Below are 1,153,433 nucleotides of genomic sequence, written 5' to 3' on the forward strand. Positions count from 1 at the left end.
CCCAATAAAATATAGAGACAAGACCTTAAACATGCACACATGGTATAAACACGGAATCACGACGACTATCGACCTACTCAAACAGGGCACAAATGCAACTTTCGACATACTCAAAGCCGAACACTATCTAGGCAACATAGAGCTATACAATTTCCTGAATATTAAGGTAGCGATAAGAAAGGCAAACCTGAACGGACTAACACCCTCCCTCATACAATACGCCATCAACCTCAACAAATTAGGACACCAAGTGGCACATCTCTACAAAGCACTAGGACCAAAAGCCACAAAACTGAATGACAAGGTGAACACCTACTGGGGTACACTAGCGGGCAGAGCACTGAGCGAGAAGGAAAAGGCAGAGCTGTGGAGGTCCACATCGAGGGGGAAGGTTAGCTCAACTTTAAACCAGACAAAATTCTGGCTCATACACAAGGCGTATTGGACCCCTGCCCGCTTGTCAGCCATGGGAATTCGCGATAGTGTTAGGTGCTGGAACTGCAACAAAGATAAGGGGGACCTGGCACACCTACTCTTCAAATGCTCCAAAGTCAGAACCTTCTGGGACACAATAGAAACACTGATAAACGAGATCACGGGGGCCACCCTACAACTAGACTTTCACAGCCTGGCTCTAGGGTTCACATCCCCCTCAATAGCAACCAAAGAAGACAGAGACCTTACAGATCTTCTGCTGACAGCGGCAGTCAAAACGGTCCTGTATAATTGGAAAGACACAGGGAAAGCCACACCTAAGACATGGCTCAACTGGGTCACCTTCCTAAGGGGGGCGGACACCATCACTGCGAGACACTCACCCAAAACACACAGACAGTCAAGCATGTGGGAGTCCCTAGACAGGTACCTCTCATCATACAAACCGCCATAGGGAGCAAGGCCAACCACCCACCACCAGTAGCCAGGCAACAGACCTCCGAATAGACACACACCAGGGAAACGCAATACTGCCACTCCTCCTCGCCTATCTCCTCTAACTATCTCTGTTGCTTGGGACCAGGGGGGGGGAAAGAGAAGGACAACCAACGCAACCCCGAGATGGGGAACGGAGGGACAAACGCGCTCGCACGACGAGAAATGGACTAACGTCATAGAACTGAAGCAGGAAACGAACAATTGGACAAACTCCCCCCCCGGGCGTTTTCTCTCCTCCTTTCTTTCCTCCTCTTTTCTCTCTCTTTTTCTCTTCCACCCATGTATATGTTATGCTCCATGTAAATATATATTTTTTCTACAATAAACAATTACAGAAATAATAAAAAAAAGAGATATTGAGGCATTGTGTTGCTGCACCCCTGGCTAGTTCTGGGCGCACACTAGGGTGCCGTGGTGCATAGAGTGGAACCACTGCTCTAGTCCACTCCACACCACTCAACTATGACACTCTATGCCCTTCCACTCTATGGCAATCTACTCCCTCCACGACACTCTACAACACTTCATGCCACTCCACTCTTCACCGCTCCATGACACTCCACTTCACTTCACTCCACTCTACTCAACCCCACATTACAACACTCCACGTCACTCCATGACACTCCATGACACTCTATGCCACTACATAACACTCCACACTACTTCATGACACTCTACGTTATGATGCTCCACTGCAAACTTCTCTCCTTTGCACCACTAACTTTTAGCCATGCTGAACACCAGCTAAGCTGGTGTACAACATGGCTAATGCATACTGGCAAAGCCAATAGCTCTTGCATAGGTGATACCAATTGGCTTTGCCAATGCTTGTTATTTTCAGCTTGGCAACTGTATTCTCCGAAATCAGAGAAAAGTGACATTGACTTTGGCCTCAAGTAGCATCACCTGAAGAATATTTAGTGTATCCAGTACGTTTGTGAAAAGTGACAGTTCACAAAGTAACCACAGCATTTTGCTCTAACGCATTAAGCAATACTTAAAATTACCTATCATTGTAGTCCTTCTTCTATTTTAGTCAACTTATATTCCAATTTGTCTTCTGTTTCTTGACCTCCATTTGTAGTCTTACATTTCAGCAGCCCTTGAAAATTTAAGTTGTCATTTGTATTCCATTTGTAGCCCAGGTTTCCCACACATGTAATACAACCCTCTCCGGAGGGGCATTGGCCAACTAGCCATTAAGGCGGATTATTGTGGATAGGTGCGAGCAGACTGAGCGAGTAATATGGCGCTAACGCTGTCCGGTCTACTTGGCGGCCACCATTACACTTGCCTGGTAAAAGAGTGCTGGTTTCCTGGAGGTTGGTGGAGCCTGGAGCTGTGGGATTCTGCCGCTTAGTTCACAGAGGACTGGATTGGGCCCGAGTGGCCACCAGCGAGGCGAACCCGCTGAGTGTGAGACATAGTGGATTGGAGATGCAGGGCTGCTGAGGTGCGCAGTGCGCTCTGCCTGTACTGACCTGCCTGCTCCTGTGGCTTCCAGAGAAGTCATGGAGGACTGGGCCCCTCAAATGACATGTTAGCTCAAGGTAGATGGCCGGCTCTCAACTCTCAAGTCGACCTATGAACACCAGTGCTGAATGAGAAGGCCAGGCTGGGACCCGAAGTGCCGCTGATCCACCTGCCCCTCTCTAGGTGACCCTAGGAGAGTGGGGCACAGAGCGGTAACACTTGTCTGCGGTGCTTGACTGGCCCTGATCTGGGTCTGTGCTGGGTGGAAGGTCCAAGACAGGCCTTAAGGAGTAGTGTCTGCGGCACCTGGAGTGGCTCATGTGATTGCAGCCACAGACCAAGGACGGATCCTGAGATCGGATTGTTTCGCACCCCTGCCTTGCTTACCAGACAGTTGCCGGCCTCTGGATGGCAAGGATAGACCTGGGGCTGCTGCCTTGGAATCTGTCCCAGCCTGTGCCTGACTGCTGGTTCTGCCACTGGCTTGCAGGGGAAGATTTGAATGAGCCCTGTGGCTGCCTCGCATTGAAAACCTGGTTGGGTGTGTTCAGGGCTGGCACCAGATAGCTGGTCTCTATGGTGTGGACAGAGGTAAGGTGACAAATCCCCCTCCTTGTGGGTTGCAGTCGTGCTGCTGGAGGTGCGGTTTACATGCCGTGGGAGGGCGTACTGCTGTGGGGCTAACCTGGAGAGTACTGGTGCTTCCTACTATAGGTGCACAGGGCTGGATTGACTCTCTCTTTGTGGTGCTACATGCTCCTTGGGGCCTGTGGTGAGGCTTTGGCGGGACTGCTTTTGTCAGTGTGGTTTAAGAGTCCACTGAAGGATGTGATCCAACATCACTCAATTAAAGAAGTGCGGGGACAGGTGGCAAGAGCTCTACAACCTGGCCTGAAAATATACTGGATCGGCCTGGCTGCGAGTGGGTAGTCAAGAATTGTGACTGTTCTTCTGCAAAGGACATCTACGGCTCCAGGGAACAAGTTGGGGCGATACCCTATGACAGGTCCAAATGATGAGCAGGTGTGCCCCTCCTCATCACAAGTGAACGGCCCACTTGTGAGGATCTAGTGAACTTGCCTGGTCTACAGCGTAGTGGCTGTCTCTGTTCGAACTACGTAGGTACTGTCAATGGTAAATGACACCGGGCATCCCTTCCTGAACTAGCACACCTGCAAGCGGCCAATAGCCGTACTCCCTGGTTGGTGTCCTGCTAGACAGATATAGGGAACCTAAATCTAGACAGACAGGCACCATAGCAGGGGCATCAGAGCCCAATCTGACCACATGTGGAGATGCTGAGGATTCTGAAAGTGCAACTCCTCCCCTGAAACTGCAATTCTAAAGGATACTGGCCAACATCACCTACACAAAGGCCACACTCCAGGACATTGGCGCTGTCTCTTTGGGGTTAGGCCTCCTGAGAGCAGAATATCACCAACTTGCCGACAGAATGAAGAAGGTAGAGGTGGGCCTTAAGTAAGTGCGCCCAGCGCACGTTGACTTAACACGTCAGGTACGGCGCTGACCGACAGGGTGCAGACTTTGGGATATAGGTGGATGATGGGAAATCTGCTGAAGATCAATCCAGATAAGACTGAGGTATTGGTAATTCCATCGACCACCTCACCGTGGAGCGATCTTTACTGGCCACAGGAGTTAGGTCCAACTCCGAAGCCGAGTGCAATTGTAAAGAGTTTGGGGATTAAGCTGGACTGTGATTTGTCAATGGGCAGCCAAATCTCCTCTGTTGTTTGGAGTTGCACGAATATCATCAGGCAGCTACGTAAGCTAGCCCCCGTTCTTTCTCAGGCCATGTTGCGAACAATCGTAGCGGCAACCATTATCTCAAGACTAGATTATGGGAATGCCCTTTATTTAGGCCTCCCAAAAACTCTGACAAATAGACTGCAGGTCGTGATGAGCGACGCGGCGCGACTGATTTTTAGACTCCCTAGAAGGAATAAAGCCTCTCCCCTATTGCAGAGCCTACATTGGCTTCCCATAAAAGAGAGGGTAGAGTTCAAGAGTCTATGCACGGCCCATAAGGCAATTTATGGCCATGCACCTGCCTATATCAAAGACCGTTTGGATGTGTACAGCCCAAAAAGAACACTTAGATCCTCTGATTCTCAGCTGCGGATCTGTCCTCGGTACAGATTGGTGACTAAGGGAGGGAGAGCCTTCTCTGTGTTGGTCCCTCAGCTATGGAATAAGCTGCCAGAGGGACTACGCAGAGAGGTAAATCTCCTGCGGTTCAGAAAGTCTTTAAAGACATGGCTGTTTGGGAGGGTTCTGGGTGCATTGTAGGCTGTTGCACTACCCCTCTGTGTTGTATGTAGTTATTGTATGAATTCCATCGATTTCCGAGCGCCTAGAGACCTGTAGGTGATTGGCACGATATAAATCCAACATACAAATACAAATACAAATATAGGGCTGAGGATGCTGAAGGGTGAAATCGGGTAAATAATGTCCGCATAGTGGTCCTACCTGAGGGCACTGAAGGCAAAGACATGGTGGCCTATCTTGAATACTGGCTTCAGACAGAAGCTGCCCCAAATAACAGTTTTTGCCTTTGAACTGGCACATAGGGTGCCTTCTCGGCCACCAGCCCATGGCCGGCCAGCACGTCCGGTGGTGGCAAAATGCCTTTATTTCAGAGCTGGAGATACCCTTCTGCAGAGGGCACGAGAGGAAGGCCTGTATACAATTGGGGGCCGAAAAGTATCATTATTCTCAGACTACACTGCCGCTGTTCAGGATAAAAGGGCCTTTGACATGGCAGTGAAAAGGGCACCCAGAGAGGAAGGGATCTAATACTCTCTGATTTTCACGGCTAAATTGAATATAATTCTCGATGGTAAAATCCACTTCTGTGAGGGCCCTAGGGGCAGCATGGGATTGGTTAGATACTTATAAAACTTGGTCAGCTACGGAGGATTCCTGCAGTAAAACTAGGGAGAACATATGTAGACCAAGGAAGAGATTTCGGAAAGGCAGGAGTAAGAGTGCCACTGAGAAACAAGGAGGTAGAGAGAGAGCTGGTGGCTGCCATGCATGCAGCGGCAGAAAGTATGACTCAAACGTGGTCAAAGTTAGAACCAGACTCCCAAATTGATAAAAGGTCAGCCGATTCTGAATTGGAGGGATCAAATCTGGCTAGCTGAGATTTGCCGGTAGTGAACCCGCAATCAGTGGATGACTTTATTTGACATTGGGGACCGTCGACTCAAGGACTGTAGTGTTGGAGTTCTAATACACAAAGTACGGAGAGGCAAACCAAAAGGAAAGATTAGTAAACAACAATTGCGATTCCACAGAATAAGATCAGGAGTCTTCAGTATCTCTGTTGCTTCTTTTTATTTTCAAATTGTTGAGGTAAAACACCAACTCGTGGAGCCAAGTTATATGACTGCACACCTGGATGGCGGTGGGTCACATCTCTACAGGGATGTGTTGCATGTCTGCAGCAGTGTTGGATGAGAGACAACCTCACAGATCAACTATACTACTGTGTTCCAACCTGTTAAGATGGGGCCAAGATTGGCCTCTAGAGGGCCCAACATATTTTGGCCGAGTGGATCATGGATCTTTGGGTCACCCTCTCCAGCACCCCACCACTTAACCCCTTATAGGAGTTTTATGGAGACTAGCCTATGACTCGTCGCTAGTTACTGTAGGTTTGGGCGGCCAGCCGTTGTCGTGCAGCCCTGGAAATGGGGCGTTTGTTGTTGAGACATGTATTATTTTTTATCTCTGGAAAAATGTTACTGAGGGGGGATGAGAAGGACCCGGATGGGGAGTAGGTGGGGGCTACAGATGACACACATACTCATATGGCCAACAACATTAAGGCACTGATGTGCATGTCTTGAAACGTGAGGGGAATGGGGTCTGCCACCAAGCGACACAACATTAATAGATATTTGAGCATGGGGGTACACATCACCATGCTGCAGACTCACCTTATGAGGACTGAAGTAGAGCTACTGCGCCGTAGGTGGCGCGGACAACTATATGCTACCTCTTATCTTGCATATGCCCGCGGTGTATTGATATGGGTGAGAGATGGGACCCCCTTCGAGTCCCTACATACAATGGTGGACGTGGAGGGATAATATGTATTTGTGAAGGGTAGGCTACTGAGGAGGGAAGTAACACTGGGAAGCATATATGCGCCTAACTATGACCAGCAGTTTTCTTTCATACATTGTCGGCCCCACTAGGACAATTGGTAAATGGAGATTTGCTAGTGCGGGGGATTACAACTGGGTTACCAAAGTGCTGAAGGACTGCTCTACGCCCCCACTACCGGGGACACCTACCCACAAGATAGCGACAGGCTATCCGGAGTGGCTCCAACATTGGGAGTTGACAGGCATCTGGCGATCACAGCATGGTAGAGAGTGGACTACTCCTTCTATTCTCACATCTAAGTCTTACATACACAATTAGACCGGTACCTCTGCTCTGAGAGATTGTGCCACTACGCCACTTTCCACGTAGTTCCTGGGGCGCGCTCTTTCAGATCTTAACCCCTTACTCCTGGAGCTTACACTGTCAGATGAAAGGACGGCGATCCCAACATGGCACCTACAACTGAAAGCATTAGAAGACCTGTGCTATAGGGAAACGTTACAGACAGCCAGAATAGAATACTATGACAAAATCAGGATACCACATCATATACTCTCTTGGAGTGGGAGGCCTTTAAGGTTGTTATCCGGGGTCATTGTATGGGGCAATCAGTGGGAGTTAGCAAGGAATTTAGGGATCTATTAGGATGGCGGTCGGAAAATCACTCAGACCGCCATGGTAGCGGGAAAACATCCCCCGCTAGGACCGCGGCATAACCGCCGCTCCAATTAGTATGCTCCGCAGTCGAAATCCGACATCGGCGGTCGGATGGCAGCATTCAACATTGCGGCGGTTGCTGCTCCCAGCAGCACCGCCGTGATGTCCAAAAACGCATGTCCTGCATGTCCCTGTACTGCGTGGCAGGCACTGCACAGTGCCTGCCACCTGGTACAGGGACATGCCCCCCTAGTGCACCCACACCCCCTCAAACACATTGAGGGCCACAATGGGCCCCCGGAGACATTCTCTGCATGCCTTTCCATGGCGGTACCCCCGCCGCGGAAAGGCTGGCTCCGCCAGCATCATAATCATGCCGGCGGAGCCTGGCCCTGCACCGGCCCCATTTTAGCTGTCCAGCTCCACCCGCCAGGCAAGCGTGCGGACTGCTACTGGCGGGAAAGTGGTGGGTGGAAAATCTCACCGCCGCGGTCATCACTGCCATGCTAATGGGACCAGCGATTTTCTGGGTTGAGATCGTGGGTGGCTGACCGCCATCCTAATAGACCCCTTAATGTGGAATTGCGTACACTAGATGCCACACTTCACACAATTGATAACTCCTTGGGGAGAGCCCTAGCCACCCATCAGCTCTTACTCAACACTAAGGAGTGGTACCACACTATCCTAGAGAGATTGTGCCGTCATTACTACAAAACTTAAGTGGAGAAAATGTACAACGAGGAAGGCAAATCTGGGAGGCTCTTAGCATGGCTGATTTGTCATGAATTGAGAGGTGCACCGATCACACATCTGCCATTGGCCACAGGAACAAATGTTTATTCCCCGCGGGGTATAAATGATGAGTTTAGACAATATTGTGAGACCTGTATAGCAGCCCAACAGCCCTCCCAGACAATTTTCTAAATTTTCTAAATTTATCCCTCACTACATTCACTTATGAATTGCTGGAAAGCATAGGAGGCCCAGTGGCTGCTCAGGAGATTCCACTGGCTATTAAAGACATGGCCACTGGCAAGACCCTGGGTCCCAGTGGACTGTCAGTGGAAGTCTATAAGACCTATGCAGGTCTGTTGGCCCCTGGCTTGGAGCTGGTATATGATGCATCCATGAGGGAGGCCTGTCTACCAGATACTACACAAAGTGCGATCGTCATCCCTCTCCCTAAAACTAAAATCCTTGGAGCTGCAGTTACCGCTTTCTGCCCGCTGTCTATGCTTAATATGGATTTCAAAATCCTGAGTAGGGTCCTGGCTACTAGACTGCTCCCCCATTTGCCGGGCCTGGTGCATGAAGCCCAGAATGGCTTCATCCCGCTCCATAATAGGTCCCTAAATCTTAGAAGGCTCTACCATTTCCTTTACCCCCCTGAGGTTCAGGCCTTAACGAGGCACAGTTTATGCTAGTAAACTTTGAAAAGGCCTTTGAATCGGTGAGATGGGACTATATGGAGGATGTTATGTGCAGGTTGGGTATGGACGAGCCCTGAATCAGATGGATATCCCTACTCTATATGAGACCGATCGCGCGTGTTAAAACTGGCATATCCATTTTTGCTTCCTATGCTATCACCTGGGGTACCAGACAGGGCTGACCTCTGTCACCCCTGCTCTTCGCACTAGCTATTGAGCCACTTGCGGAATTCTTTCAGGAAAAGGGGAGCAGTAGTGCAATCTTCTAGATGGCCATGAACATATTATCTCTCTTTATCCAGATGGCCTCTTCCTTTATCTGTGGGGAGGTTCTGTGGGGGCCAGAGAGGCAATCAGGTACTTAAATGATTTTGGGGTGCTATCGGGCCTGAAAGTGAATAGATCGAAGACATGCTTGTTCCCCTGTAATCGAGATACTCCTGTACCAATGTATCTTCCAGCAGGGCTTACTTTGTCTCCGGTGACCTTCAAATATCTGGGTATCCAGGTGCATCATCAGCTTGATGATATGAGAAGAAGAACCAAGGCTTGAGATCTCTGAGTTTATCGCTTATGGTCTGGGTGTCAATCTCCAAGATGGTAATGCTCCTGCGGTTGTTATATTTCTTCGCCAATCTCCCAGTTAATATCTCTGGGGCATGGTTCTGATGGCTGGACGTCCTGCTCTGGGAGCTGGTGTGAGATTGAGACTGTCACAGGGTGTTCCTTGCTGTGCTGAGGTGCCCGCTGGAGCGGACTGGCCTTGAGGTCCCAGACTTCGAATTGTGCTATATAGCATCAAAGCTGCAGTGGGTGACCACGTGGCCGATGGTGCCTCCCAGGGGCACTTTAGATACTTTGGGACTGGTGCCTCATCACAATTATACAGCCTTCTTTTTATCACATTTAAAAAACTTGTTTAAATGTAACGATTGTACTGGTTTTAATTAACTATACATAATAAAAATGTATCTTATTCTGGTGCCTCATCAGGTACTCTTACTTGCTAAGTTATTATGCCCTGTTGTGCGAATAACCCGGCTAAGGATTCTGTTACAGGTTGCTCGCATAGCTAGCATTGCGGCATGGTGCGGACCGCTGGGCGCAGTTATATGAACCAGCTATTCCATTGGTGGGTCTGTCCCATGGGACCCTGGTCCTATGCTGTACAGTGACTCAGCTATGGGCATGGATGTCAGCCGGGGTGATGACGGTGGAGGATTGCTTTGAAATGGATGCCCTTACCCTGATGGAGGAACTATGTGCACCTAAAAAAACAAGAGAGGGTCCTCCAACGACAAAGGGACAGAACACCAATTTGAACAATCAAAAGGAGCAAATTCCCCCTTTGTATATAGGCACATAATTGATAACTAACACACCAATCATACCACACACCAGAATTATCAGTTAGTTCACCAAAAACATTATAAGTGTATTTATTATTTCATAAAAGTGATTACAATTACATAAAAAACATAAATATCACATAGGTGATTCACATTAGTAGTGTCACAAAGATAAACATACTAAAATAATATATACATAATCAAAACAGTATTCTCAATACAAATAAAAATAAAGATAACATTTGCTAGAAAGAACAGACACTAGAATGTTGTCATTTTTGTGCACTAATCAGAAACAAAATTATTGGTCACAGCATTCATATGTAAGATTTCATTTGTGGCCAGGGTCTAGTTGATTTAGTGCTCTTATAACAACAGCGCGACGCGTTTTGGTGGATTTTGTAGATCCATCCACCTTCTTCAGGAAGAAATAATCGTTCACTCCCAACACTTCAAATCTATTAAAAATATCACGAGACTAAGTATCAGAATTAATTCACACTTATACAAAGATTGTTTCTACATATAACAAAATATTTATACATACACAATAGAACTATCTGAACACCATGTACTGCCCAGTGGCCAGTTTCTCATTTGTGAGGCATTGATGAGGTTGTAAGCAGGCTTAAAGAACCTGGGAAGGGAGGAGCCCCCACAACATCCAGTCCTACAATTACCACTCTCCCTTTGCTCAGGGCAGCGTCAGGTGACGTGGTTGTACAGGGACTCAACAGATGGGACAGAAACCCTTGGTGCCCCTCAGAAACCGATGGGTAGACATCCTGGGTCATGGCATTCCTGAAAGGGACTGGGACAAAAAGTTGGCCTACCCCAAATGCTTTTTTAACAACACGAGGTTGAAATATATACAATTCAAACCACTACACATGACTCACCTTATCCCCACAAAGGCTACGAGTTATCTACGGTGGGGGTGCCCGGGATTGCCCAACGGTGTCAATTCCCTGACGCAGATTTTCATCATATGACATGGGGATGCCCCTTACTTCAGGTTTATTGGAATGCGGATCTGCTTCTCCTTCATAGAGTTGTCGGGTGCACACTACCATAAACGTTGGAAACTTGTCTGCTAGGACATTTTTCCCCGACCTAATGCGTGCAAGGCAGGCACCCGGGGGCCTATTTACAAGCCTCTTGCGCCGCCGGTGCACCACTTTTAAAATGGGAAAAAATGGCGAAGTGGTGGCGTAAGGGGCTTGTAAATAAGCCCCCCCGTTGTTTTTATTTAGCCCTTGTATTGACCAGGCGCAGGATTGCAAAGACCTGGAAATCGCAGGTGGGACCGGTGGTTGAGGTTTGGGAAAAAGATGTTACAACCTGGGCTTGGGCTGAGGAAAGCATACTCACAGCGAGGATGCCCGAGGCCTCCGGAGACGTCCCATAACAGGACTGTTGGTGGAGATACTGGGGGGCTGGGAACATCCTGGGGGGGGGGGACTCAGGTCCTGAACAAACTGCCTTGAAGGGCAGAGATGAGGACGGTGACTGACAGACACAGAGTCGCGTGGAGATGGGAACAGCACCACATTGGTTCAGGACTGAGCACGGGCAGTGAAGATTACGTCCACTTTACATGCCAAGCTGTTAGCTGGCACCAGGCTCCAGCTGGGACATGAAGAATGATGTGGACTATGCCATCACTCCCCTACACAACTTTGACATATAAGAACAAGAGCTGCATGGCAGTATTTTCTTTTGTGGCCCGGTGTGTCTAGGGGGCATATTATCAACAAGTAGCGATATTTATCGCTAAATAAGCTTAGCGCCATTTTTTCTATCGCTGTGCATCGCCGGATTTTATCGCAGAGATAAAGTGCTATTAGCAACATTTATCAAATGCCATAAAATTTCCGGCGATAGCGGCGAAATGCGTGAATATCGCTGGTAATCCAGAGATATTCAGGCATTATCGCCAATGGGGACTTAGCCAGAATATCCACCTCCCATTGGATATAATGGCTAATAACTGGTCTGAGCAGGCGTTAGTTTTCAGCGATATTCGCGCTTAGCGCATATTTTTTAAGCGCTACGCCTGCGTTGATAATAGGCGATAGCGATGTTAGCAACTGCTTTCAGTCGCTAACAGGTTGGGTACGCCCACTTTGCATGTCATTAGCGATAAATATCGCTGACATACAAAGCGGGCCCCAAACCGCTCGCTATCGCCTCAAAGCTGTCGCTAACTGATGTTAGCGACAGCTTGCTAATAGGGCGATTAAATTATTGCCGCCTTGCGGCCGAAAAAGGCTGCAAAAGCGGCTATAATTTCATATCGCCTGCCTTGATAATATGCCCTAGATTCCTCCCCCTTCCAGCGTTCTGCACTGAAACACCCAGGGTGCAAACCCAGAGACTTTGAGGTTGTTACAGTTAGTTTACACCTGTTTATTAATGCTTACCTATTATTTCCCAGATCCCCTGCTGTACTTGGCGCGAGACCAGCCTCCCTTAACTTTAGAACATATGCCCATAGACTAGATAGCACATTCTGTGTAATATAGACCTGAAACGTAGGTGGCAAGTCCCCTGTGACCATGCAACTTCTGACCCTCGAGCATATAGTTATGGGAAGGGTGGGCTGGCACAGACACAATGAAATATACATGGTCCCTGTGTGATGGCAATATTTGCACACAGTATATGCGCTCAGTTCTTGAAATTTGGATGTAATGTGACCGTACTGTAGTGTTTTAAATGCCAATACAGATATGTTTGAACATTTTTTACTACAATTCACTCCACCTTTAGTGACATATCCACATCTGTGAGTCTGTTTAGCACTAATCAGCACAGCAGCTCATGTTCTTCCTAATATGCCCATGGGCGATAGGCTCATAAAGCATCACAATACAAGTTTACCGTACTAATGGCTCCAGGAATCCCTTCATGTGATTCTTACACTGGTGAAGACGTCTCTCTGGGTGCCATACTGTAGTATTCTTAATACACTGTATCTTTAACTTCTTAGTTCTTTTCTTTGTACATTCCGTTTAGAGTGCTTAAGTATTCTATTCCCTGTTAATTCTGTACCTCCATGTCAGATTGCTGTTGGTGTTTCTTACATTAGCTACCTCTGTCGTGGGCTTTGTTGTACATAAATTAAGTAAGCAGCAGGACACGTCTTCCAGTAGTTAAGTTGGATTTATTAAGTTACAAGGAATAAGATAAGGCAGCAGAGCACAAAGCCTCACAGCTGACCAGACCAACTGCCAGGGCTAGAATCCAACACACCAGATAGAACACAGCTAGGTAAGAAGATAGAAACACAAAGAAAGGACTAAAGACACCAAGAAGCCATATAGAGCTAAGTATGGATTTACAACACATCTTCCCCCCTTACAAACAACACATATGAAAACCTCAAACACATAAGAAGATAAAGCATGGAAAACACGAAGAAGAAAACGTATAACACTTAGGAGGTTGAAGACCTCATAAGCTTCCAGAACAGGGAGAAAAGAATCAGGATCAAGAAGTGAAATAAGATGAAGATCACTATGACCACCTTCTCCCCTTCAATTGACAAAAATGAAGAGCCAGACAACTCTCTACGCTCCATCATTGTGGCCACCAAAAACAGAAATAGAGAGTTCACTTTCTCCAATAATAATTGTCCATCGCAGATATTCGCTATTTTGAAGATAGAACAGTTCTGGAAGAATACCTCCGAAGAAAATTTGGATCTAGACTTCTTTCAGACCAAAAGTTAGTTCTGAACAGTATCAATTCCAGCAAGGGGGGGAAAGCACAGGGTCCAGATGGGGTACCCATCGACGTATATAAGACAGTTCCACTGTGATGGGGACCCATACTTACACTGGCACTCAACGCAGCCGTAACAACCCAGATTCCACCTACATGGGGTGATTCCATCATTGTCCCTATATGTAAGAAAGGGGATAAGGCGGCAGCTAGTAATTATCGACCAACTAGTTTGCTTGACTCCTCAGTAAAAATTATGAGCAGGGTCCTGTTGATTAGGCTGGAAGAGTGGGCGGAAGAAAATGAGATCTTGGCAAACTCCCAATATGGTTTCAGGAAGGGGCGAGGAACACTTGATCAATGCTTGAACCTAGATCTAATTATCGGTAAGTATACCAGGGCCAAGCCTGGCACTTTATATCTTTGCTTTGCCGATCTAAGCAGCGCATTTGATCTTGTGGATCATTCCATCTTATGGCCAGTCCTGTTGGAACTCGGCGCACCTGAGGCTATCATTTTCTTCCTAGCAAGATTATATGATAGAATGCAAATTTGTGTGCGTTTTGGGGTTTTGGGGTAGGAGGGGAGTGTACCCCAAACTTTGAAGTAAAACGCAGGATAAGACAGGGCTGTGTCCTAGCCCCTTTTTTGTTTACTCTATTTATTAATGCGGTCGATATGGTCCTGAAAACAGTCAAAGCAGACGCTCCCCAGATTGGCGGTACAGGTGTCCCAGTTCTGCTTTATGCAGATGATGCTGTGCTCCTGTCCCGGACCCCGATAGGTCTGCAGCGACTGATGGATCAATTTTCAGATTTTATCAGTAAACGGAGGCTAGTCATTAATAAGAGTGAAACTCACACTATGGTTTGTCGTGCCAGAGCCAAGAAAAACAATGCCTTTTTCATTGATGGGGTGAAAGTTCAGGACGTGGACACATTTTGTTATCTGGGCGTCCTTTTTTCTCATGATGGCAGTTGGTCTTATGATTTGATGAATGTTAGGTCTAAAATGAAGAAAAGTGCCTATGGTATTTTTAAATTTGCCACTAAGATCGGCGACAGAAGAATCAGTGATATGATTCAAATATATAATGCGAGGAGTGTTTCCATCGCACTATATGGGGCAGGGTTGTGGGGCTATACTAACACTGACTCCTTGCAAAGGGAGGAAAATTGTTTTGTTAAAAAATTGCTTTGTGTTCCCACATCCGCCTCCACTGATTTGACCCATAGGGAAGTTGGCGTTGCCCACTTAAATGATCTGATTTCGTTTAGGCCACTAATGGTATGGCGTGCAATCTGGATTATGGAAGAGAGAGCCTTTAACCAGTCTGTTATCGGGGATTGCCTCAAACTGGATACTTTTTTGAAGATACCATGGCTCAAATATATTGTGGACAGTTTTCAAACTATATATGGACTCAATATAGTGGCTGATCCAGGTTCTGCTGGAAACTATTCTAAGTTGGACATTAAACGAATTTTCATGATGTATAGAGCCCAAAAACGTGCAGCAACAAGTGGACGCCTCACTTCAGTTATTCTGTATAATAAATATATGCAAAGTGAGGGCTTCCAATTGTACTTGAGCCTGGTAACCATACCAACTCATAGGTTTGTTTTGACTAGACTTAGACTTGGGTTGGCTCATGGGTTGGTGGCTTTCCCTGAATCAAAAAAGCATCCCGTTGGACCTTGCCCCTGTGATGGTCACCCGAAACAAAGCACCCTGCACGTTATGCTATTTTGTACTCTTTTCATGAACTTGAGGATTGTTTATTTAAAACCAATTTTTAAAAAATATGCCATTTTTACTGTGGAGGATGCCATGAAATTGATTTATGAACTGAATTCTCCGGACAAATGTTTTTATATTGCCACGTTTTTATGTAAGTCATTGCAGCTTAGAAACAGCATGATTTTTTAAATGTGTTATCTGTATAATTGTGTGATCATTTTCCTTATGTGCTTTTATGGCCATTGTTCTTTTAATGCTTTTTGCTTATGTACTTTTATGGTCATTGTTCCTTTAATGCACCGAATAAAGCTTCATGACATGATATGGCTCCAGGAATCACTTCATGTGATTCTTACACTGGCGAAGACGTCTCTCTGGGTGCCATACTGTAGTATTCTTAATACACTGCATCTTTAACTTCTTAGTTCTTTTCTTTGTACATTCCATTTAGAGTGCTTAAGTATTCTATTCCCTGTTAATTCTGTACCTCCACGTCAGATTGCTGTTGGTGTTTCTTACATTAGCAACCTCTGTCGTGGGCTCTGTTGTACATAAATTAAGTAAGCAGCAGGACACGTCTTCCAGTAGTTATGTTGGATTTATTAAGTTACAAGGAATAAGATAAGACAGCAGAGCACAAAGCCTCACAGCTGACCAGACCAACTGCCAGGGCTAGAATCCAACACACCAGATAGAACACAGCTAGGTAAGAAGATAGAAACACAAAGAAAGGACTAAAGACACCAAGAAGCCATATAGAGCTAAGTATGAATTTACAACACATCTTCCCCCCTTACAAACAACACATATGAAAACCTCAAACACATAAGAAGATAAAGCATGGAAAACATGAAGAAGAAAACGTATAACACTTAGGAGGTCGAAGACCTCATGAGCTTCCAGAACAGGGAGAAAAGAATCAGGATCAAGAAGTGAAATAAGATGAAGATCACTATGACCACCTTCTCCCCTTCAATTGACAAAAATGAAGAGCCAGACAACTCTCTACGCTCCATCATTGTGGCCACCAAAAACAGAAATAGAGAGTTCACTTTCTCCAATAATAATTGTCCATCGCAGATATTCGCTATTTTGAAGATAGAACAGTTCTGGAAGAATACTTCCAAAGAAAATTTGGATCTAGACTTCTTTCAGACCAAAAGTTAGTTCTGAACGAGGTGTACAGGTTCTGGGTCTTTCCTTCGGGTTAAGAGCCTCAGATTGTTTTTAGGCTTCCGAAATCTCTTAAATTTTATTTCTCAAGCTCTAGTCCTTCACAAACCACGGTCGTGAATCCTGCCGGACTTGGGACTCTCTTCATCCTCTTCCGGTACAGGTTGTGGGAGTTTTGTCCTCCACCGGTCTTGGGACGTCATCTGTCCACTCCCGGTACTCTTCCTCCGGTCCTGGGACATCCTTTGTCCTCTCCCGGTCCTAAATCTGGAACTTTTGTCCCCTTCCAGACTAGAGACATTCTTCTGTCCCCACCCATCTCTTGGTTTAGCGGGTCCTGGAATTTACTTTGTTCCCTTCCAGTCCAGGGGCATTTTCCTGTCTCCACCCATCTCTTGATTCAGCGGGTCCTGGAATTTCTTTTGTTCACTACCAGTCCATTGGCATTTCTCCGTCCCCACCCATCTCTTGGTTCAGTGGGTCCTGAAATTTACTTTGTACCCTTCCAGTCCAGGGGCATTTTTCTGTCCCCACCCATCTCTTGGTTCAGCGGGTCCTGGAATTTCTTTTGTTCACTACCAGTCATGGGGCATTTTTCTGTCCCCACCCATCTCTTGGTTCAGCGTGTCCTGGAATTTACTTTGTACCCTTCAAGTCCTGGGGCATTTTTCTGTCCCCACCCATTTCTTGGTTCAGCGGGTCCTGGAATTTACTTTGTTCCCTACCAGTCCTGGGACATTCTTATTTTGTCATCACATCACCATTAAAACAATTTACTGTTCCAGATCTGGACTATCATGGTCCTAGACTCTGTCCTTGTTTGGTATCATACTCCACAGTAATGTACTCCAGTCAATATTTCATTACTAATTGCCAGTTTTGCACTCCACTAGTTCTGAGATTGCAGTCACTGTCCATGAGAGTAATGCAGTCGGTTAATTCAATTAAAAACTATGGCTGTACTCAGTTTAATGCCTCATTGCCATGTACACTACACCATCATAAAGAAAATACTCGTAAAAATCAAGTTGTGAGCAACATGACTATTGTCAATGGACAATTCCTCCACAAATCAATCCAAAAACTTGGCACTACATATTTTAGATAAAACAAGCTCACAGACGTATTATCTATTCGTGTAATAATTCCCAGCTCCACAAGATGGCAGTACAGACTGTTAATACAATGGTGGTCGAAGTGTAGCTTAAATTCAATTGAATCGGTTGTGATATTAATGTACTTGTTTTGCGATCTACCAACCAACTCCACCTTGACAGAAAGTAAACTATTAAAGTCTCTCTTTCCATACAACACGAACAAAATGAATTCCTTTGAAGGACAGAAATAATCCAAAAGTTAAAGACACGAAAAGAAATAATCCAAAAGTTAAAGACACGAAACTTTGACAGCATTTACTCACAGAAACGAGTCTCACAATTAACTGCTTGTGGCAGCCGTGTATTTATCCTCCTGTCATCCTTCAGTTTCCCTCCATGGCGTTGTGTTCTGTTAGCCCTGAGAACCAAAAGACAAGGTGGCAGATTTATGAAGGCCTTGCGCCGCCGGTGCGTCACTTTATTTGACGCAACGGCGGCGCAAACAATGCGCCCTATTTACAACATGACGCATCTAGGAGATGCGTCAAGTTGTGAAGCCCTGCGCCATAAGGAGGCGTTCCTGCGCAGGGGGGGCGTTCCTGCGCAGGAAGGCCTCCTAAAAGTGGCTGAGTGAAATCTATAAGATTTCACTCAGTCACTTTCAGGACAATGCTGCGTCAAAACCCTGCGCCTGCTTGAAGCAGGCGTAGATCTTGACGCAGCATTGTGGAGATGGGGCACCCGCGAGCCTTGCTGGAGCTGCATCGCGCTTGCGACGCAGCTCCAGCAATGTGCCACCTTTACGGCACAGATGCGTCACGCATTTGTGCCGTTTTTGCCCCATGGTGCGCCGCATTGTAAATGCGGCACACCATGGGTGGCGGAGCAGCGGCGCAGGATGACTGGCGCATCCCTGGGGATGCGCCAGTCATCATAAATCTGCCCCCAAGGGCCTTATTTATGAAGGCGTTGCGCCGCCGGTGCGCCACTTTTAAAATGGGAAAAAGTGACGCACCGGCGGTGCAAGGCCTTCATAAAATGTCCGCACAACGTTGCGTGCCAATGCGCAGGGACGCCTCGGGTCAGAGGTTGGAAACCTCTGACGCTGTCTGCTGCTGCCTCCGCGCTGTGAGCGCACTTAATTTCCACCGAGGCAGCTGGAGATTCTATAACGTCATCAGTGAAGAGATGACTGCGAGGGTGAAGGAGCTCTCACCTTGAAAACGGTAAGCGAACACGAGCCCATAAGAACAGGGAAAACAGCATCTTACTCACAGTTGAAGGGAATAATATGAAGAATGCTGTGTACTAATTAATTCTTGTAGCCGATTTTCCTCAAAACAGCTGGGCTAATTGTTTTCAACTTACATTTCTTTGAGTCTGATTCTTTCGTGGCAAGAGTTTCTACAGTTTCAGCTTGAGACATTTGGCAGTTGTTCACTCATTCATGACAGAGGCTTGCTTAGAAACTAGCATCTCTTTGGAAGATTCCTCTTCTCACAGGTTTCACAATTGGATTACTTGCGGCTAGTCATTTCGTTTTTTCTGATTTAAAAGCGTTAACAGTTTCTTTCCTAAAAGAGATTTTCTCTAAGGTGACGGTTTCTTTACCTCAAGCTTGTTACTGCAATGGTACAATGTCTTGTTTAAATTTCTATGTTACTCACAGTTGCTTATACTTATTTTCACGCGTTTCTGAGGATTAACTTGCGGCTTGTTATGTTGATTTTCCTTGTAGTTTGCCTCAAATTTCAACAAGCTTTCTTGTGTTACTCCGGTTTTTAGTTTTTTTTTTCCTGCTTGTTACAGGCCGCAGTTAGGTGGGTTCTTTTTGGTGAGGTCTTGCTCGTGCCGCGCTGGTCTTCCTGGTCTTCTCCTCTGGTCTGCTCCTCTGGTCTGGTCAGCTTAAGAGGTCGCCAAAATGTTGTACATGAATTAAGTAGGCAGCTGGACACGTCTTCCAGTAGTTAAGTTGGATTTATTAAGTTACAAGGAATAAGATAAGACAGCAGAGCACAAAGCCTCACAGCTGACCGACCAACTGCCAGGGCTAGAATTCAACACACCAGATAGAACACAGCTAGGTAAGAAGATAGAAACACAAAGAAAGGACTAAAGACACCAAGAAGCCATATAGAGCTAAGTATGAATTTACAACAGGCTCCCTTTATGGATACTTTTAAATTGGAATTAAATACAAATATACAAATCAACTTCTACGGATTCCTTGGATCTTCATTTACTATTTGATTCCCCACTACACATACTCTGGAAGGGTGTTTAAAAGTCTTGTCATGGAAGTCTAAATGTAACGATGCACAACTAGAGGGGGATGAGCTAACAAACTAACAGGGAAAGTCAAGAGCCGCTCAGGAGCCGACCCCTGAAAATATTTGGCATGTAAATCACGCAACAAACATTATGTTACAATATAGTAAGTTGTCTTCAAAATTAAAAAAAAATGAATTTCTTTAACAAGTGAAAGCTTTTCACCGTAGTACATCAGATTGTGTCTCTCTATTGAGAAGTATTTATTAAAAGTGATAGCTTTTATGTAGAAACTGATAAACATTCCTGCATCTGCTATGATGACAACATTAGTGAACTAAGAGGCAAGTCAGACGTCTTGTGTACGCTAAATGTATCCTGGATTCTTATTAATCAGGGAGCAACATTATGGTCTATTAAATAAAATACAAGAGAGGTTTTTCTACACTGAACATTCTGAGAACATTTATTTGAAGGTGCTCTGGTATGTGATAACAGAAACAAGGCTCAGTGTGAAAGTACTTACCTAGGATCACACGATTCGTTCAAGCAAGATTTGCCTGATTTACAGAATGCGGACCTGAAGCGTGAATCGAACCTAGGGGCCGATTAGGATGGCGGAGACGGTCCTTCCGCCATCTCGCAGCAGTTTTCCCCCTGCCAGATTATGATGGCGGGGGGAAACTGCAGGGAAGCGTGGCGGACGCAAAGACCGTCCACCACGGTTCTGCAAGGTGGTCTGTTTCTGCCTGCCTTGCGGAACCAAAAGATAGGGCAGCAGCACCGCCTTAGGGATTAGGATATCCCTTTCCGCCTTTTTTTGCGGTGCTCATCCCACTGCGAAAAGACTGGCGGAAAGGGATTCAGTGGCCCGTAGAGGGCCCCCCTTGTTGCGGGGGGAGGTGGTGCTGCACTGGATTGGTACCCATGGCACTCCTCTGCATTTCCCTGAACTGCGTGGCAGGCACCACATGGTGCCTGCTATGTAGTGCAGGGAAATTCCGTGCATGCCATTTTAACATTGCGTACAGTGCTCCAGCATTCCCAGTATTGTAGGCGCATCCTAATTGCAGTGGTGGGACTACCACATGTCTGGCGGGGGGGTTCCAAACACCACAACGATGGCGGGTGGACTCAGGTCCGTCTGCCATCGTAATGAGCCCCCTAGTTCCCCACGGGGCATAGTCAGCATTTGTTGGCACAGGATGACCTCCCGTGATAGCTGGTCTCGTTTTGGGCTTGAGGTTCCAAGAGGACCTTGAGCCGAACCAGAGCCAATCACCTGGCTCGAGCTTTCAGGGCTCCCCCACCTCAACGCAAACCCATAGCCCTTGGAGAACTCAATAAATCCTCTCTCCCTCTGGCACTTACAGTGCATGTTGCACCTCACGTACTCAAGCACCTTGTGACACACACCCATCTGAAGTAACATTCCAACTCCCCTCCCAGGCAAGAAGTGCCATCTCCTCCCTTCATAGTAGGGTATACTGAAGGGCAGCAGTGGCTCCTCTGCTATGGCAGAGGAGTTTTGCCCCCCGTGCTTGAGTGCCAGGCAGCAGACAGAAACAGGAAAAATAAAATTATAATAAAACCATATTATTATTATTATATATTTCTTTCTTCTGCTGGCAGTCAAGTCTTGGTGGGGAAGGGGGTCGGGCGGAGCCATGCGGAGTTCATGTGAAGTACTGCACATTGTAAAGTATGCATGAGGGTATGTTCGGCTGTTTAATGCCATCCAAACCGTCATGCGCCCTTTGCTATCTCTCCAGCGAGCTGTGTTATATAGCATGGTGGAGTAGAGGCACAGGCTCCTAGGCCCTGAGCGAGCGTTAAATAAGCCCGCTCAGGCCAATCACGGTGCTGCTCTCAAGAGAGCAGTGTCTTGATTAGCGTCTAGGAGCCTGCGCAGTGTGCAAGGACCCCGAGGAGAAGAATCCCAAGACGGGGGCCAGCAGCGCAGCAGCATGTAAGGATTTTTAAATATATTTATTATATTCCCCTATTCCCATACCTGCACCCGCCTCACCACTTGTTAAGAAAGCAAACCGCTACAGTCCAAGGGCCCGATGTAGGTAAATTAGATTTACCGATTCATAAATACCGAATTTTACTGATTCGGTATTCATGAATTGGTAAATCTAATGTAGGAAATTATTCTGAAAAAAATACCGAATCGGTAGGATTCGGTATTTACCGATTCTGTAATTACCGAATCGGTATTTGTCATTGATTCCTATGGGCCCTGAAGCCCATAGGAATCAATGGCAAATACCGATTCGGTAATTACAGAATCGGTAAAATTACCGATTTGCCAAGGGGGACAGGGTGTCACTTTGACACCCTGTTGCACCCCTGTTTCTGGCTTGTGTGTCATGTGACACACATACATGCCCTTAGGGCAGGTTGTACGGCTTTACAACCGTGTTTTTACACCGTGTGCCGTTACAACGCGGTTTTTTCAACGCAAGTCGTTACCACGACTTGCGTTGGAGGGGTGCGGACTTAGGAATTTTTTTATTTACTATTCTAACACCAGCCTACGTACAGTAGGGAAGGTGTTTGATAGTAAATGAAATAAATTCCTTGTCCTGCAGCGCCCTCCAGCGCAAGTCGTGGTAACGACTTGCGTTGAAAAAACCACGTTGTAACAGCCCGTCATAAAGGTTCCCCCTTAGGGCATGTATGTGTGCCACATGGCACGGGTGTACATGCACAGATGTGCATGTACACTAGAATTCGTTATTTACCATGCAATAGTATTACATGGTAAATAACGAATCGGTAATGGCCTGTGGCACTGTTTTCAGTGCCACCTACATCTGTATTTACCGATTCGGTAAATTTACCGATTCGGTATTTTACAGAATCGGTAAATTTACCGAATCGGTAAATATACCGATTCTGTATATTTTAAGGCCCCTACATCTCCATTAGCAATACCGGTCGGTAACGGCCGAAATCGGCCGTTACCGACCGGTATTTGCCGACCTACATCTGGCCCCAAGAGTCCTATACCTAGTCCGCAAGGAAGATCAATAGATGACGAGGCAGCAGCAAGCACCCGGCAGGCAGGCGTGAGGATGTGTCCTTCTAAGTACCACCTGCGCCCATCAAACTTTGGTGCTATGCCTAGAATTCCTTGTTAGGAAGGCAGTATGTGACAGCAATGGCTGTGGGCCACAGTCTATGGGCAGTTCTTGCTCGCCCTCCAGTGGAGTGAACTGAGTTTCCCCCTGATGTCCTGAACCCACTCCTGAGATTGGTAGCCCTTAGTGGTGGCTCACTCACTGCATCTCTCTGTACTTCATGGGCTCAGAAGTCAGGATCTGGCAGCTCCTTTGCTTCCAAGTACCTTGCAAGGATGGGCTGCTGCTGTATAGAGCCTCGGGTTCTCTCCCTAGCAGTGGCTCAGTGAGGGCTAGTGCCTGGATGTCCAGCCCTTGGGTCCCCGTCAGGTCTGAAACTTCCTTCAGATACATGCCCTGTTCCTGTCAGTGTCTCCACTGCATTGGATGAGAGCTGTCCCGTGCCACTCGAGTCTCCAATGAACTTCTGTTTGCATCTGACTAGGTGGATAATAGCACAGCAACAACACTCAGATACTGCAAAGTACACGGCAGGAGAATGTCATCAACCCTGGAATCCCGTACCTTAACCACAGATTCACTCGTTTTCCCTTTCTGAGGGAGATGTATTGTCAGATTCCGATTTTGGAAAAGGGGGGTGGTGGTGATGGACAGAGTTTCTGAATGATGCAGAACACTCTTACCAAGTCAATAGATCATGGTTTTAATCCATCACCGTTTTTTAGCTCACTGCACCATCCCAGCTCAGAACCCGGCTATATGCAAATTAGTCTGTTCCTGTCCCAGTGCATGATGGGAACAGGGCAAACCAAACTACCAAGCCAATTCTTATACTGGGAAAGATTGTCAGATTCCTCCAGGGCTTTCACACCTGTGTTTATCTTGTTCTCTGCTGAACACAGTACCTCTGCAGTCACACACTGCTCTATGGTTACTCACTCACATACAGACCAGAGCGAAGTGTACCTACCCTGGACTCCGCAATGGGGTTTGAGTCATGAAGATATGTGATTGGTGCCACTTACAATGTCTATGTGTTGCAATTAAGAGCACCCATACTATCCCTGTTCCCTGGGCTCCAAAAATCCTTAAAGATGACACTGATTTGCTCTCTCTCAGCCCCAACATGAATTCTGGGATTTTTTTAATCATAATTCAGAGTTGAGCCAATGCTACTTGAAAAACAATGATTTGGAAAAGGCACGCTTCCATTGTAATCTACTCTTCTTCGTCACAATCCTTCCCTTTGATGGTGTTGAGAAAGATTCATGTAGAATGTTGCATAGAATCACCCTCCCTCCTATATGATTGAGAGTCACTTCTATCCACAAAAAGCAGTTTTGAACAGTGCCTTCCTTAAAGGAATGCAGGAGATCTGCTGAAAAGGACTATTATACCTGTCACAGACAAGGAGAAGTGATGGGGCTAGCGAAGTGCCCTACCGCTTCCAAAAAGCAAAAATAAAACAACCCGTTCCTCCGTAAGCCCAAAATAAATCAACCCCTCCCTCCATAAGCCCAAACTAAAACAACAAAGCATTGTGCAACATCAATACAAATTAAATCACTACACTGACATGCATTACACTAAAATTTGAAATATATAAAATAAAATTACATGGTATGTACCCACGTACTGCTCGTCCTCCTCTGTGTTCGTCTGCAGTCTGTCACAAGTCGAAGAGCTCCCCTAATTTGAACTCACATTAACTCAGATTTTCGACAATAACTTCCATGCTTTCAAACAACAAATTAAGGGGCATATGTACAAAGAAGTGGCGAATGAGGCAGGGGAAGATTGTTTATGTGCAGGAAGGTGTTCCTTCCTGCACATAAACAATCTTTAAATGCCGTTTGTCTCTTCTTTGTGTGCTGCTTAATGCAGCATTTATGGACGTTACAAAAGGTCTTTTTTTTTTTAAAAGATTGTTTATGTGCAGGTAGGGACACCTTCCTGAACATAAACAATCCAATGCATTTTGCTTTTTCCATGTGTGTTGCACAAGGCAGCACACAAGGAAAAAGCAAAAAAAAGAGGAGAAATAAAGCATTTCTCCTCATTTCGCATGTTTAAGACCAGGTTTTCCCTGGTCTTAGTTTTGGTACTGCCTCCTATTTACGCCTCACTTGTAAATAGGGGGCATTGTCAAAGTCAATGGGTGTGGCGCTGGAGCGCCCACTGCAACACCCACTGCCCACCCCTTTCACGCTAAGCATAGCGTGAAAGGCGGCCATATTTACAAGGGAGCTTTAGGCCACGTTAAGTGGCTTAATGTCTGCCTTGTAAATAAGGCAATGCCTCAATCGCCACTGGAAGGTTGGAAAAAGTGATGCTCCTCTGGCGATAGAGGTTTGAACATTTGACTAAATTGATGAGTAAAGATCCGATGTAGCAAAGATATTCGTTACCCTAACGTACACAAATATGCTCATTTAGGAGTGAATACTCACCTTAGAGATTGACAAAAAATACGAATTTACAGTCAAAAGAGATGCACTTAGTAAAATCTATGCCACTGTGGCATACTTTTAAGAGTGGGAATATCTGGTAGTTCTTATAGACTAACCTGCAAAAGTGGTCAACAGGCACAAACATGCAAGTTTATGATCAACCGTTTGCTACCATCCCGAAAACAGCTGCAAATTTACTTCTGACAAGGACAGCAATAAATCCGTTTAAAGGTTGGGAAAAGGAACAACCGCCACCACACTCTTTGCACTTCTAAAAATTAAAGGAGGGAAGGTGTTGGACGAATGTTTTACCTGTCGTGAAAAGGTAAAAGAGGGCCATATTATCAAGAAAGGGCAATACATTATCGCCGCTTTCATCGGTAGGAAACTGCCGCTAAAGCGGCGATAATGGGCTTGATAATATGCCCTTGTGGAAATTCACAAGGGCATATTATCAAGCCCATTATCGCCACTTTAGCGGCAGTTTCCTGCTGATAAAAGCGGCGATAGTGTATCGCCCTTTCTTGATATGGGTCCTTTCTTGATACGGCCCAGAGATTTTAGTGAATCTATTCATATTTATGCATGCCAAAATCTAAACATGCCACATTTAAGAGTGCATGCACATTGACACACAACACTCGCAGCCTCCCAGTGGTGCTTCTGGAGTTCTTTACGAATTTCAGAAAATCAGCAATTCACTTCATACTGAAGAGTAAGTTCATAGCAGTAATTTTGCAAACTTCTCAGTGAATATGGCCCAATGTTTTTTTTAAGGCGTTTTAGGAATTCTGGTTACTGTTTTTGACACAGCGCTTTTGCAACTAGGGGGTTGATTCCGATCCGGTAAAAAGCGCTCCGATTAGCTGTACGGAGCGTTTTTCCCGTACGAATCGTACACAAACAACGTCCCCGTATGAACTAGCAAGTACGATCCTAACCCAAAGCGCCGCCCCGTACGACTGGTACCAAACACCGTACAACTACAAACTACTTACGGATTCACTCTGTCCGACGCTGTACGCCGTACGTAAATCGGCAGCCATTTCCGAACCAGGAAGTACGATCCGTGTTGACGACACTCCGTACGGCCCTTTTCCTACGAGAGCTGTAAACTGCCGTAAATCCAGAGTCCGCCACGAACTGCACCCCGGTACGCGACATACACGACATGAACCCCATCGACCGTGTCATCCAAGCCCTGTACGTCTATGACCTCGTACATAGAAACCGACGACGGCGCAGACGGTGAGTACAACCCACCGCAACAACGGAAGTATACCTGTACAGTGCGCCACACGCCAGCGCATATCACCATCCCAATAGGGATACGCGCCGCACACACGTCAATAATCTCGGGGTACGATGCGTCACACGCCAGTGCATATCACCATTGCAATAGTGATACGCGGCGCACACACGTCATTAATCTCGGGTATGGTGCGTCACAAGCCAGCGCATATCACCATTGCAATAGTGATACGAGGCGCACACACGTCATTAATCTCGGGGTACGGTGCAACACACGCCAGCGCATATCACCATTGCAATAGTGATACGCGCCGCACACACGTCATTAATCTCGGGGTACGATGCGTCACACGCCAGCGCATATCACCATTGCAATAGTGATAAGTGCCGCACACACATCAGAAAGCTCGGGGTACGGTGCGTCACACGCTAGCGCATATCACCATTGCAATAAGGATACGCGCCGCACACACCTCAGAAAGCTCGGGGTACGGTGCGTCACACGCTAGCGCATATCACCATTGCAATAGTGATACGCGCCGCACACACCTCAGAAAGTTCGGGGTACGGTGCGTCACATCTGAGTGGTGGTTGGAAAAGACCCCCAGCAGTGCCCAGCAGTGCCCAACAGTAGAGGGGGTGGGTGCAGAGGACCCCCAGCAGTGCCCAACAGTGCCCAACAGAAGAGGGGCTGGGTGCAGAGGACCCCAAGCAGTGCCCAACAGTATAGGGGGTGGGTGCAGAGGACACACAGCAGTGCCCAACAGTAGAGGGGGTGGGTGCAGAGGACCCCCAGCAGTGTCCAACAGTATAGGGGGTGGGTGCAGAGGACTCACAGCAGTGCCCAACAGTAGAGGGGGTGGGTGCAGAGGACCCCCAGCAGTGCCCAACAGTAGAGGGGGAGGGAGCAGAGGACTCTCAGCAGTGCCCAACAGTAGAGGGGGTGGGTGCAGAGGCCCCCCAGCAGTGCCCAACAGTGCCCAACAGTAGAGGGGGTGGGTGCAGAGGACCCCCAGCAGTGCCCAACAGTAGAGGGGGTGGGTGCAGAAGACTCACAGCAGTGCCCAACAGTGCCCAACAGTATAGGGGGTGGGTGCAGAGGACCCCCAGCAGTGCCCAACAGTGCCCAACAGTTGAGGGGGTGGGTGCAGAGGACCCCCAGCAGTGCCCAACGGTATAGAGAGTGGGTGCAGAGGACCCCCAGTAGTGCCCAACAGTGCCCAACAGTAGAGGGGGTGGGTGCAGAGGACCCCCAGCAGTGCCCAACAGTAGAGGGGGAGGGAGCAGAGGACTCCCAGCAGTGCCCAACAGTAGAGGGGGTGGGTGCAGAGGACCCCCAGCAATGCCCAACAGTGCCCAACAGTAGAGGGGGTGGGTGCAGAGGACCCCCATCAGTGCCCAACAGTGCCCAACAGTAGAGGGGGTGGGTGCAGAGGACCCCCAGCAGTGCCCAACAGTATAGGGGGGTGGGTGCAGAGGACTCACAGCAGTGCCCAACAGTACCCAACTGTAGAGGGGGTGGATGCAGAGGACCCCCAGCAGTGCCCAACAGTAGAGGGGGTGGGTGCAGAGGACTCGCAGCAGTGCCCAACAGTGCCCAACAGTATAGGGGGTGGGTGCAGAGGACCCCCAGCAGTGCCCAACAGTGCCCAACAGTAGAGGGGCTGGGTGCAGAAGACCCCCAGCAGTGCCCAACAGTGCCCAACAGTAGAGGGGGTGGGTGCAGAGGACCCCCAGCAGTGCCCAACAGTATAGGGGGTGGGTGCAGAACTCACAGCAGTGCCCAACAGTGCCCATCAGTAGAGGGGATGGGTGCACAGGACCACCAGCAGTGCCCAACAGTAGAGGGGTGGGTGCAGAGGACCCCCAGCAGTGCCCAACAGTGCCCAACAGTAGAGGGAGTGGGTGCAGAGGACCCCCAACAGTACCCAACAGTAGAGGGGGTGGGTGCAGAGGACCCCCAGCAGTGCACAACAGTAGAGGGGGTGGGTCAGAGGACTCCCAGCAGTGCCCAACAGTGCCCAACAGTAGAGGGGGTGTGTTGGACAGGCCACATGAAGGGCCGCTCTCCCCCGGCCCAACCAGGCCCGAACCAGCCACGCAAGTACCACACACCACCATTGCACGTCCACCGTCCCCGCAGGGACCCCTACACTCGAACCTGTTGACCGCGTAGGCCGACCCACTACCGGCCTGCGCGCCCATCCTGGGCGCCATCTTGGACACTCCACCACGAGGCCGCCTGGCCCCCGATCGACCTCAACCCTGGGCCTGGCCAGGCCTCAGACATTCCGGCACCAACATCCACCCAGGAGGTGAGCGGGCTACTTGGTCAGTCAATGGGAGCAAGAGGTGTCGATGGCTCTCCCCCGCCAAGTGCCACTCGCCCATCGCCTCCCCGGGCGCTGGCTCCACCCCCCTGCTGGGTGTCTGAACCCCCTCATCCCGGACCTCCCGACCTCCAAGTGCGAGGGTCCGGACATCAAAGCACACCAGCCCTATAACTGGGGCAGCTCCAGAGCAGGACGGGAGTTGTATCTTGGAGTCGAGAGACGCAAAGAAGAACTCATCCTTGACGGACTACTGGCGCTGCCGTAGCTCTGTCTTGTGCACCCTCGTCTTGCCTGCTGGCGCTGCCGCGGCTTTGGGAACCACCCTATCCTTCATCATCGTCGGGACCTGCTGGCGTGGCCGCGGACCGTTTGGAACCACCACCTTCATCGGGACCTGCTGGCTCTGCCGCGGACCGTCGTCTTCCTTCATCCATCTCGGGACCTGCTGGCTCCGCCGCGGCCCGTTCATCTACACCCCCGAGCTCGAGGACTGAGAGCTATTTTCCATCTTTTTGGTAACAAGACTGTCCCGCTACCCTTTTCCCAAACAGAGACCAGAATAGAGGGGACCCCTGAGTCCAGACCTCCTTGTACCATTCTACCGTACTTGAAGAATTGTCCATAAAGTATCGTTGAACTTCATCATTGTGTGGTGTCCGTCTGTGGGGGGGAAGTTACTTGTCTGTACGATTCACTGGAGACGGCTCTCCCCGGAGACCTCTCCCCTTATCCTCGGCCGACCCTCCCGGTCCGTCTAACATTGGTGGCCAGCGACGGGATCCGAATCACCGCATAAACCGTACAGAGAGTAGCTCACCCCACGGCGAATCACGATGTCAACTAAAGACAGCGGATCAACGGAGAAATTCCAGATGGAGAAATTGGACGAGTACAGCCATCGTGAACTTAAACAGTTCTGTATCGAATTAGGTATCGCTACCACCGGACTAAATACCAAAGATGACTTTAAGCAGGCCCTGGAATCTTGGGCAGAAACCGGGGCTGCCAGAACCCCCGATCAAGACATCGCAGCACAAACCCCCATGGCCCCTGAAGAACGAAGAACGGGTCTCTCGCCAGACGAGATCCAGGAGCGAGAAAGAACCCGACTACACGAGCTGGAAATGGCCCGGCTCAAAATGGACGTTGAACTAAAGTTGGCCGAACAGAAAATCAACTTAGAGCACCTGCGCCTCCGAGAAGAAAGAGAGGAGAAACAGAGACAAAGGGAGCTCGAGGAAAAGAAACTGGCATATGAACATGAGCGGAAATTAGCTGAAATCGACCTACGCAAACAGAATAAAGAAACAGGGGTGCCCGAGCAACCCCACACTCCAGGGGCAACAGAGAAGAAGGTACACATCCCCAAGGATGTCGTTCGAGAATACTTCCGAGAGGACGACATCCAGCAATGGTTTAAGGCCTATGAAATCGCTATGACTGCACACCGGATCGATAGAAGCGATTGGGGGGCCGGTCTGTGGGGGAGATTCCTCAATGAGGGCCGCGACGCCCTGCTGCAACTCCCGGACCAGCAGATGACCTCCTATGACCATATGAAAGCTGCACTCCTCACCCGCTATGGCCTCACACCCGAGATGTACCGTCAGAGGTTCCGAGACTGCACCCGCATCCCAGGTACAACTTGGGTGGACTATGTCAATTACTTTAGCCGAGCCTTCGAGGGCTGGATCAAAGGAAGCAAGGTCACAACCTACGAACAACTGTTCAATCTTATGGTATGGGAGCATCTGTCGAACAATTGCTTCATTGAACTTCGCCAGCACCTCCTCGACAGCAAGTTAACGGATCCCCGGCAGCTCGCAGCCGAAGCAGACCGGTGGGAGATCACCAGAGTGAGTCGAAATGGGTCCTGCGAACAGAACCGGAACAACAATGGTCAGCACCGTCCCCGAGGAGGTGGAGGCCAAGGACGCGGAAGAAGCAACGCTCCGTTCACCCCCACTACCAGCACCACCCCCCCGGCCAACCGGGGCAGCACCCCAGCGCGACCGGGACATCGAGCCAATGTTACCTGCCATCGATGTCAACGAGTCGGACACTATGCAAACGACCCAAACTGCCCCCAGTACCAGAGCCCAAGACCCCGCCAAGTAGCCGCTGCTGCTCTGGGGGAGGAACAGATCTCAGAGGAACAAGAAGAATATGAACAGGAACACCAAGAATGGGAGCCAGCCGCCATGGCTCTCGCCTGCCTAGGGGGGAGAGACATGGTCCCGCGGGTCCCCCTACCCGCTAATACCCAGAAGTACAGCCAATGGGTGGGCATCAATGGACGCCGGGCTGAAGCCCTTCGTGACACTGGGGCCAGTGTAACAGCCGTCCGCTGTCACCTGGTGACCCCCGAACAATACTTACCAAACATTCTCTGCCCTGTACGTTCAGCCGATAACTCAGAAAGTCTGTGTCGGATGGCCTGCGTCCCCTTCGAATGGGGAGGGGTCTCCGGCATGTTGAAGGTGACGGTCCGAGATGATGCCCCCGTAGACTGCCTCCTGGGTAATGACCTGGAAAGCTCTCCATGGGCAGCAGTCGAACGAAAAGAGCACCTGGGGATGCTGGGCGTCCCGGACTGGGCGTGCGTCACCACCCGGTCCATGACCGCCCGTGCCAACACCCGCCCAGAGGAACTCGAATGGCCGGCGCCACCGCCTCCGGTCGCCCCCGCCGAAACCACCGACCGTGACGTCCCCCCCGAACCAGCTCAACCTCCAGACCTCGCTAACCTCGACCAGTGGCCTCAAGAGGGGGGGCCCACGCAAGAACAATTTCGCCAAGAACAAAAGACCTGTCCCTCCCTTGAGGGACTCCGCCAGCAAGCGCTAGCCCAAAGCGCAGGGGATACCTCCGGAACTCACTGGGTCTACTGGGACAATGATCTGCTGTACAGTGAGCAAAGAATCGCGGAGCTGGGGGCAAGCCGAGTCCTAGTGGTACCCCTCCGTTTTAGAGACTTTCTGCTAAACCTGGCCCACGATGTCCCCCTGGCAGGACACTTGGGTCAAGACAAAACCTATAGCCGCCTGGTGACCCACTTCTTCTGGCCCAAAATGAGGGACAATGTACACCAGCATTGCCGATCTTGCCCCACGTGCCAAGCCAGTGGGAAGAGCGGCCGCAAACTGAAAGCCCCCCTGCAACCTTTGCCCGTGGTCACCACCCCGTTCGAGAGGGTCGGAATCGATATCGTAGGGCCCCTGGACCCGCGCACAAAACAAGGCCATCGATTCATCCTGGTGCTAGTGGACCACGCCACCCGCTACCCGGAGGCTGTTCCCCTGCGGACTGTGACAGCCCCGGTAGTCGGCCGGGCTCTGATGGGGATCTTCTCCCGGGTGGGCTTCCCCCGGGAGGTCGTCAGTGACAGAGGCACGAACTTTATTTCGAAATATATGAAATCTCTCTGGCAACAGTGCGGGGTTACCTACCGGTTCACGACCCCCTATCACCCTCAAGGAAACGGACTCGTTGAGCGGTTCAACCGCACGCTCAAAGGGATGATCGGGGGGTTGGAAGAGCCCCTCCGTCGCCAGTGGGATGTGCTGCTGCCGTGCCTCCTCTTCGCATATCGAGAGGTTCCCCAGAAGTCCCTGGGCTTCAGCCCATTTGAACTACTATATGGACACCCCGTGCGCGGGCCGCTCAGCCTAGTTAAGGAAGGCTGGGAGATGCCCCCTCTAAAGAACCCACCAGATGTTTTCCGCTACCTCCTAACACTCCGCAACCAGACCCGGCGATTCCGAGAACTAGCAAAAGCCAACCTAGAGGCCAGTCAGGAGGACATGAAAAGGTGGTATGACCGGAATGCCTCCTCCATCGAATTTGAACCTGGGCAACAGGTATGGGTGATGTCCCCCACCGAACCCTGCGCCCTACAAGACAAGTGGACAGGACCCTTCAAAGTGGTCGAGCGCAAGGGTCCGGCTACCTATCTCATCGACCTGGAATCTTCCCGGAACCCCCTCCGGGTCCTCCACGCTAACAGACTGAAACCGCACTTTGTACGGACAGAACTCAGCCTCCTGATGGCCACAGACAATGGGGCTGAAGAGGACTCCGAGCCCCTCCCGGACCTCCTACGAACGCGGGAGAAAGACGGTTCCGTAGATGGGGTCCGACTCTCGGAGGCCCTCACCCGAGAGCAACACCAGGAGTGCCAAGTTCTCCTGTCACAATTCGCCAGCCTGTTCTCCCTCACCCCAGGTGTCACTTCCTGGTGTACGCACGATGTGGACACGGGGGACAGCCCCCCTATCCGCCACCGGGCCTACCGCGTGCCAGATCGGGTACGGGCCTGCATCCAGGAGGAAGTAGCCAAAATGCTCACGCTCGGGGTCATCGAGCCCTCAGACAGCCCCTGGGCCAGCCCTGTAGTACTGGTCCCCAAAGCAGCTGCCCCCGGCACCACACCAGAACTTCGGTTCTGCGTCGACTACCGGGGCTTGAATGCGGTCACCAGGACAGACGCACATCCCATCCCCCGGGCAGATGAACTAATCGACCGCATGGGAGCTGCCCGCTACCTCAGTATCTTCGACCTGACGGCGGGCTACTGGCAAATCGGCCTCACACCCCGGGCACAAGAACGTTCTGCCTTTTCCACTCCCGATGGCCATTACCATTTCACAGTCATGCCCTTCGGCATGAAGAATGCCCCAGCAACGTTCCAACGGCTCGTCAATCAGGTCCTGGCGGGGCTCGAAGGATTCAGCGCCGCCTACTTAGACGACATCGCTGTATACAGCAACCAGTGGTCCGAGCACCTCCACCACCTCCGAGCAGTGCTGCACGCCCTTCAGCAAGCTGGCCTCACGATCAAGGCCAGCAAATGTCAAATTGGGCAAGGGTCTGTAACCTACCTCGGGCACCAGGTGGGAAGCGGCCTGGTGGCCCCTCTGCAGCTAAAAATTGCCGCCATCCAGTCCTGGCAGCCCCCCACTACCCAGACCGAGGTACGAGCCTTCCTGGGCCTCACGGGCTATTACCGAAGGTTCGTGAAAGACTATGGTACTATCGTGAGGCCCCTCACAGAGCTCACGTCAAAAAATCAGCCCCAGAAAGTCAACTGGACCCCAGAGTGTCAAGCTGCATTTGAACAATTGAAAGCCGCCATGTGCTCCGCCCCTGTGCTCCAGGCCCCCGACTACAGCCGGGAGTTCATCGTCCAGACGGATGCCTCCGACCATGGCATTGGGGCAGTCCTGTCTCAAGTGAACACCGAAGGCCATGACCAGCCGGTGGCCTTCATCAGCCGGCGACTCCTACCACGGGAACAACGCTGGAGCACCATAGAGAGGGAGGCCTTCGCGGTGGTATGGGCCCTCAAGAAGCTCCGGCCCTACCTTTTTGGCACACCCTTTCGGGTACAGACCGACCACCGACCCCTGCAGTGGCTGATGCAGATGCGGGGGGAAAACCCGAAGTTACTACGCTGGTCCATCTCCCTACAAGGGATGGGCTTCACAGTTGAACATCGGCCTGGGCCCGATCACGCCAACGCAGATGGCCTGTCCCGGTTCTTCCGCCTCGACGAGAAGAGTCCCCAAGAGAATGGGTAACTCTCCCCGCCTTCAGCTGGGGGGGACGCATGTTGGACAGGCCACATGAAGGGCCGCTCTCCCCCGGCCCAACCAGGCCCGAACCAGCCACGCAAGTACCACACACCACCATTGCACGTCCACCGTCCCCGCAGGGACCCCTACACTCGAACCTGTTGACCGCGTAGGCCGACCCTCTACCGGCCTGCGCGCCCATCCTGGGCGCCATCTTGGACACTCCACCACGAGGCCGCCTGGCCCCCGATCGACCTCAACCCTGGGCCTGGCCAGGCCTCAGACATTCCGGCACCAACATCCACCCAGGAGGTGAGCGGGCTACTTGGTCAGTCAATGGGAGCAAGAGGTGTCGATGGCTCTCCCCCGCCAAGTGCCACTCGCCCATCGCCTCCCCGGGCGCTGGCTCCACCCCCCTGCTGGGTGTCTGAACCCCCTCATCCCGGACCTCCCGACCTCCAAGTGCGAGGGTCCGGACATCAAAGCACACCAGCCCTATAACTGGGGCAGCTCCAGAGCAGGACGGGAGTTGTATCTTGGAGTCGAGAGACGCAAAGAAGAACTCATCCTTGACGGACTACTGGCGCTGCCGTAGCTCTGTCTTGTGCACCCTCGTCTTGCCTGCTGGCGCTGCCGCGGCTTTGGGAACCACCCTATCCTTCATCATCGTCGGGACCTGCTGGCGTGGCCGCGGACCGTTTGGAACCACCACCTTCATCGGGACCTGCTGGCTCTGCCGCGGACCGTCGTCTTCCTTCATCCATCTCGGGACCTGCTGGCTCCGCCGCGGCCCGTTCATCTACACCCCCGAGCTCGAGGATTGAGAGCTATTTTCCATCTTTTTGGTAACAAGACTGTCCCGCTACCCTTTTCCCAAACAGAGACCAGAATAGAGGGGACCCCTGAGTCCAGACCTCCTTGTACCATTCTACCGTACTTGAAGAATTGTCCATAAAGTATCGTTGAACTTCATCATTGTGTGGTGTCCGTCTGTGGGGGGGAAGTTACTTGTCTGTACGATTCACTGGAGACGGCTCTCCCCGGAGACCTCTCCCCTTATCCTCGGCCGACCCTCCCGGTCCGTCTAACAGGGTGGGTGCAGAGGACCCCCAGCAGTGCCCAACAGTAGAGGGGGTGGGTGCAGAGGACCCACAGCAGTGCCCAACAGTGCCCAACAGTAGAAGGGGTGGGTGCAGAGGACCCCCAGCAGTGCCCAACAGTAGAGGGTGTAGGTGCGAGGACCCCCAGCAGTGCTCAACAGTGCCCAACTGTAGAGGGGGTGGGTGCAGAGGACCCCCAGCAGTGCCCAACAGTAGAGGGGTGGGTGGAGAGGACCCCCAGCAGTGCCCAACAGTGCCCAACAGTAGAGGGGTTGGGTGCAGAGGACCCCCAGCAGTGCCCAACAATATAGGGGGTGGGTGCATAGGACTCACAGCAGTGCCCAACAGGGCCCAACAGCAGAGGGGGCGGGTGCAGAGGACCCCCAACAGTGCCCCACAGTGGAGGGGTGGGTGCAGAGGACCCCCAGCAGTGCCCGACAGTGCCCAACAGTAGAGGGGGTGGGTGCAGAGGACCCCAAACAGTGGCCAACAGTAGAGGGGGTGGGTGCAGAGGACCCCCAGCAGTGCCCACAGTGCCCAACAGTAGAGGGGGTGGTTGCAGAGGACCCCCAGCAGTGCCCAACAGTAGAGGGGGTGGGTGCAGAGGACTCCCAGCAGTGCCCAAGAGTGCCCAACAGTAGAGGGGGTGGGTGCAGAGGACCCCCAGCAGTGCCCAACAGTGCCCAACAGTAGAGGGGGTGGGTGCAGAGGACTCCCAGCAGTGCCCAACAGTGCCCAACAGTAGAGGGGATGGGTGCAGAGGACCCCCAGCAGTGCCCAACAGTAGAGGGGTGGGTGCAGAGGACCCCCAGCAGTGCCCAACAGTGCCCAACGGTTGAGGGGGTGGGTGCAGAGGGCCCCCAGCAGTGCCCAACAGTGCCCAACAGTAGAGGGGGTGGGTGCAGAGGACCCCCAGCAGTGCCCAACGGTATAGCGGGTGGGTGCAGAGGACTCACAGCAGTGCCCAACAGTGCCCAACAGTAGAGGGGATGGGTGCAGAGGACCCCCAGCAGTGCCCAACAGTGGAGGGGTGGGTGCAGAGGACCCCCAGCAGTGCCCAACAGTGCCCAACAGTAGAGGGGTGGGTGCAGAGGACCCCCAACAGTGCCCAACAGTAGAGGGGGTGGGTCCAGAGGACCCCCAGCAGTACCCAACAGTGCCCAACAGTAGAGGGGGTGGGTGCAGAGGACCCCCAGCAGTGCCCAACAGTGCCCAACAGTAGAGGGGGTGGGTGCACAGGACCCCCAACAGTGCCCAACAGTAGAGGGGGTGGGTCCAGAGGACCCCCAGCAGTACCCAACAGTGCCCAACAGTAGAGGGGGTGGGTGCAGAGGACTCCCAGCAGTGCCCAAGAGTGCCCAACAGTAGAGGGGGTGGGTGCAGAGGACCCCCAGCAGTGCCCAACAGTGCCCAACAGTAGAGGGGGTGGGTGCAGAGGACCCCCAGCAGTGCCCAACAGTGCCCAACAGTAGAGGGGGTGGGTGCAGAGGACCCCCAGCAGTGCCCAACAGTATAGAGGGTGGGTGCAGAACTCACAGCAGTGCCCAACGGTAGAGGGGATGGGTGCAGATGACCCCCAGCAGTGCCCAACAGTAGAGGGGTGGGTGCAGAGGACCCCCAGCAGTGCCCAACAGTGCACAACAGTTGAGGGGGAGGGTGCAGAGGGCCCCCAGCAGTGCCCAACAGTGCCCAACAGTAGAGGGGGTGGATGCAGAGGACCCCCAGCAGTGCCCAACGGTATAGCGGGTGGGTGCAGAGGACTCACAGCAGTGCCCAACAGTGCCCAACAGTAGAGGGGATGGGTGCAGAGGACCCCCAGCAGTGCCCAACAGTGGAGGGGTGGGTGCAGAGGACCCCCAGCAGTGCCCAACAGTGCCCAACAGTAGAGGGGGTGGGTGCAGAGGACCCCCAACAGTGCCCAACAGTAGAGAGGGTGGGTCCAGAGGACCCCCAGCAGTACCCAACAGTGCCCAACAGTACAGGGGGTCGGTGCAGAGGACCCCCAGCAGTGCCCAACAGTAGAGGGGGTGGGTGCAGAGGACCCCCAGCAGTGCCCAACGGTATAGCGGGTGGGTGCAGAGGACTCACAGCAGTGCCCAACAGTGCCCAACAGTAGAGGGGATGGGTGCAGAGGACCCCCAGCAGTGCCCAACAGTGGAGGGGTGGGTGCAGAGGACCCCCAGCAGTGCCCAACAGTGCCCAACAGTAGAGGGGGTGGGTGCAGAGGACCCCCAACAGTGCCCAACAGTAGAGAGGGTGGGTCCAGAGGACCCCCAGCAGTACCCAACAGTGCCCAACAGTACAGGGGGTCGGTGCAGAGGACCCCCAGCAGTGCCCAACAGTAGAGGGGGTGGGTGCAGAGGACCCCCAGCAGTGCCCAACAGAGCCCAACAGTGCCCAACAGTAGAGGGGGTGGGTGCAGAGGACCCCCAGTAGTGCCCAACAATATAGGGGGTGGGTGCAGAGGACTCACAGCAGTGCCCAACAGTGCCCAACAGTAGAGGGGGCGGGTGCAGAGGACCCCCAGCAGTGCCCAACAGTAGAGGGCGTGGTAGCAGAGGACCCCCAGCAGTGCCCAACAGTGCCCAACAGTAGAGGGGGTGGGTGCAGAGGACCCCAAACAGTGCCCAACAGTAGAGGGGTGGGTGCAGAAGACCCCCAGCAGTGCCCAACAGTAGAGGGGGTGGGTGCAGAGGACCCCCAGCAGTGCCCAACAGTAGAGGGGGTGGGTGCAGAGGACTCCCAGCAGTGCCCAACAGTGCCCAACATAAGAGGGGGTGGGTGCAGAGGACCCCCAGCAGTGCCCAACAGTAGAGGGGGAGGGAGCAGAGGACTCCCAGCAGTGCCTAACAGTAGAGGGGGTGGGTGCAGAGGACCCCCAGCAGTGCCCAACAGTGCCCAACAGTAGAGGGGGTGGGTGCAGAGGACCCCCAGCAGTGCCCAACAGTAGAGGGGGTGGGTGCAGAAGACTCACAGCAGTGCCCAACAGTGCCCAACAGTATAGGGGGTGGGTGCAGAGGACCCCCAGCAGTGCCCAACAGTGCCCAACAGTTGAGGGGGTGGGTGCAGAGGACCCCCAGCAGTGCCCAACGGTATAGAGAGTGGGTGCAGAGGACCCCCAGTAGTGCCCAACAGTGCCCAACAGTAGAGGGGGTGGGTGCAGAGGACCCCCAGCAGTGCCCAACAGTAGAGGGGGAGGGAGCAGAGGACTCCCAGCAGTGCCCAACAGTAGAGGGGGTGGGTGCAGAGGACCCCCAGCAATGCCCAACAGTGCCCAACAGTAGAGGGGGTGGGTGCAGAGGACCCCCATCAGTGCCCAAGAGTGCCCAACAGTAGAGGGGGTGGGTGCAGAGGACCCCCAGCAGTGCCCAACAGTATAGGGGGGTGGGTGCAGAGGACTCACAGCAGTGCCCAACAGTACCCAACAGTAGAGGGGGTGGATGCAGAGGACCCCCAGCAGTGCCCAACAGTAGAGGGGGTGGGTGCAGAGGACTCGCAGCAGTGCCCAACAGTGCCCAACAGTATAGGGGGTGGGTGCAGAGGACCCCCAGCAGTGCCCAACAGTGCCCAACAGTAGAGGGGCTGGGTGCAGAAGACCCCCAGCAGTGCCCAACAGTGCCCAACAGTAGAGGGGGTGGGTGCAGAGGACCCCCAGCAGTGCCCAACAGTATAGGGGGTGGGTGCAGAACTCACAGCAGTGCCCAACAGTGCCCATCAGTAGAGGGGATGGGTGCAGAGGACCCCCAGCAGTGCCCAACAGTAGAGGGGTGGGTGCAGAGGACCCCCAGCAGTGCCCAACAGTGCCCAACAGTAGAGGGAGTGGGTGCAGAGGACCCCCAACAGTACCCAACAGTAGAGGGGGTGGGTGCAGAGGACCCCCAGCAGTGCACAACAGTAGAGGGGGTGGGTCAGAGGACTCCCAGCAGTGCCCAACAGTGCCCAACAGTAGAGGGGGTGGGTGCAGAGGACCCCCAGCAGTGCCCAACAGTAGAGGGGGTGGGTGCAGAGGACCCACAGCAGTGCCCAACAGTGCCCAACAGTAGAAGGGGTGGGTGCAGAGGACCCCCAGCAGTGCCCAACAGTAGAGGGTGTAGGTGCGAGGACCCCAGCAGTGCTCAACAGTGCCCAACTGTAGAGGGGGTGGGTGCAGAGGACCCCCAGCAGTGCCCAACAGTAGAGGGGTGGGTGGAGAGGACCCCCAGCAGTGCCCAACAGTGCCCAACAGTAGAGGGGTTGGGTGCAGAGGACCCCCAGCAGTGCCCAACAATATAGGGGGTCGGTGCATAGGACTCACAGCAGTGCCCAACAGGGCCCAACAGCAGAGGGGGCGGGTGCAGAGGACCCCCAACAGTGCCCCACAGTGGAGGGGTGGGTGCAGAGGACCCCCAGCAGTGCCCGACAGTGCCCAACAGTAGAGGGGGTGGGTGCAGAGGACCCCAAACAGTGGCCAACAGTAGAGGGGGTGGGTGCAGAGGACCCCCAGCAGTGCCCACAGTGCCCAACAGTAGAGGGGGTGGTTGCAGAGGACCCCCAGCAGTGCCCAACAGTAGAGGGGGTGGGTGCAGAGGACTCCCAGCAGTGCCCAAGAGTGCCCAACAGTAGAGGGGGTGGGTGCAGAGGACCCCCAGCAGTGCCCAACAGTGCCCAACAGTAGAGGGGGTGGGTGCAGAGGACCCCCAGCAGTGCCCAACAGTGCCCAACAGTAGAGGGGATGGGTGCAGAGGACCCCCAGCAGTGCCCAACAGTAGAGGGGTGGGTGCAGAGGACCCCCAGCAGTGCCCAACAGTGCCCAACGGTTGAGGGGGTGGGTGCAGAGGGCCCCCAGCAGTGCCCAACAGTGCCCAACAGTAGAGGGGGTGGGTGCAGAGGACCCCCAGCAGTGCCCAACGGTATAGCGGGTGGGTGCAGAGGACTCACAGCAGTGCCCAACAGTGCCCAACAGTAGAGGGGATGGGTGCAGAGGACCCCCAGCAGTGCCCAACAGTGGAGGGGTGGGTGCAGAGGACCCCCAGCAGTGCCCAACAGTGCCCAACAGTAGAGGGGGTGGGTGCAGAGGACCCCCAACAGTGCCCAACAGTAGAGGGGGTGGGTCCAGAGGACCCCCAGCAGTACCCAACAGTGCCCAACAGTAGAGGGGGTGGGTGCAGAGGACCCCCAGCAGTGCCCAACAGTGCCCAACAGTAGAGGGGGTGGGTGCAGAGGACCCCCAACAGTGCCCAACAGTAGAGGGGGTGGGTCCAGAGGACCCCCAGCAGTACCCAACAGTGCCCAACAGTAGAGGGGGTGGGTGCAGAGGACTCCCAGCAGTGCCCAAGAGTGCCCAACAGTAGAGGGGGTGGGTGCAGAGGACCCCCAGCAGTGCCCAACAGTGCCCAACAGTAGAGGGGGTGGGTGCAGAGGACCCCCAGCAGTGCCCAACAGTGCCCAACAGTAGAGGGGGTGGGTGCAGAGGACCCCCAGCAGTGCCCAACAGTATAGAGGGTGGGTGCAGAACTCACAGCAGTGCCCAACAGTAGAGGGGATGGGTGCAGAGGACCCCCAGCAGTGCCCAACAGTAGAGGGGTGGGTGCAGAGGACCCCCAGCAGTGCCCAACAGTGCACAACAGTTGAGGGGGAGGGTGCAGAGGGCCCCCAGCAGTGCCCAACAGTGCCCAACAGTAGAGGGGGTGGGTGCAGAGGACCCCCAGCAGTGCCCAACGGTATAGCGGGTGGGTGCAGAGGACTCACAGCAGTGCCCAACAGTGCCCAACAGTAGAGGGGATGGGTGCAGAGGACCCCCAGCAGTGCCCAACAGTGGAGGGGTGGGTGCAGAGGACCCCCAGCAGTGCCCAACAGTGCCCAACAGTAGAGGGGGTGGGTGCAGAGGACCCCCAACAGTGCCCAACAGTAGAGAGGGTGGGTCCAGAGGACCCCCAGCAGTACCCAACAGTGCCCAACAGTACAGGGGGTCGGTGCAGAGGACCCCCAGCAGTGCCCAACAGTAGAGGGGGTGGGTGCAGAGGACCCCCAGCAGTGCCCAACAGAGCCCAACAGTGCCCAACAGTAGAGGGGGTGGGTGCAGAGGACCCCCAGTAGTGCCCAACAATATAGGGGGTGGGTGCAGAGGACTCACAGCAGTGCCCAACAGTGCCCAACAGTAGAGGGGGGCGGGTGCAGAGGACCCCCAGCAGTGCCCAACAGTAGAGGGCGTGGTAGCAGAGGACCCCCAGCAGTGCCCAACAGTGCCCAACAGTAGAGGGGGTGGGTGCAGAGGACCCCAAACAGTGCCCAACAGTAGAGGGGTGGGTGCAGAAGACCCCCAGCAGTGCCCAACAGTGCCCAACAGTAGAGGGGGTGGGTGCAGAGGACCCCCAGCAGTGCCCAACAGTAGAGGGGGTGGGTGCAGAGGACTCCCAGCAGTGCCCAACAGTGCCCAACAGAAGAGGGGGTGGGTGCAGAGGACCCCCAGCAGTGCCCAACAGTAGAGGGGGAGGGAGCAGAGGACTCCCAGCAGTGCCTAACAGTAGAGGGGGTGGGTGCAGAGGACCCCCAGCAGTGCCCAACAGTGCCCAACAGTAGAGGGGGTGGGTGCAGAGGACCCCCAGCAGTGCCCAACAGTAGAGGGGGTGGGTGCAGAAGACTCACAGCAGTGCCCAACAGTGCCCAACAGTATAGGGGGTGGGTGCAGAGGACCCCCAGCAGTGCCCAACAGTGCCCAACAGTTGAGGGGGTGGGTGCAGAGGACCCCCAGCAGTGCCCAACAGTATAGAGAGTGGGTGCAGAGGACCCCCAGTAGTGCCCAACAGTGCCCAACAGTAGAGGGGGTGGGTGCAGAGGACTCCCAGCAGTGCCCAACAGTAGAGGGGGAGGGAGCAGAGGACTCCCAGCAGTGCCCAACAGTAGAGGGGGTGGGTGCAGAGGACCCCCAGCAATGCCCAACAGTGCCCAACAGTAGAGGGGGTGGGTGCAGAGGACCCCCATCAGTGCCCAACAGTGCCCAACAGTAGAGGGGGTGGGTGCAGAGGACCCCCAGCAGTGCCCAACAGTATAGGGGGTGGGTGCAGAGGACTCACAGCAGTGCCCAACAGTACCCAACAGTAGAGGGGGTGGATGCAGAGGACCCCCAGCAGTGCCCAACAGTAGAGGGGGTGGGTGCAGAGAACTCGCAGCAGTGCCCAACAGTGCCCAACAGTATAGGGGGTGGGTGCAGAGGACCCCCAGCAGTGCCCAACAGTGCCCAACAGTAGAGGGGCTGGGTGCAGAAGACCCCCAGCAGTGCCCAACAGTGCCCAACAGTAGAGGGGGTGGGTGCAGAGGACCCCCAGCAGTGCCCAACAGTATAGGGGGTGGGTGCAGAACTCACAGCAGTGCCCAACAGTGCCCAACAGTAGAGGGGTGGGTGCAGAGGACCCCCAGCAGTGCCCAACAGTGCCCAACAGTAGAGGGAGTGGGTGCAGAGGACCCCCAACAGTACCCAACAGTAGAGGGGGTGGGTGCAGAGGACCCCCAGCAGTGCCCAACAGTAGAGGTGGTGGGTCAGAGGACTCCCAGCAGTGCCCAACAGTGCCCAACAGTAGAGGGGGTAGGTGCAGAGGACCCCCAGCAGTGCCCAACAGTAGAGGGGGTGGGTGCAGAGGACCCCCAGCAGTGCCCAACAGTGCCCAACAGTAGAAGGGGTGGGTGCAGAGGACCCCCAGCAGTGCCCAACAGTAGAGGGTGTGGGTGCGAGGACCCCCAGCAGTGCTCAACAGTGCCCAACTGTAGAGGGGGTGGGTGCAGAGGACCCCCAGCAGTGCCCAACAGTAGAGGGGTGGGTGCAGAGGACCCCCAGCAGTGCCCAACAGTGCCCAACAGTAGAGGGGTTGGGTGCAGAGGACCCCCAGCAGTGCCCAACAATATAGGGGATGGGTGCATAGGACTCACAGCAGTGCCCAACAGGGCCCAACAGCAGAGGGGGCGGGTGCAGAGGACCCCCAGCAGTGCCCAACAGTAGAGGGGTGGGTGCAGAGGACCCCCAGCAGTGCCCAACAGTGCCCAACAGTAGAGGGGGTGGGTGCAGAGGACCCCAAACAGTGCCCAACAGTAGAGGGGGTGGGTGCAGAGGACCCCCAGCAGTGCCCACAGTGCCCAACAGTAGAGGGGGTGGTTGCAGAGGACCCCCAGCAGTGCCCAACAGTAGAGGGGGTGGGTGCAGAGGACTCCCAGCAGTGCCCAAGAGTGCCCAACAGTAGAGGGGGTGGGTGCAGAGGACCCCCAGCAGTGCCCAACAGTGCCCAACAGTAGAGGGGGTGGGTGCAGAGGACCCCCAGCAGTGCCCAACAGTGCCCAACAGTAGAGGGGATGGGTGCAGAGGACCCCCAGCAGTGCCCAACAGTAGAGGGGTGGGTGCAGAGGACCCCCAGCAGTGCCCAACAGTGCCCAACAGTTGAGGGGGTGGGTGCAGAGGGCCCCCAGCAGTGCCCAACAGTGCCCAACAGTAGAGGGGGTGGGTGCAGAGGACCCCCAGCAGTGCCCAACGGTATAGCGGGTGGGTGCACAGGACTCACAGCAATGCCCAACAGTGCCCAACAGTAGAGGGAATGGGTGCAGAGGACCCCCAGCAGTGCCCAACAGTGGAGGGGTGGGTGCAGAGGACCCCCAGCAGTGCCCAACAGTGCCCAACAGTAGAGGGGGTGGGTGCAGAGGACCCCCAACAGTGCCCAACAGTAGAGGGGGTGGGTCCAGAGGACCCCCAGCAGTATCCAACAGTGCCCAACAGTAGAGGGGGTGGGTGCAGAGGACCCCCAGCAGTGCCAAACAGTTGAGGGGTGGGTGCAGAGGACTCCCAGCAGTGCCCAAGAGTGCCCAACAGTAGAGGGGGTGGGTGCAGAGGACCCCCAGCAGTGCCCAACAGTGCCCAACAGTAGAGGGGGTGGGTGCAGAGGACCCCCAGCAGTGCCTAACAGTGCCCAACAGTAGAGGGGGTGGGTGCAGAGGACCCCCAGCAGTGCCCAACAGTATAGAGGGTGGGTGCAGAACTCATAGCAGTGCCCAACAGTGCCCAACAGTAGAGGGGATGGGTGCAGAGGACCCCCAGCAGTGCCCAACAGTAGAGGGGTGGGTGCAGAGGACCCCCAGCAGTGCCCAACAGTGCCCAACAGTTGAGGGGGTGGGTGCAGAGGGCCCCCAGCAGTGCCCAACAGTGCCCAACAGTAGAGGGGGTGGGTGCAGAGGACCCCCAGCAGTGCCCAACGGTATAGTGGGTGGGTGCAGAGGACTCACAGCAGTGCCCAACAGTGCCCAACAGTAGAGGGGATGGGTGCAGAGGACCCCCAGCAGTGCCCAACAGTGGAGGGGTGGGTGCAGAGGACCCCCAGCAGTGCCCAACAGTGCCCAACAGTAGAGGGGGTGGGTGCAGAGGACCCCCAACAGTGCCCAACAGTAGAGAGGGTGGGTCCAGAGGACCCCCAGCAGTACCCAACAGTGCCCAACAGTAGAGGGGGTCGGTGCAGAGGACCCCCAGCAGTGCCCAACAGTAGAGGGGGTGGGTGCAGAGGACCCCCAGCAGTGCCCAACAGTGCCCAACAGTGCCCAACAGTAGAGGGGGTGGGTGCAGAGGACCCCCAGTAGTGCCCAACAATATAGGGGGTGGGTGCAGAGGACTCACAGCAGTGCCCAACAGTGCCCAACAGTAGAGGGGGCGGGTGCAGAGGACCCCCAGCAGTGCCCAACAGTAGAGTGCGTGGGTGCAGAGGACCCCCAGCAGTGCCCAACAGTGCCCAACAGTAGAGGGGGTGGGTGCAGAGGACCCCCAACAGTGCCCAACAGTAGAGGGGTGGGTGCAGAAGACCCCCAGCAGTGCCCAACAGTGCCCAACAGTAGAGGGGGTGGGTGCAGAGGACCCCCAGCAGTGCCCAACAGTAGAGGGGGTGGGTGCAGAGGACTCCCAGCAGTGCCCAACAGTGCCCAACAGAAGAGGGGGTGGGTGCAGAGGACCCCCAGCAGTGCCCAACAGTGCCCAACAGTAGAAGGGGTGGGTGCAGAGGACCCCCAGCAGTGCCCAACAGTGCCCAACAGTAGAGGGGGTGGGTGCAGAGGACCCCCAGCAGTGCCCAACAGTATAGGGGGTGGGTGCAGAGGACTCACAGCAGTGCCCAACAGTAGAGGGGGTGGATGCAGAGGACCCCCAGCAGTGCCCAACAGTAGAGGGGGTGGGTGCAGAGGACCACCAGCAGTGCCCAACAGTGCCCAACAGTAGAGGGGGTGGGTGCAGAGGACCCCCAGCAGTGCCCAACAGTAGAGGGGGTGGGTGCATAGGACCCCCAGCAGTGCCCTCTCACAGCCACATGCAGCCTTAAATCTGTGCACACACACAAATATAGATAATTATCTGAAACATTGGGATACCACAGAGATACCATGGTCCACCTCATTCCCATCAGAAAAATAGACATCTATCACAATACCAAAACCTTAACATCACACAAACTTGTAGGCACACAGCACCTGAAGAAATTCCCTGAAATGCTATAGTTGTGACAGAAAAATAAAATGCTTTATTCAGCGCCAATCTGTAGAAAAAAAAATTAAATGAGTCCAGGAACACTGAAGGCCAATGGCCAGTCCAAAACCAAGTCCATTACAGTGGTGACTTTGTGGAGGCTGTCACCCCAAAACATGCCTGCACATGTTGGACTTAGAGGTCCGTGGACCCATGCGGGGCATCATCTGAGTCTGGGTCTGGCCCCGCGGGGACAGTAGAGGGAAGGGTATGTGTAGTGGGCGCAGGTGGGGAGGATTCCTCCACAGTGGCAGGGTCAGCGCAAAAGGTAGCAACATATTCAGCGCTGCACACTGCTGCCAGTTGAGACAGGCTACCACCTGAACCCGGGGACACAATGGGAGTGGAGGTAGAGGGCTGTGAGTCAGGTGTATGGTAGCTGTGGGTGGGTGGGTGATGTGTGTCCCCTGTCCCTGTGAGTGTGCTTACATCCCCCTGAGATTGGGTGAATGGAGGTCTGCGCTTGGACTTACGTGTGGGTGTGCTGGGTGTCTCTGTTGGGGTGTGTGATCTTGTGCGTCTGCGTGTATGGTGGACAGGGATGGAAGAGGGGGATGTGGATGGGTCAGAAGGAGTGGGGGGATTGACGCTGCAGGATGGCAAGTGCTGCCGTCAGTGTTGAGTCCATGGACGCCAAACTCCGGCGTTGATCAGACATGTCAGCATTGACGCCTGACCAACTTGAATCAGCCACAGTAGGTCAACAAACTCAGCACTGAGGGCAGCAGGGGAAACAGGGGCAGGGGCCGCGGTGCCGGGGACAAAGGAGACACGGGGGGTAGAACGGACTCTATGGCCCCTAACAACTGGGAGGGTGGAGATGGGTCTGAAGGAGGAGGGGACAGACATAGTTGCAGTCGATGCCATTGCTGCATATTCCCCCTCCTCCTGGGAGTCAGATTCCGAGCCGTCTGCATGGTAGGAGGTGTCGTGCTCATGAGGTCTGGCCGGCTGACTCCCCTCACCCTCTGTGCCACTGCCTCCCTCCGACGCCTCGAAGCTGGTGGCAATGTTGCTGGGTCCCTCGGTCCGTTCTGTGTCTCCTCCAGGTTGTGGTGATGATGCTGTTGGCAACGAGAAAAAGAACAATATATCAGTCACCTCTCCCAATCATACATATCAGCATGAAAAAATGTTGCGCCATTTCTAATCATGGCATGCATCATGAGTCACATGCCACATAACTCTGCACATACCTAAGTCTCCTAATGCGCAATTGTAAGAGACACAAAGATCATTGTATCCATAGAGCAAAGTCACAAACCAGGCCACAACTTGGAATACAGTCACAATGATGAGCCACTGCCTGTCAACAGGAGAGGTGTTAAGCAATCATCTCTGGGAGCCAATAACATTTCCTGTAAATCCTACAATGACTATCTTCTCCAGCAGCACAGCCTAAGTGCATAGTGACAAGTCCACATCAGATATTACATCCTCAGCACACCACTGACAAGGCTAAACAGTTGGTCCCATCACACCTCACTTGCACAACATCCCAAGCACTCCGTCAATGTGAGTAATACAGCCCAAGTGGTAGAAAATATGAATCTGGCTCTCAATAACTGGAAACCTATATAAAGAAATTCAAGGTCACATTGTTTTGCTGCACAATCAATATGTGTCCCAAAGAACCTGCTACATTTCTTCTGAATATGCACACACGCACTGCCCAGTGTGAGTATGCACAAAGCAAAATTAGGATACATGGACAGTGTGCACATGTACCTAACACATGAGAAATACAAAGCATACCAAGGACAAAGGCCCCTGAAGCAGACCCGTGTAGTACTTCTTGTTGAGACTCATGATCAGTGCCAAGCTATCATGAAGGGCAAGCACAGTGCACAGGTTGTTGAACAGTTAAGGTACCAACAAGTGTCACAGACCCCCCTCCAACATGATGATGTGCTAAGCAATATGCATACTAATACCTTTCTTCCCTAGGAGGACATGCACAAATATGAAATATAGAAAGCAGGGGCCAAAAGTGGAGGAGGGTAAGGGATGTAACAGAGCATTAGCTTAAAAAGGGGCATTGAAATTACAATGCATTAAGTGCCTGTCTGACCACACCACCCCCACTGTGGGAATGTTACCAGGCTCACAAACACTGCAGGTAGCATGTGACATACATGACAGCAAACAGACATGTACCTACCCCCTCCTTGCTGCTGTCCCTCCTGCATCTGCCTATGGAGGTCAGGGAAAACGACGGCCAGGACCCGGAGCAGGTTGGCGGTGAGGTGACGCGTGCCTCCATGCCGGCGTGGAGCCTCCAGCTTAAGCTGCACCCGGGCGATACGGCGGGTCCAGCACCGGATGTCCTGCCACCTCTTGCGTATGTTCCGGACCCTGCGGTAGGGTCCCCCCTCAGACCTCACATCCCTGACGGCCCGGCAATGTCCAGCCAGATGTCCCCCTTCTCATGGGCAGATACCTGCCAGGACTAAAAAGTGAAAGTACATCAGTACACCTGCTCCATGTCCCAAAGACCCACACTTGCCCCATATTGATGATAACAACAGGGCAGAGGATACAGACAGGACTAGTATCATTGTTCATGTGAATGTGGCCTGTGAGCAAACACAATTGCACTACATGCCTGTGAAAGGCAACTGATGCCCTAGGGCTTTCAAACCACTCACTGAGCATGGCTAACACTGAACAAGCTATGTTTTTTCATGGTGGTGTCCAGCACGTGATATGCTGCCACTTATCCCACGACACCTAAGAACTCTAAGCAGACCACACACTCTCAAGTGAATGTACTTAGCACAATGGCGGTAACCAGTACACAAGATTTAGATACATAATTCACTGCATGGTAGATATTTTAATGTACACACCAGGCACTCACTCTGAAGTACATTGCATCTCTCTCTGTCCCATAAATACACAATGGCTGTAGTCACACTCACACATTAAGCCCTCACCTGATCCCTGGATTCCCATACAGCTTGCTGTAGTTGGGTAGGAGGGCATCCAGCAGTGCCTGGTTCTCCTCCTCATTGAATGCAGGTGCCCTCTCCATGTCCAGCAAAATCAGGGTCCAGGGAATGCAGAGACAGCAGCAGTGTTGTCCACTCAAATATTGTGCAGGCAAGTGCCCTCTCACAGCCACATGCAACCTTAAATCTGTGCTGCTGAGGGGCTGTCATTCTCAGGAAGACATTGTGATAGGGCACATCACTTTGCATCCTATGTTTCATCCAATCCCCTTACACATAAGTCCCTGACAGACATTTGCATGGTTTGAAATTGTAGCTCTAGCTACACAACAAACATAGCAGCATTGTATACTTGGCCAACTGAATTTTGCAGGACACCTTTAGCACACTGAAATATCAGTTTCCTTGACAACCAGCCTGCATTCAGTGCATCCAACTTGTCCCCTAGGTGTTCCCTATGTATTTTCAGGCATCCACACACAAGTACGGTGCATGAATCGTTGCAAACGCCATGTTTCGATAGTGAGACGACCCGTACACCCGCACGCACCAGTGGGGTACGCTCCTGATTTGTATCGCGTATAGGCACATTGCATTGGTGAGACTACCCGTACACCCGCACGCACCAGTGGGGTACGCTCCTGACTTGTATCGCGTATATGCACAATGCATTGGTGAGATGACCTGTACAACCGCACGCACCAGTGGGGTACGCTCCTGAGTTGTATCGCGTATATGCACAATGCATTGGTGAGACGACCCGTACACCCGCACGCACCAGTGGGGTACGCTACACACGCGTATGGACACAATGCATTGGTGAGACGACCCGTACACCCGCACGCACCAGTGGGGTACGCTCCTGACTTGTATCGCGTATAGGCACATTGCATTGGTGAGACGACCCATACACCCGCACGCACCAGTGGGGTACGCTCCTGACTTGTATCGCGTATATGCACAATGCATTGGTGAGACGACCCGTACACCCGCACACACCAGTGGGGTACGCTACACACGCATATGGACACAATGCATTGGTGAGACGACCTGTACACCCCCACGCACCAGTGGGGTATGCTCCTGACTTGTATCGCGTATATGCACAATGCATTGGTGAGACGACCCGTACACCTGCACGCACCAGTGGGATACGCTACACACGCGTATGGACACAATGCATTGGTGAGACGACCCGTACACCCGCACGCACCAGTGGGGTACGCTCCTGACTTGTATCGCGTATAGGCACATTGCATTGGTGAGACAATCCGTACACCCGCACACACCAGTGGGGTACGCTACACACGCGTATGGACACAATGCATTGGTGAGATGACCTGTACACCCGCACGCACCAGTGGGGTACGCTCCTGACTTGTATCGCGTATATGCACAATGCATTGGTGAGACGACCCGTACAACCGCACGCACCAGTGGGGTACACTACACACGCGTATAGACACAATGCATTGGTGAGACGACCCATACACCTGCACGCACCAGTGGGGTACGCTCCTGACTTGTATCGCGTATAGGCACATTGCATTGGTGAGACGACCCGTACACCCGCATGCACCAGTGGGGTACGCTACACACGCGTATGGATACAATGCATTGGTGAGACGACCCGTACACCCGCACGCACCAGTGGGGTACGCTACACACGCGTATGGACACAATGCATTGGTGAGACGAACCGTACACCCGCACGCACCAGTGGGGTAGTGTGCGTATCACATGCTCCAGTCAATGTATGTGTACAGTACGTTCCACAGGTTCACGCATGGCACCATTACTATAGTGACAACAGGAAAACACATGGCAGGGATGTGGGTGTGAGTTCATCATGAGGATGTCCATGTATGTATTCGCATAGCTGACCTACAGTAGCAGGCCCCCGGTGTGGCACACAGTCAAATAGCAGAGGGCATGTGAACTAGTGGCACTGTTGATGTGTGATGGGCTGTGGAGACATTACATTTGTGACGGGCCACTATGTGGTTTACATTACCTTCACACTTGTCATATGAGTAACATAATGGACATGTAGTCATTCACATGAACACTGTGATGGCACACTCTTCATTACGGACATCTGTCACATGATGCCAGGGACAGGGGCACTGTCTCACTGTACCAATTTAGGCTATGCATGACCCTGTGTGACAATGTAATGTGTGTGCCATGTAATCCATTGGACATGCTGTTTGTATTGGGTAAACGTCATCCTCTATCGGTGCATCTATGATGGCTCTGTGTCGTGATAGCAAGTGTCACACATGTACGCACACCATGCCACAGGGGCATTTCTACAGCTCATGTGTGTGATGGCATCATAGAGCATTTGGCCACAGACATACAGATCTGCATTCAGAGGATGTCTGTGGTGTAGTATTGTAAAATGCTAAACTCATGCACAATATCACTGAAATGCAAAATATAGAGCACATGTGACGTGGGTGTGTTCCATGCAGTCAGCTGTCTGGATGTGTTGAACACCTTCTCATGCAGGTCACGTGACGTGTGTCACTGACGCTATACATTGGTCTGCCAACTCTGACATGCCCAGATTATCTTTTGTGTGCATGTCATGTACATTTCACAGACAACAGTCGAATCAGTTATGTGTTAAGAGAGCCAATTAGCTTGCAAAACTGTCCATGATGTATAGCCCATGGCAGGTTCATAAGTTATTTCATGTGTGTAATCAGTGCTGATTGTGCTATGTACATTGTAAAATGTTTTGGCTGATAGTTGTACACTTTTCCCCCACACATGTCGTACAGGGCACCCCCTCTGCCAAGGCCGTTGCCTGACTTGGATGCCATGAGGGAACGGGATTGCATCCGCCGCTACAGATTTCCACAGAAATTGATTCAGGATTTGACTGACAGGCTGAAACCACACCTACAACCGGGACACAGGTATCCAACTACACTGACACCCAAGGTAAAGGTGATGGCAGCCCTACATTTCTTTGCCACAGGTACGTTCCAATTCACCATAGGTGATGTGGGGGGGATGTCCCAGACCATGTTTAGTCGTGTCCTCCGTGATGTCTTAGATGCTATGTTGCAGCACATTGATGATTTCATTAAGTTCCCCACTCCTCAAGTGTGGAAAAGTAAATTTTGCCATGTTCTGTGTCCCTACGTGTTCCCCATCCTATGTTATGTGTGCATGATTAATATGCATATGTATTCCCCATGATCGATTAAAGACGCAATTACAGTTGTGTCCATCTCTAGTATGCCAGTTCCCAGTTCTCGTGAAAGCTACGAGTATTAGGCCTTTGTAAAGCTACGTTGCCACGTTTCACAGTGTGCACGTTATTTCATTGTAAAGTCCCCGTTTCTAGGCCTCAAAAGGGCCCGGACTCAGATTCAGCTCCTGTCTTCTGAACCCTCGCTGAGGAGCGATACAGCCCCCACCTGCATCCCTGACCCTTCACTTACTTCCTGCCTCACAGTGCCCGGCTCGGCCTGGCTCTGCCTGCCAGTCTGCCAAGAGTATGTTATGATTCTAGTTATCAGTCCAGCCCTCCTTCTCTGCATTCCTAAGCTACTGAATCGCATCAATAGTTTCAGTCATCGTCTAGCCTTTACGTCTCCATGTAAGAGAAATACTGTATTAATGGTCATTTAATATTCCTCAACACACACTACATGTAGAATAATTCATGCACCAGTCTTAGAATCTGTTAGCCTTTACCCTGATAACTTTTGGATTCTATCAACATGTTCTCTAAACATCAGATACTAGATAGTGTTTAGGTACATGTCGCTCTGACTCTCCAGACTTCAGTCTCTGCTCCTAGCGCAGAAGTCATAGCCCCAGCTTCTCCCTAGTCACACGTCATTGTCAGTTTGCGCGCACCACTAGGTTAGAGGTCCCGGCTCCTTAGGTAGCCCCCTCCATGTTTCCGCCCCATTTATGACATATTGTGTTACGTTTACATCACATGTCTATGTATACGCCTCTTGTTACACCTACTTTCACCCTTATCTTTCGCGGACTGCTACGAACCCCACCCACTGCCACGCCTACTGTATGCACTGTAATGCAATTGTTTTAGTATATATGCTTGTGCACTGTTATTAAAAGTTGCTAGCCATCCCAGATCTTGACCGTGCAGGTTGTCCTGTTCCTGTTCTTATGCTGTATTAAACCTGCAAACTCCTACTACCTCGAATCTTGACTCTTATTTATTGAGCTATCTGTTATTGTTATATCCAGTCAAAAAGAGAGGTATTATTTATTTATTTACCACATAATGGCGCCCGAATAGGGACTTGCCCTTTCCCCACGCGCCGGAGAAGCCACGCAAGCCCCCTGATCCTCTGCAGTCGTGACGGAACCATCCTGCGCAGTGGCAGATATTTCTGCTTCAAGTATCCCTCAGGCCCACGGAGGAGACGGAGGTTGCGGTCCAGCATCCAGACGAGGCGGTGGAGGAACGCGGCGAGTCCCGACCAGAGCCCAAGCCGAGAGTCCAAGGTCCGAGGTATCCGGAGGCCCACCCGTAACTGAAGTCCGAAGTTCGTCCGTCCGGCGTCGTAGCAGTCCAGTCCAGTCCGAGGCCTTCCGTTCTTGCTGCCCGGTGAGTACCGTTGCTGGGGTAGTATCTAGACAGGGTCAATTGCATTGTCTCTGGTCCGTGGGTTTGGGGTACACAGATCCAACACGAAGTGTCCACTTAGGTGGATGCGGGTCCTGACGTGTCTCTTTATGAGACCGGTAAGTTTCGTACTGTTTTAGCAGTGCATCTAGTTTCTGTTCTAGTCTGTTCTGTTCTCGAGAAATTCATGTATTCTGTTTTCAGTATTCCAGGTAGTATTTTGTCAAAACTGTTATTTTAAATGTCATTCATGTATTTTAATGTCGTGGTATGAAAGTGGTGTAATTATCGTGTTCATTGTGTATTGTATTGTGTCTAGACTCCAGCCCAGTCATGCCTTTGTTTTCCAAATTACGTCAGTTAAGAACTAGAAAAGGTCTGTTAGAAGAAGCAGTTCCTGTCCCGCCTAGGGACAGTCCAGGTCATTTTATGTATCAGAAGCATGGCATAAGCGCCATATTATATCTAGATTTATGGGTGGAGTACACCAAGAACTTAGAGGAAAAGTATAGATGGCCCGTATCAGGTACGTGGGATGCCGAGTGCATCATGCGAGTAGAAGAAGTATTATGGAAAAAGAAAGCCAGACAGTCACAGAAAGATGCCATCAAGTTATGGCGCAAAGAATCTCATAAAAGAACCGAAAAAGAAATCAGAAAGTCAGAATTAAGTAGAGAATCCTCAGAAAGAGCCCAAGAAAGGGAACTAATCGAGATAGGTGAACGAGTTAAAACCGAACAGTCAGACAGACAGAGAAATGCCCTTATTAAGGGTATGTACCCTCTTCTTGCCGAGGGCTTGCCAAAAGCAACCCCGGAAGCATCCAGTAATTTTCCGCCACCGTTAGTTCCGACCAAGCTACGTCACAAACCGACCGCAGCTGATATTTTTATCTCGTCCTATTTGGACGACACAGTCCCAGAATATGCAAATCCTGTTCTACCAGCTCCTGTAAATAATGTAATTCATGGTCTTCCAGCCACCGGGGCACCTGGTGCGGTACCTGTTACGGTACCCCCGGACCAGCCCGTAGTACAAATTCCCGCCACATCAGCCACTCTGCCAGCACGAAGAGTATCAGTCGATGATTCCAGTATAGGGGCCGCGGGAGGAGGTCCTCCTGGTACCCCGCCGCCAAGTAGACGTTTAGGAGCAGTCGAGTTACATGAACGTGCGTTACAGCGTACGCCCAAATATAAGTCTATTGCAGAGATCAGACAAGCTCTTACTGAATGCGGTTATGATCCAGTTCCAGGCGAGGATAGTATGGTTCTATATTCCATACGTATAAGGCAGGTGTCCGAGTATTTGGTCACCCTACCGAATATGAAAGAAGATCTAGACAGAATGTATCGTTTCATTCGTACAGGACAAGATCCAGAAAGTATTGGTGAAGTCATGTCTCTCAGAAAAGCTGAGATCCAGTTGATGTTATTAAAGTTTCTGATCAATTGTTTAATACGGGAACAAGATTCCCCGACTAAAGATCCGGTCGAAATGAAAGTTCTGACAAGGTGGAGTGATAATATAGCCGAGGGTAAGCACAAGACCCTCAATAGTATAGAGAGTATGTACAAGAAAATACGTAAAGAAATAATAAGGTTACACGAACAACGCAGAGAAGCACAAGTAAGCGAGAAAGAAAATGACTCTTCTACTGAAGAGGTAGACGACGAGAATACCGCCAGAATAGCGTATATAGGTAAATCTAGATTTCCAGACCGACGGTCACGCCTAGAACACAAGAAAGTCTTCCATCTTCCAGCACCGGAACAAGGCTCTCTAGAACAAGTATTTCAAGCTAATGATCAAATTCTGAAATCACGAATCGGTTATAGTGAGTTAAGTACTATGCATGAACAAGAACTAGCCCGATCAGCAGTCCGATGGATTACTGATTCTACCACTTTTCCAGACGAAATAGTGGCACAAATGTTTCTGAAATTGCCCCCAGCCGAGCAGCGACTGGTGGGTATGTATATGATCCAGCACCTCATTACACTGTATGAGGGTCAACATTCTGATCCAGGTCCGTTACATGATATTCTGAACGAGTTACTCCAGTATAGATGGAAAGGGTTAGGTACCGATTTAATTAGTGTCATTCTAGAACAACGCCACAAATATAGAACGTTTCTGAACCCACATTTTGTTCATGTCTCACCTCCAGAAAGTAAACCGTTTTATATAGACAGACAGAATCCATTACGAGAAGTACACCCAGTTAGGACAGCAGATGGCGAAATGCAACGAGTATTTGTTTACACCCCAGTTACCAAGATGGAACTCTTAGAGATGAAGAAATTAATTCCCTGTCACGACAAAGATCCAGCAGGGTTCCACCGAGAATTAAAAGACATGCTCCGTATGGGAGAATACACGTATCCAGATATTATTAAAATGCTAAAAGTCCTGTTGCCTGCGGGCATATATGAGAAACTCAAGGAAAAAGATTGGGAGGTGGGAGAGAAGAAGATCGATTGGACAGCTCTGGAAGCTGAAGATAAGATACGAGTACCAGGTACCGGTCTTGGAGAGAAATGTAAAGAATTACCAGAATTATTGATACAAGTTTTACCCAGATTATTAGCCACTAAAAAGGAAGACTGGGATGCAATCTCAGCCTGTAAACAGAAACAAGACGAAGACACTAGTGATTTTTATTCTAGATTCGAGAAATGCTTTGGCATTAACAGTGGTCTCAAGACGAGTAGTGAGTCATACCCTCATCTTTTTGTTACTAAACTAGTCGAGAATTCAAGTCCACAAGTTAAAAATCGAGTTTTGAAAGTCGAAAGTACATGGCAAGCTAATACTCCGTCCCAAATGCTTCAGATGCTCCAGTATCACCAGAATAGAATCAGAGAAGAGCAAGAACACGAGAGAAGACGTATGAAGGACACGAAAATGAAAGTACTAGTTGCACAATCTGTTCCTCAAGACAGTCAGAAGAGGGGTCCGAATCAAGCCAGTCATCCTGCAGCTCCCGTTAAAGGGACCTGCAATTATTGTAAACAGCCAGGTCATTTCATAAACGAGTGTGCAGTTCTGAAACACAATATAGCCACTGGTAAAACTAAAGAAAGACCACGTCCGCCTAGACAAGAACAAGTTTCACAGACTTCTCAGCCACAGAATGCACGACAGACAGTTCCAGCACCGCAGCCTATCGCTGCAACACAGCATGTTACACAGCAGATGTACCAGTATGCACAGTCCGAGTATCCAGAGTACCAGCAGTATTCATGAAACAGCCTAGAGAGGGAGGTAGGCTTGCCTCTCATCGAGATTCCTGTAGATCAAGAGGGTCCCTATGTTCATAGTCAAGTATTAGGGAAAGACAGAAAGTTTCTGATTGATACAGGGGCAAGTAGGACGACTATTAGTCACGACGAGGTTCCAGGGGCTCCGCTCTCAGGCTCTAGAAATGTTTCCCTTGGATTTTCAGGAAAGCCTATTGTAAACGAGATATCAAAACCAGTTACTCTAGAAGTAGGTCCATTGTCCCGAACTACTGACCTGTTACTTACGAAATCATGTCCAGAAAATTTGTTAGGCATTAAGACACTGAAAGAATTAGGTGCCGTTATTTGCTGCTCCCCAGAAGGAATACGTTTGTTTTTACGTGACTTCAAGGGTCACTATGTTTTACGAGATTTTGATCCAAGATTATTGAATGTCCCCCAGCATCTATGGGCGCAAGGTCCAACTGATGTTGATTTTATGCAAATCACACCCCATCGTGTGACTCTCAAGCAAGGTGTAGTGTTACCACGAATCAGACAGTACAGACTGCCACCTGAGGCTGTAGCAGCCTTATCCAAAATTATTGACGAGCTCATGGCTCAAGGAGTAGTTGTAGAAACTGACTCCAATGTATGTAATTCTCCGATCATTCCAGTCATGAAACGTACTGATCCAAATGCACCCCCAGTATATCGATTAGTGATTGACCTTCGAGAACTCAATAAATGTATCATTCCCCAGTACCCAGTAGTCCCAGATATTTCTTCTTTATTGACAGCCATTGACTCCGAAGCTACGTTTTTCACAGTTATAGACCTCAAGAACGCATTTTTCAGTGTCCCCATTCATCCAGACAGCCAGTACCTTTTCGGTTTTTGTTTAAATGGAAGGAGCTATAAATTTACACGAGCTCCTCAAGGTTTCACAGAAAGTCCTAGTATTTACAGTCAAGCACTTAAGAGACAACTAGACAACATTCACATGCCAACTGACACTGCCCTGCTCCAATATGTCGATGATCTACTGATCACAGCCCGTTCTGAACGTGCTTGCGAGCGAGCATCACTTACAGTCCTGTATTTCCTAGCCGAGATGGGGCACAAGGTGTCCCCTTCAAAGCTTCAATTCTGTGTCCAGCAAGTGATCTACTTAGGCCACTTACTGTCCAAGTGGGGTAGGCAGTTGACACCCGATCGTATCCAGTTAATAGCGAGTCTCCCTCAGCCCAAGACACAGAAGGAGGTACGTGCTTTTATTGGCCTCACTTCTTATTGCAGACAATGGATTCCTCAGTATGCATTTCTAGCCAAGCCACTGATACAGTTAACGACACAGGAGGCAGCCGTATCGACTGTCCTCCCTTGGACATCTGAACATACACTTAGTTTCAATGAGTTAAAGAAAGCTTTATGTCAAGCTCCCGTTCTAGCTACACCGAACTACAGTAAGCCTTTTACACTTTTTGTCACAGAACGTGATGGTACAGCATTATCTGTTCTTACACAAGATCAAGCAGGACAATACAAGCCCTGTGCTTATTTTTCGAGCACATTAGATCCTGTAGCCCAGGCTCTGCCTGCGTGCCTCAAGTCAGTTGCAGCCACAGCACTAGCTATCAGACAAAGTGATTCCATAGTATTAGGACATTCCTTGACAGTACAAGTTCCACACTCCGTGGAAGTTCTTTTAAATCGAACACAGACTCAGCACTTGACAATTGCACGTTTAACAGGTTATGAATTGACACTGTTCCAGCCTCACATAGAAATCAGACGCTGCAATGTTCTGAATCCTGCTACACTGTTACCGTCAGTTACTTCCAGTCCTGCCACACATGACTGTGTGGAAGTAGTTAACACCATGACCAAGCCAAGACAAGACCTGACAGATATTCCATTACCAGATCCTGACCTGACACTTTATGTGGATGGTTCATGTATGAGAACAAGTACAGGAGAACTAGTAGCCGCGTATGCAGTGACCACTGACACTAAAGTTATTGAAACACACCGTATTGACACCCTGTCTGCCCAAGCAGCAGAGCTAATTGCTCTGACTCAAGCCTGCATACACGCCAAGAACCTGAAAGTTAATATTTACACAGATTCACGTTACGCATTCGGAGTCGTACACGACTTTGGAGTGCTCTGGCAGGAGAGAGGTTTTATGACTTCTCATGGAACCAAGATTCAGCATGGTCTCCTTATTCAAGCTCTGTTAGATGCAATACATTTACCGACATCTATCGCTATCATGAAATGCAAAGCACATACTAAAGTTACAGACATTATTTCCCAAGGTAATGATCTAGCGGATCGAACAGCCAAGCTTACCGCACAGACACCAGACATACCAGTTAACAAGACACCGACATCCACTCTAGAACAGACTACTTGTATGACAGTTAAGGACCCCACTCAAGATGTCATAGATATCCAGTTACATGCTACTCCCGATGAAATCAAGAAATGGTCCGAACAAGGAGGGGTCCAGACAGATCAAGGATGGTTGACGAAGGGAAGAGCCACATGGTTTCTCCCCGACTCAATGGTTCAAGTCATTATCAATACCGCACATAGTCCTGCACATTTAGGAGAAAAAGCCATGTTAGACAGTATCCAGAACATTTGGTTTAACAAGCATTTACGAGCTGCAGCCAAGCAGAAAGTCCGTACCTGTATGATATGTTGCCAGTTCAATCCAGGTAAAAGTGTCCCGGTGGAACAAGGTGGATTCCAGCCCCCTGACCACCCTTTTGAAGTCCTCCAGATGGATTATATTCAGATGGAGCTATGTCGAGGTTTCAAGTATGTCCTTGTAGTTGTATGCGCTTTGTCCAGGTGGACAGAAGCATATCCAGTCCCAGATTACACAGCCGCGACCACTGCCAGGCAGCTGGTTCGTGAATATTTCCCCCGCTACGGACTCCCTAGGGTCGTGTATTCTGATAACGGCCAGCCATTCTCATCCGAACTTATGAAGCACGTGTCCCTTTTGTTAGGGTACCAGTGGAAGTTTCATTGTGTACGCCATCCTGAAGCAGCCGGTCTCGTAGAGAGACATAATCAAACCTTGAAAATACGTATTGCTAAAATCTGTCAAGAGAAAGGTGTGGACTGGCTAGTAGCTCTGCCAGTCGCCCTATTTTATATGCGCATGGTCGCACATTCCAGATCAGGTCTGTCCCCGTATGAGGTCGTATTCGGCCGCCCCCCAAACATGTGGGGTACACCCAGACCCCGAAGTATTACAGATGTTTCCAGTAATATGCTGACAGATTACCTAGCTTCCTTGATGTCTGCCCTCCACTCTTGTCGTTCACAGGTTGCCACCGCATTTCCAGACAATACCGAGGTGAAACCGCATGAAATCGTTCCAGGAAGCTTGGTCCTCGTCCGCAATTTTGATCGTTCAAATCCGCTGGAGCCTCGCTGGAAGGAACCGAAGCAAGTCCTTCTGACCACCCGTACGGCCGTGAAGTTGGAGGGCCGTAAGGGGTGGGTCCATCTGTCTCACGTCAAGAAATTTCACGGACTAAAACCTAAATCTTTTGCCAAGGACTGCATTTTACCTAAAGACTGCCAAGATACTATTCTCAAGGACTGTCCCGCAAATGACATTGATACCAAGCCTCCCCTGTTAGAGGAAACTCCGCAGCAGGAGTATAAAAAGAAGTTACGGTCTAGTAAAATAAGTCAGCCAGTTTAATTGTCTAAGTCCTCCCCTAGGTGAAACGGTTAGACAGGTTTCTGACATGTATGAAATAGACCCCCATAGTGAGAGAGTTAGTCAAAACTCAATCCGATGTATCGTTTTTCTAAGTTTTATATTATTTTTAAGCCTGATGATTACCTGCACGAGTTATGCATTTCATTTATGTTTTCCAATTTCTCATGTAAATAAGTTTTCTAATGCTACAGTAGAGCACACGTTTAGTGATCTACCTCCTCACGAACTATCCTATCGTCTTGCTATGCTCAACAATTCATTTATCCGTATGTTACATTATTCACACCAGACCAGCAATGCCACTAATTGTTGGGTGTGTGGTCGACTCCCCCCTTTCCAGACACCGAAGGGAGTTCTGCCACTGTTTCCTTATCCATTTTCACATAATGGTTCATGTGGAGCCTGGTCCACGTTAACGTCATCTTCAACAGATATGTCCTTTCTGAACAGTACATGTTTTCCAGACAAGCAAGGTCTTCCCCACAGAACAGGGTTAGATCTAGAAAATGAAGTTTATAATTTGGGTAATTATTCTTCGAATTTCATGGTCCTGAATGTTCAGTCTGATCCTACTCCAGACTTACCTGCAATTTCAGTACTACCAGTCAAAGGCGAATTATGTGTCAGAAATAATGGTTCCGTACATGTAGGACATAGTGATTGTACTACTATTATCAAGTATAGTGACAGTGGGAAATCTATTTTCAAAGCTTCACGTCATTCTTATTTTGTTTGTGGCCAGACCGCATATGTTCGTCTGCCCCTCGATTGGGAGGGAACCTGTTACATTGCCTTCCTACTGCCACCAGTTTTTCTAGCCCCATCTGATTATCATAGAAACACACATCTAGTACACATTAGACATAGAAGGGAGATCGAGTCCCCAATTGTCGATCAAACTGAAACTGCTCTAGAACAGTATACAGACTTCAATAAAGGATTCTTCTTCTTTATAGGACCTGTCCAGAATAGTAAGTTAATTCGTAGATTAACCAGAACCCTTGAAGCAGTAGTTAATGAGACTGCCTCTGCTCTAGGTAACTTAACCGAAGAGCAATCTGCTATGAGATTTGTCGTGCTCCAAAATCGTCTCGTTCTTGACGTCATACTGGCCGATAGAGGAGGAGCATGTAGAGTCATCGGATCTAGTTGCTGCATTTTTATTCCTAATAACGCGCCGTCTGTTTATTCAGCTATAACCAGACTTCATAAAATTGCCCATCAGTTACACCAGAATCCAGGCACCTGGACATGGTCCGGTTGGTTCTGGAGTATAATTTCTGCCTGGGGATGGAAAGTATTGTCCTTTCTAGGTATTGCAGTAGCGATCATATTCAGTTGCTGCCTCTGTATACAATGTGGCCCTGCGATTTGCGGCATTTGTGCTACCTCTTGTATTCCTAGTCCCAAGTCCCGTCCTAAATCCCGTTCCAAGAAATTTCGAGACGAGCAAATGATACTGTATGAAATAATAGATGATATCATGAATATAGATGTTTCCTGATGGAAACGTAGTGACAAGGAGGGAATGTGGAAAAGTAAATTTTGCCATGTTCTGTGTCCCTACGTGTTCCCCATCCTATGTTATGTGTGCATGATTAATATGCATATGTATTCCCCATGATCGATTAAAGACGCAATTACAGTTGTGTCCATCTCTAGTATGCCAGTTCCCAGTTCTCGTGAAAGCTACGAGTATTAGGCCTATGTAAAGCTACGTTGCCACGTTTCACAGTGTGCACGTTATTTCATTGTAAAGTCCCCATTTCTAGGCCTCAAAAGGGCCCGGACTCAGATTCAGCTCCTGTCTTCTGAACCCTCGCTGAGGAGCGATACAGCCCCCACCTGTATCCCTGACCCTTCACTTACTTCCTGCCTCACAGTGCCCGGCTCGGCCTGGCTCTGCCTGCCAGTCTGCCAAGAGTATGTTATGATTCTAGTTATCAGTCCAGCCCTCCTTCTCTGCATTCCTAAGCTACTGAATCGCATCAATAGTTTCAGTCATCGTCTAGCCTTTACGTCTCCATGTAAGAGAAATACTGTATTAATGGTCATTTAATATTCCTCAACACACACTACATGTAGAATAATTCATGCACCAGTCTTAGAATCTGTTAGCCTTTACCCTGATAACTTTTGGATTCTATCAACATGTTCTCTAAACATCAGATACTAGATAGTGTTTAGGTACATGTCGCTCTGACTCTCCAGACTTCAGTCTCTGCTCCTAGCGCAGAAGTCATAGCCCCAGCTTCTCCCTAGTCACACGTCATTGTCAGTTTGCGCGCACCACTAGGTTAGAGGTCCCGGCTCCTTAGGTAGCCCCCTCCATGTTTCCGCCCCATTTATGACATATTGTGTTACGTTTACATCACATGTCTATGTATACGCCTCTTGTTACACCTACTTTCACCCTTATCTTTCGCGGACTGCTACGAACCCCACCCACTGCCACGCCTACTGTATGCACTGTAATGCAATTGTTTTAGTATATATGCTTGTGCACTGTTATTAAAAGTTGCTAGCCATCCCAGATCTTGCCCGTGCAGGTTGTCCTGTTCCTGTCCTTATGCTGTATTAAACCTGCAAACTCCTACTACCTCGAATCTTGACTCTTATTTATTGAGCTATCTGTTATTGTTATATCCAGTCAAAAAGAGAGGTATTATTTATTTATTTACCACACAAGAGTTGAACAATGTCAAGAGTGCATTCTATGCCCTGGGACGCATGCCACATGTAATTGGGTCCATTGATGGGACACATGTTGGACTGGTGCCACCACGGGCTCAGGAGCAGGCCTTCAGCAACCGGAAACATTACCACTCCATAAATGCCCTGGTGGTGTGTCTTCCTAACATGATGATTTACCATGTTTGTGCACGTTTTCCAGGTTCATGCCACGATGCATTCATCATGAGGCGGAGCAGGGTACCACAGATGATGCTGCAGCTGCGCAACCATCGGGCATGTCTAGTTGGTGGGTATACACTTTTACTCATGTATGTCTCAATGTCAATCATCTCTCTCATGGCTACTCATTGCACACTCATTGACATGATGTATTGTTGTAGGAGATGCCGGATATCCGAACATGCCGTGGCTCATGACTCCACTACGCAACCCCCGAACTGCCGCAGACAAGCGTTACAATAATGCACATGGCCAGACACGGCGTGTGATAGAGCGTACGTTTGGACTCCTGAAGAGCCGGTTCAGGTGTCTCGACAAGACAGGCGGATCACTACCATACTCTCCGCTCAAGGTGTGTGACATCTTCACCGTGTGCTGCATGTTGCACAACATGGCAGTGGAGGGGGAGGTGCCACTCATCCTGGATCCTGATGAAGAGGACCATCCGCCCGTTGAGGACGAAGGCCTTGGCCAGGATGCTAGCGATGAGGAGGAGGACGGTGATATCCGAAGTCAACTCATACGCAACTTCTTCTCATAACAGTGAGTACCTGTATGATAGTGTGCAATCTTCCAGCATAGAGTGACATGTGTAGCATAATGTGTGTCCAGCAGACTGTACACAATATCACTTTGATGTTGGTGGTGCTGTGTCACACAAGTAAAGATGTCATGCAACACACACATGAGCACAATGATTGCAGTTCAAATGTACAAGTGTACTACGTTGTCAGTGTATTGTACGTGACCATGTCTAAATGTATCTATACAGTACGTGACCCCCTGTGTGCCTGTCCTTTCCAGGTTGCCCGGGCTGTTGTCGTTTGTGTCATCTTGGTCCTCTTGCAATTCCTCTTGATGATAGCAACGTCGGGTGAATCAGCGTACCCTGCACAGACATGTCGAAATGTCATTGTGGGTAAGGATTCCTAACCGGCAGTTCATTGTTGTAATGGTTTTTTTGGGGGTAGAAACTGTTCCTGCGCATGTTGTAGGCCCATAAATAGATGTCACCTTGCCATGTATCAAATTGCATGTAGCGCCACTCCCATGACAAGACAGTCACCTTACCTGACAGTCATCTGTAGTTGAGTTTATAATTTGGTGAATGCATCAATGTGTGTTTACATTGACCCTGACACATTGCGGATGCCACAGGTTGCCATTGTGTGTGACATCACAAACACAGGCACTGTGGAGAATTACTGCCTCACTGTGTGCAGCAGGATGTGTCCAAATCATCCACTCAACCTTGTGGGCCAGTACAGTTTGATCTCCTGTGAACCATGTTGTGCCGGCGTGGGTCAGTGTATGTCCCACATGTTCTGTCAATTGTCCTGTGAGTCTGTTTGCATGGATGCATTGCCCCTTGTGGCAGTATGTCATGTCGCTGTCACATCGTTACCTCAGTGCCGGTGGACAACACTGCTTCGCTAGCCTTCTCAGTAAGTTGATGTTAACTTTTCTTTCTCATGATGCCAGGTATGTTGCGCTGATTACATCACCAAGTTGGCCTGGAGCTAATGTTCACACTTACGTGGCAACAGTCCGTTGAGGTAAATGTCTGAAATCTCTTCTGCCATGCAGCATATCCTGGTCACGGTAGGGTTGTATCTTTTAGCATTGTGCCTATGTACTCACAGTTGAGTTTGTTTACACATGCTTTTATTGTCTAGCATAGTAAGGCACAGTTGCAAGAGGTGATGAGTGGGCCCTATGGGGCTTAATGTTGTTTAGGTTATTTCCTTTCTCATTTGAGGAGCTGCTTACGGTTCTTGCGGGTGATGTCAACTTTCCCGTCATGACCCTCACTTATTCACAGGGCTGAGTACGTATAGTTGGCTTTGTGTCATTTGCACTGCTATACGTTACAATTACTGAGATCGTGAGCATCAATCATACACTGTGACGTAGTTCATGACTGCATGAATCTAATTCCATTGTAGCAGCCTAGTGAGCGTCATACATGCTCCATTTTGGTGAGTACCCCTACCAACTCTCATGTGTCCCTTTTGAAGGATCTGATCTTGGCTCATTGCAAGATCTGTGATCACTAATAAGACACAGTGGCAGTGGTTGCACTACACAGGTGTGAGTGGTACAGTGTAGATCCCAAGATAATCTGAGATTCTGTAACTGAAAGTATGGAATCCTCATGCATGTTTTGCTCTTTTTCAGATCTTCCTCCCTGCAGTTCCCATCCTCACCTTCCCTCGCCTGATCGCCTAATGTGTCTGTCATTAGTAGTCAGACCAAGGGGATATTGGGAGATGGAAACCTTCCAGCATCACACTACTCTGATGGTCACAGGTACGGACAGTCCCTGCCAGTTGTGTGGAGAGTGTATCACCAGCATTACAGGTAACATCATTGCATGAGTGTTATAGTTGTCTGAGCAATGCCACTGGACATGTAAATTGGCTGATGCAGCATGGCCTTGTAAGTAAGTTCATACTATTGTGTAGGAACTGTGTTTCACACTGTACATTGGGCCTCATTGCTGTCACCGCCAGTATCTTTCCAGACTGCATGCATTCAATATGTCATTCTTTACAGTGAGTGATCATATGTGGTTATGTGTACACTCACAACAAGCATGCTGTTCTTAATGGCTAATGGACCATATTGTGCATGATGAACATGGTTGCGTATGTGTTCTGTTGCTTGATACACACAACGTGGAGGCTACTGCTGCTGACGCAGTGTGTCGTGTGCCCTGATTGGCATTATGGTGACTGGTCCTGTGGCCGTGATGTTTATTCAATGTTCACACATTTGCTGGGACTGACCCATGGGTAACCAGCCACTCCAGGCTCATATACACATGTCAATTTTTGCCTAGCAAGAATCCTTGGGTTGTGTGGCTGTTTGGCATGTTCAATCACCCCTTCTGCCCTCATGTGTTCACTCCTCCTGGCTGCAGCATCCACAGCCACAACGCTGCACCGCATGTCGCAATCAAGCCACACACACCTATGAGATACTCATCCATACATCCATCAATCCATCATTGGAGCATGCCGCATCCTGTCTGTGCCACTGTTGCACAACTGCCATGACAAAGGCCGGTCCGTCAGAACCTGCAACATGCACACTGCTAGACACTCAGCTCATTTCATGACACATGTGACCGCATCATTAGGAAGTTGGTTAGCTAGCAAGTCCCTCCCCTTTTCAATAGTGGTGGTCGATTGTCCTTGGCTCTCATAGGGGTACCAGGTACAGACACACATGAATTTCACCATAATTAACATGAGGGGACATAGCGGTTGATTATTTTATCACCATATTATTATTAGTTAGTGAATCACTGTTTGTATTTGCCTCTTTGTTCCTTACTCAGACGAAGACAGAGTGGCCGATGATGAGAAGTGGGTAAACTGGCAATTGTCTGTCAGGAACCCCCTCAGGTGTTGCTACCGTGAGGTACTCTCTCTTAGCTCTCTTCATTTTTACTTTAGTGAGTGGGATCAAACCTTGGTGTCAATGTTGTGTAAACGTAAAACACGACATGACCCTATGGATTAGTGTAAAGGTACACCTCTGAGGCAGTATTTTAGATTGGCCATGTAACTCTGACATTGGTTGTTAGGAATTTCTTGAGAGTTGGGTTTGGCCTTTTTGTTGTTGAACAGTGTCTGAATGGGGTGCGGCATTTGCCAATGGTATCCACTTAGACTCCTTTGTATTTAATTGCAGATGTGATACAACAGACTCATGCCCCAGACAACCTCCACACAGTGAACAGCTGACAATAATCCACCTGGTAACACGCTACCACGAACACACACATGAAAGGCTCTCAGGCTGTGTGCTCAACTCATACTGACAACTCGACGCAGACACACTACTTCCAGCAGCACCACATTGTGCTGTATTACCTCGTTGGCACAACACCACCACACATCGCCTCAAATGCTGTAACGTGGTAGTACGCAACCTGAGAACGCCACTCATGCCGGGAGATCACAGATGGATTTTCAAAAACCCACAGGGATCACACACCCAATCCAGGATTATGATTGGTCAGACTTAACGGCCTACACCCTCTGAGTCACATCTAACACCATGGACACACTCTGCATTGTCAAACATCTGCACAGCCTGTTTCACACCAGCATCCTGACCAGCATAATTGTAATTATCATCTACAGCTCTCCTACACTACACACAGATTTTGCCTAAGCCATGTACAATCAGTTGATTCGTTAGTTTGACGCACTACCTACCCGTGACGGTCTCAATGCGCTGGGGGGTGCTGGTACTGATCTAAACACACTGGCCTTGAGAATTATTGTGAAGGGCAGCAGGTCCTGGTTCTGTAGTTGACTTTTAGGGAGGGTGTACCAGGTCTTGGAGTCGAGGTAGGAGATTGATCTGTCACTGTCCGTGTTATTCGGGATGTGAGGGACAGTGGCGAGAGCATGGTTGTTAGAGCAGAGGCTGCGGGTGGGTGTGTAGAAGTTGAGTCTGTGGTTGTGGTATGCTGGTCCTACGTGGTGTAGAGATTTGTGTGCGTGGATGTGGATTTAGAAGCTTATTCTGTTGTTGACAGGGAGTCAGTGCAGGCCTCTGGGGTGTTGTGTGATATGGCCGGGTTGTGGTAAATGAGGATCAGACGTGCCGATGTGTTACAGATGCGTTGCAGCAGTCTCAGGAGTGTGGTTGTTGTAGCTGCGTAGATGGCGTTCACTTACTCAAGTCAGCTGTTGGAGAGGGGCAGGGTGACAGTATTTTGTATATTAGAGCTGATCCATTATAATATCCTGCGGCCCATTCAGAGGGTGTTGGAGCTGAAAGCAGAGATGGCGTAGTCCTGCTTGGTCATGGGGAGTGAGTAGTCCAGGAAGGCCCACAGGTAGTGTGCGTGTTTGGTGGCTTATGGTGCTGTTCCTAGCGATGTTGCCCACCAGGAGTCATCACAGGCTGAGCTGGTTGGGCCGAGGATGTGTTCCTCAGAATTTTCAGGATTCTGAATCAACCTGCTGTCCTTACTACATTTCGCTACAGCCGTGATTCCTCTGTGGAGGTAGATGTTGCCAGTGTGTGGGTCCTTGGTGAGGGATATGATCAAATGGGTGTAATTGGCATAGTAGAAGATATTGAGGCTTGGTTGTTGTGTCACATGAGTGAGTTGTGCCATGTGGATAATTAAGTCAGTTGGGCTGTGGGATGATCCCTGTGTGATGCTGTGGATGGTGTCAGTGGTATTGTAACAGTTCTGTGGGAGGCAGATGCCCGAGGTTGTGCCGGTGGGAAAGGATGTGGGCCAGCCAGGGCACTCGCTTTGCTTCCTAAGTCATGGATGTGTACTGTTAGGGTGCCATGGGCGACCGTGTGGTAGGCTGCTGATAGGTCCTGATGGATGTGGGCGTCTGTTTCTCCTTTGTCCATGAGTATGCAGATGTTGTTGGTGTTGGCTATGAAGGCGGGGTCCGTGCTCTGGTTTATGTAGGATCCAGACTGTGTTGGTTCTATGATGTTTATGTCTTTGAGGTTGTGGGTCAGCTGTCTGTTGATTATATTCAACATGACTTGTTCTGGGAAGGGTAGCAGGGAGATGTGCAGGATTTTCGAGATGTATTTGTGGTCCACCTTAGGTTTATTCAGTAAGGCAGTGAACACACCATTGTCAATACTCCCTGTGAAGGTTGTTGTCTTGAAGGAGAAGTAGGATATTTTAACGGAGAAGTGGTGAGATTGCTTATCTAGCTTGTTAGGAAGAGTGGATATGCCATGGGTCAGATGGGGATCCAGAGTGAATGTTGTCCTTGCTCATGATGGTGTCTTCAGTGCGGACGTTGTAGCAGCCAATAAGGTCAATTTTGTGGCTGTTTGTCGCAGAAGGGGTGGTCTCGGTTGTGGATGTGGGGCTGGTGGAGTAGAAGGTTTTGTGGATGTGGTTGATCTTACAGTGAGCAAAGTTGGCCAGTGAGTCACACAGGTCTTATGAAGGTGGAATGTTGTATGCGCTATATTTGGCTTTGGAGAATTGATTGCCAATGTTGATGTGCTATTTGCTGGTGTGTGCGTTGGTGTCTAGCCGGTCCTTGATGGGTGTCCTGTTGTCGGTCATGAAGTGTTAGTGGTGTATGCGGGGGGCACTCAGGTGTACGTTGAAGCTTTTTGGTGACTGTTTGCAGTGCGTGCTCCTCTACAGCTTACAAGAGGTGGACTTGGAGGTCCGGGGATCTTTGGTGAACCATGTGGCAATGTGGTTGTTGTGTTAGGTGGCGGAGGACTTGATTGGGATGAAGGTGTATGCGCAGTCGGTGATCCACTGTTTCAGGAAGATGGCAGCGGTGTGGGGGTTGGTGGTGTTGGCTTGTGGGCCCAGGGTAAGGGTGGCTGTCAGTTAGTCCTTCTTGACCTTGCACCAGCAGCTGCGTGGCATGGTCTGTGTGCAGGGGGATTGTGTTTGCTTTCCTGAAGGTGAAGTGTAGGCTTCTTTGTTCTTTCCAGTGTTGTGAGGTGTTGTTGTTGGATTAGATGTGTGGAGTTTCTGCAAAGATGGGGTCCTGTGTGTGTCTAGCGTTGTGGGTGTGGGTTGTCACTTGTTGTTGTAATCCAAGGTTGGCAAGGTTGTCCATCAGGGCGGTGGAGTTTACGTCATAGTTGTCATTACGGTGACAGTAAATTTCCCCAAGGAGGATGTAGTCCGTGTAGGCGAGGGCATGCGTGCTGATGAGGTGAGCGATGGAGTTGGTGAATAGTGTTGGAACTCCAGGTGGTCTGTAGATGAGTGTTCCTCAGAGGGTCTTGTTTGTGTGGATCAGTAAATGCATGTTTTAGGCGATGTGGAGGGTGTCGTTGTTGTTGGTAGTGACTCTGGGATTATTAATGTGGATGATGGGAATTCCTCCTACCACTCTGTCGGTGTGGTGTTAGCGGGATTTGTCATTTCCTTCAGGTATGTCTATGGTGATGTCTGTTGGCAAGGTGGTGTTCAGCCTGGTTACCGTCCACAACACCAGCCAGCCCTACTACAGCAACAACCTCTACACAGGAACAAGAACGTGACTTACGGAGTACTTGTGGAAATGCAGGGTGCATGCAGACACCTAATCCTCAACATCCCCTGCTGCTGCCACATGACCATCCGTCTGAGATACCTACAATGGTCCCACAGTCAAATGCAGTTTCACCTTCATATTCATCAGCCACACTCAGTCGGCACTCCACAGACCCAGGCTAAATAAATGATATGGACGTCTAACATCTAACACCCTATTGCCCACAGTCCCTGTTGGCACCCTCGGCCAGGCCATCAATCTTCACATCCACAGTACAACAGCATGTGGCTGCTAGTTCTCATTCCTCATTACACAGATCCTGGTGCTCCCTCCGTGGACACCTAGCATATTTGCCATGCTCTTGACACCTCACACACTCTTGTATGACTGTCTGTCACTGCAGTATTTCAAGCAAACCCCATCTTCTGCAGTTAGTAACCATCACGGGTGATTATTGATATCCATGTATGTAATTTAGGCTATCTTGTGACCTATGTATTTCCACTGCCGAACTAAAATCCATGTGTGTAGATGGCAATAGTTTGCAGGAGACGGTGGCATTTGAAGACATTTCACCTCACAAATGTATTAGAATCTGAGGTCATACAAATACATAAATGCTTTTAGTGCAAGTGAGATTTATTTTTGACTCTTGTGCGTGTAATGTGAGTAGGTGCTGTACAAGAAGGGGGAATCCAAAGTTCACAGTGGGAGATGTGATGCCTTACAGTATGGGTCAACAGAGTCCAGGCCACAGTGCTTGGCATCATTGGGCACACTGTGACCAGCAAGTCCCTGTGGGAGAGTGTTAAAGTCAATAGGGTGATGCTGTTGCACACAAAGGCAAGATGCCAGACCAGGTGACCTGGGAGTTGTTCATGGCCCTATGCCTCTCAACGTCTTGACCGTGGACGACCAACCTTCCTTGGGGGACCCTCACGTGCAGGCTTTGGCGATGCATGGGAATCTCCGTCTGACAATTCCGCCTCCTCCTCCCTCCCTGTGCCTGTTGTTGGTCTTTGCCTAGATGTTTCTGGCCTCGTGACACAGGGAGGGTGCTGCATGCTGACAGCGATCAGACGGAGCGATTGGTTAATTTCCCGATGCACCGTCACAAGCTCATCCAGTCTTGCCTCCATCCGTCCCTGGGGTCGTTCTTGACTGGCATGTAGCTGGGCCTGCTGATCTGTCATTTTGTTGAGGGCCTCCACTACTAGGCCGAACTCCCTGGTGTCCCGCGGTTTTCATCCATGATGTCTCGGAGTTCGGACATACCGGGCCCTGCAGCTGGCTGGTCAGGTTTTCGCCTCCTCCTAGCGCTACTCCCACCACCCCTGCCCACAAGAGCCGGTCCAACGCTTGTGGGCACATCATGTCGATGGGACACATGAGTGCTGGCAGTGGAGGTGTCGTCTGCCACCTCATGGGTGCCCGGCGATCGATGTCCCTCATTGTCAGACAGGCTCTGTTGTGTATTATGGGCAGGTCTCCGAGCTGTCTGCTGGGATGTGGCGGGAATGGGCGTGGTGGTTGGCACAGATGTATCTGTTCCAGCTGCTGCAGGGGTTTGGGATCCAGAGGAGCCTGGTTGGTTGGGGTCATCCACAGTGTGTTGAGAGGCTTCAGTTACGGTGGGGTCACTGCCGTGCTGAGCCTGGGACTGGGATCCTTCACCCCCCTGGTTGGGGGTAGTTTCCACACGTTCCCCTGTGGGTGTGAGAGAGAAACACTGTTAATGCACTATCATGCAACATCCAAATGTAATACACATAGTTGTTATCAATGTTACCCCTGCTTTGTATTTTAGAAAGTGTTCACTTGTGTATGTGTATGTTGTGGGCTGAGATTGACATGCGATCAGGGGTGCTTGACATGTTGGGTACTGTCTTTTGATGAATGTCACAGCCATTGCTGTGGCTTGTGTGGCCAGCACTACACAGTTCAAGATGTGCTCTGTGTGGCCCAATCTGCACAATGCACTCTGAATAATTATTTCTGGTGCAAGCATGCACAGGGTTTTTATGCTGCATGTTTATGATGGCAACTGATTGGAATTTAGCTGATTTCATCAAGCTACTTTAGGGAGGGTTTGCAGGGCCAAGACAGCCACCCACTGCCAACCCCCCAGGAGCAGTACACCCTCTTCAGGCACAGGGCTTTAGGACGTGCCACTTCTCTATGATGCATTACCTTGTCAATACCCATGTCCACGGTGCTACTTGAGTGCATCCACAGCATCACCAAGCTGTGGCAACAGCACTGTGTGAGAGGCACAATGGACTTGTGATTCTGCACTGTGCTTTTTTTGTTTGCATACGTCATCAGATCAGTATTTTTTAGGTTTTGTTACATGACAAATTTGACAGTGGTGCACTCCATTTTCTGTCCCCAGGGGCTCAGTTTCTGTAAGGGGTGTGTGTGACAGGCCATGGTAGTAGTTTGAGTGTGATTGGCAAGTGGGCGTCCCTCGTGGTGTGTCTGTCCCCCCATGAAGCATGCTGCCATGATAGTGGTTGTGAGTTCCTGTGCAAAGTATCTTCACTTCTTCTGGTGTTAGTGTTTGCACTGGTCACAGGAGGCCCATGTGCTGCCTACACCAGGGCCCAGTGTCATCTATCTTGTCAGTACTTTCACACTCCCTGTGCATTGAGCATGGTGCATGGGTGTGTACCTGGCCCATATGGGTTGAGTGCTGCCTCCTACCATACATCTTGCACTCTCTCACCTCCCCCTTGCAGCCTTCTGCAACTCCCCTTGCACCCCCCCATACTGTTGTGCACTGCGGGGAGTCATGGACACCCCCCCATACTGTTGGTCACTGCTGGGAGTCATGGCCACACCCCCATACTGTTGGTCACTGCTGGGAGTCATGGCCACACACCCCATACTGTTGGGCACTGCAGGGACTCATGGCCACAGCCCCCCACCCCCCCTACACCCCTCCCAACCAACCCCATACGGTTGCGCACTGCAGGGACTCATGGCCACAGCCCCCACCCCCCACCTACTGTTGGGCACTGCAGGGACTCATGGCCACAGCCCCCCACACCCCCCCACCCATACTGTTGGGTACTGCTGGGAGTCATGGCCACACCCCCCCCCCCTTTGCTGGAAGTCCACCCATGTTACATGAGTTGTTTGTATACTCACCAGGCTCAACAGCTCCTTCAATTCCGTGAACTCCCACCGGTGGTAGCATGGCCATGACTTTCTCCTCCCAGGGCTGGTATTGTGCAGGTCTGCAGGGAGGTCCACCTCCAGTGTGATGAGCGTTGGCATAGTCCTCATCCATCTTGCGCTTGACCATCCTCCGCAGATCGTACCACCTGTTCTGGCAAACCTCCCTGGTGCGCCTCATGGGTGCAACAGCATTCACCTTCTCAACTATCCTCTCCCACAAGCATGTCTTCTGACCAATGCACCAAACAGCTGTGGATAGACTCTGATGACTTCATCTGTGAGGATCTCCATCTCCGAGTAAGTGAACTTTGGACCCTTTGGTGTGGTCATGGTGTGGGGTGTATGTGATTGGGGGGGTGATGGTGTGTATGGATGAGGGTTTGTGGGTCTGATTGTGAAGGGGTGGTGTGTGTGAATGAGATAGGGTGTATGTGTGAAGGTGTGTGGCTGCAGTTGTTGGTGTGATGTCTGTGTCTTAGCAAGAATAGGTATGTTGCAAAGGATGATGTGTTGTATGTGTGGGCCCTTTTATTGGTCCATTTGTGGGTGTGGCTTTTTTTGAATTTTGTGTGGGTGTGTCATAAGGGGTGGTTGTGACTCGGGCCCTCTGTTTGTTTGTTTGTATGTGCCAAGGACATTGTTTTCCTATGCTGTGTAGACTGTAGCCTTCTTTATTGGGCAGTGCGCCTCGTCTTTGTTATTGCTTCTGGCAGTTAGGCTCGTTTATCGTCGCCGGAAGTACATCTATGCTTGATTGGGGTGTGTGCGCCTCATATTTGTTAGTGCGTCTGGCAGTTAGGCTCGTTTATCATCGCCGGGGGTACATGTACGCTTGATTGTGGGGTGTGCGCCTCATATTTGTTAGTGCGTCTGGCAGTTAGGCTCGTTTATCGTCGCCGGGGGTACATGTACGCTTGATTGGGGTGTGTGCGCCTCGTATTTGTTAGTGCGTCTGGCAGTTAGGCTCGTTTATCGTCGCCGGGGGTACATGTACGATTGATTGTGGGGTGTGCGCCTCGTATTTGTTAGTACGTCTGGCAGTTAGGTTCGTTTATTGTGTCTGTGGTACGTGTACGCTTGATTGTGGGGTGTGCGCCTCGTATTTGTTAGTGCATCTGGCAGTTAGGCTCATTTATCCTCGCCGGGGGTACATGTATGCTTGATTGTGGGGTGTGCGCCTCGTATTTGTTAGTGCGTCTGGCAGTTAGGCTCGTTTATCGTGTCTGTGGTACGTGTACGCTTGATTGTGGGGTGTGCGCCTCGTATTTGTTAGTGCGTCTGGCAGTTAGGCTCGTTTATCGTCGCCGGGGGTACATGTACGCGTGATTGTGGGGTGTGCGCCTCGTATTTGTTAGTGCGTCTGGCAGTTAGGCTCGTTTATTGTCGTGGGGGTACATGTACGCTTGATTGTGGGGTGTGTGCGCCTCGTATTTGTTAGTGCGTCTGGCAGTTAGGCTCGTTTATCGTCGCGGGGGTACATGTATGCTTGATTTTGGGGTGTGCGCCTCGTATTTGTTAGTGCGTCTGGCAGTTAGGCTCGTTTATCGTCGCGGGGGTACATGTACGCTTGATTGTGGGGTGTGCGCCTCGTATTTGTTAGTGCCTCTGGCAGTTAGGCTCGTTTATCGTCGCCGGGGGTACATGTACGCTTGATTGTGGGGTGTGCGCCTCGTATTTGTTAGTGCGTCTGGCAGTTAGGCTCGTTTATCGTGTCTGTGGTACGTGTACGCTTGATTGTGGGGTGTGCGCCTCGTATTTGTTAGTGTGTCTGGCAGTTAGGCTCATTTATAGTCGCGGGGGTACATGTACGCTTGATTGTGGGGTGTGCGCCTCGTATTTGTTAGTGCGTCTGGCAGTTAGGCTCGTTTATCGTCGCCGGGGGTACATGTACGCTTGATTGTGGGGTGTGCGCCTCGTCTTTGTTATTGCATCTGGCAGTTAGTCTCGTTTATCGTCGCCGGGGGTACATGTACGCTTGATTGTGGGGTGTGCGCCTCGTATTTGTTAGTGCGTCTGGCAGTTAGGCTTGTTTATCATCGCGGGGGTACATGTACGCTTGATTGGGGTGTGTGCGCCTCGTATTTGTTAGTGCGTCTGGCAGTTAGGCTCGTTTATCGTCGCGGGGGTACATGTACGCTTGATTGTGGGGTGTGTGCCTCATATTTGTTAGTGCGTCTGGCAGTTAGGCTTGTTTATCGTCGCGGGGGTACATGTACGCTTGATTGTGGGGTGTGCGCCTCGTATTTGTTAGTGCGTCTGGCAGTTAGGCTCGTTTATCGTCGCCGGGGATACATGTACGCTTGATTGGGGTGTGCGCACCTCGTATTTGTTAGTGCGTCTGGCAGTTAGGCTCGTTTATCGTAGCCGGGGGTACATGTATGCTTGATTGTGGGGTGTGCGCCTCGTATTTGTTAGTGCGTCTGGCAGTTAGGCTCGTTTATCGTTGCCGGGGGTACATGTACGCTTGATTGGGGTGTGTGCGCCTCGTATTTGTTAGTGCGTCTGGCAGTTAGGCTTGTTTATCGTCGCCGGGGGTACATGTACGCTTGATTGTGGGGTGTGCGCCTCGTATTTGTTAGTGCGTCTGGCAGTTAGGCTCGTTTATCGTGTCTATGGTACGTGTACGCTTGATTGTGGGGTGTGCGCCTCGTCTTTGTTATTGCGTCTGGCAGTTAGGCTCGTTTATCGTCGCCGGGGGTACATGTACGCTTGATTGTGGGGTGTGCGCCTCGTATTTGTTAGTGCTTCTGGCAGTTAGGCTCGTTTATCATCGCGGGGGTACATGTACGCTTGATTGGGGTGTGTGCACCTCGTATTTGTTAGTGCGTCTGGCAGTTAGGCTCGTTTATCGTTGCGGGGGTACATGTACGCTTGATTGTGGGGTGTGCGCCTCGTATTTGTTAGTGCGTCTGGCAGTTAGGCTTGTTTATTGTCGCCGGGGATAGATGTACACTTGATTGTGGGGTGTGCGCCTCGTATTTGTTAGTGCGTCTGGCAGTTAGGCTCGTTTATCGACGCCGGGGATACATGTACGCTTGATTGGGGTGTGTGCACCTCGTATTTGTTAGTGCGTCTGGCAGTTAGGCTCGTTTATCGTCGCCGGGGATACATGTACCCTTGATTGGGGTGTGTGCGCCTCGTATTTGTTAGTGCGTCTGGCAGTTAGGCTCGTTTATCGTCGCCGGGGGTACATGTACGCTTGATTGTGGGGTATGAGCCTCGTATTTGTTAGTGCGGCTCGCTCATACGCGATGTTTACCGTACGAATCGTGCTTCATGCGGGACTACGTTTGCCCGTACAAATCGCGTACTTGGTCCCTGGTCAGGATCGTACTTGTTAGTTCATACGGCATGTTTACAAATAGTAAGGTTGAAGTTCCGACGACATTTCGTACGGGTTTTCGAATGTGGTTCGTACGGATCGCTGATATTCGTACGTATTTGCGGACTTCGAATCGTACTACGCAATTCGGATGGGTTTTTTCAATTCGTACGTAAACGGGTACGAATACGAATCGTAACACGGATTTTCATCCCGAATCGGAATCGACCCCCTAATGTTTTGAACTTATTATATAACCTAACAGCACTAGGAAACAGAACGAAGGCGTAAATACATTGAGATAAGAAACATCAGCTCACGATGCTGATTGATAAACACAGACGATGGGATCATGGGAATTATATCAATATAGAAACTATGCCTAGAAACACAAAGGCACAGCAGCCCAGAAATTATGGGGCATATTATCAACAAATAGCGATATTTATCGCTAAGTAGGCTTAGGGGCAATTTTTTTTTATCACCCCGCATCACCGGATTTTATTGCTGAGATAACGTGCTATTAGAAACGTTTATCTCAAAAGTGATAAAATTCCCCAGTGATAGCGACAAAATCCGGAATATCGCTGAGAATACAGCGATATTAACGCATTATCGCTAACAGGGTCTTAGCCATTATATCCACCTCCCATTGGATATAATGGCTAAGAACTGGTCTGAGCAGGCGTTAGTTTTTGAAGATATTCGCGCTTAGCACGAATATTTCCATCGCTACGCCTGTGTTGGTAATAGGCGATAGCGATTTTAGCGACTGCTTTGGGTACGCCCACTTTGCATGTCATTAGCGATAAATATCGCTGACATGCAAAGCGGGCCCCAACCCACTCGCTATCGCCTACAAGCTGTCGCTAACTGCTGTTAGTGACAGCTTGCTAATAGGGCGATAGAATGGATAATTTCCTATCGCCCCCCCCTTGATAATATGCCCCTATATTATTTCTATGTATTTTCTGAACGCCTATTATATTAACTCCCTCCCTGCATATGATGATGCAATGGCTTCATCTTGTGGCTGAAAGGTACCAAACAATGTCATGTAGAAGGGGGTGCTAATGTATTATTGCACTTTTCTGGGACAGACCTGCGCCAGTGGTGAAATTAGAGATGATGGAATAAAATACAGCGGCGGCCGCTCCATTAGAGCAGAGGAGGAGCGCCACCACCAGCAAATAAAATGTTTCATTATCGTTTTATTTTAATCCCTGGACCCACCCCCAGGACTCTGACGAGTTTTGGGAGTTGGATCTAGGGGATGACACGTATGGTGGGGGGGGGGGCTAGTCATCTCAGACCGGCCCAACACCTCATGCGCAGTGAAGCGCTCAACAGCCCCAGCTGTGTTGCTGCATCTGAGGCTCCCTGTCTGCCCAGGTTGCCAGCGCTCAAGCCAATACCAACGCTGTTTTCATGCAGCATCAGGATTGGCCGCAGTGCAGTCTGGGAGCCAGTGCCATGAAGCAGGAAGAGAGAAGGTACTTTTTTCTTTATGTCATCTGAACCCTCCTCTTCTCCCCACCTCCCTCCTCCGGCCGCCTCAACACTTTGGCAGAGGACTGGCCTCTACTGAAACAGTATGTGATAGGAGGCAGGGTAGCGGTGGGCACTATTTGAAGGGTAGGTCATCCACTCGTCTATCTGTCAGTGATGGGGCAGCAGGTGTCTGTTTAGCTCCCTGCCTCCACTGGTCCTTCACAACAGTGCAATCGAGGTGATCTTACCTTTGTCTGAGCTTTTACTCAGCGGCTTATATTCAAGAAAACCCGGGTACTGCGTGTCGCTTTGCACCCAGGAGTGCCTCTTTTCAAGTGGTCCACTTGCATGCTCATGTGTGGTAGCTAGCTGTCACCAGCTGCGCTTCACTAACGCATACCTGCCAACTCACATGGTGCAACAGTGTGACACACAATATCAACTCTTATCACATGGTCTCCCGGTGAGGAGCCAATATCACATGGTGGCAGGGAAAAAGAGCTGAAAACCACTGTAAATAGTGGTTTTTCAGCTCGTTTTCCAAGGCTTTGAACTGGCTACGTCCATTAAGGGGTGTAAAACACCCCAGGAGGAGGGGCATGGTGGCAGGGTTCAAAATTGCAGCGCGGTACTTCTTGACACGAGGCCCTGCCCCTTCAAGGCCCCACCCCGTCCACACATGGTGAGATTGTTCTTAAGTTAGCAAGTATGCTAACAAGCAATGTGGTGCTCTGGTGACAGACCTGCAGTCAGTGGTGCGTTGTTGTGTAACCTAGGGACCCAGCAATGCTCTTTGCCAAATCTGCACCTGGCAGTGATGCCCCTCCCACTGACAACCCTTACTCACCATAAAGTGACACGTGACAAACTCATGTGTACTCAGTGAGCCTCTAAATAACAAAGCCCACGCATGCACTGCTTTCCATGCTGTGAGACATCTCAAATATATATCTAGCAATGTTTGCAAAAGGTGACCCAGACAATACACAGTCGATATTGGAGTATAGAAGGGAAGGGTGTACTTCCTTCATCCATACAAAAAGAGGTATAAGACATGGCTACAAGAAGAAAAAATGATGTAAAAAAAAATGCGACAAACTGCAGTTTATGCTCACCATTCCTTGCAGTAGACCATAGGGCGTTCCACGGCAAACTAATCCATTTGCATGCACAATGTGCATGGCACACCAGTCCCACTTAGGGCAATACAGTAAAGTATACAAAAAAGTGATGAATGAAATGCTTATTCTCAGCCACTGGTAATTTCCCGGCTGCAAACTAGTTCTTCATTACTTTGCACACCATGTCACCTCCGTTTTTGACCCAGCTGTAGGTATATCAATCTTGACCGTGCTCCAATGGGAACAGTCCAGCCCAAACTGCCAAGCAAGGTCTTCCCTGAATCAGAAAACAAGGAACCCAGGACCCATTTCACCCTAGTTAGGGCTCATCAGTCAAGTATAGTTTAGTTCTAGAGACACAGCGTGCACAGGACCCACTTCTGGGCATAAACGAATAAGTCAGATACAACACTTTACAAAACAATGAGGGTATATACCTGGGGCCTCATTTATGAGGCCCCTTGCGCCATCGGAACGTCACTTTTTGTGACGTTCCATTGCGCAGAAGCCTGTGTGATATTTATAAGGCAGCACTAAGCCACTTTTTTTGGCTTAATGCTGCCTGATAAATATCAGTCCCTTTAACGCAGTGTTCTGCGTTAAAGGGGCGTGCAATGGGTGTTGCTGGAGGCGTTCCCAGCAACATCCATGGCCTTTTGACACTGCCCCAGATTTACAAGAAATCGTAAATCTGAGGCAGTGCCAAAAGCATACGCCTCCCCAGGGGAGGCGTAAGGGAGGCGCAACAGGGAGAAATATCTTTATTTCTCCTCGTTTTTCCTTTTTCCATGTGTGCTGTATTCTGCAGCACACATAGAAAAAGGAAAAGCCCCTTGTGATTATTTTTGTACAGAAAGGTTGCCCTTCATGTACAAAAATAATCATCCCCGCAACGCAGGCACCCTTGCACCATTGGTGCAAAGGGGCCTGCGTTGGTGCACGGCAACCCATTGTGCGCCACCGCAGGGGAAAGGGACAGGAATGCGCTGTATCTTATAGATAAGGCGCATTCCTGCACTTTTCTTTTGCCATAGGGAAGCGCAGCAGGAATGCCTGCTGCGCTTCCCTACGGCAAAACCTCATAAATGACGCCCCCAGACCCTGCACCAGTTTTGGAAAGATAATTTTGCTTTCACACTCTCCTTCCTGACACAGCCCTCCAGTGCCATTAAGATGTGTGAATATATAAAGAGTTGGTCTGTTTTTGTGGGGAAATGACTGCATGGCTTTAGGTCAGACCTGCACAACATCTGGTGTCATCCTGGCTGTGATGGTTGGAACTGAAAGCACTTTAGTGTCACCCATTGCAGTCTCTAGATATAGCCCCGAAGCACATATTATTCAATGTACTTGAAATTCAACAAACAACATTCCCGGCACCTAGAAACATGAGATAAATTACAGTAAAAAGTCAGACAATCCAACAGCATTAACCAGCACATTTTATTGTGTCCATCTCATCTCCTTTACTACAAACATCCTTCATCTTTATATAGTGCAGGGCTTTTGACCGGGTATCCTCTCTGGTATTCCTCATTCACAACATTCATTCATCTAGGGGACACGCCATCTGATTCAGCAGGGTGCCTCATTTTCATATCCCTGAGTACACCAATTTCTTAAGAGTCTTCAAATTCACAAGCTCTCCATTTTATTAATTCTTTTTGTCAGTTCTAAGGTAGAATAATGCCTGCTTTCTACCCAATTTTATAATATAGTCATGCATCCCCCTTCTCTTTTTAATAAGTACCAAACTCAATAAGTAGATTTGCAGAAATGCCTTGTGTAACCAATTGGAAGACTCACTCCCAGGATTTTCTAATAACACTTCACCGAGATACCATGTGAAATATTTAAGCATTCAGCCTCCTATGCCCTGGTTACTCCTCTGGCATTGTGTTCTCTGTTTTGGTTAAAACAGATGCAGACCTGCCAAATCACACAGTGCCACCATGTGTCACTCGCTTTCAGCTCCCTTCACTCGGTGAGGAGCCAAAATCACACAGTGGCAGGAAAGACAGCTGTAAAGCAGTGTCCAGAGTGACTTTTCAGCTCTTTTTTGGAGGTTGTAAGCGGCCGATGCCCATTAAGGGGGGTGAACACACTACAGGACATCAGCAACAGCCTCAGCAACCCTGTTGTAAATGAATCTAGGACCCTAGTGTAAATTTTCCCGATTCATGCCCTTATATAGATACGGATTATCCTATTCTTATATAGGCATAGAAATCACTACCATATTTAGACTGAGCCTATGCAGCCCAAATACGGCATGTCTACTTCCACTATGTTACAAGAATCAGCAACGATTTCTTAGAGAAACCCGCCTTCAGCAGCTAGGGACATCCCCTTGCCTGAATACTAATTTATCTAGGAAATCATGGAGTTTTCGAAGAACTAAGTCTTCTATGACATTATTAAGTCCAATCACACGTCAAACTCGGCACCTTCATAGTATAAATATGCCTAGATTTGCCCAAGCAGACACACGGTGGTTTGGAGCAGATCGACTTACTACTTGCCCGACGCCCTGCAGCAGCAAGTGCCGAAGGAAGCCGACCCTCCAGCTGACGCACTGAGAGACTCTGTCTTTTCTCCTGCCGAGAAATCCAGCTCCAGTGTTTCCAGGCTACCCTAGAGGGTTGCTGGGAAATCGAGTCCTGAGAGAGAGATACAAGACCTCCTTCATTCCAAACCAAGGTACGGAGCTGATTAGACCCTTAGAGAATTCTTGATTCGTTTCTTGGCAGAAAAAACTAAGCTTAAACTACTCCTCACTTACTTCTTCCCTTGTGCTAGGCTTAGGTAAGCTACACCGGGGTAGGCATATTTTAGAAGCACCAGTTGAGTACTTTTAGCCATCATTTTAACACTGTATGTATTTTATCCGTTTTAAGGAAATTTATGGCTTAGAAACCATATCATGCTTTTACAGTACTACTTTATAAAACTGATCGTATTATATACTCTGTACTTAATTACCAGTATCACGATTGTAGCAGTACATTTCTTTTGCTTGAGAAAGAAGACTGTTCAATAAATACTTTTTTATTGAAAACGCCCGTCTCTCTATTTTCTCAGCACTTCTGGTGGAACGAAGCATGCACGAATGACTGAGTAAAATAGCTATCTATTGTTTCCGCGACTCTAGAGATTGATTTCTTATTCTTGGGAAACAAAGTTGTCATGTTTATGCGGTTGTCAGAAACTAATCCCTTCTTGTGAATTAGTGAAAGTTTCTAGTGACCTCTGAGCTAGCTGACACTCACAATTAAGTCTAATAGATTCGGTAGAGACCTAGTCGACCACAGTCCTACGTCTAAGCTACAGGATTTATTATTCCAATGCGCGGAGTCTATTGGGAATATAGGAACTACACTAGAGTAGGGCGGTGGGAGGATTTGTAGGAGACACAGTGCTTCTCCGGTAGCTCTAGACACAAGGCCCCACCCCACCAAATGCCCACCGCCCTCCTCACACCATGAATTATTTTGTAGGTTGGTAAGTCTGCTGATGAAGTGAGGTTGGCTCTTCACCGTTACCTTTAAGTTCAGGGGAAACAAAATTGCATGTGAGTAGATTGTCTGTCCATAAAAGGCGAACCATGGATAGTTATGAACTTGATCAGTCAAAACGTGGGGCCACGATAGGATCAGGTAACACTTAAAACACCTAAATAGGAGTTTTTCTGGCACTAATAGGTCTTTTTGATGGTAGTGACCAAGGCTCAGTCATTTAGTGAGTTTGCCACTCTCTTGCGCAGATAAGCAATATCCAAGATAAGCTGCCCTGATAATCATGCCCAAGGTTAAGGGAGTCATCACTGATTTCCTCCTTTTACTCTAACCATCAATCTGATGAAGATAAATGCCTTCAATCTTTAGATGTGAGAAAGGCGGTGTTGGAAGGTGGATTATTAGTAGGATTAAGTATGAACCTACCACTAGCAATAAGGCCATCAACGCAATATAATGTCCTAACAAGGTCTCAATAAATGATTCCTTTGCTCAACCCTTGGTAACTGGCAATGAGCAGGCAGGCTTAGCTTAGGAGACAGGCATGTAAAGCAATTAAGAAACATAAATACATTAAATAAGTAAGACACAACACACAATAAAAATGGAACACCAATTTATATAAATAGGACATATTTTTATCTTTAAAATGACACCAACATTACACAAATCCAATGTAGGGAACAGGAGATATGAATTTCTAAAGAATAAATACTCTCTAGTGCTTGAAAACCAATAGTTTTTCTTCGTTTCCTGCTTGTGTTTAGAGAAGCTTCCCTTTTCATTTGCAGAGCATGCTTGCTCAAAGCTGTATTCCATTTTTGTAAACAGGTCTGTAAATCTTGTTCTTATCTTGTCACATTTGCGTACCATTCATAGACCGAGTACAAATGTCAGATGCTGTTTTCAGAGGGCACCTGTTCCATGCCCTGGCCACCTACCTCATCCCTGCTTGGTTATTTCGTTAAATAATAATCCACATTTGTAAAGCGCGAACACTCACCCGTAAGGGTCTCTAGGCGCTGAGAGAGAGCACCTAGAGAGCACTTCATATGAGTGGGCATCTTTGCTACGCCGCTGACCAGGTTAACATTTTAAGGAATGAAGCAACACGTCACGGCGTAGAGGCACAACAATGGGGGTCGCTGGAGGTCAACACAAACTCAAAGCTGTGCTCATATTTGCCCTCATCTTTGTCCATCATACATGTGGTAAGCGAGTTAGGTCACATATATTTTAGCCATTGTTTAAATTGCAAAGCACTACTAGGCGCTTTTATTTTAAAAATGATGCCTATATTGATGGCTCGCATAATGGCTATATATTAACCAGTACTTGATGACTATACTGACCAGTTCTTGTAATGGTATCAGTCAACAGTGCACTTGCTTAACATGGGCAGATACTGAGCACTGGAATCTTTTATTTGCTACTGTCGGCACAAGCACATCAGGAGGGAAGCTGTACTTCCAATGGACTGGAAAGTACCAGCAGCAGATACTCTGGAATAGTGAGTACCAGCACATCTATGCATCTTTGTAAAGCACCAAGAAGTGCAAAACTTTGTGACACAGTACCAATTCTTATTCGTGAACGGGGTCAGCACTTCTCATCAAAGCTGCAGTATTTTTAATGTGCAGAGGCCAGCATGTCTTGGCTATGTCTTGCAACAGTGCTGTGTCTGGGACCTGGTGCTGACAGTTTCATGCTTCACTGTTGCACCTCTAACTGACTCTATGCACGGCCTGTAAGACAATAATGCAGCAGCGGTTTCTTTATGTGGGTCGGGGGCATCGCCCCCCCCAGTTTTTTTGCCACAATAAAAATGCAAAAAATGAATACTGCTGATTCTGTTTTATGTTTTGTCACAGTGCGCTGAGTGACCGGGGCAAAGAAAAAGAAGTTACATGGGGGAGGGCCTCCACTTCGAGACTGCTCAATGATTGGCAGGTGCAGGACCTCCTTGAGTTGAAGTCTGACATGCGCACTTAAACCCAGGCTCTGCAAAGTAGGAGCGTGAGGAATTGTTGCCACAACCTCCAAGGTTCCAAATGTGGCTTCCCGCGGTCCATGCAGGGGACCCCCATAGGAGGGCGGCCTCCTTAGTGCCACATGATGGCACACGGCAACAGTCTAGTGCTGTAGGGGCCTGCTCTGGGTCAGGCAAGCCCCGAGGCATTTCTGGCACGCAGGTGGGAGGGGAGCCAGGTGTAAGTACCTCTCGCGCCCCCCTGGTGCTCTCTTTTCCTACAGGCGGTTGTAAACCTGAGCAATGGGGGCTGCCTGGATACGCTTCGCCCGTCTCAAGGGACATGAGTAAATGGGTGGACTGGCGGTCCACAGGTGGGAAGGGGTTAACCCTCCCCCCAAATTTGGCAAGCACCTATTGGTTAGTGCCAAGGTGCAATTTGGCTTTTCAGGTAGGCTGGCAGCAGAGGAGCTGCCTGCCCGTGGATCGCCGGTAGCCCCACCATGTTGGCATGTTTCGGTATGCAATAAACCTGCAGCAATTTTCTCCACGAAAAAGGGTGTCTTGTGTGTTTATTTCATCAGGAGATTGCTGTATGTGTGATGGTGAGTGTGTTGCTGATATTGGCACTATGAACATTGGCAGCCCCTGACCCAACCACTTATTGCGCTGCTGGAGTCACGGTGTGGTCCTGGGCTTGAGGGAGGTGAGGTCATTACTTACTTTCAGCACACAAGAGTTGATTGGAGAGTAAGCGCCTGAGGCACACATCAACTCATTGTGCTCGGGGTGAGAGTGTTTAAACTTTTATTTTAGTTAAATTAGCCTATAAATATTAACTAAGGGCTCCATTACGATGGCAGTCAGACAATGTCCGCACGCCACGTAACAGAATGCGGGACCGCCGGCAAGGGGTGCGGCGGTCCAGCACCTGACCTGACATTAGGATGCCACCGCCACTGAGGCGGTGGCAAACCCCATTCCCAGCATTGTGGCAGGCGATGCTCACAGCACCGCCTGCCACAATGCTGGGAATGCACGTCATGCATTTGCATGCACAACGTGACAGGCACCCCGTGGTGCCTGCCACCTTGTGCATACAAATGCAGGGGGGTGCCATAGGTACCCCCCATGTGCACTCCCCACACCCCCAACATCCTGGGGGCCCTCTTTGGGCAAAGACAACATGCCTTTCCATGGCGGCAATGCTGCCATGGAAAGGCACATCTCCCCAAGCATCGTAATATGGATGATGGTGTCTTGCAGACTCCGCCAACCATATTAACCTTGTTTTCCGCTGGTTGACGAGTCGACCGGCGGAAAAGCGACAGACAGTCTTTCTGTCCGTGGCGGACCCCTCTGCCATCCTGATATGGCGGGGGGTCTTTGCAGTGTGGATGGGGGGCGGTGACTACCGCCGGCCTGGCAGGAGCAATCCGCCCGCCATCCTAATGGGCCCCTAAATCCAGCCAGGGCGTTTACCTTAGCCCCGACCACTCCTCAGCATGAAACATTTCTAACCCAAGCGAATGGCCCAGAACAATCACCTTGCACGAAATCTGCACCCAGGCATTTCCCCTGAGTGAGTCCATTATTATCGTATATCAGGGATTGAAGGATAGCGAGTCTTTCCATTAAAAAAAAAATCCCTTTGGTCTTCAGTAGTTAATCAAGTGTAACTAAGGCCCTTAAACAAGATAATGCAGGTTATTTTTTTCTAATCAAATGAAGAACACTGCAAACATTGTAAAGGGCATCTCTGCTTTGTTCGGCCGGATTCGCATATTTCAGGGAACACTCATAGAAGGGAGGAGGAGGTGCTTGTTTCCTTCAGTTTGTGTTATTCGGCACACAGCCATGATAAACAAGCATTTACAATGCAATGGTCTCGGCATTATTAAAGGTAGCGCTATTGGCATTGCTCATGACCTTTTTTTTAAATCATAAATAAATGGCATTGTCATTTACATTGCCAATATCTTAATCGTTAAATAAATGGTATTGTCATTTACAATGCCAATAGCTTAATCGCTTGCATATGCATGACCTATTGCATTTACACCCACACAGAGCCACACACACACACATACAGAGCCACCTACACAGAGTCATGCACATAGAGCCACCCACACACACAGAGCCACCTACACAGAGCCACCCTCACACAGACAGAGCCACCCACACACAGAGCCACCTACAAAAAAAGCTATCTACACAGGAAGAAAAAGTAAGAAGGGCAGCCCCTTATGCAGACCCCTGCCTATCAGCGGCTGTTCTGCTGGAACATCCGAATGCATAATTTACACACATAAGTTATTTTTGAGCACATCTCTCACGCCTTCCTGCCCCCTGTTTCCACAGCATGGCTTCCTTTCCAAATACAGTGTATTCCTACCCTTTGTTTGGGAATATTTACCGGCGCCCTCCAACGCTTTCCACGACTCACAGGCAGTAAATACGAAGCACCTCGAGGCGCCGCGAGCACAAAGATGTTGGAGTGTCACTGCATCCAAGACTAATGTAGAGACTCATTCCCTGACCTGGGTTGTGGCTTTGTCAAAAAGTTGGTTGCATATGGTAAGGTAGTGAGACAAAATATCGAAATTAAAATATCGATATACAATAATATCGATGTTTTAATTTCGATAGTATAGAATATCGATGTCCAAAATATCGACAGACAGAATATCGTTTTTTTAAGGTATGTATGTTACTAATATCGAATTTTACTAATATCGAAATTTTGTTTAGTGTTATGTATTTTAATGTGTTGTTTATATGTTTGTTAAACATGTTTTGTAATGTATGTTTGAAAATTTGTAAATTTGTTTACATTTTGCGTTTTAGTATCAGAGCGGGTTGTGGGTTTATAGGGGAATAGGGTGGGAAGTAATTTAATAATAATTAATTAATTAATATATGTTTGTAAATATTTTTTATTAATACTTAATTGGTAATTAATTAATATTAATTAGTTAATTAATTAATATAATTTTGTACATATTTTTAATTAATAATTAATTGGTAATTAATTAATATTAATTAGTTAATTACATTAATTAGAGTAATTTTTTTATATATATAATTTTTTGTTATTGTTAATTAATTAATTGGGAAACAATAATATTAATTAGTAAATTAAATTATTTACAGCTAATGTGCTAATATATTTACTTTATTGTTATTGTTAATTAATAATTAATTGATAATTAAATAATATTAATTATGTAATTAAATTATTTAGAGTTAATGTGCTAATATATTTAATGTGTTGTTATTGTTAATTAATAATTAATTGGTAATTAAATAATATTAATTATGTAATTACATTATTTAGAGTTAATGTGCTAATATATTTAATTTTTTGTTATTGTTAAATAATAATTAATTGGTAATTAGGAATTATTAAGTGAATAAATGATATGATTTATTTCTGTGTAGTGGGTTGTGTGTTTATAGGGGGATAGGGTGTGATATAATTAAATGTAATTAATTAAAGAGATTGTAATTTTCTTAGGTATTTATTATTAATTAATTAGTAATTAATATGTGTTATTTAGTTCATTTATAATTACATCAATTTAGTAATATTAATTGTTATTAATTGATTAATTGAAATTTATATTAATTGTCTTTTTTATATGTGTAGTGTGTTGTGTGTTAAAGTGGGAGTAGTGTGGGAATTAATTTTTACCCCCATGCTATCCAACGCTTTCCCTACTGTTGCACCCTCTGGAGTGTGAATAGTAATTTTTACCCCTACGCTATCCACCGGGGAAACAACCTTTACAACGCAACTTTTACAACGCACTACCATTACAATGAAATTTTTACAATGCAAAAACCATTACAACGCATGTGTTTACAACGCATGTTTTTACAACGCAGGTACCTTTACAACGCATACCATTACAACGTAAGTATAGGTAAGTTATGTTATGTTATAAAGCCTTTTATTACGCGCTCTATTGCTCAAGAGTATCCTGGCGCGGTGAGTAAGTGAGAAAAAAACGGAGCAGCCAACATAACAAATAGAGAAATTACAAAGTGATGTTAAACAAATGTGTTTTGAGTCCCTTCTTAAACTGAGAAAGTGAGGGAGCAATGCGAAGGGCCAAGGGAAGAGCATTCCATGCTCTGGCTGCCTTAACAGAGATGGATTTGCCTCCTGTTCTTGAGAGCTTAAACTTAGGCTGGACCATCTGGCACAAGTTGGCGGAGCGGAGAGCCCGTTTAGGAGCATAAAGAGCAAATCTATTCCACAGATATACTGGACCCAACTGGTGGATAGCACGATAGGCCAAAACCAGAATTTTAAACAGAATTCGATTGGCAATAGGTAACCAATGGAGACTACGCAGATGTCCACGAACACTGGATCTCCTGGGTAATTGAAACATCAGTCTGACTGCCGAGTTTTGTATCACCTGGAGTCGATGGACCATATAGTCTGGTAGGCCGCTAAAGAGTGCATTTGCATAGTCCAAGCGTGACAAGATCAGCGCTCTTAGCACAGTCTCTCTAGCCTCACCAGGAATGAGGGGAAAAAACCTTCTGAGGGCCTTTAGAGTGGCATAGCAGGTACCGGTTAGTTTCTTAATATGCTCCCCGAACTTTAAATCCTGCCCGAACCAGACACCAAGGTTCTTTACAGGGTCTCCTGTTGAGTTCGGACAGGGTAGATCGGAGGGCCAGATTTGTTCCCTGAAATTATCCGGGAAAGATCCATAGAGGAGGATCTCTGTCTTCTCCTCGTTACATTTAAGTTGGGCCAATGCCAGCCAACGGAAAACTCGCGACAAGCAACTCTGGACGGTCAAGGGGTCTAAGTGGTTTTTTGGCCAAGTGAAGAGCAGCTGGGTATCGTCAGCATAAGCCATTATTTTGGCACCCAGCTGCTCAGCTAGATAGACCAGGGGGGTCACATAAACATTAAAAAGTAAAGGGCTTAAGGTAGACCCCTGCGGAACTCCTGTGGTTAGTTCCTTAACCTTGGATGCATAGGGGGGCATCCACACTTGCTGTGATCTATCATTCAAAAATGAGGTCACCCAGTCCAGAGCACAGCCTGAAATACCGATGGCACCCAATCTGGCCAAAAGCATCGAATGGGGCACCGTATCGAAGGCGGCAGAGAGGTCTAGTAAAATCAGAACCGCCCTGCCACCTCCATCCAGGCACTCCCGAATAGCCTCTGAAACCTCAATTAATGCTGTTTCGGTGCTATAGGCCGCTCTAAACCCCGATTGGGCAGGATGGAGCGCGTGAGAAGACTCAATGAACCCTTCAAGTTGTCTAAAAACAATCTTTTCACATGTTTTAGCCAAAGCTGGCAGAAGAGATATGGGCCGATAGCTGGAGGGCACAGCCGGATCCAGGCCGGACTTTTTCAATAACGGGAGGAGCTTGGCTTGCTTCCAACTCAAAGGCACGGAAGCCGAACAAAGAGATAAATTAACAATCCTAGTTACCTCCTGGCAAACTATAGACGACACCCCTCCCAAAACTCTAGCAGGGCAGGGGTCGGAGGGCGATCCAGATTTAAGGGCAGACAGGATTGACAGAACATCCAATTCAGAAGCTGGGGAGAAGGAAGTAAACAAACCCTCCGTCGGAGCAGCTGTCAATATAGGCAGTGAAATGGATGTCTGGGACTTGTTCAAAGCATTTTGGAGATCCTGCTGGATCTTCAGAATCTTTTCGGAGAAGAAATTTGAAAGCTCTTCGCACCATTGATTGGAAGAAGGTAGAGTAGGTAGCGCGGCTCTAGGAAAAAGTAAACTCTGGACTATGGCGAAAATTTCTTTACTATTATTACTGGCTTTTTCAATACGTCCAGCATAATAGCTACTTTTGGCCGCCTTAATTTCATTGTAGTATTCCTTTTGGGAGCAGCGCAGCAGCTTCTTCGCCTCAGGCGAATAGTCAAGCCTCCATGCCCTCTCCAGTTTCTTACACTTCAACTTCTGCTCCCGTAGCCCATGGGTAAACCAGGGCTGGGAAGGCAAGAAGCGAGGTCGGCAGATACGATTATTCTGCAAGGAAACTGCCGAGCCGTTCGCCATCCAGGTGTTAAAAGCGTCAACCGCTGCATTGATTTCCATAGTCGGCGACGGCTGGCAGTCAGAGAGAAATTCGAAAAGGGATGCAACATTAATACGTTGCTGATGGGCCTGAGGATGAGTTGACATTAATCCAGAGTCAGTAGCCAATGTCCAGGAAAATCTAATCAGTTCATGGTCGGTCCAGGTCATAGGTTCTGGCCGCTCCATAATGATGTCAAAATTGGAACAGACTAGATCAAGGACATGGCCACCCACATGCGTTGAGGTCTCCACCCATTGTTTAAGATGGGCCATTGATAAGGTTTCACCAAATCTAATTGCCTCACTGCGATCCGAAATATCCATATGGATATTAAAATCCCCCAAGAGGAGATATTTTGCAAACTGAAGTGTGCGGGGTATGATGGCTTCTTCAAGATCCCCTATGAAGTTGCCAACGTAACCTGGAGGGCGATAAACTAGCGAGCCACCTAATGTCCAGTGTGAGTTAAAAGCAAGGCTGAAGTGCAGGATTTCCGCTTCACTAAAGCCTTCCAGGGGTTCACATACGAGGGTCCAATGCTCTCTGTAGATCACTGCGATCCCTCCCCCTCTACCACTGGGGCGGTCTACTCTAGTGATCTTAAACCCTCGTGGAATTGCAAGTTCTACCACCGGGGCGCATGAGTCATTCATCCAGGTCTCCGTAAGGAAGAATAGATCAAGCCTATTCTCCCCTAGGATGTCAAAGATAGCCGCTGCGTGTCTCACTAGAGATCTAGCATTAATAAGGGCCGCTCGGATCCTGATGGTATCCAGGCTAGTTTGGGCAGGATGGACCCCAGGCTTGGGGAGGCGGTAGCTACAGGCCGAGCACACTCTGGCCTGGCTGTCGCTTACCACCCAAGTATTACTCTCCACGCAGCCACGGGATCTAAGAGCCATCAAGTCTGCATGAGTATAACTCAGTGCAGCGCGGGGCTGGCGCGAAATGAGACACCCTGGGGGCCCTGCCCTGGGCCCGTCCGGGACACGGACGGACACAGACGGGCCCTCCTTTGGCGCTCCTTCGGCGCGCAGACGGCGCGGCCGCTGCGCGCGTCCGCTGCGCGGTCGCTGGCACATGACGTTATAAGCAGCCGGGTGATCTGCCGACTAGAGCGTCAACCCCGGTGCAATGCGGTCCCGCCTCACTTCCGGGTACCGCTGGGGTCGAACGCTGAGGCCGGCGCTAGGAGAGGGGCGTGTGCAAAAGATGCAATACCAGTGCAAAATCAGCAGAAAAAGCACCCCACTGGCTGTCAAAGTGCAGCGATGTGAAGCGGAGCCAGTACTCAGTAAGGGAAAGGGTCGGGAGGTAAAAAACATTAAAATGCAATTAATAAAAACAGCTAAAACGTATATAATAATATTTTAAATTTTATATGTTTTAGTTTTTTTAAGGGGTATTTTTAGGGTTCAGGGTCAGTTTTCAGTTTTTGGGTAAAAGTGTATTTTTAGTGTTCAGGGTCAGTTTTCAGTTTTTGGGTAAAGGGATATTTTTAGGTTTCAGGGTCAGTTTTCAGTTTTTGGGTAAAGGAGTATTTTTTGGGTTCAGGGTCAGTTTTCAGTTCTTGGGTAAAAGGGTATTTTTAGTGTTCAGGGTCAGTTTTCAGTTTTTGGGTAAAGGGGTATTTTTAGGGTTCAGGGTCAGTTTTCAGTTTTTGGGTAAAGGGGTATTTTTTGGGTTCAGGGTCAGTTTTCAGTTTTTGGGTAAAGGGGTATTTTTAGGGTTCAGGGTCAGTTTTCAGTTTTTGGGTAAAGGGGTATTTTTTGGGTTCAGGGTCAGTTTTTAGTTCTTGGGTAAAGGGGCATTTTTTGGGTTCAGGGTCAGTTTTCAGTTTTTGGGTAAAGGGGTATTTTTAGGGTTCAGGGTCAGTTTTGGGTTTTTGGGTAAAAGGGTATTTTTAGGGTTCAGGGTCAGTTTTGGGTTTTTGGGTAAAGGGGTATTTTTAGGGTTCAGGGTCAGTTTTGGGTTTTTGGGTAAAAGGGTATTTTTAGGGTTCAGGGTCAGTTTTGGGTTTTTGGGTAAAGGGGTATTTTTAGGGTTCAGGGTCAGTTTTGGGTTTTTGGGGTACAGGCGTACAGGGTAAAAATAAAATAAATTTATATTTAAATTAAATCAATTAAATGAAATTTAAAAATATAAAAATATATTACATTATTACGTTTTTAATTTATTTTAAATGTATATGTATTAGTTTTAATTTTTTAATTATGTTTTAATGTTTTTATTTAATATTTGTAAAATTATATGTATTTTAAAATTATTTTAACATTATTATTTATTCATTTAAAAAACGATATTTTTAATTTCGATATTTTTGTACTACGATATTAATTTTTCGATATTTTTGTACTTACCTTTATGAAGATATGACTCCGATATTTTTGATTTCGATATTTTTGTGTCGATATTTTTGTATGTCGATATTCTGTCTGTCGATATTATGTCAGACATTCCTTACAGTCAAGCCGTCCGCCGTTTAAAACCACATTCCATTTCAAATATCAAGGAGGCTCGCCTGATGCTGTTACAACCAATATTGACAGGCTGGTGGCCTGCAGCCTGCCTGCCAGCTGCCTTAACAGGATAGGCTGCTCCGTGTCAATATGAGTTTACTATTTGTGTTGACAGGGCTCTATGTTCCTTGGCGACCTCACATACACTGGCCCATAAGTATAGCAGCAGCAGGGGGGGAAAAGCCGAACTCACGGAGTTGTACCTCAACCTGAGCGCATGCCGAAATATCAATCAACCGTCGCCAGACCCCTCTAACTATTACCAGAACTGTGAAACAACCCGCTACCAGCTGGCCTCTGATCCTATTAAGACGCACGCTGTCTCTGCTAGGTAGCAAAAGACGCCTGTTTACTACCCAAAAGAAGAGTAAATGTTTGATAACTCCAGGACCTTGTACTGAGTGACCTTCCGACGTGATCCCATGCTCACTCTGGGGCATTAAATTGAGTTAATTAAACTTCTGGCAAACAAACATGTCCCAGCTAACTTCTTGGCCGGTCCTGAAATGTTGCTGGGCCAGTATTCCCAAACACCCCAGCCTAGGGCGAAAGCGCCCGGCCTCCAGCGTGATGTGGAAGGACGCGCTCCTGGCCCCGAGGCTGGTATGGTAACACCTTTAAAATGCACACCGAACGCCTTTTTTAGCATTGTGCTCCTCTGTCTCTCGACACTTTGCATAACCGGCCCCAACGCGCACTTTGCACTGCAAGGTCGGGGCCTAGCCTGTGCATGCTTTGCTGTCCCGGTGTACGTGGCCTCCATTTACCCATAGCCCTCTCCCCTGGCTGCTGAATGCTGTCCCCGACCAGAGTGGACAAACGGCGTGACGGGAAGGAGCAAAGGGGGGGTTGCGAAACTGCAGGCGACATTTGCAGCAGTCCACACGTGACAACTGTGGGGGGAGAGGGGGAGGTGAGGCCCGGGTGCCTCCTGTAAATTTTTATTTTTTATTTTTTTATTCCAAGACCTTTATTGATATAGTACCTCAATGGTACACGGCTTGGTGCCTACAACCCCACGAGGGCCGGCAGCGTGTCAATTTGTGAGAAAAAAGTCACAGTACGAAATTACAATGCAATTATATATAATACACAGCAAGTCGCCTACAACCCTCGTGGGCCGGCCGCGTTATCAGTTACATATTGGTCTCAGATTTTGCTTTATCCAATGTAGAACAGTCTCAAACCATAACTGGATCATTCCACTACTGCACTCCGCACCCTGCCGAGATTAAAATGTTAAGAAGCATGTGGTGCCTTTGCATTACAACAATAACAGGAGGTCAATTGAAATTACAGACTATCAAAATCACTCAATCATCGATATGTGCATTCAAGTAGGTGATAAGGTATACCCAATAGTCTCTAGGTCTGGATCAGTGATTCTTCGTACGTCCGGAGTGTGTCCTGGCAGTGCGCCATGTCCTTCAGCCACTGCTTGACCAATGGTACCCTAGTGCTCTCCCAGCATTCAGAGACCCTGCGTTTAGCCAATAGCAAGGCCACTGCGCAAAATCAACGTTTTGCGGCTTTCACACCTCCCAGTAACCCCAACAGGCAACAGCGAATTGTACATTCAATAGTAACTCCCACCATTGTGGACAATTTAGCCACGACCTCTAGCCAGAATGTTTGTATCTCCGCACAGTGCCATGCTAAATGAATAAAGTCTGCTTGGCTGTAATCACATCGTTTGCAACGGGCCTCGTCACGTAGACCATACCTATGCAATTGGAGTGGCGTATAATATGCTTGGTGCAGGTATTTGAAATGTATTATACGCAATTTGCCATTAGGCGTAAGCATTTTGGTTAGTGTGCAGGCTATCTCCCAATCTTTTTCTGTGAGGGGAGCCTCCAGTACTGCATTCACCTGTCCTGAGCCCTGGTTGCTCTACAGCCTATTTCCGCCTGTGCGGTTTTGTAGAGTCGTGAAACCAAGTGTGTGTTGTTGGGGTTCGTGAGAAGGAATTGTAACGTATCCAAAGTTAACGGTTCATTAGTAAAAGTGGGGTAATGCTGTTTGATCGCCCCCTTTAGTCTGTGGAATGTGAAGTGAAACAAAATAGCGTTGGGTTTTGTACATAGGCTAGGTCGTGTTCCGTGACGAAAACCCCGTCTATATATAAGTCACCCATGGATACTATCCCCACCTTCTTTAGGAGGCCCATGCCGACAGCCTCAGCCGTGACCGATAGGTTCGGATGATGGTGCAGTGGCAACGCAGGAGCGTATAGGGGTAGTTTATGCATCGGTTGACCCAATCGCTTCCATGCAGCGTTTGTGGTGTCAATCGTATTTATGTCATTGCTATGAAGTGGGGGTCTGTTGTGTGTGATGATGGCGTCCAGCGGGACCGGTTGAGCGTCACCATCCTCAACAGCTACATGTCTCAAATATGGGGTTTTATGGTACCAGTGTGTGGCGTATTGGGCCTGGGCACACAAATAATATAGCAAGAAGTCAGGTACCCCCCATCCACCCTTATCATAAGGTAGGGTCAACATAGCCAAGGTAATACGTGCTTGCTTACCCGCCCATAACAGCTTCAATACCAATGTTGTCAACCGCTTGAACACTTCCCTTGGTGGTTGGATGGGGATATTATTGAAGAGGTAAAGGAGTTTAGGAAGTACGTCCATCTTTACGATCGCTATTCTGTCAGCCAGTGATAGTGGGAGCTGAATCCATCTCTTGACTTGACTCAGTTGCTGCTCCGTTTTTGATGATCAAGGTTTTCTGGCTACCATGCCGTCTTTCTGTCTCTTCAGGATACATATCTGAATGGACAGATCTTCTACATTGTGCTCGAATCAGGAAAATTCTCCTGTCTTAAATAGGTTCTTAAAGACAACTTTCTAGAGCCCTGAAGAAGTCTCATTTTTGAGACGAAACGCGTTGGCTAAAAAAAGAAAAATCCACTTTGATACTGCATTGTTTTGTCTACTGATTGGATACCACAATAAAGAATTGAAAAGCAACTATTCGCAAGTCCGGACCTGTTCATTTGGAGTGAATTTTGTCACATTTACTAAAGATTTCTAAAAGACTATTGAAGAGACTTTTTGATGGGTGCTGATTCCATATTTCTTGTTTTGTAGTTAAGGGTTTCCCTTAAAGGAATAGACAGGGTTGTATTCCTTGGTTTCCTGGGCACCATCGTCATATTGCAAAGTCACGGACTGCAACAGGTGCAGGTCTCATTGCCTCAACCCTTGTGTATATGGTTATATTTTGTCTTCTAATGTGTCTATTGCCCTGCCATAGTTTGTACGTATTACTAATTCGGGGTCTCTATGAAACCATATACCCAGGTAGCGTATTGGGTCCGTCTGCCACTCTAATGGATATTCCATCGGATGTGGCTGGGTAGTGTCTGTCAGTGGGAAAACAGAGGATTTGTCCCAGTTTATCTGTAGTCCCAAATATCCCCCAAATTTGATGTAGGCTCGCAATAGAGAATCTAGATTTTGCGCTGGGTCGAGAACATAGAGCAGCATATCATCCGCATATAGGGAGATATGTAGGGGTTGACTTGGGAACTGGAGTGCCAGGTGATGGTGTTGCTGTCGCACTATACAGGCCAGGGGTTCCAGAGCCAGGGTGAACAGGAGCGGGGACAGGGGGCAGCCCTGCCGTGTCCCTCTTTCTACATCAAAGGCCTCCGATACATAGCCATTGACCTTAACCCTAGCCGTGGGTTGGGTGTATAACAAGCGAATCCATTGAATGAAAATCAGGGGGACTCCCATCCTATGAAGTACTGTGATTAGATAGGACCATTCAATGGAATCGAACGCCTTTGCGGCGTCTAGCATAACTGCTACAGCTTTCGTGGTGGGACTTAGGTAGTGAGAGACCGCAAATAGTGTCCTGGTATTGTGTGCGGTATTTCTAGAGGGTATAAACCCAGATTGATCCGGGAGGACCAGATTTACCATTAGTGGTTGTAATCTCATAGCGAAGGTTTTAGCGAGTATTTTCGTGTCCACATTTAGCAGAGACAAGGGGCGATAGGAATGGCATCTGTCAGGGTCTTTGTCGGGTTTAAGAAGTGCAATGATCATTGCTTTGCGCAGTGTAGCTGGGAGTATCTGATTGTCATGGGCCGCACCAAACATTGCAACTAATCGAGGCGCCAATATGTCTTGATACGTTTTGTAAAATTCACAAGTGAATCCATCAGGGCCCGGGGCTTTTCCGTTTGGCAGTGACTGGATCACTTCCGTCACCTCCTCTACAGTTATCGGCAGGGACAAATATTGTCTTTGGGAGTCGGATAGCCAAGCTATGGCAATGTCTTCTAGATAACGCAGTGTGTCCCGTTGTGTGGCTACCGGTCGTGGTGTATACAATTCTCTGTAGTTTTGGACAAAACTCTGCAGTATTCCCACCTGATCCGTATGTGTAATATCGTCGTCCCCAGTAATCTGTGTTATAGTGTGCGTGTTTCGGCCAGCACAAATTTTAGACGCCAGTACCCGCCCAGGATGCCCTCCATCCCCGTATGCCCAGGCTATGTGTCTCTTACTTAAGTATTTAATCTCATCGGCTGCAAAAGCCTGATGTTCCGTTAGTGTGTCTCTGATTTCACTTAGTATCGATGGTTGCGGTGTTCGCTCATACTGCCGTTCTAGCGTTCTTAGCTTGGATTCGCAGCGTGTCAGCTGCGCTCTAATGTCCCGCAATATCCCAGCGTTCGTGCTAATGCAGACACCCCGTATCGTTGCTTTAAACGCTTCTCATAAGAGGCCAGAGTCGTCCGTCGAATCTTCCTTCAGTTGAAAGTACTCCCAAATTGCCTTTTCTATGATATCAGCATATAATGAGTCAGTTAGCGCTGCGGCATTGAACCTCCAACTGTACGGTGGTGGCATATAATTGGGAATTTGTAAGGACAATTTAATTGGGTTGTGATCTGACATGTGTGTAATTGCCTGGGTCCACAGTAATATGTCAGCGGAGCCTAACCAGTAGTTTATACGCGACCAGCTGCTATGTGCTGCTGATGTGTGTGTCGCTTCTGTAACACCCGGATGACGCGCCCGCCATATGTCTTGTATATCTAGGTCTAGCATGACGTCTTGCAATTTGGTTCTGGCTTGTGTGTGGTGCTCCGTCGTGTTTCCTGATCTGTCCACACTATCATCTAATGCGATATCACCCCCCCCAAAGCAAAACTCGGTCAGTCTCAGAAATTAGCCGCAGCCCAAGCTCATGAAAAAAGTCAGGGGCATCTGTGTTGGGCCCGTATGTGTTAACCAGTGTCAGCGGTCTACCTCGTAGTCTACTTCTCAGTATAATGTAGCGGCCATTTTTGTCTAGAATCGACGAGTCGATTTTGAAATTCGTGCCTTTCTTCACCAGTATGGAGACCCCTCTAGAGTAAGATGAGTATTTTGAGCAGTGTATCGATTCCGCCCATCTCCGTCCCACCAGTGTATGCAAGTGTGGAGCTTTGTGTGTTTCCTGGAACATAACAATATCAATGTGCCATCTGTCCAAACATGCGAAGACCTGACGTATCTTTCTCGGATTTGTATAGCCCCTGATATTCCAGGTGAGTAAGTTTAACGATGATGGAGTCAATGTAGAAGCAGCCATTTAGTCAGTCTGTGTAATCTGTGAACATTCCCTGTCTGAGCTAGACAATAACCCCATATGGGGGATTACAGATAATGCAGTAAGGCACAATAAAGCAAACAGTAGGTATATCCTGGCCGGGTGTAGGCAGTGCTTCCTAAGCAGTCTGATCCATGAACTAAAACAACAACCCACAAATCCCACCCTCCACCCCCCACCCACAACAGCAGCCCAATCCTGCTGATGCCATACCCTATGTAAACACCCCAATTGCATAACACTTTGTGGGGATCACCCATTGGGGGGACCGCCCGGGCTGCACATCTCCATCCGAACTAGCGGATGTGGACGGACAAAGCTGTCTATTAGCAACCAAGGTAGAACATCATATATTTCAGTATGAGGAATTATCTGTGCAATGTATGTAGGCCACCGGTTTCGCCATAGCCGTCAATCAAGGTAGCCCTTCCTTTACCCCACAGCAAGGTGAGCCCAGTAGCGCATCGTCAGTTTCAGACCTGAGAGGAGGTGCAATTAGCACCAAAGTAAGCAGATGTATTGGGGGTCGGTTGATATTTAGCACCGTCACTTGATACCATATACATAACAGGTAGGTGTATGTGGAGACTACCATAGAACTGCACAATAATAGTAACATCTAGTAAGCATGTGTAATTCATCTCTCCGTCACCCTCAACAATATAAGGGCAAGTAATGCCAAACAGGGCGTGAAGCCGCTAATTATCATTAAAAGAGTATCCATCGTGTTGACACTATGCTCCTAAGGGGACTGATATCATCACATTACAATTAAATGTATTTTCTGCAACTTAACAGTGTCCGCTAACTTCAATGAAAACACATCTTTCACATAGATACATGTAATGCAAATGTAGACGTTGTTCCCTGTGGCGTCCACACACAAAACAGAGTCCTGTACCCAGCAGTGCTATCATGCTGTTCTCCCAGGCCTCCTCCTCGTGGCATGCAGAAGACGTGTAACTCCCAGCTCCCAACTGTGGTCGAAACCGCCGCCAGTGACCCATGCGAGGTGTGCGCAGACCCGGGGCACAAAGGCGGCGCCACATATGTCATTCTATCAAAATGGTCCAGAGGTCACAGAGGCAGGGCTGTGGTAAATAAATAATTAATTACCGATACTATTTTTCTATACATTAACTATAACAGATAGCTCAATAAATAAGAGGCAGGATCCGTGATATCTGAGTCAGAATGGCTTTAATCGGATGGCTCGAGCCTAAAGACCATGATGTGGCATGCAATGGAATGGAATGGCAGCTGCAACGTCTCATTAACATTACATAGTATATATAGTAAAACAGTACAATTGTATTGCATACAGTAGGCGTAACAAGTGACAAACGTAAGATAAGAACATATGGGCGTACAAAGAAGGCGTGCACAGAGTGTGCACAAAGACATGTGATGTAAACGTCACAGAAGTGTCATAAATGGGTGGGTACATGGAGGGGGCTACCTGGGCAGCTGGAACCTTTAACCTACTGGTGCGCGCAAATGGGCCATGACGTGTAACTGAGGAGAGCTGGGGCTCTGACTTCTGGCACTAGAAGAGGAGACTAAAGTCTGGGATGTCAGGACGACATGTACCTATAGCATATCTGATATCTTGTGTTTAGAGAACATGTTGATAGAATCTAAAAGTCATCAGGGCAAAGGCTACTTGACACTAAGGCTGGTGCATGCATATATTGCTTAGTGTATTGCGTGTGCTATGAATCTTCTATGGAAACTAATTCAGTAATTCTCTTGCATGGAGACAGAAAGACTAGACTATAGATGAAGATGTTTATGCGGTTCGTTAGCTTAGGAATGTGAAGCCGGGGAGCTGAACTGATAACTAGAGGCATAACATATTCTTGGCAGACCGGCAGGCAGGCCAGGCTGGGCACCGCGCTGCTTGGCAGAAAGTAAGTGAAGGGTCAGGGATGCGGGAGGGGCTGCATCGCTCCTCGGAGTGACTCAGAAGACTTGAAGCTTGAATCTGGTGTCCGGGCCCTATGAGGCCTAGAAACGGGGACAACTCGATGAATTAACGTGCACAATGTAAAACGTTGGCAACATAGGCCTAATACTTGTTGCTTTCAGGGAGACTGGATAACTGGCATATTAACGTTGGACACAACTATAATTGCGTCTTTAATCTGGAGAGGGGGGGAACATATGCATTTCGATCATGCACATATAACATGTAATGGGGAACACGCAGGGACACATGACAGGGCAAAATTCAATTTTCCTCATTCCCTCCTTGTTCCCTACGTTTCCTTCAGGAAACATCAATATTCATGATACCATCTATCTGTTCATATAGCATCATTTGCTCGTCTCGAATCTTCTTGGAATGGGACTTAGGACTTGGAATACAAGAGGTAGCGCACAAGCCACAAATCGCAGGGCCACATTGTAAACATAGGCAACAACTGAATATGATCATTACTACTATTCCTAGGAATGACAGTACTTTCCATCCCCAGGTAGATATTATACTCCAGAGCCAACCGGACCATGTCCAGGTGCCTGGATTCTGGTGCAACTGATGGGCTATCTTGTGAAGTCTGGTTATAGCTGAATAAACAGACGGTGCGTTATTAGGAATGAAAATGCAACAACTAGATCCGATGACTCTACAAGCTCCGCCCCTATCGGCCAGTATGACGTCAAGAACAAGGCGGTTCTGAAGGACAACAAATCTCATAGCAGATTGTTCCTCAGTTAAGTTACCTAGAGCGGAAGTAGTCTCATTCACTACTGCTTCAAGGGTTCTGGTTAACCTACGTATTAGCTTACTATTCTGGATAGGTCCTATGAAGAAAAAGAAACCTTTATTGAAGTCTGTATACTGTTCTAAGGCAGTTTCAGTTTGATCGACAATTGGGGACTCGATCTCCCTTCTATGTCTGACGTGTACTAGATGTGTATTTCTGTGATAATCGGATGGGGCTAGAAAAACTGGTGGCAGTAGGAAGGCAATGTAACATGTTCCATCCCAATCTAGGGGCAGACGTACATATGCGGTCTGACCACATACAAAATATGAATGACGTGAGGCTTTGAAATTAGATTTCCCACTGTCACTGTACTTGACCACAGTAGTACAATCACTATGTCCTAGATGTACTGAACCATTCTTTCGGACACATAATTCGCCTTTCACTGGTAAAACTGTAATAGCAGGCAAGTCTGGAGTAGTCTCGGACTGGACATTCAAAACCATGAAATCCGAGGAATAATTACCTAGATCATATACTTCATTTTCTAGATCTAACCCTGTTCTATGGGAAAGACCTTCCTTGTCTGGGAAACATGTTCTATTCAGAAGGGACTTATCGTCTAGGGATGATGTTATCGTAAACCATGCTCCACACGAACCATTGTGTGAAAACGGATAGGGAAAAAGTGGCAGAACTCCCTTCGGTGTCTGGTAAGGGGGGAGTCGACCACACACCCAACAATTAGTGGCATTGCTAGTCTGGTGTGAATAGTGTAACATTCGAATAAAAGTATTGTTGCGCATAGCAAGTCGGTAGGATAACTCGTGAGGGGGTAGTTCACTAAAAGTGTGCTCTACTGTATCATTAGAGGAAAGATGTACATGTGAATCAAGAGGAGGAAAAAATACATGTAAAACATAACTTATGCATGTAACCGTAAGACTCAGAAATAACATAAACAATAAAGTGATTACGCATCTGCTGCGCAAATTTTTACAATAACGTATTTTCTTGGAGTTTCGTCTAACTCTCTCACTATGGGGGTCTATCTCATACATGTCAGAAACCTTTCTAACCGCTTCACCCGAGAGGCACTTAAACAATTAAACTGTCTGACTTGCTAGACTGGAGCTTTAATTTATACTCCTGCTGCGGAGTTTTCTCTAACAGGGGAAGTTTAGAGTCAGTATCTGGGCAGTCCTTGAAAAAAGTCTTTGGACGGAGTCCACGAAAACGTTTAACGTGACTGGAGTGGAGCCATCCCTTGCGGCCCTCCACTTTGACGGCGGTCCTTGTGGTCATCAGTACGAGTTTCGGCTCTTTCCAGCGGGGCTCCAGCGGACTTGAACGATCAAAGTTTCGGATCAAAACCAGATCACCTGGAACGAACTCGTGCGGTTTCACCTGGGTGTTGTCTGGAAAGGCAGCCGCAACCTGTGAACGACAAGAGAGTAGTGCAGACATCAAGGAAGCAAGGTAATCTGTCAGCATATTACTGTCAACATCAGTAATTTTACGTGGCATAGGTGTACCCCACATGTTCGGGGGACGACCGAATACAACCTCGAAAGGTGACAGACCTGAACGGGAGTGAGTGACCATTCTCATATAAAAAAGGGCGACTGGCAGAGCTACCATCCAATCTACGCCTTTTTCGGCACAGACCTTCGCAATGCGTATTTTCAGAGTTTGATTATGTCTCTCGACGAGGCCGGCTGCCTCGGGGTGTCGTACACAATGGAACTTCCACTGGTACCCTAACAGAAGAGATACTTGTTTCATGAGTTCGGATGAGAATGACTGGCCGTTGTCTGAATACACGACCCTGGGCAAACCATAGCGGGGGAAATACTCACGAACCAACTGCCTGGCAGTGGTCGCGGCAGTGTAATCTGGGACTGGATATGCTTCTGTCCATCGGGACAAAGCGCATACAACTACGAGGACATACTTGAAACCTCGACATCGATCCATCTGAATATAATCCATCTGGAGGACTTCAAAAGGGTGGTCAGGAGGATGGAATCCACCTTGTTCCACCGGAACACCTTTACCTGGATTGAACTGACAACAGATCATGCAGGTACGCACTTTCTGCTTGGCTGCTGCTCGTAAATGTTTGTTAAACCAAATATTCTGGATGCTGTCTAACATGGCTTTTTCTCCTAAATGTGCTGGACTATGTGCTGTATTAATAATAACTTGAACCATAGAGTCGGGGAGAAACCATGTGGCTTTTCCCTTCGTCAACCATCCCTGATCTGTCTGGACCCCTCCTTGTTCAGACCATCTCTTGATTTCGTCTGGGGTAGCATGTGACTGTATATCTAGTACGTCTTGTGTAGGGTCCTTTACTGTCATACAAGTAGTCTGATCTGGAACACCTGTCTTTGTCTTGTCAGCTGGAATGTCTGGAGTCTGAGCTGTAAGCTTGGCGGTTCGATCTGCTAGATCGTTACCTTGGGAAATGGTGTCAGTGGCTTTCGTATGTGCTTTGCACTTCATGATGGCAATGGCTTTCGGTAAATGTATTGCTTCTAACAGAGCTTGAATGAGGGGGCCATGCTGAATCTTGGCTCCATGTGAGGTCATGAAACCTCTTTCTTGCCAGAGTACTCCAAAGTCGTGAACGACTCCGAATGCATAACGTGAATCTGTATATATGTTTACTTTCAGGTTCTTGGCTCGTATGCAGGCTTGGGTCAGAGCGATAAGCTCTGCTGCTTGAGCAGACAGGGTGTCAATACGATGTGTTTCTATAACTTCAGTCTCAGTAGTCACTGCATATGCGGCTACTAGTTCTCCTGTACTTGTTCTCATACATGAACCATCCACGTAAAGTGTCAGGTCTGGATCAGGTAATGCAATGTCAGTCAGGTCTTGTCTTGGCTTGGTCATGATGTTAATACTATCCACGCAGTCATGTGTGGCAGGATTCGATGTAATCGAGGGTAACAGTGTAGCAGGATTTAATACGTTGCAGCGTCTGATTTCTATGTGTGGCTGAAACAGTGTCAGTTCATAACCTGTTAAACGTGCGATTGTCAAGTGCTGAGTCTGTGTTCGGTTTAAAAGAACTTCCACAGAGTGCGGAACTTGTACTGTCAGGGAATGTCCTAACACTATGGAATCACTTTGTCTGATAGCTAGAGCTGTGGCTGCAACTGACTTGAGGCACGCAGGCAGAGCCTGGGCTACTGGATCTAATGTGCTAGAGAAATAAGCACAAGGCTTGTGTTGTCCTGCTTGATCTTGCGTGAGAACAGATAATGCTGTACCATCACGTTCGGTAACAAAAAGTGTAAAAGGCTTACTGTAGTTTGGTGTCGCTAACACAGGTGCATTACATAAAGCTTTCTTTAACTCGTTAAAAACAAGTGTATGTTCCTGGGTCCAAGGGAGGACAGTCGAAATGGCTGCCTCCTGTGTTGTTAACTGTATCAGTAGTTTGGCTAGATATGCGTACTGAGGAATCCATTGTCTGCAGTAAGAAGTGAGGCCGATAAAAGCTCGTACCTCCTTCTGTGTCTTGGGCTGTGGAAGATGTGCTATTAACTGGATACGGTCAGGTGTCAACTGTCTACCCCTCTTGGACAGTAAGTGTCCAAGGTATACCACTTGCTGGACACAGAATTGCAGTTTGGAAGGGGACACCTTGTGCCCCATGTCTGCCAGGAAATACAAGACTGTCAGTGACGCACGTTCGCAGTCACGTTCTGTACGGGCTGTGATCAATAGATCATCGACATACTGGAGCAGGGCAGTGTCAGTTGGCATGTGAATACTGTCTAGTTGTCTTTTAAGTGCTTGACTGTAAATACTAGGACTTTCTGTGAAACCTTGAGGTGCTCGTGTGAATTTATAGCTTCTTCCATTTAAACAGAATCCGAAAAGAAACTGGCTGTCTGGATGAATGGGGACACTAAAGAATGCGTTCTTGAGATCAATAACAGTAAAGAACGTAGCTTCAGAATCAATGGCAGTCAATAGGGAGGAGATATCTGGAACCACTGGGTACTGGGGTATGATACACTTATTAAGTTCTCGAAGGTCAATCACTAATCGATAAACTGGAGGTGCATTTGGATCAGTACGTTTAAGAATCGGAATGATAGGAGAATTACATACATTGGAGTCAGTTTCTACAACTACTCCTTGAGCAATAAGCTCGTCAATAATTTTCGATAAGGCTGCTACAGCCTCAGGTGGTAATTTGTACTGGCGGATTCGTGGCAATACAACACCTTGTTTCAGAGTGACACGATATGGCGTAATGTGCATACAACCTACATCAGTTGGACCTTGCGCCCATAAATGCTGTGGTACATTCAGTAATCTTGGATCAAAATCACGTAACACATAATGACCTTTAAAATCACGTAAAAACAATCTCACTCCTTCTGGGGAACAGCATATAACTGCTCCTAATTCTTTCAATGTTTTAATACCAAGTAAATTTTCGGGACAGGATTTCGTAAGTAACAAGTCTGTAGTTCGGGACAATGGACCAACTTCTAGGGAAACTGGTTTCGATATTTCATTAACAATAGGCTTTCCTGAAAATCCCAGGGAAACGTTTCTTGAGCCTGAGAGTGGAGCCCCCGGAACCTCGTCATGACTGATGGTAGTCCTACTTGCCCCTGTATCAATCAGAAACTTTCTGTCTTTCCCTAATACTTGACTGTGTACATAGGGACCCTCTTGATCTACAGGAACCTCGATGAGAGGCAAGCCAACCTCCCTCTCTAGGCTGTTTCATGAATACTGCTGATATTCTGGATAATCTGACTGTGCGTACTGGTACATCTGCTGTGTAACGTGTTGTGTGGCAGCTATAGGCTGCGGTACTGTAACTGTCTGTTGTGCGTTCTGCGGTGGTTGTGTATTTTGCGGAACATGTTCTTGTCTAGGAGGACGTGGTCTCTCTTTCGTCTTACCTGTAGCTATGTTATGTTTCAGAACTGCACATTCGTTTATATAATGACCTGGCTGTTTACAGTAATTGCATGTCCCTTTAACAGGAGCTGCAGAATGACTAGTTTGATTCGTACCCCTCTTCTGACTATCTGATGGAACAGACTGTGCAACTAGAACTTTCATTTTCGTATCTTTCATACGTCTCCTTTCGTGTTCTTGCTCTTCCCTGATTCTATTCTGGTGATACTGTAACATCTGGAGCATTTGAGACGGGGTATTAGCTTGCCATGCACTCTCGACTTTCAATACTCTATTTTTAACTTGCGGTAAAGAATTCTCAACTAGTTTAGTAACAAAAAGATATGGATACGACTCACTACTTGTTTTCAGACCGCTATTAATAATGAAACATTTCTCAAATCTGGAATAAAAATCACTAGTGTCTTCGTCCTGTTTCTGTTTACAGGCTGAGATGGCGTCCCAGTCTTCCTTTTTCGTGGCTAGTAATCTTGGCAAGACTTGTATTAACAGTTCGGGCAATTCTTTGGCTTTATCCCCAAGACCAGTACCTGGAACTCGTGTGTTATCTTCGTTCTCTAACGCGGTCCAGTCAATCTTTTTCTCTCCCACCTCCCATTCTTTTTCTTTAAGTTTTTCATATATGCCCGCAGGCAGCAGGACCTTTAACATTTTGATGATATTAGGATACGTGTATTCTCCCATACGGAGCATGTCTTTTAATTCACGGTGGAACCCTGCTGGATCTTTATCGTGACAGGGCACTAACTTTTTCATTTCTAGTAATTCTATTTTCGTTATAGGGGTGTAAACAAATACTCGTTCGAGCTCACCCCCCGTTCCCTTAACAGGATGCACTTCTCGCAACGGATTCTGTCTATCTATGTAGAAAGGGGGTGAAACAGAAACAAAATGCGGAGTCAGGAACGTTCTGTATTTGTGGCGCTGTTCTAGAATGACGTTAATTAAATCGGTACCTAGACCTCTCCATCTGTTTAGGAGTAACTCGTTCAATACATTATATAAGGGACCTGGATCAGAATGCTGACTCTCATACAGTATGATGAGGTGCTGGATCATGTACATACCCACCAGTCGCTGCTCGGCTGGCGGAAACTTCAGAAACATTTGAGCCACTACTTCGTCTGGAAACGTGGTAGAATCACTAGTCCATCGAACTGCTGATCGGGCGAGTTCTTGTTCATGCATGGTACTAAGTTTACTGTAACCTATTCGTAATTTCAGAACTTTATCAGTAGCCTGGAATAATTCTTCAAGAGAACACTGTTCTGGTACGGGAGGAGGAAAAACTTTCTTGTAGTCTAGGCGTGTGGGTCTATCGGAAGGTCTCGTCCTACCTACATACGCTATTCTAGTGGGATTCTCGTTGTCTACCTCTTCGTCTGAAGAGTCATTCTCTTTTTCGGCTACTCTCATTGCTTCCTCCTTTTGGTGTATACTTATAATTTCTTTACGAATCTTTCTGTACATGGTTTCTATACTATTCTGTGTCTTGTGTTTTCCTTCTGCTATATTGTCACTCCATCTGGTCAGGACTCTCATCTCTTCTGGATTTTTATCAGGATGATCCTGTTCTCTTATTAAACAATTTATTAAAAATTGCAAAATCATGCCTTGAATCTCGACTTTTCTGTGTACCATAGCTTCGTGAATACTTTCTGGTTTCTCCCCTGTTCGGATGAAATGATATATTCTGTCTAGATGTTCTTTCATATTTGATATGGTAACCAAGAAGCTTGCAACTCGTCGTAAACGTATGGAATATATTATCATACTATCTTCGCCTGGTACTGGATCATATCTACAATCAGATCCGCACTCATTGAAATACTTTTTGAGGGCTTCGTACGTAGTCACTTTCGGGGTACGTTGTAACGCTGCATCTCTCAGCGTCAGGCGTTTTGTTTGAGGCGGGGTGATAGGAATACCTCCCCCTGCCCCTCCTGAACTGGAATCGTCAATTAATACTGAATGTGCGGCTACTGGTAACGTGACTGGTAAAGCAGGCGTACGTAAAGTGGGTTGGTCCTGGGGTACTGGCACATTAACAGGACCAACGACTGGAGGCACAGTAATTACATTAACAGGAGGTGGAAGTTGAACTGGCGGAGGATTCGTATTAGCATATTCTGGGACAGTGTCATCTAAATAGGAAGAAAGGAAAATTTCAGCTGCAGTCGGTTTATGACGTAGCTTAGTCGGGACCAATGGTGGCGGTAAATTACAGGGTGCTTCCGGGGTCGCCTTAGGCAAACCCTCGGCGAGAAGAGGATACATACCTTTAATCAGACCCTCCAGGATATCGCGATTTCGCGATTTCGCGATTTGCCGCGAAATCGGCACTTTCGTAAAAATGCCGCGATTTTTACAAAAGTGCCCGCGAAATTGGCACTTTTGTTGAAATCGCGGCGTTTTTACAAAAGCCGCCATATCCTGGGGGCCCACTTACATTGTTTATTGGGGCGGGCGGGAAGGACACAAAAGAATAACTTTCCGGGCTTAATGGGGCAGCTTAATGGGGCATTAGCAGCTCACTGTGAAGGGCTTTGAAGTGCCCCTCCCGCGCCTGGCTCCCCGCTGGAGACCCTCCCGGTGACTGGGGCGAGCCCCCGCCCTCTCCCCTGGAGCCGAGGGTCAATATGGGAATGAAAGGCCCTGATGGGCGATCAGGGCGAATGCTAACTGTGCCCCCCCAGGCGCAGTACAGCCATGTCACCGGCGCGCACACAGTCACGCTAGACCATGTGCTGGAAGGGGGTCAAGGACTCTTCTATGTGGGGCGTGTGGAATTTTCATCAGGCGCAGTCATTTCCAGAGGGCTTATGCCAGGCAAACAGAAAAGGTTCACCTTCAGCTATTATCTCTCCGTGTCTTCCATGCGTGGAACACACCATGCCTGCTGACGTTTCTGCCCCTGCGGTAGCTGTTCTGCTCATCCTTGATAAATCCGTGAAGGCAGCAGAATTGGGGGTACAAGCAGCAGGACTGTAGCAAACAAAGCTTTATTCAGGAAGGTGAGGTGCTAATGCTGTGGTCACTCAAACAGGGGCCTCGAGTGGTTGAGGAGCTATTCCCAGCTTAGTGACCCTGTGAAACATACAGATGTGCAAGGCCGACCCGGCCTCTCCGAAGGTTGAAAACAGTGAAATGCCTGGTGCAAAGGACACAATAAGGGATAAGAAGCATTGTTAAATGCTTTCAGTTTCGCCTTTGTGATTAATATTATTTTGGTTGTTGTTGTGAGATTTAGCTTGGTGAGTGTTAGTGTGTCACGTCGTCACTGTGACCACCTCAACTTTTCTATCTTGCAATAACTTCACACTTGAAGTTATTCTATTTATGTTGTCCTTCATAAAAACTCTCACGCAGACTAATTGCCGGCTCGCACCTCTGAAGATAAGGCCTGGAAAACTGACTGAGGCCTGCGAGACGAGTGCCAGGGCCCCTTCTGGAAACGGGAAGAAAGGGAGGGAAGAGAGGGAGAGGAGAGCTGAGGAGGGGAGGGGACAGGATGGGAGGGAGGGAGGAGAAGGAGAGAAGAGAGAGAAGAGTAGAGAGAGGAGAATTGAGGGGAGGGGAGGAGAGGAGGGTAGTGGGAAGGGTAGAGAAGGGGAGGAGAGTACATGAAGCAAGTGGAGCTAAGGAGAGGAGGGGCGGGCTGGGCTGGGGAGGGTGACCGGCAGAGGAGGAGAGGAGAAGAGGGGTAGGGGATGGGAGAGGAGAGGAAAGGAGGAAGGAAGAGAGAAGGTAGGATGGAAAGGCCAAGTACAGAAAGAAGGGCAGGTTGAGCAGAGAATGAAGGGAGAGATGGAGGTTCAGGAGGTTTTAACAAAAAGTAACCCCTAAACCAGAGCTTTACCACTACATTGTGGACATTCATTTCGTGTAACTGTCAAGCTGTAGGAAAAGGGAATTACTTAAACCCACAATCAAGAGTGTTTCTAGGGAGAAATGCTTACATTAGTATACCTACATAGCTTCATGTTGTTAAATAACGAAAAAAAACTAAGATATCTGTGTTTGTTGTAGGAAATATGGCCAAATAAAATGCCGCAAAATTGCCGCTAAATTTCCATATTTGTGCCGCTAAATTTCCATTTTTGTGCCGCTAAATTTGCTAGTCCATGCCGCTATATCCTGGGGGGTCTGTTTAATAAGGGCATTTCTCTGTCTGTCTGATTGTTCTGCTCTAACTCGTTCACCTTCTTCTAGTAATTCCCTTTCTTGGGCTTTTTCGGAAGATTCCCTACTTAATTCTGCTTTTCTGAATTCTTTCTCGGTTCTTTTATGGGATTCTTTACGCCATAATTCTATGGCATCTTTCTGGGATTGTCTGGCTTTCTTTTTCCATAATGCTTCTTCTACTCTCATGATGCACTCGGCATCCCATGTTCCTGAAACAGGCCATCTATATTTTTCTTCAAGATGTTTGGTGTAGTCCACCCATAAATCTAGATACAGTATGGCATCTAAGCCATGCTTATGATACATGAAATGTCCAGGACTGTCCCTGGGAGGGACAGGAACTGATTCTTCGAGTAACCCTTTTCTGGTTTTTATCTGACGTAACTTCGAAAACAAAGGCATATTTGAACCGTACTTGGACTTGAACACAATACACAATGAACACAGTAATGAATAGCAAAACGATCACTCATACCACAACATCAAAAAACACATTAATAACAGTTACAACAGATACTACCTAATACATTGAAAACATAATACTTGAATTTCTCGAGAACAGACTCACTAGAATTACTGGATGCACTGCTAAAACAGTACAGAACATACCGGTCTCCTAAAGAGACACGTCATACCGTATCCACCTAGGTGAACACGTCGGACCGGATCTGTGTACCCAAACCCGTCGTACCGGGCACAAATTAATGAACCCGTCTAGATACCCCCAGCAACGGTACTCACCGGGAAGCAAACTGAAGGCCTCGGACTGGACTGGACTGCTACGATGTCTGGTTACTGCTACGCACTACGCATGCGCCTCGGGCTTCGGAAACAGGTGGGCCTCCGGATACCTCGGACCTTGCTCTCTCGGCTTGGGCTCTGGTCGGGATGACCCGCCTTCCTCACCGCCTCGTCTGGATGCCGGACCGCAGTCTCCGTCTCCTCCGTGGGCCTGAGGGAGACTTGAAGCAGAAATATCTGCACGTGCACAGTAGGGTTCCGTCACGGCTGTAGAAGGGTCAGGGGGCCTGCGTTACATCGCCGGCGCGTGGGGAAGGGGCTCGTTCCTGTTCGGGCGCCATTTTATGTGGTAAATAAATAATTAATTACCGATACTATTTTTCTATACATTAACTATAACAGATAGCTCAATAAATAAGAGGCAGGATCCGTGATATCTGAGTCAGAATGGCTTTAATCGGATGGCTCGAGCCTAAAGACCATGATGTGGCATGCAATGGAATGGAATGGCAGCTGCAACGTCTCATTAACATTACATAGTATATATAGTAAAACAGTACAATTGTATTGCATACAGTAGGCGTAACAAGTGACAAACGTAAGATAAGAACATATGGGCGTACAAAGAAGGCGTGCACAGAGTGTGCACAAAGACATGTGATGTAAACGTCACAGAAGTGTCATAAATGGGTGGGTACATGGAGGGGGCTACCTGGGCAGCTGGAACCTTTAACCTACTGGTGCGCGCAAACGGGCCATGACGTGTAACTGAGGAGAGCTGGGGCTCTGACTTCTGGCACTAGAAGAGGAGACTAAAGTCTGGGATGTCAGGACGACATGTACCTATAGCATATCTGATATCTTGTGTTTAGAGAACATGTTGATAGAATCTAAAAGTCATCAGGGCAAAGGCTACTTGACACTAAGGCTGGTGCATGCATATATTGCTTAGTGTATTGCGTGTGCTATAAATCTTCTATGGAAACTAATTCAGTAATTCTCTTGCATGGAGACAGAAAGACTAGACTATAGATGAAGATGTTTATGCGGTTCGTTAGCTTAGGAATGTGAAGCCGGGGAGCTGAACTGATAACTAGAGGCATAACATATTCTTGGCAGACAGGCAGGCAGGCCAGGCTGGGCACCGCGCTGCTTGGCAGAAAGTAAGTGAAGGGTCAGGGATGCGGGAGGGGCTGCATCGCTCCTCGGAGTGACTCAGAAGACTTGAAGCTTGAATCTGGTGTCCGGGCCCTATGAGGCCTAGAAACGGGGACAACTCGATGAATTAACGTGCACAATGTAAAACGTTGGCAACATAGGCCTAATACTTGTTGCTTTCAGGGAGACTGGATAACTGGCATATTAACGTTGGACACAACTATAATTGCGTCTTTAATCTGGAGAGGGGGGGAACATATGCATTTCGATCATGCACATATAACATATAATGGGGAACACGTAGGGACACATGACAGGGCAAAATTCAATTTTCCTCAGGGCAGTCATGTCCGTTGCCAACTAATAACGATGTACACGTTAGACGTACCAACTTCAGCGTCGCCCCTGTACCACAGCTCCCAGCACTGAGTTAGGGAAGGAGTGCAGCACCCACCGGTTCGTCGCTCCAGTTTACCAAGTGTCATGAGAGCGTAGTAGTACCGCCATGATTGTTCAGTCTTCATCCTGAACTTGGGGCTGTCACTTACTTTCTTTGCGATGGTTAATAATCTTCTTTATGAAGTCATTTGCTGCCTTAGGTGAGAGAAGCAGTGTCGACTTTCCATCCCAGGTAACCTTCAAGCGCGCTGGGTAGAGCATGGTGTATTCAACTTGTAGGTCGCGTAGATTCGCCTTTGCGCCATTAAATTATTTGCGGGCCTGCTGCACAGCCTGTGTGTAGTCAGGGTAGAACTCAAGTCGATTATTCTGGTAGTGAACCTCCTTCTGTTCCCTCGCCATTCTCAAAATGACATTGCGGTCTCGATAATTCAAGATGCGAGCTATTCGGACGTTGTTACGGCGTGATCTTGCCTCCAAATCCTCCGCGTTGGACTTGATCACCTCCAATATCTTTTCAAAACCAGAGCATTTGGAAGTACTCGCATGTGCCTCGTCTTCCACCGCAGGGATCCGGTTTTCGGCGTCGTCCAGCCTCTCTCCATGTCGATCCACCTTGGCTGCCATGGTGTCCATGTGGGTGGTGAGATGGTCTAACTTGCCATGGATATCTTGGAGGCTTGTCTGGATGGCTTTCAGCATAGATTGCATGCCTTTGGGCAAGGCCTGCTCCGCATCAGTTTCCGTGTCCGAATGTGAAGTTGGGCCTCTAGTCGGTCTGCGCTGTTCGAAGGTGAGTTTAGGTTGCTGCCTATCCGGTTTCCCCATCGTTAGTCTGTATGTCTGCACCAGATATTCAAGGCAGTAGGGAAGATGTTAGATCTGGCGCTTCCAAATCAGCTCAGCAGTGGCACCGAGGGGTAGAGCAAGGTCGTGTAGAAATGGCGCCTATGACAGCTTGGTGGCGAGATGGATCTTCTCCTCGATTTGAGATGGCGTCGACAAATGGCAGCCGTGTGTCTCCTGTCAGAGAGGTCTCGAATGGTGTCACTGCCCCACACGTCCGATTAAAGGTGTGATGAGGACGTGAAGTAGTTCCCAAATGAGTTAGCAACGGTGCTGGTCTCGGTGCCAAGGTCGTACAGTTATAGCCGCAATCTTTTTACAGCAGTTATGGTGCCTGTAAGTTGGTTCCCGCCTCAGGCAACTTGTTGCCAGTGGCGGTCGTTGCTCAGTGGTACAATGCACGATGAGGCCAGTGCGCTCACGCAGGTCACCACGAGCAGCCACCCCTCCTGCAAGTTTTACCCCAGAGGGTGGGAATCTTATTGGCAGTAGATATGTCCGAAGGTTGATGGAGGTGGGCTTATGGTGTACCAGGGCTCACGTTACCCTCTCTGGCAGCCCTCCACGACTCCTCCGTGTCTGTGAAGAGCGCGGATCTGCAGCAGGCGTCTCAGTGCGTCTGAAGGTACTCGGGCGCCGCCATCTTAGTTAACAGTAAGGACGCGCCACACAGTGCTCAGGGAGAAAATCGATTTAAGTCAATTGTATTTCCCAGCCATCCGCGTGCAGACCTTTTCGGGATTCAGGGAGTCATAAGGTACATAGAGCTTAGACCGAGCAAACATGCAATAGCAGTGGAGTTGTCATCGCAGTGGCGTGCTGTATTACAATGCGTTTTTGCGCCCTCTCATACTGCCAAGTAGTTGTTAGTGCGCCCCTGTCCTGCCGACAGCAGGCATTTCTCTCTCGAGATTAACAGTCTCGCAAGAGCAATCCCGCATCTGCGCTAATGCTCGCAAGTAGACCTACATGGGCGCCGCCATTTTGAATTCAGTTTTCGCGCCGTTTTCATTTCTTTGGACCAGTAGGGCTACAGCGCCTAATCCATTTTATAAAGCAATACGGCCTCTGGGGGTATATAGGCACTCACTGATCATCGCGCTGGCATCGGAAGCGATTTCCTGTGCCATAGCATTCATTAGCGTTGCAAGGTTACGCACCGTTAGATCTTCCTGGGGTCGCCATCTTTACGTCCGAGTCCGGTGAAAGCTTAGATCTCCACGTATATGTCCAGGGATTCCGGGGAAGCGCTGCTCAATGGTTCTGCTGAATAGCGGCAGGCGCAGGTTGTCCCCAAGAGAAGGCGTGCATGAGAGCTCCGGCTCGGCACCGCGCGGTGTTCGGTTGATCAGCGAGGTGTGGGCGCCATCTTACCCGGATCACACAGGCACACACTCAGTCCTCCCGGCATGATTTACTCCACCTCTGCCACTATTCCATGGCGTGAAATTGCATCCAACAGGTGCCTCGCCTATTCCCCTTTCAGACCGTGACAAAGAGTGTCATAGTCGGTTGCTGCAAGCGGGATAAAACGGGTGAATTAGTGTCCGTCCGGCGGAGGTGTCATTTCAGCCAGCCATCCCGCAGTGCGCCCTCTAGCGCCCCCGCCTCCTGCACATTTTGAAGGTCCTGCTCCTCCGTGGGCTGCCTGCGGTCTATCTAAATCGTGTGTCCTGCGACATATCTGGTCGATATGTCGCAGCCCTGTGGAGGCAAAGTGAAAACCGCATCTACCCTTTATGCATGCTGCCCCACTTCTAATGTTGTGCAGTCAGTATGCCTCTTGGGAGTTTGATCGTCCCCGAGCCTGCCTCTGAATTTCTGCATGACCGGAGGGGCATGTATTACATCCTCATTCTGTATTCTGGCACGTGCACGGATTCCAGTACCATTGCACTCGGGATCCCAGTTCCTGTACATTGCGTCATAGCGCTTGTTCTACCACCGGAACACAATTGTAGAGTGTGGGGGAGGCAGAGGTGGGACATGCGACGCAAACTCCCTCTCCGAAGGGAGGCAGCACTGTTCTTATCGGTGCTAACCTCTAGACACTTCAACCCAGCACGGCAGAGTATGCCACAGGCGAGCGCCTAAGAAAAGAAAGGCAGGGGCTTACAGGAGTTAAAAGAGCTCTCCAGAGACGCACTTTTACAAAGACATGCCGCCTATATATTACCCCTGCTCCGGAAACTGCACTGAGCCTGCGTGACCGCAAGGATCCGCGAAAAACAGCCCGGGCTGAAATAACAAGTGACTGGAGGGAGGGAAGGGGAGCATGATGACCATGCTTCTCCGAGGCGAGGCAAAAATGCCTCGGAGAAACACACGGCCATTTTCGCATTCGGGGGTGTGTTTTTGGCTTCTGAGTGACGGATGACGTCACAGGTAGAAAGAACGCCAAAAACACGCCCCAGAATCCGAAAGAGACAGGGCTCGATTGGAGTGATGCCCCTCTCCTCCAATGGCTGGCCTCCGTTTAGGAAGGCAGCCAATGGAGGAGAGATGGTGGAGAGAGGCAGGTTCATGCCCCGTCTAAAAAACATTAATTCTCTGACCGGAGACTGCGCAAGCGCAGCCTTTAGGTCCTCGACCTAAAAAGTGGAATCTGATCTCCGGTATGCATGCACTGTTTTAGGACAAGGTTTTGTACTCGCCTGGTGAGACAAAAATCCTTTTGAGTTATATAGGAGTTGTTTACTGGCAGTTTACAAGAAAACCTTACATTACAGAGTTAAATTTGCAATTAATGACTGTGTTTGAACCTTTGTCGTATGTTATTAAAGCACAGCCAGGAAGGTGGTTTACTGTTGTGCTTTGTGTTTTTTCCTCATTAAAGCAAACAATGTTATTGTTTACAGATTGACACTTCTAGACAGCTTCTACCTCTTTAGAGAGCCCCAGTACCAGCTATCTTTCTCAGATTTCCACTGCCTTTGAAGGGAACATATACATGATGAAGCTTAAAGCGCAACTCTGGCTCATAGAAGACAGCGGGTCATTGCCAGGCATGGCTGATGTTTACAGATTGGACTGCACAGATCCCAGAGTCCATTCATGGTTTCTTTATGTGTTAATTGGGATGAACAAACCATGACAAGCAGGCTCTTCTTATAGCACGCTCACTGCCACGTCACGCTCCCAGCTCATAAATGCAGCAGGGTTATAGAGGGCCCCAGATGCCTATGGTGAATTACTGCTCTGCCTTTCAAAGGGAGCGGCAGAGAAAGATACATGCACAGTGCCAATGTGTTGATAAAAGTCACATAAACATTCAATAAATATAGAAGGGAGCTGGGAGTACACTGCCTCAGCTCCCAGCACAGTTCATCCCTTAGCATGATGGTAAATGCGGTTCACAGTCAATGAGGACTTGAATAATAGCTGTATTACAGAGCAATGGCCACTTATCCCAGTTGCAATTGTGATTCTGTGCAACTGTGTGGAAGGAGGTACACAGTTGCCAAAATATTGATGAGAAGGCAAAAGTAAATGAAAATACAGTGCTTACAGGTGAGTGGGTGCGTTGTGTGTTTGTGGTTTGTGAAGTGGAAGAGATGCAAGGAAGCGCATTCAGGAGACAAAGAAAGGCGGCTGCTGAGAATGATACTATATGGAGATGGACGAGATGTGGAGAGAAAAGGGTGCACATGTGTAATGTAGAATGAGCATAATGGGCATGATTGAGACACTACCTCTTCCAAAGGCCTTAGTAATGTTTAATTCACAGTCTCTCGAGGTCACCATTGAAACGTTTTATTTATTTTATTAACCATCTTGCTTTCTCGAATTTGCTTCAAAATGCACCATTTGCCCACTCTTTTTTCAAACTTTTCCTAGGGCGGGTATTCAGACAAAATATCGAGTCAGTAATATCAACTGACACAATTATTGAGTTGGAAATATCGTGACACACAAATTCCGGAAGCAGGAATATCGTGGACAAGAATATAGATTTTAAGGTAAGTAAGATCGATTTTTAAAATATAGCAGTCAATAATATCGGTTGCAAAATTATAGTTGTTAAAAATATCGATTTTGTAATTAGTGTTATATATTTTAGTATATATTTTAAATGCATGTGATGTAATTTTTTTTATATAAGTATTGTTTATGTTTTCTAATATATCTGTTACATTTTTAGTAGTTATTACATTTAATTTAATTACGTTTTGCCTCTTTCAGTTCCGTAGCGGGTTGTGGGTTTATAGGGGAATAGGGTGGGAAGTAGTTCAATATAATAAATTAATGACAATTTTTTATTTAATTATATTTATTTAATTGCTATTTAAGAGTGTTAATTTTAATGGGGTAAATTTTGTGTGTGTTGTGGGGTTTATAGGGGTAAAAAGTGGGAAGTAATTTATTTTTAATTAATAATTAGTTGTTCAATAATATTAATCAATTCATTGATAATTAATTATGGTAATTGTGTACATTTTTGGGTTGTGGGATTTATGGGGTAAAGGGTGGGAAGTAATGTATTCATTATTAAAATGATAATTATTACTAATTCATGATTTGATAATTCAATTCAATTCAATTCAATTCAAAAATTCTTTATTTCGGCTTTGACGCCATAAAAGAACAATGCATACAATACAATTAATAAACAAAGCAAAAAAACATTCCACTTTAGTTATTAAAATCATTAACTAAAACAGTACATTTCGTGTTGGAAGACAATCGGAGTACAAAAAACAATCTTAAAATCCTAGGATGGACCACTCACTAGTTCCAGAAAAAAAGTCAATTCTATTCCTGGAGAGAGCTCAATGACAGTTGATGCCCCAATTTTTTCCTTTGTAAGAAAATAGAATGTAAAAATCTGCTAACACTAAATGTTATTGGTTGCATTGTGTTTGTTGTCAAAATTCTCAGTGCCTGTGTACATGACCTCAGACCTAACAATAGGCATATTGGTTTAATCCATCTTTTCCTGGCCTGGACATACGCAGGGCAAAAAAAGAGGATATGTTGCTCGTTTTCTATCTGGTTTTGCTCACACATGGAGCAAATTTCATCAATAGCTAAGGATGATGGATCTAAATTTCTAGCCCAACGTGCCAAGGTTGTCTTTGTTAAAAGATTCCCATATCTAAATTTTAAAAACAAAGTTTTGGCAATTGGGGGCTCTATTTCATCCATAAAGGTCTCAAAGAGTGGGATGTCCTTAAAACTTAAGAAGTTTGAGACTAGAGTCCCACCAGTTGTAGCACTTATAATCCTATTTGCTATGAAGGACCAGAAAGCCCTTTTTAGGATTAGTTTCGGGTTAGGGGGTAGGTGCTCAGGGTTCTCCCAGAATTGTTTCAAACCTATGTTACTAAACCAAGCTTTGACGTGCCTAAGCCATGGGATAACTTTTAGACTATCAAGCGCCATAATTTCTTTTAACCCGTCTCTATAATCTTGAAGTTCGGGAACATGCCATAGCCTAACCCAAAGCATTAAGGGTCGGATCAATACTTGGTGGTCAGTTCTTTTAAAGTTTAGGTCAAGTTGCAATGGTACTAGTGGAGTACCTCTCGGGACCCTTACCATGCTTCGCAAGAAGTTATTATCCAGGACACTGAAAGTGTCCTTTGACCCAGGCCCCCAAATTTCTGCGCCATATAGAACTGATGGTTGAACTTTAAATTTAAAAAGTTCAATCACTGGAGACACAGCTTTACTGGTACTCAGGCTATGTTCCCTGAGAATTGGTTTTACATTCTGGGCAAATGTCAGCTTAATTTTTTCCATTTGTGCTCTCCAGGTAAAACTTGAATCAAGTGTCACCCCTAGATATGAAAAGTGGGGCACCGATTCCAGTTTTACTCCTTCCAGAGTTAAGCAGCCCTTATCTGGTTTAGTTGGATTTAGGGCCATACATTTAGTCTTTTTCCCATTAATCTCCAACCCCTTGTTACTGCAATATTCACTAAAGGTGTTCAATAGGGTCTGGAGGCCTTTTTTAGTTTGGGAAATAAGAATAGTGTCATCAGCGAATAGTAGTGATGTTACCCTTTCACCGTTCAGTTTTGGGGAATCGTTATTACATCCCTCTAAATATAAAGGTATGTCGTTTACGAAAAGGGAAAAGAGCGTAGGGGCCAGAACGCAGCCCTGGCGAACACCACGCTCGATGGGGATTTTTTGAGTTAATTCGCCATTTGGACCCCATCTAATTCGCGCAAAATTCCCTACATGTAACTCTTTGATCTGAACTATTAAATTGTTTGGCAGACCTGCTGCACTCAGGGTTTTCCATAAAAGATTGCGAGGCACTAAATCAAATGCTGCCCTTACATCGACAAACGCAACATATAAGTGACCCCTTTTAATCTTTACATATTTCCAGTAGAGGCAGCAAAATCTAAAAATCTGGTCTATTGTGCTGATTTTTGATCTGAACCCGGCTTGAAACTTAGTTAAAATTGTATTTTCCTCCAACCAATCACTCACACGTAATAGAATATGTCGTGAGTAAATTTTCTGGAGGATATCCATTAAACTAATTGGCCGGTAGTTGCAGGGGTCCATCCTATCTCCTTTTTTAAAAATTAAAACAATTTCAGCTCCCTTCCAACTTTCAGGGAATTCTAAGGTACGGGATAGCGTGTTGCACAAATGATTAATGTAAGGTGCCCATACTTTTAAGTCATGCTTGTATAAATCCCCCGGTATCTTATCGAGACCTGGGGCTTTGCCCGATTTTATTTGGCTTATTGCCAGCTCAGTTTCCCCTAGTGTAAAAACAAGATAGTCTATTGGTGTTTCATAGCTTGGAGCATTCGTGTCCATATGGGAATCCTCATATTTTTTGTATAGGTTGGTAAAGTGATTAATCCAAGTTTGCTCGTCCAAAAAGACATCCTTAACCACTCTGCCTACATTGTTCCCATTTGCTACTAACAGTGGCGGCTGGTGACATTTGAAAGTGGTCAGGCGTAAATACTAGTCTGCACTGAGGCGAGCCTGAACCACCGACAGGGGTTCGGAGGGTTCCCCCTTCGAGAAAAGTTTGGGAAAAAAAGTGGGCAAATGGTGCATTTTCAAGCAAATTTGAGAAAGAGGTGGCTTGGCGAACACAACTCTGGGAGTAGCCAGACAAGTCGCTTTGCACTTGCACAGATTCATCACTCATCCCGCATTCACATAGCCACACTACTCACCCAGCACTCATAGACCCATTACTCACCCTTCCCTGACACATCACTAAGCCTACATTCACCCATCTACATCACTCACCCTAAACTTACACAGGCACACTGCTCAACCTGCACTCACACAGACATCACTCACCCCTCACTGCACTCAAAGATGCACACTGTTTCGCACTCACAAAAGTAGGCTGCTCACCCTGCACTCAGAAGTGTACACCACTCATCCGGTGTATTCACACCACTCAACCCTCACTCACGAGGGCATACATCTTATCCAGTGTACTCATACAGCCACACAACTCTCTCTGCGCTCACAAAGACTCACCATTCACTGTTGGATGCGACTGATACACACCCAATAACAGAGACCGGTCTCCCTGTTCTTGTGGCAGTCTCTCAAATAAGGCAATCTGCCTAGCTAGTACCCGAAAGCATACTAGGTTTCCCCATTTCTGGGGCAGTCTGGTGGTTGCAGCCCTTACACGACCTGTAGCATACAGACAGCCAGGTCTCACGGATCTCGGGACAGTATCCCAGAACATTATGTCTGCTTACTTAGGTCCTAAGCAAGCCTATAAAAACACACCCAATCGCCCCAATATTAAAGTGTGTTCAGCCTCTACACATCCCACAACACAGCACTGACTGATCTCCTGGATCATAGGCTAGCCTCGCAAGATAGCTTGTATTCCCCGACCAGCCCAAATTGAACCCATAGCATGCATCCAGCAAGCTGCGATATGTGCACCCACAGCAGAGTCCTCTGCCAAGGCTGGCCTAGGACAAACTGGATCTCACCCTCAGCCGGGTCTCACCATAAATCAGCTGGGTGATTCGGAGCCTCCTGCCTCCTCCCTTGACCCCTCATAACCTCTGTTATCCCGTCAGAGAGTCCTAAAGTCAAGACGAGAGAAAGGGCTTCCCTTGAATGCTGACTTAGTGGCAGACTTAAAAGAGGGCAGTGGTGACAATTACCTGTGCCCTGGTGTGGTGCTCTTTTTTCTGCTGTGGTCTCCTGTGGTAATGGTATTAAAAAAGCATAAGTAGTTGTACAAGTGTGAGAGCGGACACAGTCGAGCAGGCAATCTTATTATCAGAATGTTGGTCGTAGGCAACATATACTATGTCTCCCTGCACTCATAAAGTAACATCAACGTGTATTTGAAAAGCGCAAGTTCAGCCAATGGTATCTTGGAGATGAATAACAGATGTTTATTGTTAATAACATGGCTGCTGTACACTATACTTCGTATATTAAAACAGGTAATCGGAAACATAAATCATTAATAGTATGTAGCAGATGCCAGAGAATGCATCAGCCGTATCTGAGCGCTCGCATATAGCATCTCTGTGTAAATTTACATCAACATTCGGCGCGCACATAATGCAGACCTCAGTTCACATATGTAGCTAATTGTGAGCAATTATACATAATTTTGAGTGCCCAGGCATAAGTTAGCGTCACGTATACCCATCCTTTAGCTTTGATCCTACAAAGGGACTGCTACTCCGATTAATGTGACTAAAGAAGAGAGACTGCTCACCAGTGTCCGGCACCCTCCTCTCTGCGTCAACTGTCCCCTGCCCTCTCTCAGCTGTCACCAGTGTCAGCACTCTTCTCTCTACTTAACCTGCTTCCTGTCGTCTCGGCTGTCACCAGTGTCAGTACCCTTCTACCCTCTTGAACCGGTCCATATCCTCACGGAGCTGTCACCTGTCCCTTCACCCTCCTCTCCACTTAGACAGGTCTACACCCTCCCAGCTGTCAGCATTCCCAACTCCCTTCTCTGTACTTAAACCAGTCCACATGCTTTCTCAGTTGTCACCAGTTCCAGCACCCTTCTTTCCACATGAACTGGCCCCATACTTTCAGTCATCAACAACAGCACCCTCTTCTGTGCGAATCAGTGCCGGCCCTCCACTTCAAAGCAGTGTACTACCTGACTCTCTACATCTCCCCATCTACCCGACTGTAACCTAACCCGCCTCCACCCCTCCTGTGGAGAGGCCGGTATCCTCCCTCCACTCCTGTCTACTGCTCCCCGTCCACCTGATGCATGTTGCGGGCGGGGCACCTGTTCTGCTGCAGTAACTTCTGGACTTGTGATTTATTTCACCTAGCTGTGCGCCTCCATGTAAGGCACTTCAGGATTTGGAAGGCCTAGTTAGTGCTTGCTTCGCATCAACTTGCCATCTAGTAAGTAGTCATCATGACATGCCACCCACACACCACCACGCACACGCACACCCCGACCACACGCACTCTACTGAACTCACTGTACACAAAAAAACTTACGTTTTAGGAAGACAGAGAATTCAATTGTTGTGTCACTCTCATCATTCCGGCGTCACGACTCACGGGGGATAGATCATGACAAAGGACCGTGACTGCAGCAGTCACGAGGTCTGAGTCACGAGGTCTCTATGCTCACTCTCCTCGTGACTCTGACTCCTGAAGTCTGCGCGCCCTGGTAACTCAGCCAATCCTGGCGCAGCATTAACAGCGCCACTGCGCCAGGATAGGCTAAAGAGCAGGGCCAATACTGCCCATAATGAGACCCGGCTCCCCCGGGTCTCTGCCTGTCTGACTGCTGGGGAGGAGGACGAGGGAAGGTACTCCTGGGTGTGTGCGCATGCGTGGGCAAGTCATAAAAATGACTTGTCCAAAATGCGCACACTGCTGCCGCCCTGCCTGCCGCGCTATTTCCTTCTGCTCTGCTCAGCTGGCTTGTGCTGTCACAGCGCACGCACTGGCTGTCACTCACTGCCGCCACAGGCCCGCCCCCACACCCTTCCGCAATGATGTCCCATCCGATCATGATTCTGTCGGGCTCTAGTACACACTGTGTGAGTGTGCTCATAATTTTATTCTTAAATTGATAATCGCACGAAAACCAATGCGTGACAGTGACGGTCGTCCACATGGCTAGTGGGGCAACGTCCCAACGCCCCCAATGGACGCACCGCCACTGGCTACTAACCTCCAAAAGGCCACATTATCACGCGATTTGGCGGCCAGCAGCAACTCGGCCCATTTATCTTCCTCCCAAGCTATTTTAGAAGCCCTCTGGATGGACTTGTAATTATTCCTTGCATTTTGAATGTCCAAGAGGGACTTAGACTTGACTGCCAATAAAACTTCCCTTTTTGACTCTCTGCAGGATCTATCATACCAGGGCTTACTGTGGGTCAGATTCTGAATCTTTTGCTGATTCTTTTTGGGCATTTTTGTAACTAATAATTTAAGATCAATAAAGAATTTTTGATGTATTAAGAAAAAAGAGGTTTTAGTTTCCTCATCAGGCGTTAAACCTAAATAGGGTCCGAAGGTCCCAGCAAAAAGTGTATAAATTTCACCAAGGATATCACTATGGTCCAATATAAAGGGCCATTTGAGTGATCTCCTATTGTTACTGATATGAATCTCGATGTTGTCACCGCTACTTTCCTCTGATGGAGGGAATTGAACTATATCATTAAACAGTGAAACATCTACTGTAAGGTTTAAAGGAAAATGGTCACTTTCCAGCCTCTCCATTACATCGAGGTCCAAAAGATACGACCAGGTGGGTATAGAGGCGATCACAAAATCTAAGTTACTTTTGCAGTTGGTCCTGCTAAAGGTTGGTTTCTTCGAACTATCGGACGGTAACCGTCCGTTACAAGCCCTCAGACAGTGCTCCGTGCATAGTTTATTCAATTGGAGAGCCAAAGTTGAACATTTTACTGATTTGGCATTCTCCAAAGTAGGGATTTTATTCGCCTGATCTTCCTCAACAAAAATATCACTAAGACCCAAGACTGGCTCAAAATTACAATTTAAATCGCCAGCCAAGATGATGAGATCCTCCCTGGGATCCAGTCCGCTTAGGAAGCGATCTAATTTAAGTAGGGTTTGTGATTCACTTGATGAGGGTGCGGGCCTATTATAGATTTTTATTAAAAATAGTTTTTTCCCTTTGCACGTTGTAATTTTTAATGCTAATATATCTAAGGAATTTGTGTCCTCCACCTCGATATGTACCCTTAGTTTTACTTTCACCCAAATCAAAATTCCCCCCGAAGGCCTTCCACTTCTAGATGGGATCGCACCAATTCCATAAGTCTTGTACCCCACTCTGTGTGGTGTATCGATTGCCCAAGTTTCCTGTAACATACAGAAATCAAAGGATTCAATAAAGCTCGCCCATACCGGATCCCTCAGATTTTTTGCGATTCCAGCTATGTTCCAGCAGACTAGTTTTACCGGATCCCCAAATCTAAATGGCGTCTCTGGGAGCACCCTTGGTGTTTCACCGGAACATACAGGATCCACAGTTTGTAAATTCATTATGGTAATTGTGTAATTCTTTTATGTGCCGGTTGTGGCGGTTATAGAGAGAAAGGGTAGGAAGTCATTTATTTCTAATTATTAATTAGTTGATAATTAGTAATTGATAATTAATTATGTTAATTGTTTAAATGCTTTTTTGGGTGTGGGTTTTGGGTTTATCGGGGTAAAGTGTGGGGAGTAAAATAATTGTGCTTAATTTATAATTAGTTTTTAAATACTATTAGTTATTTATTTGAAAATTAATTTTCATTGTGCCATTAATGTTTTTGAAGTTCAATTTTAGGTGAGGATAGTAGGGATTATAGGGGTAAAGGGTGGGAAGATAATTCATTTTGATAAATTATAATTTGTTTTTGAATTAATAATATGTGTTTAATTGATAAATTCTTATGTTAATTGTGCAGATATTTGTTTTTACATTTTAAATGTGGGTTGTGGGTATTGTTGGGGTATGGGGCGGGAAGTAATTAATTTTAAGCAATTATTTTTTTTTCAAAATAATATTAATAAATAATTGAATAATTAATATGGTGTGTATTTTTGGGGGGATATTGTGGGATATTGTGTCCCCCCCAAAAATACACACCTAATATACACCAAAAAACAAAATATACACCACACCAAAAATACACACCAAACAGTCGTGATAATTCATTATTAACGAATATTTAATTAATGAAAACGAATTAGTTGATGAATATTTATATTATTAATGTAAATAATTTTTTAGGTGCAGGTTGTGAGTTTCGTGGTGTTATAGCGTGGTAAGTAACTATACAACATTTATGTAATAATGTTTTTGTTAATAAATTATTTTTAAATAAAAAATATTTATTTGTATGAAAATCATTTTTGTACTTTATTAATAATAATATTTGTAGATATTTGTGATATGTATTTAACATTATAATGTTTTTTAAATATTAAATATATATATATTTCCATCATATTTATATATTTTTTATTTACTTTGCTTTTAAAATATTTGTATTTTGTTGAAGATATTTTGTTTGTTTTTAATGTTGAACTGACTGGAGTGGGAATAGTAAATTTTTCCCCTCCACTGTCCAACACTTCCCCTACTGTTGCACTTTTTGGAGTGGAAATAGGCAATTTTACCCCTCCGCTATCCAACACGTTCTTTATGTTGCACCTATTGGAGTGGGAATAGTACATTTTATTCCTCCACAATCCAACACTTTCCCTACTGTTGAACTGGCTGGAGTTAGAATAGTAAATCATGGGCAGGGAAATAATTCATCGAGACATGATCCCAGGGTAGTCCCAGGGTAGTAAATCTCCCTCCTGCTGCAGCACCACTGGTTGTAATCCTGAGGAATGTACCTATTTTACAGGGAGGCCAGGCAGAATCTACCAAACAGTTAATGGCAAAAACAATGCGCTGGCTGAATGTACAATTGAAGTAAGTTTGAACTGTGTACTGCATTTACCAGGATGCAAAGGGGCGAACTGTGCTGCGACGGTGAGGCTAGTGTGCCCCCCCAACCCCCTTTCTACAATTGAAAGAAGCAGGGGTATGGGGCTGGGACATTTGCAACCACCTTATAATGGCTAGACGCTCTTTTTGGGTTGGTTATTTTACGAAGAATGGAGGGGGTGATTGTGTGGTGGCTAAATTTAATAATGCTCGTGTAGTCAGGCTCATACTTGAATGTTTGGGAAACAGGAATGAAGGGCTTTTTCCTGCTAAAATATCTGTGCTTCCCCTAGGGTTCTTCTATAGCCCTTACCATAACTCCCTATCAGGACTGAGGGCCAATAGTGACTACCGCAGTAATAACCATGGGGTTATGGTGCACGCATTTGAATTGAATTTAGCAAATAGATATGCCCCATTGTTTGGGCTAGATGGCTGTGACTGACTGTCACCGGCTGACACATCCAAGATGGTAGAGACCCCCAATATTTCTGACACCCTCCAACCGTTGGATCTAATTCCTCATTCAATAAATCCCAATGGGACTCAGGGTACTGAGAACTTGGCTATGCTTGAACAAAATATCGGCTTAGCTGAGAGGTCATTAATATATTATCCATCGATCTTTGAAATGACTATGGGAGAGAGAGTGAAAGCTAGCTTCCTTAAGGTTGTTGAGCCCAGCTATTATAAAAAAACAAAGTATAAGACGCTGAAGGCAGCTTTCATAGTCTGGCAAAAAGTTCGGAAGCTTTTGGGTTTGTCTAAACTTAATGTCTATACTCCCTTAGCTTCTCCTGGTCTTTTGCCATCTGTGATTTTCTGTGATTTAACTACTCACAAGTGGGAGCAGAAAGGATTACGATATTTGGGCGACTTATTTATGAATGGTGAAATGGCTTCATTCAGGAATTAGAGAATAACTTCTCCTTGGCAAGAAGTGATTTTTTCAAATTTCTTCAGATTCGTAGTTTCTTACAGAGCTCTTCGGCTATTAAGTCAGCTAGAATGATTAGAATTCATTTGTTTGAACTGTTACAGAAAAAGGCTCCTATTGGCTCATTGTACTTAAGTCTGGTTCAAGAATGTGGGGATGATATGGATCAGTGCCAACTGAAATGGGCAAACAAACTGGGGGTGCCGGGGGTTGATGTTCTGTGTTCTGTTAAATTAGCTTCAGATTGTTTAATCACAGGGATGATGAAATCACAGCATTTTATGTGCTTACATGACCTCTATTACACTCCCAGCAAGGTCGTTAAGTGGAGCACGACCACTGGAACGAATTGTAGTCGGTGTGGGCTACATGCAGCTAACGATGTCCATATGTTTTTTCAATGCCCTAAACTCCGGGATTTCTTTCAACAAATTGAAAACTTTTTGTCGGTTGTTCTAAGCTGTGATATTATAATAACTGCCGAATTGGTGCTATTGGGCTTAGAGTCCGACATCTCAAGAATTAAATCAATAAGCTGCTTTTTATTTATCTGTATGGCAGTAGCCAGAGCATGCATTACTAGGGAATGGATCAATTCAGATCCCCCTTCTTTCTTTACATGGCGTGAGAAGTTACTTTTTATGTATAATTTAGAGTCTGCTATTTATAAGCTAAGAGGGGTCAAAAGAAGAGCTCTGGGGGAGAAGATCTGGGCACCCATTGCTGAATGGATTTAATTACTTTGCTTAAATTTGCAAATGTCTTTGTTCTTATTATGTGTACAGCCGGAATTATGTTACTATCTACTGCTGTATTTCCTTGCAAGAAAACAATAAAATTATTAAAAAAAAAAAAAAAAGTATTATCCTGGAACATTGCTGGGTTGCTCACGAAGACCAGACCCAAAGACTGGTCAAATTTCATCGAGTTGTGTGACATGGTTGCATTCCAAGAAACCTGGGCTTTGAATACGATCTTTCAGCCAGGTTATCTGGCATTTGCCAAGCCTGCAACTTCTAGTAGTAAACTGCGCCCATCTGGTGGTCTATTGATATGGGTGAGACAACCGGCTGGTTTCCAGGTAAAAGCGATAGCGATTGATAACCCAGATATTCAGGTTATTAGAATAACCTCCGCGCATGAATCTGAGTGTTTTTTCATAAATGTCCATGCCAGAGGGCAGGCAGGCGGAAAGGCTTCCCCGACCATCTCTAGATTGGATTCTTTTCTGAAAACCCTAAATGGGCCCTGTAATAAGATTATTGCAGGGGATTTTAATTGCACGTTCGAGCCTCTTGGTTTAGAGGACGGGAATCTTACCAGTGATGAAGATGCGGTTTGTGGCGTTCCGTCATTATTGCTCACCCCAATTAAGAAATGGACTGAAGCTGTGCTTCAGCTTAAAAGCTTAACAATGGAGTGTGGGCTCCGTGCAGTTAATGGAAGATCTAAATCAGATATTCAAGGCAACTTCACTTTCAGTAGTGGGTCAAGGAAAAGTAGGATTGACTATTTTTTATCAATTTAAAACTCTGGCAAAGGATGAGGGATATGGAGGCCTTGAATGGACCAGAGAGCGACCATGAACCTATTTTTTTGACATTAGATGTGTTTTGCACCTAGAAACTGAGTGGTAGCCTGGACACCATACCATCAGATGTGATTGTGTCCAACGATTCTCGCAGGTTAAAACGGGAAGAGGTAGCCGCGGACGAGGTCACTGTAACTCAGATCAAGTTGACACTTGCTGTCTCTCTTGTAGCCCTTTCGCAATTTGATCCTAATGAGGATACTTTATTAGCCCTCACAGCACACCATGAGGCCCTGTTTACTAAGCTTAGATCTTATTTTGTAAAACCTGGATTGCGAAGCAACAGGGGCCTAGGCAGCAAAATGGTACGACGGGGCATGTAGGAATGCTTACAGGGCTCTGTCCAGTGCAATGAGGGCAGGCTACGTCCAGGTGGTAAGGAGTAGGAGATCTGAATATAAGGTTATCCAACAACGAGAAAAAAAGCCCTATGATGAAAACAGATGGAAGGCTCTGCTAGCCGCATGTAACGGAAAAAACTGGTGTAGATTTTGGCACTTAATCAAGTGTGGAGGTGACCATGCTGGTCCGGCACCTGCTAACAACGTTCCCCCAGAATGTTGTGTTACATATTTTCAGATCCAATTCTCCTCTAACACACACGACTCAGGACAGTTTCAGTGTCCAGGTAATATTAACATTTACCCCATTAGAAATAGAATGTGCACTTGACGGGGTTGCTGCAGGCAGAGCCCGGGGGCCAGATGGCATCCCGGCAGATATATTTAAATCCGACCGGGAGAACTGGCTGAAATATATTTGTATTCTTGACAATGGTTTAGCTAGAGGCGTCCCATCCCAGAATCATGGCACGGGGCCGAGATCATCCCCATATATAAAAAAGGGGATCGAGCCTCCCCATCCAACTACTGGCCCATCAGTCTTATTGACACTATGCAGAAGTTGGTGGCTAGATTGGTGCTAAGTAAGGTAAATAAGTGGATTGATGATAACAAGATAATACCCACCTATCAATCAGGATTTCGCTCCCATGTTAGCACTACTGATCAAGTCTTTAGATTTATGATGTTATATTGGAACACTGTGGTCTTAGCTGGGGGCACCCTCTATGCAGCATTCATAGATCTTAAGTCTGCATTTGATCTAGTGCCCCGCAATAAACTTTGGGACACTCTTAACAAAGCTGGAATGCCCGCAGAGATCCTTTCATTCATCATCAAACTATATGACTCTACCTATGCCCAAGTTAGATGGGGACAACAGGGGGAGACAACAGAACGTTTTTTGGTAAACAAGGGAGTGCGGCAGGGGTGTCTTCTAGAACCTACCCCTTTCTCCCTGTTTATCAACAAAGTGGTCTCATATTACTCTGATTATCCCACGGATTCTCCGACTCTTGCCGGTTTGAGGGTTCCTATATTAATGTTTGCAGACAATACTTTAATTTTGTCTAAAACAGAAGCTGGTCTGCAAAGAGCCCTCAACTGATTTGCTCTTTTTTTAATGACCATGAACTTGTAGTCAATGTTGATAAGACCAAGTTCATGGTCTTGCACAGAAGTAAATCGGTGAAAGCCAGAGTAGAAATGAATAATGTGCCCCTTGAACAAACTGATTCTTTTACCTACTTAGGGGTCACATTGGGCAAAAGACTGAATTGGAAGCCACAGTTGGATCTACTGGTGGTAAAGCATAATCAACTAGCGGGGGCCCTCCTAAAAGAACATCGTCTATCTTTAACCAAACCAGTGGCTCCGGTTATGGCTATTTATCAAGGAAAGGTTAAAGCCTCAATAATATATGGAGCTGAACTGTGGGGATTCAAATATGTATCACCTTTAGTCCAAGCACAAAATAAGTTTTTAAGGGCACTGACTGGTCTCCCGCTGTCTACACCTTTAAGGCCGTTATTGATGGATCTGGGGTGTATTTCTTTTGAAGAGGCAGCGGGTTTTAGACCTCTTGCCTACTGGCGACGGCTTTGGACCACCCCGGAGTTGCCTCCTTATGCGCAGGCACTTAAACACATTAGAGAAGCTGCTAAATCCAATATAATTTCATGGTTACACAAGATTAAGGTTACCTTATCAGACATGGGCCTCAACCATTTATGGCTGGACCCAGAAGGGAATTCTTTCCCCTCAAAAATGGAATTCGAAGCCCTATACAGGGACATGGTTTGGCAGAAGTCCTTCTCTCAGATGAATGGAGATTCCTTAACAGGCATCTTTCTGGGTCACAAAATCGAATACAGAATGGAGGCCTATTGGGACACCATTACCAGCTTTGGCAATAGGAAGCCCTACCACCAATTTAGAGTGGGAAGCCTCCCTATAAAATCGTTCACCAAAAACTGGGGGGCTGATTTAGATTTATATTGCCTCTCTTGCCCATGTGTGGAATAGACCTTGCCGCACATCCTCTTTGTTTGCCCTGCTTATAAGGCACTTGCCAACAATGGCTTAAGCCAGTTTGTGCCTAAATGGGAACGAGATCCTTACAATCGGCTTTGCGTATTTTAAAGTCTGACACCAGCGAAGTCATAGTTGTAGCCATGGCAACATTTTGGAGCTGGACTTGGACCATAAGAAGGATCAGAAGGCAGGGCAGCATGTAATTATGTAATTATCTTAATACCTTATTTGCCATCTTGTAATAGGTGTTTTTGAGCTTTGGTGCTTTAGTATTCTTTAACTTAAACACGTTAATATGTGCTTATATGTTTGCGAATTTCTTGTTACATCTAAAATATGGTTTTACTCGTTCGACATGACTTTTTTTTTCGTTGATGGTAAACCTCCTCCTATAGGCATTTGAAATTAGATATGTAAATTGATTTTATTGAGTTTTTATTTACTGATATTTTATGTTTCATTTAGACAAATCTGGTTTTTAATGTTGTTTTTATATGTGTTTTTTATGATTGTATATAATCGAATAAAGACTAATTGAATAGTAAATTTTATCCCTTTGCTATCTAACACTTTCCCTACTGTTACACTCACTGGAGTGGGAACAGTCATTGTTACCCTTCCTCAATCCAACACTTAGTCTACTGTTGTACTGACTGGAGTTGGAATAGTAAATGTTATCACTGCGCTATCCAACACTTTCCCTCCTGTTGCATTTACTGGAGTGGAAATAGTCATTTTTACCCCTCCGCAATCCAACACTTTCCCTGCTGTTGCACTGACTGGAGCGGGAATAGTAAATTTTACCCCTCCGCAGTCAAGCGCTTTCCCTACTGTTTAACTGACTGGAGCGGGAATAGTCAATTTTACCCCTCCGCAATCCAACGCTTTCCCTACAATTCCACTGAATGGAGTGGGCATAGTAGATTTTACCCCTCTGTAATACTTCGCTCTGTAATTTATGTTTATTTTAATATTTTAAATTATATATATTTTAACATCAATATTTAATACAACTATATTATTGTAAACTATATATTTGTTCTCAATATTTTTGTACTTACCATTTTAAGTATAGGGAGTCAATATTTTCGTATTCTATTTTTTTCCTCAATATTTTTTACAGGAACTTTTCAGAGGGGCTGCAGCACTGTAATGAATCAAGAGTCCTCTGAAGAGCTGCAGTACTTTAACGGGGGCTGTGCCCACACCTCTCTGCTGCTAGATCCCCTGTACTTTATGGAGTATTACTGAAGCTTTCACATTGGTCAAGCGTTGTGCTGGTACTAGCTTTAAATATCTGCTCCTATTTGTTCTTCATAACGTTTGCTACTACAGACTGGCGGCTTTGTAGTGCTTGCAGAAACAAGGGGTGCTCGCTTGTAATCCCTCCGAAGCAGCTTAGCGGCCAAGCTGTCACATCGGCCAGCCCAGCCAACATTTTAGCTAACATTCAGCTTGCTGGGATTTTAGGGGGGTACCTAGGATGAGCAATTCAATACTACAAGTTCTGGAATCTAGATGTTCTTTTGTCCAAACATCGGTGACAGTTTGGGAACGGTGGCACTCCTTTTTCCCCAAAAAATGTGTTCATTTAAAATCGTGTCCTAGTGTTTGGGTGTTGTAGAGTGCCACGTCCTGATCATGAGGTGTTTTGACGTGAATATGATAAGGGAAGTCCTTCAACACGGGAAGGACAAACTCATATAAGCACTCCTGAGCGATAATATCGCTTTTTACAAAGTCAACATTCAATTTATCGTTTTCAACGTTGTTTTATTCATTAAAATATTCTAATGGTAGAATTTCAATTGATTTCCATCATCATGTTCTTCGTTTCATATGGTCATCTTAAAACATGATTATCAACTGTTTGCTTCACAGGAATTTTCAAAGCCCCAATGCATTTTGGGCCTAGCCATTCGTCAGGGGGTAGTCGCTACAAAGAAAATAGTACACGTTTAATGATCCAAGAACTGAATGAATGCGTGACATAACTAAGGGGTCTATTAGGTTGACGGGCGGATTGCCACCGCCCTACCAGCGGTTGCGATTCGCCCGCCAAATCACCGCGCCGGACGGCCTTTTTTACCCCCGCCACATTAGCATGGCGGGGGTAAGAAAATAGTACGCACTTAATGATCCAAGAACTGAATGAATGCGTGACATAACTAAGCATTCATCTGTAATGTGTGAGTGACTTCGAGGTGTGATAAAAAAAGTTAATGGGGAATCAGTTACCAGTTATGTTGTGCACAATGTGGTCATCGTCGAGAATGTAAAGGGTGTTATCAATGCTCAAGAAGAAAAATTGCGGTGCCAAACAAAAATCGTGCTGTCGCTAGTACCTATGCGAAACAGTGTGCCTGATAAAAGATGTGGTTAAAGAATGTGATTAAAACCCATTTCACCATCGTGGTATAGCCAAGAACATAAGCTAACGTCAACCATCGTAAACACCAAAGTTCAGCGATACTACGCGAAGTTAAGCGTGGATAAGTAAACACGGGTGCACGTGTTCGAATCTAACGTGGTCACTCTGAGGGTGTTCAAACGAATGATTCCCTATTGGTTTGTCGTGCACGTCGTACCCAAAATACAAAAATTACATTCCCTCTAGACCTAAATTTCTTTCATTTACAGCTTCACTAAGCTCAAGAATGGGGCATAAACAACATTATTCTCCACACAGAATAATTAGTTATTCTTACATATTTTTCCCTTTTCTTATATTACACATTATAAAAAATATATCTTTTCAATTAGTTTCACAATGTTTTCTCCCCCGCAGTGATGGTGTCTCTGGTGATTTCTCGTGGTCGGAGCGGATGCTGACAACCAGAGCTTTTGCTCATTTGCTGCTCTCAGTGAAGTTTATGGGAGCTGACAACGCTGCGGCTTTAGCTGCGGCTTGGCGAGTTCTTAAAGTGGAAGGAGAAGTGGAAGGAAAACGATCTATAATGCTGCCTTTCTTTCTCACAGCAGAGTACGAGAGCAGACGGCTTGAGATGACTGGCGGAGCCGCTGATTTTTAGCTGGATTCTAATTTGCTGCTCGCTTGACCCTTACAGCCCGCTGAGGCTCCGGCTGGATTTTGTCAATTTCCCTCTTTTCCGATAGCTTGGTTTCAGAGGCTCTGAGGCAGTGGGCTTGGAGGATTTGGAGAGCTTGAGCAGTGCAGGTTCCTCGAGTTGCTGGCAGTTTAAAGTATATTTAAAAGCGCAAAAGCACAAAGGTGCAGCAAAAGAACGTTGGAAGCGAAGTAAGAGGTTCTACTGGAAGAGGCAGACTGAGACTGGTGGAGGGGTGAAACAGGAGCGGAAGGGCAATGGCAGGATGAAGGCAGGTGGCGTAAATGGTGAGTGCTGGTCTAATCCCCTGATTGGAAAAAAAACTGGGTAAAGTAACTTGGCTTGGCTTGGCTTGGGCAGCACTCCTGATTTAATTACTGCAGGCCTTATCTTTGACTCTGATAATGAAGAAACAGCTGAAACTTGCCACTGCTGCAGCGAAAGCTGTGATTGCAGCAAAAACTGAAACAAGGCTAGCAAAAGCTAAATTGAACCAGAATTTAACTAAAGGTGGAGGTAAAATTAATCTCGGGGAGTCGTCTTTTAGTTCTCAAAGTTCAGAGACGAAAGACTTTTTACTAAAGGAGATTAACCTCAGGACTTAAGTTAATTGATAACGATGGTTCTATCTTGCCATGCGATGCTACAGCATGAAAAAATTATCAGCAAGAGAATGCCAGGGACTTTTCTCTTTTTGCTAAGAAAGACTTTACCCTCTGCTATGTCGTCTGGAGCAAAGAAACCCTCCCAAGTTTTGCTAGCATTGAACACTTCAGATACAACACAAGATACATTATCGCAAGTAGAAACTTTAGCCTCAGATCCAGTATTCTCTCCTGGGCCTGTGTTCTCCTCCTCTCCAGGGCTTCTCGCCCCAAGTGCGCAGGGAGTTTAGCTATAATCGCAAGATCAGACGATGACCATACCAGGGCGGACCTGTTTAGTAATTTAGCCTCAAATTTGGCATTGGCAGTTGTGACTCCGCTCCCGCAGTCTCCCCCCTCCTTCCTCTTTACTGTTAATAAGGATATTCTAACTCAAGCTGAGGATCCCGTGTCAACTCAGGAAGGTCAGCAAGATCAGTTAGGGGTGCAAGATCTGCAAGGCCATTTATTAGCTTCAGTCTTAAGCAAGACTAAATCGTCAGATCATTTAATGATCATCGAAGAAAGTAATGATTCTCAGCAAGGATCTAAAGAATGCAATCCTGCTCATCGTCAGGACAAGGCCATTTCATATCAGATGGATATTAAAACTATGCTAAATAGGATTCTTGATGAAATTCATGATATGAGGAAATCACAACAATCCGAAATTGAAGCAATTCATCAGCGATAGAGGAAGCAGTGGTCAGTTTCCAAATCCGAATTCAGGAGGCCGAAGCAAGAATCTCCCTGGTTGAGGATCAAATGACTGGTATCTTCCAGCAAGTAGAGCAAGCCGCTCGTGAGAAAATAACTATGGAAAATATGACTGAGGAACTCAAAACAATTTCACGCCGTTCTAATCTACGCATAGTTGGTGTGCCGGAGCGGCTTGAAGGAGCAGACACTCTCAATTGGGTCGAATCTTTTATAAAGAAGACTGTGATCCCTGAGTTCTCTGGCGACTTCACTGTAACTGAGGCCCATCGGGTCCCAGCTCATCTTCCCCCTAATCTGAAGTTCCCCTGCACTATATTGGTTAAGTTTGCACACTATCGTATCAAGGAAAAAATTCTGTCCAAGGCAATTCAGTCGAGACAATTTAAAATTTAGAATGGAGCTAAATGTAGAATTTTTTCTGATATGACAGACACGGCTGCAAGGAGGTGTAAAGAGTTTGTTAAATTGCTACATCTCTTTAAAGCCCAAGGGGCACAAGCTTCTATTGGGTAACAATCGAAACTAAAAGTTCTTGTGCAGGGGAAGTTTCACTTATTTACACGTACGGAAGTGGGGCACAGGCTCCTAAAGTTAATTTCAGCGGGGAAATGATTTGTATTAAGCTTTCTACTGTTTCACTCTTTCAACAAGGCTTTTTTTGTTTGGGTCATTAAGGACAAAAGTATTTAGATCTTGCTTTCTCTTTGAAAAAATCTTATTAGGATTCCGGTCCGAGGGCTGATTTTTTCTGGATCTCGAAGTATAGCTTCTACTTTTGTTTTTGTGGGGTGGGGGGGAGGTCACTCATGGTGCAATACCAGGGCAACAGAACTAGGCTGGGGGGGGTGGGGGGGCGAGAGTGTAGATAGCGTGGAAAGCCGCATTTCCAAAGGGTGGGTTGGGAGGGCACGGCATGTGGAGTGGTGGGTATGGTGAAATTATTAAAAAACTGAGCAGTAGCAATAAGTGGCGGGTGAGAATGCACAGATCAGAAAAAGAGAATGGTATGAGGCACTGTCAATTCTTGAAAAAGTAGTATATTTAACAAATGTCGTATAATATCGATTAACGTCAACGGGAATGCTGAATAAGCACAAATACGGGGGCCTAATACGTTGGTTTGTTACCTTAAAACCCCAAATTCTTTTAATTCAAGAAACCCATCTTAAAACTAATTCACCAAAACTTTATATCCCGGTTTTTTTTTCAGAGCTTTTTTCGCTTCAGCAGGTTTTGCAATGAGAGGGGTTGCAATCTATTTCTTGAGGGAAGTAGATTGGGAATTCAGGCAAGAAAAGCGTGATCCCCGGGGTAGGTGGATATAGGTTACAGTTAAAGTTAATGGGAGTATCCTAAATCTTATACATTATCATGGCCCTATAACTGACAACCCAGCTGCATTATCCGCAATACATAGGCTCCTGGTTGGGGCTCCTGGCCAAATAATTTTAGGTGGCGATTTTAACTTTATACAACATTTTAAATTGGATACCTCTAATAAAAACAAAAAACAGTTGAAGCCTAATACTAAAAAAGTGCTAGATGCTTTAATTCAGGACTTTCAATTAATTGATGCTTGGCGCAGGCTGAATCAGGCAGCGAGGAAGTATACTTGTTATTCTCGTCAATATCATACCGCTTCACGAATTGATTTTGTTTTGACATCACGATCTCTGGCTCTTATAGCTGCCGAAATAATGCCTTTTCGGACCATTCATTTGTCCAAGTCGAACTGGAAATTGGTGAAGTGAGGAGGAAGAGGTCCAGGTGGCAGATGGATCGCCTCTTTTTCCAAGACCCAGTTTGGGTGGGAGCTTTTAAGGAATGGATATATGAGATTTTTTGGGGATCAATGAAGGCATAGTCAACATTTTTTCAGTTTGAGGTGGGTTTAAAGCCGCTGCCCGGTCCAAATGATCGCTTCATCTGCACGAAACGCCCGAAAACGATCAGATCAAATCGCAGAACTCCAGGCTGCTCTTCTAACTGCCTCTGGTCCTTGTAATTCCTCATCGCGGGGCCTGTGGGAAACAGCTAAAAAGAACTTAAGGGGTTTTTTTTTTCTAGAAGAAATAAACAATTCTCAAACCTATCTACAGCGGGTGTACAAAAAAAACCAAATGGTGGGTAAAATGTTAGCTTGGTCGACAAAAACTCATCAGGAGTCAGCCTGTATCCCAGAGCTGTTAGACCCCAAATCCAATATAGCAGTAAGGGATAGATCAGAAATTGCGCGGATCTTTACTGAACATTATACACAATTATATACTACGGGATACGTGGTTAGCCGTGATGAAATTCAGGACTATTTTAGTCAGGTAGAATTCCCTAGGATTTCGACAAATCTGATTGCCCCGCTACAAAATGAAATCTCTGTGTCAGAAATTTCTTTAGCTATAAAGTCTATGGCGGGGGCTAAAGCTTGTGGCGAAGACGGAATACCTATAGGATTTTATAAAATCTTTGCTAAAGAGTTGATTCCGTTCCTTAGAAAGCTTTTTAACTATATTACAACGGGGGGAGTAGCGCCATTGGAATTAAGCAAGCAATTGTGGTCAGCTTTCCTAAAAAGGGCAAGGGCCCTATTAATGGGAATGCATACAGACCGATAAGTCTATTAAACGCTGATTACAAGATCCTGATGAAGGTTTGGGTACAGCATGTTACTCCAGCGGCACAGCGAGTCATTCATGGCGATCAAACAGGCTTTATTGCTGGACGCTCAATGGCTTCTAATACAGGCTTTCTTATTCAGGCATTTGATTATTTTAACGTGAATGAGACTCCTGCATGCATCATGATGGTCGATGCGGAAAAAGCTTTTGATTTAGTTAATTGGGATACTTTATTTTTGGGGCTTGAAAGGTTTGGCTTTCCCCATCAAGTTATGTCTATGTTACAAAATATTTATCAGGGAGCCCAGGCGCACCTTGTTATTAAAGATATTCAAATTGGGTCAGTTGCTTTCAATCGGTGAACGTGACAAGGATGCCCTTTGTCCCCCCTATTGTTTACTTTTTTTATAGAATCATTAGCGTTAAAAATACGTGCTACCCTGAATATTTGTCCCTCGATGTCAGGTATGTCTAAACTCAAACTTTTTGCAGATGATGCCATTGTATTTCTTCGTCCCACTTAGCCCAATATAGATAGGATTCTAGTTGAGTTTAAGAAATGTTAATTAATCAGTGGCTATAAAATAAATCCATCAAAAACAGAGATTATAATTCTTAACACTGGAGCTGAGTTCTTGCCAGAAAGTCTCAAGCAGCAGGCCCTTAACAACGATTCAATACGCTACCTTGGAATATTTGTCACAGGGCAATATGGCCAGCTCGTCAAATTAAATTATGAAGCAACCAGCTTCAAAATTCAGAAGCTGCTGGAAAAATGGGCTACTTTACCGTTAACTTTGATCGGTCGTGTTGCCCTCATTAAAATGTCCATATTACATCTGTTAATTTTCCTTTTTTCTACTATTACTATCAAGATTAATACTAGTTATTGTAATGCATTAGACTCAATGATTAGATCTTGTATTCGGAATAAGAAGGCAGCCAGAGTTAAACTTGCCGTTCTACAAATGGAGACTAAGCTCAGAGTTTTAGCACTACTTCTTTTTCACTCATATTACGAGTCTGCCTTTTTTGATTCAGCTACTTCTCTACTTTCTAATACAGGACACATAGATCTTTTTTTTGTAAAAAAGATGATCCATGAAGCAGGAACCCAGATCTCTACTTTTCTTAAAACTCCAAACTCCCCAAAAAAACTAGGTACAAAATGCTTTTGGATTTTTCAAGTAGATTGCAGTCTCTTTTTAAACAGAGTGGGTTTTCCAGTTTCCATACTTTAACATTGAGCGAGTGTAAAGACCTGGGCCATCATATTCATTTGACTCATCTCAGAACTTGGTATGATTCTGGGCTGGTGTTGGTGAGTCCGTTTTTTATTCAGGATAGAATGATTAGTTGGCAAGAAGTCCAGGCGAGATGCCCTGAGCGGAACAGGTTATTGTTTTTCGAGTACTTGCAGATAGTTCATTTTCTAATTAAATTTAAGTTAATATTACATCGTCCCCCTTCTAAGGTTGCTGCTGCTCTATTTTCAGCAAAAATTAGGGGAATAGGCAACTGATATCGCCTGTTATGATCCCAAAACGAATTTCCTCAAATAGACTTAATGCTCCTTCTCTAGCCATGAATGGCAAATGATAGTGTTTACAGGGAATAGAGCATTGAGAGCGGCTAACTATAAAAAATGGCCTTCCTTTCACAATGGGTGGCTTATTACACCCCAAAGGCCTTAAATAGAATGTACCCTGGTGTGGAAAACAGGTGTTTCCGGTGTCTTTTCCCTAGAGAAGGGGGATGGCGGCATATATTTTTCACCTGCTCTAAATTAGTGGCGTTTGGGGAAAGTATTTTTGGCTATTTTAGTCAGGCAATTCAGAAACCATTTGCACCAATAGCAAAAGCTGCTCTTTTTGGCTTCCCAAACCAAGGGCTTATTTTGTCTAGATGGGAGGGGTACTTTCTAGACATGTTACTGTGTTAGTGCTCGCTCTTTAATATTACAAAACTGGAAATCGCCGGAGGCACCGCTCTATGTGAAATGGTTAAATAAAATGTGTTGCACCAAAAAGTATAAAGAAACATATGCAAAACCCGTGGGGGCTACTAAAAAAATTTCTGCGATATGGGGTTTCTTTTCGGAGGACGGGATGTAAACTAATTGTTTGATCTTTTTTACGTTGTAATTTAGTTAAAGAATATCATGTGTGTCATGTATCTATCAACTGCATTCTCGTGTCTATTTATTTTTTCCCCTATTACTTTGTATATACGTTGTTACTTAACTATGAAGAGGATTCACTTTTGCTCTGCTCAATAAAAAAAAATAGTTTCACAATGTTTTACATAAATTAGACTGCACCATTATTTAGATAATACTGTACATGTGATACAATTGATCTCAGCTGACTGAATACAATAAAATAAATTCAACACACCCCCACACACACTCACAGCTCTCTCAACTCTGCATCCATACCCCTTGCGCACAGTACACTCACACTTTGCACCCGGGAACACTGCATGAACAGATGGCAAATCTGGGTGATAAAATCAGCCCTCTATTACTCTGCTGGTAGCTGGGGTGTCACACTCTCTCTCTGGTGGACGTACGTTTCAATGGAATGATTATTTATGAACCATCTTCTTCAGGACCTGTTATTTTATCATTTATAACGGGTGGAAGAAGGGGGAAAGATCTGTGACAACTATATGTGTCGTGTTTTATGAAATTTAGGTCTGGCGGGAATGTCATTTTTGTAGTTTTGGTTGTTTTCCCCCTGTTCCCTGACCTTTCAAGTAATCTTTTTTAGGGGGTCACTTTGTTAATCCATGCGTGTCGCAACTGCAAAAGCTCGCGGTGAGCGCCAGCTGTTAGCCACTTCCTGAATATAGTGTGGAATCGATAGTGAACCACTGTGAATGAGTTTCAGTGAAAAAAGACTACCATGTATCTAGATGGCAGAGTCCGCGTGTGGATTAACAGGTTATAAAATAGTGAAAATAGTAAAAGAACTATTGTGCTAGACTCAGCGAGTCAGCCCACTAATGATGGTGTACTACCTGATGTAATTCTAAAGTGCAAGTAGTAACTGTCACTTTCCAACAACGAATAAATAAATCTCATCATTTTCGTTTTATAAAAATAAGCATGTCCCTGAAAATGAAAAAATCAAGAAGTGAAGTGAAACATGCCAACAATACTAACATAAATGCTACTCAATGATATATCTCAGTACAATGCAGGTCGTTTACAAATGGCAGCTAAATTCTAATTGTTCATTTAATCCCTTTGGGTGCAGCGAATTCAGTCTGTGCATCCAATACAGTTCACGTTGTAGGAGACATTTCTTATTGTCTATTCCTCCCTTTATTTTTATTTGTTCCAAAATCATGTACCTTAATTGACTGATGTTGTGGTTCATGTCAGTAAAGTGAGTGGTGACTGTCGATTTCAGATTCTTCAAACGTATATTGCTTTTATGTTCAATAAGGCCAGTTTTAATAGTACGTTTAGTCTTCCCCACGAAGGGTAGTCCACACGGACATTTGAGCAGATATACAATGTTACTAGTGTCACAGGTTGCTGTCACCTTCAATTTGATAGGGGTGACTTGTGTGGGGTGCGTTAAGATAGTGCCTTCTATAATGTTGGTACAGCTCCCACAATTATGACATGGAAAAGTTTCTGTGTGAATTTGATCCAGTATGTTAGTGTTCCTTTGCAAAAGTTGCTTCAGGTTTTTTGTTCGCTGATTAGCAAAAATGAGGATTTGTTGGAATGTGTCCTTGAAATCTGTTTCCGCCTAAAGTAATAGTCAATATTTACATCCTCTATGAAGACCACATTGTGCACAGCACAACTGGTAACTGATTCCCCATTCACTTTTTTTATCGCATCGCATTTTATCGTTGACTGCTTAGGGGTCTATTAAAATGGCGGGCAGTGCCGGGACCAGCTGCCAGTGGTGCGGCAGTCCCGCACCACCAATTAGGATGCCACCGCCACGGTGGCAGTGGCATCCCGTCTATATTACATTGTGGCGGGCGGTGCAGCACTCACCACAATGCAGTATATGCATGTTGTGCATTGGCATGCACAACGTGACAGGCACCACGCGGTGTCTGACACCTTGTGGATGCCAATGTTCCCCCAAGTGCTGCCCTCCCCCAACCCCCTGGGGACCAGCAACGGGCCTCTAAAGAAAACTCTGCATGCCTTTCCTTGGCAGAGTCTCTGCAATGGAAAGGCATTGAAAATGCCACATCATAATATGGATGGCGGTACCTGCAAGGCTCCGCCACCATGTTATGTGCCTTTTCCGCCCAGGGACAGTAACCAAGTGCTGCCCCCAAGAACGCAACTGGCGGGAGGGAGCATAAGAAGTGATAAGATTCGCCAATAGGCTAGGCGTGGACAGCTTCAAAATCTTTAAGGAGAGACACAACGTTTTAAATTGAATACGTGCAGCCATGGGGAGCAATTGAGTTTCCTGATAGCACCAGCTGTTGGGCAAGTCCGTGGGAGCCCCAACAAAGCCCTAGCAGCAGCGTTTTGAATGCGTTGCATCAGAATTATTTCAGCCTGGTTAGCCCCTAGAAGAATAGAGCTGGCATAGTCCAGTCGGGAGAAAAAAGCTGACTGGACAATCAGCTGGCGAGTCGAGGAATAAAAAAACTTCAAAAGGGGCTTAAGGCCACGCAAAAGGCCAAAGCAGGTGCCAGCAACTCTTTTTGTGTGGTCTTGGAAGCTGAGGGAGGAGTCCATCCATACCCCCAGGTTCCTAATCACTGCTTTCGGTTTAGGGGCAGAGCCCAGAACACTTGGCCACCAGTGCTCAGTCTAGGCACTCGAGTTCTTCCCTACTAACAGGACCTCAGTTTTGCTGGCATTCAACTGCAAGCAGTTGGTGGTCATCCATTACTCAACGGCAGCCAGCCCATCTTTGAATCTAGAGATATTCAGAGGAGAGCCTTCCGTCAGGACCACCAACAGCTGCGTGTCGTCCGCATAGGAGACCATGGTATGGTCCCATTGCCTGGCAACTGCAGTCAGAGGCTGAACGTAGAGATTGAATAGTGAAGGGCTCCACGCAGAGCCCTGGGGCACTCCCTGGTCAATAGAATAAGCCTGGGAGAGAAATGAAGGGGCTGACACATGAAAAGATCTGTCGGTCATGAACAATCTAAACCATTCCAGGGCCTGACCAGCCACACCAACTTCCTGCATATGTTGTAACAGGATACCATGCGAGACCGTGTCAAAGGCGGCACTGAGATCAAGCAAAATCAGTGCCGCCGTTTGACCGGAATCAAGGATGGTCCGCAGATGTTCCGTCACAGCCAGAAGAGCAGTCTCAGTGCTGTGGACCGGGCAGAAACCATTTTGTGAAGGATCCAAGATGTTATTAGGGCTCCGAAAATTCGTGAGTGTAGTATTCACATGTGCCTCCGTAATCTTAGCCACCCACGGGAGGAGAGATATAGGCCGGAAATTTGCGAGCTTAGTTGGATCAAGCGAAGGTTTCTTATGCATTAAGACTTTCAAAATTCCTGTGAAGCAAACAGTTGATAATCATGTTTTAAGATGCACATATGAAACGAAGAACATGATGATGGAAATCAATTGAAATTCTATCATTAGAATATTTTGATGAATAAATATAGGTTGAAAACGATAAATTGAATTTTGACTTTGTAAAAAGCGATTTTATCGCTCAGGAGTGCTTATATGAGTTTGTCCTTCCCATGTTGAAGGACTTCCCTTATCATATTCATGTCAAACCACCTCATAATAAGGAGGTGACACTCTACAGCACCCAAACACTAGGACAGGCTTTCAAATTAATGATTTTTGGGGGGAAAAAGGAGTGCGACCGTTTCCAAACTCTCATCGATAAATTCCCTGCTGATCCAATCGTTCTGCACCCATCAGAAATATGTCAAATGAAGATATAGCAAATATAACTGGAAACAAAGCTGACACGTTTGGCTTTTCATTGGAAGATACAAATCGCATCTACTCACTAATCCAAGAACCAGAATGCATTTCTTCAAGCACAGGATCAGTACGGTCGAATATTAAGCTATTGTTCGCAGCCAAAAGAGAAATGAATCAGCGACTCCACGCTAGCACACCAATACGATACCACAAAGTCCAAAGGATACCAAGGGGCTTACGAATACCACTAAAATCCACCTTGTGTAAAAACAACACATGATTCACTGAATGTTGGTTAAAAATTTGCCTACGAAAGGCGGGATCAAAGGAAAGATGTGCCGATTCTGTTCTTAAATGTAACTAGCTCTTACAAGTTGCGCATATTCCATCGCCTAGTCTTTTTTGCAACACTTTTTTTTCAATTTTCAATTTACAAGTTAACACACAATCTTCGAACACTGCCTTCATTTCTTGAGCACTACTGTCTTCTGGTTTCTAGTGTTAGACTCTGTTGCTGATAACATTGTCAGGGACTGTGCCGAGTTAGGTTCCTTTGCAGCCTTTTCATCATTGAGAGGACAAGTTGCCAAGACTTCACACAGCGATACTTTTATTTGGAAAAAATGGTCTGCTTGGCTCAAAACATTTGCATATCTATGGTGCACTCCACGGTGGCTGAGGGCTCAGTGCATACGGTTTGGATGGTGAGAACGTTTTCACCCCTCACCACATTTTGCATAGACTTCGTGGGATAGGCGAGGGTTACGCCCCCGCTGCCGTGTTCTTTTATATTCAGCAGCAGAGTCTCTTGCTTGTTTACATACATCGAACTAACATATACTTGCTTTAAGAGATACATACTGTACCAGGATTCTGACAACCTTGGGCCTCATTTATGAAAAATGACGCATCGCTGCGTGAAAGCAGCGATGCATCACTTCTCAGTGCGCACTCCTTGCGACATGATTGATGCGTCATATTTACAGTATGACACATCATGTCGCAAGGAGTTACAGATACGTCAGTATTTCTGACGTATCTGTAAGCGCAAAAGTCACGCATTGCTGGAATGTGTCACAAAAGTGACGCAACTTCAGCAATGCGTCCTTTCACATGGGGAAAGCCCCATGTGAAAGGGCTTGCGCCAGTCTTACGCCTGCTGTGAGGCAGGCGCAAGATTTTGACCCAACAGCGTCCTAAAAGTGACGCAGTGAAATCTCATAGATTTCACTGCGTCACTATTACGAGGCTTTTTGCGGGGGAACACCCCCTCTGCATACATTATACCTGACGCAGGTATAATGTAGCGCAGGGGTTTACAAAGTGACGCATCTGCTTAGATGCGTCACTTTGTAAATAGTGCGCAACAGGAGGCATGTTTTACGCCGCCGATGCGTCACAAAAAGAGACGCATCGGAAGCGCAAAACTGAGGCAAGGCCTCATAAATGAGGCCCCTTGTTTCTAAATAAAGGACCTTGCCACGTATAGGAATAAGTAACTGAGTTAGGATTTGTCAGGGCAGACTTGTTTTATTCACGACAATGTTAGGAAAAGTAAGTTAATCGCATCACTTACTCCCCCATTTGTGTTTTTCATGACCTTTTTATGCCGTTCACTTATAAATTGAACTTCCTCAGATGACTCACTTTTAACAAGAGTATGTGCCCTTTGCCTTTAAAGGGTCAAATAATGTGGCAATAAAAATTTCACAACGGAAATTGAGAACTTTACAAATTGCTGCGACATTCATGGGGTATAGTTATTATTCCGCCTCTAATCTGTCTGCTGTGCATATAGTTTAATATTTTTAGACTTTCAATATATCTCATTCGATCTAGAACTCTGCTTCCCTAGTTGCGAACGAAATGCTGTGCTGCCCAGTTCGTGGTGGTACAGCAGTCAAGTCGAAGTTCTGGCTTCAGGGCGTTGTTGGTGCGCTTGCCATTAGATGCTCCGATGTTGGTGAACGCTATGCTTGCTGTAAATGGGAGTAAATAGTGGCAGGTGCTTTAAAGGAAAGGTTGTTCGGCTGCATATTGCATAAAAGAGATGGGATGTAAAAAAATACTCTGAGCCCCAAACACATTATTGACGGGTGAATTTGTTTTGTTCGGTAATTTTCACGGCCCTCTTGACTGTACTAAACCACATACATAGTGGCATATCCAGCTGGCATGCAATCATCTTCCAGGCTGGTACTTGTTGGTTGTTAATCAATCAATCAGGGCAAATGTAAGCTCGCTACTCACCCTTGAGTGTCTCAAGGCGCTGTGGGTGGGGGCAGGGGGGAGGTAGGGGATGGGGGGGGTTCTGCCCATCTGTTAGCCGAAGAGCCAGGTCTTGCGGGTCTTCCTGATGGTGTTCAGGAAGGGGGCGTGTCTGATGTCTGCCAGTAGCTTGTTCCAGGTCTTGCCACAATGTGAGAGAAGGATCTTCCCCCTGATCTGGCTTTGTGGATGCGCAGGGTTTCTGCAAGTGCAAGGTTGATAGATCAGAGGTTTCTTTTGGGTATGTGGAAGTTGATTCTGTCTTTGAGGTATTTGGGTCCGTTGTTGTGAAGGCATTTGTAGGCGTGAGTGAGGATTTTGAAGGTGACTCTTTTGTCCACAGGGAGCCAATGGAGTTTTCGGAGGTGTTGACGGATGTGTTCATGCAGGGGGATGCCGAGGATGAGTCTGGGGGTGGTGTTCTGTATAGTCTGGAGTTTGCGGAGTAGGGACTTGTTGATGCAGGTTAAGAATAGTGATTACACCAGGCTCTGCTGCTTTAATTTAATTTAGACCAATGTCTGTCTTTCTTTCTTGAATTTCATCTATTCTTATCATTCTTGAGAATTCCTCCACTTCCCTACCAACTTGCACAATGGGATTCTTGATCTCCTCCTTTTGATCCTTTCCCCTGTCACCTATTTGTTTGTCATTCCCATTTGCTATCCTTGACTGCTTTTTTGCTTCTCCCTGGCATCTGTTCTGTGCCTTCTGCCATTTTACATTTTGCTACTTCTCCTAATCTAAAATCTTCGATTCTGTCTCTAATCTCTCCTGAATCCTGTCAACCTGTCACCAGTCCATTTCTTTCTCCTACATTTCCTGCTCCATTTGTCTCCATCCTGTCTGACCTTCTGCTGTAGGTGGCTCTCCAGGTACTTTACTTGCATAATTCAGTATCGTTACTTAGCCTCATATTCTTCTCATCCTGCTTTCCATGAGACTCATTTCTCTCCACATACTTCCTTCTCTCCATAGTTTTCCCCTTTTCCTTCGAAATTTCATAATGTATATGTGTATGTATTACACAGTGGTGGTAGCCATTGTGTAGGCTTATTCAGGCGGTGTTTCCATTGAAAGGCATTTTTTGATTTGCCTTTAACCTTTGACGCTAGTGGACAGATTTCCATGTAATCATGGAAATCTACTTACTCAGCTATGTTTCGGCATGTCAAGTTTTCGTGCAGATTCGTCTATGAAAAAAAAAAGTTAAAGGCAAGGGGTTGGAAAAAGAGGGGTTTCTCATTTTAGCTCCCATATGAAATTATGCTCCCATCTCCAGCCCAAACGGCTGAACCGATTTACACCAAACTTGGCATTCTAGTACAACTTTAAGTCAAATTGCATTCCCTTTTAGGTCGAACTGAGCTGCGCACGCACTGCTCTGCGTGGCCTGCAGTAATTTGGACTGTGGCTTGAAGCACCTCCCATCTTTTCTATTTGTTCCTGTTCGTACCCTTCATAAATGCAGGCTTTTGGTTGGTCAGTATGCTTAATGTGCGCGCCTTTTTTAGGTCTCGCCTACGCATGCGCTGCTTAGGCAAAAATACCTTTTCCGATAGCTTTGGCTTTTCAGCGCCGCCATATTGGAGAAAATATCGCTCCCGCAAGTGAGTTGCGCAGGCCACCCTCCCACTCCTCCCCCCCTGCTGCTGCACGAGCACTTGTTTGTTTGTTTTAATGGACTTCGACGGCTGGTCTTGCGCGCCATGAAGATAACGGTGCCAGTCTTGACCTTTGACAGAGGCCGTCAAGATTCTAAAGTGACTCCGTGTTGGAAAGCCCTGCCTGTGTCCATGCTGCTAAAGTAAACAGTGACCAGTTCTCTTGTCAGTTTTCCTCTTTAATCATTCTTTTAGGCATTCCTGTGTTCTGCGTTTTTCACTCAGTTCCTCACTGCCATCTAGAAGTGAATGCTTGGCAGTTCTAGGGCCACCTTCATGTACGAGCAGTTTCCAGAGCTGATGAACATGCTTTGGACGCGGATGTAGAAGGACAATCGGAAAAACTGGCGGAGAGTTTACAGGGTGAGTGCCATGGGAGGAACATAGGTGGGCAGATTACATAGTGATGATCGGAGGCAGAGAGTTTACAGGCGATTGTCACTTTCAGATGGGAGACCGAGTACTAGGTGTGCGCAAGCGGAGTGCCGAGGTGGAGCGTTTACAAGTTGAGTATTATGCCAGGAACAGAGGGGAGAGCTTACAAATTCGATACCACTGAGGAGTTTATATGGTCAATAACATGTTGTTCAGAGTTTACATGTGGACGGCAATGTGAGGAAAAGAGGGTGAGACATTACCTAGTGCCACGTGGGAGAGACTGGTGGAGAGATTACGTAGAAAGTTTGCTAGATATCTGCCACTCGAGAAACGGAAAGGAAAGGAAAGTTTGAGATGAGCACCACTGGATGTAGCGATGGAGAGATTCCAAAGGGAGTGTCTCGGAGGGTCAGTGTGGAGGTGGGCAAGCCACTAATTAACAGGGAGAGCCTAGAGTGTGGATGGGGTCCAAGCGCCCATGCACCACCCGTGCCCTTAAAATGTTTGGCATGCAAACTATGCAACAAACACCATAAAAAATATTATAAGGACTCTTCAAAATTAACAAAAGCTCATTTATGTAACTTGCAGAAGCATTTCACCTTAGTGCATCGGATTATATCACTGTATTGCGACATGTTTTTTTAAGGTAACAGTTCTCAAACATGAACTTAAAAATATTCATACCCACTATCCCCCGCCATGACAACAATGGCATTAGTGAATTAAGAGGCAAGTCATTTGTCATGTGCACCCTACATGGGGCCTGGATTCTTACATGGAGCAGCATTATAGACTATTTACATTGGACATGAGCAGTGCATGTATAGCAAACACTTTGAACTCAAGTATTCCAAATTCCGTTCTACTGGCATAAAGAAAAAAGAGGCACCGTGAAACATATTATCTGCCTAAGATCACACAATTTGTTTAAGTAGGGAAGCCAGGAAAAACTTTAGACTATCTAATTTACATTGTACCATTCAGCCCCTGGACCGGGACCCCTTACTCTTTCTCATGTTTCACATCAAGGGATAATGTTTATTCTAAATGTTTTGGTGCATTAGGTTGGTTTGTGGGCTGCAGGCAGACGCCACGTGAAAGCTATGTTAGTTTTGGCCTTGAGGGTCCAAGAGGACCCTGTTCTGAGCCAGAGGCAGGTATGTGGTTCCAGCATGGCTCGAGCTTTCATTGGCTCACCCACCTCTAGTTTACAGGCCTCGTAAAGTAATTGGCATTCCCAAAAATTGGTGGAGCAGTTTATGCTGTGCATACCACATAAAAAGGAGAGTGTGAGTACCATGATAGGACCAGATGTTTACACATTGAGCACAAGATGTGAAGTGCTTCCAAGGGTCTATGTGTGGTAAAGAACTTTAAAATAGATAGTACTAGTTGCCTATAGCAGTGGTTCCCAAACTTTTGACTCCTGAGGATCCCCATTGAGTGACCACTGGAAGCCGGGGACCCCAAGCAATTTGTATGAGTTAAATTTCAAATATTAAAACAGTAATTTAAAAAAAAATACACGTGTTCACACAAAACAAATACTCAAAGTAATAAGTATTTTGGGGCCAGATGTACGACCATTTCATTTAGTGCCTCGAAATTGGCGACATTATGCAAGTTGCAAATTGTGAGTCGCTAAATGAAATGTACAACAGTGTGTTTAACACTGTTTGTGATTCCCAATGGGGTCGCAAATTACGGGGCTCATTAATATTAATGAGCCTCTCTCAATTTGCGCGCCCACTGGGATCTGCAGGCCACCATGTCTCGGACTGCTTTTAAATAAAGCAGTTTTTTAAAAAATGCAGCCAGTTTACCATGCATTAAAAAAAAAAAAAAGGAAACGTTTTAGTTTCATTTTTTAAGGGCAGGCAGAGGTCCCTGGGACCTCTGCCTGCCCTTAAAAAATAATTTTGCATGCATTTGCAAAGGCAGGGGACCCCTTACTATTTGCGTATGCATTACCATTTTGCAACTGAAAAACATTTGTACATGGTTTTGAAACTCGCTATTTGGAAGGGAATGCCCCTTCCAAATAGAAAGTTGCAAAACCTATTTAGCGAGTCGCAAACAAATTGCGACTCGCGAAATAGGCTATGTACATGGCCCAATAGGCTTGTGCATGCGCAAATGGGTTCACGAACCCATTGCGCATATAAAAACGGATCGTACATCTGGCCCTTAGTATTTTATATTGAAGGAACAGCCCCTCTGTCATATGTATGTCATTTGTTTGATAGCATCTCTCATACCATTGTAGGATGTCAGAGCACTTTACATCACACACATATAGAGACATTGAATCATACATGTAAATCAGTGTGTATATAAAATGTTACATAAGGTAAAGGGGACTACAAGGTTCACATGTCATTCATACTGGTAGGCATTTTTAAAGAGTGCTTGGTCTTTTTAGCAGCATCAGGATAATGAATAACTGGGAAAAAACATATACTAACTGGTACCATGCAGTTTGCAAGCAGCTCTTTGACAGTTTATAGTTCCCTCTGCTAAATTTCGATTGCCACTTATGAAGTGCACAGTAACAAAATAATCTTTGACAAAAGCTGTAACCACAAACCTATGCACATAAAATACTGCTTTTCTAAAATGCCTGTTACAAGTTCTTTGCAGTAGGCAGTAGGCACATTAACCCTCTGTGCTACATTAGTTAAGCCAAAGCTGCCACTGAACACAACTCGCCTCACTCTCCAGCAGGTACATTAATCACTGCCATTATCTTGACACTTTTATTGTTGCTGGAAAGCTGCTAATTACACTATAAACGTTTCTGTTCTTTTAAAACTGCTGCCGACGGACCCCCTGGGAATGTGTCACGGACCCCTATAGTATTGTCTAAAATATCTCCAGTAACAGTGATGCATCTGTGGGTTGCTTGCCCACTTGAATCCGACCCCTTCTTGCTTTCTCCCTCTAGTGAACAGGATTTCTCTGTGCAGTCCTTCTTTACATATGTGCATGCTTTGTTAGCTGATGAGGTGACATAGCTACACTCGTGAAAGAGTTTTGTCTATGTGTGATAAAAGCTGAAACTGTGGTTATTTTTACATTGCGGGGAGACGTGGCTGCCCATCGCAGGCTTGCAATTCTTTGTTTGTACTTTATCAAACTTGATGCCTGAACATAGCTGCAATGTTTTAATTGTTAAATATGATTTGAGCTTCCACGTTTATAGAATAATTGTAAAACATATTTGCCACTCTGGGACACACGTTGACATTTATTTACATGAAGAGTTTGGTGGACCGGAGGGTTGGTAAGGGCATTCAATTAACACGTTTGAAGACTAAGGCCCTAATGCCCCTTTCTTAGATTGGTTCTTGTAATGTTTTGGCACAAGTCTCACAACTGCTCCTTTTATGCCTGTTAGTTATTATAACTGATATTGTTGAGTTTTTGTTAGGTCTCGCCTGAGCAAGCACACATGCACTGCTCTGCGAGACATTTAGTAAGGGCTTTAAACTTTGGAACACACGCTCGTGCATGTGCTTTCGTTTCACCCGCTATTGGCCTTTGCATACGTCTTTCTAAGAAAGACAGCACGCAATTGACCAAAGGCGGGTGTATGTTCCTCCTTCTCGCTGCCCTGGCCTAGGGTCCACAATAGCGAGCGTGGCTTTCCTCCCTCATCATGGCTCATTGAGCACAGCGTGAACATTCAGCTCCAAAAGCGGTCGCTTTCACTTTCGCATACCTCGTTTGTGTTTTTTATTGATTCTTTCCTTTGTGAGCCACTCTCACTGCAGGCAGGACATGCTTCTTTTTGTTAATGGAGCATTGCGCTTTAATGTGCTTAAATTGTATTTTCTAAATTGTATTTTCTGTTAACAGAGTATTGCGCTTTAATGCGCTTTAAATTTTAAATGCAGTCCTGGGCTGTACAGAGCCCTGATTGCTGTGCGTGCCCTACATGAACGGATATTTGTTTGTTGTGTAGTGTACAGTACTGGGCTGTACAGAGCCCTCATTGCTGTGCGTGCGCTACATGAACGGATATAATAGGATCTTGCTCTACAAGGTCTGCTGGTTGTGTGTTTTGCAAATTCATCCAGCGTAAACTGAATTCAAGAGTAGTAGAGACCTTTACAAGACACCCAGTTACATTACATGAGCCACTCTCCCTGCAGACAAGACTTATTTTTTTTATTAAGGTAGCATTGCGCTTTAATGCACTTTACATTTTAAATGTAGGACTGGGCTGGACAGAGCGATCATCATGCGTGATTAATCAATTAATCTCCCCATGGTCCCCCTGTTTACTCTAAACGGGTTGCTGAGGGACATTCACATGCACTATAAGAAGGGACCACCCCGTTAAATCTGTTTCGTGTCCTATCTACTTGCGTTTTTTTTGTTACTAATATTCAACCTCTTTCTGCTCTCCCATGTGCCCCCTTCGATATCCTCCTCTCCTTCTGCATTCTGCCACCATCCTCCTACCCAAGAGTCGTCCACCACCACCACCAAGTCCACCACCACGTCCACCACCACCACGTAGACCACGTCCACCACCACGTCCACCACCACCACCACGTCCACCACCATCACCATGTCCACCACCACGTCCACCACCACCACCACATCTACAACCACGTCCACCACCACCACGTCCACCACCACTACATCCACCACCACATCCACCACCACCACGTCCACCACCACCACGTCCACCACCACCACCACATCCAACACCACCACGTCCACCACCACAACTACGTCCACCACCACTACCACTACATCCACCACCATCACCGTGTCCACCACCACCGCTTCCACCACCACCATGTCCACCACGTCCACCACCACCACGTCCACCACCATGTCCATCACCACCACGTCCACCACCACCACGTCCACAACCACCACGTCCACCACCACCGGGTCCACCACCACCGCGTCCACCACCACCATGTCCACCACCACCACGTCCACCACCACCACATCAACCACCACGTCCACCACCACCAAGTCCACCACCATGTTAACCACCACCCCATCCACCACGTCTACCTCCACCACGTCCCCCTCCACCAGGTCCACCACCACCATGCCCTCCACCACTACCATGCCCTCCACCACTTCCACCACATCCACCACCACCACATCCTCCACCACATCCTCCATCACCACGTCCTCCATCACCACGTCATCCACCACCACGTCCTCCACCACCACTTCAACACCACATCATCCACCACATCCTCCATCACCACCACGTCCACCACCATCACGTCCACCACCAACACGTCCACCACCACCATGCCCACCACCACCACGTCCACCACCAACACGTCCACCACCACGTCCACCACCAAGTCCACCACCACGTCCACCACCATGTCCACCACGTCCACCACGTCCACCACCACGTCTACCACCATGTCCACCACCCATGACAAATAAAGTGTCACTGGAGGGAAGGGGTAATTGGAGTGTCAACCCCGGCTGTACATGGGACATTTAAGGATGCATTGGATGCAGAAGACGGGAATAGGGGCTAGAAGTATTACACAGACCCAAAATACATTTTGAAGAGGTGCAATGTCACAGGGGCTCCTGTAAAAGCATTCTCAGTATCTCTCCCTCACAGTGGCCTACCTGCACGAGCCACTCACTCAAAACAGGCATTGGCATCGCCAATAGGTCTTGCCTTTGGGACCTTATAAGTGTTTAGCCATGCAACACTTGATGTTGTTGCACCAAGGATATTGTGCTGGATAACTAAACACTTATAAGGTCCCAAAGGCGAGACCTATTGTCTATGCCAATGCTTGTTTTATATATGCACGTGCCCCCTTGTGACTTTCTGTTTAAGATAAGCTCACTACCTGCCTCACAGCTGCTGCACTTCCTCTTAAATCATGGCACCACTTCTGGAGCCCGCAGGACTTAATTTTTATTTTGCCCGGTGCCACACTACCTTCTTCCAGGCTTAGTGCGGCTACAGAGCCTGGGCAGAGTCCGGCCTGGTACAAGGGGTGAATTTCGGTCTGCTGAGCAGGAGATGTTTACACCCTTCAGAAAGTCGTACCCATGCCTGTGGCTGCTGACTACAGAGTGAGAGTTCAGGCTGAAGAGATATTTACTGGGGTGCTCCAGCTTCGGTAAGTCAAGCAGGCCGAGCAGTGCAGCTGGCCAACTTTTCGCAGCTCCTGCGTTAAGAGTTAGGCTCAGGGTAATGTGTAAACTGAGATGCTGTCATGTGCTCTCTTGCCATAGTAACTGTCATCATGAACTCAAGCTAGCCTGGAGAGTTGGGAGGAGTTTACACTCAGTGTGACAGCCTGCTAATGACCCCTCTGCAAAGCTCACCTCATATCTCTCCTTCCACTTTACACACACCCAAACAATGTACTTCTAAATGCACACTTTAACATTTATTTAAGGCAGATTGGTTGCCAGTGTGAGCTTGGAAAGTTGGTTTCTGATTTCTTTTTTTTTTGTAGCAAAAAAAGAAAAAACATGACAAATTTACTTATAAACATCATAAGCACCTAGGAAAGGCGATGTTGCCTAATGGCAGGACATGCGAATATGGAACTGTAGAGTCTGGTTCGCTTCCCAGTGTTTACTTAACGGCTTGCAATATAGGATAAACCACTTACTCTCCCTATCAAAATAATTTTAAAAAGCTGCTTGTGTTTATTGGACTCTGATGTGCATGTAAAACGCTCTAAATTACCATTTGACCACATTGAAATTACAAAAAAACAACTAATTATATATAGCTTTCTTTTTCAGTGGGAAGCTCCAGAGTTCATTAGAAATTACAATATGCACTTTATTGACTGTTTCTATTCTTCCCAGGAGTGATTAGTAAAACTATGCTGCCCATTTTGTGTGGCATCACTCAGCCCCCGCCCCATCCCCCAGCTTCCCACTCTACCTCTTCTGCCCCCAAACACCCACAGGTTTACTATCTTCTCTGCTAAGGGGCTTGAGCCTTTTGCCACATATTCAATTAAGCCACAGAGTGATTTTAAGACAGCAAGTCAAGTATTATTTTGTCATAACTTTTTCCTATTTTTAGTCAGGTTGTTTTTTGCTTAAAGCAACACTGCAGGTCCACAGTAATAATTTAAAAACAGTCATTGTTATGAGGGTCGGACTGACTGTAGCAGGTACCAGCCATTCTCCAGGTGGGCCAGAAGGATATTGGCCTGTTTTGGACCCGTGGGGGCCGTTTTTTCATCAGTGCTGCAATATTCGCCACCTGTAACAAAAGAAGGAGCGGTGCTTTTCACTAGCACACCGCTCAACCCCATCATTACCAGGTCCGGTCGAGCAGATTGCCAGGGCTGGTTGCTGTTCCCAGTCCATCCATGATTGTTATGCAGTCTTTCACCGTTCCGTACATCCACCCATATCTGTTTATCTATCCATCCTTCCTTTCACTCATCTCTCCATCTCTCCATCCACCCTTTCACGCATTCATCTCTCCATCCACCCTTTCTATCCATCCATCCTTGCACCCCATCCATCCGTCCTCCCTTTCACTCATCAATTCATCCTTTCACTTAGCCGTCCATCCATTCTTTCACTCATCCATCCATCCACCCAACCACTCATGTATCCACTCACTCATTCATCCATGCTTTCACTCAACTGTCAATCCATCCATCCCCCTTTCACTCATCCATATAGTATAGCGTGCACCACATAATTCCACAGCAAAAAACATACATACACTCCACTATACACAAAAATACATAAATAAACACGTCATTTACAACGCTAATTTCTTTAACTCTCACAAATGCTAGACGGATTGCATTGCAAATGCTTGTTTAGGTACACTTAGTGCTACATCCTCAGCTCTGATCCTGGGGGAAGCTGCTCACTCGCTCATACTGAGCTCAACCAGTGTCTAATACGTATGTTTCTGCAAAAGGAACCAATGAGAATTAAGTGAGTTAGCTTAACATCGACAAACAGTGACCAACATTAACCTTTACACCCTTAGAAATAAGGGTTGTTTGCTCTTTTATGACTTTCAGACTTACATTTGAGATATTTTTTTTAGTTGCAAAGATTCTTGTCTCTACAGTGTACTGAACATAGTGCCAATATCGGCAACACTCCCCATCCCTCCCACAGCAATACTTCAGAGAAATAATCAGACACAACACATTTTTAGCGGAGAAAATTGCTGCAGGGTTATTTGCATAACAAATATGTCAACATGGTTGGTAATCTCTCGGCGATCCCAGGGCAGGCAGCCCCTCGCTGACTGCCCACCTGATGAGCCAACCTACCCGGTGGCCCTCGCCAACCAGTGATTGTCGATTTGGGGGAGGGGATAGCCCCTCCCACCGGCAGACCGCCAGTCTACCCCCTTACTCACACCCCTCCCCGCACAGGGGGGCGGAGAGTTGCAGGCAACTCCCGGTTGCTGAGGTCCACAACCGCCCAAAGGACTAACGGGGCACCCTCGCTCCTCAAGGGTCCAACGTGAGAACCTCCCGGGGGATTTTTGGCTTTCGCACCCTTACTGCGCTCCTGCAGAGGGTACCCTTACTGTACCTTACATCCTCTGGATCGCCCTGTAACTCCGCCACAGCCCTGGGTGTGGCCACCGTCACCCCAGGGCCCCAGCACCACGATAGACCTCGTTACCTACCCCCTGCTGATTCCAAGGCCTCCCCCAGATCAAGCAAGAATAAGTCCATTCCCCTTTTGGACAGGTGTATCCCTTCTGCATCTTAACACCCTGTGAACTTGGCGTGCAGTAACCCATACAAGCTAAAACCACACCCCTGTTCTCTGTGAATATATACGCATGGCGCTGTTCACCCTCCTGCGCGAGGTCTCCATGGCTTTCCCAGCACGCGCCCCCTGACACTCCTGCCGGGGGGTTATTTCAGACCACCATATTTCACCGGTCCACAGTTTGATGCTCAACTCACTCCTCTGGGTATAGCGCTTGTTGGAGCATGCCCATTGTAACAAGTCAGTCACCACCCTAGGTGACACCTTGCACTCCCCAACTTTTGCTACTATTCTTAAGAAATGTTTTTTAATACTTTGTAGCGCATTTGTGCTTTAACCAAGCGTTTCCCCAATCTTTGGACCGTAGCACACTTGTTGGATGACAACTTCCACAACCTGCATGGCTGCTAGCTAAGGCTATAGGGCAGGAGAATTCACATATGGTTATTGTTACACAACTCCATGATACTTGATTTATCAACCTCACATGGATGAAATGCTGATTGGACCTACTAGGATCTCAACCTGTGACCAGGAGGTCGAATACAAGTCCTATCAGTTCTGCCGCTCAACAGGCCTGTGAACTTGAATACCGGGGCCGACTTCTGACCTCTTAACCCTTACTTGGAGATGCCTGAGCTACCAACCCACATCTAACAGGCCTGCCAACTGCCTGACCATAAAAATTGCAGTCCCAATGGTAACTGACATCTCCCAAGGAAAATGTGCCTAACTGAAGCAAATAGAAGCATGCAAACCCTATGCTCAGGGGACATGGAGAAAACATATGAGTAATGTACCTGCACCCTCTTAACTATGACTTCAAAATGTAGTCTGGTAGTTGTCCGTATAGTGCTCCATCCCCTTCCATTCAGCACTATAGGGCAACTGCACCCTCTTGGGAAAAGCAACTCCCGCCCCAGCTGACAGAAAGCTCCTATTTGTGTGTAGACCAACCTTCCGTTTCCACTGACGGTATCCCGGATTCTGCTGAAACTTAGCTTGCTTTACTGCTGAGTGTGCGTTGTGCAAACACAGATATGTCTGTGCCTATTCCGTTTCTGGCGGCAAAGTACGATGACATTGCCAGCGCCAATCCCGGGTGAAATAAACGAAAGCTTTTCTGCTACCAATGTGACAGTTGCTAGTGTTAATGATGGTCCAATACAGCACCGATGCTGTACGATAGCCTTTGTTAGACCCAGCAGGAGGTGATCCTGAGAAAGGATGTAGGTACCACCACCGCCACTCCCCGCATGTGACTCAGCCCCGGTTTACTTTGCCATGACCCCTCCTAAGTCCTTAGAGATCCCCATAAACACCATGCAGTGGCCAGGTGGCAGGCACCCCTACGGGACCTGCCAGACCTATTTACTCACCAACTCTTTGCTGCCTGGCAGCACTCCCTGCTCCAGGTGTCTTGTTGCACTCTCTACTTGCCCCTCTTGCCCGTAAAGATTGACATCGCTGCAGATGCGTGGTTACCTCTCATCGGGGTCGGTAGAACGTATAACATGTGTCCTGAATGTAGAATATATGGGATGTTGTGCAAGAGTAGAGGATTCCGAACCTAATAGTAACTGTGCATAAGACATGTGCTAGTATTAAAAAACTGTGACCTGTAGATTATGCACGGTGCTTAGCAGCACAACTTGGCCCAGCTCATCAACTTTACAAACCTAGGAAGCAAACCTTAGCTGGTTACCCCAAGATCCTTGCTGTGCACGCCTTAACCCAAGTGGCTCTCTTCCTACCAGACCATATGTCCAAACACAACTGACACCTCTGCATTCCTCTTCCAGATGACGATCTATGTGTTTCATGTTTGCTGGCTTACTGCTAAGTGTCCCAGATCATGCACTGCTATATCCAAACAACTTATCTACTTTCTCTGACCGCAAGGATAATGTAATCACCAAACCCAATGCAACCCAAATTGCAAGCCGAACTTGTCAGGAGACATTCAACCTCTATCCTTGAAGTGCAGCAAACTTGGCAAGCAAAATTACAGAACTCCCCCCTCGGGTGCCCCCACCCGCTCCCCGCTTCCCACCGCAGCCCCATCGCGGACCGCCCCCTTTCTTGTTTCTGTTCCCGGTTGGCCCCCCCGCTCCCGCCTCCCAACTGCTCCGCCCTCCCACTTGGCCTCATATCGAGCCCGCGCGGCGCAGGTGAGTGTGACCTGACCTCAGGACACCCCCCACGCCGCACGGCTCGCCAGCAGTGCCTCTCGCTGCTGCTCGCTCTCCCTGCCTCGGTGGTTGGCCCATTTTGTGCTCACTGTAATTTCACTGTAATTTCCTCCTGTAATTGTGTGTTGTGTGTTAAACTTAACAATTGTATTTTTCTCCTGTTCCTGTGTTTAAACTGCTGCCTTTCTTGACTGTGCGATATTAGCGTGCCTCGCTATCCCCTCGGGTGCCCCCACCCGCTCCCCGCTTCCCGCCGCAGCTCCATCGCGGCCCCACCCCCTTTCTTGTTTCTGTTCCCGATTGGCCCCCCCGCTCCCGCCTCCCAGCTGCTCCGCCCTCCCACTTCGCTTCATATGGAGCCCGCGCGTACGCGCAGCGGGCGTGCCGATTGTGCGCCGAAGGCCCGCCAAAGGCAAGCCCGTCTGCGCCCGTCCGCGCCTGGACCGCGCACAGCGCCAGGACCCCTGTCCCCCGAGGATGCCAGCCCACACGACGGACTTACGACACCACCACCCTCCACGCACTCAATGCCGGCCTGAACCCCACCTGCTACTGAGCCACTCCGAGACGCACCCACGGACCCTTCACCTGCCAAGCCTGCAAGTTCACCTGCCTCCGGACCTGCACCGCACCCAAAAGGCCAGGCACCAGCAACAACCACCTCAAGTGCATCCTGCTCAACACCCGCTCCATCCACAGGCACGCTGTTCAATCAATCAATCAGTGACACTTATAAAGCGCGCTACCTACCCGTAGGGTCTCAAGGCGCTGGGGGGGGGGGGGTGCCGCTACTGCTCGAACAGCCAGGTCTTCAGCTTCTTCCTGAAGGAGAGGTGGTCTTGGGTCAGGCGCAGGTCGGTTGGGAGGGAGTTCCAGGTCTTGGCGGCCAGGTAGGAGAAGGACCTTCCTCCTGTAGTCGCTCTTCGGATGCGGGGGACGGCGGCGAGGGCGTGGTTGGCTGATCGGAGGTGGCGTTTGGGAGCGTAGAAGTTGACTCGGCTGTTGAGGTAGCTCGGGCCTTGGTCGTGTAGGGCTTTGTGTGCGTGGGTGAGGAGGCGGAAGGTGATTCTTTTGTTGACGGGGAGCCAGTGAAGGTCTCTCAGATGTCCGGAGATGTGGCTGGTTCGTGGGATGTCGAGGATGAGTCTGGCTGAGGCGTTCTGGATCCGCTGGAGTCTCTTCTGGAGCTTGGCGGTGGTACCGGCGTAGAGGGCGTTGCCGTAGTCCAGTCGGCTGGTGACGAGGGCCTGGGTGACGGTCTTCCTGGTCTCGGTGGGGATCCACCAGAAGATCTTCCGTAGCATGCGTAGGATGTTGAAGCACGCCGAGGAGACGTTGTTGACTTGCCTGGTCATGGAGAGGGAGGAGTCCAGGATGAAGCCCAGGTTGCGTGCATGGTCTGTCGGTTTGGGTGCGGTGCCCAGGGCGGGAGGCCACCAGGAGTCGTCCCAGGCGGAGGGTGAGGAGCCCAGGATGAGGACCTCCGTCTTGTCCGAGTTCAGTTTCAGGCGGCTGGTCGTCATCCACTCGGCTACCTCTTTCATCCCTTCGTGCAGGTTGGCTCTGGCGGCGGCGGGGTCGTTGGTCAGGGAGAGGATCAGCTGGGTGTCGTCGGCGTAGGAGATTATGCTGAGGTTGTGTTTGCGTACGATGGCCGCGAGGGGGCTCATGTAGACGTTGAAGAGGGTGGGGCTCAGAGATGATCCTTGGGGGACGCCGCAGATGACTTCGGAGGCCTCTGACTTGTACGGTGGTAGGCGGACTCTCTGTGTTCTTCCGTCGAGGAAGGAGATGATCCATTCCAGCGCCTTGTCCTGGATTCCGATGTTGCTGAGGCGCCGTACTAGGGTGCGGTGGCAGACCGTGTCGAATGCCGCGGAGAGGTCTAGGAGGATGAGGGCCGCTGTTTCTCCCTTGTCCATCAGGGCTCGGATGTCATCGGTGGCGGCGATGAGGGCGGTCTCGGTGCTGTGGTTGGCTCGGAATCCGGACTGTGAGGGGTCGAGGGATCCGTTCGTCTCGAGGAAGGCGGCCATCTGCTTGTTGACGGTCTTCTCGATGACTTTGGCTGGAAACGGGAGGAGCGAGATGGGGCGGTAATTCTTGAGGTCGGTGGGGTCCGCTGTTGGTTTCTTGAGTAGAGCGCTGAGTTCGGCGTGTTTCCAGCTCTCAGGGAAGATGGTGGTGTCGAATGATGTGTTGATGATGTCGCGCAGGTGGGGTGCGATGACAGCGTCGGCCTTGTTGTAGACGTGGTGAGGGCAGGGGTCGGTCGGTGATCCGGAGTGGATGGAGTTCATCGTGCGGATGGTGTCTTCGGTGCTGATCGGGGTCCAGGCGTGAACTCTGGAACCTGCTCAACACAACATCACCAGACGTCGCCTTCCTCACGGAAACCTGGATGAACGCCTCCTCAGCGCCTGACATCGCCATAGCCATCCCGGACGGATACAAGATCACCCGGAGGGACCGCGTCAACCAGACGGGAGGAGGCAACGCCATCGTACACAAGAACACCATCCACATCTCGACCAACTCTGACGACACCTTCACCGCCGCCGAACACCTCCACTTCCAGATACACACCGACCCCAAGACGACCCTCAGAGGCACCCTCATCTACAGACCCCCGGGACCACGCACACAATTCAGCGAAGACATCGCAGACTTCATCAGCCCGCACACCCTCCCCTCCGCTGACTACATCCTCCTAGGAGACCTCAACTTCCACCTGGAGAACAACAAGGACAGCAACACCACCACCCTGCTGGACAACCTCGCCAACCTCGGACTCAGGCACCTGGTGAACACCCCCACCCACTACGCCGGCCACATGCTTGACCCCGTCTTCTCATCCAGCAAGCACATCTCCTTCAGCCACTCCACCGGACTTCATTGGACTGACCACAGCTGCGTCCACTTCAGCTTCAGAAGAACCACGACCCACCACCACCCGCAACAGGTTCCACGCCGGAGCTGGAGCAAGATCACCGCCGAGCAGCTCACCGCCTCCCTCAGCCAGAACCCTTTCACCAGCACAACGGATCCCAACGAAGCTGCCAGCAACCTCACACAGTTGCTGACCGCCTGCGCCGATGACTCGCACCACTAAAGAACCCTCCCAGCAGACCCGGCAGCAAGAACAACCCCTGGTTCACTGACGAACTCAAGGACTCCAAAAAGAACTGCCGCACCCTCGAGAAAGCCTGGCGCCATGACCAGACCACAGACAACAGGACCGCCCTCAAGCACGCCACCCGCAAGCACCACCAGCTGATCCGCGCCACCAAGTAGACAGCACTCAAAGAATGACTGGACAACAACGCCCACGACAGCAAGGAACTCTTCAGCATCGTCAAGGAGTTCTCCAACCCCATCGCCGGAAACAACGACATCACTCCCTCGCAAGACCTCTGTGACTCACTCGCCTCGTTCTTCCACCGCAAGATCGCCGACATACACAACAGCTTCGGCGCACAGACCACGCACCCAACCACCAAACCAACGCCCGCCACCACCACCCTCTGCAACTGGACCCCGGTCAGCACCGAAGACACCACCCGCACGATGAACACCATCTACTCCGGATCTCCCACCGACCCCTGCCCCCACCATGTCTTCAACAAGGCCAACGCCATCATCGCACCCCATCTCCGGGACATCATCAACACCTCCTTCCACACCGCCACCTTCCCGGAGAGCTGGAAGCACACCGAGCTCAGCGCCCTCCTGAAAAAACCAACAGCGGCCCCCACCGACCTCAAGAACTTCCGCCCCATCTCGCTCCTCCCTTTTCCTGCCAAAGTTATCGAGAAGACCGTCAACAGACAGCTCGCCGCCTTCCTCGAGACGAACGGATCCCTCAACCCCTCGCAGTCCGGATTTCGAGCCAACCACAGCACCAAGACCGCCCTGATCGCAGCCACAGATGACATCAGATCCCTGCTCGACAACGGGGAAACAGCGGCCCTCATCCTCCTGGACCTCTCTGCAGCGTTCGACACTGTCTGCCACCGCACCCTAGTCCAGCGCCTCAGCAACTTTGGAATCCAAGAGAAGGCACTGGAGTGGATCATCTCGTTCCTTGCCGGAAGAACCCAGAGAGTCCACCTCCCCCCGTTCAGATCTGAGGCCACCGAAGTCGTCTGCGGCGTACCACAAGGATCATCACTCAGCCCAACCCTCTTCAACGTCTACATTAACCCCCTTGCAGCCATCGCACGCCAGCACAACCTCAACATCATCTCCTACGCCGACGATACTCAGCTGATCCTCTCCCTCACCAACGACCCCGCCACCGCCAGAGCCAGCCTACACAAAGGGATGAAAGACGTCGCCGAGTGGATGAAGAACAGCCGCCTGAAACTGAACTCAGACAAGACGGAAGTCCTCATCCTGGGATCATCGCCCTCTGCCTGGGACGACTCCTGGTGGCCCCCTGCCCTGGGCACCACCCCCAAGCCAACGGACCACGCACGAAACCTGGGCGTCATCCTGGACTCCTCCCTCACGATGACCAGACAAGTCAACACCGTCTCCTCATCGTGCTTCATCACCCTGCGCATGCTCCGCAAGATCTTCCGATGGATCCCCACCGAAACCAGGAAGACCGTCACCCAGGCACTAGTCACCAGTCGACTGGACTACGGAAACACCCTCTACGCTGGAACCACAGCCAAACTTCAAAAAAGACTCCAACGCATCCAGAACGCATCCACACGACTCATCCTGGACATCCCCGACACAGCCACATCTCACGCCACCTGAGAGACCTGCACTGGCTCCCCGTCAGCAAGAGAATCACGTTCAGGCTCCTCACCCACGCACACAAGGCTCTCCACGACCTGGGCCCCAGGTACCTCAACGACCGCCTGACCTTCTACACGCCCACCCGCCAGCTACTATCGACCAGCCACGCCCTCGCCGCAGTACCACGCATCGGCAAAGCCACCGCCGGAGGAAGATCCTTCTCCTACCTGGCAGCCAAGACGTGGAACTCCCTCCCCATCCACCTCCGGCTGACCCAAGACCATCTCTCCTTCAGGAAGCAGCTCAAGACCTGGCTGTTCGAGCAGTAACGTACCCCTCTCCCCCAGCGCCTTGAGACCCTTCCAGGTGAGTAGCGCGCTGTACAAATGCATTGATTGATTGATTGATTGAGAACTCACAAGCCTCTATATACCTCAAACTCGAAGTGTGACAAATGAGGCAATCCAGGCCCCCAAGGCTAACAGGATGTCTTGGGCAGAACGCAATAGTCAACATTGACTTGACTTACTCAGTGCCTGTTGTAGTGGTCCTCGCTCCAAGCCAGACAGTGCCACCTAGGGACAGGCTGTCAGAGGCGCTGGCGGTGACAATTAACTGACGGTGCCTATTGCCCCAGAAAACCACAAATTCCGATTTCAGCTGAACTTGCTGCAGATGATCACAGTGGTGCGCCAATGCCGCACTTACGGAAGTCCAGACTTGACTTTCTCACCTTGTGGGTTAAAACAAGGTACAAAATTGACAAGTGCGTACCCCGTGACTAACTAGACGGAGCGCAAAGGGTAACCCCTATTAACTGGTTGCCCCTGAGTAAAACCCCCTATGCCCCATGCTTATTGGTCATGAGAGCAAGAAAAGCTTCCTTGCGTGCGGGGCTTGCTAAATACCTTCCTGCAAGCAAAATATTCTTGATGCCTTACCAAAACTTGTATAAAAGTATCTCCCAGGACTGACACCAGGTGGCACCTTAAATTGTGCCATACCTACTCCTGCCGTGTTGCTAAACCTGTTGTAATCCTAACTACTGACCCTGACACTTGTGCAACAAGCCAATACAGCACCGTAGGAAGTCCAGAGTTGACTTTCTCACATTGCGGAATGAAACACGCCGAGGCTGGGGCATGGATGCCCATGTAACTGGAAGGTGTGTATCACTATGCTTCTATTGGCAGAGGTGAAATTTATTGAGTCCCTCCCCCTGCAGTATACAAAACCAATAGAAATTGCTTGTAATGACTGTGGAGAACTGAATGAGAAGTCATCATTGTACCGTCCCATGTAGTTCCATACCATGTGCAGGGGACCATGACATCTACCTAAGTGCGAAGCTCCTGATTTTTACCGACCCACAAGTTGCCCAACAAACTATCATTAACTGAACTATGTAGCGTGAATGATGAAAGGATCTTACACCCTTTCGCAGTCCCACTTCCCCCAAACTCAGGCCCTTACCGCGAAAGGGAGAGCCCACCGCATAGGGAATAAAGAAATTAGAACTCAGTGAAAGGGGGTGGTGGGACAGCGCGGCGGTGCCATCTGGTGGCACAGCCCCCGATGGCCCCCTTTCAGAGAATAATTGGATAGGAATAAGTGCCTGAGCCCTTGTGATGAGGCTACCGCAATTTGCACCCCACATTGCCACTGTAAGCGCTGCCCATGTCAGATGGTACCCCTCTACTAACCGTCACACTGCTACCAGTGTGCCTATTCAGACTGGTCGACCCCCCCCCCCAAGCTTTAAGAACTGCCTGTGCGGCAGGTATTAGTTGTTTTGCACATATGTTCAAATACCCAACAACTAATTTTCCACTCATTAACACTGAGCAGCTGTCCTAAGTGCGGTGCCCGCTTGTAAGTGTTGGTGTCAAACCCCAGAAGCCCCCAGCTCAAATTAAGGACTGCCCCATCTAGGCTTAAAATTACTGAACTCCGTGCATACCTGGAGCGTACAATGCGCCATCGCCCACAAATTATTTCCCCCCACGCCACTGGGCAGGCGCCACCTGGCAATGTATTACCCTGTTTAAAAGTTAGTGAAACTAGCGTCACCATCGCTGACAATCCCCGGGTGTGGGGGGGGGGGTAGCACAATGAAAGCCATGCTTAAAATACAGGCGAAGTCAGGGCCGAATTGCCCAGTGAGCATGGCACCGATGCCTTGTGTTTATATTTACTTATTTATTTTTTGCATGTTTATATAGCGCAAACTTGCCCGAAAGTATGGAGCGCTTTATGAGCATCGATTGTACATTACACCTTCAGGCACAGGAGGGTAAGTGATTTGCCCAGAATCACCGGATGTGAACGTGACCCCAAGGCACAAACCCTGGTTCCCGCACCAAAGTCGGCAGCGCGAACTCGAACCGAAAGTATTGAGCGCATTCATGAGCACCGTTTTTACCTACACATTCAAGCACAGGAGCGTGATTTGCCCAGAATAATCGGATGTGAACGCGACCCATAGGCAAGTCAAGTCAAGTCAAAAAGGCTTTATTTCGATAAAAAGTTATCATAAAAGCTGCACATAAATCAAATACATCAAGTTTAAAAGCAAAAAGCAAACATGAACATACAGAAAGAGTTTGACCCAAAAAAAAGTTAGTTAAAAGTTTGCAAATTTTCAAAAAAGTTCATTTAGCAGTTGGTTTAAAAAAAGAATTAAACAGTTAGTTTTAGCCTTTTAGTTCGAATTGACCAGGCCCATGATAAAAATTTAGCTAGGGCGCAAGCATAGGTGGCACGACTGTCAGACATTAATATCCGAATTGCGGCCATGTGGCTCCTAGTGCCCAACTGCCGGCATAGATTTTTGAGCCAATCCCTCCTGGGAAGGGCATACTCTCCGCACTCAAAAATAAAATGTGCCACTGTCTCTGGTTTACATAGGCATACTGGGCAAAGTTCTGTAGTCTGTGCAGGGGATTTCCAACGTGAAGTAAAATGGTACAAAGGAAGAGTTCCTGCTCTAAATTTGAAGTACAGAGCCCTATCAAAGGGTTTTTCTATGATATCAAGGTACACTTCCCGTTTGGGTTGGTCCTTAAACTTCAAGAAGTCCTCCGTAAGTCTGCCCATAGTAGTGCTAGTGTTCCTTTGTAGGAAAATCCATTCCCAATAAAGTTTCTTAAGGGTTGACTTCGGGGGTGAGGATCTGTTGGCCCACGCTTCATTTAAGCCCAGATTTAATAGCAATGTCTTAATATCTCTCAGCCATATAATTTTATGCCACCCTGGTAATGACATGATTTCTGCTAGACCTTGCGCGTATTTGCCAAGTTCCTCCACACGCCACAGTCGTGCCCATAGCAAAAGTGGACGGAGTCTTGCAAGATCATCAATTGGGCGACATCCTAGGTCCAACATTAGCGGGACAGTGGGGGTACCCTGAGGGAGTGACATAATCGCTCTACAAAATTTCTTCTCTGATCTTGGTAAATCGTCAGTGATGGATGAGCCCCAAAGTTCAGCCCCATAAAGAGCAGAACTAACCCCTTTAGCCGAATAGATCTCAAGGACTACAGCTATTGGTCTTATTGTGCAGGAGCGTTGTTCTTTTAAAAGAGCTCCTGTTGTCCTCTTGTGGGTTAACAACATTTTGTCCAAATGTGGGGACCATTCCATTTTGTGTGAAAGGCGAATACCAAGATAGTCGAAGACTTCTACCCTCTCCAGGGGTTCAGCGTTCAGGGTAGGGGAGCGGACTGGTTTTTTAGGAGGATTCAACACAAGGTATTTTGTCTTGCTTGTGTTGATTACCAGGCCTCGTTTGGAGCAGAAGGATTGAAAGTTATTTAAGAGCCTTTGGAGGCCTATTGGGGTTTTTGATATTAAAAGCGTATCATCCGCGAAGAGGAGGGTAGGTATGCGTTCGCTAGCCAGGGATGGTTCATCTGAAGGATGTTCCCGGAGATGCTCAACCACCCCATTGATGTAAACAGAAAAAAGGGTGGGAGCTAACACACATCCCTGGCGGACACCTCTCTCAACCGGGATGCTGCTTGTTTTTTCCCCCCCTGGGCCCCACCTAATCTGGGCAAAGCTATTTTCATGTAGCCTAATGAGTAGTGATAGCAAGTAGTGGGGCAACCCCATGTCAGCCAATACACTCCATAGGGTCTCCCTAGGTACAAGGTCAAAGGCAGTCTTTAAATCGATAAACGCGAGATAAAGACTGCCCTTGCCTATAACCACGACTTTCCAATACACCATCATTAATCTAAAAGCTTGTTCGATTGTCCCGGTGCCCACTCTAAAACCCGCCTGGTAGTCAGAGAGGATTTTATTTTCATCTACCCAGTCTAGTATTCTGACCAGTAGGACCTTTCCAACTACTTTTTGGCTAATGTCTAGCAGGCTAATGGGCCTATAATTTGATGGATCATCTCTGGGGCCTCTTTTATAAATAGGGACCACCTCCGCCCCTTTCCACGAAGAGGGGATAGGAGCACCTCTACAGATGGAGACAAGTAGGGAGTGAATCAGTTTTCCCCACTTCGGGATGTCAAATCTCAAAAGGTCACCAGGGATGCCGTCCGGGCCTGCAGCTTTTTGGGGGATGATAGTGCCTATTGCATATTCCACTTCTTTAATTGTGAAGTCAAAATCTTTAGGATGGGTATCCCAAATTGGAGGGAACGATACTGGAACCATAACCCCCCCTTCAGGATCACTAGAAGCGATGGGAGTAGAGTGAACATCTTGGCGGGTATAGAGCTTTGAGAAATGGTTAACCCACGCCTGACTTGGGATATTACAAGTGATCAAGTCACTATCTGGCCTATTTCTAGCTCTTATGGTGTCCCAAAAACATTTTTAATCTTTCTTGGAGCTAGCTTCTTTGAGGGTAGACCAATAGGCCTCTTCCCACTCCTTTTTCACCTGTACCAGTGTTCTCTTGTGCTCCTTCCTGGCTATCTGTATCAGGGTTTGAGATTTGCCTTTAACAGCCTCAATTAGGCGAGACTTAGCTTTCCTACATGCTCTGGTATACCAGTCATACATCCCCTTGATTTTATGTTGGGACATATTCCTCCCTGCAGAGCCCTTTACCCAGAAAGCTTCGCCTATATCCTTGACAGCTGCTTCAAAGATGGGTGTTGCCTTATCTGCTAGCGAGGCTGAGTTAATGTTATCAAGCTCTGTTTGTGAGGCCATAAGAACCTCGTCTATGCTGGAAAGTTTGTCAGCATTACTGGCAACTTTATTCCACTTTATGCGTCTTCCACAGGAGGAGACAGTAATCTTGTGTATGGATGGTGCTAACAATGCGCCATTGGGCCAGAGGTTCGTGATAGATAGGGAAAGCGAGTTATGATCGCTTTCCACAGTTGGTGTAACTACCATATCTTCGACCAAACTCCAAAGTTTTAAGTCCAATAGAATATAGTCAATCCTCGAGGTGTGACCAACTCTGTTGAACGTAGGAGCACCCATTCGGTCAGAAGACGTACGGCCATTGGTGGCTCTTAGCCCAAACTCTAAAGTCAGTGCATTTAACTGCACTGCACTACGAGACCAACGCTTAATCGGAGGGATGGAGAGTATGGGGATACCCCATCTACTATCTTCTTCACCCAGGTCAGGGATACCATCTAGAGGAAGTGGCTCGTAGGTGCAATTAAAATCGCCTGCTACTAGTGTATGATTAGCTTCCTTTTGGTCCCTAAGCTGCACTTCAAGATCAGATATTACAGATGAGGTGCACCCATTTTTTGTGCCTCTAGCATAGACGTTATAAAGAGCTAGAGACAAACCTCTACAAGGGTTGGACAATAGAATCACAAAAGATGGTGGGGTATTGCTTTAACCCCACCACAGCGGCAACAGCCTCATTTTTAATTATGCCAATGCTTCCATTATTTTCTGTTAATCCTTTTTCTTAGGTCCTGCTTCAATCCTTTATACGCTGCGCAATCGTTTTTCTTTGGTCATCTTTCTTAAACTCGTTATCATGCAAGGTAACTGCCAATTTTCAAAATTTTCTCATGTAATGGCGGGCCATCCGAACCTCTCAACCATAAAACACGACTGATGCCTGGTTCCATTTAAGCAGTTTATTTATCCAATGCATTTCGGACCCTTTCTGGGTCCTTCGTCAGGGAACATACTGTAAATAACAATAACACTCATATTAGCCACCCATACTTTACGCCACGGACTCTCATGTTTTTAAAAAAAGAAACATTCTTATTATGTGCTACACGTTAAACATTTGTGTAAAAACATCCTTCACGTTACACTTTCTCAGGTACCCTGTTTCTATCGAATCCATCTGTTTAACATCGTTCCCTTACATTGTTTACCCCAAAAAATTCTGACAAAGGTTTCTACACACTCCCTGCAGGTCTGCACAATATCCACATCGTTCTCCCTCCGCGCTAACTCTCCTCATCCTCTTTCACGCACTTTTGTTCCTATGTTCTATTAACAGAAACTTTGCAGTACCCCACCATCTGTCGTCTATTCAAATGTCATCTTACTCCTTAACCGCCCCCATCTTGATCACACCCGTCTTTCCTTTCAACATACCTGCTTAGCTGACAACATCTACCTCTCCGCGTTGGAAACGGACGCTCTCCTTGGTATGTTGAAAGGAAAGACGGGTGTGATCAAGATGGGGGCGGTTAAGGAGTAAGATGACATTTGAATAGACGACAGATGGTGGGGTACTGCAAAGTTTCTGTTAATAGAACATAGGAACAAAAGTGCGTGAAAGAGGATGAGGAGAGTTAGCGCGGAGGGAGAACGATGTGGATATTGTGCAGACCTGCAGGGAGTGTGTAGAAACCTTTGTCAGAATTTTTTTTTGGTAAACAATGTAAGGGAACGATGTTAAACAGATGGATTCGATAGAAACAGGGTACCTGAGAAAGTGTAACGTGAAGGATGTTTTTACACAAATGTTTAACGTGTAGCACATAATAAGAATGTTTCTTTTTTTAAAAACATGAGAGTCCGTGGCGTAAAGTATGGGTGGCTAATATGAGTGTTATTGTTATTTACAGTATGTTCCCTGACGAAGGACCCAGAAAGGGTCCGAAATGCATTGGATAAATAAACTGCTTAAATGGAACCAGGCATCAGTCGTGTTTTATGGTTGAGAGGTTCGGATGGCCCGCCATTACATGAGAAAATTTTGAAAATTGGCAGTTACCTTGCATGATAACGAGTTTAAGAAAGATGACCAAAGAAAAACGATTGCGCAGCGTATAAAGGATTGAAGCAGGACCTAAGAAAAAGGATTAACAGAAAATAATGGAAGCATTGGCATAATTAAAAATGAGGCTGTTGCCGCTGTGGTGGGGTTAAAGCAATACCCCACCATCTTTTGTGTTTATGTAGTACACGTGCAGTGGGCTAGGCACGAATCAGCGAGCACGCCATTTATTTAAATAATGGTTGAAAAAGTTACAACAAACATGGGCTTGAAAAAACGGCGTGCGACCCGTTCTCTTACATGTTGTCGAAATTTAGCCCCAAAGGGTCAGCACCCAGTGAGGAGATGAACTGTATTGACAGGCATGGGGAAGAAAAGCACCGAGCTCTTCATGCAAGGTAGAACATCGTGGTTCACCCAGCAAGTTTGTTCGAAACGAGTCAGTGGAAAATATGTAACCCATGGACATTCGATTAATTCACTGTGGACAGATCTGTTTATGAATTAATTTTGTTGTTTATTATCAGTCTTTTTTATTGTGCACACGATATAATTTTTAGCTGCAGTGGCGTTACACCAATGCGATTGTTAAACTCACGTTGCTAGAAGGATTATGGGGAAGGTAGTTGCTGTAAGATTGTTTACTCAGGTGTGGATGGTGGGTTTAAGGGAAGGGGCGGGTCTCAGTCACGAGCGCGGGAGTTCACAGCTTAAAAGGATGGAGAATAATTTAGCAAGGAGAGCGTCCGTTTCCAACGCGGAGAGGTAGATGTTGTCAGCTAAGCAGGTATGTTGAAAGGAAAGACGGGTGTGATCAAGATGGGGGCGGTTAAGGAGTAAGATGACATTTGAATAGACGACAGATGGTGGGGTACTGCAAAGTTTCTGTTAATAGAACATAGGAACAAAAGTGCGTGAAAGAGGATGAGGAGAGTTAGCGCGGAGGGAGAACGATGTGGATATTGTGCAGACCTGCAGGGAGTGTGTAGAAACCTTTGTCAGAATTTTTTTTGGTAAACAATGTAAGGGAACGATGTTAAACAGATGGATTCGATAGAAACAGGGTACCTGAGAAAGTGTAACGTGAAGGATGTTTTTACACAAATGTTTAACGTGTAGCACATAATAAGAATGTTTCTTTTTTTAAAAACATGAGAGTCCGTGGCGTAAAGTATGGGTGGCTAATATGAGTGTTATTGTTATTTACAGTATGTTCCCTGACGAAGGACCCAGAAAGGGTCCGAAATGCATTGGATAAAGAAACTGCTTAAATGGAACCAGGCATCAGTCGTGTTTTATGGTTGAGAGGTTCGGATGGCCCGCCATTACATGAGAAAATTTTGAAAATTGGCAGTTACCTTGCATGATAACGAGTTTAAGAAAGATGACCAAAGAAAAACAATTGCGCAGCGTATAAAGGATTGAAGCAGGACCTAAGAAAAAGGATTAACAGAAAATAATGGAAGCATTGGCATAATTAAAAATGAGGCTGTTGCCGCTGTGGTGGGGTTAAAGCAATACCCCACCATCTTTTGTGTTTATGTAGTACACGTGCAGTGGGCTAGGCACGAATCAGCGAGCACGCCATTTATTTAAATAATGGTTGAAAAAGTTACAACAAACATGGGCTTGAAAAAACGGCGTGCGACCCGTTCTCTTACATGTTGGACAATAGAATACCTAAGATATCTGGGCTGTTTATCTGCTTAGATGTTATTCGGCAGTTAAGAGAAATGCTTACCCAGATAATGAGGCCCCCCGAGGGACGCCCCTTCCCATGTCTGGGTTTCTCAGCTGGGACAAAATAGGTTACGAACCCAACCCGGTGGAGTGGTTCAGTGCTCCATGTCTCCTGGAATATGCAGATATTATGTGCTTCAACCAAATCACTCCACTCGGGCAGACCCAATTTCCTATGGATGCCCGCGAGATTCCAGCTAAGGATTTTTATTTCCTCCTTGGTGGTTTCTCCTCTAAGGCCAATAATGTCGATGTCAGTTGGAGGATCTAAACGTTCCCTCTCTAGGACAGAAGATGTTAACTGAATCTGGCTAGTGGCCATCGTAGTTGGAGGATCAGGGCATATCGAATATGATGTAATTTGAAAGCCCTCCTCCTCACCCCTATTGAGGTCCAGATTTAAGAAGGAAGTTTCATCAAGGGTGAGTCAGTCTACCTCATCAAGAGTACAGAATCTATTCCAATGGGTAAACTGGGATACAAAGGGGTCAAATAGAGGAGGTGGTCCTTGCCATGGTTGCTGCCACTGATGAGCGGTGTGTTGTGGAGCGTGTGAATACCCTCTATTAATTGGATAATTAAATCTAGGGGGATGTTGCCTTGGTGGCATGGGCAGAAAATAGGACAGAGGAAGTGGATGAATTTGGGTAGCTGGTCCACTACTAGGTGCATTACATATATAGTTCACTACCCCTGTATCCCTGAAATTGACAGTTACAACATCTCCTGCTATAGTCTTGGTATTTCTGCCCACCCACTCTCCCCTTCTGACTACAAGTATATCACCACGCATATGAATGGGTAATGGTTTGTGCAGCTGAAGCCACTGTGCACACTTATTTTTCAATTCAACAAAGGTTTCTCTTCTACCCTCCTTCAGTGGCGGTACGCCCGTCAGTACAACCACAAAGGGTGAAACTTCCGGTGGCAAATTAATTGTCTTAAAGCGAGCCGGCCTCGTTTTTGAATCTTGAGTCTTGTTTGAGGAGATAGCTGATGTCAAATTAGTGTCCAAACTTTTAGAGCCCTTTTCTGGTTGGTTAGGCACTTTTTTAGGACCAGAGGTTGTTGATAACTCCGGGCTAGGGCCAGTAACGCTAGGAGTTGGGGGAGATCCAGCAGCTTTATCCTCCTTTTGAGACAGATGTTGCATTGCTGCTCCTGAATTATCGGGTAAAGTTTTGGCCTTTGTGGTGGGATCTTTTGAAAATTTGCTACTAGTAGTATTTCCCGGGGGTACATCTTCTTTTGTTTTCCCGTGCGTCTGCATGGGCACATTTCCATTTGCCATGTTGGACCATTTTGTGTTGAATAATGATGTTAATCTGTCAATTTTAGACATTAAGGGCTTAATATGGGCCATTAACGTTACTTTAAGGTCCGATTTTAGATCTGCTACCATATTTTCAACCCAACAAGGTATGCCTGATGCAGAATTTGGGGCGGGTGACACTAAGTTATGGTTCCTAGTGTTTTTTATAGACTTTTTCTTTATTTTAGGATCGTGCTTAGTAGAACCTATATTTCCTAGTTCTGGTGATACACTGACTAACGTTCCATCTACTCTTAGGGGAACTGAGTCAGATAACAAGTTTAGGAATTTTCCCTGAGGTTCGATTAGAGGCTGACCGCATGGAAGATCAACAAAAGAGGCGGTGACTCCAAGGCTTATATCTAGGTCGCCAGTAGCATCTTGTCAGGGTCCTACAAAATCAACTGCCGCCTCTTGGGTATCGGCCAGAAATATTGTTGGCGGCAAAGATAACCTCCTTTCAGTGCTGGCAATAGCAGAAGATACTGCCCCAATGGTTTGTTGTAGCATGATGTCAATTGCTGTAAGGGCAGGGACAGGTTGCGGGACAGAATCGTTTTGTCTCGTTTTGGAACGTAGAACAGGCACTCTGCCAGGTTTCGAACCCTTCCTCATGTTTGTAGCAGGGCAATAGGGTAGTATCCAGATGTGAGTAAATTAGAAAGTCTTAGGATCCTCACCTTTATCTCTCGTTGCTCCACAGGAAAGAGATGTGGCCCGGCTCGGCCTCCTCTGGCCGCTGAGGGCCGTAGAGGGCCCGCCCTTTGCCCGGGCTTCGCTCCGCACTTTGCTCCGCGCGCGTCCCGCTAGCGCGTCAGTAGCTGATTCTATATAGCGGGAGGGGGCGGGAAGAGGACCAGCTGCGGCGAGTTAGGAAACGCTGCGCCCGCTGGTCCTCGCAGTCCCTGGAGCTGTCGGTCTCCCTCGACGGTCACCTCCCAATCAGGCAATCCGGCAAAGTGTATGCCTCGAGCGGCTCCCGCGAAGCGGGGGCCGCGAGGCGTGGGGCGTGAAGCAGGCACAGAAACAAATTCACCCACAGGCAGCAAGCACCCTTAGGCTCGAACCCTGGTTCCAGCACCAAAGTCGGCAGCACCAACTCGGCCCAGAAGTATGGAGCACTTAAATGAGCAGTTATTTCATTACCCATTCAAGGCACATGCGAGTTAAGTGATCTGTCCAAAATCACTGATGTGAAAGTGACCCTGAGTTCGAACCCCCTAGGTCGGTAGCGCGAACTCAACCCAAAAGTATGGAGCACTTACATGAGTAGGTTTATCATTACCCATTTAAGGCACGTGGGAGTTAAGTGTAGGTGACCATACCTGGGACACAGTGCGGAGAGCGGCGGTACAGATGCACCCGTCTGTCTTCTAAATACTCCATCATCTTTCTACCTACACATTTGGAGTGTCCTCCTTCATCGATTAACCTTGCTATATCACGTACTTGGACCATATCTTTGATAGAAATCTCCTACTACAGTTTTATCATCATAAAGTCCTGGGCCCTGTCGGGTCGGAAGTATTACCGACGGAGCGACTCTCCCTACGACACTTCATTTTTCTTTAGCCCTGAGGAGTCGCGGGAAGACTGTCCCACATGCGACGAAACACATGTCGGCTGGTTCTCATGAACATTAAAGACACATTTTCTAACGACTGATTCCAAGAAATCCTTTGATTTGTTTACAAATGAAACGCTTTGTCTCCATTGTCTCTAGTGTCTACCATGACATCATTGCTTATTTATTAGAGTGTGCGTAGGTTGCTGTTTTTCACTGTATGTGAACGCGACCCTGAGGCTTGAACCCCCAAAGTCGGCAGTGCGAACTCTGCTTCCTCCTCATCTACTCATACTTGTTAATTCAAACCAGTGCGGTGCTGTGATGCACTGGTGGCAGAGTGACCAGGCAGCATGGTGCAGGAGCCGGGACTGGATATACTATGAGAAACTGGCGCTCATTCAGGGGCCCACTGATATACTATGAGAAACTGGCGCTCGTTCAGGGGCCCACAGATATACTATGAGAAACTGGCGCTCGTTCAGGGGCCCACAGATATACTATGAGAAACTGGCGCTAGTTCATGGGCCCACAGCACCGTAATGATACACGTTCAGGCACAACATCCCTCAGACACTGAGTAACTGAGCCTCAAAGCGTTGAACGGGCCTCAAAGCACTGCGGTGAGGAGGCCGTAAGACAGACATATTCAGACAAGCGCTACCTTTACCAATGTAAATGCGCTGCCCTTCTGGGCCTCAAATCGCTGCAAAACAGGTCTAGCCCTCCCCAGAGACGGGCACCTCAGAGATGCCTGGGCGGGGACAAGGCCACCCAATAGACATTAAAGTCACGCGCTACACTTAAGAATAAATTTGCTACCCTTACGGGCCTCACAGTGCTGCGAGAAAGAGGCCTAGCCCCCCCAGCGAAGGTCGTGATCTATTCGCCTGGGTTCCCGCTGTGGTGATGAGGCCGTACATAGTCATCTAAAACAAGCGCTACCCTTAAGCAATTGAAAAGCGCTCCCTTAACGGGCCTCTAAGCGCTGTAGCAAGAGGCCTAACCCATTAGAGAGAGCCGCGACATGGCGCCTTGGTGGAATGACCTCATTTGAACCGTGCTATCTTAATATATTGTAAAGCGCTAGCCTGACTGCCTCAAAGTGCTGTAGACAGACCTAACCCCTCAGCGAGTTCCGCGACATGTCGCGTGGGGAGGTGCTGCGGCCGAAAGTCGCGTGATGGATGCCCCCAGGCAGCCTAGGCCGGGAGAGCGCATCCGCCCCAGATGCTTGGGAGTTGGTCCAGAGGCCTGTTACTGGCCGTTGAGCTTTGCTCAAATATACCGCATCCGGTCCTGTGCTAATGCCCCCGTAGGCCTACGACTGTCTCACCCGCTATGGAGGTGAGTGTTTGTCTCTGTTTACGTGCCCCCTCAAGACCCGATTGCACCCCCAAGGGTGTAAGGGCCTGCCGTACGCCGAGATGCGTGGGGAGGATGCCTAGCCCCCAGAAAGCGCTGTGGCAAGGCGCCTATATTGAAGTAGGCGCTTTAACATCGGGCCCTACCAGAAGGCGAGACCGCGACTTTGCCCAGAGAATCATGTTGTCATGTTCAATCTGGACGAGAGACAGCTGCTGCCCACGGGACCCAACCCTTCCAACCCCGACCTAAGTCACGCTCCCCTACTCCAGAACACCCACGGCCTTTAATACTTGCTAAAATGCGCAAGGCCGGGGCCGGAGCTGGGTGGGGCCCCCCACGGGCAATGCCTGCGTGAAGAGAGTCCCCTACGTAGGTCGGGGAGGAGGGGGGGGGGCAAACAAGGCCCGCATTGACTAACCTTGTGGTCAAGTGACATCAATACAGCAGCAGCAAACGGCGTCAGGGCAGCAAGAGAAAAGAGGGTGCTCAGTGGGAGGGAGAGGTAGAAGTACCTCTTCCCCCGCCCTCTGCTGACCAGAAGTGACGCAGGCCTGGGGGACCCTCGAGGGTCCCCGCAACACTGGGAGGCTAACAGTGTGCCATCCTGTGGCACTAAGTCGGGCCGCCCTCTTAGTAGGTCCCCCTTAAAAAGCCAAAAAAGCGGAGATAAAAATATCGCCCTATTTACAAGAGGCTGCTAACATGCATAATCGCATGTTAGCACCCTTTTGCACTACGCCTACTTTTGCATCTCTAATGAGATGCAAAGTGGGCGTTCCTGACATTCACTACATGTCAGGACATCAATAGCGCGGCTTCGCGCTATCAGTAAGGATGTCCTAGCATTTTAGCAGACATTAGTGTTTGGAGGAAACTGCTATTTTCTCCAAAAACTAACATCTGCTAAATTCTTGACTTAGCCAACCCTAACATAGGGGGAGGATTGTGCTGATACAACCCTATGGGTCGTATCAGCAAGGTTATCGGCCTTTTGCAGGGAGCATCGCTGGAAAACCAGCGATGTTCCCTGAAAAAGGGACATAACCTCCCTATCTCTGGATTTTTTATCGCCCTGGAGTAAGGCGTTGTTAATTACGCGCTACCAGGGCGATAAAAACCAGATATAGCCTGCGATAATCTAATTATCACTAAGCACGGCCAGCGATAATTATCGCTGGGCGTTGCTAATATGCCCCCTAGAAACCTTAGAGGGAAAGTTCGAAACAACTTTTTACTTCACTAACAGGCTGTGTTATCAGAGATATTTTAAGTTTCTTTCGAACAAACAGAGACACTTCCATGAGAAACGGGCCCATTTCCTCGCCTCTAAAAATATGGGGGCAGATTTACAAGCCCATTGCGCCACTTTTGCGCCACTTTTCCCTTGTTAAAAGTGATGCAAAAGTGGCGCAAGGGGCTTGTAAATCTGCCCCCATGGTTTCTTGGTTTTGTTTATGGCCAGGTTGCCTCTCTCCTCCCAGATTCATCTTTGGTAGCCCACCAGGTGAAAACCTTTGAAAAGAACAGAGCAGCGGTGAAGTGAAAAAGGAATCACTTACCGCAGAATATTCCTCTTGTTAGGAAAGGTTCTGAAGCTTGGTGGGAGAGGGGTGCAGGGAAGCTTTATTTCTCCATGTTTTCAATTTCTTTTTAGTTGCTGCACGTTTGTGTTCAGGCATGTTATATTGCGAACTAATTCTACTAACTTGTTCTGTACATCCCGTGTCATCACCAGATATTTTTTCTCCGTGGTGGCATACGGACACAGCTAAAACTGGTGAGGCCACATACAAACCAACATTGTGAATAGTTTGTACACAAACAAACACGGGCGAGTGCACACATACTACCCTCTTCCCGATTTTTGCCTTGTGGGACATGCAACTTCATTGTTCACGTAACATTACGGAAGCTACGAGTCTCAGCATGCAGATGGTCCTGGCCTTTGCCATTGGGGAAGGCCTTGTGACATTGGGGAAGGCTTATCAGCAGCCAGGTAGTTATCATTTCCTAGATCTGAGCAAAATGTTCAGGCCAAAAAGTTAGGTTTTTACTAACCCTGGGCGTAGTGGGCGTAGTGGGGCTACGCGAAGCACCACGAAGTGGGGGCAAATCTACGCCCACCCACACACTTCGTGTAGCCCCACTACAAGCCACCCGCCTCCCTCCCGCCCTCTTGTAAATGCCCTGGCAAGTATTTAAAACATTGTTAAATAAATTAAAACGACTTACCTCACATGCGGCGTCCCGGGGCTCCCTCTTCCTAGTTTCTCGCCACGTCTTCCTCACAAATGCGCATGCGCGGGCACCCTTGCATGCGCATTAGTCAGGAAGACATGGAAGAGGGAGCCCCGGGACACCGCATGTGAGGTAAGTCGTTTTAATTTATTTAACAATGTTTTAAATACTTGCCAGGGCATTTACAAGAGGGCGGGAGGAAGGCGGGTGGTAGGCTACTGCGCTCCGCCATGGCGTGTCCGTAGTGTTGCCTACTTCTCTTACTTTGCGAATCGCAATGTAGGCAACACTACGCACACTCCATGGACGGAGCGAAGCCCTACGCCCACCCCTAGTTTTTACTAAGCTAACAGGTAAATCCTTTTAATTGACCGAACAGCACGAGCACGCTGCATTAATGTGACCAAATGACTGCACACCACGGAAGACTCAATGCTCCAGCCCTAGGCTTTTATTTTAAAAACATGAGACACAGAGGTAGTTTTAGTCATGAATGATTACAACACCAGATTACAACGGTTTGTAAAAGGAAAGCTCAGCACTGGAATCAGGTCCACTGGTAATCCTATAACAGAAGCAATGAAGTTTGTGGTTGTGGAAGGAGTGAGATTGTAACTAGAACAATGTTTGTGCTTGTGAAAGAAGTGAGATTGTTGCTAGAATTTAAGTTCTTGAAGGCAAACATAAAAACATCACTGTGTCAAATCGTCATGCAAACCTCCAAAGCAACTTTGATGTGTGGAGCAGTCATTATTTTTATGTCTCGGCTAGACAACACATGCGCTGACTCTTCAAGACATGTTGGTTTCAAACAGTGGGCTTACAGCCCACTCATGAGCCTACCATTAGTAAGCTTCAGCCTCACTCTCATTTGTTTGTTTGCATTAGTCATGGCATATGTGTGTTCACAAAGTAGCGCTAGGAAAGAGTAGCGCTAGTAAGTTCCGCGCGATCCATTAGCAAAGCAATAGCTCTCACATTACTGATAGTTTGAGCTAATGATGGAGCAAGGACTCGTAGAAAAGAGACTTGATTGGACGCAATCCTCTCACATAACTTTTAATCCCGTATTAACCTTGTATTGTGTGAAATAATATGCACAACAGACTACACTAAAGAAAGAAGAAGCGTGCCTATGTGCTTTACTAACAAGTAACTCATGTGAGATTCTAAAATGGCTGCTAACTGAAAATCTTTAGTACGCATGTGTCTACTGCATCTACGTAGTATGACGTAATTTCTTGGGCTTGTGCAGTTGCCAACAAGATGGCTGCTTTGAAACTCACATGCCTGGCATCTGCTTTGCTGGAAACAAAACAAGATATTTTACTAATGCTAACGCGGGGAAAGTAATAATAAGTTAATGGGGTTAGAATAGAGATAGGTGGTATACAGTGACACTATTTATTCTTGAAAATAACATCTGTTTTTCTGACTTCATGACTAGTGAGCTTTTGTGCCTCTGGAGTATGACAGAAGTAAGCAGAATCATGTGACTGAAATGTTCATCAGCACATGCCTATGGAGAGAGAATCCGGAATGATGACTACAAACTTGAATACAAGCCAAGGCCACCGAGTGCCCTGGCCTGGGGACCAAGTGGTGAAGAGTTCACCAGGATGGCAGAATCTATAGAAGCTATTGTAAATGTTGCAAAAATAATGTGAATGTGGGTGGGAAATAAACTTTGAATAAAGAATTAAGGGGATGGGTTTATTAACAAAGGGCTAACTGAAAAGAGTGATATGTAAGTATAGTGTGATGATCAACCTCCCCATGCCTGTCCATTCAGAGTTAGGCGTTTCGTGATATTGAAACATTTTTGGGCGGTACATGAATATTGTAGGGTATAATTGAGGTAGTTCTTAGTTAGTTAGAGGAGAGTTTGCTGAATGCTGCAGAGCTTGGGATGCGGTCGGAGTGAAAAGAGAAGCTGACGAAGAATCGAATGCAAAGCTACTTTATTTTAAATTAAATTAATTTAGAAGAAGATCGCAGAAGAATCTTGAGGAGGAAGAGAGTGACAAGAGAGGTGTGCTACACTAGCGTCGGAGGTAGAGAGGTCATCTGTCCTGTCCTGATTCCTGTCCTGAAGCCTTTGGTCGCCAGATCTTTCCTTGGGGACCCTTCCCAGCCCCATGGCCAGGGGGTTGGTTTTCACACCATACTTGGTAAATATAACTATATGTCTGTTTATGTGCCTGTGTCCTTTTCTCTCTATCCTCTCCTTTCCATGCATAGTCATGCCGTAGTATAAATGAATGCATTTGATGATTGATTTATTGATGTGCAACAGCAGGAAGGGTAGTATAATTCTTTGGTTGTCACTATGAGACACCAGATTTTATGAAGGGTCTTCTTGAACTGATGTAATAGTGGTATTGTCAACAATGGGATGGGGGCTAGGAGAGAAGGGGTGGTCCTTGGCAGGGGGGCTGTGTAAAGGTAATATTTTAATTCCATCAAACATAATTGATGGCAGTGGCATAGCAGACTAGAATGTGGCAAGCGAAAGGTTAGGAATAGACGCAGTGGCAGCAAAGATATTCTCTACACATGCGGATCAAAACAGCGGTGACACAGCTAATAAGAGATGACCTGTCGCACTGTCAGATCCGCACCCATTATTCTGAGCCAGGAGCAGAATGATAACATGGATAACCTTTCTCAGGAGACAATGAGTTCAATGCCCAGAAAAGTCCCATTCATTGGGAGAAATTAATTGAGAAAATATGTGGTGGAACTCAACATGGATGTGCACAAGACCTCTGCAACCCAGGTGGCGTTGCTTTGAAGAGGATAAACCAACTAGGTCCTGGAAAAGAAAACACCAGTTAAATAAACAAACAGAGAATATCCCGATTCAATATAAGCAAGTTAGAAGTGGAAAAAATCATCAGAATGAGAGATACGAGAAAGTAGAAAATGGCACCCATCGGAGGCAGCTGAGCAGTGAAAAAAAAGAATGCTGTCCAGTGGCGGCTCCGCAAGGGAGTGCTGCGGGGCAGTGGGGAGGGGCGGGGGAGTGGCAGGGTGGGGGGGTAGTAAACTGTAAACTCCGGCATATGGCCAAACGGAGTTAAGTAAATAAATAAATAAAACAAATTACATTGCACTCGCTGCAATGGCAAATTGCGATGCAACTCATGCGATGTAATTCGTTTTATTTATTTATTTACGTAACTCCGTTCTGCCGTATGCCGGAGTTTACTACGCCCCCCACCCTGCCCCTAGCCCACCCTGCCCCGCCTCACCTCCCCATAGCACTCCCTCGAGGAGCCGCTACTGGTGCTGTGGTAAAATGACTTCACAATTTAGGGAAAATGTTCAATTATTGGATCTCTTCTTATCATGTGAATAGTAGATTTCTCCCTAGGTTCCATGGGGTTTGAAGCTACTTGTGCTTTACTTGTGGTTATGTTTTATAGCTGCCTTTACAAAAAGTACAAAAGTAAATACACACATTCTATGCTAGTGTCATATTGTGTGTGAGGATATTATTTTGGCTTGGCTGATCTTTTCAAGCATAATATTAATTTATCCAACCGTTACAGACAGACAGACAGAAAAGAGTACCTTCACATGTCTAAAACTCCCTGAGCTAATGCTAGAATGGTTTGCGCTCATCTTTCCCTCATGTTCAGTGTGGACAGATGAAGGAAAGGAACATGTCCACCTCATTTTGGATGATGACCTTCCCAGGATGGATGTTATCCATCAGATAGTGACAGGAGGTCATGTCCCATGCATCCACTATGGCCACTGGTAACTCGGAGAACATCTTCCTCAGGATGATGTCTAGCTGGAGGGACAGCCAGTCACTCCCATATATTGACTTATAGCCTGTGTTGGCAGTTTTGATGATCACTGTAGTCTTGGGGCTCCTCTGCAAGAGTTCTGTGATGGATCTTCGGATGTTTCTCACCCGGCGGATGTACACCTCCACTGGGTAAGTAGTGAAATGAGCCCAGATGGTGAACACAATGACCACATCGGGCCCACCACCAATGTTACTGATGTCATTTGCCATGTAGTGAAGATCTGCCATCATGGTCATAGTTGTCCTCAATGGGCTCCCATGGCCTCTCCATTGAATCACCAAGCCGTTGCCTGGGTCGACGGCCAAGAGGGGGCCTGACTTGTATCCCACGTGCAAGTCGATTTGCCTGATAGCTGTGGAATGAAAAATAAAGGAAATGTGAGAGGTCACAGATGGAAAACCTGGGAGAGGGAGATTGTGAGAAGTGGTGGAGATCAGAAAGCTGGGAAGTCAGCCGGCAGAGTTCAAAGTTGACGATGTCAGAGTGGGATTGGGTAGAGGGCAAAATCTGTGAGGGAGAGGTGATAATAAATGGAGGATAAAGTGTGAGACTGTCAGTCAATGGGGGAAGAGAGAGTACGGTTAAGTGTAGGTGTGCTTCAGGGTGGTCAATGAGGAAAAAATTAAAGAGATCGGTGAGAAGGCATTGAGGGCACTACCAAGGAACACAGATGGAGAGAGTAAGTCAGCAGAAGAGGTAGTCGGAGGTAGCAGACAGAGTAAGGAAGTACGACAAGGTGAATATCAATGAGAGAGGAAGCTTGTCAAAGATAGTAAAGGTAAATTAGGGATGAAGTCAAAAAAGGGAGAGAAGATCAAGGGAAGGAGGTCATCGAGAGATATTCCGGGGCTTGGGAGGGAGGGTGTCTGTGAGACAATAAGGCATTCAGAGAATGGATAGAGGTTTTATTAGTGGTGACAGACTGAGGAAGAAATCAGAAGAATTTCGAGGGAATGGAGAGCCAGAGGGAGGGGGACTTGGAAGAATGAGATCAAAGTAGGAAGGGCTCACAGAAGGTGAGGTGGCATGGAGCTCAAAAGAAAAGGATGTGGCGAAGTGTATGGGGACTCACTGGGGACTACTTGCAGATAGGAAAAACAGATCCAGTGCAAGTGGTGTCAAAGGTGTGACCATATATTTATCAACATGAATTCCTTAGGTGACTACAGTAACTTGGTCATATTAAAATTCCACATTGCAGGTAAAAGCTCATTTTGAAGACATAAATGAACATCAGAATTTGCGTGTCAGGCACCTAAACGATGCTATCAAGCTGCTTGGGTGCTAGAGACAGGCTTTGTGGAAGTCTAAACACAGAGAGAAGGGAGCACACATTTAGCACAAGACAAGACCAGTTGCACAGCAGCAAGAAGCTCAACGGGAACCTGAAAAAGCAACAGTTGTGTACCAGAGACAATAGGCCAGCCAAACAGAGAAAAGGGAGTAGTAATCAGGGCCTGAACACACCAGGGGCAGAAGAAAGTGGAAAGTCAGAAACATTCAGGTAGTAAAGGAAAGGGTGAAGTGACAACAAAGCTCCCAAATTATAGTCTTAATAAGCATCTAGGTGGAGGGAGTAGCATATATCTCACGGGATGACATGACCACTAGAATAAAGAGTCCAGTATAGAACCTCTATACGAGAGGAGAGACTGTGGAAAAAAGGAGACCAATCTAGTTAATTGCGTGTGAATTGAAGCCTGAAATAGGTTGATATCCTCGAGTATATTTATTAGGTTACAGGTTTCTGATCCAGTTAAGTACATATGAGGAGAGTCTCACCAGTAGCTACATAATGAGCGTGTTCCCCAGGTATAATCTGAGCCTCAAGTGACGGACATACGAAGTACAGACAAAAGAAAGATGACTTTGTAGACAAAACCTGACACATTTAGTTTACATGCGTTTTGGCACAATGTGCCTTTTACATATTTAAAAAGATAGACGCACAGAGGGTATTACAAGGAACAGGTGAAATTAGAAACCAAGGAGCACATTAATAACAATTCAAAAATAAATATCATATTGCAGCTTCGTGTCTCATTCTGCAATCTGGTGCAAGTTGACAAATGCCCGATTTATATTTCACCCAATGATGACTTAAGTGGCACTACGCAAATTAATTCAATGCTAAACGGTTTGGTAATTTGAAAATATATGTCCTCACCCTTAGTGGTGTGTGAATAACACCTAATCTGATATGGTTTTAATCAAAAATGAAAAAAAGGGGAATTAAAAACGCTAGGTATGTTTCCCTTGACATGAAAATAAAGTGCAACTGTGTCATTTGTTGCTTGGTTGAACTTTATAAAGCTATTCGATCATGTCATAGCCCCTTATAGTACGAAGGTGCAGCCATTTCTACATCTTAAGGCAGAGCTTGACATTTCTCTTCAAAACATACTGTATTGAGGATATGGGCATAAAGCTCTACCCACTTTCTGCCTATCTTTTTAATTGGCTCCTGTCATTGTCCTTTGTAAATGGTAGCTTCCATTGGTCATTAGGCTTAGAAGTACCTCCTTAGTACCACCTATTCTCTTCTTATAACTTCCCATTTGGAACCCCCGTTACATGTGTTGTTACTCGGTAGGTTTTAATTACAGTCTCCGAGCACTATTTTCTTCAATGGTTTTCTCCTGCTTGCTGCTGCAGTCAGAACACGCTCTCTGCAACGCTTTTTTAAAAAATGTACGCAGCATGGCAGGAAAAATAGCGGCTGTGCCTTTCATTTATTATTTGCAGTGCAAAACACAGCCGCATGCCATTGTTAGGTTTCGCCTGGCGAACAGCTGCGCAGCAGCGTTTCGCGCAGTTGAAATCTTATGTTAACAGTATGTGTGTGTTGTCCCACCTCTCTGTTCCATTGGCTAGCTCTGGAAGAGAGAGGCGTCCGTCATTCTGCGAGGCTATTCGTGGGCGTTTCTGTTGAATTGTTCCCATCCCGCCCCTTTGTGACGTCATTCCGGCGGTGGGCTGTTTTTTTTTTTTTTGTATCGGCATGTTGGTTTCATTTCCAACGTGTGCCTTGCAGGGGTGGGCTGCGTGATTAGAGTTGCTAGCAGGTATCCCGTTCCCACCCCCCCTCCCGCTGTCCGTGTGCCCGTCCCCGCCCCCCCTCCCGCTGTCTGTGTGCCCGTTAAACCGCCCCCTCCCGCTGTCCATGTGCCCGTCCCCCCTCCCGCTGTCCGTGTGCCCGGATAAGACCCAGCGGCGGGGCGGCCGGCCTGCCCTCAAGTGTTCGTGCATTTTTCTTGACTGGTTTGTGTAGCGGCGCGGCCTGGAGCCCCTGCCAAGTCCTGATACACACAGGAAGCAGGAAGTGAGACTCGAGTCAGAAGCGGCGGACGGGGACATGGAGGCGACTTCACGTGTGCTGCCTGCTGCAGTGTGTCTCTCGGCGATCACCATGTCGTCCCCGACCGGCCCGTCCACCGCGCCAACGATGGCCATCTACCAGCCTGAACCAAGCCTTGGGGCTACTCCAACATCATGCCGAGGAGGTGAGGGGACTAGGTATGCGCCTCACCAACTTGAACCTCGGAAGGAGCTTGATCACGGAAAGCCGCTGTGTGACTGGCGGGCTGTAGCCTCAACGCGTGCACTGCAGCTGTGAGGGCGCCCCACGTTGCGGACTCAGAGCTTCATTGTCTGCCGCCACCGTCCGATTGCTTCATCCTTTCGTCCGTAATCGCCCACATGGCCCTGGCTTTCTGGAAGCGGCTGTGGCAGCTTAATGTCCGTCATCATTTTCCTACTGCCACTGCTCCTGCTCCCTTTGCCGTCACTCCCAGAGCAAGGTGAGACTTTTCATTAAAAATTGGTTAAAAGGCCGGGGGGATCTCTGAAAGCTGCCTACAATATAGCACTGCAGTAGTCTAACCTTAAAATAAACGTGCACAACTGAATTCCATGTAGTGAATTTATGTATCTCATGCAGTGTTGCAAGTTCTCAGTGCTAAGCGTTTCGGCTGTCAATATCTGAAATGTCCTTATTTTTAGCTTCCTGTAATTTTCATGAGGTTACAGGAGGGAGCACTAGCTTCTTGGCGTTTCTTGTTGCTCAAATGGCTGTAATTTCTGATGTTTTGAAGTTTCCCTCGTCCTCATTGCATGATTTTTGTTCGTGAGAAAGTGTCACTCATAGTCGCTGAAATGTCACTCATAAATTCGCTGAAATTATGAAAATGTCACACATGGCAATCTGAAGCCTTGGCAGCTATGCGTCCCCCCTCCCGCTGTCCTTGTCATTATTTTTAGCTTCCTGTAATTTTGCCATTTAATATGAGGTTACAGGAGGGAGCACTAGCTTCTTGGAGTTTCTTGTTGCTCAAATGGCTGTAATTTCTGATATTTTGAAGTTTCCCTCGTCTTCATTGCATGATTTTTGTTTGTGAGTAATTGCTGTCTGCTGTGCTCGTCCGTAGGGTACAATAGGTCTCACATTTGCGAGAGATTAAGCTAATGGCAATGTAAATGACAATGCCATTTATTTATCTGTTTTCAAAACCAACACATAAATACAAATTTTGTCATTTAAAATGCCAATAGCTCTAACTTTTCCAAAGGCGAAACCATTGCATTGTAAATGCTTGTTCTGTTTATTTTACTAGTTTTTTTTACAATAGCGGCACCTGCGCTTCAGCTTTATACATCTTAAGCTTAAAAAGTTAAGAAATAGGGAAAGAATTTGCATTTTCTTTGTTCTATTTCTTTACTTTTGAAGCAATTGCGACACCCGTGCTTTAGCTTAAGATGTTTCTGCTCACATGAATTATGTTTTCCCTCTCACCCTTTAGCTGGTGCCCCCTTGGAAGGACAAGAAATGAAAGAAGTCTTCCCTCAACTAATTTGTTCTCTGATCTAGGCATTTTCTTCTAAATAAAAACTTTGGGGAAGTTAAGATATAGTTAAACAGGGCTCAGATTAAATGACTTTTTTTATTTAAAAAAAAAAAATCTAACCCCATAACAGGCTACAGTTAAAATAGCCGTATGGATGTAAAGCAAAATTCCAAACCACTGAAATTCCCCAGTCAGAGTTATCTACACAAACTAGAACTCATGCCCCACCTTGGACCATTCACAACTATATACAGATACCATCATTGTCATCACACATAGCATCACTGATGTGATCACCTATTGTCAGCAATGAAAACAATTTGGGGTGAACCTGATCCGAAAGATGCACCCTATGCCCATTGCCTACTTTGCACAGCTAAAGAGTCAGGTATGTGGTCTCAGAATTAGGGGGTTAATGACAAAATAGGGAGACGGCTACACACACTCAAGTCACTTGACAAGTGTGCAGCAATATGCGCAGCTAGATGGGCAGAAATGCGCAGGGCATTGCTGAAGGTCACATCTTGCAACCATTCCCCTCTGTGTATGTTGTAAACTGTGTGCTGCCGGCTTCTAGTGATTTTTTGGGTCAGTGAGATCTACATCAACACCCTCCCCACCAAACCCTCTGTTTATTTGAATAAAGCATACCATGACCTTCAGCATTTGTAAACCCCTTGCACACTCCCAAAGTGGCACCGAAATAACAAAATGTTTGTTGCGTTTCAACTCAGTTGCACTCATGTTTTTTGACGATGGAAGGATTGCCAGGCTGAGTGAATCCATACAAACTTATGACCTTAATATTACACACAGATCTCTGCTATGTGTGCTCTAGTGCACTGGTCGGTTTTAGCGGCTTGCCCACCCTAGGTTCGTTCCATAAATGTACTATCCTCAAGAATGACGTCACTCCCCAAGATGGAGGACCTACCCGTGGTTGTCAGCAGCAAAACCCACTATGAGCATGGGCTCATGCACAGTAGGGCACAGAGGGGGCTGGATGTAGAGATGTCTTGCCCTCAGGGATTAGCTGCCACGTGGATAAGCCTGACTCTGCCAGAAAGTCAAACGCTTTCAAGTCTGCTGTTCTGCTGGCCTCTGACAGTGCGGAGAGTACAAACATTACACTAACTCCGCTCCCCAATAAACAGCTAAGCAAGCATTGGCAACGCTCACAGGTGTGGCCTTGGATGTCAGCCTTTTGGCTTTGTTAGTGCTCGTTTTGCATTTTCATGATGTTTGTAAAACGTTATTGTTGGGGAGTTAGCTGGGCCCTCGCTAATAGGAAAATCAACATTGGCTAAAATGAAAAGGTGTTTCTTCCTTCAAAAGCACGCACTGCTGTAGTAGTCAGTAGTATTGAATGAACCTACTGTGGAGGTGCTCCTTGGGAAAGAGCAGAATGGCTTCACCCACAGTGAAGTTAGCCATTGGCTGAAGTTACCCGACCCATTAACTCATGTTGTATGCAGCAATGGGTGGAACAAATATGTGAATGATACACCAACAAGCCACTGGAAGGAGAGGGCTGGCTGAAAGCACCCTGCAACAATATTATATATGTACAGTTTGAGTAAATTCAAAAGATCTTGGCTAATGCTAGACCTAACAGGCATTTGCAAAGAAATAGGTCTCGCATTTAACCCCTTCCACGCTCATGACGAGCTGGGCTCGTCATGGTGTAGCCTCCTCGCACGCTCATGACGAGCCCAGCTCGTCATGAATAATGGAAAATGGGCAATCCCAGCACCGGGGGGGAAAACGCATAGCAGCCAAGTGGTTAAGCGAGCTTAAGCTATTGGCATTGTAAATGACAATGCCTTTTATTTATGTTTTAAAAACAAAAACAAAAATAAAAGGCATTTTCATTTACAATGTCAATACCTCAAAGTTGTGTAACGCAAGACCTATTGCATTGCAAATGCTTCTTTTAGTTTGAAAGCTTTATTTGAAAGAATAAATTACTTTAACAGCTTCTGGTGCCATAAACTAGGGACTTATAAGGGGGGAAAGTCTTTGCCAATTTGGGATTGCCAAGCTGAATATAATAGTTTTGGGAGAGAGCCCAGGCCCTGGGGTCTGGGCAGCAGAATCCAGTGGACTATCAGTCATAACCATCAGCATTTGGAGAAAAAAGTGGGAGAGAGTGAACAAAAAAGACTCTTTCCTACACCATCCTTTTAAAACGTGCTGTTATCAGACTCGCAGTCCCCTCCAGTTATGGTCTGAATACATCAATACAGAAACCCCATATTTAATTTTCTAATTCCTGATGAAGTAGTGTTGGCGAATCCCAGTTCGTTCAGCGTCTCCCGGCTTCATTTTTAGGGTGAAAGGAGGCAGTGATATATGCCTTGGGAAGTGCTTGTGTCCACTGGGCACAAAAAGTGTAAAAAGTCGAGACATCCTTAGAGTATACTGGAGTGTAGATGGGACAGAAAATCCTTTGGATGGTTTTCCTGCATCTGCCAAATCTGTATATAAACCTTATATAGTTATACTTATAGATGTTGTTTGATCTCTAAATCCATGCCATACTGAAAAGTATAAGGTCCAACTCTCCCTGCAATGATGAGAGATACATTTCCTCCGTATCAACCTAAAAAGGTCAATGGTCCCAACTAGCTTGGATCACAGCAATATCACCTACCATCTACCTATGACATGGATGCAAGAACTGCAGAGGATCAACCATCCTTCAGCAAGGAAATGCCTGGCCATCATAAAGGGAGACTTACAAGCCTAAAACCAATCAGAAGACAGCATTTAGGAACAACAAAGGCACAAGCCAATGAAAAGATGGGCCCAGAGAGGGAATAGCTTCCACAAAGCTTCGACTCCATAGTGAATTCTGCATGCCTCGCAAAGTGAGCAGCGCAGCGCGCTGGCGCTAAAGGTTCAACCTAAAATGGAATGGGTTCTGCGGGCTTTAGAAGATCACGTAGGCATACACAGTAAAAAAGTTAGCTGTAGTTAAAAAACAAGAAGGTTTTTGTTTTTTAGCAGACCCATGACATTGAATAAATAGGAGGGAGTATAAACAACATACAGAGTCTACAAATGGGTCAACCAAATGAATAGTTAGCCATGCTTACTGTTAAGGAGAAGTTGGGTTTGTGACACATTGTTTGAGGCCACAACAGAGAATTAGGCTGGCACAGCCACTGTACCAGGAACCAACCATCTTTCGATGAGCATTGCTTTTTAGAGCTCCAAAGTTTGATTTTATTCTGTAAGGGTTACTAAACTTTAGATGTGATCCACATCTCTTTTCCAGCATGAAGCAACACCGTACCATATTACTGCACTCCATGCCACATAGTACCACTACAAACCATCCCACCTAATTCTACACAACACAATGACACAAAGGTCTGCACCACATAACATTATTACACTCCACATAATACCACTCTGCTCCACATAATTATAATACAAGTAATTACACTCTACTCAATACAACATAAATACACCTCGCATAAATGCACTATACGCTAAATCCCAGCAATCCACATAAATGCACTCCACACAATAATACATAATTCCAAAAAGCTTACTTTCGCTCAACGCCACACAATTCAACTACATACCTTTAAAAAACACACAACATAATCCCACACAAAACTATATATTTCAAATACACAACACATTTCCACAACACTACATACCTCCAAAAGGCACAACAAATTTACACATCATACCACAACTAATAATGCCAATACAACCTACATAACTCCACGCTAAACTACAAACATTCTCTACACTCCAAACCAAACCACATTGGTAAAAGACATTGTCATTTACAATGCAAATAGCCCTACCTCTCGCAAATGAGAGACCTATTGCATTGCAATGCTTGTTGTTTAATGTAATCGGTAAATAATAAGGAGCAGATTAAAGGTTTATCCCTTGTCCAGGCTTTTTTTAAGATATTGGGCAGTAACATTAAAGTTGCAGGAGAGTAAGTAGAATGGAGGTCCTTTTTAGTTTTTAAACACATTGTGGCCCTCTCTCTTGATGTGGATTCATTCCCTTGCCGACACCGGGTCTCTCCGGTGCACTCCGTTGACTACCTCTACGCGACTTAAAGTAACTGGCCGTGCATGCTAGCCAAGAGTGTCTTTGCCCGATCCACTACGGGTTATCCAAACATCCTCAATAGCCCCCTGCGGCTCCCACAACCGCAGGTGCATGATAGGCACTCTGCCTAGACCACACGTCCTATTCATTGCCTGAATCACTACGGGTCCCTCCTCTTCCCTTACGGCTTGTGCGGTTCTTTCAACCTTTCTGCACGATAGGCCCGCCTGCCCTTGCCTACGGGCTCAAGTTATACCCATCTCCTGGATCTCCGGAGCGTGCCTTCGCTCTGCCTACCAAATCCTATCTGCTCACACTCTCTCATCCTGATGAAGATCTCAAACTTATGAGATTGAAACGCCGTCGACCTCTCCAACCAAAACTCCATTATTGCGTTCAATTTATTTAGGAGTTTTGATGACTACTGTTATTGTTTTTCAATGCGATGCACATTTTTAAATGTCACCAGCACTTGTCCACTTCACGCACTTTCATTTTATGTGTGAGCACTAGAACTATTACCTAAGTATATGATACTCCATTTATGCAGATAATAAATGTGTTTTCATTCCAAAAAACCTTGTGTCCCAACATATATTGAGTATGCAAGTCCCACCTGGACTTTTTTGTATGATTTATCTGACTAAATACTTTTCTTAAATCATTGGTAGCCCAGGCTTCCTGAGGACATTTTGGCCTCCACTACACCTTTGTTCTATACACCGCCTTCTCTCTTACTAGAGCATACTCAGGTGGAAATATTATGGGTCTTCTTTCAAACAGGTGTCTCTTGGGAAGAAGTTTCTCTTTTTCATCAACAACCTTATCGACAGATCTATAACACTAAAAGCTGTGTACTCAATCTTGCCTGGGCAAAGAACCACCTTGCTCAAGGATTAGTTATCCTCATCGAGTATGGTTGGACAAACTGTGCACATCAAATGAGCCCATTTGATCCTGCTGGTTCTGTCCACTGATGGCTTGCAGTCTACTTTCTTGACATGAGTGGGAAATGGTTTTCTTTATCATTGAGTACACAGCTTTTAGTGTTATAGATCATAGAGTGTAGTTCAAGGATCCAATCTTGAATCCTTATTAGCGTAGGTCCAATTTATAGCCCTGCATGTATCTTGACTGGGTGCTCACATCTGAGTGCACCTTCACATCTTCTGAATCAAACAACTGTCAGACAACATCAAATGATTGAAGGCATATTTTGTGGTTAAAAGCTTACATCTTAGCTGGGTAGGGCTGTTGCTGATGTCAGTCTCCAGAGTAATAGCAGGAAACTTTCTCTGTATTGGAAGCAAAGTCTTCCAGAACAGTCTCTCATGGGGGTTTATTTCGCACACACATTTGTCCAGCCACCATACGTTTTCTGGCTTCCAACTTTGACCTGAGCTACCTTACCCATCTGCTGTGAAAATTGGTTTCCCTTGGTATAGGCAAAACAAAGGATGGCTTTGAAGGATTGTTCTAGTTTGTCAGATGTCTTGTTTACATATTCCTTTAACTTAAAAAAAAACCTGATGCACAAATGTAGAAATATGAAGAAGTAAAGACTTTGTCCAGTGTTTCACCCAAGTACCAATTTCTTTGCCTGTCACTGATTTTTTCTAAGGATCATTGCCTTTGATTATATCACAGCAATGTTCCATTGCCTGTAATTGGGCCTGTAGCCATTTTGGAGACTTGCACACAAGATCTAGTCATCATGATCAAGAAAGAACAACAGTTACTTACCTGTAAACTGTGGTTCTCCAGTATTGGTGTCTTTCATAGATTCACATGCTTGAATATTCCCCGTCGTCGAAGTGGGAGTCCCAGGGTACATACAAATAGCAATATAGTAATAACATAACCATAGTATAGCTAAGAAATACCCATAGAATAATGCAGAGACATAGAAATTAATAGACAGAGACTTGCCACTTTAATAACATATCCAAGTCATTATAAATAGTCCAAACTCCAGCCATTCAGGCACTAGCACCCTCTAGAATCTTCTCCTCAGAGGCTCAGGCCCTCAGATTTTCGTAGCACAAGAGTGACATAAGAGTCAAGTAGAAGAGGGGAGCCTCTGAGGGGAGGAAGATGGGTCACATGTGAATCTATGAAAGACACCAATACTGGAGAACCACAGTTTACAGGAAAGTAACTTTTGTTCTTCTTCAGTATTGGGGTGTCTTTCATAGATTCACATGCTTGAATAAGAGTAGTTAGCCGTGATACCAAGATAATGCAAGGTAAACCATAAATCAATCATAAAACACAGAACGATAGAGATACTCAAGCATAGAAAAAAATGGTACCTTGTATACAGGAGGAGGGAAGCAACAGAGGCTCACCTTATTTAAAGAGATTACGTAGGGCCACCTGCCCCATGGCTGTGTCAGCGTTGTCAGAGCCTCCCAGACAGTAGTGATTGGTAAAGGTGTGTCTGCTGGACCATGTTGCAGCTCTGCAGATCTGCTGAAGAGGCACACCGGCAAACAGCACAGTAGAAGAAGAAACTGTTCTGGTAGAATACGCTTGAACAGTTGCAGGAAGTGTTTTTCTGGCTTGTTGATGCAATTGCACTAGATATCCAGCGTGCAATCGTTTGTTTGGTGACTGGATGCCTTTTACGCATCTGTCCGTAGGTTACAAAAAGTTGTTCAGTCTTACGGATACTCGCCGTCCTTTGAAGATAAAATTTAAGACATCTCTTGACATCTAAAGAATGCAGAGTCCTTTCTGCTGATGTTTGAGGATTAGGGAAAAAAGTTTTTAAAATGACCGGCTCATTAAGATGGAAATCAGATGGCACTTTAGGGATAAAAGCCGGATTGGTGGGGAGCATAACAGAGTCTTTGGTGAATTGAAGAAAAGGCAGTTGTGTAGTAAAAGCCTGTATGCCACTTACTCGACGAGAAGAAGTGAGAGCTAGGAGCAGTGATGTCTTCCAGGAAATGAATTTGAGATCGACCCTATGGATTGGCTCAAATGGGGCTTTTATGAGTTGTGCCAACACAATGTTTAAGCTCCAAGGAGGAGGCAGGCGACAAATTGGAGGAAACATCCTAAATAGGCCCTTGAAAAATTGTTGGATTACTCCGGAGGAGTAAAGAGAGGTGGAACCATCTTGTCGAAATATAGAAATTGCTGCCAGGAAAACTTTAAGGGTAGAATGTGAGAGGGCAGATTTTGCTAGATGTAAAAAGAAAGGCAAAAGTTGGTCTGGTATAGAATGAATGGGGTGAACGTTAGAAGCTTCACACCAAAGACAGAACCGTTTCCATTTCAGTTTGTAGGTTTTTACAGTGGAGGGTGCTCTAGCGTTAGCAAGAACCTCCCTGCAGTCTGAAGGAATACTTAAGTTGGAAAATGTATAGCATTCAGGTTCCAGGCCGCTAAACGAAGAGATGCAAACCTGTCCTTGATCCATTGTCAGAAGATCTTGAATGGGGCGGAGCAGAATCAGGTTTTACTGCAACAGAAGCAGAAGTTCCGTAAGCCAGATTTGCCGAGGCCACCCGGGAGCTAATAGAAGAATGAGGCAGGGTTCCTTCATTTTGAAAGCACTCTGGGGACCAGAGGAATCAGCGGAAAAGCGTAGGCATAAATCTTTGACCAGTTCATCAAAACTGCATACCCTCACGACTCTGGTTGGGGAAGCCAACTTGCATAGAATGGTTCACAATGGTTGCGAATAGATCTAGATTCGGGGGGCCCCAAAACCGAAAATGCGATCCAGTGTGGGTTGATGTAATTCCCACTCGTGGTTGGATGAGGTTGACCCGCTCAGAGAATGCGCTAGAATGTTTGACGCTCCCGGAACATGTACTGCCGTTAGAGTGATTTGATGTTGGATAGCCCAATCCCAGATTTGCTGAGCTTGAAGGGATAGCAAAATGGACCTTGTGCCCCCTTGTTTGTTAATATAGTACATGCTTGTTGTGTTGTCCGTCCATGCCCAACACCGAAGCTCTCTTAAAGATGGTGCAAAAAGACTTTAGCGCCAGGAATATGGCTAGTAATTCCTGAAGGTTGATGTGACAGGTCCTTTGGTGGGTATCCCACCGTCCCTTGACTGTGAGGCCCTGAAGGTGTGCTCCCCACCCTTCAAGAGATGCGTCTGTTGTGAGTGTGAAACTTGGGGTGTCCACCAGAAATGAATGGCCTGCTGAAACGTTTGTTTCGAGAGTCCACCATAACAGAGCTGTTTGCATCTGAGACGTGACCTTGACCATATCGGTGAAGGATCCGGAAACTTGAGTTCATTGTTTGTCAAGTTCCTCCTGGATGGGTCTCATTTTCAGGCGGCAGTGAGGGACCAGGGGAATGCAAGAAGACAACATCCCTAGCAATGACTTTAACTTCCGAACAGAAACGGACCTTCTTGACAGGAGGGAGGTCGCTAGGTTGCAAATTAGTTGTCGCATTTCGTGCTAAACGAAGGCTTTTGCCAGTTTGGTGTCGATGATGGCCCCCAAGAATGTCCTGAATTGAGATTTTTCCAGGTTGAAACTGAGGCCCAGAGACTGGAAGAGGAACCTGCAAAGTAGAATGTGTAGAGATGCCAGTTGGAACAACTGCGCCTTTAGAAGGCAATCGTCGAGATAGGGAAATATCTGTGTACCTTCTAGACGAAGATAAGCTGCCAACAGTGGCAAGACCTTGGTAAAAACTTAGGGCGCAGAATGGAGACAAAAAGGAAGGACCTTGAATTGGGAATCTCTGCCAGCCGCTCTGAATCGGAGGAATCTTCTGTGCCTTGGTAGATAGGGACATGAAAGTAGGCATCTTGAAGGTCCAGTGTGGTCATGTACTCCTCCTGGGTCAACAATTGAAGCACTTCCCGAAGAGACAACATTCGGAAGGTTTGCTTTTTGTGGTATTTGTTTAGAGAGCGAAGGTCCAGAATGTGGAGCCACTCCGCCGACTTTTTCTGTATGAAGAAGAACCTCGAATAAAAACCTGTACCTCTTTGTAATCTCGGAACCACTTCAAACGCTCCTTCCCTTAACAACACCGCGAGTTGACCTAAAAGTTCCTTCGAATGGGCAGGAGGAGGACCTCTGGGCGGAGAATAGGGAGGGATTTTTACAAACTCTAAAGCGTGTCCTCGGTGCACAATATCCAGAACCCATCGATCGGTAGTAATCGCTGATCATTTGGAGTAGAAACGGGAAATTCGACCTCCAACCTATGTGTTAGTAGGAGGCAGAGAAGGTGGCAGATGGAAAACAATCATTGTTTTTTGGAGGAATCCTTGCCTGACTTTCCTCTGTACTGCTTATAAGAGGCCGCTGGTGGTTGTCTGTATGACTGCTGATTTTGGGAGCGGTAAAGCTGCTGGCTTTGAAAAGATTTGTACTGCCAATACTGATTGGAACCTCCCCGAAAGAAAGAGGAGGAGCCACGACCCCTTGCACCACTAAAAGGCTGTTTCTTAAATTGGAGAGTGCCAAGAGCACGAGCAGTGTTGGTGTCTTTCTTGATTGTTTGAAGTGCTTCATCAATGTGCTGGCCAAATAGTGATTCACCGTCATAAGGCATGTCCAGGATCTTTGTCTGTACTTCTTGACGGAAAGTAGTGGCTTTTAACCAACCCTGCCACCGGAGGACTGCCGCCCCTGCTAATTGGCGAAAACCACTGTAAGAGACATCGATAGCACAATCAATAATCTCAGAGGAAATCCTTTCCCCTTCTTGAAGAATTTTCAGTGCTTCTGCCTTAGAAGGTTCTGGCATCAGGTTCACGAGGAAAAAATGTCCGACCACATCTGTCAGTCGTAAAGGGCGCGGAAAGCTAAAGAATTAGCTGCCCGGACCGTAGTTGCCGCCAGAGTGGAGAACTTTTTACCAATGGCATCAAGGTGTCTTCCCTCCTGGTCCGGAGGAGCTGATAACAGAGACAAAGGATTCCTGGCACAACGTTGTGCCGCCTGAGTAATAATCGAATCAGGCTTCGGTTGTGCAATAAGACAAGCAGGTGAATTTTCAGGGGCCTTGTACTTTTATCCAGACGTGGCAGGACAGCAGGAATGGAAGTGGGGTTCTGCATGAGCCTGAGATCCTCTTGCCAAATAAAATCAAGTATTGGGATAGCACGTACCTGTTTCTGTGGCTGGTCTTTAAAGTCATACAGGAAACAGTCCTCGGCCCTAGTGACAATGGGGATGTGAAACATCTTCGCCGCCCTTCCCATGAGGACATGGAATCCACCGATGACCACCGGTGGAGAGTCAAGAGGAGTTGGAGCGATTGGGGATGGCGTTTGAATCTGATAGTTGTCCCATTCAGCGGGGAGGGATCTATCGTCCAGCTCCCCCTCTTCCCTGTCATCATCATCATCATTGTCATCATCACTGACATGTGGATTGTCCTGTTGCTGCAATCTTGACGCCACCGAAGAAGGTGGAGGAAGCGGCCCTGCAATGGGAGGAGATGGAAGAGGGGTCTGTGGTTCCGGAGAGGCCTGGACTGAGTGTGGAAAACTATGGTAATAGTCACCCAGCATAAATTGAAGATTTGAAATAAGGGACATGGGCATTTGTGCCATGGAAAGTTCTGGCGCTGGTTGGTTTGTATGCCCTGAAAAATCTTCATACTCTTAATCTTCATCAAAATCTTGGCACTTAATTAGAAGTTCAGGGGGACTGCGAGCAGCCCAGAATCTGTCATCATCCTCCGAATCACCTTCACCAGCCTCGGAATAAAACAGCTCTGCTGGAAGATGAGGAGTGGCAACAGAGTATCTAAAGAAGACTGTTGGCACTGAAGCAGAGAACTTGTAGAAGACTTCAAAGGAACCAGATCCAAGGATGCAGCCGTCAACGATGCTGTCGCTGAGCTGCAGAAGAAGCCACCGTGGATGAAGCCACCGTCGACGAAGTAGAAGGGTTGTCGTGGTCGACGCCGACCCACTCGATGAAGATGAGCATGTCGACTAATGTTTTCTCTGTTTAGAGGACGTTGTTGACGAAGCCAAAGGTACAGTGGATGACATAGGTCTCACCTTCACTGACACTAACATCAGTGATGTTGCCGACAACAGGATCATAGCCGGCTTCGTAGAAGAGGAAGTTGGAGTCGTTGTTGTAGAAGCGACAACGGAAGTCCTCGTCGACGGAGGGATCGACGATGAGCTCGTCGACGAGATGGACAGTTATTTAGGCACAAAACTGTTCAGAAAGATTCTTAGACGCCTGAGAGTCAGATCTCGGGAGCGTAGAGGGCAAAGACAGACTCTGAGTGGGTGAAAGCACCCCTTTTGAAGAAGGCAGGTCGGTGGATTTTGCAGCATGATGTTTCTTCAAAACTTTCAGTTTAGGAGAAGCCCTCTCAGACTCATTGGCTCTCTTCGAAGATGAAGCAGTCCGGACAGAGGAAACACTATACACATCTGACAGGGGATTATCCAAAGTCCTCAACTTCTGTAGCCACAGAAGAAGACGCCCCTCTCTGTCCTTCAAAGTCTTTTGGGAGAAGGTCCTGTAAATTTTACAATCCTTCACCTGATGGTCAGGGTAGAAGCAATACATGCATTTTTTGTGAGGATTCTCAGAATAGTAGCTGTTTTCCACATGCTCCACAGGGTCTGAAGAGAGACTTCTTGGTCGTTGACATGGCAAAGATATCTCCTTTCTGAAGAAAAAAAGGAAAAAACTGAGCAGAGCTCGGGGAGACTCCCTTCACACGACGTGCAGTAGAGAATCTGAGGGCCTGAGCCTCTGAGGAGAAGATTCTAGAGGATGCTAGCACTTGAGTTTGGACTATTTATAATGACTTGATATGATATTAAAGTGGCAAGTTTCTGTCTAATAATTTCTATGTCTCTACATTATTCTATGGTTATTTCTTAGCTATACTACTGGTTATTGTAGTAAATTCCTTACACAAATTTTTCTGAAATCTTCTTTTATTTAAGCTTGTAATAGGAAGATACATAAAAGGGTGCTGCTGCCTTGAATCACAGCCCAGACTGCCTAGTTCAACATTCTATACTCTACAACCAAAACCATTCTAAATGACGTCATACATTCTTACTTCTATGAATGCATTCTAAAAGAAACTAACAGGTCACCACACATCTCCTTTCTTAATAAAATTTTAAAGAAACAAACAATTATAAAATAAACAAATAAAACACCTATCGAAGGTTCATGTTTTAGTCACACACAAAATCTTGTAAAAACGTAGGTGTCACAATTTTCATTCGACTCTTGGTATATACATGGTGATAATCCATTACGCCCACGGAATGATTTGTGGAGCATGTAAGTACAGACTCTTGTGAAAAAGGATGATTAACAGCTTCTGATTCCAATTCAATATTACATGATTCATCTACAACATTATCATTAGAAACCACATTTTCTTGAACAGGAATAGAATCAGATTAAACAGAAACAGACCACCAGTAATCACAACCCACATCTCCCTCCTTCAAAATGTTTTCAGGATGCCATCATCCAACATCACAGTATTGCGCATCACCTTGGTGACTGTCCTAGGATCAGAAAAACATGGTTGAAGTTTTCCCACTCTCTTTGCGTTTTTGACTCTAATTGACCAACTTTAACACTTGTCTCTTTTGTTCCATATTTCTTGTCATAATACACCTTGTTTTTATCTTGAGATTTACATTTATTTTCCCTGACTTTCGAACAATCTCAAGTGTATTTCCTGCTTCTGCCCATCCACACTGGACTCATTTTACTGTAAGGAAATTTGCCTCTCATTAATCCAAAAGGACTTTCACCACACGTATCATGCACCGTTACTCTCTATGACCAAACCATTTTATCTAATTCAGGACTCCAATCTTTCCTCTCTGTATTTGCCAATTGTAATGTTCCTTTTATTACCCTGTTAAGTCTTTCTACAACAGAATTTCCTTTAGGATGGTATAAGGCTGTAAACTTCTGTCTGATACGGGTAGATTCTGTGAACTTTTTCATAGAATCCGATTTGAACTGTACACCATTGTCCGTTAGGAGAGAAGCAGGTAATCCTTCTCTAATGAAACATTCATCAGGAAATTTGATTACAATGTTAGTGTTAACACTCTCCACAACCTTTAGTTCAATCCACCTTGAGAACAGATCCACTAACACCAGAATATGCATACAAGAACCATCTTGCCATACTATGGGTCCCATTATGTCTAATGCTAATTCCTCCCACTGTAACTTGGGACATCCCAAAGAAGACATTGAAGGATTACGTGTTTTTTTACTCTTATCTGCACATTCACAGTTGATACACTGTCGTACAGACCTTTCAATTTCTAGATCAATTCCAGGCCACCAGTACAAAGCCTTAATTTTTCTCTTGGTCCTGGGAATCCCTGGATGACCCTCATTTCCCATAGCAATTATCTTGGTACGCACACTTTTAGATGGGACAAGTTTATCTCCACAGCAAACAAAACTGCCATCTAAGCTTAGTTCATCCCTTACTTCCCAAAATGACCTAAACTGAGAATCTGACTTGGAATGTGTGTACCAGCTATTAGTAATTTTTTCTTTAACTCCTCCAAGAACTACATCTTTTGTACACTTGCGTTCCCATTCTTCCTTAGATAAACCCTGGGAGTCAGAAAACACTCCCGCAACACAACAATCATTCCAGGAGCTTTGATCACTTTATCTCACGGGTAAGGAAAGTCTGCTTACAAAATCTGCAATGACGTTTTTGACTCTAGGTATATATTCAATTTCATACACATAATCCTCAAGTCTCAAGGACAATCTTGCAATCCTAGCTGATGCCCTAAACAATCCTTCTGTTGTCAACAACGTGGTTAAAGGTTTATGATCAGAACGAAGTGTGAACTTTTTGCCCCAAATGAATCTGAGAAAGTGATCCATCGCCCACACGCAAGCCAAAGTCTCCCGTTCGATGACGGAATATTTCTCTTCACAAGGTGACAATGAGCGTGATGCAAAAGCTATAACCACCTCAATTCCTTGATTTGTGACAACTGTGACAGAACTCCTCCCAAACCAGTACCACTGGCGTCAGTAGTGAGAAAAGTTTGAGCTGTAGGATCAAATCCTTGTAACATGGGGGCATTAGCTATAGCTGACTTAATTTCATGGAATGCTTTCTTGCAATCATCACTCCAAATAAAAGGTGATTTGCGTTTCATTAAAATCTGCATTTCATATGTCTTTTGAGAGAATTGGTTGACGAACTATGAATAAAATTCCGCCAGACACAAAAATGATCTGAGTTCGTCCTTTGACTTCGGTTCTGGGGAATTAATGATAGCTTCAACCAATTTCTTTTTTTGGTTTTATACCTCCTTCACCGATCTCGTGCCCTAGGTATGTGACCGACTTTTCAGCAAACTTGCATTTGCTTAATTCAGCAATCAATCCATTACATGGAAGAATTTTGAGTACTTCTCTGAGGATAGTGTTGTGATGAGACTTGCTCTTCCCCATTATCAATATGTCATCTTGAAAAAAGATGACTTACCGTATGTGGCCAAACAACCTTGACATTAATCTTTGGAATACCGCAGCCGCTGAGGCTAAGCCAAACGGCATAAGCTTGAACCTGAAGCAGCCAAAAGGGGTACAAAATGTTGTCAAATGTCTGCTTTCCGGATCAAGGTCGACTTGATGATATGCTGCAGATAAGTCTAAAGTGGAAAACCCCTTTGCATCCCTAGTCAAAGACAACATTTCATCTATCCTGGGCAAAGGGTATCGTTCTGTAAGTATTTGGCTATTCAGATATCTCAAGTCCACACATAAGCGGGCCTTCCCGTTGGTCTTGAGTGCTACCAACGGAAAAACCCACTCAGCTGCTTCTACTCTCTCAATTACATTTGAGTTCAACAACTTTTCCAATTCTGATTTAACTTCTTCTCTAATGATCATTGGTATATTCCTTGCCTTATATATTTTTGGTACGGCACCATCTTTCAGTCGAATATGGTGGGTGAATCCCTCTAACTTACCCATTCCTTTTGAAAAAACAGAAGAGAAATCATCATGGACCCATTTTTTAGTGTCTTCACCTTCACATGAGGCCAACACCTGCTCCTTGCTATTGTGGTCCAGAATAATATTCAGGTTTTTTTGATCTTTCCATCCTAATACAGATGGTCCATCTTTGGAAATGTATAACTTACCAGTGGCATGTCTGCCTTTAAATCTAAAAACTAGTACTCTAAAACTTGAATATCAATCCTTTCCCCCGTATAGCTTTCCCGAGAAATATCAGGAGGTTCCAATCAACCCCCAATCTGGGAAACAAAATGTTTCTCCCATACGTGTTGAGCAACAGTTGTGTACGGGGAACCTGAATCCGCAGCTAATTGAATAAGAACATCACCTAAAGAAACTTGACATAAAGGTTTAGTTGAAGAAACATCTGAAATGTTCAAGACAACCTTCTTTTTCGTGGTGGTTTGTACTTGAACACCATCTTCACTAGAAGATGAACTATAATCTAGTTTTGTTTCTTAAATACATGACACCTTACCCTTATGATTCTTATGCATTTTCTTTCTGCACACCTTAGCAAAATGCCCCATGACGCCACACACTAAATATTTAGTCGACCTCGCAGGGCATTTTGAGTAATTAGCTGAGTGGTTGCGACTGCCACACTTAAAATATACTAATTCTGAATATTTTTTGATCTCCGCATTGTCTTTCTTATAACCTCCTGTTTTAAAATCTTTGTTGTTCTTATGGGTAACCTCACTATCAGAGATTTTATTACCAACCTCTACATCTTTTTTATCTTTGGCTAATGACGCTTTTGGTGAAAAACAACGAAAGAGTGTCCCTCTCAAGAGAGAGGAGGAGTAGCAAAAAGAATCACAGTTGATTCTTTAGAAGGCTAATGACGCTTTTGCATATCGCTCAGACAACTCAGCTTTTTTCACCATAGCAATAACTTCTTTCAAGGAACCTTCTCCTTCGACCCACAACTTATCTTGGATTCCTTTGTTTTTAGTATACATAACAATCTGGTCCCGTATAAGTTCATCATGAAGCTGTGCGAACCTGCATTTGACAGCTAATTTTCTCAAAGCAGAAACGTAATCGTCAATCTTTTCGTGTTTGTCCTGTTTTCTTTGAAAAAATGCATGTCTGGTGACAGCAATACACACACTTGGCGAAAAATGATCATCAAGATCAAGTAAAGCTGCTTTAAAAACATCCATGTCTCTCCCAACTCTATCTTGCTTCTGCAATTGGTTGTAAAATCGCAAACCTTCAGGACCCAAAGCCAACATAAGAATTCTTTTCTTTCTTTCTGGCGAAAATGAACCATTAACATCCTCAAGATTTGCTATCTAATTGAGGAAGTATTCTTTCCAATCCATCCAAGCTACAGATGGATCACCTGCCACTACTAAAAACTCTCTTGCAGAACTGATGTGCATGTCCTGTAATGACGTCTCGCCAGCAGAAGTGTTATCACTAGTGGAAGGCATGTTGATACAGTCACAGTCACAAAAAACGGATGAAATAAAAATTCATTGAAGGATCTTTGTATTAACTCCAAAAAGATTCTTGAGTAAATAATGTGCAGAACAGCACCCTTGCACTGTAGGAAGAAACAGTAAAAATAAATACTGTGTCCGTACCCTGTGATTTCTTCTTAAACTCCTATTCTGGGATAAAATGGCCGCGGTGCGTGAGCTCACGTAGGGTCACGCAGCATGCAATCTGCACTGCACTGATATACGTCACACTAAGGAGACCGGGGAGGCTTTAGAATGGATGCCGTGTCTTTTGAAAGAGAGGCCGCCGCGATCGCTCGTTCAGTCAATGGAGCACGGGGCAAGCATCTTTCGAATACGAGCGCCGTATGTAACTGATGGAAACCGTTGAAGTAAACTGGTAAGAGAATTACTCACAAGAAGGATATGATGCCGATAACCTTTTAATCCTGTTTGTATTCCGTCTTGTTTTTCCTTCCCTCACCACTGTAAGCTGCGATGTGGAGTTTGTTTCTTGAAATTTTAATCACTTGCTCCCGCCGTCCAACGATAATGGAATTGAACATACATTCCATGAAAGAAATCCCACGTAGGTTGTTGTTCCGAAGTCGCCAAAACTGTAGTAATTCCTAACACGAATTATTCAGAAATCTTCTTTTATTTAAGCTTGTAATAGGAAGATACATAAAAGGGTACTGCTGCCTTGAATCATAGCCGAGACTGCCTAGTTCAACATTCTATATTCTACAACTAAAACCATTCTAAATGACGTCGTACATTCTTACTTCTATAAATGCATTCTAAAAGAAACTAATAGGTTACCACAGTTATGTTATTACTATATTGCTATTTTTATGTACTGTGGGACTCCAACTTCGACAATGGGGAATATTCAAGCATGTGAATCTATGAAAGACACCACAATAGTGGAGAAGGCAGGGACCCGGGATTCTTCTGGGGCTGGAACATCTAGTGCTACACACAGAACATCAATCCGCACATCATTTGTGCATAGTGAAAACAGTACTGGACAGAGTAGGCAACACTGCTTGATTCCATCAGTATTTGGGAATGGTCAACTTGACTGTCCTACTTGAATCATTCTTACTTGTGAGGTCACAGAGTACAATATTATGAGTGACAGAAGAGTTGTCTCAATACCAATGCTGGTCATTTTTCTTCATAATATGACCCTTAGACCTTATCAAAAGCAGAGGTAAAATCCCAAAAAGGCCACTTATAGTGGCCTTTTTTTCTCAGTACTGTATTTGTAAATGATATGCAGAAAGATTAAAACTTTGTCAACAGTGGGTAGATTTCACCTGAAACCTTTCTAAATTAGTTTCTGTAAATATTTTCCCCACCCAACCGTCCAGGCTCAGTAGGGTTAGCCTGGTATAAAATTTGCAATTGTTGTGAATAATGCGTATGGGTCTTAACAGTTTTGGGTTGCTCTTAGAGCCGTTTCCGTAGACTGGAATTAAAATGCTACTAGGCCATGATGACATGCCTACTGTAAAGAGATCTCTGTAAAGATATATAATTACCTACCATTGTGATAGATGTGTAAAAGCTACATGGGCTAATATGTTTGTGCAGGGTCTTCCATATGGTAATTCAAGGATTGCCTTTAACACATTTTCTTCAGCAAAGATCTCTTCATACCTGGTTGTAAGATATGTGCACTGCAGCGGGTTAGTTATGGTAAATTAGGCATGGGAGATAGGTATGGTGGCTTAATTTGGTAGGTATGCTTGGTTAGGTGTGATAGACTAGATATTGTGGGTTAATCATGATATGTTAGGTGTTGTAGGTTACTTAGGGTAGCTAGGTAGGTAAGTTATGAAAGGTAGGTAGTTATTATAGGTGTGTTTGGTAGGTTAGGTGGTATGAAGGGTATGGTAGAGAGGCTTGCTGGGTATGATAGGGTAGGTATGGCAAATTAGGTGGGGTAGGTAAGATAGGTTACACAATCACAGCTGTTTAATAATTCAGTATACATATAAATTGCCTTATACTTGCCACCCAAAGCTATAAAAGTAGCTTGGGCGGCAGAATTTAGTTATTTTAATAGTCTAAATTGTCACACTTTTAGGAGTTTGATGGGCAGTGGTTGTGCTGGTACTGTCTTTGGTTGCACTGGCTGGGGCAATGGGTGGTGCAACCTGCAGTGGCCCAAGGAAAAAGGCCCTGGCACCTATATATTTTTTTTTTTACAGATTAAGCACTGAGTAGGACATATTATTTCGGCCTAACGTTTGAACGTTTGCACTAATAAAGCTTTTTTTGCACTTCTTACTCACATATCATAGCACTATTAATGAGAAGTACAAACACAAATGTTTACTTTCAAATTCGTTTTTTATATTTTAAACTGTTAATTGTTTATGATTTTAGTTTACAAATCACAGAAGCAAAAATAAAAAAATTATTTCAGTAGAAGAAAATAATGTTTTATTAGTACAACCTCTTGTAAGTATGTTTCCTCAATTACAATAATATTAATAATAGTAAGTAATAATAATAATAATAATAATAAATAATTGGCAAAGCTAATTGGTCTACCATGCCAATGTTCAGCAAGCGGCACAATGCCCTTTGCCATGCCAGATAGTCTTTGTTAAATTAGATAAAACACTCACAACATTGCTTTCTATAATTTCAAGTTGGCTGCTGCATTGCGTGATGCAATGTACGTTGCGTCATCATGTGATATAGCGACTTTAAACAACTTCTTATCAAGTCAGAAAAGTAAACAAATGAACAGCCAGAGGCAAATAGTGAATAGGCCTGCTCTTTTATTTTATGACAGGTATAGGCCCTCCAACGAGCAAGCAGTAAAACCATAAATCAGCAATTGAAATATTATTGTGCAACAAAGTAAATAAACAAAGATATAATGGCCCTCAATTTCAAGCTATATATCCTGTTGAATCTGCAGTTTACTACAAAGGTGCCACCGGATGCCATCACCAACACAAATGGGACAACCATCTTCAAAATGCTATAGCCTTAACAGACAGCCCATAAAAGCAATGGCAACCCATGAAAAAACACATCAAAACTAATGGTTGAAGGGGGCTTACAAAAAGCCTCTCTCTCACTCTCTCACAACCCAATCACAGCTTAGGCACGTGGACAGTAAAAGCCCAAAACCCGACACAAGCACATTGCTCAACCCACCATAAACAGCACATACTGTTCAAGGCTCGAGCAGCACTCATTAGTTTCTGACATATGTATTCACTGATATCATCAAACCATCAGGCCATGAAGCTCACAAATGCTAAGAACGGGCTACACAGCCATAATTTAGCAAACATTCTCACTCAGAGTCAAATCCACCCGGGCATCAAGTCTGTGTAAACAAGAACACAAGCAGTAAGAACGTGTTATGTTACAAGCATATAGCACTTGGAGCCCTCCATTGCAGTAATGTGCATCATCAGTATTCACATCTGGAAAAATGCCGAACGTGTGAAAAAAGCACCCAATACACGAATAAGACATGAGTAAATTACAGACAGGCAAAAAAGGAAAACCCATGTCCTAGATAAGATCACTCACGTTTGATATACACAACAAATACATTTTCCCCGCACAAATGCATTTCACTTTTTCTTGACCTCTGCACATACCATGGCATAAAATAGCCAAAATGAGCACATAGACAATAATACCAGAATAACCCTCATTAGAAAGAAGAATTTGAAATGTTTTCAATGATCAAAAATAATACTGCTCTCTACAGAAGAAGGACAACTATCCTCAAATACCTGTCTAGAGATACACAGCACTGGCTGCACCAACAAGTGTGAAAAACAAAACTAAACACTGTCACTGAAGTAAATGTTATCATGCACTGCATTTACCATAATAATGCACTGGGGCGAACTGAGTGCTGGGATGTGAGGCAGTGTGCTCCCACCATCTTTTGTTTGGAAAAACTAACATGCGGTAGACAGACATCATGACAAAGAAAATACATAATCCCTTCCAAGATATTAAAATATTAGGATCATTTCACTTCGCCCAACAAAATAACTGGAAGGTGTAAACGTCTTTCCTGATTCCATCTCAGAGACTAATCTTCTTTGGTACGCCTATGAACACAATATTTCTGACTTAAATCCCCGTGTTCAAAAGTAGCGAGATCACAAGATGCAGTGATTGACAAGTAAACTACTGAGACCTTTGCAGGTAAAGGTACACTTAGGACATGGATAGTTTCAACATGGAGGTAAACTCTCCCATTGTCATGATAAAGAAGTTGAGTGCAGAGCTTGGGGTGATAGCTCTGACCTAGTAATGAAAGTGATTCCTATGCCGTAGCAAGCCTAAGACTAAGGGGCTTATTTACAAGGCCATTGCGCCACTTTTGCCTCATTTTTAACATGGGAAAAGTGACACAAAAGTGGTGCAAGGGGCTTGTAAATCTGCCCCTAAATGTGCAACTGACACCTGGGAATATGGAACTAGGCACAGATCCTACAGCCATTCCCCAGCCCAAGTGCCAAAAGAATTTGATCCATGAGCACCTTTTGAATGAATCTTTGGAAAATAATAGGTTGGCTGATGAAGGTCTAGGGAGGTAGGAAAACACACTTTATAATCTCAAAAAAGCAGGAGCAAAAACCCCAGGCTAATCTCTTACAAAGGAACGAACAAGTTAATGTTCCACGGGACAAACAGCTCTGTACTTCCAGCAAGATCTTTCTTAAAACCAGATAGTTATTGGAATGAGTGCAAGGGGATTAGAGTGAGTCAAGGAAAGAGGAATCTCTGTCAAAGAACTGATAACATCAAAGTACCCAAGGGAATCCTTCAAGCTTGAAAGAACAGTAATATTTTCAACCCACTGACGAGCAATGGCCTCTAATATCATGGACCGTGGAGTCAGTTCTGTACCCTTTAGGTGGTTGGAGCTAGAATCCACTGGAACTCGCCCTGAGAACCACTGATGAATGTGTCTTGATGGTTGTGCCAGCTTAAGAACCATGAGATGTTTTCCCCTGCAGGATATGCAAATACTCTATAAAGATACTGGCCAACTTCATTACAGACGTTTCCCAATTTATTATTTTTAGTCTTCCAAACAGAAAGTAGCACAGGTGGCGATCATTCTGTAAGGTTCACGGATTTATGAGGTAGGTGGATGGCTGGGCCTAAATTGGGGCATGGGAAAAAGGAGGTGTCCTTTGCAGCCATATATTCCCAACCCTAAAACGGGTCGTTAAGATCTGTTTTACAAAAAACTCTTAGTTTTACCTCAGGTCATCTCAAACGGGGGCAACAAAAACCTGGAAGTAGATGGAGATAAATATAGGTCAGGACTGAACTACAAAGGGACTGAGATTCCATCCAGGACAGGTACATCATAAGTAGGAGACATGAACCTAGTGGATTCCTGAAGAGCAATACATAGCAAGGAGGTGGTCTAGTCCTATTACCTAGTGCCTCACAAGTAATATGCTAGAACTGATATCATCCTTCAGACTATGAAATTTGTGAGATTATTAAAGATGTGGATCAGGAAACCATTACATTATCTGGAATGGAAGAGAGGCAGCTTTTGGGACAATGGGACTATGATAAAGACATTCTCAGAATCGGATTATCAGGGAAACAATGTACTACTGCAAAAAGCATTGGCAAAGCCAACAGGTCTCACATCACAATGATGTTACCTGACCGTTTAGCTTTATGTTATGTTGTTATGTTATGTTAATTGATTTGTAAAGCACATGGCTGCCCTGGAAACAGGGCATCCCAGTGCTAGATTCAGAGACAGATAGCAGATGGGAGGAGAGGGTAGAGGATTAGACAGAAAAGAGACAGGTTTTTATGTCCTTTCTAAAGGCCCGTAATTCTGAATGCTCCTGATGGTCACCGGGAGAGTGTTCCAAAGGGCCGACGCATTTGCCCAGAAAGCGCGTTCTCCAACTCTTGCTCTTTTAACTCAAGGAACACACGCCAGGTGAAGGTCCACAGAGCGCAGCTTACGGCGTGGTACATATGGCAAAAAAGGTCGGACAAGATAGAAGGTGCTTGAGAGGTAAGAGTTTTGTGGGCGATGCAAAGGGTCTTAAAGTGGATTCTCTTGTCCACAGGGAGCCAGTGTAATTTAGAAATGAGTTTGGACAGTGAACAAAATTTAGGGAGAGCAAAAAGAGTATGTGCTGCCGCACTTTGGACCCGCTGCAAACATCGTATCCCAGATTTATTAGCACCCAGATACAGAGAGAATCTAGAAAGAACAGTGGATTGGATGATGATCTGACATATTTGTGGGTCTAAGAACCCTATTAGAGGCTTAAGTCCACACAGAAGTCCAAAACAGACCCCTGCCGCCGCTTTAGTCTGTGCTTCAAAAGACTATGCACTGTCGACCCAGATGCCTCAATTTGTCACAGCCTCCTTGGGCGAAGGGGCAGACCCACACACAGCAGGCCACCACTGGTCACCCCATAAGTGAGTATCTTTTCCTAGCAGCAGAATTTTGGATTTGCTGGCATTGAGCTACAGACGGGTAGCTGACATCCAATCTGCTACAGCCAGCATATCCTCATGAAATTTGATAAAATTCTGGGTAGACTTGTTGGAAAAGGTATTTACCAGCTGAGTGTCATCAGCATAGGATATTAATGACAGCCCTCTGTCTTTTGCTACCACCGCAAGGGGTTGTATGTACATATTAAAAAGTGTTGGGTTCAGTGTCGATCCCTGAGTTACTCCATGACGGACAGCGTACTCCAGAGAGAAGTAAGAGGGAGCGATAACCTGAGAGGGTCTTGCAGCCAGAAATTACGTAATCCAGGCTAGTACAGCACCTCCGATACCTATCTCCTGTGGTCACCGCAGCAGGATCTCATGAGACACTGTGTCATATGCGGCGCTAAGGTCGAGTAGGATCAGGGCTGAGGTGTTTCCCTCATCTGGGGCACTCCACAGGTGTTCCGTAACCGCCCAGAAGGCAGATTTGGTGCTGTGACGTGGTCTGAAACCATTCTGGGAAGAATCCAGCAACTCATTGGATTCTACGTGTTCGGTTAGGATGGAGTTAACATAAGATTCAGTTGCTTTAGCCATGAAAGGGAGTAGAACAATGGGGCAATAGTTTTCAGGCTTAGATACGTCCAAAGAAGGTTTCTTCAGTAGAGGGACAACTTCAGCATGCTTCCATCGAGCAGGTATTGTTGCCATAGCCAAAGACAGGTTAACCCCTTGCATGCTGATGACGGCCCCCATCCGTCATGCACCACGGCGCTCGTGTGCTGATGATGGCTGGGGGCCGTCATAAACCCGCCCACTCGCAATTTTGCCGCACAGGCGCAGAATCGCGGCAGCATGCAAGGGGTTAAACAGCTCACAGCACACAGGCAAAATATGTACTTGGAAATTCTGAAACTAGTCAGGTTTCATTGGGTCGGCTGGGGAGCCCGAGATAATTTTACTGCAAAGGGTACAGACCTCTACCAGAGATAGTAGAGGGAAAGAGAGTAATGAGGGGCCCCTGGGGTTTGTCACTTTCTTACAACTTGCGTTGTCACTCGTGGTTGCGAAGTGTTTGAAATGTTCTTTGCCAATGCTTTTGGCTAACGCTAATCCATATCAGCCAAAAATCAAAATAAATAATTACAAAACTTACTTGGCAGAGTGGAACACCTTGGGCATTTTTTTTTTTTAAAGTAGCAGCGGATTAAATATAGGTGCTATGTCCACATATATGTGCATGTATATGTCGTGACATGGTGGGCATTTTTTCCTTTATTTTAACTTTTAATTTACTGTTCCAAGATGACAGATGCCAATTATAGAGAAGTAAATTAGACAAACATGTGCAAATGTGCATTAAAGATAAAGGAGCATCCTAATAGCAAACTGTGGCTTTTGAAGGAGCAGGAGCCACAGCGGGTTGGTGAGGAGGGTTGGAAGTAACAAAGGAGCTTGGGCTAAGGGTACAAAAAAGGCAGAACTTGGGGTGGGAGAAGCAAAGTTGAGCAACATAGAGAGTGCTCAGTCATTCACATGAATGAGCTGCTGTACCGTGTTTTAAAGAAAAGAAGTGCTAGGACGCGGTCAGCACTGTCCACGTCATAGGATTTTTGTTTACTTTCACCCATGCTGCACTCGTGTTGCTTAGCCAGTCCCCGCGCTGTTTTTACGTGTATTGCACAGTAGCATGAGCTGGCGTGCAATATGTTTCAAAAGGGAAAAAAAGCGTTATGAAGGGGTAAATGTTGGCTGCATCAGAGAGCTTTTTAAAAACAATTTAAGCCATGTTGCAAAGCAGCTCATTCTGCTCATGTCTAAAAACAACTGACAAAACCAAAAGATTTTGCGAGGTGAAACCTATTGGCTTTGCCAGTGCTTGTTTAATTTACGTTCAAATGTGGCAAGTGGTCAGTAAAAAACAATGTGTGCAAAAAAACAAGCAATTGGCCTGGTAGCACTTTGCAGCTACCAGGCACATGTGAAAAACAAACAAACAATTCATGTACTTATTCGTTCATTCATCCATCCTTGCAACCATCAATCTCTTCATCAGTGGAACATTTTAAACCTGTAGAGAGAATGGAACAGTAACATTGTATCTAGTATTTTTATAGCCATGTTCATCTCTTTTTAAAAACGAGGATACATTACACCCATTCCTTTTTAAACAAAGGTCAAGGTATCTAATTTCTGAGTTTGTGCAACTGGTTAGTGTCACAGAAGGGGGGACAGGATTCCATCCCTATGATTTAAAATAAATAAGAAACACAATGAGACCCAATTTGAACCTTTGGGATCTCTACAGAATGGAATACACAGGTTTTCTCTAAGAGGCCGTTTTGAAACCTGTGCCCACTGCCAAGGTCCCTGAAACGCGAGTGCTTACCTTGAAAAACGCCGCAAAGCACTTTATTTGAAGTCCGGAGCCTGGTGGTCTCGGTACCCCCCCCCCGCCGCCGCTCCTTCCAGCCTGAAGCGGTTCTGAAGCGGAGGGGGCCACAAGACTACATTTCCCGGCCTGCCCCGCAGCGGAAGACGGGGCAGACTTCGCGCCAGGCGGCGCTTAAGAGCGCGTCACCCCGGTGGAGCGGGTGACGCCGTTTTGAAACCTGTGCCCACTGCCAAGGTCCCTGAAACACGAGTGCTTACCTTGAAAAACGCCGCAAAGCACTTTATTTGAAGTCCGGAGCCTGGTGGTCTCGGTACCCCCCCCCGCCGGCGCTCCTTCCAGCCTGAAGCGGTTCTGAAGCGGAGGGGGCCACAAGACTACATTTCCCGGCCTGCCCCGCAGCGGAAGACGGGGCAGACTTCGCGCCAGGCGGCGCTTAAGAGCGCGTCACCCCGGTGGAGCGGGTGACGCCGTTTTGAAACCTGTGCCCACTGCCAAGGTCCCTGAAACGCGAGTGCTTACCTTGAAAAACGCCGCAAAGCACTTTATTTGAAGTCCGGAGCCTGGTGGTCTCGGTACCCCCCCCCGCCGCCGCTCCTTCCAGCCTGAAGCGGTTCTGAAGCGGAGGGGGCCACAAGACTACATTTCCCGGCCTGCCCCGCAGCGGAAGACGGGGCAGACTTCGCGCCAGGCGGCGCTTAAGAGCGCGTCACCCCCGCATCGCGGGAGCGCGCGGGAGCGCCCGGGGCTAAGCCCGGGCAAAGGGCGGGCCCTCTGTGGCCCTCAGTGGCCGAGGTAGGCCGGCCTGGTATTTTTATTTTTACTCCATTTTTTGCTTTTGATTGCTGCCTATCCTACTACACTCTACTGGTATGCAAATATGCAGACAGGATTATAGTCACAAAGTACGTTCTCTGCTAGTTTGAGCCTTGTGTTCACCCCCTGTGAATTCATATTATATTAAATTGTGTTTTATATTGAAGACCGGGAATCCAGCTGTAGGACCAGATTCTTTTCCGGTATCATGGAGGCAAAGAAACTACGTTCCGGGAAAGTTGTAATGGAGAAACCTGGTACAATTGCCGGTCCTATTCTTTTGAGGAAAAAGCATGTTAATAGTGATATTATGAAAGGTCAGTTGCAATTGGTACAAATCTGGGAAAAAAGCCTGAACAAATCCCTAGAAGTTCCTATGAACTCTGATACTGACCAATTACCAAAGTTGGAACTTTTTTCTAATATGGAGGGAGACTGTCAGTTTGATCTTATGTTGGAAACAAAAAGGTCTCAGAGTCAGTCAAGTGAGGTAAACCTCCCTACATGTTCAGTAAATGTGGCTGACGCTGATCCTTTGCTAATAACATCGCAAACTTTGGACCACAATACTCTCAAGGGAAATGATAATTTGGAAGAAGATAAGGGTGATGTTTCAATAGCTACCAGCATTGATTTGGAACTCTGCGGTCGATATGTGGACAAGACATCTTTGTCTCATCTTGCGGTTAATAAAACTCCAATTGGAGAAACACCATCTGGATTGCTACTATATAGCAGCACTCCCTCTATTAAATCCACAGATAACCTCTCTACGCAGAGTGATGTGCAATCTCCGCAACTTAATTTATCGGGGATTTGCGCTTTTACATCATCCAGCTACCCAAAAAATGACAAACCCATCTCTGAGTCACTCATAGCCCTTGAGCAAATTCTGTCTTCCATATTACTTTTAATGGGTAAATTTGCTGTGAACTCCGACTGTATTTTGTCTTCGGTTACTGAGATATTGCAGGCACTACTGGCACAAAATGTTAAAAATGTTGAGAATGTGATTATTCCTCCTATTACCTCTATTATTCCTGATCCTGTTGTCCAAAAAGTTGTTGATAACACTACTGATGTGAGGGGAAATGCCCCTTTAGGATTATCTATAGAGGTGGATATCCATAAGCCCCCTAATCGATCTTCCCCATCTCCCTTGCTACAGAAAAAAGAACTAATGTTGGCTGAGCAGGAAGATAATGTGGTTGAAGAGCCTCAAATGGGGGGTAACGATCTTTTTCCCATTTTTATACAAGATAAAAAGGAGCCAGAAGGTTCCATTGGGACTATTAGAGCTGCTAAAGTAAAAACAAGAGGGAAAAACAGGAAACAGATACGTAAATATAAAAAGAAAAGACCCAGGCAAATTATTTTTCAAAAACACATAACATCTGAAATGCCTGATTCTACTGAAAGTGGTTACAACCCCCTATCAGATATCCCCGGTAAGGAGGAAGTTGTAGGTATCATAAATGATGTATGTGGGAGTACCCCGGCTGAAGCAACTATGAAGGGGGTAGTTCCATGTCCATTGGTAAACGCTCCTGATCCCAATCTATAAGTACCGAAGATATTACAAATACGCCGATAGTAGCAAGGGTATTTAATCCATCTGCACCCATTTTTCGGCCACAGACTGAAGTAGTTAGGAATTCAATGTTTCAATCAGCAAAAAGCCCTATTTTAAATGTGGATACTTTGTCATTGGATTTTCTCCCATTATTTGATTTAGATCTAAAAATGAATAGATCCTGGCTACTTAACTGCTTTAAAGAGAAAGAAAGCTTAAAGTTAGTTTTAACAAATGATATTGATTTAGTTCTCCCAATAAGATCCATAAATGGGCAACGAACAAGGGTAAAGTTTTACTCTAAAATAATTGCTAATTTAGTTCTCCAACAAGCGGAAGCTTTTCAATGTAGAGGAATTGACGTGCTACCTTTTGTTAATAATAATCTGTGTCTTTCCTCTAGCGAAAGAAACACAAAGCTGGCCTCTGGTCAGGATGATTTTCCTATGTGTAATAAAGATCTAAAAATTTGGGTCTCCAGAGGTAAACAAATGGTTTCTCAGGTATTCCCATTACCTGATAGCACAGACATTCCTCTAACTGAAGACAATTCGATGTGGAACTGGTTACCAGGAGTTCTCTCAAATACCACTTCGAGAAACCCACGACCATTTTCGCATCTTTAACACTTATTTAAAAATTGTCTCTTGGAATGCCGCTGGTTTGTCTAATTGCCCCGAGAAATTTGATTTTCTTCTCTCTTTGAATGCAGATGTGATATGTATCCAGGAAACATGGTGTAAAAATCTCCCATATGGAGGGAAGGACTACTTCGTCTTGGAGGCTCCTGCGACTCCATCTAAAAAAGGCCACGCTAAAGGTGGAATTGCTTGTTTGTTATCAAATGCATTACAATGGCAATTCTCCCACTATAAGGACGAGAGTAATCTATTCCAATCCATAACCATTTCTAAACTGGACTCCGCTGCTCAACGGTCCTCGCATATAATATTAAATGCCTATATTCCTCCGGAAGATAACTTTACTACAGTTTTAAAACGTATGTTTTCCTATGTAAAACAACTAATAGAGGTGGATCACCCCCCATACTTATTATTGGTGGGGGACTTAAATTGTAAAGTGTCTAACTCTTCTTTAGACATGTTTAGAAATAAAGCTAAGGAAGAAGCATATAACATACCTCAAGCACTCCTGCCAACCAAAATAAAAACCAATAAAAGAGGTCAGATTCTCCTCGGGGAACTTAGTTCCCTAGAGGGAATTATCATAAATGGCAGGATGCCTTCAGATACTCCTGCTAATTATACACATGGATCCATTAGGGGTGAATCTATTTTGGACTATGTAATAACGGACTTTGATACGTTCTCCTTTCTCAAAGATTTGGTGATCTCTCATTCCCCCTTGAGTGATCATAAAATTCTTAATATAACTGTCTCATTAATACCCCCTGAAACTAGCCTTTGGTCCTTAAAGAATAGAGGTTTCTCTATTAAGTGTAACTCATTTAGATGTTATTGGGGATTTGCTAATAACAAGGATGTACAAAATATCCTTACCCAATTACTATTGGAGTTTGATTACTGGCAAGGTAGGGAATTCCAATTTCTTGAAAACCTCCTTAAAAAAGTCACCGCGACGGCTAGGATTATAGGAAATCCCAAAAAGAAACATTTCTCTCCTAGTTCGTTATTAATATTAAATAAGGAGATAAATAAACTCGTCAGGAAACAATACCTTAATAGATCGGGGGAAAATGAGTATCAGTTAGCTTTATTAAAAAGAAGGAGGGTAAGATTGAGATCCAAGATAAAAAGTGAAAAAGAAGATACTTTATGGATCAAGTTAAGAGAGGCTTCAACTTGTAAAAACTCTAGAGATTTCTGGTCCATAATAAGGCAAGGATGTGGTCTATAACAACGTCCACTCCTATAGTTATTACAGAAGATGTCTGGACCCAATTTGTGACCACCTTATATGCGCCTAACGGTGCAGGGGGGGACCCATGGGTTCCAGGTCCAAATAGTGACTTTAAAATGGAACTCCCTACTGAGCAATCCATAGCTACCGTAATAAAGAGCATGCGCTCTTCCGGGGCTATGGGTCCTGATGAATTGCCCATGTCTATAATCAAGCAAGATGTTACCATTTGGAGCAGGATCCTTCTTCCAGTATTTCTGGCGTGCTTTAAATCACGAACAGTCCCCGACTCTTGGCGGGGAAGTATCCTAATCCCAATTTTTAAAAAAGGTGATCGGGACAACCCCTCTAATTATCGTCTAATAGCTTTATTAGACTCAATAGGAAAAAATTTTGCTAAGCTTTTATTAATGTTAATAATGGAATGGGCAAATTTAAATAATATTTTACCTATGGAACAGACAGGATTTCGAAAAGAGCATGGAACTTTAGATAATCTAACAATGCTACAGGTAATTATGGATAAATATGCTCGTGTCCGAGGTGGTGGCGTATACGTAGCATTTATAGATTTCTCCACGGCGTTTGACAAGGTGGACCGTCCAACGCTGTGGAGAAAGTTGGCGGCATTGGGTATGCCAAGATACCTATTTGATCTAGTTAAGTCTTTACATTCGAACACATGGTGTAAGGTGTTACAAGGCGGTGAGAGGGGTCTTTCTCAATCTATCCCCTCTCTGAACGGATTAAAACAAGGGTGTATATTGGCACCCATATTGTTTTCCTTGTATACGGCCGATTTACCAACTTCTGTTGCAGTTTGTGAGGGATTAGCCCCGATAATTGGAGGGACAGCTATATCGATTCTAATGTATGCGGACGACATACTTGTTTTAGATCTGACCCCGAAAGGTCTCTCTAATCGTCTTCATGCATTGAATCAATTTGCTGATGCACATTATATGAAAATTAATAGTTCTAAAAGTAAAATCATGTGCATCTTCGGAAAGAAGAAATGCAGGTCTAGTAGCTATAATTGGATAATTAGCGGACAAAAACTTGAGGTGGTTAAAACCTATATGTTTTTAGGCAAAATAATATCTGCTAATCGTAGTGAGAAGCCTCACATCGAACATAATTCTCGTAAAGCGATGGCCCATGGTATGGGATTATGTTCGTTGTATAAAGCTACCGGGAAGAGGCATTTCTCCCTATGTTTGGATGTATTTAGAGCGAAAATTCCTGCAACCCTCCTTTATGGAATGGAATTAGTGGAGTTGAAACAATGGGGTTTCATGCAAAAAATGGAAGGAAAGGTACTAAGAAAAATCTCTTCATTTAATACAGCCTGTTCTACATCTTCATGCAGGCTGGAATTCGGACTTCGAAGTTGTTGGGCTCAGGGGTTGGCAGCCCTTATAAGATGGGTAGCCTGTCTGGCCAGAGGTAAACCGGGCACCTTACGTGAAATTCTAAAAAAGGAACTATTGGGCAACTTTAATGAGTTCTCGCAGCTGGTAAAAAACTTTAGAATAGCGGTATCGCTGCTTGAACTGGATGAAAGTACGTTATTTTTACTTTCTCCATTAGAGTTAAAGTTGAAATTAAAAAGTATGTCCTGGGAACTTTGTTTCAAGTCAGATATACTTGCCTAACCGAAGCAAAAAGAAAGGGAAGCCCTGGTTCCAACATATACACCAAAATTAGCCCAACAAGATCTTATTTGGAATATTCCCCATGGTGTCCGTAGATTGTGGTACCTTTTACGTCATAATTTGCTTCCACTTAATTCACTTTTAGCAAAATGGTATGGGGTTTCTCCTCTATGCAATTTTTGTAATAATGGTGCTCAGGATCTTAACCATGTATTGCTTATCTGTCCGGTATTGCGCCCCTTGCGCCAAAAATGGTTAAAACCAATCTGTTTACAATTGGGAATTGTGAATGTAAAAATGTTCTTCCTTGCACTTTATTGCCCCCCTAACGAAATGTTCTGTTCCAGAATTTTTAAATATTTTAAAGAGATTTTAGATATTTATTAATGAATTCCCAGGAGATGTTGATGATTGCTTTACTTGCAGATAAGTAGTGGCTATTCTTTTTGTCGTATGATGTTATTTATGTATTATTTGTATGTTAAATATGTGTGTATTTTTATGTGGCCCTCATTGAGAGCCAAATCATAATAAAATTTGACTTGACTTGACTTCTCTAAGAGAGGGAAACTGGATGCATGCTTTTAGCCTGAAATGTACGAACCTCCAGAAGCCCCGATAATTATAATGTGTGGAAAGTGCATGGTAAGGAAAGCTGCACATCAAGTGAAATTGTGTAATTGAAAAATAATTGTACTACAGTGGTCTGCGTTTTTATCACACATACTATGTTTACAAATATTTATTTTAGTAAATAGATAAACATATACATGAAGCAACACACATGCTTCATTTTTATGCCAACGTCAACATGATTGCCTCAAAAGGTAATTCACACAGGTATCCACCACATATTAGGCTTGCACTGCTTGGGCAACCAAAGTACGCACTTCAAAGGCAGAAGATGTTTAGGCCTCAGAGGTTAACCATCCTCTTACCTGTCGAATAATCTGTGAGAGAATCAGGAGGCTGCAACAATTACTGCTGATTCCTAGGAGCAAGTGGATCATTAGTTGGGATGGATGGTAGTCCACCACAAATAATAATGCCACTTTTCTTATTAGGTCCAGTAAAGATTTCAGTAATCTAAATTTGAACTCGACCCCTGGAAGCCTTGGCACACACACAGCAGGCAGGCTTAACTTAAAAAACTGTGTAGGGCATTTAGAACTACCAAAACAGATAAAAAATTAAAAAAAGACAACACAATAAAAATCCCACTTCAATTTATAAAAATAGAGAATAATCTAATTGACAAAATGACAAACAGAAGTTTTACCTCCTGACTTAATCTCTGAAATGAAAGTCCAACATCCTCAGCAGGGAAAGACAGCAGGCTGTGTCTGAGAAGGGCTCCACAAGGCTGGGCAGACTTTATGCATGCACTTTTGTCTGGAAAGCTCAGAGGGAGAGATTTAAAATGTGCGCCCAAGGAAGGTCCCTCACTGGCCAGATGTGTTTGCCACCTTTGCCCAGTGAAGATCTCTATGTGAAAACTCGGTCACTTTTTTGGAGTTCGGATTCCTCCAGCAAGGAACAGCTGAGAGCTGTAGCCGAACAGCATTCCACAAGGCCGGATACACGCTTTGAGACATTCGGCTAAAATGGATTTGCTACTGACGAAAAGCTACGGCATCCTTAATCTTTGGCCCTGCAGCTACATACCTTCATCAGATTGACTTGGCAGATTTGTCCGGGTCCCCAGAGATCTTTGAATCTAAGCTGTTTTTCGGGATGTTAGGGGGAGTACACATTCATACAGCCAAGGGTCCCAGGATCTCAGGAGAAGCACTTTGAGGGTCAAACTGGATCAAAAATGGAGCTGGGGGTTCCATACAGTGGAACACATTGAACAGCATCTGAGGGCAAAGGTGAATTACATGTGTTTCCTTAAAAACCTAATATAGAACAGTTAAAGCCTGATTACCCTTGCACCATATGCAATGGGAATAGTGATTAAATTATGCAGAAGTGTGAGGGCCCACCACATCTGAACTCTGATTTGTAATGTGCCCTCCAAACACTGTCTTCACTTTGCAAACCAATAAAACAACATAATAAATATGTGATTTCAGCCTGCAAACTCACATGAAAATATATTTGGGAAAATTCTAGCGTGGGCACTTCTCTATTAAAGAGAAGTTAGGAAAGGCTTGATTCTTCTGGTACTCCGCAAGATACATGTTGTGATGAGGATTCCATTGACCTAATCCAAACTTCTTGCTTGTAGTTAGGGAGGAAGGAACAGATCAATTCCAGGATGAGTTTAGAAACTCACCTCCTCCTCCCAGACACACTCCCCTGCCTTCTCAACAAGAGGTTGTGATGCACTGTGGCACAGGCTGCACCATGGTATAGGAATATGAGGGTGGAATGTTTGCTGTCATCTGACAATATCAACAGTTCTTGATTGATTTTTGTTGTTGTCAGCCAAACTGAACAGCTTTACCTTGGTGACAGAGTGAAAGATAATGGAAAAACATAAACGTGGAAGTGGGGTGAGGGGAAGGAAAGACAAGGACTTAGGATTGGAGGAGATGGGATCGCGAATTTTTCAGACTTTGGACTTAATGATAGACATGAATTGTTATTTTGTTTGTCCTCGTTCATCAACTAAGATAGATTTCGACAATCTCCATTATGTGTTTTGTGTCTTTCTACTAAATTTTGCAGGATGTGCCCTTTTTGGCTTTTTGTACGGGCTCTGTGGAAGTGATTCTCTGATCTCTGACAGTGGCCACTGACTCTGTTCATCACAGTTGTGCACCTCTGTTGTTCAAAGGACCAGCAAGAAAGCTTCAGCTCAACCATTTGCTAACTGCACCACTTACTTGTTTATTTGATGCCAACATTGTTTTTTAGGTTCTGTGTTGGGCCAGTTATTACATTATGGTACAGGTTTTTAAAGAAGACTTCAGGGGCAGATGCATTCTTAGATAGGGACTTAACTGTACTGCCCATACATAAACTCCTCAGCAAATATGTCTGTAGAACCTAACTGCATATGACAAAAGGTTGGTTGTAGTTCGTCCATTACACAGTTTTGAAAGATGAGGGAAATGAGAAAACATTCTGTCCAAACCTGTACTTATGCAGTCACTTGGAAAGTTTAATTATTCCGTATGAACACTAGGTCCGACCTATATGTATCAGGCGATGCACTGAATGATAAAGACCCAGGGGCTTTTTGTTTTCAAAAGAAGCCTGATTGTTTGTGTCGACTCAGGAATATCTGCCTACAGGAGAAAGTCATCCACATGCAAGGTCTCCTAGGCCGTGGTCTGCAACTGAATGGCAAAGTCTAGTAATTCAAAGGAATTCACCACACTCTCCTGTAAATGTATGAAGAATCTCTAGCAGCTTCTGTGAGTCAGTAAGGGTTCATGGTCCCAATTTTTGGTAGGGAATTCCTCAGCTGGTTTGGATCTTCGAAGTGATTATAGGATCATTCAATAGCACATCGACCATTTTAATTTGCCCTTGAATCCCTTACTGACACTTCCGCCTGGACACCATCTAAATATTGAGAACCTTGTCACTATATTCTAATACAAAGTATAATTCGAATTTATTTTACTTTATTTATTTTAGGGTTTTTGCATTCACTATATCAGCGTTTTTAATCTATGGTCTACAGGCATCTGGGAGTCTGCAATGCTAACTCAGGGGGTGTGCAACTGTTTGGAAAATTCAATATTACCAGACTAATAAAGTACATATAAGAAACAAAATGTAAAATTGAAAACTGAAAAATGTTCTGTAAATGTAAACGATAATGAAATTGGAGGGTAAACTTTAAGGTGGTAACATCAGCCTGATTCTTGGGAGCAGTGTAGGTACAGCAAACAGAAGATAGTATGGATGTTGATTAGTGTCATTTGAAGCACACAAAAAACGAGCCAGCATTGGGAGCAAAGAAGGCTAAGGGATATGTTAGAGTCTAGCATATTACCTAGTATTTCAGAATTTAAAAAACACATATAAAAAGCTACAACCTTCAGATTATTTTTTAGTTGTTTGTTAATTAAATAAAATATTGAATGATTTGTCTATATATGATGTACACTCTTTTCTTTATTTCTGTGCATTATTTTGAGTTTCATATCGCATTGCTAAGGCCAGGGTCCCGGCTTCCAGTAATGCCTCAGGGGGGTCAACAGATTCCAGTAATGACTCGGGGGTCAACAGATTCCAGTAAGGGCTCAGTGTGGGTCTAGAGATTCCAGTAAAGACCCAGTGGGAGTCTACAAATTCCAGTGAAGACTCAGTGGGGGTCTACAGATTCCAGCAAAGACTCGGTGGGGGTCTACAGATTCCAGTAAAGACTCGCTGGGGCTCTACAGAATCCACTAATGACTCGGTGAAAGTCTCCAGATTCCAGCAAAGACTCGGTGTGGGTCTACAGTTTCCAGTAATGACTCAGTGAGGGTCTACAGATTCCGGTAAAGACTCAGTAGGGGCCTACAGATCCCAGTAAAGACTTGTGGGGGTTCAAACGATTACAATAAAGACTCAGTGGGGGTCTAAGATTCTAGTAATGACTCCTCAGTGGGGGGGGGGTCTACAGTTTCCATTAAAGACTCAGTGCGAGTCTACAGATTCCAGTAAAGACGAAGTGGAGGTCCACAGATTCCAGTAAAGACTCAGTGCAAGTCTACAGATTCCAGTAAAGACGAAGTGGTGGTCTACAGATTCCAGTAAAGACGCGGTGTGGGTCTACAGTTTCCAGTAATGGCTCAGTGAGGGTCTACAGATTCCAGTAAAGACTCGGTAGGGGCCTACAGATTCCAGTAAAGACTTGTGGGGGTTCAAACGATTACAATAAAGACTCAGTGGGGGTCTAAGATTCCAGTAATGACTCAGGGGGGGGGGGTCTACAGTTTCCAGTAAAGACTCAGTGCGAGTCTACAGATTCCAGTAAAGACGAAGTGGAGGTCTACATATTCCAGTAAAGACGAAGTGCGTGTCTACAGATTCCAGTTAAGACTCAGTAGGGGCCTACATATTCCAGTAAAGACTTGTGGGGGTTCAAACGATTACAATAAAGACTCAGTGGGGGGTCTAAGATTCCAGTAATGACTCAGGGGGGGGTCTACAGTTTACAGTAAAGACTCAGTGCGAGTCTACAGATTCCAGTAAAGACTCGGTGGGGGTCTACAGATTCCAGTAAAGACTCATCAGTAGCCTACAGATTCCAGTTTTGACTTATTGGGGGTCCACAGAGTCCAGTATTGACTCAGTAGGGGCCCGCGGATTACACTGAAGGCTCAGTGGGGGTCCACAGATTCTGTAATGACTCAGTGGCGGTCTACAGATTCCAGTAAAGGCTCAGTGGGAGAATCTACAGATTCCAGCAAAGACTCGTGGGGGTATACACATTCAAGTAAAGACTCGGAGAGGGTCTACAGAATCCACTAATGACGCAGTGGTGGTCTACAGATTCCAGCAAGGACTCGGTGTGGGTCTACAGATTCCAGTAAAGACTCGGTGGGGGTCTACAGATTCCAGTAAAGACTCAGTGGGGGGTCTACAGATTCCAGCTAAGACTTGTGGGGGTCTACATATACAAGTAAAGGCTCGGAGAGGGTCTACAGAATCCACTAATGACACAGTGGTTGTCTACAGATTCCAGCAAGGACTCGGTGTGGGTCTACAGATTACAGTAAAGACTCAGTGGGGGTCTACAGATTCAAGTAAAGACTCAGTAGGGGCCTACAGATTTAAGTAAATACTCAGTGGGGTACAAAAGTTTACAGTAAAGCCTCAGTTGGGGTCTACAGATTCCAGTATTTACTCAGTGGGGGTCTACAGTTCCCGTAAAGATTCAGTGCGGGTCTACAGATTCCAGTAAGGGTTAAGTGGAGGTCTACAGATTCCAGTAAAGACTCAGTTGGGGTCTACAGATTACAGTAAGAACTGAGTGGAGGTCTACAGATTCCAGCAAAGACTCGGTGGGGGTCTACAGATTCCCGTAAAGACTCAGTGGGGGTCTACAGATTCCAGTAAAGACTCAGTGGGGGTCTACAGATTCAAGTAAAGACTCAGTAGGGGCCTACAGAATCCACTAATGACTCGGTGAAAGTCTCCAGATTCCAGCAAAGACTCGGTGTGGGTCTACAGTTTCCAGTAATGACTCAGTGAGGGTCTACAGATTCCGGTAAAGACTCTGTAGGGGCCTACAGATCCCAGTAAAGACTTGTGGGGGTTCAAACGATTACAATAAAGACGCAGTGGGGGTCTAAGATTCTAGTAATGACTCATCAGTGGGGGGGGGTCTACAGTTTCCATTAAAGACTCAGTGCGAGTCTACAGATTCCAGTAAAGACGAAGTGGAGGTCCACAGATTCCAGTAAAGACTCAGTGCAAGTCTACAGATTCCAGTAAAGACGAAGTGGTGGTCTACAGATTCCAGTAAAGACGCGGTGTGGGTCTACAGTTTCCAGTAATGGCTCAGTGAGGGTCTACAGATTCCAGTAAAGACTCGGTAGGGGCCTACAGATTCCAGTAAAGACTTGTGGGGGTTCAAACGATTACAATAAAGACTCAGTGGGGGTCTAAGATTCCAGTAATGACTCAGGGGGGGGGGGGTCTACAGTTTCCAGTAAAGACTCAGTGCGAGTCTACAGATTCCAGTAAAGACGAAGTGGAGGTCTACATATTCCAGTAAAGACGAAGTGCGTGTCTACAGATTCCAGTTAAGACTCAGTAGGGGCCTACATATTCCAGTAAAGACTTGTGGGGGTTCAAACGATTACAATAAAGACTCAGTGGGGGGTCTAAGATTCCAGTAATGACTCAGGGGGGGGTCTACAGTTTACAGTAAAGACTCAGTGCGAGTCTACAGATTCCAGTAAAGACTCGGTGGGGGTCTACAGATTCCAGTAAAGACTCATCAGTAGCCTACAGATTCCAGTTTTGACTTATTGGGGGTCCACAGAGTCCAGTATTGACTCAGTAGGGGCCCGCGGATTACACTGAAGGCTCAGTGGGGGTCCACAGATTCTGTAATGACTCAGTGGCGGTCTACAGATTCCAGTAAAGGCTCAGTGGGAGAATCTACAGATTCCAGCAAAGACTCGTGGGGGTATACACATTCAAGTAAAGACTCGGAGAGGGTCTACAGAATCCACTAATGACGCAGTGGTGGTCTACAGATTCCAGCAAGGACTCGGTGTGGGTCTACAGATTCCAGTAAAGACTCGGTGGGGGTCTACAGATTCCAGTAAAGACTCAGTGGGGGGTCTACAGATTCCAGCTAAGACTTGTGGGGGTCTACATATACAAGTAAAGGCTCGGAGAGGGTCTACAGAATCCACTAATGACACAGTGGTTGTCTACAGATTCCAGCAAGGACTCGGTGTGGGTCTACAGATTACAGTAAAGACTCAGTGGGGGTCTACAGATTCAAGTAAAGACTCAGTAGGGGCCTACAGATTTAAGTAAATACTCAGTGGGGTACAAAAGTTTACAGTAAAGCCTCAGTTGGGGTCTACAGATTCCAGCAAAGACTCGGTGGGGGTCTACAGATTCCCGTAAAGACTCAGTGGGGGTCTACAGATTCCAGTAAGGGCTAAGTGAAGGTCTACAGATTCCAGTAAAGACTCAGTTGGGGTCTACAGATTACAGTAATAACTGAGTGGAGGTCTACAGATTCCAGTAAAGACTCGGTGGGGGTCTACAGATTCCAGTAAAGACTCATCAGTAGCCTACAGATTTCAGTAATGACTTATTGGGCGTCCACAGATTCCAGTATTGACTCAGTGGGGGCCAGCAGATTCCACTAAAGGCTGAGTGGGGGCCCAGAGATTACAAACTGCTGCACTACATGATCCTTTTTGCTACCTTGGAGCACAATGGTTTGGGGAAACAAGGTTTTTAAAAAACATGCAGTTGGTCACAGGTGACGCTACTTTTCATTAGGTGCAAGTTTGAGTTAGGGGAAACCCAAGACTGTTCTTTGGCAAAAACACAGAAAATGAGGCAGAAAATGAAGGGTCTGCCACTTCTGTCCACAGTTTCTGACTCTGACCCTCTTTGTTGGGGTCCAACTTACCATCAGCCTGAACACCATCATGACTTTAAATGCTTTGCCTCACTATTCCTGCCAAGTTATGTACACCCATATAGATTTCCTGATAAAGATTTCTAAAAAAAAAAAAAAAAACTGTAAAAGAGTTCTTAAAGAAAGTCTGAGACAGAAAGCGAGAGAGAGAGATCAAGAATAAGAGGGAAGTAAATGTCTAAATGAGATGCTGTAAGGATCCGAGAAAGAGCTCTTAAAGGAATGACGTCTGAGAAAGAGAGGAAGCACCTGGGGAAGCATAGATAGAGGCCTTGGAGGAGATGTGAGGGGAAGAGGTGTGAGTCAGAGTTTCATTCAAGATCAGAATATCAGTGTAATGCCTGCTGAGATGTCGTGGGCTGCACAGCTTTTCTTACTAGGAATGAAGCTCAGGAGATATTCCCACCACTGCCTTAGGGTGGAGTCACCAAACATGTAGACGATCTTCCCCTTCAGACAGGCGCTGGCCTCAGCTGACGTGGGAAATCTCTTGTGAGAACAAGTCAGTGTCGTCCACTTGTCATTATAATAGAATCCAGAGGGTTGTGTGGCCACCATTCCTGGAGAGCACGGTGGTAGTTTGTCTGTACCTGTAATATCTGGAAACAAAATTGAGGGAATTACAACAAAAGGCATGACAAGGTTTCAACTAATCTGAAAGACAGCCACAGCTACAAAGACGTTGAGATACAAACACAGGCAGACATACAAATAACAATTCAAACAAATTGGCAAGCAAGCAGACAGACACAACCACAGGTAGGCACAGCCTGTCTGATAGATGCAAGCAAAAAGCCGTAGGCAGAAACAAGCTCATGTAGACTCACATAACATACTGTAGTCAGAGATTGATAGAAACAAAAAGACAGACACAGGCAGGCATAAACTGGCAAACACACCCAGTACAGCTGACCGTGGCAGATGCACGTGTAGCACCCACAAACCTACAACACAAAAGCAACAGTAAAGGAAGTACTTAATTATGCATCTATGTTTGTGCAATGCATATATAAGCATACAGGCGGACTAGTACATATATATTTTAAAATGTGGGCTAGTAAAAGATTTACTGAAATACGTCAATACATTTCTAGTCAGCTTGTCTTGTTTAACAAACACACATATGTGCGATAATACAGCAGATACTACGATATTTGATTTTGAAAAATAGATTTTGGTTAGGAATGCATCTAGGCATGTGTATTTGTAATGATTTCCTACGACAGTGGAAGTAGAAGCGACCTGGACTGGGCCTTGTGGTGCATCTTTAACTACTTACACGGTCCAAGTAATGTAATCACCTTTGCAGGAAGGATGTTGTCAGGTAAACCTTGCCAGAAAAGACAGGAGCATTTTTTCAGGGGCAAATGTGCACGATTCAGAGCAATGTATTACTCTCCCCTGAAGAGGGGGCAGAGACCCTATGCATTAGCCAACGTACTGCAAGCACATGAGAAGTGCTCTGGTGTGCAGAAAATTGTATTCCCACTCATGGGGGGGAGGGGGGAGAGACAGACAGACAGAGTGTGTGTGTGTGTGTGTGTGTGTGTGTGTGTGTGCGTGCGTGCGTGTGTGTGTGTGTGTGTGTGTGTGTGTGTGTGTGTAACAGAGAGCACCAGAGAAAGAGTTTAGTGCAGAGCAAGGCATACACGAGAGTGCAAGAAACATCTGAGGCTTATTAGCTGACAAGGTTGGCCAATCAATAAGAATCTGCCTGGGATCTGCAGTTCCTGCCTCCTAGAAATCTGATTTGATTGTGTGTTATCGTCAGTCACAGAGGAGCTGAAAGACACTTTCAGGAAAATAATTTAACTGGAGCAGAAGAGAAGAAGGATGTAAGAATGTGTGGTGCAGTCTAGTGTTTGGAGGGTGGAGCCAGGGGAGGAACAGGAACGGGAGGAGCCAGGGACAGACTGGAGGGCAGTAAGAGTAGGGACAAGGCAGTGACTGGAAGGACTAAATAAAGCTCTGTGTAATCAGGTAGTGTCTGCGTGTTATTATACAGAGGACACTACAGCTGGCGACGAGGGTGGGATCCCTGCGTTGTGCCACTGCGCAGGTCCCCAGGAGCTGAGTAATTTGTCCCGGAGCACGTGGGAAGGTCACCGTCGCGACACGCGTGCCCTGAGCAAACACCGCCGCCGAAACTACAGTGGCCAGCGGTGGATGCCGGTAGCTCCGTGGCTGGTTGGTCGCGTGGAGCCTAATTGAAGAAACCGCCGCCGAGAGTGAAGCGGCCAGCGGTACCTGTCTGCAGCTCCGTGGCTGGAAACCACGTGGAGTGCGACCGTGAAAGCGCTGTCGAGCGATGAGCCCGGGTGCTCACTCCCTGATGCGTGGTCGCGCGGCGAGTGAAGTAAGGACGTCGGGAGCCCACCCCGGTCCTACCTTCAGCAGAGAACACTCCTGGGTGAATAGCGTTGACGCCGGACGTCTGAGGGAGATTTCCAGGCCCCGCGTAGTGCGCGACTGCCGGGTGAGTGCCTGATTGAAAAGTGAAACTAAAGAAGAGCCAAGTCTCGTGAAGCATGAGTGTTTGGGAGTGGCGGCCATCTTGAAGTCAGGCAGTTTGCTCCAATCCCCTGTCAGGGATCCAGGGTGGCCATCTTGAGGTCAGGCAAGCAGAGTTTAGCAACAAGCCTTGACAAACATAAGAAAACAAGCACTGGTAGATGTAAGTAAACAAGTATTGACAAGTGCAAATTCGACAGCAACGTAACAAGCATTGACAAGTACAGAGTTGCAACAACCCAACAAGCAATGGCAAATGCAAGAGACAGATAAAGGCAACAGTAAAGCCACAGCAACACAACAAGCACAAGCAAGTGCAAGGGTTCACAATAAATAAGCACGAGGAAATGTAAAAGGGAAAACAAGCACGAGCCAACGCAAGAGGCTAAACAAGTAAATAAGCACGAGCAAATGCACAAGGTAAAATAAGAAAACAAGTACAAGCACATGCAAATGGGTGAAACAAACAAACAAGCAAGAGTAAATGCAAGAAGTGCAATATGTAAACAAGCACAAGCAAATGCAATAATTACAAATGAAACAAGCACAAGCAAACACAAGTAACAAACAATGAAGACTTTGAGCACAATCAAGCACTGGTACAAGCAACAAAAGGTGCAATGAATTGAAGTGACTTTAGCAACAAGCACAAGCAAAGACAAGTACCAAAGTAAGCTTCAGCACCACGTAAAGATAAATAATTAAAAGTAGAAGAAGCTAAGAAAGTAAATAATCCAGAAGCATGAGTAAATGAATAATCAAGAAAGTCCTCTCTCATCAACTAAGGGATTGGATGATTTGCATCAGTCCGGAAAGAAACGCAAGAACAAGATGTCAACTTTACAGCGCTTCCTCGCGGACGAGCCCCAAACCACCTGCAGCTAGGATGCGACACTAAAAGAAAGCGGGAATTCGATGAGCCACGAGTCACACATGGTGCAGCTGAGTGGTGGCCACTTCGACCTCAGGAAGTCCATGCTTAACTCACCGAAGCTTACCAAGACAGTCGTGCTAAGGGCGGACAAAAGACAGTAGTCACCAGGGAGCGGCGAATCTTCCCAAAATCAAAGGAAGCGCCCAGACACAGGATCTCGGCTGAAGAGGGTCAGCAAATAGGACGGGAAAGCAAGGTGAACAGTCCTGTGACAGTAGCAGACCAAAATCTTCCTTGGTGGGAAAAGCAACACAACGGTCCAATCCCTGCATTGAAGTACCACCCCCAGTGACGCAGACTGACAGTCAGAGTTTGGGTCCCCAATGGAACAGGTGGCTGGAATCACTGGATGATTTTCTTAAAACAACCGGTGAGCGAAGAGATGAAAAACGTCTGATACTACTACTTCAGCTGGTGGGTCACGAAGGCAGACGCCTAATTAGAACATTTTCAGAAAGGGAAACAGAGACCTATGGAAGACTCAAAGAGACGCTACGTGCTCATTTCAACGCAAAAGAAGACGTGGATCATGAACGCATCGCCTTCAACACAGCACGGCAGGAACCAGGAGAATCATTGCCAAACTTCATCACCCGGTTGCAAAGTCTGGTACAATGCTGCCACTTCAACACATTTACAAATGAGGATGCCGTTCGACTCCGAATAATCAAAGGCTGTTCCAGCTCCAATACAAAGCGCAAGATCCTTCGAGGGCATTGGTCGCTAAAGGAAATCATCAGGAAGGCCGAAGTTGGAGAGCGGGTCAAAGCAAGAGAAATATCAAAAGAATTGCACCTAAGTGCAAGACACAAAGATACCAGGTAAGAGACATCTCTCATGTCTGTGAACAAAGCCCAAGAAACAAACAAAACCAGAAACAGGGAGGGTGAAGACAGATCAGAGATAAGACAACGGGAGAGACAAAGTGACATGAAATACTCTGAGTCAACAACACAAAAGACCGGGATGATCCAAGATTGCGACAGCCTCACTGATACAACCTCAAGGAGTTATTCAACCTCAGGGAGTCATTCAACATATGGTGCAAACGATTCTGAAGCAGATGAAGTGTCAAGTGGGACAGATCGCACCAATGGACCAGATGACAGCCTGCCCAACAAACGTGCAAGAAAGGCAAACTATAGAAGATTGGACCAGTCACGTCAACACTGGAAATCGGTACGCGATCACACCCGTAACACAGATGTCAGTGCACAGAACGAGCGGGAAGAAGAAGCAAACCGCATAAGACGGACTGATCCACTCAGACACCGGAAAGGGGAAGACAAACCCACCCAGGACATCCGAGACAATGAAGAAACTGAGAGGAGGCCATTATCATCACATGAGAGAGGCAGAGACAAAATACCCTGGGATCAAACACAAGAAATAACTATGTGGATATCAAACAACATCTCCAGTGAGATGACACCGAAGTCACTTCGAGAAAGGTACCCGGAGAAATATCCCAAAGAGAACTCCGACTCTAGGAGCAGCTCAACACGGCCTACCTATTTTAGAAATCCTCCATTCAAGACACACTCAAGGGAACGTTATCAAAGGAAATCGACAAAAGACTCCTCCGATTCAGAAAGCACGTCTGTTCGATCCCTCGAGTCGACCGAGTCATGGGCCCGACGACGGCCATGGCGTCAACCACCTGAACACACCCCAGAACCAAAGGACATTCTTCCCATCAAGAGTAACGTATCACACACCAATGTCTCTGAATGCTCAATCACTCCACAAGACAACCTGTCATGTCATTCGCAGGTACATCAAGACATAAATAATGTACCCTCACCCCTGACGGGGTCAGCGAGGCTGACCCAGAGGGCCTACAGAAGAAAAACAGATATAGTGGACATTACCCACTGGATGGGAAAGGACCATCCAGTCACTCTGCAAGGAAAGTCAGGCGTGTTAACAGAGACAGATCATCATCAGATGAGAGAGAAACATGCACATGCCCAGACTGTCAAAGGGTTCACCAGTCCCAAACGTGAGTGGGAGTGGGTGAGACAACCAGAGGCAGCGAATGAGTCCCCAAACCAAACTAAGATGGTCTCTTCAGACAGCACCTTACTGTCTGTTATACATGACTTTGAACAGGAGCGCAGTGATGCCCTCAACCGGACAAGACAAAAAGAAGTAAAATCACAAGCGGGTGCTTGGAAGAGAACCAGAACAACATCCCCTCATGAAGAAGATCGAGCGTCAATCGAACAAGAGCCACAAAGGAAGACAGACTGCCGACATCAAGCTGAGCCTTTCACAGTCACCTCGGAAACTGAAGATGAGTGGATCACCCAGAAGCTGTTTGGAAACCACCACCAACCTGAGCACAAGAAGACCGCACGAGACATCTCGCAATTTCAAAGATACACTCCTGTAATAAAGGATGCTCTCGTCAAGGCGACAGAAAGTCACACAACGGAAATGGATATGCGTCTCCATAGTTTGAACGGGCGGCCCGCGGACCCGTGTGGCTGACTGAGGAACTATAAACATGTTGGACACTAAGTTTATTTTGTTAACAAGGGGGGAGATGTAAGAATGTGTGGTGCAGTTTATTGTTTGGAGGGTGGAGCCAGGGGAGGAACAGGAACGGGAGGAGCCAGGGACAGACTGGAGGGCAGTAAGAGTAGGGACAAGGCAGTGACTGGAAGGACTAAATAAAGCTCCGTGTAATCAAGTAGTGTCTGCGTGTTATTATACAGAGGACACTACAAACACTACCTAGTCTTTTGTGAATAAATCATTATCTGCCTGATGGAACGCTGTGATGAGGATTGTATCCGGCTTAATCTTGAATCTCAAGCAACAAAGAAGTCCGTGCCCTATACTCAAGAGGGAGAGTGCAGAAGGTCTCATTGACAAATTAGGCGGTGTACACATCGAAGAGTTACCAGAGAGACAATGGCAAAAGCATCCAGCCCATGCAAACCTTTGCCCCCCTGTTTGAAGAGTAGGGAATGCCCTGCGGACATAGAGAGGTAGAGCTACTCTGAAGGACACCCAGAAACAAGGTGTAACTTGTCATTTTGCTGTGGACATGACAGGGAGTAATGGAGATCGGTCCCACACTTCAACCTTTGGCATGGTGTATAAGATAATTTTCCTCTTAGTATGGAGTCCTTTGGAGCAACAGGAAAAAAAAACTAAACATTTTCTTGAAGACTGTTATAAGATGTCCAGTTTGCCCAAAAAATACTTAAGCATATTCCAAGCTTTTGACTTAGAGGTTAAGGCCACTTTAAGACTGCAAAAATATTGTATCTGGACCTACAGCTTGTAGTGTTGCCCCACTGAAGTTTCCAACCATTAGAAAACAAATCCTGCATCTGAAGTCAAAACGTTTAACCAAGAAAAAACACAAATCCTTGCTTAACCATGCTCCTTTGCTGCTAGGCCACAGATAATGCCTACTTTACAACGTTTTAACTACGCTGAACCAACAGTTTGTATCCAAGCATGCTATAGGACCAGTCACCCCGGAGGGTAACTAGATCCTGTAAACAGCACCCCATTGTCTGACATTCATTTTGAGCTCTAATTGTTTTCCATAGCATTTTGTTTCATAACTCCTGATCCAACTTCCAATTTTCTTCAATGAAGTATCATGTTAATGAATACATTTCAGTTTTTTTAACAAAATTGAATTGGATTTTTTAAGTCATTTATTTATTACATGTAATTGGGTTTTGATGTTGTTGTACTTACATTTGTCTAGTGACTGTTACTTGCAAGATTTAGGGTTAAACGTTTGATTGACACATGTTTTAAAATTTTGATCACATCTTTTTATTTTGAATTCCTGATTAAGATCATTTTTATTTTTTATTGTCAATAGGGAAGGGATCATGGAGCTTGACCTGTCTGTTTCACCATGCCTGTCAACATTGCCATTATTCCACCTGTGCCTGGAAAAAGGAACAAACTGGGCAGAAAAGCACAGAAAGCTGAGCTGGAGAAGGCCCAAGCGAACTAGGGTCATTAGAACCAGACTTGAATACTACCCACATCCCATCTAGGTAGTAACATCTCCATAGCTGAAGCAGCAGAGAGAGGTCATTTTCTTTGGAGAAACTTTTTTCTTTTTCCCGCAATCTGTCAAGAGGACCAAGGAGGCCGTAAGGCTCTGATCTCATAAGACAGGAAAAACTCACACTGGAAAAGCAACTCTCACCACTCGGAGGTAAACCCATCATGCAAAATTCCTTCAGCACATGGAACCATGTGTGAAGACAACTTTTAGGTATCAACTGCCGGTCCTTGCATCATGCATAGACTGTTGCTCAGATCCTCCTCCTCACATTAAGTCTGTTGACTTCAGGTTTTCCTGCTTCATGAATGGCTTCCACACAATACACTTGCAGACATGGGAACTTACTAGATACTGTTTGCAAACGTATTGGACTGATTATATGCTTATTCTTGAAGAAAACGGGGATTCATTTATCATTCGGAGGGTGCAATGGAGGTTTTGGTCTCTACTTCTAGGGCAGAGGACCATCGTCCACATTTAGAGATCCCTCCCTGTCTGACGGGGATCTCTGTGATAAAAGTGCAACCACAGATGCAGTGAAGACCCTTTTATCACACTTCAATACCAAGAGGTCCACAAAGATGTTTCGAACGACTCACAGTTCGCTTTTGCTTTTCGATAACAAACAATAAATATTTCAATTTCCTGATGCACAAGGTGTTTTCAAAAAACTCAGCTGGGACATTTTCACATTTCCCTGTCTAGGAATGTCTTACCTCACGCAAAGGTCACTGTAAGGAATACCTGTGAAGGAAGCCCGACATAACCAGGCCGCGGGAACTGCCATTGCGACTAGGCAGTCCAGGGGTGGATGTTCAGGGTTAAATGATTGCAGTAGAGAAGCCATGAAGATGAAAGATGGGGAACCACAATGTTTGCAGGGCGGGCACAAAACCAATTTATGGTGGTGCTCCAGCCTGCTAATCTGTAAATAAGGCCCTAAATGCACAGGTAAAATGTCCAAATGCTTTTACTGAGTACTGCCTAGCTCCATATACTATGTGCACTCAGGAGTAAAAAATTAACACAAGTGTTATTGAGTTCCCTCAAAGGGACACTGTCACGGCTGTGGTTTTCCTATTCTGATTGACATCTAGTGAAGTAGTGATTTTTACTGGTTTCAATGGTAACACATGAACTAATTTACTCCCTTTTTAACCAAACTTTGAATTTTTTGTTGCTGTCATTTTCCCTGATTACATTAAGACTCGTATTACCTTAATATTGTGCCTTTTTCGATGTGTAGGTTATTTATATGTTTAATACATTTGTGTTTTAAGTGTTAGTACACCCTGCTGCCCAGCATGTGCCTGGGCAGCATTTTCTGTACTCAGCCAAGGTATCAAGTAGTGAACTGGGAGATACCTTTTGGGGAAAGATTGGCTTATTCATTAAGGTTCCCTGACCAAGTTGTTTGAGAGGTCAGTGAACGACCATATTACTACTTTAATGATCTTTTATACCAGGTTAAGAGAGTTATCACAAACAAAGGAAGAGCAGCTATTTGCATGGGTTGGATGTACTCAGCTTAGGCATGACCAGTCACCTGACATGAAGACCTGCATCCGTAAACTATGCAGAAGTGTAACCACGAGTCACAGGTATGTGAATGACAGGTGCAGAAGTACAGCAAAGAGTATGAATACTCAGGAAGTACAGAACTGCGAGTGCAATCAACATTAAAGAAACAGAAGAGATTTATCCGCAATGAACATCTGTAAATTGGAAAGAACAAGAGAAGATTCTACGCTACAGGAATTCCACTAGTCCTGGTCCGACGCTCGTTTATCAGAGTAACCACAGGGTCCAAATGCTGAAAACCTGAAGCTTGAGGAACCAAAGAAAAACTAAGCTAGTGAGTAAAGTCCTAACAAATACACCACTGCTAAATGGTCACCGCAGGCACACATAGGCAGAAAGACAGATGCTGGCAAATACAATCAATGCAGGCCGAGATGGGCAACCACAGACAATTAGTGCTCCTTCTTGTATTCTTGGAGGCCGAGATAGTGCAGAAAACTTGCCCTATTGGTGACCAATCCACTACCCTCCTATCTGGTCAATCCTGCAGCGGCCTCAGCAACTGACGACACTGTCAAGATTGTGGGCAGCTTTAAGATCCATGCAGAGCCTTACCTATCCACGGATGTATGAACCACAAATTGTGTGCCCAATGCTTTGGACAGAACAACATCATCGACACATTGATTTGCAGGTGAAGGGAGCGCCCACTTACCAAGGCTGTTGTTTCTTGAGATGACATGAACAGGTGGGATCTGTATTGGTAACTCCTTATTTGTTAGCACTCTGTAAGTCACAAAGGAAGAAAGGTGAGTAAACTGGGTGTAAAAATCCACTTTAAGCAAAGAGCATAGCTAATCTGAAAAATAAAGACGACTGCTTGTTCTGACTTAGCCAGGTGTCTCGTTTATCGAGTTCTTGTATTGGTTAGAGATAACAACCCCCTGCCTAGATGTGTATTTCTGAAGCTGGGTTTTGGAGACTCACCACGCACTCACATAGCAATGCACTACACGATTCCTGTAGGTGAATACATTCTGTATACCTAGAGCTTATCAGAAGAGACCCACTAAAGACATTTTACCAAAAGCAGGGACGATGACCGCAGTGCTTTTACAGATGGGTATGAAAGGGCGAGATTTTGATCGATACCTTATATCTATTGATCCAAACCTCGATCTGGTCGACTGAACCTTTGTTGCCTGTCTAGGAGGAAAACAGTACACCCATTTCCAAGCCAGTTCACCCAAGAAAGGACTCTACTCTCAAAGATCACGGACAACTTCTAGTTTTCAAAAGTTTATTGTAAAGATATAATGAGCTGCAAATACAGGCATCTCAGAATGAGATTCACGAGATACACAGGTCCAATTACATACATGTGCTCTCGAAAAGCCCTCAGACGAGCAACAGAAATCACTAACACAAGTTCTAAGAATAGTAAAGCTATCAGCATAGACGCATATCTCTCCTTCATTTAGGTTGGAGGAAAACAAACACAGGTTAGGCGTCCCTACCCTGTTCTAGATGGTATCCCTACTTAACCAAATCCCAACCTAACAAAGGTGTCAGCAATGAATGACCCCCAAGGGAAGTCACCCACTCTAAGTCTCTTGGTGAAAACCTATAGTTCTCCAGTCATGAGCCCTCACTGCCTACCCATCCGCTCTCTAAAAGGGTCCTCAGGTCTCTGCTCTAACTCCACCCAGGGGTGCTGTCCCTAATACAAAACAGTCAACAACATTTGAGACGCCCCTTGCGAAACGCCTCTCACGTGGTGCAACTTCAGGCTTTTTCCATGATGCTTTGTATTGGGCCTCAGACGTTAGAGTTGACCTTGCTTCTCAGACTCTTCTCCGGCCCGCTGATACCCCCTAAACATTCCAGAACCCTCCTCCATGTCTGGGCCGGCTACTGAACAGACCTCTATTCATTCATTTATAATTGGATCCCCCCTTTCCTGTTGCAGACAGATATCTGCCGCCAAGAACCCAACTCTCATAGACTTCTAAAAAGGCTTGCAACATTTCTCAGCCCAGACATGTACGTGTAAATCAATGCTAAAACATTTCAGGCCTACAATATTTCTCATTGTGATAATAACATTCAACTTCTTCATTAATTAAAGCATGTTAATACTCTTATTCTATTATTAAGTAAACATTTCTATAAATCATGGTCTATTAATGCAATGACCAAAAACGTTAATATAATCTGTGTCATGAAAAGAACCATCTTCCCTTTCCCTCCAGCTCTGGCTCTGAGGCCTACCACGTTCTGCTTTTAACCACATACCATCTTATGCTTTAGCAGCTTCACGACATGGATTCAAAAATAATCACGTCTAATAAAGTCATATAATGTCACACATTTCTGTATTAGTTCCACTTCTATTAAATCTCTACATTAGCTATACATTTTTGATATATTTGCAGATACTATTAGCACTCATGGCATTTCTCTTCATGATTTGTGCTTACTACAAGTAAGTGTGATGTACTCATACATTGAAATCAGTTTGCGCTCTCTCAGGTATATACAGTATGTATGGATTATATCATGAGAGTCTAGCTGGAAAGCAACAGAGCCAAACGCACATCAACAACCAAAACTCAGGGATTGTACACAGAACTTGAATACCAGGGAAGGGAGTAGATTGTTGGAGGACAGAAGTACCTGTAGGTTGAGGATGTTAGGCTGCAGGCACTGTCTCTTACCAAGGTGTCTTAATTATGCACATTGATTTAAAGAGATGCTTGTGTTAGGAACCCATATATTTTGAAAAAGCTGTGTCCCCAACAAACAGCTTATGCTATGCTGAGTAATTTTTTTATGACAGTGTCACATCACGCGTAAGGATTCCTGTTTTAATATTGCAGATGTATTGCAGATGTATTTCCTCTCTCTTTATAGACAAACAGTCAAAAGAGGAGAGAATGGCTGCTTTTGAACAACAAAGGGATTCTCTTTTCAATATACTTAAGTATAATAATTCGTCCCGTCGAAGACCCCAAAAGTCTAGGCTAGATCTCATACTGACAACACAGACCTTGTAGTGACAAAGTTTATGAGGTTGTTTTGTGTGGATCCGTTTTTGATGCAGAGCTGGTTCATTGGATAATGAGGTTGGCGTGTGATTAGGAGGATGTTAAGGATTCTAGTAGCGAAACTGAGAACCATATTGAGTGAACAGTAAGAGTGCTGAGGGTGAGCACTAAGTATACTTGTATAGTGTGGCAGGGGGTTTGTACAAAATACATGCTACAAAAAGCCAGGCCTGATCGTATACCAACATGAGAACACACAGGGGGATATTCTCAACAATCGGCAAAAACTATCGCTAGCCTCAGGTAGCATGTGTTTTCTTATCGTCGTGTACCGCGTGAAATTATCGCCGTGTTAGCTGTGTATTCACAACATGCCACAGTTTCAGGGAACGGCGGTGAAAACTGCGCTAACATCAGCACGAAGGCGATAGGAAAGCCGGTGTTAGCAGGCAAAAACTTCTGATAGGCCCATTAGCGGCCAAAAAATTCATGTTGGCCAGCCCAACGTGAGATTTTTTGTCTCTAATGCAAAAAATAGCCTACCAGTCAAAATCCAATAGAACATAGGTATAAAAAACAAACAAATGCAGGATGGAGCAGCCTGGGCCAAGTGCAGCACACATCAACAACCCCTGCAAGCCACCCAACATCCAGGATGATCAGGATGAGCCAGGATGCCTCGTTGGACCTGAGTCTGGAGCCTGGATGCCTGGCTTGACCTGCGTCTGGAGCCTGGATGACTTGCTGGACCTGCGTGTGGAGCCTGGATGCCTCGCTGGACCTGCGCCTGGAGCCTGGATGCCTCGCTGGACCTGTGTCTGGAGCCTGGAGTGGGATGCGGAGGAGCTGTGGAGCTGCAGTAGACATTGAGGCGCGATGAACGCCCGTACCTGGTGGTGAAGTCTGGCAGGTTGCATGAAGACACGTTGCTAACCTGTGTGAGAAGACCGCCTTGTGCACCTTGGAGCTGTTAATAGTAGAGGCGCTCCTCCACCCCAACGTAGGGAGGTCTGCATCGCATACTACGATCCACCACTACACCAGGGTGCATGGAGGGATTTACCAAAGTTGGGTGCCGCCTCTCTGCATCACAGGCCGAATGATGTTGGGCTGCCCGGACAGGGTGAGGCTCCTGGGCTGCGCCGAACTTATGTGGCGGGAGCGCTGCCATTTCACGCCTAAGGGGGCCCTGCTGCAGCAACTGCATCGGGAGGTTCACCAGCGGACTTGGCGGCGACTGCTGTACCCAGGCTTGTGAAATCTCACCTGGCTGAGGCTCCTGCTGGGTGAGTCACAGATTTGGTGAGAGTGCAGCGGATTGGACCACAGTGTCAATGTCCAGGTAAGGAGAATGTGGGACGCGTAGTGCAGGACTCCTGGGGGTCAAGTCACCAAGGCCTAGCACACGTAGATGACGCAACCCCAGTGGCAGCTCATCCCCTATGGCAGAAGAGCATCACCCCACTGCTTCCAACCAGTGCAGAGGGGGAACAATCATCACATGATGTTAACTTACTGATGTAACCGTGCTATGTTTCCTTTGCATGTGGGAGGGTGGGTAGGACTGTTCCAAGCACTGGGCAAGGCATGGGCGGATTAGCATGACCACTCAAGTGCTAAATGACTGGTCGGCCCACTCAGGCAGCCCAAAGCATTCCTGTTCGTAATGCAGGCTGCATTACAGCCTGCACGGAGAAAATGCCCATCCCTCCAGCCCTAGGCTACATGCCTTGTCCCATTGTCAATTACCAATCCCACCGCCACATCGAAGCATTGTGGTTGGCCCAGGGGAGGGAGCCTGGCTACCTTCTTCCTGTTCCTGGAAGCAGACACAGGAGATCAGGAGCAACGAAGACATGGGACCCGGCTTCGATGTAAGACTTCCCTTATTAAAATATTATCAACACCCGCTCACACACACATCCCCGCATCCCCGCCACATCCAGTGTTCTTTCCAGCGTTTACCACCTCACAGATATCCAGCCCCCAGCACTTCTCAAAGGTGGCCACTGTGCGCCCATGAACAGCGGGTGTAGCACTTGTGGTCCAAAGGCACATACGTGGTTGCGAAGTTTGCCATAACATTGCATTCAATTCCAATGCATACTAATACTGGCCACATTGCAACAGTAGTGTAGGTGTTGCATAGGGGAGACATTAATATCACTATTCCCACTTCAGTGAGTGCAACCCAAAACTAACCTTTGCACCACAAACCCAACGTGAACCCTGAAATTCCTTTTTAAGCCCCCATAACACAACCAAAAATCAAATTGGACCCAAATGCACACCCCAATTTCCATATTTTACCCCAAAACACATTCCAATTTTCATATTTTACCACAAAACACACCCCAATTTTCATATTTTACATCCGAAACCCAAACCCACCCGAAAAACGTTAAATTACCCCATTACTGACCTCACAATGCGGTGTAATCAAATGCGATGTAAAGGCACCCGCGTTGTCGGAGTTGCGTTGTTAACGATGTACTGCCTGCATTGTAATTGTTGTCTCCCGGGTCAAAGGAAACCCATAGGCTACACCATTTGCGTCCGTCTGCATCTGGACCGCGCTCAGCACCAAGGACCCTTCCTCTTGGACACTCCACCACTACGATGCCAGCACCCTCCTTGCCATTAACCCTAGAAGCCACTTCGCCTGCCAGGACCACCCTCTGCTCCAGACCAGACATCGCCATCACCTTCACTGACGGCTGCAGTATCACCCGCAAGGAGGACCATCAAGGAGGAGGGGATGTATGACGTTACAGCGCAGGCTATTACAACGCCTGCCTTTACAACGCGGTTTTTACATCGCAATCCATTACAACGCATAGCGCTTTGGGGTGCTGGATAGTGAATAGTTTAATTTACTATTCCAACTCCAGTCCCCGTGGACACTAGGGAAGGTGTTGGATAGTAAATTAAACTTATTCCCTATCCTAGAGCGCCCCCCAGCGCGATGCGTTGTAATGGTTTGCGTTGTAATGACCGCATTGTAATGGTAGTGCGTTGTAAAAGTTTCGTTGTAAAGGTTGTTCACCAGGAGGAGGCATTGCCATCACCTACAGAAGCCCACTCCGACTGAACACTCACTCTAATTACCCTGGGGTGACCATGGTCCACCTCAACTCCCAGATCCGGACCAAGCCCAAGCACATCCTCTGCGGCACCCTCCTGTGCAGGCCCCCCATTCTCCAACACCATTGTAGATCTCATTGCACCCCAGGGTCTCCCATCCACCGATGACATCCTACTTGGTGAACTCAAGTTCCACCTGGATAACCCCAGTGACCAGGACACCACCCCCTCCTGGGGAAGGCCCCCTACATCAGACGCAAGCAGCAAGTCCCCTCAACAAGCCACATAGCAGGACACACAGTTGAGCACATCACCTCCGCCAGTGGGAACTTCAACTACAGCCACAACATCGTACTCTCCTGGACCGACCATCATTGGTAACAGCACATCTTCACTTTGCCCACCGGACGCCACCGCCATCATTGCACCCCCTCGCAGCTGGATCAAGGCCACTGAGAATGTCTCGGCAACTCCCTTGGCACCAACACTCCACCAATTTATTTATTTATTAAGCTTGTAGAGCGCGGCAGCTACCCAAAAAGGGTTTTCCGGCGTTGGACGGACAAGTGCAGGTAATATCTTATTTATACAGATAGACAGAGCTAGTTAAATAGCCAGGTCTTAAGGGATCTGCGGAAGCGTGTGTAGATGGTTTCTTTGCGGATGTCGGGGGGGGGGGAGTTCCATAGCGATGGACCGAGGTAGAAAAAAGATCTCCAACCCATCCTGGAGAGTTTGACTCTGGGTACAGTGACATTTCCATGAGTTGTAGACCGTAGATGGCGAGTGCTTCGAAACGATGACACGGCAGCGTGCAACCACCACCGATGGATCTTCAACAGCGCCAACATTCGGGCACCCCTCATGAAGGACACTGCGTCAGTACTTTGCGCCTGCCTGATGGCAGGCGTGAGGGTGACGCAGTGCCACAGGGATAGGCTGGCCCCATGCATTGATGGAGTTGCTTCATGGTTGAGACACAACTGCAGCAATGCGTGACTTTAGCACAGACAGATACGTCAGGATTCCTGCCTTATCTGTCATGACTTGCGTCATGGAGTGCTGTCCAGTGAATACACCGCATCCATGCTGTCGCAGGAAGGGCGTAGTGAGTAGTGTTGCAAGGCTGACTTGTCGCAGCACTGCAACACTTTTCATGACTGGGACCCATGAATGTACACTTTCTTATTGATGGTGCACATTCCTGCACTGTAGTTTTGTTGCAGGGCAGCGCTGCAACATTGCTTGCAGCGCTGTGCAGCGCCAAAACCTGCTGAGATGAGGCCTCAAGCGTTATCCCCATTTTTAAGACCAGCTATTTTCTGGTCTTAAGTTACTGTCTCTAACTGCAATTAGAGACAGTTTTTTTGGGCTTCAGGACTTCAAGAATCCCCTTGTAAATATGGAGTAGTGGGCTTTGCGGCTATTTTTGCACTGGAATGCCTCTCCTGCATATAATTAACTCTAACAGAAGTAGTGATCTTTATTACGGGCGTTTTCGCCTAAAAACTGTTGCTAACAGCTGTTAGCGACAGCTTGGTTATAGGGCTATAAAATTATCGCCGCATTAGTGGCAGAAAAGTGCCGCAAACGCGGCGATAACTCCTTATGAATATGCCCCACAGTGCTTTAAATGGGCCGGTAGTGTCCGGTTGGGAGTACCAGTACTTTTTAGGTCTCGCTAGAGCCAGGGCGCATGCGCTTGTCTGCGAGACATTTAATAACTGGCTTTTCAAAGTGCTACCAAAGCCTTTTGCCTGCCACCAGCGTGCGGTCACGCACACGTGAACGTGCACAGGCCATCTGGCTTTTGTAATGGCTCATTAAGCCATGCTCCTCCACCCCCTCTCTCTCTCTGCTCTCACTCAGACTTGCCCTGCCCGTCTTTGCCTCTCTCACCATCAGCCCCCCTTCCTTCACTCGCTCTCTTCCCAAGCAGCTGGTTGTAAATCCGAGCCCTATAATCATCCATCTTTTTCACCGTCCCATTTTCTTCTAAAATAACACCCACGCTTAAGTTTCATGCCTTAATTTTCCTGTCTATGTTAATCACCTCAATAGACTTTTGACCTATGAACCATGATTGCTATTTCATACACATTTTCTGATCGAAACGCGCTGGCTTCTCAATATAAATGAATAAACAGGCACGCAACAGGCAAAAGTAAACATTGTTTGTTTAAATGAAGACAAGCAAAAGTCACTTTTGTGTAATATGACAGACCTGAACCTAAAATCATTTATCGCCCATAGACTTTATTTAGGGCCAGCACGCACATTAGGATTTCAAACTGCACATTTTACAAAAGGATAATACTGACTCTGCACATGCTTTCAGCTGAGGCTCGCACAGATCATGCTAGGAGGACAGCAGGCCCCTCTAATTCAATTTTCAACTCTCTGAATAAGGAAGAAGTCTGGATGCTAATGACACCACCAGGCAAACAGGAATCCCAGAGGCAAGGCCTCCGACCATGAGGGCTTGTGCTGGCTAAGAGCGCCATCTATCCACTAAATGAGGAAAGTCAAATTACGGTATATAAGTATGGGCCGTACTGCAGAACATATATATATATATATGTATATACATATACACACACACACACACACACACATATATATATATATATATAAAACACATTTTCTTTACATAAATGTAATTTATGTGATCAATAAATATTTTAAATCAAGACTAGTGACCCCTATTATGCGCCACTTTCTTGTTACTTAATCTCTTTCCAGCCAGAAAAGAACAGTAGGATTAATGGCAAAACAGAATATTTGAAGAAACAAACTACAACTCCCAGCAGCCATTGGACTGGAACTACTAAATACCACTGCACAGGTGTAAATATGTTATGCGTCATCTTCCTTTCTGGGGGTGGCAGTCAGATAAGAGGTGCATTTACCCTGCATTAGGTGAATACAGCCGTATACTTACTCACTGTCAAACTTTTACCACTGAGGAATTGTGATTAGTTTTGAGTTCTCTCTCGCCTTTCGCCGAGGCCACCAGGGCCACCATACAGGTATCTCCTTGTGCTCACAGTTCGGTCATAGCGTTTGAGTTTCCTCTGCTTAAGGGGTGTGTGTGCTCCAATTAATCATTTTGCCCTCAAAGGAACTAGAGAGAGTTTCCTTTACACCAATTTGGAAAACAGCCTCAGTTGCCCTCTCAGAGCATCCCTTTTTCAAATTCTCTACCACCACGCCCGTCCCCATTTCACCTCTCAGCGATGGCTTCTGGGACATGCTTGGCACTCCTGCGCCTGTTCACTCGACCACCACAGCGTATATTGCAGGGGCCAGCTAGTTCTTGGCCAGAACAGGGGCAGCTCCAGCCGCGCTGCATGTTGCACACTCACTCACGCTCGGCCAGGACCCCACCTATCTTCCCGTTTTAAAGCTGGATGTACTTATTTTGCAAGTGAGGTCCAATGTATGCTTATTTGTTCTTGGGGTCTTAAGACCTTTTATATTTTATTTGTATATGGTCTGGGCTCCAATCTCGATGTCTGATTTTTTTATTCCTTTACTAAGTTTTAGGTTTGGTTGTACAAACGCAACAGGCAATGTAATGTCAAATCCTTTTACAAAAAATACGGGATTTTCGCTTTGGTATGTGGAATTCCTGGCTTGGCAGTTTGAGCTGTCAATGCATTGCTTGAGGAATGGGTTTTAGAAGCTTCCTTGTATTCTTTTACAAGCATCAGCTTCTTTCATTGACTTTACAGGATTCATTCCATTCAGGTAATGCATTGCCTGGGTAGCTGTGGAAAAGTCAGCCCATAATGCACCTGATGCCCAGGCTGCTGGCGCAGGACGCCTCTGAGTTCCCATCTTGAACAATTACCAAATAAAGAGACGGGCGCTGGAGGCAGGAAAACAAGAACAGAGTTTTATTTCTCATGAGGAGAGCCTGTCATTTCGGACACTCTCATAGTGTCTTCAGGAGGTGCTCTAACAAGTTTCTCTGAGGATTCGTCTTTTATACACATGTTTATGGCACACAAACATCCTTCATTACAATCAAGACATTGTGAAGTATGAAGATATTCCAACACGTGGCTACAGTAGGGGTCCTTACCCTCCATACAATAGGAGGGGGCTGTCACGCAGCTGAGTGTTCTGCTGATTCCTTTGGAATGTGTGCGCCTGATCGAATCTCAGGGGGTGGGGAGGTCATGATCAATAGTAGCTCCCTTTGAAGAGGGGTGAGTGCATACAGCAGTGGGCAATAAACTGTATCCTCAGGCTGAGGGATGACCAGCGGTCCGTGCAGACAATCAGGCTCAGAGGAAGGGGTCATCAAAGGAGGGGTATTCATGGAAGAAAAGGAGGTGTTGGTCAGGCTGGGGTGTGATTCCCAGAGACAGAGTCATGCGGGAGGGGAGGGTTCATGACTTGTGCATCTGAGAGCGGGGGCGGTCAGGGTGCATGGGGGATGCTTGCAGGGTCAGGGAAGGGCGCTGATGATCGATCGCGAACAGGGAGACCATGGCACCTAAAATGGCTGTTGTATATATGTGCGCATGGGTCTATGCTGGCGGGATAACACAGTCAGTGTTTTGCAATATCCGTTCTGCTTACGACAAGAGGTATAGTGAACACAAATGAACGCCGCTTATGTGCATATACATTGCTATTTTCAACAGTCGCCGCTTTTTAACGTAAGCTAGTTCTTTTGTGTTTACCCTAACTGACGGAGTGTACATATAGCCATGTGTGGCCAATGAAATAACGTTCGTCAATGCTAGCAGATTGAGTATAACCATATGTAGTCACAACGATTGGCGAAATGTGGTACGTATGAATTTACATTTGTTGGGTTATTCATGCAAGTCTAGAGATCGGCATAATACTTTATTCGGGGTCAATCAAGGAAAAATGTTCCGACACATTATAAAATCAAGTTCTTATTTTCTCTCCAGTGACATCAACATACAGTAAAAAGTGCTATATGAGACTTTTGGACTTGAGTGACCGATGAAACATTTTTGTAAACAATAAAAAATTGAGGGAGGAATTCAGTTCGATGTAAGCAACTAGTCAAGGGGTGGGTAGAAAGTTCAGGAAGGGGGGGTCTTAGTGAAAATGTCTTTTCAACGATGAGCCACCACTGGTAGACTCTGGTAGTCCGTTTTCTTTTCGTTGGCGCTTTTGAGCACCGGCGGTGGAGCTATAAGTCCAGCTCGGAATCATCCTTACGCGTTGCAGGGTGCGATCAGTCCTCTGCTGTTAGATCACAGTCCTGTTTCCTAACTGATCTTCTTAGGGGTGCCTTATGCTGGGCACCTGCGTGTCTTTCTTCTTCCGTGGCAAAACCTTATTCTATAGTCAAAACTTATGTGAAAAAGGGTGAGTTTGTTGAATAATCGAGGGAAGAGAGGGCGGAGTGGGGCCAGATCTTTGAACACACCAAGGGACCAAGGGAGCAAAGGACAACGAGCAGGCAGGCCCATCAGTCGGACTCAAAAGGGGGCGGGGACTTCAGGCACGAGTGGGTCAGCAAGTCGAGGACTTCAAGGCAGCCCTTCATTCCTTCATCTGCCGAGTTTGAGAGTTGTGCCTCGTCCCGCGTCTCGTTGCTCTGCGGCTCCACCTTTGGTTGCGGTCACATGTGCTTCATGATCTGTGGCCAGGCTGTGCGTCACGTCCAGCTCCTCTCCTCCGGTGATTGTATCTTTGAATGGGTACAAAACAAGTTTTTAGAAAAACTGGCAGGTGAAGACATTTATACATCTCAATTCCGTCCCCAACCCTAAGTAGGTAGGGAATAAGTTCATCGGTCACAGTCAGTAGTCACCACTTATGGAGTATGTAGGAGGACATTTCCACTGAATTCGTACTTTCTATCTGGCGTTCATTCATGACGTACGCGGAGAGAAGTCGGATTCCCATCAACAGTGTATTCTATCAAACTCAAAATCGAGTCCTTAACCCAAGTACTAACGATCTTACATCTCCCTTCGGGGTCGGCTAACTCTCGCAAGCAGGAGGTGTTATCGTCATGTGGGGGGGGGGCAAAGACCAAACATGCTTTTCTTGGGGAGTGACGGTTAATCAAGGTTATTAATTGTGCTTCGGGGATAGCTGATATGGAGCCGGGGTCAATCGGGAGAAGCGAGGACGCTTTGGACATCCGCACTTAAGTGCAGAGGGGTGGGACAATCTGGGCATTGGGGATCGCATTTCTGACGAACTGAAAAACAGAAGACCATTGACGTTATAGTCCCCCTATAAAAATGCCAGATTAGGGGACATCAGTCGTCTGACCTGTCCTTTCCTTCATTACCAACTCGGGTTCTATCGTTTTGCAGAAAGGAGAGGTAGTAATATGGCAAGTTACAATCGTTATAGTTCCTGTCAATTTTGCCGAACACCTTTGTGTTCGAAGAGACCCAATTAGGTTTGTGCCAGTGGGCACAACGTTCTTGCACAAGGGGGGGACAGGGGGACCCTCAGAGAGAGAGAGAGAGAGTCGCCCGCACTCTAAACGAACCATTTGGTACACGTATGACGTGGAGAGAGAGAGAGAGAGAGAGAGAGAGAGAGAGAGGGAGAGAGAGAGAGGGAGAGAGAGAGAGAGAGAGAAGGGTGTACAATAATGGTCCATTCAGTGCGCACATAACACAGAACAGCGGGGGTTAAGCAATACGGAAACACAGGCAGAGGGATGACGTAGATCTATACATCACGTACACAAACTCAGACGGGGGAGACAGTACATGTATTATATACAAAAATCCAAGACAAAACATAGAACAGTTATTGGCCAAAATGATCTCTTCCTGTACGCTGCGCATTCTCAGCATCCTAAGCTCTCTTTACTTTTTTTTTCTTTTTATTGTCGGCTGCCTTCACTGGAGGTTGTGGTTGCACACACTTACACCTCTGCCAATTGGTCATGAACTAACCTGGTCGGGCTAATGCTCACGGTGGGATTTTCGAGTCATTTTAGCAAATGTGTTTCCAGGCTGAGACAACAGTTGGTGTCAATTGGAGAACAATGGGGCAGCTTTGAGTTACATGTCTATGAGGATGCGAAAAAGGAGGTAGTAGGTTTTTAAATATTGGCAATATTCCTAGTCCTCCCGGCGGAGGATACTTGTGTAAACCTTACCTCGGAATATTCCTTAAACTTTCCCTATTTAGTTAAACGTAGGAATGTATTCATTATTGTACGTCATTTTTGGTTGCATTATTCGGGGTACCAAGCGAAGTCATATTTTGTAGTTTCCGCTTCAGGCTGTCCTCCCAAGCGCTAAGTTCAGGGAGAAAAAATAGTCATGGTTTGCTTGTTGCGGTTAGGTACCATAATCAAACCCTCTTTCCCGTCTCTTCGTCCGCTAGATAACCATTTTCGTACATTAATCGACATTCCGATGTGACCTGCAGAGAGAGGGAAAAAGAAGGGGGCATGGGCTACATTGATAGACACATTAGCGCGCATAAACCCAGAAAGGCTTTTACTTACTGCATACTCGGCCTATCTCCACGGGATGCAGTCCCTCCCAACTGGGCGTTCAAGCCCAGGTGGACCGTTAGTGTGACTTTTCTTATACAGGTAGCATATAAAGTACAGGCTAAATACCAGGATCTTTAGCGGTTGCTTTTGGCTGTACAAAAAGGGAAAAATACACAACTAAAACTTGGACCCTTCATATCTGCAATATCTCTGTATATTATACCTTTTAACCCTTAACTAATCGAGCTGAGTCATTTCACCTGTATTTTAGTTATATCGGAAATAGTGATCATTTATTCGAAACGTACCAATTTACGCGTGACAACTACGTTTGCTTTTTCCAAAAATCTTTAATAAGAATGTCGGTGCACAAATACGGGCCTACAACCCCGTGGGCCGGCCACGGAGCAGGCTGGAATTGTAGATGTGGGGATACTTTATTAGTGAAAAACCTAATGGAGTCGGTGGTCGTTGATTTCATACTAAAAGTGCCACAAGTACAATAAAATCATATCAAAACTTCAGTGTCAGCAAGTATCATAAGCGTTGAAATTCGAACTTTCAATAATCATGATGCGCCAAAACTTAACAACAATTCATTGTCCGAATGTTCAATCGGTACCCATCAGATGTCAATTCATTGTCCTTCATTGTCCGAACACATAATCAGTACCCATCCCATATCAATTCATTGTCCAAACTGATAGTACACATCCTATATCAATCCATTGTCCGAACATATAATCAGTACACATCCTATATCAATCCATATGTTTAAAAACTACATACATATCCCATGACACCAAGGCTGAGCAATCGGGGTACAACAAGGAGTTGAAAGTTTCATTTGTACCGGCGCCATTTTGGGTGCAACCAGGCAGATCCAGGCATAGTCTAAATCTCCACTAACTCGGGGTTGGCCCAGAGCCTCTTTCGGTAGTCCAAAAGTTCCGTTAAAGGGCAAAAGAAAGGATCGGTGGTCTGAACCATCAGTCAAAGGGGAGGGAGGCAACAATTTTCCTACCGGGTCATACTGGGTTTTCACCGGAACTGATCCGAACTGCCGTCTGCAGGATTTTAGTCATTCAAACTGAGGCTGGCGCCAGCATGGGAGCGCCGACGTCTCGCGGCTACATTTTCATCGTTCCGTGAGCAATCATGGCAGTCATTCCCCATCGGGGGTGTCTGCGGGGGTCGGGGACCTCCGCGGCTCCTATAGAATCTTCAAGGTCGAGGAGAACTTTTAAGATGGTGGAACCCGCTTCTTAATCAACAAGCAACTGGGCCATCTCTTCACCCCGGGCCCGCTCCAGCAGGATCGTCCGCCATTTTACGAGCGGGCGAACCCATGTCGGGTGAGTGGAGCGTTGGGGTTGCTGCTGGGGGCCTCCACCTGGGGAGGTGGGAGAGGTCCGTTCGCGCCGTCTCTCCCTCCCAGCGCACCCCACGCCGTTTTCCTCGGCGCTAATATACATGATGGCCGGACCAGGCGATGAGAGAGGGGGGGGGTCGGAGGCATAGGCAAGACATCCCCCCCCCAGGTTGTCGTAGCCAATATTGAAGAAGGGGCGCCCAGTACGTTTCGGGCCGGGCCTCCGGTTGAGGGCGGCCGGACGCTCTTCGCCACGGCCCCAGGAACGGGTCCTGTGGTTCATCCCGGGAACAGACCTTGGCGCGTGGTGCCGCCTTCGGGCTATTAGCGTAGTGGCCTCTCCACCCCCAGGCCTCTTATGGAAGCCGGCCCAGGCTGTCTGAGAGAGGGGGCATGGACATTCCCCCCTCCAACTCTCCAGTGTTGTCGCAGCCGCCACCGCGGCCGGATCCTGTCGGCCCCGGCCTCTCCTCAGGCCCACCTCCTGCGATGACCTCCGGCCGACGGCTGGCAGCAGGACCCGCCCTACATGTGTTGAAGATCTCGTCTTCCGGCTGGGCGTAGCCGCAAACCTGTTGCACTTTGGGAGTTTCCAGAATGGGGGCGGATGTCTGCTGACTTGTATCTTTCCCAGGTTGCCGTTATTGGGGCGTGGCAGGCGGTGGGACAGACATGTTTGGAGCAGTGAGGGGCGATGAAGCCTCGTTGCCTCGTGGCCGTCGCAATGTCAAGCTTGGCTTCTCTTATCATTTTCATGTTTCTTATTACGGGCTTATTTCTAACGTTTCTTGTTTCTAGGACAATCATATGTTTTATCATTAAGTATTGTTATCGTTTCCTTATTCGTTATTTAATAAAAATTTCATCAGTGGCCTACTGATTTCGTTTTCCTATTCCTTTCTTTCTAGTTTGTTTCATGCTAAAGTTTCTGTTAACAGGATACAGTGATCACTTCGTTATTATTGCGTATGTCCTTTTCACTAGGGGTGCTCTCTGGTCGGGCCAGATGACCTACCTCTAGTAAATGGTCCGGGTGGAACTGGTTTATCAATCAGTGGGGAGTAGATAGGCATGACAGATTACAACGGGGGACAAAGGTCCGCATTACCTACCCTTCACTACTTGCAAAGACTAGACAGAGTATTTCTTTTCTATGTTATTTGCAAACAGAGAATACCTCCAAAAAGAACAAATTCCAAACAGTCAATGTTCGGACAACCAATCAATCAATGAGGAACGAAATAGGCACGACGGGTTACAACGGGGGCAAAAGCCTGCGTTACCTACCCTTCACTATCTGCAAAGGGAGAGAGAATATTCCTATTCTTCCCCGTTTGTAGGCAGAGAAGATCCTTAAGAGAACCAACTTCGAACAATTCAATGTTCGATCAAAAAATCAATCAATGGGGGAGAAAAATAGGTATGACGGATTACAATGGGGGACAAAAGTCCGCTTTACCTATCCTTCACTATTTGCAAAGAGAGAGAGACGTTCCTATCTGTCGCTGTTTGCAAACAGAGAATGTCTCCAAGAGAACCAATACTTCAAGTAGCACCCAAGGCTAAATGAACCAATCAATGAACAATACCAGTATCTAAATACCGTTTCCAATATCAATAATCAATCAATCAATCAGATGGATAAAGCCATCCTACCAATTAGACGTAAAGACGTCCTACTTAACCTTACCCGGACCGGACCGTGTGGGCAGTTCTTCGCCTTCCTTTCTCCAGCGCCCGATCGTTCTCTTTCTCCATGTTTTTACCGCAGCATTCCTGTGGGATTCCAGTCAGGACAATAGGTCACTTGAGAGAGGTCCTTAGAAAATTAGGACTACGGGGGCGCACTGCCTGGGCTGAAACGTTACAAAGTGTGTGAAAAGCAAGGGTTTCGTAGTGTAGTGCGTAAAGAGCAGACGGCAAAACCTCCTTAACCGTCTAAACAAGTCAAAGACAAGACAATTATACACTGAAAAAGGCTCTCGCAACTACATATGTATATATCAAGACAAGGTTCAATGACCAACAGTAAAAGGAAAACGCAGAAGCAGGTTCTTTGGTGTGATACTTCTTGTTACAGCAAGTTGTTTTACTTTTCTCCAGACTTTTGAGAAAGAAATCGCCGACACGTGTTTCGTCGTGTGTGGGTGAGTCAAACACGACTCTTCAGGGCTTAAACTCCCAATACCACTGTGTGGTTGGAGTAAGTCTGGGTCTTTACAAGCTCTGTTTCAAGCAAAGGGTATTCTGTGTGTACAAACACAGCCGAGGCTGGTTGAAAGAAAGATCACTGGTAGTATATGAACGTGGTTATCATATCTCTTTTAGTAATCCTGTAGAGATAGTGTAGCGCTGTATCCCGCTATGCCTTCAGGCGGGAAGCCGGGAGGGGATTCCTATTCCGTGCCAAGTTTGAAGAAACGAGTAAATTTCTTCTGAGGCGGTGTGCCGCTTCTGGCAATCCCTCCTCTGTCTATTCCCGGCGGTCGTCTCTCGTGTACGAACACGAGAGACGACCGCCGGGAATAGACAGAGGAGGGATTGCCAGAAGCGGCACACCGCCTCAGAAGAAATTTACTCGTTTCTTCAAACTTGGCACGGAATAGGAATCCCCTCCCGGCTTCCCGCCTGAAGGCATAGCGGGATACAGCGCTACACTATCTCTACAGGATTACTAAAAGAGATATGATAACCACGTTCATATACTACCAGTGATCTTTCTTTCAACCAGCCTCGGCTGTGTTTGTACACACAGAATACCCTTTGCTTGAAACAGAGCTTGTAAAGACCCAGACTTACTCCAACCACACAGTGGTATTGGGAGTTTAAGCCCTGAAGAGTCGTGTTTGACTCACCCACACACGACGAAACACGTGTCGGCGATTTCTTTCTCAAAAGTCTGGAGAAAAGTAAAACAACTTGCTGTAACAAGAAGTATCACACCAAAGAACCTGCTTCTGCGTTTTCCTTTTACTGTTGGTCATTGAACCTTGTCTTGATATATACATATGTTGTTGCGAGAGCCTTTTTCAGTGTATACTTGAGAGAGGTCCGTTCGGAATCGGTGAAGTTCATTCAATCGGCAGCCGGACGAGGGCCCTCTCAAGGCAGGTATACTCCAATCATTTAGATGTTCACCCCATCGTCTGGACCTCTTTTACCGGACCTTATGTCGCTGATGGACCCCGCGTTGGGACGCCAATTGTGGAAAAGTCAGCCCATAATGCACCTGATGCCCAGGCTGCTGGCGCAGGACGCCTCTGAGTTCCCATCTTGAACAATTACCAAATAAAGAGACGGGCGCTGGAGGCAGGAAAACAAGAACAGAGTTTTATTTCTCATGAGGAGAGCCTGTCATTTCGGACACTCTCATAGTGTCTTCAGGAGGTGCTCTAACAAGTTTCTCTGAGGCTTCGTCTTTTATACACATGTTTATGGCACACAAACATCCTTCATTACAATCAAGACATTGTGAAGTATGAAGATATTCCAACACGTGGCTACAGTAGGGGTCCTTACCCTCCATACAATAGGAGGGGGCTGTCACGCAGCTGAGTGTTCTGCTGATTCCTTTGGAATGTGTGCGCCTGATCGAATCTCAGGGGGTGGGGAGGTCATGATCAATAGTAGCTCCCTTTGAAGAGGGGCGAGTGCATACAGCAGTGGGCAATAAACTGTATCCTCAGGCTGAGGGATGACCAGCGGTCCGTGCAGACAATCAGGCTCAGAGGAAGGGGTCATCAAAGGTGGGGTATTCATGGAAGAAAAGGAGGTGTTGGTCAGGCTGGGGTGTGATTCCCAGAGACAGAGTCATGCGGGAGGGGAGGGTTCATGACTTGTGCATCTGAGAGCGGGGGCGGTCAGGGTGCATGGGGGATGCTTGCAGGGTCAGGGAAGGGCGCTGATGATCGATCGCGAACAGGGAGACCATGGCACCTAAAATGGCTGTTGTATATATGTACGCATGGGTCTATGCTGGCGGGATAACACAGTCAGTGTTTTGCAATACCCGTTCTGTAGTGTAGCTCCTATCTTCCCAATAGGCTCTGCGCATTGGAATAATACCTACAGCAGTAAAGGCCTAGGCCAGACGTTAACTAGGTCTACTACTGTCGATACTAGACTTAAGTTTTGGGTTTGCCAGCTTAGCTCAGAGTTCGCTAGAAACTTTCTCGAATGTTCAGGAAAGAATTAACTCCCCTGATTAGACAAGAAGGGATTTAGTTTCTGACAACCATAGAACATGACAACTTTGCTCTCCCCTAATCAAGAGTCAATCTCCAGAGTCGTGTGAGCACAAGGCAATTATTTTACTCAGTCAGTACGTGCATTCTTAGTCTCATCAGAATGTAGAGAAAAGGAAGAGACGGGCGTGTTCAATAAAAAGGTGTTATTTATTGATCAGTCTCTTTTCTCATACATGAGAAATGGATCGATATTATTGCAATACTTATAGTTAAGTAAAGTGCATACATTAAAAGCAATAGTATAAAATAATACTGTAAAAACATTGATATGGTTTCTGAGCCATATGATGTTTCAAATGATTAAAATATATTTACATACACATATACATTTGACTAAACGTACTCAACTGGTGTTTCTAAATACGCCTACCCCGTGTACCTGACCTAAGTCTAATGCGTGGGCGGGAATAGAAAGTTACAGTTTAAGTTAAGTTTGTTTTTGCCAAGTGAATAACTAAAGAATTCTCTGTGAGGGGTTATTCAGTTCTGTACCTGGAAGTTAGGATGAATGAGGAATGGTATCTCTTTCTCTGCTCTCGATATTCCAGGCCGCCTGCGAGGGCTGCCCGAAAGCGCCGGTGCTGGGTCTCTCGGCAGGAGATAGCAGCGCGTCTCTCAGCGCGTCAGGAAGGCGGGGCTGCTGCCAGCGGGGTCTGCTTCTGCTCTCGGCTTCGGCAAGTATGGCTGCTCCGTCTTGTCACCACGCGTGTGTTTGCATAGGGCAAGATCGGCAATATTTATACCTTAAAGGTGCCGAGATTGACGTAAGGATGGACATAGATACGTCAATAAAGATGTCATACGACTTGCTCGTTAGCACATTCTTTACTAAAGTTCTCTGTGAAATCAAAACAATGGCCGCACGGATTTTCCAGGTTGTCATAGGTTTGATTTGTTATGAGAACGTCGTATGCCTTATCAGGGGCTGGAGGAATGTCGCTTGTCTAATTAGATCTCAAGCGTTATGACCTAATCAGATAACACGTTCCTGTGCCGTAGTGTGACTGCGTCAGATAACGGTATCTGCATCATGGGGGCTTTTCTTGCCTCATGGGCTGACTGTTAGTTAACTTGATAGTTAGTTTAACCAGAACAGGGTCAGGAATAGGGGGATTGATTCAGAACCTATAGGAATACACGACACCCACTCCACGCTAACTATGGTCATAATTACTAATCTATGCATAGTATAACATAGTACAACATACTATAGAGTATAGTGTATACCTTACCACCCCAAAATACATAAAAGCATTTTGAAATTTTCAAATATACTGAAAAATTGCAGTCATATATATTGTATGCACTTAAGCTATGAATTAAATGCAAAAGTAAACACGCATTTGTATGCATTATTGCTAATTTGGTATTTGAGAAATACACATGAAATGGCTCTTAATATGGCTATACAGAAAGGAAGTCCGAGACCATTTCATCACATAATAAAATATTTATGAACATACCAGCGGGCAGCTAAAGTTTATAAAGTATCTAAAAATAGAAATCTTAGTTCTCTAGGAATAGTTTCTTACTTTAAGCAGAAGATCAGTGTCCCGGAAAAAATATGGGAAAATATTTTAAGGGGTTGCTGAAAAGTTGCTGTCCGTGAACTGGATTGTAATTGTTCATGTGACTTTATTTTTAAAGTTGAAGGCCGAATTCAGGGAACGCCGTGTGCGAGTTTGCTCAATAGTCTCTATTTCTGTTCTGGAGAGAACATCATATCATTCAGGCTTTCGAAAAAACTGTCAACAGCTTCATGGGAAAGTTCCACTAAGTCGGAAATAGGTGTAACCATGCATTCATGTGCATGATTGTCTCCATTGACATTCTGATTCGCATTGCTGACAGAAGGTCGTACCTGTTCGATGCTGCTTTCATCTTGAACTTCACTACTCTTCAATCGTAGTGGTGAAGATTCCAGGAATGCCGTCATCAGGATTGGCAGCCTTTGAGGGCAGCACAAAGCGTGAACCTTGGTAGGAACCAACAGTGTATCTGCATCCACTGGCGCATCCGATTGTAGCGTCAGACAGGTGTCTAACACGCATTCTTCTCCGCATAGCAGACACATTAGTACAGGTAAAACACACCTTTGCCACATTGGTCGAAATGATAGAAACCAAGTCATGTTCAGGTCTCTAAGCCGGGAGAGTCCCAGGATTTTTGATATCCGGTCCCGGTATCCAATGGCTAGGATCGTATCTTCCATTGTCGCGAGAGTTTGATCTGTGACATGGGTTGCCATAACGAAAAATAAGGACTAAGAATAGGATTCCTGCAATTAGTCCCAGGATCAGGGGAAGTCCGCCAAAAATCGAATGGACGAAATCTGGAAAAATACCCAGTATGGCTTTGAATGGTGTTAATGCCATCGAAAATACTGTCTTAAATACCCCTGAGATCCCATTGGTATCAGAAATATTTAAGATTTCGCTCAGGATCTCCGCGAAATGTACGGGGGAATTAGTTGATAATAATGTATGTATCTCTGCAGTCGTCCTTGCGACTTGTAGATCATACGTTTCTTTTGATGACGTGAGCCTTGTAGGCGTCTGAAGAAGCACTGTTTTCATTCTGCTTAAAGTATCTATTCGAATAGAAGTAATTTTCAAATTGGGCCATGCCCTTGCCTCCCTGTCTGGAAAGGAGCTGGGGAACAAAGAACGTCCACAGCACTTGACCTTCGCCGTCGTAGTGACTAGATAAGGAGTCCCGGGCATAAGACTACAACATCTGCGGTCTACAATAAGAATGTAACTCCCATTATAGAGTCTTTGAAAGAATGGTTCTATTTCAGTTGCAGGTGCGCCTTGCTGGTGACATGAAAGGTTGTATGAATTCCCTTCACAGGCTCCGTGCAAACTAATACCGTTACACAGAAGCGTGCCGCTTAGTGACATAGCACAATTGTTGCCACTAAGAAACACTTTCTGTCCTTTATTACTGACACATGCATGTGAATAGGGCAGGTTCCAAGTTGTTTTAAGGTACCCCTTTCCCAATTTCTCGTACATGCCAGCCTGTATATATTTTTGGCAGTATTGAAACCTGAAGGTTGAGATAGGAATATTTATGATTCCGTGGATTATCCATTCACTGACCGGTCGTTCTGACATTGTCATTGGTAATCTTTCAAGTTTTTCAATGCTCAAGATTGTATAATCAGCACCCTTTTGCGCCATACCGATTTGTCTATCAGTAAGGTTAAAGATTTGGAATAGTGACGTTGTGTTGATTAAACGCCAAGGCACATAGCCTGAACGCAGATTTTGTAACGTCCAGCCAAGTTGTACAATAGAACGCAATTGTGACTGTCCATGTTGTAATAACAGTAAGTCTTGCGATAATATATCGATTGCTGAAGACACAATGCTGTCCAATGAAAAAATTCTGGAGGACAGAGTCATTAACCCATTGTCCACTACAGAAAGTGATTTTTCCAAATTGATACGGTCAATTTCCCGTATTCTTTCTGCTGTTTCAATTTGAGTAACCTTCCAGGCCTCATTGTATGCTGCATATACAGAGGCTGCTATGAAACGCTTTTGATGCTGTTTGCGTGGTCCCAGAATGAAATCACGCAAGTCAGCACCATCAGTAAGTAAAGTTAGGTGTTGCTTAATTTCAGGCAGTGTGGAAGTTTGAAGCCATTGAAGGCATAATTTGCCCACACTGTAGGTTGTTATTATCCCTGGGTGATGTCTTTGGGGATATCTAGGGTCTGGCCTGGTCATTTTGAACCCCTGTGTTTTATTCAGGAATCTGTCTTGACAGTTATTTGTATCTGTTGGCCAGATCAACCACTGTTTCCAATCAGGATGTGTTCTGTTTTGGTTTAATATATGGTGTACGTCTATCTCTTCATCTGTATCAGAGCTATTGCTAAACATTGTTGGCTTCGGAATAGACGGTTTATTTAAGTCTTTGATTTTGGCTAAGCCAAGACAGGTGGTTTGTTGAACAGTGTCATTTAAAAATATCATTTGTTCTGGGATCATGCAGGCTCTAAACAAAGCTTCTAAACCCTGTACTTGCCATTCTTTTGTACCCCAAACACTTTTCAAATCAACATTTTTGTCCCAATAATCAAATCCAAAAGTATTCATTTTTTCGAAAAATGAATCTGAATATATCAACTTTGTGTTGGTTATCATGGTTTTCATCCCTGTCTTGTTTGATAATTTAAAATAAAATGTTTCAGCATTAAAACCTGAAAAATATGAATATTTGTCATATGCGGTTCTAGAGCTCCCTTTTGGAGGTGTAGCACAATGTTCCCATTGATTATAATTTAAAACATTTCTAGGTTGTGCAGATTTATGTAAAAAATGGTTACCATAATGGTTATAGCAGTACATACTATCATAATTTGTAGAACCTTGCAAATAATCATGTTTTGTAAATTTAGCAGACATTACTAAATCAGACATCATATTATTAATGCTTTCGAAGTCCCAATCATCAGCAAATGAGTTTGGTTTTGCAAAGTCACTCAAGGAGATCTTGATTTGGTGTGGATATTTCAGGATCTCGACCGGACCATAAATTTCATAGTCAGTGTTGTCCCAGGCTACCCCACCAGGTATCGGATTGGCTGTGAAGTTGGCTGAAGAAAGTTCTGAAGAAAGTTCTCTTTTCTCGACGTGTGAAGATGTGTGTGGTTTGAGGATCAAGTTGATGTTCTGACTTGCTGTGTCCATTTTAGCATATTTTCCCTCAATGAAGCGTCCCAAAGTAAATACCATGATGAGCCAAAGTATGAGGATAAATGCACCAAAACCCACCCAAAATTCAATCCATGGAGAAACCAGATATGTTTCTTTCAGTTGTTTCAAAAGTTCCTTCGCTTTGTCTTTAAAGGATTTTGATGATGGCTGTGTCTTTGATTCACTGAAGCCTTCAGAGGAATCATCGAAGTTTATGAAGTAACCGGATGCAGTTCTGTCAATTGTTCCAATTGGTTCAGGATTTTTGTTTCTTGCATTGTCACTTGGTACTTCAGTATAGATTGGTGTGTCTCTGCTAAATGTTTTTATTTGGGTTTTCAGAGGTCTGAGTTCTATTGCATTGTTGCATAGTCCTTGCTGTTCTTCTGTAGGCGTTTCGAATGTGATGAGCCTTTTTGATAGGACTTCTGTACTGGTAGCAAACCTTGGTGTTCTGCTACTTATTGGGAGTCCACTTGGCCTACTGTTTGTTATCGGCCACATGTTGTGGTTTTACCAGGTCGATGGATACAACTCGGTTCTCCTTTTTACCAGCAAGTGGCGGTAGTACAACTGATCTTGTCCCGTTGACAGACAAGACAGGAACTGCTTTTCTGTAAGAAGGCCCAAATTCCTTCTTTACCGCGATCTTCTCCCAGACCAGATCCCCGACTTTTGGAATCCAGACAGGTCTTGCTGGGACAGGTGGTGATTCTTCAGTGGTTGTTGGCTGTTGTTTCAACTGTATGTTGCTCAGGTCTTTTCTTGTTTTGTTTAAGTCCTGCAAAATAGCCAAACGGTCTTTGACATCAAAGCTTTTTTCTTTAACCACTGAAGTCTGACTGTCGAGGTCAGAGATAATCATTCTAGTTCCAAATAATAATTCGTACGGATTGAATCCCACGCAGAGAATTACTTGGCAAGTTATTTAGACTACGTTGGACACTTATTAGATGTTTGACCCACCCAGCTCCCGAACCTAATATCCTTTCCATTATAGATTGCTTTCTGCCTTGGTTTTTTCTTTACACCATCCCGTACCCTCAGGAAGGAAGTGAGAAGATTCCCGCTGGACTGTGCTCATTTGGCCATGTTTCCCCCCAGGCTGGTGTGCCTGAGTGAAAACAATGGTCAAACGTAACATGCACTTAGCGTATATGCCATTTAGACTCGCAAATCTTGTATAACAGTCCGGACGTCAGCCGAGTGCTGGTGATCTACATTATAAGTGGAACTAGCCTGTATATGTTAATCGCAAGCCATTCTTTTTACTGGTGATGTTATCTGCAGTCAGTTTCCACCGTATTAGATTTTTTCTCTCCCCACTGCGATTTCTGTTGCAGTTTGGGCAGTTTTTTACAAACATGCTATGATGTAGGCTCATGCCTGGCCACCAGTACCGTGATTGTAAATCTTCCAGAGAATCTTTTAGTTTGAGGTGTCTGAGACCATCGCCCATATGTGCGTCTGCGATTAACAAGTTTCTCCTGTCCATGTTTGGAATCACTCTATCCCCCACTCCAGGGATTCGAGCAAAAGGGACGGAGTTTGCATCGATTATGTATGTATAATTGAGTGGATAGTTGATCGGTAACGCTGAGCAGTCGCCTTTTGATGACGTTTTCACCGCCAGCACTGTTTCACCGTCAATGTATTTTAATGTACGCTTTTTTCGAACTACGGGAGCCGATTTAGTGGCTGCCGCTGCGGCTGTTTCAGCCAATGAATTCCCTGCAACGTGAACGCCATCACGCTGGTGACTCAGTGAGTGTGTCACGTGAGTCTTTGGTAGTTCTTTTTGTAAAAGAGCTATTTGTTCCCAGAGCAGTTTCTGCTTTATTGGTGCATCTGTGTCATCTTTGTAACCGTTTTGAATCCATGTCTGCAAATCCTTGTTGTATGATTTGACGCAGTAATACGAATCTGACACTATAAGTGTCGGGAATTCGCGATCCGCATTATCTAGCGCCATTTTCAAAGCTATTATTTCAGTTTGTTGTTCTGAATTAGTTTCTACTGAGTGTGATTTTGTTAATAGAGGTCTTAGTTTACCTCCGCGCCACACTTCTTTTGTAATCTCACATGTGGGGTTGTATGCTTGTTCTCCCCAAACGGAAGGTTGAGCATGTCCGTCTGTATAGATTACACAGGCGTAATGTCGTAGAGGCAGAATGTCGATTGGCAGAGGATATGTTTTTTCATATTCTAGATTTTTTAATTCTTCTAGTTCTGGATCAAAGAAGTAGTATACTTTGTCCGTTGTGATTGAATTCACCCATTGTATCCATTCCGGATTCAATGTTGTTGTTGGTAAATTACACGGTGTTGTTAGTGCCTCAAAGGCTGATTCTGCTGTTCTGACTGTGATATGTCTACCGTCAGCTATGTCTTTTTCTCCAGCTATTGCGGTTTGAACTGCACAAATGATTTTTTCTGTATTACTGAATTTCTGTTCAGCCTCTGTGTACAAGTGTGATTTGAATGCAATTGGTACCTTTTCTCCCTCATTAGAGGTTAGGTATGTGAATCCGCATCGCCCTGGGATGACTCGAATCACAAGATTGCGTGTGTTATCACGTGTTTCTAATTTTGTTTTAATTAGCATGTCTGTTTGTAAGGATCTCAAAATTTCTGTGTGTGTTTGAGTCCAACTGGATCTTTTAAAGTCTGGTTTAATTAGATCGTAAAGGGGTTTGACCCTTTCTGCGTAATTTGCAATGTATGTTCTTCCGAAATTTAGGAAGCCTAGAATTGACTGTAGGTTTTTTAGTGTTTTAGGAGCTTGGATTACGGCACATTTCTCTAGGAAATTGTCAGCCAGGCTTTTGCCTTCACTTGATAACTCATATCCTAAGAATAGGACCGTCAGATGGGCAATTCTGGATTTTTTGAAGTTGAATTTGTAACCCTCTGCAGCGAAACCAAGTATTATGGTGTTCACTCTTTTCAAGTGAGTTTCCAAGTCATCATCTGTTAAGTAAATGTCATCGACATAAGATAATGCTTCATCATCATATAGTTGTAGTAATTCTGTTACTCTCGCTGAGAATACCCCCGGGCTGTTCTTGTACCCCTGGGCTAACCGACAGAATTGTTTTTGAGTGCCATTTACTGAGAATGCAGTTAAATATCTGCTCTCTGGTGCTATGTTTTGACAAAAGAATCCATTGGAGATGTCCAAGGTTGTTTTGTATTTTTTGCGCACTATGTTATTCATTAGTGCAGCACTGTGTGAGTTTTGCACTGCAAAGGTTTTGCAACATGTGTTAAGGTGTCGGTAATCCAAAACTAGACGATATGAATTGTCTGGTTTGGAGACCGGAAACAAAGGATTGTTCATTTGTGAGGTGCAAGTTTCAATCACCCCCTGGTATTCTAGCTGATCTAGTATTTCATTTACCTGTTTTTTAGCTTCTTGCTTAATTGGGTACTGCCTTTGTGCAGTAGGTTGTAATTTTAACTGGATTTTGTGAGGAGGAGAATCCTCATCCCATCCTACATGATTTTTATATAAAGCAGGTGCTAAGGCCACTGCCCACTTTCTAGCAAGTGTGTATTTTTTATGAATCGGGATTTGATTCGAGAAGGCAGGCATAATTACTTCTTCGCCATGAGGGCACTCCCTGACAAACTCTGGTGGCCAGTCTTTTTCAGCTAGAAGGATGTCATAGCCCTTGGAGAGGTTATCCCAAAATAGTCCCCTTATTTTCCTAGTCTTATCTCCCTCTATACGTAATGTTATCTCGTATATCTTGTGGGGCTTGCTAACTCTGGTGTCTGCAGTTTCCACTTGAAGATATTCATTCGTGTCCACTGTCTCCAGATGATTCATAAGGACTTTGCGAGCTATGCTCACCTCTGCTGCGCTGTCTAGCATTGTCTGAGCCCACTCTCCGTTTTTCAGTTGTGTCTTCAGTATTCTCGGCATTGTTAACTACCTTGATACTGGCTACCTTCTTTTTTGGAAATTGTAATTTCTTTTTTAGTTGAGCAGGTTCCTTGTCTTTGGACTTGGCGTGCTCTTCTCTTTGTTCTGATCGTCCTCTTCTTTCCGATTTCTGCGAGGAATTCTGAAAAGATTGAGAGGGACGTGTATCAATGTATGGATATCTATCAGGTTTTTTAATATTATCCCTATTTCTAAGGTTATATCTATTCCCAGAGGGGTCACTCTGCGGTGACCTCTGTCTTCGGTTTGGAGATTTCTCTCTTCGCCTAGGAGACCTTCCTCGGGACTGGAATTTCTTTTCTTTAGGATTGGATTGTTTGTTTCCATCCCAGTTCTTTTTTGGTGAATTATTATTAAAAAATATTTTTCTGGACTTTCAGTCAGTTGCGGTTTTATTGGTATTCCACCTAGACTATCTCTACCTAGTTCCTCATAGGATTTTTCTATGATTCTGGCAATTTCAGCTGGTTGGTCTGCTATATCTGTCTCTTTTAACCTCCGGCGGATCGCCACGTTTGCTGCTTCACCTTTTATGTTGGCTAATAATATAGCCGAGACCTGCTTGAAGTCTTTTAGTAATTTCATACCAAGAGTTAAAGCAGGTTCTGGACCGTATTCGTCTTGAATTTGTTTTAGCACATCTGGTATTACCGAAATGGATGGAACACCGTGCGTTTTTGTGTAGATGGAAGCAAAGACTGTACCCCAAGTGTCACAGTCCTCAATGTGTGGTGCGATTCCCATTGGGAGACATATAGTCAGAATCCTGTGTTTTTCTAGCGGGGTGGTGTCAGGAAACACCGCCTCTATTTGGGTGATTTTCTGTGCCAACCAGAATGGTATTTGTTCCCATTTAGCTGGAACTTTACCTAGGCAGGATTGGATGTTCTGTGGTGTAATTTTATTTGTGTTCCCCTGGTGAGGGGTCAGCTGTGGAAGTTTAATCGCTGGCTGAATTGTTGAAGTCCGCATTACATACTGAACTAATTGTCTATGAATTTTTATTAATTGTTTTAGTTGTACTAAAAGATCTGCTGCAGGCATTCTTTCGAAGTCTGGATGCGGTGTGTATCCGGCTAGTACCGGCCACGTTGCTCCTGGTCTTCCTAAAGGACCGAGCCTGGTGATGTGATTATTATGTTTTAGGGCGCCATCAAATAAGAGCAAATGCTCTTGGAATTTGAGTGGTACTTCCACCTCCTCGAAAGGAGTGTACTCATTAGGAGGTTCCTCTACTTTGTAATAGTGGAAGTACTTTGTTACAGCATTTGCTGCTGGAAAATGTATCCATGTATAATATACCTCTGTCTGCCGATATTCGTGTGCCTCAATTACGAATATGACTGTGCCACCTCTAGGTGTCAGTCCATTTTCTATAAGCTTTAGGGTTATAGATCTCCTTTTAATGACCGGAATGAGTTTTATATTCGGGTCTGCTGCTTGCATGGTAGCATCAGCATCTGCGAGTTCAGTTGCTAATCTAACTGCCTCTCTTTCTTCATCACTTTCTGACATTTTACTGTTAGAAAGGTTATTCTTTTTGTTTGCAGATCAGGTTTCTTTATGGAAACAGAGATTAGATGCACAATATTTTGGAACAGTGTATCCTTCAACGTTGACTATACCAAGAACCATACATAGGAGTTCCCTCCTGCGAGGTTTTGGAGGATATAACCTTTCACCCACTCCAGACGTCTTTGGAGTATAATGGGAAAAGGGGTCTGAGTGAGAAAGCACGACTGAGTTACTCTAAATGTCTTACGTTAGTTTTATCGCCCTTTCCAAACACGTTGGGCGCCATGTAGTGTAGCTCCTATCTTCCCAATAGGCTCTGCGCATTGGAATAATACCTACAGCAGTAAAGGCCTAGGCCAGACGTTAACTAGGTCTACTACTGTCGATACTAGACTTAAGTTTTGGGTTTGCCAGCTTAGCTCAGAGTTCGCTAGAAACTTTCTCGAATGTTCAGGAAAGAATTAACTCCCCTGATTAGACAAGAAGGGATTTAGTTTCTGACAACCATAGAACATGACAACTTTGCTCTCCCCTAATCAAGAGTCAATCTCCAGAGTCGTGTGAGCACAAGGCAATTATTTTACTCAGTCAGTACGTGCATTCTTAGTCTCATCAGAATGTAGAGAAAAGGAAGAGACGGGCGTGTTCAATAAAAAGGTGTTATTTATTGATCAGTCTCTTTTCTCATACATGAGAAATGGATCGATATTATTGCAATACTTATAGTTAAGTAAAGTGCATACATTAAAAGCAATAGTATAAAATAATACTGTAAAAACATTGATATGGTTTCTGAGCCATATGATGTTTCAAATGATTAAAATATATTTACATACACATATACATTTGACTAAACGTACTCAACTGGTGTTTCTAAATACGCCTACCCCGTGTACCTGACCTAAGTCTAATGCGTGGGCGGGAATAGAAAGTTACAGTTTAAGTTAAGTTTGTTTTTGCCAAGTGAATAACTAAAGAATTCTCTGTGAGGGGTTATTCAGTTCTGTACCTGGAAGTTAGGATGAATGAGGAATGGTATCTCTTTCTCTGCTCTCGATATTCCAGGCCGCCTGCGAGGGCTGCCCGAAAGCGCCGGTGCTGGGTCTCTCGGCAGGAGATAGCAGCGCGTCTCTCAGCGCGTCAGGAAGGCGGGGCTGCTGCCAGCGGGGTCTGCTTCTGCTCTCGGCTTCGGCAAGTATGGCTGCTCCGTCTTGTCACCACGCGTGTGTTTGCATAGGGCAAGATCGGCAATATTTATACCTTAAAGGTGCCGAGATTGACGTAAGGATGGACATAGATACGTCAATAAAGATGTCATACGACTTGCTCGTTAGCACATTCTTTACTAAAGTTCTCTGTGAAATCAAAACAATGGCCGCACGGATTTTCCAGGTTGTCTTAGGTTTGATTTGTTATGAGAACGTCGTATGCCTTATCAGGGGCTGGAGGAATGTCGCTTGTCTAATTAGATCTCAAGCGTTATGACCTAATCAGATAACACGTTCCTGTGCCGTAGTGTGACTGCGTCAGATAACGGTATCTGCATCATGGGGGCTTTTCTTGCCTCATGGGCTGACGGTTAGTTAACTTGATAGTTAGTTTAACCAGAACAGGGTCAGGAATAGGGGGATTGATTCAGAACCTATAGGAATACACGACAGTTCTGCTTACGACAAGAGGTACAGTGAACACAAATGAACGCCGCTTATGTGCATATACATTGCTATTTTCAACATAGCCAGGATTATTCAGAAAGCCTATCATTTTTTTTCATGTCCTATTACAAAGATTTGTTGCATGAAATCATTGGTGTCCAGGAAAAAAACATTTCAGACGACAGAAAATAACAAGCATTGGCATAGCCAATAGGTCTCGCTTTTGGGACAAGTGTTTAGTCATGCAACAGTTGATGTTGTTGCACCAAGGATATTGTGCTGCATAACTTTTTTTAATACTTATAAGGCCCCAAAAGCGAGACCTATTAGCTATGCCAATGCTAGTTTATTTTGAGCGGGAGAGCACCTGCACTTCTCAATAGAAATGCTTTACTTTTAATTCTCAGAAACAGGCAGGTACTCTGGTACCTACACTTTTTATTTTTCCATTTCAAGCACTGAGCACACATACATTAGAGTATGAGTGTATTGGGCTTAGGATTTGGAAAACCGATTGTTTGAATGGTAACTCTAACTCCATTTTTGGAATTTTTATACTAAAGGCAGAGGAGAGAATTTTCAGTGTCTTTGATCTGTGTGCTGTGATTACAACTACAAATACACCTCGCCGTGTGCAGATTTATCTTGAAAGCAAGCAAAGCTGTTCCATTCACCGTCTTCCATACACTTCTACAGGAAGGCATTTTTAGCATACACAAGTAGCTACACATGAACTCAACAGGAGAGCCCATTCCACTCTTTTTGTTCTGTGCCATTATTTAATGTCATCCAACTACAAAGTGAACCATAAACCTCTTGTTTTTAAACAAATCACTGTCGAGATCAGGCCACAAGGTAGACATGTAAACCTCCATAGCTGTCTTCTCTGCCAGAATCTGAGATCATTAATTTTCTCCAGAAACAATGGAACTGTTAAATATGCATCCTTCAGATCTATTTGAGTCAACCAATCTTCCTTCCTCAATATATCTCACAATGGATCAGGGCGGGCTCTAGGGCAGTGCGATTGGGGCCACTGCACAGGGCGCTGAATTGGGGTGTGGGTGTCTTTTTTGCAAGTATATTAACATTTTAAAAACACCTGCTGCTGCCTTCCTGGTCTCCATCAATTGTTAGGCATCAATTAAAATGTCAAGATAAGTCCGGTGATTAATCGTCTTCCTGGAAAGAGACCAGAGGTTTGTCTAGTGTGAGTTTTGACTCACCCTAAGATAGCAGCAGATGGTAAAAATGTATGCTGCTAACAACGCGTACCATGCAGATAAGGAAGTGTATATAATGTAATTAGGTCAGTGGGTTACCACTTCTGTAAAAGAGCTCTTTTTGTTACTTGTAGTTTATAAGTCAAATGCTAATTTAGAACATTAAGCTGTTAACTGTCATCAAAGATGCATGCATGCAAACTGAAAGGTATATGTTAGAGCTTTATTTTTTTTGCACAGTCTTTCATTATCCCAATCTCCACAAAAGGGTTAATTTGGTTAGAAAACAATTATTATTAAAGAGAACCCAAACCCCCTAACAATGGTGAAACGTTTTACATTCTAAATGTGTGCTTTTCCAGAATAAGGACTCATAAACTATATTGCCTACCAGTATCGATGACATGTCACTCCTACACTACACCTTGAAGTCTTGTCTGATGTAACATTTCCTATACACTGATTTACATACATATGATTGTTTCGGTGCAATGCGTTTGTGATGTAAAAAGCTCTGGCACATTACACTGGTATGAGACGTGCTATAAGACATAAGAAATCTGAGAGACAGTGGTTATGGATACTTGAGGGGCACTGTTAAAGAGGGCTAGTGAGAGAATCCGTGGCAGAAGTGGCCACTGAGGTGGCGCAAACAAACATTGTTGCACAGGGCACCACCAGTGTTAAAGCCGGACCTGCAATCGATGGATCCCCTCCATCTTGAACTGGTAATATAGTAAGTAAGTAAAATATTATATAGTACGATTGCCCAGGGGCATCTTGGCACTGGTGTTCTAAAAAGAAACCCAACCAAGAGAAAACATACTATTTAAAAGTATATGAAAAGAGCAGGTATTGAACATTTTCCTGACCAGCTGCAGATTTGATTGAGGCAAGGAGTCCCAAAGTTTGCAAGCACAGAAAGAGAAACTCCTGTCCCCGCCCCCTCCATCATGCTTTGTTTATCCCAGGGATGGCCACTAGTTTGGCAGAACTAGAGATAAGCATACGGCCAGATATATGCCTGAAAAAGATTTTTTGAAAATACTGAGGCCCTGTCAGATGAAGTGCTTTCAGCACCAGGCAGAGTGTTTCAGAATCCTTTCACTGGATGCCACCCAGTCATTCACATTTTCATATTAATTAAAGGCCTCATTCCCTTTTCTTCTTTCTCCACCAGAAAAAGTGTGGTTCACAAACCCCTTTCAACCATATCTCATCAACTACATTGTATATTTCGAAACAGAGCATGTATCTCCTGATCAACCATTTCCATTTTATCTGCTCCAAAATGTAATTTCCTCAGCTACTGCATCTGCAGTGTCTCATCGGTAAACTCTATTCAATACCCCTGAACTTTCTGTAGGAGTCATACATCCAGGGATATCGCCTTCCACTGACCTACAAACTGGGTAAGTCCGCTACTCAGTTTTATTGGGCTTGAAATCAAGCATTTTCCTGATGATCCTCTCATTTTCATCTCTCCTGTTGTACCTCTACCTCTGAAGAAAAAGCCAGATACACCCTGCTGATCTCTAAAGGGTCCACATCCTTACTGAATAGAACTGAAGCTGGCAACATATTTAACATGCCTTTGACAAAGTCTTCACCAAACAAAAAGCCCACAAATGAAATACCTCTTGTTAGCTAATTCTGCCAACTTTGGGTCCATTTTCATAAGAATGCTTTTTCTTCTTTCCATGCATATTCATATTTCCCAAAAGGATTTTCTTTGAAACCATTGGCAGAATTCCCCACATCAATTTGTGTATTATTCAACTATTGGGTATTATTCCGCCCCAGGGAAGTGCTCAGCTCCAGGAACCCACCCACAAAAACCAGCGTCACAATTCACCACATCAATTTGGGTATTATTCAAGTGTTGGGCATTATTCTGCTTCAGTACCACGCTCAGCACCAGGAATCCACCCACACAACACTTTGGACTCGCATACATGCTCCTTAACACATGCTAACTCACTAAACACACCACAGAGTTCTGGGACCTGCTGCACAGCAATGCCCCTGACCTACATTTTCTCATTGAAACCTCGCTAAATCCTGCATCGGTAATGAGACAGAATATCGAGGGTAAACGATTTGAACTACCATATATCGAGTTAAAAATATTGTGGAATGAAAATATTGACAGCAAGAATATCGTTGTCAAGAATATCGATTTGAAGGTAATTAATATAGTTGTTAATAACATAGGGGGATATTCTCAAGAACGTGTGATAATTACTGAAAAATTAGTTTCACACAACTCTTATTATCGCAGTCTATCAAGGGGAAAAAATAACGCGGTGTTAACGTAGTATTCACAACATGGCTGTACCATGCGATAAGCCCACGGTGACACGTCAAATGTCCATGATAAAGTCAACGCAATGCCGCAAAAATGCAAAAAACAAACGCAAAACAGTTGCGATGAGGCCAATCGCAATTCAAAAATCAGCAAAAACCAGCGACAGGCTTACAATTCACACACGTCAGGCGGGATAAATCCCCATAAAAGTAGGAAAAAAAAGAATCAAACAAAAGCCAAACAACAACGAAGCACAATGGATGTTGCCGGAGCAAGTACAGAGGACAACTAGAACCCCACAAGCCCCCCTGAGGACCAGCCTGGGACCTCGGGGTCAGGGAAGGGCAAGGAGAAGAAGAGTAGGAAGAAGCAGTTCAGTCCGCAGGAAAACAGGATCCTGATAACGGAGGCGGTAGAACACCATCAACAATTGTTTGTCACCTCCACTGTGTCAGTGGCAACAAAAAATTGAATATGGCAGTCCATCGTGGACAAGGTGAATGCAGTCGGAGTGCTGAAGAGGACAATGGAAGAGGTGAAGCACAAAACCAAGCAGAAACTCACCAACAACCGGAAGGCAGCAATGCAGACTGGAGGTGGGAGTCCTGCGCCACAGGAGGAGCTGGACAATATGATGTCCACAGTCATCAGTGGGGAGAAAGTGACAGGAGTTGGGGGACCGGACACTGCTCATCATGACCGGACACAACAGCACCAGGGTGAATAACGACTAGGGACTGGGGGGACGGAGGGAGATGGGCACAATGGCACACAATTAAGTAGAGCACATCTGCGGACCAACCATGCCCCAGCCCGCAACTCCCACGAAGAGACCAATGTACCCAAGTATGCAACATCTCAGCACTGTATAAGCACAGAAGTCAAAGGCATGAAAGGGATAAGGGGCAGCAAAATCAGAGCTGCAAGGGCATCTCCCCCAAAATGCAGCACACACACATAACATGCAGAGCACATTAACATTAACAATGATGTGGAAAAAACTCCAACACGTCCACAACAGAACACAGGCCACAACTGGTGCTGCATGAGTGTAGAAACTGGTCAATCACATTTGGCATTTCAGGCAACTGTGAGTTGATAATGTACAAGTACAAACACACTCCCGTGATGTTGTCGAAATGTCCACTGTCACGCATTAAATAGGCAGCTCCTCCCACACAGCCACAATGTACACAGTCATGCAGTCTGTATGTAAACATGTACAATGTGATAACATACATGTGAACACATTGTTAAACTGCATCTCTCCTTCACATTGCAGAGGGAGAATCAACACCTCCTTCAGAGCAGCCCAAACCTCTCTTCTCTGATGATGAAGGGGACCACCACACCTTCAACTCCAAAACCCTACTACAGCTCGTGGAGAGCCTATGCAGCCCACCTCGAGGAGCAGGGCAGCCGAGCTGCTATGAGGAGACCCTGCACAGACCACAAAGCAGGCAGCACGGCTGCCTCCCAGGACCCCCACGAAGAACACATGGCCTTCCAACGCCGTGTGTTGTGGTGCCAGGAGAATCTGGCTGAACAGGTGCTGGTGGGCTTCGACCGCATGGCAGCCAAACTAGATGCCATACGTGGGTGTCTAAGTCCCATCAGGGACCACTCACAGTCCCTATCGGAGACCCACAGTCCGCTCCATGCTCTCCAATAGACCATGGCTGACATTGCTGGAGCTCTGACTCAGAGACTAGAACAAATGTCCAGTCAGAGTGGCTCTAGTGATGTCACACAGGAGTTGGGACTAGGCCCGGGTGGTAACTTTCGTTCCGCTTGCAAAATTTGCAGAATTTGGGTAATTTCACATTCCGCGGAGAACGCGGAATTGCCAAAAATTCTGCGAGCCGCGTCTTTGCGGAATTTTTTGCTTGTTCGTGCTTTCAAAATGTGTGTTCATGAGATATTTCTCACTAGCATGCAAACAGCGTTCGCGAACAGGAAAAAAGCATCGCAAACGGGTGGAACAATTCTGCGTGTTCACAGAACCTTTGCGTGCTTGCGGAGATTTTTTACCGTTTCGCTGAGCTTTGCGTAGAGCGACTACGCAAATTCCGCCCACCCAGAGTTGGGACACATGCAGATGTTAATGGAGACCATGATGCAGACACAGGCGGAAAGAGTGGCTGCCACGGCTGCACACAAGCGAGAGGTGGCTGGGTTCCTCAATGACCTCAAGACCACCCTCATGGCATTGCTGCCACACGGCTTGGCGTTAATGCATGCTGCTTCTACCACTCCATCCACATCTCTGCCCCCTGAAGTGTCAGTGCCGTACAGTGCAGGAGACGGAACACCACCACCCACACATGTGGCGCATGAACCAGCAGTGGACGAAGATGCAGATGAACCTGCCTTTGTGGTACAAAGGATACAGTAGCATTCTTCTCTGCCATATGGCCGGTTTCTGCTTGGTTCTGCCCTATGCATCCTCACCTTCCACTGTCCCCCGATACACTCTGCGACACTCACCTTGGACCTCGAAATGGGCTGCCATATTCTGTTTGATCGCCAATGACACAGCAATGAGACTGCGGACTGAACTCTTCCTCTTCCTTTGGACTTGTCATTCCCTGAATGGACTCTGGTTGGCCCCCAACAGGCCAACACTGTAAAGTGGGGTTTGCATGGCCCTGTACTACTCCAGCTGCAACACTCCACTGAATCTGCATTAAACATTCATATTCACACAGATGGGTCATGTCTATGATCTTTCAAGTATGGATAAATGTAGGGTCATTGATTCCTCTGTACGTCCATGTTGCTCATGTCGTTGGACTTGGGTCACACTGTGACACATTGCCGAATGCGGTCCGGGTGGCACTGACACAACAACAGAGACACACGCATTAGTTACTTCCTTGTCCAGCCTAGTACGGAACCACGCCCAGGGCCCTGGGGTCCTTGTTCAAACCCTTACATTGGACTGGCATACGCTAGGCCAGGCCAGCCCACTCCGCTCACGTTCACAGGGGGGGGGACAACAACTCTACATGTCCCAGGTCTTCTCTGTAGTGATCTTCTGATCACAGGTCTAGTTGTAAGCATGCCATAGCCACTCCCTCAAGGCTGGTTTACACCCACACCACACCCATCCAGCACACTCGTCACAGAACATGTGACCCTGCCAACAAAAAGGGCCAGGCGCACGTGCTCAATGCCATTTCCACTCTCTATCTGGGTGTATCTGTGTGGTGTTTAGGCATGAGGGCCTTGGGCCCTGCAACATCACATTCCCCAGGGCCGGAGGTGACACGATGGCGTCCGCACCACGATACTCAATCATAGAGGGTCCATGACTTGCGGGGCACAGACTTGGTGGCACCGAAACACTGCGGTGGGCACAGGCACACCGCCATGAAATGGTGACTTTTGGTGCACTGAGGTTGGGGCACCTTAAGTACTTAGCGGGTGTGCAGCCTGCGATGATGCCCCGTCCTGGCGGTCCAGACTTAAGATTATCGTTGTGATCCCTGCTGGACCGCAGTGTATGCCTGAGCCAATGGGCAGTGCGTGCCTACCACCACTTTGCATTGCCTCGCGAGTCACAGAGTTAGTGGCACCTAAAGGGCTGAGCGGTGGTGCAGCTTGCGATGATGCCGTGTGCACTGATAAGTCCTCTGCGATAGCGAAATCAACACCCAGAATCAAGTGTGAGATCTGGTGGCCCGCGGAGGTAGGCTGCAGGATGGGGAGGGTGCCATGTTTGCGGGCCCCCGGGCTTGGGGCTTGCACCGGCAAGTGGTGGGTCCTCTTGGAGACAGTGGCGGAAGGTGAGCAGTGAGGCCTGGGTGCGCAGGGGCGGGCATGCACCGCCGGGTGGCGGGAGGGACTGGGGTGCAGCTGCCTGGATGCACAGGGGTGGGCATGCACCGCTGGTCGGTGGGAGGGACTGGGGTGCAGCTGCCTGGGTGCGCAGGGACGGACAAGCGATGATGGCGTGTGCAATTGTATGTACTCTGCCATTTATGTATCGGGACTCTGTTTCAGATGAGGGATCTGTTTCAAATGAGGGACCTGGTGAACTGCAGTACATACCGGCACGTGGTTGGAGACACAGCAGGTGAGCAGTGATGCCTGGGTGCGCAGTGTCGGCACGCTCTCTCCCTGTCCCTCTCTTCTTTTCTCTGTGTCTCTCTCTCTCCATCTCTTTCCGTCTTTCTCCCTCTCTCCCTCTCGTTCCGTCTTTATCTCTCTCTCCCTCTCTTTCCGTCTTTATCTCTCCCCTCTCTGTCTGTCTTTCTCTCTCTCCCTCTCTTTCCATCTTGTTTTCTCTCCCTCTCTTTCTGTCTTTCTCTCTCCCCTCTCTTTCCGTCTTTCTCTCTCTCCCTCTCTTTCCATCTTGTTTTCTCTCCCTCTCTTTCTGTCTTTCTCTCTCCCCTCTCTTTCGGTCTTTCTCTCTCTCCCTCTCTTTCTGTCTTTCTCTCTCTCCCTCTCTTTCTGTCTTTCTCTCTCTCCCTCTCTTTCCGTCTTTTTCTCTCTCTCCCTCTCTTTCTCTCTCTCTGTATCTCTCTGTCGCTCTTTCAATCTCTCACTGTCCTTTGATGAGCGCATGACACACCTTCTTATCTGGATTTTTGTCTTGCAGGCTGTGACCTACAGATTGTCCCGAGGAGACCCGCCATGAGTCTTCATAAATGCTGCTTTGATTTATTTAAATAAAATGTTTTCTTTGGTAACTTGAAGGTGAATGCGTGATGCTCATTTTTGTGACAACACATGCTTGTTACCTGTCGTGATTGTGCGACATCAGGCAAATTTATTTGTACATGATTTCGTGAAGTTGATGTGACATGTCTTTGCCCGGGGAGTTGATCCCCTGGGCGGGGGTTGGTCCTGGGGTGGTGGCGGTGGTTGTTGTGGTACTGCTGGGGACTCCCAGCTGCATGATCTTTGGCTCCCTGGCATGTGTTGCCCTTCAGGTGTGGCTATGGCCTGAGCTCCCTTTCTGGTGCAGGCTGTCGTCCGACTTTACATCAGGTCAGAGCAGGTGTTGATTTCCAGCGCCTTATTGCCTGTTTTGGGATCTTATCGCGGATCTGGCTGGTCGCTGAGAATGTTGCGAAGTGGTGTTGTTGCGACTTTTTGCACGGCAACGCCTACTCTGCCTCTCATTAGCGATAGTTGCCGGTGTCATCTGTGGCGATATTTTTTGCGGCTGCTATCGGATGTAAACTAGTGATATGGGCTTTTAGCACCAGCTTGTGAATGGGGCTATACATTTATCGCCACTTTGGCTGCGATAAAGTGCTGATGAAGTTATTATTATCATTTGCAAAAAAATATATAGTTGTTTAAAATATCGATTTTTTAATTAGTGTTATGTATTTTAGTATATATTTTAAATGTATGTGATGAATTTTTCTTGTAGTAGTATTGTTTATGTTTTTTAATAAATGAGTTACATTTTTAGAAGTTATTAATTTTATTTAATTACGTTTTGTGTTTTTTAGTTCCATAGCGGTTTGTGGGTGTTTGGGGGAGTAGGGTGGGAAGTAATTTAATTATAATACATTAATGAATTTGTTTGATTTATTAATATTTATTTAATTCCAATTTTATAATGTTAATTGTGTTTTGATTTTTTGGGGGGACATTTAAGGTGTGGGTTGTGGGGTTTAAAGGGGTAAAGGGTGGGAAGTAATTTATTTTTAATTATTTAATAATAAGGGCCAAATGTAGGTCGCCTTATACCGGTCGGTAACGGACGAAATTTCCGAATTTGGGCCATTACCGACTGGTATCAGGCTACTGAGATGTAGGTGGCCAAAATTACAAATTAGGTAATTTACCGATTCAGTATTTTAAGGAATCGGTAAATTACCGATTACTTAAAATACAGAATCGGTAAATTACAGAATTTGTAATGTAGGGAGCACTCAAATGAGTGCATTGCATAGGTAAGGATTCGGTATTTACCACCAACTACAAGTTGGTGGTAAATATTGAAAACCTTTGCAAAAGCAATTATTTAGCTTTTACAACAGTGCGATGTTGCAGACATGCATGCCCTTAGGGCATGTATGTCTGCCACATGTGCACCCATGCATTATTCAGGGGTGCAACAGGGTGTCAATGTGACAGCCTGCCACCCTTGAATGAGTTCCCCATTTTACCGAATCGGTATTTACCGATTCGGTAATTCCCATACATTCCTACGGGAATGAATGGGAATTACCGAATCGGTAAATATCGAATCGTACCGATTGGGTAATACTTACGGAATAGTTACCTACATAGCATTTACCGATTCTAAAATACAGAATCCGTAAAATTAGGTATTTTAGAATCGGTAAATCAAGATTACCTACATTTGTCCCTAAGTTGTTAATTATTATTAATTAATTAATGGACAATTAAATATGGAAATTGTGCAGGTAATTTTTGTTGCGGTTTTGGGGTTTTAGGGATAAAGGGTGGGAAGTCATTTATTTTTAATGAATTAATAATTAGTGATAAATAATAATAATTAATTAATTAGGTTAATCAAATATTTTTCTGTGTGTGGGATTTGGGTTTATAGGGGTGAAGGGTGGGGAGTAAATTAATTGTAGTTACTTTATAATTAGTTGTTAAATACTATGTTATTTAATTGATTAATTTTATTGTGTAATTATTTTTTTACAGTTTAATGTTAGGTGTGGGTTGTGGAGATTATAGGTGTAAAGGCTGGAAAATTATTTACATTTTATGTATTTATATTTGTTTTTTAATTAATAATAGTTGTTTAATTGAAAATAATTAATTGTGGGCCATATGTAGGTGGCTAAATACCGGTCGGTAACACCGAAAACGGGTCGTTTTCGGCGTTACCGACCGGTATTTAGCCATGTGAGATGTACGTAATACCGAATTGATTCGATAATAACGAATCAGTAAATAATTACCAATTCCTCATTTACCGATCGGTGAATACCGAAACAATGAATACCGAATCGGAAATAACGATTCGGTAAAAAACCCAAAAATGCGATGTAGCAAACCTCGTTATTACCGAATATGACCAAATTCGGTAATAACGATTCGGTATTTACCACTTTTCCAGAGCAGGTGGTAATCAGGTGCAGTGCATAAAAACAGGCCCAAAATGCATCTGTGTGAGCACAATGGCGGCCCTCTACCTCATAGCAAGGCGGCTACGCTTGAGAGCAGCAGGAGTGAGGATCTGGAGACGGGATGAGCGGGTGTACAGACTACGCATCACATTGTTCCAATTGACTGAACCTGAAATCCATGAAAGGTACAGACTGCACCCAGATACCATCCTTGACCTAATACGGGACCTAAAACCCTATCTGGAGCATCAGACACCAAGTGCCCATGCAATCCCCCCCCATGTCCAGGTACTCTGTTGCCTGCACCTCCTTGCATCAGGAAGTTTCCAGGGTGTGATAGCTGCAGTGGGTGGTGTGTCACAGAGCTGTCTATCCCGTTTCTTCAACACCTTCCTGGATGCCATGATGGACAGAATGGAACATTACAATTCCTTCCCCAGTACACAGGTGGAGCTGCAGAGGACCAATCTGGAGTTCTACCAACTTGCGCAGTTCCCACACGTAAGTGGCTGCATCGATGGGACCCATATACCCATCTGCCCACCTGCAGCAAGTGAATACATCTACAGAAACCGCAAATCCACCCACTCCATCAATGTGCAGGTAATATGTAATACCAAGTACATTATAACTGACATCGTGGCCAAATTCCCCTGAGTAGCCACGACTCGTACATCTTCCGGAACAGTGGCATCCATACACGTCTGCTTGCTGGTGAATTTGGAGATGGATACCTACTAGGTAAGTCAATGTGACACACCCTGATGTACACCCTGGCTCAAGCTGTTGGTCACACAAATCAATGGCACTTTCTTCTGTACATAGGTGACAGCGCATATGCCCTCTGGCCTTATCTACTCACACCATATCTCAACCCAACCACCCCAAGGGAGAGGAAATACAATGTGACACATAGGAGCACACGCAACGTGGTGGAGCGCACATTTGGATTGCTCAAAAGCAGATTCCGTTGCCTCCACAAAACTGGAGGTGCACGTCTGTACAGCCCCATCAAATGTTGCAAGATAATTGCTACATGTGCAATGCTACACAATCTGGCCACAAAAAAAGGAACAGCAGTGGAACTAACTGACTCAGAGGACGAGGACGAGGACAACCCTCAGCCAGAGCCCTGCGCAGATGGTGTTGCAAATGAACATGATGGGAGACAGAGACGGGCAGAGATTACGTCAAACTATTTCTGAGTGAGTAACGAGACAGAGCCAGTAACAGTTACATGTTAAGGTGTTTATTAAGCACACCTCCAGTATTGGGATCAATGTCCAATCGGACATGGGTTACATCACCCATCTCATGTATGGCAACAGGCATAGGTCTCTACTTCCTGCATCCACGTGCTGCACATGCACGTTCCCTAGCAACACTGTCTGGTGTGTTGGACTGTTCCTGTGCAGCCCGTGGCGTTCACTGCACCTCCTGTACTCGGTGGGTGAGGGCGTAATGCTACCACGGCTGGTAGCCTCCTCACTGTCCCCACCCCCCTTCCATTGTGGCCGCCTTAGCATTCTGCAGGAGCTCTAAAGCTGAGGTCATAGACACCATCCCCCTAGCAACATCCCTGCTGCAATGCGCCATCTCCTCCTGCATGGCGATGGACCTGCGACACATCAGTGATGTTGCAGTGGCCAGCCGGTTCACGGCCTTGGTATAGGCCTGGAGCCTCTGCCTCTCCCTGCGCCTGCCATGACGGTCCTGCTCCAGCTGACTGCAGAGGTTGTCCACAGAGGTTGCTACTCTCTCCATCCCCGCACACAAGTTGTCTCCCATTGCACTGATGCCCTTTTCCATCCTGTGTATGTGCTTGTTGATGTGTGCCACCTCCCTGTGCATTGATTTCATCTCCCTCCATTGCAGGCGCTGGACCTTCAGCATGTTACCTTCCAGTCTAGCAAACACACTTTCACCCTGCTCGGATGCTTCTGGACTGTCCGGCCTTGCCCTGCGGCGGCGGGATGAACTGTGGGTGCCCTCGGATGGAGTACCAGCCCTCTCCCTGTTGGATCCCTCATGTATTGGACTTTGTTCGCCCACTGTGCCCTCCTCTGACGACTCCTCCATCTGCTGGAGGGTGGCCACGGCATGCCTCCTGCCTGACTGTGGTGGTGGTGGTGTTGGTGATCGTCGCAGTGGGGACTGGGTGAGAGGGGATTGCGGCCTTCCCTGGCGCTGTGCTGATGGCTGTGGTGGAGGATTTGTTGGCTGTGATGGCGCCGAGATTGTGGTCCCTGCAGGCATGCTGTCATCCTCATGTTGCCTCCCCTCTGGCCTGGCTGATTTACCTCTGCTGCCCTCTGCTGCACTGCGAGATGACTCGCCTGTAATGACACAAATGTAGATATACTCACGGCTCTGTCTGAAATGGAATTACATTAAACATCATGCCTACAGAGCACAGTGATTGTCCTGACATAGCCAATTACTTTACCATGCTATTGTGTTTGCTAGCCTGACTGTCCTATACATAAGTTCACTCTGACTACATCACCCATAATGCATTTCAGGTAATCAGTAAGACATGGAGTGGAGTGGGAGCGCCTATGCCACTATGGGGATTGGGGTTGGGGAGGGGGTAGCACAGCATGCTGGGCATGCTTCTTAACTTGTTTTCTTGCTCCACTGGCGGAGCTGTCTGCGTCTCCCACGCCACTCACACTCTCCGGCTGGATGGAGGACTCCACCGTCAGTTCCAGTGGTGTTGGTGCTGGGGCTCGGTTCTTTCCTCCGCCTGTTTTGGCAGCCTGCCTCTGTCTCTCTGCCATCCTTAGTTTTGCTGTCTTCCTGAGGTCGTACCACCTCTTCCTGATGTCCTCTATGGTGCGCTGGGTCACACCTATGGCATTGATTTTGTCCCGAATGCCACTCCAGATTTGCCTCTTCTGTGACTCGGGCACTTGGTGGGACTGTGCTCCAAAAAGCTTGTGATGTTCTTGGCTGACATCCTGGATCAGTACCTCCAGCTCCTTGTCACTGAACTTCAGTTTTCTTTTCTTATCACCTCCCTCCTTCTCCCTGTCCTGGCTTGCCATTTCAATGCTTGTTATCTTGTTATTTTTTTTCTTGCTTGTAGCTGTGAGGCTCTGTTGCTGCTGGCTCCTCAGCTCAGCTGCCTGCCTGCCTGCCTCACAGTGAGCTCCAGGTCCTGTGCAGCTGCCTGGGTGTGGCCACTTCCTGTTTGGGAGGTGTTGGAACTGGGTAGCCTGGCCTAGGGCAAGACATGCATTTCAGAGGCACAGTGTTAAGGTTGCAGACCACCCAAGAATAAAACCACGCAATATCACGCAAAAGAAAAACGCTACACCAAAACTGTAGGAAAATACGCACTGTTTTATAAAAATAATATACTCTTTGGTTTAACTCTCAATATTCACACAGGAAAAATTTACATTTAGTTCAGGAAAAATTATACCACTGTTTGTCTGTGGAAAAAGAATTACCACTCAATACATGTGACTTGTAAATATGCTTAGTCTTATACCATTACTAAATTGACCTCTTAGACAGGTTCCCTTCTTGAGAGAAAGCACAATACCTATTAATCACGAATTGAATATAATCTCTGACAAGGTGCTACTTAGTCATCAACTTTACATCACTAGAGATCTTAGCATTTAATTAAGCATAGTTTCTAAGTAGGTTCTATACTCTACAACTGGTTTCAGTAATTACAATAACAATTCTTATCTGCTATGCAAGTTCAATGGATTCCTGTAGTTCAGCACGTTTAACAGGCACTATAACCACCACAGGCAGGTATCCTTTATGCCTTCTTAGGCCAGTTAACTATGTATAGAAGTTGTCTTTCGCTCCTCAGAGCTTCTATTCCACTCAGAGAAAGAAAATGGCAACTGTTAGGCACTGTTAAAAAATATATGAGGATTAACCTCTGTGCTCAGAACTTCCCAGAGAGAGTGAGCCCCACTCCTTACTGTAGCGTGGGGACGATGTGGTCCCAGTCCCCACGCGTTGCTGATGACTTCAGACTTCCTCAAAGCCCCACCGGCCTCACTCCAGTCCCTCCCGCCGAGCCAGCTGCTTATTTAAGGCTGGGGCGGGGGAATGGCAAAGCGCACTTGTCAGAAGCTCCTTTCCGCTCCAGTTGCTTCCTTGATACCGGGGGTGGAGGAATAATGATGAGCGCCCCTTCAAGGCCCCCTTTCCGCTCGCGCCAGCTCCTTCCTGAGGCGCTTGAGCGAAGGGGGAAAACGAAGCCACACACTCCCTGGCCGGGGACGCACTACTCACGGGGTCATGCGCAATGCGCTCCTCGCTCCTCAGCGGCTACTCCCGCCTTCCTGATCTGGCTCTGCCTCACGAAGCCTGGCGGTGCCACTAAGCATGCGCGATGGATCAGTGTCTCACCGCTAGAGACCGCGCTGTGCTTCTGACGCTGCTCTCCACTCACAGCACCACTGGAAACTGCCAAAGACTTTCCCAGCTCCACTCCTCACCTCAGGGCACACGATCACAGCACCAAAACGGCGCCGCTCGCCCTGCACCAGATGGGGGTTTGGAAGGGCAGGACAGCCCGTTTCCTCCTGGCTTCTGCTACTCTCCTCAGTGGCGCTCCACCACAGCAGGTGAGAGATAGCGCTCCAGGGATTTACAAATTAAGGGACAGTCTGGTCTCCTTATGCTGAGAATGAAGGCACACTTCTTACAAGTCCCTCCAACTGGGCAGAGGACTGCGCTCCGCAGCGCTGCAGTCTCCTTCTCCTACAGACTTCCCCTATATTATTTAGAACAGGGGCAAGCCAGGCGCCCAGGGTCTCCAAGTAACTTCCCACAGCGGGGCCAGGACAAGTAACCAACAGGGGAGTAGTGGGTTGGACCAATAAGGCAGATTCCCAGTCCAGGGGGTCAACCCTCAGTCTAACCTCTTTCCCACCCTCAGCTACCACCTGTCCTCCAGCTGACTTCCACAGGTAGACAAAATGGCTGCCCCGCATTCCGCCTTTTATAGGCTGCCCTTCAATGGTCCAGCATGGACCAGAAGGTTCTGGAATGCCCTATGTTAAGCTATGGCCAAGTTCTAGGTGCGACAGTTGGGGCAGTTGGTGGCCACCATTTTAGGTGGTGCCAACTTTCCTGTCAGAACAGGCCTCTGGGCCTGAGGTAAAAGATTATGGGGGGGAAAAAGAACACCTATCCCCTTGACCAACACCTAAAAAAGTAGTAGACACAACAATTATCAAAGGTATGAGGGGCAAAAAGGGGACAAAATAAATAATAATGAGGAGGGACTGCACAAAAAATTCAGACAGGTCTAACACGCGTCCCCCCCAGCTGAAAGTGGGGAGAACTACCCAACCCCTTGGGAGTCCTCTTCACTAAGGCGGAAATACCTGGAGAGACCGTCTGCATTGGCGTGGTCCACTCCAGGCCGATGTTCCACCCGGAAGTCCATTCCCTGTAAGGAGATGGACCACCTCAACAGCTTGGGATTTTCCCCCTTCATTTGCATCAGCCAACGAAGGGGGCGGTGGTCAGTCTGCACCAGGAAGTGCGAGCCAAAGAGGTATGGCCGCAGCTTCTTCAGAGCCCACACCACCGCAAAAGCTTCCCTCTCAATTGCACTCCACTTCTGTTCCCGGGGAAGCAGTCTCCTGGATAAGAAGACTACAGGCTGATCCAGGCCCTCTTCATTTAGTTGCGATAACACTGCCCCAATGCCATGTTCGGATGCATCTGTTTGCACAATGAACTCCTTGGAGAAATTGGGAGCCTTCAGGACCGGTGCTTCACACATTGCCTGCTTCAACTTTTCGAAGGCTTGCTGACAAGCCTTTGTCCAAACTACCCGTCGAGGTTGTTTCCTAGAGGTGAGCTCTGTGAGGGGCGCTACAATAGTGCCATACCCCTTCACAAAGCGACGGTAGTAACCTGTGAGGCCCAGGAAAGCTCGGACCTCAGTCTGTGTCTTGGGGGGTTCCCAGGCCTTGATTGCCTCAATCTTCGCCTGCAGGGGCTGCACGGACCCCCTACCCACCAAGTGTCCAAGGTACACAACCGACCCCTGACCAATCTGGCATTTGCTGGCTTTGATGGTCAATCCAGCTTGTTTCAGCGCCTGGAGAACTGCTTGCAAATGTTGCAAGTGGTCCTCCCAACTGCTACTGAAGACAGCATTGTCATCCAGGTAAGCAGCCGAGAAACCCTCCATTCCAGAGAGGCCCTGGTTCACCAGTCGCTGAAATGTGGCAGGGGCGTTCTTGAGCCCAAAGGGCATCACACAGAACTGGAAGTGTCCCTCAGGCGTGGAGAAGGCTGACCTTTCCTTTGCTCCATCTGTCAAGGAGATCTGCCAGTACCCTGAAGTGAGGTCAAAGGTACTCAGGTATTGGGCAGCTCCTAGCCGGTCAATTAACTCATCCGCCCTGGGGATTGGATGAGCGTCAGTTTTGGTAACTGAGTTCAGTCCTCGGTAATCCACACAGAACCTCAGTTCTGGTGTGGTGCCCGGTGGGGCGGCTTTTGGGACTAGCACCACCGGACTGGACCAAGGGCTGCTGGACGGTTCTATCACTCCTAGCTCTAACATCTTGGCAACTTCGCCATGGATGCTAGCCTTCACCTTGTCTGACAGCCTGTAGGTCTTGGATTTCACTGGGGGGCTGTCTCCTGTGTCCACATCATGGGTACACAGGTGGGTTCTCCCTGGGACAAGGGAAAACAGTGAAGAGTACTGCCCCAATACCTGTCGGCAGTCCTCTCGTTGCTCAGGAGTGAGAGACGGGGAGAGAATCACTCCCTCCACCGACCCATCCTTCTCTTGACATGAAAAGAGGTCTGGGAGAGGCTCGCTTTCTGCTTCCTCAGCACCATCAGTCACCAACATCAGGATGACCTCTGGCCTCTCATGGTGGGGTTTGAGGCGATTGGCATGCAGCACCCGTAGGGGCTGCCTCGGGGTCTTAAGATCCACCAAGTAAGTGGCCTTACCCTTTTTCTCCAACACCTCAAAGGGGCCTGTCCAACGATCCTGAAGGGCACTTAGCTCTCCAGGTTCCATCACCCAGACTTTCTGGCCAGGCTCCAACTCCACCGGGTGAGCATTTTGGTCATACCATTCCTTCATGACTGCCTGACTGGCCTCCAAGTTGTCAGCAGCCTGCTTCCACAACTTGGCCATCTGGCTTCTGAAGGCCAACATGTAGCTCACCACATCCTGGAGAGGTTTTCTAGAAGACTTCTCCCATCCTTCCTTCACCAGGCTGAGAGGCCCACGCACCGGGTGCCCATACAGCAATTCGAATGGGCTGAAGCCCACTCCTTTCTGTGGCACCTCTCTGTAGGAGAACAGTAAGCAAGGTAGGAGGACGTCCCACTTCCTCCGTAAGCTCTCTGGCAGACTTCTTATCATGCCCTTCAGGGTCTTATTGAATCTCTCAACCAGTCCATTGGACTGGGGGTGATAAGGAGTGGTGAACCGGTAGGTCACCCCACACTCCTTCCACATGGTCCGCATGTAAGCAGACAGGAAGTTAGTCCCCCTGTCAGACACAACCTCCTTCGGGAATCCTACCCTAGTAAAAATTCCCATCAGGGCCCTAGCTACCACAGGTGCAGTAACAGTCCTCAGAGGGATGGCCTCTGGGTACCGTGTGGCATGATCCACCAGAACCAGGATGAACCTGTGACCAGCTGTGGTTGGTGGATCCAATGGCCCTACAATGTCGATGCCCACCCTTTCAAAGGGGGTGCTAACGACAGGAAGTGGTTCCAGGGGAGCCTTTAGCTTCACCCCTGTCTTCCCACTGGCCTGGCAGGATACACATGTCCTACAGTATGTGTTGGACGCCACTTTCATCTGAGGCCAGTAAAAGTGGAGGACAAGCCGTGCAAAGGTCTTGTCCTGGCCTAAGTGTCCTGCCAGTGGTATCGCATGAGCCAATTCCAGCAGAAAGGCTCGGTATTGCTGCGGGACCACCAAGGCCCTTGATGAGCCAGGTAGAGGTACCTTGGGTTCACTGTAGAGGAGGCCATCCTCCCAGTAAATATGGTGGTGTCCCGTAGCATCACCTGCTGCCTGGGCTTCAGCCTGACGCCTCAGTCCCTCAAGGGTAGGGCACTCCCTCTGCCCCTTACAGAATTCCTCTCTGGTAGGACCTCCCTCCACATGCCATTCAGCAGGGATGGGTAAATCCTCCAGAGAGTCTACTCCCCCCTCCACGGACTCCTGGCCTACCACTGCAGGTGGCCGATCTGTCACATGGGGCGTGGAAGCCGAAGCAGGCTGTCCCTGTCTCCGTTTCTGACCCTTTTTGGCAGCGGGTTGGGCCATTGTTCCAGGCTCCAACCCAGGCGAACTCCCTCTCCGGGCAGTCGCAGACCGTGTGCTTACACAGGCCCAGTCAGGTGTACCCAGCATCGCAGAATGCGTCCGGTATTCCACCTCTCTCCAAGTGTTGTGCTCCATGTCATTCCCCAACAGACAATCAACTGGCACGGCAGGGCTTACGGCAACTCGAAGTGAACCTGCAACCCCTTCCCACTCAAAGGGAACCTCAGCCACTGGATAGTGGCCCATTCTGCCGTCAGCCATCGCGGCGGGGTGGAGTACATTAGGGACAATCTGCTCTGGAGACACCAGTTGACTTCTCACCATAGTCATACTGGCTCCGGTATCTCTCAGAGCCTCCCCTCTTTGGCCATTGATGGTAACCCATTGCCCATACTTGATAGTATTTGGGGGCACCTGGATCTTTGGTACCATCTCCCGCTCTCCCAGGGACACTAAGGTGACACCCGCCCACTCACCCCCCTTATCTAAGGGCAACTCCTCCCCGAGCGCTACACTAGCTACTCCCGGTGACTTTCCTCCGGTGGGAGGGGGTGGTCTCTTTGGGCATTTGACATCTCCCTTATAATGTCCAACACCACCGCATTCAAAACAGTGGAGAACCCTTGGCTGCTGGCTTTGGCCAGGATTAGGGTTTCTGGGCGGGTTTGCCCTAGGGGTGAAACCTGCTCCCTTACCTTGGAAATTATTTTGGGGACCTTTGGAGAACTCCTTCTTTTTATCTCCTCCCTCTTTCTTCTGGGGGGCGCCCTGTCCGGCTTTTTGAGAATCCCCTCCAGTCCCCTTGGAGGACACCCGGGTACTTGCCCAAGTGTCTGCCTCCTCTGCAAGCTTCCGGGGATCGGTCAGCTTGCTGTCCACCAGGTGTTGGCGCAACTCGGGAAAACATTTCTCGAGGAGGTGTTCTTTCAAAAATAGATTGTACAGCCCCTCATAGTCTTTCACCTCGCTGCCCTTAACCCAACCCTCCAAAGCTTTCTTGGCGTAGTCTAAAAAGTCTACCCAATTTTGGTTACTCATTTTGTGACTTCCCCTGAATTTTTGTCTGTACCTTTCAGGGGTAAGTCCAAACTTTTTCACCAATGCCACCTTCATGGCAGGGTAGTGGGTTTGCTCATCCTGCTCCAGAGCCAACAAAGTGTCTCTGCCAGCAGGTGGCATGTATTTGTACAGCCCACCTCCCCAGTGAGTTTCTAGGATCCCGTGAGCCCTTAAAGAAACTTCGTAGGCGGCCAACCATTTGGCAATGTCATCACCTGAGGTGTAACTAGCAATGACATCTTTAGGTAAATAGGGTCTGGATTCCCTGGTGTCCCCTTTATTTTCCTGCCACCATTGTCTGGATTGGGAGACCTACGGTTGAGAGCTTGTAAGTCCATCTCCTTGATGGTTCGCTCACGAGCTAACCTCCTTTCCTCCCTTTCCATATCCATCCTAGCTAATTCTAGCTTCATTCTCCTCTCCTCCCTCCTATCTTCTAGCTCGGCTTCAGTTAAACCCTTCTCCGAGACGCTGCTGCCCACCCTGGGAGGTGTCCTGGAACCTGACAGTAGATTCCCCCCCTCCGCTTGGTACAGCATTGCAGTCTCAACGACAGTGTCCCTGTCACTCCCCTCTGACACTGGTACCTCCCCGGAATGAGCCTCCACCCATGCCCGTATGCTTGTCAGCAGCTCGCCTTTCTTGGCACCCTTTTTGAAAAACACACTTTGCTGCTGACGCCAGTCCTTTAGTTGGGTCACAGTATAGTTATCCAGCTCTTCCACATTTATCTCCATTTTTACTAGAGTATAAACTTTTCACACAGGAGGAAACCAAAAGTGTCCTAGGGTCAACCTCCACCCACCACCAGAAATAAATTTAGAAAAACAAAAATGTAAGTTAGGAGGGCCGCAAGGAGAAAACTCCTGGTGTAGGTTAGTGTATTGCGTTGAATTACTAGTGAGTAGCTGCAACCAAGTCAGTTATCCCACCGCTAGGCACCAAATGTTGGAACTGGGTAGCCTGGCCTAGGGCAAGACATGCATTTCAGAGGCACAGTGTTAAGGTTGCAGACCACCCAAGAATAAAACCACGCAATATCACGCAAAAGAAAAACGCTACACCAAAACTGTAGGAAAATACGCACTGTTTTATAAAAATAATATACTCTTTAGTTTAACTCTCAATATTCACACAGGAAAAATTTACATTTAGTTCAGGAAAAATTATACCACTGTTTGTCTGTGGAAAAAGAATTACCACTCAATACATGTGACTTGTAAATATGCTTAGTCTTATACCATTACTAAATTGACCTCTTAGACAGGTTCCCTTCTTGAGAGAAAGCACAATACCTATTAATCACGAATTGAATATAATCTCTGACAAGGTGCTACTTAGTCATCAACTTTACATCACTAGAGATCTTAGCATTTAATTAAGCATAGTTTCTAAGTAGGTTCTATACTCTACAACTGGTTTCAGTAATTACAATAACAATTCTTATCTGCTATGCAAGTTCAATGGATTCCTGTAGTTCAGCACGTTTAACAGGCACTATAACCACCATAGGCAGGTATCCTTTATGCCTTCTTAGGCCAGTTAACTATGTATAGAAGTTGTCTTTCGCTCCTCAGAGCTTCTATTCCACTCAGAGAAAGAAAATGGCAACTGTTAGGCACTGTTAAAAAATATATGAGGATTAACCTCTGTGCTCAGAACTTCCCAGAGAGAGTGAGCCCCACTCCTTACTGTAGCGTGGGGACGATGTGGTCCCAGTCCCCACGCGTTGCTGATGACTTCAGACTTCCTCAAAGCCCCACCGGCCTCACTCCAGTCCCTCCCGCCGAGCCAGCTGCTTATTTAAGGCTGGGGCGGGGGAATGGCAAAGCGCACTTGTCAGAAGCTCCTTTCCGCTCCAGTTGCTTCCTTGATACCGGGGGTGGAGGAATAATGATGAGCGCCCCTTCAAGGCCCCCTTTCCGCTCGCGCCAGCTCCTTCCTGAGGCGCTTGAGCGAAGGGGGAAAACGAAGCCACACACTCCCTGGCCGGGGACGCGCTACTCACGGGGTCATGCGCAATGCGCTCCTCGCTCCTCAGCGGCTACTCCCGCCTTCCTGATCTGGCTCCGCCTCACGAAGCCTGGCGGTGCCACTAAGCATGCGCGATGGATCAGTGTCTCACCGCTAGAGACCGCGCTGTGCTTCTGACGCTGCTCTCCACTCACAGCACCACTGGAAACTGCCAAAGACTTTCCCAGCTCCACTCCTCACCTCAGGGCACACGATCACAGCACCAAAACGGCGCCGCTCGCCCTGCACCAGATGGGGGTTTGGAAGGGCAGGACAGCCCGTTTCCTCCTGGCTTCTGCTACTCTCCTCAGTGGCGCTCCACCACAGCAGGTGAGAGATAGCGCTCCAGGGATTTACAAATTAAGGGACAGTCTGGTCTCCTTATGCTGAGAATGAAGGCACACTTCTTACAAGTCCCTCCAACTGGGCAGAGGACTGCGCTCCGCAGGGCTGCAGTCTCCTTCTCCTACAGACTTCCCCTATATTATTTAGAATAGGGGCAAGCCAGGCGCCCAGGGTCTCCAAGTAACTTCCCACAGCGGGGCCAGGACAAGTAACCAACAGGGGAGTAGTGGGTTGGACCAATAAGGCAGATTCCCAGTCCAGGGGGTCAACCCTCAGTCTAACCTCTTTCCCACCCTCAGCTACCACCTGTCCTCCAGCTGACTTCCACAGGTAGACAAAATGGCTGCCCCGCATTCCGCCTTTTATAGGCTGCCCTTCAATGGTCCAGCATGGACCAGAAGGTTCTGGAATGCCCTATGTTAAGCTATGGCCAAGTTCTAGGTGCGACAGTTGGGGCAGTTGGTGGCCACCATTTTAGGTGGTGCCAACTTTCCTGTCAGAACAGGCCTCTGGGCCTGAGGTAAAAGATTATGGGGGGGAAAAAGAACACCTATCCCCTTGACCAACACCTAAAAAAGTAGTAGACACAAAAATTATCAAAGGTATGAGGGGCAAAAAGGGGACAAAATAAATAATAATGAGGAGGGACTGCGCAAAAAAATTCAGACAGGTCTAACAGGAGGTAATTGGGTGATACAGGATTGGCTGATTCAACGAATTACGAATTTTTGAATTACCGAATCGGTATTTACCGAATCTGTAATGTATTCTGTAACTCTGATTCGGTATTTGTCTTTCGTTATTTTAATTTTTTACTGATTCGTTCACATTCGGTATTTATTACCGAATTTTAACAAATCGGTAATGTTTACCGATTTTTTTATCTACTTCGCGTTTACCGAATTCTTAATACCGAATCGGTAAAATTCGGTATTAAGGATTCAGTATTCTTAATTTACCTACATATGGCCCTGTGTTAGTTATGCAAATACATCTTTTTTTTTTCAATTTGGATTGTGAGTTGTGTGGTGTTATAGGCTATGCAGTAAATAGTCTAAAGCTATGTAATATAATATTGGTATGTATTTGAGATCTGTATTTAACATAATATAGTTTTTAATTTCCAATATCAAATATAATTTTATTTTTAACACATTTGTTTTATTTACTTTTAAAAACATTGGGGCATATTACCAAGCAATAGCGATAATTATCGCTATTGCTTGGTTAGAGACAAACATTTACGCAAAAAATGAATATCGCTGAAAAGTCAGCGATATTCATGCATTACCGAGCTAATGCTCTTAGCCATGTTATCCACCTCCCATTGGATAACATGGCTAAGAACTGCTCAGGGCAGGTGTTAGCTTTTGGGGATATTCGCGCTTAGTGCGAATATCTCCATAAGTTGGTAATAGGAGATAGCGATGTTAGCGACTGTTTCCAGTCGCTAACATCTTGGCACGCCCACTTTGCATGTCATTAGTGATAAATATCACTGACATGCAAAGTGGGGCCCAAGATGGTCGCTATCTCCTAATAGCTGTCGCTAACTGGTGTTAGCGACAGCTAGGTAATAGGGAGTTAATTTTATCTCCACTTTCTTGGCTTTTAAAGCCAAAAAAGCGGAGATAAACCCCCTTGATAATATGCCCCATTATTTTATATTATGTTGATGATATTTAGCTTGTTTCTCATTTTGAACTGCCTGGGGTGAGAATAGTAAATTTTACCCCTCTGCAGGCCAACACTTTCCCTATTGATGTACTGACTGGAGTGGAAATAGTAAATTGCATCCCTCCACTATCCAACATTTCCCCTACTGTTGCTCTGATTAGAGTCGGAAAAGTAATTTTCATCCCACTTCAATCCAACACTTTCCTTGCTGTTGCCCTGACTGGAGTGGGAATTGCTGGTTTCCAATTTTTGTTAATTATGAATTTTATTGTTGTATTAAGTGTAGTGGGAATAGTAAATTTTAGTATTTTGTAATGTTATATTTTATGTAATTCTATATTTATTGTATGTAGCATAGTAAATCTTATTTTTCTGTGGTGTAAAATACTTTGGGGTCCATTACGATGTCGGGCGGATTGCCTCCGCCAGGCTGGTGGTGGCCACCGCCGGCCTGGGGGAGGCAATCCGCCCGACATCGCAAGCCCAAATGCCCCCCGCCATATTAGGATGGCAGGGGGGATGGCGGCGGTGAAAGACACCGCCCGCCTGTTTTCCGCCCCGGTCGCATTGCGACCGTGGCGGAAAGGGAATAATATGGTGGTGGTGTCCAATGGACACCGCCAGCCATATTACGATGCTGAGCTATAGGTGCCTTTCCGCGGCGGCAAAGGCAGGCGGTGTTTGCTGCGGGGGCCCCGTGCGGGCCCCCCTGGTGTAGGCAGAGGTGGGGGAGGACAGGGGGAGTACCTATGGTACCCCCCACATTTGCAAATGCAAAGCGACAGGCACTGCGCGGTGCCTCCCGCTTTGCATATGCAAATGCGAAAAAGCATTTTTAGCATTGTGGCGGCGGTGCAGAGTGCACCGCCCGCCACAATGTTAAAACTACAGGATGTGCCCGCCACTGTGGCAGGCACATCCTAATTCCCCCCACGGGACCCCCGCCCTTATGGCGGGCGGTCCCGTTCTCCGATAGGGTGGCGGGCGGACAATGTCCGCCTGTCATCCTAATGGGGCCCTTTGTTACTGTTGTGTTATGTTAGATCGGAGTCATTATTTTTACATTTATTTAGTAGACATTTTTTTTCTTTTTAATGTGGTGGGAAGTGTTTATGTATTTATTTTAATTTGTAATAATTTATTTTATGTTGTAATTTTTATAATTATGTGTTTGATTTATTATAAGTTACTATTATATTTTGCTATATTTTGTGTTTGTAACTTATTTGTAATTAAATTGTAAAATATGTGTGTTGTTTAATTTTAATTTTAAATTAAATTGATTAGTTTTTAATTTTTTTATTTCTTTTGTATATTTAAATATTTTTACATATATGTTTGTTATTACTATGCTATTTAAGTTCTTTCTAAGTATATTAATAATTAAAATATTAGTTTATATTTTTATATATGTAGTAGGCATATATGTGTTTTTTTGGCTAATAAATTACCTGTCTGGAATTGGTGTGCCACCTCATTCCTCAAAGTGTGGAACCATCCATTGATATTTTGTTGCTTGCTGCAGCCACTGCTGGCACCAACATGTAATGGCAGGTGTACGGCGGTTATAAGCAGACTTTGTGGAATGAATATATTTGTATATATATTATTTTTTTTCACTGAAAAAAACATAGGTTTCAGGAACCTTATAGTTAGTTGCACATTTCACTCATACAAAACCTGAGAAAGTCCCCGCAATGCACTGCTGATGACACCACATATTACATCACTCATGACATGGTCGGTGACATCACCGATGACATTATCCAGTGACTGAGTGTTTCTTTTTATTTTTTACATTTTTTTTATTAGCAATACACGAGTATTCAACTCACAAGAGTACAAACAAATTAAAGTATAGTGAGTACATGCGTCTTAACCAACACAGCACATTTAAGCATATACATTTAACTCAGACAGTTCCATAGCAGATCGACTTCTTCTGGTATGCCCAACTTTAGTACATAGAGTTAAACACAACAAAATAAATAAATAAATAAATAAATTGCCATTCAAGAATCCAAATAAGATAAAACAGGGCCCCGAATTTGTAAGCCCAGCTTTCGCTTATGCCTACCTTTTAATGCATACAAACTATACTCTAAATTAAATTTAGCCAAGAACCTAACCCTCCAAGCCTCAAACGATGGGGGATCCCTTTGTAACCAGCTTGAAGCTATACATAGCCTTAACACTGCTGTTGCTAAAAAAATGAAATATATAGCATTCCTAGGTACACTATCAGCATTTACCCCCATCTCTACACCCAACAAAAGCTGCGTAGGCGACAAATCAATAGGTGTTCCCAAAATAGCAGTTAGAAATGTATCAACATGCTCTAATAATTCTTTTAATAGAGGACACGTACAGAAGATATGCATCACATCTGTATCAGGGTTATCACAGCGAAAGCATTTCCCCTCCTGTCCACCACCCCAATTGACAATCTTATGAGGTGTCATATATAAATAAAAAATAGTTTTATAATGTTGGGCAGACAGGTTAGCAGACATAAATATTCGACTAGCTAATTCAATGGAGGTCTCCAAACTAATATCAGAACATCCTAACCTACTCTCCCACTTACGATTATGTTCTTCCAAATCATTGGATCTTGTTTCTAACATACAACTATATAACCCCCCTATTCTTACTGCTTTTCAGCTAGCTTCAATAAGAGAATTAGTCCGAATATTCCACCGGGCAGTGAGGAGATAGTTCCTAATTTGTAAATATTTTAAAAAATCTGCCCGAGGTATATGGTATTGTTCCATGATCTGATTAAACGATTTCAGACCCCCCGTCCATATACAAATCCTCCACTATTTTTACACCCTTACTCTGCCAGTTCTGCACTGTCCTATCCCAAAATACACTCGGAAAGCAAGTAGCAACAGTAAATGGGGTATACCAGGAGACTTTCTCTATCATGAACATTTTCTTAATAGCTTTCCAAACCTTCCAAGCTGCTAATACAGTCTTGAATCTTGTGCGCTTATAATAGCTCCTGTCTAGGTGAATGAACAAACAGTTTTTTGCATCTGACCCCAGCAACATCTTATATATGGCAGGAGATTCAGGAGCCACCCTTGGCCCTATTCCAGTAAAGAGTATATTCATATGTTGGAACATGCATGCATAGTAGTAGAGTGTAAAGTCCGGTACAGACCACCCCCCAACCGCTCTAGGTAACAACATAAACCGTGCAGCTCTGCGGGCCTTCCCTCGTGCCCATATAAAGTTCATACATAATGACTGTAATTGTGTCAAATGAGTGCGTGAGACTTCAAGTGGAACACATCTAAAAAAATACAGTATTTTTGGAAGAATAGTCATTTTCTGCATATTGCACCTGCCAACTAATGACAGATGCAAGCATTCACACCGATCAAGCTGTCTACGCACCCCTTGTAAAAGCTTCCCCCAATTAGCGCCAACTAATGCTGGTGCCGAGGTCCTTAATAGCACTCCTAGATATTTTACTTCCCGTGAGACCCTTGGTTCATTAAAACCCCTAACATTATGGCACAAGATTTGCGTTTTGGTGGTGTTTAATTTATATCCCGAGACAGACCCATATTCTGCAGCGAGATGTTCTACTGCCTGTATTGCTGCTGCAGGTTTAACAGATAGCACCGCAACATCGTCGGCGTAAGCCAGAACCCGATATTGTTGCTGCTGAACAATAACAGGCTGTATTTGTGGGCTATGGTCAAGCATTTTCAAAAAAGGCTGTATATACAGCGCAAATAATAATGGGGAGCAGGGGCAGCCCTGTCTAGTACCCCGCTTTATTACCACTGCTTTTGAATCTAGGCCCAGGGTACAGATCTTAGCGACAGGTTGGCAGTATAGCATTTGTATTGCTACTATATATTGCTGCCCAAAACCCCGCTACCGCATTACTTCCCATAAAAAACACCAAGACACTCGCGTAGTTTGCGAAGTTTGCGCAACTTCGCACTATGCGAGCTACACGTAGAACAGTGCGAACACGCGTAGCGTAGTGCAGCGGTCGTTTTTTGCTTGTTCACGGTCCTCAACGTCATGTTCGCGACCGCGAGCAAGCAAAATGACATCCCGGCGAGACTGTCAAGGCGGGGAGTTCAGGTTACTCATTGTGAGTGGTCGTGCATGCTCGCGACCGCTCGCGATGAGAAACTACCAGTTCGCGTTGAGAAAGCTGCCGCTCGAGTAAAAATGTACTCGAGCGGCAGAAATCTACAGCTCGCACTGTGCAAGATGCTGTTTTCAATGATTGCACTGTGCCGGATGCTTGTTCGCACTGTGCAATCATTGAAAATGCATCTTGCACAGTGCGAACATGCTACTACGCAGCTCGCGTAGTGCTACGCGAAGTTCGCATAGTGCGAAGTGCACTTCGCGCAGCGCTACTTCGTGAACTACGCCCACCCTTAACTCGGTCAAAAGCCTTCTCGGCATCTAACAGAATCAGGCTCAGCGGGTCCCCAGTAGCGTTGGCGTGATCTAATAATGCAATAACTCTACTAACATGATTTGTAGTGCCACACTTAGGGATAAAGCCATGTTGTCTAATAGACAAAAGTGGCGATATTACCGTGGCAAGCCGAGTGGCCAAAATATTTGAATACTGTTTGCATTCCGCGTTTAAAAGAGATATAGGGCGATACGATGCTGGAAGCTCCGCTGGTTTACCTTTTTTTCTAAACACAATAATACTGGCTTTGCCCCATGATTTCGGCACCAATCCACCTTGTGCTCTTTTAAATATTAATAACATATCATCTTTTATAAACTCGAAGAAAGCTTTATATACCTCCAATGGTAATTTATCAGGGCCCGCAGCCTTACCAATTGCAAGTTCCTTAATATCTTGTTGGAGTTCCAGAATTGTAATAGGAGCTTCTAATCTCTTTACGTCCTCTTTTCCAATATCTTGCTCACACTGTTGAGATACAAATTCCTTGACTTTCTGGAGATCATATTGATCATCCATGTATAATGCTTCATAAAAACTTCTGAACACCTCCAATATACCATTCTCATTCTCAACACGCTGGCCATTACTATCCAAAATGTAATTTATTATCTCAGCTGCCTCCTTCATCCTTAATTTATGCGCCAAGCACCTACCGCTGGCCTCCCCATATTCATAGTTAAGTCGCTGTCTTACTACATAATTTTTAGCAGCCTTCTGGCTCCATTGGAGATTTATTTTCGCCTTGATCTTTGGCACTTCTACTACAAATGCCCCAATGTCCCTACCCATATGTATACCCTGAACCAGAGCCTCTTCAGCTCTGACCAGACCCTGATATAGGTCATGTTCCTTCTGATTATACAAACCATAACTAAGGGTTTCTCCCCTTCTATAACTAGAGTCCCCGCAATGCACTGCTGATGGCACCACATATTACATCACTCATGACATGGTCGGTGACATCACCGATGACATCATCCAGTGACTGAGTGTTTCTAAAGAGTTTAAATATGTTTTATACATATATATGCCAAGGTATATTGAAGAATTGGTATATGAGTTTCTGAATTAATGATTTAATAGGCGCATGACTGACTGTATAAGTGATTAAACGTGTCTTACTAATACATGGGTGACTGACTAATATATATGTAAATGTAGTATACTTGTAAAGCGCACAGCTGCCCCAGCAACGAGGCGTCCCGGCGCTGTATAACTCTGGGGAACCCGTTCTGGCTTTCCCTGTGGGATGGTCCCTGCTGGGAGTCCCCAAGGTGGAGCCAGGCATCCCCGGAATTGGTGGGGCCGTTGTGGAGATTAGGCAAGCTAATGCCCAGAGTTGCCGAGTGTGATCTCTGATTAGAGTAAGCACCGAAGCGAGAATTATCGAGTCCGCTGACCAAGGTCCACGACCCTGCCGCGTCGGGAATCGAACCCTGGTCCCGGGCCGACTTCTGCTCTCGGGTCTGCCGCCTCTAACCAGTGAGCCACACTACTCCACCTGTCTGTATCAGTCTGTATCAGTCTGTATCAGTCTGTCAGTTTGTGTGTAATTGACTGCTTGGGTTGGTGATTAGATATTTGAGTATCTATATATGGCTTTTTGATTTGTTGTCTGAGTACGTAAATCAGTGTCTAAGAGTCTGTGTGGGTGGGTGGTGTGTGTGCGACTCCCTGTATGGATGTGTGAGTGGGTGATTCACTGGGTGGATGGGGTCAAGAGTGTATCTGTGAGGGGTTATATGGGTGGATGAGTGTGTGTATAGCTGTGTTGGTGAGTGAATGGATGTCTCAGTGGTACATGTGTGAGTAACTACATATGTGAAAGGTAGTATATGTGAGTGTTAGAGTATAAACAAGATTATATGTGAGAGTGAGTGATTGTGAGAGTAGCTCAATGGATGAGTATGTGCTTGTGTCAGTCATTCCAGAAGAAAGTAAGTATGTGTTAGTATCTGTATGAATAAGTAAGGTGGTGTATGTATAACTGTGTAGGGGAGTAAATGGGAGTGTGGTTGATTCTTTGCATTACTGTGTAGCTGTGTGAATACCTCTATGGGTGAGTTAGAGGTTGTGAGCAGGTGTCCCTCCTTTCCAAAGGGATATTAATGTTAGAGGATAAAATCCTAGGACCTGATGAGAGACCATTTTCTCTACGGTCACCATGAACTGGCTTTTAACTACAATGTCGTTCTATGAAAATACACAGATTTATGACTGATATCATGATGCTAGAATGTAAAGATTAGCCTTGAGAAAGCCCTGGCCCTCTCAGCCACATAGGGCGAAACACGTGTCGGCTGTTCATTCTTGTTAAAAAAACCTTAAGAAAAACTAATAACGAGTAAAATGATAATAAAAATGTGGTATATAAAAAGAACCAACTTCACTCATAACAACTTGGAGTATTGTGCTTCCTTGAATAAGGAATTATCCTCTAATAATAAAATCCCTTTGGAAAGGAGGAACACCTGCTCACAACCTCTCCCTCAATTGTTTATTCAAGGCTGTACAGGTCCAGAGCCTTGATCTAAAGTTCCTACATCAACACCAGGAATTCATATCCAGGATCTCTGGGCCATGCACTTTTTCCTCACTCACAGGTTTGTATGTTATAAAAGAGAAACGGCATATTCCCTAGCACGTCTGTTACACAGCACGCCCAAAGAGCAAGTGCTAATGATTAAGTGCCCTTGTGCACAGGTAGACCCGGATGCAAATTAAGCAGTAGTTTGAAGTCTAAAATTACCAAACTGATGAAACAGCATGGTTGCCTGCTCCTAAAAGATGAAACGCTGAGCGCTAGAACACGTGGTCTCTGCAGCAGGCTCTCTTCACACTGAGCTGTTCATCCATGTGGGCTTGTGCCTTAGCATCATCACACTCGCCGGATTGTGGGTTGTGTGTTATAAACCAGAAACAGCATATTCCCTAACGAGTCAGTTACACAGCACGCCCAAAGAGCCAGTGCTAATGATTAAGTGCCCATGTACGCACTGGTAGACCCCGACGCAAATTAAGCAGTAGTTTAAAGTCTAAAATTGTCAAACTGATGTAGCACCATGGTTGCCCGCTCCTAAAAGATGAAAGGCTGAGCGCTAGAACACGTGGTCTCTGCAGCAGGCTCTCTTCACACTGAGCTGTCCGTCCATGTGGGTTTGTGTCTTAGCATGATTACACTCACAGGTTTGTGTGTTTAAAACACAAACAGCATATTCCCTAACGAGTCAGTTACACAGCACGCGCAAAGAGCCAGTGCTAATGATTAAGTGCCCATGTGCGCACTGGTAGACCCCGGCGCAAATTAAGCTGTAGTTTATAGTCTAAAATTGTCAAACTGATGTAGCACTATGGTTGCCTGCTCCTAAAAGATGAAAGGCTGAGCGCTGGAACACGTGGTCTCTGCAGCAGGCTCTCTTCACACTGAGCTGTCCGTCCATGTGGGTTTATGTCTTAGCATGATTACACTCACAGGTTTGTGTGTTATAAAACACAAACAGCATATTCCCTAACGAGTCTGTTACACAGCACGCCCAAAGAGCAAGTGCTAATGATTTAGTGCCCATGTGCGCACTGTTAGACCCCTGCGAAAATTAAGCAGTAGTTTAAAGTCTAAAATTGCCAAACTCATGCAGCAGCATGGTTGCCTGCTCCTAAAAGATGAAAGGCTGGGTGCTAGAACAGGTGGTCTCTGCAGCAGCCACCCTTCACACTGAGGTACCGGAGGGGGGCCCTGGGGCCTGGCCACCCTTTATTTTTAATTTTAGAGGTGGCTGCATGGCCCCCCACCTCAGGCCACTATTGACCCCGGGGACCCCATCCCCCGGGGCCCGGCCATTGAATAAAATAATAATAAAGGGAAGGGGGTTGGCGTGGCCCCCCTCCTGGGCCACTTCTGGCCCTGGGGACCCCATCCCCTGGGGCCTGGCCTCCCTGTTGGGGACCATTGGGAGAGTCCCAATGCCCCCACGGTACCAGCCGGCTCTCCGCCAGCTGCGGGAGCCGGCAGTGCTTTTGCACGAGTGGAGCTGCTAACATGCAGCTCTCCTTGTGCAAAAGCAATTCTGTTTCGGTTTTTGGAACCAAGAGCAGTTTCCTCCTCTCACTTCCAAAAATCAAAGCAGAGTTTGCTCCTGCCCTGTCAAAGCCAACGGCACAACACCGCCCGAAATCTTTTTTAAAAAAATGCTTTTTTTGGGCCTGGGGAGCAGGCCACGGGTGGTCAGGGTGTTGTTTGTGTTTTTACTCTGCCCCCTTTTCTTGTTTGCAATGTATGTCTGACCTTTATGATTTTTACTTGATGTAAGGCATAAGATGGCTGCCAACACTTCCTGGTTTGGAGTGTTGGCAACCAATTAGAATGAAGCTTGTGCTCTGGAGGAGATTTGTGGTTAGACTCCGCCTAGATATCTATATTTCTTTTTCCTTTAATATTTTAAAAACTACTGAACAGATTAACACCATTTAAAAAAAGGTCACTTTCTGAATCAAGAGCTACCTTTATGCCAAATTTGGTGAAATTCCATTTAGCAGTTCGGGCTGTAACCTGTTTCAAAATTTCCTATGGAAAGTAACATGGATAAAACGTGCTCTTTGGACCCCTCTTTTTTCTCATCCCCGCTTCACGAATCACCCTGAAACTTTCAACAGAGAACCTGAGAGGGACGACTCATTAGTTTTGAAGATTTCGCAAAGATTTGTCATTCGGTACACTGACCTTGAAGTAAAAGGGGGTGGGTAAGGACTTCTTTGCAGCGGGTCAAGCTCCTTTATAGCACACCATGGGCTCTGTACGGGTTGACCTGTTGGGGTATCCGTTCTCTAATTAGTGGGGTACGAGGTGGGGTGCCCTTTGTCACCCCTCCTCATTGACACTATTATGGAGCCACTAGCCTGCCATTTGTGGGATTGCCATCATCATAGGGGTAAAAGATTTGGCAAACGGAAAGTCCTTTTATCTATGTATGCAGACAACATCCTTCTCCTTGTTAAGAACCGTGCTAACACTTTGCACACCATTATCCAAGATATCAATAGTTATCGGTGCTAGTCTGGGCTCCAAATTATTTGGAATAAATCACTACTAGCTCCTCTCACAGAAGCCACCACCAGACGGGAGTATAACTTTTCTCTCTACTGGATGAAGGAGCCAATACGATATCCAGGAATTATGTTTCACAGTTATATAAAAACTGTCATAAGGGCAAACTATGGTGCATACATTTCCTAGATTACTGTTTGGATACAGCGGTGGTGGTGTAGTGGAGATGAGCCGTACATTCACACAGTATTAAGTTGGCATGAGCTTATTAGAAGTTTAATCGCCATTTTTACTTTCCTGCTCTGCTTTGCACACTAAACGCACTTGCGCTTTTGTTTAGAGAACACTGAGTATTTTGCTTCACATGAGAATAACTTGTTTTGCTGCATTTCTAAGCTGCTTCATTTGTTTAGTCTGTACAGTGAGAGCAGAGACCGTCAAGGTTATCTAAGACACTGTAGCTGTTGTTCTAACTGATCAGCGCATGTTCTAGCCATAACACATATGCAGCTGTGGCCACCTCTGATATGGGCCCTTTAATAATGCACTGTGTAAGCATGATTGAACACACTCGGAGAACATTCGTATGCTGAGAACTTGTGCAGAATTTGATGTGGTCCACTTCTGCTAATACCAGAGGTATGGGGCCGCCTATGTAAGCCTAAAGAGACCTTCTGTAGTTATAAAATAACCTACTAGCAAGGGAGGGTGAAATATAGGTATGTTTTAAACCTGTTTCCATTTAGCATTATAACATACTTTCTCCCTTTGTATTTTATGGAATAGTGACTATGCTTACAATCTTCTTTCTAATAATATGTCTGCTTGCATTAGCTACGGTTCTGCGCATGAGATCACGGCGTTAGAAATAAATATTTCAAACTTGCTGGTGTCTCCTTTTACTCCATGTTTTGGACTGGTATGAGAGTATAACAAAAGAGTGTTCTTCTTTTCCACATTGCCTGAGGTATCCTAAGTCGCATGTTCTGGGTTGTCTAATCATTGGTATTTTTGCTATAGGACGAAGCGCCAATGTGACACTGATGCTAGTCTGGTAGGGGATGTTGGGTACTGAGGTGAGTTTTGGCACACCCTAATTCACTAAGGTCCTAAGTCTCTGTGCCTTGTTCTGTGTAGGAGCAGAATCCCTGCAACAGTGGACTAAACTGCCCTTATCGGTAGCTGGTAAAATTGCCCAAATGAAAATGGTAGTGCTCCTGTAGCTATTGTATTTGTTTCAAAACATCCCTATCCACCTTCACAATACATTCTTCTCCCAACTGTGATCCCTTATGATTACATTAGCAGGGACAGGGAAACAACCAAGAATTAGCTGGGTTTTATTACAGAAACCTTATGACAAAAGTGAATTTGGGGCGCCAAATTCTGACTATCTAGTTTCCCAGGCTCAGTTAGACCATCATTAGATTCACAAGATCTGTTGGGCGCCTCATGTGGTTCTAGAATGCGGCCTAGCACAACCGGTTCCTATTCAGGTACATCTTTACTGCCTAACTCCTCAACGAAATAGAGAGAGTCACATAGTTAAATGCTTGGGCTGTCTGCTGACTCGACTGGCGGAACTCTGTGGCAGTTCGCACCAGTTTTCGGCACATGCTGACATAGCACATTATTTATATCCCCATACTAATTTTCACTCGGCGGTAATTTCTGAGGTGAAATGTAAAAATCTAAAATATATGGGAGACAATCGTAAGTTCCTCTTATTGGAGGACTTTGTTGACTCAACTTCCTCCCCCATTGTAGATAGGCTCAGCTTTTACAAACCAAACATGTTTTAAAACAGCTACTTCCCCGCTTTCAGGATCCTACAGCGGCTTTGAAGCCTCTGTCTTTCCTATTGATGAATCCCTCAACTCAGCCTATTGTCACCCACATGTACACTATGCAGTGCCAGGCTTCCTCTGAGGTGGAATGGGATGCCTGTATGCTATGGTCTGCAGATCTGGGTTATGATATTACTGATAAACAATGGTCCTTTTGTTGCACTCGCATGAAAGATATCTCTCCGAATGAAAAATATCAATTGATTCATTGTAAATACTTACTCAGGGTATATTGCACTCCACTTACCATGGTAAAGTACAGCATTTCATCTGACCCCACCAGTCACAGATGTGCTGCCCCACTGCAGATTTTCTTCACCTTGCATAGTTGTGTCCCAAAATTGCAGCCTTTTGAGCTCGTGTGATGCAGACTCTGGACATCATGATGGAAGGGGCACCCCCCATTACTACCTTTCTACTTCTATTGAGGGGGTGATGGATGCTCCAAAGCACTATCGGAAGCTATTAGCGATGGCATCCCTTTTCGGTCGAAGATGGGCTGCATTGAGATGGGGGAGCGCAAGCTCTCCAAATTTCAAGAATTGGTTGAAGGACAGAATTATGTGTAGTGACTTGGCTTAATTTTATTCTGAATGCCTTCTGCCTACCTCTTGGCCGAGAGACTTTTGGAGTCCTCTGAGAGCTTATGTGAGGAGCCTGGATGAGTCTGACATAATGAAATAGTGCCTTGGTATGGTTTACTTTTTTGGCCCAATGGGTAGAACGGATTATGGGGGAAGGGGAGGCAAGCTGGAGCATATTTATGTAATGCTGTCATGATATCCTACTACTCTGTGGGGTTATTGCATGATGTATTGTGCTTGATTATTGTTGGATGTGATTAGATTTGTGTTACTTCAATACATTTACAATGAAAAAGCATTGGAAGAGGAAGGTGTTTCATGTCTGTGCACTAGCAAGAAAAAGACGCTGTTTCGAATTTCTTTAGCCTCAGACAGATTCCACAGGAACTGGAGGCTGTTTGCAATTTTTCTTTACCCCAGAACAAATCCACTTCATGGTGTGGGCTGACACACACATCTGCACCCTAGTGAGAAGCCTGGATGCTGTTTGGACTTTTTCTTAGCCTGAGAAAAAATCCAAGCAGTGTATGGCTCCGTGCTGGGTTGCTGACTCACCTTTTCCAATGAATCACTACTGGAAGCCTGGGACCCCAGCCTAACCAATAGCTACCATTTGAACATCAAAAGTATTACAAAAATACAGAAACAAGTATAAACCAAATATAATTCACAAATTAGGAAATATTTTCAATTCACAAACAGAAACATTAAAACATCAACATTTTAATGTGAAGGTGGATGTTTTCAATATTCGATTTTATTTATAAAGACGAAACGGTATGCTAGACTCTTTTTTGCTACTTATGAACGCTCCCATTATATTGGCGCCCACCAGTGCTTCATACTACATTCTTCTTCTGGTTTTTTAAAACTTTTAATTTCAATTTTAAACATTAACAAGCTTTTTCTTCAGAACAAAATATTGTTGGACAAGCATCCATGTTGTTGAGAAATAAATTACATATCAGCGGGAGCATAGCTGAAGGTGGTGTACAGTAAGTGACCTGTAGGGATATCATCACATTATTTTTGGCAGGGAGAGTTCAAATGTAAGCAGCATATGCCTTATAGTGTACTGGGAGTTAGCATTGTGCATCTGTGCTGATAACATAAGTATGCTTTGGACCCCGTATATCCCTGAGCTGAGATGTAGGCGGCTATAGGGCGCCATAGGTCTCAACCTTCTCACCACAGGTAGTGAGATCTTTCAACCAGTCCTCGCAGTTCAGAGCCCCTTCACCTCTGGAATGCATTGCAATGCTTCGTTTATACCCAACAATAATACTATGGCAGCAAACTTCCAAACAGGCTTAGGTACTTCTTTTACTTATCGTTCAAAGAACAAAGGAGAAGAGGGACTCAAGCCAGGAGTGATCATCAGGAGGAATTTCCACCTCTAGGCGTATATCTGTAGGCTTGCCCACTCCATAGGAAAAAAGTCTGTGGGCCTGGTTTAGATCTTGGCGGATGGGTCACTCGTCACAACGGTGACGGATATCCCGTCCGCCGAAATATAAATCCCATCGGCTGAAATCATATTCAGGCCCTAAGTCTGGTGCCTTCACCTTGAGCAATTGAGTTGGTGGACATCCCATGTAGTTAGTAAGCACTATCTACATACTTGTGGAGAAGTGTGGCTCACTGGTTAGAGGCGGCAGACCCTGAAGCAGAGATCAGGCCCGGGACCAGGGTTCAATTCCCGACGCGGCAGGGTCTAGGATCAATGTCCGCGGACTCGATAATTCTCGCTTCGGCGCCTTCTCTAATCATGGGCCCCACGCTGCAACTCTGGGCAATAGCTTGCTTAATCTCCACAACGGCCCCACCAGCGCTGGGATGCCTGGCTCCGCCCCTCACAGCGAGAGCCAGGAAGGGTTCCACAGCCTAAGTGCCGAGATACCCTCATGGGTGATTCAGCGCTATATAAATAAATAACTATAACTTAACCCCTTTGCCACGCGTCGAATTCCACTGCGGTGCGAGGGGGACGGGGCTCTGGTACTCGGGATGGCTCCTGGCCATCATAAATCACAGTGGGCATGTGCTCATGACAGCCGGGAGCTGTCCGAACTCCACCCACTGATTAATTCTCCTGCACAGGCGGGGAATTAATCGCACGTGGGCGGAGCGGCAACGTTCGGACGGCTCCTGGGCGTCATGAGCACAGGTCTACTGAGCCGTCCTGAGCATGGACAGTGTTAAGTTGTATTAGACTGAACTTGTCCTTGGGAGAGACATCTTTAACCTGATAGCAGCATTATGACCACTGCTCAACAGTCATAACGTGGACCAAATCCTGCTCCCATTTATCCTTCGTATTCAATTTACTTCCATTTAAAATATTCACAATGCAGGGGTACATGCGTGCCATCTTTTTTGGGGGTTTGAGTTGAATACCAAAGTAAGCAGTCACCATTCCAGTGGTTAATTGAGTATATGTCCTTCAGTGAGTGTAGGAGGCCGGCACCATTTAGGTATTCAGTTAATCACATGAAGGGTCTATTAATAAAAAGGCTACCTAAGTTTCTAATTTCTTATTGCTTAATAATGGGGCTCATCAACATTTTATATTTTAATTGCAGCGCACACTGGTTCACAATGATGTGTCCCTCTGGGGTGTAGACACACCAAGGTCGCCCAGTTCAAATACTCTTGTATTTAACGTTTAGTAGGACTGACCTTATCTGTGTACAGTTCGCTGTAGAAGTCAGTGAATTATTTTAGTATGTGACATGGTTAAAATGTGCATCTCCATTTGCAGCTCCCTTCTTAATTATGTCAGAGGCCACTCAAGGTGAAAGAACCAGTCCCGCCAATGTGTGGCCCAGAGGGTCACCATTGCTGCATTTCCTTCCCTACTGGTGCAACACCTTCCCTACTGTTGCACAGACTGGAGTTGGAATAGTAAATTATACTATTCCAACATCCAGCTCCCCCCTACTGCAAGTCGTTGTTCCGACTTGCGTAGTAAAGGTATGTGATGTAATAACACGGTTGGTGTAATGGCATGCGTTGTAAATGCATGCGGACTAACGTGACATATTCCAGTGCTTTAGGCAGGACTGCTGGAAGCAATGTAAAACTGCTTTTTCAATTTATAATGCCTCTACATGGGTAATAAATGACGTCCATGGCTGCCATGGCCCTGGCACCAAGGTAATGATATCAGTCATATTTCATGAGTTATCACTCAAATATCAGCTTTAGATATATTTTGGACATCTGCTTTTCTCCAAACATCGGTTTATGGTTTCATAAAGTGCACACGTTTTCATCTCGAATACACACTTTTCAATTTTAGAATACAGCTATTAATTCAACCAAACAAAAGCGTCTAATGTAATAGGCTGCTCTCCAAACAGGAGAGCTGCTTCCAGGTAGCCGGGGAGCTACCAGTAACTCCTGATCTACTAGTTGGAGAAGCCTGGAATCAAAGTAGGATTTGATCGCTAAGCATTTCTGCTCTAAATTCCAACGATTGAGATGGCTGGAGCCTCCATAACCCATATGGGAATGCAACCACAGGGAACGTTTAGAGTGAGAATAGCTGCTGAGTGGTCTGAAAGGGTTCAGGGTAAACAGGAAATGGACTTGATCACATCCCTAAAGCCCAGAAAATAATTGATCCTAGAGTGGGAGCATGTTCCACTGAATAAATGGAGTAATCTCTGGTTGTGACATTTATTAACTGCCCTAAATTTCCATTTCATTAGTCATATCCCTCAAAACCATCTAGAGTTGAACATTTGGGATGGACATGAAGGATCACTCCCACACTTCTACCAGTCATTCACATCAGATTAACTTTTTCATCATAGTTTAAGTGTCTTGCGATTTCGGATCTGTTCGAAGATGCCTGAACTTCCCACCCCATCCACCCCCTACCACATCAAACCCCAACTCCTCGGTGAACAACCCATAATACTCCTTTGCTGAGTGAACATAATACTAACAGTTACATCTCATGTATTACAATTACAACTACTACATTCAGATCTCAGAAAGGCCAGATTAGCATCATGGAAAACGTATTCCTCGGCATTCTAAGCTTGTAAAATAACTGGATCAGGTGAGAACGATCGAATATCATGTTAGTTTCTAAGCTCTCGGGCCTGTAGCTACAGCCTATATTAGTCAGTTCTGGGTCCACCATGTGTGTCTGACTTGAATCGTTTTAGCCACCACAAGTGTGGCAGGGTATACTCAGATGTGAGTCCCTTGCTCACTGCACCATCAGGATTCAAGCAAGCCGGGCCGAAGTCGGCAGTAATGCCAGAAACCGGTCCCCGGAAGCTTGTTTCCTTTCCAGTAAAGAATTGGCTTGGTAGTTTGGTCTCCCCTGTTCCCATGATGCACTGGGCCAGGGTCAGACTAATTTGCATGTAGCCAGGTTCTGAACTGGGATGGTGCAGTGAGCTAAAAAACGGTGATGGATCAAGCCCTGATCTTTTGACTGGGTAGTAGTGTTCTGCTTAATTCAGATACTCTGTCCATCACCCCCCACCCCTTTTTGAATCGTTTTAGCCACCACAAGTGTGGCAGGGTATACTCAGATGTGAGTCCCTTGCTCACTGCACCATCAGGATTCAAGCAATCCGGGCCGAAGACGGCTGCAATGCCAGAAACCGGTCCCCGGAAGCTTGTTTCCTTTCCAGTAAAGAATTGGCTTGGTAGTTTGGTCTGCCCTGTTCCCATGATGCACTGGGCCAGGGTCAAACTAATTTGCATGTAGCCAGGTTCTGAACTGGGATGGTGCAGTGAGCTAAAAAACGGTGATGGATCAAGCCCTGATCTTTTGACTGGGTAGTAGTGTTCTGCTTAATTCAGATACTCTGTCCATCACCACCCCCCTTTTTGAATCGTTTTAGCCACCACAAGTGTGGCAGGGTATACTCAGATGTGAGTCCCTTGCTCACTGCACCATCAGGATTCAAGCAAGCCGGGTCGAAGACGGCTGCAATGCCAGAAACCGGTCCCCGGAAGCTTGTTTCCTTTCCAGTAAAGAATTGGCTTGGTAGTTTGGTCTGCCCTGTTCCCATGATGCACTGGGCCAGGGTCAGACTAATTTGCATGTAGCCAGGTTCTGAACTGGGATGGTGCAGTGAGCTAAAAAACGGTGATGGATTAAGCCCTGATCTTTTGACTGGGTAGTAGTGTTCTGCTTAATTCAGATACTCTGTCCATCACTACCCCCCTTTTTGAACCGTTTTAGCCACCACAAGTGTGGCAGGGTATACTCAGATGTGAGTCCCTTGCTCACTGCACCATCAGGATTCAAGCAAGCCGGGCCGAAGACGGCTGCAATGCCAGAAACTGGTCCCCGGAAGCTTGTTTCCTTTCCAGTTAAGAATTGGGTTGGTAGTTTGGTCTGCCCTGTTCCCATGATGCACTGGGCCAGGGTCAGACTAATTTGCATGTAGCCAGGTTCTGAACTGGGATGGTGCAGTGAGCTAAAAAACGGTGATGGATCAAGCCCTGATCTTTTGACTGGATAGTAGTGTTCTGCTTAATTCAGATACTCTGTCCATCACCACCCCCCTTTTTGAATCGTTTTAGCCACCACAAGTGTGACAGGGTATATTCAGATGTGAGTCCCTTGCTCACTGCACCATCAGGATTCAAGCAAGCCGGGACGAAGACAGCTGCAATGCCAGAAACCGGTCCCCGGAAGCTTGTTTCCTTTCCAGTAAAGAATTGGCTTGGTAGTTTGGTCTGCCCTGTTCCCATGATGCACTGGGCCAGGGTCAGACTAATTTGCATGTAGCCAGGTTCTGAACTGGGATGGTGCAGTGAGCTAAAAAACGGTGATGGATCAAGCCCTGATCTTTTGACTGGGTAGTAGTGTTCTGGTTAATTCAGATACTCTGTCCATCATCACACCCCTTTTTGAATTGCATTCAGGCGCAGCATCCTAGATAGCAGACAGTACACAGATTACTATGTCCATAGAGTCTAATAAAAGTAAAGATATAACAATTTAACAGCGAGATTAACAGAGAGAGAAGGGTTCCTCAGACATTGGTTCTCATTCCAAATTACTGGGGTGGCCGGGTGGGAAGCTTGCACTGCTCCAAGATCTGGCCAAGGTATTGATGAAGGTGCTCGCCTTGCCCAGTGTTGCAAACACACCGGCTTGCCTTTTAAGGTATGCCTTAATCGGATGTATGTCATTACATCGCATACTAATACCACGCATGGCATTACAACGTGGGTATTACTACGCAATGTCAATGACATCGCATTCCATTACATCGCATACTTTTACCACGAGTATGCCTTTACCACGCATGCCACTACAACGCAAAGGCATGTGTGGTAAAGCTATACTCGTGGTAAAAGTATGCAAGGTAAGTGACAACCCTACCCCTACACCTACACCTACACAACTACCACCCTTACACTACCCCTAACCCAAAAACACTACAACACTACACTACCCACACTACTCCCACCCCTACACTACCCTAAACCCTAAAACACTACTACGCTACCTACACTACTCCCACCCCTACACTACCCTACACCCTAAAACACTACTACGCTACCCACACTACTCCCACCCCTACACTACCCTAAAACACTACTACGCTACCCACACTACTCCGACCCCTACACTACCCCAACCCTAAAACACTACTACGCTACCCACACTACCCCCACCCCTACACTACCCTAAACCCTAAAACACTACTACGCTACCCTCTACCTTGCGTTCATGGATCTCTCATCCGCTTTCGATCTAGTGAACAGATCCAAACTGTGGGCAATTCTTTTGAATTACGGACTGGATGAGGCTCTTGTTAATTTCTTGGCATACCTCCACACTGACCTCAAAGCACAAGTCAGGATTGGGGCCGGTGGAGAAGTATCTGGACCCATTAACATCTGCAGAGGAGTAAGACAGGGGTGCATTTTAGCACCCCTGCTGTTTATTATCTACATTAATGGTCTGGCCAAAGTTCTAAAACAAGTGACTAGTGACGCACCAACTATCCAGGGGCAACCATTGCCAGTTTTATTATACGCTGACGATGCGGTCTTGATGGGACGAACACCAAATGCCCTTCGCCTACTTGTTAAAGGTTTTGTCCAACACATGGAGGGCTTAGACCTGTGTGTCAATTTAAAAAAAATCTTTTATTATGCCGTGTGGCCCTGGGAAACGCAAGCTCAATACTATACACATAGGGACAGATAAATTAGAATCTGTATCCACATTCCCGTATCTTGGTTTGGTTTTCGCTGCGAACAGCTCATGGAGTGGGCATATGGCCCACGCCATGGGCAAGTTCTCGAAAGCCAACAATTCTATTTTGAGCTTGTCCCGACCAAAGAAAATAGGTGCCACCAGAGGTATTTTACATTTTTTTAACCTACAGTGCCTACCAGTAGCCACATACGGGGCCAAGGTTTGGGGTTTGAGGAAAAGCCCCAGTATTCAGCGAGAAGAAGGTTGATTCTGTAGGAGAATACTGGGTGCCCCAATTTCATCCTCCGAATTGATCTGCCATGAGGAACTTAACCTCCCCTACGTATGTGATTTTATTAGATCTAGACCAGCTCTCTTCTGGATTAGGATCTGGAGGAATAATTCAGCCAGTTTAACGCAAAACATCATAAAAGACTGTCTTAAATGTGATCATGGCATGTCGATCCCCTGGCTCGCGGGAGTTTTAAAAACATTGAGTAACGTGAACAGGGAAGACCTTTTCTCCGATCCTAGTAAGATTGAACTTAAAGATAAAACTGAGGTCAAGCAAGCACTGTATGCACTTTATAGCTCAGAACGAATGGAAAGGGAAATTCTCAAATCAACTGTTGTGACTTATCAGAGAAATGATTTAAGTAGGAGAAACCTCGTACAATACCTCACCCTACCCATGACCAACTGGGAGAGATCATTGCTGTTTCGGTTAAGGGCGTGCTCAATAAAAATGTTGTTGGGCTTTCCCCTGGGCTATCAGCACACAACAGATTATAACCCATGCCCGTGTGATGGTATTAGTAAACAGAATGATTTGCACTTTCTATTTTTCTGTAAATTTTATTTAAAATATATTAACTGGTTTTTAACTCCGTATTTTAGGAAACATAGACCCCTTTCGTTAGGGGAGTCCTACTCAATGTTACTTTCCCTGGATACAGTTGAATTAATTTACCGCACTAGCACTTTTTTGAGACTTATAATACGTGTACGTAAAACGATGGAAAACCCCTGAAAATGGTCTTATGAGAGATGTATTCGATTTTAACAATTCATGAATTTTGTAAATTTGATTTTTGCTGTGTAAATGTATGTTTTTATCGTGGTACTTTTATGAATTTTATGAAATTTGAATAAAGGTCTTTTGAATTTAACTGAATTACTACGCTACCCACACTAGTCCCACCCCTACACTACCCCAACCCTAAAACACTACTACGCTACCCACACTACTCCCACCCCTACACTACCCTAAACCCTAAAACACTACTACGCTACCCACACTACTCCCACCCCTACACTACCACAACCCTAAAACACTACTACGCTACCCACACTACTCCCACCCCTACACTACCCTAAACCCTAAAACACTACTACGCTACCCACACTACTCCCACCCCTACACTACCGTAAACCCTAAAACCCTACTACGCAACCCACACTACTCCCACCCCTACACTACCCTAAACCCTACAACACTACTACGCTACCCACACTACTCCCACCCCTACACTACCCTAAACCCTAAAACACTACTACGCTACCCACACTACTCCCACCCCTACACTACCCTAAAACACTACAATTAACAAACACTACAACACTACAGTACCCTAAATCACTACACTACATAAACATTACACTACCCTCCCTAATACACTACACTAAACAAACACGACAACACCACAACACACACTAAAACGTTTTTTAAAAAACACTACATTTAAACTACCCTAAACCCTACGAAAGTAACCCCCACCCCATGCACAAACCCCCTTACCTCTCTCCTCTCCAGCGTCGCTGTCGGATCCTGCTTCCTCCTTCCTGCTTGCTTCACCTCGTTGTGAGGAAACAGCCTTGGTTTCCTCATAACGACGTGGATAGCCGCCCCGCCATTACACATTACATTGCATGCGTTGTAAAAGCACATGCGATGTAATGGTATGCGTGGTTTTAGCACGCGTTGTAACATCGCATGCGTTGTAATGCATGCGATGTAAAAGCAACGCGTGGTAAAACCCGCGTTGTAATGGTTGTTCCCCCCTTAATCTGGCCAGGCAAAGCATGCCATATTGAATTTGCATCTTACACAGATGATGAGATAGAACTTTCTTCTGGTGTCTTGCGCTGACTTACTAAAATCTGTTTAAAAAAAAGATATTAAGGTTTCTTCATGATGGATTCCATTTCTGTGTCTCGGTATTTGTGAGATTCTATCTTGAGCTCTATAATTTAGATGTTTTATAATAATAGGACACGGTGGCGCACTGGGAACTGGTCTGGGTGACCAGTAAGCGATGTGCCCTTTTAACTACAATCACTGACGGTAGGTTTTCCGGGCCAGAGATATCAATCAACATTGTTTCCACCTAGTCCTCCTCTCGCCCTATATTTGTAGATTCTGGATTCCAGGATAGGTAGATTGCTCCTGCAGGAGGGGGGCCTGCAAGTTTTCATTTTTAGCCATTATGTGCTCTGGCTCCAACTTCAATTCTCTTTGAATTTTTGTTTGCATTCTGGTGTCATGAGAGATGCGACATTCAAATCCAGACGGGTGTGCTGCTTATCAAGGCACTCTTTCATATCATCTAATCACCTTGCAAGAGAGTCTAATTTGGGGACAATCATCACCAACAAAAGAGATTGAAAATCTGCTTTGTCCTCTGGCTCGTTGTTAGGAGGAGGGCTCCATCTCGTTCTGCCTCATGGTCCTGTGAGCACAGTGCTTTCTTATTTCCATTGAATGTAAGCTTGGGCTGCTTACTGTCTGTTTTCCCTATGATGCCCTGCGGAGTCGATGGGTAGACAGTGATCAATGTGTTAATTAGCTAGTGTTTCACAACAGTGTCGCTGTTCATAATTGCGCTGTGCCACAAATCTCATACTGTGCTGGACTGGTTGCTGTTGTTATGTAATGGGCTACTATGTCCAATAGTCCTGCTGCAATCTGACCTTCCGAAAGTGGGATTATACCCATAGCCCGTGAGGTGTCTCGAGGCCAGGGCAGAGCAGGATGTCACCACTGGCAGGATTTTTACAGCAAAAGGGGGCTTAGGCTGAGATGCCACTCAGTCTTCTCACTAAGAATCTAGCAGTCACAGTTTAATCCCCTGGCCCTTATCTGTAGTCCTTAAGTAGCTATTTGGAGCATTGTATAGGCAGGCATTATTAACTGACTCGCAGGTGGAACCCCGATGAGTAGGCGCCACATTTAGCAACGTAGTGGTTTCACAATCCTGGGCTGGGGCTACAGATGTTCATTCACTGTGGCCTCCACACAAATGTATGACATTACTATGCATCCATTCACCACGCATGGGTTTAGAACGCGGTCATTACAATGCCTGCGTTGTTACCAGGCATGCCATTACTTCCCAAGTCGTAACAACGACTTGCTGTAGGGGGCACGCTGGACTCAGGAGTAGTATTCATTACTTTTCCTACTCCATTTTGTGCAACAGCAGGTGTGGATTTGGGGGTCTTTTGGGGGACCACCCAAGGGTGCAGGGTCACCCTATAGTCCACGGGTCCGAAATACAAACTGAGACCAACACTGGAGCACAGAGAGAAAGGATATTTATTACAATCTTATGAGAGAGAAAGCATCAACAACAGACACCCATAGCTGTCTGAGGAGGCAGTCTGCCAAGCACTTTGGTTCCACGTCTTATATACCCTTCATCCCCACCCCTGCATGTACAGTAAAGAAAGAACACCATGATTAAGCAAAAGGGGGGATGTGTACAGTAAGGATAAGTTACTTACCTGTAATCCTAGTTATCTTCCAGGAGTATCCTCATCAAAGTCATAAGCACTGAATATTCCCGTCCATGTGCGGGACCCCGGAAACAATATAAAAATATATATGTAAAAACACATATATCTCGCTCCACATATATGTATGTACATATATCATTTTTCTCACACCAATGCAGCTCCACAACTGAGGCTAAAACAATGTAAACACATATATATGCACTGCAATTAGTAAGGAAGCAAAAAACACATTAGGTCAAATAACCCTTGAACTTTGTGTTTTAATGAGTAAAACCACTCATAAATCCTGAAAATTGCTTATAAATAGACATTGTTAGCCCTCAGGCTGCATTGTAAAACAATAGCATAGAAAATGAAACCATTTTCAACAAAAAACTGGCACCGTGCCTTTAAGGCAGCCATGACCCCAGGCTTCCCATCATGCCTCAGGGGTGACAGTTAGGTCAGTTGTTCTTTGCATAACCCTGAAGACAGGGCTCAACCACAAGATTGTAATAGTACCGAAATCTCATTTACCTGGGGAGGCGAGTGGGTTGCTTATGACTTTGATGAGGATACCCCTGGAAGAGAACTAGGATTACAGGTAAGTAACTTATCCTTCTCTTCCAGGGGATCCTCATCAATAGTCATAAGCACTGAATAGAATAGCAAGCCCATCAACCCCCTGCAGGTAAATGAGAAGTACATGACCCAACCAAGCCATAACAGCCAATAACTCAGCTGTTAAACAGATTCCTCAGGGAGGCCTGGCCCACCTGGGTATCTGCTCTCGTGTCCGATTCTAGACAGTAATGTCTGGTAAATGTATGGACAGACCTCCAGGTCGCCGCTTTACAAATCTCAGACATTGGCACATTATGCAGGTAAGCTGCCGTGGCCGCTCTACCTCTAGTGGAATGCGCTTTAGGGGTAAACCCCAGAGGTTTCTGCGCCGATTGGTAAGCAAGTTTGATACACGAAACGATCCACCTGGAAATGGAACGTTTCGATGCTGCATGACCAGTTCTGATCGATCCATAGTTTATAAATAATTGATCAGAATGTCGAATAGACTTGGACCTGTCCAGATAGAACTTTAATACCCTTTTCAGGTCCAAAGAGTGTAAAGCCCTCTCAGCTGGAGTAGAGGGATTGGGAAAGAAAGTGGGCAGAGAGATCGACTGATGGACATGAAAATCTGACACCACTTTCGGCAGGAAAGAAGGGTGTGTTCTGAGCACCACTCTATTCAAATGAAACACTGTATAAGGTTCTTTGATACAGAGGGCCTGAATCTCGCTCACCCTACGGGCTGACGTAATCGCTACCAAAAAAGCCGCTTTCCAGGAAATATGCTGTAAAGTAGCTTTATGAATGGGCTCAAAAGGAGGGCCCATCAACTTTGATAGTACTAGGTTCAGCTCCCAGGGAGGGGAAGGAGGCCGAATAGGAGGGTACACCTTTTTTAGACCTTGCAGGAAATCCTTTACTGCTGGCAACTGGAAAAAAGAGGTTTGTGAAGGTGATCGCCTATAAGCAGGTATAGCGGCTAAATGCACCTTAATGGAGTTAAACTTCAAACCTGCTTTAGCCAGGTACAACAAGTATGGAAGAACTGCTTCTTCCTGACTCTTCACCGGATTGTGACCATTCTGCATGCAACACATATAGAATCTCTTCCACTTGCATGCGTAAGAATGTCTTGTGGAAGGACGTCGTGCTTCTTTCAGAATGGACATGCAGTCTTGTGGCAGTCCTAGATGGCCGTATTGAATGACCTCAGGAGCCATGCTGCCAAGTTCAGTGACGGAAGGTTGGGATGGTGAATCCTCCCATTCATCTTCGATAACAGGTCCGGCCTGCATGGAAGCCTCTTGTGAGGAGACACTGACAGGTGAAATAGGTCCGTGTACCACCATTGCCTCGGCCAGTCGGGGGCAATCAGGATCATTGTTGTGCACGAGTGGGTCAGCTTGCTCACCACCTTCGGGATCAACGGAAGGGGTGGAAAGGCATACACAAATTCCCCTGACCAGTCGATCAAAAGAGCATTCCCTCTCGTTCCTGGTCGATAGAGCCTTGAGGCGAAGCTTGGGCATTTGCTGTTTACGTCGTCCGTGAAGAGATCTATGGAAGGACGACCCCAAGACTGGAAAACGTCTTCTAGCACTTCGTCGTTGAGAACCCAGTCCTCTCTGTCTTCAAAGTGCCGACTTAGTGCGTCCGCCCTCACGTTCTGCTCTCCTGGGAGGTGGACTGCTTGAACAGACAACTTGCGAGCCAGAAGCCAATGCCAGATGCACTGAGCTTCCAGTGATAGAGTCCTTGAGCGGGTTCCTCCCTGCTTGTTTAAATAGTACATCGTGGTGGTGTTATCCGTTTGTACTAGAATGACTTCCTCCTGAAGTGAGGGAAGGAACGCTTTGAGAGCCAGGTGGACTGCTCTCAATTCCAGCAAGTTGATGTGGTAGGTGCTTTCTTTGGAAGACCACAGACCCTGCACTTGAAGAGGACCCATGTGCGCCCCCTAGCCTTGCAACGACGCGTCTGTGATGATCGTTTGTGTAGGGGGAGGTTGATGGAAGGGAACTCCCACCTGCATGTTCTGCTTCTTTGTCCACCACGGGATGGAAGCTCGAGCTACCCCCGACAAAATGATCTGATCGTCCCAGCGATCTGATTGCTGGTCCCATTTGTCCTCCAGATCCTGCTGTAGAGGACGCATCCGAAGTCTGGCGTTCGGTATTAAGAATATGCATGAAGCCATCGACCCTAAGAGGGAGGCTATCTTTCGCACTTTCTGAGTCCTGTTGCGAAGAACCTGTTGGCACTTGAGCGCTATCGAGAACTGTCTCTCCTCCGAAGGAAACACTTTTCCTACCTCGGAGTCTAGCAGAGCTCCTAGGAAGTGAATCTTCTGAGTGGGCTGGGAGATAGACTTGCTGTAGTTGACATGCAGTCCTAGACGCTGACAAAGTTCTATGCATGTCTGGAATTGATTCCTTACATTGTCTGGAGTTGGACCTTTCAACAGCCAATCGTCCAAGTAAGGGTAGACGAAGACTCCCCTGCGGCGTAGAGCTGCAGCCACCACTGCGACACACTTCGTGAACACCCGAAATCGAAGGAATCTCCTGTGACCGGGCCGTATCGGGACATGAAAGTAGGCATCTTGAAGGTCCACCGAACACATCCAATCCCCCTTCCTGAGATGTGGATATATTTGGTGAAGCGCCAACATACGAAACTTTTTTTTTCGTACCTGTAGATTGAGTGTTCTCAAGTCCAGAATAGGCCTGTATTCCGCCTTTCGGCCTTTTTTTCTGACCAAAAAATACCTTCAGTACACTCCTTTCCCCCTTTGAGCCACCGGCACCTTCTCGATGGCTGATTTCTCGAGGAGTGTCACTACTTCTTTCTTTAACAGTTGTAGCTGGTGGCTTGACGTTGACATCGGAGGAACGGGTTGGAGGTAGACGATGGAAACAAAGACAGTACCCATTCTGCAGCGTAGACAACACCCATTGGTCTTTTGTAATGGCTTGCCACTCTGATCTGTGATGTGCAATGCTTCCCCCCACTGGAGTGGACAACGGTGCTGGGGGAAGTGAAGACTCATTGCTTCTGCTGAGGCTTATTGAAGTTGTTGCCTTGGCGTTGATTTCCATTTCCTTTGGAATTGCGCTTGCCTTTATATTGCGACTTTTGTTGGTTTTGCTGGTTCTGGCCCTTCTGCCAGTGAGGGGTTTGAACCCTCTGCTTCGAAGAGCCCTTGTTGTCAGAACGGAACTTCTTCCAGAATTCCTTTTTCTTTTCAAGCCCCACGGCTTTAAGGGTGTCTAACTCCGTTTTCATCCGTTGCATCTCCTCATCAGCACTCGCCCCAAAGAGAGATGTGCCTGAAAAAGGAAGATTTAGTATTCTGGCTTGAGCCTCGGGTTTCAATGCTGTAAGGCGCAACCATGAGGATCTCCTCGCTGTGATTCCATGCACATAACCATGCGCAGCCAGCGTTGCTCCATCTGCCGCCGCACCGATAATCTGATTGGAGACTTGACTGCCCTTCAACAGAACCTCCTCAAAGTCCTTTCTATCTTCCTAAGGAAGCTTTTCAGTAAATCTTTGAAGCGAGTCCCACAAAGATCTATCATATCTGCCCAGCAAAGAGGCTGAGGTCGTGTTACACACTCTTCTTCCCCATGAGTCTTGTAACTTGCTGTCCTTATCCGGCGGTACCGTGGATGAGGAGGCCACCGCATTGGATTTTTTAGCCGCCGCATGATTACTGAATCTGGCGGTGGGTCGGACTTGAGGAACAGGGGATCCTCTTCAGGAGGACGATATTTCTTTTGAATCCTCGCTGGGACTGACTTCACCGTTGCCGGAGTCAGGAAGACCTCATTCACCGGATCCATGATACCTGGGACCAACGGTAATAAGGGTTTGGGTGCCGTTCTGTGCTGCAGTGTTTCGAAGATGACTGTCGTCTTGATCTGAGGAGCTGTCATAGGAATTCCTAGCTTCAGGGCTCCTCTGCCCAAGATGTCTTGGAACGAGAAAATATCCTCAGTTGGAGATATTCTCGAGCGTGGACTGTTTGTTAGGGTCGGAGATTAATTCCTGTGAGATCGGGTTCTTGATGAACTTGAAGAGCTATGAGTCCTCCTGGACCTAGATGTTTTTCTAGTTGAGTGCGTTCTAGAACGAGATCTCTCTCTGTGACTAAATCTTCTTTTACTTGAATGTCCTCTAGAACGAGACCGTTCTCTGCGGTGGGAGGCTTGATCTCAATACGTCTTCAATCGATCTGCCGTCTCCTTGTCCTTGGCCCAGTGGTGAAGAGGTCTATACCACCTTGGGGAAAGGCGAATAGGAGGAGTCTTTTGGGAGCGATCCTTCACTGGCGAACGTGACCGTGGAGGAGGCTGATCCGCTTGATCCTGCTGCGACCTTGCAGGGGATTTTGACCTCTCCCTGTCCGAATCGCTGTTTTCCCCATCCGAGGATCTGCTTCGAGATGCCGAGGAAGATGAGGATAAGCTTGCTAGAGACCGTCTAGCGGAAGACCTCGACCGATCTCTCTCTTCTGAAACCCTCTTTCTCTTGGCAGGAGGGTCCTGTAATGGAGATTGTTCCACCTCCGCAGCCGATGCTGATCCTGGGGAACCCAGTTGAGACAGCAGGACTTGAGACTGGTCCAATGGTACACTCTCCATCTCCTGCATCACCTGCCTCAAAGGCGACCTCTGCTGTGATCTTGAAGGAGAGATGTGCACTGGCTGCAAATCGTCCCGTTCCCTGGATCTCCGCTGATCCGGCGACGGTGGTTGTTTCGACGCCGAACGCCGAGCAGGTAGACGGTCTCTCGACGTCGCCCGTGATCTCCTCGACGCCGACCTCGAGTGACGAAAATTGTCCTTCGACATAGAGCGTCTCGCCGTCGAAGGGTGCCTGCTCGACGACGACGGAGGCTGCTTCGACGCCGATCGCCGGTGCTCTGTCGGCGACGGAGGGTGCTTCGAGGTCGAATGCCGCTTGCCTGAATGCGACGGAGGCTGCCTCAACGTCGAATGCCATTGACAGGGCGTCAACGTGGGCTGCTTCGACGTCAATCGACGATGTGTCGACATAGGTTCCCTCGACGTCGAACGACCACGCCTAGTCGTCGACGGAGGTTGTCTCGACGTCGAACGCCGGTGTCCAGGCGTCGACAGAGAATGCCTCGACGTCACAGCATGACGATGCTGCTTCGACGTCAGTGGGCTCGCCGTCGAGCTCTTCTGCTTCGACGGTGACCTACCCCTCGACGCTGTCTGTAGCGGAGGTACCTTGGATGTAGACGCTGAAGACATCTTCTTCGTCGCCGTCGACTGCTTCCTCGACGCCGATCCCGACGCCGAAGGTGAACCAGTCGGGGCTTCTTTCGACGTCGACTGCACCTTCTGACTTTTCTGTTTCTTGGGAGATCTTCCTCCCTCAGAAAGTCCATAAATTCGAATTCTCTCTCGGTCTTTGAGAGTTCTGGATGATAAAACCTGGCAATGTTCACAGGTTTTTGAAGAATGAGAGTCTGGTAGGCACAGGATACACACTGAATGAGTGTCAGTCTTGGCCATCTTCCTTCCACATGAAGGACATTTGTCAAAAAGGGAAGGCATTTTGACAGAAAAAACACCTTTTGTAAGCCTAAAAAAGGTAGTAGTAGCACCCTAGGTCTCAAAGACGTCGAGTGAAAGCAAAAATTGTAGATTAACAAGAATATTTTTTGACAGAAAGTCAAAAAGAAAGGGAGCTGTTTCACCAGGGTCCTGACTGAAGGAGCCGGAAAGAACAACTGACCTAACTGTCACCCCTGAGGCATGATGGGAAGCCTGGGGTCATGGCTGGCTTAAAGGCACGGTGCCAGTTTTTTGTTGAAAATGGTTTCATTTTCTATGCTATTGTTTTACAATACAGCCTGAGGGCTAACCATGTCTATTTATAAGCAATTTCCAGGATTTATGAGTGGTTTTACTCATTAAAACACAAAGTTCAAGGGATATTTGACCTAATGTGTTTTTTTGCTTCCTTACTAATTGCAGTGCATATATATGTGTTTACATTGTTTTAGCCTCAGTTGTGGAGCTGCATTGGTGTGAGAAAAATGATATATGTACATACATATATGTGGAGCGAGATATATGTGTTTTTACATATATATTTTTATATTGTTTCCGGGGTCCCGCACATGGGCGGGAATATTCAGTGCTTATGACTATTGATGAGGATCCCCTGGAAGAGAAACGATGAACACCATAATTATACAAAGGGAGACGTGTACAGTAAAATAATGAACACCATAATTATAGGTCAATCTGATAAGTTAGCAGATGGTCACTGTTGGGCCCCTGCAGGGCATAGGTGAAAAGCATGTTTAAAGCATGTTTATACAACAGATAGTGGTCAATCTGATAAGTCAGCATATGGTAGTTGTTGGGCCCCTGCAGGACATAGTGCACGAGGTGAAGACGATAAGCTTCTGGGAAACTCCCTGTCCGACTGGTTGAGCATGTGTTGGTCAGTTTGTGGTCAGGCCAGAGCACGAACAGGGTGTGTATGTCCTTGCAGGAATGAGGCAAGTCAAGAGTGAAGCCCCAGAGCGTTTGTGATACAGAGAGAAGGTCAGTAATGAAGGGTGAAGCGCAAAATGGCAGAGCGAATGGCAAGATAACAGACATACTTTTCCACAGAGTACAAAATGGCTGAGCGAGTGTCAAGATAAAGAATACATTTTCCACACAGGGACGGTGTTGGATTTAAAATCCAACACATTCCCTTGTGTTGCACGCCCCATACAGCAAGTCATTGTTACGACTTGCGATGTAATGCCACGCGTGGTAACAACGCGGTTGTTGTAACAACCACTTTGTAATGCCATGCGTTGTGGAAACAGCGTTGTAAACGCTGTTTCCCCTCCACAGAGGCCTCTGGCTCCAACTGCAGCTCACCATGCACCAAGCAGCAGGTGCCCCAGACTTGCTGAATGTCGCAGCCGTGATATGGGGCACAGCAGTGCTGCGGTAACCACAGCCTCATTTTCTACCAAGGTAATTCCTGTTCCATCAGGCTGCATCAGGAGCAAAGCATCCGCACCCCCCCATGACCACTGGCTGGCACGATTCCTCCAGCGCAATCTATAGGCTTCTCAGCTCCACGCAAGTTACGGTCTGCTCAAACTGCTCTCACTGTCTCAATGTGCCCAGGCATAATGTTTACGTCATTGGATCAATCAAACTAACGATACCAACTTAATTTGTTGCCTCCCATTTCAAATGATCTCACAGAGCGTTTATAAAATTAATTTTTTTTTATCCGATCTTTTGTGTATAATTTATTAATCTTCCACTAATATTTCATTTTCTAAACAATCGCTGCCCCTGAGTAGGTGTTGTGGACCCAAGGGGTCTGCGTACCACAGTTTAGAAACTGCAACATCATGCATTGAGATGGGAAATGAGAGCTCTGGGGAAGCTGCTACAGTGCCCAGACAGCTAATGACATGCACTTGAGAACGTGAGTCTGTGCACCACAAGGCCACGTTTGTAGCTCTATGACACTAGGTAACAATTTGCAGTTGGCATTCTAGTTCCAACTGCTACTAGGGGAGAGGATGAGGAAGTGCTTAATTTGTAAAAATACAGTTCCAGGGCTCTCATCAGGAGGCCACTGCAGCTTGCACCACACATTTCCTGTCTTTACTGCTAACGACTGTAACAACACAACTACTAACCATCACTCTCTTACAAGTGTGACACTTCAAATTATTCCAGGCCCCTAAAGCTGTAAGAATGGTTTGGGCAGCAGGTAATAGTCCTTTTTAATGTACAATTAATTAATAATTGACTGTTGTTGTGGTCATCTCAGACAGCACCACCTTGTGGTATGCTGTCACAAGCGCCGGTGTTGTCAATGAAGTGCCGATGCTGAGCACCAGAAACCACCGGCTCAAATTAAGCACTGGGATGAGGCCTCACGGCTAAAGCTGTCAACTTTGCCTGGGGAACCAGGTTAGAGCCTCAGCGTCAGCGCAGTATCCAGTGATTCTGGGGAAATCACTTAATCTCCCCGTGCCTATCAAAAACAAGCATTTACAATGCAATAGGTCTCACAATTGCGGGCTTTTGAGCTACTAGCCTTGTAAATGGCAATGCCTTTTATTAAAATATAAAAGGCATTGTCATTTGCAAAAGCAATACCTACTATATTTCAGAGAACGGTGTCCGCGAAGCGGGCGCTGCGCTCATTATTAAAGTAAAAAAACAAAAAGAGCGTAGTGTCCCTGAAGCCCTCAGGGAACCCTTCCATTACAGCAGGCAGGCACAGGGAATCTAATAACAGCTGCAGATTAACTGGGAGGGAGCCTGTTTGAGGGGGGCGGGGGGTTTGTGTGAGAGAGAAATGTGAGTGAGAGATGGGATAATGCCTGTGTCTGAAGAGAGGGTGCCTGTGTGTGAGAAAGAATGGTCCCTGTATGTGAGGGGAGGGTACCTGTGTGTGAGAGGGGAGGGTGCTTGTGTGTGAGATGGGAAGGTGCCAATATGTGAGAGGGGAGGTGACTGTGTGTGATAACGGAGGATGCCTGTGTGAGAGAGCGGAGGCACCTGTGTGTGAGGGAGCAGTGTGTGTATGAGGGGAGGTGCTTGTGTGTGAGAGAGAAATGTGTGTGAGAGAGAGGAGGATGCTTGTATTTGAGAAGATAGGGTGCCTATGAGTGAGAGGAGAGGGTTCTTGTTAGTGGAGGGAGGTGCCTGTATGTGAGAGGGAGGGTGTCTGTGTGTGATTGGAGAGAGTACCTGTTTGTGAGAGGGGGTGCATGTTTGTGAGAAGGGAATGGTGCTTGCATGTGGTGGAGGGTGCCTGTGTATGGAGAACGGTGGGTGCCTATGTATGAGAGGGAAAGTTGCCTGCATGTGAGGAGAGGGTGCCTCTGTGTGAGAGGGGAGGGTACCTGTGGGTGAGAGGGAAGGGTGCCTGCGTTTGAGAGGGAGGGTGTGCATGTGTTAAAGGGCATGGTGTCTGTGTGTGAGGGGAGGATGCCTGTCTGTGAGGGGCGGGTGCCTGTGTGTGAAAGGGCAGGGTGCCTGTGTGTGAATGGGCAGGGTGCCTGTGTGTGAATGGGCAGGGTGCCTGTGTGTGAAAGGGAGGGTATTTGTGTAAAAGGTGAGGATGTCTGGGTTTGAGAGGGGTCGGCACAAAGACCGGGCCAAAGCTCAGAGGCCCTGTATCTGGACCGGTACCTGGGGTGTCACACCTGAGCATCACTGACGTGGGACTGACACCTACAGCTTGGAATGATACAATAACAGGCGACTGATCTACCTGCAGTCAAACAATCAATCAGGGATTTGTGAAGCGCTCTTCTCACCCAAGAAGGTCTCAAGGTACAGGACTGGGGGGTGGGAGGAGGGTCTTGCAGCTCCAAATCAGCTAAACAGCCAGGTCTTGAGGCGTTTACTGAAAATGTGCAGAGTAGGGGAACGTCTGATGTTGAGCGGGAGTTTGTTCCAGGTCTTAGCCGCAATGTAGGAGTAGGCTCTTCCACCCGTTCTGGCGCTGCGGATGCGCAAGTTTTTGGTGAGGTCAGCAGACCGGAGTTTTCACTTGGGTGCATGGAAGGAGACTCTTACGGGGTGTTGTGGAGGGATTTGTAGGCCTGAGTGAGTAGCTTGAAGGTGACTCTCTTCTCGACGTGGTGCCAGTGGAGGTCTCGTAAGTGCTGGGTGATGTGTTTGTGTCAAGATATACAGAGGATGAGCCTGGATGTGTTCTGGATGGTCTCGAGGTCTGGAGCAGGGATTTGTTGATTTGGGTGTAGAGGGCATTTCCGTAGTCCAATCTGCTGGTTATGAGTGTGTGGGTGATGGTCTTTCTGGATTCGGGGGGATCCACTTCAAAGTCTTGAGAAGCATGCGGAGGGTGTTGAAGCACGAGGAGGAGACAGCGTTGATCTGTCGGGTCATAGTGAGGGAGGAGTCCAGTATGATGCCGAGGGTCTAGGCGTGGTCTGTGGGAGTAGGGGGCATGCAGAGGGCGTAGGGCCACCAGGTGTTGTCCCATACTGAGGGGGTGGGTCCGAGGACGAGGACTTCTGTCTTCTCCGAGTTGAACTTGAGACAGCTGCTGCTCATCCAGGATGCAACATCACTCATTCCTTCCTGGAAGCTGAGATTGGTAGTGTTGGGTTGCCTCGTGAGCGAGAAGATGAGCTGGGTGTCGTCGGCATAGGATACTATGCTGAGTCCATGCTATCTGACGATGGCGGCAAGGGGTGCCATGTAGATGTTGAAGAGTGTGGCGGTGAGTGACAATCCTTGGGGTACTCCACAGTTGATCTCTGTGGGTTCGGGAGGTATGGCTGGAGTCTTATTCTTTGGCTTTGGCAGGTGAGGAAGGAGCGCATCCAGATAAGAGCAGTTCCCTGTACGCCGGCATCGTGGACTCTAGCGGTGAGAGTGAGGTGGGAGACGGTGTTGAAGGCTGCAGAGAGGTCCAGTAAGATGAGAGTCGCCGTGTGGTCCTGGTCGAGGACAATGCAGATGTCATCTGGCGAGGAATGGTGGTCTCGGTGCTGTGGTTGCTGCGGAATCAAGATTAGGAAGAGTCAAAAATGGAGTTGTCTTCAATGAAGTTTGTGAGCTGGCTGTTGATGATCTTCTTGGTGACTTTAGCCACAAAGGGGAGGAGAGAGCTGGGTCTGAAGTTTTTGAGGTTCGTCGTGTCTGCGGAGGGCTTCTTTAGGAGGGACTTCACTTCTGCGAGTTTTCAGTTGTCAGGGAAAGTGTCAGATTCAAAGCTGGCGTTGATGGTGCATCCTAGCTCAGGTGCTATGGCGACTCTGTGGAAGATGTGCGGCGGGCAGGGGTTTGTGGGGACTCCTGAGTGGATGCTCTTCATAGTCGTGGCGGTGTCTTTGGTGGTGACCGGGGTCCACGGGGAGATGGTGGGTTGGCTGGCGTGGAAGTGGTTTGTCTGTTAGTTGAAGTTGTCATAGAGGGACTTGATCTTGAGATGGAAGTAGGCACCGAGTGTGTTGCAGAGATCCTGAGAAGGTGTGACATCTTAGGCTTTGCTGGGGGGTTTGGTGAATTCCTGAATGATGTTGAAGAGTTCCTTGCTGGAGTTGATGAGGATTTTGTTCTGGATGAAGGTCCTTTTGGTGGATCTGATGGGTTGGTGGGATTATGTCATGGCATTCTTGTAGGTGGCTTGAGCTTCTGGGGTTTTGGTGTTTCTCAATGATTTCTCGAGACGTCTAAAGGTGCATCTGGATTCACAGAGGTCAGTGGTGAACCATGTGGCTTTAGCGAGGCATTGTCTGCCGGCATTTCGGAGGGGGGCAACTTTGTCTGTGCAGTTGGTGATCCATCTGTGGAGTTCTCTGGATGCAGAGTTGACGTTGGTGGTGGTGGGAGTGAGGTTGTGTTTGAGGGTGGAGTTGAGGTGCTCCTCAGTGACTTTGCTCATATTCCTTCTCAGGGGACGTGGTGTGGGTTTGTGAGCCATGATTTTTTCAAAGGAGAAGTGCATGCAGTGGTGGTCCATCCAGAGGGGCTGCATGGTGTGGCTGAAGCATATGTTGTTCTCTCCTGCAAAGATGGGGTGGAGGGTGTGTCCTGCCTTGTGGGTGGGGGTGGTGATGAGCTGTTTCAGTCCGATGCTGGCGAGGCTGTCCAGGAGGCCACAGACAGACAGAGTGCCCCCTGCTCTGAGGCTGGCTAAAGCGCAGCCCTCCCTCTTGCCCCCTGGCTTTGCTGCTCAAAGCGCTCCGATACTTTTGGGGTTTTGTTCGCACTATGTAAACTTTTTTTAAAAAATGGTGCACAGTCTGTCTGTGGAATGGAAGGAAGGGGCGATGGTGAGCCAGAAACAATCCCGTGCTCTCCACCCTCCTTACCTCAGGCACAATCCAGCGCACAGAAGCTGACGTCTTTTCTACTTGCTGCAACACCTAAGTACCGGAATCAATAACTGACGCTGAGGGGGATACTAGAGGTGTTTACTAAGAAAAGAGGGGCAGGTACAGATAGATAAACCCATCTTTGTCACCCGCCACGGTCGGACAAATTCCTCACTCTGTCGGGTGACAAGCAGTGCTCAAATTGTAAATGGGTGCTGAGGCGCAGCCCGCTTCTGTTCCTGCTCTGCTGGGCGCCTGCGTGGGTCCTGGTAAACACCTTCCTCTTTGTGCGCAGGAGCATCGCCGTGCCAGCTGCTGGACAGGTCAGGCAAAATATAGTGCGAATTGAGGCAGCCAATCCCAGGAGAAAACAAGCATTGAAAATTGCAATAGGACTCGTATTACACGAGAACAACTGCATTATAAACAAAAGTGGGGGCATTCAAGAAGGCATGATAGGGAGTGGGGAGGGTGTGGGGGACAGGAATTTACGGACTGCGGGAAGGAACGGGGGAGGCAGGGGAACAAAACAGTTTATAAAGTAAAGAGGCTGATAGCTATGGAAGGAGAAAAATTACGACATGGCTGTCAGAAGGCAGGATTAAGTTGCCAAAAACCAATCAGGTTGCAGCATTTAGGACATCGGCCAATCAAAAAGATAGGCGAAAAGTGGGTAGAGCTTCCCCCACTGTCCTGTATACAACATCTCTCAACGAGACAGCACATGCGCTGCCTAGGCGAGACCTAATGAATGTGTCCATCTGTAACAAAACTGGTGCTCATGTAAAGCGCTTTGATACCTGATATCTTTGGGGCTTCCGAAGATATCAGGTATCAAAGCGACCTTCCTATAACGCACTAACTCTTGATATGGGACAGCCTCCTGACTAGGAACACCCTGCCAACAAGGAACAACTTTTCGGCAAAGAACAACCTCCTGACAATGAACAACCTTTCGACAAGGAACGACATCCCAACAACTAACAAATTCTCAACAAGGAACAACCTCTCAACTAGAAACAACCGCTCATTAAGGAACAACCACTTACTACTGAACAGCCACTCAACTAGGATCAACGACTCAACAAGGAACAACCACATGATATGGCATGACTTCTCAACAAGGAATTATCTCCCTATTGTAATCCAGGTGTCCGTGAAGTGGGCGCCGTGCTCATTATTAAAGGTGAAAAAATAAAAAAAAGCCCAGTGTCCTTGAAGTGGGCGCTGCACTCATTATTAAAGTTAAAAATAAAATAAAACCGAGCACAGTGTCCATGAAGAGGGTGAAGCACTCAGTATTAAAGTATAAAAAATGAATAAATATACCGAGCACGGTGTCCCTGAAAAGGGTGCCCCGCTCAGAATTAAAGTTAAAAAAAATAAACAGAGGGCGGTGTCCCTGAAGCGGGCACCGCGCTCAAAATCAAAGTTTTAATAAAAATACATTTTAAACTGAGTAGTGTCCCTAAAGGGGCCGCCGCGCACCGCATGCAAGCACAAAAAAGGCAGCAATTTTCCCCATCAGTGTCCATAAACAAAATAGTGCTCAACCACTAGATAAAGCTGACCATGTAACAAGCCAAGTAAAAGGTCCAGTCATTATGGGCAGTAACAAATGCAGAGAAAGCGGTACCATGGAAGGACTAACAAGCCTATTTACGAATCAGAAGCCAGCATTGAAGGAGGACAATGACACAAGCCAATGACAAATATGGGCGGAGAGTGGGCAGGGCTTCAACTGCATACTCAATTACAGCATGCCTTGCAGAGCGAGCAGTGCATGTGCGCTGCCGCTAGGCCCGACATAAAAATATTTGTCTCTATGTAACGTAACTAGTGCTCTTGTAAATTCCTCCAATACCTTCGGGTCGAGTTGGCGCTATGTACATCTGCAAAAAAAACTGCAATCTTCAGGTGACAAACTGTGAAATACAGATCAAACAGGCAAACTGAATCCCTATGTGAGTGATTGACTAACAATTCTTAAATGTTGATCTTTCTGCATGTAGCGAAGAAATACCTCTAAAGCAGACGCGAGGAAGGGCAAGGGCAGGATTCGACGACCTATAAAGCCCTGCATACAGCTCTGCAGTGATTGGAGGCAGGTACTTTGACTTGTGCTAGTCGGGTGCATTAAAGGCCATCATACGGCCCGGGATGTACCCTGGCACGTGCCTGAGTGAGACCTGACAAGATTCCCTATCCTAACATTTTTCATTAAAGTCTGGTCTGGACCTTGGATCTAATGGAAAAACGGAAGACAGTGCCGAAAGATGCAGATATGTTTAACTCCACTCGGGGTAAGTCCAGTATTTCATCCTTTCTGCCGTTGAGGTTCCTACAGTAGTCGCCTCAGCCATGAGGACGGAAGTTAAAGCCTATGTTCAGAATCATTACAATTTTTCACCTCACAGCAGTGAGGCAAACCACGTGGACTTAAGCAATGAGGATTCTGTTCAACGCTTAGTCAGATGCAGGGCAAAGATGGACACCCTGGTGGGAGATTGTGTCTAATCCAGTCTTTGGTGAAATAATAAAGTATCCCTTGGTGGAAAACTATTTAGACATAAGCCCATATATTTGCACCAGTCTCTAACATATATAATGCCTAGACAAGAGATTTATTTAAAAAAGTTTTCAAGTTTTATTTTTTTTTAAAAAGAGAAGAAATTTCATCGACAGTACATAATTTTTAAAAAAGCGCAAAACAAATTGTAATTTCATTAAAAACATAAACAGTATGTATCACAAACATGTGCATCTAAAACTTCATAAATCTACTACAAGAGCACTAGTTTTGAAACACAAGCTGATTATCGTGCTTGTCAACTGAGAACAGAGAAAGACAAATATGAGAGACAAACACAGACAGTATTATTTGTCGTTAAAGTTGCACATCAAAAACGACCAGTATTTAACAAAGTCCTGGACTTGCTTAAAGAGTCGTGTCTGCAGGAATGAGTTTGGTCTTGTGATTATGCTGGTATGGGCGTCGACGCGTTTCGATGGTTTTTAGCAATTATATACCATCTTTTTCAAGACGGTATGATGTGTCTCTCTTAGTAAAGGGCACTGGATGGTTGCCACTTTAATGGAATCCTGTAGATAAACACACTGGAAACAATAATGTGCATTGAATCATCTTATTATGAACTTTCATTTTATACACCTAAGCTCCAGAGGGGAGAAATTGCATCTTCCTCATTGTCCAAACAAGGTTAGTTAGAGATCTTTGTACCATTTACATATCACCACTCCTAACCTAGGACACATAACTGTTCATAATCATTTTACATGGGAGGTCTATAATAGTTGCAGTATGTTCATATATATCATTCGACACGATACACATTATTCAGTTATCAGGTCATTGTTATCTCCTTGATATTGGAATTATTTAGTACTAATATATGGGCTTCATCTGCCGTGCTCATTTATCTACGCTGCCCCTTCCACCTTGCTGTTGGAGATCAAATTGGGCACCACCCACTCTTCTAGATCTAAGTATTGGGCCATGGCTCAGCATTGTTTTCTTGGCTTATGCGTAAAGCAGGATATTCAGGGTTCATTTGTTATAAAAGACCTTTTTACCTTATTTCATACTAGTCATATGCGTTTCCTCTGGATTCTATGTCTTTTGTGCGTATTAGCATCCTAATATGCATTAAAACTGCAACAGAAGAGAAACGATAGATGTTAATGAGATTTGTTATTATGACTGTCACTGCTTACTTTCTAGTTAAATTATTATGACATGCCTTTACCTTGGGAATCTATTCCTGATTGTTGCTACTCGGCACATCAGCGTTATTGTAGCTCGTTTTTATTGTCCTCTTATCTGTGGAGAAATCGATATTTAGATTGTATCTATGTGCTTTCTTTTGTTCGTTTTCGTTTTTAGGTTTCGCCTGTCGAAAGCTGCGCAAGCAGCCTTTCGCGCAGGCGAAATCTTATGTCTAGAGTATGTGTGCTCATGTCCCGCCCCTCTGTTCCATTGGCTATCTCCATAAATGGAGGCTAGCCATTGGAACAGAGATCTGTCCGTCAATCCCGGAGCAGATTCGTGGGCGTTCCGGCGATTTTTAGGCTTTTCGCAACGTCATGAAGATGTGTCCACTGTGGGCTTGTACTTTTTTTTCTTTTTTTTTTTTTACATGCCTTTTATATACATTTGTGTATTTGTTCGATTGTCCTGGTCCCGCATGGTTGTATCCCGCTGTCCTTCCCCCCTCCCGCTGTCCGTGTCTTTGTTCACTCCCCCCCCCTCACTCCCGTGAACCGTAGAAAGTGCCACCCCGAGGGCGCAGCCCGGGGCAAACAAACTAGGAATCGCACTCTGTGTAAGCTGTAGTGGGCGTAAATAAGAGCATTCATTTATAATCCGGACTTGGATTGCGTGCAATGAAGTCCTGTTCAACAGAGGGCTGGTTGATAGGGAATGTAGTGTTTTCATCACAATCGCGCATTTTATGTAAGGAAAAAGGGGATTGGACGGGATTCCGTGGCGCGAGCGCCGCCGCCGCTGCTGGAGCCGTCTGGTGCCGCAAGCTCAGGGTGTGTTTGCGGGCGGCGCTCGCGCATGGGAGCAGCCACGGCTGGACCGGAGGAGAACAGCGGCTGCAGCTGTAGACCAGGGGCATCGGCATGGCGGTGGAGGACGAGGGGCTGCGGGTGTTCCAGAGCGCCCGGATTAAGATCGGTAAGGCTGCAAGGCATGAGGAAGGAACTTGGGAACCCTCCGAGGGCTGTGCTTGGGAGGTGACAGCTGCAGGATGTGGCCGCCGCTGCCTCCTTTGTCACAGGCGGCTCTTGGGCATTGGGATATTTGGGATGGTGCAGGCTGGACCCTCTCCTCTGTAGATGGGCAGAGCCGGCACCGCTATCGCTGATTAAGGAGAGGTGGGTTTGTTTTATATTTGACCGGATGGATTCTATTTGGGGAATGCGGAAACCATACCTCTGACTTTGTGAATCCATTCCCATTACTGTCGAATGACTAGATAGATATACAGTTATTGCCATAACACATTTGTTTGCACACTCTTGCGTTTGAGACACTATTCTCATTAACGCCGTAAGTAATGACACACAAGTTATGTGTTCCGTCAATAGCTTCTTTTCTTGTGTTTCGCTAATCTGAATTGTGTAAAGTGCATTTTGAATACATTCCGTGGTGCAAATATACCTGTTTATAAGCGCTCCTGGCTTTGTCTCACACACACTACGACGATCTAGCGATCACAAAAAGTTCTGGGGGCCGTGCAGCAGTGTCATCTGTCCAGATGCGCCCAGCCCTGGGCCTCAGAGCAACACGAGGTGCCCCCACGCACCCGGTATAAATAAGTTCCACCTCCCTTGGCGACCCTTTAGGCCCTCGCGCTTGGCTGCTGACCAGATTTCAACTCACAGGAAGCGGCCTCGAGGGGAAAAGCTCGCCCGTCCCGAGCAGCAACTTGTACAGCTATGTCTGCAAGGGAGGAGGTGGTCGTACGAGCTCGAACCTTCACAAGGTAGGCACTCTTGGCCGTTATTCTACCTCCTCTTTGTCTTAAAGCGTTTAATTCCAGAGCTTGAATTAAGTGTTCTGGATTTTGGCAAGGAAACCTCAGAGACATTAATTTGACAAGAATAACACAGCGCTGTCAAGTGGGAAAGCCGTGATTAGATCTTTGACCTCGATATTACGTGTTGAGAATCGCAGACATCTTCTAGTTTAGGGTATTATGCAATACAGTCAGTGGCAGTCATTGGTAGCACGCGCCCTGCAGACCTTAATGTGGACTGCAAGAGGCACACACCACCTTAACCCACCGTGAACGCACTACCTGTCCTTCCCAAGCTCTGGACTTATCCAAGTGCCTGGCTGGCTTCAATGTTTTACATTTATCGCTGATAAGTGTCGACACTACTGACATAAAAGTACAGCAGGCGTGTTCTGCATCCACTGCATTTATACACAAGCATCTGCATCTGGATTTTGTAAAGATTTATATTTTTAATTTTAGCAAGGCATACTGCATGTGAACAGCAGCGGTGCAGTCCCCCCCGCCACACGCAATCACCACAGATTTGCGAGACTCTCCCCAACTAGAAACAACTGGGCTTGGGCAGCCCCTTACTCGCATGCAGGGGACACGCACCTCATGGGCACCAGCAACGCAGGTCCCATCTCACACAGAGGTACAGTTCATGCCCCAATGCGCACCTCCACACTCAGTGTTTGATTTGGTGAAGAAAGTGCAAGTGCCCAGAATTTGTCTTCGAAGACTACCAACCACTTCCACCCCGGGACAGTTCACTTCCACCACTGGTGCGACCTACTCTGATGAGACACAGGCCCTTTTAAGTCAGTCTACTACATTCATTTAATATATGGAGAACTAATATGTGATTTGGAATAGGTAAAATAATATTGAATACACTTTTTGTATTGGTTTACTATTCCCTGCCCCCTGGCTGTGCTTGCTCCCCCGCCCCCTGGTTCCCCTTCCCCTGGCTGTGCTTGCTCCCCTGCCACCTGGCTGTGCTTGCTTCTCTGCCCCCTCGCTGTGCTTGCTTCCATGCCCCCTCGCTGGGCTTGCTTCCCTGCCCCCTCGCTGTGCTTGCTTCCCTGCCCCCTCGCTGTGCTTGCTCTCCTGAGTGTGTGTGTGGCTCTGGGTGGGTGTGTGTGGATCTGGGTGGGTGTGTGTGGCTCTGGGTGGGTGTGTGTGGCTCTGGGTGTGTGTGTGTGTGGCTCTGGGTGTGTGTGTGTGGCTCTGGGTGTGGCTCTGTGGCTCTCTGTGTGTGTGTGTGTGTGGGTCTGTGGTGTGTGGGTCTGTGTGTGTGTGGGTCTGTGTGTGTGTGGGTCTGTGTGTGTGTGGGTCTGTGTGTGTGTGGGTCTGGGTCTGTGTGTGCGTGGGTCTGAGTGTGTGTGGGTCTGTGTGTGTGTGGGTCTGTGTGTGTGGCTCTGTGTGTGTGGCTGTGTGTGTGTGTGTGTGGCTCTGTGTGTGTGTGTGTGGGGGGATCTGTTGGTGTGGGTGGGTCTATGTGTGGGTCTGTGTGTGTGTGTGGGTCTGTGTGTTTTTGTGTGGCATTTGCCAGAGATTAAACTATTGGCATTGTAAATGACAATGCCATTTATTGATCTGTTTTCAAAACGAACACATAAATACAAATGTTGTCATTTACAATGCCAATAGCTCAAACTTTTCAAAAGGCGAAACCATTGCATTGTAAATGCTTGTTTAGGATACTATTAAGTTACCTACTTGGAAGGCACTCCCTCTTGTGTGTTATGTTGTTAGTTAAGTGAAGACGGTACAACTCCCTTCTACAGACGTCACAGCATGATAGTTTTCGTGCTCCCCTATGTGGTTCAAAAAATATAAAAAATAAGAATATATCGGGGAGCCTGTTTTTACCTCTAAAATACCATTTTATCTGTGAATTTGCTGGTACTATTTGTTATATTAACCTACCTCAAATGAGGTTGACTGAGCAGGCTCTGGAGTGGATACAATTCCTGTCCTTATCTGCCCCAGATTCTGTTACGAATCTGGAAGGAAGGAATATAGTCTATATTACTATTTGTTAGTCCTTATCATGCTTGTTATCCAGTGCTACCAACCCCCGTTTGGCTTGCCTTACTGTTTGTTTAGTAGGACCTCGTCTCTCCACATCCGATATCCCTCTGCTGCAAGCCCGAATAACGGGAAAAAGGTGAAATAGTTGGCTTCTTTGAGTGAGCATTTTAAACCCCTTTCCCGACGCTCTCATTGGGTGGCCTCAGAAACGCACAGCTGATCTTCGTTTTTTTGGGCGCGTTTCATTAGCTGGAATCATTAGCTCGGCTAGAACGCATTTGATTTCAGCGTTTACTGCCTTGATTTCACCCTGCGTGATGCAGCGGGTATCAAGCCTCGTTTTGGTTTTATTTGCTCCGCGTGTCAAGCCTCGTTTTAGTGCCAGACTTCACCTGATCGAGTGACAGCGTTAGCTCATCACGCTATGGGCTAACTTGTTCTCTATACTTCACCTTTACTCGGGGACATGATCTCCAAAAACTAAGAATCTGTAAAGGCGAGCATATATTTTTATTGGAAAATCCGAGTAGGTTATAAAATATAACCCACCCCGTTTTCCGATTTGCTTTGTTCATTGTGTGATTACATATTTATTATATATATTTTTGTCAACCCTATGTGACATCTGATAGACCCATATGCTTTATCATTGTCTATCAGTACATCATATTGTCACCTTATAGTGGCCGTAGGCCGCATTATTCAGCCAGTACTTAACTCAGTGTTGATGATGATATGATCATTCTGCTCCTATTTTGGTAGTTCTTAATGCTTACAGTGCACCTTTTCTCATGAATGCAAAGGGCCATTTCTGGTTAGGTTCTATATTTACAAATACAATCCTTATTACTCATAGTTATTATTATTTTTGTTTTTTTATTTTTATTATTGTTTTAATATCCATTTTGACTCGCACACAGTGTATTATATGTGCATGGTTTGTACAGTTATGGGTGGAATTTGAGATTACCCCAATATTGGATGCCATTAACTGACTATTAACTTCATCCATTCTTCTCTCGAGTTAAGGCCTTTGTCTATTGTATCTAGGTAACACATGAACCACTGTTCACGTGTTTTCCTTATTCCTTCTAAATTTCCTCCTCTTCTGCTTATGTTTACCTTCTCCAGGATGAACCACGTGAAATCGTTGCTGTCGTGATTACATTTTTGAAAGTGGTCAGTCAGAGGCGCATTCTCTTTTTTTGTTTTTACAGCTGATCTGTGCTCTGAGAGTCTAGTACGATGTTCCCTGCCAGTCTCTCCTACGTAGCCTAAGCCACAAGGGCAGACAAGTAGGTAGACTACACTTTTACTTTTAAAGTTATTTAAAGTCTTGGGAACTAATGTTTTCCCATTGAAGGTCAGAGATTTGGTCTCGATACAATTGGGGCAAATAGAGCATGAGCCACACCTATAATTCCCCGTGGCCTTTTTGTTGGCAGTCAACCTTCGTTACATTTATTAACGTTTTTAGTTTCACCAGACCGGTGACTTCTCCCGCACTCGATCCCGCCCCCAGCGCAGCGGAGTCAGCGCTGACGCTGTGCGAGGCAGGGCTCTAGGAGGCCATATTGGGGGGAATCAGGGTTGGCGCTCGAGCTGTTGGACGCCTCCCGCCGGCCCAGGTATAAAATCGGTTCGAATGCGCGAGCGCGCTGATTGCTAGCGTGTATTAGACCCCTGAGGCGTGAGCCGGGGGCTGTTTCTTTTAATTGTGTGCATTTTGAAAATTGTTTAAACCTTCGTTACATTTATTAACGTTTTTAGTTTCACCAGACCGGTGACTTCTCCCGCACTCGATCCCGCCCCCAGCGCAGCAGAGTCAGCGCTGACGCTGTGCGAGGCAGGGCTCTAGGAGGCCATATTGGGGGGAATCAGGGTTGGCGCTCGAGCTGTTGGACGCCTCCCGCCCGCCCAGGTATAAAATCGGTTCAAATGCGCGAGCGCGTTGATTGCTAGCGTGTATTAGACCCCTGAGGCGTGAGCCGGGGGCTGTTTCTTTTAATTGTGTGCATTTTGAAAATTGTTTAAACCTTCGTTACATTTATTAACGTTTTTAGTTTCACCAGACCGGTGACTTCTCCCGCACTCGATCCCGCCCCCAGCGCAGCAGAGTCAGCGCTGACGCTGTGCGAGGCAGGGCTCTAGGAGGCCATATTGGGGGGAATCAGGGTTGGCGCTCGAGCTGTTGGACGCCTCCCGCCCGCCCAGGTATAAAATCGGTTCAATTGCGCGAGCGCGCTGATTGCTAGCGTGTATTAGACCCCTGAGGCGTGAGCCGGGGGCTGTTTCTTATAATTGTGTGCATTTTGAAAGTTGTTTAAACCTTCGTTACATTTATTAACGTTTTTAGTTTCACCAGACCGGTGACTTCTCCCGCACTCGATCCCGCCCCCAGCGCAGCAGAGTCAGCGCTGACGCTGTGCGAGGCAGGGCTCTAGGAGGCCATATTGGGGGGAATCAGGGTTGGCACTCGAGCTGTTGGACGCCTCCCACCGCCTCTAACCTGAATAAAGGGATGTTGTCATCCCATCCGCGCAGCAGGCGGGCGCAGCGGGCAGGCGCAGCGGCGGCGCGCCGAAGGCGCACCAAAGGCACGACCCCTGTCCATTTCCACGGCCCTTTCAGAAGATATAACTTCAGTGACCTGCTCAGCCTGAGACCTCCGGTAAAAGAAACATGTGACCATCTGCATTGCCCTTTGAATCTGCCCTCCTACTGTCAACACTGCCATTCTTATCTTAAAGGCACTATGACTATTGAACCCCGGCACTCTTTTAGGATGTTCCTTGTAAATTGTAGGTCTTTACCCAAGCACCAAACAGAAGTATCCTTATTGTTCGATGAGCATAATCCGGATGCAGTTTTTTTCACTGAGACATGGCTAACCTCGTCTTCTGAGCCTGATCTCATTCAAGCATTGCCACAGGGCTACCAAATAGCTAGGGCAGACCGTACATCTGGGAAAGGCGGCGGTTTAGCAATAGTGTTCAAAGATAGCTATACCTGCCAATGCGCTCCCACCTCTGTCCTGGACTGTGAAAGCATGTCGTTTAGTCTGGAACTGTCACCAAATATACATTTTTCCGGAGTATTGGTCTACCGCCCTCCTGGCTCGGTCAGACAGTTTATAGACTCCGTGCCCTCAGCAGTTGCAGATCTTGCTGCTACCTCTGCTAATTTTACGCTGCTGGGCGATTTAAATATGCACTTTGAGGACACTGGTGACCACGCTGCCCAAGAACTAATCGCTGGTTTGTCCGCATTACAGCTAACCCAACTTGTCCTTTCACCTACACATGTGAAAGGGCATTTTCTGGACCCTGTGTTTAGTAACTGCCCGGACCTGGTGACAGAGCCCCCTATTGTGCTCCCGTGGACTGACCATCGACTAGTCCCGTTAACCTGGCACATCCACAAACCTCCTGCCCTTATGACAGGATTACGGGACGCACGAAATTGGTCTAAACTGCCAATAGATAAGTGGGCAGATGAACTACAAGCTACAATACCTCCCACTATTACAGATCCCACGGTAGCCAATGATACTTTTAACAATTGGATAATTCGGTCGTTGGACACCATTCTCCCAGTGAAGACAACTCGGGCTAAAATATCTAGGATCTCTGCCCCTTGGTACACTGAGGAGCTTAGGGAGACTAAACGTAAGTGCAAAAGGTTAGAGAGGAAATGGCGTCTGGGCTATATAGATCTAGATAAAACTTTATATAGAAATTCCATCAGGGTCTATAAGCTGGAGATTAAGAAAGCTCAATCTCGGTATTACACGCAAAAGATCACTGAAGCTAGATCTAATTCCAAGGAAATTTACCGGATTGTAAAAAGTCTCACTGTCCTCCCCAGCCCCCTATAAATAGTGATAACTTACAAATTCGTTGTAATGAGATGGCGGATTTCTTTTATAATAAAGTAGATCTTATTTACTCCTCTTTTCCAACTACTCATTCAGATATCCCAGTAGCCACTCCTGTGTACTCCAAACACGACACGGTAGATAATGTGTCACCTGTGCTGGAGAACTTCCCTTTGCTGCACTTGGACTTACTAGCTACCTTAATGGCCCAGGTTAAATCGGGCTCTCCCAGCGATCCCGCCCCTCCGAGCTTCTTAAAGACTGTTAGCCACACCATCCTTCCGGTCATACTGAAGGTACTTAATGCCTCAATCTCCACCAACACAGTTCCATCTGCGTGGAAAGAGGCTAGGGTAAGAGCACTTGTTAAGAAGCCCAATATGGATATTAACAACTTCAGTAACTATCGTCCAATTTCCCTGCTTCCTTGGGCCAGTAAGTTACTGGAAAAATATATTAATAGCCTCCTGACCAATTCTTTAGAGAAGAACAATCTGCTTGATCCCTCGCAAACCGGCTTCCGCCCCAAGCATGGGACGGAATCCGCCTTATTGGCGGTCCTGGAGGAAACAAGAGGCATATTGGATCGGGGAGGATCGGTGGCAGTCATCCTCCTCGATCTAAGTGCCGCTTTTGACACTGTGAACCATAAAATCTTATTGCAGCGTCTCCAGGACATTGGGATTCAAGGAGGAGCGTTGGAGTGGATCAGTTCATTCTTAACCGATAGAAATTTTCAGGTTTTTGAGGGAACCACCACCTCTACCAGCAGGCCCCTGGACTGTGGAATTCCGCAGGGTTCTTCACTCAGCCTGACGTTGTTTAATGTATACATGAGGCCGCTGGCTGGGATCGTCCGTCCATATGGTATTAAGATCGTGACCTATGCGGACGATACCCAGCTGGTGGTCTCGTTGACGCGGGCCGAAGACCCTGCGGGCACGGTGGATCTGGCGGGCTGCCTGTGTCGTGTATTTCTATAGGTTCTGAATCGATCCCCCTATTCCTGACCCTATTCTGGTTAAACTACCTAGCTAGTCAACTAACAGTCAGCCCATGAGGCAAGAAATCCCCCATGATGCAGATACCGTTATCTGACGCAGTCACACTACGGCACAGGAACGTGTTATCTGATTAGGTCATAACGCTTGAGATCTAATTAGACAAGCGACATTCCTCCAGCCCCTGATAAGGCATACGACGTTCTCATAACAAATCAAACCTATGACAACCTGGATAATCCGTGCGGCCATTGTTTTGATTTCACAGAGAACTTTAGTAAAGAATGTGCTAACGAGCAAGTCGTATGACATCTTTATTGACGTACCTATGTCCATCCTTACGTCAATCCCGGCACCTTTAAGGTATAAATATTGCCGACCTTGCCCTATGCAAAGACACGCGTGGTGACAAGACGGAGCAGCCATACTTGCCGAAGCCGAGAGCAGAAGCAGACCCCGCAGGCAGCAGCCCCGCCTTCCTGACGCGCTGAGAGACGCGCTGCTATCTCAAGCCGAGAGACCCAGCACCGGCGCTTCCGGGTAGCCCTCGCAGGCAGCCTGGAATATCGAGAGCAGAGAAAGAGATACCATTCCTCACTCATCCTAAATTCCAGGTACAGAACTGAATAACCCCTCCTAGAGAATTCTTTAGTTATTCACTTGGCAAAAACAAACTTAACTTAAACTGTAACTTTCTATTCCCGCCCACGTATTAGACTTAGGTCAGGTACACGGGGTAGGCGTATTTAGAAACACCAGTTGAGTACGTTTAGTCAAATGTATATGTGTATGTAAATATATTTTAATCATTTTAAACATCATATGGCTCAGAAACCATATCAATGTTTTTACAGTATTATTTTGTACTATTGCTTTTAACGTATGCACTTTACTTAACTATAAGTATTGCAATAATATCGATCCATTTCTCTTGTACGAGAAAAGAGACTGATCAATAAATAACATCTTTTATTGAACACGCCCGTCTCTTCCTTTTTCTCTACATTCTGATGAGACTAAGAATGCACGTACTGACTGAGTAAAATAATTGCCTTGTGCTCACACGACTCTGGAGATTGACTCTTGATTAGGGGAGAGCAAAGTTGTCATGTTCTATGGTTGTCAGAAACTAAATCCCTTCTTGTCTAATCAGGGGAGTTAATTCCTTCCTTGAACATTCGAGAAAGTTTCTAGCGAACTCTGAGCTTAGCTGGCAAACCCAAAAATTAAGTCTAGTATTGACAGTAGTAGACCTAGTTAACGTCTGGCCTAGGCCTTTACTGCTGTAGGTACTATTCCAATGCGCAGAGCCTATTGGGAAAATAGGAGCTACACTACATGGCGCCCAACGCGTTTGGAAAGGGCGATAAAACTAACGTAAGACATTTAGAGTAACTCAGTCGTGCTTTCTCACTCAGACCCCTTTTCCCAAATACTCCAAAGACGTCTGGAGTGGGTGAAAGGTTATAATATCCTCCAAAACCTCGCAGGAGGGAACTCCTATGTATGGTTCTTGGTCTAGTCAACGTTGAAGGATAAAACAGTTCCAAAATATTGTGCATCTAATCTCTGTTTCCATAAAGAAACCTGATCTACAAATAAACATAATACCATCCTGTCAGCAAAATGGACAGCGATGAAGAACGAGAGGTTACTAGATTAGCTACTGAAATAGCAGATGCTGATGCTACCATGCAAGCAGCAGACACGGATATAATACTCATTCCGGTCGCCAAAAGGAGATCTATAACCTTAAAACTTATAGAAAATGGACTGACACCTAGAGGTGGCACAGTCATATTCGTAATCGAGGCACACGAATATCGGCAGACAGAGGTATACTATACATGGATACATTTTCCAGCAGCTAATACTATAACAAAGTACTTCCACTATTACAAAGTAGAGGAACCTCCTAATGAGTACACTCCTTTCGAGGAGGTGGAAGTACCACTCAAATTCCAAGAGCATTTGCTCTTATTTGATGGCGCCCTAAAACATAATAATCACATTACAAGGCTCGGTCCTTTAGGAAGACCAGGAGCAACGTGGCCGGTCCTAGCCGGATACACACCATATCCAGACATCGAAAGAATGCCTGCAGCAGAGCTGCTAATACAGCTAAAACAACTACTAAAAATTCACAGACAATTAGTTCAGTATGTAATGCGGACTTCAACAATTCAGCCAGCGATTAAACTTCCACAGCTGACCCCTCACCAGGGGAACACAAATAAAATTACACCACAGAACATCCAATCCTGCCTAGGTAAAGTTCCAGCTAAACGGGAACAAATACCATTCTGGTTGGCACAGAAAATTACCCAAATAGAGGCGGTGTTTCCTGACACCACCCCATTAGAAAAACACAGAATTCTGACTATATGTCTCCCAATGGGAATCGCACCAAACATTGAGGACTGTGACACTTGGGGTACAATCTTTGCTTCCATCTACACAAAAACGCACGGTGTTCCATCCATTTCGGTAATACCAGATGTGCTAAAACAAATTCAAGATGAATACGGTCCAGAACCTGCTTTAACTCTTGGTATGAAATTACTAAAAGACTTCAAGCAGGTCTCGGCTATATTACTAGCCAATATAAAGGGTGAAGCAGCAAACGTGGCGATCCGCCAGAGGTTAAAAGAGACAGATATAGCAGACCAACCAGCTGAAATTGCCAGAATCATAGAAAAATCCTATGAAGAACTAGGCAGAGATAGTCTAGGTGGAATACCAGTAAAACCGCAACTGACTACAAGTCCAGAAAAAATATTTTTTAATAATAATAATTCACCAAAAAAGAACTGGGATGGAAACAAACAATCCAATCCTAAAGAAAAGAAATTCCAGTCCAGAGGAAGGTCTCCTAGGCGAAGAGAGAAATCTCCAAACCCGAGACAAAGGTCACCCCAGAGTGAACCCTCTGGGAATAGATATAACCTTAGAAATAGGGATAATATTAAAAAACCTGACAGATATCAAGACATTGATACACGTCCCTCTCAATCTTTTCAGACTTCCTCGCAGAAATCGGAAAGAAGAGGACGATCAGAAGAGCACGCCAAGTCCAAAGACAAGGAACCTGCTCAACTGAAAAAAGAAGGTAGCCAGTATCAAGGTAGTTAACAATGCCGAGAATACTGAGGACACAACTGAAAAACGGAGAATGGGCTCAGACAATGCTAGACAGCGCAGCAGAGGTGAGCATAGCTCGCAAAGTCCTGATGAATCATCTGGAGACAGTGGACACGAATGAATATCTTCAAGTGGAAACTGCAGATACCAGAGTTAGCAAGCCCCACAAAATATACGAGATAACATTACGTATAGAGGGAGATAAGACTAGGAAAATAAGGGGACTATTTTGGGATAACCTATCCAAAGGCTATGACATCCTTCTAGCTGAAAAAGACTGGCCACCAGAGTTTGTCAGGGAGTGCCCTCATGGCGAAGAAGTAATTATGCCTGCCTTCTCGAATCAAATACCGATTCATAAAAAATATACACTTGCTAGAAAGTGGGCAGTGGCCTTAGCACCTGCTTTATATAAAAATCATGTAGGATGGGATGAGGATTCTCCTCCTCACAAAATCCAGTTAAAATCACAACCTACTGCACAAAGGCAGTACCCAATTAAGCAAGAAGCTAAAAAACAAGTAAATGAAATACTAGATCAACTAGAATACCAGGGGGTGATTGAAACTTGCACCTCACAAATGAACAATCCTTTGTTTCCGGTCTCCAAACCAGACAATTCGTACCGTCTAGTTTTGGATTACCGACACCTTAACACATGTTGCAAAACTTTTGCAGTGCAAAACTCACACAGTGCTGCACTAATGAATAACATAGTGCGCAAAAAATACAAAACAACCTTGGACATCTCCAACGGATTCTTTTGTCAAAACATAGCACCAGAGAGCAGATATTTAACTGCATTCTCAGTAAATGGCACTCAAAAACAATTCTGTCGGTTAGCCCAGGGGTACAAGAATAGCCCGGGGGTATTCTCAGCGAGAGTAACAGAATTACTACAACAATATGATGATGAAGCATTATCTTATGTCGATGACATTTACTTAACAGATGATGACTTGGAGACTCACTTGAAAAGAGTGAACACCATAATACTTGGTTTCGCTGCAGAGGGTTACAAATTCAACTTCAAAAAGTCCAGAATTGCCCATCTGACGGTCCTATTCTTAGGATATGAGTTATCAAGTGAAGGCAAAAGCCTGGCAGACAATTTCCTAGAGAAATGTGCCGTAATCCAAGCTCCTAAAACACTAAAAAACCTACAGTCAATTCTAGGCTTCCTAAATTTCGGAAGAACATATATTGCAAATTACGCAGAAAGGGTCAAACCCCTTTATGATCTAATTAAACCAGACTTTAAAAGATCCAGTTGGACTCAAGCACACACAGAAATTTTGAGATCCTTACAAACAGACATGCTAATTAAAACAAAATTAGAAACCCGTGATAATACACGCAACCTTGTGATCCGAGTCATCCCAGGGAGATGCGGATTCACATACCTAACCTCTAATGAGGGAGATAAGGTACCAATTGCATTCAAATCACATTTGTACACAAAAGCTGAACAGAGATTCAACAACAAAGGAAAAATTGTTCAAGCAGTTCAAACCGCAATAGCTAGAGAAAAAGACATAGCTGACGGTAGACATATCACAGTCAGAACAGCTGAATCAGCCTTTGAGGCATTAACAACACCGTGTAATTTACCAACAACAACATTGGATCCAGAATGGTTACAATGGGTAAATTCAATCACAACGGACAAAGTATATTACTTCTTTGATCCAGAACTAGAAGAATTAAAAAATCTAAAATATGAAAAGACGTATCCTCTGCCAATCGACATTCTGCCTCTACGACATTACGCCTGTGTAATCTATACAGACGGACATGCTCAACCCTCCGTTTGGGGAGAACATGCATACAATCCCACATGTGAGATTACAAAAGAAGTGTGGCACGGAGGTAAACTAAGACCTCTATTAACAAAATCACACTCAGTAGAAACTAATTCAGAACTACAAACTGAAATATTAGCTTTGAAAATGGCGCTAGATAATGCGGATCGCGAATTCCCGACACTTATAGTGTCAGATTCATATTTCTGCGTCAAAGCATATAACAAGGATTTGCAGACCTGGATTCAGAACGGTTACAAAGATGACACGGATGCACCAATAAAGCAGAGACTGCTCTGGGAACAGGTAGCTCTTTTGAAAAAAGAACTACCAAAGACTCACGTGACACACTCACTGAGTCACCAGCGTGATGGCGTTCACGTTGTAGGGAATTCATTGGCTGAAACAGCCGCAGCGGCAGCCAGTAAACCGGCTCCCGTAGATCGGAAAAAGCGTACATTAAAATACATTGACGGCGAAACATTGCTGGCGGTGAAAACGTCATCAAAAGGCGACTGCTCAGCGTTACCGATCAACTATCCACTCAATTACACATACATCATAGATGCAAACTCCATTCCTTTTGCTCGAATCCCTGGAGTGAGGGATAGAGTGATTCCAAACATGGACAGGAGAAACTTGTTAATCGCAGACGCACACATGGGCGAGGGTCTCAGACACCATAAATTAAAAGATTCTCTGGAAGAATTACAATCACGGTTCTGGTGGCCAGGCATGAGCCTGCACTACACCATGTTTGTAAAAAACTGCCCAAACTGCAACAGAGATCGCAGTGGGGAGAGAAGCAGTTTAATACCTCGTCGTAGCAAGGCGGATAATATTACCAACAAAAAGAATGGCTTGCGATTAACATATACAGGCTAGTTTCCACTTATAATGTAGATCCACAGCACTCGGCTGACGTCCGGACTGTTATACAAGATTTGCGAGTCTAAATGGCATATACGCTAAGAGCATGCTACGTTCGACCATTTTTTTTTTCTTTTTCTCAGGCAATCCAGCCTGGGGGGGGAAAGAATGGCCAAATGAGCACAGCCCAGCGGGAATCTTCTCACTTCCTTCCTGAGGGTATGGGATGGTGTAAAGAAAAAACCAAGACAGAAAGCAATCTATAATAGAAAGGATATTAGGTTCGGGAGCTGGGTGGGTCAAACATCTAATAAGTGTCCAACGTAGTCTAAATAACTTGCCAAGAAATTCTCTGAAGGGATTCAGTCCGTACGAATTATTATTCGGAACTAGGATGTTGATCTCTGACCTTGATAGTCAGACTTCAGTGGTAACAGAAAAAAGCTTTGATGTCAAAGACCGTTTGGCTATTTTGCAGGACTTAAACAAAACAAGAAAAGACCTGAGCAACATACAGTTGAAACAACAGCCAACGACCACTGAAGATTCACCACCTGTCCCAGCAAGACCTGTCTGGATTCCAAAAGTCGGGGATCTAGTCAGGGAGAAGATCGCGGTAAAGAAGGAATTTGGGCCTTCTTACAGAAAAGCAGTTCCTGTCTTGTCTGTCAACGGGACAAGATCAGTTGTACTACCGCCACTTGCTGGAAAAAAGGAGAACCGAGTTGTATCCATCGACCTGGTAAAACCACAACATGTGGCCGATAACCAACGGTAGGCCAAGTGGACTCCCAATAAGTAGCAGAACACCAAGGTTTGCTACCAGTACAGAGGTCCTATCAAAGAGGCTAATCACATTCGAAACGCCTACAGAAGAACAACAAGGACTATGCAACAATGCAATAGAACTCAGACCTCTGAAAACCCAAATAAAGACATTTAGCAGAGACACACCAATCTATACTGAAGTACCAAGTGAAAATGCAAGAAACAAAAATCCTGAACCAATTGGAACAATTGACAGAACTGCATCTGGTTACTTCATCAACTTCGATGATTCCTCTGAAGGTTTCAGCGAACAAAAGACACAGCCATCACCAAAATCCTTTAAAGACAAAGCAAAGGAACTTTTGAAACAACTAAAAGAAACATATCTGATTTCTCCATGGATTGAATTTTGGGTGGGTTTTGGTGCATTTATCCTCATACTTTGGCTCATCATGGTATTTACCTTGGGACGCTTCATTGAGGGAAAATATGCTAAAATGGACACAGCAAGTCAGAACATCAACTTGGTCCTCAAACCACACACATCTTCACACGTCGAGAAACGAGAACTTTCTTCAGAACTTTCTTCAGCCAACTTCACAGCAATTCCAATACCTGGTGGGGTAGCCTGGGACAACACTGACTATGAAATTTATGGTCCGGTCGAGATCCTGAAATATCCACACCAAATCAAGATCTCCTTGAGTGACTTTGCAAAACCAAACTCATTTGCTGATGATTGGGACTTTGAAAGTATTAACAATATGATGTCTGACTTAGTAATGTCTGCTAAATTTACAAAACATGATTATTTGCAGGGTTCTACAAATTATGACAGCATGTACTGCTATAACCATTATGGTAACCATTTCTTGCATAAATCTGCACAACCTAGAAATGTTTTAAATTTTAATCAATGGGAACATTGTGCTACACCTCCAAAAGGGAGCTCAAGAACCGTGTATGGCAAATATTCATATTTTTCAGGTTTTAACACAAGTAATGCGGAAACATTTTATTTTAAATTGTCAAACAAGACAGGGACCAAAACCATGATAACCAACACAAAATTGATTTATTCTGACTTATTCTTTGAACATATGAATACTTTTGGATTCGATTATTGGGACAAAAATGTTGATTTGAAAAGTGTTTGGGGGACGAAAGAATGGCAAGTACAGGGTTTAGAAGCTTTGTTTAGAGCCTGCATGATCCCAGAACAAATGATATTTTTAAATGACACCGTTCAACAAACCACCTGTCTTGGCCTAGCAAAAATCAAAGATTTAAATAACCTGTCTATTCCAAAGCCAACAATGTTTAGCAATAACTCTGATATAGACATAAACCATATACTTAACCAAAACAGAACACATCCTGATTGGAAACAATGGTTGATCTGGCCCACAGATACAAATAACTGTCAAGATAGATTCCTGAATAAAACACAGGGTTTCAAAATGAACAGGCCAGACCCTAGATATCCTCAAAGACATCACCCAGGGATAATAACAACCTACAGTGTGGGCAAATTATGCCTTCAATGGCTACAGACTTCCACACTGCCTGAAATTAAGCAACACCTAACTTTACTTACTGATGGTGCTGACTTGCGTGATTTCATACTGGGACCACGCAAACAGCGTCAAAAGCGTTTCATAGCAGCCTCTGTATATGCAGCATACAATGAGGCCTGGAAGGTTACTCAAATTGAGACAGCAGAAAGAATACGGGAAATTGACCGTATTAATTTGGAAAAATCACTTTCTGTAGTGGACAATGGGTTAATGACTCTGTCCTCCAGAATTTTTTCATTGGACAGCATTGTGTCTTCAGCAATCGATATATTATCGCAAGACTTACTGTTATTACAACATGGTCAGTCACAATTGCGTTCTATTGTACAGCTTGGCTGGACGTTACAAAATCTGCGTTCAGGCTACGTGCCTTGGCGTTTAATCAACACAACGTCACTATTCCAAATCTTTAACCTTACTGATAGACAAATCGGTATGGCGCAGAAGGGTGCTGATTATACAATCTTGAGCATTGAAAAACTAGAAAGATTACCAATGACAATGTCAGAACGACCTGTCAGTGAATGGATAATCCACGGAATCATAAATATTCCAATCTCAACCTTCAGGTTTCAATACTGCCAAAAATATATACAGGCTGGCATGTACGAGAAATTGGGAAAGGGGTACCTTAAAACAACATGGAACCTGCCCTATTCACATGCATGTATCAGTAATAAAGGACAGAAAGTGTTTCTTAGTGGCAACAATTGTGCTATGTCACTAAGCGGCACGCTTCTATGTAACGGTATTAGTTTGCACGGAGCCTGTGAAGGGAATTCATACAACCTTTCATGTCACCAGCAAGGCGCACCTGCAACTGAAATAGAACCATTCTTTCAAAGACTCTATAATGGGAGTTACATTCTTATTGTAGACCGCAGATGTTGCAGTCTTATGCCCGGGACTCCTTATCTCGTCACTACGACGGCGAAGGTCAAGTGCTGTGGACGTTCTTTGTTCCCCAGCTCCTTTCCAGACAGGGAGGCGAGGGCATGGCCCAGTTTGAAAATTACTTCTATTCGAATAGACACTTTAAGCAGAATGAAAACAGTGCTTCTTCAGACGCCTACAAGGCTCACGTCATCAAAAGAAACGTATGATCTACAAGTCGCAAGGACGACTGCAGAGATACATACATTATTATCAACCAATTCCCCCGTACATTTCGCGGAAATCCTGAGCGAAATCTTAAATATTTCTGATACCACTGGGGTCTCAAAGGTATTTAAGACAGTATTTTCGATGGCATTAACACCATTCAAAGCCATACTGGGTATTTTTCCAGATTTCGTCCATTCGATTTTTGGCGGACTTCCCCTGATCCTGGGACTAATTGCAGGAATCCTATTCCTAGTCCTTATTTTTCGTTATGGCAACCCATGTCACAGACCAAACCCTGACGACAATGGAAGAAACGATCCTAGCCATTGGATACCGGGACCGGATATCAAAAATCCTGGGACTCTCCCGGCTTAGAGACCTGAACATGACTTGGTTTCTATCATTTCGACCAATGTGGCAAAGGTGTGTTTTACCTGTACTAAGGTGTCTGCTATGCGGAGAAGAATGCGTGTTAGACACCTGTCTGACGCTACAATCGGATGCGCCGGTGGATGCAGATACACTGCTGGTTCCTACCAAGGTTCACGCACTGTGCTGCCCTCAAAGGCTGCCAATTCTGATGACGGCATTCCTGGAATCTTCACCACTGCGATTGAAGGGTAGTGGAGTTCAAGATGAAAGCAGCATCGAACAGGTACGACCTTCTGTCAGCAATGCAAATCAGAATGTCAATGGAGACAATCATGCGCACGAATGCATGGTTACCCCTATTCCCGACTTAGAGGAACTTTCCCATGAAGCTGTTGACAGTTTTTTCGAAAGCCTGAATGATATGATGTTCTCTCCGGAACAGAAATAGAGACTTTTGAGTAAACTCGCACACGGCGTTCCCTGAATTCGGCCTTCAACTTTAAAAATAAAGTCACATGAACAATTAAAATCCAGTTCACGGACAGCAACTTTTTTCAGCAAGCCCCTAAAATATTTTTCTATATATTTTTTCCCGGGACACTGATCTTCTGCTTAAAGTAAGAAACTATTCCTAGAGAACTAAGATTTCTATTTTTTTAGATACTTTATAGACTTTATATAGACTTTAGCTGCCCGCTGGTATGTTCACAATATATTTTATGTGATGAAATGGTTTCGACTTTTTTTCTGTATAGCCATATTAAGAGCCATTTCATGTGTATTTCTCATATACCAACAAGCAATAATGCATAAAATGTGTGTTTACTTTTGCATTTAATTCATAGCTTAAGTGCATACAATATATATGACTGCAATTTTTCAGTATATTTGAAAATTTCGAAATGCATTTATGTATTTTGGGGTGGTAAGGTATACACTATACTCTATAGTATGTTGTACTATGTTATACTATGCATAGATTAGTAGATATGACCATAGTTAGCGTGGAGTGGGTGTCGTGTATTTCTATAGGTTCTGAATCGATCCCCCTATTCCTGACCCTATTCTGGTTAAACTACCTAGCTAGTCAACTAACAGTCAGCCCATGAGGCAAGAAATCCCCCATGATGCAGATACCGTTATCTGACGCAGTCACACTACGGCACAGGAACGTGTTATCTGATTAGGTCATAACGCTTGAGATCTAATTAGACAAGCGACATTCCTCCAGCCCCTGATAAGGCATACGACGTTCTCATAACAAATCAAACCTATGACAACCTGGATAATCCGTGCGGCCATTGTTTTGATTTCACAGAGAACTTTAGTAAAGAATGTGCTAACGAGCAAGTCGTATGACATCTTTATTGACGTACCTATGTCCATCCTTACGTCAATCCCGGCACCTTTAAGGTATAAATATTGCCGACCTTGCCCTATGCAAAGACACGCGTGGTGACAAGACGGAGCAGCCATACTTGCCGAAGCCGAGAGCAGAAGCAGACCCCGCAGGCAGCAGCCCCGCCTTCCTGACGCGCTGAGAACGCGCTGCTATCTCAAGCCGAGAGACCCAGCACCGGCGCTTCCGGGTAGCCCTCGCAGGCAGCCTGGAATATCGAGAGCAGAGAAAGAGATACCATTCCTCACTCATCCTAAATTCCAGGTACAGAACTGAATAACCCCTCCTAGAGAATTCTTTAGTTATTCACTTGGCAAAAACAAACTTAACTTAAACTGTAACTTTCTATTCCCGCCCACGTATTAGACTTAGGTCAGGTACACGGGGTAGGCGTATTTAGAAACACCAGTTGAGTACGTTTAGTCAAATGTATATGTGTATGTAAATATATTTTAATCATTTTAAACATCATATGGCTCAGAAACCATATCAATGTTTTTACAGTATTATTTTGTACTATTGCTTTTAACGTATGCACTTTACTTAACTATAAGTATTGCAATAATATCGATCCATTTCTCTTGTACGAGAAAAGAGACTGATCAATAAATAACATCTTTTATTGAACACGCCCGTCTCTTCCTTTTTCTCTACATTCTGATGAGACTAAGAATGCACGTACTGACTGAGTAAAATAATTGCCTTGTGCTCACACGACTCTGGAGATTGACTCTTGATTAGGGGAGAGCAAAGTTGTCATGTTCTATGGTTGTCAGAAACTAAATCCCTTCTTGTCTAATCAGGGGAGTTAATTCCTTCCTTGAACATTCGAGAAAGTTTCTAGCGAACTCTGAGCTTAGCTGGCAAACCCAAAAATTAAGTCTAGTATCGACAGTAGTAGACCTAGTTAACGTCTGGCCTAGGCCTTTACTGCTGTAGGTACTATTCCAATGCGCAGAGCCTATTGGGAAAATAGGAGCTACACTACACCTGAGTGAAGTCAGCAGCTGGATGACCCTGTCTTGTCTCAAAGTTAATGGGGACAAGACAGAGGTCATGCTGTTGGTTCATTCGGCTCCATCTGCGGTCGACCAGATCTGGCCAGCTTGTCTGGGCCCTCCTCCAGTCCCTAAGGATGCTATTAAGAGCTTAGGTATTTGGTTGGATAAGTCCTTGACGTTTGACCATCAAGCTGTCGTACTATCTGCCACCTGTTTTGGCCTCATTAGAATGTTGAGGAAGATCCTCCCCCTGCTACCTTTTGAGGCCAAACAAATTGTTGTTCAGGGACTGATTCTCTCCAGATTAGACTTTGGAAATGCACTCTATCTTGGAGCCCCAGACTTCACATTGAAGAAGCTACAGGTGATCCAAAACTGTGAGGCCCGGACCCTGCTCCAAATCCCCCGCAGGATCTCTGTCAAACCTGGATTAACAAGACTGCACTGGCTCCCTGTAAGGGATAGGATTAGTTTTAAATCTCTCTGTGTTGCTCATCAGTCATTCTGGGAAACTGGCCCAGTGATTAGTCGCCCCTTAATCACCCCTTACCTCCCTAGCAGACAGCTACGGTCTACCAATGCTTTTCGTGCTGTCATGCCAAAAGTCAAACGGTCCAGATCAGGAGGTCGTTCCTTTTCCCTGAATGCGGCTAGGCTATGGAACAGTATACCCCTGTATCTAAGGTCCAACTCAGATCTTACTTCTTTTAGGAAGCACCTGAAAACCTTTTTGTTTAATAAATAGATTTGTTTTTATGTTTCTGTCACTTGCCCAGCTGTCTATACACCGTTAGCCTTAGCGCTTGGACGCCTCTGGGCAGCTATTTGCGCTTTACAAAACACATTTTCATTTCATTTCATTTCAAAGTTGTTTGAAAGCTGCTAGTGGGGTTTTTGTATGTGTTTACTAGCGCATTTCTGATGGTCTTATTGCGCCTAAATGAGATGAGTGGTTTATCTAATGGAGTTGTAAGACCATTCTTAATAATTTTCCAGTTGCGGTTCACTATGTTTTTAATTTTATTGCTTAGCCCCGAATATTGGCTAACAAACACAATCCTGTTCTGAACTTTGTTTATTTTCTTTTTGTTCGTAACCAGTAAATGATCTCTATTGTAAAATTTTGCCCGTTTCAGGGACTGTTTTACAAGTTTCTTTGGATAACCTCTCTCCCATAGTTTTTTCTCCATAATTTCAGCATGGTGGTAAAAATCTTTTAAAGTTGTACAGTTGCGTCGCAGCCTTAAAAATTCTCCAAAAGGGATGTTGTCCTTTTGGGAACGGAGGTGGTTGCTCTGAAATTGTAATAAAGTATTCTTACCTGTAGGCTTTGTGAATAGCTCAACCTCCAACACACCTTCTGACTCTTTGATCTTAATATCCAAAAAGTTCACGCTGCTTGCACTATAGTGTGCCGTGAACCTTAAATTGTTATCACCTAAATACAACCATTCTAGGAATAACTCAAGCTCCTCACTGGCACCGTTCCACACAAAGATGATATCGTCAATAAAACGGTGCCAGTGGGATATGTTTTCAAAAAAAGGTGCCATTTCATTGTATATATGTTTTAGTTCGAAATGCCCAACGTAAAGGCATGCCAGGTTGGGGGCACAAGTGGCCCCCATGCTGGTCCCCTTTACCTGTTTGAAAAATTCCTCCTTAAACAGAAAAATTTTATTTTTCAGTACCAGCTCGATACAGCCAATGATGCCATTAAGGTTGACATTGTCCAGAATGGAGGACATTACTCCGATCGTGTCGTCCTGAGGAATGTTAGTATACAGAGCTTCGATATCCAGGGTGACCGAAAGCTGGGTTACCCTGTCGAAGCTCTGTCCCTCAAATATGGCGATAGTGTGGGCTGTGTCCTTCAAGTACGACCTCTGTTGTTGTACAAGGGGCCTCCAAAAAAAGTCTGCATATTTACTTAAAGGCTCCAATAATGAGCCTAAGCTGCTAACGATCGGTCGCATAGGTGGATTGGCAGCATCCTTATGGATTTTTGGCAATCCTTATATTGTTATTGGGTTGACATTGAACAAAAACCTATACTCGTCTTCACATAATAAGTTATTCTCTCTACCTTGATTCAGGAAATGAGCCACATCTCTCTTGAGTTTGTCAATCGTGTTGGATGGGACTGGAATATAGTGGTCAGTTACATTTAAAAGTACCCTCATCCTGTTCTCATAATCGGAGGTATTAAAAACCACTACTCCTCCCCCCCTTGTCGTCGGGTTTTATGGTTATATGATTGCACTCTTGTAAACCTTTAAGTGCTAATCTGTGGCATTTCGATAAATTGTTTGACTGTTCCTGCGTGCAGCATAGGCTATTCTTTATTTCAATTTCCACAACTCTTTCGAAAAGTTCAACATTTTTCTCTATCTGACTTAAATTGGGAGTAAAGATTGACTTTGGTTTAAAACCTGTCGTGTTAGGTGCTGGTTCATAATCCCTGTATGCAAAAAACCTATTTATTCTGATTTTTCTGAAAAAGCTTTTCATATCTTTTTCCAATTCAAATTTGTTTGGTGGAGCAGTGGGAGCAAAGCTAAATCCTGGTCTCAATACTTCTTGTTCCTCTCCTGTTAGAACCCTATCCGAGAGGTTAATGATAGGAAATTCATTTACCTCCAGTCCCGTGCATTCCTTGTTTTCAAGTAATTGGGTGTCCCCTGATTTGAGGGTGGATGGTTCCTCAAAAAAAAAGATATGAAAAGCTTTTTCACAAAAATCCGATTAAATAGGTTTTTGCAGACAGGGAATATGAACCAGCAAAGAGAAAAATGTTGAGCTTTTCGAAAGAGTAGTGGAAATTGAAATACAGAATAGCCTATGCTGCACGCAGGAACAGTCAAACAATTTATCGAAATGCCACAGATTAGCACTTAAAGGTTTACAAGAGTGCAATCATATAACCATAAAACCCGCCGACAAGGGGGGCGGAGTAGTGGTTTTTAATACCTCCGATTATGAGAACAGGATGAAGGCACTTTTAAATGTAACTGACCTCTATATTCCAGTCCCATCCAACAGGATTGACAAACTCAAGAGAGATGTGGCTCATTTCCTGAATCAAGGTAGAGAGAATAACTTAATATGTGAAGACGAGTATAGGTTTTTGTTCAATGTCAACCCAATAACTCCCGCAATATATGGATTGCCAAAAATCCATAAGGATGCTGCCAATCCACCTATGCGACCAATCATTAGCAGCTTAAGCTCATTATTGGAGCCTTTAGGTAAATATGCAGACTTTTTTTTGAGGCCCCTTGTACAACAACAGAGATCGTACTTGAAGGACACAGCCCACACTATCGCCATATTTGAGGGACAGAGCTTTGACAGGGTGACCCAGCTTTCGGTCACCCTGGATATCGAAGCTCTGTATACTAACATCCCTCAGGACGACATGATCGGAGTAATGTCCTCCATTCTGGACAATGTCAACCTTAATGGCGTCATTGGCTGTAACGAGCTGGTACTCAAAAATAAATTTTTTCTGTTTAAGGAGGAATTTTTCAAACAGGTAAAGGGGACCAGCATGGGGGCCACTTGTGCCCCCAGCCTGGCATGCCTTTACGTTGGGCATTTCGAACTAAAACATATATACAATGAAATGGCACCTTTTTTTAAAAACATATCCCACTGGCACCGTTTTATTGACAATATCATCTTTGTGTGGAACGGTGCCAGTGAGGAGCTTGAGTTATTCCTAGAATGGTTGAATTTAGGTGATAAAAATGTAAGGTTCACGGCACACTACAGTGCAAGCAGCGTGAACTTTTTGGATATTAAGATCAAAGAGTCAGAAGGTGTGTTAGTAGTTGAGCTACTCACAAAGCCTACAGATAAGAATACTTTATTACAATATCAGAGCAACCACCCCAGTTCCCAAAAGGACAACATCACTTTTGGAGAATTTTTAAGGCTGCGGCGCAACTGTACAACTTTAAAAGATTTTTACCACCATGCTGAAATTATGGAGAAAAAACTACGGGAGAGAGGGTATCCAAAGAAACTTGTAAAACAGTCCCTGAAATGGGCAAGATTTTACAATAGAGATCATTTACTGGATACGAACAAAAAGAAAATAAACAACGTTCAGAACAGGATTGTGTTTGTTAGCCAATATTCGGGGCTAAGAAATAAAATTAAAAACATAGTTAACCGCAACTGGAAAATTATTAACAATGGTCTTACAACTCCATTAGATAAACCACTCTTCTCAATTAGGCGCAATAAGACCATCAGAAATGCGCTAGTAAACACATACAAAAACCCCACAAGTAGCTTTCAAACAACTTTGACTGCCAACAAAAAGGCCACGGGGTATTATAGGTGTGGCTCATGCTCTATTTGCCCCAATTGTATCGAGACCAAATCTCTGACCTTCAATGGGAAAACATTAGTTCCCAAGACTTTAAATAACTGTAAAAGTAAAAGTGTAGTCTACCTACTTGTCTGCCCTTGTGGCTTAGGCTACGTAGGAGAGACTGGCAGGGAACTTCGTACTAGACTCTCAGAGCACAGATCAGCTGTAAAAACAAAAAAAGAGAATGGGCCTCTGACTGACCACTTTAAAAAATGTAATCACGACAGCAACGATTTCACGTGGTTCATCTTGGAGAAGGTAAACATAAGCAGAAGAGGAGGAAATTGAGAAGGAATAAGGAAAACACGTGAACAGTGGTTCATGTGTTACCTAGATACAATAGACAAAGGCCTTAACTCGAGAGAAGAATGGATGAAGTTAATAGTCAGTTAATGGCATCCAATATTGGGGTAATCTCAAATTCCACCCATAACTGTACAAACCATGCACATATAATACACTGTGTGCGAGTCAAAATGGATATAAAAACAATAATAAAAATAAAAAAACAAAAATAATAATAACTATGAGTAATACGGATTGTATTTGTAAATATAGAACCTAACCAGAAATGGCCCTGTGCATTCATGAGAAAAGGTGCACCGTAAGCATTAAGAACTACCAAAATAGGAGCAGAATGATCATATCAACACTGAGTTAAGTACTGGCTGAATAATGCGGCCTACGGCCACTATAAGGTGACAATATGATGTACTGATAGACAATGATAAAGCATATGGGTCTATCAGATGTCACATAGGGTTGACAAAAATATATATAATAAATATGTAATCACACAATGAACAAAGCAAATCGGAAAACGGGGTGGGTTATATTTTATAACCTACTCGGATTTTCCAATAAAAATATATGCTCGCCTTTACAGATTCTCAGTTTTAGGAGATCATGTCCCCGAGTAAAGGTGAAGTATAGAGAACAAGTAAGCCCATAGCGTGACAAGCTAACGCTGTCACTCGATCAGGTGAAGTCTGGCACTAAAACGAGGCTTGACACGCGGAGCAAATAAAACCAAAACGAGGCTTGATACCCGCTGCATCACGCAGGGTGAAATCAAGGCAGTAAACGCTGAAATCAAATGCGTTCCAGCCGAGCTAATGATTCCAGCTAATGAAACGCGCCCAAAAAACGAAGATCAGCTGTGCGTTTCTGAGGCCACCCAATGAGAGCGTCGGGAAAGGGGTTTAAAATGCTCGCTCAAAGAAGCCAACTATTTCACCTTTTTCCCGTTATTCGGGCTTGCAGCAGTGTAGTGTCCTAGCTGACACTGTTAAGGGTTAACACTGTAAGCCTACACTAAACACCCACCCACCACTGATGTCACGAGGCACGTGACATCAGTCAATAAAAGGAGCCGAGCGCACGTGCTCGTGGCTCACTAACCCACTGTACCACTGGTGTCTGTGTCGCAGTTCTTCTAGCATGTGGGCCTAGGGCCCACGACTATTACAATGACGACGAGGGAGTGTTTCGAACTCCACGCTACGCAGCCACTGCTAAAAAGGGGGAGAGAATCCTGCCTGAGCGAAGGGCACCCCCAGAGGAAGCAGCGCCGGCCGCCGAGTGCCCACGGGGCGTGCACCGTGCCCCGGGCCTAACCTTTGATAAGGAGGTGTTCGGGAGCTGACCCCGCACCTCTCTGGCCCCACCGGGAGCTGTCCTGCTGAGCGAGGCACTCGAGGATAAAGCGGACCGTGCGGTGCCCACCCACCACGGCCGCAGCGGAAGAAAAGGCCCGTAGGCCAGAGGTGAGCACGGGGACTGCGTATGGCCCGGGGGGTCACGTATGCCAGAAGCGACCCCCCTCATCGTTTGCCCATAAGCGGAGCCCACCCGCATGACCAGCGCGCCTCGCCGGGCGTGAGTGTGCCCACAAAGACATTTAATTAAAGCAGTGCCAGCGGAGCCCACCCGCGGCCTGCCTGCTGCGTCTGCTGTCCCTCGCCGCGCCCGCGTGTGTGAGGAGAGGCGGCCGCGGCGAGGGTGAAAGACTGTAAAACAAAGCAGCGCCGGCGGAGCCCACCCGCGGCCTGCCTGGATTGCTCCCCGGCCGGTACAGCGCATGGAGCGGGGAAAAAGAAATTAAAGCGGAGCCTACCCGCTATTACAAAACAGCGCGAGCGCCTGCAGCGTGTGAAGAGCTGCGAGGCACTGTCCCGGCAAGTGTGGCCTACCCGCAGGACGATGGAACTCAGAGCCGCATAAGTGCGAGCACGGCCACAGCCCCCACCCCCCCCTCCGTACACACAGCTGAGTGAGGCTGCCGCGGTGGGAGAGGGGCTGCAAAAGAGTGAGCACATGCGGGGACAAGTGGCCGCCCGTGACTCAGCCCGCCGGGCAAAAAGAGGCACCAGCACCGACGTTCCCCACCCTGCGCAGCAAGTGAAGAGAAGAGCTGCCGCGGGCGGGGAAAAGACTGCTTGCAGCCTGTAGCCGGTCAGGAGACACACACCGGGAGACCGCGAGCAGGACAAGCCAGCCCCCCCTGCCTGCGCGAGGACTAGGTGAAGCTACCGCAGGCAGGGAGGAACAAGGGAAGCACTGCACTGCATGGCTGCCAGTTTGGCCCCGGTAGAAAAAAAAATGCAAATCTGCAAACTGCCAGCACCTTCAAAATGGAACGAACTGCAAATGCAGCAATGCATGCTGCTTGCCACGGATGAGATCCCTCCTCCCTCTGCAGCTCCCTCGAAGTGTTTTTCTGCCCTACTGCCACCAAGCTAAACAGCATAATTAGCTGAGACTTACCTTCAGCCAGCAGTGCCTCCAAACCCCCTCCTCTCCTGCACATTCCAGTGGAAGACAGCAGATTCCTCAAGCCCAGGACTTCAGGAGGAAACAGAAAACTTGGGAAGAATGCACCAAGAAGAAATAGGCTATTGAAGCAGGGAATTTAAATCCTGCACTGCCATCTAGCGGACAAAGAAGGAAACTGCACCCAAAAGAGGCACAATAGAAGGAAACAAGCACAAGTAAGCACAAGGGACAGCCTACAAGGAAAGCAAGCCTGCAGCGACGCGGACGAAGACGGAGACCCATCAACACTGCAGAAGTGACGCCTGTGGCCACAGGTGCTCACCGCAATCGCAGAAGACAACCTCACGCTGGACGGAGAGGAAGAGTCAAGACGTCTGCCGCAAGCAGCAAGTTTCACAGGCAACCAACTGGAAGAGCGCAAGTGTACCCCGGACGCGGACAGTACAAGACAGCACCTGAAAGTAAGGAAGCCACACCCAAAGCACCAGAAGACGTGCGAGGCAAGTACCCAAGTGTGAAGAAGAAAAGTGCGACACGCAAGTGGAAGAGCGACAATGCCAAAGAATCTAATGAACCGCAAGGAACAAAGCTACACTGAAGATGTATCACGACGGTACCAAGTTAAGCAAGAACTTGCCACTACACTGCACCCTGACGTGCACCGGAAGAGTAACGCAAAGTTACCCCGCAGCCAAAAGGAGGCGAAACAACCAAGCAAGGTGAACACCCCAAGAAGCTAAAGAGCCTCACCGGAAGCGAGCACGTGAAGTGCATCCACCGGAGAAGGTCCAGGGAGAGGTGAAGCCAACCCTCCGGAAAAGCAGAGCACACGAAGAGCGCAGGAGAAACTGCGCCGACGCAAAAGCACTGCAGCAGAACCCATAGCGATCCCAACGGTCGCGGATAGCAAGAAGACTCACGAAGAGCAAGCTGTCCACCCCATCTGGGAGCAAAGAAGATCGCCCAAGAAAAAGGATGATCCGACAAGCCAGAGGGGCGCCCAAACACAAGCCGATCACCCAAAATGATCGCTAGAAATAAAAGAAGAAATTCTGCCAAGTCAGGATGAATATGTCCTGCCAGAAGACGTCCGTAAACCGAGAGATCAGAAGACCCGGAGAGACGGACGCAACATCAAGAGTAACTAGAAGTAATCGGAGACAAGAGAGAAGATCGTAATGACCAGTCCAGTCACCGAAGAGTGGAGAGAAGACAGTGTCCTAAAGACAGGACAAGACCAGAAGGAAACAGGCGGAGTGCACGCTGCTTGAAGAAGCCTGGTCAGCAAGACAAAGGAAGAAAGGTGACCGCACTGTGTCGTGAAAAGGAGAAGAGTGGCACGATGCCATGAAGAAGAGAACTAAAGTAAGAAGTCATGTGGCACGACGCCATCATCAACAACTTCTGGAAAAGGTGAAGAGAGGTGTAACAAGTCCACACACCTACAAGAAGAAGAAGAGGTGACACACTACAACATCGTGTACAGTGACCCGCACGTCCTGGAGAACACTGATAGCACCAAGAACAGAACAGGCACCTATTCACAAGACCCCGACGACCCGTGGACGGTAGGAGAGCACAGGCCGGACCATTGGCAACACCCACCTTTGGGATTGAGCGGAAGTCTGGAAGCTGAGGGAGCTCAGATGTCCTGAACAAGGAGAACTGACCAATCCACACCAGCCCGTGGAGATCCAAGGGGCAAAGGCCTCAGGGACACCGGTGGCAGAGGGTCCCAACACGAGAGATGAGTCCATCGCCGTCTAACCTGCACGTCCCAGGAAGATGAGGAACTTGTGCGCAAAGGCAAGAGTCAACAACTACCCTTCAGATGGAGCTACGGACTTTGCGAGGTAGTACCCCATCGACTCCTCCATTCACACGCAGACTGTGGAGTTGGAGCAACGCTGTGGAATAATACCCGGCCCAGTGGAAACCTGGTAAAAGGGCCTCCGGTGATATCTCGTGGCAGGAGAACACCCGCGAGAGGGGCGTCCTAGTGAGAAGAATGTCCTTCGAACACTCCACCCTTTGAAAAGTGAAGCCAAGCTGCCTACAGTGAAGAAACCGACGGACCAGCTGAAGACAAACCCATCCAAGTCTAACTTCTGGTCATCCTGTTTGACGTCATCCTCAAAAGTAAGATCTCCGTGGACTGACCACCACACGTCCACGGCGCAAGCAAAGAAGAACACGCCCACCGAGAACCAGGACGTCGAGCCAAGAAGAAATAAAGTTGCAGCAGCAATTCCATCACCGTCATCAAGCAAGCAGCTGAAGAGACTCACTGTAAATTTGTAATTACTGTATATTTATGTACTTCCTCCCACAGGCTCGGACTTTTGCCTTTCCTTAATTTTTATTAAAGTTTGGGAGGAATGTAGTGTCCTAGCTGACACTGTTAAGGGTTAACACTGTAAGCCTACACTAAACACCCACCCACCACTGATGTCACGAGGCACGTGACATCAGTCAATAAAAGGAGCCGAGCGCACGTGCTCGTGGCTCACTAACCCACTGTACCACTGGTGTCTGTGTCGCAGTTCTTCTAGCATGTGGGCCTAGGGCCCACGACTATTACAAGCAGAGGGATGTGGAGAGACGAGGTCCTACTAAACAAACAGTAAGGCAAGCCAAACGGGGGTTGGTAGCACTGGATAACAAGCATGATAAGGACTAACAAATAGTAATATAGACTATATTCCTTCCTTCCAGATTCGTAACAGAATCTCGGGCAGATAAGGACAGGAATTTTATCCACTCCAGAGCCTGTTCAGTCAACCTCATTTGAGGTAGGTTAATATAACAAATAGTACCCGCAAATTCACAGATAAAATGGTATTTTACGAGGTAAAAACAGGCTCCCCGATATATTCTTCTTTTTTATATTTTTTGAACCACAAAGGGGAGCATGAAAACTATCAACCGGTGACGTCTGTAGAAGGGAGTTGTACCGTCTTCACTTAACTAACAGCATAACACACAAGAGGGAGTGCCTTCCAAGTAGGTAACTTAATAGTATACTAAAAAACGAAAACGAACAAAAGAAAGCACATAGATACAATCTAAATATAGATCTCTCCATAGATAAGAGGACAATAAAAACGAGCTACAAAAACGCTGATGTGCCGAGTAACAACAATTAGGAATAGATTCCCAAGGTAAAGGCATGTCAAAATAATTTTAGTAAGCAGTGACAGTCATAATAACAAATCTCATCAACATCTCCTATCGTTTCTCTTCTGTTGCAGTTTTAATGCATATTAGGATGCTAATACGCACAAAAGACATAGAATCCAGAGGAAACACATATGACTAGTATGAAATAAGGTAAAAAGGTCTTTTATAACAAATTAACCCTGAATATCCTGCTTTAGGCATAAGCCAAGAAAACAATGCTGAGCCATGGCCCAATACTTAGATCTAGAAGAGTGGGTGGTGCCCAATTTGATCTCCAACAGCAAGGTGCAAGGGGGCAGCGTAGATAAATGAGCACGGCAGATGAAGCCCATATATTAGTACTAAATAATTCCAATATCAAGGAGATAACAATGACCTGATAACATCTCATTGTGTATTTAAATTGTCCCCTGAGGCGGAAAGCCGGGGGTTAGGCTAGCGCTTGGATAAAAAACGAAGCTAATTGTTTTTATTAGTTGTGTTTCACTGGAAGATTTTATTTCCTTTTAAAAACGCTGTGTGTGTGTTTCACTGGAAGATTTGATTTCCTCTTTCAAACGCTGCACTCACCCGCGTTCCTGCACCTACTCGATCCCTGGTCCTTGCACAGCGATTTACAGCTGATGCACCGAACTCAGGGACGGAAGCCATCTTGGGGAGAACAAAGGGCAGCGCTCTAGTCTTGCGACACCTCCCACCCTCCTCCACCACTATATGAAGGCCAACACCTCCCGTCCGCGCAGCGGGCGCGCCGAAGGCGCGCCGAAGGCGAGCCCGTCTGCGCCCGTCCGCGCCAAGGACGCGACAGGCGCAGGACACTCTGGACCTTTACTCCCTTCCCTTCTGTATCAGGCAAGCGACCTTTATACTTTCAATAATACAAATTATTGTGCCTGTACCATGAATATGACTAAGATTGAGGGACCTTTCTCTTGTAAACGTTGCAAGTGGACCTCCCTCGAGTCCCCTGTTGTTGAGATTACAGTCCCGCCTACCACCACATATACCGACATTTTAACTTTTAAAGGTGGACTGATAAATGCACGTTCCCTGGGTGCCCATAGTCAGGACATTAATGGCCTTATTCTGGAGCAAGATCTGGAATGCCTTCTCATAACTGAGACATGGCTTTCGAACAGCAGTAACCCAGACCTAGCAATAGCCCTACCAGACGGCTATACTATTGTTAGGCAGGATAGAACGAAGGGGAGAGGAGGAGGTCTTGCTCTGGTGTTGAGAAATCATATAAAATGTCACACCTTTAACATAGAGTCGCTGCAGGGTTCAGAGGGGATTGGGTTCTCCATCAAATTAAACGACACCACCTCCTTTTCAGGAGGGCTAATTTACCGCCCACCAGGATCCACAACTAAGTTTTTAGAATCACTGAGCGACTCCCTAGGGCAGCTCCTTCTCCGTTACCCTCACGTCACACTTCTGGGAGATTTCAATTTACATCTGGAATCCAAAATAGACACCCAGGTGCTTAATTTCCACCAAATCCTGGAGATCTTCAATTTACAGCAAAAGATAACTAAACAGACACATCAAGCAGGTCATATCCTGGATGGGATATGCACGAACTTTCCCCTCTTGAACGTTCACACTCCCATTCCACAAATTTGGACAGATCATAGCCTGATACCCTTTAACATCAAAATAACACGCCCCCCTAACTCACTGAAATTGAATCAACAGGCACTAAATAGTATAAACTGGACTAAGGTCGAAGATAGTTTTAAACTCCAACCCGCAATACAGACTCAGACTCCCAACTTGTCCGACAATGCAGAACTAGATTCAATAAACTTCCATAACTGGATGCAGCAAGAGATCACACAACGTTTTCCACCAAAACATCCCCGCAAAAAGGAAAAAAGAAGGAAGATGAATGCCCCCTGGTTTACACCTGAATTAGCAGTGCTCCACTTATCATGTAAGAAAGGTGAACGCAATTGGCGTAAAACCTATGGCCCTGCCCACAGAATCCTTTACTTACAACAGAGGAAAATATATCTAGCCTCTATCAAAATTGCTAAGAAGGATTACTACACTAATGCTATAAGGGAAGCAAAACAAAAACAAAAAACATTATTTTCCATCGTAAAGACCTTTACGCGTCCAAAAACATTACAGCCGGAAATTCCACCCTCCTCAGAGCTTTGCAATCAAATTGCAGACTTCTTCGTGGAAAAGATTGACCTTATACAAAAAGACTTCCCAATTACTAAAATCGACTAGCCCTCGACCCCCTTTCACCAAGGAGCAAATGCAACTGACAATCTTAACACCTTCACACCAGTATCGCTTGACCTCACCAGGGAATTAATTCTTGCCTGCAAATCAGGTGCCCCTTCTGACTCGTGCCCCCCACGTATTCTCCATCAGGTAATCGAAGTGGTCAATCCTTTGATAAACAAGATTGTAAATACCTCTCTTAATACAGGCATAGTCCCTTGCCAATGGAAACAGGCAGTCGTAAAACCATTGATGAAAAAACCTAACAAACCCCCCACAGAGTTGACCAACTTACGCCCAATATCACTTCTCCCAGTTCTGGGCAAGATTACAGAACAAATGGTACATTAAGAACTAAAAAGGTACGTGGAGACCAACAATATCCTGCATCCTCAACAATCGGGTTTTAGACCTAGCCATTCCACAGAAACAGCCCTGATTGAACTTTCTGACTCCATAAAAATCTTGCAGGACCAAGGAAAGAACGCCGTTCTAATCCTATTAGACCTCACAGTGGCGTTCGACACCATCTCCCATACTATACTAATAGGGAGACTTAGAGATATCGGAATCTCGGGGGTAGCATTGTCATGGATTATCTCTTTTTTGACAGAGAGATCACAAACAATCACTTTAGGCCCTTTCCTTTCTAAGGAAAAAAAGGTCTTATCAGGAGTTCCTCAGGGCTCTATTCTGAGTCCACTCCTGTTCAATATTTACATGGTTCCTCTCATTTCTCTCATTGAATCATACGGCATACTTGTAACATCGTATGCCGATGATACTCAGCTCATTGTCCCTCTGGAGAAGAACTCTACCAATGCTGAACAAAACCTTAAGAACTGTTTGAAGGATGTGTTTCTCTGGATGGAAAAAAACCATCTTAAATGTAATATCAGTAAAACAGAGATTCTTCCTATGGGAAAGTCCCAACATTTCTGTCCCAATAAATGGTGGCCCGAAGACTCTCCCGCTCCCCCACAAACTGTGGCATCAGCAAGAAACTTAGGGGTCTTATTTGACACCGAGCTTTCATTTGACCAACACGTGAGGAATGTTGCAGGAAGTTGCTTTAGCATCATTAAAACCTTAAAGAAACTCTTTGACTTCCTGCCCATCGACTCACGAAAAGCCGTCACTGTAGCTCTAATCCTCGCACGCTTGGATTACTGCAATGGCCTGATGGCTGGCGTTAAGAAAACCACACTAAAAAAACTCCAAAGTGTACAACACGCGGCAGCCAGACTGGTCCTCAAATTGCCAAGAAAATCCTCAGCGTCAACTGCCTTAAAAACTTTACATTGGCTGCCCTTCCACAAGAGGATCTTATTTAAAATCCTGATTGTTGCTTTTCGAGCTTTCAATGGCGCCGGCCCGAAGTATCTCATTAAGCGTTTCCCCCATTACATTCCAACTAGGACTTTACGATCAGCAGGAGAAAACCTCATTAAACTGACCAAATTCAACCTCAAAACTAAGGGGGGTAAGACCCTGGCCTTCTTATCTTCCAAGGCCTGGAATGCAATGCCCAAACACCTTAGATTGCTTACTCAGGAAAAACAGTTAAGGAAACATCTGAAAACCTGGATCTTCAATCTTCCAGAAGAGTACGTAATGACAGCCATTTAACTCAAAACTCGCAATTGTATGCACTCTGTTTTATTAGCGCCAGGATGCTCCTTCCGGAGCGATAGTTGCGCTCTACAAATAACCAATACAAATACAAATACAAATAACTGAATAATGTGTATCGTGTCGAATTATATATATGAACATACTGCAACTATTATAGACCTCCCATGTAAAATGATTATGAACAGTTATGTGTCCTAGGTTAGGAATGGTGATATATAAATGGTACAAAGATCTCTAACTAACCTTGTTTGGACAATGAGGAAGATGCAATTTCTCCCCTCTGGAGCTTAGGTGTATAAAATGAAAGTTCATAATAAGATGATTCAATGCACATTATTGATTCCAGTGTGTTTATCTACAGGATTCCATTAAAGTGGCAACCATCCAGTGCCCTTTAGTAAGAGAGACACATCATACGGTCTTGAAAAAGATGGTATATAATTGCTAAAAATCATCGAAACGCGTCGACGCCCTGCATAATCACAAGACCAAACTCATTCCTGCACACATGACTCTTTAAGCAAGTCCAGAACTTTGTTATCCCCTTCCATGCTCATGACGAGCTCAGCTTGCCATGAACAATGGTAAATATCGATCTGCAGCACAGAGCATGAATTGCTGTAGCATTCATGTGGTTAAATACTGGTCGTTTTTGATGTGCAACTTTAATGACAAATAATACTCTCTGTGTTTGTCTCTCATATTTGTCTTTCTCTGTTCTCAGTTGACAAGCACGATAATCAGCTTGTGTTTTGGAACTAGTGCTCTTGTAGTAGATGTATGAAGTTTTAGATGCACATGTTTGTGATACATACTGTTTATGTTTTTAATGAAATTACAATTTGTTTTGCGCTTTTTTAAAAATGATGTACTGTCGATGAAATTTCTTCTCTTTTAAAAAAAAAATAAAACTTGAAAACTTTTTAAAATAAATCTCTTGTCTAGGCATTATATATGTTAGAGACTGGTGCAAATATATGGGCTTATGTCTAAATAGTTTTCCACCAAGAGATACTTTATTATGTCACTGTTTGCTAGTACTCTATTCCCCTGGTGTGTTAAGGGGTCTCTCTCGTTCATTTTACATTTATAATCCAGTCTTTGACCAGCATGACCAGCTGATTAGTCAACAGCACAGTGGAAGAGGAACAGGATTTCCCTCACATGTTATAGAGAGAATATTATTAATCCTGAGTCTTCCCTTCAGATGTCCCCAAGGTTGCCAGTAAAGGACACCATTATCTTTGGTCAGGAACTCTCATCTAGCATGAACTCAGGAGTTGTTATTGACCTACCAATGGAACCGACTCCCAATGAGATTGTTTTAGGGAACATCCCTCAGCTGAAAGCCAACACTCCAGATAGCTATACCCAACTTAAGAACAAGGTTACTCACTGATTGGGTTTGCATTCTTCCCTAGGATTTAACATTGGTGAATGGGTTAATTTGGTAAGAAGGATCAGCTGAATTAGCAAAGAGAGGAAAAATCTTGCCGGTGAATGTGTGGTGATAAATATCAACAGGCCCCTAGTAGTAGGGCTTGTCCTTGCATCTATAAGACTGTTCAAAGCCAGCAAGCCGTTAACCATATTAGCCCTTCCACTGGGCTACTGAGGAGGTGTGTTCTGCATCCTGGCAGCCTATAAATCATTATTGCAATGTGCCTAGTTGGGGTGCTCCCGATCCTTTTTTATTGAGGACTTTCAATTGATATACACCTTTGAGGTTTCTAGACCTTTGTGATTGACTCAAACTGCAACAACATCTATGTGACACCATTAATTATTCACATATCACTTTCGATAACGGTCCACCTGTATTTAAATCTCAGTAATTTAATCTGATAAGCTTAACATCGCTGACCTTGCCGCCAAGATTGATGATACAAACTGGCTCAACTTCATCACCAGTTAGGGGGTGATTTGTTTACAAGAGACTTAGGCTATTGCAAATAGTTCTTTTGGAAGGGTACAAATCCTTCTTTATCCCTACAATCTAATCTCATTCGGACAGGGCCAAAGTTGGTTTGGCAATTTATGATTCCTTTAGCAATCAATGGTAAGATTGAGGAACTATCCACTGTGTTCCTAATCTACATACATTGAGAATTTCTTTACCACGTACACCTAAGTTAACATTGCTGAACTTTTATAATGCCAAAACCCCCTATCAAAATATGTTTAAGCTTCACACCTTGGGATCCTTTATGAGTAACCTTGAGGGGACTAAGAATGTTGCAGCTAACATAATTGTGGCAGGGAACTTTATTATATATCTGTGTCAGAGCCCCCAGGTTGCATCTGATAACCCCATAAGATGTATGCTTCTGGAAAGTTTACATATGGAGCACACTAGTGAAGGGCAGTTGTCAAAAGGGCGTTACAAATGAACAAATATTGTGTTTTGTCCCCTGCTGAGCTTGCCTTTTCTGTTACATCCGATGTTAGCCCCAACCATTATTCAAAGGAGTTGTGCTTCCATCACAGACTTTGTCTCAGCCTCCATTTTTCTTAGGTTCTGATATAAAAATCATAGAGCCCTTAAAGTTATCATAACCAAGTGTGTTTATCATTTCAATGGTTAGACAGTTAGTGTGGGAACAAAAGGGGTCAATGGTGAATGGATGGTGACCAATCATGGTACAAGACTCGGGTGGACAAACTCTGTTCTCAAGTGGCGTAAACAAGTTTTCTATTTGTTTAGTGAATCCCACTACAGGGAGGACTTCAATGCCTTTGCAAGTATTTCCCATAAAGTGCCAGACCTCCTCTGCCTGTCAGTTGTAACCAAGACTCTACCAACACCTAAGGATTTGACAGAGGGTGTTCCTAGGCACTCAGAAGTCTAAAGAGAGCAATGAAAACTAAGCCCAGATTCTGCTTGTATTGCAATCTGTCGCAGTCTGATCATGTGCCAAGGCAAACTATGAAAGGGACTTCAAATCCTTTGTACACATTAGACAAAAAAAGAAAGGACATACTAGTCCTGACTAAAAACAAGGCCCCTCGCCCTGATGGGATCCCATCTGACCTGTATATAAGCGACATAGAGGTATGAGCCCCAGTTCTAACCCAGACCCTAAATGGTGAAGTCAGAGTGTGATCTTCTCTCTCTTGGGCCACTTCTATTATTGTCCTGGTCTTTAAAAAAGGTGACAAGGATAGCCCTCAGTGTTATAGCTCAATTTCCTTGAATGACTCTGTCGTAAAGGTCATGGGGCAGGTCCCTTTTGATAGATTAGATTAACCATCTGGGCTGATGAACATAATATTCTATCTGATTCACAGTACCGATTTAGACCTGGTAGATCGACCATGGATCAGTGCCTAAAGCTGTCTATGGTTATGCGCAAATACAGAGTGACCAGATCAAGTGCTATTCACCTGCCCTTTATGGACCTTACCTTGGTCTTTGATAGAGTAAAACAAGACAAATAATGGGGAATCTTTTTGAAAATGGGGGATGACCCGGACACTGTCTATTTCCTTTGGCAGGGCCGGTCCTAGAACTTCTGGGCCCCCGGCCGAAAGGGAAGATGTGAGGCCCCTGGAACATCCAGTCGTGGCCTGCATGACTCGCGGGTGTGGGGTCTCGTGAGTGGCAGTCTCGTGGGGATTCGCGTGCAGGAGGGGTTAATTTAAAAATAAAATAAACTTACCTTACCGGGTCTCGGTTCATCTCTGCTCCTGACCTGCTCTCCTGCTTTCCTGCCTCTGGCAGGAACAGGAAGCAGGCAGCCTCCGTCCCCTACACCAATCACAACGCTGCAATGGCAGCTTTGTGATTGGTCAGGCGCCAGCCAGCCAGGCGCCTATGGAGAGGCCATTTTCTCCATTAGGCTTCATTGCAGCCTACATAGAGAAAGGCCAGAGTGCGCATGACTGGTTTGGTCAACCCCGGAGGGCCGACCACAAGTCAGCGCCCTTAACAGTGGGCAAGGCACTCCTCCCCTGCCCTAAAGCAGACCCACCTGCCCCCAACCAAACACTTCTGCTTTCTCGCAGTGTGAAAAGCAGAAACATACAATTGGTAGTTTTAGCATTTTGTGTTTCTGCTTCTCACACTGCGAAAAAGCAGTGGGGGTACACTCCTCCGTACTAGTGGAGGAGCTGCCCTTGGTAACATCATAATAAGTGACATCACAGACAGTGACATCACAGGACTATTGATCTTATTTGGCATCACTGAAGAGACCTAACATGGCTATCAGTAACATTGTCAAAAAGTTAAATATACAAATGAAATAAGTCCATATATTTTAAAACTGTATTAAATGGATTATATTTGTCACATGGAAAAGCTAGGAGCAGGTCTCACAAAGAGGTTTATTATTTACTCTTTGTTAACTGATTGTTTCCAGATGAGTGCATGATACAATTCCCAGTTCTGCCTCATAAAGGAGGGAGATCCTGTTGAGGTAATGAGTGTCGGGATCATTAAAAATATGAAATGGCAGAAGAGAAAACCTCTCACACCATGGATATAATTGCAAATTTCAAAATGCTCCCTTATCTTTCTGTGCTATTATTGTGCTACCTTAGGATGAAATTAATACTTCATCATTTGTTTAAACGTAAATCCTCTCACCAGTATCCCACACGCACATGCTAAGAGACGTAGAACAATCTTTTTTGTGTGTTGGCTCTTTACTCGCCAGATTTATGTTAAGTGCAAAAACACAACACATATAGTACAAAATTACAAGACACCATTGCAAACAAATAAAAATTGTACATAAATAAAAAGAAACTTAGAACAACCGAGACCACTGCTAAATCATACATTGACTTGAAGGTATGCTTCAGATTCAAGGGGTTTTCAAATCTACGTTTTTGATTTGGTGGTAGAACTGTAGGAAGTAGAAGTGGCCACCTTTAGCGCTGGTGGAGCCCTGTGCGACAATGTTGGTGACCCCCAATGACTTGGTCTGCCACGGATTCTCTCACAACCACCCTTTAACAGTGCCCCTCAAGTCTCAATAACCACATTCTCGCACAGATGCATTTAATTTGATTTACAGCGCCAATGATACCAGCGTAGGGTGTCAGAGAACTTTATATCACACATTACACAGAGACAATCAATCATATGTGTGTAAATCACAATAGGTAATCTTACATAAGACAAAGGACTAGGAGTCCCATGACAATCCTACTTGTAGGAAGTATAGTTTAATAGTGATTGGTCTGGAGAAACACAACCTCTGAATTCAGAACGCAATACCATGGTTGGGGGTTCTCTTTACTAACCAGAATCGTTTTCCGTCCAAATGGACCCTTTTTGCAACATTAGGATAATCAAAGGCTGGGGAAAAAACCATAACGCTGTAATTTATACCTTGCAGTTTGCATGCAGCTCTTAGATGACAGTTAATAGCTCACTGTTCTATGTTAGGATTTTGACTAATAAACTGCAGGTAACAATAGGATCTCTCTGACAAAAGCAGTAACCCATTGGCCTATTTACACTATGTGTGTGGACTTAGTGATCTGCATGTTACATGTTCTTTGCAGCATGAACATTAACCCGCTACGCTACCTTTCCACAAGTCAAAACTTCCACTTGACAAAACTCCTTCTCTCTCTAAGAGAAACATTACTCACCGGAGTTATCATGACATTTTTATTGTTGCTGAAAATTGTTGGAGGCCAGGAAGGAGGCAGCAAGTTCTTTTTAGAAACATAATATAATCGCAAACATGATGCCCCCACCCAATATCAGCACTCAGGGTGATCTCATCAGTCACACCGCCCTAGAGCCTTCCTGCTCAAGGGTCCTGTGACCTCAGTGACAGAATCACTGTTGCTCTAGGGTGTGCTGCTTCGTAGGCCTCCCCAAAAGACTTGAGGTGAGATACAATAGGGGTTGTAGTGGACAGGCCCTTCAAGGTTAACCCACACTTGCCACCGCTATGGTCCACCTGCTGGTGCTCAGACACCATTCTTCTAAGGTCTTTCGGGCCTTCTAAGGTTTAGCATGGAAATGTGCTCTCTCAGGAGAGTGGTCTAGTGGACTGGTCATGAAGGCTGAACCTGGTTCCCCAGTTCCAAATTCGGCAGCTCTGACCATTGTGCCACACCCTCTCCCCCACTGAACACCATACTGCCCCACTGAGAGAAACTCACACTGCCTTCAACTACAACCCAATTGCACCCTGCTAAACACCTGGAGGGGACTCAATTCAAAATAGGCACAAGACAAGAGCAATATGCTGCCTAAAAAAAAAAGTGACAACATCCTGGAAAAAGCAAACACTCATAAAGAATGTAAGATTAAGTAAAAGCATGTAAAATGTAAGCAGGAACAACATGGTTACCTTAACGCTTCTGCACTTATTATTCAGAAATCAATGAGTACTTTTGCATGAAAAGTTAAGGCCATGACTACAGGGCCGGAAGGGACCAGTTTTAATGTCCATTGCTTATATCCTTACAAAACGTAAGCAATATGGTTTAACAAGACTACATTCATGAATACAGAGCAGGGGTATGCATTTTGTTTTTGAATCCGCCCATCAAGCAGGTATTGCAGTACATCCAGGAATGGTGCACTTCCCCACCCGGGGAAAACAATGCTGTTCAGAGAAAGACAAGAAAACAAAAGTAGCGCTTCACTGGCAAACTCTGTAAAGTAGCACTAAAGTGTTTTGGGTGTGAATAAAATCAATCTGGCCCCTTTTCGACCCACTCTGTCTTGCTTTAGTTATTTTTTACATTTTGAGCATTGAATTTCTCTTCATCCCAAGGCTGCTCTTTGGAAGTGAAAAATGTCAGAAAAAAGATGACATTTCTAGCAAAAGGGTTTTTATATTTCACAGGGGAACAAATAAAGGTAAGAAAAGAGGGAGTACTGGCTACAAGGCCTTGAAGGGGGCCCCCATAGCTGGACCTTGCAGATTGCTCTAGTGCTTAGAGGCCCAGAGAAAGGGGGCTCCTCCCCTAAGCCTTCGAAGCAGAAAGGTGGCATTTTGTAAAAGACTGCCCCAGCACTGATGCAAAAGTTAACAAAAGCCAGTTGATCTGGCTACTCCCGCCTCCCCTCCCCTCACCCACCTCGCCTTACCTGTTTCTGGTTCGTCCTGGAAACAAAGGGACCTTCTGTCACCTAGCAACAAAATGCAGAAAGGGAATGGCCGGTACTTAAGAGAGATGCTGCTCCGCCCCTGACTCTCTGAGCCATAACTGCTGGCCTGGCTGCTGTGCCTTCCCCACTCTGTTTGTCCCTTACCCCCACCCCTGCACCCCCAGGAATGCCAACACGTCCTGCCCAGCAAGGTCGACTCGAGACATCTCGCATGTGATTTGTGATAGTGTGGGGCAGGGGCCTCAGAGGAGAAGGTGGGCTAACTGTGAAAGTGTGGCCTTTCACACGGAAGCCGGCACCCCTGTCTTTCCGCTGAGCGCGAGGCCCTGGGCAGCCGCCCACACTGCCCATGCCTAGCGCCGCCCTGGCCTGAGGGACCTTCACAGCAATACTGAAGTGACAGTTCTATATACAGATAACTAGCTTGTACCCAACGGTTCAAAATGGGTAGGGGGTCAGATAAGGGTGCATTCTGACCCCATATCTATTTACCGTATGTGTAAATAGGCAGGAACAGGTACAGGTTGATACTCAATTAGACTGCTCCCTGATATGCACACAAAGGGACATATGTACAAGCCCCTATCACCACTGGAATGTCACTTTTTTCGACGTTCCTGTGGCGATAGGGGCTTCACCTTATTTACAAGGCAGCATTAAGCCATTTAATGAGGCTTAAAGCTGCCTTGTATATAAGGCATCCTTTCACGCTATGCTTAGAGTGAAAGGCGAGGGTAATGGGTGTTGTGGTGGGCGTTCCACCGCAACACCCATTTTTTCTGACGCTGACTCCTATTTACAAGGGAGGCATAAATAGGAGGCAGCGCCAGAATTAAGACAAGGGAAAACCTAGTCTTAACGTGGCGAAGCGAGGAGTAATGTTTCTTTTCTGCTTGTTTTTGCTGTTTTCATGTGTGCTGCGTTGTGGCTAATTACACGCTCCACCACTTCCCTTGTACATATGGCCCAATGTGTGCCAGTTCTATTTTATGCAGATGATGCAGGCTTGCAAACCCTCTTGTATACTTTTGTGGCATTTATTGATGAGCTTGACTTAACAGTTAACTTTAGTAAATCATTTGTAATGATGGCAAGACCCCCCAAATAAATCCAAAACCTTTAATGTGGGGTTCCATTTCTTGAAGGTGAGGGCATTTCTGTACCTGGGAATTTTGTTTGATTTGGATCTGAGTTGGAAACCCTTGTTACAAGGGAAAAACAGCTGAGTTCACAAGATCCAGCACAGCGGATTTCAGCGTTGCTTCTAGACTAGTTAGAAGAAAGGTTAAGGTATGGGTACCCACAAACATTTTCATGGAGGCTGAAAAGTTTGGTCTTTAGTGCGATCGACGGCCGCACTGATGCCAGCGGGTGGGGGCGTAAAAGTGGGTGTAGGGGAAACTAAGCATGTTCATCTAGTGGCTGAACTCAACTGTGCAATGTCAAACCATAAAACCTGGGATGAATCCCGGCTTCCACACTTGACCAAATTGTGTGATCCTGGGCAATTGTTTTCAATTCCCCTCTGTTTATTTAACATTTATTTAATGTTAGTGTTGAGTCGAGTCGAGTCAACAGCAGTCCGGTGGTGCTGCTACCCAGGGGGTCGCATATAAAGGCCAGGAGAGCCTCACGTGGTCCCCGGGCAGTACTTTGAGTAACACTGGTTTAAGGCATTAGTGCAGGTATATCTGGCCAAATGTGTCTCTGAAGTCTCGTAGGGTAGTGATATTTGGGGGTATGTCAAACATAATCAGCTATCGATCGTCGAAAATAAATCTTTTCATGTATCTTTTATGTGTTCCACTCATAAAAGTAAAGTAAAGTCCACATTTGTAAAGCGCACAATCACCCGTAAGGGTCTCTAGGCGCTGGGGGCCGTCGGGAAGATTAAGCGAGCTATTGCCCAGAGTCACATGGTGCTCGGCTAACCTGCCGCCGGAGCCGGGGATCGAACCGTGGTCCCCAGATTCCAGCGTCAGTCGCCCTGGCCGCGGCGCCACACCTCTCCCATAGTTTCCTAATTTATCTTGCATGAGGAATTGTGGGTAAGACATCCTACTGACATGTTAGCCCTTTGCCTCCTTCTCTGCTGGGTTGACATTTGGACAAGCGGTGACATTTGGACAAGAGGTGAAACTAAGTTGATCATGCTCTCCACATCCCAAGGTTCAAATATATTAGGGAGTCGGAGTTTCAGAACATTGGGTGGGCAGAGCTATATACCAATTCTGGGGAAATGGTGAAGGAAGTGCTTAATTTGAGCCGGTGGTTTCGGGTGACAGGCACATAATCATCAACCCCGGTGCTTTTCATGAGCACCAGTTAAGGGCACATTCTTTTACGGGGAGATTACGTGATTTGTCAATATTGAGCCGATGCCGAGACTAGAACCTCGTTCCCCAGCGCCGAAGTCTGCAGCTCTGGCCATTATACCACATCCTCTCCCCATTTTCATGGTTAGTAATTAGTTCTGTTTTAGGCAGTACTAACAGGAGAAATGGGCTGATACAAGCTGCCTCCAGATGAGAGCCCAGACACATAGGGGTCGATTAGGATCGCGGACGGACTTGAGTCCGTCCGCGACCCCTGAGGAGGAGGGAACGTCCGCATGGGCTGCGGCGTTCCCTCCGATCTGATTAGGATGTGACCGCCAGGGTGGCGGTCACATCCTCTATCTCTAACATTGCGGCGGGTGCAGCTTCAAGCTGCACCCGCCCCAATGTAAAAAATGCATGCACAGCATTTGCGTGCACAAAGCGGCAGGCACCGCGCGGTGCTTGCTGCATTGTGCACGCAAATGCAGGGGGGTACCATAGGTACCCCCCATGTGCACCCCCCACCACCCCTTCACCCAGGGGGCCCGCAACGGGCCCCCGAAGTGAAGGTCCGTATGCTTTTTCACGGCGGAAAAGCCGCCGTGGAAAAGCATAGAATTGCAGACATCCTAATATGCCTGGCGGTGTCTGATAGACACCACCAGACATGTTAGTGCTTTTCCGCCGCGGTCGCCTTCCGACCGCGGCGGAAAAGCTGCGGACAGATTATCAGACCCACCAGCCATCCTAATTTGGTGGTGGGTCTGTGGAGGCTCCGCTGCGGTTTTCCCGCATCCTCCGGGCCGGCGGTGGCTTCCGTCTGCCCGGAGGATGCAGGAATTCCGCAATCATAATGATCCCCTTATTTTTTTTACGAATTAACCATGAAGGCACATCGTAAATGAGTGAGAGAAATGTTTTTAAGGCGAAGATTAATGAATAGAGAACAGGAGGTATTACTTGAAACCCACAGTGCATGGGTTTATCTTGCTGAAAATGGTCCAATCAATGGACCCCTCACAATTGTAATTAATGGTCATGAATGTTTTTTGCTTAATAGGTTCAGGCTTAATTTGTTGCACTTGTTACTGGTGTCTCCAAAAGGGTTGGTATGAGGTACACTCTTAGAACCCTGTGGCTGCGACCTTCTCTCTTCAGAGGACACAATGCACTTTATAATGTTGTGCAGGTTTTATGTTGAACCCAGGAAAGCACACATTGTTCCCCTGCTGAAGGCTCAGAAAGTCACTCAAGAACGACCTGCTCTCCTGTTTTCACAACTGCTGATTGGTGCATTTATCATTTTTAATGTTGCTCTCTGTTATAAAGCAGCCATGAGGTTAAGGCATGCTCGTACTGATTGATTGTACCTATGTTTTTACAATTGTATTATACTGGTGCTCCTGTAACTAATGTACTGTTGTTTTATGTTTATTGGACTGTTGTATTTATTGTGGTGCTTAAATGGTTCTTATCGAAACTGAGCAAAGCTTGATTTGATTTGAGGTTTAACTCTAAAGCAGGTGCTGGAACTGGAGATATGGAGCTGATGAGACCGCATGGACGCTTGAGAGCACAATGTAGTGATACAGGAAGGTTCCTCTAGCACTAGGATCAGCTAGCCTGGAGTCTGAAGAGACACAGCCTGAAAAGAGGCTCCTGCATCCTGGTCCGAAGTCTCAAAGGCTAGCAGAGAGATGCGGACTAGGTGTTACTTTTTTTTACAGAGTCACACTCTAGATCTGGAGCCACACTAAAGAGCTGGAGCCAACAAAGTCTTATAGTCACGTAGATAGTTTTAGACTGAGTGCGTCTTTAAAAGTAGGCCACATCCGAGTTCCATAAAACCAAGAGCATGATACACGGGACATTCACACAATTGACTGTCTAATACATTTCAAGTATTGCCCTACACTTGGTACCCAGTAGTTCTTACACTATTGAGAAACTACTTCACACACACACTCTATATACATGCTATGCACTGCAATGTTTGTGAGACCCAGTTGAAGGTGTTAGCCGAAACGCATCAGTCATTTTATTGTCTTGCTTTTGTGTAGCGGAAATAGATGGTGTTCACAAAATAAAATCAAAGTTTAAAAAATACCTCTTGGAGGCTTAGAATCTATGCTGTGCCGCTGCGTTGGTGGTTCGGGAAGAGAACTCCTTGAATATATCTATATATATATAAACTACGGATTGTAGAATGATTACCAACTACTCTAGCAATGCCAACTATCTAAGACAGACAGAGGAAGAACTGGCATATCCTCAAATCGGGTCCTGTTATAGGGGAGGATCTGACTAGAGCCCCCTGACTGTCATTTAGGAAGGCTAGATCTTTAAAAGATCAATTGGTGCAAAGTCACTATTCCCAAGGGAGAAGTGATCTACGCTTTGGCCAGATCAAAGGCTTTCACCTTTGCAAAAAATGCAAGGAGTGTAAGAGTAGCAACAACGTCTTGTCATATGATGTAACAGGTATGAAGACTCCTAGAAAGATAGAAACATTCATGAACTGCAACACCAGCCACACGGTATACTGTTTGGTATGTCCGTGTGGACTCCGGTATATCAGTAGTACCATATACCCTACCAAAATAAGGATCTTAGAGCATATGAGAGCCATCGCCACCCAGGATGTAACCTATCTGGTGGCTCGCCATTTTGAAAGCCACCATAGCAGCAACAGAGATCTGTTGTGCAATTTCTGTTTAGACCATGTGCCAGGTAATGTCAGAGGAGGAGATAGACAACTTAAACTCTGAAGACTTGAGTCCAGGTAGATTATTGACATCCAGACTTAAATACCTCAAGGACTCAACAGTGGGGAAGAACTGGCTGTACATTTGTAAATAGTAGCATTAGTGGATGCTGGATTGTATATACTGTAAATAGTCCTGTAATGAAGTATACGGGCTCGTTGCTTTCCAGCAGCTCTTCGGTTATTGTCTTTGATTTTGTTTCGAGGGGTTCCCTTTTCATTTATGTTTTTCTTCTTCTTGTCCAGGTTCTTGCAGCTTGTTAGTGGTTTGTTAGCAAGTATAAAATCAATATATAATGATTTAGCATTGTATAATTGTGGCGATGGATTTGCCCATTCAGGGCAGAATTATGTTTGACATCCATAATTGCTTATAACAACAAACATGTACTGTATGGACTTGCTATATGCTTATAGCCATAGCACATTCAGGGCAATATAGTAACATGTGTATATGTGTATATGTGTATATATGTATATATGTATATAGGTATAGCTAATTTACATGAATTTAGCTGTATGGACATGCATTAATAATTGAACTTTGCATGTTTAAAGATGGCTGAAATTATTTTTATGTCCATCCGAACAGTCCTTTTGTTTGTTTTGATTAGATATGAACTACCAATGAACTGGATGTATGTTTGTTTATTAAAATACCGCTGTCTCGGGCTGCCGTTTTATATTGACAAAGGCAGTCGCCGAAATGCGTCTTTTTGTGCTTTGATACCCTAATAAATCAGGGTTAACAGTTTCCCGCGAGTACTGTGCTTCTTGTACCTGGTAGCAGTAAAAAATAATATATATATAAATATATATATTGTCGCTGAACTCTTGCAAACGGGTGCATCCTTTTTGCGAGTGGCAGCACGCATTATATTTCAAACAATACCTCTTCACAGAGCAGCAGAACAGTTGGAACACTCGTCGGGTTTACAGCAGTTTCATTGTCAGCCCAAAAGACGTGTTTCAGCGTTCTTGCCTTTATCAATGTTGGTGAAATGCAATGTACCAGCTGTCAATTGTTTAACAAGCATTTGCAATGCAATAGGTCTCGCATCAGGAAAGTTTGAGCTTTCGGTATTGTAAATGACAAATGTTTTACTTATGTGTTGGTTTTGAAAATAGCGAAATTAATAGCTTTGTCATTTACAATGCCAATAGTTTTAACTTTCGCAAATGTGACACCTATAGCATTTGTAATGCAATGTGTTGTATTTAAGTGACTTAGATGTATTGATATTACAAATAACAATGGCTTTTAATTTTTTAAAATAATTAATACTTAAATAAAAGGTATTGTAATTTATAATGGCAATAGCTTAATAGCTTAAACTCTTGTAAATAACTTTTGTGAAGATTATGTTCAGTGTAGTTTATTGTCACAAAATCCAAGAACAGAAGTGAAATAACATCTTTTTGTGACATTTGTAATAAAGCTTGAAACATTGAGAGAACATATTTGAATCAGTTGTTGTTGAATGGTTGCACAGATTGATGCTGTGGTGGCTCTGAATGATGTTGTGGCGGTGACGAGTGATGCTGTGGCGTTCACTGATGCTGGGGTAGCGCATAGTGATGTTGTGGTGCCCCTGAGTGATGCTGGGGTGGTGCCGAGTGATGCTGTGGTGATGCCGAGTGATGCTGTGGTGATGCGATAGATAGTGAGGGCGATAGATAGATAGAGGGAGGGCGAAAGATAGATAGAGGGAGGGCGAAAGATAGATAGAGGGAGGGCGAAAGATAGATAGAGGGAGGGCGAGAGATGGATAGAGGGGGGCGAGAGATGGAGGGAGGGCAAGAGATAGAGGGAGGGTGAGAGAGAGATAGAGGGAGGGAGAGAGAGAGATAGAGGGAGGGCGATAGAGGGAGGGCGAGAGATAGAGGGAGGGCGAGAGATAGAGGGAGGGCGAGAGATAGAGGGAGGGCGAGGGATAGAGGGTGGGCGAGGTATAGAGGATGGGCGAGGGATGGAGTGTGGGCGAGGGATGGAGTGTGGGGCGGGGGAGGATTGGAGTGTGGGGCGGGGGAGGAATGGAGTGTGGGGCGGGGGAGGAATGGAGTGTGAGGCGGGGGAGGGATGGAGTGTGGGGCGGGGGAGGAATGGAATGTGGGGCGGGGGAGGGATGGAGTGTGGGGCGGGGGAGGGATGGATGGATGGAGTCGGGGGAATGGATGGATGGATGGATGGATGGAGTGGGGGGATGGATGGATGGATGGATGGAGTGGGGGATGGATGGAGTGGGGGGATGGATGGATGGAGTGGGGGGATGGACTGGGGTTGGATGAATGGGGGGATGGAGTGGGGGGATGGATGGATGGGGGGATGAAGTGAGGGGATGGATGGGAGGGATGGATGGATGGGGGGATGGATGGAGTGGGAGGATGGATGGATGGGGGCATGGATGGATGGGGGATGGAGTGGGGGATGGATGGAGTGGGGTGGATGGATGGAGTGGGATTGATGGATGGATGGAGTTGGATGGATGGAGTGGGGGGGATGGATGGATGGATGGATGGAGTGGGGGATGGAGTGGGGGGATGGATGGATGGATGGATGGAGTGGGGGGGATGGACTGGGGGGATGGACTGGGGGGATGGATGGATGGGGGATGGATGGGGGGATGGAGTGGGGGGATGGATGGATGGGGGCATGGATGGAGTGGGGGGGGTGGATGGATGGGGGGATGGATGGATGTAGGGAAGGATGGATGGGGGGATGGATGGATGGGGGGATGGAGTGGGGGGATGGAGTGGGGGGATGGATGGTAATTTATCCAATATTAAGTATTAAGGAGTATTGTGCTTGATTTCCTCGGTGGCACCATTCATCGCTGGGGAATGGAGCCAAACAGGAGCTGTAACTAAAATGGAGAAGCCCTGGAATGTCCTTGTTATTGAACCCTCCCATTAACTCTGGGCCCTGACATATCCACATGTATGAATACTGCTGCTTCCTAACTGTGATTTGTAGGCCTGTGGCACATTTTGGTTACAACCTACATCCAAATAAATACATTTTTGCAACCCCTGGCTTTTATGCTCTCATGCCCCTGCATGAACACTGCGGGGTTTCTTAGCATGCGATTTTTTGGGGGCAGATCTCAGAGAATCTTCTCCTGCTAAAAGCCTCAGTACAAACTCCACAGTGGGCGTGGTACGATCTCTCTAGATCTACGTAAAACAAGCAGAAAAGATGCTCTTAAGATAAACGTAATGGCATGTCGAAAAACTGTTTATTTTACAGCAGATACATGCATCTGTTAACGTTCACATGCAATGACCTGCTCGGAATAAAGCAACAAGGGTGGGGTAGTAGCGGAGGGGGGGCGTTAATGAGCAGCAACACACAGGAGACTGGGCGGGAGTTACAAGCAGAGGCGTGAGAGGAGGAAGGGAGGGACTGGTGGTGATTCAAGTAAATACCCAGCGGAGGGGGTGGGGGGAGGTTGTGCTAGATCGGACGGCCTGGGAAAATGCAATCATGTATAAGGTACATTGCCCATGCCACGCTAGCAGACGTGTGTGCGCGCACACAACCAGAGCTTTCACCCTGGATTTAACAGCAGCGCAGGAACTTCTGTGAAGTGTTCCGGTAAATAATAAGTGAGCATTGACGTTCACGCGCTCCCACAGCTGAGGCAGTGTTCTTTCCTTGCAGGAAGTTTACTCTGACAGCAGTGCACTTTAAAGACCCAGAAGCTGTACTAGGGAAGAGGCCACTCCAAAACTGCTGGTAACATTTGGGCTCGATCTTTAAATGCACAGTAAATGAAAGGAGATAAAGCATGATTTACAAGCATCGTAGGGACCACCTAAAACAAGCTTCTCGGCAGTGGCCGCAGGCTGCCAGTGGGAGGAAACGGGCATATGGCGAGCGGCGGGGGAGTCTGGTGCGAGGCATGGGGGGCGGGGGAGGGGGAGCAGGCATATGGGGTGTGAGTGAGGCCAAGCGCGTGCCTGGGGAAGCTTTACGCTCCAGTACACAACATGCATTGTGAGAAATCCGCTTGTTCAAGAGAGTTTGGTCACATGTAATAGGTTCAGAGCAATAAATTGCTCGACCTAAAAAGGGAGCGGACTGCCTCGGAGCCCCCACACTTCAGGCGGGTGCAGGCCGCATCCCCGGCCTCACGTGACTGCGGCCGTCCGGGCGGGGAAGGACAGGATTGTTTTTGGCCGGTTCTTGGCCGTTGCTCCAATCCACCACCCCCAGTGTGCTACAGCAACTCACAGCGTCTCCGTCATGTAAGGGAGACAGTCGCTGGCATCTCTCGGCAGGATAATGTAGGATTTTGGCGGCTGGCCGGTCGGGAGCAGAGGAGCTCACATCCTGACGGCCATGTTGCTTGGCCACCCACTTTCCTCATAAATTAGTTTAATTTCTTAGCTCCCCCAGAAATGTTTGCAGCTAAAATATCAAAGTCCACCAATATATGGTTTTTAGAGATGGATTATTGGGGATGTAATAAGAGTGAAATGATCAAGGGACAATTTAAAAAAAATATATAAATACAAATGTTAAACAAAGATTGTGCCCCTCTATTCCATTTTTCCCTTTTAATGCTGCAGGCCTTTGGCTCTGCCACATCTCATCTAAACCCAAGACCACTAAGACATTTCAGAGTTCCAATTAATGGAACCGTGTAAACTGGCAGGGAAATAAACTCATTTCTTGAATCCATGGTCATGAGCTCTAGGTAAACTTCCAAAAGGCCTTGCCTTCAATGCTAGTGTGATGCTACTGTGATTCACATCGAATCCCATACCTCACAATACTTCCTTTTTGGTACCAGTTTTACGATGACTACTCTCTCTGGCACACTAAGTTTTTCACCAATGCAATGACTGCATTAGTATGCCCCATTTCTTTGCTCCTTGTAAGGAGTCAAAACCCTCTCACCTTTTTATGCAGTTGGGGGTCTATGTGTATTGGTGGCCTATTTCCAAAAATCACGGACTGTTCTCCCCAAGGTCTCTCATTTTCCATTAATTGAAAGCTAAAGAGGAAAGGTTCTTGCTGAATTTCCAAGGTGTTTGAATTAAGTAACGCACCACTGAAAGCCAGAAGAGTAAGTTACTAACCATCGTAACCTTCTTTCTGAATAATATAATGGCTCCCACAAGATTCCATAATTGAACCTCTTCTTGGAGGCCATACCGAACTTGAAAATGTTTCTTTACCCATTCACTCACCGGCACTGAATCTAGTTTATGAGTGCGTTCGGAGACTCCACCAGAAATGATGTGTTGGGTGATAAACAAAGTACCATGCTCACTGGTGGACTCAATTTCATCCTTTTATTACCAACCCACCCACCTCCACAGGTTCAAGGATATAAAAAATGACAGCAATTAACAACAGATAAAGAATACATATAAGGTACAAGGATACAGTAGATGCCGGCATATCCATCGGAAAAACTCTACAATTTCTAATTCCTATTAGATTCACCACATTCCCTACTTGAACAACCGAAAGTACATCAAAAAGAGGAGGGCTGCTGATATTATACCTCCTTAAAGAAAGAAAGACAGTAATATTGCCACACCAAATTGCGATTGAGCAGGGGTTCTCACCTCCGGGCAATAATGTTTTGTGCAACTATCTAGGAATAGGGGACCAAGAAGCAGCAATACAAAAAGACGGCACTGAATGAACAACAAACAACTTGCAGCCGCACATCCTATGGAATTAGCCCTTAGACCCCATCAAGAGTGTTTACCAGTCATCTCATAACTTTGTTTTACTGCCCAGGAAATACATCAGGAAATAGTCTTCTTTCAAACTGAAAAACCCATCCATGGACCTTGTAAGAATAAGAAGGTATTCTGAACCTTACTAAATTGGGCAGATCTATGTATCTAATAATACAAAGGGGGAAAGAACTGCAGGTAACAAAATGCACACCATACACCATTAAAATAAAAAAAGAAGGTTTACCTGGGAATCACCGTCTTCTCATGAAACACTGTGAAAGAATGTGAAACAGATATAACCTAAAGCATGATGATTATTCCAGCAGAAGTGGCGAAAACCATAAGAGCAACTTTCCAAGAAAAATTACAGTTAACAGGAATGTATTGGTTCCATTAGAGACCAATACTAAATTCAGATCCCAACCAAGACATGAAAAGGCCATGGTCGGGCAGTAGTTGTTCTATAAACCTATAATAAATAATGGTACATGTGGCAATCTGAAAAAAGCTGTGCTTGGAGAAAGAACAAGTACCTGGAAATCGCTTGAGTTCCTGGCAAGCCACCGGCCCGATCTGGCGCGAAATCCGGAAGTCCGGCAGCGTCATGCTTGTTGTGGGGCGGGATTTCCGCCATAAGCCTGTGCCCACGAAGTGACTCGCCGAGATGGAAGTGGTGACGCCGAGCTCCCATGCTGGAGGGGGAGCCCGGCGGTGGCGGCAGAAAAGTGGTGACTGAGGCTGTGGATGAAGTGCGGGGCTCCCATCAGTGAGGGAAGCCCCGCGTGTGCCATGTCAATGGAGGCGGAGGAGATGACACCCGGTGAGTGGGACTTGGTGCCTTGGGGGCTCGTGCACAGGCTCGGGCGGCTGGTGCGTGTGTGCGCGGCCAGGGCGGCTGGTGCATGTGTGGGCAGCTGGTGCGTGTGTGCAGTGCTGGGGGCGGCTGGTGCGTGTGTGGGCAGCTGGTGCGTGTGTGCGTGGCTCGGGGCGGCTGGTGCATGTGTGGGCAGCTGGTGCGTGTGTGCGTGGCTGGGGGCGGCTGGTGCGTGTGTACGCGGCTAGTGCATTTGGTGGCGGCTGGTGCGTGTTCACAGTTTCTGGGAAGCACGTCTTAGAAGCGCGTGCACAGACCAGAATCTGCGCGTTCACTGACCAGAATCGCCGCTCGTGCCCCTGTCTGTGTCCCTTGACAAGCAACTCGGCAGCAATAGGTCTCGAGCGAGACCTAAAAACAGTCATGGCTTAGCTCTCATTGGACAATTGTAATTAGCAAGTGAAGACAGACTATCTTAAACATTTTTTTATACTCGCATGTCGTAATAATGGCGCGTTTTTACATAGTTGGTTTTTTCATTGGTAACGCTCAGATATTATCAAAGTGTTTGGTAGATGTTTTTATCCTACTGGTTTGGAGCTGTTACATTCATCTGGCATGCTGATTCTTTTCAATAAATTTCTGTTTATCCAACCAGGAAGTGACATTAAAATCATTTAATCCACTGTGTCCCTCCTTTTCTGCTGCAATTGCTGTATCATAAATCGCCTCCCCCCGCTGGTAAGGGTTCTGTAACCCATAACCTATCATTATAGTAATGATTGACTTCCTGTCAAAGGGTGCGATATTATCTTCGGCAGCAGTGGTTGAAGCAATACATAGTAAAACACATTGTCCCCAATTGCCACTGAAATCATGCTGAACTCTTGCAAAGGGGTGCATCCTTCGTGCGAGTGGCAGCACGTATTATATTCCAAAGAAAACCTCTTCACAGAGCATTCAGAGCACTCATCAGGTTTACAGCAGTTTTATTGTCAACCCAACAGATGCGTTTCGACGTTCTTGCCTTTATTAAAGTTGGTGAAATGCAATGTACCACCTGTCAATTGTTTAGTAACAGTCCTGGCTTAGCTCTCATTGGACAATTATAATTAGCAAGTGAAGACAGACTATCTTCAACATTAGTTTATACTAGTATTTCGTAATAATGACTCGTTTTTACATGGGTTTTTTTCATTGGTAACGCTCAGATATTATCACAGTCTTTAGTAGATGTTTTTACCTTACTGGTTTGGAGCTGTTACATTTATCTGGCACGCTGATTCTTTTGGGATCACTAACATAATATTGATTACACTAATATAGAATTACACAAATATCGAGGATAAAATATCGAATACAAAAATATCGAATTCCTATCTACAAACAGGTAAGTACAAAAATATTGAATCAAAAATATAGCTAAAAAAATATAGTAAGTCAAAATATCGATTTTTTTTAAATGTCTTAAAAATAATTTAAAATTAATTACATATTAAAAATAATTAACTAAAATATACTTAAAAATACTTAAATAACCTTAAAATTATTAAATAATTAATATGGTATAAAAAAATACAATTTTATTTTTCAAAACATATACATATACATTAACATAATATTAATAAAAAAAATATACATTATTTTTACCTTCGGATAGCGAGAGGGTAACATTTACTATTACCACTCCAGTGAGTAAAACAGTAGGGAAAGCGTTGGATAGCGTAGGGGTTAACATTATGTCACGGGACAAGACGGCGGGGAGGACTTTAATGAATGTTCCTTTCCGCCCCGTCCGCAGGATCATTACGGCCCCTTTAATTCAGCCTGGGCTTCCCTGGGGGGCGGAGGAATACCCTCTGACCTCACCTGTCTGTGGCCAATCGGAAGCAAAGGAGGCAGACGTATGCCATCTGACGTCAGCAGCCTGGAACCAATCGGACACAAGTGAGGCGGACAAGAGGAAAGAGGAGAAGGACAACGGGTCGTCGACCGGCGCAGAAAATGGCGTTTTGGCGGGGGAAGCAGGAGAAGAACCGGCGAAGAAGGAGGAGGAGGAGTCCGCAGATCCTGGAGTCCGGAGGACCGAGAAGCCTGGAGGCCACCGACACCGCGATCCGCCCCGCCACACCTCAGGAGAAGTGTGGCTGGACAAGGTACGCAATCGTATCCTTAGACTTGCCTTTTCACAGGGAGGGACCGGGTGGAAGCCGTTGTGGGAGGTCACGGGACTGTGTTTTAATACCGCTGTATCCTTCACCTTCACGAGACGATATTGAGGCAGAGGACGTATAGGCACAAACACGGTGAAAGTCCCCGGTGATCCCTCACTCCCCGACCCCCTCTCCATACCTGTTTACAGGACCCCGGAAGTAACTCCGTGGCATCTGTTCTTTTGTTTTTGTCTCTCTCTTTGGTTTGGCCGGAGGAATACTCGGGGAGACTCCTTGACCTGTAACGGCGAAGCGGGCTGCACGTCACCCCAGGACCCCGAAACCGGACCCTTTGACTTTATCCCTTTACTCATCCAGCGGATGCTGGGTTTTGCCTCTTTATGTTATTTAAATAATAAAAAGACTGTTTAAGTAACAGGTTGGTCTGGAAATCGCTCTCTCCTATCACCCCTCCTCTTCACACATTACTATTCCCACTCCAGAGAGTGCAACAGAAGGGAAAGCATTGGATAGCGTAGGGGTAAAAATTACTATTCCCACTCCAGTGAGTGCAACATTAGGGAAAGCATTGGATAGCGTAGGGGTAAAAATTACTATTCCCACTCCAGTGTGTGCAACAGTAGGGAAAGTGTTGGATAGCGTAGGGGTAAAATGTACTATTCCCACTCCAGTGAGTGCAACAGTAGGGAATGCGTTGGATAGCGTAGTGGTAAAAATGTACTATTCCCACTCCAGTGAGTGCAACAGTAGGGAAAGCATTGGATAGCATAGGGGTAAACATTACTATTCCCACTCCAGAGAGTGCAACAGTAGTGAAAGAGTTGGATAACGTAGGGGTAAAAATTACTATTCCCACTCCAGAGAGTGCAACAGTAGGGAAAGCGTTGGATAGCGTAGGGATAAAAATTACTATTCCCACTCCAGAGAGCGCAACAGTAGTGAAAGCATTGGATAGCGTAGGGGTAAAATATAGTATTCCCACTCCAGTGAGTGCAACAGTAGGGAAAGCGTTGGATAGCGTAGAGTTAAAATTACTATTCCCACTCCAGTGAGTGCAACAGTAGGGAAAGCGTTGGATAACGTGGGGGTAAAAATTACTATTCCCACTCCAGAGAGTGCAACAGTAGGAAAAGCGTTGGATAGCGTCGGGGTAAAAATTACTATTCCCACTCCAGAGAGTGCAACAGTAGGGAAAGCGTTGGATAGCGTAGGGGTAAAAATTACTATTCCCACTCCAGAGAGTGCAACAGTAGGGAAAGCGTTGGATAGCGTAGGGGTAAAAATTACTATTCCAACTCCAGAGAGTGCAACAGTAGGGAAAGCGTTGGATAGCGTACGGGTAAAAATTACTATTCCCACTCTAGAGAGTGCAACAGTAGGGAAGGCGTTGGATAGAGTAGGGGTAAAAATTACTACTCCCACTCCGGTGAGTGCAACAGTAGGGAAAGTAAATACTTCATATATTAATAAAAATAAATTAAATATTAATACCAATTAAAAAATTATTTAAAACTAATTACCAATATAATATAATAATTAATCAATTAAAAATACAAATACAAATTAATTATTAAAATTCATTACCTATTAATACAAATTAATGACCAATTAACAATTAATTATTTAGCAATTGAAAATTCATTAACAAATAATTCAAAATAAATACCAATAAATACATTAAAATATTTAATTAATTACAATTAAATTATTTCCCACCCTATTCCCCTATAAACCAACAACCCGCTACAGGACATACATTTATAAAATTAACATAATTATCAATTAATCAATTATCAAAAATGAATTACCAATTAAAAATGAATTACCAATTAAAAATTAATTACGAATTAATTCAAGATAAATACCAATAAATAAATAAAAATATTTAAATAATTATAATTAGTTACTTCTCTCCCTATTCCACTATAAACCCACAACCCGCTACGTAAAATAAATTAATAAAATTAACATAATTATCAATTAATTAAGTCAAATTATTTGACAATTAAAATTTAATTAATTACCAATTAAAAATTAATTAACAATTAATTCAAAATAAATACCAATAAATACATTTAAATATTTAATTAATTATAATTAAATTACTTCCCACCCTATTCCCCTATAAACCCACAACCCGCTACAGAATTAAATTACGCAAAAATTAAATAACATAAAATTCATTATTTAAAATTAATTATAAAATAAATATACACTTTTCAGACATATACTAACATACAAAACACTTAAAAAAATTCAATATTATAAAAAATTCAATATATTTAATGCCTATATTATATACTTCGATATTTTGACTTTCTATATTTATGAAAATTGATATTAAATTACTTACCTTAAATTCGATTTTTTTGTTGACTATATTCTGTTCATTCGATATTTTGTCCATTCTATGTTTTGACTTCCATATTAGTGCATTTCAACATTTTTTATTAGATATTTTGTCTATATACCTTCTTTTCAATACATTTCTGTTTATCCAACCAGGAAGTGACACATTAAAATCATTAAATTCACTGTTTCCATCGTTCTGCTGCAATTACCGTATCATAATTCGCCTCCCCGCTAGTAAGGGTTTCGTAACCCATAAGCTATCATTATAGTAATGATTGACTTCCTGTCAAAGGGTGCAATATTATCCTCAGCAGCAGTGGTTCAAGCAATCCATAGTTGAACCCATTGTCCCAAATTGCCACTGAAATCATGCTGGACTCTTGCAAACGGGTGCATCCTTTGTGCAAGTGGCAGCACGTGTTATATTCCAAACAAAACCTCTTCACGGTGCAGTCGGAGCGCTTTTCAGGTTTACAGCAGTTTTATTGTGAGCCCAACAGACGCGTTTCGGCATACTTGCCTTTATCAATGTTGGTGAAATACAATGTACCACCTGTCAATTGTTTAAAACCGTCCTGTCTTCTATATATTTGGATACCCGTTGCGTCAAACCCCCCAAGGAGACATCAGGACTCAGTCCCAGAATTCTTGTGCTATTATTTTATTGTACACACATGACGCGTTTAGGCTGAACCGGGCCTTGAACACTTGACATCGTGCAAGATTTACACCAGTATTGAAGTGACACCATGCTTACTACTGCTATAAATATAGAAAAAAGACTTTCAAACATACAAAACAAAACAAGGGACGTACGCTAGCTGTAAACATGGCGATACAATAGCTCAAGACATTGGTCACAATTCTATTATTCTTTTTTCTCAAATAAAAGACATGACTGCCATGTCATAAAACATTTATAGGATGTAAATGTAATGTTCAAACAGCTAACACCTATATTGGAGTGAGTTGTTAAGGTCTTTTTGTTAGAAACAGACATCACTAACGGTAACAATGACAATCATAGCATCAACAATTAATAAGTCACCAACGTGCAAAATTTCGCATTGGAGCTGTTATATATGATTTAGGACCTTAGTGTAATTTTTCCCGATTAATGCCCATATATAGGTATAAATCACCCTATCCTTATATAGGCATAGAAATCATAACCATATTTAGACTTAGCCTATGCAGTCCAAATACGGCAGAGCTACTTCCACTAGTTCTGAAAATCCACAACAATTTCTTGGAAAAATCCGCCTTCAGCAGTCAGGGACTTCCCCTTGCTTGACCATTGATTTAACCAAGAAATCATAGAGTTTTCAAAGAACTGAGTCTTTGATGACATTATTATGTCCAACCTTATGTCAAACTCGGCACCTTCAAAGAATAAACATGCCCACACTTGCCCAGGCAAACACACGGTGGTTTGGAGCAGTTCGACTATCTACCTACACGACACAGCTCTCCGCTGCAAGTGCCGAAGGAAGCCGACCCTCCAGCAGACGCACTGAGAGAGACGCTGTCTTTTCTCTTGCAGAGAAATCCAGCTCCAGTGTTTCCACGCTACCCTTGCGGGTTGTTGGGAAATCGAGTCCTGAGAGAGAGAGATACCAGACCTCCTTCATTCTAAACCAAGGTACGGAGCTGATTAGACCCTTACAGAATTCTTGGAGAGATTCTTGGCAAAATATTACTGAAACTAAGATACACCTCACTTACTTCTTACCTTGTGCTAGACCTAGGTTAGGTACCCCGGGGTAGGCGTATTTTAGAAGCACCAGTTGAGTACTTTTAGTCTTTATTTATTAATGTATGTATTCTCTGTATTTTATGGCTTAAAAACCATATCATGATTTTACAGTATTATTTTATAATACTCTTCGTACTGTACGCATTGTACTTTGCAACCAGTATTACAATTGTAGCAGTTCATTTCCATTGCATGAGAAAAAAGACTGTTCAATAAAAACCTTTTATTGAAAACGTCCGTCTCTCTATTTCTCTGCACCTCTGGTGAAACGAAGCATGCACGATTGACTGAGTGAAATAACTATCTATTGTTTTCACGACTTTAGAGATACATTTCTTATTCTTGAGAAACAAAGTTGTCATGTTTTTGCGGTTGTCAGAAACTAATCCCTTCTTGTTTATTCGAGAAAGTTTCTAGTGACCTCTGAGCTAGCTAGCACTCACAATTAAATCTAATATATTCAATAGAGACCTAGTAGACCTCAGTCCTACGTCAAATCTATAGTATATATTATTCCAATGCGCAGAGCCTATTGGGAATATAGGAACTACACTACAGTGCAATGTAGCATAATTATTACATTAAATACACGCTATCACCCTGATTACTTTAGGTTTGAAACCCAGTGGTATACTTGTGGAAAATCTGCAATATAAAGTGCATAATGCATTTCAATTTGGTGCCATTTATTAATGTATTGTTAGTAATCACACCATAATGATTAATTTCTTGATTTGTATGTTTTTTCTTAATAAGTGTTGCCTTGTCATGTCTTATAAACCAATTAGATCTCCTGTGACAGCTCAATTCTTCTATGAGCTCCAAGTTTGTGAATTATGTGTTGCCTCAGTCCTGCCCTTCTGAGCAGAATTTTACGGCCAATCTTAAATCTCCTAAAGTGACTTGGTGCAAAGGTAGTGTCAATTAAATAATCTTAAAAAAGTAATAAAATAAAATAAAAATATACTTCTGTCTCAAATAAAATTTCTTTAAACCTCGTGATTTTTCATTTCAAACACCAGAGGCTTGTTATTTGTATCATAATTTAAGGAAAAATCCCCATAGAGAAACAGGACCAGTATAATGATGATTAGGGACACAGCTTTGTAGTAAGGATACAGAGAAAGTGTTATAGAAGGTTATACACCAATCACTACATATATGTATACATATATGTGCTGGTATAGAGCCCTTTAGGATTATTTGTGTCTACATCTAGAATGTATCTAGTTTCCAGTCTTCGTAATATTGCTTCTCGATTGCCTCCTCGTCTTAATCTTGGTACTGTGTCAATTACAAAATGTTTAAGATGACTAAGGGGCATATGTAGGTAATTTCCATTTTGCGATTCTCAAATAGCGATTTTTAAGGAATCGCTATTTGAGAATTGCAAAATGGAATGTAGGTAATAATTTGCAATTTTTTTGCGAATCTCTAACATTCCTTAATTGCGATTAGCAAATTACGAATCGCAATTAAGGAAAGAGTGTCCCATTCATTCCTATGGGCCAAGAGGCCCTTAGGAATGAATTGGGATACATTCTCAAATTGCGATTTTCTATGAGAAAATTGCAATTTGAGAATCACAATTCCAAGGGTGCCAGGGTGTCCAAAGGACACCTGTTGCACCCCTGGAATGTGCCTGTAAGTATATGTGGCGGACATACATTCCCTAAGGGCATGTCTGTTGCCCACATGGCACTTTGAATTTAAAAAAAAAATGCATTTTGACAGGAAATCGCAAAATACCATCTACTTGAAGTAGGTGGTATTTTGCGATTCCTTAAGCCAAAATCACAATTTTAAAGGCACCCCTACATAGCATTTAAGGAATCGCAAAATAAATGCTAGAGCAAAATAAGGAATCGCAATGTTTGCGATTCCTTATGTTGCTAAGTGGCACCAACATACCAAAACACCGTTTGCGATTCGCAAACGCCAGAATTCTGCGAATTCCAGCGTTTGCGAATCGCAAACGCCTTTCTACATATGCCCCTTAGATTGTTATTTTGTGTCTCCTTAAAATGACGTGCTACTGGATATAAAGGTTCCTTGTTGGTTATTGCTAGAATATGTTGTAGGATGTGTTTGTGCACCTGTAATTTGGTGTTCCCTATATAGCGCAATCGACAAGTACATTCAAGTAAATACATTGCAAACTCTGTCTTGCAGGTGAGAAGTTTGTCTATTTTGATAGGCCTATCATGAAATGGGGTGCACAATTGTGACATATTGACAAAGAATTGTCAATCCCTGCAAGCCTTGCATTTGGGAAAAAACTTTTTGGGAGGACAGCCAATTGCATCCCTCCGTCAATTCTGGTCTACTACTAACAAGGGCATTGACATTGATCTTGATCTTCAAAAAGTAATGACAGGTCTTTTTGGGAGCAGCGTGCCAATGATAGGACCACTTAAAATCAATGGCCACTGTTTCCTTAATATAGCTCTTAATTGCCGCTCTTGCTTATTGTAAGTCAAAATGAACCTAGCTTCCCCGCCTCAGTTTTTTTGGATTACTTTGTTTAATTCCGCTGCTCGATTTCCTGTCAAATAGTAAACTTTTCCTGTTTATTTTTTCTGTTTTTAACCCTTGCGTGCTCCCGTCGGCCGTTCGGCCGTCGAGAGCACTACCTCCCTAGTGCTGCCGTTGGCCAACAGCCGACGGAGCCCCGCCCACCCTTTAGAACGCCCGCACCGCGGCAGAAAAACCGCCGCGGTTAAGGCGTTAAAATAGCTTGATCAATGACTTGGGCAGTATAACCACGTGCAGGAAATGTTTGTTTAGACTCAATTTGGGCCTTTTTACGTTCTTCCTCGCTACTGCAGAGTCTTTTAAGCCTAAGCATCTCACCATAAGGGATGCTATTGGTGAGGTGTCGCGGAAGGAAGCTGCTGGCACAGAGTGTTGAGTCGACTGCTGCTTCTTTTCTGTGTAATTTAGTTTCCATCTTATTGTTATAAATGTATATATGGAAATCAACTGCAAGTGGGCGTATATGAGCTGTAAACTTGAGATTGACATTATTGCAATTTATTTTGGCTACAAAATTGCCTGCACATATATCAGACGCCTTCCAGATTATAAATAAATCATCGATGTGTTGTACCCAACAAATCACGTGTCTATCCCAATTCTCTTTGTGTTCTACCAGGAGGACCCGCTCCTCCAACCAGCCCATGTGCAAGCACGTGTAAAAGGGGGAGAAGCAGGCCCCCATGGGCACTCCTGTATTTGCTGAAAGATTTCATGGTTAAACGAAAAAAAAGTTGTTATCTAAACAGAACTGTATCATGCACATCCACATTTTGCTATGTTCATATAGTCTAAGAGGTCTGCTTTTGAGGAAATGCTCTTCTGCTCTAAGGCCATCTTGATGATCAATGCTTGTGTATCAAGTGGTTACGTCCAAAATCATAAGCAGATAGTCTTAACTCCACAGAATGTCATATATTATTATAAAAAACTCCCCAATATCCTTGACGAAGGATGGCAAGTTTCAAACATACTTCTGTAAGATAAAGTCTACATATTGAGAAGTGTTTTTTAACAAACTATTCCTGGCCGAGTTTATTGACCTACCCAGAGGTGAAGACACACTCTTATGTACCTTGGGGTTGAAATTTATCACAGGCATCCTTGGGTAATCGTTACGTATAAAATGTGTGTACCTCAACAGTCAAAAGACCCTCATTTTGCCATATCGCCAATTTAGCGTAATAGTCGTTATGGATAAGTTACTTACCTGTAATCCTAGTTCTCTTCCAGGGGTATCCTCATCAAAGTCATAAGCACTGAATATTCCCGCTCACGTGCGGGGACCCCGGAAATAATATAACATTATATATGTAAATCAGATATAAATAGCTCCACATATATGTATGCACATATATCATTTTTTCTCACACCAATGCAGCCCCAAAATAGAGGCTAAACAATGTAAATACTCATACATACACTGTAATTAGCAAGGACACAAAAAACACATTAAGTCAAATAGCACTTGAACTTTGTGTTTTAATGAGCAAAAATACTCATAAATCCAGAAAAATGCTAATAAATAGACATTGTTAGCCCCAGGCTGCATTGAACAGCAATAGCATAGAAAATGAAACCATTTTCAACAAAAACTGGCACCGTGCCTTTAAGGCAGCCATGACCCTTGGCTTCCTATCATGCCTCAGGGGTGACAGTTAGGTCAGTTGTTCTTTGCATAACCCTGAAGTCAGGGCTCAACCATAAGCCTTAGAAAACAGACAAATCTCATTTACCTGGGGAGGCTGGTGGGTGTGCTTATGACTTCGATGAGGATACCCCTGGAAGAGAACTAGGATTACAGGTAAGTAACTTATCCTTCTCTTCCAGGGGATCCTCATCAATAGTCATAAGCACTGAATAGAATAGCAAGCCCAAACACACCTGCAGGCAAATGAGAAATACATGACCCAACCAAAGCATTTGTAGCAGCCGAGTACTCAGCTGCTAAACAGATTCCGCAAGGAGGCCTGGCCTACCTGGGTATCTGCTGTAGTGTCAGAATCAAGACAGTAATGTCTGGTAAATGTATGGACGGACTTCTAGGTCGCCGCCTTACAGATCTCAGACATGGGCACATTATGCTGCAGTCGCCGCTCTACCCCTGGTGGAATGTGCCATGGGAGAAAACCCCAAGGTTTTCTGAGCCAATTGATAGGAAAGCTTGATACACGAAACTATCCATCTTGAAATAGAACGTTTCGAGGCTACATAACCTGTCCTGATCGAACCATAGTTGACAAATAGTTGATCAGACTTACGAAAAGACCTATACTTATCTAGATACAATTTTAAAACTCTTTTCAGGTCCAAAGAATGCAAAGCCCTCTCAGCTGGAGTAGAGGGATTTGGGAAGAAGGTGGGCAGAGAGATGGTCTGATTTACATGAAAATCTGACACCACCTTGGGTAGAAAAGACGGATGTGTCCTGAGTACTACTCTATTCAAGTGGACCACTGTATAAGGTTCCTTGGAGCTGAGAGCCTGAATTTCGCTCACCCTACGAGCTGACGTGATTGCTACCAAAAAAGCAGCATTCCAGGAAATATGCTGCAATGTAGCGTTATGAATGGGCTCGAAAGGGGGACCCATTAATTTTGACAGAACCAGGTTCAGCTCCCAGGGTGGGGAAGGAGGACACACTGGAGGGTACACTTTTTTCAACCCTTGCAGAAAGTCTTTTACAGCTGGCAGTAGGAAAAAAGAAGGTTGCGCTGGTGCACGTCTATACGCTGTTATAGCCACTAAATGCACCTTAATAGAATTAAACTTTAAACCTGCTTTTGCCAGATATAACAAATAAGGAATTACGACTTCTTCCTGACCCTTAATAGGATGATGACCATTTTGCATGCACCACAGATAGAAGCGCTTCCATTTACAGGCATAAGAATGTCTTGTGGAAGGTCGTCTCGCTTCCTTCAGGATGGACATGCAGTCCTGTGGCAATCCTAGATGGCCGTATTGTATGACCTCAGGAGCCATGCTATCAAGCTCAGTGACGGAAGGTTGGGATGATGAAACCTCCTGTTCATTTTGGATAACAGGTCCGGCCTGCATGGCAGTCTCTTGTGAGGAGCCACTGACAGATGAAGCAGGTCCGTGTACCATCATTGTCTCGGCCAGTCGGGAGCAATTAGGATCATCGTTGTGCCGAGTGTGTCAGCTTGCTCACCACCTTCGGAATCAGCGGAAGAGGTGGAAAGGCATACACAAATTCCCCTGACCAGTCTATCAAAAGGGCATTCCCTCTTGTTCCTGGACGGTAAAACCGCGAAGCGAAGTCTCAGCATTTGGTGTTTTCGTCGTCCACGAACAGATCTAAGGTGGGACGACCCCAAGACTGAAAGACGACTTCGAGCACCTTGTTGTTTAGAACCCAGTCCTCTCTGTCTTTGAAATGACGACTCAGCGCGTCCACCCTCACATTCTGTTCTCCTGGGAGGTGGACCGCCGTGACTGACAATTTGAGAGCCAGAAGCCAATGCCAGATGCGCTGGGCTTCCAGTGACAGAGTTTGTGAGCTCATTCTCCCCTACTTGTTTAAGTAGTACATCGTGGTGGTGTTGTCCGTTTGTACTAATATTGATGTTTCTCGAAGAGAGGGAAGGAACGACTAGAGAGCCAGGTGAACTGCTCTCAACTCCAGCATGTTGATGTTATATGTACATTCCTTGGGAGACCAAAAACCTTGCACTTGGATGTGACCCATGTGCGCCCCCCAGCCTTGTAGAGAAGCATCGGTGATCAAGGTCTGTGCAGGAGGAGGTTGATGGAACAGAATCCCCATCTGCACGTTCTGCTTCTTTGTCCACCATGGAATGGAAGCTCGAGTTGTTTCTGAAAGAGTAATCCGATCGTCCCAGCGAGCTGACTGTTGGTCCCACTTTTCCCCCAGATCCTGCTGAAGAGGACGCATCTGATGCCTGGTATTCGGGACTAGAAAGATGCATGAAGCCATCGTACCTAGCAGGGAGACAATCTTTCGCACTTCCTGAACCTTGTGGCGGAGTACCAGCTGACACTTGAGTTATAGAACACTGTCTCTCCTCCGAAGGAAACACTTTTCCTACCTCGGAGTCTAGAAGAGCTCCTAGGAAGTGAAACTTCTGGGTGGGTTTGCGAGACTGATTTGCTGAAGTTGACATGCAAACTCAACCGGTGACAGAGCTGGATGCAGGTTTGGAAATTATTCCTTACAGCGTCTGGGGAAGGACCTTTCAGTAGCCAATCATCCAGATACGGGTACACAAAGACTCCCCTTCAGCGTAGAGCAGCCGCTACTACTGCAACACACTTCGTGAATACCCGGGGAGCTGACTTCAACACGAAGGGAAAGACCTTGAATTGGTAGTGAGAGGTCCCCACCTGGAACCGCAGGAACCTTCTGTGTTTGTGCTGCACCGGGACATGGAAGTAGGCATCTTGGAGGTCCATCGAACACATCCAATCTCCCCTCCTGAGATTCGGATATATTTGGTGAAGTGCCAACATGCGGAACTTTTCCTTTCTGATTTGCAGGTTGAGCGCTCTTAAGTCCAGAACGGGCCTGAATTCTGCTTTCTGTCCCTTTTTTCTGACCAAGAAATATGAGGAGTACACTCCTTTCCCCCATTGAGGGATTGGAACCCTCTCGATGGCTGATTTTTTGAGACGTTTCGCTACTTCCTTTTTCAAAAGGATGAGTTGATGATGCAAGGTTGGCCTTGCAGGAACGGGTGGAGGCAGGTGTTTGAAACGAAGACAGTACCCATTCTGAAGTGTAGTCAACACCCATCTGTCTTGAGTAATGTTTTCCCACTCTGACATATGATGCGCAATGCTTCCCCCCACTGGAGTGGTCAACGGCGCTGGGGGAAGGAAGGACTCATTGCTTTGGCTGGGACTTATTGGAATTGTTGCCCTGGCGTTGATTTCCACCTCCTCTGGAATTACGCTTGCCTCTGAATTGGGACTTCTGTTGCTGCCCTGGTTGGTCCTGACCCTTCTGCCAGTGAGGGGTTTGAACCCTCTGTTTGGAAGAGCCTTTGTTGTAGGAGCGGTACTTCCTCTGAAAGTCTTTCTTCTTTTCAAGCCCTACAGCCTTAAGAGTGTCCAACTCTGATTTCATATGTTGCATTTCTTCGTCAGCACTTGCCCCAAACAGTGATGTTCCCGAAAAGGGAAGGTTCAAGATTCTAGCCTGAGCCTCAGGTTTTAAGGCTGTCAGGCGCAACCATGAAGACCTCCTCGCCGTTACTCCATGCGCATAGCCATGCGCTGCAAGGGTAGCTCCATCCGCCGCGGCGCCTATGAACTGATTGGAGACCTGGCTGCCCTCCAAAAGAATCTCCTCAAAATCTTTGCGGTCCTCTTGAGGAAGTTTCTCAATAAACCTTTGGAGAGAATCCCACAGGGATCTATCATACCTCCCCAGAAGGGCTTCCGCATTAGAGACTTTGAGAAAAGAGGCTGAGGTGTTGCAGACTCTTCTTCCCCACGAATCTTGCAATTTGCTTTCCTTATCCCGAGGCACTGTGGATGAGGAAGCTACAGCACTGGATTTCTTTGCCGCCGCACTGATCACCGTGTCTGGTGGTGGGTCAGACTTGAGGAAAAGTGGATCCTCTTCTGGCCAGCGATACTTCTTAAGAATCCTTGCTGGGGCTGACTTTATAGTCGCTGGAGTAAGGAAGACCTCATTCACGGGATCTATAATTCCATGTCCCAAAGGCAGCAGAGGCTTGGGTGCCGATCTGTGATGCAAGGTCTCAAAGATCACAGAAGTCTTGACCTGTGGAGTAGTCATGGGCACTCCCAGTTTCAAAGCACCCCTGCCCAAAATGTCTTGAAAAGTGAAAATGTCATCTAAAGGGGATATTCTGGATGGAGGACTGTCTGTCAGAGTCGGAGAATAATCCCTATGAGAACGGGTCGGAGATGAAGAAGTTGTTGGAGATCTGAGAGCCTGTCTCCTGCTCCTCGACCTCGATCTTCGCCTACTGGAGTGCACTCGGGAGCGTGATTGCACTCTGGGTCGGGAGACTTGCTTGTTTCGATGAGCTTGCAACCTGGCTGCTGTTTCCTTGTCTGGAGCCCAGTGATGCAGAGGCCTGCACCATCTCGGAGATAGCCTGATGGAAGGAGACTTCTGGGTGCGCTCTCTCACTGGCGAACGTGCTGGAGGAAGCAGATCCGTTTGCCCATGGTGCGAACGTGCAGGAGAATGCCTGGACCTCTCATTATCCGAGACCACATCTGAAGATCTTCCACAGAGAGAAGACCGGGAGCCCAAAGAGAATGACGACAGGCTCACCGGAGACCCACCTCTGGAAGGGTGCCCGGAAGTAGACCTTGTACGACTCCTAGAAGAACGCTCGTCTGATACTCTTTTCCTCTTGGCCGGGGGACTCATATGCACTGGGGAAGGTTCGACCTCCGCAGCTGAAGCCGATCTTGGAGACCCCTGCTGTGGTGCTAAGGAATGAGACTGATCCGAGGTTTGACTTACTCTCTCCTGAGTAGTCTGCCCCGAAGGCTAGCTCCCCTGGGATCAGGAAGGAGAGACTTGCCTTGAAGAGAGATGTCTTGAAGCCGACCCCCGCTGCTGTGACAACAACGGGGACCTTCTCGATGTCGAGCACCGATGACCAGGCGACGACGGAGGCTGATTCGACGTCGAGCGTCGATGATGTGACGTCAACTGGGATCTTCTCGACGTCGACCGTTGATGTTGTGACGGCAACGGAGGCCTTCTCGACGTCGATCGGCGGTGACTGGGCGACGACGGAAGATGCCTCGACATCGAACGTCGATGGTCTGACCCTGACGGAGGGTGCCTCGACGTCGAACGCCGATGACTGGGTGTCTATGGAGGGTGACTCGACGTCGAACGCCGATGACCGGGCGTCGACGGAGGATGCCTCGACATTGAACGCCGATGACTGAGAGTCGACGGAGGATGCCTCGACGTTGAACGCCGATGACCAGGCGTCGACGGAGGAAGCCGCGACGTCGAAGATTGGTCATGAGGCGTCGATGCCAGCCGTCTCGAAGTCAAGCTCCTATGCTCCAACGGAGACATCTCCCTCGACGCTGCACGCTCCATAGACAGCAGCGGAGGTACCTTGCTTCTCGACGCTTAAGTCTTTGTCGTCGAAGGAAGTATCCTCATCTTTGCCATCGTCGACGGCCTCTTCGACGCCGATCCCGACACCAAAGGAGAACAAGTCGGGACTTCTCTCGACGTCGAAAGCATCCTGCGCCTCTTCTGCCTCTTAGGAGACCTACCTCTCTCAGAGAGACCATAAAGTCGAATTCGCTCCCTATCTTTGAGAGTTCTCCTTGATAAAGACTTGCAGTGTTCACAAGAACTCGCAGAATGAGAGCCAGGGAGGCAGAGGATACACACAGGATGTGTGTCAGTCATGGCCTTCTTCTTCCCACAGGAAGGGCAGTTGTCAAAGAGAGAAGGCATTTTTGACAGAAAAATTCCTTTTTTAAGACTTAAAAAAGGCAGCACTAACACCCTAAGCCCAAAAGACATTGAGTGAAAGTAAAAATTGTAGAAAATCTCAAGTATTTTTTGACAGAAAGTCAAAAAGAAAGGCAGCTGTTGAACCAGGGTCCTGACTGAAGGAACCAGAAAGAACAACTGACCTAACTGTCACCCCTGAGGCATGATGGTAAGCCAGGGGTCATGGCTACCTTAAAGGCACGGTGCCAGTTTTTGTTGAAAATTGTTTCATTTTCTATGCTATTGCTGTTCAATGCAGCCTGGGGCTAACAATGTCTAGTTATTAGCATTTTTCAGGATTTTGTGTATTTTTGCTCATTAAAACACAAAGTTCAAGTGCTATTTGACCTAATGTGTTTTTTGTTTCCTTGCTAATTACAGTGTACCTATGAGTATTTACATTGTTTAGCCTCTATTTTGGAGCTGCATTGGTGTGAGAAAAAATGATATATGTGCATACATATATGTGGAGCTATTTATATGTGATTTACATATAATTTTATATTATTTCCGGGGTCGCCGCACGTGAGTGGGAATATTCAGTGCTTATGACTATTGATGAGGATCCCCTGGAAGAGAAACATCGTTCTGACCACTTAAACATGGATTCTTTTATAGCTTTCAATGTCATCCAATTGTTTGTATGCTTCAACCACGTAGTCAGATTTTGGCCAGATCACGATATTGCCACTACGTCTGCATTGCGAATCACAATCTGATTGTTGTTTTGTAGTTTCTTAATCAGGTTGTGAGAACTCCTGTTGCGTTCTGTCTCCCTCTTCTACCATCTCTGAGTTGTTTGATTCAGTTTCTTGAGTTGTTCAATAATATTATAATTGAATACGTTAAAATGATCTCACGCATCACAGGAGTAAAGGTAGATTTGACTTTAAAATGAGTTGTAGTACTACCATGTGTGTCTAGTTCCTGTTGTAGTATAATCGCTTGAGTGGAAGGTCTATGATTCTCACACAAATTTTCATTTTGTCATTCTTGAAGATTTTGTATCAATCTGTAGATTGTCCAGGTTAGTATTTGTTGCTAAAGCAGATCTTAAGTGACACTAGTAATAATGGCATTGGATTTTTATAAAAAAAAATTCTCTAGTGTTAAACTACGTATAAATTTGTAGATGTCAACTCTAGTATTGCTGTAGCTGAAAGAACTGCCAGGACAATAAGAAAGCCCCCATGACAAAAGTTGTGTTTCTGCTTCATCCAATGTCATGCTAGATAAATTAATCACTGTTTTATTGTTTTGCTGTATTATATTTGCTTGCGTCTCCACTTTGTGCCTTCTCCATGTTTCTTTCTTCTTGGTGGCCCTGCTGTGTTTTCTTCTTGCTCTGCGTCTTGCATTTCTTATTTGTTTGCTTTGTAATTTTGAGTGTTTGGCGTCTGTTGCACTTTAAAAAAATCCAACTCTTCACCTCGGGTTAGTTTATTGAGGCCAGCGACCCGACCAGTTGCTGCTCCACTTCCTTCTGAATCTGATTCTCTCTGGAGCGCAGAACTCAGATCTGAGGCAGGGACCATATCCGGTGTTGATTTGCTGATTCCATCACCTTGTTTCGCAACATTACGATCAGTTTGCTTTTGTCTCTTCGCGGAGTCGCAATTCTGAGAAAATATTTGGCCACTTTGAAATTTATGGGCCTTTCTGATCTTAATAATTCCTTTAACATCAGTGGGTGAGGGTTTTCAAAACTAGGTGCCAGCAATATCCGCAGACCCCGTCGTACACGCTTTACCTCTAGGTATTTCTGTAGTTGCCACCATTTCGCCGGTTCATTTTTCTTTAATTTCTTTTTTGAAGCTGATTTTTGACGCCCGCTAAACCTCCAGTCCTGATATTGTCTGTCTGATTAGTGGATACATCCTCGGTAGGGGGGATTTGAATAATGTACAGCAGCCATTTCATGCTCTTGCAGCATGTCGGCAAACATTGTGTCTGAAAAGGGGGGGCCCTCGGACCCCCCGCACGCATGGCGGCGCGGCGACCGCTTCCCCCCTTCCCCCTTTTGTGCCTCTCGGTGGTGGGGGCGGGCCCTTGGGCGCGACCCACCACCGATTGGCCGGCGACCTCCCTGACCCGGATACCAGTGTAGAAGGTCCGGGTCAGGGGGGACGGGCTACTGGAGGGGTGGGGCGGGGGGGCGTTGCCCCCCCGCCTGGCCCCTTAGGAATAAAGAGGCGGGGAGCGCCCAGGAGACCCCCTTGTCCCTGGACGCTCCCTCACAGCACGGTGTGCCCCGCGCTCGGGGCTTCTTTGTTTTTTAAATGTCTTTCTTTTGTTTTACAGGAACTCGGACCGAAGAAGTACAAGCGGGAGAGAGCGGTTTTTGGGATCCTTGTTCGAACGATCAAGAGAGCATTGCCGGAACTTGTAATTTTTGCTTTCTTTTTCAGGCTTTGTACGTTCGGGGTTCCGGAGCCGCGTTGATCCAGCCGCGTGGGGCCAGCCGCATCGTGAGAGCGGAGAGCCGCCGGGAACATCGCTTCGCCGGTTGCGGATCAGGAAGTGAAGACCTGTCGGTGCACTCAAGGCGCAAGTGCGCAGAGCGGCTAGGGGAGCGTGGTACGGGCCGCTTGAGGCCCCGTAAGGTATTGTGCGGGGGCGGGGGTCTTCAGAAACGGGCGCATCAGTCGGCCGGCCTAATTTCTGAACAGCCGGGTGAAAGTACGCAGCAGAATATATATCTGGAGCGGGCAGTTTTGACGCGCATTCAAATAAACGGCAAATCAGGCCGGGTGGGCTAATTTAAATAAGCCGAGTTAGCTCAGTCGCGAGAGCGTTAAACTAATTTAGCACGTTCTACGTAAGGAAGTGAAGCAGGGTCGACCAGGGCAGCACCTGGATGGGAGACCCCTTGTGAAAGTGTGCAATTGTAGGAAAAAACGAGGTGACATTTCTGAAACTGTTTTCATGACTGTATTGTATTAAGTATTAAGTATTTTGCTGTTTGTGACGTTGCACAAAGTGTGCAGTTGAGGGTAAAGAGTGCATTCGCTTGTTTTAGAATTGTCCTGGCATTGAGGGAGTGTTATTTGAATGTTGCTGATACAACGCAATTTAGTGGCGCACAGCACCAGAAAGGTTAACAGGGGGGGTTCAATCGTCCTCTGTATTTAAACTGGGTTTTCCTAAATCTGCTCCTGCTGTTATTACACGGTGTTAATACATTTCTCAATTCCAGGCAATTTTAACGACATTATTGGTGCAATTCACTCGCAGAGAGGACGTAAGGACACTCAGCGCGCAACGTGGTGTGGGGCGTGATCGCAGACCGATATCGCCGGCGAATACGCAGGACTGGTCGGTAAGAGGGGTACGGGGGGCTGGCATTCATCGCTCCTGGTGGCCGCCGGGTGGGTCTACATTAGGTTTACTCACCCCTTACATAGCCGGATAAGCCGGTGGTGTTGCGGTCGCCGTTGCATGGTGCTTAAAGCCCCCTGGTGACCCTCCACCTGAAAGGTACACAGTTGTGACATTAGGAGAGTAGGCAGCAGTTGTGTTGAGGTTTGTTATCATGCCAGGGCCACGGGGTGGTAAAGGTGGGTCCAAGATGGAGGTGATGATGCGGGCCATGATGCGGGAAATGGGCGAAATTAAACAGCGGCTAGGGAAGGTCGATGAACTGGAAGCACGGATTAATGAGAGGCATGATGAGGCCCCTGGCCCATCGGGTAGGCCTACTCGCCAGAGGGCGGCACCTTTGCCAAGGGGGGATTTTGTTACCCCGCCTAGGAAGTCTAAGCCCAAGAAACCCAGGTATGCCGCACCTGCCCCAGGGCCAGTAGTCCCAGTACCTGCCACGCCGCTAGCGGTCATCCCGTCCCCTATTATACCAATGCCTATACTCCCAGCCCCCGCGGCGCCGGTGCCTGTCATACCGCCAGGAGATGCAGGGTCTGCTCTCCCACCGGTGGCCACGGTCCCGGTTACAGGCTTGCTGCATCCGGCACCCGCCTTGCCTACTGCACCAGCACCACTGGGCATAACCCCAGTGGCGCCTGCTGTCCCAGCGGGGAGTTTAGATTCAATGCCCCCTGAATTGGTGTCTCAGATAACGGCCTTGATGCCGTGGCTACAGAAGGGGGGTGCTTTCCCGACGTCTGCAGATCATGCAGCGGAGGCAGCGAGGTTTGTGGAAAAGATTAAATCGGCTGCAGTAGCCGACAGTGTCGCAGTGCCCGTATCTTCTCCCCTTGCAGGTTCCAGTCTTGCCCAGCAGAACGGAGCTAGTGGGCAGCCGGCCCCGGTGCCCGCACATGGTAAGGAGGTGGCATTGCCGCTCTTGGGGGATGGTGCTCTACCTTCCAGGAGTGAGAATTTAGCGCAACATGTGTCGCAGACTGTGAGGGAGATGATTTGGGCTGATAAATATGTGTATATTTATTCATTGTTATTGGATAATAGGGAAATGGAGCATGCTAAGACACTGAAAGAGTGGATGCACCCAAGTGAATGGAGGGCTCAGTGTGCTAGATTTAGGGTTGAGGAAACACTGCTCAACTGGATCAAGGCTTTTGCTGTATTCACGGCTATCAAGGCCGAACGACCTCCAGATTTACAGGCGCCATTGGCATGCTACCAGAGCAGGATTGTGGGGTGGAGTGAACAGTATTCTGGGGATGCGTGGAAGGGGTACGATTTGAATTTCAGGAAAGCATTAGAATTCAATTGATCATTAGCATGGGATACAGTGGACTCCATGTCATGGCATAAGCAGTTCTCCGATAATTCACCCCCCCCTCAGTTTTCCGGTTCGGTCAGGGTGTTCTCCGCGAGACCCCAACAGCCCTTTCGGCCCCCCCAAACGAGTGAGGTACCTGGGAGGTCTAGGGCCGGTGGGGCAGAGAAAAAGGGAGTGTGCTGGGACTTTAATAGGCGCACCTGCACAAGGGCCCCGGGCGCTTGTAAGTTTAGACACGCATGTTCCTCCTGTGGTCACCCCTCACATCCTGAAACATCCTGCAGGTCCAAGCATGGGAACACGGGACAGAGGGGAAGGGGAAAGCCACTGTAAGACAAACCAGTTAGGCACCCCCACGCCAGTGGATGTGTTAGCAATGATACCATGGTTAAATAGATATCCGGACCACACATCGGCCACCCTACTCCAAGAAGATTTCTCCAAAGGCTTTAGGATCCCTGCGGCAGGATACACAGGCAGCGCACACTGTAAGAACCAATTATCAGTAAAACACAATCCGGCTGTGGTGGCCGCCAAAATTGAGAAGGAGTTATCTTTAGGCAGGATAGCTGGCCCTTTTACTGAGGTGCCGGTACCCAATTTTGTGTGTTCACCATTAGGAGTCGTCCCCAAAAAAGAGAAGGGGCAATTCAGATTGATCCACAACCTGTCAGCACCTAGAGGCGCGTCATTGAATGATGCCATTGACGAGGGTATTTGTAGTGTTAAGTACGCCTCTTTTGACCAGGCTGTTAACTTATTACAGGCCATGGGGCCCGGGGCGTTGATGGCAAAGTCAGACATTGAATCAGCCTTCCGTCTCCTCCCGGTACACCCAGCGGATCAACATCTCCTAGGTTTTACGTTTGGGGATAGGTTCTACATGGATAAATGCATGCCCATGGGTTGTTCTATATCATGTGCATACTTTGAGATGTTTAGCTCTTTTCTTGAATGGGCCATGAGACAAGCGACGGGCCACCAGCAGGTCATGCATTATTTGGATGATTTCCTCTTCCTGGGTACAGCGGGATCTCAGGAGTGTGCATGGGCATTGCAGGAATTTTGCGTGCTTATGCGGGCTTTTGGTGTCCCGCTTGCGCCCGGGAAGACTGTTGGCCCGACCACCTGTTTGGAATTCCTCGGCATTGAGATTGATTCAGTAGAGGGGTGGAGAAGTGTGGCTCAGTGGTTAGAGGCGGCAGACCCAGAAGCTGAGATCAGCCGTGGACCAGGGTTCGATTCCCCGCCTCGGCGGGTCTCGGGCTCATAAATTCCACGGACTCGATAATTCTCGTTCCGGTGCCTACTCAACTCACGGGGTCACACTCTGCGACTCTGGGCAATAGCTTGCTTAATCTCCACTACGGCCCCTCGCGGCGGGATGCCTGGCTTTCACCTTGTGGACACCCTGCTGGGGTATCTCACAGGGGAATACCAGGACGGGTTCCCTAAGCAAGCGCCGAGATGCCTACGGGTAGTCGTGCGCTATACAAGAGCGTAATCATTTCATTTCATTAGATTGCCCAGGGACAAAGTGGACAAATTCAAAACAGCGCTACGTTTATGCCTACGCAAAGATAAGGTCACCCTGCAGCAATTACAGGAGGTGGTAGGGCAACTGAACTTCGCACGGAGGGTCATCCCCATGGCTCGCCCTTTCTCTCGCTCCATCGCCCAAGCAATGAAGGGGCTAAGGGAGAAACATCACCGCACTAGGCTGTCATCTGAGATTCGCCAGGATATGCTTATATGGATGGCATTCCTGGAGGATTTTAATGGCAGGGTGGTCTGGCCCGGCCCTACCACAACATCAGCAGAGTTGGGCCTATGGACGGACGCCGCTGGTAGTGTGGGCTTTGGTGCCATCCTAGGGAACAAGTGGGTCGCTCAACGGTGGCCGGAGGTGTGGAGAACATGGGGTCTGACAACTAATATTGGCTTCCTGGAACTCTTCCCAATATGGGTGGCATTGAAGGTCTGGCCCGAACACCTATGTAATCAATCAGTGGTGTTCTGGTCAGACAACATGACAGTGGTGGAATGTATAAACCAGCAGGGGGCACGATGTCCTTTCATACTTCGTCTGATAAAAGAAATTGTGTTGCAGTGCTTAAGATGGAATGTAGTTTTTAAGGCCAAGCATGTCCCTGGTATTCTGAACAATGCAGCTGACTCCCTCTCTCGCTTCAAAATGCAGGTTTTCAGGGAACATCTTCCTACAGCAGACCCCTCGCCAGCGCACTTCCCAGCAGTGCTTTGGCAGATTGGTGCCCCAGATTACAGGACCTCGTGGTTGCTAGCTTAGCCCCCAGGACCAAGACGGCTTATGAAGGGGCGTTTTTGTCTTACTGTGCTTTCCTGGGGCAGCAATGGGAGGTGCTATGGGCGCAGGAAGATGGCTTTGCGGCCTATTTAGAATGGATGCATAAGGAAGGACGCTCAGTGGCAGCTGCAAACAGGCATAGGGCAGCGGTATCATTCTTTGCTCAAGCTAGGGGCCTGCGTGATCCCACTAACACCTTTATGGCGCGTAAGGCTTTGAGGGGTTGGCGCCGTTTACAAGGGCATCATAAAGATAAGAGAAGGCCCATCGGGTTAGCACGGCTGACGGCTTTACTGGGCGCGCTGGACACTGTTTGTAGCTCGGAGTGGGAGGTACTTCTTTTCAAGGCAGCATTCTCCTTGGCATTCTATGGGGCACTGAGAATTAGTGAACTAGTGGCAGGGTCCAAGTCAGACCTACAGGGCGGCGTACAAAGGGCGGGTGTAAGGATAAAGGAGGACACCATGTGGGTGACCATTCAGAAGTCAAAGACTGACCAGGAGTCACGGGGTCACACCATAGTGCTCCACCGGGCCCCCGCCAACCCTTGCTGCCCAGTGAGGCACGTGGAATTATTCCATGGGCTGCTGGTGGGCGCAGCGGGCAGGGCACTGCTCTGTCACGCCGACGGTACCCCCTTGACCAAGTATCAGTTCAGGAGGGTATTGGAGCTGGTGGTCAGAAAAACAGGTCTTGACCCTAAAGAGTTTGGCTCTCATTCCTTTAGAATTGGGGCAGCAACAGAGGCGGTAGCAGGGGGCCTCCCAGTGGAGAGAGTGAAGAAAATTGGGAGGTGGTCCTCAGAATGCTACAAACGATATGTACAAATTGACATGTTGTGATTAGATGGTGCTCACGCCTGGTTTGTTTCCGCTTTCTTGCAGTTTCTCAGACCTGTTACGCAGGGGAGGAATTTGCCGTCGGGCAGCAACGACCTACACCGGCGTGGACCAACGATCAGGATAAACTCAGAAAAATTGTTTGGATTGTGGGTCACTCCTATGTGAGACGGGCCGAATGTGTTTCTATTTCAGGTGACCGTAAGAGGGCTGCACAACTGGGGTTTGACATCTCATTCTTCGGGAGAGGGGGTTTATGTCTCAACCAGCTTAGGGGCTTCTTCCAGGGACTGTTGGCGCGCCGGCAATTCCCCCCGTCAGTGGTGATACTTCACCTGGGGGAGAATGATTTGGCCAAACTGGGAAGGCGCATTCTGATTGAAGAGATTATCTCAACTGCGGGGTGGATAGCCAGGACCTGCCCGGGTTGCACGGTAGTATGGTCGCAACTCATACCCCGATGGCAGTGGCGGGGGGGGATTCGGTCAGAGCGTTGAATCACTCGGTAAAGAGGATCAACTCACAGTTGGACAAGCTGTTTCGAGCCCCCCTTTTGCAAACGATACCTCATGGGTGTATCTGGGGGGAACGGTATTACTTAGGGGATGGAGTTCACTTGAATGGAGCAGGGAATGTCTTGTGGTCTGACAATATCTGGGCCTGGTTGGAGGGATTTGCCAAGCAGGAGCGTTCCTAAGATAGGGTTTAGAGGGGGGAGGCCAGATCGTCGGTTAACAATGCTGGCCTGTGGCGGTAAGGTCATGACCGGTGAGCACATATTTAAGGTCTGAGGGGGCGGGCATCATCCTATGGAGGTTCCCGCCCAGGGGGAGGGGCCTTTGGGCCACTCCTAGAACTCCAGGGGCAAGGTAATTGATGCTTCAAAGGGGCGCGGGTCGGAGTAGTCACGCTTTCCTTAGGCTGGTAGCCACCCCGCGCGCGTGTACTCATGACGTCACCGGATGGCGCAGAGTAACGGCCCTCCTTTAGTGGGTAAATGGAGTTCACGGCGTAGACCGGGCAATTCCCGGGGCACGACTGCGCATGCGCACGGCTCTAGGTGAGGCGCAGCTTGTAGGACCTGACACCGGTTAGCGACCTTGCCATATGGCCAGAAATGTACAGAAATCAAGATGAGGATGTTAGATTCGGTTAGGAAACAACATGTATTAGAGTTTTGTTAAGGTTAGCCTCTCAAACTTGTTGACGATATTTGTATCTAATGTCCTGCTGATTTTTGTATAATTGTTGACCATGCAATTAAAACCTTTTTTAATTTCATATCTTAATAAATACGGCCGGGGGACTAGCCCCCGCCTTCCAAAAAGTAAAGAAGTCTCATGTCCACGTTTCTGGGTGTTGGGTGCCGGATTGGGGGGGGGGGGGCGGCAGCCAGTGGCTGACCATGTGTTTGTTCGTAATTAACTGTGGGTATCTGTGTTAGAACGCACGCAGCTGGCACTTGACTTTACCTCTCCACCTGTCAATATAAATCTCTTACCGTGGTGTCTCGATTCCTCGTTTGCGTCCTCCGACCCTTTTTATGAATGCCATGCAGTAATTTTTACATACACGTCTGCTTTCCCTCTAAAGGCACAATACATAGTTATTCTGCTGATTTCTCATCATTTGAGGGCAAATTTGACAGGTCTCCTTTTGTACCACTCCACACCAGCATCAACACTTTGGATGACTATTGTTCAAATGGCAGAGATAGAGGTTTTGTTATTAACCATGAAGAAAGTGAATCCATGGGCTCCTACTCTTCCCAACTCTGCCTTCCATGTACAAGGCTGAGCATCGGCCACAAGATGGTGGCTGAGATTGCAAAGGAGGGCTGATTAGATTTTTGGAAATAGGTATTTCTACTTGAGAACGGCCTGCAAACAATCATGTTCAGCACGCAGTGGCACAGTGGTATAAATATAACCTGGCATCAGAGAATAACTCTACATTGTCTAGCCCAAGCCACTCCTGAAGCTGCTCATGGTGGGCTGCGACCGCATGGATTCCAAAGACAGGTGAGCTCATGCATGGCCAAAATGCATAATAAATAAACTGGTGGCCCTTCATTTAGTTTACATTTTCCAGTAATAAAAGTGCAAGGCACATCGTCTGTAGTCCTGTCATCACTTACCATGATCTGAATAAAAAGTGTCAGCCTACTCTTTGAATACTCACCATATTTGATGTATGTCACTACAACGCATGCTTTTACAATGCATGCCATTACGACGCAGGTTTTACAACGCAAGTCATTACAACGACTTGCGTTGGGGGCGCTCGATAGTGAATAGTTTAATTTACTATTCCAACTCCAGTTCCTTGTGGATAGTAGGGAATGTGTTGAATAGTAATTAAACTATTCCCTATCCTAGAGCGCCCTCCAGCGCAATTCGTTGTAATAACTTGCGTTGTAAAAGTTGTGTCGTAATGGTAGTGCGTTGTAAAAGTTGCGTTGTAAAGGATGTTTCCCACCATATTTTGTTCAGCTGCCATTGTTTCCTCTACTGTTTAGTCTTTAGCTCCACCCTGCTCCGGAAATTCCTCTCCTTGAAGACAACTTAAGTTTCAGGAAGCATCACTCCATGATTAGGTTTTGAACTCTACAGCAGGTGCCCAGTTCCCATCCTAAATGCCTCACCATTTTTTCGCAGGGGGGAGGTGGCAACTTACTTGTCAATTTTCCAGATTTGTTGGCATCAGAGTGCATTTCAATAATTATTCACCACGGCTTTGGTCTCATGAATGAGTAGCTTTGTCACGGACATTTATCATTCTCTGGATAGGAACTAGGGTGATAGTTACCAAGATCGTACAGGTATATTATTTGTGGGATAACAATATATCCTTGCCAAGTCCTGTGCAGTTGCAATAATAATTGTCCTCTCACAAAAAATATAACCTGATTTGGCAACGGGGGTAGCTGCAGTATTTGGGCCCGTGTTCAGCTGCCACCCAGGGAAGCCTACAAACCTCAGAAATTTCTGAAAACTAGACACCGGGAGGTGTACAAGGTAGTGTGCCTTAAGTGGATGCCTCAACGTTTGCTTACCCACAATGCTCTGCAAACCCCAAACTTTTAATAAATCATGTGTTTTCCCTGCATTTTTGTGACATAGACTCCCAGAATCGGCAGGGATCCACAAAATTCCTACCACCCAGCATTCGCATGTTTTTTCTTACTGGGCACCATGTAACAATCGTAGCACTAGACTCTCTCAGTTTAGCAAAGCAAAGCAGTCCAAGGCCTACTCAGGGGAGGTTGTATTGTAATGTAGTTCCTATATTCTCAATAGGCTCTGCGCATTGGAATAATATAAACAGCAGTGTAGACGTAGGACTGAGGTCATCTAGGTCTCTACTGACTATATTAGACTTAATTAGGTTTGCCAGCTAGCTCAGAGGTCACTAGAAACGTTCTCGAGTGAACAGGAAGGGGTTAACTTTCCTGAGTAGACAAGAAGGGATTAGTTTCTGACAACCACATAAACATGACAACTTTGCTCCCTCAGAATAAAGAGTATTTCTCTAGAGTCGTGTGAAAACAATAGACAGCTATTTCACTCAGTCAATCGTGCATGCTTAATTTCACCAGGAGTGCAGAGAAATAGAGAGACGGGCATTTTCAATAAAAGGTGTTATTTATTGAGCAGTCTTCTTTCTTATGCAAGAGAAATGAGTTGCCACAATTGCAATACTTATCATGGAGTAAAGTGTGTACAGTAAAAGTAGTATTATGAAATAATACTGTAAAAGCATTGATATGATTTCTTAGCCATATGATACTTTAAAACGGATAAAATATATACATACATAAAAACATTGACTAACGTACTCAACTGGTGCTTCTAAGATACGCCTACCCCGGTGTACCTGACCTAAGCCTAATATGTGGGTAGGAGTAAGTAAGTTGCAGTTTAAGTTAAGTTGGTTTTTGCCAAGAATCTGAATCAATAATTCTCTTAAGGTTTTAATCAGCTCAGTACCTTGGTTCTAGAATGAAGGAGGTCTTGTATCTCTTTCTCAGGACTCGATCTCCCAGCAACCCGCAAGGGTGACTGGAAACATCGGAGCTGGAATTTCTCAGCAGGAGAAAACACAGCATCTCTCTCAGTGCGTCAAATGGGAGGGTCGGCTTCCTTCGGCTCTCGCATCAGCTGGACGTCAGGCAAGTAGATAGCCGCTCTGCTCCAAACCACCGTGTGTTTGCTTAAGGCAACGTTGGTATATTTATACCTGGAAGGTGCCTGTTTTGACGTAAGGTTGGACATAAGACGTCACTAAGAACTAACAGTTCTTTCTGGACTCCAGGAGTTCTTGTGCAAATCAAAACAAAAGCAGGGGGAATTCCCGGGCTGCTGGAGGCTTGGTTTGTTTAAAGAACGCGTTGTACTTTATAGGAGTCTATAGGAGTAGCCTTGCCGTATTTGGACTGCATGGGCTATGACTAGATAGGGACATGATTCCTATGCCTTTATAAGGATATGTTTCGTTATAACCACATAAGGGCATGAATCGGGGATATCTTGATTAGGAACCTAGATAGATTCACAACACCCACTCCACTTATTAATGTCCATCATTACTAAATACTAAGCAATACTAAACATATAACGATGCATGTGTGTTTTCCAACCCACCCCAAAATACATGAATTGCATTTGAAATAGTATCTGGTAAATACACGAAATGAGTATTTAACTGTACGTTTTTCAAGCAGTGTTATCATTCAGGAAATGCATATATAACTATTGGCTGAATGAATTGCGAAAGTTACATTTATAAAATGGCTCTGAATACAGAAAAAAAGGTCGAGACCATTGCATCACATACTTATACAATACTGTACATGTGCTAGAGGCTGAGGTAAAATATTGTCTCTAGTGTCTCTAAAAAAAGAAGCTCTGTTCTCTAAGAATAGTTCTACTTTAAGCAGAGTACCATGTGCCAGAAAAAAAGGTAAATATTTTGGAAATGGAAAAAATAATTTCGTTTTTAGGGGAAAAATTAGTTCCAATTGTTTTCAGTAATGTTGTTTATCAAAAACTGAAGGCCAAATTCAGAGTTCAGGGAACGCTGTGTGCTCGTTGTTTTAAAATTTATTCTCGTTGTTGGGAGAGAACCTCATATCAGACAGGCTTGCGAAAAATTGGTCTACAACAGTAGGTGAAAGTTCGACCAAGTTCGAAAAAGCTGCAATAGTGCAAATGTGAGAATCATTGCTATCATCGATGTCTGGATCAGCAATGCTCACAGAAGGTTGTACCTGTGTGGTGCTACATTCATCTCATACTTCACCGCCACCTAATCGTAATGGTGAAGTCTCAACGAATGCCGTCATCAGAATAGGTAGCTGCTGGGGACAACATGTTGCATGAGCCGTTACCGAACCAAGCAAAGTATCGATATCCATAGGTACTGCTGATGGTAGTGTAAGACATACGTCCAACACGCATTCTTCTCCGCATAGCAGACATCGAAGCACAGGTAAGATGCAATCTTACCAGATTGGTCTGAATGAAAGAAACCAAGTTGTATTCAGATCTCTTAGCCAGGCTAATCCGAGGACTCTAGTGATTCGGTCTCGGTAGCGTATTGCTAGGATCGTTTCTTCCATCGTAGCTGGAGTTTTGTCTGTGGCTTGGCTTGCCATATCGGAGCAGAAGGATCAAAAATAAAATTCCTGCTACGAGTCCCAAAAGAAGAGGCAGGCCGCCGAATAACGAATGCACAAAATTCCGGAAAATGCCCAGAACTGTTTCAATGGGTGCTAACAGTCCCGAAAAAATTGTCTTAAATACATGTGCGATGCCACTGGTATCAGACATGTTTAAGATTTGACCTAACATTTCTACGAAATGCACGGGGCAATTTGTCGATAATAGGGTATGTATCTCTGCCGCTGTCCTTGCAACTTGCAGATCATACGTCTCTTTGGACGAGGTTAAAGGCACAGTTGTCTGTAAAAGAATAGACTTCATTCTGCTTAAAGTATCAATTCGAATAGAAGAGATATTCAAAGAAGGCCATATTGCCGCCTCCATGTCTGGATTGCTGTTTGGATACAATACTTGCATACAGCAAGTGACCATGGAAGTGACGGTTACGAGATAGGCTTTTCCTGGCACCATGCCACAAGAGCTGTGGTCACTTATTAGAACATAACTGCCGTTGGAAAGCTGTCTGAAAAAAGGCTCTATCTGTGTTGGAGGAGTGCCATGCAGGTGACATGAAAGGTTATTTGATGAACCTTCGCAGGCTCCATGCAAGTTAAAAGAAAGTCCAATTGGTCGCACACTGCTTGTCCTACCAGCGTGTTGCCCCAAAGCATTGTGGTCCATGAAGTAAGCATCAGCGGGTGCGCCTCTGCCAGAGTCTTGAGCAAAAATCACTGTCGCGTTGGCCCTCCCTGGACACGTGTTTCGAGGTTGTTACCTCTCGTCAGCAGGGAATAGGCATTTATGTAGGGGTGCTGCGTAGGCTGCCAAGAAATATTCTCAGGTCCGGTACCGCTCGTGGCAGGCAGGTGCGTAACCCGGGCTCGTCAGCCCCACCAGCTCAAGAGAGCTTGAATATAAAAGAAAGTCCAATTGGTCGCACACTGCTTGTCCTACCAGCGAGTTGCCCCAAAGCATTGTGGTCCATGAAGTAAGCATCAGCGGGTGCACCTCTGCCAGAGTCTTGAGCAAAAATCACTGTCGCGTTGGCCATCCCTGGACACGTGTTTCGAGGTTGTTACCTCTCGTCAGCAGGGAATAGGCATATATGTAGGGGTGCTGCGTAGGATGCCAAGAAATATTCTCAGGTCCGGTACCGCTCGTGGCAGGCAGGTGCGTAACCCGGGCTCGTCAGCCCCATCAGCTCAAGAGAGCTTGAATATAAAAGAAAGTCCAATTGGTCGCACACTGCTTGTCCTACCAGCGTGTTGCCCCAAAGCATTGTGGTCCATGAAGTAAGCATCAGCGGGTGCGCCTCTGCCAGAGTCTTGAGCAAAAATCACTGTCGCGTTGGCCATCCCTGGACACGTGTTTCGAGGTTGTTACCTCTCGTCAGCAGGGAATAGGCATATATGTAGGGGTGCTGCGTAGGCTGCCAAGAAATATTCTCAGGTCCGGTACCACTCGTGGCAGGCAGGTGCGTAACCCGGGCTCGTCAGCCCCACCAGCTCAAGAGAGCTTGAATATAAAAGAAAGTCCAATTGGTCGCACACTGCTTGTCCTACCAGCGTGTTGCCCCAAAGCATTGTGATCCATGAAGTAAGCATCAGCGGGTGCGCCTCTGCCAGAGTCCTGATTAAAAATCACTGTCGCGTTGGCCATCCCTGGACACGTGTTTTGAGGTTGTTACCTCTCGTCAGCAGGGAATAGGCATATATGTAGGGGTGCTGCGTAGGCTGCCAAGAAATAGTCTCAGGTCCGGTACCGCTCATGGCAGGCAGGTGTGTAACCCGGGCTCGTCAGTCCCACCAGCTCAAGAGAGCTTGAATATAAAAGAAAGTTCAATTGGTCGCACACTGCTTGTCCTACCAGCGTGTTGCCCCAAAGCATTGTGGTCCATGAAGTAAGCATCAGCGGGTGCGCCTCTGCCAGAGTCTTGAGCAAAAATCACTGTCGCGTTGGCCATCCCTGGACACGTGTTTCGAGGTTGTTACCTCTCGTAAGCAGGGAATAGGCATATATGTAGGGGTGCTGCGTAGGCTGCCAAGAAATATTCTCAGGTCCGGTACCGCTCGTGGCAGGCAGGTGCGTAACCCGGGCTCGTCAGCCCCACCAGCTCAAGAGAGCTTGAATATAAAAGAAAGTCCACTTGGTCGCACACTGCTTGTCCTACCAGCGTGTTGCCCCAAAGCATTGTGGTCCATGAAGTAAGCATCAGCGGGTGCGCCTCTGCCAGAGTCTTGAGCAAAAATCACTGTCGCGTTGGCCATCCCTGGACACGTGTTTCGAGGTTGTTACCTCTCGTCAGCAGGGAATAGGCATATATGTAGGGGTGCTGCGTAGGCTGCCAAGAAATATTCTCAGGTCCGGTACCGCTCGTGGCAGGCAGGTGCGTAACCCAGGCTCGTCAGCCCCACCAGCTCAAGAGAGCTTGAATATAAAAGAAATTCCAATTGGTCGCACACTGCTTGTCCTACCAGCGTGTTGCCCCAAAGCATTGTGGTCCATGAAGTAAGCATCAGCGGGTGCGCCTCTGCCAGAGTCTTGAGCAAAAATCACTGTCGCGTTGGCCATCCCTGGACACGTGTTTCGAGGTTGTTACCTCTCGTCAGCAGGGAATAGGCATATATGTAGGGGTGCTGCGTAGGCTGCCAAGAAATATTCTCAGGTCCGGTACCGCTCGTGGCAGGCAGGTGCGTAACCCGGTCTCGTCAGCCCCACCAGCTCAAGAGAGCTTGAATATTAAAGAAAGTCCAATTGGTCGCACACTGCTTGTCCTACCAGCGTGTTGCCCCAAAGCATTGTGGTCCATCAAGTAAGCATCAGCGGGTGAGCCTCTGCCAGAGTCTTGAGCAAAAATCACTGTCGCGTTGGCCATCCCTGGACACGTGTTTCGAGGTTGTTACCTCTTGTCAGCAGGGAATAGGCATATATGTAGGGGTGCTACGTAGGCTGCCAAGAAATATTCTCAGGTCCGGTACCGCTCGTGGCAGGCAGGTGCGTAACCCGGGCTCGTCAGCCCCACCAGCTCAAGAGAGCTTGAATATAAAAGAAAGTCCAATTGGTCGCACACTGCTTGTCCTACCAGCGTGTTGCCCCAAAGCATTGTGGTCCATGAAGTAAGCATCAGCGGGTGCGCCTCTGCCAGAGTCTTGAGCAAAAATCACTGTCGCGTTGGCCATCCCTGGACACGTGTTTCAAGGTTGTTACCTATCGTCAGCAGGGAATTGGCATATATGTAGGGGTGCTGCGTAGGCTGCCAAGAAATATTCTCAGGTCCGGTACCGCTCGTGGCAGGCAGGTGCGTAACACGGGCTCGTCAGCCTCACCAGCTCAAAAGAGCTTGACTATAAAAGAAAGTCAATTGGTCGCACACTGCTTGTCCTACCAGCGTGTTGCCCCAAAGTATTGTGGTCCATGAAATAAGCATCAGCGGGTGCGCCTCTGCAAGAGTCTTGAGCAAAAATCACTGTCGCGTTGGCCATCCCTGGACACGTGTTTCGAGGTTGTTACCTCTCGTCAGCAGGGAATAGGCATATATGTAGAGGTGCTGCATAGGCTGCCAAGAAATATTCTCAGGTCCGGTACCACTCGTGGCAGGCAGGTGCGTAACCCGGGCTCGTGAGCCCCACCAGCTCAAGAGAGCTTGAATATAAAAGAAAGTCCAATTGGTCGCACACTGCTTGTCCTGCCAGCGTATTGCCCCAAAGCATTGTGGTCCATGAAGTAAGCATCAGCGGGTGCGCCTCTGCCAAAGTCTTGAGCAAAAAATACTGTCGCGTTGGCCATCCCTGGACACGTGTTTCGAGGTTGTTACCTCTCGTCAGCAGGGAATAGGCATATATGTAGGGGTGCTGCGTAGGCTGCCAAGAAATATTCTCAGGTCCGGTACCGCTCGTGGCAGACAGGTGCGTAACCCGGGCTCATTAGCCCCACCAGCTCAAGAGAGCTTGAATATAAAAGAAAGTCCAATTGGTCGCACACTGCTTGTCCTACCAGCGTGTTGCCCCAAAGCATTGTGGTCAATGAAGTAAGCATCAGCAGGTGCGCCTCTGCCAGAGTCTTGAGCAAAAATCACTGTCGCGTTGGCCATCCCTGGACACGTGTTTCGAAGTTGTTACCTCTCGTCAGCAGGGAATAGGCATATATGTAGGGGTGCTGCGTAGGCTGCCAAGAAATATTCTCAGGTCCGGTACCGCTCGTGGCAGGCAGGTGCGTGACCCGGGCTTGTCAGCCCCACCAGCTCAAGACAGCTTGAATATAAAAGAAAGTTCAATTGGTCGCACACTGCTTGTCCTACCAGCGTGTTGCCCCAAAGCATTGTGGTCCATGAAGTAAGCATCAGCGGGTGCGCCTCTGCCAGAGTCTTGAGCAAAAATCACTGTCGCGTTGGCAATCCCTGGACACGTGTTTCGAGGTTGTTACCTCTTGTCAGCAGGGAATAGGCATATATGTAGGGGTGCTGCGTAGGCTGCCAAGAAATATTCTCAGGTCCGGTACCGCTCGTGGCAGGCTTGACTTTACAAGAAGCACACACTCTGATTTTAACCGCGTTGACCATAATGCTATGGGGCGAACCCGCTGGTGGATGGAGCAGTGTGCGACCCCATGGATTTCTGTTTATTAAGGCTCCCTTGAGCCGGTTGAGCTGACGAGCTCAGGATCACGCACCTGCGCGCCGTGGAGAGGTACCAGACCTGAGAACACTTTTGGCAGCCTACACAGCAACCCCATACGTACGCCTATTCCCTGCTGATAAAGGGTAACGACCCAGAAACACGTGTCCAGGGATGGCCAGCACAGCTGTGAACACACTCGGGACTTTACAAGAAGTACACACGCTGAATCGAACCGCATTGACCATAATGCTTAGGGGCGAACCCGCTGGTGGGTGGAGCATTGTGCGACCCCATGGATTTCTGTTTATTAAGGCTCCCTTGAGCCGGTTGAGCTGACGAGCTCGGGATCACGCACCTGCGCGCCGTGGAGAGGTACCAGACCTGAGAACACTTTTGGCAGCCTACACAGCAACCCCATACGTATGCCTATTCCCTGCTGACAAAGGGTAACGACCCAGAAACCCGTGTCCAGGGATGGCCAGCACAGCTGTGAACACACTCAGGACTTTACAAGAAGCACACACGCTGAATCGAACCGCATTGACCATAATGCTTAGGAGCGAACCCGCTGGTGGGTGGAGCAGTGTGCGACCCCATGGATTTCCATGCAAGTTAATACCTTGACACAGAAGTGTACCGCTTAGTGATTTTTTACAATTGTTACCACTAAGAAATACCTCTTTTTTCCCTTCACTATAACATTTGTGTGTATAAGGTAAATTCCAGATTGATTTGATGTATCCTTTACCCAACCTTTCATACAGGCCTGCTGGTATATATTTTTGGCAATACTTAAATTGGAAAGTTGTTATCGGAATTGTAATTGTTCTGTGTATTATCCATTCAATGACAGGTCTCTCTGACATTGTCAATGGTAATCTCTCAAATTTTTCAATGCTCAGAATCGTATAGTCTGCTCCTTTTTGTGCCAAACTGATTTGTTTAACAGTAAGGTTAAAGATAGAAAATAATGACTTTATGTTGATTACACGCCATGGAACGTAGCCTGAACGCAGGTTTTGCAACGTCCAGCATTGCTACAATAGAATGCAATTGGGACTGACCATGTTGTAACATTAGTAAGTCCTGCTCTATTATATCAATAGCAGATGATACAATGCTGTCCAGTGAATATATTCTGGAGGACAGAGTCGTTAACCCATTGTCCACTACAGAAAGTGATTTTTCCTAATTAATACGATCAATTTCTCGTATTTTTTCAGCTGTTTCAGTTTGCGTTACTTTCCAAGCTTCGTTGTAAGCAGCGTATATACCGGCGAATATGAAACGATTTTGACGCTGTTTGCGAGGTCCCAGTATGAAATCTCGCAAGTTAGCACCGTCTTTAAGTAAAGTCAAGTGTTGCTTAATTTCAGCCAGTGTGGATTTCTGTAGCCACTCAAGGCATAGTTTCCCTACACTGTATGTTGTAACTATCCCTGGATGTTGTCTCTGGGAATATCTTGGGTCTGGCCTGGTCTGTTTTAACCCCTGTGTTTTGTTCAGGAATCTAACTTGACAGTTATTTGTGTCTGTGGGCCAGATCAACCATTTTTTCCAATCAGGATTTGTTCTGTTTTGGTGTAAAATATCGGATACGTCTATCTCCACATCTGTAGTGCTATTACTATCAGGTATGGGCTTCGGAATAGACGGTTTATTTAAGTCTTTTATCTTGGCTAAACCAAGACAGGTTGTTTGCTGAATGGTGTCATTCAGGAATATTATCTGTTCTGGGATCATGCAGGCTCTAAATAATGCTGCTAGACCTTGTACCTGCCAGTCGTTTGTACCCCAGATGGTTTTTGTTTCAATGTTGTTTTTCCAAAATTAAAAACCAAATGTAGACATTTTGTCATAACATTTTTCGGAATAAATCAATTTAGTATTTGTCAACATTGTTTTCATTCCTGTCTTATTTAACATTTTAAAATAAAACGTTTCTGGATCACTGTTGTTAAACCCTGAGAAGTATGGGAATTTCTCATAAAATGTTTTTGAGCTGCCTTTTGGCGGTGTTGGACAATGTTCCCATTGGTTATAATTAAAAACATTTCTAGGTTGAGCATATTTATGCAAATAGTGATGACCAAAGTGATTATAGCAATGCATTTGTTCATAATTTGATGAACCCTGTAAATAATCATCTTCTGTGAATTTGGCTGACATTACTAAATCTGACATCATATTATTAATATTTTCAAAGTCCCAATCATCAGAGAAAGTACTTGGTGTCACAAAGTCACTTAATGAAACCTTAAATTGATGTAGAAATTTCAAGAGCTCAATCGGGCCATAGATTTCATAATCCGTTTTGTCCCATGCTACCCCACCTGGTATTGGATTGGCTGTGATGTTCACTGATGACAGTTCTCTTTTCTCGATGTGAGAGGATCTGTGAGGCTTTAGGACCAAGTTGATGTTCTGACTTGCTGTGTCCATTGTACTATATTTTCCATCAATACATTTTCCCACACATAGAACCATGATGAGCCAAAGCAGGAGGAAAAGTACACCTAACACAATCCAAAATTCAATCCATGGTGAAATCAGATATGTTTCTTTGAGTTGATGAAAAAGTTCAGTCATTTTTTTCTTTGAAAGTTTTTGTTGCTGGCGTTTCTTCATGTTCACTTGGATCATCAGAAAAGTAATCGAAATTGATTAGGTAACCAGATGCAGTTCTGTCAATTGTTGCAATTGCTTCCGGATTTTCATTTGTCTTTGCATTTTTCTTTGTTTCATTAGCATAGTCTGATGCTACATCATTGTAGACTGGTGTTTCTTGACGAACTGTTGCAATTTGGGTTTCAAGAGGCACAAGTTCCATGGCTTTGTTGCATAGTCCTTTTTAGTTCACTGCAGGTTTATCAAAAGTGATTAGTCTCTCAGTTTGAACCTCTTGGATTGTAGCAAGATTTGGTCTTCTGCTATTTCTTGGGAGTCCACTGGGCCTACTACTTATTATTGGCCACATTTTACCAGGTCGATGGATACAACTCTGTTCTCCTTTTTACCAGCAAGGGGCGGTAGTACTACTGATCTTGTTCCACTGACAGCTAAGACAGGTACTGCTTTTCTGTAAGAAGGCCCAAATTCCTTCTTCACCGCGATCTTTTCTCTGACCAGATCCCCAATCTTTGGAATCCAGACAGGTCTTGCTGGGACAGGTGGTTTCTCTTCAGTGGTCGTTGGCTTTAACTTTATATTACTTAGACTTCTTCTTGTTTCATTTAAGTCCTGTAAAACAGCCAAACAGTCTTTGATATCAAAGGCTTTTTCTTTTACCACTGAAGTCTGACAATCTAAGTCCGGTATTTGCATTCTAGTACTGAACAATAGTTTGTATGGAGTGATACCTTTTAGAGAATTTCTTGGCAGATTGTTAAGACTACGTTGGACACCTGTTAGATGTTTGACCCACCCATCACCCGAACCTAATACCCTCGCCGTTATAGATTGCTTTAGGTCACGTTTTTTTCTTTCCACTACCGCATTTCCCTCAGGATGGAAGGGAGAAGAGTACCACCATGCAATGCCCATGCTGGTCATGGCCTCTTTGTAAGCTCGAGAGCTAAACGCAGGACCCTGGTCAGAATGTAGCATGCCAATTGCGTATGTGCCGATAAAGACTGGCAAATCTTTTATAACAGTTCTGGCATCAGCCTAGCGCTGGTGTCTACACCTTAAGTGAATCTAGTCTTAATAATTATGGGACCGCCTTTTTCCTTCTGGATTTTTGCGTATAGATAGCCTGATGCTTTCTAATAAGGGTATCCGGGCTGGTGTCTCGTCCGGTTCAACACTGCAATCTCTATTGCAGTTCTGACAATTAGTTGTAAAGTTGTAAATTTGCACGCACATCCCCGGCCACCAGTATTGTGATTTTAATTCTATTACCGATTTCAAGATCTCTTGGTGCCTCAGACCCTGTCCCATATGTGCTTCTTGAATCAAGTAAGCCCTCCGGTTCGTGTTTGGAATTACTCTATCCCCCACTCCAGGGATTTGAGCAAAAGGAACGGAGTTTGCATCAATTATGTATTTATTTCTGAGTGGATAATTTAGAGGTAACGCCGCATAGTTGCTTTTCATTGAGGCTTTTACTGCTAGTAGCGTTTCACCGTCTATTTGTTTTTCAGTATGCTTTTTTGTGACTACGGAAGCCGGTTGAAGCGCTGCCGCTGTGGCTCTGTTAGCCAATGAATTCCCTGCAACGTGAACGCCATCACGTTGATGACTCAGTGTATGTATCATGTGAGTCTTTCGTAGTTCTTTCTGCAAAAGAACTACTTGTTCCCAGAGCTTTTTATGCTTTATTGTGGCACCTGTGTCATCTTTGTAACCGTTTTTGATCCATGTCTGCATGGCATTATTGTAAGACCTGACGCAGTAATGCGAATCGCACACTATTAGAGTGAGGAATTCGCTATCGGCATTTTCACGCGCCATCTTTAAAGATCTTATTTCAGCGGGCTGAGCTGTACAGTTTCTGAGTGATTAGCGGTCTGAATTTACCAAAGCGCCAGCGACCTTTAACAATCGTGCACGCTGCACTGTAGGATTTTTTATCTACATCGTAGTGTTGTGCAAATCTGTCCATGTAGATTACACAGGTGTACTGTTCTAGAGGCAGAATTTAGATTGACAGAGGATATTCATGTTCATATTCTAGATCTTCTAGTATTTTCATTTTCGGGTCAAAAGCGTGTTTCACATCTTCTGCAGCAAGAGAATTTTCCCATTGTATCCATTTTGGATCTAATGCCACAGCATTCGGAATGCGTGGTCTTGTTACTGCCTCAAGGGCTCATACTGCTGTTAAAACAGATATGCTCTTGCCTTGGGCTAGGGCTCTTTCTTTTGCTACAGCAGTTTGAACCGCAGTTAGAATTTTTTCAGTAGAACTGAATTTCATTTCAGCTTGTGTGTACAAGTGTGATTTGTAAGCTATTGGTACCGTTTCTCCCTCATTAGAGGTCAGGTACGTAAATCCGCATCTTCCTGGGATGACTCGGATTACAAGGTTGCGTTCGTTTGCGCGTGTTTGCAGTTTTGTTTTAGTTAACATGTCTGTTTGTAATGATCTTAAAATTTCTGTGTGTTTCTGAGTCCAATTGATTTGTTTGAAATCAGATTTTATTAATTCATAGAGAGGTTTAACCCTCTCTGCATAATTTAAATAGTATGTTCTTCCGAAATTCAGGTAACCTAGGATTGATTGTAAGTTCTTCAGCGTTTTTGGTGCTTGGAGTACTGCACACTTCTCTAAGAAGTTGTCTGCTAGGCTTTTGCCTTCACGTGATAATTCATATCCTAAAAATAGGACAGTTAGATGAGCAATTCGTGACTTTTTAAAGTTGAATTTATACCCTTCAGCTGCGAACCCAAGTATTAGGGTGTTCACTCTTTTTAAGTGAGTCTCCAGGTCGTCATCTGTTAGATAGATGTCATCGACATAAGATAATGCCTCATCATCATATATTTGTAGTAACTCTGTTACCCTTGCCTAGAATAATCCTGGGCTATTCTTGAATCCCTGTGGGAGTCGACAGAATTGTTTTTGTGACCCCATTGTTGAGAAAGCGGTCAAATACCTGCTTTCAGGTGCAATGTTTTGACAAAAGAATCCATTAGAGATATCTAATGTCGTTTTATATTTTTTGCGCACGTTGTTATTCATTAGTGCTGCACTGTGTGAGTTTTGTACTGCAAATGTTTTGCAACAGGAGTTTAAGTGTCTGTAGTCCAAAACTAGATGATATGAATCGTCTGGCTTGGAGACAGGAAACAAAGGATTGTTCATTTGTGAGGTGCATGTTTCAATCAACCCCTGATATTCAAGTTGATCTAAGATCTCCCTGACCTGCTTTTTAGCTTCTTGTTTACCTGGGTACTGCCTGTGTGCAGTTGGTTGACTTTTTAACTGGAGTTTGTGGGGAGGAGAATCCTCATCCCATCCTATATGATTTTTATATAATGCAGGAGCTTGGGCTACTGCCCATTTTCTTGCAAATGTGTATTTTTTATGAATTGGAATGTGATTTGAGAAGGTAGGCATTATCATTTCTTCGCCATGAGGGCACTCCCTGACAAACTCTGGTGGCCAGTCTTTCTCAGCTAACAGGATGTCATAGCCTTTAGATAAGTTGTCCCAAAAGTGTCACGACCAGGCTTCCTCAGGATCAGGATGATGCTTAAAAGGGGTCCACCTCCAGATTGCCCTACACTCTGACTGTATTACAACACAGAGCATAAAGGAAATCAGGTGAGGGAAAAGGTAAGGAAGGGTCTGGAACGGGAAAGGGAGGCTGAAACGAGAAAAGAAGAAAACACACAGAGGTAAGTACAGTAAATTACTAACTACTCTCATTCATTTCTCGCTATAACACCACCTACCAAGTCGACTAGCTGTGGACTGTTCTCCTCCTCTTTCTTGGTAGGTATCAGATAAACGCCTCTATAACCTAGCATATACTTCTGTAATACGTAAACAAAAAGAAGCATTCATACATGGGGTTCAGCACACCAAGCACCTATAATCACCTCTCTCTAGTTCTATGCATACCTTCCAGCCTTCCCAATATCAACAGAAAAGAAAACCCTTCTTCAAAGTCATCAAAAATAAGGGGCAAAAATAAACGTGGAGGAATCCAGAGGTCAATAACAGTCTTGCACAACTGACTCCAATCAAAGGAAGAACTGACAAGTTTCTTTATCCATAAAGAGAACCAAGTCCTGAATATGTACTTCCACTAACATTAATTGTCAAGTTCTTTTTGTCCAGTCCAATGCAACAAAACATCGAAGCGCGTCTCAGTCGAGAACGCGAGTACTCACGTTATCCAGAAAGCACTTGCTGATTTCAGCGTAGAAAAAGAACCCAAGGATTCCAATGTTGATCTTACCCATCGGGCAACACCAATGTTGCTGGCGAAGTGTCTCAGCCGAGAACACGTTCGTTAAACTTCTCTTTTCCCCAATGAAGGAAGCTGGTTCCAGGAAGGCGTTCAGCAGCCGCTGAACACTTTAACTAAACGGCTGTGAAACAGACAGCTTCTCTCGTGTCTCAGCCAAGACAAGGGAGAATCCAGGGAGGCGCTCGGCAGCCGCCGAACGCTAGCAACAGCTGAAAGCAACCAGCTGCTCTCGTGTCTCCGTCAAGACACGATAATTCCCCGGCATGAAACAAAGACGTCCAGCAGCCGCAGAACGTTGACAAAATCCAAAAACTGAAGATACCGTGTAGGCACACAAGAACTCCTGAAACGGTTTCAAACAGTTCCTAGAACACAGATCCAGATTCGGGTAGCAAAATCACGTACAACCCGCAGCACAAAAATGGCCACCTAAATAGATTACCCAACTCCTCCCAGTCGCTAGGCCTTGTGGAACATGTAGTCAAATAATCGCATATGGTAATCATTAAGCAATGCTAAACTTGTATTCATGTAGGCGCTTTATGCAGGTCAAAGGCAGATCAGGACAAAAAGAGACCCCTTACTTTCCTAGTTTTGTCCCCCTCTATACGCAATGTTATTTCGTATAATTTATGGGGTTTGCTAACTCTGGTGTCTGCAGTTTCCACCTGAATGTATTCATTCGTGTCCACTGTCTCCAGAAGATTCATCAGGATCTTGCGAGCTATGGTTACATCTGCTGCGCTGTCTAGCATTGTCTGGGCCCACTCTCCGTTTTTCAGTTGCGTCCTCAGAATCCTCGGCATGTTTTATTTAAATACTAGCTACCTTCTTCTTTGGAAATTGTAATTTTTTACTTTGATGAGCAGGTTCCTTGTCTTTGGACTTGACGTGCTCTTACTTGTGTTCTGACCGTCCTCTTCTTTCTGATTTCTGTGAGGAAGTCTGAAAAGATCGAGAGGGACGTGTATCAATATCTTGATATCTGTCATGTTTTCTCAATTTATCCCTATCTCTAAGGTTGTATCTTTTCTCAGATGGCTCCCTCTGGGGAGACTTGCCTCCTTGTTCTGGAGATCTATCTCTTATTTGAGGAGACCTTCCTGTGGACTGAAACCGTTTTTCTCTGGGAGTGGATTGTTTATTACCCTCCCAACTCTTTTTTGGAGTGTTGAGATTATTTTTAATAAATGTTTTTTCAGGATTTTCAGTTAGTTGGGGTTTTACTGGTTTCCCACCCAAACTATCTGTACCTTGTTCTTCATAGGATTTGTCTATGATTCTGGCAAGTTCAAAAGGTTGTTCTTAAATATCTGTTTCTTTCAATTTTTGGAGGTATGTTATATCGTCCATTGCCAATTGTACTAATTCTCTATATGCCTTTGTTAATTCTTTTAGTTTAACTAGGAGTTCTTCGCTTGACATTTTGTCAATGTCGGAATGTGGTGTGTAGCTGGCTAGAACCGGCCATGTGGCTCCTGGTCTACCTAGTGGACCGAGCCTGGTGTTGTGATTTTGATGTTCTATTAAACCAGAGCAGGTGCTCTTGGTAAGTTAGTGGGATTTCAACGTCCTCGAACGGAGCGTATTCATCCGGAGGTTCCTCTATTTTGTAATAGTGGAAATCTTGTGTCACAACGTTTGCTGCTGGAAAATGTATCCATGAATAGAATACCTCTGTCTGCCGATATTGATGGGCCTCTACCACAAATATGACTGTACCACCTCTCGATGATAGTCCATTTTCTATAAGTTTAAGAGTTATAGTTCTTCTTACATTGACCGGAATGATGATAGCATTCGGGTCATTCTGTTGGTTAGTTGTGTCATCTAACAACAGTTGAGACGCTAAAGCATCTCTTTCTTCGTCACTTTCCGTCATTTTTACTGACAGAAAGTTTTTTGTTGCAGATCAAGTTTCAAGGAAACAAAGATTAGGTGCACAATATTTTGGAACACTGTATCCTTCAACGTTGACTAAACCAAAAACTAATACATAGGAATCTCTTCCTACTAAGTTCCGGTGGATATTAACCTTTTATCCACTCCAGACGTCTTTTGGAGTTTTTACGGGAAAAGGGGTCTGTGTGAAAAGCACGACTGAGTTACTCTAATGTCTTGCGTTAGATTATCGCCTTACCAAACGTTGGGCGCAATGTAGTGTAGTTCCTATATTCCCAATAGGCTCTGCGCATTGGAATACTATAAACTGCAGTGTAGACGTAGGACTGAGGTCATCTAGGTCTCTACTGACTATATTAGACTTAATTAGGTTTGCCAGCTAGCTCAGAGGTCACTAGAAACTTTCTAGAGTGAACAGGAAGGGGTTAACTTTCCTGAATAGACAAGAAGGGATTCGTTTCTGACAACCACATAAACATGACAACTTTTCTCCCTCAGAATAAAGAGTATATCTCTAGAGTCGTGTGAAAACAATAGACAGCTATATCACTCAGTCAATCGTGCATGCTTAATTTCACCAGGAGTGCAGAGAAATAGGGAGACAGGCGTTTTCAATAAAAGGTGATATTTATTGAGCAGTCTTCTTTCTCATGCAAGAGAAATGAGTTGCCACAATTGCAATACTTATCACGGAGTAAAGTGCGTACAGTAAAAGTAGTATTATGAAATAATACCGTAAAAGCATTGATATGGTTTCTTAGCCATATGATACTTTAAAACGGATAAAATATATACATCAATAAAAACATTGACTAACGTACTCAACTGGTGCTTCTAAGATACGCCTACCCCGGTGTACCTGACCTAAGCCTAATAAATGGGAAGGAGTAAGTAAGTTGCAGTTTAAGTTAAGTTGGTTTTTGCCAAGAATCTGAATCAAGAACTCTCTTAAGGTTTTAATCAGCTCCGTACCTTGGTTCTAGAATGAAGGAGGTCTTGTATCTTTTTCTCAGGACTCGATCTCCCAGCAACCCGCAAGGGTGACTGGAAACACCAGAGCTGGAATTTCTCTGCAGGAAAAAAGACAGCGTCTCTCTCAGTGCGTCAAATGGGAGGGTCAGCTTCCTTCGGCTCTCGCATCAGCTGGGCGTCAGGCAAGTAGATAGCCGCTCTGCTCCAAACCACCGTGTGTTTGCTTAAGGCAACGTTGGTATATTTATACCTGGAAGGTGCCGGGTTTGACTTAAGGTTGGACATAAGACGTCACTAAGAACTAACAGTTCTTTCTGGACTCCAGGAGTTCTTGTGCAAATCAAAACAAAAGCAGGGGGGATTCCCGGGCTGCTGGAGGCTTAGTTTGTTTAAAGAACGTGTTGTACTTTCTAGGAGTCTATGGGAGTAACCTTGCCGTATTTGGACTGCATGGGCTATGACTAGATATGGACATGATTCCTATGCCTTTATAAGGATATGTTTCGTTATAACCACATAAGGGCATGAATCGGGGATATCTTGATTAGGGTCCTAGATAGATTCACAACAGTATGCTAGCAATCCCAATTCGATGGCACGCAACAACAGTCAATAATTTATTGTCCATTAAGTGCTCTTTCTTTTAAAAGGAAAAATACTTTTATTACCCACACACTACTACATATTATGCATTAAATTACAAATATATAGATTCGGGTAGATGGAAATTCCTTTTACGGCACCCTCAAATCACATTATACCCCTAGAGGGCCCTGAACCCTATGATTACAATCTCCCCTCACCCCACCTATACCATATGCAACATCATTATAAATGGGGTGTCACTGTATATTTCAGGCATGGCTAATGGTTTTGTCATTATAATAATTACATGTTGTACTTTGTCAGTGTAACACCATTGGTATTAATAGGAACAATTTCAATATTCACAATCATTACTTCTAAGTGCAAACATTGCACTGTTTGTTACCAGTATTGTCAGTAAACCATTTTCAAATAAAAACACATTTGTGACAGTGTTTCTTCACATTCAACAGGCCACGCACTGTAGTCAAACACCTACCACAAGGGGTCTCTGCACTCTAAAACCTAAGAGCTTAAGTTCCACCTCCAGGAGTGCTTGAAAATGAGATAACACTCTCCCGGGGTCAGAGATTTAATCCCCTCGGAAAGGTGGTGTTACTTTCAAAATCATTAATGGGGCAAGGTGCTACTTTCATTCTGCAGTTCCCCCAAACACACTTTACTAAACGTTGGTTGTGTCCCTGCCCTCCTTTGAGCAACCACAAAGAAATTATGCGAATTCTGATCTCCTTGCAGGGGATTATGAGGTACTCCATTTCCACAGGCTTGCATATTTTATTGGTGGCTTTCCCACTATATTTATTTTACTAAGGCCTCAAACAGTGCACCATTTTCATTTTGTTTCTGTTAAATCCTGGGTTCCTGTATTCACCAGGCCCCCTTTCTACGGTCCAGGATGGGGGCAGCTTGGGGAGCCACCATGGCGCTACAAAATTTGCTCCTCCTGCCAAGGCAGCAGCTCGATGTTCAGCTTTTTCCCGCTGCAAAGCAAGCGCAGGCAAGGGCCTTAATACTGGGAGTAGTGCCCAGCCAAGTTTTTATTTGATACCCGAAAACTGGGGACCCTGGTGAGGATTGTGGCTGCGGCACCTTCTTTGTGCCAGCTCCCGCGGGGATGGGGGCACTGAGGGCAGAGATTGTCTCAAAGAGGAGGCTCTACGCATGCCCCCTCCCCTGGGAATTGAAACAAAAGCTAGATGCGCCAATGCACTATGCGCTTGGTATTTCATTTTTCTTTCTTCTGGGGCAAACCTTTACAGAGACACATCTCTAGCCCCATAGGACTGATTTTCCTCCTTGCCTCTATATTGGGCACTTTTTGTGTGGAGCTGAATCTTCTAGCTCGCTGCGCCAGATCTTATTCTCTTCTTGGCTCCTAGTACCATTCTTCTGCTAGTGGGGGCATATTGCGCAGCCCATCCGTAACCAGCCAGCAAAACATCTCCCTGTCACACTCCCCTGATACCAGAACCTTTTGGCGTCCTGAATGTCACCAGTGTGTCAGTGGAATTCAGATCCTGCATAACATTCTGGGACAATCCAAAATGGCGACTTCAAGTTGTTACTGGTAGCTCCTTAACTCAGTCCCCAGCCGACGCAACTGCCTGATCCCTTTCCACCAAAACGTCAAAGGTGAACTCCTCCTGCGTTGGATCCAGAGCTTTGGGCTTCCTCTTTGTTCCAGTGGATCTGGCCTGCAGTGTGATCAGCTAATTATCAGATGTAGATATCTTCCCTTCCTTTTGTGTCCCAGGAAATAGGTTAAGCACTGTTAATTGCCCTATTGTGTGGAGGGGCCTTTGATCCTTCCACTGGGGAGCAGAGTAATTAACTTGGCCCAGTAGGGCGACGAAGGTCTGGAATCTGATTATGAACTGAGCCAGGGAAAAATTAAATCTTGAAGTGCCATTTTGTGCATGTGGGATGATAGGGACTGTAAATACAAACTCGGACTTTGTTTTTTCCACAGAGTGCTACCTTGCATCCTGGTGAATTTACATGAGTGGACTATGCTATGGATTCACCCAGGCAAACTCAGTAACTCTATGCTGTACATGACTATGATGTTGTCAGTGATTTTATCAGTAATGTCACCAACTACATCGTTTGAGATGTCAACATTGATGTCGATCAAAACATGTTAGAAGCAATGTAATATGTGTCGTCATATGCAGTGTATGGCAGGGGTGCAAGTTATAGTTATCCCAGTAGACAATGACTGGTAAATTTCAGGGTTACTTCGATGGTCTAATTAACTCTTTCCTTCCTGTAATATTTTTCACTATTCAGATAAGCCTCCTCACAAGCTTAATTTGTAGATGAATGGCCACGTAATTAATTCATACACATTCTGTACTATTTTGAGGAGCATTGGGGATAAATTAACAATACCTATTTTAAATGATGCAGAATTAAAATACATAGATTTCTAAAGCTAGCAACAAAAATAAGGTTCAGCAAAAGTGAAAAATCTAGAGTTCACCATGCAGAAAAGGCAGCTTTCCTATTATACTTCACAGGTATATAATAACGACTATCTTACTATTGATAAAAATATTTGGTACTATTCTTTTTTGGCAGAAATGAGTGCAACACTGAAATAATGTTTCTAGATACTTGATAATATATAAATGATGAGGTATAATTATTATGAATAAAAATGTTTATGGGTGTTAAATATCTACCAAGGTGTATTGGTGAATCAGTGGGTGTATTAGTGCCTGTATGGATGATTCAGTGAGTGTGTGACTGACTGTATAAGTGATTGATTAGGTGTCTCAGTGATTGAATGGGTGAGTGACTGATTGTGTGAATGTTTGTAACAGTCTATCAGTTGGTGTCTAAGTGGCTGTATGGGTGTGTGCGTGTGTTCATGAGTGGCTGTATGGGTGTTTGATTGATTGCCTGATTACCTATATGAGTGTGTTTGGGTAGGTGAAGGGGCATGTGACTTCCTGTATGGATGAGTGAGTCAGTGGTTGTATGGGTTAGTGAGTGTGTGTGAGGGGCTGTATGGGTGAGTGAGTGTGCATATGGCTGTGTGATTGGATGTGTCAGTAGAGTAAGTGTGAGCATCTTAGTATGTGAAAGGCAGTAAAGGGGAGTCAAGGGGTATATGAGAGACTTTATGGATGAGTGAGTGGCTGTAAGGGTGAGTGTGTGCTTGTGTGTGCTTGTGTCAGTGACTGTATAGCTGAGTGAGTATGTATTAGTATATGTATGAGTAAGAGTGTGTGTACCTTTATGGGTGAGGAAGCGGCTGTGATTGACTGTATGGGTGAGTGAGTAGGTGTTTGAGTAGTTTTATGGTTGAATGACTCAGTGTATGAGTGCCTGCATGGGTGCATGAGTGGATATGTCAGTGGCTTTATTAGTGAGTGAGTGGGTGTATGAGTCGCTGTATGGATAAGTGAGTGAATTTGTGTGGAGATATATGAATCAGTGAGTGGGTATGTAAGAGCTGATATGAGTCTGTGAATGGGGTTGTGAATGGTTGTGTGGGAGTGGGTATATGAAAGGTTCCAAATGGTGTGAGTGGGTGTGTTGGTGATTTTGTGGATGATGTCTTCAGTGAGGTCATTTGAGATATTATCAGTGATGTCATTGGTGATTTCACTTACCTTGTCATAAGTGATGTAATATGTGAGGTCATAAGCAGTGTATTGCGGGGGTGCGAGTTATAGTCAGCTCAGCTTCCCATACTGCTGAATTTCACTGGTTTTGTACAACTGAAATCTGAGCCTAACTATAATGTCCCTGTACCCTTTGTTTTTGTCAGTTAATTTCCAAGGTTTTTTAAAAATTCTATTTCCCAACTATAACATCCGTGTAACCTTTGGTTCCTTCAATGGAGAAGTGTGGCTCAATGGTTAGAGCGGCAGACCCTGATGCAGAGGTCTAGCCCGGGACCAGGGTTCAATTCCCACCTCAGCGGGTCTTGGGCTCAATTTCCTCGGACCTGATAATTCTCGCCTCGGTGACTATTAGAATCACTCTGCAACTCTGGGGAAAAGCCAGGAAGGGTTCCACAGCGGTATGCGTACAAGCGCCGAGATACCCTCATGGGTCGATTTGTGCGCTATACAAGTACTACTACATTTACAATGAATTTCTACGTTTTTTTTAACGTGAAGTAAGATGCCCATTGCAATGCACGGTGGGGGTGGGATTTAAAACAGGACCTGGCATTGTGCTACCCCCAGCCAACCTTGCTGCTCCTGCCTCCTCCTCCTTTCCAACCATTGTCCATGTCCCTGCTCCCTCATTACAGCTGTGTGTGGCCGTTGTTCTGCCACTGCCCTTCCTGACTTCCCATAACAGGGAGCTTGCTGCCCCATCCACCTCAACCCCTACCCTCTGTTGTCCGTGTCCATGCACCAGCCCCTCCTTCCTCTGCCTTCCATTTAGCTTGATGTCCCTGCCCACTCCTCCTGCCATATATTCCACAATTCTGATGTCTTTGTGCATGCCCCTGCTCCCTCCTTTCGGGCCATATTCATGGACTGCCAACTCCTATCTACTCTGAGTGTTCTGTTGGGCTGCCAATGCCCCTCCCACCTGCCTAGGTTGATTAGATGATTGTCCCCTGTTCCTCCCACCTTCACCCTGCCTGTCCAAGTTTCATGTCCCTATTCCTTGCCACTTGTCATGTATGGTCCATTTTGCTGGCACTCCCTTCTGCATTCCATACTCTGTTGTGCTGCAACTGCTCCTCTGGTCTGCCCAGCATGGTCTGTTGTGAAGTCTCCTCCCCTGCCCTCTTTTGTCCGTGTCCAGCTCCTACCCCTCCCTTCTGTCCTCCATGGTCCTTTGTGCATGCCCTTGCCCCCTCCCTCTTGCCCATCATGGCCGTTATGCTGCCACTAACCCTCCTGCTTGCCAAGTATGGTCTTCTCTGCTACCACAGTCCATCCCACCTGCCCTGTGTGGTCAGCTTGCTGCCCTAGACCCCTTCCCACCTTCCCTATGTTGTCTCTGTGTATGTCATTATAGTCTCAATGTTACCCTCAATGGTGTGTTGTGCTTCTAGTGCCCATCTCACCCCCACATGGTCAGCTTGAGCTCCTGCCCTGCCCTCTGTTTTCCAAGTGCAGAACCCTATCCCTTCCCTCCTCACTTGTTTGGTCCACTGTCGCTCCCCTGCCCCGTCCCTCCTACCCTTCATGGTCTGTTATCCTACAACAGACCCTCCTGTCTGTCCGCTATGGTCAGCTTGCTGCCCTTACCACTTTTCCCTTTGCTCTCTGTTATCCATGTGCATGGCCCTGTTTCCTCCCTATTGCTTTCCATGCTCCATTTGCTGCACTGCAATTCCGCTTGCCCTGTGGAATGTATTGTGCTGCAGCAACGCCTGCCACCTGCCCTGTAAGGTCAATTTGGTGTCCCTGACCATCTTCCTCGTGTCCTTTATTATATGAGCCTGTGCCCCTTACCCATTCTTCTTGCCCCCCAAGATCCAATGTACCAAACTTGCCAGCATTTTGAACTTGGTAAGAGGGAGATTTTGAGAAAAAAATTGGGGAACTGATTTCTCCCATTGACTTACATAGAAAAAGAGGAGATTTTAGGCAGAAGACAAATAAAATAATGCCATTTGGGCTTAAAAGCATTGGGAGTCTCCTGCCTGAATTGGGTCTGTTGGCATGTATGATTGCACTGCCACTGCCTCTACCTCTTCCCTCAATGGTCTTTTTAATTGCCACCCCCTGCCCTACATGGTCTGTTGTGCTGCGACTGCCCTCCCCTGCTGCACAGCGTGGTCAACGTTTTGCATCTGCACCCTTCTCCATGAGAGGGTCTAATTCCCGTATACATTATAGTTAGTGCTCTAAACTAATAACATTAGGCATGTTTTCAGAGTTCTCAAACAACAACAAAGCACTTTTAAACAATTTGCTATGTTTATGTTTTTTTTATTCAGTTGATCAATTGATTATGTTACACTTAAGTGAGAGGATGTGGCGTTAGAACCAGAACTGCAAACTATGTTCCTGGAAAACCAGGTTCGAGTTTCAGCGACAGCTCGACATCCTGTGATTCTGGGCATATCACTTAGTCTCCCCATGCCTAAAACCAAAATGAAAGTGTGCATTTGTAGTGTAACTGATGCTCATGTAAATCAGTCCCATACATTTGGGTTACGTCTGCACTAAATAAAACAGCAAACAAAACAAAAAATGTAAGTGTTTTGCACAAATCTGTCATTGGGCTACACTTGGCTACATTTGGGTGACATTTGTGCTATATCTGGGCTCTCTTTTCTACAGTGGCCATCTTGGGATCCATATTTGTCATGAAGGGCACAGATTTCATCATGTGTTGCTGTATCTTTAGTAGAAAATGCTTTCAGTTTTCTACTGTGATTACATCAAGATGGCGTTCAAATGTGCCACACCTTTGACATAAATTCAAAAGGTTAGAATTCTAGGTGCTCATTAGAACACTGTAGTAAAACTGCTGATCACCAGTCTGCTGCTGGCGTTGAAAGCGCATGTTTGTCTGCATGTTTGCATTTGTTGAAAGTGCATGTTTCACTCTGCATGTTTAAGTCGGCATGTCAGAATGTTTTAATGAAATAGATGAGGAAGATATTTGAGAACTCACCTAAAATGTGTCATAATTCTTCTTTTTACATCACTAATTGTAATTTCTATGACAAATTGAACCGCCCACATTTGGTTCCTTTATAAATTAAATGTTTTAAGTTTTACAAGTTTGATTCAATCAACATGGCATCAGGTGTGCCATACATTTGTCATCAGTAACACTGTAGCTCTCTAGATGCTCTTTCGAACACTCTGGGAAGCTGCAGTAGAACACAAGGGAATCAACTATCAGACTTCATTTCATATGGCAGAGAAAGATAGTGTGAATTTACAGAAAATATGCGCTTATTTTAGCTTCTGGAGCGCCTTCCATAACCTCTATGGGGAAATCATGAAAAAAACAGTTTTCTCTCAAACATGATTCTTGAAATCCCAGCAGAAGGCTTTTCCAAAGGGTAAAATCACCTTAGAACACACCACACTTCGTAAAATTAGTATAACATCATCAACAAATTATTTATATTGTAACTAAAATCTGTTCTCAACCGTTAAACGTTCTCCTTTTTGTGACCCTAAAAACCTGACATTCACTACAATGCATTTCAATAGGGTGCTATCATGCATATTGGTCTCAACATTGCTGGCAACACTTCCTGGTTGAAGTGTTGGCAGCCAATCAAATTTCAGTAGGATTTTGGGCTCCCAGTTATATATATTTTTTAAACCTAAATATCTCTGAAACTACTAAACAGATTTACACCAAATCACAAAAATCACTCTTTTCGAACCAACATCTAGCTTTCTGCCAAATTTGGTATAATACCGTAGTCGTGTTCAAAAGTGAAAAATCACCATACACATAACATTGGGAAAACACATGTTGGAACCCCCCTTTTTTCTCAGCCCCCACTTGACAAATCATCCCAAAACATTCAACAAAACAGCTGAAACAAAAAAGGGAAGTTTGGGGAGAAATTTCGTTAAGATACGTCAAACGGCGCTAATGTTAGTAGCAAAACAAAAAATGATTTTCCTATGGAAACTTTGGTCCTAACATAACATAACATATCATCAGTACGATATATATATATATATATATATATATATATATATATATATATATATATATATATATATATATATATATATATATATATATATTGTAATCCGTAAAGCAAGAGCCAAGAGAATGGGCGGGGGTGTCCCAAAACACGAAATTCCCATGCATTTTTCAAGTCCAAAAAGGACCCCACAGACAGCATAGCCCAGGGCCAGCCCATATACTGTGTCCTGTGGAGCCCACCCTGGGACATAGTACTTTTGCTGCTCACAGGAGCGCAGGCAGAGGAAGCAAGGATAGTCCCACATGGCTGTAGCTTTGAAAATGCTCCTGCTGGGTGGGAGCAGACTTTCAGGCAGGGAAACTCAGATTGTTCATGCTGTTGGGAGCAAGCAGAAACAGCTGTTCCCGTCGGCAGGGGCAATGCCGGCTTTCACAGCACCCAGCATGTTGAAAGTGAGGAGCTGTGGGGAGCTGGTGGGGTAGGCCTTGTTCCCCGCCCCCAACATACTGTTTGGAAGGTGTTCCAGGTGCATACCAAGGCTCCCAACCAGGAACTCCTGAGGTCCCAAGGAATGGGGCACTGGGAGGGGAGCACATGCCCCACTACACTATATTTAAAAATAAAGAAGGCCCTGGGGGATGTGGTCTTCAGGAGACCCAATATTGTCTCAGGAAGGGAAGCCATCACCCCCTTCCCTTGAAATATATGATTTCACAATGGGGAATGGGCCCCTTATGGCTCGTGAATGGGGGCACGCACACCCACCCAATTAACAAATATCATTTGGCTCTCGATATTCCTAAATCAAAAGCTCTAACAGTTCTTTTCAAAGTCCATTGAGAGTTCCCAGAACAAGCTTAAATATCCAAAGATAAATTTCCACTGAGATGGAACTAGGATTTAGTTCCCAATGTATCGCTCATGCTATGGTTGGTTGATCTCCCTTCACCAACTACTAGTGCAGACCTAAACGTGCCACCCCAACTTGCCAGCTTACCAGAGTGCAGTTATTTTCCAGTTTGCCCAATAAAATTCTGCCTGGGCACCAGAACACGGAACAGCATCCAAACTTCTGAAGAAGATGAGTGAGGACTGAAAGCCCACAGTAAGAGAGTGGTCTATCAGGAAACCCATGCAGCCTTGGTCAGAAGGAAGATATAAACAGCACTCTGTAATCTAGAGAATCTCCTGGGAATTTGGCTCCTCGATGTGGCACCTCCTTTCAAAACCAGATATGAATAGCAAGTTCAGCTAAAAGGAAACAGCCTCTTTAAATAGAGGATGCCATCTCAGAAGGGGGTGGCCTAAAGCATGTTCCAGAATTGCACCTGCTCCCAAAGGGAAACAACAATAAAGTCATCAGAGTCAGCACAAACAGATGAGTCATCAGGGTCAGCAGGTCATGTAAGCATGTTCAAGACAAATACCTGCTACTAAAGGGAAACAACAATCAAGTCACCAGAGTCAGCACAAATAAATGAGTCATCAGGTCATTTAATTATTGTTCCAGAACTGACACCTGCTGCCAAAGGGAAAGAACGCATGAGTCATCAGAGTCAGCACAAGTAAATGTGTCACATAGTAAAGCCCCTTATTGGCATTAGTGTTAAAGTAGACAAAACGATAACAATAAAAACATTACAGTAGTGCAACGTGTCTTGTTGTTTAAGCATTGGAACATTATTAGTACAAACATGCTGATAACATGGACTTTTAATACTTGTTTTAATATATGCGGCACAGAGTTTGTGTCATCACTTACCACCAAAAGTCCATCAATAAAAGAGAAACAGAGACTCTAAATTTCAGTGGCGAGCATAGAAGCAACGTAACAGGAGGGGAGCATGAATGCCAGTTGCGGGCGCACAGGAATCTTCCTCAGGCCATTACTCTTTCCAGGCAACAAGATAACACTGGTGACCATTGCACATTTTCATGCCCATGATAGCGCTAACTTAGACGTTAGTACTAACAAAGGGGGTAGTCAGGAGCAAGATTTGGACACAACTGGTTTTAGCAAGGAAGTATGAAAAACAGGATGAATCTTCATACACCGAGGAATTTTAACATTAAAGGTTACTGGATTAATCTGAGGGTGTACTTCAAATGGCCTAATAAAACATGAGTGGTAACGATGGCGTTGTTTGAAGGTTACTTTCTTTATAAAGTGACACACTTTATCTCCAAGCGAGTAAGAAGGACCAAGCTGTTGACGACAGTCATCGACCTGTTTGTACTGAGCACTGGTCTTCATGACATTTCAACACATTGTCTGTGCTAGCTGGGCCATGTGTTTGAGGTGCAGGGTGAGACAGGGAATGGAACTTTGACAAAAAGTCTGTAATAAAGGTAGATACCTAGGGTGATATCCTTAGTTTGTGTAGAATGGTAGCATGCGAAGGGCTTCATGATGCGAGCTGTTGAAGTGAACTCAGCTTCCCACAATAACAATACCCATAAGGATTTAGACATGAGGGTGAAGTAACAAAGGTTTCTTCAACTCTAGGTTAACCCACACAATTTGGCCATCTGTTGCTACATGGAAACTCGTTAAAATTGGCAATTTATTTTTTGAGTGGCCTGATTTGGCTTGACTATAGATGTCACATTTCTAAACAAAGGTGAAAACATCTTGTCTTCAGCATGGCCACCAGAAATTGTAGTTTACTAATTTCGGGGTTCTGGTATGACCTGGGTGCCCAGGCAATGGATGGTCATGACACCACTGAAGGATCTCCGATTTTAAGGTCTTAACTGGTATATTAAGCTTATTCTTCTGGAAGTGTAGCTCATTGCAGATCTCAAAAGTTGAATCCTGAGATTTTTAGAATGAAGTTTTTTTTACAGGCATATATTTTTGGGGGATAATCTCTGTGTTAGCTACTCTAATAATATGTCCTTGGGCAATCATGGGTGGTGGTTCATTGATAGTTTCTGTCTCCTGAAGGTAGCAATAGGATAAGGCCTCCACTTGTTGGTTATCACTTGGGGGCAAACGGTGATAATAAAGTAGAATTTTGCAAAGAACAAGGTTCAACTTAGTTGTCTGTTGACAGTGCTCAGGCACAACTCTGAAACTGGATGTAATGGCAGTAGGTAAAAACTACCAGGACATTTGGCCCCATGCAAATAATGTCTCCTTTCCTTGGAAGCCTTTCAAACACCCAGCAATTATTTTACAACTATGATGTAGTTTGTTTCAGCTGGTAACACATTTGTGGACAGATAAGCAACAGGATGTAATTGGCCATTCTCAGAATCCTGCTGAGAAATACTTTCTACAATTGCTATATCAAAAGGAATTGACTCAACTATAAAAAGTTTAGACAAGTCTGGAAGATATAGATTTGGGGCACTAGTGAAGGCCTTTTTTAAGTCCTGAAACACCTAGTGTTGCTCTTGAATCCAAGCTAATGTGACCCTCTTTTTAAGCAGTTTAGTAATGGAGGTGACTTTAGAATTAAAATGATGAATGAACCTCCTATACAAACTCACAAACCTCAAAAAAGATTGGACAAATTTCAAAGTTTTGATGTTAAGGACAATCTGTAATGCTCTTAATCTTAAGTTCAGCAATGAAGATGCTTTGAAGAGATACGAGGAATCCTAAGAATTCCACCTTGGTGGTGTGAGCCAAGCATTTGGTGAGTTTACAATAAAAGCTATTTTGTTTTAAAGTTGTCATGGTTGTTTTCACATAGATGATGTGCTCATTTTGGGAATGCGAATAGATAAGAATGTTGTTGACGTATGCAATAACAAACTTATCTAGAAATGTGCATAGTACATTGTTGGCCAAAATTGAAATGCAGCAGGAGCATTACATAGTCCAAACAGCATCAAACAGTACTTTAACAGCCTGTAACAGGCCCTAAAATCAGTCTGCCATCTATTTCCAGGTCTAATGTGGACCAAATAGTATGGCCCTCATAGATCACGTTTAGTACAGAAGTTAACATGTTTAACTTGATCCAGCAGTACTGGAATGAGAGGAAGGAGGTACTGGTTCTTTACAGTGGTGTTATTATGAGCTCTGTGATTTATGCAGGGCCAAAGCTCCCCACTGCTCTAATGAACAAAGAATAAGGGCTAGACTGCCTGAGATTTTGATGGTCGAAAGAATCGATTATGGAGAAACTTATCTAAGTAACTCAGTAGGTATAACTCCTCTTGACCTGGGATGGCACAAATCCAACGACATGCTATTTTAGCACCAGGGACCAGATCAATTTTGCGATCATATGCCAAATGAGGAGGTAAAGTCTCTGCCAGATGTTTGCTGAAGACGCCATGAAAGTCTTCCTATTCCATAGGCAAGGTTATGTCTTGCTCGTCAGCTGTTGAGATTAAATGCATGATCACTGGAAACCTAGTTGTCTTGTCAAAGGTATCAGGTTTTTTTTGTATTGAAATTTTTTATTGAATTATGCAAAAAAATACATAGTAAATATCAACGTGAATAACCCGATAGAGGCGAAGGTGTTTATGGGGGACCTAGAAGACAAGAAAATATCTCGAATCTATCAGACACTAGTTACACATTGCTCTTCGGATCTGCAGCCACTCAGGGATCGCTGGGTAAGAGATGTGGGAGAGCTAGAGGAAGAGGATTGGTGGGAGGCTCTCGAATCCCCCAGGGGAGCGGCTATAGCTGTACGCCTACGCCTAATACAGTTCAAGTACTTACACCGTGCTTATTATACAGGAGAGAGACTGTGGAGGGCAGGCCTGATTGCGTCTCCGGTGTGCTTGTGTTGTGGCCACGAAATGGGCGACCTCCTACACACAGTGTGGGACTGTAGTGGTCTGGTGAGATTTTGGACTGGTGTGTGGGATTGTCTGTCAGAGGTGCTGGGATGGGACCTCTCCCATACCTCAAAATTGGGCTTGCTTCACGTATTGGAAGGGGTGGGAGGCAATGTCTACAAACGACACCTGCTCCTACTAGGCCTTACACTAGCAAAAAGAGATGTGGCGCAAGCCTGGAAAGACCCCAGGGCTCCCAAGGTGATTGGGTGGAAGAAAGGACTGGACTTTTGCATGGGACTGGAACGACCGGTGTTCGAGGCCAGAGGCTGCCCCAAAAAACATTACAAAATATGGAAAAGGTGGGCGGATGGAAAAGGTGGGCGGATTACAGGGGCCTGTGGCTGGAGCCTCCAACACCAATGCGTTGCACGGAGGGGCAGGTGTGATGGGCATGAAGAGGCAATGATGCATACACAGATACACATATGATTAACCTGTACAGTATCGAAGAGACGTTGTGCAAGGGGAGGGAGGGGGAAGGAAGGGCTAGGGGAGTTGGGGAGAGGGGTTGGGGGATGCAGGGACAATTTTCTTAAGTCAAATGAATCGCTGATTATGATGTACTGCAATTGTTACAGCTCCTCCGGGGTATGGAGTGCTGTGTCTTCTATGCGATTTCTCAATAAAATAAAAAGAGTTTTGAAAAAAAAAATATCAACGTGAATAAGGTAAATAAGAAAACCTTATTTGCAAAATATTAAAAAAGAATAATGAATTGATAGATTCTGAAATTTAATCCTAGTAATAGAGATAAGGAAAAAGTTACATTACAGTTACAGTACATGCTCTACAATCTGTTATAAAATAACAATACAAAAGGAATGAATGCATCTTATATCTAAGTAACGGAACGACTAAATAAATATAATCAAGATTAAAAGAAAGAAAAGAAAAATGAAAAATAGAAGAAAATAGCGCCAGAGTAACAGGAGGGGGGGGAGACGGAAAGAAAGAGAAAGGATAAAGAGAATGAAATAGTACAGGAAAAGCATATGAGATAATAAAATTAAGTAGGTAAAGAATGCTCATTAGAAGAGGGAGTTGGGTTAGAATCGTCATCCAATGTAGTTTCCAAAAAGGGGGACCAAGTTTGAAGAAAGATGTCAGCTTGGTCCTGAAGATTGTAAATTGTGCGTTCCCGTAAGGCTGTCTGCATAAAGGTATCAGTTTTTGACAATGTTGGTGACACCAATTTGAGGGAAAAGTCATGTTCCTTTAAGACCAGTCTATTCTGGCATTATGAACCGCTAACCATGGCATTCCTAAAATTATTCCAAACTGTTGTGCATCAATTAATTCACAACTTAGTTCTGCCTCATGATTTTTACATTTATGGCCACACTAGTTGAGTCTGGTAGGTGATTGGACTGTAAGTCAGCAAAGAACTGTTTAGAGCCGTGACTGTTTCGGGGCTCTTTTTCTTTATGGTAGGGATCCCTCATTTTGAGCAATAGGTGGTATACATGAAATTGGCTGTGGCCCCAGAGTCTAGCATGGCCAATACCAAAACTTCCTCTTGTTTGAAATTTACGGTGGTGTTCAAAATGAGCGATAATACTGAGCTCTGTAGAGTGCTGGCTGCTTATTGATTCGGAGGTGTTTCAGTCAAGCTGGGAGGGCCCTCCTGCTTATCCTTGGAGCCGGTTCGTTTTTCCTCCTCTTTAGGTAAATAGTGGTTTGAGACATTTGGAGAGTGTATTCACATATTTATTGACTTTGAGTCGCACATGGTTAGGACTGTGTTTTGTCTTACCACATCTTAGATCTACTCAGTCCTTGTTTAACCTGATAATTAAGGACTTGGGAGGATTGTGAGGAACTGCAAAATAGGATTGTGCGCACCCATTCACAGTGAACAGTGGCTCAAGACAGTTTAATTTCATAGTGTTTATATTTTCAATATTTTTAAAGGGATTGGGATGCACTTGGAGAATAGTATGTATTTTTTAAATTGCATCCATGAGTTACTCTGTGCTTGGGTAGACAAGGACAATGGAGAACAGAGTTAAAAGTGGCATGGACTATGTCAGTTATTTAATTGAAAAGCAAGCAGTTCCCTGTTTTTTCATTTGTGGAATCATTTAAAGTGGGCGCCATAGGAGCTCAGGTTGATTTCACTGATATCCACTGGCATGCGCAAAGCTATTGAAAGGACATCTTTCCCAGCTGTTGAGCTACACGCATGTTTGCATGGAGGGCAAAGCTACATAACAAGGGACAATGTAAAACTTTGAGACACTTTGTCATACATATCTGTTACACAAGTGTTGCATGGTTGAGAGTTTAATCACAGATGATTCAACACTGGTTGTAAGATAATTGACCAAAAATCCCCAGCGCTTTGAATTTTGGCTTGCAATTTGGATTCATGTATTATTTTATGTATGTAGAGGTCTGGTAGATTATGTCCTTAATTTATAGTAAGATAGAATTGCAATTGATGTGGGACAAGAGGAGAATTGCTTTCCTTCACAGGCCGAGTATTTTCTCTATGTCCATATACAACACGCTATAGTATATAAAGGAGGTCTATAATGGCGCTGTAAGTGTGAAAAAGGCCAGATTCATGGTCGAAACACGTCACGATGGCTGTTTCGCTTGAACGAAGATGGATAGATACACACACACACACACATATACACACACACATGCTCACACACACACACATATATATATATATATATATATATATACATGCACTCACCAGGGGGTGCATGCGCAATGGACAAATAGAGCTGCAGTGTTTCCATTTCTCAATGTGTACCATCCCATAAAGAAGAAGCGAGATGCTTCGAAACGCTTCGAGACATTTTAGAAATAACAGGCACAGCACACAGTTCGCAATAAAGAAGGTTGTATCTGTTCTCATACGGAGTGGCGTCTTCATGTCAGAGGCATCTTGTGGAGAGATTTGTACGCGGTGGCCTCAACCGCGGAAGATGCACCGCCCGCTGGGAATATCAGAGCGGGACTGCTGGGACTGCCATCAGAAAGCCAAGAAGCCGCGTGAGAGAACTGCAAAAATGTAACTGGGTGCTGTGCCTGTAGCCCACCGGAGGGCAGTGAAGAATGAATTAAGGCATGTAAATTAAATTGAGAATACGGACTCCACCGAAGGAGCAATATCAAACTACAGCTCCCAGCATGCACTCACCAGGGGGTGCATGCGCAATGGACAAATAGAGCTGCAGTGTTTCCATTTCTCAATGTCTGCCATCCCATGAAGAAGAAGCGAGATACTTCGAAACGCATCGGGACATTTTAGAAATAACAGGCACAGCACACAGTTCGCAATAAAGAAGGTTGTACCTGTTCTCATACGGAGTGGCGTCTTCATGTCAGAGGCATCTTGTGGAGAGATATGTACGCGGTGGCCTCAACCGCCAAAGATGCACCGCACGCTGGGAATATCAGAGCGGGACTGCTGGGACTGCCTTCAGAAAGCCAAGAAGCAGCGTGAGAGAACTGCAAAAATTGAACTGGGTAATGTGCCTGTAGCCCACCGGAGGACAGTGAAGAATGAATTAAGGCATGTAAATTAAATTGAGAATACGGACTCCACCGAAGGAGCAATATCAAACTACAGCTCCCAGCATGCACTCACCAGGAGGTGCATGCGCAATGGACAAATAGAGCTGCAGTGTTTCCATTTCTCAATGTCTGCCATCCCATGAAGAAGAAGCGAGATGCTTCGAAACGCGTCGGGACATTTTAGAAATAACAGGCACAGCACACAGTTCGCAATAAAGAAGGTTGTACCTGTTCTCATACGGAGTGGCGTCTTCATGTCAGAGGCATCTTGTGGAGATATATATATATATATATATATATATATCTCACAACAACGTATTCCAAGGAAAACGATAAAGCCGCTACCCTCTGTTTGCTGAATATTTTTTTAAAACGTGATTAACCTGGTTCTCATTTTCCTGTTGGGAATTCTGGGATTTGTAGTTCCATTTAATTCATGCAACTTCCCTACATAACTATTTTATGTTTGCAATCGTGATTAAATTAAATGTAATAAACATTTCATGCACGATAAGTTACATTGAGTGATAGCAGTTGTTTACTGTTATAGTCCTTCAACCAAACGATTTATTTAAATTTAGTTTAGTGATGTTTCGCGATAATTTTGTGGATCAACAGTTCACTTCCTCCCAACAGGGAAATGAGAACCAGGTTAATCACGTGTCACATGTGGGTGGGATCTCCCGAAATTTAAAAAACTAATTAGCAAACAGAGGGTTAGCAACCGTGATCAAGGTAGTAGGGAGCTACCGAAACGCGTTGGTTTTTGCTGTGATACTGCTGAAATGGATTGAAGAATAAACTAACTTTGTCTAAAATCAACAAGTGACTGGAGTAGCGGCTTTATCGTTTTCCTTGGAATACGTTGTTGTGATAGAGAGCGGTGTGGTTCAAGCGCCACTAACGGGAGGTAAAAGGAACCAACTCGTTGTTATATATATATATATATATATATATATAAAACAAAATAATTCCTCGGAAGAAGAACTCAGAGGCCAGAGGGGATTTCAGTGCAAACAACACGCTTTATTCAAATGATCCCAGTGGCGGCGAATGCATTTCGGCACATCAGCCTTCCTCAGCGCCCAACACTGTAGCGAGTCCTTCACCAATTGGCTCCATCCTGTGTAAATGCCTGCTAGCACCCAAAACTCCTCCCCCTAATGCTGTCGGCACACCTGTGATAGTTCGCGATCTGAATGTAGAACTTTATGTCCCAGAATGCACTGTGTTGGCCAGACTGGGTTGGTGGCGTGGGAGATGAAACAATGGGTCTGTGCTAGCTTGCAGGTGAGTGGTGAGGGGAGCCTCAGATCAAGCAAAAGTCTATAAAGTCTAAAAGTGTGTATATATATATATATATATATATATATATATATATACATACACACGGGCAATGCAAAAGTGAAATCTCTAAATACAATGCTGATACAATATGGATTTATCCAGAGAGAACTTTTTGTGCATTCATGTACACTTTATATTTGTATCTTAATAACTATAGCTGTTGTAAATTGCTACATTTACTAAAATTAATGTTGTGTGCGACATACACAATATTTTAAATTTAATGAATAGCATTTAAAGCATGTATCTGTGTCAGGTATAGAAGAAATACTCTGCACATGACGTTTTTTAAGTCTTTTCACATTGTTGTTTGACCCTGTGACTGTTTCTTTAATGCAACCCAGGTGCGCACTTTCACCATATGTATATAAAGAAAATAATGGCGCAGTTTAAGCTGAATGTGATCAAGGGCACAGCCCGAAACGCGTCGTCGTGAGAGGTGATTAATAAAATACTTCTTGCCTGAAAACTTTGCTGCAGAGGCCTGAGTCTCCTTCCTCACCAGGGGCTTTCTGGAAGTGGTTGGTGTTTTCTTCGGATTTCCATTACGAAGGCCGGTTGCCTTCGTTACCAGAGCTTCCTCCCTGCAAGTTGGATAACCGCCCACAACCGGAATTCAAGTGGTCCGTGGTGGAAAAATTGGCGGTCTTCCCCCTACCATCGCCTGGAAATCTGTGTATCCGGCTTAACGGCGTGTTCTGCTTGGGTCGGCTGATCCGGTGTGAAGCGCGGCGCATAGCCGGGAAGTGAGAAACGGCGAATAAGGTAGGAGGGGATAAGCAGCAATTGCAGGCAACGTGTGAGAAGGTGGCTGCCGCTCTGTAATTTTATAAAAATAACATTCACCATCTCACAATGTCAGCGGAAGCAGAGGCTGAAATGGAAAGAGCACGCGAGCTCGCGGCTGACGAACTTTTTGGAAATTTGCCAAGTTCATCAGGCACTGCTATATCGGCACCTAATATCAATGCCGACGTTAATGGAGATGCAAAAACATTACTGAAACAGTTGGAGAAAAAATCCAAGCTGGAAGTGACTAAGTGGTGGGAAAATAAATCTTTGTCGAAATACATCGAGGTGGGTCACGTGCCTCGCGGTCTTAGAATTTTACTTGCCCCAAGCTTTGACAAACCCAACCCTAATATGCTCCGGGAATGGGGCGAATTCAATTTAGATGCCTCTATGAATTTAGTAAAGCTTCTAACCAAATATGCTAAAATCGACCGCGTCGAGATACTGAAAGAAATAGAGGCTTTAAATGCAGAATTGGATAAAATGCCTGTCACTGAGTTCATCACGAGCACGAAAGCTGCCATGAAGGAAAGGTTAAAAAAACATGAGGCCAGAATAAAGGCAAGGAAAGCGCATAAATTCGCCAGGGACCTGGCTGATTACGAAAATGGACAAATTTGTACTTTTAGTAGAAAATACGATGTGGCAAAAAGAAAGCAATACAGTGAAAAGCTGGCTAGTAATTCTGTAACTACTGGTTCTACTGTTAACTTGGCTGAATCCTCCTACAACACAGAGACAATGTCGTCATTAAGCTCATCATGTGAAAGCATCGACCATATGGGCAAAAACAAAATCCATTTGAATATGAGTGAAGAATTGGATTTTTTAGTAGAGGAGAGACTGAGAACATTGCGTCCGAGGTAGAAAAAACATCCCGACGCAAACGTAGGAACAAAAGACGACGGGCACAGCGAAAACACTGGAAAGCAACTCACAAAAAAGAAAAAGAAAACGTATTGGAAAAAGAAGGGGCAGTAATGGATAACACTGTAATTAATCTCAGCAATGTCGAACTTACTGCAGCAGAACAGCAGTTATTAGCGCTGGGACTTAATTACTGTCCAGCAGAAAATTTCAACTATGCCAAAACACGTATTGATGTTTATTGCTTCATCCGCAAACTAAAATTAAAAAAGTTCTTTGCATCTAAAACTGACAGGGCTCATCCCCTTATTTCTGAAACAACAATAGGGGGAGATGGAGATGTACCTTCCTTGTTGGTTTCAGATGATCCTGTTGTGCTCTTGCTTAATGAATGGAATAATGAAGGGGGAGATACAGGCACCTTAGACAGTGTTGATTTGTCTACACAGGACAGACTACGAAGAATAGATTGTTTGCAGAAAGGTGCCGGTCTGAGTCCCTTTAAATCCAAGTCTGTGTTTGTACCTAACATGCCTAAAGATTCAGTAGACACATACCATGATATGGTTGTGTCAGACATAAAAAACTGAATCATACTGTAAAGAGAAATAGATGGCAAAGGAGTATGTTTTTTAAGAACATGACATACACTAATCTGATGAAAAGACTAGGCAACAACTGTGATGTAATAGTTAAGAAATCTGACAAGGGCAGTAACGTGGTGTTGTGGCCTAAATCAGACTACATTACTGAAGCCAACAGGCAACTTGAAGACACTGCTTGCTATAGAAAAGCCATTCCAAAAGAATTTGACAAGGCTAAAGAAAGTATATACAAAATGTTGTACCAATGGAAAAGAGAAGGCCTCATCTCTAATGAGGAGTTCAAAGTTTTATACAATGAATTTCCTAGACTCCCCATTCTGTATCTTATTCGTAAGATACATAAAGGTAGAACGCCTGTCCCTGGGAGGCCCATTATCTCTGCTATGGGAAGCATGGGAGAACATCTTGGTCAATATATTGACTATTTTTACAAGAGATAGTGGTCACCCGTCCTAGTTACGTAAAAGACACTGGCGACTTCCTTTAAAAAATAGACAACACAGCATGGTCGGACAACCTTATGTTAATTACGCTTGACATAGAGTCGTTATATACTAGTATCGACCACCATCAAGGACTTGAGGCCATCAAATACTAACTATCCAAGCGCCCCATTGAATACTATGCACATAACAAGGTTATCATTGAATTTATAGACTGGTGCTTGCACAACAATTTCTTCCTTTTTAATGATGCCTTATACAAACAACTCAGAGGAGTCGCTATGGCACCTGTTTCTCCCCCAGCTATGCATGTTTACATGTAGGCTGGTGGGAGGAACAGGTCCTTAAGCGCACTCATAAGGCTTTATTTGAGGCACATGTCACTGCATATTACCGATATATTGATGATGTGTTCCTTTTATGGCAGGGAACACAGGAAGAGGCCGTATTATTCATTGCAGCCATAAATGATAATTGCATGAATCGAAACTTTACCTCCACTATCAGTAAACTACAAATTGATTTCCTTGACGTGTGGCTTCAGGTCAAGGAAGGGATGTTATGCACTACGCTATTTCGTAAACCTACAGCTGGGAACATAACTTTACATGCTGAAAGTTCCCACCCTAAACATCTCATAGCGAGCATCCCACATGGCGAAATTTTAAGATTAAAGCGCATTTGTAGTGACAATGCAGACTTTTTGACATGCCAAGATGAAATAAGCAAGCGTCTCAAAAGCAGAGGATACAGCAATAAATTTATTCAAAATGCCATTGCCAAAGCTAGTGAGCGTCCTAGAAATACTTTGTTCACTAAGCTCCATACTGGTAAGAAACCAGGGAAGGAAGTTTCTGACAATCCTAGATTTATCACCACTTTTTCTAGGCAAAAGAGAAGAATTAGAGCCATCATGACTTAACATTGGCCAATTGTTTTGACTGATGTGATGCTACAAGAAAGGTTGACCAAAGCACCATCCATTACTTTTAGAAGAGGCAAATCAATGGGCACCGAACTTGATAAAAACTCTCCAGAAACTAGGAAACCACCACTTTGGTTACATACTGTCAATGGCTTTAGACGCTGTACCACTTGTCGAGCCGGTAAATTTGGGTGCAATAAGACTAGCTATTGCACACCCTTTGACGCGTCTCCTGTTCAAATAAGAGGCAGCTACAACTGTAAAACCGAATGTGCAGTTAACGTTTTGACGTGTACTTGCAGGGCTAAACTACATTGGTAGTACTAAGCAGCCAGTGCATGTTAGAATATTGCAGCACATTAGGGCCATACTACACAACGACCCTGCTTACCCTGTGGCCAGACACTTTGCGAGTTGCCATGATAAAGACATTAACTGTCTATCATATTATGTTGTAAGCGCCATTCCGAAATCTAAGAGGGGTGGCAATAGAGAACGCCAGCTCAGGCAACTTGAAACTAAATTTATCTTAGATTTTGATAGTACGTGGCCGCAGGGATTAAATAATACAGAAGATATGTATACTTTTCTGTAAAGATATAATGGATTGTTCTGTTGTGTTCACAATAATATGGTTACAATTTGGTTGTCCTGTAATTTTCTGTTATTAATGCAGATCTATAAGTATTTCCAAACAGTCAGCTGAAACCTTTTCTAGACCTCGCCTTGATTATTGTTTTTATAATATAATAGTTTTTTAGCAGTATGCCAATTTTTGTAATAATTTTATCAATTTTTAATATTGTACCCCGAACTGAGTATTTTATTGATGATGATATATAATACGTGCTTGCTATCAACTAAGTATATTGTATTTTAAAATAGTAATCAAGGTTTTAATATATTTAATATTGCACTGCACTTTTTTTTATGCTATTTTGCACACAACAGTTTTTTGCACTGTCAAGTTAGTTCCTTCGGGACCTTTCCGCACTAAGCACTTTTCATTGGGTAATCTGGTTGCTTGGATTTATCCGGTTAGAATTGTAATACACACGGGCAATGCAAAAGTGAAATCTCTAAATACAACGCTGATACAATATGGATTTATCCAGAGAGAAATTTTTGTGCATTCATGTACACTTTATATTTGTATCTTAATAACTATAGCTGTTGTAAATTGCTACATTTACTAAAATTAATGTTGTGTGCGACATACACAATATTTAAAATTTTAAATTTAATGAATAGCATTTAAAGCATGTATCTGTGTCAGGTATAGAAGAAATACTCTGCACATGACGCTTTTTAAGTCTTTTCACATTGTTGTTTGACCCTGTGACTGTTTCTTTAATGCAACCCAGGTGTGCACTTTCACCATATGTATATAAAGAAAATAATGGCGCAGTTTAAGCTGAATGTGATCAAGGGCTGCACAGCCCGAAACGCGTCGTCGTGAGAGGTGATTAATAAAATACTTCTAGCCTGAAAATTTTGCTGCAGAGGCCTGATATATATATATATATATATATATATATATATATATATATATATATATATATATATATATTTTTTTTTTTTCAAGCAAAAAATAATTAAGCCGCACTCTTCTCGGTTGTTTTCAAGCGATTTATTCCAGCTCAAACTTCCTTTTTGAAGAAAATTTGTTTGAGCTGGAATAAATCGCTTGAAAACAACCGAGAAGAGTGCGGCGTAATTATTTTTTGCTTGAAAATAAATCGCGAGTCTGGTCCTTGACTCGTCGCCTGCACCAGCTGACTGGCCGCTCCTCCTTAACAAGGGACGCTTGCTGCAAATATATATAAATATATTCACTGAAAAAACCATAGGTTTTACACACGTTATAGTTAGGAACTAGCATTTACAAAACCTATGAAATTCACTGAAAAAACCATAGGTTTGACACCAGTTATAGTTAGCTGGAAATTTTATTGATATAAAACCAATGAAATTCCACGTTATAGTTAGTTGGACTCACTATAACTTGCGCGTGTAATGCACTGCTGATGACGTCACATATTACATGTCCTGTCGGAATGTCCGGCTGTAGATTACAATCACTTGTTACATTTGGGAGGGGAAACGGCATCAGAGCGACAAATATTAGAAATATACCACACAACAGCAAAATAACAGGTTAAAACGTTTTTATTCTTGAACAAAAATATATTAAAACAACTATTTACATGACAAACGGCCGCAGCAACAAACCCACAATGCATTTCGCCGTCTACTTGACGCCGTCCCTGTCCCTCCTTCCCCAAAGTAGCAATGTTGGGCTACTTTTGGGCTGCTTTCTAGTAGGGTTTTTGAGCGTCAGAAAGTCTGCAAAAGCCGTCGGCAACGGCCTGGGGTGGAGAACCATTACGTGAATAGTCCGGAGGCGACACCACTCGCCAAGGCCTGTCCCCAGGATGAACCAAGGGATCCGTTCCTGGGGCCGTGGCAAAGAGCGGCCGGCCGCCATCGGCCAGAGAAGGCATGGGCCCTACCCGAGATGTAGTTGTCTTCCCATTCTCTTCTTTTTTCGGCGCCTTGCAGGCCACAAGGGGGGAATGTCTTGCATATGCCTCCGACCCCCCCCCTCGCTTCATCGCCTGGTCCGGCCATAACAAATGTCAGCAAGACGCCGTGGGGTGCCCTGGGCGGGAGAGGCGGCGCGGACGAGCCTCTCCCGCCTCCCCAGGTGGAGGCCCCTCAGCTGCACCCCCAACGCCCAACGCTCCACGCACCCAGCAAAGGGTTCCTCCACTCTTGCGGTGCAGCGACGCTCCACGCACCCGGCAAAGGGTTCCTCCACTCTTGCGGTTCAGCGACGCTCCACGCACCCGGCAAAGGACTCGTCCACTCTTGCGGTGCATCGACGCTCCACGCACCCAGCAGGGTCTCGTCCACTGTGGCGGTGCAGCGACGCTTCGCCCGACAGGCTTGAGTCCATCTGCTCCTGCAACCCAGTGACTGCCGGTGGTTGCAGATCTCCTAAAAATGGCGGTCGACTTTGCAGGAATGGGCCTGGCGTGAAAAGTTGGCCTAGTCGCCTGTTAACCAGAAAATGGGCCCCTGTCTTTCCTTTCAAAATGCTGCCAACAATATTATATCAGACTCTGCATCGGTACTTACTTATAAATGCAGAAACAACTCAATTAACACAAGGGCTCTTTTCAGAGCCACCTTATATCAAAGCACTCAAACTTCTGATTTTTCTCCTTTTTCACACTTTTGTAAATAGTTGTGCGCGCCCGAGTGCGCGCACCCCGCAACTTTTTTCGGAAAAAAAAATATATTTTCGCGTTTAAGGTCCTTACTGCACACCCTGAGAAAACCTACGCAGCAAAACAATCTCTACCTTCTCCCCTTTCCATGTTCCAACGCTTTGAAATGACAATATATTTACTCGCAGTGACAAAATGGCGGTCAACACTTCCTGATTTCCTTCGAATCGAACGTTAACAGACGTCACGCAGCAAAAAAAAAAACGCCCGCAGCAACAAACCCACAATGCATTTCGCCGTCTACTTGACGCCGTCCCTGTCCCTCCTTCCCCAAAGTAGCAATGTTGGGCTACTTTTGGGCTGCTTTCTAGTAGGGTTTTTGAGCGTCAGAAAGTCTACAAAAGCCGTCGGCAACGGCCTGGGGTGGAGAACCATTACGTGAATAGTCCGGAGGCGACACCACTCGCCAAGGCCTGTCCCCAGGATGAACCAAGAGATCCGTTCCTGGGGCCGTGGCAAAGAGCGGCCGGCCGCCATCGGCCAGAGAAGGCATGGGCCCTACCCGAGATGTAGTTGTCTTCCCATTCTCTTCTTTTTTCGGCGCCTTGCAGGCCACAAGGGGGGAATGTCTTGCATATGCCTCCGACCCCCCCCTCTCTTCATCGCCTGGTCCGGCCATAACAAATGTCAGCAAGACGCCGTGGGGTGCACTGGGAGGGAGAGGCGGCGCGGACGAGCCTCTCCCGCCTCCCCAGGTGGAGGCCCCTCAGCTGCACCCCCAACGATCCACGCACCCGGCAAAGGGTTCGTCCACTGTGGCGATATAGGGACGCTCCACGAGCCCAGCAAAGGGTTCGCATACTGTGGCGGTATAGGGACGCTCCACGAGCCCAGCAAAGAACTCGCCCACTGTTGCGGTACATCGACGCTCCACTCACCCAGCAGGTTCTCGTCCACTGTGGCAGTGCAACGATGCTTCGCCCGACAGGCTTGAGTCCATCTGCTCCTGCAACCCAGTGACTGCCGGTGGTTGCAGATCTCCTAAAAATGGCGGTCGACTTTGCAGGAATGGGCCTGGTGTGAAAAGTTGGCCTGGTCGCCTGTTAACCAGAAAATGGGCCCCTGTCTTTCCTTTCAAAATGCTGCCAACAATATTATATCAGACTCTGCATCGGAACTTACTTATAAATGCAGAAACAACTCAATTAACACAAGGGCTCTTTTCAGAGCCACCTTATATCAAAGCACTCAAACTTCTGATTTATCTCCATTTTCACACTTTGTAAATGGTTGTGCGCGCCCGAGTGCGCGCACCCCGCAACTTTTTTTCGGGAAAAAAATATATATATTTTCGCGTTTAAGGACCTTACTGCACACCCTGAGAACCTACGCAGCAAAACAATCTCTACCTTCTCCCCTTTCCATGTTCTAACGCTTTGAAACGAGAATATATTTACTCGCGCGCAACCCGCAACTTTTTTCGAAAAAAAAAATATATATATTTTCGCGTTTAAGGTCCTTACTGCACACCCTGAGAAAACCTACGCAGCAAAACAATCTCTACCTTCTCCCCTTTCCATGTTCCAACGCTTTGAAATGACAATATATTTACTCGCCGTGACAAAATGGCGGTCAACACTTCCTGATTTCCTTCGAATCGAACGTTAACAGACGTCACGCAGCAAAAAAAAAAACGCCCGCAGCAACAAACCCACAATGCATTTCGCCGTCTACTTGACGCCGTCCCTGTCCCTCCTTCCCCAAAGTAGCAATGTTGGGCTACTTTTGGGCTGCTTTCTAGTAGGGTTTTTGAGCGTCAGAAAGTCTACAAAAGCCGTCGGCAACGGCCTGGGGTGGAGAACCATTACGTGAATAGTCCGGAGGCGACACCACTCGCCAAGGCCTGTCCCCAGGATGAACCAAGAGATCCGTTCCTGGGGCCGTGGCAAAGAGCGGCCGGCCGCCATCGGCCAGAGAAGGCATGGGCCCTACCCGAGATGTAGTTGTCTTCCCATTCTCTTCTTTTTTCGGCGCCTTGCAGGCCACAAGGGGGGAATGTCTTGCATATGCCTCCGACCCCCCCCTCTCTTCATCGCCTGGTCCGGCCATAACAAATGTCAGCAAGACGCCGTGGGGTGCACTGGGAGGGAGAGGCGGCGCGGACGAGCCTCTCCCGCCTCCCCAGGTGGAGGCCCCTCAGCTGCACCCCCAACGATCCACGCACCCGGCAAAGGGTTCGTCCACTGTGGCGATATAGGGACGCTCCACGAGCCCAGCAAAGGGTTCGCATACTGTGGCGGTATAGGGACGCTCCACGAGCCCAGCAAAGAACTCGCCCACTGTTGCGGTACATCGACGCTCCACTCACCCAGCAGGTTCTCGTCCACTGTGGCAGTGCAACGATGCTTCGCCCGACAGGCTTGAGTCCATCTGCTCCTGCAACCCAGTGACTGCCGGTGGTTGCAGATCTCCTAAAAATGGCGGTCGACTTTGCAGGAATGGGCCTGGTGTGAAAAGTTGGCCTGGTCGCCTGTTAACCAGAAAATGGGCCCCTGTCTTTCCTTTCAAAATGCTGCCAACAATATTATATCAGACTCTGCATCGGAACTTACTTATAAATGCAGAAACAACTCAATTAACACAAGGGCTCTTTTCAGAGCCACCTTATATCAAAGCACTCAAACTTCTGATTTATCTCCATTTTCACACTTTGTAAATGGTTGTGCGCGCCCGAGTGCGCGCACCCCGCAACTTTTTTTCGGGAAAAAAATATATATATTTTCGCGTTTAAGGACCTTACTGCACACCCTGAGAACCTACGCAGCAAAACAATCTCTACCTTCTCCCCTTTCCATGTTCTAACGCTTTGAAACGAGAATATATTTACTCGCGCGCAACCCGCAACTTTTTTCGAAAAAAAAAATATATATATTTTCGCGTTTAAGGTCCTTACTGCACACCCTGAGAAAACCTACGCAGCAAAACAATCTCTACCTTCTCCCCTTTCCATGTTCCAACGCTTTGAAATGACAATATATTTACTCGCCGTGACAAAATGGCGGTCAACACTTCCTGATTTCCTTCGAATCGAACGTTAACAGACGTCACGCAGCAAAAAAAATTCCGCTCGCGCGCAGCCGCTTGAGTGCGCGCACCCGTCCGCGCTTATAGATATATAATTGACTTTGACTTTAATTTTCTCAACAACTACTGAATGGATTTACACCATTCCACAAAAAGCGTAATCTGCGAGCCGGACTCTACAGTTTTGCCAAATTTCTTATAAATCCATTCAGCCGTTCGACCTGTAAATAACATGGAGAAAACACGTTTTGGGACCCCCCTTTTATCTCAGCCCCCACTTCACCAATCCCTCCCAAATTTTCAGGGAAGGAGCGCAGGGGACCGAGCCATCTTCTTTGAGAAATTCGCAAAGATTCATCCACCAGGGCCAAAGTTAATCCAAATAGAATGTTGACGATTTCCTATGGAAACTAGGTCCTAACTATAACTACCTACTGGCGACCGCCAGTAGGTAATATATATATATATAGATAGATAGATATACATACATATACATAAAACTTTGCTGCAGAGGCCTGAGTCTCCCTCCTCGCCAGGGGCTTTCTGGAAGTGGTTGGTGTTTTCTTCGGATAACTATATATATATATATATATATATATATATATATATATATATATATATATATATATATATATATATATATATATATATATATATATATGTATATATGTATGTATGTATATATATATATATATATATATATATATATATATATATATATATGTAATCCAAAGTGCCCTGAAGCATCGGAAGGGCTCACGACAGCGCTCTGCCAGCAGGCTCTCAGATGCAGCCTTTCTTACTTTTCCACCTTGATTTCATTCGGCCGACGCGTTTCAAGGACAAACCTCTTCATCAAGGGCCACAAACTTAACAACTCAGGCTCGCATTATTTTCATTAATTTCCGGTTTATTTAAGGTGAGTTCAGCCCCCAGTGGGCGTGTGCAAGGTGCACACTTAGTTGGTGCTTGATGGGACACGAAGTCCTATAATGCGAGAGTCAGTGTTCCATTTTAGTAAATTAAGTTGTTAGTCTGCATATTTAAAAATTGTCATTAATTCCTGTAGTAGGACGTGGATCAGTTAGGCAGGCTAATTAAGCATTTTGAACGCTGTGCCGGTCCGCTCAGACAGTGCAAAGCAGCAGCCTCTCCCAGCTGGTTTGGAAACTCACTGCCAGCTGGATGATGGAGCACCTCCCCACGGCCAGGCTGCCGTGCCGAAATTTGTAATCCAAAGTGCCCTGAAGCATCGGAAGGGCTCACGACAGCGCTCTGCCAGCAGGCTCTCAGATGCAGCCTTTCTTACTTTTCCACCTTGATTTCATTCGGCCGACGCGTTTCAAGGACAAACCTCTTCATCAAGGGCCACAAACTTAACAACTCAGGCTCGCATTATTTTCATTAATTTCCGGTTTATTTAAGGTGAGTTCAGCCCCCAGTGGGCGTGTGCAAGGTGCACACTTAGTTGGTGCTTGATGGGACACGAAGTCCTATAATGCGAGAGTCAGTGTTCCATTTTAGTAAATTAAGTTGTTAGTCTGCATATTTAAAAATTGTCATATATATATATATATATATATATGTATATATATATATATATATATATATATATATTCTTTAAAGCCCTAGGACAGGAGGAGGTCATCTTTGAAAAGTATATACATATAGCTGAACTCATGGAAATTAAAAAGAACTCGCATCACTTGCACGACAGTATTTATTTTTCTTGCATTGCTAGGACTTTTCTATACTAGCCTTCAAGTCTCCACTTGTAGCTAGAAACTGGTAACTGCATTTCTTACTGTGTACATTTATGTGAAGCACTCATTGTTCCACATAAAGTAACAGGAACATGTTTCTCTTTCTATTGTGAAGTGACTCTTTTCCATTTGTATTTAAAAACGTTAGAAAAAATAGTTAAAAATGTTTTCCAACTGCAATACATATAACGTTGTATATGCTATTTTTTGCCCATGTGAAATGATATATGTGGGGAAAACTACACAGAAGATTCGACTAAGGATCTCACAGCATCGAAGCAGAATAAGATGCAAAACACTAAATACCCCTCTGATGGACCACTTTCTACACAAAGGACATTCCAAGAATGACATTCGATGGACAGTTATAAATGTGATCAAGATACCCCAAAGAGGCGGGGATATCTCCAAAATACTGGATAAAGATGAGTTGAAATGGATTCTGAAAACAGACAGCCTAAACTCAGGACTCAATCGCCTCGAGGACTGGACCTCACTCACATAGCCCAAGTGTAATCTTTTTCTTCAGAAAACAACTGAAATCTCATGCTTTGAGTATTGAACTGTGATTGCAATTATGTCACCTTTTTTCACCCTTTTACTCCCCCTGCTCCCCCAATTCACACCACTTTCCCTTCCTCATAATTGACTCTCCTTGGGACACCTTATCCTTTCCTTTCCCACTCCTCTCCAAGATGGCTCCCGTGCTGGCACCCAATCTAGTACTTCCTTGGTTTCTACTACTGAATCCCGAGCCACATGGACACTCCTCTCCAAGATGGCGCCCGTGCTGGCACCCAATCTAGTACTTCGTTAGTTTCTACTACTGAATCCCAAGCCACATGACCCACAGGACCAATTGGGCCCAAGCCTCCCCTTAATCAACCCCTCCCGACTTCCGCCCACTGTGCATTCACACAGATGAGACGCCGCGATTGAACGGTCCATGCCTCATTCATAACGGTAAGGATTCACCTCCTTAATCCTGGCATACTCTCAATCTTAAATTTTGTACCACGCCCCGTTAACTAATGCCTGCCTCCACCACTTCCCTTCTCTAGATGATTCTGCCTGGATACAGACCCAGCGATCGAGCGCTTCTCGTCGGCTCATCCCACCGGTAAGGGGTTACTCCGCTCCAGCCTCGGAGCCTCCCGCTTTGTGGCGGTCTAACCAACAACCATTTGTCTTGACCTCTAACCCCTCCTAGGCTCCCTTCACACCTGCTCCATCCAAGCCTACAGCTCGAACATCGTTGATTAAACCATCGCCATTGCGCCCTGGAAATCGGCCGTGTACACTACTCTGGTGAGCACCCCAATGCTTAACTGACATACTAGGCAATTTGCGGGTATTCTTTCACCAAACAACCCTTTCTTATCTACCTAGAACACCTTCCCCAGGCTGGACAGCCCCTTAATTTCTGCCCATGAGCGTACCTATAACCACTTAATCTTTGGGTAAAACCTTTTTTTTCTCTGCCTCCACACAATCTGAAACTGTGCCGTTGTTTAAAAAGTAACTTACACCCTATGTCACCAATTTTCATCGGTGACCTGGACCAATCTTTCTCTTATTGGTATCATCTTGACACTGCACCGTTAATTAAAAAGAATTTACACCTTATGTCACCAATTGACCTTTACGACCAAGAATATTTCTCATGTTGGTCTCCCCTGGCACCCTCTCACTGCGCCACAATCATCGCATTGTTGTATGAACCAATTAGGGATGTAATGTTTGCATTGTGATTTTAACCTACTATGGGTGCAATACATCGTCTATTTAGCTTTTTTATTGAATCATAGTGCGAACATAATCTTGTGCTATCTGAATGTTTTTATCGTAATGTATCATTGGCCCTACTTAAAATTCTTCGGGCTTCTCACCACTGACTATGACTGATATCTTCAGGCCCACCGCAAACTTCCACGTATCCCTTTTGCCACCGATAATGGTTTTCTACAACGGGCTAACTTTCGCTTAATCCTTCACAAAATACATCATGGCCTACTCTATTGCACCAGTAGCCGTACTCCTTTAATCCTTGTGACCATTGCTGCATGAACATTTCACCCCCTCAAACGTACCCTAACCGCCTGACCTATGCCATGCAACCTGGTCATGTTGCCTCATGATTATTCTCGATGCATGTTCTCTCTATTCTTGCACCAGAATCTAATTGCCCCCCTCCTACTCACTGCTAATTGTAAAACACTCCGTAGTTCAACACGCTGATGTAAATGCACCTAAGCATGTAGCCCTCTGAGTCCGTTCAAATAAGCGTTTTCTTTACCTCTTAACCTTTTATGCAACCTCCCCAACTGTATGTTCTCTGAGTCCGCTCAAATAAGCGTTTCCTTTACCCTTTAACTTTTTATGTGACTTCCCTAATTGTATGTTCTCCCTCCTCAGGATAAACAGGCTAATACAATTATAGGCATGCATCCCATGTCCTGATGATGATCCAGGTATCCTCATGGATGGATCAAAACGCCGTCGACACCTAAAAAGCACCTTATACATGCCAAATTTTTTTTTATTGAAAGTGTAAAGGGGTAACCTGCGATTTGTTGCTTTTTTGTGTCATTGTGCATTTCCTTGTGTAACAAACCGTCGCTGTGCCTGAACCACCTGTTGGTTCCCTCGCTCCCTGTTTGTATATTGCTAACTAGGACACAGGCTTGTGTCCCACTTTATGTATTGTTTTGTTAAAACTGTCTAATATTATTGATCAAGTAAAAATTAGACCTCTGTCTGGCTGGACATGTCCCCAAAATATAGTTACTATTGAGTCTATATTCATTAAAAAAATTCATCCTTGTTCTAGGCACCACTGTTGTTGAAAATATTGATTCCCGAGGTCCCTGGTCGACTTCTCGGGCCCCCTTGTTGTTTTGAAACAGTCTTTTCCATTTGAAACATTCATGGAGGCCATCACTGATATAATAGACTGCTGCTGTGCTTAGTCATGTCATGGAAGCCTATCTTGAGCCACAACCAAAATACTGCTTCACTCTTGGAATTTGCCTTTTTGGTGAGCTATTGTGTTTAGTAAGCATGAAGTAAAGGGTTTATTGGCCTACAGATAGTTTCTATCAAGATTATGTGGTTTTGGATGCAAGAGTTAACTTTCATCTGTTAAAATAAAAAAAATGTCAGACTTTATGTTGGAAGAAACAGAAATAATTCTGTAAATGTTTTTATAGCGGGCCATTCATTGCCCAAAAAGTGTTAGGTGGAAATCCCTCTTTATCAACCTTTCCATAAAGAATGAGGGCAGAGAAAACACCAGTCTGTTTCTAATGCTAACAAATGATCAGATCCCAATTTCTATGATTAAACCCCTTAACATGAGTAGGAAAAATGTTCATCTGTGACAACGTTCTTATCCGTATCTTTTTGTCACAGTGGCCGATTTACAGAAGCAATATATCACTACATCTGCTAGATCCTTCCGATTCGCAGGGATGCATAGGGTTTGTAGGTTCTCCAAGAACCCAAGATACCCAGAGCCAACAACTGAGCCGCATCATACAATTATTTTTTATTGTGTATCAAGTATACACCAATTCCTATGGTGCAATATGTAGAGTAAAAATGGGTATTGAGGAAACCTTAGGATTTCTGAAATGGGCACAAGATATGGAGTTTAGGAGTGGTGGTTATTTGTACATCTCTTCATTTGTGGATACCCGTATTAGCAAATGATTTAGACAGCAGCAGTTCCAATATAGGAGCATCGCCCCACCACACTGCTGCAGCATGAGTGGAAAATTAAAATGGTGACAAATGATTTTATTAACCTTTTATATTTCACTCTCTGCTGAACAGGGTGTGGGACAGGCCATTGCATCATTGCTGCTCATTGGCAGCAATGAGGAGTGGCCACTTCAGTTTGGCTGACTATCTTACTACGGCCAGCCTGTCATGCGCAAATCAAACCTCCCCAATGCAGTTGTTTTAGACAGCTGGGTTGGAGAGCAGTCACAGGCATCCAGTGCCTTTCGGAGCACTGAGACAGCCTGCTCCAGCCAATCCAGATGCGACACTCCTGCTGTTTAGCATTGTTAACAGTATGAAAGCAATGTCTGGACTGGACTGGATAAGGTAGTTGGCTAGTTGACATCACTGCACGCTTGGAGGAGTCTGAAGCCAGGGACTGGAGAACATCGAGGATGTGCTGCAGGATCAGCTAAGTGAAACTTTCAGTTTTTCCTTCTTGTAATTTTTAATGTAAGGTAATTTTATATTTGTATGTATGCATGTTTGCTTTAATGTATGTAGCGCCCCACTGTTTTTTTAATGTCATCCACTGCCACCGGATTTAGAAGGTATTTTTCAAATTACCTTCTTTCTTACACACTGGCTTACATGTGGAAAGCACACATGCAGCACATTCCAATTGGTATTAACAAATGTTCTACCATTCTATGTTCCCCTGTGTCTCTCATTTAAAACAGTACCTCACTTGTGTGGGTAAGCACAGTGCCCTTGACATGTAATGGGCCAAAACGCAAAATGGGTGCATCACAGTTTTCCCTTGAAAACTGACTTTTATTTTAATGTGGGTAGCTTTGGATTTTGTGCGCTAGCTCATCCGGCACATAGGGAATTCTAACAAACCTGTACATTTTTTAAATCTAGACACCTAGGCGAATTCAGAGTGGGGTGACATGCAAGGTTCTCATCAGTATTTCATACCCAGAATCCCTTCAAACCTCAAACTTTGACTATAAGACACATTTTCTCACATTTCTGTGATAGAAAGTTCTGTACTATGCGGGGAGCCGCAAACCTGCTTCCACCCAGCATTCCCCCAAGTCTACTGATAAAAATGGTACCTTATTGTTGTGGATAGGTCTAGTGCTGACAGGGGGCAGGGACCTAAATACAACATGAACACATCACATTTTCCACAGAAAACTGGCCCTTTTTGACAAGGTGCACAGCTGTGAATTTTGGGCCCTAGCAGCCAGCATTTAAGGAAAGCTAACAAACTTGCACTTTGTTGAAAACTAAACACCAGACGGAATCCAGGGTGAGGTGATTTGCATGGCTCTCACTAGGTTTTTTTCACCCACAATCTCTTGCAAACCTCAAAATTTGACTGAAAAACACATTTTCTTCACATTTCTGTAATGGAAAGTTCTTGAATCTGCAGGGAGTGAAAAACATCCTTCTACTCCCTAAGTCTCCCAATACAAATGGTACCTCTCTTGATTAGACCAAGTGCGTGCGACAGGAAAGAGCCCAAACACAACATGAATTCATCACATTTTTCCACTCAAAACGGACCTTTTTTTTGCAAGATGGTTAGCTGTGGGTTTTTACCCTATCTCAGCATAGGGAATTCTAGCTAACTTGCATATTTTTTTTAACCAGACATCTAAGGGAATCCAGAGTCGGATGACTTGGATTTATTTGTTTTACCCATAGTCCCTTGCAAACCTCAAACTTGCAGGGAACCACAAACTTTCTTCCGGCCAGCATTCCCTAAAGTCTCCTGATAAAAATGGTACCTCACTTGTGTGGGTCGACCTAGTGGCCATGGCAGGAACCATCCCAAAACACAACATAGATACATCATATTTTTTTTAATTGAAAACTGATCCTTATGTTTTTACAAGGTGGATGGCTGGGCATTTTGGACCATAGCTCAGCCGGCACCTAAAGAAACCTAGCAAATTTGCACATTTTTGAAAAACAGACACCTGGGGAAATCCAGAGTAAGGTAATTTACTTGGCTCGTCCTAGGTTTTTAGTATTTTTTACTTAGAATCCCAAACCTCAAACTTTCACTGAGACATACATATTTTCCAAATATTTCTGTGATGGAAAGTTTGGGAATCTGCAGAGAACCACAAACTTTGTTCCACCTAGCATTCCCCTAAGTCCCCAGATAAAATTGGCACCTCACTTCTCTGGGCAGGCCTAGTGCCTGCAGGGAGAAAGGGTTCAAAATGCTACATGGACACATCACATTTGTCCACAGAAACCCAACTCTTTTTTTGCTGTAAAACAAACTTTTCTGCTGTGGATGTTGGACCCTAGCTCATCCAGCACCTAGGGAACTTGCACATTTGTGAAAACTAGACACCTGAGGGAATCTAGGATGGGCTAACTTGCATGGACGGGTCAGGTGACTCAGTGGACGTATCCGTCCACTGCAGGGGCCTGTGTGCTTGATCTCATGCTTACAGGTTCAAATTCTGATGGGTCCATTCAGCCTTTCATCCATCTAAGGTTGATAAAATGAGTACCATTGAGTTAGGTAACAATAAACATCTGTTATTCAGTGCCACAATACTTACGGGTGAACCTGCGCTTTACAAATACACATGTTATGTTAAGGCTATCACTGGGTTTTTTCACCCAGAATCCCTGTGTAAACCCCAAACTCTGACTAAAATACAAATTTTCCTCACATTTCTGTGATGGAAAATTTGAAATCTGCGGGAGATTCTCCCCTTTCCAATGATACCCCTCCTAAAAGAATCAGTGCTCCAGGAGCTGAGATATCCCCAGAGCACTGATTCAGTGAAAGTAAAATGAGCACATTAGCTCGTTTAACTTTCACTTTTAGGAGTAATGAAATCGCGCTGATCGTGAATAGAAAGAGATAAAAACACTCAGGGCCTGATTTAGATATTGACGGACGGGTTACTCCATCACACCGGGGATGGATATTATGGCATTTATATTTCAGGGGACGGGATATTTGTCTCCAATGTGACAGAGCAACCCGTCCGCCGATTTCTAAATCAGGTCCTCAGACTGCTCCGGAAGCTCTTCCTGAGGAGCCCAAGCTGCAGGGGAAATAAAGCACCAGAGCGACCTTTCTAACGACCCCCCCTCCACCCCCCCCCACAGAAACCCACCCCCCTGTGTATGTTTTTTTTTTATTTTGTTATAAATATTGTACCTAGCGGTTTGTTGGTTTAAACACCACTGCGGTTATAGAACAGCAATTCACTTAGACGTTAATCCCTGTTAATCTGATTTATTTTGACTAATAGTGGTAAATGTATCCAGTGACACTGACACACTGTATATACTTTAAGTGTAAATATCACTTTACTTTCCATTCTATTTGCCAGTCTGTTTATTGTTTAGTGTTCCATATATGTGGGTTTGTTTGTTGCTGTCTATTTGAACTCATCTCTTTAATTTGCTGTAATATGTTACAGTTGCTTTACATTACTTTGGCTAGAAGTTCAGCATGGAAATTGTAGCACTGATTTAGCAGAAGCAAAAGCGAGAAGAAATTGCTATAATGAGTAGAGACACTAACACTATAAAAAAGGTAAAGATCAAATACGAAGATATTACCCAGCCATTAGAGAGTCTTCTATTTTGTTTGTGATCTTCCTGTAGCCTCCTGCACTGTGGTACACCAATGAGTCACAAGGAAGGTTCTTGGGTCGTACACAGACCCACGTCTCTCCATTTCTCTGGTCCCCATATTCGCACACTGGTCTTCCTGGGATTTCCAAGTTGCACTCAGTTGTCTCCTCTGTCCCATTCCTCTGGAATCGCCCTTGAAAATAAACTTTGTCTGGCCGAAGGTTCCTTGCTTTCTTCATAATCTGGACAACCTCACTAGAATGCACGAGACGGATGGAAATGTTCACATCCCCAGGCCAAGGCAGCAAGAAGGATACAGTGTATGTTCCATTTTGGTGGTCAGTTACCATGCCTGTCACTCCTGCCTTTAGAGCAGGTGTGTGGAGCTTAGCTCGAAAAAAGTCCCCACCATAAGTCTTGGGTCGCTTCCAGTGGTCTTGGGTAGTAAGAACCACCTTCAGGTACTCCCCAACTAAATAGGTGGATTTTGGATGCAGAATGTGGCACTCACAGCTAAATGGACTTGTCGATGATTTTAAGCTTATGTTTCCATGTGGGTCCGGCCACATTAACAACTCCTGTAGCTCCCGCACTTCCTCATCTTCAAGGGATGAGCTTGTGACCTGGAAAACCGTCCTTGAAGCGGGAAAAAAAACTTTTGGTGTCCACTCTTGTCGCCAGATTTTCTTAGTTATCTGAGGGAAAAATAACAAAGGTTCAGAGGAAACCAGAAACATTTTGCAGTCAAACTGAAAACATGAACAAATCCTGCCTTTTCACAACAACAGATGCGGTAAGGTGACTGATGTTGATATTGTAAGTTAGGGTGCTATACATAACTTGCTTAACAAGGACCTCATGGAGGAGGCTGAAGAAGAGTTGAAACCTAAGCTCCATGGTTCATTGACACCAAACTTACTTTGGACCCTACCCGAGGACACAGGGTGGCACAGTTCTTCGAAGTTCTTCCAGTTCGTCCTTGCCTACACACATCCCTGCAATGCAAGTGTACCAGGAAATCTCAAGAACATAACCTTACAGAATTTAAAGTGAATACTGGGCAGGAAGCTGACTGTATTACTAAGTAACAAATTAGATGGACTTTTGCAAGAGATCTCCCTCTATCTAGAGACAGGCAGATGGCAGAGAAAAAGAGGAGTAATCAAAGAAGGGGATCCGCACTGGCTCACCTAAAAAAGCTTCACCACTGGACCTGCGCAGAACAACTTGGAAATGACAATATATCGTAAATAGGGTTGGGGTGGCGGTTGGTTGGGGGGAGGATGTGTGTGTCAAATTAGCTCAGTAGAAAAAAGCTTCAAGTTGATCTGCTCGGAATGCCTTTAAAATGAAGGATAATACTGAAAATGCTGGGGAAAGTGATGAAGTGGACTGCGACAATTCCAGTCTGAACTTAAAGCTGTCAGTGGATGGAAATACCACAGAAAAGGGTAATATCCTGGGGGTCCTTCTTGCATTTTAAGAAAAGGGCACATTTTGAGGAATAATGACAAGTGGTGAGCACAGGTTTTGGTTGAGGGGAAAGATTTGTCAGGAAAATACAATTACCATACCAAGTATGCAAATCATCAACAGGCATGTACCGAAACACAGTGCACTTATTAAATCTCAAACTATTCTTTTTACATGTACACGTTTATCGGATATTATAGAGGGGGCAGCATGAAGGAGTCCCTGGAATTATTCATACCGTTGCACTTTATTAATTTTAAAGTGCTTACGGGTTACAGGGTGGTAGAGTACAGAGGAAACTAACTCAATGTCAGCCACCAGACCATCTGAAAGTCGAAGAGAAAGCAGTGAAAACACACATCAGCTGAGTTATTTAGAATTCTAGGAACATGTCTGTAACAAATTAGGTTATTACAGAGGGGAGTGAAAACTATACTCAAGCAATGGCCACAATCCTTGTCAGAGTGAACGATAAAAGTCACTAAATTAACCTTTGTTTAACCCTCTGGTAGCTTGGCACAAAAGCAGGCAGGCTTAAGTTGGAGGTAATGTATAAAGTATTTAAGCAGCACACAAACAGTAATAAAGTGAAAACACAACACAAGGAAAACCCCAAACTAATTTAGAAAAATAGTGTAAAATGTAACAAATGACACCAAAACTAAATAAATTATATCAGCCATATTTCCAGGCCAAGGATGTCATTGTCAATGGGGAGCCTGTCGCCTTCGGGCCTTGTAAAGATTTTTACCTTCTAAAGATTTTTACCTTCGGACCTAGACAACTATTTTGAAGTTGATAAACTCCAGTGGGATGAAGCTGCAAGGTGTAGAAAAGAGGGCTCTATGAGGCCAGATACTGTCGCTCAGAGGTCCCATTGAAAAGCATCTGCTGCTGCGGAGAAGAAATTAGCTGGAGTTACAGCAATAGCAGGCCAACCAGCGCTGCACCTTGAACAGATCGACTAGAAGGTAGATCCTGGTCTTCTGTTGATTCTTCTACCACTTTTTGATGGAAATATTTCTAAATCCCGTCCCAACTTTTAGGGTTAACACCACTTCAAGGGGTCCAGGACTAGAGGGGCACTACTTGGTGGGCGGGGGGTTTAGAAATCAGTCCAGCCGTAACCAGGTGCAGGGTTCAGGGTCTCTGGAACTTGTTATGTCCCTGTAGCGCACACAGGAGGCCAGCCAACTAGCTCTTTGAGATACTCTGGTAGTCCTGGGTGCAGGAGGTGAGTCTGCTGGGGGGACAAGACAGGCCCCAAGCAGCAGGGCATTCTGCTGGGTGAACAACCAAATCTAATCCACTTCAGTATAAAGACTCCTCTACTACGATGTTTAAAATAAATATTCTGCTTTGTAAGTGTCTAGCCTGCACACCAGAAAGAGTCTTATTTAATCAAATGTAAAATAATTTAAACCTGTGTTGGGAGCATCCCAGTTGTCAATTGTGCCCACAATGTCGTGTTAATCTGCTCTGTAGAGACCTAGATAGAACTAGGTCTGACTGGGAGCTCACCCTATGTCCCTAGGGTTTCAGGTTATTTCATCGAAGTTATCAAAACTTTGGTCCCACAATTTTTACACTTAATAAACAAACATACAATTCTTATCGGTAATCAAACAATTTTTAGTGATACTTTGAATTTACAAATTCGCTCCAAACACTAAACATTAATGGCATATTTAAAGTGACTATGCTCTGTACAGGTGCAAACAATTATCAATAAGTAAAAAGTGACAACATTTCCCTATGCATTTCGGGTCATGTGCGACCCTTCTTCAGGGGAATATAACTCTTATAACAAATCAAATCCTGATTATTCAAAATATTTCTGGTGATTTTCACATCAGTTCCGTATCCGGGCACTAGAAAATAAAATTATTTAACGTTACTCACAATTTTATATACATGATTGATTGATTAGGATTAACACTACTTACCAAGAAAGAGTTAGGGGGATGAACGAGGTGCGAGATATTAACAATCCTGTGTGTGAAAAGATTAGAAAACCAATCGTGAACAAACGTAGTATAGCAGAATTCCAACACCAACCGAGTGTGATAATAGACCCTCACAAACTGTGAAAAAGACAGAGTGAAGAAAAGCTCCTCATGACTGTGTCACCTATTCAGTATCTCCCTTACTACTCATGGTGTCCCTTCCACTACTCAGAGACTGAAAGTCGCTGACTGTCACTTACCCTATCCGTATAACTGCAGGATTAGACCGTGTGTGATTACCGTGGCTTATGCAAAACCCCGTCTGAAAATAACGTTCAAAAGTCTAGGTTAAGGCTGGGGTTGTAATGTATAAGGAACTACTATATACAACTAACAATGCCACGTGCTTACCCGATTCTATTAGCGAGTGCTCCGCTTGCTCAAATTCACATGCTGCTACTGTCCTTTTAACTTTTCCAAAATGCGCCAACTTAAAAAAGAATGAAAAACGGTTGAACTACACATCCTAAAAAGACTAGTGAACAATATTCAAGAGTAGTATCGCTAATTTGAAGACGCCTACCTCGCCCCAGTGGCGTGCATCGAACTTTGACCTACGGATCACCTCCGGCATCAACATCCGGTCAATCGTTTCTTTCAATTTATAATGAAGCGCGCATTGAATCTAAAAAACTTTAATCAGCATCGATCGTGTGGTGGTGACAAGGATGTTAACCTGAAGTCTTTATTACAAGGTAACAATAAATATTGTATCCAATGTGTGACAGACACCGGTGAGGAAAATAAAGGAAAATCTAAAAAAAACACAAGGAAATTAAAGTGGAAGCGTGATTGAGAAATAAATGAAGCGAACACGTGCTTGAAAAAATGAATAAATAGAACCTGAGGAAATTAGTGTCAATCCTGTACATTGTGTTAGTTAAATATTCATCCTCTGGGAAAAGGAAAAGCCATCACAACAGTAAATGAAATCAAATTTGGAGTCATGTGGGGGGGTCAAGTGGAAATGTGTGACCAGGCGGGCCCGGCTCCAAGGGGGAAAGTGCACTTGTGTTGCAGCCGGAGAGGGCGATGTCAAGCTCAACGCCTTGTGTGGTCTCCTCGCAAGAGATTGTCTTAGAGCCACATGAGAGTACTTCTTCACCCCTTAGACTTCCTCTTTTCCCTCAACCCATTTCAGGGATTCCTTTACCAGTCTCTGGGGTGGTGGACAACCTTCAAGCCCTTCCGCAAAGCTGACGGCTAGATCTCAGCTTTTTTGCGGTCATGGTTCTCCTTGGGGGCTTCACTGTCCTGTGGTCTCAGCCTCTCTCTTAGAGATGCCTTCTGCGTAGGTTAAAGCGCAAACCTAGATGATACTGGGGTTTTAGAAGCCCAGGATGATTCTATGCTTTGTGAATCTGCTGTTCCTCCCAATTAGGGGTTTATAAGCTTTCGTGAGCTACCATAAACAACACACACTACGTGAACACTCCTTCCACTCGGGCAGGCTTCACCGAGGCCGCCACAGGGCTGTTACAGAGTTATTACAGAAGGCAAATGGAAACTTGCAACAGGCAGCTGACTGGAGGTATCAATGATAGCGCATAGGGTGTAGCAGGGCAGCAAACCACACCACACCATAAAATGGCAGCTTCTGCCACACACCGCAATCTCCCCTATGGCAGCGGTAGCCCAACTGGCCACCGCAGCAGGTTGTTTGCTCACCTCAGGCTTGCTAAAGTTTGCCTGTCTTAGTGTGTCACTCTTCTGCCTCTGTCAACTGTCCTCTAATCTGTAGCCCACTCCGTGGTTGACACTCACTGCCAACCCCAAATACTTGCCGTCGCTCCTGCAGCAGTGCCTAAACATCGTAATGGAAACAGGGGCAAGGGCAGGCAGGGGCAGGGGCCGATTTTGGGGCTGAGTACCGAGACCCGGGCGGCGAAATCCAGCAGCGGCCATCTTGGGTGGGAGGCGACAGACCCTTTAGCGCTCTAGTCCTCCCTACTTAAGGAGACGGGCATGTCTCAGCGCAGCGGACGCGATCAGCGGACGCGTCGCATCAGCGCCGGAGTACAGCCCGTCTGCGCCCGTCAGCGCCAAGGAAGCGCTAGGGGCTAGGGAGGATGATGTCATTAATCTCCTTGATTCAGTAAGTTTTTCTTACTCCCAAGGTGCACTTCTAGCTCTAAGGCCATCCTGGCAGCCCTGTCATCACAGGTTTACTCCCCAGAGCATTTAAGTGCTGTTGCACTGAGGGGGCTAATAATGGCACCCTGCACGTACCTTTAGCTAAGAAGGAAATAAAAACTTCTCCCTCCCCTAATAGGTAAACAGGTTTTTTAATTAATACCCGATCCCTAGTCAAGAACAACATCGCTTTCAGAGACTGCATCTCGGAAAGGAAGCCCTCGTGGGCCTTTATCACTGAAACTTGGGCCCCTTAGATTCTTCCGGGCCTGAGCTAGCCAATGCCATTCCCGAAGGCTATGCCCTCGTGAGACTGGACAGAGAAGGGCGTAACGGGGGGGGGGTTGGCATTTTAGATAAAAGCTCTATAAATTGCTGTATCGAGCCCCTCCCTTCCCCTCAGGATTCTTTTCAAGCTCTGCACTTTACGCTAAATTCCACCCCCACGGTCTCCTTTGCGGGCATCGTTATCTACAGACCACCTGGTTCTAGGGCCGCTTTCAGCCCTGACCTTTTGGAAACCTTGGAGCCATTTATTGATAAACTTAACTTTACCATCCTCGGTGATTTTAATTTCCATCTGGAAAACACCAACTCGGCTGATACTATCCTTCTGGTAGACTCGCTGGCATCCTGTGGTTTCTCGCAAAGAGTGGAAGGCCCCACCCACTCTGCGGGACACACTTTGGATGGAGTATTCTCCAACGATTCTCGGTTAGAAACAGGCCCTCCCCTCCCTATGTCCTGGTCGGACTATATGGCTGTCTCATTTGAGCTCATTTTGTGCCCTTCTGCTATGCCCTCTAAAAATACCAATAACCGGGTCTTGAAAAGGAATTATAGGGGCCTGAACAACGAGTCCCTAGGCCCCTTCATCGCAAATTTGAAGCTCCCTTCAATACTGGACACCGACTTTGCTGCACTTGAGCTCTCCAATACTATTTCGAATGCTATAAACATCATAGTCCCGGCTAAACCTCACTATTCTGCCAGGAAACGCCCTTCGGCCCCCTGGTTTTCAGATTCCCTTAGACTGTTCAGGCAGGAGTGCAGGAAGCAAGAAAGACTTTGGAGGCCCCATCTTGATCCCAATGAAAGATCTAAACACAAGGGTATGCTTAAAGGATACAAAGCTGCAGTTTTGGCAGAAAAGATGGCATACTTTACCAAACTGACGGCCTCCCTTAGCTCGCCTAGAGAGCTATTTAAAATCGTTGATTCCCTATCCCTTGCTCAACTCCCTGACCCCATTGTGGCAACCCAAGAGCTGTGTAATCAGATCTCCACCTTCTTTCACACCAAAATCATGGATATCTACATAGCCCTGGAAGCACTCAATTTTAATCTTGAGGTCGCCCCTCCCCCGGCCACTTACTCCCTTCAGGATCCGACGACCCTGCTCCTCGGCAACCTATCCAATTTTCCTCCTCTTACCCTGGAACTCCTCAATCAGCTCCTTGATAAGCTTAAATCTGGATCCCCTTTGGACCCTTGTCCTTTAAAGACCTTGAAGGAGTGTAGAGTAAGCGTGGGCGGAAAATCCGTTTCGCGGGCGAATTTGCGAATTTTTGACGATTTTACGATCCGCGAATCGCGCAAATTTACCCAATAATTCGCAAATTCGCAAGCTACGAATTATTTTTCTTGGTCGTGCTTGAAAAATACAATATCGCGCGCGCGGCGTTGACTCTGAACTTGCCGAGTTGTTTTTCTCCCGGTTTTGCGTGTGCTGCGCCATTTTCGATCTTGCTGCGTGATCGCGGCTTGCCAACTTGCACGGCGAGAGTTTGACAACGCGAGTACGTCATAAATGCCGTGCACAGCTGATTTCCAGCTGGAGGTTTGAACAGCTCGCGTTCGCGAAATTGCAAAAATTGCAATTCTGCACAAGAAATCCACCGCAGGAAGCATAAACCTTGTGAAAATGATGATTTTGATCAGAATAACTCCTCAGATTGACATTTGGCTGCACATTTTGGTGCAGGAGTCCATTTCTTGGGGTGGGGTGGGAGGAAGGAAGTGCCCCAGAGTCTCCAACTTCCTGTTCCTGTCCAGCAGGCTCCTCCCAGTGCTTTGTCCATGTACTGGTCACTTTTCATTTGGCTGTGGAGCTGGAAGGATTACTTTTTCTTGCTGCTGGTGGATTTTTGTATTTGAGGACTTTTTGGACTTTGGAGTTTGGATCACTTTTGGACTTGAGATTTTACAAGTAAGTTGGTGTTGTTTGTTTGGGGCATTGCAGTTGAGGCAACTCCAGTTCTAAAACTTTTTTCACAACGTTAACAAAATATATATTGTGGTGGGTAGCTAGCCACAGTATCCAGTAGGCCCAGGGCTAGTCATGGGTGCATGATACAACTGTTTCTCTGATTTCTTTTTAACTTAATTCTCATTTATGTCATGGAATTTTAGCTCACTGTTATATGTTGTTGTTTTTTTTTTAATTTTGGGGTGCCTGTAAAGCCTCACTAGCCAGTAGGCCCAGGGGTAGTGAGTGGTGCATGGGCCTAGTCTTTCTGTGGGGTGTCTTGAATTTAAACATCATTGAGGGCATGGATGGCATGGGATTGTGGTGATTTTTATGTGTTTTTCGATTTTTTGGGGTGTTGTTGGGGACTGGCCATGTGGGTGGGGGCCATTTTGAGGGCTGGTACAGGCAGGCCCTGGCCATGTGCTGGGGGTCAAGGGGCCATTTTGAAGGCAGGCAGTGTGCTCAGGCCTGCACCCATTTTGCCTAGCTTTCATCCATTATGCCCAGGGGTATTCAGTGGTGCATGGGCCTAGTCTTTCTGTGGGGTGTCTTGAATTTAAACATCATTGAGGGCATGGATGGCATGGGATTGTGGTGATTTTTATGTGTTTTTCGATTTTTCGGGGTGTTGTTGGGGACTGGCCATGTGGGTGGGGGCCATTTTGAGGGCTGGTACAGGCAGGCCCTGGCCATGTGCTGGGGGTCAAGGGGCCATTTTGAAGGCAGGTAGTGTGCTCAGGCCTGCACCCATTTTGCCTAGCTTTCATCCATTATTCCCAGGGGCACTCAGTGGTGCATGGGCCTAGTCTTTCTGTGGGGTGTCTTGAATTTAAACATCATTGAGGGCATGGATGGCATGGGATTGTGGTGATTTCTATGTGTTTTTTGATTTTTTGGGGTGTTGTTGGGGACTGGCCATGTGGGTGGGGGGCATTTTGAGGGCTGGTACAGGCAGGCCCTGGCCATGTGCTGGGGGTCAAAGGGCCATTTTGAAGGCAGGCAGTGTGCTCAGGCCTGCACCCATTTTGCCTAGCTTTCATCCATTATGCCCAGGGGTACTCAGTGGTGCATGGGCCTAGTCTTTCTGTGGGGTGTCTTGAATTTAAACATCATTAAGGGCATGGATGGCATGGGATTGTGGTGATTTTTATGTGTTTTTTGACTTTTTGGGGTGTTGTTGGGGCCTGGCCATGTGGGTGGGGGCCATTTTGAGGGCTGGTACAGGCAGGCCCTGGCCATGTGCTGGGGGTCAAGGGACCATTTTGAAAGCAGGCAGTGTACTCAGGCCTGCACCAAGTTTGCCTTGCTTTCAACCATTATGCCCAGGGGTACTCAGTGGTGCATGGGCCTAGTCTTTCTGTGGGGTGTCTTGAATTTAAACATCATTGAGGGCATGGATGGCATGGGATTGTGGTGATTTATATGTGTTTTTCGACTTTTTGGGGTGTATAACTGATGTTCCTCTGTCTTCCATTGCTTTTAGGTGCACAAGAGAACCACCAGTGCCAGGAAGAAGTCCTGCAGCGGTGTGTGCAGCACAATGTCACGCGACGTCACGTGTGGCCACAGACAAGACAACTCTGCAACTCGTGCAACTGCGGCCTGCTGTTCTGACATCGGAAGAAGATGGGCCCAAAGAAAGGTGGCCGTAGCGCCTCAGCCAAGAAAGTTGCCAGTGCCACTGCCAGTAAAAAGGAGCAGAAGAAGCAAGTGGCACCACCTACCAAGGAGACTGGTGTGCCCACCGACACCTTTTTTGGGAGAAAAAAAAACGACGCCTGCAGCAGCAGCGGCGTCCGCCGGGGACCAAGCTGGAAGCGGCACCTCGCCTCATTGGGGTCAGTGCCACCACGCCAAGTTAGGTCCAAGACCATGAGTGCTGCTGAGGCAGCTACTTTACTTTCTCAATCACCATCGACCAGTGATGTTGGCTCATCACAAGAAAGTACCATCCAATCACGCCGGGTGTAACTCAGCTTTCAACAATCACAGCCGCAACGACGACCAGTAGTGCAACTGGTACAAGCGCAAGTACATGGGCAAGGAGAGGCGCAAGTACATGGGCAAGGAGAGGCGCAAGTACATGCACAAGGAGAGGCGTAAGTAGAGGTGCATGGAGAGGTGCCACTAGAGGTTCATGGAGCGGCACAACTGCCTACAACGCTTGTTCCTCCAGAAGTAGGGGCACATCAGGAAATTGATATTCAAGTGGAAGAATCATCCGAGGAAACCACTCCTCCTGAGGATGATCCATTGTCTTCCAGATCCCCAGCAAGAAAAAGGTTAAGGAGGGCTGCTACTACTACTACTACAAGTTCTTCTTCAAGCCCCCTTCATTCTGATGACCTTGATCTTGATTGGAACCCACCAATGCAGTCTGACAGTGAGGCACGCCATGAGCTGACAAAGGTAGTTAAGCCTAAAAGGAAGGTTCCCGCAAGGCTTCGACTTATGGTTGGTGATGATGAACAAGAAGTGGTGCCTTCTGCTGCTGATGAAGAGTCTGACGATGACCCAGTCATCACAGACGTCACTCCAGCCACAGCGTGCATGCAGCAGACAAACATTTTAACCCTAGCCCGAATGGCTGCTGAGCGGGATGTGGGCGGGTTGGCACTGGTACCACCACCAACGCAGTTAACTACAACACCAACATGACCTACAGCTTCCATATTTTCTCGTCAGAAGGGCCGGCAGGGACCTCCATCCAGCTCGACCTCCATTACCTCAAGTAGTGGTGCTGTAAGTGAACAACAGAAACGAGTTCAGCCACGCCCATCCTCCACTTCATCTGGCATTGAAAGTCAAAGTAGCACCTCCACCACCAGCAGACATCTCCAGTCCCCAGTTTGGGACTTCTTTACTGTTAGCAAAAAGGCGGAAAACATGGTCGTTTGTTTGATTTGTAAAGTATCAGTTAGTCGGCGTAAGCTTGGTACCAACTATGGTACTGGAGGCCAGAGAGGTCATCTCAAATAACACCACCCTATCCAGTGGTATAAGCACCTAAGTGACATCGAGGAAGCCAAAACAAAAACAAATCCAAATGTATCCCTTGATATTGCATCTGATGATGATGAGAGGCTGATCGTGCAGGGGGGAAGTGAAGAAGCAACAGACTTTTTTTCTGGTACACCCAGTACCCCTGGCAGCAGCACTGCATTGGTAGCGCCCACACCCTCTACCCCTGCAACATGTATGAGGCACACTAAGAGTCTGGGACAGACACCAATGCAAAAAACTAAATCAATGAGCCTAACTGGTTTGAAGTCTGCATCATCATCATCATCATCATCACGTAAAACAGTCCAGCGCACCATTAGCAGCATGTTCTGGTCTAATGCGCCATTTGAACGCAACCACCCAACGGTGCGTCTGTATAACGCAATGCTGGCTAAAATGCTAGCGCTGGACCTTCTCCCTTTCTCTTTCGTGGAAGGGGTGGGTTTTCGTGAATTGGTGGCAACAGTCTGCCCTAAATGGAAGGTTCCTAGCCGGTCCTATTTTGCAAGGGTTGCTATTCCAGCACTACATCAAGATGTGCTGGAGGTGATTGGCGCAGCTATTCTGAAGAGTGCTGTTCACACTATCCACATGACAACAGACATGTGGACCAGTTGCCAAGCCCTTGATTACATGTGCATCACTGCACACTGGGTCTCTTTTGCAGGGGTCGAAAAACAGTTAAAACACAAAGATGTTGACATGGAGGAAGTTTTTTAAGCTACTCGCAAACATGCAACAGTAGGCATGTTTGCCATGGAGAAATCTCACACTGCACCTAACCTTTTGGAGGAGTTTAACAGGAAGGTCAATGAATGGCTGCATGCAAGAAATCGCACAGTTGGTTATGTTTCCACGGATAATGGCAGTAATATAGTTAAGGCCATGGAGAACGGTGGCTATTTCAGAGTGCCGTGTTTGGCGCACAGTATTAACATCGTGGTGCAAGCCTTCTTGAAAACAGAAGTGCCAGTCGTCAAATTACTGACCATCTGCCGAAGAATCTGCACACATTTCAGCCATTCTTTTAAGGCCCGCAAGCAGCTGAGGAGCCTTCAATATGAACGTAAACTGCCAGTCAAAGGACTAATCCAGGAGGTAGCAACACGTTGGAACTCAACCTTTTACATGCTTGAGCGTCTGTCTGAGCAGTGGGAGGTAATACATGAGCATGTCTTTAAACTGGGTTCTACTCACAAAGACATGAGGCTAGAGTTGGAGGAATGGAAGCTAATTGCAAGCCTGACAGACATGCTTCGTCCTTTTGAGCTCTTCACGCGTGAAGTCAGCAGGGAGGACTGTTCTTTGAGCAAAGCTATCCCATTGTTGCGCATGCTAGAGCACCAACTGAAGGAGGTGTCTTCAACGTTCCGAGATGATGGTGAAAAGCGAGAAGCATATGGTTTGGCGGAGAAGTTATTAAGGCGCCTACTTGACAATGAAAGGCTTAAAAACATACATACAGAACAACATTACATTTGTGCCACTATTCTTGATCCACGGTACAAAAAGGCAGAGGCTAGCAAATCATTCATTCCTTTTGATGAAGCAGATGTTCAAACATTGGCTAGCTGTGTCAGCCACTCGGTTCAAAAAAGACCGGCAGAACCTTCAAGGAGGCAGCACAAGTACAACTGAATCAGCAGGCCATCCGGCGTCAAGTTCCACTTCTCAATCCGTGGCCGAAGGGAGTTACTTTCCCTCACAGCCGTTAACAACACCAGCAACCATATCATCATCCTCACCTGCACCAGGCCGCAAACAAATATTCTCGGAAGGGGATTGGCTAACTCAGCAAGGGTTAGCTAGGTCCACTGATGAAAAGGTCGCAGATGGTACGCAAAGTGGATCAACCCTGGAGAACCTTGAGTCGGTGGTGCAGGCCTATCTGGATGACCCAACAGAGGTCTTTCATAATGAGAACCCATTGGGATATTGGTATACGGAAAGCTCTGTATGGCGACTGATCACCAACCTGGCTCTAAATTATTTGTCTTGCCCACTCACAAGCGTGTCTTCTGAACGTGTTTTCAGTGCTGCTGGTGCCATTGTTACTTCAAAAAGGACCCGCCTTTTGCCCAAAAATATGGAGAGGTTAACAACAATCAAGATGAATCAGCACTGCATACTACCCGATTACAAAATACGTGAATGCACGCAGGAAGAAGTGGACACCGACTTAGGTGACGCCGACGGAAGTTCTTCTCAGTCACCAGACCTACTCCCGTCTCAATTCATAGACTTGGAGGACGAGCTCTGCTTCCCTGACACCGAGGCCTGAAAATTACTTCCTTTTTTTCCGTACTTATTCACTTTTATTCCTGTGTGACTTTCTTTGTTTTGCTACTTTTACCACAACAAAACTCTAATCACCTAATCACAATAAGTCCATCATCAGCACTGTCTTCATCTTATTTTCCTTATTGATTTGAAGGTGCCGCAGTCTACATTCAGATGTTCACAAGTTCACAACTCAATCATGCTCCTCTATCCTCCTCCTCCAGACTCCCCCTATCCATTTCCCTCAAGGCAGATAGATGGATTATGGAGAAAAAACAAACTTTGTCTTCGTAGACGAGTCCCCTCAAGTGGGACTGAAATAACTGACTGACTACATGCTTGCTGATTGTTGACAGACCTACTTCTGAAATTTACAGGAGAGGCTGCCCTGTGGGCCCTCACTTTCCGAAGAAGATGTGGACAAAAAGTAGAACAGGTAATGAATAATGAGAAGATGGCATGCAGTGGACAGCAATGGCTGTGTGTCTCTGTTGAAACCAATTGCTGTTTGTTTTTTGTGAACAGCGCAATTTGCCATGTTTTGAATATACCAGTATTGCAGGTTTTTGGGGGTTTCTTTGGGGGTGTTCTAGATTTGCGGTGCTGGGTCGGGGGTCTGGGAGCACTGCTGGCACAGTCTAATGTTGATCGCATTTGTTTTTCAGGAAATCCATGGTGGAAAAGGGGAGTTAGGGCCTAGCTGCACAGCGCATTTGGACTGAATTCCAGGTTGGCCCGAAATTTGCTAAGTCTCACTTTTTAAGGTTTTGCTGTTTGGGGGTCTTCTACTTGTTTCCGCCTGGGTTGACGGGTCTGGGGGCATTGCTGGGAATGTCTAATACCGGATAAAAGTGATTTGGAGAAAATCGGAGGTGATAAAGTTTTTGCGGTTTTTGCTCACTTGCTTGTCTTTGGGGTGCTGTTGGGGGGGGTTCCCGGTGTTTGGGGGTGGGTTTTGGGGTCTGGGAGCACTGCTGGCATAGTCTAATGTTGATAGCATTTGTTGTTCAGGAAATCCATGGTGGAAAACGGGAGTTATGGCCTAGCTGCACAGCGCGCTTGGAGTGATTTTGGAATGAGGCCTAAATATTTCTAAGTGTGAGCTTTTCCGGTTTTGCTTTTTGGCTGTTTGGGGGTCTTCTACTTGTTTCCGCCTGGGTTGACGGTTCTGGGGGCATTGCTGGGAAGGTCTAATACTGGATAAAAGTGTTTTGGATAAAATACATGGTGAAAATGTTTTCACTTTTTAGCGTTTTCGCTCACTTTCGTGTTTTCGGGGGCCTGCTTGGGGGGTTCCTGGTGTTTGGGGGTGTGTTTTGGGGTCTTGGAGCAACGCTGGGTATGGATACTTTTGATTGCAAGAGGTTTGAAGCAAATCCATGGTGGCAAAGGGGAGTTAGGGCCTAGCTGCAGTGCGCGCACAGAGTGATTTTGGAAATTTGCCTAAAAATGTTTAAGTCCCCATTTTTGTACTTTTGCTTTTTGGCTGTTTGGGGGTCTTCTACTTGTTTCCGCCTGGGTTGGTGGGTCTCGGGGCATTGCTGGGAAGGTCTAATACCGGATAAAAGTGGTTTGGAGAAAATCGGAGGTGAAAAAGTTTTTACATTTTCAGGCATTTTGCTCACTTTAGCGTTTTCGGGGTCCTGTTTGGGGGGGGTTCCTGGTGTTTGTGGGTGGGTTTTGGGGTCTTGGAGCAATACTGGGTATGGATACTTTTGATTTCAAGAGGTTTGAAGCAAATCCATGGTGGCAAAGGGGAGTTAGGGCCTGGCTGCAGAGCGCGCACGGAGTGATTTTGGAAATTTGCCTAAAAATTTCAAAGTCCCCATTTTTTTATTTCTGCTTTTTGGCTGTTTGGGGGTCTTCTACTTGTTTCCGCCTGGGTTGACGGGTCTGGGGGCATTGCTGGGAAGGTCTAATACCGGATAAAAGTGGTTTGGAGAAAATCGGAGGTGAAAAAGTGTTTGCGTTTTTGCTCACTTGCTTGTCTTTGGGGTGCTGTTTGGGGGGTTCCTGGTGTTTGGGGGTGGGTTTTGGGGTATGGGAGCACTGCTGGCACAGTTTAATGTTGATTGCATTTGCTTTTCAGGAAATCCATGGTGGAAAACGGGAGTTATGGCCTAGCTGCACAGCGCGCTTGGAGTGATTTTGGATGAGGCCTAAATATTTCTAAGTTTGAGCTTTTCCGGTTTTGCTTTTTAGCTGTTTGGGGGTCTTCTACTTGTTTCCGCCTGAGTTGACGGGTCTGGGGGCATTGCTGGGAAGGTCTAATACCGGATAAAAATGTTTTGGATAAAATACATGGTGAAAAAGTTTTTCACTTTTTAGCGTTTTCGCTCACTTTCGTGTTTTCGGGGGCCTGCTGGGGGGGGTTACTGGTGTTTGGGGGTGGGTTTTGGGGTCTTGGAGCAACGCTGGGTATGGATACTTTTGATTGCAAGAGGTTTGAAGAAAATCCATGGTGGCAAAGGGGAGTTAGGGCCTAGTTGAAGAAAGCGTTTGACACTATTTTTAACTTAGGGCTAGTTAGGGTTAGCAGTATTGCATGTGTTTGGGGGTGTTCGAGATTTTGCCAACTGGGTTCAGGGGTCTACTCTTGGAGCACTTGTCGTGAAATGTCTAATTTTGGTTGCAAATGGTTTGAAGAACATCCAAGGTGGGAAAGGGGGGATTTGGGCCTACTTTACTTTCAAAGTACGTTTTGTCACCATTTTCCACTAGGCCTCAGACAGGTAGCAGTATCGCACGTTTTTGGGGTCTGATTGGGGGTATTCTAAATTTTAGCGTCTGTGTTTAAGGGTCTGGGAGCACTGCTGGGAAGGTCTCATTTTGTTCTAAAATCGTAGTTTACACTACACCTAGCTTGAAGGGAAAGATCCGCAAAATTCGCCCATACTTACTTATCCTTCAAAAGGAGACTCAGAGTACGCCCTTTCGAAACTATTGTACTGTCGATTCTGAAACTGAAAGTGTGACTTTTTGCACTACACAGCGTACATACCTTATATTTTTTTCTCTGTGGTGTTTTAATATCACTTACGGTTTTTCCATCAACATTTACAGGGCGGCTTTCACCCTGTGCAGTGGAACAAAGGATGAAGTCAGGCTTCACATTAGCGACCCGCAATTCAGCATCCGCCAGGCAGGCAGTGGACAGGGTGTCTCCTGGTCACCAACATTGATCGACGGAGCGTCAGATAGAACGGAGGAGTAGCGCAAATAAGAGGAATGGCTTGATGCATGCAACTTCCCAAATTCAACAGGACAAGTACAACAACATACAGTAACAGTATCCATTCATTTCTACTTATCTTTTAAGTAATGTTATTGCTGTGAACTTCTTTGAGTGTTACTCGGCATTTCTTTGCTCTCTGCTTCTAAATTCATCCCTCCAGCCATTGTATACTTTTACTTTGCTATTTTTCAAACTAATTTAATGAACAAAGTGTTTCTCCGAGTGCAGAGATAGGCAAGTGAAAACGCATAATTACTGCAGCCCTGTACTGTCGCATTCTTTCATTCATTAGAAAGTTCTACTTAGTTAAAGTAACCTAACCATCCATGTAGCAATCAACTTCATGCCTGCAGAAGTGCAAGCACTTCCTTTATGCCCCTTTATGGATATCTTCGTATCCAAAGATTTGTTTATCTTCATTGGTTGTTTGTCCATGCTGTGTTTTTTTTTCCTCTCTCACAACAAAACTTTCCCAAAAAACCCCATTCCCATCCAATTTCCAAATCCTAACCCTCTTCCCCCGGGCTGTGTGGTTTTCATTGATGTGTGAGTAAATGACAGCAATAATTCCACACACTTGCTGGGGAGGATAAGGTCATAGCAACTGAAAATGAATTACATTTCAAGGCTGGTGAAGGAATCGAAGGATATAATCTTAGTCAGCTTGACACAGACCCATGACTATTGGCAAATCAAAGCAGATTTTCATGGGCGCCATGAAATGGATTGATCATGAAGAACATCCTCCTCCTACACGTGGCAAATGATTACGCTGCTGTGTCCTTCACCTTCAGTACTATTTCTTGTAGTAGTAGCCAATGTCAAATTCCACGCAAGTAGTAGTTATACTTTCAATACAGAAAAGGGGGTGGTGATGAACAGAGTGTCTGAATTAAGCAGACCACTCTTACCCAGTCCAAAGATCAGGGCTTTATCAATCACCGTTATTTAGCTCACTGCCCCATCCCAGCTCAGAACCTGGCTATATGCAAATTAGTCTGTCCCTGGCCCAGTGCATCATGGGAACAGGGCAGACCAAACTACCAAGCCAATTCTTCACCAGAAAGGAGACAAGCTTCCGGGGACCGGTTTCTGCCATTTCAGGCGTCTTCGGCCCGGCTTGCTTGAATCCAGATGGAGCAGTGAGCAAGGGACTCATGTCTGATACCCTGCCACACCTATAGTGGCCAAAAACGATACAGAAAAGGGGGTGGTGATGAACAGAGTGTCTGAATTAAGCAGAACACTCTTACCCAGTCCAAAGATCAGGGCTTGATCCATCACCGTTATTTAGCTCCCTGCCCCATCCCAGCTCAGAACCTGGCTATATGCAAATTAGTCTGTCCCTGGCCCAGTGCATCATGGGAACAGGGCAGACCAAACTACCAAGCCAATTCTTCACCAGAAAGGAGACAAGCTTCCGGGGACCGGTTTCTGCCATTTCAGGCATCTTCGGCCCGGCTTGCTTGAATCCAGATGGAGCAGTGAGCAAGGGACTCATGTCTGGGTATACCCTGCCACACCTATAGTGGCCAAAAACGATACAGAAATGGGGTGGTGATGAACAGAGTGTCTGAATTAAGCAGACCACTCTTACCCAGTCCAAAGATCAGGGCTTGATCCATCACCGTTATTTAGCTCACTGCCCCATCCCAGCTCAGAACCTGGCTATATGCAAATTAGTCTGTCCCTGGCCCAGTGCATCATGGGAACAGGGCAGACCAAACTACAAAGCCAATTCTTCACCAGAAAGGAGACAAGCTTCCAGGGACCGGTTTCTGCCATTTCAGGCGTCTTCGGCCCGGCTTGCTTGAATCCAGATGGAGCAGTGAGCAAGGGACTCATGTCTGAGTATACCCTGCCACACCTATAGTGGCCAAAAACGATACAGAAAAGGGGGTGGTGATGAACAGAGTGTCTGAATTAAGCAGACCACTCTTACCCAGTCCAAAGATCAGGGCTTGATCCATCACCGTTATTTAGCTCACTGCCCCATCCCAGCTCAGAACCTGGCTATATGCAAATTAGTCTGTCCCTGGCCCAGTGCATCATGGGAACAGGGCAGACCGAACTACCAAGCCAATTCTGCACCTAGCCCCGAGCCTAGCCCTAATTTCAAACACGAATTACAGGTAAGATAAGCGTTTGGAGGGAGCAAGAATAATGGAGTAGTATGAGAGACGAGAGACTGGCGGTAGTACTAGTTAAGTCCTAGGACAATTGAATTCACTAACTCTGTGAGAGGCACTTACTTTTGTAAACATTTGGGCAATTACTTACACAATTTGAATCAAGAAGCCACTTACGTTTCCGGAAAACAAACTTACAGTTAACCCCCCCTCCAGCCTCAACTGCAGTAAAAAACACGTATGCTATGTTTAAGTTGAAAGTAATATTTATTTATATCCCTAACAAAAATAAACTATCCCGCAAGACCCGACCCACCCCCACTCCCTAACCCCAAAGAATGTCCGTGAAATAAAAAGTCCAAAAAACCCAACTCCCAATTCCCACCCCCAAAAAGTCTTTAAAAAAGGGGCAAGGGACAGTCTCTCCTTCTCTAATGCCGGCGGCGGCGTACTTTCTGGGCCAGGTGGTCATGCTCCTTGCGGAGGTTCTTGAGCAGGATTCTCAGCTTCTTCTGCTCCTGCTCAAGGTAGGACACCCTGAGTGTTAGGTGGTGCACGCATGCCTTGCACCTGCTGTGGGGGGCAGCTGATTTTTTGGCGGCTTGGCGGTGGCGGGTGGCTGCGGTACCACGGCTCCATACCGCTGGAGGCCTGCGCTGACTGGCTGACCCAGGGAGCACGGAGGAGGATGCAGCTGTCCATGTAGATGTTGTGGTGGTCTGCGACTGCGTTTCCTCCTCCTCCTGGGCCACCAGCCGCCGATATTCAGCGACAGTCACCTCCAGTTTCCTAAGCCGGGCCTGTCTAGCCAGCTCCTTCCGTGACAGTTTGGAAGGAGCATCTACATGAAGAAAGAAAAACATAGTCTGTAACCAATGCTCTTTAAGATTAACACAAAATAATTTAGCAGAAAGTTGTGTCACAGTAGAACTAGCAACTTGCAAGCACAGTACATAACATTTGTAGCCTGTATCTATCTAACCTCCCACTTCTTCAGCCTTGCTCTAACATTAGTGGGAGTTTCAGGAATCAATTCTATGAGCACTATGGACTCACTACATTAGAGTCGACTATGACAGTACACCAGTCTTATTCTTCTTCTTCTCTCTTGTTTAGCGAAATTGGTACGTAAACTTCTGGAAGCCGGCATAATGCCAGCGCAGTCAACTTGTACCCGAGAAAAACAGATGCACGCCATGAGGACACAGGCTTGCGTTACTGTACCAGTCCAATACATGCAGTTGGGGAAGCTCTTACTTTTCTATTACGGGTGGCACTGAGAATACTCTGTTACAAGGGCTACTGCTTAATTAATTTAACTTTCACCCTACAGTGCCAATGACTACTAGAAAAGGAAAATGAAGAAGATAAATAATATGATTATCTATTCCTTCACAGGATATGTATTTGATTACATATGGGATGACTTTAGGTGATTTCTTTTTTATTGAGTGAACACACATGAATGACAGAGTTGTACTAAAATTATTAACAGAGGTAGTGAGTGGCCCCCGTAATCGCCGGATATATGCTGTGCTAGCAATACAAAGTACTGCTACTATTCATGGTAGTATTCGGAAAAATGACAACTTCTTTTTCTTGCCTTTCCTACACTGGAACGGACGTGCGGGTGCGGTGTTACATGCTCTTCAAAGTAACACTTAGTTCATCCAGTGACCGTCTACTCTCTCGACATACACATATGCTATCTATGAGTCAGATAGTACCATGATCCAGGCATCCATCCATTCAAAGTAAATGTCAATCATTCTTCTTAATGTCTCAAGTGGACAAACCTTACTTTTTCTCACGGGAAAACAACATTTTCATTTTATTTTAGAAACCGCAAGCCATGCATCCGTGCTTGACTTGCATTTGAATTTCAACCAAAGGATATATTGCGCACACATACAGTTTCTGGTTCACCCACCCAGGCTTTCCTTTCTCCTTCCACCCATCCTTGCTTCATCCTTCAACCGGCCATGCATCATATTCCCAGCCACCTCGGGCAGCATTGAAAAACACGTATCATTCTTTGCCAGTCATCATTACTTTTAACTTGCTCGTCCTTCCACACTTACTTACACCCTTCTTTCCCTTTTCGTTAATCCCATCCATTAAGTTCACTCTGATCTGACTTGGATTCTCGAAAAAACGTTCACAGCTGAGTTGAAGTCAATTTAGAGAAGGCTACTGCCTGGTTAATAAAAACTTAGTTCTAAATTTGTAAGTCTTCTTAACAGTGTAGTATACTTGTGCTCTACAACATATACACCCATGCAGAGAGCACACTCTGCAGTCTGTGATCTCAATAAGTAAGGAATATAATAGCTTACCACTGTCCGCCACTACTGTGGCATCCCCCACAGCAGCTTCCGCTGGCTGTTGCACCGCCTCCGCCCCAGGAGTGTCCACCTCCGCGCTGGCCCCGGCACCGGTGGATGGTTGTGCCGATGTTCCGCCTAGAAAATACATTTCAGATTCTTAGATGCCATATACACCACTCCCTAGTATTTTGTCTAGGAATGAAAACATTTAATTACGACTACACAAACAAATGTAATAATTTGTGACTGTCTAGTCAACTCAAAACAAAAAATTTCACTTTTTTCCAGGGAAGGGTGTTGCTTGTCTTGCTACAGTTTTTGGCACAACTGATGAATGCTTGCTTTTTAACATGCACCATTTTTCTCATAACAGAGAGAAGCTTCCCTTCTAAGAACAAGAGCAACATCAGATCATCATCACTAGGACGGAGTCAGCAACGATTCAGCACCACAAAGAAGATTTGAAGTTCCAACCAGGTGAGGGCTCGCCCACAATTAATGTGTGAAATCACTAAGCACTTTTCCATTTTCAATCCACCGATTATATTGTATGATGAACTTGATTTTAATAAATGTTTTTACTTTTAATAAAGCTTTAAAACGTACATAGACTCTGTGGTTTTTATAGTCATGAGTGAGTGAGCGAAAGGGTTTGCAATTTGCAAGCATGAGTCCGTGGCTCTGACAGTTCTGGACTCTGACTCCGTAGTCTTATGTCCTGGGTTGGATAATCATCATTGGGGATCAATCATTGATGATTTAGGAAGCTAAATGACTCTGTCACACTAGCTAGTCAGTAAGGAGATGGGGGGATTCAAATTCTGTTATGACTGAGGTATGTGGAAAGTCTAACTGCGCCTATTATAATTGATAAACAATGCACTATTTAGTGTCCATAGTTCTGTTTGTGCAGAATTGTCCCTGCAACAATAGTAGTATGGATTGTCCTCCTATCCAATCAAAAAGTAAACTAGTATCGTATTCTTTCTTGGTGGTCATTAAAAGTATCTTGTTGGAAATTGTCAAAGCATAAACATTTAGAAGACTTCATAAGACATTATGGACAATCCAGAGGACTGCACTCAGTGCATAGAGCTATTCATGAATAGAATGGGAGTTTCGTTCAACACCTTTTGCCAACTGTGCAAGCTTAGTTAGCTACACAGACAGACTAATAATAATAATCTAGTAGTACCACAGGGAGTCAGAGTAGAGGCAGGATAAGCATTTAGAAACAGTCTACAAGACTATGTAGGAAAAATCGAATTAGGAACGTTAGTAAAAAAAAGGTACTCTAAAAGGTAGGGAAGTATAATTATTAATATTAACATGAAAACTTACTGGGGCCAGCAGAGGAGCCCTCGCCTGACCGATCCTGGCCTTCCTGGTCCTCAGCCGCCGGCGACGCTACATCCTCCTCCTCTGTCCTCTTGCCCCTGGGGGGAGCTGATGTACAACATGAAAGAAAGACCCAAACATGGATGATTGTTGTCAACCAAATCAAACATTTTAAAAGAACAATAACAAATTATTTTTGGGAAATAGCAAATAGACAACAATTGCAATACATTTATTGAGCTATCAGGTGTGGTCTACTAGGATATTAGTATTGCTGGATTCGCGGACCGTCGACTTGAAAAGTTATGTAACTCACTAAACCAACTACAAAAAGGTTCGACTAGGACTGGCAGGAAGCACTCCGCAGCACGCGAAGTGACAGACAAAGTCCATCGTGATTGCAGACCAGTGAGAACATTAAAGTAAGTTTCCTACTACATAACCAGTCATTAAAATATTCAAACTATCAATCCACCACCACTCTTATTAGTGGCAGGTGTACAAAGGAAGGACTGGACTTGAGTCTCTAGGGGCAGATTTACAAGTCCCTTGTGGCTCTTTTGCTCCGTCGTTGCGTGATGTTTGTGACGCAGCGGCAGCGCAAAAGAGGCGCCATGGTGCCGGGTATATTAACAACGTGACGCATCTGGGAGATGCATCATGTTGTAAAGCCCTGCGCCATCAGGGGGCGTTCCGGCGCAAGGGAGGGCATTCCTGCGCAGGAACGCATCCTAAAAGTGGCTGAGTGAAATCTACAAGATTTCACTCAGTCACTTTTAGGCCAATGCTGCGTCACTCGAAACCCTGCGGCTGCTTGAAGCAGACGCACGGCTTGACGCAGCATTGGTGAGATATGGCACCCAAGAGCATTGCTGGAGCTGCGTCGTGGTTGCGACGCAACTCCAGCAATGCGCTGACTTTAGGGCACAGATGCGTGACACTTCTGTGTCGTTTTTGCCCCATGGTGTGCCGCATTGTAAATGCGGCGCACAATTACTGGTGCATCCCTGCTAATTTGCAGGGATGCGCCAGTAATTGTAAATCTGCCCCTTGGTGTCTAGCATTACGCAGTTCTGTAAAGTACACTCATACATAATTACTCAGGCCAATGAAATCAACACAAAAAATCGATAGTAGCACCACCACTGAGCAGGAGAGCAGTACACCTGAAATGCAATCACAGAACATTTTGAAACATAATTTACCTACAATGTAATCGGCAGCATTATTGCTCTTTGGAAAAAAAAAGAATTTGCAATATGATAAGTTATAACATATAGAGCAGGAGAAAACAGAGTAGTGATTAAATAGCTACTACTACTCACCAAGCCCGGGGATCTCGACGCCTAGAAGGTCGAGCAGGTCACGTTCACGGTCCTGGAGGTCGGACCACCGGTGCGTGGCCTGGTTGTAGGTGCGCCGGACCCGAGAGTGTTGATACATGGCCCGGCACACCTTCTCCCACCGCTTCTGACGCTCCCGGAGCCCGTACCCGCCAGCGATCCTGCCGCCTGCCGCGATGGTCTTGGGGAGGCGGCGCTGGACATAAAAAACCAGTGCGGCCACCTCCTCTGCGCTAAAGATCTCCCGGACTGTGACCTTCTGTCCCCGCAATCGCCTGCATGGGAGCCGGGTACGGGGTGCAGGACCCTTCCCCTTCTCCTTCCCGGCTCCCTTTGCCATGGTCCTGCACAGCAGGAAGAAAAAAAAAAGGAAAGAATAGGGAAAAAGTAAAGCAATTTTTTTTTAAAGTAGCTTTAAAAGTAACGAAAAGTTGAAAAACAAACAAAATATGGATCTAGAAAAAAAGAGGGATAGATATAGAGTAGAAAAGATAAAAAAAGTCCAAAGAAACAACGGATTGAACAGATGAAAGGAGGATTAGAAAGCATGCACAGAACCATAGCAATGAATGAAAAACAAGATGGCCGCGCCCATTGAGGATCGCGTGGGTAAGTTTGCGCGATATTTCCCGTGCGAGCACGCAAAAACGCCCGCAATCACGTAATCGCACACCGCATACGACGCGAGCATGCAACTAGCGCACGGAAACGGAAACACGTCACGCAAACAAGATGGCCGCGCCCATACACGACCGCATGGGCAACCTCGGGATCGGTGCGCTGCAAGCGGTCCGCGAATAAGCAAAAAAACGTGCGAGCATGTAAAAAAAAAGGAAATCCGCAAATTCGCACGAATTTGCGGATTGCAAGTTTGATTTTGCACGAATTCGCGCCCCGCGAATCTCGCGAAATGGCAGAAAAACGAATTTTGGAAAACTGAAAGCACTTAGCAGGTGCAAAAGTTCAAGCTAATTTGTAACCATTCCCTGTAGTGCTTCCTGAGGGGCCCCTCCAGAGTTCAGTTGCCTACTTGCAACTATTCTCTGACCCTCAAAGCAGGGTCAGAGAATAGTTACAAGTATGGCACAATGCTCCTGTAAAAAAAATTAAACTGCAACAGGAAGCACTTACAGCTAAGGAAGCAGGTGCCAGATTTGAAGCTCAAATTCAGTGACACAATAACCAGCCCCAAATTAATTCATCTCAGTTGAGGCTGGGAAGGTGTGCTTTCCCCACCCTTATCTACAGTGGTGAACAAGAGGGTGGTAGTGGAGAACCAGAGGGTGGCAGTGGTGAACCAGAGGGTGGCAGTGATGAACCAGAGGGTGGCAGTGATGAATCAGAGGGTGGCAGTGATGAACCAGAGGGGGGCAGTGATGATCCAAAGGGTGGCAGAGGCAAACCAGAAGGTGGCAGTGATAAACCAGAGGGTGGCAGTGGTGAGTGCTGAACCAGAGGGTGGCAGGGGTGAACCAGAGGGTGTCAGTGGTGAACCAGAGAGTGGCAGTGGTGAACCAGAGGGTGGCAGTGGTGAACCAGAGGGTGGCAGTGGTGTACCAGAGGGTGGCACTGGTGAACCAGAGGGTGCTGTGATGAACCAGAGGGTGGCAGTGGAAAACCAGAGGGTGGCAGTGATGAACCAGAGGGTGGCAGTGGTGAGTGCTGAACCTGAGGGTGGCAGGGGTGAACCAGAGGGTGTCAGTGGTGAACCAGAGGGTGCTGTGATGAACCAGAGGGTGGCAGTGATGAACCAGAGGGTGGCAGCGATGAACCAGAGGGTGGCAGTGGTGAACCAGAGGGTGACCGGGGTGAACCTGAGGGTGACAGTGGTGAACCAGAGAGTGGCAGTGGTGAACCAGAGGGTGGCAGTGGTGAGTGCTGAACCAGAGGGTGTCAGGGGTGAACCAGAGGGTATCAGTGGTGAACCAGAGGGTGCTGTGATGAACCAGAGGGTGGCAGTGATGATCCAGAGGGTGGCAGTGATGAACCAGAGGGGGGCAGTGATGAACCAGAGGGGGGCAGTGATGATCCAGAGGGTGGCAGTGGTGAGTGCTGAACCAGAGGGTGGCAGGGGTGAACCAGAGGGTGTCAGTGGTGAGCCAGAGGGTGCTGTGATGAACCAGAGGGTGGCAGTGATGAACCAGAGGGTGGCAGTGATGAACCAGAGGGTGGTAGTGGTGAGTGCTGAACCAGAGGGTGGCAGGAGTGAACCAGAGGGTGGCAGGAGTGAACCAGATGGTGTCAGTGGTGAAACAGAGAGTGGCAGTGGTGAACCAGAGGGTGGCAGTGGTGAACCAGATGGTGGCAGTGATGAACCAGAGGGTGGCACTGGTGAACCAGAGGGTGCTGTGATGAACCAGAGGGTGGCAGTGGCAAACCAGAGGGTGGCAGTGATGAACCAGAGGGTGGCAGTGGTGAGTGCTGAACCTGAGGGTGGCAGGGGTGAACCAGAGGGTATCAGTGGTGAACCAGAGGGTGCTGTGATGAACCAGAGGGTGGCAGTGGTGGACCAGAGGGTGACAGCGGTGAACCAGAGGGTGATAGTGGTGAACCAGAGAGTGGCAGTGATAAACCAGAGGGTGGCACTGGTGAACCACAGGGTGCTGTGATGAACCAGAGGGTGGCAGTGGTGAACCAGAGGGTGGCAGTGGTGAGTGCTGAACCAGAGGATGTCAGGGGTGAACCAGAGGGTGTCAGTGGTGAACCAGAGGGTGCTGTGATGAACCAGAGGGTGGCAGTGGTGAACCAGAGGGTGGCAGTGGTGAGTGCTGAACCAGAGGGTGTCAGGGGTGAACCAGAGGGTGTCAGTGGTGAACCAGAGGGTGCTGTGATGAACCAGAGGGTGCTGAGATGAACCAGAGGGTGGCAGTGATGAACCAGAGGGTGGCAGTGATGAACCAGAGGGGGGCAGTGATGAACCAGAGGGTGGCAGTGGCAAACCAGAGGGTGGCAGTGATGAACCAGAGGGTGGCAGTGGTGAGTGCTGAACCTGAGGGTGGCAGGGGTGAACCAGAGGGTGTCAGTGGTGAACCAGAGGGTGCTGTGATGAACCAGAGGGTGTTTGTGATAAACCAGAGGGGGACAGTGATGATCCAGAGGGTGGCAGTGGCAAACCAGAGTTTGAGTTTGAGTTTAAAAGTATTTCTAGAGAGCACGTACACCCAGCGGTTTCATGGCGCTATGCAGTACTACAAACCCAAGGAACAAAAAGACTAGGGAGACAGGGGAGAGTTAAGAGGGGAAGGTCTGAGTAAAAAGAAAGGTTTTAAGGGCTTTGCGAAAAAGGGAGTACTGGGGGCAGGATCACAAGTGGATCGGGAGAGAGTTCCAAAAGGCAGGAGCCAAGGTAGAGAACTTGGATCCACCCCATTTTTTACATTTAAAACGGGGGACTACGAAAAGTTGTTGGGTAGATGAGCGCAATTCTCTGGACGGGGTGTAGGCGTGAATTGCATAACCGATGAATGCAGGGGCAGAACCGGACCGAACATTGAAAATGATGCAGCCCAGCTTAAACGGGGCACGTTGCTGTACGGGGAGCCAGTGTAAGGATTTAAGAAGGGGCGTGACGTGGTGACATTTGGATAAATTAAAAACGAGGCGAGCCGCCTGGTTCTGAACCAACTGGAGTCGCCTCACGAGGTACGCCGGCATGCCACAATAAAGGGCATTACCGTAGTCCAAGCGGGACGTCACCATCGCCAGGAGTATGAGTTTGAGGGCAGAAGGGGAAAAGGGGAAAAGAACCGGGAGACTTTGCGAATTGTCCGGAGGGAAAGAAAAGCTGAGGATACAGCCGCACTAACTTGGGAATGAAGGGAGAGTTGATCATTAAGTTTGAAACCAAGAGTTTTAACAGAGGAGGAGGGAGTGGGTGGGGAACCTAAAGAAGGGGGCCAAAAGAGAGAAGACCATGGACTGGAGCAACCACCTGTCAACACCAATTCCGTTTTATCGGGATTGAGTTTCAGGTGGTTGTGGTTCATCCAGTCCTGAATGAAGGTCATAACAGAATGAAAGTTGGATATTGAAGCAGGGGAGGAGGATAAAGAAAAAATAAGCTGGAGGTCATCCGCATAATTGTACACAGAGACCTCCAGCTGCTGTAAAGCAAAAATAAGAGGGGCAATGTACAGATTAAATAACAATGGGGAGAGGGAGGATCCTTGGGGAACCCCACACTGCACAGGCCGGATGTCGGCTGAGTAATCCCCCAAGCGGACTGCTTGAGAGCGGCCGCTCAGGAAGGAGGACAACCAGACCAAGGCCGCGCCCCCGATTCCCGCCGCTCTGACACGGGAAAGTAAGATGGCATGATCCACCGTGTCGAACGCGGCGGAGAGATCAAGGAGGACCAGGGCCTGACTCGTGTCCATACCCTCCCTGAGGTTGTCCAAGACCGATAGTACCACGGACTCCGTGGAATGAGCAGGGCGAAAACCAGCCTGCCTGGGGGCCAAGACGCTGTTCCTTTCCACAAAGGAGCTCATAGTTCTTACTACATGGCATTCCAGTATCTTGGCCAGAAAAGGGAGGAGTGAAATAGGGCAGTAGTTGGCTGAAACCGAAGGGTCAGCACCAGGTTTTTTTAGAATGGGTAAGATTACCGCCGATTTAGGTGAAGGAGTGACAATACCCTGGGAAAGTGAACTGTTAAGAAACGTGAGGGGTGGTGAGGGGCAGAAAGAGTAAATCTGTTTCAGGATATGAGCAGGGCAGGGATCCAAGGGGGAGCCAGACTTAACCAGGGGAAGGAGGGAAAGGAAAGAGTCAGTTGTGAGAGGCGGGATAGAATCCAGACGCGATGTGGCTGGGGGGCAGTGAGGATTGATGAAAGAGGGGGACGGGAGGGGAATGTTGGCTCTGATCGTGCTGATTTTGTCAAGAAAAAAAGAGTTGAGGGAGGCGCAAAGAGGCTGTGAAGGAGAGGGTTTGAGTGTGGCCCTGTCAGAATATGCTAGATCTTGAACGATGGCAAAGATTTCTCTGGGCCGATTTTCGACGAACTGAATTTTAGAGGAGAAATAGGCCTTCTTAGTTTCCAGAATGGATTTCTTGTATAGGAACGAAAGGGTGATATAATGATTTCTTGAAATGGGACAGTAGTCCCACCGCCAGAGGTGCTCCGCTCGGCGAAGATTACGTTTTTGAATCTTCAATTCATCATTAAACCAGCGGTTTGCATCTTTAGAGCGCTTAGATGATATGCGCTTTAGAGGGGCGACTAGGTCACAACCATTGATGGATTCCGCTTGTTCAAGAGATGGCAGCCCTGAAAGATCCGGGCTGGACGCGGAGAGTGTGGCAGACAAGGAAACTACGTCCACGCGGTTCCATGAGCGCGCCCAAGTGTTTTTGACTGGGGGGAGCTTAGGAACTGAACAGAGGAACAGGGAAAAGGAGATAAGAAAATGATCGGACCAGGTGCAGGGGGATATGGATAGTGAGGTGACCGGGCAATCTCGGTACCAGATTTGGTCGAGGGTATGGCCCAGACTGTGGGTAGGGGCGTGAACAGCGGAAGTGAAATTAAGAGAGCGGAGCGACTCTGAAAACTCCTTGGAAGCTGTGCACTCAGCGGGGTCAGAAGGCCAAAAATTGAAGTCCCCAAGAACAACAATGGACGAGTGGTTGACTGCCAGGGTAGCCACCAAGTCTTGGAAGCTTGGAAGAAATATTTGCGGGGAGGATGGGGGTCGATAAATAAGAACACAGGTGAGTGGGGGGGTAAGGGAAAGTGAGCGGGCTACTAAACAGTCTGATGAACCTAAAGGGGACAAAACTAAAGGTTGAAAAATAATTTCTTTACGAGCAATCAGAGCAACTCCGCCTCCTGGCTTGCCGGTAGGGTGATCGGCTCGAAGAGCATAATAAGATGAGGGAAGCATTGCCAGTAGGGAGGGGAGGGAGCTATCAGAAAACCAGGTCTCGGTAAGGAATAGAAGGTCAGGTTTGTGTGAATCCAATAGCGTAAAGAGATCGTGCTGATGCTTGACTGCCGATCTAGTATTGAGGTACATCGTGGAGACAGACGTAAAAGAAGGACCCGTAAGTAAGGAGGTGGTGGGGCCACTGGTCGAAGACAAGGGTGGCGGGCGAGAGTGGGAGAGGGCATAAGATGTGGAAAGGCCAAGCCTGATGATTCGGGCTGATGCAGTGTCATCTAGTGGCCACGGGCCTTGGAGACCGGTCAGTTGCGCAGATGAATATTGAATAAGAGAGGCAGAATGACCAGCCCCTAGCCCCGGTCGGTCGCGGACGGGCGCAGACGGGCGCAGACGGGCGCAGACGGGCTTTCCTTTGGCGCGCCTTTGGCGCGCAAACGTCGCGCCCGCTACGCTCGTCCGCTGCGCTTCCGAGGAAGACACATAATTTATAACAAGAGGGACAGATGGGTGGTGGGCGTGGCCTCCGAAGGGGGCGTGGCCTGCAGGCTGGGCGAGGCGCTGGTGAGCAGCGTTCCACGCCTGATGACAAACAGCCTAAGTCCGCTTTTACAAAAGCGTCAAGATATCAGGGGGTAAGTGGTCTTAAAAAAGCACAAAAATAATGAGATACAACAATTTTTAAAACGAACTACCTCCCGGCTTTCCGCCTCAGGAGTGTGGTAAAGCAAATGGCGGCGCTAGTATTCAGCGTCCCTTTGTAGAGTTGGGCGGTGGGCGTGGCCTCCGAAGGGGGCGTGGCCTGCAGGCTGGGCGAAGCGCGGGTGAGCAGCGTTCCACGCCTGATGACAAACAGCCTAAGTCCGCTTTTACAAAAGCGTCAAGATATCAGGGGGTAAGTGGTCTTTAAAAGCACAAAAATAATGAGATACAACAATTTTTAAAACGAACTACCTCCCGGCTTTCCGCCTCAGGAGTGTGGTAAAGCAAATGGCGGCGCTAGTATTCAGCGTCCCTTTGTAGAGTTGGGCGGTGGGCGTGGCCTCCGAAGGGGGCGTGGCCTGCGTGCTGGGCGAGGCGCTGGTGAGCAGCGTTCCACGCCTGATGACAAACAGCCTAAGTCCGCTTTTACAAAAGCGTCAAGATATCAGGGGGTAAGTGGTCTTTAAAAGCCCAAAAATAATGAGATACAACAATTTTTAAATAGAACTACCTCCCGGCTTTCCGCCTCAGGAGTGTGGTAAAGCAAATGGCGGCGCTAGTATTCAGCGTCCCTTTGTAGAGTTGGGCGGTGGGCGTGGCCTCCGAAGGGGGCGTTGCCTGCAGGCTGGGCGAGGCGCTGGTGAGCAGCGTTCCACGCCAGATGACAAACAGCCTAAGTCCGCTTTTACAAAAGCGTCAAGATATCAGGGGGTAAGTGGTCTTTAAAAGCACAAAAATAATGAGATACAACAATTTTTAAAACGAACTACCTCCCGGCTTTCCGCCTCAGGAGTGTGGTAAAGCAAATGGCGCCGCTAGTATTCAGCGTCCCTTTGTAGAGTTGGGCGGTGGGCGTGGCCTCCGAAGGGGGCGTGGCCTGCAGGCTGGGCGAGGCGCTGGTGAGCAGCGTTCCACGCCTGATGACAAACAGCCTAAGTCCGCTTTTACAAAAGCGTCAAGATATCAGGGGGTAAGTGGTCTTTAAAAGCACAAAAATAATGAGATACAACAATTTGGCAGTGGCAGTGATGAACCAGAGGGTGACAGGGGTGAACCAGAGGGTGCGATGAACCAGAGGGTGGCAGTGATGAACCAGAGGATGGCAGTGGTGAACCAGATGGTGGCAGTGATGAACCAGAGGGTGGCACTGGTGAACCAGAGGGTGGCAGTGGCAAACCAGAGGGCACTGTGAAGGCCAGATGGGGAGGGAAGGCCTTCTTTGCCCTTGCCCCGAAACTCTGGAACTTACTTCCAGATGAACTCAAGGGTCTTGTGTCCCTCGCTCCCTTCCGCAAAGCCTTAAAGACCTGGCTCCACACAGGAGCCAACCTATAGGCGACCTCCAGCTTTATCTTTTATTCAGCTATTCCACCTTATGCGCCTTGATGCCTTTGGGCTAAGTTGCTCAATAGAAATTTTACTTCATTCATTCATTCATTCATTCATTCAGGTTGTGTGTCAAACTGTTTGTCAGCAAGTTGCTGGACCCAAGGTGCCGGGATTTGCCACGAAAGACATAGGGGGCTGCCAGTTCGCTGGGTGGCTGAGGTGAGTACATACAATCAAGGGCTACAAAATAGTCAAAGCAGTCCCATGGGCTGGCGAGTCTCCAATGGCCTCCAATAGCTTCACTCTCTCACCCAACAACTGACCAGGTCCCCCGCTGAAGTGACCAGTGGAACAGGCAGGTACAGCAAAAAAACAAACAAAGGACCCCAAACACCATGGCCTAAAGAGGCTTCAGAGGACCGGTCAGGTGGTTGAGGGCCCTGTGTAACACCCTAGGAAGCCCTTGGAAGTTGAGGGCACAAGCAAAGGGCTTAAACGTGGGGCCCAGGGGGCTACTGGGAGCACAGTGGCATGGGGCTCTAAGTGTGGAACACACTCACCCACTCCCTTTGCTGGTGCTCCACTGCCACACTGCTCGGCCCAAAACCCTTGTGGCATGGAGCTTGGACATGAAATGCGGGGCTGCTGCTAAACTGGTCTGCAGGTCTCTGGGGGGATCCGTGGGCCACAATCTATGGGCACTCTGCTTCTTCTCTCACTGCCGTGCCCCCCTCCTATCCCAGGACCCACTTGATAAAACCGGTTTAGTCTGGACAGAACCAGGTCTTGCAGGGACTTTGCCCCGCTGCTGATCGAGCATAGTGTCATGACCATGCCAGCAGCATTGTGGAGCTCCCTCATCCGTCTGTCCAATCCTGAAGATAATTGTGTCCTGGGGCATTTTGTTTGTGTGCAAGAAAAAGCAGATGAATTAGCATGATTGACTTGGAGGCAGGATAGGGCCCTGAATGAATGAGGTATGCTAGTGACCGGCACAAGGTTAGGAATGGGTACATTTTCCCATGTTTAAGAGAGAGAGCACTTTAACACTGGGAGTCGTGATGCCAACAAAAAACACTATTCTGAAAACAGGAGAGGTGCAGGCAAAATGTTTGGGGGAAGACTGCACTAAGGATGTCAGGTTAAACATGCTCCCCCATCTGAAAGAAGGGATAACTACCCACCCACCCACACGTGAGTTCTAATCACAAAGGCAAAAGAAAGACCATTAGCACTGGAGTGGTCAGTCCTAGGACAGTGTTCCTCTATACAGTCCATTGACTGTCTCTAGATTGTTAGACCTGTCAGCTCTAGGGTGGTCTTTCCACCAAATTATTGCCTCCATCCTTCCTATTTTTCTGGATTTTTATTAGTTGGCCATAGGACTCTGGGTATCTTATCAATGCTAGCCAGTGCTAAAGTGCATGCTCTCACTCCCTAAAACTTGGTAAAATTGGCTTACACCTGATTGGCATATGTGATTTACTTATACATTCCTAATAAAGTGGTGTACCATTTACCCAGGACTGGAAAATTGAATGCTGCTAGTGAGCCTGCGGCACTTATTATGCAACCCACTTAAGTAGCCCATTAAAACTTATTTCAGGTATGCCACTGCAGCCTATTGGCAGTTATAAACTGCTAATTCAAGCTCAAGGTCAAGAGGATTGTGAGCTCTTGTTTTGTATTATCAAGTGATTCAAAAAGATCTTTCCCTTCCTCCCCGAGGAGCTAAGAGTATCGGTGGTCATTGCGCTTATAACATCTTGCTTTGACTACTGTAGTGCTCTGTTTTTGAACACCAACCATTAGTCACTGAATAAACTTCAGGTTCTTCGGAATGCGGCAGCACGATTGGTCTTGGGCGTTCCCAAACATCAATCAGTGAGGGAGGGGCTGAGGGCTCTGCATTGGCTTCCAGTGAGGAAGAGATTGTTGTTCAAAGCCCTGTGCTTGGTCTTCAAGGCTCTAAATCATCTGGGCTCTAATTATTTAAGAACCTTCTTTAACTGGCATCGTTCCAGTAAACAGTTAAGACTGGCTGGCCAAAGAAAAGTTTTGGTCCCCCGCTTTAGGAAGGTGAGATGGGGTGAGCGTGCATTCTCGGTGGTTGCTGCTAGGCTATGGAACACTCTCCTGGTATATATTGCAAGTATTACGTCATACTCTGCATTTTGCATGAATGTAAAAAGGCTTTTTTCACAATTATAATTGCATGTTGGTCTCCCCTGTATGCTCTTGCTGGTTATAGATCTTTGAAGCCGTTGGTTTAATGTGCTTTATAAATGTACATACACATTTGATTTGCATAATAACTCCTTTGCGTAGCCTTAAAGTCTCTTCTTTTTACATATAAGTCTAAAGTAGGCCGTAGACATCTCATAGGTAAGGGTGCTTTGCAATTAAAATGTTGGACATCTTCTTTTGAGTTTTACATGTCCTGATAGTGAAAAATTCACAAATTCCTTTTTCACAGCTATGAGGCCTACCTCTCCCATAAGATAATGTTGGGTTACTTTATTACATTTAATAAATGATAACTTTTGATTGTGACCAAGTAGGAAAGTCATGTTTGGTGTCTGAGGAATTGTAATTTAAAATCCTCTTTAATGGTAAATTCAGATTTTAATTCACAATTCTTAAAATGCCACTTTTAGAAAGTTGGCATTTTCGGGTCCTAACCATTTGATGCTTGCCGCCTGTTATTGGTGATATGACTAGGTATAGTTGGTAGTTGGGTTTTGTATATTCCTCCCACATAGCCGAACACTAGGGGGACTAGGTGTGCCTGGATGGGTCCCCTCAGGCAAGCTAGGTGGGGCTGAGCTGTGCCCTGCCCTCACACGAAGAACTTCAGACTAGCCTATTGTGCCTGCAGACAGTCTGGGACCAGGGAAAAGAGGCAGGAAACTCTCAGAGGACTGCCTGCTGCTGTGTACTTTGGAAGACTGTTTTACCGCACCAAGAAGGACTGCTCTGATCCCTAAAGCCTGGTCTGATCCTCTAGAAGTCTGCCCTGGTGTTTGAGCACTGCTCTTCTTCTTGAACCCAGGATTTCCAAAGGGACTCCAAGGGCTAGTTGGCTGGCGTACTGATTAGAGATTCAGAGCAGGAAAGGCTCTTAACATTTTAAACCTGCATCCGGACCGTGCCTGAGTGAGTGCAGACTCTTCAGTAGTAGACCCTTGGAAGTGGTGTTAAAGGTGCCCAGATAGCCTGAATCCAAAACTTGGGACTTTGAAAATGTTTTACTAAAAAGTGCTTTTAGATGTCAACTTCCACAAAAGAGACTATGTCTGATTGTAGGAATCTTTACCGCAACTTTATCCAGCAGCGCCCTGACAACGATGCCTCCTCCTCGGATATTAAAGAAGATTTCTGCGTAGGGTTTTCAGTATACACGAAAAATTGGCGCACATAACAGGTATCGGTGAGAGTAGGAGTAAATACACAATGAGGACGGTGCTACTAGGTCAGGGGGAACCCATAATCCCTGAAATAGAGTTGGCTAAGGCCAACCCTGTCAAATGTAAAGACAAAGTCCTGTCCTGTGCACAGGTTAAGTTAATTAATTCCGAAAAACCACATGTATCAACAGTTATTATGTTCTGGAAGCAGACATCAGAAGACAGGGTCAACAAACAGTGGTTGTTTTTCTCTGTTTGATGTAATTTTTGGTCCTCCTTCAAGAGGAGACACCAAGAAGAAACCAGCCGACACGTGTTTCATCAAGCGGGTGGTTACCCACGACTCTTCAGGGCTGAAAAAATTCCAAATTAAACGGGATCAGGGAACCCGTCATAATTCCAACCAGGTTCTAACACGGGTAATGTGTGCAGGGAAACGGCCAGTGGTGGCAATAAAGATGGTGGAAATAAAACTCCCATTTACCGGGGGCAGTGAAAACGACTGGCAGGTACAGCGGTCAGAATCGGAAACGCTGCATGTGCAGTCAGATTGACGAGGAGCTGTGCTCTATCCGGATACGGAAGTGGGGACCAAAAGGTGCTTTTAGAACTAAAAGGAAACAAAGACCTTCTTTTTTATTCACCCAAGGTGCATCCCCTGTTGACCTGACTTTACGGTAACACCTTCTATGTTATTCTCCGCAAAAGCAAACCCTCTTCAGCAGCTGCTCACAGAAGTGGTATCCGGCATCATGGACCCCTCGTTGGCTACAGCCTGCAACTTTGGCCCACTGAAGATGTTAACTTCCACAAAAGAGACTATGTCCGATTGTAGGAATTTTTACCGCAATTTTATCCAGCAGCGCCCTGACAACAATGCCTCTTCTTCGGATATTGCCAGCTGCCTTGGCCAGCAGATCCTTACATTCTCTGACATTTCTCTTCAAAATTTCCTTTAAGTTCAAAGGTAAGCAGTGACCAGGCCTAATCCACTCCGTGTACCCGACCCATGCTACATTGTGGTCGGCCATAACCTTCGATTTTGCCCCGGTCTTGCATTATTAGATGACTGCAGTTGGCGCTTAGATCATTTAGGTGCTAGTTTTCACTTTAAACTTTAACAATTCATAACTCTGATCCCACAGATTAGATTCTAGTCATTGTAGTGTCAAATAATTGATTAAAATGTACTCTATTTTTCTAAATTGGTGTGGAATTTTTCCTGTGTTGCTTGTTCACTCTATTGTGATTTGTGTGCTGCATAAATACTTTACGCATTGCATCTAAGCTAAACCTGGCTGCTTTTATAGCAAGCTACCAGAAGGTTAATCACAGGTTAATTTAGCAACTTTGTGTAATATAACTTGACAAGGATTGTGGCTGTTGCTTGAATAGTGTTTCACTCTCTTCAACCAAAAACCCAATTTCTCACATGGACAGAATTCTGAACCAAGGGGCGGAATAGTCCACATCATCCTGCTTCCTATGGTGGTACTGTCTGCCTACTGGAATGCATCTGTGAGCAGGCTAAAGTTAGGAGTCTCACAGATGGTATCTGCATATGAGGAGACTGCTTCTCTATGGGCTTGTACAGTAGCTCCAGAAGTTTGTGACTGAGGAGTACAGTTAGGTTCAGAAGGTCATTGAACAAATGAGTACCCCAAATTGTCTATGTTCTATGGCCTAAGTAGGGTAGCCCTTACATGTATTGACTAACCCTGGGCGGGCAACTTCGGTACGCCCACGTAGTGGGCGTAGTGTTGCCTACTTCGCCCTTTGCAAAGTAGGTGAAGCAGGCAACACTACGCCCACTTCTTGGGCGTAGCGAAGTTGCCCGCCACCCGCCTCCCTCCCGCCCATACTAAATGCTTAAATTAGCTTAAAAATTAATTATAAAACCACTTACCTTGTCCGCTGCGTCCCCGGGGCTCCCTCTCGTCATCGTGGCGCCGGCGCCGCCGTCTTGGATACTAATGCGCATGCGCGGCCGCCCGCGCATGCGCATTTCTCGCGAGACATGCGCATGCGCGGGCGGCCGCGCATGCGCATTTGTATCCAAGACGGCGGCGCTGGCGGCGTGATGACAAGAGGCAGCCCCGGGAACGTAGCGGACAAGGTAAGTGGTTTTATATAATTCATTTTTAAGCTAATTTAAGCATTTAGGGAGGGCGGGAGGGAGGCGGGTGGCGCGTAGTGGGGCTACGCGAAGTGCGTGGGTGGGCGTAGTTTTTTGCCCACTTCGCGTAGCTAAGCAAAGCCCCACTATGCCCAGGGTTAGTATTGACTAGTCTCACCTGGTTTTTGGCTTGGCAGGGAGAAGGGTCTTGTCATGTTGGAAATCTGATCTCTCACAAAACATGAAACAACCCACTCTGAATAAAGAAAGAGATCTTATATCTTCCTTGGATACCCATCAGTCACCGAACTTGATGATCTTTTTCTTCATATGGGTTTCCTTGTCCACATCACTCAAAGCTTAAAAGGGGCTGCAAGCTTGTTATAAGCCCACGATACGCCTGAGTATGTGATCTCTACTAAAAAGTAGGGTCTTACCAGATGAAAACAGATGGTGATCAAATGGGGTTTTATAGTGCAGTGCTCAAGTGAACAAAGTGAAACGTATTAAAATTGATCTATGAGAAACCTAACCTTATTGATGTAACTCATAGTTCAAACTAAAAAAACAGTGCAAAGATAGTGTTAACAAATAACTATCTAGAATCTTAACATGGTCAACATCACAGTAGGGCCCACCTTAGAAACTGGCCCAAGGCCAACTGGCCTTTTCTAGGGCTCCAATGCCCTATGGCCAGCAAAGTCAGGGCTCAGCTGCCAATGCAGTGCAAACACAGGGCGCAGATGCGCTGGGGCGTGAAGTGCAACTCACCCCTTTCTCAACAAAGGAAATGGCCCCCTCGTGGCAGTTGCCCACGATAGTGGCGCAACTAAGGAAATAAAGGGGGCACTGGCACCTCAGTGCCCTCTGGGCCCCACTGGGGCTCCTAAACAACGAATGCCCCAATGTTGCAGCTGCCCACTGTCAGGCGGGGCGCTGTAACAAAGAATGAACACCGACAATGTGCTCCGACTGGCACTGGCACCTGTGGTGCCTTTGGAGCCCCACTCCGGGGCTCCTATCCATCAATTGCCCCCCCAAAAATATTTTAGCCTTGGCACTTCAGTGCCCCGCGAGTCCCCTGCATCAGAACTCTAGCGATCCAAGTGCCCCCTTCACCGAGGCACTTCTGGTGCAGTTCTGGCCCCCTCAGAGATTGAGAGAGCCCCACTCACCAGCTTTCTGGTGCGCAGGTTCAGGCACCTGGGACCGATGTGGACTCTTTTCCTCCATCGAGGAGATTCCGGTCAAGCCCCTCCTCTCACTACGGGGCACCAGACGGCCAGGACACAGACCTCCGGCTCTCCTTCCTGCCGTGGGACCACTTTTCTTGACTTTTCCCGGTCTCTCAGACAGACGAGGGGTTGGGCCACACACGGGGCTCCCTCCGGCACATGGGGGCCCCGCCTTCCTCTGCCCAGACTTCCTCCTCGGCCGCGCTGCTACTGGCCGGCCAACAGGATCCTTTTCCCGGCCCAGCCACAGTCAGGCATCTCTTTCCTGGCTTACGGGTCGGGCCGATCCTGGCTGCTGCGTCTCCCTTCCTTTGGCGGCACGATGCGGGGTGGGCACCCGCTTTCAACACCAAACGCGGGGTGAGCACAAGCTCCTCTAATGAAACATCTATGCGGGGTGGGCTCCCACTCGATTGAGTAAAAGACACCACATGTCGGGTTGGCATCCGCCAACACAGCGGCAATGCGGGGTGGTCCACCGCTTTTTAGGTCTTGCTGAGTCAGCGCTTGCGCTGCTCTGGCGAGACTCTAGTAGGGCTTCCGAAAATGCTACCAGTGTGGCGATGTACTTGCTGTTACGCGCGCGGGCGTGAGCTTACAAGCAGATGCTGCATCTGCTTTCACTTTCGCGCGTGTGCGCACAACTCGCGTTTATTATTTTTTTTTATTATTTCATTGCGCGGCCCGGCCACGCGGCCAATGCTTGTTTACCAAGTGCCCTGTTGTGCGCTTTCATGTAATAGCGGCCGCGCCACTTTGTTTGCACGCGGCACCCATGCACAATTCCACCGACAGTTTTTTTTATTTTTATTATTTCATTGAGCGGCCCAGCCGCGCGGCCAATGCTTGTTTACTCTGCCTCACTAACTATAACGTTCGATGGTTGTACTAACATAGGAAGGAGTAGGTCTGAGTGCCTGAATGGTTAACTGCAGGCCCAACAGATGGCAGCAGAATACAAGGAAATACAAAGATGTCATATTTATAAAAGACGCTCTGGCCTAATCAAAGCATAGTCAGAAAAAGCAAGAAATGCTTTTGCCAAGTAAACCAACCCATTGCTAATGGTGAACTTGTCTATTGATTGAATTCATTCAGCCGACGTACACCTAAAAGCTGACACTTGAGGATAAAGGGCCACAGGAGTTCGTCTCCTAAGCAGATTCATGAAACTAACGAGCAGTCTTTCGCCAGCATTCTGAGTTTACATTGGAAGCCATCATGAGTGCAAAGGTGCACTTCTGTTTGGACAGTAGAATAACGTGCGAACGCTGCATGGCATTGACTGTGGCGTCCCCAGGGCTAAATGTGCACTTTGCACTGTGTTGGCTAATACAATATCCCATCACATGTAAAACAAACATTGGCATAGCCAATAGGTCTCACCTTTGGAACCTGCTGCATAACTAAATACTTATAAGGTCCCAAAGGCGAGACCTATTGGCCATGCCAATGCTTGTTAAAGATGCGGACAGTAGGGTGGGCACCCGCCAATTCAGCACATAAGCGGGGTGGGCACCCGCGATTTTAAGCAGGCATAAAGCGGGGTAAGCTCCCGCCTCAATTAAGCATAAAAATGTGGGGTGGGCTCCCGCTCCCCACGCTGCATAGGGGAAACCTCCAGGTGGCAGCTTCGAGCTGCAAAGCCAACAGAGAGCTCCACGAGGCGCTAGGTCAAAGGTACAGTTCAGGATGCACAAGGCTGGGCTCAGGCGTGCCTGCACACAGGGCCCTCCAGCAGGGAGGCAGTCCCTTGTGGCGTTTTCTCCTGGAGCCCAGCAGCAACAGCCCCCAGCATCCGATCAAGCACAGGAACAAAACCCCTCTCATGGGGTCACAACCCCTATTTTATAGTACATTTTCCTTTGTCTGTAGTACAGGGCTTTAGGGAAACCAGATGCAACTGGTTCAGGAGCACTCTGTTTACCAGGCTCCTCTTCTCTATTGTTAGGTGTGTACTCATCAGACACACCACAGGGGGACGGAGCCAGCATTCACTAGGGCAGGCACCATCTCATTCAGGGACCAGGGACTTTTCCTCCCGCCACTCCAAATGCAGATGACCCATTCAGCCTAGCGCTGACTCACCCTGCCCCTCCTGGAGTCACACACACCTCACCATCCCCTGTTACTCAAAAGCCAGACATGCAATTCACATCAGGCAGGCAGACTCATAGCACACAGAAATGCCAACCCTTTAAAGTGCCATTTCTAAAATAGTTATAATAAATCTTCGCACACCATGGGGGCGTGGTTTGGGCGCCGATGGCGGAGGCGACGTGAGCAGCTAGCTCCATGCCTGATCCCGCCAATTATGCTGAGAACTGCCTGGGCTACGGTGGTAATTACAGGAACGGACGTCGGAACGAGTTCGGGGGCCTTCCTGCCCACCGAGGGGGTGTCCGGTGTCTCCGGGCGCCCCTGAACTGCAGTTTTGCTCCCGATGATGAAGAAAGAGGAGCGGCATCAAGATGGCGGCCGGACTTGCCCGGGGGAGCTAGTCCGGGACCCCCTGCTCGCTGTGTGTTGGGGTTAGCTCCTGCGGCACGATTGCGGAGGGGGCACGACAGGCAGACCGCCGCTCCGCATCATTATCTGCGGTGATTGCAAGTTATGGCAGTTCGTAAATCGCCACAGCAGACGGAACGCTGAGGCGATTGAAGACCTAAAATGGCGCCCGCACTGTTAGTTGCCTTTGTGTCACGGCCCCTGGATCGGTATCGCCGAGGCGATCGTAGCGGCCCAGGAGTAGGGCACTGATCATTCTACTGTGGTGCCCAATACCAACGGAAGCGCTGGAGCTGGTCCGCAGGTAGAGGTGACTCTGTAGCTCCGTGGGGGCTGCAGAAGTGAAGTGTGCCCACAGAGGTCCTGATAAAGAAGCTTGGGGACCAGGAGAAAATCGGACAGCAGAGCGAGCGAAGCAGAGCTCCAGTGCCGGACGAGTGGAAGTGTGGCAACTAAGGGACCCTTCCTGGGGCCACCGGTGAGTGCAGTGGTGCGGGCCTGGTCCTGGCGCTGCAGAGGTGGGGGCGGGAGCAGGCTCATGGCGCGGGGCTGCCGGGGGCCACGGAGGGTTGAATAGGAAGCCACGGGCTGGCAGCGCCTACGAAATCACCTGGGAGCGGGCAGCGGTGGACTGCGGGGCGCACCCTCCATTGTACATGACCAACGGATGTACCAGAAGAGGGAGGGGAGCGGCCAGTGACCGGCTGGGGACCATCGCGCTGTTGCCCCGGGGGCAAGGTTGAGAGCCCAGATCTGTGGGATTCGTTGAGTGCCGGCTCAGAGGTCTGGAGTCCTTCACGGGAGGGTCAGAAGGGCAACCCAAGGAGAGCAGTGGCGGCTGGTGCGCACCATAATCGTGAAGAAAGTGCTGGGACCAGGGTGGCCACAACGGCATGCTTGGAGCTGCGTTGCTAGGGGTCACAGAGTGAAACGAGAGGAGAGGCGGTGGTATACGCTGTCTATGTGAACAATGAGTGGAGTAGAGCCTGTGGAGTGATCAATCGTATGTTGTGAATCTCCAATTGGTCGCGCAGGACACGACCCTGAACTTAACCCAGGTGGTTGTTGGCGTAGGCGCTGTTGCGCTGGATGGGGTCGGTTGGTGAGGAGGGGGGCCACTTGCTCACGGGCAATGAAACCCAAAGGTAGAAAAGAAGACGCCGTGGACCCCGAGGGGGCCCATGGAGATGGCGAGGAGGCTGAGAGCACGATCTCGGAACAGAGGCTGAACAAACGCCTGGATCAAATCCTAGAAGCCATAGCGGCAACGAAGGAGTCCCTCCATCAGGACATAACTCAAGTCGTGACAGGGCTAGGACTCCTGAGGGAGGACCATTCGAAGCTAACGGATAGGGTCAAAGAAACTGAATCGGTCCTTCAAGACCTCAACCCAGCGGTGGTTACGGTGGAACGCAAATTGGAAGACGCACTGAGACGCTTGGAGACACTAGAAAGGAAGGCTGAGGATTCTGAAAGTCATAATCGACGTAACAACGTGCGGGTTGTAGGCCTGCCAGAAAACATAGAGGGAACAGACATGGTTGCTTATCTGGAGAACTGGTTCAGGACTACTGTTGCTCCAGAGGGCCTCTCTACCTTCTTCACACTCGAGAGGGCGCATATTGTCCCAGCCAAGCCACCTTCGCCGGGCCGCCCTCCCCGTCCCATGGTGGCCAGAGTCCTTCACTATAAAGACAGGGATCTGCTGATTCAAAATGCACGCTCAACGGGACCTTTCCAGGTGGACAATAGCACTGTAACGATCTTTCCGGATTACACTCAGGAGATATAGAGGCGTAGGGCCTCGTACTTGTCTGTTAAAAAGGAGCTTAGGGATGAGGGCATACAATATTCACTGCTATTCCCAGCCAAACTGAGGGTGATACTGGATGGGTCGACGCAGTTCTTCCTGACACCTGAGGACGCTTGGTCTTGGCTCGAAATGTACAGGGCAGGCACAGATCGTAGGGGTAAGGGTGACGGAGGACTGCCCAGGCCGCCACGGATGCACCAATCACAGCGCCTCCGCAAGAAAAACAGAATACAACAGGCATTGCAGCGCGCACAGATAGCAGCTGATAAACAAGGAGCTCTGGAGGCAACGACGGTGATAACTGGTTCGCAACAGGAAGACTCGACCAAAGGAGCGGACTCCGAGGAGGACAGGAGGCGCTCTGGCACAGAGGTGTCGGATGATGATAGCACCAAGGGCCCGGAGGTGACGCCCAGATCGGCTGATGACTTGTAGGTTGCTTCCCTCTACATAGGACTCATTGCTGAAGAACTGAGCATGGTGGTGCTGGAGGGCCTGGTAACAACTGTGAACTTTATAGCTGTGCCTTCTTATTGCGGGACGTTAAGGGCTGGGGGCTGGCGCAAGAGCTGCCACCTGTCGGGGCCGGACCACCCACCCCATTGCCCTTAAGGCAGCCTGTAGTGGCTACTGCAGGGTAATTCTGTGTGCTTTGTTAGGGTAGTTTGGATGGGAACTGATAATGTGATATTGGGACCTGTTCTGGGGGGGAGGGTTATTGATGTTTTACGGGGTGTTCTGTGTTTGGGGTTTAGCAGATCTGGTGTGGGTAAGCGAACCATGAGGGAAGGAGTAGGGTGGGAAAGTTGCAATGGGAACATTACCTGAATTGAAATGTATTACATCGAACGTACGTGGATTACATACTATGTCAAGGCGTCACAAGGTACATGCATATTTGATAAGGAGGGGAGTCCAGATAGCGTTACTTCAGGAGACCCATCTTACCAAACAGGAGTGTATTGCGCTGCAGAAGAGATGGAGAGGTCAGGTGTTTGGCACTGCTTATTCTGCGTTCGCCAGGGGGGTGTTAGTATGGGTGAGGGCGGGGATTCCGTTCCAGGCCACACATACTGTGATAGATCCAGACGGGTAGATATGTGACGGTAAAGGGAGATTGTATGGCAGAGAGGTGGTATTATGCAGCATATATGCCCCGAATACGGACCAGCCCCGAATCTTTGACAACATTTCCGGGAAATTGGCACATCTTTTTTCAGGCCAGGTGATAGTGGGTGGAGATTTTAATTCGCTCACAGATGTAGCACTGGATAGGTCGCACCCTCCATTAGTTGATTCCCAGGTCCGCAAGACTGCGAAGAAGAGGGCGGAGTGGCAGAGCGGGTGGGGGTTAACTGATATATGGAGTGGGCACCACCCTGAAGATAGGGATTATTCCTTTTTTCTGCTCTCCACGAACTGCATGTTAGAATTGACACTATCTTATGTACCCAATCATTGGCACCCTTCGCAACACACTCAGAGTACTTGGCTAGGACCATCTCAGATCATAACCCGCAGTTGGTGTCCTTTCACTGTCAGCGCATAAGGGCGGAGGTTCCCACCTGGCGATTACGCCCAGACACCCTGGAAGACCAAGCCTTTAGATCCGAAATCCAAGATGGTATTGAACAATATTTTGCTACAAACAGGGAATCGGCATCCACTAGAGGAATGGAATGGAACGCATTTAAAGTGGTGGTGAGAGGGTTGTGTATAAGTAAACATTCAGGAGAAAGGACAGTGGTGTTAGCTGATTTTAAAAAAGCAGAGGAGGCGCTGCGGGAGATAGAGAAACAGAGACCAGAACAGAGGGAGTTACAGGAACGGCTTTTGGTGGCTAAGGAGCTAGTGGCCAATGAAACAGAAAGGTTGCGCAGTTACGAATATAAGCAGTATATGGTAAAGGTGCATGCTGAGGGGGATAAGGTGGGCACTCTCCTGGCGAGAATGGCGAATCCAAGGTCGGGAGGATGCCCGGTCCTGAGTGTTTGAACGGAGTCAGGGGACGTGGTCTATTCTCAATATGCGATCCTCTCGCTCTTCCTCAGATACTACACAACACTCTACCAGAGTCACCTGGAGGCGGACACGCTGGATATTGAGGGCTACTTGACGGGGATTCAGCTCCCACAGCTAGAGGAAGGGGACGCGGAGACCCTGGGTCAGGCTATTACTATAGCTGAAATCAGGGGAGCAATCAAGCACATGGCCAGGAACAAGACCCCGGGGGTGGATGGTCTCCCCATAGAATTTTATATGACGTACATTGATGTCCTGGTGCCCCAGCTGCAGGAGGTATATAATGAGGCGATGGAGCTGGGCCACCGGCCCGAATCCATGAGGGTGGCGCTGGTCGTCCCCTTGTTGAAACCCGGGAGGGAGGGTGATGACGTGACCTCCTATAGACCGCTGTCTATGCTGACGGTGGACTACAAAATACTGAGTCGCATATTGGCCACAAGACTGATGTCCCGCATGACTGCCTTGGCTCATGAGGATCAAGTAGGGTTCATACCAACTAGGAACACCTCGATTAATATCCGTCGCCTTATAAGAGTACTAGGGAGTGACCTGGATGCTGAAATGATGCCGGCTATGTTATCAGTAGATATAGAAAAGGCGTTTGACAGCCTCGAATGGGAATATCTCGATAAGGTGCTGCAAAAATTAGGGTTAGGCGAGCGATTTAGACGCTGGACGAAGGTCTTGTATTCCTTAGCTACTGCTAGGGTGCGTCTGGGCTCTATCATATCATCAGAATATCCGGTGCGGAGGGGTACAAGACAAGGGTGCTCACTTTCGCCCCTGCTGTTCGCGCTAGCGATAGAACCTCTGGCGGTCTACGCCAGGTCGGGGATAGCATATGGTGGCCTGGTCTGTGGTGGACTTCCGCACTACATCTCATTGTATGCGGATGATTTACTGCGGGTACTAGAGGATACGACGGTTGCACTGGAAGGTTGAACTAGCCGCTGATTTATTATGGGAGCGATCGTGCTTCACCTACCTGGGAGTTTGGATCTACCATAAGGCGGACGATATGTTGGAAGGGAACATAGGGCGCTGCATAAGAGCCCTGAGGGGCAGCATGGCTTTTTGGGCAACCCTGCCCCTTTCGGTACTGGGGAGAGTTGCGCTGCTCAAGATGGTGGCTTTACCAGGCCTACTTTACTATTTCTGTACGCTGCCGCTCTGGGTGCCACCCCGGTTTTTTGGGGAATTGCGGAAGCTCACCATTGATTTTTTGTGGGGGACGGGGAGGCGACGGGTGGCACTGGATATGCTGTTGAGGCCGAAATCGGAGGGGGGACTGGCAGTTCCTAACTTCGAACTTTATTATTTGGCGGCGCAGCTGCAGATCCTTACACAGAATGTAGCACGGGAATTTAGGGGCCCGGAACAGGCTCATGGTTCGGGGATACGGCGGCATGTCCTCTCCTATATTGTCATGCAGCAACAACTGGTGGTCCGGAACTTAACCCTAAGAGGACCCTGAAGATGTGCTGGAATAAAAGCCAAAAGAGGGCGAGAGTAGCACACCCATATGCACCTGAAATCCCTCTGGGCATGTTGACGGCATTGCCACACGGAGGGGACTGGCCCCAGCTCCTGGAATGGGAGGAGCTGGGGCTGCAAATGGTGGGCGACTTATATGCTGATGGCGAGTTGTTGCCCTTTCAGGCGCTGCAGGACCAATTTGGCCTTCCTGACGGAGGTTTCCTCTTGCACATGGCTGTTACTACAGCAATGCGGAAACATTGGAAGACAGGGCAATCCGAACCACGAACCACGATGTTATGCCAATATGTGGTAATGGCGGCGGGTACGTTTAAGGCAGTCACCTGCCTACATTCCCGAATGTTAGGCTAAGGTCTGAAACCCCTGACGGCTCTCAAACAGAAATGGGAAACGAGTGTAGGGAAGCTCATCCTGGACGCAACATGGGGTAGTATCATGACGAGGACCTGGAAAGGGTGCAGAAATGCACGATTTCAGCAGGTACACTTTTTTATAGTATAGTACACAGAGCTTACCTCACTCCGGGGCAGATCCGGAAATATTTCCACGTGCAGGACGCGGCATGTCCTAGGTGCCTAACACCTGATGTGGAACTAGACCACATGATGTGGGACTGTCCGAAATTAGGGCCCTATTGGTCCGAGGTGGGGGCGCTTCTTCAGGAAGTCACTGATAGGCAAGTGGAATATGACATGGCGACTTGTTTATTGCTTTGGTTTCATCACACGAAAACGACCAAGATAACTAGTAAATTCATTGATCTGGGTCTCATTCTGGCCCAGAGGGAAATAACATGGCATTGGAAATCGAAGGAGGGTCCCTCTAGTAGGCGGTGGGTGAATGAACTTCATAAATGGACCCGCAGTGAGAGTACGGTCAGACTACGCCAGGCAGCCCGTACAGCTAATGAGAAGAGTCTCGAGATGGCACGTGCATGGGCAGAACTAGTGAGAGCATTAGGTGACAGTCTGACACCAGCGGAGGACTAGGGTAAGAGGGTTTTGAAAGTAGTTCCATGTAGGGTAAAGAAAGATAAGTTGCTATCCTACAGGTTTCTTCCTTTTAGGTGTTAAGATACTGAACGAAGGCCCACACCAGCTGCGGTTTTGGGGGGTCGGGGGGTTCATTGGGGTACTGAGGGTCCCTACTGTTATTATAGGAGGGGTTAACCTCTTAGACTTAAATATGTGGATCTTGAGATGGTACAATCGGACTAGCATCTCCCTCCTAAGGAGGGGGTGAATGGAACTGGTTCTACAATGAGGTTTACTATAAAGGGATAGGGGATTGACACTAGGCCTCGATGGTACACTAGTAGTACCTATCAATACACACCATTTAGAGTATAGGACTGGTTATTTGAGGGGGCCAAGGGACAGGAAAATAAAGAAAAGCAGATACTAGATGATCCGGTTGGCAGAGTTCACGGTTTCACTTTGGAATCACCAGATAGACACTGATTTGCTGTCGCCGCCCGGCCTCCGGGATGTGGGCTGAATGGCTGTGTTGTGCTTGATTCATGTTGAACGCAAGGCATTTATCTTTTTTGCTGGCAGGCCACCTGGAACGAATGGATGTATAATATCTAATTCTGCAATAAAAATAAAGTTAAAATAAATAAATAAATAAATAAAATAAATCTTCGCACACCATTGCATAGCATTTAGTATTACTATTTCAAACATACCAAACTTGACCACGCTGCGCCTCCCATTAAAGGAATTACCACTGAAACACTTTTCAGGGAATCCCCAATGCATTCCTATGGGAGGGAAGCCCCACAGTAGTGAGAAACCAAAATGGCTGTTTGTCACTACCAGGACATGTCACACACTTAAGGTACATGTCCTATCTTTTACCTACAGTGCACCCTTCCCATAGTGCTAGCTAGGGCCTAGCTTAGGGGTGACTGACATGTAGTAAAAGGGGGGTCACAGACATGGCACACACTTTAGGTGCCACGTCACAACGGCAGTAACACTGCACGCACAGGCCCTGCAATGGCAGAAGCCTGAGATACTTTGGTGGGTGGCGCAATCAGCGCTGCAAGTCCACCAGTAGCATTTAATTTACGAGACCTGGATATCTGAGATATCCCTTTACAAGGGACTGACAGGTAAATTAAATAGGCCAAACAGGTGTAGACCAATCTTACCATATTTAACACAGAGAGCGCACGCACTTTGCACTGGACAGCAGTGATAAAGTGCCCAGAGGCCTAAAACTACCAAAGCCATGTCAGAAAAAGGCTAGGAGAAAGGCAAAAAGTTTAGAGATGACCCTGCAAAAAGGGCCACATCCAACTGTGGAAAAGTAAATTTTGCCATGTTCTGTGTCCCTACGCCTCATCCATCATATGTTATGTGTGCATGATCAATATGCATATGTTATTCCCCATTTCTGATTAAAGACGCAATTACAGTTGTGTCCACCTCTAGTATGATAGTTTCCAGTCCTCGTGAATACTACGAATATCAGGCCTATGTAAGTTATGTTGCCACGTTTCTCAGTGTGCACGTTATTCAATTATAAAGTCTCCGTTTCCAGGCCTCAAAAGGGCCCGGACCACAGATTCAGCTCCTGTCTCCTGAAAGCCTCGCTGAGGAGCGATACAGCCCCCACCTGTATCCTCGACCCTTCACTTACTTCCTGCCTCGCAGTGCCCGGTGCACCCCGGCTCTGCCTCTGAGTCTGCCAAAAGTATGTTATAGTTCCTGCTATCAGTTCAGTCCTCCTCCTCTGCATTCCTAAGCTACTGAACTGCATCAATAGTTTCCGTCATTGTCTAGCCTTCTCGTCTCCATGTTAGAGAAATACTGTATTTAATGGTCATTTAATATTCTTCACGCACTACATGTAGAATAATGCATGGTCCAGTCTTAGAATCAAGTTAGCTTTTCCCCTCATGACTTCTAGTTTATATCAACATGTTCCCTAAACATTAGATATCAGATAGGGTTTAAGTACATGTCGCTCCGACCCTCCAGACTCTAGTCTCTGCTCCTAGCACAGAGTTCGTAGCCCCCAGCTTCTCCTAGTAACACGTCATTGCTAGTTTTCGCGCACCATTAGGTTAGAGGTCCCGGCTCCTTAGGTAGCCCCCTCCAATGTTTCCGCCCATTCATGACATATTCTGTTACGTTCTGCATCACATGTCTAAGTAAACTCCCAGTTACACCTCTTATTCCTGTTATCTCTCGCGACTGCTACGCGTCACGCCTTCCACTCCACCCACTGCTACGCCTACTGCAATGTACTGCTATGTGTTTGCGCTATGTATATAAGTCAATGTTTTGTTATTAAATGTTAGCGCGCTCATCCCAGACCCAGCCCCAGCAGCTGCTGGGATCCTTTTGTTCTGCTGGGTCACCCTATGCAGGTTGTCCTGATCCTGTCCTTATGCTGTAATAAACCTGCAGAAACTCCTACTACCTCGAATCTTGACTCTTATTTATTGAGCTATCTGTTATGCTATAAGTCTAGTCAAAAATAGGGTATTATTTATTTATTTACCACATAATGGCGCCCGAACAGGGACTTGCCCTTTCCCCACGCGTCGGTGAAGCCACGCCGACCCCCTGACCCTCTGCAGTCGTGACGGAACTCTTCTGCGCAGTGGCAGATATTTCTGCTCAAGTATCCCTCAGGCCCACGGAGGAGACGGAGGAGGCGGTCCAGCATCCGAACGAGACGGTGGAGGAACGCGGCGAGTCCCGACCAGAGCCCAAGCCGAGAGTCCAAGGTCCGAGGTATCCGGAGGCCCACCCGTAATTGAAGTCCGAAGTCCGAAGTTCGTCGTCGTCCAGTCCAGTCCGAGGCCTTCCGTTCCGTGCTGCCCGGTGAGTACCATTGCTGGGGTAGTGTCTAGACAGGGTCAGTCTAAATTGACTCTGGTCCGTGGGTTGGTGGTACCCAAGCCCACAAACGAAGTGTTCACCTAGGTGGATACGGGTCTTGATGTGTTCCTTTATGGGACCGGTATGTTCCGTACTGTTACAGCAGTGCATCCAGTAACTCTAGTCTGTTCCGTTCTCGAGAATTCTGTTCTGTTTCTGTTTTCAGTTTTTTCAGGTAGTATTCTGTTCGAACTGTTATTTATAATGTTGTTTAATGTATTTCCAATGTCGTGGTATGCCTGAATTGTTTTCCCAATTGTTATTGTTTTTCGTGTATTGTATTGTGTTCCGATTCAAGTTTAGAATGCCGCTCTTTTCCAAGTTACGTCAGTTAAAAACTAGAAAGGGTCTGCTGGAAGCAGCAGTTCCTGTTCCGCCTAGGGACAGTCCAGGTCACTTTATGTATCAGAAACATGGCATAAGCGCCATATTGTATCTAGATTTATGGGTAGAGTATACCAAACAGTTAGAAGAAAAGTATAGATGGCCCGTATCGGGTACATGGGATGCCGAATGTATCATGCGAGTAGAAGAAGCATTATGGAAAAAGAAAGCCAGACAGTCACAGAAAGATGCCATCGAGTTATGGCGTAAGGAAGCGCATAGAAGAACGGAAAAGGAAGTCAGAAAGTCAGAGTTAAGTAGAGAATCCCAAGAACGAGCCCAAGAAAGAGAATTAATCGAGATAGGTGAACAAGTCAAAGCCGAACAGTCAGACAGACAGAGGCATGCCCTTATTAAGGGTATGTATCCTCTCCTTGCCGAAGGCTTGCCAAAAGCGACCCCAGAGGCACCCAGTAATTTCCCGCCACCATTAGTTCCGACCAAGCTACGTCACAAACCGACCGCAGCTGATATTTTTATTTCGTCCTATTTGGACGACACAGTTCCAGAATATGCAAATCCAGTTCGCGCTCCACCTGTCCCTGTAAATCAGGCACTTCCCGTTCCTCCAGACACCGGAGTACCTGTTACGGTACCCCCGGGTCAGCCTGCCATACAAGTTCAGCCCACGTTACAATTACCGACCCTGCAAGCACGAAGAATGTCAGTCGACGATTCTAGTATAGGGGCCGCAGGAGGAGGTCCTCCTCAAACCCCGCCGCCACACAAGCGTTTATCAGCACTCGAATTGCATGCTCAAGCATCACAGCGTACTCCTAAAAGTAATAAGTCTGTTACAGAAATCAGACAAGCCCTTGCCGAATGTGTTTATGACACAGTCCCAGGCGAGTATAATATGGTTTTATATTCCGTACGCGTAAGAAGGGTGACCGAGTATCTAGTCACCTTACCAAATATGAAAGAAGATCTAGACAGAATATATCGTTTCATCCGTACAGGGGATGATCCAGAAAGTATTGGCGAGATTATGTCTCAAAGGAAAGCCGAGATTCAGCTCATGATATTAAAGTTCCTGATCAATTGTCTAATAAGAGAACAAGATTACCCGTCTAAAGATCCCGCCGAAATGAGAATCCTAACAAGGTGGAGTGATAATATAGCCGAGGGTAAGCACAAGACCATTAGTGCCATGGAAAGTATGTACAAGAAAATTCGTAAAGAAATAATAAGGTTACACGAACAGCGTAAAGCAGCACAAGTAAGCGAGAAAGAAAGTATCTCTGATCCTGAAGAGGAAGACGAGAATCCCGCCAGAATAGCGTATGTAGGAAAATCCAGATTTCCAGATCGCCATTTACGTCCAGAACCTAAGTCTATTTTTCATCATCCGGCACCAGAACAAGGTTCTCTAGAACAAGTATTTCAAGCTACCGATCACATTCTGAAATCACGAGTCGGTTACAGTGAATTAAGTACTATGCATGAACAAGAACTAGCCCGATCAGCAGTCCGATGGATTACTGATTCTACCACTTTTCCAGACGAAATAGTGGCACAAATGTTTCTGAAACTGCCTCCAGCCGAGCAACGACTGGTGGGTATGTATATGATCCAGCACCTCATTACCCTGTATGAGGGTCAACATTCTGATCCAGGCCCGTTACATGATATCCTGAACGAGTTACTCCAGTACAGATGGAGAGGTCTAGGTACCGATTTAATTAGTGTCATTCTAGAACAGCGCCACAAGTATAGAACGTTCCTGAACCCGCATTTTGTTCATGTCTCACCCCCAGAAAGTAAACCATTCTACATAGACAGACAGAATCCGCTACGAGAAGTCCACCCAGTCCAAGGGGCGGGTGGCGTAATGCAACGAGTGTTTGTATACACTCCGATATCAAAGATGGAACTCCTTGAAATGAAGAAATTAATTCCCTGTCATGACAAAGATCCAGCGGGGTTCCATAGAGAATTAAAAGACATGCTCCGTATGGGAGAATACACTTACCCAGATATCATTAAAATGTTAAAGGTTCTGCTACCCGCAGGGGTGTATGAAAAGTTAAAGGAAAAAGAATGGGAGGTGGGAGAGAAAAAGATCGATTGGACAGCTCTAGAAGCTGAAGACAAGGCACGAGTACCAGGTACCGGTCTTGGAGATAAATGTAAAGAATTACCAGAATTATTGATTCAAGTTTTACCCAGATTATTGACAACTAGGAAAGAAGACTGGGATGCAATCTCAGCCTGTAAACAGAAACAAGATGAAGACATTAGTGATTTTTATTCTAGATTTGAGAAATGTTTCAGTATTAATAGTGGTCTCAAGACAAGTAGTGAGTCATACCCTCATTTTTTCGTTACTAAATTAGTCGAGAATTCAAGTCCACAAATTAAAAACCGAGTTTTGAAAGTCGAAAGCACCTGGCAAGCAAATACTCCGTCCCAGATGCTCCAGATGCTCCAGTATCACCAGAATAGAATCAGAGAAGAGCAAGAACACGAAAGAAAACGTATGAAAGACACGAAAATGAAAGTGCTAGTTGCACAATCTATTCCTCAAGACAGTCAGAAGAGGGGTCCGAATCAAGCCAGTCATCCTGCAGCTCCCGTTAAAGGGACCTGCAATTATTGTAAACAGCCAGGTCATTTTATAAACGAGTGTGCAGTTCTGAAACACAACATAGCTACTGGTAAGACTAAAGAAAGACCACGTCCGCCAAGACAAGAACAAGTTTCACAGACTCCTCAGTCACAGAATGCACCACAGACAGTTACAGTACCGCAGCCTATTGCTGCAACACAGCACGTTACATCGCAGATGTACCAGTATGCACAGTCCGAGTATCCAGAGTACCAGTCATATTCATGAAACAGCCTAGAGGGGGAGGTAGGCTTGCCTCTCATCGAGATACCTGTAGATCAAGAAGGTCCCTATGTTCATAGTCAAGTATTAGGGAAAGACAGAAAGTTTTTGATCGATACAGGGGCAAGTAGGACCACAATTAGTCACGCCGAAGTTCCAGGGGCTCCGCTCTCAGGCTCAAGAAATGTTTCCCTTGGATTTTCAGGAAAACCCATCGTTAATGAGATATCAAAGCCAGTTACTCTAGAAGTAGGTCCATTGTCCCGTACTACTGATCTGTTACTTACTAAGTCATGTCCAGAAAATCTATTAGGCATTAAGACACTGAAAGAGTTAGGTGCAGTTATTTGCTGTTCCCCAGAGGGAATACGTCTGTTCCTACGTGACTTTAAGGGTCACTATGTGTTACGAGATTTTGATTCAAGATTGTCTAATGTTCCACAGCATTTATGGGCGCAAGGTCCAACTGATGTAGGTTACATGCAAATCACACCCTATCGTGTGACTCTCAAACCAGGTGTAGTGTTACCACGAATCAGGCAGTACAGATTGCCACCTGAGGCTGTAGCAGCCTTATCCAAAATTATTGACGAGCTCATGGCTCAAGGAGTAGTTGTAGAAACTGACTCCAATGTATGTAATTCTCCGATCATTCCAGTCATGAAACGTACTGATCCGAATGCACCCCCAGTATATCGATTAGTGATTGATTTACGAGAGCTTAATAAATGTATTATTCCTCAGTACCCAGTTGTCCCAGACATTTCTTCCCTGTTAACAGCCATTGATTCCGAAGCCATGTTTTTCACTGTTATTGACCTCAAAAATGCATTTTTTAGTGTTCCAATTCATCCAGACAGCCAGTTTCTTTTCGGATTTTGTTTAAATGGAAGGAGCTATATGTTTACACGCGCTCCTCAAGGTTTCACAGAAAGCCCTAGTATTTACAGTCAAGCACTCAAGAGACAACTAGACAACATTCACATGCCAACTGACACTGCCCTGCTCCAGTATGTCGATGATCTACTGATCACAGCCCGTTCTGAACGTGACTGCGAGCGTGCATCACTTACAGTTCTGTATTTTCTAGCCGAGATGGGGCACAAGGTGTCACCTTCGAAGCTTCAATTCTGTGTCCAGCAAGTGGTATACTTAGGACACTTGCTGTCCAAGAGGGGTAGGCAGTTGACACCCGACCGTATCCAGTTAATAGCGAGTCTTCCCCAGCCCAGAACCCAGAAGGAGGTACGTGCCTTTATCGGCCTTACTTCTTATTGTAGACAATGGATTCCCCAGTATGCATTCCTAGCCAAGCCACTGATACAGTTAACGACACAGGAGGCAGCCGTATCGACTGTCCTCCCTTGGACATCTGACCATACACTTAGTTTCAACGAGTTAAAGAAAGCCCTATGTCAAGCTCCAGTTCTAGCTACACCGAACTACAGTAAGCCTTTTACACTTTTCGTTACAGAACGCAAAGGTACAGCATTATCTGTTCTCACACAAGATCAAGCAGGTCAATACAAGCCCTGTGCTTATTTTTCGAGCACATTAGATCCAGTCGCCCAGGCGTTGCCTGCGTGCCTCAAGTCAGTTGCAGCCACAGCACTAGCTATCAGACAAAGTGATTCTATAGTTTTAGGACATTCCTTGACAGTACAGGTCCCACATTCAGTAGAAGTTCTTTTAAACCGAACACAAACTCAGCACTTGACAATTGCACGTTTAACAGGTTATGAATTGACACTGTTCCAGCCACACATAGAAATTAGACGCTGCAACGTCCTGAATCCTGCTACACTGTTACCATCAGTTAGTTCAAATCCAGACACACATGATTGTGTGGAAGTAGTTAACATTACGACAAAGCCAAGACAAGACCTGACAGATATTCCGTTACCAGATCCTGACCTGACACTTTATGTGGATGGTTCATGTATGAGAACTAGTACAGGAGAACTAGTCGCCGCGTATGCAGTGACTACTGACACTGAAGTTATCAAGACACACCGTATTGATACTCGGTCCGCTCAAGCAGCAGAGCTAGTCGCTCTGACACAAGCCTGTATACATGCCAAGAACCTGAAGGTTAATGTTTACACAGATTCACGTTACGCATTCGGAGTTGTACACGACTTCGGAGTGCTCTGGCAGGAGAGAGGTTTTATGACTTCTCATGGAACCAAGATTCAGCATGGTCTCCTTATTCAAGCCCTGTTAGATGCCATACATTTACCGACATCTATTGCTATCATGAAGTGCAAAGCACATACGAAAGTTACAGACATTATTTCCCAAGGTAATGATTTAGCAGACCGCACAGCCAAGCTTACAGCACGGACTCCAGACATTCCAGTTAATCAGACACATACTCCAGATCTGACTACATGCATGACAGTTAAGGACCCTACACAAGATGTCATAGATATTCAGTCACATGCTACTCCCGATGAAATCAAGAAATGGTCTGTACAAGGAGGGATCCAGACAGATCAAGGATGGTTAACGAAGGGTAGAGCCACATGGTTTCTCCCCGATTCTATGGTTCAAGTCATTATCAATACCGCACATAGTCCAGCACATTTAGGAGAAAAAGCTATTTTAGACAGTATCCAGAACATTTGGTTCAACAAGCATTTACGAGCTGCAGCCAAGCAGAAAGTCCGTACCTGTATGATATGTTGTCAGTTTAATCCAGGTAAAAGTGTCCCGGTGGAACAAGGTGGTTTCCAGCCCCCTGACCACCCTTTTGAGGTCCTCCAGATGGATTATATTCAGATGGAGCGATGTCGAGGTTTCAAGTATGTCCTTGTAGTTGTATGCGCTTTGTCCAGATGGACAGAAGCATATCCAGTCCCAGATTACACAGCCGCGACCACTGCCAAGCAGTTGGTTCGTGAATTCTTCCCTAGATATGGACTCCCTAGAGTCGTATATTCTGATAACGGCCAGCCATTCTCATCTGAACTCATGAAACACGTGTCCCTTTTGTTAGGGTACCAGTGGAAGTTCCATTGTGTACGCCATCCAGAAGCAGCTGGACTAGTCGAAAGGCATAATCAGACTCTGAAAATTCGAATTGCAAAAGTCTGTAAAGACAAGGGTGTGGACTGGTTAGTAGCTTTGCCAGTCGCTCTGTTTTACATGCGTATGGTCGCACATTCCAGATCAGGTCTGTCCCCGTATGAGGTCGTTTTCGGCCGCCCCCCTAATATGTGGGGTACTCCTAGACCCCGAAGTATTACCGATGTTTCATGTAATATGCTGACAGATTACCTAGCTTCCTTGATGTCTGCCCTCAACTCATGTCGTTCACAGGTTGCCGCCGCATTTCCAGACAATACCGAGGTGGCACCGCACGAGATCGTTCCAGGCTCCCTTGTGATGATCAGAAATTTCGACAGATCAAGTCCGCTGGAACCACGTTGGAAAGAGCCACGTCAGGTCCTCTTGACCACCCGAACTGCCGTCAAGTTGGAAGGCAGGAAGGGGTGGGTCCACCTTTCTCATGTAAAACTTTTCAAAGGACCGAAACCAGTCTTCAAAAACATTTCCAAGAACATTTCCCAGGATTCGAAGGATTGCCAGAACATTGTTTTAAAGGACTGTCCCGCACAAGACATTATTACAACCCCTCCCTTGTTAGAGAAAACTCCGCAACAGGAGTATAAGTTAAAGCTCAGGTCTAATAAGTCAGCCAGTTTGATTGTATAAGTCCTCCCCTAGGTGAAACGGTTAGACTGTTTCTGACATGTATAAAATAGACCCCCATAGTGAGAGAGTCAGTCAAAGCTCAATCAAATGTATCGTTTTTCTGAGTTTCATATTATTTCTCAGCATAATGATTTCCTGCACCAGCTACGCACTTTTCCTGTGTTTTTCAGTTCCTCATGTAAATATGTCTGCTCATGCTACAGTAGAGCACACGTTTAGTGATCTGCCTCCTCACGAATATTCATACCGCCTCGCAATGCGTAATAACACATTTATCCGTATGTTACATTATTCACACCAGACCAGCAATGCCACTAATTGTTGGGTGTGTGGTCGACTCCCCCCTTTCCAGACACCGAAGGGAGTTCTGCCACTCTTTCCTTATCCATTCTCACACAATGGTTCGTGTGGAGCATGGTCCACGTTAACGTCATCCTCAACAGATATGTCTTTTCTTAACAGTACATGTTTCCCAGAAAAGCAAGGTTTCCCCCACAGAACAGGTTTAGATTTAGAAAATGAAGTATATAATTTAGGAAATTATTCGTCGAATTTCATGGTTCTGAATGTTCAGTCTGATACTACTCCAGACTCACCCGCTATTTCAGTATTACCAGTCAAAGGCGAATTATGTGTCCGTAGTTATGGTTCTGTACATATAGGTCATAGTGAATGTACTACTGTTATCCAGTATAGTGACAGTGGGAAATCTATTTTCAAAGCTTCACGTCATTCTTATTTTATTTGTGGTCAAACTGCATATGTCCGTCTGCCCCTCGATTGGGAGGGAACCTGTTACATTGCTTTCCTACTGCCACCTGTTTTTCTAGCCCCACCTGACTATCATAGGAATTCTTTCTTAGTACACACTAGACACAAGAGAAATCTCCCGATTGTCGATTATACTGAAACCGCCGCAGAGCAATTCATTGATATAGATAAAGGTGTTTTCCCTTATTTAGGTACAGTTGTAAATAGTAAGCTAATTCGTAGGTTAACAAGAACCCTTGAAGCAGTAGTAGATGAGACAGCCTCCGCTCTAGGTAACTTAACTGAAGAGCAATCCTTTATGAGAATTGTCGTTTTACAGAATCGTCTCGTCCTTGACGTCATACTGGCCGATAGAGGCGGGGCCTGTAGAGTTCTCGGATCCAGTTGTTGTATTTTCATTCCAAATAACGCGCCGTCTGTTTATTCAGCTATAACCAGACTCCATAAAATTGCCCATCTGTTACACCAAGATCCAGGCACCTGGACATGGTCCGGTTGGTTCTGGAATATAATTTCCGCATGGGGTTGGAAAGTCCTGTCCTTTCTAGGTATTGCAGTAGCGATCATATTTAGCTGCTGCCTCTGTATACAATGTGGCCCTGCGATTTGCAGCATGTGTGCTACCTCTTGTATTCCCAGTTCCAAGCCCCGTTCTAAATCCCGTTCCAAGACAATTCGAGACGAGCAAATGGTACTGTATGAAATGATAGACGGTATCATGAATATTGATGTTTCCTGATGGAAACGTAGTGACAAGGAGGGAATGTGGAAAAGTAAATTTTGCCATGTTCTGTGTCCCTACGCCTCATCCATCATATGTTATGTGTGCATGATCAATATGCATATGTTATTCCCCATTTCTGATTAAAGACGCAATTACAGTTGTGTCCACCTCTAGTATGATAGTTTCCAGTCCTCGTGAATACTACGAATATCAGGCCTATGTAAGTTATGTTGCCACGTTTCTCAGTGTGCACGTTATTCAATTATAAAGTCTCCGTTTCCAGGCCTCAAAAGGGCCCGGACCACAGATTCAGCTCCTGTCTCCTGAAAGCCTCGCTGAGGAGCGATACAGCCCCCACCTGTATCCTCGACCCTTCACTTACTTCCTGCCTCGCAGTGCCCGGTGCACCCCGGCTCTGCCTCTGAGTCTGCCAAAAGTATGTTATAGTTCCTGCTATCAGTTCAGTCCTCCTCCTCTGCATTCCTAAGCTACTGAACTGCATCAATAGTTTCCGTCATTGTCTAGCCTTCTCGTCTCCATGTTAGAGAAATACTGTATTTAATGGTCATTTAATATTCTTCACGCACTACATGTAGAATAATGCATGGTCCAGTCTTAGAATCAAGTTAGCTTTTCCCCTCATGACTTCTAGTTTATATCAACATGTTCCCTAAACATTAGATATCAGATAGGGTTTAAGTACATGTCGCTCCGACCCTCCAGACTCTAGTCTCTGCTCCTAGCACAGAGTTCGTAGCCCCCAGCTTCTCCTAGTAACACGTCATTGCTAGTTTTCGCGCACCATTAGGTTAGAGGTCCCGGCTCCTTAGGTAGCCCCCTCCAATGTTTCCGCCCATTCATGACATATTCTGTTACGTTCTGCATCACATGTCTAAGTAAACTCCCAGTTACACCTCTTATTCCTGTTATCTCTCGCGACTGCTACGCGTCACGCCTTCCACTCCACCCACTGCTACGCCTACTGCAATGTACTGCTATGTGTTTGCGCTATGTATATAAGTCAATGTTTTGTTATTAAATGTTAGCGCGCTCATCCCAGACCCAGCCCCAGCAGCTGCTGGGATCCTTTTGTTCTGCTGGGTCACCCTATGCAGGTTGTCCTGATCCTGTCCTTATGCTGTAATAAACCTGCAGAAACTCCTACTACCTCGAATCTTGACTCTTATTTATTGAGCTATCTGTTATGCTATAAGTCTAGTCAAAAATAGGGTATTATTTATTTATTTACCACACAACAATCAGCGTCTGAAGTAACATGGACATCATATGCCAGTCTAACTTCTGAAGCGGATAAGAAGCGGATAAGAGCTTACTGTTGTTTTACCATATATTCTTAAGATATCATTTGAAAGATCACATTAAGGTACCTGTAGGTACATATAAATCAAGTTCTTATAATACTTTAAGTTCTACTGAACTTAGCAGTTGTAGAGGAAAGGGCTAAGCACTCCCTGACTACAGCTCCTAGAGAGGTTCTAGTAGGAAACCATTTAGTGTAGGTAGGTGCACACACCACACCTCACTAGAAAATGTCATTGGGAGCAGGCCCTAGTGGACCTCTTCCAGAAGACACCCAGAGGGTGCCTTCTAAGTATGACTCATTCACTTTTAATGAACTTAGAAGCCTGTGTGCAGTCAGAAGATTGAGACAAGGACGGAGTCCAACCTTTAACCACCTGGTGGACATCTTAGTGGCTCATGATATAGAGAATGCATCAGACACAGATAACCAAGGTAGTAGAGAGGGGGGCCATCCGTCCACAGAAGAGAATGTTGGGGAAGATGCAGCACTATCTGATGAGGATGTGGATGCTGAACAGGATGAGGTTGATGAACCTATCCTGGGCAACATAGGACAACATAGGACTATCAGGAGGTGGAGAGGGCCTTGGTGGGCCCCCTCCTACCCTACCAAGTAGGCCTACCCATAGGCACAGAAGGCACAGGTCACTGTCCAGTGGTTCGGAACATTCTGATGACTCAGTAGGGTCTGATGCCTCTGCTCTAAGGAGGATGACTCCCCTTGAGAGGAGAGAGCATAAATCTAGGATGAAGGAAGTAAATCTTAGGATCAAGAGGCAAGAAATTGCCCTTGCAAAAGAGACCCTGGCTCTTGAAAGAGAGAAAAAGTTGAGTGGGTTAGCACCCACTGGTGGCAGCAATATTCCTAGAGATAGGGAAAGGTCTCAAGACCATAGAAACCTGAACAAGATTGTCCCTCCATATCAGGTTGGGGATGACATCCACACATGGATAACTGCTTTAGAGAGGGCCTCCAAAGTACAGCAGGTACCCCAAAGTCAGTGGGTAGCAATCTTGTGGCTCTCCTTTGCAGACAAAGGTAGAGACAAGCTCCTGACAGTAAGGGAACAGGATGCTGACAACTACTATGTCCTGAAGAGTGCTCTGATAGATGGGTTTGGCTTAACCACTGAACAGTACAGGTTGCTGTTCAGAGGGGAAACAACCTTTACAACGCAACTTTTACAACGCACTACCATTACAACAAAACTTTTACAACGCAACATCCATTACAACGCATGCAATTACAACGCAGCCATTACAACGCATGACACTACAACGCACACCACTACAACGCATGTCATTACAACGCAGTCATTACAATGCATACCATTACAACGCATAACATTACCATCCAACACTTACCCTACTGTTTCACCCCCTGGAGTTAGAATAGTAATTTTAACCCCTACACTATCCAACACTTACCCTACTGTTGCACCCCCTGGAGTTAGAATAGTAATTTTAACCCCTACACTATCCAACACTTACCCTACTGTTGCACCCCCTGGAGTTAGAATAGTCATTTTTACCCCTACACGATCCAATACTTACTAAACATGCAATGTAATGTTATGCGTTGTAATGGTATGCGTTGTTAAGGTATTATGCGTTGCAATGAAATGTGTTGTAAATGTAGTTTTTAAAATTTCGTTATAATGGCATGCGTTGTAATGGAATGCGTTGTAATGGATGTTGCGTTGTAAAAAATGCGTTGTAAAGGTATGCGTTGTAAAAGTGTGCATTGTAACGTCATACATCCGTTCAGAGATACCCAGAAGATACAGACTCAGGACTGGACTAACTTTGTAGATTGTGCTACTAAGGCTCTGGAAGGCTGGTTGCTGGGCAGTAAAGTTAATGACTATACAGGATTGTATAATTTGATCATGAGAGAACAAATACTTAACAACTGTCAGAACCAGTTATTGCATCAACACCTGATTGACTCTGATCATACCTCTCCCCAAGAATTGGGAAAGAAGGCAGACAAATGGGTCAGAACCAGGGTGAAGCAGAAGGTACAGAACCAAGGTGGTGACCAGAAGAAGCAAGACCAAAAGGGTGGGAAGAAAGCAAAAGACCAGAAGTCTTCGCCAGGTCCCCAAAAAGCTTCTACTGGTGGGGGGTCCCCAAAAGTCTAAAAAGAAAGAAGGTCCAAAGAAACCATGGTGCAACGTTTGTAAGGTTAATACTCACTGGACCAGTGATTGCACCAAAAAGGAGGCAGCTCCAACCACCATTGCCCCTAAGGCAACTGTCCCCCCTAGTACAGCTAATAGTGGTGGTTCTCAGTAGATGGGTGAAGTAGGATTGACCATGGGAACTGAGATGGATTCTGGCCTAGTCAGAATACCAACTCAAGCTGTTCTTGTCTGTGATGTGGACATGGCCTAGGTCCTCTACTGTGAGCCCCAGTAACTTGGGCAAGTACAGACAGACTCCTTTAATTAATAACAAAGTGGCTCAGGCCTACAGGGACACATGTGCAAGTGTCACAATGGTGACACCCAACTTTATGGACCCTGGACAGATCATACTAGGTGACATTTACCTAGTGACCAATGCAAGCAATGTCAGTACCTCCCATAGTAGGGCAATTGTTAATTTCTCCTGGGGAGGGGTAACTGGCCTCAAAAGAGTTGTTGTTAGTTCAGACCTCCCTGTAGAATGTTTGCTTGGCAATGACCTATAATCTTCAGTCTGGTCTGAAGTGGAGTATAAGACTCATGCAGAAATGTTAGGTATCTCAGCACATGTCCTTGCTGTGACCAGGTCACAGGCCAAAATGTGCAACACTAAACAGGCCCTGGATCCTGAAACTAGGGACCAGTTGCCTACCAGGAGGAGAAGCAGTAGGGTTGAGGCAGTGCCTTCGTCCTTGCCTCAGAATGAGGATCAGCCTTCCAAGGAAGCTGATTGTGAGACCCAAGAAGGAACTGTCCTAGAAGAGCTTGAGCCTGATCAGGTTGAGTTTCTTGGCACAGGGGGACATTCAAGGGCAGATCTGAGGCAGGCGCAGTTGGATTGCCCTTCTCTTGAACCCCTCAGACAGCACGCTGATGCTGAGGCTGCTGGGAATGCTAATGGAACCCACAGAGTGTTTTGGGATGAAGGCCTCCTGCATTCAGAGGCTAGAGACCCAAAGCCTGGTGCTTCCAGGAGGTTGGTCATACCTTTGGCATTCAGGGGCTTCCTTCTTACATTAGCCCATGATATCCCCCTTGCAGGACATCTTGGCCAGAACAAGACTTGGGACAGGCTTGTCCCTCACTTTCACTGGCCCCACATGTCAGAAGACACCAAGGAGTTTTGTCGCTCCTGTGTCACGTGCCAAGCCAGTGGCAAACCAGGTAGCACCACAAAGGCCCCCCTAATACCACTACCTGTGGTGGGGGTTCCCTTTGAAAGAGTTGGGGTTGACATTGTTGGCCCAATGGATCCCCAAACAGCATCTGGGCACAGGTTTATTCTGGTGGTAGGGGATCAAGCCACCAGATACCCAGAAGCTATTCCCCTAAGGACCATTTTGGACCCGGCCTCGTGGCGTGGTTCCATCCCTCCCGCATGACGGACCCAGGACGACATCGGCCCTCCATCGATCCACGGTCGCCCCCTTGGCGCTCCCCTACACGAACTCCCGACGAGAGCCGCCCCCCTGGCAACTCCCGGCTCTCACCCCCTGGAACACGGCGAACCCGGCACGCCCAACGCTGCCGGTCCGGCTACCCCTCCGGACCACCATTTCAGGCCCGACTCCATCTTGGGCCCATCACATCCCGAGCACGTGGCCTCGGCCCGACCCCGGCCAAGGCCCCAGCGAAGCCCCGACATCGAGGCACCAAGATCCCCCCCAGGTGGTAGAGTGGCCACTCAACGGATCCAAGAGGAGGGGAGTTTCGATGGCCCTCCAGCCGTCCCCGGACGCCTGGTATCGATCGCCCTCCGGCCTCCCTGGGCGCTGGCTCCACCCCCCTGCTGGGTTTCTGGACACCACCATCCCGGCCCCTCTGACCCCCAGGCGAGAGGGTCCGGACATCAAAGGACTCCAGTCCTATATCTGGGCTAGCCCTGGAGTAAGACGCCAGTTGTATCCTGGAGTCGAGAGCCCTGCTGACGCTGCTGCGGCTGACCCCGAGAAGAACTCATTCCCCTGTATCCTGAAACCATCTTTGCAGCCTGCTAGCGCTGCCGCGGACCATCTTAGCTGAACCATCTTTGGAGCCTGCTGGCGCTGCCGCGGTCCATCTTAGCTGAACCATCTTTGGAGCCTGCTGGCGCTGCCGCGGTCCATCTTAGCTGAACCATCTTTGGAGCCTGCTGGCGCTGCCGCGGTCCATCTTAGCTGAACCATCTTGAGAGCCTGCTGGCGCTGCCGCGGCCCATCCTTGCCGAAACTATCTCGAAGCCTGCTGGCGCTGCCGCGGCCCAACTTCGTCAACACCATCCTTGGAGTCCTGCTGGCGCTGCCGCGGCTCGACCTTTCGGAACCCCCCAGCTCGAGGATTGAGAGCTGTGCGCAGGGTATCCCTACGCCCCACAAGTACCGAGACTGTCCCGCTACCCTGTTCCCTGTTACGAGACTTTACGGATCCCTCGATCCACCTGTACATATTACTGAAGATAACCAATCCTTTATCCTTGATAAAGCCTAAGAACTTATCCTTGTGTGGTGTCCCTTTGTAGTGGTGTGATTGCTCTGCTGTACGATTATAGGAGAGGACCCTCACCCAGGAGGCCTCTCGACAACGCTCGGCCACTTCCAGAAGGAAGGGTGGCCCTAGGGGTGGTCAGTCAGACATCTTCTGTCTCCCCCGGGATCGCCTTTCTAACATTGGTGGCAAGCGGTGCGATCCGAGCCAACGCAAATCGTACAGAGAGTGACTCAACCACTACCGCCAGAAACACACCGCGACCATGACTACTCAAGAAACCAGACCGACCGCAGAGTTCCAAAAGGAAAAAATGGAAGTGTACAGTCATAAGGAATTGAAGCAATTCTGCAAAGACCTGGGCATCGCTACCACTGGTCTAAGCACCAAAGAAGATTTCAAGTCGGCTCTGCAAACATGGGTGGAGGCAGGAGCAACGCCACCCCAGAGCGAAGATAACCCAGAGGCCGACGCACCCCCAGCGGGGGAAAGACCCGCAAACCTAGACACAGGCCTCTCCCACGAAGACGCCCGAGAACGAGAGAGGAACCGGCTCCACGAGTTGGAGCTCGCCCGACTCCGGCTAGACGGAGAACTACAGCTGGCAGAAAGGAAGATAGCCCTTGAGCAACTACGGCTAGAAGGAGATCTGGAGAAAAAACGAAGGCAGAGAGACCTCGAGGAGAAGAAACTCACGTTCGAGCACGAACGTGGCCTTAAAGAACTCGAAATCAAAGCCAAAACGAGTCAGGCCAGCGCCTCCGGGGGCAAGACCTCGCCCCCACCTGTGGACACGAAGGTACACATCCCCAAGGATGTCGTCAAAGAGTATTATAAAAACGACGCCATCCAACAGTGGTTCAAAGCGTACGAAGTCGCCATGACCGCCCATCGAGTACCCCTCAAGGACTGGGGCGCCGGCTTATGGGGGAAGTTCGTCAATGAAGGGAGGGAGGCTCTGCTAGAGCTCCCCGATGCCGAGATGACCTCGTACGAACACATGAAAACCGCCCTCCTCACTCGCTACGGGCTCACCCCCGAAATGTACCGGCAGCGATTCAAAGACTGTAAAAAAATCCCCGGGACCACCTGGGTAGAGTACGTGAACTTTTATAGCAGAGCCCTCGAGGGTTGGATCAAAGGCAGTCAGGTCACCACCTACCAGCAGTTGGTTGACCTCATCATATGGGAGCACCTTTCCAACAACTACTTCATCGAACTCCGGCAGCATCTCCTCGACAGCAAACTGACAGAGCCACGGAAACTCGCTGTCGAGGCTGATAGATGGGTGAGCACCCGAGTCCCCCGGAGCCCGATGGGAGACTACGGCCGGGGATCCCCGGGGAACCACCGGCCACGAGGCGGCGGAGGAGGCCAGAGCCGAGGCCGGGACGCCCCCGCGGGGCCATCCCCGACCTCCACTTCGCCACCCATGGGCCGAAGAGGGGCCCCTCCAGCACAACCGGGGCCCCGCCCAAACGTTACCTGCCCCAGATGCCAGCGACCGGGTCACTATGCTAATGACCCCCTCTGCCCGATGAACCAACGACCCGGCACTACCGGACCTCCAAACCGCCAGATCACGGCCGCCGCCCTGGGTGAAGAAAGAGGCGAGGAGGAAGACGACCCCGAACGGGCCGAATGGGAACCCGCCGCTATGTCCTTGGTGTGCCTGGGAGAAAGAGACATGATCCCTCGGGCCATGATCCCAGGCAACACACAGAAGTACCGCCAATGGGTCACCATTAATGGACACCGGGCCGAAGCCCTCCGTGACATTGGAGCCAGCGTGACGGCGGTCCGCTGCCATTTGGTGACCCCTGAACAAATTTTGCCCAACGTCCTGTGCCCAGTACGATCGGCGGACAACTCCGAGAGCTTGTGCCAGATGGCACGTATCCCCTTCGAATGGGGAGGTGTGTCGGGCATGCTGAAGGTAACTGTCCGGGACGATGCCCCCGTGGACTGCCTCCTCGGGAACAATCTGGAAAGTTCACCCTGGGCCCACGTCGAGCGGCGAGAGCATCTGGGGATGCTAGGACTTCCCGAGTGGGTCTGTGCGACCACCCGATCCATGACCGCCCGGGCATCCGCCCCGAACGAAGACACCCCGCCTGAAGAACCGGAGTGGCCCGCGCCTCCGCCGCCCGCCGTCCCCGAGGACACCGACCCAGAACTCGGGCCCCAGGGGCCCAGCCATGAAGACCTCACCGAGCTCGGCCACCTTCCAGAACTAGCCCAATGGCACCAAGAAGGTGGCCCCACCCGCGAACAGTTCCGGCAGGAACAGAAAACCTGTCCCTCCCTCGAGGGAATCCGACAACAAGCCGCCGCTCAAGCCGCCGGAGACCCCTCGGGGTCCCACTGGGTCTATTGGGACCACGAACTCCTCTACAGCGAGCAGAAAATTGCAGAACTGGGGGCCAGCCGAGTGCTGGTGGTGCCCCTCCGATTCAGAGACCTCCTCTTGAACCTGGCACACGACGTGCCCCTCGCCGGGCACCTGGGGCAGGACAAAACCTACAGCCGCCTGGTGACCCACTTTTACTGGCCAAAAATGCGCAACGATGTGAACAATCACTGCAGAACCTGTCCGACCTGTCAAGCCAGCGGGAAGAGCGGGGGGAAAGTCAAGGCCCCGCTCCAACCTTTTCCCGTGGTAAAAACCCCCTTCGAGCGAGTGGGGATAGACATTGTGGGGCCCCTGGACCCCCGCACCTCTCAGGGACATCGATTCACCCTCGTCCTGGTGGACCACGCCACCCGCTATCCAGAAGCCATCCCCCTCCGAACCATCACGGCCCCCGTGGTAGGCCGGGCGCTGATGGGGATCTTCTCCAGAGTCGGCTTCCCCCGAGAGGTCGTGAGTGATCGGGGCACAAACTTTATTTCCAAATATATGCGGTCCCTGTGACAACAGTGCGGGGTCACCTATAAGTTCACCACCCCGTATCACCCCCAAGGGAATGGACTGGTGGAGCGGTTTAACCGAACACTCAAGGGGATGATCAAGGGCCTAGAAGAGCCACTACGACGCAAATGGGACGTCCTCCTGCCCTGTCTCCTGTTTGCCTATCGGGAGGTGCCCCAGAAGTCCCTGGGGTTCAGCCCCTTTGAACTATTGTACGGACAGCCTGTCCGAGGTCCCCTCAGCCTGGTCAAAGAAGGCTGGGAGACGGCTGTCAGAGATGCCCCACCAGATGTCTACTGGTACCTCCTGACCCTCCGCAACCAGACTCGGAAGTTCCGGGAGCTTGCCGAGGCCAACCTGGAAGCCAGTCAGGAGGAGATGAAACGCTGGTATGACCAGAACGCCTCGTCCATCGAGTTCGAGCCGGGCCAGCAGGTCTGGGTCATGTCCCCGGTCGAACCTTGTGCCCTCCAGGACAAATGGACGGGGCCCTTCAAAGTGGTGGAGCGCAAGAGCCCCGTCACCTACCTGGTGGACCTGGAGTCCCCCCGGAACCCCCTCCGGCTCCTACACGCCAACCGGCTCAAACCTCACTTTGCCCGAACAGAACTGAGCCTCCTGTTGGCTACAGATGACGGAGCTGAAGACGACTCCGAGCCCCTACCGGACCTCCTGAGCACCGCCGAGAAGGACGGCTCCGTCGAAGGGGTCACCCTCTCTTCCACCCTGACCCCAGAACAGCACCAGGACTGCGAAAGCTGCTGGGGCAATTTGCTGACCTGTTTTCACTCACCCCCGGGGTCACCCGGTGGTGTGTCCACGATGTCGACACCGGGGACAGCCCACCTGTATGACACTGGGCTTTCCGAGTTGCCTGGGCTAGCCCGGAACTCCAAAAAGCCTGGCATGACCAAAAGACTGTGCTGACTGTTTACCAGCCAGGGCAGAAAGTGTGTGTGTTGGAGCCAGTGGCCCCAGCAGTACTCCAAGACAAATGGTCTGGACCCCACACTATTGTTGGTAGTTTGGTCTGCCCTGTTCCCATGATGCACTGGGCCAGGGACAGACTAATTTGCATATAGCCAGGTTCTGAGCTGGGATGGGGCAGTGAGATAAATAACGGTGATGGATCAAGCCCTGATCTTTGGACTGGGTAAGAGTGGTCTGCTTAATTCAGACACTCTGTTCATCACCACCCCCTTTTCTGAATCGTTTTTGGCCACTATAGGTGTGGCAGGGTATACTCAGACATGAGTCCCTTTCTCACTCCTCCATCAGGATTCAAGCAAGCCGGGCCGAAGAGGCTGAAATGCCAGAAACCGGTCCCCGGTAGCTTGTCTCCTTTCTGGTGAAGAATTGGCTTGGTAGTTTGGTCTGCCCTGTTCCCATGATGCACTGGGCCAGGGACAGACTAATTTGCATATAGCCAGGTTCTGAGCTGGGATGGGGCAGTGAGATAAATAACGGTGATGGATCAAGCCCTGATCTTTGGACTGGGTAAGAGTGGTCTGCTTAATTCAGACACTCTGTTCATCACCACCCCCTTTTCTGAATCGTTATTGGCCACTATAGGTGTGGCAGGGTATACTCAGACATGAGTCCCTTTCTCACTGCTCCATCAGGATTCAAGCAAGCCGGGCCGAAGAGGCTGAAATGCCAGAAACCGGTCCCCGGTAGCTTGTCTCCTTTCTGGTGAAGAATTGGCTTGGTAGTTTGGTCTGCCCTGTTCCCATGATGCACTGGGCCAGGGACAGACTAATTTGCATATAACCAGGTTCTGAGCTGGGATGGGGCAGTGAGATAAATAACGGTGATGGATCAAGCCCTGATCTTTGGACTGGGTAAGAGTGGTCTGCTTAATTCAGACACTCTGTTCATCACCACCCCCTTTTCTGAATCGTTTTTGGCCACTATAGGTGTGGCAGGGTATACTCAGACATGAGTCCCTTTCTCACTGCTCCATCAGGATTCAAGCAAGCCGGGCCGAAGAGGCTGAAATGCCAGAAACCGGTCCCCGGTAGCTTGTCTCCTTTCTGGTGAAGAATTGGCTTGGTAGTTTGGTCTGCCCTGTTCCCATGATGCACTGGGCCAGGGACAGACTAATTTGCATATAACCAGGTTCTGAGCTGGGATGGGGCAGTGAGATAAATAACGGTGATGGATCAAGCCCTGATCTTTGGACTGGGTAAGAGTGGTCTGCTTAATTCAGACACTCTGTTCATCACCACCCCCTTTTCTGAATCGTTTTTGGCCACTATAGGTGTGGCAGGGTATACTCAGACATGAGTCCCTTTCTCACTGCTCCATCAGGATTCAAGCAAGCCGGGCCGAAGAGGCTGAAAGGCCAGAAACCGGTCCCCGGTAGCTTGTCTCCTTTCTGGTGAAGAATTGGCTTGGTAGTTTGGTCTGCCCTGTTCCCATGATGCACTGGGCCAGGGACAGACTAATTTGCACATAGCCAGGTTCTGAGCTGGGATGGGGCAGTGAGATAAATAACGGTGATGGATCAAGCCCTGATCTTTGGACTGGGTAAGAGTGGTCTGCTTAATTCAGACACTCTGTTCATCACCACCCCCTTTTCTGAATCGTTTTTGGCCACTATAGGTGTGGCAGGGTATACTCAGACATGAGTCCCTTTCTCACTGCTCCATCAGGATTCAAGCAAGCCGGGCCGAAGAGGCTGAAATGCCAGAAACCGGTCCCCGGTAGCTTGTCTCCTTTCTGGTGAAGAATTGGCTTGGTAGTTTGGTCTGCCCTGTTCCCATGATGCACTGGGCCAGGGACAGACTAATTTGCATATAGCCAGGTTCTGAGCTGGGATGGGGCAGTGAGATAAATAACGGTGATGGACCAAGCCCTGATCTTTGGACTGGGTAAGAGTGGTCTGCTTAATTCAGACACTCTGTTCATCACCACCCCCTTTTCTGAATCGTTTTTGGCCACTGTAGGTGTGGCAGGGTATACTCAGACATGAGTCCCTTTCTCACTGCTCCATCAGGATTCAAGCAAGCCGGGCCGAAGAGGCTGAAATGCAAGAAACCGGTCCCCGGTAGCTTGTCTCCTTTCTGGTGAAGAATTGGCTTGGTATTTTGGTATGCCCTGTTCCCATGATGCACTGGGCCAGGGACAGACTAATTTGCATATAGCCAGGTTCTGAGCTGGGATGGGGCAGTGAGATAAATAACGGTGATGGATCAAGCCCTGATCTTTGGACTGGGTAAGAGTGGTCTGCTTAATTCAGACACTCTGTTCATCACCACCCCCTTTTCTGAATCGTTTTTGGCCACTATAGGTGTGGCAGGGTATACTCAGACATGAGTCCCTTTCTCACTGCTCCATCAGGATTCAAGCAAGCCGGGCCGAAGAGGCTGAAATGCCAGAAACCGGTCCCCGGTAGCTTGTCTCCTTTCTGGTGAAGAATTAGCTTGGTAGTTTGGTCTGCCCTGTTCCCATGATGCACTGGGCCAGGGACAGACTAATTTGCATATAGCCAGGTTCTGAGCTGGGATGGGGCAGTGAGATAAATAACGGTGATGGATCAAGCCCTGATCTTTGGACTGGGTAAGAGTGGTCTGCTTAATTCAGACACTCTGTTCATCACCACCCCCTTTTCTGAATCGTTTTTGGCCACTATAGGTGTGGCAGGGTATACTCAGACATGAGTCCCTTTCTCACTGCTCCATCAGGATTCAAGCAAGCCGGGCCGAAGAGGCTGAAATGCCAGAAACCGGTCCCCGGTAGCTTGTCTCCTTTCTGGTGAAGAATTGGCTTGGTAGTTTGGTCTGCCCTGTTCCCATGATGCACTGGGCCAGGGACAGACTAATTTGCATATAGCCAGGTTCTGAGCTGGGATGGGGCAGTGAGATAAATAACGGTGATGGATCAAGCCCTGATCTTTGGACTGGGTAAGAGTGGTCTCCTTAATTCAGACACTCTGTTCATCACCACCCCCTTTTCTGAATCGTTTTTGGCCACTATAGGTGTGTCAGGGTATTCTCAGACATGAGTCCCTTTCTCACTGCTCCATCAGGATTCAAGCAAGCCGGGCCGAAGAGGCTGAAATGCCAGAAACCGGTCCCCGGTAGCTTGTCTCCTTTCTGGTGAAGAATTGGCTTGGTAGTTTGGTCTGCCCTGTTCCCATGATGCACTGGGCCAGGGACAGACTAATTTGCATATAGCCAGGTTCTGAGCTGGGATGGGGCAGTGAGATAAATAATGGTGATGGATCAAGCCCTGATCTTTGGACTGGGTAAGAGTGGTCTGCTTAATTCAGACACTCTGTTCATCACCACCCCCTTTTCTGAATCGTTTTTGGCCACTATAGGTGTGGCAGGGTATACTCAGACATGAGTCCCTTTCTCACTGCTCCATCAGGATTCAAGCAAGCCGGGCCGAAGAGGCTGAAATGCCAGAAACCGGTCCCCGGTAGCTTGTCTCCTTTCTGGTGAAGAATTGGCTTGGTAGTTTGGTCTGCCCTGTTCCCATGATGCACTGGGCCAGGGACAGACTAATTTGCATATAGCCAGGTTCTGAGCTGGGATGGGGCAGTGAGATAAATAACGGTGATGGATCAAGCCCTGATCTTTGGACTGGGTAAGAGTGGTCTGCTTAATTCAGACACTCTGTTCATCACCACCCCCTTTTCTGAATCCCACACTATTGTTGGACAGAAGGGAGAGGTAACCTATTTGGTTGATCTTGGAACTCCCAGGAGCTCCCACAGGGTGCTTCATGTCAACAGACTGAAACCATATGTTGACAGGGCTGACATGGGCGTGCTCATGGCTACTGATGAAGGACAGGCGGAAGAGAGTGACCCTCTCCCAGACCTGCTCTCTCAGAACCATGATGATGGATCAGTTGATGGTGTAGCCTTGGCAGGCAGCCTCACTGATCAGCAGCAGAGGGACTGCAGACAAGTTCTGCAGGCCTACAGACATATGTTTTCACTGACTCCAAGTCAGACTACCTGGTGCACTCATGAAGTGGACTCTGGGGACAGTTTGCCTGTCAAGAGTAAAATCTACAGGCAACCTGATCATGTAAGGGACTGTATCAGGACAGAGGTCCGAAAGATGTTGGAGTTGGGAGTCATTGAGCCCTTGGAGAGCCCTTGGGCCAGTCCTGTAGTCCTGGTGCCTAAACCTCACACCCAAGATGGTAAGAGAGAGATGAGGTTTTGGGTGGATTACAGAGGCCTCAATGCTGTCACTAGGACTGATGCCCACCCAATACCAAGAGCAAATGAGCTCATTGACAGATTGGCTTCTGCCAAGTTTTTGAGTACGTTTGACTTGACAGCTGGCTACTGGCAGATCAGACTAGCTGATGATGCAAAAGCCAAAACAGCATTCTCTTTTTTTTTAACACATTTTATTATTGAAGTTTTGTATCAAATTTCAAGTAGTAAAGAAAATGCATATATTGACATCGATACAATTCAAAATCAGTTTACATAATACAGCTTCCAAAATTACTCAAAAAATGATTTCCAAATTTTATCAAATTTCCTTATCCCCCCAATTCGCTTTGCATACCAAAATTCGCTTGTTCTGACATTTCTCATTTTCTGAAACCAAATATTAAACAAAGGAGCTTGAGTTGATTTCCAATTCTGCAGAACCAAGGACCTCGCAACTGCCATCACAATAAATAATAAATTAACCGACTGTCCAAACAAGCCGAGTTCACTGTCATATCCATAAAGTATCAACTTAACATTATAATCAATCTGAATTCCACAAAACTTTTGTAAGTATTCGAATATCTCAGTCCAAAAAGGAACGATTTTAGTACAGTGAACTGTAATGTGGGACCAATTAGCAGGACTATGTTGCTTACATCTAAAACAGACAGCACTAACGTTCGTATACATTTTTGATATGACAGCGGGAGTTCGATAAAGTAGCCATTTAGTAAAGAAAATCATTCTCCTCCAATTAGATCCACGAAGAACACTGAAATTCAATTTATTTATACAGTTCCAAGTATTCATAGTAAGAACATGATTTTCTTGCTCTTGCCATTTTTTAATGCATCTTACACTGAGGTCCAAATCAGTGTATTGAACTAAATAACGTTTCCATGCTCCTAGTTTCTTATTCTGAGAAATCAGAAATAGATCATCCCACAACTGACAAGGAGAATCAATCATTCTTACTTCCGCTTGCCCCAGAACTTTAAAAATCGAAACATATGAGTTAAATAACATAAACTTCCCTGGGATTAATTGTTGCATTTCTCTTGGTGACAACCAAGTCCCTTCTCTTATAAAGTCAAATAAAGTGGTAAACCCAGCTTGCTCCCATTGACAAACAATATCTGATCCGATATTAATTCTCATAAAAATGAGAGCATTCCTTAAAGGAGTTCTAGAATTAAACTGCGGAAGGGAATATTTTTATAGAAGAGCATCTCGACGTTTAAAAAACCAATACATTATTTTATATCGAGTAAGTTTTGGTGATTTAGGGATGTGCAAAGGAACAGGGGTTTGAGCCTCTTGACTAATTTTGTCCCCAAAAAAATTAATAAAAAAATTTGGATTCTGTTTTTCTGATTTAAATCGTTCTAAATACTGAGCAAAATATGCACTATAATAATCTCTGAGATTGGGAAGAGATAGTCCTCCTAGTTCAGTATCTGCGTAGAGTATCTTAATTGCTATCCTGGGGCGTTTTTTAGCCCATATGAAATTCGAAAATAGGGATTCTACTTTGGAAAAAAGACTACCGGGTAGAAAACATGGGACAGCTGAAAATAAAAAATTGAATAGTGGTAAAACAGACATCTTTATCAGTGCCACCCGTCCCATAATAGAAAGTGGTAGTGAGCCCCATCTAATAAATAAGGATTGGACTTTTCGTACAAGTGGGTTAAAATTCAACGTATATAACTCAGAAACCAAGGTAGTAAACATAACCCCTAAGTATTTTTTTTGGTCTTGGATTAATAGAGCCAGCTAAATCCGCGTGTAAAACTACCTCCCCTCCTCCACATACTAAAATTTCAGTTTTTTTTTTGTTAATTCGGTATCCTCCTAGAGCCTCAAATTCTTCAAAGAGCTGCAAGACAGCGGTTTGAGAATGGATATCCGTCTTAATTATCAACATGATGTCATCGGCATAGAGTTTAATTTTTGCCATAGATGTAATAGGAGGAGGGATATTTACAGATTCGGGGATAGCAATGGCTAGCGGTTCAATAAAAAAAGCAAACAGGATAGGGGATAAGGGGCAACCCTGTCTGGTGCCCCGTTCGACCGAAACTGCGCCCACCATAGCAGAATTTATAATTATATTTGCTCTAGCACCCGTGTATAGATTTTGAATTAAACTAATAATTTGTGTAGGAATACCAAAGTGTTTTAAAATAACAAATAAAGTTGACCAAACTACTAAATCAAAAGCCTTCTCCGCATCTAGTAATAAAATTAAGGCTGGGACTTTTTTAACTTGAAAATAATCTAACGCTTCTGTAAGAAAATGGGTATTAGTTGCTAATTGCCGGCCTGCCACAAAACCATTCTGATCTGGATGGATAAGATCTGTTGCAATTGAATTAAAACGTATTGCTAGTAATTTCGTTAGGATCTTATAGTCGGTATTGAGTAGTGTAATAGGTCGGTATGAATTAGGGTCTTTTGGATCTTTACCTTTTTTAGGAAAACTAACAACAATCCCCTCCCCAAAAGAATCTGAAACTTGACCACCCATTAACATATAGTTGAATAATTGCAATAATAAATCGGAGAGCGGAGAGAAAAAACTCTTAAAAAATTCAGCCGGGAAACCGTCCGGGCCACAAGCTTTACCAATTGGTAAGTTTTTAACCACTAGTTCTACTTCTGGTTTGGTAAATAACCGTTGCATTGAATCACTATCTATCTGAGCTAGGGAGGGCATATTATGCTTGGTTAAAAAAATGTTGAGCCTAGAGTGATCTATAATTTGCTGCTGACTATATATCTGTTTATAGTGAGACAACATAATGGTTCCAATGGTGTCCGTCTGTGAAACTTCAATTTGAGTAACAGGACATTTTAAAGAATGGATTAATTTGGCGGCGGCTTGCTCTTTTGCTTGCCAGGCAAGGAGCTTCCCGGAGAAATTACTCTCCTCATAAACCCTCTGAGAGTTTATCAAAAATTGCTGTTCACTCTGAGAAAAAAGGAACGTATTAAGTTCCCGTTTAACCTCATTTAATTCTTTTTGCACATCACTCGAAGGGTTCACTTGACGCCGAAGAGTAAGTGAGTGGATTTTTTGATAAAGTAAGGTCTTAGTTTGTTTAAGAATACGCCATTCTTCTGCATCTTTACTAATTATGATCCCACGAATAAAAGCTTTTAGTGAGTCCCAAACAATATGAAGTGGGGCTGTCTGTAGATTACGAGCTATAAACTCAGAGATTTCTAATTCTAAAAAAGAAACCCAATTACTGTCTTGCAAGTACATTTTATTAAATATCCATCTTTTTAATGATTTCTCTCTTCACCTACTTCAAATTCAATTAGCAGCATTGCGTGGTCTGAAAAACCATTATGAAAGCATTTTTGATAGGAAAATGTTAATAATCTTGAAGCTAGAAAGAAATCTAATCGCGATGATGATTTATGTCTCCCAGACCAACACGTAAATTCTTTTTTCAGTGGAAATTTACGACGCCACGGGTCACAGAGATTCAGTAAAGCTATATTCTGCATAATGGATCTTCTTGATTTTGGTTTCGATTGTTTTCTTGGCCTACTGGTGGAATCTAATTTTAAATCTATAAGAATATTAAAATCCCCACCTATCACTATGTCCCCCCTAACTAACAATAAGGATTGAAATAACTCCTCATAAATTGGGGCGCAGTCTTCCACGGGGGCATAGAAACTAACAAATGTAATTGGTCTTTTCCTGCCTTTTATTAGGCATGTAACCCAACACCACCGTCCCATCCCCCCATCTTCATACTGTACAATTTCTATGTCTAAATTCTGCTTAAGAAAGATAGCAACCCCACTTTTAGACTCTTGGGCACATGAAAAGCCTCTGTAATCCGACCAAGTTTTAAACATAGAAAAAGAGTTGATTTTAGCCGCAGATATATGAGTTTCTTGGAGCAATACGACAGCTGGTCGTTCTAACTTGACCCAGTGCTCAATTGCTCGCATTTTTTTTTTATTATTCAGCCCATTAACGTTGAAAGAAATCACTCTAAGCCCCCCGATAGACATATATATAACTCAATAATAGCTCAAAAAAACATGCATTTTTCCAACTTATTTTTCCATCAAAATCCAACAAAAACTTAAATTTTTTTTCTTTTTTTTCCCCACCCCACCCCACAACCCTCAGGTGCTCCCCTCCAGCACCTAGTCCTGTGGCCTTGCCCATCACCTTCACCCCACGCTGGCCACCTGACACTCACCCCTTTCATGGAGGCGCCTTGTTGTTGCGCCTCTAACTCTATGACCTCCCTGTTCCTCCCCTTCCCTCCCCCTCCTCCTCGTGTTTACATTAACTCTGCAGTTGATTAAGCATCTCGCGTGCCTCATCAACATCCGTAAACAAATAGAATTTGCCTTTTGTCAAGACTTTTAACTTTGCCTGCTGTGACATTGATGCTTGGACACCTTTTTCTTTAAATAATTGTAAAATTTTTACAAAGTCTTTTCTCCGTCTTGCTGCGGCCGCTGACATATCGGAGAAGATCCGAAATTTCGTAGTAGGATTTGCATGGAATTGTCTCTGCTTAAAGGCTTGTGATAGAATAGATTCTTTGACCCTTACATCAGCAAAGTTGATGATAATTGTCCGAGGGAAAGGAGAATTAAGAAATGGACGAGCTGGAACTCGATGTGCACGAGTAATTGTTAAATCTCCCTTAAAGTCCGGGATTACCTCTCGCATAAAGAAGGAAGAAATCCATTGCACCATGTCCGATCCTTCGATATTTTCTGGCACACCTACCACTCGAAGATTTGACCTTCTATTATAGTTCTCCAACTCCTCCAATTTGATTTCAAAAGCCTTGGAGGATTTAGAGATAGTAGATACCTCTTTTTGGATCGTGGTCATATTATCCTCCAGCCCTGAAATTCTAGATTCGGATTCTTGAAATCTATTTGTGAAAGAAGTCATTGAGTCTTCAATTTTATCCAGGCGGTTACTAATTACTGCCAATTCTGCCTTCTGAAATTGCTTCATTTCCCTTATTTCTCCTAATATCATATTTAACATCTCTTTCACCGAAAACTGCGAGTCACCAGTAGTCTTAGTGTCCATCTCAAAAATTGGACTCTGAGTCACTTCATATGCTATCGTATCATCCTTTAAATCTGATTTAGATTGTGACTTGATTGACAACCCAGCAGAAGGAACAGTCGTAGTTAAGGCTCCATTTTTATTCAAGGAAACAGTTTTTGTATCTTTGGGTGAAGAGTCTATTAAATTGACCACATTACTAGCAGATGTTGCAAAGTCTATCGAGTTGAAAGAGGTTGGGGTTGGAGCCTCTGTTGGAATCGCCCTAGTCTCAACTATATTCGTATTGGCATTAATGGCGTGTCCTGTGCCCTTTCGCTCAAATAACGGAAATTGTTTAGAAACCTTAGAGACTTTAGGAGTAGAAATTACCAAAGCATCTTTAGAAGTAGAAATCACCAGGGCATCTTTGGAAACCAGCGGATCATATAAAAATATAGATTTCGCCTCTTGCACCGTTCCTGGAGTTTTAACAGCTGAGCTTGAAATGGCTGTATCTGCCCTGACCACTGGTAGTTCTGAAACCTCCATCGACTCTTTCCCCTGATTCCCTTCACTAGTAATACAGGTACCGAGATCTTGCTGTTGAGCCTGTATTATGTTCTCACTTAGAAGATTATTTTCACCTTCTCCAGAGCTCTCCGAATTTTCAGCTGAAGAGTTCTCCCTCTCTGCCACTGATCCTGTCAGTTTAGCTTTTTCAGATTTCAATTGTTGACGCTTTTTTAACGCCCTGGTCCTAGCCGTCAATTGTTTGCCCATAATCAGATTACAAGGCGAAGTACTCTCACCTCAAAGTCAGTAATCTTCAATCTTTTAATCGAGCAAAGTCGTTGTCTTAGAAACCTGAGAGAGCCTGAACGTCAGAAGTTATAAGGCAATATATCTCGATGTCTCTTGTTACTGGCAGAGCCCACTTATTTATTGCCTTGACCCAGCCCTACTATCACCAAATACAATATAAGAGGCAATGTTTTCCAAAAGAGGTCCAAAAGGTCCAGTAAACTCTAGAGCGCCAAGAATGCTGGGACCTGCAGTTTTATCTTTTTCACCGCGTTTTTATTATCAGCAGCAAGTAAAACCACAGTATTATCAATCTTTACCAGCAGCGAGTAAGCCACAGTCTTATCAATCTTCAGACCTTATTTTCCGAGTTTCAAATTCTTACCCAGTCTGCCTCTTAAGGAACATTTAAATGTGCTGCTGAACTGGAAAGCATTCTTCCAGGGTCCTGCCAAAGAAAAAAAATCAAGCACAGCGTGTTCTAAACCAGGCTCCACACTTCTTCCTAGCAAAGTCGCCGTTTATTTCACCCCCTTTTGGATGATATGCTATGATACACTGCGAGCACTTCTGCAGCCTCCGGTAGTTAAGGGGAATATGTCCTCAGTGAGACAAACAGCATGTGTCCTCAGTGAAACAAACAGCACACGCCTCCCAGTTGGCTCCGCAGCAGATTTCACATTTTTTTTTTAAACGTATTGTAGCGCACTGATTGTATTTCCTCAAGGTGCTTGCTCAAAAGTTTATATAGACAAGAAAAGTGGAAACTGAGATGTGTACACCCAAACTACAGCCGCTTCCAAATTGAATGCAACTTCAGTGTCAATGCCTGTAGCAGTAGTAAATCAAAGCAACAGGCAGTAAACGAAGAGATACTTGAAGCGAGCACAGCGTCAATGCGCAGCTGAAATTGTTCTATCCGGACACATTGTATCTCTCTTCAAGCAGTGTCCATTGGAATTAAAGCGCCGCTCACCTCGCTCCATTCGCATTTCTTTAAAAAGCCGATTTTCAATTGCGAAAAGCTTCTGTCCGTCGTAGAGGCTTAATCACCCTGAGCAATTTCAGGTATTCCTTAGAAACCACGGAGGCACTCAGCACGGCACGCCGAAGCAGCAGCAGCAGACGCCATTGACCTCGAGGTGGGGGAGGAGAACAGGAGCTCAGGCTACGTGGAGGCGTAGAGCTCCACCGTAGCGTCCATCCCAAAACAGCATTCTCAACCCCAGGAGTCATTATCAATTTGTGGTAATGCCCTTTGGTCTGAAGAATGCACCGGCCACATTCCAAAGGTTGGTGAACCAAGTCCTCTCAGGTCTGGATGACTACTGTGCAGCTTATCTTGATGATATTGCTGTCTTTAGCGCCACTTGGGAAGATCACCTGATCCACCTGAATAATGTTTTGTAGGCCCTGCAGAAGCCAGGCCTAACTATCAAGGCTACCATGTGCCAGATCCGGCAGAGCAAGGTTGTGTACCTGGGCCTCCTGGTAGGTGGAGGTCAGGTTCACCCATTGGAGAGTAAGATCCAGACCATAAAGGACTGGACTGCTCCCACCACCCAGACACAGGTCAGATCTTTCTTGGGCCTGACTGGGCACTACAGGAAGTGTGTCCAAAGGTAATGGGTCCATTGTGACACCTCTCAATGACTTAACTTCAAAGAAAATGCCAAAGATAGTTCAGTGGACAGTAAGCTGTCAAAAGGCATTTGATGACCTGAAGCAGGCCATGTGCACTGCACCTATTCTGCAAAGTCCAGACTATTCCAAGGAATTCATTGTTCAAACAGATGCTTCTGAATTGGGTGTGGGTGCTGTTCTTTCACAATTGAATAAAGATGGTCAAGACCTGCCAATAGCTTTTATAAGCAGAAGGCTGACCCCTAGTGAGAAGCGTTGGTCAGCTATTGAGAGGGAGGCCTTTGCTGTGGTTTGGGCCCTGAAGAAGCTGAGGCCATACTTGTTTGGTACTCACTTCAAGATTCAGACAGACCATAAGCCCCTCTTGTGGCTAAATCATATGAAGGGTGAAAATCCCAAACTGCTTAGGTGGTCCATTTACCTACAGGGGATGGACTTTACAGTGGAACATAGAACTGGGACTGACCATGCCAATGTTGATGGACTCTCCAGATATTTCCACTTAGAACATGACAACTCAACTGGTCAAGGTTAGTTTAATGTCCATGCCTTTGGGGGGGGGGGGGGTTGTGTAGGAGAGTAGGGTCTGCTTCCAATGGTCGCCCCCACTTTTTGCTGTGATTCTCTGGTTTTTCGACTTTAGTGTGGCTGTGGGCCTGCTAATCAGACCCACAGCCCAGCTGTTCTCCCTCTAAATTGATACCATGTACTTTAGGTACATACCTGATTGGGTATTGGGCCACCTTTGTGAGCCCCTGAATAGTGTACCAGAGGTACCCAGGGCATAGGTGCAGCCAAGGACTACCAGGAGCTGCAGCATGTATTATGCCACCCCTGGCTGGCCATCCAAACTGACACCACAGGCTGATCACTCAGTTTGGGTAAGGTGGTGTAATCACCCCTTACTTAGATATAGTATACCTATATCTACCTTATATATAGACACATAGTAACCTATAAGTGACTCCTATGGCAGGCCTTAACAATCTTGGAGGCAGAGTGCTTGGTTTTTATGTGAGAGGGTGCCCTATCATGAGCTGAGCCCCTCTGCAGCTTGCGGAACCATCTCCTTATAGCTGTTCTATGATATAGCCATACCATATACTCTTAAGTGGATTATAATCCTCGCGGTTAATGCTAACTTTGGTTTGGCTTTATCAAAACATGTCGTGTAAGGTGTCAAACACTTTGGAATACTACCGCCCCCCCGCCAATTCTGGCGGCGGGGGTAGCATTCCACCCTTCTAGAGGGAAAAGACATGTATGTTACGGCTTTACATGGTTAAAATTAAACACAGCTTCAGCATCACCAAATGGATGCTGCTGCCACAGACACGAGTCTGACCTCCTGCGGCTGGGGGAAACTCCAGCAAGGGAGGCCTAGACAATAGGCATCCTGTCGAGGGATGTGCTAACACCTCCCCAGACAGCCTGTAGTGTATTGGGGCAGGGTGGGTTGAATGGAAAGATGCTTTTCCAGACACTGCCTGTGGCACACAAGGTGCTCCATGCATAGCCCGGTTCAAACCAGTGGCTCGGGCACTCCAGCCCTGCTCTGGCGCGAAACTGGACAAAGGGAATGGGGTGTAACCACCCCCTTCTCAGGTCCACCCAAAGGAGGGACCTAGCAGGTAATCCAGTCCATTTTCTTAGTTTAAAGATAGGTGCTGTGTCCCTAGGACTTTAGATTATCCTGGAACGAAACTCTGAAATGAAACTCTTGGACCTTCGACGTTCTTTTTCGACTAGAAGACTGAAGACATCTCCCTTGTGGTCAAGGCCCCACCAGTAACTTGCTGGTCTGCTTTGTCGATGCTCCAGATGGATCCCGAAGATTCAGCGACTCAGAAACTGGACTCTAAGACTTCTCTGACTCCGACCCACATCCACAGCAATGCTAAGACCCGTGGCGGACACGAGAGACGTGGGACCAGACACCCTAGACATCCTGCATTTTGCTAACAGTGCAACTACCGAGGCACCCTCCCAGTTGTGCATTGTGGTACGTGAAGCCCCAGACCCAAACGCCATTTGCACCAAAGCTCAGCCCTCCACACTCCACGAGTGCCGCGTGGGGCCCGCTCTTGTATTTCAGCTCAACGCGTCTTCCGGGTTGCTAGCCTGTTGGCTAGTGAGCCCCCTGAAGACAAACCTTTGAAGCCAAACTGCTTTCCTGGTTGCTCTAGGCTTGCTCCAGCTTCCCTACAAAGGAGGAGATCCCCAGACCCTGCTGGTCTGACTCGAAGCCCATCTTCACTTCCTGCATGGATTGCGTTCGCAAAGGCTTGTTGGGTTTAATCCGGTCACTGATACCTCAGTCAACTAGATCCTTTGTGGGACAGCTCGAATCCAGCTCCTGGTTGTTGTCGACACCTCCTGGTCCTCGTGGCTGCAGAGACAAGCTTCACCTCTTCACCTGAGATCATCGCGACATCGCCTGGTTCCTTCCTGGTCACTGGCTAGTGACCCAGACTCTGTCCCCTCTGCTTTCAGGTTCTTCAGAACTTCGATCCACCCATGGATCCACCCGGACACTCTTCCTTTGGCCGCCTGCAGCACTTCTTTTGCAGATCTCCATTGAAAGCATCGACGAAACCCGACACGAAAAGACACCTATGCACCCGGCTTCACTTGGTGAGGAAACTCGAGTACTCCGGTGCTCCCGTGGGTATTGACTCCCCAAGTGCCCTAGTTTAAAGGGGTTTTGTCGGAGTCCATCCGTAAGTGCCCTAAAACAGTAACTTTGTAACTTCTTTGTTCTCCATTATAAGTCAATGGTAACTCGTGACTGTGTTTAGACACTGCACGCGTCTCCCGTGGGTCTCCTACTTCTTAACCTTTGGTTGTTTAGTGTAGCCCCAGCGATTCCCTAGGCCCTAGGCCTATTCACTATTCCTGAAGTGGTTCTTATACCACTTACTTAGTATATGGTTTGTGAGGTTCCTAGGGCATAACTGTATTTGTGCAACTTATCGTATGCTAATTGAGTAACTTGTGATGTACTTCGATCTCTGACCTCATAAAGAGTGCAGAGGGGTTGTGTTAGAAATAAATACATATATATTTGATATATACCTTCTGTGGTGTCCTTTCATTTGATATTCAAGGGATTATAATTGGTAAAACAGCTTGTTTTACATGCTCTCTGAAGTCTTAGCCTATGACTGCTGGTCCATGCTACCATTAGGATAGCTTGTCTATAAGGTTGACTTTACAACCACCATCAATAAGGGTCGTTTAGACTGGTGCAAGGTGCCCACTAGAATAGTGGTCATCATATGCCAGGCTAACTTCTCACAGACGCAGCCTTGGTTCTGGGGGAGGGAGTACATAAACCTTCAGGAGGTTGCTTTTTGGCCAAAGTGTAGCAGATTATGATGCAGAGCACTATCCATCGTGACATGGTTCATTTCTGCACCGCCATTCCTGTTTTGGCTCTGACATACCCTACAAATAGTTGACCATCTTTTGTTCAATCAAGGTAGAATGACATGCTCTTTTTGGGTGCAGCCGATGAAGTCTCTTTTCTTCCTTAAAGATTTAAAATATTCTTTAATAGTAAAGTTATATTTTAAATGATCATTTTGGAAATACAGCTTTTAGAAAGGGGACGTTTCTCTCTCTAAAGTTTTTGGTGCCTTCCTGTGAGTGGCCAGCTGCCTTTGACTGTTGATGACACCCTTACAGAGCCCCACTGAGCTGCGCCACACAGTTCCTAACCTAAAGCTTCACAAGATCCTGTGCTGAGCGACGCAGAGCCTTGCATGGCATGCTGTGTAGTCCTTGCCTCAAAGTCAGGAGGTAAAACTTCCAGCAGGTAATGTATCTGGCCCATGCCCCATCGCGGTTGGCCTAAACTTGCGACTTTCTCCTTGTCCACTGCGACCAGACCTGCTGTTGGCACTTTGCTCCTTTTGGCAATATTGTGAATCCTAAAATGTAGCGATTAATAATTCTGTATCTTTTGTTTAGATTTTCATCGTTTTAGTATAATTTTATTTAATAAAATGTTCTCTTTTTTTCTAGACAGGCCATCTTAGAAACTCACACAGACCCTTTTGATACTAAGAAAGCTTAGATAGAGACAGGAAAGGTTGAGTTTGGACAACATATTTCCATCTTTACATGCAGGGAAATTCTGAAAGACTGCTTCAGTGTTGCACTTATTTATACTACTTTATTTTTTATTATTCTCAATTATTCTCATTATCATAGTTTTGTTTATTTTTATAGATGCGCATTTTATGCTCTAGGATAGGACGAGGATTTTAATAAAAAGCATACAACATATCCCTAGCACATATTTTTGAGTGTGTCTATTCAAAGTGAATGGAGGTTCGGAACTCACTAACAACAAATAATCCTGCGAGTCTAGATCGTTACCCAGAAAGCACCATCCTCGTGTAACACTAAAGTGGTGTGCGGGCTATACCTATAGTCCATCATGTTTCCTGTTTCTATTTAGTAAGTTGGCATTAAACCTGTACTTTTTCCAGAATGTTAGAAAAACACACAACGTTTGCGCGTGTAGCTGCTCCAAACGAAAAGCCAGTAGTATAATGCGCTAGACTCGAAGTTAGAGCGTTTTGGCGGACGCAATTGATCTGAGGAAGAAGGTGACAGAGGCAGAAAACCAGCTAAAAATAAGATCCAGCAAGCATTTACAATGCAATAGGTCTCGCAGCATTAAAGTTTGAGTTATTGGCATTGTGTATGACAATGCGTTGCATACATTTTTTAGCAAACTTTGAATTGGTGAGCAGTGAGAGTGTGTGCAAGAGTATGCTGTTCTTGAAAGCAGTGTGGTAGAGAGTGCAGGAATTTGGATGACCTGAGCAATGTGGATGATGCACCTCACGCACGGGGCTGACTCAGTTATTATTCACACAGCTCTGATGATGCACCTCAGGCATGGGCTCACAGCTGTTATTATTTACACAGCTCTGATGATGCACCTCAGGCATGGGCTCACAGCTGTTATTATTCACACAGCTCTGATGATGCACCTCACGCACGGGGCTGACGCAGTTATTATTCACACAGCTCTGATGATGCACCTCAGGCACGGGCTCACAGCTGTTATTATTCACACAGCTCTGATGATGCACCTCACGCACGGGCTCACAGTTGTTATTCACACAGCTCTGATGATGCACCTCACGCACGGGGCTGATGCAGTTTTTATTTACACAGCTCTGATGATGCACCTCAGGCACGGGTTCACAGCTGTTATTATTCACACAGCTCTGATGATGCTCATGCACGGGCTCACAGCTGTTATTATTCACACAGCTCTGATGATGCACCTCAGCACGGGGCTTACAGCTGTTATTATTCACACAGCTCTGATGATGCACCTCAGGCACGGGCTGACAGCTGTTATTATTCACACAGCTTTGATGATGCACCTCACGCACGGGCTCACAGCTGTTATTATTCACACAGCTCTGATGATGCACCTCACGCACGGGGCTGACGCAGTTATTATTCACACAGCTCTGATGATGCACCTCAGGCACGGGCTGACAGCTGTTATTATTCACACAGTTCTGATGATGCACCTCAGGCACGGGGCTGACGCAGTTATTATTCACACAGCTTTGATGATGCACCTCACGCACGGGCTCACAGCTGTTATCATTCACACAGCTCTGATGATGCACCTCACGCACGGGGCTGACGCTGTTATTATTCACACAGCTCTGATGATGCACCTCAGACACGGGCTGACAGCTGTTATTATCATACAGCTCTGATGATGCACCTCAGGCACGGGCTGACGCAGTTATTATTCACTCAGCTCTGATGATGCACCTCACGCACGGGCTCACAGCTGTTATTATTTACACAGCTCTGATGATGCACCTCACGCACAGGCTCACAGCTGTTATTGTTCACACAGCTCTGATGATGCACCTCACGCACAGGGCTGACGCAGTTATTATTCACACAGCTCTGATGATGCACGCCACGCACGGTGATGGATCAAGCCCTGATCTTTGGACTGGGTAAGAGTGGTCTGCTTAATTCAGACACTCTGTTCATCACCACCCCCTTTTCTGTATCGCACGTCACGCACGGGGCTGACGCAGTTATTATTCACACAGCTCTGATGATGCACCTCATTCCCACCAGGAGGATGGGTTCCACCCACCCTCCACTGAACTAATCGTGGATGCTAAATAGTACAGATAGAAGTTAGCCATCCCTAGGCCCCCTTCATACAAATCATGCTGACAGATGTATAAGCCTAAACAGGTTCTGTAATCATGCCACAAAAGGGAAATGGCCATGGAATAGCAAAATGATTAAACCACTGTAAGCATCAGATACACAAGATGAAGGAGAGCAATTAAAATGCCTCACTGGAGAGGAAAAGGGTGGGTGCCTAGTGTGCATTGGTTACTGAACTTTATATCTGTGTTACTCACAAACTGCACAACCCTTCTTCCAGCCTAATCGAGTCTCCAAAAATTGACGTAAAGTACACAACTTTAGAGATTTTTTCAAAGCAGTTTAGAAACATCTGCTCTACAATTGTCCCGACTTGATAATATTCTAAGCAATAGCGCGTACTGCTGGAATAATTTATTACGTCACAACTTCATAAAGAGTAGTTCATTAAAAAGCGTGCAGCAGCAAACCAAATTATGGGGGGGAGGGGGGAGGGGGGGAGGGGGTCGGGCCAGGGGGGGGAGTGAAGTCGGCGGATATGACAGTACATGGCAGAGCCGCCGGTTGTGTTATGAACAAAGGACCTAGAATGTTGCCTTTCTCCACAGGCACCCTATACTTTTCCTATCTCTTTTTTCCTATCCAACACCCCGGGGTGGGCCGCAGAATGCAAAGCACAAGCGACGCAACGAAACCACCATGACAGACCCAACAAGAGCGGGCCTGTCCACGGACTTGAAGATAGTGTCCATGAATGTTAAAGGACTGAACCACCCGGTCAAACGCAGGAAAATCCTGGACTATTTGTCCAAACTAAAGGGAGATGTATACATGCTCCAAGAGACCAAACTCTCCAAAGAGGAGGCGAAACTACTCAAAGCTAGATGGATAGGGGAGGTACTCTGCTCACCGGCAAAAGGGAAAAAAAGAGGAGTTATAACCATCCTGAGCAAGAAGGCCAACCTAACAACACTAGCAGTGGACACTGACGAAGATGGCCGCATGCTCATAGCAAGCGTCCAGAGAGGAAGCGACACAATCCACATGGTCAATATCTATGGTCCTAACTCGGAAGACAAGCAATTCTGGCAGGGAGTGGACAGCAAGCTATCAGACCTCCCCCAAGAGGACCTCCTGATCACAGCTGGGGACATGAACAAGACAATGGACCAGGCAACAGACAGACACCCAAACAGACCAAGTCATAACTCCAACAACAATAACAACACCCTGAAAGACTTCTGCGCTAAACAACAACTGGCAGACCCGTGGAGGCTCCAACACCCGACAGCGCGAGAGTACACTTTCTACTCACACCCACATAACTCCTACAGCAGGATTGACTACATACTGATGTCCAACACACACACGCACCTCATAGAAGAAACGGAGATAGCCCCAATCACCGTCTCGGACCATGCTCACATAACACTCACTCTAAGTGGGAAACACAATGAAAACCCAACGAGGAGGTGGAGACTGAACGATGACATCCTCCAGAACAGAGAGAACGTCAAAGAAATTGAAGCTACAATCAAGGAATACCTCGAACACAACGACAATGGCGAAGTAGGGAAAGACACCGTATGGGACGCCCTCAAAGCGACAATAAGGGGGAAACTGATAAATATCAAGGCCAGGATGAACAGAGGAAGGAGCAAGAAAATCCGTGAGCTCGAGGAGGAAATAACAGCACTGGAGAGAGGTCACTGTGCTAACATAACGGACAAAAACACGCTCACCTTGCTCACAAAAAGGAAATACGAGCTGAACAAGATACTAAGCGAAAGAGCGGGTTCCTGGCTGACGAAGTTCAAGTCATTCAACCTATGCGCAGCTAACAAAGCAGGGAAGCAGCTGGCGTCCTACTTAAAGGCAAAACAAAGGCAACACACGATAGCAGCGATAACTGATCACACGAATACATCCCAAACAACGAACAAAGGAATACTGGAGGTCTTCAGACAATTTTACCAAGAACTGTACACTGAAGATCAAAACCTAAGCAAAGATGCAGGACGAGATCTACTCAGTAAAACCAATCTGCCGAAGCTAGAGGAGGCGGAGAGGGAGTCGCTCGAAGCCGACATCTCGGAGGAAGAGATTGAAACAGCCATATGCCAACTGAAACGGAAAAAGGCGCCAGGACCGGATGGCTACTCCGCGACATTCTACAAAACCTTCAGCGAACACATCAAGACACTGATGGCACAAACATACTCCACATGCATCCAGAACGGGAGGATGACGGAGTCCATGTGTGAGGCCAACATCACCATCATTCCCAAGGAGGGGAAAGACCCACAATATCCCCAGAACTACAGACCAATATCGCTAATAAACGTCGACTGCAAGATCTACGCAAAGGTCTTAGCCAACAGACTAAACAGGATCCTGCCGAACATTATCCACTCCTCACAAGTGGGATATATAAAAAACAGACTGTCGCAGGACAACACAAGGCTACTGTGCCACCTGATCAACCACACAGCAAGCAGCAACGAACAGGCGGTCATGATAGCGCTGGATGCAGAGAAAGCCTTCGACAGAGTTTCGTGGCCTTTCCTGGGTAACTGCTTGGGAGCCTTTGGCCTAGGCAGGAAGTACACGGCGATGGTCATGGCCCTCTACAACAAACCGAAGGCAAAAATAGTGGTAAACGGGAGCGCATCCGAAACGCTCACGCTGGGCAGAGGCACCAGACAAGGATGCCCCCTCTCCCCCGGTCTCTTCCTGCTCACTCTAGAACCCCTGCTAGCCAGAATCAGGGACAACACTGAAATAACGGGCGTAAAGCTCGAGGAAGACCGTCAAACTAGCGGCATATGCCGACGACATCCTAATCACAACAGCAAACCCTTCCACGTCGATAAAATCTCTGATGGCCACAATAGCTGAATACGCAGAAGCCTCAGGCTACAAACTCAATAAGGAGAAATCGGAGTGTAAGCCAATGAATGTCCACACCACAAGAGAAGTCCTAGGCGAATCCGGCCTGGCATGGCAGACGAAACCACTGAAATATCTAGGGCTCCACTTTGGGAGAGACCTCACGTCAACGCTGCAACACAACGAAGACCTCACGCTGAAGAAGATAAAAGAGAGACTGGAGTTATGGTCACCAAAGTACATCAGCTGGTGGGGACGCATTGAAACGATCAAAATGATGATAACACCGGTAATAAACTACACGCTAACAATGCTACCACTCCCAATGACAGAGATATTCCACAAAAAATTGGACCAACTCATAAACATCTTTCTATGGAAAAACAAGAAACCAAGGATAAGCCTACAAAAACTAAGACTGTCAAGAGACCTCGGAGGCCTTAACCTGGCGAATTTCAAGACATACCAGACGGCATGTCTGGCGAGACAGGGCATCGCCTGGGTAGATGCCACACAAACGTACATGCCAGTATGGCTGGAGGTCGAGCAGGACATCCTGGGAGGGCTCAAGCCAATAGCACTCCTAACAGCGAACCGGCACCCACTGAAAGCCAGCGCCATACTAAAACACACGAGAGACGCCCTGCTGAAAGTGGACAGGCACATGGCGCAGAAACTGAAAGGCACTGCTTGGGAATCCATCTGGTTCAACACTAAGGTGACCTACCAGGGGGCGACACTGCATAACGACACGTGGATCAGGAAAGGCATCAGCACGCCCAGCCAAATGGAGACCAGGCAAAGACCGCTGACGTTCCAAAACCTACAGCAGCTACATGACCTCCCGAACCCAGATTAAGACATCAATAACAAAGGCCAACCTGTGCGGAGGAGAGCCGGGAATCATCAAATACCTGCAGCTCATCAACTCAGCAGGTCACCAAACGGCAAAGATCTATAAGCTCCTCAGCCCATCCAAGCTGGCGCAGAACAAAAAAGCAACCAACACATGGGAGACGCTCCTGGGCAGGCAACTGAATGAAACAGAGCGAGCAAAAATGTGGAGCTCAGCGACAACAAACAAAATCACCCCGCAGCTAGCGCAAACAAAATACTGGCTACTCCACAACGCCTACTGGACGCCATCCAAACTCCACAAGGTCGGCATCGCAGACTCAGACAAATGCTGGAACTGCCTGAAAGAGGAAGGCACCCTCGAACACCTCATCTTCACCTGCGTGAAAGTCAAGAAGTTCTGGGCACAAATCAACACATTCTTGAACGATATGCTCAAAACAAATCTGGAAATCAGCTTCGTCAGCCTGGCGACTGAACACCTAACAGCGAACCTAAAAAGTAGAGAAGAGAGAGAACTCCTAGACCTACTACTCACAGCAGCCCTCAAAATAATCCTAACGAACTGGAAAAACACAGCCAAGGCAAACTTCAAAACATGGATCAACTGGGTCACCTTCCTGAGAGGAGCCGACAACATTACAGGCACTTTCTCAAAAGAACATAAAGCCAAGCTGCACATGTGGGACCCGCTCGACGAGCTCCTGAGGAAGACCCAATAAAGGACAATTAAGGACAAAAAAGTGCGCGCGCTCCCCCCCCCCCTCTTTTTTTTCTCCTCCTCTCCTTTCTTTTTTTTCTTCTCCAGTGGAGGGAGAACAATAGATATGACCGCCACCATTGTACTCAGACCTGTATATATATATTTTTGTACGACCTTCTTTTGTATGCCAATAAAAAAAAATTCTAAATAAAAAAAAAAAAAAAAAATTGACAAACCTAGTCGGTCAGGCAAGTCCTATTGGCTTTATCAATGCTTGTTCAGTAATTTCCTATTGCTGAAATTTGGCAAGAAAGCTATTTCATCACTAATCCCACCACACGAAGGTGTTCAATACAGATATTAGAGTGGCTGGTGGGGCGTGCAAAGCAATATGCTCGTTTTAAGTAGAATTTTAAAATAATTAACAATGTCACTAAGGCCGGGATGCTGTAAGGAAGGTAGCATAGGCTTCTGCTGGGCAGGAGAACTTTCTGTCTGCCTCCCTTGGCACTCTACCCTACCCTCTCTCCGGCTTGTTTACTTCAGGTCAGTCCCCAAACACCTGCTCTCACAGCCTCCATCAGGATTTGAAAGACTATTAGCTGCGTGTGCATAAGGATAAATAAAAAAGGTAAACATTTGAGATTCGTGTCCTCCTGGCAGCAGGAGGCTGTAACAGGCTCTACTTATGATTATTATGTGTTTCCACCTTCACACCCCTCACCCAGCTAAGGGTTGTAATGTACATCATCTTGCTGGCAAAAAAATAAAATATTTCCTAGGGGGTTGGCATCAGGAGCGTAAACTAAGGTTTTTAAGGCATATATAATTTGTCAGTCAGTTCTTCAGACTGGTTTTGCAGGATTTGGTGGCGCGTCATGAAAATGGTTGATATCGGTGTATACTGCGCAGTTTTTTCCTCAAGTCACACACCTCTTTATATCACATAACCTAACAGACATATGTGTAGGACGCACACTCACCCGAGGGGTCTCTTTGCACTGTTTGCACATAACAGATGTTTCGCTTTTTCTAACACATTGGTTCTCATGTTATCGACCTCAGAAGGATAAAAGGCTGAGTGGCCCATTGGAATTTAAGCACAACAATAAGGAATAGCCAGGGCGTCACTTTTTGACACTAGCAAGACTCATCAGTCCAAAGACTTTAAGAACTGCATTTTTCAAAAAGTTAAGAAAGATTCTGTTGTCGCTGTTGTTGCACCAGTGTTGTTATGGCTGGTGCAAATCAAGATCTTTAGATTTTTTTAAAAATTATATGTGTAATATATGTATCTGGGTTTTCAGCCAGTCCTCTTTATCCATTGGTCTGTTATTATGTCATTCCCTTTTTTGCCTCCCACTACAGCATGCAGCATGGGGAAGTTGACTACTCCACTTCAGTCACTGGCTAACTTCACTGTGAGTGACAGCATTCTGCCCTTTTACAAGGCTCACAACCACACACAAAGGAGTTCCCTTTGGTGCCAGGGACTACACCAGCAGTCTATGCTTTTGGAGACCAACAAGTATTTTGGCTTTTAGCCAGTGTTTTATTTTTATTTTTTACTAGATAGAGAAACTGTCCAGGCTAATCAAACAATAAAGTTTGCAAAACAAATTACAAAACAAACATAAGCTTTGAAAAAGCCAAAACAGGCCTATTGGCTTTGTCAGTGCTTTTTACAGGAGTGATCATGAACTCTACGCTTCACTAAGCCCCGTGCTGCATGTGCCACATATTTGTGGTTTGAGGAACAATGGCTGCCATCTGGCTTTTAAATGTGCCTTATGTTGGTGTTTTGTACCGCAGTGGCATGTCGCCTTGTGGGCACTTTGCAGTGGTAGGCGTGCTCCTTGTCGTGTAGAGTGGAGTATGTTCTCTCAAGGACAGTGTGCAGTCTGTACTCCTTGGTAAACAGATCTCAGATGATGTATGGTCCATCATGGCTGGCAGGAGAGATTCCTGTGCACTGTGGGTGTATGATGGGCTCCGCTTTCTCATGCTAGTGAGAGATATCGAGCAGAGGAAGGCCTGTAATTCCGAAATATCTAATTAAAAGAAAATAGCTCTCTTCATGTGCATAAGCATTTAGGCTCCACCATTGCCAGTGAATTTAAGATGAATTTTAACTCCAGATATGGGAGAGCCTTACCGGAAACAATCATCCCCTTCACCTCTGCACTATCTGCATATTAACAGCCTTTCAGCATTAGATGAAATTCCTGTTCATATTCAGCACATTCGTGTCTGGTGCAAACCGATGTCTCAGGAGGTGTCTGAACTTCAACATCAGAGAGAACGAAACCTATCGTGGGGCGGAACTTCAACATCAGAGAAAACAAAACCTATCGTGGGGCGGGACTTCCGTCTTTTGAAGCCCGCGCCCACGGAGAGCCTGGCCAGAGGAGCGTGAGGCTGAAGAAGTCCGGAGTGGCGGTAAGTGGGCCTTACTTGGAGGAGGGGTGGCGGGGGGTAGGGGGGGAAGGGGAGGCTCGGTGCGCTTGTGTGTGTGTGCGCGAGTGTGTGTATGTGTGCGACGGCAGGGGGGCCTCGGTGCGCTTGTGTGTGTGTGTGCGCGCGCGTGTGTGTATGTGTGCGGCGGCGGGGGGGGGTCTGAATGTGTGCGTGCGTGTATGTGCGCTCGTGTGTGTGTCTCTGTGTGTGCGCATGCGTGCAGGAGGAGGTGTGGTTGCGTGTGTGTTGGAGCTTCCCAGGAGAGAGGAGATGGCCACAGCATGCGCGTTCTCGCGCGTGCGGCCCGCTCCGATCGCCTTTTGGGAGATGCGCGTGGCCAGGTCCTGTCTCCTGGAAAGCTGAGTCAGGGACAATAGGTCTCTGGCGAGACCGGGCTTTCGCTCGGGTAACGTCACGAGACCTAAAAAGGCCCTTTGAAACCCAGTCTCCATCCAGAGAACAGGGACAAGGGGAATGGAAGTGACATGACTAGAATATTTCCCACCTGATTTACTTCTGAACCCGATTTTCCAGATTTTAGAGTTCTTGTTAGTTTCCGAGGAGAGGTCTGAAAGAGCGTGTGAGAGTACACCCTCCATCCCTTCTCCTCAGCTAGTCAGTCAATTAGATATTAGCACTGGGGAAAGGAAAGGTGGGAGCAGTTATTACTGCTCTCGGTTTCTCTCCTCACCTTTTCAGGTGATCCGTATTGTGAGATTTGGTAAGGGATAAGGAATTACTTAACACATCATCCCATATGTATCTGAAGAGTTCTATTGAATTTGGAACCCTGCCACTCTAATCCCCTACACTGTGGGGCTTTTCTGCAAGCAGGGAGCTTGCAGCAATGCAGGCTTACATATTACTGGTAAATGTGAGTGTGTAGCTGAGAAATAATAACAGGGTGGAAGTGTGTTCAGGCACACTGGGGGGACACAAAGGTAAGAAAGATCATCAAAGTGGGAAGAGATCGGGGGGGGGCAGCACAAGAACAAGAGTGATATAGCAGTGGCACAAAATAGGGAAAGTAAAAAGACAGTGGAGGGATATTAATTTCACACACAGAAGTAACTGGGTATTGACAGCTGTCAGCTACCATAAACCCCCAAAAAGGACCATTCTATAGTTTTCTTGCGACACATTTTTGAGATATGATTCTATACAAAGAGTAAGGAAGAAGGAGGGGAATCACCCAGCTCACAGTCTAATTGTCCATTCTGTCTCGCTTTTGACTCCCTAGTTCAGCATACAAAACATGCACCTGAATTTTGCACGATATCAGATTGTTCTGGCACTCGTTTCTTCCTACCATATACCAGAGACTCTTCACTCTCATGACTTGAAAGATTTTGATCAGATCTTACTCTCTACTGATTGTCATATATTTATGCCTGCTAACGTTTAGTCAGTACTTTCCCACTTCTTACATAACTATTATTAATTTATCTTCAGTATTTATCTATATTTCATTCCACCTGCTAGACATTTATTATTAACCACTTTGAACCTCCAGTAATACATGATCTGCCTCGCACATTCAATCTCTTATGGTGCTGGTTAGTTGTATAGGTCATTCCACTCTGTTTTCTTTTATTAAAAGTGGTCAGCTCCCTAGTGACATTGAGACATACTATCAAACCTTTCCCAATCATCTTCTTCTGCTCCCAAATGCTCCATGTTATGGCAAGAAAACAATAGCTTGGTATTTGAGCCAAATCCTGATTCAGAGGAATACCAATAAACAAATCATACTCATAAGGGTCTCAGCTCTCCTGTCCTTGACCTTCGTTCATTCACAGACTTGGCTCACATCTACCTCACCACTGTAATTTGTCATCCTAGTACCCCTGTTGGGACTGGAATGTCTCCTGCATGGTGATACAACATCTAGGCCTGTCCTGAGTGCACAACTGCTGGTTACTCTGATATCCTGACTTTGGCCTCATCTAGCTTGTACACAGAGGGGGGTTTGGAAAAAATATCGAGGGAAAAATATTGCAATACATAAATATTGTGTCTTCAGTATATTTGGATGTCAAAGTTATCGTCAACAGGAATATTGAAGGTAAGAATTTAGGGGCCGATTACGATGGCGGGCGGTCCGCCACTGCCGGGGTGGCAGTGAGAACCGCCGGCCCGGCCGTGGCGGACCACCCGCCATCAACCTGAATATTCCCACCGCCAAATTAGGATGGCGGTGGGAATGGGAATGGGAATGGTACCGCGGCAGACAGAAAGACCATCCCCCGTGGTCTCGCAAGGCGGTTCTTTTCCGCCCGCCTTGCGAGACATGGTACAATGGGGCAATGGCAGCGGTGCCGTGCAGGCACCACCGTGGGCATTACGATGCCTGTCATTTTGGCGGAGATCCCACCGCAAAAAGACAGCCGGAAAATGCCTTTGGGGGCCCGTTGCGGGCCCCCGGGGGTGGGGGGTTGGGGTGCTGCACGTGGGGGGTACCTATGGAACCCTCCTGCATTTGCATGTACAAGGTAGCAGGCAGCTCACGGTCCCTGTCACGTTGTACATACAAAAGCACAACATGTATTTTTACATTGTGGCGGGTGCTGCCACCCACCGCAATGTTAAAATACAGGATGCGCCTGCTAGTGTGGCGGGCGCATCGGAAATTGTATAGCAGGACTGCCGCACCTATGGCGGGCGCTCCCTTTTGCAGATGCGATGGCGGGCGGACATCGTAATTGGCCCCATAGTTTTAAGTGTAGTTTTTACTAGCGTTGTGAAAAATATCAGAAAACATTTTATATAATATAATTGCTATGTCATTTTATATGTATTTTACTGTATTGTGTTTTATTTTAGTTGTTTGATAATTTATGGATTAAATAAGTCAAATAGATACATTTCTTTATTTGGCTAATTTTCAACCAATTTAGGTGGGAACCTCCCTGATAAGACTAGAGCTAACAAGTCGAGGGAAGGCGGCATGAGCTCTGTGCCCCTAAAGAAATGCACCTGAGGTGCTACATTTTTGGGCAGACATTATTTCTGTGGCTGACAATGATACTTTAGTTCCAGATGACTCAGCTCCAGTGGCTGGAGACTCCAGTTCTTTGCTAACATCTCATTTGCTACTCTGTCAAGGGAACAGTCCAATTGATACAGCACAAGCAGTAGTTAAAGCCGACCATCATGGCTCTTAATATAAAGCCCCACAAGGGAACTCAAGTTAATTTACCATGATCTCTCACAGTGGCACCAGGAGGGGGCAGATAGCAGGGATCGCATCAAAGTCTCCTGAAACAGCTGCCTCAGGCAACAATAAATCTCCATCCATGTCATTAGCCAGTGTGTCCGCCTCAAAGAGAGAGCTCTCACTCCAACCCTCATATTCTTCACCTCTCAACATCATAAGCGAGGCGGGTGGGAAGCAGATCCTGATGGGACGCATAGATAGACCAAATGCTGCTGATCCTTAATTACTTAAGAGTAACAGAAGTACTTATCCCTTATCTTAGTCCTTCAAAAAACACATCTTACCAACAAAAAAGGTGTATAATTAATGTTTATGTTCTTATGTTATATGAGCAGGATGGTGGGTTTTAGGGGAAATGGATAGGGAGATTTGTAAAACGTGAACATTTTAATTTGATTGCATGTTATTTTTTTTATAAATATTCATTCTTTAATTTAGATTTTGTAAATTATTTTTTTTTTTTTCATATAAGTGAATAACATTTGCTAAATTAATTTAAACATAAATGTTTATGTGTGTGTCTGTAATTTACATTTTACATTTTGTAAAGTTAAATTCAACTTTTTTCAAATTTAGCAAACCAAAAATGTATTTAGAGATTAAAATATTTACATTTTGTTTTGTAAATATTGATGTAAAGTTGCTATATTTAATTATTTTAAGAAACAAGAATTATTTTTGTATTATACAAAACTATATTAATAAGTTGTGTATACAAAATTGTGATATTTATATTGTTAATATGCTGATAAATTAATACACAATATTTTATTTGGTAAATGTTTATGTAATTAAATACATATGTATGAAAGTAAATATATTTATAAAAATATTAATATTTATATTTGGTATACCTTACAATTTACAGTTAAATAATGTTATGTAGACATGTAATATGTATTTGTGGAAAAATGGGTAGGGAATATCATTTATATGTATTTGTTATGTTTTCAATGAAAGTATTTTATAATTATTTACATTTTAACAATGTTGACATATTTTATGACTTTATTATTTTGTTTATCTATATATTTTGCTTTTTATTTACATTTTGTTATAGTAATAAATAATATGTATGATTTATTTCATAAAAAATATTCAATTTGGTGATAGTTAATGTTCATTATATGGAATTCTTTAATTTGCTAATAGTGTGCTCTAAGTAATGTTTTTATTTATTTAAAAAATAAAAATGTACTACTTTTGAGTATGGAGTGTATATATAGTGCATGTATCCCTTTTAGTGTCCAACACCATCCCTAAGATGGTTTAGGCTGGAGTGTGAATAGTAAATCTTATTTTTTTATGCCAACACCTTACGCAAAATGGTTCGGATTGGAGTGAGATTTGAAAATATGACCCCTTTAGTATCTAACACCTTCCCCAAAATGGCTTAGATTGAGGTGGGAATAGTAAATGTAAACCATTTAGTGTCCAATATCTACCCCTAAAGGGTTTAGATTGAATAGGAGTAGTAAGTGTTACCACTTTTAGTACTAAACGCCTTCCCCAAAATGGTATGTATTTGAGTGGGAATAGAAAATGTCACCGTTTTAGTGTCCAACACCTTCCTCAAAATGGTTTAGATTGGAGTGGTTATACTAATTGTCACCGGTTTTTACTCCTACGTCTTCTTCAAATTGGTTAATATTGAAGTGGGAGTAGTAAGTGTTGCCCCTTTAGTGTGTAAAGTCTCCCTCAAATGTGTTTAGATTGGAGTGGGAATAGCAAGTGCAACCCCTTTAGTGTCCAACACCTTCCCAAAATTTGTTTAGATCGAAGTGGGAATAGTACATGTCATCTTTTTAGTGACCAACCCTTTCCCCAAATTGGTCTATATTGGAGTGGAAGAAGTAAGTGTCACAGTTTTAGTGCCCAACACCTTCCCCAAATTGGTTCATATTGGAATGGGAGTAGTATGTGTCACCCCTTTATTGTCCAGGTCCTTCCTCAATTTGGTTGACATCGGAGTGAGAACAGTAAATGTCACCCCTTTAGTGTCCAATGTCTGCCCCAAATTGGTTAAGATTGGACTAAGTATTGTAAATGCCACCCCTTTAGTGTCCAATGCCTTCCTCAAACTAGTTTAGAATGGAGTGGGAGTACTAAGTGCCACCACTTTAGTGTCCAACGCCTTCCTCAAACTGGTCTATATTGGAGTGAGAGTAGTAAGTGTCACCCTTTTATTGTCCAACCCCTTCCCCAAATTGGATTATATTGGAATGGAAGTAGTAAGTGTCATTTATTTTACAATATGCTTTTGGCTATCATTTCTAAGTAATGTACTTGTTGGTTATTTATGAAGAGTTTTACTTTAAATTATAGCACATCATTTTGGTTTTTTTTCCAAGTTTAGGGGCAATTTTGGCTAACAGATTGCTCCATTTGTAGTTGTTGGTAGCTGTGTTATTTTTTGTAATGCTTCTATAAATCTATAGACTGGAGGTTCTCAGTGAATCCCACCTTGACAAAGTCCGACTTCCACAACTGCATGAAGCATATTGCAACATTGATGAAAAACAACTGCCTGAAACTCAACAATGAGAAAACAGTAGTTCTGATCTTCAGCAAACACACCACTCTTTGGTACGACTCCTAGTGGCCAGCGGAGCTCAGACCTACTCCCATACCGAAAGACTGTGCCCGCAACCTCGGCATCATACTGGAAAGCAAAATCTCCATGAAAAGTTAGGTCACTACCATCGCCTCAGCCTGCTTTCACATGATCCACACGTTATTATTATTATTATTTATTATTATTATTATTATTTATTGAATTTATATTGCGCTCAGCTACCCGTAATGGGTTTCCCGGCGCCAGGGACAGACTAGAGAAGAAAGACAGGTAATTGCCGAAAGATGTTCAAATGGCTCCTCATCAGCACAAGGAAGACAGTGCCGCAGGCCTTAGTCACCAGACGGCTCGACTATGGCAAAGTATTCTATGTCAGCACCACCAATAAACTTTTGGAAAGACTCCAGACAATCCAAAATTCAGCAGCCAGACTGATCCTTAACCCGCTAAAGAGACCACACATCACTTAGCACGTGAAAGACCTCCACTGGCACCCCGTGCAGAAGATATGCTAGTTCAAACTCTTAACCCACGCCGACAGAACCCTCCACAACCAAGGACCAGACAACATGAATTACCGCGTGACCTTCCATCAACTCAGAAGGAACCTTCGGTCCGCTCCGCACACCTCACCTCAGCTCACTCAGACACATTGCATCCGCTGCAGCTGCACCAGAGGACGTTCCTTCGCCTGCTTCACAGCAGAAGCCTGGAACTCCATCCCCAGCCACCTATGCACCACACCCTCACTGAACCACTTCAGGAAGGCCTTGCTCTTCAAATGATACCTGCAGCAAACTGCCTGAATAGCCCTGGGATGATTAGCTGCACTATACAAATACTTCTTGATTGATTGATATGTTGGGTTCTGCCTAGTGTGGATTGGAAGGCACTGTGCAATCCTTCCACTATGTTGTTTGTTTTGGCTGCCTGTGCGCAGGTGCTGTCATAGACATTCCAACATGGTATGTCACTTACCATGTCATGAGTGATGTAATATGTGAGGTCATAAGCAGTGCATTGTTAGGACGTAAGTTATAGTTAGCTCAAATAACTAAAACTGCTGAATTGCACTGGTTTTATACAAGTGAAATCTGAGACCTAACTATAGCAACCCTGTAACCATTTGTTTTTCAGTGAATTTTGACTGGTTTTTAAATGTTTTTTTTTAACTATAACAAACCCTGCATCCTTTGGGATATTCTCCACTTGTCCGAGGAACTATTGTTGCTGCCTTGCCACGGGATTAACTGCTGCTGCTGTTTTTTTCCCCTCCACCTACAACAACTCGCCGGACCCGCTTCGCGGGTCCCGCAGCACTGAATCCTTCAGCGGGAGTTGAAGCTGCAGAGGGGCTGTGCTGCCTGAAAGGTCGTCGGGGTGTGCTGAGTCAGGGCTGCGAGCATAGTATCAGGGACTCCATATCCCAGGAGTCCCTGTGAGCCCATTGCTTCCACCTGGGCTGCTCTCCCTGCCAGCCCGCCCCCTTATCGATGGAGTAAAAGCGGATACCTGTGGCGTGTTCTGGATATTCTCCACTTGTCCCAGGAACTATTGTTGCTGCCTTGCCACGGGACTAACTGCTGCTGCTGTTCTTTTCCCCTCAACCTACAACAACTCGCCGGACCGGCGCTGAATCCTTCAGCGGGAGTTGAAGCTGCAGAAGTGCTGTGCTGCCTGAAAGGTCCTCGGGGTGCGCTGAGTCAGGGCTGCGAGCATAGTATCAGGGACTCCATATCCCAGGAGTCCCTGTGAGCCCATTGCTTCCACCTGAGCTGCTTTCCCTGCCAGCCCCGCCCCCTTATCGACAGAGTAAAAGCGGATACCTGTGACGTGTTCTGGATATTCTCCACTTGTCCGAGGAACTATTGTTGCTGCCTTGCCACGGGATTAACTGCTGCTGCTGTTCTTTTCCCCTCCACCTACAACAACTCGCCGGACCCACTTCGCGGGTCCCGCAGCGCTGAATCCTTCAGCGGGAGTTGAAGCTGCAGAGGGGCTGTGCTACCTGAAAGGTCCTTGGGGTGTGCTGAGTCAGGGCTGCGAGCATAGTATCAGGGACTCCATATCCCAGGAGTCCCTGTGAGCCCATTGCTTCCACCTGGGCTGCTCTCCCTGCCAGCCCCGCCCCTTTACCTATTCTTCCTCTTTATTTAATCAGGCCCAGTCCCCAGCCACGCGGGAGCGCGCGGGAGCGTCACGGGAGAAGCCCGGGACAAGGGCGGGACCGTCTGCGGCCGTCAGAGGCTGAAGTAGGCTGGGCTGGGCCCCGTCCCTTTGGCTTGTTCTATTAATTTGCCACACTGACTTGTTTGCATTTTTAATCCGCTTGGCACCGGTTAAGAGTGATATATTATTGTTTTGCTCTTTCAGTTGTGCTCTTCTGTTCTCTAATTTGACGGCAAAAAAACTGCGTTCTAGCCGAGTATTAGTGGGGAGGTCATGTTCTAAAACGAAATCGAATCCCCTGCGGAATAAAATTAATTCTACTCTGCAATTGAAAGGTCAATGCCAACTGTATAGTTTGTGGGAAAGGGGAAAGGATAAAGTTGTGTCTGATGCCCTAAACTCTGATGAATTAAAGGGCAAAGAGTCAAAGACAGTTTCTCTCCCTGTTAAGGATAATATCACTCAGATTGAGGTTTCCTTAACGCCCCACCCTGGGAAACTCTCCTCTGAAATAGTGGGGGGTCCGCCTCTTGTTTTGTTAGATTTACAGAGGCAAATGGAGCACCCCCTTGGGGCTTTTGATTTGAACAATTTAAAAACCTCAAATGACATTTCCTTAAAATTATCTGAGTTAGCAGTGCTTAATCCAACACATCTAATTAAGGAGGATTCAAAAGTCCCTCCTGGCTCACCTCATACCCCCGTAATCACGGAGGGTGATTTTACATTACCTGATATTGATTTAGGGTCCCAAAAGAGGTATTCGGAACTTGCTCATGCTAAAGCTCTAGTCAATACAAATGCTCAAGAAGTTCCTTTAACCCCTATGTTAGACCTGTCTGGATTTTTTGCGCAGTCCCTCCTCATTATTATTTATTTTGTCCCCTTTTTGCCCCTCATATCCTTAATATTTTTCTGTCTACTATTTTTTTTAGGTGTTGGTCAAGGGGATAGGTGTTCTTTTTCCCCCCATAATCTTTTACCTCAGGCCCTGAGGCCTGTTCTGACAGGAAAGTTGGCACTACCTAAAATGGTGGCCACCAACTGCTCTAACTGTCACACCCAGAACTTGGCCATAGCCTAGCATAGGGCATTCTAGAACCTTCTGGTCCACTCTGGACCACTGAAGGGCAGCCTATATAAGGCGGAATGCGGGGCAGCCATTTTGTCTACCTGTGGAAGTCAGCTGGAGGACAGGCTGTAGCCAAGGGTGGGAGAGGTTAGACATAGGGTTGACCTCCTAGATAGGGAAGCTGCCTTGGGTTGTCACCTCATTATCCCCTTTTGGGTTACTTGTCCTGACCCCGCTGTGAAGGGTTACTGGAGACCCTGGGCGCCTAGCTTGCCCCTTGTCCAAACTAAACAGGGGAAGTCCAAGGAGAAGGAGACTGCAGTGCTGCGGTGCGCAGTCCTCTGCCCAGTGGGAGGATCGGAACTAAAGAAGACTCCTGAACCTGTCATCCGTCCAGTAAGGTGGGCTGGGGTTCCAGTGCTTTAAAAGTGCACAGTGACTGTCTACTGAGGAAGCCCCCCCTTGATTCCCTCCTCCCTTCTGAGGATAGGAAGAAAGCTGGTGGCCTGGGTAGCGCTGTACACCCCTTACCTGTGGCAGGACTGCTAGTGAGCCGATCCCCCTCTGAACGCTAAGGTGGTGAAGTGTGAAGGAAAGTCTCATCCCAGCTGAGGAGTCCTGAGCGCTTCTGCCGTGATTGGGACCCCGGGGGCCCTCCCGCGCTGTAATTACATTGTTGGGGAGTGACCCGGTTGCCAGGGAAGAGCCAGAGCGAGACGCTGCAAAAAGGCGCCTTCGCGCATGCCCAAAGCGGGTTCATCGTCTCTTCAGGAAGGGCCTAGGGTCGGGCAGGTCCGTGAGTAGCGTTTTTCTTCCTGAGAGCGGGTGCGAGCGCTTCCGCGCATGACGAGGAGATCAGTGGCCCCGCCGATCATCGTGAGGAGGAGCATCGGAGCGAGCGCTTCAGCGCATGCCCGCGGGAGCAGAGACCCCGCCGAGCAACGTGAGGAGCCGGCTGCAGCCAGAGTGAGTGTCTCCCTGCTCCCCTGCTCGCGCGCCACGCAGAGGAGCTGGCCGAGTAGGGAGAGGGAGTTGAGAGACTCGGCTGTTTTTGGGGGCATTGGGAAATCGGCCCTGTTCTCCGCTTGAGCGCCCGGCAGAGGAGCTGGCCCGAGCGAGGAGAGAGCAGGGGAGCTTCCAGGGAGCCTTCGCCCCAGTTAAGTGATTGACCATCTCGGTGGTGTACTCAGCCCCCCCCCCCCTTTCTCATCTTGCTGCTGAACACAGAGAAGAACTTAACCACGCGGTGGAAACAAGTAAGGAGTGGAAAAGCAGGGGGAGTGGCGCTAGTGCCTACAAAGGAGAGAATTAGATACTGGTCAGTCAATCCCTGCTAAACACAGGTTGGGGAATAGCATAAGGAAAGCAGATCTGGCCAATGTGGTGAACTTATTAACTGTACTGTTATCAATAACAAGTAAAATAAGTAAATATCCCTGAAAGTGGAGCTACTGTTTATATGTTATCTGGATGTAATGAGAGAATACTACTGATGGGGAATTTTTTATGACAGTTAACACTGCTGAAAAGTACCCTATTAATTCCATGAAATCTGCATGTACTTAAATTGAGTGGTAGTTTTCTCTCCCAAGGTTCTAGCAGATTATTATTTCGCCTGTGTGATTATAAAGTAATGAACTGTGAATCCTAGAGTAAAAAGTGTAAGAGTACTGACAAGTTAAATGATTAATTGCTTAGCAGTTTAAGTGATATAAGTGCTGATACAAAAGTGACCTGCAATGTTCTAAGTTATATTTATATATTTTGAGGATAAGGAGTATATTATTTTTATAAAGCAGCTCGTATTTTCCTACAGTTTTGGTGTAGTGTTTTCTTTTGAGTGCTATTGCGTGGAATTACTTTTGGGTGGTCTGCAACCTTAACACTGTGCCTCTGAAATGTTTGTCTTGCCCTAGGCCAGGCTACCCCAGTTCCAACACCCTAGGCTTCATCTTTATAGCAGCACTCCTTCTAAACTAGATTTTTCACTATCTCAGCCAAACCTCATCTCTAGCCCTGGCACTAATATGAATAATATTCTCCCTAGTTCTTTTATTGGCAACGATAGTTTAATTCCTAAATCCTTGTCTTCTTTAGAACACTTGTTATCTTCCATTTTACTTTTACTGGAAAAATTTGTTGGAGGTTCAGATTGCGTCCTTGATACGGTAACCGAAATCCTTAGGGTGCTATTACATAATAAAGGTGGGACCGATTTCGGGTCGCATCTTGAGCCTGCCAACTTATTGTTGAACACGAGTAAAGACAAGAGGTTAACAAAGGAGATGGAAATTTTAGACCCAATTCAATTGGACCTGAATCTCGTTTCCGAAGGTCGGATTGGGAAAAAGATAGCGGCTATCCCGGCGAGTCTTACTGTCCACAATGTAATTTCAGCTGGAGGCAATTGTATCGCCAGCCTTGATGAAAAGATAGAACCCTTGATAGACTCGGTTGACATGCAAAACACGGAAACTTCTCCTGTATTTCCTATATTTACCCCTCATATAAAAAAAGAAATAGAGGCACGTACTGATCCCCCAAATAATGATGAAAAGGTAATACCCACAATGCAAAAAAAGGATAGAGCTAAAAAAAGGAAACCTATCCGAAGATTCTATAAAAAAAGACAGAGGAAAATTAATTTTGAAAGCAATTTAGAGGCCTCGCCAGAAAAATCCTGCCCTGAAGAGTTGTCACCTAACTTACCTGATGACACAACTGGTGCATCTAAAGGGGATCATGCGAATATTATTATTGAATCTGCAGGACCCTCGAGCTATTCTCGAACTGTTGAATCGATTTCTCCTATAAATGCTTTACTCCCAACCCTTAATCCTCTGGCTAAGCCATTTCAGGATTTACCTGTAATTGAGCATGTCCCCATTCTGCCTATTCAGGAGAAAGACAGTGTAGATACCACCTTCTTGGATTTTATTCCTCTTTTTGATACCGATCTTATCTTAAATAGATCGGTACTCCTTAAATGTTTCCGTGAGATCGAAAGTCTAAAACTAATTCAATCTTCCGATCTAGACTTGGTATCGCTTCTGAATTCCACCACAGGGAAAATAGCCAGGGTCAATTTTCATTCTAAACTGGTATTAAATCATATCTTTCACTGGGCAGAGGAATTACAAATAAGAGGGATAGATGTTACCCCTTTCTTCATTGAGGAACAGGGTAACAAATTATCCACTAACTTGTCAACAATTCACGGAGTAAATCCGGTTTCTACAGTCTGGCCCTCAGCTAAAACTGAGGATTTAAAAATATGTGTATCAAAAAACGAACGACAAGTAATTTATAAAAACCCTCCTCCTTCTAACCCAGTTTTGATGGATGACATATCTAAATGGAGTTGGTTGCCTGGCGTTCTCTTAAGCAAATCCACCTCTTCCCTTAAACCGCATTTAAAATTTTAACACTGATTTAAAAATTATTTCTTGGAACATTGCGGGTTTGAAGAGTAGTCCGGAAAAATTGTCATTCTTGCAATCCCTAGAAGCTGATGTTATTTGCCTTCAGGAGACTTGGGTGGAGGGAAAACTAATGATGGAAAAAGAGCATTATGTTTTAGATGGTAGTGCACTCCCCTCTAGGAGAGGCCATGCGAAGGGTGGAATAGCTTGTTTACTTTCCAATAAGATTAATTGGAATTTTTCCCATTTTTTAGAGCCAAATAAATTGTTCCAGGCAGTAACTCTGAAAAATTTGGTTAAGGATGGCCCAACTAAATCGCTTGTCCTGATAAACTCTTACATTCCACCTGACACTTGCTTTAATGTTGGCCTAAAGTCGCTTTTCTCCTTTATACTTAAGCTTATGGACGTTACATCCCTTCCGCATATATTGTTATTAGGGGACTTCAACTGCAAAATTTCTAATTGGGGCCTTGATTTGTTCAGGAATAAGCTTAAGGAAGAATCTCTCCATATTCCGCAAGCTCAGTTCCCGGCGAATATTAAGTCCAACAAAAGAGGGAAATTATTTTTGGAAGGTCTATCTAAGGTGGATTGCCTAGTAATAAATGGCAGGCTCCCCTCTGACATCCCTGCAGCTTTTACACATAAATCAAAAAAATTGAGAATCAATTATTGATTATGTAGTAGCAGATAGCTCCTTCTTCCCTTTCGTGAAGGATGTTTTGGTTGTTAATTCGGAACTAAGTGACCACAAGGTGTTGACTGTTACAGTTGATCTTAAGCCGCCCCTGTCGGATTCCTGGCACATTGATACTGATTTGGTGAATTTTGGAGCCAAGTCAGGGAAATGTTACTGGAATCTTGGAGCTATCAAGAGCCTGCTGAGTATTTTGGTATCTACTGTGGAGAATTTGTCCCATTGGGATGGGAGGGTACTCCTAGGTTTTTCTGATTTTTTGAAATTAGTAACCTCAACAGCAAAGACAGCCCTTCCTGCTAAAAAACCTACAGTAATCCCTAAATCCCTTTGGCAATTGAATATTGAAATAAATAAATTGATAAGGGATCAATATTTATTATTTAACCAGGAAAGGTATCATAAATTAGTCCTGTTAAAAAGAAGGAGAACAAGGTTGAAGGCTAGACTGAAAAGAGATAAGGAAGATTCTTTATGGATTAAACTCCGGGAATCCTCTCATAAGGGTCAAGCCAGGACATTCTTGTCATTAATTGGCGAGGGTTGCGGTTCTAGATCCAGACCCACGCCAATTTCTATTGATGAGCAGACTTGGGTGCAATATATTAAGCATTTGTATAGCAGTAATGGCTCGCAACGGGATTATAATTCTCTTTACGAGGACAATCTTCCCTATGATCCCCCGTCCGAAAAGGACATAGAATTAGCTATCAAGGGCATGCGTTCTTCTGGCGCGATGGGTCCGGATGAGGTTCCTATGTCTGTTCTAAAACATCAGAGCGAATCATGGAGTAAAATCCTTTACCCAGTATTTAAATTTTGTTTTATTAGTGGTACCGTTCCTCCATCTTGGAAAGGGAGCATACTAGTCCCTCTTTTTAAAAAAGGGGCTAGAGACCTACCTCAAAACTACCGCCAAATCGCTCTGTTAGATGCTATTGGCAAGGTCTTTGCAAAATGTCTTCTTAATTTAATTAACGATTGGGTGTCTAAGGCCGAAATTCTACCCTATGAACAAACCGGTTTTAGGCAAAGGCACGGTGCCCTTGATAATCTGACGGCACTCCAGGTTATAACGGAGAAATATGTCAAGGTTCGTGGAGGGCGAGTTTATGGCGCCTTTATCGACTTCTCCACAGCTTTCGACAAAGTGGATAGAACATTGCTGTGGGGAAAGTTATTCGATTCAGGGATGCCATCCACTCTTCTCAGATTAGTCCGTGCCTTGCATTCAGATACCTGGTGCAGAGTGTTGTTGAGAGGGGAAAGAGAACTGTCTAGAATTATCTCCACAGCTAATGGGTTAAAGCAAGGCTGCCTATTGGCTCCTTTGCTGTTTTCCCTGTATATAGCCGATCAACCCCAGGTTCTTTCTGCAAGTACAGGTATTGTTCCGAATCTGGGGGGCTCCCCAATCGTATGTCTTATGTATGCTGATGACATTTTGATTCTTGACCTAACGCCTAAAGGGTTGAATAATCGCCTGCATGCGTTGTACAATTATGCAGGAAAGCATCATTTGCTGATAAATATTGCAAAAAGTAAAGTGATGTGTTTCACGGGTAGGAAGAATTCTAAATATGCGAACTTTCATTGGACCGTTGGGGGCCAAAAGTTGGAAGTAGTGCAATCTTATACTTTTCTTGGCAAAATTGTTACGAGCAACTTAAGTGAAAAAGCTCACATAGCTAATAACACCCGGAAAGCTATTGTCCAGGGAAAGAGTTTGGTTTCACTATATAAGGCTACAGGCAGAAGACATTTCTCGATACTGCTGGAGGTATATCGAGCAAAAATTCCTGCCTCTTTACTTTACGGAATGGAGTTAATCGATATGAAATGCTGGAGTTTCTTGAACTCTTCTGAAGGTAAAATCCTTCGTAGCCTTTTATCTGTCAACACAGCTAGTTCTACAGCTGCTCTTAGACAGGAATTCGGATTACGTAGTAGCTGGGTTCAAGGTCTAGCGGGGAGTGTGCGCTGGGTCTTTAGCCTGGCAAAGGGTGAGCCTGGCACATTAAGACATCTTATAAAAACGGAGCTGCTGGGAAATTTTAATGATTACTCTTTAATTCTAATTTTTTTTAGATGTGCTGTGAGCCAATTACAACTAGATGAAGCTGTTTTGTTTTCATTATTTGCATATCAGCTGAAAACCCTCCTGAAGTCCGCATCTTGGGAATTAGGGTTTAGACTGGATAGAGAGAATCGTATTCTAAAAAAAGGCACCACTCCAGTTATTGATTCCTGTCTGGTGGGGAATGCGCAACCCTATGTTTTTTGGAACATTCCTCATGGAGTCAGGCGTCTATTGTTTCTATTAAGACAGGACTTACTTCCTTTGAAATCTCTCTTATCCAGATGGTATGGTTCATCAGCCATATGTGATCTCTGCAATATGAAAAATCAGGACTTGCTCCATGTCATCTTTGTTTGCCCAGCTCTAATGTCGCACAGGCGAAAGTGGCTAAGACCCATCCGTCTCCAATTGAATATTCTGTCTGCTACTGCTTTTATTGCGGCTATGAACAACCCCCCAAATGAAATGTTCTGTTTTAAATTGTATAACTTTTTAAAATGTTTTTTGTCTCTGTATTAGGTGGATGTTTCGACGTCCAGTTCACTCTGTATTTTTATTTATTATTCTATGTATTGTAATATCACTTTTTCATGATTTTAAGGATTGTAATGCTATGTCTTTTATGTGGATCTCAGGAGAGTTCCGTAAACATAAATTAAAAAAACTTGAAATAAAACTTGGGTTTTTGTAGTGCATTTCAAAGTTTATTTTTTAATTGTATCACCTAACTGTAACCTATAACCTTTGAGAGTGGGTGTGTGAGTGGCAGTATTGGTCTGTGAGTGGGTGTGTAAGTGGTTTTGTGGAGATGTGAATTGGTGTGCAAGTGGCTGTATGGGTCAGGGAGTGGGTGTGTAAGTGGCTTTATGGGTCTGTGAGTGGACGTGTGAGTAGCTGTCTGGGTGTGTGAGTGGGTGTGAGTGACTGTATGGATCTGTAAGTGGGTGTGAGTGGCTGTCTGGGTATGTGAGTGGCCGTAGGGTCTGTGAATGGGTATGTGAGTGGCTGCATGGGTCTGCAAATGGGTATGTGAGTGTAAGTAAGTAAGTAATAAGTTTGTTTGATTAATTAAAATCATTACAAACCCCCCCAATGCCCATTAAAACGTAGTAAAAATATCATTACATTTATAAATACACCTAATTTTGACATGGTTCCATGATTATAAAAGGGAATTGTTACTTTTTAATAAGCATTTGGGGACCTTATGGAAAAGGTAATTGTATAGTGTAAGCCCCAGTGTTCCAAATTTTAATATTCGTGCGCCACTCTTTGCGACCTGCTGCTAGACGCTGGAGAGCATGCTGACCGTTCATTAATGTTATTGGTCGGATGCTGAAAGGTGACGTTGATTCTGCTTATTTCTTTTATTCTCCGTCAGCTTGCCGTAAGAGGTTTCTGACCATTGTCATGAATTTGACGCCCCTGCAGACCAGGATAATGGAAGCGCCTTCCAGCCAACTTATCACTGCTTGTCTGCATGAACGAATGTTCAAATCATTGAAGATGAATTTTAGGTACTGTCTCCTCTGTTCCAGGACTGCTGGACAAGCACATAATAAGTGGGTTACAGATTCTGATTTAAAACCACATAGTCGACAGTTTGCAGATTGATAGGGCTTTTTCCAAGTTGGGTGCATTTGTGTTTTTTTGAGCAGGTGTGTGAGTGACTGTATAGGTGTGTGAGTGGCTGTGTGGATCTGTGAGTGGACATGTGAGAGACTGATTCACAACAGAACCACAGCTGCCCCCTCATCCAACAAGAGTCCACAGTTTTGAACAAAATGTCTACCCAACTGGAGCACTTTCTACTAATTATTTTGTAAGTGCTAACTTGTTGAGTAAAAGCCTAGTGCATATACTACACTACAGCTGCTTAATACACCAGGACGAAATGTCTTCAGTGACCTTCTAGGCGTATAATTTCAGCAATGTGATTGTTCCTTAAGGGTCTTCTTCTAGAAATCTATGAGAACATGAATTCTCTGACAGAGATGACAAGACTACAAATATGTGAATCTCCACCAAACAAGGATACTTCCTCCTAACTATATAAAGCAATTGCTTCTTTGTTTGATGAAGAAGTCGTCGTATTCATGCAATCAATAGGGCATCATCGAAATCAGCGGGAAACACAATGGGGGAGCTTTTGGCAAGCTGCCCATTATACTGTCAAAAGCAGGAGAACCTTTGCATACTACTAGGGTGGACAGGGCGAGGACAAATGGGTTAGGCTTTCAGAAGATTTTGCACATTTGCATACAATATTAATTTAAAGCGAGAACCATGGGGTACTGCTCTCATCAGAAGAGGACAAGAAAGAACCCACTCATCATAGTCACTACAGGTTGCAATCTGATAGATCAACAATGCATTCACCTCCACAAAGGGCTTCAGATCATTTTTCAAAGTGGAATTTCCTAGTAAACACACTTGCTTTGCATTTGCCAAGTTGAGGTAGTTAGGATCATTTGTCTTTTACAGAAGAGGAGCTTCAACTGGGCCATGAAAATAGGTCACAATGTCTGACCTTCAGGACTGAATCTGTAAATGCTGTGTATGTGCCTGACCCCTATGGGGCTAAACATGTAAATACAGTAAGCATGTTGTCACCTCCAAATTGAATCTGTAAATGCTGCTGGATGAGCTTTTGAACTCTGAAAACGGTCCACTAAATGCAGAGGAAGTGGGCTGACAGCTGCAGGAATCATCATCTAAGTGATGTTTGCATGTTCTTACCTACAGAACTGAACCTGCAAATACATCTTTTATTTTCTGAAGACTGAAAATTAATCTGTAAACAAAGGGTGAGCTTTATGACATTCGAAATTTGACCTGCATATGCACAGTGGGTTGCCAAACATGTAAATACGGTATACGTACGTGGATACCCCGAGTCAAAGAAGACAGTCACCCACGCACTCATCACCAGCAGACTGGACTATGGAAATGCACTCTAAGCTGGCATCAACAATGTAAGGGCGTGGCTAACAGCCAACAGAAATGGCCGCAGCCTGAGCGAGCTCCCACCTTCCTGTAATGTAAATTGCCTTATCCTGTGCCATCCACTGCAAATTCATACCTGAAGTTGTGAGGTCCCGTCCCTGGATCCCCCCTGGATATTTCGCGATCTCCGGTGGAGGCTCGTGGAGGCATCTTTCGACCTGACTGTTCACCCGGGCGGAATGCATATGATGACCCCTAGGTGATTGCGACCGAGTCAGCGGTCTGAGCGAGGAGGCGGGAGCCGCTTCCAAGGTGCGGTGGAGCGGAGGTGAGGTGAGGCGAAGCTCTGGTGAAGGGGTCCCTTGCCGCGATCAGCCGCATTGGGTGGCGTCTGGTGTGCGACTCTGGCCCCCAGGCGACTACGCGAGCCCCCGGCTTCAGGGCTTGATTGCAGGGAGGCATGGCCAAGGCCTCGACGGCCTGTGTGAGAAGACGGCGCCGCGACTACACTGCGAGGAACTGATGGCAAGTGGGGCATTGTCGGGCCGCCGGAAACTGCTGCGTCCTGCCCGGGGCACCAGCGGTGGCACTCTGGGGGGTCCGAAAAACGGACTCTTGACCTGCGGCTTTGCGGTGGCTGCCCGGGCCTGGGGGCTCGAAGAAGGTGCCAATTTGCCTGGAATTCACCCGGGACACTGATCAGCGCTGCACAGCCTCTGGTGTGCCCACCGAAGCACTGAGGAGTAGTGAAGCTTGCTGCATACGGCAGGGGGGCTATTGTTCGTGTCTCCCCCCTTCTCAATTTATTGCCCACCCTTTCCTCGCCCCAGGTGCACAGTGGGGAATTAGTGAGCGACTGCCATATTGAGGGAGGAGAGTTTTCTGGCCCGCTCCCTGCGCCCAATGAGACACTGTTGCTTGGGCCCTTGGGGCCTGCAAATTGAATCACCGGCCCCATAGTTTGGAAGTAGGTGCGTGTCCTCGGCTGAAGGGTCCCTGAAGAAGTTCTCGCAGGGCATAGTGTTGTCCCCAGGCAAAGTGAAGACCTCTAATGACTATAGGGGAAATGCGGAAAATTGAGTGTGTGGTAGCAGTGAGTCTGCGCTCCAGGGCTGGGACTACGGATAGGACTAGAAAGAGGGGATTGGCTCCAGGATTCGTGACCATCCACCCGGTTTGCGTTTCCGGGCGGTGTGGTGGCTGGGGCAGCTCCCGCCGCTCACGGCTTAAGGCGAGGGAACATCAAATAGATGGCTTTGGGAGGAGTGTACTTTGTATTGGCCCCCGTGACTGCTCTCACCCCGGGCGGTGATTGACTGCACTTGGGCATTGCGACGGGAGGAAGGGGCCCCAGGGGCAACCCCCATAAACAACTAGCAAAATTTGCATGGTCCAAGTCTGGAGAGAAGGGGGACTCGCTGGAGTCAGATAGGGATGGTGGCGCAGTGGCACCCGCGCAGGACCAGGAGCTCACCCTACAGGACATCATGGCGGCCATTAATGGGGTGCGCGTCAGTGGATTCAGCTAAGACGGAGGTCTCACTTCTCAGAGTTGACTTTCGCAAGATGGATGAGAAGGGCCCTGCAGATGGACACGTCTGAATTGCAATCCCAAATGCTTGAGATGCAGAAGAAGCAGGAGAGGATGTCGCAGCAGCTTGATGAATACGAAGGCCGGGGCCCACCGCAATAACATTCGTCTTTTGGAGATAGCAGAAAAAACAGAGAGGTCAGCTGCGGACCTATATCTTGAAGATCTTATCACTAAACACCTCGAACCCAAGACTCTATCCAGCTATTTTTCTATCGAGAGAGCTCACAGGGTGCCGGGAGGTAGGCCGAGACCTGGGGCAACCCCAAGGCCCATCATTGCACGAGTTTTAAACTACAGGGATAGAGACATTATCCTACAGACGGCGCGCTCCAATCCCCCCCTGAAGATAGACAACTATTAAGTGGCCTTTTTTCCTGACTTCACAGCCAAGGTTCAGGCTCAGCGATGCAGCTATCAAGCTGTAAAAAAGGAATTGAGATACAGGGAGGTCAAGTACACAATGCTCTTTCCAGCGAGGTTGAGAGTCGAATCCGACAGCAAGTCCTGGTTTTTTAACTCCCCAGAGGCGGTCTGGGAGTGGCTGGATGGCTGGAACACTGTGGGGGGTAGAAGGAGAAACCAATCTGGCAAACCAGGCCAGCGCAGAGGAAGTCCGAGTCGAGGAAGATTGTGAAGGTCCAGCAGACAAGAACAGTCGGCACGAGGAGCAGGACTAATGGACATTGCCGATAAGTCTGGCAAGCCCACGTGCGAGAAAAAGTGCAAGTAGTGGGACCGGGGGAGGGGGGAGGCATACTCATTGTTATGATATTTAATGACAGGTTGTTTCTGAAGCTATGACATAATATGTTCAATCTTCAGCTTAATGGTGGGAGGGACCCCAATGAATCGATGTGGATGGCAATGTTTCCAGTTATTGTGATGTGAATTGACGGGAGGGGGGATCACTCTACCCCAAGTACTTTCAGAATCTTAGGGGGGGAGAGAAGCACTCTGCCAAGTTTGGGGGTGGGTAGTTTTGAATCCACGGGCAGGGAGCAGGGAGGGGAGATGAGGTGGAGGGGGGAGGGAATGGGAGATGTTTCAAGGTTAATTTGTTTATTGATACGCTGATTGTGTCAATGATCCTTGTTAGTGACTTAAACAGGAGAATACAACGTGTGGTGATGTATGGACGATGTAATGTAGTTATGCTGACGACAAACGTGGGGAAAGCAGATGTATGTTCTCTCTTACGCAGCTATGATCTGACTATGGCAATGGGAAATGTTACACAAATATGGGGCAGGATAGTAAAAGATCCCTAACTATAATGTCCTGGAACGTTAACAGGATGGGAGATAAAATAAAGAAGGGGATAGTCCAAAAATACCTGAAGAGACACTCGCCTGATGTGGTCCTGCTATCAGGAAACGCATTTAGTAGGTCAGAAGTCCAAGGCCCTTATCAGGTGAGGATACAAACTCCTGGTACACGCAGACTACACCACGTGCTCAAGGGGTATGGCTGTATTAGTGAAAAAAACAACGCACTTAATTGTTCAAAAAGTATGGGCTGACACGGGGGAGGTTCGCGGGAGTTGAGGCCCAGTGGGACGGAAGAGGTATTAATGTGATATCTGTTTATCTACCGCCCGCTATGTGCAAGACGGCACTAGAAGACCTGGGTGCCAAGTTGACGGGACTTCAGGACGGTACACAGATTATGGGAGGGTATTATAATATGACTCTGGACGATACTGTGTTTCGCCACTCCCCAAAGTCAAAAGACACATCTAATGACCTTACGACTGACTTCACGCAAGCATTTGGCCTGGCGGACGTGGGTCACATACTCCATCCCACCAATAAATGATTTACTTTCTTTTCCGGCGCCCATCAGAGCCTCTCGCGCATCGACTATTTTCTTACACATATGTCCGATATAGGCAACTTCGCCCAATACAGGGTCCTACTGAGAGGGATCTCATTTCATTCTCCGATCTGGATGGAATACACTCTTTGGGAGCACCAGCCTCGCTCCCTTATAGTCATTAACCCGTGGCTCCTGCACATCCCAGATATAAGGGTCGAAATCCGCACTCACACAGAAAATTACTTTACTGAAAACGTGGGCTCTGTCAATTCTACGCAAACACTTTGGGAAGCATTCAAAGTGGTGCTCAAGGGTCAAGCCCTATCGTTAAAGACGGGCTATATCACGGAAAAACGAGAACTCCTGACCAAAATTTTATCTGACCTTCTCGAGCTAGAACGCGAACATTCACGGGATCCCTCGCCTGCCCTAAGCCATAGTCTTCTCCTAAAACAAGACGAGTACAAGAGAAAAACCAGGGAACAGATGGTGGCTAAGCAGCGTGCAACTCAAATTGAATATATGAGCTTGGGGACAGAGCGGGCAAGATGCTGTCTTGGCTGGAGAGGCTCCAGATGGGTGCATAAGCTGACGACACCGGAGGGTGAAACAGTGATACACCCGAGGGGTATAGCGGAAAAAGTTGCTGATTACTACGAAACGGTGTACTCCTCCTCTACACATTATACAGTGGAGGAATCTCGCCAGGTCCTCATGGACAGCAATGTGCCGAGCCTCTCTGAGACAGATAGAGACACCTTGGAGCAAGAGAAATCAAATGAAGAAATAGGTAGGACCTTGGGTCAATTGAAACCAGGAAAGGCGATGGGGCCAAATGGCATCCCAGTGGAATTTTTGAGGGCCACGGCCACTCTGACCATACCGTATTTAAAAGCTATGTATGAAGAGGGGTTAGAAGGGGGCATGCTACCGCTGGATCAATGGGTGGCCACCATTGTAGTTATTCATAAAAAAGGCAAGCCTACGGAGAGCTGCAGCTCCTATAGGCCAATCACGTTGATCAATGTAGAGACTAAGGTATTAGCAAAAGTCCTGGCAAATAGATTGGTAACAGTTATCTCCTCATTGGTCCCCCCAGACCAATCCGGCTTTATGCCAGGGTGCAACACGGCACTCAATCTGCGCTGCCTGCACAATGTGATGGCCCGTAGACAATACATTGAAGAAGACGCGGTGGTGCTATCCCTTAACGCCTCTATGGCGTTTGACTCCATAGAATGGCCATACCTATTTGAAGTGCTAGGGAGGGTGGGATTAGGGCCCAAATATGTAGCTTGGGTGAAGCTGTTATATACCGGAGTGCTGGGACAGGTGAGAGTAAGTGGGTTCACGTCAAGAACATTCGAGTTGCGCAGAGGAACAAGGCAGGGATGCCTGCTATCCCCACTGATCTTTGCCCTCGTACTGGAGCCACCGGCGGCTTGGGTGCATAGGGACGTGATGGTAAATGTAAATGTATAGGCATTTATATAGCGCACTACTTACCCGTAGGGTCCCAAGGCGCTTCGACCGCTGCGAAACCCTTCCTGGCTTCCCTGAGAGATGGTCCCTTAATGGGTATCTCCAGGGTGAGACCAGGCATCCCCGGCGGTCTGGTGGGGCCGTTAGTGAAGATGAGGCAAGCTAATGCCCAGAGTTGCCGAGTGTGAACGCTGATCAGAGTGGGCACCAAGGCGAGAGAATTATCGAGTCCGCTGACCCTGGCCAGAAACCTGCCGCGCCGGGAATCGAACCCTGGTCCCGGGCCGTCCTCTGCTCTCGGGTCTGCCGCCTCTAACCAGTGAGCCACACTACTTCATGGTGCGTGGAATGCGCTGAGCAATAGATGTTCAAGGCTGCATATCACTATATCCCGACGACATTCTGCTCTATCTAGCATCCCCATACAGATCGATCAGTGTGGTTCTGGATATTTTTACAAACTTTGGTAAATACTCAGGGTATGCAATTAATTGGCACAAGTCAGTGTTGTTTATGCTGAGGGGTGATGTGTCTCGCCTCCCGACAGACTGTGCGATAACAGTCGCCAAGGAAGGTTTTCGCTACTTGGGGATTTTTATCACTTCAGACCCAGCCTGTTTCTATAGCTCTAACTTGGCCCCACATTTGGCTAGACTGCGAGCAGATGTGAAGCACTGGCGGACCTTGCCCTTGACACTGGTGGGAAGGGTGGCACTCTTGAAGATGCTGGCTCTTCCTCGCTTTCTTTATGTGCTACAAAACTGTCCTCACAAAGTTCCAGATTCGTACTTCAAGGCTGTTAATGGAGAGGTCTGCATGCTGCTGTGAGATAATAGGGCCCCTAGGATTGCACGGCAGAAACTGACAAAAAGCTGGTGTGATGGGGGCATCGCTCTCCCTGATATACAGCGATACTACTGGGCAGCCCAACTGGTGACCGTCAATCACTGGATTTACCACCCCCAGATGACCCGGCGTACTCTCTCGATAGATACCAAACTGACCGCTTGGGATACCTGGGAGCCTTGTACACCACAGGCAGGAAGCATAAGGGGAAGTTCTTTGGACCGACCAAACACACAGTATTATGTGTTTGGTCGGGATTGCCCCCTTTTTTGGTTAAATAGGGGGCAATACTGACCTTTCCTGATCTACAGAACCAGTATCAGCTGACACAGGGGGAATTGTACAGATACATGCAAATTAGGCATGCGCTGCAGACAGTGTTCCCATCTCCAAAAGTCATACCGGAGTCGTCACCCCTAGAGGACCGTTTGCTTGATGGGCCGCTCGACTCAAAGGCTATATCTTTGACATACAAGAAGCTGAGTAATAACCTGCCAGACGATTTACCGAAGCTTAGGGAGAGGTGGCAAAGCGACATAGGACCAATAGAGGACGAAGACTGGCAGGTGGCGCTAATGTCCCCACGCTCAGCGGCAATTACCCAGAGATTTAAACTGATTCAGCTTAGAATACTCCACCGATCATACATGACAGGGACGGTTCTAGCTAAGATAGGGTCTAGGCCCGATGATCTCTGTCTAAGAGGTTGTGACCAGAAAGCCATATTCTATCACACACTGTGGTCCCGCCCCATGGTACATCCCTTGTGGGAGGGAGTTACGACTCGTATGTGCACGGCCCTGGGGAAAGCTATTGTACTGACCCCACAGTTGGGAATCCTAAATATTTGGGAGGCCTCGGACCTGACTGAAGTAGAGCAGCAATTCACTATGTTGGGATATACACTAGCAAAGAGGGAATTGACCAAGGGATGGGGGAGTGTAAGCCCACCTCGTACCACCCTGTGGGTTACAGAAATGGACTGGCGGAGACAGAGGTATACAAGGCTCGGGGATGCCCCAAGAAATGGGACATGAAGTGGTCAAAGTGGAATAAATACAGGGGACATCTTTGTGTGTCGCCTACTGTTGAAATGGAGATGCGAAGACAGGAGAGACTTGTGGAAGATGTGTACGGTGCATTTATGAATAATGTCTTTGTAGGATCTTATGGCTAAGAAAATGTACAATGTCGTCCAATCATGTACTGTATGACTAGGATTTGCATCATTAAACAAAGTTAAAAATAAAAATAAAAAAACGAAATGGCACTAGAAACTCAAAAAAATTAAAATAAGATCTCTACTGTTGGCAATGTAGCATATTTATGGAAACATCAGTGAGATCCAGGACTGAGCCAATTGTGGAGGAAGGTGTGGAACATTTATGCAATAGAGAAGCTATCGTGTTTTCCACAATAGGGTGCATCTATTTGAAACGGTATGGTTACCATATAAAACCTACATGAAACACGATGAGTCACAGATTGATGGGTGCTGCCACATGCCCAAGACTGTTCAGTACTGTCATGTATGCAATACGTCGTCTGCTTCGTCAGAGAACTCTTCTGTGGAAGTTGCCACATGATTTTACTATTGTCTGTGCTTATGGTACTGTTCATTTAATCACTATGATAAATGTACTGACGGAATGTGGTTGTTATCTGTGCCAGAAAAGATATACCAAGGAGTACTTTAAAATCCAAATGAACAAAGTTCTATAAAATAAAAAATAAATTTAAAAAAAAACAAGTCCCTACTCTGTAAACTCCAGACAATACAGAAAACCGCCACCAGACTCGTCCTCGGCATCCCCCGACATGAACACATCAGCCAACACCTACGAAGTCTCCACTGGCTCCCCATGGAGAAAAGAGTCACTCTCAAAATCCTCACTCACGCCTACAAATGCCTACACAACAACGGACCCAAATACCTCAACGACAGTATCAACTTCCTTGTACCCAAAAGAAACCTCTGATCTTCCAACCTCGCACTGGTCAAAACCCTGCACATCTACAGAGCCAGAGCAGGCGGAAGATCCTTCTCTCACATTGCAGCCAAGACCTGGAACGGGCTACCTGCCGATATCAGGCACACCCCCTCCCTGAACACCTTCAGGAAGACCCTCAAACCCCTGGCTCTTCAGCTCAACAGATCTGCCCTACCCCCTCCCCCATCAGTGCCTTGAGACCATCACGGGTGAGTAGCGCGCTTACAATTCCCTGATTGAACCAGAGGCTGACACAACAAAAGAGAGGAGTGGTCCCGACCACAGCCTCCGGCTTGGAGTGATGGAGGCATTGCTGCTGGGTCTCCCGGGGGCGCTGCATGAGTGCGAGAGGCTCGTAGGAATGAGCGAGGTAACAGAGCACAGGGGCTGCAGTCAGCGTAGGAGGGAAGGGGTGCTTTCAGACATTGTGAGTGGACTGTATCGCAAAAGGGGAGAGGCAACAGCCAATGGTAGAGGGGCTGCCAATGGGGCATGAATGCAACTGCCAATTAGATGAGCAGCCAGCAACCAGTGAGCATCTGCAGGCAGCATGTAATGACAGAAATGTATGGTGCATGGTTGGTTTTCAGTACTAGAAGGGAGTGAGCCGAACACCATTCAGCTAATCACACATAGGTTACTTTATCCGCAAATAGGTATATTGATCTTAAACAGGCCCATGCATCAAGCAAAAAATGGCTCACAAAAATTGCGAATCTCTAAAATAGACTGCTAGCGAACGCAAAACAACACGTTCCAATCCAGGAACCCAAATACTGAACAAACCAACAAATTTACAAAATTAAGGACTCGCTAAATTTGTGAGAACCAATAATGCCAATCCTTAATAGCGAGTCACACAACAGCCACCGCATATCGCGATTAGCAATTAAAGAATCGCAATGCAATGCATGTAAACTCACAATTAGCGATTACCTGAAAAATCGCAAATTATCAAGTGCAGAATAAGGGGAATCACAATCAGGTGGTAAAGTTAAAAAAAAAATTGCACATGTGCTACCAATCAGAAACTCTTTAAAACTGACTCAGAAGGGCCCTGAAGCCTTTCAGAATGGCAGCACTCTACGTGGTGGTGAGGAGGATGAAGATCCATGCAGCAGCCCAGCACAGAAGGAGAATACAGGAGAGGATTTTCAGAGTGCGCATCACATTGCTGGGAGAAACAGAGAATGAAATCTCCGATAAGTACAGGCTGAACGGTGCAATGATCATGCACCTAATTGCAGGATTGGAGCCCCTAATGCAACGCTAGACCCGTAGGACCCATGCTATCCCTGCACATGTACAGGTCCTATGTTGCCTGCGCCTACTTGCCTCAGGCAGTTTCCAGGGGGTAGTAGCTGTAGCTGGAGGGGTATCACAAAGCTCACTTTCACGCTTCTTCAAAACCTTCCTTGAAGCCATGATGACAAGGATCCACACTCACATCACCTTCCCCACACCCCACTGGATTTGAATAACAAAAAAATGGACTTCTACCAGGTAGCAAAATTCCCTCGTGTGATCGGCTGCAGAGACTATACGCATGTCCCTATTTGTCCCCAGCAGCGAATGAATATATCTTCAGGAACAGGAAATCCTATCACTCAATCAATGTGCAAGTAGTGTGTAATGCAAAGCATATCATAACGGACATCCCTGGAAGCACCCATGACTCCTATATATTCCAACACAGTGGCATCCACATGCGTCTGCTCAGGGGTGAATTTGGCTATGGACATCTTCTTGGTACATACATATACCTATTCGCAACATTAATCAAACAAATGTAAATGCATAACTGTGGCTAATTATTTGCTTTCCACTATGTAGGTGACAGCGCATACGCCGTGCGGAACGACATTTTGACACCATACCGCAACCCAGCCACACCACATGAGCAGAGGTACAATGCTCCACACATCAGCACACGGAATGTGATTGAACACACGTTTGGATTACTGAAAAGTCGTTTTCGAATTCTACACAAAACTGGTGGAGCGTTGGAGTACTGTCCAGAGATCTCCTGCCAGATCGTGGCTGCATGTGTCATCTTGCACAATATTAACTATCTCGAGTCCATGAGACTCGACCACTGTGCACAATAGCTCTGGGAATTCCTTCTTAATACATGAAATTATAACCCTTTAAACATAGGATTATCTTGATCTTGATGTTTTTATTCGACACTGAGAGAGCGCAAACTGATTTCAATGTATGAGTACATCACACTTACTTGTAGTAAGCACAAATCATGAAGAGAAATGCCATGAGTGCTAATAGTATCTGCAAATATATCAAAAATGTATAGCTAATGTAGAGATTTAATAGAAGTGGAACTAATACAGAAATGTGTGACATTATATGACTTTATTAGACGTGATTATTTTTGAATCCATGTCGTGAAGCTGCTAAAGCATAAGATGGTATGTGGTTAAAAGCAGAACGTGGTAGGCCTCAGAGCCAGAGCTGGAGGGAAAGGGAAGATGGTTCTTTTCATGACACAGATTATATTAACGTTTTTGGTCATTGCATTAATAGACCATGATTTATAGAAATGTTTACTTAATAATAGAATAAGAGTATTAACATGCTTTAATTAATGAAGAAGTTGAATGTTATTATCACAATGAGAAATATTGTAGGCCTGAAATGTTTTAGCATTGATTTACACGTACATGTCTGGGCTGAGAAATGTTGCAAGCCTTTTTAGAAGTCTATGAGAGTTGGGTTCTTGGCGGCAGATATCTGTCTGCAACAGGAAAGGGGGGATCCAATTATAAATGAATGAATAGAGGTCTGTTCAGTAGCCGGCCCAGACATGGAGGAGGGTTCTGGAATGTTTAGGGGGTATCAGCGGGCCGGAGAAGAGTCTGAGAAGCAAGGTCAACTCTAACGTCTGAGGCCCAATACAAAGCATCATGGAAAAAGCCTGAAGTTGCACCACGTGAGAGGCGTTTCGCAAGGGGCGTCTCAAATGTTGTTGACTGTTTTGTATTAGGGACAGCACCCCTGGGTGGAGTTAGAGCAGAGACCTGAGGACCCTTTTAGAGAGCGGATGGGTAGGCAGTGAGGGGTCATGACTGGAGAACTATAGGTTTTCACCAAGAGACTTAGAGTGGGTGACTTCCCTTGGGGGTCATTCATTGCTGACACCTTTGTTAGGTTGGGATTTGGTTAAGTAGGGATACCATCTAGAACAGGGTAGGGACGCCTAACCTGTGTTTGTTTTCCTCCAACCTAAATGAAGGAGAGATATGCGTCTATGCTGATAGCTTTACTATTCTTAGAACTTGTGTTAGTGATTTCTGTTGCTCGTCTGAGGGCTTTTCGAGAGCACATGTATGTAATTGGACCTGTGTATCTCGTGAATCTCATTCTGAGATGCCTGTATTTGCAGCTCATTATATCTTTACAATAAACTTTTGAAAACTAGAAGTTGTCCGTGATCTTTGAGAGTAGAGTCCTTTCTTGGGTGAACTGGCTTGGAAATGGGTGTACTGTTTTCCTCCTAGACAGGCAACAAAGGTTCAGTCGACCAGATCGAGGTTTGGATCAATAGATATAAGGTATCGATCAAAATCTCGCCCTTTCAGTTGGTAGCTATAGAGGATGGTTGCCTTCTTGAGGACGGTGACCTAGGCCAGGTTAGCTTACCCCAAGGCCCCTAGAAATCGATGATCGGAAGAACAGCCCGCAGATGAAGATCCGGATGACGTGAGACAGAAAAAGCAGCAGTATCGGTCGAGAGTGAGTATAAAGGGTTATGCGTGTTAGATTGCGGTGTTTTTGTATTGTATCTATGTTGTAATGTCTGGCGGAGTTGAATGTCTGTAGAGTGACTGTGGAACAGGTTGTGAGCGCGCGCAACCGGTGGAAATCTTAAGTTCAAGGAGAGCTTAAGTGGTTCGGGTGTATCGGACACTCAGAGTAATTGTCAACTAGTGTGAAGGGGGTCATGAGGTACCATTGATCACCCGAGAGACCGAGATAGGGGGAACGTAAGAGTGAGTGCGTGAGTAACGGACGCTGGTCGGAAGTTACTGTGTGTGTAAGCAACCTATCAGAGAGACGATAGACATCTCGTCAGTTGTGTTGACAATTACAGATAGACTGTGGACGTACAGTCGAGAGAAGTGACCGCTTGGTCGGAAGTAGTCATTTTTCGGTGTATGAATGGGACGCATGCATAACCGGGAGACGAGTTGAGAAAGGAGGGGTGCTGCTGCGAAGCGGAGAAAAGTGACGTCAGGTGGTGTCGCGCAGTGATTGGCTGACCGGAGAAAGACCGCGCTGTGATAGGCCAGCTAGCGAACATGTCAGACAGGGTCGCGACGTGATTGGCCGACAGAAGAAAGACCGCGCTGTGATAGGCCAAGCTAGCAAAGCCGCGACAGGATTGGTGGATTGTCATCAGGAAGTAAACAGAGTAGCGAGGCTGGATTTTGTGCGCATAATTATGAAGTGTTTTAAATGGTTGAAAGCGTTGTTTAAAAAAGAGAAGCGGGGATCGTATGAAGGGGAAGAAGCCCCGCCGGAGGGTACGCCAGCTCGTTATATGGCAGTAAATGTTGGGTTGCATACGATCCTTTGGATATCAGAGTGGAGTAAGATTACTGAAGGAAATGAGGAACTGACGTTCCCGAAGTACGGGACGTTCAGATTGGAGGTGTTACATCGATTGAAATCAGTCATGACCTCAAAGAGACCCTTGCCTAGACCAACCCAGTTTGAAGCTCTTGAAGCATGGATTAGGGCAGCGCATGAAAAGAATATGAACAGACGACAAGAAAGGGTGAAACGCTCGGTAAGGGCAGTGCAGGATGCCAGGTGGGATGCGGATGCTAAAAGATGGAGAGTGCATAACCTGGAAGTGAATAAACTGTACCCAGTGTTAGAGGCGCCAGTAAATAAAAGTCCCCTGGAAGAAGATGATGAGAGCGAAACAGAGGACAGCCTGATAAACAGATTACTGACAGACAGGCCACCCCCGTATAATAGAGCAGGGGGAGAGGTCGAGAATACTGAAGGAGCAAAAGGGGGCAATGCAGGAGAGCATAGACCGCTTCCCAGTTCAGAGTGGGATCCTGAGCCAAAGAAAGAGTTGTTCCAGCCTAGTCAGGTGCAACAGGTAGTCGGTAGGTTTGTGGTACAAAGAGCGCCGGAAACGGAAAGCGCCACATCCTACCCATTACCAGATGCACTACAGGTACCTGTTACCATAGGTCCTATAATATCGATATATGACCAAGAGAGAGCAAAAGGGGAAGAACGGAAACGGAAAGACAGAGAAAGAGCAGAGGAGGCAAGGAGGAACGATACCACTAATTCCCCAAGTCAGATGCCGATACCCAGAGAGTGGAGCACCCCGATGCACACAGCAGGGGACCCAGGAGGAGATCCTGGGGGCCCTAGATGGCCAATGGATCTGAGGGGATCGGGACGAAAATCCTTTCAAGAGCTAAATGAGTACATGAAACAGTGGGATGAGGCAGTGAAGGCTCAAAAGTGCATCAATGCTGCGGAAGCTGAAAGAGAAAGTCAGGACAGCAGAGCACGGACTCACTGCGGGGCTGGGGAGAGTAGCCCGGAGTGGGACTGTAGAGGGAGTAGGGGAGTCACCCATTGGGCCCGGAGTGGAGGTAGAACAGACCTGGAAAACGGGGGCCCCGGGAGTGGAGGGGTGGCGCGCCCAATACTCAGTGGAGAGGAGAGGAGAGCACAAGAGTACAGAAACAGCTTTAAGTGTCCACACTGTGTGCCCGGCACCAGAGAACTGAATGGGAGTTGTGAGAGGTCGCACCATAGTCCCTGTGATGACAGAAATGAGCGCAGCCCAGGGAATATGGGGAACCAGGAAGGATCGTATCGGATGCTGAGCGATACGAGGCAAAGGGAGAGTAGCGACCAGAGGGAAAATAACAGAGAGGGGTGCAGTGAGAGGAGAGAAGAAGAAGAGAATGGGCAGAGCCAGAATAGGGGTAACAGGCCCGTGTTCCATCACCTTCCAAGATCGGATGGCCGAGCATGGGACCTGGAGAGATGGGAGCAAGGGAGGCCACCCATTAACTCTCCTGAGCCCAAACGCAGAGCTCGAAGTTGGGATGGTAGGGAGACCAGCGAGCCCCCTTCGAAAGACATATTGCGAGCTGAGATAAAAGCCAAGAGACTTGATGTCTCAAGTTTAAGGTCAGATCTGGATGACATGGTAGATGGTACCCTGCCTTTAGAAAGAATGGAAATGTATGAACAGGATGAAATACTGTATATGGCAAAGGACATCACTCGAAAGGCGAGAGCAGTCCATGAGAAGTTAGTCGAACTAGCAGGCAAATATATGGTGGACTTGTCAAGAACCAAAGCATTACAGGGTAACCACAGGTTACATTACTCAGATCGAGACCTAGATGAGAGGAGAACGATTGGGCTGAAAACACACATAAGGGAACTGATTACTGGAATAAGGACATGGAGGGCACTAGATAAGTGGGAAGAGAGGTGGTCCAAGAAAGGGACCGGCAGAAGAAGCATGATTGGTATGACACCAGGACAGCAGGGAATAGAAGCTTACCCTTTGCGGGAAGTTGCAAATGGGAACTATGTACATGTCCCTTGGAGTAGGGGAGATTTAGCTGCTTTTACCACCTCTTTCCCCAAGTTACGAGAGAACCCTGTGGAGTGGTACAAGCAAGTGGAGAGATTTGTGAAAATCTCAAAAGTCCTATGGATAGATCTGAACACGCTGTTTGACATTGTAGTACCAGGCGATCTGTGGACAGCATGCAAGGTTAGCGCTGAGTGGCCCATAACGGAGCCAGAGAGAGATGCCAAGACTAATGGACCGTCTGAGATTGTGATGGCAAAATTCGAGAGAGTGATGACTTGGCTGAAAGAGAAGGTGCCAATGCAAGACATAGATTGGGTCAGAATAGACCGAACAAGACAGGAACCCAAAGAGACAGTTCACGAATATTACGAGAGACTGCTGAAGGCGTTTAAACAGTATAGCGGCTTGGATGTAATGGATCCAAAAGACATAGGGCAATTTGTGTCCAAGTTCGTTCTGGGACTGAGACCGGATATTAGTTTAATGATTCAGCAACACTCGATTTGTTGGCAAACTAAACCCCTAGATGAAATACTGAGATATGCAAGGTACTGCTGTGATGAGATAGATTCCAAGGCTAAGAAACTAAAGGAAAAATTGATGGTGGTACAGATGCAAGCAGCAGGGAAGGGGGGGCCGCAGCAACAGCAGCAAGGAACAGGTACAGGAGGAAAGAAGCAGTACAGTCAGAACAAGGGTAATGAGGAGAGTTCCACCTTTAGACCCAGAATAGACATAGCTACCTTGAAGAAAACGACTAGGTGCCACCAGTGTAACGAGCTGGGGCATTGGAAACGCGAGTGCCCCTACAATGTAGAGATAGGAGAACAAGAGATAGAGGAGGAAGAGGTTCAGAGCGCGCCTACAAGAGGGGTAACGCCATACCAAGGAAAGGTGCTCAAAGGGGGGGCTCCTCCCCGAGCCCAGTTCCCGCAACCTCCTCGAGTAGGGAGTATGGGTAAGACCTATAGACAAATGCCCCTGTTTGTGGAAGGGGAAGAGTGCTATTATGTGGACCCATTAACCGGACAGAGAGTGGAAAGAGAAGACTGCACCCTTGGGGCAGCCTTAGAGGTAGATCAGAGGGGACCCTATGTGGAAGCAGAAGTAGCAGGGTGCCCTACGACATTTCTGGTGGACACAGGAGCCACTAGATCCACGATTAGATCAGCTGCAGTTCCAGACCTGCCCATGTCTGGAGAGACCATACAGGTGGTAGGGGTCGCAAACAGGAGAATAACCAGCCAATTGACAGAACCGGTGCAGGTGAAAATAGGGAAGTACAGTGATGAGCACCAGTTTGTGGTTTGCGATTCAAGCCCTGTGTGTCTGCTAGGAAGAGACCTGTTGTGTAAATTGAATTGTACTATATATTGTACACCTCAGGGAGTGGAGGTATTGACCAATGATGATGACGCAGATTTCAAAGTTGCAAACTCCAGAATATGCGTGGAGCTGTACCCTACTTTAACAGTAGAGGAGCTTCCCTGGGACTTGAGAGAGACAGTGGCATCAGAAGTATGGGATTTCACTGGGGAAGAGATTGGATTGGTCAAAGGGGTGGACCCAGTGAAAATAGTAGTGAAACCGCATGCTGAGTTCCCAAGAACACCCCAATACAAATTGACTCCAGAAACGATTGCAGGCATAAAACCCGTGATCGAGTCCATGATTAAACAGGGAATACTGAAAGAAATCGTGGGTAGTCCATGCAACTCCCCGATTATGGGTCTGCAGAAACCCAATGGGAAATTTCGGATAGTACAGGACCTGCGAAAGATTAATAACATAGTCGTCTCGTGTTGTCCAGTGGTACCGAATCCATCAGTGATACTGTTTCAGATTCCATTCCAAGCAGAGTGGTTCACAGTGATCGATCTTTGTCAGGCTTTCTTTTCGATCCCTTTGGACGAAGATAGCCATTTTCTTTTCGCATTTAAGCTGGAAAATCGCGTCCTAACATGGTGTCGTATCCCTCAGGGGTATACAGAGAGCCCATCGATCTTTAACCAGCTTTTGAAGAAAAATCTTGAAAGTCTAGTGCTGCCCCAGAAGTCAGTTCTGGTCCAGTACATAGACGACCTCCTTGTGGCGTCAGAAACAGAGGAAGCTTGCAGAGAAGACTCCATTGCTTTGTTAAATCACCTAGCTGCCAATGGGCATAAGGTGTCCCCGGGAAAATTGCAGTACTGCCTGACAGAAGTGCAGTACTTAGGACACAGAATTGAGAAAGGCAAACGAAAAGTGTCACCAGACAGGATAGAGGCGATCATGAAAATGAATGCGCCTAAGACACAGAGAGAGGTCAGGATGTTTCTAGGGATGGTGGGTTATTGCCGACAGTGGATCGTGAACTTTTCACTGAAAGCAAAGCCCTTGCAAAAACTGACGCACAAAGAGGTGAGTGATCCGGTACCATGGGACAAAGACTGTTTGATGGCGTTCCTACAGCTGAGAGAGGACCTGTGTCGTGCTCCGGCATTGGGAATGCCTGATTACAATAAACAATTTTTTCTTTACTGTTGTGAGAGAGAAGGTTGTGCGTTGTCTGTGTTGGTCCAAATCCATGGGAATGCCCGTAGACCAGTTGCTTATTTCTCGGCTACTTTAGACCCAGTAGCCGCAGCGTTGCCCGGATGTCTCAAGTCCGTTGCTGCAACGGGTGTCAGCATTGAAAGATGTGAAAATATCGTTATGGGGCACCCGTTAGAGGTGTGCGTGCCACATTCTGTTGAACTGTTAATGACCAGGACCAAAACACAGCATCTGACCAACAGCAGGCTCACGCGCTATGAGCAAGTTATTCTTGCTGCAGAGAACGTGACCCTCAAGAGATGCTCTGTTTTGAACCCTGCTACATTGATGCCACTTCCAAATGATATCGATGATGATGATGAATGTACAGACCATGACTGTCTCGATGTGACTGAACTATGCACCAAACCCAGACCCGACATCGTAGATGAGCCACTGACCGACCCAGACGAAGTTTTCTTTGTTGATGGCTCATGTGTAAGAGACGAAGTTGGGCAGTTGAGAGCAGCTTATGCTGTTTGCACAATTGAAGGAGTTGTGGAAGCAGGGTGCCTGGAAGGAGTACACTCCGCTCAGGTAGCCGAGATTATTGCCCTGACACGTGCTTGCTTAGCAGGCAATCAAATTCGAGTCACCATATACACCGACAGCCAGTATGGCTATGGGGTAGTTCATGATTACGGGCAGTTATGGTCTCAAAGAGGGTTCATGACCTCTTCAGGCTCTCCCATTCGCAATGGAGAGTTTGTGCGCCTGTTGTTAGAAGCATTGCAATGCCCAGCAAGTATCGCAGTTGTAAAGTGCATCGCACATACCAGAAATGAGGACTTTGTTTCGAAAGGCAATAGATATGCTGATGAAGTTGCGCGGTATTGCGCGGAACAAAGTTACTCTTTCACAGAGGTGGATGTGGGTGGAATAAATGTAAGAACTGAATTAGCCATGATATTGGAAACTGTTGATACTTGGGATGAACTGTCAACCATGCAAGAAAATGCTCCTGATTCTGAAAAAGAAACATGGGAAAAGGCAGGATGTGTAATGGGTGAGACCCATTTTTGGGTCTCAGCAGACGGCAGAGCAGTGTTGCCCAATGAGATGGTGAGTCCAATGGCTAGACTCATACATGGTCCCGTACACTTAGGGAGAGATGCTATGCTGAGAGTGTTTAGACAGACTTGGTACAATCCTAAGTTTAGAATAGCAGCAGAAGCAGTGTGCCAGCGTTGTGTGACCTGCCAGCAGCTGAACGTAGGGAAAAGAACACCAGTTGCACTAAGTCACATAGGAAGGTCTGGAGGTCCATTCAATAGAATGCAGATAGATTTCATTGAAATGCCAAGGTGCAACCGCCTCCGCTATGTCCTGGTGGTTGTTTGTGTGTTCTCCAGATGGGTTGAGGCATACCCTACACGTAGGTGCGACACCCTCACAGTGGCTAAGTTACTGCTTCGAGAACTCATTCCTCGCTTCGGGGTGCCGGCCTTTTTGGAATCAGATAGGGGAACACATTTTAACAGCGAGCTTGTGAAGATGATCTGTGTAGCACTAAATATTGACCAAAAGCTGCATTGCAGTTACCGACCAGAAGCCTCAGGAATTGTGGAACAAATCAATGGAACAATCAAGGCCAGAATAGCGAAGGTGTGCTCCTCAACGACCCTGAGTTGGCCTGATGCCCTGCCATTAGTCCTCATGAGCCTTCGTAGTACCCCAGACAGAAGAACAGGGTTGTCACCACATGAGGTGTTAATGGGGAGAGCAATGAGGCTGCCATCTATTCCAGCTACTGCATTGTTAAATATCACAGATGATATGATCCTGGACTATTGTAAGGGGCTGTCTGACGCCATGCGTTCTGTGTCCCTTCAGGTGCAGGCTGCAGAGGTTCCAGCGTGCCAGGGCCCGTGCCATGACTTGAACCCTGGGGACTGGGTCCTGGTAAGAAAACACGTGAGAAGAAGCTGTCTGGATATTCGTTGGCGTGGACCCTTCCAGGTCATCCTGATCACAAACACAGCTGTAAAGGTGGGAGGCCTGCCCAATTGGATCCACGCGTCACATACGAAAAGGGTTCCAGCACCTCTGGAAACAGCTCCTCTCTCGGATAGACGTCCAGCAGAGGACCGAGAAGCCATAGAGGGGGCTAGCCAAGCTGTAGAGGTGCCAGCGGAAGCAGGGAACGAGTCTGACCAAGCTGAGGACGGTCAGTACAACAGCGAAACAGAAGACGCTACAGAAGGAGAAAGTAGCTGGGAGTACGAGTCTGACCCTGACAGGTCTGAAAGAGAGCGAGAACAGACCAGAAGGAGAAGGAGTAGAAGGGCACGTGGAGAAGCTAATTGGCCGCAAAGAAGGAGCTCTAGCCTGAGGTCAACTCCAGAGTTAACCCTTCCTCCGATATCAGAAGACTCAGACCCAGAAGAAGGTGCTCAGGGCGCTGAAGCACCGGACCGAAGAAGGTCAAGAAGAGTGCGAGTGCCTAACAGAAGATACTCCACACCTGAGTGGACATATCTGGCGACAAATGTCTGTGAAACCGGAGACAGGGAGGATCCGAGCGGTGGTGGTGTCCAGTTCTGAGCCCATTATCACCGTGGAAATACGACTGTTGGTACCCGGTGTCGAACAAGAAGGGTCACTAACATTCGTGCTCCCCAGACCTCCCCGCCTCAGCAAGTTAAAACACATGTTTCTTACAGAATTGCAATTCCCCGACTTTGGTACAACGATAACAGCACATGAAGAGCACAATCTTCGTTTGGAAATACTGAACTATGCTATTGAAGCTGCAACCACAAATCTGATAGTAGACTGTTAAAGGACTTTGTAAATAAAGCAAGCAGAAAAAGAAGATTACCTAGCGCCCAGGAAGCGGAGAATTTTAGGGAACTTCCCTTGAGTTGATGGAGAAGGGCTAGGGTTGTCTTTTTGAACTGTTAAAGGACTTTTGCGAAGAAGGTTGTCAGCCTCCAGTTGTGTGGATTCTAAAGACAAAAGGATTGAAAAGAGACTGTAAAGGAACGAGAGGAAAATAACTTTTGCAAAGATAAAGAGAAGAGCTAGATTGTCTGACGAAATGGAGGCCGGCACCCCGAACCGCAGAGCTAAATGTATAATAGGTACACTAATAGTAGGAGTGATAATATTGATAGCTTTAGTGGTAACAATTTCTTATGTAAAGGGAAATGAAGAAGAGGTAAAGGTAACTGATGTGAGTTCTGTAGTAACGCTTACACCTATTGTTGCTGGTGAGGAAAGGGAAAACACTCAAGAGAAAGCGTTATTAGCTGCAGAAGCCCGCAGGTTACATGTAGACGAGTCCCAAGGAGACTTTAGGTCAAATGCTTATGCTAAACTTTTGTATGAATACGTGGATGCCATGGAGGTTAAGGATTGCTACGTCTGCATGCAGTTGCCTGCGTCTGTAGATGAAGGAATTCGCTATCATCACCTCCCTCTGACATATGGCATTACATGTAGCTTATTGCTTAGTATATTTTATGAGAGAGATAGTTTTGAATACTATTTCTCTAATTATGATTCAGTGTTGCCAGAAGTCCCGAATTATAAGCAGATGAATAAATGGGATTACTGGAAGAGTGAAGACAGATTGGCCAAATTCTTCATTCCTTGGATTACCTTAGATACTTCACATGCCCGTAGAAATAACCTGACATGCAAGGTGTCAGAAGTCGAGAAGAAGTTCATAGGGCAGGTGGATGATCGATACAGGAGACAAAAGATTTTGAAAAAATCAGGACAAGGGAAAATAGATTGGACCGAGGAAGAGAAGTCACATAAGAGAAAGGGTAGTAGTGGTCCAATAGCTTTAGATAAAGCGCAGAGAGGAAAGTTATGTCTTCACCGAGCCAAAACGTATTATGAAAATGTATACGTGGGTGCAGTTGACTGTGAGCATGCTTTTAATTTAGAGTACTACACTAAGGATTTCCTGAAGGGAATGCAAGTGATTCCAAATGTGTATTTTGTATGTGGAAGAAATGCTTACGTGAGACTACCTGACAACTGGTATGGATCATGTTACTTGGCAATTGTCTTCCCCAAAATATATCATGCACAAGATTTAGTGATCATTGAGGGTCAGACATCATCGAGGGGAAGGAGAGATGTAGGTGATGCCGAAATGGTTGGAGATGTCTTTGGAGCTATGTTTCCTCTTTTGGGAATAATCCTTAATGATGTTAAAATTAGACGACTGGCAACAGTTGTCGACAGGTTGTCTGCCAGCACTGCTCAGTCCTTAATGCTGGTAGAAGGAGAGATGCAATCGATAAGGGCTATGGTTCTTCAAAATCGTCTTGCATTAGATGTCCTACTAGCAAAAGAGGGCGGAGTCTGTAAGGCTTTGAAGGTCCAGGAATGTTGCACCTACATTCCAGACAATTCGAAGCCCCTTGAGAAAGTTATTAAGAACATAACTAATATTCACAAAGAGATCGAAGACTTGAGTAGAGAAAATGTCTGGGAAAAGGTGGGCCACGGAATGAGTACAGTTGGAGGGTGGTTTTCCGCCTTAGGCAAAAGCTTTGTATGGTATATCCTAAAGCCTATCATCATAATATTGATCTGTGGGATAATATTGTGGGGATTGGTGAGGGTATTCAAATGGTACAGAGCAAGAAGGTCAGAAAGGGCCCAAAGAGAGCAGCTGCGGAGATTGGCTGCCATACAAGATAATCAGTACAGGAGCCTGAGAGCTCTGGAAGCGCAGAGAATGCCAGCAATAACTGCAGTTTAAATGTTAGTGATGACCCCGAGAGGTCATCAAAGGGGGGAACTGAGAGAGCGCAAACTGATTTCAATGTATGAGTACATCACACTTACTTGTAGTAAGCACAAATCATGAAGAGAAATGCCATGAGTGCTAATAGTATCTGCAAATATATCAAAAATGTATAGCTAATGTAGAGATTTAATAGAAGTGGAACTAATACAGAAATGTGTGACATTATATGACTTTATTAGACGTGATTATTTTTGAATCCATGTCGTGAAGCTGCTAAAGCATAAGATGGTATGTGGTTAAAAGCAGAACGTGGTAGGCCTCAGAGCCAGAGCTGGAGGGAAAGGGAAGATGGTTCTTTTCATGACACAGATTATATTAACGTTTTTGGTCATTGCATTAATAGACCATGATTTATAGAAATGTTTACTTAATAATAGAATAAGAGTATTAACATGCTTTAATTAATGAAGAAGTTGAATGTTATTATCACAATGAGAAATATTGTAGGCCTGAAATGTTTTAGCATTGATTTACACGTACATGTCTGGGCTGAGAAATGTTGCAAGCCTTTTTAGAAGTCTATGAGAGTTGGGTTCTTGGCGGCAGATATCTGTCTGCAACAGGAAAGGGGGGATCCAATTATAAATGAATGAATAGAGGTCTGTTCAGTAGCCGGCCCAGACATGGAGGAGGGTTCTGGAATGTTTAGGGGGTATCAGCGGGCCGGAGAAGAGTCTGAGAAGCAAGGTCAACTCTAACGTCTGAGGCCCAATACAAAGCATCATGGAAAAAGCCTGAAGTTGCACCACGTGAGAGGCGTTTCGCAAGGGGCGTCTCAAATGTTGTTGACTGTTTTGTATTAGGGACAGCACCCCTGGGTGGAGTTAGAGCAGAGACCTGAGGACCCTTTTAGAGAGCGGATGGGTAGGCAGTGAGGGGTCATGACTGGAGAACTATAGGTTTTCACCAAGAGACTTAGAGTGGGTGACTTCCCTTGGGGGTCATTCATTGCTGACACCTTTGTTAGGTTGGGATTTGGTTAAGTAGGGATACCATCTAGAACAGGGTAGGGACGCCTAACCTGTGTTTGTTTTCCTCCAACCTAAATGAAGGAGAGATATGCGTCTATGCTGATAGCTTTACTATTCTTAGAACTTGTGTTAGTGATTTCTGTTGCTCGTCTGAGGGCTTTTCGAGAGCACATGTATGTAATTGGACCTGTGTATCTCGTGAATCTCATTCTGAGATGCCTGTATTTGCAGCTCATTATATCTTTACAATAAACTTTTGAAAACTAGAAGTTGTCCGTGATCTTTGAGAGTAGAGTCCTTTCTTGGGTGAACTGGCTTGGAAATGGGTGTACTGTTTTCCTCCTAGACAGGCAACAAAGGTTCAGTCGACCAGATCGAGGTTTGGATCAATAGATATAAGGTATCGATCAAAATCTCGCCCTTTCACATGAAATTATAACCCTTTAAACATAGGATTATCTTGATCTTGATGTTTTTATTCGACACCAAGGCATATGTTTTCATTGAATATTCAACATAATTACACAAAAGTAAACTCATACATAACACGTATATGTTTCAAGCTATACAATACAATCATAACATAATCATTTCAACATATTCATCTGTAAATCTTCTTTAGCTCAATGCATTTCGGGTCCTTGCTCGACCCTTCATCAGGAGCCTGAGTTTATCTAAAAGGAACAATGTGTAAACAACCATCAGCACCGTATTGAGCTGGAGAACAAGTCACACTGTATTCAATGGTTTACGTCTTCATGTAACACCGAATAAATTAGCTGAATGAGCACCCATCACCACACCCATTCGTAAGTAGTGAAATAATTTGACATAAAAGTAAAAGAAAAACTTCCTCACTACCCGCACAACACCGACATGTATGTGGCCAACTCAGCAGAAGGGCAAAGGAGATGTGCACACATCACCCAACATCATTTCTGAGATGGGCAGACATAACACCTAAATGGCGAACACAAAAGTATTTATTAACATAAGCCATGTATCAATGTGTGGCCACACAGAGATTTGTGCAAATTATAACTGTGATTGCATTGAGGAATAAAGTTAAATGAACAATTCGACGCACTGGATAGCAATCACTAGGATGTTATTGACCATGGTTACGTCACCATGGCCAAACAAAGGAGGACATGCCTGGCTAGCGCCTCCTGCCACGCACCCCCAGACGCCTTTCGCCTGCATCGGCTACATCACACTGATGTGTATCGGAAGATGTTGTGCTGCGCGAACTGCACCTCCTGGCAGTGGTCACTGGCACTGACAGGCTGCTAAGACTGGATGCCTCCTCACTCCCCTCCTCCCCTGTCAAGTTGATGCCACCAACAGTCCCGGACTGGATATGTTCCACGGCAGTGGTCTCTTTTCCTAGGGCCCTGGCAACATCCCTACAGAAATGGCTCAGATCAATTTGCATGGCCACGGAGCGACGTGCCAGCAGCGCAGTGGTGTTGCAGAGCTTGTTATTGGCCCTTGTATAGTCTGACATGCCCACCATGTTCTAGTAATGCCTCATCCTCTTTGTGCTTTGCAGGGCCAGACTGGGAACCACAAACGGCCCTGGCAAAGTGCTCAGCTGCACCCCTCACCCTCCCCCCTCCCCATTCGGTGGGTTGGAGGTGCCGCCAAGCTCTTTACCGGGGCCGGTTTTCGGCCGATTTTGGTGCAGGGCCGATTGTGCAGCTATGGTGCAAAAACGGCCCTGTAACAAAAACGGCCCCCACCCGTGCGGCGCACTGGGGGATTGCCCGGTGCCCGCTCTAGTGCTTTGTCCCGCAAGCATCGCCCGGGTGAGCTCCTGTAGGCTTGAGTTGTTTTGCCTATTCCCCTAAACAACCGCTGTGGTCAGCTCAAGCCCACTGTCTGTCATTATGCTATTGTTCTTGGCAAATTTGGATATCTGTAGCTGTATTGAGCCCATGTGTCTTCCCTGCCGGCGCCGCACGTGTAACATCTGGGACTCTACGCCACCATACACATTCCGAGCCTGGTCTTCATGTGCAGCAACACAGGCCCTTGATCTGCGCCGCGTCCACATTGGACCTGTGCCTGTGGTGTAGGTGGTGTTGTCACAAGAGGCTGGCTGGTCCCTGTAGTGGGTACGGGAGACAGCTCGAATTCCATTGGCTGCAATGAAGGAATCTGGGCCCAGCGTTTCGTGGGTGCGGGTGGTGTGCATGCTGGGGCAACTGGAGTCTCCACATCAGTCTCAGCAGGTGTCTCAGAGATGTGTAGGCAATCACTATCTTCAGTCTGCCTCAGCTGCATCTGTGATGTGAAACAGTGCAATGTTAATTTGTGTTAATCATACTATTGTGTTACATTTTGCATACCTGGCTCACATTAAATCACAGACTGCAAACAACACTGACTACCATGCAGTGTTGGCGTGTTTGCTTGCCATTGTTGGGTTGGAATGCCCACTTGACTGACATGCCTACAACTCCCATGATGCTTTGGGTGTATGAGAGAAAACGTGGACTGGAGTCTTACCTTGTGGGTTACTTGCTGCGCCGAATGTGTCCAGCTGGGTCACTCCAACCACTGCCTCAGGCTGAATTGTCACCTCCACCAAGTCCTCCCGGGCTGTGTTGTTGGGTACAGTAAATGGGCCCCCTCCTGTGCCACTTGCCTCCTTCAGCCTTTCGGCAATGCGCTCCTTTGCACGGCTCCGCAGGTCATACCATTGCTTTTTTAGTTCATTGATGCTGCGGTGTGTGACACCCACAGCATTCACCTTGGTCTTTATGCGCAGTCATAGCCTACTTTTTTCAGCCTCTGGCACTTTGAGTGACATTTTCCCAAATAGCTTGTCATGACTCTTGCACACATCCTCAATGAGATTTTCTCGTTCTCTCTCACTAAATTTCATCTTCCTCTTTCTCGGCGTGGCACTATCCCCTGGTGCTGTTTTGTCCTTCCTGGGGCACAGTTGCAGGAAACAGACCTGGGTGTGTTTCAGCTCAGCTCCAGTAATCTTCCTCCTCCTTTGACCTCCTCTGAGCACTGAATGAAGCATGGGCTCGATTACTTCCTGGTTGTGATGTCATCAGCATGCTTCCAATGCGACACGCTTTTTGCTAAAAGCGAAATCGCAATTAGTATTTTTCCGTTTTAGCCCGTCGCATTTGGGTTCACGCAAATCGATTTAGCAATTTTTTGGGATTCAGTATTTTTTTTTGCGAACAGCTTCATGGATTGTGGATAGCGATTTCTAAATTGCGATTCCTTATTTTTCGCAATTTCGGAATCTCTATTTTTGATTTTGATGCATGTACCGCATGTCTACTAAATTAGCCAATAACTAATTCGCCCAGCATAATTTTTTATTTTTTATAAAGAACTTTATCGAGTTTCCAGCCAGCAAAGTCTGCCAAGATGAGCACAGGTTTAAACATGGCACACACATAACACATAACAGAGTATAGTGTATATGCCACGCATGGAAGAATCATCCCGCAAAACAGTTACCGCACTCAGGAAGAATGATCACAAGTACAAATTCATAGGAAATTAAGCAAGCTGGCCCAACCACTTTCCCCACACCCGCCCATGTTTCCAGGGGCAGCCAAGGGCTTCGAAGACCATGCGCTACTACTGCGCACGCCAGTCGATGACCCGTTGCAACGTCAACAGGAGAGAGGCCCGGGGGCAGTCTTTGCGCTGCGATGTTTCATTTCACTAGCAGGAGGGCCATGCACAAGAACGCCCTTTTGTCCCTTGTATCCTTGGATCCCTTGAATTCCCCAAGGAGAGTCAACAGGGGGAGAGAGGAACTTCCCATCCCAGCACCTTTGACAGTTCACAAGTCACCTTGGTCCAGAACTGAAGTATTACCGCACACAACCATACATTATGGTAGAAGTCCGCTGGGTAAAGTTCACATTGAGGGTATGTAGAGGAGGGGTGTAGGCTCACCCGGCACAGACGAAAGTAAAGTACAGGTGATAGGATTGAACCAGCCATAACCTGGCGGAGGTGGTGAGCTTGCAAGGGGCCATAAGGGCATCCCGTCAGTTTGCGTCCTTTACAGGTCCCATCCAGCTCTTCCAACGGGCTGAGGTGATCAATTGAACCAGGTGAATTGATAGCAGGAGTGAGATAGAGTTAAGAGATTCTGCCCCGATCAAGGTTTCCCATGAGTAATTTGGCCTCCAAGGGACTAAACTCTGGAAGGGTATCAGTGGGCAGGGAGTGGGCCTGGAGGGTGTGTCTGAGTTGGAGGCATTTGTAAATTGTGTGATAGGTCTAGCGAAGGTCTTAAAAGTAGTGCATGTGTGTGTGTGTCCGTCCATACATTCCAAAGTCGTGTGATACCAATAAGATCCCAGGAATGGGAGCCACAAAGCAAGGCTACTTCCTTCCACCAGGTGCAGTGCCAGAGCAGTGTCTGTTGTGTGAGTCTGGCTTCCCATTGTACATGCTGAAGCATGGTACGCCACACAAGGAAATCCACCTGGGTTACCAGAGGTAGAGAAAGGGACAGGGGACACATAAAATATAATCTGCAACTAAGAGAAACCCAGCAAGGAGAGCTTTAAGCAGTATGCAGGGTTGTACCATCCCCAATTGAACTAGTTGTGGAGGACGAGGAGGTGAGAAGACAAGTAGTAGAGTTCATCCCCAGGCCTCTATCGTTAAGGCCCAGTTGACAGTGTGCAAATGCTATACGTGCCCAGGAGCTCTGTCACAGGAATGTCTTGATAGCGCCGTCTAGAGCGGAGAACCACATGTGAGGCTAGTGGAGCAGTAGGTTCTGATAGACATAAAGAAGTGCGGGAGGATCAACATCTTGAAAAGGGTAATACGCCCCAGCACATTGATGGGGAGGGTCTTCCACCGATCAAGGTCCGACTTTGCTTTTTGGACCAGAGGTTGAAGGTTAAAGGCCCAGGTGTGTTCCTGGTGTAGAGCGACCTGTATGCCCATGTATTTAAAACTAAGCCGGCGGAGCGGGATGGTCGTCTGCCAGTCACAGCAGTCTCTGGACGGCGCCAGGGGGACCAGTACTGACTTAGAGGTGTTCATCATAGGCCGGATGCTCTTTCAAAGCGTTCCAGCAACTGGAGGCATCTGGGCCCTTTCACCAACGGATGCACAAGATAAAGCTGTACATCGTCTGCATATAATATGATACAGTCTTCATGTCCCGTGCTCCAAACCAACCTCATTTAATGGGGGTCTGTGCTTATAAGTTGGGCCAAGGGTTCAATCGCCGAGGCAAAGAAGAGGGGAGACAGGGGGCAGCCCTGCCTAGTCCCTCGCTCTATAGCGATGGCGTTGCGAGAGGATATTGTTGACCCTAACCCATGCGGTGAGGGCAAAATGAAGGGCCTGGACCATGCTACTGAACTTCGGTCTGAGGTCAGCACCAACTGGAGGTAATCCCAGTGCACCGTATCGAATGCCTTCTCAAAGTCTAGATCCGATGGCAGCTGATGAAGCCGAAGGATACAGTGTCTTGTGCTCCGGGATAGCATAAAGCTGCACTGGTCTGGTTGCACCAACTCATGCACGATGCATTTAAGCCAGTTTGCTAATACTAAGCCAAAAATGTTAACCTCACAGTTAAGCAGCAGTATCGGCGGATAGGCGGTGCACAACATAGACAAATGTTGCATCTTGGGTATTAGGGCTATTGTGGCAGAGGCTAGCCCGAGCGGGAAACATCACACGCGGCACACCTCATTACATAATGACAGGACATGAGTTATGAGGATCTTCCAGAGCGTAGTATAAGACTCCATAGGAAAGCCGTCTGGGCCAGGGGTTTTACCCGAGGACATACCGGACAATGCTTCCCCAACTGCCTCCACTGTGAGAGGTTTGTCGAATGATCCAAGCCCAGCCGTGTTCCTGTCTGCTGGGCAAAAGGGTCTGTTTGGGGCAGCCACAGCCATCTATAATCTCAGGCAATCCTGCTGATGGGAAACCAACCAATAGAGTAATTTCCCATTTTTGCCTCCCTATCCGTAAATCCTAGCCGTCGTGGTTCGCCAGAGGTGTTTGGTCACCTTGACAGAATGCCGAGACATCTGCCTGAGGAGCAGACTCCAATTTCACTCCAGACGAAGTGCCGGTACCTCTAGGTGAGTGTCCCTGGCGGAGCGGCCACACACCTGGGCTTTGACATAGCTCCTAGAGAAGCCCTGTAGGGTAGCCTTACTTGCAGCCCATAGGGTTCCTGTGTGTGTGACATAGCCCTAATTTTTCTGGAAATAGCCCTTGAGGTCTGACCTTAGATAGTGGACACATTTCTCGTCCTGGAGGAACCGGGCATTTAAATGCCACATGGGTGTTGTCTTGTAGGTGAGGGTCTCAAGTGGAGAAGCTGAGGGGAGTGGTCCTAGATGCTGTGGGGCAGAATCCGGACCTGAGTCAGTGACTGGCAATCCTGTGTGGGCAGGAAGAAGTGGTCTCTCCGGGAGTGGGTGTGGTGAGCCACCTACATATGAGTGTATTGTCGGTGTTGAAGGTGCCAGGACCTTCATGCATCACAAAGACCCAGGGCTGTGGTCCAATCTGTGAGGTGAGGGGCATCAGTCCATCCAGCCGCGGAGGGAGTCCCGGTACAATGCATGTCAGGGTCAGGCACCACATTGAAATCACCTCAAATTATTGTGAGCACTTGTGGGAGGGCAGAGAGGAGGCGTGAAAGATCCCCAAGACTAGCAGTCAAGAAAGCAGGAGGCACATAAATGCATACCAGGAAGACCGGCCGCTCCTCCACCGTGCCCTCCAGAACAATGAGACGCCCATGCGGATCACACATTACGCTTATAACTACCAGGCACAATAGTGGCACAGGAGAATAGCACCTCGCTAGCTACCCGAGAGTACCCTGCATGAAAGATTCTATTATAGCCCTTACAAGCTAGGAAGGGACAGCATTCCCCAAAGATATGAGTCTCCTGCAGCAATTGAGCCTCAGAACGATGACGCTGAGCAAAGGTAAAAGTTGTTGCCTGCTTCACCAGGTCTAATGGGCCGTTGACATTCCATGACAAAACCCAAAAGGTTATGTGTGTGGGGGTTGGAAATTAATATGAAGTATGGACGACAAGCCCACCGATTGAGCTTGCAAGGCCCAACTGGTACTAGCAGTGAACCGCGGGAGATCACTGTCAGGACTTGAGTAACGGCGCCTACCTGGTTGGCGGTGCGGCCAAACTACATCTCCCAGAAGGCCTTCCTTCTGGGAGGGGCAACTGTATTTAATCGCGTACCGCGCAGGCAGCGCCGTACGTGATTCCTGTCTGGATTTCAACTTCGGCTTTTGGAACTGCAGCGCAGTCCGCTCTGCTTTCATGGTATCTGTTCTTGTTTCCTGCCATCACGCATTCTCGGCGGAGACGCGAGTGTGTTCACGGAGCCATCCACTCTGTTGGTGCATGTGACAAGTTTCGTTTCACCGCTACTTCTGCGTTCTCGGCTGAGACGCGATGAGGTTGGAGCTGGCGGTCGTTCGTTTCTCCTGAGCATCCCATCGTGATTCTTGCTCGGCTGAGCAAGGATAAATTGAACTACCCTCCTGTTTGCGGCTGCATAGGAGAAGGGGCTTTGGACTTTTGTTTTCAGTAATTCTTCGCTACAAAGGTCAGGGCTGATATTCTGTCTCCTTTGGTTCTATCGGATAGGGTTTTTCACCGGAGGCTGCCAATAGACATTGGACATGACTTCTTTTTCTTCGGGACAGACAGTCCGACCTGGAGAAGGGGCTTTCTTCCAGCGAATTGGTAAGACTGTTCAGTTTTTCCAGAACTAATCTATTTTGATGCTGATATCCCACTACTATTTCTTCAACAAAGCTTTATTGCTGGGCAAGCTGGTTGAACTGTTGATTATATGTGGATTTTGCAAATGACTATTTGGAGTGGCAAAGGGTCTTGATTAAGGAACGTGTAGAACCCCTTTTATTTTTTTCCGTTTGTTGTTTACTTTCCTCTCAGGCTTTATTCTTTTTATCGGGAGAGATTTATTCTTTGGATATCTGGGAATGTAAGAGAGGGTATGTATGTGATGCTTTGAGGTGCTCTCATTACACTCTTGAATGCCTTAGGAGGAAGCTAATGTTTTGCTTTGTTTTGTAGGAGTGTTCGGAATGAGGTGATAAGAGACGCATCTTACTGCACCACGACTAGGAGGAAGGGTTCACCTTGGGAAGACTACATCCTAGGTGTGTGTTCTGACTAGTGAGAAATAAATGAGAGCATTCAGTCTTTATTGCATGCTAACCTTTTCCGCCTTCTCATTTCAGGTATCCCTTCCGTTGCTGCTCCTTCCCTTTACCATCCCTTGCTTGATTGCCTCTATGCTCTGTAGTTGTACTTAGTCAGAGTGTGGGGAAATCAGGAGGTGGACCCCTTTAAGCATCGCCCTGATCCTGAGGAGTTTGACGATTCGTGACAATCACTGCCCTGTGGCCATGTGCAGGATCTGAGCGGGTGTGCATGCCGGGACCGGAGAGGGAAGAAAAAGGGTAAACAAATATATTGATCAACATTGTGAAATGAAAATCCCACCCCCGACTCTCACCCCTCCCCATACTTCTACCCTAGAAGCATCTGTTGTCCTATATGAAAACTCTTTGGAAAAAAGCATGAAATGGAACTTCGTGAGCATTGTATACGAGGCAGGAGTCAAAAGGGAACGAGTGCAAACTCCATCGTTACAGGACGAATAATTAAATCGGAACAGAACCTGAAGCGAGCCGCCATCACTTAAGCAGGTATAAGACCCAAAGGAACAAAGCAAGTCCAGAAGGTAGAGTATAAGTGACACAGCATTGAAAACAACAAATAGAACAACATCAAGAACCATGAGCAATGCAGACAGTAAACTTAAGTCTTAAGTCGGTGGCGGAGACGCTGAGCAGAGAGAGAAGCACAGCCAGCAGATGGTTACATCGATTAGATGGTGGGGCTGCGGAATAAGTCCGTGTCCATGTGGGGGATGACAGAACTAGGAAGTGCAGCAGTGTGGCCACCCTCCTCCCCTCAACCGGCCACCTCTACGTCCCTACTAGACCGGGTGCGCCGTCTGTTCATGCTGTGGGTGAGAGGAGATGGGCCCACAAAGTGGACGATACTCCGTAAGCCACTTCCAGGTGGAGTCCGGAGTATTAAAGAGGTGGAACTTGTTGAAGTGGATGACACAGAGACGTGCGGGGAATAGCAGATGATACTGAAGACCCATTGCCCTCAGCTTTTGTTTAACCTCCGTGTAGGAGCACCTACATTGCTGACCCTCACAAGTGTAATGCGGGAAAAGGAGAACCTTAGCATCCCCGCAGCTGAGGGCAGGGTGCTGCCAGACCTCGATGACAATGACGTCTCTGTCCCGATAATTCAGATTGCGTGCTATGATAGGCTGGGGTGGGGCCCTGGGCAGTGGCCCTGGGGGTAAGGTACGGTGTACTCTCTCAATGGTGAACCAGGAGGATAGGAGGTCAGCTGGCATCCAAGACATAATCCAGTGTTCCACATAGTCCACCATTCGCTAAGGATCTACCCCCTCAGCCCGTTCTGGGACTCCAGTCAATCGGACATTGTTGCACCAGGCGCAGTGTAGTGAGAATGGTGGATTCATGGCCGAAATTGCTAAAAGTTAACACAAGCTTGGCTGCCATGTTGCTGCTTTTGCACACGTTGCTACATGACTTTGTTTTCACTAAACTCTGCCTGTGCCGGTTCACATGAGAACCTTCTGCTTTTCGCGTTCCTTGCAGTTTTCTGTGGTTTTTGTCTGCACATGATGTACAAGTTCGAAAAACAATATCCCTTGTTATTCTGCTCTGGTCAGTCCCCCGCACCTAGACATAACACGAAACACAGTTGCACTACTGAAGATCGAGTGCTTTTAATATTGCATGCATGCAGGTTAGAGACATTTGGAGAAAAACCTTTCCAGAGAGAAGAGCTGTGCTTGTCCGGAGATGTAAACCTTTGCATCTAGACTTGGAGGTTTGGAGTCCCCCTGACAAAGCCCAGAGGTCTTTTGTATAATAAACTAGTTCCTAGCACAGGGAGGGTGGCAAGGCACAGTAGGCTGTATTTCACCGGCTTTATAAAATGATATCCCTGTTCATATTCTTTGTAATTGTAACAATGCTGACTATATTGTGTTTATGCATTATGCTGATAGTACTGGCAAATGTCCTGCATTTTAAAGCATGTTAATTAAAATAAACATTTTAAACTACATTGTGTCTCTGATTACTCATGTTGTGGACAAGTATGAGTGAGTGAGCGAAAGAGTGTTCTTGCTCCTGCGATTCCTGAGAGAGTCAGAGTGACATGTTCTGGGTTGTCATTTTTAGCTTCGCTATAGTACGGAGAACGAATGAGACACTATAGCTAGTCAGATTGGGATTTTGGGCACTAAGGTGGGTAGTTGGTACACCACTGTACACCCAGGTCCTGGTTTCCTGCGCATAGTTATGTATATGTGCAGAATCCCTGCAACATAGCACCACCAACATTTTTTGGTCTGTTTCTTATCTGCGAGACCCTTGAGTAGTGCTTGTCCACAATACCCTCACTTCTGTTTCCGTAAACAACTGTGATGGTGTAACCTCTAATGTTGATGTTTTCATACGTTCTTTCAAGCTTGATATTATTAAAAGGTGTTTACTCTTAATTGTTAGCCCTTTTTTGCGCTGCCATGCATTAAAATTGTAAAAATTGTAGGTTGTTATACGTCCTTTGTCTTCATGACTGATATAGATATTGCAGCACATATCCGCGGAGCACTCCGTCGACATTTGACCGCATATGGAGTGACAGACTCGGGTGTCGATCTTATCTTTGTGGTGGAAGCTGATCCAGCTCAACATTTTAAAGTATTTTACTCTTGGGTCACTTTTCCAGCGGTGGCTGGAGACTATGGTTTGTTCCATCATTACACTGCCTCTGCCCCTCCAAATATTTATCGACCTTCTAGAGCTCTTGACGTTCCGCTAACAGCATGGCAACACCAAATTTGGTTTAATGGTGCCCTCCCTCACCCAGTGACGCCGATCGGTTAGGCCCTTTATCTATTGATGGGGCCACTTGGCCTGTTTTTGCTGGGAACACCCTTCACCCACGGTATCTGACAGTTCAAGTGGCGGAACTCCGCATGATGCACACCTCTTTAGTGCGGGTGCACATAGCTGTTGTACGATACGTCTTACGAAAAGTTCAGGAGGGACCACCTGAGTTGCTGCGCAAACAGCTAGACCTGGCGGTGTGACCATCAGTCCCGTCATGGTTAATTTGGTAATGAGCAAGCCTCCTCCGAATAAGGATTTACCTTATTGGTTTACTGAGAAATTTGACCAACTGGAGGCGGTATGACCGAATACTTCTCCTGTGGAGAAACACAGGATTTTGACTAATAGTTTGTAGTAAAACGTAATCCCCAAGTTGACCGATTGTAATAATTGGGGTAAGGTGTTCGCAGCAGTATATGCGAAGTGTTTCGGCACTCCCTCAATGACCGTACTCCCCTCCGTGATTAAGAGTGTTCAATATGAGCACAGCCCTGAAGCAGCAGTGGAATTGGGGATGAGGTTGGTGAGAGTGTTCGACGTAGTTGCTGATCTCATCCTTGCAAACGTGAAGGGAGATGCAGTGAACTTTCAAGTAGCTAATGCTTTGGCTCTCATCCCAGAAGGTGAGAAGCCACGCGAATTGCCAACAATTATTGCAAAGGCTTATAAAAACATTGACCGCAATAGTTTGGGAATTAAACCTTTTGCTAAAATACCACTTTAAATGCAAACACAACAGAAGTCTCAGTCTGATAAAGACGAGCGTCCAATCTTTTCTAAAAAGAATTGGAGAACTAAGAAACAGGGAAAGTAACAACAGAAATAAGGGTCGCGTTCTGCGTCACCGATACTCGAGTCTTCTGAGCGCACTTATGATTTGCGCAAACACACAAGAATGATGTCTCCTGACAGGTTTCAGATCAGCGTTCTCGTTCTTTGCAGGAAACATCAGGCTCACAAGCCATTGGAGGGGAACACCAGGATCGCGGCAGAGGTCGAGGTGCACCACAAGGACGTGAGCAGCATGGTCAAACAGAAGAAAAGGAAAAACAAGACAAATTTCCTTGTCAGCGCCCTCAGTTTCAGAAAAAGAAAGTTGGTGCTTTAACAGCCTAACAGCCAGATATGCCACAGACAGTGAGAACCCGGCTCCTGAATTTAACATGGGCTGTGACTCTGCTTGACAATGCAGCAGAAGTTACCATAGTGCGGCATGCACTGCGTCCATTTCTGGAGGCAACAGCGACTGAAACTTTTGTTATAGTTGAAACAGCTGGCACTCGAGTGGCTCCCCCTGACAGACTATATGATATAGTTCTTCTAATTGAAGATGACATTCAACGTGTTATTAAAGGGATTTTTTGGGGAGAAGCTATCATCTTCTTGGGACATTTTGCTGGCGGAGGCAGATTGGCCCCCACCTTTTGTTTTGCACGCTCTGAAAGGGGAGGAGGTGATACTTCTGAGTTTTTCATGTAATGTCCCCCAGGAGCATTCACAGGCTTTTGCAGAAGAATGGGCTTTAGTGCTCGCACCGGCACTGTACCGTACTCATGTGAGCTGGGATAAAGATTCTCCACCCCACAAGATACCATTGAGGTCTATGCCACAGCCTCAACCCCAATATCCCCTCCGGCGGGAAGCGAAAGGTCCAGTTTCTGAGATTCTAACGCAGTTAGAGTATGAAGGAGTCATTGAGACATGTGTGTCACCGATGAATAGCCCTCTTATTACCGCTACCAAACCCGATGGGTCGTACCGCATAGTTTTGGATTATCAGCATTTGAACCCTCAATGTCGCACTTTTGCGGTACAAAATACACATAGTTCTGCTCTTGTAGACAGTCTTGTTGGTAAAAGATATAAAACGACCCTAGACATTTCCAACGGCTTCTTCAGTCACAATCTGGCCCCTGCATGCAGTCAATGGACAGCATTCACAGCCGGCGGAAAACAAAAACAATTTTGGCGATTAGCAATGGGCTACAAAAGAGCCCTGGGGTTTTCGCCCCCCGCGTTGTCTCTTTGTTAGACCGCATAGACCCAGATGCGTACTCGTACATTGATTACCTTTATTTCACAGACGACGAGTTATGGACGCATCTTTGCCAAGTCGACCGCATCATTATTTTGTTCGCAAACTACGGTAACAAATTTAACATTGCTAAATCACACATTGCAGGGTACACAGTTTTTGGGCTATGAGCTCAATAATTACGGTAGAGGCTTGGCCCCTCACTTCTTGGAGAAATTTGCATGTTTGCGGCCTCCAACAACCCTGAAAAAACTTCAATCTTTGCAGAGATTTTTGAACTTCGGGCGTTCTTACCTTCCCAAATATGCCCAGCGTATCAAGCCTCTTTATGCTTTAATACAACTTACATTTTCAAAAGCCTGCTGGCTTCCAGAACATTCAGATATCCTGCAATCTTTGCAGTCTCATCTTCTTGAATTGAAATACTTGTTAACCGGTGATAAACACACAAACCTGGTGATACAAATCGTACCAGGTGCAGTGGGTTTTACTTACTTAACATTTAATGAAGGCGAGACAGTACCTATTGCTTACAAATCACCTATATTCACTTCTGCTGAGTTGAGGTTTTTCACTGTTGAAAAAGTCTTGACAGCTGTACAGATGGCGATCCTGAAGGAACGCGCACTGGCACAGGGGAAACATACCCTGCGCTTGAGGCAGTGACAAAGGCAAGTGTACCAAACTCCAAGGCTTTGCATCTCAGTTGGATACAATGGGCTACTTCTTTGATGTCTTCGGATGTCACGTTTATCTTTGACTCCTCTCTTCAGACTCAGGAGTTCTTGCAGTATGAATTTGTTCATCCTCCTTCTGTCTATGCGCCCGCTTGGGGAGTATTATTGTATAATTTACACCGATGGTTTGGCACAATAGGCCACCGGGTCTAAGCATGCTTATTCGGCGGCCTGTTCTATTGTGGTAGGTACCATGGTGAACGGTGAGTTCAAGTCCAGTGTTGTTCATACGCAGGCGCTAGTTGACTGTACCGCCAATTGGCCGAGCTGTGCGTTTTGGTGCTTGTTCGCGAGTTTGCTAATCCCAATGTGACTACTCTCATTGTAAGTGATTCTTATTACTGTGTTCAGTCTTTCTATGACAACTTATTCTTTTGGTTTCAGAATGACTATCGAGATTCCAAAGGCAGCACAATTTAGCATAAAATGCTTTGGATTTAGGTGGCAGATCTTAAACAACATCTGCCACTAATACATGTTATACATACTCTTGGCCACCAGTGTGTGGGAGTGCTCGCTGTTGGTAACAGTTTGGCTGATGAAGCAGCCAAATCAGCAGTAGCCACGCGTTTAGTTGCAGCCGTTACAAGATCCACGACTAAGATAGATAATGAAATGTTGGCAGCTATTGCTGCTACTGAGAAGGGTGGTAATTACCCACAGGAGTTCCCTTCAAAGTACTCTTATTATTTTAAGTCCCGACAAGGTTCCGTATGTAAGAATTAATGATGTTGGAGATCGGCTCATTCCCAACGCAGACCGCAGATTTTCTTTGATAACAGCCGCACACGAAGGCTTGGCTTCGGCAAATGCTGGGTGTCTGCGACAATTTATATCATGCAGCAACATTACTGGTGGTGTGGTTTATATAAACAGACTCATAATTATGTACTATCTTGTGACATTTGTCATCTGATTAAACCATCTACAGTTACACGTCCACCACAAACACAGCTATGCATTTCTAATAAGCCTTTTGGCTGTGTATATCTTGATTACTGCAGTCAATTCTCTTCAGATATAGCTTATAAATATATTTTAGTTGCAGTTGATTCATACACACATTTCATTTGGGTTTGGCCACAACGCAGTGCTGATGCTAGAAATGTCATCACGGATTTGTGCGTCTTTGTGGAAATTTTTGCCTGTCGTACCTTCCATTCTGACCAAGATCCGGCATTCACCTCTAAGGTGTACAATGAAGCTATGAAGTCTTTGGGGGTGCTGGTGCAGTTTTTGTCTCCATGCAGGCCTGAGGGCAACTCAATTGTGGGGCGAATGAACCGTGAGTTAAAGCAATCCTTGACAGCTAGAGTCTTCGGTACTGGCAGGAACTGGTTGGCTCGTTTGTTTAGCATGCAACATGCACTTAATAATCTACCTAGAAGATTTCTGGGTGGGCGGAAACCCCATACCAAATGCTCTTTGGCATAAAGATTTTGTGCCAGACCTTGATGGTCCAGACATGGCGGCAGATGCCGCAACCTTTGAGGTAGATAATCATTCTATTATATTACAGGACTTAGAAGAGACCTGTGACAGTCTTGCTACTGAAAATGTGCCTTCTGCCACTGATGCTGCACTGCAGATTCCGGTAGCCAGCTGGCTACCCAAAGTTGGAGATCTGGTCCGAGATAAGGTGGAAAACAAAACAGAGTTTGACCCCTCTTATCGTGCACCGGTTCCAGTGCTTGGTGTGAAGGGTACTCGTACAGGCATTTTACCACCGCTTCCTGGTCGCAAAGATAACAGATACAACTCAGTAGACAATGACAAGCTACAACATCTGACCGATTCTGAATAGCATAACACCTGCCTTATCATGTCGAGCAATTTCAAGGAATCCAGTGATTGGCGCATCTGTCAACGCACAAATTGACACTGCCATCGAGATGCACTCTGTTACTGATCACTTGCTAGTCCCGCCAGCTTCCCCCTGTAACGCGGAAACTGAATATGCTTAGGAGTGGCTTGGGAGTAGTTGTTGAGTTGTCTTTTTAAACTGCAATGACCTGTAGAGGTGGAAAATGGAGGAATTCTGTAACTGGGGGGCCAATAGTGGGGTTGTTGGACCAGTGCCTCATTAGAGCATCGTCTGTACTGGCCCATGAAATTGAACTGACCGAACGGCGTCTATCACAGGATCCCATCTTATCTAAACGGTCATCTTTAGGCAGGTTAGCTCATGTAAGATCACCAGAGCAACCTCCAACTCTAGACACTGATTCTCTGGCTATTGCAGGAAGTGACATTCAGCAATTGCAAGACTCAGGGGGTCCACTTAACATCTCTCCTTGTCTGGCTTCTGCACCAGTAACCCCACATGTCGTTCCACTGAATAAAGAGCCTGCCCGCACTGTATTTTCCAGAGCGTTAACGAGGTCTGTATGTAGCTCTACCTCGCAAGTGGTGGCTCAATCGTGTGAACCAGAACCAGCAACAAAGAGAAAGAGGGGCGGAGGATCCCAGAGAAACAAAAACGCCAAAATCCAAAAATGCTCAAAACCCAGAGAACGTGTAACTGCAGGCATACCAATTAGTCTTGAACCACGCCAGTCACTCCCACGAGTGAACATGACTACTCCAAACAGCGATGATGTTAATCCAATTCAAATGGGAGCAGACTTTTGGACTAAACTGGAAATTTTATTTACCAACTCGTGACTCCCTCTCTATGATAGACTTAATTCTATAGAGGAAAGACTCTTGCATCTTGAATCTCTTTTTGTACGCAATCATGCTAAGAACACTATGCGGATGGAAGGGGATATTGGGACTTCAGCAATGGTGACAAATGTATTATGTAATCCCCCCGCCCCTAGCAATCTACCCATCCTGCCCCCTCCCAACTTAACCACTAACTTGCCTTTACCCTCAATGAGTGGGAATGTTGTGGTGAATACTATGGCAATGACTGGGAGCAAGGCAAGTGGTGGGTGGGAACCCAATGAGAACATGAACTCAGTGATTTTGTGTGAGGGGGGTAGTATGACGCATGAACAAGTAATAACAGATAGGATACGTGCTTCCTCTAGGAGTGCCTTGACTCAAGGTGTACTGAAGATCAAACTACCGTGTATAGATCTTCCACCTGAATCAATTCCGTATGTTGTAGTATTAGTTGGGGTTCCTGTGCTAAATCAAGACAAAGATGAGTCATACACCGACCTTATAAATAAATGTACTCATTGGCTGAATTCTAATAGGCCACTCTCTCCACAGGTATCTTGTGAAATCCTCTTTGTCCGCAGAGTAAACTGGGTGGGGCAACAAAAGAAACATATTGAGGGTGACTGTATTTTGATCAACTTTAGAAACAGGTGGGTGGTAGAGCATATATGCAACTGGCATTCAGCACGGTCGTCAACACAAATACAGTCCTTCCGCCTTAACCTATTTTTACCCTGCCATCCCGAACAATCCCATTTCAGAGAGAAGGGGCAAGACTTGGGGAAATTGGGATAGCTGGGATTTAGGAGCTCAGGTAGGTAGTACATACTATGGTCAATGTATAAATGACACCCCCCTTTCAGTCACCTCTCCTGTAAGTAATAGATTCAGTGCTTTAGATCAGGAAGATTGACAGCACATGAGTAGTCATCATCTAAACCCTCTTGATAACCAGCCAGGCTTGTCCGAAACTGATAAGGGATCTGTGGCCCACGGGCAGATACTGACCCTAAATAGTGTACCGGGGTGTGAGAAATCCACTAAGACAGTTACTGATGACAGTAGGGAGGCTAAAGTTTGCACACTGCCCAGTATGGCAATGAACGGTGGTAGGTTCAAACTTTGGTGGCTGACCAAGACCCAGAGGGAAGCAGTAGATCACTGTGGGACCATTATGGCTGGGGGGAGTTGCGCGAACGATGGCAAGGGACTCATGTCTGAGTATACCCTGCCACACCTATAGTGGCCAAAAACGCACCATCCCCAGTAGCCCGGGGGGCCATCGACTGAGAATTAACGGTGGCAGAGGACAATCACGCCGGATTGTATCCTGATGGAATGCCAGCCGAGGGTGATAGGAGCACTGAGGTTCACCAGACCACTTGAATGCTGGGCGCTAACATTAGAATTTTGTCCTGGAACTTGGTTGGGATTAAGAATAAATTATCCTGACCAGATTGGGGATCTTTTGTAGACAACTGTGATGTCTGCCTGTTCCAGGAGACGTGGTCCCAGGAGGAACAACAGAGAGTAGGTTTTGCTCCTTTTAATATATCGGCTACCACGAAAGGTAGGGGGAGACTGTCTGGTGGCTTAAGTATTTGGGTGGGCACGCACCTGGGTGTTAAAGCTGAGCAGATTCCAGATAACTCTGATGATGTGTAATGTGTTCTTTTAACACTACCTCAAAAACACAAATAGCCCTACTTAATGTTTACTCGAGACATGACTGATAGTAGGAGGTGATTTCAACTGCCAGTTTGAGCCTCTAAATAATCCAATTCTAGATGGCCCTACTGAGGAGGACGAGCACTGGTTGATAACCGACCCGCAGATTCCACCAGTCAAAGCTTGGTCGCCGCTGGTCTTACAACTTAACTCCCTTACCTTGGCATTATCATTGAGGGCATGTAATGGGAGGACAATATCTGATAGACCAGGCCAATTCAGGTTTAATAGAAAAGGGCAGAACTCGCTGCTTGATTACATCTTGGTTGAAACTAGAGCTTGGGACAGGGTTCTTGACTTTCAGATTCACCAGAGGCAAGACAGTGACCATAATGCTCTAGTAATGATCCTGAAAGCAGGGAGTTTGGGTTTGTCTAATCCTCCTCCAGCACTCAATTCAGTGCAAAATCTATTTTTTGTCCGGTATGGAAGAGCGACCCGCACTGGAACCTAATATAGCGCCAGAAGTTTGGGAAGCACATTTTGGGGCTTTGTATGCTGATCAGAGCAAAGAGGGCACTACGTCTCCATCTCCGAAGCCCTTCCATGAGCACGATTGGAAGGGGCTTGGGAGATTACTTTAGGTGAAGTAGAATCCGCCGTTGATAAACTACAACCTAACAAAGCACCTGGTCTAGATAATTTACCCAGGGATCTTTTTCGGACGGAACCGAAAATCTGGGGTCCGTACCTGTGTGCCCTGTTTAACGCCATCTTAATGGGTATGGATCCTCCGGATACTTGGCGTGGTGCAGAGATAGTCCCCATACACAAAAAAGGTTGCCCTCTCCTTCAGTCTAACTATAGGCCTATTAGCCTAATATACACTACCCAAAAACTTATGGGAAGGGTTATTCTAGACAGAATACAGGGCTGGATAGAGGAGATGGAGATCCTAAGTCCTTATCAGGCAGGCTTCAGGTCGAGTACATCAACCATCGACCAGATGTTCAGACTTCAGGTCCTATACTGGAAGACCATGAGTGTAGAGGGTGGCAGCCTCTACCTCATATTCGTCGACCTGAAGTCTGCCTTCGATTTAGTTCCTAGAGAAAAACTGTGGAAAGTATTAGGTGACCTTGGGATCCCACCACACCTTCTGGATGTGCTAGTGAGGCTGCACATGGAGAACTACGCCCAAGTTAGGTGCGGGAAACACGGGGAACTGTCAGTACGTTTTCCGGTGAAGCAGGGGGTTCGTCAGGGGTGCGTCCTTGCCCCCACCTTATTTTGCCTCTATATCAACGGGCTTAATGAGCACTTACTTGGTGTTAAAGATAGTGATGCTCCAAGGCTAGTCTCGGGGAGGGAGTCTGCGCTGATGTTCGCGGACGACACCTTGTTCCTGTCCAAAACATCAACGGGCATACAGCGCATTTTGGATGGCTTCGCTGACTTCTGTATCTTAAGGGGCTTGGAGATCAACTTATCTAAAACCAAATTTATGATCTTCAATTCCCCCAGGACCACTCATCCGAACCCATCGTTAGATGGCATCCCCCGGGAGAGAGTGAAGACATTTGAGTATCTTGGCATCACTCTATCAGAACAGCTGGAGTGGGATATCCAACTGACCAGGGCGAGCCTAAAGTTAACCCAAACAGCGGGGGGATAATAAAAATGCACAGATTGGCTACGTTTAAGCCAGCCGACCCTATCGTTGAAATGTATAAAGCACAGGCCAGGGGGGCCACCCTGTATGGGGCTGAATTGTGGGGATTCTGTAGGCCCTCTAACCTTTTAAAAGTAGAGCATTCCTTCATGAGGCAGTTGTTGGGACTCCCCCCTAGCACTCCCTTATTTCCTCTCCGCATGGACTTAGGGTTGCTACCCATTGATGAAGAGATTGCTTTAAAGCCCCTTACGTACTGGCGTAGGCTATGGGCGACACCAGAGCTGTCTTGTTATAGAGACAAACTCAGGGAGGTTTTGCCTAGCCTAATTAATAAGAATAAATCCCGTGGCTTAGCCACATAAGGGCTCTTAGTACCAGGATAGGGAGGCAGGAACTTTGGGAAACACCGGATATAGCGTGCCCGTTAATAACTAGGGTAGATCTTGTGCGGCACTATAGTCATCACAACTTGACAATCCTTCAAGAAAGGTCTACTGGTGGCCGCTTGACAAAAGAGTTTCTACAAGTGAAGGCCGAATACAAAAAAGAAGAGTTTTTAGATTTGATCTATCCTCCTGAGGCCAGGAAACTATACACTCAATTTAGATTGGGGACTCTTCCTCTTATGGCGTTTACAAGTAAATGGGATAATACAAAGAATGAAGAATGCCCGGCTTGAGAATATGGAAGTGGTGCGCGGACTATCGGGGCCTGGACCTGGACCGCCCCCAGAGGAAGAAGTCTTACAGCTAATCTGACAGCCAGATAGCCTGTGATATGGCGGACATTGTAGCACGCTTAGCACGACATGGACGGAGTAGGCAGCGGCACGCACAGGAGGGAGGGGGGAGTTGAGGGTAGGTGGGGGAGGGCGGGGGGTTTGTGCAACAATGCATTTCTTTCTTTGTTCATTCAACTGCATAATCGCTCATGAAAATGCTTGCATGTCAAGGTCATGGATAACTTGTTCTAGTGATTGTCTCTGGAGGTCAGAGAATTACTTGATGTATTCCTACCATGCAACCAATAAAATCTGTTTTAAAAAAAAAAAAAGAATGCCCGGCGTGCAATTATTAGACAGAGTCTGGAATTCAAGTGTTTTTCATTCTGCCCTGCATATCTTGCATCGCGTAAACGATGGATAATCCCAATCTGTAGAAACCTAGGATTTAGACACTGTTCACAAGCCTTTAGGATCTTAAAGCACGATACCCATCCCCCGTATTGTTTTTGCTGTCTCGCGCTTCCTGAATGGTATGTGGCACAAGCGCAGGAGTTTTTTTTAAATAATTGTGTCTAGAGCCCTATGTTTGCCCGTTTCTTCAAGAAATCCATGGAGGCACATACAACGGGGTTATTTGTATCATACATTAATTCAATTTTTTAAAATCGATAACTTTTAACGAGTTTTAGAGTTGTTTTATCTGATTCCAGGGATGGTTAAATCATATTTTTAAATTGTAAAAAATGCAGAATACATGATTGTATTGTATTATTTAATGCTATTTATTAATTTGTTTGTCATTTTGTCTTTTGATTGTTTAATGTACTTTTATGGCCTGAGTTGGCCGAAATAAAGTTATCAAAGAAGAAGAATATGCTTATCCCACAAGTGAGTCGTTGCCTGGTTTCCAAACAACTACACTCAACCAGTCACGTTTTTCTTTTGACTCGAGGTTCTTTTGAGGGGGTTCCTTGGTTGGCCATACTTTGGAGGGGTGGGGGAGCCAATAGCGGGCACACCCATCCCTCGGGGTGGGGGGAGATTGAATGATGTGGGGAGCTGGAGGCATGAGTGGAATGCCGGGTGATACCGGAAAGGATGCTAAGAGTTGTGGGAATGGATGAGGAAAGGAATGGGCATGGAGTGATTGGAGATGTGAGTTCGGAGTGGGTGAGAAGAGTGAAGGGATGAAGAGTTGATGTTGGGGTTTGTTATTGATGTTGATGTTATTTGGTTATTGTTTAATGTCGTGCAGCCTGGTCCTAATAAATGGCTTTTTACACTTACGACATCAGCATGGTCTGTTTATTGCGCGATGCTAGGCCCGGGGGAAGCGAAGTCGCAGACTGGGGTGGGTATAAGAGCACAAGGGAGGAAGGCAACTTCCTCTTCCTGCACTCGGCACCATCGGGAGGGTTAGCTTTTGATAGGCCACCCACCCACCCTGCAGTTACTAGGGTTCGGAGGTAGGGTTGGCATAGCGTGCCAGTTCAGGATGGGCTGCGGGGTAGGTGATTCTTTGGAGGGGTGGGGGAGCCAATAGCGGGCGCACTCATCCCTCGCGGGGGGGGGGAAGATTGAATGATGTGGGGAGCTGGAGGCATGAGTGGAATGCCAGGTGATACCGGAGAGGATGCTAGGAGGTTTGTGGAAATGAATGAGGAAAGGAATGGGCATGGAGTGGTAGGAGATTTGAGTTCGGAGGGGTTGGGAAATGTGAAGGGATGAAGAGTTGATGTTGGGGTTTGTTATTGATGTTGATGTTATTTGGTTTACGCTTATGACATCAGCCTGGTCTGTTTATTGCGCGATCATCATAAGGGCAGACATTATCGGCTCTGGCGTCAGTTCCTTCGCAGCCTCCCCCAGTGGCAGGTGCGTCTCCCCCACCCCCCTCCTCTAGGGTCTCTTGGACATTGCCTGCCTCCCAAGTCATGCCAGGAACCTCTCTCAGTTTCACCAGCTTGCACTAATGTGGTAATTAAATAAAAATGTGTTGGCTTAAGACAAGGTGAATATGACTCTCGGCACAGCTGACGCTGCTACTGTTTTTTTTATTGTTTTGTATAGCACAAGTGCTTATGTTCAAAACTGATTGCAGATGAAGCTTGACGAAAAAGTGCACATTCCAAGTCTAGTAATTTGAATAGAGCCTAAGATTAATATGTGCTTATCATACATAAGTTTCTTTAAAGGCATCAAAATGAGACAGGGTATTCAGTAATTATACCACATTAAGTGGTTCAGTGGATAGTTTAAGTAAATATTGACATCTCATTGTCATATTAGTTTTCTTGAATTGGTGGTCATTTCATATCAAATAATTCATCCTGCTACTCATGTTTTCAAGTAATCATTTTGTTATAATATACAAGGTTTCAAAGCAAACATAAGTTTGAGATTCCGATAACAAGAGTACTGTGCAAACATAGCAATAGAAAACAGTAGTTGTTGCATGGAAGGCGGATGGGTGCAGCAAACCAGTCTGCTACCCAAGGCAGGTGGGTGGTTAAGATAGCTAGATTCAGAGTAAGACTTGCATGTTTGATAGGAGAACTCATAAGGGGAAAATAGTGGAGAAAGGTCTGTCAGTTTTGGGGAAGGCAGCCTCAAGGCCAAATGTTTTGAATGGAGAACATTAGTTTTAGAGCAGTCAGGCTAGAGTGATCAGAAATGGAACATACCAGACAGTCGTGAAACACAAGATTTAAGTGTTGAGGCAATTAACATTAAGGAGACATGAAACAGGAAAACGGTTTAGAGTGAGGCTTTATAGTGAATCAGATATAGCACAAATATTAATCAAGCTTCTATGAATGTAATTCAAGACAATATTCATGGTCTCTTCCTAAGCGTTAGCAATTGGGTCTTCCTTTGAAAAACAGACTCCAATGTGATCAGAGTTGATCATTTGGTCTATAGATCACTCTCTAGTGGGAGGCCATTATTATCATTCACTTCAGCCATTCTTCATATGTTTTAAAACAAATTCAAACATGTTCCAGAATAAGAAAACATGACATCTCAGTGTGACAGTGCTGTGAATACTTGATTTTTTGCTTTGTATTTACACTGCTGTTTTAATATACTTTTTAACACATTGAGTTGCTTTGTATTATTTGTTGAATATACTTAGTATAGAAAATATTTGGAGATGAACATTATCGGCTCGGGCATCAGTTCCTTCACACTCTCCCCCCTGGCAGGTGCGCCCCCCCCACCCCCCCTCCTCCTCTAGTGCCTCCTGGACTTTGCCCAGCAGAGCCGGTGATGGTACAGCCCATTCCATCAATATGTACTCCTTCACTGGGTGTAGCAGGCAGTTGATTTGTAATGGGGCCCTGGCTTGCTCCAGGCACCTGGACAGGCTGCTCTTTCATCCGACTCAGGATCTCACCTACCACTGGTTGGCCTGTGTCCTGAAGTACATTCTGAGAGGCTCCTGGGAAAGCCGCAGGGTGCAGAGAACCCACCACATTTCTCACACATTCACTCTTTCCTTTTACCCTGCCTTTGTCTTGACGTCTCTCGTTCCTCAACTGACTCCAGATGCCTTCCTGACCTCCCCACTTACATGCCACCTCCAGCCCCCTCTTGAACTCTGATATGGATAGATACTAGAGGGCTCTGCCCACTCCTGAGAGGTTGGGGGGAACCACAGGCCTCTGCCTGCTCCTGAGGTGGTTGGGAGGTAGCACAGGTTTCTGCCTGCTCCTGAGGGGTGGGGAGGTACCACAGGGCTCTTCCCTCTCCTTGTTAAGGAGTTGACTATGTGGCACAGAGGGACACTACCTATGGCTATACCTCCCCCCTGTGTGTGTGAGTTACATGTTCTGTTGAGCATGCGAGACAACGCATGCAATGTCTTATGTAAGACGTTGGAGCTTACCAAGAACATACAGGGACATCGATCCTGCCAAATGCTTACCATTGGTTAGCTTTACTGTCACACTTGTTTACCTGCTTCTTACTTGCATCTCGACTTGCCAATCGTGTTTGACCCTCCCATGGAGCATGAGCACTTTACCATCTCTTTTAATTGGCTGGCTTTTAGAAATAACTTTTACTTGCTTGAAGCTTCTGTAGGTTAATTTGCATTTGCTCTCCATTTTCTCCGTACTATAGATTGCATTTGAATGTGTGAACATGTTATGAAACACAACTTTTTATTTCAGGTATTTTGTAGCAGTTTCAAAATATTGTAGAGCTTCTCATTGCTCAAAAGGGTGCAATGTCTGATATCTATTGCTTTGCACTTTGTAGCTTGGTTTTTACTGACGGGAAAGTGTCACTCGTAGTGTCACACATTTGGTTGTTGAATGTCACTCATAAGCACACTGAAACCATGGAAATGTCACACATAATCTTCCTGATAACTTGGCAGCTATTTGCATTAATTCAAGTTATGCACCAGCATCACATCACTTTGCAACATGGAAGACCATCCTAACTGAAATACACTATACCTACCTTGTATGGGAATCATTTTAACCCATTTTGTGCAGTTGCACTTTACAAGCGTATAACATAGCTTGAGAACTGCTTCTTTTGCTTCGCTGCTTACCAATTCTCCTCCGCACATCGTGCATGACCTTTCCAATTGACTTTCCTCTTAGTTCCCTAGTGGCATTGTCGTTAGGGCAAGGAAGCAGAGATGTTTCTAAGTTTAGGGTTAAAAATGTTCACTTTTGAAAGGTCTCAATACAATTATTAAAGGCAACCTGCTGTTCCGTCAACATCCAAAAGCACTTTAACCTCTTCAAATATTAATATATGTATCCTCAAGATTGATGAATATTTATGGAATGCTTCAGAATCGTTTCTAAGGAATGAATGACCATGGCAGCAGGATGCCAACATTCCTTCAACTACGAAAATGCTTACAGTTGCCTAATGTGTAGTATTTTATTTGTGCCACAGCTTGCAGGCAGTATTTTGGGAGCCATCCTATTCAATAAAGCTCCCTACCTTGCATTTGTCCTGCTCACACCTACTATGGCCGATCTGCAACACAGCAGGGCCGCATGAGGTCCCATGCACACCCATGTGACAACACATATCACCAGAAAGTTGCACATCCAGCTGCTGCCAGACAGGAAAATTTGCCTTCTCTCCCTAGCATGGAGGCTGCAACAGTGGTAGCGAAGAGAGGTAAAAAGCACTTTTAAAAGGGCATTTTGTGGATTTCTCTTTTTTTAAATTGTAATACTGCCACAAACCTGGGTGGGTTGCTAATTGGGCAGATTAAACAAGGTCTTTCTGAGTCACAAACATTTTCTAAGTGCAAAGTAAGTTACCCATACCCAGTAATGCTGAAAATATTTTTGACAAGCAACTTTGCAATTGTTTCTCTTCACCAACCATCAGAGAATAGGAGAGTGACAAATTAAAAAATGTAGCTGATCATATGCTTTCTGATTTCTACAGAAATAAGCAAATGCAAATCCAGCATCATGGATTTCTCTGCAGATGCGAACAAGAGATCACAGTTCGATTCTGAAAGTAGCCTAGTACAGCCCAGTACGTGCTTGAAAGATGTACCTGCACACAGGGCCGGCTTTAGGGCAGTGCAACTGGTGCGACTGCACTGGGCGCTGACCGGTGGAGGGCGCTGACCTTAGGGCAAGGTGCTGTGTTTAGCACTAACTAATGATTGGAGAGATAAGGGTCACTTTGGCCTGGTGGTAATGAGAGAATTCGAGTAGGAGCTCATGGGAGTGGGGGCGCCAAAAATGATTGTCGCACAAGGCGCCACCAGCGCTAAAGCCGGCCCTGCCTGCACAAGATTCTGAGAGTATGATGTCAAGCCAAGGATCGATTCAACTTTCTCCACTGGAAGACTCTACAACAAAGATCCAAGATGTGGACGCCAGTTTTGAAAGGGATACCAGCTTGCCAGAGTGTTGGGACCACAATTAGTGGGCTCAATTTACAGAAAAGTATCCATGGCTAAGCAGTGAAAATGGACGCGTTGGCTGCAACATATGTAGTGAGGTTAAGCTACTTGGATAATCACAGGGCGCGGGTATGTAGAGAGTCATTGGGAGCATTGCTGCATCTGGCCCAACAAAAGCAAGCCAGTTAACCTCACTGCGGAAAAAAATCCATAAGCATAAACATTTTGAAGCACATTATAAAACATATGATATCCGAGCTGTATCTAAGAAGAAAGTACTGCAGTCAACTATCCTGGAGCAGCAGAGGCATTGCCATGCTTCAACAGTTAAGGTGTTTTGCACGCTTTACTTTTGTGCAAAAAAGAATTGCCCCTTTTCAGACTTTCCAGGTCTAGTGGCCTTGCAGGTTGCTAATGAGGCAGATATGGGCTCGATTCTGCAAAGCAAATTTACTGCAGCACAGATAACCATTTGCATTGCTAATGAAATATGGAGAAAGCTTTGCATCAGCATTGTTGAACAAGCTTCAAAAATCTCAGTTTATATTGATGAGTCAACAACCCATTCTTCCATGACAGTTTTAATTATTTATGTCTGTGATGCAATCAATGGAAAAGAGACCTTCACCATTTTCTTTGTCTTGCTTGAGTTGCCTAGGGGAGATGCAGAGTGCATTGAGTCCTCACCATTGAAATGTCTTGAGAAACATGGGTTTTGCAACACGTTCCTTGCAAACAATTGGATAGGGATGTGCAGTGATGGTGCCTGTGTAATGCTTGGGAGAAACTCTGGTGTTTTGGAGAGGCTATTTTATAAATACCCTCGCCTGGTAAAATAGCACTGTCTATGCCACCGGCTTGAGCTTAGTGTAGCGGACATGGTTGATACAATGCCAGGCCTTAAGCACCTTGCTCCATTTTTAGAAAAACTGTATGCCCTGTACCAAAAATCAGCAGGAACTCTCTGCATGTGCGAAAGAGTTACAAATTGAAATTATGAAAATTGGGAGAGTACTTTCAGCTCGGTGGATTGCTTCTAGCAAAAGGGCAATACGAGCAGCGTGGGAGTCATACCCAGCCCTTCACCAGCATCTTGTTCAGTCCAGCTTAAGTACTTCTCGTGATGCCAAACACCGGTCTACTTTTAGCGGGCTGAATAAAATCCTGACATCTGATTTTTTGCTGAATCTAGATGGTCTTGCAGATGCTGTTAATGAAATTGGAACACTGTCAGAAGCACTGCAAAAGGAGGAAGTAACTCTGGCATGAGCTTACCAGCTCATCAATCATTGACTAAGGGCAATTGAAAAGCTTAAGGAGTTCCCAGGGACACACAGGAAGGAGGCTTAACAAGCTATTGAGAGTGGCTTATTTAGAGGAGTGCCAATCAGCTGGGACGATTCCCGCGGGCAGGTAAAAATAAACTTTCCCCAGTTTGATCAAAATTTGGCAGATAACTTGCGCTCCAGGTTGTGTGCACAGTCTGCAAGCAATAGGTCTGCCACATCATCTCGGACAGATGAATTTTTAGCGATTACTTCAGAGATAGATGTTATCAACCCACACAAGGTGCCAAATGACATTGAGAGCCCTTGGTATGAAGGTAAGGAGAAATTGCAAAACCTGTGCAGGAGATTCTCTCTTAACCCCTTCGTTGATCATGACGAGCTCATCTCGTCATGCAGTACACTGGTCGTGTGCTTATGCCGAGCTGAGCTCGTCATGAACAATGGGAAAAAAGGATATCTAGCGCAGGAGAAAAATCTCCATAGCATTGAAGGTGTTAATAATAAAGTCATATCTGAAGGCTTTAGACACTATGTTGATAATGGAGGTAATGAGATTCCATAACAACTGCAAGCTGTTTTGAGAGCTATAAACACACTTCCTGTGACTTCAAGTGACTGCGGAGGGGGTTTCAGCACAATGAACTTGATAATGTCACCCATATAATACTGCCTTGGTATTGGACGTCTTTATTTATTTATTTTGACAGTTTTATAGAGCGCGAACAAGACCCTTGCAGGTATTAGAGCGCTTTACAGTGGAGAAGTGTATAGGCTTACAAACAATAAAAATAAGCAGGAACGTAAGTATAGCATCAAAAGCAAAGGACAAAACAAACAATTAAGGATAATCAGGATCAACAGGGTAGCAGCAGAGAACAATCCATGGTTAGAAGGGAAAGTCAGATAAGGTGCAAAGCCGTACCAATAGGGTTTGATGGATGATGAATATACATTGAGGGTAAAAATGACAAAAATAAGTGGAGCAGAGCTGTACATGTAAGATCCGAGCATTAAGTGGGTGGGAAAGCCGAATGGGTGGATGATGATAACAACAATACGTGGAGCAAGGCTGTACATGTAAGATTCACTGTCAAGTGAGGAATGTTTATGTGAATTTAGCCATAAGGATGCTTTTTACTTCCAGTTTGAAGGAAGAAGAGGAGGGGTTCAGTCTTATTTCTGGTGGTAGGGCATTCCAGATCCTAGGTGCCATTCCTGAGAAGGAGCGATTATACGTTTTTTCTTTTTGAATTTTTGTGGTTTCAGAAGGAGGTTGTCCGCACTTCTTGTTAATCTTGAGCCACCAGATAATGTGAGCTTTTGTGTGAGATAGCTGGGCACATTGTGATGTAGAGCCTTGTGCATCATGCAAGCTATTTTCAGGTGGATTCTGGCTTCAAATGGAAGCCAATTTAAAGACGGGTGAGTAATGTGATCAGGTCCATGAGGTGTTCTGTGAAAAGGAGGTTTTCACCAGGTGGGTGATAGATGATGTGGAGCGAGCAGACAGGTTTACCATTATTGTTGATGTCGAGACTGAGATAGAGAGGTAGGTGGTCGATGTTTGTGTGTATGAAGTGCCGCTCCCTATGTAGAAAAACCTAATGGGCATCTATGTAGTCCTGTGTTTCTTTCCAAAAGGGTCAGAACATCCATTGTAGTGATCGTTCCAATATGGTTGCTTCCTTTGTAAAAAAAAAACCTCATAGGTATCTATGTGGTCCTATGTTTATTACCATGAGGGACAAAACAACCAGTTGAGGGGGCTATTTAGTAGTTGAGGAATATAGTCCTTTTACCATTACAGTGGTTAAAATCCCCGATGTCTAGGTTTTAAAATAGTCGGCCATTTTGCCCTAGGTAGTTCAGTAAAGCAGCCCCAGATCAGGGTGTAAACAGTCATCCATTTTGCAAAGACAACTCAATAAACTAGTAATAGTGCAAAAAACTAAGAAGAATATACAGGGATAAGAGCAAAGATGATGAGTTATCTACACACCAAATGTCAAAGGGATCGAGCCAGGCGATGAAACAGGCAAGCAAGAAAAGATAACTTGCCTTTGGTCATGTCGGTGAAATCTGCGGGGCTGAGTCACCGCGTCACATCCAAGAGCTGCCGTTGATCCGAGCCAGGAGCCCGAAAGTGCAAAAGTTGTGGAGGAATTTGCACAGCTCATGTGACGCTCACATGAAAAGAGTTATGTTGCCATTGTTCACAATGTGAGGTCCGTAATATAAACCGCCACGTAGAAGGAGTGCCGTGACTGCCGTGACTACAGCATTAATATTGGGCTTGCTGTTAAGTTGATCATAAGGGGGCGTAGATAGGGGGTCCGTTCCGTTCGACCCTCTGATGTGTAGGCGACGTCTCTGCTGCTCCGTTTCTTCTCTGAAGAAGCCGACATAGGATGACTCAACCCAGCCAGAGTCGGAGCCGGCAGGAGTGGACGGCGATGTGCTCCAGGGCGTCCGGTCAGCTCTCCGCTTCGCAGGTGATGGTCCGTTAGAAGTCCGCTCCACTGGAGTCAGCGGAGACCAATGTAGGCGACCGGAATGTCCCCACTCCTTATTCAAGTAGCTAATATCGATCGATCAATCCAGTTTCTCTAACTTGTTCAGTTCCAGTGTTCTGTTCCAGTTGTTGACTGACTGCCGCTAATAGGGATAATCGAGGCGAGCAGATCCCAAGCGCTCAGAGCTCTACTGGAGAGCTCCTACCAGTCGGCCATCTTGTTGGCCGACTAATGTTTATAAACCTCATGGGCCCTCCTCTACCGCTTTGGAATCCAATGCCATATGTCAACAAGTGGCTGATTGCTCATCGCCATGCGGATGATACTCGGTCTGGAAAGGTAGATCCTACAGCCCAGCACAATAAAAGATATGCAGACGCATGGGCGTTTTTTAATTGATGGTTTTCAATGGTGTAAGCGGTCTCACTAATTACTAATTTTCCATGGTCAAATATCCTGTGGAAATATAACATGTCCCAAAATGTCTGCAGTAACAGATTTACAGAGTATAGGGTTGAAACTGTCAGTGTGAACCTTGCATTTTTTTGATCATGGTCACAGTGTATTAAACTTGTCAGTATATTTAAATGTGGTGTTCTAGGTAGCATAATACATTTTATAGTTATGATACTCACAATTGTAGTTTCTAGCATGTGGTTTTCTTTGGCTTTTTTTACAACGCATAAACTCTGCTTTTGTTCATGGTGCCATGTTTAGTATGCCTCGCTTGCAGCACCTAGTGGCTTGACTAATGTAGTTGTACACCAAACTTCATCCACATTCGGGCTGTTAATTCCTCCAGACAGGGACCTTAAGTCACATGCTTAAGTATTGAGCAGCTTCAATTGTTAAATCTTGCAATACGTGCAAATGATAGACCTGCTGCTCCTGTGATGTCACTTCCCGTGATAAAATGAGCTGTGATACCCCTTCCTGTGACACTACCTAACTTGGAGAGTCCGCCCACTTCTTTTTTTAGGACTTGTGCCCTGGCTGAATGTGTAAGCGTTTGGGAGATGTGTGTGTGTGTGGGTGTGTGCATGTATATATAGAAGCGCATGTGTGCACGCAGCAGCCATGGAAAAATCTTAGTATCAGCTTGTCCCTTGTCTTTTGTAAATAAATATTAGCAAACGCATAGCTGGGGTCCTTGTTAGTAATGCACAGAGTCTCTGGCAATAGCAGCCACAGGACTGTAGGGGACAGTGAAGGCAGTGTGCATGAACTCATGCGCATCCCCAGGCTTCTTTATTTTACATAATATGTAACATGCATAAGCATACCCAGCAGCAAGAGGACTTGTATATTCATGAGCTTGAAAACACACACTAAGTGCACACAGCGGCAAGAGGGTTTGTTTTAATAAACATAGATCTGCATGCGCAGACATATGCGCACAAAGCAGCAAGCAGGTTTTTTTAAGCACATATGCCTATTTGCAAATACATATGCGCAATAAGCGGCTAGCAGGTTTGTTTAAGCACATATGTCTACAGGCACATACATATGTGCACAACGCAGCAAGCATGTATTTTTATGCACATATGTCTACATGCACATACGTATGCACACAAAGTGGCAAGCAGGTTTGTTTATGCACATATGTCTCCAATGCTACTTGAACACACATTGGCAGCACTGGCAAGTGGGCACGTTTATACATGTTTGCACATACATACCTATGCACTCACCTCGGTAAGAGGGCTTGTTCAAACAGTTATGTCTACATGCACATGCTTATGCGCAAAAAGAGTCAAACAGGTTAGTTTCTTCACATATGTCTATGTGAACATACATATGCGCACAAAGCGCCAGACTGCTTGTTTATGCACATACGTCTACATGCACATACATATGCGCACAAAGTGGCAAGCAGGTTTGTTTATGCACATATGTATACAGGCAGGCATGCGCACACAATGGAAGCACTGGCAAGTGGGAATGTTTATACATGTTTGCTCATACATACCTATGCGCATGCATCAGTAAGAGGGCTTGTTCATACATGTTGGTCTACATGCATATGCGCACAAAGCAGCAAGCAGGCTTGTTTATGCACGTATGTCTATATGCACATTCATATGTGCACACACTGGCAAACAGGTTTGTATATACACATATTTCTGCATACACACATGGACACCCAGTAGCAGCGCTGGCAAGTGGGCATGTTTATACATGTTTGCACATGCATACCAATGCGTTCACATCGATAAGAGGGGTTGTTTATACACAGATGTCTGCATGCACATGCATATGTACACAAAGCCGCAAGCAGGTTTGTTCATGCACATATGTCTTCATGCACATGCATATGTACACAAAGCCGCAAGCAGGTTTGTTTATACAAATATGACTATGTGCATATACATATGCGCACAAAGCGGCAATCAGGTTTGTATATGCACATATGTCTGCATGTACACATATGCGCCACAGTGGCAGCGCCGGCAAGTGAGCATGTGTATATATGTTTGTACATACATACAATGCACACACATCGGTAAAAGAGCTTGTTTATTTATACAGCTATGTCTACATGTACATACATATGTGCACAACGTGGCAAGCAGGTTTGTTTATGCACATATACATAGCTAGGGGCACATACACACTGGGGCAAGAGTGCTTATTTATCCGCACCTAATGTACACACTTATGCATACACAGCAGCAAGTGGGCTTCTTTTAACACACTTGTCTGTCTGCGCAGATATATGCACACACAGCAGCAACTAGGCTTATAAATAGACATCTGTCTGCATGTACATTCATAGGAGCACCCAGTTGCAAGCAGGTTTGTTTACAATGGGCAAAAGGGCTTGTTTATTCATGTGTGTGCATAAACATGCATAAGTGTATACAGCAGCAAGAGGGCGTGTTTATTCACATGTGTCTGCAGGCTCATACATGTGAGCATCCAGGATCAAGAAGGCTTGGTTATGCACATATGTTTGCATGCACATACATATGTGCATGCACCAGGAAATGGGCTTGGTTTCACATGTTATTGCAAACACTTACATAAGTGCACACACAGTGGCAAATTGTTTTTTATATACATATGTTTGAATGCAGACACATGCAAACACGGGAAACTGGGATGTTTATACAAATATTTGCACACAGATCCATATGTCCACAAGCAGGGGCAAAGAACAATACTGAGGAGTCATGCTGTTGCAGTTATTTCAGAGATGGCTTGAGGAGGAGTGATGCTAAGTTGTAAGTTCTCCCTACTTCCACCACAATCACGGCACTCATCCCCGGCAGCAGTTGTAACTTACACCGTTGCCTCATGAACACTTGAGAAAGATCAGATTCTTTGAATTATTAGACAGTCAGGTTGTTCAAATGTTTACATTCTTAACCCCACAATGTTTATGGGGACCCATGTATTTTGATGAGTAGGGCAGAGCATTGCATCTATATCTGTGTGGCTGGTAGTGGGGGTAGGAAGAGCAGACATTACACCACCTCCACAAAAAGAACTGCAGGCATTCTAAGCTTCTGGAACCTGATGTTCCATGTATTGCAGTAATCACCCAGTGCTTCCCAATGTTATGTGCTCTGACCCAGACTCACTCACAGGTGCTCAAGGCAGCAGTGCCAATACGCCAGACAAGGCCTCCAGCGGATCTATCCTATCTGTGGGTGGCACTGGTGCCTGAGGGTGGCTAAGGTGCACTTTATATAGACATGGGTTTGTATAGCGCAAGGGGTAATGCAGAGGCAGCAGTACAGTTATGCCATCATATATTTGCTGCAAAAGCAGCCATCGCCACCTCCGGGGCACCTTAGCTTTGTCGAAGCCACCTTTCTGGGTGCAAACTGGGCCATATTCATAAAAACAGGATACACAAAACTTGTGTCTGCGAAGCAGAGGGCCACCCCAAGTACAAGCCCCGCCATTAGGGTGGCCACCTGGCAAGAAGGAAAATTCTGGATAGTGACTGTAAAAATTCAGGACAAAGGATCAAAACTCAGAACAGAAAATCCGGAGAAAATATACTTTTTACGGACATATCTAAGGACGTTGCATGATTACAAAGTACATAGCTGGCAGGTTTATGTTCTTTAAGTTATAGGTAGGTTTATGTTTTTTAATTTATATTACAAATTGGAGTACTGAGAACACATTTACACATAACTGGATGTATTTAAAGATTAAAAAACTATCAAAGACACACACTCCAAGCAGAATTTGACAGCCGTCATAAGGGACAATGTTATATCTTGCTGATGAATTCATGCATCTCCCCTGTTGCTTTGGGTTCTGCTGGTGGGGCTGCTGTACTTGGATACCAAACAGCAACTAAGACTAATAAATAATCTACAAAGATACTCCACTGTTACTAGTCCTTCATCACAACATAATTTTGGCGATGATCTGGAGACAGACCCAAGGGTTACTTCTGGAATTACAGTTGATCACATTTACAAGAAGATTGAAAACTGAAAACATTTACAGGAACTACAGAAGCTGACATGTAAAAGTAAACTGAAAGTCCGAAGATATATACTGAAACAAAAAGACTCAGACCCTGCGTGGTACAGAAGAATCTACAGAAAGCTGCACTATAAAGGAAAATGAACGAATCTTAAAGTAAGGAGAGAGGCAAATTGCCCTGCAGCCTTTCATCCCCACCAGAGACCCCTACATCGGATGGCCCAAGGCGGGGCATGTGTTTGTTTACATCATTTGGATTTTCTTGTGTGTTGTTACAACCTTCAATGTACTGTCTGAGACCAGCAACATTGTGTTTTATTCATGGAGCTTGATAATGCTGACAATGAAAATCTTCCTGTCTCGTCATACAGCTCTCAGGCAGTGCGTTGGTGTTGACGAAATCTGTATTTTCCATAAATCTTCAGGCAGAATGACAGACACTATGGTGGACTTAAGTGAATGGTATAAATCCCAGCAGTGCACAGCTACCTCCAAACAGCATTGGAGCGTGTGGTTTTAAGTATTTTGGCGCTTTATTTATTTTGTGAGTACATTACTTTATTTACATTTCTTTGGAGATAGTCTGTGTATGTTAAAAAAAGAAGGAAACAAGCATTTACAATGCAACGGTTTCGCCTTTGGAAAAGTTTGAGCTATTGGCATTGTGAATGACAAACTTTTTATTTATGTGTTGGTTTTGAAAACAGATAAATAAATGGCATTGTCATTTACAATGGCAATAGCTTAATCTCTCGCAAATGCGATTTGTATTGCAACTATTTCAGTTATCATTTTGCACTACGATGAAAACTGGCTTGTGCATTTACTCCTGCAGAAGAGTATCAAGAGGAGAGTCAGCAGGCGTCCCTGTAGGACTGTGCAATACAATACATGCTCCCTTCCCAACTCACTTGGTCTCGAACGCCCAGTCATACACTGCACCACCATACATTGCGACACAAATCTGGACATACATTAAAACGAAAAACCGCCTATTTGTCTATAGTTGATTGTACTCGGTGGCCTTGAGAGAAGAGGCAGAACTGTGGTGAAACTGCTGGGTTTGTGTGTACGAGGGAGGAGTCGTATTTGTGACAGAACTTCTGGGTGTGTTTCGACATGCTGCTGGCAGGGGTCACTCTAGGCAAAGCACACACCCCCAAATATTTCAGCCTATACCTTTACATTTTGAATTTGGACGAATTGCCTCTAGCTGTGACGTTTCTAGTGTGATACAAAACGGAATGATGACGTTGTGGCACAATGCACCGAGCCAGTAACAAGTACAGTATTTTCTAAAAAAAATCCGGAAAATATTGTAAGGAGTTCTAAAGATGATATATGCAGCTTTTGCAAGTTGCTTACTGAGTGGCGTGTACCTTATGCAAATCTAAAACAAAACGATTTCTCAAAATGCCAGTCGCATATTACTCTGCTTTCTTGGCATCAAGCCAATTACACCTGCGGATATTGCACTTAAGCACCAGTTCCGTGGAGATGGCTGTATAATTGGAAACCGAAATCACTTTGAAATTTCGGGCATTTCGAGAGAGTTTATTTAATCACTGGGAACATTATGGGAGAGATGGCCAGCCACCGGCACACATATTGTAATTTATGAAACGTACAAAACTATTTCCCAGTAATATTACACAGGGTGTAAAACCTTGACATGGCTTCTACTTTCTTTTCAATAGGATTTAGAAATCCCTTACCAAAAAGCAGTACTTCATTAACATAATGTAGGCCATTTCCATAATGTAGTTCAATTTTCAACTTTGATGGAATGCATGGCCTTTGACAGGGCAGTGTGGCACAATGCTTTGGAGATCTCCGCGAGAATTTATTTGCAGCTGTTTGCTTTTGGGTGCAATTGTTCTTTTACTGTTGCTTGCGCCAACATCAGCAAAACAAGCAGCCATTTTGAGCATGGCTTAGTGGCAGGCTGCCACTCTCAGCTTAATTTATGTGTAAGGTCAGGCAGCTTGCAGAGGACAGGTTCCCTGCAGTATGAATGAATAATACTATATTGACTCCAATGCGAAAATCTCACTGATGGAGTCCTTGTGCTATAGTTAACCGGAAGTAAACAATAGAGAGCAAGTGTGTTCTACACGTGATTGATAAGCATCCGTGGTGACATAGCAATAATCCACTCTGGTACCAGGGTCAAAAAATGTTCATGGTCTCATTAACAGCCTCTCTATCCCTTTTCTCTCTGTACCTCACTCTCTAATCTCGTTGTTTCATTTATTTGTCTCCCAATGTTTTCTCTCTTATTCCCTCTATCTGTGACTGTTTCTCCATGAAATGGTCGTGGAACTGTCAAGTGACACTTCCATGGCCCTGATAGACGTCCGGCAGCACTGGCCAGTTTTGAAACCTTTCGGTTCCTCCAGAGACCACTCATTCGTTGTTTACATTGCTTGGCATCCACCACAGTTCTGCTCACTCAAGGACAATCTCACTCGCCTTCTCGTGCCCCTTCCTCTCCCTTCCTCTGCTCGCCGTTTCCTCCCCCACCCCCTTTTAGCACTGCACGCTTCCTGGTAAAAATCACCAAGGTCAATATTAAAAAATTACTTCCAGCACATGTGAGAATCGTTATCGAACCAATGGTTTAGGGTAGTGGTGAGTAGTACATTTTCTTTTTACGTATATCGGGTTTGAAGGGGCAGCAGGGATGAAGATTATCAGCGACCTTTACGTGGCTGGTTTCCTCTCGATAAGGTTCTGTGCACGATTCCATCTCTGGAATGCGAGTCACCGGAGAGCCCAGACAGGGGGAGCTGACGCGGTCCCTACAGTGTAATAAAAAGCGTGCCTTTGTCTTGCGTCAGATTACATTCACGGGGCCTACGAACGTTATTAAAAGATCACAGATTGCGCTGAGGGAGTTAAAGGTCACCTCTCCTAGGCTCACTTGTCTAAACGCACATCTACCTCACAGTCAGCCGACACTTTGTCCTTCTCTTATCTCGTAGTTTCACTCCTGAAATGCAGAAGATGGGGGATTTCGATGTTCAACAAGCCACATAAATGAGTGCATTTACAACAAGCCCCTTCGTTGACTTGCCGGGGTGTTGTGAAAGCATCTACTACACAGGGTAACTCTCAGAGCTGGCGCCAATCCCAGCTCAGCTTGGTGCTGACGTCAACGGAGTCTGGGCCCGGTGAAGGCAAAACAAAGTGCTCTCGCGGCTCCCGGGCTGACGGCGGTGATTGGGGGCACACAGCGCACTTTCAAAGTGATATGCGCGACTAAAGACCTGCATTTCAAAGCCACTCTATAACACGCTGCATAGGGGGGCACACGCACGGCCCCGAAGTCTCCCTCGCATTGGCACTGCTGTACAAACCATAAAGAGCTTGCTTCTGCTTATTTTCATGATGACAACAAAAACAAGAAACAACGGCACAAACAGAGGGGCGTTACGGGGTGTTATGAAAGCATCTACTACACAGGGTAACTCTCAGAGCTGGCGCCAATCCCAGCTCAGCTTGGTGCTGACGTCAACGGAGTCTGGGCCCGGTGAAGGCAAAACAAAGTGCTCTCACGGCTCCCGGGCTGGCGGCGGTGATCGGGGGCACACAGCGCGCTTTCAAAGTGATATGCGCGACTAAAGATCTGCATTTCAAAGCCACTCTATAACACGCTGCATAGGGAGGCACACGCACGGCCCCGAAGTCTCCCTCGCATTGGCACTGCTGTACAAACCATAAAGAGCTCGGAAAGCACAGCGTCCTGTAGGGATTCGGGGGTGTGCTCTCCCCTTCCCATTGGCTGGAAGGTAAAATTCCAGCCAATGGGAAGAGGAGAGGGCGGGACTTAAAAAAAGACCCAGAAACGCCCCCGAATCGCGTCAAGGCGGGCCCTGAACTGAGTGACGCTCCTCTCCTCCAATGGCTGGCCAGCATTTACGAGGCCAGCCAATGGAGAAGAGGGGCGTGTTCAGGCCCCCAAACTATACACATAAGATTTCGGCTCCGCCCACTGCTTACGCAGTGCGACGGTAGCCGAAACCTAAAAAAAGACTGTCACTGCTGCACGAGTTTTGGTGTGAGGCTTACCTTATTCGATTTTGCAGCGTGGATGCCGTTAGTCACTGTGAAGCTTCGGGGCTCGTCCTCTTACGGTTTCCATGAAGGCGCGAAAAGACTGGAGCGCGTGCTGCTCTGCAACGTTTGGTGCACGTACGCACCTGGAGTCACCCGGCACTGGATTTCCTTACATGCCACCATCTTCCTTTTCCTTCGCAGGCTCAGTGGTCCCTTTGGCCACATCAGTGGACTCACATGGCAGGGAAAGCCAGGGTGGCACTGCCGGTGTCATCCGGAATATGCAGCCAGCTAGCTGTGATAGAAGGCACATTTCAACACAGGGATTTTTGTGCTCCGAGCTTGTCCCATTACAAACTCATGGGACTGTCTCCGCCAATCTGGACTTTATGTTTGGAAGGCTGAGGTGACACAGAGTCATCAGAATTCCAGGCCAGCTGGCATCCAATTTCGTGTCACATTTGAATGCAGTCCCAGTCCTGCAAGCCATGTTTGATTTACTGGTGATTATTTGAGTCATCTGGATTTTACTGGCCAATGATATACTGTGTTATGGTACATGTGGCCATTATTTCGTGTGTTGACGCAACAATGTGTTGTACCTATTAGTATGCTCTAGTGTTCATTGACCTCAAGAAGGCTCTGTTCCTATATGGGTTTTTAGTACACTACTGTTTCCCAAGGGTTATTGTAAAGACGTGAAGGAGGCAAAAATTGTATAAAAATATAATGTATTAAGTGCTGAACTAAAGACCCACTGGTGCAATGGAAAAGCATCCTGCCAAAATCAAATCTCCAACCGCTTCTGCCCAATCACAATCTATTCTCACTAAGGTTCTAATGTTACATCAATGTGTTCTGTATGACCTAAATACAAATCTAAATTCTATAATAAAAATAAAGATGTTATGTTGTGCTTTATTATTATGTGGTATGTTACTTTAAGGCTCGTGTTAGGAGCGAGCTTATCTATAGAATTCTTTTACATAATTTGTGTTCTCACTGTGTCAGTTGAAGCCTGACGATATTGCTGTACGGTTGTGCTTCCTGGCACCACCTGTTCTCCACCTTTAATCTGAATAAAGGAATTACAGAAGGAACCTCTGCCTCCACCTCTACTTTACAATTGGCGATGATCGGGATCTGGATTTTTAACAACTTTGTGAAGATTATTATTTTTTTTCTCCTCTTTCTCTTTTCATTCACGGAAGAAGAAAATTATGTCTGGAATTGGAATTGGGAGTTGTAACAGAGGCTTATGATGATCCTTTCTACAGCGTCTGCTTAACTTTGGGTTTCGTCTTTTACGTTTAGTGCCTCAGGTAGGCGAGAAGTACTTACTGAGTTCGGTTGGGCGGCGCATGGTTGCATCTTTTGACTCTGCGCTGAGTTCCATGCACGGTACTCTGCAGCGCGAACTTTGAGGCACAACTCCTTGGAACGTCTGTCACGGCTTTTGGTTCTTACGCTGTTTAATTGTGTGCTGCGTGCCGCTTGCGTGATGATGCATTCGCGCAAGGTCACGTTGCGTGACCCTGCGTAGCGGCCATCTTGGATTTTATCGGCAAACTCCTCGGTCTTTGACAGTTTCACCGAGGCAAACGAAGTAACACCGATCTCCCTAAAAAAAGTGGCACTATCAATTTAAAACAATTAAGCGACGCATTATTACTTGGAAACAACTTACAAGGAGAACAGGTGAGATTGTCGGGGCACATTATTTTTTTTTATATTGTACATTATTGAAGAAATTACATATTTAAGTAATTTAATTTTATGGATACGGGAGATCAACCCCAGAGAAATCTGAAAGAAGGAATGGCTCAACAGAGTTTTGTGATCAGTCCCCCACAACCTTTTTGGGCTACAGGTTCTCAACCAGACATGAAATGGGTAGAATGGAAAGAGTATTTCAACAACTATATTTGTGCTATTGATGAGAATGCAAAAATGAAACCTGAACAAAAGAAAAGGATACTTTTGCATTCTTTGGGACCTAAAGGCTTAAAAACTTATTCACGAATGCAGAAAGTAATTAATGCTGACCTAAGAGAATTTGATAACGCCATCGCAGATATGGATAGGTATTTTGCACCTAAAGTGTGTATAGGTGTGGTGAGGCACACATTTTTTCAGAGGAAACAAAAGAAAGAAGAGTTGGTTGATGAATGGTTTGATGACTTAAAAAAACTTGCCATTGACTGTAAGTTTGGAAATTTGCACGATGACCTCATTCGAGACCAACTAGTTATGCACAATGACAACTCACCGATTCAGGATCGTCTTTGGGTAAATGGTGACGCACCTTTAGATGACGTTCTTGCTATAATGAGGAAGTCGGAAATGTCAGGGAGATGTGCTACTGTTGTCAAAGACACGGTAAAGGAATCGGACAAAGCGTCATCTGCCGTTTTCAAGATTCAAGGAACAACAAGAAGGCAGACTAAGCTATTTTAGAACAAGAACTTTAGTCAACCTTTCAAGAATCAAGGAAGAGACAACAGAGTGGATGACAGAAGGTGTTACCGTTGCGGTAGCAAAGAACATATGGCTTACTACAAGTCGTGCCCTGCCTTGCGGAAAAAATGTAGTGTGTGTGGATTAATAGGCCATTTTAGCAAAATGTGTCGCAAGCGCAGTAATGTCAAATGTATCTGGAATGAGGATGTGAGTGCTTGTGAAAGTGGTGAAGATGAGGATGGTTGTGTGAAAAATGTGAGGGGGAACTATATGTTAAATATCACTGATGAAGCATTGGAAGGTAAACCAATTTGCGAAGTATCTTTAGGTGGCATTAAGGTGAATGTGTATGCTGATTCTGGATCTCCATACACGATCGTTAATGAGGAGGTATGGAGGAAGAAATTTACACATAAAATAGGGGACACGTTGAATGCCTCAGATGTTAATCCTGTGAGTTACACAGGGGAAAGAATAGGGTTGTTGGGTTTCAGATGGCTCACCTTCCTTTTTAAAGGTAGAGTAACTAGAGGCAAATTATACATAGCCAAAACGGGACCATCTGTCCTGGGCTGGTATGACCAAAAAAACCTTCACATCATCTTAGACCCTAACAGCAAGGAGAAAGTGTTAGTTTTAGATGAGTGTAGCAAAATAGAAGACACCTTAAAAAGTAGATTCACTAATGTTGTGAGTGGACAGTTAGGCGAGTTGAAAGGTTTTGAGCATAGAATCATGCTCAAGGGTGATGCACAACCTAAAGTGCACAAGGTCAGACCTATTCCCCTGTTAATAAGGGACGAAGTTAAGAAGGAAATTCAAGGTCTTTTGGCTAAAGGTGTTATCGAAGAGGTGGATTCTTCGGAGTGGATTAGTCCAGTGTTGTAGCAGGGAAATCCAATGGCAAAATTTGTTTGTGTATTGATTTACGCCATCTTAACAAAAATATTGTAATTGAGCGATTTCCGTTACCTAAAATTAACGAGATGGTTTCTTCCTTAAGAGGGGCAACTTGGTTCTCTACGATAGATCTTTCTGCTGCTTACCACCAGGTAGTATTGGAACCAGAGTCAAGACATCTAACAGCTTTCATCACGCCGTTTGGCTGTTTCCAATTTATAAGAATGCCATTTGGCCTTGCATCGGCCGCAGCTGTGTTTCAGCGTTTAATGCACAAATTGTTTGGTGACATGAATGGCATTTATTTTTTCCAAGATGATGTTTTAATTGCAGGTACCGACAAAGAAGATCATGATGCTAAACTCTGGAAAGTATTTGACACACTTAATTCAGCAGGTTTAACTGTAGAGTTATCCAAGTGTAAATTTGGTGAGAGAAGCGTCTCATACCTTGGCCATATCATTAGTGAAGAGGGTGTCAGGCCAAAGGTGTCGCTAATTGAAAGCATTGTTGCTTCGCCTGCACCTGAATCTAAAAAAGAAATCAAATCCTTTTTGGGAATGGCAGAGTACTGCGCCAAATTCATTAAGAATTTCGCTTCTAAAGTGTATAATATCAGGTCCTTGTTAAAGAAAAATGTAAAGTTTGAATGGACTAAAGAGTGTGAAAGAGAGTTTGCTGAGGTTAAATGGGAACTGCAAAAAGTAAACGCCTTATCAAGTTTTGATCCTAATTTGGATTGTCTTTTGACAACTGATGCAAGCGACAAAGGCTTAGGCGCTGTATTGTCGCAAGTTGGAGAAAATGGAAGAGAAAGGATTATTTTGTTTGCGTCCAGCCTTGTCACCAGCAGAAAGCAGATACCCTATTATAGAAAGGGAAGCCTTAGCCTGTGCACGGGCATTAGAGCATTTTCGTGCGTTTGTATGGGGTAAGATGGTTAACATCAGGACAGATCATAAACCGTTGATCCACATCTTATCTACTGATGGCACTGCAACTGCTTCTGCTAGGTTGGCAAGGATTTCTATGCGTATGAAGGAATATATATAAAGTATCACTTATGTACCAGGGAAAGACAATGTAGTAGCGGATTGTTTGTCGAGACTACCTTCCCCGCTAGAAGAATGTGTAGATGACCCATGGGGGAACTTTAGTGTAGCGTTTGTACACGATTCTGGTGTTCCAGCCATCAGCAGGGAGGATTGGTTAAAGGAGCATGATATGGACAAGGAGTTAGTAGAAGTTTCGAAATTTATTTGTCAGGGATGGCCCAAAGAAAAATTTATGTCAGGCAGTTTGAAACCGTTTTGGGAGGTACGGTCTGAGCTGTCATTTGAGAAAGAGGTTTTGATGAGGGGGGACAGGATTGTTCCACCTGCTGGGTTAAGGAAAAATATTTTACGGATGTGTCATGAGGGACATTTTGGTATAGTAACGACTAAGTTGTCTGTCAAAAATTTGTTTTGGTGGCCGAAGGTTGATAAGGAAGTAGAAACCTTTGTTAAGGGTTGTTCTGTTTGTAGCTCTGCAGATAAATCCTTGCGGACTTTGAGACCAACGATGAGTGAGGGACTCATTCCGAGTCTGCCTTGGGAAACTATCGCTGTAGACATTTTTGGTCCGATTGGTGATGCGAAGGAATATGGTTTGGTTGCTATTGATCTTTTCACCAAGTGGCCTGTGGTTAAATTTGTAGAGAAGGTGGACACCCAAGCAGTGTTAAAATTCTTAGATAAGATTTTTGTAGTAGAAGGGTTACCAGTGAATATTCTAACGGACAATGGAGTACAATTTTTATCCAAAGCTGCTAAGGAATATTTTGAGAAGTGTGGCATCACACATAAAACAACCTCTTTGTACAATCCTAGCGGAAATGGAACTGTAGAACGCTTTAATAGGGTGATTAAAGGCATTTTGCAGGCGGCTAACAACAAGAGTTTAAATTGGAAATTGGAAATACAGAAAGCTGTTTGGTCTTATAAAGTGACATTGAACAATTGTACAGGTGTGTCCCCTTTTGTAATGATGAGAGGTAGATTTGTGGAAAAGTAAATTCTGCCATGTTCTGTGTCCCTACGCGTCCTCCATCATATGTTATGTGTGCATGATTAATATGCATATGTATTCCCCATGTTCGATTAAAGACGCAATTATAGTTGTGTCCATCTCTAGTATGCCAGTTTCCAGTTCTCGTGAATACTACGAATATCAGGCCTATGTAAAGTTACGTTGCCACGTTTCTCAGTGTGCACGTTATTTCATTGTAAAGTCCCCGTTCCTAGGCCTCAAAAGGGCCTGGACACCCGATTCGGCTCCTGTCTCCTGAGCCCTCGCTGAGGAGCGATACAGCCCCCACCTGTGTTCCTGACCCTTCACTTACTTCCTGCTTTGCAGTGCCCGGTTCAGCCTGGCTCTGCCTCTGAGTCTGCCAAGAGTATGTTATGATTCCAGTTATCAGTTCAGTCCTCCTTCTCTGCATTCCTAAAGCTACTGAACTGCATCAATAGTTTCCGTCATTGTCTAGCCTTTATGTCTCCATGTAAGAGAAATACTGTGTTAATGGTCATTCAATATTCTTCATCACGCACTACATGTAGAATAATGCATGCTCCGGTCTTAGAGTCTGCTAGCCTTTACCCCGATAACTTTTGGATTCTATCAACATGTTCTCTAAACATCAGATACTAGATACTGCTTAGGTACATGTCGCCCTGACTCTCCAGACTTCAGTCTCTGCTCCTAGCTCAGAGTTCGTAGCCCCCAGCTTCTCCTAGTAACACGTCATTGCCAGTTTTGCGCGCACCATTAGGTCAGAGGTCCCGGCTCCTTAGGTAGCCCCCTCCATGTCTCCACCCCATTCATGACATATTCTGTTACGTTTGCATCACATGTCTATGTATACGCCTCTGTTACACCTACTTTCACCCTTATCTTTCGCGACTGCTATTGACCACACCCACTGCTCCGCCCATTGTATTCACTGTAATGCAACTGTTTTAGTATATATGATCGTGTATTGTTATTAAATGTTAGCGCGCTCATCCCAGATCCAGCCCCGGCAGCTGCCGGGCTCTGCCATCCTATTCCTGTGCAGGTTGTCCTGTTCCTGTCCTTTATGCTGTAATAAACCTGCAAACTCCTACTACCTCGAATCTTGACTCTTATTTATTGAGCTATCTGTTATTGCTATGCCTAGACAAAAATAGATCCGGTATTATTTATTTATATACCACATAATGGCGCCCGAACAGGGACTTGCCCTTTCCCCACGCGCCGGTGAAGCCACGCGTGCCCCCTGACCCTCTGCAGCCGTGACGGAACCATACCGTGCACGTGCAGATATTTCTGCTTCAAGTATCCCTCAGGCCCACGGAGGAGACGGAGGTGGCGGTCCAGCATCCAGACGAGGCGGTGGAGGAACGCGGCGAGTCCCGACCAGAGCCCAAGCCGAGAGTCCAAGGTCCGAGGTATCCGGAGGTCCACCTGTAACAGAAGTCCGAAGTTCGTCCGTCCGGCGTCGAAGCAGTCCAGTCCAGTCCGAGGCCTTCCGTTCTTGCTGCCCGGTGAGTACCGTTGCTGGGGTAGTATCTAGACAGGGTCAATCTAATTGACTCTGGTCCGTGGGGTTTGGTGGTACACATATCCCAAACGAAGTGTCCACTTCGGTGGATGCGGGTCCTGACGTGTCTCTTCATGAGACCGGTAAGTTTCGTACTGTTTCAGCAGTGCATCTAGTTTCCGTTCTAGTCAGTTCTGTTCTCGAGAAAATGTATGTATTCTGTTTTCCGTATTCCAGGTAGTATTCTGTTCGAACTGTTATTCTAAATGTTCTTCATGTATTTTAATGTCGTGGTATGAGTGTGAAGTAATTATCGTGTTTATTGTGTATTGTATTGTGTCCAGATTATAGTTCAGTCATGCCTCTCTTTTCAAAACTGCGTCAGTTAAAAACCAGAAAAGGTCTGCTAGAAGCAGCAGTTCCTGTTCCGCCTAGGGACAGTCCAGGTCATTTCATGTATCAGAAGCATGGCATAAGCGCCATATTGTATCTAGATTTATGGGTAGAGTATACCAAAGGTTTGGAAGAAAAGTATAGATGGCCCGTATCAGGTACGTGGGATGCCGAGTGCATCATGAGAGTAGAAGAGGTATTATGGAAAAAGAAAGCCAGACAGTCACAGAAAGATGCCATCGAGTTATGGCGCAAAGAATCTCATAAAAGAACCGAAAAGGAAATCAGAAAGTCTGAATTAAGTAGAGAATCCTTAGAGCGAGCCCAGGAAAAAGAATTAATCGAGATAGGTGAACGAGTCAGAACTGAACAGTCAGACAGGCAGAGGCATGCCCTCATTAAGGGTATGTATCCTCTTCTTGCCGAGGGCTTGCCAAAAGCGACCCCAGAGGCATCCAGCAATTTTCCGCCACTACTAGTTCCGACCAAGCTACGTCACAAACCGACCGCAGCTGATATTTTCATTTCGTCCTATTTGGACGACACAGTCCCGGAATATGCAAATCCTGTTCCTGCTCCGTCAGTCCCTGTAAATCAGGCGCTTCCCGTTCCTCCAGACACCGGAGTACCTGTTACGGTACCCCCGGTCCAGCCCGCCATACAAGTCCAGCCTGCATTTCCATTTCCCACTCTGCCAGTACGAAGAGCATCAGTAGACGACTCTAGTTTAGGGGCCGCAGGGGGAGGTCCTCCAGGAACCCCGCCGCCACACAAGCGTTTAACGATAGCCGAATTACATGCACAAGCGTCACAGCGTACGCCCAGATATCAGTCTGTTGCAGAAATAAGAAAAGCCCTTACCGAATGTGGCTATGATCCAGTCCCAGGCGAGGATAATATGGTTTTATATTCATTACGCGTGAGAAAGGTGACCGAGTATCTAGTCACCCTACCAGATATGAAAGAAGATCTAGACAGAATATATCGTTTCATCCGTACAGGGAATGATCCAGAAAGTATTAGTGACGTCATGTGCCAAAGAAAAGTTGAAGTCCAGCTCATGCTATTAAAGTTTCTGATTAATTGTTTAATACGAGAACAAGATTATCCGACCAAAGATCGAGCCGAAATGAAAGTCCTGACAAGGTGGAGTGATAACATAGCCGAGGGTAAGCATAAGACCATCAGTTGTATAGAGAGTATGTACAAGAAGATTCGTAAAGAAATAATAAGGATACGCGAACGACGCAAAGAAGCACGAGTAAGCGAGAAAGAAAGTAACTCTGATACTGAAGAGGTAGAGGACGAGAATCCCGACAGAATAGCGTATGTAGGAAAATCTAGATTTCCAGATCGCCATTTACGTCTAGAACACAAGCTAACTTTCCATCATCCCGCACCAGAACAAGGTTCACTAGAACAAGTATTTCAAGCTACCGACCACATTCTGAAATCACGAATCGGTTATAGCGAGTTAAGTACTATGCATGAACAAGAACTAGTCCGATCAGCAGTCCGATGGATTACTGATTCTACCACTTTTCCAGACGAAATAGTGGCACAAATGTTTCTGAAATTGCCCCCAGCCGAGCAACGACTGGCGAGTATGTATATGATTCAGCACCTCATTACATTGTACGAGGGTCAACATTCTGATCCAGGTCCGTTACATGATGTCCTGAACGAGTTACTCCAGTATAAATGGAAAGGTTTAGGTACCGATTTAATTAGTGTCATTCTAGAACAGCGCCACAAATATAGAACGTTTCTGAACCCACATTTTGTTCATGTCTCACCCCCAGAAAGTAAACCCTTTTACATAGACAGACAGAATCCGTTACGAGAAGTGCATCCAGTTAAGACAGAGGGTGGTGAAATGCAACGAGTGTTTGTTTACACCCCGATTACAAAGATGGAACTCTTAGAGATGAAGAAGTTAATTCCCTGTCATGATAAAGATCCAGCAGGGTTCCACCGAGAATTAAAAGACATGCTCCGTATGGGAGAATATACGTATCCGGACGTTATTAAAATGCTAAAAGTCTTGTTGCCCGCAGGGGTATATGAGAAACTCAAAGAAAAAGAATGGGAGGTGGGAGAGAAAAAGATCGATTGGGCAGTTCTAGAAGCCGAAGATAAGGCACGAGTACCAGGTACCGGTCTTGGAGATAAATGTAAAGAATTACCAGAATTGTTAATACAAGTTTTGCCTAGATTATTGACAACTAGAAAAGAAGACTGGGATGCAATCTCAGCCTGTAAACAGAAACAAGACGAAGATATTAGTGATTTTTATTCTAGATTTGAGAAATGTTTTAGCATCAACAGTGGCCTCAAGACAAGTATTGAATCATACCCTCATCTTTTTGTTACTAAATTAGTCGAGAATTCAAGTCCACAAATTAAAAACCGAGTTTTGAAAGTCGAAAGTACCTGGCAAGCTAATACCCCGTCCCAAATGCTCCAGATGCTTCAATATCACCAGAATAGAATCAGAGAAGAACAAGAACACGAGAGAAAACGTATGAAAGACACGAAAATGAAAGTACTAGTTGCACAATCTGTTCCTCAAGACAGTCAGAAGAGGGGTCCGAATCAAGCCAGTCATCCTGCAGCTCCCGTTAAAGGAAACTGCAATTATTGTAAACAGCCAGGTCATTTTATAAACGAGTGTGCAGTTCTGAAACATAGCTACCGGTAAGACTAAAGAAAGACCACGTCCGCCTAGACAAGAGCAAGTTGCACAGACTCCTCAGCCACAGAATGCACAACAGACAGTTACAGCACCGCAGCCTATCGCTGCAACACAACATGTTACACAGCAGATGTACCAGTATGCACAGTCCGAGTATCCAGAGTATCAGCCATATTCATGAAACAGCCTAGAGAGGGAGGTAGGCTTGCCTCTCATCGAGATACCTGTAGATCAAGAAGGTCCCTATGTTCACAGTCAAGTACTAGGGAAAGACAGAAAGTTTCTGATTGATACAGGGGCAAGTAGGACCACTATAAGTCACGTCGAAGTTCCAGGGGCTCCGCTCTCAGGCTCTAGAAATGTTTCCCTTGGATTTTCAGGAAAGCCTATTGTAAATGAAATATCAAAGCCAGTTACTCTAGAAGTAGGTCCATTGTCCCGCACTACTGATCTGTTACTTACTAAGTCATGTCCAGAAAACCTATTAGGCATTAAGACACTGAAAGAGTTAGGTGCAGTTATATGCTGTTCCCCAGAGGGAATACGATTGTTTCTACGTGACTTCAAGGGTCACTATGTATTACGAGATTTTGATCCCAGATTGTTTAATGTTCCGCAGCATCTATGGGCGCAAGGTCCAACTGATGTTGGTTTTATGCAAATCACACCCCATCGTGTGACTATCAAGCCAGGTGTAGTCCTGCCACGAATCAGACAGTACAGATTGCCACCTGAGGCTGTAGCAGCCTTATCCAAAATTATTGACGAGCTCATGGCTCAAGGAGTAGTTGTAGAAACTGACTCCAATGTATGTAATTCTCCGATTATTCCTGTCATGAAACGTACTGATCCGAATGCACCTCCAGTATATCGATTAGTGATTGACCTTCGAGAACTTAATAAATGTATTATTCCCCAGTACCCGGTTGTCCCAGATATTTCTTCCCTATTGACAGCTATTGATTCAGAAGCATCATTCTTTACTGTCATAGACCTCAAGAATGCGTTTTTCAGTGTCCCCATTCATCCAGACAGCCAGTTTCTTTTCGGATTTTGTTTAAATGGAAGGAGCTATATGTTCACACGCGCTCCTCAAGGTTTCACAGAGAGTCCTAGTATTTACAGTCAAGCACTCAAGAGACAACTAGACAACATTCACATGCCAACTGACACTGCCCTGCTCCAGTATGTCGATGATCTACTGATCACAGCCCGTTCTGAACGTGCTTGCGAGCGAGCCTCAATTACAGTCTTGTATTTCCTAGCCGAGATGGGGCACAAGGTGTCCCCTTCTAAGCTTCAATTCTGTGTCCAGCAAGTGATCTATTTAGGCCACTTACTGTCCAAGAGGGGTAGGCAGTTGACACCAGACCGTATCCAGTTAATAGCGAGTCTTCCTCAGCCAAGTACCCAGAAGGAGGTACGTGCTTTTATTGGCCTTACTTCTTATTGCAGACAATGGATTCCTCAGTATGCATTTCTAGCTAAACCACTGATACAGTTAACGACACAGGAGGCAGCCGTATCGACTGTCCTCCCATGGACATCTGAACATACACTTAGTTTCAATGAATTAAAGAAAGCTTTATGTCAAGCTCCAGTTCTAGCTACACCGAACTACAGTAAACCTTTTACACTTTTCGTCACAGAACGCGAAGGTACAGCATTATCAGTCCTCACACAAGACCAAGCAGGACAATACAAGCCCTGTGCTTATTTTTCGAGCACATTAGATCCTGTAGCCCAGGCTCTGCCTGCGTGTCTCAAGTCAGTTGCAGCCACAGCACTAGCTATCAGACAAAGTGATTCCATAGTGTTAGGACACTCCCTGACAGTACAAGTTCCACACTCCGTGGAAGTTCTTTTAAACCGAACACATACTCAGCACTTGACAATTGCACGTTTAACAGGTTATGAATTGACACTGTTCCAGCCACACATAGAGATCAGCACGCTGCAACGTTCTAAATCCCGCCACACTGTTACCGTCAGTTACTTCGAATTCTGCCACACACGACTGTGTGGAAGTAGTCAACATTATGACTAAGCCAAGACAAGATCTGACAGATATTCCATTACCAGATCCCGACCTGACACTTTATGTGGATGGTTCATGCATGAGAACTAGTACAGGAGAATTAGTCGCCGCGTATGCAGTGACTACTGACACCGAAGTTATAGAGACACACCGTATTGACACCCTGTCTGCTCAAGCAGCAGAGCTAGTTGCTCTGACACAAGCCTGCATACACGCTAAGAACCTGAAGGTTAATGTTTACACAGATTCACGTTACGCATTTGGAGTCGTACACGACTTTGGAGTGCTCTGGCAGGAGAGAGGTTTCATGACTTCTCATGGAACCAAGATTCAGCATGGTCTCCTTATTCAAGCTCTGTTAGATGCCATACATTTACCGACATCTATTGCTATCATGAAGTGCAAAGCACATACGAAAGTTACTGACACTGTTTCTCAGGGTAACGATCTAGCAGATCGCACAGCCAAGCTTACAGCACAGACTCCAGACATTTCAGTTAACCCGACACAGACACACACTCCAGATCCGACTACATGTATGACAGTTAAAGACCCTACTCAAGATGTCATAGATATCCAGTTACATGCTACTCCCGATGAAATCAAGAAATGGTCCGAACAAGGAGGGGTCCAGACAGATCAGGGATGGGTAACGAAGGGTAAAGCCACATGGTTTCTCCCCGACTCTATGGTTCAAGTCATTATTAATACCGCACATAGTCCAGCACATTTAGGAGAAAAAGCTATGTTAGATAGTATCCAGAATATTTGGTTCAACAAGCATTTACGAGCTGCAGCCAAGCAGAAAGTCCGTACCTGTATGATATGTTGTCAGTTCAATCCAGGTAAAAGTGTCCCGGTGGAACAAGGTGGATTTCAGCCCCCTGACCACCCTTTTGAAGTCCTCCAGATGGATTACATTCAGATGGAGCGATGTCGAGGTTTCAAGTATGTCCTCGTAGTTGTATGCGCTTTGTCCAGGTGGACGGAGGCATATCCAGTTCCAGATTACACAGCCGCGACCACTACCAAGCAGTTGGTTCGTGAGTTCTTCCCCCGTTACGGACTCCCTAGAGTCGTATATTCTGACAACGGCCAGCCATTCTCATCTGAACTCATGAAGCATGTTTCCCTTCTGTTAGGGTACCAGTGGAAGTTCCATTGTGTACGCCATCCTGAAGCAGCCGGTCTCGTAGAGAGACATAACCAGACTTTGAAAATCCGCATTGCAAAAGTTTGTCAAGAGAAAGGTGTGGACTGGCTAGTAGCTCTGCCAGTTGCTCTGTTTTACATGCGCATGGTCGCACATTCCAGATCAGGTCTGTCCCCGTATGAGGTTGTTTTCGGCCGCCCCCCTAACATGTGGGGTACTCCTAGACCCCGAAGTATTACCGATGTTTCAAGTAATATGCTGACAGATTACCTAGCTTCCTTGATGTCTGCCCTCAACTCTTGTCGTTCACAGGTTGCCGCCGCATTTCCAGACAATACCGAGGTGGCACCGCATGAAATCGTTCCCGGATCCATGGTCCTAGTGCGAAATTTCGATCGTTCAAGTCCGCTGGAGCCTCGCTGGAAGGAGCCCCGACAGGTCCTCCTCGCCACCCGTACAGCCGTGAAGTTGGAGGGACGCAAAGGCTGGGTGCATCTTTCACACATCAAAAGATTTTATGGACTGAAACCTGTCTCAAAGAACATTTCCGAGGATTCTAAAAATTGCCAAAGTACTATTCTTAAGGACTGTCCCGCAAAAGACAATACTACTGAACCCTCCCTGTTAGAGAAAACTCCGCAACAGGAGTATAAATTAAAACTAAGGTCTAGTAAAATAAGTCAGCCAGTTTGATTGTCTAAGTCCTCCCCTAGGTGAAACGGTTAGACCGGTTTCTAACATGTATAAAATAGACCCCCATAGTGAGAGAGTTAGTCAAAACTCAATCCGATGTATCGTTTTTCTAAGTTTCATATTGTTTCTCAGCATTATGATTTCCTGCACCAGTTATGCATTTTACCTGTATTTTCCAGTTTCTCATGTAAATAAGTCCTCTAATGCTACAGTAGAGCACACGTTTAGTGATCTGCCTCCTCATGAACTCTCTTACCGCCTCGCTATGCGTAACAATTCTTTTATCCGCATGTTACATTATTCACATCAGACCAGCAATGCCACGAATTGTTGGATATGTGGTCGACTTCCCCCTTTCCAGACACCGAAGGGAGTTTTGCCACTCTTTCCTTATCCATTTTCACATAATGGTTCGTGTGGAGCATGGTCCACGTTAACGTCATCCTCAACAGATATGTCTTTTCTTAACAGTACATGTTTTCCAGACAAGCAAGGTCCTCCCCACAGAACAGGGTTAGATCTAGAAAATGAAGTCTACAATTTAGGTAATTATTCTTCGAATTTCATGGTCCTGAATGTTCAGTCTGATTCTACTCCAGACTTACCTGCTATTTCAGTACTACCAGTCAAAGGCGAATTATGTGTTAGAAATTATGGTTCTGTACATGTAGGACATAGCGATTGTACTACTATTGTCAAGTATAGTGACAGTAGGAAATCTATTTTCAAAGCTTCACGTCATTCTTATTTTATTTGTGGTCAAACTGCATATGTTCGTCTGCCCCTCGATTGGGAGGGAACCTGTTACATTGCCTTCCTACTGCCACCTGTTTTCCTAGCTCCATCTGATTATCACAGAAACACACATCTAGTACACATTAGACATAGAAGGGAGTCCCCGATTGTCGATTATACTGAAACTGCTCTAGAACAATATACAGATTTCAATAGAGGTTTCTTCTTCTTTATAGGACCTATCCAGAATAGTAAGCTAATCCGTAGGTTAACCAGAACCCTTGAAGCAGTAGTTAATGAGACCGCCTCTGCCCTAGGTAACTTGACTGAAGAGCAATCTGCTATGAGATTTGTCGTTTTACAGAATCGTCTCGTCCTTGACGTCATATTGGCCGATAGGGGCGGGGCCTGTAGAGTCATCGGATCTAGTTGCTGCATTTTCATTCCAAATAACGCGCCGTCTGTTTATTCAGCTATAACCAGACTCCATAAAATTGCCCATCTGTTACACCAAGATCCAGGCACCTGGACATGGTCCGGTTGGTTCTGGAATATAATTTCCGCCTGGGGATGGAAAGTCTTGTCCTTTCTAGGTATTGCAGTAGCGATCATATTCAGCTGCTGCCTCTGTATACAATGTGGCCCTGCGATTTGCGGCATTTGTGCTACCTCTTGTATTCCTAGTCCCAAGTCCCGTTCTAAATCCCGTTCCCAGACAATTCGAGACGAGCAAATGATACTGTATGAAATGATAGATGGTATCATGAATATTGATGTTTCCTGATGGAAACGTAGTGACAAGGAGGGAATGTGGAAAAGTAAATTCTGCCATGTTCTGTGTCCCTACGCGTCCTCCATCATATGTTATGTGTGCATGATTAATATGCATATGTATTCCCCATGTTCGATTAAAGACGCAATTATAGTTGTGTCCATCTCTAGTATGCCAGTTTCCAGTTCTCGTGAATACTACGAATATCAGGCCTATGTAAAGTTACGTTGCCACGTTTCTCAGTGTGCACGTTATTTCATTGTAAAGGCCCCGTTCCTAGGCCTCAAAAGGGCCTGGACACCCGATTCGGCTCCTGTCTCCTGAGCCCTCGCTGAGGAGCGATACAGCCCCCACCTGTGTTCCTGACCCTTCACTTACTTCCTGCTTTGCAGTGCCCGGTTCAGCCTGGCTCTGCCTCTGAGTCTGCCAAGAGTATGTTATGATTCCAGTTATCAGTTCAGTCCTCCTTCTCTGCATTCCTAAAGCTACTGAACTGCATCAATAGTTTCCGTCATTGTCTAGCCTTTATGTCTCCATGTAAGAGAAATACTGTGTTAATGGTCATTCAATATTCTTCATCACGCACTACATGTAGAATAATGCATGCTCCGGTCTTAGAGTCTGCTAGCCTTTACCCCGATAACTTTTGGATTCTATCAACATGTTCTCTAAACATCAGATACTAGATACTGCTTAGGTACATGTCGCCCTGACTCTCCAGACTTCAGTCTCTGCTCCTAGCTCAGAGTTCGTAGCCCCCAGCTTCTCCTAGTAACACGTCATTGCCAGTTTTGCGCGCACCATTAGGTCAGAGGTCCCGGCTCCTTAGGTAGCCCCCTCCATGTCTCCACCCCATTCATGACATATTCTGTTACGTTTGCATCACATATCTATGTATACGCCTCTGTTACACCTACTTTCACCCTTATCTTTCGCGACTGCTATTGACCACACCCACTGCTCCGCCCATTGTATTCACTGTAATGCAACTGTTTTAGTATATATGATCGTGTATTGTTATTAAATGTTAGCGCGCTCATCCCAGATCCAGCCCCGGCAGCTGCCGGGCTCTGCCATCCTATTCCTGTGCAGGTTGTCCTGTTCCTGTCCTTTATGCTGTAATAAACCTGCAAACTCCTACTACCTCGAATCTTGACTCTTATTTATTGAGCTATCTGTTATTGCTATGCCTAGACAAAAATAGATCCGGTATTATTTATTTATATACCACAATGGTCCGATTGGTGATGCGAAGGAATATGGTTTGGTTGCTATTGATCTTTTCACCAAGTGGCCTGTGGTTAAATTTGTAGAGAAGGTGGACACCCAAGCAGTGTTAAAATTCTTAGATAAGATTTTTGTAGTAGAAGGGTTACCAGTGAATATTCTAACGGACAATGGAGTACAATTTTTATCCAAAGCTGCTAAGGAATATTTTGAGAAGTGTGGCATCACACATAAAACAACCTCTTTGTACAATCCTAGCGGAAATGGAACTGTAGAACGCTTTAATAGGGTGATTAAAGGCATTTTGCAGGCGGCTAACAACAAGAGTTTAAATTGGAAATTGGAAATACAGAAAGCTGTTTGGTCTTATAAAGTGACATTGAACAATTGTACAGGTGTGTCCCCTTTTGTAATGATGAGAGGTAGATTACCCAGGTGTAAATTTAATCCAAGTTGGTTATTCAAAGACAGCGTTCAGGAATGGTCACCTGAGGAGGTGAAAAAGAATTTAGAATTAGTTCATTGCAAAAGTAAAGTGTACTATGATAAACGACATGGTGCAAAGGATGTCATTGTAAAAGCTGGAGATTGGGTAAGGATCAAGAAACCTTACAAAGTTTTGAAAGGTGAAAATAAATTTGATTCGCCTAAAAGGGTCGTTGATGTTCTTAGGAACTCGGTCAGATTAAGTGATGGCAAGGTTTGGAACCTAAAAGATGTTGCATTGGATATTTGTCAAGATCATGATGAGGAGCTAGTTGTGAGGAGGAAATCTACTGATTTTGATTGGGTTGAAGACTATTTTGAAAACAGTGAGTTACAATCTCAACTAGCGCCTGGCGAATCGCTTCCTCAGTTAAGGGAAGGGGAGGTGGTTAGTGCTCCTGACTGTCAGGTTAGTAGGTCTTCGCATAGTCCAAGTCAAGATGACGTAGGGTACAAGGGTGGAAGTGAATGTTCTCCTTCCGCTGATTGTGACGCAGTTCCCGTGCCCTGTTTGTCTGGTGCAGAAGGTTCTAAAAGGAAAAGAGTTTTGCCTAGTTGGCTAAAAGATTATGTTAGGTAGGTTACCCTGTGATTTGTTTGTTTCTTCTTCCTTGTTTTTTTTCCTTTCCTTTTCCTTCCATTATTTTTCCTTTCCTTTGGTTTCTTTGTGAGGGGGGGGGTGTGTGTTATGTTGTGCTTTATTATTATGTGGTATGTTACTTTAAGGCTCGTGTTAGGAGCGAGCTTATCTATAGAATTCTTTTACATCATTTGTGTTCTCACTGTAAGTGTCAGTTGAAGCCTGACGATATTGCTGTACGGTTGTGCTTCCTGGCACCACCTGTTCTCCACCTTTAATCCGAATAAAGGAATTACAGAAGGAACCTCTACCTCCACCTCTACTTTACAAAAGAAGAGACACAATTACCACATGCATCCTTTTAACAAAACAAAATAAAGCAATAGCTAAAAGGTAACGATAATACGTTTTTTTTTAGACATCTAAAATATAATCACATTTCTTAGGCATCCTAGAATTTCTCTTTTGTAACACAGAATTTTCTTGTACAGAAGAGTCCATAAACTCTTCTTCATTGGATTCAGACATATTAGAATCCAACTGAAACGCACCAGGTATATTGAGTTCTCCGTTACTCATATAACTCTGAGGAAAATGCAGTCACTCTTTTAACTTTGAAAGGAATAGTGAATTTGGATGAACCTTTACGATTCAATGTTGGTTTGATAATATGTACCCAGTCACCCATTTCTATATTTTTACTTTTTGTTTTATGAGATGAGTCATGATAACTTTTACCAGAAATGCGAGAATCAGCAATATTCTTTCTGGCAATAGAAAATTCAAAATTTTCCTTTCCAGCTTCATTTTTAAACTAAGGGGTCAACAGAGATTTTGCCTGTCTACCTCTCACATACAAGTATCCACAGTAACATATGATTTTCCTTGCGGATCAAACGTATTGAGTCCAGGCGCTTTAACAATACGTTTCTTAACATTAAGGAAAGCTTCATCATGAATATTTGTCCAAATAAATTTAGATCCTTTTTTCAAAAGTTGTCTGAGAGGTTCGACGATAAGAGCATAATCTTAAACAAATCTTGAATAATAATCGCCTAACCCTAGAAAAGAACGCAAACAATCCTTATCTTGTGGTCTACTACCTTTTTCCAAAGTATTGACGAGATCTTCCTTTGGAAAAATGCCATCAGGAGTAATTCTGTGGCCCAAATAATTAATCTCCTCAACAAGAAACTTACATTTGTCTTTACTCACTGTCATTCCTTTGCTATCTAAAATATTTAATACATTGTCAAGCATCATGTTGTGTTGTTCACAATTTTCAGCAAATATTAAAATGTCATCCTGAAATGACTGCACACCATTAAGACCTTGAAACAGACTCTCAATTAGCTTTTGAAAAACACTGGCTGCTGAGGCCAAGCCAAAAGGCGTCCTCAAAAATCTGTAAAGTCCAAATGGAGTAATGAATGTTGTGAGGTCTTTCGAAGACTCATCAAGAAGTACCTGATGGTACACTGATTTAAGATCAATTACAGAGAAATACTTTCACCATTTATAGCTGTCAACATTTCCTGAATGCGGGGTAATGCATAAGTATCTACTACAATATTTTTATTAAGGGACCTGAAATCCACACACAATCTCAAATCCTGTGCTATTATTATAGCTGAAACCCACCGAACTATCGGTAGGTTCAATAATACCTTCAGAACACAAAGTATCCAAATGAGATTTCAATTTTTGTCGTATGCCTAGAGGAACCATACGTACTTTGTTTTGAATTGGCACAACTCCTTTTTTAAGTTTGACTTTGTGCATATAGCCTTTAACTTGTCCAACCTCATTTTTGAAAACATTAATATCTTTCTTCAGAATCATCTCCAAAGAAGACTTTTGAATGGAAACATTGTTGACATTTAAATCTCTTAATTGAATGGGACGATCTGAGCCTGGACATAAATTTATACAGAACCTTCCTAAATCAAACCATCCTACAATGTTCTTACCATCAATGGCCACATACATTTTGGAAAAAAGTTTGCGTCCTTCAAATTCTAAAGTACTTCAAAGAAGCCTAACATAGAGATATCAAAATTACCAAAGGCCTTGGGATTCACATCAGTTTTCTTGAGTTTAACATCCCTCCAATTTTCTTTAAAAAAAAAATTAGATAGGATGGTAATAGGTGACCCTGAATCAGCCATGGCTTCAAAAACCACTTCACCTACTAAAACAGTACCTAAAGGAGCCTGAAAAGGAAAGGTAATATTGTTTACAGGACCATCAAACAAATAATCATAAACAGTAAGTAGCACATTTTGTAAATCATATTCATGACTAAAAATACTATTGACATTAGAGTTCTCTGTTTTCTTTGGTGCATGACACACCGTTGAAAAATTACCAAATTTGCCACATTTGATACATTTTCTCTTTAAGGCAGGACAGTCAGAACAGTTCGCAAAGTGTGTTTTGGAACCACATCTGTAACAACTTCGTTTGCTGCTTTATTTGACGACTCCCTTACTTCTGAGACCAGAGCAGTTGATTGTGGAGCAACCGAGCAGAGCAGAGGAGCAGAGGAAGTGGTGCATGCCAGCGAAGCCACCATCAGAGCCGGGAGCCGTGTGGCGTCTGCCGTTCGCTGTGCGCTGTGCCGTGAACCGGAGACGAGGAGACGAGCTGGTCTGCGAGCCGCAGCCGCATCCGGACCCGGGCCCAGGTTGATTTCTAGCCGAGTCCGAGTCCGAGTCCTAGTCTGTGCTTGAAGCTGAGGCTGGACTGCAGCAGGAGCTGGGCTGGCACAGGTCAGGGGGCTGAGTTAGAGCCCACAATCGGAGAGCGGCGAATCGGCGAATCAAGAGACCTAGCGGCAGCGGCACACATCGGCACTTATTGAGGAGGTCTGTCGGCAGGCACGCGAGCACAGCCAGGAACAAAGCAGTGAGGAGCAGGGAGTGGTGAGGGGGCGGTGAAGGCGACGGGCGCTGAGACCCGTGGGAGCTCGGGGGCGACTTTGGGTTGTCCTATGGTGGCAGTCCAGTCCAATCCTGCCTAGCCAAGCCTTGCCCTGCCCCGTCCAGCCCGGCCCGGCCCGGACTCGCCTCATTACTCTCGCCGCCTTCACTTCGCCTTTACCTCGCTTTGTCATTATTAAAACTCTCTGAGAGGACATCGAACGACTCGACAGTTCCGCCCAGTACTCCCTCATTTTTCCTCCCTCCCCCAACAAGATCCCCAGAGTTGCCACTCTATCGCCTGCCCTGTGTCACAGTAGGATAATAGGACGGGGGGCGTGGCTAAGCACGCAATGGCGACGGACGTGTCCGGGTAGAGCTCTGTGTTAAGCTCCCCATCCACAGGCCGTTTCTCCGCCACTTTTATCCGCCGTTGGCCCAAAACTGCAGCGGAGCTCCTGCGGACGATCCCCGGCCCCACTCCTGAATCTGGAGCAGATCGTGGTCTTGCAAGCCGACAAAGATCCGGCACCCTCCCCGGCCGGCTCCCCCAGCCGGCGCGCCTGCTAACGCGAGCTCGGGGTCGAGCCGCGCCCACAAGGCCCGACCACTGTAAGCGAAGCCGTGGAACATCGAGGCCCCGAAATCTGTGGCGTCGCCCCTATCACACCTGTGGCCGCAGTAGGGTGTGTACTGGGCTCCTACAACCCAGAGACGTACTGGAAGTGGCCGACCAGTCGGGACGGCGTCCCAGCAAGGATTTGCTTCCCCCCGGCTGGCGTGAACGTCGGAGGGCGACTGAGACGGTGCCGCACCTGTGGGACTCAGAGCGGAACCATTTGTGATACGAGAACTGGTGGCTTTGGTGTGCATCCGCGGGGGTCTTTTCTTTACTCCTCCAGACTCTGGCACATTTAAGGGAGGCTGTATCGAACGATCTGCCCCGGGGGTGAGTTGCGCGGCCTGCCTGAACTGCACGTGGTGGGCCGTACTGCTGGCTGCCCCCTTTGGCAGCCAGTTGCACTCCCCGGGACCCGATACTGTGCGCCCCCCGCTGGGGGACCTTGTGGCTGACACACTTGCTTCTGGACCCCTGGCCTGGGTGCTGTCAAGGGACACTGCGGGGAGCCCACGAAGACGCTGCACCCCCCGCCACCTGGTGGCCATCGACCGCCGCAGGCGCCTGTGGGGCACCCACGGTGGGAGTTTCGAAGGGGTCCCATTTACCAGCCGACTGTCTCCAGTGGGTGGCATCTGGAGCCGGCGAGGAGACACGGCCACGTGTCCTGCTGGGGTTCTGACCCTCATCATCCTCCACCCGGGGGGGAACACCTCTATTCAGGTGTGACTGGTGGAGAAGCTGTGGGGCGAAGTGCCATACAACCGCGATCGCCATCCACTCTGCTGTGCGTGCTGCGGAACTCAACACCTACCACATGGGAAGCTACCTCGAGGGAACTGTTGCTGCCGGTCTGCAATCCCTGCCTTAACCCCCTCAACGACATGCCGCCTGCCATTTACACACACTAACTAGTGCAGAGTCCAGACGGAGAAAATATACGTTGTCCCTCTTTCTCCCCCTCCTCGACTGTGGCTGGTGGCCCTGGAGAAAGGTGGTGACACAGATGTGAGGCGGTGGAGGAGCAGACCTACATCCCCCTGGGGTTGATATACATCGGCTCCGCAGTGCGCAGTGACCTAATATAGGCTTTGGGAGGTCTTCACGGAGACACTGGCGACTCGACCACACTGCCCTGCACATGTCTGGGGGACCCAAGACGAGAGCTGGTGCTAGTGGCATCCAAGTGAAGGGTAAGATGGCGAAGGCGACCGAGCCTGACCTGACCGCCTCCAAATTAGACACGATGCTAGCGGCGATGGTGCGTCTGGAGGAGTCACTGCAGTTAACGCGTACGTCTATGGAGAAGAAAACTGATAGTGTAACCATTGACTTAACGCACCTCCGAGCCGATCATAAGAAACTGTCGGAACGGACGACTGCCTTGGAGACCGTCATGGCTGATACCACACCCAAGATCAAACAAATGGACCGGCACGTTCAAGACCTCCTCAATAGAGTGGAATTCCTGGAGGACCCCGCGGAGGATGCGGAAGGGAGGGCGAGGAGAAACAACGTCCGCATCATAGGACTGCCAGAACGATGGGAAGATGGAGAGGCGGCGGAGCACATGGAGCGCTGGCTCATGGACTTATTACCGGCGGGTGCCCTCTCTCAACACCTTGTGGTAGAACGGGCCCATCGGGTGCCAACGCGCCCTCCTCCCACGGGCTCCAATCCCAGGCCCATGCTTATCCGCGTCCTCAACTATCGAGATCGCGATGCGATTTTGAGGGAGACTAGAAAGCTGTCAGACATCAGCGTCGAGAAAGCTAAGATCATGTTCTTCCCTGACTACACGGTTCAAGTCCAACGCCAGCGCCACTCTTTCCTGGCAGTGAAACAGCGTCTCCGCCGCCTAGCACTGAAGTACTCCCTTCTCTTTCCCGCACGCCTGCGTGTGGTGGCCCAGGACAAGACTAATTTCTGGATGTATTTAAAGATTAAAAAACTATCAAAGACACAAACTCCAAGCAGAATTTGACAGCCGTCATAAGGGACAATGTTATATCTTGCTGATGAATTCATGCATCTCCCCTGTTGCTTTGGGTTCTGCTGGTGGGGCTGCTGTACTTGGATACCAAACAGCAACTAAGACTAATAAAGATACTCCACTGTTACTAGTCCTTCATCACAACATAATTTTGGCGATGATCTGGAGACAGACCCAAGGGTTACTTCTGGAATTACAGTTGATCACATTTACAAGAAGATTGAAAACTGAAAACATTTACAGGAACTACAGAAGCTGACATGTAAAAGTAAACTGAAAGTCCGAAGATATATACTGAAACAAAAAGACTCAGACCCTGCGTGGTACAGAAGAATCTACAGAAAGCTGCACTATAAAGGAAAATGAACGAATCTTAAAGTAAGGAGAGAGGCAAATTGCCCTGCAGCCTTTCATCCCCACCAGAGACCCCTACATCGGATGGCCCAAGGCGGGGCATGTGTTTGTTTACATCATTTGGATTTTCTTGTGTGTTGTTACAACCTTCAATGTACTGTCTGAGACCAGCAACATTGTGTTTTATTCATGGAGCTTGATAATGCTGACAATGAAAACCTTCCTGTCTCGTCATACAGCTCTCAGGCAGTGCGTTGGTGTTGACGAAATCTGTATTTTCCATAAATCTTCAGGCAGAATGACAGACACTATGGTGGACTTAAGTGAATGGTATAAATCCCAGCAGTGCACAGCTACCTCCAAACAGCATTGGAGCGTGTGGTTTTAAGTATTTTGGCGCTTTATTTATTTTGTGAGTACATTACTTTATTTACATTTCTTTGGAGATAGTCTGTGTATGTTAAAAAAAGAAGGAAACAAGCATTTACAATGCAACGGTTTCGCCTTTGGAAAAGTTTGAGCTATTGGCATTGTGAATGACAAACTTTTTATTTATGTGTTGGTTTTGAAAACAGATAAATAAATGGCATTGTCATTTACAATGGCAATAGCTTAATCTCTCGCAAATGCGATTTGTATTGCAACTATTTCAGTTATCATTTTGCACTACGATGAAAACTGGCTTGTGCATTTACTCCTGCAGAAGAGTATCAAGAGGAGAGTCAGCAGGCGTCCCTGTAGGACTGTGCAATACAATACATGCTCCCTTCCCAACTCACTTGGTCTCGAACGCCCAGTCATACACTGCACCACCATACATTGCGACACAAATCTGGACATACATTAAAACGAAAAACCGCCTATTTGTCTATAGTTGATTGTACTCGGTGGCCTTGAGAGAAGAGGCAGAACTGTGGTGAAACTGCTGGGTTTGTGTGTACGAGGGAGGAGTCGTATTTGTGACAGAACTTCTGGGTGTGTTTCGACATGCTGCTGGCAGGGGTCACTCTAGGCAAAGCACACACCCCCAAATAGTTCAGCCTATACCTTTACATTTTGAATTTGGACGAATTGCCTCTAGCTGTGACGTTTCTAGTGTGATACAAAACGGAATGATGACGTTGTGGCACAATGCACCGAGCCAGTAACAAGTACAGTATTTTCTAAAAAAAATCCGGAAAATATTGTAAGGAGTTCGTAAAATGCTTTCAAGATAATATATGCAGCTTTTGCAAGTTGCTTACTGAGTGGCGTGTACCTTATGCAAATCTAAAACAAAACGATTTCTCAAAATGCCAGTCGCATATTACTCTGCTTTCTTGGCATCAAGCCAATTACACCTGCGGATATTGCACTTAAGCACCAGTTCCGTGGAGATGGCTGTATAATTGGAAACCGAAATCACTTTGAAATTTCGGGCATTTCGAGAGAGTTTATTTAATCACTGGGAACATTATGGGAGAGATGGCCAGCCACCGGCACACATATTGTAATTTATGAAACGTACAAAACTATTTCCCAGTAATATTACACAGGGTGTAAAACCTTGACATGGCTTCTACTTTCTTTTCAATAGGATTTAGAAATCCCTTACCAAAAAGCAGTACTTCATTAACATAATGTAGGCCATTTCCATAATGTAGTTCAATTTTCAACTTTGATGGAATGCATGGCCTTTGACAGGGCAGTGTGGCACAATGCTTTGGAGATCTCCGCGAGAATTTATTTGCAGCTGTTTGCTTTTGGGTGCAATTGTTCTTTTACTGTTGCTTGCGCCAACATCAGCAAAACAAGCAGCCATTTTGAGCATGGCTTAGTGGCAGGCTGCCACTCTCAGCTTAATTTATGTGTAAGGTCAGGCAGCTTGCAGAGGACAGGTTCCCTGCAGTATGAATGAATAATACTATATTGACTCCAATGCGAAAATCTCACTGATGGAGTCCTTGTGCTATAGTTAACCGGAAGTAAACAATAGAGAGCAAGTGTGTTCTACACGTGATTGATAAGCATCCGTGGTGACATAGCAATAATCCACTCTGGTACCAGGGTCAAAAAATGTTCATGGTCTCATTAACAGCCTCTCTATCCCTTTTCTCTCTGTACCTCACTCTCTAATCTCGTTGTTTCATTTATTTGTCTCCCAATGTTTTCTCTCTTATTCCCTCTATCTGTGACTGTTTCTCCATGAAATGGTCGTGGAACTGTCAAGTGACACTTCCATGGCCCTGATAGACGTCCGGCAGCACTGGCCAGTTTTGAAACCTTTCGGTTCCTCCAGAGACCACTCATTCGTTGTTTACATTGCTTGGCATCCACCACAGTTCTGCTCACTCAAGGACAATCTCACTCGCCTTCTCGTGCCCCTTCCTCTCCCTTCCTCTGCTCGCCGTTTCCTCCCCCACCCCCTTTTAGCACTGCACGCTTCCTGGTAAAAATCACCAAGGTCAATATTAAAAAATTACTTCCAGGACATGTGAGAATCGTTATCGAACCAATGGTTTAGGGTAGTGGTGAGTAGTACATTTTCTTTTTACGTATATCGGGTTTGAAGGGGCAGCAGGGATGAAGATTATCAGCGACCTTTACGTGGCTGATTTCCTCTCGATAAGGTTCTGTGCACCATTCCATCTCTGGAATGCGAGTCACCGGAGAGCCCAGACAGGGGGAGCTGACGCGGTCCCTACAGTGTAATAAAAAGCGTGCCTTTGTCTTGCGTCAGATTACATTCACGGGGCCTACGAACGTTATTAAAAGATCACAGATTGCGCTGAGGGAGTTAAAGGTCACCTCTCCTAGGCTCACTTGTCTAAACGCACATCTACCTCACAGTCAGCCGACACTTTGTCCTTCTCTTATCTCGTAGTTTCACTCCTGAAATGCAGAAGATGGGGGATTTCGATGTTCAACAAGCCACATAAATGAGTGCATTTACAACAAGCCCCTTCGTTGACTTGCCGGGGTGTTGTGAAAGCATCTACTACACAGGGTAACTCTCAGAGCTGGCGCCAATCCCAGCTCAGCTTGGTGCTGACGTCAACGGAGTCTGGGCCCGGTGAAGGCAAAACAAAGTGCTCTCGCGGCTCCCGGGCTGACGGCGGTGATTGGGGGCACACAGCGCACTTTCAAAGTGATATGCGCGACTAAAGACCTGCATTTCAAAGCCACTCTATAACACGCTGCATAGGGGGGCACACGCACGGCCCCGAAGTCTCCCTCGCATTGGCACTGCTGTACAAACCATAAAGAGCTTGCTTCTGCTTATTTTCATGATGACAACAAAAACAAGAAACAACGGCACAAACAGAGGGGCGTTACGGGGTGTTATGAAAGCATCTACTACACAGGGTAACTCTCAGAGCTGGCGCCAATCCCAGCTCAGCTTGGTGCTGACGTCAACGGAGTCTGGGCCCGGTGAAGGCAAAACAAAGTGCTCTCACGGCTCCCGGGCTGGCGGCGGTGATCGGGGGCACACAGCGCGCTTTCAAAGTGATATGCGCGACTAAAGATCTGCATTTCAAAGCCACTCTATAACACGCTGCATAGGGGGGCACACGCACGGCCCCGAAGTCTCCCTCGCATTGGCACTGCTGTACAAACCATAAAGAGCTCGGAAAGCACAGCGTCCTGTAGGGATTCGGGGGTGTGCTCTCCCCTTCCCATTGGCTGGAAGGTAAAATTCCAGCCAATGGGAAGAGGAGAGGGCGGGACTTAAAAAAAGACCCAGAAACGCCCCCGAATCGCGTCAAGGCGGGCCCTGAACTGAGTGACGCTCCTCTCCTCCAATGGCTGGCCAGCATTTACGAGGCCAGCCAATGGAGAAGAGGGGCGTGTTCAGGCCCCCAAACTATACACATAAGATTTCGGCTCCGCCCACTGCTTACGCAGTGCGACGGTAGCCGAAACCTAAAAAAAGACTGTCACTGCTGCACGAGTTTTGGTGTGAGGCTTACCTTATTCGATTTTGCAGCGTGGATGCCGTTAGTCACTGTGAAGCTTCGGGGCTCGTCCTCTTACGGTTTCCATGAAGGCGCGAAAAGACTGGAGCGCGTGCTGCTCTGCAACGTTTGGTGCACGTACGCACCTGGAGTCACCCGGCACTGGATTTCCTTACATGCCACCATCTTCCTTTTCCTTCGCAGGCTCAGTGGTCCCTTTGGCCACATCAGTGGACTCACATGGCAGGGAAAGCCAGGGTGGCACTGCCGGTGTCATCCGGAATATGCAGCCAGCTAGCTGTGATAGAAGGCACATTTCAACACAGGGATTTTTGTGCTCCGAGCTTGTCCCATTACAAACTCATGGGACTGTCTCCGCCAATCTGGACTTTATGTTTGGAAGGCTGAGGTGACACAGAGTCATCAGAATTCCAGGCCAGCTGGCGTCCAATTTCGTGTCACATTTGAATGCAGTCCCAGTCCTGCAAGCCATGTTTGATTTACTGGTGATTATTTGAGTCATCTGGATTTTACTGGCCAATGATATACTGTGTTATGGTACATGTGGCCATTATTTCGTGTGTTGACGCAACAATGTGTTGTACCTATTAGTATGCTCTAGTGTTCATTGACCTCAAGAAGGCTCTGTTCCTATATGGGTTTTTAGTACACTACTGTTTCCCAAGGGTTATTGTAAAGACGTGAAGGAGGCAAAAATTGTATAAAAATATAATGTATTAAGTGCTGAACTAAAGACCCACTGGTGCAATGGAAAAGCATCCTGCCAAAATCAAATCTCCAACCGCTTCTGCCCAATCACAATCTATTCTCACTAAGGTTCTAATGTTACATCAATGTGTTCTGTATGACCTAAATACAAATCTAAATTCTATAATAAAAATAAAGATGTTATGTTGTGCTTTATTATTATGTGGTATGTTACTTTAAGGCTCGTGTTAGGAGCGAGCTTATCTATAGAATTCTTTTACATCATTTGTGTTCTCACTGTGTCAGTTGAAGCCTGACGATATTGCTGTACGGTTGTGCTTCCTGGCACCACCTGTTCTCCACCTTTAATCTGAATAAAGGAATTACAGAAGGAACCTCTGCCTCCACCTCTACTTTACAATTGGCGATGATCGGGATCTGGATTTTTAAGAACTTTGTGAAGATTATTTTTTTTTTTCTCCTCTTTCTCTTTTCATTCACGGAAGAAGAAAATTATGTCTGGAATTGGAATTGGGAGTTGTAACAGAGGCTTATGATGATCCTTTCTACAGCGTCTGCTTAACTTTGGGTTTCGTCTTTTACGTTTAGTGCCTCAGGTAGGCGAGAAGTACTTACTGAGTTCGGTTGGGCGGCGCATGGTTGCATCTTTTGACTCTGCGCTGAGTTCCATGCACGGTACTCTGCAGCGCGAACTTTGAGGCACAACTCCTTGGAACGTCTGTCACGGCTTTTGGTTCTTACGCTGTTTAATTGTGTGCTGCGTGCCGCTTGCGTGATGATGCATTCGCGCAAGGTCACGTTGCGTGAGCCTGCGTAGCGGCCATCTTGGATTTTATCGGCAAACTCCTCGGTCTTTGACAGTTTCACCGAGGCAAACGAAGTAACACCGATCTCCCTAAAAAAAGTGGCACTATCAATTTAAAACAATTAAGCGACGCATTATTACTTGGAAACAACTTACAAGGAGAACAGGTGAGATTGTCGGGGCACATTATTTTTTTTTATATTGTACATTATTGAAGAAATTACATATTTAAGTAATTTAATTTTATGGATACGGGAGATCAACCCCAGAGAAATCTGAAAGAAGGAATGGCTCAACAGAGTTTTGTGATCAGTCCCCCACAACCTTTTTGGGCTACAGGTTCTCAACCAGACATGAAATGGGTAGAATGGAAAGAGTATTTCAACAACTATATTTGTGCTATTGATGAGAATGCAAAAATGAAACCTGAACAAAAGAAAAGGATACTTTTGCATTCTTTGGGACCTAAAGGCTTAAAAACTTATTCACGAATGCAGAAAGTAATTAATGCTGACCTAAGAGAATTTGATAACGCCATCGCAGATATGGATAGGTATTTTGCACCTAAAGTGTGTATAGGTGTGGTGAGGCACACATTTTTTCAGAGGAAACAAAAGAAAGAAGAGTTGGTTGATGAATGGTTTGATGACTTAAAAAAACTTGCCATTGACTGTAAGTTTGGAAATTTGCACGATGACCTCATTCGAGACCAACTAGTTATGCACAATGACAACTCACCGATTCAGGATCGTCTTTGGGTAAATGGTGACGCACCTTTAGATGACGTTCTTGCTATAATGAGGAAGTCGGAAATGTCAGGGAGATGTGCTACTGTTGTCAAAGACACGGTAAAGGAATCGGACAAAGCGTCATCTGCCGTTTTCAAGATTCAAGGAACAACAAGAAGGCAGACTAAGCTATTTTAGAACAAGAACTTTAGTCAACCTTTCAAGAATCAAGGAAGAGACAACAGAGTGGATGACAGAAGGTGTTACCGTTGCGGTAGCAAAGAACATATGGCTTACTACAAGTCGTGCCCTGCCTTGCGGAAAAAATGTAGTGTGTGTGGATTAATAGGCCATTTTAGCAAAATGTGTCGCAAGCGCAGTAATGTCAAATGTATCTGGAATGAGGATGTGAGTGCTTGTGAAAGTGGTGAAGATGAGGATGGTTGTGTGAAAAATGTGAGGGGGAACTATATGTTAAATATCACTGATGAAGCATTGGAAGGTAAACCAATTTGCGAAGTATCTTTAGGTGGCATTAAGGTGAATGTGTATGCTGATTCTGGATCTCCATACACGATCGTTAATGAGGAGGTATGGAGGAAGAAATTTACACATAAAATAGGGGACACGTTGAATGCCTCAGATGTTAATCCTGTGAGTTACACAGGGGAAAGAATAGGGTTGTTGGGTTTCAGATGGCTCACCTTCCTTTTTAAAGGTAGAGTAACTAGAGGCAAATTATACATAGCCAAAACGGGACCATCTGTCCTGGGCTGGTATGACCAAAAAAACCTTCACATCATCTTAGACCCTAACAGCAAGGAGAAAGTGTTAGTTTTAGATGAGTGTAGCAAAATAGAAGACACCTTAAAAAGTAGATTCACTAATGTTGTGAGTGGACAGTTAGGCGAGTTGAAAGGTTTTGAGCATAGAATCATGCTCAAGGGTGATGCACAACCTAAAGTGCACAAGGTCAGACCTATTCCCCTGTTAATAAGGGACGAAGTTAAGAAGGAAATTCAAGGTCTTTTGGCTAAAGGTGTTATCGAAGAGGTGGATTCTTCGGAGTGGATTAGTCCAGTGTTGTAGCAGGGAAATCCAATGGCAAAATTTGTTTGTGTATTGATTTACGCCATCTTAACAAAAATATTGTAATTGAGCGATTTCCGTTACCTAAAATTAACGAGATGGTTTCTTCCTTAAGAGGGGCAACTTGGTTCTCTACGATAGATCTTTCTGCTGCTTACCACCAGGTAGTATTGGAACCAGAGTCAAGACATCTAACAGCTTTCATCACGCCGTTTGGCTGTTTCCAATTTATAAGAATGCCATTTGGCCTTGCATCGGCCGCAGCTGTGTTTCAGCGTTTAATGCACAAATTGTTTGGTGACATGAATGGCATTTATTTTTTCCAAGATGATGTTTTAATTGCAGGTACCGACAAAGAAGATCATGATGCTAAACTCTGGAAAGTATTTGACACACTTAATTCAGCAGGTTTAACTGTAGAGTTATCCAAGTGTAAATTTGGTGAGAGAAGCGTCTCATACCTTGGCCATATCATTAGTGAAGAGGGTGTCAGGCCAAAGGTGTCGCTAATTGAAAGCATTGTTGCTTCGCCTGCACCTGAATCTAAAAAAGAAATCAAATCCTTTTTGGGAATGGCAGAGTACTGCGCCAAATTCATTAAGAATTTCGCTTCTAAAGTGTATAATATCAGGTCCTTGTTAAAGAAAAATGTAAAGTTTGAATGGACTAAAGAGTGTGAAAGAGAGTTTGCTGAGGTTAAATGGGAACTGCAAAAAGTAAACGCCTTATCAAGTTTTGATCCTAATTTGGATTGTCTTTTGACAACTGATGCAAGCGACAAAGGCTTAGGCGCTGTATTGTCGCAAGTTGGAGAAAATGGAAGAGAAAGGATTATTTTGTTTGCGTCCAGCCTTGTCACCAGCAGAAAGCAGATACCCTATTATAGAAAGGGAAGCCTTAGCCTGTGCACGGGCATTAGAGCATTTTCGTGCGTTTGTATGGGGTAAGATGGTTAACATCAGGACAGATCATAAACCGTTGATCCACATCTTATCTACTGATGGCACTGCAACTGCTTCTGCTAGGTTGGCAAGGATTTCTATGCGTATGAAGGAATATATATAAAGTATCACTTATGTACCAGGGAAAGACAATGTAGTAGCGGATTGTTTGTCGAGACTACCTTCCCCGCTAGAAGAATGTGTAGATGACCCATGGGGGAACTTTAGTGTAGCGTTTGTACACGATTCTGGTGTTCCAGCCATCAGCAGGGAGGATTGGTTAAAGGAGCATGATATGGACAAGGAGTTAGTAGAAGTTTCGAAATTTATTTGTCAGGGATGGCCCAAAGAAAAATTTATGTCAGGCAGTTTGAAACCGTTTTGGGAGGTACGGTCTGAGCTGTCATTTGAGAAAGAGGTTTTGATGAGGGGGGACAGGATTGTTCCACCTGCTGGGTTAAGGAAAAATATTTTACGGATGTGTCATGAGGGACATTTTGGTATAGTAACGACTAAGTTGTCTGTCAAAAATTTGTTTTGGTGGCCGAAGGTTGATAAGGAAGTAGAAACCTTTGTTAAGGGTTGTTCTGTTTGTAGCTCTGCAGATAAATCCTTGTGGACTTTGAGACCAACGATGAGTGAGGGACTCATTCCGAGTCTGCCTTGGGAAACTATCGCTGTAGACATTTTTGGTCCGATTGGTGATGCGAAGGAATATGGTTTGGTTGCTATTGATCTTTTCACCAAGTGGCCTGTGGTTAAATTTGTAGAGAAGGTGGACACCCAAGCAGTGTTAAAATTCTTAGATAAGATTTTTGTAGTAGAAGGGTTACCAGTGAATATTCTAACGGACAATGGAGTACAATTTTTATCCAAAGCTGCTAAGGAATATTTTGAGAAGTGTGGCATCACACATAAAACAACCTCTTTGTACAATCCTAGCGGAAATGGAACTGTAGAACGCTTTAATAGGGTGATTAAAGGCATTTTGCAGGCGGCTAACAACAAGAGTTTAAATTGGAAATTGGAAATACAGAAAGCTGTTTGGTCTTATAAAGTGACATTGAACAATTGTACAGGTGTGTCCCCTTTTGTAATGATGAGAGGTAGATTTGTGGAAAAGTAAATTCTGCCATGTTCTGTGTCCCTACGCGTCCTCCATCATATGTTATGTGTGCATGATTAATATGCATATGTATTCCCCGTGTTCGATTAAAGACGCAATTATAGTTGTGTCCATCTCTAGTATGCCAGTTTCCAGTTCTCGTGAATACTACGAATATCAGGCCTATGTAAAGTTACGTTGCCACGTTTCTCAGTGTGCACGTTATTTCATTGTAAAGTCCCCGTTCCTAGGCCTCAAAAGGGCCTGGACACCCGATTCGGCTCCTGTCTCCTGAGCCCTCGCTGAGGAGCGATACAGCCCCCACCTGTGTTCCTGACCCTTCACTTACTTCCTGCTTTGCAGTGCCCGGTTCAGCCTGGCTCTGCCTCTGAGTCTGCCAAGAGTATGTTATGATTCCAGTTATCAGTTCAGTCCTCCTTCTCTGCATTCCTAAAGCTACTGAACTGCATCAATAGTTTCCGTCATTGTCTAGCCTTTATGTCTCCATGTAAGAGAAATACTGTGTTAATGGTCATTCAATATTCTTCATCACGCACTACATGTAGAATAATGCATGCTCCGGTCTTAGAGTCTGCTAGCCTTTACCCCGATAACTTTTGGATTCTATCAACATGTTCTCTAAACATCAGATACTAGATACTGCTTAGGTACATGTCGCCCTGACTCTCCAGACTTCAGTCTCTGCTCCTAGCTCAGAGTTCGTAGCCCCCAGCTTCTCCTAGTAACACGTCATTGCCAGTTTTGCGCGCACCATTAGGTCAGAGGTCCCGGCTCCTTAGGTAGCCCCCTCCATGTCTCCACCCCATTCATGACATATTCTGTTACGTTTGCATCACATGTCTATGTATACGCCTCTGTTACACCTACTTTCACCCTTATCTTTCGCGACTGCTATTGACCACACCCACTGCTCCGCCCATTGTATTCACTGTAATGCAACTGTTTTAGTATATATGATCGTGTATTGTTATTAAATGTTAGCGCGCTCATCCCAGATCCAGCCCCGGCAGCTGCCGGGCTCTGCCATCCTATTCCTGTGCAGGTTGTCCTGTTCCTGTCCTTTATGCTGTAATAAACCTGCAAACTCCTACTACCTCGAATCTTGACTCTTATTTATTGAGCTATCTGTTATTGCTATGCCTAGACAAAAATAGATCCGGTATTATTTATTTATATACCACATAATGGCGCCCGAACAGGGACTTGCCCTTTCCCCACGCGCCGGTGAAGCCACGCGTGCCCCCTGACCCTCTGCAGCCGTGACGGAACCATACCGTGCACGTGCAGATATTTCTGCTTCAAGTATCCCTCAGGCCCACGGAGGAGACGGAGGTGGCGGTCCAGCATCCAGACGAGGCCGTGGAGGAACGCGGCGAGTCCCGACCAGAGCCCAAGCCGAGAGTCCAAGGTCCGAGGTATCCGGAGGTCCACCTGTAACAGAAGTCCGAAGTTCGTCCGTCCGGCGTCGAAGCAGTCCAGTCCAGTCCGAGGCCTTCCGTTCTTGCTGCCCGGTGAGTACCGTTGCTGGGGTAGTATCTAGACAGGGTCAATCTAATTGACTCTGGTCCGTGGGGTTTGGTGGTACACATATCCCAAACGAAGTGTCCACTTCGGTGGATGCGGGTCCTGACGTGTCTCTTCATGAGACCGGTAAGTTTCGTACTGTTTCAGCAGTGCATCTAGTTTCCGTTCTAGTCAGTTCTGTTCTCGAGAAAATGTATGTATTCTGTTTTCCGTATTCCAGGTAGTATTCTGTTCGAACTGTTATTCTAAATGTTCTTCATGTATTTTAATGTCGTGGTATGAGTGTGAAGTAATTATCGTGTTTATTGTGTATTGTATTGTGTCCAGATTATAGTTCAGTCATGCCTCTCTTTTCAAAACTGCGTCAGTTAAAAACCAGAAAAGGTCTGCTAGAAGCAGCAGTTCCTGTTCCGCCTAGGGACAGTCCAGGTCATTTCATGTATCAGAAGCATGGCATAAGCGCCATATTGTATCTAGATTTATGGGTAGAGTATACCAAAGGTTTGGAAGAAAAGTATAGATGGCCCGTATCAGGTACGTGGGATGCCGAGTGCATCATGAGAGTAGAAGAGGTATTATGGAAAAAGAAAGCCAGACAGTCACAGAAAGATGCCATCGAGTTATGGCGCAAAGAATCTCATAAAAGAACCGAAAAGGAAATCAGAAAGTCTGAATTAAGTAGAGAATCCTTAGAGCGAGCCCAGGAAAAAGAATTAATCGAGATAGGTGAACGAGTCAGAACTGAACAGTCAGACAGGCAGAGGCATGCCCTCATTAAGGGTATGTATCCTCTTCTTGCCGAGGGCTTGCCAAAAGCGACCCCAGAGGCATCCAGCAATTTTCCGCCACTACTAGTTCCGACCAAGCTACGTCACAAACCGACCGCAGCTGATATTTTCATTTCGTCCTATTTGGACGACACAGTCCCGGAATATGCAAATCCTGTTCCTGCTCCGTCAGTCCCTGTAAATCAGGCGCTTCCCGTTCCTCCAGACACCGGAGTACCTGTTACGGTACCCCCGGTCCAGCCCGCCATACAAGTCCAGCCTGCATTTCCATTTCCCACTCTGCCAGTACGAAGAGCATCAGTAGACGACTCTAGTTTAGGGGCCGCAGGGGGAGGTCCTCCAGGAACCCCGCCGCCACACAAGCGTTTAACGATAGCCGAATTACATGCACAAGCGTCACAGCGTATGCCCAGATATCAGTCTGTTGCAGAAATAAGAAAAGCCCTTACCGAATGTGGCTATGATCCAGTCCCAGGCGAGGATAATATGGTTTTATATTCATTACGCGTGAGAAAGGTGACCGAGTATCTAGTCACCCTACCAGATATGAAAGAAGATCTAGACAGAATATATCGTTTCATCCGTACAGGGAATGATCCAGAAAGTATTAGTGACGTCATGTGCCAAAGAAAAGTTGAAGTCCAGCTCATGCTATTAAAGTTTCTGATTAATTGTTTAATACGAGAACAAGATTATCCGACCAAAGATCGAGCCGAAATGAAAGTCCTGACAAGGTGGAGTGATAACATAGCCGAGGGTAAGCATAAGACCATCAGTTGTATAGAGAGTATGTACAAGAAGATTCGTAAAGAAATAATAAGGATACGCGAACGACGCAAAGAAGCACGAGTAAGCGAGAAAGAAAGTAACTCTGATACTGAAGAGGTAGAGGACGAGAATCCCGACAGAATAGCGTATGTAGGAAAATCTAGATTTCCAGATCGCCATTTACGTCTAGAACACAAGCTAACTTTCCATCATCCCGCACCAGAACAAGGTTCACTAGAACAAGTATTTCAAGCTACCGACCACATTCTGAAATCACGAATCGGTTATAGCGAGTTAAGTACTATGCATGAACAAGAACTAGTCCGATCAGCAGTCCGATGGATTACTGATTCTACCACTTTTCCAGACGAAATAGTGGCACAAATGTTTCTGAAATTGCCCCCAGCCGAGCAACGACTGGCGAGTATGTATATGATTCAGCACCTCATTACATTGTACGAGGGTCAACATTCTGATCCAGGTCCGTTACATGATGTCCTGAACGAGTTACTCCAGTATAAATGGAAAGGTTTAGGTACCGATTTAATTAGTGTCATTCTAGAACAGCGCCACAAATATAGAACGTTTCTGAACCCACATTTTGTTCATGTCTCACCCCCAGAAAGTAAACCCTTTTACATAGACAGACAGAATCCGTTACGAGAAGTGCATCCAGTTAAGACAGAGGGTGGTGAAATGCAACGAGTGTTTGTTTACACCCCGATTACAAAGATGGAACTCTTAGAGATGAAGAAGTTAATTCCCTGTCATGATAAAGATCCAGCAGGGTTCCACCGAGAATTAAAAGACATGCTCCGTATGGGAGAATATACGTATCCGGACGTTATTAAAATGCTAAAAGTCTTGTTGCCCGCAGGGGTATATGAGAAACTCAAAGAAAAAGAATGGGAGGTGGGAGAGAAAAAGATCGATTGGGCAGTTCTAGAAGCCGAAGATAAGGCACGAGTACCAGGTACCGGTCTTGGAGATAAATGTAAAGAATTACCAGAATTGTTAATACAAGTTTTGCCTAGATTATTGACAACTAGAAAAGAAGACTGGGATGCAATCTCAGCCTGTAAACAGAAACAAGACGAAGATATTAGTGATTTTTATTCTAGATTTGAGAAATGTTTTAGCATCAACAGTGGCCTCAAGACAAGTATTGAATCATACCCTCATCTTTTTGTTACTAAATTAGTCGAGAATTCAAGTCCACAAATTAAAAACCGAGTTTTGAAAGTCGAAAGTACCTGGCAAGCTAATACCCCGTCCCAAATGCTCCAGATGCTTCAATATCACCAGAATAGAATCAGAGAAGAACAAGAACACGAGAGAAAACGTATGAAAGACATGAAAATGAAAGTACTAGTTGCACAATCTGTTCCTCAAGACAGTCAGAAGAGGGGTCCGAATCAAGCCAGTCATCCTGCAGCTCCCGTTAAAGGAAACTGCAATTATTGTAAACAGCCAGGTCATTTTATAAACGAGTGTGCAGTTCTGAAACACAACATAGCTACCGGTAAGACTAAAGAAAGACCACGTCCGCCTAGACAAGAGCAAGTTGCACAGACTCCTCAGCCACAGAATGCACAACAGACAGTTACAGCACCGCAGCCTATCGCTGCAACACAACATGTTACACAGCAGATGTACCAGTATGCACAGTCCGAGTATCCAGAGTATCAGCCATATTCATGAAACAGCCTAGAGAGGGAGGTAGGCTTGCCTCTCATCGAGATACCTGTAGATCAAGAAGGTCCCTATGTTCACAGTCAAGTACTAGGGAAAGACAGAAAGTTTCTGATTGATACAGGGGCAAGTGGGACCACTATAAGTCACGTCGAAGTTCCAGGGGCTCCGCTCTCAGGCTCTAGAAATGTTTCCCTTGGATTTTCAGGAAAGCCTATTGTAAATGAAATATCAAAGCCAGTTACTCTAGAAGTAGGTCCATTGTCCCGCACTACTGATCTGTTACTTACTAAGTCATGTCCAGAAAACCTATTAGGCATTAAGACACTGAAAGAGTTAGGTGCAGTTATATGCTGTTCCCCAGAGGGAATACGATTGTTTCTACGTGACTTCAAGGGTCACTATGTATTACGAGATTTTGATCCCAGATTGTTTAATGTTCCGCAGCATCTATGGGCGCAAGGTCCAACTGATGTTGGTTTTATGCAAATCACACCCCATCGTGTGACTATCAAGCCAGGTGTAGTCCTGCCACGAATCAGACAGTACAGATTGCCACCTGAGGCTGTAGCAGCCTTATCCAAAATTATTGACGAGCTCATGGCTCAAGGAGTAGTTGTAGAAACTGACTCCAATGTATGTAATTCTCCGATCATTCCTGTCATGAAACGTACTGATCCGAATGCACCTCCAGTATATCGATTAGTGATTGACCTTCGAGAACTTAATAAATGTATTATTCCCCAGTACCCGGTTGTCCCAGATATTTCTTCCCTATTGACAGCTATTGATTCAGAAGCATCATTCTTTACTGTCATAGACCTCAAGAATGCGTTTTTCAGTGTCCCCATTCATCCAGACAGCCAGTTTCTTTTCGGATTTTGTTTAAATGGAAGGAGCTATATGTTCACACGCGCTCCTCAAGGTTTCACAGAGAGTCCTAGTATTTACAGTCAAGCACTCAAGAGACAACTAGACAACATTCACATGCCAACTGACACTGCCCTGCTCCAGTATGTCGATGATCTACTGATCACAGCCCGTTCTGAACGTGCTTGCGAGCGAGCCTCACTTACAGTCTTGTATTTCCTAGCCGAGATGGGGCACAAGGTGTCCCCTTCTAAGCTTCAATTCTGTGTCCAGCAAGTGATCTATTTAGGCCACTTACTGTCCAAGAGGGGTAGGCAGTTGACACCAGACCGTATCCAGTTAATAGCGAGTCTTCCTCAGCCAAGTACCCAGAAGGAGGTACGTGCTTTTATTGGCCTTACTTCTTATTGCAGACAATGGATTCCTCAGTATGCATTTCTAGCTAAACCACTGATACAGTTAACGACACAGGAGGCAGCCGTATCGACTGTCCTCCCATGGACATCTGAACATACACTTAGTTTCAATGAATTAAAGAAAGCTTTATGTCAAGCTCCAGTTCTAGCTACACCGAACTACAGTAAACCTTTTACACTTTTCGTCACAGAACGCGAAGGTACAGCATTATCAGTCCTCACACAAGACCAAGCAGGACAATACAAGCCCTGTGCTTATTTTTCGAGCACATTAGATCCTGTAGCCCAGGCTCTGCCTGCGTGTCTCAAGTCAGTTGCAGCCACAGCACTAGCTATCAGACAAAGTGATTCCATAGTGTTAGGACACTCCCTGACAGTACAAGTTCCACACTCCGTGGAAGTTCTTTTAAACCGAACACATACTCAGCACTTGACAATTGCACGTTTAACAGGTTATGAATTGACACTGTTCCAGCCACACATAGAGATCAGCACGCTGCAACGTTCTAAATCCCGCCACACTGTTACCGTCAGTTACTTCGAATTCTGCCACACACGACTGTGTGGAAGTAGTCAACATTATGACTAAGCCAAGACAAGATCTGACAGATATTCCATTACCAGATCCCGACCTGACACTTTATGTGGATGGTTCATGCATGAGAACTAGTACAGGAGAATTAGTCGCCGCGTATGCAGTGACTACTGACACCGAAGTTATAGAGACACACCGTATTGACACCCTGTCTGCTCAAGCAGCAGAGCTAGTTGCTCTGACACAAGCCTGCATACACGCTAAGAACCTGAAGGTTAATGTTTACACAGATTCACGTTACGCATTTGGAGTCGTACACGACTTTGGAGTGCTCTGGCAGGAGAGAGGTTTCATGACTTCTCATGGAACCAAGATTCAGCATGGTCTCCTTATTCAAGCTCTGTTAGATGCCATACATTTACCGACATCTATTGCTATCATGAAGTGCAAAGCACATACGAAAGTTACTGACACTGTTTCTCAGGGTAACGATCTAGCAGATCGCACAGCCAAGCTTACAGCACAGACTCCAGACATTTCAGTTAACCCGACACAGACACACACTCCAGATCCGACTACATGTATGACAGTTAAAGACCCTACTCAAGATGTCATAGATATCCAGTTACATGCTACTCCCGATGAAATCAAGAAATGGTCCGAACAAGGAGGGGTCCAGACAGATCAGGGATGGGTAACGAAGGGTAAAGCCACATGGTTTCTCCCCGACTCTATGGTTCAAGTCATTATTAATACCGCACATAGTCCAGCACATTTAGGAGAAAAAGCTATGTTAGATAGTATCCAGAATATTTGGTTCAACAAGCATTTACGAGCTGCAGCCAAGCAGAAAGTCCGTACCTGTATGATATGTTGTCAGTTCAATCCAGGTAAAAGTGTCCCGGTGGAACAAGGTGGATTTCAGCCCCCTGACCACCCTTTTGAAGTCCTCCAGATGGATTACATTCAGATGGAGCGATGTCGAGGTTTCAAGTATGTCCTCGTAGTTGTATGCGCTTTGTCCAGGTGGACGGAGGCATATCCAGTTCCAGATTACACAGCCGCGACCACTACCAAGCAGTTGGTTCGTGAGTTCTTCCCCCGTTACGGACTCCCTAGAGTCGTATATTCTGACAACGGCCAGCCATTCTCATCTGAACTCATGAAGCATGTTTCCCTTCTGTTAGGGTACCAGTGGAAGTTCCATTGTGTACGCCATCCTGAAGCAGCCGGTCTCGTAGAGAGACATAACCAGACTTTGAAAATCCGCATTGCAAAAGTTTGTCAAGAGAAAGGTGTGGACTGGCTAGTAGCTCTGCCAGTTGCTCTGTTTTACATGCGCATGGTCGCACATTCCAGATCAGGTCTGTCCCCGTATGAGGTTGTTTTCGGCCGCCCCCTAACATGTGGGGTACTCCTAGACCCCGAAGTATTACCGATGTTTCAAGTAATATGCTGACAGATTACCTAGCTTCCTTGATGTCTGCCCTCAACTCTTGTCGTTCACAGGTTGCCGCCGCATTTCCAGACAATACCGAGGTGGCACCGCATGAAATCGTTCCCGGATCCATGGTCCTAGTGCGAAATTTCGATCGTTCAAGTCCGCTGGAGCCTCGCTGGAAGGAGCCCCGACAGGTCCTCCTCGCCACCCGTACAGCCGTGAAGTTGGAGGGACGCAAAGGCTGGGTGCATCTTTCACACATCAAAAGATTTTATGGACTGAAACCTGTCTCAAAGAACATTTCCGAGGATTCTAAAAATTGCCAAAGTACTATTCTTAAGGACTGTCCCGCAAAAGACAATACTACTGAACCCTCCCTGTTAGAGAAAACTCCGCAACAGGAGTATAAATTAAAACTAAGGTCTAGTAAAATAAGTCAGCCAGTTTGATTGTCTAAGTCCTCCCCTAGGTGAAACGGTTAGACCGGTTTCTGACATGTATAAAATAGACCCCCATAGTGAGAGAGTTAGTCAAAACTCAATCCGATGTATCGTTTTTCTAAGTTTCATATTGTTTCTCAGCATTATGATTTCCTGCACCAGTTATGCATTTTACCTGTATTTTCCAGTTTCTCATGTAAATAAGTCCTCTAATGCTACAGTAGAGCACACGTTTAGTGATCTGCCTCCTCATGAACTCTCTTACCGCCTCGCTATGCGTAACAATTCTTTTATCCGCATGTTACATTATTCACATCAGACCAGCAATGCCACGAATTGTTGGATATGTGGTCGACTTCCCCCTTTCCAGACACCGAAGGGAGTTTTGCCACTCTTTCCTTATCCATTTTCACATAATGGTTCGTGTGGAGCATGGTCCACGTTAACGTCATCCTCAACAGATATGTCTTTTCTTAACAGTACATGTTTTCCAGACAAGCAAGGTCCTCCCCACAGAACAGGGTTAGATCTAGAAAATGAAGTCTACAATTTAGGTAATTATTCTTCGAATTTCATGGTCCTGAATGTTCAGTCTGATTCTACTCCAGACTTACCTGCTATTTCAGTACTACCAGTCAAAGGCGAATTATGTGTTAGAAATTATGGTTCTGTACATGTAGGACATAGCGATTGTACTACTATTGTCAAGTATAGTGACAGTAGGAAATCTATTTTCAAAGCTTCACGTCATTCTTATTTTATTTGTGGTCAAACTGCATATGTTCGTCTGCCCCTCGATTGGGAGGGAACCTGTTACATTGCCTTCCTACTGCCACCTGTTTTCCTAGCTCCATCTGATTATCACAGAAACACACATCTAGTACACATTAGACATATAAGGGAGTCCCCGATTGTCGATTATACTGAAACTGCTCTAGAACAATATACAGATTTCAATAGAGGTTTCTTCTTCTTTATAGGACCTATCCAGAATAGTAAGCTAATCCGTAGGTTAACCAGAACCCTTGAAGCAGTAGTTAATGAGACCGCCTCTGCCCTAGGTAACTTGACTGAAGAGCAATCTGCTATGAGATTTGTCGTTTTACAGAATCGTCTCGTCCTTGACGTCATATTGGCCGATAGGGGCGGGGCCTGTAGAGTCATCGGATCTAGTTGCTGCATTTTCATTCCAAATAACGCGCCGTCTGTTTATTCAGCTATAACCAGACTCCATAAAATTGCCCATCTGTTACACCAAGATCCAGGCACCTGGACATGGTCCGGTTGGTTCTGGAATATAATTTCCGCCTGGGGATGGAAAGTCTTGTCCTTTCTAGGTATTGCAGTAGCGATCATATTCAGCTGCTGCCTCTGTATACAATGTGGCCCTGCGATTTGCGGCATTTGTGCTACCTCTTGTATTCCTAGTCCCAAGTCCCGTTCTAAATCCCGTTCCCAGACAATTCGAGACGAGCAAATGATACTGTATGAAATGATAGATGGTATCATGAATATTGATGTTTCCTGATGGAAACGTAGTGACAAGGAGGGAATGTGGAAAAGTAAATTTTGCCATGTTCTGTGTCCCTACGCGTCCTCCATCATATGTTATGTGTGCATGATTAATATGCATATGTATTCCCCATGTTCGATTAAAGACGCAATTATAGTTGTGTCCATCTCTAGTATGCCAGTTTCCAGTTCTCGTGAATACTACGAATATCAGGCCTATGTAAAGTTACGTTGCCACGTTTCTCAGTGTGCACGTTATTTCATTGTAAAGTCCCCGTTCCTAGGCCTCAAAAGGGCCTGGACACCCGATTCGGCTCCTGTCTCCTGAGCCCTCGCTGAGGAGCGATACAGCCCCCACCTGTGTTCCTGACCCTTCACTTACTTCCTGCTTTGCAGTGCCCGGTTCAGCCTGGCTCTGCCTCTGAGTCTGCCAAGAGTATGTTATGATTCCAGTTATCAGTTCAGTCCTCCTTCTCTGCATTCCTAAAGCTACTGAACTGCATCAATAGTTTCCGTCATTGTCTAGCCTTTATGTCTCCATGTAAGAGAAATACTGTGTTAATGGTCATTCAATATTCTTCATCACGCACTACATGTAGAATAATGCATGCTCCGGTCTTAGAGTCTGCTAGCCTTTACCCCGATAACTTTTGGATTCTATCAACATGTTCTCTAAACATCAGATACTAGATACTGCTTAGGTACATGTCGCCCTGACTCTCCAGACTTCAGTCTCTGCTCCTAGCTCAGAGTTCGTAGCCCCCAGCTTCTCCTAGTAACACGTCATTGCCAGTTTTGCGCGCACCATTAGGTCAGAGGTCCCGGCTCCTTAGGTAGCCCCCTCCATGTCTCCACCCCATTCATGACATATTCTGTTACGTTTGCATCACATATCTATGTATACGCCTCTGTTACACCTACTTTCACCCTTATCTTTCGCGACTGCTATTGACCACACCCACTGCTCCGCCCATTGTATTCACTGTAATGCAACTGTTTTAGTATATATGATCGTGTATTGTTATTAAATGTTAGCGCGCTCATCCCAGATCCAGCCCCGGCAGCTGCCGGGCTCTGCCATCCTATTCCTGTGCAGGTTGTCCTGTTCCTGTCCTTTATGCTGTAATAAACCTGCAAACTCCTACTACCTCGAATCTTGACTCTTATTTATTGAGCTATCTGTTATTGCTATGCCTAGACAAAAATAGATCCGGTATTATTTATTTATATACCACAATGGTCCGATTGGTGATGCGAAGGAATATGGTTTGGTTGCTATTGATCTTTTCACCAAGTGGCCTGTGGTTAAATTTGTAGAGAAGGTGGACACCCAAGCAGTGTTAAAATTCTTAGATAAGATTTTTGTAGTAGAAGGGTTACCAGTGAATATTCTAACGGACAATGGAGTACAATTTTTATCCAAAGCTGCTAAGGAATATTTTGAGAAGTGTGGCATCACACATAAAACAACCTCTTTGTACAATCCTAGCGGAAATGGAACTGTAGAACGCTTTAATAGGGTGATTAAAGGCATTTTGCAGGCGGCTAACAACAAGAGTTTAAATTGGAAATTGGAAATACAGAAAGCTGTTTGGTCTTATAAAGTGACATTGAACAATTGTACAGGTGTGTCCCCTTTTGTAATGATGAGAGGTAGATTACCCAGGTGTAAATTTAATCCAAGTTGGTTATTCAAAGACAGCGTTCAGGAATGGTCACCTGAGGAGGTGAAAAAGAATTTAGAATTAGTTCATTGCAAAAGTAAAGTGTACTATGATAAACGACATGGTGCAAAGGATGTCATTGTAAAAGCTGGAGATTGGGTAAGGATCAAGAAACCTTACAAAGTTTTGAAAGGTGAAAATAAATTTGATTCGCCTAAAAGGGTCGTTGATGTTCTTAGGAACTCGGTCAGATTAAGTGATGGCAAGGTTTGGAACCTAAAAGATGTTGCATTGGATATTTGTCAAGATCATGATGAGGAGCTAGTTGTGAGGAGGAAATCTACTGATTTTGATTGGGTTGAAGACTATTTTGAAAACAGTGAGTTACAATCTCAACTAGCGCCTGGCGAATCGCTTCCTCAGTTAAGGGAAGGGGAGGTGGTTAGTGCTCCTGACTGTCAGGTTAGTAGGTCTTCGCATAGTCCAAGTCAAGATGACGTAGGGTACAAGGGTGGAAGTGAATGTTCTCCTTCCGCTGATTGTGACGCAGTTCCCGTGCCCTGTTTGTCTGGTGCAGAAGGTTCTAAAAGGAAAAGAGTTTTGCCTAGTTGGCTAAAAGATTATGTTAGGTAGGTTACCCTGTGATTTGTTTGTTTCTTCTTCCTTGTTTTTTTTCCTTTCCTTTTCCTTCCATTATTTTTCCTTTCCTTTGGTTTCTTTGTGAGGGGGGGGGGGTGTGTGTTATGTTGTGCTTTATTATTATGTGGTATGTTACTTTAAGGCTCGTGTTAGGAGCGAGCTTATCTATAGAATTCTTTTACATCATTTGTGTTCTCACTGTAAGTGTCAGTTGAAGCCTGACGATATTGCTGTACGGTTGTGCTTCCTGGCACCACCTGTTCTCCACCTTTAATCCGAATAAAGGAATTACAGAAGGAACCTCTACCTCCACCTCTACTTTACAAAAGAAGAGACACAATTACCACATGCATCCTTTTAACAAAACAAAATAAAGCAATAGCTAAAAGGTAACGATAATACGTTTTTTTTTAGACATCTAAAATATAATCACATTTCTTAGGCATCCTAGAATTTCTCTTTTGTAACACAGAATTTTCTTGTACAGAAGAGTCCATAAACTCTTCTTCATTGGATTCAGACATATTAGAATCCAACTGAAACGCACCAGGTATATTGAGTTCTCCGTTACTCATATAACTCTGAGGAAAATGCAGTCACTCTTTTAACTTTGAAAGGAATAGTGAATTTGGATGAACCTTTACGATTCAATGTTGGTTTGATAATATGTACCCAGTCACCCATTTCTATATTTTTACTTTTTGTTTTATGAGATGAGTCATGATAACTTTTACCAGAAATGCGAGAATCAGCAATATTCTTTCTGGCAATAGAAAATTCAAAATTTTCCTTTCCAGCTTCATTTTTAAACTAAGGGGTCAACAGAGATTTTGCCTGTCTACCTCTCACATACAAGTATCCACAGTAACATATGATTTTCCTTGCGGATCAAACGTATTGAGTCCAGGCGCTTTAACAATACGTTTCTTAACATTAAGGAGAGCTTCATCATGAATATTTGTCCAAATAAATTTAGATCCTTTTTTCAAAAGTTGTCTGAGAGGTTCGACGATAAGAGCATAATCTTAAACAAATCTTGAATAATAATCGCCTAACCCTAGAAAAGAACGCAAACAATCCTTATCTTGTGGTCTACTACCTTTTTCCAAAGTATTGACGAGATCTTCCTTTGGAAAAATGCCATCAGGAGTAATTCTGTGGCCCAAATAATTAATCTCCTCAACAAGAAACTTACATTTGTCTTTACTCACTGTCATTCCTTTGCTATCTAAAATATTTAATACATTGTCAAGCATCATGTTGTGTTGTTCACAATTTTCAGCAAATATTAAAATGTCATCCTGAAATGACTGCACACCATTAAGACCTTGAAACAGACTCTCAATTAGCTTTTGAAAAACACTGGCTGCTGAGGCCAAGCCAAAAGGCGTCCTCAAAAATCTGTAAAGTCCAAATGGAGTAATGAATGTTGTGAGGTCTTTCGAAGACTCATCAAGAAGTACCTGATGGTACACTGATTTAAGATCAATTACAGAGAAATACTTTCACCATTTATAGCTGTCAACATTTCCTGAATGCGGGGTAATGCATAAGTATCTACTACAATATTTTTATTAAGGGACCTGAAATCCACACACAATCTCAAATCCTGTGCTATTATTATAGCTGAAACCCACCGAACTATCGGTAGGTTCAATAATACCTTCAGAACACAAAGTATCCAAATGAGATTTCAATTTTTGTCGTATGCCTAGAGGAACCATACGTACTTTGTTTTGAATTGGCACAACTCCTTTTTTAAGTTTGACTTTGTGCATATAGCCTTTAACTTGTCCAACCTCATTTTTGAAAACATTAATATCTTTCTTCAGAATCATCTCCAAAGAAGACTTTTGAATGGAAACATTGTTGACATTTAAATCTCTTAATTGAATGGGACGATCTGAGCCTGGACATAAATTTATACAGAACCTTCCTAAATCAAACCATCCTACAATGTTCTTACCATCAATGGCCACATACATTTTGGAAAAAAGTTTGCGTCCTTCAAATTCTAAAGTACTTCAAAGAAGCCTAACATAGAGATATCAAAATTACCAAAGGCCTTGGGATTCACATCAGTTTTCTTGAGTTTAACATCCCTCCAATTTTCTTTAAAAAAAAAATTAGATAGGATGGTAATAGGTGACCCTGAATCAGCCATGGCTTCAAAAACCACTTCACCTACTAAAACAGTACCTAAAGGAGCCTGAAAAGGAAAGGTAATATTGTTTACAGGACCATCAAACAAATAATCATAAACAGTAAGTAGCACATTTTGTAAATCATATTCATGACTAAAAATACTATTGACATTAGAGTTCTCTGTTTTCTTTGGTGCATGACACACCGTTGAAAAATTACCAAATTTGCCACATTTGATACATTTTCTCTTTAAGGCAGGACAGTCAGAACAGTTCGCAAAGTGTGTTTTGGAACCACATCTGTAACAACTTCGTTTGCTGCTTTATTTGACGACTCCCTTACTTCTGAGACCAGAGCAGTTGATTGTGGAGCAACCGAGCAGAGCAGAGGAGCAGAGGAAGTGGTGCATGCCAGCGAAGCCACCATCAGAGCCGGGAGCCGTGTGGCGTCTGCCGTTCGCTGTGCGCTGTGCCGTGAACCGGAGACGAGGAGACGAGCTGGTCTGCGAGCCGCAGCCGCATCCGGACCCGGGCCCAGGTTGATTTCTAGCCGAGTCCGAGTCCGAGTCCTAGTCTGTGCTTGAAGCTGAGGCTGGACTGCAGCAGGAGCTGGGCTGGCACAGGTCAGGGGGCTGAGTTAGAGCCCACAATCGGAGAGCGGCGAATCGGCGAATCAAGAGACCTAGCGGCAGCGGCACACATCGGCACTTATTGAGGAGGTCTGTCGGCAGGCACGCGAGCACAGCCAGGAACAAAGCAGTGAGGAGCAGGGAGTGGTGAGGGGGCGGTGAAGGCGACGGGCGCTGAGACCCGTGGGAGCTCGGGGGCGACTTTGGGTTGTCCTATGGTGGCAGTCCAGTCCAATCCTGCCTAGCCAAGCCTTGCCCTGCCCCGTCCAGCCCGGCCCGGCCCGGACTCGCCTCATTACTCTCGCCGCCTTCACTTCGCCTTTACCTCGCTTTGTCATTATTAAAACTCTCTGAGAGGACATCGAACGACTCGACAGTTCCGCCCAGTACTCCCTCATTTTTCCTCCCTCCCCCAACAAGATCCCCAGAGTTGCCACTCTATCGCCTGCCCTGTGTCACAGTAGGATAATAGGACGGGGGGCGTGGCTAAGCACGCAATGGCGACGGACGTGTCCGGGTAGAGCTCTGTGTTAAGCTCCCCATCCACAGGCCGTTTCTCCGCCACTTTTATCCGCTGTTGGCCCAAAACTGCAGCGGAGCTCCTGCGGACGATCCCCGGCCCCACTCCTGAATCTGGAGCAGATCGTGGTCTTGCAAGCCGACAAAGATCCGGCACCCTCCCCGGCCGGCTCCCCCAGCCGGCGCGCCTGCTAACGCGAGCTCGGGGTCGAGCCGCGCCCACAAGGCCCGACCACTGTAAGCGAAGCCGTGGAACATCGAGGCCCCGAAATCTGTGGCGTCGCCCCTATCACACCTGTGGCCGCAGTAGGGTGTGTACTGGGCTCCTACAACCCAGAGACGTACTGGAAGTGGCCGACCAGTCGGGACGGCGTCCCAGCAAGGATTTGCTTCCCCCCGGCTGGCGTGAACGTCGGAGGGCGACTGAGACGGTGCCGCACCTGTGGGACTCAGAGCGGAACCATTTGTGATACGAGAACTGGTGGCTTTGGTGTGCATCCGCGGGGGTCTTTTCTTTACTCCTCCAGACTCTGGCACATTTAAGGGAGGCTGTATCGAACGATCTGCCCCGGGGGTGAGTTGCGCGGCCTGCCTGAACTGCACGTGGTGGGCCGTACTGCTGGCTGCCCCCTTTGGCAGCCAGTTGCACTCCCCGGGACCCGATACTGTGCGCCCCCCGCTGGGGGACCTTGTGGCTGACACACTTGCTTCTGGACCCCTGGCCTGGGTGCTGTCAAGGGACACTGCGGGGAGCCCACGAAGACGCTGCACCCCCCGCCACCTGGTGGCCATCGACCGCCGCAGGCGCCTGTGGGGCACCCACGGTGGGAGTTTCGAAGGGGTCCCATTTACCAGCCGACTGTCTCCAGTGGGTGGCATCTGGAGCCGGCGAGGAGACACGGCCACGTGTCCTGCTGGGGTTCTGACCCTCATCATCCTCCACCCGGGGGGGAACACCTCTATTCAGGTGTGACTGGTGGAGAAGCTGTGGGGCGAAGTGCCATACAACCGCGATCGCCATCCACTCTGCTGTGCGTGCTGCGGAACTCAACACCTACCACATGGGAAGCTACCTCGAGGGAACTGTTGCTGCCGGTCTGCAATCCCTGCCTTAACCCCCTCAACGACATGCCGCCTGCCATTTACACACACTAACTAGTGCAGAGTCCAGACGGAGAAAATATACGTTGTCCCTCTTTCTCCCCCTCCTCGACTGTGGCTGGTGGCCCTGGAGAAAGGTGGTGACACAGATGTGAGGCGGTGGAGGAGCAGACCTACATCCCCCTGGGGTTGATATACATCGGCTCCGCAGTGCGCAGTGACCTAATATAGGCTTTGGGAGGTCTTCACGGAGACACTGGCGACTCGACCACACTGCCCTGCACATGTCTGGGGGACCCAAGACGAGAGCTGGTGCTAGTGGCATCCAAGTGAAGGGTAAGATGGCGAAGGCGACCGAGCCTGACCTGACCGCCTCCAAATTAGACACGATGCTAGCGGCGATGGTGCGTCTGGAGGAGTCACTGCAGTTAACGCGTACGTCTATGGAGAAGAAAACTGATAGTGTAACCATTGACTTAACGCACCTCCGAGCCGATCATAAGAAACTGTCGGAACGGACGACTGCCTTGGAGACCGTCATGGCTGATACCACACCCAAGATCAAACAAATGGACCGGCACGTTCAAGACCTCCTCAATAGAGTGGAATTCCTGGAGGACCCCGCGGAGGATGCGGAAGGGAGGGCGAGGAGAAACAACGTCCGCATCATAGGACTGCCGGAACGATGGGAAGATGGAGAGGCGGCGGAGCACATGGAGCGCTGGCTCATGGACTTATTACCGGCGGGTGCCCTCTCTCAACACCTTGTGGTAGAACGGGCCCATCGGGTGCCAACGCGCCCTCCTCCCACGGGCTCCAATCCCAGGCCCATGCTTATCCGCGTCCTCAACTATCGAGATCGCGATGCGATTTTGAGGGAGACTAGAAAGCTGTCAGACATCAGCGTCGAGAAAGCTAAGATCATGTTCTTCCCTGACTACACGGTTCAAGTCCAACGCCAGCGCCACTCTTTCCTGGCAGTGAAACAGCGTCTCCGCCGCCTAGCACTGAAGTACTCCCTTCTCTTTCCCGCACGCCTGCGTGTGGTGGCCCAGGACAAGACTAATTTCTGGATGTATTTAAAGATTAAAAAACTATCAAAGACACACACTCCAAGCAGAATTTGACAGCCGTCATAAGGGACAATGTTATATCTTGCTGATGAATTCATGCATCTCCCCTGTTGCTTTGGGTTCTGCTGGTGGGGCTGCTGTACTTGGATACCAAACAGCAACTAAGACTAATAAAGATACTCCACTGTTACTAGTCCTTCATCACAACATAATTTTGGCGATGATCTGGAGACAGACCCAAGGGTTACTTCTGGAATTACAGTTGATCACATTTACAAGAAGATTGAAAACTGAAAACATTTACAGGAACTACAGAAGCTGACATGTAAAAGTAAACTGAAAGTCCGAAGATATATACTGAAACAAAAAGACTCAGACCCTGCGTGGTACAGAAGAATCTACAGAAAGCTGCACTATAAAGGAAAATGAACGAATCTTAAAGTAAGGAGAGAGGCAAATTGCCCTGCAGCCTTTCATCCCCACCAGAGACCCCTACATCGGATGGCCCAAGGCGGGGCATGTGTTTGTTTACATCATTTGGATTTTCTTGTGTGTTGTTACAACCTTCAATGTACTGTCTGAGACCAGCAACATTGTGTTTTATTCATGGAGCTTGATAATGCTGACAATGAAAACCTTCCTGTCTCGTCATACAGCTCTCAGGCAGTGCGTTGGTGTTGACGAAATCTGTATTTTCCATAAATCTTCAGGCAGAATGACAGACACTATGGTGGACTTAAGTGAATGGTATAAATCCCAGCAGTGCACAGCTACCTCCAAACAGCATTGGAGCGTGTGGTTTTAAGTATTTTGGCGCTTTATTTATTTTGTGAGTACATTACTTTATTTACATTTCTTTGGAGATAGTCTGTGTATGTTAAAAAAAGAAGGAAACAAGCATTTACAATGCAACGGTTTCGCCTTTGGAAAAGTTTGAGCTATTGGCATTGTGAATGACAAACTTTTTATTTATGTGTTGGTTTTGAAAACAGATAAATAAATGGCATTGTCATTTACAATGGCAATAGCTTAATCTCTCGCAAATGCGATTTGTATTGCAACTATTTCAGTTATCATTTTGCACTACGATGAAAACTGGCTTGTGCATTTACTCCTGCAGAAGAGTATCAAGAGGAGAGTCAGCAGGCGTCCCTGTAGGACTGTGCAATACAATACATGCTCCCTTCCCAACTCACTTGGTCTCGAACGCCCAGTCATACACTGCACCACCATACATTGCGACACAAATCTGGACATACATTAAAACGAAAAACCGCCTATTTGTCTATAGTTGATTGTACTCGGTGGCCTTGAGAGAAGAGGCAGAACTGTGGTGAAACTGCTGGGTTTGTGTGTACGAGGGAGGAGTCGTATTTGTGACAGAACTTCTGGGTGTGTTTCGACATGCTGCTGGCAGGGGTCACTCTAGGCAAAGCACACACCCCCAAATATTTCAGCCTATACCTTTACATTTTGAATTTGGACGAATTGCCTCTAGCTGTGACGTTTCTAGTGTGATACAAAACGGAATGATGACGTTGTGGCACAATGCACCGAGCCAGTAACAAGTACAGTATTTTCTAAAATAAATCCGGAAAATATTGTAAGGAGTTCGTAAAATGCTTTCAAGATAATATATGCAGCTTTTGCAAGTTGCTTACTGAGTGGCGTGTACCTTATGCAAATCTAAAACAAAACGATTTCTCAAAATGCCAGTCGCATATTACTCTGCTTTCTTGGCATCAAGCCAATTACACCTGCGGATATTGCACTTAAGCACCAGTTCCGTGGAGATGGCTGTATAATTGGAAACCGAAATCACTTTGAAATTTCGGGCATTTCGAGAGAGTTTATTTAATCACTGGGAACATTATGGGAGAGATGGCCAGCCACCGGCACACATATTGTAATTTATGAAACGTACAAAACTATTTCCCAGTAATATTACACAGGGTGTAAAACCTTGACATGGCTTCTACTTTCTTTTCAATAGGATTTAGAAATCCCTTACCAAAAAGCAGTACTTCATTAACATAATGTAGGCCATTTCCATAATGTAGTTCAATTTTCAACTTTGATGGAATGCATGGCCTTTGACAGGGCAGTGTGGCACAATGCTTTGGAGATCTCCGCGAGAATTTATTTGCAGCTGTTTGCTTTTGGGTGCAATTGTTCTTTTACTGTTGCTTGCGCCAACATCAGCAAAACAAGCAGCCATTTTGAGCATGGCTTAGTGGCAGGCTGCCACTCTCAGCTTAATTTATGTGTAAGGTCAGGCAGCTTGCAGAGGACAGGTTCCCTGCAGTATGAATGAATAATACTATATTGACTCCAATGCGAAAATCTCACTGATGGAGTCCTTGTGCTATAGTTAACCGGAAGTAAACAATAGAGAGCAAGTGTGTTCTACACGTGATTGATAAGCATCCGTGGTGACATAGCAATAATCCACTCTGGTACCAGGGTCAAAAAATGTTCATGGTCTCATTAACAGCCTCTCTATCCCTTTTCTCTCTGTACCTCACTCTCTAATCTCGTTGTTTCATTTATTTGTCTCCCAATGTTTTCTCTCTTATTCCCTCTATCTGTGACTGTTTCTCCATGAAATGGTCGTGGAACTGTCAAGTGACACTTCCATGGCCCTGATAGACGTCCGGCAGCACTGGCCAGTTTTGAAACCTTTCGGTTCCTCCAGAGACCACTCATTCGTTGTTTACATTGCTTGGCATCCACCACAGTTCTGCTCACTCAAGGACAATCTCACTCGCCTTCTCGTGCCCCTTCCTCTCCCTTCCTCTGCTCGCCGTTTCCTCCCCCACCCCCTTTTAGCACTGCACGCTTCCTGGTAAAAATCACCAAGGTCAATATTAAAAAATTACTTCCAGCACATGTGAGAATCGTTATCGAACCAATGGTTTAGGGTAGTGGTGAGTAGTACATTTTCTTTTTACGTATATCGGGTTTGAAGGGGCAGCAGGGATGAAGATTATCAGCGACCTTTACGTGGCTGATTTCCTCTCGATAAGGTTCTGTGCACCATTCCATCTCTGGAATGCGAGTCACCGGAGAGCCCAGACAGGGGGAGCTGACGCGGTCCCTACAGTGTAATAAAAAGCGTGCCTTTGTCTTGCGTCAGATTACATTCACGGGGCCTACGAACGTTATTAAAAGATCACAGATTGCGCTGAGGGAGTTAAAGGTCACCTCTCCTAGGCTCACTTGTCTAAACGCACATCTACCTCACAGTCAGCCGACACTTTGTCCTTCTCTTATCTCGTAGTTTCACTCCTGAAATGCAGAAGATGGGGGATTTCGATGTTCAACAAGCCACATAAATGAGTGCATTTACAACAAGCCCCTTCGTTGACTTGCCGGGGTGTTGTGAAAGCATCTACTACACAGGGTAACTCTCAGAGCTGGCGCCAATCCCAGCTCAGCTTGGTGCTGACGTCAACGGAGTCTGGGCCCGGTGAAGGCAAAACAAAGTGCTCTCGCGGCTCCCGGGCTGACGGCGGTGATTGGGGGCACACAGCGCACTTTCAAAGTGATATGCGCGACTAAAGACCTGCATTTCAAAGCCACTCTATAACACGCTGCATAGGGGGGCACACGCACGGCCCCGAAGTCTCCCTCGCATTGGCACTGCTGTACAAACCATAAAGAGCTTGCTTCTGCTTATTTTCATGATGACAACAAAAACAAGAAACAACGGCACAAACAGAGGGGCGTTACGGGGTGTTATGAAAGCATCTACTACACAGGGTAACTCTCAGAGCTGGCGCCAATCCCAGCTCAGCTTGGTGCTGACGTCAACGGAGTCTGGGCCCGGTGAAGGCAAAACAAAGTGCTCTCACGGCTCCCGGGCTGGCGGCGGTGATCGGGGGCACACAGCGCGCTTTCAAAGTGATATGCGCGACTAAAGATCTGCATTTCAAAGCCACTCTATAACACGCTGCATAGGGGGGCACACGCACGGCCCCGAAGTCTCCCTCGCATTGGCACTGCTGTACAAACCATAAAGAGCTCGGAAAGCACAGCGTCCTGTAGGGATTCGGGGGTGTGCTCTCCCCTTCCCATTGGCTGGAAGGTAAAATTCCAGCCAATGGGAAGAGGAGAGGGCGGGACTTAAAAAAAGACCCAGAAACGCCCCCGAATCGCGTCAAGGCGGGCCCTGAACTGAGTGACGCTCCTCTCCTCCAATGGCTGGCCAGCATTTACGAGGCCAGCCAATGGAGAAGAGGGGCGTGTTCAGGCCCCCAAACTATACACATAAGATTTCGGCTCCGCCCACTGCTTACGCAGTGCGACGGTAGCCGAAACCTAAAAAAAGACTGTCACTGCTGCACGAGTTTTGGTGTGAGGCTTACCTTATTCGATTTTGCAGCGTGGATGCCGTTAGTCACTGTGAAGCTTCGGGGCTCGTCCTCTTACGGTTTCCATGAAGGCGCGAAAAGACTGGAGCGCGTGCTGCTCTGCAACGTTTGGTGCACGTACGCACCTGGAGTCACCCGGCACTGGATTTCCTTACATGCCACCATCTTCCTTTTCCTTCGCAGGCTCAGTGGTCCCTTTGGCCACATCAGTGGACTCACATGGCAGGGAAAGCCAGGGTGGCACTGCCGGTGTCATCCGGAATATGCAGCCAGCAAGCTGTGATAGAAGGCACATTTCAACACAGGGATTTTTGTGCTCCGAGCTTGTCCCATTACAAACTCATGGGACTGTCTCCGCCAATCTGGACTTTATGTTTGGAAGGCTGAGGTGACACAGAGTCATCAGAATTCCAGGCCAGCTGGCGTCCAATTTCGTGTCACATTTGAATGCAGTCCCAGTCCTGCAAGCCATGTTTGATTTACTGGTGATTATTTGAGTCATCTGGATTTTACTGGCCAATGATATACTGTGTTATGGTACATGTGGCCATTATTTCGTGTGTTGACGCAACAATGTGTTGTACCTATTAGTATGCTCTAGTGTTCATTGACCTCAAGAAGGCTCTGTTCCTATATGGGTTTTTAGTACACTACTGTTTCCCAAGGGTTATTGTAAAGACGTGAAGGAGGCAAAAATTGTATAAAAATATAATGTATTAAGTGCTGAACTAAAGACCCACTGGTGCAATGGAAAAGCATCCTGCCAAAATCAAATCTCCAACCGCTTCTGCCCAATCACAATCTATTCTCACTAAGGTTCTAATGTTACATCAATGTGTTCTGTATGACCTAAATACAAATCTAAATTCTATAATAAAAATAAAGATGTTATGTTGTGCTTTATTATTATGTGGTATGTTACTTTAAGGCTCGTGTTAGGAGCGAGCTTATCTATAGAATTCTTTTACATCATTTGTGTTCTCACTGTGTCAGTTGAAGCCTGACGATATTGCTGTACGGTTGTGCTTCCTGGCACCACCTGTTCTCCACCTTTAATCTGAATAAAGGAATTACAGAAGGAACCTCTGCCTCCACCTCTACTTTACAATTGGCGATGATCGGGATCTGGATTTTTAACAACTTTGTGAAGATTATTTTTTTTTTTCTCCTCTTTCTCTTTTCATTCACGGAAGAAGAAAATTATGTCTGGAATTGGAATTGGGAGTTGTAACAGAGGCTTATGATGATCCTTTCTACAGCGTCTGCTTAACTTTGGGTTTCGTCTTTTACGTTTAGTGCCTCAGGTAGGCGAGAAGTACTTACTGAGTTCGGTTGGGCGGCGCATGGTTGCATCTTTTGACTCTGCGCTGAGTTCCATGCACGGTACTCTGCAGCGCGAACTTTGAGCCACAACTCCTTGGAACGTCTGTCACGGCTTTTGGTTCTTACGCTGTTTAATTGTGTGCTGCGTGCCGCTTGCGTGATGATGCATTCGCGCAAGGTCACGTTGCGTGACCCTGCGTAGTGGCCATCTTGGATTTTATCGGCAAACTCCTCGGTCTTTGACAGTTTCACCGAGGCAAACGAAGTAACACCGATCTCCCTAAAAAAAGTGGCACTATCAATTTAAAACAATTAAGCGACGCATTATTACTTGGAAACAACTTACAAGGAGAACAGGTGAGATTGTCGGGGCACATTATTTTTTTTTATATTGTACATTATTGAAGAAATTACATATTTAAGTAATTTAATTTTATGGATACGGGAGATCAACCCCAGAGAAATCTGAAAGAAGGAATGGCTCAACAGAGTTTTGTGATCAGTCCCCCACAACCTTTTTGGGCTACAGGTTCTCAACCAGACATGAAATGGGTAGAATGGAAAGAGTATTTCAACAACTATATTTGTGCTATTGATGAGAATGCAAAAATGAAACCTGAACAAAAGAAAAGGATACTTTTGCATTCTTTGGGACCTAAAGGCTTAAAAACTTATTCACGAATGCAGAAAGTAATTAATGCTGACCTAAGAGAATTTGATAACGCCATCGCAGATATGGATAGGTATTTTGCACCTAAAGTGTGTATAGGTGTGGTGAGGCACACATTTTTTCAGAGGAAACAAAAGAAAGAAGAGTTGGTTGATGAATGGTTTGATGACTTAAAAAAACTTGCCATTGACTGTAAGTTTGGAAATTTGCACGATGACCTCATTCGAGACCAACTAGTTATGCACAATGACAACTCACCGATTCAGGATCGTCTTTGGGTAAATGGTGACGCACCTTTAGATGACGTTCTTGCTATAATGAGGAAGTCGGAAATGTCAGGGAGATGTGCTACTGTTGTCAAAGACACGGTAAAGGAATCGGACAAAGCGTCATCTGCCGTTTTCAAGATTCAAGGAACAACAAGAAGGCAGACTAAGCTATTTTAGAACAAGAACTTTAGTCAACCTTTCAAGAATCAAGGAAGAGACAACAGAGTGGATGACAGAAGGTGTTACCGTTGCGGTAGCAAAGAACATATGGCTTACTACAAGTCGTGCCCTGCCTTGCGGAAAAAATGTAGTGTGTGTGGATTAATAGGCCATTTTAGCAAAATGTGTCGCAAGCGCAGTAATGTCAAATGTATCTGGAATGAGGATGTGAGTGCTTGTGAAAGTGGTGAAGATGAGGATGGTTGTGTGAAAAATGTGAGGGGGAACTATATGTTAAATATCACTGATGAAGCATTGGAAGGTAAACCAATTTGCGAAGTATCTTTAGGTGGCATTAAGGTGAATGTGTATGCTGATTCTGGATCTCCATACACGATCGTTAATGAGGAGGTATGGAGGAAGAAATTTACACATAAAATAGGGGACACGTTGAATGCCTCAGATGTTAATCCTGTGAGTTACACAGGGGAAAGAATAGGGTTGTTGGGTTTCAGATGGCTCACCTTCCTTTTTAAAGGTAGAGTAACTAGAGGCAAATTATACATAGCCAAAACGGGACCATCTGTCCTGGGCTGGTATGACCAAAAAAACCTTCACATCATCTTAGACCCTAACAGCAAGGAGAAAGTGTTAGTTTTAGATGAGTGTAGCAAAATAGAAGACACCTTAAAAAGTAGATTCACTAATGTTGTGAGTGGACAGTTAGGCGAGTTGAAAGGTTTTGAGCATAGAATCATGCTCAAGGGTGATGCACAACCTAAAGTGCACAAGGTCAGACCTATTCCCCTGTTAATAAGGGACGAAGTTAAGAAGGAAATTCAAGGTCTTTTGGCTAAAGGTGTTATCGAAGAGGTGGATTCTTCGGAGTGGATTAGTCCAGTGTTGTAGCAGGGAAATCCAATGGCAAAATTTGTTTGTGTATTGATTTACGCCATCTTAACAAAAATATTGTAATTGAGCGATTTCCGTTACCTAAAATTAACGAGATGGTTTCTTCCTTAAGAGGGGCAACTTGGTTCTCTACGATAGATCTTTCTGCTGCTTACCACCAGGTAGTATTGGAACCAGAGTCAAGACATCTAACAGCTTTCATCACGCCGTTTGGCTGTTTCCAATTTATAAGAATGCCATTTGGCCTTGCATCGGCCGCAGCTGTGTTTCAGCGTTTAATGCACAAATTGTTTGGTGACATGAATGGCATTTATTTTTTCCAAGATGATGTTTTAATTGCAGGTACCGACAAAGAAGATCATGATGCTAAACTCTGGAAAGTATTTGACACACTTAATTCAGCAGGTTTAACTGTAGAGTTATCCAAGTGTAAATTTGGTGAGAGAAGCGTCTCATACCTTGGCCATATCATTAGTGAAGAGGGTGTCAGGCCAAAGGTGTCGCTAATTGAAAGCATTGTTGCTTCGCCTGCACCTGAATCTAAAAAAGAAATCAAATCCTTTTTGGGAATGGCAGAGTACTGCGCCAAATTCATTAAGAATTTCGCTTCTAAAGTGTATAATATCAGGTCCTTGTTAAAGAAAAATGTAAAGTTTGAATGGACTAAAGAGTGTGAAAGAGAGTTTGCTGAGGTTAAATGGGAACTGCAAAAAGTAAACGCCTTATCAAGTTTTGATCCTAATTTGGATTGTCTTTTGACAACTGATGCAAGCGACAAAGGCTTAGGCGCTGTATTGTCGCAAGTTGGAGAAAATGGAAGAGAAAGGATTATTTTGTTTGCGTCCAGCCTTGTCACCAGCAGAAAGCAGATACCCTATTATAGAAAGGGAAGCCTTAGCCTGTGCACGGGCATTAGAGCATTTTCGTGCGTTTGTATGGGGTAAGATGGTTAACATCAGGACAGATCATAAACCGTTGATCCACATCTTATCTACTGATGGCACTGCAACTGCTTCTGCTAGGTTGGCAAGGATTTCTATGCGTATGAAGGAATATATATAAAGTATCACTTATGTACCAGGGAAAGACAATGTAGTAGCGGATTGTTTGTCGAGACTACCTTCCCCGCTAGAAGAATGTGTAGATGACCCATGGGGGAACTTTAGTGTAGCGTTTGTACACGATTCTGGTGTTCCAGCCATCAGCAGGGAGGATTGGTTAAAGGAGCATGATATGGACAAGGAGTTAGTAGAAGTTTCGAAATTTATTTGTCAGGGATGGCCCAAAGAAAAATTTATGTCAGGCAGTTTGAAACCGTTTTGGGAGGTACGGTCTGAGCTGTCATTTGAGAAAGAGGTTTTGATGAGGGGGGACAGGATTGTTCCACCTGCTGGGTTAAGGAAAAATATTTTACGGATGTGTCATGAGGGACATTTTGGTATAGTAACGACTAAGTTGTCTGTCAAAAATTTGTTTTGGTGGCCGAAGGTTGATAAGGAAGTAGAAACCTTTGTTAAGGGTTGTTCTGTTTGTAGCTCTGCAGATAAATCCTTGCGGACTTTGAGACCAACGATGAGTGAGGGACTCATTCCGAGTCTGCCTTGGGAAACTATCGCTGTAGACATTTTTGGTCCGATTGGTGATGCGAAGGAATATGGTTTGGTTGCTATTGATCTTTTCACCAAGTGGCCTGTGGTTAAATTTGTAGAGAAGGTGGACACCCAAGCAGTGTTAAAATTCTTAGATAAGATTTTTGTAGTAGAAGGGTTACCAGTGAATATTCTAACGGACAATGGAGTACAATTTTTATCCAAAGCTGCTAAGGAATATTTTGAGAAGTGTGGCATCACACATAAAACAACCTCTTTGTACAATCCTAGCGGAAATGGAACTGTAGAACGCTTTAATAGGGTGATTAAAGGCATTTTGCAGGCGGCTAACAACAAGAGTTTAAATTGGAAATTGGAAATACAGAAAGCTGTTTGGTCTTATAAAGTGACATTGAACAATTGTACAGGTGTGTCCCCTTTTGTAATGATGAGAGGTAGATTTGTGGAAAAGTAAATTCTGCCATGTTCTGTGTCCCTACGCGTCCTCCATCATATGTTATGTGTGCATGATTAATATGCATATGTATTCCCCATGTTCGATTAAAGACGCAATTATAGTTGTGTCCATCTCTAGTATGCCAGTTTCCAGTTCTCGTGAATACTACGAATATCAGGCCTATGTAAAGTTACGTTGCCACGTTTCTCAGTGTGCACGTTATTTCATTGTAAAGTCCCCGTTCCTAGGCCTCAAAAGGGCCTGGACACCCGATTCGGCTCCTGTCTCCTGAGCCCTCGCTGAGGAGCGATACAGCCCCCACCTGTGTTCCTGACCCTTCACTTACTTCCTGCTTTGCAGTGCCCGGTTCAGCCTGGCTCTGCCTCTGAGTCTGCCAAGAGTATGTTATGATTCCAGTTATCAGTTCAGTCCTCCTTCTCTGCATTCCTAAAGCTACTGAACTGCATCAATAGTTTCCGTCATTGTCTAGCCTTTATGTCTCCATGTAAGAGAAATACTGTGTTAATGGTCATTCAATATTCTTCATCACGCACTACATGTAGAATAATGCATGCTCCGGTCTTAGAGTCTGCTAGCCTTTACCCCGATAACTTTTGGATTCTATCAACATGTTCTCTAAACATCAGATACTAGATACTGCTTAGGTACATGTCGCCCTGACTCTCCAGACTTCAGTCTCTGCTCCTAGCTCAGAGTTCGTAGCCCCCAGCTTCTCCTAGTAACACGTCATTGCCAGTTTTGCGCGCACCATTAGGTCAGAGGTCCCGGCTCCTTAGGTAGCCCCCTCCATGTCTCCACCCCATTCATGACATATTCTGTTACGTTTGCATCACATGTCTATGTATACGCCTCTGTTACACCTACTTTCACCCTTATCTTTCGCGACTGCTATTGACCACACCCACTGCTCCGCCCATTGTATTCACTGTAATGCAACTGTTTTAGTATATATGATCGTGTATTGTTATTAAATGTTAGCGCGCTCATCCCAGATCCAGCCCCGGCAGCTGCCGGGCTCTGCCATCCTATTCCTGTGCAGGTTGTCCTGTTCCTGTCCTTTATGCTGTAATAAACCTGCAAACTCCTACTACCTCGAATCTTGACTCTTATTTATTGAGCTATCTGTTATTGCTATGCCTAGACAAAAATAGATCCGGTATTATTTATTTATATACCACATAATGGCGCCCGAACAGGGACTTGCCCTTTCCCCACGCGCCGGTGAAGCCACGCGTGCCCCCTGACCCTCTGCAGCCGTGACGGAACCATACCGTGCACGTGCAGATATTTCTGCTTCAAGTATCCCTCAGGCCCACGGAGGAGACGGAGGTGGCGGTCCAGCATCCAGACGAGGCCGTGGAGGAACGCGGCGAGTCCCGACCAGAGCCCAAGCCGAGAGTCCAAGGTCCGAGGTATCCGGAGGTCCACCTGTAACAGAAGTCCGAAGTTCGTCCGTCCGGCGTCGAAGCAGTCCAGTCCAGTCCGAGGCCTTCCGTTCTTGCTGCCCGGTGAGTACCGTTGCTGGGGTAGTATCTAGACAGGGTCAATCTAATTGACTCTGGTCCGTGGGGTTTGGTGGTACACATATCCCAAACGAAGTGTCCACTTCGGTGGATGCGGGTCCTGACGTGTCTCTTCATGAGACCGGTAAGTTTCGTACTGTTTCAGCAGTGCATCTAGTTTCCGTTCTAGTCAGTTCTGTTCTCGAGAAAATGTATGTATTCTGTTTTCCGTATTCCAGGTAGTATTCTGTTCGAACTGTTATTCTAAATGTTCTTCATGTATTTTAATGTCGTGGTATGAGTGTGAAGTAATTATCGTGTTTATTGTGTATTGTATTGTGTCCAGATTATAGTTCAGTCATGCCTCTCTTTTCAAAACTGCGTCAGTTAAAAACCAGAAAAGGTCTGCTAGAAGCAGCAGTTCCTGTTCCGCCTAGGGACAGTCCAGGTCATTTCATGTATCAGAAGCATGGCATAAGCGCCATATTGTATCTAGATTTATGGGTAGAGTATACCAAAGGTTTGGAAGAAAAGTATAGATGGCCCGTATCAGGTACGTGGGATGCCGAGTGCATCATGAGAGTAGAAGAGGTATTATGGAAAAAGAAAGCCAGACAGTCACAGAAAGATGCCATCGAGTTATGGCGCAAAGAATCTCATAAAAGAACCGAAAAGGAAATCAGAAAGTCTGAATTAAGTAGAGAATCCTTAGAGCGAGCCCAGGAAAAAGAATTAATCGAGATAGGTGAACGAGTCAGAACTGAACAGTCAGACAGGCAGAGGCATGCCCTCATTAAGGGTATGTATCCTCTTCTTGCCGAGGGCTTGCCAAAAGCGACCCCAGAGGCATCCAGCAATTTTCCGCCACTACTAGTTCCGACCAAGCTACGTCACAAACCGACCGCAGCTGATATTTTCATTTCGTCCTATTTGGACGACACAGTCCCGGAATATGCAAATCCTGTTCCTGCTCCGTCAGTCCCTGTAAATCAGGCGCTTCCCGTTCCTCCAGACACCGGAGTACCTGTTACGGTACCCCCGGTCCAGCCCGCCATACAAGTCCAGCCTGCATTTCCATTTCCCACTCTGCCAGTACGAAGAGCATCAGTAGACGACTCTAGTTTAGGGGCCGCAGGGGGAGGTCCTCCAGGAACCCCGCCGCCACACAAGCGTTTAACGATAGCCGAATTACATGCACAAGCGTCACAGCGTACGCCCAGATATCAGTCTGTTGCAGAAATAAGAAAAGCCCTTACCGAATGTGGCTATGATCCAGTCCCAGGCGAGGATAATATGGTTTTATATTCATTACGCGTGAGAAAGGTGACCGAGTATCTAGTCACCCTACCAGATATGAAAGAAGATCTAGACAGAATATATCGTTTCATCCGTACAGGGAATGATCCAGAAAGTATTAGTGACGTCATGTGCCAAAGAAAAGTTGAAGTCCAGCTCATGCTATTAAAGTTTCTGATTAATTGTTTAATACGAGAACAAGATTATCCGACCAAAGATCGAGCCGAAATGAAAGTCCTGACAAGGTGGAGTGATAACATAGCCGAGGGTAAGCATAAGACCATCAGTTGTATAGAGAGTATGTACAAGAAGATTCGTAAAGAAATAATAAGGATACGCGAACGACGCAAAGAAGCACGAGTAAGCGAGAAAGAAAGTAACTCTGATACTGAAGAGGTAGAGGACGAGAATCCCGACAGAATAGCGTATGTAGGAAAATCTAGATTTCCAGATCGCCATTTACGTCTAGAACACAAGCTAACTTTCCATCATCCCGCACCAGAACAAGGTTCACTAGAACAAGTATTTCAAGCTACCGACCACATTCTGAAATCACGAATCGGTTATAGCGAGTTAAGTACTATGCATGAACAAGAACTAGTCCGATCAGCAGTCCGATGGATTACTGATTCTACCACTTTTCCAGACGAAATAGTGGCACAAATGTTTCTGAAATTGCCCCCAGCCGAGCAACGACTGGCGAGTATGTATATGATTCAGCACCTCATTACATTGTACGAGGGTCAACATTCTGATCCAGGTCCGTTACATGATGTCCTGAACGAGTTACTCCAGTATAAATGGAAAGGTTTAGGTACCGATTTAATTAGTGTCATTCTAGAACAGCGCCACAAATATAGAACGTTTCTGAACCCACATTTTGTTCATGTCTCACCCCCAGAAAGTAAACCCTTTTACATAGACAGACAGAATCCGTTACGAGAAGTGCATCCAGTTAAGACAGAGGGTGGTGAAATGCAACGAGTGTTTGTTTACACCCCGATTACAAAGATGGAACTCTTAGAGATGAAGAAGTTAATTCCCTGTCATGATAAAGATCCAGCAGGGTTCCACCGAGAATTAAAAGACATGCTCCGTATGGGAGAATATACGTATCCGGACGTTATTAAAATGCTAAAAGTCTTGTTGCCCGCAGGGGTATATGAGAAACTCAAAGAAAAAGAATGGGAGGTGGGAGAGAAAAAGATCGATTGGGCAGTTCTAGAAGCCGAAGATAAGGCACGAGTACCAGGTACCGGTCTTGGAGATAAATGTAAAGAATTACCAGAATTGTTAATACAAGTTTTGCCTAGATTATTGACAACTAGAAAAGAAGACTGGGATGCAATCTCAGCCTGTAAACAGAAACAAGACGAAGATATTAGTGATTTTTATTCTAGATTTGAGAAATGTTTTAGCATCAACAGTGGCCTCAAGACAAGTATTGAATCATACCCTCATCTTTTTGTTACTAAATTAGTCGAGAATTCAAGTCCACAAATTAAAAACCGAGTTTTGAAAGTCGAAAGTACCTGGCAAGCTAATACCCCGTCCCAAATGCTCCAGATGCTTCAATATCACCAGAATAGAATCAGAGAAGAACAAGAACACGAGAGAAAACGTATGAAAGACACGAAAATGAAAGTACTAGTTGCACAATCTGTTCCTCAAGACAGTCAGAAGAGGGGTCCGAATCAAGCCAGTCATCCTGCAGCTCCCGTTAAAGGAAACTGCAATTATTGTAAACAGCCAGGTCATTTTATAAACGAGTGTGCAGTTCTGAAACACAACATAGCTACCGGTAAGACTAAAGAAAGACCACGTCCGCCTAGACAAGAGCAAGTTGCACAGACTCCTCAGCCACAGAATGCACAACAGACAGTTACAGCACCGCAGCCTATCGCTGCAACACAACATGTTACACAGCAGATGTACCAGTATGCACAGTCCGAGTATCCAGAGTATCAGCCATATTCATGAAACAGCCTAGAGAGGGAGGTAGGCTTGCCTCTCATCGAGATACCTGTAGATCAAGAAGGTCCCTATGTTCACAGTCAAGTACTAGGGAAAGACAGAAAGTTTCTGATTGATACAGGGGCAAGTAGGACCACTATAAGTCACGTCGAAGTTCCAGGGGCTCCGCTCTCAGGCTCTAGAAATGTTTCCCTTGGATTTTCAGGAAAGCCTATTGTAAATGAAATATCAAAGCCAGTTACTCTAGAAGTAGGTCCATTGTCCCGCACTACTGATCTGTTACTTACTAAGTCATGTCCAGAAAACCTATTAGGCATTAAGACACTGAAAGAGTTAGGTGCAGTTATATGCTGTTCCCCAGAGGGAATACGATTGTTTCTACGTGACTTCAAGGGTCACTATGTATTACGAGATTTTGATCCCAGATTGTTTAATGTTCCGCAGCATCTATGGGCGCAAGGTCCAACTGATGTTGGTTTTATGCAAATCACACCCCATCGTGTGACTATCAAGCCAGGTGTAGTCCTGCCACGAATCAGACAGTACAGATTGCCACCTGAGGCTGTAGCAGCCTTATCCAAAATTATTGACGAGCTCATGGCTCAAGGAGTAGTTGTAGAAACTGACTCCAATGTATGTAATTCTCCGATCATTCCTGTCATGAAACGTACTGATCCGAATGCACCTCCAGTATATCGATTAGTGATTGACCTTCGAGAACTTAATAAATGTATTATTCCCCAGTACCCGGTTGTCCCAGATATTTCTTCCCTATTGACAGCTATTGATTCAGAAGCATCATTCTTTACTGTCATAGACCTCAAGAATGCGTTTTTCAGTGTCCCCATTCATCCAGACAGCCAGTTTCTTTTCGGATTTTGTTTAAATGGAAGGAGCTATATGTTCACACGCGCTCCTCAAGGTTTCACAGAGAGTCCTAGTATTTACAGTCAAGCACTCAAGAGACAACTAGACAACATTCACATGCCAACTGACACTGCCCTGCTCCAGTATGTCGATGATCTACTGATCACAGCCCGTTCTGAACGTGCTTGCGAGCGAGCCTCACTTACAGTCTTGTATTTCCTAGCCGAGATGGGGCACAAGGTGTCCCCTTCTAAGCTTCAATTCTGTGTCCAGCAAGTGATCTATTTAGGCCACTTACTGTCCAAGAGGGGTAGGCAGTTGACACCAGACCGTATCCAGTTAATAGCGAGTCTTCCTCAGCCAAGTACCCAGAAGGAGGTACGTGCTTTTATTGGCCTTACTTCTTATTGCAGACAATGGATTCCTCAGTATGCATTTCTAGCTAAACCACTGATACAGTTAACGACACAGGAGGCAGCCGTATCGACTGTCCTCCCATGGACATCTGAACATACACTTAGTTTCAATGAATTAAAGAAAGCTTTATGTCAAGCTCCAGTTCTAGCTACACCGAACTACAGTAAACCTTTTACACTTTTCGTCACAGAACGCGAAGGTACAGCATTATCAGTCCTCACACAAGACCAAGCAGGACAATACAAGCCCTGTGCTTATTTTTCGAGCACATTAGATCCTGTAGCCCAGGCTCTGCCTGCATGTCTCAAGTCAGTTGCAGCCACAGCACTAGCTATCAGACAAAGTGATTCCATAGTGTTAGGACACTCCCTGACAGTACAAGTTCCACACTCCGTGGAAGTTCTTTTAAACCGAACACATACTCAGCACTTGACAATTGCACGTTTAACAGGTTATGAATTGACACTGTTCCAGCCACACATAGAGATCAGCACGCTGCAACGTTCTAAATCCCGCCACACTGTTACCGTCAGTTACTTCGAATTCTGCCACACACGACTGTGTGGAAGTAGTCAACATTATGACTAAGCCAAGACAAGATCTGACAGATATTCCATTACCAGATCCCGACCTGACACTTTATGTGGATGGTTCATGCATGAGAACTAGTAAAGGAGAATTAGTCGCCGCGTATGCAGTGACTACTGACACCGAAGTTATAGAGACACACCGTATTGACACCCTGTCTGCTCAAGCAGCAGAGCTAGTTGCTCTGACACAAGCCTGCATACACGCTAAGAACCTGAAGGTTAATGTTTACACAGATTCACGTTACGCATTTGGAGTCGTACACGACTTTGGAGTGCTCTGGCAGGAGAGAGGTTTCATGACTTCTCATGGAACCAAGATTCAGCATGGTCTCCTTATTCAAGCTCTGTTAGATGCCATACATTTACCGACATCTATTGCTATCATGAAGTGCAAAGCACATACGAAAGTTACTGACACTGTTTCTCAGGGTAACGATCTAGCAGATCGCACAGCCAAGCTTACAGCACAGACTCCAGACATTTCAGTTAACCCGACACAGACACACACTCCAGATCCGACTACATGTATGACAGTTAAAGACCCTACTCAAGATGTCATAGATATCCAGTTACATGCTACTCCCGATGAAATCAAGAAATGGTCCGAACAAGGAGGGGTCCAGACAGATCAGGGATGGGTAACGAAGGGTAAAGCCACATGGTTTCTCCCCGACTCTATGGTTCAAGTCATTATTAATACCGCACATAGTCCAGCACATTTAGGAGAAAAAGCTATGTTAGATAGTATCCAGAATATTTGGTTCAACAAGCATTTACGAGCTGCAGCCAAGCAGAAAGTCCGTACCTGTATGATATGTTGTCAGTTCAATCCAGGTAAAAGTGTCCCGGTGGAACAAGGTGGATTTCAGCCCCCTGACCACCCTTTTGAAGTCCTCCAGATGGATTACATTCAGATGGAGCGATGTCGAGGTTTCAAGTATGTCCTCGTAGTTGTATGCGCTTTGTCCAGGTGGACGGAGGCATATCCAGTTCCAGATTACACAGCCGCGACCACTACCAAGCAGTTGGTTCGTGAGTTCTTCCCCCGTTACGGACTCCCTAGAGTCGTATATTCTGACAACGGCCAGCCATTCTCATCTGAACTCATGAAGCATGTTTCCCTTCTGTTAGGGTACCAGTGGAAGTTCCATTGTGTACGCCATCCTGAAGCAGCCGGTCTCGTAGAGAGACATAACCAGACTTTGAAAATCCGCATTGCAAAAGTTTGTCAAGAGAAAGGTGTGGACTGGCTAGTAGCTCTGCCAGTTGCTCTGTTTTACATGCGCATGGTCGCACATTCCAGATCAGGTCTGTCCCCGTATGAGGTTGTTTTCGGCCGCCCCCCTAACATGTGGGGTACTCCTAGACCCCGAAGTATTACCGATGTTTCAAGTAATATGCTGACAGATTACCTAGCTTCCTTGATGTCTGCCCTCAACTCTTGTCGTTCACAGGTTGCCGCCGCATTTCCAGACAATACCGAGGTGGCACCGCATGAAATCGTTCCCGGATCCATGGTCCTAGTGCGAAATTTCGATCGTTCAAGTCCGCTGGAGCCTCGCTGGAAGGAGCCCCGACAGGTCCTCCTCGCCACCCGTACAGCCGTGAAGTTGGAGGGACGCAAAGGCTGGGTGCATCTTTCACACATCAAAAGATTTTATGGACTGAAACCTGTCTCAAAGAACATTTCCGAGGATTCTAAAAATTGCCAAAGTACTATTCTTAAGGACTGTCCCGCAAAAGACAATACTACTGAACCCTCCCTGTTAGAGAAAACTCCGCAACAGGAGTATAAATTAAAACTAAGGTCTAGTAAAATAAGTCAGCCAGTTTGATTGTCTAAGTCCTCCCCTAGGTGAAACGGTTAGACCGGTTTCTGACATGTATAAAATAGACCCCCATAGTGAGAGAGTTAGTCAAAACTCAATCCGATGTATCGTTTTTCTAAGTTTCATATTGTTTCTCAGCATTATGATTTCCTGCACCAGTTATGCATTTTACCTGTATTTTCCAGTTTCTCATGTAAATAAGTCCTCTAATGCTACAGTAGAGCACACGTTTAGTGATCTGCCTCCTCATGAACTCTCTTACCGCCTCGCTATGCGTAACAATTCTTTTATCCGCATGTTACATTATTCACATCAGACCAGCAATGCCACGAATTGTTGGATATGTGGTCGACTTCCCCCTTTCCAGACACCGAAGGGAGTTTTGCCACTCTTTCCTTATCCATTTTCACATAATGGTTCGTGTGGAGCATGGTCCACGTTAACGTCATCCTCAACAGATATGTCTTTTCTTAACAGTACATGTTTTCCAGACAAGCAAGGTCCTCCCCACAGAACAGGGTTAGATCTAGAAAATGAAGTCTACAATTTAGGTAATTATTCTTCGAATTTCATGGTCCTGAATGTTCAGTCTGATTCTACTCCAGACTTACCTGCTATTTCAGTACTACCAGTCAAAGGCGAATTATGTGTTAGAAATTATGGTTCTGTACATGTAGGACATAGCGATTGTACTACTATTGTCAAGTATAGTGACAGTAGGAAATCTATTTTCAAAGCTTCACGTCATTCTTATTTTATTTGTGGTCAAACTGCATATGTTCGTCTGCCCCTCGATTGGGAGGGAACCTGTTACATTGCCTTCCTACTGCCACCTGTTTTCCTAGCTCCATCTGATTATCACAGAAACACACATCTAGTACACATTAGACATATAAGGGAGTCCCCGATTGTCGATTATACTGAAACTGCTCTAGAACAATATACAGATTTCAATAGAGGTTTCTTCTTCTTTATAGGACCTATCCAGAATAGTAAGCTAATCCGTAGGTTAACCAGAACCCTTGAAGCAGTAGTTAATGAGACCGCCTCTGCCCTAGGTAACTTGACTGAAGAGCAATCTGCTATGAGATTTGTCGTTTTACAGAATCGTCTCGTCCTTGACGTCATATTGGCCGATAGGGGCGGGGCCTGTAGAGTCATCGGATCTAGTTGCTGCATTTTCATTCCAAATAACGCGCCGTCTGTTTATTCAGCTATAACCAGACTCCATAAAATTGCCCATCTGTTACACCAAGATCCAGGCACCTGGACATGGTCCGGTTGGTTCTGGAATATAATTTCCGCCTGGGGATGGAAAGTCTTGTCCTTTCTAGGTATTGCAGTAGCGATCATATTCAGCTGCTGCCTCTGTATACAATGTGGCCCTGCGATTTGCGGCATTTGTGCTACCTCTTGTATTCCTAGTCCCAAGTCCCGTTCTAAATCCCGTTCCCAGACAATTCGAGACGAGCAAATGATACTGTATGAAATGATAGATGGTATCATGAATATTGATGTTTCCTGATGGAAACGTAGTGACAAGGAGGGAATGTGGAAAAGTAAATTTTGCCATGTTCTGTGTCCCTACGCGTCCTCCATCATATGTTATGTGTGCATGATTAATATGCATATGTATTCCCCATGTTCGATTAAAGACGCAATTATAGTTGTGTCCATCTCTAGTATGCCAGTTTCCAGTTCTCGTGAATACTACGAATATCAGGCCTATGTAAAGTTACGTTGCCACGTTTCTCAGTGTGCACGTTATTTCATTGTAAAGTCCACGTTCCTAGGCCTCAAAAGGGCCTGGACACCCGATTCGGCTCCTGTCTCCTGAGCCCTCGCTGAGGAGCGATACAGCCCCCACCTGTGTTCCTGACCCTTCACTTACTTCCTGCTTTGCAGTGCCCGGTTCAGCCTGGCTCTGCCTCTGAGTCTGCCAAGAGTATGTTATGATTCCAGTTATCAGTTCAGTCCTCCTTCTCTGCATTCCTAAAGCTACTGAACTGCATCAATAGTTTCCGTCATTGTCTAGCCTTTATGTCTCCATGTAAGAGAAATACTGTGTTAATGGTCATTCAATATTCTTCATCACGCACTACATGTAGAATAATGCATGCTCCGGTCTTAGAGTCTGCTAGCCTTTACCCCGATAACTTTTGGATTCTATCAACATGTTCTCTAAACATCAGATACTAGATACTGCTTAGGTACATGTCGCCCTGACTCTCCAGACTTCAGTCTCTGCTCCTAGCTCAGAGTTCGTAGCCCCCAGCTTCTCCTAGTAACACGTCATTGCCAGTTTTGCGCGCACCATTAGGTCAGAGGTCCCGGCTCCTTAGGTAGCCCCCTCCATGTCTCCACCCCATTCATGACATATTCTGTTACGTTTGCATCACATATCTATGTATACGCCTCTGTTACACCTACTTTCACCCTTATCTTTCGCGACTGCTATTGACCACACCCACTGCTCCGCCCATTGTATTCACTGTAATGCAACTGTTTTAGTATATATGATCGTGTATTGTTATTAAATGTTAGCGCGCTCATCCCAGATCCAGCCCCGGCAGCTGCCGGGCTCTGCCATCCTATTCCTGTGCAGGTTGTCCTGTTCCTGTCCTTTATGCTGTAATAAACCTGCAAACTCCTACTACCTCGAATCTTGACTCTTATTTATTGAGCTATCTGTTATTGCTATGCCTAGACAAAAATAGATCCGGTATTATTTATTTATATACCACAATGGTCCGATTGGTGATGCGAAGGAATATGGTTTGGTTGCTATTGATCTTTTCACCAAGTGGCCTGTGGTTAAATTTGTAGAGAAGGTGGACACCCAAGCAGTGTTAAAATTCTTAGATAAGATTTTTGTAGTAGAAGGGTTACCAGTGAATATTCTAACGGACAATGGAGTACAATTTTTATCCAAAGCTGCTAAGGAATATTTTGAGAAGTGTGGCATCACACATAAAACAACCTCTTTGTACAATCCTAGCGGAAATGGAACTGTAGAACGCTTTAATAGGGTGATTAAAGGCATTTTGCAGGCGGCTAACAACAAGAGTTTAAATTGGAAATTGGAAATACAGAAAGCTGTTTGGTCTTATAAAGTGACATTGAACAATTGTACAGGTGTGTCCCCTTTTGTAATGATGAGAGGTAGATTACCCAGGTGTAAATTTAATCCAAGTTGGTTATTCAAAGACAGCGTTCAGGAATGGTCACCTGAGGAGGTGAAAAAGAATTTAGAATTAGTTCATTGCAAAAGTAAAGTGTACTATGATAAACGACATGGTGCAAAGGATGTCATTGTAAAAGCTGGAGATTGGGTAAGGATCAAGAAACCTTACAAAGTTTTGAAAGGTGAAAATAAATTTGATTCGCCTAAAAGGGTCGTTGATGTTCTTAGGAACTCGGTCAGATTAAGTGATGGCAAGGTTTGGAACCTAAAAGATGTTGCATTGGATATTTGTCAAGATCATGATGAGGAGCTAGTTGTGAGGAGGAAATCTACTGATTTTGATTGGGTTGAAGACTATTTTGAAAACAGTGAGTTACAATCTCAACTAGCGCCTGGCGAATCGCTTCCTCAGTTAAGGGAAGGGGAGGTGGTTAGTGCTCCTGACTGTCAGGTTAGTAGGTCTTCGCATAGTCCAAGTCAAGATGACGTAGGGTACAAGGGTGGAAGTGAATGTTCTCCTTCCGCTGATTGTGACGCAGTTCCCGTGCCCTGTTTGTCTGGTGCAGAAGGTTCTAAAAGGAAAAGAGTTTTGCCTAGTTGGCTAAAAGATTATGTTAGGTAGGTTACCCTGTGATTTGTTTGTTTCTTCTTCCTTGTTTTTTTTCCTTTCCTTTTCCTTCCATTATTTTTCCTTTCCTTTGGTTTCTTTGTGAGGGGGGGGGGTGTGTGTTATGTTGTGCTTTATTATTATGTGGTATGTTACTTTAAGGCTCGTGTTAGGAGCGAGCTTATCTATAGAATTCTTTTACATCATTTGTGTTCTCACTGTAAGTGTCAGTTGAAGCCTGACGATATTGCTGTACGGTTGTGCTTCCTGGCACCACCTGTTCTCCACCTTTAATCCGAATAAAGGAATTACAGAAGGAACCTCTACCTCCACCTCTACTTTACAAAAGAAGAGACACAATTACCACATGCATCCTTTTAACAAAACAAAATAAAGCAATAGCTAAAAGGTAACGATAATACGTTTTTTTTTAGACATCTAAAATATAATCACATTTCTTAGGCATCCTAGAATTTCTCTTTTGTAACACAGAATTTTCTTGTACAGAAGAGTCCATAAACTCTTCTTCATTGGATTCAGACATATTAGAATCCAACTGAAACGCACCAGGTATATTGAGTTCTCCGTTACTCATATAACTCTGAGGAAAATGCAGTCACTCTTTTAACTTTGAAAGGAATAGTGAATTTGGATGAACCTTTACGATTCAATGTTGGTTTGATAATATGTACCCAGTCACCCATTTCTATATTTTTACTTTTTGTTTTATGAGATGAGTCATGATAACTTTTACCAGAAATGCGAGAATCAGCAATATTCTTTCTGGCAATAGAAAATTCAAAATTTTCCTTTCCAGCTTCATTTTTAAACTAAGGGGTCAACAGAGATTTTGCCTGTCTACCTCTCACATACAAGTATCCACAGTAACATATGATTTTCCTTGCGGATCAAACGTATTGAGTCCAGGCGCTTTAACAATACGTTTCTTAACATTAAGGAAAGCTTCATCATGAATATTTGTCCAAATAAATTTAGATCCTTTTTTCAAAAGTTGTCTGAGAGGTTCGACGATAAGAGCATAATCTTAAACAAATCTTGAATAATAATCGCCTAACCCTAGAAAAGAACGCAAACAATCCTTATCTTGTGGTCTACTACCTTTTTCCAAAGTATTGACGAGATCTTCCTTTGGAAAAATGCCATCAGGAGTAATTCTGTGGCCCAAATAATTAATCTCCTCAACAAGAAACTTACATTTGTCTTTACTCACTGTCATTCCTTTGCTATCTAAAATATTTAATACATTGTCAAGCATCATGTTGTGTTGTTCACAATTTTCAGCAAATATTAAAATGTCATCCTGAAATGACTGCACACCATTAAGACCTTGAAACAGACTCTCAATTAGCTTTTGAAAAACACTGGCTGCTGAGGCCAAGCCAAAAGGCGTCCTCAAAAATCTGTAAAGTCCAAATGGAGTAATGAATGTTGTGAGGTCTTTCGAAGACTCATCAAGAAGTACCTGATGGTACACTGATTTAAGATCAATTACAGAGAAATACTTTCACCATTTATAGCTGTCAACATTTCCTGAATGCGGGGTAATGCATAAGTATCTACTACAATATTTTTATTAAGGGACCTGAAATCCACACACAATCTCAAATCCTGTGCTATTATTATAGCTGAAACCCACCGAACTATCGGTAGGTTCAATAATACCTTCAGAACACAAAGTATCCAAATGAGATTTCAATTTTTGTCGTATGCCTAGAGGAACCATACGTACTTTGTTTTGAATTGGCACAACTCCTTTTTTAAGTTTGACTTTGTGCATATAGCCTTTAACTTGTCCAACCTCATTTTTGAAAACATTAATATCTTTCTTCAGAATCATCTCCAAAGAAGACTTTTGAATGGAAACATTGTTGACATTTAAATCTCTTAATTGAATGGGACGATCTGAGCCTGGACATAAATTTATACAGAACCTTCCTAAATCAAACCATCCTACAATGTTCTTACCATCAATGGCCACATACATTTTGGAAAAAAGTTTGCGTCCTTCAAATTCTAAAGTACTTCAAAGAAGCCTAACATAGAGATATCAAAATTACCAAAGGCCTTGGGATTCACATCAGTTTTCTTGAGTTTAACATCCCTCCAATTTTCTTTAAAAAAAAAATTAGATAGGATGGTAATAGGTGACCCTGAATCAGCCATGGCTTCAAAAACCACTTCACCTACTAAAACAGTACCTAAAGGAGCCTGAAAAGGAAAGGTAATATTGTTTACAGGACCATCAAACAAATAATCATAAACAGTAAGTAGCACATTTTGTAAATCATATTCATGACTAAAAATACTATTGACATTAGAGTTCTCTGTTTTCTTTGGTGCATGACACACCGTTGAAAAATTACCAAATTTGCCACATTTGATACATTTTCTCTTTAAGGCAGGACAGTCAGAACAGTTCGCAAAGTGTGTTTTGGAACCACATCTGTAACAACTTCGTTTGCTGCTTTATTTGACGACTCCCTTACTTCTGAGACCAGAGCAGTTGATTGTGGAGCAACCGAGCAGAGCAGAGGAGCAGAGGAAGTGGTGCATGCCAGCGAAGCCACCATCAGAGCCGGGAGCCGTGTGGCGTCTGCCGTTCGCTGTGCGCTGTGCCGTGAACCGGAGACGAGGAGACGAGCTGGTCTGCGAGCCGCAGCCGCATCCGGACCCGGGCCCAGGTTGATTTCTAGCCGAGTCCGAGTCCGAGTCCTAGTCTGTGCTTGAAGCTGAGGCTGGACTGCAGCAGGAGCTGGGCTGGCACAGGTCAGGGGGCTGAGTTAGAGCCCACAATCGGAGAGCGGCGAATCGGCGAATCAAGAGACCTAGCGGCAGCGGCACACATCGGCACTTATTGAGGAGGTCTGTCGGCAGGCACGCGAGCACAGCCAGGAACAAAGCAGTGAGGAGCAGGGAGTGGTGAGGGGGCGGTGAAGGCGACGGGCGCTGAGACCCGTGGGAGCTCGGGGGCGACTTTGGGTTGTCCTATGGTGGCAGTCCAGTCCAATCCTGCCTAGCCAAGCCTTGCCCTGCCCCGTCCAGCCCGGCCCGGCCCGGACTCGCCTCATTACTCTCGCCGCCTTCACTTCGCCTTTACCTCGCTTTGTCATTATTAAAACTCTCTGAGAGGACATCGAACGACTCGACAGTTCCGCCCAGTACTCCCTCATTTTTTCTCCCTCCCCCAACAAGATCCCCAGAGTTGCCACTCTATCGCCTGCCCTGTGTCACAGTAGGATAATAGGACGGGGGGCGTGGCTAAGCACGCAATGGCGACGGACGTGTCCGGGTAGAGCTCTGTGTTAAGCTCCCCATCCACAGGCCGTTTCTCCGCCACTTTTATCCGCCGTTGGCCCAAAACTGCAGCGGAGCTCCTGCGGACGATCCCCGGCCCCACTCCTGAATCTGGAGCAGATCGTGGTCTTGCAAGCCGACAAAGATCCGGCACCCTCCCCGGCCGGCTCCCCCAGCCGGCGCGCCTGCTAACGCGAGCTCGGGGTCGAGCCGCGCCCACAAGGCCCGACCACTGTAAGCGAAGCCGTGGAACATCGAGGCCCCGAAATCTGTGGCGTCGCCCCTATCACACCTGTGGCCGCAGTAGGGTGTGTACTGGGCTCCTACAACCCAGAGACGTACTGGAAGTGGCCGACCAGTCGGGACGGCGTCCCAGCAAGGATTTGCTTCCCCCCGGCTGGCGTGAACGTCAGAGGGCGACTGAGACGGTGCCGCACCTGTGGGACTCAGAGCGGAACCATTTGTGATACGAGAACTGGTGGCTTTGGTGTGCATCCGCGGGGGTCTTTTCTTTACTCCTCCAGACTCTGGCACATTTAAGGGAGGCTGTATCGAACGATCTGCCCCGGGGGTGAGTTGCGCGGCCTGCCTGAACTGCACGTGGTGGGCCGTACTGCTGGCTGCCCCCTTTGGCAGCCAGTTGCACTCCCCGGGACCCGATACTGTGCGCCCCCCGCTGGGGGACCTTGTGGCTGACACACTTGCTTCTGGACCCCTGGCCTGGGTGCTGTCAAGGGACACTGCGGGGAGCCCACGAAGACGCTGCACCCCCCGCCACCTGGTGGCCATCGACCGCCGCAGGCGCCTGTGGGGCACCCACGGTGGGAGTTTCGAAGGGGTCCCATTTACCAGCCGACTGTCTCCAGTGGGTGGCATCTGGAGCCGGCGAGGAGACACGGCCACGTGTCCTGCTGGGGTTCTGACCCTCATCATCCTCCACCCGGGGGGGAACACCTCTATTCAGGTGTGACTGGTGGAGAAGCTGTGGGGCGAAGTGCCATACAACCGCGATCGCCATCCACTCTGCTGTGCGTGCTGCGGAACTCAACACCTACCACATGGGAAGCTACCTCGAGGGAACTGTTGCTGCCGGTCTGCAATCCCTGCCTTAACCCCCTCAACGACATGCCGCCTGCCATTTACACACACTAACTAGTGCAGAGTCCAGACGGAGAAAATATACGTTGTCCCTCTTTCTCCCCCTCCTCGACTGTGGCTGGTGGCCCTGGAGAAAGGTGGTGACACAGATGTGAGGCGGTGGAGGAGCAGACCTACATCCCCCTGGGGTTGATATACATCGGCTCCGCAGTGCGCAGTGACCTAATATAGGCTTTGGGAGGTCTTCACGGAGACACTGGCGACTCGACCACACTGCCCTGCACATGTCTGGGGGACCCAAGACGAGAGCTGGTGCTAGTGGCATCCAAGTGAAGGGTAAGATGGCGAAGGCGACCGAGCCTGACCTGACCGCCTCCAAATTAGACACGATGCTAGCGGCGATGGTGCGTCTGGAGGAGTCACTGCAGTTAACGCGTACGTCTATGGAGAAGAAAACTGATAGTGTAACCATTGACTTAACGCACCTCCGAGCCGATCATAAGAAACTGTCGGAACGGACGACTGCCTTGGAGACCGTCATGGCTGATACCACACCCAAGATCAAACAAATGGACCGGCACGTTCAAGACCTCCTCAATAGAGTGGAATTCCTGGAGGACCCCGCGGAGGATGCGGAAGGGAGGGCGAGGAGAAACAACGTCCGCATCATAGGACTGCCGGAACGATGGGAAGATGGAGAGGCGGCGGAGCACATGGAGCGCTGGCTCATGGACTTATTACCGGCGGGTGCCCTCTCTCAACACCTTGTGGTAGAACGGGCCCATCGGGTGCCAACGCGCCCTCCTCCCACGGGCTCCAATCCCAGGCCCATGCTTATCCGCGTCCTCAACTATCGAGATCGCGATGCGATTTTGAGGGAGACTAGAAAGCTGTCAGACATCAGCGTCGAGAAAGCTAAGATCATGTTCTTCCCTGACTACACGGTTCAAGTCCAACGCCAGCGCCACTCTTTCCTGGCAGTGAAACAGCGTCTCCGCCGCCTAGCACTGAAGTACTCCCTTCTCTTTCCCGCACGCCTGCGTGTGGTGGCCCAGGACAAGACTAATTTCTGGATGTATTTAAAGATTAAAAAACTATCAAAGACACACACTCCAAGCAGAATTTGACAGCCGTCATAAGGGACAATGTTATATCTTGCTGATGAATTCATGCATCTCCCCTGTTGCTTTGGGTTCTGCTGGTGGGGCTGCTGTACTTGGATACCAAACAGCAACTAAGACTAATAAAGATACTCCACTGTTACTAGTCCTTCATCACAACATAATTTTGGCGATGATCTGGAGACAGACCCAAGGGTTACTTCTGGAATTACAGTTGATCACATTTACAAGAAGATTGAAAACTGAAAACATTTACAGGAACTACAGAAGCTGACATGTAAAAGTAAACTGAAAGTCCGAAGATATATACTGAAACAAAAAGACTCAGACCCTGCGTGGTACAGAAGAATCTACAGAAAGCTGCACTATAAAGGAAAATGAACGAATCTTAAAGTAAGGAGAGAGGCAAATTGCCCTGCAGCCTTTCATCCCCACCAGAGACCCCTACATCGGATGGCCCAAGGCGGGGCATGTGTTTGTTTACATCATTTGGATTTTCTTGTGTGTTGTTACAACCTTCAATGTACTGTCTGAGACCAGCAACATTGTGTTTTATTCATGGAGCTTGATAATGCTGACAATGAAAACCTTCCTGTCTCGTCATACAGCTCTCAGGCAGTGCGTTGGTGTTGACGAAATCTGTATTTTCCATAAATCTTCAGGCAGAATGACAGACACTATGGTGGACTTAAGTGAATGGTATAAATCCCAGCAGTGCACAGCTACCTCCAAACAGCATTGGAGCGTGTGGTTTTAAGTATTTTGGCGCTTTATTTATTTTGTGAGTACATTACTTTATTTACATTTCTTTGGAGATAGTCTGTGTATGTTAAAAAAAGAAGGAAACAAGCATTTACAATGCAACGGTTTCGCCTTTGGAAAAGTTTGAGCTATTGGCATTGTGAATGACAAACTTTTTATTTATGTGTTGGTTTTGAAAACAGATAAATAAATGGCATTGTCATTTACAATGGCAATAGCTTAATCTCTCGCAAATGCGATTTGTATTGCAACTATTTCAGTTATCATTTTGCACTACGATGAAAACTGGCTTGTGCATTTACTCCTGCAGAAGAGTATCAAGAGGAGAGTCAGCAGGCGTCCCTGTAGGACTGTGCAATACAATACATGCTCCCTTCCCAACTCACTTGGTCTCGAACGCCCAGTCATACACTGCACCACCATACATTGCGACACAAATCTGGACATACATTAAAACGAAAAACCGCCTATTTGTCTATAGTTGATTGTACTCGGTGGCCTTGAGAGAAGAGGCAGAACTGTGGTGAAACTGCTGGGTTTGTGTGTACGAGGGAGGAGTCGTATTTGTGACAGAACTTCTGGGTGTGTTTCGACATGCTGCTGGCAGGGGTCACTCTAGGCAAAGCACACACCCCCAAATATTTCAGCCTATACCTTTACATTTTGAATTTGGACGAATTGCCTCTAGCTGTGACGTTTCTAGTGTGATACAAAACGGAATGATGACGTTGTGGCACAATGCACCGAGCCAGTAACAAGTACAGTATTTTCTAAAATAAATCCGGAAAATATTGTAAGGAGTTCGTAAAATGCTTTCAAGATAATATATGCAGCTTTTGCAAGTTGCTTACTGAGTGGCGTGTACCTTATGCAAATCTAAAACAAAACGATTTCTCAAAATGCCAGTCGCATATTACTCTGCTTTCTTGGCATCAAGCCAATTACACCTGCGGATATTGCACTTAAGCACCAGTTCCGTGGAGATGGCTGTATAATTGGAAACCGAAATCACTTTGAAATTTCGGGCATTTCGAGAGAGTTTATTTAATCACTGGGAACATTATGGGAGAGATGGCCAGCCACCGGCACACATATTGTAATTTATGAAACGTACAAAACTATTTCCCAGTAATATTACACAGGGTGTAAAACCTTGACATGGCTTCTACTTTCTTTTCAATAGGATTTAGAAATCCCTTACCAAAAAGCAGTACTTCATTAACATAATGTAGGCCATTTCCATAATGTAGTTCAATTTTCAACTTTGATGGAATGCATGGCCTTTGACAGGGCAGTGTGGCACAATGCTTTGGAGATCTCCGCGAGAATTTATTTGCAGCTGTTTGCTTTTGGGTGCAATTGTTCTTTTACTGTTGCTTGCGCCAACATCAGCAAAACAAGCAGCCATTTTGAGCATGGCTTAGTGGCAGGCTGCCACTCTCAGCTTAATTTATGTGTAAGGTCAGGCAGCTTGCAGAGGACAGGTTCCCTGCAGTATGAATGAATAATACTATATTGACTCCAATGCGAAAATCTCACTGATGGAGTCCTTGTGCTATAGTTAACCGGAAGTAAACAATAGAGAGCAAGTGTGTTCTACACGTGATTGATAAGCATCCGTGGTGACATAGCAATAATCCACTCTGGTACCAGGGTCAAAAAATGTTCATGGTCTCATTAACAGCCTCTCTATCCCTTTTCTCTCTGTACCTCACTCTCTAATCTCGTTGTTTCATTTATTTGTCTCCCAATGTTTTCTCTCTTATTCCCTCTATCTGTGACTGTTTCTCCATGAAATGGTCGTGGAACTGTCAAGTGACACTTCCATGGCCCTGATAGACGTCCGGCAGCACTGGCCAGTTTTGAAACCTTTCGGTTCCTCCAGAGACCACTCATTCGTTGTTTACATTGCTTGGCATCCACCACAGTTCTGCTCACTCAAGGACAATCTCACTCGCCTTCTCGTGCCCCTTCCTCTCCCTTCCTCTGCTCGCCGTTTCCTCCCCCACCCCCTTTTAGCACTGCACGCTTCCTGGTAAAAATCACCAAGGTCAATATTAAAAAATTACTTCCAGCACATGTGAGAATCGTTATCGAACCAATGGTTTAGGGTAGTGGTGAGTAGTACATTTTCTTTTTACGTATATCGGGTTTGAAGGGGCAGCAGGGATGAAGATTATCAGCGACCTTTACGTGGCTGATTTCCTCTCGATAAGGTTCTGTGCACCATTCCATCTCTGGAATGCGAGTCACCGGAGAGCCCAGACAGGGGGAGCTGAGGCGGTCCCTACAGTGTAATAAAAAGCGTGCCTTTGTCTTGCGTCAGATTACATTCACGGGGCCTACGAACGTTATTAAAAGATCACAGATTGCGCTGAGGGAGTTAAAGGTCACCTCTCCTAGGCTCACTTGTCTAAACGCACATCTACCTCACAGTCAGCCGACACTTTGTCCTTCTCTTATCTCGTAGTTTCACTCCTGAAATGCAGAAGATGGGGGATTTCGATGTTCAACAAGCCACATAAATGAGTGCATTTACAACAAGCCCCTTCGTTGACTTGCCGGGGTGTTGTGAAAGCATCTACTACACAGGGTAACTCTCAGAGCTGGCGCCAATCCCAGCTCAGCTTGGTGCTGACGTCAACGGAGTCTGGGCCCGGTGAAGGCAAAACAAAGTGCTCTCGCGGCTCCCGGGCTGACGGCGGTGATTGGGGGCACACAGCGCACTTTCAAAGTGATATGCGCGACTAAAGACCTGCATTTCAAAGCCACTCTATAACACGCTGCATAGGGGGGCACACGCACGGCCCCGAAGTCTCCCTCGCATTGGCACTGCTGTACAAACCATAAAGAGCTTGCTTCTGCTTATTTTCATGATGACAACAAAAACAAGAAACAACGGCACAAACAGAGGGGCGTTACGGGGTGTTATGAAAGCATCTACTACACAGGGTAACTCTCAGAGCTGGCGCCAATCCCAGCTCAGCTTGGTGCTGACGTCAACGGAGTCTGGGCCCGGTGAAGGCAAAACAAAGTGCTCTCACGGCTCCCGGGCTGGCGGCGGTGATCGGGGGCACACAGCGCGCTTTCAAAGTGATATGCGCGACTAAAGATCTGCATTTCAAAGCCACTCTATAACACGCTGCATAGGGGGGCACACGCACGGCCCCGAAGTCTCCCTCGCATTGGCACTGCTGTACAAACCATAAAGAGCTCGGAAAGCACAGCGTCCTGTAGGGATTCGGGGGTGTGCTCTCCCCTTCCCATTGGCTGGAAGGTAAAATTCCAGCCAATGGGAAGAGGAGAGGGCGGGACTTAAAAAAAGACCCAGAAACGCCCCCGAATCGCGTCAAGGCGGGCCCTGAACTGAGTGACGCTCCTCTCCTCCAATGGCTGGCCAGCATTTACGAGGCCAGCCAATGGAGAAGAGGGGCGTGTTCAGGCCCCCAAACTATACACATAAGATTTCGGCTCCGCCCACTGCTTACGCAGTGCGACGGTAGCCGAAACCTAAAAAAAGACTGTCACTGCTGCACGAGTTTTGGTGTGAGGCTTACCTTATTCGATTTTGCAGCGTGGATGCCGTTAGTCACTGTGAAGCTTCGGGGCTCGTCCTCTTACGGTTTCCATGAAGGCGCGAAAAGACTGGAGCGCGTGCTGCTCTGCAACGTTTGGTGCACGTACGCACCTGGAGTCACCCGGCACTGGATTTCCTTACATGCCACCATCTTCCTTTTCCTTCGCAGGCTCAGTGGTCCCTTTGGCCACATCAGTGGACTCACATGGCAGGGAAAGCCAGGGTGGCACTGCCGGTGTCATCCGGAATATGCAGCCAGCAAGCTGTGATAGAAGGCACATTTCAACACAGGGATTTTTGTGCTCCGAGCTTGTCCCATTACAAACTCATGGGACTGTCTCCGCCAATCTGGACTTTATGTTTGGAAGGCTGAGGTGACACAGAGTCATCAGAATTCCAGGCCAGCTGGCGTCCAATTTCGTGTCACATTTGAATGCAGTCCCAGTCCTGCAAGCCATGTTTGATTTACTGGTGATTATTTGAGTCATCTGGATTTTACTGGCCAATGATATACTGTGTTATGGTACATGTGGCCATTATTTCGTGTGTTGACGCAACAATGTGTTGTACCTATTAGTATGCTCTAGTGTTCATTGACCTCAAGAAGGCTCTGTTCCTATATGGGTTTTTAGTACACTACTGTTTCCCAAGGGTTATTGTAAAGACGTGAAGGAGGCAAAAATTGTATAAAAATATAATGTATTAAGTGCTGAACTAAAGACCCACTGGTGCAATGGAAAAGCATCCTGCCAAAATCAAATCTCCAACCGCTTCTGCCCAATCACAATCTATTCTCACTAAGGTTCTAATGTTACATCAATGTGTTCTGTATGACCTAAATACAAATCTAAATTCTATAATAAAAATAAAGATGTTATGTTGTGCTTTATTATTATGTGGTATGTTACTTTAAGGCTCGTGTTAGGAGCGAGCTTATCTATAGAATTCTTTTACATCATTTGTGTTCTCACTGTGTCAGTTGAAGCCTGACGATATTGCTGTACGGTTGTGCTTCCTGGCACCACCTGTTCTCCACCTTTAATCTGAATAAAGGAATTACAGAAGGAACCTCTGCCTCCACCTCTACTTTACAATTGGCGATGATCGGGATCTGGATTTTTAACAACTTTGTGAAGATTATTTTTTTTTTTCTCCTCTTTCTCTTTTCATTCACGGAAGAAGAAAATTATGTCTGGAATTGGAATTGGGAGTTGTAACAGAGGCTTATGATGATCCTTTCTACAGCGTCTGCTTAACTTTGGGTTTCGTCTTTTACGTTTAGTGCCTCAGGTAGGCGAGAAGTACTTACTGAGTTCGGTTGGGCGGCGCATGGTTGCATCTTTTGACTCTGCGCTGAGTTCCATGCACGGTACTCTGCAGCGCGAACTTTGAGCCACAACTCCTTGGAACGTCTGTCACGGCTTTTGGTTCTTACGCTGTTTAATTGTGTGCTGCGTGCCGCTTGCGTGATGATGCATTCGCGCAAGGTCACGTTGCGTGACCCTGCGTAGTGGCCATCTTGGATTTTATCGGCAAACTCCTCGGTCTTTGACAGTTTCACTGAGGCAAACGAAGTAACACCGATCTCCCTAAAAAAAGTGGCACTATCAATTTAAAACAATTAAGCGACGCATTATTACTTGGAAACAACTTACAAGGAGAACAGGTGAGATTGTCGGGGCACATTATTTTTTTTTATATTGTACATTATTGAAGAAATTACATATTTAAGTAATTTAATTTTATGGATACGGGAGATCAACCCCAGAGAAATCTGAAAGAAGGAATGGCTCAACAGAGTTTTGTGATCAGTCCCCCACAACCTTTTTGGGCTACAGGTTCTCAACCAGACATGAAATGGGTAGAATGGAAAGAGTATTTCAACAACTATATTTGTGCTATTGATGAGAATGCAAAAATGAAACCTGAACAAAAGAAAAGGATACTTTTGCATTCTTTGGGACCTAAAGGCTTAAAAACTTATTCACGAATGCAGAAAGTAATTAATGCTGACCTAAGAGAATTTGATAACGCCATCGCAGATATGGATAGGTATTTTGCACCTAAAGTGTGTATAGGTGTGGTGAGGCACACATTTTTTCAGAGGAAACAAAAGAAAGAAGAGTTGGTTGATGAATGGTTTGATGACTTAAAAAAACTTGCCATTGACTGTAAGTTTGGAAATTTGCACGATGACCTCATTCGAGACCAACTAGTTATGCACAATGACAACTCACCGATTCAGGATCGTCTTTGGGTAAATGGTGACGCACCTTTAGATGACGTTCTTGCTATAATGAGGAAGTCGGAAATGTCAGGGAGATGTGCTACTGTTGTCAAAGACACGGTAAAGGAATCGGACAAAGCGTCATCTGCCGTTTTCAAGATTCAAGGAACAACAAGAAGGCAGACTAAGCTATTTTAGAACAAGAACTTTAGTCAACCTTTCAAGAATCAAGGAAGAGACAACAGAGTGGATGACAGAAGGTGTTACCGTTGCGGTAGCAAAGAACATATGGCTTACTACAAGTCGTGCCCTGCCTTGCGGAAAAAATGTAGTGTGTGTGGATTAATAGGCCATTTTAGCAAAATGTGTCGCAAGCGCAGTAATGTCAAATGTATCTGGAATGAGGATGTGAGTGCTTGTGAAAGTGGTGAAGATGAGGATGGTTGTGTGAAAAATGTGAGGGGGAACTATATGTTAAATATCACTGATGAAGCATTGGAAGGTAAACCAATTTGCGAAGTATCTTTAGGTGGCATTAAGGTGAATGTGTATGCTGATTCTGGATCTCCATACACGATCGTTAATGAGGAGGTATGGAGGAAGAAATTTACACATAAAATAGGGGACACGTTGAATGCCTCAGATGTTAATCCTGTGAGTTACACAGGGGAAAGAATAGGGTTGTTGGGTTTCAGATGGCTCACCTTCCTTTTTAAAGGTAGAGTAACTAGAGGCAAATTATACATAGCCAAAATGGGACCATCTGTCCTGGGCTGGTATGACCAAAAAAACCTTCACATCATCTTAGACCCTAACAGCAAGGAGAAAGTGTTAGTTTTAGATGAGTGTAGCAAAATAGAAGACACCTTAAAAAGTAGATTCACTAATGTTGTGAGTGGACAGTTAGGCGAGTTGAAAGGTTTTGAGCATAGAATCATGCTCAAGGGTGATGCACAACCTAAAGTGCACAAGGTCAGACCTATTCCCCTGTTAATAAGGGACGAAGTTAAGAAGGAAATTCAAGGTCTTTTGGCTAAAGGTGTTATCGAAGAGGTGGATTCTTCGGAGTGGATTAGTCCAGTAGTTGTAGCAGGGAAATCCAATGGCAAAATTTGTTTGTGTATTGATTTACGCCATCTTAACAAAAATATTGTAATTGAGCGATTTCCGTTACCTAAAATTAACGAGATGGTTTCTTCCTTAAGAGGGGCAACTTGGTTCTCTACGATAGATCTTTCTGCTGCTTACCACCAGGTAGTATTGGAACCAGAGTCAAGACATCTAACAGCTTTCATCACGCCGTTTGGCTGTTTCCAATTTATAAGAATGCCATTTGGCCTTGCATCGGCCGCAGCTGTGTTTCAGCGTTTAATGCACAAATTGTTTGGTGACATGAATGGCATTTATTTTTTCCAAGATGATGTTTTAATTGCAGGTACCGACAAAGAAGATCATGATGCTAAACTCTGGAAAGTATTTGACACACTTAATTCAGCAGGTTTAACTGTAGAGTTATCCAAGTGTAAATTTGGTGAGAGAAGCGTCTCATACCTTGGCCATATCATTAGTGAAGAGGGTGTCAGGCCAAAGGTGTCGCTAATTGAAAGCATTGTTGCTTCGCCTGCACCTGAATCTAAAAAAGAAATCAAATCCTTTTTGGGAATGGCAGAGTACTGCGCCAAATTCATTAAGAATTTCGCTTCTAAAGTGTATAATATCAGGTCCTTGTTAAAGAAAAATGTAAAGTTTGAATGGACTAAAGAGTGTGAAAGAGAGTTTGCTGAGGTTAAATGGGAACTGCAAAAAGTAAACGCCTTATCAAGTTTTGATCCTAATTTGGATTGTCTTTTGACAACTGATGCAAGCGACAAAGGCTTAGGCGCTGTATTGTCGCAAGTTGGAGAAAATGGAAGAGAAAGGATTATTTTGTTTGCGTCCAGCCTTGTCACCAGCAGAAAGCAGATACCCTATTATAGAAAGGGAAGCCTTAGCCTGTGCACGGGCATTAGAGCATTTTCGTGCGTTTGTATGGGGTAAGATGGTTAACATCAGGACAGATCATAAACCGTTGATCCACATCTTATCTACTGATGGCACTGCAACTGCTTCTGCTAGGTTGGCAAGGATTTCTATGCGTATGAAGGAATATATATAAAGTATCACTTATGTACCAGGGAAAGACAATGTAGTAGCGGATTGTTTGTCGAGACTACCTTCCCCGCTAGAAGAATGTGTAGATGACCCATGGGGGAACTTTAGTGTAGCGTTTGTACACGATTCTGGTGTTCCAGCCATCAGCAGGGAGGATTGGTTAAAGGAGCATGATATGGACAAGGAGTTAGTAGAAGTTTCGAAATTTATTTGTCAGGGATGGCCCAAAGAAAAATTTATGTCAGGCAGTTTGAAACCGTTTTGGGAGGTACGGTCTGAGCTGTCATTTGAGAAAGAGGTTTTGATGAGGGGGGACAGGATTGTTCCACCTGCTGGGTTAAGGAAAAATATTTTACGGATGTGTCATGAGGGACATTTTGGTATAGTAACGACTAAGTTGTCTGTCAAAAATTTGTTTTGGTGGCCGAAGGTTGATAAGGAAGTAGAAACCTTTGTTAAGGGTTGTTCTGTTTGTAGCTCTGCAGATAAATCCTTGCGGACTTTGAGACCAACGATGAGTGAGGGACTCATTCCGAGTCTGCCTTGGGAAACTATCGCTGTAGACATTTTTGGTCCGATTGGTGATGCGAAGGAATATGGTTTGGTTGCTATTGATCTTTTCACCAAGTGGCCTGTGGTTAAATTTGTAGAGAAGGTGGACACCCAAGCAGTGTTAAAATTCTTAGATAAGATTTTTGTAGTAGAAGGGTTACCAGTGAATATTCTAACGGACAATGGAGTACAATTTTTATCCAAAGCTGCTAAGGAATATTTTGAGAAGTGTGGCATCACACATAAAACAACCTCTTTGTACAATCCTAGCGGAAATGGAACTGTAGAACGCTTTAATAGGGTGATTAAAGGCATTTTGCAGGCGGCTAACAACAAGAGTTTAAATTGGAAATTGGAAATACAGAAAGCTGTTTGGTCTTATAAAGTGACATTGAACAATTGTACAAGTGTGTCCCCTTTTGTAATGATGAGAGGTAGATTTGTGGAAAAGTAAATTCTGCCATGTTCTGTGTCCCTACGCGTCCTCCATCATATGTTATGTGTGCATGATTAATATGCATATGTATTCCCCATGTTCGATTAAAGACGCAATTATAGTTGTGTCCATCTCTAGTATGCCAGTTTCCAGTTCTCGTGAATACTACGAATATCAGGCCTATGTAAAGTTACGTTGCCACGTTTCTCAGTGTGCACGTTATTTCATTGTAAAGTCCCCGTTCCTAGGCCTCAAAAGGGCCTGGACACCCGATTCGGCTCCTGTCTCCTGAGCCCTCGCTGAGGAGCGATACAGCCCCCACCTGTGTTCCTGACCCTTCACTTACTTCCTGCTTTGCAGTGCCCGGTTCAGCCTGGCTCTGCCTCTGAGTCTGCCAAGAGTATGTTATGATTCCAGTTATCAGTTCAGTCCTCCTTCTCTGCATTCCTAAAGCTACTGAACTGCATCAATAGTTTCCGTCATTGTCTAGCCTTTATGTCTCCATGTAAGAGAAATACTGTGTTAATGGTCATTCAATATTCTTCATCACGCACTACATGTAGAATAATGCATGCTCCGGTCTTAGAGTCTGCTAGCCTTTACCCCGATAACTTTTGGATTCTATCAACATGTTCTCTAAACATCAGATACTAGATACTGCTTAGGTACATGTCGCCCTGACTCTCCAGACTTCAGTCTCTGCTCCTAGCTCAGAGTTCGTAGCCCCCAGCTTCTCCTAGTAACACGTCATTGCCAGTTTTGCGCGCACCATTAGGTCAGAGGTCCCGGCTCCTTAGGTAGCCCCCTCCATGTCTCCACCCCATTCATGACATATTCTGTTACGTTTGCATCACATGTCTATGTATACGCCTCTGTTACACCTACTTTCACCCTTATCTTTCGCGACTGCTATTGACCACACCCACTGCTCCGCCCATTGTATTCACTGTAATGCAACTGTTTTAGTATATATGATCGTGTATTGTTATTAAATGTTAGCGCGCTCATCCCAGATCCAGCCCCGGCAGCTGCCGGGCTCTGCCATCCTATTCCTGTGCAGGTTGTCCTGTTCCTGTCCTTTATGCTGTAATAAACCTGCAAACTCCTACTACCTCGAATCTTGACTCTTATTTATTGAGCTATCTGTTATTGCTATGCCTAGACAAAAATAGATCCGGTATTATTTATTTATATACCACATAATGGCGCCCGAACAGGGACTTGCCCTTTCCCCACGCGCCGGTGAAGCCACGCGTGCCCCCTGACCCTCTGCAGCCGTGACGGAACCATACCGTGCACGTGCAGATATTTCTGCTTCAAGTATCCCTCAGGCCCACGGAGGAGACGGAGGTGGCGGTCCAGCATCCAGACGAGGCGGTGGAGGAACGCGGCGAGTCCCGACCAGAGCCCAAGCCGAGAGTCCAAGGTCCGAGGTATCCGGAGGTCCACCTGTAACAGAAGTCCGAAGTTCGTCCGTCCGGCGTCGAAGCAGTCCAGTCCAGTCCGAGGCCTTCCGTTCTTGCTGCCCGGTGAGTACCGTTGCTGGGGTAGTATCTAGACAGGGTCAATCTAATTGACTCTGGTCCGTGGGGTTTGGTGGTACACATATCCCAAACGAAGTGTCCACTTCGGTGGATGCGGGTCCTGACGTGTCTCTTCATGAGACCGGTAAGTTTCGTACTGTTTCAGCAGTGCATCTAGTTTCCGTTCTAGTCAGTTCTGTTCTCGAGAAAATTTATGTATTCTGTTTTCCGTATTCCAGGTAGTATTCTGTTCGAACTGTTATTCTAAATGTTCTTCATGTATTTTAATGTCGTGGTATGAGTGTGAAGTAATTATCATGTTTATTGTGTATTGTATTGTGTCCAGATTATAGTTCAGTCATGCCTCTCTTTTCAAAACTGCGTCAGTTAAAAACCAGAAAAGGTCTGCTAGAAGCAGGAGTTCCTGTTCCGCCTAGGGACAGTCCAGGTCATTTCATGTATCAGAAGCATGGCATAAGCGCCATATTGTATCTAGATTTATGGGTAGAGTATACCAAAGGTTTGGAAGAAAAGTATAGACGGCCCGTATCAGGTACGTGGGATGCCGAGTGCATCATGAGAGTAGAAGAGGTATTATGGAAAATGAAAGCCAGACAGTCACAGAAAGATGCCATCGAGTTATGGCGCAAAGAATCTCATAAAAGAACCGAAAAGGAAATCAGAAAGTCTGAATTAAGTAGAGAATCCTTAGAGCGAGCCCAGGAAAAAGAATTAATCGAGATAGGTGAACGAGTCAGAACTGAACAGTCAGACAGGCAGAGGCATGCCCTCATTAAGGGTATGTATCCTCTTCTTGCCGAGGGCTTGCCAAAAGCGACCCCAGAGGCATCCAGCAATTTTCCGCCACTACTAGTTCCGACCAAGCTACGTCACAAACCGACCGCAGCTGATATTTTCATTTCGTCCTATTTGGACGACACAGTCCCGGAATATGCAAATCCTGTTCCTGCTCCGTCAGTCCCTGTAAATCAGGCGCTTCCCGTTCCTCCAGACACCGGAGTACCTGTTACGGTACCCCCGGTCCAGCCCGCCATACAAGTCCAGCCTGCATTTCCATTTCCCACTCTGCCAGTACGAAGAGCATCAGTAGACGACTCTAGTTTAGGGGCCGCAGGGGGAGGTCCTCCAGGAACCCCGCCGCCACACAAGCGTTTAACGATAGCCGAATTACATGCACAAGCGTCACAGCGTACGCCCAGATATCAGTCTGTTGCAGAAATAAGAAAAGCCCTTACCGAATGTGGCTATGATCCAGTCCCAGGCGAGGATAATATGGTTTTATATTCATTACGCGTGAGAAAGGTGACCGAGTATCTAGTCACCCTACCAGATATGAAAGAAGATCTAGACAGAATATATCGTTTCATCCGTACAGGGAATGATCCAGAAAGTATTAGTGACGTCATGTGCCAAAGAAAAGTTGAAGTCCAGCTCATGCTATTAAAGTTTCTGATTAATTGTTTAATACGAGAACAAGATTATCCGACCAAAGATCGAGCCGAAATGAAAGTCCTGACAAGGTGGAGTGATAACATAGCCAAGGGTAAGCATAAGACCATCAGTTGTATAGAGAGTATGTACAAGAAGATTCTTAAAGAAATAATAAGGATACACGAACGACGCAAAGAAGCACGAGTAAGCGAGAAAGAAAGTAACTCTGATACTGAAGAGGTAGAGGACGAGAATCCCGACAGAATAGCGTATGTAGGAAAATCTAGATTTCCAGATCGCCATTTACGTCTAGAACACAAGCTAACTTTCCATCATCCCGCACCAGAACAAGGTTCACTAGAACAAGTATTTCAAGCTACCGACCACATTCTGAAATCACGAATCGGTTATAGCGAGTTAAGTACTATGCATGAACAAGAACTAGTCCGATCAGCAGTCCGATGGATTACTGATTCTACCACTTTTCCAGACGAAATAGTGGCACAAATGTTTCTGAAATTGCCCACAGCCGAGCAACGACTGGCGAGTATGTATATGATTCAGCACCTCATTACATTGTACGAGGGTCAACATTCTGATCCAGGTCCGTTACATGATGTCCTGAACGAGTTACTCCAGTATAAATGGAAAGGTTTAGGTACCGATTTAATTAGTGTCATTCTAGAACAGCGCCACAAATATAGAACGTTTCTGAACCCACATTTTGTTCATGTCTCACCCCCAGAAAGTAAACCCTTTTACATAGACAGACAGAATCCGTTACGAGAAGTGCATCCAGTTAAGACAGAGGGTGGTGAAATGCAACGAGTGTTTGTTTACACCCCGATTACAAAGATGGAACTCTTAGAGATGAAGAAGTTAATTCCCTGTCATGATAAAGATCCAGCAGGGTTCCACCGAGAATTAAAAGACATGCTCCGTATGGGAGAATATACGTATCCGGACGTTATTAAAATGCTAAAAGTCTTGTTGCCCGCAGGGGTATATGAGAAACTCAAAGAAAAAGAATGGGAGGTGGGAGAGAAAAAGATCGATTGGGCAGTTCTAGAAGCCGAAGATAAGGCACGAGTACCAGGTACCGGTCTTGGAGATAAATGTAAAGAATTACCAGAATTGTTAATACAAGTTTTGCCTAGATTATTGACAACTAGAAAAGAAGACTGGGATGCAATCTCAGCCTGTAAACAGAAACAAGACGAAGATATTAGTGATTTTTATTCTAGATTTGAGAAATGTTTTAGCATCAACAGTGGCCTCAAGACAAGTAGTGAATCATACCCTCATCTTTTTGTTACTAAATTAGTCGAGAATTCAAGTCCACAAATTAAAAACCGAGTTTTGAAAGTCGAAAGTACCTGGCAAGCTAATACCCCGTCCCAAATGCTCCAGATGCTTCAATATCACCAGAATAGAATCAGAGAAGAACAAGAACACGAGAGAAAACGTATGAAAGACACGAAAATGAAAGTACTAGTTGCACAATCTGTTCCTCAAGACAGTCAGAAGAGGGGTCCGAATCAAGCCAGTCATCCTGCAGCTCCCGTTAAAGGAAACTGCAATTATTGTAAACAGCCAGGTCATTTTATAAACGAGTGTGCAGTTCTGAAACACAACATAGCTACCGGTAAGACTAAAGAAAGACCACGTCCGCCTAGACAAGAGCAAGTTGCACAGACTCCTCAGCCACAGAATGCACAACAGACAGTTACAGCACCGCAGCCTATCGCTGCAACACAACATGTTACACAGCAGATGTACCAGTATGCACAGTCCGAGTATCCAGAGTATCAGCCATATTCATGAAACAGCCTAGAGAGGGAGGTAGGCTTGCCTCTCATCGAGATACCTGTAGATCAAGAAGGTCCCTATGTTCACAGTCAAGTACTAGGGAAAGACAGAAAGTTTCTGATTGATACAGGGGCAAGTAGGACCACTATAAGTCACGCCGAAGTTCCAGGGGCTCCGCTCTCAGGCTCTAGAAATGTTTCCCTTGGATTTTCAGGAAAGCCTATTGTAAATGAAATATCAAAGCCAGTTACTCTAGAAGTAGGTCCATTGTCCCGCACTACTGATCTGTTACTTACTAAGTCATGTCCAGAAAACCTATTAGGCATTAAGACACTGAAAGAGTTAGGTGCAGTTATATGCTGTTCCCCAGAGGGAATACGATTGTTTCTACGTGACTTCAAGGGTCACTATGTATTACGAGATTTTGATCCCAGATTGTTTAATGTTCCGCAGCATCTATGGGCGCAAGGTCCAACTGATGTTGGTTTTATGCAAATCACACCCCATCGTGTGACTATCAAGCCAGGTGTAGTCCTGCCACGAATCAGACAGTACAGATTGCCACCTGAGGCTGTAGCAGCCTTATCCAAAATTATTGACGAGCTCATGGCTCAAGGAGTAGTTGTAGAAACTGACTCCAATGTATGTAATTCTCCGATCATTCCTGTCATGAAACGTACTGATCCGAATGCACCTCCAGTATATCGATTAGTGATTGACCTTCGAGAACTTAATAAATGTATTATTCCCCAGTACCCGGTTGTCCCAGATATTTCTTCCCTATTGACAGCTATTGATTCAGAAGCATCATTCTTTACTGTCATAGACCTCAAGAATGCGTTTTTCAGTGTCCCCATTCATCCAGACAGCCAGTTTCTTTTCGGATTTTGTTTAAATGGAAGGAGCTATATGTTCACACGCGCTCCTCAAGGTTTCACAGAGAGTCCTAGTATTTACAGTCAAGCACTCAAGAGACAACTAGACAACATTCACATGCCAACTGACACTGCCCTGCTCCAGTATGTCGATGATCTACTGATCACAGCCCGTTCTGAACGTGCTTGCGAGCGAGCCTCACTTACAGTCTTGTATTTCCTAGCCGAGATGGGGCACAAGGTGTCCCCTTCTAAGCTTCAATTCTGTGTCCAGCAAGTGATCTATTTAGGCCACTTACTGTCCAAGAGGGGTAGGCAGTTGACACCAGACCGTATCCAGTTAATAGCGAGTCTTCCTCAGCCAAGTACCCAAAAGGAGGTACGTGCTTTTATTGGCCTTACTTCTTATTGCAGACAATGGATTCCTCAGTATGCATTTCTAGCTAAACCACTGATACAGTTAACGACACAGGAGGCAGCCGTATCGACTGTCCTCCCATGGACATCTGAACATACACTTAGTTTCAATGAATTAAAGAAAGCTTTATGTCAAGCTCCAGTTCTAGCTACACCGAACTACAGTAAACCTTTTACACTTTTCGTCACAGAACGCGAAGGTACAGCATTATCAGTCCTCACACAAGACCAAGCAGGACAATACAAGCCCTGTGCTTATTTTTCGAGCACATTAGATCCTGTAGCCCAGGCTCTGCCTGCGTGTCTCAAGTCAGTTGCAGCCACAGCACTAGCTATCAGACAAAGTGATTCCATAGTGTTAGGACACTCCCTGACAGTACAAGTTCCACACTCCGTGGAAGTTCTTTTAAACCGAACACATACTCAGCACTTGACAATTGCACGTTTAACAGGTTATGAATTGACACTGTTCCAGCCACACATAGAGATCAGACGCTGCAACGTTCTAAATCCCGCCACACTGTTACCGTCAGTTACTTCGAATTCTGCCACACACGACTGTGTGGAAGTAGTCAACATTATGACTAAGCCAAGACAAGATCTGACAGATATTCCATTACCAGATCCCGACCTGACACTTTATGTGGATGGTTCATGCATGAGAACTAGTACAGGAGAATTAGTCGCCGCGTATGCAGTGACTACTGACACCGAAGTTATAGAGACACACCGTATTGACACCCTGTCTGCTCATGCAGCAGAGCTAGTTGCTCTGACACAAGCCTGCATACACGCTAAGAACCTGAAGGTTAATGTTTACACAGATTCACGTTACGCATTTGGAGTCGTACACGACTTTGGAGTGCTCTGGCAGGAGAGAGGTTTCATGACTTCTCATGGAACCAAGATTCAGCATGGTCTCCTTATTCAAGCTCTGTTAGATGCCATACATTTACCGACATCTATTGCTATCATGAAGTGCAAAGCACATACGAAAGTTACTGACACTGTTTCTCAGGGTAACGATCTAGCAGATCGCACAGCCAAGCTTACAGCACAGACTCCAGACATTTCAGTTAACCCGACACAGACACACACTCCAGATCCGACTACATGTATGACAGTTAAAGACCCTACTCAAGATGTCATAGATATCCAGTTACATGCTACTCCCGATGAAATCAAGAAATGGTCCGAACAAGGAGGGGTCCAGACAGATCAGGGATGGGTAACGAAGGGTAAAGCCACATGGTTTCTCCCCGACTCTATGGTTCAAGTCATTATTAATACCGCACATAGTCCAGCACATTTAGGAGAAAAAGCTATGTTAGATAGTATCCAGAATATTTGGTTCAACAAGCATTTACGAGCTGCAGCCAAGCAGAAAGTCCGTACCTGTATGATATGTTGTCAGTTCAATCCAGGTAAAAGTGTCCCGGTGGAACAAGGTGGATTCCAGCCCCCTGACCACCCTTTTGAAGTCCTCCAGATGGATTACATTCAGATGGAGCGATGTCGAGGTTTCAAGTATGTCCTCGTAGTTGTATGCGCTTTGTCCAGGTGGACGGAGGCATATCCAGTTCCAGATTACACAGCGCGACCACTGCCAAGCAGTTGGTTCGTGAGTTCTTCCCCCGTTACGGACTCCCTAGAGTCGTATATTCTGACAACGGCCAGCCATTCTCATCTGAACTCATGAAGCATGTTTCCCTTCTGTTAGGGTACCAGTGGAAGTTCCATTGTGTACGCCATCCTGAAGCAGCCGGTCTCGTAGAGAGACATAACCAGACTTTGAAAATCCGCATTGCAAAAGTTTGTCAAGAGAAAGGTGTGGACTGGCTAGTAGCTCTGCCAGTTGCTCTGTTTTACATGCGCATGGTTGCACATTCCAGATCAGGTCTGTCCCCGTATGAGGTCGTTTTCGGCCGCCCCCCTAACATGTGGGGTACTCCTAGACCCCGAAGTATTACCGATGTTTCAAGTAATATGCTGACAGATTACCTAGCTTCCTTGATGTCTGCCCTCAACTCTTGTCGTTCACAGGTTGCCGCCGCATTTCCAGACAATACCGAGGTGGCACCGCATGAAATCGTTCCCGGATCCATGGTCCTAGTGCGAAATTTCGATCGTTCAAGTCCGCTGGAGCCTCGCTGGAAGGAGCCCCGACAGGTCCTCCTCGCCACCCGTACAGCCGTGAAGTTGGAGGGACGCAAAGGCTGGGTGCATCTTTCACACATCAAAAGATTTTATGGACTGAAACCTGTCTCAAAGAACATTTCCGAGGATTCTAAAAATTGCCAAAGTACTATTCTTAAGGACTGTCCCGCAAAAGACAATACTACTGAACCCTCCCTGTTAGAGAAAACTCCGCAACAGGAGTATAAATTAAAACTAAGGTCTAGTAAAATAAGTCAGCCAGTTTGATTGTCTAAGTCCTCCCCTAGGTGAAACGGTTAGACCGGTTTCTGACATGTATAAAATAGACCCCCATAGTGAGAGAGTTAGTCAAAACTCAATCCGATGTATCGTTTTTCTAAGTTTCATATTGTTTCTCAGCATTATGATTTCCTGCACCAGTTATGCATTTTACCTGTATTTTCCAGTTTCTCATGTAAATAAGTCCTCTAATGCTACAGTAGAGCACACGTTTAGTGATCTGCCTCCTCATGAACTCTCTTACCGCCTCGCTATGCGTAACAATTCTTTTATCCGCATGTTACATTATTCACATCAGACCAGCAATGCCACGAATTGTTGGATATGTGGTCGACTTCCCCCTTTCCAGACACCGAAGGGAGTTTTGCCACTCTTTCCTTATCCATTTTCACATAATGGTTCGTGTGGAGCATGGTCCACGTTAACGTCATCCTCAACAGATATGTCTTTTCTTAACAGTACATGTTTTCCAGACAAGCAAGGTCCTCCCCACAGAACAGGGTTAGATCTAGAAAATGAAGTCTACAATTTAGGTAATTATTCTTCGAATTTCATGGTCCTGAATGTTCAGTCTGATTCTACTCCAGACTTACCTGCTATTTCAGTACTACCAGTCAAAGGCGAATTATGTGTTAGAAATTATGGTTCTGTACATGTAGGACATAGCGATTGTACTACTATTGTCAAGTATAGTGACAGTAGGAAATCTATTTTCAAAGCTTCACGTCATTCTTATTTTATTTGTGGTCAAACTGCATATGTTCGTCTGCCCCTCGATTGGGAGGGAACCTGTTACATTGCCTTCCTACTGCCACCTGTTTTCCTAGCTCCATCTGATTATCACAGAAACACACATCTAGTACACATTAGACATAGAAGGGAGTCCCCGATTGTCGATTATACTGAAACTGCTCTAGAACAATATACAGATTTCAATAGAGGTTTCTTCTTCTTTATAGGACCTATCCAGAATAGTAAGCTAATCCGTAGGTTAACCAGAACCCTTGAAGCAGTAGTTAATGAGACCGCCTCTGCCCTAGGTAACTTGACTGAAGAGCAATCTGCTATGAGATTTGTCGTTTTACAGAATCGTCTCGTCCTTGACGTCATATTGGCCGATAGGGGCGGGGCCTGTAGAGTCATCGGATCTAGTTGCTGCATTTTCATTCCAAATAACGCGCCGTCTGTTTATTCAGCTATAACCAGACTCCATAAAATTGCCTATCTGTTACACCAAGATCCAGGCACCTGGACATGGTCCGGTTGGTTCTGGAATATAATTTCCGCCTGGGGATGGAAAGTCTTGTCCTTTCTAGGTATTGCAGTAGCGATCATATTCAGCTGCTGCCTCTGTATACAATGTGGCCCTGCGATTTGCGGCATTTGTGCTACCTCTTGTATTCCTAGTCCCAAGTCCCGTTCTAAATCCCGTTCCCAGACAATTCGAGACGAGCAAATGATACTGTATGAAATGATAGATGGTATCATGAATATTGATGTTTCCTGATGGAAACGTAGTGACAAGGAGGGAATGTGGAAAAGTAAATTCTGCCATGTTCTGTGTCCCTACGCGTCCTCCATCATATGTTATGTGTGCATGATTAATATGCATATGTATTCCCCATGTTCGATTAAAGACGCAATTATAGTTGTGTCCATCTCTAGTATGCCAGTTTCCAGTTCTCGTGAATACTACGAATATCAGGCCTATGTAAAGTTACGTTGCCACGTTTCTCAGTGTGCACGTTATTTCATTGTAAAGTCCCCGTTCCTAGGCCTCAAAAGGGCCTGGACACCCGATTCGGCTCCTGTCTCCTGAGCCCTCGCTGAGGAGCGATACAGCCCCCACCTGTGTTCCTGACCCTTCACTTACTTCCTGCTTTGCAGTGCCCGGTTCAGCCTGGCTCTGCCTCTGAGTCTGCCAAGAGTATGTTATGATTCCAGTTATCAGTTCAGTCCTCCTTCTCTGCATTCCTAAAGCTACTGAACTGCATCAATAGTTTCCGTCATTGTCTAGCCTTTATGTCTCCATGTAAGAGAAACACTGTGTTAATGGTCATTCAATATTCTTCATCACGCACTACATGTAGAATAATGCATGCTCCGGTCTTAGAGTCTGCTAGCCTTTACCCCGATAACTTTTGGATTCTATCAACATGTTCTCTAAACATCAGATACTAGATACTGCTTAGGTACATGTCGCCCTGACTCTCCAGACTTCAGTCTCTGCTCCTAGCTCAGAGTTCGTAGCCCCCAGCTTCTCCTAGTAACACGTCATTGCCAGTTTTGCGCGCACCATTAGGTCAGAGGTCCCGGCTCCTTAGGTAGCCCCCTCCATGTCTCCACCCCATTCATGACATATTCTGTATGTTTGCATCACATGTCTATGTATACGCCTCTGTTACACCTACTTTCACCCTTATCTTTCGCGACTGCTATTGACCACACCCACTGCTCCGCCCATTGTATTCACTGTAATGCAACTGTTTTAGTATATATGATCGTGTATTGTTATTAAATGTTAGCGCGCTCATCCCGGGTCCAGCCCCGGCAGCTGCCGGGCTCTGCCATCCTATTCCTGTGCAGGTTGTCCTGTTCCTGTCCTTTATGCTGTAATAAACCTGCAAACTCCTACTACCTCGAATCTTGACTCTTATTTATTGAGCTATCTGTTATTGCTATGCCTAGACAAAAATAGATCCGGTATTATTTATTTATATACCACAATGGTCCGATTGGTGATGCGAAGGAATATGGTTTGGTTGCTATTGATCTTTTCACCAAGTGGCCTGTGGTTAAATTTGTAGAGAAGGTGGACACCCAAGCAGTGTTAAAATTCTTAGATAAGATTTTTGTAGTAGAAGGGTTACCAGTGAATATTCTAACGGACAATGGAGTACAATTTTTATCCAAAGCTGCTAAGGAATATTTTGAGAAGTGTGGCATCACACATAAAACAACCTCTTTGTACAATCCTAGCGGAAATGGAACTGTAGAACGCTTTAATAGGGTGATTAAAGGCATTTTGCAGGCGGCTAACAACAAGAGTTTAAATTGGAAATTGGAAATACAGAAAGCTGTTTGGTCTTATAAAGTGACATTGAACAATTGTACAGGTGTGTCCCCTTTTGTAATGATGAGAGGTAGATTACCCAGGTGTAAATTTAATCCAAGTTGGTTATTCAAAGACAGCGTTCAGGAATGGTCACCTGAGGAGGTGAAAAAGAATTTAGAATTAGTTCATTGCAAAAGTAAAGTGTACAATGATAAACGACATGGTGCAAAGGATGTCATTGTAAAAGCTGGAGATTGGGTAAGGATCAAGAAACCTTACAAAGTTTTGAAAGGTGAAAATAAATTTGATTCGCCTAAAAGGGTCGTTGATGTTCTTAGGAACTCGGTCAGATTAAGTGATGGCAAGGTTTGGAACCTAAAAGATGTTGCATTGGATATTTGTCAAGATCATGATGAGGAGCTAGTTGTGAGGAGGAAATCTACTGATTTTGATTGGGTTGAAGACTATTTTGAAAACAGTGAGTTACAATCTCAACTAGCGCCTGGCGAATCGCTTCCTCAGTTAATGGAAGGGGAGGTGGTTAGTGCTCCTGACTGTCAGGTTAGTAGGTCTTCGCATAGTCCAAGTCAAGATGACGTAGGGTACAAGGGTGGAAGTGAATGTTCTCCTTCCGCTGATTGTGACGCAGTTCCCGTGCCCTGTTTGTCTGGTGCAGAAGGTTCTAAAAGGAAAAGAGTTTTGCCTAGTTGGCTAAAAGATTATGTTAGGTAGGTTACCCTGTGATTTGTTTGTTTCTTCTTCCTTGTTTTTTTTCCTTTCCTTTTCCTTCCATTATTTTTCCTTTCCTTTGGTTTCTTTGTGAGGGGGGGGGGTGTGTGTTATGTTGTGCTTTATTATTATGTGGTATGTTACTTTAAGGCTCGTGTTAGGAGCGAGCTTATCTATAGAATTCTTTTACATCATTTGTGTTCTCACTGTAAGTGTCAGTTGAAGCCTGACGATATTGCTGTACGGTTGTGCTTCCTGGCACCACCTGTTCTCCACCTTTAATCCGAATAAAGGAATTACAGAAGGAACCTCTACCTCCACCTCTACTTTACAAAAGAAGAGACACAATTACCACATGCATCCTTTTAACAAAACAAAATAAAGCAATAGCTAAAAGGTAACGATAATACGTTTTTTTTTAGACATCTAAAATATAATCACATTTCTTAGGCATCCTAGAATTTCTCTTTTGTAACACAGAATTTTCTTGTACAGAAGAGTCCATAAACTCTTCTTCATTGGATTCAGACATATTAGAATCCAACTGAAACGCACCAGGTATATTGAGTTCTCCGTTACTCATATAACTCTGAGGAAAATGCAGTCACTCTTTTAACTTTGAAAGGAATAGTGAATTTGGATGAACCTTTACGATTCAATGTTGGTTTGATAATATGTACCCAGTCACCCATTTCTATATTTTTACTTTTTGTTTTATGAGATGAGTCATGATAACTTTTACCAGAAATGCGAGAATCAGCAATATTCTTTCTGGCAATAGAAAATTCAAAATTTTCCTTTCCAGCTTCATTTTTAAACTAAGGGGTCAACAGAGATTTTGCCTGTCTACCTCTCACATACAAGTATCCACAGTAACATATGATTTTCCTTGCGGATCAAACGTATTGAGTCCAGGCGCTTTAACAATACGTTTCTTAACATTAAGGAAAGCTTCATCATGAATATTTGTCCAAATAAATTTAGATCCTTTTTTCAAAAGTTGTCTGAGAGGTTCGACGATAAGAGCATAATCTTAAACAAATCTTGAATAATAATCGCCTAACCCTAGAAAAGAACGCAAACAATCCTTATCTTGTGGTCTACTACCTTTTTCCAAAGTATTGACGAGATCTTCCTTTGGAAAAATGCCATCAGGAGTAATTCTGTGGCCCAAATAATTAATCTCCTCAACAAGAAACTTACATTTGTCTTTACTCACTGTCATTCCTTTGCTATCTAAAATATTTAATACATTGTCAAGCATCATGTTGTGTTGTTCACAATTTTCAGCAAATATTAAAATGTCATCCTGAAATGACTGCACACCATTAAGACCTTGAAACAGACTCTCAATTAGCTTTTGAAAAACACTGGCTGCTGAGGCCAAGCCAAAAGGCGTCCTCAAAAATCTGTAAAGTCCAAATGGAGTAATGAATGTTGTGAGGTCTTTCGAAGACTCATCAAGAAGTACCTGATGGTACACTGATTTAAGATCAATTACAGAGAAATACTTTCACCATTTATAGCTGTCAACATTTCCTGAATGCGGGGTAATGCATAAGTATCTACTACAATATTTTTATTAAGGGACCTGAAATCCACACACAATCTCAAATCCTGTGCTATTATTATAGCTGAAACCCACCGAACTATCGGTAGGTTCAATAATACCTTCAGAACACAAAGTATCCAAATGAGATTTCAATTTTTGTCGTATGCCTAGAGGAACCATACGTACTTTGTTTTGAATTGGCACAACTCCTTTTTTAAGTTTGACTTTGTGCATATAGCCTTTAACTTGTCCAACCTCATTTTTGAAAACATTAATATCTTTCTTCAGAATCATCTCCAAAGAAGACTTTTGAATGGAAACATTGTTGACATTTAAATCTCTTAATTGAATGGGACGATCTGAGCCTGGACATAAATTTATACAGAACCTTCCTAAATCAAACCATCCTACAATGTTCTTACCATCAATGGCCACATACATTTTGGAAAAAAGTTTGCGTCCTTCAAATTCTAAAGTACTTCAAAGAAGCCTAACATAGAGATATCAAAATTACCAAAGGCCTTGGGATTCACATCAGTTTTCTTGAGTTTAACATCCCTCCAATTTTCTTTAAAAAAAAAATTAGATAGGATGGTAATAGGTGACCCTGAATCAGCCATGGCTTCAAAAACCACTTCACCAACTAAAACAGTACCTAAAGGAGCCTGAAAAGGAAAGGTAATATTGTTTACAGGACCATCAAACAAATAATCATAAACAGTAAGTAGCACATTTTGTAAATCATATTCATGACTAAAAATACTATTGACATTAGAGTTCTCTGTTTTCTTTGGTGCATGACACACCGTTGAAAAATTACCAAATTTGCCACATTTGATACATTTTCTCTTTAAGGCAGGACAGTCAGAACAGTTCGCAAAGTGTGTTTTGGAACCACATCTGTAACAACTTCGTTTGCTGCTTTATTTGACGACTCCCTTACTTCTGAGACCAGAGCAGTTGATTGTGGAGCAACCGAGCAGAGCAGAGGAGCAGAGGAAGTGGTGCATGCCAGCGAAGCCACCATCAGAGCCGGGAGCCGTGTGGCGTCTGCCGTTCGCTGTGCGCTGTGCCGTGAACCGGAGACGAGGAGACGAGCTGGTCTGCGAGCCGCAGCCGCATCCGGACCCGGGCCCAGGTTGATTTCTAGCCGAGTCCGAGTCCGAGTCCTAGTCTGTGCTTGAAGCTGAGGCTGGACTGCAGCAGGAGCTGGGCTGGCACAGGTCAGGGGGCTGAGTTAGAGCCCACAATCGGAGAGCGGCGAATCGGCGAATCAAGAGACCTAGCGGCAGCGGCACACATCGGCACTTATTGAGGAGGTCTGTCGGCAGGCACGCGAGCACAGCCAGGAACAAAGCAGTGAGGAGCAGGGAGTGGTGAGGGGGCGGTGAAGGCGACGGGCGCTGGGACCCGTGGGAGCTCGGGGTCGACTTTGGGTTGTCCTATGGTGGCAGTCCAGTCCAATCCTGCCTAGCCAAGCCTTGCCCTGCCCCGTCCAGCCCGGCCCGGCCCGGACTCGCCTCATTACTCTCGCCGCCTTCACTTCGCCTTTACCTCGCTTTGTCATTATTAAAACTCTCTGAGAGGACATCGAACGACTCGACAGTTCCGCCCAGTATTCCCTCATTTTTCCTCCCTCCCCCAACAAGATCCCCAGAGTTGCCACTCTATCGCCTGCCCTGTGTCACAGTAGGATAATAGGACGGGGGGCGTGGCTAAGCACGCAATGGCGACGGACGTGTCCGGGTAGAGCTCTGTGTTAAGCTCCCCATCCACAGGCCGTTTCTCCGCCACTTTTATCCGCCGTTGGCCCAAAACTGCAGCGGAGCTCCTGCGGACGATCCCCGGCCCCACTCCTGAATCTGGAGCAGATCGTGGTCTTGCAAGCCGACAAAGATCCGGCACCCTCCCCGGCCGGCTCCCCCAGCCGGCGCGCCTGCTAACGCGAGGTCGGGGTCGAGCTGCGCCCACAAGGCCCGACCACTGTAAGCGAAGCCGTGGAACATCGAGGCCCCGAAATCTGTGGCGTCGCCCCTATCACACCTGTGGCCGCAGTAGGGTGTGTACTGGGCTCCTACAACCCAGAGACGTACTGGAAGTGGCCGACCAGTCGGGACGGCGTCCCAGCAAGGATTTGCTTCCCCCCGGCTGGCGTGAACGTCGGAGGGCGACTGAGACGGTGCCGCACCTGTGGGACTCAGAGCGGAACCATTTGTGATACGAGAACTGGTGGCTTTGGTGTGCATCCGCGGGGGTCTTTTCTTTACTCCTCCAGACTCTGGCACATTTAAGGGAGGCTGTATCGAACGATCTGCCCCGGGGGTGAGTTGCGCGGCCTGCCTGAACTGCACGTGGTGGGCCGTACTGCTGGCTGCCCCCTTTGGCAGCCAGTTGCACTCCCCGGGACCCGATACTGTGCGCCCCCCGCTGGGGGACCTTGTGGCTGACACACTTGCTTCTGGACCCCTGGCCTGGGTGCTGTCAAGGGACACTGCGGGGAGCCCACGAAGACGCTGCACCCCCCGCCACCTGGTGGCCATCGACCGCCGCAGGCGCCTGTGGGGCACCCACGGTGGGAGTTTCGAAGGGGTCCCATTTACCAGCCGACTGTCTCCAGTGGGTGGCATCTGGAGCCGGCGAGGAGACACGGCCACGTGTCCTGCTGGGGTTCTGACCCTCATCATCCTCCACCCGGGGGGGAACACCTCTATTCAGGTGTGACTGGTGGAGACGCTGTGGGGCGAAGTGCCATACAACCGCGATCGCCATCCACTCTGCTGTGCGTGCTGCGGAACTCAACACCTACCACATGGGAAGCTACCTCGAGGGAACTGTTGCTGCCGGTCTGCAATCCCTGCCTTAACCCCCTCAACGACATGCCGCCTGCCATTTACACACACTAACTAGTGCAGAGTCCAGACGGAGAAAATATACGTTGTCCCTCTTTCTCCCCCTCCTCGACTGTGGCTGGTGGCCCTGGAGAAAGGTGGTGACACAGATGTGAGGCGGTGGAGGAGCAGACCTACATCCCCCTGGGGTTGATATACATCGGCTCCGCAGTGCGCAGTGACCTAATATAGGCTTTGGGAGGTCTTCACGGAGACACTGGCGACTCGACCACACTGCCCTGCACATGTCTGGGGGACCCAAGACGAGAGCTGGTGCTAGTGGCATCCAAGTGAAGGGTAAGATGGTGAAGGCGACCGAGCCTGACCTGACCGCCTCCAAATTAGACACGATGCTAGCGGCGATGGTGCGTCTGGAGGAGTCACTGCAGTTAACGCGTACGTCTATGGAGAAGAAAACTGATAGTGTAACCATTGACTTAACGCACCTCCGAGCCGATCATAAGAAACTTTCGGAACGGACGACTGCCTTGGAGACCGTCATGGCTGATACCACACCCAAGATCAAACAAATGGACCGGCACGTTCAAGACCTCCTCAATAGAGTGGAATTCCTGGAGGACCCCGCGGAGGATGCGGAAGGGAGGGCGAGGAGAAACAACGTCCGCATCATAGGACTGCCGGAACGATGGGAAGATGGAGAGGCGGCGGAGCACATGGAGCGCTGGCTCATGGACTTATTACCGGCGGGTGCCCTCTCTCAACACCTTGTGGTAGAACGGGCCCATCGGGTGCCAACGCGCCCTCCTCCCACGGGCTCCAATCCCAGGCCCATGCTTATCCGCGTCCTCAACTATCGAGATCGCGATGCGATTTTGAGGGAGACTAGAAAGCTGTCAGACATCAGCGTCGAGAAAGCTAAGATCATGTTCTTCCCTGACTACACGGTTCAAGTCCAACGCCAGCGCCACTCTTTCCTGGCAGTGAAACAGCGTCTCCGCCGCCTAGCACTGAAGTACTCCCTTCTCTTTCCCGCACGCCTGCGTGTGGTGGCCCAGGACAAGACTAATTTCTTCAACACCCCCGAGGCGGTTGAGGCCTGGCTGGACTCTGGCGTGGACACGGGTCCTGGTGAGCTGTCATCGAGGACACGACGTGACCGGGGACCTCGACGGCGCCGCCGGCGTCGGCCCTCGCCGATGGCATTGGCAAACACAGAGACGGAGGTAGGCCCCACGCCTGAACTCGCACAAAACAGGCAGCAGGAGGCCCTTCGACTGGTGGCGGTAATCAGCGGCTCGTTGGAAGCGGAACAAGACCTGGAGGCCAGCCCTCGCCCTGTCACGAGTGACGATGAACGCATTTATGGAATACCAGACTCACAACTCTCGGCAGACCTGCCGGATGTTACCCTGCAAACTGCTGACTTTGTCCACTGAACACTTGACTCCTTTTCATCTATCCTTGGGAACTCAAACATTTGTTTTGCTGTATCACCCCTGAGGCACAGCTGACGCTGTTCCGCCTACGGAGGGGAGACTGGACCTGGGGACAGTGGTGCTGAGAATCCGCCCCCCTCTGTCCAGGTGTGACCTGAGTGCACACGCTGCCGGTGAGCCATGGGGTAACATTGGACCCCTAGAGGTGAGTGCAACACTGGGATCCAACCTGGAACATTATTGGGTGATTGAACCATGGACCCGGGAGCTCTGGGACCCCGTACACTGGGAGTTATTGCTGGAACTGGGCCGACTGCCGGGACCTGCCTGTGGGGGGAAACACCCTTAACCTGACCACAAGATGCCTGTGTAACGACAGAACGAGGCGCTCAGCACACCCCCCATGAACTCAAGGACTCTTTCGCTCATAGGAGCGTTTGGACGACAACATGTTTCGCTGTCGACCTTTTGGCATTGGGTTCTTGTTTCCCTTGTTTACATGGTTGGTTGACTCTTTCTTTCTCCCTTGCATTTTGTTTGAGACATACAGGCATAAGAAACAGTACCTAGATGCAAAGTGTTGGTGCTTGCCATGTTGGGTGGGTCTGCCGGTTGCTGGGGGGGGGGTGGATAAAGGGGGGGATGAGAAAACAGATTTGCAATGGCTGCGATTAAATTTTGTACCTGGAATGTGCGAGGGATGCATACGTCCTTGCGTCGCTACCAGATTTACTCATATCTCAAACAACATCATGTCCAAATTGCGCTATTGCAGGAGACTCATTTGACCTGCCTGGAGGCGCTCACGTTACGACGTAGGTGGCGGGGACAATTACATGCTACAGGTTTTTCGGCATTCGCAAGGGGGCATTAATCTGGATACAATCTGTGGTCCTCTTTGCACTTTCCCACTGCAAAATAGACACTGAGGGCAGGTATGTGGTACTTCATGGTAGATTGGATGGACAAAACAGAAAATTAGTGCTATGGAGAGGCACTCCTTAATTTCAACTAAATTTACACTATTACAGGCAATATAATAACATATTAAACCATGCGTGCAGTAGAGGAGAACGCACTGTCCATATTGTGCGTTTAGAATCTGAACATGAAAGAGAAAACAAGCGAAACCGCTTGCCCCCTACGCACTGTTGCGCATCCCATCCAGGGGATACAACGTTAATAAAATTTTAGCAAATATTCAAGGTGTACTGAATTAATGAGACAACACCATAATATCGTTTCCAAAAAGAATAATTGTATTGACAGAATCAATTTTTTAAATCATACATGCTTAATCTCATAAGCAAAAACACGACTTTCATTAATGAACAAAAACATATAAATTTTGACAACACTTCATTTTCATTATACATGTATAGCAAGTTCATGCCCTGCCCAATGCATTTCGGGCCACTCGGCCCTTCATCAGGGGCGTTATCTGAAATGACAAGAAAACAAAAAATAGCTCAATCACTTGGGTGTGAAAGGAAAAACAATCTTCAGGTTCATAGGTTACCACAACATTTTATGGGTGCTTTGTTTTAACAACTGCAATGTGCACTGATATCCCTTTATGTAAAAACGAGTTTAGATAAACACTCACTTGTATTTAGGAAAAGGAATGTGTGCTTGAAGAAGAATCTTGACTTGAACAAACGTTTTCAGAAAATCCACACTGAAAAGGCAAAGTAAATTCCCTCACTGAAAATCAACATGTCCGAATACCGATAAAAACAAAAAAATGCTCTGTAACTTACTGAAACTACATTAGTATGCGTCTATGTAGAGCGACGTACAGCCCAATGTAATCCCTGCCGGAAATCAGTAGTTCCACCGCTTGAAACCGTAAACCTTCGAAAAATGCAAGGCTAGTATTACTACATTATCTCATTTCAATCTCCCTCTGCTACCTCCACTCTTTGCCGACCCCAAATACACACCTAAACGACACTGCGCGTTACAGCTCACTGTGCTTAATTCTCTATTCCATTCTCCCGTCCGTTGACAAAGTAAACCTACAGAGATAAAAATCTCCGCTTTAGAGAGCAGATTGCAACCGGAGCGCAACATAGTAACAAGCGGGGACAGCTCAAAATACCTGCTGTACGATACAAAGTATCTCAATCTCCTTGTTCGGCGAACCCGTGTCTTAGATGTCGATGGAAACGAAACGCCATACTAAGAGCGTCGGCCTTAATAAATGACGTGTGGGGCGCTGAAGCCAGCAGAGGGAGATTGAAATGAGATAATGTAGTAATACTAGCCTTGCATTTTTCGAAGGTTTACGGTTTCAAGCGGTGGAACTACTGATTTCCGGCAGGGATTACATTGGGCTGTACGTCGCTCTACATAGACGCATACTAATGTAGTTTCAGTAAGTTACAGAGCATTTTTTCGTTTTTATCGGTATTCGGACATGTTGATTTTCAGTGAGGGAATTTACTTTGCCTTTTCAGTGTGGATTTTCTGAAAACGTTTGTTCAAGTCAAGATTCTTCTTCAAGCACACATTCCTTTTCCTAAATACAAGTGAGTGTTTATCTAAACTCGTTTTTACATAAAGGGATATCAGTGCACATTGCAGTTGTTAAAACAAAGCACCCATAAAATGTTGTGGTAACCTATGAACCTGAAGATTGTTTTTCCTTTCACACCCAAGTGATTGAGCTATTTTTTGTTTTCTTGTCATTTCAGATAACGCCCCTGATGAAGGGCCGAGTGGCCCGAAATGCATTGGGCAGGGCATGAACTTGCTATACATGTATAATGAAAATGAAGTGTTGTCAAAATTTATATGTTTTTGTTCATTAATGAAAGTCGTGTTTTTGCTTATGAGATTAAGCATGTATGATTTAAAAAATTGATTCTGTCAATACAATTATTCTTTTTGGAAACGATATTATGGTGTTGTCTCATTAATTCAGTACACCTTGAATATTTGCTAAAATTTTATTAACGTTGTATCCCCTGGATGGGATGCGCAACAGTGCGTAGGGGGCAAGCGGTTTCGCTTGTTTTCTCTTTCATGTTCAGATTGGATGGACAAGTCATAGTCCTTGCTTCCATATATGCTCCCAATACTGACCAAGGCCACTTTTTTACACAACTGTCAACGGTGCTAGCTCCATGGCATGGAATGCCACTTCTGCTTGGGGGCAACTATAACCCTGTCTTGGACATTGCTTTAGACAGCTCCTTCCCTCCCCTAGCCAGTGCACCTGTAGTAGGGGCAATGAGGGCACTCACGGACTGGGCGGTACAATGGGACCTACATGACGCTTGGCGCAGCCATCATCCCCGTGAAAAAGTATATTCATATTATTCAGGCGCCAACACACTACACGTCCGGTCGACGACCTACTACCTCACATCACAGACACCAGTTACCTTGGCCGCACTCACTCTGACCACAATTCTCACACCCTTGACTTTGCTTGGGAGCGCTCACATCCACCGATACCAACTTGGCGACTTCAACCGGACGTCCTGTTGGACGCCCCATATAGGGAGGCACTATCGAGCCGCCTATTGCAGTACTTTGAAGAAAACAATGACACAGCATCCACCCCACAGCTCGAATGGGATGCGTTTAAAGTAGTCACTTGGGCCACTGTCTGGGCATGCAGGCAGGAATGCGAAAGCAGATAGAGACGGAACTGACACAGATCGAATCTGAACTACTGGAAGGGGAACGAGAGGCGATAGGGGGAGATGATAGGGCTATATTGGCAGCCAAGGAACGACATTCACAACTGTTGGACAGGTTGAAGCATCTGAATTATGATGCCCACTCGGCGCGAACACATCGCCTAGGTGACAAACCTGGTAAATTGCTAACATGGCTGATCAGGCGCGACGCTCAGACCGCGCCGGTAACGGCTATCCGCACTACCCTAACACCATTGTCTACACTCAGAGGGCTATTCACGAGACCTTCACGTCACACTATGAGGGCCTTTACCGCTCTCACCTTCTCCACTCAACTGACGACATCTCGGCATATCTGTTGGCCTTGCCATTGCCAACAGCCACCAATGAGCAGCGGGGAGACTTGGAAGCACCGCTAGCATCGGAAGAACTGCGGACGACTATCTTTTCCCTCTCCAATGGCAAGTCCCCGGGACCAGACGGATTGCCCGTGGAGTTCTACAAAGCTTACTCCGTTATCCTTATTCCCGAACTGCTGCGCATGTATACGGCGGCAATTGCAGATTCTGCCCTTCCGTCTTCCCTGAACGAAGCGAACCTGGTGTCCCTCCTGAAGCCGGGCAGAGACGAGCTCAGTCTGGGCTCGTATAGACCACTGGCTCTCCTCAACACTGACTACAAAATCCTGGCATCCACGCTGGCCCAACGACTGGCCCCCCTAGTGCCAGGCTTGGTGCACTCTGACCAGAACGGTTTTGTACCAACTCACAGCACGTCGTATAACATCATACGCCTGTTCAGAGTCCACAGTGTAGCTACGACCCGATGGCCTTCTTCGGGATGCCTGGTCCTCGACCTTGAAAAGGCGTTTGTGGAGTGGCCCTACCTGAGGTTGGTGCTGGAGAGGTTTGGCTTGGGAGATGCCTTTCTCCAGACAGTGGAACTCCTGTACCAGGAACCTACGGTTCCTGGTACAGGAAGTCCGCACGGGCAAACTACTCTCAGGCTCCATCCGAGTACGCAGAGGCACTAGACAGGGCTGTCCTCTGTCTCCCTTAATCTTTGCACTCATGATGAAACCCCTGGCGGCGCGGCTCCGTGCTTCCGGTGCGGACTGGGGCATCCCTCTGGCCGACGGGCTACATGCAGTATCACTGTACGCAGATGATTTGCTCCTCTACATTAGGGACCTGACCTGTTTCCTGCGTGTACTTTCCGATATATTTCGTGAATTTGGGGAGATGTCTGGGCTTAAAGTCAACTGGGCAAAGTCCGGTGTATATTCCTTTGCTGCCAACATGCCAGAATGTGACATAGTGGTGTTGGGCGAACGACTTGTTTGGTACCAGACCACTTTCCGCTACTTGGGAGTACATGTGTACCCTAACCCCACTGTCGCAGGGTTTCTGTACTCACACAGAACTGTGCACAGAGGAGTGGAACCTCGGCAAATTAGGGTGTCCCAAAACTTACCTTAGCAACCAACTCACCCCTTACCGAGCTAGCTACAGTGTCTCATTGGACATATCAAACTTCCAATGTTTAGACAAACCAGAACATGAACTTACAGTACCTCAGGGTACGTGGGACTCATGAACACTCTTTCGTTATATTATCATTACAAACCAGAACATGGAGTAAAGAAGACACATGTGCATTTGAAATGTTTATTTACTAATGCCGTCTTCTCAGGCGCAGTATCTTAGATAATACAAGTATACTTATTATCAGTAGCAAAATTATCAGCATAGTTACTAAGACATAAAAAGCGAATGGTGACAGCATGTTAACATGCTGTAATGAATAAGAGTTAACAACACTTATATCTCACCCTCCCTAACACATATATTATATTATTAGCTAAGAAGGTCTCTTTGGGTTGTTTTAGGGCGGGCCCATACCTTAGTGTCCTAGCATGAAGGAATCACATCAGCATACACCAGCTCTCTCTGCATGTGCACCGCATCAAGTGTGTTAACAAATTCTCGTGCAAAGCCATATCAATCCCGCCTCAAGCCCAAGTTGGCAAAGGCTGCACTTGTGTTATGACTATGAAGGCGTGGAGATCAGACCTCATAACAATTACTTATCGTGTTGCTCCTGAAACTTCAGCACTCTCCGTGCAGACATGGTTTATTAAACAGAACTGATATCAGAGCAATAACATATTATTCTCACATACACCACGGCAAACCACTAGGTTGAAAGCTAAGTCAACAATTAAGGGTCGTGTGCAGAAGGGGTTATGATGTCATGATATAAGACCACAGAAACCCTGCGACATGGCGCCCAACGGTTTCGGTGGTCTTATATCATGACACTCGAGTAGTTTATCGTTCATGCCTTAACCCCTTCACATCCGTTTCCGGAAAACGGGGTGTCGGTGAAAACTACCTATTTTTTGAAATAGGTCTTTATTAAAGCTTGATTCTTTCTTAAACGGTTTCTTTGAATTACTACCCAGTTGTGCTACAAAGTATTCTTTGTGTTTTCTTGTTTCCAGTGTTGTCATGGCGGCGGTGGCTATTGCGCAGCATAGTCGCGTAGCGGTTCGCAACCATCTTCAGACGTACCAGGTCCCAGTAGATGGGATGGCTGTGATTTTCGTGGTATGTGCAGATCGGGCGTTTCCTTACGAGTTGTTTTACTATTGGGTTACGTTTCCGGCTGTGGACGCTAATTCTGGTTTGTTCCACTCCTACACCGCCTCGGATGTCCCGGCTGAGTATACGCCGTACAGGGCATTGGAAATAAGTATTGATCATTGGCAGCATCGAGTTTGGTTTGATGGCGCCCTCCCCCACTCTTTGTCCGCAGCGAGGTTAGGTCCGCTCTCAATTCCAGGTACGAATTGGCCTGCGTTGGGTGGCTTTACCCCGCACCAGAATCACGGGGCTTGTACCATAGCAGAAATTAGCAGGCTACATGTTGTTTCCATTTCCGTGATTAGTGCTTTAGTGCAATACATCGGTCGACATCTTCCTGGTGGTCCCCAGGGGGGTGCGGCCGCTCCCGTGGATCGAGGCGGAATGCGTCTCAATCCAGTGATGGTTAATTAGGTTTTTGGTGCGCGTCCAGTTGACAACGATGACTTCCCATTCTGGCTAGCAGAGAAGTTTGATCAACTTGAGGCGGTTTTTCCGAATTATACTCCTGCTGATAAACATAGAATGTTAACGATTACTGTACCGAAGGATATAACTCCTGAACTTGTTGACTGTGAAAGCTGGGGAAAAACATTTGCGGCAGTTTATACAAGGTGCTTCGGCACCCCGTCTATGACTGCCCTGCCTGAAATCATTAGACGTGTTCAATTTCTGCTAGGGTACAAGCCCCGTTATTCGGGTGCGGGGTAAAGCCACCCAACGCAGGCCAATTCGTACCTGGAATTGAGAGCGGACCTAACCTCGCTGCGGACAAAGAGTGGGGGAGGGCGCCATCAAACCAAACTCGATGCTGCCAATGATCAATAGGTATTTCCAATGCCCTGTACGGCGTATACTCAGCCGGGACATCCGAGGCGGTGTAGGAGTGGAACAAACCAGAATTAGCGTCCACAGCCGGAAACGTAACCCAAGAGTAAAACAACTCGTAAGGAAACGCCTGATCTGCACATACCACGAAAATCACAGCCATCCCATCTACTGGGACCTGGTACGTCTGAAGATTGTTGCGAACCGCTACGCGACTATGCTGCGCAATAGCCACCGCCGCCATGACAACACTGGAAACAAGAAAACACAAAGAATACTTTGTAGCACAACTGGGTAGTAATTCAAAGAAACCGTTTAAGAAAGAATCAAGCTTGAATAAAGACCTATTTCAAAAAATAGGTAGGTTTCACCGACACCCCGTTTTCCGGAAACGGATGTGAAGGGGTTAAGGCATGAACGATAAACTACTCGAGTGTCATGATATAAGACCACCGAAACTGCAAATGCAAAAAAAAAAAAAAATGTTGTATAGCTCCTATATATCCTTATATCGTGTTAAGTTAGCATAGGTACATTTGAGATTTAAACGCCATTTTTCCTTTCTTGCAACTTCTGCACACGACCCTTAATTGTTGACTTAGCTTTCAACCTAGTGGTTTGCCGTGGTGTATGTGAGAATAATATGTTATTGCTCTGATATCAGTTCTGTTTAATAAACCATGTCTGCACGGAGAGTGCTGAAGTTTCAGGAGCAACACGATAAGTAATTGTTATGAGGTCTGATCTCCACGCCTTCATAGTCATAACACAAGTGCAGCCTTTGCCAACTTGGGCTTGAGGCGGGATTGATATGGCTTTGCACGAGAATTTGTTAACACACTTGATGCGGTGCACATGCAGAGAGAGCTGGTGTATGCTGATGTGATTCCTTCATGCTAGGACACTAAGGTATGGGCCCGCCCTAAAACAACCCAAAGAGACCTTCTTAGCTAATAATATAATATATGTGTTAGGGAGGGTGAGATATAAGTGTTGTTAACTCTTATTCATTACAGCATGTTAACATGCTGTCACCATTCGCTTTTTATGTCTTAGTAACTATGCTGATAATTTTGCTACTGATAATAAGTATACTTGTATTATCTAAGATACTGCGCCTGAGAAGACGGCATTAGTAAATAAACATTTCAAATGCACATGTGTCTTCTTTACTCCATGTTCTGGTTTGTAATGATAATATAACGAAAGAGTGTTCATGAGTCCCACGTACCCTGAGGTACTGTAAGTTCATGTTCTGGTTTGTCTAAACATTGGAAGTTTGATATGTCCAATGAGACACTGTAGCTAGCTCGGTAAGGGGTGAGTTGGTTGCTAAGGTAAGTTTTGGGACACCCTAATTTGCCGAGGTTCCACTCCTCTGTGCACAGTTCTGTGTGAGTACAGAAACCCTGCGACATGGCGCCCAACGGTTTCGGTGGTCTTATATCATGACACTCGAGTAGTTTATCGTTCATGCCTTAACCCCTTCACATCCGTTTCCGGAAAACGGGGTGTCGGTGAAACCTACCTATTTTTTGAAATAGGTCTTTATTCAAGCTTGATTCTTTCTTAAACGGTTTCTTTGAATTACTACCCAGTTGTGCTACAAAGTATTCTTTGTGTTTTCTTGTTTCGAGTGTTGTCATGGCGGCGGTGGCTATTGCGCAGCATAGTCGCGTAGCGGTTCGCAACCATCTTCAGACGTACCAGGTCCCAGTAGATGGGATGGCTGTGATTTTCGTGGTATGTGCAGATCCGGCGTTTCCTTACGAGTTGTTTTACTCTTGGGTTACGTTTCCGGCTGTGGACGCTAATTCTGGTTTGTTCCACTCCTACACCGCCTCGGATGTCCCGGCTGAGTATACGCCGTACAGGGCATTGGAAATACCTATTGATCATTGGCAGCATCGAGTTTGGTTTGATGGCGCCCTCCCCCACTCTTTGTCCGCAGCGAGGTTAGGTCCGCTCTCAATTCCAGGTACGAATTGGCCTGCGTTGGGTGGCTTTACCCCGCACCCGAATCACGGGGCTTGTACCCTAGCAGAAATTCGCAGGCTACATGTTGTTTCCATTTCCGTGATTCGTGCTTTAGTGCAATACATCGGTCGACATCTTCCTGGTGGTCCCCAGGGGGGTGCGGCCGCTCCCGTGGATCGAGGCGGAATGCGTCTCAATCCAGTGAAGGTTAATTCGGTTTTTGGTGCGCGTCCAGTTGACAACGATGACTTCCCATTCTGGCTAGCAGAGAAGTTTGATCAACTTGAGGCGGTTTTTCCGAATTCTACTCCTGCTGATAAACATAGAATGTTAACGATTACTCTACCGAAGGATATAACTCCTGAACTTGTTGACTGTGAAAGCTGGGGAAAAACATTTGCGGCAGTTTATACAAGGTGCTTCGGCACCCCGTCTATGACTGCCCTGCCTGAAATCATTAGACGTGTTCAGAATGATCACGGTCCAGAGGCAGCGGTTGAATTGGGTATGCGCCTGTGTGGTTCTTTTGAGATTGTAAGTGATCTCATTCTCTCCAATGTTAAAGGAGATGCAGTTAACTTTCAGGTGTCGAATGCTTTGGCTGCTCTGCCCGATGCCGACAAACCCCGCCAGTTAGCAAAGATTGTGGTGGCCGCTTATAAGACAATTGGCCGTACAAGTAGAGGTCTGAAATATTTTCCAGTAAAGGAGAAAAAACAACCTCAGGGACAATCTGCAGTGACAGATGTCCAGACCAAGTCCAAAAAACAAAATTGGCCTAAGAAACAGACACAGGGGAAGAAGAATACACAGACTCAGGATTCTTTTCCTGCAGTACAAGCACCTGCGCCGACAGAAAAAGTTTATGATTTGCGCGATCGCGCGATGATTAAATCACCTGATCGATTTCAGGGTTCTGATCAACGCTCTCCTCGTTCCTTTCAGGAAACAACGGCCCCGAAGACCGGTGGAGGAGGAGGGGGTGGACGTGGACGTGGTGGCCAACAAGGACGTGGTCAGTCCCGCCAGACGGACGGCGCAGTGAAGCAGGAGGATTCTACGCCTAAGCGTCCGCAGTTTGCGAAAAAGAAAGTCGCAGCCTTAACAGCGCATAGATATGCCACAGATAGTGAGAACGCGGCTTCGGAATCTGACGTGGGCTCTGACCTTGCTGGACAGCGCGGCGGAGATTACCATAGTCAGAGAGGCGCTCCGTCCACTACTGAGGGTGACAGCGACTGAAGTGTTTGTTGTAATAGATTTCTCAAAAGAAGAGAGTTTCCCAAGGACCAGAAAGGACTGGGTCAATAGGTAAAAACAAAGAAAAGATTCCTTTCTGGGAAATTATTTCACAAGGTGACCATGAGGCCTATCCGTAGCAATTAGCTATATTTGACATTTGAAATTGACAAATTCAAGAAGTCAAGATTTAAGTCTCCACACTAGGTTATTTATACTTTTTACTCAGAGTTTATTTTATAGAAATTCATATTTAGGCATACATTTTAAATACACATTATAATTTAGCACTGTGGTGGTACTCTGGTACAGGTATGTATCTAATGGCTAACAATTCCGTATTACGGTTATCTAACACAGAGTCACCACTATTATAGTATGCATTCAATATTTAAAATACAGTAATACAATGAATCAAATAAAAGACATTTTTTCACAATTTAAAATAGTCCAAAGAGTCGACGCGTTTCGGTGCGTATATTATACTTGGTGCACCTTCATCAGGACAGAATAAGTTAAAAACAGGTTTACATCTTCTTTCTGAAAAAATGAATAAAATGCATATTATTAGTGCGGAATTCCTGGTTTGAGATTTTAACCTAGTGGTGGGCTTAATACTTCATATTTAGAACAGAATTTCCTTACTTTAAATTTAAGAAAAGGGTGTCCTTCGAATGGTTTTCTGGGACGTGTTGTTCTTTAGTTTGTCTGGTAGCACGTGTTTATCAATTCACGGCCGTCAGTGATCTATAATCATAATTTCCTTTTAGTTATTTTTTACATTATTTATATTTTCAATTCTCGGGTCAGTTACAATATGCTATGCTGCACTTACTTGTATAGTTTATTAAAAGCATATAATCAATGATGCGATATTGATGATGTCATCTCCAAGTGCCGTACTTTTCGTGAGGTCTGTACTCCTCTATGTAGTCACGTGACAATACTCTTAAGTGGAGAGAATATAATGTATTTTTTAGGAGCTGAGACTTATTTAGGGAAATATTAGTATCCAACATGCCAGATTTATACCTACCGATCTTGTAAATAGTGTCAGTTTTCAAGGCTTTTTGCTCGTTGAGTTGGTAGTCCCGACGTTTCTAGAGTTTGTTGTCACTGCGCTTGCTTGCCTGAGATCAGCCTCGCTCCTTTTTTGATTATTGAGAGCTATTCATGGGGCATAACAAGCGTAAGGCATAGATATTAGTTTAGTATGGGCAGTTAGACGCTGTCTTATCCACACAAACAATATTGACAGGTAGACACAGGCCATTATTGCCTGATAGTCTAATTCAAACTTTGTTCGCATTTATTTTAACCATTTAAAGCAGGGAAATGCGTGGGTATCCCCTTATGCTCCTTGTTCCCCATTTAAATTATCAGTGTCCTAATCCCGCATTTCAATTATGCAGGCACTCCTTATTCCTCATTTCAATTATGCAGGCACTCCTTAAGCTGTTAACTCTAAGAGTTGCCCCTGACATCTCGCTAACACTGCGAGCACACTCCTCTACTAAACGGGAATGCTTTCATTACCCTCACTCGACTCCGCTACGTCTAACAGGGTGTTTCGGGCGTTCTTACCTCTGTTCTGGCTCGTAATCCCTTCGTGTGGTTGGCGTCCGCTTCACTGGAAATGACAACCACACGGAGGCTACTGAGTACTATATATACCGTTGTTAATTGAATTATTGAATATTGGCGGCATTAATTAGATTTAAAGTGTGTCTGGTGTCAAACATTGCGGCCATTATTGTAGTTTATTCATTATCGCTTACTTTTATCCCGGGTAAAAACTGACGGTGCACCGGAAGGGCTGAGTGTTCACGGTGCACGGTGGCCATATTTGTAGTTTGTTGTCATTGCGCAACAACTACAAAAGCAAAGTTACTGAATACGAGGCTAGAATCATTGGAAGCCCAATCTTTGTTAATTTCACAACGGCCATCGTTGTAGTTTGTTATCAATGCGTAACTACAGGGATAAAATTACAGAAAAACGAGATCGATAATTTTAAAAGCCAAAACCTAATTAAATGAGAACGGCTCATTTTGATATACCTGTGCACCTGCGCAAGTGATATATGTGCTTATCTTTTATGCTCAAATTCTATGGGAAGCTAATCGCACTCCGCGGTTTTCATTAATTATGGTTCGAAATTATCATCGCATTTGGTGCTACCCTAGTAATACCGGGATGTATTGTATACAGTACCTGGTGCCGGCGATTCTATGCGCACCATCTTGGAGGTATTTTAATAAATATTTCTGCACATAGTATTAACCTTCATTTGTTGCACTGCGCATACTGTGACAAGTATAATCACATTCACATTCTATATGCAGAGCATTCTACTGTAATACTGTATTCATTTCTAAAGCAGTAAATCTCAGTTTAACAAAAAAAGGGCGTACATGCGTCTCATGAATGTTGTCAATGCAGATTTAGATACAGTTCATTTTTATACATCACTCATTTTGAAAAAGCGAAGAGAAAGGGCATGTGTCCTATACATTTTTGCTGTCAAAAATAGATATCTATTGCTGTAATTATAGATGTCTATACCGTTTTAATGGCTGTTATACATGACTAATATATCTGAGTCTAAACAATCAAGGCGTATATTACACAGTGCTATGCCATTAATACATCAATCACTCGAGCTGCAGCTTATAACCACGTTAGTCTATCAGCTCTAGAAATTCTTAGCTGTCATAGAATCCCTAGCAGTATCAATTTATCCTGGACATTATCTGATTATTTTATCCCACTCTTCACGGTTATTGAGCCCTTGGTAATAGGATTTAAATTTTGACATGTAGAACTGTTCTCTCAGTTTGCGCTTTTTGTTAGCATCTCCACCTCTCACAGAGACTTTGATTTTTTCAAGTATAAACCACTTTAGATCGTCTCTGTGGTCCAATGTTCGACTAGTGGTGCATTTTGCTTCTTGAGTCTTATGGCTGATCGATGTTCTGTCAGCCTTAAGCGTATTTCTCTTCCTGTTTCTCCTATGTAACACTTGTTACAGGGGCAAAGGATTAGGTATACCACATTGGAGGTCCGGCAATTTACGTGCTCGTTCATCCAATGTGTAATGCCATTCACTTCCACTTTGTCAGTTTTAATGATGCCTTTACAGTGTGTACAAGACCCACACGGCAGATTTCCTCTAATGAGAGCACCATTGAGGACATTTCTCTGTCCATTCCTTTTGGGTTCTTGGTACGTATGCACTAGTTGGTTTCTAATGGTTCTATTTCTTCGGAAGGCATAAGTGGGTTTTGCTAGCGGGGTGACTCCTGTTTTGTTTAATATTCCCCAATTTTTGTTTATCAGGTTCTTTACTTTGTTGCTAAAACTATTGTAATCGGATACCATAATTATATTGTTCTTCTGTTGTTTCGATTTCTCAGTTGGTTCAAAAAGGCTCTCACGATTATAATACTTAGCACGCTTATAGGCTTGTTTAATCAAGCGTTTGGGGTAGCCTCGCAGTGTAAGTTTTTCTTTTAAAATCTGTGCATGTTTCTCATAGCTATTTCTGTCACTGCAGTTTCGTCTAATTCTTAAGAATTGGCTAAAAGGTATGCCATCTTTTTGGCATTTTGGATGATAGCTGGTGTGGTGTAACAGGGTATTTCTGTCCGTGGGTTTCACAAATAATTCCACGTTTAAAGTTTGGTCTTTCTCATAAATCTTAATGTCCAAAAAATCCACAGCTGATTGGCTCTTATTAAAAGTGAATTTTAGGTTTGGATCACCACAGTTTATCCATTCCAGAAAATGATCAAGATCCTCCTCGGTGCCGTCCCATATAAAGAAAATGTCGTCTATAAATCTAGACCATATCTTGACATTTTCGAAATATGGACAGACCTCATTATATACGTGTTTTGACTCAAATCTCCCTACATAAAGGCAGGCAAGGCTGGGAGCACAGGTGGCTCCCATGCTGGTGCCCTTGATTTGACAATAATAGTCTTGCTTGAACAGGAAAATATTGTTCTTAAGGATAATTTCAATGCAGTCTAAAATAAAGGTATTTTGGGCATTCAAATCGCCCAAGTCATTTTTCAATATCTCCTCCATCATTTTCACTGTGTCCGCCTGGGGGATATTAGTATACAATGCTTCAATATCCATGCATACTAACCATTGGGTCTCTTTATTAAAACTTAATCCTTCTACCCTGGAAATCATGTGGGTTGTGTCCTTTATGTAGGACGGTAATTCTGCCACTAATGGCTGGATAAAGTGGTCCACGTATTTACTGAGGGGCTCAGTTAAAGACTCTATACCAGATACTATTGGCCGCATAGGCGGGTCTTCCAGGTTTTTGTGAACTTTGGGAAGTCCATACATCGCTGGGACTTTTGGATTCTCATTAATGAGGAAGCGATATTCCTCCTCGCAAATTACATTGTCCTCTTTGGCAAAATCTACCACTGTCTTGACTTTTTTCTTCAGATTTTCCCATTCTCTGATGTTACTGGGTCTATAATGCATTTCGTTGTTGAGGAGTTTATACATTCTAGTTTCATAGTCTTCCGTATCAAGGATGACTATGCTCCCTCCCAAAGTTCACAAAAACCTGGAAGACCCGCCTATGCGGCCAATAGTATCTGGTATAGAGTCTTTAACTGAGCCCCTCAGTAAATACGTGGACCACTTTATCCAGCCATTAGTGGCAGTTTTAATAAAGAGACCCAATGGTTAGTATGCATGGATATTGAAGCATTGTATACTAATATCCCCCAGGCGGACACAGTGAAAATGATGGAGGAGATATTGAAAAATGACTTGGGCGATTTGAATGCCCAAAATACCTTTATTTTAGACTGCATTGAAATTATCCTTAAGAACAATATTTTCCTGTTCAAGCAAGACTATTATTGTCAAATCAAGGGCACCAGCATGGGAGCCACCTGTGCTCCCAGCCTTGCCTGCCTTTATGTAGGGAGATTTGAGACAAAACACGTATATAATGAGGTCTGTCCATATTTCGAAAATGTCAAGATATGGTCTAGATTTATAGACAACATTTTCTTTATATGGGACGGCACCGAGGAGGATCTTGATCATTTTCTGGAATGGATAAACTGTGGTGATCCAAACCTAAAATTCACTTTTAATAAGAGCCAATCAGCTGTGGATTTTTTGGACATTAAGATTTATGAGAAAGACCAAACTTTAAACGTGGAATTATTTGTGAAACCCACGGACAGAAATACCCTGTTACACCACACCAGCTATCATCCAAAATGCCAAAAAGATGGCATACCTTTTAGCCAATTCTTAAGAATTAGACGAAACTGCAGTGACAGAAATAGCTATGAGAAACATGCACAGATTTTAAAAGAAAAACTTACACTGCGAGGCTACCCCAAACGCTTGATTAAACAAGCCTATAAGCGTGCTAAGTATTATAATCGTGAGAGCCTTTTTGAACCAACTGAGAAATCGAAACAACAGAAGAACAATATAATTATGGTATCCGATTACAATAGTTTTAGCAACAAAGTAAAGAACCTGATAAACAAAAATTGGGGAATATTAAACAAAACAGGAGTCACCCCGCTAGCAAAACCCACTTATGCCTTCCGAAGAAATAGAACCATTAGAAACCAACTAGTGCATACGTACCAAGAACCCAAAAGGAATGGACAGAGAAATGTCCTCAATGGTGCTCTCATTAGAGGAAATCTGCCGTGTGGGTCTTGTACACACTGTAAAGGCATCATTAAAACTGACAAAGTGGAAGTGAATGGCATTACACATTGGATGAACGAGCACGTAAATTGCCGGACCTCCAATGTGGTATACCTAATCCTTTGCCCCTGTAACAAGTGTTACATAGGAGAAACAGGAAGAGAAATACGCTTAAGGCTGACAGAACATCGATCAGCCATAAGACTCAAGAAGCAAAATGCACCACTAGTCGAACATTGGACCACAGAGAACCACAAACTAGACGATCTAAAGTGGTTTATACTTGAAAAAATCAAAGTCTCTGTGAGAGGTGGAGATGCTAACAAAAAGCGCAAACTGAGAGAACAGTTCTACATGTCAAAATTTAAATCCTATTACCAAGGGCTCAATAACCGTGAAGAGTGGGATAAAATAATCAGATAATGTCCAGGATAAATTGATACTGCTAGGGATTCTATGACAGCTAAGAATTTCTAGAGCTGATAGACTAACGTGGTTATAAGCTGCAGCTCGAGTGATTGATGTATTAATGGCATAGCACTGTGTAATATACGCCTTGATTGTTTAGACTCAGATATATTAGTCATGTATAACAGCCATTAAAACGGTATAGACATCTATAATTACAGCAATAGATATCTATTTTTGACAGCAAAAATGTATAGGACACATGCCCTTTCTCTTCGCTTTTTCAAAATGAGTGATGTATAAAAATGAACTGTATCTAAATCTGCATTGACAACATTCATGAGACGCATGTACGCCCTTTTTTTGTTAAACTGAGATTTACTGCTTTAGAAATGAATACAGTATTACAGTAGAATGCTCTGCATATAGAATGTGAATGTGATTATACTTGTCACAGTATGCGCAGTGTAACAAATGAAGGTTAATACTATGTGCAGAAATATTTATTAAAATACCTCCAAGATGGTGCGCATAGAATCGCCGGCACCAGGTACTGTATACAATACATCCCGGTATTACTAGGGTAGCACCAAATGCGATGATAATTTCGAACCATAATTAACCATAATTAATGAAAACCGCGGAGTGCGATTAGCTTCCCATAGAATTTGAGCATAAAAGATAAGCACATATATCACTTGCGCAGGTGCACAGGTATATCAAAATGAGCCGTTCTCATTTAATTAGGTTTTGGCTTTTAAAATTATCGATCTCGTTTTTCTGTAATTTTATCCCTGTAGTTACGCATTGATAACAAACTACAACGATGGCCGTTGTGAAATTAACAAAGATTGGGCTTCCAATGATTCTAGCCTCGTATTCAGTAACTTTGCTTTTGTAGTTGTTGCGCAATGACAACAAACTACAAATATGGCCACCGTGCACCGTGAACACTCAGCCCTTCCGGTGCACCGTCAGTTTTTACCCGGGATAAAAGTAAGCGATAATGAATAAACTACAATAATGGCCGCAATGTTTGACACCAGACACACTTTAAATCTAATTAATGCCGCCAATATTCAATAATTCAATTAACAACGGTATATATAGTACTCAGTAGCCTCCGTGTGGTTGTCATTTCCAGTGAAGCGGACGCCAACCACACGAAGGGATTACGAGCCAGAACAGAGGTAAGAACGCCCGAAACACCCTGTTAGACGTAGCGGAGTCGAGTGAGGGTAATGAAAGCATTCCCGTTTAGTAGAGGAGTGTGCTCGCAGTGTTAGCGAGATGTCAGGGGCAACTCTTAGAGTTAACAGCTTAAGGAGTGCCTGCATAATTGAAATGAGGAATAAGGAGTGCCTGCATAATTGAAATGCGGGATTAGGACACTGATAATTTAAATGGGGAACAAGGAGCATAAGGGGATACCCACGCATTTCCCTGCTTTAAATGGTTAAAATAAATGCGAACAAAGTTTGAATTAGACTATCAGGCAATAATGGCCTGTGTCTACCTGTCAATATTGTTTGTGTGGATAAGACAGCGTCTAACTGCCCATACTAAACTAATATCTATGCCTTACGCTTGTTATGCCCCATGAATAGCTCTCAATAATCAAAAAAGGAGCGAGGCTGATCTCAGGCAAGCAAGCGCAGTGACAACAAACTCTAGAAACGTCAGGACTACCAACTCAACGAGCAAAAAGCCTTGAAAACTGACACTATTTACAAGATCGGTAGGTATAAATCTGGCATGTTGGATACTAATATTTCCCTAAATAAGTCTCAGCTCCTAAAAAATACATTATATTCTCTCCACTTAAGAGTATTGTCACGTGACTACATAGAGGAGTACAGACCTCACGAAAAGTACGGCACTTGGAGATGACATCATCAATATCGCATCATTGATTATATGCTTTTAATAAACTATACAAGTAAGTGCAGCATAGCATATTGTAACTGACCCGAGAATTGAAAATATAAATAATGTAAAAAATAACTAAAAGGAAATTATGATTATAGATCACTGACGGCCGTGAATTGATAAACACGTGCTACCAGACAAACTAAAGAACAACACGTCCCAGAAAACCATTCGAAGGACACCCTTTTCTTAAATTTAAAGTAAGGAAATTCTGTTCTAAATATGAAGTATTAAGCCCACCACTAGGTTAAAATCTCAAACCAGGAATTCCGCACTAATAATATGCATTCTATTCATTTTTTCAGAAAGAAGATGTAAACCTGTTTTTAACTTATTCTGTCCTGATGAAGGTGCACCAAGTATAATATACGCACCGAAACGCGTCGACTCTTTGGACTATTTTAAATTGTGAAAAAATGTCTTTTATTTGATTCATTGTATTACTGTATTTTAAATATTGAATGCATACTATAATAGTGGTGACTCTGTGTTAGATAACCGTAATACGGAATTGTTAGCCATTAGATACATACCTGTACCAGAGTACCACCACAGTGCTAAATTATAATGTGTATTTAAAATGTATGCCTAAATATGAATTTCTATAAAATAAACTCTGAGTAAAAAGTATAAATAACCTAGTGTGGAGACTTAAATCTTGACTTCTTGAATTTGTCAATTTGTTGTAATAGAAACAGCCGATACGAGATTAGCTCCCCCTGAAAGACTTTTTGAAATTGTCCTGTTAATTGAAGGTGACATACAGCGTACTGTCAGAGGGGTGTTTTGGGAGAACCTTTCGTCTACGTACGACATTTTGCTTTCCGAGGCTGACTGGCCCCCACCTTTTGTGCTCGCAGCGCCGCGAGGGGAGGAGGTAATCCTTCCCAGTTTCGCGCACACTGTCTCGACTGAGCATGCGCAGCATTTTGCAGAAGAGTGGGCTCGGGCTCTTGCACCGGCTCTCTACCGCAACCAATGTGGTTGGGACAAATTGTCCCCTTGCCACGAAATTCCTTTGCGGTCTGAGCCGCAGCCTCAGCCTCAATATCCCATACGGCGTGAAGCTAAAGCAGCCGTCGCAGAAATCCTTGAACAATTGGAATATCAGGGAGTTATTGAAACGTGTGTGTCACCAATGAATAATCCCCTTTTTACTGTGACCAAACCTGACAGATCATATCGTTTGGTATTGGATTACCGGCATTTGAACTGGCATTGCCGTAACTGTGCAGTACAGAATACTCACGGCTCTGCCCTAGTGGATAGTCTAGTGCGTAAGCGCTTCAAGACAACGCTTGACATTTCCAATGGTTTTTATGCCCACAGACTGGATGACTTTAGCTCCCAGTGGACAAGTTTTACGTCCGCTGGGGTGCAAAAACGCTTCCGGCGACTCCCAATGGGCTACAAAAATAGTCCTGGAGTCTTCACCTCCAGAATAGTAACTCTGTTGGAGGGAATCGATCCAGATGCATGTTCTTATGTAGATGATATTTATCTCACAGACGACGAGATTTGGATGCATCTGTGTCGAGTGAATTCCATAATTTGTACCTTTGCTGATATGGGTTACAAATTTAATTTTGCAAAATCGCACATTGCAGAACACACGGTGTTGTTCCTCGGCTATGAGCTGAACAATGAAGGTAGAGGTTTGGCTCCTCACTTCTTGGAGAAATGCGCACAATTGCGCGCTCCTACAACACTGAAAAAATTACAGTCTTTGCTGGGTTTTTTGAATTTCGGCAGAACTTACATTCCGGAATATGCCCAGCGTATCAAGCCGTTGTATGCTTTGATACAACCAACTTTCTCAAAATCATGCTGGCTGCCTGAGCATTCAGCCATTTTGCAATCCTTGCAGGCTGATCTGCTCGCTTCTAAATATTTACTGACTCGTGATAACCACACCAACCTAGTAATAAGAATAATTCCTGGGACGGTGGGTTTCACATACCTCACTTTTAATGAAGGTGACACAGTACCTATTGCTTACAAGTCGCACTTGTACACTTCGGCTGAGTTGCGGTTTCCCACAGTGGAAAAGGTTTTAACTGCTGTACAGATGGCAATTCTTAAGGAACGAGCACTGTCTCAGGGGAAACGCATGCTAGTGGTAACACCCTGTCCTCATTTGGAGGCAGTCACGAAAGCCAGTGTACCAAATTCAAAAGCTTTGCACCCTCGGTGGATTCAGTGGGCTGCGTCATTGTCATCCACGGATGTCATGTTTATTTTTGACGCCTCCTTACGGTCGCAAGAGTACTTGCAGTATGAATTCGTTCATCCTGCTCCTCTGGCTATGCGACCTTTGGAGGACTTCCATTGCATCATTTACACTGATGGGTCGGCGCAGGTTGCGCATGGCTCTAAACATGCCTACGTTTCCGCATGCGCCATTGTGGTCGGCGCTATGTTGAATGATGAGTTCATTTCCAGGGAGGTGCACACGATGCCCCTGGGCGATTGCACCGCACAATTGGCAGAGCTTCGTGCTCTATTACTAGCGTTAGAGTACGCGGATCCAAGTGTTACAACTCTGATTGTAAGTGATTCTTACTACTGTGTTCAGTCTTACAATGAAAACTTGTTCTTTTGGATTCAAAATGATTTTCATGATTCCAAGGGTAGCACAATAAAACATAAAATGATCTGGGTTCGAGTGGCAGAGCTTAAGGCTAAGTTGCCACTCGTTTTTGTTATTCATACTCTCGGTCATCAGCGCGTAGGAGTTCACGCTGTTGGCAACTCGCTTGCTGATGAAGCAGCGAAATCAGCAGTATCTACATACTTAGTTGCAGCAGTTACTAGGTCTAAATCCAAGATTGATAGCGACATCTTGGCAGCGATTGCTGCCTCTGAGAAGGGAAGTAAACATCCTGCGGGATTCCCTTCGATGTATAAATACCACTTAAGTCCCGAAAAGGTTCCTTTTGTGACAATTCCTGATGTTGGGGAACGGCTGATTCCCAACTCGGATCGCAGAGCAGACTTGATTACAGCGGCTCATGAAGGTGTGGCGTCTGCGCATGCGGGCGTCTCGGCCACTGTAACTCAATTACAACTACGTTTCTGGTGGCGGGGACTGTACAAACAGACGCGTGATTATGTCCTTCTGTGTGACATATGCCAGCAGATTAAACCTTCCACTGCTACGCGTCCGCCACAGACTCAGTTGTACATTTCTAATAAACCGCTAGGCTGTGTTTATTTAGATCACTGCGGTCCTTTTTCATCTGATACTGCATATAAGTACATCTTAGTAGCAGTTGACTCATGCACACGCTTTGTGTGGGTATGGCCACATCGCAGCGCTGATTCACGGACTGTCATTAGAGATTTGCGTATCTTTATAGGGATTTTTGCCTGTGGTACCTTCCATTCGGATCAGGGTCCGGCTTTCGCCTCTAAGGCGTATAAGGATGCCATGACTTCGATGGGGGTCCAAGTCAAGTTTTCGTCACCCTACAGACCTGAGGGTAATAGTGTAGTTGAACGAATGAACCGTGATTTAAAGCAATCTTTGACAGCCCGAGTTATAGGCACTGGCAGAAACTGGCTGGCTCACCTCTATGGCGTGCAGCGTGCTCTTAATAATCTCCCTAGAAGGTCTCTGGGTGGGCGGACCCCATACGAGATGCTCTTTGGCATCAAGATGTACGTCCCTGACCTTGACGGTCTAGACTTGGTGGTTCGCGCCACTTGCTTTGACGCAGATGAACATTGCAATGTTTTACAGAATCTACAAAAGACCAGAGACAGTCTTGCAAAGGAACATTTGCCCTCCACGTCGGATGATGCGTTGCAGATCCCGGTAGCTGGCTGGTTACCTCAAGTTGGCGAACTGGTTCGAGAGAAGATCGATAACAAGAAAGAATTTGGTCCTTCCTATCGAGCTCCGGTTCCCGTCCTTGGAGTGAAGGGCACAAGAACAGTCATTTTACCACCACTTCCTGGTCGTAAGGAAAACAGGTTTATTTCAATTGACAATGTCAAGATACACAGAGTGGCCGATTCTTCTTAGCATGACACCGGCTGTTTCCTGTCCTTCCATTGTGAGAAATTCAGTTATGCCCACTGCTTCTAATATTGAACCTGAAGTGGCCATCGAATTACCTGCTGTTTCCAGTCCATTATTAAATAATTTACCCGGAACTAACGTTGATGAGTTGGACTATACATACCCCACTGATTTGTCCATGCCTGACCTGCAAGCTCGTTTAGCCACGGAATCCAGATTTTCATTTGACTCTGCTTCCCTTGCCTCGAAAAAACCCTCTCAAATTGCAGTATATGCTAGCCTGTTTAAAAAACATTTTTTGATACCTCCTTGGACATACATTTGGCTGGTCCTTTTTTCGGTTTACCTTTTTATGTCAATTGGTTTTGTGTTTTATTTTTTTTGAATTATGAATGGACACTATGTCGAGGAGAGAACTTGCATTACTCATTTAAATGGAACTTTGGCCCCACTTTCCTCTTCACATTCTACACACAGATTAAAAAGAGACTTGACTTTGGTTAACATCACAGCATGGCCTGTTCTGGATGGAATCGCGTGGGATGCAGTTCGTTTTCAGATTCATGGCCCAACGGAAGTCGTTAATGTTCCTAATGTACTAAGAGTGAATATGGGGGATGTGGTGAAACAAAACATTCGGTCTGATGATTGGGATGTTAATGCTGTGGAAAGTTTGTTTTCTGATTTGAAATACTATGCTGCTTTTGATGCTGAGGATTTATATTTAGAATCTGCTAATTATGGTGAATTGTTCTGTTACCAACATTATGGCAATCACTTCTTACACAAAACATCTTCCCGAAGGGATGCTGTTAATTTTACTCAGTGGGAACATTGCCCGGCACCTACACAAGAGAGTTCAGAAACGTTTCTTAAAAAGTATACTTATTTCACGGACTTTAATCAGTCCAATCCCGAGTCCTTTTATTTTAAATTTCACAAACAGCCACTGTCCAAGGTTAGACTTACCGATACAAAATTGTTGTATTCGAAGGCCTTCCTAGATCAATTAGTTACTGGGGGCTATGAGTTATGGAAGGAAACAATAGACCTTAAATCGGTTTGGGGTTCAAGGTCCTGGCAGGTACGAGGCACTGAGGCTTTGCACCGTGCATGTCTCATCCCGAATCATATGTTGTTTTTAAATGAAACCATTTCCCAGACCACATGCTTTGGATTGGCTACATCTAAAAGGTTAAACACCCCGTCTTTCCCGGAGTTGGAGGAATATGAGGATTGGAGTAATTTTACTCAATTGTCCATTAAAGATATACAGGCTCTGCTTCTTAATTCCTCCTTTAACATTTCCAGTATGAATCCTAAGGGTTGGCTGCTTTGGCACCGTAGTGCTGATTCTTGCCAAAAAAGATTTTTAAATATAACTGACGGTTTTAAGACTGTTAGATCTGATCCCCGGTTTGATTTGAGTCATACTGTCACCTCTTACTCTGTGGGCAAGTTGTGTCAAGCTTGGCTGAAACATTCAACTTTACCTGCGGTTAAGTATCACCTTTCCAAACTGAATGCAGACGTGGATTTGAATGATTTCATTAAAGGCCCAGCTAGTGGCAGGTCGAAAAGGTGGTTATATGGGGTTTACAATGAAATTTGGAAACTGTCACAGATTGAGGCTGCTTCACGCCTTAGGGCTATTGATCAGGCGAATCTTGAGAAAGTGCTTGCAGTTGTTGACAATAGCATTAACGTGCTTTCCTCTAGAATTTACACATTAGATAATATTGTGTCGTCTGTTGTTGATATTGTGCATGATGAAGTGTCAGTGTTATACCATGGTCAAAATCAATTACGGTCAATCATGCAGTTTGCATGGACACTTCAGACTCTGAAAATGGGTAAAGTTCCCTGGGGATACATGAACGTTTCCTCTTTATTTGCACCGTTTAATTTGACAGACAAACAACGCTTGCTTTCAATGCGTGATGCTTCCTTTTCTATGCTACATATTGAAAGGTTGGAATCTTTACCTTTTTCTGTGGCAGAAGCCACTGCTGCTACGTGGCTTATCCACGGTTTAATAACACTGCCTTTTGCTTTATATAAGTTTTCAAATTGTATGAAATATGTGCCAGTAGGTCGTTTTGAACCCTTAGGTAGCGGTTTTCTTCATGAGGTCTGGTCACTCCCATACACATACAGATGTTTCAAGGATGAACAGGAAGTTTATCTAACAGGGGATGAGTGTACTGAGACGCCAGATCATTCTTTAATGTGCAGACACATACAGTTACACGGTTCATGTAACAAGGACCGACCGAATATGGCTTGCGTTTTACAGGGCACGCCAGTTCCTGCTATCATCCCCACGTTTAAATTGTTAGAGAATGGTAGTTATTTAATGCTCAATAATGAAAACTGTTGTGGGTTAATTAAAGGTATAGCTTTCATAGTAACAGTAAGTGAGCAAGTTATTTGCTGCAGAAATGTTCTTTATCCTCCCACACGTGAACATAGGGAGTCTTCCATTTGGCCACAGATACCGACCTTGGGAGCAGAATTCAGCGGCATGGCTAGAATAAGAGCTCTATTGTCCCAGAAATAGGTGGCCTTGAGCTCGGCCCGTGAAACTTTCGTGCTTCACATTGCTAACACCCGTACGGAGGTTCAGGCTCTTTTAAATACTGATTTGCCTTTGCATTTCGGAGCCATGGTTCGTTCTATCTTTAACGCATCCTCCACAACGGGCCTAGCACATTTTTTTAAAGTTGTTAGCAGTGGTCTCGTGACTTCCTTTGAGAAGATTTTTGGAGTCATCCCTGCCTTCTTCCATTCTATTTTTTCATCCTTGTTTGGAGGATTGCCGTTTTTTCTTGCATTAGCGGCTGGCGCTTTGGTGGTTTTCTGCCTTTTTAAATATGGATGCCCTTCCTGTGCAAGACCACGCGCAAGTGCTACTGACGCGGTTTCGCAACCGCATGCTTGATTATTATGGCACACTGCCGTTGGCGACTATAAGCACGGCGTTTGGATTATCTTTTCGGTTCTCCTATTTTACCTGTGTCCAGCCTGTATTTCGCTGCCTGACCTGTGATTTCCTTTGGGCCATTGATTTGTGTCTCTGCGGACCGATTTCTTCTGACGTCGATTTTGATCAACTGATGAGTCCTATCATTGCTCACGAGTTGGTTTGTTCTGACGAAAGGATTATGGCCTTGGCGGTGGCACATGGACTAATGGGTCCCTGGGATGTGTTGTCGGCAGCGCAAAATTTCTTGGAACGAAGTTTTCTTGAAAACCCACCGAGCTGTCCTCTGATGGTTATAGAGGATCCGGTGCTGGGAGATCACGTATGTTCCTTTCATCTTTTAAATTGGATGGCTGAACTGTTTTCGGATGAGGACAGTGACTTCCTCCTGGAGGCTGTTGCAGCTTACTTTTCATATAGAGTATTATCATAAACACTGCCTCAAATTGACATGCTGATTGATAGCATTTCCTTGATTTTATTGACTTTTGGTCAAGACATTTTATTTTTGCTTGCCTATTGGCTTGAGCAACATTATACTTGTGGGCTATTTTTTAGCATTAGTTTTTATAATTGAATTTTTATTCATGCTCGTTTATTGTTGGATTCTGCTCTCATGTGATGGCACTTCTGTTATCTTATTTAGTGCGTTCTCGGATCATGGGGGGGTGTTGTATAGCTCCTATATATCCTTATATCGTGTTAAGTTAGCATAGGTACATTTGAGATTTAAACGTCATTTTTCCTTTCTTGCAACTTCTGCACACGACCCTTAATTGTTGACTTAGCTTTCAACCTAGTGGTTTGCCGTGGTGTATGTGAGAATAATATGTTATTGCTCTGATATCAGTTCTGTTTAATGAACCAGTCCTCCTGCTTCACTGCGCCGTCCGTCTGGCGGGACTGACCACGTCCTTGTTGGCCACCACGTCCACGTCCACCCCCTCCTCCTCCACCGGTCTTCGGGGCCGTTGTTTCCTGAAAGGAACGAGGAGAGCGTTGATCAGAACCCTGAAATCGATCAGGTGATTTAATCATCGCGCGATCGCGCAAATCATAAACTTTTTCTGTCGGCGCAGGTGCTTGTACTGCAGGAAAAGAATCCTGAGTCTGTGTATTCTTCTTCCCCTGTGTCTGTTTCTTAGGCCAATTTTGTTTTTTGGACTTGGTCTGGACATCTGTCACTGCAGATTGTCCCTGAGGTTGTTTTTTCTCCTTTACTGGAAAATATTTCAGACCTCTACTTGTGCGGCCAATTGTCTTATAAGCGGCCACCACAATCTTTGCTAACTGGCGGGGTTTGTCGTCATCGGGCAGAGCAGCCAAAGCATTCGACACCTGAAAGTTAACTGCATCTCCTTTAACATTGGAGAGAATGAGATCACTTACAATCTCAAAAGAACCTCACAGGCTCATACCCAATTCAACCGCTGCCTCTCGACCGTGATCATTCTGAACACCTCTAATGATTTCAGGCAGGGCAGTCATAGACGGGGTGCCGAAGCACCTTGTATAAACTGCCGCAAATGTTTTTCCCCAGCTTTCACAGTCAACAAGTTCAGGAGTTATATCCTTCGGTATAGTAATCGTTAACATTCTATGTTTATCAGCAGGAGTAGAATTCGGAAAAACCGCCTCAAGTTGATCAAACTTCTCTGCTAGCCAGAATGGGAAGTCATCGTTGTCAACTGGACGCGCACCAAAAACCGAATTAACCATCACTGGATTGAGACGCATTCCGCCTCGATCCACGGGAGCGGCCGCACCCCCCTGGGGACCACCAGGAAGATGTCGACCGATGTATTGCACTAAAGCACGAATCACGGAAATGGAAACAACATGTAGCCTGCGAATTTCTGCTACGGTACAAGCCCCGTGATTCTGGTGCGGGGTAAAGCCACCCAACGCAGGCCAATTCGTACCTGGAATTGAGAGTGGACCTAACCTCGCTGCGGACAAAGAGTGGGGGAGGGCGCCATCAAACCAAACTCGATGCTGCCAATGATCAATAGGTATTTCCAATGCCCTGTACGGCGTATACTCAGCCGGGACATCCGAGGCGGTGTAGGAGTGGAACAAACCAGAATTAGCGTCCACAGCCGGAAACGTAACCCAACAGTAAAACAACTCGTAAGGAAACGCCTGATCTGCACATACCACGAAAATCACAGCCATCCCATCTACTGGGACCTGGTACGTCTGAAGATGGTTGCGAACCGCTACGCCACTATGCTGCGCAATAGCCACCGCCACCATGACAACACTGGAAACAAGAAAACACAAAGAATACTTTGTAGCACAACTCGGTAGTAATTCAAAGAAACCGTTTAAGAAAGAATCAAGCTTGAATAAAGACCTATTTCAAAAAATAGGTAGGTTTCACCGACACCCCGTTTTCCGGAAACGGATGTGAAGGGGTTAAGGCATGAACGATAAACTACTCGAGTGTCATGATATAAGACCACCGAAACCGTTGGATTATCTTTTCGGTTCTCCTATTTTACCTGTGTCCAGCCTGTATTTCGCTGCCTGACCTGTGATTTCCTTTGGGCCATTGATTTGTGTCTCTGCGGACCGATTTCTTCTGACGTCGATTTTGATCAACTGATGAGTCCTATCATTGCTCACGAGTTGGTTTGTTCTGACGAAAGGATTATGGCCTTGGCGGTGGCACATGGACTAATGGGTCCCTGGGATGTGTTGTCGGCAGCGCAAAATTTCTTGGAACGAAGTTTTCTTGAAAACCCACCGAGCTGTCCTCTGATGGTTATAGAGGATCCGGTGCTGGGAGATCACGTATGTTCCTTTCATCTTTTAAATTGGATGGCTGAACTGTTTTCGGATGAGGACAGTGACTTCCTCCTGGAGGCTGTTGCAGCTTACTTTTCATATACAGTATTATAATAAATACTACAGATGGCAATTCTTAAGGAACGAGCACTGTCTCAGGGGAAACGCATGCTAGTGGTAACACCCTGTCCTCATTTGGAGGCAGTCACGAAAGCCAGTGTACCAAATTCAAAAGCTTTGCACCCTCGGTGGATTCAGTGGGCTGCGTCATTGTCATCCACGGATGTCATGTTTATTTTTGACGCCTCCTTACGGTCGCAAGAGTACTTGCAGTATGAATTCGTTCATCCTGCTCCTCTGGCTATGCGACCTTTGGAGGACTTCCATTGCATCATTTACACTGATGGGTCGGCGCAGGTTGCGCATGGCTCTAAACATGCCTACGTTTCCGCATGCGCCATTGTGGTCGGCGCTATGTTGAATGATGAGTTCATTTCCAGGGAGGTGCACACGATGCCCCTGGGCGATTGCACCGCACAATTGGCAGAGCTTCGTGCTCTATTACTAGCGTTAGAGTACGCGGATCCAAGTGTTACAACTCTGATTGTAAGTGATTCTTACTACTGTGTTCAGTCTTACAATGAAAACTTGTTCTTTTGGATTCAAAATGATTTTCATGATTCCAAGGGTAGCACAATAAAACATAAAATGATCTGGGTTCGAGTGGCAGAGCTTAAGGCTAAGTTGCCACTCGTTTTTGTTATTCATACTCTCGGTCATCAGCGCGTAGGAGTTCACGCTGTTGGCAACTCGCTTGCTGATGAAGCAGCGAAATCAGCAGTATCTACATACTTAGTTGCAGCAGTTACTAGGTCTAAATCCAAGATTGATAGCGACATCTTGGCAGCGATTGCTGCCTCTGAGAAGGGAAGTAAACATCCTGCGGGATTCCCTTCGATGTATAAATACCACTTAAGTCCCGAAAAGGTTCCTTTTGTGACAATTCCTGATGTTGGGGAACGGCTGATTCCCAACTCGGATCGCAGAGCAGACTTGATTACAGCGGCTCATGAAGGTGTGGCGTCTGCGCATGCGGGCGTCTCGGCCACTGTAACTCAATTACAACTACGTTTCTGGTGGCGGGGACTGTACAAACAGACGCGTGATTATGTCCTTCTGTGTGACATATGCCAGCAGATTAAAACTTCCACTGCTACGCGTCCGCCACAGACTCAGTTGTACATTTCTAATAAACCGCTAGGCTGTGTTTATTTAGATCACTGCGGTCCTTTTTCATCTGATACTGCATATAAGTACATCTTAGTAGCAGTTGACTCATGCACACGCTTTGTGTGGGTATGGCCACATCGCAGCGCTGATTCACGGACTGTCATTAGAGATTTGCGTATCTTTATAGGGATTTTTGCCTGTGGTACCTTCCATTCGGATCAGGGTCCGGCTTTCGCCTCTAAGGCGTATAAGGATGCCATGACTTCGATGGGGGTCCAAGTCAAGTTTTCGTCACCCTACAGACCTGAGGGTAATAGTGTAGTTGAACGAATGAACAGTGATTTAAAGCAATCTTTGACAGCCCGAGTTATAGGCACTGGCAGAAACTGGCTGGCTCACCTCTATGGCGTGCAGCGTGCTCTTAATAATCTCCCTAGAAGGTCTCTGGGTGGGCGGACCCCATACGAGATGCTCTTTGGCATCAAGATGTACGTCCCTGACCTTGACGGTCTAGACTTGGTGGTTCGCGCCACTTGCTTTGACGCAGATGAACATTGCAATGTTTTACAGAATCTACAAAAGACCAGAGACAGTCTTGCAAAGGAACATTTGCCCTCCACGTCGGATGATGCGTTGCAGATCCCGGTAGCTGGCTGGTTACCTCAAGTTGGCGAACTGGTTCGAGAGAAGATCGATAACAAGAAAGAATTTGGTCCTTCCTATCGAGCTCCGGTTCCCGTCCTTGGAGTGAAGGGCACAAGAACAGTCATTTTACCACCACTTCCTGGTCGTAAGGAAAACAGGTTTATTTCAATTGACAATGTCAAGATACACAGAGTGGCCGATTCTTCTTAGCATGACACCGGCTGTTTCCTGTCCTTCCATTGTGAGAAATTCAGTTATGCCCACTGCTTCTAATATTGAACGTGAAGTGGCCATCGAATTACCTGCTGTTTCCAGTCCATTATTAAATAATTTACCCGGAACTAACGTTGATGAGTTGGACTATACATACCACACTGATTTGTCCATGCCTGACCTGCAAGCTCGTTTAGCAATGCGAGTTCAAATGCCGGTAATCCAATACCAAACGATATGATCCGTCATGTCTGGTCACAGTAAAAAGGGTATTATTCATTGGTGACACACACGTTTCAATAACTCCCTGATATTCCAATTGTTCAAGGATTTCTGCGACGGCTGCTTTAGCTTCACGCCGTATGGGATATTGAGGCTGAGGCTGCGGCTCAGACCGCAAAGGAATTTCGTGGCAAGGGGACAATTTGTCCCAACCACATTGGTTGCGGTAGAGAGCCGGTGCAAGAGCCCGAGCCCACTCTTCTGCAAAATGCTGCGCATGCTCAGTCGAGACAGTGTGCGCGAAACTGTCAAACTGCCAAAGAGCATCTCGTATGGGTCCGCCCACCCAGAGACCTTCTAGGGAGATTATTAAGAGCACGCTGCACGCCATAGAGGTGAGCCAGCCAGTTTCTGCCAGTGCCTATAACTCGGGCTGTCAAAGATTGCTTTAAATCACGGTTCATTCGTTCAACTACACTATTACCCTCAGGTCTGTAGGGTGACGAAAACTTGACTTGGACCCCCATCGAAGTCATGGCATCCTTATACGCCTTAGAGGCGAAAGCCGGACCCTGATCCGAATGGAAGGTACCACAGGCAAAAATCCCTATAAAGATACGCAAATCTCTAATGACAGTCCGTGAATCAGCGCTGCGATGTGGCCATACCCACACAAAGCGTGTGCATGAGTCAACTGCTACTAAGATGTACTTATATGCAGTATCAGATGAAAAAGGACCGCAGTGATCTAAATAAACACAGCCTAGCGGTTTATTAGAAATGTACAACTGAGTCTGTGGCGGACGCGTAGCAGTGGAAGGTTTAATCTGCTGGCATAATCAAGCCCTGTACGGCGTATACTCAGCCGGGACATCCGAGGCGGTGTAGGAGTGGAACAAACCAGAATTAGCGTCCACAGCCGGAAACGTAACCCAAGAGTAAAACAACTCGTAAGGAAACGCCGGATCTGCACATACCACGAAAATCACAGCCATCCCATCTACTGGGACCTGGCACGTCTGAAGATGGTTGCGAACCGCTACGCGACTATGCTGCGCAATAGCCACCGCCGCCATGACAACACTGGAAACAAGAAAACACAAAGAATACTTTGTAGCACAACTGGGTAGTAATTCAAAGAAACCGTTTAAGAAAGAATCAAGCTTGAATAAAGACCTATTTCAAAAAATAGGTAGGTTTCACCGACACCCCGTTTTCCGGAAACGGATGTGAAGGGGTTAAGGCATGAACGATAAACTACTCGAGTGTCATGATATAAGACCACCGAAACCGTTGGGCGCCATGTCGCAGGGTTTCTGTACTCACACAGAACTGTGCACAGAGGAGTGGAACCTCGGCAAATTAGGGTGTCCCAAAACTTACCTTAGCAACCAACTCACCCCTTACCGAGCTAGCTACAGTGTCTCATTGGACATATCAAACTTCCAATGTTTAGACAAACCAGAACATGAACTTACAGTACCTCAGGGTACGTGGGACTCATGAACACTCTTTCGTTATATTATCATTACAAACCAGAACATGGAGTAAAGAAGACACATGTGCATTTGAAATGTTTATTTACTAATGCCGTCTTCTCAGGCGCAGTATCTTAGATAATACAAGTATACTTATTATCAGTAGCAAAATTATCAGCATAGTTACTAAGACATAAAAAGCGAATGGTGACAGCATGTTAACATGCTGTAATGAATAAGAGTTAACAACACTTATATCTCACCCTCCCTAACACATATATTATATTATTAGCTAAGAAGGTCTCTTTGGGTTGTTTTAGGGCGGGCCCATACCTTAGTGTCCTAGCATGAAGGAATCACATCAGCATACACCAGCTCTCTCTGCATGTGCACCGCATCAAGTGTGTTAACAAATTCTCGTGCAAAGCCATATCAATCCCGCCTCAAGCCCAAGTTGGCAAAGGCTGCACTTGTGTTATGACTATGAAGGCGTGGAGATCAGACCTCATAACAATTACTTATTGTGTTGCTCCTGAAACTTCAGCACTCTCCGTGCAGACATGGTTTATTAAACAGAACTGATATCAGAGCAATAACATATTATTCTCACATACACCACGGCAAACCACTAGGTTGAAAGCTAAGTCAACAATTAAGGGTCGTGTGCAGAAGTTGCAAGAAAGGAAAAATGGCGTTTAAATCTCAAATGTACCTATGCTAACTTAACACGATATAAGGATATATAGGAGCTATACAACACCACTGATCTACTGGATGGCAATCTGGTGCGGGCGGTTAGTTACATCACTTACAGCACAGGTGACTTTCTGGGACTTTTCAATGTCCCAAGTCGCATCACGCTGATAAAAATGATAGCGCTGCCTAAACTATTGTACTTCTATGCCAACATCCCTGTTTATGTCCCGACCAGAATATTCCGGGAGTTAGAAACCCTAACCAGACGTTTGATATGGAACACGGGGCGGCCCAGAGTAGCTCTAAAGACATTGTATGCCTCGGTTGAGACTGGTGGATTGGCGGTTCCCAACCAGGAACTCTATTACCTGAAGGCCCAGCTACAATGGGTGACCTACTGGCTGAGCGGTAAAAATCTGGTGGATACTGCTACGGAGGACGTGGTTCTGACGATGACACAAGTCCATGCACTGTTCCACCCTTTAGCCAAAGCCAGATGTCCAGAGCAAATACACCTAGCGACAGCGCGGAAGTGCTACATGAGGAGTCTGAAACTCACAAACTCCATTAAACCATATGCTCCATATTTACCGTTGCTGGGGCTGCCCTGGGAAGGTGGCGCTCTCACGGAGGCTGTACTAAGCAACTGGACATGAGCTGACCTGGAGGGACTGGGGAACTTGTACTCAGAAAGTGCTTTACTACCGTTTGAGATGCTGGCGGCCACCACGGGGCTGCCAGTCGGTCAATTCCTCACACATGCGACGATCATACGCACATTTTCGCAGGCCTGGGGCGACCTCACAGAAGAGTTACCCACCCACCTGTTGATACAGTACCTGCATGTGATGGGGAATGGCTCCCACGTTGTTCATTGGCAGGCACAGGCCCTACATACACACACCCAGTTCTCCCCACAACGCTTGCGCGACAAATGGACTGAGGATAGGGGACGGGACTGGACCGATAGGGAATGGGCGAAGGTGTTGGCAGGTGTGTTGAGCATCCCGCGCAACTCCCGTTTTAAAATTATCCAATACTACATTATACACCATGCGTATCAATCCCCAGATAAAATAAATCGCTATTTCAACCTTGACACGACGGCGTGCCCCAGGTGTAAGTTAGTAGATGCAAACTTTTTACATATGCTCTGGGCATGTCCACTCCTACACGACTATTGGTTAGCAATATCGACCTCCCTGGCGGCGTCCACAGAGGGCAGCTTACCACACACGTGGGAGGCTTGTCTACTGGGCCTGTATATGCGGGCGAAACAGTCGAAAGCCCAGGCTAGGTTCTGGGACCTTGGTTTAATAACGGCAAAGAGACTTGTCACCAAACGCTGGAAAAATAGCGAGCCTCCCCAGGCCATGCACTGGCACACTTCATTTGATAACTGGGCGCAGGCAGAAAGTGCAGCCCTGCGCAGGGAAGAAACAGCGGGGCTCCCCATGTACCCAATAGCTCAAACCTGGGACGACACCCTAGTTGCATACAAAGTGGGATCACATAGAGGCTCCTCCCACTGAGCGCCACCTGACCCCCCCTTCCCTCTCCCTTCCTCCTCTCCCTCCCTCCCTCCAGTCTACCTATCGGCCCCCCCAGCCCGCCCCCCGGACTGAGACCCTCCTTGAAGGTTCTCCCCCACCGCCGCCGCCCTTGCAGCCGCTGCACACGGCATTGGACGACACTCACTACAGGCATGACTACACATGCGCTCACCCCTGCCCGTATTCCCGTTCCATTTGTTTAAATACAAGCTTTTTTTTTCTTTTTAGCCCCCCCTTCTTTTTATTTCCCTTTTGTTGGCTTACAGACCCTATTTTCACATGTTCTTAATTACTGTTCATTGCTCTGAGTAAACTATATTGGGTATGGATTGTTTGCAGGTCTTCTTTCTTGCGCTCTGCGGGGTGACTATAGGACGCCATTGGCCTCACAGTTGTAGATATCACTCCTGGGATGAGCGTGATACTCATGGACACAACGTAAGAGACACACCCTGCGAATAGGGGAAGATGACTAACGCTACACATGTTTCTTCAATGCAGCAGCACCCTGCCTGCCCAGCTTTCCCTCATTACAACGCTCCTTGAGACTGGGGAACTACCTATCGCCAGGGACACAACACACCTGTCCTGCTTAATGCACTCTCGTCAGTCTCCTGACGCGATCAACTTCTTCTCATCGGCCAACTTATGGTAATAGGTACCCCATCATACGGGTTCTTGTTTTTGCCCTATGTAACTGGGCAGAGCTGTAGTTTCAGCAAACTGTTGTCATGGAGAGGTATCTTTGTACAGCTGTATTTACCATCCTTGTCAATCTATGCTTTAACCTGATGTATGTTCTTCATTTGTGTGCTCATGTGTAGATAACGGATGTATAATGACATGCTTTATCAATGCTACCGCTGTGCTATCTTGCTTTCCTGTATTCTAATGGAAGAAATGCAATAAAACATATTCAAACAAAAAAAAAAATAGTAGGATAACAGGACATCTGGAAAGAGCGTTGAGGAGCCATAAAGAGCGGCAAAGAGTCGACAGCGTAGGAGGGAGGAAACAGTGATAATCAACAATTCAACCACTGACTTGATTTGTCCAGCTAAGCCAGCAATTCAATAAGGCAATAAAGTAACAAGTTTACAGGCTCCTAAACCTGCAAATCGGATAATATCAATCAAACAATAAATACAAAGGGGCGATAATTTAAGTACACATTTCATCATAATTAGTCAAATTGATCCTGCAGGCAGCAACAACCACCAGACGTTAGCCCTCCTGCAGTACAATGAGATCGGGGAGGACACGAAGGAACCCACCGCAACCAATGAAACGGAAATCAAAAATTAAATCAGTAATCAATAATTCCGATAACAACACAGTCAATTCTGCAAAAACCACTCTAATCCCTCCAATTTATTCGATTTTTGGAACCATGAATCACACGGGCAAATCCTCATTCTTGAAAGACCCCGTTACAGCAATCTACATAATGCCAGTAACTCCAAATGGTCTACAAAAACCTCTAACACCGAGTAAAGTGAACACGCAAACTGTACAGATTTCATCCACCACATCAAAACTAAACACTAGTTCAGTAAAAGGTAATGGAAAAGCAGAATCACGCAGGTGCACATCAATGGCCCAAGAGGCCCACCTGTCCACAACTAATGAAAATAATAAGCATCTGATTCAAACACAAGCTCAAGTTCACATGGAAGTTGGAACTCAAGACCAGGGGCCAAACCAATCCACGTATAAAACGCTGTTAGGCCCCTCCAAAAGGATCATGGATAGTTCCATGGAAAATTCGCAAACAAATGGCTCATTAAACACAAGTCAAAAGCAAGCAATAAGTACAATTACATCCCCAGTAACATCAATAAGTGATATAAACTTGGAGCAACTAGGGGTGGCCAGTCCCCCAGGAACAGGCAATGACCAGCGATGCATTAACACCATCAACTCAGACGTAGCATATAAAGAGCAACTAAACAACCATTCGACACCCAGACAAGAGCCACGACTAAACCAAGCAATTCTTGACTCGCTTGACATGCTGTTTCTGGCCATATCTGAATCCTGCTGTCTAGAGCTGCATAGCACCGATAGGGGAAGGCTCCCCCTCAATCAAACGCATCGTCAGGCTGTTGAGACCCCTTACCGTCTCCCTCCCGCCGTCCTGCTGTTTCCTTACATCGACAGCGGGGCCGCCGAGTGGAGCGAGGCGAGGGGCTGCCTACAACTCCCGGCAGCCCTCGAGGTCTCCAGCCACACCCCCAGCACGACGCGCCAGGAGGCGCATAAAGGGCGTCACTGCTACATGGAGCAGTGATACGCTGTTTCTGGCCATATCTGAATCCTGCTGTCTAGAGCTGCATAGCGCCGATAGGGGAAGGCTCCCCCTCAATCAAACGCATCGTCAGGCTGTAGAGACCCCTTACCGTCTCCCTCCCGCCGTCCTGCTGTTTCCTTACATCGACAGCGGGGCCACCGAGTGGAGCGAGGCGAGGGGCTGCCTACAACTCCCGGCAGCCCTCGAGGTCTCCAGCCACACCCCCAGCACGATGCGCCAGGAGGCGCATAAAGGGCGTCACTGCTACATGGAGCAGTGACACGCTGTTTCTGGCCATATCTGAATCCTGCTGTCTAGAGCTCCATAGCGCCGATAGGGGAAGGCTCCCCCTCAATCAAACTCATCGTCAGGCTGTAGAGACCCCTTACCGTCTCCCTCCCGCCGTCCTGCTGTTTCCTTACATCGACAGCGGGGCCGCCGAGTGGAGCGAGGCGAGGGGCTGCCTACAACTCCCGGCAGCCCTCGAGGTCTCCAGCCACACCCCCAGCACGATGCGCCAGGAGGCGCATAAAGGGCGTCACTGTTCCCTCTCGCGGGACGCTGGGCGAAGCCTGGGCCAAGGGTGGGCCCGTCCAAGCCCGTCACAGACCGGAGGAGACCGGGCTGGGCCCACCACCTAACATCTGCGACCAGGTAACAGAAATCTATATTCTACGCCAGCGTCTTGGGGAGGAATCGTTTTGTACTTACCTCTCTTCACGAAGAATAATTTATCAATAACAACTCACCTGGTTAAGCCAAACACAATGTCAACACGAGCTTCCAGGAGTAAAACATTAAAAAATATGACGACTTCTAAAGGTCCCATAGATCAATTCATTACCACGGTGAATGAAACAATAGATCATACGGTCATGCTGATCGACAGACGTGTTTCATATGAACTCGAGCAGGCAAGACGTTCATCAATGGGCCTGCTTGCACAAGCACGAACACCAAGTGCACAACCTCGCGATAACATCACTAGATTAGACTCACGAGTTGATATTCAAGTAATTCCAAACACTGTCGACTTGTCGGTATCCATACAATTGTCTGACTCACAACTGTCTCAGGATCTTGAACAAACCCCTGACATTTTCGCAAGTCCACAGTCATCTCAAAATGATCCAACACAGAGTGTAACTAGAGGGATGAGGGAAGGAGCAATCCCAAAACACCCTAAGTACAATAAAACCCAACCAGGTAATCAAGAAAACACAGACGCGGCGATCTTAGAACATAATTTACCATCTGATCCCTGCGCTATGACCAAACCCCAGAGCTTAACCAATATCAATACTACAGCGGTCACAATACATAACAGTAATATTAATACAGACGCAATTACAATAGAAGATCACAAAAACGAGACCAAACCTAACCAAAATCTTCAAAAAAAATCAGCCCTACCGCAAGTCAGAAATCAGATTCACGACAAGACTCTATCCTCTCTGACAAAAGAAATAGCGGAAATAGTAAGATATCAGCTACAACCCATTCAAAAAAGCCTAGAACTGATTGAAAAACAAGTAGCGACATTAATTGCTCTTTCAAAAAATACCATAATCTCAAGATCTCTAGATCCATCAATATCGGCAGCGCCTAAAGCCCCAATAGGAAACATTAGCTCTGTAAATCACTCAAAACAATTAGTCAACACCTCAGCTACTGCAAGTATCTTAAATACAACAAAGGGTCAATCAGAGAAAAATTTAAAAAAAAACACCCTCCCAATTAAAATTAATTCCGTTCAAGAACATCCTAAAACACCAGTAGTCAGTCAAAACCAACCACCAGCGAGCGCTCCCGCAGCCAAAGCCCCCCCAGTAATCGTGTCTCCTGGACCATCTGCATCCTCAGCCCCTCCCCCCGACCGCACACAAAGGCATCATAATAAACCTGAACGCCCAAAAAAGAGATGGTCAAAGCCAGGAAACCTCCCCCCGGAGGCTGCCCCCTTTGTAGTCATTCTAACAGGGGTCCCAGAACTGAACAATGACACAGACGAACCAACTTGGTCTCTGTCAAATAAAACCCGACACTGGCTGAATATCAACAGACCAAACCACCCCAGCAATGTTACCAGAATTACCACGGTTAGAAGGGTTTCATGGATAGGTCATCAACCAAAAACGATCCCTGGTGACTGCATCATAGTCAATCTTGAAAATTCCCGTGCTGTTGACTATATATGTTCCTGGGACTCATTGGAAACTAGTGGCGGAATTAACACGAAACGCTTATCTTTCTTTTACCCTCGACAAAGTCATCATGTAGAGGACCCTAATTGGTCATCAAACTGGTCCTGGAATCAGTGCGAGCAAAGTAACAGGAACCAAGGCGACTGGGGCTTTGGATACAATCAAAGGACCACATTCCAAGGAGAATGGGGGTATGACCAAAAAGATCGTGGCGATTGGAACACCTACGGTAGGAGGGCTCACCAAATACCACAGAGGGAACCATGGGCCGGAATCCCAACTTTTAACACCTATAGCTGTCTAGAGATGGTGGATTGACCATCATCACAGTCTAATGAGAAGCCTTTTTTGGCGGAAAACAGTATCTTACCAAAAAACATACCCAAACCGCCCTTAAGTAATCTACCTAACAACGAATGCCTCACAAAAAAGACTAGGACAAACGAATTACCTAGGATGTTAAAGTCCCAAATTAAGGCAAACATGGCACCCGATTTAACATGTTCACCCATGGAATGCACGAGTTCCTTATTAACAACACGGGCACCTCAAGAGATGCAGGTAATTGTCTTGAGTACGTCATCTGATCCACAACCTATCTATCACGAAGAAAATATCCTTGTGAACTTGACATCCAGTGTTACCCCGGAGAACCATGACAAGAGGGTGCTCTTTTGGAACGTTGCAGGCCTAGCAACTAAATGTGCAGAAAAAACCTTCCTTGATTTGGCTAATTCTAACGATGTAATCTGTCTCCAGGAGACATGGCTTAATAACCCTATACACTTACTGGGATATAAAACCTTCTTTTCTCAAGCAACAAGATCAAATTCAGGGAGAAGTAAAGGAGGTCTAATAGTGTATGTTTCCAACCTATGGCCACGTCTTGAAACAACTCTCGCAGTATCCCATCAGAATTTTCAAATCATCAATCTTCAAGGAAACAATCGCGAAGTTTATACTATTATAAACTTTTACAATAATATGAATACGGCAGAGCTGATCAATACCCAAAAAGAAATTCTGATTCAGACAAATGATCTCAAAACAAAGTATGCAAAGGTATCTCATACTATAATCTGGGGAGGAGACTTTAATCTCCATATATGCAAAGAAACCAACACCTTCATCTGCGGGACCCCAGATGAACAAGGGCACTGCCTTACTCACTTCACTCATACCACCGAAGGCAATAATATGCAGGCCATTGTGGCCGAACTAGATATAGGGTTTGCCAATCTGTTAATAACTCCCACAATTCAGTTTACCCCCACTTTTCACGGAAGAGGTTTCGAATCTTTAATTGATTATATCTTGGTCTCTACCAATAAAGCCACCCGTATTAAGTCCTTTGAAGTGCTTAACAATGTACTTAGTGACCACTTTCCAATAAGATTGACCTATCAAGAACTGATCCGTCGAACAAACAAAGAGAAGGTCAATCCTGGCTTACTCACTCAGGAAGATCTAACACTGGATAGATCAAATGGATACACTCTTAAATGGACCAAAATAGATCAGCAAGTTGTCAACACACGAATAATTAACACGTGTAAAAATCAAATAGACAAGTGCCTTGATCCCTTGACATCTTCATCTGAGATCCTGGCAAACTACGAAGAGATTGTACTGAACATAAGAAACGAACTAACTAAACCTTATAAATGTAACAAAGAAATAAGAACGGGGTGGTTCGACACAGAATGCACCAAAGCCTACTCGGATCTAAAAAAGGCTCTAACAAAAAAAGACAGAAACAGACAAGAGGTAACAAATCTACGGAAAATTTATAAACTAGCAATCAGGAAAAGAAAAAAGGACCTTAAAACAAATCTTTGGACACAACTACTGAAAAGTAGCTCCCTAAAAGACAGTTCAGCCTTTTGGGAGATAGTAAAAAAAACCTTTTTAAGAGACAATAACGATGATCCGTCTCTGGATGTAGCTATAAATGCACACGAATGGATACAACATTTCACAGGAGTACTTGGCGAGGATACATCTCTAGACCTAACCGCCCAGAAAATACTTCCACCTGTAAATTATCCGATAGGCATTCACTTTACATTAAATGAAACAACTAAAGCAATAAAGATGGCCAAAAAAGGAAAAGCACCAGGGCCCGACGGGGTCCCAATGGACTTCTACAAACTTTTACCCGATCTCTGGTCTCCTTTACTTACCAAAGTATTGAACGCGGCAAAGAACACCAATCTCCCCGTTTCCTGGTCCACTTCAATACTCGTCCCTATTTTCAAGAAGGGCAACAGGGACAGTCCATCGTGTTATCGCCCAATATCCCTCCTGGATTCAATAGGAAAAATGGCAGGGCGTATACTCCTTGATCGTCTACAGGAGTGGTCGAAAGAACAAGGCGTGCTCTCAGATCTGCAATATGGATTTAGAGCTGGACTGAGTACAGTGGATCAAGTGCTAAATCTAACACTATTGGTCGGAAAATACGTAAACGCAAAAAGATCTTCTTTACATATGGTTTACGTCGACCTAACCGCAGCATTTGACTGTGTGCAACATTCCAAACTTTGGACAATCATGATGGAAATGGGGATAGAACCGTCAATAGTTGACTTCCTCCGCGAACTGTACACAGGAGCCAGGGGAAAAATTAGATTTGGGACAGGAGGACAATTGACAGATAGTTTTCCTATACAGAAGGGGGTCAGACAAGGGTGTGTACTGGCCCCCTTCTTATTTACGCTGTATACCAATGGCCTCGAGAGTGCAATGCTAAAGGATGTAAAAGATCTCCCTGAAGCCGGTCGTCGTCAGATCCCTGCGTTACTATACGCCGACGACGCGGTAATTCTCGCCCAAACTCCAATCCAACTTCAACGGGCGCTAAACAACTATTGCTCCTTCATGAACAGCCTAAACTTGAAAATTAACATCAAAAAGACGTATGTGATGCATGTGGGAATAAAGGGGAAAAAGGTAAAAACTATCTATGTAGATAATCTACCCCTGGAAAGAACAAACATGTATCCCTACCTAGGCATCATCACGGATGAGGCTTTCAACTGGAAAGAAGCCGTTAACTCCCGAAAACTGTCCCTTGTAAGAACAGTTGGGGCACTAAAAGCCTTCTCTCTTCGTCTCGGAAAAAGACCCCGAACGAAATGATTAAAATCTACAATGCTAAATGCATAAGTACAGCTACTTTCGGAGCAGGGGTATGGGGAACGACTAACGTTGAACAAATCCAAACAGTGGAAAATTCTTTTCTTAGATATCTACTGGCTATTCCGAGAAGTACAACTACATATGGTTGCCACCTCGAACTTGGGGTTGATTATATCTCCGACATCATCAAAATTCAACCCATCATGTTATGGCGTAGAATATGGGCCACGGAAGAATGTCAGCTCACAAGAACAATAATTCAGGACTGTCTGAAACTAGACAACAAGAGAAAGATAAAATGGTTGGCTTATGTGGAATCCTTTTTTATAGACATTGGTTTCCCGAGATTCTTTGATGATCCACCGTCAGTATTGGATATATCAAAAAAAGATTTTAAAATACTTTGCATGTCACATTTATCTCAACTTCGGTTGTTGACTGAAATAGGGAAGCCATCAGTTCAGCATTGTTTATTAATTCAGTTGGTCCCTACCATCCAACCTTATCTTCAGTATGATTTAACACAATTTGAAAAATTTCTTCTTACTCGTTTTAGGTTTAATTTATACCATTACTTGGTTCTGTTTCCTAAACAAAATGACTGGACACATAATACCTCAGTATGTCCCTGTGATTTAACATCTTCACAGTCCACTATTCATGTTTTATTTATTTGTAAATTTTATATTCCACTACGCAGACAATGGATACTACCAGTATTAAAAGCTCTAAAAATTCGTAGATGCCGCCCAGCCTATTTGGCACTACAATTTTTGGAAAACAACTTGATGGCTAAATCGGTTGCTAAGTATCTAAAACTCTGTATTAGGCATCGATTGAATTTATGATTTTTTGATGATGAACCTTGTTTTAATACATGATATAAGATGGAGGTAAAAAAATATGTACTTATATACAGTCTGATTTAAATTGAATGTAATTTTATTCTTTTAGGTTGATTTTATGTACTTTTATGGTTTTCAAAAAAAACAAAAAACGAATAAAGATGATTTCATTTGATTTGATTTGACTCCAAAAAAAAAAAAGACGATGTGTGTAGTTCCTGGTTGGAGTTCCAAACTCCATTCACCAATAAAGCAATCTCACATGCGCAAAGCATAATCGCAGTTAACGTCAATGTCAAACCGATTTGGAACGCAAGTGAAGCCGACCATAAGCAAATAAATCCATTGAACAAGTTTGTAACAGCATCCAACGATGCTCAAAGCAAAACTCTGGTAGGTGGTCAAACATGCAACCAATCATCTTTGGAGCCAGCACCAGTAAATATAATCGAGATACCAAGTGGGTTGGATGAGGAAGTTTATATACTTGCAGATCCATTCCCAAAAAAAATCTAGCATCTCGACAGGGTAAAACCATAATAGAGATATCCAGTGCAATGGAACTGTTGGATGAAGTACCATCAAAAATCCCAGGGAATACAAGTCCCTCGACTAAATTAAACATCAAACAACGAGCTGAAATGGCGGGGAAAAAGGTTGAGGTAAATACAATCAGCAAAGGCAATACATCGAACCACAAGGCTAACCAGTGCCTACAATCAGATAAGCATGGCACCAGTCAAAACTTAGAATCCATAATCAAACTACACAGCGGTCTGGGGAAAATACTAGAAACGTCAGTCAAAACGTTGAACATGCAGTCTGACAAACTTGACATCCAAATAAACCTCATGAGCATAATTGCAGAGCATATCTCTGATATAAATAAAAAACTGGATACTATGGCAAATGCTTTCGCAACTCTACAGGATCATAAGCATCACTGGGATGAGCCCTTAAATTGCACATGTAGTCCTATACTAGAAAAATTAAAGGATTTACCGACAATACTAGAAAACATCTTGCAGGAATGTAAACTTACTAAATATGACACCAACTGCATATTTGACCCTCACAAAGCCACGATCAATGAAGACACAGCCGGATTGCCAACAAGGAGTGTAGCATCCCCAATCTCACCTTCAATAAATTCAAACCTCAAGGAAAAAAAGATATCGGACACAAAAATTGGTCATTTAATCAAAGAACAAACTACAACAGGGACAGATCCCCAGGGTGAGATCAATCAAAGTCAACCCCTGATTGCAAAAGGGGCCGACTTTGAACCCCAACAACAAGCACTAACGAAACGACAGAGAAAACGTGCAAGGAAAATAAGAAAACAACAATTAAACAGTAGATCTAGTAATACACAGGCCCTGGCCAATTATCCAATTTTCAACTTCTTCAAAGCGTCAACAGACTCCGCAACGCAAAAAGCAAAGGGAGAATATCAGTCATGTAAAACGACTAAGAATCAAGGACAATACCAGACTCAAAATCCAAATGAGGGGGAGCAACATCCAAATGACATGGAGGCACACCTTATTGGGACAGCTCAAGTGTTATCCATGGAAGTAAGTAACGATGAACACGTGATTCTCTCCTCAGAAATGAGCAGTGCTAACTGGAGTCCTGAGAGTAACGAACTCGAACCTATACAACCAAACACTATAGTAGGGCACCCGAAAAGTCAATCCGAAGTCAACAGGATTAAATTAATACAAAAATCCCAGACCGCCCAGCAGGACCAAGATTTGGCAACAAGGACCCTAAGAGGTGAGAAGCAAAACTATCGCGTAATGGATAAACACGAACGCCCAAGGGTGGGAAGCCCCAAAAACGACAGCTCCAAACAAAGAGTATTTCTCACCCAGCAAGCTGGGTGTAGCCCCATCAGATTTTCCAACAGATGGGACACCAAAAATAACAGGCAAGTCATTGCGAAAGATGACAAAAGATCACAATGTCAGCTAATAGTAAACATAAAAACGGATTTTGAAGATCCACAGCTAACTGGTGGCCCGGAAAAAGAAACAAGGATATGTCCACTCAATGCGAATCCATTCAATGAACGTGCATTCAATCTTGAGCTGTGTGGCTCGAAATGTGAAAAATCAAAAGTTGGCGCAAATGAGCGCCCGGAAGACACTCGGAGTTATGAGAACGAGTACAACATGACAAATACATCAAAAGCCATTAGGGGTAGAGCAAAAGAAAATACTACGCGACAGTGGACAAACAATCGGGCACTGCCCAGTCCCGTGGCAATGCAAGGAGAAAAATCGAACAAAAAGGGCAGGATTACCTTAATTCCAAATTACGAAACACAAGGCCCACAAGATTACTTAAATAGAGGAAACATCCTATATCTGACGACTGCAATTCCAACTCTCAACCATATAACGTCAGACGACCTATTGTCAATAGAATTCGTGAACCACGGTACGAACATAGTAAAGGAATGCACCTTAACGACCTGGAGGAATGCAGAAACGGCCGAGGAGATATTGCACGAAATCACTAAATTCGAGGAATGGGGAATCACCTTGAAGGCAGAGGTAATACCAGGTTACCCGTCCCCTCTTTTAAAAAAAAACACTGCTAGAGAGAACAGTTCACTGGCAAGACGATCCACACACTCGGAGCTACAAGGTGCCAGGGGTGCGGACAACGTGAAACCCAAATACTTATATAAAACAAATCGTACTATAAGAGAATGCTGAAATAAAACCACGGAGGGCAAAATAGATCCAAGCCTCATAAAAATTCTATCCTGGAATGTCGCTGGTGCAAAAGACATCGTAACTGATAAAAGAAAAACAGACTCTTGGGACACCTATGAAATCATCGCACTACAAGAAACATGGCTAGTAGCTCCAGTTGACGTTCCAGGTAGAATAGGTTTTCATGTTAGTGCTACTCGAACTGAGCACTTCGGGCGAGCAAAGGTGGGCCTGTCGATCTACATTTCTACCGCACTCAACACAAAGTCCTCCCAATTGTCCGCATCCACTGCTGATATGCAAATAATCAAACTTGAAATGGGACCTCAGGCCAGTATTGGACCAGTTATCCTCATCAACATATATGCCCACCCAAAACGCATAGCAAAACAAGAGCTCTTCAATAAAGTCTGCGACGTTATATCAGGACTCCGTCTTAAAGAACCAAACTAGGAAATAATACTCACAGGAGATTTCAACGCCTATGTACTACATCCTCATGAAGATGAAGACAACATCATCTTCGCTAATGAATTCTGGGCTGTTCGAGAACGAGAATCGAAAAAGTGGGCCGGCAATTAATGTGGGAACTTGAACAGCAAGGGATGCGAGTTTTAAACGGGAGAATAAAACAAGATAGACCCGCTAACAGTACCCACATCGGTCCTTGTTCAAGTACAATACTGGATTACTCTGTTGTCTCTCTTCCACTCCTCAGATTAATCGAAAACTTCCGAATCATATATTCTCCAGACAGTGACCATTCGGCTCAGCATATAGAAATTCATTTAACTCTACCAAAACACCTACAAGCCCCAATACTAGAAGGGGAAACATCAACAATAAACCTGAAACGCTTAAGGTGGACAAGCGCAACACTACCACAAATAGCACTAGATGCAAAGAACCTAATGCAAAGGCTCTCTACGGGCGACAAACTGACAGTTGAAACATGGACTGACTTCATAAACAAATTACAAAAGACCGGGACCAATGTCAAAACAAGGCCTAACAAACAAAACTGTAACCACCTCAGCCAGACAACTCGCTCTTTGAGAAAGAGTTTACGCCAATCTGTGAGGGGAGCACAAGGTCACAGTCCGCATTCCAAACTATGGCAGGATGTCCGTCTCACCAAGAAATTATATAAGAAACAAATCTGGATTGAAAAAAAAAATAAGGTCACCGCCTTCTGGGCAAAAATATTGTATAACGTAAAAAAAAACGACTCCAGAGCATTCTGGCTGCAGGTAAACTCTTTAAATAGATCCGCAAATGTTATAAGCACGACATGTATCACAGAAACGGCATGGGTACAGCATCTACATGACACCTTTTCAATAAATTCCAGGATATATTTACCATCAAAAGTAGTCTCAGTATTCAAAATCTCTAACGCCGAGACCCAGCTGACCTCAGCCTCTGATTTGACAAACGTCGTGTATAACAAACAAAAAGGTCCAGATGATATACCACGTACATATGATGATCTAGACATATTACAAATAATCAAGAAAAGCAGGCAAGACAGCGCACCAGGACCGAATGGTGTTCCTCAGGCAATTTATAAAGCAGATCCCCAATATTGGGCCAGCAACTTCAACAAACTGTTCCGGACAATACACAACACCAGTCGGATCCCAGAAAGCTGGAGAGGGGCAGTCATCAACCCAATACACAAAAAAGGTGATCGGAAAAATCCTGCTAATTACCGCCTAATAGCGCTCATCGACGCCGAGGCCAAATACTATGCTTCATTGATATTAGCTGACCTTACAACATGGTCAGATGACAACAAAAAAATTCCCGTGAATCAGTCCGGGTTCCGCCGCGGCACAGGTACTATGGTGAACGCCATAGCAATAAGCCTGATAGCCGTGAAAAGTCTGCAAAATCATCAAACTCTATATCTATGCTTCGTGGATTTCAAGGCGGCATTTGACCGTGTATGTCGACAGTTACTCTGGGCCAAACTAAAGCAGCAGGGTCTTCCAAACGCGATTTTAAATCCAATAATGGAACTATACACCAAAACCTGGATGCAGGCAAAGATTGACAACGGTCATCGACTTACACAGAAAATCAGTACATGCGCAGGACTAAAGCAAGGCTGTGTTTTGGCCCTTCATTTGTTTAATCTATTCATGGCCGACCTGTCATCAAGGCTAGATGGGGTCAACGCACACCCTCCACGGCTAGGAACATTGCCCCTCACACATCTTTCCTACGCCGATTACGTTGTACTCCTCAGTCACACAAAAATAGGACTGCAATGCCTCATGCAGGAACTGGAGGATTACACCGAACAGAATCTCTTGGAAATAAACATCAAGAAAACAAAGGTCATGATAATAACTCAGCGCCGAATAAAACAGTCAAATTTCACCATCAACAACAAGAAACTGGAAGTAGTAGAAAGCTACAAGTACCTGGGGATACTTTTAGACAGACGGTTTACCTTTCGCACGCACTTTGACGCCATAGAGAAGAAAGGATCTGCCCTACTACGTGCATTCAGTATTTTATCCAAACAGTTAAAAGGCCCCCTGTTCACTCCCCTTTTAACAGTCATCAAAACCAAACTAATTCCTACGATAGCCTATGGTACCGTGTTAGATTGCGGAAGGAGTGCTCTACTCTTAGACAAAATCCAAATAAGAGTGTATAAACGCATATTTAGAGTACCATGTGATGGCTCCCCGGCGCAGGTACGGATCGAATTAGGCTTGCAGTTACAAACATTGCACAAAAATTACGAGACAGTCAAGTTTTGGTACGGCATCTGGTTGAACGGTGAAACCGAAATCAACTTTGCAACATGGGAAGCTATTCAAAACAATCCTAACTCTAAGTATGCGAAGTACCTAAAATCTTCCCTTGATATCACAGAGCTGGCATCATTGTGGGACAGGAAGATACCTTTATCCTCATTTAAGAAGGTAACAAAAAAGGCAGCCAACATGCATTCCTTGAATGTTGATAAAGCAACCCTGAGACATCGATCACACGCATGGATGGTATTACGTTCTTATAAAAAGCTGCCCCCCCCCCCCTGCCTATTTCGAGCTTGCCTTTCCATCGCACCACAAACATAAATATGTAAACCTACGTATGGGAAAACTACCCACAAACGCGGACCAACCAGGCTGGAGAACATTAGGTTTAAAGGGGTGCAACTTATGTGGTGCCGCTGTGCAAGATATAATCCACCTGATTTGCATTTGTCCAGCAATGGACAGTGAAGGCCGAGGCTTATTAAAGGCAAAATTCAAGGAAAAAGGACTCCGCACATGCCGGTCAGCAATCCTACAAATGCTGGACTCAGTGGACCCTCAATTTATTTGTAGAGTAATCAAGTATGTTAATAATTTCGAAAACAAAAGAATAGATCACACAAATTAGAAATCTTGGATTTTTTTAATCAGCATCTTATATTAGTTTTGAACGAGTACAAGAATAATTTGGACTTACAGAACCGCCAATGTTCTTTCTTTTTATCAATAGTGTCTTAACTTGAAAACTCGAAGCAGTTTTTTTTCTTAATAAGTACATATTTCTTTTCGTTTTAACTAATATAGTATGTAACATTATAATGGTTTTTATTAACTATACAATAAAGAATGTCATGACTCCCTTATTAAAAGATTGTATAGCACAAACAGGAGAAGAGGAAGTAGTATTTTTAAGTTCTTTTGCAGAAATAACTTTAGAGGAAATAATAGATCTTTCTATTCCTTTAGCCAGATCCAATACTTCACTTAAAGTAGGATTACGACAGGCGAGAAGTCTTTCTTGTATTTTTGTGACTCACAGTTAAAGATAAATTGATCTCTTATGAAAAAATCAACACTCGCTCTAAATTTACAATTTGCAGCTAAAACTCTAAGTGCAGCAACATATTCTTCAATGGTTTCATCAGAAAGTTGCTTCCTCTTATGGAAAGCATGTCTTTCAATCAAAACATTGGGTTCATCCTGAAATTGTTTCTCTAATCTTGCTATAGCCTCTTTATATACATTCCAGTCTTCCCTTTAGAAGGCTAGAAAATTCACTCTTAATGATACAGAAGAGTTAATATGTAAAATAGTACAATTACCATAAAGTATTTTCACATGCTCAATAAAACTTGTATTACTGTAGAAAGTAAATTATTAAACTTGCTCTCATGAAGACTAGCAGTTAATACTGTGCATATGACCTAAAATGATACTAAATAATCAAGTGTGCGCATCACTGAAAATGTGCTGAAAAGGAATAACCATTTGTGTGCGCATCACTGTGAAAATGCGCTGAAATTGAATCTTTAATCAAGTGTGCGTATCACTGCGAAGATGCGCTGACATTAAAGAAGTAGAGAAATTGAATAAATACCAAGTGGTTGCTTTGAGACGATAGTGCGAAAATCACTGGATCCACTTCAAATTCTTAAAAATAGATACTTTATGAACCACTGACGAACTTGCTGTAGTTCCTCAAAAAGATCAACAATGCTGATGAAAATCAAAGATGGCCGCCAATGCCGTTTTATACGTGCAAAGTCACGTAGGTAACTAAGCAACCATAATAAACCAAAAATGGCCGTAGTAGCCTGCTGGTAACGTGCCTGGTGAAACGCAGCGTGAGTCTGAAACGCAGCGTGAGTTTTACGATCCGACATCACTTCACTCGTCACTTCCCTCAAGTTCAGAAAGAGAACACTTCAGCGATATCTCTCGCGCAGAAATTCTTCAGGCAACCACGAGCACGCAACGGTAACAGGTAATTAAAATTCACAGTACCTTGTAAAAGCGTATGAAATCCCCGAAAATCTCAAATTCACGAAGAATGAGCAGGAGGCAAAGTCTCAAAATCTTCAAGGAAATGAGAGATTCAAACGTAGTAAGGTCTCATCCGATTAAAATCCGAAGAATAAAAATAAAATGTTTGCACAGTGGGTCAGCACATTAAAAGATAGCTCGTCGCCATTGTAAAGACGTAAAGGAGACACAAATCGTATAAAAATATAATTTATTAAGTGCTGAAATAAAGACTCACTGGTGCAATGGAAAAGCATCCAACCAAATCAAATCTCCAACCGCTTCTGCCCAATCACAATCTATTCTCACTAAGGTTCTAATGTTACATCAATGGGTTCTGTATGACCTAAATACAAATCTAAATTCTATAATGAAAATAAAGAAGAGACACAATTACCACAGTTATGTTATAGGTGTATTTCCCTGCGGTGACATAGCTTTATCTGGTCTGGGAGATTTCTTTATGGTTTTGTCATGTTGTATTTCAATATCTTCACATGTTACACTGTTTGTGGTTTGGCTATATTTGTGTGGCTGCATTTTCACATCTTACACTATGTTGTTATGCTGACATTATACTTTACATCTTGCACTACTACATTGCTACATTGTACGTTACAAATACCTTACATGGGATTGTTCCATGGGTGTGAATTACCCTTACACAAGGGATGGCTATTTAGGTCATAGTCCCATTTCTCCAATTCATATCAGTGACCCTTACATGAGGGGTGTCTAAATGGGTGCAAGTCCCATTTCTACAGTTTAAGTTACAAACCCTTACAAGAGGGATGTCTTTATGGGTGCAAGTCCCATTTCTACAGTTTACTTTTCATTACCGTACATGAGAGATCTCTGGATGTGGTGCAGATTACCTGTGTCTACATGTTTCACTTGTTACCCTTACATTAAGGATGGTGATTAGGGGGTGCTTGTCAGCTGTGGCTATACATGACATCATTTGCCCTTTGTTTGGATGCTTGGTCGGGTGTTTCACACACATTTCTTTTGCATGTTCACATGTTTTTGTGTGATTCAGTTTCTTACTTGGAGTGTGTTTTTGTGAGTATTGCTCAGTCTGCTGCCTAGTTAGGTGTGATGTGTAAGACAATATTGTCTCACCAGTTTCGTTCTCTACATTTTTGTCTGTTTCTATAGGGGGAGCATGGGTGATATTTCGTATGCATTTATTTATGCATCTTCTCTGCTTTCTTTATTGCTTAGTTCTTTGAGTGATATTTTGTTCTATTGTGCATACGTGTGTATTGAGAGAATTTCTCTTAACTTGTTTATACATGTGAATAGTTGATTCCACCTAGTATCTTGCATTTTAGTTTTTTTTCTAAAGGGGGAAGATATGGTATATCTTTCTTATGTATTCATGCATCTCCCCTGTTACCTTGGGTCTTGGCTGCTCAGCCAGTTTGAGTGTTGTGAGTGGAATGTTGGTATGGTAATTATGAATGGAATGCTTGGGTGCCTGTGTGGTGAGGTGTGACAGTTGGAGTTTGGGCTGGGCAGCAGATAGGCTGCTCCTGGTGGGGCTGCTGTACTTGGATACCATCTTGGAACTAAGACTAATCAATAATGTACAAAGGTACTCCTCTGCTACTAGTCTTTCATCACGTCAGACAGTTTTCACAATTCCATCCCAATACCATGAATGGTTGTGCAGCAATCCGAGGCTCTTTGTATTCCCAGCTAGAAAATGATGGCTCCTTGTCACCAAAGGTAAGCAGTACTCAACCTTCCACTTTAAAATACAATGAAAAAACGAAATCTTACAAAAACGTATTGTAAATGATACCAACAAACTCAAGGGGTTAATTTACAATAGCATATTTTTTCAAACGTGAGGGCATTTGCCTCAGGCCTACTGGTTCCGATCAATAACTTTCTGTTTTCGTATGTTGAAAGCAAAATAATGGTTTATTGAGCCGTGAAATATCACACTGTCGCGCAGATCGGCCCATTGTTAAGTAATGTCCTGCTTTCCCAAGTGCATGCTTTATAGGTCCGAAGAGTAGACTGAGGAAACAGAGCTCTAGATTAGGAGGAAGAATACACCTGATACCTGGCAGAAGTGTTAGATTAAGATAACACCTCAAGTCTGGTGCAAACGTTAGCTTTAGAACACACCTGATGCCTGGCACAAATGTTAGATTAGGAAAACACCTCAAGCCTGGAGCAAATCTTAGATTAAGAACACACCTGATGTCTGGGGCAAATGTTAGATTAAGGACACACCTGATGCTAGGCGCAAATGTTAGATTAAGAACACACTCCATGTCTACCAAAAATGATAGATTGAGAACACACCGCATGGAGTCCCTCGAGCGTGCTTTAGTAAGACTAAAAGAATCACTAGTCTGAAGAAGAATCTTGTAAAAACGTCTTCTTTATTCGTATATAACTTCAGCCACAGCACGGAGCGGCGCGACCCTCAGGATCACGATCAGAACTGAGAGCAGTTGATCGAATCCTCAAGGATGCACACTCCAAGCATGCAACCACCAGAACATAAAAGAAACAACATTCCAAAAGACAGTAATACAAACCCACTACATCACCTCCCCCGTAACATAAAAAAATGACAATCAGAATGTAATAAAATCCTTAAACCTATAAGAAAGCAATTCACTGCTATTGACAATCAGTATGTCATATAATCTTTACATCACCTGCCCCTTAACATAAAAAATGACAATCAGAATGTAATAAAATCCTCAAACCTATAAGAAAGCATTTCACTGCTATTGAAAATCAGTATGTAATATAATCATTAAATCTTGCAGGAAGTTTTCTACTGAGACATCCCTGAACAATTTTATTCGAATTATCATTCAGTACACCACTAACAGGAACCCCATTAGACAGACTCACATTCACACCCCTGGGAGCAGACAAATCCTGAGCTTGTAACCAATAAGTCCACTCTAAATCATGCAAACCCCTACCTGCCTTCTTATCTCTAATTAATTCTGCCTGATCCTTCCTCAACTTAACTACCTGTCTTTTGTTCCACCAACCCTTGCCTTCCAGAAATACAGCTCCCTTACTAACCTTACATACAAAGCAAGATCCGAAAATAGAGAGTCGCCTTTTCTAACCGAAAAAGGTTTTTTAAATAACACCCAGTTCCCTTCATAAATTTCCAAATCATTAAGGGAATCTTTCTTGTCAAATATTTTCTTCATGTTGGCCTGTTTTTCCTTGACTACTCTAGACAAACCAACTGAATCAGTTCCCACAAATAACTTATTGTCCAGCCATGACGGTAAAATACAGAATTCACTTTTCTACCCCTAAGTAACTCAAAAGGAGTTACTCCAGTAGTGCAATGTGAGGAGGTATTGTAATTCCACACCTTTTCTTCCAAAAATGTTCCAACATCAAGACCAGCTGCGATAGACGTTTGAATACCTTCTTTAAGAACTTTATTGTCTCGCTCAACTAGACCATTCGAAGCAGGAGAATACCTTGCCACTTTCAAATGCTTAACATCATGAGATTCCAAAAATTTACACATTTTACCAGAGACAAAGTGAGTTCAGTTATCAGTGACTAAGGATTTAGGTCCTCCTTCTAACAAAAACAGTTTCTTCAAAAAAACAATTGTATTATCGGTAAACAGACAAAATATCGAATTCAAAATATAGAATAGCCATAATATCGAAGTCAAAATATAGAATGGACAAAATATCGAATGGACAGAATATAGTGGTGAAAAATATCGAATTGAAGTTAAGTAATATAATATTGATTTTTTAAAATATAGAAAGTCAAAATATCGAAGTATATAATATAGGTATTAAAATATATCAAAATTTTAATAATCTTGAAAACAAGTGTTTTGTATGTTAGTATATTTGTGAAAAGTGTATATTTTTTTGTAATTTATTTTAAGTAATGAATTTTTGTTATTTAATTTTTGCGTAATATAATTCTGTGGCGGGGTGTGGGTTTATAGGGGAATAGGGTGGGAAGTAATTTAAGGATATTAAATTAAATATTAATTTTTAGAAATTACAAATTATTTTTTATTTAATTTTGCGTTTTAGTTCTGTAGTGGGTTGTGGGTTTATAGGGGAATAGGGTGGGAAGTAATTTAATTGTAATTAATTAAATATGTTAATTTATTTATTGGTATTCATTTTGAATTATTTGTTATATAATTTTTAATTGGTAATTAACAAATTTTTATTTTGTTATTAATTTGTTATTAATTGATTAATTGATAATTATGTTAATTGTATTAATGTATTTTCCATAGCGGGTTGTGGGTTTATAGGGGAAAAACGTGGGAAGTAATTTAATTGTAATTAAGTATGTTAATGTATTTATCGGTATTCATTTTGAATTAATTGGTAATTAATTTTTAATTGGTTATTCATTAATTTTTAATTGGTAATTAATTTTTATTAATTGATTTATTGATAATTATGCTAATTGTATTAATTTATTTTCTGTGGCGGGTTGTGGGTTTATAAGGGAATAGGTTGGGAAGTAATTTAATTGTAATTAAGTAAATTATTTTTATTTATTTATTGGTATTGATTTTTTATTTATTGTTAATTAATTGTTAATTGGTAATTCATTTGTATTAATGGGTAATTAATTTTAATAACTAATATGTATTTGTATTTTTAATTGATTAATTATAACATAACATTAAATTGGTAATTAATTTTAATTAATTTTTTATTGGTATTGATATTTAATTTATTTGTATTTATATATCTAATCTTTACTTTCCCTACTGTTAAACTCACTAGAGTGGGAATAGTAATTTTTACCCCTTGGCTATCCAACGCTTTCCCTACTGTTGCACTCTCTGGAGTGGGAATAATAATTTTTACCCCTACGCTATCCAACGCTTTCCCTACTGTTGCACTATCTGGAGTGGGAATAGTAATTTTTACCCCTACGCTATCCAAGGCTTTCCCTATTGTTGCACTCTCTGGAGTGAGAATAGTAATTTTTACCCCTACGCTATCCAACGCTTTCCCTACTGTTGCACTCACTGGAGTGGGAATAGTAATTTTTACCCTCCAGCTATCCAACACTTTCCCTACTGTTGCACTCACTGGAGTGGGAATAGTAATTTTTACCCCTACGCTATCCAACGCTTTCCCTACTGTTGCACTCACTGGAGTGGTAATAGTAAATTTTACCCTCCCGCTATCCTACCATAAAAATATTGCATAGTTTGTATTATTATTATGTTAATATATATATATGTTTATTAATGTGAATAGGACAATTGGCTTTATAAATGGCGACTTTAACCATACACTGTGTTACACTGACGAAGCCTGCGAAGGCGAAACGCGTCTGTAAGGGGTGAGGGGGGTTGGTGCTATTAAATTTTGAAACCGGATACCAGTGTGCCTGCCTTCTTATTTCTGCAACCCATAAGATTGGACACAGAAACGTGCGTTTATATTCAGCGTCTCACCAGCGCTGGTGTGTGGCACCCGGGGAGTTGAGGAGCGACGGCGGTGAACCTAACGTGCTGCAAACTAATATGGCCGTTTGCCCCGAGGCATACTAAGCGAAGGAAGCAACGAAACATCGGATTAAAGAGTGGCGTTTGATACATCCGACCACACACGGAAGCGGGAACAAGCGGTTCTGCCCCAGGTGATTGGAGAACTCGTCGGCTGCGGTTTGGGCGACTGACGGTTACCGAGAACCAAAAGCGGAACCGGTGAGTGAACGCTGAATGTAAAACTTTACAAAAACGCTTAGCCTCATCCCCGAAGGTTCCGTAACTCAAGCACCTGACCCCCAACCTTAGTGACTACGTCACCACCCTTGTTAGTAAATTGATGTACACAGCTAAATGGACAGTTCAGACACAGTAATGGCCAACCCAGATGGTATCACGGGAGAGAGAGAGTCGGCGGCTAATTTTATGTTTAAGAGCTCCGCAACGAGAGCAACGCAACCTGCGTTTATATATATATATGTATATATATAAAAAAAATATATATATATATATATATATATATACACACATATATATATATATATATATATACATATATATATATGTTTTAAAAAATAAAATTGTATATTTTTGTATAACTTAAATTAATTATTTAATAATTTTAAGGTTATTTAAGTATTTTTAAGTATGTTTTAGTTAATTATATTTATTATTTCATTAATTTTAAATTGCTTTTAAGACATTTAGGGGTCGATTCCGATTCGGGAAAAAAAAGTCCGTACAATTTGTATCTGGAGTCCTCTCCTTACGAATCGTACCCGTACGTCCGAGTCGTGAAGTACGATCCGTATTCCGTGAATCCGTACGAATCGTCGCGATCTGTACGTATTGCAAGGCGTACACACATACGACTCGTACACATACCGTACGACTCGTACACATGCCGTACGACCCGACGAGTCGTACGGAAAAGCACACAAACACAGACACACCCTACGGTCCGTACACCCCATGATCGCAGGGGTATGCACCGTTCATGCCGAAACAGGTATGGAACGGCCCCCCGGGTACGGTGTGTACCCCCCATGATTGCAGGGGTACGCACCATACCCCTGCGATCATGGGGTGTACGGGCCGTACCCCCATTGTACAATGGGGTACGGCTCGTACACCCATCGTACAATGGGGGAACGGCTCGTACAACCATCGTACAATGGGGGTACGGCTCGTACACCCATCGTACATGGGGTACGGCTCATACAACCATCGTACAATGGGGATACGGCTCGTACACCCACCGTACAATGGGGTATGGCTCGTACACGCATCGTACATGGGGTACGGCTTGTACACCCATCGTACAATGGGGGTACGGCTCGTACACCCCATGATCGCAGGGGTATGGTGCGTACCCCTGCGATCATGGGGGTACGCACCGGACCCGGGGGGGGGGGGCGTTCCATACCTGTTTCGGCGCGAACTCTGCTTTTACAGCTGTTTTCAGCTCCCGTGGAAAAAGGGTCGTACGGTGCGTACCCGACACGTACCGTACTTGCTGGGTCGTACGGTCTCTGTACGACTCGTACGGAGTACGGCTCCTGGTACGAATCGTACTTCGTCGTACGTACGGGGGACGTTGCAGGGTACGATTCGTACGGGAAAAACGCTCCGAACGGCTATTCAGAGCAGTTTTTCCCGAATCGGAATCGACCCCTTAAACAAATTCGATATTTTGACTAACTATATTTTTTTTAAACGATATTTTTGATTCAATATTTTTGTACTTACCTGTTTGTAGATAGGAATTCATTATTTTTGTATTCTATATTTTTTCCTGGATATTTTCGTATTTCTGTATTATTGTAATCAATATTATGTCAGTGATCCGTATTATCAGTATTAATTGAATCCACAAATTTATAATACATCCACTTAGAATGACAATCAACTGCCAGAATCAAATACCGAAACTCCTTAGCTAAAACTATATAAGGGACCGAAGAATCAAGACCAACATTATCCCAAGGCTTCTCAGGAAACTCGGTGGGATGCAAAGGTAACTTAGAGAGTTTCCAGTGTTTGTCCGAAAGTAAACACTCCTCACAACCATCCACTAGACTCCTAACCTGAGCTTCCAATGCCGGCCACCAGTAATGTTGTTTAGTGTTTATGCAAGTTTGGTTACACCCAAATGACCCTCATGTCCGATTTTGATAATAGCTTTTCTCAGACTAAAGGGAGGTACAAATGTAGAACAAAACGATCCTGAATGAGATAAAGAAATCTCCTTGCCCCATTTCTCAAAAAAATAAGAATATTTATTGGTGATCCAGAGTCGGCCATTACTTTTGTTTGGATTCCATCAATTAAAGCATCACAAAATTGGTCTTTAATTTCCAAAGGTTGGTCCTCTTATTCTAAAGTCAAAAGTAAATTGTCAAAAGACTCTGAGCATGACTCCACATCAGTGTTTATATTGTTCACTTGAACTGATCTCTTCTGACCTTTACAAAGTTTCCTAAAATGGCCTATCCTTTTGCAATTGGAACAGCGCTTACTCAATGCGGGTCAGCAAGGAAAGTTGCCAATGTGATACTTCGAACCACACCTATAACAGTGCGTTTGACCTTTCCATTGACCAGGAACTGTTTTTAAAAAAATTTCTTTCCCCCACTGTAAGTACACTTTCCTCCAAGGTGTTTTCTTGATCGTAAACCAGATTAACTTTGCTTGTAGAACTTGCTTACAAAGCTTTAGTAGAAATTGCTGATCTCTCAATACTTAAAGCAAAGTCAATCACCTCCGAGAGAGAGGGATTTTTACAACTTAAAATTCTTTCCTGAATTTTGTGTGAAGCACAATTGAATACAAATTGATATCTAATGATGTCATCAGATAAAGGTCCAAATCTGCATGTTGTGGCCAAAACTCTTAGAGCAGAAATATATTCTTAAACTTTTTCTTCTTCACCTTGTTTGCATTTATAAAATGTGTGTCTTTCCAACATAATATTAGGAGACTCAGAAAATAGTTTTTTAAGTCTCTCAATAGGTTCTAAATATACGTTCCACTGTCTGTCCCCTGACTGACTAGTTGGTGGAGGAATAGGAGGTAAGCTTTGGAAAATGCGTTGTGCTGCCAAACCTAAACTACCAAAAAGGAGTGCACATTTTCTTTGCAGAGAATATTCTGTAGCATCAATAGCGACAATATGGTTTCCAAACAGACCAAACCACTCTAACCAGGGTAGGCCAGGTTTACCTGGTTTCGCTAAAAATGGTGGAGGTTGAGTGAGTTGGTTGATTTGCTGTGCCGAAGCCATATTTACTCAAATAAACAACTGTATTACCTTCCTAAGAACAGGCAGAAATTAAAGGAAAAGCAATGAAAGTTATAAAACGCAAACTAATTGCAAGGCGTGCGTATCACCGTGATACGCCAGTAAAAGATCAAATAAAGAATTGAATTCCACAAATACTCAAACAATAGGTCTGCGGATCACCGTGACGCGCAAACTAATGTTTCCAGAGTGAGTATTAATGTTGCAAATAAAAGCAGAAAATCAATAGAAAGGTGTGCGCATCACCGTAATGCGCAAAAACAGAGCAGAATTCCACCAAAGCTCAATCGTTAGGTGTGCGCATCACCGAGATGCACAAACAGCTGATGGAAATAGCCGAGCATGTTAAACCAAGAACTGTGCCTCCGTAACGTATGAACAGCTGATCCTCGCAGTCATAGAAACCAAGGCTTTTTTTTCTCAAAAAAGATGGCTGCTCGGCATCCAGTCATAGTGTCAAGACGTAACACGAGACGTCTGACAATGACACCCGGCTCAGAAGAGTTCCGATCACGCGCTGCCAATGAACGTAGTCCTCAGCGCGAGAGCACGAGCTGCTCCTGAACGTTGGCCTCAGCGCAAGCGAGTGAACGAGCTGTCAACGGCTGACAGGAGCAACCGAGCAGGAAGCGCCAAAAATTAAAATGGATCCTACCGGGTTTCTTCAGGAATATGAAGAACGATGAGCCACATCCACAGGTAGAATTTTCATTCCGTCTGTCGTTAAGAAGCAATCAGAAGCAGTGACGAGTGTTTTTTGCTAAGTGAGCTTCTTCTTCTGAAGTTATTCTCCCAAACGTCGCCAAATGTAGTGCGACTAAAAGAATCACTAGTCTGCAGAAGAATCTTGTAAAAAGGTCTTCTTTATTCGTATATAACTTCATCCACGGCACGGAGTGGCGCGACCCTCAGGATCCCGATCAGAACTGAGAGCAGTTGATTGAATCCTCAAGGACGCACACTCCAAGCACGCAGCCACCAGAACATAAAAGAAACAACATTCCAAAAGACAGTAATACAAACCCACAACACATGCTTACAAGATGGCTACCGCCTGATACTTTTCCTCTTCAAGCCCGCATTTTAGATGATTTGAAAGCCTTTTCCAGGCTTTTCTCACCTTTTTAAACAAGCACAGTTTTGTTTCTGTGGCCAGCGCTTCCTGGAAACGTCGTTTTGGTAACATTTTGAGCATTTTGAAAGGCTTTTGGTCATGCTGTGCCTTTCCACTGAGCTGTCCTGTGAAGTACTGCCGGAGTTTCCTGTCAGGAGGGTGGAAACATATTAACGAAAGGGCGAGGCTGTGGCCTTAACCACACCCACCGGATGTATGATGTTACAACGCGATCAAAAGGATCGCGGTACATTACATCGCAGTTTTTACAACTCTAGTCTTTACAACGACTTGCGCTGTAGGGCGCTGGACTTAGGAATAGTATCATTTACTATTCCAACTCCAGTCTACGTACAGTAGGGAAGGTGTTGGAATAGTAAATCACACTATTCCTTAGTCTAGAGCGCCCTCCAGTGCAAGTCGTGGTAATGACTAGCGTTGTAAAAGCAACTATGTATATGTATTGTGGTGTTTTGACCGCGATTTTAAGGTCGTTTCCCCACCCACCGCTGGTTCTAACTGCTGCACAGTCTCCTGCTTTGGTGATATCTTAATGTTATTTTCTTTGCGATTGAAGTGAGTTTGAATTCCTTATATATTTGGCAAAGAAGTTATTAATATGGAAGGACAGAATTTGCATATTACAACCAACAAACGAAAACAAACAATTTCTCCTCCACCAGTAAAGTAAAAAATTGTGGATTCCAATGAGCCTTTGTTAGTTACTATATTGGAAGAGTTACAAGCAGTGCGTTCTATTACCGACAACATTGTTGTAGAACTTCAAAATATTTGCCAAGACATGGCTAGGCTTTCAATGAAATTCTTTGACAATACAGTAAAAATTCAGGATAATAAGGCAAATATTGACAGCATGTTGCCTCTCACTGCAAAAATTGAGCCTTTGAATACTCTATTACTTGAATTGGAAAATTGTAATAGTATAATTTGCGTATTTTTAATTTACCAGAGGGTGTTGAAGGTAACCACTGTAGGCAATACTTGAAAACCTTGATACCTGGTCTTTTACATTTAAAATTCCCAGAACAAATTGAAATTGACAAGGCACATAGAACTCATTCTCATCGTAATCCAAGCAATGTCAAACTGCATCAGGTGATTTTTAAAGTCTTGCGTCACCGTCATCTGGTTTTGATCTGGAAAGCAGCTAGAGAGATCCCAACTCTAATGGTTAATGGAAATAAAATGTTTATACATCAAGACATCGCCAAGGAAACTGTTAAAATTTTCAGGGAATTCACTGAGTTTAGACCTCAACTAAGAAGCTGTGGTTTTAAATATGACTGTTTTGATCCATCTATTATGACAATATGGAAGTATAGTTTCTTAAAATATTTTCAATGCACTGATGAAATTCGTGTTTTTTTAGATCAGCATCTCTGCTCTCCATGGAAAGGAGTGACACTTCAACTTAAATGTATGCATTTGAATATGATTATTCTAAGCCTGTTTGTCGATTTTTCTATAAGGGCATTGTTTACGAATATGCGTGTGTGCTTTTCTGAACAGTTATTTATGTTTCTATGTTGTCGTTTTTTTATGTTAGTCCTTATCTTTCCTTTTTCCCCTATCTTCTTTCTCTAGAGCTACTCTTTACTCTCTTGAGATATATTTTTTCTTTCTCTTTTCTATATTCTTTCTTTGTTGATTATGGATAATATTAATAGAATGAAAGTTGTTTCATTTAATGTTAAAGGTTTAACACACCCTGTAAAAAGCACTAACGTTTTAGATTATTTTGCCAGGCATAAGGCAGATATTTGTCTACTTCAAGAAATTCATATTGATGATACAGTTTTATCGTACATGAATAAACGTTGAGTTGGTAATATTATTTCTTCTCCTGCAGTCAATAAAAAGAATGGTGTTGCTATCCTTTTTTATAAAAAGTTAAATGTTCAAATACTAACCAAATATACCAATACAGAAGGTCGATATATCATAGCAAAAATAAAATTTGATACCATCATTTTTCATAAAATTAACATTTATGGTTCAACAAATGATAATTCTAAATTTTGATCTAGCTTTACTTCTGAGGATCATTAAAATAGGGAAGATTTCCCATATTATTGGTGGTGAATTTAACTTAATATGTGACCCCCTATTGGCTAGACATTCTCAAACTAAATATTGTCCCCCCAAAACTTTTTTCACTTTAAAATCCTTTTTTAATTCAACCAAATTGGTAGATATGTGTTGTCCGTGTCAACCAAAAGAGAAACAGATTACATTTTTCTCTAACCCTCATAATTCTTTCTCTCGAATAGACTATTTGTTAATTTCTTGCTCATTAATTCAATCATTTTCGGATCCTATAATTCATAATATTGATGCTTCAGGTCATGCACTAATTTCAGGTGATTTATAAATTACTTCCATTCAACAATCCCACACTCCCTGGCATATGAATACAAATAATGTTCTTAATAAAAATAATAAATCCAAGCTTTTGTCAGCAATTCATGATTATTTTTCATTCAATCAGAAAGATCTACTTCACTTGTAAATCATTGCGATGCATTTAAGGCATATGTCTGAGGGGCAACAATATCAATTATGGCACATGATAAAGCTTTTAACACTAAACTTAAAGAATTATATAACCACATAGCAAAATATGAAAGGCTCTTTATTTCTTCAAATGACAATAAATACAAAATGCAGTTGCAGAAATTTAGATATGAGTTAAACTCATTGTTAAGTAGAAAAGCTGATAAACAAATTTTAAATAATAAGGCAAAATTTAATTTCAAAGTTAAATCTTCGCTGCTAGGCCTTCCTCCCGCTGTTCCAAGCTTTTTTTTTAGCTATTTGGGGTCGTTCGCGCTTAGGCCCCCGTACCTTTTTACCACATCAGGTATCCACGTAAAATGTGCGTCCTTTTCTTTTAACATCATGGGTACTCTAAAGGTACCCATTTATTTATTTATTTTAGATTCTTTTATAGCGCTGGAATTCGATCTCCGAAGAGATATCTCCGCGCTTTGTTCTATCCGATGACAAAGCTAAGACAGTAGAATCTGAAAGATAGTTGATCGGCATAAGGGAGCTATAGAGTGGTAAATAAGTATGTCTTTAGGCATTTCCTAAATGCACATAGATTGGGATTAAGTCTGAGGGTGAGTGGCAGGGAATTCCAGAGAGTAGGGCCTTTGTAAGATAAGGCTCTACCTCCTTGTCTCTCTTTTCTAACTCTGGGGATCGAAAGTAGAGCTTGATGTTTTGATCGTAAAGAACGACCTGGTTGGTAAGGCTTAAAAACTTCTGTGAGATATCTGGGACCAGTGCCGAACAAGCATTTGTGGATGGTACAACAAATCTTGAATTTCACTCTCAGGCGAATAGGGAGCCAATGAAGTTTATTTAGTAAGGGACGGGAGGGAGTCCTAGCTGGAACATTTAGGATCAGTCTAGCGGCCGTATTTTGGGCCACTTGTAGCCTCCCTAGTTGTTCCTCGTTGGCTGATATGAGTAGCCCATTGCAGTAATCTAACCTGCTGATTACCAGGGTTTGTGTTAGTGTTCTTCTATGATGGTCTGCTAGGTAGGGGAAGACTCTTCTAAGTAGGCCAATCACCCTCATACAGGTTTCTGTAACCTGTATGACATGATCTTTGAGTACCAGGGATTGGTCTAATTTGACGCCCACATTTTTTACGTTTTCTTTAGGGCATGGAGCCGTACCTAGTTCAGACGGCCACCACTCAGGGGACCAAAGAAGTGGAGCATTACCGAAGAGCATGATCTCCGTCTTGCCCACATTGCACTGTAGGCAATTGGAGGTCATCCATCCGGCAATGGCTCTCATTCCAGCAGCAAATGAGTCTTTCACCTCAGATGTCATATTCTTGAAGGGAAATAGAAGCTGAGTATCATCAGCGTAGGATATTGGTGTGAACCCATATTCTCTCACAATATTCGCTAGGGGGGCCACATATATATTAAAAAGTGTAGGGCTCAAGCATGAGCCCTGTGGAACCCCCTTTGTGAGCTCCTGTAGATGGAACTATGGGAGCCCAGGCGAACACATTGTGAGCGGCCTGAGATAAAACTTTGCAGCCATGATAGGGCCACTCCACCCACTCCCACCCTTTTTAGGCGACTGATGAGGATGTCATGAGACACCGTGTCGAAGGCAGCGGACAAATCCAATAGCACCAGAATCATTGAGCCTCCCCCATCTTGTGCCATCCTGATGGTATTGGTCACAGAGAGGAGAGCCGATTCTGTGCTATGGTTTGGTCTGAACCCAGATTGTGAAGGGTCCAGACCGTCCGCTGCCTCGATGAATTTCGACAGGTGAAGGTTGACATGTCTCTCAGTCATCTTACTCAGGTGGGGCAGGAGGGATATTGGGCGGAGGTTGTTAAGATTTGACCATGGTAAGGAGGTATTCTTCCGGAACGGGTTTACAACCGCCTTTTTCCAATCATTAGGAATCTTTCCCTCCTTGAGGGAGAGATTAATTAGTGATGTAAAACTCAGAGCTAGTAAGCTTCCTAGGGAGACCATCATTTTTGCAGGTATCATATCTGTTGGAGAACCAGATTTTATTAAATTGAGTAGGGTGGTGACTTCTGTTAAACTGATTTCTGGGATTGTGGTCAAGGTAAACCTGTTGTTGTCCATTTTGTCTAGCTTAGGGCTAGGAGGGCACATTATTTCTCCATTATTTATTACCTTGGTGATTTTGTCATAGATGGAATTAATCTTATTCTCAAAGAATGTAGAGACATCATCACACAAGATTTGGCTGAAATCGTCCGAGCTTTCGCAGGCTGTGGGCTTGACGAATGTTTGCAGGATTTTATAAAGTTCTCTTGTAGACTTTCCAGCCTCCGTTATTTGTTTCTCCAATTTATATTTTCCTGCTTTTTTTATATTTTTGAAGTAATTGGATTGTGCCTCTAGATAAAGCATTTTACTAATGGAGGTATGTCTTTTTCTCCACTTTTTCTCCAAACTTCTACATTTTTGCTTCTCAGCTCTTAAATCTTCCGTATACCATGCTTCTTGCTTGGTTTTAGGTCCCTGCTTCTGTAATTCTAGTGGAGCCAATAAGTCAATAGCTTCCAGAAGTGCTTTCTGAAATTTAACAAATACTTGTTCAATATTATCTTCAGTCAAGAGCATGGGTTCTATCCATACTTTTTCTAGTTTTTCTAGGGTTATTTTGTGCCATTTCCGTTTCCATATTGCAGGGAGACGTTTTTTTTGTTGAGGTGGATAGGAGCCAAGTAAGTTAAAATTTAACATGTAATGATCAGACCAACTAATAATAGTAGTGGGGAGGAGGAGCTTGGCGGGCATCCGAGATGGCCGCTTGAGCACAGCGCTCTCCGGACCCTCGCCGCTCCCGGCATTTTATCCTGGCTGAATCCTGATTTCTTGCAAGAATTCGTGTGAGGGACGTTTGGCTGATTACCCTGGCACTTTTCAGAAATCGATTTGGATCTCGTATTCCTGAGATATGGTGCTCTGAACTTTTGGGCTCCGCCCTTGAGGTGCGCCCGGGACGGGGTGCGGTTCTGCAGCCGTCCTGCAATTGAACAACAACGGCAGGAGATCTGGCCTTGTGGGTCCCCCCTTCCTAAGTTTCGGTTTCGATTCCGTTCCGACTTGGGCCACGGGTGTGGATGTCGTGTTGCGACTGAGACTTGGAGGCAGATCGGCTGTTGGGCTTTCATTTGACCTATTTGCTGGCTTGGCGACCTCTACCCGAGTTGTGCCCCCTTTTTCATGTACTTTTGATCCTGTACTTTGAGTGTCGGGCCCGTCGAACCTGGTGGCTTGTCCTGTGACGCATCTTCAAAATGGCGGGCAGAGGGGACAGAGAGACGCGCAAGACGAAAACACCTCTGCGCGGAGCTCCAGTTCAATCAAATGTCATGGACCGTTATACCCATTCTAAGGGGTCCCCCGGAGCTGCCCTGCCTGGTTCCAGTATAGCGTCCGAACGAGTTTTGGAAGAGTCGGCGGAGCCCTCCCTACAGGATATCATGGGCGCCATCTCGGGTGTGAGGGAATCCATCGGCCTACAATACGAGGCCTTGGCCCACAAACTTGACACCGTGGCTATTGAGGTGAATCTGATTCGTGCTGATCTCGGCAAGACGAATGAGAGGGTACAATCACTGGATATTAAATCTTCCAGCCTTACGAATGACGTCTCGGAGCTCCAAACTGAGATTGGAAATCTCCGTCGGGGGAACGACTTCATGACCCGTCGCCTGGAGGACTTTGAAAATAGGGCGCGTCGCTGCAATGTTCGCCTGGTCGGTGTACCGGAGAACCCTGAACCCCACTCGGTGGATCTCCTGGTTGAGGATCTGGTCTTGAACCATCTGGCCCCTTCTGGTCTCACAAAATTTTTCACGGTGGAACGCGCACATCGTGTTCCAGGAGGCAAAGACAAGCCGGGAGCCCCGCCGAGACCCATTGTAGCGAAGCTTTTTCATTATAGAGACCGGGACGCTATCCTGCAGGCCTCGCGGGTGAAGGGCCCGGTGGCCTTTGAGAATGCTACGGTGAACTTTTACCCGGACTTTTCCCAACAGGTTCAGAGACAACGTATGGAGTTTCGTGGTGCCAAGAAACGTCTTCGGGATCGGGGCCTACGTTACGCCATGCTCTTTCCCACCAGACTTCGGGTCGAATACAATGAGCGTACCCTTTTCTTTGATCGGCCAGATGCTGTTAATGACTGGCTGGACTCATTGCCTGACCGTCCTCCTGAGACTGACTCCGCCGCTCACCCTGGTGGTGCCGAAGGTGGTGTGGAGATCTAACTGTTCGGCTCTTATGTCTTATTTTGAATACATTCTCAGGAGTGTTGGCCGGCGTCCCTCTACATTGTGATCATTCTGTCTTTTGTTTGTTATTTTTGTTCTTGCTGAGGTCGGGGGGTGGGTGGAACGGAGACCTTTCCTCCTCCGGGGTCTTTGTGTAGAATAGGGGTTCTTGGGCGACAGGCACACTGCAGGTTGGGGTGGCTCTTTAGCTTTTTGCAGGGGTGCAGGGTGGGGGGTGTTTCTCTTCAGTTTGGGGGAGGGGGGTTGGGAAGTTTTTTCTTTTCTGTGTGTTGTTTTCAAGGCGAGTTGCTCCTGTGTTTGCTGCTGTTTCTGATGTCTAGCTCATGGACGAGGGGTCTTGGCTCGGGCGGCTGGGATGGGGGGTAGAGGGTTGAAATTTCTTTCCTGGAACGTTAATGGCCTGGGAGATCGTATTAAGCGCAGTGTGGTCTTAAAATGTATACGACGTTTGTCACCGGACATTGTTTTCATGCAAGAAACCCATTTGATTGGTAATGTTTGTTATGCAATGAATAGATGGGGCTACCGCCTTGTGGCGCACTCGGGGTTTACCTCCGGATCTAGGGGTGTGGGTATTCTTGTTCGGACCTCCCTCCCCCTGGCGATCGATGAGGTGATTCATGATGACCGTGGGAGATATACTGTCCTGGTGGGTAGGTATGAAGGCCGCACCCTATCTCTCTTCAATGTTTATGTTCCCCCGGGTTTGCAGGCCTCTACTTTTACTGACTTGGGCCGTGTTTTGTTAGATCTCCCTGATAGCACTCTCTTTCTGGCCGGTGATTTTAATTCGGTGCTTTCCGGCCTTCACGATCGCCATCCCCCTAGAGATACCCCGCAGGCTCAGCAGTGGTTGGGTGGGTTTTTAGATACCTTTGGCCTTGTGGACTGCTGGCGACTGTTGCATCCTACTCAGCTCCAATACACCTTCCATTCTGGGGCTCATGGCAGTCTGTCTCGGCTGGATTATTTCCTGATGCCCGCAGCCCAATCGTCGGCGGTTCGTGAGATTTTACATTTGCCGAGGGGTATTTCTGATCACTCGCCGCTCTGGCTTCGTTTCGAGGTTGGGGTAGAGGCTGCGGGCCGAGTGGCTCCCATTAACCCTTGGTATCTTTCCTCCCCTGAGACTCGTACCCTCTTGCTCAAGTCCATGGATGCATATTTCCTGGAAAACGAGGGGTTGGTCTCTTCGGCTGTGTTCCTGTGGGAAGCCTTTAAAACTGTGATTCGTGGACAGGCCCTTTCCTTGATTGTTGAAGCTAAGAGGGCTGGGAGGAGGGAGGTGGTGGACCTTGAGGGGGAGATCTCTGCTTTGGAGGACGAGTTGGAATCTGGTGTCACGCCTGAGAAACTCCATGCCCTGGGTCTAAAACAGTTTGCATATAAATCTCTGGTCACTGACGCTGCAAAGGTGATGTTTCGTGAGCAGCAGGGCAGATTGTACGATGTGGGTGACAAGGCGGGCAAACTCCTAGCGTGGTTGGACAAGAAAGAAAGAGTTAATCGTGTGGTGCCCGTGATTCAGTCTGCGAGTGGTGAGAATGTGATTGATCCGACCGCCATTGTTGATCGTTTTGCGGAATATTTCCGTGTGGTATATGCTCCCGTGTCTGTGAGGGATGTTGCCGACTCCCGCCTTCTTCTGCGTGATATCACTTTGCCCTGTGTCACCGACTTGGACCGTATTGCGTTGGACTCCCCTTTTACGAATGATGAGATAGCCAATGCACTTCGATCGCTCCGTTCGGGCAAAGCATTGGGCCCGAACGGTTTGCCTATCGAGTTGTACAAATTACGCCCCGATAAGGTGGCGCCGTATCTCCGCGCCATGTTTCTAGAATCTCGTGAGCGGAACATACTTCCTTATGATCAGCGTCTGGCGACTATCGTCGTCATTCCCAAAGAGGGTAAACCGCGTGACCTCTGTTCCTCGTATAGGCCCATATCCCTATTAAATGTTGAACCTAAGGTGTTGGCTAAACTTTTGGCGACCCGTCTCCTTTCGGTTCTCGGGGAGTTGGTCCATCCGGATCAATCTGGCTTTATCCCGCATCGCAACACGGCTCTGAATTTACGTCGCCTCCACGGCGCGCTGGCGAGGGCGGGGCTTTTGACTGAACCGGCCATTTTGGCGTCCCTGGACGCCTCCATGGCCTTTGATACTGTGGAGTGGCCCTATTTATGGGCGACACTTGAGAAATTTGGATTCGGGTGCGAGTTTATTAGCTGGGTTAGACTGTTGTACGCGGAACCTCTGGCGCAAGTTGTAGTGAACGGTAGAGTGTCGGCCCCCTTCTCCTTGGGCAGGGGTACCCGTCAGGGTTGCCCCTTGTCCCCTTTGTTGTTCGCGCTCGCTCTTGAACCGTTGGCGGCCTGGCTCCGTTGGGAACCGTCCCTTAAAGGTATTCGTTGGGCCCCGGATTTCGAAGACCGCGTCTCGCTTTATGCGGACGACATCCTCTTGTATCTTACTTCTCCTCGCAAGTCTTTATCTGTTTTATTTGACGTTCTTGCGTCCTTTGGCGCTAACTCAGGCCTCGTCATCAACTGGTCTAAGTCCTGTGTATACGTTTTATCTGGTATCTTGCCTCCGTTGCCGAGTAGACTTCCTCTTCAGGTGGTCCGGGATGGTTTTAAATACTTGGGGGTTTTTGTTACCTTGGACCCGTCCCTTCGTTTTGATCGTAATCTCCTTCCCCCGTTGCTTAGGCTCCGTTTGGACGTTGCCCGTTGGCGCAAGCTTCCCCTGTCTCCACTGGGTCGGGCGGCCCTGTTTAAGATGATGTCACTACCGCGGTTTCTCTACGCTCTCCAGAATTATTATGATCCTATCCCCAAGACCTATTTTCGGGAGATTGAGAGCCTTCAGAGGCAACTTATTTGGGATGGGCGACCGCGCATTGCTCTCGCGAAACTTTCCATCCCGTGGTACGATGGGGGCATGGCGCTCCCCGATATTAAGAGATACTACTGGGCTTCCCATCTGTCCGCTATTAATCACGCTATGTTCTCGCCGGGTCGTAATCCGGCGTTTGAGATGGATAAACTTCAGCTTCCGGGAGGTGACTTTAACAGAGTGCTCTATTCTCGCTCCGCTGGGCGCCATCTTGTGGGACCTACTTTGACTGCTTTGACGGTGTGGCGTGCTGCGAATGTGAGCCTGGGCTGGGAGGATCGCTTGACGTTGGCGACGCCGCTTTATGCTTCAGAACGTCTGGGCGGTCTTTGGTCTTCCAAGGGTTTTGACCGTTGGGACTTGATTGGGATCTCTAAAGTGGGGGATGTATACTCTAAGGGTTCTGTGCGCCCGTTTCAGGCCCTCCAGGCTGACTACGGCCTGAGTAGTCGGGAATTCTTTCGTTATTTACAGATCAGGCACGCTTTGGTTTCGGTGTTTGCTCCTGGTGAGATTCCGCCTGACTCTTCCCCACTTGAAGACCGTATCCTTGACGAACATCTTCCTGATAGCACTATCTCCCTGATCTATAAAAAGTTGATTAACAATCGGACTGACTTATTGGCCCGACTTCGGGAACAGTGGATGGGAGATGGGTTGGAACTTGATGATGAGGATTGGCAATCGGCCCTCTCCTCTCCGAAGGAGGTGGCTATACCGGCTCGACTCCGTCTGGTCCAATTGAAGATCCTTCATCGGGTGTACGTGACGGGACCGCGACTGATGGTGATGGGCTTTTCCTCCGATGGACTGTGTAAGCGTGGATGTGGTTTGCGTGCTACTTTCCTGCATATTCTTTGGGAGTGCCCGATGGTGGCTGCTTATTGGGTGGCTGTGCTTGATCTGATGACTGTGGTGACAGGGATATCCTTGCGTCCGGAACCTCGTCGCTGTCTTTTGAATGTTTGGGAGCCCACGGACTGTTCGGTGGCACAGACTAGATGGGCCACCCTGGGCTATATGATTGCGAAGCGAGATATTGCGCAACTCTGGGGGGCCTCCAGGCCCCCTGCCCTCTCGCAATGGGAGGATAACATGGATTGGTCCATGTTCCGTGAGAAAACTGTCTATGTGGCCAGGGGCAGACCCAGGGCATGGGTGAAGGTGTGGGGTCAATGGAACGAATACCGTGGCGACATTTGTACTCCTCCCCTTGTGGACACTATCGAGATTACCCTGTCTCCTTAGGCTAGCGTTCCCGGAATCTTCATATAGGGACTGAGCTGGTATCTCCGGCTCTCCCCCCTTCTTCTTCCTGATCTCTGCGCCCCTCTCCCCCCCCCCCCTCCGAACTCCTTAGTGCTTAGAATATTGCTACTGCACTTCCGTTGCTGTCCCCCCCTTGCGTCCCTTGGGCTGCCTTCAGTGATACACTCTCGCCTTTTTGTATGTGTGTTCTTTCATATATATAAAACCTGTTTTTGTCCTGTATATAATGTGGAGTATTGCATTCTTGATTGACGGTTACCTCTGCGGGCATATATGATATGTGTCTACTCCTTTTTAGCGGCTGGCCCGTGTGGTTGTAGGCCCATCCTTGTACCTTTTTGCTTGCTCAAATAAAGGTTTTTAAAAAAAATAAAAATAAAAAAAAAAAAAATAATAGTAGTGGGGTGGCATTTTATTTCCCAACAGTTAGTCAGGATTAAGTCGAGTGTATGGCCACCCAAATGAGTCGGGCCCTTATTCTGTACTTGAAGTCCCAGGCTAGAAAGATCACCTAATAGAGACTTACTATCAGGGTGATGTGGAAGATCTGCATGAATGTTAAAATCTCCAAGGAGAATAAAATCATCATGGGCTTTAAAATAAGGGGCTAGTAACTCCATAAGTGTTAAGGAAAAATCAGAGCATGGAGCGGGGGGGGCGATATACCAGTGCTCCTTTCCATTGTGATTTCTGGGAGAGGGAAAACCTGAAAATCATTATTTCCATCTGGGCAGAGCACTGCTGGTCAAATATTGATACTTTTAAGCTTTATTTGTGGACCACCGCCACACCGCCTCCAATTTTGGATATTCGGTCTAAGTGCAGTATCTTGTATCCAACAGGAACTCCTAGCATAATTGCAGGGGTGGTGTGAGGTTTAAGCCAGGTTTCTGTGAGAAAACAGATATCTGGTTTATCTGTGTTTATAAGATCCCATAAATGTTGGTAATGCTTAGGTAGGGAACGAATGTTCAATAAAAAACACTTAAGTCCCAGATGGGTATTATCAGTGGCAGAATTAACGTTAAGTGTATGAACTCCATTAGGCAGAAAAGGTGACTGATGAGGATGGTCAATTGCGTCTATAGTGGCGGTATCACGTAAGCTATCTGTTATTGGGCTGATATTAGTAGCTTGATAGCGGCAGTTTATACAGGAAAATGGACCTTCACAATTCGGCCAGGAATCAGATAAGCATTTAGCAGTAGTGCTCGAGGCTAAACTAAGAAGTTTATCTTTAGTGTAAGAAATAATGGATTTAACCTGAATGTCAGGGGCATCAGATGTTGGCGCCATGTCCCTATGTCCCGTCCTGTCGCGGACGGGCGCAGACGGGCTTTTCTTCGGCGCTTCTTAGGCGCGCTCGAAGGCGCCCTCTGCGCGCAACCGCTGCGCGCTTGGAGATAGGGCGTGGCTAAATAGCCCCGATGACGGTGACGCCTAGAGCGCTGACCTCCGCACTAGCGGAAGTGTAGCCTTTTTGGTATGCCTGGCTCTTACCTGTCCGCCTTCCGCTCTACGCTCCCATGGTTTATGGATTCCCCTGGAGCGGACCCAGGGGAATGCATTGAAAGTCAATACGAACTAACAGTTGCTCTACAATTCTGTATTACCTTAAGTCTCCCAATACAAAATGGTACCTCACTTGTGTGAGTAGGCCTAGTGCCCGTGGCAGGAAATGGCTCAAAATGCAACATAGACACCCTTCATTTTTACAGTGAAAACTGATCCTTTTTTTGCAAAGTGCCTAGCTGCAGATTTTGAAATCTAGCTCTGCCGGCACCCACGGAAACCTAGCATACCTATACATTTTTAAAAACTAGACACCCAGGGAAAACCAGGATGGGTTGACTTGTCTGGCTCTCACCATGTTCTGTTACATAGAATCCCTTGCAAACCTCAAACTTTGTAAAAATAAAACATATTTTCCTCACACTTCTGTGGTGAAAACGTCTAGAATCTGAGTGGATCCACAAAATTCCACCCACCCCGCATTTCCCACAGTCTACCGAGAAAAATGGTACCTTACTTGTGTGGGTAGGCCTAGTGCGCGCGGCAGGAAACGGCCCAAAACACAATGTGGACACACAACATTTTCACAGTGAAAACTGACCCTTTTTTTGCAAAGTGCCTAGCTGTAGATTTTAAACACTAGCTCTGCTGGCACCTAGGGAAACCTAGCAAACCTATACATTTTAAAAACTAGACAGCCAGGGAAATCCAGGATGTGGTGACTTGTATGGCTCTCAACAGGAAAGTTCTAGAATCTGAGTGGATCCACAAAATTCCACCCACTCCGCATCCCCGAAAGTCTTCTGAGAAAAATGGTACCTCACTTGTGTGGGTGGGCCTAGGGACCACGACAGGAAACGGCCCAAAACCAATGTGGACACACCACATTTTCACTGTGAAAACAGACCCTTTTTTTGCAAAGTACCCAGCCGTAGATTACGAACCCTAGCTCTGCCCGCACCTATAGAAACCTAGCAAACCTATACATTTTTTAGACCTAGACACCAAGGGGAATACAGGATGGGTTGACTTGTCGTGCTCTCACCAGCTTCTGTTACCCAGAATCCCTTGCAAACCTCAAACGTTCTAAAAAAACTAAAACATTTTCCTCACATTTCTATGGTGGAAAGTTCTGGAATCTGGGTGGATCCCCAAAATTCCACACACCATGCATTCCCCGAAAGTCTTCCGAGAAAAATGGTACCTCACTTGTGTGGGTAGGCCTAGTGGCCACGACAGGAAACGGCCCAAAACCAACGTGGACACTTTTTTTTTTGCAAAGTACCTAGCTGTACATTTTAAACCCTAGCTCTGGCGGCACACAGGGAAACCTAGCAAACTCATGCATTTTGAAAACTAGACACCCAGGGAAATCCAGGATGGGGTGACTTCTCTGGCTCTCAGCAGGTTCTGTTACCCAGAATCCCATGCAACCCTCAAACTTTGTAAAAAAACATATTTTCCTCACACTTCTGTGGTGAAAACTTCTGGAATCTGAGTGGATCCACCAAATTACACCCACCCCGCATTGCCCACAGTCTCCTGAGAAAAATGGTACCGTACTTATGTGGGTAGGCCTAGTGCCCGCTGCAGGAAACGGCCCAAAACACAATGTGGACACACCACATGTTCACAGTGAAAACTGACCCTTTTTTTGCAAAGTGCCTAACTGTAGATTTTAAACCCTAGCTCTGCTGGCACCTAGGGAAACCTAGCAAACCTATACATTTTAAAACCTAGACACCAAGGGAAATCCAGGGTGTGGTGACTTGTATGGCTCTCAACAGGTTCTGTTGCCTAGAATCCCTTGCAAACCTTAAACTTTGTTAAAATAACACATTTACCTCACATTTCTGTGGTGGAAACTTCAGGAATCTGTGTGGATCCAAAAATGTCTACCCACCCCACATTCCCCAAAGTCTTTCGAGAAAAATGGTACCTCACTTGTGAGAGTAGGACTAGTGCCTGCGACAGAAAGCGGCCCAAAATACACTGTGGACACACCACATATTCACAGTAAAAAGTGACCCTTTTTTTTTGCAAAGTGCCTAGCTGTAGATTTTAAACCCTAGCTCTTTCAGCACCTAGGGAAATCTAGCAAACCCATATATTTTTTAAAAGTAGACACCCAGGGAAATCCAGGATGGGGTGACTTGTCTGGCTCTCAACGGGTTATGTTACCCAGAATCCCTTGCAAACATCAAACATTGTAAAAAACAAACACATTTTCCTCACATTTCTGTGGTGGAAACTTCTGGAATCTGTGTGGATCCCAATAATTCTACCCACCCCACATTTCCCAAAGTCTTTCAAGAAAAATGGTACCTCACTTGTGTGAGTAGGCCTAGTGCCTGTGACAAAAAACGGCCCAAAGTGCTACGTGGACACAACACATATTCAAAGTAAAAACTGACCCTTTTTTTGCAAAGTGCCTAGCTGTAGATTTTAAAACCTAGCTCTTTCGGCACTTAGGGAAACCTAGCAAACGTATACATTTTTGAACAGAATACATCCAGGGAAATCCCGGATGGGGTGACTGGTTTGGCTCTCAGCAGGTTCTGTTACCCAACATCCCTTGCAAACCTCAAACTTTGTAAAAAAAACAACACAATTTCCTCAAATTTCTGTGGTGAAAACTTCTGGAATCTGCGTGTATATACAAAATTCCACCCACCCTGCATTTCCCAAATTCTTCTGAGAAAAATGCTACCTCACTTTTGTGGGTAGACCTAGTGCCCGTGAAAGGAAACGGCCCAAAACGCAATGTGGACACACCACGTTTTCACAGAGAAAACGGACCCTTTTTTTAAAAGTGCCTAGCTGTAGATTTTGAACCCTAGCTCTGCCGTCACCTAGGGAAACCTAGCAAACCTATACATTTTTGTAAAACTAGACACCCAGAGGAATCCAGGATGTGGTGACTTGTCTGGCTCTCAGCAGTTCTGTTACCCAGAATCCTTTGCAACCCTCAAACTTTGGAAGAAAAAAATATTTTCCTAACACTTCTGTGGTGAAAACTTCTGGAATCTGAGTGGATCCACATAATTCTACCCACCCCGCATTTCCCACAGTATCCCGAGAAAAATGGTACCTTACTTGTGTGGGTAGGCCTAGTGCCCGCGGCAGGAAACGGCCCAAAACACAATGTGGACACACCATATTTTCACAGTGAAAACTGACCCTTATTTTTGCAAAGTGCCTAGCTGTAGATTTTAAACACTAGCTCTGCTGGCACCTAGGGAAACCTAGCAAACCTATACATTTTAAAAACTAGACACCCAGGGAAATCCAGGATGTGGTGACTTGTATGGCTCTCAACAGGTTCTGTTGCCTAGAATCCCTTGCAACCCTCAAACTTTGTAAAAAAAAACATATTTTCCTCACACTTCTGCGGTGAAAACTTCTGGAATCTGAGTGGATCCACCAAATTCCACCCACCCCGCATTTCCCACAGTCTCCAGAGAAAAATTGTACCTTACTTGTGTGGGTAGGCCTAGTGCCCGCGGCAGGAAACGGCCCAAAACACAATGTGGACACACCACATTTTCACAGTGAAAACTGATCCTTTTTTTGCAAAGTGCCTAGCTGTAGATTTTAAACCCTAGATCTGCTGGCACCTAGGGAAACCTAGCAAACCTATACATTTGGAAAACTAGACACCAAGGGAAATCTAGGATGTGGTGACTTGCATGGCTCTCAACAGGTTCTGTTGCCTAGAATCCCTTGCAAACCGTAAACTTTGTTAAAAAACACATTTACCTCACATTTCTGTGGTGGAAACTTCTGGAATCTGTGTGGATCTAAAAAATTCTACCCACCCCACATTCCCCAAAGTCTTTCGAGAAAAATTGTACCTCACTTGTGAGAGTAGGCCTAGTGCCTGCGACAGAAAGCGGCCCAAAATGCACTGTGGACACACCACATATTCACAGTAAAAAGTGACCCTTTTTTTGCAAAGTGCCTAGCTGTAGATTTTAAACCCTAGCTCTTTCAGCACCTAGGGAAATCTAGCAAACCCATATTTTTTTTAAGTAGACACTCAGGGAAATTCAGGATGGGGTGACTTGTCTGGCTCTCAACAGGTTCAGTTACCCAGAATCCCTTGCAAACCTCAAACTTTGTAAAAAAACAAACACATTTTCCTCACATTTCTGTGGTGGAAACTTCTGGAATCTGTGTGGATCCCAAATATTCTACCCACCCCACATTCCCCAAAGTCTTTCGAGAAAAATGGTACCTCACTTGTGTGAGTAGGCCTAGTGCCTGCGACAAAAAACGGCCCAAAGTGCAACGTGGACACACCACATATTCAAAGTAAAATCTGACCCTTTTTTTGCAAAGTGCCTAGCTGTAGATTTAAAAACCTAGCTCTTTCGGCACTCAGGGAAACCTAGCAAACATATACATTTTTGAAAAGTCGACACCCAGGGAAATCCAGGATGGGGTGACTGGTTTGGCTCTCAGCAGGTTCTATTACCCAAACTCCCTTGCAAACCTCAAACTTTGTAAAAAAAAACACAATTTCCTCAAATTTCTGTGGTGGAAACTTCTGAAATCTGCGTGGATCCACAAAATTCCGCCCACCCTGCATTTCCCAAATTCTTCTGAGAAAAATGGTACCTCACTTGTGTGGGTAGACCTAGTGCCCGCGAAAGGAAACGGCCCAAAACGCAATGTGGACACACCACATTTTCACAGAGAAAACTGACCCATTTTTTTAAAAGTGCCTAGCTGTAGATTTTTAACCCTAGCTCTGCCATCACCTAGGGAAACCTAGCAAACCTATACATTTTTGTAAAACTAAACACCCAGAGGAAACCAGGATGTGGTGACTTGTCTTGCTCTCACCAGGTTCTGTTACCTAGAATACCTTGCAAACCTCAAACTTTGTAAAAAAACAACACTTTTTCCTCACATGTTCGTGGTGGAAAGAGTTGGAATATGAAGGATCCACACACTTCCACCCACCCCGCATTCCCCAAAGTATTTTCCGAAAAAAATAGTTACCTCACTCGTGTGGGTAGACCTAGTGCCGGCAATAGGAAACTGCCCAAAATGCAACATGGACACACCACATTTTCACAGTGAAAACTGACCATTTTTTTGCCAAGTGCCTAGCTGCAGATTTTGAACCCTAGATCTGCCTGTACCTAGGAAAACTTAACAAACCTATACATTTTTGTAAACTAGACACCCAGCGGAATTCAGGATGGGGGTGACTTGTCTGTCTCTCTCCAGGTTCTGTTACCCAGGATCCCTTGCAAACCTCAAACTGTATTAAAAAAAAACAAATTTCCTTATATTTCTGTGGTGGAATGTTCTAGAATCGGCATGGATCCACAAAATTCCAACCACCCCGCAGTCCGCAAAGTCTTCCGAGAAAACTGGTACCTTACTTGTGTGGGTAGGCCAACTGCCTGCGGCAGGAAACAGCCCAAAATGCAACATGGACACACCACATTTTGACAGTGAAACTGACCGTTTTTTTGCGAAGTCCCTAGCTGTAGATTTTGAACCCTAGCTCTGCGGGCACTTAGGAAAACCTAGCAAACATATACATTTTTCAAAACTAGACACCGAGGGGAATCCAGAATGGGGTGACTTGTCTGGCTCTCACCAGGTTCTCTTACCCAGAATCCATTGAAAACCTCACACTTTGTAAAACAAAAACACATTTTTCTCAACCTTCTGTGTGCGAAAGTTCAGGAATCTGCATGGATACATACATTTCCTACCACCCAGAGTATCCCTAGTTCTCCCGATAAAAATGGTAGCCCCCACCCCTACTTATAAAATAGGCAGCATAATCATAGGCGCCTAATGGACTCTCTGCGGGGCAGATCTGGGTCTAGTGCCCCCATCTGCCTCTAGGGGCAGAAAGACTGTGGAATCTTTATAGGGTGGGGTGGGGGCATTCTCTTACCCAGCTGGGCAGCCCCCACCCCTGAATTTTGATTTTTTTTTTACCCCTGGTGCCTAGAGGGATTCTACCCCCCGAGTGGGCAGGTAAGGGGCTATTGCCCCATCTGCCTTCCGGGTGGGGCACAAAGACTGTGGTAATGTTTTGAGGATGGGGGCATAGATATGCCCATTGTGGGCAGACTACACCCCTACATATAAAAAAAAGCAAATCTCTGGTGCCTAGTAGGCTTTCTGCCCACCTCCCCGGGGAGCAGATCATGGGCTACTGCCCCTATCTGCCTCCTGGGGGGGGCGGAAAGACTGTGGCACTTTTTTCAGGGGTGGGGGCATTGACATGCCCATTTTGGGCAGCCCTCACACTGAACTTTGAGTGAATTAAATCCCTGGTGTCTAAGGGGCTTTCTGCCCCCCCCCCGGGGGAAGATAAGGTGCTACTGCCCTATCTGTCTCCTCGTGGGGGCAGAAAGACTGTGGCTCTTTTGGGGGTTTGGTGGCATTGCCATGCCTATTTTGGCCAGCCCCCGAACAGAAATTTGAAGAAAAAAAATCCCTGGTGCCTAGTGGGCTTTCTGCCCCCCCCCCCCTCCTGGGGGGGGGCAGATAAGGGGCTAATGCCCAATCTGCCTCCCAGGGGGGACAGAAAGACTGTAAAGAAAATTGGGGTGAGAGCATTGGCATGCCCATTAAGGGCAGCCCCCACACCTATGTATATATATAAAGAAATCCCTGGGGCATAATGGGCTTTCTGCCCCCTCTGGGGGCACATCAGGGGCTATTGCCCCCATCTGCCTCCTGGGGGGGCAGAAAGTCTTATGACTTCTTTGGGGGGGTATGGTTTTGGTATTGGGATGTCCATTCTGGAAAGCCCCCACCCCTGGCTACTGCCCCCATCGGCCCCACAGGGCAGGCAGAAAGGCTGTCTGGCAAAATTGTATGGGGGAACAAAGACCCTTGCCCAAGGGGCAGCTCCCCCCTTCCTGGTGGCTAGTGGGTGGATCCCTGCTTGGGGATCACCCTTCTGGGGCAATCCCCAAGCAGGGATCCACTAGGATATCCCCCCCCTTTGCAACAATACCTCTCCCATGTTTTTCGGTGCTCAAACATATTCCCAGTGCTCCGGTTATACTCAAAATACTAAGGAGCCCATTAGGATGTCAGGCGGATTGCCACCGCCCACAGGGCGGTGGCGATCCACCCGACATCCTTGCCCTCCCGCCACCCATTTCCCCCCTGTCATTTTACTATGGTGGGGGGGACCGCGGCAGACGGAAACACCGTCCGCCGCGGCGGAAAAGGGTTTATGTGGTGGCGGTGTCTGCTAGACACCACCATCCATATTAGGATGCAGGCGGGAGGGTGCCTTTCCGTGGCGGCGTTGCCGTCACGGAAAGGCATGCGGTCTTTCAGTTTGGAGGCCCATTGAGGGCCCCCAGGATGATGGGGGGGTAGGAGAGGCACATGGGGGGTACCTATGGTACCCCCCTACATGTGCATGCACAACATGGCAGGCACAGCGCGGTGCCTGCCACGTTGTGAATGCACATGCACGACATGCATTTTTAGCATTGTGGCAGGCGGTGCTGAGAGCACCGCCCGCCACAATGCTAAAAATGCATGATGCGCCCGCCACTGTGGCGAGCGCATCCTAATGCCCCCCACGGGACCCCCACCCTTGTGGCGGGCGGTCCCGTTATGCGATAGGATGGCGGGCGGACAAAGTCTGCCTGTCATCCTAATGGCCCCCTAAGACTGAATTTGGTCCCATAAATGTGCTTTATACACCTGATATGCTACCCAATAACTATATAAATTGGCAAAAGGACATACTTAAAAATCCTGGTATCCTATTCTCTCATACCATTAATTGATCGATCACATTGAATTGTGAATACATTCTTAACCATTTTAATGACAAAATTCATAAGTGGTCTGCTTGACACTTATGAATGAAAATATGAATGAAAATAAATGTATATAGCGCTACTAAGCCCAATGGGCATCAAAGCGCCTAACCAAATGAAAACTAGCTATTACAAATATACTCTCACTGTGGGTAGGCCTTGATAAAGCACCAGGTTTTTAGCGCTTTTTTAAAAAGGGTCAGAGAAGGTTGAGTCTTGATCTCCGGGGGAAGGGAGTTCCACAGTCTAGGGGCCACAATGGAAAATGCTCAACCTCCCCAACGTGCCTTTCTTGCACGGGATACCACCAGCAGATTCATCTCCGATGATCTGAGGGTTCTGCTAGGCATGTAGCGATTCAAAAGGGAGCCTAGGGGGTCCAATGGCCCATCTGCGAGAGCTTTGTATGCTAAACATAAGACCTTAAAAGAGATCCTCAGATGAATAGGGAGCCAATGCAGGTTCCTTCTGGCCATTGTTGCGGAGGATGCATTAGGGAGCGCCAGGACAAATCGAGCAGCCGCGTTCTGAACGACCTGAAGGCGTTGGATGAGTCCCTTGTTGGAGTCTGCATAAAGCGCGTTGCAGTAGTCCAACCTGGAACCCACCAAAGCAACCACCGTCTGCTTGCGAGCTACAGGAGAGAGATAGTGAAGAATTCTCTTAAGGATTTTGATAACCCCGCAACAGGTGGCCACTGTTCGATTGACCTGTAGAGTCATGGACAGTGAAGTGTCAAAAATTACGCCAAGATTTCTAGCTGACTGAGGAGATGGACAAGTTCCCAGAGCTGATGGCCACCACTCACTAGACCAAACATCCTGGTCCTTGCCAAAGACCAGAATCTCAGTTTTGTCGCCATTCAACTTTAGGGAGTTATAAATCATACAGTCCAAGACTGTCTGCATACAGATCCTAAAGTTGGTGGCGGAGGTGGAAGCAGAGTGGGCCAGCGACACCATGATTTGGGTGTCATCGGCGTATGACACAACCTCCATCCCCTGTGATTTTACTAACCTCGCAAGGGGGGCCATATAAATGTTAAATAGGGTCGGGCTCAAGGCCGACCCTTGTGGCACCCCGTGCTGCAAGGATTTAGCAGGGGAGAGGAATTCACCAAGCATGACTCTCTGCTCTCTAAGATGTAAAAAAGAGTGCAGAAGGTTCAGGGCCTGACCCGCAATCCCTGCCTCCCTCAAGCGTGATGTTAGCGTAGAGGGAGACAGGGTATCAAATGCTGCTGTGAGGTCAAGTAAGACCAACACCGTGGTTTGACCGGAATCCACCTTCATGTGGATATTGTTCACCACCATAGTCAGAGCTGACTCCGTACTGTGGGCCTTTCTGAATCCATGCTGGGAGCTATCAAGGAACCCAGACGAATCCAGAAAGGTGGAAAGATGTAGATTCAGGTAAGATTCAAGCATTTTTGCGGGGGCGGGTAACAGTGAGATAGGTCTAAAATTCTTCAACTGGGTCCAGCGAGGGCTTCTTAAGAAGAGGTTTCACTATCGCCCTTTTCCAAGCTGAGGGAAAAATGCCTTGAGTTATGGCTCCGTTCATCACTTCAAGGAGGGGCGGAAGAAGTGTAATCCTACATTCCTTCAGGGTCTTCAGAGGGCATGGGTCGAGAGGCGATGAAGATTTGGTCCGATCCAGCAAGCGCTCGAGCCCATCAAGGGCTCTTGGGGGAGTCTTTTGGCCGAGATTCTAGATTGACCAGAGTTTGGAGAGAGAGATCCCCTAAGGTGTTCCTCTGAGTTTCCAAAGCAAGATATATATCTTCAATTTTCTTATGGAAAAACTCCGAGATATTGTCGCATAGCTCCTGCGAGCCCACGACTGGATCATGCACCTGAAGGGAACAGAGGGAGTCCACGATTGTGAAGAGCTCCCTAGGAGAGGTGAGGGAGGTGGTGAGATCGGAGAAAAACTCCTGTTTTTCCCTGATGACACTAGCTTTGTAGTCTCTTAACAGACGCTTGTGTGCCTCCCTTTCAATAGGGTCCCAGGTCTTCCTCCATTTTCTTTCTTGTCTTCTACAGCTTTGTCTCAGAAGTCTTAGTGATTCTGTGAACCATGGGGCAGAGGGCTTACGACGCGCCGAGTATCGATAGGATAAAGGGGCCAGTTCCTCAACAGCTTTGGTGATGGAATTAACCAACCCGTCAGCTGCTTCGTCCACATCTCTCAGAGGAGAGTACTTACTCGTCTCTATATATGGTGCAAGGACTTCATTGGTAATAATCCTAAAACTCCTTTTCGGACCTCTGGTACTAATGGTTAGGACAGATAGTTCTGCCGGAGCATAGGCAAACGAAAGAGGTACGGCCATATGATCCGACCTAACTAGAGGCACCGGAGTACCCACTGAAAGTCTCGAATCATTAGTGAAAATGCCGTCTAAAGTGTGACCCGCCCGGTGAGTCGGACTATTCACCAGTTGGGTACACTCACAGGCTCCAAGTGAGTCCACCAACCTAACAGTGTCTATGTCCCTTACATTTTCCAAAGGAAAATTAAAATCCCCAAGTATTGTCAGGTGAGGTTTACCAAAATAGGGTTCCAGGATCCTCAAAAGGTCCCCGCTGAAGGCAGCTCTAGGACCGGGAGGTCTATACATGAGGATTCCGGAGAAGGAAACCGAAGGGGCACATAGAATAGAAAAATAGAGTGCCTCAAAAGGATCTGAGGCCGCTGACAAGGATTTTATCGTACAGGGCAAGGAGGATTTACATAGAACGGCAAGTCCCCCCCCTCTCCGTTTAGGTCTGTCCTGTCGGAGCAATTTGAAGCCTTCGGAAATGGCCAACAGTAGATCATGACCCGACGACTCAGAGGCCCATGTTTCCGTCACAAACATCCATTCCGGTTGTCAGTCCGCAACGAACTCATGGAACGCGATATTGTTTTTGATAAGGGACCTGGCGTTAACAAGGAATCCCATTTTAATCGTCGTGTCCCCAGGTGATGAAGAGGCATTCATAGAGCTCTTTTTCGAAAAAGCAGAGGGTAGAAAAACCGATTTACAGGTATGACAGAGAGAGGAGTACCTTATACCCTCCGGAGAAAACCTGTGGGTACAGGGCAAGTGAGACGGTTTAAGAGCTAATAGCGCCAAAGGGGAATAATGATAGGTTGCCTGTGGAAGTATGCGAGAGCGTCCAGCGTCCAGCCCGTCCTCAGCGCGGACGGGCGCAGACGGGCTGGACTCTGGCGTGAGTCCGGCGGAAATCCGGCGTCCCCGCTGCGCGTATCCGCTGCGCGTCAGCATGACTTCCTTTTGAAGCCTTCTAGCGTCCTTCTGATGACTAGAACGCGCGATGTCCCAAATGGCACCGGCAGGATCACCCAATATGGCCGTCACGGACCGATCGGAAGCCGGGAAGAGGGCCCGCCGAACAGCGGTGGGTTTTAGTCCTTTACAGTGCAAGTGGGGGGGCAGGGAATTAAAAACAGGGGGTAATGCAGCAAAGTAAAAGTAAATCAAATATCAAATCAGGAGCTTTTAAAAAATACGCTAGTGACCGCTATTGAATCAGGGGCCACCCGCAATGCGAGGATAGTGCTCAGTATCCGCTAGAATGAGAGAGCGCCTAATTTTCCCTTCTTTTGAAGCCTTCTAGCATCCTTCTGACGACTAGAACGCGCGATGTCCCAAATGGCACCGGCAGGATCGCCCAATATGGCCGCCACGGACCGATCAGAAGCCGGGAAGAGGGCCCGCCGAACAGCAGTGGGTTTTAGTCCTTTAAAGTGCAAGTGGGGGGGCCGGGAATTAAAAACAGGGGGTAATGCAGCAAAGTAAAAGTAAATCAAATATCAAATCAGGAGCTTTTAAAAAATACGCTAGTGACCGCTATTGAATCAGGGGCCACCCGCAATGCGAGGATAGTGCTCAGTATCCGCTAGAATGAGAGAGCGCCTAATTTTCCCTCCTTTTGAAGCCTTCTAGCGTCTTTCTGACGACTAGAACGCGCGATGTCCCAAATGGCACCGGCAGGATCGCCCAATATGGCCGCCACGGACCGATCAGAAGCCGGGAAGAGGGCCCGCCGAACAGCGGTGGGTTTTAGTCCTTTAAAGTGCAAGTGGGGGGGCAGGGAATTAAAAACAGGGGGTAATGCAGCAAAGTAAAAGTAAATCAAATATCAAATCAGGAGCTTTTAAAAAAATACGCTAGTGACCGCTATTAAATCAGGGGCCACCCGCAATGCGAGGATAGTGCTCAGTATCCGCTAGAATGAGAGAGCGCCTAATTTTCCCTTCTTTTGAAGCCTTCTAGCATCCTTCTGACGACTAGAACGCGCGATGTCCCAAATGGCACCGGCAGGATCGCCCAATATGGCCGCCACGGACCGATCAGAAGCCGGGAAGAGGGCCCGCCGAACAGCAGTGGGTTTTAGTCCTTTAAAGTGCAAGTGGGGGGGCCGGGAATTAAAAACAGGGGGTAATGCAGCAAAGTAAAAGTAAATCAAATATCAAATCAGGAGCTTTTAAAAAATACGCTAGTGACCGCTATTGAATCAGGGGCCACCCGCAATGCGAGGATAGTGCTCAGTATCCGCTAGAATGAGAGAGCGCCTAATTTTCCCTCCTTTTGAAGCCTTCTAGCGTCTTTCTGACGACTAGAACGCGCGATGTCCCAAATGGCACCGGCAGGATCGCCCAATATGGCCGCCACGGACCGATCAGAAGCCGGGAAGAGGGCCCGCCGAACAGCGGTGGGTTTTAGTCCTTTAAAGTGCAAGTGGGGGGGCAGGGAATTAAAAACAGGGGGTAATGCAGCAAAGTAAAAGTAAATCAAATATCAAATCAGGAGCTTTTAAAAAAATACGCTAGTGACCGCTATTAAATCAGGGGCCACCCGCAATGCGAGGATAGTGCTCAGTATCCGCTAGAATGAGAGAGCGCCTAATTTTCCCTCCTTTTGAAGCCTTCTAGCGTCCTTCTGACGACTAGAACGCGCGATGTCCCAAATCTTAACCCACTTATCGTGGTGGGGGAAAATTGACTCTGTTAAAATGATTATTGCTCCAAAAATATTTTATTAGTTATCTATGCTACCTACTCAATTTCCACTTAAGTTCTATAAATGTTTAGACACTCTAATATTGAAATTCATTTGGAATAATAAAACACACCATATAAGCTATAAAAAATAGAAAATTGCAAAATGTAATGGTGGTTTTGGTTTACCAGATTGTCTTAATTATTATAAAGTGTTTATTTTAAAACAATGCGCCTTTTGGTTCAATATTACAGAGTTTAACAATACACCTTCATGGCTTCTCATTGAAAAAAGTTTGATTTCGCCATTTCCGTTGCCTACGTTAATTACCATGTCTTCTTCTAACTCTTTAATACGAAGACCTACAATGCTAAAATCTACAAAATTAATATTGCAGGATTGAGAATCTCTTTTTCAAACACCTATTTCTCATACCTTAAGTATATCCTTATGGTATAGTCCTGTTATTAAACCTAATCAAAACATACAATTTTGGCAAGCTTGGATAAAAGTGGTTATTTTTTACTTAAAAGATATATATTGTAATAATACTTTTTTTATCTTTTGAAGAACTGCAACAAAAATGTATCCTTCTTCCATCAGATATTTCTAAATGCAAACTTTAATGCAATTCTATTCTTGATTAATTTCTCAGCAATTTTCCAATGGAAAATATATTGGATTTTGGGGCGTATATTCAAACAACTGCAAAAAGAACACTTGATGGACAGAATGCAGAACAATGTCATACATTCACCCCAGTACAGCAATCTGGGCCTAAATCCATCGTTTTTTTGCTCACCATGCCATTCAAGTTTGAACCCAGCCATATGCAAATTAGTCATGACCCTGTGCCCAATGGAAACAGTCCAGCCCGAACTGCCAGGCCAGGTCCTCCCTGGACTGGAAACAAGCATCCTAGGACCGGGTTCAGGGTTTCACCCCTCATCAGCCAGGATAGCTTGACTCCAGTGGAATGGAGAGCACAGGAACCACGTCTGGGCATACCCGTCCCACTCGGAGTGACAAATGCAAAAACAACAATTGATGGACAGAATGCAGAACAATGTCATACATTCACCCCAGTACAGCGATCTGGGCCTAAATCCATTGTTTTTTTGCTAATCGTGCCATTCCAGTTTGAACCCAGCCATATGCAAATCAGTCTTTACCCTGTGTAATTTGGAGAGGAGCAGAACAATTGTTTATTATTCAATATACATTAAAAAAAAACAATACCTGCCATCCATGTCATTCTTATAGCTTTAGGGGCCTCAAACAGTCCAATTTGGCACACTTGTAGCAGTGTAATGGTTAGTAGTTGTGTAGGTACTGTCCTTGGCAGTGCTTCTAGAGGCAATGGATGGTGTAAGCTGCGGCGGCCTCCTAGCAAGGGCCCTAGCACTTGTTTTCTAACAAATTAAGCACTGTTTGGGGAATACCTTCCTCCAAATAAACAGACTGCAAAAAACAACACTCAACAGTAGGTAATAACAGAATGGTGAAAAACAGCATTGGATGTGAAGAGGCAAAGGGTGTGGTCTTACTCCTCAAAAAATGGAAGGGAAGAATGACATGCAAGGTGGAGGGAGCGGAGATTTTTGACTAAGCTGCCTGAACACTAACTATCGATAGATATGGAGAAGATGGACGTGTTTCCTGAGCAAGCATGAGGAGCAAAGTATCAAATAAATTAATTTTAATAAAAGCGCCCCTACTTTTATACATGCTAGAGGGTGAACTGTTTGAATTACAAATAATCAGGAAAGCTTTAATTAATTGTGTTGGTTTCTTAAATGAAAACACAGTAACAATGCTACAAGATTTCCACTGCTTGAATTATAAACAAAAGGACTAGGTAAGCACCTAATGGTGCTTAGACAGAATATTGGAAACAAAAATGTAGTGGGAAAAAATATCATGCAATAATATCAAGGACAAAAATATTGTGAAGGAAAATTTCTATAGGTAAGCAAAGTTTTCATATATATAACACCACATATATGTACCTTTTAAACTGGTATTAATAAGGTGCGCTTTTGGTGTTAATATGGGTAACAATGACAAAATAGTGAAGTAAGCCTGCTTCAAAATGTTGTGCATTATGCTGCATAATTAGCTTTTTATTGCAGCGTAATATAGTCAATGCTGCCACCTAATTTGGTCCACAAAATGCATTAGGTTGTCACCTGAAAATCCAGGAGTGGTAACATTGATTGTAGCGACAAAGTGTAGCTACGGACATTCATTTGGTGCAGAGTAGAGGCCTTATGGGCTGGTTAACCTGAGGTATAAAAGACCCTGCTCAGGAGGGCTCCCCCTTGAAATATAGATCCTCCCAGGAAACTGAGCCACCGAGGTAACGAGCTTAGGGAGGATTGAACAACCCAGAGATAGGCAAGCCACTGCAAGCTTTAGATAGGTGTGTGGCTCTGGCTTAGTTTGAGGTTCTCTTGAACCCTTGAGCCGAGCTGTCATGTGGGTTCTGCCTACCACCCACACTCTAACCTCATGCACGAGGAATTAAAGACAAATTAACTCTTCCTCCCTCTCGCTTATCTCCATTATGCAATGAGGAACCTGTGCCACCGACCAATATAAAAGGCCCGCCCCCTCCACAACTCCTGTTCTTTTGTGTCTGCATTTCTTCTTTTGTGAATGTGGCCGGTTGCGGTTTAAAAATTCCACCGACGATTTTATCTCATTTATATAAGTATGCAGTAGTACTATTTGAAAATGTCGCTTGGTGTAATGGTTTTGTTTTTAAAGACCGATCACTTAAATAAATTAAATTGAATTGAATGTGGCAGCTTATTTCTTTGGACTGCTGCAAGGGTTCAAGTTCCACCAGTGAAGGTACAGTGTTGTAAGGTCGATCATATTGTGTCAGAAGGTTCCTATTCTGTCCTCGCCTGCGCCCTGCCCCAGCGTTACCGCATGGGCATGTTGGCCTTCGTGCTAGTGGGCTGTCGCCTCTTCTTGTGCCGGTCTGTTTTCTGGGGCTCGTGGGATATCTTCATTCGGTGAGAAGATTTGTTTTAATTTAACAGGAAAGCTTTCTTTTCCTCCCGGTTGGAGGTCTGCAGTGCATTCCTCAGGCCGGGGTGCGCATGGCCCGGGCCTGAGTTCGCCCGTCCGGAGGTTTGCTGTGCCTTCCTCTAGCCGGGTTGTGTGTGGGGCTGTATTGTTGCTTGTGGCATGGCAGGCTCTGTAGTGTTCTTCTAGAGTCCCCGGGCCTGTTATGGCTCATGGCTCAGTGTCCACTTTACAGGGTATGCGAGCCCGTTGCAGCTTCCTTAAAGCCCTAGTAAGTACTGGTTGTTCTGCTATACCGTTGTGCCTACTTGCAGTGTGGCTGTGCAGGCAGCGCAGTTTTGGTGTCTCCCGGAGGGTGAAATATCTATGCCTACTCTGACCGTATTTGTCTGGCCTTGCATGCGGGTTGTGAGCAGCTACCTTAGGGTCTTGTGGTGTTGATGCATTCCATGTCTGGAATGTATCTACATCACTGTGAGAATGTAATGTAATCGGAGTATACTTTACAGGTCTGCTCGGCTCTGTTCTACATGTTTCTTTGCCTGGTGAGCACATGGTCGCTGGCCGTGTCTGGTTCTCTCCCCCGCCACGTTTGTGTGGTTGGTACTGCCTCTTTGTGTTTAGGGATCCTGTTTTCACTCTGCCCCACTTTGTGGTTAGTGCCTGCGCTCACAGATTTGTTGCTACCCTTAGGTCGTTGGGCTGTTGTTATCTTCCTAATGCATGCTGCAGGGCCTGTGGTGGTTCCTGCTAGCGGCACGGCAGGATCCGCTGCATTCTTTTGGTTTCCCTCTAGCTGCTATGCCCCTGTGGGGGGTCGAAATTGTGGGACTTGGTGTCGTTGCCACGCTTCCGCTTTTTCTGCCTGGCTTGTGCTGCAGTGTGGACGGCTAGTAGTCGGTGTCCCAGTGAGCAGCTGTGCGCCTGCTGTGGTCGCTTTTGTATGCGCCATTCACAGGTGGTGCAGGGTCGTTAGATCTCTTGTGGTGCTCCTAGCATTTTGGTTTGAGTGTATTCATGCAGCCTTGGGCTTGGGCTCAATGGTGTGGGCGCTTGTCTGTGGCTTTGGCATCTGCTTGCAGCCTGAATAGCTTTCCTTTGTTTGAGCCTTGTTCATCTCGCTTTGCCTGGCCAGGGGTCTGCTGTGCCTTTCTCTGGCCATGGGGCATGTGTGCGGCTGCCGTGGCTCCCCACTGTTCTCCCGGCACTGTTACTCAGGGTCGGTGTCGTTGGTCTCTGGTGTTGCTGTCCCCGCTCTGGCATGATTTGTTACTGTCGATCTCATACGTCTTGCTCCAGGGATGTGGACTGGTGTTCGGGCTGCCGACTTTGGGACTATACTACTATAGGGTATGGTCTTTTGGTCTTTCTCTGCTGGTTCTGGGTGCGCTGCTCGTCTCCGGCCGGTGGTCTGAGATGCCTTCCTTCAGCTGGGGTGGGTGTATCTGCGGTGCCTGGGTGGTGGTGTCTCCTCGGCTGCCAGTTGTTTGGCCTGCGGGGCTCTATGTTGCACCTCTCCAGATGGTCTGTTGTCTGTAGCCTGTCTGACCTGTGTGCGGTTTTGGTCTGCCTTCAACGGGCCTGACTCCTGTGGAATCCGTGGACTGCGGAAATCCCAGCGCTTGTAGGGGCGCCTCAGGGCAGTGCTCTGACAGTCGCTCTAAGAGGAAGGGCGTTCTGTGACAGCGTGGAGCTGCAGTCTTTCAGCCATTGGTTTAAGCTGCTGGACCTCTCGATGAATGCAGTAACAGCCTGAGAGGAATGCAGTGCTCCTTGCTGGTGGCAAAATAGTCGCTGACAGATATACCAGTGGGGCCTTCGTTGCACCTGGATTGTCTCCAGTGGGTTGTGTGCTATACCTCTCACCATTCCATGTCCGGTTATGTTCCTTCTTGTTGTGTGTGGGCCTCCATTTATGCCCTTCTATTATGTTGTTCTCTGTATGCTCCTGGTGTACAGAGTTTCGTGGCTTTCTTTGGTTCAGTTGAACTTTACCCTCTTTGTGGGTGGTGGTCTCCATCTCTTTATTCTCCCGTACATTTGTGATAGCTTGGTTCCTTCTCGGCCCTGCTTGTTGACAAAGCTTCATTCATTAATTTATTGAGGTTTAGGCTTTCAGTTCCAGTGGTTCACATGGTTAGTGGGGGCCTAGAGTCCTTTGGGTCTTTAGATTGGTGCTACGGGCCGTATTATTTGCAGCTTTAATGGTGATGTCCTTGGTGAGGGATTTTGGCCTCTGGCAGAGGCTATTCCAGAGGTGGAGAGTGTATTGGATGTCCGGGTTCGTATTGTTCAACATATTGCCTTCCTGGCTGTTGAGTCGGCAGTTCTTTTTAATGGTGTATGTATGAGGCTTACTCTTCTGCAGTCCTGGCCTGATGGTTCCTCTGGTTGCAGGCCTGGTATGCAGCTATGGCTGTCCCTTCTTCCTTTCTTACATTGCCGTTAGGGGTGCATGGCTGTGTAGTGAATAGTTGTTTTGTTTACCCGCCTGTCTGGTGTAGATTGGTTACACGCCAGGTCCTGATGGTCCTCTTCTAGTGCTTTGTTTCACTTGGCTGCCTGGGTGCCCAGGGCTTTTTCAGGTGTGGGTCCCCATTCCTATTCCCCCTATAGAGGCGGTTTCAGCCTAAGTTGGGTTGGAGGCAGGTTATCCTCCCAGATGCGGGTCCCTCTGGTGCATGACCTATGGATGGTAAATTGCGGTGTTTCTTCCTGCATGGGTGCTTGCCTTTTCATCTAGTTGGTGTGATGGTTTGTTCGGAGTTGTCTTCTCATCAACTTCGGCATCCTTCTTCATGTTACAGGGTGCCTCCCTGCTCCCATCCCAAGGCAGGTCATCCCGGTTCTGCTGAATTGAGTCAGGGGTTGGTGTTTGCTGTATACTGACAGTCTCTGGGAGATTTCCGCCAGTGTTGGATCTGTTGTTCGTAATCTCTTGGGTGGTATTGTTTCCATCTAACTGCTATCCTTCCAGATACTAATTCCCCTGGGGTCTCCTGAGGTCTTTGCGGCTGTGATCTTTTTGCAGGTTGTGTTCCTACACGTCCCCGTTTGTCCATGTCTTCAGCAGTTCAAACCTGCTGTTCGGGCTGTGAGCAATCTACTTTGGTTGCCTGGGTATCGGTTACCCTGATAGCTGTTCTGGACCCCCCATTGCGCTATTCCCCAATTTTGTTTCCGAGGGGAGGTTCAGTTTGGGGGTAGATGCCCTGCTAATTCTTTGGCTTTTGGGCCTATTGTTTGCATCCCTCTATTTGCCTTGTTCCAGGGGTTTCTGATACAAATTCAGGGGCGGGGCCCTCTGGTTGTTCTGGTGACTTCAGCATGGCCTTTTCTATTGGTTTCCTATGTTGTTGGAGATGGTGGCGGGTTTGGCGTGAAAAAAGTTCCATAAGTTAATTCTGCCCTGTGTTTTTGTCTCTTTGTGCCCTCTCTGGCGTTTCCCGAGTTGCAGGATGGCTTCATGTTGCATAGTCTCTCTGCTTCTGTTACCTCTTCTGTGCTAGCGCCCGGTGGGGGTGTGTCTAGTCTTCTTATGCTCAGCATTGGCTGTTTGGGGTTTAATGTGATTGTGCGCATGTGGTTCAGTTATCTATTTCTCTGCCTCTGGCGCTAGTTATCCTCCAGGATGGCCTTTTGAGGCTTTGAGGACCCTTTGATGGGGTCTGATGGTCGGTCTGGGCCTGAACTCCAGGTCCTTTGAGTGGTGGTCTATTATCCATTCCTTTCCTCAGGTGTTGCGCTTGGGCTTTCCATCTGGTTTTGTGGGCTCACCGATGTGCTCCATTTGTCTCTCTATCGTCTGTGGGGGTTACGCCTTCTGGCTTTGCATGGATTTTTTTTCTGGTTGCAGTAATGTCAGCTCGCGGGCTGGGGGACCTCGACTCATCTTGTCTGCCTCCTCGCTTTCCTGTGTTTGGGGCTGGTTTGGGCTGTGTTTCTGTTCGGTGTGTTTGAGCTGGACTGTCTTTCCGGTTTGTTTGACCATAACTATGCATCTTCTTTGGGTGTTTCTAAGCTGATGCTTGGACAGTTGGACTGGTCTTTTGTGGCTTGGTATGTCTCTCATTGCCTAATGGAGATATGCGAGAGGGATGAGGAGGTAATGTTTCTATTACTTTCCGGTAATTACATTACTCCAAGTCCTACTTTTGCTTATCTCCTTTAGGGCCCTCCCTTCCGGGTGTCAGGCCAACTGTGTCTACAGTGGCTTGGTACTGTACAGGAGTTGTGAAGGGGGTGGGCCTTTTTATATTGGTTAGGGCTGTGTTTACGAGGTACAGGGGCCTCGTTGCGTGTTAATGGAAATATGCGAGAGTTGGACTTGGAGTCATGTAATTAATACCCGTAAGTAATAGAAACAGCACTAAACTAAACCAGGAGAGAGAGATTTACCTGTCTAATGACTCAACAGCACAAGGTGAAATCGGCAAACCTGGGATCAATCCTGGCTTTCCCACTTGACCAAATAGGGTGATTCTAGGCAATGGCATTGTCATCAGGGTGGGAGGGGATTGTGGAGAGGGCACTGGTGCTTCTAAATTCATGTTAAAAACTATCACTTCTAATAAATTCCAGTCAATGCGAAATTGACGTAGAAGGGTGAAATACTGAATGTTAAAACATACACTTTTTTTTACGAATTTTGGAGTCGTTATCATATTTGTATGTACTGTTTGATGCATGGTTTACATACATGTCAAACAGTTTCAAGGTTCGGCTCGGCTCGTGCTAGATCGTGGAGCCAAGCCATAGCTCTTGCTCGGGCTATAGCTGTTAACGTATTGGCTCCCCCACCTCTAAAACACCGCTACTCAAAGAAGAGGGCAGGAAACTTCCTGCCCACACGCCCCATATACAGCCCGAGCCGAATCCGCAGAACCGGTGAGACTCAGGGCACCCTGAAGAGATGAAGCGGAAGATGGACGCCTGAGGCGCGCAAGCGCCTGAGGCATATGGCCCACGGGTACCCACATAGGACACAAAGCGGACGATCGAAAGGACCCCCTCCCCCCTTTCCGTAGGGGGCAAGGAGCGTCACAGAGCAGCAGCAACGCCCTTGGGTGAGGAGTCGTAGAACCCCTTCAGCACAGGGAGCCCCCGCGCTGGAACGCCCACGAGGGTCCGTCCCTCTCTGAGGTATAAAGTTCAACCGTTGGACGGGCAACTGCCTGAGGTAGGAAGCCAGTGTTCCGCGGGGTTCTTCTTTCCGGCTGGGAGGAGGTGGGGAGCAATGGATGGGGGGCTCTGGCGACTGGACTCACCGGCAGCAGGAAGCAGAAGGACATCCACAGGACCAGGTACCAGGGGGACGCTTTGAAGAGGCGAGCCATGCTGTGCGCGCGAGCGGTGGCGAGTGACGGAGACACCCAAGATAAGCCGCTGCGCGCGCCACGGACACCCTGCGCGTCCGCCTCCCGGAACAAGACTGGCCGCGAGCGCCTCGAGTTGTCAGACACGCAGCTGAGTGTCACCGCTGCCTCCACACGAAGTGTCGCACTCGCAGCTAACTCCCAACACCGCACCCACTGAAGAAGAGAACTAACGGCACTGACCCCATTAAAAGTGCAGCAGCCCTGCAGATAAGTGCAACCCCGGCCACCAATAAAAGTGGAGTAGCCCGCACAGAGCTCCCAATCCTGCCCATGTTAATAGTATAGCTCTGTTCCGTTGAGAAGAGTCTCTATTGCCCCCGTTAAAAAAACGTAGCAACTCATCAGAGAACTCCAAGTACAGCCCCATTGAAAGTGCAGCAGCCCTACAGATAACTCCCAGTACAGCCCCATTGAAAGTGCAGCAGCCCTACAGATAACTCCCAGTACAGCCCCATTAAAAGTGCAGCAGCCCTACAGATAACTCCCAGTACAGCCCCATTAAAAGTGCAGCAGCCCTACAGATAACTCCCAGTACAGCCCTATTAAAAGTGCAGCAGTCCTACATATAATTCACAGTACAGCCCCAGTAAAAGTGCAGCAGCTCATCAGAGAACTCCCAGCAAAACCCCATTAAAAGTGCAGCAGCCCTACATATAACTCCCAGTACAGCCCCATTAAAAGTGCAGCAGCCCTACAGATAACTCCCAGTACAGCCCCATTGAAAGTGCAGCAGCCCTACAGATAACTCCCAGTACAGCCCCATTAAAGGTGCAGCAGCCCTACAGATAACTCCCAGGGCAGCCCTATTAAAAGTGCAGCAGTCCTACATATAATTCACAGTACAGCCCCATTAAAAGTGCAGCAGCTCATCAGAGAACTCCCAGTACAGCCCCATTAAAAGTGCAGCAGCCCTACATATAACTCCCAGTACAGCCCCATTAAAAGTGCAGCAGCTCATCAGAGAACTCCCAGTACAGCCCCATTAAAAGTGCAGCAGCCCTACATATAACTCCCAGTACAGCCCCATTAAAAGTGCAGCAGCTCATCAGAGAACTCCCAGTACAGCCCCATTAAAAGTACAGCAGCCCTACAGATAACTCCCAGTACAGACCCATTAAAAGTGCAGCAGCTCATCAGAGAACTCCCAGTACAGCCCCATTAAAAGTGCAGCAGCTCATCAGATAACTCCCAGTACAGCCCCATTAAAAGTGCAGCAGCCCTACATATAACTCCCAGTACAGCCCCATTAAAAGTGCAGCAGCTCATCAGAGAACTCCCAGTACAGCCCCATTGAAAGTGCAGCAACCCTACATATAACTCCCAGTACAGCTCCATTAAAAGTGCAGCAGCTCATCAAAGAACTCCCAGTACAGCCCCATTGAAAGTGCAGCAACCCTACATATAATTCCCAGTACAGCCCCATTAAAAGTGCAGCAGCTCATCAGAGAACTCCCAGTACAGCCCCATTGAAAGTGCAGCAGCTCATCCGAGAACTCCCAGTACAGCCCCATTGAAAGTGCAGCAGCTCATCCGAGAACTCCCAGTACAGCCCCATTGAAAGTGCAGCAGCTCATCAGAGAACTCCCAGCACAGCCCCATTAAAAGTGCAGCAGCCCTACAGATAACTCCCAGTACAGCCCCATTAAAACTGTAGCAATACTTATACCCTTGAGCTGACAAGCTGAGTTCCTCCACCCCTTAAGTATGGAAAACAATCCCTCCCCCCCCACCACAGGAGCGGCAGGGGTGCCCCTTACCCCAGTGCCCTGAGAAGTGCAACTACCGTGCAGTAGCCAGACTGAGATGGGAGAGCACCGCAGCTCTGCAGAGTTCGCAGTTTCCCCAGTTCCACGTAACACTTCAAGTCCAGTTTTTTTCTTTGCATTCTGGAATTTGCTGTTCTGCTTATCCGATTACAAAATAAGGATTATAAAAGCGTCGAGCATGAAGAAACCATTTGTACTGACCTGGGGAAAAAGAAGACCTCTCAGAAATGCCAGGATTGCTGCTCTGCGCTTTCATGAGTATAGCTTTATGCAAATGTTGCATCCTTCGGTTCAAGTTTTTGTCCAGACGAGTTCTCGTAGTCGTAGTCTGGATTATGAGGGCGATAAACTAGACAGCATCTACGAGACGTAATGTAAAAACTCTGGGCTTGATGAGGTACTTGCGCACGAATTCTGGAACCACGAGAGCTTAGCACAGAACGTTCAGTCCTGTGCCTTAAAAGTGCTGAACTTGTTCAAAAGTTATTTTACTATCCCTTTAAAGGTCCAATTTCGGGTGGGCAAAGTGGCAAACTGGCCCATGTTGTACATGACATCGGCCTGACCCGGCTTTTAGCCAAGAGCCATACATTGCTCTCACTCACAGGACGTGGAGCGCTTTTAAGAGCGCCTTGATACGACCTGCCAGTGGATTCTAGGACCCGATTGACACTTAGCCATTTACCAAATAAATAAGACCGTATTTTTTGTCCTCATTTTTATGTCATTGTAAAGTTCCTCAAGAATGTGTTTATCATTTTTTCAGGAAACTGCCTGAAAGCGGAAACGGCAGTGCAGCATTCAGCAGGACTCTGAAAGGTCTGCACAAACCCGGACACTCGACAAATGCCGGACACCAGATCCTCCATTTAAATAACCACTGGTAAACCTTAAAGGTTTTGGCTTTAAAAGGCCTTTTATCAGTGTGCCAAGACTTTATGTGATGCTGATTTGTAGAGCGCACCATCACCCCGATGGGTATCCTAACGCTGAGCCTGTGTGAGCTTAGCCACATCTAGAGCCCAGTAGGACTACACCAAATGCCAGGTTTTCAAATTTTTCCGAATTCGGGAAGTGAGGAAGATGCTCTTATGTGTAGTGGTAGGTCATTGCACACTTTAGGAGTGATGCAGCATAGGGCGTGTGGGATGTGTGCAAGTAGGAGTCCAGCCATGTGGCGATATCATGAAGATTTGTGAAAGCAGATGCAATAGTTAAGGTGCTGGGCCAGTGTCAAATAGTGCCTTGAAACTGTGGATGAGGAGTTTGAATTGTGCTCATTTGTGTATGGGGAGCTAGTGAAGCTTCTTCAGGTGTGGTGTGATGTTGGTGCAGCGTAAGAGGTTGAGGTGATTCTGGCTGCTGATTTCTGAATGGTCTGCAGCCTTTTGGTTAGGGTTTTTGTTGAGGGTTTTCCCATAGTTCAGCTTGCTTGTGACCAGGACATGCAAGACTGTTTTCTGCATGCTGATTGGGAGCCATTTGAAAATGTTCTTTATTTTCTTCAGGGTATGGAAGCAGGAGGCGGTGAGAGCTTTGACTTTGGGTAGTTATGTTGAGCTTGGTGTCAATGATGATCTTGAGGTTCCTGATGTTGTCGGTCCTAGCTCTGTTGGACACCAGGTTGAGTCACATGGTGAAGTGCTCTTCCCAAATATCACTATTTCGGTCTACTTGGTGTTCAGCATTAGACAGTTGGTCTTCAACCAGTGAGAAATTTCAATGAGGCAGTGTAGGAAAGTGCCCCTTTTTGCATGGTTCACCCCACTTTTTGTCTACTGTTGATGTTCTTTGAGTGTGCCCTGGGTTCCTGCCAACCAGGTACCCAGGGCCTATGTTCTTTCCCCAAACTGTACTGTTGCAAAACCCAATTGGCAACTCTCTGGCTACATGTAAGTCCCTTTTATAAGGTACCACTGGTACCAAGGGCATTGTGACCAGGGAAGGCCCCTAAGGGCTGCAGCAGTTATTGTGCCACCCTTTGATCTTCGTTGATCTTAAATCAGCCTTTGATTTGATACCTCGAGACAAACTGTGGGTGGTTCTAGAGCAAATGGGCATTCCGCCCTACTTGCTGTCTTTGATTAAGCGCCTTCACACTGGAAATTTTGCCCAGGAGAGATACAGGAAATATGGGGAATTAAACCCCCGTTTCCCAGTAAATAGAAGTGTAAGGCAGGGATGTGTTCTAGCCCCCACTCTGTTCTGTCTTTTTATTAACGCTCTGGTGGACTAATTAAATGAGGTAGCTTTGCTCACTGCACCATCAGGATTCAAGCAAGCCGGGCCGAAGACGGCTGCAATGCCAGAAACCGGTCCCCGGAAGCTTGTTTCCTTTCCAGTAAAGAATTGGCTTGGTAGTTTGGTCTGCCCTGTTCCCATGATGCACTGGGCCAGGGACAGACTAATTTGCATGTAGCCAGGTTCTGAACTGGGATGGTGCAGTGAGCTAAAAAACGGTGATGGATCAAGCCCTGATTTTTTGACTGGGTATGAGTGTTCTGTTTAACTCAGATGCTCTGTCCATCACCACCCCCTTTTCTGAATCGTTTTGGCCACTATAGGAGTGGCAGGGTATGCTCAGACATGAGTCCCTTGCTCACTGCACCATCAGGATTCAAGCAAGCCGGGCCGAAGACGGCTGCAATGCCAGAAACCGGTCCCCGGAAGCTTGTTTCCTTTCCAGTAAAGAATTGGCTTGGTAGTTTGGTCTGCCCTGTTCCCATGATGCACTGGGCCAGGGACAGACTAATTTGCATGTAGCCAGGTTCTGAACTGGGATGGTGCAGTGAGCTAAAAAACGGTGATGGATCAAGCCCTGATCTTTTGACTGGGTATGAGTGTTCTGTTTAACTCAGATGCTCTGTCCATCACCACCCCCTTTTCTGAATCGTTTTGGCCACTATAGGAGTGGCAGGGTATGCTCAGACATGAGTCCCTTGCTCACTGCACCATCAGGATTCAAGCAAGCCGGGCCGAAGACGGCTGCAATGCCAGAAACCGGTCCCCGGAAGCTTGTTTCCTTTCCAGTAAAGAATTGGCTTGGTAGTTTGGTCTGCCCTGTTCCCATGATGCACTGGGCCAGGGACAGACTAATTTGCATGTAGCCAGGTTCTGAACTGGGATGGTGCAGTGAGCTAAAATACGGTGATGGATCAAGCCCTGATCTTTTGACTGGGTATGAGTGTTCTTTTTAACTCAGATGCTCTGTCCATCACCACCCCCTTTTCTGAATCGTTTTGGCCACTATAGGAGTGGCAGGGTATGCTCAGACATGAGTCCCTTGCTCACTGCACCATCAGGATTCAAGCAAGCCGGGCCGAAGACGGCTGCAATGCCAGAAACCGGTCCCCGGAAGCTTGTTTCCTTTCCAGTAAAGAATTGGCTTGGTAGTTTGGTCTGCCCTGTTCCCATGATGCACTGGGCCAGGGACAGACTAATTTGCATGTAGCCAGGTTCTGAACTGGGATGGTGCAGTGAGCTAAAAAACGGTGATGGATCAAGCCCTGATCTTTTGACTGGGTATGAGTGTTCTGTTTAACTCAGATGCTCTGTCCATCACCACCCCCTTTTCTGAACCAGGTACCCAGGGCCTATGTTCTTTCCCCAAACTGTACTGTTGCAAAACCCAATTGGCAACTCTCTGGCTACATGTAAGTCCCTTTTATAAGGTACCACTGGTACCAAGGGCATTGTGACCAGGGAAGGCCCCTAAGGGCTGCAGCAGTTATTGTGCCACCCTTTGATCTTCGTTGATCTTAAATCAGCCTTTGATTTGATACCTCGAGACAAACTGTGGGTGGTTCTAGAGCAAATGGGCATTCCGCCCTACTTGCTGTCTTTGATTAAGCGCCTTCACACTGGAAATTTTGCCCAGGAGAGATACAGGAAATATGGGGAATTAAACCCCCGTTTCCCAGTAAATAGAGGTGTAAGGCAGGGATGTGTTCTAGCCCCCACTCTGTTCTGTCTTTTTATTAACGCTCTGGTGGACTAATTAAATGAGGTAGCTAACAATGATGCCCCAAAGCTGGTCCTTGACAAGGTGCCAGCAATGATGTTTGCGGATGACACCTTGTTACTATCAAAGTCTCCCATGGGCATCCAAAGGATCCTCGACCGCTTCTCTCTATTTTGCAGAGACAGGGAGTTGGAGATCAACACACCAAAAACCAAGTACATGGTTTTTAACCCAAGCAAAACATCTTGCCCAAAACCCTCCCTTAATGGCACCCAGCTAGAGAGGGTAGCTGTCTTTGATTACCTCGGTGTTACGCTGTCAGAAATATTTGGATGGGTCCGCAGAAAAAAAAGCAGGCTTAAGGCTAGCACAGAAGGCTGGGGGAATAGTAAAATCATTCAGGAACTCATCATATAGACAGCCGGGCCCCCTGGCCGAGAGTTTATAAAGTCCAAATTAGGAGTGCTATAATGTATGGGGCAGAACTCTGGGGTCATCTTCCTGCAGGTGGCTGGCTAAATCTGAGAAGTTAGTGAGGCAGCTCTTGGGTCTGCCGCTAAGTACCCCTCTCATCTCTCTGCGTATGGATCTTGGGATTAGACCCCCAGAGGAGGAGATTGGACTGTGACTCTTGATTTTCTGGCGTGGACTATGGGCGACCCCCGAATTAACAGCCTACCAGTCTGAACTCATGGCGATTCTGGGACTCCCAGAGGTGGGGGAAACTACCCTGGTTTGTACACATAAAGGACCTGTGCTCCATATTAGGTCGGCCAAACCTATGGACCCACTCAGAGGAAGTGTCCCCGACAACATCGCGCCTAGAACTAGTTAAAGATTACAGACTGCTTAGACTGGCTGAAATTCAGGGGAACATAAAACTAGGCCGCCTAACTTCTGACTTCCTCAATTTTAAAGACCAGTGTCTTTTTGAGTTTTCCCTTGATGTTGATCATCCATCCTTGGCGAGGAAACTATATATACAGTTCAGATTGGGTTCCCTGCCGGTTCATGCATTTACAAGCAAATGGTCAAAAGCTTCTCCCATTGGATGTCCTGCTTGCAACAGCCAAGAAGAGTCAGCCATTCATGTTTTCTTCTTTTGTCCTGGCTATAATGCAGCCAGGAGGTATTGGCTCTTACCACTATGCAGGAATTTGGGGTATAGGCAGTGTCTGGAGGCCTTTAGAGTTTTTAAAACTGACACCCATCTTCCGATTGTTTTTGCTGTGTCCCGTTTCCTCAATTTTATGTGGCATGGACGCCGTAAGTTTTAAAATTCCACCGCATTTGTTAAATGTCCTTTTTGTATTTTCTACTGTTTTAACACTATCAATTCATAAAATCATTGTTTTTACTGCTTTTTAGATTTTAACATCTTTTTAACTGTTATGAAACTTGATTAACTCATTTGCATTCTGGTCATATTTTGTAATGTTTACTGATGCTTTTATTGCCTAAATCCAGTGATGTATATATTTTATTTTCTGCTTTTATGGTCTATAATGACCGGACTAAAGCTTGGAAATGGTAATGGGAAAGCCACCCTTAAAGGCCCTGTACCTTTACACACACACACTGCCATTGCAGGCTGTTTGTTTTGGCGCAGAACCAAGTGAAGAGTCGACATTACACATCCCTGTGTGCCATACCTACAATCCACTGCCCTGGCATAGGTAAGCCACCCCTCTAGCTAGGTGCACTATACCAATGGTGAGGGTACAGGTGCATGAGCTCTGTACCCCTACAGTGTCTAAGTCAATTCTTAGACATTATAAGTGCAGTAACGCCTTAAAGAGTATATGGTCTAGGAGTTTGTCATTACGAACTTCACGACACCATAATGGCTTTACTGAAAACTGACAAGCTTGGTATCAAACTTCTCAGCACATTAAACCCACACTGATGCCAGTATGGGATTTAATGAAAAATGCACTCTTAGGGCATCAAAGAAGCCCCCTGAAAGATGACCTAACTCTAGTGTCCTGGATGAGTGGCTGCTCGCCAGCTGCCACCAAAAACATGTTTTTGAACCCCTGGGTTGAGAGCCTACCACTTTCAGGGTCCTGGAAAAAAGCCCATCCTGGTACAAGTTGCCTAGACCCTCCCCCAGGACGGGCAGGGTCCACAAAGGGGAAGCTTCAAAGGCTTGCCGCCTTTGTGAGCTACCCCAGCCATTTGCTGCTCCAAGCAACTGGCCCCTACCGGTTCTAACACCGACTCTGGACAGGAGAATCGACGGAAAAACCAAGTTAAAAGGAGAGATGTGCCCACCTTTGCCAACCCCACCCCTCAGGTGGGGGAGACGAGGTGAAGCACATCTCTCAATTCCCGTCATCTTGAAGATGGGGGGACCTAACCAACCACAGTTAGGCTTATGCCCCCATCCTACTAGAGGGTGGTAAAATAGGGTGTGTACCCACCCCAGGAAGGGACCCATTGGTCCCGACCTGTACCTACCTATAACTCCCCTAAATTTCGTATTTAGGTACAACCCTGAACCTTGCCTCTTCAGACAAGACCAGACAAGAAACACAAAGAAGGACCGAAGTGCTGTGCTGAGGAAGATGACACCAACTGACTTGGCCCTAGTCCTACCGGCCTTTCCCGACCTCAGCAACTACAGCTAAATCTGGGTGTGTCCTGCAGCCCTCAAGAACCTGGAGGACCTACACTGCTTTCGCCAAACCAAAGACTTTGTCTCCCGTGAGCATCAGACTTGCTCAAGACTAACCAACTCTAATTCCAGATGACTCTGTGAGTCCCCACCACTCAGCCCCCGGCACCTTGAACCCGAATCTGAATGTCCCACGACCCCACAGAGGTCCCCCGATGATCCTAGCCTGGGTTGCTGTGACCCGTGAACCCCAATAAGCTTCTAACTAGAGCCTGCAGCCCGTACCTGGGAGGCCCCTCCAACCGCGACCAAAGGCGACACCACGACGACTCTCTGACCGAGGCAGTCCAAAGAGTCCAACCGAGACCGCCCGACCAACTCCGTCTGTGATCTCTTGAAGTCACAAAGTTGCCAATACTTCATTCACCGCCCTGGTAGCTGACCGCCTCTCCGAAATCTCAGACCAACTCTGCAGCTCGGACCAAGACCAATGGTCTGGACTGAGAAACTGCGAGACTCTCGACAACCGCATGCTACACCTGAAGCCCCAGTGCCGCTGGCAGTGTAGTGCTTGTACTGGCCATTGAGCTCTTCAGCTCTATCCTCGACACAAGGAGCTTTTTGTTTTATCAGACTGGTGGCCTGCCCATCAGTAGTCCCCAAACCAACGACCGTGCTTTGCCCTTGGTGGACGTGTGGCCCCTGCACTCTGCACCCGGCCGCCTTTGAGCAGCTGGCAGTGTGAACCGAGTGCCTACTTGACCCAAATACTACTCACGGACTGTACACTCACTTTTGTTCTTGCAGGACTAAGTGGGTATCATGAGTAATCTTGCACAATTGTACACTGAATTACAAAATGCATTATCTTCTGTCCCTTCCCTTAGGAAATGCACCAGTGAGGTATCTAGAGATACCTCACTGGGTAAGAAAAGTAATTATAAAGTAAGTTTGACTGCTTATTGCCAACATATACAAGCCTGTACCAAAAGCTAAGTCAGTGATAATTGCACATTCATACTACTGTGTCTTTAAGAGTACAATTTTGCCTATGATTTGGTTTTATTAATAAAATAACACTAAATGATATTTTATACAAATCAGTCTTTGAGTGTGTGACACCATTTCTTGCCTGAGTGTGTACAATATATGCTTACCAATACTCTCTGATAAAGCCTTACTGATTGCCCACACTACCAAAAATAGAGAGTAAGGTATTATCTACTTTTACTTCTTTACTAAGTAACCAGCTCCTTGCTGGTTCTGGAGGGTTCGCAGCATCATCACTAAAACATCTATTTTCATTGTATTTCTGAAGCTGAGAGGTGGCCTTGAACCTCAGGACTCTAGTCTCAAAAACCCCAGCTTGGAGGAGGAGTCTCTCCCGCGCTGCATGCTGAAAAGCGCTTGTGACCTCCCACGGCGCGGGACCATGTTTGTTTTGTGCATGTGGCCTTGACCTCGGGACTCGGAGTCCCAGAAACCCCATCTTGGAGGAGGAGCCTCTCCCGCACCGCACACTGAAAAACACTTGTGACCTCTGCACCGAGGCCAAGGACGGGCCCGTCAGAGACCGGCGGAGGCTGGGCCTGGCCCTCCCTCTTGGTTTTCTGATCCTGGATATCCAGCTGAAGTCAACCGTAGCCTCCGTTGGACACGCCGCACCGCAACTCGCGCACTGAGCCTTCAAATTTGATCGAACTCATCTCGTATCACGAAGTCTCAAAATAACGATCCTTGATATTACCGGTCTCAGACAATTCACATGCCGCCATGATATCGACTCATCCTGCAATACCTTGAAGTCTGATACCCACGACCTTTTGACCGATCTCGAACAATTTACATATCGCCTGAAATCGATGCGGTATTATTTTCCAACTTGATTTTAACTATCTGATTCTCCACCCAAGATTCAAACAGCACGCTGACTTTTGGTCCTTTGCCCCCACTCCCCTACTATGGTCCTGATGAAGACCCCACAGCAAGGTTAAACTATCCTGCAGCTACAAGAGGGTCGAAACGTCGACTGTTTGTTTTTATTGTGGCGACTTCACACCAACATTTGTATATATGCTGTACTTGGTGTCGTATGCCTTTATGTGAACAATTTACTATGTGATATGCAAGTTGTTGCTACCCTATTGGTGGCATGAGTAAATGCCTAAACAACTGATTTTACTGTCACATAATCCCTTCACTTCACGATTTCCTCACTATCACGTTCCTTTTCCTCCTTGGGGCACTGTATGACGTTTAATACAGTTTATTGCATTATATTAGTTGTATATTATACTACATCCCACTGTGAATAAAACCGTGTGGATCTAAACAATTGTTCTTCTAGTAATTGTGTTTTACTTGTTAAAGTAATTCCCTTGATACACTGGGACCCCTTCCTTTCATTATCCGTTGGACACAGGCTACTGGGTGGGGCTTGACCTCTAATGCAAGGTAGGCGAAGCAGGGCTTCCTGCCAACGATCTGGCATCCTGCAATTTATCTTGTTGTATGCTGCATGTTAGATTATCGTTTTGCCCCCGCTCCGCGCCCCATTAGGTCAAATTTATGCGATACTGGTTAGAAGTGTCTCATTATACTGCCCTGTCTCGTCCTGCTCTATTTTGACTTGCATCATCTCCAGCTTTAACTTTGGGCTTCATGGAGAAACACAAGACGGTGGAGGCAGCTCCAGTTGCCCCTGCAATAACCACAATGCATTACTTTTTACAGCGTGCTGCGGGGGTCCTAGATAAGGAGATAGGGTTTGTGGCATGTCGGCTTTCTCGTTCTCCAGCAAAACTCTTGCTCCCCCTTTTATCCAGTCCCCCAAGTGATTCAGTTTCAGCTTTACACAGCCCAGAGTTGGTGGAAGTGGCTTGGCCAGTCAGGGGGCTCTCCAACTTGCTCACCCCTGTCCAGGAAGTAGTAGGTTCTTTTGATGTACTTGTAATTAGGGATGACGAAAGCAGGGGCAAAACAGCACCAGTGTTCGGGCCCGGTTGTAGTAAGATTACTGCCAAGCTAGTGGCTCCCTGCTCTCTTGTTTCAGTGTATGAGGGGGTGCTGGTGAGGTCATTGGGATCAGGGTAAAAAGAAAGTTTTCCCTGAAAGGGGTAAGGCAAAGCATCATGGGCAGATGCCAAGATGTTCAGCACACACAGATCCTGTCTAAGGAGGACATGACAGCTATGAAGGATGTTTGTAAACTCCTTATTGGCAGGACTGGACTCTAAATTGGAACCAATCAAGCTACGACTTGCCCCAATTGAGCAGGAACTTTCTATTCTGACCCAGTATAACATGGGTAGCAACACAGCTAAACAAGGCTCTGTGGCTACATGTGAACACTCTGGTATTTTAGAGTTTTAGTCAGTCTAGGCCTCATTCTGCAATTCAGGAGGATTTACCACCCCCCTCTCAACCACAGGAGAGTATTCTTCAATCTATATGCCCCCACCTGCTAGTGATTGCAAAGGGAAGGATCCCTCCTTGAGAGTCCCGGGAGGAAGGCCCGGTTAGGCATCGACAGGTTCAACAGGGGGTAGACCGGGACAGGAGGGGAGGTCACCCTAACAAATGGAGCGCAAGGCATCATGAGGCCGAGCCCAATTACCCTCCATCTCCTACCAGAATCTACCCCATATGTTGTGGTCTTAGGAAACATACCCATGCTAACGCCAGGTGTTACAGAGGATTTCCACCAATTGAAGAGCACAGTATTGCATTGGCTGAACACCAACAGGACCCTGGGGATAAGAGTGGAGAGGAATATCAACATGGTGCGGAGAGTCGCTGGGATAGGGTGGGTTGAAAAAGAGTTTGGTGGAGACCGTTTCATAATTAATTTTAATCAATTACACGTGGCAGAGAGAATCTTCTATGTGACTACTTCATGTACTCCTTTAGGCCCTGCCACATCCATCGTGATGAGGATGAGGAAATTATAAACAGCAAAAAATACCTTAGGGTGTCTAGGTACTGCCCTTAACGCATACTACAGACTAAGCGTAAGAATTATGCCTCAAACAGCCAATTTTTTAAGCCCTTTCTAAATTTTAACAGACTAGTCTCTTTTTTAAGTGAGGTTGGCAAAGAGTTCCACAGTTAAGTTGTAACAGTGAAACTCTTGCCACCCTGCCCTGCAAACTCTAGGAACAATTAGGTTTCCATGTTCGGCAGATCTAAGAGGGCTTGCAGGAATATATGGCTTAAAAAAATTCGCCAGTTGCATTGGCCCTAGGTTGTTAAGTGATTTAAAGGCAATACAGAGTGAATTAAACTGCATCTGCTTGGCTACCGGCAACCAGTGAAGATGAAGTATAGCTGTGGAGATAGAGTAGAATTTAGAGATACCTAGGAGTACTCTTGCTGCTGCATTCTGATCAGTCTGTTGCTTTTGAATGCTGCACTTGGGGGCACTGGTAAAAAGGGCATTGCAGTAGTCCAATCTTGAGGATATTTAATACCGATTCCACAGTTTTCCTCAAATTCATAGGTATTGCAGGAATAATTTTCCCTAAATTTTTTTCGTATAAAAAAGCAAGCTGAGGTGACCGAATTGGTTTGTTCTTCGAAAGACAACTTAGGATCAAAGATAACTCCTAAGTTTTTAGCTTTGGGCACTGGTTTAGGTAAAGGACCCAGTTGGACCGGCCACCTCCTATCTGTCCAGAATGAGGGATTGTTCCCCATCACCAAAACCTCAGTCTTTGATGATTTCAACTTTGGACAATTGTCTATCATCCAATTGACCATGTGTCCTATTTAGTCATGATGACAATCACTGTGAATTTATTTCATGGAACATTCATGGTTTGGCAAGCATGTTTATTGACCCAGGATGGTGTGGTTTTGTAAACAAGTTTGGTGTCATTTGTTTGCAAGAAACTTGAGCCACTGAAAACTCCTTTTTTTATGGAGTGTTATTAGTCCTTCTTTGTGCCAGCCTGCTGATCCAAGGGTGGTTTGATTGTATATGTTTCTCTAATGGTGAAATGTAGTATTGCAGTGTTGGCCACAGATAATCCATGCTTGCAGGCCCTGTTATTTTCAAGCGGGCCTTGTAAACTATTGCTTCTAACTCTTATAACGCCACATCGTCTTTTCCTGAGGTTTTGTAATGTCTTCGTGCTAGGCTTATTTTTGAGTAATCATAATGTCTCCACATCCATACGACGCAACTTGTGCTGGCTGGTGACTTTAACATCCATTCATGTGGGGACCCGAGACACCAGGGCACTGGGGGTTTGGTTTGTCTCATCTATCAGGGTTGCACCTAGAACACACCTGTCAAGGGGACAACCTAAATGCCTTTTGGAGTGAATTTGATCTTTTATCAGTAATGGGTAAATTGTATCCAAGCCAAACTGAAACTATCCTCACTTCCAAAGGTAACAGAAACGATTCAAGTATTGACTTTATTTTTGTTTCTTCCACCCCCTTTTTTACCTTATACGGGAAATGTCTATTGAAGCAAGTATTTATAATGATCATAACCCTCTATGTCTTAAAGCTAGCCGGCCCCTATTAGCCACGAACAAGGGGGAATGTAGAGGGGATCACTGAAAGCTATAGAGGAGGGTAGAAGACTTAAATGGGCCCAGATCATTCCCAGAACCTTTCATGAGATCCTATCAGCTAAATGTCAATGGGAGTTACAGACATGCTTGACTATGCAATCGGCACGAGGATTAGTCATCCATGCTTTTGCAGGGCGGCACTAGGTGGCGCACACGCAAAATGGCCTCACAGTCGTGAGGCTCCTGGAGTAAAAATCCAGCATTTATCCTGCTCGGTGGACCGGCTGATGTTTTTAAATACAGCCTGATGCTGCTCCTAACCCACTGACTACCCGCTGAAGAAATCAGCCCATTTGGATCGGCCCTGCTCCCGCCGCGGCACCGTGAAGTTAAAGCCGGACTGCGGTGCGGTACAGCGGGGTGCCCCAGAGCGGCCTCGGATGTCACGCAAGCCCACTGCTTGCCATGAGGCAACTGGGCCTTGAGTCGCGGCCTGACCTGCAGTGTCGGGGACAGAGGCCCGAATCGCTGGCCCGCTGCCTAAATCGGAGCTCGGCGGGGAGTAAGCGGATCCTAATTGCTCTTTGGTTGAGGAGAGCGACGCCGAAATGAACAATATTGATGGCGGAGAGTGCAGCGAAATACGTGCCATAATCTGCTGACGCTTTGAATTCCTCGGTGATTGCCGGTAGTGGAACCCCATCATCCCGGGGGCGCTGCTGTGCTCTGGGCCCAGCGATAGCATAGTTCAGAGAGAGACACCGGTGACGCTGGCGATCGAATGCTGGGCCACACGCAAGAGACCCCCCTGCTGCTCTGACAACTTACCCTGCATTCGTGGCACCCGGAGGAGATCGCGCCGACATTATTGACTGCAAGGAAGCCTGCTGCTGAAACTGCGGCATGAAGAGAGACTTGCTCATGGAGCAGAGCGACCTGAGAGCCCCACTCATATCTAGAACAGACTCCTGGGCGTGGAAGCGGGGAGAGGCACACATTGCTTCTCGCTGCCATTGCGCCAGCTGCTTGAGGACGCTCGGGACCCCCTTGTTGGCGCCAGCCCACATACAAAGACAGTTGGTGTTACATCTTTAAAATCAAACAAGGTGTGGCACCAGCGTATCTGCAAGAGCTCATCCATCCTTACATTCCTTCTCGTCCCCTGCGCTCTACAGCCCACGGAGACTTCGTGATTACCATATTTAAACTTGCAAGAATGGGAGGCCGTTCCTTTTCTTGTCTTGGCCCCAACATCTGGAATTCTCTTCCGGTGTTCCTGAAGAATGACCCGTCCTATCTCAGCTTTCTAAGAAATCTTAAAACTTGGCTTTTTCAGTAGCAAATGGTTTTTGACTGCTTATTTTCTAGCAATTTGTGTGCTAGGCGCCAGGAAACCCTTTTTGGATAGCTGCGCGCGTTACAAAACTAATTTAATAATAATATTAATAATCTTAGGTGCAGCGCAGGGTCGGGTCCCTGCCCCTCATGCCATACCTGCTGCCTTGTGACAGTGCTATTGACAGTGGAAGTGCTTGTGGATGTGAGGCCCCCGCCGTAGAGCAGAGCTACGATTAATGCTCTGGTTTTGCCCCCATCACTACCCGCTTAATTTGTGGACACAGCCCTGGTGACAAACAGAGCACTCCCCTGGGCTCAGACTCAGCGGTGTGACTATACTATGCTTCATTGCCCCCGGTGTGCCTGCCACAACAGACGGCTCACACCTGAGGTGGCACACACTTCGGAGGGTAAGGAACAGGTTATGGGGCTTGATTTGCGGCTGGCGCTTTAGAGGAGCTACGACCTACTTGTTGTGCATCTTCACGCCTCCTTGCGCCACTGTTACCTTCGCATTTGATCACCAAAAGACACGGAAAGCCTCAACACTAGCAGCCACCAGGCGCGTATATCGATGCTGGAGACACATAGACAGACTGTGACCTAGTACCATCATGGGCAAACCAGATACCAGACAACCAAAACTGAACTTAGTCGCGGTGAAGCGGAGCACCCGGAGCCCGCAGGATGACCAGGATCTCGACAGGCGAGATGATGTCCAGGAATGTGCAGCTCCACAGACTGCGGACGTGCAGAGCATCCTCCAGGAGGTCCGCCAAGGATTCGCCACCATTGTGGATAAAGTAGACAGAATGTCATCACGCATGGACGCCATTGCACAGAAGCTAGAGGGGCATGAAGACCGAATAAAAGAGGCAGAGCGGCTCATTTCGGACACCGAGGACACGACATCCAGAACCACAACGCAAATTGCCCACATGAACAAGCTTCTTAAACTCATCGCTGTGAAGCATGAGGACTTAAAAGCGCTCAGTAGGCGCAATGATATTCGCATTATAGGAATTCCTGAATGGACCAATACGGGCAAGATGGAGGAGTAAGTCGAAAAACTGTTGTTGTCCTCAATTGGAACGGAGTCGTTCTCCAGTCAGTTAATAAAAGAAAGGGCCCAACGAGCCCTGGGTCCACGCCTACCACCAGGCAGCACACCACGTCCTATAATAGCGAGACTTTTAAACTATAGGGACCGGGAGGTGGCAGTTTGCGCCGCAAGGAGTAAACGAGATCTACTCTATGATGGAAACACATTCTCCATCTATCCGGATTTTACGCCAACAGTCCAGGAGGAACGGCGCAAATTCACAGACGTAAAAAACAAGCTGCGACTGGCCTAAATTGATTATGTACTATTATACCCTGCGTGTCTCAGAGTCACGCACCAGGGCAAACAACGCTTTTTCACCAAGCAACAGCAAGTGGAGGAATTCCTAAAGCACGTGAAACACACCAATCGCAATAATGGAACCACGGCAGCGTCACAACAATCCTCTTCGACGGGAGTGGAAGATGACTCACAATGATCAATCTACAGTTGCTCATAGATGCTTGAGATACAGAGAGGGATGAGATAACCGGCTGGCAGCTGGGACTATGTTAGGGGTCATGTAACCTGTTCATCTGGTAGGCCACTCTGAGCTACGTCTATAGAACGCCAGGCAACCTCTGTCCCCTGGAGCCCAGCTGTGTCATCTGAGGCGGGCGCAGTGGGCCAGAGGCATCTGTGCTGTCACCTAGGATTGGCCCCCAATGTGTATCCCCCTGCTGCTGAAGTATTGAAAGAGATTGTTGCAGAGGTCCTGAAAGTGGGTGATTGAGTTTGAAGCAGCAGCTGGGGAGGTGCAATCCTTTACAATGATGAAGATTTATTTGCTTCTGTTGGTGCTGGCATCCATTTGGTCCACTAAAGTGGTTTGTTTGGTGGTCTGGATCATTTGGTGGTAGCTCCTGCCTATATTGTCCTGGCACTTTCTACATTTGCACTCCAATTCTTTGAAGTGATGTTTCATCAGTCTAAGTTCCTCCATGTACCAACTGGCTTGGGGTCTAGATCTTGTTGTATTGCTGTGTTTGAAGAAGGCCAGGGAGTTGGTGCAGGAAGTGATCCAACTGTTGAAATAATCCTCATCCATTATGAATGAGGATTCTAGGAAACTCAGCAGGACTACTATCTCCTGAATAATAACTATGTACAAAAGTCATTCCTTCCTTCATCCTACGTCGACATGACACAGCAAGGTAGAACCCCTGAGGGTACCACTTTGGGTATATATACACTATATCTTGCTGAGGTAGTCAGAGGAGAAAAGGGCTTCCATGCCGACACATTGATGCAAGATGTTGGGGTTACTGCACGCAGACGCTCCAACTCGCAGTGGTCTGACATCCCTTGTGGGGTGTCCATCTCGAGACCAAGACGGAGTTCCACAGTCTCTCACTGCAAGAAATGGGGCTGACTTTATCCTAGAGGTATGCTTAGCTTTTACACCTGCATACACGCTAGGTACACTTAGGTACATCTAGCTAGGGTCGCATCGTAGGAGCACACACTCTACGGTCATGTATTTTATATACTTGCCTGTATTCATTGTTTTAGCATGATGGTAGAAATCTATCATCCTCTTACTCTGTTAGTACTTATAATCATTTATATCTGTTACTGTCTAATGGTTGCTTCAGCACACCTATTTTACACTAGAATGACGCTGGTCAAGAAATGCCTTTTGAAAACATCTACCCCGTTTATTCTGTGTATCTCTCTGAGACAAAGTGAGCATGAGTGACTGAGCGAAAAGTAATACACTGTTTGTAAATGTAAATTGATACTTGTATAGCGCACTACTCACCCGCAAGGGTCTCAAGGCGCTTGTACGAATACCGCTGTGGAACCCATCCTGGCTTTCCCTGTGAGGTGTCCACTCTGGGCACCCCCAAGGTGGAGGCCAGGCATCCTTAGCGTTGTGGGGGCCGTTGTGGAGATTAAGCAAGCTATTGCCCAGAGTTGCAGGGTGGGACTCCATGATTGGAATAGGCACCGAGGCGAGAATTATCAGGTCCGTGGAATTTTTGAGCCCAAGACCCGCCGAGGCGGGGAATTGAACCCTGGTCCCGGGCTAGACCTCTGCCTCAGGGTCTGCCGCTCTAACCATTGAGCCACACTTCTCTACGATCCTAAGGGATCAGGGTTGTCATGTTCGATAGTTGCCAAGAACTATTCTCTCCTTGTTAAGAGGGGTTTCTAGTGGCACTGTGAGCTAGCTGGTATACAGGCTAACATACCCGTTAGGGGTGTCTAGAATAAGTCTGACACCAATCCTATAGTGTATGTTGTCTATACGCACAGATCCTATATAGGTTTATAGGAACTACATGACAATGCTTAGCAATGTCCCTCTTGGCAACCCTAGGCTCAGCCATAGCAGGGAACGTTTGTATATTTTTCCTCTCAAGATTCAGATATGTTTTGTTTGACCAGTCTGGAATTATTTTGAAGCTTCTACCTCAAGACCTCTTCAATGGTTGACAGCACTTCCTCCTAGAAAGGCATCAGCACAGCTCCAGACAGTGTGAAGGAAATCCCCCTATGGTGCAGAGCACCTCTGGTACTCTTGTGATTGTGACTCCCTCATTTGCCATAGCTGCCTCCTGGTGTAGTAGGACCGCTATAGGTACTTAATTGGATGGCTTGCTACTGGGAAGCCAGCACCTCCCTCTAGTCATCGTCGTCAAAGCCTGATTGTGGAAATCACAGATAATTGCCTTAGCATGAGCTGAAGCCATTTTAGTTGGGGTACCCATTTTGTTAAGCCATGTGATTCTGCCATCTTCACTGTTGCCTGCCTTTCTATTCTGCTTGAGTCATCAATTGTAGTTAACTCCTTCAGTACTGAGCCAGAGCACTGTGTAGGCTCAGAAAGGCCTGTAGTTGCTAGAAAGCACCTATCTTAGAATGTAACTGTCAGGCTCTTTCAACTGACATACGCAGTTTTGTCTCCCCTCCCACTTTGCTGACCAAGTGAGATCGATCTGCCCATGTTAGTCGATAGCTATTCCCAAAGATATGCCTGTACCTTCTATTTGAGTCTCCATGCTTACTCAGCACAAACAGGGTACAAAAGGCCCCTGGTTTCTGTATTCCTTGTACTACCACTGTCAAGGATGTGGTTATGCATGGGCCGCTGTCCGCGCAATGCGTAGCATTTGGCAATCCATCCAACCTGAACTACATTTCCCAGAGGTACACAAAATAGAACAGGGTATTTGACAGATGAGGGAAATACTGGGCGCACAGCTCAATGGTAATGCGCAGTAGCTATGGTGAACCAAAGGTGCAAGTGGGTTAGAGGTAAGACCCTAGACCTCTCAAAGTTGTGTCAATTGACATAACGTGAACAAACAAAAACAGGACCCACTGCACACTTATAATGAAAGTTAGAGCAAATCAGATGTCACATTGGACATTAAAGTTCGGATTTATCAGAGGAAAGAAAGTTCGTTTTCAGCATTCAAAAAATGGGGACACCAATGTTCCGGCTCCTCTTTTATTCTTCAAACAATGCCAGCCGACACGTGTTTCGTCGCAGGGAAACACCTTTTCCCGCGACTCATCAGGGCTGTAGATGGTCTGTGTAGGACCAAAGGTCGCAGTGCCGGTGATAATTCCGTCCCGGCCCTGCTCAAGACCGGGTTCCTCTTAGTACACAATAAGTTCTTGGTCTAAGAATTAAAAGGTTCCCAACGAGTAATCAAAGTAGCTTTATATAAAAGTGACACTTGTTAAAGTGGGAATCCAGTCGCTAATTCCATCAGGACTTCTAGTCAGCATGTGTTGAGTGTAAGTATTTGTGAGTTCCTTATGCGTGGCACCCCGTAGTGCGGGATGCGGTGCCGACAGAGTCAGTGTGCTCAATGGCAGTTCCACATGCTGACTAGAAGTCCTGATGGAATTAGCGACTGCGACCTTTGGTCCTACACAGACCATCTACAGCCCTGATGAGTCGCGGGAAAAGGTGTTTCCCTGCGACGAAACACGTGTCGGCTGGCATTGTTTGAAGACTAAAAGAGGAGCCGGAACATTGGTGTCCCCATTTTTTGAATGCTGAAAACGAACTTTCTTTCCTCTGATAAATCCGAACTTTAATGTCCAATGTGACATCTGATTTGCTCTAACTTTCATTATAAGTGTGCAGTGGGTCCTGTTTTTGTTACATTTCCCAGAGGGCCAAGCGGTTACGCTACGCAACGACGTCAGCCACGCAATCCCCGGAACTTAAGCATTGAGGAGGATGCTGGCGGTGCCGATAATTCATGCCGAGTTGGTGCAGTGGTTAGTAGTGAAGGGAAAAGCGCCACAAACGTGAGTACCAGCATTCCGAGTGGTATTTGATTGGAGTTACACAGATTGTTGACAGGCTGGAATTGTGCTGTGTCATTTTGGAGATACACACGGCGGTGTGTATCAGTTTCTCACGAGTGCCTTAGCTATTCCCCAAGGAACTTCTGACTGTTTTCCCTGTTGGCGGAGAAGTGCGGCTGCATTCTCTTGCGGGGAAAATAACTTGATATTAACGTTATATGGTGTGACCAAGTCAGGAGCTGAACGAGCATTTTGGAGTGAAGTACTTTGGGTTTATCGACTCGCTCTCCTGATATCAGTAGTTTGGGCTCAAACTGCTATATGTATATACAGCTCTGTGGATCAAGAAGGGGTTATACAGACTCTTCCTTGCAGTATAACGTTTAAAGTTTAAACGCCTGAGAAGACATGAAATGAGGGTGAAGTAACCTTCAGTAATTTTGCATGTCATTTGTTTGTCGACAACACCTTTTGTTATCTTTTCTACAGTGCAGGAGGGAAACTACAAGGGTGGGTGCCTAATCCAAGGGAAACGTGCAGCTCAAGGCAGAACACTGAAATGAAGTGGTAGGTGAAGTACTGGAAGAAGTTTATGCACCTGGTGAGGAAGATAACATCACCTTATACTGTTCCTTGTTCTTTCCAGTTGGTTGCCATCTCAGATAGGACCCTAGCCTCTCTCTCCTGTATATAAAGACATCTTATTTTCCTTTTCAGGTAGGAGTCGGAATACATAGGAGTTTTCTGTTATAGCACTTGTGGTGTACAGGAATCTAGTACTAGTTAGGGAGGGGGGTGTTATTCTAAACACATTGTCTTTGTCGTTTCAGATCTCCCTCCCCGCTGTCCCCTTCCTTTCCCGCGCTCACGGGACCATTCTGTTAGTCTGTGGTTACCAAGTCAGGCAGCAGGGTGGTTGCGTGGGTGTGGGTATAGGTCTCTCAGCACAGTCCCGAGGAGTATTGTTGGCGGAGCCTGACAGAATTATCGGCCCAAGAAAACTGTCCTCCTCTTGGCTGTGTTGACGGAGAATGGCCACGCTTGATGACGTTCTGGCAGCCCTAGCCTTAGTGCAGACCGAGCTGGCAGCCTCCAATAGAGAAGTGGCGGCTTCCAGAACTGAAAATGCTCAATTACGGGCCCGCATGGACCGGTTGCAGGGGAATCCTTTTGATGCTGGGGCTAGTACTGCACCTCCCCCTTCTTTAGTTGTAGAAATGCCCACACAAATACCACTGGCTCCCTCTGAAAGGTTTTATGGGGACAATAAAAAAGTCCAGGTTTTCATGACACAAGTACTCTTACACTTCATGTGTAAACCAAAGATGTTTTCAACCAATCAGGCCCGAGTGGCTTTTCTAATTTCCTACCTTGGGGGGGAAGCAGCACAGTGGGCGGTCCCAGTGGTTAGACGAGACGACCCCTTACTCTACGACTGGGATGAATTAAGGGTAGAGTTCGAAAAAACCTTCGATCGCAGAGCTGAAACGTTTTCAGCGGATAGGGAGTTGTTGGTCCTTAAACAGGGTAACACGGATCTAGTGACTTATTTGAATAATTTCCGTCGCCTGGTTGCGGAAACAGATTGGCCCGAGGTCAAACAATCTGCTTTATTCTACCAAGGCCTCAACGACGAAATGAAGGATGTGCTGGCACATATAGACCCACTACCCCGTACCTGTTCTGCTCTTATAGAGCTTGCTCTCCGCCTGGATCATAGGATAAGAGAGCGCAAAGGCGAACTAAGAAAGAAAGAGCCGGTAGTGGTGGTTCATGAGCGAGGAGGAGGGGGTGGCGAAAAAACAACCTCGGCACAAGACGCTATGGAGATAGGAGCTGTCCGGGCTTCTTTATCCTTCAGCGAAAAAGAACATCGCAGAAAAAACGGCCTCTGTTTGTATTGTGGGGAAAAAGGGCACTACCTACGTGAGTGCCCAGCAAAGCCAAAACCCGGAAGATATAGGACCGGTCAAGCCGCAGCCGGAGCATTAGATAAGAAGACGGAAAACTCCAGTGCTTGAGAGTGGAAGGAGGGGAACCCTCAAGCAGGACCATCATCCCTTCAATTATGCCTGGTTGTGATCAGGAAAGGAACCACGTATTTTTGTCCATGTCTTTGTTTATGGAGTCTGGAGAAAAAGGAGTCAAGGCTATGGTGGACTCCGGGGCCACACGATGTTTTATGGACTATACAGAAGCCGAAAGACTGGGAATACCGCTCATACCAAAGAAGCAACCTGAACTGGTATATGCTGTAGACGGTAGTAAACTGATCGCAGGACCCATAAAATTCCATACCCCGGAATATATGTGCATATGCAACGGCATCCACCAGGAGATGATCTCGTTTAACGTAATACAAGCTCCACAATATTGTCGTGTTTTGGCAGCTCCTGAGTTAGCGTTTAGCACAGCTACACGGTCTTTTCTGTTAACTTGACCAAAACGAACGGGGGCCATTTTGAATCCCTCTGACTTCCGTTTCCTATGAACGCTGCCTCGTGGTCAGTGTGCCCTTTCGTCCTTTCTCGATACCCATGGTCACTAGTCTGCTCGGCAACAGGCTATTTTTAGTACTGGTCAAGCGCACATGCGCACTACCCACCAATTGGTCACTCTTTAGGAATGTTCACACTAACTGACCAGTGCTGTTGAAACTCCTCCCACATGTTGGCTGTGTTCCAAAAATGACCTTATATGTACCTAAAATGTGTAACTTGTACCCGCCTATCTTTTTATTGCTATTAAACTGTATAAAAGAGGTCGCGCATCGATGTTCGGGGTGCTACTTCTTACATTGCCGAAGGGTGCTGTAGGAATGTATCACCACCCCATGGGGTCTTAATAAACTTGTCTTTTACCTTTTCCAGTGTCCGTGCCAACTTCTATACTAAGGTGTTCGAGAGTTTAGCAGAGTATGTAGGCCTGATTTGAACCCTGATACCACAATTGGCGACCACGAAGGGACTCATCGGCGACTCGGATGCCCGAAGGAGAGGTCGTGACGAAGGTCAGGAAACTCGCCATGGACGCGTACGCTGCCACTGAGTGACCCGAGTCTCGGCACCCACGGTGTGTTTTCCCGTCCTTCCGATCTGACCTTCCAGGTGGCGCCGGTCTTCGACTGAGATTCTGATCTTGGATTGTCGTGATGTGCCGTTTTGGCTGATTTGACCACAGAACTTGGCAGTTGGACTTTGGACGTTTGAAAAGAAAATTGGTAAGCTTTTGATTGGTGAGGTAGTCTACTGACACTTACTGTGGCTTTTTGAAAATTTGAATTTGAATTTGAATTTGTTAGCTAACGTTTTGAATCTTTGAATTTGAATTTGAATATGTGAAGTGCACCTCACATAGGCAGGCATGTAGGGATATTTCTCTGATTTATTTGATTTGAACAGTGCACCGTGTTAGGTGGCATTTTTGTAGTATCGCGTTTTCGTGGTACTTTTTGAAACATGCCTGTTTTTAGCACACTCCGTAGGATGTGCTGTTCTGAAAATGGTACCAATTATCGATTAAGTGCAAAACAGCCGGCTCCCCCAGAGGGGACTCCAAATCGTGAAATGTATGTCAAATTCGGTATTCCACCAATAATGTATAGTACATTATGGCATAAGTATACTAAAACTGATCGTGAATTACAGTGGCCACTATATGGGTCGTTTGACCTTCGAAAGGTACAGTATGTAGAACAGTGTTTGTTTCAGCGAAGGTCTAGGCAAGATATGTTTGATTGTGTACGTATGTGGGAGAAAGAGGTGCGTGAACGAGCGAAGCGTGAGGTAGCCTTGGCGGATAAAGTGCAGCAGAAGGCTGCACATGACAAAGCTTTACAGCTGCAGGAGAAGGAATTACAGGAAAAGAAAGAGAGGGAGAGACGAGAACGAAATTTACAGGTTAATGGTCAATTCCCTATCAGGCGTCCTCTTTATCCGGTCCTTACTAATGAAATAGATGATTTTTCCTTACTAGATCGTTGTCCGCCTCCGTACGTCGTACCTACGGCTCCGAACGAGGACTCGGACGAGGATAGTGATCGAACACAGCGTACCAGGTTACATGCGGAACGAGCTGCGGAATTACGCTCATTTGCACGAAAGCTAAATATTAATACTGTTACTGTTTCTGATGTTACTAAACAAATGGAACAGTGGCCTGATAAGGAACGACTGTATTTTTTAGATCATTTTGGAGATGAAGTTGTTGAGCGGTATAGAAAATATTCTCTCGAGTTAGAACCAAAGGAGATATCCAAGAGTCGTGAGAATTTTCGTAAAGGTCTTTTTGTTCTTTCAGATGCGGACGACTTCTTCAAGCGTTTGATTGAACTACGTAATGAGGCGACACGACTACGGGAGGTGGCAAAGTCGAAGAATTCGTCTGCGTCCGGAGCGACGGGGATATCCAAAGAATGCCCTATCTTTGAAACAGATAAGATCGCTGCGATTAATGTTAGACCTATGCGAGAAGCTGCGCCTTTATATGTCCCTCATAAAGGGGATGGCACAGATGATGATAAAAGATCCAAAGACGCGAAAGGGTATTTTGTATATAATTGGGTTTATACGCCTTGGAATAGAGCAGATGTCATGGCGCTTAAGAATGCTTTACCTGATCCCCGTAAAAACCCTGCGGCTTTTTATGAAAATGTTGAAAGTGCAATTTCTTCGTGTATCATGACGTTAGTTGATATTGATCTATTTTTCGGGTTGATATTGCCCCCTGATATGTGGAGAGCGATTCGTAGGTTTGATGACCTCACGACTCTCGGGGCCACTTGGAAAGATCTTGTTCAGGCTGATTTAGATAGAGAACCAGCATGTAAGCCGTGTCAATTAATATTAGACCTTCCAGGGGCCATACTGACAAAACTAAAAACTCTTGCCCCCGCTAAAAAGATTGATTGGACTATATTAGCCTCTTGTAAGCAGAAAGCGGATGAATCAGTTTCCGATTTTTTCTCTCGCTTCGAGGAAGCGTTCCATGATTACAGTGGTCAATTATTGACAGAAGATACTGGCAGGCATCTATTCGTTGATAAGTATGTAGCTAATCTCCTACCGGAGATTGCGAAACGATTAAAAGCGAGTGAAAGTTCATGGACCACAGCAACCCCTGCTTCTTTATTGACTATGGCTCAATATTATGAAAGACAGGAATTGGAGGCGAAAGAAAGTAGTGAAAAGAAGGCGAAGGAATTGAAAACGAAAGTAATGTTAGCTCAGGTTCAGGCTACGAGAGGGAACAATAGAGGGGGGCGAGGATCGTACAGTAATGCCCCTCCCCCTCGTTCTGACATTTCTGTGAATCAATGTGCATACTGCAAACAGTTTGGGCATTGGATTGCAGACTGTCCGGTGTTTCGAGAGCAGCGTAATTTGAGGGGACGAGGAAGTGGAAGGTCTAGAAGTTATTATGGAGGGTCAAGAGGAGGTTATGGCACGAATGATCGTGGGGGATATGGAGCAAGGGGTCGTGGTCAGTCAGATTATAATACGTTTGATAATCGCAATCAATATCAGATAAATGAGGGTGGTCCTGCTGAACTACGGGATGAGCATTACGCATAGGATTGCGTAGGATGGGGTGTGGAATCGGTTGAGGTACCAGTTGATCAAAGGGGTCCATACATAGAAGCACATGTTCTGGGTTCCACTGATCAATTTCTGGTCAATACAGGAGCTACTCGTAGCGCTTTGTCCAAATACTTGGTTCCAAGGGCTCCCCTGTCTGGCGAGGTAATTACAGCAATAGGGTTCGATGGAACACCTACTTCTAGCCCACTGTCTCAACCAGTTACATTTCATGTTGATAAATTTGCTGCCCCTTGTCCCTTTTTGTTGTCTCCAAATACACCAGATAATATTATTGGACTCGATATGTTAAAACACTTTCGAGCTACTATTCGCTGTGCCCCAGAAGGAGTGCGAGTTGTGTTGAATGAGAATTACCCGGAATTAGAGCGAGTGTGTTTTCTCCATGAATCTGAAGTTCTGGCCTCCTTACCGAAAACGTTGTGGGCCACTTCCGATACGGATGTAGGGCAGATGATAATTCCTCCAGTGCGTATTACTGTAAAGGAGGGAGTATCTCTGCCACGTGTCCCACAATATAAGATTTCTAGAGAAGGTGAACTTGCTTTGATACACATTGTGGATGATTTAATTTCGGCAGGAGTAGTTGAGGAAGTCCCCTACAATGTTTGTAATAGCCCAATTTTACCAATCCTTATAAGAGATACAGATGCTAAGGTTTACCGTTTCATTATTGATTTGAGGGAAATAAACAAGATAGTAGTGCCTCAGTATCCGGTGGTGTCTGACATCACCACATTGCTTACGTTGGTTCCACCGACGGCAACTACTTTTACAGTCATCGATTTGAAGAATGCCTTCTTTTCGATCCCTGTACATCCTGACAGTCGATATCTATTCGGCTTTACATTAAATAATAAATCGTACAGATTCTGTCGAGTTCCTCAAGGCTATACTGAAAGTCCTAGCATTTATAGTCAGGCATTAAAAAGACAGCTTGATTCCTTTGACTTACAGGAGGGAGTGGTTCTCATTCAATATGTAGATGATATCTTACTTGCTGCAGACACGCCAGAACAATGTGAGAAGAGTACCTTTTCCTTGCTTTCCTTCCTGGCCAAACATAATCATAAAGTTTCGAAGAAAAAGCTGCAATATTGTAGACCAAAGGTGACCTACCTCGGTCATCTTTTGTCTAAGGAGGGCCGTGCATTGACACCAGATCGAATTCAAGCAATTCTAGATACTCCAGTCCCTCGCACTCAGAAGGATGTTCGCGCCTTTATAGGTTTGACGTCTTTTTGTAGGCAATGGATATTGGGTTTTTCACATATTGTTAAACCATTGTTAGCATTGTTGTCTAAAGATACACCGATTCCCATTGAATGGACGGATGAATGTCAGAATGCTTTTGAACAATTGAGACAAGCTCTTTGTTCTGCACCAGTGTTAGGTACACCTGATTACACGAAGGTTTTCACATTATATGTACACGAGAAGGATGGGTGCGCATTGTCAGTCTTAGTGCAGACACACGGAGACAAACAGAGGCCTTGTGCATACTTCTCGGCGGTACTCGACCCTGTGGCTCGAGGATTGCCTGGATGTTTTCGAGCAGTTGCAGCAACAGCAGTTGCGATACGACAAAGTGAGGGAATAGTTTTGTCGCACAAATTGTTGGTGCTAGTTCCCCATGCGGTAGATGCGTTACTGAATCAAACGAAAACGCAGCATCTAACCAGTGCCCGTCTGACAGGATATGAGCTAACGTTGTTGGCGCCTCACATCACACTAAAACGATGTGCAACACTAAATCCTGCTACTTTATTGCCGGACCCTGTTGCTGAGACCCAGAAGGAAGAACAACATGATTGTGTTTTTCTGACTGAGGAACAGACAAAGGGTCGTATCGACTTACAGGATACGCCATTTCCAGATGTAGATGGGGAACTGTGGGTTGATGGATCGTGCGTGAGGTTACCAGATGGTACGACTTCCGCAGCTTATGCGATCACGACACTTAAGACTGTGGTAGAAGCAGCACGGATACCCCAAAAATCGGCTCAAGCAGCTGAGTTGATAGCCTTAACGAAGGCATGTGAGTTAAGTGCTGGACTATGTGTGAACATTTACACGGATAGTCGTTACGCTTTTGGAGTAGTGCATGATTTTGGCCTACTTTGGAAGGAACGAGGATTCCTGACTTCACACGGAGTACACATCATGCATGGAGAATTGGTACGCGATCTCCTTAATGCACTGTTATGCCCAGAGAAAGTTGCAATAGTCAAGTGCAGTGCACACAAAAAGGTGACGGACAAAATAGGACAAGGCAATGCTTTTGCAGACCGCATTGCAAGAGAGACCGCTATGCTGCAAAATAATTTCCCCATGTATGTGGTGAAGTCACAAGCTGAACGGTGGCATGATGCTAGAGAAGAAATATTAGATATACAGAAGTCAGCATCAGAGGCAGAACTTGTGAAATGGGCCACTGAAGGAGTATTGGATGATGAGGGTTGCTGGCGTAGTAAAGATATGGAGAGATGGAAACTACCCATGGCCTATTTACAAACAATGGTGCAAATGACACACGGGCTGGCACACATTGGAGCTCTCGCAATTACTAAATTGCTTACACGAGTTTGGGAAAATGCTGACATTGCTAGCACGGCTAAGAGAGTAGTGCAGACCTGTCTGATATGTTTGCAGCACAATCCTGGACAAGGGACTCATACTCCTAAAGGTGGGTTTGTTCCACCTACTGCACCATTCGAAGTACTACAAATGGATTACATCCAGCTGGAGCGCTGTAATAATCTCAAGTATGTCCTAGTAGTGGTGTGTGCCTTCAGCAAATGGATTGAGGCTTACCCTACGAAAGACAATACAGCATTGACAACAGCTAAGGTGTTACTCAAGGAATACTTCCCGCGCTACGGAGTTTGTAAACTTATGTGGAGTGATAATGGCCCTCATTTCATTGGAAAAGTAGTGGAATATGTCCTGAAGGGATTGGGAATCAAGCAACGATTCCATGCTGTCTTTCATCCGCAATCAGCAGGTTTAGTAGAACGATACAATGCAACTCTGAAGCTGAAGTTAGCAAAGATAGTGGCATCGACATCTCTGAAATGGCCGGACGCTTTGCCTCTGGCATTGCTGTCCATTCGGTCAGTGCCACATTCTCGATCTGGCCTCACACCCTACGAAGTGGTGTTTGGAAGGCCTATGAATATTTGGGGGGTTCCAAAGCCTCGTTTGATACATGATATGCCTTGTATAATGATGAACGATTATCTGGCACGATTAACAAATGATTTGCTTTCTATTCATCAACAGGTTCGAGAGGCGCTCCCTGATAACTCCACTGGTGAGGCTCACGATCTCCGCCCTGGAGACCACGTGATGGTCAAAGTATTTGAGCGATCCAGCAGTTTGGAACCGAGATGGCATGGCCCTGAGCAAGTGCTGCTGGCTACGCGAACTGCTGTGAGAGTCACCAACAAGAAGCGGTGGATACATTCAACGCATTGCCGACGTGTCTCTCCGGATCTGGTGAGCCCTGTGGTGCTATCCGACTACAGAAAGATTTTGGATACAGAAAAGAGCCCAGCTGTCACGCCTGATGAATTGGAGGGAGCCTTCCCGGACCACGTTGTTTCAGATAAAGTGAAGTACAATCTACGCCCCAGGAAATAAGATTAATAAGATTCCTTTGTGTTTTTGAAACTGGTTGGTAACCGCTCTGAGGTTTGTGAAACGGAAGCCGGGAATATCAAGGGGGGGGGATCAGTTCTGCCCAGTGTAGCGACACCCGTCTTGAATCCCGGAGAACAAATCAACGGCAGCCTCGGTTCAGAACCATCGTTTTATTTTTTCTCGCTTAGTGTTGCTTGTGAAGAGTATTGTTTTGTGAACTATGGCATCTCCTTCGACACAAAAAGGGAGAATTCTTGGTGCTGTTTTGTTTGTCTTGACCGTAGTGGTGATCGCAGTATTAGCCTGGACTATAGAACTATTGTTTCCTGTACGAGAACATTTGCTGCCCACCACTCCAAGTCCATCTGAACATTTTCATTTCACTCTGCCTTTTCACGAAGAAAGACATAGGCAGACTTATTTGAACAACAGCTTTATTAAGATTTTGCATCATACTCATAATATGACCAACACGTCCAATTGTTGGGTATGTGGAATGTTGCCCGGACACCAGAAGAAGGGAGGAACACCACTCATTCCTCTCCCGTTTTCTCATAATGGTTCTTGTCATGCTTGGTACACTCTTCTTTTTACTCTGCGATGGCCAACGAAAGGTGGATTACTTTTTCGGTTGAATAAAATATGCTATAACGATAAAGATGGCTATCCACACGCTGAAGGAACTAAATTCGAATGGGAAGAATATCGTCCGGACAATGTTTCTACACCTCGTGTATATATGAATCAAAGACTTATAAATGTGACGAGCATACATATAATAACCGTTATCGATACAAAAGCAGATTTGTGTATTAGAAATAAAGGTACAATCCCTGTAGGCCGCAGTGAATGTAATATTACACTTACCTTTGATACACCAACTGGAATTGCATTTGTAGCTTCACGTAACACATATTTCATTTGTGGAAATAAGGGATACCATCGTCTACCGTTGGGATGGTTAGGAACGTGTTATATAGCTTTTGTATTACCACCTGTATTTATTGCTCCTCCCATGTACCACAATGATTATGTTCTGTACCATGATTTCATACTGAACAGAGTAAAACGAACAATAGATCTTGATGAAATAGACCAGACTGATACCACATTACAACAATATGTAGATTTCAATTTGGGGTTATTTTCATTCGTAGGAACTGCACTGAATAGCAGGAAGATAAGGCGGCTTACACGTGTGGTGGAAGCCGTCGCTAATGAAACTGCCTCTGCTTTAGGGAATATTACTGAGGAATTACAAATTACCAGAATTGTGGCGCTCCAGAATCGAATGGTTCTAGATGTGATACTAGCTGATAGGGGTGGAGCATGCCGCGTCATCGGAAGTAGTTGTTGCGTTTACGTACCAGATAACTCACCTTCTGTATATGATTCGATTACAAAATTACATAAGATAGCTGCTGAGATCCACCCAGAAAATGGAACATGGACCTTTTCTGGTTGGTTCTGGACCCTGCTTAGTACTTGGGGTTGGAAATTATTAACGATTCTCTGTGTTTTTATTGGAGTACTATTTTTCCTTTGTTTATGTATTCAATGTGGCCCTACATTATGTTCTGTATGTATCACAGCCTGTATTCCGTCCAAACGAGCTATTGTCAAGCAAGAGAAAATGATCAATGATGAAGTATTGAAAATAATGGCTATTGACATTGAGGATGAACATTCCGACTACGTTCACTATGAGGTAGCTTTTGCTAAACGCTAAAAGGGCCGTCTGTCGTGTTTTGGCAGCTCCTGAGTTAGCGTTTAGCACAGCTACACAGTCTTTTCTGTTAACTTGACCAAAACGAACGGGGGCCATTTTGAATCCCTCTGACTTCCGTTTCCTATGAACGCTGCCTCGTGGTCAGTGTGCCCTTTCGTCCTTTCTCGATACCCATGGTCACTAGTCTGCTCGGCAACAGGCTATTTTTAGTACTGGTCAAGCGCACATGCGCACTACGCACCAATTGGTCACTCTTTAGGAATGTTCACACTAACTGACCAGTGCTGTTGAAACTCCTCCCACATGTTGGCTGTGTTCCAAAAATGGCCTTATATGTACCTAAAATGTGTAACTTGTACCCGCCTATCTTTTTATTGCTATTAAACTGTATAAAAGAGGTCGCGCATCGATGTTCGGGGTGCTACTTCTTACATTGCCGAAGGGTGCTGTAGGAATGTATCACCACCCCATGGGGTCTTAATAAACTTGTCTTTTACCTTTTCCAGTGTCCGTGCCAACTTCTATACTAAGGTGTTCGAGAGTTTAGCAGAGTATGTAGGCCTGATTTGAACCCTGATAAGTGCGGCTGCATTCTCTTGCGGGGAAAATAACTTGATATTAACGTTATATGGTGTGACCAAATCAGGAGCTGAACGAGCATTTTGGAGTGAAGTACTTTGGGTTTATCGACTCGCTCTCCTGATATCAGTAGTTTGGGCTCAAACTGCTATATGTATATACAGCTCTGTGGATCAAGAAGGGGTTATACAGACTCTTCCTTGCAGTATAACGTTTAAAGTTTAAACGCCTGAGAAGACATGAAATGAGGGTGAAGTAACCTTCAGTAATTTTGCATATCATTTGTTTGTCGACAACACCTTTTGTTATCTTTTCTACAGTGCAGGAGGGAAACTACAAGGGTGGGTGCCTAATCCAAGGGAAACGTGCAGCTCAAGGCAGAACACTGAAATGAAGTGGTAGGTGAAGTACTGGAAGAAGTTTATGCACCTGGTGAGGAAGATAACATCACCTTATACTGTTCCTTGTTCTTTCCAGTTGGTTGCCATCTCAGATAGGACCCTAGCCTCTCTCTCCTGTATATAAAGACATCTTATTTTCCTTTTCAGGTAGGAGTCGGAATACATAGGAGTTTTCTGTTATAGCACTTGTGGTGTACAGGAATCTAGTACTAGTTAGGGAGGGGGGTGTTATTCTAAACACATTGTCTTTGTCGTTTCAGATCTCCCTCCCCGCTGTCCCCTTCCTTTCCCGCGCTCACGGGACCATTCTGTTAGTCTGTGGTTACCAAGTCAGGCAGCAGGGTGGTTGCATGGGTGTGGGTATAGGTCTCTCAGCACAGTCCCGAGGAGTATTGTTGGCGGAGCCTGACAGAATTATCGGCCCAAGAAAACTGTCCTCCTCTTGGCTGTGTTGACGGAGAATGGCCACGCTTGATGACGTTCTGGCAGCCCTAGCCTTAGTGCAGACCGAGCTGGCAGCCTCCAATAGAGAAGTGGCGCCTTCCAGAACTGAAAATGCTCAATTACGGGCCCGCATGGACCGGTTGCAGGGGAATCCTTTTGATGCTGGGGCTAGTACTGCACCTCCCCCTTCTTTAGTTGTAGAAATGCCCACACAAATACCACTGGCTCCCTCTGAAAGGTTTTATGGGGACAATAAAAAAGTCCAGGTTTTCATGACACAAGTACTCTTACACTTCATGTGTAAACCAAAGATGTTTTCAACCAATCAGGCCCGAGTGGCTTTTCTAATTTCCTACCTTGGGGGGGAAGCAGCACAGTGGGCGGTCCCAGTGGTTAGACGAGACGACCCCTTACTCTACGACTGGGATGAATTAAGGGTAGAGTTCGAAAAAACCTTCGATCGCAGAGCTGAAACGTTTTCAGCGGATAGGGAGTTGTTGGTCCTTAAACAGGGTAACACGGATCTAGTGACTTATTTGAATAATTTCCGTCGCCTGGTTGCGGAAACAGATTGGCCCGAGGTCAAACAATCTGCTTTATTCTACCAAGGCCTCAACGACGAAATGAAGGATGTGCTGGCACATATAGACCCACTACCCCGTACCTGTTCTGCTCTTATAGAGCTTGCTCTCCGCCTGGATCATAGGATAAGAGAGCGCAAAGGCGAACTAAGAAAGAAAGAGCCGGTAGTGGTGGTTCATGAGCGAGGAGGAGGGGGTGGCGAAAAAACAACCTCGGCACAAGACGCTATGGAGATAGGAGCTGTCCGGGCTTCTTTATCCTTCAGCGAAAAAGAACATCGCAGAAAAAACGGCCTCTGTTTGTATTGTGGGGAAAAAGGGCACTACCTACGTGAGTGCCCAGCAAAGCCAAAACCCGGAAGATATAGGACCGGTCAAGCCGCAGCCGGAGCATTAGATAAGAAGACGGAAAACTCCAGTGCTTGAGAGTGGAAGGAGGGGAACCCTCAAGCAGGACCATCATCCCTTCAATTATGCCTGGTTGTGATCAGGAAAGGAACCACGTATTTTTGTCCATGTCTTTGTTTATGGAGTCTGGAGAAAAAGGAGTCAAGGCTATGGTGGACTCCGGGGCCACACGATGTTTTATGGACTATACAGAAGCCGAAAGACTGGGAATACCGCTCATACCAAAGAAGCAACCTGAACTGGTATATGCTGTAGACGGTAGTAAACTGATCGCAGGACCCATAAAATTCCATACCCCGGAATATATGTGCATATGCAACGGCATCCACCAGGAGATGATCTCGTTTAACGTAATACAAGCTCCACAATATGGCATCATTTTGGGGCTTCCCTGGCTTCAAAAACACGAACCATACATTCATTGGACCTCTAAGACGATTAATTTCGTCTCGGATTATTGCAAAGAACATTGTTTATCGGATACAGAGAGTCCGTCTCGGACCTTGGCATTGTTACATAACATCGCCACAGCCGCATAAAAAGAAGTGACGTTACCATCCTGTTATTCTGCTTTTTCGAAGGTGTTCAGTGAGGAACAAGCCGAGGCCCTTCCACCTCATAGAGCATTCGATTGTCGTATTGACCTTGTTCCAGGAGCAGTGGTACCAAACTGTAGGCTCTACGCTCTTACGGTACCTGAGACCGAGTACTTTAGAGCTTATTTGGATAAATACCTGGCTCTCGGGTACATTCGACCTTCAAGGTCACCGGCGTCGTCGCCTTTATTTTTTATCCCTAAGGCGAACGGAGAAAAGAGGTGCTGCATTGACTATTGTGCTCTAAATTCCATCACAATAAAAAACCAGTACCCTTTGCCCTTGATCCCGGTCTTACTGGAACAAGTCAGGGCAGCTACAATATACACTAAGCTGGACCTGCGAGGCGCATACCATCTGGTCCGCATAAGAAGGGGCGATGAATGGAAGACAGCCTTCAAGACGCGGTATGGGCTCTTTGAATATCTAGTGATGCCCTTCGGGCTGTGTAACGCCCCTGCCGCGTTCCAATTCTTTTTGAATGAGGTACTAAGGGAGTTCCTGGATCACTTTGTGGTCGTCTACATCGACAACATCTTGGTGTACTCTAACTCAACGGATGAACATCAAAGACACATGAGCAGTGTGTTAGAAGCCTTGATGAGCCACCATCTGTATTGTAAAATCACTAAATGTGAATTTCATGTGACCACCGTTGAGTTCTTTGGGGTGATGCTTACTCCATCAGGTCAGGTAATGGCTGAAAGGAAAATCCAAGCCATAAAGGAATGGCCTCGTCCATGTACAGTCAAAGACATTCAGTGTTTATTGGGTTTTGCTAATTTTTATAGACGGTTTATCAGTGGATTCTCTGCCCTCGTGATACCCTTAACTCGCCTCACAAGAAAGAACATTCCGTTTCTTTGGGATGCCGAGACTCAACGTGCGTTTGATGGGTTGAAAGATGCCTTTACCAGAGCACCTGTATTGACTCACGCCAATCCCGAATTACCTTTTGTGGTGGAAGGAGATGCGTCTGAAGTTGCGTTAGGGGCTGTTCTTTCGCAAAGACATGAAACCACTGGAATTCTACACCCTATCGCTTATATGTCGAGGAAACTCAGTCCTGCAGAAGTAAACTACACCATCGCAGAGAAAGAGTTACTGGCACTAAGAGACGCCTTTTTGGAGTGGAGACATTGGTTGTTGGGAGCAGTTCATCAGGTTACGGTCTATACTGACCATCGCAACCTGCAATTCATAAGAGCAGCCCGTCATCTCACCCCCAGACAATTACGCTGGATGCTGTTTTTTGAGGAGTACCGATTTGTCGTCATTTACAGACCAGGAATACACAACAAAAAGGCCGATGCTCTGACCCGGCAAGAAAACCCTGTGATGCATGCCATAACCCCAAACAGATCCATCAGAGATCCAGCTAAAGTGGTGTGTGTTGCCCAATCCGGAGACTTTGTACAAGCAGTGCGTTCAGGGGTACAGTCCTGCGTTTGGAGAACCTGGCTTCGTCACCACCCTGAGTGGAAAATGAAACAAGGAGTGGCCATGAAGGGAACGCAATTGCTTGTGCCTACCAAGGCATTGCAACGTACTGTGTTTCGATGGTGCCACGAAACGCCTAGTGCAGGTCATATGGGACATGTGAAGACTCTGGAGAAGGCGTTAAGGCAATTTTGGTGGCCTTCCATTCGCATGGATTTGAGACATTGGGGAAAACAGTGTGTACAGTGTGCCAGAATGAGATCGGACCGTCAACAACCCCAGGGGTACTTGCAACCGTTACCCACGCCTGAAACACCCTGGGAAAGTTTCTCAGTAGACTTTATTGTTGGCCTACCTAAGGATCAAGGCAAGATGGCCATCCTGGTCGTCGTGGATTATCTTACAAAGATGGGTCATTTTATTGCTTGTGATCAGGTCCCTACCGCGAGTCGATTAGCACACCTTCTATTGATACACGTAGTGAGGTTGCATGGTCTCCCGAAGGCGATAGTGTCGGACAGGGGGGCCCAATTCACTGCCAGTTTCTGGAAAGTCTGGTGTTCGGAGTTACACATATCCTCGTCCCTATCCACCAGTTTTCACCCGCAGTCCGATGGCCAAACTGAGAGACTTAATCAATCCCTGAAACAATATCTCCGTTCCTATGTTCAGGCAGATTCCGATTCCTGGGTGGAATGGCTATGGGTGGCGGAATTGCCTTACAACAACACTCAACACTCCTCTACCGGTCATTCCCCTTTTTTCAGTTCCTATGGTCACCACCCTAGAGTTAACCCTTTGGTTCTCCCAAGAGACACTATCTGGCTGCCAGACGTCAAAACAAGATTGCTGCGCATTCGCAGGATACTTCTGGCGACGCGTAGGAATCTTGTCCGGGCCAAGGTAAGGTACAAGACACAGGCGGATAAACATCGAAGGACGTGTCCTGTGTACAAAAAGGGGGACCTGGTGTGGTTGTCCACTAAACATATCAGATTCAGGAGACATAGTGTGTTTAATCCCAGGTTCATTGGTCCTTATCGGGTGGTGAGACGGGTGAACCCGGTAGCTGTGAAATTGAGGTTGCCTACTCATTTCAAGATTCACCCTGTGTTTTACGTGTCTCTTCTGAAACCCTCTCGTGTCCCTGTTCATCGTGCTCCCGTGCCTGTTTGGGTGCAGCAGGAACAGGAATACGAGGTGTTGCAAGTGCTGGACTCCAGGTGGGTGAGGGGGAGACTCCAATACTTGCTTTCATGGAAAGGCTACGGCCCTGAGGAGAACTCCTGGGAACCGGCAGGTTCGGTGCATGCTCCCCGTCTTGTGTCCCGTTTCCATAGACTGCATCCTGATAGGCCGGCTCCTGGACAGCGTCCCTAGAGAGGGGGGATGTACTGTCAAGGATGTGGTTATGGATGGGCCGCTGTCCGCGCAATGCGTAGCATTTGGCAATCCATCCAACCTGAACTACATTTCCCAGAGGGCCAAGCGGTTACGCTACGCAACGACGTCAGCCACGCAATCCCCGGAACTTAAGCATTCAGGAGGATGCTGGCGGTGCCGATAATTCATGCCGAGTTGGTGCAGTGGTTAGTAGTGAAGGGAAAAGCGGCACAAACGTGAGTACCAGCATTCCGAGTGGTATTTGATTGGAGTTACACGGATTGTTGACAGGCTGGAATTGTGCTGTGTCATTTTGGAGATACACACGGCGGTGTGTATCATTTTCTCACGAGTGCCTTAGCTATTCCCCAAGGAACTTCTGACTGTTTTCCCTGTTGGCGGAGAAGTGCGGCTGCATTCTCTTGCGGGGAAAATAACTTGATATTAACGTTATATGGTGTGACCAAGTCAGGAGCTGAACGAGCATTTTGGAGTGAAGTACTTTGGGTTTATCGACTCGCTCTCCTGATATCAGTAGTTTGGGCTCAAACTGCTATATGTATATACAGCTCTGTGGATCAAGAAGGGGTTATACAGACTCTTCCTTGCAGTATAACGTTTAAAGTTTAAACGCCTGAGAAGACATGAAATGAGGGTGAAGTAACCTTCAGTAATTTTGCATATCATTTGTTTGTCGACAACACCTTTTGTTATCTTTTCTACAGTGCAGGAGAGAAACTACAAGGGGGGGTGCCTAATCCAAGGGAAACGTGCAGCTCAAGGCAGAACACTGAAATGAAGTGGTAGGTGAAGTACTGGAAGAAGTTTATGCACCTGGTGAGGAAGATAACATCACCTTATACTGTTCCTTGTTCTTTCCAGTTGGTTGCCATCTCAGATAGGACCCTAGCCTCTCTCTCCTGTATATAAAGACATCTTATTTTCCTTTTCAGGTAGGAGTCGGAACACATAGGAGTTTTCTGTTATAGCACTTGTGGTGTACAGGAATCTAGTACTAGTTAGGGAGGGGGGTGTTATTCTAAACACATTGTCTTTGTCGTTTCAGATCTCCCTCCCCGCTGTCCCCTTCCTTTCCCGCGCTCACGGGACCATTCTGTTAGTCTGTGGTTACCAAGTCAGGCAGCAGGGTGGTTGCGTGGGTGTGAGTATAGGACTCTCAGCACAGCCCAGAGGAGTATTGTTGGCGGAGCCTGACAACCTCATACTGTGCCCGAGGGTGTTGTATTATTTCCACTCATGAGTGATTAATAAACTTGTTATTTGACATTCCAGCTTCCATGCCAATCTCTATTTTGTTGGTTTAAAGACCAGTGGATAGATAAGGGTGAACTCCTGCACCGGTGGGCCCCGAAAAAGGGTCATTTCCACATGATGGCCAAATTGCCCACTGGTGGGCGAATGTATCAGGGTTGTTAGTTACCAGGATCTTGTATATGAGTGAGACATGGTGGTGTTTGAGGTGTGTGAGCAGGATTGGGGCCTCCATTGGGTTGGGTCACGGATGTTTTCCAGGTCTGAGATGGGGTGTGTGACCACATGTCCGATCTGTAGGTAGCGGCAGAAGTAATTGCAGTCGAGAACAAATTTGGCCTGTAAGTCATCAAATGATTTCATGGTGGAGTGTTGGACCAGGTCTCCCAACCAGAATATGCCAATGAGATCCTATCATCAGAAATCTGACTGTGCAGTTGCGTGGCAGAGCCACATACCAGCCCATAGTGGAGTATCCCTGATTAACCGACAATTACAATCAAAGGCCCTGAGCACGTAACTCCCGTTCCTGTCCTTAAACACCATTTGAATCACTGGTAGAAGGAATTGAGGAATATGCACTTCCTCAGGCACCCAGCCTTCCGAGGTGTAAGCCAGGTGTTGAACCCCTTCGAACCACCAGTTGTTCAGTATCACTAGTTATGCTGCCCTAAGAATATGAGACCATGACGGGTGCATCTATGCTGCCCTCCTATGTGAATTTGAAGCATTTAGTCAATACAATCTGAAGCAGCCAATGGTTCCACAAGAAGTCTTGAAAGAGGTTGTTGACTTGGTTGAAAAAAGTCTTCGGAGTTGGATAGGGGTAGTTTTGAAGTTGCCATAGTATTCGTGAGAATGTCACCATCTTGAAGATGGCCTACCTCCCCAGGAAGGATAGCAGGAGCGAGTTCCAGAATGGAAAACCATTCATGAGCTTGTCTAGCTGTGGTTGTAAGTTTTGGTCCCATGCTGTCTGGCGGTCGGTGGTCACGTAGATTCGCAAGTAATGGAATCCGTCTGGGAGAGAGCACTACCCAAGTCCCGATGACACAAGTGTTGAAATTCTCGATGCATTTGGGAGGCTGTTGCTGTGTTCGGGTCAGTGGATGTTGAGAGCAGTTTTCCAGTCTTTATCAGTGATGCTGTTCCAGTTTAAGAAGGCTGGTCTGCTGCTGGTGCATATGCATTGCACTGGGACAAGGATGCTAGTCTTGATGAGGGTATGGTCTGCCCTAGAGGCTGGTGTGGGCTCATCGACTCTGATATTGTTGAGGGTAGGTGAAAATAGGGTTTAGGAGGTGTCTGGCAATGTGAGCAGGTTCCTTTACTCGTTGGGTGATGCACAGGCTTCCAAGGTCTTCGATGAGTGCTATTGAGCTGGGATCAGCAAAGTAATTTCGGTGGAAGTTCCGGTCTCCAAGTAGGATGTAATTGCTAACATTGAGAGCGACTGGTGGGACAAAGTCTGTGATGGATTTGGTAAAGTTGGTGCGTGGTCCTGGTGTTCTGTTGATGAGAATGAGGCTTAGGGTGAAGTTGGCTGTGACATGGAGCTTGAATGACATATGTTCCATGAAGAAAGATGACGTGTCCGTTGAGGTGGTGCAGCTGATGGCGTTCTTGGGTATGATGGCAGATAGAAAAGGGGGTTCTGGTTGACAGAGCATGCGCCCTTGTCAAAGCAGGAGACACAACCCTAGTCAGGGCAAGCCACTAAACAACCTAAGCAGCCAATCACTGCTTCAGTGATCCCCTTTGCAGCAGCGGCTATGCGATGAAGGCCATGAGCACAGCATCCTTTCCGAAGTGCGGTGGATCGGAGTGCAATGCAACAGCTCCCGGTACGATGCGTTGATCCAATTCCAGCGACATCAGACGATATGTCAATAACACTGCAGCAGACCCCCTATGTCCACATCAAGGGGTCCAGGACTGGTTGGTGCCTCTTGGTAGGACAGGCTCAGTAGCAGATGAGCCCAAGTGATCCAAAAGGGTAGTTCAAAGTCTTTTGTGTCCCAGAGACTAAGGTGCCAGAAGGGAAACCCTTGGAGTCACTCTCGGTTCAAGTGATGCATGTCCAGTCCTTCTGAACGAGGCAGAGAGAGAGCGACAGCAGCAGGGCTATAATTCAGTAAACAACAGATCCAGCAGAGTGGCAGTCCTTTAGCAGCACAGTGTTTCTTATTCTTCCTGGCAGAGTGGTCACAGGTCCAGAAGTGTCTGACCTTAGGGGGCCAGAGACCCAGTATTTACTCCCAGAAATTTGCTTGTGAAGTGGGGGAGACGTCAAAGAAGTGTCTCTGAAGTGAACACGGGTCCATTCTTCTCAGCCCTGGCTCCAGTCTATCAGTAGGGGGTAATTAGCCCTTTGTGTGAGAACAGGACACTACCTATCTAAGTGTGTCAGCACCTCACCCCCTTTGTGCCCAGGAAGAGTAATCAAAATGCAGATGTATATAGATGGTTACTTCAGACAAACCTAGCCATCCTGTGTTTGTGGCTGTCCAGAGGAAGTGCACAAAGAATAGCTGTCACCCACCCCAGACATGTATAGTAGACAAACTGCAAGACACACGGAACAGTAAGAGCAGGGAAAGGTCCACTACTTTCTAAATGGGCCATTTGCAAAATAGTCATGTTAAATCCAGATATGAATCATAATGCAGCTACTGCTTTCTGATCAGGAATTACAGCTTAAAAGTGTATTAAGGAATTCTCAATGTTAACCTGTCAAAGGGGTAGACTTCACATTAGTGACAATGAATTCAGCTGTTTGTCACTACCAGGACTTGCAAAATTGAAAAGTAAATGTCCTGTCTTTCACGCACCACCTTTCCCTGCCCTTAAGGTTACCTACCGTCTACTTTAAGGGTGACTTGTATGTATTAAAAGGGGATTTTAAGTCTTGGTAAAATGTTTTTAGGTGGCATGCTTTTTCTTTGGGGTACCTCCTCACACAATGAAACCTAGTCATGCAGGCTACAACCCCCTTTCTGAGAGGGAGGAGCTTGGGGATGTTTTTATATACTAAGGATAGATACTAAATACCCAATGGGTGCTTGTTGGCTTGGTGAAGAATGCAGTGCAAAGGGTGAAGTGACAAAGTGGGTTAAAATTAGCAACAGGATTTGCCATATGGCTTTATTCTGGCTACCATGTGCTAGGATTAAAAACCTCTAACAAGACGGGAAACCATCAGACCCTGTCATGTCATTAAAGGATCGACATGTTTCGGCCGGCAACCTATTCAGTGTTGTGGCCTTCTTTAGGATCTACTTATGCTACTGCTGTGAAAGTGAAAAAATGCAAAGGAAAATGTGTATGTATGTTCTTTATATACAAAACTAGTGATCCCTGGATATTTCAGGATGGTAGATTCACTTTTGATACCTGTTTAGGAGACATAAAGACATATCATATAATTAAAAACAAGAGGGCTTCTAATCAAGCCCACACTTTAAAATTGTGAGGCTCTCTGTCATCACAAGTCTACAAAGCATCATACACAAAGCCTCACAAAACAACACTTACCCGTTGTCGTCGGGTATGGTGTGCTTCACCTTGGGTAAATCGCTCAAGGGGCAGACATGTCTCTGACCTGCATAATAATCAGAAGGGGACATACATTAAATCCTATTCCAGGAGTTCGTCAGCAAACATGGCCTAAATGAGGGTCAAATTACTGTCTGGACACTATGATACTAGGAGAAAACAGAATGAAGAAGCCTATGTAATAAAGGAAATGCTTCAATTAGTTAGAACCAACTATTATGTAGTGTAATTTGTTTTCCGTAGATTATACTAAAACATATCAACTTAAGCCCAAGGTGCCTATAGGAGGCTGGATAGAGCTGTATGTGGAGCAAGTAAAGAAAACGGGCACCATCTACAGAGACCATGGTGTTATGTCAAATGTGCAATAGCCATTGAGCAACATGCCTGTCAAAAGTAATCTAAACGGTCCAATGGAACCTATATGTTGGATATAAAATAGCCCATCTTTATATCAGTGGACCAATGGCATTCCTTTCATCATAAACCATAATTACTGAAAATACAGGCTTGCATACAAATTATTCAGAGGAAATACACTCTGCATTAAGTATGCCATATTTCTAATGACTACAAAAATATTGCGCAGCGGACTGTCATGAAATTAAGCAACAGTCACTTGGACAGGAACACAACGAAACAGGCATATTCACCCGCATATGCTCATGGTAACGGCAAAAACACAATGGAATAGAGTGTGCCGCTGACAGCATCACACATGTAATCTGCACGCAGTTTGCCAGCAGGACTAATTTGAGAGTACCCGCTTGTTAGGACGAGCAATGCTTGTAAGTCTCTCAATGTGTATAAACAAACATAATAAAAGAACCCACCCTGCTTGTTAGAGCCACGCGCCAAAAAGGTGGAGAGGACCGGTCTGACTACACCGGTGTTTTATAACCAACAGCAATCAATTCGCACTTCCTGTTTGTGTGCAACTATACCACTAGTCATAGTTTCCCGGCTCCGCTGACCTCCGTCTTGCGCTCCAAGATCCTGTCACTTATCCTGATTTCCTGCCCCGGATCTGTGTGTGTGAACTAATCCGCACTTCGATGGTGTGATCCCGGGGTTTTTCTGACATTGTGGAGCTGAGTAACGTCGAGGACCGATTTGTGGCCTAACCCAGTCTGGAAGCCTGGGTCTCGAGTGCTGGCTTAGCCGGGTCTGAGTTGAACAACAGCGGACTGTTGAGGGCGGCAGGGTCCGGTCTCTGGAACTTTCGGAAATTTTTGGATTGCTTTGCTATCATCTGCAGCCTGGTGTTGTGTTGGAGGTGAGGAGACGAGTGACGCACGGTGCGGTGTCGCGGGGGTCCCTGACCAGGAGGCCCGGCACTTGCATCGCCGGCGCACCTTGGGTTGGAGTCTCATCGCGTACTAATGCATACTGACGGTTGGTCCCTCACCGCACAGTCCTGCTCCTGCTGATCTCACCCCGGAGAAGGCGCCTCTCCGTGGGGACCATTATGCCTGAGGAAATATGGAACCAGGCGGAGCAGGCCCAATGGGGCCCGTCATTGCGGGAGGTGCTGGCGGCCCTAGAGGCACTTCAGGCGACTGTGGCAGCTCAGACCTGCGGCCTGTTGTCGGCGGCAGATGGACTTAAAGGACTGAGACCGGATCCTGACTCGATGCCCGAGACCCGGCAGCCAGCTTGCCTCTTGATCGACGCCCCAGTGGCGCAATTAGACCCAGTGCTGGCAGCTGTCCCTGCCCCTACAGAAGTGGATCTCCTTGAATGGGCTGTGATCGGTGACTTAACTAATTTTTTGGAATCCCCGGTTTTGCAGCTGTCGGAACATTCAACTGCTGTCCCTATCCTGGAACCTTTTAATTGGTACTGTGCACTGTCTTGGATTGTGTCGAACCCCCTCCCCAGTCGGTATATCAAGATGGCGGATGTGATAAGGCCTGGCTTCGGAGACGGGGAGGGACATCGTCGGTACCAGCTGCTTACTTTGGGATCTACTGTTCTTCTTCCATCTACTGAACTATGTTCCGACCACTTCTATGTATCTTTTGACATTTTGATGATGGGGCTTTATTCGTCTGAGGGACTCGGCGAATTCGATCGACGGGGCCAAGGCTGAGACTGTTGTTTGGGTTGTTCATTGTGGTCTTATCGGTAACGGGACTGCTTCATTAGCTTAACGGAGTCCGGGGCAGGGCTGGTGGTTCCCCCCGGGATGTTTTCTCAGTTTGGACTATTCAGATGTGACAGTTTCGGGGGGACCTCTTTGTTAGGGCGGGTGGGAGAGACCGGGAGCACGTAGAAGATAGCCCTCCTCCATTTCCCCTCTTTGGGTGGGGTTTAAGTTCTTTCTGTCTTTCTCTGGGTCTTTCTATATTTCGGGTCTCAGTTCTTGGGCGACAGGCACGCTGCTGGGGGGTAGGCCGTAGTCATCTGCAGGGGTGCAGGGTGGGGGGTTGGGGGATGGGTGTTTTGTTTTTGTTTTATTTCTATGGCCTTTTTTCTTCTTATCTTTCTTTGCCCTTTTCTTTTCTTCCTTTCCGGGTCAGTGTAATGGGTTCAATTTTATGGCCATCTCTGCTGTTTCATATGTGCCTCAATTCTCGCGATGTTTCAGTGCTACTGGGCGGGCACTCAGCTGGCGTGAACTGTATTTGTACGCTCGCTTACCATTAATAATATGTTTTAACGCCGCTGACTTACACGAAGATGATTTAACTGTGGACATATGCTATTTCGCCCCCCCCCCCATTTTTTCGCAACTTGAGATATTGTATGGCACCTGATCCTCCTATCTTATATTATAAAATGGAACCTTTTTATCCTGTTACCAACTTGATATGTTTACAACCAGTACGTATATTGGACGTGGCGAATTTTGATTGTTTTATTGTGTTGCAACTGCTTAGCGGTCGGCCCTGGGGGTTGTACTTGGTTGAAATGTCAAATAAAGGTTTTCCGGGAAAAAAAAAAAAAAAACTATACCACTAGTCATCCTTGATGATAACACAGGCATACAGAAGTTATAAATAACTTTGTAGAGATTAGGGGAGTTAGCCCTCGCTGGTCGTTAAATCTCCTCTGGCCCCTTTTGTGTTTTTCTCAAGTAGTTTTAAATGCCAAGTCAAAGTGGCTGTAAACTGCACACACAGGCCCTGCAATGGTAGGCCTTAGACATGATTAAGGGGCTACTTATGTGGGTGTCACCCTCGGTACTGCAGGCCCACAAGTAGCATATGATGTACAGGCCCAGGGTACATGTAGTGCACTTAACTGGGGACTTATGAGTGAATTGAATATGCTAATTCGGGATGAACCAATATTACCATGTTTAGAGGAGAGAGCAAAGGTACTTTAGCACTGGTTAGCAGTGGTAAAGTGTGCAGAGTCCTAAAGCCAGCAAAATGAAGCTCAGAAAAATTGAGGGAGGCAGGCAAAAGGTAGGCGGAAGACCTCCCTAAGACTGTCAGGTGTAACATGTGTCCTTCCCAGCTGAAAGTGGGGAGAGCTACCTATCCCCTTGGAAGTTCTCTTCACTAAGGTGAAAAAGTCTGGAGAGACCATTAACATTGGTGTGTTCTGTCCCCGGGCAAAGTACCAACATAAAGTCTAGGTACCTATTTCCTCTAGGGAGATGGACCACCTCAGTAGTACGTGATTTTTACCCCTCGTCTGCCTGAGCCATTGGAGGGGCCTGTGGTCTGTCTGAACCAGAAAGTCCCAAACTCAACTTCTTCAGCTCCAAGACCACAGAAAAAGCTTCTCTCTCAATGCCACTCCACCTCTGTTCACATGGAAGTAACCTCCTGATAAAGAAGGCTACCCGTTGGTTTGAACCCTCCTCATTCAGCTGTGCTAATACTGCCCCTTTGCCATGCTCTGAAGCATCTGTCTGCACGATTAATTCCTTGGGAAAGTCAGGGGCCCTGATCACAGGTGCTGTGCACATGGCGTTCTTTAGAGAGTCAAAGGCTTTCTGACAAGCCTCTGTCCAGATCACCAATCTGGGCTGCTTCTTGGAAGTCAGCTAGGTTGAGGGGGCAACCATCGTGCTATAGCCCTTACAAATCGTCTGTAGTAACCAGTGAGGCCTAGGAAGGCCCTCACTTCTGTTTGGGTTTTAGGTCGTTCACAGGGCATGAGAGCTTCAATCTTGGCCAGGAGGGGCTGCATCTTGCCTCCACCTACCGGGTGTCTCAAATATATCATACTCATGGAGGAGATGCAGGTGTTCCTCCCAGCTGGAACTGTAGACTACAATGTAGTCTAAGTAGGTGGTACAGAAAGCCTCCTTGACAGCCAGGACCCTGTTGGCCAGTTGGAAGCTAGCAGGGGCATTCTTCAAGCCATAGGGCATCACCTGAAATTGGTAATGGCCTTCTGGGGTTAGGAATGCTGATTTCTCTTTGGCCTCCTCAGTCAGAGTATCCTGATGTCAAGTCAAAGGTACCGGTTAATTTGGCAGTGCCCAGCCTGTCAATGAGCTCGTCAGCACTGGGGATGGGGTGTGCTTCAGTCCTGGTGATTGAGTTGAGTTCTCTGTAGTCCACACAGAATCAGAGTTCTGATTTGCTGCCCAGTGCGGCAGCCTTTGTTACCAAGGTTACAGGGCTGAACAAAGGACTATTGAAGTGGTCAATCATCCCTAACGCCAACATCTTGGAGACATCCTCCTGGATGTTTGCTCTCACCCTGTCAGACAATCTGTAAATTGTATTCTTTACAGGTAGACTGTTTCCAGTGTTGTCTACATCATGGACACACATGTGTGTGAGTCCCGGGGTTTAGGGAGAACAATGGGGCAAACTGTCCCAACAACTGGTAACACCTTGCTGTTCTGTTCTGAGAGGTTGATATCTTCCACTAAACCATCATGTTCCTGTGCAGAGAGCAGGTCAGGGAGAGGTTCACTCTCCTCTTTCACTCCCTCATCTGTCACTAGGAGCATGCTTACTTTGGACCTCACAAAGTAAGGCTTCAGTCGGTTTACATCGAGCACCCTTAGGGAAAACCTAGCGATCTGGAGGTCTACCAGGTATGTTGCCGCCCCCTACTGCTCCTTCATCTCATATGGGCCAGTCCATTGGTCCTGGAGAGCTCTGGGCTCTCCTGGTTCGATGACCCGTACCTTTTAATCAGGTTGAAATTCCACCAGTGTGGCCTTCTTGTCGTTACACAGTTTCATCACCTCTTGGCTGGCCTCTAGGTTGCTTTTAACCTTATTCGAAATGTGGTGCATCTGGTTGTGGCATGTAGCTGGACATATTCTTGGGGGGCTTCCTGTGAGCTTGCTCCCACCCCTCCTTGACAAGGCTTAGAGGCTCCCTAACAGGGTGTCCATAGAGGAGTTCAAAGGAGCTGAACTCCACTCCTTTCTGTGGCAACTCCCTGTAGGCAAAGAGAACGCATGGCATGAGGACATCCCTCTTACCAGGTCCAAAATCATGCCCTTCATGGTTTTATTGCCTCTCTCAACCAGACCACAAGTTTGGGGGTGATAGGGTGTGGTGAACGTGAATGTCACTCCACGCTAATCCCACATGGACTTCATGTGCATGAACATGAAGTTAGTGCCTCTGTCTGACTCTACCTCCTTGGGGAACCCCACACAGTTAACAATCCCCATCAGAGCTCTCACCACAGTGGGTGCAGTCATTGACCTCAGAAGGATTGCCTTTGGGTAGTGGGTAGCATGGTCCACCGCGACCAGGACTAACTTGTTGGCTAAGGCTGTCTTGGGGTCCAAAGGTCCAATGGCATTAATGCCCATCCTTTCAAATGGGGTACCAACAACAGGAAGTGGGATCAGAGGAGCGTTGTACTTTTTCCCTGATTCCCACTGGCCTGACAGGTGGGACAGGACCTGCAAAATGCATCTGAGGCTGTCCTCCTTCAGGGTCAATAAAAGTGGGAGACAAAGCTGGCAAGGGTCTTCTCTTGCCCCAAATGTCCTGCCAGGGATATGGATATGTCATGAGCCAGGCCAAGTAGAAAGGTCCTGTAGTATTGGGGGACCACCAGCACACGGGCTGTCCCAGCACCAGGCTAACTGTAAAGGAGATTGTTCTCCCAGTAGATTAGGTGATCCCCAGAGACTTCACCTGCTGCATGGTCTGAGGCCTGGCGCCTTAACCCTTCAAGAGTGGGATGCTCCTTCTGCACTTGGCAGAACTCCACCCTAGTGGGCCCACCCTCAACCTACCAGCTAGCATATTTAGGTAGGTCACCCAGGGCGGCAATGTTTCCCCTGTAGGCTCTGGGACCTCCTCCTCAAGGACCCCATCAGCCTCTACCGCGGGAACTTCAGGGACCGGTTTCCTGAACCCATGCCCCTCTCCTGGGCAGTTCCTTGGCCATTATTCAGGTTTCAGACTCCCATGACTCCCTTTCCAGGCAGCCATGGCTTGTATGGTCATACAGACCCACTCGGGTAATCCCATCATCTCCAAGTGAGCCCTGAGCACTTCCTCCCTCTAGGTAGTATGCACCAGGTCATTGTCTAACAGACAATCTACAGGCAAGGCAGGGCTCACAGGAACTTTCAGAGAACCTAAGACCCCCGCACTCAAAGGGATCCAGAGCAACCGGTAGATGGCTCTCATGATTGTCAGCGACTATGACTTAGTGGAATGTGTTCGGTATTACCTGCTCTGCTGACACTTGAAAGTTGTCATGCTGTCTCCTGTGTCACACAGAGCGTCCACTCATTGTCCTTTATGGGGATCCACTGCCTATACTTGGAAGCATTTTCAGGCATATGGGTGGTGGCACGATTTCTTTATCCCCCAGGGAAACTAGGGTTACCTCTATCTGTTTCCCAAACCTATCAGGGACTGCCTCCTTCTTGAGAGCTACACACACCAACCCAGGTGTTTGCCCACCGGTGAGGGGCTTTGCCCGCTTGGGACATTTGAAGTCGCCCTTAGAATGACCATATTTATAGAACTTCGTACATTGGGTTATAAACCTCACTATCTTGTGATCAAAGAACCCTTTCTTCTTTCTGTCAGTTTGGGACTGACGACAACTACTTCCTTGGGAATTATTTTTGGAGGTCTTTTGAGAGCTCCTTGTGTTTAAGTTTTTCTCCCCCACCTTTCTTCTGTTGGGACACATGAACACCTTTGTGGGTCGTCGTCCCCCTAGACACCTTTTTGGACACTCTAGTGCTAGCCGAGAGGTCTGCCTCCTCAGCAAACCTACTGGGGTCCTCCAGCTTGATTAAAACCACTCCCTTGGGAATTATTTTGGCCGCCTTCGGAGAACTCCTTTTTAAGTTTTTCTCCCCCCTCTTTCTTCTGTTATGTCCCCCCCAGATTTCTTTTTGGACACACTAGTGCTAGCCCAGAGGTCCGCCTCCTCAGCAAGCTTCTTGGGGTCAGTCAACTTACTGTTCACTAGGTGCTGGTGCAACTCTGTAAAGCAAATACTGAGCATATGCTCTCTCATGAGCAAATTGTCAAACCCAACATAATCATTTACTTTGCTGCCCCTCACCCCGCCATTCAGTGCCTTACCAGAGAAATCAACAAAATCTACCCAGAATTGGTTGGGGAGCTTCTGATTGTCCCAGCATCTTTGGCAATACTTCTCAAGGGTCACTCCAAATTTAGCAAGTAAGATAGCTTTCATGGGTGTTTACTTGGTCTGGTCCTCAACCCCTAATGTAAGAAGTATGTCCCTCCCAAGTGTAGGCCACAGACCTCCCCCTCCCCAGTGCTCCTCGGGAAGCCCACCAATTATCAATGGCATATCCCACCAAAAAACTGGGCACCAAAGCCTTGAGTATACAAACACTCTTTTCTCCTTCAGGTATTGCATGTATGCTGCCACCATCACATCAATTAAAAAAAAAAACATAAATGAAGACTTGAGGGCCTTTCTGGAGGATAAAAACATTCTGGACCCATCACAACATGGCTTCAGGCCACAGCACTGTACAAAATCAGCCTTAGTTATCGCCACCGAGGAGATTCAAATGCAGTTGGACAAGGAAGGGAGGGCTACACTGATCTCGCTGGACCTCAGCCCTGTTTGATATGGTGAATCATCTGGTGTTTATCAACCAGCTAGAAATGGTGGGGATCTGAAGTGCAGCTCTGATCATCCTTTGCTCCTTCCTGTCAAACAGAGAACAGGCCATTGCACTGAGAATTGCATCTCCTTTTGGAATGATTCTTGATGGCCTGTTAATCTAGGTCTGTTTCCATCTCCAGTTAGGAGACTGAAAAATCTGGGGGTGATGTTCGAAGGTCAACTCTGTTTTTCTGAACAGATCAATACGATTGCATCTTCTTGTTTCTATCTGCTGAAGATACTTAATAAGGTATTTCCATTTATTCCATTTGAAATGCAAAAAATGGTAGTGGTTGCCCTGGTCCTATCCAAGATAGAATACTGTAATGCTTTCTCCAGTATTGGGGTGTCTTTCATCGATTCACATGCCTGAATCTTTTCCCGTCGTCGGAGTGGGAGTCCCATGGTACATAAAAAAGCAATATTATGCAAATAATAACCAAAAAACCCTTAGTAATAAACAACCAGGAAGTAAAGTAGCCCTAAGCTACAAGAGTAAAAACGTCCACACTCATGACTATCATAGTCATTTTGTATAGTCCAAACTGCAGCCAATCAGGCCAATCAGGCAATAGCACCCCCCACTAGAAAGTTCTCCCCAGAGGCTCAGGCTCTCAGATTTTCTACCGCTCGTCGTGTGAAGGGAGTCTCCCTGAGCTCTGCTCAGTACTTCACTCTTTTTGCTGGTTTTCACCTACCTTTAGAATGTCATCTTCTAAAAAATCTCTCTTCAGGCCTTGTGAATCTTGTGGGAAGCTCCGGCTTTTTTCAGAAGATCCCCACAAGAAGTGCATCTACTGCCTGTATCCGGATCATGAGGGATGGATTGTAAGATCTGCAGGACCTTCCCTCAGAAGACCCTCAGAGACCGGGAACGTCACTTTCTTCTGTGGCTGCAGAAGATCAAGGATCAAGACAACCCATTATCTGTGGTGGGAAGTGTGGCCTCGGGGTCATCTATATCCTCTAGGAAGAGGATGGCTGAGGAAGATGTACCTTCTCCAGGGGCTAAGGTGTAGAGAAAAGCAAAATCCACTAAGGGTTCTAGCTTGCCTTCCTCTTCTTCCTCAAAAAAGGCTTCTCCACCTTCAAAATCTAGACCTGTTACGCCCCCAAGAAAGTCTGGAAAGTCTCTGGCTTCAAAAAGACTTCCTGAAAAAGTTTTACCTCAGAAAGTGGCTCCGTCGTCTACGGCATCGTCGACGACTCCTCCGTTGACGATTGCCATCGTCGACGCTACTTCAACGTCGACAGTCACCTTTTCGTCGCCGAGGCCTGAAATGATAATGTCGTCGGCCTCTTCTTCGTTGAGGCTGGTCTCTGTGACAGTTCGACCCATCTCGTCGACGAAAGTGGTGCCATCTATCGTCGACGCTTCAACGTCGGCGACGAAGGGTAAGAAGATCCCGTCAAAAGGTACATCGTTGATGAAGACCACCTCGACGACGGCTTCCTCATCGACGAAGGCCACCCCATCGACGGATTCCTCGCCGATGAAGATCACCTTCCCATCGACAACCTCACCGTCGACAAAGACTGCCACATCGTCGACGAATATTGCCTCGTCGTCGAAAGCATCGTTGACGAAAATTGCCTCGTCATTGAAAACATTGTCAACGACGATTGCCACGTCGATGAAGTTGACTGTCTCGTTGGCGGTCACTATTCTCACACCATCTCCATCGGCGGCACCGTCGACGGAACAACTGTTGGCGCCTCTTCTATCGTCTTATAAGGAATTACAAGTTTGGTCTGCCACACTGTCTACGATCTCCTTTGCCCCGCAGTCTATGGCAGTGTCTTTGTTAGAAAGACGGGGCTCTTCATTAGCGGCTCTCTCCCCGCTGAAGTTACCTGACCAGTTACTGGACTCTGAAGATGACGAGGAGCAATCAGATGTGGATGACAGGTTCCGCACTGCTAGGAGTCCATCTGAGGTGCTCATCAAATATCAGGATGAGGATCAGGAAGAGGAGCAGTTCCTTAAACATCAGGCGCCTGCTACGGTGCCTACAGCACAGATGCCGTTAGCTCTCCTCAACAACTTACAGTATATGTTGGACGACTACTACCGCCGGTTTCCTCCATCTGAATCGGCTGAGTCGCTTCCTTCAACCCCCATGCCTCAAGTATCTGTATCGGCATTATGATCCTCAAGACAACCTTCTTCAGCACTAGTATCCGCAGTGCGATCTGCAGGTCCACCTTCTCCGGCACAATCTCACCTTTCCCAGGAGGCTATTAAAACTGATAAGGACAGGGAAGAAGGAGAAGTTGATGACAAGTCTGTACTATCGGAGTGGGATGACTATCAAATACAAACTCCCTCACCATCTGCTCCACCTGCTGCGGACTCTCCGCCTGTAGATATTGGAGGTTTCCATCTCATAATGGAAAGAGCTACAAAGAGGTTTCTAATTCCCATGGAGACGAAAAAGGACGACTGTTTCCTTTATGATTTTAAAGATCAGCCGCAAAAGCAAGTGAGAACCATTCCCATCATAGACTTCATATGGAAAGAGGGGCTGAAGATCATGTCAACGCACAATTCTCTCCCTGCAGTCTTGCCTCGCTTGGATAAAAAGTATAAGGCACCAAATACCTCACCTGCGTGCCTTATAGGACACTCTAAGACTGATTCAGTCATCACTCAAGCGGCTCAGAGACGGCCCAGGAATCCATCTTCACCGGTAAGTGCGCCACCAGACAGTGATGGCAGGCGTCTGGATTCCATTGGCAAGAAGGTCTCCACTATGGCGGCAACCACGGTTCGTGCTGCAAACTCCCTAGCAATATTAGGGAGATACGACAGGCAAATGTGGTCGGACATCTCACCATATACTGGAATGTTACCAAAGCCTGAAAGATCCGAAGCTATGAAAATCTTGCACGAAGGGGAGTGTAGAGGGGGCGTGGCTTGGCGCCGATGGAGGTGGTCGCCTGAGCGCTGGGCTCCGTGCTCGAGCCCCTATTAATCCTGCCAGATTGCCTCTACGGACCCCCACTCACCCTTGAAAGGCGGGGGGAAGGTGCTCCCCTACTTCGGAGCCGCAGAGCGCCGTTTGAATGACCCGGTGGACATGGTGCAGATCGCTGATGCGCTGACCGGGGTGCCTCTGAGGGAGTGACCAAAATGGCGGCTGCGGGGAAGCGCTGTAGCCCTGAACGGTCGTGATTGTGGGAAGACCAGTGAACACTTGGGCTCCCTGATTCCAACGCCGGAGCTGAGAGGCACCGCCGAGGGGGCGGCTGAAGGTCGAGGGGCCGCTCGCAAGGTCCGACAGGCTAGAAAGATCGTCCCGCTTCTGGGGGGCCGCGCGGCTGCCTCGCCGGCTGTTGCTGAGGGGGTTGGGCAGTCGGACCCTTCCCCCCCGGGGTTCGCCTGAAACGGCAGTGCTATCCCCGAAGGACAATTGGAGCACACTACGCTGGTGGCGGGGTCCCCTATAAGGATTGGGACCCGAAGACACTGGGCCCTGCTGTGCGCGTCGGCTGCGGGAGCTGAGGCCCCCCCTCGACTGCCGGCCGACCCTGAATGCGGGGGGATTCTCGGGACTCCTCTGTGAGGCCTTACTGGTGCGGCCGCAGCTAAGACATACTGCTCAAGGTGAGGACGTCTTGGGGCGTCGTGTGGGGCCTCCCTGGATCCCCGGACCCTTGCTTGCCATTATCAGCCTGCGGAGGAGGCGGACCCGGTGGGACTCCATTGCATCGGAAGGGCCTGGTACTGGAGGACCCAGGCTGCTGAGTTGTGGGGGTGTGCTGGCCCTGGAAACTGCGGACCGGGCACTGGGTGGCGCCTTCGCGGGATCCCCCTGGGGCCACGGCGGTGAGGAAGGGAAAACATATAACGGAAGGAGCTGTTTGTGGCATGAGGGACGGAATCGGAGGCCGCGAGAGGAGCACTGAGGAGCGGAAACGAGACAAGGCGGCGCAGCTCAGCAGCGGAGACGCCTGAGGAGGAGTCTACGAGGACCCTTGGCGATGCTCCTGGAGCGGGCCAGTCACTTCAAGAAGGTGGGTGTGAACTACCTCGGGGGGCCCTGGCAGCACTGACTACTCTACTGAAGTGAAGGCTGGCGAGTACACTAGAGAAGACGCCCCTGCAAGTAGAGAAAGGAGGGGGGCTGGACAGTAGTTGCCACACACGGCGAGAGAGGATAAGAGGAGACTGAGAGCGCTGCTGCTCTTCCAAAACACGCACGAGCACTCCCTTCCTCTCCCCCCTCCTAGGCTCCTGATCACTGGACTACGCCTGGGAGGCCAGGAGGTGAGCGAGTGGGACATGACTGAGGGGCGTGGACCTGTGAGTACGTGAAGTACGAGATAACAGCCTGCTGGGCTACACCTAGAGACCGCACTGTGTGCGAACTGCAATACACTTGGTACAAGGTGGGATCTATGCTGGTGCCCGGCCGTCCATTGTGCTCACGAAGACCATCAGGGTATTTGCCACATGCTGCTGAAGCTGCTCTGGCCTTTGTAATTCGGGGTGCTGGTTAGGAACGGATTGCTCTACTTTGAACTGACGGAATTGAAGTCCGTGTGATTGTGCTCCTGCTGCTCGCCATCACTGGCCGCCTTCCTGTGTTGCTCCTGGTGGTCCCTGCGCTCTCTTTTCCTGGACTGCAACTTGGATACTTGATAAAGTGCAGCTTGAGGACGTTAGATTGTGCAGAATTCCTCAATCTTGAGTTGCATAGTCCTTTCCACTGATGGCAAAGACAAACAGCAAACCCCCGCTATGGGGAAGCCTAAAGGGAACAAAAGTGGCGCCCAACCAGCGTCGGACACTGAGGCACCTGATAAGTGGGAGCACTCTGACCCTGGACCACTGCGAGACCCCCAATTACAGCTCCAATTGGACAAAATCCTGACCGCGATTGCAGACTCCCGCACGGCGCTACAGCAGGATATCGCGCAGGTGGCCACGGGACTGGGTTTACTGAGGGCTGATCATGGAAAACTATCAGACAGGGTTAAAATAATAGAAACTACGATCCATACCCTTGAACCGGCGCAAAAAGACCTTAAAGCCACTATGACTAATGTACTAGACCGCTTGGATACGCTGGAGAGAATGGCGGAGGATGCCGAAGGACGCAATCGCCGGAACAACATCTGGATAGTGGGCCTACCGGAGAAAGTGGAGGGACAAGACATGGTAAGCTACCTCGAAAATTGGCTCCAGACGGTGGTGGCGCCAGAGGGTCTATCCGCTTTCTACACACTGGAACGGGCCCATAGAGTCCCGGCTAAGCCGCCACAGCAGGGCACCACCCCGCGCCCGGTGGTGGCCCGGCTGTTACATTATCGGGATAGAGATCTACTGCTCCAGAATGCACGAATGAACGGTCCCTATCAGGTGGAAAACAGCAAAATTAATATATTCCCTGATTATACGTATGAAACGCAACGCCGGTGGACCTCTTTCCTCGCTGTTAAAAGAGAACTAAGAACTGAGGGTCTACAATATTCCCTTCTCTTCCCAGCTAGACTGCGAGTAATTGTGGATGATAAGACGAGGTTCTTTGATACTCCAGATGATGCCTGTGCTTGGCTGGAATTCTATAAATCCGGTAAGGACGTCTATGAACAAAGACCAAGACTGAGCTCAGAAGGATTACCACAGAGGAAATTGTGACCGATCCATAATTGACAGAGAGGACTCAGGAGACCTTCACTGACGGAGACAGCAGCAGAACGGCGTGGGGTCCTAGAGGTGGTGTCCGCACTATCGGGAACACAGGATTCCCTGTCGCTGGACGAAGTCGAATCAGAAAAGGAAAGTGCCCATTCAGACACTGAGCATTCAGAAACAAGCAGTGTGCCCTTGCCTGTGGTTACCCCAGCGACAGCAGAGGGAATGCTGGACGAAGGATAGAAGCACCCGGTGAAATGAATGAGTTCGTTGTGAAGACCATGGCGGACTGCTTGCTGTGAACTTTGGGAGGGAGCTGCTGATTGGGGGATGGGAGGTCATTAAGATATTCATTATTTGGGGCTCGATCAATCAGCGGGGCATTTAGGGATTGGGCGGCTGCCCGATGGCGACCAACCCTCCCTCAGTGCCCTTAAGGCGCACCTACAGAGACTACTGTGGGATTAGTCAACTGTTAATATTTGGGAGTGTTTGGACGAGAGCTAGATGGAGGTTCCTAGATCCTGTTCTGGGGAGGAGGGGAGAATGGGACTGTTTTGGGGTATTCAAGGGAGGGCTCATCATCGATGCTGACGTATTGCCACGCTTAGGGCATTCAGGGAGTGGCTGGAGCGGGTTGCACAGTACACTGTGGGACAATGGGTGATTCAGATAATTTGAGATGTATGACCTGGAATGTGAGGGGGCTTCATACCATGACACGACCCCACAAGGTTCACGCTTACCTGGTACGTAGAGGAGTGCAGATAGCATTACTTCAGGAAACACATTTAACGAAGGCTGAAGGGCTAGCATTACAGCGCCGATGGAGGGGTCAAGTATACAACACTACATATTCAGCATTTGCTAGGGGCGCGCTGATCTGGGTTAGAGCCGGGGTGCCATTTCAGGTATCCAAGCAGGTCATAGACCCAGAGGGGCGGTTTGTAGCAATAGAGGGAAGGCTGAGAGGTAAGGACATTGCCTTCTGCCGTGTATATGCACCCAACGTTGACCAGGTGACCTTACTGGCGAAATTGTCCGGGTCCCTAGCACATTTTCTCATAGGACCCCTATTGATGGGCGGGGACTTTAATTCGGTGCTGCACGTTTCCCTTGATCGGTCACACCCCCCCTTGGCTGACTCTCCGACATACCGCACGGCCAAAGGCAGACTAGAGTGGCAAACGAGGTGGGGCCTGATAGACGCTTGGCGTACGCAGCATCCACAAGTTCGGGATTACTCCTATTTCTCACACATGCATGAGCTTCATGTACGGTTGAATGCAGTGTTGTGCTCCCCGATCCTAATGCCAGCGATTGTGGGAACTGAGTACCTGTCACGAACAGTGTCGGATCATAATCCCTTATTGATTAATATGCGATGGCTCCCTGGTGCCTCATGTGTCCCCACTTGGAGGCTGCGTCCAGAGACGCTGGAGGACCCTATTTTTCATGATGCGTTGGAGGAGGGAATAGTACAGTACTTTGGGGGAAATGCTGGCACGACTGCAACAAGGGCAACGGAGTGGGATGCCTTCAAAGTGGTCATGAGAGGGCTTTGCATAGGGAAACATGTAGGAGTGCGGAAGGTACTTCTGGATGACCTGGATAGGGCTGACAGGAAACTCCGTGAAGTAGAACTTTTAAGACCTGGTCACCCCGAACTACAAGGTAGGGTCAGTGAGGCGAAAGAAGCGGTAGCAGCGGAAACAGAGCGTTTGCACAGCTTCGATTATAAAACATATACAGTGAGATCCCACGCTGAAGGTGATAAAGCAGGGACCCTATTGGCCTAGCTCGCTAATACCGCGAAGCGAGGCTCTCCCATAGTGGCCATGCGCACAGCGGAAGATGAGGAGCTTTACACCCAGAATGAGATTTTACAGTGCTTTACGATATATTATGAAAACCTATACAAGAGCAAACTAATGATCGGTACTCCAGCCATGGATGCTTTCCTGGAAGGGCTTTGTTTCGCAGAACTGGATCATGAACAGGCGAAGGAACTAGGCAGGGATATAGAGTTAGGAGAAATACGAAGCGCCATAAAACATATGGCACACAACAAAACCCCAGGTCTGGATGGGCTACCCATAGAATTTTATGGAACATACACAGACCTTCTGGCACCTATACTGCTGGAGGTTTATCAGGAAGCGAAACAATTGGAGTGGTTACCACAATCTATGCGAGAGGCGTTGGTAATACCCTTATTGAAACCAGGGAGAGAGTGCATCGTATAGACCACTATCGATGCTGACCACTGATTACAAAATACTAAGCAGTATATTAGCATCTCGCCTGTTGCAACACATGCCTGCACTAGTCCATGAGGACCAAGCTGGTTTCATACCTACGCGGAACACGACCACAAACATACGACGACTGCTGAGACTGCTAGAGGGAGACCACTTAGAGGCTCGGCAACCCATGGTATTGTCGGTCGATATTGAAAAAGCGTTCGACAGCCTCGAATGGGAATATCTTTACAAAGTGCTGAGACGCTTCGGAGTGGGAGAGGATTACCTGAAATGGACGGCAGTGCTGTATACTTCAGCGGTAGCCAGAGTGAGAACGGGCACGGTGATATCATCTCAGTACCCGGTGGAAAGAGGTACGAGACAGGGATGCTCACTGTCTCCATTGTTGTTTGCATTAGCAGTGGAGCCCCTCGCGGTAGCAATCTGGACGGGTGTCCACTATGGGGGACTGCAGAGCAGGGCTGGACGTCAATATATATCGCTGTACGCAGATGACCTCCTGCTCTTTCTCGAGAATGCTGACGAGGCAATGGTGGGAGCCGAACATTTACTAACGAGTTTCGGTGAGAACCGACCCTCAACGACCCGGGGGGTGAGATGGGAGCCCAACTGCATGAAATACTTGGGCGTGTACATATACCACACGACAGCTGACTTGTTGGAGGGCGATATTGGCCGAGGGATAAGAGCATTGAAGGGCAGTATGGCCTTTTGGGCTACTCTCCCACTGTCGCTGGCGGGCCGAATAGCACTACTAAAAATGATTGTGCTCCCAAGGCTCCTGATTCCTGCCACTACCTTTAAACTTTTAAAATCCATGATAGTGTCCTTCCTATGGGGGGTCGGGACGACGAAGGGTAGCACACACCACGCTGATAAGACCTAAAACGGAGGGTGGACTGGCGGTCCCCGACTTTGAGCTATACTCTTTGGCAGCCCAATTGCAGATTTATACACAGGAAATAGCACGTGAATTCAGAGGACCGGAATATAAAAGGGACCGAGGTATACCTCGCCATGTCCTTTCTTACATAGCGCTGCAGCAGAAACTGGATCTTAGGGATCTAACGCAGGAGGAAGAAACGATCAGATTGTGTTGGAACCGTTCACAACGTAGGGCAGGCACACTGCACCCGTATGCCCCTGAGATCCCAATAGGGATGCTAACGGCGCTACCACATGGTGGCGATTGGTCGCAGCTACAGGACTGGGAGGAAGCGGCACTCCAGGTGCTGGGAGACCTATACGAAGACTGAGCACTATTACCCTACCCAACACTCCTAGAACGCTTTGACTTGCCAAGAGGGAGTTTTCTGCTGCATGCAGCATTGACACGAGCGATACAGACGCATTGGAGGGAGGGACTGATGGAACCAAGAACAACAATGGTTTGTCAATATACTATGATGGCAGCGGAAACATTTAAGGCGGTCAGGTGCCTCTACTCCAGAATGATTAATGAAGGGCTACCACCTCTAGAGGCGCTGAAGAGAATATGGGAAACAGATATAGGGAAAGACATCCCCGAGAGGGTGTGGGTGCAGATTGTGCGGAGGGCCTGGAAGAGCACACGGAACGCAAGATTCCAGTTAGTGCATTTCTATATCCTCCACCGGGCATATTTGACACCAGGAAAGATCAAAAAATATTTCAACGTAGATGATGCAGCGTGCCCCAGGTGTAAGAGGGTCGGGGTAGAATTGGATCATATGCTATGGACATGCCCATTGTTAGAGCTTTACTGGAAGGAGGTGGGAGACACTCTGAATGCGGTAACGGAAAGGGGCTTGGAATTTGATATAGCCGTAGGTGTCCTGCACTGGATCCCCATGCCCCCAGGAACAAGATCACAAGTAAATTTATAGACATGGGGCTCATGCTGGCAAAAGGAGAATTTACAAAACACTGCAAGGCGACAATAGGGCCCAATAGCACTAGATGGAAGAACGAATTTCTCAAATGGGCCGGCAGCGAAAGCGAATTGAGATTCCAAACTGCGCGCAGGCAACGCAATGAAAAGGCATTAGAAACAGCTCAGGCGTGGGATGCATTAGTACAAGCACTGCGTGACTATGGAACGCAAGGGGAAGAAGAGGAATAGCACTGTGATTAGAGACTACCCCCGAGACATGACAGGCACATCACACGGAACAACACTTGATCATTCCTGTGCACACGGACTACTACGACTAGAACCAATTATAAGCATCGATGATGGGAATCCGGGGAGGTGGGAGGGCTCACAGGGGAGTTCATTAGTAAAGTAGGAAAGGGCACGTTGGGGCTTAGCCTTTTACTAGGGTATTGTATACATTGACTGAATCATGTCCTAGCCCTATACCGAAACTGTAGTTAGGGAGTTTATATTGTGGGCGTAGGTACTCATGGGAAATGCATTTGATTTTGTATGTTGTGGAACAAAACCCAATAAAAATTTGTTTAAAAAAAGAAAACGAAGGGGAGTGTACTTCTGCGGAAATGTGGCATCTACAGGTTTCAGGCAGTTAGCGGGTGCAGCAGTTCTAAGGAGGCAGGGTTGGCTGAAGTCAACATCCTTTCGCCAAGAGATCCAAGCTAAAATCATCGACATGCCGTATGATGGGGAGTTTCTCTTTGGTGAGCATGTCGACGAGGCCCTGCAGGCAATAGAAAAGGACACAGAAACGGCAAGATCACTGGGTAGCCTTCAGTTTCGTAAGTCGTTCTTCCGTGGTGCCAAAGGACATGGGTCCTTCTCCAATAGATGGGGCTACAATCACCAAAGATCGTACCAAGCCTCTCAAAGTAACCAGAGGTATCAACCATACAAACAACAGATGTACGGACAGCGAGGTAACAATCAAAGAGGAGGTCCTCCTATCGTGGGTGGGATTCCTCCAAGAAACAATGAGAGATGCTACCTGCCACCATCTCTGCCCGTCCCCCATTCAAAGGTTGGAGGAAAAATATCCCATTTCTACTTGAACTGGTCCAAGATTATTACAGATAAGTGGGTCCTAGATATAGTGGCCAGAGGCCACACTTTGGAATTCATCAAAACCCCTCCAAATTCTCCTTCCAAGGGCCCACCTCCTGCTCATCTCAAGGAGCTGTTCTCCCAAATAAATGTAATGATTCGGAAAGGAGCGATTGAAAAAGTCCCTCAATTGCAAAGAGGAAAGGGATTCGACTCAAGATTCCTCCTCATACGCAAGAAGACAGGGGAATAGCGCCCCACAACAAATACCTGAAAAAATTGTCCTTCCGGATGTTAACGCTTCAAGAAATCCTCCAGCTTCTTTCGGTAGGGGATCACATGGCCACCCTCGACCTTCAAAATGCTTAGTTTCATGTGCTGATCCTTCCCAGGCACAGCAAGTTCTAACGGTTCAGAGTGGCTGGCAGGGATTTTCAGTTCAGAGTCCTTCCCTTTGGACTACGGTCAGCACCCTGTGTGTTCACAAAGGTGCCTGCTCCGGTGGCCACACACCTTCTCTTGGAAGATGTTCAAATCTTCCCTTACTTGGACGACTGCATTATCAAGGCGAATTTCTTATCAGAGGCAAACACACACACCTCCAAAGATGTCTATCGCTGTTCCAGTCTCTCGGTCTTTCCACCAACTTCGACAAATCTCATCTAATTCCGTCACAAGGGAAGACCGTCTTGGGAGCCACACTGGACACCCAACTCACGCAGGCTTTCGTCTCAAGAGAAAGGCAACACAAGTTCCGAAATTTAGCACACCTCATGCAAGAAAAAGAGTGCGTTTCAGTTCGACTATTCAAATCCTTTCTGGGGATGGTTTCATCCTGCATCCTGTTGAATACAAATTGCCGTCTCAGAATGAGGCCTTTGCAAGAAGAACTCAACCTCCAATGGTTGCAGGTTTCAGGATCGTTCGACGACATCATTCTCATAACACCTTGAATGCAAAAAGCATTGCTTTGGTGGACTCGGATGAAGAACTTGCGAGAGGGATGTACATTCCTATCGGAAGTACCAAATTTCACAATTATAATAGACGCTTCCCTCGAAGGATGGGGGGGCACACCTTCAGGGAATGAAAGTCAACGGAAAGTTGAATGTACAACAAAGGACATGGCACATCAACCTTCTGGAGTTCTTTTGAACCATCATACTAGGGACGTCGGTGCTGATTCGGACTGACAACACGACAAGTGTGCACTACCTAAACAAACAGGGCGGTACAAGGTCAGTCCTTCTCTCTCAGCAAGCCCAGGAGATCTCGGTCTGGGCACTAGGTCACAGGATCACTCTCTCAGCTGTTCATGTTCCAGGGGTTTCCAATGTCCTAGCGGATTCTCTCAGCAGATCTCAAATGTCCAACCACGAGTGGAAGATGCATCAACCAACTTTGGACCGAGTTTTCCGGAAATGGGGCAGTCCCGAGCTGGACCTGTTTGCGACCAGCCAGAACCGCAAATGTCCATACTTCGCAAGCTGGCTTCCCCACAGGGACTCGTACGGGAATGCGCTTTCCATGAACTGGTCACAAATATATGCCTACGCCTTTCCACCGATTCCACTGATTCCCAGAGTCATCTCCAAGATGAAGAAGCAGCCTTATCGCCTCATTCTCATTGCCCCCAGATGGCCTTGCCAACACTGGTTCACCGAGCCTCTCCTCCTTTCGCAGTGCGATCCCATTCAGTTTCCACCAATACCGAACCTTCTGTCCATTCAAGAGGGTCAGATCTGTCACCCGGACCCAGTATCCTTGAAATTAGCAGCATGGCTCCTCAACACCTTGAATTTGCACACTTGTCTCAAGTTCTATCTGCAACAAACTGCTACAATTCGAAAATCAGGTCAACTTTTCGCAGCGTATGGAAGGCTACGTCAAGGCTACTCTGTATCGAAACAGACCATAGCTCATTGGATGTCCTCGACGATTAGTCTGTGTCATCAACAGGTGGGAAGGCCTCTACGCACCACATCGAGAGCACATTCTACAAGAGCGATTTCCTCATCCACCGCTCTCTATGCTGGTGTGCCTCTCCATCAAATCTGCAGAGCGGCAACCTGGTCCAGCAGACACACTTTTACCAAACATTACTGTTTGGACACTGCAAGTGATGCAGATACGTCAGTGGGACGAGCAGTTCTCTGCAATCTTTTCCAATAAGGTAAGCCTCTGTTCTCCCTCCTCCACTATGCTCTTTTTAGACGCTTATTCATAGATTGTTTTTTATATCCTGCCCCTGTATGCATATGTAAACACTACTATATTTATATACGTTTTATTCATGTTGCATTGATATGCGTATGTCCATATATACTGTGATACAACGAGCGTCTAATGAGCATTATGGTTTGTACTGCTATCTACTCCGATTCAAGCATGTGAATCTACGAAAGACACCCCAATACTGGAGAAGAACAATAGTTACTTACCTGTAATTTGTGGTTCTCCAGTATTGGTGTCTTTCATAGATTCACATGCACCCGCCCACCTCCACTCAGAGGCTCCTTAGGCTATGATGTTGGCTCCACTCCTGTGTGAGAAAATCTGAGAGCCTGAGCCTCTGGGGAGAACATTCTAGTGGGCGCTGTCACCTGATTGGCTTCAATTTGGACTATACAAAATGACTATGAGAGTCATGAGTGTGGAAGTTGCTACTCTTGTAGTTTAGGGCTACTTTACTTCCGGGTTGTTTATTACTAAGGTTTTTTGGTTATTATTAGCATATTATTGCTTTTTTTTACACTGTGGGACTCCCACTCCAACGACTGGGAATGATTCAGGCATGTGAATCTATGAAAGACACCAATACTGGAGAACCACAGATTACAGGTAAGTAACTATTGTTCTTATTTAGGAATTCATAAATGTCTTCAATCAAAGCTACAATCCCTTCAGAATGTGGCAGCCCATTTGCCTAAATTTCGCCCCATTTCAAAAAGCATCTGAGACCTTCATTAGTTGCCTGCTGGCGCAAGGTTAAAGTTCAAGGCCTTGTGTATGGTACACAGAGCACTACATGGAGCTGGCCCTCTCTACTTTCAGAATACCTTTTCATGGCATGTACCCCGACGTGTCCTTAGATCATTTGCTGCTAAATTAGTAACCATTCCCAAAATAAAAAAGGCTTATTGGGATGGCAGAAGCTACTTCCACTTAGCCTGTAAGCTCTGGAACTTTATGTCCCTATCATTGAGATCTCAAACAAACAGGCTTCTTTTGAGGAATTCTCTGAAGACATAGCTTTATGTCTCCAGCATTAAGTAGGTCTCTCTCTTTGTTAGTCCAGCCCCAGGTCGCTTGTGCCAAGGTGCCTCGGCATTCAGGTGCTCTATAAATTCTTTTACTTACTTACTCACTTACTACTAGAAACTGCCTTTCCAGTTCTATTAGACTCAGTTCATGAACCAGAATTAGTTTCTTTTCTGCCAAACCTCTATCAGCCTCAGCTTTCTTTTCCTCAGATACGATCTTTAATTTTGCCATCTGTCGCTTGAATTCCCTTTCCTTCCTCCTCTCAGCCAGTTCCTCAGGGGATAGACCGTGGGCGGAGACACTGCTTCCTGCCCTCACAAGGAGCTCAAATTTAGAGATGTCTTCCTCAGCTGCTACAGAAGGTTCCTAGAAAGAGCCATTTCCTGACTCTCCTGCTCCATTACTCTCCTTGGAGCGGGCTGCTGCCCATGCCCTCAGAGCCGTTTGAAACTCTACCGGTTTGGTGGCTCCCTTGGCATGTATTCCCAGTTCCTTGCAAACATCTTTAAGCTGGACCACTGCGTGAGTATCCAGATCAGCCAGCTTAACTTCTATGGCTCCAGTTGCAGAACCAGCATGAGACATGATGTTAGAGAATAACAATTAAAAGAACTGCAAATCAGAGAAAATCTGAACAAAATCGAAATGGTGTTTAGATGTGCAAGGGTAGTGTACTTTAAGTTAGCATATGGTGCACAAACACAAGTCCTATCCCACCACAGCCACCAATGTTAGAAATGGGGGTTCTATGTCCCTTGATAAGAATGGTACCTCACTTTTGTGGGTAGGTCTAGTGCTCGCGAAAGGAAACGGCCCAAAACGCAACTTGGACATATCACATTTTCCATTGAAAACTTACTCTTTATTCGCAATGTGCCTAGCTGTGGATTTTGAACCCTAGCTCAGCTGGCACCTAGAGAAACCTAGCAAACCTGTAAAATGTTTAAAACTAGCCAGCCTGGGTAATCCAGGATGAGGTGACGTGTGTGGCGCTCACTAGACTTTGTTATTCAGAATCCCTAGAAAACCTCAAACTTTGCCCCAAAAAAACAATTTTCCTCACATTTCTGTGATGGAAAGTTCTGGAATCTGCGAGGGAGCCACAAACTTCCACCCACCCAGAATTCCCCAAGCCTCCCGATTAAAAATGGTACCTCACTTTTGTGGGTAGGCCTAGTGCCCACAACAGGAAATGGCCCAAAACGTACTGTGGAGACTTCAAAATTATCGATCACAAAATGACTTGGTTTTCAGAGGGAGTTACATGTGTTTTTGGTCCCGGGCTCGGCGAACATCTAGGGAAACCTACCAAACCCAGACGTTTCTGAAAACTAGACAACTGGGGAGTTTAGGGAAATTTGACTTGTGTGCATTCCCCAAAGTTTGGGCCCTTGCCTGTTGCCGGCACTTGGCCTTTCCCACACAAGTGAGGTAGCATTTGTATCAGCTTCCTGGGGGAATGATGGGTGGTAAGAAATGTGTGGTTTTTCAGAATCTGGAAGAATATGACACAGTAATGCAAGGAAAATGTGTGACTTTAGTCACATTTTGAGGTTTGCATGGCATTGTGGGTGAGGAAATCTGCTAGGATCCTCAAGAGGCCCACCACCCTTTAGTCCCTAGGCTTTTAGTTGAATAAAATATCTAGAGTTGGTAGATTATCCCTAGAGACAATGCACACCTTGGCAGTGAAAGGCAGAAAAGACAAATATTACTGGCCATCCATCTGTTCCTCAAGTACACACACATACTGTTTTGGGTTTGGCACGCGGGTTAGTGAAAGGTTCAAAATGTATGTTTTATCAACATGAGATTTCACAAAATGAAATACACTGTTAATAACTGAAAGTTCCAAAAACTTAACCAATGACTCAGCTTGTGAGCTGTAAAGCCGCGGCAAGGCACCAACCTCTTCACAGGCCATTCACACACCTTTCATACGTGGCACACATAAGACCATTCACACTGCCAGCTGCGGAACCAGCACATTAGAACACTTATATCAACAGACAGCGCCATTCAAGGGCTCATCACTTTCATACGTGACACACACAAGACCATGCATAATGCCAGTCGCGAACCCAGCACATTAGACCACTCATATCAACAGACAGTGCCATTCAAGGGCTCATCATTTTCATACGCCCACATGACTGAAACAGCAATCACACCGGCTGGCTGTTGATGGAGTGTGTGTTTACTGGCATTTAGTTAGCAGTGTGTGGTGACCTTCAAGTTACACCTCACCCACAGCCAGCCAAACGCCAGTCCACACACACCGCAAGCCCAGCACCAGTCCAAGCACAGCCCCAGCCAAGTGCCAGTCCATGCACACCGCCATCACATTTTTTTTTGTAAAAAAGAAAACACAAACCAATTGGAAGTAGGTAAAAAACTATAACTACAGACACAACAGCTCTAACAAAATACATTGCACTAATACCAACAAAAAATGTAAAACAATACAGACCTGGCAGTTCACTTTTACACTCAAGGTTACTCCCAAAAACTCTTTTGTGTGATACAAACTAAAACATGCTGGCACACACAATCTTGGATTAGAAGGACAATCAGGGCAGTGCATACTACGCTCCTTCCGCATCCCTCTTTGCTTACAGACTCTACATCTCTTATAGAGATTGTTTTTTGGGGGCATGGGAAGAATGTAATCAGGAAAGTGGCAATCTTTCAATCTAGCCACATCCTCCACTACTCCAACACTAGGAACTCTTGCCTGTTCCACTACAACAAGGCTGCCTATCACAGACTCCTGAAACTGAACAAAAGTCATCTTTGACTCTGGAGAGCAATCCCTGAACACAACAAATGCAGTAAAGGTTGCTAAATGGAAGAGATGGAAAGCCAACCTTTTTTACCAAATGTAAGTCTTATGAACAGCAGTGTAAGGTTTCAACCTCTGATCTACCCTATCTTCACCACCCATGTGCTTATTGTAGTCTAAAATGCACACAGATTTGCATACTTCAGCAACCTGACTCTAAACAGTCACAGATGAAGTACTTTCATCATACATGGTAGTCAGCGTGTAGACATCGCTCCTGTCTGCAAATTTCACAGGTAGCAATTTATCTCTACGCAAGGCACTGCACTGTCCCCTCTTAAGTTTTTTTACACACAAGCTCCTTTGCATAACCTTTACGGTTAGAGCAGATTGTGCCACAAGCAACAGTGTCTACTTTGTACAATTCCCTAAACAATTGCACACCAGTGTAGACATTATCTAGGTACAAATGGGGACCTTTGTGAAAAAGTCCTCTGCCAAGTTCCCACACAATTTTCTCACTAACTCTGAAAATAGACAGACAACCAGGGGGGTCAATAGTGGATTCCCCACCAGTGCACACCAGGAAATTATAGACATATCCTGTACTACTCTAAGACAACGTATACATCTTAATTCCATAACACGTCCTCTTGCATTAATGTACTGCCTAAAAACCAAACGCCCTTTGAACAGGACCATAGGTTCATCAACAGCTATTTCTTTCCCTCGAGCATAGAGCTCTGAAAATTGATCTACAAAGTCATCAAGGACAGGCCGAATCTTAAAAAGACAATCACAAACAGTGAGATTTTGTGGCAACGCTGAAGCATTACCAACAAAATCCAGCATCTAAAGAAAAAACAAATACAGATCACGACTCATAATTGCAAGAAATATGTCAGTTGTCATCAAGGGACTGGTAGACCAATAGGAAGACAGGGACGGCTCCTTTACCAAGTCCATCCAAAAAGTTAAACCCAAAAACCTCTTCATCTCATCCTGATTTGTAGGAGTGCACCAGGTAGCTCTAGAGCGGCGCGTAAATTTGGCACTGTTGTCCCTCAAATACTGTTCAGCATACAAATTAGTATGCTCAACAATCTCTGCCAAAATACATCACTCATAAATAACAGAAAAAATGTATAAGTAAAACATTTTCAGTATTCACTCTACACCCTACAACACCATTAAAGGTTAGCAACACTGGCTGCACCATGTTTGTGTCAATCCAGAGTACAGCACTACCAATTGGAAGCCATGCAGCCACAGGCTGCAATCCAGATGCCTTTTGCTGCACTATCGGCACATCATTGTCCTCCTCTAAAACAGGCACTTCATTCACTGAGAGTAGCGTCATCATTAGTTGATTCCTCTTTGACAGAAAATTCACTGCCAGAATCTTGAACTTCATTCTCTGCCTCAGATGCACAGTCAGTCTCGTAATCATGGTCAGAGGAAGATTCAAAAAGCATACCAACAACCTGATCAATGGTAATCCTGCGGCTAGCCATATTCATGATTAATAAAGGTAACTTAACAAATGAGTCAACAACAACAAACACTTTGCAAAATAAGAAATAAACAAATGTGGCTTTATCGCAAACACCTATATACTCAAAAACAATACAGCTCACTTGCCAGAGACGCTACATTCACCACCACCTACTCTGCACAGTCACAGCAACGACCAAAGATATCCCACAATAAAAGAAAATTACACATGAAACACAATACACATTATGCACAAATCCAAGGAGAATTTCACACACAATGAAACACAAGCTAAATATGTTGATATTATGACACCATTTACAAAGTACTCATTGATGCATGACAATAATACGCATGTGGAGTAAACAGTACAAAAAAGTTTTTCTTACCAAACACATGCAACTATACAAACTGCAAACAGGAATCACATCAACGGAATCAAAAGCTTTGCACTAGAATAAAAAGGAGAAATAAAACATTACAATCACATATGCAAATAATGCGTCCACACACTCTGTCAGCCAAGCCGGGGGCAGATGGCCATAAAAATATGGCCCAAAAATTCACTCCTATAAGGCGAATGACCCTTACCCTAGGGGCCGCTCCCCACAACAACAATATTGCCCAAAAATAAAATCCCTGGTGTCCAGTGACTTCGGCCCTCCTTGGGCGCATATGGGCCTAAAAGCATAAGGCCGATCTGCTTACCAGGGGAGGTAGAAATGGAAAGAATAATCACCCTCGAAAGGAGAGCGACTCTTGCCCAAGGGGCCGCTCCCCACAACAACATACTGAATGAAATGTCCCTGGTGGTTAGCGGCTTTCGCCCAAAGGACATAAAATCATTAGGCCGAATTACCTCCCAGGGGGGCAGAAACAGTCAAAATAATATCCCCCCAAAAGGGAAGCTAACCTTGCCCAAGGCGTCCCTCCACACAACAATAACATTCTGAATGAAACATCCTTGGTGTCTAGTGGCTTCTCCCCCCTTTGGGGAAAGATTGGCATAAAAGCATAAGGCCGATCTGCCCCCCCCGCCCCCCCGGGAGGGGGGGCAGAAACTGCAAAAATAATCACCCCCAAAAGGGGATCGATCCTTTCCCAATGGGCCGCTCCCCAAAACAACAACAACATATTGATTGAACTACTCCTGGTGGCTATTGGTTTTTGCCTCCCCAGGGGGCAAATAGGCCTAAAAGCATAAGGCCGATCTGCCCCCGGCCAAAATAAGCACCCCCAAAAAGGGGAGCGACTCTTGCCCAAGGTGCCGCTCCCAACAAAAACTTATTGAATACAATCGCTGGTGTCTAGTGGCTTCTGCCCCACTTGAAGGCAGGTGGGCCTAAAAGCATAAAGCCGTTCTGCCCCCAAGAGGGACAAAAACGGCCAGAATAATCACCCTTTCCCTTGCCCAAGTGGCCGCTCCCCAACATCGCAAAAACATAATCCCTGAAAATAATATCCTTGGTGGCCTGGTGGGGCAGACAGGCCTTACAAAATAAGTCTCTGCCCCCAAGGGGGGCAGAGACGGCCAAAATACCTGCTCCCCAAAGGGGAGCGACCCTTCCCCTAGGGTCCGCTCTCGAACATTGAACAAAAAAAATAAAATTAAACCCTGGTGTCTAGTAGGCGTTCCTACTACACGATCGCGGCCCCATGCGCGACCGTGCAGCAAGAACACTCCAAAGAGACATCGGAAAACCCTTTCCCGCGATGCCTCTTTGTTACAAAAAAACCCTTCCTCAAGGAGAAACTCACCTTTCTCCTTCAAGGCACTATAAGCAAATGGCTTCCAGTGCATCCGGGAACTTCTAATGACGCTGGCGCACGGTGCGTACTGACAGCAGGGCGGTGGCAGCGGAAGCATTTCCGGTGCCATCCCTGGTGGGGGCGTGCACAAGGGCAGCCCACGGGGGGAGCACCAGCGCTTACCCCGTGGGTTGCTGCCAGGACGGCAGGGAGGCATCCAACGCACACGCCTTCCATGGCGTTTGATGGCTTTCAGCCGTCCGATGCATTTAAACGGTTAAGGAATTCCCAATGTTAACCTATGAGAGGAGTAGGCCTCACAATAATGAACAAGCATTTGCAATGCAATAGGTCTCGCATTTATGCAGTTTGAGCTATTGGCATTGTAAATGGCAATGCCCTTTATTTATGTTTTGGTTTTCAAAACATAAATAAAAGGCATTGGGCCCGATGTAGGTAGGACTCATTTACCGATTCTTATTTACCGAATTTTACCGATTCGGTAAATAAGAATCGGTAAATGAGAAGGGGGGACATGTAGGAGCATCCAGATGTTTCTTTTACCGAATCGGTAAAAGTCTGCATTTACTGATTCGGTAAATACCAACCGGTAATGCCCATTCATTCCTATGGGCTTTGAAGCCCATAGGAATGAATGGGCATTACCGATTCGGTATTTACCGAATCGGTAATTACCGACTGACACAAGGGTGCAGGGGGTGTCACTTTGACACCCTCTGGCACCCCCAAAAGAGGCTCGGGTGCCATGTGGCAGGCATACCTGCCCTAAGGGCAGGTCTGCCTGTCATATGGCACAGGTGTGCATGCACACATGTGCATGCACACCGGAATCGGTATTTTACCATCAAATAGATTTGATGGTAAAATACCGATTCTGTACGGCTTGTGGGACTCAGAAGAGTCCCACCTACATCTCATATTTACCGAATCGGTATAAATACCGATTCGGTATTTTACAGAATCCGTAAATTTACCGATCGGTAAATTTACCGATTCTGTAAAATTCAGGGCCCAACATACCATTTCTGATTTACCGGTCGGTAACGGCCGAACATACCGATTTTCGACTGTTACCGACCGACCTACATCTGGCCCATTGTCATTTACAATTTCATTTGCTTAAACCCAGGTAAATGCGAGACCTATTGCATTGCAAATGCTTGTTCTGTCTTTCTCTTCCTCCTTCATTCCCCCATTTTTGTGATTTTCTCTCTCGGACACTGGATCAAAGACTGTTGAGGAAAAATGAGTGCCATTCCCCTAAAAAGAGTGCCGCTGACCCCCAGCAGCTCAAATAAAGCACTGATAAATTTACACTAGCCAATCACGAAACAGACAGTAACTGTCACTTGGACCAGGCCTCGAGGAGAGAAAGGCTCATCGGAGGAGTGGGGCATAAACTGTTAATGCCCCCACACATCGATCGCATTTAAACTCCATGTATTTCCTTCCCCTCCACTTTTTTCCAGAAGACCTCTTCTTACATTTTAGGTGTGTGAAATGATTGCTGTATAATTCTATGCTAAGGGCACTGCGTCCAAGTGCCGAAATAAAAATCCAGAAGACTTACTTCCAAATTCGAATTAAAATTCACTAAGTTCAGATCAGAATAACTTTATTCAGCTGATAAAACAGCCATAAAAGCATACAGCACTTAACGCATTATTTCTCGAACAGAGACGTGATCAAAAGAATGGACTGATGCTGCCTATACAATTGCTGTCGTACCCATGGCTTTAAGTGGGCCGGGTCTCACCAGGTCTGAGGACCGGCAGTTTTTTTAAGGAGGCCTCGAAACGGGTCTCTAATGGGCTCTGTTTTGTGCCCGGCTGAAGACGGCTGTAATGCCAGAAACCGGTCCTGGGAAGCTTGATTCCGGTCCAGGGAAGACATGGCTTGGCAGTTTGGGCTGGACTGTTCCCATGAGGCACAGGGTCAGACTGATTTGCATATGGCCATGTCTGAACTGGGGTGGCGGAGTGAGCTAAAGAACGGTGATGGATTAAACCCAGATCAGTTGACTGGGGGTGAGTGTTTGTATTGTCAACGCTCCGTCCATCACCACCTTTGGTTTTTCTTTGTTCGCCCTAAGTTGGCAGGGTATGCTCAGACGTGAGTCCCTTGCTCACTTTGCCACTGGAGTCAAGCAAGCCCGGCTGAAGACGGCTGTAATGCCAGAAACCGGTCCTGGGAAGCTTGATTCCGGTCCAGGGAAGACATGGCTTGGCAGTTCGGGCTGGACTGTTCCCATGAGGCGCAGGGTCAGACTGATTTGCATATGGCCATGTCTGGACTGGGGTGGCGGAGTGAGATAAAGAACGGTGATGGATTAAACCCAGATCAGTTGACTGGGGGTGAGTTTTTGTATTGTCAACGCTCCGTCCATCACCACCTTTGGTTTTTCTCTGTTTTGTGACCTGGGACAGGAGGTCCGTTTTATTCCGGAGAAGTGATGGCATGACTTCATGCGGGGGAGCGTTGTAGGGGAAGGGAAATCCTTTAAAGAGAATCATTTTCTCTCTGGATTTCTCTTCTCTTTTTGAAAACTCTGGAGCAGCAACATTGTCGTGGTGTCAACAGGGCTATAAGTGGAAGCTTTTTCAATATTATATACAACGAGCCATAATTGCTGCTTATTTATCTTATGCAACTAACAACCATTGATAAAGGCAATAGTCCTGACTTGTTGTAGCATGATGTTACTTGTTTTGTCATATATCTGGATGTTATGACAGAAACATAAAAATACAAATCTGGCTGCACACTATACGATGAACAGATTTTAGCGTAAATGTTTTAAGCCACGCCCTTAATTAGATGGGCCACACCCCGTTGAGAGACCCTCCCCCCAGTTTTTTCATCCTACTTAAAGCCCTGGTCGTACCCACTGGAGGTATAAAATCACGACGAGGAACGAAGAATCCTGCTTTGAACCATCCCCAGACACGGACAGCAGGCAGTAAGTAGATCACCTTGGGCAACCACCTGACAATAGCCAGGGCCATCTTTTTGTAAAGGTTGTTTTTCTCGTCATGCCCATCATTTCTTTCCTGTCAAAAAAACAGGTCTTGCTCCTCTCTCCATGAACCCTGAAGGTGTAATCCGAGGCTCCCTGGGTGACCCTGAGGAGAGACATTCCACCACAGGAGAAATCAGAGCCCCCATCGGCGAGTTCACATGGAAAGGGAAAAACAGAATAGTTCAAGTCAAGCAAAAACACCTTTTTACAGTACATGAAAAACAGGCGAAACCAATACACAGCAAAGAGCAACAAAACTAACCAGGCTGGCAGGCAAATAAGAATGCAGGTTGCAAGGGACACTTAAACATAAACAGAGAAAATTTCTCTGGCTCGGTTTGTTTACTAGCACACCCAACTCTCAAATATTTCAAGGATAGGAAGACGAAATGCAACTTCTGAAATAGTTGTGAAGTTGCAGAACCCTTTTCAGACGTTGCATCTAACCTCTGCGCAGCAGAGTCAGACTTTCAGCCTCGAGGGCGTTGATGAAATTCGTGCCGCTGAGTTAAGTGTTAGAAACACCGTTTTTTTTGTAGCACAACGCAGCCCAGCACTGAATACATAAAAGTTTTTAGTGAGTTTGGCGTTCTGCATGAGCGCGACTGCCTTTTGTCCCAGTCACCTACCTCTGCCAGACACGCCACGCCTTTCAACACAAAACAAACAAGTCTCGTGGGCAGGTGGCGTGGAAAGGCTGCTTGGCGCTTCTGTGGAGTGTGAAAGTGCGGCCTGCGCCGGTGCCAGGCTGGAAGCACTGAGCACACGCGCCCCAGCCACCTGGGTCTGTGGTGCGCACCCCCAGGACGGTCCAGAGTACGTGGACCTTGTCCGCACATCCGCGCCAGCCCCTAGACATCCACCGGATGTTTGTAGACGGTACTCCTTGCTCGTACATGACAGAGTGACTGCCCACCCCCTGTCATCCCATGTAAATGCCGCCACAGACAACAGTGCAGACAGTACACAGACCTCAGTACAGGGAGCTGTAAGGCTGCTGCCTTGTTTTACACCTGAGTTGCGCCCCTGCTCCCACCTACGATCCAGTACGTGAGTCTTTCCGGGGAGCCCCTCTCACGGCCAGTCTTTGCCCTCTATACACAGCAGCGGGAGCAGAAACAAGCACGGAATTAAAACCAGTGGTGTGCGCTCACCACAGAGGAGCGGGGGCGAGGATGTGCGCGTAACAGACACCACTGGGACATGGGCGGTTACATTTCCAAAGAAGCTGGGACATGCACACGCCTTTCACCAATGGCTTGCTGCCTTTTTAAAAAAAAAACACGCACAAGCCAATAGCAGCTGACGAAAACAAAAGTACACACACGAGCGTGTGGTCAGCTTTCTGAACCCCCTACATGAGGTCTCTCGCTGCGCGAGCAATGCGAGACCTAAAAACAAATGTACTTGTTTATCCCTACAGGGACATGCAAAACAGAAAAGTACATGCCATGCCTTTTACTTATACTACACCCAGCCCTAAGGGTTATCTAGGGCCTACCATAGGGGTGACTTGTGTGTAATAAAAGGACAGTTTAAGGCTTGGCAAGTAGTTTTAAATGCCAAGTTGAAATGACAGGAAACTGCACGCCCAGCGATAGTAGGCATGTGACATGTTTAAGGGCTACTTTTGTGGATGGCACTATCAGTGCTGCAGGCCCACTATTAGCATCTAACGTACAGGCCCAGGGCACATATAGTGCACTTTACTAGGGACTTATAAGTATAGTAAATATGCTAATTGGGGATGGACTAATATTAGGCCTGGGCGGCAAATTCCGTTCCGCTCGCGGAATTTGCGGATTCGGGTAATTCGCGTAACGCGAAATTGCCAACAAATCTGCATTACGCGACTTCGCAAAATGTTTTGCTTGTTCGCATTCTCAAAATGCGTGTTCGCAAGATATTTCTCCCCGAGCACGCAAATAGCAATTGCGAACAGGAAAAAAGCATCGCAAACAAGCAATTCCGCGTGTTCGCTGAGATTTTTTACAGTTTCTCGGAGATTTGCGTAACGCGCTTACGCAAATTCTGCCCACCCCTAACTAATATTAGGGGTGAGCTGTCAGGTCTAACAATGGTGATACCACCTCATGGCTTGTGAAGTCAGTCTTGCCTGGTGATTTTGTAGCCTGGGGAATGTCAGATGCCAATGGAAAGTTTAGCCAGTTTTATGTGAAGAAAAGTAGGTCTGGGGCACGGTTGTGCAGCAGGCCCCAGATCTCTGTGGCATATTTGGTGAGTGAGCGGGTGCTTAGGAGTGTGCATGAAAGTGCCGTGTGTTTTGTGAGTGGTTGCATGACTGTATGATTGCGAGAGGGTGGGGTGTTGGGTGCTGTCATTGCAGGTGTGGTGAGTGTTGGGTGTGTGCATAAAAACTTGCAGGAAGCAGAGGAGAATGCTCCCTCTGTGTTAATTAGTGAAGAGAGGCATCAGCGGGTACAGCAGGAGCCGGGGTTGAGGGGACGGAGGGTGGCAGCGGGTTAGTGATGCGAGGGGGTAGGTCCAGGGTTTATGATGCTGTGCCCAGTCCAGGCACGGATTAGCACAGATCATCTTGCATTTGGCAAACGGCGCGGACAGGTACAGATGAGGTTGCATTTGGCATGCAAGCGGTGTGTGCGCTGCATGTATGCGCTACGGCCACCATTAAGTAAGTCCTGGAAGGAGGGAAAAGTGATGTCACTTCCTGTGCAGGTGGATGATGGGAAATCAAGTGACGTCACTTTCTGTGCAAAAGGATGGTGGGAAATCCAGTGATGTTACTTCCTGTGCAGATAGATAATGAAAATTAGTCCTCTTGCTTAGCTTCTTCCTTTAAAAGCAATTTTGATGGGAAACCAGTGATGTCACCTCCTGTGCAGTTGGATGATGGGAAATCCAGTGATGTCAATTTTTGTGCAGATGGATGATGGGAAATTCAGTGATGTCACTTCCTGTGCAGATGGATGATGAGAAATCCAGTAATGTCACTACCTGTGAAGATGGATGACAGTAAATCCAGTGATGTCACTTCTTCTGCTAGTGGATGATGAAAATATTTGTGGCATTTGTATACAGCCACACGTGTCAAGATGCATGCATATGTGCCAGGGTACCGTCCCAGGTGATAGTATGCTCTAAAAATCTCCATAACATAACATGCATGCTTACTTATGGCTGGCAATCTTGAATGGGTTTCCTATTAAGGAACACCCTTTCCAGGATGGACACCAATGCGTATACATAAATTGTTGCACGGACTGGGAGACTAACTCCCTGTCCGTGCAACAATTTAGCCCAACAAAGCACGATGTACTTTGTATTGTTCTGCAATCTCTACATTGATCCAAGGACACCATCTATCAAACCTGTTTTGTGTGATATTAGACCCTCTTCCTATCAGGAGGGTTTTAATTTCTTACATTCTTTATCTACTGCTGCTATCTGTAGTGTCATCCTTAACTTTACTCAAACTGCCTTATCAATTAGGAAACAGTAAGAATCGTACTATGAAATTAAGCTTTTAAATGATTTTATAGCATTATCTATTTAATATTCATGTGTGGAACACTAATATGATGAATTAATTATGACATTTTTGCAGGGGGAGTTAGAATGATATATGTGTTGAAATCTTAAATTTGTAAAGCTTGATCATGTATTTTGTGACAGTCTTTTTGTATAGGTTTTCTTTTTAAGAACTATACTATGTATACATGTAAACTTTTATGATTCTTAAGAATTGAATAAAGTTATTTTGACTGACCGTATACATGTGTTATGAAGAATGCATTCTTGAGTGTTGTGATGTATGAGTCTTAATGGACTGCTGTAATTTCTATTTACAGTTCTAACATGCATGATGGCAATGTTAGTTCTGTAAAATAAAGGTAATAAATAAAACCAAGATGTGCATCAGTACAAGAAAATGGAGTGTGTGGTCCAGTAGCACTCTGTAGCTGCAGAGACCTCATAATAAATAAGTCAGGCAGCGGGACTGTGAGTAAGATGTGATAGCAAGTGGGGGAAGTGTAAAGAGAGCTGATAGGGACCACAGGAAGAAGTGGGACAGCCAGAAAGGATCCTGGGCTGTTACAAACTCAAGAATAGTTTTGAAACCCTTTGAAACACAAGCGGACACCTGAGATAGACAGACCTATCCAATCATGTTCAAGGGGCTGACCCAAAGCCCGCGCCAAATGTATGCTTTGTATTGGAAACAACAGGTCTGCTAACAGAAGCTAACGCTGTTTGCAGGAGAGATGTAATAACCATTTCTTTACACTGCCCTTCACTGAAAGCCAACTGATGAAAACTCTCCTTTGCGTTATGAAAGTATCCACCCTCACAGCCTCTGGGGATACTTGCTTTTGAGCCATTCTTCTGTTGTAGACTTGATGTTAAATGTAAAACAGATAACTTTGATGCTTTAGCAATGCATCAGTAACCTGATTTCGAGGGATTATCCTGGCACATTAATTTAAAGGGCCTGTATAAGGGTGTGATTTTTACAAATGTGATGTTTACTGCAACTTTAAAAAACACTGTACAAGAGGACAATACACATGACTGTGTCAGCACATTGGGTGTGGATAGAGTTACAGAATGAGAAAGATGAGTTTATGGAGATGGCATGTTCTCATCGGCAAAGGCTGAAGTTTAGAATGTCCACCAGTTGAATTCTGAAGAGGCCTAAAATTACTGCATCATTCGGTTAGTGTGCTGAAACTCAAGGATTTGTCAGCGTTGATTACTGCATTGTTGGATACACTGCAGATTGCAGCCCATTTTAAATGTGGCCACTGTGAGACCTCTGGATGCACTCGATTTTCTGTACTGTATGTCTTTTATTTGTGACAACTCATCAAGCCCCATCAGAATCATAATAACTGCATTTCCAAAAATTGAATTTCTGGCGAGTAATTGTATTAAAACCTCCCATGGCATAAACTGATATTTTGTACAACAGGGATCCCACCTCAAAAATTGAAAAATGAATGCCTTTTTGGTCAGTCACCACATAGCCCACTTTTAAATAAACAGTGACACTAACCATACTATTTCTTAACTTGTTAGATATAACTCCAGGAGCACTAGCCCTAAAAAAAGAATAAATGATTCATATGCTAAATACATTAGCTAATGGTCTCAGTGAGGCGACTGGATGGTCAAACGCAGGGGTGTGGAATTTAATCAAATATCTACTTGCCTATAGGGCAGGTTGCTTCATAAATCTACTTGTCCTGTAACAAAATCCACTTGTTCCTTTTGTGTCATGTAATATGGCGACAAATTATGGCAGCAATCTCATTATATAAGAGCTCTGAAATAGCCTCTCTGATTATGCCAGGAGTCCTTCCATAGAAGGGTAGGAATATTAGCAATTCCCTTAAGTTGCCATGTTTCCACAGTTCTAGATTCTGGGGCTAACGGTGATGGTAAGCAACAGTTCCAGGGTTGGAATGCCCTTTTGAGCCTGTGCAAACCTACTAACTTGCATGTTATAAGGGTTTTCACCAACTCATCTCTAATCTTTTGCCATACTGAGAAAGTTTGGAAATTTACTCCTGACAATGGCAGAAATAAAACTTCTTCCAAGGTTGGGGAAAAAAAGTGGTTGGGGGGGGAAGTGAACTTGCAAACACTCAGTTTTTCGCGTGAGCAAATCTACACCTGCAGATTTGCTCATGTTCAAATGTAGTTCATAAATATTTTCTAGGAGTACTATTTGTTAGCCTACTTCTGTAAAGTATTGTGAATTAATGAAAACCATATATCTGCACTTAATGCAAGGACATGGGTGCAATTTTTAGACTTTTATTTAATAATTGGGCCCCCTATTAGGTCTAGCATTAACCATGAACTTTTGTGTTCATTAAAATTCTCTCTCTCTCTCTCTCTCCATCTATTGGCTAGCTTCATTGTGAGTGACAGCATTCTGTTCTTTCACAAGGAGTATATCGACACACAGTTGTTTTGTTCAGTGCCAGGAACTACAATGGCAATGTGTGCTATTTGAGACCAAAACAATGTTTGCTTTTGCCAATGTTTATTATAATGGCGAGGGCCCAGCAGCTCCCAAACCAATAAGATTTAACAAAAACCATACCAAAACAGATCACGCAATGAAAAATAACGAAAGGCTGACCACCAATATCAAATCTACTGGCGTTTACACATTCTTGTTTATTTTTATGTTTCCCATAACCTTATTAAAACGGGTTACACTGATTTTCCATTATTAATATTTTTGGGAAATACTAGCATACATCAACACAAGCTTCTACAAATATTTGCATCTAATCAGAGAACATTCTGGGAGCATTATACATTGCCTCAAATTGTCAAACATTGTAAATGTGTGTACACATTTTTATATAGTAGTGCAGGCTGAGCTTACAACATTTACTTAGAGCGCTTACTCTAATAATAAAGCCTTGCATTAATGAACCATAAAGTTTGAACAGCATTAACACATGGACACACATATTACCTTAACTGCAGGCAATGCCTTTCCCTGATCCCTAATGTGGTACTGTAAACTGGCAGCCAAAGGGGTTGTGCTGTAGGGGGTTGGGCCTACTTGTCCCCAGGACAAAATATACATGAAAACGTGTTGCCCCTGACCCCAAACAATATGTCCTGGGCATCCGGCTATAGGAATTCCACATCCCTGCAAATGTAAACTTGTTATTGGCTCAGGTTATTCTACATGACACTGATTCCTGACTTTAGTCTTGCTTATAGTCCAGTCAGGATAGGATCTTTCTTCTTTGTTAATGCCCCCTATATTGGATTTTCAAATAGATCAACATTTTGGTGAACATGATTGCACTCTGTAATGGGGGACAATTTCTCTTCAATTTATTGGCAAGTTTCTGACTAATGTGCTTGCAAGTGGAGGTTTCTTTTGGCCTTTATTTTTGGATCACTTTGTCTTGCAGTCATTGCTGCAGCAGCTGGGCAATGTGCAGGTTATATACCGAATGTCCATGTATGCAGTGTCGGTGAGCCTTCCCATGAGGTAATTCGTGCCTCTACTAAACATATTTTTGATGGCATGATATTTAGAACAGATATTTGCACTATGGACAATTCTGACTCATGCTTGGGATATTTTTTGTTTTTCAGACACAGGTCATGAGTCACCATGATTATTGCTCTCTCTGAGCGTACATAATGCCACTTGTTTTCTTAGTTTGTGGGCGTGGAATAATTCATTTAAAGACATTTTAGCTTTTTGTGCCATGTTAATGTATGGCCAGTAGTCTAGTACTAACCTTCCTGAGAGTCCCAGAATTCAGTTGTGCATTCCATTCTCAGTAGAACGTGGGGCATTGAGGTCTGAAGTCACAGTTGTTGGGCTGGTCATAAAAGAGATATGTTTAATGCAACTGATTAAAACTATAATATTGATTTTGTTACATGAGCACTTCTTTTAATTGGTGCCCACAACCTGCAAATGTCTACAAAAAGTGATGGATCGAAAGCTTGAATTCACTTCAGCCATTGGCAATCACTCAGGCTGCATCCCAGCCATTAGTTGTTTTCTCTTCATACCACCTCAATTTGGACTCAGCTATATGAAAATCAGAGCAGGAACACAAAACATACTACAACCTGTAAGTCCACTCCCATTGTTGAGGAGCAACCACAAGCGAGAGTCGGACTCCAGTTGTGTTGTGACACTGGGACAAAGCTATTTAATCAACATCAAAGATCAATCAACAAATCGTATGGCAGTTACATATACAATTGAGATAAAGGCATTACACAAAATTCAACATCATGCAACAGCTTTATATTATTGCAACACAGAGGCATACAGCAAAAATTCAGTAGTGGTAAAACAGCTCAAGATTGAAGATCAGAATTTTCCACTTTACATGCACCTGACAATGGTAGCATTGCAAACAGAATTTTTTTTATTTACCTCCCTCGCAGGGGCAGGCACTTGATGTCAACAACGTATCTCTCCACTCAAGTGGTTAGTGGCAAAGCATGTCATTAACATTTATACAGGCTTCACTGTTTAAATAGGTGCGTGATGGAATAAAAGAAATAGAATTAAAAGTGAAAGCACTCATCATCACCAGAGAAACGGATATTGCATTGTCTTTGTTGAAACAACAGTGGCATGTCCTGGCGACCAAGAAAAGCCCCGCCAATACCCAGGGTAAGGCCTAAAAGATCCATGGCAACCAGGAGGTCAGCCCCACCCCCCAGAAACCCAGCGTCCCTTGCCATGAAAATGATTACCCCATGAAGGGGACAAACCAGCAGAGTAGCAGGATGTCTTCGGTAGCCCTGTTATCTTCTCAGAAAGGTACCACCGCATACGATGATGGTGAGGGGGTGTTTTGCCACACAGCCCAAGCAGCCATATCCAATAGAAGCCAGGGCGAGCATCAAAAGAGGATGTTCCCTTGCCAGCCCAATGTTTAAAAGCTACATAAGGTGCATGTGGATGACATCGCTGTTTGTAAGTTTGGCTCCCAGGGTTGGACTGGGATGCAAAATAGGGCCGGGCACCCAAATAAAGTGGCCTACATTTGCTGATTGTGCCTTTTTGCAAAACACTGCTTCATTGTTTTAAGTGTTATGAAAAGAAGAGAGAGGGTTGTCTAAACAGGGCATATCTTTTTAACTTCACTGAGATAAAAAAAAATGCAAATGCTGCCACGACTCTTTGTGCAATGATTAATTCACAATATTGAACCACACCTGGATAGAAGTGAGGCTGCTTCTGCTCAGGACCCCTCTCCCGGCTCAATTTTCATGCATTAATGGGCTGGACCAGCGAGAGACTGAGAATGACACCTCCGCCCTGCTGGTAAAAGGGAGGAAATAGAGGCCTATCTGCCTCTGAAAAGGCCACTCAGCCCCCCACTGGGCTGCTGGTGGCATCTCAACAGCACAGACACAGCCCAAATCGGCTTGCATGCTGCCCAGAAGAAAAGCAGCCTACAGCTGCAACTCAGATAGTGGCACATTGTACCAATCTGACCCTAGTGGCGCCTAAACTTGAGCTGCTCCGCCATAACTGGCAAGGGCAGGCAGGTAGGTTTCCCAACATTTTGAAGCATGCAGAGAAATGCACTCCTGCCCGTGTAATAAATAAAGGCAAATCTTCGCTTTCTGTTGGGATTTGTTGCTGCTTGGGGATGTTGTTTGTTGACTTTTGGTAGATAGATGTCAACTATGCTAAAGGTAAATTACCAGGCTACATGTGCAGTTAAGTGGCAGCAGAGAACGCACATGGAAGACCTGCAAAAACTTGTGAGGTAACAATAGTGAACCAGCGTGTGAGGTAGCACAACTGAATCTAGTACTTGGTTGACCAATGTCAGCTGTTGAAATTCCAAAGTGGTGGGGCATAGGCACATGCCTGAGACTGAACTGAGTAAAGTCCAACTCTTCCCAGGTTGGTCCTCTGGGTGGGAAGGGGGAGGGGGGGGGGGGGAGATTCAGGTGGGAGACTACCGATTTCAAGGCTAGTTTTCTGCCTCCCAATTCCTACATGCAAAAACCAGATTCCTCGATGGTCTTCAGATGGCAAGGGCTGGTCTTGAGTGGTTCGGAGTATGCACTGCCAGTAACTTGCTCCTGCAGGCCAGTATACACCATATTTGCCATGCTCTCTCTGCCTGCCATGCTTTCACTGTGCTCCTGATAGGTAGGGGACAAAAAGTATGTTTGCATTTCAGTTATCCGATCCTGCAGCAGCACACTTGTAAGTCCCTTACATATCATTAGACCAGATTTAGGCCTCAATAGAAGTCAATACAGAAAAATACGCTATCCTGTTCTGAAATGTTGGCGTGTATGGTGGCAGCGGCTGAAAATTCCCCTAGCAATGTTTCGATTTGCACTAAATCCCCATGCAGTCCTGCTCTAGCGCCTACAACCGCACAAACGCATTGACCTCCAATTATGACCTTCGGCATTCCCCATTCCATTTGCCTGGAGGTAGCTGTGCCCCACGTCTCCATCAAATAATGGGATAATATCTCTTGTGTCTCGTTTCTGAAGGCTGGGTCCTCTAGCATGGTTGGCTGCAAATGCCACTTAGCGGTTGGTGGGTGCAGCGCCCCACATTCTGGGTGTAGTTGGAGTGGGTGTGGTCCGAAAAGGTTTTCCCTAAATATTCAGCATTTATGACCTGTAACTTAGTGGCTGGATGACAGAGTGTGTGGTCTAGTCGCACATGTAGTTCATGAGTAGTAGGGGTATTCTCTAAACACTGGGTTGAGGGCACACCAGCTATCGAGTAGGGACCAGTGTGCTAGCCATTGGGAAAGGCAGCAGCCACCACAGGGGAGGCCGGCAAGGGAGGGTATGACCAATTAAAGTCTCCCCCGACGATCCAGGAATGTGTGCCCATCTAGTGAGAACAACTGAAAGGTGTGCTAAAAAGGATGGCTGCTCCACGTTCGGTACATATATACTCCCAAGTAAAAGGGGCCTGCTATCGAGTTGTCCCTCCACCAGGATGTATTGCCCCTCAGGATTTATTTCTGCAGCTATACATCTAAATGGGAATCCCGGTCTGACCCATATGAGGGCCCACCCCCCACTGAAACCAGAATATGTAGTGCTGTAGCACTGGCCCACCAGCATTTCTGTAGTCGCAAGCCTTCACCCCTGGCAATATGGGTTTCTTTGAGCAACGATATTTGGGCGCCACGCCTTCTGATGTATTGCTGCACTGCGCTGTCCCCATGCCACAGACATTCCACATTAATATACCTAACCTAGTCATTTTGGCCTTCTCGGATGGAGGCGAGCGGGAGGGGGGCAAGGCCTCTCAATAGTCCCTGTGTGCACCATTTTGTGGGGTGTGCAATTTAGTGGGATGGGAAAGTTCACACCCTATGACCTACAAACAAAAGAAATAGACCCCTTAAATCACAACGCGGGCGGCCACATAAATTTGCTCATGCCCAAACACTCAACAAATAGTCCGATGGATGAGGTTCTCCAGATCGTGTAACTGTGATTAGAACATCTACCCAGGATAGTAGGAGGGTGGCAGCTGCGTCTCGGCCAGGCAAGGCCCAGCTGTGAGTCATGTCCATTGCCAGGCAATGGTGGGACAGTCAACCCATTGCGTCATAGTGGAAGGCAGGAGTGCGAAGGATCTAAAGTAAACTTCTCTGAGGATGGACACCAGTTCTGGTTGCGTACAGCCATGGGTGGCAATAGGAGCATGGCAGCGCTTAACAATAAGCCTCTGTATGTGAGTAGACAGGAATCCATTATGAGGCATGCAGAGGGCCAATTCTGGACAGTGCCTGGTCAGGGTCCCGCCTTCCATACCTGTAAGTTCCTTACACCATGTGTCAGATGCCTATGGAGTTACTTCTGGGAGAACCGCTGCTTGTCGGGGCTCTCAAGTCTGTCTCTGAAGGGACGTACCTGAGGTTCTACTGGTGCCGTCAATCAGACTCCTTGCCAGGGCTATTCAGAAGCTATAGTCAATCTGTGTGGTGGGCCCACCTCACCCCATAAGCCGAGGCAAGATACGACTCAAGGGGGGCACGAGCAGTCAGGGCTTCTCCCAGGTCCCAGCAGTGTTTGAACTGGGAGGGGGCACTTGCTCTCACACGGTTGTGGCGTCTAGCCTGTTCAGGTCCCTTCATGCAATCAGGTCTTATTCCTCTGTGGGCTAACGGGGACTGTACTCAGCAAGATGACCTTGGGTTCTCTCTGGCCCCCCAGTGTGTGAGGAGACTTTCTCAAGGCTTCAGGTATCCAAGCAAATGATCCTACAGCTGACCTGCGTCGCAGGTCGCCTTAAAGGGTGCCCCCTGGTTTGTTGGGAACACTGATCTACCCGCTGGCATCCTGTGGTTCTGGCGTAACTCCTGTGGTAGGAATTATCGGTCATGCCAGGGCTTGGTGCCCAGAGACTGTAAGTTCTGTCAGGGACCAAAGGTGTGACACCTGTTGAGTCAGTTGGGGCTGTCGTGTAGAGGATACCCCAGCATGGAAGGGAAACTGCACAGCTCCTGGGACAGGGGGAGGGCCTCCTTGGGGTCATCTGCAGTTCCTGCTGGCCGGTGTGGTCTACATTATGTATCCACCGCTGCAGGTGCCCAAGTCTCCCCAGTCCCCTGCACCACCCCTTCTCCCATTTGGGCCTCAAGCCACTTGCAGTGCACAGTCCTCTGCTCCATCTCTTAGTGCTCGTATTATCAGTCAGGACGCCCAGCTGCCTAGAACCCCCCTGCACCGTGTGTACCCAGGGAGGGATGAATAGAGGGTTGTGTTTTCAGTATTGGGGGGCACAATGTCCATGGTTGCAGGCCGCTACCGCGAGTCACCTGGACCTCGCAGGAGGTCACGCGTAGTGGCTGCCTGCACAGTCTTGAATCCCTGCAGGGTGTTAGGCTTTCACACCTGTAATATATGATAATGTATTTAGATGTTATCTTTAAAGAATGTTGAATGCAGAATTCTTAGATGTTACTTTAAGGAATGTTGAATTTAGAACTTTTATGATGAGAATGTTGGTATATGGCTCTAGTTAGAACCTGCATGGAAACTGTAAGCAGGAGGTCGTGGGTCCATTTCTCTTATTAAACGTATATTTACATTTGGATTACCTCGGTATTGGATTTCTTCATATGAATCATACTACATTTAATGGCGACGATTCTACATTTGGACCCGCCGACATGAGTTTTGGCTACGTGAGTTTTATCATTCACCGCAAAGAAACAAAGAATATAAAAAAGTAGAAACTGGAAATTTATCGCAGAGATTTGCAGACCATTAAGAATCCTTTGGCAATGTAATTTTCACATTTGATGCTTTTGCGCACATTAAATAACTTTTCCTAGCGCATCCTTGAATCAGATTTTAGCGCTGACGGTTTAGTGCTTGATCATTTGTGAATACAGCTACATTTTCGTGCAGAGTGTGAAAGGGATTCGTGCTTACTGTTGAAGCGGCTGCGTATTGGGATGTGCATACTGTGAAGTTGAAGCTGTTAGCTTCGTACGGCATCGTTGCTGTGGTGGTTGTCGACCGCGTTGTTCGAGCAGTGGAGAGGGTTCGTTTGGCGGCATCTTTTAAACTACAGTGCATGCATCTCTGCGAGGCGGAGACCTTGTGGGTCAAAAGCCCAATCCGGTTCTGTTGGTCAGGCTCCAGTGCCACCCCTAAGTCCGTCTCCCAAGCCGCCCAAGCCGGCACCATCGGGGGGGTAGAGTCTCGGCGCATGGCCGAGTAGAGAAGGGAGATCAACCGTTTGCCTCTTCCACAGGATAAGATGATGTCGAGAGTATGCGTGAGTGGAGGTGCCTCTGGATATTGGGGCCATGTTGCCCTGGCCACGTCTTGGAGGCTTCTGTAGTGGAGGTATTGCCCCCCTCCCAGCTCAAAGGACTCCATGGCACGTTCAAAGGACAGGAAGGAGTCGTCCGGATAGAGGTCCGCTAGCGTCTCACATCCACCAGAGCGCCACTCCCGGTAGGACATATTCTCTCCCAACCGGAGTATCGGGGCCAAGATCCATATTGGGAGCTCCCTATGAAACGGCGCCCGTTTCAACACCCTCTCGACAAACCGCTGCCAGATTCCGGCTGTGTGGCGCACCACATATGGTAGAGTGTCATCGGCGCCACGGCCCTGCATCAAGGCCTCTCGTAGGACCCTTTCATTCGCCGTACCAGCCAGCAGTGCCAGTTCCCAATTCTCTTCTTCTGCACACCACCTTGTGGCTGGGAGGAGCTGCGCTGCATAATAACATAGGTCAAATCTCGGGGCCTCGAGGCTTCCTTCCTCCCAACACCGCGTTACCGTGCGTAAAGCTACCCTGCTACGCCCACCCGCCCAGAGTAGGGAGGTGAGGAGCGAGTCCAACTTGCGAAACACTCGGGGAGGCAACGGGCATAGGGTATTCTGTAAGACATATAGGACCCTAGGGAGCATCACCATTTTGGCGATCGCCAACCGTCCCATGAGTGAAAGAGGAAGTGTATTCCAAAAGGTGACAGATTTGTGGAGGGCTTTGAGTACCTTGTCTACATTATGAGTTAGTAGGGCCTCATCAGACGTGGCCACTTGAATGCCAAGATATCGGAAGGCCTCCCGCTCACAATGGAGGCCCAGATAGGGCCTATCCACGCCTGGGTTCGGGACACGGCCGTCAGCGGGAAGACCAGGGATTTGTTGAGATTACTACGCAACCCAGAGGCTGCACCAAAGCGGTCCAGGATCTGCATCAAGACGGGGAGGGCCTCAGAGGGGGAGGTAAGATAGAAGAGCGCATCATCTGCGTATAAGGAGACCACATTAGTAGTGTCACCCACAGCTATCCCCCAGCGCTGTAGTTCAGCGCGGGCGGAAACGGCAAGGGGCTCAATCGCTAGAGCGACGACCCTGCCGGGTGCCTCTCCCCAAGGACCACAATTCCGAACGGGCCGATCCCAACCGCACCCGGGCCCGGGGCGCTCCATAGAGCACCCGGATCCAGCCGCGAAATTCAGGTCCGACTCCCGTCCTCTGGAGCACCTGCATCAAATATCCCCAATGCACCGTGTCAAATGCTTTAGCTAAATCAATCGACACCAATACATGAAGACCCTCTCTTCCCCGTACCTCATGCAGAACATGATTCAGGCGGCGCAAATTCATCGCCGTGTTACGACCCGGGATAAATCCGCACTGGTCGGAGTGTATCAGCCGAGTCATGAGTGGGGCAAGGCGAGTGGCCAACAACTTAGTGAGGATTTTTGCATCCGTATTAATCAAGGTGATAGGGCGGTACGCCGTAGGATCAGTACTATCACCGCCTGGCTTCAAAATCATGCACACCTCTCCTTGATTCATGGTGGGCGGAAGGGCGCCCTTATGCAGAGCCTCATTGTAAACTTGCAACAGGAGGGGAGCCAGGACGTGCCCGAAGGAATGATAGAACTCGGCCGGATATCCGTCCCCACCAGGGGCCTTAGCACGAGGGAGGGCAGCTATTGCCGCACTGATCTCACCCAGTGTCAGCTTCATGTCTTGTCCTTTTGCCGCCGCCTCCGGCAGGGTTTGGAGGTCCAGGTCCTCAAGATACGAGTGATAGATATCCTCCGTAACCGATGGGTCAGCTTCATATACAGCCCGCAGATGGCACCGGAGGACCTCAAGGATATCGGACTCAGAGTGGACCATAACTCCATTCGAGTCGCGTAAGGCAACTATCCTTTCAGGTGCGAACTCACGGCGAAGTATCCAGGCCAGTAAGCGGCCAGATTTATTGCCTTCGCGGTGGAGACGTTGCCGGTATTGGCCCAGTGTAAATTTGTCAAGTCGGGTGAGGATGTCATGGATCGATACCAGGGCGTCCTTCCCCGTCCGTCGATCTAATGCGTCCGGATCGGATCGGGACTGGGTGCGCTGAAGCACAACTTCTGCATCTTGCAACTCAGACAACAATTGTTTCCGGACCCCATAGGTGAGGCCCATACACGCTCCACGCACCACAGCCTTCAAGGCCTCCCACTTAACAGAATAGGGCAGTCCATCACCCCCCCAGTTTAGGTTCAAATAGTCCGACAGTGATGTCGCTACATGGTCCTTGCCCACCTGATCCTGGAGGAGGTCAGCGGGCATTCTCCATGTGCGAGGACGTGCAACTCGATCAGGCCACTGCGCAACTCATGTCACTGGGGCATGGTCCGATAAATATCGGGCCTGATGGGTAACTGTCAAGGTGAGAGACGGGGTGAGGTTAGCCGCAAGAATGCGGTCCAATCTGCTATGGGTACCATGTGTCGGAGTGTAACATGTGTAGAGCTTCTGAACAGGGTGACAAGTTCGCCACACGTCCAACGCCCCAAGGTTGTGCATCACTTCCCGTAAACGCGCCGTCATACGGGGCTTAGTGCCCGACCGGGGTGGATGACGGTCCAACTCAGGGTGCAATACGCAATTAAAATCCCCAAACCAAAGGAGGGGTGTATCCAAGCTCGGGGCCACAAGATCCTGGATCCGAGAGAAAAAGGCCGGATCGTCGGTGTTCGGGGCATAGGTGTTAAGGAGCAGGAGTTCCTTGTCATCTAACCTAAGTCTCACTAATAGATACCTACCATCCACATCCGCGTCAATATACTGAACAGCACAAGGAATCCCGGTGCCACCCAGAGGAGGACCCCCCTAGCATATGTAGAGAAGGAGGAATGGAAGATCTGGCCCCTCCATTTCTTGGACAGCCGCTGCGCGCCATCGTCGTCTAGATGGGTCTCCTGTAGACAAGCTACTGAGACCCCATGTCGTTTAAGGAAGGTGAGGACCCTATGTCTCTTGGTGCAAGTACCCAAACCACGCACATTCCACGTTAAAAATTTAAAACCCATGGCCAACGATTACGCCCATTCGGGCCACAGTATAAGTACAACATGACCGGCCACCACCCGGTCCCCACTGTAGTTAGACCTAAAGTAGTAGCTCCGTCAGGGAGCCATCCACAAATCGGATACAATATACACATGATGCCAGCAACACCGTCTGCACAAACCCCAACCCACCCTCCAGAAACCCCAAAACACAGAACACTTGCAAAAACAGATTCCCCACCCCCACCCACGAGCGAAAGGATAGCAACAAAGAAAAACGCCACCCCGCCCTTCCCCTGCCAGTGCCAGGACGTACACAGCCACCCCATACAATCCACTCAATACACACTCACACACAACCAATCAACCCCACGCACCCTCCCTCCCAGCTCCCTGAAGAGCCCAATGAACTTAAGATAGTGCCCGGGCATGTCTTTCCACCCCTATTAGCAGTTCGGGCAAGATGTTGCTCGAGGCGAAAGTTGGCCCCGTCCTCCCCCCCCCCCCCCCCGGCCCCACAGGCCAGAAGGGCGCAACTCCTCTATCACGGTCCATTATCCAAAACCCTCAGTGTTAGTAAGGAGCCGTGGTAGCTTACCAATGTGTCAACATGAGGTCCCCCAATCGGTGGATATCCGCACATACAGGAACATTCAACTCAATTCAACAATTTATTCCAACCTTGGCTCAGGGAGGGCCGTCTCCGGGACCACCGGGACCGTAGAGTCTGTGGCCAGCGGCGTTTCCTGCAGGGTGTCCGGAACCAAAACCTCACCAGGGGGAGAACCCCCCGGCGATCTCGGTCCCGCTCTCAACGGCGATACCTCCATACGAATAGCTCCATCTGCCCCTACTGTAGGGCGAGTCCCAGGAGAACCACGGGATCCAGATCGGCGTCTTCCCCTACCTCGGCGCCGCTTCTGCGGTCTGGTCCCCCAAGTTTCACGAGGGCCACCTCGCTCACCCGGGGGTAGGTCATCTCCTCTGATCTCGAGCCACTCCCATACCTCCGCTGGTGTCTCAAAGAAGTGCGCTCGGCCCTGGGAGAGCACCTTGAGTCGGATACAGAAGCATATATTGGAGTTTCATATCACGGAGTTTTTGCTTAACTCCCAAATAGGATTTTCTTTGTTCCTGCACTTGTTGGGTGTAGTCAGGGTAAATTGACACGCGGCTGTTTTCAATCATGAAGGACTCCGCCTCCCTTGCAGCTCTCAAGATACAGTCACGGTCCTTATAGTTCAGAATCTTTGCGATGAGGGCTCTAGGAGCCTCGCCTGGGCGCGGAGGGGGCACAAGGGCTCTATGCGCTCGTTCCACGATGAAGACGCTGGACAAACCAGTCGGGCACAGATGGGTACGGATCCAAGTTTCAAGGAAGCGTTCAGGGTTGCCTGCCTCCAATCGTTCCGGCACTCCCAGGACCCTTATGTTGCTGCGACGGGCCCTCCACTCCGCGTCCTCAGCACGTCTCTCCAACGCACGGGTGGTAGATGTAAGTTGCGCAACTGTCTTCTGCAAAGAGGCCACCTCACCTTGTAGTTGTGTAATATTGCCCTCCGCATCCGAAACTTTGTCCGCCACTTTGCGGAGATCGGTCCGGAGTAGGTTCACATCTATAGAAACAGTCTCTATCTGTCGCTCCAGGGCAGAATGAGAACCCTGAATAGCTTTCAAGAGTTCAGCCCTAGACGGTTCCGCAGGGCCCTCGCTCCCGTCCTCGGGGCCCGTCTGACACGTGATCCTCTGTCATGGCAGGCATGGGGTAGTATATTGCACAATAGTGTTAGGCTGGGAGCCCTTTGAGGACCGATCCTTGTGTGTCGCCATCCCACAAGGTAGACGCTGCACCTATCTAGTGTGAGCCAGAGGACTCTCCCTAGGCTCGCCGGCCTGAGAAGGTAAGCGCGAGGAGGCCCAGGCCAGGTGCAGGTAGCGACAAGGTCGCGGCAAGACTCGCGACAAGCAGAGTACAGGCAGCGTCCAATGCAAGCTAGGCGACCCCACAACAGTGGCAGTACGGTGGTAGCAGGCTCCCGACCCCTGGACAACGTGACGAGTTCAGCAGTGATCAGAGCCCCGCGCCTGCCGAAGGAGCGAAAAGGGGGCGGCCGGTCTGCTCATCGATGCACCCCATTGAGTTCTCCACATTTTCAGCTGTCAGCAGGCCGGTCTCAAGGGCCCCAGGGGCACCCCCCGGATGTGCACCCAATCGTAGGTCAAGCTGTATCAAGGAACTCCCCCCCCCGCAGGCGTCCACAGCACTATCCAGGAATCGCCAGGGCAAGCAGTCCAAGATGGCGGACGAGCACGGAACGGACGCCAGCGCTACCGCCACTCTCAAGGCACCGCGTCCCACGTCTCCCACCGGGAATTGGAGCACCATCAACAGCCAGCAGGGGTTTATAGTGCAGGCGTCCGTGCAGAAGGGGGAAGTGTGAGGCCTCAGTTCTCGTGCGTCCCGGTGTGGTAAATAAATAAATAATACCTCTATTTTTGACTGGACATAACAATAACAGATAGCTCAATAAATAAGAGTCAAGATTCGAGGTAGTAGGAGTTTGCAGGTTTTAATACAGCATAAAGGACAGGAACAGGACAACCTGCACGGGCAAGATCTGGGATGGCTAGCCAACAGGGGGGCCCGACAGCTGTCGGGCAGGAGCTGGAATGAGCGCGCTGGCTTTTTAATAACAGTACACAAGTATATATAGTTAAAACAATTGCATTACAATACATACAGTAGGCGTAACAGTGGGCGGGGCCTGTAACAGTCGCGAGAGATAAGGCAGAAAGGAGGTGTAACAAGAGGCGTGAACAGGGCGTATACATAGACATGTGATGTAAACGTAACGGAATATGTCACAAATGGGGCGGAAACATGGAGGGGGCTACCTAAGGAGCCGGGACCTCTAACCTAGTGGTGCGCGCAAGCTGGCAATGACGTGTAACTAGGGAGAAGCTGGGGGCTATGACTTCTGCGCTAGAAGGAGAGACTGAAGTCTGGAGAGTCAGAGCGACATGTACCTAAACACTATCTAGTATCTGATGTTTAGAGAACATGTTGATAGAATCCAAAAGTTATCAGGGCAAAGGCTAACAGACACTAAGACTGGTGCATGCATTATTCTACATGTAGTGTGTGTTGAGGAATATTAAATGACCATTAATACAGTATTTCTCTTACATGGAGACGTAAAGGCTAGACGATGACGGAAACTATTGATGCGATTCAGTAACTTAGGAATGCAGAGAAGGAGAGCTGGACTGATAACTGGAATCATAACATACTCTTGGCAGACTGGCAGGCAGAGCCAGGCCGAGCCGGGCACTGTGAGGCAGGAAGTAAGTGAAGGGTCAGGGATACAGGTGGGGGCTGTATCGCTCCTCAGCGAGGGTTCAGGAGACAGGAGCTGAATCTGAGTCCGGGCCCTTTTGAGGCCTAGAAACGGGGATTTTACAATGAAATAACGTGCACACTGAGAAACGTGGCAACGTAGCTTTACATAGGCCTAATACTCGTAGCTTTCACGAGAACTGGAAACTGACGTACTAGAGATGGACACAACTGTAATTGCGTCTTTAATCGATCAGGGGGAATACATATGCATATTAATCATGCACATATAGCATAAGATGGGGAACACGTAGGGACACAGAACATGGCAAAATTTACTTTTCCACATTCCCTCCTTGTCACTACGTTTCCATCAGGAAACATCAATATTCATGATACCATCTATCATTTCATACAGTATCATTTGCTCGTCTCGAATTGTCTTGGAACGGGATTTAGGACGGGACTTGGGACTAGGAATACAAGAGGTAGCACAAATGCCGCAAATCGCAGGGCCACATTGTATACAGAGGCAGCAACTGAATATGATCGCTACTGCAATACCTAGAAAGGACAATACTTTCCATCCCCAGGCAGAAATTATACTCCAAAACCAACCGGACCATGTCCAGGTGCCTGGATTCTGGTGTAACTGATGGGCAATTTTATGAAGTCTGGTTATAGCTGAATAAACAGACGGCGCGTTATTAGGAATAAAAATGCAGCAACTAGATCCGATGACTCTACATGCTCCTCCTCTATCGGCCAGTATGACGTCAAGAACGAGACGATTCTGGAGCACGACAAATCTCATAGCAGATTGCTCTTCGGTTAAGTTACCTAGAGCAGAAGCAGTCTCATTCACTACTGCTTCAAGGGTTCTGGTCAATCTACGTATTAACTTACTATTCTGGATAGGTCCTATAAAGAAGAAGAAACCTCTATTGAAATCTGTATACTGTTCTAGAGCAGTTTCAGTTTGGTCGACAATCGGGGATTCAATCTCCCTTCTATGTCTAATGTGTACTAGATGTGTGTTTCTGTGATAATCAGATGGGGCTAGGAAAACTGGTGGCAATAGGAAGGCAATGTAACAGGTTCCCTCCCAATCGAGGGGCAGACGAACATATGCGGTCTGACCACAAACAAAATAAGAATGACGTGAGGCTTTGAAAATAAATTTCCCACTGTCACTATACTCGACAATAGTAGTACAATCACTATGTCCTACATGTACGGAACCATTATTTCTGACACATAATTCGCCTTTGACTGGTAGTACTGAAATTGCAGGTAAGTCTGGAGTAGGATCAGACTGAACATTCAGGACCATAAAATTCGAAGAATAATTACCTAAATTATAAACTTCATTTTCTAGATCTAACCCGGTTCTGTGGGGAAGACCTTGCTTGTCTGGAAAACATGTACTGTTCAGAAGGGACATATCAGTTGAGGATGACGTTAACGTGGACCATGCTCCACACGAACCATTATGTGAAAACGGATGAGGAAACAGTGGCAGAACTCCCTTCGGTGTCTGGAAAGGGGGGAGTCGACCACACACCCAACAATTTGTGGCATTGCTGGTCTGGTGTGAATAATGTAACATACGGATAAATGAATTGTTGCGCATAGCAAGACGATAAGATAGTTCATGAGGAGGTAGATCACTAAACGTGTGCTCTACTGTAGCATTAGAAAACTTATTTACATGAGAAATTGGAAAACATAAATGAAATGCATAACTCGTGCAGGTAACCATTAGGCTTAAAAATAATATGAAACTTAGAAAAACGATACATCGGATTGAGTTTTGACTAACTCTCTCACTATGGGGGTCTATTTCATACATGTCAGATACCTGTCTAACCGTTTCACCTAGGGGAGGACTTAGACAATTAAACTGGCTGACTTATTTTACTAGACCGTAGCTTACTTTTATACTCCTGCTGCGGAGTTTTCTCTAACAGGGAGGGCTTTGAATCAATGTCATTTGCGGGACAATCCTTAAGAATAGTATCTTGGCAGTCTTTAAAATCTTGACAATCCTTGGAAATGTTCTTGGAAACAGTTTTTAGTCCGTGAAATTTCTTGACGTGTGACAGATGCACCCACCCCTTCCTGCCTTCCAACTTGACGGCAGTACGGGTGGTTAGAAGGACTAACTTCGGCTCCTTCCAGCGAGGCTCCAGCGGACTTGAACGATCAAAATTGCGGACGAGGACCAAGCTTCCTGGAATGATTTCATGCGGTTTCACCTCGGTATTGTCTGGAAATGCGGCGGCAACCTGTGAACGACAAGAGTGTAGGGCAGACATCAAGGAAGCTAGGTAATCTGTCAGCATATTACTGGAAACATCTGTAATACTTCGGGGTCTAGGTGTACCCCACATATTTGGGGGGGCGGCCGAATACGACCTCATAAGGGGACAGACCTGATCTGGAATGTGCGACCATGCGCATATAGAACAGAGCGACTGGCAAGGCAACTAACCAGTCTACACCTTTTTCTTGACAGATTTTGGCAATGCGGATTTTCAAGGTTTGATTATGTCTCTCTACGAGACCGGCTGCTTCTGGATGGCGTACACAATGGAACTTCCACTGGTACCCTAACAAAAGGGAAACGTGCTTCATTAATTCAGATGAGAATGGCTGGCCGTTATCAGAATACACGACCCTTGGGAGTCCATAACGGGGGAAATATTCACGAACCAGCTGCTTGGCAGTGGTCGCGGCTGTGTAATCTGGGACTGGATATGCTTCTGTCCACCTGGACAAAGCGCATACAACTACAAGGACATACTTGAAACCTCGACATCGCTCCATCTGAATATAATCCATCTGGAGGACTTCAAAAGGGTGGTCAGGGGGTTGGAACCCACCTTGTTCCACCGGGACACTTTTACCTGGATTGAATTGACAACATATCATACAAGTACGGACTTTCTGCTTGGCTGCAGCTCGTAAATGCTTGTTAAACCAAATGTTCTGGATACTGTCTAACATGGCTTTTTCTCCTAAGTGTGCAGGACTATGTGCGGTATTAATAATGACTTGAACCATTGAGTCGGGGAGAAACCATGTGGCTCTACCCTTCGTCACCCATCCCTGGTCTGTCTGGACCCCTCCTTGTTCGGACCATTTCTTGATTTCTTCGGGAGTAGCATGTAACTGGATATCTATGACATCCTGAGTAGGGTCCTTAACTGTCATACAAGTAGTCTGTTCTAGAGTGGATGTCGGTGTCTTGTTAACTGGTATGTCTGGAGTCTGAGCTGTAAGCTTGGCTGTTCGGTCTGCTAGATCATTACCTTGGGAAATAATGTCTGTAACTTTCGTATGTGCTTTGCACTTCATAATAGCGATAGATGTCGGTAAATGTATTGCATCTAACAGAGCTTGAATGAGGAGACCATGCTGAATCTTGGTTCCATGAGAAGTCATGAAACCTCTCTCCTGCCAGAGCACTCCAAAGTCGTGTACAACTCCGAATGCGTAGCGTGAATCTGTGTAAATATTAACTTTCAGGTACTTGGCGTGTATGCAGGCTTGAGTCAGAGCAACTAGCTCTGCTGCTTGAGCAGACAGGGTGTCAATACGGTGTGTTTCAATAACTTCAGTGTCAGTAGTCACTGCATACGCGGCTACTAGTTCTCCTGTACCTGTTCTCATACATGAACCATCCACATAAAGTGTCAGGTCGGGGTCTGGTAATGGAATATCTGTCAGATCTTGTCTTGGCTTAGTCATAGTGTTAACAACTTCCACACAGTCATGTGTGACAGGATTTGAAGTAACTGACGGTAACAGTGTAGCAGGATTTAGAACGTTGCAGCGTCTGATTTCTATGTGTGGCTGGAACAGTGTCAATTCATAACCTGTTAAACGTGCAATTGTCAAGTGCTGAGTCTGTGTTCGGTTTAAAAGAACTTCCACGGAGTGTGGAACTTGTACTGTCAGGGAATGTCCTAATACTATGGAATCACTTTGTCTAATAGCTAGTGCTGTGGCTGCAACTGACTTGAGGCACGCAGGCAGAGCCTGGGCTACTGGATCTAGTGTGCTCGAAAAATAAGCACAGGGCTTGTATTGTCCGGCTTGATCTTGTGTGAGAACAGATAATGCTGTACCATCACGTTCTGTGACAAAAAGTGTAAAAGGCTTATTGTAGTTCGGTGTAGCTAGGACAGGAGCTTGGCATAACGCTTTCTTTAACTCATTGAAACTAAGTGTATGTTCAGATGTCCAAGGGAGGACAGTCGATACGGCTGCCTCCTGTGTCGTTAACTGTATCAGTGGTTTGGCTAGAAATGCATACTGAGGAATCCATTGTCTGCAATAAGAAGTAAGGCCGATAAAAGCACGTACCTCCTTCTGTGTCTTGGGCTGTGGAAGACTCGCTATTAACTGGATACGGTCAGGTGTCAACTGCCTACCCCACTTGGACAGTAAGTGGCCTAAGTAGATCACTTGCTGGACACAGAATTGAAGCTTTGAAGGAGACACCTTGTGCCCCATCTCGGCTAGGAAATACAGGACTGTAAGCGATGCTCGCTCGCAAGCACGTTCAGAACGGGCTGTGATCAGTAGATCATCGACATACTGGAGCAGGGCAGTGTCAGTTGGCATGTGAATGTTGTCTAGTTGTCTCTTAAGTGCTTGACTGTAAATACTAGGACTTTCTGTGAAACCTTGAGGAGCTCGTGTGAATTTATAGCTCCTTCCATTTAAACAAAAACCGAAAAGGTACTGGCTGTCTGGATGAATGGGGACACTGAAAAATGCGTTCTTGAGGTCTATTACTGTAAAAAATATTGCCTCAGAATCAATGGCTGTCAATAGGGATGAGATATCTGGAACAACTGGATACTGGGGAATGATACATTTATTGAGTTCTCGAAGATCAATCACTAATCGATATACTGGGGGTGCATTTGGATCAGTACGTTTCATGACTGGAATGATAGGAGAATTACATACATTGGAGTCAGTTTCTACAACTACTCCTTGAGTCGTGAGCTCGTCAATAATTTTGGATAAGGCTGCTACAGCCTCAGGTGGCAATCTGTACTGTCTGATTCGTGGTAACACTACACCTTGCTTGAGAGTCACACGATGGGGTGTGATTTGCATAAAACCAACATCAGTTGGACCTTGCGCCCATAGGCAAAACTTGTATCAATAATTCTGGTAATTCTTTACATTTATCTCCAAGACCGGTACCTGGTACTCGTATCTTATCTTCAGCTTCTAGAGCTGTCCAATCGATCTTTTTCTCTCCCACCTCCCAATCTTTTTCCTTGAGTTTTTCGTATACCCCTGCGGGCAACAGGACTTTTAACATTTTAATAATATCTGGATACGTGTATTCTCCCATACGGAGCATGTCTTTTAATTCTCGGTGGTACCCTGCTGGATCTTTGTCGTGACAGGGAATTAATTTCTTCATCTCTAAGAGTTCCATCTTGGTAACTGGGGTGTAAACAAATACTCGTTGCATTTCACCATCTGGTGTCCTAACTGGGTGTACTTCTCGTAACGGATGCTGTCTTTCTATATAAAACGGTTTACTTTCTGGAGGTGAGACATGAACAAAATGCGGGTTCAAAAACGTTCTGTATTTGTGGCGCTGTTCTAGAATGACACTAATTAAATCAGTACCTAAACCTTTCCATCTATACTGGAGTAACTCGTTCAGGACATCATGTAACGGACCTGGGTCAGAATGTTGACCCTCATACAGTGTAATGAGGTGTTGGATCATATACATACCCACCAGTCGCTGCTCGGCTGGGGCCAGTTTCAGAAACATTTGTGCCACTATTTCGTCTGGAAAAGTGGTAGAATCAGTAATCCATCGGACTGCTGATCGGGCTAGTTCTTGTTCATGCATAGTACTTAATTCACTATAACCGATTCGTGATTTCAGAATTTGATCGGTAGCTTGAAATACTTGTTCTAGGGAACCTTGTTCTGGTGCTGGAAGATGAAAGACTTTCTTGTGTTCTAGGCGTAAATGTCGGTCTGGAAGTCTAGATTTACCTACATACGCTATTCTGGCGGTATTCTCGTCGTCTACCTCTTCAGTAGAAGAGTCATTTTCTTTCTCGCTTACTTGTGCTTCTTTGCGTTGTTCGTGTAACCTTATTATTTCTTTACGTATTTTCTTGTACATATTCTCAATACTATTGAGTGTCTTGTGCTTACCCTCGGCTATATTATCACTCCACTTTGTCAGAATTCTCATTTCGGTCGGATCTTTAGTCGGGGAATCTTGTTCCCGTATTAAACAATTGATCAGAAACTTTAATAACATGAACTGGATCTCAGCTTTCCTGAGAGACATGACTTCACCAATTCTTTCTGGATCGTCTCCTGTACGAATGAAACGATACATTCTGTCTAGATCTTCTTTCATATTCGGTAGGGTGACCAAATACTCGGACACCTGTCTTATACGTACGGAATATATAACCATACTATCCTCGCCTGGGACTGGATCATAACAGCATTCAGTAAGAAGTCGCCTGATTTCTGCAATGGACTTATATTTGGGCGTACGCTGTAACGCACGTTCATGTAACTCGACTGCCCCTAGACGTCTACTTGGCGGCGGGGTACCAGGAGGACCTCCTCCCGCGGCCCCTATACTGGAATCGTCGACTGATACTCTTCGTGCTGGCAGAGTGACTGATGTGGCGGGAATTTGTACTACGGTCTGGACCGGGGGTACCGTAGCAGGTACTGCAACAGGTGCCCCGGTGACTGGAGGGGCATGAATTACATTATTTACAGGAGCTGGTGGAACAGGATTTGCATATTCTGGGACTGTGTCGTCCAAATAGGACGAGAGAAAAATATCAGCTGCGGTCGGTTTGTGACGTAGCTTGGTCGGAACTAAGGGTGGCGGAAAATTACTGGATGCTTCCGGGGTTGCTTTTGGCAAGCCCTCGGCAAGAAGAGGATACATACCCTTAATAAGGGCATTCCTCTGTCTGTCTGACTGTTCGGTTTTAACTCGTTCACCTATTTCGATTAATTCCCTTTCTTGGGCTTTTTCTAAGGATTCTCTACTTAATTCTGACTTTCTGATTTCTTTTTCGGTTCTTTTATGAGATTCTTTGCGCCATAACTCGATGGCATCTTTCTGTGACTGTCTGGCTTTCTTTTTCCATAATACTTCCTCTACTCGCATGATGCACTCGGCATCCCATGTACCCGATACGGGCCATCTGTACTTTTCTTCTAACTGTTTGGTGTACTCCACCCATAAATCTAGATATAATATGGCACTTATGCCATGCTTTTGATACATAAAATGACCTGGACTGTCCCTAGGCGGGACAGGAACTGCTTCTTCTAACAGACCTTTTCTAGTTTTTAACTGACGTAGTTTGGAAAACAACGGCATGACTGAACTGTAGTCTAGACACAATACACAATGAACACGATAATTACACCACTTTCATACCACGACATTGAAATACATGAATGACATTTAAAATAATAGTTTTGACAAAATACTACCTGGAATACTGAAAACAGAATACATGAATTTCTCGAGAACAGAACGGACTAGAACAGAAACTAGATGCACTGCTAAAACAGTACGAAACTTACCGGTCTCATAAAGAGACACGTCAGGACCCGCATCCACCTAAGTGGACACTTCGTGTTGGATCTGTGTACCCCAAACCCACGGACCAGAGACAATTAGATTGACCCTGTCTAGATACTACCCCAGCAACGGTACTCACCGGGCAGCAAGAACGGAAGGCCTCGGACTGGACTGGACTGCTTCGACGCCGGACGGACGAACTTCGGACTTCTGTTACGGGTGGGCCTCCGGATACCTCGGACCTTGGACTCTCGGCTTGGGCTCTGGTCGGGACTCGCCGCGTTCCTCCACCGCCTCGTCTGGATGCTGGACCGCAACCTCCGTCTCCTCCGTGGGCCTGAGGGATACTTGAAGCAGAAATATCTGCACGTGCACGGTATGGTTCCGTCACGGCTGCAGAGGATCAGGGGGCTTGCGTGGCTTCACCGGCGCGTGGGGAAAGGGCAGGTCCCTGTTCGGGCGCCATTATGTGGTAAATAAATAAATAATACCTCTATTTTTGACTGGACATAACAATAACAGATAGCTCAATAAATAAGAGTCAAGATTCGAGGTAGTAGGAGTTTGCAGGTTTTAATACAGCATAAAGGACAGGAACAGGACAACCTGCACGGGCAAGATCTGGGATGGCTAGCCAACAGGGGGGCCCCGACATCTGTCGGGCAGGAGCTGGAATGAGCGCGCTGGCTTTTTAATAACAGTACACAAGTATATATAGTTAAAACAATTGCATTACAATACATACAGTAGGCGTAACAGTGGGCGGGGCCTGTAACAGTCGCGAGAGATAAGGCAGAAAGGAGGTGTAACAAGAGGCGTGAACAGGGCGTATACATAGACATGTGATGTAAACGTAACGGAATATGTCACAAATGGGGCGGAAACATGGAGGGGGCTACCTAAGGAGCCGGGACCTCTAACCTAGTGGTGCGCGCAAGCTGGCAATGACGTGTAACTAGGGAGAAGCTGGGGGCTATGACTTCTGCGCTAGAAGGAGAGACTGAAGTCTGGAGAGTCAGAGCGACATGTACCTAAACACTATCTAGTATCTGATGTTTAGAGAACATGTTGATAGAATCCAAAAGTTATCAGGGCAAAGGCTAACAGACACTAAGACTGGTGCATGCATTATTCTACATGTAGTGTGTGTTGAGGAATATTAAATGACCATTAATACAGTATTTCTCTTACATGGAGACGTAAAGGCTAGACGATGACGGAAACTATTGATGCGATTCAGTAACTTAGGAATGCAGAGAAGGAGAGCTGGACTGATAACTGGAATCATAACATACTCTTGGCAGACTGGCAGGCAGAGCCAGGCCGAGCCGGGCACTGTGAGGCAGGAAGTAAGTGAAGGGTCAGGGATACAGGTGGGGGCTGTATCGCTCCTCAGCGAGGGTTCAGGAGACAGGAGCTGAATCTGAGTCCGGGCCCTTTTGAGGCCTAGAAACGGGGATTTTACAATGAAATAACGTGCACACTGAGAAACGTGGCAACGTAGCTTTACATAGGCCTAATACTCGCAGCTTTCACGAGAACTGGAAACTGACGTACTAGAGATGGACACAACTGTAATTGCGTCTTTAATCGATCAGGGGGAATACATATGCATATTAATCATGCACATATAGCATAAGATGGGGAACACGTAGGGACACAGAACATGGCAAAATTTACTTTTCCACACCGGCCAGAGGCATAGAAGAGGTCGACCCCCCCAACAGCGAAGGAGACGCTGCGCTCAGTGTGGGGGCCCGTCAAGGGTCAGGGCCAGAGCACTTACAGTGTTCTTCGTGCTGCGCGGGGCCCCCAAGGTCGCGGCGTCAGTCAGCCGATCCTCAGCGGGATCAGCGCTCGGCCGGAGGCGTCACTGCAGGGGCCCCACCCGGGACGGGCGGCGCTATGGTCCTCTCATTCCAGCCGGCAGATATCTCAGGGGTCCCGTGGCTGCCAATCTCCACCGCCAGACGCACCCCAGTGGTGTAGTGCAGAGCGCTGAGGTCCGCCAAGGAGCCACTCGGGTCAGAAGCCTTCGCGCGTCTGAACCAGGCGGGCCGCTCGGAGGTCGGCTCCACGTTCCAGGCCCAGACCGCGGCGTCGCGTAGTTCAGAGCGGCGCCGCATACGCCGACGGCGCCACCACCTCCGCTTACAGCTGAACCCCGAATTGCTTCGTTAGCTCAGGGGTCCCAATCGAGTTGGGGAGGTTTCCGGCGCCGATTTCAGGGACTTTGACAGCCCAGGCAGGATGTTTTATCAGGATTTGCGGGTCTTCTGGACGGAGCTGGTGGAGCTCACGTCCTGTCGGCCATGCTCCTGGGCCACGCCCCCCTAATAACATATTTTTGAAGCATTTATTTGCTTGTATATTTTTCTTTTGGTAATAACGCTTTATTTAAATTGTTCTTTATCCTTTGTTATAAGTCTGCAGGACCATTCATTGTCTTTTAAAAAAAAACTTTTTATCATAATCGTAATCAAGGCACAAGTTGATCAGATAGTACATATAAGCATTATATCCAGACATCAGTAGTTTTTTGGCAATAGGCGTATTGATATTACACTCATCGCAACAGAGGACAATATTCCATCCACTAAATTCACATCTCCTGTCATTTTCATCTGCAGACTCCCCCTCCGCCTGTGCCCTTGGTGGCTCACAGATGTACCTCCTGAATATATTCTAGGCCCCCAGACCCTGCTCCACTTCTGAGGACATCCTCGATTGATAAACACTGCTTTATCGGCCACCATGGCCGTATCCCGATCCCCACACCATGCAGGGAGTGTTGGCGACTCTCCCGCACCCCATTTTTGTGAGATATTGCGCTTTGCTACCATTATTCCGAGTGTGGCCCACACCCGTGCCGGGCACAAGAGATTGTTGGGCTTCCACACGTTTAGTTAGCATCTCCTGGGTTCCGGCACATTCATGGTCTTTTACAGAAAATGTCTTTTTCTTAAGAACTTATATACAATTCATAAATTATTCATATTTGATGGTACACTTTCATATGTGTTTTTTAAATTATATTTTCTGTATGTAATGGCTTCTAGTAACAGCAACAATGTTATGCAACCACCTCCATCCCTTGAATTACCTGGAAAGCCTATAAAACCATGGCACAAATGGTTTAGGATTTTTGAGAACTATCTTGAGGCGATAGATTCTAGCAAATATTCAGCATCATGTAAGAAAGCATTATTATTTAACCATTTGGGCAATGCTGGGCAAGAAATGTTTGATAATTTGCCTATAGTTCAAGTTCAAAAGTACTTTATTCAGTTTTTTTTGGTACAAAACCATAAAAGTTCATAAGACAAGATATATTTCAAGCTTTCAGTTAAAAAACATGTTAAAATATACAGTGGTTAAAACAAATTTTTCATAGCATTAAAATCCATCCACGTTGGAAAGAGCCTCATTCGGGGGATTTACTTGTACAATTCTATGTATCCAGGCATTTTCTATACTTCATTGAGCTTTTTAAAAAGCCAGTCACGTGGGGTATACATTCGGATTTTAACAATTGTAAATACAGCAGGGCAGGGCGAGCTTGTACAAAATGCAATCTTTTTAAAATAGGTTTAAGATAAAAAGCCCTGGGGAATTCATAATATTTACAAAAAAACATAAATGGCCCGATGTAGGTAAATCCCATTTACCGATTTTGAAATACCGAATCTTACCGATTCGGTATTTTAAAATCGGTAAATGGGATGTAGGTCCCAACATCTGGATTCGTTACCGAATCCTTAACAATTCATTAATTACCGATTGGGTAAATACCGAATCGGTAATGCCCATTCTTTCCTATGGGCTTTGAAGCCCATAGGAATGATTAGGCATTACCGATTCGGTATTTACCCAATCGGTATTTAAGGAATTCACAAGGGTGCAGGGGGTGTCACTTTGACACCCTCTAGCACCCCAAAACGGCCATGTGTGCAATGTGGCACACAGACATGCCCTAAGGGCACGTCTGTCTGTCACATGGCACATGTGTACATGCACAGATGTGCATGTACACAGGAATCGGTTTTTTACCATGGATTTGTATTCCATGGTAAAATACCGATTCTGTAAGCCATGTGCAGCCGGAACATAGGCTACCTACATCACATTTTCGGTAATTTTACCGAATCGTTATCATTACCGAATCGGTAAATATTACCGACTCGGTAAATTTACCTATTCGGTAATGATAACGAATCGGTAAAATTACCGAAAATGTGCCCCTACATCTCCATGGCCCTTTACCGATCGGAAACGGCCGAAAATCGGTATTTTCGGCCGATTCCGATCGGTAAAGGGCTACCTACATCGGGCCCATAGTGCAGAAAATCCTATGGAGACAAATTGTCGCAGCCACAGGTTGCTAGCACTGTCCCTCTATGACTCCCCCTTGGGACTGCTATTAAAAAGTGAAACAAATTAAACCTAAACCTAATTAATAAAAAACGCTCATAAGCTGTTAGTTGCCAAAGTAGGTATGGTTCCCCGCCAGGCGAGGTTTTGAGCATCATATGGAGACGCACGTTGGGCTTCAACAGGTCCTTTTCCTGCCTTTCCATTATTTTTCGTGTAGTGAAGGACTGTTCAATATATGCTACGTCATTTCTAGTGATTCCTTTTGGGTTTGAAAACAAATCCAAGCGTCCTTCCTTCCCGAAACTAGTTTTAAGGTATTTCATCCAGGGAATCTTGGTCATACAATCTAGGCTCAATATCTCTTTTAAGAGACTATGAGTTTAGCCAAGCGGTTTTTGAGCCAGCATTGTAGCCAAAAAATAAGGGACGCAAGGACAGGGTGTCACTAATAAAAGGCATACCAGTCACTTCATGCACAGACATATTCGATATCCCCTGTGGGACACACAGGAGCTGTTTTAGGAATTTATTTTCAACCACCTGGTTACAGTATCCCCATAGTTCGCTTCCATAGTTAGCTATCGAGATGCTCTTTGCACGATAAACCTTCAGCATGGCCCCCACTGGTCTATTGCCCATTCTCGCAGCAAAATCAAAGAGCGCTGCGTTAGCCCTTGTAACTTCTCCCCTTTTTTTATTCAAGAGTGAGGCTCAGTTCAGCTGATGATCCAAATAGACACCCAGCTAGGAAAAAGAGGTACACGAAGGCACCCTGGTGCCATTTACCCTAAATGGGTACTGTTTTTTTGCTACTTTCCCCACCTGCATTATGTAGGATTTTGTGTTATTTATGGATAGGTTGCGACTAGCCATAAACCCGTGAAAGGCGTCAAGTAATGTTTGTAGCCCTTTCGGGGTGCGGGCTAAAAGGACAGCATCGTCCGCGTACAGCAGGACGGGCAGTCCCTGATAACCCACATAGGGGTAGTCCGCCCCTGTGTCAACCAATGTTTCTTCAAGGTCATTTATATAAAGGTTAAAAAGAAAGGGGGCCAGGATGCACCCCTGCCTGACCCCCCGACTAGTTCTAAAATTTCTTGTTACCTTGAGATCCATGGTGTATCTTACGTTTGCCTTTGTGTCTCTGTGTAGATCTTTGAGGAAGTTCACCAGCTGTTGCTCTACCCCCATGGCCTCCGTGGACTGCCACAGCTTTCCCCGGTTGACTCAGTCGAAAGCCGAGGAAAGGTCCATGAAGGCCATGTAGATAGTCCCAGGACGTGAAAGGGTGTACTTGCCCAAAATCAAATAGAGGTTTAGGCATTGCGCCAAGGTTGAGTGCCCTGTGCGGAACCCATACTGGGTGTCAGAAATTATCTCTTTCTCCTCCGCCCAGGTAGTCAACCTCTTTAATATAACGCCCCCTAGGACTTTTACAATAGAATCAATTAAGGAGATAGGCCTGTAGTTTAAAGTACTGTTTCGGTCTCCCTTCTTGAATACAGGTACAATTGTTGATAATCCCCAGGAGGGTGGACATCCCTTTTCCCCTGCGGCGTTTCCCACTGCTGTCAAAATTGGGGCCCAGGATAGGGGGCTAAATTTAAATAGGTCAGGGGGATGCCATCTGGACCAGGGGCCTTCTTGTTTGAGAGGTTGTTATTTCCCTCCGTCAATTCCACAACTGAGAACACCATAGAGGCCAACCCCAGCTCCTCTTTTGGTTGGGCTAGACATTTAACGGTATCCTTAAAAATTGTGGAAAAATGGGACACCCATTCATCCTCCGTGATATTTGACCCCACTTCTTTAACCCCTGACGTTAAAAAGGGTGAACGATTAATTGTGGACCAGAGTCTTGAGCAGCTTCCCAGGGTCACAGGATCTAAGAGCTCCTTCCAGAGCTCATTTTTCAACTCCTTTTTCCTATTAGCCAGCACACTTTTATAAATTGATCGGCGTGTGCGGATTATGGATCTATCCCAGGGAATTATTTTAAGGGCCTTCTTTAAGTCTCTGGCTGCTTTAGAGCAATTGTGACAGAACCATTTAGGGTCTCCAGATGGAGTTTTCCCCTCCGGGGCCTGTAACATCTTTCCTACATGAAGGGCTATGCTTTCGAAGGCTTTAAGGACTCCTTCACCTAAGGGTTCTGTGCTAATGCAGGTTGAAAGTTCAGCAGCGCAATCTTTTTTAAGTCTATCAAGGAAGTCGGGCGGTGTGACCTGATTCCATTTAATGCATCGCCCTCCATTTATAGGTTGCAGCATATTTCCTCCTACAACTTTATCCCTTTTTTCATCAGGTTCCCTCCTAACAGCACACAGACTGGATTGTGATCGCTGTGTGTGCTCGGTGTTATACAGAAGGCCAAGAGGAGGCTCATAATAGTTCTAGAAACTAGAATAAAGTCTATAAAGGTCCCAGAACTTCTACCCTTAAAAGTATGTTTTTTTATATGGATAATGGTGGTGCAATACTCATGGTTAACAAAAGGTCTTGCTCATCTAGCATAAGGTTCAGCGCATCTCCCTGTTTTGTGTGTTCAAAGTGTAACCCCGTTATCGTGTGGCAACCCATAGTCGCTAGAGTGTTTAACATAGGGTCGCCGCAAGGGTGTACATTGAAGTCGCCTGCAAGTAGCAGGTTCCTTCTTGTTGGTCCGCGGCACTGGGTGATAAAATTGTGCAGTTCTGTAATCCTACATCCCTCGCCCTGGTTACTTGCGTTGTAGAAGTTTATCACACACAGGCTGCTGTCTTTTTTCCCCAAGATAATGGTCTGGATGTTTCTGTTACCGGAGGAAAAGACCCTTATGCTGCATCTTAATGCCAGGGAGGTAAAGATAGCTAATCCTCCCGATGCACGGGCACTGTTTGAGCTTGTTGCTGGAACACAAAATGATTTATAACTCTCCAATGAAGTATTACAGTTGGTGGCCCATGTCTCTTGGAGACAGATGATAGAGTGTTTGCTTACAAACGGCACCCATAAGGGGTCTAAAACCTTTCCCAACAGCCCCGCAACATTCCATGAGAGAACATTAAATTCTGAGTTAGCCTCTATGGTCACCCGAACAGACTTTCTAGGTGAATCAAGTTGAGTTGTTCCAGAGTGGTTAACCTCACAGGAACCTTCATCTACTGATGGTGCAGTGTTATTAGGGATATCAAGGACAAGGTTATTAAAACCGCTCGCCGAACTAACCAGGGGTAAGGGATATACGGGAAAGGTGCTAGAACCGTCATGAGAGGGATAGCTAGATGGGTTACCAACCAGTCAATCGCAATAATTAAGGCCCGAGAGGCCATTGAATCTGTTTGTGACCTCTATATCCGGGAAATATCCAGGTCTACCCCTCATCTGGACTCCATTGGACCTCAGAGGTATTGTGTCCCACCCTTCTGGTCCTCTGGGGTAAGGTGGTTTATTAGCAAACATCCTGTTCCTATTGATGAAGTTGCTAAAAGCGCCCTGCTGCCCTGGTCTATAGAAAAACCCAAGGGGCAATATTTCTATACCCTGTCCCCCCAGCGAAGTACCTCCCTCTGCATCCCTAAGTATCCTTTCCACTGCTACCGGACTGTTAAAATGTATTACTATACAGTCTCCTTCTCTGGTTTTCCTAGAGTATCCCAGCCAGGCTACTCGTCGGGCCATTATGTTATGCGCTACCATATGGCCTCCTGCAGTATTTCGGGAAAGCCAGTGTGTGACCTTGTTTTTAATCTGGGAAAAGTCCTCTCTTTCTCCTTGACGGAGAGGGAGAACATTTCCCAAGACTATCACTAAGGGGGTACTTTGTGAGGGTAGGTCTCGGATTGTTCGATTACCCACACCCTGGGCCGACTTGTTGGTCTGTATGGGTCCATTAGTCAGTAAAGCTGATTGTGTGCCCTCATCCTGATGTGTCTGGGGGGCCCCCACCAGACTGCGACTTCCCTCTGTTCCCTGAGGTCTATCCTTTATATCCACTGATCTATTATCCCTGTTAGTCAAAGTCCCTTTTTCTGTTGACATTACAGGTTGACTGGGAATAGATGTGGGGGGTTGGTTAATATCAAGCCGTTAGCTTGGGTATATAGCTTGCCCCCCCGACTTCTTGTTGTCTATTAGAGAGTATAGCAGTTGGGTATTATCAGATGTGAGAAGAAAAACATTAGGATGGGGTCCTTGGGCTTGTTTAACGACCCACCGGGTACATGCCCTACTAACACTTGAAAAACTAGAAAAAGTACCAGGGAGTCAGAGAGAAACTACGTAACTACTTTGAAAACAACAGAACACAATATTGTGTGATAGTTAAAGTGACGTGACTGTGTGTCATTCTGCACTCAAATTTCCTTCTTGGAAAGTGATAGATTGATTTCAGAAAGATGTCTCTGGTAGGAATATCAGAGTATTAATGCGGGTTACTGAAATACAGTGCCAAATTAAATATGTGGAAAAATAGTGATGTTAAAATTGGGTGGACAGTATGGTCAGACCATACTGTACAAACGGATATTATGTTAAATCTGTTTTGCTTTTTCACATTTTAGTAATGGGAGTTTTGAGGGAACTGATTAAAATTGTTTGCATCCACTCAATAACTACCCAATTTTAACATCACTATTTTTCCACATATTTAATTTGGCACTGTATTTCAGTAACCCGCATTAATACTCTGATATTCCTACCAGAGACATCTTTCTGAAATCAATCTATCACTACCACACTGATAGACATACTGCATTCTCTCCTGGGTAAGGAGAGCCCAAATGATGTAGGGCGGAATCAGGCGGGAACTGATGGGCACTTTTTTCCAAGAAGGAAATTTGAGTGCAGAATGACACATAGTCACGTCACTTTAACTATCACACAATATTGTGTTTTGTTGTTTTCAAAGTAGTTACGTAGTTTCTCTCTGACTCCCTGGTACTTTTTCTAGTTTTTCAAGTATTATCAGATGTGGCCTGTTGTAGCTTACCTAAATTTTCATTAATTATTTTTAGTCTCTCAATGAGAGACTTTACAATCTGTTCCACCTGCCCTATCAGCCCTCCATCTCCCTGTACAGTCATTGGTAATCTTTTCGTCGGCTGATGTTGGCCATTATTCAGCAGAAGGGCTACGCTCTTATTCTGGGCGGAAGCAGCGGCCTGTTTGTGGTTTTGTGTACCCGATGGGTTAGCCATATTGTTTGCTAGTTTGGGGATCTTTGCCCGTTTGCCTTTCTGCCCGCCCCCACCCGCTTTCTTTTCCCTATTAGTGTAGTGCTTGTGGATATCATTTCAACAGTGGGGCATACATGTATCTTTGTGGGGGGTGTCTTACAAGGCCCATTTTCCTCGTGAGTAGTGGTACCGTTCTGTGTGTTCTGTGTACTGTTCCCCAGGGTAATGTTACTTTGTGTATCCGACCCTACGCTCATCTCTGGCAATCCTAGATCAACAAGGCGTTGACTTAATCGATACTCAGGGGTTGTGCAGCTCTTGATAGATCCCAAAGAGGATCGTTTGGAAAATATTTGTAGTGAGAGCCGTTGTTCAGCATCTACTATCTCCTGGTCAAGTGCGGCTGCTGCCCGGGTGATATAATTATCTAGAGGCCCGATAAGGCTTCCACCGGTGAATTTAGATGTTAGCTTTCCCCCTTTATCTGATTGTGTAGACATGTTTAGTGAAGCAGCATGTGTTTATAGTAAAAGCAAATAGCGAGTATTCTAAACATATAACAGCTCAGTCCAGTATTCGCAAATGTCTTCCTGTATTTACAGTCACACGATGTTCAGGACCTTAGGGGGGTGGCCCAGCCCGGCCTCCTCTGGCCCCGGACGGCCACAGACGATCCCGCCCTTGTCCCGGGCTTCTCCCGCCTTCTCCTGCGCGCCCCCGCGCCGCGGGGGATGGAGTGCTGTAAAATCACGCCTGAGGCTATGGGCGTGACGGGTCCGGACCAGGTGTGCGGCAACAGAGAGAGTCCTGGGACTTGCAGTCCCCCAAGGATCGCGGTAGGTCAGTTCAGCTGGCAACAAAGGAGGAGCGCCTCTCCCACTCAGGGCGCTGTGTATAGGATTCTTCTCCCGCTAAATTTCACCTGTTTGAAAAGTGATTTGCAAAGAGTCCTCGCCACAAACCACCTCCAGCGCTGCGGCACCCCTAATTTGCCTATAGTTCCTGCAACATCAGGTGATGATACATGGGATGTTTTTAAAGAAGCATTGGCACATATTGGTAAACTGCATGAGGATGAACCGTCAGTAATGGTGGAGAGACATACATTTTTCAAACTTAAACAATCTTCTGAGGAATCCATTGAAGACTATTTAGCAGTATTACATGTCTTAGCCTCAAAATGTGTTTTTGGAAATTATTAGACACTGCTTTACGTGATCAGTTGGTCTTCAATTGTTTTAATAAGAAGATTCAGGAACGTATTTTGACATGTAAGTATCCATCTCTTGATGAAGTTATGGATATAGCAATAAGTATAGAACGTTCTGTGGTCTCTTCAACAATGTTATATGAATCTCCCATCAATTTGTCTTCAGACACTTCAAAAGTGGCTGCAGTAGACATCAGGTAGTAATGATACAAGTGTACATTTTGTATCACACAAGAATGTAGGAATAATAAGAGAGAGGGTGGAACTTGCTATAGATCCGGTTCCAAGTTTAATTTAGGTAATTTTTCTAATTGTCCTGCTCAAGGGAAGCGATGCAACAATTGCAAAAAATTGGGCATTTTTATAATGTTTGTCATGCTAACAAAACAAGAGTTAAAGTCAGTCAACTTGATGTTGAAAATTATATATTGTCAGAAGCTATTAGTAATATGTCTTTATCATCAGTAGAGATTAATGCATTAGGGTATTCTGAGAAACGTTGCAAGGTCCTATATGTGATGTGAAAATTGGTGTAATTGATTTAGATGTTATGGCAGATTCAGGGTCTCCCATTCCATTTTCAGCTGAGAACACATTTTATAAATTTTGGTCAGGAAAGTTATTGCAATCTACTACCATCAACCCTAAAGCTTTCGGGAAGTATGACATAATAATGAGGGGATACTTTGATGATAACATTTTGTTTAAAGAGAGAATATTTTTACAAAAATTTACGTTGTAGTGAATGGACGTGATATTTTAGGATGGCGTCATCAAGCTAAATTAGGAGATATACTAAGACCAGGGCATGACGAACCGGTCAGACTTGGTGATATGCCTATTTTAGCAATTCAGGAGACAAATATTGGTGATAATTGGACTAAAAGGTTACAAGCTAAATTCCCTGAAGTATTTTCAAACAAAATTGGTGTTATTAAGAATTTTAAACATACTATTGTATTGAAAAGCAATTCTATTCCGGTCATACAAAAAGTTAGACCGGTTCCCCTTTCAGCCAGAGAAGATCTCAAAAGATTTCTTGATGACATGTGTTCTCAGGGCATTATTAAACAAGTAGAGTCCTCAGAATGGATTTCGGCTGCTGTTGTTGTACAAAAAAGTTCAGGGGATATACGCTTATGTGCTGATCTGAGAATCCTTAATAGAAACATCCTCTTCGACTGTCATCCCCTCCCGAGAATTCATGAAATGTTAGCTAGATTAGGTGGAAGTAAGTATTTTTCAACAATTGATTTACGCTCTGCGTATCATCAAATACCTTTATCTGAAAATTCACAACACCTCACTACATTTGTATGACCTTTTGGTGTATATATGTACAAGCGTATGCCATTTGGGTTGGCATCCGCTGCCAGTGTTTTTCAACGTTTATTGGATAAAATCTTTGGGGATCAGAGTGGTGTACAAAACGACATTTTAGTTCACACAGAGAGTATGGATCAACATATTACATTGTTAGAGGAAGTTATAAGCAAATTAGGTTCTCATGGTATGACAGTCAATTTTGACAAATGTAAATTTTTATCACAAGAAGTTAACTACTTAGGACATAATATTTTGGGAGAAGGTATAAAACCTAAGGTATTCTTGTTGAAAGGAATTAATGAAGCAGCTATTCCCAATGACAAAGATTCACTTAGAGCTTTTTTAGGCTTAAGTGAATACTACGCACAGTTTGTTCAAGGATATGCTTTTATTGTCCAACCTTTAAGGAATCTTTTGAAGAAAAATGCAACATGTATCTGGTCCGATGAATGTCAACAATCATTTGAATCTGTAAAGAAATTGAACACAACAGCCCCTGCCATTAAACCATTTCGCATGGTGCAAAATCTATAATTACTGTAGATGCTAGTTCTAAGGGTTTAGGTGCAGTCCTTAGCCAAATGGTTGGAGGTCAAGAGTGGACCATCGCTTTTGCTTCACGTACATTAAATGTTGCTGTAAAAACGACAGCACATTTGAACGTGAAGCACTAGCGTGTTCATGGGCTTCAGAGAAATTCAAAATGTTTATTTGGGGAACGAAATGTGAACTGCATACTAATCACAAACCTCTTATATATATGTTGGGTGATAATTGTTCAAACAAAGCTTCTTCTAGATTGATAAGGTTGCTGGCAAGGTTACAGGAATTTAATTTTGATATAAAATACATTCCAGGAGGCAAAAATGTAAGAGCGGACTGCTTATCATGTTTACCGGTAGAAGGTGACTGTGTTCATGAAGGTGAAAAAACTGATTGGGAAGATTTGGGGTATGTATTCACTGTTGGTGACATAAATGAACAATTTAAGATTTCAGAGAAAGAATGATTGGAAAGTTGTGACAAAGATGATTGCATGGTTCAGGTAAAGAAATTTGGCCAGGTAATAGATGTATGCCCATAGATTTAAAATGTTTTCATCAGGTTACATCAGAATTATCGCTAGTCAACAAGATTTGTTTGTTCCTCCCATCAGTCTCAGGGCTAACATTATTTCTTTAGCCCATGAGGGACATTTAGGGATTCGAGCTACTGTGAAGAAAATCAAACTAATCTGTTGGTGGCCAGGTATTGACGGTCAAGTCAAAAGATATGTGGAAGCGTGCGCTGAATGTTTATGCTCAGATAAACACTGGAGAACTTCAGCAGCTCCTTTATCTCCTGGGAGTTGGCCAAATAATGCTTGGGAAAAGTTTAGACTTCACTGGTCCATTCAATGTTTTGGATTTGACAAAAGATTTTTGATAGTGGCAATTGATTACTATTCAAAATGGTTATATTTTTCTTTTTTAAGTAGTGCGAATTCTTCTTCAGTGGTCTCATTTTTTAAACATCTATTTTGTATTGAGGGCAGGGTCAAGGAGGTGGTTACTGATAATGGTTCTCATTTTATTTCTGAACAGTTTACACATTTTCTGGATAAACATGATATTAGACATATTCGGGTACCATTATATAGTCCAGCTTCTACTGGTTTAGTAGAAAGGGTCACTAGATTGATTAAAGAGGGTGCTCAAACAGCAGTTGCTAACAATCTTGATGTAGCGGATTATTTACACTTTAAGGTTTGGAATTACAATATTACTCCACAAAGTACCACTGATGTTGCTCCAGGCTCAAATGATGAAGCATGACACCTAGCTTGCTGGGTGTGTGAGAGCCCTTGTTCCAACAAGGAGAATTCCCTCTCCTCCACTCACACAATAGTGGTCCTCCAGTGACCCTACTACCTTTACTTGCTCCAACCGTCCTAAAATACTATCACAGAGGAACTCCGTACCCACCTTGTACACAGCCTTCTGGGGCATGTACGCTGGACCTCGGTAAACTAGCCCCCAGTCCCTCTTTTTGTCTAATAAAAAAATAGTAAGGGCAGCAGGCAGAGGGCATCGCCAGCAGCATGGAAGCAACGGCCACTGGCATTGCAGGCCAAAACTAGCCAGCTGCAGGAACCCAAAACCTACTTATTGCTGTTCCCCATTCGGCCGTGATTTGGCACAGTCTGTGCTACACATAAGTCGGGAGTCGATTTAGCGCCACTCTGGTAACCCCCAATGTGGAGGTTGTCCAGGGCACCTCAGCGCTGCTCTAGGGCAGCTGCAGGTGCCAAGTTGGCTCTGTAGCATTTCCACGCTTCTAGGTGTGGGGCCTGTCAGATTCCAGGAAAGGTAGCTGCTACCCTCTTTAAGGACTCCTGACCCTCCATAGAGCTCATCTTGGCCTCTCTAGCCCTACTACGCTCGTTCAGCGGACCATCAGCCAATCCGGTGCAGCTCGTTGACTGCCAATCAACGCAGTCTTCTCACCTTCTGGGGTGTCACCATGGGTATCGTTTGCCACCAGGTCACATAGGCCTTCACTGTGCATCCCGGATGTATCTTTTAGATCGCGGTACATGACAACGCTGCCATTACAACGCAAGTTGTTACAACGACTTGTGTTGTAGGGCGTGGATTGTGGAATATTATAATTTTATATTCCAACACCAGTCCACGTAACAGTAGGGAAGGTGTTGGAATATAAAATTACAATATTCCTTATACAACAGCGCCATCCAGCGCAAGTCGTAGTAACGACTTGCGTTGCAATGGCATCATTGTAAAGGCAACACGGTGTAAACACTGCGCTGTAAACGATGTTCCCTGTGCATCCCAGACCGTGGCGCAAGCCACCCGGTCGCAAGCAGTCCCTCAGTCAAATGACGGCCATCCGGTGGACTCGTAGCCTCAAAAATTGCTCAGGAGATGCCGCTCAGTCTCTGTGGAGCAGGCCGCCTCATTTAAGGGCCATCACAGCACGGGTTGTGGCGAATGTTGGGTTGCTTGATTGGAGTGGTCATAAAACACAACCGCCATCTTATGGTGGCTGGCCTTCCCCCCCGCTTAACTTACCTCCTTTACACTATTCTTACATTAAAGGGACCTTTTATAATGTTTAAGTAAAAATATATGAGTTCCTATGTGACCGATGCAGCAGCATTCTTAGTCTTCCATGCTCTACTGATTAAATAATTAAATGTGGAATCAGAGAATTTGTAAAACAAAAATGCTAGTAGTAAAAACTGAAAATGTAAAATTATGTCCATAGGAATGAATGGAAAACTGTGGTAAAGTGGAAAGAAATCCTAAATCCTAAACAAATGTGTGAGAAGATAACAATGTTAGAAAAATAGAAGTGTAATAGAAGCTTTTTTTGTGAATTAATTATTTAAAAATAAGACAATATGTATTGATGTTTTAAATAAGTATTTATTAAAAAAAGATGTAAGCTTGTTTTATATTTTGATATTAATTGTTATAAATGTAATACATGTTATGTTATCATGCATGTGTTTGTTACTTGAAACATTGAAAATCTGCCCACAAATATCAAATTTAAAAATGCAATAATCATAATAATACTAAACATTTAAAAATACAAAGCAAAAAACAGTATTTAAAATTAAAACATGCAACCCAAAAAGTAACAAACAAACTCCGACTAAATTAAAACACTCCACTGGGCCTCTAATCCCTTGCAAGCTCACTCCTTAATCAGAAACATTTAATGGATCATTTAAAAATGAATTAGAACATACTACAAAAACCCTTGAAGGACTCATTAGCTAATTTAAATAAAATCCCATCTAAAACTTTTAAATACTTCCCAGCATGGGCCCATAATCCCATTGCATCCTGCTCCTAAGCAATTTCAACATTTGATACAAAAATACCCCTTAAAGTAATATTAATTTGATTAAAAGAAAAATTCCCACTCCCCCTGAAAAACACCTATGATTAAATTATTCCCTGCCCTGGGACTCTAAGCCATGTGCTTCCAACTCCTAAACCAAACAAATGTAGAAATTACATATTACAATTTTTAAAATATGTTCCTCCAAGTGTAATCACAATTATTTTTTACAGCAATGCTAAAATATGTTAAAAAAAATGAGTCAAAACATCCCTAGAATAGTAATTAGAAATAAAAATAAATACACCCGAAACAACGGAATACCCAAAATTAAAGTACCCCAAACCCTAATCCCTAAAAACCTAGCATTCAGCTCTTAAAACAAAAAGTGCATAAACATTAGCTTTCTACGTAGCTGTTATATAAATACACACACAGACACAGACACACACTAAAATATTTTTAGACATTTTTATTGGGGGTAAACCCCATTTCTACCACTTAATTATAACAACCCTAACTCAAAAACCACAAATTCTCTTTTCTTTGTTGGGGATAATCCCCAGGCTCCCCTTTTACCCTAAAACTATACTACCCTTATACCCTCTGTTTTCATTTGAGGGGCAAATCCCAACCCTCTTTTTTCACCTAACCCTTACCATACATATATACATACTTACCTATACTTACATTTATATATTTTAGAATGGAAGGTAAACCTCCTCCAATCTCCCTTTTTAGCAGATATCCCTTACCATAAATGTATATATATACTTACAGATGTTTACCATATATATGCTTGCGAATGACTTGCATTGTGTATTTAATGTGTTGTAACAACACGAATTACACTGTACCATGAGTTGTAATTACATTGCGGCAAAAGTACTGCTTTGAAATTTCTGTGTGGTAAAGGTTACATACCAATAAGATAGCTTTTAGTTACCCCCATAAACATTTGCAACTAACTCAAATAATATAATATTTTCTGTTCCTTCACAAAAAGGTTCAAGTTCAAAGTTCTAAATAGTCTCCACAGTCTTTGGTTACAAAAGTAAAGTTTTGTTGATAACCTAATTTTATTTTTTTTCTCAAATTTCGATATTTTCCACAATCAGTTGTACAAGACTACATCAATATGCCTCAGATATGTGGACATAGTAAATACTTTATCACCAGCGTCTTTACACCTTTACCCAGAATGCATCCACCACCTGCTCCATATCCTAACATGCTTACTGGGCATGCCCAAGCCTTGTAGATCAGCCTCTCCTGACGGGCACACCAGTTCACCCCTTCATCCATTTCTCCAACGAGGGGGGCTCCAGCAGCTTCTTGTTACGGCAATATCTCATTTGGCCACCAGTGTGGCCACCCCAAACGAGGTCCTCTCTAGTCTCAGTCCCCAAACTCCTCAAAGACCCCCCAACAGGGCCTTACCAGGACCAAGGTCAATGTGATGGCCAAGATCCGCAAAAAGCTCATGGCCTATTTCTCTCCAAAAGAAGCACTGGACAGCACTAATCCATATAGAAAATGTCAGCTTCCGATAGGGACTACCTCGCACATGTGGCCTGTATAGCTTGACCTGCACGCTGCAATCGCTGGAGGGTCAGATCTGTCATTTGGATATAATTAAGGTGAACCGTAAGGAGGCGTGAGAAGATTAGCAGTTCTCTAGGGGCCATACATGCCTCCCGCTAGTCATCACTGTTCTTTTTCTCACACCGATGCCTCCTATTTCCGATGTAAAACCAGGAAATAATCTGGTGCGTTAACAATCAAGGAGCAGTAGATCTTGGAACAAGCAGGGAATCTCGCAATTAGAGGTAGTGGTAAAATTGTGTGTGGGAGAGCTGGTAGATCTCTTGCAAATCCTTGAACAACACCAATGCCTCACTCCATCTAATATACTGTAGATAGGTTATTCCTATTCTATCCCAATGTGTAAAGCCCAGGAGGCCCGACACGTGATGCAGTCATGTACCCTGCCACAACGGTGTCATCCCAGTAAGCTTACGGTACCAATTGATAAAGCATAGAGCTGCTCTCCAGCAAAGTAGGGTTACTCGGGTACAGTCGGGGAAAGTGAGGTATTAGTGTACCGTAGAGTAGGCTTAGAAGATTGTGTAGACCCAGGAGATGGAGTTCTTTTTGGTAGATGGGGTTGTTGTAACCCCCGGTAAACCAGTCATTGATCTTTGCGGTGTGTGCAACAAGGTAGTACCCATAGAGATATGCCACACCCAAGCCCCCTTCATAAGGAGATTTCCTAGTGGAAAGGAAGGCTACTCGGTGACACCCCTCTGCCCAGAAGAAGGTGGTGATCTTCTATGTCAGTGTTTGGAACCAATTTAGAAGGATCGGGCCAGGGAAGTTCGCAAAGACATACAAAAGGCATGCGAGGCACATCATCTTAAATAAGGCTACTCATCCCATAGGGTTTAGACGCACGCAGCCCCATTTCCGCAGGTTCCTAGCCAAGGTTTTTATAAAGGACTGAAAATATAGGGGTAGATTTGCAAGCCCCTTGCGTTACATTTGTGCTACTGTTGTGTCACTTTTTGTGATGCAGCGCCGGCGTAAACAATACGCCACGTTGCAAGCCCATTTACAATATAGCAAATCTAGGGAGATGCGTCACGTTATAAAGCCCTGCGCCACATTATACCTGTGTCAGGTATAATGTATGAAGGGTGGAAGTTCCCACACAGAAAAGCCGTATAGAAGTGACGCAGTGAAATCTACAAGATTTCACTGCTCCACTTCTAGGGCGCCACTGTGTCAAAACTTACACCTGCTTAGAGCTGGTGTAGGGAGTGACGCAGCACAATACGTCTAGGCCTCCCTATGCATTGCTGGAGTTGTTTTGTGCTTTCTAAACAACTCCTGCAATGTGTGACTTTTGCGCCAACAGATGCATCAGAATTTCTGGCGCATCTGTCAATCATTGCGCCATGGTGAGCCATACTGTAAGTACGCTTCCATGGTGTTGCAAGGGCTTCACACACTGGCGCAGGGAAACTGATGCAGCTCTGCTCTAACGCAGAGATGTGTCAGTTTCTTGTAAATCTACCCCTAAGAGTGAAGGTTAGGTCTGGGAGGTGGGAGACATGGATACCGAAATATTTGAAGGAGAAACACCATATCGGGATTGCAGGGCACCAAGAATGCCCTTCCCATCGCCCTCGACTGGAACCAGCAGTGACTTGTTCATGCTAATCCGCAGACCAGATGCTTCACCATATAGGCAAAGGAGTTCTAGGCATCTGGGGCCTGAAGATTGCGGGTCATCCAGGAATAGTAGGATGCGCTTTTCAGGATCCCCCTCCCAATGCCAACCCTGAATTTGAGTGTTGCATCTAATAAGGCATGCCAAGGGTTCGATTACTAGAGCAAATAATAATGGCGATAGGGTCAACCTTGACTGGTGCCTCTGGCGAATTGGGAAGGGTGGGTATAGGACGCTATTTACCCTGGTAGAGAACTGAAGTTTCTGTTGAGGCAGTTTTGTGATATGCCGTCCCAACTTATGTGAACCTTATGCCAGGCCACACTAATACTTTGTGCACACCACCGCTCTCTTTACCCTTGGCAGGCACAGGCGGCCCTGGTGCACTCCGAACTTTCCACAAACCTAAGGGTAGGCCGTGACACCCGAAATTAAGCCACTTGCCGGTTGATGGAGGAAGACTGCTGGTGTCAATGGTATTACAGCCAGAATATCGAAGAAAAAATATTGTGATTGTAGAAGAATGTGTCAAAAATATTGTCAACTCAAAAATATTGTGTTAGAAGATAGAAAGATAAAAAAAATATATATATTTTTGATATGTAATACTGCTTTATAAATACTGGTGTAAATAATGTTATTTTCTTTAATACAGTTGTATGAAATATTGTTTTAATTATTGTAGCATATATTAGTTATTGTTATTAGGAAAAAGTATAATGATATTTGCTTTTTTAGTACAGTTTGTAATCTTTTAGATGAAACTTTAGTTTAAAAAAAATAGTAGTTTAAATTAGTAGAAGATTGTTTGATATGTATGGGACTAGAGTGGGCCTTTATTTTTGTAAAGTCAATGATTGTGTATTATTTTGAACTATTTGATTATGTTTATGAAATTATTAAATGGTAGTTATGTAAATTATTTAATTAATATTTTTATTATTCTAGTATAATCTGTAATTCTTAATGTGTAATTTAAATGTAATTAGTAATCTTTAGTTTAGTGAGGTGTGTTGGGTTTGTAGTGCGTTGGGGTAAGGACAGTTCTTTATGTTAATTCAATTATTATTGCTAATTAATTATGTGAATTGTTTAGCTGAATAATTATTTTTTAAATGTTTGCTAATTTGTTGAATATTTTATTTTATTGTATAACTCTGAAAAGGAGTTGTATATTCATTTTTGTTTTAATCTTAATTCTAATAATGAATAATACTTTTCACATTAATAAAGTTTAATTTATCATTTTTTAAATTAATTTGATTTGTTTATTTGTGTTTTAAGTATTAAGTGCACTTATTTAAATTTCTTATAGTTTTTGTAAAATGAAATTTGTATTTGTAATTTTAATTGTACAAATGTACATATTTTTATTTTATTATTATTTAAATTCTTTTTATAAAAGGTTTTGGAGTTGGAATAGTATATCTCACCACTCCAAAGTTCATCACTTTTCCTACTGTTGTTCAGACTGGAGTAGGAATAGTTAATCTAAACCCTGCAAAGTTGAACACTTTTCCTGCTTTTGCTTACTTGGAGGGGAAATAGTAAATGTAACTTCTCCAACGTCCATCACTTTCCCTGCTCTTGTTCAGATTGGAGTGGAAATAATAAAACCCAAACCTCCAAAGTCCAACACTTTCCCTGCTTCTGCTTAGGTTGGTGTTAGATAGTAAATCCGATTCCTTCAATGGCCAACACTACTTTACGATTGTTTATTTTGCATTTTATAATGTTTTACTGTTTTCTAATTACTTCTAATAGAAAAATTATTTGTTAAACTTGATATGTTTCATATATATATATATTACCTACTGGCGGTCGCCAGTAGGTATATATAGTTAGAATTCTATGTCTAATAACTTTGGCGTTTGTGGACGGAATTGGCTGAAATTTTCAGGAAAATGACACATTTTGTTTCTGAGTAGCCCTTGAAAATTTGGGGGGGGTTCGTCAAGGGGGGGCCGAGAAAAAAGGGGGGTCCCAAAACGTGTTTTTAACATTGAGTTTTCCATAGGGCGGTTGGCCTCACTTTTAGCCCGAACGGCTGAATGGATTTGCACGAAACTTGGCAAAATTGTAGGGACTGGTAGCCCGATGTGCCTTTTGTAGGTCTCAATATATGTGCTACAGTGGATTTTGAGAAATTAACGTTTAAAAAAAGATATATATCTGTAACAGCGGACCGGGCAGCGCTCCAGGACGCGTACTTTTCGCGCAACGGAGCTTTGTGAAGCGAAGCTGATTGGTTCTCCGGCGTCTGTAAACATTCCAAACAGTCCGTAGCGGCCACCATCTTGTCTCTCGGTAGGATCGAGAGACAAGCGGAGGCCAAACCGAAGGGGCAAATGACCATAAGGGGGCATAGTAGATCCTCCCTGACCGTTTAGGTTTGATGTGGAGGTTTTAAAAGGGCCCCGCGGGGCAAAAAAAAAAATTAATAATAATAATCGAACAGCTGAATGGATTTGCACGAAACTTGGCAAAATTGTAGGGACTGGTAGCTCGATGTGCCTTTGCTAGATCTCAATATATGTGCTCCAGTGGATTTTGAGAAATTAACGTTCAAAAAAAGATATATATCTGTAACAGTGCACCGCTTCGCGTACTTTTCGCGTTACGGAGCTTTGCGAAGCGAAGCTGATTGGCTCTCCGGTGTCTGTAAACATTCCAAACAGTCCGTAGCGGCCGCCATCTTGTCTCTCGGTAGGATCGAACAGCTGAATGGATTTGCACGAAACTTGGCAAAATTGTAGGGACTGGTAGCCCGATGTGCCTTTGCTAGGTCTCAATATATGTGCTTCAGTGCATTTTGAGAAATTAACGTTCAAAAACAAGATATATATCTGTAACAGCGCTCCGCTTCGCGGAGATAAAATTATATGTGTATTACCTAGCTGTTGCTAACACCAGTTAGCGACGGCTAGTAGAAGATAGCGACCATTTTGGGCCCCACTTTGCATGTGAGTGATATTTATCACTAATGACATGCAAAGTGGGCATGCCAAGATGTTAGCGACTGGAAACAGTCGCTAACATCGCTATCTCCTATTATCAACTTTTGGAAATATTCGAGATAAGCGCGAATATCTCCAAAAGCTACCACCTGCCCTGAGCAGTTCTTAGCCATGTTATCCAATGGGAGGTGGATAATATGGCTAAGAGCATTAGCTCGGTAATGCATGAATATCGCTGAGTTTTCAGCGATATTAATGCATTGCGGTCGTTTTTTATCGTATTTGCGATAAACCTTGATAATAGCAAGGTTTATCTGCGATAATTTCTGACGGTAAAAAAATCGTTGCTAAGCATCGTTAGGGATAAATATCGCTTAACTTTGGTAATATGCCCCAACGTCTGTTAACGTTCGATTCGAAGGAAATCAGGAAGTGTTGAAAAACATTGTCTGCGCCATCTTGTCTTTTTTCAAATGCCACACTTTTGTCGTGCACAGCAGCCATTTTAGATGCCTTGACCAGACCCACTCTGTGCACGCTGTCGATTCTTAGCATGGCTCCCCACCCTCGCAAGCATCTCCCCCAGGCAGTGGTCACCCCCTCTCTCTGTCTTATGCATGGGTAATAAACCTCCCCCCATCTGCGCTGCTCTTCCCTGAGAATCACACCCTGTGCCCGCCCGACACCTCACTTTCGCCCTATTCACTACCGCACCCTCTGTCACTCCTTTTCCTCTGTGTCCGATTGTCCAGGCTGGTCCTAGGGTATCAGCTAGCCCTGCAGATGTAGTTTATGGCCACAGCGGTAAAGAATCACCCCTCTTCAAAGGAGTTATAGTAGATCAAGGCCCACACTCGATGAGATCCGTCACAGCAGAAGCGTTGCTATTATCTGAAAACCATCCTGTATTGTGATTGGGGAGGGGACCGAGCCTGAAGCGGAAGATTCCAGGGATGACTCTTTGTATATCAAAGTTTTTACAATTATGTGTCACATTAAAAATATATAGCACTCCGACAAAGTAGTAAGATTATAAAACTTTAATAATTTATAAATATATACAAGAAAACAAAAATAGTAATAACATATAAACATTTTTAGGGAAAAACAACGAAGTAGCGGTCGGCTGTGCGAATAGTCCCAACGCAGCACAACGTCCAGATTTCCGGCGTGGGGCGTCGCGGGGGGTGGGTCATCAGTAGCAAACTGTTGTGCGAATAGTTCCAAGGCAGCAGAACGCGCTGAAATCTAGATGACACGAAAGTGATGTCTAGTAAGTTGCCACCCAGCAAATAACGGCGTGGGGCGTCGCGGGGGGTGGGTCATCAGTAGCAAACTGTTGTGCGAATAGTTCCAAGGCAGCAGAACGATGGCACCAAGGTGATGTCCAGTAAGTTGCCGCACTGGTTTTGGTATCCTACAATGCTGCTCCGAATAACGGCGTGGGGGGAGGCGGCGTGAACGGGCCTCTCCAGGTGGAGTGTCATCTGTTGTAGTGGGGCGCCCCTTTACCGTTTCAGTTGCCATTCCGTCCGTTTTTGGTCCACTGTGTCAAAAGCCGCAATTCAGCTGAGTTGCGCCCACTCTTGCGGTGCAGCGATAGGCGGCTGTCACAGGACTCTCAAAATGGCGGCAGGCTGTTTCCTTTTTGGGCCTTGTCCACTGAAATGGCCCTGGGACACCTTGGAAATCGGACGCTTGTCTGCTAGGTCTTGGACCCCATTCTCGAAAGCGTCCCCTCCGCCTTGAGAATTCATCAAAAGTTTTGGGGGCCCGACTCCTGCAGGCTTCTGGTGGGGAGCGGCTGCCATGATTGCTCGCGGAATGACCACGACTGAGCTACGAGATGGTGGTGCTCTCATGCTGACGCCAGCTTCAGTCTGAAACATCCAGAAACAAGGTGGGGCTTTCATCGTTTGGGAAAAAAAAAAGTTTTCATCCAATGAAAAGTGTTGTTTTTAGGTCATATGATCAAGCCTTCCATCATTAGGAAACCAAAAGTAAAATGAACCAATGAAAAGTTTTATAAACAAGTCACATGACCTGTTATGCGGCATAGGGTATAAAATGCGGAGAAAATACGTTGGCACGTGAGGCGGCGTCAGTAGCGGACCGATGTGCGAATAGGCCGAAGGCAATACAACGCGCCAAGATCCGGATGGCACCGAGGTGGTGTCATAGTTGAGAGTTCTGAGCAGCGGTTGTAACACTGTCTGAAGCTTATTTGCAGCTGCTGCAGCTTCACTACGCGCCAAGATCCGGATGGCACCGAGGTGGTGTCTAGTAAGGTGCACTGGTGTGGCCATCCTACAATGCTGAAAGTCGGCGTGGGGCGCCCCGTTGGCCTGTGAGTTTGCGTCAGTAGCGGACCGATGTGCGAATAGGCCGAAGGCAGCACAACGCGCCAAGATCCGGATGGCACCGAGGTGGTGTCTAGTAAGTTGCCGCACTGGTGTGGCCATCCAACAATGCTGAAAGTCGGCGTGGGGCGCCCCGTTGGCCTGTGAGTTTGCGTCAGTAGCGGACCGATGTGCGAATAGGCCGAAGGCAGCACAATGCGCCAAGATCCGGATGGCACCGAGGTGGTGTCTAGTAAGTTGTCGCACTTCTGTGGCCATCCTACAATGTTGAAAGTCGGCGTGGGGCGCCCCGTTGGCCTGTGAGATGGCGTCAGTAGCGGACCGATGTGCGAATGGGGCCAAAGGCAGCGCAACAATATTTTCTGATTTGAAGACACCACAAGGCGCTGAGATGCCAAGATCCGGATGGCACCGAGGTGGTGTCTAGCAAGTTGTGGCACTGGTGTGGCCATCCTACAATGGTAAAAGTCGGCGTGGGGCGCCCTGTTGGCCTGTGAGATGGTGTCAGTAGCGGACTGATGTGCGAATGGGGCCAAAGGCAGCGCAACAATATTTTCTACAATATTTTCGGAGTAGAAGACACCACAAGGCGCTGAGATGCCAAGATCCGGATGGCACCGAGGTGATGTCTAAGTTGCGGACCGATGTGCGAATGGGGCCAAAGGCAGCGCAACAATATTTTCTGAAGAGAATACACCACAAGGCGCTGAGATGCCAAGATCCGGATGGCACCGAGGTGATGTCTAAGTTGCGGACCGATGTGCGAATGGGGCCAAAGGCAGCGTAACAATATTTTCTGTATGGAAGATACCAGTAGGCGTTGAGATGCCAAGATTCGGATGGCACCGAGGTGATGTCTAGCAAGTTGCTGTACTGGTGTGGTCATCCTACAATGCTGAAACTCGGCGTGGGTCGCCCCATTAGCCTGTGAGATGGCTGTTCTTTGGATTTGGGCCTGGTCCACTAAAATGTCCCTGGGACACCTTAGAACTCGGACGCTCGATTTTTTTTTCCTTTCCTGTACATGCAAAAAAAGGTAAATGCCCGGTACGTTACACGCTTCATCTGCCACGATGAACTCTCCAGAGGAACCGAAAAAAAATATAGTTGTGGTAACTATACCATGCATCGTCATATGGAGAGGTGGCACCAATTAATTATAGTGCTGCATAAAAGAGAGATTTGGAGGAGAACCCCTGACCTGCTAGTACATTCATCAAAGAAGTGGCACTGAGAGCTTCAGAGGCAAGGGAAACGGTCCCAAATATTTAGAAGAACTTTGGAAAGATTAAAATGACATGTTTAGATTGTGGTAAATTAATTTCATGTGGACAGATGAGTGTTACTCTAATAAATACAGCATATGAACATCATCATAGTCGATGGTTGGTAGAGACATTTTGACTATATCCTGGACCTGCCCGTCCTCGCCCAAAATGGCGCCGGAATAAATGGGACTCGTAACTCCTTGTTGTGTACTGGTTGCAGAACCTTGAAATCACGAGATACGTATGCAGTTTTGAAGCACATGGCGGGTGGGGACGAGAATTGATTGAATATTTCGACATTCCTATTGATATTAAGTTCTGATGTGTTATTGATTACTGTACTGTTGAAAGTTCGAATTAACGTCACCCATGGTACTTGCCCGCAAATGTATATCTAGATAATTTTATTGTAACTGGCCCTGTCGTATTTTAATTATAAAATGTACGTCCACCGATTCCGTAACTGTTAGACACCTTAGTTCTTGCAACCTAATGGCCCGCCCGTTACGTTCCTCTACAGTGTAAATGTCTATTCATCATATACGATTACAGTTTGCTCCGTGGCAGGCCCACGTGGTTATAGGCTCGTATTTGTATAATGAAATTTTCACAATAAAGGTTTTTAAAAGAAAACATGGTAGTAGTATATACATTGGTAAAGTTTTTAATAATAGTCACTGTTTTAGAATCATTAAAAGGCAAGTGAAATAAAGCAGACCAATTACATGAAGGGTAAAAGGTATAATACGAAGGAACGCAGTAAAGATAAATGGTCAAGGGCTGTTGTGTTTTCTATTCCTGCAACATAAAGTGATCGATAAGAATCTCATATTCAGTCGTATCGGCGACTAAGACAGCAGGTCGACCCTCTTTTGCTCAACGGCTCCGTCATGGGACGAAGAAACGCTCTTTTTCTCGAAAAAAGAATATATTTTACTTGCAGGACAGTTGTAAAATTTCCGGGAAAGTACATTAGCCTGGAACATTATAACATATATTTTAGAAAAAATAATGTTCGGAAGTAATGAAAAGCGTAATTTTTAGGTGATATGACCAAGCCTTTCATCATTACAATAAGAAAAGTAAAATGAACCAATGAAAAGTTTTATTAACAAGTCACATGACTTGTTATGCTTACGTTACGCGCTGCGCGCCCCGGATGACTTCCGGATGCGCTAACGCGGCGCGTCATATGACGCATTACGCGACAACGCAGGTCCAGAATATAGTCAAAATGTCTCCACCAACCAGCGGTCGGAACACAACCCCTTTCAGCAGGCTAAATAGTTCTGTTAAATGACAACAGAAGGGACAGGCAACAAGAACCATCAGTCAAAGAGGGGAGGGCTAGTTCTTCTCTACCGGGTTAAATTGGGGCGCTACCGGAACTGATCGAATTGGTAGTCTACAGTGTTTCTGGATGTTTCAGACTGAAGCTGGGGTTAGCATGAGAGCAGCACCATTTCGTAGCTCGGTTGTGGCCATTCCGCAACCAATCATGGCAGCCGCTCTTTATCGTTATTTTGGGCGGGGTGGGTGGCGGTGCCGAGCTGTTTTGCAGCCATCATTGTGTGGAGTTCAGTTCATCTCACTAGTTTTGTATTTGTCATGAGGGGTTGTTCCTAATGTTTCTATTTTAGCGAGGTCAAAAAGAGATCCCATTAGTGGCCTACTGATTTTACTCGATTCCTTTTCTTTTTTTTACACGATTTTTCGTTATCTGCAAAGACTAAACAGAGTATTGCGACTCTGTGTTTGTTTGTAAATAGAGAATGAACCAAAGAGAACTAATTCTAAAACAGTAAATACTTGGATAACAATCAATCAAATGGAGAGAGAAGCAGGCACGACGGATTACAACGGGGGCAAAGGCCTGCGTTAACTACCTTTCACTATCTGCAAAGAGAGAGTACTCCTAATAGAAATGAGGGGGGGGGGGCACCATTCAAAGCAGATCAGTGTGCATAAACACGAAAATGTTTTCACTTACCACGTACTTGACATTCGACAGCTTATGATATTTGCTATTAAAAAACCATTGAAATTCACTGAAAAAACCATAGGTTATAGACCATATATAGTTAGGAATTAGCATTTACAAAACCTTGAAAATTCACTGAAAAAACCATAGGTTATAGACCATATATAGTTAGGAATTAGCATTTAAAAAACCTTATTTTACTCACACAAAACCATTGAAATTCCATATATAGTTAGTTGCACTAACTATATATCGCGCACCCGCAATCCACTGCTGATCATGTCACATATTACATCATTCATGACATGGTCAGTGACATCACTGATGACATCACTGATGACATCTCAAATGACATCACTGATGACATCACTGATGACATCTCAAATGACATCACTGATGACATCACTGATGACATCTCAAATGACATCACTGATGACATCACTGATGACATCTCATTTGACATTACTGATCACATCACTGATGACATCATTCATGTGATAATACGATGAACCTCTTCAGACTCTAATATAACCTTAGATACACTCAGTGTAAACAGACACTCACAGACTGTCACTCATCCATGGAGTTACTCACACACCTAGTCAGTCATGCAAAGAATCAATCACACCTCCATTTCCTCAACTATACAGTTATACACACCTTACTTATTCAAACATATACTAACACATATTTACTCTATTATACAATCCCTGATACAAGTTCACAGTGATCCATACAGCCACTCACACATTCACTGGCTCTTATGCACAGTTATTTATATATGTCAACTCTCACATGTACTGTGTTTTACATATGTACTTACTTTGACATGCAGCACTGAGATATCCATTCACTCACCAATACACTCATGCACACAGTCAACCGCCCATACAGCTCTTTCCACATGCACTTTTGAACCCATACATCTAGTGAATCAACTGCTCACACATCTATGCACAGAGTCATACACCTCCCAGCCACCCACACACACACTCAGTCTCCCATACAAATACTTGGGCAACCAATCAATAACCCATATAGTTACTCATATAGCTACTGATCAACACATGCAGCAGTTTCGGTCCGCTTGTTCCCCTTGACGCCAGCCGTCAATCCCCGTGTGCTCTGCGTGTCTTTGGAAGAGGGACACAATCGTGTTTTAATATTTCACACGTGCAATGCCGCTTGCACGACAGAAGCACCCGCCTCAAGCAGCTCAGCAGGTCAGCGGCGTTTGTGCTTCATCTGTGGATATATGCCTGCTTGAACCGCCGTTACAAACGAATCCTGCCACCTGCCAACCGAGTTGGATTGTGACTTACACAAGGGAATGCCGCGCACCTAAAACGGCATACTCAGGAGCGGAATTGTGATTGACGGCTGGCGTCAAGGGGAACAAGCGGACCGAATGGCTGAACAAACGATCACCGGACCAATGTACCATTGAACACACAGTGTGTAACATCCAGAACTGATGGAGGACTATGAACAGCATATTCAGCAATGAAAACAAAATTGCACCAACGAAAACAAAATATACAAACACACTGAGAAATGGCACCCAAGTAATTCGAAGGGGGAGGACCATGAAAAGAGTCCTTCTTCGCTGGTGCCGGGAAAGGAGGGGCCACAGGCTGTCTTTTAAATGTTCGTGCTAATAACAGCTTTCTCAAATTGCACACAGCATCTGAGGAAGTCGCAAGACGAAACGCGTCATGCTAGATGCAATTAAAAAGCTGAACGAAATTCCCCGTGTGCTCTGCGTGTCTTTGGAAGAGGGACACAATCGTGTTTTAATATATATATATATATATATATATATATATATATATATATATATATATATATATATATATATATATATATATATATATATATAGTTAGAACCATTTGTAAAATAAGAACAATCATGAGTGGCTGTACAGAGACTTAACAAGGCTCTGTTTCATGATGAATTCATACTTTCCTGTGGAATTAGAGGAATTCACTGCGGAGTCAACCACTTAGATTATAGTCCAGAGATTCATGATTTCTCTCTGTATTAGTATTAAAACAACTGGACTAACATTCCCTTCCTAAACACTGTATATAATTTCACATTCCTTTATGCACTCATACATTAATCACAATAGCACACTTGACTGATACCATTAATCGCATATTCCCCAATCTTACCTGTGAATAACACTGACCACTGATTGTATAATTTGTGACTAAAAGGCAGATATCAGTACAGTACCCGAGAGTTCAATAAGTGGCTTGTCGTATAGGAATGACAACTCAGGGAGCCTCCCCTCGTGTGAGAACTGATAAAATATGAACAGTAGATCGGTTGTTTGTAATGCGTAAGTATAAATGCATATGTAATTTGGTATTTTTTAAATACATTACTGGCAAGCCCTTATTATGATGTAGCCAATTATCACAATTTTCTGCTCTTATACGTGTGGAAATATTGTTTGTTTGCTTGTTTTCATTCCTGAAAATATTGTTTTCAATTGTAAAAACTTTATTTAAAAATTTTTGAAAATCAAAAGCGGCCACAACCAATGAAATGGGGTTGCAATGGAGTATTACGTGATGCAATGAATATAATAATTGTCATACATCAATGTTTTGCCACTATTCGATGACCAAGGCTGCAATTGAGTATCATGAACTAATTATGTAGCACGACTGTGCAGCACGATATGAAATTTCAATGAGCACTGATTGTAGTGTTTTTTCACTTTCTATGAGTTTGAAAGTTATTTCGCTGAAGTGTGGTACTCGAAAAAGGCTAAACGCTGAAATGCGTCATCTTGTTTGTATTGCACAATAAATGTTGTGCAAAAATCTTCGTGTGCCGCTTCGTGTGTATATATATATATATATATATATATATATATATATATATATATTATCATGGTAACTTGTATGGCGCACAGCTACCTCCGACGGAAGTGTCCCGGCACCGTTCCGGATCATAAACAACAGAAAGTAAAACCAAAGACCAGCAGCGAGAGATTAGTTCAGCTGAAATAGCCAGGTCTTCAGTGCCCTTCTAAAGGTCGGTTCCTGTACCGTTTTCCTAAGTTCCTCTGGCCTTGAGTTCCAGGCCGTGGGGGCACGGACTGAGAAGGCGCGACCACCCATCCTTGTCTTATTGAATCTAGGTATCTTGAGTAAATTTTGACTATTAGATCTTAAAGTCCTAGTCTGTGAATACCTCTGGATCCTGTCTCTCAGATACTTAGCGCCAGCATCATGCAGGGCTCGATGGACCAGGATCATATATATAATTTAATTGACATTAAAAATAAAACTATTTTAATTAGATTACTGTTTTGTACTTTAATATTTTTATTAAATGACATAGATACATATAATACTATTTATATGTATATTTTGCTACACTGACATAGATCAAGGTGGCTGATCCACCCCTCTTTCTGCATGATACATTCTCAAATGATGCTAACTCTGAATCGTAGAACTCTTAAGGCCTGATTACAATGTGAGCAGGTAATTCCATCCTGTTCGTAAACACCTCTGTACACACAAGATGGAATTAAGAGTCAGGTTTTATTACCCAACATTAGTTCAACTTCGTCAAGTCAAACCTGCTGAAATTTAGCAGGGGAAAACATACAGTATTTACTGTATCATGCGTATTCGGGTGCGTTAAAACACCAAAATCTGCATGTTATTCCCCATAAACTCATAATAGGTGTTATTTATCACACCCGATAAATAACGTACTCCATGGTATTGTTATTTGCCGCTCGCAGCCGTTTGGTGGTGTTTGTTTCCTGCCATAAGGATTGAAGGACCGACCTGAAGTCCCGACCTGCCTGAACCTCATTTGTTTTACCGGGGTGGAGATTGACTGAGATCCTCGGAGGGTGCGGGAATGCGAGTCCCAGTGGTCAGTGCGCGCAGTCCACCAGGCGCACTTTTGACTCTTCCCGCCCCCGCCTCCCCTGCAGCTCTTATACGGCTCACGGCCCCCGCTCCGCGGGAGCCGCTCGATGCACTGGGCCAGGGACAGACTAATTTGCATACAGCCAGGTTCTGAAACTGGGATGGTGCAATGAGCTAAAAAACGGTGTTGGATCTAGCCCTGATCTTTTGACTGGGTGAGAGTATTCTGCTTAATTCAGAGACTCTGTCCATCACCACCCCTTGTTGTAAATAATTTTGTCCACCCTAAGCGTGGAAGGGTATACTCAGATGTGAGTCCCTTGTTCATTGCACCATCAGGATTCAAGCAAGCCGGGCCGAAGACGGCTGTAATGCCAGAAACCGGTCCCCGGAAGCTTGTTTCCTTCCCAGTGTAAGAATTGTTATGTTATGTTATGTTAATTGGGTTCTTCTATAGCGCAACGGCTACTCCTGTAGGAGTGTCCCGGCGCTTTGGCGAAGAAGTCCTTTAATGAAAAGGCAACATAACTGCAAATAAGGAACATCAAGACTAACTAGTAAAAAGCCAGGTTTTTAATGCCTTTCTAAAAGACATCAGACTTGGGGCCTGTCTGAGAACAATAGGAAGTTCATTCCAGGCGTGCGGGGCCAGATAGTGAAAAGAGCGCCCCCCTTGTCTGGTTCGTTTGATGGATGGTACGACCATTTTAGACAAGGAGGCAGATCGCAAAGCTCTGCTCGGTTTGTAAAGAGCAAGACGCTTTCTAATGTACCTAGGACCGGAGTCATGAAGGGCCTTGTAGGTTAGCGTCAGACTTTTAAAGAGAACCCTCTTAGCTATAGGGAGCCAGTGCAGTTCTTTCAACAAGTTAACGGCACTAGCTCGTCTAGGGAGTCCATAAATAGCCCTGGCAGCTGAATTTTGGACTACCTGCAGTCTCCTTACGAGATATTTAGGGAGACCTAAATAGAGGGCATTTGCATAGTCCAATTGCGACCCGACAAGTGCTTGGACAATGACCCTTCGATGGTTCACAGAAATCAAGGGGAGAAATTTCCTGAGCATCCGCAGGATTCCAAAACATTTCCCCGAAAGACAGGCTATGTGAGGGCCAAAGGTCAACTCATTGTCAACAATGATACCAAGGTTTTTAGCCTTGGTACTTGCTTTAGCAGGGGGAAACAAATCATGTGGCCACCAACTTTTCCAGTTTGGCTCAGAGACACATCCAAAAAAGAGCAGCTCCGATTTATCGGAGTTGCATTTCAAGCCGTGTCTTTTGAACCAATCGAAGACTGCTTCTAAGCAGCCTCTGATACGGTTCCCATCAAACACCACGTTCTTGTTATAAGTAAACAAGAGCTGGGTGTCGTCAGCATAAGACACGATCTGAGCGCCGAACGACTCCGCAACCTCTGCAAGGGGGGCCATAAAGATGTTAAAAAGCAGGGGACTAAGAATAGACCCCTGAGGGACCCCCACTTCCAGGGTTGCCATAGCTGCGGAGTGGGGTGGCGCCCAGATCGTTTGTTGACGGCTGGCTAGAATTGATTTAAGCCAGTTCCACACCGTGCCCCTTAGACCACAATCCCAGAGTCGAGTTAGGAGGGTATCATGGGGAACGGTGTCGAACGCCGCCGACAAGTCTAACATGACCAACATGGCCCTTCCTCCAGAATCTAAAACCTCTCTGATGGCGGTGGTGACTTCAAGTAACGCGGTCTCTGTGCTGTAATTCGCACGAAACCCAGATTGAGTAATGTGCAACAAGTTGTTATTCTCTATGAAGTCAGAGATAGATCGGTGCACATGTCTTTCCGCCACCTTCGCCAGAGCGGGGAGGAGAGAGATAGGCCTATAGTTGGCGTGTATGATGGGGTCAAGAGTTGGGTTTTTTATTAGTGGCAGAATGAGAGCGCTCTTCCAAGCCTGAGGGACTATGCCAGAAGACAATGAGGAATTCAGAATGAAATTAATAGGGCCATTTAGCACAGGGGCTATTTTGTTGAGACAAGAGACCGGGCAGAGATCTAACGGAGAGCCCGATTTCAAGCATGTCAGATGTTCTAATGAGGCAGCGAGACCTAGCTGTGGGAATTCCCAGAGGGTGGGGTTTTCGGAAGGGAAAGCATCGGCTTTTGTAGTCTGGTCTGCCCTGTTCCCATGATGCACTGGGCCAGGGACAGACTAATTTGCATACAGCCAGGTTCTGAAACTGGGATGGTGCAATGAGCTAAAAAACGGTGTTGGATCTAGCCCTGATCTTTTGACTGGGTGAGAGTATTCTGCTTAATTCAGAGACTCTGTCCATCACCACCCCTTGTTGTAAATAATTTTGTCCACCCTAAGCGTGGAAGGGTATACTCAGATGTGAGTCCCTTGCTCATTGCACCATCAGGATTCAAGCAAGCCGGGCCGAAGACGGCTGTAATGCCAGAAACCGGTCCCCGGAAGCTTGTTTCCTTCCCAGTGTAAGAATTGGCTTTTGTAGTCTGGTCTGCCCTGTTCCCATGATGCACTGGGCCAGGGACAGACTAATTTGCATACAGCCAGGTTCTGAAACTGGGATGGTGCAATGAGCTAAAAAACAGTGTTGGATCTAGCCCTGATCTTTTGACTGGGTGAGAGTATTCTGCTTAATTCAGAGACTCTGTCCATCACCACCCCTTGTTGTAAATAATTTTGTCCACCCTAAGCGTGGAAGGGTATACTCAGATGTGAGTCCCTTGCTCATTGCACCATCAGGATTCAAGCAAGCCGGGTCGAAGACGGCTGTAATGCCAGAAACCGGTCCCCGGAAGCTTGTTTCCTTCCCAGTGTAAGAATTGGCTTTTGTAGTCTGGTCTGCCCTGTTCCCATGATGCACTGGGCCAGGGACAGACTAATTTGCATACAGCCAGGTTCTGAAACTGGGATGGTGCAATGAGCTAAAAAACGGTGTTGGATCTAGCCCTGATCTTTTGACTGGGTGAGAGTATTCTGCTTAATTCAGAGACTCTGTCCATCACCACCCCTTGTTGTAAATGATTACAATGTGGGCAGGTAATTCCATCCTGTTCGTAAACACCTCTGTACACACAAGATGGAATTAAGAGTCAGGTTGTATTACCCAACATTAGTTCAACTTCGTCAAGTCAAACCTGTTGAAATTTAGCAGGGGAAAACATACAGTATTTACTGTATCATGCGTATTCGGGTGCGTTAAAACACCAAAATCTGCATGTTATTCCCCATAAACTCATAATAGGTGTTATTTATCACACCCGATAAATAACGTACTCCATGGTATTGTTATTTGCCGCTCGCAGCCGTTTGGTGGTGTTTGTTTCCTGCCATAAGGATTGAAGGACCGACCTGAAGTCCCGACCTGCCTGAACCTCATTTGTTTTACCGGGGTGGAGATTGACTGAGATCCTCGGAGGGTGCGGGACTGCGAGTCCCAGTGGTCAGTGCGCGCAGTCCACCAGGTGCACTTTTGACTCTTCCCGCCCCCGCCTCCCCTGCAGCTCTTATACGACTCACGGCCCCCGCTCCGCGGGAGCCGCTCGCAGCCGTTTGGTGGTGTTTGTTTCCTGCCATAAGGATAGAAGGACCGACCTAAAGTCCCGACCTGCCTGAACCTCATTTGTTTTACCGGGGTGGAGATTGACTGAGTTCCTCAGAGGGTGGGGGACTGCGAGTCCCAGTGGTCAGTGCGCGCAGTCCACCAGGCGCACCTGTGACTCTTCCCACCCCCCGCCTCCCCCACATGAAGCAACGCCGACTTCCGCGTACGCGGAACCCGCGCGGGACGGCGCCGGGCTAAGCCCGGGCAAAGGGCGGGCCATCTGAGGCCGTCCGAGGTTGTCTGAGGTTGGGTTGGGTCACCCCTCTTTCAAGTGAGTCTGGGATCATATTGTTCTGATATATGTTATCTTGGAGATTGTTGTAATTTCCTCTTATTTATTACTGGTGGGTTTTGGCGCTACTGCCCTTTTATACGGTCGTCCCATTGAAACTGATTCTGGGCTGATTTGGTTATAAAAATGACTCTACGATCTGGTAAAGAAAGACTGGTACAGGTCACCACATCGAATGGGGTGTTTACAGGTACTATTGATCATTTTTTCAAACGGACTACCTGTATTTTGGAAAAAGAAATAGCCCTTGCCGAAAAACATCTATCTATTGACCTGGTTACTGGGAAGCGGTCTTCGCTTGGGAAAATAGGCCAGGTAGTTTCCCCAGTTCCACTATCCCTACTGGACCCTAGTGACAACATTGGTGCTAACCCGGAACTGGTGTTAGTGGATCAGGAGTCCGATGTTGCTGCTAAAGCTCTGGATATATCATCGAGCAGCTCCCTTTTTAATAATTTAGTGAATATCGATACTGATTACTCTGAAACTACTGGTCCAGTATCTAGCCCTGAGCCTAAAAACAAATCTTCAGAAGAAACTCAAAAATTAAAACCTAGTAAAAGGAAACGGGAAGAGAAAACACAATTGGGGGGTATTGCGAAGGTCTCAAAAAACAAGTGTATCACAACATCTACAATAGACACAGTAGCACCCTGATCATCTCCCCTTCTCCTACGAACACCATAAATTATCCCCCGACAAATAATGTCGATTATGCTTTGCTGGGTAAGATAGAATTTGTGGTAAAATCCCTACTGTTGCCGTTATTAGAACGAACGAGGTTGTTAAATGATGAAATGTACCAGATGGAGGCATTAGTGAGAGACAATATGGTTACTTTGAAAAAGTTAACTAAACTATCTGAAAATATAGGTGATGCTCATTCTGGCAGCCAGAAACAGCCCAAAAATAAAATGGAGGGATAGGGCAACTAACCAAACCAGCACCACTACTATCTCAACAGGTACAGCAAAAGCAGGGGGAAAGCAGGGATGAGAATAAACCTGGTAAGGATAAACCCTCAAAAGAAGGTGCAGCATCTAAATCCCAGCATGCCCTTGGTAGGCCAGCTAAAACTGCCCGTCCACTGGAATATGATAATTCGGTCATGAAAAAAGTTCATCCTAAACTGCCATGAGTCAACTTGCCACCTGAGTCAGTACCATATACTATCATCCTAACGGGAATGGTCCCTTTGGAGGAGGGGAAAGTGGAATCACATCGGGATCTATACAATAAAGTAAACTTTTGGCTTAATAAGAATAGAACTCTCCCACCTATGTCCAAAACAGAGATCCTTAATGTCAGGAGAGTATACTGGGTGGGCCATTGTCAAAAGGATTTAGTGGGGGACTGCATTATTGTTAGTTTCAGGGAGCCTTGGGTGGTGGATTTCATTAGTAGAAAGCCCATATTTGGAAAAGTGGGTGAATTCCAAACGCTATCGTTGTATTACTTTTATCCACAACGAGATAGATTCAGTGAACCCTCCCTATCAAATACCATCATACCACAATATTAGATCGAGAGGGAGACATCCACTTGATTTGGTTACACATCCCCCGTTCTTTCCCCAACTTTTGAATCGGTATGCACCGCTCAGTGGCCTGGAAGGGGTCGACTGACTCTCTTGTGAGTCAGCCGACAATCACAGAGTCTCTAATACAGCTAGTTGTTTAGAGGATCTTAACTCTTCCTATGCACTGGGGGAGGATAGTTGTACTCAAAAATCGTGCTGCACAGAGGATGTATGGGGGGGGGGTACATAGCAGATGACCCCAAAGGTTGTAATGTGGCAGATGTGCCCGTATGTGGGCAGCTGATAGGTGAGGAAGTGAGGGGGACTATAGACCTAAATCCTAACAAACCATCAAAACAGGAACCAACAATAACGATAGCTTCATGGAATATTGCGGGGTTGAAGGGGAAATTAGATGGAGCAGAATGGGGGGAATTTATAGATCAGCACGACATTTTAATCTTTCAAGAAAGCTGGGCAATTGATCCTGTCTGTCGTACAGGTTATCTTAATTTTTATAAACCAGCAATCAAGGGAAAAAAGGGAAGACCGTCAGGTGGGCTAATAATCTGTATTAGACAATCCTTAGGTTACAGGCCACTGGAATTGATAGCCCAAAATAATGACATCCTGGGTCTAAAACTTAGCAGAGAAAAACAACAGGATTTATATATAATTAATATCTATGCTAGGGGCCTACCAGGAGGGCGGAGCCCAGAAATCATAGATGATCTAGATCTTCTATTGGACTCCATTGGGAGGGATAAGTGCATAGTAGTGGCAGGAGACCTAAACTGCACTTTTGAACCCCTGCCTAGTGAGGGAGAAGATTGTTATGGAGAGGTTGACCTACTATGGAATGTCCCTTACCTTGCCATAAAACCTATCAGAAAGGTCACTGAGGCACACTTCAGTGGCTGGGTCTGTGCCTGGAGTGGGGCTTAAGGGCAGTCAATGGACAAGCAAACTCAGACAGGGCAGGTCAGGTTACATTCGATAACAGTTCTAGCACTAGTAGAATTGATTATTTTTTAATCAAACTAGAGTTCTGGTCACTATTAGAGGATATAGTAATCTTAGCGAGGCCAGAGAGTGACCATAATCCCCTGGTATTAAAGCTGAAAGTTGATGGGGAACTTGTTAGATCTAACGCTACAAATTGTATTACAGCGGAGGCCATCCTCACAAATGATTGTCGTAGGGTTTGTTGGTGTAGGGTCCTGGATGACCCAGTCACCCTCGATAAAATCTCCCACGAAGTGTCATCTTCGGTAAAACAGGCCAAGTCAGTGATTGGAAACTCAGGATCACCCGAGCAGATTTGCTCTTTACATGAGCAATTGTTTGATAAATTAAAAACCCTCTTTACGAAGCCAGGGACATCTTGGAAAATAGGTGGAGATTTTTCTGGTACTAAATGGTACGACAAAACCTGTGGTCAGGCCCATAGCTCCCTGATTAATGCCATTAAATCTAGGATGACATCAGTTATCAAAGCGGAAAGGTCAAATTATAAGAAGGTCCAAAAGATTGCGAAGAAATCATGGGACGACCGCCGCTGTCTGGATTTGTATGAGGCCAGCTTGTCTTCCAACCAGATTAAATTCTGGCAGGTCGTGAAATGGGGCGGGCCTAAGGACTCGCAAACGCCAGCTAATCATGTTTCTGCCAAGGATTGGGTGGAGCACTACTCAACACAGTTTTGTGGTTTGGTGATGGCAACGAACGAAGTGGAGGGAGGCTTGTCGTTAATACCTAAACCCACAAGTAAGCTTTTAGTGTTCGAAAATACTGAGGCTGAGAAGGCGTTATGTTTGGTCCAAGCGGGTAAGGCGTCCGGCATGGACTGCATTCCATCAGATCTTTTCAAGCATGATCAGCATAATTGGGTACCATATATAACGACTTTAGCTAATGCCATTGCCAATGGGGCTAGGGTTCCAGAGTCATGGAAAGGGGCTGAAATCCTACCTGTTTTTAAAAAAGGAGATCGGTCTCTACCAGGGAATTATCGCCCCATAAGCCTTACAGACGCACTGCAGAAAGGTATAGCAAGAATGCTTCTGGCTAAAATCCAGGCATGGATGAGTGAGGAAAATATTCTATCCCTGATGCAAGCAGGCTTTAGGTCAAGTACTAGCACAGTCGACCAAGTGTTCAGATTTAATCTGATATATTGGAAGGTTGTGCTTTTAGGTGGGGGTACTATCTATGCAGCATTCGTGGACCTCAAATCCGCATTCGACCTTGTCCCTAGAGAGAAGCTGTGGGATGCTCTGAGTAAAATGGGAATGCCACCAGAACTTTTGGAGTTAACTGTAAAGCTGCATGAGAACAACTTTGCTAGAGTAAGATGGGGGTAGGCAGGGACAGGTGACAGAGCCTTTCCCCGTGACCCGCAGTGTAAGGCAGGTTTGTGTCCTGGCACCAACCCTGTTCCTACTATTTATAAATCAAGTAGTGCAGTTTCTAGCAGATACTCCAACAGATGCACCAGTTTTAGGCGGGAGAAAGTTTCCCCTTCTTATTTTCGCCGACGACACGCTGATCTTGGCAAAAACACAAATGGGGCTACAGACCGCAATCAATAAATTTGTGGACTTTTGCAAAATTAACGATCTCGAGATCAACGTGTCCAAAACGAAATTTATGGTCCTAACGAAAAACAAACGACAACAGAGTCAAGTTAGTGTGAATGGCACCAACTTAGAACAGGTGGGTGTTATGATTTACTTAGGGTGGTTATAGATTATAGGCTGCGATGGAAGGCACAGATTGAGGCCCTCTGTTTAAAATTTGCTCGTTTAACGGGGTGTCTTGTAAAGGAGCAACGATGTTCGCAAACCAAAAGGATATTGCCAGCATTAAAAATCTACAATGCAAAAATAAGCTCTGCTATCCTTAATGGAGCGGATTTATGGAGTTTTGTGGATCTTGCACCTTTGGTAAAAATCCAAAACAAGTTTTTGCGCAGTTTGGTTAGTCTTCCACAATCTATGCCTATCATCCCCCTTCTATTAGATATGGGCTGCCACTCCATTAGAGATCTAGCTCGATATAGGATGTTTGCCCTGTGGAGACGTATATGGTCCACCCCAGAATTGGTCTTATTTGCTAACGAAATTTTGGATCTGAGATCAATCATAGGGTCAGGTAACCTTCCGTGGTTTCGAGACGTGAAGTCCATCCTACAAAATATGGGCTTGAGTTTACTGTGGTCAGACCCGGGAAACAATGTATTCCCGTCGAAAAAAGAATTTAAGCTATTATATTGGGCAACTGTAATAGAACAACATGTTTTGTTGTCACAGTCTACAAACTTGACAGGTCTTTTTTTGCTTCACAAGGTTGACATCCGCTTAGAGCCTTATTGGGATAGCATTACCAAAAGTCTAGACAGAAAACTCTATCATCAGTTTAGAGTTGGTACGCTACCTGTAAGGACGTTTACATACAAATGGCGTGGTCAACAAAATGAGTCCTGTCCTTGGTGTAGTGGGCAAAGGGAATCCATTGGCCACCTTTTTTTGTCTGCCCTGCCTACTCCGCCCCTCGGCGCAAATGGCTTAAGCCCATTTGCAGGAGGATTAACTCACAGGTGTGTATGGAAGCCCTCTGGGTCTTAAGATCTAATACCTCAGAGTGTGTGACCATAGGCGTGGCCAAATTCTTCGGGTGGGCATGGATCAAAAGAGCTAGGCACCCATTTGTTATTTAATCAGATGAAGATTAACATTTGTTATTTAATTAGATGAAGACTAACATATTTTATTCTTGAATGAATTTCTAACGTCTTTTCGAATTTATTTAATCCAGTTTTATTGGGCCCTTGATGTTTTAGAGGATAGTATGGGAAATCTCTTAAAATTGTTAAACTAATTATGAACTGAATTTATATGAATTATGTATGTATTTTATATGATGTCTTTTATGGTGTAATAATAGAAATAAAGACGTATGAAACTGAAACTGTATTGTTATTTATCAGGGGCGATTAATCAGACCCTTACTCTTAAAGCATTATTTTGTAGACATCATATGTGGTGACAAATATTTTGTGCCTTTTAAAATTGTTTTCTTGAATAACACACTGGATTCAGGAGGAATCACAACTATTGTAGACTATCTTAACATAGTGGCCCTGTCCTCTTTTCATAGTGGTGTGATTGTAACATGCTTTGTTCATTATGTAAAGAAAGCTTCAAATTGGCTTTTGGTGAACCATGAGGTATTATACAAAATCAGTCTTTGGAATTTGGGTGTTATACATGTACATTTCATGTATTTAACCTGTAATTGTGTGGAATCCCTTTCACTCGATCTGTGATAACTTGATTTTGTGAATACTATAGTGTAAGAGCCTTACGTTAATTAAGATATTAATGACTCTGATTCCATGTGAACCTCCATTTGTTTTCCATAATGTAACCTAGTTGTTATTAAAGAAAAACGATTTATAGATATTTAGGGACGCTGAGGATCCATGGCTCTGACAGATCTCATGGTGAGATCTGATTGACCACCAACACTTCAACCAGGAAGTGTTTGCACCCATCCTGGGACATGAACTCATCCAGATCCCAAGAAAAAAGGTAAAAAAAAAAGGGCGCAGGGTAGGAATACCCTGACCCCCTAGGACTGGTGGTAAAATCCCAAAGGGACACCGCTTGGGGACAAAAAGTTTTTTGCCTCAATTTCATTGGGAAACTGTGAATCCTGGCAAAATTAAAAATAAAGCAAGTTGCCCCTGGCTAGGCCACATCCCTGGGGGGTGGGGGAAGGGTTCCATTTGTATAAAGGGGAGAGGGGCGCCGCTGGCAGTGCCCTTCACCAGGACGATTTTGGCCCTGGGACCCCCACAGCAACAGCTTTGAACAAATACAACATTGGAATGTTGCTCTGCGTGCTTCCACCAGCCAGTAGAAGCCCGGAGCACTCCATTATCTACAATGGAGTGCTCCACATTCAAGTGTTCTAATACCCAGTATATTCCTATTGAGTATTGTTGACTGTGACACAGAGAAGTGCATAACAGTTTATCCCGCCTATCCTATTGGATCAAAATGCAGATTCCTGCAATCTGAGAGGTTGCCTAGACCAAAGTGTCATCAAATCTGAGAGATAGTTTCCAACACGAATCTATCCCAAATTCTAGGTGTAGTGATTACATTACAACTGGATGCTGTTAAGTAAGGTAGAAAAATAGAGCCATATAATAATATTTAGTAATAATGATTAATATTCATTAATAATCAAACAAGAAATCGGTATCAAGCAACAAGAGTTTAAGTTCCCCTTGCCTAGATATTCGCTAGCAAGACCCATCATATCTCTGGCACCTCCTGATCGATTTACAGGGATTCAAATAAAATTACACTGTTCCTTAATCAGTTTCAATTGCTTTTGTGTGTAAGCCAATGTCTTGTGCAGATGACAAACTAAAAGCCCTTGTCCTGTTACATCTCAGCAGAAATGCGGCACATTAGAGTGCTTTACTTGTCTACCGAAGGGATCCATCACTGAATAGTTTTTTTCCACCATTTGTAAGCAAATGTGGAATTTGTTGATAGCAAGTTGCATCCCCTTCCTTCGGATAGTGAGTTGTTAAGTGTAAAACCACGCCATCAATTGCACATGACATGAAGAATAGTCGCTCATGTTTTGTTCATGTGCCTTGTTCTTGTGCTACTGCAATAGGATTTTTACTAAAATGACATCTCAATTACTTAACAAGCGTAATACAAGATGCTGGGAATTAGTAAATATTACACAACTATAAACAAAATTTAACACAAGCTTATTAGATAATGACATTTAATTGTTTAGCTGTTGAGACTGGTTAACCTGAAGAGAAAAGAGCATATTATATTATCACAGGATACAAAGTAAATTAAAGGATGTGCTATCACAAGTGGTAAATACTCCTACAAAGGGGCAGATTATGATGTCGTTCTGAAAGGCTCTGAATGGGATTTGGTATTGCAGAATCCGATTCAGAACCCTTGCTTCCCAAATCATACACATTTCCCAATGACTGATTACGATGCCCGGAACTCGTTGGGGCAGTCCAAATCAGCTCCAATAGGCATTTAGATAGTCAGAGTCTTTTAGAGCGGATTCATACAGCTCTATGGACGCGGTTTCCAAATGAGCGATTACGATGACAAGATTTGGACAGCCGTTCTGATTCTGCCTGCCCGACACAAAATGGCTGTCTGATTCTGTCTTTGGGGGGCCTGTTGCAAGCCCCCCTTCACCTGGAAGCATCCAATTGGGGCCCGTGGGGTACCCAAGGCAACCCTCTTCCCAACCATGCACAGTGTGGGAGGCACCATGGTGTGCCCGACACAGGGTGCAAGGTTTTCCCCATCCACCCCTTGTTTCAATGGAAGCCTGTGTTCCCGTTCGAACACAGGCTCCCATTGAAGTCAAAGTGAATCCGACCGAACAATGTCGGGAAGCATCGTAATCAGTTGTTTAGACTTGCAGGACCGGATTTGTTCCAAAACGATTCCGAGACCGATTCTTTCTGAACAGTTTCAGCCCCTAAGTGTTCAGTGCTTATAGAAGTACCTGTGCAATTAGATTATCGTTTAAGTGAACACTGAGTAGAGAAAACAATAGCAGAGACTAAGATATTAGTAGTACTCCAAAGGTTAGGAGAGTAACTGTAGGAGAGTAGGGTCTGCAATCCTATGATCACCCAGATTTTTGCTTTTTGCTGCACTGGTTTACGACTTTCCCTGGCTGTGGGCCTGCTAATCAGACCCACAGCCTAGCTGTTCTCTCTATCCAAATTGTACTCAGGTACTGAATTGGCACTGGGCCCTCTCCAAGTCCCTGTACCCAGGGCTGAGGTGCACCCAGAAGTCTCCCAGGGGCTGAAGCATGTATTGTGCCACCCCTGGATTGACTAACTAAAACTGACACAACTGGCTGCACGACAGCTGGGGCAAGGTGGTGTACTCACCCTTTGCTTTAGATATAGTATACCTATATCTAACCCTAAAATGGACACACAGATCTCCTATCAGTCCCTCCTATGGCAGGCCTTAACAATCCTGAAGGCAGAGTGCTTGGAATCGTGTGAGATGGTGCTCTGGCATGAGCTGAGCCTGTCTGCGGCTTTCGGGATCTATCCCTTAGCCGTTTCCATGATATCGCATACCATATACTCTTAAGTGCATTATAATCCTCGCGGTTATGTGCCAACTCTGGTATCGCTTTATCAAAACATGTCGAGTAAGGTGTCATACGAATTGGAATACTAACCCCTCGCCAATTCTGGCGACGGGGTTAGCATTCCACCCTTCTAGAGGGACACGACATGCATGTAACCTATAACCCGGTTAAAAGTCAGACAGAGCCTTAGCATCCACAAAATGGATGCTGCCACCGAGACACAAGTCTGCCCTCCTGCTGCTGGGAGTCCTCCCAGAGCAGGAGATAAGGACAAAGGGTTTCCTGCCAGGGGCGGTGCCAGCACCGTCCCAGACAGGGTTTTGTGTATTGTAGGTAGGCAGGGCTTTAGAGGAAGGTGACTGCACGTGGCACCCCGGTGCTCACTGTGCATAGGCTGGCTGGAACCAGTTCCAGGGTCACTCCAGACCCTGTGCTGGGGAAAAGCCCGCCAAGGAAGTGGGTGTAACCACCCCCCTCCTAGTCCCACCCATAGGGCAGGACTTAGTCGCGTGCCAGCCCCTTTTTACAGGATAAAGGTAGAGACTGGCCCCCTTCCAAATCAGATCATCTTTGAATCCTGAAACTACTTTCCACGAAAGGAACTCAAGACTTCTTCCTAAGATTTCTCCCTTGTGACTAAGGAGTAGTCACCCTGCATCCGCAGGCACCATCTACAGAACACTGCGGTCTGCTGCAAGTCCTTCCTCCGGAATCCGACTGTCCAGCTCGACGAGAACCGGCTTCCCTGGCACCTCTGACCTCTACCTGCATCATCAGTCACGCTGAGATTCGTGGGTGTGACGAGACCTCGAGGGACCGGCCATCTTCAAGACTGCACGACTTCTGAACAACAAGCCCGCCGAGTGAATTCCTGGTGAGTGCTTTGGGGTCCGAGAAGCCCCCACCCTGAGCAGCTCCAGCACCGAAGAGCAGCCCCCCAGCATCTCCACGATCTGCGTGGGGCCCTTCTGCTTCTTGCTGCTCACCGCGTTGTTTGGCTACTAGCCCGCTGGCTTGTGGCCTTCCTGACGACGCCCGACGACATTTCTGCTGCTGGTCTGGTTGCTCCAGACTGGCCCTTGCTTCCCTCCATCGGAGAAGTACCCTGGACCCTCCTGGTCCACTCAAGACGCCATTTTAGGTCCACCGCGTGGGCCTTGCATTTGCCAAGACTTGTTGCCCAATCCTGGGTCCAGCGACGTCGACAGCAAGAACCTTCGTGGGACAGCTCGCACCTCCATCCTGGTCGCCGACAACGCCTCCTGGTCCGAGAGACTGCAGAGCCCAGCAGCGCCCACTCACCTGACTGCGGTGACTTCGCCCGGTGCCATCCTGGTGCCCACTTAATCACTGGCTAGTGATTCAAGAACTTGGTCCCCTCTGCTTTCAGGTTTTCTTCTTCCTTGATCCAGGCTTGGATCCATCGAACTTTCCTTCACTGGTCGCCTGCCAGCAACTTCTTCCTTCCAGGCTCCTGGTCCGGCAACGAGATCCCCGACGTCTTTTCAGACCTATGCAGCTGCAGCCCCTGGGCTAGGTAACTTCGGCACTTCGGTGTCCCAGCATAGCCTCACTATCCTAGGGTCAGGATCCACTGTCGTTTTCTTCCCACCAGGTCGGGTTCGCCCGTGAACACTAACTTTGCCTTTACTAGCCTCCATAGACTTTGTCCCGCATCCCGCGTGAGAGTGCACACTCTGCACCCGAGTCCCCTAGGTCTCCTAGTAGTAATCTAACGATTCCCTAGTCAAGTCCTAGCGATTCCAAAGCCTATTAGTACTGTACTTACCTGCTAGTAATTTCGCATTCCACTTTTAGAATATATGGGTTTTCGTGCCCCTCGGGCATTTGTGTATAACGTGCTAACTTAAGTATTTTCATAAGAGTTTTGTTGTGTGCTTAGCACCCTGTCCTCATAAAGAGTACAGGGTTGTTGTGATTCTAATAAATACATTGTTTATTTTCATAACACTTGTGTGGTGTCCTTTCACTGGGTGTTCAAGGGGTAATGTGATGGTAAAACAGCTGGCTTAACACGCCCTCTAGAGTCTTAGCCTTAGACTGCTCGTATCCATGCTACTAGGATAGCTGGTCTATAAGGTTGACTTACAACCAATCATCAATAAGGGTTGTTTGGACTGATATATAGTGATCACTAGAATAGTGAACACTGCACATCAGGCCAACTTCTCACATTGGTGAGCAGCGGTTGGGATTTGAGCTTGCTGTTGTTTTACCACACATGCCCTAAGAATATCTTGTGAAAGATCACATAAGTACTAAAGGTACATATAACTTAGCTTAGAATACTCTGAGTTCTACTGAACCAGCTGTTGTAGCTCCTAGGGCCTAGCACACCCTAAACTACAACTCTAGCAAGGGATCAGTAGGCAAACATATAGTGTAGGTAAGTGCACCACTTACACCTCACTAGAAAAGCATGTCGACTCAGGGGGACTCTACTGAGACTCCCCTGGTCAGTGTTGACCCTCCACAGGTCACTTCAAGATATGCAGCTCTCAGTTTCCATGAGATGAGACAGATCTGTGTCTCCAGAAAACTGAAGCAGGGGTCTAACCCCACCACTTCCTTTCTGATAGGTCTCTTAGAGACATATGATGCCAGAAAGCTTTCTCAGTTACATGAGAACATGCCAGCCTTAGAGGGAACCTCTGGGGATCCAGATCTCCCCAACACTGATTCAGCAGTTGAGGAGGAGGATCAGGAGGTACTCTCTGGGGATGAGGTAGACAAAGGTCTTGAGGTAGTCAGAAGGCTAACTAGGACCAACTTAGACTTACTTGGGCTAGGATCTGGGGGCCCCCCAGTACTAACCCGAAGTGGGCCTAACCTTGGAGTTAGGAGAGATAGATCTCTTTCTAGGGACTCCAATAGATCTCTGCACTCTAATGCCTCTTCTCAGGGAAGAAGGAATCCTCCACAGAGGAGGTTTGCTTCCCCTCAGAGAAGGGAGCATGAAGCTAGGATGAGACAAGCTGAACTGAGGATTGAAAGGGAAGAAATTGCCCTGGCCAAAGAGAAGCTTGCCCTGGCAAGAGAGCAGCAGATGAGTGGGCTAGCTCCCACTGGTGGCAGCAATCTCCCAAGAGATAGAGAGAAGGGTTTAGATACTAAACACCTGACTAAAATAGTGCCCCCCTTTAAGCAAGGGGATGATATCCAGAAATGGATGGCTGCTCTGGAGAGGGCCTGCACTGTGCAGGGCATTCCCCAGAGTCAGTGGGCAGCTATACTGTGGCTCTCCTTTGATGGTAAAGGTAGAGATAAGCTCCTCACTACAAGAGTGGAGGATGCTAACAATTACCAGGTCCTGAAGAATACACTGGTTGATGGGTTTGGTTTAACCACTGAGCAGTACAGGTTGCTGTTCAGAGACACCCAGAAAACTCAGTCTCAGGACTGGTCTGATTTTGTGGATTGTGCCACTAAGGCTTTGGAGGGCTGGTTGCTGGGTAGCAAGGTTACAGATTACACAGGATTGTGTAATCTAATGATGAGAGAACAAATTTTGAACAATTGTCAGAACCAGTTGCTGCACCAGCACCTTGTTGATTCAGATCTGACCTCTCCCCAAGAATTGGGAAAGAAGGCAGACAAATGGGTCAGGACAAGGATCAAGCAGAACCAGAACCAGAACCAGGGTGGTCAGAAGAAAGCAGACCAGAAGGGTAATGTTAAGAATGAGCAAAATGACCAGAAGTCTTCACCAGGTCCCCAACAAACCAAAGAGGGTGGGGGTCAGGCTTCCCAGAAGAAGAAGACTCAAGAAGGCCAGTCAAAAAGGTGGTGCCAGTACTGCAAAAGTAAATCTCACTGGTTTAGTGAGTGCACCAAAAGAGGAGGACAAACTCCTGCCACTACAGCTCCTAAAGCAACTGCACCCCCTAGTACAGTCAGTAGTGGTAGTGTCACTCCCAAGGCATTAGTTGGGTTAACCTTGGGTACTGAGGGGTCTGACAACTTAGTTGGCACACTCACTCAGGCTGTCCTTGTCTGTACAGGGGATATGGATATGTCCCCTGAAATAAGTCCCAATACTTTGGGCAAATACAGGCAGACACCTTTGATTAATGGCAAAATGGCTCAGGCCTATAGGGACACTTGTGCCAGTGTCACCATGGTGACACCAAACTTTGTGGACCCTGGACAGATCATGCCAGGTACTGATTTCCTGGTGACCAATGCCAGCAATGTCACTACTAGTCATAGTGTGGCAATTGTAGCTTTCTCCTGGGGTGGAGTGAAGGGACAAAAGAAAGTTGTAGTCAGTTCAGACCTCCCAGTTGATTGTTTGTTGGGCAATGATTTGGAGTCATCACAATGGTCAGAAGTGGAGCAGAGGACTCACATGGAGATGTTAGGCTTGCCAGCACATGTGCTTGCTGTGACTAGGTCACAGGCCAGAAGATGCCCCACTGAACAGGTGCTGGATCCTGAAATTATGGACCAGACACCTCCCAAGAAGAAGAGCAGTAAGGGTAAGGCTTTGCCTTCCCCCTTGCCCCAGGTTGAGGATCAAGTCTCTGAGGAGGCTGATCTAGAAGAGCTGAGGGAAACTGAGCCTAAAGAGCTTGAACTTGATCAAGTTGAGTTTCTGGGCTCAGGGGGACCCTCCAGAGCAGACCTGGGGAAGGAACAGTTGAGCTGCCCTTCCCTTGAACCCCTCAGACAGCAGGCTGCTGCTGAGGCTGCAGGGAATGCCACAGGTGCCCACAGGGTATACTGGGAAGATGGACTCCTGTACTCTGAGTCAAGAGACCCCAAGCCTGGTGCAACCAGGAGGCTGGTCATCCCCTTGTCTCTGAGAGGTTTCCTTCTCACCTTGGCCCATGAGATTCCCCTTGCAGGTCATTTAGGTCAGACAAAGACTTGGGACAGGCTTGTCTCACACTTTCACTGGCCCCATATGAATGAGAATACCAAGGAGTTTTGTCGCTCATGTGTCACTTGCCAAGCCAGTGGTAAGTCAGGTGGCACAACAAAGGCCCCCCTCATACCACTACCTGTGGTGGGGGTTCCCTTTGAAAGAGTGGGGATTGACATTGTTGGTCCAATGGAACCCCAGACAGCATCAGGACACAAGTTTATACTGGTGGTGGTGGACCATGCCACCAGGTATCCTGAGGCTATTCCCCTTAGGACCACTACAGCCCCTGTAGTGGCAAGAGCCCTAGTTGGAGTGTTCTCCAGAGTGGGTTTCCCTAAGGAGGTCGTTTCTGACAGAGGTACAAACTTCATGTCAGGATATCTGACTGCCATGTGGAAAGAGTGTGGTGTGAACTACAAGTTCACCACACCCTATCATCCACAATGCAATGGGCTTGTTGAGAGATTCAACAGGACCCTGAAAGGGATGATTCATGGACTACCTGAACCTCTTAGGAGAAGATGGGATGTCCTGATCCCCTGCCTCTTGTTTGCTTACAGAGAGGTCCCACAGAAGGGGGTTGGCTACAGCCCTTTTGAGCTTCTGTATGGGCATCCTGTAAGAGGACCCCTGTGTTTGGTGAAGGAAGGATGGGAGAGACCTCTCAAAAAGCCTGCAACCAACATAGTGGACTATGTACTTGGTCTCCGCTCCAGGATGGCTGAGTATATGGAAAAGGCATCCAAAAACCTTGAGGCCAGCCAGGAACTTCAAAAAGCTTGGCATGACCAAAAGGCTGTACTGACTGTGTACCAGCCAGGACAGAAGGTGTGGGTGCTGGAGCCAGTGGTCCCAGCAGCTCTGAAAGACAAATGGTCTGGGCCCCACACCATCATTGAGCAAAAGGGAGAGGTTACCTACTTGGTGGACCTTGGAACTCCCAGGAGCCCTCTCAGAGTGCTCCATGTTAACAGGCTCAAGGCATATGTTGACAGGAAGGACATGAGCTTGCTCATGGCCACAGATGAGGGACAGGAGGAAGAGAGTGACCCTCTCCCAGACCTGCTCACTCAGAATCCTGATGATGGGTCAGTTGATGGTGTTGTCTTTTGTGGCAGCCTCACTGAACATCAGCAACAGGATTGCAGGCAAGTTCTGCAATCCTTTCGACATATGTTCTCTCTGACACCCAGCCAAACTGATTGGTGTACCCATGATGTTGACACTGGAGACAGTCTGCCTGTCAAGAGTAAAATCTACAGACAGCCTGATCATGTTAGAGACTGCATCAAAACTGAAGTGCAGAAAATGTTGGAACTGGGAGTCATTGAGCCCTCAGATAGCCCTTGGGCTAGCCCAGTAGTTCTAGTGCCAAAGCCTCACACCCAGGGTGGTAAGAGAGAGATGAGGTTTTGCGTAGACTACAGAGGCCTCAATGCAGTCACTAAGACTGATGCCCACCCAATACCAAGAGCAGATGAGCTTATAGATAGATTGGCTTCTGCCAACTTCTTAAGCACATTTGATTTGACAGCTGGGTATTGGCAAATCAGGTTAGCTGAGGAAGCCAAACCTAAAACAGCATTTTCTACCCCTGGAGGGCATTATCAATTTGTGGTAATGCCCTTTGGACTGAAAAATGCACCTGCCACCTTCCAAAGGTTGGTGAATCAAGTCCTCACTGGGCTGGATGACTTCTGTGCAGCTTATCTTGACGATATTGCTGTCTTTAGCTCCACCTGGGAGGATCACCTGGTCCACCTGAGGAAAGTGTTAGAGGCCCTGCAAAAGGCAGGCCTCACTATCAAGGCCACAAAGTGCCAGATAGGGCAGTCACAGGTTGTATACCTGGGCCACCTTGTAGGTGGAGGCCAGGTTCAGCCACTGGAGAGTAAGATACAGGCCATCAAGGACTGGACTCCTCCAATCACCCAGACTCAGGTTCGAGCTTTCTTGGGCCTGACTGGGTACTATAGGAAGTTTGTCAGAAATTATGGGTCCATAGTGACCCCCCTTAATGACCTGACAAGCAAGAAGATGCCAAAGAAAGTTCAGTGGACAGCAAGCTGTCAGAAAGCATTCAATGACCTAAAGCAGGCCATGTGCACAGCACCTATCCTCAAGAGTCCAGATTACTCCAAGCCATTCATTGTCCAAACAGATGCTTCTGAGTTGGGTGTGGGAGCTGTTCTGTCTCAACTGAATTTTGATGGTAATGATCAGCCTATTGCTTTCATTAGTAGAAGGTTGACACCCAGAGAGAAAAATTGGTCAGCTATTGAGAGGGAGGCCTTTGCTGTGGTCTGGGCCCTGAAGAAGCTGAGGGCCTACTTGTTTGGCACTCACTTCACCATTCAGACAGACCATAAGCCCCTCTTGTGGCTAAATCAGATGAAGGGTGAAAACCCCAAACTGCTTAGGTGGTCCATTTCCCTACAGGGGATGGATTTTACAGTGGAGCATAGACCTGGGACTGATCACAGCAATGCTGATGGGCTCTCCAGGTATTTCCACTTAGAGCAAGAAGACTCACCTGGTCAAGGTTAGTTTATTGTCCCAAAGTTTGGGGGGGGTCATGTAGGAGAGTAGGGTCTGCAATCCTATGATCACCCAGATTTTTGCTTTTTGCTGCACTGGTTTACGACTTTCCCTGGCTGTGGGCCTGCTAATCAGACCCACAGCCTAGCTGTTCTCTCTATCCAAATTGTACTCAGGTACTGAATTGGCACTGGGCCCTCTCCAAGTCCCTGTACCCAGGGCTGAGGTGCACCCAGAAGTCTCCCAGGGGCTGAAGCATGTATTGTGCCACCCCTGGATTGACTAACTAAAACTGACACAACTGGCTGCACGACAGCTGGGGCAAGGTGGTGTACTCACCCTTTGCTTTAGATATAGTATACCTATATCTAACCCTAAAATGGACACACAGATCTCCTATCAGTCCCTCCTATGGCAGGCCTTAACAATCCTGAAGGCAGAGTGCTTGGAATCGTGTGAGATGGTGCTCTGGCATGAGCTGAGCCTGTCTGCGGCTTTCGGGATCTATCCCTTAGCCGTTTCCATGATATCGCATACCATATACTCTTAAGTGCATTATAATCCTCGCGGTTATGTGCCAACTCTGGTATCGCTTTATCAAAACATGTCGAGTAAGGTGTCATACGAATTGGAATACTAACCCCTCGCCAATTCTGGCGACGGGGTTAGCATTCCACCCTTCTAGAGGGACACGACATGCATGTAACCTATAACCCGGTTAAAAGTCAGACAGAGCCTTAGCATCCACAAAATGGATGCTGCCACCGAGACACAAGTCTGCCCTCCTGCTGCTGGGAGTCCTCCCAGAGCAGGAGATAAGGACAAAGGGTTTCCTGCCAGGGGCGGTGCCAGCACCGTCCCAGACAGGGTTTTGTGTATTGTAGGTAGGCAGGGCTTTAGAGGAAGGTGACTGCACGTGGCACCCCGGTGCTCACTGTGCATAGGCTGGCTGGAACCAGTTCCAGGGTCACTCCAGACCCTGTGCTGGGGAAAAGCCCGCCAAGGAAGTGGGTGTAACCACCCCCCTCCTAGTCCCACCCATAGGGCAGGACTTAGTCGCGTGCCAGCCCCTTTTTACAGGATAAAGGTAGAGACTGGCCCCCTTCCAAATCAGATCATCTTTGAATCCTGAAACTACTTTCCACGAAAGGAACTCAAGACTTCTTCCTAAGATTTCTCCCTTGTGACTAAGGAGTAGTCACCCTGCATCCGCAGGCACCATCTACAGAACACTGCGGTCTGCTGCAAGTCCTTCCTCCGGAATCCGACTGTCCAGCTCGACGAGAACCGGCTTCCCTGGCACCTCTGACCTCTACCTGCATCATCAGTCACGCTGAGATTCGTGGGTGTGACGAGACCTCGAGGGACCGGCCATCTTCAAGACTGCACGACTTCTGAACAACAAGCCCGCCGAGTGAATTCCTGGTGAGTGCTTTGGGGTCCGAGAAGCCCCCACCCTGAGCAGCTCCAGCACCGAAGAGCAGCCCCCCAGCATCTCCACGATCTGCGTGGGGCCCTTCTGCTTCTTGCTGCTCACCGCGTTGTTTGGCTACTAGCCCGCTGGCTTGTGGCCTTCCTGACGACGCCCGACGACATTTCTGCTGCTGGTCTGGTTGCTCCAGACTGGCCCTTGCTTCCCTCCATCGGAGAAGTACCCTGGACCCTCCTGGTCCACTCAAGACGCCATTTTAGGTCCACCGCGTGGGCCTTGCATTTGCCAAGACTTGTTGCCCAATCCTGGGTCCAGCGACGTCGACAGCAAGAACCTTCGTGGGACAGCTCGCACCTCCATCCTGGTCGCCGACAACGCCTCCTGGTCCGAGAGACTGCAGAGCCCAGCAGCGCCCACTCACCTGACTGCGGTGACTTCGCCCGGTGCCATCCTGGTGCCCACTTAATCACTGGCTAGTGATTCAAGAACTTGGTCCCCTCTGCTTTCAGGTTTTCTTCTTCCTTGATCCAGGCTTGGATCCATCGAACTTTCCTTCACTGGTCGCCTGCCAGCAACTTCTTCCTTCCAGGCTCCTGGTCCGGCAACGAGATCCCCGACGTCTTTTCAGACCTATGCAGCTGCAGCCCCTGGGCTAGGTAACTTCGGCACTTCGGTGTCCCAGCATAGCCTCACTATCCTAGGGTCAGGATCCACTGTCGTTTTCTTCCCACCAGGTCGGGTTCGCCCGTGAACACTAACTTTGCCTTTACTAGCCTCCATAGACTTTGTCCCGCATCCCGCGTGAGAGTGCACACTCTGCACCCGAGTCCCCTAGGTCTCCTAGTAGTAATCTAACGATTCCCTAGTCAAGTCCTAGCGATTCCAAAGCCTATTAGTACTGTACTTACCTGCTAGTAATTTCGCATTCCACTTTTAGAATATATGGGTTTTCGTGCCCCTCGGGCATTTGTGTATAACGTGCTAACTTAAGTATTTTCATAAGAGTTTTGTTGTGTGCTTAGCACCCTGTCCTCATAAAGAGTACAGGGTTGTTGTGATTCTAATAAATACATTGTTTATTTTCATAACACTTGTGTGGTGTCCTTTCACTGGGTGTTCAAGGGGTAATGTGATGGTAAAACAGCTGGCTTAACACGCCCTCTAGAGTCTTAGCCTTAGACTGCTCGTATCCATGCTACTAGGATAGCTGGTCTATAAGGTTGACTTACAACCAATCATCAATAAGGGTTGTTTGGACTGATATATAGTGATCACTAGAATAGTGAACACTGCACATCAGGCCAACTTCTCACAGTAACATTTCTGAATTTTCAAAACCTTTGCAATTGGACAGTATTGAAGGCCTATTTTAAATGAAGAAGAAGGAATAAAACAGTTACAAAATGTGTGTATTCACTGTCAATCAATCAGGTGTTTGTTAAATGCGACTACTCACTCGTGAGGGTCTCAAGGCACTGGGGAGGTGGCTGTGCAGGTTCCAGTCCATCAAGAAGGGGGTCTGTCAAAGAGCCAGGTTTTGAGGTTCTTTGCGAAGTTGGGGAGCGATTTTGTCTGTCTGAGGTGGAGCAGAAGGGCGTCCCAGGCTCTGGCCGTGAGGAACGAGGTCTGGTGCTGTGGACCACAGCGTAGAAGAGCTGGGCTGATCATAGAGTCGTTCGGGGTGCGTGGAATTTGAGTCGGCTGTTCAGGTATGCTGGTCCAGTGTCGCAGAGTGCCTTGTGTGTGTGGGTGAGAATCTTGAAGGTGATTCTAGCCTCGATGGGGAGCCAGTGGAGTGTGTGCAGGTACTGGGAGATCTGGCAGTGTATTGGCAGGTTGAGGACCAGTCTTGCGGCGGCGTTCTGGATGTTTTGTAGCTTGCGGGTGAGGTTTTTGTTTATTCCGGCGTAGAGTGCGTTGCAGTAGTCGAGTCCGCTGGTGACAAGGACGTGAGTGATGATCTTTCTGTGCTCAAGGGGGATCCATTTGAAGATCTTACATAGGAGGTGGAGGGTGTGAAAGCAGGAGGCTGCAACAGAGTTGATCTGGTAGTCCATTTTGAGCTTGGAGTCCTGGATGATTCCAAGATTGCGTGCGTGGTCCGTGGGGGTAGGTGGGCTTCCGAGGACGGGGGGCCACCAGGTGTTGTTCCAGGAGTCTGGGATTGGGCCAGAGTACTTCTGTTTTGTCGGTGTTGAGTTGTAGGGAGCTGTTTTTCATCCATTTGGCAATGGCTTCCATGCCTTTTTGAAAGTTGTGTCTGGCGGTGTTGGGTTCTTCTTGGATAAGTAGAGGATGAGTTGGGTGTCATCAGCGTATGACACAATATTGAGTCCGTAGGTTCTGACGATGGGGGCGAGCCGAGCAATGTAGATGTTGAAGAGCGTGGGGGGACCCCTGGGGGACTCGGCAGGTGGTAGGTGTAGAGTCCGAGAGGAAAGGGGGGAGTCTGACCCGCTGATTTCTGCCGGAGAGGAAGGAGTGGATCCAGTCGAGGGCCTTGTCCCAGATCCCTGCGTCGTGGAGTCTGCGTATTAGGGTGCGGTGAAAGACTGTGTCGAATGCTGCTGAGAGGTCAAGGAGGATGAGGGTTTCTCCTCTGTCCAGTAGGGAGCAGATGTCGTCTGTTGCGGCAAGGAGGGCGGTTTCTGTGCTGTGGTTTTTCTGAAGCTGGATTGGGAGGATTCGAGGATGTTGTGCTCTTCAATGAAGGTGGCAAGTTGGCTGTTGATGGAATTCTCAATGGCTTTCACTGGGAACGGGAGCAGGGAGATGGGTCTGTAGTTCTTGAGGTCGGTGGGGTCTGCCGAGGGCTTCTTCAGGAGGAGGTTGATCTCGGCGTGTTTCCAGTCGTTGGGGAACGAGGCGTTCATCAGGGAGCGGTTGATGGTGTGGTGGAGCATGAGTGCAATAGTGTTGGTGGCTCTGTTGAAGATGTGGAGGGGCATGGGTCCATGGGGACCCTGAGTGGATTGACTTCATTGTCTTCAGGGTGTCTTCGGTGGTGAGGGCTGTCCAGTTGTCAATCATTGGCTTCAGGGTGTCGGGTGGCTGGTGAGGGTTCAGTGTGTTGATTCTCTTTGTCGAAGTTGTCGTAAATGTTCTTTATTTTGAGGTGGAAGAAGGTGCTGAGTTTGTCGCAGAGGTCTTGTGAGGGGTGATGTCGGTAGACTCGCTGGTGGGTTGGGCGAACCCCTTCATGATGCTGAAGAGTTCTGTGCTGTTGTGCGCGTGTGTGGAGATTCTGTTTTCAATTGCTTTTTTCTCATTTTTCCGATGAGTTGGTGGTGGGCGTTGGTGGCAGCTCTGATCGTTGTGGGCCTCTGTGGATTTGGAGTTCCTCCAGGCCTTTTCGATGCGAAGGCATGTGTGTCTGGATTCTCCATGTTAGGTGGTAAACCATCTGGCTTTCTTGGCGTGAGTGTTGTTGTTTTTCTTGAGGGGGGCTATGGTGTTGGTGCTGTCAGAGATCCATCTGAGCAGAGTTCGGGCTGCGGTGTTGGGGTCGTCGTCTTCCACGATGGTTGGGGTGGAGTTGGTGAGTGAGGAGGTGAGCTGGTCGTCGGTGATTTTGGTCCAGTTTCTTCGTGGGAGCAGGTGCTGGTGTTAGTGGATGGTGGGTGTTCTGAAAGTAAAATAGACGCATCAGTGGTCTGTCTATGGGAGTTTGGTGGTGTGGCTGAAAGTGATGGAGTTTCATGTTGTGAAGAAGGGGTTGAGGGTGTGTCCTGCTGAGTGCGTGGGTTCGGTTACGATCTGGTGGAGTTCAATGTTATAGAGGTTGTCCAGGAGGCCTGTAGTGTTGGGGTCCAGTTGATTGTCGAGGTGGAAGTTGAGGTCTCCCAGCAGGGTGTAGTTTGTGGATGCAATGGCATGTGGGGAGATGATGTTTGTGATGGAGTTGGCAAATGGTCCTTGGGGTCCAGGGGGTCGGTAGATGAGGGTTCCCCGGAGGGTGGTGGTAGGGCTGGCCGGTATCTTGAAGTGAAGGTGTTCCATCAGGGCTGCGGGCTCGTCGGGGAGTGTGCTCAGGCAGAGGGTGAATTTGTGTACGATGGCGATTCCTCCTCCCGGGCGGGTGGGGCGGTCCATCCGGTTGATCTTGTATCCTTGGGGAATGGCAATGGTGATATCCAGTCCCGAGATGGTGTTGGTCCAGGTTTCGATGAAGAATGCAACATCCGGGGTGGTGCTGTCGAGGAGGTCCCAGAGTTCGGTGGGTTGTTTGTGGAGTGATCGGACGTTGAGGAGGATGCATTGCAGGGTCTTCGGTTCGAGTGTGTTCTTGCACGTGCGCTGCTGTTAAGTAGGGGTTGGTGAGGGCTGGGCAGCTGGGAGGCAGAAGCGGGAGGGGGAGCTGGATTGGGCCAGTTGAGCTAGTTGTGCTGGAGGAGGGGCCACTGGGGCTGCAGCGGCGGGGAAAACAATGGGCTAAAAGGTGGAAGCAGAATAAAGCAGAAAAGAGGAATAAAAGGGCTAAAAAGTGTAAGCAGAATAAAGCAGAAAAGAGGACTAAAAAGGACAAAAAAGTGTAAGCAGAAAAGAGGAATAAAAAGGACTAAAAAGTGGAAGCAGAGTAAAGCAGAAAAGAGGAATAAAAAGGACTAATAAGTGGAAGCAGAGTTAAGCAGAAAAGTGCAAGAAAGGTGGAGGAGAGGGATGAGAGGGAGAGATTGAAATGAGGGTAAAACGAGTGAAACAGAGAGGGAAAGCGGAGCGAGAGAAATTAGACAGAGATCCACTGGACCACCAGGGATGAAGCTCAGGTATAACCTGCAGGTGGAGGAGGGCCTCTAACACCAGCACTCGAGAATGCAGGGGCTCGGAGGAGGCCTCACTTAATGGTGGAGCTGCGAGGGTGGGAGAGCAATTTCATTGACAAAGAGTCAGTTGTCTTGCTTGCCTGTCCCTGCAGTGGCCGAGTAGGGGTCGGGGAGGGCTGGGAGGCGGGAGCGGGGAAGGAAGCTGGATTGGGCCGGTCGCACTGGTCGTGCTTAAGTATGGGCGAAATTTGAGAATTCGCGTTCTGCGAATTCATGCGAAATTGCAAAAAAAAGTCTGCGAGTTGGCGAATTTTCCCACGAACTCGCGGATTTTTGTGCCATATGCACAAATATGTGACCACGTGTGCCTGTAACTTTGGCAGCGTGCCAAAAGGCGCCGAGGTCCCTTGAGTGAGCTGGCCATTATAGTGGGGACGGGCGGGAAGACTTTTCATACCGCTAGTGTGTGGTGGACGGGGCCAAAAGGGCGGGGCTTCTATGCGAGTTCACATGCATCTTGTTTATAAAGGGTCAGAGACCGAGCAGAGCAGCAGATGAAGAGGAAGCAGCCTCCTGGTCACAGGAGCTACATGGAGATGGCGCTCGGGAAACTCATGGATGCAAAAATACGTTTTGCACAGGACCCCAGAATCCTTCAGATGTCCAAGATAGCTCTGCTGCGCGTGTTGGTACAAAGCCATTCTGATCCTGCTCAGTGGGTTCAGGTGCATACAGCTGCTGCTGCAGGACAATGTCCCATCTCATACTAAACTGCCCCATGCAGGCATATGCTGGCGCTGGGCAGTAGGGTGCAGTGGCATGCGGGTGCTCCACGCCTGGTACATGCGCATACCGGTGCCAGGGGGGACACGTGTTTATTGGTGCTGTGTAGCAAGTTATGACTTTAAATTTTGACTGCACCAGATGGTGGTACCACCTACACGGATCAGGAGCATCCAGGCACCAGACTTCATGGTGCAAGAGCATAATGGTGCTGTGCGGTACGGGTATATATGTACTGGGGGCAGGGGGGCACTTAGCTCAATGTGTGCTCACACCCAGAGGGCTCCCAGGCAATTGAGCACAAATGATTTTCATACTGAGAGGGCTCCGGGGCAGTTCAGCAGCATGGGGGCTCACACCCACTGGGCCCCGGGGCAGTTCAGTAGCGCGTGGGCTCACAACCCCTGGGCAGCTCAGCAGCGTGGGGGCTCACACCCACAGGGCTCCCGGGCAGTTTAGCAGTGCCACACTCTGGTTCTTCACTGCCACCCTCTGGTTCATCACTGCCACCCTCTGGTTCACCACTGCCACCCTCTGGTTCACCACTGCCACCCTCTGGTTCATCACTGCCACCCTCTGGGTCATCACTGCCACCCTCTGGTTCATCACACCACCCTATGGTTCACCACTGCCACCCTCTGGATCATTACTGTCACCCTCTGGTTTATCACTGACACCCTCTGGTTCATCACATCACCCTCTGGTTCACCAGTGCCACCCTCTGGTTCATCACTGCCACCCTCTGGTTCATCACTGCCACCCTCTGGTTCACCACTGCCACCCTCTGGTTCACCACTGCCACCTTCTGGTTCATCACTGCCACCCTCTGGTTCATCACTGTCACCCTCTGGTTCATCACTGCCACCATCTGGTTCACCACTGCCACCCACTGGTTCATCACTGTCACCCTCTGGTTCATCACTGCCACCCTCTGGTTCATCACAGCACCCTCTGGTTCACCACTGCCACCCTCTGGTTCATCCGTGCCACCCTCTGGTTCATCAGTGCCACCCTCTGGTTCATCAGTGCCACCCTCTGGTTCTTGTAAACAATGGGATTCTATCAATGTGAGTGGTGACTAATTTTATATGATAATGTGTATTCTCTAAACTGGTGAAAACACTACAATGTGAAAATTAGGCCTCTCTGCGGGTGGCAGAGTGAGGGCACTGTGTGTTTTTAAAATACCCCTCACACACTATGAATCCCATAGTGTCATTCTCCCATCATTGGGGTCTTCCCGTCCCTCTACGGGGCGGGGCGTGCTTCAACCTACGAGTGACGCGGGAGCACTTATATTTTTTGACAATAGGCTATGTGATGTGATGAGGATAGTGGTATGTGTTAGGGAGTGTAGGGACCTATTTAAGTGAATGGTGCTGTAAAAAAATTAAAAATTCCCTGGCTAGTCGAAAAAATTAATTTTAATGGCTTCTCAGGCTGGGAACCCTCTGGTTCATCAGTGCCACTCTCTGGTTCATCACTGCCACCCTCTGGTTCATCACTTCCACCCTCTGGTTTGCCACTGCCAACCTCTGGATCATCACTGTCACCCTCTGGATCATCACTGTCACCCTCTGGTTCATCACTGCCACCCTCTGGTTCACCACAGCACCCTCTGGTTCACCAGTGCCACCCTCTTGTTCATCACTGCCACCCTCTGGATCGCCACTGCCACCCTCTGGATCATCACTGCCACCCTCTGGTTCACCAGTGCCACCCTCTGGTTCATCTCTGCCACCCTCTGGTTCATCACTGCCACCCTCTGGTTGATCAGTGCCATCCCCTGGTTCATCACAGCACGTTCTGGTTCACCACTGCCACACTCTGGTACATCACTGCCACCCTCTGGCTCATCACAGCTCCCTCTGGTTCACCACTGCCACCCTCTGGTTCATCACTGCCACCCTCTGGTTCATCACAGCACCCTCTGGTTCACCACTGCCACCCTCTGGTTCATCACTGCCACGCTCTAGTTCATCACTGCCACCCTCCGGTTCACCACTGTCACCCTCTGGATCATCACTGTCACCCTCTGGTTCATCACTGCCACCCTCTGGTTCACCACTACCACCCTCTGGTTCCTCACTGCCACCCTCTGGTTCATCACAGCACCTTCTGGTTAGCCCCTGCCACCCTCTGGTTCACCCCTGCCACCCTCTGGCTCACCCCTGCCACCCTCTGGTTCACCCCTGCCACCCTCTGGTTCATCACTGACACCCTCTGGTTCACCAGTGCCAACCTCTGGTTCATCACTGCCACCCTCTGGTTCATCAGTGCCACCCCCTGGTTCGCCACTGCCACCCTCTGGATCATCACAGCACCCTCTGGTTCACCAGTGCCACCCTCGGGTTCATCACTGACACCCTCGGGTTCATCACTGCCACCCTCTGGTTCACCACTGCCACCCTCTGATTGATCACTGCCATCCTCTGGTTCATCACAGCACCCACTGGTTCACCACTGCCACCATCTGGTTCATCTCTGCCACCCTCCATTAAAGCTGCCAGATAAATTACTGGATTCTGAGGAAGAGGACTCCTATGAGGACGACACTTTCCGTGTAGCCAGGAGCCCTTCTGACTTGCTGATAAAAGTTCAGGAGGTGGATCAGGAGAAGGAAGAACATTACCTGGAACCCTCTAGTCGGGAGACTGTGTCTGCACCTGGCATGCAAATGCCTATGGATTTGTTCCAGAACCTCCAATATATGTTAAGCGATTATTATCGCCGGTTTCCACCACCAGAATCGGGTGATTCTCATGTCTCTACGCCTAGGCCAAGAACATCTACGGCATCTTTAAGACCTCAAGAATCAGTTTCTCAAATGACAACTGAGGAAACACGGCCCACAACACCTTCTTCACCAGTACCATCTCATCAGACAGGGGGTGAGAATACTTCGGAAGAAGAACGAGAAGATGGTGAATTGGACGACAAGTCAGTATCGTCGGAGTGGGACGACTATCAGGCACAAACCCCTTCTCCAGCGGGCCCGCCTACGGCAGATTCTCCGCCGGTGGACATTGCCAATTTTCACAAGATTATGGATAGAGCTACGAAAAGGTTCCTCATCACAATGGAAGCTAAACAAGACGAATGCTTCCTATATGATTTTAAGGATTTGCCGCAAAAACAGAGTTGGTCTATTCCAATCATTGACTTTATATGGAAGGAAGGTCTGAAGGTAATGGCTACACCAAATTCTCTACCTGCAGTACTACCTCGGGTAGATAAGAAGTATAGAGCGCCTAGTACGTCACCGGCATGCCTTATTGGTCAGGCTAAAACGGATTCCGTAGTTACGCAGGCATCTCATAGGAGGGCCAAGAATCCATCATCACAGGTCTCTGCTCCCCCTGATAAAGATGGTAGACGTCTTGACTCAATAGGAAAGAAGGTGTCAACTATTGCGGCAACCACGATCCGGGCCGCAAATTCCCTTGCAATACTTGGGAGATATGACAGGCAGATGTGGTCGGACATATCGCCTTACATCGAAAAGCTTGCAGATCCAGATAGATCTGAAGCAAAAAAGATCCTACTAGAGGGAGAGTGTGTTTCATCTGAAATAATTGATGCTGCAGTGGACGTGACAGCCACAGGGTTCAGACAGCTGGCAGGAGCAGCTGTTCTCAGGAGGCAAGGATGGTTAAAATCTACATCCTTTCGTCTAGAGGTCCAGACAAAAATCATGGACATGGCCTATGATGGGGAGTTCCTTTTTGGACAACATGTTGACGAGGCATTACAAGCCATAAAGAAAGACACGGAGACGGCACGGTCGCTGGGCTCTCTCAAATTTCGCAAGTCTTCCTTTCGTGGCGCAAGAGGAAGAGGCAATTTCTCTAACAGAGGAGGTTATTCACAGCAACGTTCCTACAATAACTACCAAGGAAATCAAAGATACCAGCCATACCGTCAACAAACGTATGGTCAAAGGAGAAATAATTACTCTCAATCAAGAGGTAAAAACTCTTATCGAGGAAGAGACAAGAACAAGAGCAAGTGAAAAGCACATCCTGCCACCACTATGTCCATGCCTGAAGCAAATTGGAGGAAGAATATCCCGATACTACTCAAATTGGTCTAAGATTACAACGGACAGATGGGTCCTGGACGTGGTTTCCAGAGGTCACATTCTCAAATTCGTCAAAGCCCCTCCAAATTCTCCCCCAAAAGGACCACCTCCAGCTCATCTCAAAGAGCTGTTTGCCCAAATACATTCAATGATTCGGAAAGGAGCAATCAAAAAGGTGCCTCAACATCAGAGGGGAACAGGATTTTATTCAAGATTTTTCCTGATCCGCAAAAAGTACCTAAAAAAATTATCTTTCAGAATGTTGACGCTTCAAGAAATCCTCCAGTTTCTCTCAGTAGGGGATCACATGGCAACACTCGACCTTCAGGACGCATACTTCCATGTGCCCATTTTTCCCAGACACCGGAAGTTCTTACGGTTCAGAGTGGCTGGCAGGGACTTCCAGTTCAAGGTACTCCCCTTTGGACTACGTTCAGCCCCCAGAGTTTTTACAAAGATGTTAGCTCCGGTGGCCGCCCACCTGAGATTGGAGGGAGTCCAAATGTATCCATATTTGGACGTCTGCCTTATCAAGGCCAGTTCCATCGACTCACGTTCAGAGATGTCTATTGCTATTTCAGAGCCTGGGTTTTTCGGTGAATTTCAAAAAGTCTCACCTGACTCCATCACAGAGAAAGTATTTCTTGGGAGCCACGCTGGACACAAGACTCGCCCAAGTTTTCATATCAAGAGAAAGGCAGGTGAATATTCGCAGGATGGCCTCAGCACTATTAACAAGAAAGTGTGTTTCTGTTCGCAAGTTCAAGTCTTTCCTCAGGGATGATCTCGTCCTGTATTCCTCTCACCTCCAACTGTCGCCTGCGAATGAGTCCCTTGCAGGAGGAATTCAGTCGTCGGTGGGTGCAGATAACAGGCTCATTCGAGGACGTCATCAACATAACTCCTCGGATGAGAAGCTCCATCCAGTGGTGGAGGCAAGATTGCAACCTGCAGGTGGGATGTTCATTCCTGACAGAAGGGCCCAGATTCATCGTGACCACGGATGCTTCTCTGGAGGGCTGGGGCGCCCATCTCCAAGGAATGACAGTCAGTGGCAAATGGAACATGCAACAGAAAAAATGGCACATAAATCTGCTGGAGTTAAGAGCCATTTTTCTCGCCATGAAATCCTTTCAAGCGATTTTGGAGGGCTCTACAGTGTTAATTCGAACAGACAACACAACCAGCATGCATTACCTGAACAAGCAGGGTGGCACAAGATCGGCCCGACTGTCCCATCAGGCGCAGGAGATTTGGAATTGGGCCCTGGATCACAACATCAATCTGTCGGCGGTCCATGTTCCAGGGGTTGCCAATGTTCTAGCGGACTCCCTCAGCAGGTCCGCTGGATGCAATCACAAATAGGAGCTACATCAACCATCCCTGGATCGGATATTCCGAGAGTGGGGTCATCCCGACCTGGATTTGTTTGCAACAGATCAGAACCGTAAATGCCCACGCTATGCAAGCTGGATTCGCCACAAAGACTCGTGCGGGGATGCCCTTTCGATGAATTGGTGTTGGATATTTGCATACGCTTTTCCGTCGATTCCGTTAATTCCCAAGATCATCAGGAAGATGAGGAGTCAACCATGTCGTCTAATCCTAATTGCTCCAAGGTGGCCTTGGCAATATTGGTTCACCGATCTTCTCCTCCTCTCGGAGTGCAGGCCAATACAACTGCCTCGAATACCGAATCTCCTGACAGTTCAGAGGGGAAAAGTGTACCATCCGGACCCAGTTTCTCTGAAATTATCCGCTTGGCTCCTCAACACAATGGATTCGCCCACTTAGATATTCCTCACGATTGTCAAGAGGTTCTAGCTAACGCTAGAGCACCGTCAACAATTAAGACCTACAAGCTCAAGTGGAAGCGTTTCTGTGCCTGGTGCCAGACTGTTGATCTGCATCCCATTCATGCTAGACCAGAGCAAATTTTGCCTTTCTTCCTGCAGCTGGCTAGATCGGGTTTGGCGCATTCAACCCTAAAAGTATTTCTGGCAGCCGTCAGGACGGATCGAACTCTCTGTTTTCTTCAAGAATAATCCAGCAATTTTTCAAGGGTCTATTTCGTATGTTTCCTCCGATTCAACGGCAACCTCCTGCTTGGCATTTGAATGTGGTGTAGCCCAGCTCATGCGTCACCCCTTTGAGCCTATCCATAAGGTTGACCTTAAGTTTATTACTTGGAAAGTCTCCTTGCTATTGGCTTTAACCTCTACCAGAAGGGTCAGTGACATTCAAGCATTCACGTCTAAACTACCTTTTTTGCAATTTACCTCTGATTCGGTGGTGCTGCGTACCAATCCAAGGTACATGCCCAAAGTCCCATCGGACTTTCATTTAAATGAGCCGGTAGTCCTCAAGACATTTTTTCCAAAACCACAATCACCGGCTGAGTGAGCTTTACACTCCTTGGACATCAGGAGATGTCTCAGGTTTTATCTTTCAAGAACAGCAGCTATTCGCAAGACAAACCAGTTGTTTGTGGCCTATGGCATACTGCGCCAAGGCTGTGCAGTATCCAAACAGACTATCACCAGATGGGTCTCGTCAACAATTGGACTCTGTCATCAACAGGCAGGAAGACCCTTACAGGCCTTACCAAGAGCGCATTCTACAAGGGCAGTTTCCTCTTCCACTGCTCTGTTCGCTGGTGTGCCTCTTCAACAAATCTGTAGAGCTGCAACGTGGTCCAGCAGGCACACTTTTACGAGGCACTACTGTCTGGACTCAGCAATTTTCCAATAAGGTGAGCCTCTGTTCTCCTCCTCCTCTATGCTCTTTTTTAGATGCTTTGCCATGTCTTTTGCATTTTATTATTATGCATGTATACTATGATACAATTAGCGTCTATGAGCATTATGTTATGAGTACTGCTATCTATTCTGATTCAGGCATGTGAATCTATGAAAGGCACCCCAATCTGTGGTTCTCCAGTATTGGTGTCTTTCATAGATTCACATGCACCCGCCCACCTCCCCTCAGAGGCTCCCTCAGGTAATTATGTTGGTTTCACTCCTGTGCGAGAAACTCTGAGAGCCTGAGCCTCTGGGGAGAACATTCTGGTGGGTGCTGTCGCCTGATTGGCTGCAGTTTGGTCTATACAAGTCATGAGTGTGGGAGTCATGAGTGTGGGAGCTTTTGCTCCTGTAGCTGAGGGCTACTTTACTTCCTGGTTGGTTATTACCAAGGTTTTTTGGTTATTACAGGCATATTATTGCTTTTTTATATACCGTGGGACTCCCACTCCGACGACGGGGAATGATTCAGGCATGTGAATCTATGAAAGACACCAATACTGGAGAACCACAGATTACAGGTAAATAACTATTGTTCGTAAATGCCGTCTCCTCCGCCTGCTTCCTCACTCTACACATGCTACGTAAGATCTTCAAGTAGCTACCCCTACACACAAGACACACCGTGGCACAAGCCCTCATCACCAGCTAATTGGACTAAATCAATACCCTGTGCGCAAACCTTCTACAGAGATTTAAGACCATAAAGAAGGCCGCAGCCAGACTCATCTTCGGCCTCCCTGACTAACCCACATCTCATTCCACCTCAGGAAACTTCACTAGCTACCCGTACAGAAGAGATGCCAATTCAAGCTGCTGACCCATGCACACAAGACTACACAACCAAGGACCAACCAACATTAACTACCGCCTGAAATTCCACCAACCATCAAGAAGACTATGCTCCACCTTCCTTTCACTTGCCCATGCTCCCCTCATCTTCTAAAGCAGAAGTGCAGGACGCGCCTTCTCCCACATCACAGTAGAGACCTGGGACAACCTCCTCATGCACCTCTGGACCATCATCTCACTTCCAGAATTCCAAATGGCCCTCAAGACCTGGATTTTCGAATGAGCCTCCGGGGCCTGTAAGTGCCTGGATACACTATCGAGTGATTACCCACGCTTTATAAAATCTGTTTGATTGATCTAAAAGTTTAAGGGCCCGATGTAGGTCACCAAATACCGGTCGGTAACGGCCGAATTCGGCCGTTACCGACCGGTATTTGGTGATTGAGATGTAGGGGCCAATATTTTACACAATCGGTAAATTTACCGATTCTGTAAAATACTGAATCTGTAATTTTACCGATTCGGTAAATTCCAGATGTAGGTAGCACTGTTTACAGTGCTACAGGCTTTCAGAATTCGGTATTTTACCACCCAATCCTATTGGGTGGTAAAATACCGAATACAGGTGTGCATGCACATCTGTGCAAACCTGTGCCATGTGACACACAGACATGCCCTTAGGGCATGTATGTGTGCCACATGGCACACATGCCTGTACTTGGGGTGCTAGAGGGTGTCAAAGTGACACCCCATGCACCCTTGCAGGATTCGGTAATTACCGAATCGGTAAATATCGATTCGGTATTTCCCATTGATTCCTATGGGCTTCAAGGCCCATAGGAATCAATGGGAAATAGCGATTCGGTATTTACCGATTCGGTAAATACCAACTGGTACAGATTCGGTAATTTTTTACCTACATCTGCCTGCTTCAGATTTACCGACTCTTAAATACAGAATCGGTATGAATCGGTATTTAAGAGTCGGTAAATCTGAATTACCTACATCGGGCCCTAAGTCTTTCTATTTTGTTATTTAATGTGGAATCATTTGTGATAATAGTATGTATAGAAATGCAATCTATAGCTACAGACGCCTGGATCAAAGAACTGAAAGATAGAAACAAGAAAGATGGATTCCTGTATCACAAGAAGGCTGTGTACTTGCCATCAATTTCAGTGATACAGCAGACTAAGTGGCTGATTATGATGCCGGTCGGACCGGCTTCCACGGTCCTATGGAGGCGGTTAGACCTTCAGAGGGCTCTTCGGAAGGGGTCGGTCTGACCGCTGGATTACGATGCATGCATCGTGTTCTCTAACGAACAGCTGTAACACTGCCGGCTCCAACCATTTTTCTCTGACCACCGAGATGGTAGTCTGAGACAAACTGCATCCATAAATCTGTACAGAGCTCTCCGACTGCCCCCTGGATTACGCTGTGGGTTTCCGACGATCCGACATTGGCAGTTCGACTGGCTGCCTCGAGTCATCGGAAATGAAGGATTTGGTTTGCATACTCACCCCAATCCACATTTCTGCAACAGTCTGCGCCATGGATCCTTTCCTCCAGGTCTCCCCTACACCTCAGCAGTTGAACCCCGATGACCATGATCCTGTAGGCACCGGAATCCAAGTAAGTACTTCTGAGGTATGTGTTTGCATTGACTGGACTGTGCACATTCTGCCACACTCCAGCAATGGGGCGCAGGTGCACAAGCTATATCCCCACATATGTTATGCATATGTATACATATCACAGGTTTACTGTGAGTTTTGCACACATTTGCAGCGACATTTTGCGGATATGGGCTGTACTGTAGCTGTGACCGCTGCGGTAGCAGCGGTAGAATTGTAAAACAGCTCGGGGAAGCTTCTGGCCTCGGCAGTCGGAAAGGACTCACAAATACGGAAGTTGGACAGTTGGTCTGACTGGCATCATAATGAGGCCCTAAGAGTTGGCGTCATGATTCTAAAACTGACGGGCATACCAAAATAAGAAACAATATGTTTAAAAGTGTTCCATTTGTGCTAAGATAGAGTTTCCATAATAAATGTGCAACTTTTTCCTGTTAAACTCACATTGTGGCATAGGATGTCAATCCATTTTCTAGTAGGGTAATTGAATTTGAAGCTGAACAGTAATGTTGATGATTGTAGACTATTTAAGTGAAATTGGATAAGTTTATGTCATTATCAATATTACCTACTTCAAAAAACGTAGCATAATGTTTCTACATAACATAATTTCGAATGTCTGGTCTTCCACAAGTCTAAATTAGTGACATGAGGTCTAAATTCACATCAAGCTTTTGGTACGCTTTGTATAAGTAACTAGATATGGAATTCCCTCTGCGCACTAGGGGGGCCCATTAGGATGTCGGGCGATTGCCCCCGCCAGGCTGGCGGTAGCCACCGCCGGCCAGGCGGGGGCAATCCGCCCGACATCCTCACCAGAATTCCCCCCCGCCATAATAGAATGGCGGGGGGAGCGCGGCGGACGGAAAGACCGTCCGCCGCTTTTTCACCCCGGTCGCAAGGCGACCGGAGCGGAAAAGCGTTTCTATGGTGGCGGTGTCTGTCAGACACCGCCTGCAATATTAGGATGCCTCATTGCTAATGCCTTTTTGTTGAGGCAATGCCGCCATGGAAAGGCATGTGGTCTTCACTCTGGGGGCCCCATGCGGGCCCCCAGAGTGAAGGAGGGGTGGGGGCTGCACACGGGGGGTACCTGTGGTATCCCCCCATTTGCATAAACAAAGTGGCAGGCACAGCGCGGTGCCTGCCGCTTTGTTTTGCAATTGCTGAAATTCATTTCTAGCATTGTGGCAGGCCGTGCTGAGAGCACCTTCCGCCACAATGCTAGAAATGCAGGATGTGCCTGCCACTGTGGCGGGCACATCCTAATGCCCCCCACTGGACCCCCGCCCTTGTGGTGGGCGGTCCCAATCCACGTTAGGATGACGGGCGGACAAAGTCCGCCCGTCATCCTAATGGACCCCTAGGTATTATCCACAGGCGGGCAGAATGAAAGATTGAACCGTGCCTAAGCCTTGCAGAAGATTGAAATAATACATTGTAGTTGTGGAATTAACAGTAGTAGACAGTCAGCTACTGAGATATCAGCTTTTTTGTATGTGTGGTCATTATCCCGTATATTACAATTAGATTTGTCGAGATCTACATCTGAAAGAGACACGTTAGTGATAGATTCCTTACCATAGAATATCCCCAGGCGTCAGACTGGATCCGGAATTTTTTTGCGTAGCAGTATCCTTGCGCGTCGGTAGGCGTCGTCTACGACTCCGCGTCCGTCGTCGGCGTCGTGGGCGACGTGATGACGTCGTCGGAGTACTTAGACGCCGCCTCCGCGTGCTGACGTCAGTTCTTCTTTTTTCCGCGCCAGCAGTGCAGATCCGGAAAAAGTGGTACCTTAGTCACTTTTTGACTAAAACTTTTTTGATCTTTTGATCATCCTTTTTCGAAGTCTCCGACTCCGAACGGTGCCGGTAGGGATGCCAGGTTTTAAGCCATGTGAGGATTGCGACCGACTGATGTCGGTCACCGACCCTCACCGTCGGTGTCTCCACTGTCTCGGCGTCGACCACGACGACAAGTCCTGTTCCGACTGCCGGGCCTTGACTTCGAAGGCTAGACGGGAGCGGTCCCGTAAGCGGCTCGAACTCCGGCAGTCGGCCCCGCTCCAAGAGAGGTCCCGGTCCGGACGGAGGTCGAGGGACAGGTCGCGGGAGAGGAGCCATCGGAGCTCCGGGAGTCGACATCACTCCTCCGGGTCGAAGCCGTCAGGTAAGCACAAGAAGTCGAAGAGACGTCATCGCTCTTCCGACTCCCCCCGACACTCACGCGACACGGCCGGGGGTTCAGGTGGCACCGCCCACGTGGCTCCGTCGGAGTCGCAGGCGCCGCGTCCGGCTTCATAACCTCCGGTCCCTGGGCCTAACGCGGCGCCGGAGGAGATTGAGCGGTTCCTCATGGCCATGATGTCCCTCTCTCCTCCGACGGGCTCCGCGGCGCCTTCGGGCCCAGCTGACCCGTCTGGGGGTCCTAGCGGGCCCCGACACCGTCGGGTGCTTCGGCTCCGACGCCGCCGGCGCCTTCGGGCCCGGCGCCGCAGGGACTCCCTGGATCCGGTTCCGTATCCGGGTCATCGCCGGTGGACTTAACGACCTCCCCGGCGCCGGCCCCTCAGGTGTCACCCCCGGCGCCATCCTCGGGCGGCGCCGTCCCCGATGCCTCCCTCGACCCGGTTCCGGCACCGGTGCGGCGCCGCTGGGCGCCGCTACAGACGCCGTTTGGAGAGTTCACTTTCCATGAACCGGCCCCATCCTTTGCTAACCCTGAATACCAGGAGATGGGTGATGAGGGGGATTGGGAGGGGTCTGAGGACCCTCTGGCACGTGAATGCCAGTCTCAAGAGGACTGGGCAGGTGAACTTGGGGAGGCCAGTGGTATAGACACTTCGCCTGACACTGGCTTTGTCTCACCTCCTACCGTGGCTACGGAGGAGGGGGTAACCTATAGTGTGGTGTTGATGAGGGCGGCCAAGGCCTTGGGCCTTGAGCTCCCCGTCACGGCCGTGAGGACTAACCTCCTGACTGAGGTCCTTAAGCCGCAGTCATGCTCAGTCGAGCCTCTGCTGCCGTTTAACGAGGCCTTGTCCGACGTTCTTTTGGGCACTTGGTCCAGGCCCGCTACGGGTTCGCCCGTAGATAGGAACGTGGCCAGGCGCAACCGCCCGGCTGGGCGACCCATGTTTCCTGTCCACCCACCCCACCCCGAGAGCCTGGTCATCCAGGCCTCCAATTCCTAGACCGCGTTCCCGTCGGCTCCGCCGGACAGGGAATCCAAGAGGTACGAGCAGTACGGTAAAAAGATCTTCTCATCCCTTAGTCTGGGACTACGGTCTTCCAACACCGCCTTCCTCTTGGGCCGCTACACCCACTCTCTGTGGGATACGGTTGCGGATGTGCTGTTAGAGTGCCCGTTGGAGGTACGGGCCAAACTCAGCCAAGCCCTTGTGGAGGGCCAGGATGCAGCCAGATATTCTATCCGGTGTGGGCTGGATACCACCGACTCACTAGGTAGAGCGATGGCAATGGCGGTGGCGGTCAGACGTCACGCCTGGTTGAGGTCCGCCAACTTTTCGGCCGATGTCCAAAACACACTGATGGACATGCCCTTTGATGGCCGTCTCCTTTTTGGCGACAAGGCAGACCATGCGCTTGAGCGCTTTAAGGACTCCAGGGCTACGGCCAAGTCCTTGGGCCTCTCGGCCCCGCGCCAGCAATCGGCTGCCTTTCATTCCTTTCGTGGCCACGGAAGGGGTGCACCCACACGTGCTGCCAGCCACGCTCCGCAGGGCAATACCCAACGTGGTGGCGCCCGTGGAAACCGCCGTGGCGGCGGTCGGGGACAACGGCGAGGTCAGTCCACAACTTCCCCCGCAGCATCCGCCTCAAAACCCTCCTAGTTCGTGCTTTCAGGCCCATCTGACGCCAGTGGGGGGCAGGGTTCGCCATCACCTCCTCCACTGGTGCACCGTCACATCGGACAGGTGGGTGCTGCAGATCGTCCGAAGGGGCTACTCCCTCCCCTTCGAGGCGACTCCTCCAGCCATGCCACAGCAGAACCACCGTGTATCGGGGGATCATTTGCGACTACTGCAGGAGGAAGTTACGGCCCTCTTGGCCAAGGGGGCCATCGAGCGCGTTCCTGTGCCAGAAGTAGGGTGTGGTTGCTACTCCCACTACTTTCTGGTACCCAAGAAGGGCAAAGGGGGCCTACGCCCTATCTTGGACCTACGGTACGTCAACGGCTTCCTCCGGAAGGAGAAGTTCAAAATGCTGACACTGGCTCAGGTCTTAGCTGCCCTAGACCCAGGAGACTGGATGGTAGCATTGGACTTGCAGGATGCTTATTTCCACATCCCCGTCCTGCCGGCCCACCGACGCTACCTGCGGTTTACTGCTGGCCACGAGCATTTTCAGTATTCCGTGCTCCCCTGCGGCCTTACCAGCCCCCCACGGGTGTTCACAAAGGTGATGGCGGTGGTCGCAGCTCATCTGCGCAGGTTAGGGGTTTCAGTCTTCCCTACCTCGACGACTGGTTGTTGAAGGCGGGCTCGCCCCAGACAGTCGTCAGCCACCTCCAGACTACGGCAGATCTCCTGCACCAGCTGGGGTTCTCCATCAATGTGCCAAAGTCACACCTGTGTCCCTCTCAGAAGCTCCTCTTCATCGGAGCGGTTCTCGACTCGGCGCGGTTTCGGGTTTATCCTCCCGAACAGCGGGTCCGGGATATTCAGGCTCTGATTCCCATCTTTCAGCCGTTATCCCGGGTCTCGGTCAGGTTGACGCTGCGGCTTCTGGGGCTGATTGCCTCCTGCATCCTACTGGTGGCGGATGCAGGCTCTGCAGTGGGACCTGAAGTTTCAGTGGGCCCACCATCAGGGCAACCTGTCCGACCACGTCCTGATCTCGGAGGGCACTGCGAGACAGCTGCAGTGGTGGCTCATGACCGCGATTGGGTCAGCGGCAGGTCCCTCTCCCTTCCCCAACCGGAGCACATAGTTGTGACGGACGCGTCCCTTCAGTGCTGGGGAGGCCACATGGGAGAGGCGGAGATCAGAGGCCTCTGGTCTCCGGCGAAGGCCCGGCTCCACATCAACCTGTTGGAGTTACGGGCGATTCGTCTAGCACTGAAGGCATTCCTCCCCACTGTCCGGGGGAGTGTAGTGCAGGTGTTCACGGACAACACCACCGCCATGTGGTACTGCAACAAACAGGGCGGGGTGGGGTCGTGGACCCTTTGCCAGGAGGCTCTGCGCCTCTGGCAATGGCTGGATCGCCAGGGCGTGACCCTGGTGGCTCAACACCTGGCAGGTTCTCTATCAATCAATCAATCAATCAAAGCACTTGTATAGCGCGCTACTCACCCGGAGGGTCTCAAGGCGCTTGGGGGAGGGGGGTCCTCTACTGTTCGAACAGCCAGGTCTTGAGTTGCTTCCTGAAGGAGAGGTTGTCTTGGGTCAGGCGGAGGTGGATGGGAAGGGAGTTCCACGTCTTGGCAGCCAGGTAGGAGAAGGATCTTCCTCCCGTAGTGGCTCTTCATATGCGGGGAACGGCGGCGAGGGCGTGGGTGGTCAATCGTAGCTGGCGGGTGGGAGTGTAGAAGGTCAGGCGGTCGTTGAGGTATCTGCGGCCTTGGTTGTGGAGAGCTTTGTGTGCGTGGGTGAGGAGTCGGAACGTGATTCTCTTGCTGACGGGCAGCCAGTGCAGGTCTCTCAGGTGTCCGGCGATGTGGCTGTGTCGGGGGATGTCCAGGATGAGTCGTGCTGAGGCGTTCTGGATGCGCTGGAGTCTTTTTTGAAGTTTGGCTGCGGTTCCGGCGTAGAGGGAGTTGCCGTAGTCCAGTCAACTGGTGACGAGGGCCTGGGTGACCGTCTTCCTGGTTTCGCTGGGGATCCACCGAAGATCTTGCGTAGCATGCGTAGGATGTTGAAGCATGACGAGGAGACGGCGTTGACTTGTCTGGTCATCGAGAGGGAGGAGTCCAGGATGAAGCCCAGGTTGCGTGTGTGGTCCGTTGGTTTGGGTGCGCTGCCCAGGGCAGGGGGCCACCAGGAGTCATCCCAGGAGGAGGGTGATGATCCCAGGATGAGGACTTCCGTTTTATCTGAGTTCAGTTTCAGGCGGCTGTTCATCATCCACTCGGCTACGTCTTTCATCCCTTCGTGTAGGTTGGTTCTGGCGGTTGAGGGGTCGTTGGTGAGGGAGAGGATCAGCTGGGTGTCGTTGGCGTAGGAGATGATGTTGAGGTTGTGTTGGCGTGCGATGGCCGCGAGGGGGCTCATGTAGATGTTGAACAGCGTGGGGCTGAGTGATGATCCTTGTGGTACGCCGCAGATGACTTCGGTGGCCTCGGATCTGAACGGGGGGAGGCGGACTCTCTGGGTTCTTCCGGCGTGGAAGGAGATGATCCACTCCAGTGCCTTCTCCTGGATTCCGACGTTGTTCAGGCGCTGCACTAGGGTGCGGTGGCAGACCGTGTCGAACGCTGCGGAGAGGTCCAGGAGGATGAGGGCCGCTGTTTCCCCGATGTCGAGCAGGGCTCGGATGTCGTCGGTGGCTGCGATGAGGGTGGTCTCGGTGCTGTGGTTGGCCCGGAAACTGGACTGCGAGTGGTCGAGGGATCCATTCGTCTCGAGAAAGGCGGCCAGCTGTCTGTTGACGTCCTCTCGATGACTTTGGCAGGAAAAGGAAGGAGCGAGATGGGGCGGTAGTTTTTGAGGTCGGTGGGGTCCGCTGATGGTTTCTTCAGTAGGGCGCTGAGTTCGGCGTGCTTCCAGCTCTCTGGGAAGGTGGCAGTGTCGAAGGAGGTGTTGATGATGTCCCGGAGGTGGGGTGCGATGATGGATTCGGCCTAGTTGAAGACGTGGTGAGGGCAGGGGTCGGTTGGTGATCCGGAGTGGATGAAGTTCATCGTGCGGATGGTGTCTTCGGTGTTGACCGGGGTCCAGGCGCGGAGGGTGGTGGTGGGGGGCATTGGTACGGTCGTTGGGTGCGTCGGCTGTGTGCTGAAACTGTTGTGTATGTCTGCGATCTTGCTGTGGAAGAACGAGGCGAGCGAGTTGCAGAGGTCTTGCGAGGGAGTGATGTCGTTGTTTCCGGCGCTGGGGTTCGAGAGCTCTTTGACGATGTTGAAGAGTTCCTTGCTGTTGTGGGCGTTGTTGTCCAGTCGTTCCTTGAATGCGGTTTTCTTGGTGGTGTGGATCAGCTGGTGGTGCTTTCGGGTGGCGTGCTTGAGGGTGGTCATGTTGTCTGTAGTCGGGTCTCTGCGCCAGGCTTTCTCGAGGGCCTGGCAGTTCTTCTTGGAGCTCTTGAGTTCGTCGGTGAACCAGGAGGCTTTCTTGCTGCCGGGTCTGACGGGGGGGGTCTTCAGTGGAGCGAGGTCGTCTGCGCAGTTGGTGATCCACCTTGTGAGGTTGTTGGCTGCTTGGTTGGGGTTCGTGGAGCTGGCGGGAGGGTTCTGGCTCAGGGATGTGGTGAGTTGGTCGATGGTGATCTTGTTCCAGCTTCTGCGGGGAACCTCTTGCGGGTGGTGGTGAGTGGTGGTCCTACTGAAGCTGAAGTGGACGCAGCTGTGGTCTGTCCAGTGGAGTCCGGTGGTGTGGCTGAAGGAGATGTCCTTGCTGGAGGAGAAGACGGGGTCAAGCGTGTGGCCGGCGTAGTGGGTGGGGGTGGTCACCGGTTGCTTGAGTCCGAGGTTGGCGAGGTTGTCCAGCAGGGTGGTGGTGTTGCGGTCGTTGTTGTTCTCTAGGTGGAAGTTGAGGTCTCCTAGGAGGATGTAGTCAGCGGAGGGGAGGGCGTGCGGGCTGATGTAGTCGGCGATGTCTACGCTGAATTGTGTTCGTGGTCCCGGGGGTCTGTAGATGAGGGTGCCTCTGAGGGTGGTCTTGGGGTCGTTGTGTATCTGGAAGTGCAGGTGTTCGGCGGCTGTGAGGGTGTCGTCGGAGTTGGTCGTGATGCGGATGGTGTTCTTGTGGACGATGGCGATGTCTCCTCCGTTCTGGTTGATGCGGTCCCTCCGGGTGATCTTGTATCCGTCCGGGATGGCGATGGCGATGTCGGGCACTGAGGAGGCATTCATCCATGTTTCCATGAGGAAGGCGACGTCTGGTGATGTGGAGTCGAGGAGGTTCCAGAGTTCGACGGTGTGTCTGTGGACGGAGCGGGTGTTGAGCAGGATGCACTTCAGGTGGTTGCTGCTGGTGCTCGGCTTGGCGGGTGCGGTGCAGGTCCGGATGCAGGAGAACTTGCAGGATTGGCAGGTGAAGGGTCCGTGGGTGCGTCCTGGGATGGCTCGGTGGCAGCCGGGGATTCGGCCGGTGTTGAGTGCGTTGAGGGTGGCGGTGTCGTAAGTCCGGCGGGTAGGATGGCATCTGCGGGGCCAGGGGGTCTGGCGCTGGGCGCAGTCCAGGCGCGGACGGGCGCAGACGGGCTTGGTACGCCTTCGGCGCACAATCGGCGCACCCGCTGCGCGTCAACGCTGCGCGTACGCATGCACTCTGCCATAAATGGAGAGTTGGGGGGGTGGGGCGAGGGAGGAGCAGCTGGGAGGCGGGAGCGGGGTGGCGAGTGGGGGGTGAGCGGTGCGGTGATGCTGGAGGGAGCGTGGGTGGGCCGCGAGGGAGCAGCGGCAGGGAGCGGGGTGGGGCAGGGAACAAGCAGTGACAACGGGACAATAAAAGTGAAATGCGCTAAAAACGACGAAACAAACAAATACAAGTACAATAACGATGCAATCTACGGCGATACAATTTACCAAACAACTAAGCAGGCACAGAGGGCAGGCAGGGGCAGGGGGCCAAACCAGCAGGGGCAGAACTCTCTAGCAGTAGGAGGAGGCCGGGCACACTCGGGGTGGGCCACGCGGCGGGAGGAGCGACCGGGTCTGACCAGGTCAGGTCTGAACGCCAGGGCAGACGAGATCAGCCGTCGGTGCATGATGGATCACGAATGGCGTCTGAACTGGAACGTGGCGCAAGGCCTCTTTCAGCAATGGGGAGAGCCTTGGTTAGATCTATTCGCCACCGAAGAGAACGCGCAATGTCATCAGTTCTGCACGTTGGAATTTCCAAGGCGGCACTCGCTCGGAGACGCTTTTCGTCGCGAGTGGAGTTGCGGTCTATTGTACGCCTTTCTGCCTATACCACTTCTGCCCAGAGTGCTGAAGAAGATCAAGCGCGACCGGGCCCAAGTCATCCTTGTGGCTCCGGACTGGGCACGAAGGTACTGGTATCCAGAGCTACTCAGTATGCCAGTCGATCCCCCGGTTCGTCTGCCTCTTCGGGAGGACCTTCTGTCGCAGGGGACAGTCCTCCACCCGAACCTGTCCAGTCTCCACCTCCATGCTTGGAGATTGAGCGGCGACAGTTGAGGCCATTTGACTTGTCTCCTGAAGTCTGTAATGTCATTCTGGCAGCCAGGCGTCGCTCCACAAAAACGGTATACGCCTGCAGGTGGAACAGATTTGTGGCATGGTGCACAGCAAAGGCTGTGGATCCTCTTGCTGCCCCTCTCTCTGAGGTTCTTCTCTTCCTTCTTTCTCTTGCCCAGCAGGGCTCTGCTCTGGGCACTATCAAGGGCTACCTTTCTGCCCTTTCAGCCTTTCTAAGGCTGCCTGATCAACCTTCTTTGTTCAAGTCCCCTATTGTAAATAGATTTCTAAAAGGCATCACACACACATTCCCTCCTGTTCCGTTTGTGATGCCTCAGTGGGACTTGAACCTTGATCTTACATTTCTGATGTGCGCTCCCTTTGAGCCACTTCACAACTGTCCTCTCCGCCTTCTTACTCTGAAGACTGCTTTCCTGGTTGCCATCACCTCTGCCAGGAGAGTGAGTGAGCTCCAGGCCCTTTCTTGTACTCCACCTTTCCTTTCAGTCCATCCGGACAAAGTTGTGTTGCGTACTAAGCCATCTTTCCTGCCCAAGGTTGTCACAGCCTTCCACATCGGGCAGTCTATCACCTTGCCAACCTTCTTTCCGCCACCGCATCCCTCTAAAGAGGAAGAGCGGCTCCACCCTCTGGACCCTAAACGTGCGCTCTCGTTCTATTTGGATCGCACACACCAGTTCCGGGTGGATGACCAACTCTTTGTTGGTTACGTGGGCGCTAAGAAGGGGAAAGCGGTGCACAAGAGGACCATCTCCCGGTGGATCATCTTGTGTATCCAGGCATGTTACTCCTTGGCTAAGAAGGAGCCCCCTGTTGGATTGCGGGCTCATTCCACCCGAGCCACGGCGACTACAACTGCCCTGGGCCGGGGAGTGCCCTTACAAGACATCTGTCAGGCAGCTACGTGGGCATCGCTGCACACGTTTGCAAGACACTACTGCCTGGACGGCCAAGTCCGGAGGGATGGCTTCTTTGGCCGTTCTGTCCTCCAGGACTTCCTGGTGTGATTATTGGTTCGCAGACCCACCACCGGGGTTGGTATTGCTGGGGTATCTAATCTAAGGTAAGGAATCTATCACTAACGTGTCTCTTTCAGATGCACAAGTTACTACTTGTGTAACGATATATCTGTAAGAGACATTAGTTAGTGATAGATTCCTTACCGACCCACCCATCCTCCCCATTCTGCGAACCGATATCTAGGGTTAGGGTTATCCCCTTTCAGGGCCCTAGCTTTTAAATGGCACCAGTGTTGGTTTTTAACATGGCTCAGCGCTTCTGGCGCGGAAAAGCTGTGTCTAAGAACTGACGTCAGCACGCGGAGGCGGCGTGGCGTCTAAGTACTCCGACGACGTCATCACGGCGCCCACGATGCCGATGACGGACGCGGAGCCGCAGACGACGCCTACCGACGCACGAGGGTACTGCTACGCAAAAAATTCCGGATCCAGTCTGACGCCTGGGGATATTCTAAGATAAGGAATCTATCACTAACTAATGTCTCTTACAGATATATCGTTACACAAGTAATAACTTGTGCATCAGTCCCTTTGATACAAAAGTATATTACTGATTTAATGAGAGTTCAATAAATGTAACCACGGCAGCCATATTTTCATTCATTGCTAACCACTGCTAGCAAGCTGTACCCGTGTCTGATGTGTAAAGTCTCACTCATGTCTGGCATCCTAGATGTGAAATTCTTGAATAGCTTGCTCAGCGCTCAAAGTTTACATTTTTGTATCAGTTTGAAGGTCGAATTAGTGCTGTACCATGATTTCAGTTTCCGCACCTGCATAGCTCTTTGTTTCTGTTTCATCATGTGATGTTCATTTCACCCTATGTAGGAAAACATATTAATTTGTTTTCTTTGCATGTGCGTCTTAGCTTTAAGAATCTTAATTCTAGGTGATCCCCCTGTCGCCCAATTCTTAGATTTTCAGACTATTTTTCTTTTTGCTAAACTATAGTTTCAGTATTCTACTTTGGTGTCAGTTCAGATTTCCGTCACTCTTAGGAAGCCAAAGAAACACACAATGCTAGATACAAACTATATGCTGATTGGAAAAGGATCCCTGAGCCAAAATATACGGTGGGTGAGAAAGTATGGTTACTCATCAAGAATTTAATTTGAGTAAAAAATATCTTAGCTGCAACCAACATTAGTGGTCCATTTCCAACTCAAAACTGACTGATGTAACATGTGGGATAACTAGCATAAATTATAATTACCTTAGGGCATGAGTTATAGTTTCTTGACATAAGTAGAACTATAACTGCTAATTTCGATGGTTTTGTTAAAGTTATTTTTGTTGATCCCACCTGCTGGGAACAGACTTACCGCTATATGTATCAAGCTATTTAGCATTCGCAAAGGCCGAAATTCTGCGAATTTCGGCCTTTGCGAATGCTAAATAGACAAATGGAATGTATCAAACTAGTTTGATGCAAAATAAGGAATAGCAAAATTTGCTAATCCTTATTTTGCGATTGCACTTAAGGAATTGCAAATTTTGCGATTCCTTAAATGCAATGTATCAAACAAATAAAATGCAAAAAATGCCATTAAGGATTAGCAAATTACCACCAACTTCTAGTTGGTGGTAATTTGCGAATTCTTATCAAAAATCATTTTTGATAATAACCGAAGGTGCCATATGACGCCCATACATGCCCTTAGGGCATGTATGTGCGCCATATGCCCCCAAATGTCTTTTTCAGGGGTGCAGCAGGGTGTTCTTGAGACACCCCTGCACCCTTGGAAACATCCCTAATTTGCGATCAGCAAATTGCTAATTGCAAATTGCACTTTCATTCCTATGGGCCTCCTGGCCCATGGAAATGAAGGGGTAATTTGCGATTGACAATTTGCTAATCTCAAATTAAGGAATGCTAAGGAATCGCTATTGGAAAGCGATTTTGTACATACATACCGTTTTGCATTTCCTAAATAGCGATTCCTTAAAATTCGCTATTTAGGAAATGCAAAATGGTTTGTTGATACATATAGCGGTTAGTGTTTGCTCTTGCTTGGTGGGAGTTTTCAAATTGCTCCGCCAAATGAGAGCAAACACAAATTTTACTGCCCCACGGGTGGGCACCACAGGACATAGCAGAAGCTGTCCCTGGGGGATGGGGTCCCCAGGGCCATTATTGGCTTTGGTAAGGGGCTGCGCGGCCGCCCTCCCTTTTGTGTGCATGGCCAAGCCCAGGGGACTGGGGTCCCCATGCCCCAAAATGCCCCCCCCCCCTTTTAGACTCAGCCAGGCCCTGGGGGGTGGCCTAACAGGTAGGAAAAAAAAGCAAGCACGGCTAACAACGCTTGCTTTTTTTAAAACAAAATTCCTGCTGATCCTCTGCGACCGCATGTGACAATTATAAAACAAAACAGAGGGGCACCGGAGGGATTCCTGGTGGACCCCACCACCAGACTTAAGGGGTCAAGGATTTCCTACCCTGCCCCCTTCTGTATTATATTTTCTTTTTTTTTGGGACTCGGCCATCTCATTTTGAGATCCCTGGGAACCGCAGACCCTCTGCATACCTAGATATCTATACATCTTTTCGCTTTAATATCTCCAAAATTACTAAACAGACATACGCCAAATTACGAAAGCATTCTTTCTAGACCAAGATCTAGCTTTGTGCCAAATTTGATGTAATTCCGTTCAGCGGTTGGGTTTGTAGTCGTGTCAGGATTCCAGCCAGAACTCACCTCTCTTGATTATCACAATATACCGGAATGACTCATATCATTCCTCCCAACACTTATGAATGAACAAACGCCTTGTACCCTGACTTTTGACCAAATTACATGCTGTTGGTAATTACTAAAGCAGAAGGTGGTCCCCAGTGTGATTGAAAAGGCTTAATAGTGTTTATAGATGTTTTACCATGCATGGGCAAGGTCACATTTCAGGCACCATGGAAAAATCCTAAAAAGCCACCAGAATAAGCATCAAGCAACCGGCATAGATGACCTCAACATGAACCTTCCAAAAGACAGCCCTCATCAAAGTAGTCATCTGCACATGTTCGTTTCTATAAGCAATTAGAACGCACCTTTGTGAACATTCTAAAACACCTTCTAGAAGGCAGCCTCATCAAGCTAATTATCTGCACATGTGCCTTGTTGCAAACAATTAGAATGTGATCTTTATAACAGTTCTAAAGCAGTCTTTTTAAAATGTATTTATTGATCGAACAATAGCATGATCATCCACAGCATAAAAATCTCAAATACACATTCTTACATAAAAGCATTAAAAAATAAGTTCTTGAAACGATGATTTAAAATATAGCTTGACTCAACTGCGAGGTAGACTTAAAACAGGTTACAATTTTACAGATCTATAGAACGGAGATATACGTTTAAAGATACATATATTAAAGCCAGTCCAACCCCAACACTTGTTATGATATAACTTTCGATCTCTGCCACCAAGCATATAACAGATATCTAGTTATTGTAAAAACAAGCCACCTTGTTGTATCTGACCTGAATATGCGTAAAGGTTCAGAGGGGCGTGAGAGGAAAGCAGTCGAAGGCTGGAATAATCCATGATTTCCTTGGGCTTGCATACGCAGGACACAGGAAAATAAATGCTCTTGGGCAGTATGACAGGATGGGCACAAGGGAGATATAGTAATTGCCCAACTGTTTTTCCATGCATTTAGTGGAAGAGTCCCTGTCCCAAACTGTATGTAAAGTGCTCGTGCCTGAGGGGGTTCAATATCATCCATATACATGTCAAACTTAAAACAACTTTTAACATTTAAAAATTGAAGAGTTAAAGTGCCACATGCTGCAGGATTGATACAGGAAGAATCTACAAAGTCCCAATATCTCTTGTTTAACAAGGGGGTCCATTTCTTTGGTAATAGACTGTAGGGCCTCCCACATCACATCCAGGCCCAGTCTAAAGAGCCACTCCCTGACCCTATTAAACCAGGGCAGTTGGCCCATCTGTCTTTGAAGGGTTCCACCACTGCTTCTTTTACAGGGATCTCTGTATTATTAGTCCAAATTCTGACCCAAAACGCTAAAGCTAGATTATCACTAATTCTGATTCCCAGGTAGTCGAAAGCCTTGACCGCTTCTAAATGTTGGGTACCCAACATCAGTATTTCCTTGGTGGATTTATAGGGGTTAAAAAAACATATATTTTGCTTTAGAGCAGTTAATCTCAAGGCCCCAATCTTTGCATGCTTCGAAAAAACTTGTTTAAGATGTTCTGGATGCCCATCGGGGTCTTGGAAATGAGCAATGTGTTGTCTGTGTGTAGCAAAGAGGGCAAAAGACTACCTGCTAGTCTTGGTGGATCACCTCCACAATCATATAACTCTTCTATTAGCCCATTAATGTACAAAGTAAAAAGAATTGGGGCAAGCACACAACCCTGGTGTACACCTTTGGAGATTACTATGCTGTTAGAGAGGCTACCATCTGACTTCCACCTAACTTTGGCATAGTTGTCATGATGTAAATGGACCAATAGGTGAAGTAAGTCAACTGTGAGTCCTAGTTTTCTGAGTGTGGTCCAAAGCTTGTTGCAGTCAATGGAATCAAAAGCGGTTTTGAGGTCAACAAATATGATGTATAAATGACCCTTCCGGATCTTCACTTCCTTCCAAATGACCAGCAGGAATCTAAACACTTGATCTAGGGTACTCGTGGATGACCTAAAGCCTGCCTGCAAGTGTGAAATAGTGTTGTTCTCCTATATCCAATTTTGGAGACGTAGTAGAATAACTTTGCAAAAAACCTTTTGGGAGACATCTATAAGACTTATTGGTCTGTAATTTGAAGGGTCCCCTTTATCTCCTTTTTTTTTTAAAATGAGAATTATTTCAGCACCTTTCCAGGTTGGGGGGATATCCTCACCACCCTGGATAGCATTGAAGACCTTTTGGAGCAATGGGCCCCAGATATTAGGCTCTGCTTTGTACAGGTCTCCTCAAGAGTCTATCTAAGCCAGGCGCTTTCCCAGTCTGGAGTAGGTTGATTGCTGTTATAATTTCCTTTAAGTAGAACCCATCAGCATATTCCTGTGTTGACATTAAGATACCTTCCCCTGCTACTACTACTATTCCCTTCTCTAGGTCAGGGGCCACACCAAAATAAAGCTTTTTAAAATATTCTTCCCAGACATGTGGTTGTATGTAATAGTCATCTTCACTGACCTGCTTAGTTGAGCCCGTAGAAAGAAGGTGCCAAAAAAGTTGACTATCCCTCTGTCTAGAGGCCTCAGCTAATATACACCTGTTGTCAGCCTCCTAGCTTCTTTTAGCCCTATCCTGAACCCTCTTAAACATCATTCTTCTGTTCTTAATGTCGTCTCGAGTTCCCTGCTTTACTGCTACTGTTAGCTTAACATTAGCTAGTCTGCAATCCTCATTTTGCCACAGGGCGATGTTTACTAAAATGGTTTATTGCTATTAGACAATTTTTGGAAGCTGGTCACAATAAGATCATTATCTTTTTGGTCTAGGTCACTAAGAGCCATAAGGGTCTATGCCACTTCTTTATAAAGTTTATGGAGTATTTTCCCATCTGCCATGATCTGGGGTCATTTGATTCTCCTGTTATTGTTCATGGTTAAAATTGCGGTTGTTGTTTGATGAGTTTGATTATAAAAAATCGGGCGGCCAATTAGCTCCAGAAAGAGGGCATTGTGATCGCTGTCCTCACGGTTTTGGATGATCATATCCTTGACATACGGCCACAAATCAAGGTCCACCATAATATAATCTATCCTACTTTTAATACTCTCCCTCTTGAATGTAAACTTAGCTTCCTCGTCAGAGGGTGTCCGCCCATTACAGGCACGCACCCCATGGGCTAAAGTAAGAGACAATACCTGCGGCCCAACCTTGGTGCATCTTTTAATAGGGGAAATGTGTTGCTTATTTACACCCCTAGCTTGCTCTTCTTCCTGCACTAAGTCTTGTACAAAATCTACCAGCTCCTAAATTGTATTGAAATCGCAAGCTAGGACAAGATAGAACTCTCCACTACAGGTTTCGAGAAAATTGGCAAGCATTGTTAAAGTTTCGGAGTGCTTATAATGGCTACTAAACCTATTAGATATGTTGAATAATCTAATATGGACATTCCTTTTGGGCACTATCAAATCGATGCCAAGAATCTCTTGGGATTCTACCTTGAGTAATTTGATTTTACAATCCAGTGTTGACCTAAACCGTATTAACAGCCCTCCAGCCAGATGGCCCGCTGTTGATGGCCTAGGCTCAATACCAAATGTGGTGAACCCCACCCTGTACACACACTCTGTTGCCCAGGATTCCTGAAAAAGGCATACATGACTACTGTCCACCATCCTGCCCCACTCAGGGTCTCTTAGCTTAGATTTTATTCCTGCAATATTCCAAGAAACAATCTGAAGTGACTGTTCAGCACCCACGCTTCCCTGTTGCGGGCCGCTAGTTGTAGAATGTACATCTGTTGGTTCCTGGGCAGTTTCACAGGTAATTGGTTAAGTAGGTACGGTATTATTTACTGTCTCATTATAGAATATATTACCAGTAGTTATTAGTCCCTCTGCTAGGATGGTTGTAGCTACAGCATACACCGGTATTATATTTCCATTTCCTGGGTTTAGTCAGTCAGGGCTATCCAAATCAGTAAGAGCTTCATATCTGTTACTGACTTCCATGGGGAAATGGACTTTTCTGTTTGATGAGTTCTGAACAAAGCGAGCATTCAATCGGGGTGATTACCTGGCTGGCTTAAGATGCTTATAAAAGAACAGAGTGGCACTAGCTCAATCCCTTGTCCGGGGCCCCACCCAGGTGGCTTCTTCCTACTTTGGAGCAACTGCCCTGTAAGATCTGGAGATCTGCAGTTGATCACTATGCAGTCTCCTTTTGCAACCTTTCGTAACGGACCAACCCAGCTCACTCTTCGGACAAACAGGATATCATGAAAGCGAGAATTGGAAAAGTCGGTGTTCTGTGATAGCCAGTGGCATACTTTGTTCTTTAACTGAATGGTAGATTCCTTTTAGTTGCCCATAAGTGGTGGAGCATTAAATAAAATGAATGACATCGTTACAGGTATCTGCCCCTGAGGTAGGATTGCCTGAATGTAAATGGGACTGTCTGGATGGTTCCATTCCTTCCTATTTATGGTCGGCTGGTGGTGTTGAGTCCAAGGTAATTACCAGAGTTGTGAAATAGTTGTGTGCTTAAGAGGAACTTCCTGTATGTCGTGACCATTTGCTTGGGCATTGCTCACAGCTAAGGGTGTATTAAATTACAGTGGTGATTCTACAGATTCTAGACATGAGGGGCCATGATTCCATGTCTCTGTTGCTAAGATGGAAAGTGATTTTTTTATATTTTCCACACTAGCTTCTAAGGGCCAGATGTAGGTGGCCAAATACCGGTCAGTAACGTCCGATTTCGGCCGTTACCGACCGGTATTTGGAGTTTCAGATGTAGGGGGTCTTAAAATTACTGATTCGGTAAATTTACAGATTCTGTAAATTTACAGATTCTGTAATTTGTGATGTAGGTGGCACTGAAAACAGTGCCACAGGCCCTTCAGAATTCGTTATTTACCATCAAATACTATTTGATGGTAAATAACGAATTCCTGTGTACATGCACATCTAAGGGCATGTATGTGTGTCACATGGCACACAAGCCTGAATCAGGGGTGCAACAGGGTGTCAAAGTGACACCCTGTCCCCCTTGTCAATTCGGTAATTTTACCGAATCGGTAAGTACCGATTCGGTAGTTACAGAATGTTACAGATTCGTTCAAATATTCGGTAAAAATACCTACATAGCATTTACCGATTTGTAAATACCGAATCGCTAAAATTCGGTATTTACGAATCAGTAAATGCCATTTACCTACATCTAGCCCTAAGTTATCAAGCCTATTCATGATGGGTAAAAAACTATTTTGTAGTATTTTTTCAAACCCATTCTTTAAAAGCTTGAAATCTTGCGAAGATAAAACTGCAGGGAAAGGTGGCACAGGGTAGGAGTGTGGTACTGTTGGTGATACTAGAGTAGAGCTATCACAGTTCACAATTGGGGCCTCTTTGGCTTTTCTCTTTGATCTTGTATTGGCTACTAGTGCGGGCTCCAGGTGTTTTTGCTTCCTCTTTCTTTTAGCTGGGGGGCAAGGTATTGGGGATGCTTGAAGTGGGGGCAGGGAAATTACAGGTGGGATTAGTTCCAATACAGATTGATCAACAGTAGTGCTCTCTAAGTCCATATTCTTTGTTTGGGTTCATACATATGGTAGAGCCCCCCTCTATAGATAGCTGACGTTGTACTACTAATATTTCTTTATCTATGGCTTTTGCAGCTCGTGTTAAAAAACAGTCAAGGGTAGAATTCTGAAGGGGTTTAGGGGTACTCTCCCTCTCCCCCTTTTGCTTCACTTTTGCCATACTCCAGGCTAAATAGAGTCACACTAAATAGGACTAAAACCAGTACAGAGTGTCCAGCGGACTTACTTAGCAGAATTCTTCTTCAAAGGAGGTCACTGAGTCAGGCAATCCAATTCCAAGGAGAAATGAAAGAAAGTGATAATTAAGAGCCAAGAGGGTGGTCCGGGCTCTGACAGGCACAGACGGCCTGCTTTTGGCCCAGGCTTAGCCCGGGAGTGTCCTGGGCTCACCTGCACACATCCCATGCTGCGAGAGCCTTGGAGGGCCTAAAAGCGCCTCCTGGCGCAAATTGGGTTCATCAGCAGCGTCCTTGCAGCAAGGTTGACTGGGAGCTGTAGTTCCTGCCCCCAAGGCAATGCGAGAGTGCTGGCGGTTCCTTCCCCCAAGGTGATGTGAGACCGATGGCAGGTTTAAGAGCACACTTGCTCCCCGCGGGCTGGTGGCAACAGTGGCGGCAAGCAGGTATGGGCTCCCGCCCTCCTCGCGCAAAGCGGGTTCATCCACTGGGTCCTTGCCGCAAGGCTGACTGGGAGCTGTAGTTCCTGCCCCCAAGGCAATGCAGGATTGCTGGTGGTTCTTACCTCCAAAGCAATCTGTGACCAGTGGCGGGTTTAAGAGCACATTTGCTCCTCGCGGGCTGGTGGCTACAGTGGCGGCAAGCAGGTATGGGCTTATTTAAAAACCATCCACACTCCACCCCTTTGCTTAGCCTCTCCGCCTGCCACTTACCAGTTTCTCGGCTTCTAGGACTCGGTCTTGCCAGCTTTCTTGATCCTCCCACTTCGACCCCACTGCAAAGAACGTCCCGCATTAGTTTTACACCTGGATGGAAAAAAGAACAAGGAGAAAAGGAAAGACGCATTAACAGACTCGATTTTGCTACATGCTGAGCTCAGTAGCAACATCATGCTGCAAACAATGATAAACTGTGTTTTTGTTCAACTTGTTGTAGATACTGTTGGCAGGGCTCTGCCAAAGGAGACTTGGGTGAAGCTAACCCCATCCAAAGTTGCTTGTGGGTTTGATGCTGAAATCATACTCACCACAGTTTTGAGAACTTTGGTGAAGAGACCACTACATACAATCTAAATGAAAACAAACCAACAACAAAACTAAAGGTTATTTGAGATTTAAAAAAGATTCCGTGAGGTGATACCTTAAGAGATTGAGTTAATACTAGACTAAAGCCTCATTATTTGTTTGTTTATAGGTACCATATCTGCCGGTACCATTCATCAGACTGGTGTCAATACCTGCTGCAGTGTTGCTGTTGAGTAGACAAGCCACACCATCTTGGCTTCTACATGCTCTCTCCATCACAACCCCCTATCTCCTGAGATTTGCCACCGGAGCAGTGTCTCCTCCTGGAAGCATAGTGCAAGTTTCGGGAGGATTCAGGAACTAGTGTCACCGTCCCATTGGAATCATCTGGGATCCAGGTAGGTGGCGTATGACAGAAGGCTAAGCCACACATCTAACATTCCTTTCGGGCGGCACCATGACCAATCAAGACCAAATATTCTTGGACGATCTAGCATGTACCTTATCAGGGGACCTCAATGACGCTAACTATCTGAGTTAATGCAGCAGTTGCAACTAGATCTGAATAGGTTAAAAGCAGAAAATGCAACACTGAAGGAAGAGTTGCAACGAGAGAGGGCACATTTCACACAATGGAGGAATACGAAACCCACGGATAGTCGCCCAGTTTTGACCCAGCCTGTGTTTGGAGAACCATTTCAGAGAGGTGTGTTTACAAATACTGACCAGAATCTGGATGTACCCGTCTCTATATGCAGTCTTGTGCCCTTAGCAGCTCCAGAACAGTTTCATGGCGACAGTACTAAATTTGCTGCCTTGATGAGTCAATTCCAATTTCCTATGCAAACCTCAGGCATTCCCCAATGACGCTGTTAAAGTAGAATTTATGATCTCTTATTTGGGAAGTGTATCCGCTAACTGGGCAATTCCTTTAATAGAAACAAAACGATTCTCTTTTGTACAACTATTCTACTTTCAAGGCTGTCATGACTAAGGTATTTGCAAAACATGTTTCTATCCAAGCTAGTAACAATGAGTTATTAAACCTACAACAAGGGAGATTGTCTTGTCAAGAGAAGCCGTGCAGATCTCACAATATCTGACCAATGTAGGAACACAAATTCCACAGCATTCGACCATCCGAGTCACAGTAATCCTAACCCCACAGCGGAGGCACATAATAACCATCCATGTTGACTCAGGAGCCATAGGCAATTTCTTTGATCTGACCCTAGCTGCCAAGCTCAGGCTCACAAAAGTTCCCAAAGAAAAACCTGAGCCTGTGGGGGCAGTAAAGTTCACAAAGAAAAACATGAGCCTGTGGGGGCAGTAGATGGATCAGAGTTGCCTTCTGGACTAATTTGTTTTCAGATGGAGGCTCTAACCTTAGTGTGAGATAATGGGCATACTGAGCGACTTGTCTTTGATCTAATACACACGCCCACCTTTGTGGTAATTATGGGTGTACCTTGGCTAGAACACCATAATCCAAAAATCGATTGGGTACACTGCACCGTAGCCTTGGACTCCTCATTCTGCACTACTACTTGCTACCAAGAGGCTCCAGAGGTGGGAATACCGCTGCATTGCATTGTGTCTCGGTCCAAGTAACAGAAAACATTAAACTATCTAAAGAATACCAAGACTTTCAAGGTGTTTTTTACTCTGTGAAAGCTACCCAACTGCCCCCACACAGAGTCTTTGATTGCTGCATATATCTAATCCCGGGAGCTGCGCTGTGCTGCAGTAGAGTTTACGCGTTGACAGAAGCTGACAATCAATATCTGCACAAATATCTGGATGAACTACTAGAGATAGGTTTTATACTCCGCTCCACATCATCTTTATCTTCCCCACTCTTCTTTGTACCTGAGAAGAATGGGGAGTTTAGGGCTTGTGTGGATTATAGGGCGGTCAATAAGGTGACTATTAGGAACCGCCATCCTCTACCATTAATTCGGGTACTACTTGATCAGGTCAGAAATTTCTCCATTTACACAAAACTAGATTTACGGGAAGTTTACCACTTAATCTATGTACAAGAAGGCGAAGAATGGAAAACAGCCTTTAGGACTAAGTTCGGGCTGTTTGAGTACACTGTTATCCCCTACGGTCTATGTAATGCTTCGGCAGCATTTCAATATTTAATTAATGAGGGCTTGAAGGAGTTTTTGTATGTTTGTGCAGTCATCTACATAGAAGACATACTGATTTACTCAAACTCAGAACAAGAACATGTACAGCATGTATGCGCCATTTTGCAGTGCCTGAAGGAAAACGCTCTCTTTGCTAAATTAGACAAATGTTCATTCCATGTACAGTTGTAGAGTTGCTGGGGTATTACCTATCTCCAACAGGCATCACTACGGCCCCCAAAAAGGTAGAAGCCATTACCAATTAGCCAACTCCAACAAATGTCAAGGAAATTCAACCTATATTTGGCTTTGCCAATTTTTATCATCGTTTCATCCCACACTTTTCAGAAAAGTGGCACCTATAACCAGTGGTCGAAGTGGGAAAAAAAAGTAGGGGAACTGTGGGTGGAGAATCAGGGGGCGGGAATAACCGAAGATTGAATCAGTGGGCGGAGTCAGGGGTGTGGCTAGAAATAGCAAAACATGCCAATTTTTTGTACGTTTAGCATTTCACTGACCAGTTACAGCTTATAACCTTATTTAATTAAAACAATGGATAAACATGTTTATTTGAGGTTTAATTCAGGAAAAAGCAAACACTCGTAGGGAATACAGGTTTATGTAAAGCGTGCGAAATATAAGCAGGAACAACATTCATCCCAGTACAGAGATCTGGGCCTAAATCCATCGTTTCTTTGCTCGCCATTCCAGTCTGGCCCCAGCCATATGCAAATCAGTCTTGATCCTACGCCAAATGGGAACAGTCCAGCCCGAACTGCCAGGTCAGGTCCTCCCTGGACTGGAAACAAGCATCCTGGGACCGGAGAGCACGGGACCCACGTCTGGGCATACCCGTCCCACTCTAGGTGACAAAAGCAAAAAGAATAACTAGTGGACAGAATTCAGAACAATGTCATACATTCACCCCAGTACAAAGATCTGGGCCTAAATCCATCGTTTTTTGCACACCATGCCATTCCAGTTTGGACCCAGCCATATGCAAATCAGTCTTGATCCTGCACCCAATGGGAACAGTCCAGCCTGAACTGCCAGGCCAGGTCCTCCCTGGACCGGAAACATGCATCACAAAAAACACACAAGAAAACGGAGAAAAGGTATATTTAACTCCAGGCCTCCACCATAAAATATTGCAAATGTTTTCCATTAAAAACGGTTAATTTGCAAACTTCAGGCCAACCACCAATAAAGATACAAGATGAAATTTATAGAGTGCACTTTCACCCGAAGGTATGATGGCGTTAATACTCCGGGGAGAGCAGACATTATGTGTCAGAGCCAAACACTTTACTGAATAGCCAAGTATAAGTGAGCACTGCTGGCGCATTGTCATTCGAAAGGGGCTAATCGGCCTCAATCGGAATGACAATGGGCCTGTTCTCCATCTGTGAGAGCTCAGGGGGGGCTGCTGCAGCCTCTGGAGTTTACAGAGAAGTGCGAGCAGCTCCTGGAATCGAATGGAAAAAAAGTGATCGTTTTTAAGGAGGACTATTCTTGCCGTCCCGGGATGCTATTTTGAGAGTAAGAAGTAGAGGAACGGACTGGAATAATTTTTAGAAGTAGGGGCACGCAGTGCCCTTCCGCCCCCGCCCACTTCTACCACTGCCTACAACACAGTTTCTAAAAAAGGGGCAATCATTCACGTGGTCTCCAGAAGCCAATCAGACGTTGCAACTGTTAAAAATTAAATTCCCCACTGCACCCATTCTTCAGCATCCCAATCCAGACCAGCCCTATTACGTCAAAATTTGATTCTTCGCAAGTAGCCGTAGAAGGAATATTATCTCAAAAGAACCCAAGAATTCCCCCGTGCATCCCATAGCCTTTTATTCCAAAAAACTTCTACCAGTGGAGAAAAACTATACTGTGGCTGAAAAAAAACTTCTAGCCATCAAACTGGTGTTCACTGAATGGAGGCATTACCTACAGGGGGCTAAACATACAGCCACAATATTCTCAGATCATAAAAATGTATAATTCTTTTGCGCTGTTAAGGCTCTCACCCCTGTCAAATGCGGTGGCTGCATTTCTTTAGTGAGTTTGATTTTATCATCACCTATCGCCCAAGCACCAAACAATTACAGTCTGATGTTTTTTCTAGACTGGGGTATGTCCACTCTTCCCATTCCATATCAGACTCCCCTCCTATCATTCCACCAGAAAAGATAGTAGCAGTCAGCGAGGGTGACACCTTAATGGCGGCCTTACATGAAGAATCTAAAACACTAAAGATCGAAGAATGAATCAAAACACCTAACAATACTATCACATACAAACAATTCCTTCACGATCAGAAACTGTACATCCATACTATAGAATAATCCAGGTAATCCAATGACATCACGGCACAGCCTTAGCAGGGCACCCAGTATAACGAAAACCCTAAGGAATTGCCAAAAAACCTTTTGGTGGAACAACATGCTGAAGGATATACAAGAATAAGTATCTGGATGCCCAATTTATGCACAAAACAAACATTCACAGTTCACTTGCTGGATTATTACAGCCTCTGTCTATAGCCTCAGTTCCTTGGCACACCGTTAGTCTGGATTTTATTACTTACCTTCCAGCAAGCAATACCTTCACTACCATTTTAGTAGTTGTTGATATGTTATCAAAAATGGCACATTTCATCCCCCTCAAGAAGATACCCAACGCTGAAGAATGTAGTCAAATATTCATTGACCATATCGTAAGACTGCATGGCCTACTAACTAAAATCTTCTCAGATCGCAGTGTTCAGTTCACATCTAAATTTTGGAGAATGCTCTGTGATAAGTTAGGAATAGAAGTAAGCACTGTCATCTGCCTTCCACCCACACACCGATGGACAAACTGAACATGTCAACCAATACTTAGAAACTACACTAAGATGCCATGTGCACAGGACGGTGCACAGACATAATATCGACTCCAAAATATCGTTTGGACAGAATATCGAGTCAAAAATATCGTTTGGACAAAATATCGACAGGACAGAATATAGACAGCCAAAATATCGTTTTTAAGGTAAGTGAAGTAATATCGACTGTAAATAATATAGAAAGTGAAAATATGTAAGTATATAATATAGATAGTAAAAAAAAATCGTTTTTATTTTTAGGGTTCAGGGTCAGTTTTGGGTTTTTGGGTAAAGGGGTATTTTTAGGGTTCAGGGTCAGTTTTGGGTTTTTGGGTAAAGGGGTATTTTTAGGGTTCAGGGTCAGTTTTCAGTTTTTGGGTAAAGGGGTATTTTTAGGGTTCAGGGTCAGTTTTCAGTTTTTGGGTAAAGGGGTATTTTTAGGGTTTAGGGCCAGTTTTCAGTTTTTGGGTAAAGGGGTATTTTTAGGGTTCAGGGTCAGTTTAGGGTTTTTGGGTAAAGGGGTATTTTTAGGGTTCAGGGTCAGTTTTCAGTTTTTGGGTAAAGGGGTATTTTTAGGGTTCAGGGTCAGTTTTGGGTTTTTGGGTAAAGGGGTATTTTTAGGGTTCAGGGTCAGTTTTCAGTTTTTGGGTATTATTTTATTATATTTTGTTACTATATATATATGTTTTAATAAATATGAAATAAAAAAATATTTATTTAACTTTCATTAATTATTTAATTATAAGTTAATTTAAGTAATTTCAAGTATATTTTAGTAATTAATTATTAATATTAATTTAATTTAACACTGTTTTTAGTAAATACGATATTTTTTACAACTATATTTTTGTAAACGATATTTTTAACTCGATATTTTTGTACTTACCTGTTTGTAGATAGAAACTCGATATTTTGACTGTCGATATTTTGTCAACGATATTTTTGATGGTCGATATTCTGTCCCTCGATATTATTTCAGTGATCCGCACAGGACAATGGTATCAGGCCTTACCCCTAGATGAATTCACTAATAATAACAGCACCCATTAAGCCACAAACTAAGCACCCTTCTTCTCAATGTCGTTCCCTTCCCATTGATATAACCGGAATTCCTACTATGCTGCCTTCAGTCATAGAAAGATTAGAGCAACTGCATGAGATTCAAACACACACTAGGATAAGTTTAGCAAAATCCAAAATTGGTCATGAAGGCACAAGCTGACAAGCATAGAACCCCAGCACCTATATACAAGGAAGGAGGCAAGGGGATGGTTATCAACACGACACCTACAACTAAAAGGCCCAATGAAACTACGAACACAGTTTATAGGTTATTATGACATTATATAGATAATTAATCCAGTTACCATCAAGCTACGGCTTCCCCTGAATACACTACCCAGTATTTCACATTTTAATCATCAAGCCTTACCACCCGCCACCAGTTCTGATTAATGGCCAAGAAGAGTACGAAGTTCGCCATATCCTGGACTCTAAACGATCTCAGAGAAAACTATATTACCTTATAGATTGGAAATGTTCTGACCCTTCAGAGCATTCCCGGGAACCGGCCTCCTCGGTTCATGCCCCCGTCTGGTGAGACAATTTTATCACCACCGCCTTTTGTACTGTATTGTTCGCAATAAGTTGGCAGGGTATGCTCAGACGTTGAGTCCCTTGCTCACTTTGACACTGGATTCAAGCAAGCCTGGCTGAAGACGGCTGAAATGCCAGAAACCGGTCCTAGGAAGCTTGATTCCGGTCCAGGGAAGGCATGGCCGGGCAGTTCGGGCTGGACTGTTCCCATGAGGCACAGGGTCAGACTGATTTGCATATGGCCATGTTTGAACTGTGGTGGCAGAGTGGGCTAAAGAACGGTGATGGATTAAACCAAGATCTGTTGAATGGGTGTGAGTGTTTGATTGGTTCAGATGCTCCGTCCATCACAACCCCTTTTGTACCGACTTACCTGTTTCCCAGCCTCCAAGATCCTGGCTTGCCAGCTCTCTTGAACCTCTCGCTTCAACCTCACCGCAAGGAACGTCCGCCATTAGTCTTGCACCTGGAAGATAAAAGGAACAAGAAGAAAAAGAGAGACGCATTAACAGACTTGATTTTACTACGCGTTAATCTCAGTCGCAACATCGTGCTGCAAACAATGGTAACCTGTGTTTTTGTTCAACTTGTACATATTGTTGGCAGGGCTCTGTCAGCTGGGACTTGGGCGAAGCTAACCCAATAAAATTTGCTTCTGGGTTTGATGCTGAAATTATACTCACTACAGTTTTCAAGAACTTTGATGAAGGGGCCTCTACGGACAATCTAAATGAAAACAAAACCACAACAAAACTAAAGGTGAGTTGAGATTTGAAAAGCTGTTGTGAGGTAATACCTTAAGAGATGAATTTAATATTAGACTAAAGCCTTATTATTTGTTTGTTTATAGGTACCATATCTGCTGGTACCGTACATCAGACTGGTGTTAATGCCTGCTGCAGTGTTGCTGTTGAGTAGACGAGCCACCGCACCTTTGATTCTACACTCTTTCCCCATTCCAACCCCTTTCCCCCTGGGATTTGCCACCAGAGCAGTGTCTCCTCCTGCAAACTCGAGGGCAAGTCTCAGGAGGATTCAGGAACTAGGGTCGCCGCCCCATTGGAATCATCTGGGATTCAGGCAGGTGGCTTATGATAAGTTGTGTCTAAAATCCCTGTGGGAAATTGCATGGGGAAAATGCGTTTTGGGACCCCCCCTTCCATTTTTCTCGGCACCCATTTGCAGAATTATCTTGAAACTTTCCAGACAGTAGATGAAGTGATTGTCGTACTACTTTTGAAAATTCTGTGAAGATTCGTCACACAACGCCAAAGTCATTAACAAAACAAAAAACACTTCATCAATGGAAACTAGGTCCTAATTATAACTGCCTTCTGGCAATCGCGAGTAGGATATATATCAAATACCATAATAAAATTTCAAAATAAACGGTACATTTACATGATAAAAGAGTAATATCCAACTCTCAGTGCTTAGCACGTATGTGATGGTTATTCACGCACATAACCATTATATTTTGGTTGTTTACTGGCAACTGGGCTGTTGATGACCATAACCTTCATTTACAATAAATTCTTCATTTGTATCACCAGAATAAATCTCTACTTGTCTATTACTATGCGAATGAGTATTGGTGGTAGCATCTTTTCCATTAACCAATCAAACAGCAGCGGTTCCTGGCATAGGTAATTGGGGCCACGTCCACTCAATTAGCTGGGTTAACGGGGTGTGTAATTGCTAACAGCAACTGTCACCCACTTAACACTTAACAGAAAATGCAAAGATTGTGCCGTCCTCAGTGGCTGGTTGCCTTTTGTGACTCATCCTACCTGACAGGAGAGTCATGCAGCCAGGCACATTTCAGATCAACGTGTGCTTGTGCGCATGTGTCTAATTGAATGTACTGAGGAAATCACTGTAGACTATGGGCTGACCTAGCGTCAGCCCCGGCCTACAGTTCTCAGGGGTCTGAAGAGACCACCCACCTTCTGTAGCTGCTGGGGTTTGCCCACTGGGGTTTTCCCCACAAGGGTTACCCTGCTGTTGCTTCAATTTGTTTTCCTTCTGCAGCTGCTGGGGTTTCCCTGCTGGGGTTTTCCCTGCTGCATGACAGTTATCTAAGTTCCTCCTTCAGGGTCCAGTGAAGGTCGCCGGCCCCGGGGGATTTCTGGAGAGCATCTTGGATTCCGACTCCATTGTGAAGACCTGTAGTTGCGCGACACCGCTCCTTGGTCCTGCACTGGTGCGTGTCCTCCGTTGTGAGCAGAGAGGTTCCTCGGCTTGTTGCATTTCCATTTTTCGGCTAGGCTCCGGTAGCCATAGTCAGAGCAGGCCGTGCTCCGAACCGTAAGAACCCCCCTGGTGGGGAATGCATTAATTTCTGCATTACAGTCACACCCTCTCTTGAATATCCGCAGGACAGTATTCTCTGAGAGTTTTTTTATGTATGTGTGTGTCTCAGGCTCGTGATTCACGTGTTATTACATAAGTCAGTGTCTGTGACCATTGAACAGGATGCTGGAATACACCTGCTGTGTGTAGTGCTTGTGTATTGCCATGCTGCAAGTAGTCATTGCATTACATTTGGGTCTCTTATACTTCTGCAAGATGTTATTGCAGAAATCATGTCTGTTTCTGTATGAGAATGATGATAGAAGATCATAGAATATATCCAAGAGACACTTAAGAGAAGAGACAGAAATGAATCTTGAAGGCTATTAAGGTTATTGATGATTTATGTGTGTTAACTGATTTTTCCTATTCAGAACTCCTTCCCCGCAGTTCCCTTCCCACACCCTTCTCCCCACCTGGCCTCTCTAAGTCTCACAGTGCTGTAACAGCATACTGAGTTGGACCTACCTGGAGGTGGGCCACAATCTCATCGTGCAGATCCAGAGAAAGACGACAGCTGTTACAAGGTGCTCCATAACAAATATCCAAAATTTTAGTTCTTACACTTTTAGGTGAAATTACCTTCCCATTCCTCCTTGCATTTTTATTTTCAATTGCCAATTAATGTTCCAATTCCCAGTAGGCTTGTAACTTCTTCTCTAATGACCTCTTCTCCGCCCAACAACCATCTTGTAAACTTCCATTAGTATCAAGTCCTTACCTTGAGCGCCACACTGCTCTTCACAGGAACTGCCCTTTATTTCTTTACTCACATCTGCCACACAATATTTCTCAAAATCATCTTCACATGCATTCTTCAGTGGTAAGGGTAACCGACTGAGGAAATTCGCTGCTCTATTCTTTACTCCTGGCATGTACCGCTCTTTATAATTAAAATCGAACAATTATATAGACATGCGAGCCAAACGTGGCGATGCACTTAACAATCTGTTTGTTGTAAGTATTTTGGTCAGTGGTTTATGGTTACTGCACAAAATGACATGCATGCTCCAAATGTATTGCCTGTAATGTCCCAGATCCCACACACATGCTAATGCTTCTCGTTCAATGACAGAATATTTTTCTGTGGGAGTCAATGAATGAGAAGCAAAAGCAATGATACTCTTCTTATCAGAATAGTCTAGCTGTGTTAGTACTGCACCAATATCTTTGCCACTTACATCAATGGTAGCCACACTCTTCAGTACTATTGCATGGGTGGGGCACTCCAAGTGTCACCTTTAACCTTTTAGAATTTTGATATTTAGGAGAGCAGTAAAACATATTGTGTTTCAAAAATTGTTGTATGGGATACATCATGCAAGAGAATGTTTTGACAATTTGTGAATAAAATTGCACTTATTTCATCCTTGCTTGTGGGGGCAGGAGAATCCTTTATTGCCTCAACTAGCTCCTTTTGGGTACTAATTCCTTACACAACAAACCTCATTTCCCAAAAATGTAACACTTTTCCTTGCATTTTTTCATTTACAGTTTTCTCCAGCAAGACCTTTCTTCTCCAAAATTCTCAAAACTTGCTCAAGTTTGTATTCATGTTCGGATTTGGTCTTCCTCATCACCAAAATATAATCCTTGAAAAATATCAAGCTGTCAAACTCTTTAAATAGTTCATGCATAAGTTTCTGAAACATGGACACCACAGAGACAAGACTAAACAGTACTCTTACAAATCAGAAACAACTGAATGGTGTAATGAATGCAGTGAGGTTCTTGCTCTCTGGCTGCAGCTCAGCTTTGTGGTACACCACAGTAGGTCAAGAAGAAAACCATTTGATACCCTTGGTTAAGGACAGCATTTTGTTGATCCTAGGTAGGGGAAATTGGTCCACCAAAATATTTCTATTAAGGTCCCTTAGGTCAACACACAATCTTAATTTGCCAATGGCATGTTGCGCCACTACTACAGTAGCAGCCTAGTCTCAGATCTCCACCTGTACAATAATACCTGAAGCTTGTAGCTTGTCTAACTCTTTCGAAACCCCTTCTCTAATCGTAATGGATATACTCCTTGGCTCATGGACACACAGCTTGAGATCATTATTGAGCATGATTTTATGCTGGAACCCATTTAGTCTTCTGATTTTCCTTTAGAAGTCTTTGATATGAGACTTCAAAATGTGTTGACCATATTTCTTAGCAGGCTGGATAGATATTACATGTTTATGACTGTTGGGATTTAAAATCACACCTAGAACACACTGGTCTTTCCAACCCAAAACTCAGGGTCCTCTTTCTTTGACATACAATTTGCTACATCGCTGTTTTTAAACTTAAACAACTCCTCTATGAAACACACCATGTCTATTGGTGTACTTGTAAAACTCCTTGGAAAAATGTCAGTTAACCCTACATTTTTCCCAGGGTTGGAACAAACTTATTCACCCAAACCTCCTTGTTGACAGTGGTGTAAGGAGATCAAGAGTCAGCCACAATTAACATTTTTAGTCCACCAAAGCTCATCTAACACATTGGTTTCTTCCTGTTTGTTCTATCAATGGTTTGTACATCTGTCTGTCCCCACACTCAGTACACACATATTCATGCCATCTTCTTCTTCTGCTTCAGAATTCGAATTTTCTCCAATGTGTAGCAGCTTTGCATCCTTGTCCTTCCTTTTCCACAAAACCTTTAAAAAATTACCCATAATTTCACATCAAGATCATCTCTGTTTACGCACAGGGCATTTCTTCTTGTTAGCTAGATGCCCTGCATTACCATGTCTGTAGCACTTGTTGGTAACTGTACCAGATTTGGTTTTTCCTGCAATTAACATTTTCACTTGGGGTGTTTTTCATTAAAGATACGTTCTTACTTTTCATTGTAATTCTTAGTACTTTTTACCTAAGCAACCATTTCTTTCTCTTCTTTTTCCTCTGTCAACACTGCTTTACAGTATCAATTACATCCTGTAATGGAGAGTCACCTTTTTCCCACAAACTAACATGGACATTGGTATTTGCCACATGCTTGACAATCTAGTCACGGAAAAGTTGGTTGTGTAAATCACCAAAACAGCAGGGCCAGGTTTTCCAATGCAGAGACATAATCTTCAACTGTCTAATTTTCAGACTGCTTCCTGTGGAAGAATTTGCACCAGTCTAAGGCCACACACACAGTGGGAGAAAAATTACGAATCCATATCCGCTAGAGCATGACTAAACACGCCCCATTCAATACGGTTGTACACTTTTAGCCCTCCTGGGGTCAAGCATTGTAAAATAATGTTCTTTTTTTCTTTTCAGTGGCGAGGTATTCTTCCTCAAAAGTTGATATGTAGTTCACCAAATATTCACACCATTCCTCCCATTTCATTGACAAATCTCCCGAAGATCAAAAAAAAGCTTGTGGAGGTTTAAGGTTCCATTTACGGTTGCTAATAAGTAGTGGCAAACAGGGTGTCAAACGACGTTAAAGTGAAAAGTGACCAGTACTGTAGGACGTGGAAGCAGACGGTGTAGCTGAGCAAGGACTGGCAGTATTGCAGATTGCTGAAGTGCGGGGGCGTGATGAAGGGAACGCAGAGCTGCTGAGTTGCAGCCGAGACACTAGAGTAGCCACCGCGACAGCTGTGGTGGACCGATATTCACGGAGGCACAGAAGTAGGACTACCCCCTCACCTACCGGATCATGAACGCACAACAGCTGCAACAGCCAGCCGCACACAGCCGTACAAAAGGGGGTTGGTGATGGACGGAGCATCTGAACCAATCAAACACTCACACCCAGTCAACAGATCTGGGATTAATCCATCACTGTTCTTTATCCCACTCTGCCACCCCAGTTCAGACATGGCCATATGCAAATCAGTCTGACCATGTGCCTCATGGAAACAGTCCAGCCCGAACTGCCATGCCATGCCTTCCCTGGACCTAAGCTTCCAAGGATCGGTTTCTGGCATTTCAGCCATCTTCAGCCCGGCTTGCTTGAATCCAGTGGCAAAGTGAGCAAGGGACTCACGTCTAAGGGTGGGCGTAGGTCGCGAAGTAGCGCTACGCGAAGCTACGCAAAGTGCACTTCGCACTACGCGAACTTCACGTAGCACTACGCGAGCTGCGTAGTAGCATGTTCGCACTGTGCAAGATGTATTTTCAATGATTGCACAGTGCGAACAAGCATCCGGCACTGTGCAATCATTGAAAACGGCATCTTGCACAGTGCGAGCTGTAGTTTTCTGCCGCTCGAGTAGATTTTTACTCGAGCGGCAACTTTCTCAACGCGAACTGGTAGTTTCTCATTGCGAGCGGTCGCGAGCATGCACGACCACTCGCAATGAGAAACCTGACCTACCTGCGTTGAGAGTCTCGCCGGGATGTCATTTTGCTTGCTCGCGGTCGCGAACATGATGTTGAGGACCGCGAAGAAGCAAATAATGACCGCTGCACTACGCTACGCTGCGCTACGCATGTTCGCACTGTGCTACGTGCAGCTCGCGTAGTGCGAAGTTGCGCAAACTTCGCAAACTACGCGAGTGTAGCGTAGTGCTTCGCCAAGGGTTACTCACGTCTGAGCATACCCTGCCAACTTATGGCGAACAAAGTGGTACAAAAGGGGGTGGTGATGGACGGAGCATCTGAACCAATCAAACACACACACCCAGTCAACAAATATGGGTTTAATCCATCACCGTTCTTTAGCCCACCCTGCCATCCCAGTTCAGACATATGCAAATCAGTCTGACCCTGTGCCTCATGGGAACAGTCCAGCCCGAACTGCCAAGCCATGCCTTCCCTGGACCGGAAACAAGCTCCCGAGGGCCGGTTTCTGGCATTTCAGCCGTCTTCAGCCCGGCTTGCGTTTATGCGAGGGCAATGTACCCCACTGGTGTGCCGGCTGGTCCCATGGGTCCATTGTCTTATAACTTGGGTGTCCCTCAAGCTTACGCTCCGGCACCTTTTATGCCATTTATGCTGACGCCTTTTACACCTTGGCTCAGTACGGCGCCTCCGAGGTCGTCGACTCCGCACACGGCTTCGACGGCCCTGGAACGACCTCGTGAATTGGATAGAGGTGCCACGCCGGTTCGACCTCCAGCTGTCCCGGCTCCTCGTTCGACGCCGGTTCGGCTCTGTCGGAGTCTTTACCGGATCCGTCGACTTTGGTTCGTTTGGAGTGGTCGAGGCGCAGAGCTCAGCGCCTCTTGGAGGAAAAGGAGTATGAAGATCCTGAAGTAGAGGAAGGAGAACTTCTGGATCAGGGGGACTGTTTTGAGGACCTGCATAGTGCTAGTGGCCTGGAACTCTCTCCTGAGTGGGGTTTGCCATCAGTTTCTGATGCACCATCTAAGGACGTGGCACCCTACCATGTTGTAAATAGGAAGGCTGCGGATCTGCTCAATCTGACTTTACTTACTGTTGAGTACAAGCCTAACATCCTCACGGAGGTTTTGCATTTGCCTTCTTCTGTAATAGAGCCTACACTCCCATTCACTGAGGCTTTGACTGAGCCAATAATGGAGGTCTGGAAGAGACCTTTGACTGCTCCTGCGGTTTCCAGGTCGGTGGCAAGACGTTATACGGTGGCAACTGGTGCCCTGAGTTTCTCTCTTCACATCCTTCTCCGGAAAGTCTGGTTGTGCAGGCCGCTTGTTCCAACAGGTCTGCAGGTTCTTTTCCTCAGGTGCCAGCAGATAAAGACACTAAAAAATTGGACCAGTCTGCAAAAAAGATTTTCTCCTCGGGTAGCATGGCTCTAAAATCTACCAATGCTACTTGCCTGCTAGGGAGATATGTTCATGCATTGATGGACTCTGTGAAACAGTTGTCATCTAAGCTTCCAGAGGAAGATAGAAAGAGCTTCAATGAGGTAGTCTCTGATACTCAAGCTGCAGCCCGCTTAGTAATTCAGAGTGGCATGGACACGGCGGACTCTGTGGCCAGGTTAATGGGCTCTACTGTTGCCACGAGAAGGGCCGCATGGCCGAAATCTTCTGAATTTTCAGCAGATGTACAATCTACTTTAATGGACTTGCCATTTGACGGAACAGGCCTCTTTGGGAAAAAAGCGGATGTAGCCTTGGAGAGGTTCAAAGATAGCCGGGCAACGGCAAGGTCTTTGGGCCTGCAGGCTAGAGGTTCTGCCACTAGGAAGTTTAGGGGATTTGGTAGATCCACTTTTCGTTTCTATAAACAAGACCAGCAGCAGCAGCAGCAGGACCCTTTGTATAGATCATACAGAGGTAAACAAAGGGGTCGTGCTCGTGGACACCAAGCCTCCTCCTCCTCTACTTCCTCCTCTAACAATCAACCCCCACCCGCAGCAGCAAAGCAGCCCTCGATCCGCCATTCTGGATCATGCGGGTCCGGTAGGGGGTCGGCTTACTCATTTTCTACGGGATTGGGAATCGGTTACATCAGATCTTTGGGTTCTCAATCTCATAGAAAATGGGTATGCACTTCCTTTTCAGGAGTTCCCTTCCAATTACCCTCCTTGCCAAGGTTATTGGTCGGAGGACCACCTGCTTCTCCTGCAGGAAGAAGCCCTGGCACTGTTCCGAAAAGGTGCGATAGAGGTGTTTCCAGAGCAGGAAAGGGGTCAGGGGTGCTACTCCCGGTATTTCCTGATCCCCAAGAAAGATGGCAGGTTACGTCCAATCCTGGACCTCAGGATTTTGAACCTCTATCTCAAGCAGGAGAAGTTCAAAATGCTCACACTTGCACAGGTTCCTTAGGCGCTGATGGAAAAAGACTGGATGGTGTCGATCGACTTGCAGGATGCGTATTTTCACATCCCCATTCTGAAGTCGCACAGAAAGTATCTCCGTTTTACGGTGGGATCGCAGCACTACCAGTTTGCGGTCCTTCCGTTTGGACTTACTACTGCGCCTCGAGTTTTCACCAAGGTGATGGCAGTGGTGGCTGCGCATCTCAGAAGGTCGGGGGTTCCTGTGTTCCCCTATCTGGACGACTGACTGATCAAAGCAGAGTCGCCAGAGAAGGTGCTCCATCATCTGCAAGAGACAACTCAATTGTTGCACAGGTTGGGTTTTTGAATAATTTTCCCAAGTCTCACCTGGTGCCCTCCCAGCGCAACCTGTTCATAGGTGCGGTACTGGACACTTCTGTATGTCGTGCATTCCCTCCTCCTCAAAGGATTCGCGATATACAGGAAATTATTCTTTTATTCTACAATGGAGCGGTTGTTCCAGTCCTGAAGGTCCTTCGTTTGCTCGGTCTGATGGCTTCTTGCATTCTGTTGGTCAACCATGCACGCTGGCACATGAGGGCACTCCAGTGGTGCCTCCGCAGGCAGTGGTTTCAGCACAGCGGAGATCTCAGGGAGTCTGTGAGTATCTCCAGGGAAACTGCAGCGAATCTGTCATGGTGGAGCGTGGAAGGCAATCTGTCTCCAGGAAAGCCTTTCCAACTACCTCCATCGGTTGCCACAGTGATAACGGATGCGTCCACTCTCGGGTGGGGTGCTCATCTGGGGGATCTGGAGATCAAAGGTCTTTGGTCTCCAGAGGAAAGGTTGCTTCATATCAACCTTCTAGAGTTGCGGGCGATACGTCTGGCGCTCAAGGCCTTCCTCCCTTCCCTTGGCGGTCAATCGGTTCAAGTCCTGACGGACAACACGACCGCGATGTGGTATATCAACAAGCAGGTAGGAGTGGGGTCGCAGTGTCTCTGCAGAGAGGCTCTGCGTCTCTGGTCCTGGGTTCAGGACCATCAGATTTGTCTGATGGCAAATCATCTGGCCGGAGTTCCGAACGTTCGTGCAGACGTTCTCAGTCGGCAGTTCTCTGCCGATCACGAGTGGAGGCTCCATCCGGAGGTTGTTCACGACATCTTTCAGATGTGGGGGACTCCTCGGGTGGACCTGTTCGCCACTCGCGAGAATGCTCACTGCCCGTCATTCTGCAGTCTCCAGTATCCAATGCAAGGAGCCTTGGGGGACGCGTTTCAGTTGAGTTGGGCAAATCATCTCCTTTACGCTTTTCCTCCCATACTCTTTATTCCTCGGGTTCTGAGGAAGGTTCGCCAGGACCGGGCCCAAGTCATATTGGTCGCCCCGGATTGGCCAAGAAGGGTGTGGTACACGGACCTTCTCCACCTCTCCTCTCACCCGCCGCTCCGTCTCCCTCTCAGGGCAGACCTCCTCTCTCAGATGGAGGGGCAGGTTCTACACTCCCACCTCCAGACATTACACCTTCATGCCTGGAGATTGAACAGGGCAACTTGAATTCCTTTTCTCTCCCTCACAATGTGGTGGATGTCATTCTTTCTGCCAGGCGTGACTCCACTAAGTCCATCTATTCTTATAGGTGGTCTAAATTTGTCTCTTGGTGTGGGGAGAGGGCTGTTGACCCGTTGAAGGCTCATTTGTCTGACATTTTACAGTTTGCTTTTTCTCTGGCGCAGCAAGGATTTGCTGTTGCCACAGTCAAGGGGTATCTTTCGGCCTTATCGGCATTTCTCTGTTTGCCGGATCAGCCTTCTCTTTTTAATTCTCCTGTGGTTTTAAGATTTTTGAACGGTCTCACTAATAAGTTCCCTCCTACTCCTTTTGTTGTTCCTCATTGGGATTTGAATCTTGTGTTAACCTATTTGATGGGTTCTCCCTTCGAACCCTTGCACAAGTGTCCCATGAGGCTTCTTTCTTTTAAAACGGTCTTCTTGGTTGCATTTACCTCGGCAAGGAGGGTAAGTGAGCTTCAAGCTCTTAGTTCGAAGCCCCCGTTCTTGACCATTCATGCTGAAAAAATGGTTCTCAGGACCCGGGCTGCTTTTCTTCCTAAATTGGTAACTCCCTTCCATCTAGGACAATCCATTACCCTTCCTACCTTTTATCCTCCCCCTCACCCTTCCAAGGAGGAGGAGAGGCTTCATCGCTTGGACCCAAAGAGAGCAGTCAGTTTCTATCTCGATAGGACTAGAGACTATCGTGTTGATGATCAGCTCTTCGTGGCTTTTGCTGGCTGCAAAAAGGGCAGAGCGGTGCACAAGCGCACACTTTCCAGATGGATAATCCTGTGCATCAAGATTTGCTACTCTCTGGCGGGTAAGGACCCTCCTGAGGGTATTAGAGCACATTCAACTAGAGCAAAGTCTGCAACATCCGCTTTGTCTAGAGGTGCTCCTGTTGAGGACATTTGCAGAGCCGCGACTTGGGCCTCCCTCCACACTTTCGCGAAGCACTACTGCTTGGATACCGAGGTGAGGAGGGACGGCCACTTCGCGCGCTCTGTCCTCCAAGATTTCCTGGTATAGCAGAGTGGACACCCTCCTCCGGGAGTGGGGACTGCTGTGGGACTCTATTCACAAGGTGAGGAATCCACAAGGCAGATGTATCTATCAGAAGAACAAGTTACTTACCTTCTGTAACGCTTTTTCTGGTAGATACAGTATCTGCCTGTGGATTCCTCACTGACCCACCCGCCTCCCCATTGTCCGCTCTGCTATACCTGGGTTTAGGTATTTATATTTCTGGTTTTTGATACCTTTGCTACGCACTTTGTGTGCAGTTTTGATTTGTATGTACTGTGTACACCGTATATATGTATATTTACTGTCGTTGTTCTGTCCGGGTGCTTTGAAGGCACGGAAAAAAGGGCGGAACTGACGTCATCACGCCGACGTGGGTCTAATAAGGAGTCGGTGACGTCAGACGGAGTCGCGCGCGATGCCGTGCTCCTATGACGTCGTCCACGCCGGCGTGCTACAAAGAATTTTCCGAACGTTGCTGACGCAAGGGGGATATTCACAAGGTGAGGAATCCACAGGCAGATACTGTATCTACCAGATAAAGCGTTACCGAAGGTAAGTAACTTGTTCTTCTCTGAGCGCAAGTGCGGGCCTCCCACTGAAGTGGCCCAGGTAGGTCTGCGTGCAGCTTGCAGTAGTTTGGTGTGCTCCCACTCGGGTCCTTCTTGCTCTCTCATTCCCCCGGGGGTGGAACATGTGGAGCAAGTCTGAGAGGCAGGCCAGCAATGACAAGAAGAACATGCGGGCCTGAGGGGGTCAAACCATGGCCAGAGAGCAGCGACGACCATGGCTGCAGGGGTGAGTGGACCCACGACCCAACAAACTTAGTGGGGATGGGGAAGGGATGCCTGGTCTTTAATGGACTGCCTTCTAGCTCTTTTGGCTCCCCAGCCCCCCTACCCGGATCCTCCTCCAGCTAAAGTGATCCACATTCAGCCGCAGTCAGCTAACTTGTCCTGCAAAAACAATGGCAATGTTCCCGATCCAAAAGGGCCCCTAAGGGCAACATGTGATAATATGTCTAATCCCACAGCAGCCTAACACACCATGACTAGTGCTCCCAGCGCTCCCAGTGCTCACAGTGGGACACTCATAATCACCCCACCGGACAGGCCTGCCGGAGCAGGAACAGCAGAAGTGGGGAATCTAGCAGGGGCCCCAAAGCACCTTACAGGCTTCAGAAGTTCTCAGCAGAATCCCAACAGGAGGGGCCAGACAAGTTTACAGTCAGCTCTGTGAAGCTGCAGCAAGACATAAGAGCCTTAGCACCAGATGAGCCTTGGAAATCACCCACTTTTGGCAGCACTTCTGGAAGCACCTAAAAACCCCCTAAGACCGCCCTCACAGCATTTGTGTGGCCGTGAGGTCATAGAGAAATGGAGCCCAAAAAGAGGGCCCCCTGCCGTTTAAGCACGACTCCTGACAAAAGGGACACCCCACGGTAAACACCAAAAGGGTAACAGGGAGCACAGTCCAGTCTCATTCCTTCTACAAGAATCCTAAGAACTCCTCCCAACGGGGCTAAATCATGCAGGGTTTCCACAAAAGGGGAAAAAGCAGAAACCCTGGAACAACATCGGTCTCCCAAATGGATCGCCAACCGGATGGGGCAAGCATTGAGATTGGAGCCTTATTCTCATCCTTCGATAGCAATCCAAGTTCGACCAACCAATAGTCCCCCTTGGTGTTTACTCATCCAAAAAAAAATCACTCTTATGTCCAGTAAGCAGGGGGGAGTCGGACAGTGCACCTCCATTGGTAATCTAGGGAGTACTGTCAGCCAAACCCCCCCATCTCAAAAAAAGCGCCTCCAAATCAGCAAACATAAGGATGAAATACAACCTGGGGAGTGCCATGGCCGCCCCTAATAAAATGGGACAAGAGCTAGATACCGTGGCCCAAATCCACTGGCATGAAGGTCTTGGCCCAGAAGTCCAAAAAGTAGAGTTGCCATCAATCTCCCCAAGTCCTGTTACACCCATCCGTGGCTTGACAGTAGCCTTCACAGCTGCAGGGAAAAGGACTCTGGATTTAACCCCAGACCCTTTCGTGCCTCCCGGAGGATGTAAGGGGCACGCAGCCAGAGACCCAAGCAACCAACAATAATAATGACTCACGATTAATGCCCACAAACAAATCAGATAACTCCTTAATCAGAGCCCTACTATGTCAGGCCACAGAAATGGAGGTCCAAATAGATCTCCTGCAATCGATAGCGCAACACCTGGTCAATCTAAGCAGGAGGGTGGAAGCAGTGGAAGACAGGATTGTTAGTAATATGGATGCAAAACCCTACTCATGCTCCTGCGCAACAATCATCAACAAGTGGGCAATCCTCCCGGAGATCCTAAGGGACATAGTCGAGATAGCCAAGGGGGCACATTGGCATCCAGAACAACAACTAGCCCAATTAACTATACTGAGCAACTCTCGTCTGTCCTCAAGTGGCAAAGAAGAAGTCACCCTAAGCCCAAAAGCTAAGGACGGACTAAACCACAACCCAGTACAAGCGCCGCTGAGCCCTATGCCAGTGATCGAAGCTACGTCCAGCCAATTGAGGGCCAGTAATAATGAAGGGAAAGATCTCACAAAGAACAGCCAAGACCTAGGAGCTCCAATGTTCCCTAGCTACACCGGAAGCCTCTATATCAAGTAATGCAAAGAAAAAGCTGAAGAAATGCAAAGGCCAAAGCAAAAAGAAGATTATTACAATTACATACCATGAATCTACCCATCTCATGAATTGAAACCAAAGAAAGACAGCCTTACCCCATTTTTATAGTTAATCAGGGGGCCAAGCCAGTACCATCATCAGAGGGAAAGACTCAAGGACAGGCAACTCCATCAAGTCACAAAACCAAACAGGACGCCCAGGCTTCCAACAGATTAAACAAAAAGCCAGGACCCAAAGAAGCAGTGGGGACACCCTCTGCGAAGGTGGACGTCAGCACTCAGGCAACGGCACTCACCACATCGAAGACCGCAGAGCCAACAAGCCCGGGAGGGCCCACCAAACATGCACAGCTGGGCTTGACGAGGAAGGAAAGGTCGGCTAGTATATCAAGAAGGACAACCGACCAGCAGCAAGGCTACGTTCCGAAAAAGCCACTGTCCAGGGTCCCGATAAGCCCAGAAGTTCAGGATCAAGGTACAGGGGAAGCACTATCACTAGAATTAACCTCAGAGGCAATAACAAACAACTATGAGGTAGTGCTTACTCCTAGATATAACATCAAGGGTCACCACTATATCCTGAATAGGAGTAATATTCTTCGCCTATTCAAATACGTAGCCTCCCTTAAATAAATTCTTTCAGAAGAGCTGGAATCAGTGTGAGTCCTGAAACTCCAGGAGAACAACCATGGCGACCCGAACCTGATGGGATTTCGGCAAAAACAACTCCAACAAGCAGTACTGGAGGAATCGCAACAGCTAGCTGAGTGGGGCATAAACTCTCAGTCCCCCGGCAGATGAAGTACCTGCATGTCCTCACCAAGAAGCATTGGGTGAGGGGGGCCCGATCAGTCCTGCGCAGCACCAACAGCAACGTGACCTGCATCTCCAGTCAGATGGGTCACATACTGCAACAACGAACGAGCTGTACACTTAAGTCAACCTGCCTTTTTTCTCACTGTAGCACAGGAAACACAGTGGGACCATCCCTAACAGCTACAGTAAGCCAGACATGAATAGAGAAAGGGACGGAACTTCACCCAAGCAACACCTCTCCAAAATCTCATGGAACATCGCAGGGATTAGTAAAATCTCCAAGGAAAAACCAACACAGGATTAATTAGCTACGGGCTACATTTTGTGTTTCCAGGAGACCTGGTCCATGAACAGCACCCACTTAGCAGGGTACTACGAGTTTTATGTAGCTGCTATCAAGCAGAACATCTTTGGCCGGCCATCTGGAGGACTCTCCATCTTTCTAAAACATGCATGCAGACTCCAGGCCTTACTGATCAAAGGCCCGAATTTGAACTCTCCACCCCTGTGCCTTCTGTTAATAAACTGTTACATCAACCCTGCACAGATAACGAGGAAGGAGTTCATGGATTCTTTGACAAGAACATCAGATGACCTTCTAATCAAATACGAATCCCATCAAGTAATTATAGCAGGGGACTACGACCATAGAGATTTAGGTAAAGTGAAAGTCACACCCAGGCGCATTTGTCGAGCCGAACCCCTTTTCACTCTTCTTAAAAACCATAAGCTAAACTCAACCCATTCACTAAAGGAATCTCGCTCTCCATCCTGGTGCCCAAAGCCAACCTTCAGGAGCATGTCTACAGTCGACTACATCGTAGTCAGTGACACCATCGCAGCAAGGCTGATAGATTTTGAAATAAATGTATGGCCGAAAGTGATCACAGGCCCCTGAGGGCTATGATACAACTAACCGTCCATGCAGCAATCGCCCTCCAATCAATAGGTGAAACTACAGGTGAAGAGAGGCACAAAGTTCTCCATACTATAAAATGGTCAGCAAAAATTATAGACAACCTTCTAGCATGGGTGGAGAAAAGACAGCTCAGCACAAATCAACCAGATCAAACCTCAGCAGTAAGCAACTGGGAGAACATCATAGGAGATGTCCAACTAAGCCTGGGGAATGTATGACACCAGCGCTTGAGTAACAAACCCATTACAAGTCCTGGAGTTCCACGCCATTCTAAGGATATAATCGAGTGCAAACACACTCTCCGCAGGGCCCTGAAAACCAAGAAAAAAGGGGGCAAACCAACCGATGGCGGCCTCATTACAGCTTTGAGGCCAGCCTACAAAAAGAAAGTACGGGAAAACAAAAAGGAACACAGCAAAAAGGAATGGCTCAAGGTGTTCTCTTTGATGAAAGAGAAGAACCACTCTGGACAGTGTAGGCACACCAATCAGTTGAGCAATCAAGGAGTGACAAAGGAGAACAGGGTAGCGGAACAGGTTACAACGAAACTTTTACAACGCACTACCATTACAACGTGGTCATTACAACGCAAACTATTACAACGCATTGCTCTGGAGGGCGCTCTAGGATAGGGAATAGGTTAATTTACTATCCGATAACCTTCCCTAGTGTCCACGGGGACTGGAGTTGGAATAGTAAATTAAACTATTCACTATCCAGCACCCCAAAGCGCTATGCGTTGTAATGGACTGCGATGTAAAAACCGTGTTGTAAAGGCAGGCGTTGCAATAGCCTGCGTTGTAACATCATACATCCAGCGGAACAAGACTGGATTAACTATGTAAAACAACTGTACTCGAGAAACCCCTTGACAAAGGAACGACCAAATCGAACAGCCCTGAAGTAGGGAATTACTGCCCCAAAGCACGTAAATAAAAGACAACAAAGTCATCAAGTTCATCAAGAAAATGAGGAACGACGGAGCACCAGGGCCAAATGTGATTCCCGCACCAGTATTCAAAACAGCACAGGTCTTCTGGGCAGCTGTCTTAACTCCGCTCTTCAATTACACCTCAATGAAAGTGATGACACTGGAATCCTGGAGGGGTTCCATACTTTTCCCATCTTCAAGAAAGGCGACTGCTCCATTCCATCAAACTATAGGCTTGTCGCCCTTCTCAACCTAGAAGCGAAGGCCTACACATGAATACTCTTGAAGGACTTGGAGTCATGGGCAAATAAAAAGGCATTATATCATTTTAAAAAACAATCCCTATCACAGTGACCTCTAATATTCCCACAAATAATGGGTTCAAACAGGGCTGTGTTCTGGCCCCCCTTCTCTTCAACCTCTATACAGCAGATTTAGGGGCCACCTTGCAAGGAGGTAGCTTAGTAGCTCCAAAGCTGGGCAGGTTGAGACTCTCTGTTCTGCAATACGTGAATGATACAGTAATAATGGACCACACAAGGGTAGGCCTTCAGATATCCCTCCACGTGCTGAACCCTATAACCAGGATAACCATCTACTGGTCAATCAGAGTAAGACCAAGATAGTTGTGTTCAGGAAACAACCATTCAAAAGGAAAGCTCACTGGCAACTGGGAAATCTGCAAATTGGAACAGTACCAGCCTACAGCTACCATGTGGTCTGGTTTTCAGAAAAGGCCAACTCAAACTTCCACCAACAACACCTCAGTACCAAGGTGTACAGTGCCATCCATTTACTGAAAACAACTGAGCCACCACCTGCTAAGCTTTTCGGCTGAGCCAATACTGAGAGTCCTAAAAGCAAAACTTCTACCGGCCATCAGCTACGGCCATCTGGCCTTTCCAGGAGCCCTTGATAGGTTTTTAATCACAACCCAGGTCAAGGCTTACAAGTCAGTACTGCCAGCACCGAGGCTCGCCTGAAAAGCAAGGTTAGGACCAGAGCTTTGCCTCGGAAGGCCAGACCTGGCTTCCCAGGGGGACCTAATAAACCTTTACTTCAGGATCCTTAGGGCACCAGCAGATTCTCTTCAACATCAGTTCAGGTTTGTTTTTGAGGAGGAAGGCTCTGCCTGGCACCACAATCTCGGCCAGACCATTGGCACTCTGAGGATTGACGCAGATAGCCTACAACTACCTAACATTCCTCTGCCAACTTGGAAAAAAGCAGTGAACAAGCTGATACGTGCAGCATCATTTGTAAAAGACATTGCAACCCTCCATCCCAGCCCCATCACAGAGCACTGGATAAAACATACATCTAGGGAAAGGCTCAACCTTACTTATGCGATGACTTGACTACACAGGTCCGGGAGAAAATACTCTACATGAGGCTTACCATGCTATATATCACATATTTTCATCCAGCTTGGGTGCGCAAGGGGGAAAACGTTTTGTGCAGGTTATGCTCCTATTTTAAAGAATCTTGGCTCCCCCTCCTGTTCTGTTGCCCCTAAGTAAATGACGATCGCCGGCGCCTACTTCACCCTATATTTATTGCAAAGGGAGTCAGGACTTGCAGGGAGACTTCGGACTTGTGTTCCTCCGAATACACAGCAAGCAATTTAGCCAGAATGGGAAAATTTACACATCAAAACAGGACTGCCATTAAAGAGGCACTACAATCAGAAGATACTCCCTTGATATGCTAACAATTAAATATTTTTACTTGCATGGCGCACTTTACTCCCCAAACGGGGGCAGCAGTGCGGGTCTCCAAAAGGCTAGAAGCGGGAGCCCACCCAGGGCGTCTATCTTCTTTTATCTATGAATAACTTATTTATTAATTTATTTTTATTTACATTTATTTATTATTATTCTTACTTCCCACGTGCAAGTGCAATTAACTTTGAGTACTAGCACAGGCAAGCCGCAGGCCTTGTGCTGATTCAGGAATAAAGACATTTGGGGCATGAGGATGAGGGGGGAACTGTTTTAAACAATTTTTATTTTACTGTAATGATTTTAATTAATTAAGCACTCAATATATCTACTGGGTCTCTAACCCTACCAACTCAGACACTTATGTGAAACTGATAACTGATTGCTTAAAAAACTCACAGCAGTCTTGACATGAAGTGAATAGTTTCCATTGATGAAAGTTAAAATGTGGTTTTAATAGATTTTTATTTTAACTTTTTTTCTTCACATCCTGTAGAGATTATTCAGGAACTGGGGAAGACACTCCTAGACTTTGGGAATAGACAGGGGAATAATAACATCTCAATTATAAGGGCAGTTGACTTTAATATTACCAAATGAATCCATTGTGGTTGTGGGGGTCTGTATTTGTAGGCATAAAAACGTACAGGGAACCGCCATCAGTCGCTTTGTACACTCAACTTATGTACAAGTCTTAAACCGGCTACTCTTAACATATGATTTGACCCTTTCATCTGATTTTGAAGTTCAGGGCAGCCTAAATCCCCCTACATTCATAGGAAGGGGTAAGGGGAGCACAATAGACTTTGTGCTCTTGACAACTGATCTTGCATAAATTCTTATGCACTATGAGGTGTGTCCTCTTCCCCACAGTGATGATAAGCTCATCCTCTTATCCCTTGTGATTAACTTATGCCCAGAGATATCAGATACAATTATGTTACCTCTTAGCTATGCTGCAAACAAAGGGGTTCAAATTAACTGGAGTAATGTCGAACCAAATACGATTTTAGCAATTTGATTACTGCAGCCACCAATGACTTTACTTGCTGCCTTTCGCTGGATAGGGCTCCAGAGATTGTTCAGGAGAGTATTCTTTAAATTAGCAGGACTGTATCTAGTGATTTATATATGAGTAAATGAGCAAAAGAATGTCCTGCTAAGTAATGGTTTAGCCCTGAATGTACAGCTGCTCTAAAGGCATTAAAAAAGGCCACAAATAAGACTACACGTAATCTATAGGATTTTAGAACAGCTAGAAATAACTACAAGTATGCTCTCGAGACTAGAAGGCAGGAAATTAGGATTAAGGCCGGGGAGGATTTAAAAAAAAGCTGCCCAACTCAGAGATAACAGCCTTTTTTGGGAAATAGTAAACCACCCTTTCTTTGCGGACAACTGAGCTTCTGGCATTGAGTGACACATTCCTTAACAAGATTGGAATGACCATTTTTCTCTCATTTTCAACTCAGACCATAAGGGGGATTAACTTGGACTTGGCCTATGCCAGATTCCCCTGCAGTAAACGAGGTTTGGTTAGTAGACCTCATAGACTAAGCATCTGTTACTAAATACATCCAGTGTGAAGCAAGTGGTAAGGCCCCTGGCCCAGACGGGGTCCCAAGAGATGTATTTAAACACAAAGTAGACTTTTGGGCCCCTCTTTTAACTAATGTTTTAAGGGCTGCAGTTAGGAGTAATTTAATTGATTCCTGTAGAGAGGCTACCATATTCCCAATTTACAAAAAGGGACCAGAATTCGACGACATGTTAATGCCCAATTTCATTAGTTGATTCTACAGCAAAGATTCTAGAGCGCATCATGCTGGGTAAACTGTACGATTGGGCTGAGACCTCTTTCTTTTCGCCAGTCCAATATCGTTTTCGACCCGATTTAGGGACTACAATGCCGGATCTAAATTTAAACCTTATCTGGGGAAAGTATTTCAGGGACAGCAGAGGCACCCTTCACATGGTATTTATGGACCGCTCCTGTGCCTTTGACCTGGTGCACAGGACAATATTGCAGAATCTAAAGGATCAGGTGAGCATTTAGCTTATATGGCGTCTGCACTGGGACACAACCAGAAAAGTGTGGTACACACAATTGGGAGACTGCACAAAACTATTGAGGGTTACTAGAGGAGTTGGGCAGGGATGTATTTTAACTCCCCTTCTGTTTTTATTTTACCTCAACTCCCTAGATGCTTCTTTAAAGCTATGTAGAAAAGATGTTCCCCGAATTTCAGTCCTGTCAAGTATCAAGCATCAGGTGTGACACTCACGCATTTCAGTGCGGTGTTCCGCATCACCGAACTGAAATGCATTGTCACGCATTTTTCCGACTTGCCAGCTCGCGCCAACGGTAGCGCCTGTGCACGGCTCCGAGAGACGTGCTGCAGCAAGTGCCAGCAGGTGCTCTAGTTCAAAAAAGTTAATCATGTTGTAATGGTAATGGCTGCTCTCAGCGCATGGCTGAGTGAGAGCGCGGCAGCGCTAGGCGGCTACAATGTAACAAATACAATCCTCGTGCTGGCGCTGAAATTTCCTGCCGCGCCGCGGCTAAAGTGTGACACACTAACAGCTGCAATTAATTACGGGGAGGCGGGTCGCCCTCTCAGCACGATGCTGTAACTGGCTCACAGCCAGGCACTCACCAGCGGCGCCAAGGTGATTCACTGATGGCTATAATACGGATATAAGGCTAACTTGCCATCAGGTCACGTCCGGAGGAAGAGGAAGTTGTGTAAGGGAGGCCGTCACGCGCAGCAGGAAACTTGTAATGGGAGGCTGGTGGCAGTTTGCGGTAACGCTTCCAGTTACCCGTCATTCAAATATCCGAAGTGCCAATAGCAATGAAGAGGTGAAGTGGCTTCGTGGGTCTCCCGCTCATCACTCGCAACACTTATCAGCCCCTGGAAAGGAGTGGCGCTGAATCTACCTGATCAGACAATGAGCTGAGTCCCACCAGAACAATCTAGTTATCTGAAAACCATCTTGTATCTCTAGTCAAGTACATAAAGGCTCATAAATACATGAGGAATGGGAGAGGGCCAAGGGGCGAAGAGCCGAAAGTGATCACAGGCCCCTGAGGGTTATGATACAACTAACCGTCCATACAGCAATCGCCCTCCAATCAATCAGTGAAACTACAGGTGAAGAGAGGCACAAAGTTCTCCATACTATAAAATGGTCAGCAAAAATTATAGACAACCTGCTAGCATGGGTGGAGAAAAGACAGCTCAGCACAAATCAACCAAATCAAACTTCAGCAGTAAGCAACTGGGAGAACATCATAGGAGATGTCCAACTAAGCCTGGAGAATGTATGACACCAGCGCTTGAGTAACAAACCCATTACAAGTCCTGGAGTTCCACGCCATTCTAAGGATATAATCAAGTGCAAATACACTCTCTGCAGGGTCCTGAAAACCAAGAAAAAAGGGGGCAAACCAACTGATGGCGGCCTCATTACAGCTTTGAGGCCAGCCTACAAAAAGAAAGTACGGGAAAACAAAAAGGAACACAGCAAAAAGGAATGGCTCAAGGTGTTCTCTCTGATGAAAGAGAAGAACCACTCTGGACAGTGGAGGCACACCAATCAGTTGAGCAATCAAGGAGTGACAAAGGAGAACAGGGTAGTGGAACAAGACTGAATTAACTATGTAAAACAACTGTACTCGAGAAACCCCTTGACAACGGAACTACCAAATCAAACAGCCCTGAAGTAGGGAACTGTACGCCCCTAAGCACATAAATAAAAGACAACAAAGTCATCAAGTTCATCAAGAAAATGAGGAACGACGGAGCACCAGGGCCAAATGTGATTCCTGCACCAGTATTAAAAACAGCATAGGTCTTCTGGGCAGCTGTCTTAACGCCGCTCTTCAATTACACCTCAATGAAAGTGATGTTACTGGAATCCTGGAGGGGTTCCATACTTTTCCCATCTTCGAGAAAGGCGACTGCTCCATTCCATCAAACTATAGGCTTGTCGCCCTTCTCAACCTAGAAGCGAAGGCCTACACCTGAATACTCTTGAAGGACTTGGAGTCATGGGCAAATAAAAAGGCATTATATCATTTTACCAATCAGGTTTCCGGTACACTCATCAACCATAGGCAATATAATAGCGCTGCCACACTTGCCCACATAAGCGGTTAAGAAGAGTCCACCATTGTTCTGCTGCTTTATTGGCTATAGCACCGGTTTTGACTATGTGGATCGTAGCAGACTATGGGGGAAATTAACCACATGGGAAACCTCTAAAGGTAATAACATCGCTTTACGAAGGGACGTGGGTCCGGGTCAAAACAATCCCTATCTCAGTGACCTCTAAAATTCCCACAAATAATGGGTTCAAACAGGGCTGTGTTCTGCCCCCCCCCCCCCTCTCTTCAACCTCTCTACAGCAGATTTAGGGGCTACCTTGCAAGGAGGTAGCTTAGTAGCTCCAAAGCTGGGCAGGTTGAGACTCTCTGTTCTGCAATACGCGAATGATACAGTAATAATGGACCACAAAAGGGTAGGCCTTCAGATATCCCTCCACGTGCTGAACCCTATAATCAGGATAACCATCTACTGGTCAATCAGAGTAAGACCAAGATAGTTGTGTTCAGGAAACAACCATTCAAAAGGAAAGCTCACTGGCAACTGGGAAATCTGCAAATTGGAACAGTACCAGCCTACAGCTACCATGTGGTCTGGTTTTCAGAAAAGGCCAACTCAAACTTCCACCTACAACACCTCAGTACCAAGGTGAACAATGCCATCCATTCACTGAAAACAACTGAGCCACCACCTGCTAAGCTTTTCGGCTGAGCCAATACTGAGAGTCCTAAAAGCAAAACTTCTACCGGCCATCAGCTACGGCCATCTGGCCTTTCCAGGAGCCCTTGATAGGTTTTTAATCACAACCCAGGTCAAGGCTTACAAGTCAGTACTGCCAGCACCGAGGCTCGCCTGAAAAGCAAGGTTAGGACCAGAGCTTTGCCTCGGAAGGCCAGACCTGGCTTCCCAGGGGGACCTAATAAACCTTTACTTCAGGATCCTTAGGGCACCAGCAGATTCTCTTCAACATCAGTTCAGGTTTGTTTTTGAGGAGGAAGGCTCTGCCTGGCACCACAATCTCGGCCAGACCATTGGCACTCTGAGGATTGACGCAGATAGTCTACAACTACCTAACATTCTTCTGCCAACTTGGAAAAAAGCAGTGAACAAGCTAATACGTGCAGCATCATTCGTAAAAGACATTGCAACCCTCCATCCCAGCCCCATCACAGAATCACTGGATAAAACATACATCTAGGGAAAGGCTCAACCTTACTTATGCGATGGCTTGACTACACAGGTCCGGGAGAAAATACTCTAAATGAGGCTTACCATGCTATATATCACATATTTTAATCCAGCTTGGGTGCGCAAGGGGGAAAACGTTTTGTGCAGGTTATGCTCCTATTTTAAAGAATCTTGGCTCCCCCTCCTGTTCTGTTTCCCCTAACTAATTGACGATCGCCGGCGCCTACTTCACCCTATATTTATTGCAAAGGGAGTCAGGACTTGCAGGGAGACTTCGGACTTTTGTTTCTCCGAATACACAGCAAGCAATTTAGCCAGAATGGGAAAATGTACACATCAAACCAGGACTGCCATTAAAGAGGCACTACAATCAGAAGATACTCCCTTGATATGCTAACAATTAAATATTTTTACTTGCATGGCGCACTTTACTCCCCGAACGGGGGCAGCAGTGCGGGTCTCCGAAAGGGTAGAAGCGGGAGCCCACCCAGGGCGTCTATCTTCTTTTATCTATGAATAACTTATTTATTCATTTATTTTTATTTACATTTATTTATTATTATTCTTACTTCCCACGTGCAAGTGCAATTAACTTTGAGTACTAGCACAGGCAAGCCGCAGGCCTAGCGCTGTTTCAGGAATAAAGACATTTGGGGCGTGAGGATGAGGGGGGGAACTGTTTAAAACAATTTTTATTTTACTGTAATGATTTTAATTAATTAAGCACTCAATATATCTACTGGGTCTCTAACCCCACCAACTCAGACACTTATGTGAAACTGATAACTGATTGCTTAAAAAACTCACAGCAGTCTTGACATGAAGTGAATGTTTCCAATGATGAAAGTTAAAATGTGGTTTTAATAGATTTTTATTTTAACTTTTTTTCTTCACATCCTGTAGAGATTATTCAGGAACTGGGGAAGACACTCCTAGACTTTGGGAATAGACAGGGAAATAATAACATCTCAATTATAAGGGCAGTTGACTTTAATATTACCAAATGAATCCATTGTGGTTGTGGGGGTCTGTATGTGTAGGCATACAAACGTACAGGGAACCGCCATCAGTCGCTTTGTACACTCAACTTATGTACAAGTTTTAAACCGGCTACTCTTAACATATGATTTGACCCTTTCATCTGATTTTGAAGTTCAGGGCAGCCTAAATCCCCCTACATTCATAGGAAGGGGTAAGGGGAGCACAATAGACTTTGTGCTCTTGACAACTGATCTTGCATAAATTCTTATGCACCATGAGGTGTGTCCTCTTCCCCACAGTGATGATAAGCTCATCCTCTTATCCCTTGTGATTAACTTATGCCCAGAGATATCAGATACAATTATGTTACCTCTTAGCTATGCCGCAATCAAAGGGGTTCAAATTAACTGGAGTAATGTCGAACCAAATACGTTTTTAGCAATTTGATTACTGCAGCCACCAATGACTTTACTTGCTGCCTTTCGCTGGATAGGGCTCCAGAGATTGTTCAGGAGAGTATCCTTTAAATTAGCAGGACTGTGTCTAGTAATTTATATATCAGTAAATGAGCAAAAGAATGTCCTGCTAAGTAATGGTTTAGCCCTGAATGTACAGCTGCTCTAAAGGCATTAAAAAAGGCCACAAATAAGACTACACGTAATCTATAGGATATTAGAACAGCTAGAAATAACTACAAGTATGCTCTCGAGAATAGAAGGCAGAAAATTAGGAATAAGGCCGGGGAGGATTTAGAAAAAAGCTGCCCAACTCAGAGATAACAGCCTTTTTTGGGAAATAGTAAACCGCCCTTTCTTTGCGGACAACTGAGCTTCTGGCATTGAGTGATGCATTCCTTAACAAGATTGGATTGACCATTTTTCTCTCATTTTCAACTCAGACCATAAGGGGGATTAACTTGGACTTGGCCTATGCCAGATTCTCCTGTAGTAAACGAGGTTTGGTTAGTAGACCTCATAGACTAAGCATCTGTTACTAAATACATCCAGTGTGAAGCAAGTGGTAAGGCCCCTGGCCCAGACGGGGTCCCAATAGATGTATTTAAACACAAAGTAGACTTTGGGGCCCCTCTTTTAACTAATGTTTTAAGGGCTGCAGTTAGGAGTAATTTAATTGATTCCTGTAGAGAGGCTACCATATTCCCAATTTACAAAAAGGAACCAGAATTTGACGACATGTTAATGCCCAATTTCATTAATTGATTCTACAGAAAAGATTCTAGAGCGCATCCTGCTGGGTAAACTGGAGGATTGGGCTGAGACCTCTTTCTTTTCGCCAGTCCAATATCGTTTTCGACCCGATTTAGGGTCTACAGTGCCGGATCTAAATTTAAACCTTATCTGGGGAAAGTATTTCAGGGACAGCAGAGGCACCCTTCACATGGTATTTATGGACCGCTCCTGTGCCTTTGACCTGGTGGACAGGACAATATTGTAGAATCTAAAGGATCAGGTGAGCATTTAGCTTATATGGCGTCTACACTGGGACACAACCAGAAAAGTGTGGTACACACAATTGGGAGACTGCACAAAACTATTGAGGGTTACTAGAGGAGTTGGGCAGGGATGTATTTTAACTCCCCTTCTGTTTTTATTTTACCTCAACTCCCTAGATGCTTCTTTAAAGCTATGTAGAAAAGATGTTCCCCGAATTTCAGTCCTGTCAAGTATCAAGCATCAGGTGTGACACTCACGCATTTCAGTGCGGTGTTCCGCATCACCGAACTGAAATGCATTGTCACGCATTTTTCCGACTTGCCAGCTCGCGCCAACGGTAGCGCCTGTGCACGGCTCCGAGAGACGTGCTGCAGCAAGTGCCAGCAGGTGCTCTAGTTCAAAAAAGTTAATCATGTTGTAATGGTAATGGCTGCTCTCAGCGCATGGCTGAGTGAGAGCGCGGCAGCGCTAGGCGGCTACAATGTAACAAATACAATCCTCGTGCTGGCTCCAGGCTGGCGCTGAAATTTCCTGCCGCGCCGCGGCTAAAGTGTGACACACTAACAGCTGCAATTAATTACGGGGAGGCGGGTCGCCCTCTCAGCACGATGCTGTAACTGGCTCACAGCCAGGCACTCACCAGCGGCGCCAAGGTGATTTACTGATGGCTATAATACGGATATAAGGCTAACTTGCCATCAGGTCACGTCCGGAGGAAGAGGAAGTTGTGTAAGGGAGGCCGTCACGCGCAGCAGGAAACTTGTAATGGGAGGCTGGTGGCAGTTTGCGGTAACGCTTCCAGTTACCCGTCATTCAAATATCCGAAGTGCCAATAGCAATGAAGAGGTGAAGTGGCTTCGTGGGTCTCCCGCTCATCACTCGCAACACTTATCAGCCCCTGGAAAGGAGTGGCGCTGAATCTACCTGATCAGACAATGAGCTGAGTCCCACCAGAACAATCTAGTTATCTGAAAACCATCTTGTATCTCTAGTCAAGTACATAAAGGCTCATAAATACATGAGGAATGGGAGAGGGCCAAGGGGCGAAGAGCCGAAAGTGATCACAGGCCCCTGAGGGCTATGATACAACTAACCGTCCATACAGCAATCGCCCTCCAATCAATCAGTGAAACTACAGGTGAAGAGAGGCACAAAGTTCTCCATACTATAAAATGGTCAGCAAAAATTATAGACAACCTGCTAGCATGGGTGGAGAAAAGACAGCTCAGCACAAATCAACCAAATCAAACTTCAGCAGTAAGCAACTGGGAGAACATCATAGGAGATGTCCAACTAAGCCTGGAGAATGTATGACACCAGCGCTTGAGTAACAAACCCATTACAAGTCCTGGAGTTCCACGCCATTCTAAGGATATAATCAAGTGCAAATACACTCTCTGCAGGGTCCTGAAAACCAAGAAAAAAGGGGGCAAACCAACTGATGGCGGCCTCATTACAGCTTTGAGGCCAGCCTACAAAAAGAAAGTACGGGAAAACAAAAAGGAACACAGCAAAAAGGAATGGCTCAAGGTGTTCTCTCTGATGAAAGAGAAGAACCACTCTGGACAGTGGAGGCACACCAATCAGTTGAGCAATCAAGGAGTGACAAAGGAGAACAGGGTAGTGGAACAAGACTGAATTAACTATGTAAAACAACTGTACTCGAGAAACCCCTTGACAACGGAACTACCAAATCAAACAGCCCTGAAGTAGGGAACTGTACGCCCCTAAGCACATAAATAAAAGACAACAAAGTCATCAAGTTCATCAAGAAAATGAGGAACGACGGAGCACCAGGGCCAAATGTGATTCCTGCACCAGTATTAAAAACAGCATAGGTCTTCTGGGCAGCTGTCTTAACGCCGCTCTTCAATTACACCTCAATGAAAGTGATGATACTGGAATCCTGGAGGGGTTCCATACTTTTCCCATCTTCAAGAAAGGCGACTGCTCCATTCCATCAAACTATAGGCTTGTCGCCCTTCTCAACCTAGAAGCGAAGGCCTACACCTGAATACTCTTGAAGGACTTGGAGTCATGGGCAAATAAAAAGGCATTATATCATTTTACCAATCAGGTTTCCGGTACACTCATCAACCATAGGCAATATAATAGCGCTGCCACACTTGCCCACATAAGCGGTTAAGAAGAGTCCACCATTGTTCTGCTGCTTTATTGGCTATAGCACCGGTTTTGACTATGTGGATCGTAGCAGACTATGGGGGAAATTAACCACATGGGAAACCTCTAAAGGTAATAACATCGCTTTACGAAGGGACGTGGGTCCGGGTCAAAACAATCCCTATCTCAGTGACCTCTAAAATTCCCACAAATAATGGGTTCAAACAGGGCTGTGTTCTGCCCCCCCCCTTCTCTTCAACCTCTCTACAGCAGATTTAGGGGCTACCTTGCAAGGAGGTAGCTTAGTAGCTCCAAAGCTGGGCAGGTTGAGACTCTCTGTTCTGCAATACGCGAATGATACAGTAATAATGGACCACAAAAGGGTAGGCCTTCAGATATCCCTCCACGTGCTGAACCCTATAATCAGGATAACCATCTACTGGTCAATCAGAGTAAGACCAAGATAGTTGTGTTCAGGAAACAACCATTCAAAAGGAAAGCTCACTGGCAACTGGGAAATCTGCAAATTGGAACAGTACCAGCCTACAGCTACCATGTGGTCTGGTTTTCAGAAAAGGCCAACTCAAACTTCCACCTACAACACCTCAGTACCAAGGTGAACAATGCCATCCATTCACTGAAAACAACTGAGCCACCACCTGCTAAGCTTTTCGGCTGAGCCAATACTGAGAGTCCTAAAAGCAAAACTTCTACCGGCCATCAGCTACGGCCATCTGGCCTTTCCAGGAGCCCTTGATAGGTTTTTAATCACAACCCAGGTCAAGGCTTACAAGTCAGTACTGCCAGCACCGAGGCTCGCCTGAAAAGCAAGGTTAGGACCAGAGCTTTGCCTCGGAAGGCCAGACCTGGCTTCCCAGGGGGACCTAATAAACCTTTACTTCAGGATCCTTAGGGCACCAGCAGATTCTCTTCAACATCAGTTCAGGTTTGTTTTTGAGGAGGAAGGCTCTGCCTGGCACCACAATCTCGGCCAGACCATTGGCACTCTGAGGATTGACGCAGATAGTCTACAACTACCTAACATTCTTCTGACAACTTGGAAAAAAGCAGTGAACAAGCTAATACGTGCAGCATCATTCGTAAAAGACATTGCAACCCTCCATCCCAGCCCCATCACAGAATCACTGGATAAAACATACATCTAGGGAAAGGCTCAACCTTACTTATGCGATGGCTTGACAACACAGGTCCGGGAGAAAATACTCTAAATGAGGCTTACCATGCTATATATCACATATTTTAATCCAGCTTGGGTGCGCAAGGGGGAAAACGTTTTGTGCAGGTTATGCTCCTATTTTAAAGAATCTTGGCTCCCCTCCTGTTCTGTTTCCCCTAACTAATTGACGATCGCCGGCGCCTACTTCACCCTATATTTATTGCAAAGGGAGTCAGGACTTGCAGGGAGACTTCGGACTTGTGTTTCTCCGAATACACAGCAAGCAATTTAGCCAGAATGGGAAAATGTACACATCAAACCAGGACTGCCATTAAAGAGGCACTACAATCAGAAGATACTCCCTTGATATGCTAACAATTAAATATTTTTACTTGCATGGCGCACTTTACTCCCCGAATGGGGGCAGCAGTGCGGGTCTCCGAAAGGGTAGAAGCGGGAGCCCACCCAGGGCGTCTATCTTCTTTTATCTATGAATAACTTATTTATTCATTTATTTTTATTTACATTTATTTATTATTATTCTTACTTCCCACGTGCAAGTGCAATTAACTTTGAGTACTAGCACAGGCAAGCCGCAGGCCTAGCGCTGATTCAGGAATAAAGACATTTGGGGCGTGAGGATGAGGGGGGGAACTGTTTAAAACAATTTTTATTTTACTGTAATGATTTTAATTAATTAAGCACTCAATATATCTACTGGGTCTCTAACCCCACCAACTCAGACACTTATGTGAAACTGATAACTGATTGCTTAAAAAACTCACAGCAGTCTTGACATGAAGTGAATGTTTCCAATGATGAAAGTTAAAATGTGGTTTTAATAGATTTTTATTTTAACTTTTTTTCTTCACATCCTGTAGAGATTATTCAGGAACTGGGGAAGACACTCCTAGACTTTGGGAATAGACAGGGAAATAATAACATCTCAATTATAAGGGCAGTTGACTTTAATATTACCAAATGAATCCATTGTGGTTGTGGGGGTCTGTATTTGTAGGCATACAAACGTACAGGGAACCGCCATCAGTCGCTTTGTACACTCAACTTATGTACAAGTTTTAAACCGGCTACTCTTAACATATGATTTGACCCTTTCATCTGATTTTGAAGTTCAGGGCAGCCTAAATCCCCCTACATTCATAGGAAGGGGTAAGGGGAGCACAATAGACTTTGTGCTCTTGACAACTGATCTTGCATAAATTCTTATGCACTATGTGGTGTGTCCTCTTCCCCACAGTGATGATAAGCTCATCCTCTTATCCCTTGTGATTAACTTATGCCCAGAGATATCAGATACAATTATGTTACCTCTTAGCTATGCCGCAATCAAAGGGGTTCAAATTAACTGGAGTAATGTCGAACCAAATACGTTTTTAGCAATTTGATTACTGCAGCCACCAATGACTTTACTTGCTGCCTTTCGCTGGATAGGGCTCCAGAGATTGTTCAGGAGAGTATTCTTTAAATTAGCAGGACTGTGTCTAGTAATTTATATATCAGTAAATGAGCAAAAGAATGTCCTGCTAAGTAATGGTTTAGCCCTGAATGTACAGCTGCTCTAAAGGCATTAAAAAGGCCACAAATAAGACTACACGTAATCTATAGGATATTAGAACAGCTAGAAATAACTACAAGTATGCTCTCGAGAATAGAAGGCAGAAAATTAGGAATAAGGCCGGGGAGGATTTAGAAAAAAGCTGCCCAACTCAGAGATAACAGCCTTTTTTGGGAAATAGTAAACCGCCCTTTCTTTGCGGACAACTGAGCTTCTGGCATTGAGTGATGCATTCCTTAACAAGATTGGATTGACCATTTTTCTCTCATTTTCAACTCAGACCATAAGGGGGATTAACTTGGACTTGGCCTATGCCAGATTCTCCTGTAGTAAACGAGGTTTGGTTAGTAGACCTCATAGACTAAGCATCTGTTACTAAATACATCCAGTGTGAAGCAAGTGGTAAGGCCCCTGGCCCAGACGGGGTCCCAATAGATGTATTTAAACACAAAGTAGACTTTTGGGCCCCTCTTTTAACTAATGTTTTAAGGGCTGCAGTTAGGAGTAATTTAATTGATTCCTGTAGAGAGGCTACCATATTCCCAATTTACAAAAAGGAACCAGAATTTGACGACATGTTAATGCCCAATTTCATTAATTGATTCTACAGAAAAGATTCTAGAGCGCATCCTGCTGGGTAAACTGGAGGATTGGGCTGAGACCTCTTACTTTTCGCCAGTCCAATATCGTTTTCGACCCGATTTAGGGTCTACAGTGCCGGATCTAAATTTAAACCTTATCTGGGGAAAGTATTTCAGGGACAGCAGAGGCACCCTTCACATGGTATTTATGGACCGCTCCTGTGCCTTTGACCTGGTGGACAGGACAATATTGTAGAATCTAAAGGATCAGGTGAGCATTTAGCTTATATGGCGTCTACACTGGGACACAACCAGAAAAGTGTGGTACACACAATTGGGAGACTGCACAAAACTATTGAGGGTTACTAGAGGAGTTGGGCAGGGATGTATTTTAACTCCCCTTCTGTTTTTATTTTACCTCAACTCCCTAGATGCTTCTTTAAAGCTATTTAGAAAAAATGTTCCCCGAATTACAGTCCTGTCAAGTATCACGCATCAGGTGTGACACTCACGCATTTCAGTGCGGTGTTCCGTATCACCGCACTGAAATGCATTGTCACGCATTTTCCCGACTTGCCAGCTCGCGCCAACGGTAGCGCCTGTGCATGGCTCCGAGAGACGTGCTGCAGCCAGTGCCAGCAGGTGCTCTAGTTCAAAATAGTTAATCATGTTGTAATGGTAATGGCTGCTCTCAGCGCATGGCTGAGTGAGAGCGCGGCAGCGCTAGGCGGCTACAATGTAACAAATACAATCCTCGTGCTGGCTCCAGGCTGGCGCTAAAATTTCCTGCCGCGCAGCGGCTAATGTTTCACACACTAACAGCTGCAATTAATTACGGGGAGGCGGTTCGCCCTCTCAGCATGATGCTGTAACTGGCTCACAGCCAGGCACTCACCAGCGGCGCCAAGGTGATTCACTGATGGCTATAATACGGATATAAGGCTAACTTGCCATCAGGTCACGTCCGTAATGGGAGGCTGGTGGCAGTTTGCGGTAACGCTTCCAGTTACCCGTCATTCAAATATCCGAAGTGCCAACAGCAATGAAGAGGTGAAGTGGCTTTGTGGCCTCCCGCTCATCACTCGCAACACTTATCAGCCCCTGGAAAAGAGTGGCGCTGAATCTACCTGATCAGACAGTGAGCTGAGTCCCACCAGAACAATCTAGTTATCTGAAAACCATCTTGTATCTCTAGTCAAGTACATAAAAGCTCATAAATACATGAGGAATGGGAGAGGGCCAAGGGGCGAAGAGCTGTTAAATGACAGGTAAAGTGGATACGGAGGAGGGGAGGGTTAAGAAAATCAGAACAACAAAAGACAGAGACAGGGACGGTTTTAAGATTTTTGGGGCCCTGGACAAAAAGGGAACAAATGAGGGCAACCAATTTGCATAAAGGCAACCACAGGAAATTACATCACAGAAAGTGTCATGCATAGCTGCCAAGGTTTCAGATTGCCATGTGTGACATTTTCATAACTTCAGTGTAATTATGAGTGACATTTCAAGAAATATGAGTGACACTTTCTTGTGCGCAAAATCAAGTAACGAAGGCTAGGGAAACACTTAAATACATGAAATGACACCCCTTTGAGCAGGGTAGCTTTAAGATCTTGCACTAAGAATACATTATCCTACATAGAATATATAAACCTCAGTGTTATAAGCGTGGTCGGACTCTTTCACTTATGAGTATTGTGTAATCCTTGTCAAATCAGCCGATCTTCATGTACTCCACTCCGTTACCAACAAAATAGGATTGCAGGGAAACTTGTGCGTGTCCGTATTAGATGCTGTGTAAAAAACAAACAGTCACCTTCACTTAGTAATTATTATTGTTTCTGAAACGCTCATCTTTCTAGAGCCGCATGAAAAAATTCAAAGTGGCTACTGGGGGAACTTGTTTTCTACGACTGGCTCTGTCATGACTGACCTGTTTGTGTTTTGCGTCACTCTCCCCCACCACTGTGCCGAGATGAGAGACTCCTGCCTGGTGGTTACTGTCATGCACTGTGCACCGTGAATATTATAAACTTACTGGTGCCTCTAGGATCAGATCTGAGACTCAGACAGAGAAGCCCTGCGGCCCCGCCTGCATTGACTGTAATAATCACAAGGATCCGAATGACTGCAGATTTAAACCAGGAGGCTCAATGGGAAGGATGATGAGAGTGAGTAGTCCTGCAGATGAGATGCCATTGCGTGAAATTAATTTATTTTTCAGATGCAGCCTCATTCAAGTAGTAGTAGAATTATAAACTTACTTTTTAAGTTTTGAAAAATAGAGATTTTATTGAAAAGAAAAAGAAAGAAGAGAGGGGGGTGAAGGGAGGAGAAGATGTAGCAAAAATGCATACACATTACTTCATTGAAATCTTAAAAATACATGACTAAGAAATCTTATTTTTTACCTAGGATTACTTTTCCCCATTCTTCCTTGTTTTTAATGTATGGGTGACTATTTGCACTCAGATACGTGGGTGACTTTTGCACCCTGGTATAGGAACTTTGTCCTCTTTTTGTGAACAGATTTGGTTTAGGAGCATGGACACTGGACCTTTATTGGCTCCTTGGTCCCCCCCTCTCTTTTGTTGAATTGATTATGCATGGCTGTATGGCCGCGGGACCTACCCTATTTTCTTCCCTTTTCAAGTGGGCACAGGAGACGGGTCCTTGGGGTCGTTGGGTGCTGACTTTATGTTAAGCCTTGAATTGGTAACCTCTGATAATTCCGGGGGATTAATTCTTTGCATTAAAATACGTGAGGACTTACATTACTGTCCTTGGTGTTAGGCAATTTGGCTGTATTCTCTTAGTCCCCATTTTATGGCCTAAGCGTCAACTATATGTTGGTGAATTTGGAAACATCCATATAGATTTAATTTAATTTTCAAGGGGTGGTCCAGTCACGACATCAGGACATGTCACAAACGGGAAATCCCTACATAGATTGAAGTTAATTTTCGAGGTGTGGTCCAATCGTGATACTAGGACCTGTCTCATACGGGAAGGCCTGAACTAGTGAGGAGTAACTTAAACCGGATTAATTTTGTAGATTTGTGTGAACTCTTAATCATTACCGGCATTGTTATTTTCCTTGACTATGAAGCCAGTGCGCAGAAGCGAGGGAGCAGTGTGCACGGCTAATACGCATGTGCCGCTGCTGCGTTGTTTCGCACATGCGCAGTTTAACACTTCCTTGTGAGGCTTCACAGTAATGAGTTACCGCCTCTCTTTTTTCCACCCCCCACCCGATCCATTTATTTAAACTCTGCATTTCGCCGCCTTTATTTCATTCTCGGCGAGCGTTTGGACAGGGGTATGTGTACTAGAGGCTACACCCGCATTATTTAGTAAGTGCCATTTCAATTAATTCCATCTTACTTCACCGGTACTTTTTCCGTTGTGCTTATGTACCTGGTTTGTGTCTATTGCTTTCACAGCCCGACTTTTCGCGGGCGTCCATTCCCTTGACCACTGGAGGAGAGCTTTAACTAATATTTGGTAAGCACTGTGATGTGAACTACCCACCTCACGGTTTGGTACTTTTCACCATTTTTCAACATTGGCAAATTTCTGCCCTATAGTTGTTATACGTTTAATCAACCTTATACAGCCAAGGTTAGTTGCCTTTTAACACCATTATATGCATTATTTTGAGCCTAAGGGCTCCTTGAACTAGCAGCCCCTGATCTACTGTGGACCAGTCTTGTGTGCCCGCGTAATCTTTCTATTTGAAGTGCTGTGCACACATAAGTGACACTTTGTGATGCATCAAGTTGTTACTGACGCTCACATGCGGCTTACTTTGCTTTTTCTCTTTATAGGTATCATCCAGGAGCAGCTTCTATGTAACAGCTACAACCACATAGTGGGGACACAGGTCTCCTGATCCGCCCTGGATGAGATAAGAGGGTTCTCATTTTAACTTTTATGTATTTTACTCACGTGCACTTCACTTTGTTTTTGGTCCTGACGAAGCGCCAATGACCTACGGGCGATAGAGGCGCGAAACATGTTGACCTTGACTGGTGACACCCAGGCATAGTGGGCCTTGTGGGGTCAGTCATTTTTAAGCAGTACTTTTAACTGCCAAGGGTTACCTAGACAATCTTGTCGCTGCTTCCATACCCTTGATTTTATCACACTATTATGTTTGCACGTAATTGATTTACCCTCCCTTACCCTTCCCCACACACCTGCATGCAACATCCGGCTAATCCTCTAAAATATCTCCGATAAAGTGACCCTTCAGGGACCCGTAGGGAATTGCAGCGCCGGCCCTATGAGGAGCAAAATTGCCCGATGATGAAGCATGACATCCTCCGGGGTGTGTGAGGGCAGCAGAGGATGTAGTATGTCTTTCCCTCTCCCATCAGGGTATTTTTTACCTAGGATTACTTTTCCCCATTCTTCCCTGTTTTTAATGTATGGGTGACTATTTGCACTCAGATACGTGGGTGACTTTTGCACCCTGGTATAGGAACTTTGTCCTCTTTTTGTGAACAGATTTGGTTTAGGAGCATGGACACTGGACCTTTATTGGCTCCTTGGTCCCCCCCTCTCTTTTGTTGAATTAAGAAATCTTATAACAATATAAAGAAGACACATAAGTATATAATACAAATCTGGTCAAGAAACTAAAAATGCAAAAATACAGTGAAGATGTCAGTATAAACAGTAATATAAATAATATAAATAAGAACAAAACAGAATGTCAAGGAGGTTTCGACACTTCTTGCTCAGAAACTTTACATACATAAGAAAGCTTAGCATGACAATCAATAAAACTTGTAACTGGAGACCATAAAAGAGAGCGCTTAAGAGCTAAAGAAACTGGGAATACAAAAACTGTATCCAATCTGTGATTATAACATACGGCATACCCCCAAGCCTGGAAGGATAGTTCAGATACATTTTCCAATGTTTGGTGATCTGCTGAAAAGCTAGTCCCAAAAGCAGGTCCAAAATCTGTAAATACAAGGGACATCCCAACCAATCTTCAGAAAGAGAGCCTAAAAAAATGTTAACAAATGAGAAGGGGGTTGTATGATGAAAAATGTGAGTAATTTGTTTTCAAATCCTCTTCCAAAAGTTTTGTACGAAAGGGCAAAAAAAAAAGTAAATGTTTTAAATCCGCATTTGGGAAAGAGCAAGACCAGCAAGTATGAGGGAGTTCAGCATGAATCCTGTGCAAAAGTGAAGGGGAAAGGAGTAGCCTGTTATAAATGAAAAAAAGTGTCTGTGTAGTGTTAGCTGCCCTGGATGTTTTCCTGATTTTAAGCCAATTGTTATTCCATACTTGAACAGACCATTCAACCCGAAGGTCGCGCTCCGAATCCAGGTCTACCTTAGTCTTGTCTCTAATAAAAATGTGTGTACTTAAGTAGCTATAAATGGCTGAGGCTTTAGGACCACTACTTAAGAAAGTTTGAGAATTAGTAGAAGCGATACTCGTTTGACTTAAGGGTGTGATGGATTTCTTAATTGCTAAATCTAAAGCTTGCTGTAATAAAAGATAGTTATGAGAAAATGAAGCGGGGAAATTAAATTGAAGTTTAGCCTGAGAAAAGGGTATAGTTCTATCGTTTTGAAAAAGCTGGTGAACCCAAATGAGGCCTTTTTGCCTCCATGATTTCCAAAAAATGGGTTTGTTATTAATCATTATACGATAATTATGCCAGATTGAGGATTGAAAAAGAGAGTCTTTGGAGGATCTATCCAATAAAAGTGAATCTAGTAGTTTATGTGTGAGCTTAACAATAGGGGTATATAACTTCTGGGGTTTCTGGTTAAAAGACAGATACTCTAGAAAAGAGAAAGGAGCTATATACGATTGTTCGAGTAACACCCAAAGGGGGGAATCTGACGAGGGGGTATTAAGCCAATGAGACGACTGACGTAGATTGAAAGCTTTATGGTAAGCAGGAAAATCAGGAAAGTTAACCCCACCTTCTGTTTTAGAGCAACTAAGTTTTGCTAAAGACATGCGCACTTCTTTCTTATTCCAAAGAAAAGACAACAAAGAGTTAATTTTTTTGAAGTACTTCTGAGGAATGGTAATTGGCATATTAGAAATAGTGAATAAAACAATCAGGGATAACATCATCTTAATGGTATCTAACCTCCCCCACCAAGAGAGGTATAAAGGATGCCACCTGTCAGTAAGGGAAGACATTTTTGAACAACATTTATCCAACTTGATGGAAACTGATGATTGAATAGAAGAAGAAAAATATATTCCTAAGTACTTTATATAATTGGTATTCCAAGTAAAGGTGGTGATTTTAAAATCTTCTTTAAAAGTAAACTCGGTTAAGGGTAAGATTTCGCATTTGTCATTGTTTAGTTTGTAGCCAGAAAGGGAAGAATAGGACTGAGCTTCAAGTAAAAAAGCAGGTAGAGAAGAGGTGGGATTAGACATGGACAATAATATATCATCAGCATAGGCTGCTAATTTAATATGCATTTTATCGTTTTTGAAACCCTGAAAAACAGAATTCTGACGAAGTTTACAAGAAAAGGGTTCTAAAGCTAAATTAAACAACAAGGGAGATAAAGGACAACCTTGACGGACACCTCTGCTCAAGTTAAAATAAGAAGAAGTGAGACCATTAACAAATATAGCAGCTGTAGGTTTTGAATACAGATGAGAAATTAAAGAATTAATTTTAGGACCAAAGCCAAACCATTTGAGTGATGAGAAAATAAAGGGCCAATAAACTCTGTCAAAGGTTTTTTCTGCATCTAAAGCTATTGCAGCTAAAGAGTCAGAAAAGTGAGAGACCTTTGAGAGAACATCAAAGAAAAGATGTGTATTATCAGTAAGAAAAAGACCTTTTACAAAGCCTGACTGCTCCTTACCTAGAAGATCTGGAAGGAAGGATTCTAATCTTAGGGCCAAGGATTTTGAGAACATTTTGTAATCAATATTTACCAAAGAGAATGGCCTGTAATTTTTGCAAAAACGTGGGTCTTTATTATCTTTAGGAAAGAGGCAAATTAGAGCTTCTAAAAAGGACCCAGAAGCAGTAACAATTTGTAAAAAAGAAGACATAAGTTTGTGTAACTTAGGGAGGAGAAGATGTGAAAAATGAGAGAAAAATTCGACAGTGAAACCACCAGGACCTGGGGCTTTATCCTTCTTAAGAGTGCGCAAAGCATTGTGTAATTCTTTTGTTGAAACATCCAATTCCAAGGATTGAAAATCTAAAATAAGATCAGGAGGTTTAAAAATAGAAGAGAGATAATCCACGATTGATTCTTCCGTAGGGTTGGTTTCAGGTGTGTATAAAGAAGTATAAAATGTATGAAATTCTTGTAAAATTTATGAATCTTTAAATTTGGGCATCTGATGAACATCAAGAATTGATTCAATATTAAATTAGTTTTTTTTTTTTTACTTTAAGATAATTTGCCAATAATTAATTATAAACTTACTTGAACTAGAAGAGTTCAGAGACGTTTCATGGTCCGTCTGGAGGCTGCGGGCCGCTCAGGGACCCCCCTTTGAAGCCGTACAGCTCAGCTGCAGCACTGACTGCTCTGCAGCATGATGCACTGTGCGGGACTACATCAGTACAGACACTCCTCGTCCCCCCTCTTGGCCGTAGTTTAGTTTGCTCAGTCGCCCGCGGTTATCACCAATGCCTGTTCTTGCATGGCGGGCGGCGACTGACACTGTGCCTGTGTGTCCTCCTGGCACTGTTGTCGCCGCGGCCCACCGCTTCTGCCTCAGTATGCTCATGACACTTTCTGTGATGTAATTTCCTGTGGTTGCCTTTATGCAAATTGGTTGTCCTCATTTGTTCCCTTTTTGTCCAGGGCCCCAAAAATCTTAAAACTGTCCCTGTCTTTTGTTGTTCTGATTTTCTTAACCCTCCCCTCCTCCGCATACACTTTACCTGTGATTTAAAAGCTCTTCGCCCCTTGGTCCACTCCCATTCCTCATGTATTTGTGAGCTTTTATGTACTTGACTAGAGATACAAGATGGTTTTCAGATAACTAGATTGTTCTGGTGGGACTCAGCTTACTGTCTGATCAGGTAGATTCAGCGCCACTCCTCTCCAGGGGCTGATAAGTGTTGCGAGTGATGAGCGGGAGGCCCACGAAGCCACCTCTTCATTGCTGTTGGCACTTCAGATATTTGAATGACGGGCGACTGGAAGCGTTATCGCTAACTGCTGCCGGCCTCCCATTACAAGTTTCCTGCTGCGCGTGATGGCCTCCCTTACACTACTTCCTCTTCCTCCGGATGTGACCTGATGGCAAGTTAGCGTTATATCCGTATTATAGCCGTCAGTGAATCACCTTGGAGCCCCTGGTGAGTGCCTGGCTGTGAGCCAGTTACAGCATCGTGCTGAGAGGGCGGCCCGCCTCCCCGTAATTAATTGCAGCTGTCAGTGTGTCAAACTTAAGCCGCGGCGCGGCAGGAAATTTCAGCGCCAGCCTGGAGCCAGTACGAGGATTGTATTTGTTACATTGTAGCCGTCTAGCGCTGCTGCGCTCTCACTCAGCCATGCACTGAGAGCAGCCATTACCATTACAACATGATTAACTATTTTGAACTAGAGCACCTGCTGGCACTGGCTGCAGCACGTCTCTCGGAGCAGTGCACAGGCGCTACCGGTGGGGCGAGCTGGCAAGTCAGCAAAATGCGTGGCAATGCATTTCAGTGCGGTGATGCGGAACACTGCACTGAAATGCGTGAGTGTCACACCTGATGGGTGATACTTGACAGGACTGGTCTTGAGCATACTGAGGCAGAAGCGGCGGGCCGCTGTGACAACAGTGCCAGAAGGACACACAGGCACAGTGTCAGTCGCCGCCCGCCGCGCAAGATCAGGCATTGGTGATAATCGCGGGAGAAAGCGCAAACTAAACTATAGCCAAGAGGGGGGACGAGGAGTGTCTCAGCAACCAGTGTCTGGGGGTCGGAGAAGAAGACGGATGCAGTACCGCAGAGTTCATCATGCTGCAGAGCAGTCAGTGCTGCAGCTGAGCTGTGCGGCCTCGGCGGGGGGTTCCTGAGCGGCCCGCGGCCTCCAGACGGACCGGGAAACGTCTCTGAACTCTTCTAATTCAAGTAAGTTTATAATTCTACTACTACTTGAATGAGGCCGCATCTGAAAAATAAATTAATTTCACGCAATGGCATCTCATCTGCAGGACTGCTCACTCCCATCATCCTTCCCAGTGAGCCTCCTGGTTTAAATCTGCAGTCAGTCGGATCCTTGTGATTATTACAGTCAATGCAGACGGGGCCGCAGGGCTTCTCTGTCTAAGTCTCAGATCTGATCCTAGGGGCACCAGTAAGTTTATAATATTCACGGTCACAGTGCGTGACAGTAACCACTAGGCAGGACTCTCTCATCTCGGCACAGTAGCGGGGGAGAGTGACGCAAAACACAAACACAGGTCAGTCATGACATAGCCAGCCGTAGAAAACAAGTTTCCCCATTAGCCACTTTGAATTTTTTCATGCGGCTCTAGAAAGATGAGTGTTTCAGAAATAATAATAATGACTAAGTGAAGGTGACTGTTTGTTTTTTACACAGCATCTAATATGGAGACGCACACGTTTCCCTGCAATCCTATTTTGTTGGTAACGGAGCGGAGTACATGAAAATCGGCTGATTTGACAAGGATTACACAATATATCAACAAAAGGGGGAACCGTAAGCGGACGATATTTAACGGGGTCCAGTGTACATGTCCGGAAGACTAGTAGCACAAGAGGGGTACAGAGTTCCCCGGGGAGAGTGTGCAAGACAAGTGTGCGTGTAGCGTAGAAGAAGGTAAAAAGGGAGGGGAAATTCCCTTTTTGGAACTAAAACCCTCACACACCTAGCAAGCTAGATGTCATGCTTCTTCATATGGGTTCTGCTCCTCGTCAGACTGGCGCTGCAATGTCTGACGGGCACCCGTAAAGGGGCTCTTTATCGGAGATCTTTTGTTCCAGCCATATGGTGCATGCGGATGAGAGGGCGAGTGAAAAGGTGTAGTCGTGAAGAAGTGGTGAATTAAAAAAGGTGGGTCAGTACACAGGGAACTTTAATGGTGTGGCTGACTCCCTTGATTAAAATAGGTGGGAGGGGAGATACGCCCTGAGAAGGTACACAGCAGAATATCTGCAATCCTCTGATCAGGTCAACATGTTTCTTGCCGGCATGCCAATTCTTCAGGACCTAAGTGCTCAGTACTACACAGTGAACAATTAATTAAATGTGAATTACAACCTTATTCCTTGAGGTCAATAAGTAAGCAGGCCGGCAGGTCCTGCTGTTGCGATGTGACCCTAAGTGATTCCCTAAGGCGCCTCCAACGTCCTGACCAGACTCTGTGGGGGTAGGTGTTTACGGATAGGACCGCACACCGACTGGGTACCTGACTCATGGGTGCAGGTCCCACGGGAGCAGACTGCGAGGCGCCTTAGGGAATCACTTAGGATAAAGAGCCCCTTTACGGGTGCCCGTCAGACATTGCAGCGCCAGTCTGACGAGCAGCAGAACCCATATGATGAAGCATGACATCTAGCTTGCTAGGTGTGTGAGGGTTTTAGTTCCAAAAAGGGAATTCCCCCTCCCTTTTTACCTTCTTCTACGCTACACGCACACTTGTCTTGCACACTCTCCCCGGGGAACTCTGTACCCCTCTTGTGCTACAAGGATTACACAATACTCCTAAGTGAAAGAGTCCGACCACGCTTATAACACTGAGGTTTCCATATTCTATGTAGGTTAATGTATTCTTAGTGCAAGATCTTAAAGCTACCTTGCTCAAAGGAGTGTCATTTAATGCATTTAAGTGTTTCCCTAGCCTTTGTTACTTGATTTTGCAAACGAGAAAGTGTCACTCATATTTCTTGAAATGTCACTCATAGCAATCTGAAACCTTGGCAGCTATGGAATTGGTACCCAAGCAGTTCCAGTACTTTTATTTGCGGACGACGCAGTTCTTTTAGCATTAACAACAAATGGCCTTCACAATCTTTTAAATGGTTTTAAAAATTTTATGATAAAATGAAATCTTAAAGTAAATCAACAAATATCATTTGTAATGACCTGCGGCCCAAAACATTCGAAGTCTAAACCTTTTAACATTGGGGGGATTCCTATAGAAAAGGTATCCTTTTTTAATTACTTAGGCATTTTGCATGATGTTAGTGGGTCTTGGGAGAGGCTAATTGCCCAGAGAAGGCAAAAGATAGGGGAAGCATGTGAAATGATATTTAGATTTGCCAAAAGGTTAGACCATAAGCCAATTAGGGAGATGACCCAGCTCAATTAGAGCAAGTGCTTTTGGTTGGTGTTTATGATGCAGGATTGTGTGGATGTGCCGATCCAGGGAAATTGCAGGTAGCAGAGAATACATCTCTCTGTAGACTTCTAGCGATCCCCTGAACCACCCCAAGTTTTATTCCACACCTCGAACAAAGAATTGTTTTTTTAGAAGATTTGGTTGGGATGGCTCAGTTATTATTGTGGTTGAAAATATGGAGAACTCCCAAGGCTGGCTTCCCGAGGAAAGTACTGGAGGACACTTTGAATCTTGATAACATATCCGCCAGTCCATGGTTGACTTATGTTAAAAATGTAGGTCTAAATATTGGTTTTGATTCTCCCAAAGCAATAGGCCCTCAAATAAAGGAGAGGGTTAAAAGAATGTTTGCTTCACATAGGGAAGAGGACCGAATAGAAAGGGCCCTTAGCATGGGTACTATTATTAATTATATGCTATTATTTAATGCCTCTGGTCTGGATTCCTATTTAACCTAGCTTATCAATACTCAGCACAGATTTTATTTGACAAGGCTAAGACTAAATATAGTCCCTCACCTAGTTGCCTTTCCTTTGGCCGGGTCTTGGGTTACCTTTTTCTCTTATTTCCCATGTGAAGCTGTGTCTTCACAATCAACTGCACATTTTATGGTATTTTGCAATCTGTATCGCTCGTTAAAATTCCAATTATTACATCCTATTTTATTGCACAAGTACTTTACCTCATACAAAGATGGTCTGAGATATCTGCAATCTCTAGCTACTCCAGAAATTTGCTTTTCTGTATTCAGTTACATTATTGATGCTATAAAGTAAAGAAAAAATTATGTCTCAAATTTACAATTGTATTGTCCTAAACTGCTGTATTTTTTTAATTTGTTTACACATTTTCTATTTTACTGATGTTTTTATTCTTGCTGCGAATGTGAAAACTGTATTTATTTTTGTGCTTTTATGGCCTTTTATTTTGCTGAATAAAGTTCTTTTTGATTGATTGATTGAACGTTGTCAGAAAATGTAGACCCCCAATGGTTTCTTTTGTGTAGAAATGGTGTACGAGTCAGTGCTGATAGTTGAGAGGCTAGCAGGGGGAAAGTAGTATCTTTGTGTGGGTTGTGCGGGGTTGATCGTTGCCACATTTGTAAAGATAAGTCCACCAAACCAAGTTTGTAGAAGTACTTTATGCATAGGTGCTGGAAGTGGGGGTGCTGGGGGTGCTGCAACACCCTCAAAATAAACATACTGGAGTTCAGAAGGTGAATGAGCTATATAAAAATGTCTTTACATTTTGTTTTTAGCTGGTCACATTTGCTATGTGTTCAAAGACAGAGGTCAAATGTCAGTGTGTCTTCTGACAAATGTTTTTTTTATCATGAAGCACATTTTTTGTAATTCTGAAGTGTGATAGAAACAAATGATTTTAATAGAACTAAAACAAATTTCTTTTAAATTTACTTTCAATGGTGAAGTGAACATTATAAATATTTGCTGAAACCTGATATACACATATTATTGTTTGCGCACTATGCAGTTTTAGCAGTAAAACTGCATGTTAGTACACATTTTGTAGCCATTTCAAAGGACAATGTGCTGTCTGTGAATGACAGTGCGCCACCCATCATGTTTTAGTAATAAATGTGTGCTACAAAATGAACCCGGGGCTAAATACCACACCCTTATCGCTCGCATTTGCTATACTTCTTTGTGTGACGCTTGTATTTTTCATAATCCTTGTGAGTTCAGTTATGTAACAGGATCCCCACTTCCAAAATTGATCGAGCAGCACTGAATTCAACCCCAACACAGCAGAGATGGAGGAACAAGAGCTGGTTGCTGACCTCCCAGCATCTCCTATGGAATGTCAGCCACCACATTCAGTCTTGCACCACATAACACCCACACAGGTTAGAGCCCACCAGGGTACAAGAAAACTAGGTTTCGATTATTGGTCTGGTGGTCCACGGACTACCAGACTCGCGGGGGTGGTTTAGCCACTGCCCTTTTACGAGATGGGCAGTGGGCAATGCCGGACTGCCCAGGGTTGGTTTCAGTTCCTAGTCCGGCCGTGGCAGTGGCACTGCCACATTTCCCACCACAGCTGCCAGGGAACCACCGTTCCCTGGCAGTGTTGCAGCGGGGTAGGGGCATCCATATCCTCAGTGGGATCGCCGCGGTCTCTCCAAGCATATTAAGAGTTTCCTCTCCGCCAGGGTTTTCATTTCGGTACCTCCTCCATGAAAACCCTGGCTGAGAGGAAACAAAGGGGCCCTGGTCTCTCTGCACCTTGTGGATGCATACAGAGGGGGCACAACAAGTGCCACCCTGTGTGCATGCACACCAGTTCCTACATTGCATGGACTTTTCAGTCCATGCCGTACAGGAAATATTTTTGCCATTTTCATTGCGGTGCCCGTTTCTAGAGGCACCGCAGTGGGAACGCCAACAAATAACCCCCCAGACAGGAGGAAACTCATAATCTGGCAGGCGGCCTTATCACTGGTTTGGCAGTGCAGCGTCACACCGCCAAACTCTCAATCGGGACCTGAGTCACACAGGACTTACTGAGTAATAGTTATGGCCATTACCACTCATGTACAGGAACCAGACTGTCTATGGCTGTGCAAACTGGGCAGCAAGTACATTACAAGACCATTTGACTCTCAAGATAGACGTGGGTGCGCAGTCTAAGGCTCAGTCTGGGTAGGGATAGACACTCAAAACTCAACAGTGCACAAAATAAGCTCCTAAAAGACAGAATGTCCATCCAGTGCTTGTTCTTACAAAAAGGCAAGTTCTTTATTTTCAGTACAACGCAATACTTTAAAAGGCTACAGATGACTTCATCAATCAGGAAAGACTATTGTTTCTAAATGGGGTATCACTAAACCACCAGTCACTTTCCTCCCTCACTGTATACTAACACAAATTAGGAGTACTCACTTTTGGGTTACAAGTGTTTCGGTGGCTCTTCCACACACGAATTAGTGACCTCTCTGGACAGTCTCTTGAGTATTCAGCCTTTCTTGTGCGTGGCACGACAGACCTGTGTTACCTGCATCGCTGGAATGGGTCGTGTAGGATTTGTTTTTCCTGCAGTTTCTCCTACTCAACCATGCCCACGAGCCCTTACCTGACGCCTTCGGGTAGGCGCGGTGACAAACATACATGTTGGCAATTAATTAAAATGCATTAGATTCAATAAGGTAAAAAAGCGCTGTTATGGAACCTGAAGAAGCACTTAGGCGCTTTGCAGCGCTACAACCATGAAGTAGCTGATGCCAGGAATAGGGATTGTTCTACGGAGGCTTGGACAGACTCACAGTTTCATGGTGGAACCTTATATTTATTTTTTAATGCACCTCTTCTAAAACACACCATCACACCAGTTGATTCATATATAGCAGCCTAGGGAGTGAAGGCGGCCGATTGTGGTATTGGTCCAACTGTTGGTAACTACATCCGGGATGGATCAATTGTTAATTCTTAGTTAGTTCAAACAAAAAGTTTCAGCAGCAGCTGCTGCGTCAGCACAGTGCTTCTCTGCAGTAAGCCTTAGGAACAGTCCAGAGCAGGGAACGTCCTACCGCCTCTTATAAAACGTATGATTGGACAGTCAGACTACTCACTTTGCCGGCAATATCTGTCAAGAAGTTTAACCTTAATAAAAGTTTAACTAAACAAACTGCTTTGGCACATCACCTGTACAATGTAATTGAGCTAAAAATAGGTGGAATTGTTGTGGGTCGAAAATCCATAATGCACACTTTAAAGTGTTTCCATTGAAGGGAAAAGAATGTTCTAAATTTGGCAAAATCACCCAGTTTGCTGGTCTGTATGTGTCTGGAATGAACAGAAAGGTTTAATTGGATAAGGAAATAGGTGGCGTGGAGTAAGCGTCTAAAGAATAGGTTGCGCTGTGCATGGGAGTGTGGAAGCCGGATGAATGTGCCTAAGGATGTAGATGTGTGTCCCTAGCAAATGTGACAGGCTGGGTGCCACATTCCCCTTGATGAATGAGGTAGAAGTTGAGAATTTAGCCTGTGTTGATAAAGGAACTAATGTGTTGCAACAGATAAGGAACCACATGCTCCTCCTGTGAGCGAGACTGTTATGGATGGAAGAAAGGTGGAAGTGATGGTCGACTCTGGTTCGCCATCAACTATTCTGTCACTGGATTATTTTTATAGGCATTGGAAAAAAAAAACTTTTAGTCATGATGTGGCAGTGCTTGTATTTGGGCCGAGACTGGTATGACGGGGTAGTTTGTTTCCGACATTCACTTTCAACTACAAAGACAGTTTCAGGTTGTGCAAGGACTTTAGGTGGGCAAATAAACAAATTGTAGAGGATTCACCGCTTCATCGGCTCCCAACATCCCTACAGCAATCCCAGTGGGCTACAATATCACTCGACAGAACCGCCAGCTCAAGCCAGTAGGAGGACTCGCTATCATCTACAAGGAATCCATCAAATGCACAACATCCACAGGGAATGCCACCCCATTCATGGAACATCTGCACTTCAAGCTGCAAATTTCCCCCCAAAAATACGCTAAATGGAACCCTTGCCTACTGACCACTAGGACCCAAGCCACCTTTACCAACCTCATCACCGAATTTCTCACTCCGCTACCATGGACTCCAGAGCCTACATTCTCATTGATGACCTCAACTTTCACCTGGAAGACCAAAATGACCCCTGCTCAAAAGCTTGAGGTTGAGTGAATGAAAAGTTACAGCTCTCCATTCATCATTTTATTGTCTTTGCACTGTTTGCCATAAGTTGGCAGGGTATGCCCAGACATGGGTCCCTTGTTCACTTTGCCACTGGATTCAAGCTAGCATGGCTGATAAGGAGTGTTACCCTGAAACCGGACCCAGGATGCTTGTTTCCAGTCCACGAAGGACCTGGCCTGGCAGTTCGGGCTGGACTTTTCCCATGAGAAACAGGGTCAAGACTGATTTGCATATGGCTGGGTCTGAACTGGGGTGGCAAAGTGAGCTAAATAACGATGATGGATTTAACCCAGATCTAATAGTGACTGGAGGTGAGTGTCTGAAAAGTTTTGTGCTCCGTCCATCATCGTATTGTGTTTGCAACATTGGATTTACCCAGCTCGTCACAGAACCAACACACACTGGATCCCATCTTCACCACAAGTGAGAGCATCAAATACAACTTCACCACATAGTTCACATGGACCGACCAATCCCATATCAACTTTGAAATCAACACACCTCAAGTTAACAACCCTACCAGGTTCAGCATTCCAAGCAGCAGATGGAGGAAAATCACAGAAGCAGACTGGCTCAGCATCCTCAGCATGGATCAGCCTAGCCCCAGCGAACATCATCAATCTGACCAACCCTGACCCACATCATCAACACCTCCATCATGTCTGCCACTTTCCCGGATGAATGGAAACTTGCAGGCCACAGCCAACCCAAATTCAACTGAGCAATTTCTGACCTCTCCCTGCTCCTCTGTCCAGCTAAAGTGATTGAGAAGGCCATCAACAAGCTAATCATAACCCAACTCGAGCTTCACCATCTTCTAGACAGCACACAATCATGATTCAGAAAGAACCACTGCACCGAACCAGCACTCATCACAGTCCCGAAGACATTCGAAACATCCTGGACCGCAGAGAAACAGCTGTCCTTATCATACTCAACCCAGCTGCAGCCTTCTACACGGTCTCCCACAACACCCTCCTCAGAAGACTCCACAAGGTTGGCATACAAGGATCTACTGTCAAATGGATCTGTTCCTTCCTCACAGGAAGAACCCAAAGGGTCAGACTGCCACCCTTCACATCAGAGACCAAGAAACTGATATGCAATGTCACACAGGGATTGTCCCTCAGCCCCACTCTTTTGAACAAATACCTGACACCGCTTTCATCCACAACATCATCCAATCACAAAGCATCGCCGTCCTCACCTCCGCTGATGAGACCCAACTCATCCTCTCCCTGACAGACCAGACAAACATCACCAGATCCAGTTTCACCAAGTACATGACCATGGTAGTAGACTGAATGTGAGCCAACTGCCTGAAGCTCAAATTGGCAACAAGACCTCATCATGGGATTCCACCTGGTGGCTGTCAGAGCTAGGACCAACACCCACAGAACACACAAGAAATCTAGGGCTCATCCTAGATGATAAGCTCAACATTCTGGCTTAAGTCAACGCAGTGTGCACCTCCTGCCTACACATGGTGCAAAAGGTCTTCAAATATTTGCCTCAGACCTCCAGATGGACCGTCACACAATCACTCATCACCATCAGGCTGAACACTCTCCACACCGGAATCTTCAAAACAACTTCTACACAGTCTCAAGACCATCCAGTATGCAGCTGCAAGACTCGTACTCGACTTCCCACACCGCACCCACATCAGACAGCCCCTCAGGAAGCGTAACTGGCTCCCCATTCACAAGAACAGCCAATTCAAACTTCTCATGCACACATACAAACCCTGCACAACACTAGACACCTACTGTCTGCCTTAGTCTCCCTTGCAGTGGCAGCTCCTCCGCTATGGCAGTGGTGTGTCGCCCCACTGCCTTTGAACAGTGAGAAGTAAAGAAAATATAAAATGTTTCCGTTGCGGGCGGGCGGGTGGGTGGCCGGGGCTACTCTGCTATCGGAGCAGGGCAGGGGAGGAGTAGTTTTCCCACTCCTAAGTGTGTAATGACTGTTTGGTCGGCCCTCTTGTGCCGTCCATCAACTGTTTTTTGCAATTTTCATCCCGAGTGGGCTGGGTATGCTCAGGCGTGAGTCCCAGGCTCTCCACACCACTGGAGTCAAGCTATCCAGGCTGATGAAGGCTGATAGCCAGAAACCGGTCCTTGGATGCTTGATTCCGGTCTGGAAAAGACATGGCTTGGTAGTTCGGACTGGACTGTTCCCATGAGGCACAGGGTCAGAGCTGATTTGCATATAGCCAGTGTCTAACCCAGGGTGGTGTGGAGTGCAAGAAAACGATGGATTTAGGCCCAGATCCTTGTACTGGGGTGAATGTATGACATTGTTCTACATTCTGTCCATCAACTGTTTTTTGCAATTTTCATCCCGAGTGGGCTGGGTATGCTCAGACGTGAGTCCCAGGCTCTCCACACCCACTGGAGTCAAGCTATCCAGGCTGATGAAGGCTGATAGCCAGAAACCGGTCCTTGGGTGCTTAATTCCGGTCTGGGAAAGACATGGCTTGGTAGTTCGGACTGGACTGTTCCCATGAGGCACAGGGTCAGAGCTGATTTGCATATAGCCAGTGTCTAACCCAGGGTGGTGTGGAGTGCAAAAAAACGATGGATTTAGGCCCAGATCCTTGTACTGGGGTGAATGTATGACATTGTTCTACATTCTGTCCATCAACTGTTTTTTGCAATTTTCATCCCGAGTGGGCTGGGTATGCTCAGACGTGAGTCCCAGGCTCTCCACACCACTGGAGTCAAGCTATCCAGGCTGATGAAGGCTGATAGCCAGAAACCGGTCCTTGGATGCTTGATTCCGGTCTGGGAAAGACATGGCTTGGTAGTTCGGACTGGACTGTTCCCATGAGGCACAGGGTCAGAGCTGATTTGCATATAGCCAGTGTCTAACCCAGGGTGGTGTGGAGTGCAAAAAAACGATGGATTTAGGCCCAGATCCTTGTACTGGGGTGAATGTATGACATTGTTCTACATTCTGTCCATCAACTGTTTTTTGCAATTTTCATCCAGAGTGGGCTGGGTATGCTCAGACGTGAGTCCCAGGCTCTCCACACCACTGGAGTCAAGCTATCCAGGCTGATGAAGGCTGATAGCCAGAAACCGGTCCTTGGATGCTTGATTCCGGTCTGGGAAAGACATGGCTTGGTAGTTCGGACTGGACTGTGCCCATGAGGCATAGAGTCAGAGCTGATTTGCATATAGCCAGTGTCTAACCCAGGGTGGTGTGGAGTGCAAAAAAACGATGGATTTAGGCCCAGATCCTTGTACTGGGGTGAATGTATGACATTGTTTTACATTCTGTCCATCAACTGTTTTTTGCAATTTTCATCCCAAGTGGGCTGGGTATGCTCAGACGTGAGTCCCAGGCTCTCCACACCACTGGAGTCAAGCTATCCAGGCTGATGAAGGCTGATAGCCAGAAACCGGTCCTTGGATGCTTGATTCCGGTCTGGGAAAGACATGGCTTGGTAGTTCGGACTGGACTGTTCCCATGAGGCACAGGGTCAGAGCTGATTTGCATATAGCCAGTGTCTAACCCAGGGTGGTGTGGAGTGCAAAAAAACGATGGATTTAGGCCCAGATCCTTGTACTGGGGTGAATGTATGACATTGTTCTACATTCTGTCCATCAACTGTTTTTTGCAATTTTCATCCCGAGTGGGCTGGGTATGCTCAGACGTGAGTCCCAGGCTCTCCACACCACTGGAGTCAAGCTATCCAGGCTGATGAAGGCTGATAGCCAGAAACCGGTCCTTGGATGCTTGATTCCGGTCTGGGAAAGACATAGCTTGGTAGTTCGGACTGGACTGTTCCCATGAGGCACAGGGTCAGAGCTGATTTGCATATAGCCAGTGTCTAACCCAGGGTGGTGTGGAGTGCAAAAAAACGATGGATTTAGGCCCAGATCGTTGTACTGGGGTGAATGTATGACATTGTTCTACATTCTGTCCATCAACTGTTTTTTGCAATTTTCATCCCGAGTGGGCTGGGTATGCTCAGACATGAGTACCAGGCTCTCCACACCACTGGAGTCAAGCTATCCAGGCTGATGAAGGCTGATAGCCAGAAACCGGTCCTTGGATGCTTGATTCCGGTCTGGGAAAGACATGGCTTGGTAGTTCGGACTGGACTGTTCCCATGAGGCACAGGGTCAGAGCTGATTTGCATATAGCCAGTGTCTAACCCAGGGTGGTGTGGAGTGCAAGAAAACGATGGATTTAGGCCCAGATCCTTGTACTGGGGTGAATGTATGACATTGTTCTACATTCTGTCCATCAACTGTTTTTTGCAATTTTCATCCCGAGTGGGCTGGGTATGCTCAGACGTGAGTCCCAGGCTCTCCACACCACTGGAGTCAAGCTATCCAGGCTGATGAAGGCTGATAGCCAGAAACCGGTCCTTGGATGCTTGGTTCCGGTCTGGGAAAGACATGGCTTGGTAGTTCGGACTGGACTGTTCCCATGAGGCACAGGGTCAGAGCTGATTTGCATATAGCCAGTGTCTAACCCAGGGTGGTGTGGAGTGCAAAAAAACGATGGATTTAGGCCCAGATCCTTGTACTGGGTAAGCAAGGTCCTGGAGAAGCATATAAACACCCAGTTAGTCCAATTTCCTGAGAACAACTTGCTATTGGACATGACCCAGACAGGCTTCAGACCTAAGCACGGTACTGAAACCGCCTTGTTAGCGGTTACCGAAGAATCACGCAGGATACTAGATCAAGGAGGATCAGTGGCAGTGATCCTCCTTGACCTAAGTGCAGCCTTTGATACGGTCAGCTATACCACCTTGCTGAACCGTCTACGTAACATCGGAGTAACAGGCGATGCACTGAGGTGGCTTGACTCCTTCCTGACCAACAGATCTTTTCAGATCTTTGACGGGGAAATAGTGTCAGCCAGCAAACCACTGAGCTGTGGGGTGCCGCAGGGCTCTTCTTTAAGCCCTGCGTTGTTCAACATATACATGAAACCACTGGCTGGGGTCGTCGAACCACACGGTATTAAAATCATATCGTATGCCGACGATACCCAGCTAGTGGTTTCTCTGGCTCAAGAGGGCAAGAGGCAAACCTCGGAAGGCCTGATGAAATGTCTAGAGGATGTCAAGGAGTGGATGACATCCTCCTCTCTAAAACTCAATGGAGATAAAACTGAGCTCATGCTCCTGGGCCCAGTATCACCAGTGCCACTCATCTCCCTATGGCCTTCCTGTCTGGGCACCCCTCCTACCCCTAAGGAAAGTGTAAAAAGCCTAGGAGTATGGCTGGACAAAAGTCTCTCTTTCACCACTCAGGCCATTAAGCTATCTGCCACATGTTTTGGCCTACTCAGAACACTGAGGAAGGTTCTACCCCTTCTGCCAATGGAAGCCAAACAAGTGGCAGTACAAGGCCTGATTCAGTCCCGGCTAGATTCGAACAACGCCCTATACGTGGGAGCCCCTGAGATGACCTTACGAAAGTTGCAGGTGGTACAGAACTGTGCAGCCCGTACCTTGCTACAGATCCCACGCACTCAGTCAGCCAGACCCAGATTAAAAAGCTTGCATTGGCTGCCAGTGAGGCAGAGAGTGGCATTCAAGGCACTATGCATTGCCCATCGGGCCTTCTGGAAGACAGGCCCAGCAATCAATGACAACTTAGTCACCCACTACCACCCAAGTAGAAATCTTCGCTCTGCGGAGGCTTTCTTGGCTGTGGTACCAAAAGTTAGGAGAGCTAGGACCGGAGGCAGGATGTTCTCTCTGAACGCCTCGAAATTGTGGAACACACTTCCTTTACAACTCCGGTCCAACTCGAACCTGCTCTCCTTCCGCAAACAACTGAAGACTCTTCTGTTTACAAGGTCCACCGAGTTCTAACCTCTTCGGCACTGCCCAGCTCTGTCTACATGCGCAGCGCTTGGACGCCCATTGGGCAGCAATCGCGCTATATAAATAAATATTCAATTCAATATTCAATTCAATACTGGGGTGAATGTATGACATTGTTCTACATTCTGTACATCAACTGTTTTTTGCAATTTGCCCAAAACAGTCATACGCACTTTTCCTGTTCTCCACGCAGGCTGCATACAGCCTGCTTGGAGAACATGCCCAGGCCCCCATTCCCTGGTTGAGCATCAAACCAGGTTGCTCAAAACCAATCACAACGCTGCATTGCAGCATTGTAATTGGTAATGGGAGCCTGGGTGCTTACCAATCACAACGCTGCATTGCTGGCTGTTCTTCCACGCTTCCTGTTCCTCGAGCCCTACGAGGAGAGAAGGAGCAGAGACATGGGACCCGGCGGCAAGGTAAGTGTTTATTTTTTGCAATTGCGCCCCCCGCTCCCACCCGCCAACCTGAAGTCATGCCGTCCGCCGCCACTGCTCTCTTGTACACACGCCCACATCTGCAAAAGCAAAACTGGCGGTCGCTCATTCTCCTGCATCGCACCCAAGACATAGAACAACCTCCCTTAACACATCAGAGCCTCCTCCTCACTGAGTTCAACAAACAGCTGAAGTACTGACTTCTTGTATAAGCACCTTGGTGCCTTCAAACCGACACACCTTTCCCAAGTGCCTTGAAACCCTCTTGTTTGATTAGTGTGCTATACAAATCAACATAACATAACATAAATATTGCCATGTGTTTAAGAGCCTTAATTGAAAAAGGTGTAAACTGTATTTGGGAGCGGGATCAGTCAGAAGTATTTCAAAAGCTCAAAAGAAAAGGATATGTTAATACTTCTTCTTTGTGACCACACTAATACAGGGCCAAAAACGTTGTTTCTGTGGTCGCAAGTTCTAACGGTTTGGCAGCAATTGTGAGTGAAGAGGAAGGTGGCATAGAACTAACTTTTGCAGCTAGGCCTTTGATATTTGCTGAAAGGAAGTATAACACAATTAAAGGCAGTCCTCCTATTGTGCTTAGAATGTAGAACATTTCTGGATTTATTTAAGGGGGAAGACCTTTCAAGTTGAGAACCTATAATAACTTTTGTTACTTTTTAATGGTGCAGGTAAAGCTTTATCAAGGTTGGTCAGGCTCTTGTCCAAACTGTATAAATAAAATGTTTCAGGCTTGTACAGTGTGAGTGTAAACTGTCTTTGAATGGGTGAGGATGGCGTGCAACACCAGTGAGGAATGTATGGTTGCCTTGACTGATGATGTTATGATCAGGGCCACTGGAATCAGCTCTTTGCATAATTATGGATTTGCCACATTCTCCATAATCTGCTGAACAATTTGCAGATTTTACCAGAAAGAAATGTTGTTTCTGGATCAAATGGATCAAACCTTACTAAAATGGTGTGTTGCTGCACAATGGATGGCCCTTTGCAAATGTTGACTGGTATATCGCAAGTGCCTATTGCAGTGTATCAGCGTCAAACTGTTACTAGTGATGCAGAATCTTTGCCTAGAAAATGATAATGTGCAAAATAAATAAATAAATAAAGCAGTAATACTGTCACAAAATGTGCTGAATTATGCTGCATAATTTGACGTTTCTTGCCGCATAATTAAGTCAACTCCACTGCCTAATTTGGTCCTCCGATGCTGCATAATTTCATTTGCATTTGTTATGATTGAGGTTAATCAACTGTTAGCATTTATTATTTAGTTAATTAAAACCATAACAAAATTTGCAAAACCCATGGAGAAAAAAAAAAAAGTAAAATGACAAGACAAAATTATCATGGATTAAAAAGCTAAAATTTCACATTTTATACATAGCGCAATTTGACCGAGTGGTCGAAGCAGTTCCTTTACTTTGGACAGTTTATTTTCCCTTTTCGAGTGTTTAATAGCTGCTAGGCTGCCAATTTCAAAGACCCGTTCTTGAAATTTGAGCAGTTTAAGTAGTTTATAGACCATTTGATTGTCAGTCGGGCCTAATCCTGTTGTTATGGTCGCTCTACAGGTCCTTACCCCTCTGTCAATAAAAGCAATAATGAGTAGTATCTGAAGGGCAAAGTGGAAAAAAAGGAAACTGTTTTGTTGTGCCCTCGAAAATTGAAATGATGTATTTAGCCAATTTATAACGCATTGTTGAGTCAAGATCCATTAAAAAGAACAGAGAAACATTTTGGTGGCCTTATATGAACAACAACATCAGAAACTTTGTTAAAAAATATTTTGGCAAAGTTCGGATAAACTAGACCTGTTCAGCATGTTTTTAGATAACTAACTGCCTAAAGAGCCATGAAAGGAGTTGGCTATTGTTTAGGCAATACGAAGAAACTGAGCAAGGCAAAATGTACGCCTTAGTGGCAATCAAGTATTTGTCAGAGTGGGTGGAAGGAGAACTGTGGAGCCTTTTTATAATTGTTGTGCCTGAGACTGAGATGCCGAAGATGCAGAGATGCCAAGGGAGGAGCCACACCTTCGGGAGCCACAGGATCAGTGGCTGCTGCCCAGACTCCTGCTCCTGACCCTGTAGCGATTGGTAGGGAATGGTGGAGAGGGGGGCCAGTGGGAAATGGGGGTAAAAAACAAAAAAGAAAGACAAAAAATGAAAACATACCTGCGGGTTGGGTGGCCAGCTGCTGCCTCTCCTCCATCGCAGGAAGCACCAGGTCTCCCAGGCTCCCCTAAGCCAATGTTAAATCTGCAATGCAGCGTTGTGATTGGTTTGAGCACCCTGGATCCGCGCTCATTTGGGGATAGGGAGCCTGTGGATGCTCTGTACCTGGTGGGGAATAGGCAAAGTGTCAATGACAGTTTGGCTAGGCCAAGACGGTCGTCCATGCAGTCATGCACACTCAGAGTGTGCTCAATACTCCTCCCCCTCCTGCTCTGTCCAGCCATGCTCCTCCCCGCACCTAGGAACAGAAAAATAAAACAATAATGTTCCTTTATTATATATTTTTTTCTTCTGCGCTGCCCTTAAAGCAGTGGTGCGATGCTCCTCCGCCTTAGCAGAGGAGCTGCTGCTGTCCTGACCCCCTGCCCCCTAGCAACTGCTCTACATCACACTCTTTAACCCGAGTGTCTGAACGCCATCTCCCTGGGGCCCTTTAGGACCTGCCCGCTGCCTTCCCTGCCTGCCACCCGTCGCTGCTGCTAATTGCACAGTCCTGAGTGGCGGCTCCTCAAGGGCCCTGCCCGTGGGGCACTTAGATAACATAACATGTGTATTTATAAAGCACACATTCACCCAGAATGGTATCTTGGCTCTGAATAACAGATGCTGATTGTTACCCATCTCAATGGAACTCATTCTATTGACCTCAGAAGGATGAAGGACTGAGAGGACTTCCTTTTGTGCGGCCAGGATTAGGGTCTCTGACTTGGATCAGGGGCTCACATACTCCCAGGCCGAGAGTAGGCATGGAGGACGCAAGCAGTAGACAAGCACACAACACTTGGGGACCGAGTTGGTTTTTATATTCAAACACTGCAAGGGTGAGCCCAGGACCCCGAGGAGGCGTCCCAACCACGACTGGGTGTGGCTTGTGGGGAATTCATGAAGAGCTCCAGCTCGACCATCCCACCCCCCACCAGCACCTGGCTGCCCATACCCAAACATTGTTTGCTAACCGGACTTGACTGGTATACAAAGAAAGCAATCCCCCCAATCAGGAAGCATCTAATTTTAGGTGCCACTATCAGGGCCTGACTGGCCATAGGGGGCACCGGGTGTTTCCCCAGTGAGCTGCCATGGTGGGGGCTGGTTTGGGGCCTCTGGGTGGGCATCTTTTTTACCGGGGGCCGGCAATATCGACCCTCTGTAACAAAATCGGCCAAAAACAGCCCTAGCAAATAGCTCGGCTGCACCCATGCCCCCACCTCCCCGGGGGCAGTTTGCCAGGGCCGGTTTTGGTTCCCGGTCCGGCCCTGGTCTCATCCCACCCCAATGTACCCTAATCCTCCCTCCCTCTAGCGAGTCTGGAATTTTAGTGCACCGTAAAGGATAATCCAGCAAAACAGAGGTGAGGCGAGGGTGGGTGAGGAGCGGAAAGAGTGGGGAGACATGAGAGGTCTTGTTGCATTAAGCCATTCTAGCGAGTAGCAAGCAGCACTGAGGAGAAGGGCCGATAATGACGCCTTTGACACTACATCCATCTTTGTAGCTGAATAGCACCAGAAGAGCCTCCGAGATATAGCGGAGGAAAATAACCTACATAAGTCAAAGGAAAATGAGATATAATGCCGAAAAGGAAAATGCCATCTCGGAAAAAAGACCAGGCAAACGGACTCCTTTCACTCTCCTGCGCCATCATCGCCCATACTAGAGGCTGACGATCTGAGGGTGAAAAGGAGGCGCCAATGCTGAACACCCATGTCTAAAACACCTGCCCCAAATGGATCGATAAGAGAAAACTACAACAAAATTAGTGATCGCTGGGGTCAGCCATCACCAGGGCTTTAAGTGGACCGGGTCCTGTCGGTCCTGAGGACCGTCAGTTTTTTAAAGGGGGCCTTGAAGCGGGTCCCTATTGGGCTCTGTTGTATGGCCTAGCACAGACAGTCCGTTTTTTTGGGACTGCAGTGAGAGCAGGCACATCGATGTACGCATACTCATTTTGGCCACTTCTCAGTAGTGCACTTTAGCACTCAAGTCACTAACACCCAGTGCCTACGTTCATTGTGAAGGAGCTCACTCCCAGGGCCTTTCCCAAAAGGTTACAGATTGATGCTCACAGCAACTGAGCACTCGCATTCATACTCCCATGACGAGCTTTGGGAAAATGGGAGATGTTTAGCAAAAGTATGTTCACTCGTCCTTTTTAAACTGTGATCTCATGCCGTGTCTTTTTAAAAAAAAATGATATTCATGCTCTCAAAAGGATGGGCCAAAGTAATATATACTTTAGAATTTAATCGTTATCGCTCCATGAGCTCACACGAGCAGTGTAGGGCGCCTTCAAATAGACACTGTGGATATTTTAAAAGAACAGAAGGAAAAACAAGGTTTTAACACCAGGGTCATTTTTAAACAAACAAGCATGGTCTCTTTGGGTTTTTTAAGGACATGCCATTGTCCTACTTACATGCTAGAAGGAGTGCGATCACCAATGGAAGTAACTTCTCGTGGCTCGTCGGGATCTAACTTAGGTTCGCCAGAGCCCGTGTTTTAAAGTGTAAGGAGGCATGCTTGATAGGAAACAGGTGTGGCTGGAAACAGTAGACCTTGAAATTTCAAAGATGGCCGCTGGTAAATGGACCCAAAACAGGGGTCATTTTGATCCACTTCCTGTTGGAATCATTAACACTGAATCGGTTAAAAAAACATTAGACCTTGGAATTTTTAAAGATGGCCGCTGGTAAATGGACCCAAAACAGGGTTAATTTTGATCCACTTCCTGTTGGAACGAACAACACTGAATCGGTTGAAAAGCCAAGTATATATTTGTTTTGAGGCTTATTATGGAGGAGTTTTAAAAGGGGCCAAATGGATGTTGAATTCAAAGGAATTATTAAACAAAACACAAATTGTTACGCTAGAGATGCACGGATGGAGTCACCGAAGACGTGCATTTATGTATGTGAGCTTTTTGAAAAAACACGCGGGCCAAATTATGAAAAATGGAAAACCTAATGGAAAAAAGGTAAAGAATAAATCCCAGCAGTAACACGCTAGAGGCTGGAAAAATATTAACTGGAAATAAAATCCTGTCAGAGAATAAGGATTGAAAAGCATAAACCATGTATATTTAAAATTAGTGTGTGTACACTCAGGTTTCCCAAATTATAGTTTCTCTAAAAAGGAAGAAAAACAGTTTCCAAGGGCAAAAACCTCCTCTTTGTTCAGTATTAGTTATGGAGGTGATTGTAGTACTGTATACTCCTTATGAGTCTGGCAACTTTTTGGTTGATCATTAATTGCCAGTGGATTCCTGTGTTAGATTTTGTATACATCTGGGCCCAAGGAATCTCATTGTTCAGGCCTTTCTCATGAGTCCTCAAACGGAACACCCACCGTCGTTCTTTTTCGAACAAATACCTTTCGTTTTGAATTTGTTTAATTACTATCCACGAGAGATCTTCCCACTTATGGCCTTTTTCCCAAAAATGGGCTGCCATTTTGGTGGTACTCTTTTTGCATTTAATGTTAGTTTTGTGTTCCCCTATCCTTACCTTGACAGGGTGTGTGGTCATTCCTGCATATTCCAAAAGACACAGGTACGTGATCAGATAAACCACATTTTTTGAATTGCATGTTGTGAAACTTCTTTGGTCCCATTTGGTTCCATCATGGAACAAGATTCCTTTGCTTTTCTTAGTTAGTTTGTACACCTTGCACCTTCCACAGGGTTGATGCCCAGAGATTGGGGGCATTAAAGTAGTTTGTATTGTCTGTTCTTCTATTCTCTGATTTGTTCTGGTGTGTACCAGCAAATCACGGAAACTCTTACCTCTTCTATGAGAGAGCATAGGTTTTTGTAGATTGATGCTTCCACTGTTGAGGATTCACGAGTATTTGTTTACTATTTTTGTGATTCCATTGGAGTTTGTGTCGAAAAATGTTATACATACTGGGCGGTTCTCTTCCTCCTTATGGATTTTGGGTTCCAAAAAGCTGTCTCTGCAATTGTTTTATGCCCTTTTGTATGCATTATCAATCACCTTTTTAGGATATTGGTGTTTTTCCAGTTTCTTTATCAGATCGTTTGATTGTTTTTTTAAATCTTCGATTTCCGTGCAGTTCCTTCGTAGGCGTAGGAATTGCCCATAAGGGAGGTTATCGCGGAGATGTTGAGGGTGGAAGCTGTTGTAGATGTCGAGGGTGGAAGCTGTTGTACAATAGTATGTATGAAAGAGTATTGAATAAATGTGATACTGGGCACTAGAAATCACAAGGAGTGTTCTTTTAGATTTATGAGTAGAGGATACTTACCAAATGGTACCTTTACCTACAACAGGGTTGCACAAGAGAAATATATCACAAAAAAGCTTAAAACTTTCCACGTGATGGTGATGTGAATAGAAAAGATAAATGATGAAAGCCATGATTTATCCAAATTTTAATTCTTTTCAGGTTCTTAAGATATAGAAGTGGTATATTTTTCTACTCCCATAACAGGGAAAAAAGGAAAGTGTTTGTGACTATCAGGCATATGTACATTTATTCTATCACCCATTGAGGTGTTACAGGGATCATTTTTTTGGTCCAAGGGGATGGCTTCTGTCGACCCTGTAGGAGGTGACTTATTATAGTACACCACCTACACCTCCCTATTTTTACAATTCTCAGCCAGGGAAGACAATAAAGTTTTTCATTCTACTAGCCAGAGAATTTTTAACCATCTCACATTTTCTTTTCACGATCCCACGCACCACACTTACTCACTAATCACTGGATAAAGTGTTCCTGCGTCTACGTAAGTCGTAGCACGCCCCGTCCCGTAGAGGGGCGGGAAGACCCCAATGATGAAGCATAACACTGAATCAGGTTTCAGTGTGTGAGGGGTATTTTACAAGTTTTTTTAAACATTGCTCTTCCCTCAAATTGAGAGATCAAACTCCTGTACTGGCTTGCCACTAGGGATTCTGCTTCTAGGTAGTGACCTCGATTTGAGATTTTCAGATGCTGCCTACTTGAGCGGGCCTCAGAGGTGGCACAAGTTATTGCGGACTATTATCGGTTGCTCTACGTAGAAAAACTCAGGTCCCCGTGGGAAATAGTGCATCCAATTTTGCGGGATATCCCACTGCCCTTGGTCCCCCGGTCTCTAGACGACGACCTTGATCACCCAATCGGACTCAAGGAGATCGGAGAGGTATTGTCCACCATGGGTTCCTTAAGTAATTTCGTCCTCTCCTACTCCCCCATCTCCTAGTGAGTGGTAGATGCAGCAGAGCTGTGAGTGTTCCCCCAGGAGTTCGACATGGCAACTATTGTTGTAATTCCCAAACCTGGCCAGCCACTGGAACAATGCTCTTCGTACAGGCACATTTCCCTCATTAACGCAGACGACAAGGATTATGCTAAGATCTTGGCTGCACAGCTTTGTCAGGCCCTTTCCTACTTAATTCATCTGGACCAATGCAGGGTTTTACCACACAGGAGCACCCAGCACTGCATCTGGAGAGTCCAGGTGGCCGTCTCCCAGCACCACTGCTCTGTGGCCCTGCAGATTTTCTCATAATTGACTTGGAGAAAGTCTTCAATACTGTTGACTGTTCATTCCTAAGGGAGGTGCTATGAAGTCTCTGGGACTGGTCGCTCACTTTCTAGGCTTGTCAGCCTCCTTTATGCCGACCCATCAGCCCAAATCCGAGTTAACGCCTCCCTTCCCCATTTGTAGGGAACGTGCCAAGGTTGTCTCTGCTGTTGTTTGCTCTTGCGATTGAGCCCCTGGCGTGACTTAGTCGAGGCGATGCCAGAATACAGGTGTGAAAATGGGGGACAGGCATAGCGTATAGCAATCTATGCTGATGACATTCTGGTTTTCCTGGGAAACCCGCAACCCTTTGGTCGACGCTGTTTAGAAATCCTGCGTTTATACGGGGAGGCCCCCGTACTCCAGGTTAATGAACCCAAATCCCTATTGGTACCTATGGGTAGAGATGAGAGCTGCTGCTCATGGCAAACTGTTATCCTGATACGCCGTCTGTCTTCCAAATACTTAGACGTATATGTTTCTCGACTCCCCGACGTAGCTTGAAGCCTAAACCTGACCCCGTAAGTTGCCAGAATGTACAAAGATCTGCAGCACTGGGGCACTCCGCCACTGAATGCCCTGGGATGAGTAGCCCTACTTACACATTTTCAAACTTTCTGGACTCGATCCCCAGGAAATGTTTCACGCCCTGGCTTCAAAGGTTGCTGCATCCAAATGGGCAGGGGGCCACACGTGGGTGGCATTTGTGAATGGACGTCACTTCTCTTACGATGGTGGAATGGGCATGACGGACCTCTAGGGTTAATACTCAGCTGCACAATTGGCTATTATTAACAACTAGTTTCATGGAGGATGGGACAATCCAGCATATCAGGTGGAACTCTCCTTGCTGGGCCTTGACAATTTACAGGGCTTGCTTTACGGGACCCCGATACCTCAGGTCCTCTGGCAGGGTGCCACTGCAGTGTTGGAGGGCAACCCTCAGATTTATTGACTGGGAAGAAAATCTCACCAGACTGACGCCACTGCAGCAAGGGAACTGTCTGCATCACTCTGCCAGACTCAGGGGATTTACGAGGCGGGGTAGATAATCTTGGAGATTTGTGGCGCAATGTTGGCTTACAGTCATTCCAAGAACTGCAGAAGCAGTACCAGCTCTCTCGCATGTAGTTTTCTACCAATATCTGCATTTGCACAATGCCCTGCTGGCTAACAGACCCCTGGGTATACAGGTTCTGGAGTTCAACACCCGAGGCCAAACTCTTGATTGGAAAGTTGGACAGTGGTGCTATTTCTCAGATCTACCAGTCTCTCATTCATAACTTCCCAGACCGGTTCCCTTGGTTATGCAAATGGTGGGAGGCCTGGGTGGGTGAAATCAATGATGATGACTGGAGTGAGGCCTGTTTAGCCCCAAAGGAACTGGCCATCTCTACTTGCTTGTGGATGGTCCAATTTAATTTCCTGCATCTCGTGTATGCATATGACTCCCCAGAGGCTCCACTGAGCTGGCAGGACCTCACAATCCTGATTAGTCCGCTGCTCCGCAGCTGAGGCAGATTTTTTCCACATGGTCTGGGCACTGTCCACGACTGACACTCTTTTGGAAAGAGATTAAAGGAGGAGTCTCCGCTACGCTTGGCTGTCAAATTGACCTTACACCTGGGGTTGCTGTTTTGGGGCTGTTGGGGGATTTGAGAGGACCTAGGTTGGAGCGTACCTTTGTTGGAGTGGTACTACTGGTGGCCAAGTGGGAAAAATACTTGTAGGTAGAAGGTTCCAGACCCCCCGTCTACTGGGGAGTAGAGGAAGGAGGTAGATTGGTGTGCACAGCTGGAGAGACCTATTTACAAGTTGAGGGGCTGGATCCACAAACATCAGAAGACTTGGAGCAGATGGTTGGATTAGCATGGACTAGGTGTGGAAATGTAAGACTTGTATTGGTGCACCGTCCTTATGGTGTCAATATGAGTTTGTTGGTCATGTTGTTTATTGTTGCAGAAAAACAATAAAAATGTGATTACCAAACAAAAATCAAGAAAGCTGCACTAAAAGACCACATGAGAGCAAAAGAACGCCTTGGACCAAATGGAATGGGTAAAGATTTTCCAAATTTGAAAGGAAGAAAAACAGGCTTGCTTCTGGGAATACGGTGGGGGTGCTCAGAGTTAGTCTGCCACCAATCCTACAGTTTATGTTATCCAAACGCGCAGGTCCTGCATGGGTAATATAGGAACTACACGACAGTGGGGGCAAATATACTATTCCTACTTCAACAGTTGTTTGCCTCAGGGAAGGTGCTGAATGGTGGTAGGGGTAATTTTACTCTTCTTACTCTGACAGGTGTTTTCCTCAGCGAAGGTGCTGGATGGTGGTGTGGGCAAATTTACTATTCCAACTCCAAAAGGTGTTTGCCTCATGGAAGGTGCTTGGTGGTGGTGGGGGAAAATATACTATTCCTACTCCAACATGTGTTTGCCTCAGGGAAGATGCAGGATGGCGGTGGTGGCAAATGTACTGCTCCTACTCCGACAGGTGTTTGCCTCAGGGAAGGTGGTGGGTCAAATTTACAATTCCTACTCCGACAGGTGTTTGCCTCAGGGAAGGTGCTGGATGGTGGTGGGGCCAAATTTACTATTCCTACTCCAACAGGTGTTTGCCTCAGGGAAAGTGCTGGATGGGAGTGGGGAATTAAAATTAATAATCCACCAGGTATTTTTACTTCCATCAAAGAAAGACTACAACTCTACTTACATTTTAAACATTTAAAACATAAACAGTACATTTCACAGTCACATTTTCTGCTCTTTTTCAGATCTGCAATGTTTTTACTAGGAAATTAAAGTTTCAAAATCCACACCACAACATACTACAACCAATCCCATGAGTTCCTTACCATTGAAATGGCTCGTCAGGTAAACATTTCACACAAGAACATATTAAGTCTATACAGTATTTAAAAATGCACCAAGAAAAGGGAAATGTAAAACCACTCCTCACCTCAATATCACTAGATAAAATAAAAATCTATATCTGAATAATGGAGTATTTTAGAACTATCCACAGAGAAAAAGCATTTTCCTTTTTACAGGTGTAAAGCAAACCATCCATCCACAGGAAAACAAAAGCAATGAATAATATACAATTGTTTCTTCTCTACATTTCTCTACAGTTAAAATCATATCACACCACCAGTGTGGAGGAACACATCCTCAATAACAACCTAATCAACACCGTCAGAAGGTGCTGATCACACAACTAGCCAAACCATTCAAGGTAAAATTGAACAAAAAACTATTAACCCAAACAATAACTTTATTTTCGCAGGTTTCAAGTGAAAATAAATTTGTATGCAAACATTGCATTGCCTAAAAAATAAGAACTCGCTAAACAATAAAAAATGTATTTTTTCCAATAAATGAAGTCAAAACATTTTTCTTTGGAGGCTAATTTCAAAAGTACATTTTTAAATCAAAACGTGAAAACATTTTTTTTCTTATTCTTTCAGAACCGGAGAAGCCATATCACAACACCAGTCACACAGAATAAATTGTCCAAATATCCGAAAACACACACCATCACCTTCAGGAAATACAATTCGTACAACAGAGAACCCTATTTGAGGTAACATATATATTATAAACTCAACTCTCTCCAAAAATAACTCTTTTTCTCACAGATATCAATGAAACAAACATTTCAAAGCCAACATTGCAAAGCCTAAGAAATGTAACCCTTAGGCTGTAAAAATATTAATTTAGTAACTTTTTTCGCTTGCAGGTGAATTATTAAAAAAAAATATTCATATACCAAATCACTACAAAAATCTTTTCTTTCTAAATACAGATAAAGAATGGCAGCAAGAAATCAAGCAAACTATATAAAATCAAGCAGGAGAAACAGACTCCTGAGTTAAGGTGGCTACATTTATTGTAAGGAGAGATTAACTGAGCTCAGGTGTCATTGGAGGTGTGTGTAGTATTAGGCATCCCATTGCACAGGCAGTACAGTTACTCTTGGTGACAATGTTGAAAAAATTACAGAGCATAACCACTCTGACTCTGCAATGGTGATTGAAGTTTGTCAAAATATTGAGCAAATTAAAAAAAACACTTGCATTCACCTCTAATGAACCCTGTGGCTCAGTTTTGAGGGAGATTTCCCAAAACATACCTATGCATTTATCTAGTTCTATTCCTACTATTTCTTATCTGCGTCATATTATACACAGAAAAAACAGGCAAGTAACCCTCAACGTGTTACACCTGAAACCTACTCAGATATCAAGATACCAGAGGAAATAACAGTAACCTTTAGTAACGAAACATTAATTTTGCATGACAATTTTTACTAATTTTTAGCACCCCTGTAACCTTGCTAAGCTAGAGAATAGTGATATTTGGATGATGGATGGTATATTTAAATCCACTCCATCCCTTCAGCCAAACATACAATATTCATGCCAACATTAACAACACCACTGTTCCTTTAGTGTACATTTTACTTCCTGTTAAACAAGCTAAAGTTTTGTTAGTGATAAAAACTAAAACTCTAAATAAGAGTCCTAGAAATGTGGTTACTCATTTTGAATTATCTCTGATTAATACCATTACCAAATTATACCCAGAAACCCAAATTCAAGGTTGGTTTTTCCACTTTTCACAGGCATATTGGCGGAAAATACAAAAAACATCCTCAGGTGAAGATTACATATCAGACAGTGAACTACAATATCAACTGAAGAAACAAACATCCTTATGCTTTGTGCCACCCAACTGTGTAAATGAATACTACATATCACTTACTGGTGGAACTGTTACACAACTTGATTACAGGGTGGCGCAAAGACTAAACATGCCATTGAGGGGTGGTACAACTCCTGCAACAAATCTATTGGTAAAACCCACACAAACTTCTATAATTTGTTAGGTAACCTTGAAGAAGGAGCAAGGTTACCAAGAAATTACAATAGCTAAATCTTTAACAGGCAATCTGAACCCACGTATATCCCAAAAAAGTAAAGAAATGACAAAAAAACTATTGGTACAAATGCACCAGTTTACATTGTCAGTGGCTTTTGACTACTTTGAAAATATTGCAAGCATACCACATTTCTAATACAAACTAACACCTTCTTCTAACTTACTTACCCATTTTTTGTTAAACAATCAAATTGGCACTTAAAAAAAAAATGTTATGTATTGGAAATGTCACAAATCCTACCTGCAGAAGACTTATTTCTTCAACTGTTGGTGATGTTTCAATTCATCCTGTCACCAAAAGTCTTCTGTACTCCAATAATCCACAATCTTTGACCATAAATCCATAAATATCCAAATGGCGTGAATCAAAAAAGAAAACCCAGACTAGCATAAACACCAGTACCAACAACAAATTTGCTGCTTTAAAAAGATGTGTTTTAAGTCTAAAAAGTAATCCCAAAGCAAAAAAATACAACCCAGAAAGATATTTTAAACCAAATAAAACGCAAAACAAATCCATACTTCGATCCACGCTTTAATTCGAAAAACCTTTCTCCAAGTCAAACTTTTTTTTCTTAAGTTCCAAAAAGCATAAAAGACATTTTAAAAAATCAGTTCCCAAAAAAACAAATCCTTCTCCGTCCTTTTATAAGGCTTGCATCCCATCCATGAGTCTTTTTCTGTCCATTAAACACGTGGCTCCTATTATGAAAAAACACCAAGCAGTACTACAAAAATGCATCGCAAAAAAAGGCAAAAATTAAAAAATTGCTTTTATTACAAATAAGTTTAGAAAAGTATTTACCAATATTTTAAGAAATACTTTTTCAAACTTATCTTGCAATAACCCCAATCCTCCCGATGTAGGCCTAAAACAGCTATCCACATAGGATGAAAAATGGGTTAAAACATTCATAATATCGTGTTTTACACTAACGCCCATATAACTACCTCCCTCCTCACTCCTTACAATTAATTTAACCACCTACAACTCAACATATAAATTATAAAAAGTTCTTACCTGACGCAGCTCTCCTGTGCATACGATCTTGAACGCAACGCTCTACTGACTGTAGAAACAGACTTCAACTGCATACGTCAAGTCTAGTAGTAAAAAAATGAAAAAATGTAAAAAGGAGAATTATTATCTTTGAATACAATGCAAAAGCGTGGGAAAAATATGTTTTTAATGTTGAAAAAATATTTACAATGCTCAAAATTAGACAAACATTTGTAAACAACTGTCAATTTATATCTTTGAAGGGAAATTTTGTATTGATTTTTTTAGAAAGGTATTTCTTATTTTTAACTGTTATTATATCCTATTATTTGTTTTAAATTATTAATAAAATATTTTTCAAACTTGAAAAAGGTGTATAGTGCTTTATTTATTATGTCATGTTTCATAAAATATATTCTAAATTATAATATTTTGTTTAAATATTTTTTGTAATTTTTTAAACTTTACATTATTAAGATATATTTTGAATAAATTAATACTCAGGTATTACAATTAATGCCTGAGTATTAATACACTTACTTGCCCATAACCCGTAAATCCCTCACAACCCATTCCTAAAAGATTGCTGTATACATCAAGTCTAATAGTAAAAAGGAAAAAGGGACAATTATTGTAATTGAATTTTGGGTGTGGTTCTGTGGGTGTGGTTGTGTGTGTGTGAGGTTGTATGTGTGGTTGTGTGTGTGGTTGTGGTTGTGTGTGTGGTTGTGTGTGTGGTTGTGCATGTGGTTGTGGTTGTGTGTGCGTGTGGTTGTGTGTGTGATTGTGCGTGTGGTTGTGTGTGGGTGTGGTTGTGTGTGTGGTTGTGTGTGTGACAGTAATACTAAAAGCATCTCAAAATAAAGAAACACAAACATTGAGTTTATGGAAAGAGAAAGTACGTTGTATGTCAAGCGGGCAGCAGCAACGCATTAACACAACAACATGTTCTTTGATGTTTGATGTTCTTTGAACGAGATCAAAGGGGCGCCACGAAAGTGATCGCGGGCAAAAGTGAAAGTGATCCCAGGCGCTTCAAGAGCATGTCGAGGTTTGCCCATATGGTGCCTCTGCTCCTTAAGCGCACGCGCGCACATGCACTGCAAGCTGTAGCCGCTTGTAGCATTTTTTTTAGACCTTCTTACTTAAGGTCTGGCCAGGCAGCGCAAGCGCTGGGTCAGGCGAGACCTAAAAACGACAATTATTATCATTGAATACAATGCAAAAGCGTGGGAAAAATATGTTTTTAATGTAGAAAAAATATTAACAAAGTTCAAACTATACACACATTTGTAAAAAATTGTCAATGTATATCTTTTCAGGAACATTTTTTATTGATTTTTTAGAAATGTATTTCTTATTTTTAACTATTAATATATTCTATTATTTGTTTTGAACTATTATTAAATATTTTTCAAACTTGAAAAAAGTGTATAGTGCTTTATTTATTATTTTATATTTCATAAAATGTATTCTAAATTATAATATTTAGTTTAAATATTTTTTGTATTTTTTTTAAACTTTACATTATTAAGATATAACTTGAATACATTAATACTCAGGTATTACAATGAATGCCGGAGTATTAATACCCTTCCCTGCCCATAACCCGTAAATCCCTCACAACCCATGCCTAAAAGATTATGTGACAACCCCATACATAATGTATATATTTTTTAAGTTTTTAAACTTCTTAATCTATTCTGTAATTCAATTAATACTCAGGTGTTAAAATTGATACCTGAGTATTAATACGATTTCCTAACCATAACCCCTAAATACCTCACATCCTGTGCCTAGGGGATTATGTTACAAACTCGTACATAATATTTTTTTTATAAAAACAACATTTAAAAAGAGAAAAAAAATTCTGTAATTAAAATAATACATTGATGCTAAAATTAATACCTGAGTATTAATACACTACCCCACACAAAATCCCTAAATCACTCACATCCTGTGCCTAAAGGCTTATGTCACTAACCCTTACTATTTTAAAATATATACATATTTTAATCAATTATTTAATTACATTAATACTCAGGCATTAAAATAATACCAGAGTTTTAATACACATCCCCACCCATTACCCCTTAATTCCTCACATCCCATGCCTAAATGATTAAGTTACAAAGTCATGAATAATATATATTAATCATTTTTACTTTAATTTTTTTTAATGAAAGATCTGTTTCCAATCATACTCAAGTATTAAAATTAATACCTAAGTATTAAATCACTTTTCCACACATTACCCCTAAATCCCATTACCCTATGCCTATATTGTTATGTTACAAAACCATAATTATTTTTTATTTAAAAAAAATTGAATGTAAAATTATTCTGCAAGAAATTAATTCCTTAGTCTTAATACACTTCCTCACCCATAACCGCTACATCCGTCATATCTCGTACCTAAAGGGCTGTGTTACAAAACCATTTGTTATCATATTTAATTTATTTTACTTTAAAAAAAATTATAATTAATTCTCTTAATAAATGAATACTCAAGTCTTCAAATTAATACCTGAGTATTGATACACTTCCACACCCATATCCCCTAAATCCCTCTCATCTCATGTCTAAAAGGTAATGCTACAAACCCATACATAATATTTTAAAAAAGGACCTAAATTAATCTAAAAAATGTATTAGCTAAAAATTAAGGTTAAAAATAAGTAACATAAAACTTTTGAAAGAATTTAACAACAAATACCACTTACCTCAACCACAATCGCGTTGTAATGGCATGCGTTGTAGTGGTACCTGCATTGTAACGGCATTTGTTGCAATGTACCTGCGTTGTAAAGGATTTGTTGAAATTTCATTATATTGTAATGCCTGCAGTGTAATGGTAGTTTCCCCCTGATTACACTTAGGGGTCGATTCGGGTCAGAAAGTGTTCCAACCGACACGGACCAGGACTGAAGTCCGACTGACTCGTACAGGCGCCGTACGACCTGGCAAGTACGATGCGTCCCGCTCGAAATCCAACCGACTTGCAAGGAATCAATCCGGACTGACTGAAACGTATGAAAAACAGTGCCCCGCCCGACGGTGCCGAAACCTTCAGACCGACACCGAACGGCTATAGTTCTGACCGACACGAACAGGCGCCATACAACCTGCCAAGTATGATGCAATGCGTCGAAAGCGAGTCGTACGGCGTCCAAGCCGGTCAACCGATTCGTACGGAACAGAGAGATTGGCAATAAAAAGAGCCCGTCGTGACCAACGCGTATGTGAAACTTGCAACATAGCAGTCAGTGTGACCGACTCGGATCACCCCGCAAGTGACGCCACAGGCGTACGATCCGGACAACTGAACGTCTCCGTCAGACCCTAAATAAATCATGGAATTCACACAGAAAAAGGCCAAACAAGCAGTTAGAAAACCCCAAAAATATTTTTCAAACCAAGACACACCCACAACTCCACCTATAAAAAGGCCAAAAATCCAGACCATGATCCTTTGCAAATCACATATACCTGCAGACACCACCACCACACTGAGACATACACCCACTACCTACACATTACACACCACTAGCACCACACAATAAGCACACTCACATACACCTAGCCATAAACATACTCACTAACCCTCACCGCCACACACACCCACACAACCATCTCCACCACCACCCATCACCATGCCCCCAAAGAAGAATCCAAAGTTCACAAACAGTGAGTTGGAAGTCATGGTAGATGAAATCATCAGAGTAGAGCCACAGTTATTTGGCTCATTGGTCCGACAGACCCCCCTATCTCAGAAAACCAAGATGTGGGCGAGGATTGTCGACAAGGTGAACGCACTAGCACCTAGCATGCGCACAGTGGACGACATGAGGAACAGGTGGTATGACATACGCAGGAGGGTCAAGAAACTCATCGGCAAGGAACATGCCCTGAGCCAGCGTACTGATGGCGGGCCTCCTGCCAAACCAGTGCATTTCAGTTCCTGGGAGGAGAAGGTGGGGCCATGCTCCCACCAGTCAGCATCCATGGATTGTCTGGAATACCAGAGCCTGGTGAGTACACAAACAACTATTCCAAATTAGGATGGAATAGCAATCCGCACCCACAGACATTAATGTCAGGGGGACAGAGAAACCATTCACTGTCATCAAGCCACATCAACCTAAACATAAATATCCTCTCATGTGTATGCCACCTAGAGAAACACAATACCTGCAATGTCCCTGTAACATGTAGCTATGCCAATACATGTACAAACCTACTGACAAACACACCAGGGATTTGGACCCAAACACCAACAAACACTGTCAGCCATCATGCTACCACAGTTATACACACTCCCAGGGAAGCTGAGTCACAGGAAGGAAGGTTTGGTGTGCTGGGAAGGTGGGTGTAGCTAAAAGCATGCTGGGAGTTGTAGTCACAGCTAACAAACCTCAACCCACATGACCCATCAAGTGTTCCTTAAGCCATACCCATGTCACAGCGAGTGGCACAAGACTGCCAAGATTGATGACACTGGCCTCTGGTGTGGGGAGCACAAGACCTTGCTGAGACTTGGGCTGGGACTTGGGCTCCAACAAACACCAGGACATCACTGTCAGACAACTTGTACATGAGCTTAGACTCACTGTCATGGAAGCATGGTCCATGGTGGTCTATCTGGTCCAGGGGGGAGGAGAAGTGCTACCGCAGACTAAATCTCCCAGTAGGCCCTGTCACACACACCTCTCCCACCAACACAAACAACACACTTGTGTCAGGCACGGGAGTGTACATGTGGCACAATGGCCATGTAAGTCAATTAAACTATACATGAGCTGCCCATGCACCCAGCTCTACGTGCACATAAAATGCATCAGGTTATTATGACAATGTTCTAAACCAACATTGGCATCAGCCTGTGATAACTGAGGACAATGCTATGCACATACACTCATCATGAAGCATAGTACCAACCTTAATGTGTGTGATACGTTGATGTGTGCTGAACCACAACATACATTGTGTGTCTCTTCCACTCACAGGGGCAGCTAGGGAAACTGCAGAAACAGACAATGAAGAGTCCCAGTCTCAGACTCTGGTTGACACAGAGCTGGCTGGTATGGATGCCTCTCACTCCTCTGACGACGACCACGAATGAGCGGGCCCCTCAGGTGTGGATCAGCATGCAGCACCAGCGGCAGTAAAATCTGCACCCCCTGCCACCACTCCTGCTACATCTGACAACACCCAGATGACCACTACTAACACGGACAGACCAAGCCAACCCAACACCGAGGGCACATCAACACAGGGCACCCTGGAGGTGGCTGCCAATAGCACCAGTGCCATCACAGGAGGAGGCCCAGTGTCATCTGTGCCTGCAGGACCTGCTCGTGGGGGTAGGGGTTGTGGGAGTAGGGGCCGGCTGATGCCACGTCATGCCCATGGTGCTGCACCCCAAGCTGATCCCCAGTTGGGATGCATCATAGATGAAAACCAGGAATGCACTGGAGACTTTGCCAGGTTGTGGGGCACCTCAGGGACATCAAACAACAGCAGGCTGAACATCATGCCAGATTGGACGCACACATGTCGCGGGTGGAGACACTGATGGCCTGCATGGAGTCCAAGATGGACAAGTTGGATGATGTCACCGCGGTGCACAGGGGCATACTTGGATGCCTACATCAGATTGCAAACAACACGGCCCCACCTCCCTGTGGGCCCACTACATCAGTTGCCATAACATCTGCAACTGCCTCAGGGAGGGAGGTGGACTCTGAAGGAGACTCCAGCACACCGCCCCAGCCTACAACTGAGAGACCCCCCAAAAAGAAGAAATGGGGTTGTCCATAGAAGGACAAGTGAGAGGCAGCTGGCCATGCACATCCCCCAGGAAGTGAACACCTGTTCCTGATGTCTACCATTGTGTGCAAACCCTTCACCTTGTCGACTGTCCCCAACTCTTCCACATGTGATGAAGGGTCTTATTTGGACCAATGGATCTAATACCTGTGGACTTCACTCTGGTAATTTAATCTAACAACACTACCAACTACCCTGTGAGCTTTGGATTCCCATTGCACTGTACAGCACTTCATGTCACCTATATCATTCACACACATGTATGTAAATAAACACTTCAACTCACAATTCTAGCCTCTGTGTTAAATTAAACTGGGTTTTTCACATATAGGTGATGATGTGCTAAAGTAAGACTGTGCTGGAAAACCACTACAGCAATCTAAACACTGAGATGTGATTCATGTTGATGTGACACATTAGAGATGTACACACTACTAGGTCAACACAACACAAATTCACCCTGCCCCTCAGAATCTTTGCCTCAGACATTGTGAACGGCAAGTACACACACATGCTGAAGCAGTGGCAATCAGCCCACAGGTACAGCATGCCAAGGAATGTCAGATGTGTGGACACAGAGGAAGCACACCACAAAGTGGTGCGCACCTTTATTACACATACACAACAAGTGAACTAAACATCAGATGCAAGGTACCCTCACATGACAGTGATCACAAAGTAACCAAGAATACCAGACATGCCAGCACCAGGGTGTGTGGGATGATGCATCGGGTTTCATGAAAGGTTACACTCTGTAACCGTATTGTACGTTTCAGAGGTTACATGTCACCAGACAACAGCCAATGGACCCTGTGAATGACAGACATACAACAGTATTGAAATCACTAAATCACTGCCTACATCTACAATACACATTACATACACAATTTCAAAGAGTTGTGAAAACATCCGAAGATTCATGGCAACACTGTTCGGAAGGACATACTACCTCAAGGGACACATCAATGCAACAATCATGACATGTAGCATGCATACACACATACGCTCTCATAGTGCACAACACAGACACATATCAGGTGATGCAAAAATTGTTGACAACACATCACTGTATACTCACAATTAGGAGAGGAAGTTGTTGATGAGCTGAGTCCGGACAGCCCCCTCACCCTCATCGTCACTCGCAACATGTCCCAGGCAGGATCCTCCCCTGCTGGCGGTTGATGGCAATCATCATCTTCGATGAGAGGCACCTCCTCCCTCACTGCCATGTTGTGTAGCATGCAACACACAATAAATATCTTGCACACCTTTTCAGGTGCATAGTAGAAGGCCCCTCCTGTTCGGTCCAGGCAGCGGAATCAGCTTTTCTGGAGTCCCAATGTCTGCCCGCTCACTCGCCTGGTCTGCCCATGTGCATCATTGAAATGTATCTGCACTGGTGTGACAGGGTTCCTAATAGGTGTCAGCAGCCATGGCATGTTGCGGTACCCGGAGTCACCTACATACAAACAGGCAAACATGTCATGGGCCAGGAAAGAGTGTGTAATCTCAAGATACTTAAAACACACAAGGTAAAGTGCAACGACACATCGACAAGCCAGACACGCTGGGTCTGCAGCTGTGACATCATATGTGGTATCCTGCTATTCCTCATGATGTAGGCGTCATGTGCTGAACCAGGGAAACGGACACAGAGATGTGAAATTGTCATGTCCGCAAGACACACTAGGACAATAATAGAGTGAAAATGTTTATGGTTGCGGTAAGTCTGCTCATGTGCCTCTGGTGGTACCAAAGCCACATGTGTCCCATCAATTGAGCCGATGACATTTGGCATCCCTCCCAGTGCATAGAAGTCACCCTTTATGCCTGGCATTTGTTGTTGGTTTGTAAATCGGATGTATCGGTCCAGATACAACAACATTGCCTACAAAATATCACGGAGAACACAACTGAACATGGTCTGTGACATCCCACCAGCACGAGCCACAGCATATTGGAAGGTTTCGGTGGCAAAAAAATGTTGGGCTGCCATCACCTTCACCTTGGGGGTCAGCGCAGTTGGATATGAAGCAGTACTGTCAGATGCAGTCATGTTCAGCCATGGTTACAAGGTCTGTGGACATTAGGTCTCCTGCAGTACATAGGGAATCAAAGAAAGATTTTCAGTTCCCCAAAATCTGTGGCTATGACCATTCCAAATACCACGTGGGGAGGAGTTTTACTTTCAACACCATCAAGGAATGGAATTCCCTCCCCTCGTATCTCAGAAAATGTCCCCCCTTCTTGAATTCAGGATCAACTGAAGATCTGGCTTTTTAAGCAGTAGTAGCACCTAGTACAGTATGTTGCACTGGAAGCGCCAAGTCACCCGAGTGTAATCGTGCGCTGTACAAATTTTATTAAAATAACATAACATGCTACATCACATCAGGACACAATTGATTCAGGTGTATGCAATTCAGCATGGCCGCATATGCCAGCCATGTGCCCCTCACCTAACATGTCAGCTCCACATGGTGACACAACAATTGCCATGCTCTGCTGTCGACAAACTGTGGACCCTGTCACAGTACATCTGAACATATGTTACATATCAAACACATACCTCAATAACTAGTGAGGATAGTTGTGTAGTCAAAATGACGAGGGACTGGCAGTCACACACAGGGGGAACATGTATTGCCACATGGACACAGGCACCATGTAACGTCTGATGTACACGTACCAACACAACCATTACACACACAGGATGTGCAAACAGGCTTGTCTGCATGGCAAAGGTGGATGTCTGTGACACACAGACAGAACACCAAATCACATGCCCAAATCTGATTGAGGTTGTGGGGATTAACAACTCCCAGATACAATTAGATCCATGTGCCTAGCACTATACGCAAATACTCATGATGTACCCTACACAGCAAGCTTAGGGGCACACATGACATATCATATGCAACGTAGAGTTCAATGTAACATGTCAGTACACAATGGGCCCCTGTAACTGTGCCCAGGCCAAGGGTGTTGACCAGCGAAGTCCTCAACCACAGTAGGGAGGTGCATCACACACAATGCATTTTTGTTAACATGTAACATGGCACATACTGGTAGTGTGTACCACATTGTGCCCATCAAATTTGACATGTGTAGACATGTACCCACACATGTAATGAAGCATGAATAGTGATTGCCTGTACTGTGTGACAGGCTGTCACTGTGTTGCCCACCCCCTCAGTCCATGTCAAAACCTTTTGGTTGGCAGCTTATGACCATTGAATGTAATGGTCAAACAGGCGGGTGCGATTCTGAAAGACGCGTCGGACACTTAGGGACCAAGGAGTACTCACGCCTTGGTAATTGACTGTAATGTGCATATATGTGTGTGTGATTTGGTAATACGCGTCCGATGCCTAGGGACCAAGGCATACGCACGCCTTAGTAATTGACTGTAATGTGTATATACGCAGGTGCGATTTGGTAAGATGCGCCGGCCGCCTAGGGACCAAGGCGTACGCATGCCTTGGTAATTGACTGTAATGTGTGTAATTTGGAGTGGAGAAGTGTGGCTCAGGGGTTAGAGGCGGCAGACCCAGAATCTGAGATCGGTCCTGGACCAGGATTCAATTCCCCGCCCCGGCGGGTCTTGGGCTAAAAATTCCACGGACTCGATAATTCTCGCCCCGGTGCCTCCTCGACTCACGGGTTCACACTCTGCGACTCTGGGCAACAGCTTGCTTAATCTCCACAACGGCCCCTCGCGGCGGGATGCCTGACTTTCACCTTGTGGATACCCTGCTATCTCACAGGGGAATATCAGGAAGGGTTCCCTAAGCAAGCGCCGGGACACCCACTGCGGGTAGCTGTGCGCTATATAAGCTCAACTACATTTACATTTACATTTGTGTATATACACAGGTGCAATTTTGTAAGACGCGTCGGATGTCTAGGGACCAAGGCGTATGCATGCCTTGGTAATTGACTGTAATGTGTATATACGCGAGTGCGATTTGGTATGACGCATCGGACACCTAGGGACCAAGGCGTACGCACGCCTTGGCTATTGGCTGTCATGGAGATGAACTTGTGTCTTGCTACATGTACGACTCGTGTGCTCCCAGATTCAGTTGGGCCTCTACAGCAATGTTGCAAAGGCAATGGTGTCATGATGCTGAATTTTTGAACGACGCGGAAGGCGTGTCCGTTGCGTTCAAAGTCATGGATTGGTCTAATTCGGATAAATCGAACAACTCTGACCTATTTCTTAGGCAGCATTGAACAGATACTGCCTCTGTAGCACATATATAAGGCTGTCTATTCCCCAGAGACTGCACTTGCTTGCACTACATGCCACAGGACTGCATTTCATCACACCATTGCTGCTGTCTCTGCATCCTCTGTATCCTGCAATGGCACGTACTGTGGAGAGGATTCCAGCATTCACTGAGGAGGAGAACCAGGCCCTCCTGGACAGCCTCCTCCCACAGTACTGCAAGCTGTATGGGAAACCAGGGGAGCAGGTGAGTGTAGAGTCCACTGCCTTGGCATTTGTACATGTTATCTGACTGGCCCTACTAGCATTGTGCTCACAAAGGGCAAGCATACACACTGAGTAAATTTAAGTCTGAGAGTGTGCTGATGCATGTACACAGCTGGCAGTGTTTCTGATTGATCTACTGTCCTTTTCCCATCATTTAAATGTGTTTATGTGTGACATACAATTGACTAATAGTGAAACTTTCTGACATGCTAAAGCTAGCATTGATGGAGAGAGAAATGTGACAATGTCTGCCATTTCAGCCATTTCAGCAACCAGGAACTGTAAGGGCAACTATGAACTGCTGCAATACACCAGAAATGTAAGGTTACCAATCTGCAGGAGGTGGTTTGGGAATAACAAATTGCCAGTTCATTGCAGTGAGATAGTTGGTGAAGAGTTGCACCACAGCTGCAGACAACAAACCCAAGCTATCCTCATCAGCTGTGTCGCAGAAACATTGCTGTGTGCTTGGCTGCGAAAGTTAAGCAAACACCTCTTACCCCCCACCCGATAGCAAATGTGTTGACCCAATTGATATGTTGTTGTCGCCAGTTTTCACTAATCAATGTGGATCATGCAATCTATGGAGAGGCTGGGGAGGGGGTGTAAGTGGAGTGGCCAATGGGATTGGTCTCCCCGTGCTGGTAAACATCCTGCTCAACTCTGTGCCTCACAGTGTCCGGTCTGAGCAGTGAGTGGGTGTCCAGCCTGAGGCCATCGGTCTGCCGACACTGCCATGTCGTGAATTGTGGCTTTCACACAGGATAACTGATCATTACCATAGTTGCATTACCTGTATACATGATATGCACTGCAAAGTTGAACATGTGGTAACAACAGTGTGGTTAGTAACATGAGGCATGTGTAGTGATGGTGTCTCACATTGTCATCCTCACAGGTCACTGCCTATGAGAAGAATGGCATATGGCAGACCATCGCCCGGGAAGTTAGATCAGTGGGGGTCTGCAGACGCCGAATCCGCCACTGCCAGAAGAGGTGGCAGGACCTTCGTGGCTGGACCCGGAGGATAGAAAGGGTTCAGCTGAAGCTGTCGCCTCCTCGCAGGAGGGGCGCACGCCGGAACCTGACCCCCCACATGCTACGGATCCTGCTGGTGGTCTTCCCAGACCTGGATGGGCAGTTGACGGCCAGACAGCAGCAAGGAGGGGGTGAGTCCATGCCTTGTTGGTGTATTGTGTATAACTTGCAGTTTGCACTCCTTCAGCCAAGTTACACTCCCACAGTTAGTCTGTCTGCTCAGACAAGTTCCATGTGGCTCAGACAAGTTCCATGTGGCTATATCTGGTGATGCCCCATTCCCATAAGATGCCCAGGTGTGTCCCTTCCACTCTTTCACATGTGTCACTTGGGTTGTGTGTATGTACTGTTGTCCAAGGGAATGTTGACAGCAACATCAGCAAAATGGACATTGGCTTGAGCTACATGGGTGTGGCTGATCTGGGACATGTGTCAGCTCAGTTATGGATTATTGACTTGTGCTCTGTGTGTGCTCAACATCTCTGCACTAATTTATGTTGTGGGTCAGCATAGGAGTGTGAAGTGTAGTGTAGTTCCTATTATGCCAATAGGCTCTGCGCATTGGAATAATCCCTTCAATAGTATAGGCCTAGACCAGACGTTAACTAGGTCTTCTATTGTCGATATTAGACTTAAAGTTTTGGGTTTGCCAGCTAGCTCAGAGTTCACTAGAAACTTTCTCGAATAGGCAAGGAGGAGTTGAACCTCCCTGGATAGACAAGAAGGGATTTAGTTTCTGACAACCATAGAACATGACAACTTTGCTCTCCCCTAATCAAGAGTGTATCTCTAGAGTTGTGTGAAAACAAAAGACAACTTATTTTACTCAGTCAGTACGTGCATTCTTAGTCTCACCAGATTGTAGAGAAAAGGAAGAGACGGGCGTGTTCAATAAAAGATGGTATTTATTGATCAGTCTCTTTTCTCATACAAGAGAAATGGATCGATATTATCGCAATACTTATGGTTAAGTAAAGTGCATACAATAAAAGCAGAAGTATAAAATAATACTGTAAAAACATTTATATGGTTTCTAAGCCATAAGGTGTTTTAAAATGGATAAAATAGATACATACATATATACATTTGACTAATCGTACTCAACTGGTGTTTCTAACTACGCCTACCCCAGTGTACCTGACCTAAGCCTAATACGTGGGCGGGAATAGAAAGTAGCAGTTTAAGTTAAGTTTGTTTTGCCAAGTGACTGACTCAAGAATTCTCTGCAAGGGGTTATTCAGTTCTGTACCTGGAATCTAGGATGAATGAGGGATGGTATCTCTCGTCTCTGGTCTCGATATTCCAAGCTGCCTGCGAGGGCTGCTCGGAAGTGCCGGAGCTGGATTTCTCGGCAGGAGAAAGCAGCGTCTCGTTCTCAGCGATTCAGGAAGGCGGGGCTGCGCCAGCGGGGTCTGCTCTGCTCTGGGCTTCGGCAAGTCTGGCTGCTCCGATCTCGTCACCACCGCGTGTGTTTGCTTAAGGCAATACCGGTAATATTTATACCTGTAAGGTCCCGAGATTGACGTAAGGATGGACATAGATACGTCAATAAGGATGTCATACGACTTGGTCGTTAGCACATTCTTTTGCTGAAGTTCTCGATGAAATCAAAACAATGGCCGCAGGGTTTTTCCCAGGTTGTCATAGGTTTGATTTGTTTTGAGAACTCCGTATGCCTTATCAGGGGCTGGAGGAATATCGCTTGTCTAATTAGATGGCAAGCGTTATGACCTAATCAGATAACACGTTCCTGTGCCGTGGTGTGGCTTAATCAGATAACGGTTTCTGCATCATGGGATGGCTGCTAGTTAACTTGTTAACCAGAACAGGGTCAGGAATAGGGGGATCGATACAGAACCTATAGGAATACATGACACCCACTCCACGCTAACTATGGCCATGTTTACGAATCTAGGCATAGTAAAACATACTGTAGAGTATTGTGTATACCTTACCACCCCAAAATACATAAAATGCATTTTGAAATTATCTAATATACGGAAAAAACAGTCACATGTATTATATGCACTCAAGCTGTAGAATAATGCTAAAGTAATCACGCATATGTATACATTATTGCTAATTGGTATATGAGAATTTACACATGAAATGGCTCTTAATACAGAAGAAAAAAGTTCGAGACCATTTCATCACAGAATAAAATAATTATGAACATACCAGCGGGCAGCTAATGTCTATAAAGTTTCTAAAAATAGAACTTTTAGTTCTCTAAGAATAGTTCTTACTTCAAGCAGAAGATTAGTGTCCCGAAAAAATTGTAAAAATATTTTGGGGCTGCTGAAAAAATCGCTGTCCGTGAACTGGAGGGGAAATTGTTCATGTTATTTTGCTATTCTAGTTGAAGGCCAAATTCAGGGAACGCCGTGTGCTAGCTTGCTCAAAAGTCTCTATTTCTGCATTGACATTTTGATTAGTATTGCTGACAGAAGGTCGTACCTGATCGATGCTGCTTTCATCTTGAACTTCACTACCCCTTAATCGTAGTGGTGAAGTTTCCATGAATGCCGTCATCAGGATTGGTAGCCGTTGAGGGCAGCACAAAGCATGAGCCTTTATTGGACTCAACAATGTTTCTGCATCCATTGGCGCATCTGATTGTAGCGTCAGACAGGTGTCCAACACGCATTCTTCTCCGCACAGCAAGCACCTTAATACAGGTAAAACACATCGATGCCACATTGGTCGAAATGAAAGAAACCAAGTCATGTTCAGGTCTCTAAGCAGGGAAAGTCCCAGGATTTTTGATATCCGGTCCCGGTATCCAATGGCTCGGATTGTTTCTTCCCTTGTCGCAGGTGTTTTGTCTGTGACATGGTTTGCCATAACGAAATATAAGGACTAAGAATAGGATTCCTGCAATTAGTCCCAAAATGAGGGGAAGTCCGCCAAAAATCGAATGGACGAAATCTGGAAAAATACCCAGTATGGCTTTGAATGGTGTTAATGCCATCAAAAATACTGTCTTAAATACTTTTGAGACTCCACTGGTATCAGAAATATTTAAGATTTCATTCAGGATTTCTGCGAAATGTATGGGGGAATTAGTTGATAACAATGAGTGAATCTCTGCAGCCGTCCTTGCGACTAGGAGATCATACGTTTCTTTTGATGACGTGAGTCTGGTCGGCGTCTGAAGAAGCACTGTTTTCATTCTGCTTAAAGTATCTATTCGAATAGAAGTAATTTTCAAGTTGGGCCATGCCCTTGCCTCCCTGTCTGGAAAGGAGCTGGGGAACAATGAGTGTCCACAGCACATGACCTTCGCAGTCGTAGTTACGAGATAAGGAGTCCCGGGCATAAGACTACAACATCTGCAATCCACAATTAGAATGTAACTCCCACTATAGAGTCTTTGAAAAAATGGTTCTATTCCTGTTGCAGGTGCGCCTAGCTGGTGACATGAAAGGTTATTTGAGTTCCCTTCACAGGCTCCATGCAAACTAATTCCATTACACAGAAGTGTACCGCTTAGTGACATCGCACAATTATTGCCACTAAGAAACACTTTCTGTCCTTTATTACTGACACATGCATGTGAATAGGGCAAATTCCATGTTGTCTTAATGTACCCTTTTCCCAATTTTTCGTACATGCCAGCCTGTATATATTTTTGGCAGTATTGAAACCTGAAGGTTGATATTGGAATATTAATTATCCCATGTATTATCCATTCACTGACAGGTCGTTCTGACATTGTCACTGGTAATCTCTCGAGTTTCTCAATGCTCAGGATTGTATAATCAGCACCCTTCTGTGCCATACTGATTTGTTTATCAGTAAGGTTAAAGATATTGAATAGTGACGTTGTGTTGATTAAACGCCAAGGCACATAGCCTGAACGCAGATTTTGTAACGTCCAGCCAAGCTGTACAATAGAACGCAATTGAGACTGACCGTGTTGTAACAACAGTAAGTCTTGCGATATTATGTCGATTGCTGAAGACACAATGCTGTCCAAAGAAAAAATTCTGGAGGACAGAGTCATTAACCCATTGTCCACTACAGAAAGTGATTTTTCCAAATTAATACGGTCAATTTCCCGTATACTTTCTGCGGTATACACCCGTTACAACGGATCTTTTACTCCGCACTACCATTACAACGCGACCATTACTCCGCATACCATTACAACGCATTGCGCTGGGGGGCGCTCTAGGATAGGGAATAAGTATAATTTACTATCCAACACCTTCCCTAGGGTCCACGGGGACTGGAGTTAGAATAGTAAATTATACTTACCACTATCCAGCGCCCCAAGGCGCTATGCGTTGTAACGGTATGCGGAGTAAAAGTCGCGTTGTAATGGTCTGCGGAGTAAAAGTATGCGTTATAACGTCATACATCCCTTTCTGCTGTCTCAATTTGAGTCACCTTCCAGGCCTCGTTGTAAGCTGCATATACAGAGGCTGCTATGAAATGTTTCTGACGCTGTTTGCGCGGTCCCATAATGAAATCACGCAAGTCAGCACCATCAGTAAGTAAAGTTAGGTGTTGCTTAATTTCTGCCAGTGTGGAAGTTTGTAGCCATTGAAGGCAGAGTTTGCCCACACTGTAGGTGGTTATTATCCCTGGGTGTTGTCTTTGGGAATATCTAGGGTCTGGCCTGGTCAATTTGAACCCCTGTGTTTTGTTCAGGAATCTGTCTTGACAGTTATTAGTATCTGTGGGCCAGATCAACCACTGTTTCCAATCAGGATGTGTTCTGTTTTGGTTTAATACATAGTTTACGTCTATCTCTTCATCTGTAGAGCTATTGCTCTTCATAGTTGGCTTTGGAATAGACGGTTTATTTAAGTCTTTGATTTTGGCTAGGCCAAGACAGGTAGTTTGTTGAACAGTGTCATTCAAAAATATAATTTGTTCTGGGATCATGCAGGCTCTAAACAATGATTCTATACCTTGTACTTGCCATTCTTTTGTACCCCAAACACTTTTTACTTCAACATTTTTGTCCCAATAATCAAAACCAAAAGTATTAATTTGTTCAAAAAATGAGCCTGAATATATAAATTTCGTGTTTGTTATCATGGTCTTTGTCCCTGTCTTATTTGACAATTTGAAATAAAATGTTTCAGCATTACTTGTGTTGAACCCTGAAAAGTATGAATATTTGTCATAAAAGGTTCTTGAGCTTCCTTTTGGAGGGGTTGCACAATGTTCCCATTGATTATAATTTAAAACATTTCTAGGTTGTGCAGATTTATGTAGAAAATGGTTACCATAGTGGTTGTAACAGTACATACTATCATAATTAGTCGAACCCTGCAAATAATCATGTTTGGTAAATTTAGCAGACATCACTAGGTCAGACATCATATTATTTATACTTTCAAAGTCCCAATCATCAGCAAATGAGCTTGGTTTTACAAAGTCACTCAATGAGATCTTGATTTGGTGTGGATATTTCAGGATTTCGACCGGACAATAAATTTCGTAGTCAGTATTGTCCCATGCTACCCCACCCGGTATAGGATTGGCTGTGAAGTTGACTGAAGAAAGTTCTCTTTTCTCGACGTGTGAAGATGTGTGTGGTTTGAGGATCAAGTTGATTTTCTGACTTGCTGTGTCCATTTTAGCATATTTTCCCTCAATGAAGCGTCCCAAAGTTAGTACCATGATGAGCCAAAGTATGAGGATAAATGCACCAAAACCCACCCAAAATTCAATCCATGGAGAAATTAGATATGTTTCTTTCAGTTGTTTCAAAAGTTTTTTAGCTTTATCTTTAAAGGTTTTTGTAGATGGCTGTGTTTTTGATTCACTTAGGTCTTCAGAGGAATCATCGAAGTTTATGAAGTAGCCGGATGCAGTTCTGTCAATTGTTCCAATTGCTTCAGGATTACTGTTTCTTGCATATTCGTTTGTTACTTCATTGTATGTTGGTGTGTCTCTACTAAATGTTTTTATTTGGGTTTTCAGAGGTTTAAGTTCCATTGCATTGTTGCACGGTCCTTGTTGTTCTTCTGTAGGCGTTTCGAATGTGATTAGCCTCTTAGTTTGGACCTCTGTATTGGTAGCAAACCTTGGTGTTCTACTACTTATCGGGAGTCCACTTGGCCTACTGTTTGTTATCGGCCACATGATTGTGGTTTTACCAGGTCGATGGATGCAACTCGGTTCTCCTTTTTACCAGCAAGCGGCGGTAGTACAACTGATCTTGTTCCGTTGATAGACAAGACAGGAACTGCTTTTCTATAAGAAGGCCCAAATTCCTTCTTTACCGCGATCTTTTCTCTGACTAGATCCCCGACTTTTGGAATCCAGACAGGTCTTGCTGGGACAGGTGGTGGTTTTTCAGTGGTTGTTGGCTGCTGTTTCAACTTTATGTTGCTCAGGTCTTTTCTTGTTTCGTTTAAGTCCTGCAAAATAGCCAAACGATCTTTGATATCAAAGTTTTTTTCCTTCACCACTGAAGTCTGACTGTCGAGATCTAAGACTAACATCCTAGTTCCAAACAATAATTCGTACGGACTGAATCCCTTCAGAGAATTTCTTGGCAGGTTATTTAGACTACGTTGGACACTTATTAGATGTTTGACCCACCCAGCTCCCGAACCTAATACCTTTGCTGTTATCGATTGCTTTATGTCACGGTTTTTTCTTTCTACAATTCCGTTCCCCTCAGGGTGAAATGGACAAGAGTACCGCAATGCAATGCCCATGCTGGTCATGGCCTCCTTATAAGCTCGAGAGCTAAAAGCAGGACCCTGGTCAGAATGCAGCATGCCAATTGCGTATGTGCTGATAAAGACTCGCAAATCTTTTATAACAGTTCTGGCGTCAGCCGATCGCTGGGGCCACATCCATATGAATCTCGTGCATGAATCCACTGCGACCAGGATATATTTATAGTTACCATCCCTTTGTGGAGAAGCGTGGCTCAGTGGTTAGAGGCGGCAGACCCGGAAGTTGAGATCAGCCGTGGACCAGGGTTCGATTCCCCGCCTCGGCGGGTCTCGGGCTCAAAAAATTCCACGGACTCGACAATTCTCGCTCCGGTGCCTACTCGACTCACGGGGTCACACTCTGCGACTCTGGGCAATAGCTTGCTTAATCTCCACTACGGCCCCTCGCGGCGGGATGCCTGACTTTCACCTTGTGAATACCCTGCCGGGGTATCTCACAGGGGAATACCAGGACGGGTTCCCTAAGCAAGCGCCTTGAGACCCCTGGGTGATTAGTGCGCTATATAAATCGAAATACATTTACATTTACATTTACATTTACATTTGTAAGGGACCGCAGTGGTCCAGATAAACACAGGCTAATGGTTTATCTGAGATTAGAAGGGGCGTCTGCGCTGGTCGTCTCACCGTTGATACTTTCATTCTTTGACATATTTCACATTCTAAAACATAGTTCCTTGTTTGTCTTCTCATTTGTGGCCACCAGTATCTCTGTTTTAACAATGATACTGTGGCTGAGACGCCAGCATGTACAGAAGCGAGCCCTTCGTGTGCCGCTATTATTAGTCCTAACCTATGTTCCATGTTTGGAATTGCCCTATCCCCCACTCCAGGGATTCGAGCAAAAGGAACATTGTTTGCATCAGTTATGTATGAGTATTTTACTGGAAAGCCTTTCGGTAGTGTTTCTATCGAATCCTTTTCTGTAGCGCTGACAGCCTGTAATATCTCGCTGTCTATTTTTTTTTTTGACCGTGTGATGGTAGCTACGGAAGCCGTTTGCACAGCTGCCTTCGCGGCCTCATCAGCCAATGAATTCCCTGCAACGTGAACGCCATCACGTTGATGACTCAGTGTATGTATCACGTGAGTCTTTGGTAGTTCTTTTTGTAAAAGAACTACTTGTTCCCAGAGCATTTTATGCTTGATTGTGCCTCCCTTTGCATCCTTAAAACCATTCTGAAGCCAGATCTGCAAGTATTCATTATAAGACTGAACGCAATAATACGAATCGCACACTATGAGTGTGGGGAATTCTCGATCGGTATTTTCAAGCGCCATCTTGAATGCCAGTAGTTCAGCTCCCTGAGCTGTACAATCTCCCAGAGATTGTGTTTTGGTGATAGCTGGTTTAAATTTCCCTTCGTGCAGGCGACCTTTAACAATCGCGCATGCAGCACTGTAAGCTTGTTTACCCCCCACTGCGGGTTGTGCTGATCCGTCTGTATATATTATACAGCCGTAATGTTCTAGAGGCAGAATTTCGGTCGGCGGAGGACATTCGAATTCGTATTGGAGAAATTCTTGTGTTTTTAAGTTGGGATCAAATTCGTATACCACGTCTGTTGCAGCAAGAGAATTAGCCCACTGTATCCACCTTGGATGTAGTGCTTTAGCATTCGGAATGCTTGCCTTTGTTACCGCCTCTAGGGCTGGTATCGGTGTCACGATTATTATTCGTTTACCTTGTGCCAGGGCTCGTTCTTTTGCTATAGCTGTCTGTGTTGCAGTAAGAATTTTTTCCGTTGGGCTAAATTTCATTTCAGCTTTAGTGTACAAGTGTGATTTGAATGCAATTGGTACCTTTTCTCCCTCATTAGAGGTCAGGTATGTGAATCCGCATCTTCCTGGGATGACTCGAATCACAAGATTGCGTGTGTTATCACGTGTTTCTAATTTTGTTTTAATTAACATGTCTGTTTGTAAGGATCTCAAAATTTCTGTGTGTATTTGAGTCCAATTGGTTCTTTTAAAATATGGTTTTATTAGATCATAAAGGGGTTTGACCCTTTCTGCGTAATTTGCAATGTATGTTCTTCCGAAATTTAGGAAGCCTAGAATTGACTGCAGGTTTTTTAGTGTTCTAGGTGCTTGGAGTACGGCACATTTCTCTAGGAAATTGTCAGCCAGGCTTTTGCCTTCACTTGGTAATTCATATCCTAAGAACAGGACTGTTAGATGGGCAATTCTGGATTTTTTAAAGTTGAATTTGTAACCCTCTGCTGCGAACCCAAGTATTATGGTGTTCACTCTCTTCAAGTGAGTATCCAAGTCATCATCTGTTAGGTATATGTCGTTGACATAAGATAATGCTTCGTCATCATATGTTTTTAGCAATTCTGTTACTCTCGCTGAGAATACTCCTGGGCTGTTCTTGTACCCCTGGGCTAACCGACAGAATTGTTTTTGAGTGCCATTTATTGAGAACGCGGCAAATATCTGCTCTCTGGTGCTATATTTTGACAAAAGAATCCATTAGAGATGTCTAATGTTGTTTTGTATTTTTTGCGCACTATGTTATTCATTAGTGCAGCACTATGCGAGTTTTGCACTGCAAAAGTTTTGCAACATGAGTTAAGGTGTCTGTAATCCAAAACTAGACGATATGAATTGTCTGGTTTGGAGACCGGAAACAAAGGGTTGTTCATTTGTGAGGTGCAAGTTTCAATCACCCCCTGGTATTCTAATTGATCTAGGATTTCTTTTACCTGTTTTTTAGCTTCTTGCTTAACTGGATACTGTCTCAGTGCAGTAGGTTGTGATTTTAGCTGGATTTTGTGAGGAGGAGAGTCCTCATCCCATCCTACATGATTTTTATATAAAGCAGGAGCTTGAGCTACTGCCCACTTTCTAGCAAGTGTGTATTTTTTATGAATTGGGATATGATTTGAGAAGGCAGGCATAATTATTTCTTCGCCATGAGGGCAGTCCCTGACAAACTCTGGTGGCCAGTCTTTTTCAGCTAGAAGGATGTCATAGCCCTTGGAGAGATTATCCCAAAATAGTCCCCTTATTTTTCTAGTCTTATCCCCTTCTATACGTAAAGTTATTTCATATATTTTGTGAGGTTTGCTAACTCTGGTGTCTGCAGTTTCCACTTGAAGATATTAATTCGTGTCCACTGTCTCCAGATGATTCATAAGGACTTTGCGAGCTATGCTCACTTCTGCTGCGTTGTCTAGCATTGTCTGAGCCCATTCTCCGTTTTTCAGTTGTGTCCTCAGTATTCTCGGCATTGTTAACTACTTTAATACTGGCTACCTTCTTTTTTGGAAATTGTAATTTCTTTTTTAGATGAGCAGGTTCCTTGTCTTTGGACTTGGCGTGCTCTTCTCTTTGTTCTGATCGTCCTCTTCTTTCCGATTTCTGCGAGGAAGTCTGAAAAGATTGAGAGGGGCGTGTATCAATTTCTTGATATCTATCAGGTTTCTTAATATTATCCCTATTTCTAAGGTTGTATCTTTTCCCAGAGGGCTCACTTTGGGGAGACCTGTGTCCTTGGTTTGGAGATATTTCTCTCCGCCGAGGAGACCTTCCTCTGGACTGGAATTTCTTTTCTTTAGGATTGGATTGTTTGTTTCCATCCCAGCTCTTTTTTTGTGATGTTAAATTATTATTAAAAAATACTTTTTAAGGACTTTCAATCAGTCGGGGTTTTACTGGTATTCCACCTAAACTATCTCTACCTAGTTCCTCATAGGATTTTTCTATAATTCTGGCAATTTCAGCTGGTTGGTCTGCTATATCTGTTTCTTTTAACCTTTGGCGGATCGCCACGTTTGCTGCTTCTCCCTTTATGTTGGCTAATAGTATTGCCGAGACCTGCTTGAAGTCTTTTAGTAATTTCATACCAAGAGTTAAAGCGGGTTCTGGACCGTATTCATCTTGAATTTGTTTTAGCACATCTGGTATTACCGAGATGGATGGAACACCATGCGTTTTTGTGTAAATGGAAGCAAAGACTGTACCCCAAGTGTCACAGTCCTCCACGTGTGGTGCGATTCCCATTGGAAGACAGATAGTCAGAATCCTGTGTTTTTCCAACGGGGTGGTGTCTGGAAACACCGCCTCTATTTGGGTGATTTTTTGTGCTAACCAGAATGGTATTTGCTCCCGTTTAGCTGGTACTTTACCTAGGCAGGATTGTATGTTCTGTGGTGTAATTTTATTTGTGTTCCCCTAATGGGGGGTCAGCTGTGGAATTTTAATTGCTGGTTGGATTGTTGAAGTCCGCTTTACATATTGGACTAATTGTCTATGTATTTTTATTAATTGTTTTAGTTGTATTAAAAGGTTTGCTGCAGACATCCCATCGATGTCTGGATGTGGTGTGTATCCGGCTAGGACCGGCCACGTTGCTCCTGGTCTACCTAATGGACCGAGCCTGGTGATGTGATTATTATGTTTTAGGGCGCCATTAAACAAGAGCAGGTGCTCTTGAAATTTAAGTGGTACTTCCACCTCCTCGAAAGGAGTGTACTCATTAGGAGGATCCTCTGTTTTGTAATAGTGGAAGTGCTTTGTTACAGCGTTCGCTGCTGGAAAGTGTATCCAGGAATAGAATACCTCTGTCTGCCGATATTCGTGTGCCTCTATTACGAATATGACTGTGCCACCTCTAGGTGTCAGTCCATTTTCTATAAGTTTTAAAGTTATAGATTTTCTTACGTTGACCGCGATGAGTATTATATTCGGGTCTGCGTCTTGCATAGTATTATCAGCTGCTACGAGTTCAGTTGCTATTCTAACTGCTTCTCTTTCATCATCACTTTCTGCCATTTTACCGACAGGAAGGTTATTTCGTTTGTTTGCAGATCAGGTTTCTTATGGAAACAAAGATTAGATGCACAATATTTTGGAACAGTGTATCCTTCAACGTTGACTAAACCAAGAACCATACATAGGAGTTTCCTCCTGCGAGGTTTGGCGGATATTACCTTTCACCCACTCCAGACGTCTTTGGAGTATTATGGGAAAAAAGGGGTCTGAGTGAAAAAGCACGACTGAGTTACTCTAATGTCTTGCGTTAGTTTTATCGCCTTTCCAAACGTTTGGGCGCCATGTAGTGTAGTTCCTATTATCCCAATAGGCTCTGCGCATTGGAATAATACCTTCAATAGTATAGGCCTAGACCAGACGTTAACTAGGTCTTCTATTGTCGATATTAGACTTAAAGTTTTGGGTTTGCCAGCTAGCTCAGAGTTCACTAGAAACTTTCTCGAATAGGCAAGGAGGTGTTGAACCTCCCTGGATAGACAAGAAGGGATTTAGTTTCTGACAACCATAGAACATGACAACTTTGCTCTCCCCTAATCAAGAGTGTATCTCTAGAGTCGTGTGAAAACAAAAGACAACTTATTTTACTCAGTCAGTACGTGCATTCTTAGTCTCACCAGATTGTAGAGAAAAGGAAGAGACGGGCGTGTTCAATAAAAGATGGTATTTATTGATCAGTCTCTTTTCTCATACAAGAGAAATGGATCGATATTATCGCAATACTTATGGTTAAGTAAAGTGCATACAATAAAAGCAGAAGTATAAAATAATACTGTAAAAACATTTATATGGTTTCTAAGCCATAAGGTGTTTTAAAATGGATAAAATAGATACATACATATATACATTTGACTAATCGTACTCAACTGGTGTTTCTAACTACGCCTACCCCAGTGTACCTGACCTAAGCCTAATACGTGGGCGGGAATAGAAAGTAGCAGTTTAAGTTAAGTTTGTTTTGCCAAGTGACTGACTCAAGAATTCTCTGCAAGGGGTTATTCAGTTCTGTACCTGGAATCTAGGATGAATGAGGGATGGTATCTCTCGTCTCTGGTCTCGATATTCCAAGCTGCCTGCGAGGGCTGCTCGGAAGTGCCGGAGCTGGATTTCTCGGCAGGAGAAAGCAGCGTCTCGTTCTCAGCGCGTCAGGAAGGCGGGGCTGCGCCAGCGGGGTCTGCTCTGCTCTGGGCTTCGGCAAGTCTGGCTGCTCCGATCTCGTCACCACCGCGTGTGTTTGCTTAAGGCAATACCGGTAATATTTATACCTGTAAGGTCCCGAGATTGACGTAAGGATGGACATAGATACGTCAATAAGGATGTCATACGACTTGGTCGTTAGCACATTCTTTTGCTGAAGTTCTCGATGAAATCAAAACAATGGCCGCAGGGTTTTTCCCAGGTTGTCATAGGTTTGATTTGTTTTGAGAACTCCGTATGCCTTATCAGGGGCTGGAGGAATATCGCTTGTCTAATTAGATGGCAAGCGTTATGACCTAATCAGATAACACGTTCCTGTGCTGTGGTGTGGCTTAATCAGATAACGGTTTCTGCATCATGGGATGGCTGCTAGTTAACTTGTTAACCAGAACAGGGTCAGGAATAGGGGGATCGATACAGAACCTATAGGAATACATCACAGAAGTATTGGCCACACACCCATGCAGTAGGCATGCCCAATCGTGAGACTTCAGACATTTGATGTGTATGAGTTCCAGAAAATGCATGGTCACCTGCATTGTGCTCCTGGTAATCCCATGTATCACATGGCCCATGGATAGGTCTGCCTTCTCCGGTCATCTGAGACACTCTGGCCTCCTAATCCTGGGTGTCACCCAACACTTTGACCATTGTGAACGTTTATTATCATGTGTCTGACTCTGTGTCAAGCTGGCCTGCCATAGCTTTTTGTATTTCAGAGGTCTGCTATATGTTTGTCATGGACAGACATCTGACATGTGACTATTGGTGCTGCACACAGGGCAATACATATGTGTGTAGTCACTATAATGTGCATTATTTGTGTCAGCAGCTTTACTATGTACTTGTGATGTCCTCTGTGATCAGGTATACAGGGGTGTAGACTTACAAATTGTGATTGCCGTTTACTTCAATTTATGGCTCCATTATCCTCACGTTCTTCCCGCCACCATAGAAACCCCTGCTGGTTTAGACGCCCTACCCACAATTGATCTCTACCACCAGCGTACACACGACGCAATTCCCTGTGGATCCAAGACCACGTTTAATACCCAGTGCGGTCAGGTATGACCTTGCCTGCCCTGGATGCTTCTTACCCCTTGTCCCGTTGACCACACCTCACTACCGGCACTATCCAAACACCAGAGACTGTCACAAGTGTTTTTATATGGATTGACTGTCACGACACATTGGCACACACGTATGGAAGGTCGTCACTTAAAGCATGGCCTGGAATCATCGATGATGCAATTTACAGGTTTTAGGTTTTAATACATTGTTTTTTGTTCCTTGTTCCCTTACTTCCCCGCAGGCTTGCATATTCAGGCAATACAATGTTAGTACTGATGATGATCCTTTATTTTTAATAGGATCGAAACGCCGTCGACAGTTTATGTAGTTACACACTAGTTCTCCAATGTGTTACCCAATTGTGTTTACTACATGAGTGCAGCTAGTCTGATTTATTTACTTTACTAGCGTCTCACTAATTATGAAATTGCCTGAGAACTTCCCTACCCTTGTAAATAAGTGTTGTGTTTTGCCCTGTTCTATGTACTGGATGCACGATTGTGTCCCACTGTATTATTGTTCACACTATTTGTTCTTTATCTTATCATTGATTAAATCAGTGTACGGCTGGACACGCCTTTCATTATAGCGCAGATTGGTGCCTATAAAAATTATTTAATAGTGTCTATAGTGTATTGCGTCAAGGACCGTTGTTGCTTGATAGTATTGTGATGTGTGTCTTGTACTGCAGCTACAGTGTGCTAGCTTTACGTTTCAAGACATGGCCAGTCATGGTGTCTGGTAATGGAAGTATGTTCATCATGTCAACAATGAGTTCATGCCATCACAAATGCTGTTCCAAAAGCTGAGTCAGTGGCCTGAAATGTGACATGTGTGTAAGAACACATGACAGTAATGATCATAGCAGATTAGAGTACTGGGTATTCTGGTCGTGCCTGCACATGTGCTGGCTAACATTATTCATAATATGGGCTGATGGGTCCATTGTCATCATGGGTACAGAAGGCATGGTTCACCAGCAGAATGATATGTGCCAGGTTCACCTATGTGTGGTAGAGTTCGCTGCTGTTTTTAAATGATGGCAGGGCTTGCACAGGGATGTGTTGCATTTAAGGTCATGTGTCCAGTAAATGCAGGTGACTGATGTGAATCTGTTTCTCCCCCTTGTTCACAGCATCATCGGCAGACACTGCAAGGGACAGCTCCACGGACTGTGAGGAAGGGCGCAGCCAGATTGGTTCCGCTGTGGAGGAGTCGGAGGGAGCCAGACTGACGGCGAGTCAACAGCCACTACATCTGCTGCCGGACGACGAATGCTCCAGTGATGATTCCCTGGAGGAGGCTGGTGTGCCAACACCAGAGAACACTGTCAGCGAGTCTGTCCCCGCCACCTGCACCATCTCCACCCTCCCAGTTGCTCTCATCCCAGATGTCTGTGGAGCACCCCGTGTTAGGGCGAGAGTCTCCTTCAGTCCAGGCACCGCACCCCCTGCATCTGTCTCCCCTGCTGCCCTGAGTGTGGAGTCTGTGGACCTGCTGAAGCAGATCCATGTGGGGAAGACATCAATGCTGAGTGTCCTCCATGCTGACACTAATCTCTTGACACAATTGGTGTCATTCATGGCGGGCATGAAGCAACCATGTCTACCCAGGGGAGGAGCCTAGCGGGCATCCGTGATGGCCGCGTGAGCACAGCGCTCTCCGGACCCCCACCACTCCCGGCATGATATCCTGAACATATCCTGATTTCTTATAAGGGCTAATGAAGAGGAACCTGGGCTGATCTTAATATTGTTTTTGGATTTCGAATTGGACCAGGGGCACCGAAGCTACGTCGACTCGAACTTTCGAGGCCCGCCTTGGTGGCGCGCCCGGGTCTTGGTGAGGCTCTGTTGCCGTGTCTGAGTTGAACAACAGCGGCAGGGGGACTCGACTCATGGGTCCCCCTCTTAACTTTCGGTTTCGATTCTGACTCAGACTACGTCTTCCAACGGAGGTGTCTGGCCGGTGCTGAGTCCAGCGGCGCGGGATCGCAGGAGCTCCTTTCGCCTGCTTCGTATCCTTCCAGACCGGTTCACACCTCGACTTGCCCTCACTACTGGCTTTTGGCTCCGGCGCCCTGTCTTCCTGCGGCCATTTTCACCAGGTCGCGTGGGTCCCTTGGGGACGCGGTCTCCGCTATGGCTGGCAGAGGGGACCAAGAGAGACGAAAGACCAAGACGCCCCTTCGCGGGGGCCCGGTCCAGTCTAATATCATGGACCGGTACACACAGTCGAAGGTGTCCCCAGGTGCCGCTTTGCCTGGCCCGAGTGCAGTGGGAAACCCTTTGGAGGCTTCGGCGGAGCCATCCCTACAGGACATCATGGGCGCCATCTCTGGCATGAGAGAAACCATCGGCCAACAGTATGAAGCTCTAGCCCACAAAATTGATACTTTGGCCATTGATGTGAACCTGATTCGGGCCGACTTATCTAAAACCAACGAGAAGGTGAAGTCATTGGACCTCAAGTCATCTAGCCTCACGGCCGACGTCTCGGAGATACAAACGGAGATCGGCAACCTCAGAAAGGTGAACAGTTTCATGTCTCAGCGCTTGGAGGATTTTGAAAACAGGGCACGGCGTTGTAACGTGCGTGTGATTGGCGTTCCGGAAAATCCTGATCCACATTCTGTTGATCTCCTGGTTGAGGACTTGGTACAAAACTACCTTTCTCCATCTGGATTGAGCAAATTCTTTGCGGTGGAACGTGCCCATCGTGTTCCGGGCGGCAGAGGCAAGCCGGGCGCCCCGCCGAGGCCCATTGTTGCAAAACTTTTTCATTATAGGGACCGTGACGCTATCCTGCAGGCCTCGAGAGTTAAGGGCCCGGTGGCCTTCGAAAATGCCACGGTGAACTTTTACCCGGACTTCTCTCAGCTTGTGCAGAGACAGCGAATGGGCTTCCGTGGAGCCAAGAAGCGTCTCCGAGACTTGGGTCTGAGATACGCCATGCTTTTTCCTACCAGGCTACGAGTTGAGTACGGTGAACGAACCTTTTTCTTTGATCGACCTGATTCGGTGAATGATTGGCTGGACTCTCTGCCGGACCGGCCTAACTTGACTGATCCCACCGAGCACCCGGGTGGTGCCGAGGGTGGCGTGGAGAGCTGAATTTGTTATCTAGGCCCCTGTCTCCATATCATGTAATTTCTTCCTGGGTTCTGTACTTGAGCGCTTATATTTTCTGTGTATTCTCTCCCCCCTTTGCCTCTGTCGGGGTGGCGGGTGGGACAGGGCCTTTTCCTCCTCCGGGGTCTTTTTGTAGAACAGGGTTGTTCGGGCGACAGGCACACTGCATGTTGGGGTGGCTTCTTTGTCTACTGCAGGGGTGCAGGGTGGGGGGTGTTTCCTTGGGTGTTGGGGGTGGGTTGTTGGGGTGTTTGTGGTTTGTGTTTTGTTTTTTCAAGGCGATTCTATATTGATAATTGTATTCTCAGTGTCATGCTCATTGTGGGGTGGTTCCTGCATTACTTCGTGGGATGGGGGGTAGCAGGTTGAGGTTTATTTCATGGACTGTCAATGGTCTAGGGGATCGTATAAAGCGGGGGGTGGTGTTGCGATACCTGCGGCGTTTGTCTCCCGATATTGTCTTTCTGCAAGAGACACACCTAGTGGGCAATACTTGTCACGCGATGAATAGGTGGGGCTATCGTCTTGTTGCACACTCAGGGTTTACAACGGGTTCCAGGGGGGTGGGCATCCTTGTCCGGTCTTCCCTTCCCCTTGCGATAGATGATGTACTCCTCGATGATCGGGGGCGTTACGCCGTCCTCGTGGGAAGATATGAGGGCAGGACCCTTTCCCTGTTCACCGTCTATGTGCCCCCCGGCCTGCAGACCTCTACCTTCTCTGATGTGGGCCGAGTTCTGTTGGGACTCCCTGATGGTGCTCTTTTCATGGCTGGTGACTTTAATTCTTTTCTCTCGGGTCTGAGTGATCGTTACCCCCCTAGGGATACTCCTTCGGCCCAATTATGGCTGGGTGGCTTTTTGGATACCTTTGGTTTGGTGGACTGCTGGAGACTTATGCACCCCACTCAGCTTCAGTATACCTTCCACTACGGGGCTCATGGGAGTTTGTCCAGACTAGATTACTTCCTCATGCCAGCTGAACAGTCATCGGCTGTCCGGGAGATTAGACACCTCCCCCGGGGCATCTCGGACCATTCTCCGCTCTGGCTCTGTTTTGATGTGGGGGTGGAGGTGGCAGGTCGGGTGGCTCCTATCAACCCTTGGTACCTGAGCTCCCCTGAGACCCGTGATCAATTGATTAAGTCCCTGGATCACTACTTTCTGGAAAACGAGGGGTCTGTCTCTTCTGCAGTGTCCCTATGGGAGGCTTTTAAGACTGTAATTCGTGGGCAGGCCCTGTCTCTCATTGCTGAAACCAAAAAGGCGAGAAATCGGGAGGTGGTGGATCTTGAGATGGAAATACTTGAGATGGAGGCTGACCTGGAATCGGGTGTCACTCGTGACAAACTCCATGCCCTGGGTCTGAAGCAATTTGCCTATAAGTCTCTGGTCACAGATGCGGCCAAGATGATGTTTAGAGAGCAACAGGGCCGTCTGTATGATGTTGGGGACAAAGCGGGTAAATTGCTTGCCTGGTTGGACAAGAAGGAGAGGGCGAATCGAGTAGTGCCTGTGATTCAGACTTTGAATGATGTGAGAGTGACTGACCCGGTTGAAATAGTGGAATGTTTTGCAGACTATTTTCGTGCAGTTTACTCCCCGGTGTCGGAAAGGGATGAAGACGACTCTCGCCTCTTGCTGCGCAACATAGCTTTGCCCTGCCTCTCCGATTTGGAGCGGGTCTCTATGGAGGCCCCGTTCTCGACGGACGAAATAGCGACTGCAATTCGCTCTCTCCGTTCGGGCAAGGCTTTGGGCCCGAACGGTTTGCCAATTGAGTTATACAAACTGCGTCCTGATAAGATTGCGCCCTATCTTCGAGCAATGTTTCGGGAGTCCCGTGATCGGGGAGCTCTCCCTTATGACCAGCGCCTGGCCACGATTGTGGTAATTCCTAAAGATGGTAAGCCCCGGGATCTTTGTGCGTCGTATAGACCTATCTCCCTGTTAAATGTTGAGCCTAAGGTTCTTGCCAAGATTTTGGCTACTCGTCTCCTAACGGTCATTAGTGACTTGATTCATCCGGACCAATCCGGATTTATCCCGCACCGTAACACAGCTCTTAATCTGCGGCGCCTTCATGGAGCCCTCGCGAGGGCGGGGCTTCTGACGGAGCCGGCCATTTTGGCTTCGTTGGACGCCTCGATGGCCTTCGACACGATAGAGTGGCCCTACCTTTGGGCGGCTCTTGAGAAGTTTGGTTTTGGCCCGGAGTTCATCGGATGGGTAAAACTGCTGTATACCGACCCCCTGGCACAGGTCGTGGTTAACGGTCGAGTGTCGGCTCCCTTTCCCCTTGGTAGGGGGACCAGACAGGGGTGCCCCTTGTCTCCACTACTTTTTGCTCTCGCATTAGAGCCACTAGCTGCATGGATCCGATGGGAGCCGTCTATCAAGGGTATACGTTGGTCCCCTGATTTTGAGGATCGTGTCTCGCTTTACGCGGACGACATTCTTCTTTACCTTACTTCCCCGCGTAAATCTTTAAATGTCCTTTTTGACGTTCTCACCTCGTTCTGCAAGAATTCTGGTTTGATTATAAACTGGGCTAAATCCTGTGTCTATGTTATCTCGGGTGATCTGCCCCCGTTGCCGAGTAGATTTCCCATCCAGGTTGTTCAGTCAGGTTTCAAGTATTTGGGGATTTTTATTACGCTGGATTCGTCGTTCCGGTTTGAACGTAATCTCCTTCCCCCGCTTCATAGATTGAGGCTGGACGTGGCTCGCTGGCGTAAATTACCCTTGTCGCCGCTGGGCAGGGCCGCCCTGTTCAAGATGATGTCCTTACCGCGATTCCTTTACGCACTCCAGAATTCCTATGATGATATCCCTGCTACTTATTTCCGGGAGGTCGAGAGTTTACAGAGACAGCTGATTTGGGACGGGCGTCCACGTATTGCTCTTGCGAAGCTCACCATCCCTTGGTATGACGGGGGCATGGCACTTCCTGATATCAGGAGATATTATTGGGCTACTCAGCTGTCTGCCATTAACCACTCAATGTACTCCCCGGGTCCGGATCCAGCTTTTGAAATGGACAGACTCCAACTGCCAGGTGGAGACTTTAATAGAGTGCTTTACTCTAGGTCGGCTGGGCTTCACCTTATGGGACCGACTAGGATTGCGGTTGGTGTGTGGCGCGCTGCGAATGTGAGCATGGGATGGGATGAACGAGTGACGCTGGCGACTCCGCTTTATGCATCTGAGCGTCTGGGATGTCTTTGGACAACGAAGGGGTTTGACCGCTGGGACGTGATTGGAATCTGTAGAGTGGGTGACGTGTGGGCGAATGGAGCGGTGAAGTCCTTCGAGGCCCTTCGGAATGACTATGACCTGTGTGATAGGGAATTTTTTAGATATTTACAGGTACGTCATGCCCTTACTTCTGTTCTGACTTCCGGTACCGCCATCCCCGAGTCCTCCCCCCTTGAGGATCGTGTCCTGGATGGTCATCTCCCTGATAGCACTATCTCCTTGATCTATAAGAAGCTGATTAACAATCGCGCAGACTTGCTCGTTCGACTTAGAGAGGCATGGGTCGGAGACGGGCTGGAATTGGATGACGAGGATTGGCAGTCGGCTCTATCTTCTCCGAAAGAGGTCGCCATTCCGGCCCGTCTCCGTCTGGTTCAGCTCAAGAACCTCCACGGGGTGTATGTTACTGGTCCTCGTTTGGTTGCAATGGGTTTTTCCCCGGATGGCCTATGCAAGCGTGGGTGTGGGATGAGTGCTACGTTTATTCACATTATTTGGGAGTGTCCGAGGGTGGCTGCTTATTGGACTGAGGTGCTTGCGGTGATGGCTGATGTGACTGGAATTGCCTTGGTGCCGGAGGCCCGGAGATGCTTGTTGAACGTGTGGGAACCTACCAACTATACGGCGGCCCAGACCAGATGGGCGACCCTGGGGTATATGGTTGCGAAGCGGGACATAGCACAACTTTGGGGCTCGCACAGGCCCCCCACTGTCTCTGTGTGGGAAGAAAACATGGACTGGTCTATGTTCCGCGAAAAGACTGTGTACACAGCTAGGGGCACACCTAGGGCATGGACGAAGATCTGGTGTCAGTGGAACGCCTATCGCGGAGATATTTGTACTCCTCCCCTGGTAGAGACCCCTGATGTTCCCTTATCACCTTAGGTTGGCGTTCCTGAAAGTTCGTATACTGTCCTTTGGCTTGATTGACCTCCCCGCTGTCCCCCCGCCTTGGCTCATCCTACTGATTGTAACTTTGTACTCCTGATTAGTGGGTTTCCCCCCCCTCTAGGGCTGACTCTGTGTGTTACTCCTTCGCCTTGTTTTTGGTGTTTGTTACTTTTGGTTGTGATTTAAAATAAGAAAATTGTCCTATACTGTTCCATTTTATGGGCGGCATTTTGTATCCGGTTCGTGCCAGACCGCCGGGGTGGAGACCACTGTTTTATACCACAATATGCTCCGATTTTTAGCGGCCAGCCCGTGCGGTTGTATGCCCATTTCTGTAAACATACTTTTGTTGCTCAATAAAAGTTTTTAACCCAAAAGAAAACAAACAAAAAAAAAAAACATGTCTACCCAACAGCGGATCAGCCAGTCCATAGCCTCCTCACTGATGGCAGCAGTGTCCCTCCTCCAGCAGTCCCTCACCCCACCTACCTCTGCCCCATCCACAATCCCCTACCCTCCCCGATCTGACCATACTCACACCTACACAGTCAAGCACAACAACAGACCCGAGCAGCACACGCACAGGGAAATCAAAGTCTTAATGCACAAGCACCCACACACAGGGGACTGATGGCGAACACACAGAGGATTGGGTACAGACACACAGACAAGCATCCACAACCACTCCGCAGTCCTCAGACACCTCTCCCGCCAAAACTTCTTCCTGTGACTCCCCTGCAACACCCCCTTCCCAGAAGCACTTCCTTTGTGAGCTTGGCCTCTTTCCCTCAGATACACCTGTGCCACCTTACAAGGGGAAGAGGAAGTCACCTTGCCGGGAGGGTTGGCCCCCACCCCAGCACACCCTCCCTCAAGAGCACGGACACTGAGGCCCCCACCCGAAAATCCCCCAGGACCAGGAAGACCCCACCACATTCACACACTCCCACCACACACACTCCGTCCTCAAGCTCCCATGCCACCACTCCTGGTGTTCCTCTGCCACACCCTGCCCCTGGTTCACCCACCCACTGGTACCACATCCCCAACGTCATTAGGCCCTCCCCCCTTCCACAGACACTTACACAACACCTGCCCCTCAGCCTGTTCCTGCAACGGCAATGGAGCCTGTGTCACCCCCAACTGTCCTGATCACTGCAGTGGAGCCCCAGCCCACTCCATCGGACATGCTCACTGCAGTGGAGACCCCACACACTAATCCTGACCCATCCACAGCAGTTGCTCCTGTGACCCCTGTACCCACCACCACTCCCCTGCCTGATCTTTTTTTTAAAAAGTGTATTTTACTCATTGCTGTAGTGTGTGTATATTAACTCTGTTTCGGGGGTTCACGAGCTGTGTTCAATGCTCTATTGTAGTTTCTATCTCGCCGTAGCGAACACCGGTTGTCCGTGTCGCCTGAGTCTTGTAACTGCAGAAAGTACGTGGAATTTAAGCCACGCCTGTCCTACGCTGGCCTTATCCAAGTGGACTCTCTGCGTGTATATAAAGGAAGATTGCTTGTCCTGGGGCCAGATAGTGATTTCTGCCCCTTCCCCACACCCCCGTGTGGGTGGGTGTGTTTGTGGGCTGCCAACACCTGTCCGAGAATTAACGAGGACTGACAAGTATAGAGTACCCATTCTCCTGATGAAGCCTACATCATCTGGCTGAAACGCGACCGCGACTGCGTCGACACCTTTTGCTTCAATTGGAGTCCCCTGTTATTACGAAATAAGTTGTTTGATTTTTTTCTGATTGGCACCTATACAAATATAGATTGGGTTGATTCTGTAACCCCTAGGTGCCTTACTCTTGGGACTACCATTGTGTTGTGCTCTCATTATAAATTAAGTGGAGGCACCGATCCGAATTAGGATATATATATATTTTTTGTATATATATTTTTTGTTTTGTTTGGGGTACATAGAAACGTGATATTGTAAATGTGATGTATATTTGTATATATGTATATGTGATATTTTGTAGATAGACTGTTGGTTGTTGTGCTCCCCTTGATGTCCGCTCATATGTGTGTTGATGAATTTATATATGTTATTCTTTCATGTTTAATTTCTGTTTCACAAGAGAATTAATTGTTTCTTGTTTGAAAATTAAATTTGGATCAATCCCTTCGGTACCCTTTGTTGCTATTTTTTCATCTTAGGATGTCTCCTGCTCAGGTATGGGACGGTTAAATGGGCAGAACCCCTGACCATTTTTTTGCTAGTCAATGCTCGAGGGGGGCAGCTTGATTGCGCATCAGTTTAGGTCAGAGGTCTAGTTCGAGACGCTGACGCGATCATTCGGCTTGAAAAAATACCAATGATGCTTCCACACCACAGTGGACGTGCGCCGCTGGCGTGCCAAAGGCAAGCCCATCTGCGCCCTTCCACACCAGACCGGGCCCAGGGGCCAGGACCCCTGCTTAATTCCCCGCAGCAGCCATTTTTACAACAGGTAACAGCTTATCAAGCTTAGAGGTAAGACTAAAAGTGAGTATGCTCATGCTATGCTGCCAGATAAGTTGAGCTCTCCGTGCCCTCACTGTGATTTTAAATTCTGTCCCACTCTTCCACTCTATGGAATTACGGACAATATTAATCAGATTAAAATGTTATTCCTGAATTGCCGATCCTTGCTCAAACATGCAACCGAGATACACTTACTTATAGAGGACAATAACCCAGATGTACCGTTTCTCACAGAAACTTGGTTAAATAAGGAGTCGGACCCTACCATTGTCCGAGCTCTTACTCCAAATAATGTCATTTTGAGGCAAGATCGTGACTGGTCGAGGCGGGAGCATTGTCATCATTTACAAAAATATTTTTAGATATAGTTCTACTAATAGCCCCTTACCTGACTGTGAGAGTTTAGCTTTCTCAATCAGCTTTTCACCTACCAGTACCTTTTCTGGAATTTTAATATATCGTCCCCCAAGTGTATCTACTCCTTTTTGCAAGGATCTCCCAGATATTGCTGTCAATCTGGCTAGCCCCTTACCACATTTTTAAATACTGGGCGATTTCAATATACATTTTGATGAATTGCTTTCTAGCTCCACTCTTGATCTTATTGAAGGCCTAGATATATTTCAACTTAAGCAAAAAAGGAATGGCCCTACCCATGATCAAGGCCATTTGCTTGACCCTATTTTTACGAATTTACAGAATCTTACGGTGGCTAAACCCATCCCGGTTCCCTGGTTAGACCATTTCTTACTTCCAATTACCTGGACATTATCTGACCCCCTGTTGCCTTTTGCAAAAATAAAAAAATGTAGTCACACATGGTCTAAATTACCTGTAGAAAATTGGATTACTGAGTTAAACAATTCAATCCATACACCTCATGGTAACTCTATTATTGCCAATAATAATTACAATAACTGACTTGAATCCTCTTTAGATACAGTGCTTCCCAGGGACGAATCCTTCCATTGAGTAGGAATCAACAAAAAAGCCTGGTATTCTCAGGAATTGAGGTAACTTAAACAAATGTGCAAACAATGTGAAAGGAAATGGAGAACTGATTTTTCGGCAATTAATAAAACCAAATACAGAGAGGCAATTAAACTGTATAAAAAAGAAATAAAGGCTGCTCAAAAGAGCTTTTACCATGATAAAATTGTCTCCACGGCCAATTTCCCCGTAAAAAAATTTTAAATCACGAAATCTCTCCTCACACCGTCTAGCCCCACTTCTGCCCTTGATAGTTCCCAGCAACGATGTTATGAAATCGCAGAGTATTTCTCAGCCTAAGTCCAAAAGATCTATAAGACTTTTTTACATCCCAATCCCATTAATGACTGTGTTATCTCGAAACAGCTAGCCCTGTTGGAAGAGTTTCCCCCTCTTTCCTTATCAGCTGCGCAGGAACTTCTCAGACAATTGGAATCAGGCTCTCCCATCGATCCTGCTCCTCCGTCTTTTCTAAATCTTGTTCCCGAAATAGTCTCCCCAGTTATACGGGATGTGATAAACTCCTCCCTCCTTAGCGGAGTGGTGCCCCCTCTTTGGAAACAGGCAAGGGTCAAGGCACTTTTAAAAAAGACCAATCTGGACCTTGAGGATTGGGCCAATTATTGGCACATCTCCCTGTTGCCAACAATCAGCAAGTTAGCTGAAAAACATGTCAATCTGGTACTGTCAACATTTTTGGAAAAAAACAAGTGTCTGCACCCATCTCAGACAGGCTTTAGATGCCAACAGCGTACTGAAACTGCCCTTATTATTGTGATAGAGGAGGCCAGAAAATCATGGATGACAGAGGCTGCTCTGCTCTTACATTGTTAGATCTCAGTGCAGCCTTCAACACTGTCAATCACCAGCTCATGGTTCAACGACTTAAGGAAGTGGGTGTAGTAGGAGTTGCACTGAACTGGCTCCAGTCCTTCCTCGAAAATCGCTGCTTCTGTGTCTACGAAGGTGAAGCTGCCTCAGAGTAGATCCCTTTGTGGTGTGGAGTTCCCCAAGGATCATCATTAAGCCCCACCATGTTTAACATTTACATGAGTTCTTTGGCTGAATTGGTGTATCCTTGGGGGATCCAGATCGTCACCTATGCTGACGATTTGCAATTATTGGTATTCCTTAGTCAGAAGGACAAATCTGAGCTTGGTCTCATATCATGCCTGGGAAAGATCTCCGAATGGATGGATAAGTCATTTTTGAAACTGAACGGAGCCAAAACAGAACTTATGCCCCTTGGGCACACTGTCTCTGCTAGTATTGATGCATCCTGGCCCAGTTGTCTGGGCCCCCCCACCTGTACCAAAAAAACAGATTAAGAGTCTGGGAGTATGGCTCAACAGTAAATTGGACTTAAAAGAACAGGCTCGTAAAGTCGCAGCTAGTTGTTATGGACTTCTCAGGATGATAATGAAGATTCTTCCTCTTCTTTCTTTTGATGCTAGACGGATGTTAGTTCTGGCGCTGATACTCTCACAACTGGATTATGCAAATGCAGTGTATCTAGGAGTGCCCCAGGAAACTACCAACAGACTACAAATTGTTCAGAACTGTGCTGACCCCTGTTAATTAACATCCCTAAATGCAGTTCAGCCAAACAGCCCTTACTAGCCTGCACTGGCTCCCCATTCAGGCTAGATTTAGCTTTAAGGTGATGTGCATTGTCCACAAAGCCATCTCTGCAAAAGGCTCCCCATTGATCCAGTCTATGGTTCAACTATACCATCCCAATAGGATAGTGAGATCCAACCATAAACGCTCACTTATAGTGCCCAGGATTAAATGAGTTTGTACAGGAGTCTGGCGATTTTCATATAATGCAGCTAAGTTATGGAACTGAATTCCTGAGCATATTTGCCCCGAACCAAACTACTTTAGTTTCAGGAAACAGCTAAAAACCTTCCTTTTCCCTTGGTTTGTGCTTTGCTGACCGAGGCTCCACATTAAGCGCTGGGATGCCTTCGGGTAGTTATACAAGTGCGTTATTCATTCATTCACTTGTGCCCCCTGATCCTGTCCCTGTGGTGCCTGGCCTTCCAGGCACCACAGGGACAGGATCATGTCAGGATGACAGGATGTGTCAGTGCAGGCAAGCTATGTGGTGTTATGACCAGAAATCAGACATGCAGATTTGCATTGGCTGTCAAATTTGGACCAGCACTCAAATTTGGACCAGCACTCACATTTGGCTCACCGTGGTGAGGTGGGGTTTTGCCCCATTGATGCAATGTTCCCGATATGCATGGATTTAGGATGTCACACTCCTTTTGGTCACGGTAGGGAGGGGTGGGGGGCTCAAGCCCCATTGGCACAATGTACCACGTTTGATGGGCTTTTTGACCCCACATTCAACTTTTGATTACAGATTTGATATGAGTTACAGCATGTGTTCCCTTTCACTGTGACTGTTGCAGGGAGTTCACACACAATACACAATCTTGGCATGATGGTAGGGTGAGGGGTGTTTGGTCTACAAGCCTTATGGGTGGGAATACTAGTGGTTTTAGGCAGCACACACCCCATGGGTGGGGACAGCTGGTCATGATGACCATCCACCCCTTATGGGCTGAAAAATGCTGGTAGTGATAGGCATCCACCCCCATGCAGGTAGAGTATGCCGGTAGTGATAGGCACCCTCCCCCCGTATGTGGGTTGGGACTGCTGGTAGTGATAGGCATCCCCCCTATGGGTTAGGTACTGGGCATCCCCCCCCATGGGCTTGAGAATGCTGGTAGTGATAGGCATCCACCCCCATGCAGGTAGAGTATGCTGGTAGTGATAGGCACCCTGCCCCTTTATGTGGGTTCGGACTGCTGGTAGTGATAGGCATCCCCTCTATGGGTTAAGTACTGGGCATCACCCCCAGGGGCTGGAGAATGCTGGTAGTTATAGGCATCCTCCCTATGGGTTAAGTACAAGGCATCCACACCATATGGGCTGGAGAATGCTGGTAGTGATAGGCATCCACCCCATAAAGGTAGAGTATGCTGGTAGTGATAGGCATCCCCCCCTTGTAGGTAAAGTATGCTGGTAGTGATAGGCAACCCCCATGTAGTTTGGGACTGATAGGCATCCCCCCTATGGGTTAAGTACTAGGCATCCACCCCTATGAGCTGGACAACGCTGGTAGTGATAGGCATCCACCCCATGTAGGTTGGGACTGCTGCTAGTGACAGGCATCCCCCGCTATGGGTTAAGTACTAGGCATCCACCCCCTATGGGCTGGAGAATGCTGGTATGATAAGCATCCACCCCCATACAGGTAGAGCATGCTGCTAGTTATAGGCATCCCCCCATGTAGGTTGGGACTGCTGGTAGTGATAGGCATCCCCCCTATGGGTTAAGTACTAGGCATCCACCCCCTATGGGCTAGAGAATGCTGGTAGTGATAGGCATCCACCACCATGTAGGTTGGGACTGCTGCTAGTGACAGGCAGACCCCCCTATGGTTTAATTACTAGGCATCCACCCCCTATGGGCTGGAGAATGCTCGTAGTGATAGGCATCCACCCCCTTACAGGTAGAGTATGCTGGTAGTGATAGGCATCCTCCCATGTAGGTTGGGACTGCTCCTAGTGATAGGCATCCCCCCTATGGGTTAAGTACTAGGCATCCACCCCCTATGGGCTGGACAATGCTGGTAGTGATAGGCATCCCCCATGTAGGTAGAGTATGCTGGTAGTGATAGGCATCTACCCCATGTAGGTTGGGACTGCTGCTAGTGATAGGCATCCCCCTATGTGTTAAGTACTAGGCATCCACCCCCTCTGGGCTGGACAATGCTGGTAGTGATAGGCATCCACCCCCATGTGGGTTGGCACTGCTGGTAGTGATAGGCATCCACCCGCTATGGGCTGAACACTACTGGTAATGATGGGCACCCCCAACCCATATTGGTTGTGCCTGCTGGTAGTTATGGCAATCTACCCCCAATGGGTGTTGAACTTGCCATCTGTGGGGTATGCATCGATTCCTGTTGTTAATTCGGTCATAGATGTACAGTGCAGGGATGACATGCGTGATCGGATACATGCATGATTCTCTCTTGTACACGTGGTTTGTCTTGTGGCGCAAATCGACGTGAAGAGACTCCTGTTTCGTATGCTGAGACGTGCCATCAGTGGCGCACCGTCCTGCGCGTAGGAAATGCGCATCGTACTTGCCCGGCCGGAAACTGCTGTTTAAATGCCTCCAGACTAGTCGATTTCAGCGGTTATGGTTCTGGCTTGTACGGAAAATGTTGCTGGTTTCGGAGCCTACGACTTGGTCAGCAATCGGACACATTTGCGCATAGTACTTTCTTGTCCTGACGGGTCGGCTCCAGGACCGAGTGGGTCATAAGGTGAGGCTATGGACGGCTCTCGGAGGGCTGTCCAACCCGGATTAGAATCGGCCCCTTAATGAGTGATAACTTCAGTTTGGGAGCATATAGAACATTTCTTCTTCCACTCATTTGAATTGTAATTTTAAATCCTCTATAATGGTAAAGTTGTTAGGTACTATCCTGAAAACGCCACTTTTAGAAAGTCGGTACAAAAGGGGATGGTGATGGACGTGGCATCTGAACCAATCAAACACTCACACCCAGTCAAAAGATCTGGGTTTAATCCATCACCGTTCTTTAGCCCACTCTGCCACCCTAGTTCAGACATAACCATATGCAAATCAGTCTGACCCTGTGCCTCACGGGAACAGTCCAGCCCGAACTGCCAAGCCTTGCCTTCCCTGGACCGGAAACAAGCTTCCTAGGACCGGTTTCAGCCATTCCAGCCGTCTTAAGCCAGGCTTGCTTGAATCCAGTGGCAAAGTGAGCAAGGGAACCCGTTTTGTACCACTTTTAGAAAGTCGGCATGTCCATGCTTAAACCAAATGTGCATTTCTGCAAGTGTCCATGGTCACATGACTGTGAATGGTTCTCCTGTTGTGGGTTGTGTATTGCTTGCAGACATGACGATAAAAGGGGCTTACGTGTGGAGGGAGTTGATCTTCCTGACAGGATGGTTGGGGAGGTTATGTGCCCTGCATTGATTATACTTCGAAGTAACCTGGCACCAGGCCCGCCCTTGCATTCACCATCTAAGACAGTTTGAAGCCAAACACAGATTCAGAAGAAAGACTCCCCTGCTGTCTTGCCTTAAATTCAGGTCCCCCAGAGTGACTGTAAGAGTCAGTTGGCTGACCTCCTGTTTGAGCAACATGGACACAACAAGCTTCCAGAGGGCTTCCCTGCAATAGCTCTGCTGACTATCACCAACTCGGCCTGAATGAGACCTACTGTTGGCTCCTGGTGGAGTGAGTCCTGAACCCCAAGAGGGCTTCTCAAAGGTCTTTGACGTTTGGCTAGCATCAGAGTTCACTCTTTCAAAACCAAGCTCCAGGTGCAAAGCCAGATGTTTGGGCTCTTCATGACTGTGAACGGGACCCTTCGCGTCAAATCTCTGCTGTCCGCATCGCCCTCCAACATGAAGTTACAGCGTCAACCTGCTCTTCTGTTCGACAACAACCACTAGTGACTTCAGCACCGCGAGGCTCCAGCACCACCCTACTCTTCGTATCATCAGTGTCTACCATTGACTTCAGCAACATGAGGCTCCAGCAACAACCTGCTCTTTGCAGCGACAGTAACTGTCCACGTGTCCCACCAATGCAAAGCTCCAGTGAGACCTATTTGCATCCACAGTGACCACCTGCATCTCCTGCTAACTAGAAGCTACAGTACTGCCTCCTCCTCGTGCCAATATCCTCGCGAGCCCCGTCAAAGCGAATCCCCAGCTGAGGCTTCTCGCATGGACTTGGACTCTTTGAGGAGGTAAACTCTCACAGGGACGAATCTGGTCCTGTATACGACCCGCGCTCCTTCGCAGTCAGCCTGAACTTGTCACTTTTCACCAGTCCAGGCGAGAAGATAACTGCAATTGGCGCTTTCTGCTTTTTGGCGCTATGTTCACCAGAAACATTTAAAAACTTGTAACTCTGGTTCTATTTATTAAATTTATGTTGTTTGTGTGTCATTGCTGCATAAATACATTACACATTGCCCCATATCAGATGTTAGGATGTCTATTAAACGCAAGTGATATCCCAAAATTTGGTGTCATTCTCTTAGCTTAGTGCTGTGCTACTGAGAGAGGTCAGTCAGTGTGATGATTTGAGGAAACGCTCCTTCTCCAGCTAAGTGCATTATTCCACATTCAAATGTAGGGCTAAATGAATGCCAAACTTTCCAACATTGTAAAAGGTATTTATAGAAGTTACTAAAGATTACAATTGTTTCCAGTTCCTCTTGGCAGCTTTACTGTGAACATTGTGAAAGGTGTTTATAGAAGTTGCTAAAGTTTACAATTGTTTCCAATTCCTATTGGCAGCTTTAGTGTGAGCAGGTTACTGTTATCTGTCTCTCTATGAGATCATCTGTCTGAAGTAAACAGTGCATTGCCAGCAGCAAATTCTTCCTTCTGGACATGTTAAGCTTGGTGGAAAAACACATAAATCTGGGGCAGAAGAAAACCAAACGTTGTTCAAATATCCATCCACGTCACTGCAGGTGATCATGCTTCTACGTTAAGCCTGGCTTCTTTGTGCCAAGATACCAGGGGGTAAAGCACTGGTTTATTTAGTGACTTTTGTGGTTCACCCTGGCAAGGACTGTGTTTATTTCTTGAGAGGGGCGCACACACTTCTCAACTAATGACCCGATTTCTTACATTGGTGCTCGGTGATTGGATCCAATACTTGGGATTGTGCAGTGCCACCTAGTATTTTGCGTAAAACCAAAAAATCCTGACATTAGAATCGATTCTTTAAAATTCCCATTGAATGGCCATATTTATTTTTCACTTTTTCCAAATTCAATCACTGCCTTACATTTGGGTACCTATGACACTTGCTTGCAAAAATGGAGTTGGAGCTCAGCTGAACTGATAGCGTCAAGGAGATAGGTTGAGGTAGTCATGCAAGGAGAGGGGATCACTCATATGCAGGCTGCAACAAGAGAGTCAGAAGGTGATGATCTTGTGGCGGGTGAGGAGGATGCGGAAGAAGGAGGAGATGGTTTGGCATAGCACAAGCGTTGCAGCTAGGGGAAGAGGAGAACCTGCCAAAGGAGCAAGATACCCTGCCAGGAGCAGTGTGTCTTCCCACAGCCTGTCCCTGCAGAACTGAAAGACAGAAAGTGAACTGAAACTGTGGCTGGTCAAGCTGAAATTGGCTGCAGAAAAACAAAAGTCTTGGGGCAGAAAGTGCCCCAGCAAAAGAGAAGGCTGAAAGGAAAGGAAGCAAACTCTCTAAGAGAAAAACATCTTGCTAGTTCATATGAGAAGTCAAAATGAATGAGGCATGACAGAAAAGAAGCTCCCAGAGTCCAGTGAAGATGGTGACAGCAACACAGAAGTGTCCAAAGCAGGCAAATGGGTCCACATTCCCAACAAGCGGGTGCCTAGCTGTGTGGTGGCGGATGACATTTGAAGTGTCATGTGAGTTAAGACGGCTGGATCCTTGTATTTCATGACAGACTCCGTAGAACAGTGACGTAAGTGCTTGGGTGTCATTGATAGAATTCATGACGTAGAATGTTTCCTTAGTCTTAAAGATCAATTTCACTCTGCACAGACCTGTTTAATTTTAGTTACACGTCGTTATGTGCAAGCTCTTGCATAATAATTTTTATCTCATTACCCCTATCTAAAATTCTACCCCTGTCTTTCTGCCTGTCTTCCTCCCCCCACTCCTAATTGTTTTACAGGCACCACATACTTCAGGCTTGTATAAAATTGTCCTGGTGATGATCCTAGTATTGTTTTAAAGGATCGAAACGTTGTCGACTTGCTGGAACCCCGTGCACACAAACCTATTTGATATTTAAGTGTAACGGTTGTCGTTTTCATGCTTGTTTTAACCGTCCACATTACATACAAGCTTTTCTTTGCCCTGCCTGAATGTTTTGTTCAATGTATATGTTTTGTGAATGTGTAGGACGCAGGACTGTGTCTCACTTTATTGTTTCTTGTTAGATTTCCAACTTTGCTATTCATTAAAATTTACTGTCCGACTGGACAGGAGTAATATAGCACTGATTCTAGTCTATATTGATTGTATATTTACACTAGCAGCCCGCCCCAGCGTTGCCTGGGGCAGAAAGGGGCTGGGGGCAGTACACCCGCTCCCGGTCCGACCCCTCCCGGCCCGACTCCCTCCCGCCCCAACTCCTCCCGCCTGTCCCTCTGTGCACACCCGCTCCCGCCCCCCTCCCGCCCGACTCCCTCCCGCCCCGAGCCTTTCACTTCACCGCCGCTCCTCTTCACCATGACGCGCCAGCGCTCCTCACTTCACCGCAGCTCCATGTCTGCCGGCCGCCGCTCCTCCTCGTCATCACGCACACGCTACGTCGCAGCCAGAGCAGCGTCGCGGCCGGCGCTACTTTCAGGGCACTACTTTTGTTTAAAGTTATTTTTTTAAATGTACGTTTATTTTTTATTTTTTGTAGCCTATGTCCATCTGCACACCCTGACAATTTCTACAATGTATCGGGTGTGTGGATTGGCACTGTGGTTCCCGAGTTTACCTGGCTCAAAGGTGCATGTTCTCTCTTTATAATAGTAGTATAGATTAGCTCCTTACCAACGACCACTGTTCTCACAAAATGCCGAGGCTGGGGATGACACTACAACTGGCAACGAGACAAGAGATACATAAGAGAGAGTTTGTCGATACATAAGAGAGAGTTTGTCGTGTCCATCAAACTGCTCGTGTGTGCCACGTGCGCCTCAGTCACAGTGAAGATCCACAGTTGGTGTATATGGAGTCAAAGCGCCACTCCAGTGTATATAAAGCTTTCAAAGAAGACGGAAGCCATAAAGAGAAATATATGTATTTTTGGCCAGGAACCTGCTGGAGAGGCCGTGAAAGAGGTACTGCGACAGAACGCAACACAGAGCCATAAGCCATACAGAACAATAACATTAAAGGCAGCGACAACCAGGTACAGAGAAGCACTAAAGGTAGCAATAGCCAAGTGCAAGTGCACTAGTAGAGAAATAGCAAGTTACAGAGAAATGGTAAAGGCAGTGGAAACCAGGTACAATGCAGAAGATTGAAAATGGTGATGAACACATGCAAGAGACAAAACGAGTACTTACCCTAAAAAAGGAAGAAGGTGCTATCCCACAGAAAGGTAATCACACCGCAATCAAGACCGAGGAGATTGGCCCCAATAGAAAATGTTTTGTCAAAGGAGCAGAAAGTTAGATGCCACATGTAGTTAGGAACACTCGGCCAATCAGGATGCGACATGCACTCCACTTGATATGATCACGCGCTCACCACACCGGAAATCTGGACACGCACACACTGGCCCACATTAGCTCTCTCTGAGGTCAAGAGTCAAATGTGTCCCACTTATCAGATGGTTTTTCTTGGTATTTATGACTATGATGCTTTTCAAAGAATGTCAAAGTGTTTTATCGTACCCACAAAATGTATATATGCACACCCAACACTTGTTTACTCTGAGGCTGTTTACAGATGTGCCTCTATCGATACTCTCCCAGCCGCTGGGTTTAATTAAACCAGCTTGGTCCTGTTTTGCCAAATGCTGCTTGTATTTTCATTTATTTTAGGTAAAATTATATTCGAGCACAACCCCTATAGTGGTAGTTCCTGAAGAAGACAGTAAAGGAGCTGTACGCATCTGTGTTGATATGCATCAAGCTAACTAGGCAATTGAGAGAGAATGACATCCAGGCCTACACATTGTCATTATGATCACACCTGGATGGTGCCAAAGTCTTTTTTCGCCTTGATATGAACAAAGGATATCATCATTTGGAACTAGAAGAAAACTGCAGGTACATTGCTACCTTTTCTACCCATTTTGGTTTGTTCAGGTATAAAATATTACATTTCAGCATGTCATCAGCTGCAGAACTGTTTCAAGATGTCATGCACCACATAATGCAGGCTGTCACGCATGCTTTCAGTTACGGTGATGATATATTGATCTTTGTGGCAACACGAAAGGAGCATGATAAAGCTCTTACACAAGTGTGTCCTTGACTTGCTGATGCAGGTCTCACTGTGAATGCAGAGAAGTGTGAGTTCCACAAAACAATACTCAAAATCTTTGGCAATATTTTCTCAGATGGGGGAAAGACTCCAGATCTACTATAATACACGCTTTGTCAGCCACCTGGTGTTACCATGTTACGCTATTTTCCTGGCATGGCCAGCTACTGTTCTGGGTACATCCGTAATTTTGCCACAGTCAGTGGTCCATTAAGAGACTTGGGGCCAGATGTAGGTAACACATTTTTACCGACTCTAAAAAAACCGATTTTTACCGAATCGGTATTTTAGAAAAGTGAAACGAGATGTAGGTCAAAATCCGGTAAAAAATACCGAATCGGTAAAAATCGGTAACCCCTTCGCGGTATTCACCGATTCGGTATTTTCCGATACGGCAAATACCGAATCGGTAAGTCACATGCAATCCTATGGGCCCGGATGCCCATAGGAATGCATTGAAACTACCGACTCGGTATTTACCGAGCCGGTAAATACCGAGTCGGTAAATACCGAGTCGGGAATACAAAATATCAGGCAATTGAAGTATCAACCAATCACGTGTCTCCATCCCGCCCCTCAGCCAACCAACAGAGAAATAGACCAATCCTGTGCATCGACCCCACCCCACAACCAGGAAGTGGCCACACCCATGCAGGTGCAGTGTAACTGATCACACAGGAGAGCAGACACACAGAGACAGGCAGTTGTGAAGCAGATCCCTGCAGGAAAACCAAATGAAGCCCCAAGACTCACAGAGGGAAGGACCAGAGAGGAAGAGGAAGATGAAGTTTAGCACTTGAGAACTGCAGGTGCTGGTGGAGGATGTAGTGAAGCACTACCCAAGACTATTTGGAAAGCAGTCCCTGCAGGTACCAGAGGCTGTCAAGAGGAGCACCTGGCTGGGGATCCAGACTAAAATCAACACCATAGGAGTGACCAACAGGGAAGTGGACGACCTAAAAAAGCGATGGTACGATCTAAGGATCGTCACTAAGAAGAAACTGGCTGCAAGAAGCAAGGAGTCCAATTTAACAGGTGGAGGGAAGAACAAGGCACCTCCACTCACAGACCTGGAAGAGATAGTGGAGTCCACACTGGAGCCAGATTGCGTCCTGGGGCTTGGTGATGCAGACAGCTCAGCCCGAGCTGCAGCTAAGAAAGGTAAGGGACATGTCCATCATCCCACACCCCCTGCCTGTGTACCTCCCCCAATGTGGCAATGTATTTAGGAAATCCAGTCCTGACTTTAGTACTCACCTGCAATGCATTATGGGAGTGATAGTCATGAGAATACCCATATGAGCAGTCAACATGAAATGTCGTCAGGCATGCCACACAATACAAGCAGACACATGGGAGGAGCAGAAAATAGTGATGTGAAACTGTAATTTAATATTGATGTACACGGTGAAAGCACCACTAAGATACTGTCCATGTCTGTCCACAGGAGAGACATCACGCAAGTCACAGCAGGTGAGGGAGAAGACACATCCCCAAAGGGATAGCCCTGAGCAAGAAGGCAGTGATGCTGGGCCCAGCAGTGCAAGACCCACAGCACCATGCACACAAGCAGCAGACATACCAGAGGCAGACGACACCATGCTACTGGAAGCATCTCCTGTGCTCATTGGCTCACCTCTACCTGCGTCAGGACAATCACACACACCAGCAGACTCCGAGGTGTCTGAAATCCTCAGGCCTGTGAGGCATGAGGGTCCCCCGCATAGGATCCTACAAACATCCTCGGATGAGGAAGGGGAATTTGATGAGTCAATTCAGTCTATGGCAGGGAATGCACCAGGTCACACACCCACTCCTGTCAGGCCATCTGCAGGAACAAGACGTCGTAGGGTCCGGGAGTCAGGCGGCAGTGGCCGTGATGAGAGTGTGTTCCAAGGCCTCGAGACCACAATGGTGAAGGTTCAGCGCCTGCAGGCAAAAGTGATAAGTGCAGTACACAGGCAGATGCGAATTCTGAACAGCAACTTCACAGACATTAACAAGGGAATATCATCAATGGCAGACAGCATGAAGGACATGGCAGAGGGAGTCAGGGACATGTCTCAGTGTGTGATGACACTGTGAGGAACTATGAGAGGACCGTGCACAAAGGCGCAGGGAGAGCCATCGCACGCACCATCACACAAGGGGAATGCGCCAACTAGCAACTGCGACTTCACTCATGTGCCGCCGTTCAGTTGCAATGCAGGAGGGGCTGGTGCACTGCTGAACTGATCTATCCCGGGGGATGGGGAGAGTCACTACAGCACTTGAAGTGCTGCTGACTAACCAGTCAGCCACCACAGGACCAGAAGTCGTTGGGGACACAGATACCCCTAGTAGCAGGAGCAGCACCCCTGTCCCTGAAGTAAGGAGGAGCAGCAGACGCCAGAGTGCCGGCGCAGGCACAGCAGACTCTGAACCTAATCAACCTCAGGCAGCACGCCTGGGTGTTCTTGGGCGCAAGCAGTGAGTCAGCCATATGCTGATGGACATGTGAGGGTGAGGTAACCCCCGTCCACACAGTAGTGCTGGGCACACTAGTATGTGTGTTCTGTGGCTTATGTCATTTCAACGTAGTGCAAAATAAACTACGTGCATTGAAGTACAACACGTGCTTTGTCTCTATACTTACTCAGAAGTAGTTGTGTGTGATTTCTGCCCGTCTCTGTCTCCCGTCTGTGGGTGTTGGTCCTCCTACTGTGTTGGTTGCTGGTAGTGCCTGCTCATCATCATGGTCTTCATAGTCCTCCAATTCCACCTCTGTGCCCCTCTTAGTAGCGAGGTTGTGCAACATCGCACAGGTAGCAATAATCTTACAGCACGTTACAGGTGAGTACTGCCGTGCCCCCCCACGTTTGAGGAGGCAGCGGAACCGGCTCTTCAGGAGGCCAAAGGTGCGCTCAATGATGTTCCGGGTGGATTTATGTGCCACATTGTAACGTCTCTGGCTGGGGGTTGTTGGGTTGAGGTAGGGTGTCAGGACGAAGGAACGGAGTGCATATGCACTATCCCCTAAAGTGGAATACAAAATATACTTTACTCAGATGCACACAATGACATACGTCTGCTTCATCTATCAAGGGAGTGTCACCCATTTCATTACCTAGCAGGTATCCTTCCCCGAATTCACCCGCTGTCAGACGGGTATAGATCCCACTGTTTTGGAAGATATATGAATCGTGGGTACTTCCTAGGTATCTGGCCACTATATCGGTGATGATGAACTTGGCATCACAGATTGCTTGTACATTGATTGTGTGTGTTGACTTCCTGTTCCTCTATATGTGCTCTGTGGCAGCTGGGGGGCAAATGGGGATGTGGGTCCCATCAATGCAGCCAATCACGTGTGGGAAGTTTGCCATGAGGTAAAAGTCAGTCTTGGTCCTGAGCAAGTCCGCATCAGTGTCTGGGAAGTGGATGTACTGATCCATTCTTTGTATCATGGCATCCAGGAACTTTTGGAAAAAATGCGACAGGCAGCTCTGGGACACCCCACCTGCTGCTGCCACTATACTCTGGTAGCTCCCAGATGCTAGGAGGTGTATGCTACAGAGCACCTGGACATGGGGTGGGATGGCATGGGCCCTTGGTCTTGGGTGGTCCAGGAGTGAATGCAGGTCCCTGATCAGGTCCATGATGGTTTCAGGGTGCAGTCTGTATCTCTGCAGTATCTCTGGCTCTGTCAATTGGAAGAGTGTAATCCTTTGCCTATATACCTGTTCCTCCCTTCTCCATTCCCTCTCATCTGCTGCCTGTAGCTTTAGCCGTCTTGCTATGACGTAAAATGCCGCCATTCTGGTTCCAGTGTGGCATTTTGGGAACCTTTTTTATAGGCTGCACCTGATTACCACCTGCTTGCAATCCATGTTAAATACCGACTCGTAATTACCGAATTTCGGCGCTATTCGGTAATTTAAGGTTCACCTACATCTCGATGGCGTGGTATTTTCCATTTCGTAATGTCCGATTCTGTAAATTTACAGAGTCAGAACTTTTACCGACTCAGTATTTGTTCCGACTCGTAATTTTACCGAGTCGGAACTTTTACCGACTCGGTATTTGTTCCGACTCGGTAATTTTACCGAGTCGGAACTTTTACCGACTCGGTATCTTTACCGAGCCGGTAATCTACCGATTCGGTATTTTTTCCGGTTTTAGGCGACCTACATCTCATTTTCCAAATACCGGTCGGTAACGGCCGAAAACACCGATTTTCGGCCGTTACCGACCGGTATTAGGCTACCTACATCTTCAATTCAATGGTCACAGGAATGTGAACAAAGCTTCAAAAAATCAAACATGCAAATGAGAACGCCACTGAAATGATCCAAAGCTACATACAGTAGTTGTTGTGGACACAAGCCCGGTAGGTTTGAGCATTATTCTTGGCCCACACAATGGATATCCAAATGCTTGAAGGCATATTGCAGCTTATGCAAGCAGAAGTTTCTATCAAACTGAAGGTGACTAGTCACAGCCCGAAAAAGAAAGCCAAGCTGTGTTGTGGGCTTGTGAACATTTTCACATGTTTCTATATTGAAAGCATTTCACTCTTATCACAATTCATCAAGCATTTCTTACCATCTTTAGCAATCCCAAAGTCAAGATGCCCCCTCGCATTGGGAGGTGGGGTTGCAACTGGTGGAATATGTCTAAACTGAACAGTGAAAGATCAAAACCCTGCTGACTACCTTTCACAAGTGCCCGCACAGTGTCATAGTACCACTTCTAAAACAGCTGAAGCCTATATTAACTTCATTGTAAAGTCCAGTACACCTGCCACTATATCAGTGGAACAAATCATTACTGCCGCAAGCACAGACAGTGAGTTGCTAACACTCAAAGACATTGTTGCACGTCAATCCTGGAAACAGCACATTCAACCTCTCACAAATGACAGTGAATATACGAAAATAAAAAATGTGAAAGCTGAACTTTCCGTTATCCAATTAGGTATCATCTTATGAGGTTCAAGAATCGTCATACCGGAGAGTTTGAGACAGCAAGACATTGAAGTGGAACATGAGGGACATTGTGGGATTGTCGTCATTAAGTGAGCTCTCAGAGACCGAGTTTGGTTTCCTTACCTTGATGGAAGAGTTGAAAGGGAAATAAAGGCTTGTCATTTGTGCAATTGTATATCTCCCAAAACAGTACAGCATCCATTGAACATGCCTGATCGCCCAAAGCATGAGTGGGAG

The 1,153,433-nt window shown here is 46.0% G+C and overlaps 1 protein-coding gene across 1 annotated transcript; it reads right to left on the minus strand.

Annotated features, from left to right (window-relative positions):
* Positions 1-184,029: 184,029 nt before the first annotated feature.
* Positions 184,030-839,633, minus strand: LOC144799810 (NXPE family member 3-like). The gene is made up of 5 exons (XM_078671383.1): positions 839,282-839,633; positions 466,786-467,495; positions 238,564-238,634; positions 229,212-229,433; positions 184,030-184,928 (listed from the first exon to the last, which is right to left on the minus strand). Exons 1-5 carry the CDS (start codon positions 839,348-839,350, stop codon positions 184,396-184,398), a joined length of 1,605 nt encoding a protein of 534 aa, XP_078527509.1. The 5' UTR covers positions 839,351-839,633; the 3' UTR covers positions 184,030-184,395.
* Positions 839,634-1,153,433: the final 313,800 nt, after the last annotated feature.

The sequence above is a fragment of the Lissotriton helveticus genome, chromosome 12 (assembly GCF_964261635.1).
Source record: "Lissotriton helveticus chromosome 12, aLisHel1.1, whole genome shotgun sequence".
Lineage (NCBI taxonomy): Eukaryota > Metazoa > Chordata > Amphibia > Caudata > Salamandridae > Lissotriton > Lissotriton helveticus.

Coding starts and splice junctions, on each gene's coding strand:
- LOC144799810 (XM_078671383.1), bottom strand. CDS start 839,350: ATGGCTCGCCTCTTCAAAGCGTCCCCCTGGTACCTGGTCCTGTGGATG. Junction 238,635..466,785: donor GAAGACTCTCTAATGGCTGG/GTAATATCTTCG, acceptor TGTGACTTACAG/AGTGCTAACAAATAAGGAGT. Junction 229,434..238,563: donor CTCAAGAAACAACAGCCTTG/GTAAGTGGGCGC, acceptor TTTTGTTTCCAG/ATATTACAGGTACAGACAAA.